General features: G+C 37.9%; 2 protein-coding genes, 2 non-coding genes and 3 pseudogenes across 4 annotated transcripts; 2 read left to right on the top strand and 5 right to left on the bottom strand.

Annotated features, from left to right (window-relative positions):
* The first annotated feature begins 15,420 nt into the window (after positions 1 to 15,420).
* ARHGAP18 (Rho GTPase activating protein 18) lies at positions 15,421 to 151,690 on the top strand. Its single transcript, XM_068985063.1, has 15 exons — positions 15,421 to 15,542; positions 82,404 to 82,600; positions 86,366 to 86,604; positions 90,519 to 90,582; positions 99,443 to 99,621; positions 112,343 to 112,508; positions 114,862 to 114,953; positions 119,866 to 119,943; positions 123,967 to 124,126; positions 126,546 to 126,628; positions 131,086 to 131,292; positions 132,141 to 132,281; positions 144,988 to 145,112; positions 148,879 to 148,940; positions 150,293 to 151,690. Exons 1-15 carry the CDS (start codon positions 15,430 to 15,432, stop codon positions 150,382 to 150,384), a joined length of 1,998 nt encoding a protein of 665 aa, XP_068841164.1. The 5' UTR covers positions 15,421 to 15,429; the 3' UTR covers positions 150,385 to 151,690.
* Positions 44,718 to 44,972, bottom strand: LOC138089907 (barrier-to-autointegration factor pseudogene; annotated as a pseudogene).
* A 46,348-nt stretch (positions 151,691 to 198,038) lies between the features above and the next one.
* Positions 198,039 to 872,217, bottom strand: LAMA2 (laminin subunit alpha 2). Its single transcript, XM_068984950.1, has 65 exons — positions 872,184 to 872,217; positions 717,597 to 717,767; positions 711,056 to 711,168; positions 667,408 to 667,650; positions 624,371 to 624,550; positions 620,417 to 620,506; positions 618,388 to 618,505; positions 610,851 to 611,029; positions 603,084 to 603,183; positions 595,049 to 595,209; positions 573,267 to 573,407; positions 570,632 to 570,805; positions 509,623 to 509,724; positions 508,058 to 508,269; positions 493,876 to 493,987; positions 487,733 to 487,846; positions 482,789 to 482,916; positions 461,296 to 461,382; positions 455,474 to 455,685; positions 448,843 to 448,949; positions 442,469 to 442,649; positions 436,465 to 436,601; positions 431,064 to 431,300; positions 429,655 to 429,798; positions 428,783 to 428,962; positions 428,486 to 428,674; positions 428,269 to 428,402; positions 424,590 to 424,707; positions 415,786 to 415,920; positions 402,255 to 402,379; positions 399,097 to 399,183; positions 384,156 to 384,349; positions 363,519 to 363,661; positions 360,093 to 360,191; positions 346,222 to 346,333; positions 340,918 to 341,080; positions 339,212 to 339,422; positions 329,521 to 329,637; positions 328,659 to 328,822; positions 326,178 to 326,316; positions 303,252 to 303,354; positions 290,884 to 291,000; positions 289,020 to 289,202; positions 287,407 to 287,412; positions 282,094 to 282,248; positions 274,804 to 274,947; positions 272,384 to 272,517; positions 270,062 to 270,221; positions 265,309 to 265,433; positions 258,332 to 258,494; positions 257,526 to 257,670; positions 242,057 to 242,195; positions 240,002 to 240,013; positions 236,697 to 236,817; positions 231,773 to 231,949; positions 228,026 to 228,174; positions 222,143 to 222,319; positions 221,735 to 221,903; positions 210,149 to 210,261; positions 209,423 to 209,612; positions 207,205 to 207,360; positions 205,598 to 205,751; positions 203,079 to 203,209; positions 200,239 to 200,461; positions 198,039 to 198,317 (listed from the first exon to the last, which is right to left on the bottom strand). The coding sequence occupies exons 1-65, from the start codon at positions 872,215 to 872,217 to the stop codon at positions 198,160 to 198,162; spliced, it is 9,291 nt and encodes a 3,096-aa protein (XP_068841051.1). The 3' UTR covers positions 198,039 to 198,159.
* A 5,664-nt stretch (positions 872,218 to 877,881) lies between these two features.
* LOC138089557 (stress-induced-phosphoprotein 1 pseudogene) lies at positions 877,882 to 879,832 on the bottom strand (annotated as a pseudogene).
* Positions 879,833 to 988,022: 108,190 nt separating this feature from the next.
* Positions 988,023 to 988,094, bottom strand: TRNAY-AUA (transfer RNA tyrosine (anticodon AUA)). Its single transcript has one exon. It is a non-coding gene; the product is annotated as a tRNA-Tyr (tRNA).
* A 124,370-nt stretch (positions 988,095 to 1,112,464) lies between these two features.
* LOC138090000 (U2 spliceosomal RNA) lies at positions 1,112,465 to 1,112,601 on the bottom strand (annotated as a pseudogene).
* A 7,112-nt stretch (positions 1,112,602 to 1,119,713) lies between these two features.
* TRNAC-ACA (transfer RNA cysteine (anticodon ACA)) lies at positions 1,119,714 to 1,119,785 on the top strand. The gene has a single exon. It is a non-coding gene; the product is annotated as a tRNA-Cys (tRNA).
* The last annotated feature ends 33,648 nt before the right edge of the window (positions 1,119,786 to 1,153,433 follow it).

Genomic DNA, 1,153,433 nt, shown 5'->3' with positions numbered 1-1,153,433 from the left:
TCCGCCTACCAGTGCAGGAGACAAGGGTTCAATCCCTGGATCAGGAAGATCCCCTGGAGAAGGAAATGGCAGCCCACTCCAGTATTCTTGCCTGGGAAATCCCACAGACATAGGAGCCTGAAGGGCTATATAGTCCATGGGGGTCACAAATGGAGACGGACATGACTTAGTGATTAAACAGCAATCATGTATTGAAGTTTTGAAATACTTGGCAAATCTTACAAGAATCAAATTTCTGACTTTTTGGTGAAATTTAAAAATTGGTTCTACTTGGTCATTCTATTTCTATATTTTCTCTAAGATGCGTATTTGTTTCACATTTGAATATCACTGAAACTCTGATGCAGCTTACAGTTGGTGCTTTTCATAATATCGGCAGTATTTTTCTTTACTAATGGTATGCAAATAATGAATGGCAAGTCTAAAACGGGATATGTTTCTTAGATTCAGTAAGCTATAAAAATAATATATAAGCTCGCCTTGATAATGCATGTACTGCCATGTATATAGGATAGAATAATGGAATAATGGAAAGAGCATGGATTTTATATCAAAAGAATTTTACTGTGAATCCTGGTTCTGCCTTTTTCTGAAAATCTGAGCAGAGAGCTTGCCCTGTCATGAGTCTTTGAGCCACAGTGCTCTTATCTATGTGATGGGAATAAAGCATTCATATTAGGGATCTGTGCTAAATAGATAATTTAATGAGCAAAATAAATTATTATTTTATTAATAAATTTAAATTTATTAATAAGATTATTTTTTCTCACTTTAAAATTTATTAATAATAAATTAATGAGCAAATTCAGCGAATTCCTCCTTTTTTCTCTCAGCCTCCTTCACCAGCTTACATGTGCTTTAGACCAGCCCTCTCAGGTAGGAACATGTAACTTCATTTTACTGGTTCAGAGAGAGAGGCTTAGCAGCACAGGTGAGTTGAGAGAGAGACCTCCCTGGAGTTTTGATTTTCCCATCCCCCAGTGCTCCATTCGACTTCTCACAGGTAACTGTCGGCTTTGGTGAGAGCTTAGCTAGCTTTTTGTTGATAAGTTTCCTTAGGCAGCCTGGGTAAGAATTTTACACAATACCTTAATAACAATATCATACACTATATCCTTTCTGTAAAGGATTTTAGCTCTTGCCCTCATCCTGTAAACAAGGATGGGCCTCTATTTAAAAAGGAGGAAAAGGAAGAAGGAAAAGGATATTGTATCACCTGGCCTAGCAATTTCTGAGCCAGATGTTTTCCTCATCTCATTGTTCACCAGAAAACTGGTTCAAGATGGTATAAGCCACATGTTCAAAAATACTGTGATTCATAAATCAATTCACACTATTCTTTTATTTGGATAGAGCAAACCTATGAGGTGAGACTAAAATTAAAGATCAGCACTAGGACCTTGGGGCTTAGTGCAAAACCCAAAACAACTTGTCAGGATTCTACTGTGATAGACCAATAGACTAATAGCCAATGGATATTAGACCTTCAGGCCTTAAAGATCGAGGGTGGAATCACTGGTAGATGCTGTGGAAATTGCTTTTATGTTTTCTCACTTTGGCCTGAAAATTTTCAATTATAAGTTGTTTTTTTTTTTTTTTTAATTTAGCCTCAGCATTTTCTTCTATTTGGTAATCACATTTTTTAAATTAAGCTGCAAATGAATCAAATAACAAGGAAATTGACTTGGTTTAATAATAAAACTTCACCAAAATTAAGTGCAAATGATGTGCTTTTCCTTTGAAATGGCGGTCAGGTTTCTGAGTGAGCCTACCCACTTCACCAAGGGCTAGCTCTGTGATTAGGGACAAGGCTCTCATGCACGTTAAAGCTCTAGTGTCCCTATGATGGCAGATTAAGAGAAAAAATAATCTGAAAGGGCCTAGCCAGTACCTGAAACTTGATAGTTGCTCAGAAAATTCACCTTTCCCATCTGTCGTCTTCTTTTTTTAAGTTAGGCTGCAATGCAAGCAAGACACTTTTTTAAAAAAAAATTCATCTTATTTTTTTGCTGCACTGCAGGGCATGTGGGATCTTAGTTCCCTGACTAGGGATCAAACCTGAGTCTCCTGTATTGGACCACCAGGGAAGTCCTATTCTATTCCGTTTTTAATCCCTCACTCTTGATTGAAAACTTTCATTGTCTGGTGACCTCTTTGGTGGCCCAGTGGATAAGAATCTGCCTGCCAATGCAGGGAACACTGGTTTGATCCCTGTTTCAGGAAGATTCCACATGCCATGGGGCAAAGCCTGTGCACCACTACTGCAGTCCACGCACCTAGAGCCCATACTCTACAACAAGAGAAGCCACCACAATGAGAAAGGCCACATGCAGCAACAAAGACCTGTTGCACCCTAAAATAAATAAAAATGAAAAACTCTCATTGTCTGAAATAGTTTTGAAGTTTAACGGATCTAAGTGGACTTCCAGTGTAGAAATGAAGCATCTTTAAGAAATGGGTAAATGCTCCTCCTCGCCAATGAGGCAGGCACAAGAATAAACCCTTTGGGTGACCAGTTCTCTTGCGGGAGAGCTGGGTTGAGACCCAAAGCTTTTCCTCACCTACTAGCTGTCCCCTCCGTGTTTCATAACCATGTGTTGCCTGAGGCCTTCCTGCTGTGGGGAAATGTCAGCGGTCCTCTCAAACAACTTTGCGTTTAACCATTTGTGTCTAAAATCTGATCTCCATTCATCTAGGTTAGAACCCCTTTCTCTTCTGTTCCCATTTCCAAATATTTACCAGTTCCTAAAAGAGTCTACTGCTGCCGTCTGTGCGTTGCCACTGCTGTAGGTGGCATGGATTGAGAACGAACGTGAAGGACAGACCTGTTGTAATACTACTGCACCCTCCTAACTGATAAGCTCTACTGTAATGACCCACTGGGTCTCTTTCCATCTTTTTCCTCTCATCCATGCTATTTACAGCTATCATAATGTCCTTCCTTCTAGTAGAGGTGATTATGTCATTCTTTCAATAACCTTTGATTATTCCCCATTGCCTATGGAATGTGGACTATTTGCAAGGTACTGGAAGTCCCTAAACATCTGGTAAGCATTTACATACTTCTATGTTTAATCTTCCTCTCCTGTCTCCCTCTCCCGTTTGCATTCTTTACAGTGATTTGGCTATGAACACGCCTTGACTTTGTATAACCAGTCATCCAGAACCTATGCCTTTGCCTGTTTTGCTCTGTTTCCTTGTAAAAAGCCATGCTTTGCCCACCCTAATTGGAGCCCTTATGGGCTGTTATGACTTGATGTATGTTAATAGCATTTTCTTTGATTGTAAAATAATCAGTGTTTAAGGCAGAAAGCTTGGGGGAAAAGTACACGTGCACAGTCATGGTGCCTTCTTCCTCGCAACCCTAATAGATCGTGGAGTTACTTACCTCCTATGAGTTGTTCTCTTAGCATTTGGGTATGCTTTTGTTTATTTTTTAATTTACTATATAATGCTTGATATTGTAAATATATACACATTTGTCCACCCTACCTAAAAGTGAACTGGAACTGGGTTGGGTCTGACTCCCTTAGCTTATCTATCTGAAGGGGGCCAGTGGCTATGCAATATAACCCTGCATGTGACTTTAGTGGTGAAACCATGGCCTGTTGGAGAACTATATTTCTTTTAGAGGCAGTCCTGCTAGTTTTCCTCAAAGTGCTCTAGCAGGCCATTGCTGGTGTCTAGTAACTGTTCTTGGGACGTTTGAGGAGTCTCTGTTGGGCTCGTTTTGTGCCTCTAGTTCACATGGAGGTGGTAGAACATCTGCTCTGGACTGACACCTTTGAAAACAGTCTTTTAACGTGTTTGATGATGCCTTTGTCTGGTTTCTTTTGATTACCTTCTAATATCTGAATGCTTATAATAGACTGTGTGGCTGTCTCTCTCGAAAGAAAAGCCCTAGAGGGTTCTGCCCATTTCACTTTGTTTTCTCTAAGTGATGTATTTACTTGTTCATCACAGCTTTATTTTGATGATCGATGCAAATATTACTTTTGAGAGGGGCAGACTGGCAGGAAGGAGAATTCTGATACAATTCTCAGTTTTGTTATAAAAAATGTGGCTCTGCTGCCTTGATTTGAATACCTGATAACTACAGTGGTATAAATTTCCCAGAACATCACAGAGTGTGATTTAAATTCAAGACTTTGAAGGTTATATTCACTTTCTGGAAAAAAAAAAAAAAATTAAGAGGAAGAGGCAATGTGATATAAAGTGTGTTTGGAAACCAAAAGAATAATATACCTTTGTCATACTCTTTCTGCTTTTTCTCTGTCATTCCTGCTTTTCTTTTGTCATGCCACTTTGTGATAAAAGCTGTTCTTTATGAATATATCTAGTTTACAGTGTTTGTGGATATTGGATGTATATGTAAAATGTATTGTGACATGCTTGGAAGGATGATGACTGGAAGAAATGTATTATATTTATTGTTACTTATTAATCTTTACCTGCAGGAATGTGACATATCTAATATTAAACACATAATTTTATTATTGGGAAAGAAAAAATATATACCGTACAGACTTTTAAAGAAAAATGCAAAACTGAAATATAGTTAGCAGGAAGACAGGTTGATAAAGGAAAATAATGTATTTTTTCCTTTATGTCATATAATTCAAATTCTTTGACCCTTTGAATTGTAGAGAACCTTATGGATTTTGGGGAGGGTATGGAGGGGGAATAGAAATTTTAAAGACATTGTTTAGGAGTGATTCACAAGAACCAGATGTCCGTTCTTACAATTGACATTTTGATTGACCCAGGAACTGTGTATTGAGGCAATCCTTGAGCCTGACCAGCTTACACTGTCAGGAAGTACATATTCTGGAGGCAGGATATGGTGTTTTCCTCAACTGTTATGAGTCCTGACTCTGTAACTATCTGCCTGCCAACTTTTGTTTAGCCTTATATTCCTTAGTAGCTGCTTCGGTAACGGAAGTAGTTTGGAGTAGGTATAGTTAACCTTTGGCCAACCTCAAAACAGACTCATTTTGCATCTGCTTTAAAATTTCGGAAAGCCCAAATCCTCCTGATTATAGCTATGTTCTTTGAGCCTTTGTAACAAGCCAGCTCGCCAAATTATTAAATAGAATGAAGGCAAATAGCTTTTTAAGATATTTTCAGAGCAATATTTCAGGAGCACAGACAATTTTAGGGCTAGGATATTATGTGAGGAAAACTTTTTCAATTAACATTTGGGTGGAAATCCTTTTTAGTAATGTGTAGAGCAATGGTTCTTCATCCTTTTTGGGAACTTATTGAGAATTCTAAAAGCATATGGGTGTTGGTTCAAAACAAAATTATTATAAACAATTATGCTAAAATTTTTAAAAATAATTTTTTATTTCATTGGACATGTATTCTTTCACAGTGAAATAAATTTCCAATGAAATAATTATAACAAATGAAGAAAATTCATAATGTCCAATGAAGCCTGTATATTATACCATAATTTTGCAAAGAGAATATTTCAATGATTACAGATTATAATAAATGTAAAACAAATCAAGTTAGTAGTGTTTTTCTTTAAATAAAAATATTGTCACCATAAAAAACTTACTTTAAGGTAGCTTTAAAAATGTTAAAATCTGTTTCTTAAAATTGAGGGAATATGGTATAAACTTTTTTTAAATCAAGAACTATGGCTCACTTATTTGAAAAAAGAATTATTCCCTAAAGGCAAAAACAAAATCCCAACTGGTCAAACAAGAAACAAAGCAAATTCTTCCCCAAATAAATTTTACCAAGTAATGCATATATTTTTTTTTATATATAATTCCTTTGATTTTATTTTGATAACAATTCCTAAAAACACTAGTTCTCAAAACCATGTAGTAGAAGTATAGAAAATTTAAATTCATATGACTTGCTCTGCTACACAGGCTTATGGCAAGACTGGCCCATCAAGAATCCTAGGAGACCCTCAGTTGAAGTCCTGTTAGGAAGTCAAGAACTGTTACTCTCATTCATCTGAGTAGAAGCAAACTTGAAAAAGAGTTCTCCTGAGATGTTTGTTTGCTGAGAAATTGAGAGGTAGTTATCTTTCTCTATATTAGCAATCAATTATGGCATTCAGAAGTTTGTCTAGTTTCTGACCTCTGTGAACATGATGGCTGCTGGGCCAAAGCAACTCTGCTTGTTCTACAAGTTGAAAATGAAAAGATCTACTCATTCATCTGACCAGAAATAATTTCTTTTAAATGAGCCAAACTTCCTGATTAAATTCCTCTGTGAGATTATCTTGAAGGTTTCCCTTTTCTCTTTAAAAATAGAAAACAAAACAAAACAAAAAACATATTCTCCATGAAATAGTCAAAACATAGCTAGACAGTCTCTAGAAAACTAGTGAAGTCCTTTGTATCAAAGCGAAGCTAATATTTTTCTAATATTTATTGACACCGCCCTTTTGAAAAGTTAGTGGTCAGAGTCCATGGTCTGATGATGTTGACAATTTGCATGGTTCTAGAATAGTTTTTGCTGCCAGTGTTTGTATGTGTAGAGAGCACTGATCCATGATTACATATGAGTCTAATTTCTTCCTTCCAGGAAGCAAAACCAGAAGTATTGCCCTACATTCTAGGTGCTCCTTCTATAAGCTGATTAATAAGACTTATTTTCCCCCAGTAAAATTATTTTATACCATTTTGGAGACATTTCTTTCTTCTTCTTTTTTTTTTTTTGAACTTTTTATTTTGTACTGTGATATAGCCAGTTAACAATGTTGTTATAGTTTCAGGTGAACATTGAAGGGACTCAGCCATACATATACATATCCTCAAACCCTCCTCTCACCCAGGCTGCCACATAACATGGAGCAGAGTTTCATGTGGCATGGAACAACATAAATACAGCAGTGTGTACATGACTATCCCCAACTCCCTAAATATCCCTTCCCCACTTAGTTCAGTTTCTAAGTCTGTGAGTCTCTTTCTGTTTTGTAAGTAAGTTCATTTGTGTTATTTCTTTTTAGATTCCACATAAAAGGGATGTGCCATACAATATTTCTCCTTATCTGTCTGATTTACTTCACTCAGTATGACAATCTGTAGATCCATCCGTGTTACTGCAGATGGCCTTATTTCTTTCTTTTGAATGGCTGTGTAATATTCCATTGTATAAATATACTGCATCTCCTTTATCCATTCCTCTGTTGATGGACATTTAGGTTGTTCCCATGTCTGGGCTACTGTAAACAGTGCTTCAGTGAACATGGGGGTATCTGTATCCTTTTGGATCATGTTTTTCTCCAGATATATGCCCAGGAATGGGATTGCAGGGTCAGATGGTAGCTCTATGGTTAGCTTTTTAAGGAACCTCTATACTGTTCTCCATAGTGGTTGCACCAGTTTACATTCCCACCAACACTGCAGGAGGTTCCCTTCTCTTTGGAGACATTTCTAACCTTAGAGATTTCCCAAAGTGCTTACAAAATAGAAATTCTTCTTTGATGATAGTATCTTCACAGTTTTAGCAAGTATTTTGGTCAATAAAAATAGCAATAAATTACTACTCTAGGACCTCTCTAAAACTTTGATAAATAAAATGAAAACTTAGTTATTTTATTTAAAATAAAAACTAAACTTTAATAGAAATATAGTGCTTTCCTTCAATATTCAGCTTCCCAAATCTTTCCCAATCATCATGACTTCTTTTACTAGACAAGCAGATAAGCATTCTTTGCAGTCTACTTCAGAACGAGGCTTTTGTACTAGGGCAAACATAAGTACTGCTATACTTTAGATATTTCAAGTTGAATCTTTGTTCATAAGCAAAATACTACCTTTCCAGAATGTACCTACCTCCAAAATATACTTCAGTCTCCCTGACTTGGTGCTTTTAAATGCAAGTGTTTTGCAACATAGGCTCCAATGTATTTAGCAATGAAGAGAAAACCAAAGGAGAGTTTAAGATCAGTGTTTTTACTTATAGCAGGTAATTTCCAGTTTAGACTAGTTTCGGCAGGAGGTGGAGTTTGTTTCTTTGTTGCTAAATTCTGTCCAACTCTTTGCACCTCATGGACTGTAGCCTCCCGGGCTCCTCTGTCCATGCAGTTTCCCAGGAAAGGATGCTAGTGTGGGTTGCCATTTCCTTCTTCAGGGACTCTTCCCAAATCAGGGATTGAACCCACATCTCCTACATTGGCAGGAGGATTCTTTACCATTGAGCCACCTGGGAAGCCCTGGAGGTGGATTTACCGTGAAACTAAATGAAGTTAACCCACCAGTCTTGCTCTTGCTAAGCCCCTTCCAAAGCCCCATATCTAAGCAATTCTATATGCTTTAGAGTCCCTTGGACTGCAAGGAGATCCAACCAGTCCATCCTAAAGGAAATCGGTCCTAAATATTCATTGGAAGGACTCATGCTAAAGCTGAAACTCCAGTACTTTGGCCACCTGATGCGAAGAACTGACTCATTGGAAAAGACCCTGATGCTAGGAAAGATTGAAGGCAGGAGGAGAAAGGGACAACAGAGGTTGAGATGGTTGGATGGCATCACTGACTCAATGGACATGAGTTTGAGTAAGCTCCGGGGGTTGGCAATGGACAGGGAGGCCTGGCATGCTGCAGTCCATGGGGTTGAAAAGAGTCGGACACGACTGAGCAACTGAAGTGAACTTAGGGTCCATAGACCTAGATCTGTCTTTGCTTGGTGTTTTAAAAAACTTTTTTTTAATTAAAAGAAAAGGATGTTTATAATCATAATGGCCAGAGGACTTTCCCTTCAGTTCTGTGAGCAGAAACAATTTTAGATATGACGACATAATAATGATGACCTTGTATAGTAGGATGTACACTGTGCCACACTCCCCTAGTAATCTGACATAAAAAAAGAAATTCCAGGAAAAAAACAAAACAGGAAACAACTAATGTGTTTAAGGTTAACTAAATGTTCCTCTCCATAGCACTTCCTTTACATCAGTGTTCCATTTGGTTTAACACTTTAGATGTGCTATAGATTATTTTACCTCACTAATTATCCATGTAGACTCTTTCATAAACAAAATAGTTGCAGAACAGCTGTGACCTTTATAATGTTTAAGAGCTCAGGTTCGATGGTTCTATAAACTCAGTCTTACATGTCCTGGTTCTGCCACCTACTAATGGAGTGACCTCACATTCTTCTTCTCAAAGTGGGAAGAATCTAATGTTGATTTCTCAGACTTGTGCCAATTAAATGAGAGACTATGTGTACCATGTCTAGCAAAAAGCAAGTGCTCAAACATGAGGTATTGTTATTTATTGGTAGTAAACTCTTTATCTTCTGGGTCTCCAAAATCACTGGGGATGGTGACTGCAGCTGTGAAATTGAAAGACGCTTGCTCCTTGGAAGAAAAGCTATGACAAACCTAGATGGCGTGTTAAAAAGCAGAGACATCACTTTGCTAACAAAGGTCTGTATAGTCAAAGCTATGGTTTTTCCAGTAGTCATGTACGGATGTGGGAGTTGGACCATAAAGAAGGCTGAGAGCCAAAGAATTGATGCTTTTCAACTGTGGTGCTGGAGAAGGCTCAAGAGTCTCTTGGACTGCAAGGAGATCAAGCCAGTCAATCCTAAAGGAAACCAACCCTGAATATTCACTGGAAGGACTGATGCTGAAACTCCAATACTCTGACCACCCGATGTGAAGAACTGACTCATTGGAAAAGACCCTGATGCTAGGAGAGACTGAGGGCAGGAGAAGGAGGAGGCGACAGGGGATGAAATGGCTGAATGGCATCACCGACTCAATGGACATGAATTTGAGCAAACTCTGGGAGATGGTGAAGGACAGGGAAGGCCTGGCGCACTGCAGTCCATAGGGTTGCAAAGAGTCAGATATGACTTAGTGACTGAACAACATCATGATTTATTGGTAGTAAGCTTTTAGCTGTAGGGTTTTTTTCCAGGTGTTTATCAGGGAACCTAAAGTAGCCTCTGGCAAAAGCAGTTAGAAATCATCCCAGGCATGACTAATATTTTTTCCCTGGAGGAATCCTTAAGAAAATACCTTTGAGAATAATGAGAACTTTTTAGAGCTGTCCAGAGAAAAGGCTTTTTCCTTGTTACTCCAGCAACAGAATTAGTAATAATAAAGGCAGTTTTCAAGGGAGTAGGTTTCGATGCTGTGTATGGAATAATTTTCAGTCACAGCTCCTCAGTGAGAACTGGCTCACTTGCAAGCTCACAGAATTATTCGTACAAAAGCTTGATAAGACAAAATGTGGGAGGTATTTGAACACTCCCTCTTCATTAGTTATTTCTGTTGTAGGAATCTAGGTTTTATCACCTATGTAAAACTTTAACTTCAGTTGATGATTAAGTTATCCAAGTTCTTGTTATATTATTGGAAACTGAGTTTAGCTTTACCTATTGAAAGTTCAGTTTTCACATCACTCTGTGTTATTTATTGTTACTTATTGGTAGTAAACTCTATTTTGGGGGGCTTCAAAATCACTGCAGATGGTGACGGCAGCCATGAAATTAAAAGATGCTTGCTCCTTAGAAGAAGGCCCATGACAAACCTAGACAGTGTGTTAAAAAGCAGAGACATCACTTTGCTAACAAAGGTCCGTATAGTCAAAGCTATGGTTTTTCTGATAATCATGTACGGATATGAGAGTTGGACCATAAAGAAGGCTTCCAATTATCTTACAGTGTGTGTTTGAATATAAACATTCTCCTTAGTTAATTCCATTTAAAATGACAGAAACCAATTTAGGAAAAATTATATAAATATGTTGATCTGTTGCAGTTTTGGTACCCTGCAAATAAAACTCCATACTACTAACGAGGCTCCTAAGTCAGAATATGAAAACCTGTTAATAAATTCCTTGATACTGCTAGCAATGAAGCTAAGAATTTTATTCATTATTTTTGAATATGACTGTCAAATTATCTCAGGCTGCAGTACTATCTCCCCCCTATTTTTCACAACTGATTAGGGTACATAAATTACAGCTTCCTTTTTCCTCCCTAAGTCATCTAGTACATCCCATTTGAAGGGAATGAATGAAATGAATTTTTCAACCATCTTGATGTTGTTAATTACTTTGTGAGATGTTTCATAACAGGAAAGACTTTGGCATGCAATCAATAGCTTGGAATAGTAACATCTTCAAGGATGTTAGGTTCTTAGCATTTATTTAAAAGTAGTTAAAGAAGAGAGTAAAATAATACTTTTTTTTCCCCCCATAAAACGTGTCTCTATGAGGAAGAGTATGAGAGACAGACTAGCTAATTCTTGGTAGGCTTTTAGGTGTTAAACAAAAAGCCTTTCAAGAGAGCATCTTGGTAGTAAGATTTGCTTCTGTGATGGTCATAAGAAAATTCTGAAAACGGTTCTTCATCTATTCGAGCCTATATTTTAACTTAAACACACCAGGGCACAAGCTGTCTCCCTGTTACAGGAAACATTCTCAGGTCAGTAACAACAGGGCTTATTAGGAGGAAAAGAGGAGGAGTCCAGAAGATTTCCATGTACCTGAAAGTTAACTTAAGAGGATTCAAGTTTTATGTACCCAAAATACGTAAATCAATTTGTACCACAATTTATTTTATGCCTCACCAAAGTTAAGAAACTTGGCTACTGTGAACCCAAATGTTATTTTGACTTGCTCAGTTGCAAAGAATCTGTCTCCAAGCAGGAGATACAGGAGATGAGAGTTCGATCTGTGAATTGGAAAGATTGCCTGGATGAGGAAATGGCAACCCACTCCAGCACTCTTGCCTGGAAAATCCCATGGACAGAGGAGGCTGGCGGGCTATAGTCCATGGGGTCACAAAGAGTCAGACTGGACTGGATGACTGAGCACACACATAGCCTATGAACCCAAGTATTATTTTGAGCTAGTAGTTATGTTTTGATTTACACATTGTGATTTGCTTGTTATTAAACAAATGGAGAGCCTATAATTATGTAAAGATATAACTTAATCATCATTTTGGTTAAAACCAGACAAAAGGTCCCTCTATCATAAATGGTCTCATGAGAGTTTGGTAGTGTTCAGGGCTCTCAATGGGCACGTGTTACACTGACAGACTGAGGAAACTGAAAGAAGAAGGAAAAATAGAAAAATATGTTTAAAAAAAGTCCAAGGAAGGATGGGAAAGAAAGGATGGGGTAATGGAGAGAAAAATAGGGAAGCAAACTTTCAAACTGTGGTACTGGAGAAGATTCTTGAGAGACCCTTGAACAGCAAGGAATCAAACCAGTCAATCCTAAAGGAAATCAACTGTGAGTATTCATTAGAAGGACTGATGCTGAAGCTCCAATACTCTGGTCACCTGATGGCGAAAGCCAGCTCATTGGAAAAGACCTTGATGCTGGGAAAGATTGAAGGTGGGAGGAGGAGTGGGCAACAGAAGATGAAATGGTTGGACGGCATCACTGACTTAATGGACATGAGTTTGAGCAAACTCTGGGAGACAGCAAAGGACAGGCAAGCCTAGTGTGCCTCAGTCCATGCTGGGGTTACAAAGAGTCGAACATGACTAAGACCGAACAACAACAAGAATGCATGCGTGCTAAGTCTCTTCAGTCCTGTCCAACTCTTTGAGACCCTATGTTCTGTAGTCCACCGGGCTCCTCTGTTCATGGGATTCTCCAGGCAGGAATACTGGAGTGGGTTGCTGTGTCCTCCTCCAGGGGATCTTCTAGACCCAGGGACTGAACCCATATCTCTTATGTCTCCTGCATTGGCAGGAGGGCTCTTTACCACTAGCACCATCTGGGAAGCCCTCTAGAATGTATGGCCTACCAATAATGCAGAAGGTAGGGATTCCTGGACTTTTCTTGCATCTCAGAGCAGCTACATAGGAAAGAAGGGTGAATGTGGAAACATTACTCATTTTTCCACATAAAGAATTAAAAGGAACTCATACAATCAGTTTCCCTTTTGCCTTCCTGTATTTTTCTTGCCTGAACTAGTTAACATCACATTATAGGTTCATACCACTATAAGCGTAAGGATTGTTTGTCTAATTTACCAATTTTAACAACAACAACAGAAAAAACTAGTGTACTTTCTAAGGGCATACTAAATTCATTTAGTTCTTTACTGGTCAGCAGTCACTGCTGTTGCTGCTGCTGCTAAGTCGCTTCAGTCGTGTCCGACTCTGTGTGACCCCAGAGACGGCAGCCCACCATGTTCCCCCATCCCTGGGATTCTCCAGGCAAGAACACTGGAGTGGGTTGCCATTGCCTTCTCCAATGCATGAAAGTGAAAAGTGAAAGTGAAGTTGCTCAGTTGTGTCCAACTCGTAGCGACCCTATGGACTGCAGCCTACCAGGCTCCTCCGCCCATGGGATTTTCCAGACAAGAGTGCTGGAGTGGGGTGCCATTGCCTTCTCCACAAGTCTTGCCATGGCTTCTGCCAGACACCGCTCTCTCTGGTCCACACCGCTCTCACTGTCATTCCTTTCTGTCCCTTCTATATCTAACTTCATCCTTCCACATAGTGGGTCTTTAGCAGTCACTAAAGCAATCACCAAAGACCCACTATGTGGCAGTCCCTAAAGACCCACTATATGGAAGGATGAAGTTAGATATAGAAGGGACAGAAAGGAATGACAGTGGGACCAGAGAGAGGGGTGTCTGGCAGAAGCCATGGCAAGACTTGTGTGAGTAAGGGGGCAAGAACCTACAGCACTCTTCTCAAAAGTTTGGAACTGGTTCTGGGAAACAATGGTTCCGATGGGGAGCCAGTGGAAGTTTTTAAGTGTGGAGCAACATCGTTAGGGCTTGTGCTTGGTTGTGATAATGATGTGTCAGATAATTATGAGGAGGAAGCAAGACAATAGGTAGAGCCTGGTGGAGGCATCTGTGCAAAGATTGACCAACTAGTTATGGACAGAGGGGAGGGAGAAAGCTATAATAAACTTTTTTTGGAAGACTTATAAATGGGAGTTCACTGTAGTTACCAAAGAGGATTTAAAAAATAATAAAAAAATTTTTGGTACTTTAAGTTGTGTAAATATGAATAAAGTACTTATTTCTCATGATCATTTTAAATAATAAAAAGTATAAACAGTATTTTTATGGAATGATGAAGCTGACAACTTATTTATAAGAAAGTTTGAATACAAATACTAATAGACATGAAAATGAACAACAAACGCTACTTCAATTCAGGCTGCTAGATATATAGAAGAGAATAGAATTTCTTTTTTAGAGGAGAAAGGACAGAAAAATCTTACATTTTTAATAACTTTAGCATTTGTTTCCTTATCTACAGGACAAAAAACAGGATAGTGGTTAAAAAGAATGGATTTTAGCCTAGAATTCTGTGCAAATCTAGCTCTGGCATAGATCAGTTGTTATCTTAGTTGTTGTATACTCGCTCAGTCCTGTCCAACTCTTTGCGGCCCCGTGGACCCCAGGCTCCTCTCTGTCCATGGGATTTCCCAGGCAAGAATACTGGGGTGGGTGCCATTTCCTTCTCTGGGGGATCTTCCTGACCCAGTGATTCTACTTGTGTCTCCTGCATTGGCAGGCAGATTCTTTACCACTGAGCCACCAGGGAAGCAGGGGCCAACTAGTGGAGAGAGAAGGTACTTAATCAGCCTTTCAGCCTCACTTCCCTGCAGATGATACCGGTGTTATAAGATGTATATGTGTGTGAGAGAAAGAGGGGGAGGAGAGAGAGAATTTAACTGAATTGAATGAGATAATACATGTACAACACCTGTCACAGAGAGAGCCTTGCATATAGTAGGTGCTCAACAAATAGTAAGTACTTTTTAAAAAAATTCTCAACAATGCCATTTAACACTTTTGGTAGATGCATCTCTTTTTGGTACTGAAGGGTGTTTTATTAAAAGCAAATGGTAAACTTAGCATTGGCTTTTATGTGAAAGAAGGTGACATTCCAGGTGCACATCTTTTTAATGAGGACATTTTTAACCGGACACAAGAGGTAGCCTCTCTTGTCTGCTAGGCAGGTTCATTGGGTTTTGCTATGGTTAATTTTAACGCTGACGTGAAGGGGTTAAGAAAAGCTCTGACTCGTGTTACATGGAAGTAGCAGAAATTATCAGATGGAAACAGGAATTAAGAAAGAAAAAAAAAAAAAGGCTCTGCGGCAATTCATTGTTTCCTAACCAAGAAAACTTGTGCTTACAAGAATGAGAGGCGGCTACAACCTGGCAGTTTTAATCAGATCAGAATAACTTGGGGGAGGGGGCAACCAGTAACCCCTACACCCCCACCCTTTAACTTGCGGCCTGTTGGACTGGGCTGGTCCGGGGCTGGGACCATGGCTCTGAGTCACCGGTCTCCCCATTGGAGAGGCGCGGCCGCGCGCCGAGAGGCCCCGCCCCTCCCATGTGAATCGCAGGCCTCGGTGGGCGGAGCCGGCGGATGCTAATGAGCCGAGTTGCCGGGCGAGCCAAGAACTTCATTCCCTCCTCTGTGTCAGGATCGCAGAAATTATGCCCCTTCTCTCACCATGAGCTGGCTCTCCAATTCCCAGGCAGTTGTGCTCACTGCCTACCACCCCAGCGGCAAGGACCAGGCCCTGGGGGGGAGCCATGGCAAGGGCGGGGAGGAAGCCGCCTCGAGGTAAGCCTGGGCACTCGAAAGCCAGAGAACAAAACAAAACGCTCTTACCTGCTCCTCCGGGAAGAAAGTGACAGGGAAGTTGGTGTGGGTAGAAAGTAAGCGACAGCCGCAGGTCGCGCCCAACCTCGTGCAGCAGCAGAAATGTTTGACTGGGGCTTTCTGTACTTTACATCTCACCTAGTTTGAGTCCGAAACCGCCTCTACGATGACTGGTGAAGACGGATAGGAAGGAACTGGGGCGATGGCTGTCAGGCTCCTCGCTCAGCAGGTGCATTTGCAAATGCTAAAAGATCAAATAACTATATTTGAAACACTTCCTGTGAGATGGAATTCTTGAATGGGCCCAAGGCCCAGCCACTGAAACTGCTGCTTGGGAACAGTGCCAACAAGCAGGAGGGCTGTTCATTGTACAATCTGTTGTTGTTACAGTATGTTTTTTTCCCCCTCTTCTGGCTGAAAGCAAACTTCTTAGGCAGAAAGCCCAAGACACTGGCCTGTGGCAGTATATTTCACATTCTTTGGTGTATGTAGATTTTTTTTGTTGTTGTTATTGGGGGAGCTTTCAGAAAGGTTTTGTCAGGAAGTAGTACTCTGCTACCAGAGTGACCTGTGGTTAATGTTAACTCACTTTATAGGTAGAGGGGGCGAATATTCTATAGACCACTGAGGTGCAAAGAGTACCTTTCTCTCTGTGTACTTTGTGCTGTTTTTTCAAGTTTTTTTTTCCCCCTTACCTTTCCTTAATGACCTTCTCACTAGCTGAACATTTTTTACCTCCATATTAGATATAAATTGTAAATATTGGACCAGAAGCTTACAAACAGCAAATGCTAACCTAATAGGGTAGGACACTAATTATCAGTAAGCACATTTCCTCCTTGATGTTTAATGTGATAATAAAACCTTCTTTGTTCTTTTGTGACTTATGCTTAGGTCTTAAGCTGGAATAATGCCTTCTTTCATTTGTTTTAAAATCCCCAGATATGGGGGAGGAGAATAAAAATCAAAGGAATGGCTGTAATATTCTGCCCTAGATTCCCAGGCTGACTAGAATTTTTCCTTACATAGCAACTACCATATGTATTCTGTTGAATTAATTCATTTCCAAAGATAAAATGGATTTGCTGCTTGTGCTTTGGGTGTGTTATTTTATTTTCTGTCTTTTTAAGTATTTTGTCTGAGAGCTCATAATGTGTTTTCAACCTCTTTTTTTTTTTTTTTTTTTGTAGTGCACTAAGGGGATAGTAACCTTTCAGCAGTAAGCAGACAGCAATGCTTATTGTCCATAACTTGGACTCCGCTTGACAGTCCAAATTGCCAGAATTGTGCCGACTTAGCACATTCTCCAGAGGCTTTACTCTGGAATGGCCTGAGGATGTGAGCTGAATTTTGGATCTTGAGTGAAAAGAACCTTAGGGACATTGAGGCCTGACCTCTCACTTCTACCTTGACTCAAACCTCAGGAATTAGGCTTTTTCGCAAGGTCTTCTCTAGGGCTTTGCGTATTGAGATACGGAGACTTTACCCTGTGTTTGGAGCTTACCTGCCTCTTGTGGGTGACCGATACTTGAGTGGGTTGTGGGGACAAAGGAGAGGAACGGATGGGTCATTCTCAGCCTTGTTGTCACTCAGTTGTGTCCGAATTCTGAGACCCCATGGACTGTAGCCTGCCAGGCTCCTCTGTCCATGGGATTCTCCAGGTAAAAATACTGGAGTGGGTTGCCATTTCCTTCTCCAGGGGATCTTCCTGACCCAAGGATGGAACCTGCAGCTCCTGCTTTGGTAGGTGGATTCTTTACCACTCAGCCACCAGGAAACCCACCATTTTCAGCTTAGGTTAGAGCAAAGTCAAGAGGCTGCAGGGTGGGCAGCTGCTCAGACTGAGTGCTCTCCATGGGATGGCAGCACCAGATGTTTTCCAGGGCCCCCCTCCCTGCCACTGGCTGCCATATTGCTTGCCCATACTGGTGCCAGTTCCCACCACTGAATCAGAGTCCTCTGCTGGAGAAGATGGGAGCCTTTGTTTTAGGGCTGGGAGGAGAGGCGAGAAAAGGGACAGTCCTTTTTGCTTTTACCCTTAAGCACATGAACTAATTTACCAGATAAGCTCAGTGTTTCTTTGGGAGGCACCTTCTTTAGTTTGGAAGGGTTGAGATATTGCAGTTGGGGTAGGTGGAAGGAGGAGGGATTTGAAGGAGGAGTGGCATCAGGAGTGATCCCTTAAAGATGGTGATGAGGGAGAGGCAGTACACAGGGCTTTGGCTCTGGCTGGGGTGCTCAGCTTATACTTTAAGCATTGGCAAGCTGCCCCAAGGTGCAAGGTAGATGCCTATTTTAAAAAGCACTTCAAAAACCAAACCAAAATAAAACCTCTTAAAAAGAGGCAGAAGTTAGACTCTGTGTCCACCTATTTAACATTTGTTGAAGGCAGCACAGAAGTCTAATTTGGCTTTTTGTAAGACTTTGTCTCTTCTAAATAATATGCACTTTGATGAACTACTTATTCAAAAGTTCAATTAGATGAACTCATTATATGCCGTTTGATAAGTATAAAGGATTATATATATGATTTAGAATACTTACAGAAAGTGAGTTTTAAACCTAAGTTAACAAATCCTTTTTTTTTTTTTTAATTGTTCTTTTGGTCTTTGGGAAAGCTGAGATAGTAAGGAGCTAATTTTGTAAGTTATCTGTTAGTCTAAAATTCCCTCCATTCCATTCCATTATCGCTCTTTATCAGGAAATAGTCATTGTTTATTTGATTAAGGAATTCTGGCTACTCTTGTTTTTGCTGTGTGTGTGCTCAGTCGTGTCTGACTCTTTGCGACCCCATGGACTGTAGTCCACCAGGCCCTCTGTCCTTGGAATTTTCCAGACAAGAATACTGGAGTGGGTTTCCATTTCCTACTCCAGAGGATCTTCCCGACCTAAGGATCGAACCCGCATCTCTTGTGTCTCCTGCATTGGCAGGTGATTCTTTACCACTACGCCACCTGAGATGCCCAGTCCTGGTTAGAGTCTTTCAAATAGTTACAGAATCCTGCTTTCAGGTTTTTTTTTGTTATGTATCTTGAAAACATTAGGATTTGAAGAAATATGCTAATACTAGTTCTGACTGAATTGTACATAGTCAAATGTTTCCAGAGGAAACCACTTTTTATGAGTAGCTATATTTATAAGACTTTATTTACTTGTTAATTTTCAAGTAGGTTTTTTAATGTTTACTTTTGCAAAGCAGTTTTTCAAAAAATACTGCATTTTGGCTATCCTTACTATTCTGCCCTGACTTGCCTGTCATTTTAAGAAGAGCTGTTTGTTTTGTTTCCTTCCTATCAGTTTTTGCTGATATTTGATAAATATTAACATCAGTAGTGCCGTCTGTGGGGTCACACAGAGTCGGACACGACTGAAGTGACTTAGCAGCAGTAGCAGCAGCAACATCAATAGTATTTTTCTTCTTACTGAACCTCTGACTCTAGTTATCATATGAGATATTTTTATGTCTTCCATGAGTACATGTATGGTGTTCCTCATTAAGATTTTGTTTTGTTGAAGCCATTTGCCATTGGTGTTGGGCAGGCAGAACCAAGAGGCACTAGGTCACAGTGACATAAACCCTGAAACTCTGAGTGTAGGGGCCAGGCTGCATGGGGTTGAATCCCAGTTCTGCCAGTCATTAGCAGCTTGGCCTTAGAAAGATTATTTAAGTGTCTTGTAAATTGAACTTCATGGTAGTACTCACTTCACAGGGAGGATTAAGTGGGAAGATCCGTGTAAAGCCCATAGAACAGGGAAGAGTTTATGGCTAGCCTCTGCTTTTTTTCACAGTAGATACAGAAAAAGAACTTACTGAGCTTTGTGGTATACAATCTATTCTTTTTCATTTCAGAAGTATTTTTACAAATAATAATATTTTGTCACGTGTTAAGAAACATGGCCATGATCCATATGCTTAACTAAAAATGACATAACCAGCAGTTAATGATGTAAAAGTTCAGGCCTTGGAAGTTTAAAAGACCTTCGAGATGTCCTTTTGATCCAAAGTAACATTTACAATTTGAACTAGTGACAGCCACTTATAACAGGCCTGCCTTGGGGCATTGATGGGCCGTGCTGAGGTCTGCAAACATTGACTTTTATGGCAGGCTGGAATGTGGGTCCTCTTTTGGCAGCTGGACTAATTGCTGCCTCCATGCTTCTGTCCTCCTCCTTTGAGAATTACTGCTTCCGGTGTGCCAAATTAAAGAGTCAAGGGCTCTTTAATTTAAGAAGGGCTGCCACCTTCTTATGTCTTTCAAGTTGAATTTATAACATTAAAAAAAAAAGTAAGATACCACAGATAGAGTTCTTTCCTTTTGAATTTATGTATTATTTGAAATAATATATTTTTGGTGACAGAAGGAATGGTGAAGAGTTTTTATAATGAAATTATGTAATATGTGGACTATTTTCCTTGACCTTGGAGTTTAAGGGTGATTTGTCATTCTGATTTTGCAGGAGTTAGTGACCAAATGCATTTTTAACCTGCCCATATGGATAATTGTTTTCTAGATCAATCTAGTCCTCATTTCCTGGTGTAAGAGTGCTTTCTAAAAACTGCTTTTCTTTACTGTGTCATTTAAAAGTCCTACTAGTAATTTTCCTTTGAGTTGTTAAAAGACACACCCAGTATTCTAACTAGACAGGTCTTACCTTCATTTAGAATTGTGTGGTATTTACCTTCTAACTATCCTCATCTGTGAGGTCTCTGATTTTTGTGGGCCTCTTTAAAGTATCTTCAGGGGACTTATATTAGGTGTATGTCTTTCAAGTATAACGATTTAGAAATCTCAAGAACTCCACCTTTAAAAAAAAAAAAAGCAAAACTAAAGGAACGTGCTGAAAACTTTCCTCGACTTCAGTGGCACACTTATGTTTTTCACCGTTTACCCTCATCTCTCTTCTGAGTAAGGCTAGTGCTTTTCAAGGTTTATGGTTGCTCTTTTGCGTTCTTAGTATTTGTCATGTTTTTGAGAGAGTGTTGCAGCAGAACGAACTCACAAAGGCTGATGCATGTAACACTGCTCGTGATGGCTCCCGGATTGCCTGCCAATTAGACCTAAAGAGTTTTTACTAATTGGCCCACCAAAATGAATTACTTTTTTCTCTTGTTTTAAAATTCCTCATTATCTGAAAAAAAATAAAATAAAATTCCTCATTATCTGTACACCTGAGTATCATTTACAGGTTAGAAAAAGGACCCGGCATCCTAGAGGCCAAGGCTACACTTGTGCCAAGCAGAAGTTCCCTGTGTCCCATGGTTGTGGATCTGTAAGGTCTCACACTCTTTGGCAGCCTCTGCTCTCTCCTGCATCTTGTTTGAATGCTACCCAGAAGTCCAGAGAAGCCTCTCTGTTTGTTACCCAGTGGTGGCCCTGTGAGAAAGCTTGCAACAGCAGAAACTTGAGGCCTCCAGTCTGTTGGTTCGGTGGTGATGTGGTGGAGGGTGGGCATGGGAAGGGTTAGCAGCGTGGCCTCCAAGCTTGATTTGGGGAAGAAGATGTCCTAGACCAGGTGTGATGCCAGTCCCTTCCTGAACTCTCCCCTCTAGGTGATTTCTTTCCTGACCTAAACCTTTCATTTCATATAAATATTCCAAGATAAAATGGCTTGTTGTCAAAGTTTTAGTCAGTACTGATATTTGATGACTTTATTTTACTTTTGATAAGAGGGGATAGAAAGTAAGAAGTTTTCTTACAGGAGGAGACTGGGCTTTCCGGGTCTATTCAGTGAAGAACCCACCCTCAGTGCAGGAGATGCAGATGACAATAGTAAGATCCCTGGGGGAGAGGGGAAGATGCCCTGGAGGAGGAAATGGCAACTCACTGTCTTCTTGCTTGAAAAATCCCATAAGTAGAGGAGCCTAGCAGGCTATAGTCCATGGGGTCGCAAGAGAGTCCGAGGCGACTGAGCACAAAGCATAGATAGGGACAAGTCAAAGTGTTGGGTGGATTAGGGCAGAGGGAGCAGATGAGATGATGTGTGGATAATTCTGAAGACACATTCTTTTGACTTCTGCATTTGTTGCTAGGAACTGGCCAAGTTTATCCCCTTTTTTGAAAGAAGTAAGCAGAAACCATGGAGATCTACATGGTCAGTTACTACATCTGGAGTCGTTACTCAAGTCCACCAAACATCTGAATTTTTGTGTTTAAAAAAAAATGGTGACACGTCATCCCTTTGACACATGCTCTTTCAGTAGTCACTTTTGCAAAGAACGCTTGTGTCTCTAGGGAAAATGAGGTTTATTGCAAGCATCTGGGTCATAAGGAAAAGACCATGTCTTCTTCCCTCAGGACTGGTCACATGATAAGTTGCTCTCTTTTGGAGACTCTATTCTTTTCTGTCCAGTGGCTTTATAATCATATTTTGAGCTTGAGCTTGTCTCTTAATGGATGCCCCACTTATGTAGCCCTCTAAAATCTTACATCTCATAGCATATGAGCTAATTTCAAATGTTTGAACGGGGATCAGTTTTGCCCAGTTAATTTTTTTGAGCTGTCTGGGGAAGCCTATGATTTGACCATCTGGGGTCTTTTTAGAGAAGCAGATTCTGTCAATGGGGCAGCTTCCCTCCAGAGGTAACTTGGCATCTTTGGTAAGCTGTTTAGAATTTGATTTGATTCCTCATCTATGAAATGAGTGTGATAAAGTTCTGCTTCACAAGGTTAATTATAAAGATCAACTGTGTAGCTTTTGAAAGCATTAAAAAAAATGTACACATCAGGAATATTATTGCTGAATTATTTTCAATACTCTAACTTTTCCCGGGACAGTTCACTTAACCAGAATTGTCATACTGAACTTTTTGCTTTAATTTGCACTTTCCTTTTTTGCTGTGTATTAAATTAAAATGTAAGTTCCTTGATTATGGAGGTCTTGCCTCATTTTGTCTCTTAACTTGGGTTTAGCAAAGGGCTTGATCTACTCTAGGCATGTAATAAAAATTTGAATGAGTATAAGAGGGAGTAGGGTGTAGTGATTACATGCATAGACTTTGAAACTAGACTGTCTTGGTCAGAGTCCTGGTTCTGTCATTTAATAGCTGTGTGATCTTGGGCAATTTATTTAATGTCATAGAGCCTCAGTTTTTTCTTTTCCTTCTGCAAACTGGGCATGCTGCTGCTGCTAAGTTGCTTCAGTCGTGTCCGACTCTGTGCGACCCCATAGACGGCAGCCCACCAGGCTCCCCTGTCCCTGGGATTCTCCAGGCAAGAACACTGGAGTGGGTTGCCATTTCCTTCTCCAGTGCAGGAAAGTGAAATTGAAGTCTCTCAGTCGTGTTCGACTCTGCGCAACTCTGTGGACTGCAGTCTACCAAGCTCCTCCGTCCATGGGATTTTCCAGGCAAGAGTACTGGAGTAGGTTGCCATTGCCTTCTCCAGCAAACTAGGCATATTAATACATAATTCAAGAATTATGAGGTTTGAATGTGTTAGTATATGTAACATTCTTAAGAATGTTTGTTTTAAAGCACAGTGACCGTTTATGATGATACAGGGGACAGAGGAGCCTGGCAGCTACAGTCCTTGGGGTCGCAAAGAGTTGGACATGACTGAGGGATTAACACTTTTATTTTCAGTCGCAGATGTTGGTGAATTATCTGGAAATACTGCTAGAAAGCATCTTTGAAGCTGAGTTGTAAGTGGTTTGGGAAAAGAATGTTTGCTTTAATACATGTGCAGTATAACTTAATTTGAGAAATAGTATTTTGGAATAAGTTTAAGATATTTATAAAGATATCTCAGATTATATTAATTTTAAGAAATACAAAGAATACCTATCTTAAAAAAAGGCTTAAAGGGTACTGAACCCTTGTTAGGCCCAGGTGACTGTTTTAAACAACTTTTTGTAGTTTGGGTGGATATAAATTTCTAAGTCATTTGTTACTCTTAATAATGTGGAAAATCATCTCATGTAGAGCAAGGAACTGTTATTTGTTAATATTCTTCAAAGACCAAACTGACTTTGGCTTATTTGAATACTTGTAGGTAATATTTGAAGACAGGATAATGTTTACACTTTTCCCCCTTAAAATGTACCTGTGTACTTTCTGAATAACTATTGATCTTATAACCGAGCAGTGATATTTCATGGAGCAGAGCTAAACTGAAGGTGTGATATCCACAGCCCAGATCCTCACACAGTTGCCCCTGAGTTGCATCCCGTTTCCCATTTAGTGCACACATTTAAAAACTGTCTATTGATTTTTCTCATCCTCTGTATCATACATAATACATTACTTTAAATGCTTACTGTGCACTGGGCCTCGCCTAGGAAACTTCTGTCCCCTTAGCCAGTTCTTCTCAAATCCCTCTCATACCTGCCTTTCAAGTTGCTATTAACTTGGTAGTTCCTGCTTATGAGTGGCTCACAGAGTAGGCTGTTCTGCCTCCTCCTCTAAGAGACTGGGGACTTTAGTGGTGGGATGGGGGAGCCTGGAGGAAGGAAAGAAATGGTGACCAGGAGAGGGGAGGGAGGTGTAATCCACTGAGTTATGCAGAAGCCATTTTCCATAGGCAGAAAAGGAGCATCACAGATGGTAATCAAATCCCTAGAGCTCCAGTTGTGCCATTTTTTGGATTAATAGAGTTCTTTTCGCCAGTTGGAAAACTCTAAGCACCATATATTTGTGGCATTGTTGCTATGGGAGAATGTGTCCTGAGTTCCCAATAACATGTTTCAAACCGAAGTAAAATCTTCGAATAAGTTGGGGATGATGTTCTTTGGTGCCTTTTAGGATCTCTGTTAGCTGAGACGTGAAAGAGATGTTTTTTCTGCTGCCTTTAGTTTTGTCTTTCTCTAGTACAGTGCACTTCTCAAGGCACACGGGAGCGCTGCATACCCTGATGTGTCTTTCCACAGGTCCTGAACACATGCCTGTCCTACATTAGGGAGCAGGCACTAGCCGAAATTGGTCATTCCTTTGGAAGATTTAGAAATGTGGAAATTGATATATGTTGTGTCTCTAGTTGAATCAGATTAGAACTGTAAAATGTAATTAACTTAAAATGGGAAATGCTTTAATAGCATGCTGCTGTAAAAGTGAAGCTGTGTAGAAAATTAATGGAATCCATACTAGCAAGAATTTTTCAGGTTTGGGTGGTTTGGCTGTAGAGATCTGGTTTATCTCTGAATGCTAATGTCTCTCAGATATCATCTATATATTTGGAAAAAAATAGTAAGAATTATTTATTGTTGATGAGCAGCATAAAATTGAAATCCTACCTAGAACAAGATTTGGATAATTCAGAAAGGCATTAAAAATATATAAATGTAGAATGTCTTAAAATTTTAATTATTAAAAAAATCTTAATATGTATTTTAATAAACAGTTGTGAAGATCTTTGCTGAGTATATATAAGCCTAGAATAAAATGAATGTAAGAATTCCTACTCTGAGGGAGCTTGCAATATACTTTGGACGGATTCTGAAACAACGTTTTCAGTATCATATTTAGGAAGCCATGGTGTGGTTCTCTTTTTTGAGGTATAAAACTTCACAAAAATTTGTTATTGAGTAATTAAGATTTGGTTTGAGTAGGAAAAGGTGAGTTGGGAACTGAAAGTTGAAAGGAACTTTGTCTATTTATAGGTGGTATAGAAACATGTAACTCGATCAACTTATTCCATAATTAATGTTTAGACTAGAGTTACTAAGTGAGTGTCTTTTCATTTCTTTCTGGTCCAAATAATGCTGTCAAAGCTATGGTCCATCATCTGATAGAAGTTATTTAGATCAAAGTAGAAGTAAGTTTGTATGGTGTCTTTTTTTTGTTTTAAGTAAATCATTGATTGTTAAAATGGGGATATATATGCTTTAATATCTCCAGGCTAAAATGTTTTAAATTATACCATTTTTGAATCATTCTGGAATATAGTGTACTTACATAATGTCATCAGACCGGATATATTTAGGTAAATGTATACGTGTGTTAATCCTTCACTGTTAGTTGCTCAGTCATGTCTGACTCTTTGCGACCCCATAGACTGTAGCCTGACAGGCTCCTCTGTCTGTGGAACTTTCCAGGCAGGAATGGGTAGCCAGCCATTCCCTTATCCAGGGGATCTTTCCTGACCCAGGGATTGAACCTGGGTCTCCTGCGTTGCAGGCAGATTCTTTACTGTCTGAACCATCAGGGAAGCCCTATTAATCCTTTGCTCCCCATTTTTTAGAAAAAGGTTTATATACTTAAGAATCAATAGTGGCCTGGCAGATTATATAATAAGTGAAGCAGATGATTGGAAAACGCAGGCAGAAAAATGTATGTTTAATTAGAAAATGTTAGCTAGAATTTTAAAAATACTGAGTAAGCCCCCTCAAAATCTGATCTGCAGTTTGGATCTTACACCCAGGTACCACTGTACGTGACCCCTATCCTGAAGGTCAAGGTGGTGGTTTCAGCTGTCTGTTGCTATGTAACATACTACCCCAAACTTAGTGACTTATCAGTTTTCTCTCTTGATTCTGGAGGATCACAATCAAGTTCTTTCTTGGGATCTATCAAGCAGGGTAGGCTGAGGCATGGGGGCCATCAGAGGCTTCTTTGTGCACAGCTTTGACCTGTGCTGCTGGGTCACCTTTCTCCTTTCGCAGCTTCTCTGAATGGCTGGCTTGGGCTTCCTCACAGCATGGCAGAATCAGAGCAGTCAGACTTCCCACACTCTTGTTGGCTTACCCCAGAATGAGCATTCTAAGATGTCTTGGATAGAACCTACCAGGCTTCTTAGGGCCTAGCCTCAGAAGTTACTCAATGCTGCTTGCCCATATTCTGTGGGCTAATGAATCCTGGCTCAGACAGTAAAGCGTCTGTCTACAATGCGGGAGACCGGGGTTTGATCCCTGGGTTGGGAAGATCCCCTGGAGAAGGAAATGGCAATCCACTCCAGGACTATTGCCTGGAAAATCCCATGGACAGAGGAGCCTGGTAGGCTACAGTCCATGGGGTCGCGAAGAGTCGGACACGACTGAGCGACTTCACTTCACGTCAATGAATTATAGCCCATCTCGAATTTAAGAGCATGGAGGAACAGGCTTCACCTCCTGTCAGTGAAGGAGAGGCTTACTCAGCTGGGTAACAAGGTCATCTTTGGCAATAAGCTACTCAGTTATCATTCCAGTCTCTCTGCATCTCCTACCTGCCTTTTCTGGCCTTAGGCCAACTGCTCTTGGAGACAGAAACCTCTGTTCCCTGGAGCTTGACTTCAGCATTTTCCACTAGTACGTGTACATCCTCTGTATACTTATCGCTCTGGCCTTGCTTTATTAGATAAATTTATGTTGGAAAATTTTTTCTCCTCATCAAGAGCATAAATGCCTTAAGCTTAGGCCTAATTTTTCTTTATCCTAAGCACTAGATGGATTCAGTACCCAGTATATCCTAGGAATTTAACTGTATTTGTGCATCGACTGATATTTTATATTTTGGAAAGACTGAGTATTATGTTTGCAAAAAATTTAATATAGAGACTTTTCTCCTTTCCGCCAAAAAAAAAAAAAAAAAAGATTCTCAAAAACGTTTTTCACAAAAGGTTCTAAATTTGATTTTAGGTACAAGTGGATTTGAATTTGGAAAGAATAATCCTAAGAAATGAGATCTTCTTCCTTGTGAAGAACATATTCCCTCTATTTGATAGCAGCAGAGTTGCCAAAGGCTCTTGTTTGTTTATATACGGTGATATTTACTCTAAGGGACTATTGGATACAGATGTAGTATTTTGGAGTACATAATATTTTTGAGATCACATAGTACATATGGAAAACATCCCAGAAGCTGTATAAAAATTAATTGCCAGTATTTGAGTTGCTTGCTTTTTCTCCTCCCAGAACATTAGTTAAATTTAGCAGTCGTCCAGTAATTCTTATCACTGCTTGTCAGAATACCTAAATAGCATCACTGTAGAATTTCCTTTCTTTCTTGTTCAGAAACGTTGCTTTACTATACCAATTATTATACCGTATTTGCCTCTCACCACACTTCCTTCAGAGTGTTAGTCGCTCAGTCATGTCCGACTCTTTGCGACCCTGTGGACTATAGCCACTAGGCTCCTCTGTCCATGAAATTCTCTAGGCAAGAATACTGGAGTGGAATCCTTCTCCAGGGATTGAACCTGAGTCTCCTGCATTGCAGGCAGATTCTTTACTGTCTGAGCCACCAAGGAAGCATTTCTTTAAAAATACTTTGTATCCTCAGCTTAGAGCTGCCACTGTTTTGTGAGAACTTGCTGCATAAATTTTAGTTATTTGTCTATAGCAATGATGGTAATGTTTTATCAGCTCATGTAGTTCCTAAGATTTTAGGGTCATTGGAGAAATACATCATTTTTTCCTGTCCCAGTACCTGGAGATGGAAATGGCAACCCACTCCAGTAATCTTGCCTGGGAAATCCCATAGACAGAGGAGCCTGGCTAGTCAGGAGTCCTCAGGCTACAGTCGATGGGGTTGCAAAGAATCAGATATGACTTAGTGGCCGAGCACGCATGCATACTATCGATTGGAATCATATCATCTCTGTTTTGCAGGCAAAGAAATTTGAGCTTAGTTGGTCGCCTGAATCTTGGAAGCCACGGCCAGGCTATGTATCCTTAAAATGAAAGGCTTATTCTAATAGGTTTTTTACACATTTCAGGAAAAACCATTACTTTGTTAATTTGCTTAAAACAAAATTCCTTCAATAAATAAGTCAAAGTGATAGATTTCTTTTTCCCAAATTGTGTGGAATATTATCAATAGGTGTTCTGTTAAGAAAGAAGAAAGCATTCTGTGGTCTAATACTTACGTGTAAGTCAAGTTTATGCAAGATGCCTTATAGCATATATTTTAGTTAGTATTGTGAATTTCTAAAAACAAAAAACCTGGTATCAAAAATCATATTCTAAATTTATTGCACCAAGGACACTTCAAAAAAAAAAGCTGCTTGTTACCAATGTTCCAGGGAACACAATTTGTAAAATCTCCAAATATTATTGTTTCTTTATAAATGGAAACATGTTGAAAAATTGTATAGTTTAGAGTTAGGAACATATTTTGGGCTTTATTTGTTGTGGTGGTAGTATTGGTATTAGTAGTAATATAATGGATTTTTAAAAATTACCCTTCTGTGGGCACTGTTTTATCAATAAAAGTATGCCCTTTTAAAGCTCCTCTTGGTGAACGTATTTCCACAGTAAGAATGTTTATTGCTTTTTTAATACCCAAGCTTTATAGCATGCACATCTTTTAATACATATTTTTAGCTCATGTTTTTATAGGGAAAATTTATATGTATGCCTCCAAACCCAATAATGACATATTAAACCCAAATGTGGGGGAACTAGCTTGAGTTACATTTTTAGTATGACATGGATATCTTGAAAACCACACTTGCTGTCAGCCAAGAGGTCATATGCCATGTGACCAACTAGAAACAGCGGTTGGTCTCACTAATGGTTTGGTCTTCAGTAAACAGCATTTTACATTCACCATGATAGTCTGTTAGTTACGTATGGGAATTTTGCTGTGTGTGGATTGAGGGTCTGGGGTAGATGTGTTACACATTTTCTCTATTCGAAAGAAGAGGACAATGTTAGTGTTTTGCGTTTTTTTTAAGGTAAGGATTGCTGCCACTACTTTAGAGAGGTTAGCAACCAAGCACGCAGGTGATATCACTCCTAATTTACACAAGGAGAAATAGAGGTGGGGAGCAACAAACCTCACTTGAGGGCCTAGAGCCAAGTTTGGCAGGACTAGGATTTGAACCCAAGCAATCTGCTGTCAGGGTCTTCACTGTGCTGTTCATAGAAATGATTAGTTTCCAACTTTTGTAAACCAAATATGGCTTCTGGAAGGATATGCAAAGCAAGTTAAATTACAACAGAATGCTTGGTTGTCTGGTGGTGTGTGTGTTTATAATAAAACTCTTGTTCTCTTTGGAGTTAAGAGAAGCTTATGTGAATCTGAATTCTCGGCAATTCACTTGGTAGTAAAATAGGCACTTTGGAAGATAACCTGAGCTACTTTCAAAACCCCGTGATACCATTTACTGCAATGAAGTAGTAAATAGCTTTAGTAAATTCTACCATTTAAGCAAGTAATTTTGTGTGGCCTTCCTTGAGGTGTCTCCTGGCCTCTTGGGGTCAGCTCTTCACGTAACTGGGACAAATTGTATCACAGAGGAAAAGAAAAACAAATATTTATTGAGTACACTCTGTGTTCAGAGCCCTTTAAAATCGACTTTGTTTAATCTTCATAAAGTGAGAATAACCATACACATCCTAAGACAGAGAAAGTTCACATAAATACATGATATAACTGGTTTGAGATCGTGTACCTTCCTTGTATATAGATCAGTTCTGATTGGAACCTTGGTCATTTTCATTCTACTAACTGATATAGAATAAGGGTCATTATTGTTTTTTTCTCTTCCAAGCACATGTGTCTGAATGACAGTGGAGACTCAATTCAAAGGGCAAGATGTCTTCTGTGGCAGACCCAGATCTGGATGTTTCAGAGCAGCGGTCTGAGTGTACCATGCTGTGGTGGGGGCTGTGAAAGCCGTGGTGAAGTAGAGGTTCCTGTAGGTAAAGTAGAGGAGAAAGCCCCAGGCTGGGTAGGTCTTTGTAAACTGGAAACTGTCTTCAAGGCATTGAAAATCTCCCCTAACCAGCATGATACTCTAATACGATATGTATTTAAAATACTGCCATCATCACCACTGTCCTTGCCATTAGGTGGTTGTACTTTTCAATAAAGCTTTGATAATCAGATTTTCCTTAGTCCTAGCAAAATAGGACAGTAAGACAACTGTGAAGCTATATCATCTCTGTCTTCCCCAGCCATCTAGGTGGTCTCAATACCCTTTCTGTTGCCTGAGAACTTTCCTCTGAAACCCAAATGAGCTGTTCTCTTCAGCTGTGAAAGTGTGGGCATGTCGCAGTTGCTACTGAGCATCTCCTTTCACTTATTAAAAAGTCATCCAAACACGTCACAGGGATGCAGAGCCATTAAAATCTTGGCCTACCACACAGACCCAAAAGTCTCAAAATAAAATGACCTATTTGGTGTGTCAAAAGCGCTTTTGATTAAATTACTGAAAATATTTAAGAAGGTGGTGAGTGAGGATGGGCTGACTGAACAGCATATACTTAGAATTTTCTTCTAGCCATGGAGATTTTTCACAGCGAATATCAATAGATTTTCTTAGTTTATAACTACTTACCAAGTGATCAACTCCACCACAGCTCTTTCTGGAGCTTCCTCACTTTTAGGCAAAGTAATTTGATACTGGTCCGAAAGCCAGACATTGGGGATTACCTTATTCTTGGTCCTAAACCTAGACCTGTCTTATAAATAGTTGAATTGCAGGCCAAGCTGTCCCTGTATGACATGTTCCCGTAAATGTCCTGCTGCCACAAACTGCTAATCTTGACCAAAATAGAATTCTCTGTCCGCCCAGAGCTGTCCTGCTTTCCTAGGATGCCATCCCTTTGCTGCTTTGCCACACAGGAAGGTGTGTAGACATCACCCAGAGAAATCTACTTGTCTCCCAAGATTCTCTGCCTTTTTAAGCTACTTGACTTGATATCCTTTCTCTGGACCCAGGCACATGGTTTGCATGGAGCGATCTTCCCAAGCAGCCAAGTCTGCAGTCCCAGTGCAGGAAGGACAAGGAGTGGGGAAGGAAAATATGAACCCTGTGCTGCCAGGTTACCCACGGGTAACAGGATGGTCTTGATAAAGGAGCCTGTTCAGGCAGGCTTAGCTGCATGGACAGTCTGCCTCTTTGGGGAGAAGGAAGGATGGGAGGACATGTTTTGCAAAAAATTAAACGTTTCACAATGTAAACGTTTAACAAAGAAAGCCCAGGCTGCCCAGTCGTCGTCTCAGGCCAGCAGTTCCAGAGATCTCAGTGAAGGGAACAATGTGGTCCCTGGGCTTCAGGATTAAGCACAGAAAAATAGGCCTGGGCCTGGAGGAGGAGGAGAGCAGTGATGGAAGTAAGGGGCAATTGGACGGTTGCTCCAGTCACCTTACAGAGGTGTTGGCAATGTCAGTACGGAGGCAGCCTGGGGAGGCAAGGTGGCCTATTGTTGTTCAGTTGCTAAGTCAGGTCTGACTCTTTGTGACCCATGAACTGCAGCACACCAGGCTTCCCTGTCCTTCACTATCTCCCAGAGTTTGCTCAAACTCATGTCTATTGAGTCAGTGATGCCATCCAACCATTTCATCCTTTGTCACCCCCTTTTCCTCTTGCCCTCAATTTTCCCCAGCATCAGGGTCTTTTCCAATGAGTCAAGAGCCCAGAAGGCAGTGTGGGCTGACCAGGAGTGGAGCACGGTCACTAGCGCTCTTGGACATGGGGAGGTGTGTATGCAGTCTCTCAGCAGCCTTTTGGGAACCAGAGACCATCTCCTTGCACCATTGTGATGGGGTAGTTCACGTCCCCTCAATTATGCTTCCTGGGGAGGTGACCAGGGAAGCACCTCTTAAGGCATACCTTTTATTTTTTAACTAATAGTACTGAAATTTTAAAATATCTCTAATAAACGTGTGTTCTGTGAAACCTTGGCCAGTGAATTTTAAAGCTTGGGGGAGAATTGGCCTTTAGATTTCCACCTGAAATGCTGATAATCCAAGTATTTTGAAGACATGCTCGGAAGAGTAGATTTCATTAGGAAAAACTAGCTTCCTAAGCAAAATGTGCAAGTGGGCAAAATTCATTGCAGGTTAGATCGATTTTTCCATGGAGATGGCTGAAGCAAAGGGTCTGCCCGACTCAGTATCTTCTCCTCCCTCTCTCCACCCCATCCTTGTCATCTTGCTCTTCAAGAGGAGTTCCTCAGGGTTCTAAGGGCCCCATGTTGAAAAGGTGTGGTGGAGGACTGTATCATCCTTTATTGAGGACTGAGTTAGGGAAAGTTTTGGTGTATTTGTGTTCCAGGTAACCATTTCTGGGTTAGTCACTCCATCCCTGCCTCACAGACCTGCTGCTTCTTCCCCCGTCTCATTGTTATTAATGAACTAAATTAAAAATCGAACAACCTGTTAAATTGGGAGGATTTTGTGCACTGCTATAAAATGCCCTATGTTGCTCATCAAAGAACAGCTTAAATTGAGCCCCCATCTATAAATGACTAAGATATAATGCACTGTTACACTGTGTTTTCGTGTACCGCTAGCATCTTTTTTAATCACTCAGGTAGTTCGTATTGCAAAAATGATGAACTACAAATTCCAGAATTATACTTGTGAGTAATGTAAACATCTTATTATATTGAATTGTCATTATATTTAGAACACAAATATTTTTATACTCAGACAATTTTATATGTTGTATGTAATGACAGATGATTTGAGCTGAGGTTAAAATCTACCACTTTTGCTAAATCCATGTCATATATTGAAGAGTTTTCCATTTTAAGTATAGCATTTATAGTAATATATCTGATAAGCATGTATTCAGTTCAGCTGTGATTTTATGCACTTTTACATTGCATGTATGCTGCTGCTGCTGCTAAGTCGCTTCAGTCGTGTCCGACCCCATAGATGGCAGCCCACCAGGCTCCCCTGTCCCTGGGATTCTCCAGGCAAAAACACTGGAGTGGGTTGCCATTTCCTTCTCCAATGCATGAAAATGAAAAGTGAAAGTGAAGTCGCTCAGTCGTGTCCGACCCTCAGCGACCCATGGACTGCAGCCTACCAGGCTCCTCCACCCATGGGATTTTTCCAGGCAAGAGTACTGGAGTGGGTTGCCATTGCCTTCTCCGCATTGCATGTATAGGAAGGTAATATTAGTACTATATGAATTAGCCATTTGGTTAAGTTTTACTTAAAATGTCCATATAAATAATTCCATATACACATATGGGTTTACATGGGCAGGAAATTTGTGTTGGTTTTGTGATTAATAAAATGTTATTAATTTAACTCTTTAGCCAAAGCAATCTGGTATGTTTGCTTGTTATTAGCATTAGAGTAATAATTTAAATTTATATAATTCTTTTAAAAACAAATTAACTAGCTCCCTTTTAAAATTGAAGGGCAACTTGACTTAAATGGTCAAACCTGAGTAGTTTCAGAATTCAGAATGAAAATTTGAAGGCTGGGATGACAGGAGTGAGAAAGGTAGAGAAATACTTGTTTTTCCAGCGATGCTGTTTTCTCAGGTCCTCATGAAAAGCAAATGGAAAAATGTATGCTTTTTCCAAGCGATGAGAAAGAGAAATAGAGAAAGATTTATGTACATTCACACTTGCAATGATTTTTGAAGTTAATCCAAAAGGACATCTTAATACAAAATAATATGTAAGTGGGTTATCATTCCTCTGTCTTTCATGGAAAGTACTCTGGTGACGTTTTCAAACGCAAAAACAATAGCTGCACCTCTGTCCTTCCTGGGGGGTGGGAGGGAGGGGGCCGGAGGTGGGATGGGGTGGGGAGTTTCCATCTACATCTGAAAGGAGAATTATTGCCTTTCACTGTCAGGTTGCTCCTAGTCTTTCGTGCTAGAGATTGATAAATTTGTTCTTAAGCTGCTGATGAGGCCTCAGAGCCATCATTAGTGATAACAAACTATTAATTCCTCTAGAAATTTAAAATTAGCCCCCTTGGTTGTGTTTGTTCAATAAATTCCAGACAAAGAAGAGTAACAGCAAAAATATTTTTGGATGTTGAAGAATTAACTTAGAATCTTCCTCTTCTTGACCTTGTGGCATTGAGATCCTTAAGAGATAGGAAGAAAATCGAGATTTTTATATTAGACAGTACTCAGATGGAGCATACTTAGAATCAGTTTACTGAATCTCCGGAATTATTGTCACTAGTAGCAGCTCAATTTGTTTTCATTACCCAATGTAGCAGCTGCCAGTGTTGAGACATCTTTAAAAACAAACACCAAAAAAACTGTACTATGTTAACTCTGCTGTGAAGTTTGTTGAACAGAAACTGTATTCTCTCCTCTGCTGGGTACACTGTACTATTCCGAGATAAACCCTTGTAAGGGGTTTTCAAGCTTCTGCTGAGGACACTGAGCTGTGTCCCGTGTTGCAATCACTAGAGAAAGTTACAATCGCTTTAACATAGGTTAAAACAAACAAATGCACCATAACCATAACCCTGCTCCGTATGTCTGCAGAGGAAGGACATCCTCTTTTTGACTAAGGATGGGAGAGCACTTCTTAGTCAAAGTGCTTAGTGAGGAGAGCACTCTGCTCACTCCCTGCGAGGAGCCAAGGGAACTCTGGGTAAGCCTCTGGCACTTGTCAAGTTCCCTGACAAGGTTTCATCTTGTTGGAGTGATTGGGTAGGATTTGGCTTTAGGGGAAGAAGGGAGATGTATTTTGAGGAGAGGGAGGTTCAGATGGCGGTTGATTCTATGAGGATTCTCATTTCTTTAGAGGACAGGCCACTTGAGGAGAGGCGGAAGGAAAGGCAAGAAGGGGAGGTTGAGGTCACTCTGTGGCAAGCTTGAAAGGTCAGCCTTGACTGAGGAGTTGGGAGTTCTTTCAGCTGCATGTAATCTGCCCCCTTTTCAGGATAGCTGACAGCTCCGTCATAGACCCTTGGGTCCCCTGATTTGGGACTGGGGTGATGGAATAGTGCTGTGGGGAGAAGAGGGAGCTCTGGCTTAGGAGACAGCATGGTTTCATACGTTGGACCCAAGGCTTACTTGGGCAAGTTACTGAACCTTTCTGTGTTTCAGTGGTGGTATGAGGATTAAATGTGGTAAACTACGTAAAGCAGACAGGAGCATTGCAAATAACTGGAAAAAAAAAAAAAGTTTGGTTGCTACTCAACCTCTTATGCCATCTTAGACTGTCTCCTTCCCTTTCTGTCCCATTAGGAGCTTAGCTCTGACTCGTGACCCCATGGACTGTAGCCTGCCAGGCTCCTCTGTCCAAGGGATTCTCCAGGCAAGAACACTGGAGTGGGTTGCCATGCCCTCCTCCAGGGGATCTTCCCAACCCAGGGATCGAACCCAGGTGTCCCACATTGCAGGCGGATTCTTTACCACTGGGCCATGAGGGAGGCCCGTGAATGAATCCAGAGAGAGACAAAGTGCAATGAAGAGATGGGGAGATGGTCAACAGAGGTAAGTTGTAGGGAAGAGGAAAGTATGGGCTTTTGCATGAAATATGAGTAATAACCTGTAGGTTTATTTCCTATAGTGAAGTCTGACTTCCTTGAACAAAGGTTCTTGCCCATCTCTTTCCCATATTCAGAAAAGAGAAGGAAAGAAACAGTCTCAGACTCTAGCTGCTTTGGTAGGCTTTGAGCCTGAGCTTGAGTGTCCCCATAAGTCCTACTTGGTCCCTGAGGAGAGGAAGGGAGTAACTGCTTATCAGCCCCAGGCAGTCAAAAACCACTTTGTGGGATAAGGTTCAGCTACTTATCTTCTCCGGTGACTCAGCGGTAAATAATTCACCTACAATGCAGGAGACACAGGTTTGATTCTTGGGTCGGAAAGATCTCTTGGAGTTGGAAATGGCCACCCAGTCCAGTATTCTTGCCTGCGAAATCTCCTGGTCAGAGGAACCTGGTGGGCTACAGTCCATGGGGTCACAAAGAGTCGGACATGACTTAAGAACATTAAGTCATGTGACTAAACAACAGCAACAAGCTCTGTCAGTGTGTCTTCAGACCCCTAGTATTTTCAGAATTAACATTTGTATTGTCTATCGTTTGCAGTAACTTGGACAGTTGGAAACTGTGGTTGTTTACAGCTCTGAGGCCCATGAACCAGAATGGCGAGTCCTAAAGATACAATGTGTAGAAGCCAGGCTCTGACAAAGCAGGGAATACCTGCCCAGCGCCTGCAGCTGATAGTCCTGAAGTGATGAGTCTCTGTGCTTATAAAGAATAGTTTTTTAGGAAGACAACTTAGTGAAAGTTGACATGGTGACTGCCTTGACTTCTGAGAGAAATGTAAATCTGGAGAAAACCACAAGTCTGTATAAATACTTCTGTGGTTGCAATTCTGAGGATTGTGGAAACTCTCAGCCCGTTTCCAGGTGTTTGGTTTTCTTAATATCCTAGGAAAGAGACTCAGCTTGGAAGACACTTAGCTCCCTGTGAGGAGCCAAGGGAACTCTGGGTAAGCCTTTGGCACTTGTCAACTTACCTAACAGGGAACCTTTGGCCTGGCAACTTATTAGCAGAGAAGCTACTGTCATTGGCCAGATTTGGAGATGGGGTGGGCTTTCTAGGGCTCCCTAATAATCATACATGGAGTGCTCAGGGAGCCTCATGTGAATGGCTGAGAAGATATAAGCTCACTAGGACATGAACAAGCCAGCCTGCAGAGGGCAAGTGTAAATGACAGAGCCAACCACTAGTAGTGGGGTTGGCTCTAGTGGGAGTTAGTATTTCAGTTTGTGCTTGCACTTACTAGACAAATGGACAGTCCTGCTGGGGAAGATTCATTATCTCAAGAGGTGACTTAAAGAAGTACTGAGTTGCATTCTCAGAGGCTGCATTGCTCCACAGGAGAGTTACTTACTAGAGCTTTTTGCAAAAATATATTTACTTAATTTTTCTTTAGCACAGACTCTTTTTTTCTTGTTTTTTAACAGTGAGCCAACTTGTTTCTTGATTTTGAAAGTTGTTGCCAACACACTGGATTATTGAGTAAAGATGTTTCCTTGGTTTCCTAGGAGAGGGATTGAGCAGGGCAGAGCACGACACAGAAGGAAAACATCCAGGCTTCTCCATTTTGGGGTGTTATTATTTTTGAGGAACTCTAGTATCTGCTCTGTTAATCTTTGAATGTAGGTCAGGAGGGAATAAGAGGAAGTGAGAAGGAAAAAAGCAGCTTTGTGCTTTCGAATATGGTAGAACGATATCAAATGATCACCAGCATGATTAGCACAGTTTATGGTTGCGTTTAAGTATGGTGTTTGAGAAGGCTGAGCTTTTTCAACAGTGTTTATTATAAATGAAAAAATAATGGTACCCTGTATTTGCCTAGCGCTGTTCTGCTGCTTTACAGTGTCCTGTATGTGAATTTCAACTCCTCTATACTTCACAATACTGTGAGGATAGGTATAATTTTCTCTCTGTTATATGGTGGAAGAAACTGAGGCTCAGAAACATGCTCAAGATGACATGCTAGGAAGGCACTCAGAGCTGGGTTCAAAATCCTGGCAGCCTGGTTTCTAGAGTTTGTTCCCTTAGTGGCTGCCCTATGTCCGCTGTCCACATCCTGAGCTAGAGGCAGGAATGGAGGCTGTTCTCTAGTTCCTTGCACATTGGATTTGCCCGGTTTACTTTGAAAGTAGCCATTCCATTTCTCTAAGACAATAAAGCACCTTATTTAATACTAGAAAATCTTCATGCATATATCCTATACACTTCTAAGAAGTACTTTTTACAGACCTTAGTGAAAAATTCCTTGCAATAGTAGTTCCTGGCATTGGGAGGCTTTAGGTTGAATATTGGGGTGACATTTCTTGGCTTTCATGATTAACTTTTGCTGGAGTGAGACCAATCTATGTATTTCTGATACATGTTAAATGTGAATAGTCCCCAGATGGCAGACCAGGATGATGCATGTTGACTTCAGTGGGTATGTGAACCCTGATTTGGAGTTCCCCTTGGTGTGCTAAAGTCTCCATAATTCTTAAAGTAGGTGGACGTTTTGTGTGTGTTGCCTGTGGGTTAATGAAGCCTGCAAACTACCACAACATGCTAACATGCTCAATTATGAAATCCCCCAAATTTTACCAACAAAATAGCATTCTCCTTAGAGGAAATTTGAAAAAATAATAGTGCAAAGAAGGAAATAAAGGTCACATCTGCTACTACTCCAAAGCCAGCCACTATTGAAATCTACTTTCCCTCTGTTTTGTTTTGTTTTTTTTCCTTATGCACACATTCCTAGACATGCTCTCTTACAGCAATAGTGGTCATTAATGTGTTGTTATTCTCTGAGTTAAAATTTAACCGAGGTGTGGAACACAGGATATTTTGCACATGCATTTTTTGCTGGAGAGACCACAGCTGTGTAACTATTTATAGTGTTTCTTAGCTATCTCATGCATCATTTCCTGTCTTACTTCCTCGGTGTCACTGGCAGTGCTACTACTGGCCTGTCTGCTCTCCACTCGTGACATCTGAGTCATCACTGACAGCGCTGTCCCCAGGCTTCCTCACGGAGCCTGTTACTGAGCTTGGTTGTTTTTCTTCTCCTTGAAATTTCTCAGATCTGTACTTTTTCGACTGCTGCCCCCCTCACCGCCACCGCTGTCCAGTGTCTGTTTCTGGGCCTTGAGCTGCTTCTGTGTTCAATCCACACTTTAAAAAGTGATTTCTCTTAAGTGTTTTTTCAGCATCCTAATCTTAGCACGTCTCCCCCCATGGTGATACCACCTCTCTATTACTTTCTGGTTATCTCTACATTGGTTTCAGAGTCTCCATGCATCCTCTATCACCTCATCCACTTCATGCCAGGCAAAGACACATCTTCGTCCTTTCTTATTGCATTGTTCAAGGTGAACTGGACTAGCCCTAGTGAAAATTGTGAAGTAAGCAAAGCCTTTGCCATTTCCATCCTTTACCCTCCATTATGTACTTTTAACCACAAGGGTTCTTCTTTCCTCCTATTTGTTATTTGGAGTTCACACTGCCAGTCAGATGTGAAAGGATCTGAAAGGATCGCAAAATGTTTTATGTGATCAAATGTCTTTAATGAAATAAAGTTAGTGCAAGTAGATGTAGTTTCTATTTTTAAAAAATTGCTGTTAGTTGGCTGATAAAAAGTTGCAACTCTGTATTGATACTCTCCACCCCAAATTAAAAAAAAAAATTTTTTTCCCTAATATGTAAGTCTGGGAATAACTACTTAAAGCTGTAGCAGTGAAAAAGAGAAGTAGCAGGAGGAGGAGAGATAAAGAATAGGACAGCCAGTAAGAGATAGTAATATTAGCAAGCTGCGTCCTTTGATAAGAGTGCATTATTATGAGTATGTTTTTCCTCGATAAAAATGTGTGCTAATTTAGGGAAAAAATACTTTCTATTTCTGTTTTATTGTGTAGTCCCTTCTTAGCTACAGATGAGAAAAATATTAACCATAATATTCTATGGTGTTGTATCCGTCTTAGAATAATAAACGTGAAAGCACTGAGCCTGTTATTTTCTTTATCCTTGAATCTTAGCATCTAGTTAGTGCTTGGCATGCTCTGCATAGTCAACAAATGATTGCTGATTATATGACAGTGTTTAGGAACAGGATGGTCTTTTTTATATTTCTAGGGTTTTAGTTTATTTTTACCCAACAGAATGAAGAATTTGACTCTGTAACACCAGTATCAGAAATCCATGTTTCAACAACTATAGAAAATGGTATCCAGTTGTTCACGAGGATATTTCATTTGCAACCCATGTTGGTGACAGCACGGAATAGATTCCTCTCGTGCTGATACTTGGCTTTAAAGACCTCTTCTTTTGCTTTGGGGACTGAGCTAAAAATAGAGCTAGCCTGAAACTACATGACATGTGCTTCAGTGGCCACGTCAGTATGCTGGCCTGGCAAAGAGAGCTTGTATGGGTGTTTTTATATTCCATTGTGTGTGTTAGTCGCTCAGTCATGCCCAACTCATTGTGACCCCATGGATTGTAGCCTGCCAGGCTCCTCTGTCCATTTGATTTCCCAGGCAAGAATAGTGGAGTTGGGTTGCCATTTGCTTCTCCAGGGTATGTTCCCAACCTACGGATCAAACCCGGTCTCCTGCATTGCAGGCAGATTCTTTACCATCTGAGCCACAAGGGAAGCCCTTATATTCTGAAGGTGGAGCTATCTCTTCTCTGTCCTAGTATGACTTCATACTCACAGACACTAATCTTGTCCTTTACTTGCTTCAGCCAAATTTTGGGTTGTAGAGAGATGTCTTCAAGAAAATTAGAGATATCAAGGGAACATTTCATAACAAGGTGGGCACAGGAAAGGACAGAAATGGTATGGACCTAATAGAAGCAGAAGATATTAAGAAGAGGTGGCAGGACTACAAAGAAGAACTATACAAAAAAGATCTTCATGACCCAGATAATCATGATGGTGTGATCACTCACCTAGAGCCAGACATCCTGGAATACAAAGTCAAGTGGGCCTTAGAAAGCATCACTATGAACAAAGCTAGTGGAGGTGATGGAATTCCCTCTGAGCTGTTTCAAATCCTGAAAGATGATGCTGTGCAAGTGCTGCACTCAATAGGCCAGCAAATTTGGAAAACTCAGCAGTGGCCACAGGACTGGAAAAGGTCAGTTTTTGTTCCAGTTTCAAACAAAGGCAATGCCAAAGAATGTTCAAACTACCACACAATTGTACACACTAGCATGGCACCCCACTCCAGTACTCTTGCCTGGGAAATCCCATGGACAGAGAAGCCTGGTAGGCTGCAGTCCATGGGGTTACTAGGAGTAGGACACGACTGAGCGACTTCACTTTCACTTTTCGCTTTCAGGCATTGGAGAAGGAAATGGCAACCCATTCCAGTGTTCTTGCCTGGAGAATCCCAGGGACGGGGGAGCCTGGTGGGCTGCCATCTGTAGGGTCGCACAGAGTCGGACATGACTGAAGTGACTTAGCTGCAGCAGCACACACTAGCAAAGTAATGCTCAAAATTCTCCAAGCCAGGCTTCAAAAGTACATGAACCGTGAACTTCCAGATTTTCAAGCTGGATTTAGAAAAGGCAGAGGAACCGGAGATCAAATTGCCAGCATTCCCCTGGATCATCGAAAAAGCAAGAGAGTTCCAGAAAATATCTACTTCTGCTTTATTGACTATGCCAAAGCCTTTGACTGTGTGGAGCACTACAATTTGTGGAAAATTCTTAGAGACCACCTGACCTGCCTCCTGAGAAATCTGTTTGCAGGTTAAAAAGCAACAGTTAGAACTGAACATGGAACAACAGACTGGTTCCAAATAGGGAAAGGAGTACGTCAAGGCTGTATATTGTCACCCTGCTTATTTAACTTATATGCCGAGTACATCATGCGAATTGCTGGGCTGCATGAAGCATAAGCTGGAATCAAGATTGCCAAGAGAAATATCAATAACCTCAGATATGCAGATGACACCACCCTTATGGCAGAAAGCAAAGAAGAACTAAAGAGCCTCTTGGTGAAATCGAAAGAGAGTGAAAAAGTTGGCTTAAAATCAACATTCAAAAAACTAAGGTCATGGCATCCGGTCCCATCACTTCATGGCAAATAGATGAGAAACAATGGAAACAGTGACAGACTATTTTTTTGTACTCCAAAATCACTGCAGATGGTGACTGCAGCCATGAAATTAAAAGATGCTTGCTCCTTGGAAGGAAAGTTATGACCAACCTAGGCAGCATATTAAAAAGTAGAGATGTTACTTGGCCAACAGAAGTCCATCTAGTCAAAGCTATGTTTTTTCCAGTAGTCATGTATGGATGTGAGAGGTGGACTATTAAGAAAGCTGAGTGCTGAAGAATTGATGCTTTTGAACTGTGGTGTTGGAGAAGACTCTTGAGAGTCCCTTGGACTGCAGGGAGATCCAACCAGTCCATCCTAAAGGAAATCAGTCCTGAGTATTCTTTAGAAGGACTGATGCTGAAACTGAAAACTCCAATACTTTGGCCACCTGATGCAAAGAACTGCCTCACTGGAAAAAAATCCTGATGCTGGGAAAGATTGAAGGCGGGAGGACAAGGGGACGACATGGGATGAGATGGTTTGGATGGCATTACTGAATTGATGGACGTAAGTTTGAGTAGGCTCCTGGAGATGGACAGGGAAGCCTGGCATGCTGCAGTCCTTGGGGTCACAAAGAGTCAGACGCGACTGCGTGACTGAATTGAACTGAGGGAGGGGGTGATAGGACTTTTGTTCAGAAAGTATGATGGGGCTGAGGCAGTGTCTGCTTTCAAATACCGAATCTTTAAAATATTCTATGATTGTATAATTATGTTGCATTTTATTGGTGCAATTGTCGGATTTTACATTGAATAGGTTAAAATAATTTCTGCAGGAGAATACAACTTTTTCACTAAAGTGGATGGAGACTGAATGGTAAGACAGTGGAGAAGAAATAATAAGTGTATTATGTAGTTGTCTGGAATATGTAATACCAAAGGCAAGCCTTGAATGAGGAAGAGGAGATAATAGATTGCCTTCCTGTGGGCTTACTTACCATGCTTTTGGAAAACAAGGTGAAATTCAGTGTTTTGTGTCTTTGGATTGTGCCACAGTGCTTGCCGTGCATCAGACAGCTTTTGACTAATATCCTGTAGATTTTGGTTTGTTATTCATTTGACATTTGCTTTCATGTTGTATTTTAAGCCAATGTGGTAATGAAATGAATTGTTTTATTATATGTATATTTATTATATATTTTTAAATAATTTTATGTATATTTGGCTATGCTGGGTCTTTGTTGGTTTGTGGGCATTTCTCTAGTTGGGTCGAGCGGGGACCACTCTGTGGTTGTAGCATGTGGGGCTTCTCATTGTGGTGGCTTCTCTTGGTGCAGAGCATGAGCTCTAGGGGAAGAGGGCTTCAGTAATTACAGCACATGGGCTCCATAATTGTGGCCCCCAGGCTCTGGGGCACAGGCTCAATAGTTGTGGTGCACAGGCTTAGTTGCTCTGTGGCATGTGGGATGTTCTTAAATCAGGGATCTAACCTGTGTCTCCTACATTGGCAGGGGGATTCTTTTCCATTGAGCTGCCAGGGAAATCCTGAATTGTTTTATTTATTCTGTGTATAAAAGCAAACAATATTAATAGCTCAAATAAAATGGAAATATATTTGTAATGGCATCATAGCATATGAGGTGCTATTTTCATTCTTCCTTGAGAGGCTAAGGATTGTATTTATACACTAGTTTCAGGTCTGGGGTGAGAATAAAGTAGATGGAGCTTGTATATAAGCAGTTGTTGGTTTATTTAAAATTTCTACATTAGGATGTTTTCATTTTTAGAGGTTACCCGTATATATTAACAGTATTAAGAAATACATCTGAAGAAAACAACCCAAAGAAAACAAAACAGAAAATACATTAAAAGAATACTTCCGAGTAAGAATTTTAGCTAAGGATCACTGGTTAGTGGATTATGGAAAAGTAGACATTCTCCATATCAGGGTCACTAGAGAATGAGACAAGTCAGGATTTTGGTTCTACTCAAATAGCTTGGTCAGGAAAGCAGTGACTTGGCTGAGCCTCAGTTATAGCAATTGCTGAAGCTCAGAAGGCAGAATGGCTCCTCAGTTATTTGACTGGAAATCTTCAATTTCTCTGTACCATCCTTCTTATCCATGCAGTTTTGGTCTTAGATTTCTTAGCTTCTCTAATCAAGACTTACTTTTGTAATTAGGGAAGAGTGAGTGAGTAGAGTGACCTGACCCCAGGGCCGCCCTGATGTCTCAGTGGTTAAGAATCTGCCTGCCAAGCAGAAGACACGGGTTCATTTGCAGATTGGGAAGATTCCATGGAGAAGGAAAGGGCAACCCACTGCAGTGTTCTTGCCTGGGAAATCCCATGGACAGAGGAGTCTGGCAAGCTACAGTCCACGGGGTCACAAAGAGTCAAACACAACTGAATGACTGAGCCTGCATGTACTCACGCACGCAGAGTGACCCCAGGGTAAATGTCATGTCACTTTTCCCATTCTAGCGCTCAGAGAGGTTCCAGCTCCAGAGTTCCACCAGACCAGCCTTTAGCTTTGCCCAGGTTTGCCCCTGGTCCTGAAGACTCCTGAGAACTGGTGCCATGTTGGCCAGGCTTACTGAACTTTTTTGAGCTCTTTTTTTTTTTTTTGAAGGCCACTGACTTTATTGATTTAAAAAACTTTACAAGGATAGTGACTGTTCTGCAAAAAAGACTACCAAATGGCATAAAAGAGACCACAGGTGGGGGTGGGGGTGAGGGACGGGGCCAGGAGTCCACTCAGAAAAGCTGATAATTATTGTCATGAAACTGGCAGGGAAAAGGAAGATGCATGCAAGGGTGAGAATTCCAAAAAAGTTGAAATGGTGAGGGGGGAGAACTCCCCAAAGGCCCTGAAGTACATGGGAGGTGTGCACAACAACAGCAATCTCTTCTTTTGTAGAGGATGGAGGAGGAGTCCTCACTAGGCTGCAAACTCTGGAGACTCAATGCTGGGGCTTGGGATCGGGGGCTCCCCAGAGAGCATCACAAGAAGGCGTCACACCACTCTCACAGGCACTCTCCCAGGACTGCTTGGCGTTGGCGCCACACGTGTCCTTCAGCCATTCCCGGAAGAGGTCTTCATCTTTCTTTAGGACCAGAAACTGGCCGAGAGGCCTTATCAAAGCCCCTTTCCTCCAGTTTCTTGCCCAGGACTTCGCCAATCCCGGCCAGGCTTCCCACTGGCTTCTCCCCCATGGGCTCTGCCACGAAGTCTTGGTGCTTTTGGGAGGTTGTCATCTCGATCAAGCTTAATCTGCAGCTCCAGTTCCTGTAACGGCTTCTCCCGCCACCCGGCTGCTCCCGCTGCTACCTCAGCCCACTAGAACTTTCTTCCACTTCTGCTCTTTTGAGCTCTTTCTTTGCAGATTCAATCTATCGAGAAGTCAAGTCAGAGTTCCAAAATGGGTAAGTGAAAATTACAGGAGTTGTTTTGTAAGGGTATTCGAGGTTATAGCTGAGGAGACAGAAGAGAGAGGGGAAAAGCTAATGTTACTTTCAATCTGCATGGTGCTTTCTAATCTCATTTAATTAAATTCTCACCATAAACACATAAGTGTAGCCGAGGAGTGAAGCACCGTGCACTTAGGAATCTGTACAGAAGCAGGTCAGTTTGTCAGACAGAAATGTTTGGAGCAGATCTGTAAATGCTCGGGTTTAGTCGAGTTTTCCCTGTTGTACGTTGCTACTCTTAGGGTTTCTTGGTAGGTGTGGTACTTTGGTGATGGCTTCCAAAGGTTTAAGTCTTAATCGCTGGAATCTGTGAATCTTAATATGTGAATACTATTTAGAAAAAGGGTCTTTGGAGATGCAGTTTGGAGATGCAATAACCTCAGATATGCAGATGATACCACCCTTATGGCAGAAAGTGAAGAGGAGCTAAAAAGCCTCTTGATGAAAGTGAAAGAGGAGAGCAAAAAAGTTGGCTTAAAGCTCAACATTCAGAAAACGAAGATCATGGCATCTGGTCCCATCACTTCATGGGAAATAGATGGGGAAACAGTGTCAGACTTTATTTTTTTGGGCTCCAAAATCATTGCAGATGGTGACTGCAGCCATGAAATTAAAAGACGCTTACTCCTTGGAAGAAAAGGTATGACCAACCTAGATAGTATATTCAAAAGCAGAGACATTACTTTGCCGACTAAGGTCCGTCTAGTCAAGGCAGTGATTTTTCCTGTGGTCATGTATGGATGTGAGAGTTGGACTGTGAAGAAGGCTGAGTGCCGAAGAATTGATGCTTTTGAACTGTGGTGTTGGAGAAGACTCTTGAGAGTCCCTTGGACTGCAAGGAGATCCAACCAGTCCATTCTGAAGGAGATCAACCCTGGGATTTCTTTGGAAGGAATGATGCTAAAGCTGAAACTCCAGTACTTTGGCTACCTCATGCGAAGAGTTGACTCATTGGAAAAGACTCTGATGCTGGGAGGGATTAGGAGAAGGGGACGACCGAGGATGCGATGACTGGATGGCATCATGGACTTGATGGACGTGAGTCTGAGTGAACTCCGGGAGTTGGTGATGGACAGGGAGGCCTGGCGTGCTGCGATTCATGGGGTCACAGAGAGTCTGACATGACTGAGCAACTGAACTGAACTGAGATGCAGTTAAGTGAAGGATCTTGGGGTGGGAGTTTATCCCAGATTATTGAGTTGGGCCCCAAATGCAATCATAATGGCCCTTATGAAAGAGCGAGATCACACACCCCGCCCCCACACTCCCAAAGTGAAAATGGAAGCAGAGATTGGAGTCAATGAGGTCATGAGCAAAAAAAGCTTGTCCCAAGCTGGAAGAGCAGGGAATGGATCCCCCAGAGGCTCTGGTGGGAGTTTGTCTCCGTTGACACCTTGACCCCAGCCATCCTGATTTTGAGTGTCTAGTCTGCAGAATTATGAGAGAGTAAATTGCTGTTACTTTAAGCCCCTAAGTTTGTAGTAATTAGCAACCACGTGAAAGAAGAAATACAAGTAGAAAGCAACTTGGTCAGGAGCATGCCATCAGATTTGGTGTTTAGAAAGAATCCCTTTTTATTACTTAGGTATAACATATACACTTGGAATGCAAACCTGGTCTAGTTGGTTTTAATCCTCATCAGATTAACTCTGCAAAAGCAGTGCTCTAATTGTGTTATGTTTGCTCGTCCATAGTCCCAATGTGACTATCAATTTGGAATTCTGTTTGGCTTGTTTATAATTGTTTCCACATTGCTTGGCACATAGTAGGTTCTTCGTAAATATTTTCCAGATGAGTACATGCTTAAGTATGAGTATCTTTCTAATTAGGGCTCCAGTCTTCTCTTCCAGCTATATCCACTGCCCCCACCCCGCCTCCTGCCTTCTTTCTTTCATATTATCTCTGTTTGTGTATGTGTGTGTATTCTTGTTAGGTGAAAAAAAACCCCAAAACCCCAAGTTGGGAAGATACAGATAATGAATAGTAACTATAGTTTCCCTTATGAATAATAACTGTCCAGATGACAGATGACACTGGAATAGACTGTATAATATTAATTGAAACGTTGTGTTACGTCTTTAGGAAAGAGAGGCAAATTGGGACAAATCAAGTGTATATTAAGGATTTATTTTTAAAATGTACTTCATGTTTTTTAGGATGAATATAGATAAAACCCTAATGTATCCTATGCCTGCAGCATTCTTTAGAAGCAATGAATATTCAAAACATTGTCAGTGAGGCACTGCTCTTTTAAAGATGGGATGGTTTTAAAACATTGAAAAATAAACATTTAAACAAAAAGTTTGTAGTAAAACAATTATATCAAGCTGAAATTAAAAATTCACCTGGTGAATTCTGAAACATTGCCCATCATCTGAAAGTAGTTTTCTGCTTGTAAATTGTTGAACTTCATACCTAGGACAACATCCCAAGATAATCAAGTGAACCAGATGATCGATTTTGTTTCCTCAGCTTTTATACAAAAGAAGTTAAGTTCTTAGGACTGTTTTAAAATGGATAATGGATACACATAAATCTTACATCTGGATTCAAAGTTTTAATTTAAAAAAAGTGTAAAATTCCAAAGCTCAGACTACACACCAAACTAATTAAATCTCAATTCCTGGATGGGTCATAGGCATCTGTGTGTGTGTGTTTTTTTTTTTTTTAAGTTCCCAGGTGATTCCAATGTGCAGACAAGTTTGAAAACCACTGTAACATACTATTATCACACCAAAGATAATTATAGTCTAGTATATGATCCATATTAAGGTTTTCACAGAGTTTCCCTGGCTACCTTTTATGTCTGTTTTATTTCTAAACTATGTATTTATTTGGTTGTAATGTCTCCGCAAGGACAGGGATTTTTGCCTGCTCTGTTTACTGTATCCCCAGTGTCTAGAAGAGAGGCTGGGCTGAGTAGGTCATTGAGAAATTTTTGTAGGTTGCATGAACTTAATACATGGCTCCTGCGTTTGGTGGGACAAGGTGTGTTGGATATGACTGACCGATGTCTTTATCTGTATGGCTTTACTTGAACAAAAATGTGTCACCCTGGATTTATGAAAAGATTAATGGAGAACTACACCTTCCTAATCAATGGTACATTTAGGTTCAAATATGTGCAGAGATGTATAGTAAAATTCCATTATGTGATTTGTGTACACATTGCTCAGAGACCCAAAGGGGTTTACCTGTCTGGGTCCCTGGGCTTCAGTGGGACACAGTTTGGAAAAAAAACCCAGTTTGAAGGCGGCCCTCAGGGTGAGTTCATACTCATATAGGCACATAATCACCTTTTTTTTTTATACCAGTGGGTTTAATTATACTTTGTGAAAGCCTGAAGCAAACACAGTAAAGAAAACATGGCTGGCACTCAATACATAAGTTTCATTTATTTATTAACTTTTTCTCAGAAAAAAACTTTTTAATATTTCACCATGAAAAATAAAGTTTTGTAGATTTTTTTGGTGTGTGTTAGTTGCTCAGTTGTGACCAACTCTTTGCGACTCTGTGGACTGTAGCCCACCAGTCTTCTCTGTCCATGGAATTCTCTAGGCAAGAATACTGGAATGGGTTGCCATTCCTTTCTCCAGGGGATTTTCCTGACCTAGAGATTGAACCTGAGTCTCATGCATTGCAGGCAGATTCTAGGAGTTCATTTCTTGCTGAATATTAAACAACATTGTGATTGTATGCCTAATTGTGTCAAAAGTTTTTGTACAATATATACAATGGAATATTACTCAGCTGTGGAAAAGAAATAATTGTGCCATTTGTGCAAGTGATATTTTTGATGTTTTAGCTATTCTGTCTTTCATCCCCCTTTCCTTTCACATATTAAGAATACTTAATAGCTTTGATGGTAGTAGTGTTACTGTGTGGGAAGTTTAAATTCTGGCTGATGGTAAGAGTGGTAAAATTTGAGAGCCTAGGTTTTTGCAAGAATAAGGGAATCAGTGGTAACAAAATTCTGAGAAATATTTTAATCAGTGTTATTATGTCTGCCATTGAATATTCCCCAAGTATCAACGTTCAATTTTAGATAGCTCCAGGAGTTTAACAGATAGCACACCAAAGTCTCATCTATCCGAGAGATAGAATCTAACTGGCTTGAATATGGTGCCTTATTTCTTTCAGAGCCAGAATTCTAAGTTTTCATACTTCGTGAAGGTAAGAGTTATCAAGCTGCTTAAAACTTGCTACTCATAATCATTAGCAAATATGGTTTTTATGAACAACAACAACAACAACAAAAATCTGTGAAGACTATATGTCAACAAAAGTAATTTTTTATTTAAATTTGACGTTTGGTGCTAGGTCCTTGACACTGTTAATTTGCAGTTTTAGATCAGGCCTTGTGATTTGCTTACTTGGGTTCAATGATATGAAAATTCAGTGGTGTTATTATCCCCAAATACCCTTTTTTCCTCTTTTTTTTTCGAAAAATGTATAAACAACTTCTTTTTTTTTTTTTCAGATTAAATCACTGATTCTTAGGTCAATGTCAAGGATAATACTTTGCTCTTGTAATCACAGATTTTCGTGGTTGAGAAAATCCGAGTGTCATTTGGTCTGAACTCTTTCTTTTACAATGTGAGGAGATGGAAATCAGGAGAGGTAAACCCACAGCTAGCTGGTGATGGAACCAAGAACAGAGTCACTGAGGGGTGTTTAGTGGCTGTTGAAGGTTTCTCACATCCAGCTGGTGCTGGAAAGAACAGAGCCTGTAATCCCTGATGAACTTTGTTAAGGGCCTGCTGCAGGAGTATTATTGCAACAATTTAATGTTGAAGTTCTATGAAGTGTAGTATTTATATATATGGCTGAGTAGAATGATGTCATTCCATCTTCATGAACAAGGATGGAAAAGGGATGTTTTCAGCCTGAGTTCTAACTATAGCGATGCTGAGGACGTGGAAGCTCATAAACCATGCAAGTGTGTATGGCACTCACACCTTAGTCAGTGAGTGGTTGGTTTTGGAGTATGGTGGCTTCAGGTAGCTGTGAAGATTCAGTGATTAATACCTTTAGCTGTATTTAAAGGATTACTGAGTGGTGAAGGTGCTAGTGGTGGTATTTGACCTGTTGCCCCCTCTGCAGCTCCTAGGGGGCATTTAACCTTTTAGGAGTGGTCAGAACACAAAAGCAGCAGTCCTTACCACTTTCACTTGAAAGAAGACATGACTTCGTTTGCCATAGATTTCTTGCTTTTCCTTTTAACCCTGAACGCTGACCAACTGCATCAGATGTGAAGAAGCTTGGCCACACCTGCTCTCCCCCTTTTCTCACCCATCTGCAGCCTCTTCTCGAAGATAGCCAGACAAGAATCAGAGTCGAGCACTTGATGTGCTAGGTCAAGAGCCCAAACCCAGTGACTCTAAGCAAGGTTTTTTCAGTGCATCGGCTTTACACTTTCTGCAGAAATAACAGCTGGCATTTAAAATGATCCCTGGCCACTTATTAGTCAGTCCTTCCACAGGACACAGTTGTGCCTTCACTTGTCAGAGTAGGGTGGAGTAGGGCGGGGTGAGGTGGCTCTTGGTTGAAGTTGGAGTGGGTGTTGGTCTGGAATTGAGGGCTGTTTGATTGGCAGCACAGGTAGGCGAGGGACAGAGGGAGGAGACTTGACGACACACCTCGTCCAAGGAGCAAGGGGTGGGGAAAAGCAATTAAGCCTCTATTTCTTTCCTTTCTGAAATACCTTTTCATATCTCTTATGGCTGGGAACCAAGGCTATTTGCTTGGTCATAGATTCATTTCTGAGAAGTAGGGCAGAAGGCAGGTGGCTATGCTATAAGAGATGCTCCAGAGAGAAATACCAATCTTTTTAGATGTCTGTGTAAATACTTATATGGATATTCTAGATAATAGCACCAGATTGTGACAGTCCCTCAGTCATGTCCGAGTCTTTGTGACCCCGTGGAATTCTCCAGGCCAGAATACTGGACTGGGTAGCCAGGCCCTTCTCTAGGGGATCTTCCCAACCCAGGGATCAAACCCAGGTGTCCCGCATTGCTGGCAGATTCTTTACCAGCTGAGCCACAAGGGAGGCCCTAGCACCAGATATGGGAATGGCAAATCTCATACTATGAATAGTATTCTCATAGTATTCATAGATATGAAAAGTGAGTTCCAGCGGAATGTATCTGGTTAGTGTTGAACTGAACTAACCTTCATCTTGTCACCCAGCCTCTTATCAAGAGGCAGTAAAGTGAAGGCGTTAACTACCCAATTAGAAGTTGCCTTGTCCAACATCCAGATCCAGCTCTCCAACCTATGATGTAACCTTGTCAAGTTACTTAACAACTCTGTCCCTCTGTTTCTCAACTGACGAATCAGTAGATAAAGTTGTTATGAGGAGTAAATGCAAAAGCACCTGTGCAAGTGTTTTAAATGAGTTCCTGACTGATGGTGATGGCTCAGTGAGTACAAGCTACTGGTATCATTGTGATTGTTATTCTTTCTTGGCTATTTTACTCTTTTACTAGCATTTTGTCAACACTTTTAAAATGAAAGGTAGAAGCAACACCTTATGAAAATAAAACATAAATTATTTATAGATTCAGTTGGCCAAACAATATGTGATAGTGAGCTGATGTTATAAACAAAAGAAATCCATAGTTTGGCTCTTAGTGAAGTCGCTCAGTCTTGTCTGACTCTTTGCGACTCCATGGACTGTAGCCTACCAGGTTCCTCCGTCCATGGGATTTTCCAGGCAAGAATACTGGAGTGGGTTGCCATTGGCTCTTAGGCAATATATATATTGTTGTTGTTGTTCAGTCACTAAGTCGTGTCCGACTCTTTGCAACCCCACTGACTGCAGCACACCAGGCTCCTGTGTCCTTCACTATCTCCCAGAGTTTGCTCAAATTCTTGTCTATGGTGTTGATGATGCCATCCAACCATCTCATCCTCTGCTGCCCTCTTTCTTCTCTTTTTTCCTTCAATCTCTCCTAGCATCAGGGTCTTTTCCAATGAGTCAGCTATTTGCATTAAGTGGTCAAGTATTGGAGCTTCAGCATCAGTTCTCTCAGTGAATATTTAGGGTTGATTTCTCTTAGGATTGACTGGTTTGGTCTCCTTGCTATCCAAGGGACTCTCAAGAGCCTTTTCCAGCACCACAGTTCAAAAGCATCAATTCTTTGGCATTAAGCCTTCTTTATGGTCCAACTCTCACATCCATACCTGACCACTGAAAAGCCATGGCTTTAGCTGTACAGACCTATGTTGGCAAAGTGATGTCTTTGCTTTTTAATACTCCGTCTAGGTTTATCATAGCCTTCCCTCTAAGGAGCAGGTGTCTTTTAATTTCATGGCTGAGTCACTGCCTGCAGTGATTTTGGAGCCCAAGAAAATAAAATCTGTCACTGCTTCCACTTTTTTCCCCTCCACTTGCCATGATGTGTTGGGACTGGATGCCATGATCTTTGTTTTTGAATGTTGAGTTTTAAGCCAACTTTTTCACTCTCCTCTTTCACCCTCATCAAGAGGCTCTTTAGTTCCTCTTCACTTTCTGCCTTTAGGGTGGTATCATCTGCATATCTGAGGTTGTTGCTGTTTCTCTGGACTATCTTGATTCCAGCTTGTGCTTCATCCAGCCTGGCATTTCACATGACGTATTCTGCTTCTAAATTAAATAAACAGGATAAATACATATGTTTAAGGAAGCATATTTTCTTCATTTAGTCATGTTATATAGAAAGATGTCAATATATTTTTTGTAATTTCCTAGGATCATCAATAGTAAAAACTTTAACAGATACTGTGTTTGCATTCTTTACTCCCAGATTCACGCAGAAGAAAGTAGGCCAGAGATAGAAAAGTGCCATCTTCAAGATTAGATAGTTAATTGTGCAGGCAGGCAGGCAGTCTCTGCCGTCTCTCTTTTAAGTTATAGACATGTGTTACAGATCTTCTTGTGTGTCAACTACCTAGCTTACATCTTACACTTGTTTCCTTCAATATTGAATGGTTGTATTAATGAGAACTTTACTGAACAATTTTCGTGGAGATAAAAATAGCTAATTGAAATTTTTAGATAGTTTATAAAATACTTAAGGTATATCTCCTTAACGATGAAGGCCAGATTAAAAGCTTGAGGCAGAGTTGGGAACTAGCTAAAACAGATTGATGACTAACAGCTTTCTCAAAGAGGAAGTGGGGCTGGAGAGAGAGAGAGAGAGAGAGTGTGTGTGTGTGTGTGTATAGTTACTCTATGGGTCTAGAGAGTAAGAAAATGAAATATGAGCCAGTACTTTTGAGTGGCTCTGGGAGAATATCCACTTTTCTTTCCCACATTTTGATTGTGTTTAAAATAGAGCATAAAATAACTTCAAAGGAGAGAGCTTCTTCAAAGGATAGAAACATCAGATTTTCAAGGCTGGTGAAGTGCATTCGGTACAGTAACGTGTACCTGCGGGTGTGAAAGGAGGTGGTTTTTTGGATATTGACTTTGGTCTCTTCAGATACCATTAAAAAGAGTCAACTGATGGTATATTAATGTAAAAGAAGCCGGTGGTGAAAATAAGCTTATGAAAAGAATAGAAAGAGTCTAATCTGGTGATTTAACACATTAGTCACCTCACAGTGGATTCACCACCTAAATGATTGAGGACTGAGAAATTGCAAGAAGACAGCACGAGCTTAAAGAGTGTGTGAATCATTGCTGACTAATTAACAATAGTCGAGGCATGCAAGGCACTCTTTAGAAGTTTAGGAAATGATTTCAGACTGAATATTGTAATTTTACTTTGTCCTTTTATATAGTCATAAAATAAAAACGAAAACCACTTGTGAAGTAAACCTGGTTTGAAACGGAAATAGGCTATAAAAGTTAAAAAGCTTCATTTGAGATGATTTTTTTGTGGCCCCATTTAGGAATTTTTGGCAAGATTGTGTTGCCTAGAAAGCAAACTGGAGATGGTTATTAACTGAAATAAACCTGAAATGAACAAGCAAAATAGGAACTGAATATTTGCATTAAATTTCCATTTAGTGTGAAAATACATTGCAATTAAAACATTGCCATTTTTACGTACTGAATGAATGACAATACAAAGGATAGTAGAATTATCCTAACAAGTATACAAAAGTGTGTTTTTTAAGAGGAGGTTTTTTCATTTTTTCTTTTCTTTCTTTCTGGTTTTTTTTTTTAATAGATTTTTTTTGAAACATTTGTAAATATTAGCAAATTAACTCACAGGGCAGGAAGAGGGAGACCTGAGTTGTAGCCTTGTTTGTAACCAGTTATATGCCTAGAGACTATTTCTTTGCTTCTCTGAATCTCAGTTCCTTCATGTGTGAAGTAAAATGATTTGGCTAGGTCATCTAAAAATTGCTTTCATTTCTGTTTAATGATTTGAGAATTCAGAGATCAATATGGGCCAGGAGCTTGAAAGCTTTGTTGAGGATTTTAACAGGGGCCAGATTTTGGAGGAAGGATAAAAATTACTTTTTCAAAACGAGGACAGTCTGCTTGGACCTATAGCATGAACAGAGATGTCATTGGAAGGGGGCATCCTCATAATTTATTGCCCAATCATTATAAAAGCAGAATATGTGGATTGAATCAGGGATTGACTCAGCAGAATTGGAACAGTCATTGAAAGAACTTCTTAAGTAGCTGGAAGAAACTACGTTGAATAGAATTATATTGTAGCTGATGAATATGAAATAACACAGGGTCTGCTTAGATATGAAACTTAACACACCTACACTTCTGTGCAGCAAGGATTAAGGAAAAAGCTGACAGTGGGGCAGTAAACCAAGATTTAGCAGACGTATGATGGGCAGTGCCAAGGGAGCAGTGTGGGAAGCATTCTGGATGCTGAGAGAATGAGGTGTAGGGAGGGAGGGACTGATGTAATGGGCTGGTTGGAAACTGGAAGGTCCCAAAGACAGTCAGGATGTTGGTGACACAAAGCGTGTTTCTTGTGATGTGAGTTAATAAGGCTCGGACTGTGACCACGCTAATGGGGCTTGATGTGCGATGGGAACAAGTCAGCATACACGATTAGGGAAGAATACAGGAGGTGTGGGGTCAGCGTGACACAGGTGTTTCGATTTTAAGGGGGATGATGATTGCAGAGGGTGGGAGTGAAAATCTGATTTAGGAGTAGGGATGGGGGGGGGTGTGTGTGTGGATTATAAGTCTCATTCTGAAACCGGCTGTGTCATTGTCAGTAACCTGCTGGGAGTGTAATCAGTTCCCCTCGCAGGGCCTCTGTGTTCTCAAAGCCAGAACGAGGGGAACAGTGGAACTGTGTCAGCACTTCTCAGCAGGGGCAGTGTTGCTCTCCAGAGGGCGTTTTGGAAACTTGTGGGAGTGTTTTATGTTATTTCATTGTTTGCCAGGTAGGTTCCAGTTGTGTCAGACATCCTGCAGTTTTAGGACAGTCCTGCCAAACCAAGAATTACGTGGTGTCCTTCATGTCTTTAGAATGACCCAGTGGGCATTCCTGAAGGATGTCATATAAACGTCTCATCTCTGCTTATCTTAACTCAAGCTTTTAATTCCAGGTACCACCTGTCCCTTTGTTCTCTTGTTTTCTGTTTTTCTTATGAGGCATGTTTTCTGATCTTGTTTTTCTCCAAATCTAAAGTCACTCATTAGAAGTAATAAGTAGAAGTAAGCAGTTGACCACTTCCTTGTGTTTTACAGTGCCTGAGCATTAATCCGCTCATTGAAATGCATAATTTTGAAAATTATTTTCCTTCGTTCCTCAATATTATGATAAAGGTCATAGGCAGAGGCACGTATCTTAAAATGGTGTAGAGATAAATGATCAAAATTTCACTTCAGGATAATTAACGGTGGAGATGATAAAATATTATGTTAAGGGCAAGTCTGTTAATGTCAAGAACCGCTTCCCTAAATGATTCCCCAGGTTTTTCACTCCTAACATCTCTAAAATACTACAGCTCCACTTGAAGAGGTAGGTTTTCTGTAGTGGGAAGTGTTAAAAACTGACAGCATCAGGCTGGAAATCATGGGAGTCAGCCACCTCTTGTGAATTGCATGGAAGCCTGAGAAGCTGAAATCTCCCTGAGGGAAAGGCCCATGATGGGTCCTTGCCGGGGAGTGTGGATGCACGCAGATGGGAGGGTGTGCTGTCCCTGCAGTCCGCAGAGGAGGCAGCTGTGAGGAGGGCAGGGGCAATTACCACTTTTTTTTTTGCAGCTGCATCTGGGTGATCCTCTTTTTGATGGAAAGTAGGTGGTAGCAGAGGCTTTTCAAACGATTTAGCTACCCACCAGTGTGTCCCTCTCTTCTGGAAGCTCATTTTTTTTAAAATTATGACACAGTGCCATCACCCATCATTTGTGTGAAAGTCCTCTCTCAGAGTACAAGAAAAAAGTGGCCCATGATATGCGACCTTTGCTTTTATTTCAATAGGCACACTGTTGCCCCTTCAGTTTCCAATTGGAGAGTAGTTCTATCTTCTACTTGTTAGCTTATCTAATATATTAAAGCATATGGAAAATATGAAAACTGAAGTGATTACAGCCACCTGCCGTATGAAAAAGTGTGAATGTCAAATAATACGACATCCTTTTAAAATAGAATATGAGATTTGTTAGATGTGGTGGTGGTGGTAGTTTAGTTGCTAAGTATGTCTGACTCTTCGAGACCCGATGGAATGTAACCTGCCGGATTCCTCTGTCCATGGAATTTCCCAGACAAGAATACTGGAGTGGGTTGCCATTTCCTTCTCCATTTTTAGGCTTACTTCCTGTTTTGTTGTTGTTAAGTTGGCTTTTAGACCAGAAAAAGTTTGAACTTGACCTCCAATATTAATGCTTACTGTAATCATAAGTGAAATTCTGAGAACATATTTTGGACCGAAACTTTGTTTCGGTCTAGAATATAGTGCTTTATTGGAGGCATTATTGCTTGAGCTTCCCTGGTGGCTCAGATGGTAAAGAATCTGCCTGCCAATGCAGGAGAACCAGGTTCTATCCCTGGGTCGGGAAGATCCCTTGGAGAAGGAAATGGAAACCCATTCCAGTATTCTTGCCTAGAAAATTCCACTGGCAGAGGAGCCTGGCAGGCTGCAGTCCACGGGGTCGCAAAGAGTCAGACATGACTGAGTGACTTCCACACTTGATTATTGCTTCAGGAGAAAAATTAGACAGGTTTGAAAGGTAGAGGTTAAACCAAGTGAAAATGAAGTTGTTAATGTAACTTCTATTTGGAGTTCATAATGGGACTTGAGACCCTAAAATTTTGATGAGATGTTGAATACATTTGGCAAGACTTTTATAATATCTGTTGCCTCTAGAAAAGGTAGTTAATATCAAAAGGCACACATTAAAAAGCCTCATAAATCTCCTATAAAACCAGTGCCTGAAGATAGTTACATTAACATTGGGTACATATTATTTTAGTTGTTTTTCCCCTGTTGCTGTTTATAAAATGCCCGTTAAACATAAAGATGAGTGGATGGAGCACTGAGTATCTGGAGAGGGAAGGACTGGGCCCTGCTCTCCAGGAGCCAACAGCTGATACTACAGCCCTGTGTGTGAGTGCTTTATTTCTCTGGACTTGAGACATTCACAGTGTTGTCCTTGTTGTTCTTGATGGACTCATAATCCTCCTTTTTTGAATATCTACTATGGATTAATAGTATTTGGCCCTTTCTGTAAATTGTTTCCAGTCCTCATAATAGCCCTGCAAGGTAGGTGTTGTTATTTCATTTTACAGATATGGAAAGGGATGTTCAAAGAGGTTAGGTGGTTTGGCTAAGGCTCCATGTGCAATGAGTGGCAGGGTTTAGACTCCAAAGCCTTCCTTTGTCCCTGAAGCTCTGGACTCTCAGGACAGGGATCCCATCGGAAGCAAGGATTGCATCATTTGCTGGTGGGCACTGGGGAGGGTTGGGAGGGCATAAAGTTGGGGAGGACTATGCAGAAGAGGTTCTTGGGGCAGGAAAGGGACCTGGGTAGAGCTGGGCTTGGCAAGTCAGTACTGTTTGCATAGGTTGGGTGCTTGGTGACAGAAGTGGGCCTGAAGGAAATGGACTTGATGCCTGATGGGGAAAGTAGCTGGGGCCAAGCTCCAAGTGTCTTGAATGGCAAACTGAAGGTCCAGGGGACCTAATGAACCAGGCCACTCTGGTACTGGTTGACTTTATGGTTTACAAAGAGATGTACCAGAGAATTTGGAGATGATGAAACTGGCTGGATTCACACAGTATTTTGCATATTTATTGGGGAGTATTTGGGTAAACTGATGGTTGGGAACTAGCGGTTAAAGATGATGCTACATTTACACTGCACACATGATCTGCATTGCAGTGATAACCTTCTTCAACAGAAAAGGTGATTCTGAAATAAATGAGCACTGAAAACAGTGGGCTTGACATCATGTCCTGGCTTGGGAAGCATGATTCTCTCTGTTTCTAGGAAAAGACTCCGAATGTGGGAAAATGAATAGAAGCAAGACCAAATAAGCTTGTCACATGATGACGATTCCATAAGAAAGGAAGGTAGTGACAAGGGAACTTTAAATATCTGTGGTATCTGCAGGTTGCGGACTTGCTTGAATACCCAGGGTGTGTTTGAAGCACATTGGAGAAGCGAGATGGGCACTATTTTGAGCCTCTTTTCTCATATTTTGTTTCTCACTTCTTTCTGATACATGTACATGCCCTTCCTTTTTCTTGATGAAAAAGATACCTCCAGTGTTTCCTCCTCTGACTTTTCCATTGTTCCATTGTCTGACCACGCTCCTCTCCCTTCTTGTTTCCAACTCTTGCACACATGCACTTTTCTGACTGCCTGTCAACCTTCCTCCTCTTGGCCGAGAGCCCAGGTAGCATTATCAGCTGCCCCCCTTCGCCAGGAGCCTGCTGGGAAGCACTGAGGTTCTTGTCAGTTTCTCTTTGCCCTTCACATATTGCCTTCTGGCTTGGCAGTTTCTGACTAGGGGATAATAGCCTGTAGCATAGACACTTTGGATCTCAGTAAATGTTTCCTGAAGGAGTTCATTACTCATTGGGAGAAGAGAACTCTTCATGGGAGAACTTCCTCTTTAGATATCTAATATATGTATTATATGCCTGATAGATACATATATGTCTTTCAGTCATGTCTGACTCTTTGTGACCCCATGGACTGTAGCCCACGAGGCTTATCTGTCCATGGGATTCTTTGGGCAAGAATACCAGAGTGGGTTGCCATTTCCTTCTCCAGATTATATATATATATATTTCTTTTTCTGTAGATTTGGTAGATTCCTGACTCAATATTGTAGGTTTATAATTAGTTTAAATTTACAAATACTCTGTATAGAAAGCATTTATTAAAGACATATTAAGACTTTTGGCTAATGGGCTGTATAGGAGTTGTAGTTCAAGTCTATCTACCCCGAGAAGTATTAAGAGATATCACAGTTCTAAAAATGTCACCATGGTTTTTGACAACATTGAACAATTGTGCCCTTAAGATGGGGATGTTATTCAAAGGTGGGGGGTGGGAACCTACTCTCTTTTTGGTAAAATTGGGGCAGTGTGGGATTCCCCAATTTTTGAAGTAGGAGGATAGTGTTTCTTTTTTAATCTGAAAATGAGTAAAAATGATTTTATAAAATTATTAATTTGTACATGTTTCGATATTTTGTGAAATTTGTTGACACTGGTAACTGTCCCCATTTTATATGAGAGTCTGTATTTGTTTTTCATAAGAAAGGCATATTTGTAGATGAATTAGATATTTGACCCCCAATATAAAAACTATGCATCATCCCAGCTTTAAAGGAAGAGGTATTAAGCATTGGCATAGAACAGGAAACAGGCTTCTAACAGGAGAGAAAAGGATGGTGCTCCCTGTCAAGAAGGAATTATAACCTCATTTGTGGATTGAGATATACACACATAAAATGATTAGTGAAGCAAGCAGGGTTATTTATAACCATATATGCATTTGTTTTTTAATCTCTAGCTTGTGTATGCTCCAAAGGATTTGTGTCTATTTGTATATGAGTATGTATAGTTAGGGTGTGTAAATCAACTTGTAATGAGGTGCCTTGTAAGAGAATTAGCGGGAGAAGGGAGGAAGCAGGCTTTGCAGTTGGGGAGAAGGTTTCCCAGGGCAGGGAGCCTCCAGGAGGGAAGAAGCACGAGCAAATGGGTAGATGCTCCAAAGGATATTTGTACAGGCAACCCTCGAACAATATGGGTTTGAACTGGGTCCACTTATACATTTAATTCAATGGTAAATACTGCCCGGTCTGCAGTTGGTTGAATCTGAAGAAACAGAACCATGGATACGGAGGAACCACAGATGTGGAGGGCTGGCTGTAAGTTAGATGCAGACCTTTTGTTGCACAGGGTCGGAGGCTCGGCGCCCCTAACCCCTGCTGTAGTGATAGTGGGGCTGTAGTGAAACACGTGTCACTCTTTTTGCTGCTGGCATCTGAGCGCCTGTCTGAGCTTTGCTGGGGGACACAGCCCTCCTCTCACTGAACAGTAGGGCAGTGCCTAGAGCTGTAGGGCTCGGTGCTGTGAGCTGTCTGGTCCGCTCTTGCGCAGTGTCCCTGGGCCACTCCGCAGCACGACTTGGGGCATTACACTTGGAGCCACCCACTGGGTGACGTTTAATAACATTCTCTTCTGTATAGTCAGAGCTGATGTATAATTTGCTATCGGAAGCCCTGATAGAAATACACACGTATCATCAGGCACCTTTCTTGGTGCCAAGAGAATTTGAGGTGTTTTATGGACATTTGGGTCTCACACAACTCAGGATGGAGATAATGTTGGTCCACAATTACAGCTGAAAAACTTGAGATTCAGAGAGGCTAAGTAACTTGACTAAAATCACACGGGCAATAAGCAGAGAGCTGGAGTGTGATCCAGGCTTTCCTACACAGAGACTGTGGTCTTAACTTCTGTGCTCTGGCTCCCATCCTCTGAGGAATGCAGATCATTACCATTAGCTTCCTGTACAGATGGTTGGATGGCATCACCGACTCTATGGACATGAATTGAAGCAAACTTCGGGAGTTAGTGAAGGACAGAGAGGCCTGGTGTGCTGCAGTCCATGGGGTCACAATGAGTCGGACACGACTTAGCGACTGAACAAAAACAACAATATATTTTGGAGTACTTTGTTAAGAAAAGGTTTTCCTCAAAGCACAGTTGAGGAAGGGTTTGCCTGTCTTACCTGAGTATCAAAAATAGGATTTGACAGATACGGGTTGTCATTGGTTAGAATGCTGGTTAGAGGTAAGGTTTTTCTTACCCCTGGTCTGCTTTGCTTTGAGATATTTGGGACTGATATCAAGGCAGACAGGAGATCCTGAAGACCGTGCCCAAGTTTTTTTTAGGAGGGACATGGTGAGGGAGAGGGTAGGGAGGAAAGCAGCTTATCACAACGATTCTGTCAGGAGTTCTGCTTGTCACATCATTTAAATTTTATGACTCCTGGGTATTCTGCCTGGAGCAACCTATATATACCCAGGGGTCTACATGGCTAAACCATCCCTATTCCCTGCTTCTTTCAGGTCACAGTTCAAGTGTCTTGTCAGATCTTCTCCCATCTCTAATCATTTGACCTCTCCTCCCTCATCCTCCTAACCCACTTAATTTATTTCCATAGCCCTTCTTATCACCTGACAGATTACACGGATTTTTATTTTCTCTCTCCTCACCATTAGAATGTCGGCTTCATAAGAACAAGATCTTTGTTTTGGCAACTCGTGGATCTTCAGAATTTAGAAGGTACCTGAGAGTGTAAGTACATAGAAAGTACTCACACTGAGGCTCTCAGAGTTTTATATAACTGGCCTAAAATTTCACAGAAATTGATGGAACCACATATAAATTCTAGTCTGTGTGACTCCTAAAATCCCTCCTTTGCTAAAGACCTTTGCCAGTCTGGGAAGATTCCTGTATTTGTATGTGGTTGAGGAAAGAGACAGTGCACAGGTTTTTTTAGTTAGCAAAAAATCTTAAGTAGCCAGCCAACTTCCCTGTTTTACAAATGAGGAAATGACTGTGATCCATTGAGAATAGGTGACACGATCAAAGTAATTCCACTATTTACTGATGGAGAAAGGACCAGAATCAGGATACCCAATCTCCCAGTTCCATCCTCTGTACCCTTCTGCATTCACTTTTTTCTTTATAAAGTGAGCCCAATTTTGATGCAGCATTCAGGTATCGGTCATGGGTGATGGGTGTGAAATAGTGGGTCTTGTTATTTTAATACCATAATATTAATGCAGTAAAGCAGAGACTGCAAACCAGATGCCCACAGGGACCAGCAGATAGCATAACAGTCAAGCTGCCAGGGACTCTGGCAAACTGCCTGCCCAGAGAAACATGTTAGGAGAGAAAAAGGTGGTAAACCAATCAAACTGTTTGAAATACCCTGCTGGCCAAAGGAAACATTTCTGTCAGCCAGATCTTGCCTGCAGGCTTCCAGTTGGTGACTGCTAAAGTTTTAGTGTTAATAGCTCTTTTCTTTCCAAAGGAGTAAGTTTCAGTAAGTGGGGCTGTGTAGGAGAATATGCAAAGTGGTGTCACTGTGGTTAATTGTTCTTTAGACTAGCCCAAGGATCAGTGGGTTGGGCTGTCAAAGTTCACAGAGGGAAAATAATTATCAATAAAAGGAGTATTTATTGCCCATCTTTATTACCCTGCTGATAAAGTTGAAGAGTAATGTGTTTTCTCTGTCATAATACCATCTGTCCTCATGCAAAGTACTTGGTTATGCTGTTTCCTGACTGAGAATCAGGAAATCTTGGCGATTTGGCAGGACTGTGTACCGGTAGTTACTGTAGCTCTGTGTCACTGGGCAGATCACCTGGTTTTCTACTCTGCTGTATTCATGTTTGAATAAACAAGGGCCGGATTTATAAGGCCTAGGGAAACAAAGAATTCTGAGGATTTCATGCAGGACTTAAACCCAGCTCTTTATCTTTGGCTCTAAAACAAACCAACAGTGATGACAAAAAACCAGTGTTGTCAGAGAGAAGAGAGGCAGAGAAGACTTGGATGGTTTGTGTTTATCACTCATGCCTTTAAGCATGTTGATAATAGCTGGGGATTTGCTGCGGTCCCTCTCACGTGCCAGCTGGGAAGCTGAGGCAGGTTGAGAATGATTTGCTTAATGATCTGTAGGGTCATTTCTGCTCCAGCCTCCATCGTGACTTGAATGACTATTTCTGAGGACAGCTTTCAAAGGCTTCTGCCACGTAGAGTATGGATTCTGGAGCCACATGGCATAGATTGCATGCTGGCTTTCCTTCTCATTTTGATTTATTTCTTCAATCCATAGTTTCCTCATCCTTAAAATGGGGATAATAATGGCGACTATCTCATAGTCTTGCTGTTGGGATCATTGTTCCGGCAAATTATTAAATACTCCTTCTACTCTTCTTTTTCTTTTTCCTTTTATTCTTGTTGTGTAGCAACCATGTGGCATAGATAATGAAAATCAAATTTTATTAACATTTACATTTGAAACACGGCATGTGAATTTCCCCCCTTTCCCAGCAGATTTAGGGCTTTTAAATTTCTTGGTAGGAACTGAGATGTGTTGGCATTAAAAACTGGCAAGGTTATTTGAACCTTGATGTGAGGGACAGTGTGGGTGTGAATTCTCAGTGTTTGATTCATACCAACTGATTACAGCACAGAGGTAAAGACAGGTGAATCTTGTGAGATGGGCATGAACTGTAGGACCCGATGTTAGCAGAAGAGCTAACTTTTGGACACGTGGCTGGGTAGACGTGCCTGGAATCCCTTACACAGTGAAACGGAAAGTCCACTTGCACATGTGGATTTGGTATCCATCTCGAAGATCATCTGATGCCACTTTGCAGTGAAGGGAAGAGTTTATTACAGAAGATGATGTTTCAGTAGCTTTCATGGGCTACTGTGAAGGGCCTCTGCACTGGGAGAACAAAGATGTCTCTCCAGATCCATACTGGAGTCTAATTAAGGCAGGAGGATGACAATAGCCAAATTACCTCCACTTCAAAAGGAGAGTGCAGGTTCACACTGAGTATTTGTTCAAGGAGCCAAGAAGCAGGCATCATGCCCTGATGGCCCTTCATACTGGGCTGCACTGGCTACTGAAAGAGCATCCAGCCCTTATCTTCTGCACTTTCATCTTCTGCCATATTTGTATTCAGATGCACAGTCCCCCACATAAAAGCCCAGCTTGTATTCCCAGCTTTGCTTCTATGACCTGCAGTAAACCCAATTTAAAAAGTATATATGGTAAGGCTTTTACACGGAATGGTCATTATGCACACTGATTTTCAATGGCTTGGCATCTAGCAAGACGCCTTCAGCGGGTCTTCTGCCTCCGGGAGCAGCAGTCTGCACGGGGCTCTCTCCTGGTTGCAGGCCTGGGTGTGCTGATCCTGTCTGTGGCAATAGCGGGCAGCGACGTCAGCGTTGCCTGGGAAACAGAGTACACAGAAGATTCGCTTGGTGGACTTGAAACCAGCTCTAAACAGCTGTTTGATTCTGAACGAAACTTCAGCAAAGTTGTTTGCTGGGTGAGCTGATGGGATGAGGTGGCGGGGATGGGCCGAGGGTGGGAAACAGAACATTCTTCATACTGTTGTCAGGGAGTCTTTGGAGGCAACAAAAGAACCTCACCTCCCCACATAGCCAGTTGCAGCTGGAAATCTTGGAAGAGCATATCTTGTTCTCAAGCCCCCGCATTACATAGCCGAGTGGTGTGTAGAGGGCAGATGCCAGCCTGAGGTGAAGCCAACCTAGCATCCAGGCCTTCTGATTCTGCCCCAGGCTCTCGGTCCTTCTTCAGCAAGAAGTGGCCACAAAGGTTTCAGTGAATTCTGCCTCCACTCACATTACATTTGTTTTTCAATCAATCTGTTCCTCAACAAACATCCCTGAATATTAAGGAACATTAACGTGTGTGTATCTTAATCATAAATACAAGTTCTTCAAAGCTTTAATGCAGATTCACCTTTGTGGTTCTTTCACTGTTTTAAAGGTTTTGTTTCCAGTTTCTCTTCTTCCTCTTCTCCTTGTTCAGTTTTTATTTAATGTACTTAGCAAGAGAGAACCACTGTGTACCTTCATGCTGATTCTTTAATTAGAAACATACAGCACCCTCCTCACCGCATGGACTTGTCTATCCTGTTTAAAGTTCTTTGTTTTCAGGGAATAAGCACTCTTGCACTCCTGTAGTTTTAACTCTCATCTATATGCTGATGACTTCTAAAATTATCCTGCCTTCAGTCAGTACCTCTTTTAGGAGCTCCTAATCTAGATTTTCAAACCCTTGCAGCAGTTCTTTTCTAATTTGAATGTCTGTAAAAGTCACCTGGGAATCTTGGTAAAATGCACATTGGGGTTCACACTGAGGTATGGTTTGAGATTGTGCTTTTCCGACAAATTTGTTGCTAGTGCTGCTAGTCGTGGAAACACACTTCATACCTAAAGGGTCATTAATTAAGGCTCAGAGATAAAGACAAATGGATCTTGGATAAGATGGGTATGAGCTGTAGGTATATGATGTCAACCAAGGGTCTCTAACTCAAACTTAGCAGGTCCAACGTGAACCCATCACATTCTCTGTCTGACCTGTTCTGCGTTCTACATTCTCGCTCCCAGTTAATGATGTTATCTGTTTGCCTGGCCAGGAACACTGGAATCATTTTGCTTTCTTCTGTGCCCTCCATCCTGTTCATCTAACTGGTCCCCAAGGTCATTTGAGTCTACCTGAAAGAAGCTTCCTGAATTTGTCCTTTCACTTTTGTTTCTAGCAGTGCCCTCTAGGTTCAGATCCTTATCTCTCAGAAATCCCCTTATTCCAGAGCATCACAGCTCCAGGCTGTCTCACTATTTATTTTTCTTAAAAGTATGTTTCTTAAACATTAATTTGGACTGACATTTGCTTGTTTAAAGACCTTCCCCTGTCACATTCCAAGTGTCTCAGTATGACAGTCAAGGTTCAGTACAGTTTGGCTGTGGCACTTTCTTCCCCGCAATGCTTAACACCATCCCCTCGCCTCCCAACTGGTTTCACTTCCCTGGAAGCCAGTATAGTCTGTCCATAACAATCCAGTCACAGTTCCCCAAGCTCACAGTGTGTCCTTGCTTCCATGGTGGCCACTGCCTTGAATGCCTTTCTCATCACGTTCTACCTAGCAGAATATTGCTCAGGCTGCACGCTCCAGCTCATATCGCTCTTCTCTGAACTCCTTGACCAAGTCTCTTGCTTAAAGCTTGTGACTTCTCATCTTTGCGCCCATGGCAGTCACCACTTGCACTGTTGTTTTGGAGTTCATTGCATGGGTCTTTGTTGCCTACCAAATTCTAGGCTTGCCTTGTCTGAAATACACCTACATCCCATCATTTAGCATAGTGTGGAATAAAGTAGGTTTTCCCTAAGTGTTTTTTTTTTTTTCCCTAAGTGTTTACTGAGTCACTGAAAAAACAAATATCCTGTAGTCAGACAGACATGAAATTTTGTGTGTTAGGAGTAGGAGAGAATTATTTCACTTGTATATATTCAGGTGCATGAGGAAAACCTGCCCACCGCCTCATCCTTTCTGCAGCTGCGCTGTCCATACAGTTTCACCAGCTATCTGTGGTGACTGAGCACTTGAAATGTGGTTGGTCCAGACTATGCTGGGATACAGGCATAAGTTACAGGATTTTGAAGATTCAAAATGGAAAAAAAAGCAAAAGATTTCATTAACAATGTTTATGTTAATTACACGTTGCAATAATACTTTGGGTATATTGGGCTAAAGTACACCATCAAAATTAATTTTATCTATTTGTTTTTTGTTTTTTAATGTGACCGCTAAAAAATTTTAAATTACTACTGTGGCTTGCCTTTTATTTCAATTAGACAGCACTACTATAAAATAACAATTTATTTTCACATTCAGAACAACTCAGAAAGGTTTCCTGCCACTCCCTCCCTCTATGCTTTTTAATATTCTGTAAAGTATTTAATGTTTAGGGTTACGTTTTCAATTACGAGTTGTTGATTTAAAAAAATAAAATCATTTATATGAAAATACTACCACTGAATTCAGTTTTCCAATTTGTAGTGTCTTTTGAGATGATTCTTTCAATTCTTAATGAACTACCAAACTAAATCTCAGTAACTTTATGTCAGCTATCAATAAAAACTCAGAATGTTTATTTCTTTATTTACCATGATAAATGGAGTAGTAAGAAATAGAAAATTAGAAAGTTTACTATAAAATTTGTGCTGTAAAATCCACATCTTTAACCTATTTTGCTGGTTTAAAATCACATACTTTCCTTAACATCATAAAAATCTGCTTCACTATTCAGTGTTTAAAGCTTAAGGATTCTATAAAAGATTTTTTTCTTTTTACCTTGAGATGTCTAAAGCACTTGTTTTTCTAATTTTGTATAGTCATAGGATCCTTTTCCAGTATATTCTTAGATGGATTGCCAGGTAATTTATTTATCAAAGTTTCTGTAGTTGAGGGGGAGGGATAATTGGGGAACACAGAGAGGTTCATTTCCATCACCTTATTTTCTCCTTCCTTAAAAAATGCAACTCTGGGAGTTCCCTGGTGGCCTAGTGGTTAGGATTTGGTGCTTTCACTTAGGTTCAATCTCTGGTCAGGGAATTGAGATCTCACGAATTGCTCAGTGTGGACAGATGGGTTGCAGGGTCGGGGGAGGAACTCTAAGGCAAAGTGACTGGTTCAGACTTTATACATGAAAACATCAATGTGAACAGATTAGACTTATATAATTTTTAGATTTAGAAAAGACGAGGTACTCTTTATTTTTCTTTTTTTTTTAAAATTTATTTATTGTTAATTGAAGGATAGAATTGAGGTATTCTTGTAGGGTGAATTTTATGTCATGCATGCTTACCCAGTGAACGGTAGGGCTGGAGAAAGGCTGATTTCTTCTGACTTCCAGTAGAATCTTTTTTTCCCATACGCTTTCCTGTAATAATAGCCTAAAAAATACTCTTTGCTGGGACATTAGTATGGACAAACAATGATGACAGCACTTGAGATGGGAGGGTGGGGTAGTAAGCTGTTGGAGATAAAGCGAGGACATTTATACCATGACTCATAGAATAGTAGCCCAAAGTGAGGATGGGGTGACCGCTTAGGTGGTAGTCAGTAAAATGTCAGTCTCTCTTCCCTCTGTACTCACTCCATAGCTTCTTGCAATTCACTGATTAGGGTTGAAAATGGCACAATGAATTATGCAAAAGCTATTTCTGCAGCAGGAGCTGTCTTGCAGCCTAATGCACAGATGGAAAGATCCTCTTTTAATCATTGTTCCCACAACACTTGGAAGCTTTTTGAGGAATAAGCACTCAGAAGTGGAAGTGAATGGCCTTCAACAGTAAATGAGTTCCTTCTGCAGAGAGGAACTGAAATGTATTTATATGCAGACGGTTGCCCTGTGTTTGAATGCGCATCCATGTCATCTGAGATTCAAGCCAAACATCTCTTGAAATGCTTGGGTTTGAGATGGTTCTACTGGAGGAATTACTTCTGCCCGGGCTGGCCCAACATTATTATTTTTCTTCAGAAATGGCGACAAGCATTTAAATACCAATTCATGAAGATATGCAAATTACATCTTTTTCTGATCTTTAGTTACTACTGAAGAGACTGAATTAGTTAGCATCCCCTTACTTTTATTAGCATAATATTAATGCAAATCATTAGCAAAGGCTTTTTTAAGAAGGAAAGCAGAACCATCCATGGAAAGCAATTGAGAGCAGTGTTTAATGTCCTCAGTTAGGAAGGAGAAACACTTATGACTACATTTCTTACTTTGGTATCTGTGCCAAGGACCACCCAACTGGGCCTTTTTTGGTACTTACTTCTAAAATCAGCAACACCTTGGAGGTTTCACTTGCAGATCAAGAATCAATCAGGAAAAGGCCCAAAGGTTATATGCGGGTACAAAGGTTATATGCTGGTACCTGTATCATGATTCAGATAACCACTAAGAATGTGGTATCTAAGAGACTGCTTTTTAAAATATGGGAGGAAAAGGTAAATGAACATTATTCACTGGACAATTCAAGGTATAGTAAAAGACTGACTTAAAACTATTCCCAGCAAAGGGGTTAGTATAAAGAGGACACTGATTAATTCTTTATTTGCTTGGAGGAAATGGGCTTAAATTGGAGGGAAGTAAAGTTGAATCAAATAACAGGAAGACACTGTTGGCTCTGGGGAGAGCTTTATAAAATTAGAATGAGGTAGAACAAGAGCCTGGAATCTCCCTTCTTATTGCCTCTTGTTGTGATACCAGCATTTTGTATACTTCCCTTCATCTGTGTCTGCCTCTAACTGGACTGAGCTCTGCAGCACCTGCTGTCTGCACTGCTCATTTGCATGGAGTCAGTGTTCCCTGGACTATTATTTTCCTATGTGTTTTATCTATTCTAATACCATGTAAACTCTTAGGGATCAGAGGTGAGGCCCTGTACTGCTTTGGACTTCATCTTGTATATGTGCATGCCAAATCGCTACAGTCGTGTCCAACTCTTTGTGACCCTATGGACTATAGCCCCCCAGGCTCCTCTGTGGAGGAGGGGTTCTCGTGGGGTTCTCTGTGTAAGAATACTGGAATGGGTTGCCATGTCCTCCTCTAGGGGATCTTCCCAACCCAGGGATTGAGCCCATGTCTCTTATGTCTCCTACATTGGTAGGTGGGTTCTTTACCACTAGCACCACCTGGGAAACCCTCAACTTGTATAGTATCTTGCAGCTAATGAGGAGCCAGTATTTGTTGAATGAATGTATGAATCACAAGTTGGTTATTTGTTGGTATCAAGTGAGATCTCAAGTTCTACAGCATCATTCCGCCAAAACATTGAAGTGTTAACCTAGTTCCAATTCCACTGTTCTTTCCAGTGTCCACTTCATTACCTGAATGGAAAATATAGTTAATTATGTAGATTAAGTAGGCTTCTCTGGTGCCACAGTGTTAAAGAACCCACCTGCCAATATAGGAGACATTAGAAACTCGGGTTCAATCTCTGGGTGGGGAAGATCCCCTGGAGGAGGAAATGGCAACCCACTCCAGTATTCCTGCCTGGAAAATTCCATGGATAGAGGAGCATGGCAGGCTACAATTAATTCATGGGGTTGCATGGAGTTGGACCCAGCTAAAGTAACTTAGCAGGCAGGCAATAGCATAATGAAGACCAAAGATTGAATGTAAGCATTCTTCAGTGAAATTTTCTATTCACAAAGCTATTGGATTAAGAAATTTACATTCCTGTATTAGATTGGTTGGCATATGCTTAGGGTTTCAGAAGTATTTCTAGTAGGAGCTGTGTATTTATAGAACCATCTTCAGCAAATAACTGAAGTCCTTTATGAGGTGAGGACACTTAATAGTTGGGCCTCAAACATCTAGTTGAAAAAGAACTAGAAAAATTCTGAGTCTTGGATGTTTACTGTGCAGTGTCTGGTGGCCTAGATCTTTCTAACTTACTCTGACAAGATAGTAAAGGAAGTTTATCTTTGATCCCTTGCTACCATGCCCTTGGTGCCCTGCATAAATACCACCTTCTGCCTTAGGGGCATGACATCCTTTTATCTTTTCCTTGTAGAACTTACTCAGATTCTGTTCTGTCTCAAGAGGCTCATTCTCTATAGTCAGTCACCCTCTTGCTAATCTCTTCTGCAGTGTTAGCTTCCTGAAATGACAGTTCTTTCTTCCACCTCTCTTTCCTGGCAAGAAGGGGCGTGGGTGGCACACCTGGCTAGGATGTGAATTCCCGGGAGCCTTGGTCTGTGCAGAATATGGGATTCATTCAAGAAGGCAACTCAGCAGATGACCTTTGGGAAAGAGATATCACTCAGTCTGGACTGTTTCTTTGTAGAGACTGGGCAGAAAGGAGAATCCATGTATGGAGTAGTGGGGTCAGCAGTAGAGAGCAAGAGAAATGTCAGTGGGAGACTGGAATCTTTGAGCTGGACCTTGATTTATCATCAGCTTTTTATGGAATGCCAACAGCCTTGGCCATAGCTAGGGAGGGAACTCTTGTGAACTTCTTAGCTTGTTTCAAATTCCCACAAGGAATGGCATTTTGGAACCAGATGCCATATTACTTTTGGTGAAGTGGGAATATTGCTGCCCCATGTAAGTAACAGGTTGACAGTAGGTTGGCATAAGCCTGATGATGAGCTGGAGACTCTCAGACTTCCTAAGAGAACAGGAGAGGAATTCAACCAAGACAGGTGCATAAACTTAAATCCAGTTGGAGGATTTAATCTATCCAGAATTTGATGTGGTAGAATTTGATTTGATTTGGTCTTCCCAGAATTTGATTTATCAGAGCTCTGTGTGCCCATAACTGTGCTGGATGATATGGGAATTGCATTAGTTAGGTTTCTTTTTCTTTTTTTAATTTATTCATTTATTTCTGGCTGTGCTGGGTCTTTGTTGCTGCGCGTGGGTGTCCCCTAGTTGCAGTGAGCAGGGCCTGCTCTCTCCTTGTGGTGCATGGGCCTTGTGCTGTGGTTTTTCTTGTTGCAGACCCAGGCTCTAGGGTGTGGGCTCAGAAGTCGTGGTACATGGGCTTCGTTCGTTACCCAGCGCCATGTGGAATCTCCCTGATCAGGGGTCGAATCCGCGTCCTCTGCATTAGCAGGTGGATTCTGAACCACTAGACCACCAGGGAAGTCTTAGTTATGTTTTCTTATTTGTATTTTTTCTTTCCCTTCTGCAGGTTCTCATAATTTTTCCCATAAAGCCCTTGCCTTTCCTCAGGGTCACTTAGGTCTCTCTGTCTTTTGGACCTTGTTCTGTCCTCTAAACAGAGCTCAGCAACTTTGACTAAAAACATTTGTTTTTGTGAGCGTTTTGGTTTGTTCTGTTTTTTCCTTCAAAAATTAGGTTTAAAGCCCCCACCCCTAGGCAGCATTTTACTATTAGAAATTGCCTTTAGTTTCCATGTTTTATTTTATATTTCATGTCTTTTTGAGGCTACTTGCGTTCATATCTATCTGTCTTATGTCGAATCAGCTCAGATTCGGAAGCATACTAAGAAAAAAGTGGTCTCAGGTAATCTCATTGAAAAAGGAAAAAAAAAATATCCTGTAATATTCAAATGGTCTACATTGTAACTGACTTCTGAAAACATATAGTGGAAAATGTTACAGATGAATTTTTTCTAAGCTTGGCTAAATTATTTCAAGAGCTGGAAATTATTTCTTCACCACCCCCTTCCATCTCCTCGGTACAGCTGACTTTTAGTACCTGGCTTATGAAAATACATCCTGGCCTTCAGAACTTACTGGTGGAACATTATACTCTTCGAAGGTCATTTGGAGCTATCCATAAAATTGCACTTTGCAGGCTAAGTGAAGCAGCTTTCTTTTTCCTACCCAGGTATTTGCCGCACAGTTACTGCTGTTTTAAATTGTTCTGCTATTACTACTCATCAGCGTTACTTTGAAATGATGTAGAAATATGTGTCTTCTCCCTTTTTATTGTGAAACATAAACACAGACATCCTTCCACTCTGAACATTTTTTTCAGTGTTTGTCTATAGCAGTCCTTATGCTGACTGATGGAAGCTTGGTTTTATGCCACTATGGCCCCACTGAGATAGATGATTTCCCAACTTTATTGTAACAAACAATCACAAAGGACTGAAAAGAGTTAATAATGCCCCCATCTTTTCCACAGTATATGCCCGTGCATTTAGCTTCAGTTATTATAAAAAGGATTTTTTTTTTAATCCAGTCTTGCCTTGTGTCCATGTTTTTATTGGCATAGGAAAATTGATGTTAATATGTATATAAAGTCTTATAGAAAGGCAAGAGAGTGGCCCATAGAAATAAGTGAAACCATTGTCCAACAGTATTCTAAAATATTAGTGTTCATAGTTTTGTGTTACATCAACGAATATTTTGTTAATACCTATGTGATGGTGCGGGCTTCCCAGATGGCTCATGGTAAAGAATCCACCTGCCAGTGAAGGAGATGCAGGTTTGATCCCAGGGTCAGGAAGACCCTCTGAAGAAGGAAATAGCAACCCACTCCAGTATTCTTGGAAAATACCGTGGGCAGAAGAGCCTCGTGGGCTATAGTCGATGGGGTCACAAAAGAGTCAGACATAACTAGGTGACTAAAACAGCAACAATGTATGATGGTAGGCTTTATGAATCAATAGCAGCTTACTTTATGAATTGGAGAGAGATATCAGAAAATTGTAACTTGTCAGTCTGTAGGCAGTCAATGCCCAGAATGAGTGTCCTGGCCAACAGTTAGACATCTATCCTGTATCCTAGATCTTGAAGTATATTGTCAAGTTTTGTATGTGACAGAGTTGCACATTGGTGAAGATTTGTCCATTTGCATTAATGTATTTTTAAGGCATGTGGTTAACTGTAATGTTGAGATTCTAAGCTAATGGAGAGCATGATAGGGGACTTTTGAATGAGGAATTCAAGCATATTAGAGAAGATGGGAAGACTTTTGGTCTTTTACCTCTGAAAACATGATGAGAACTTGATAGACTCCTCAGAAAGAAAAAAGCACAGCTTTGAAATCCAAAAGGCAAAAAAATTGATTTTTCAAGAGCAATAAAAAATAAGTAGGTATAAGCTTGATGACAGTTTTGGGTGCTAATAGCTACCTTTGAAGCCTCACAACTTTTGTGAGAAAAGAATCAGGCATTAGACAGTTGTGAGAAAACCAGACTCTGGCTCAGGAAAGAGTAGCCTGTGGCGCCTAGGGACCCATATGAGTGGGCTTCAGGCAAATCTAGGAGGACTGTGGTAAACAGTGCTAGGGAGAGGGGAGGGGTCCCAGGATGGGCTGTGGAGGTAACCTAGATGATTGATCTGAATTTGCGGAAATGGTTATTGGGCAGAGGTTGAAGTGGAGGTGAGTGGATAGTGGCAGTTAGAGAGGAAGTGAAATTCTGAGGAAGGAAAGGTGAACCACAGCAGGGCCTGAAGCATGTTAGGGACAATGCTAAAGCAGAGGTCATGAACCAGAGGCCCTTTTTGAAAGCTGTCTGGGCTGCTGGTTCGGTGAGGAACTGGAAAATTCCACCTTTGCCCAGTGTCAGTATCATTTCTAATCTCTCTGACAATGCAGACTTGAGTAGGCTGGTTGAACAGACATCTCTGATAAGGTGCCCAACACACTGCAGGGATTCAACAAAAATATCTTATTTGTTTTAGCGATTAAGTCGACAGGATGGAACCAGGGAATGTGTGCTTAAAAAACTGTATGCCAGGGCTTGATTGTGACTTAATATTAGGTACGGTCTGATAGGAAAATGGCTGTTTTATATGTTTCATATAAGGAAGCCTACCTTCAAATTGAACACTCAAGAGTTATAGAGCCGTAGAACAATTACTTGTTAATTACCTTTTAGGGTTTCCTGATGACTAATTTTTTTATTGTCTACTTTTCATGTGCCTGTTTTATTCCTTTGTAGTTTTGTGCAATTAAATAAGAAGCACCTTAGAAATTAAAAGGAGGATGTTGTTTCAGAGGCAACGATAATTCAGTAATTGATCATCAATTCCCAAGCATCTGCTATGGTAAATGGATGGCTAAACCCAGGGATACCCAGATGAAAAAACAACAGCAGCAAAAAAATAAAAACCCAGAAAGAACTTTGTAGATACTTGCCCCAAGGAACACACAGTGTAGTGGTAGAAACACAAGTGTGGGTAACACAGTCCGAGTTGTGGTCAGGGCTGGGGGGAGACTGAAGGAGCAAGGAAATGTCTTTATTCCGCCCCCGCTGGAGAAAGGTGCCAAGATATGACAGCTGTAAAACAGATCCAACTGGAGAGCCACCAAATGCCGAGTGGCTGCTCGTGTTGCACCTCCAGATGTTTCACGGCTAACCAGAACAAGGAAAGGCCAGCGTTCTGGATTCGAGCTGTGTCAGGAACATCCCAGTGTCTGGTAGAGACACGTCCTGGTGATGGAGAATTGAGGTTGACTGGAGTGCATATGCAAACTCAGTCCCACGTGCTTCGAACCAGTCTTCCAAGATCTTGACATTTCACGTTAAAGTCCCGCTTCAGATCTCTCTAGCCTCGTCTTGGAAAATGACTTTGACGTTGAGATCCCTGGCTCTCATTTGTCTACTTGTTGAGTCATGTCTCCAGTTGAGGAAGGAAAAACTGCCTCTTGAGAGAGATTGGAGGAGCTCAGAACAAAGAGGATCTCACATCTACTGAGAAGAGAAGAGAAAATAGGAAAGTCCTCTGCCTGGTGGTTGGTGTTATCCCGTGATTTCCCTTTTACATAACCTGTGTCTCTACTTAAAAGGGAAGGAAGTTTTTCCAGCTTACTCTGGTTGCCTCATGATGCTTCCACATGCCTTTCTGTCTCGTACCTTTTCTCCTTCCTTTCTACTAGGTGCACACCAGTGCACACCTGGTGGTTGTGGCTGCCACCTATAGCCTTTATTCTGTTAGTGATATTCACATATGGGTTGGTTCTACCGCAGTGTTTTCGTAAAAGTGATAAAGCCAAGTTTTCAAAGCTTTCCCGCAGCAACCTTACTAATGTGCTTCTCTTCCCAGCTTGATTTGGGCAGTGTTGGGTAAATGGTGCATCATCAGTTCACTTGTTCATTGTTTTGCTGTGTGTCAAAGTTGGGTGGACGCTCTGTGATGACTATAGCAGTGTGCTGTGCAGATGTTAAGTGATTTTTATTTTTAAAGAAAAAGCTGAAAGAAATACTGAGTAACTTTTATTTCCACCCCTCCATGCCATGGGCTTCCCTGATGGTTAAAAATCTGCCTGCAATGCAGAAGACCTGGATTCAATCCCTGGGTCAGGAAGATCCCCTGGAAAAGGGAATGGCAACCCACTCCAGTATTCTTGCCTGGAGAACCCCATGGACAGAGTGGGTGCTACAGTCCCTGGGGTTGCAAAGAGTTGGAAACTGAGTGATTAACACTGGGATTAACACAACTACTACTGCTTCCCCCACCCCACTCCCCCAGATGAAAGGGTTAAAATGTGCAAAGGATAAAAAAAGTAAGCTTACTTGGATAGTGAAAATTAGTGTGTTTCTAAAACTGTAGCAGTTGGGTTGGGAAGAAGATGTGAGGAACTTTTCTCCTGCGCTCTGAAGGCTGCCTGGGAGTGGGGAAAGAAAGGCCAGAGAGGGGTTGCTTCCTAATCAACTTCTTCCTGCCTTAAGGCATTGTCAGTGTTCTTTCTTCCTGGTGTCAGAGCCACTTCTAATAATTACTGCTTTCAACTAAACAATAGTAGGCATTCAGTTCACAGGGAAAAAGAAATGACATGGGTCATTCATAGGCTGCAGTTCTTCCTAGTCACTCAAATTCAATGTAGTCTGATGGACCAGGCCATTACGGAGTATTAATAGCTTTACCATCTCAGATGGCAGTGATTACTTCTTTAATATCACTGATAAAATGAAAAAGAAAAATCTACACATCAGAAGCACTTCCCCCTCCCCCCAGCCTAGAGGTAATGTAGATCCAGAGTGAATGTTTAAAACATTTTAAACATCTTTGAAACAAGGTTTTTTTTTTTTTTTTTAAAAAAAACAAAACAAAAAGTATATTTGAAGTCGTACCCTAGCATGGCATAAATCACATTTTAGAAAATGCATTGGAAAAGGTTTCTCATGCATTTCAAAGAGGTATGATTTGATTGTTAAATGTATTTTTCTCTAGATAAGTGTAGTGGTTACTTAAAAACATTAATTATAGGCTGTGTCAACAAGATCACTTTTGGTTTTGCTATGTGCAGTACAAACTCACAAAGACTGGAACGTTGGATGTGAAAAAAAGTAAATTCTACCCTTTCCATTCTATTTGGTATAATGACTGCAGAAGACATGAGGACACCAATTTTGGTTTCACCATCACTTTGCTGAGATTTTGAAGATTTAGCCCTGGCAACTCATTACCTCATCTAGAAAATGATGGGATAGGTTTAAATCTCTAAGGTCCAATAACATTCTAAAGCTTACACTTCAATAAATTTGGCTTTATCTAAAATATACTTGGTCATTATGGTTGATAAGTTGCTATCTCAATAAGAACTTTTATTTTTGGCACCTTAAAAACAGAACAAAAACAAAAATAGCCTTATCCTCATATCTCTGAACCCAGTCCCTTCTTTTCCTGTGTTGGAAGTGAAAGTAGAATAAGAAGCATGAAAGAGAGTATACTTCTTTTAGAAAGGATCTTGTGAGAATATGAAACCAAATCCTAGCATCAAAGGACTTCAAGAAAGCAGACTTTGAGCCATAAAAAAATGCTTCTAGAAGGACCAGGACTGAGAGACAGACTGGATGTGAAGTTTAGCAGTATAACTGTTGATGGGGTGGAGTGCACAAAGTAGAGATTGGATCATGTAGTTAAATATGAGTGCAAAGAAGTGTCCTAGTTCTAAATAAATGCCTTGAGATGATTATAGGAAGAGGTACAGATGGCAAAGGAGCATTAAAGAAAATACCCATTTTCAAATACACTGGCCAAAAGGGGAAGCTTAGAATTTCTGCCCATTGTGCATGATGGATGAAAGTGGATGATGGAAGACATTGGCGAGGCAGGGGTTTTTTAATATGCTTTTATTCTTTGTCATTGTAGTATGAATTAAATATGGATATATCATTGGAGTAAGTCCCAGTTTTGATGAAAGGCCATAAAACTAAACTAAAATAAACAAAGAAGTAGGTCAAGAGTCACTAGGAAAGCATGTCTATTTCTTTCAGTAAGGCTTTCTGGAACATTGCCCACAGAATTGAAAAGTGCTTTCTCAGATCCATTAGGTGTTTTTGAGAAATCCTGGAGCAGCGGTTTTCAAAGTGTGGCCATGGAACCCCTGAGGCTCTCGAGACCCTTCAAAGGATCTAGGAGATCAGAACTGTTTTCATAATAACCCAAACTGTTAACTGGCCTTGTTCATTCTGATGCTATCCTGAGGATACAGTGGTGTTTCCCAGAAATTACATGACTTAGAATATTGCAAAAGAGTAAATGCAGAGGGAGATGGGAGAATCCGTATGTCTTCTATTAAACTAAACATTAAAGATTTCAAAAATGTAAAACAGTGCTACTTATCTATTTTTTTAAAAAAAATATAGGGCTTCTCCCCACCTCTCCCCCAATGTTATTTATGATGTTTTCTTAAATAACATCTTAAATATTATTTCTTATTAAATGAATTAGTATTTAAAGTTTTTTTAAATTTTAAGATCTAATAGTGTACATATCAATGAATATAATCTACCTCAAAAACTCTTTGGAAGCCCTTGAAAATTAGGAAGTGTGTAGAAGAGTCCTGAGACCAGAGGTTAAAGAATGACTGTCCTTAGAGGATAAGCAATTTCTCTGAACCTTAGAAGAGGGCAAAGGTGACTTTATTGTGGGAGAGGCAGTTATCTGTAGTTAGCAGTTACACAAATGTTAGCAATGACACTAACTTGAGTGCCTTCTTGGTTACCTCTAAGGTCGTTCCTCAGTAGGAATTCTTATTTGATGTTGTTTTGTTTAGTTGCTAGGTCATATCCAACGCATTTGTGATCCCATGGACTATAGCCTGCCAGGCTCCTCTGTCCATGGGATTTTCCAGGCAAGAAGGCTGGAGTGGGTTGCTATTTCCTTCTTCAGGGGATCTTTCCCATCCAGGAAGCGAACCCACAGATTCTTTACTGCTGAGCCACCAGGGACGTTCTTATTGGATGACTTACAACAAAGTCGTCAAGGCTATTGGCATTCTTTCCATTTTATAGATAGCAGCAAGTTAGAATCAGAGGAGTGATGTCCTCCAGGGATCATGAAAGAAAGTTAAGTAAAGCTGGAATCATTTGGTGCTTAGGACTCCCAGTCCTGTATGTTTCCCCATCAGTTCACTGACTGCAGTGGTACCAGGATGAATCATGAGTGTTCTTCTAGCGGACCACAGCGAAGTGCATGGTAAAGTCTGCCTCCTTCTGGAGGACAACTTCCGTCAGATCAGTTAAAGATTTCTATGACAAAATAAATAACAGGTATCGCTAATACCCTGAATGATGTCAGTGCATTTGAAATTCACTCACTGAGTAGAAAAAAAAGAAATTACAGAAAAATGGGAAAAAATACACCTGGGGAAAATACAAGGAAACAGATCCCCAATTTTTATCAACACAGCATGAGGACATGCTGCCAGAAGATAACACACCATGAAGGCCCGGGGGACAGTGGGAGCCTGTAAAGTTGAGTATTTGCTGTTATGTTAGTGCCCAGGGAAAAAGAGCCCAAGTGATAATATTGTGATGTAATGCCTTGTCCAGCAGACTAAGAAGCAGCTTCTTTTAGAGTGTCTAGTTCTGTAGTTCTAGTTGTAAAAAGGTGAGAAGTGGGGGAGCTGGGAAAGAGTGTTCATGGGATATTTAGGACACAGGATTCTGGGTGGGAGTGAGGAAGGATGAAAAGAGAATTAGCATTGGCAGTGAGTCAGGTGGGGGTAATTGGTAGTTGCGTGTGGTGGGGCAAACTGCGTGTTTCTCTGATTTGAGCACCATGTGTTGGCTGGGATCTTTTGGAAATACAGAATATCTCTGCTCCATACTTCATTATGTCTAGCAGATGTTGCTTTTATGTGTTTGAGTTCAATTTGCAGAATGAACATGGTGTCGTAAAAGCATACTCCTAAAAACAGAAGAGAGGAAACCAGTTAACTGGCCTGTTACCAGGACAGTTTTAAGAAGGGACAGGCTTTTAGCTGTGGCCTGTCTGAACTACAAAAGTGAGAATAATCTAAGAAGAAAACCAGTGACATGACATGTTTATTGATGTAAACTGTAAATAAAGAATGTTCAGTCACATTTTTAGAAAAAATGTAAAATATTCAGCAGCTAATGGGAACTTTCACTGGATGGTTGCCTCCTTCCTATACTCCATCCCCTAATATTTAAAAAAGAAATTGTTTTCTTGCAAAATTTGCCAGTGATCCAAAATAAAATAAAATCTTCCCTTTCCATGACTCAGTATCTTCAGGTTATTACTACAAACCTTTTCAGCTTTTGAATCTTAATAGAGTCAAAATATTGAGTCGGTTCATCAGCACTAAATGATTAGATTTTTGCTTTATGCATGTTTTGAAAGCAGGCCTTGATATAGAAGGGTTATTTACGTAACAGTGCTATTGCTCAATGCCCTTGCATTTTTCTGCACATGCTATCTTAATGGAAATTTACTGGAAAATTCTTGCCAGAATAAACACATTCCTTCAGGAGCGAAAGGCTTAATGTACTTTTCGTTCAACGGCACCTCTTTCCTGTGAGCAGATAAAACACATTATTTGACATTAGTCATTATACTTCACACATTCCGCAGTTCTCATCGTGGGGCTAAGGTTGTAGAAAATAGGAATATAGTAGACAATCTTAAAATGAGAGGTAAAACAAAAGCAAGGAAGGGTATCCATATACCGGACATGAAATCAAAAGTGAATTTGGCAGATACTCTATGAAATTAGTTTGAGCTAGTCCTGATAAAGCAGGATTAAAGATTATGAACTAAAGATCAGTTGAGCTGGTGATCACAGAAATAAAAAATATAGTTTACTTTTCATTTCTAAGAGAAAGAGAGCATTTTCATTTGCATTTTAATTTAAGAGTCAGAAGTGTAAACCCTAAATGGAGGACACTGATGGTATCATGGCCACTGGGTGAGAGAAGGGATCAGAGTGGGATATAAGGATATAAACAGGAGTTGGGGCAGGGAGGGAGAAACTGTCTCTGAATTAAGGGATGGGGAGGCAAACTGTACAATGGAGACTAGAGGAAAGAGATTCACACAAACACGTCTAGACTTCCTCCTGTTGGTCCTCATCTAACACTGACCCCCCCATCACCACCCCAGGACTGCTACTGGAGTGAGATGATAGGAATTGTTGCATTAATAAAATGTGTAATCAAGACAGAACCATTTTTACAGGGATAAAACTGGCCAATTAGCATATTACAGTTAAGTCAGTTATATTGCATTTATTTGCAGCAATAGGTAATTAACTGCTTTGACTTTTTCTGAGAAGTCAGTTGGAATTAAATAACTGGGTAGATTCCACCAGAGTTTAGTGACCTTCTTCCTTATGCCATATTAAATCCTACTATTTTAAATAATTATGGGAGAGGCCAGTTTCAATGTGAAAATGTTCACAGACAATTAAAGAATTTTGTTTTATTGCATTTCTTTTTATTTTCTCTATGTGCAGTAAGTAAAACTAGTCTAGAAGAGTGTATCACTTCCTAATATCCTCTTGGGAGATTAAAAAAGTGATTTGAAATTAGAATAACAAAATACTCATTCACCAATTATTATCTCTACTCAAATTATATTTCTAAAAAATTATTGAATATAAAGGGGAAAAACATAGCTGAAAAATTTCCTCCTTCAAGTAATAAGGCTTTTCCTCTTCTATCTCAATATAAACAATCATGAAACAATTCAGTATTTCTCTTCTATATGGGTTTTTATTATTAGGCCTTTCAATTCAATTTTGGGAGTAGGTAGGATATGATTTATAAAGAAAAAATATAGTTGAAGTTATTAAAAAACCCACCCTATTCATGTATCCTTTTTTCATAAAATTTTTTATAAGCTAAATGTTTAAGAGATAATTCTCAATGTATTCAGAATTGCCAATAAATGCATTTTACCACGTTTTAAAATATATGTAAATAATCGGTACATTTATAAGTATAAAGATTAAATGTTGCTTTCTAAAATAGGGTGTAACAGTAAACTTAATATACTATCCTTCTATTTATGTTTTGGTTCCAAAAAAGGAAAATTCAAGCGGTACCTCATTCATTGTTTGCAGATATTTGCTGTGTAAGGGTTGACTGAGTTTAATTTATAATTATCAATGATAAATATGAAATACTGTGTAAAATTGAATCCCAATTTTATTCACCTTTAATCAGTTGCTTTCTAAGAACAAATTTTCAGGTTTAAAGGAGCCTTAAAATAATTTAAGTGAAATGGAAATGTAAAAATATTTATCACATGGCTGTTTGTTCATTGCCAAAGTTTTCTGTAGAGGATAAACCTTTTCATTCTACAAACATGTTATAATCAGTAGCCTCTTAAGGTAAACAGTTTCAAACCAAATATCTCTTTGGTTTTGTTAAGGAGAAATTGAGTTTCCAAGTTCTCCAGCTTAGTATTATGATATTGTAAAAATAGTACTACTTCCTCATGTACTAAATGAACCATGTTTTCTTTTGACTTTACAGTAGAAGATATGGCCAGTATACTATGAACCAGGAAGTCACCAAAGTTACAGAAAGACCTCCATTTGATCGATCAAGTTCCCAGGATTCTTTGGATGAACTATCTATGGAAGCTTATTGGACTGAACTAGAAAATATCAAGAAATCTCATGAAAACAGACAAGATGATCAAGAGGTGGTGGTTGTCAAAGAGCCTGATGGTAATGGTGAAATTAATAAAACTTTTTCTTAGTTTATTTTATATGTATTGATGGGAAATGAATACATAGGAAGAAAGAAATTAAAATGAGGAAAACCAGAAAAAAAATAGTAGTTGCCTTTCAACTTAAAAATGACGTAATTGTGGCAAATTATAGATGCAGCTGCCAAATATAAATGATATAAGTAAATTCACTGAGTTTTGAATATGGCTAGAGACTCTTATTGGCTAAGCTGTATCATAGACTCTTAGGGCTGGAGTTGATCTTTGAAATCATCTAACGTCTCTTTAAATTCCATCTGTGGTATCCTAGCCCCATGGTTGTTTGGCCTCAAGTGAGTACAGCTGCTGCTGATGTTGATGTTTTTCCATTGTTCAGTCAGCTTGAGCTGTTTTGATGTTCTTTATTTTATTGATTTGCAATCTGTTCCACACTACCTTTGACTCACTTATTGTCAATCTACTTTCTGGAAGAGCAGAACAAATCTGCTCTGTTGTTTGCATGACAGCTTTTCAAATGATTGAGGATAGTGATCTTGTTACTAGACAGATAACTTTTTTCTAGAAGGAGAAAGATTCACATAAATCAGTCCTTGGTGGTGGATTGCAGACCTATCCTCATCTTGGTCATCTTCTCTTTCAGACTGTTGTCTTCTAGACTGGCAACAGTGACACAGTTCAGCCAGCTAAGCTTGGGGTGGAGATTTTGACAGCGAAAGTGGAAGGTGGTATTAGCATTTTTAGCCTCCCTATTTACTTCTCATATTTGGTTCATAATTGCTGTCATCTCTATCTGCATTTCCCACAGTCCCCATTATTGTACTTGATATTCTGGAAGAAGCGTGGAAAAATATACTTTTTTCCCTCCTCTTAAATTTCATGCTTTAAAAAAAAAAAATCAGCGTTAAATTCAAGAAGACACTAGGTTTCTCATGTCTAACTCTGGTATCTATTATATTAGCTTGCCTTCCATGCCTTGTGCTGACCATAAGTTTGTAAGTATATCTTTGGTGTACAGGCTGATACAGATTCCAAAAAAGAGCCACTGTCAGTATCTTGGGACCCACAGCTAGCAGTGATCTGTTTTTCAACAGATGACTTCTTAATGATGCAAAATGACTTAGCATCAAGTTGTTTAGTTCTAAAATCTGCATAGGTTTTTCTCCTTTGCTATAACATTGCTTGGAAAAAAAAAAAAAGCAACCATTAATACTTCAGATATGCAGATGACACCACCCTTATGGCAGCAAGTGAAGAGGAGCTAAAAAGCCTCTTGATGAAAGTGAAAGAGGAGAGTGAAAAAGTTGGCTTAAAGCTCAACATTCAGAAAACGAAGATCATGGCATCTGGTCCCATCACTTCATGGGAAATAGATGGGGAAACAGTGGAAACAGTGTCAGACTTTATTTTTTTGGGCTCCAAAATCATTGCAGATGGTGACTGCAGCCATGAAATTAAAAAGATGCTTACTCCTTGGAAGGACAGTTATGACCAACCTAGATAACATATTCAAAAGCAGAGACATTACTTTGCCAACAAAGGTCCGTCTAGTCAAGGCAATGGTTTTTCTTATGGTCATGTATGGATGTGAGAGTTGGACTGTGAAGAAAGCTGAGTGCCGAAGAATTGATGCTTTTGAAGTGTGGTGTTGGAGAAGACTCTTGAGAGTCCCTTGGACTGCAAGGAGATCCAACCAGTCCATCCTAAAGGAGATCAGTCCTGGGATTTCTTTGGAAGGAATGATGCTAAAGCTGAAACTCCAATACTTTGGCCACCTCATGCGAAAAGTTGACTCATTGGAAAAGACTATGATGCTGGAAGGGATTGGCGGCAGGAGGAGAAGGGGACGACAGAGGATGAGATGGCTGGATGGCATCACTGACTCAATGGATGTGAGTCTGAGTGAACTCCAGGAGTTGGTGATGGACAGGGAGGCCTGGCATGCTGCAATTCATGGGGTCGCAAAGAGTCGGACACAACTGAGCAACTGAACTGAACTGAATACTTGAAAGAGGAAAGTTGGAGATTTTCCTTAATTTAACATTGATTTGTAAAAGAAAATGATAGCCAGCTCATCCTTTTATTTGGGTTCACTTTCATTTTACTCTCATTCTTCTCACTTTACCAATCCAGTTAAGCGTATTTGTAATAATAGTGTCTTTCAATCTTTCTGATCTATGTTTCAAGATGGCAGCAGCATACTGGTGGCCTGCAGAGTAAGGAGTAAGCATTCTGTGGAAAGAAGCACTCAAGCCTGATACATAGCCATGTGTCAGCTATGTCATAACTCTCCAACACTAAAATGGATTCATAAAATGTTGTTCATGATGTGATTAACAAGAATTGGGAGTGTTACACACCCATGCCTTTTCTTTGACTTTAAATAGTTTGAATTTTACCTCTACTTTTTAATGGAACAAGCTGCTCCGTATTGTAATCTTGTTTACTTCCCTTATGGCAGTATCAGCTTTTTCTGACCTTTTTTTGAGTTCTACTTTAATATCTTTAATAATCATGGTGAGTTTTTATGTCAGTGAACAGTTTTTGTTGCCTGGCAGGCAGAATGCCCTGCACTGCCTTATGTTTCTTGAAGTCAAGATTATTGATAGTTTATTTCTGCCCTCATGGAGTCTAGATAGTAGAGAAGCTATAGACAAGCACACTGGTCAGTGCTCCGTCTTGTGCTGCGGGCTGTAATGGACCTCTGCAAAGTTCTTTGCATGTGACATGCTCACATTTGGTTATGAGGCAACCAGGGCAGCTGTGCTTTAGTTTACAGATGAGAAAACAGAGTCAGCTTGAGGCTAAGTGACTTGACCAAAATGACGTGGCCGTCAAGGTGCAGGAATGGAGTATGGACAGATCTTTTGTGTCCCAAGTCCTTGGTGTTTTGATGTCCTCTATAAATGTGGAGCTTGGAGTAAATCTATTCTAGTTGTCATTCAGTTTTTCTACAATCATCAATAAATTTTTTGGGGCCATGCCTCACAGCAAGTGGGATCTTAGTTCCCTGACCAGGGACCGAACCCTCACCCTCTGCAGTAGGAGCCTAGACCATCGGGAAAGTCTTGAATTGTCAACAGATCTTACACAATATTTGCTTTACTGTTTGTTTTGAATTGATTCAGTTGTTTAATTAGTTTCCTATAATCTACTTTTTTTTTTTTTTCTGAAAATAGTTTGCTTTAAAAAAAATTGTAAAGAAAGAAAAACAGGACTCTGGTATGCCGACTGGGGGGTTAAAAAATTAATTTGAAATTGATTAGTTCCTGATGTCCAGATGCTTTTTACTTCTTTGCCACACTGTCAGCTACAGAGAGCAGAGAAAATAAGCCTTTCCATCAATTAGGGTCGGACTCTGGGATAGTGCTGAATGTAAGCCAAGAAATAGAGCTTTAATGGCCATCCCCAGCATCGACTTCCTTCTGTAACTTGATGGAAGTAAGTTATCTTTTCATTGCTTGCTCATCTCTGGAAAGGGAACAGTATTATCTTCCCCTAGTTAATCTGCAGGGAAGTTAGAGAGGTTAATCACATGTGAAGTCATTTAAAAATTTTAATTGAGTATATATGAAATGGATCTAAAATTTGATATCTTTATGGCTGGAGTTTATGGCAGTGCTCCAAGTTTCAGATAATGATTCTTAGCACTGTGGCTGGGTTATGGTACAACAGTTTTAGTAAGGGTTTTTAAAACAGTTTTTAAAAAAATATAGAAGTTCTCATATTTTGTGATTTAAATACCATTTTTTCTCTACTGTCTCAGAGGGAGAATTGGAAGAAGAGTGGCTTAAGGAGGCTGGTTTGTCCAATCTCTTTGGAGAGACTGCTGGAGATCCCCAAGAGAGCATGGTGTTTTTATCAACGCTGACCCGGACGCAGGCGGCAGCTGTTCAGAAACGAGTAGAGACTGTCTCCCAGACCTTGAGGAAAAAAAACAAACAGTACCAGGTTCCTGACGTCAGAGACATATTTGCTCAACAGACAGGGTCAAAAGAAAAGGAGGTAGGTTTTCTTTTTCAATAACGTAGAGGAATTATGGCTTAGACTCAGTTGAACCCATCCAGTTAAATTCATATCATTAAAAACTTAATGGGCATGTATATGTAAGGCCACCATAGCTTAGTTGGTAAAGAATCCTCTTGCAATGCAGGAGACCCTGGTTTAATTCCTGGGTTGGGAAGATCCTCTGGAGAAAGGATAGGATACCCACTATAGTATTCTTGGGCTTCCCTGGTGACTCAGCTGGTAAAGAATCTGCCTTCAATGCTGGAGACCTGGGTTTGATCTCTGGGTTGGGAAGATTCCCTGGAGAAGGGAAAGGCTACCCACACCACTATTCTGGCCCAGAGAATTCCTTGGACTATATAGTCGATGGAGGTCGCAGAGAGTTGGACGTGACTGAGCGACTTTCATTTTTCATATGTAAGGCACCAAAGCTCCATGCTGGCCGTGATCAAGAAGGGTTCGATCCCTGCCCTTCTAGAAGTTACCTGCTGATGGGGCAGAAAAGGAAACAGGTTAAAATTCTCCGTGACAGTACCTGCAGTGTGTCCTTGGAGCTTTGGGAGTGCCCCAACCCCCTGGACAATGTGACTGCTAGTTGTTACTTAGCAGTCAGAGGCAGGAGGTTCTTTTTTCCACATTTACTCTTGTAGGAAAATTTGCTTTTTTTAAGACTCACGTGGGGATGAATGGAAATGGAATGCAAGGAACCTAATTGCAGCTGAATTATAAAACAGGAACCCTGAACATGAAATAACTTCCCTTTTGTGTCTAGTGCCTAGCATGTAGAGGATTGGAATAGATATTTGCCATGATGATGAATTTATTAGTGGAAGCTGTTGGAGTCTGGTGGAGACTCTGAGGCTGATGGCTATCTAAGAAAGCATGGTACCAGTCAGAGACCTGAATGGCCTAGAACAGTGCTACTCAGGTTAGCCATTTGGTAGGCTGTTTATGGAGTGCCCATGAGGACCTTAAGAGCTTGCCCAAAATGAAAATTAATATCTGCCCCAGCAAGAAACATGCTACAAACAGAAAAAAATGTCAGCTGAACTTAATGGTGTTCTTAGGGTCAAAGTTGGTTTACACATTGAACTTTTCTCAGATGACAGTTAGCATAGCTCTGGTCTAGAAGACCCATGTGGGTAGATGAAGTAAGAGCAAACAGAAGAGGTCTTAAATGAGGATTGTAGTGATGATAATAGCAATTATTATAGCAGTAGCCGCCACCACTGAACTCTTAGTGTGCTGACTACTTTCCATGCCTTATTTCATTTCATCCTTAGAGCTGTCCTATGTGTGAGGTTTCATCATTTCTATTCTACCGCCGAGGCTCATAGACTTTAAGTAACTTGCTCGATGGTCCCATAGATAGTAAAACCCAAATTTGTCAGACTCTAAATATGTGCTTTTAGCCACTATACATCCTACTACATTTGGGTTTACATATATAATTGTGATATTAAGTAATCCCAGTAAATACATGAGATCATATTTACACTATAAATAAAGGGTAACAAAAATCTTTTTTTTTAAATTTGGGAATAAGAAGATATATTTAAGGTATCTTTCTGTCATTAGAGGTTTTTTTGCTTTTTGTAAACATTTCATTCTTCTAAGAAATCCTGCATAGTTGCAGATTGCTTCTTTGTATGGTCAATTGTAGATAAAATCCAGTCCATTTTATGGGAGTTTTGGGGGCACAGGATTGCTCCAGACAGATCTGTTGCTGCTGTGAGGCAGTTACACACTTGCGTGCCACCCATTCGTTATTTGGAAGGACTAGATTGCTTTTTTACAGCAGTAAAAAAATGAATAATAAGGAAATCCAGTATTATTGGCATTTCCTTCCCGATTAAAGAGCCCTCCCTGAGGGAGTTAAGAGGAAGCCAAAAGCGGGAGGGAACAGAGAAATGAGCCTCAGCAAACCATATTCTGTGGGATTCCTGCCAGTCTTGAAGAGGATGTTGCTTCTCTGTGCTAGAAGCAACATTTTTCAGGGAATCCTTGCTAGTGTCTGAATCGCATGGTTTGAATTCAAGGTAATTGGTGGGTTGTATCGGCTGATGGAGTCAATAAGCGAGAAACAGCACAAGTGAATTAAAATAATGTTAACTTACACTTTCTGCCTTTAATTGAAATATGACCACCCGTTAGAAATATGTCTTCCAACCCTCAAGTAAACAGGGGCCAGACTTAGCAGCAGCAGCAGCCATCTTTACTTGCATTTCTTCTGTTCTCAAGTAAATGCAGTCTGCCCTCCATATCCCTGGCTTCTGCACCTGTGGATAGGGAGGGCTGACTGTGCTCTGCCATTCTTTATAAGGGACCGGAGCATCCTCCAGTGTTGGTATTCATGGGGGTGGGGGTGTCCTTTAACCAATCTCCCACAGACACTGAGCAACGACTGTCCATATTCAGCCCTTCCATGTTTAATGCTTCCTCACGAAGCCCTTGCTGACACTGGGAAATAAAATACAGAAATGAATACCATCTGCACTGTCATCTTCAATTGCTTAGGAAAACAATTTCAACCACATGCTCCAAAATATGTGTTCATATGTAAGATTAGAGTTACTCACTGTGCCATGGAGGGCCAGCCTTCTGCAGGCTTGGGGTGGAGGGAGGAAGGTGGTATTGCTCTGCCTGAGGGGGATCGAGGTAGTGTCCCTTTGTGATTGGTACTCACTGTGTACTATCCTGCATAATCTAAGGAGAGCACCTCCACGTGCCTGCCCTGGTGCTTTTCCCGCTCTTCTTAGATTGCAGGTGGAGAGGGGAGTCCTTCTCTGCTAACACTTGAGCCGCGACGTGTGGGGAGGGGACTACAGAGGCTCCCTTCTTTTGTATTGAAATGAAAGTCCACTAGAATGAGTACTTTAAAAACAATTCATTCAGATAGACCTCTGTGTATGATTGTCCGAGGCTCCCCTTCCTGATTCCTTCTGGAGCCTTACTTGGAAAGGAGGGAGTACTGGCTGGACACACTTACTGGTGAGAGGAGCCAGCTGCATTTTACTGTGTCCGTAAACCCTTGAAGGGCTTCATTTCTTTGGCTGTCACTGTCCCAACCCCTTGAAAGAGGAGTTCCTGTGACTGTCTAAGCTCTTATTACCTGCTTGGTAAATTAGTTTTAATTTCTCTCACATTTATTACTAGCTTTTTAAAAAAGAAGTATTCTAGTTTTTACCTATATGTCAGTTTATAATTTTATTTTATAACCATGTCATTGAGAAAGAATTCACATACCATCCAGTTCACCCATTTAAAGTTTACAATACAGAGATTTTTAGTGTAGTCATATATATGCAACCATCACCACAGTCATTTTAGCATGTTTTCATCATCTCCAAAAGAAACCCCATACCCATAGCAGTCATTCCTTGTTTTCCCCTCCTTCCCCTTAGGCAACCACTAATCTTTGTTTCTGTGACTTGCCTGTTCTGAAGATTTCGTAGAAGTGGAATCACACAGTATGTGGTCCTTGTGACTTTCACTTCATATCATGTTTACGAGGTTCATCCATGTTGTCCCATGTATCTGTAGTTTCTTTACTTTTGTTTCTTTTTACTGTTAAATAACATTCCATTGTGTGGATGGCTCACATTTTATTTACTACTCATTTGTTAATGGATATTAACTTTTTGAGATGTTGTCTTAATGGTGTTCCTGATGGTAGGGACACTTGATATTGCCTGCATTTCCACAGAGCTTAGTAGTATGTCTTGTATGTTGTGGGTGATCACGTATTTGTTGGCTGGTTGCTTGTTAATTATAACCGTAGTCCTTTTATTTCTGTGGTGTAAGTCTGAGTACATTTCTTGTGCTCTACAGGTTAGTAATAGAGTTATTTACAATACCATTTCTCTGGTTGTGAGTGGGAAATGACTAAATGGCCCATTTTCTATCTTTAGGCTCCAGATGGCACAGAATCACAATCAGTAGGAACAGATGAAAACAAATACCGAGGAAAAGATGGTAAGTTGGACCCGTTCTCTTGTATTTTCTCATTATTAGTATAACAAATAGATAAGACCATTTAAAACATTCATCTTCAAAAGCAAATTCAATTAAAATACTCATATCAGGTATCCAACTAGATAACTGCATAAGTCTGAGCATATAGGAGGAACCTGGTAGGCTGCAGTCCGTGGGGTTGCAAAGAGTCGGACACGACTGAGTGACTTCACTTTCACTTTTCATTTTCATGCATTGGAGAAGGAAATGGCAACCCACTCCAGTGTTCTTGCCTGGAGAATCCCAGGGACAGGGGAGCCTGGTGGGCTGCCATCTATGGGGGTGGACATGACTGAAGCGACTTAGCAGCAGCAGCAGCAGCAGCGGAGCATATAGTTGGGTTTTGAGTTTTTAAAAATACTTGTCTGTATCTATTATAACATCTCTATACATAGTTTTCTTGAATGTTTACCATGTGCCAGGTGCTATGCAGAGACATTTACCTAATTTAATATACTCACGAATGCTCTGTGATAAATATTATTCTTAACCCATTCAACAGATGAGAGAAGTAAGGTTTTGAGATATAAAGTCACTTCCCCAAGGCCATACAGCTAGTAAGGGGAGCCAGTGAATTTGGAACTTTGTTTTCAAATCTTAAGTTCTTAGCTCATAAATGGATTGCTTTTAAGAAAGTTTAAAAAGACATTTTAAATTAAGATCTAGGGGTGGGGGTGAAAGTTGATTATAATTCTCCATTTCATTCCTTTTTCTGTATCTGTTATTTCAGAAATGAATTAGAAATTCAAAGCATGGATGAAAATAAATAGTAAGGATTTATTAGTACTTACCAAGAAAGAATTTAAAGCTATTTCATGGATTTACAAAAAGGAAAAATGTTCAAAAAGGTTTACAAAAAAGTCATAGGTTAATCCTTAATGTGTTGCTACTTAAATAATATAACAAAGATGGTCAGTGGCTGCCTGCATCCCAGTTGGGACTTTGCTTTTGTTTATGTTCTTAATACCCAGTACCTGGGGTGTTCATGGCATTATTAGTGTCATACTTGGATTGGAAGTAGTGAAGGAAGAGTGTCAGGTAGACTGCGGAGGCCTGGGAAGTGTTCCCAGCCTTTCTATAAGAATCAGTTTTGTCCAGAATTACTGTTGTTGTTCATTTGCTAAGTCATGTCCAACTCTTTGTGGCCCCATGGACTGCAGCACCCCAGGCTCCTCTGTCCATTATCTCCCAGAGTTAGCTCAAATTTTTACCCATTGAGTCCGTGATGCTATCTAATCATCTTGTCCTGTATTGCCTCCTTCTCCTCCTGCCTTCAATCTTTCCCAGCATCAGGGTCTTTTCCAACAAATTGGCTCTTTACATCAGGTGGCCAGAGTATTGGAGCTTCAGCATCAGTCCTTCCAAAGAATATTCAGGGTTGATTTTCTGTAGGATTGACTGGTTTGATCTCCTTGGCAGTCCAAGGGACTCTCAAGAGTCTTCTTCAGCACCACAGTTCGAAAGCATCAGTTCTTTGGCATGCAGCCTTCTTTATGATCCAACTCTCACATGTGCACATGACTCCCGGAAAAACCATAGCTTTGACTAGATGGACCTTTGTTGGCAAAGTGATGTCTCTGCTTTTTAATACACTGTTAGGTTTGTCATAGCTCTCCTTCTAAAGAGCAAACATCTTTTAATTTCATGGCTACAAAGTCACCATTTGCAGTGACTTTGGAGGCCAAGAAAAGAAAATTTGTCACTTTGGGACATTTTGGAGTCTTGGAGCATCTAATATCTTTATCTTTCCTTCCATGCTTTTATCTCAGAACTTCTCTTCTGTACCCCTGCCTTCAAATAGATGCACACACATAATATGTGTGGTGTGTGTATATATGTGTGTGCATGTATGTGTATAGACACATGAGTCTATATATTTGTATTCATAAAAGCACCTGCCTTTTACTATTCTGTGGAAATTTCTTCAGTTACATAAGTATATCAGATTAAAATGATTGGGTATTTCCCCAGGGCTGTGTGCCTGCTGACACTGGAATGGCAGGCGGGCTGGAATAGCCCTTGATGGCTGGGTAGAGAACTGGGTTGTCAAGAGAGACAGGTGAACCTTTTGTGCCAGTGTCAATATGTTTTGGGCTTTGGAGAAGAGCGACTGGCAATTGCTAAATGAATACTGAGGAAAACATTGTCCTTTCTTGGTGTTTTCCTCCTTTGCTAGAGATGGTGATATCGCCTATATAAACAGAAGATCTGGAAGGCAAGCTCATTGTAGCAGCTTTTTCCAGCCTAGCTTGCGGCAGCCAAGTGGAATGTGACAAGCTTGCTGCCTGATTTACATCTGCTTTTGCTGGAATACTATGAAGTGGGCAGAGAGCCTCCAGTGAGAATAATAAGATAATGTGTATGACGCCATCCAAGTCACTGAGGATTTACTACTGCACCTGTTCTGGGCAATACCGTGCTCTTTTGCTAGCCAGTGAATTCCCTAGTGTTATGCAAACGTTGAAAGGTTCTGAATGAAATGCACGGAAAATATTGTCTGGAGTTCAAAAGTGGAGCGCTTTCCACTTGAAATATGAAAGCCTAAGCTACATAGTCTATTTTAAATGTTTTCTCTACACTTGGGCTTTTATGCATGTTCTATGAAAGTTACTTATTCTAAATGAAAATTATAACATTTTAATGTTGCCAGGGTTGTTGCATTTCAAATTCATTAATCTACTGCTAAGTATCAGTCGTCTCACCAAATTGTACAACATTATGTATTTGAAAGACCAATGTTCAATACATACATTTAGAAGTGTTAATAATGCCCAAATAATTTTTAAAACTTTCATGTAATATGTATTTTCTTTTTTTGAGTTCCATGGAGGAAGTGAAATTATTTTTTTAAATAAAGTCATGGATTATTTTGGATAACTGAAAAACTTTGAGTTTTTTAAAATATTTGTAACTTGGTGCTATTGTCCACTTTAAAAACCAAAGGAGAAAATAGATTAAAATTGTATTATTTACACTTCAGGGCTTAAAGAGCCAAAAGGTGTATCTCAGCATTCTCTATTAATGTTTCTCCTTGAGAAAGTGAAAGTGAAGTCACTCAGTCGTGTCCGACTCTTTGCAACCCCGTGGACTGTAGCTTACCAGGCTCCTCCATCCATGGGATTCTCCAGACAAGAATACTGGAGTGGGTTGCCATTTCCTTCTCCAGGGGATCTTCCTGACCCAGGGATCAAACCCAGGTCCCCCACACTGCAAACAGATGCTTTACCCTCTGAGCCACCAGGGAGAGTAAATGATTAATTCATAAATACTTGTATTAGTGAATTAACCATCCATTTCTTAGATCATCCTGAAACTCTTTTTCCTGCTATCTGCCTTAACTGGAGTTATCATTTAATCCTTCTCTATATTGTGCTTTTTGTTTTTGCTAATATTTGGAGGAAATTCATATGTTTTAAATGTATTCTAACTTAATTATAATTTTTCTCCTCAGTTTTGAGTTCAGCACAGAACATTTATTTGTGTGTGGTGGGGGAGCTAGTGTTTATTGTAGCTCTGATGTGGGGCTGTTAAGAACAGGGAGTCCATTTAACATGCTTGTTCGTAAACACTCAGGTTTTGGAAAGGTAGCTTCTAATTTAAGCAAATGGCTAATCAGTTTTTTCCTTTCAGAATGGTTTCCTAGGAAACCAACATACATATTCACAGTAAAACATAAACTAGTGTAAACCAATGGGAAAATAAAACTCAAATTGTGCTTTGATATTTAAGTTAATACTTTAAAAATTAATCAGAGGTCTAGTTATCCTTAGTTTTGAACAAAATTGTCACAGGCTGTTGAAAAAGCATAATGTAGCATAGTTAGGAACAGATAAATACAATCAGAGATCCAAATTTACTTTTATTTTTGGACTTGACATAGGTCAGTTCTTTCTTACTTTCTTAACTGTGAGATGTGACCAGGGCCAGCTATATAATTTGCGAGGCTCAGTGCAAACTGAAAATGTAGAGCTTCTCATTCAAATTTCAAGAGGCAACAGCAGAGCATTAAAGCCAGCGTGGGGCCCGTACCAAGCGCTTCGAAAGTCCTACACCCGTGAACCCGCCCTGCTTATTGAGTGGGAGTGAAAAAGGCTAGATTTAGATTTATTCTTCTTTTCTTTTGAGTAAAATATTTTTTGTGTTTGTTTTTTATTTAAATGACTATAAATATAGAAAATATATAGAAGATAATACAAATATGTTTTCTGAAGGCATCAGACTTTTAATAGTAAATGTGTATATATAACATATTTATTAAATTGAAAAACTTACCTTCCATCACCTTGTTGTGTTAGTATATATGCATTTGATTGCAGCGCATAAGCTTACTGATGTAATCTAGAGCCGCTCACCATGAATTAAAGATCACAGTGAGAAAATGACAATAATCCTGTCATTGATGCCAGGTGTTTTTCTAGTGTGAGTTGTGTTAAAACCAAAAACTTATCAAATAGCCAAATTTAGAAGTATTTTCTTCCAAGCTTAAACCTGATGTTTTCAGCAAAGAAGTTTCCAAGTGTTAATTCCCCCCCGCTCCCCCCTGGAGGATTAACAGCAAATAAAGCAAGAAAAAAATGTTAAATTTATTATAAACTGTTGGTGTAAATACCTGGAACTCATTTGACTGGATTTATAGTTGTAAGAACTGTTATAATCCCTGTAATAATCTGATTCCTGAACCAGATACCTCCAGAACTGACTCCCACGGTGAACATTCTTGGTGCTGGAATTTTTGCTTTGATTGGTAGATAGCATTCCAGAAAGGATATGCAGGGCATGAAAGAAATCTTATTCAGGAATCTGTTCCACTGTGAGGAAATTAAATGGTATATCATAGTTTTAAAAACCTTTGTTCAGTCATGTCCAACTCTGTGTGACCCTGTGGCCTCTACCCTGCCAGGCTCCTCTGTCCATGGGATTCTCCAGGCAAGAATACTAGAGTGGGTTGCCATCCCCTTCTACAGGGGATCTTCCCAACCTAGGGCTTGAACTTGGGTCTCCTGCATTGCCAGGTGGATTCTTTAGCATCTGAGCCACCAGGGTTTTAAGAGAGTAACACTAACCTCCTTCTCTTCTCATTTCTGAGTATAAAGTAAAACAATCATTAAGTGTACTGTGGCAGAGAGGCCTGACAGAGCGTGGTCCCTGGAGAAGGGAATGGCAAACCACTTCAGTATTCTTGCCTTGAGAACCCCATGAACAGTAGGAAAAGGCAAAATGATAGGATACTGAAAGAGGAACTCCCCAGGTCAGTAGGTGCCCAATATGCTACTGGAGATCAGTGGAGAAATAACTCCAGAAAGAATGAAGGGATGGAGCCAAAGCAAAAATAATACCCAGTTGTGGATGTGACTGGTGATAGAAGCAAGGTCCAATGCTGTAAAGAGCAATATTGCATAGAAACCTGGAATGTCAGGTCCATGAATCAAGGCAAATTGGAAGTGGTCAAACAGGAGATGGCAAGAGTGAACGTCGACATTCTAGGAATCAGTGAACTAAAATGGACTGGAATGGGTGAATTTAACTCAGATGACCATTGTATCTACTACTGGGGGCAGGAATCCCTTAGAAGAAATGGAGTAGCCATCATAGTCAACAAGAGAGTCTGAAATGCAGTACTTGGATGCAGTCTCAAAAATGACAGAATGATCTCTGTTCATTTCCAAGGCAAACCATTCAATATCAGTGATCCAAGTCTCTGCCCCAACCAGTAACACTGAAGAAGCTGAAGTTGAACGGTTCTCTGAAGACCTACAAGATCTTTTAGAACTAACACCCAAAAAAGATGTCCTTTTCATTATAGGGGAAAGTGAAAAGTGAAAGTGAAGTCGCTTAGTCATGTCTGACTCTTCGCGGCCCCATGGACTGTAGTCTACCAAGCTCCTCGGTCCATGGGATTTTCCAGGCAAGAATGCTGGAGTGGGTTGCCGTTTCCTTCTCCAGGGGATCTTTCTGACCCAGGGATCAAACCCAGGTCTCCTGCATTGTAGGCAGATGCTTTACCGTCTGAGCTACCAGGAAAGCCCTTATAAGGGACTGGAATGCAAAAGTAGGAAGTCAAGAAACACCTGGAGTAACAGGCAAATTTGGCCTTAGAATATAGAATGAAGCAGGGCAAAGGCTAATAGAATTTTGCTAAGAGAACACACTGGTCATAGCAAACACCCTCTTCCAACAACACAAGAGAAGACTCTACATGTGTACATCACCAGATGGTCAACACTGAAATCAGATTGATTATATTCTTTGCAGCCAAAGATGGAGAAGCTCTATACAGTCAGCAAAAAAAGACCAGGAGCTGACTGTGGCTCAGATCATGAACTCCTTATTGCCTAATTCAGACGGAAATTGAAGAAAGTAGGGAAATCCACTAGACCATTCAGGTATGACCTAAATCAAATCGCTTATGATTATACAGTGGAAGTGAGACATAGATTTAAGGGACTAAATCAGATAGATAGAGTGCCTGATAAACTATGGACAGAGGTTCGTGACATTGTACAGGAGACAGGGATCAAAACCATCCCCATGGAAAAGAAATGCAAAAAAGCAAAATGGCTATCTGGGGAGGCCTTACAAATAGCTGTGAAAAGAAGAGAAGCGAAAAGCAAAGGAGAAAACGAAAGATATAAGCATCTGAATGCAGAGGTCCAAAGAATAGCAAGAAGAGATAAGAAAGCCTTCCTCAGAGATCAATGCAAAGAAATAGAGGAAAACAACAGAATGGGAAAGACTAGAGATCTCTTCAAGAAAATTAGAGATACCAAGGGAACATTTCATGCAAAGATGGGCTCGATAAAGGACAGAAATGGTACGGACCTAACAGAAGCAGAAGATATTAAGAAGAGGTGGCAAGAACATACAGAAGAACTGTACAAAAAAGATCTTCATGACCCAGATAATCATGACGGTGTGATCACTCACCTAGAGCCAGACATCGTGGAATGTGAAGTCAAGTGGGCCTTAGAAAGCATCACTATGAACAAAGCTAGTGGAGGTGATGGAATTCCAGTGGAGCTATTTCAAATCTTGAAAGATGATGCTGTGAAAGTGCTGCATTCAATATGCCAGCAAATTTGGAAAACTCAGCAGTGGCCACAGGACTGGAAAAGGTCAGTTTTCATTCCAATTCCAAAGAAAGGCAATGCCAAAGAATGCTCAAACTACTACACAATTGCACTCATCTCACACACTAGTAAAGTAATGCTCAAAATTCTTCAAGCCAGGCTTCAGCAATACATGAGCCGTGAACTTCCAGATGTTCAAGCTGGATTTAGAAAAGGCAGAGGAACCAGAGATCAAATTGCCAACATCCGCTGGATCATGGAAAAAGCAAGAGAGTTCCAGAAAAACATCTATTTCTGCTTTATTGACTATACCAAAGCCTTTGACTGTGTGGATCACAATAAACTGTGGAAAATTCTGAAAGAGATGGGAATGCCAGACCACCTAACCTGCCTCTTGAGAAATCTGTATGCAGGTCAGGAAGCAGCAGTTAGAACTAGACGTGGAACAACAGACTGGTTCCAAATAGGAAAAGGAGTACGTCAAGGCTGTATATTGTCACCCTGCTTATTTAACTTCTGTGCAGAGTACGTCATAAGAAACGCTGGACTGGAAGAAACACAAGCTGGAATCTAAGATTGCCGGGAGAAATATCAATCACCTCAGATATGCAGATGACACCACCCTTATGGCAGAAAGTGAACAGGAACTAAAAGGCCTCTTGATGAAAGTGAAAGAGGAGAGTGAAAAAGTTGGCTTAAAGCTCAACATTCAGAAAACGAAGATCATGGCATCTGGTCCCATCCCTTCATGGGAAATAGATGGGGAAACAGTGGAAACAGTGTCAGACTTTATTTTGGGGGGGCTCCAAAATCACTGCAGATGGTGACTGCAGCCATGAAATTAAGGGATGCTTGCTCCTTGGAAGGAAAGTTATGACCAAACTAGATAGCATAGTCAAAAGCAGAGACATTACTTTGCCGACTAAGGTCCATCTAGTCAAGGCTATGGTTTTTCCAGTAGTCATGTATGGATGTGCGAGTTGGACCATGAAGAAAGCTGAGTGCTGAAGAATTGATGCTTTTGAACTGTGGTGTTGGAGAAGACTCTTGAGAGTCCCTTGGACTGCAAGGAGATCCAACCAGTCCATTCTAAAGGAGATCAGTCCTGGGTGTTCATTGGAAGGAGTGATGCTAAAGCTGAAACTCCAGTACTTTGGCCACCTCATGCGAAAAGTTGATTCATTGGAAAAGACTCTGATGCTGGGAGGGATTGCGGCCAGGAGGAGAAGGGTATCGACAGAGGATGAGATGGCTGTATGGTATCACTGACTCAATGGAGGTGAGTTTCAGTGAACTTCGGGAGTTGGTGATGGACAGGGAGGTCTGGCGTGCTGCAATTCATGTGGTTGCAGAGAGTCCCACACAACTGAGCACCTAAACCGAACTAAATTTTAATCTCCCAGTATAATATAAAACAACAATTAAGTTTAATAAGTTGTTATGAGTTTTTCATTCAGAGCTTGAGATCATCCAGGAATGTTTTAGAATTGGATTCAATCTAAGAACTGTGACCTCAGAGAAAGATTTCACAGTGCAGCTCTGGCTTTCTGGTTACCACCTTGCCTCCTCTGTCTCCCTTGTGCCATTGTTATGATTCCTTGAGTATATATTTTACAATGAAAAGAAGGGTTAATTATTGCTTACAGTAAGTAGTACTTTTCCTAAAGGTTTATATAGTTGATGTATTAGAAGGATTTTTTTTTTTTAAAGAAGTAACTAAAGCATAGGAATTAAGTCTTCTATTTTGTTCTCAGACCAGGCCTCTCACCTAGGTATTGGTGGAAAGGAGTTGACCCCACTGGTGCCTGAGAAGGCACCTGCCTCTGAAACAGACATCAACCTGGAGGTATCATTTGCAGAGCAAGCTGTCAGTCAGAAAGAGAGCTCCAGAGAGAAGATCCAGAGGAGCAAAGGTGACAATGCTGCATTACTGGTACGTAGTACACTATTCAGATGTCACTGTCAGATTACATTTTTCATCAGCTGTTTATTTTGAAAAATTTAAGTCCCTAGAAAAGTTAAATGAATAGTATAGAATACATCCCTACAGCCTCCCTGTAGATCCCATTCGCCAGTTGTTATAACATTGTATAATTTGTACTCTTTCTTGGGCTTCCTGGGTAGCTTAAACTGTAAAGAATCTGCCTGCAATGTGGAAGACCTGGGTTCGATCCCTGGGTCAGGAAGATCCCCTGGAGAAGGGGATGGCAACCCACTCCAGTATTCTTGCCTGGAGAATTCCATGGACAGAGGAGCCTGGCAGGCTACAGTCCATGGGATTGCAGAGTCACACACAGCTGAGCAACTACCACTTTCACTTTTCACTACTCTCTTTCTGTATCTATCTGTGTATAGGTTGCACCATATGCACTCAGTTTTTTTTTTAAGCCTAACTAGGCCATACTCGGAGAGGGCAATGGCACCCCACTCCAGTACTCTTGCCTGGAAAATCCCATGGACGGAGGAGCCTGATAGGCTGCGGTCCATGAGGTCGCTAAGAGTCGGACATGACTGAGTGACTTTACTTTTACTTTTCACTTTCATGCATTGGAGAAGGAAATGGCAACCCACTCCAGTGTTCTTGCCTGGAGAATCCCAGGGACGGGGGAGCCTGGTGGGCTGCCTCCTATGGGGTTGCACAGAGTCGGACACGACTGAAGCGACTTAGCAGCAGCAGCAGGCCATACTAAACAAAACAGTTGTAATGCTTCAGAACTTGAACATTAAAACAATTATATTTTAATATATGACCATATTAGAAATTTCCCAGTTGTCATAGTATTGTCCTAATGGTTTCTTCCTCGCTCTACCTGGGATTCAAACAAGGGTTATGCATTGCATTTGATGTTATATCTTTTTGGTTTCTTAAATTTAGATTAGCTCCTCTGATTTTTCTGTATATTTTAAAGAGTCCAAATCAAATTTCTGATTTTCTCTCTGTTTTTGATGACTTAATTCAAGTTGAACAGTTTTGGCAGACCTAGATGCCTAGGTTGTTTATTCCTTCCATCACATCATTAGAAGAGGTGTATGATGTCAGATAGCCCTCCTATTGGGAATGGAAGTATCACCTTCTATCCTCATTGTAAAAACACCTTTTCCTATTGGTAACTAATGCTAATTTGTGATCCTTGAAACCAAATAAATGGCCTATCTGCCAGTAATAACCTATCATCCCATGGCTTTATCATGCATTTGTAATCGTTACCTGAAAAAATAGGCTAGTGTTAGAGAAATGGTGATTTTTCTCATTTTATTATTCCTTCTATATTGACTGGCTGGCAGTCTTCTGTGATAGTTGCTTTTCCTCCTTTTCCTCTTTTTATTTTTGAATGTCACTGTGCGGAAGCTTCCGTTTTTCATTCAATGTTTTATAAATCGTTACTGTTTTTCTTTGACGTTTAAGTTTGCCCAAGTTTGACAAAAGGCAGCCCTTCAAGCTGGCTCCTATGCCGTTTTTACATGCACTCCTGTTTTACTCCTTTGCTTTCTGGTACAAGATGTTCTAGGCTCGCCTTGAACTTTTCTCCCCTCAGATTAGGAAGAATCTATTTCTTCAGGGAACCCTTGTTTTTTCAGAAGCATATTGTATTTAGAAACCAACCTCTGTGTACTGAGTGTTCTCATTGATACCAAATGTCTTATATTTTTAAAAAATACATTTACTTATTTTGTAAGATGTCACATACATAAAAGCTAATAGGCGTAGTATAATGAACCCCCCACCAAGCCCCAACATTCACTAACCCATGACTAGTTCTGTCCTATGCAAACCCCTGAGCAGTTCCCGACAAGATAAAAGGTTATTTTAAAATTCATATTGCTATTATTGTACCTATTTAAAATGCTCACAATTCTTAATTTCAAATATCTAAATATTAAATTTCATATTGTATTGCAAATTTCATAACTTTTTTTTACAGTTTGTTTGAATCAGAATCCAAATAAGGTTCATGCGTTGCAGTTGGTTGAGCTGGTTGAAAGTGCTTTTCAAGCAGCTTTTAATCCCTCCCTTCCTTCCTCTTCCTGTCAGTGTGCCTCTGTCTCTGCCTGCCTCTTTCTCTTCATTAAGATCTTTTCACCTATCCTTTTTTACTTCTTTCCTTCCATTCTCCTTCTCTCAGAATTTGTTTGTTGAAGAAGCCTGCTTATTAAGTCTATAACTCTGTTCCCATGTCCTTCTCTTTTTTGTAGATTGCTTGACTCTAGATTTATCAGATTCATGCTTTTTTTTTTTGGTCAGGATTACGTCTTGTGATCATATAGCAAGAGATACAAAATATCTGCCTTTCTCGTTTGTGAAATTAGCAGCGGCTGCTGATCAGTACTTATATCCATTTATTAATGGTTATAAAATCATGTTCTAATAAATTCATTTATTTGAATATCTCTCTTAAGAAAAACAACTTTCTCAAGGGTTACTTCTCACTTTCATTTACTTGTTTTCTTTGTTTCTTCTTTTCTTAGATTCCCTAGTACCTTTCATTAATGACCAACTAGTGTTGTTTTAATTTTCTTGTAAAAATAGTATCTTAACTCATGTATGACATGACGCTAGAGATAATTCCTCATGTGTTTCGGCATATTTTTTGCTCCAGACATGTTGTTGTTCTTGTTGTTCAGTCGAAAAATTGTGTCCAGCTCTTTGTGACCTCATGGACTGTAGCACACCAGGCTCCTCTGTCCTCCACGGTTAGCTCAAATTCATGTGCACTGAGTCGGTGATACCATCTAACCATCTCTTCCTCTGCTGCCCCTTCTTTCGTCTTCAATCTTTACTGGCATGTCAGGGTCTTCAGTGAGTCAGCTCTTCACATCTGGTGGTCAAAGTATTGAAGCTTCAGCATCAGTCCTTCCAATGAATATTCAGGGTTGATTTCTTTTAGGACTGACTGGTTTGAACTCCTTGCAGTCCAAGGGACTCAGGAATCTTCTCTAGCACCACAGTTTGAAAGCACCAACTCTTCAGTGCTCAGCCTTCTTTATGGTCCAACTCTCACATCTGTACATGACTACTGTAAAAACCATAGCTTTGACTATATGGATCTTTGTTGGCAAAGTGTCATCTCTGCTTTTTAATGTGCTATGTAGGGCTTTTCCTAGCTTTCCTTCTAAGGAGCAAGTGCCTTTTAATTTCATGGCTGCAGTCACTGTCCACAGTGATTTTGGAGCCAAGAAAGGAAAATCTGTTATTGCTCCCACTCTTTCCCTATCTATTTTGGCATGAAGTGGTGGGACTGGATGCCATGATCTTAGTTTTGTTTTGTTTTTAATGTGGTTGTTTGAGGAGGCTTAACAAATACCTGAGGAAAGAAAACAAGTGAAAGGCACAGGATAAAGGGAAAGATCTACCCACCTGAATGCAGAGTTCCAGAGAATAGCAAGGAGAAATAAGAAGGCCTTCTTAAATGAACAGTGCAAAGAAATAGAGGAAAACAGTAGAATGGACAAGACTAGAGATCTCTTCAAGAAAATTGGAGATATAAAGGGAACATTTCATGCAAGGATGGGCATGATAAAGAACAGGAATGATAAGGACCTGGCAGAAGAGTACACAGAGGAACTATATAAAAAAGGTCTTAATGACCTAGATAACCATGATGATGCCATCACTTACCTAGAGCCAGACATCCTAGAGTTGAAGTCAGGTGGGCCTTAGGAAGCATTATTATGGACAGAATTAGTGGAGGTGACAGAATTCCAGCTGAGCTATTTAAAATTTTAAAAGATGATGCTGTTAAAGTGCTGTACTCAATATGTTAACAAATGTGTCACAAGTGGACACAGTACTGGAAAAAGGCAGTTTTCATTTCCAATCCCAAAGAAGGGCAATGCCAAAGAATGTTCTAACTGTCATACAATTGCACTCATTTCACATGCTAGCAAAGTAATGCTCAAATTCCTTCTAGCTTGGCTTTAGCAGCATGTTAACTGAGAACTCCCAGATGTACAAGCTGGGTTTTGAACAGGCAGAGGAATCAGAGATCAAATTGCCAAATTGTTGGATCATAGAAAAAGCAAGAAAATTCTAGAAAAGCATCTACTTCTGTTTCATTGACTAAGAGATGGGAATACCAGAATACCTTACCTGTCTCCTGAAAAACCTGTATGCAGGTCAAGAGGCAACAATTACAGTTGAACAGGGAACAACTGACTGGTTCCCAATTGGGAAAAGAAGATGACAAGGCTGTATATTGTCATCCTGCTTATTTAGCATCTATGCAGAGTTCAGCATGTGAAATGCCAGGCTGGATGAATCAAAAGGTAGCATCAAGATTGCTGGGAGGAAGATCAACAACCTCAGATATGCAGGTGATACCACTCTAATGGCAGAAAGTGAAGAGGAACTAATGAGCCTCTTGATGGAGGGGTGAAAAGAGGAGAGAGAAAAAGCTTGCTTGAAACTCAGCCTTCAGAAAACTAAGATCATGGCATCTAGTCCCATCACTTCATAGATCCAGACCTAGAATTATCTATTTCCTCAAGAAACACTGATTCTACTTAGTAGAAATATATTTTTGTTACTGTGTTCAGGGCACTAGGAACGTTCCCTTCTCTGAGTTGGTTATTGCTTAAAGCCTTTACAGAAGACAGAAGTACATCTGTATCTTCTTTCTTCCATGCTGAGAATAGTGATTCTGAGGATACAGCAGATAATATAATTAGCATATCACATAATTACTTGTGTGTTTTATCCTTTATTACTGCACAGCATTCTCAGAATAGAAATACTAACACTGCTATCAACAATATGATAACCAAAAAATAGTTTAAACTTGTTTTCTTTTCCTCAGTTGGTTGTATCCTTAGGGTTTTATCCCAGAAGGACTGTAATAATCAAATTAGTCTGCTTCAGGTTGTTTAGGATAGTTATTCTCCGTATGGTTATGCCACTCACTACATACCCAGTTGGTTAATTTCATTTTATATTGAATGTTTAGGGATTGCTTTGTTGAAACTTAATTTTGTTTTGTAAACATGTGAATTATCTAAGTGGTCCAAAGGTCATAATTAAAACCAAGGTGTATTAGAAGTCTCACTTCCATTCTTGAACCATCACCCTCTTCTCTCCCTCCCCTTTACAGGTTAACTTACCTTACAGGTCAATTTCTTTTTATTTTAATTTTATGGCTGATCCTTCCATTCTTAGATAGATACACTCGATTATTTACTTAGACTCGGCAGTACGTCCTAGAGATCACTCCGTAGTAGGATAGAGAAAGATCTTTCATTCTTTTTTATTTATATGTTGTGCCAGGTTATGAAGCTCTGTCACAATTTATTCAACCAGTCATCTGACGATGGGCTTCTAGGTTGTTTCCAGGCTTTATCAAAAATGTTTAAGGATCTATTTTCATGCTTAATGGGCAAAGTAAAATATGCGTCATGTGGCCTAAAGAGATAAATCAGGCTCCCAGACCATCCTTAGCAAAAGTATCTTTTACAAGTAATAGTCTTCTCCATTGCAGGGGGCGTGGGTTTGGTCACTGATCTGGGCACTAAGATCCCACATGCCACACTATGTGACAGGTAAGTAAATGACAGGGATGGTCTTCTATATCTCAACAGGTGGAAGGCAGTTTAAGTGAAAGTAGTCTAATTAAACAAGGTGAAGACACTGTTGACTTTTATGTTGTTGATTCAAACAGTGGAATATAAAGGGAATTCATTTCTACTTCAGAAACTTAAAGACAAAACTTCCTCTCTCACTTTATTCTCTGCCTAACAAACTGATTTTTGCTCACCTACTTTCTAGATTTTATTCATGTGTTGCCTCAAGCTTAAAATGACCTTCCCATTTCTACCCCTCTGTTGTTCTCTGTTTATCATCTTTAACCCATCCTTTGGGGTCTAGCTCAATATCTAGCTTTCCTGTTAGCACTTTCCCGTTTTCAGACTTACATTAATGTATAAAATCGTTTTTTAAACTGTTAAGATGCCATGCTTTTGATAATTATTGTCAATGTATCCATGAATTTATTTATGTATATATGCATCAGTTTATCTATACAACCATTTACTAATTTGTATATCTTCTGGAAAGCATGTGCATACTGTAAGCTTTCTACAAGTCATAAACATGATTGGTGAGGTAAATACTTATATTCCTCACTCTGAAGTGAGAGTCTAAGCAGATAAAACCTTAATTTCCATTTCTACTCCATGGTCTTCTGCTTTCTGTGAATAAGCAATGGGTTTTATGTAATACATTGTTCTTTGTTGACCTCATTTTGTATTTACTTTTTTTTTTTTACAGCATTGAGCAGTCTTCGTTAATTCTTTATGATCTCTCAGCACATTCAAATTTCTCCTCTTAAATTTGGAGATCAGGTTTTATAACTTTAATGTGCGTTAGGATGAAAATTTAGCTATTACCTATTGTGTTTCATGTACCCATAATATCTTGGAAAGTATGCTGTGTAATTACTTTGCTCATTTATCAAGTGATCTCTATGAGATAGATATTATGATTCTCCTTTCATAGTTAGAAAGATTAGGAGGTGCATGGGAAGTCTTGGCTTCACTGCCTAATCTTTTGAAGCTGGAATTTTTTCTGGAAGATCCTGATGACATGTGCCCTAAAGGTCCCTGTTCATTTAACTTAGACATGTCCTTGTTTTGATTCTTCTGACAACTTCAGGATAGCTTGGGAGGTTACATGAATAAGATTCTGGTATGTCGAGTCTATCTATAGAGTAGAAATAAGTAAAGGAGAAATAGCACTCCTTTATCCTATCTTGGCAGACTAAAAACGATAAGAGTTTATTTAGGAATTTTTAAGATCATAGTATTGAAATGATAACTATGGTGAAGCCTATATTAGTTCTTGTCTTTATTCAGTGTATTTTGGATTCTGACTGAATTATGTTTGATTCAAGTAAATTCATGTTTTATGGCAACTTTGCTTGTCTTGTAACAAAGCTTTATGCATACTGAAGGCCACAGGCTTGTGTGGAGGCCCAAGTTGGGAGTTTGCTAGAAAATGAAATGTCTCTGGAGGAAGCAGAAGGACAGTAAAAGAAATGTTAGTTTGGGATATAGTAAGGAGAATGAGAACCTAAGACATTCACACATTTGTGTACAAATGTGTGAGATAGCTGTAGGATCATGATCCTGAATTTTCAAGAAAAGTTTAAATTATGATTATTCCTTGCTATTAAAAATTCTTTTTAAAAACTGTAAATTTGAAAGTTTCCTAAAATTTCATTTATCTAGAAAAGTTCTGGGTTCTCTAGGTTGACAGTGAGTGAAATACTTTAATAAAATCACATTTTACACATGAAAAAATCTTAGGTAAGAAATGAATTTCCTAGCAGTTGATAAGTCATCTGTGGAAATTGACCAAGTAAGAGTAGATTCTCTTGCTTTCTGAGTTGAGGCTAGAGTGACTTGATGAGTGAAAAAGTCAAGTATGTCATTACTGGTAAGGTTTCTAACGGGCCCCTCATATTTCAAAGCTTACAGAAGACGGATGCACCCAGGAAGAGCTGCCTGATTAATTTATGGTGACACATGGGAGCCAATGACCTTATATGTTTTGAAAAATTTTATTTCACTCCCCTTTTAAAAGCACATTTTTCAAAAGGTAAAGAGCTTTCCTTTTGCTGAAATTGCACTGCCTTCTCTTAGCCAACGAACTGAACCATCCAGTCTATTAACTAAACAAAAATGACATGAAACTTCATAAATATTTAAAACTCCTGCTATGAATTAAACATTGGGATAAAGAACTAACTCCTTTCATTAAGTACATTGTTAAATAAATAAATAAATAAATAAAGCTCATGACATATTCCTTGGTAAATCAAATGTTTGAACAAATAATATTTCAGGTTTATTTAAACATTTACCTTGGGTAATGCTTTAAATAATTATATTACATGTATTTGGCTTATTAGACCAGATGCAACTGATTTTAATGAAGCAGGTAGGACTTTTTTTTTTTTTTCTTTTTTAAAATAAATGGTTGGTAAATAGAATTGGTTCAGTCCTTCAGAAAACAAAGCAATTAGCAGACCTCTGGACCAGGTGAGAAGAAAATGGGGAGAGTTTTGTGTGATTTGAAAATGAAGCTCAGTACAAATCACAGGAAATTGGGGGAGCATCAAGCCAGTGACCCCACCCCTCACTGAGCTTGATTCTGCGCTTTTCTCCCTGTTGGGTGTGTGTCTTCATTCATTATACACACGGAAACAACACTTGCAGTGTGTCAGGGCTGTGGGACAGTGGGCATACAGAGGTGATTAAGACATGGTTTCTGTCCTTGAGGGTTTCATGTCCTACATCAATATTGATCAACCTAGATTCCTCCCTGCCTATTGCAGGGCATGAGGAAAGTGGAGCAGAACAGAATGACTACTGAATTTAGGATTTAAAAGATCTGAACTTGCCTCTTTATGTCACTGGCTATGTGGACATTGGCTCAGACAGTAAAGAATCTGCCTGCAATGCTGGAGACCTGGGTTTGATCCCTGGCTCAGGAAGATCCCCTGGAGAAGTGAATGGCTACCCACTCCAGTATTCTTGCCTGGGAAATCCCATGGACAGAGGAGCGTGGAGGGCTGCAGTCTGTGGGGTTTCAAAGAGTTGGAACAACTAAGCAACTAACACTTTCACTTCACTTTAGTCTCTTAATGAGCCTCAGTTTCTCCATGTAGAATATGCTGTAATAATACTTGTCTTATTGGAACTTTCGCAGGATAAAATGAAACACTGTTTATCAGAATGAGTATTTTACCATTTTTGTCTTACCTTGCAGTAATAGTTAAAAGAAAAACCTTGATACTTGTCTGCATGCTCTCAACTCCTATGCACTATACTATTGACCTTGGAAATTACGCTGAAAATTCACTAAGGCTGAATATGAATAATATCTACTGTTGTTCTTTTAATGTTTTTGTGGGGAAACTGTATCACAAAAATAGAAGAATTATCTCTTTTCTCCTATAGTGGACTCTCTTGAGAATATAGCAGATTCTAAAGAAGGTTCTGTCAGAGGTTCTACAACAAACTATAGAAGATTCTCTCTTGTAGTTGAGTTTCCTTGAAAGGAATTAGCTTTTAAATTGCCAAAAGTTGTAGGTTTTAGGAAATGTTCTAGGATGGTAACTCTCAAACATTTTGGTCCTGTAACCCCCTACAGACTCTTTAAAAAATTATTGAGGGCCTCAGAAAGGTTTTGTCTGATCAGTCAGGACGGATGTTGGTGTTGAGGAGAATAACTGCCTCACCTTGCAGGGCTTTGGTGAATGCTCAGATGCATGGCCTTCTGGCCGGGAACCTGTGATTCGTGTTTTTGGAGCATTCACTGTCTCCCTGTAGGTTGCAGCTCTCTGTGTTTGCTCTGGCTGGCCTAAGAAAGAAGGCATAAACAGATTTCTACAGAAGCTATGATTCCTTGGAAGACTCTGAGGAGATGAAGAAGGCTGGTACAAAGTGATTTTGGAATGTAAAGAATTTCTTTGGATTGAGTTCTGTGGAAGTTGGTCACTGACTGTGCTCTTAAGCTCTGAAATATAAATACGTAGTCTAGGGAATAGTTTCTCTTGATGATTAATTAAGTACTGTCTGTGTAGTGGGGAGGAGCAGGGGGTGCTTTTCTTTATGTCAGTTATACCTATGGATATTTACCATGATATAAATTAAAACAGAAAAATTTAAACTATTAATCCATTAAAATTTATTATTATGGTAAACATAAATAACATTTTTATGAAAAAGTTGTATTTTCTAAAACAAACTGCAGTCAGATTCTTTACCATCTGAGCCACCAAGGAAGCCCATATTATAAATGAAAATTGAAAAACATTTAAACTGTTAATCCATTTAAAATATAATATTATGGGGAACATAAATAATATCTTCATTAAAAATAGTCATTTTTCCAAAACAGATTTTTGTTTTTAATTAATTTATTTCTTTTAATTGGAGGCTAATTACCATATTGTAGTGGTTTTTGCCGTGCACTGACATGAACCAGCCATGGCCGTACATGTGTCCCTCATCCTGAACCCCCCTCTCAACTTCCTCCCCATCCCATCCCTCAGAGTTGTCCCAGTGCACTGGCTTTGAGCGCCCTGTTTCACTCCTCGAACTTGGACTAGAGATCTGTTTCACATATGGTAATATACACGTTTCAGTGCTGTTCTCTCAAATCGTCTCACCCTCACTTCTCCCAGAGTCCAAAAGTCTGTTCTTTATATCTGTGTCGCTCTGCTGTCTCGCATATAGGGTCATCATTACCGTCTTTCTAAATTCCATATATATGCATTAATATCCTGTATTGGTGTTTTACATTTTAGCAACTCTCTAATGTCTGGCTTGAGTTTATGTCATTTGGATTCTCATATTTGCTTCTGTGTTCAGTCTGTTGGCAATACCACATTTCTTATAAAAACTCTGAAAAACTCCACTGTACGCCATAAGAGAATAAGAGTGAAAAAGACAGATAATGTCTTAGTGTTATTAAAATAGTATTGACCTCTTCAGTCAGTTCAGTTGCTCAGTTGTGTCCAACTCTGCAGCCCCATGGACTGCAGCACACCAGGCCTCCCTGTCCGTCACCAGCGCCCGGAGTTTACTCAAACACATGTCCATCGAGTTGGTGATGCCATCCAACCATCTCATCCTCTGTCATCCCCTTCTCCTCCCTCCTTCAATCTTTCCCAGCATCAGGGACTTTTCCAATGAGTCAGTTCTTCACATCAGGTAGCCAAAGTATTGGAGTTTCAGCTTTAGCATCAGTCCTTCCAATGAATATTAAGGGCTGATTTCCTCTAGGACTGACCGATTTGATCTGCTTGCAGTCCAAGGGACTCTCAAGAGTCTTCTCCAACACCACAGATCAAAAGCATCAATTCTTCTGCGCTCAGCTTTCTTTATAGTCCAACTCTCACATCTATACATGACTACTCGAAAAACCATAACTTTGACTAGAAGGACCTTTGTTGGCAAAGTAATGTCTCTGCTTTTTAATATGCTATCTAGGTTGGTCATAGCTTTTCTTCCAAGGACCAAGCGTCTTTTAATTTCATGGCTGCAGTCACCATCTGCAGTGATTTTGGAGCCCAAGAAAACAAAGTCTCTCACTGTTTCCATTGTTTCCCCATCTATTTGCCATGAAGGGATGGGACTGGATGCCATGATCTTTGTTTTCTAAATGTTGAGGTTTTTTTTGTTGTTGTTGTTGTGTTTTTTTTTTTTTCTTGTTGGTTATCCACTTTATTTTTTTTTTTATTTAAATTTTTATTTTTACTTTATTTTACTTTACAATACTGTATTGGTTTTGCCATACATTGACATGAATCCACCACGGGTGTACATGCGTTCCCAAACGTGAACCCCCCTCCCACCTCCCTCCCCATAGTTAACTTTTTCAATATCCTCTTCCACTTTCATCAAGAGACTCTTTAGTTCTCCTTTGCTTTCTGCCATAAGGGTACTGTCATCTACATATCTGATGTTATTGGTATTTCTCCCGGCAATCTTGATTCCAGCTTGGCTTCATCTAGCCCTGCATTTCCCATGATGTACTCTGCATATAAGTTAAATAAGCAGGGTGACAATATACAGCCCTGACCTAATCCTTTCCCAATTTGGAACCAGTCTGTTGTTCCATGTCTGGTTCTAACTGTTGTCTCTTGACCTGCATATAGATTTCCCAGGAGGCAGGTCAGGTGGTCTGGTATTCCTATCTCTTGAAGAATTTTCCACAGTTTGTTGTGATCTACACAGACAAAGGCTTTGGCATAATCAATGAAGCAAAAGTAGATATTTTTCTAGTATTCTCTTGCTTTTTCAATGATCCAGCGGATATTGGCAATTTGATCTCTGGTTCCTCTGCCCTTTCTAAATCCAGCTTGAACATCTGGAAGTGGAAGTTGACCTCTTTAGATTCCTTGAAAAGAGTATTGGGTACCTATATGGCTCCCTGGACCACGCTTTGAGAACTGCTACTTTAGGATATGGCTTTTGTATGTCCATTTTACAAAAAGGGTCAGTTAGAGAATTGCCAGAAGTCACACACAGCGAGATAGCAGTTAGATGACTGATAGATGGTGGCTCTAAAGTCCCTGCTTTTGGTTTCCCCTCTGCTTTCCCCTTCTCCCCAGTGCTGCACAGTCCTTTTGTACCTGCCTTATTTGGGTATCATATATCTGAATATATAATATTATCTATATCAATACAATGCCATACTATATATATATATATATATGACAATTAATAATAGTGTAGATAAATGGTTCCTGGCACGCACCAGTGGTTTCTCCTACTCTTCTTTCACCTCCTATGTCTTCTTCCTCACAGTTTGTCTTGACTTGTAATTTTTCTTGGTTCTTAAAGGTCAGTTAACTTGTTTGTTTGTTTTCTCCTTTTGTTTTACTGTCACTCTTGTCCTCTTGGCCACTGATATTCACACTCCTAGTCCATGGTCTGGTTCTGCTGTCTGTCATACTTCACACATTGACTCCCTGCAGGTTTGGGATCATCATTAAGACAGGATTGCTCTTCATTCTGGCTGGAGAAATTCCTCCATGGTTTGCATCTTCAGCACTCTGAGAATGAATTCTTTTCATAGTTATAATTTTGTCATCTTTCATTAAAAAGAGGTTAGGTCTTGTAAACCTTTACTGTATTAATGATGTTTATTTTAGACTTACAGAGTGCCAAAAGACAAAACAGGCACCACCAGGATTGGTGACCTAGCGCCCCAGGACATGAAGAAAGTTTGCCATTTAGCCCTAATTGAGCTGACTGCCCTCTATGATGTCTTGGGTATTGAACTGAAACAACAGAAAGCTGTGAAAATCAAAACAAAAGGTAATTTTGAAACAAAAACCAGTTGAATTTACTCCTGAGGTAGTAAGAATGAGCTTGGCTTTTTAGAAGTATCCTTTCTGGGGTGCAGGAAATGCAGATAACAAATTGCCTATAATCCGCACATGAATACATCTAAAGTTAGGATTCCAAAATTTTTGTAATTTGATAAATCTGTCTCCTAGATTATAGAAAATAAAGGCATAATCAAATATTTAATTACCATGAAAAAAAAGGAAATTCTCTTCAAGGATTCTTAAATGCTCTCTCCTTTGAAAGTTGTATTTAAAAACAACATTTGGTACATATACTTATTTCTAAGACTGGATCTTGACAACTGACATTAATATGGTTAATCCTCATCAATTATTTTTGCTTTATTTATTTGATAGCAAATGCACAGGCAGTTAGTAGTATGTCTCTTTGTTCATTTACAATCTACTTTTAACTCTTTTGCAAAAAATATTCTTCCCTCTTTGAAGACAATAATGTGATTTTGGCATATAATATCCCTAAATTGTGCATCTCTTGCATATACAGTTTTTTTTTCTTTGTAATCAGCTTGCTTTCCCCATTATATAAATAGGCTTTTTTTTAATAATATGATAGAAAACAAACACCTCCTCAGTTCTTGTTTTTTTCCAAGATTTTATTCATCTGAAAATCCAGATAATTTTCTGTTGATAAAGCTTTACTATTTAGGAATCTCTGACATCTCATTTAACTTTAAAGATATCTCTTAAAGAAAAACCAAGAATGGGGATTATTGAGTTGCTATGGTAACGTTAGCAAAGACAAGTATTCACCTGATGTAAGTTTCAGAGGCAGTTTCTCTGTAGGACTGAAGTGTACCTTCCCTCAAGTCTTCTCTGCCATGCTGGGCCCCAGAAGACCCCATTCTGTGTTTAGTTCCTTTGAGTGAGTATTTTAGCTTAAGGCTTGTGATGGTGAATTTCTAAGTCAAACAGTTCTGGTTTTCCACAAGTCCATTATGGATAAAGACTTCAGATGCTTTTTCAAAAGCTTGTCACAAAGTCTTCTCCAGATACAAAATAAAAATTTAATTTAAATAATTGTGAAAAAAAAAATAGTTGTGACTCAGTGTTCAAGACTTTCAGAGTGACTTAGAGAGGCCTTTTAAATTTTATCTCAGAATTGCCTCCTACCAGACAGAGAAATATTAAGCCATCCTCATTAAAAGTACCACTATTAATATAATAGATTTTGTTTCCACCTTTTTTATATTTTTGTATCTTATCTAAGATATTTATGTTATAAACTAGAATTTGACTTAAAAAAAAAGGACTTCCCTGGTGGCTCAGATGGTAAAGTGTCTGTCTACAATGCGGGAAACCCGGGTTCGATCCCTGGGTCAGGAAGATCTGCTGAAGAAGGAAATGACAATCCACTCCAGTACTATTGCCTGGAAAATCCCATGGACAGAGGAGCCTGGTTGGCTACAGTCCATGGGGTCGCAAAGAGTCGGACACGACTGAGCGACGTTCCTGTTCCTGTTTCAAAGATTGTGCTTTTCTTAATTCCGAAACTAAAAGTTATTTACTAGGTTACTGACATTACTCTGAATGTCAGTTTCCAATGTCTGTTTTTATATCATAGGATAATCCCCCTTTTCTTGTTCACAAATGATTTATATCTCCCTGGTGATGTGTGTTACACTTTTTTGCTGTAACTGTTCACTCAGTGATGGGTGTGGGGTAGGAGGTGCTGGGTAGAAGCTATGCTTACATCAGACTGAAAGCATATAATTTTAATTTAGAAAAATTATAAATTATTACCTGTCATGTCTTCTGGAGTTATTCCCAAGTATATAAAAAAACAAATTTAAATTCACAAAGACCAAGTATCTACTGTGTTCTCTGAAGAAGAACATTTGTAGAGCAAGCTCATAATCTTGGCTGATTTTCCAAAAAGCAAATATTTATACTTTGCTGTATTATAGAATATTGAATGTCAGTTAAGTATGGAAGAGATGAGTGATATTTGCTTTAAGAGAGAACCTTTAATTTGATTACATTTAGTAAATTATTTGCATGTTTTGCCTATTCCCACAGCACTCTATTTCTCTTTTGTAACAGTTTATACTTTTCTAATTATTTTGGTGATGATCTATAATCATTAGTTTAGTTGTCTTTGCTTGCTAGATTGCTCTATAACATGGAGCCAGAATTTTCCAACTAAGTTGTGTTTACCTAATTGGTAGGCAATGTCACCCACTTAGATGCTCGATATAGTTGTATGATTGAATGACAATATCAGGAATCTGGTACCTTAGCATATTTGCATTAATATTTCATAGGTTGATGAAAGTGAAGAGATTTTGTTGTTGTTTTTGCAGATTCTGGCCTTTTTTGTGTCCCATTGACAGTATTGTTAGAACAAGATCAGAAGAAAGTACCAGGAACTCGAATACCTTTGATATTTCAAAAAGTAAGTAGGCCCAAATGGGTCAGCATAGAGACAGCATACTTGAGATAATGGTGTTTTGTTTTTGTTTTTGCATACATACTATTATAATATAGTTTTCCAATTGATATGCTCTTTTATTTTATGGTTTGGTTTTTCTGTTCAGAAAACAGATTTGTTTCAAGGGCTCATAATTTTTATTTCATGGTGATGCTTTCAGTATTATTTCTTGTAACTGTGATTACCTGGCATCATTTTCCTGTCTTATATTAGCTGGCTTTGTATAATTGAGATTTCAATTCTATAATACATAGGAGTGGGGACTGCTGGTAAATTTCTAGGGAATTGAATCCTCATGAATATTTTATGCCTGTATGTATTTTCCAAGCTTTCCTATTTACAGTGAGGATGTCCAATTTAATTTACTAGTGCCTTCTTCCAAAGTAGGCAGAGAAACCATAAAGTAGAATTAGAAAATGATTGCTAAACTATAAAGTCACTTGTGTAGCCAACACTCAATTATTCATAAGGGGATTATCTATGACAATATAAAAGTTTCAGTCTAACCTCTGAGCCATCATTGTTCAGAAACACAGATTACATTGGATAAAAGACAGGGAATACCCCTGAGGAAGGCTAGTCACATTAGTTGTGGGCTACCCAAGACGCAGATTTTACAACAGCTCAAGCATCTCAGTTTCTGAAAATTCATGGGTAGCAAGAATGGCAGTAGTAATGTTCTCAGTTGTTTGGCTCAACAAAGCCATTTAATACTTAAGCTTAATCTACTTGGCACCAATTCTTCCATTATTCTAAGCCAGTCATTTACTATCTTACCTATTAATACTAAGCTCTGATTTCTTCATTCCTCATAATCACCATTACATCCAAACCTGTGTCTCAGTGTTTCTCCTGATGGACTTTGTCGTAGACAGCTTGTTCTACTCACCAGCTTCCTCCAGTCATTACCTGCAGAACCTGTGTCTGTGTGGATAGTTGTTCATGGTGTCTGTGATAACCAGAGAGATGCTTATAAATGGAGACCATAGATTCAAGTTCTTTTAATGGCAGTAAATGGTGTGAGTTACTTATGCAGATGGACAAAGCATGGATCTCAGTAGGACCCTTTTCCAGTGTATCAGTAGGAGATTTCTCTTTCTCTCTTGAGAGAGATGCTCAATAAATCTTACTAAGTAAATGAAGGAATGAGTGTGTGTTGGGGAGGGGGAGAGAGAGATACATGCAGCACCACACATACACACACACACACACACACACACACACACACACACACACACACGCTTTCCTTCATTCACTTATTCAATAATATTTATTGAGCATCTGTCTCTCTCTCGGGGTCAGGGGTGGGGAGAGAGAGATTTATTATATGTTAAAGAATTAGCTTCTGCAATTGTGGGGCCTGTCAAGTCTGAATTATGTACAGCAAGCTGGAAACACAGACAAGGGTTAACATTTCAGGGTCGAGTCTAAACTCTGCAGGTGGAAACTCCTCTGGAGTTTCTGTGTTGCATCTTGAGGCAGAATTGTGCTGCTTTGGGGAACCTCAGTCCGGGTTCTTACAGCCTTCATCTGACTGGATGAGGCCCACTCACATTATGGAAAGTAGTGCTTCACTCAAAGTCTACAGGTTAAATGTTAATCGCATCTGAAAAACGCCTTCACAGCAACATCTAGACTGGTATTTGACTAAATAGCTGGGTACTGTAGCCCAGCCCAGTTGACACATCAGATTCACCATCACATCAGCAAAGAGCAAGCATTGGTCCCAACAGAAGTCAGTGTTGCCTCCTGGTCAGACTCGGGATTGCATCTAGTCCTCTATCATTTTCTCTTGACATTGTTTTCATATTTAGTTAGTTTACATTTTTGGTCTCTTCAGACTTTTTAGAGACTCAGACTACCTACCAGTTTGAAATCTTTGGATAAGAGGCTTAAAGATTTTGGGTTCATATAAAAAATAAAAAAGAATATAAAGAGCTTTCTATTAGATAACACTCATCTGTTAGTATCCCCTCTGGATGATAAGCAAAAAAAAAAATCGCTGTGATCTATCCTGAAAAGTATTTTTTAATTTATCATCTGACAATGCAATTAGGTACTTCCTTAATTTTATTGAAAGGAAAGAATTGAAAACCACTGATTTGTAAAACTTTTTATTCTCAGTCTTAACAGATTATATTTTATCAGATATTGAGAAATATATCTCAAAGAGGCTTTAACAAAGCTTATCTAATATCTATAAATTGTATCTAGTTCCCCATGCCACTCCACGCCACCCACCCTACACCTTAGAAACACACTGTTTAAACCATATTCCCAAAAGCACTGGAGAAATAGAAATATTCTTAACTTTTATCTATGGCAAAATTCTGGCAAATTAGTAAATCATATTTTCATAATAAAGCATTATTTGTATTTTAACAATGACAGTAGAATGTAGCTAAAATATGTTATTCTCAAAGTGAGAAATAATGAGAAAAATGACAGTGTATATATACATTCTCTGTTGAATGCTAGTATTCAGCATTAGAGAATAATAAAAAAAAACAGTAAAATATAAAAATGTAAAAATTATTCTTGTTCAGTTATTTAGAAATCATCAGTTTTGCCTGTGTATTTAATAAAAGCAAAATTTGTCTTATTGCTAAGAACTAATTTGATCCAGCTACTGGCATGCAGTTTTATTTTTTGTTAATAGAATATTTTAAACATTTTATAAGATGAAATAAAACAAATTGCTAGTATGTTGAATAAATGTCACATGGGTATTATTTGATATATTTAGTTTTAAATACTTTATTGAATAATGTTCATCTAATCTAAAATGATTCATTTAAAGATTTTTTTCCCCATGAGTTTTTATCCAGTGTAACTTGAAAAATGTCTCAAAAATCATTCCAGTTGAATTTTTGAAATTCAGTGCTTCTATTTTCAATCAGTAATAACTTCTTGGGAGACTACTCTTTGCTTTGTTCTTAGTACAGACTTTGGCCATAATCCAGGAATATAAGTGGTGGGGTCATGGAGGAACAATTGTGCCCTATTCCAGTGTCTATGTGCTACAATAAATCATATTTCAGAACATCTAGATAAAGGTCATGACGTGACTTAGCAGCAGCAGATAAAGGTCAAAAGACTTCATTCATGATGCCATGCTTTGCTCCTAATAGACATTTTTATAAGGATGGGGACAGTAGTAAGCTTTATGTTATTTATATGGAGAGGGCAATGGCACCCCACTCCAGTACTCTTGCCTGGAAAGTCCCATGGACAGAGGAGCCTGGTGGGCTGCAGTCCATGGGGTCGCTAAGAGTCGGACACAACTGAGCGACTTCACTTTCACTTTTCCCTTTCATGCATTGGAGAAGGAAATGGCAACCCACTCCAGTGTTCTTGCCTGGAGAATCCCAGGGACAGGGGAGCCTGGTGGGCTGCTGTCTATGGGGTCGCACAGAGTCAGACACGACTGAAGCGACTTAGCAGCAGCAGCAGCAGCAGCATGTTATTTATAAAGCCTTGGTAAATCATTAAGGAGGTTTCTCTGAAAAAAAAAAAAAAATTAAAATTTTATAATGTTTTGGCACTCTGGAAGATGTTGTGCCTCAGGGTATGCAGAGGGTATTATAGTAAGTTTGGGGCTGAGAGAAAAGTAGGTTTGTCTTTTAGAAGAAGGCTATTGTGAAAGGAGGGGAATGGATGGTAAGGAAAGCCTATATGATGCTAGCAATTCCTTATATTTAAATTGAGAACAAGGAAATTGATTTTTTGAAATAGTCAGTGAAAAGTGAAAGTCGCTCAATAATGCAACCCCATGGACTGTAGTCCGCCAGGCTCCTTGGTCCATGGAATTTTCCAGGCAAGAATACTGGAGTGGGTTGCCAGTCCCTTTTCCAGGGGATCTTCCCAATCCAGGGATCAAACCCAGGTCTCCCACATTGCAGGTGGATTTTTTACCATCTGAGCCACCAGGGAAGCCCTTAAAATAGTCAAGTGAAAGTTGCTCAGTTGTGTCCGACTCTTTGCGACCCCATGGACCATACAGTCCATGGAATTCTCCAGGCCAGAATACTGGAGTGGGGAGCCTTTCCCTTCTCCAGGGTATCTTCCCAACCCAGGGATTGAACCCAGGTCTCCCACATTGCGGGTGGATTCTTTACCAACTGAGCCACAAAGAAAGCTAAAATAGTCAAGTACCCCCTAAAAACCATTTGCGTACTGCCCAGGGAATGCATATTCCAATTGAAAGTCTCTGCCAAGAAACTAACCACTTCCTAGCTTCCAGTGTTTCAATTTCCATTGAAATTTCTCCATTTTCTTATTCTTGTGGGTTTCTGCCTTATTAAAACAAACAAACAAAAAAATTGAGATCTGTGTGTATTCATCAGGTATGATTTAGAAACCCCATACCAAAACTTTTTTTTTATTTAAGTTTACCACCAAAAGCTTAAAGCCTAAAAATGAATATTTGCAAGCAGTTTTTTTTTCCCTTCTTTTATAAACAATTTTTTCTTTGAACACACTGAAAAAGAGGTGTAAATATGCAAATTATGTAATTTCATAAGATTTATTTGATTGCAGAATGTGTGTTTCTGAAAAAGCAGAAGAAATGAATCGTCTTAGTTACTTTTAAACAGTGAACATGGGTCAGTTTCTATCTGGGATATTGCAGGTGTTGTGTAAAGTTACATACTTTTGTTCCAAAGGACCCAGCTTTTTCCAAATTAGAACTAAAGTTTTCGGATATATTGGCTTAAAGATGAGTAGTGATTGTGCCATAGCATTCAAAACTTAGTGAAATCCCGTTAACATGTCACTGTATTCAGTTTTTATTTATGTATGTATGAAGGAGATGTTAACTTTGAGACTGTGCTTATTAAGAATGCCAAAATCAGAATGTCCTTCTGTTTATACACAGCTGATTTCTCGCATTGAAGAGGGAGGTTTGGAAACCGAAGGTCTCTTAAGAATCCCTGGAGCTGCTGTTCGAATCAAGGTGATTTCTTGGTTCTACTCATGTAAATAACTTTGTTTAATTAAACTTTTTTGCATCTGCAAAGCTCAGTTGTCCTCCCCACTCTTTCTTCCCATTTTAGAAGATGAAAAAACATAAAAACATGTTAACATTCAGTTTCTATTAGCTTTTCTACAGTCTCTTCTGATTGTAAATTTTGACTTTTTTTTTCAAAATCACCCTATTACCAGTAACAATACTGTGATAAATAAAGAGGCTCTCTTATTACTCTCCAACTGTGCAATATAAAATAGGAACAAAAGTAAACAAGCAGAAGACAAGAGCAGTTCTGTCCTGCTGATGGAGAGAGAACATGATGAGTCAAAATACTAAGAGGACTGCTGACAGTCTGCATGAGTAACAGTGTGAGATTTATTTCTTTTTCTGTTTTAAAGGGCAGGATGGTAAACTCCACCAGGTGGGCAAAGTAGGGGACTTGACATTAATCTCTGTACATTGTCGGTCTTAGTGAGCTGGCAAAATGAGATTGTCTTAACCACTCCTGGCTGTCCCAGTTCCTTGGCTCACTGGATCCAAGGGTAGCCTGAGTCTGGCTTGTGAATGAGTCAAGGGGATTCCCAGGCTTTCCAGTTGGAACCCCCTTTCTCACTCCCCTTCTTTCTTTTTTCTCAAGATGACGTTTCTTTCCCACTTTCCTAGGATACTGTGTGTCCTCCTCCTTTCTCTGTTCCTGACTCCTGCTCTGGGGAATCCAATATCCAATGAATGCTTGGTCTAAGTAGAATTACCCTGCAGATGATGTAGATGGAATGTGCATCTCCAGGGATTTTCATTTTATGGGGATTTCATACTTGGAATTGTAGCTCTATCTGGAAAACTTATCTAGGGAATTTTTTGATTATCAGTCATTAACAACCTCCTTAACCCTTATCCTCCAAATTCAGCTCTAGTTCTAGAAAGATAACACAAGTCACTGGCCACATCCAGTAGTTTGTCTTCCTGAATTTGTAAATCCAAGAAAAAATAGGATAAAGGGAAAAGATATTCCCTGTTCATCTCCTCAAGATGTATCCTGTATGAGCTCTTTAGAGTTAGATCAGGAAGAAAAGACTCTTGGTGGATGTACACTCTCCTGGCCAGTCGTGGCCATGGCAGTGCCAGGTCTGTGCCAAGATTCCACAGTTTGCATCACTTGCTGATTTTGTTAAGCTTCTTCAGTTTAAAGCACTAGTTTCGGCTTACATGGCTCTTACCACACTGTGATCTCAGTTTAATTGAATTTGAGTAACCTGATAAATCATGAGAAATGCTGGGCTGGATGAAGCACAAGCTGGAATCAAGATTACCGGGAGAAATATCAATAACCTCAGATATGCAGATTACACCACCCTTATGGCAGAAAGTGAAGAAGAACTAAAGAGCCTCCTGATGAAAGTGAAAGAGGAGAGTGAAAAAATTGCCTTAAAGCTCAACATTCAGAAAACTTAAGATGATGGCATCTGGTCCCATCACTTCATGGGAAATAGTTGGGGAAACGGTGGAAACAATGTCAGACTTTATTTTGGGGGGCTCCAAAATCACTGCCAATGGTGACTGCAGCCATGAAATTAAAAGGTGCTTATTCCTTGGAAGGAAAGTTATGACTAACCTAGACAGCATATTAAAAAGTAGAGACATTACTTTGCCAACAAAGGTCCATCTAGTCAAGGCAATGGTTTTTCCAGTAGTCATGTATGGATGTAAGAGTTGGACTATAAAGAACGCTGAGCGCCAAAGAATTGATGCTTTTGAACTGTGGTGTTGGAGAAGACTCTTGAGAGTCCCTTGGACTACAAGCAGATCCAACCAGTCCATCCTAAAGGGGATCAGTCCTGAGTGTTCATTGGAAGGACTGATGTTGAAACTGAAACTCCAATACTTTGGCCACCTGATGCGAAGAGCTGACTCATTTGAAAAGACCCTGATGCTGGGAAAGATTGAAGGTGGGAGAAGAAGGGGACTACAGAGGATGAGATGATTGGATGGCATCACCAACTCAACGGGCATGAGTTTGGGTAAATTCCAGGTGTTGGTGATGGACAGAGAGTCCTGGCATGCTGCAATCCATGGGGTTGCAAAGAGTTGGACACTATTGAGCGACTGAACTGAACTGAACTGGTATATATATACCCTGCTCACAAAAGTCATTCAACTTGCATCCCCTGGGTCTGATGCACAGAGGTCCCCAAAACTGTTCAGGTGCTCTTGTAATTTTGATACGTGGCCACTGTCTCACTTCATTTGCTGACACCTGAGGCAGTTTCACCACCAGTCAATCAGGAACAGTGTGTGTGACTGGGAGATGAGTCCTGTCGAGAAATACATTCTCTAACAAAGAGTCTCTCAGAGCCCAGTTACATGACTCCATTCTACCCATCTTAGCAAGAACACTGGTTCCCACATCACTGTTCATGTCCTGCGTTAGCAAAAGGTGATGGCCAACTCAGGAGAATCATAAACATGTTTACTTAAGTACACAAGGATGGATGTAATGTGGATTTCACATTTTGACCAGATCACTGGCAACGGAGTGAATTCAACTACATGTAACTTCTCAGAAGGTCAACTGGCTCAACACAGCCTGTTATCACAGACTGAATGATACGGCAGCTGGTCTCTGTTTTGTACATAATGTAAAGATGACATGCAAAATTTAGGGTTGTCATTCTTCTTCCTTCCCCACCAAATTTCTTGGACTTTCCCTCCCCTTCCATCCTCTCCTCCTCCTCCTCTTCTCTTCGCTCTCTTTTCCCTCTTCTTTGTTCTCTCGCCCTCTTTCTCCCTCTTCCACAGGCGTTCTTTCCTTCCGTCCCTTCCTCCCCATCTGCTTCCCCCCTCCCTTCTTTCATCCCTCTCTCCTCCTGCCTTTCTTTCCCCCCATTTCTAGGTTTGCCTTTGTGTATTTCACTGATTACAAAAAATAAGTAGGGTAGAGGATGGAATTGTGTTGGGAAGAGAGAGTGTAATAAATTCACCTTACAGGAGAACAAAGAACATTTCTTGGGAGAACGGTTTCAAATATTAGAAGGGAGTGACAGGAACTTGGAAGGGTTTCTATTATAATAGGATTTATGCCACAGTGGAAAAGCATATAGAAAATAGTAATTATGAAACAAAACTGATTTATTATTAATAATTTGTCTGGCAGATTTTGTGGAGTCCTTGAGGTAAATGAATTAGGTACTTCTAATTCCACAAGGACTCCAGCTGTTTTTTGCAGCTGGCAGCAGGATGGCTGGGTCACTGACACCCTATGCGTGTAAGACGGGGTATACTAATGTATTTTTCGTACCTCATTTGCTATGGAACTTGGTCTTCCATTTCCCAGAGGTGACTAATCAGAGGTGGTCTTTTGCTTTAGGTCCATAGGTTGATTAAGTATTTTGTTATATAATGTACTTCTAAATAAAGCACAGACTTTTTCTTTAAATAATTTTTTTTAAGTTGGTGAAAAATTATAGTATCTAAGTAAAGCCCCCAAGTGTAAAGTCTGTTTTAACTGTTCTTTTATTTCAGCCTCTACTGCTTAAGGTTTGTTGCCTATCCTGGAAAATGTGTAAAGTTTTGGAATTCTAGACCTTAGGTATCATTTTCATTGATGAATTACACTTGGGGTAGGAGAAGGAATATTTTTCTGAGTAATAGAGAAGTGTTGGCCTTTAGTAGTTTCAGATGTCTTTTCAAAAAAGTAACATCTTGGGACTTCCCTGGTGGTCTGGTGGTTAAGAACCAGCCTTGCAATGCAAAGGACACAGGTTGGGGAACTAAGATTCCCCCATGTCGTGGCAACTAAGCTTGCCAGCCACAACTACAGAGCCTCCACACTGCAACGAAAGACCTCATGCAACCAAATTAATAAATAAATATTAAAAAAGCAAATAATAAAAAGCCACAAAAGAGTAAAATCTCTTCTGAAGTGGGAAGTATATCAGTCTCAGCAAGGAAAAATAAATCAACTTATTGGTAGCTTTTTTTTTTTTTCCCTTTCTCTCTTCTGCCTTTCAGAATCTTTGCCAAGAACTAGAAGCAAAGTTCTATGAAGGGACTTTTAATTGGGAAAGTGTCAAGCAGCATGATGCCGCCAGCCTGCTGAAGCTCTTTATCCGGGAGCTGCCCCAGCCACTGCTCAGTGTAGAATATCTCAAAGCTTTCCAGGCTGTCCAGAGTAAGTCCCACCCCTCTTTGAAGCAATCCTTGAGTCAGTGCCATCCATATTAATTGCTTTAATGACATTTTGCTTTGTGAAGAATATAACCAGATATATTTGGGTAGACACACTGACTCATTGATGTCAATGAGTAATAAAATGCCACTCGATGTTTTCTTTTCCTTTATAAGTATACATGTAGGAGTGAATAGATAACAGATCTATCCATATCTCTTCAGGTGCGGATTAATTATGTGCCCTTTAAGCAATACAGTGTATGTGTTTTCATATTAAAAGCTGGAAACCTCACATTTATTTTTTAATAGAATGAATCACGTAAGCTTTCTGATACATTTTTCTTGCCAAGTGTTAAAAGCAACACTTACCAGAGAAGCTGTGGATTAACAGTTATCATAAAAGCACAAGGAGATGTGACAGACTCTGTGATTATTTCCTGAAAAATTAGCTTTTGAAATTGTCATGCAGGAACATGGAACAAATCATTTGACTGCTTCGTTGGTCGGAGGGGCAACAGATTCTTGTCTTTCCATTTTGTGGTCTTGGGCAGGCTCCAAATTAACATCTTGAATAGTTCTCAGTTCCTTTCCAGTGAACAGAGAGATCTGATGAGGTTCATGTACTGGCATAATTATCCCTTTTAGTCATAGAGACCATCAAAAAAGGAAAAATGCTGTCACCACATTCTAGTGACCAAGCCATACTTTAACTTCCAAATTGGGACACTTTTGAGAGTGAAAGAGAAGCACTGTTAATGATTATGCTGAACTGCAGTGTCAACCCGAACTTTTCCAGGCTATTCTTTTTTTTAATTGAAGTATACTGACATACAATATAGTAGTTTCACATGTACAATATTTGTTATTCGCATGCATTGAAAAGTGATCAGAATGTCTACTTAACATCTGTAACCATTCATAATTATAGAAAAATGTTTTCTTGTAATGAGAACTTTAAAGATCTACTCTTAGTAACTTTAAAGTATGTAATAGAGTAGTAACTATAGTTGCCACGCATAGTCTGATGCATAGTCACTCAGTTGTGTCTTACTTTTTGCTACACTATGGACTGTGGTCCGCCAGACTCCTCTGCCCAGGGGATTCTCCAGGCAAGAATACAGGGAATACAAGGAATGGATTGCCATGCCCTCCTCCAGGGGCTCTTCCTGACCCAGGGAACAAACCCATGTCTCCTGCGGCTCTTGCATTGGCAGGTGAATTCTTTTACCACTGAGCCACTTGGAAAGCCGCGGTTGCCACGCTTGCATTATTTCCCTGAGACTTACTTATTTTGTAATTGGAAGTTTGTACCTTTTGTCTGCCTTTAGCCATTTCCTGGCCTGACCCCGATACCTATGGTGGTTCAGATTGTTCCACCAATCTGTTCTCTGTATATATGTGAGCTGTTTTGTTTTTGTTTTAGATTCTATATATAAGTGAGATCATAACATATTTGTCTTTCTCCATCTTATTTCACTTAGCATAATGCACTCAAGGTTCATCCATGTTGTTGAAAATGGCCAGATTTTTTTTTTTTTTACTGAATATTATTCCATTATGTTCCAGGCTATTCTTAAAGCATGTCATATTGAGATGTTTCCATGGCTTATCTCATTTAAGGATAGGGATATTTTATTTTATTATTATTTTTTATTTTTTTTGGGGGGGGATATTTTAAATGATATCATCATATCATTTATTTAGAATTTTGGGGGAAATATGACTGAAATTGTCATTTAAAATGTTTTTTAATGGTTAAGTTGTGCTATTTTGCATATATAGTCCTTAGATATGGATTGAAGGACCAAATTTATCCCTGAGAAGTAAAAGCAAGAATGATTCCAGATATCCACGAGTTTTACTTATTGGGATGGGGGTACTGAAAATAGGAAATATCAATAATAATAATGTACCTCTTCAACTCTCTCATTGCTGATTGGTTTTCTTATTCATTCCACAAATACTTATTGAACACTTATTGTGTTCCACGCTTTGTTTTAGCTTTTAACCATGGATACCACATAATTTGTTCACTCACCATGAGAAGCTTCACTGTTACAGGTGCACTCTGACACTGTTTTATAAAAGGTCCAATCTCTGCTTTTTCGTTGGGGAATAATTATCATGCAGAAGTTAAAATTATTTCCAAAGCACTGTTGTGTGTCTGCAAACATAAGGCCTCCGTCATACGCTCACAGTTGGAAGTGAGCATTCCGAGAAAGAGAAAGCTCTACTTTAACAGCTGCTTCTCTTGATCTCCCCCACACACACTCTCAACAAGGCTTACTGCTCACTCATTGTGTCTCACATTTCACAGTGATGTTTATGCCAAATAACTTTTTTCTTGCAAAACAGAAAAAGAAAGTAAAGAGAAGTATTTGGTAAAGACAAGCATTCAGATGTATTTAATCTGTCTGCAGATCTTCCAACCAGGAAGCAACAACTGCAGGCTTTGAACCTTCTTGTCATCCTCCTGCCTGAAGCAAACAGAGACACACTCAAGGTCAGCTGGTTTCATTTACGCTAAATATCCCTCAGAACTAAGAGTCATTTTTCCTTATTTGTGGCAAAACAAAATAATGTTATTGTGGAAATGTTAGTAGTTGTCTATAAAGTGAAGACTTGTTTTTAAGGAGAGATGGTGAAAGTCGTTAACTCTATTAATTTATTACCCGGCTTAGTCATGTTAATAGTATCATTAGGTTTTTTTTTTTTTTTTTGGTCTTTTTTTCAACTATAACATTTCTTCTACAGGTGATTGAGGTTCATTTGTTAATAAAAAACATGAATGTATTTTATTTTTTTCTTCTTTCTATTATTCCTCTATTTTCCAGTTTTATTTAGTGAGCATGTACTAGTAAGGTAAAAATTGAATGTTTAAAAAGGAACTCCTAAAGCTCACCAAATATTGCTGCATAAAGATGTTGCATGTGTTTGTAGTTCCAAGCAGTAGAGTTTGAAGTAAGTCATAATGATGAACTTGAAATGTTTGATTAGTCAAAAGATAAACCAACTCAAATTCTAGTCATTTCTCTAAGGGCTTACCCTGAGTTTCCGATCTATATCATCATTTTACAGTGATTTGGTCTGATAGTCATATGATTAAATACCATTTATTATGTATCATCAGAAGCTTTCATAATAATCAGTGAATTGGTCCACATTGATTAGTTTTCCTTAATGGCAAAAAATTTTAGAGTAGTTAAAAAAGGTTTAATTATAAACTCTTAGAAAAAAATTTAATTTAGAAAGCACATCTACCTTATGTTTTACTGTTACCTTAAAAAGGAACAGTTTTTTTATACAAGTAAAAATTTTTTTATACAAGTAAGGGTGCAACCCTTGCCCATTTACCCTCTATAGTTCCTTATATTTAAAATGAAAAAGAATCACGTCAAAAAATTTCCTGTTGAGAAAACAAAACCACCAGTTGGTAAACCTTGGAAATGTTTTTCTGTACCTCATTAAGACTCCTTGAACTGAAACCAGGTGAGCAAATTCCATGCCCTTGTAGTAAATGTCAATACTCAACTTTTCTGCCTGAAGCAGTTGATGAGGATTGCTGGAATGAAACATTACATCGCTGAAAGAGAACTTCCAATGAGTTGTTCCCTTTACTAAGTCAGAAAATAATCTTTCACTTCACTGATTAACTTTGTGAGTAGCTGAGAATAGGTTTGGTTTGGTTTTGGAGACAGAGGCCAGCTCCAGGAAGGGTTGCATTCAAGCATCATGTGACCAAGGCTGCTGTATATGGGTGGGTAGACTGTGGCTAAAATAGGGCCCAGGATGAGGTGGGGACTGATTTTCAGTCTGTTCTCTGCTTGTCAGCCATGCCCTTGTTACAGTTCATCAACTACCCAGAAAGAGGAATTTAGTCCATCTTTTTTCTGATTCACATAAAGGTGCCTATCTGTGTGATGGCCCTGTGAATGGCCAATATAAAATGGAAATCGAAAGACACATGAGTTACTTAAAATATGCCTACTTTCAAAAGAGTTCAACTAGTAGTGGAGGAAACAGTTATTCCAATATGGTTACTACTGGGCAAGGTTGGCCCAGAACTCATTCTTGGATTTTGCCTTTAAACCCCAGGCACATTCTTTTAAGACAAAATCTGTTAAAGAGTGTATATATATTTTTTTAATTTTAGTTTTACTTTTAGGACATAAAGTTACTGGAGCACAATTATGTAAGTAAGTGGAAAATACTTTCTTGGGGTAAAAAATTGGAAATTGCCAAACAATTTTATTAATTTACTTAAGCTTTAGTAGTTTAATTAGCCAGATCTGATAAAGGTTTCAACAACATGTCTAATAACAGAAATGCTGAAACAAGTATAGCATGCATACAAGAGAATAAACCATTTGAATTTACTTCTCTAAAAGAGAAGGGAAATTCATCACAAAATGATTTCAGGAAGCTTAATGCAAACTTCCTCAATTTTTCCAATTATGCCACTCTTTCTATTGGCATTTGGAGGGATAGGATCATATACATGACTTGTATAGACTATTTCTACAGCACATCTAAGGGTTTGGAGGGACCATGTTAAACCCTATGTCCTAGTTTAAATCTAAGGCAACAGATGTCTTTAGGCAACTTGTTGACCAGGATTTTTTTTTTTTAACCTTGGATTATGTGCATTTGAACTAGTAATCAAACCAACCTTTGACTTGGAGGAATAACAAAGACTAATGTTAACAGTGGGGAATCCATGTTAATGTTATTATTGATAAGCATTTATCTTTTTTGTAGTTTCAGCAAATTCATTGTATATATTTTGTTGCTTAATCTTGGCAGGCTAGGAAATTAGTATTCCCATTTTATGAATAAGAAGACTTTAAGGAACGGGATTCTAAAAGGTTTACCCTAAGATCGCACAGAGCTGATTAGTAACTAACTGTGAAGTGAAGTGAAGTGAAGTTGCTCAGTTGTGTCTGACTCTTTGCAACCCCATGGACTGTAGCCTACCAGGCTCCTCTGTCCATGGGATTTTCCAAGCAATAGTACTGGAGTGGATTGCCATTTCCTTCTCCAGGAGATCTTCCCAACCCAGGGATCGAACCCGGGTCTCCCGCATTGCAGGCAGACGCATTACCGTCTGAGCCACCAGGGAAGTCAACTAACTGTACTGAGACTCAAACTGAGTTTTCAGAGAGTAGGTCCAGTGACATTTATATAACACCAGACTGGTGATAGATACTTTTTTTTTTTCGGCTGTACTCTGCCACATGTGGGATCTTAGTTCTCTGACTAGGGATCGAACCTATACCCCCTGCATTGGAAGCATGGAGTCTTAACCACTGGACCCAGGAAAGTCCTGGTGATAGATACTTTTAAGAAAAGTACTTTAAGAAAAGTACTTTTATAGATCAGATGTAGTGACAATACATCCAAAGATGAAGTTCTTTCAGCAAAGCCTAGGCTAACATTTTATTAGTTTTATATCTATACACATAACATTCTAATATCTGATAGTAGTATTTTGATTACTATTGCATTATGCACACCACGTTTAAGTGGTTTATTACCTAAACTCTGTAATTTATGCTTGTAAAGAAAGACACTGTTCCCTGAATAATTATTCTGGTCTCTGGAACAAAATTAAATATTTTTTTCCAAACTTTACCAATTAATCTTTTGTTCTCATTTGAGACGGTATTGTTTCTATATAACCTTATTCTTAGATTACAGTTTAACTTTCTGAGCACTGGATCAAAAATTAGATACATGAATCTCATTGTTAGATAGTAAGGCTATGCCTTTAGTTTGTTTCAAACTTTGAGAGTCTATATAACAGATAAACTGGATTCAAGATTGAGCTTACAGGAATTTTTTTTCCCCTAAAAATTTTGTGAGAGAAGAATAGTTTTTTGTTGTTGTTGTTGTTGTTGTTTTTCCATTTTGGCATAGTTTATTTGGCCTTTTTTACGTAGGAATTTTAGGCTAAATATGAAAACCTGCTTCTTTTAATAGTTAAGGGTTCAGAAACAAAGCCAGATAGATAGGCAATTAAGTTACTTCTCCTCCATTTGCTCACTCTATGACATCGGGTAAGTTACATCCATTCTCTTAGATGTTGTTTTCTCATCTGTATGATGGAAATCGGTACAGCTTCTATTTCCAACCGGGATTAAGTGAAATGATGTCTATGAAGTTCTTAAAACAATGCCTTGCTCATAGATATCATTGACTATCTGTGCAGTTATTTTTGTTAATGGTTTAGACCAAAATTGATTTGCAGAAGAACTGGAAGCTTTCTGTCCTGGCAGAAGGGTAGTCTAAGCTGCCTGTGGTTGTTGTGGAGGAGGGGCTCGGAGGAGACTTAAGTATTGATGATAGAGATGGGAAGTGGGTGGCATAAAACTGAGCATAAACTAGCTTGGTCTGGTGAAAAGCTGCTTTTCATTTTTTTTTTTCAATTCTCTCCTTTTTGTCTCTAGCTATTCCCCCTCCTCCCCATCAGAGTCTCCATTCTTTTTGGATTTCATGTCAGCCAGCTACTGAATCCCTTTAAACAAATGCAACTGAGATGGAATGAATCCTTTTAAGGTTTTTCTTTTCTTTTTTAAAAATTTTAATTCGTAGAGATAAGGTACAGCACTTCCTGCAAAGTGAATATTTGTTTGATATTTTAACTATTTTTTCAGTGCTCCATGGCTTTGTAGGGACGCGGTCTGATGCTTCTCCATTCCTCTCTCCACCGGCAGCTCAGATGTGTGTCTCTTGCATCATTCCCCGGGGCCATAGTCCTTAGCAGACACACAGCACCACCTCAGGGTGTGTTAACCAATGGAGCAGCTTTGAGGACAAGGCCCACTGGATGTGGCCAGCTGACTGTGGTTATGTTCAACTTGAGTTATTTTTTTTAAGTAAATGAAAATCTCATGTGCTACAGTGCTTTAATCTCTTATCTTCATGTATGACACAGATCTCAAAGAGCCATTTCTGTTTCAGGCCCTGCTTGAATTTCTCCAAAGAGTCGTAGACAATAAAGAGAAAAATAAGATGACGGTCATGAACGTAGCAATGGTCATGGCCCCAAACCTCTTCATGTATCACTCATTGGGTTTGAAGGCCGGCGAACAGCGAGAATTCGTAATGGCAGCCGGGATAGCTAATATCATGCACTTACTGATTAAGTATCAGAAACTCCTGTGGACAGTGAGTATACATTTTCAAGCTCTGTTAATGTGATAATATCTAGATCTTGAAGTCTTTATTATTTTTATATTGTTATAGTCTCTGCAAAAAAGTAACCAATATAGGTAATTTCAAATGCAGTTTAAAAAAAAACTAATGTTTTAAATCTCATTTCTCAAAATGCCAACATGATTTTATTGTTTCAATTGGTAACTTCTAAAATATATTATTTTTGCTAATGGAATTTCTGAGGATTACTTTTTCCTGGATTATTGTTAGGCATCCATCAGCTCTTGGTGAGTTTTTCTTTCTCTTCTGACAGGAGAGGCTAGCTGGTTAACGTTTAGAAGAGGTCTATAGGTGAAAGAGGCAAGAGTATAGATAGATAGACCCTAAAGGGGCCAACCATTGAGGTGGTGACCCCTAATGCCAGTTACCTCAGGCATTCCCTTCTCCAGGGGGTCTCCCCAACCCAGGGACCGAACCCCAGTCTCCTGCATTGCAGGTAGATTCTTTACCATCTGAGCCAGCAGGGAAGCCCCCATACAAAGGGGCCAACTGTTGAGGTCAGTTACCTCAGGCAGTCTCCAGTCTTGGCATAGGAAGTGGCCACTATGTCCTTAAACTTCACCAAGCCTCTCTTTGAACCTTACACAGTGGGTGGTAACTTGCATCACCTGAAGGCTCTGAACACATGGTGAGTAACACGATCTATTCTTTTCCCCATAGATTTAATGAATTGCATAGTCTTATCAAATAGATAAAACTTTTGCTTCTCTCCAAATATAAGAAATAAAGATAATTATTTCAATAGTTGAAAATGTTGCTACTTCTTTTTCCTCCCCAAACTTAATTTCATTTCTCCATAGATTCCCAAGTTTATTGTCAACCAAGTGAGGAAGCAAAACACTGAAAATCATAGAAAAGATAAAAAAGCCATGAAGAAATTGCTGAAGAAAATGGCTTATGATCGAGAAAAATATGAAAAGCAAGATAAGAGTGCAAATGATGTAAGAAACAATTTGAAGATATATGTATTTATGCAGATTGCAGTACTGTTTTAATATCATATATACAACAAAGAGTTTTAAATGTTTTATAGTATGACTTTCTACACACTTGATAAGCACTGGTACTGTTTATAAGTTAAAGGCATTAATAAGGGTAACTATGCTCACTAGTACTAATAATAAGTAGGGATAGTTGCACAGGTCTTGGTAACTCAGCATGTGAGTTTGTTGATAAAGAACAAAGGAAGATAACAAGAAAGGAATGTCTCATCACACACTCACCCTCACTCACCCACGTGTATACACACAGATGACACGGAGATAGCAGTTGTCCACCAGTTATAATGTTTAGTGGCTAAAGAGTCTCATGTGTGAACCACTGATCTTTTCTTCACTTTTCTCATCTGTAAAATGGGGGAAAAATAACTAACCCTGAAAAACAAATAGGTCAGTATTGGTGTTGTGCCTAAGATCCTCCCTGGACTTCAGTAAGTCTTCAAAGGGTCTTAATGGGGTCATAAGAATTTGGAAAGAGTTATGTTGGAACACAGAAAATTAAAATATTTTTTAAAGGGAAACTTCACTTTACACTTTCATGCATTGGAGAAGGAAATGGCAACCCACTCCAGTGTTCTTGCCTGGAGAATCCCAGGGACAGGGAACCTGATGGGCTGCTGTCTATGGGGTCGCACAGAGTCGGACACGACTGAAGCGACTTAGCAGCAGCAGCAACTAAATATTAGTAATCATAAACTTCTGTAACAATATCTTAAGAACTGGTCTAAAATAATGAAATGTACATGAAAACACATTTAGAAGTGAGTTACGAAAGCTCTAACTTAAGAACATGAAACGCAAGGGTTTCTATTGTTCTATTTATGGTGAAGACACCCTTCCACCACCACCCCACCATTGAGGTTCCTCAGTTACATGCTGACATCTTGTGGAATAATATGGAAATGCACTTACCAGCCTTTGTCTGATTTTCCTGCTTTGGCCTACTTAGGGATCCAGTAATCACACACAAAAATGTTTTTTTCTCCTTTATTGATTTATAGCTCTCATTCTTAAAAAATAGCATTTTATTGACATTAAACTTTTTTTGGTCAATTTGTAGTATCTTAAAAATGTAAAATTTAATAAATGGGAGTTGTACATAGTATGGTATTTTTTGAGAAATGATACAGGTTAGAAAGGATTTTTAAGATATTCTTATTTAACTTAGAATGTTTTGTTACTTCTAAGGACATCATGAATACGTGAACTTTTTTGTAGTCCTGCTTATTCACATTAATTTAGGTGACTTTATACTCTTGTCTTACTAATATTTAATGAGATAGTTGAATGTCATACTCTGAGGAACAGTTTAAGAAAACAGACTTGGTGCTGTACCTTTTTAATAAGTCTTTTAGACAGAAATTAAAATGTTAATTTTTTGGAGATGAAATGTTTAAATGATTTGGTCATTTATAGAAAAATAGCATTGGATTTCTTTTAGTTGTGTGAAGTGTGAGTGTTAGTCACTCAGTCATGCCCAACTCTTTGAGATCCCATGGATTATAGCCTGCCAGGTTCCTCTGTCCATGGAATTCTCCAGGCAAGAATACTGGAGTGGGTAACCATTCCTTCTCCAGGAGATCTTCCCAACCCAGGGATCAAACCTAGATCTCCTGCATTGTAGGTGGATTCTTTTCTGGCTGAGCCACCAGGGAACACCTTTGGGTTAAATAAATAAGAGCTGGTCTGGGAATTGTGTCTGTACTAGTTAAAACCTATATTATCAGTTTAAGGTGTGGGATTAAGCCTGGATTTAACTCCCAGTTAAATCATGCATTAGCTGGCACTTAATCTTTGAGTTTTGATTTTCTTTTCTGAGAAATTCAGCAATTCTTCTGAAAAAATACTAGTAAATGCCTCCTTGGTGCCAAGCCCCTACTCCCTGTTAGGTCTTCAGGGGGAGATGGGGCTGGTGCTCTCCCACAGATAGCAAGAGAAGGATGCAGGAGGGTGGGGCTCAGAGATGCTAGAACTGTGTGATGGAGCCTGACCAGAGGACTCTGGGCTACAAGCAGGAAGTGGACATCAGAGAGGCAGAGTGGTCATCCATAGGTGATCGTGGCCCACAGTGGAAGTCATTTAGCTTATCGTTTTGGTTGAAACAATTTCATCAATTGCCAGAATTTTTTTTTTCAAGCTACTATCATTTTATTTTTTTATTTTCTTTTTACTTTATTTTACTTTACAATACTGAATTGGCTTTGCCATACATCAACATGAGTCCGCCACGGGTGTACACGTGTTCCCAATCCTGAACCCCCCTCCCACCTCCCTCCGCATACCGTCTCTCTGGGTCATCCCAGTGCACCAGCCCCAAGCATCCTGTATCCTGCATCGACCCTAGACTGGCGATTCGTTTCTTATATTATACATGTTTCAATGCCATTCTCCCAAATCATTCCACCCTCTCTCTCTCCCACAGAGTCCAAAAGACTATTCTATACATCTGTGTCTCTTTTGCTATCTCGCATACTGGGTTATCATTACCATCTTTCTCAATTCCATATATATGTGTTAGTATACTATATTGGTGTTTTTCTTTCTGGCTTACTTCACTCTGTATAATAGGCTCCAGTTTCATCCACCTCATTAGAACTGATTCAAATGTATTCTTTTTAGTGGCTGAGTAATAGTCCATTGTATATATGTACCACAGCTTTCTTATCCATTCATCTGCTGATGGACATCTAGGTTGCTTCCATGTCCTGGCTATTATAAACAGTGCTGCGATGAACATTGGGGTACACGTGTCTCTTTCAATTCTGGTTTCCTCGGTGTGTATGCCCAGCAGTGGGATTGCTAAGGAGAAAAAATATTGGGAAACAATTGCAAAACAACAAAGTACAAGATAATGTTAAGTACTGTGGTTATGTGGTGAGTCACTAATTAGTCAATTTTCTACCTAAGTCCCACCAGTTGCCAGCATTTTAAAACATTTTAACCTTAAAGTCTGGACGTCCATCTTAACTGGACATATTGAAGTGGGAGTATCCTCAGGTTTCCTGCAGAGTGGCAGTCGCCTGAATCTGAGTAGCAGCTATTCACTTGAGTGGAACATGTGTGTGTTGGTCACTCAGTCATGTTTGACTCTTTACAACCCCATGGACTGTAGCCTGTCAGGCTCCTCTGTCCATGGAATTCTCCAGGCAAGAATACTGGAGTGAGTAGCCATTCTCTTCTCCAGGGGGTCTTCCCAACCCAGGGACCTAACCTGGGTCTTATGCATTGCAGGCAGAGTCTTTACCATCTGAGACACTAGGAACACAGGCCATCTGTGTTTCCATAAACTATCCCCTCTTGCCCACTCCATATTTTTCATGTCGGTTTGTGTGTCTTGACTCTCCACCCAAATCATTTGAATGAAGCTGCCTGAGATGTTTTATTTGTTAAACAATTCTTGGATGTGTGCCTGTTATGTGCCAGACACTGTTCTAGGCACTCAAAATACACTCTGTGAACAAAACAGATAAAGCTCGCTGCTCGCTGCTTTTAATTTCAAAATTAAAATATAATTAATTACATAGTATGTTAGTATGTGGTTAAATGCACCTAAAATAATAATAAAAATAGTAGGGCAGAAAAAGAGGAATCGGGAGGGGGGAGTGTTTTGCAGTGTTAAGTTGTGTGGCCTGGGTAGTGTGCATTCAGGGGATGATGTTCAGGAGGACTAAGCTGGGTCTGTATTTTAGGCAGCACTTTCCAGGCAGAGGGAATAGACTGCACGAATGCCTGAAGGCACTTGAGGACTGGCAAGAAATGATTGTGATGGGAGTGGAGCCAGCAAGGGGGACAATGTATGAAATGAAGTCAGTGAGACAGTGGAACCAGATTATGCAGGGCCTTGTAGGCCATTGTTAGGAATCTGGATTTGCCCTGGGTGAAGCACGATCATTTCAGGCTTTTGAAGAAAGGCTTGAAAATCTATATTTTAAAATAATCCCTTGGTCTGTTGTTTTGAAAACAGACTCTAGGACAGTGAAGATAGAACAGGGAGACCTTGCAAGAGGTTCGTGTCGTAATCTGAGTGACAGACCAGGAGGTTGAGAGGTGGTAAAATTCTGGATATTTTTTGAAGTTAGACCATTGGGATTTTTATTTAAATTTTTTTTTTCTTTTTTTGCCACACCACACATCATGCGGGACCTTAGCGCAGAGTCCTAACCACTGACTGCCAGGGAGTTCTGCCACTGGGATCTCTTGATGCTGAAGTGATGAGCTGTAAAAAGAAGAAAAAACTCCAGAATGATTCAGAAGTTTTTGGCCCAAGAAATTTAAGAATGGGATTGACACTTAGGGAAGATCACAATTTCTATTTAGGGTCTGTTGAGTGGAAGGTGTGTGTTGGATATCTAAGTGAGGATGATTGAGGGTGTTTGGAGGGAAATTAAGTCATCCTGGCCAGTGAGGTGCGTGGAGGAGCAGGGACAGAAAAAAGGCAGGAATGAGGCTCCAGGAGGAGCCAGGCTTCTATTGTGTATATGGTGGGGAACTGCTGAAAGTTGTGACACCCCCAGGAGGTAACATGATTGTATTTGCATTTTAGAGCAGTTGTGATGCTTGGCAGGTGAAGGATATTGTGAGAGAAGGTTAGGTAGGAGATGCTAGCTAAGTTCATTGTTAATTGGAGTATGTATAAATAAATTGGTCAAATCTCTCTGGAGAGCCTGTGGCAAAATCCTCAAAATCATGCAAATAATTATGCTTAAGTTCATTGCCATTTTCTTTGTATGGGTCAAAATTAGAAATAATCCAAAAGGAGAGGTGATCAGTTAAATATATTATGACATATCTATTTAATGAAACACCATGAAAGTGGAAAAGTGTGTATATGACATTGGAAGATATTAGTAATGTGTTGAAGGAAGAAATTACAAATCAGTGAATTGTTTATTGATCTATTTGTAAGGGATAATAATTATCATTATTTTGAATGCTTATCAGAGGTCAGGTATGCTGCTAAACATTTTACCCACATTTTGTTTAGTATTCCTTGCAGTTTGCTGCTGCTGTTTAGTTGGAGTTTACTCTTAAAATAGTCTCTCTCTCTCTCTTTTTTTTTTTTTTTTAACAGATCAGCAAAGTGAGGCTTAGCAATCGTAAATAATTTACTTAAGGTTATCTGGATAGGAAGTTGTGGAGCTGGAATTTGAAACCAAGTCTTATAGGACTTTAAATCCAGGTCTCTTTACTGTTAGCCTCTCTTACCCACAGAGCACAGAAAAATTCTGAGAAGGATATATATATATATATATATATATATATATATATATATATATCCATCTCCCCAATCCTGGGCTTAGGTGTAGTAATAAAATGAACATGTTTTACTGCCATTATTACATATGTTTAATATATAGCTTTAAAAACAGGCTTGGGCTGAGCTAAGCCCCAGCTTTGGGAATGAAGAGAGTGTTGACTGTGAGCCTGTAAGACCCTTATCAGTGAGATGGTAGAACTGATTGGATGTGAGGAATGTAGAACAAGAAGGAATCTAGAATGACTTGCTGATTTTACCTTGGGAGACTTTGTCATCGAGATAAAACATCCAGCAAGAGGAACAGGCTTTGGGGTAGTCCATTTTTGGCATTTGGGGTTGACATGCCTATGGAAAAGTTGTTTATATGGCCTGAAGCTCAGGGGGTGGACAGAGCTGGAGACATGCATTTGGGACCAGCATAGAGACTGTACTTGAAGCCACAGTGTGATTCTTGTTACACAAGTGGGTACATGGGGTAAGAAATGAAAAAGAAAAAAAAAGCAAAAATACAAATATTTAAATAGTGGGCCATGGAAAAGAGGCCAGGATGTAATAGGAAATAACAGAAAGTTGAAGGTTGTGTTGTAGCTGCCCTGGGGAGAAGAGTAGGGTAATGGAGTTTGGTCATAGCACCAAATGCTACAGAGAGGTTGAGTAAAGTTGGATAAGAGATCCTCTGGATTTTGCATTTGAAAGGTTAGTTGTGACTTTTCCCCAGTGAGAATTCATCAAGGAAATATTTTTTTTAGGCCCTCTGAATGCTAACTGTATATAACAAGGTATTCCTGTTATTAAGACATGCTGGGCTAGGTGGATTAATAGTTTAAACCAGATTGTAAGGGACACACTCAATCTATTTAGCAAGACCAATGTTTATAATGGCTGCAGTATATTAATTGTTTGGTACAAATGTAAATTTCCAAGTACTAATGAGACTTATCTATTAATTACAACAGGAGGAAACTCTTGGTGAAAAATAACATAATTATTGGCCACTTGAACCATTTTCTGATTACCTTCAACTTGAGTTAGGATTGATATCATACACACACACACACACACACACACACATGCATATATATATATATATATAAAAACACATTGTATCAAACACCAGAAGTCATATGGCTTGAAATAGCCCTAGCTTTGCCATTAATGAGATATTAATGGCAAATCACTTTCTCTCTCTCTAGGTCTCAATTTCGTCTATAAAATGAGAGTAAGAACAGCTTAATGGTGCTTAGCCAGAAGTATGCAGTAGGGGCCTCTGTCGGATTATTTTTTTAAAGAGTAAATAGCAGCAAATCACGACTAGGCCACTTCCTGGATCCTGTGAATCAGAATCTCTCAGCACAGGACATGCACACGTGTCTTGTATTGAAAACTGTCAGGATGATTTTCCCCCATTTGGTGTGCATGTGTTTGTGTGCATATATATTTAATTTTATTATGGGATTTTTCTAAAGTACACAAAAATAGAATAGTATGTGAACTTCCATAAACCTATCACCAACCATCAAACACATTTTTATATCTTGTTCCATCTTGTCTTCCATACCGTTTTTCCTTTTAGTATTTTTAGGGAAATCATAACCTTTCATCATTTCACCTATAATTACCTCATTTTGTCTCTCTGTTTAGAAAGGATCTTGGGCAGCTTTGATGAGCATCTGGTTATGAACTGCTGAATCACACAGGCTTCAAGTCCATTGTGGACTTAGATCTGTGTGATTCTTCTATCAGTCAAGTATACCTCTAAAAGTAAAAGGAAACTCTGCATTTATGAGAGAGCATGAGCACAGAGCAGGGCTCTGTGAGATTCTGTGAAATAAGGCAAGCTGCTCATTCCATCTGCCATCATTATAGAGGAAACAAACATTTTCTTCCCTAAGGTTGAATTTCAGTGTTAACTCAGGATGATCTGCTGGTCACACCCTTAATTAACAGTTGAGGAACTTGAGCTTTTAGAGAGTCTACATGACTTGCTAAAAGTTCCAAAATGATCTTGTGACATTTTTGGGGTTTTGGACACGAAAAAGAATCTGTTACTCTCATCTTCTGCCATTTCAGAAGAATGCTGGAGTTGGCAGCAGTGTGGTGTAGACTCTGGGTCATTTGTGGCTGAGGTTGTGTGTCTAGTCACAACTCTGTTTAGAATCCCATCTGTGGTTTCACATAACAGCTCAGACCCAGAGCATTGTCACAGGTATTGTTTCAAGCATCTGCCTTGGGTCTAGAAATAGCGTCTGGTTCTACTTGGGGACCCATATGGAAAATCAAATCACAATATCAAGCATAAAATCTTATTTCTTTCAGATGTTCTCTGATTTTTTATAGTGCCTAAAAAATACCATATTAAAAGTGAAAAATATCAAAATTTATTTCATTGTCAATTAAGTGCTTATTAATGATAGAACTTATTTCAGACCTTTAAAATTCTCTGTGTCTGTAAGGTAGATAAAAGTTTAAGCATTTGGGTTACAAAAGCCCAATCAAAATTAGACAGTTCAAGATAACAGAGAATGATTTTTGTATCTCCACCTCCAGTCAGATTAAAGTGATGAAGATGCCATTTTAGTTGAAGATACCCTGCTAAAATGTCCTTGTTAAATTTTCCAAAATACATATTACATCTGGCCTTTTTTTGAGAAAGTTGTATGTCCAATTTGCCCCTTTGAAGACAGAGGTTTTTTTTTTTTTTTTTTGTGGGGGGTAGTATTAAAAGATGTCAGCTTTACATTTAAATTATCTTTTAATTTAAAAAAGGAAATCAATGTTTCTTCTAAGGGTCTGACATAAAATTTCTAGTCTCTAGGGTATAAAAATATGAGCAACACAGTACTTGTGTACACCTTTTGGAAAAAATGATAAAATCATTGTTTATTTTATCAAATAGTAAGAAATAAAATCCTGTTTTTAAAAATATACTTGACTTCAATATGTAGAACATGTGAGGACCATATGAGATTCTTCTCTCTGTTTTAACAGTCTTTGCATACCTAAGAAATTAACTAACATTTTGTAAGTTGTGAAATCCTTTGTGACGAATTTTTAATCACATGTTAGTCAAATAATGCTCTTTTCCAGTCTTTTTGTACATTATAAAACTTCAGCTCACAAGCACATGGAAAGAATTCTAAGAAGTGAGAGATAGAGTCAGCTGCTAAGACAAACAAAATGTGAACTAGGAAGGATGCAAAGATTCTACTGCTCACAGGTTTAGTTCTTCTTATGGCTCGAGCTAAGAACAGACGGTTTGGCTTAATGATCAGGCTGCTGCTAAGTCGCTTCAGTCGTGTCCGACTCTGTACGACTCCAGAGACTGCAGCCCACCAGGCTCCTCTGTCCCTGGGATTCTCAAGGCTAGAATACTGGAGTGGGTTGCCATTTCCTTCTCCAATGCATGAAAGGGAAAAGTGAAAGTGAAGTCGCTCAGTCGTGTCTGACTCTTCGCGACCCCATGGACTGCAGCCTACCAGGCTCCTCTGCCCACAGGATTCTCTAGGCAAGAATACTGGAGTGGGTTGCCATTTCCTTCTCCAATGAACAGGCATGTTGTGTGTATTCAAAGCTTGGCAGCTCAGTGTAATTAGTATACTAACATCATTAATATTTGATATACCATGATTCTGGAGCTTGATAGTAATTGTTGTACACTATTTAAATGAGAACTTGGACGTCATTTACTGTTTGTCATCTTTAGTAAATACCATTTTTCTATCCTTGTCAAGATACTAGGGGATACTTTCCAGAAACAAATTTCAAATGCTTCATCTTTAACTATTATGTGTATCAGTTAAGCTCATTTCTCCTCCAGCAGTAAAGAGTAGGATAGATTCAAATTGAGGCTTACAATCTTTTTATTGTAGTGTAGTGAGAATTTGGATGAGATGTATTACCATGGAAGTAAACACTCTTTGAGAATTCCCTCTCTCTTCCTCCCTCCTATGAACACACACATATCCACACACATACACACACAGGGAAAGTGTAGGAAATGTTTAATTTCATAGCTATAAGCAACCTATACACAAGCTGCTCCCCCATATACTGGCAAAAGCCAAAATATAGCAATTACCTGACTTTTCACATACACTTGAGAACTAAGTGCCTTCAGATGCTGGTACCTGGGCCTCTTCCTTCTAAACTAACAATCAGAGAGAGTCTGGATGCCTGTGAGAGGTGTGGTCCTGTCTGTCGGGTACAACTCCTCACACCATCCTGATCTCACTGTTGTGTTTTGAAGAAAGCTTGGCCATGCTCTTCACAGCATGATCCCTGAACTCATTTGGGAAGTGTAGCCGTGGTCCTATTATTAGGGGTCTTCAGCTGTTCATGAAATGCCTCGGGGGGAAAGTGCCTGCACCCTCTGTTCTCTTTCCCTGCCTGTCTTTTCTCAGTAGCAAGGGCAATAGTAGTATCATATGGTAGACAGAGGCAACTTAAGTTTTTCTTTTAGGCAATATTTCCGAGACTATTTTTTGCTGTGAAGGAAAGTGCTCATTGCTACAGTTTTATTCTGGAGAAATTTTACTTTTATTAGCATATGATTTTGAGTGAGACTTTTTCTACACTATGTGCATGCAGGATCTTAATTCCCTGACATGGGATCAAACCCATGCCCTGAATTGGGAGCATAGAGTTTTAACCACTGGCCCCACAAGGGAAGTCCCTAGTGAAAAATATTTTTGAGTGATTCATTTAATCAATAAACATTGATAGATGGCTACAGATGTGACTCAGATATGTGGCATGTAACTAGAATACAAGTGTCATAAATTAGGATCTCCATTATAAAAGAGATCCAGCAGGAATTTCAGTGGAAAGAGGAATTTCCTTTTGATTCTGTGAAGTCAGAATCCATCTATGGAGTGTTCCATGGGGTTTGAGGTATGTGAGCCTGGCCTTGAAAAATGGATGGATACCAGGGAATATTTCAGAAGGGGAGGAAAATGTACATAAATACAGGAAAGCATGGGTATTTTCAGCAAATTTTGACTGTCATTTTGTTATCCAAAGAATGGAATGTGCCACAAGGAATAGAGGGGAGAGGCAGGAAGCAGAGGAAGGTTGCTATATTCCTGAACTCTCTATGGCAAATTTATTATTTTTCTGGGTCATTTGGATTTTATAACTCATTTATTGTAGGACCTTCTATATTTAAAAACTTAATCATATCATCTTACTTCACTTTAAATGTCAGTATAGGTTTTCCTGCCCTTTTTGATAGTCTAGGATTGTAGAAGATGTAATTATGGAAATAATTTCTATGACTATGACTTTCACCAGAGAAACCCTCTTTGTCAGGATAGTTGGCACTATGACTTTAGCAGAATTTCCCAACGTTTAAATCAGGGTAAACTGGATGCTGATCTGCAAACCCTAACCTGCTATTTAGGACCCTCCTATAGAATGGTAATAATAGACTAACAGAAACCAAAATCCCAACATTTTTTTCACTGAGTAGACAAGGTAGATTGGATTTTATGAACATAGACTCAGTACTTCCACCATTGCTATTACAATTATCACTCCAACATTCAAGTTATCAGGCCTAGCTTATTGTTTTTCACCTCCTATGAGGAAATAGTTGAGGCCAGGCCAGCAGGCAAAATCACCCTAGCAGGACAGAAGCTAGAGATGAACCCCAAGGGAGAAGTGCATATAGCATAATCCTTGAGTTATAAGATGCTTCATTGATTGAATAACTGCTTTGGAAAAGGATGACAACAGTATCACATGAAATGCCCCAGTCATTGTAAGAACCTGCTCATTTTCCAAAATATTGCAGATGAAAATGTGTCTTAGAATCAAGGAAAACGGCAAATTAGCCTTGTAAATTAGAGGTGAGGTGGAGGTCAGGTATCAGGCTAAACTACAAGCCCCAGAAGCTGGAAGTCAACAAACCAAGGCAAGGGTCCAGGCTGGATGGGAGAAATTGAGCAGGAGTTGAGGGGTCAGGGCACAGGGTAGGATCAGGGGTGGATTGAGCACAGTATCCCCAGGGAGAGGACTCAGGCCAGGGTGCTAGGAATGCAGTCCATCCCCAGCTGGATGGCCAGTGGGCAGCCCCATGTGATTTGTCTTTGTGTGGCTTGGAGGGGCATGCAACCCTGTAGGGCTTCACTGAGTGGTCAGATGAGGGCGCAGGCTGTCTCTATAGGTGAAGCGGTGTTTGGGATTCGTTTGGGGGAACAATACCGTTGTCGTCATACACAATCCTTTGCTCCTTTGATAGTCCTGTGCAGTATCACTTTTCTTTGTTATTCCCATACTACATTTCAGATGTTACTGAGAAGCAATCTTATATCTTTTGAGAACACCTAAGTTTTTATGCAACCTGATCTAAAAATCATCTTATTTTTGTTACATGTTGAAAAGCATCACATTAATTCCATGTATGGTATATTTATACTTTGTTAAAAAAAATTCAAGACCATATACATTAAAAAATGATGCTGTGAGCACAAAAATTATTGTGCACCAAAGGACTTGTGTCTTATTTATTTACTGGCTAAGTAAATAAATTTGCTAAACATCAGTAGCACAATGCAGTACTCAGTAGATGCTTAGTAAATTCTGGTTGAATTAAACAGGGTATTTGTAGTGTTTAAAGCATTATGTTTAAACATAATTTGTGCATGCTGTTTGGTCTAAGGTCTGTTCAAGAACATATGGTTATAAATAATGTTAGTATTTATTTTAGCAGAACCATTAGGACTTAATTAAGTATAATATTTTGAGTGCCATAGTTGATGTTTTGATATTATAATCCTCAAAATCTTTCTTTGATAGCCTCCCAAATACATAAAATGTTCTTAACATCTGTGGGCACAGGATTTAGAATGAGTCATCTCAGGTTCAAAGTGTGCAGTCACAGTGTGTGCTTATCAACCTAGTGAGGAGCTGACACAATACAAATGTATTGGAAAAGTATGTTTCATTTATTTTAATACTCTCAGGTTCAAAATTTTGGGAAAGTTTTGTGAATGTGCAGGAAGATTTTTTTTTTTAATGCATACATTGCAATAGCCCACAAAGTAACTTCATTCTGATTCAATTTCATAAATTGCTACATGAAGAAGCACCCTCCAGTAGATAATACTCAGAAATCAGCACTTAATATGGCAGTAATGGTTATTGCTGTCATTCTTTACATCTTTAAAAATAATTAAGCATTACTGCACAGGCATTATAAAGTTCCCCTATCACCATTAAGAGGATATTTGAGGTTTGATGTAATTTAGTAAATTACATTATACAGTAGTTAAGGTTTTTATGTAGTGAAGTAAAATGCATAGTAGTTAAGCACACTTACCGTATAATGCATTGTACAGAGTTACACGTTCCAGCTGCTGCCAGCTTTGTTCCAGTGTCATTATTGCTTTGCAGGCTGACGTTCCTCAGGGAGTGATTCGAGTACAAGCTCCCCATCTTTCGAAAGTTTCCATGGCAATACAGCTAACTGAAGAACTCAAAGCCAGTGATGTACTTGCCAGATTTCTCAGCCAAGAAAGGTAGAGGCCTGTTTTGTTTTAATTATTCCATGGTATCACTCACTTGCTCTCTCTCCCTCCCCTCTTTTTCTCTTTTTTTTCTTCCTTTTTTTTTTTTTTGTTTAAATGATGACTGGTGTGAAGGACTTAAAATGTTAGCAGAAGAGAAAAGTAGACTTAAAAATAATACTGTTGGAATGAGTCAAGTTCATTGCATGTAGTTTGTGTTCAAGTTGAGCCTGTTGCAGGCAGGACGTCTGAGCATTCCTTCACTCTGTCTGCAGTAGACTTGGCACATGACACTACTCAGTATTCTTTCCAGAATATGGTGATTGGAGGTTAATTACTATGTGTAGTCTGTTAAGAAAATCACTAATTAGGATACAGTGGGATTAAAACAAAAGATACAACTTTTTCAATGAAATATAATGAATACAAAGAAATGCTTAAATTTTAAGACAGAAGGTATAAAGAAATCAGAGGGGACAGCTGGCCCGAGGAGTTCTGAAGTCACAGGACAAAGCACACCCTCCTCAGCAGAGACCACCAAGTCTTCCCCTCTGTTATGGGGCTGATGAGGCAGGAGGAGTCTTTTGAAAGCCATTGATTGGCATCCCTTTTAAGCTGGAGAATAATTGCTTTACAATGTTGTATTGGTTTCTACCATACAACAAACAATGTGAATTGGCCGTAAGTATACATATGTCCCCTCCCTCTTGAACCTCCCTCACACCTTCCTGATACACACTTTTTGAGACATGTTTGAGATATCTTTTCTTGAATTTTGAAGGTTTGAACAGGGTATGGATATTTCAGTGTTCAAATTCTTATTTTTAGCTAAAATTATATTTTAATGCTTTCCTTTCTCATTTCCACTTACTGAAATAAATAAATCTAGCTTTTTTTTTTAAAGACAGAGACCTCAGAAGCATTAACTGTTTAGCTTCTTATACTGATTTCATCTCCCATAGAATTTAACCTCTTCCTTCATTCAAGTTTTCTGTCAGAATTTCTCCAGTTTTAATACAGAACTGCATGTATTTAATGTCTCTGCTCTGTCTATGGCCCTTTGCTAGATGTTGAAAAGGGTATAAAAAATATCTTAAAGTGTCTTCCCTTGCGGTTTGTAAATTGGAAGAAGACATGAGCCCGTGTAGTTAACAGATGGTGATGAAATAAAAGAGAGGCTTATTGGTAATTCTGGGCTTAAACTTCCCTCTCAACCACACTCTGAGGGAAGTACTATCATTATCTCCATTTTACTGATAAGGAAACTTGAGACTTTCAAGGTCATATGTCACCTGGGTGGTGGAGCTGAATTCTAAATCTGGGGTTTGTCCCCATAGGAAGTCCTTTAACCCCTCTCTTTACTGGCTCGAGGACCAAGAGGTCATCATGGATCTGGGGACCGCTGATGTAGAGTCTGGGAGTAGATGGACTTTGAGGGGATTAATTCCTGGACCAGTTGGAATTGGGGGGCGAGGATTAGGTTCTGGGAGCAGCTGGAGTTTCTTGGATGTCTTTGCTCCCTAAAAGGTCTCTCTGCCTCAAGGAGATCAATCCACTTCCTCCATTCCCTGAGCTGACCAAGTAGATGCCATCTTCCCACCAGGAATGGCTTCCCATCCTCTCCCGAAGTGTGTACCTGAAGATCTGGCCAGATTGCAGATATAAGCAGCTCTTCCAGGCTAGACATAGTTTAATTTATGCAGAGTTTGCTTGCAGGACCCAGATGCTCAATTTAGTCTGCAGTTGTACTCCTCTACTTGTAGGTAATACAAGGTGTGACTCTGAAGTTGTGTGATACACCCCACTGTGACTTTTATAGTTAGGTTGGGGTAGGCTAATGGTAGACATATTCTTATAAGAAAGCACCAGTTTTGTGACAATTACCCTTTGTCTATTTGGATTTACTGCTAGTGGTGCTTTTATTAAGCAAACTTGCTACTCACTGAAGCAGAATCCTTCTGCATCCTCTCCTCTCCCCATCCTGCTCCACCCAAAGGGAAGTCTAGCGAACTTTTTGGTCCATTTGCCTTTGCTCCTCCCAGTGCTCAGCCCTTTCTTTTATGCTTGGGGATGCTGGAACCAGATAATATGGATCCAAATACCAGATTTTCCTGTTTTATGTCAGGCTAGTTTTTATCATCTCTTTAAGTCTCCGGCTCCTCACTGTAAAAGTGGACCTATGTTATAGCCATGTGATAATTAAATAGGAAAATGACCATGAAGTACATAGAATTATTCGTCTGGGCCATCTGATCAGTGATGTTTTCAATAAATAGTTACATGTATCTTTTCTTCCATGTCTTTGCCCTCCTTATTTGCCTTCCACTTATATAGGGACAGTGGGAAACCCCACTTCCCTCCATCCTTTCCCTCCCCTGCTTTCTCTACTGAAGCCAAGAACACACAAATGGCATAAAATAAATGTGCGATAAATTATACATTCATGCACCAGTCTTTGGTAATAGCTGATGCTTTTTCTTTAATTATGGATTCGTTGATTAGTATTAAGTGAAAGCTAATGTTATCAGAAAATCTAGTTAGGTTTCTTTAAAGTGAAATAAGAGTATAATATTGGAGAAGCAATCTGAGAACAATAACCTGACTAGATTTTTTTCCGTCTCCCAAAACATTCCATTTGGTTTTCGTAAATATACTGACTCTTATTATAGTTTATCAGGTTATATGCTGTATTAAAAATGAAAATGTAATTATTGAATTATTTAATTTCAAAAATAAGCATACACCAGTTTGGAAGCAAAGTGAGTTGTCTCTTGGTCAGGATATGGCTCAACAGGGAGGATCGAAAGCACGAGAACTCCCATAGCCCTGAGTGGTCAGGGTGCTGTGGACAGCAGAGTAGATGGAGCCGGGTAACTAGAGGAGCCACTGAATGGTTGGTTAGGAAAGCTTCTACTGTATCACATCTTTCTAATGGTTTGGGTAAAAGTCAGCCCTGGTTTTCTCTTGTCAGTTCTGGGGAGTTTGTCCTCAGTGTCTCTGTCAGTGGTTCACAAACTCTTCTGTGCATCAGCATCTACCAGAGACTTTTTAAAAACCAGATTCTAGGGCTTGATCTAGGCTTATTAAATCAGATTTTCTAGAGCTCTGAATTTGATTTTTGGCAAGTTTTCCAGATAATAGAGATTTTTGTAAAGCACTTAATTTTGCCACTGTTTAAACCTAATGTTCTGGAGACTTTACTCTTTGAAGAGTATAAACCTAAAGATTCATTCTACTTGTAAAGTCATCATAATGAGTATTTGGTTCTATTTTGAGAGCATTTACTTCCCATATTGGGACAATTAGCACAGGGAGGCTTATGAACTGTGCTGTGTTCTTTATATTCATCTTGTACACTATTAGAGTGGTCAGCACAGCAAACCTGTGAGAAATACTATTGAATAAATGCAATGTGCAAACATTTCTTCTTAGAGTTTCATGAGGACCTTTTTGGCCCCTATGCAAAATAGATGACCATATTAATAATTTTATGGACAGCTAAAATGTTACTTTTCTTTTTAACTTTACAGATTTAGGTACTGATTTATTATTTCACCTTTGGATGTACAATTCCATTTGTTTATTTTAATTTACAGGTGTGACATTTTTATTACTGTTCCACACATTTAACAGATGGGAAAATACAAACATGTAGATAATTACAGTATGTCTAAGTTATGAATTTTCCATACAAGCTAGAATTCCCCAAGCACGTTAAAGTGATTTACTTGCAAGCTGTCTGATGATGCAACTAATCAGTTTGTTTTGTCCCTGCTAGTGGAGTTGCCCAGACTCTCAAGAATGGGGAAGTTTTTTTGTATGAAATTGGAGGAAATATTGGTAAGCATATTTTTTTTAAATCTTTTATTCCATATGCTTATTTGACATTGCCAGTGGTTGTTTTTTATATCTTTGGGAGAGGAAAGGAAATTTGAAGTAAAATATAATACCCTGTAGAGAGTTGATGAGTATTATAGTTGATGAGATTTTTTTTTTAATGGTCTGGCCTTTCTGTTCTGGCTCTTTTAGAGCTCCTCCTATGTGGACCCTGAGCCAAAGGCAAGTTCTCTAAAATAGAAATAACTTCTAAAATGGTTAATGAATTTTTTCAAAGCCTCTTTCTTTTTTATATGCTGATAGGTAGTAGTAGTGAAAGTCACTCAGTCGTGTCCGACTCTTGTGACCCCATGGACTGTAGCCCGCCAGGCTGCTCTCTCCATGGGATTCTCCAAGCAAAAATACTGGAGTGGGTTGCCATTTCCTTCTCCAGGGGATCTTCCTGACCCAGGAATCGAACCCAAGTCTCTTGCATTGCAGGCAGGTTCTTTACCAACTGAGCTATGAGGGAAGCCCTTTTATATGCTGATAGCACTAAAGGGAGTGGGCTTATTTAAGACCAAGTTGATACTTTTATTATGGTATAGCATTGGGTATTTTTTAGTGAAAGCAGAAGTTATTTTGCCATTATTGATTGCCTGCTACTTAATACACATATGTATACATACACACATTGGTACCTTATAAAATAGAAATAGGATAAATGGATTAGTTTTGACCATGTCTCATTTTTTTTTCCCACTTATAACTATCAATGGGTTGTACTCATCTTCTTATTAAAATTTAAAGTAAACCTTCCTTCTTTTTTTGATCCTTAAAACGGTAAGAGTAAAATTGTCAACAAATAAATTCAAAATAGTCATTGAAAATACCTTAAAATATGTTTTGTAGAATTCTTTTCTAGGACTTAGAAAATTTTAGTAAATATTGAAACTTGAATATAAGAATATGAAGTTTCCTTCAAAAATTTAAATCACAATTCCACTAGAAATCTGGATTGTTAACTCTGTTAATCAAGTATTAGTATATTTGATTGTGCATTATGCTATTAGATATTGGGAATTAAGCATGTTTCTTACTTAGTAAAGGTGAATAAACTTTTAAGGAACCATTTAAAAGCCCATCACAGACAGTATTTTCAATTTCCTAACTTCATTTGAAACCTGTGCGTTTGGAGAAGGACTACTCAATTTTTCCATTATTGGCCCAAGCCTTATAATATTATGGGAGGTGGGAAAAAATGATAACTATTTCAAAGTGTAAGACTCCAGAGTTAAACCACGAGGCTTAAATTTAAAATTGCCTCTCTATCTCCCCACTCACTGAATTAAACTGATGTAACATCTCTTTCCTAGGGGAACGTTGCCTTGATGATGACACTTACATGAAGGACTTATATCAACTCAACCCCAATGCTGAGTGGGTTATAAAGTCAAAGCCATCATAGAAGATTTATGCTGAAGATAGCCAGCCATAAGGACTCCCTTAATCATACTTGCTGGGTCAAGAGTGTAAATAAAATAAATGGTGGGACTCTTATTATTCACATAAACCCTACTCTTGAATAGTGACAGACTGAGCCTTAAAAAGTTCTAAATTTGTGCTGCTGCCAGATTATGTTAATTATTATTATTCATATAAGAAAACATCTCTGGAGTGAGAAGAAAGGAGCTTAATTAGCTTGTAGGCTATTTTCATCCACTCCGTGGAATGTGTCCAGATGCGACATCCCTTTTTAATATGAAAATATACTCTCTTCCCCATCTTTTTCTGTTCTAAAATGATATATACAGTAATAATGTGCATTTTCACCTTTCTCTCCTCCTGACACCTGCCTTCCCCCAGATGGGTTTGTTTTTCAACCGGACAGGTACCAGGATCAGGTATGGCAAGATGTGAAGATAGTACCTCTGGAAACAGACTGAGTTCAGCAATATTTCTGTCTCTGTCGTACATTAATATTCATCTCTTTGAGTCATTTGTTCAGACAGTGGCATCCCACTTCTTACTGCTGTATCACACGAAGAGACTTGCATTTTTTTTTTCAGTTCAGCTCACGTATGTGCTCGGAACTGTATCCAATATCAAGAAAACAGAACTGTCAGAAACTGCCAATTATTACTGCACTGTTTAAGACTTACGTACTCAGAATAAATAAAATATATCCATGTGGAATAACTGGATTATGGATAATGAGAGAGTGGAAGAGCACTTCATGTATGCTGTAATCTCCAAAATGAAATTTAAAAAGTCATATAGCTGGCTTTACCTATTGTCGTATTAGCAGTACAAATACGTGCAGTAGTGTGATCCAGTCGTTGTTGAGAATGGATTCTGCTGAAAGAGGGATCTTTCTTTTTTTACTCATAAATGAGTCACAGGAAGAATTGTTCTTCTGAGTATGACACCATCATATGAACAAGCTTTTGTTTGTGTACTTATTTTAATCAGAGCAAATTTATTAAAATGCTGTGGAAAGACCATTCCCAGAGATTTTAATGCACAAACCATATTATATATAATAAGAGATGAGCCTCCATACTGTAAATAAGAGGAATGAAGTGAGAGAGAAATGTTCCATATTGTATGAGTTTAGAGTGTAGTGAATAAAGGTGATGTACATGAATGTTGCACAAACTGTGTTTATGATACTTTTCAGTAGGACTTTAGGGTAGGAAACATTGCACATTCTCAGAAGCTCTTGATGTCACTCTAATTAGGAGGGGAAAACGCTGCTAATGAGAACAGTCAGAAATTTTTAATTACGAGCAGCCTGTGGATATGATCATTTAAATACCTTTGTGATGATTTGTGCCATTGCTTTTTTATTTAAAAAAATTTTTATAATTAAATGCATTTTTCTAAATTATCTTCTCTTGGAATTTATTACATTTAACCTGATCTGTTCATGAGTATAAGAATGGGCTATTCTTGTTTTTGTTAAAAGCCATTTCTACTCTTTTATTTCTCCTATTGACTGCTCCTGTGTTATTTTTAAAGTGAAGACACATGGGAGGTATAAACTTGTTTCCTTCGTTAGGTTTTTCCTTATGAAATTTCTATTCTTTAGGGTTTTTCAAAACACATTGTATTATACTCTTTCTGAGTTTAGACAATGTTAACCTATACAGTGTATTAAAAAGCAAAGACATCACTTTGTTGACAAAGATTCTTATAGTCAAAGCTATGGTTTTTCCAGTAATCAGGTACGGATGTGGGAGTTGGTCCATAAGAAGACTGAGTGTCAAAGAATTGATGCTCTTGAGCTGTGGTGCTGAAGGAGACTCTTGAGAGTCCATTGGACTGCAAGATCAAACCAATCAGTCCTGGAGGAAATCAACCCTGAATATTGATTGGAAGGACTGATTCGGAAGCTGAAGCTCCAACACTTTGGCTACTTGATGCCAAGAGCTGATTCATTGGAAAAGACGCTGATGCTGGGAAAGATTGAAGGCAAAAGGAAAAGTGAGTGGCAGAGAATGAGATAGTTAGATAGATTCACTGACTCCGTGGACATGAATTTGAGCAAACGCCAGGAGATAGTGGACGACAAGGGAGTGGAGCCTGGTATGATGTAGTCCGTGAGGCTGCAAAAGAGTCAGATATGACTTACAACTGAACACCACCAACAACAAATATTAATTTCTCAGTCAAATGTTTATTAACATTTTTGTTTAATGAAGACAATATAAAAGCAAAATCAAGTGGTTAGAATGTAAGGTAGGAGTGAATTCAGTTCAGTTCAGTCGCTCAGTCGTGTCCGACTCTTCGCAGCCTCATGAATTACAGCACGCCAGGCCTCCCTGTCCATCACCAACTCCCGGAGTTCACTGAAACTCACGTCCATCAAGTCGGTGATGCCATCCAGCCATCTCATCCTCTGTCGTCCCCTTCTCCTCCTGCCCCCAATCCCTCCCAGCATCAGAGTCTTTTCCAATGAGTCAACTCTTCGCATGAGGTGGCCAAAGTATTGGAGTTTCAGCTTTAGCATCAGTCCTTCCAAAGAATACCCAGGACTGATCTCCTTCAGAATGGAGTGGTTGGATCTCCTTGCAGTCCAAGGGACTCTCAAGAGTCTTCTCCAACACCACAGTTCAAAAGCATCAATTCTTCGGCACTCAGCTTTCTTCATAGTCCAACTCTCACATCTATACATGACTACTGGAAAATCCATAGCCTTGACTAGATGGACCTTTATTGGCAAAGTAATGTCTCTGCTTTTCAATATGCTGTCTAGGTTGGTTATAACTTTCCTTCCAAGGAGTAAGTGTCTTTTAATTTCATGGCTGCAATCACCATCTGCAGTGATTTAAGAGCCCCCCAAAATAAAGTCTGACACTGTTTCTACAGTTTCCCCATCTATTTCCCATGAAGTGATGGGACCAAGATGCCATGATCTTAGTTTTCTGAATGTTGAGCTTTAAGCCAACTTTTTCACTCTCCTCTTTCACTTTCATCAAGAGGCTTTTTAGTTCCTCTTCACTTTCTGCCATAAGGGTAGTGTCATCTGCATATCTGAGATTATTGATATTTCTCCTGGCAATCTTGACTCCAGCTTGTGCTTCTTCCAGCCTCCCGTTTCTCATGATGTACTCTGCATAGAAGTTAAATAAGCAGGGTGACAGTATACAGCCTTGATGTACTCCTTTTCCTATTTGGAACCAGTCTGTTCCATGTCCAGTATAGGAGTGAATAAGTGATTTAAATAAATGGCTTCCTAGAGCGTATGTCAGCCAATCATCATCACAGATACTACTCATGGCAGGAAACCAGGAGACAGAAGAGGCTTTTGATAATGAAGAAGTACCAGCTGTTGGCAAAGAGACATGAAAATGCCATTTTATTTTTTGAACCCTTCTTAGAATTCATGACCTGTGTTCACTGACACTGAACAATATTGTATTTAAATAACCAAGAAAATGTCTGTCTACACTTCTAAAAAGGAGAAACTTTATAATGTATAGCCTCAGGGACTTCCCTTGTGGTCTAGTGGTTAAGATTTTGCACTTCCAGTGCAGGGGTCACAGTTTCAATCCCTGGCGAGGGAACTAAGACCTCCCCTCTCCAAAATATAAGTATAGTGTATAGCCTCAAATATAACTGCTCTGGCATTATCTCAAATGCTTTTTCTGTAATTTTTTTTCTAGTGAATTTTAAATCTCAAGTTAGATTACGTTTTCTTTTCTTTTTTTTTTTTTTAAGTCTTTCTTGAATTTGTTACAATATTTCTTGGGTTTTATGTGTTGGTTTTTTTGGCCCCAAGGCATGTGAGATCTTAGCTGCCCAACCAGGGATTGAACCCACACCCCCTGCATAAGAAGTCAGACTCTTAACTACTGCACATCAGAAAATTCCTTAGGTTAACTTTTATTTGTATGTGAGGGGAAATTAAAACAACAGATGTATTTACTTTGCATCTCAAATATCATAACTCTTAAGTTACTGGTGAAAATTTGCTGTTATTTGTAGAAAACTAGTTGCCCTGTTAATATTTTGGAGATGTTTCCTTCTCTCTGAAGAGGGTTATTATGATTCTTTACAATTGAACAATATTTACTTACTCCAGCTGTAGAATTCAGACCAAACTCCTGGCTAGCACTCTTTAGGAAAAGAAATTTATTTTACTGACTGAATGGGATTTTTCATTCCTATCTTTTCCTACTTTTCAAGTTAGACTGGATTGTACTTTTTACCTCATTGTCCTGATTTCTCACCTATTGATCAGTAGGTGGCACTCTTGGTCAGGAATTCCTTTGCAGCTCCACTATGGGACGTTTTGAAAGTGAACCTGAGTTCATGGTAAGAGGTTAAGACTCAGGGCCACGTATCTGCAAGACAGTTAGGTGAGAACAGCGTGGACCTCTTGGACCACTGTGAAAAGTGTAAATAGCGATTAGTGCCAGGGTTTTTACGTCCAGTCTGTTAGTCTGCTTTTATTCTTGTTGAGTGGAGGGGCGGGGTGGTTTCTGAGCCACAGTTAAATGTTTTGTCAATGTCTGTTTCAAGCGGAAAGATCATAGTTAAGAGGAAGACAATGAACCGGGAAATTCTAAAGAGAGACATAATGACCTCTGTCTTTAGTATATACGTGTTTGTTTCTTCATTCAACAATACTCAGATATTTACTGAGTACCTACATGTATGTGCCAGGCAGGGTCTACCCTTGAGGTGCAACAGTGAGGAGAAGAGGTCTGCTCTCGAGGTGCTTCCATTCTAATGAAAGGAGACAAATGAATTAATAAATACAGTCAGCCCTCCAAATCCAGAGGTTCTGTGGGTCAAAAATATTTGGGGAAAAAAGAATCCAGAAAGTTTCAAAAACCAAAACTTGAAAATTTGCCATGCTTTGGCAGCTATTGATATTTACATAGCATTTACATTGTAAAAGGTATTATGTGTTGTAGAGATAACTCAATATATGGGAGACTATACATAGGTTATAGGCAAATACTGCACTGTTGTATATAATGTATAATACTTGAGCATTTATGAATTTTGCTATCTTCCAGAGTCCTGGAACCTGTCCTCTGCTGATCAAAGGGGTGATTATAAATAAAATTATATAGTATGTTGAAAGGTTGTAAGTACAATAGAGACAGAAAAATGAAGAACAGGGTAAATATGACAGTTAATGGAAGAATAGGCTCATTCCAATAGTAAACGGGGTCTCGCTGAAAGTTTAAAAACTGAGCAAAGACTTAAAAGATGTAAGGAACTTGCCACACAGATATCTGGAAGAAAGCATTCCAGACAGGGAATAACCAGGACAAAGGTCCAAAGGCAGAAATGTGCCTAATTCACCAAAGATTAGCAAGGATGCCATCATGGCTGGAATGTAATGAGAGCCCCTGAAAGTAATGGAGGGGGCACTGGGGTAAGCTGGGAAGTGAGACCTTGGAGGGCCTTATATTAGGGTGACCGTAATTCATTCAAATCAAAACATTTTTGAGAGTGAATCAGGGTACTGTTGGTGAGGGCAGTAGCTGTGAAATGAGGAGAAGTGATCTGATTCTGCATATATTTGTGAAGGTATAGCCTAAAGGGTTTCTCGTATGAGAGAGAGTGCATTTTCAATAAAAAATAAGCACAAGATTTTTGATGTGAGCAGTAGGAAGAATGCGGTTTCCAACATCATCAATAGGGAAGGTGAAGTCAGGCATTTCGAGGGAGGAAGGATTCAGCAGTCCTTTGTGGATGTATTGAATGTGAGGTGACTTTTGGACATCCAAGTGGCAATGTCAAGTAGGCAGTTATTTGTGCTGGAGTTCAGGAGAGAGGTCTGGGTTGGAGGTACTGGCTTGTAAATGGGATTGAACCACAAACTTGCATGAGATTCCCCAGGGAATGCGTGTGCATGTAGTAGAAAAAATTCACCAAGAGGTGAGCCTTGGAGCTACCCAGCATTAGAGGTGAGAAAAAGGAGAAGGAACCAGGAAAAATACTGAAAAGAAGGAACCATTGAATTATCAAGAGATTAGGACTTGCCTGATCACATGGACCACAGCCTTGTCTAACTCAGTGATACTATAAGCCATACTGTGTAGGGCCACCCAAGACGGACAGGTCATGGTGGAGAGTTGTGACAAAATGTGGTCCACTAGAGAAGGGAATAGCAAACCACTTCAGTATTCTTGCCTTGAGAACCCCATGAACAGTATGAAAAGGCGAAAAGATAGGACCCTGAAAGATGAACTCCCCAGGTCAGTAGGTCCAATATGCTACTGGAGATCAGTAGAGAAATAACTCCAGAAAGAATGAGGAAACTGAGCCAAGGCAAATGTGACTGGTGATGGAAGTAAAGTCTGATGCTGTAAAGAACAACATTGCGTTGGAACATGGAATGTTATGTCTATGAATCAAGACAAATAGGAAGTGGTCAAATAGGAGATGGCAAAAGCTAGTGGAGGTGATGGGATTCCAGTTGAGCTGTTTCAAATCCTAAAAGATGATGCTGTGAAAGTGCTGCACTCAATATGCCAGCAGTGGCCACAGGACTGGAAAAGGTCAGTTTTCATTCCAATCCCAAAGAAAGGCAATGCCAAAGGATGTTCAAAGTACCACACAATTGCACTCATCTCACACACTAGTGAAGTAATGCTCAAAATTCTCCAAGCCAGGCTTCAACAGTACATGAAGCATGAAATTCCAGATGTTCAAGCTGGATCTAGAAAAGGCAGAGGAACCAGAGATCAAATTGCCAACATCCGCTGGATCATTGAAAAAGTAAGAGAGTTCCAGAAAAACATCTACTTCTGCTTTATTGACTATGCCAAAGCCTTTGACTATGTGGATCACAACAAACTGTGGAAAATTCTGAAAAAATGGGAATACCAGACCACCTGACCTGCCTCCTGAGAAATGTGTTTGCAGGCCAGGAAGCAACAGTTAGAACCGGACATGGAACAACAGACTGGTTCCAAATCAGGAAAGGAGTACGTCAAGGCTGTGTATTTTCACCCTGCTTATTTAACTTATATGCAGAATACATCATGTGAAATGCCAGGCTGGATGAAGCACAAGCTGGAATCAAGATTGCCAGGAGAAATACCAATAATCTGATATGCAGATGACACCTCCCTTATGGCAGAAAGTGAAAAAGAACTAAAGAGCCTCTTGATGAAAGAGGAGAGTGGGAAAGTTGGCTTAAAGCTCAACATTCAGAAAACTAAGATCATGGCCTCTGGCCCTATCATTTCATGGCAAATAGATGGAAAAACAATGGAAACAGAGACTTTATTTTGGGGGGCTCCAAAATCACTGCAGATGACTGCAGCCATGAAATTAAAAGACACTTGCTTCTTGGAAGAAAAGTGATGACCCACCTAGACAACATATTAAAAAGCAGAGACACCTTTGCCAACAAAGTCCATCTAGTCAAAGCGATGGTTTTTCCAGTAATCATGTACGGATTGAGAGTTGGACTATAAAGAAAGCTGAGCATTGAAGAATTGATGCTTTTGAACTGTGGTGTTGGAGAAGACTCTTGAGAATGTCTTGGACTGCAAGGAAATCCAACCAGTCCATCCTAAAGGAAATCAGTCTTGAATATTCTTTGGAAGGACTTATGCTGAAGCTGAAACTCCAATACTTTGGCTACCTGATGCGAAGAGCTGACTCATTTGAAAAGACCCTGATGCTGGGAAAGATTGAAGGTGGGAAAAGAAGGGGATGACAGAGGATGAGATGGTTGGATGGCATCACTGACTCGATGGACATGAGTTTGAGTAAGTTCTGGGAGTTGGTGATGGACAGGGAAGCCTGGCGTGCTGCAGTCCATGGGGTCGCAAAGAGTCAGACCTGACTGAGCTCTGAACTGAAAACGGAAAAGAGAGCAGGAGGGAATTCCCTGATGGTTCTCAGTGGTTAGGGAGTTCCTAGTGGTTGGTCTTCCTGGGTTGGGAAGATGCCCTGGAGGAGGGCATGGCAACCCACTCCAGTATTCTTGCCTGTAGAATCCCCATGGAGAGGGGAGCCTGGCAGGCTACAGTCCAGAGGCTCACAAACAGTCGGACACGACTGAGCAACTAAGCACAGGACTCAATGCTTTCAATCTCTGGTCTGGGAACTAAGATCTTCGCAAGTGGTGTGGTGTGGCCAAAAAAAAAAAAATCTGTAGCAGTAACTCGTCCTCAGGGCATATGGAGCACTGTAAAGAGCACAGAAGTAATTCCAGAACATCTTTTCCTTACTTCAAGTGAGGTCAGCTTAACTTCAAAAACAAACTGACATAAGGGACAGAGTTCTCTCCCTGCATCTCAGGCCAGGAGGCCCAGGAAGAGAGCAAACGCTTATCTGATTTATTTTCCATACTTGGTTCCTTTTTCACTTCTGGGATGGTCATGGGCGTCTTCAGTTGGCAATCACTGGTCTAGCAGACAGAGGTCCCACTACATTGTCTTTACTTTTCTGAGTCTGTGATTTCTCAAATTTCATAGTTAATAAATATAGCAATAGGAACTTTCTTTCCATTCCAGTTAGTCTCATATCTTAACATCTGGATTTGGCATTTAGGTTTTTTTTTTTTTTTTTTTTGCGGGGGGTGGGTGGGGGGAGTGCTTTTGTTGTTGTTGCTTGTATTTTATTTTTCTGTTTTTCTCCACTTCTGGCCTAAAGTATTGCATGGGATAACTTGGACCTGCTAGAAAGTGTTTCATGTGAACCACTAGAACCCACTTCCCTCCATGTAATTATTTTTTAAAACTCCTTAAGACTTAAGACGTCTTTGAGAGGTTCCATTGGCTTTTATACACATACCTGCATACTGTGTAAGAGAACCAGGTTGGTTGCAAGAAAAGCTTCTATGGTCTTTCCCGCTAAAGCCAAGATACTCTGGCTTTGTCACAAGCTAGCTTTTTACCTTAAGATTTCAAGTCTTGATTTCCTAACCAAAGGAGCTCAGGCAAGCTTTCAGAACAGGCAGTCCCACTCTGCTGTCCTTACTCCTCTTGATGTTCACCCCTCATTACCCTGAGGCAGCTCAGTTCTGTCTGCTGTTGCATCTCCTTTACAAAATGACGGTTTTCATGTCATCTCTGCCTAAGTCAAGATCCCCTCCAGCCAGGGCCAAAGGGAACAAGGAATTTCCCAGGAAGGGAATTTTGTAAGGAGAGTTATGAAGAATGACACAATTCTGAACAATCAGTTAAAATGTTCTCTTTTTCACCTGACAGTAGCCTTGTTACTTTTTTTTTTTTTTTTAAGGGAAGTGATTTCATCATGACTTGTGGCTTTAAAATGCTCATTTCTGTGGGAGAAGTTGCGGTGCTTCTTGCCTTTGATTGCTTGTTTGTATTCAGGAATTCTTCTAAGAACTCTACTGAGAAAGAGAAGAATTAACTATTGAGAGATTGTGTATCACTTTTGTCCAGGAATCTTGAGACACATTCTACGAACATGCTTCATTCAGCCTCATTCTTGTCTTCATATTGAGAGGGAAGGAATTCACCTCCTTCATCATTAAGAAATTATTAGACATTAGTAGATAATGCCTTAAAGCATACTATGAATTCAAAGAAGATGTTATTATGATAAGGACTACTTTAAAGCTTCGTAAGGAAATATAACTATTTGTTACTCTTCTTCTTTGCTTTCCAAGCATTTTAGCGCTTGCTCTTACCGTACCATGGTTTTTATTGTGGTGATGTAAAAATTACTCATAGGGTATGATGCATTGCCACAGGAGATTAGATTTGTGGGTAGCATTAATACAAGCTGGTGTTAGGGGAGGTAGTCTCAGAAAACGACTCTGATTTGAGGGAGGCAGAATTGGATGGCACTTCCCACATTGCAGGTGGTAGATTCTTTACCTCTGAGCCACTAGGGAAACACTGAGACCAAAATTGGATGTAAATAGGACTTGGAAGCTGGCTTCCCTGGTGGCTCAGTCAGTAAAGAATCCACCTGCAATGCAGGAGACACCAGTTCGGTCAATGGGTCAAGAAAGATCCCGAGGAGAAGGAAATGGCAACCTACTCCAGTGTTCTTGCCTGGGGAATCCCATGGACAGAGGAGCCTGGCAGGCTACAGTCTTTGGGGTCACAAGAGTCAGACATGACTTAAATAAATAACCACTACCACCAGGACTTGGAAGCTGCTGAATTTAGTTGGGACAGTTGAGGCAAGGGGGAAAAGGAAGACATTTTATCAAAGTTTTCTTTTTCTTTCATATTTTACAGAGAAAACTTGATCATAAAATAGTTTTCACATAAAATTTTCTAATATCTGATATTATCTATATTTCTATACTTAGTTCAAGAGCTTCTTGATCCTTGTTATCCAAAATATTACTCAAAAATAATTGAATGATTTTTGAAGAAAACTGAACGAGACTAAATGAAAGAGAGTAAAAACATTGGCTTAAAGCTCAGCATTCAGAAAACGAAGATCATGGCATCCAGTCCCATCACTTCATGGCAAATAGATGGGGAAACAGTGGAAACAGTGGCTGACTTTATTTTTCTGGGCTCCAAAATCACTGCAAATGGTGACTGCAGCCATGAAATTAAAAGACGCTTACTCCTTGGGTGGAAAGTTATGGCCAACCTTGACAGTATATTAAAAAGCAGAGACATTGCTTTGTCAACAAAGGTCCATCTAGTCAAGGCTATGGTTTTTTCAGTGTTTATGTATGGATGTGAGAGTTGGACTATAAAGAAAGCTAAGCGCCAAAGAATTGATGCTTTTGAACTGTAGTGATGGAAAAGACTCTTGACAGTCCTTTGGACTGCAAGCAGATCCAGCCAGTCCATCCTAAAGGAGATCAGTCCTGGGCGTTCATTGGAAGGACTGATGTTGAAGCTGAAACTCCAATACTTTGGCCACCTGATGTGAAGAGCTGACTCATTTGAAAAGACCCTGATGCTGGGAAAGATTGAAGGCAGGAGGAGAAGGGGACGACAGAGGATGAGATGGTTGGATGGCATCACCGATTCAATGGACATGGGTTTGAGTGGACTCTGGGAGTTGGTAATGGACAGGGAGGCCTGGTGTGCTGCGAGTTCATGGGGTCGCAAAGAGTTGGACATGACTGAGCGACTGAACTGAACTGAACTGAACAAAACTAAAGAACTGTACACAGAAAATTACACTGATGAAAGAAATCAAAGATGACATAAACAGATGGTGAGATATTCCATATTCCTAGGTAGGAAGAATCAACATTGTGAAAATGACTATACTGCCAAATTCAGTGTACAGATTCAATGTGACCCCTATCAAATTACCAATGGTATTTTTCACAGAACTAGAAAATTTTCACAATTCATATGGAAACACAAAAGACCCCAGATAGCCAAACCAGTCTTGAGAAGAATGGAGCTGGAGGAATCAACCTTCCTGACTTCAGATTATACTACAAAGCTACAGTCATCAAGACATGTGGTACTGACACAAAAATAGAAATATGGACCAGTGGAACAAGATAGAAAGTCCAGAAATAAACCCATGCACCTATAGGTACCCTATTTTTGACAAAGGAGGCAAAAACATACAATGGGGCAAAGACAGCCTCTTCAATAAATGGTGCTGGGAAAACTGGACAGCTACATGTAAAAGAATGAAATTAGAACAGTTCCTAACACCACATACCAAGATAAACTCAAAATGGATTAAAGACCTAAATGAAGGACCAGAAACTATAAAACTCTTAAAGGAAAACATAGAACAGTTGATGACATAAACCAAAGAAAGATCCTCTACGACCCGCCTCCTAGAGTAATGGAAATAAAAGCAAACAAGTGGGACGTGATTAAACTTAAAAGCTTTTGCACAGCAAAGGACACTAAGCAAGGTGAAAAGACAGCCCTCAGAATGGGAGGAAATAATAGCAAGTGGAACAACTGATAAAGGATTCATTTCCAAAATATACAAGCAGCTCATACAACTCAATGCCAGAAAAACAACCCAATCAAAAAGGGGAAAATGACCTAAACAGACATTTCTCCAAAGATATACAGATGGCTAACAAACACATGAAAAGATGCTCAACATCACTCATTATTAGAGAAATGCAAATCAAAACTATAATGTTATATATCACTTCACACTGGTCAGAATGGCCATCATCAAAAAGTCTACAAACAATAAATGCTGGAAAGGGTGTGGAGAAAAGGGAATGCTCTTGCAATGTTGGGTGGGAATGTAAATTGATACAGCCACTATGGAAGTCGGTATGGAGATTCCTTAAAAAATGAGGAATAAAACCACCATATGACCAAGCAATCCCACTCCTAGGCATATACCCTGAGGAAACCAAAATTGAAAAAGACATATGTATCCCATTGTTCACTGCAGCACTATTTACAATAGCTAGAACATGGAAGCAACCTAGATGTCCGTCGACAGATGAATGGATAAAGAAGTTGTGATACACATACACAGTGGAATACTACTCCATAAAATTCCATATGGAGCCATAAAATGGAACATATTTGAGTCAGTTCTGATATGGTGGATGAACCTAGAACCTATTATATAGAGTTAAGTGAGTCAGAAAGAGAAAGATAAATATTGTATTCTAACACATATGTATGGAATCTAGAAGAATGGTACTGATGAACTTCTTTACAGGGCAGCAATGGAGAAACAGACATAGAGAATTGACTTATGGACATGGGGAGAGGGGAGGAGACGGTGAGATGTATGGAAAGAGTAACATGGAAACTTACATTACCATATGTAAAATAGATAGCCAATGGGAATTTGCTATATGGCTCAGAAAACTCAAATGGGTTCTATCAATCTAGAGGGGTGGGATGGGGCAGGAAATGCAAGGGAGGTTCAAAAGGGAAGGGATATATGTGTACCTGTTCATGTTGAGGTTTGACAGAAAACAAAATCCTGTAAAGCAATTATCCTTCAATAAAAAAATTTTAAAAAGGAAAAGAAATACTACAGATGAATAGAATTAGTAGTTTAAAACTTTAAAACACTATATGTTAAAAAAAAGTTAAATAAAAAGAAAAAAGAAAACTGAATGAATGACGAAAAATTCCCCAAGGACTTTGCAAGTCCTTGAGAGAGATTATTAATTTTGTTTAATTTTGATGATTTTTAAATTTAAGATTCTTTCCCAAGTTTAAAATCAAATGGTGTTAAATTAAGTGTGTGTGGAATCTCGTGTTAAAGAGGCTGATAACACTGATACAGTAAAGCTTGTTCTGCATTAGCAGTGCTGTCAAAAATACCCTTTTTTCAGAGTCTCTTCCTGCCTTCCTGCATTGCCATGTATAATAAGAGTCATTGCTCTCCCCACTATAATGTTTCTAGCAAAGGCTGAGGAATACATATTAGATAAAGTGGAAAATACGATGCTATGTAAGGCAAGATTTAGGACAAGTGTTATAAGATTTGTTTCTAAATTCTGATTATGGAGAGGTAAACAGCATGTACTGAAGTGCTTATAATTCTCCAAATTTTTTTATTCACACACCTTCTAAAATAATTTTTATAAACTGTGTATTTGTTTGAAATACTATGAAATTTAAAATATCTTGCATATTTTTAATTAAAATGCAAAATCTTTCATAAGTATAAATACTTGCAAAGGACTTTATAATACTTTAAAATATTTCAAGAGGAATTTTGGTACCATAGTGACTTGATACCCTGTTATCTGTTTTAAGTACTGCTTAAAATGTCTACATTAATGGTAAGATACTTTAAAGTGTTTTGTTTTTTCTGTGAACCTCTATTTCCATTGTACTTTCTCCTTACAAGTTTATCCTAAAGTAATCTAGTCAATGATACAGATTAATCCATTTCTCTGCAACAAAAAATTATATATACTGAAGTTATAGCTGATCTAACAACAAAAATATATCATAAAATTTGATAATAAATACAAAGTTTTATTGAAAGTGGGGCTCTTAATGAGAAATGGAGTTTTAGCTTTTTCTCAGCTTAATTATCTATGTATAGATATTGCTTATCCCTAATAAATTTAACATCTACTTTTCAAATATATATATATTTATATATATGCACTGAGAAGCTTGTTTACATACAAATATAAATTTGAATTTAAAAAATTAGTTATAATAGTGATAGTTTTTTAACTCCTTTAAAAGTTTGTTGAAAAGTGTTAGTCGCTTAGTCCCTCTTTGCGACCCTATAGACTGTAGTCCCGCAGGTTCCTTTGTCCATGGAATTCTCTAGGCAAGAATACTGGAGTGGGTAGCCACTCCCTTTCCCAGGGGTATCTCATGCCAAAAATCATAGTGGTCTATTAACAGATTATTTGTAATGATCTACCAACTAATAGGTCCTTCTTAACTTTTATTGAAAGCAAACAATTTGAAACAATCTGACTTGTATATGAATTTGCCACCCAACTGTTTTGGTAATTCATTTTGTCAGTTTCTAAGAAGTATGCCAGAAAAATTATTACTGACTCAAATAGTGTAAGAATATTTAAAGCTTTTGTTGCACGTATTGTCAAAGTTAAGATGAAGAGGCATTTGGGTAGAGGTAAACTTATATATGTATTTGAGATGTAAAAGTGGTTTCTCAAACTTTTATACCAAATGTATGTAAGTACAAGATTCTTGTAAGTGTAATTTTGATGTAATTGTTAGTCATTTGTCTAGAAAACCACATGTGAAGGCAATAATAAAGAGTAAGAAAAATAAACCTATATAGGTAGAGGAATTCAGTGACTAAGATTCCAGAGATCTTATGGTTGGTGAATAAAAATTAAAGGAAAAAAAAAGCACCTTTCAGTCCCAGGAAAACATACACTCAGCCTCGAAGGATCTTTTGGCATCTGACCTCAGACTGTAAGACAGACTTGCAAATCTCTGAATGGGTGCAAAGGTAGCAGGTACTTTTAAAGGATGATAAGTACAAAGTCAAATGAATTTGAAGGAAGCATTAAATTCAAATTTAAGACATAAGATATATTACTAAGATGAACCTATATTAGAACCTTGGTTAGATGTTTTGTAGGTTGTTCAATGGAGAAAAAGACCCTGTGACCTGTTGTGACTGAAAAGGTACTAAGCATTTAAACTTATGGAAAAAGATACTAAAGAGACAACACCCTGTGGAGCGTTTGAAAACAACCCGCATGAGAAGAGTGCATACAAGTAAGTGAGGTAAGTTATGTGAATAAACTCTTTAAGGTGTACCCATCATTTCATGAACATTAGTTATGATGATGGCAGTGGTGATAATGCTGTTTTAATGGAACCAGAGCAAGTCCAGAGTAAGACTTGCCATAATGGCCTGTGGGATGCTGTCAGCTGGAAAAGATTATGATTCTTCAATGTGAATATGAAGACTGGGAAGTGAAATGATAAGTCACAGATCTGAACATGAAGTGAGCATCAAACTGTTCCAGTAGGCAATGTGTCTAAGAATGAGATTGTCTGTACATTGAGAATAGAATCTTTTTTCATCTGTATCCGCAATGTTTAATATTATAATTCACATATGGTAGGTGCCCATTGAATGTTGGTTATTGTTGACCTAAAAAAACCCAACAGACTGCCAGTTGTTTCTCCAGCAAAAATGGGTTTTATTTGGGATCAACAAAGCATTGTAATTCAGATCCCATATGCCTCAACTAAAGCTCCTGTGTGCTGCAACAAATATAAAAAAAATCAAAGATTCCATGTAAGATATCTAAAACCGGTCATAGCCAAATAAATAAATGAATATTTTAAAAAAATGTAATTCAGGATTTTCAATCCTGGTGAACCCCAAACGAGTTCCCTGTGAAAATGGAGAGGAGAACTCTTTTAAAGAGGGGAAAGAATAAGTTCAGAGGGTTACAGCAAAGAGTCCATTCAGGAACTGAGATTTGGAAGTACAGTGGCTTTTTTTTTTTTTTTTTTTTTGGCTACATTTTGACAGTTTCTCATTAGCTGAGCTCTTGCAATCAAGAAAAGGAAGTCTTGCTGGGCTCTGCTGTTGTCCTCAGGTGTGAGAGCTCCCCCTTCTGGTGGCCTAGCGTGTGTGCATGCCATGTTGCTTCAGTCGTGTCCAACTCTTTGTGACCTTGTGAACTGTAGCCTGCCAGGCCCCTCTGTCCATGGGATTCTCCAGGCAAGAATGTTGTAGCAAGGAGGACCCCTTCCAGGGCCCCAAGAGTGGGCTCTTGTCTAATAGTCTGAAAAGAATTGTCCGAGGAGACATGTGCTGGCAAAGCAAGAGACTTCATTGGAAAGGGCGCCTGGGTGGAGAGCAGCTGGGTAAGGGAAACCAGGAGAACTACTCTGTCTTGTGGCTCGCAGCTGTGGGTTTTATGGTGATGGGAATAGTTTCCAGTTGTCTGGCCAATCATTCTGACTTGAGGTCCTTCCTGGTGGTGCACGCATTGCTCAGCCAAGATGGATGCCAGCAAGAAGGATCCTGGGAGGTGGTCAGACACATGGTGTCTCCCTTTGACCTTTCCTAAATGCTTCTGGTTGGTGGTATCTTAAAGGAGATCTCATGAGATGGCCCTGAGTGGGGTCAGCAGGTAGCCATGCAAAGCCTGTCATGCTTAGTACCTGCAGGCTCTGTGGCTCACAAGCAAGTGATCACTCATGACTACTTGCCTTTCTGTGACAATATGCATGAGGCTTAATTGCTTTGTCAACCGTTAATTCAGCAATATAGTTGTGATATTGTGATTTATGGTGAGAAAATATGAATTTTGTCTTCATTTCCATTTCTGGCAAAGAGCTCCTAAAAACCTTGAAATTCCCTAATAATGAGAGCAATAAATGTATCTTTTGTTATGTTAATGAGGTGATTTGGAATTCAGCAAGGGATGGGGCTGGTTGCCAGGGGAAGCAATGGTGATTGAAGTAATTAGTGATTGGGAACTTTCAGTGCCACCCCCAACCTCTTCATTTGCCTATCCTGGATCTGAGCTTACCCTTTGGCTTTTGTAAAATTGTATTATCTTTCTATTTTTTTTCTTGATCATATGCAACCTACAAACTCTGGCCATCTAAATCCACTGGAGGGCTCAGCAACATGGGCTATCTTGGTAATATCTGAGATTGTCTTCAGAGTTGTATTTATTGACAAGAGCAGTCTTGTTATTTTTAAGTGGTTTTTTCCATACTCTGACAATGCCTCCTGGAGAAGGCTGCAAACAGCTTTTTACCACCTTTCATGTAAAGAGGGTTAATGTGCCTGTGTTTTTGCTTAGAGGGCAGCTGCAGCCCAGAGAGTAGTGTTCTCATTTATTCCTGCTGATAGTGAGCCTGGCATTCCAGATGAGCTTCTCCTGGTGCAGTAATACTGTCATCCTCTCTCCCTTTGACTCCTGCCTACTTCTTCCTGGTCCTGCTCTTGGCCCGCTCATTGCTCACCCAGGTCAATCCTTGCTTGAGTCATAGGCGAATATGTCGTTGGTAAAGATGACTTGGTATTGACCCTCACATTCCCTGTGCTCTTTCCTTGCTGGCCTCTTTCCTGTTTCCCTCCTCTTTGAGGGTGCTATTTGCAATTCCTTGAAAGATATTGGACTGATAAGCACATAAGAAAAAAAAAAGGCTACAACAATTAACAATAACAATAACAATCATTTGGGTACTTAATTTGTGCCATGAACTGTGTTAACACTTTGTAAACCTTTTCTCATTAAATTCTTAAGACTCATGTGTGAGATATTTCTATAATTATTTTGACTTTCAGAAAGAGTGGCCTAGACTCAGAGTTAAAATAACTTTCCCAACTGTAAACCTAGTAAGTGACAGAGCCAGGACTTGAACCCACTAGTCTTGCCTAAGTCTGTGCTTCTATATACAATACTATTAAAACTCATTGCTTGGTGGCACAATGAAAGCATTTCTGAGAACCCTCAACATTGTTCATTTTCATTAATATTTAGTCTTTGGCAGCCAGAATTCCCAGCGGTGATCTTGTTTCTCCTTGTTTCGCTATTACTGAAATCTGAGAATCAAGTTCTCTCTGAGCTCATGGTCATCTCTTACTTCCTTTACCAGGAGGTATTTACAGAGATGTTTTCTTTACCTAATCTGACAGTGCAGAGGCCAGGTCCTGTCCCAGTGTAATTATGTCAATGTTTATGTCAATGTTTTATTGGTTTTTAAACCCCTTGTGTTAGATGTAATCGAAACCTTATTTCCTTTTAAGAAGCATTTTTGTAATTTTGTGTTAGCACTGGATAGTTAAAATCCAATTCAGAGTTACAATGCCAGTAGCCAGCACAGTTTATATGCTTCACACAGTACTTTATGTGTATTCTCATTGATTCAATGCAATAACCCGATGAGGCTGATAATATGAGCTTCATGTTACAGAGAAGAAACAGACTCAATAGCAAGCTACTATGTATTCTGCTTAAAGTAGACTATTCCTAAAATAACGAAGTGGGCATTTCATGGCACTTACAGTCACCAAGAAGTCTACACCTACTTTCCTGTATTTCCTAGGTTTATCTCCAACTGAAAATAATGGAAAACTAATGTTTCTTAGGTTAAGTTGAAAGACAGTGGAAGAAGATAATGGTAGTGTCAGGCAAGTGTAATCTCCTTGGTTCTGTCTTGTCTCAACAAAAATTTGAAGTGATGGACATTAAAGCCCTCGGCGTGTCACACCTCTTGGACAGACCATGTTATAGCTCTCGGGTCTCAAACAGACCGTGTTATAGCTCTTAGACAGATCAGTGTTGCAGCTGCATGTTACAGCTAAGTTTTATTTAGAAAATAGGAAAATATATCCTCGAGGCGTGAGGGCATGCCAACCCAAAGATGCGAAGAGATGAGAGAGCCCCGGCCCTTTGGCTCCTGTTTTTGCATGTTTTTTCCTCCCCCCGGGCCTGCCCTGAGTAAACTGGGCTAGCCAGGAGTGCCGCTTGCTCTCCCTGAGGTCCTCACTCCAGTCCTCGGGCCTTCCTTTGACCTCCCTTTGCTCTATTTTCGTGGGCTTTTCCCTTCCTTGTCTTTTAGCCACTGCCATTCTGGACTCCTGTTTCCTATTCTAACTACCTAACAGTAGCAATCAAAATTTCCATAAAAGATTGTTCTATTGTAAGAAACAAGAAACCTAATCTTAAGCCTTAGATCTAATATTTGGGAGAACACTAACTTAGACATTAGAAAACAGCCTACTCCCAATTATTGATTTGCCAATATTGACCAGATCATTGAGTCTTACTTTTGTTATCTATAAAATGAGGATAATAAGCCTATGTCAGTGAGTCAACCAGTTCAACATACATCTCCTGGGCAAGCAGTGTGTGCTAGCCATTGGAGATGCAGAGCAGTCTCCGCCTACAAGGACATCAAGATGGATTGAATGATAGGATTGTTGTAAAGAGTGAATAGTAGTATTACTATTTTAGTATTATAAGATAGTGGTATTTGTGTCAATGAGCCTTCATTAAGCACTGAACGTGATAGATCATGTTCAGAACATAATGTTCAACCTTTATATGAGATCTTTGTTTCTAATTTCTCTTCTCAAGTGTTTGTGTTTCTAAGCATGACTTCCTTGAAAACAAAGACTTTCTAAAAAGCAATTACAGTTTCACACCCACACCATGCCCTTTTACTCATTAGCTCTCTCTATTTTTCTATTATTTTGAAAATACCAAGGTTGAAGGAGAGAAGCTGTCAGGAGGAAGCTCTAGGCAAGCATCGCAGCTGTCACATACACAGTAGCAGAAATTCACAGACAAAATGCAACTCTGAGTTTATTTTGAAGGTAGAACAAATAGGATTTTCTGATGGGTTGGCTGTGAAGTATGAGGGAATTACAAGATTCACTGATGGTTCCAAAGATTTTGGCTTGAGAATGCAGAAGGATATGTGTGCCATCATTTAAGATGGGGAAGACTTCGGGAAGAGAAGACTGGGAATAGAGTAGTAGATATCGTATGTTTTACTCTGGGTTATGTTACATTTGGGATATCTATTGGCTTCCAAGAGGAGATATTAGTTAGGCAGTTAAGAAAAGTGCATCTGAAGTTCAGGAGAGAGGTCTGGGTTGGAGGGTAAACTTGAGAGTCATCACCAACTTTAGAGGCAGGAGACTGCATGCGATCATATAAAGTATGAGCATAAAATTCATATTTAGAAAAAATGAGAGCCAGAAACACAGCCAGTGCACTTCAGCTTTTAAGAAGTCAAGGAAAATGGAGCCAAGAAATAGCAGGGAAACCCAGAGAGTGCGGCATCTAAAAGCGAAGTGACAAAAAAAATCAGCTAAGTGAAAAAATTGTATCAGGTAGGAGGGAATAACCAGTTATATCACTGTATCAGATTTTATTGTTGTTCAGTTGCTAAGTCATGTCCAACTCTTTGCAACCCCATGAACTGCAGCACACTGGGCTTCCCTGTCCTTCACTCTCTCCTTGAGTTTGCTCAAACTCATGTCCATTGAGTCAGTGATGCCATCCAACACTCTTGTCATTTCTTGCCCACTCTTCCTCTTGCCCCCAATTTTTCCCAGGGTCAGGATCTTTTCCAATGAGTCAGCTCTTTGCATAGGTGGCCAAAGTATGGGAGCTTCGGCTTCAGCACCATCCCTTCCAATGAATATTCAGGGTAGATTTCCTTTAGGATTGACTGGTTGGATCTCCTTGCAGTCCAAGGGACTCTCAAGAGTCTTCTCCAGCACCACAGTTCAAAAGCATCAATTCTTCAGCACTCAGCCTTCTTTGTGGTCTAACTTTTACATCCATACATGACTACTGGAAAAACCATACTTTTGACTATATAAACATTTGCTAGCAAAGTGATATCTCTGCTTTTTAATACACTGTGTAGGTTTGTCATAGGTATTCTTCCAAAGAGCAAGTGTCTTTTAATTTCATGGCTAAAGTCACCATCTGTATTGATTTTGGAACCCAAGAAAATGAAATGTGACACTGTTTCCATGTTTTCCTCATCTATTTGCCATGGAGTGATAGGACCAGATGCCATGGTCTTCATTTTTTGAATGTTGAGTTTCAGATGGAACCTAGCAAATGTTAACAAGGAAGAGGACAACTGACAGTTGATCATTGAATTTAGCAACATAGCTATCCTTGGTGATTTGGGAAAGTGGATTTGATAGAATGGCAGGGAAAAAGTAGGGTTGAAGAAGGTTTAAGAGAGATGGGGAAGAGAATTGGGAAAAATAATATGGAAACACTTTCAGAGAGTTTTGCTTATAAAGAAGAGCAGAGACATGGGTTAATGGTTGATAGGAGATGTGGGGTCAAGGGAAGGTTGTTTCTCTTTTCTTTTCAAAGAAGGAAAAGGATGTAGTTCACAAAACAAGGGACTGGCTTTTGAGAGGTATATGGCTGTGCACATGGGGTTCCTTTGTAGTACTAGGAGAGACCTCAAAGGATGTTGAGTGGTGGCACTGGCAAGTGTAGGTGGTGGCGGGAGGACCTGAGAAGTTCTTTCCTGGAAGCTTCCATCTTCCCAGTGGAAAGCTGAAATCAAGATTATCAGTTGAGAATGAGGATGTACTAGGGATTTAAGAGGAGAGTAGGTATAAAAAAAGTCATTCAGGGGAGTAGAGAGTGAATGGACTGGGAAATACGGTATGATCAGAAAGTAGAGTGGGGATTGCCAGGGGCTCGGGAAAAGGGGGAAATGGGGAATTATTATTCATTGGGAACAGATATTAGGTCAGCTGAACCAAAGACTGTGAAGTTGTGATAGGAGAGTAGATTTTTGAGAAGACAGGGCAAGAATCAACCAGACCTCAGGAAGAAGTGCCTCTTTGATCAGAGGCTGTGATTCTGGTGAGCTGCTATATCTGTTCCTACCACATTCCATTTTCCATGCTGGAGAAAGGTCATTTGTTGAGAGGACCTTGAGTGGCTGCTTTGTGCAACTCTCCCAGGAAGTGGGTGGGATTAGACAAGCTAACTGAACAAATCTGTCCAGAGGCTCTTGTGGAAATGGAGTCTTGGGGATAGAAAACTGAATGATTCACGGGAGGAGGACCATATACCCATCCACTGGAAATCTGAGCATGAATGAGATTATTCAGAGGGCCAAAAAATTGGGGAATAAGCAGTCTTCATTTTTTAAGTGAATTGGCATGAGGAACCAAGGCAGAACCTCCTCTATCCTTGGCTTTCTCAGCTGCCGCTGCTTCCTCCTGTTCTGTGCCCCTGTTTCAGGCCACAGCACCTCCTCCCTCTCAGTCCTAGCCTGTGCCTTTTGCTTTAGGTACCATTATCCCCTCTGTGAGACTATCATGGTCCTTCTGCAGCTCCGCAGGCTCTTGTGTGTATCCTCTGTAAATGGTGTATTTTGCAATTATGTCAGGTTGGACCCTGTACTTTGGGCCTGTGCACTGTCAAAACTGAACCTCAGTATAATATCAGTACTGACTTCAGGAACTGGATTTTCTGCCATCCTCTTATGAAGTGAAAGCATCTCAAATATAAAAATGTGACTTTGCAATTTTTGCAGAATACTTGTGGAATAGAATCTGGCCATTAATCCATAATTTTTTTCATATTTTATGCTCAGATTTTAATTTTTCAGATGAATCACTTGCTGAGATTAAAGTAACCTACAACTAGAGGAATACTTGGAGCTTGTTTCTATTGGGGCCAAGAGATTAAAGGTCAGTAGAAAAATCAGATCAAAGAAATAGCTCGTGCTTATTTCAGACCCTCTAACTTTAACGTCTAACTCGCCTGTAGACCACTACAGTACACTAGACTAGAGTCTTAGAGTACATTTCTTTTATTTACAGTCATCATGGGAAGTCAATTTGTCACTGCTCTGGTCATGCACTGGAAAATTATTTAATGAACACTGATTTTCTGTGTGCCATAGTGGAGATGGATTATAGTGTCAAAATCAAGCCACTGTGGTTGTGATACTGTCCAGTGCATTCAGAAATTCCTGATTGACCTTCACATGATGAACAAATTCTTGCTGTTTCTCATCATGATTTTCCAAGACTTTCACTAACTTGGCAGTTTGCAGTATTGATCAAGTCAGAGTTTTATTCAACTATTTGCTGCAAAATATCAACTTGTGAAATTTTTTTTAAAGGTCAGTTTATGTCTATTACCATAGTACAATTTGCATAGAAATTAAAGTGATTCTTCTTATTCACATCCCTTAGAGGTGTCTAAGATGGGCAGAGACTTGGGGAAACTCTGGGAGTGAGGGAGGGGGAGCCTTTAGAGTGGCTAGATTGGTAGATTTAAGCCAATATCACCATAGGCAGAGAGCAGCCAGTGGGGGTGAGGATGTTGTTAGGAAGATGGGAGGAAAGGCAGGGATGAAGCAACTCTTCTGTATGTGCAGCACTGACAAACGCTTTCTCTTTCTTCCCACTGAGAAGCTGTGTCAGGGGTTCATCCAACAGGAGACAGAAAGCACAGCAAAAAATTGAGGAAGCTTAACATAAGGAATTCGGAGAAGGCAATGGCAACTCACTCCAGTACTCTTGCTTGGAAAATCCTATGGATGGAGGAGCTGGTAGGCTGCAGTCCATGGGGTCGCTAAGTCGGACACGACTGAGTAACTTCACTTTCACTTTTCACTTTCACTTTTCACTTTCATGCATTGGAGAAGGAAATGGCAGCCCACTCCAGTGTTCTTGCCTGGGCGATCCCAGGGACAGGGGAGCCTGGTGGGCTGCCGTCTATGGGGTCGCACAGAGTCGGACACAACTGAAGTGACTTAGCAATATAAAGAATTACCAGGAATGAGCCATTTTGGGAATGAGCCATTGGCTAACTCAAGCCACGAGAATGCTAACAAACTCAAGAATATTGAATATAAGAGAAGCCGTCAGCCCAGGTGCTGAGATGGGCCTCCTCAGAAGATGCAGGGCCTCAGAACTCTGCAGGTTGTAAGGGGCTGGGGATGCCATTAAAGGGAGATGGCAGGCCCACCAACAGTTCACAGAAAGGTGCTGAATAGTGGCCCTCCCCTAGGAAACTCCTGGAGGTCAGGGCTTAGTGAGCTGAGAAGCCAGTCTCTGAGATGATGGCTGAGATGCGCCATCTTGGATCCTCGGCTGTGATATCTCCTGGACAGAGTATGCTGGGGAGGCTGCTGTAGATAGAGGCCACATGCTTCTGGCTGCTAGGCCTTGCTGAAAAAAATTCACTCACTCGGCAGGAGCTTAACAAAGCTGAACATAGTGGACCAGGCTGAGAAACCTCTTCTTCCTCCAGCATCCCTCCCCCAATGGCGTTGAACACTGGGACAGCTATCAGTGGAGAGGGGTGCATAGAATTCAGCTCCACTTTTGCAGAGTGGAAAGAAAAGTGAATTTGGAGCCAAGAGGTAATAAATCGATAATATACCTCACTCTAGATGTCTCCCCACCACCTCTCATTCCCTGAATGAGGGTGACCCTATGCTCTTCGCTTTCTGGGGGAATTCTATTTAAACTAAAACATCTGCTTCAAGGTGCCCTCTTTTGTGCTTAAAGCCTATAGTATGAGATTCAAAGTCTCTCAATGAAGAAAAAGACTTAATACACAGCATAACATGCCTTGCACATAAAACAATTCCAGCTCTGTGCCAGGTGTCATTACTTTGGACAAGTCTTCACAACAATACCTAGAGATTGATCTGAGGCTCTGGTAGAGAACAGCAAGAAAGCAATTTAGAAAAGCAATAATAAAGTGGATGGTGGCGGCCAAAGTCTATTTACAGGGAATTACCTTAAATATATTTGCCATTTTAGTTTTCTGGAGTGTTTCCTTTGTAATTACATGGAAGTCTCTAAGGAGCTCTAGTTTCTTTATCAGCTCCTTCAAATCACATCTATAGACCACAGGCAAATAAGTTATTTAGGTCAACATAGTTTTTGTATTTATTTTCTGTGTATATTTCTTAACACAAAAGAAAAGGCACTTTGTCTTAACACAGAAAAGCTGAAATCTAGTCTTTCAAATAGGATTCTCAGCAATTGAAATCGAATCAGAACGTATACTTCTTCACCTACTTGGGGAAGAGATTACAACCAGCAGATTTGAGTAGATTTGCTGGCTTGTCATTTTCTGAGCTAAAGGTTCCCCCGCTATGCACCCTGCTCCAACATACTCATGTGCTCACAGTACAGTGCAGCTAGAGCCTATCCCTTCTCCAGTGGGTCTTCCCAATCCAGGAATCAAACTGGGCTCTTCTGCATTGCAGGCAGATTCTTTTCCCACTGAGCTATCAGGGAAGCCCCAAGTAGTAACTACCCCAATAAGACATTTGCACAAGCAGAATGCATAGTTCAGTGCTCAGAAAGGATAACAAGGAGGCACTCAGAGCTGGAGATGGTAGTTCCACGTGAACTGGGATTCTCTGATCTACCTGCAATGATTGATTTGTCCACTCTCCTTATTTTCATGACTCCTAGAGAGTTGTGAAAAAGATAATCCACAATGAAAGCAGAAGAAGAACTTTCTTCTTTGTTTAGTGAGTCATTTGGCCAGCACCTTTCAAACATGAAATTGGACCCATAAGGGAGCTGTTCAAAATTATCAGTGCATGGCATTGGACAAATGGTAGTCTGGCATCTGACAACATGGTAAATTAGATGCTATATATATTTTACCAAGAAAGCAATCAAAATGTGGGCAGCTAAAAAAGGAAAAAAGGATCGTGATGATTTCCAGGCAGTTCATAATGGTAATTTTTCTGGACTTTGTGATGTTTGTGGTCTTGTCAGCATTTTTCACTCTGCAATGATTTTTTATTCTAAATATTCACTTTATTAAGAGAAAGTATGGATTAAACACCACCAGGAAACTAAGAAACAGATCTTCCTTATACGAATAAATCAATATAAAATGAAAATAAAATGAAAGTTTGGAATGACAGGTTTTGGAGACATTGAAGGGACATAAACAAGAGTGAAGACAATCAGAAGTCTGGTAGGTTTTATATCCATTTTTGATTTGGAGCAATTATATAAAGGGGAATATAACAAATTCTAGAATTTAAATACACACACAGGAAACCTGTATGTATCATTTGGAGAAAAAAGTTGAATGAACGAATCAAGTCTAAAGCATCCATTAAACTCATCTCTAGGGAGATAATTCATTTAATAGATACTGTCATCTCAGATATCCAACTGGATAACAGTATCTTTCAAGAACTTTTGAGAGATAAGTAATCTGTTATTATATCTCTTATCATGTATTATTTTGCTAGGAATTAAAGTGTACTGATATTTAAAAGCTCATTGCTATAAGAATTTTATAATAATAATTATTATTGCTATGATCGTTTGGAGAGAATGACAGGACTGCTTAAAGATTAATAACTAATTAGTTGCCTGGTACAACATTCCCAGGCTGATATTGACCAAAGCCCATTGCTATTACACAACTGATCACAACATTGTTAGTTGACTATACTGCAATACAAAATAAAAAGTTAAACAAATAACTTTATAATAAAAAACAAAAAAAAAAAATGGACGTTTGTACAATAGACCATCACGTTTTGTTCCCCTAGACTCCAGCCTGAAACAGGAAGAATTTTCTGCCTTAGGAAGTGCGTCTCTCTGATCCTTAACTTTTCCATAATTGTTTGCTTTCCCTAGCTACCTCTAATTTTTGTTGTTTTGCTAGAGTCCTGCTGTGCTATCATTACATGTGCCATGAAACTTGATCACTTAGCAGAGTTGGTTATAGCATGCTCAGTACCAGGAGAGGAGGCGGAATCAGAAATGTGTTGAATCAGCTTCCACTACTGCATAAACTGCTCCCCCAAAGGGAGTTAGACTCATTGGGAACCTGTAATAATTCAAGCCACCAGGGTACTACTTCATAAATTACTATTTCTTCATGGTAAGCTTTTCTTTTGGTTGCAATTTCCGGGGCTGCTAGTGGTGACTGCTTGCAGTATCCAAAAAAGAGAGAAAGTGGGGCAATGATAGGGAAATAATAGAAGCAGGATCCAGAGCTTGAAATAGTTTTAGGACAGCATAGTTTGCTGACTGTAAAATATGGTCTACTGAGTGGAGTAATGTTGGATCTTTTATCCATCCATCCATCTGTTCACCCAGATGGCAGAATAAATAGTCTAAAAAAAACCCTGGACATTGTGGAGGGAAAGTTGTAAGATTAGATGTAAAAAGGGATACACACACACACACACACACACACACACACCACACACACACACACACACACACACACACACACACACAGAGCTTCTGTGGTGACTCAGATAGTGAAGAATCTGCCTACCTACCATGCAGGAGACCTGTGTTTGATACTTGGGTGGGGAAGATCCTACAGAGAAGGGAATGGCTACTCACTCTAGTAGTCTCGCCTGGAAAATTCTCCTTGGAAGGAAGCTATGAAAACGTGCAAAGCATATTAAAAAGCAAAGACATCACTTCACCAACAAAGGTCTATATAGTCAAAGCTATGTTTTTGCCAGTAGTAATGTACAGATGTGAGAGTTGGGCCATAAAAAAGACTGAGCGCTGAACAATTGATGCTTTTGAATTGTGGTGCTGGAGAAGACTCTTGAGAGTTCCTTGGACTGAAAGGAGATCAAACCAGTCAGGAATCAAACCTGTGTCTTTCTTCTCCTTCTTTGGCAAGCTGATTTTTTTTTACCACTAATGCCACCTGGAAAGTGGTTGGAGTCATGTTTTCCCCGATGATGTTTGATTTACATTAGGTTATTTGGTTCTGAAAATCATATTTAAGAGGGGCATTGTACAATGGAATTCTCAAACTGAAATCAGTCAGAAATTTGTTGGGATGTGATCCTGGGAGCTGCTGGTAGCTATCTTTCCAGTTTATAAATATAGTTTTCTACAACATGAAAGATTGAAGCTGATAAATACAGAGATAGATACGGTTACTCTTCGAAGTATATTCACCAGGAATCCACACTGTTAAAGCTGGTTGCTTAGCATTTCAATTATTCTCAAAATTTTCATCAGAGAGATTGTTATTAGTTTAAGGGACATTAGAACCATTTCTTGGTAAAATGAGTCATGTTCAAATAGATGTTTGGTTAGAAACATTATATAAGATCAAGGTGTAAAAATCCAGGTATCTCAGAAGACTGCTACAGTTACTGTAGTACTTGAGGTCTATAGCATCACTGGCCCTATGTTCCTCCAGTTCATGGGGGATCCACACCTGAACTGACTATAAGTCTAGGTAGTTCTTCCATGAGAATATTATTTTTGTATGGGAGCAAGGTTCTCATGCAAGGTGCTGTAAGGCAAAGACCACAGCATGTAATTATTTTTGTACTTGGTGCTGATAAATGTGTGCCTTCTCTTTTTCAGGAGGCTGGTGAGCAGCATTTGGCTCATGACTTGCTTGCTTTGTGATACACTGTCTGTTATAGAGGTTATACCTGTGTGGCATATGTATGTTTGTATGGTATCAGCTGCTACCTACTTCAAGCTACAGGAAGATAGCATTTACCTCCCAAATCTGCCATTTGCTGAATGAGCAAATTGACCCACATCTTTTTGCAACAACGGGATGGGGTTTTAATACCAGTAGCAGATACGGTGTTGAGGTTGTAGGCCTCCTACAGGGCAGAGTGCCATATCTGGGCTCTAGTCATAAACGTAAATGGGAAACTGCCCCATAGGGATGACCTCCTAAGCCAGGGCACCTAAGACTCTCATCATGATAAGCAATCAATCAGAAACTAAAAAACACACAAGGCACTCTACCACCCTGAGATTATTGGGAGCATTAATCATAAATTGGGAGCATTCCCAACGCTCCCTGGAACATAAACTGGGAGTGTTCCTCTCAAGGAATTATATATATTTAGAATAAAAATATAAGTATCTTTAACATGCTTACAGATTGAGAAGCAGAAGTCAAATACATAAGACCAGAATTGGATATTATTTTTAATTACAGGAAGGTGAAATGAACAACAAAAGTTTTAGAAATAAGTCATTGAAATGAAAAATGAGCAGATGGGATACATGGTAGACTAACTTCACTGAAAAGGAAATTCGTGAAATGCAAACTAGAACCTGAAGGAACCAGAGTATGGTGGGAAAGAGATAAAGAAATGGGGAAGGTATAGACAGATTTACTGGATTTACGATGAAATGAAAATTCACTGTAAATGAAATAATGATACTTATGTCTAGGCCTTTCTCTTGCCCCTTCCAGCAATATGCCTCTCCTCAGTAATACGTTCATTTTATGTTTCAGTAAAATTTGAAAAAGTGAGATTTGGAAAAAAAAAAAAAAACTTTAGGTTGTACTGGGTCTTTGTTGCTGCCCAGGGTCTTTCTCTAGTGTGGTGTGTGGGGGCTGCTCTTCGTTGCAGTGTGGGGGCTTCTCATTGGGGTGGATTGTCTTGTTACAGAGCATAGACTCTTGGGGCTCAGGCTTCTGTAGTTGAGGTGTGGTGGCTCAGTAGATGTGGGGCACAGACTTAGTTGCTCCATAGCATGTGGAATTGTCCTGGACCAGGGATCAAACCCGTGTCCCTTGCATTGGCAGGCAGATTCTTATCCACTGTATCACTGGGGAAATCCAAAACAGTATGATTTTAAACTGCAGTTGGTTAATACTGCTATGTCTTTCCATTCCAATCAGACCTCTGTCACACTTTCCTCATATTTGGTAGTTACGTACATTTTTCGGAAAGTTGACTTGGGAATATTTGGTTTGTGTTTGATGGGATACACTTGTGTAGTTTGCAGTAACCTCTCTTTGGAGCTGAGTTACTGCAGGCATCCCTCATTCCAGGATTACTTCTACCACCAATGTGACAAAATATCGCGCAGCGTGTCACTGAAAAACAGAACCAGAGATGATTTTATGATAGAAAAATATCCTCTAGCCTATGGCACTGAAACAGTAAGGATGATGAAGAGAAACAGACCTGCTATATGTAGAGTCAGGAGGTGGTCTTCCAGTTTACATATGAAGGAAATGTGCTAGCCGTGTTTCCCATACATGACAACAATCCTAAACACAGATATTACTAATGATGGCCCTAAAAGGAACCTTTTTAAAAACAAGTAAGAAACAAACTGGATAACAACAAACCAAAATATCCTTCTATTCCTTCACCTGAAAAAGATAGTACATAATTATTGTCATAAAAGAATGTACAACCAAAAATAAAGGATAATTATTACAGAGATATTCTAGCAGTTCACATACGAATTATATTTTTCTAGAGCTTATTGGGTTTGTAGTATTTGTCTGTTTAGATTTAGAATTTGTGTTTTTTTTTCATTATAAATATTCAATTTGTGTTTAATTTTCTATTCATACTTTGTATTTTTTTTTTCTTAAAGACTCCCAGATTGTGCAAATTGCAGGTTCCCAAAACCTGGAAGCATGAAAGATGGGTTGAGGTGTGGAAGATAAAAAGAGAAATTCCAATTTAAGTAGGATTCAAGTGGAGAGAATAGGAGAATTTGGAATAGGCAGTATTTAAAGAGATATGTTAGAGAATTTGCTTGAATTGCAAGAAAACTAGTTTTAGATTAAAAAGTACATTAAGTTCTGAACAGCACAAAGAAACCAAATCTTCATGTAAGTACATTACAGTGAAACTACAGAATATCTTAAAAACAATTAGAGAAAACAGAAAACTTAGAAAGATGTCAGTAAGAATAAAAATAGACTTCCCATCAGTGATAACTGATAAAGGAGGACAATGAAATTGTATCCTCAAAGTGCTGAGGGAAAATGTTAACATAGAATTCTATACCCCAAACTGTCATTCAATATTAAGAGACAAAAACATTTCCAGATATTAAAAAATTAAGAAGTCTACTTTCACTGAAGTACTTACATAATATTCCTCCACAAGAAAACCAGACAAAAGAATTCAGAAGGAAGAGGTGAAAGCCACGATGACGTGTAAACAAAGACAAGTTTTTAAACTGAAGTATCAAATTAAGAAAACAAACCGAAACGACAGCAGAAAAACAGCAGCAACCTATTTTGGTGATTTTAAAAGCAAGGTGGAATTAAAACACTATACAAAAGTAACTGAAAAAGTGGAAATGATGAAGATGGAACATTCCAGGTTCTTCCAGACTATTCTTTTTTAGACTTTTTTCTCTTTAGAGTTTGAGTTGAATATTTTAAGGTTAAAGAATTAACCTTACATTTTAAAAGTTAAGATAAATTAAAAAATATAACTGCATAACCAGGAGGAAATAAGAGAATTATTTATTCAATATAATGCAGGACAAAAGGAGGGAGAGACACAAAACCAAAGCTTGAGGGTCTGATAAGTATTATTTTTATTTACAATTGAGACAAATGAGGCTCAACTTGTTTAAGTGATTTATCTAAAATCAGACACCTAAGTGGTAGAAACTAAACTCTCATCTTCTGCCTTTTGGGTAGATTATGGTTCTACTAAGTTTTAATGTCTCTCTTTTGCTTTTGAGTCTGTAATATCTGACACATATTAGTTATATTTGAATACTTCCAAAATAGCCCTCAGAGTAAATGTTGCCATCAAATATTTCCTTTCCACTCTGTCATCTCATCTCACACTTGCTGGTTTTGGTTGACACAGCCTTCTGAATGCTGCCCATGAAGCAGGAACTTTGCCAATTGTCCCTGTATCCTAACCTGCCCCCTGCATCCCATCTCCTGACCTTAGGGAATTACCGTACTATTAAAGTGAAACAAGAAAGAATTGAAATGATGTCAGGTAAGGCCTTCACTTATAAAGTCCATTTTATTTATGGTTTCTGGATTTATCCAAAGAAATTATTGTTGGATTTTGTGATCCTATTGGAGTTTAGAAGTTAACTGCCAAATGTTCTTTCCTGTAGAAGCTCAGCTTGCAAAATGGTGTCAGTGGCCTTTCTGCTTTTTACAGCAGCCTTATCTTAAATGGCCCTGCTCAACTTTGTGTATGTGGTGTGTGGGGGAGAGGGGAGAGATGCCAAGGAGGTTGTGGTTAGCTGCGTTTGCAGTTTATTCAACTGGATCCTTCTGTCTGCTAGATTCTATTACATTGCCTACATTTTTATCTTGTATTTTGATGTTTTATCTTGTTTGCTTTTATTCTACTCAGTTACATGTATAAGAGAGTGGCTGGAGAGTGACTGAACTGAATTAGTTAAGCTCTAGAAACTTGGAAGCATTCCGTGCGTGCGTGCTGAGTCGTGTCTGACTCTGCAATTCCGTGGACTGTAGCCCACCAGGCTCCTCTGTCCATAGAATTTTCCAAGCAAAAGTACTGGAGTGGGTTTACCATTTCCTTCTCCGGGGGATCTTCCCAACCCAGGGGTTGAATCTGAGTCTTCTGCATTTGACAGGCAGATTCTTTACCACTATGCCACCTGGGAAGCCCATCTCTCTGAGGTACAGTGCCTTTTTTGGAGTCATAAAAGCTTGTTTAATGAACTGGTATCTTTTATCAGAATTGTGTTGGCACACATGTGTTCAAATAATTTAATGTTCTTTCACTTCTTTGGTGTGAGGCAAAATTATATGCAAATCATTCAGTCAGTTCAGTTCAGTCGCTCAGTCATGTCCGACTCTTTGCAACCCCATGAATTGCAGCATGCCAGGCCTCCCTGTACATCACTAACTCTCGGAGTTCGCCCAAATTCATGTCCATTGAGTTGGTGATGCCATCCAGCCATCTCATCCTCTGTCGTCCCCTTCTTCTCCTGCCCCCAATCCCTCCCAGCATCAGAGTCTTTTCCAATGAGTCAACTCTTAGCATGAGGTGGCCAGAGTATTGGAGTTTCAGCTTTAGCATCAGTCCTTCCAATGAACACCCGGGACTGATCTCCTTTAGGATGGACTGGTTGGATCTCCTTGCGGTTCAAGGGACTCTCAAGAGTCTTCTCCAACACCACAGTTCAAAAGCATCAATTCTTCAGCACTCAGCTTTCTTCACAGTCCAACTCTCACATCCATACATGACCACTGGAAAAACCATAGCCTTGACTAGGTGGACCTTTGTTGGCTAAGTAATGTCTCTGCTTTTCAATATCTATCTAGGTCTATCTTACTTCCTTCCAAGGAGTAAACGTTTTTTAATTTCATGGCTGCAATCACCATCTTTAGTGATTTTGGAGCCCCCCAAAAATAGAGTCTGACACTGTTTCCACTGTTTCCCCATCTATCTCCCATGAAGTGATGGGACCAGATGCCATGATCTTCGTTTTCTGAATGTTGAGTTTTAAGCCAACTTTTCACTCTCCTCTTTCACTTTCATCAAGAGGCTTTTTAGCTCCTCTTCACTTTCTGTCATAAGGGTGGTGTCATCTGCATATCTGAGGTTATTGATATTTCTCCCAGCAATCTTGATTCCAGCTTGTGCTTCTTCCAGCCCAGCATTTCTCATGATGTATTCTGCATATAAGACAATATACAGCCTCGACGTTCTCCTTTTGCAATTTGGAACCAGTCTGTTGTTCCATGTCCAGTTCTAACTGTTGCTTCCTGACCTGCATACAGATTTCTCAAGAGGCAGGTCAGGTGGTCTGGCATTCCCATCTCTTTCAGAATTTTCCACAGTTTATTGTGATCCACACAGTCAAAGGCTTTGGCATAGTCAATAAAGCAAAAATATATGTTTTTCTGGAACTCTCTTGCTTTTTTGATGATCCAGTGGATGTTGGCAATTTGATCTCTGGTTCCTCTGCCTTTTCTAAAACCAGCTTGAACATCTGGAAGTTCACAGTTCACGTATTGCTGAAGCCTGGCTTGATGAATTTTCAGCATGACTTTACTAGCGTGTGAGATGAGTGCAATTGTGCAGTAGTTTGAGCATTCTTTGGCATTGCCTTTCTTTGGGATTGGAATGGAAACTGACCTTTTCCCGTGCTGTGGGCACTGCTGAGTTTTCCAAATTTGCTGGCATATTGAGTTGGTGACACAAAATAATCACTTTACAGAAAAATAAGAAATATTTAATGTCCATAAAAGCTCTCTTTAATTCTTATTTTCCATTCACTGTTCAAACCACTTCTTCCTTCACCAGTCTACAGAAACAGCTCTTGTTGAGGTAATCACGTTGTCTAAAAGTCAAAGTGAAGTTGCTCAGTCATGCCCAACTCTTTGTAGCCCCATGGACTGTAGTAGCCTGCCAGGCTCCTCCGTCCATGGGATTCTCCAGGCAAGGGTACTGGAGTGGGTTGCCATTTCCTTCTCCAGGGGATCTTCCCCACCCAGGGATTGAACCCCGGGTCTCCCACACTACAGGCAGACTCTTTACCATCTGAGCCACCAGGGAAGCTCATGTTGTCTACCTAGACTATCTTCTGTCTTTCAAAAAACACATTCAACAGTAGCTGCATCTTGAAACATTCTCTTGTCTTTTTTGACATCACATTTTTTTAACTTAAAAAAAATTTTTTTTTGGCTGCTCCACGCAGCTTGTGGGATTTTAGTTCCCCAACCTGGAGTTGAACCCAGGCCTTCGGCAGTGAGAGCATGGTATCCTAACCAATGGACTGCCAGGGAGTTTCCTCTGACATCACATTTTCCGGAAGTCTTTTTCTGCTCCTTCTCATTCTGCTTTGCTGACATCACTTCCTCCATGTCCAACCTATAAATGTGGTGGTTCAAGCCTGGGCCTGAGTCTCTCTGTTTCTTTCTTTCTCTCCTCTCTCCTTAGGAGATTTTACTTTTTTTTTAGTGTCAGATTCACACCTCTAACTGCCAACCTGACATATTCATGTGCTGTTTCGTATCTCAAATTCAGTTTGTTCAAAAAGGAACATAGTTATGTCCCTCACTAATTAAAGATACTATTAGCCACTTATATATCTCTGTCTCATATTTCTTACTGGAAGAACCCAAATTTTATTTTAATGGACAATTTTTAGAACAACTTCAGGTTTACAGAAAGATTGGAAGAGATGGGGGATTCCATCCATTTTATTCAACAAAGGGTCTCTAGCACCTAAGCCAATGTGTTCCACAGAGGAGGCACTCAGTAACAGGTTCTGGATGAGAGGAGTGATAAGCTTTTATTTTTCTTAACAGTTATGTCTATTGATCTTAAACTGTCATTCATCAAGATTAGATTTTTTTAAAAAAAATGGTGACATAGTGGAAAGGCAGGGAAATGGAAAGCAATCAGAGTAAGAGAAAAGGGAAAGGGTGGAAGAGCCATTTAATAGTTTGTCAACTATGAATTTAACTACCTCATTTTTAGAATGTTTGATCTAGAAATCATAAATGAAGGTCAATATACAAGTTTGACCATTTTTATTCCATTTGACTGGGAAAACAATCTACTTTAATTCAGTAGAGATGGCTCTGGGTCCAGTGACCATATCCACTTGTATGTGTTCATCAAGCATTTGCTCATAATGAGAAAGAGGTCACGGGATTACTATTTACCCTTGAGACAGGTTTTTAATATCTGTCTTATGCTCTGGGAGCTGGTGATGGACAGGGAAGCCTGGCGTGCTGCTGTCCATGGGGGTCACAAAGAATCAGACACTGAACTTATTCCCATGAGAAAAGTACTTTATTAATCTTTCAGAAATACATTAGATTGAATCAATTATAGATCTTCCATTAAGATAATTAGATTTTTTTCATATTTGCACTATGTAGACGGCAATAAACATAAACCAAACATTTTGAGTAAACCTTTAAATTACAGAGTCATTTAGATTTATTAGGCAGGTGAAGTTCTTTAAAGGCAGGGAGAAAAGAAGAATTTTAAAAACATTTAATCAATGACTAAATAGTTTTTGGTTGTGGCAATAAAACTTTCAAAGCAAGTACTTGGTTTAGAAATTCATTTATCATCTGACTTTTTGGTGGATTCTAAGAGACATTGTAAAATTCTCTTTGGGAATATCAAAAATGCTGTAGTTTCAACATGCCAATTCATTTTTTTTTTCAATGTCTGTTTTTACATATTTGATCAAAATATGATACTGTCATTCATCAGATCACTTTCTATAGGAGTCCAGGTTTCAGATCTCCCTGTTTGGATTACCTTTTCTTTTCTGGAAGTCCCTAAGGCCAAATTCAAGTCTGGGATACAGTGATTTATGGTAAGAAATATAGTACATATTTGGTCTTTGTCCATTTCTGGCACAGAGCTCCTAAATCCCTTGGAATCTGTCAGTTGTGAGAGCAATAAAAAAAGGGTCTTTTGTTAATGAGATGACTTTGGAGGGGGTTGAGGGTGGGAGCAGCTTGGGATAGAGATTGGGGCAGGTTGCCTGGAGAAACTCCAGTCTCCATCTAAGTACTAACCGTCCAACTCTGCTTAGCCTCCAAGATCAGACGAGATAGGGCATGTTCAGGGTGGTATTACCATAGATGAAACTTCAGTCTCATATCCACCATCCTTGCCTGAGACTGAGTCACTAGCCAATGGCCAGCAATTTAATCAATCATGACTATGTAATGAAGCCTCTATTAAAAATGTAAAATGATGGGGTTCATGGGGATTCAGAGCTACCAAGTTGGTGAAGCCTAGGAGATTTGGGGAGCGTGGCATGTTCAGAGAGCATAGAGGCTTCATAACTCTTATCCCATCCATTGTCCTATGCATCTCTTCCATCTGTCCTTGAACTATATCCTCTTATAATAAACTGATAATCTAGTAAGTGAAATATTTGTCTGAGTTCTGTGAGTTGCTCTAGCAAATTAATTGAACCCAAGGAGGAGGGGGTTGGAACCTTTGAGTCATAGGTTAGGCCCTGGACTTGCGACTGGCATTTTAAGGGGGTAGGAGTAGTCTTGTATGGCTGAGCCTTTAACCTGTGGGATCTGACATTATCTCCAGGTAGATAGTGTTAGAATTGATTCAGTTGTAGGATACCCAGCTGGTGATATGGGGGAAAACCCCACACCCAGGAATTGGGTGCTGAGGTGGTGATCAGAAATCGTATCAGAGAATTTCATCAGGGTCTCAAAACCTCTCATAGTGGCCCCACAGCACCCCTTCTCCCCTGAATTTCAATGTACTCCAAAGTTAGCACTGACTTTGGCTTGTTTTGTCTTGCTGCTATGCTCTAGCCAGTCTTTTGAGTTTCTATGAGTCAACATTCATTTTCTCTGGGACCACCCCCACCTCTCTGCTGCTGGGGAGGGTTATACAGATATATTTGTTCTATCTGATTCTTCCCACAACAACACTGATTTGATCCTAAGTATTCAACACTGGATTCATGCTCAGCCAATCATACTTTCTGTTTAGGAAATTTGAAATTTGGATCAAGAGCAGCTAGTCCTTCCTGTGGAAGTCCTTAAAAATGACTTCTGTAATCAGCAGTTGTCTGTTTATAGGCAGCCACTGCAAGGCATCCTGTCTGGAGAGAGTAAGAATGAAGCAACCACATAGTGGGGAGTAGAGATGAGGCCAGAATAGCTGATGAGGAACCTGAGGGTTTTTAGTCCTTGATTGCACATACTTACCAGGGGTCAGATTTCTGTTCCTTTTCTGGGTTCAACGAAACCCACTTATATTCTGATAACATACATCCTTGTGTTGATTTGGCTGGTCTGATGGATATACTTATGCACTGAAGAAACTTGGATAAGATATATGCTTCTCATCTCAACAGTGCCTGCATATTTTAGGAGTTGAAAATATTTGTGGAAAGATCAGGAATGATAGCTTTTATTCTCTCTTCTCAGTGAGAACACCCCCAGGCTCACAATAACTACATTTCAACTCAAATTTAATTCTGCAAGTTCTATTTTTTTAAAAGTAATATAAGAAAAATGATAATCTAGGACTTTGCTTTCAAAAAGTATTAAATCTAATGTGAATATTTTCAATTTAAAATTAGCTCCAAGACTTCCTGGCTGGGTGACTTCAGACAAGTCACTTAATTATTTTAAGCCTCTTTTTTTTTTTTTTTAATACCTAAAATGGGGATGATGACAGCACTGCCATGAGGGGCTGTTGAGAAAATTAATTTGGAGACTGTGTTGTGCCCAGCACATAGTTGGCATGTCTGTTAGAACTAATATGTTGCAAGTGAGAGAAAACTCTGATAGTTGGCTAAACAACAGAAAAGTATCCTGCTATATGCAGTTGAAAAGACCAGAGTTATGATAGCCTTCAGATGAGGTTTTACTCACTGATAATATGGCTTCTCCATTCTGCTTTTTGTAATATCAGCCTCATCCTTAAATTCTGCCCTGTGGTGTCTCAGCAGATCTGGGTTCTCCCTACGTGGTAGCAAATTGGATGCAAGAGTCCCAGCTGTCACAGCCTTGTGCCTCAGCTCAGGAGAGAGGTGTATGTTTTCGAATGGGCCAATTCATTCTCACTGGCTTTCCTTATTACCCCAGTCAACATAGGGAGGAGAATGGGATGGGATTAACTGATGAATTGCCCCAAATCAGCACCCATTTCTTCGGTAGGGATTGTGGGAAGGATAGGTCCCCGGAAGTGAAGGGGATAGATTTGATACAGATGTCTTCTTCAACCCAATACATTCAGCAATTGTACCTTCAGAAGAATTTAAAAAGCCTATACAATAGACTATATTATCTTCCCCAATATTTTATTACATATGAGCTCTCACAGTTGTATAACTTTCATTAGTTTGTACCGCAATGTGGTTTTTTAGAAAGGGATACTAAGAAATATTCTTAATTGAAGGTTGATCTGAATAATTTATTATTTGGCCTTTTAAAAAAAATTTCAATAGGTTTTTACTTTTCAGATCTTCTAAGGAAATGGGACTTTTGCAATGTTTTAATTCAAAAAAATAACTCTTCGTCTTAATGTAATGGATCCTAATGTCTTTGGTCCCTGTAAAATTTTCCTATTCAATTATTTCTTCAAGAGCTTTGTTCTCCCATGAACCTTACTTTTTGTTACCACATCTTTTCAGAGATGAGCTTATGGATACAATTGAGCCTCTTGGCATCTGGTAGAAGCAGAGAATCACATCTGGGAAGCTATTTATTAAGCCTCACTTTTAAATATGTTCTAATGCAGTTTAAGAATTCAGTTTAATAGTACATTACATTGGCTTAAACCAGTATTTTTAGATTAGCAATTTTTACAAATTTGTTGTTCTAATCTTCCTGAAAACAATTCCTTAATTATCCCCATTCTTCTTTCCCCATTTTATTCTCTCATTTTATTATTTCCAATAATCACTACTTAAAACTTTTAAACTTGTAACTTACAGAAATAGCTACATTTTACATATGTTAATACCATATGCGGGCTTCCCTGGTGGCTCAGATGGTAAAGAATCCACCTGCAAAATGGGAGACCTGGGTTCCATCCCTAGGTCAGGAAGACCCCCTGGAGGAGGGCATGGCAACCCACTCCAGTATTCTTGCCTGGAGAATCCCCATGGACAGAGGAGCCTGGTGGGCTATACAGTTCATGGGGTCACAAAGAGCTGGACACGACTGAGTGACTAAGCACAATACAATATACTTTACATTATGACCCAGCATATATACATACACGCATATATAAAACATTTTACAAAACAACACTTACCTGTACAATTCAACTGGATGTTGTCAGTTCTGTTTTGTTCTATTCCATTCAACTTTATTATGTAAATTGCTCCTTTATAATCCTGTAATTTGACCTCATAATCCACTGATGTGTCTCAATAATATAACTTGAAAATTATTGCTAAAGCGGTACTTCCACACTAGGAGTTTTTTAGCCCCAGGGTTTTATGATTGAACTCAAGAGTTTTGTCTTTGCTAAAGCAAAATAGCAAATATTTCTGTTTCCACTTAAAAGGATATTATACAAAATCAAATGATTATTAAAACATTTTCCTTAACTACATAGTTGAAAGCCCACTGGAGCACATCAAGTGACAGTACATGACAGTAAATAAAAACCAGATAAATATTATCATGATTCAGCTGTTCAGTTGGTTTACTACCCAACAGAGCAATTCTGAGTACCTTGATGTTTTGACTGTTATGCAATTAATTACTGCAAATCTGCACGAGATGTATAATTTATATTCATCTGATAAAAAATTTTTATATGATACAGTTATCTCTAATACATTAGAAACCAATTTATAAGTGAAAATAAATTGTTAAATTATATCATTTACTTTTTATTTACTGGGATTAACCTATTTACAGAAGCAATGAGTTATTTTTGAGAAGTGCCTATGTGTAGTAGTGTAAAAATTCCTCTTTTGAATTGTCATTGAGAAATAATAAAAAATATCAAACTGAACCAAGTGATATTTTAAACCACAAAAATATAAGAACTGCAGATATCAGATCACAGTTTTGACCCATTTTTGATGCTATACCACATTACTAAAATCTCAAAGTATTAGTGTACATTCTGCATACAGAGACCAAACAGAAGGTACTTAACAGATTTTCTGTTACTTATATATTAATTTTCTGTTCACCAGGTTATATATTTTTTAGCATCTACATATATGTCATATAGTATTTGTCTTTCTCTGTCTGACTTATTTCACTTAGCAAAATACCACCCAAGTTCATCCATATTGTTACAAATGACAGAACTTCATTCTTTTCTGTGACTGAGCAGTATTCCATCCTATGTGTGTGGACACACAGGCACTACATCTTCTTTATCCATTCACCTATTGATGGACATTTAGGTTGCTTCCATATCTTGGCGACTGTAAATAAAGCTGCTATGAATGTTGGGGTGTTTGTATCTTTTTGAATTAGTGTTTTTTTTTTTTTTCACGTATATACCCAGGAGTGTGATTATGGGTCATATGATCTGTTTTTGGTTTTTTGAGAAAATTCCATGCTGTTTCCCACAGTGGCTGCTCTATCCCTACCAACAGTGTGCCAGGGCCTCCTTTTCTCCACATCCTTGCCACCATTTGTTAGTTCACAAGAAATGTAGCAATGGAGACAGGGTTACAGAATTAAGAAAATTCAATCATACATGAACAAATTGTGTAACCTGGATTTTATTTTTTAATTAAGCTGGGCAGTTTAGCTGCTTCCTCATTCTCCCCTGTTACAGTATAGTTTTCAAAAGGTTAGATGTTTATGACCCTCGGGCAAATATAATGTGAACCCATGTCAAAGATTTCATTTAACTCATTAACTAATGAAGACACCAGTTAGATACGAAAACTGGTCTACAGAACATTTGAGAATCTACAAACACCCACATACATAAAGCAATATAAGGATAAGATTTTTCAGTGAGATACAAAATTGTTACCTTTGGGGTTATCTCTTCCACCAAAAGAAATTATTTACGTCTTTACTAGACAAAAACCTACAAGAAATCTCTGATCCAGTAAAGCTGTAAAACAGCCCAGCAAAAGAAAACCAACCCCCGTTTTGCACTGAAAACACTTTACAATTTCTTTTGCCTATTTTCAAGTTCTGAATAATTTTTCTGGCATATATTCATATTTTTAATGTTGTACTGTCCATAATCCTCTGTACTTACTCCCCTAGTGATTTTAGTCCGTCTTGCAGTTATAAATTATATAAACATTTTGATGACTTCCATATATCAGAATCTACTTCTTATCATCTCTACTGCCACCACCTCTTTCATCATTACGTATGTCAGTGCAGAAGGAGTGAGCTTTAGGGAGATAACTGTCCCAAGTAAAGCAGAGCTTTGATTTGTTCAAGGGTAAAGGAATAGTTCTCTAAATCTGAATAGACAAACTGGCTATCCAGAAAACCTATTCTCCTGAAAAGTTCAGTAATTCATTGAGTAGAACATTATTTCTTTGATTTATATAATTATAAATTAGCTACATAGCTATATAATTACTATGTAGCAAATCCTAATATTCCCCAAGAATGTATAACCCAACTTCCTCTATTGAAGTATGTTGTGGATATTTTGTTTTTCAGATACGAGTTTTCAAAATTTATTTTATTTTTGGTTGTGCTGGGTTCGTTGCTGTGCTTTCTCTAGCTGTGGCGAGCAGAGGCTCCTTTCTGCTTGTGGCACAGGCTTTTCATTGCGATGGCCTTTTTTGTTGTGGAGCACACGCCCTAGGTGCATGGGCTTCAGTAGCTGTGGTGCAGGGGCCATTAGTTGTAGCTCATGGGCCCTAGAGTGTGCAGGCATCAGTAATTGTGGTGCATGGGCTTAGCTGCTCCGTGGCACGTGGAATCTTCCAGGACCAGGGGTCAAACCCGTGTCCCCTGCATTGGCAGGCAAATTCTTATCCACTGTACCACCAGAGAAATCTGTGAATATTCTTTTATTTTTTTCAGTTTTAATTTTTTTCTGTTCATTTACATAAGTGATAATAGTCACTGTTCAAAATAATTGATTTTTCTGATGCACATGTCATTCTTCCGGGAACCTGAAATGTACTGATGCTTTAGCTGTGTATGTATATATGTGCGTATATAGAAAGGCTCTGTGACAGCTTGCTAGGACTGCCATAGCAAAGTACCACAGACTGGGTGGCTTAAACAACAGATATTAATTTTCTCTCAATCCTAGAACCTAGAAGTCTGAGTTGAAGATGTCAGCAAAGCTGTTTTCTCCCTAGAGGTCTCTCCCCTTGGCTTGTAGATGGCCCTCTTCTCTCTGTGTCTTCACAGGGTCTTCCCTCTATTCCCATCTGGGTCCTACTTTCTTATTCTTAAGGATGTCACTCATGTTAGATCATGGCCCACCCATTTGACTTCATTTTACCCTAATTCCCTCTTAAAAGAACCTATTTCCAAATACAGTCATATTCGGAGGTGCTGGGGATTAGAACTTCAACACATGAATTTTGAAGAGAGATCATTCTTGCCACACTTTCACTTCAGTAAAGGGCACAAATGTCATGTTCACTTAGAAAACGGGCATGAGTGCCAAATAGTGATCTGAGTCACCACCTGTGTGTCAAAAATTCCAAAATAATGGAATTCAGGGCCCAGCCTGGGGCACCCCTTACCTTCATGTGCCCTTGGGTCTGAGGCATCTACCAATGCCAGTCCAGCAAATGAGTACGGTACCTAGGTTTGTATCTTTCTCTCTTGACTCAACACAGATGAAAAGACTGAAAATCTGATAAAAAAAAAGTTGCTTCAGTAACCAGTCCTGTCCTTTGTAAGCGGTAGTGGAAAAGAAGACAGCCCTCTGTACTTGTTAAGACTGACTATGGTGTTTTGTTTCCACATTAATTGTAGACACCAATTTTCTATACAAAATAATTCAGTAAACAATGCACATAAAATCAAGAGACTTTTCAATTTGTGAACGTAGCCTTTTTCTGTTGTTAAGTGGAAAATCTAGAAGAGTTCTGCAGTTGGAGACAATAGGCTAAATTAAAAAAGAAAATAGTTATGATTTTTAAAACCACTAATTGAAGCTTTAAGTGTCTTCCAGTGTTCTGGTGGGGCTGAAATCTGCTCTCTTCCTTGCTTTCCTTTGTCAGTGGTGTTCACCATGGCAACTTCAATAAAACTCCCCTCACAAATGTTTTTCTTCTAAAGTGCAAAGCACCTTTCTAAAGAAGGCTGACAACCCGGTAGGAATGGGTGTTTGGAAAAGAAATCAAATGAAAAAAGTATTCTGCTTTCTTCATGATTGCTGTAGGTGGCAGGAGGTGAGGAAATTTTTAAGGGTATAAAGTTGGGTGAAAAATATATTTTACCTTGTTTTGGAATAAAAATTGTATTTTGAGGTAGAAAATTAGTTTAAAATATGGTAGAGAAACTTGTTCCTTTCATAACATTTCCTTATTTCTCATCTTAGTATCTGGACTAGCTTTGTACACACCAATTCATGAGCCACTTTGGAATGTGTATTTGTGTGGACAAATTTATCCAATACCTGATCCCCGGCATTGCAGGAGACCCAGGTTCGATCCCTGGGTGGGGAAGATTCCCTGGAGAAGGGAGTGGCTACCCACTTCAGTATTCTTGCCTGAAGAATTCCATGGACAGAAGAGCCTGGAGGCCTACAGTCCATGGGGTCACAAAGAGTAGAACAGAACTGAGTGACTTAACACTTTTCACTTTTCCACTTGAGTCAGTGTAAGTTCTTTGGGTCCTGATGGATTTTCTTGGGACTACTTTGGGAAACTTAACTAATGTGGGATTCTGAGTACACCATTAAGTCTCCCAGGGTTCCTTCCAGTCCCTCCCCACAAAATATGGAGGCAGTAGAAGCCCAGGAGTTCTCAGCCTTAGAATCACACTAGAAACAAGTGGAGATGTTACAAAACTGCCAGTGCTAGGGTCTTACCCAGAGATTATCACTTAAGATCTAGGTGATACTCAAATGTAAGTTTTGTTTTAACGATTTTTTTTTTCCAATTTATTTTTTTGGTTGCACTGGGTCTTCATTGCTGTGAGTGGGTTTTTTCTAGTTGTGGTGAGTGGGAGCTACTCTTCGTTGCAATGCGCAGGCTTCTCGTTGCAGTGGCTTCTTTTGTGCAGAGCACATGGGTTTTAGTAGTTGCAGCATTGTGGGCTCAGTAGTTGTGCACAAGCTTAGTTGCTACATGGCATGTGGAATCTTCCAGTACTAGGAACAGAACCTGTGTCCCCTGCATGGGCAGGCAGATTCTTATCCACTGTACCATCAAGGAAGTTCTTTTCAAGTACCCATTGCAGTTTTAATGTTTATAGCTAGAGTTAAGAATTGCTGTATTTATTGATCTCAAAGGATCCTTCCAACTCCTATTTCTAAGGCACTTACCTACAAGTTGACTCCAGCCAGGCTTGACTCCAGTAGAACTGATAATTAAGTACCTTTGCTTTCAAATTTATGTATCTTTTGTTTCAAGATTCAAGAAAGGCATTAGCTGTTAATATAGTAGCCTAGCATCTTTATTCCTGCTTATCGACTGATAATCCAGAATCAGCCTAAAATCATGTCAGTGTTCAGTAAAGAAGTAATATCTTCACTTTCAAAGCACATTGGTTTTCAAATAATTTTATTGCTTAGAGGTTGATCAAAGGCATTACCTAGAGTTGGTGTTTTTAAAAATTGTTTATTCATGGCTGTGCTGGGCCTTTGATGTGGTGTATAGGTTCTTCGTTGTCATGTGCAGGCTTTCCCTACTTGCAGCAGAGGGGACTATTCTCTAGTTGTGGTGCTCAGGCTTCTCATTGTGGTGGCTTTTCCTGTTGCAGAGCATGGGCTCTAGATGCTCAGGCTTGGTTGCCCTGGGGCATGTGGGATCTTAGTTTCTGAACCAGGGATCAAACCCATCTCCCCTGAATTGGCAGGTGGATTCTCAACCATTGGACTACCAGAGCAGTCTCTACATTCAGTATTATATATTTTTATGTGTGTATGAAAATGGCCAATACAAAGTTAATAGCAGGTTTCTCAAATGACTCCACAACTCTTTGTTGGCATCAGTTCAGTTCAGTTCAGTTGCCCAGTTGTGTCCAACTCTGTGCAACCCCATGAATCGCAGCACGCCAGGCCTCCCTGTCCATCACCAACTCCCGGAGTTCACTCAGACTCACGTCCATCGAGTCCGTGATGCCATCCAGCCATCTCATCCTCTGTCGTCCCCTTTTCCTCCTGCCCTCAATCCTGCCCAGCATCAGAGTCTTTTCTAATGAGTCAACTCTTCACATGAGGTGGCCAAAGTACTGGAGTTTCAGCTTTAGCATCATTCCTTCCAAAGGAATCCCAGGGCTGACCTCCTTCAGAATGGACTGGTTGGGTCTCCTTGCAGTCCAAGGGACTCTCAAGAGTCTTCTCCAACACCACAGTTCAAAAGCATCAATTCTTTGGCACTCAGCCTTCTTCACAGTCCAACTCTCACATCCATACATGACCACAGGAAAAAACAGCTTTGACTAGATTGACCTTAGTTGGCAAATGGTAGTGTCTCTGCTTTTGAATATACTATCTAGGTTGGTCATAACTTTCCTCCCAAGGAGTAAGCATCTTTTAATTTCATGGCTGCAATCACCATCTGCAGTGATTTTGGAGCCCCCAAAAATAAAGTCTGACACTGTTTCCACCGTTTCCCCATCTATTTCCCATGAAGTGATGGGACCGGATGTCATGATCTTCGTTTTCTGAATGTTGAGCTTTAAGCCAACTTTTTCACTCTCCTCTTTCACTTTCATCAAGAGGCTTTTTAGTTCCTCTTCACTTTTGTTGGCATAGTTGATAATTTTTCTCTTTAGAACAGTGGTTTTCAATCCTGATGGCACTTCAGAATTGCCTGAGAAACTTCTGAAAAATCCTCATGCTCAAGGCTATCAGAATCACTAGACCAGGTACCAATTCTCTGAAAGCTTGACTGGTAATTCCAAAATAGAGCTAGGGCTGAGAATTGCTCTAGAATGAAGTTGTGTGGACAAATTGTGTCAAGCAGCCAGTGAATGATGAAATGCTAAGAGTGTGTTAGTCATTTTCTTGATTAGAAACAGCACCTCCCTTTCCCCAGTGGATAACATTGTCAAAGAGGATTATTCCTCCTTTGCTAAAATTACCGCTGTGTGGAAAACCTATTTTTTTAAATGTTCAGCATTATTAGACTACAACTATTTTCATTGGTGGCTCAGAGGGTAAAGAGTCTACCTACAATGCCGGAGACCTGAGTTCGATCGCTGGGTCAGGAAGATACCCTGGAGAAGGAAAATAGCAACCCACTCCAGTATTCTTGCCTGGAAAATCCCATGGACAGAGGAGCCTGGCAGGCTACAGTCCATAGGGTTGCAAAGAGTCAGACACGACTGAGCAATTTCATCTCTGTTTCTATTGAAGATGGCAAATGAAATATTTCCTTAAGTTGAGGAGTAAAATCTAGTAAAATCTTCTCACAGATCCCTTTGAAGATGATTGAAATAGTAAAAAAAAAAAAAAGTACACATAAATTTTTGTAGGAAATGAATTTGTGAGGTTAAATTGCAACTCAAAAAAGACTCAATGATGTATGCCTTTTAAGTGTCTGGTTTATTGTTTCCTCATAAGTAAAATGCATTTCCCATTATTCCTCTGTAATTGTATAGATGGTGATAATCACTGGAAACCTAAAGAGCCGAGAGCCTCAATACTGTAGGATCAAATGTGTGCTTAATTGTCATTCTGGAGCTTGGTTCTGGTGTCTCCCCAAAGCCTATAAATCATCATCAAACAAGAAAATCAAGTAATTAAGCTCTCTGGCCTGAATCTGATCTATACTCTCTACCTTCAGCATAAAATGGTATTCATTCATATGGCTAGTAAAACTCTCTAATAATGAACCTGGATCAGGGAAATTATTTGCTAATGCTTTTACAAACATAGGTAGTAGGGAGCTGATCCCCTCCCAATCACACATGCCAAATCCACTGCTGTTTTTAGTGACTTTTACAGAAAGCTAAAGCTGATATATGTGGGAAAAGGATGATAAAGGTATCAATTTGTTGTTGTTGTTCAGTTGCTAAGTTGTGTCCAACTCTTTGTAACCCCATGGACTGTAGCCCACCAGACTCCTCTGTCCATGGATTTCCCAGACAAGAATACTGGAGTGGGTTGCCATTTCTTTCTCCAGGGTATCTTCCCTGCATAAGGATTGAACCCAGGTCTCCTGCATTGGCAGGTGGATTCTTTACCACTGAGCCACCAGGGACATTCAAAATAGAATTTAAAAAAATCATTGTCTTCACAAATTACATTGGAGATCTTCTTGAGATGACTCCAGGGCATGTTGCAAATACAGCAAGTTATGATCAGTTGCCTTTTATCCTCAAAATCACACAAAACAAGCAATTATTTAGAATGCAATAAATGGTTTAATAGTTATGAACTTAACAGAAAGAACTTGAATTAAAATTCAGTCTGGGATCTGAATTAGCACCATTGGAATATAGAAAGCATTCAACATGCATGCACAAATTAGTTTTGATGATAGCATACGTAAGTAAAATATATTTGCTTTACTTGATGATGGTTGTTTTGGAGGACCCTTCTTGGAGTTGAACTTATCTGTATCAGTTGGCTGGGCATGATACAGGTTGAACGCCCCTTAGTTCCAGGGCCTTGGCAAAATTCACCTCCAGTGTCTTTCCTGTGCCTTTGGTAAGCTTCAGGGATCGGATACAACCTCGGAAAGGAATGTTTGTTGTCAGGCCAAACTGGTTGAGGCCATCTGAAAATGAAGCAGAGAGAACTCAGTTTTGAAATGCAGCTACTATGAGAAGAGTGGAGTTTCCCAGGTGGCACTAGTGGTAAAGAACCTGCCTGCCAATGCAGGAGACATAGAAGACTTGGGTTCAATCCCTGGGTCAGGAAGATCCCCTGGAAGAGGGCATGACAACCCACTCCAGTATTTATCTGGAGAAGTCCATGGACAGAGGAGCCTGGTGAGCTACAGTCCATGGGGTCACAAAGAGTAGGACATAACTAAAGTGACTTAGCACATATTAAGAGCATATATAAGTCAGCTGTTAGCTTAAGGTGCAATGAGAATGTTATGTGGTTTTGTTCTTAGCCTTGCTAACAGTTAAACTGGTAGAGAAACATTAACTTTTTTTATAGCTATGTATTATGAAATACAGTGTGTTTGCTCAGTCTTGTCCAACTCTTTGAGATCCCATGGACTGTAGCCCTTCAGGCTCCTCTGTCTGTGGAATTTTTCCAGAACACTAGAGTGGGTTGCCGTTTCCTCCTCCAGGGGATATTCCCAATCTAGGGATAGAACTCATGGCAGGAGGGTTCTTTACCACTAGCGCCACCTGGGAGGCCCTTGAAATATGGGAACATCTACAATTAATGATGCATTTGAAGACATCAAACAAAAAATTTGATTTTGAAGGAAGAAGTTTACAGGAGTGACTTAAAATTATTAAATTTTATTTAATGAACTAAAGTAACTGATGAAAGAGTTTAAATACTGAATTAGGATGTGGACTTTTAATAGTGACTTTATTATTTCTATTATAAAAATAAATCCCCAAAGGTTAAGTTGGGTTATGAGTGCATACAAAATCTCTCTCTTATTAAGGAGACAGTCCCTTTTAGCAGGGCTTCTAAGTGCTAACTAAAATCCCATACACTGTAAATGAAGTATATTATCTCTTTCATAATACTGTGGAGTTTATCCTTACTGAATCAGAAGGAGATATTTCCTTTCTTCCCCTTCAAAAAATAAATTATTATATTTTTTGGCGGCACCACACAACATATGGGATCTTAGTTCCCCAAGTGGTCAGGGATCAAACTGGTGCCCTCTGTAAGGCAAGTATGGAGTCCTAACCACTGAACTGCCAGAGAAGTCCCAGAAGGTGATATCTTCAAAAAGTCAGGAGCAACTTTGGAAAGAGGAGCTCAGAATTGGTCCCCATGACTTCTATATCTTTCCTTTCATCAACTGCTGCTGAATATACATTTTGGCTGGTTTGTTAAGGAGAGGAGCTCTATATAAAGGGACAAAGTTTCCTCTTGCCAAAATACTGAAAGACCATTCCAGGAGTCTGTGTTATTACAGTATTTTATTAAGAGGCTCTTGGCTTATTTCTCATCCAGTTGAGCACTCTTGTTTATGGGCACTTTAGGTAACTCTGGTTCAAATGTTATATTTAATGTGCTGGAGAGGTAGTTTCGAATGCAGATTTATTGCTTGGGTTTCTTTGTAATATAAACTCTATAATAGCCTAAGGGGGAAATTAGCTATGTTTAACCCAATGATTTCCAGAACTTAAGGAAATAAGTTCCATAACATTTTATGATTCCTCTGGTATATTAATTTTTAAAAAATCAGAACACTGTTTCTGGCCCTGATTGCTGTTAAATGTCTCATACTGTTCATAAGCCGAATTCATTTCCTCTAGCCTCCACTTCCCACAAATGAAAGTTTGGAGGCTATCATGAGAAGTCCAGTCCCACGTGGTTTATATAAGGAAAATGCTCATTTTACATGCTGGAAATGTCAGATAAGGTGTTATTTATTGGAGCAGATTCTAAAGTTGGGATGCAACCTAAGTACACATTCTTGGACATACTTATAGAATATAAACGTGTTCAAAACGAAATAGAGCAAAGAAATTCTTGCTAGGGTAGGCAACACTTACTGGGGAACCCGCCAACAAACACAGGGTCATTTGTATCAGCAGATGTAGATGCTCGATTTGGGCTCTGGGCTTCCACCTGGTTCCCATCGACTGTCAGCTCGATGCGGTGTTTGATCTTGTTGGCCGTGACTTTATGCCACTGTCCATTACACAAATGCCCTGGGATCCCAGCATCATAGATGGCTGTGAATCGACCGGCGCCATTGTCCACATGAAACATGAGCTAGAAAGTAGGACATTGAACAGTCACAGATGGTGTCATTAGAAGGGTATCACGGTGATTCACAAAGTAAAAATGATCTCTAGGAAAGTCATTAGCTGCAATAGTTTGACATCAGTGTAACTCAGGCATATTTTAAAAAAACCTGACAAATTAAAATACAAATTTAATGACCAGGAGTCACAAATTATGCTGTTTGCTTGTGGATATTGTTGGGAGCAATAGACAAGATGTGTGAAGCAGATAATAACTCAGCTTTCTGAAAATGTGAAATACGATTTGAGGCCAGGTAACAAGACATGGTATACATAAGGGAAAATCCTACTACAGATCTCTTTAGAGGGTGGGTGTTCTTAGGAAGATGATTTATAAATTAATTTGAAAGGATTTTTAAAAAAGATTTTCATATTTTAATTGTATATTTTTTCCTTCACAGAATCTATTTTATATACAGGATTGAGAGTTACATAAATTACATTTTGGAGCAAGATCCATGTTGTAGGTACCAAAGACTTTGAGCCAGAAGGCCAGTTAAATTCCTAACAATTAAGAACTTAGACTGGAGTTCTTGTCTAAATGAGAAAAATCTGTTTTTAGTAACATGGAATGGTCCCTGAAACTTGAGAGGACAGAATTCTTTTGAAGCTGATGTAGAAAAGAAACATAACTGAAACATTAAAAACAGTCAGTTTGGCAAAACATTTGACAAGGTAAAAGAAAAAGAACACGGGCTTTAAAAACAAGATTAAAAGTGCAAGTAAATAAAAAGTTTGTCAACTATACAGTGATGTAGATATCAGTTAAGATTTTACTATATTCAGTGAAATGTGTAATAATGGAATTCTGCATACAGAAAGCTTGGTGAGAAATCCACGTGGATTATGATGGAACCTGATACCCTGACGAGCTGAAGGGAACCATGGTTCTATGATAAGCAGGTGAAGAAGTAAGACTTACTCCAACAAGATGCAGTGAAACTGTGTTTTGAAAATCTGGCAAAACTATTACGTGTTGGTTACTTTCCCCCTGTTTTGTCTCTGCGCTCCTGCATCTTTCTGCTTTACCGCCTTTGAGGATGGTTTGAAGACTGAGAGGAAGGAGGGAAGAGGCAAAGGAAAGCATATTTCAGATAAAGATGTGTTTTTTCTTCTAGGGAAGTGATAGCACCCTACGAGTGGAAATGTGACCATAGATGAAGTATGATTCCTGTTGAGGAATCAAATAGGAAACTTGTGAAATTTCTCACTTTGCCTTCCTCTTTTCACCTAAGCACTACAGCACAAAGTACATGTAAACTTGTCATATCACTGCAGGTTGCTGGTCATAGGCAGGCAGGGAAAGAAAAGGTATTTTGAATTAGATTATCCATGGTGAGCAAACTGACACAAACTGTGGAAAACTCCTAAAAGACAGGAATACCATACCATCTTACCTGCCTCCTGAGTGTGTCACTGACTAAGCTAAAACCTTTGACTATGTGGATCATAAGAAATTATGGAAAACTGTTAAAGAGATGGGAATACCAGACCATCTTACCTGTCTCCAGAGAAACCTGTATGCGGGTCAAGAATCAGTTAGAAACTTGTATGGAACAACTGACTGGTTCTAGATTAAGAAAGGAGTATGACAAGGCTGTTTACTGTCACCCTAATTAACTTATACGCAGAACACATCATGAGAAATGCCAGGCTGGGTGAGTTACACGCTGGAATCAAGATTGCCAGGAGAAATTTCAACAACACCAGATATGCAGATGATACCATGCTAATGGCAGAAAGGAAAGAGGAATTAAAGAGCCTCTTGATGGTGAAGAAGAGTGGAAAAGCTGGCTTAAAACTAAGTATTAAAAAAAAAATCAACTAAGATCATGGCATCTGGTCCCATCACTTCATGGCAAATAAAAGGGGAAAAGGTGGAAGCAGTGACAGATTTCCTCTTCTTGGCAGGAAAGCTATGACAAACCTAGACAGTGTGTTACAAAGCCAAGACATCACTTTGCTGACAAAGGTCTGTATAGTCAAGGGTATGGTCTTTCCAGTACTCAAGTATGAAAGTGAGAGCTGGACCATAAAGAAGGCAGAGCACCAAAGAACTGATGCTTTTGAATTGTGGTGTTGGAGAAGACTCCTGAGAGTCCCTTGGACAGCAAGGAGATCAAACCAGTCAATCTTATAGGAAATCAACTCTGAATATTCATTGGAAGGACTGATGCTGAAGCTCCAATACTTTGGCCACCTGATGCAAGTAGCTCAGGAAAAGACCCTGATGCTTGGAAAGACTACAGGCAGAAGGAGAGCAGGGTGACAGAGGATGAGATGGTTGTGACAGCATCACCAATGCAATGGACATGAACTTGAGCAAACTCTGAGAGATTGTGAGGGACGGGGAATCCTGGTGTGTTACAGTCCATGGGGTCGTGAAGACACAACTTTGTGACTGAACAACCACAACACAGAATAAGTATGTTGAAAACATAGAACACTTGAGATAATCCAGAAGGATGAAAAGAATAAAATTAGCCTTCTCTCAACAAAGAACAGAGCAATACTTCAAAACAAAGCTTTCTACTTGTAAACGACAATACCACGAAGAGGCAGAAATATGCAGATGTGATGCTCACCTTTTCATCAATCATTTCAATACCCATTCCATCCATTTTTTGGCTGCTGATTCCCAGAAGAACTCCAGTGGTTCTAGTGGTGCGGAATTCAAATTCTACAAGAAGGTCCAGTCCTACTTTGAATCCATCAACTGTAAAATGAAGATTTAAAAAAAATGTGTATTCGAGTTTAGGAATTGTTAATTCAAATTTGTACAGTACATTGGTCTTACTAGCTTTCCATTCATGTGTTATACAACTATAAGTTCTAGACTTCCACATGGCCGACACCTCACCCTTGTTTTCTTGGCTGCCTTCCTTCCTAGACTATAAATTCTGTGAAGGCAAGGACTTTGTCTATAATGCTCACTGTTTTATTCCTATGCTTAAAGTATCTGGCACAGAGTAGAGGTTTAATATGCATTTGTTTAATCAGTGAATGAATATGCACTCAGATTGACTCAGAAAATCTCAGAGCCAGGTGTGACTGATAGAAGTCTTGCTATTGGATGAAATCAAGCATTTCAATGGTTTTTCACTAAAGTTTTACTACAGCACTCTAAATGGTTCCACAACGATCTGAAAAGGCTCAAATATCCCCAAACATTTTATTTATAAAGAAAGCAATTGCAATTTTGAAGGAGATGATTCTGGGACATAAATAGGCTTTTCTAGTTTATCAAGTTAAGCCATTTCTCTATAATTTTCCATATTTGATTCACTGGTTTATTTCATCTTTTAGCAAGTATTTAAGACATGTTTCTTAGAAACAAAGTGATTCATTAAGATCAAGCCAGACTATATCACCTGCATGAAATACTAGGGAAAAACTCACGAAATTTTTTTCCAGGTCTCATGTTTATTAAGCAAAAAATAAAGGCTATGTGTAACCACAGCTATCTTCAATGAAGGGAGGCACCTGTTATACGAAATACTTTTTTTTTTCCTACTGAGAAACTTGATGGATTTGTATGAATAAAAGTGGATTAAGAACAGATTTTGAGAATAAAAGGTAGAAGAAGCTGAACTGTCTCGAAAAACAGAGTAATTTTGTTTCTGTTCTAGAAAAGAAGAAATAAGGAAAAGAGAAGAGTGACTTGAAGCAGTTCAGCAGAGGACAGGGGGAGCAAAGAAGCCATGAACCCCCAGATACTGGCAATTGGACAGCTTTTAAGGACAAAGATGTCAAGGGTTTAAATTGAACTTGTATGCTTTCCAGTGACGTAACCTCCTCTGACCACCCAAGTCTTATACAGCTTGTATTACACTATGTGTTGAGGTGATGGCAGGAGTTATTAGAAACTAGGAATGTGGCAAATTTTCCAGTCCAGTCTGATCTGGAACCCAAAAAGCCCACACAAGATGGCCAAGTCAATCTGTGGATGTTAACTGCAGAGTCTGAAGCTGAATCTAATCTGACCAAGCTAACACCAGATATCTGAATTTGCAGAAAACTTGAGAAAAGCTTTGAGCTTTCACAGAACATGGAACTTGGGGTTTAGCATAACCTCCAACATTTCAATATTTAACTCATCCTGTGTTTCTCTGTTTTCTGCTCTGCAGAGGGGAAGTTTCCCACTTATTGGAGAACTCTGCTCTTCTATCTCCAACCTTTGCATGTATCTTCAATTCATCTTTTAAACCCAACCTCAAATGTCAATTCCTCCATAAAACCTTTCCTGATTTTCCCAACCCAACTAAATCATTTTTTTAAATATCCCCAGAACCTTGCTTTTATGTCTTCTACAGTTTCTAGTTATTTTGGGTTTTTTTTTTACTTGTTTTCTTATGATTTCTGAGCATGAAGAATCTTAATCATATATTCTTGAAAGAAGAAATGACATCTTAATTACTTCTGCTCCCATGTTAACTGCTACATATTATGTACTCTTTTTTTCCTAACGAACAAATGCATGTTCCTATGGTAACTATAGGACTGAATGTATCTCAAAGTATGTTAATATCAGATTTTTTGGTTATTATGTACAAGTTATTTCATATTTTTCTTTCCAAATTGTATATTCACTGACAGTGACCCAAATCTGGACTAGAAATGTTCACTGGAAAGAGGGAGATACTAAAAAAAGGGAAAGGTTTCTTTCCCTGTGTGTAAGGGGAGAACAAGAAATGGAACCATGCAAGGAACTGAAGAGAGAAAGAAAGAAAAATACTATCTCATCTCCAGAGAGAAAGGCAGATGGGGAAAACTGAAAAGTAAATACATTATACAATAGAAACGTATGACCCTTCTTGTAAAATTACTTTTTTTTTTTTTTTTGCTATTACTGATTTCCAGGGAAGAAGATAGAATAAACTCTTCGAATAGCCTTTTACTTTATTTCTTCTGTTAGTTTTTGTTAGAATCAGATGCATTAATCTTTAAGAGGCATTTTAAAAAATTACTCCTACAAGTTTTTATTTCTGGTTTAAATAAAGGATGCTACTTTAGGAACCCAGGGACTTTTATCTTCCCACACAAATCAGAAGTCAATATTTGCACCTAGTTAATATTCAACAGGAAGGGGATGGAAGCACCTCACCTGCTTTGGCAAAACCTGTTCCATCAAAATATGTCCCTTTCTGAGCATTTGCAAAACATGTTCCAACTTGGTAGCTGGAGGTTGGCTGTTCAAGATCGGCAGGCGCTTCCACCATGTGAAGATTTCTAATGCAGCCATCAATGCTATAGGTCACCTAAACATTCAGGTCAGAAGAAACACATACCAGGTTTTAGCAGAAGTTTGCCTTCATGTGGAATATAATCACTGGTAGGGTGCTCTGTGTTAGAAATCATCAGCTGATTGACCTGAGGCATCCTCCAGACTCCCCGGATCAGCCCTGTCACCCAAGGCTTCAGGGCATGACTGCAGAGAATCCCGCATCCTGCTTCTCAACTAAGCTGCATCTAGCTGGGGGATATGATTGTTTTGATATTCTAAAATACTGCACACGATATCCCTAGTGGGACCCCTGGTTTGATAAAGGTCTGGGCCCCCTCTGGATACTATAACTTGTAATTAGTATCTTTCTAATTCATGTTTCGAGTGACAGTTTATTAACCTTAGTATATATACATTTTTTTTCATAATCTGTGTTCAAATTCTACTTGAAAATATAATTAGGTTTGGATCAGTGCTTCTTCCTTATGAAAATCTAATGAAAGCAGTCTACACTTTCCTAAGAAAATGCACATATACATGAAACTTGAAAGTTTGCATGAAACGTTCAAAGTTTAGGGACTCTAGAAATAAATCAGTCATACTCTGCTTCATTATAGTTCATCTGGGTTAAGGGAGGCAAGTTAACCACTCTTGCCACTCTCATTCCGAAGAGTGTTCAGAAAATCTCATTTTGATTAGCCTGGGTATCATAGCCAGTAGCTTTGAAAGGAAAGGAATACTGATCATCCACAAGAGGGGTTAAACACTGAGAACTGTAACCATCATGAGCAACTGTCTTTGATGAAGAACAACCACACATCATCACATGTTCTAATCTAAGCAAAGAAATGAACCACACGTGTGTGTAGTCCATTTTTAAAAAATACTAATCCCTTTTTAAAAGAAAAGAATGCTTTCCAAAGCAAACCAGGATACATGGTCTGACAAAAAATTATTGTGAATATTGATTTACAAAACTGAGAACTTTAAATTCTGAACCCAGTATTGAATAAGATAGATACAGCATCTCTCAGTATTTGCTAAATCTCTATTCCTGAAAGAGTACCATCAATATTATCATTATCGTCTTTTTTGTTGTCTTAGTACCTTCTGGACACTTGGTATTCTTCTGAGCACTTTTAATATACTACCTCATTTAATCTTTCCAGCGACCTTGTTTGTTTGGTATTATTATAATATTATTTTACATAAAAGGGGACTTTGTCGAAGAAAAATTAAGCAACTTGCTCAAGAGCACCCAGTTGCTTAAACAGTTAAGCACATAATCAAACTGAGGGAGTCTGGCTCCAGGGTCCACACTGTTTTTTAATATTGTCTCTGATAGATCTATCTAGAAAAACTGTCACTTCTCAGGAAAGATGACTTTCTATTCATCTATAATTGGGTCAATGTGACCTAATAATTCAAAATACATTCATGACTCAGGCAACTATTTAGGCAACAAAGGAAACAAATTTGACACTTACTGGACCGATTCTTCGAGTCGTGTAGTTAATGGGTAGCCCACCAACATACAGCATTCCCACAACATCCAGAATATCAGCTTTCTTAGGACTGACGGTTCTGTTGGAGGCATCATCTACATAAATAGTTCCCTCTTGCTTAACTCGCATAATCTTAATCTACCAAAAGAAGAGGAGTCATTCATTTCAATCACAGATAATTTCAGATATGCAGAGTATAAGACATAAAAACTTTCAGGATATTCCTTCGGAAAAAATGAAGTAATTTACTGAATGCCTAATATGTGCTAAACCCATAATAATAAGTGAAATTAAGAATATCTCAAAGCCTGTGTTTTCCATTAGTACCATCTCCAAAAGAGTACACGGTCTTTCTGGGTGAGTTTTAGATTGAAGACTCTTCCACAGTTGCTGGGTGAACATAGGCATCAAGAGGTATGCTTGTTGTAAGGAAACCTGCCAGTGGAGAGCCCTGTCAAGAATTAAGTGGGCTGCAAAATTCATGTCCAATTTCAAAAGTGCATTAGTTTGATTGAGCAAATTGGTCTCCCCAGCACAATTTCAGATACGCTACTTCCCTCTGCTTAATAGGCACTTCTCGTGCAGAACTGGAGGAAGGGCAGTGTGTCCAAGTTGCACTGATGTTTCTGCAGCAGCTGATTAGTACAAAGTCAGGAGAAAGATGGAAAGCTGACTGGGGCTGAAATTATAGCAGTGGAGTGACTTATCTTCCGGGGCAGAGTGAAGCAAATGGTGTGAAGACTAGCTTGAGCATAAAATCCCTGAGTTTGAATTTAGGAAAAGGAGTATGTAACTTTGTGAAATGCTGGAGGACAACAATGGTTTAAAAACAAATCTACATCAGGATTAGAGTAATTGGAGAGCTTATTTTACACTTATCTATGCTGGCTTTGGAAATGATTTTTTAAAAACCCTCAAGGATAAAACCCCTCCTTCATTTGGCTACTTAGAGTATTTAAACTATCTTTCTTAATCCCAGCCTAATTGTGGCCTGACAATATGTCTCTTTCTCAAGTATCATATTTATTATTCTATTAGCTGGAGATTAGAATAAACTGTAATAGAGCTCCTGCACAAAATATTTGCTAGTCATAAGCTCCCTAGAAAATGTCTTATTTCTAGATAACAAATTAGTTGACTTTGAGTTTATATCATTTTTTTCCAGGTTCCTTAGCCTTCTATATGATATGACAAGTTCAAGTATGTTAATATATAAATTCCAATAGCTAATAATATCTTACTCTAAAAATTTAATTGGTCGACCTAGGGAAGCTTTACTTAATAGGCTACAACAGGTGCAGAGACAAATTCTGAGTGAGTTTCGTTTTAATCAGGCAGTATATTATCTACTTGCAGTCATGCCAAAGAGGACAGTAAGCTGGCAAATGAGCCTTCTGTGCCCATAACAGTACCAGCTTCTGGGTGTAAGGCCAACATTTAAAAAGTTGTTCCAAATGACTGTTGGTGGAAATGATACCCTAGAGGACTTTAAACACGGTGTAGCAGATTCTCAGACTCAGCATGCTCAGACCTGTAGGGGGTGGGAGAGCGGGAGAAGGGAGCTTTAAGGCCCATTTTAGTGTTGCCAGCTTTTGACTTGGTCAAATATTATTTCATAAAAGAGAGGCCATTTTAGCCCCTTAAAAATGGAAAAATAGAATTTCAGAATAAATATTATTCCTTTAATTGAATACATAGAGCTTCATGATCAACACATTCCATTGTCCCATAATAATACTTGCATGCATGCCTGCTCAGTTCTGTCTGACTCTTTGTGACCCCATGGACTATAGCCCACCAGGCTCCTCTGTCCATGGAGTCTTCCAGGCAAGAATACTGGATTGGGTTGCCATTTCCTTCTCTAAGTGCTAGTACTTAGCATCTTGGGAATGTCTTCAATTGCCTGGCCCTAGTGTGTGGATAGATGTTTGGGAACCACAGCTGTATAGCAATGATGGAATCTTGTGGTACCATGAGGAGGCATGCAAGTGTTCAACTATAAACCTATCCAGGTCTGACCCCATTTTCCTAGATTGGGCAGTTGTATATGGCGCTTGCTTTATTTTTAGCCCCTGCCACATTTCAGTACCCCCAGAGTCAGTGTCTGCACTGGCGAAACAGTACTGGGACCAGGGGAATTCTGATGGTTGCCCCCTAGTAACCCCGTTGTATGGCACTGCTGACATCCTGGGATTATTACCTTGTGCCACTGGCCATCATTGATTTTGGTGGGGATCATAGTGCTGGTGTCACCACTTCCCAAGTCATAACTGAAGTAGGGCAATCCATTTTTCAGCTGAACTGTAGCAAAATCAGCGTGGTTGATCCGGGCCATGTAGAAGAGCAAGCCTGATTCAGCTTCAGTTCGCACTTCGAATTCAATGGTGAGACTGTGAAATAAAAGTTTGCAAAATAAAACAGGAATAAGAGTGTTGTTACTCTAGCATAGGGTGGCATCGGATCATGGTGCCTTTTCATAAAGGATGCACACATACTTAGTCACCAGTCCTATCCAACTCTTTGCAACTCCATGGACTGTAGTCCACCAGGCTCCTCTATCTATGGAATTCTCCAGGCAAGAATACTGGAGTGGGTAGCCATTCCCTTCTCCAGGGGATTTTTCCAATTCAGGGATCAAACCCTGGTCTCCTGCATTGCAGGCAGATTCTTTACCAGCTGAGCCACCAGGGAAGCCATTTCATAAAACATAGCAAAACCTTTTGAGAGGTGAGGATTTCCAGGTCTGCTGAGTTTCTAAACTGGGCTTCTCGGGCTCAGATAAATAGATTTCTATTCTTTACTGTACTCAGTGAATTAAAAAATCTCACCTCATATATTAATAAATCTAGTTAATTAAACTTGAGTAAACACATGCTTAGTACTTCCATTTATCAGTTCTTATCTAATATCTCAGAATAAATCATACCGGTTTTTAACTTTGGTGTCATCGAATGCAATTGCAATGTGACTATTTCTTGAAAGCCCAAACTGTTTGCTCCCTATCAGGAGAGCTGGTTCTGATTCTGCTGCACAGGGACCCTGTAAAATACCAAAGAGAGAAGAAGCAGAGATTACAGACTCCACTCTTTAAAATGTATGTAATGCTGCTGTCTAATGGTTTCTTATATTTCAGTTTCATGTTCTCACATAATCTTGCTTAAGTTTTGAGAAATAAAAGCGGTCTCTGATTCATCTCTGTAATCTACTGCATAGGAGGTACTTACTATTAAATGTTCCATAAATGTGAATCCATTTTTTTATACTGTACCCTTGAGTTGCCAAAGGAATGTGCTCAAAAATATGCATTGATTAATTCATGTTTCCACCATCCTTTAAAGTGTTAGTCGCTCAGTTGTGTCCAACTCTTTGTGACCCCATGGACTGTAGCCTGCCAGGCTACTCTGTCCATGGAATTCACGGAATTATCCAGGCAAGAATATCGGAGTGGGTTGCCATTTCTTTCTCCTTTAAGGAAAACTATTATTTATACTTCTGAGAAAACTGGAATTCCCTTCTCACTTCTACTTCGCTTATGAAGAGTTATCTGCTTAGAAGATTGAACAGGGAAAGTGACAAGCTAGCTGCTGCTGGGTTATGAGTGGAAAAATATGTTCTTTCTTCCCCTCCCTGTTTCTGTCTCCCACTGTCTTACTTTTTCTTGAAAATTATCAGTGCTAGAAGATTTCTGTGAATTTAGACTTTCAAGTTGGTGTTTCTCAACTTGCAAGTCAGCCATTCAGTCCCTTAGCCTGTTGCTAGGCAACCCAGCACAGTTTTTAATGTAACCCACCATATACCATTTCAACTGCCACTGTTCAAAGATCAGCTTCCTAGGGTGCTTACAAGGGAGATCTCGCTGCAGGGCTAGCTTCAGAGGCAGGCTACCTGTGCAGTCACTGAGCTTAATGCCCTGCTGTCACCATCTTGAAATTCTTAATAATTTTTGAACAAGGTGCCTAGCATTTTCATCTGGCTCTGGGCTCTGTCAATTATATAGCTGGACCTGGCTGGGTGGACCTTACTTGGCTACAGTAACCCTCAGCTCAATAGATAATCAAGGCTTCTCAAGTTACCAAAGCCATCTTTCCCTGGTCTCTATTTTCACAAAATAATTCCAAGTACAAGCTGCTTAAGAAGTCTTTTAGAACATGAAGTACACAAGAAAATAAATAACCCGCATGCTCTCAAGAGCACATTTGTTTTTAAAGATCTACACTTAATAGCACTGGACGGGCCACTGCCCCAGTGCATGCTGAGTCAGCAGAGAGTCTCAAACAGCCCAAGGTGGGCTCTGGATACAGAAAGCTCTTCCCAGACACTGTATCTTGGAGATGAGTCATCAGTGCACAGGAAATTTTTCCTTGATGAGGAAAAGCCTTGCCCTCTTTTTTTCTCTTGAGCTTAGTCAAATGGAGCACTCTGCTACAGCAGGTAAAAGGCTTTAAGTGTTTTGAAATGCTGTAAAATTGGCCTTTATGGAAGTATTTCCCTGACCTAGCTTCCCGGGAGATGGTCAGTTACAAAGAACAGACTGTGGCTAAAATTCACACAGATATGCAAAAACTCAGCAGGCAGAACAGAAAAATGCTATCTATTCATGCAGCTGACTGGGCCTCTCTTGGAATCAACACATGGCACCTTTCTTATTACACTGCCTGCAAAAAAGAGCCCATATGGAAAGATCTTGGTAGCTTAATGTCTCAGCCTTCAATGATGCTCTTAATAGAACTGGATCATTTATCAGCCTCTCAATATTTTCTGTAGAGACGACTATCACAACGTACGTAAGTAGCCGGCACTCCTCCTCAGAAATCTTGAAGAGAATCTGACCTGCTGGGAGTCCATCAAGGGGCAGAATTTAGCTAAAGCATCTCTAAACTCTCAGCTCTGAAAACTGAGGTCTTGAAAAGGTCACTTTATGTGGAGGAATTAGGGAACTATAATGTGTACCCCTAAGGGCTTCCCTCATAGCTCAGTTGGTAAAGAATCTGCCTGCAATGCAGGAGACCCTGGTTCAATCCCTGGGTCAGGAAGATCCCCTAGAGAAGGGATAGGCTACCCACTCTAGTATCACCTTCTTTTATAAAATTGGCAGTTGAAAGAGGACAGAGAAGTACCAGTGTAAGAGAATTTTCTGTGTATCTGCTTTAGGATTTAAACAAGAAGACAATTCTCCAACAGTCTCTAGTCTGGTAATGTTTCTGCTGCAAGCCTCAATGCCTCCTCTCACTTGGTTAAAGGGAGATGGGATGGACTGTGTCTAAACTGCTTTCCTGCGGGCAGATCTGAACCCAGGCCTGACATTGCCAGAAAGTTACCTGTCGTATCTCCTCTTCCTCCTCCCTCAAACCCCTTGGAGGGTAGAGTGCTCACCTGGCCACTCAAGAGGCTCTTTTCCTTCTAATCACATTTTGAAGAGGGACCACATGAGATGGGATAGAAAGTGCCCTGAGGTTTGCACAAGACTAAAATGATTTTGTCATTAAAGACATTTTCAACTGCGCTTCCCAAAGAAATTTAAGCTAAGGGTCTTCTAGTGAGATAATTTTAAGTAACCTTTAAAGAATAGTTGTTGCAAGATGAATTGTCTTCCTTCAAGCCAGTGTGAACTCGAGGGGAGGCATCATCTTTATGGACGTGACTTGTGTTATTTCGGAAACACTGATCTCTGAAATGTGTTAAAACAATAATACAAATATCAGGGGATCATCAATCTCAGCATGTTACAATCCTGCCACCTTGTGGTGACTCTTTAAAGTACATATGGGGAAAATATGAAGGGATAGGGTGTGCTTGCTCCATGTACATCTCTGCTTGGCAGGTGACAAGCTGTAGGCAGACAGGACTTGGGTAGGGAGTCTAAACATGGCCATGCGCCTGGTGGGAGCAGCCATGCGGTTGGAGAGGATTCGGAAGGAAGCTGTGCTTCCCGTGGCCATGTTTAGGCAAGTAGATAGAGCCTCGGATTGGCAATGGAGCTTAACATTTTCACCTTCATCCTGTTACTCAATTAATTTCAGATCAGAATAAAGCAGGGGTCACTTCCAACTGCTGACTGTTGGGTGACATTTAGCAATGTGTTATTGGATTCAGAATGACAAATGATTGGTGGATAAGTGTTGCTTGACTTTAGATTGGTGCAGAGTAGAGACTTAGTTGTATTGACCAAAACTGGCATCTCTGTTCTTCAAAGCACCAAATGATGAATGATTTAAAAATTGCATAATTGAAGTATAATCTGCAAAAATACTGATTCACTATGCTGTGTACCTGAAAATGATGTAATACTATAAATCAACTATAGTTTAATAAAAAATAATTCAAAATAGCATCATTTTCTTCTTTCATGAGTCAAAAATTCTAAACAAATGAGGGCTAAAATGACTTCTTCAAAATGGGATGCGTCTTTGTGATGCTGTTCTTTCGGCATGAATACTAAGCAGAAGATAATTTTTATGGTACAGACTTACCATACTGAAATATGGTAAAAATACGGTAAAAATTTTAATATTCTGAAATACAAACCCCCTGTTCAAGTTGTTTACTGAGAAACTGAGTTATGTTAACTCTTTGAATATAAGCTCTTTTGGTAAACAGTGGGCATTTGCAGTTCCATTTACACACTAATGTCTGAAGAGTAATTCTTTGCGGTATGGAAAATGTATGTTTCTCCTTTAAATACATATCAGTATCCACTCGATTTATTGGCCAGGACTGTACTTAGCTTTTAAAGTCATAGCATTAAATCTTCAGGAGGAATAGCTTTCTTTTGCTCTATTCTTTTCTACTTCTTTTTCACAACTCCCCCAAGAGCCCTGAACTGCAGGGCTTCTCATGGCTATTTATCCACTCCTCTTAGTATTCGCATTTTAGACTTTGAAATTCAAAGTTCAACATTCCAATAAACTTGAAGTTTAAACAAACAAAAAAGAACAACCACGCAGCCAGTGCATTGTATATAAACCCACACAGGCCACATTAGTTGGAAAGACTTGGTATAAACGGCATATATACCTGCAGAGAACTTGTCACATTTTGATAATTTTCTGTAGTACTAGAAGTCCACACTCTTATCTACTCTTATCCCTGCTGTCCTCCATGAGAAATATCCACAAATAGATACAGAATTTTTTTTTTTTTATCCAGCACTAAACAGGCTAAAGAATAAGAGAGCAGTACAAAGAGAAGATAGCTACCACACTATCGAATGAGATAATATGCGGAAAACATGCACTCTGATCTATGATGGTCTGGCATGTATTAATAATAGGATTGACATAATCCATTTCACAGGGCAGGGCTTTCTCAAAATACTCTTAAATTGCCCTGGAGGAGAGTGATCATTGTCCTTGTGCTGTAAGTTGCTGGTAGGGACAGGTATGACGTTGTGAAGAAGGAAATGAAGGAAGCAGAATAGGAGAGGATGCTGTCAACTGTGCTGGAACACATAAGGGAGACGTAGATGGGTAGTTGCCACTTCTGGAATTAACGCGTAAGTCTTAATTCTTAAATAAATTCCTAAAATTCTGAATTTTGATTTTAAAAGAGAAAATGGTGAGAATTGAAACTGATAGGAGACTTGAGAGATAATAACCATATCGTGTTGGAGTTTGTTTAAAAATGGAATGCTCACCCCCTTTCCCTAACCCTTGCTCTCATCTTAGAAGTGTGAAAGGTTAAAGTAACTAGTTCTCTTAGAAGAAGGGTGGAGTGTTACTGTGAGCAGGTACTTTGCACACAGTGTATAATCTAGGCCATAATGATCCTTGTTATGCCAAGAAAAATGCCAAGAGTCATAGCACTCTTTTTCAACAACACAACAGACAACTTTACACATGGACATCAATCATCAAATGGTCAATATTGAAATCAGATTGATTACATTCTTTGTAGCTGAAGTTAGAGAAGCTGTATACAGTCAGTAAAAACAAGACCAGGAGCTGAATGTGGGTCAGACCATCAGCTTCTTATAGCAAAATTCAGGCTTACATTAAAGAAAGTGGGGAAAAACCACTAGGCCAGCCAGGTACGATTAAAATCCCTACAGATACACAGTGGAGTTGATGAATAGATTCAAGGGATTACATCTAGTAAACAGAGTGCCTGAAGAACTATGGACGGGGGTCTGTAATATTGTACAGGAGGCAGTGAGCAAAACCATCCCAAAGAAAAAGAAAAGCAAGAAGGCAACATGGTTGTCTGAGGAGGTTTCACAAGTAGCTTAAGAAAGAAGAGAAGCAAAAAGCAAAGGAGAAAGGGAAAGGTACATGCAACTACACACAGAGCTCCAGAGGACAGCAAGGAAAGACAAGAAGGCCTTCCTGTATGAACAATGCAAAGATATAGAGGAAAACAGAAGGGAAAAGATTAGAGATCTCAAGAAAATTAGAACTCTCAAAGGAAACTTTCATCCCAAGATGGGCACAATAAAGGACAGAAACGGTAAAAGCCTAACAGAAGTAGAAGAGATCAAGAAGAGATGGAAAGAATATACAGAAGAACTGAACAAAAAGATCTTAATGACCTGGATAACCACGATGGTGTGGTCACTCACCCTAAGCCAGGAATTCTGGAGTGTGAAGGCAAGTGGGCCTTAGGAAGCACTGCTGTCAGTAAAACCAGTGGAGGTGATGGAATTCCAGCAGAACTATTAAAAATCCTAAAAGGTGATGCTATCAAAGTGCTGCACTTATGTCAGTTATATCTGCAAATTTGGAAAATCCAGCAGTGGCCACAGGACTGGAAAAGGTCAATCCTTGTCCCAGTTCCCAAGAAGGGCAGTACTAAAGAATGTTCAAACTACTGGACAATTGCACTTATCTCCCATGCCAGCAAGGTTATGCTCAAAATCCTGCATGCTAGGCTTCAGTATTATATGAACCAAGAACTTCCATATGTCTAATCTGGGTTGAGAAAAGGCAGAGGAACCAGAGATCAAATTGCCAACATTTGCTTGATCATAGAGAAAGCAAGGGAATTCCAGGAAAACATCTACCTCTGATTCGCTGACTACGTTACGCTAAAGCTTTTGACCTTGTGGATCAACAAACTGCGGAAAACTCTTAAAGTGATGGGAATATCAGACCATATTACTTGTCTCCTGAGAAACCTGTATGCCGATCAAGAAGCAATGGTTAGAACCTCGTATGGCTGTTTATTGTCACTGATTTATTTAACTTATATGCAGAGCATGTCATGAGAAATGCAGGGTTGGATGAGCTACAAACTGGCATCAAGATTGAGTGGAGAAATATCAACAACCTCAGATATGTGGATGATATCACTCTAATGGCAGAAAGTGAAGAGGAACTAAAGAACCCTTGACGAGGTTGAAGGAGGAGAGTGAAAAATCTGGATTAAAACTAAATATTAAAGAAACTAAGATCATGGCAAATAGAAGGGGGAAAGTTGGAAACAGTGACAGATTTCCTCTTCTTGGGCTCTAAAATCACTGTAGATGGTGACTGCAGCCATGAAATCAAATGACATTGCTTCTTGGAAGAAAAGTTATGACAAACCTAGACAGCATATTAAAAAGCAGAGACATTACTGACAAAGGTCTGTCCAGTCAAAGCTATGGTTTTTCCAGTAGTCATGTATGGATGTGAGAGTTGGACCATAAGGAAAGCTGAGCACTGAAGACTGATGCTTTTGAACTGTGGAGTTGGAGAAGACTCTTGAGAGTCTCCTGGATTGCAAGGAGATCCAACCAGTCAATCTTAAAGGAAATCAACCCTGAATACTCATTGGAAGGGCTGATGCTGAAGCTGAAGCTCCAATACTTTGGACACTTGACGCAAAGACTCATTGGAAAATGCCCTGATGCTGGGAAAGACTGAAGACAGAAGGAGAAGCAGGCAACAGAGGATGAGCTGGTTGGATGGCATCACCGATTCAATGGACATGAACTTGGGCAAACTCCGGGAGATGGTGACAGGTAGGGAAAGCTGGTGTGCTGCAGTACATGGGGTCATGAAGAGTCGGACACAACTTGGCAACTGAACAACAATAACGACAATCCTCAGAGTAAACATTATCCTCTTTTTCAGTAGGATTTCCTCCATTTAGAGAAGACAAGGCGGTTATTCAGTGAGCCCCCTGAGTTCACTGAGTAAAGGCAGGTGGGCTACAGCCGATGGGGAGGCAGACCTCTGTCATGGATCACTTGGACTGAAGACCTAGTTTGTTTGCTCAGTGACTCTCAATGTGGTTGAGCTGAGAGGGGCTCACGCAGCCTGTTTCTCTTCCCCACTGAGGAAATCAGCTATATAACTGGTGGTTGTGGAGAAATAAATGCTGGAAAAGCTTTCCAATTTATCTTTTAAAACATTTATGAAAGCAAAACACATTTAAGAATATTCTTTGAAATGCTGAAAATCATCTCTGGACCATATCTATCATCTGCTGTTAGCATCTGATGCATTTTTTGAAAAGGTTTTTCTTATGTGTTTTTCTAACTATTGATATAGATATGATGATGCAGAATACAGAGTCTTATATCCTGTTTTCCCCACTTAACATAATGTCATAAGTATGTCATTTTATATTGTTTCCATGGAAAGATTTTAAGTACAAGAGTATGGTGACATATTGAAACTTGCATTTTATGGATCTGTTTTCACACTTCTAGGTACCACTAACCTGGATGGAGGTTAACGGTGTCCCCTGCCAAGCTTCTAATTTTCCATCTTGGAAGCTAGCCAGTTGTAGTCCATAGTTGCAGTCCATACTTGGCACCTATCCTGACTGACCTCCTTGCATATTTGGTTACTGTGCTATTTGTGGTAATGTCTACTTTCTCAAATATGTCTCTCAGTTTATGTTTCTCTAGTAGGCTCTTAATACATATTTGAAATAAATGCCATAAAATAAATGATGATATCTTACCCATCTTTGCATTTTGTAGGCTCTTAGTAAATATTTGTCATAAAACATAGCCTTTAAAAAGTAGATACTTCTCTCCACACACACACAAATAATGAAAGAAAATGAAAGAAATCAAATTAAAAAGAGGAAATATATATGGTTCCATGATCTGAAACTCTGAAAATATGGTACAACCCAACAGCGATGAAAGATTCTAAAATACACAAATTTGACCACATCGTCATAAGTATTAGAATGTGCCAGTCCGATGTTCTGTGAGTCTTTCTACACCAACCCACAGGACTGCTACTCAACCTCTCTTTCTCTTTTGTTTTCTCTATTAAGTGGGTCGCTCTTTTTTGTAGAAGTTAAACACACTGCTGAGAGAAAACTGGAATTAGAACAGAAGGTTATAAGAAAACTTAAATGAGTTAAAATCTCCAGTCCAGATGTGAAAGGATCTTTGTTTTCAGAAAAAGGAGGCAAATATGATCTCTAGAAACCACACAAGCATATGCTTGAGATCTCCTAAAAGGTTGTGTTTTAGAAACACAACTAAGAAAGGTGATCACTAAAAAGAGAAAAAGAAGGGTGACTGGTAGGTCCAGCAGAGTTATTCACCAATAAACCAGACCAATTCAGTGTTTACTGGCCGAAGGAGCCGACTCAAGAGAATTTCAAAGGCCCTCAAGGTTTTGGTTGACCAAATACGGTACCTAATGAGGAGCTGATGGCATGACACGTCTGCTTAAAACATTAACACAACCTCAGGTGTATTAGTGGGATATGGCGACAGACCAGTGGAAGGAGGAACTCTGCTTTCCTCTGAACCGTGTTCTCCATTTTGAGTAGTATGATCTATTCTAGGTGCCATATTTTGAAAGAGATATTTCAAATATAAGAATATTATTGGTGGGAATAACAATATTAGCAAGTAAGAAAAATGCTTGAGATAATGAAATATTTAGCCTGGGAAAGGAGAGCACAGCTGTTTTCAAATGCTTGAAGGGACGTTAGAGAAGATAAAAACTTAATGTGTTTGGCTACAGAAACACAATCATTACATGGAGGTTATAGGGATGTGGTTTGACTTCATTATAACCAATGGCTTTCCTACAACTAGAGCCTGCCCTTTTACACTGGAAGAGCCTTGTCAATGGAATGTTCAAGCAAAGTCTGTAAGTCCACAAGTATACAAAAAGATTCATGTATTAAGATGGCAATTGGACCAGCTGGTCTCGAGGGCTTCTGCTTTTTATAATTTTAAGTTAGTTGTTCAGAATTTAGGATCCACTTTCTTATAGAATCCAAATGGATATTTGCATCCAATGTCTAAAAAGCTTATTTTACCCACAGCATTTTTAATTCTTTAATTGACTTGAGACCAAGGAACAGATATGAAGGATAACAGTTCAGAGAGTGGTGTATGAGGGAAAAGGGGTGGGAATCATTCACCTTCCCTTTGCTGGGAGAAGTCTAGCATAAAGCTATATTATGGAAGCACTAAGGAAACATTCTAAAACCCATGTGGCAGATCTCAGCATGTCTTAGGAGAAAAGCAACTCCTTGAACTGATCCCCAAATGACTGATAGCCTTTCACTTGCTAGCTGTGCTGTGAGATCAGAGGTATTTTCTTCTGTGAAATGGGGCTAATAATACTTCCAACAATATAAATAAATAAATTAACAACTTGTGGAAATCAAATGAAATAATGGATATACTATGCCTGGCAGAGTACTGGACACATACTAGTTACTTAGTAAATGCAGAAAATTCTCACAGTATCTGGGGCTTCCCTGGTGGCTCAGGGGTGAAGGATCCACCTGTCAATGCCAGAGACAAGGGCTCAATCCCTGGTCTGGTAAGATCCCACATGCTGCAGAACAATGAAGCCCGTGAGTCATAAGTACTGAGCCTGTGCTCTGGAGGCCAGGAATCACAACTACGGAGCCCACGTGCTGCAACAACTGAAGCCCGAACGCTCTGGAGCCCAAGTTTCACAACTAGAGAAGGCACCGCAATAAGAAACTCATGTACTGCAACTAGGGAGTAGCCCCCTTTCACTGCAGCTAGAGAAAAGCCCACAAGAAAGAATCTTCCTACAGTATCTATGCATGCACACCTTTTCTACTTTTCAGAGAACTTCCACATATACTATCTCATTTGATTCTTATAATAATCCCATCATTAGGCAATGTAGGTATAATGCCCACATTTTACAGAGGAGGAAATGATGACTGGAATAAATGGCCAGTTTGGCTTCTCATTTAATAAATATTTCTAGTGACAATGAGCACACCACTCTACAGAGCAACTAATTCCATCATGAAAACTAACGAAAAGAACAAAATGCTGGAGAGTTTCAAAATCTGCACTCAAAGTAAAATGTTCCATCTGTCAACTGGCAAATATTATAAGTACGGTGCATATGCTGTCAACAGCAGGGTGAGACCTTTGGTGGTGAGAATGAAAATTTGTATAACCTTTGGAAAAAGCAATTCCTGTATATGTGTTGAGAATCTTGGCTATATTCTTCACTTGGCCTCATAATTACCCACTGAAGAATCTGTTTTAAGAACATCATTAGAAACAATGAGAAAGTCTGATGTATAGAAGTGCTGATTAGAATACAGTTTCTAGTAGTAAAAAACTAGAAATGCTCTAAATGGTAACTGCTCAGTGAGCAAGACCGAACCTGTAAAGACAAAGTGTTGCTGTGATAAGGAATCAGATTGTATAATCAGACCCACTGGATTAAAATTCCTATCCTGCCACTTACTGACTGTGTTTGGGTTTACTATTTAGGCTAACTAATTCTTAATTAACTCAGTTAAAAATGGGGTGATGATGTATATGTATATATTTTAGACAGCTGTTAGGAAAATTACTTATAATATTGAATAGAAATTGTTTAAAAGCTGTCACTATGATCATTACTATATGGTAATTATGCCATTTATTAAATGTTGAATATAATGCTAGGTGTTTAACAAACATCTTTTAAAAAACTCTATACTCACCGTACAGATGAGTTAACCGAGGGGAACAGATTGGCTAAGTAGCTTTGCCAATTCATACAGATGTGCTGGGATTTGAACCTAGGCAGTCTGACTCTGGACCCGTGCTCTAATCAAGGATACACGTACTCCCTTCCATTCTATGAAGCATTTTTTTATATCTCTCTCACACAAACATACATATACATATACATTATATTAGACACACACATTGGCAAGATGTTTTTAAAACACACATTGGCAACTGGTTTTTAAAAACAGAATACCAAGTTATATACATGATATGAGATCTACTATGTAAAATGCAAATAAAAGGGGCTGAAAATTGATATGATTACCTCTGGGTGGTGCTAGTATAGGTGGATTTTATTTTTGATTCTGCAGACATTTCTGTGCTAACTTTTCAACTGAAAACATGTGCCACTTTATAAACAAGAAGATTAAGGGAGACAATAAATATAAATGAAAGTAATTCAAGGAAGGCGTAAGGAGAATAGGTTTTCATAGACAGGTGACCCTTCCTCTAATTCTAGCAGTAGAATATACTGGATATCCTGAGTAACTTCTCTCAGAAAGTGACTACAAACACAGGGGTAAAATGAGAAAGCAATGGGATGTAAACACCTACGTGTGTCAGAAATGGGGTGGGTGCAGGAACCGCGGGGGTAGGAACTGGCTCTGGCTGGATAACTGTTTCAGCTGTAACTGTTCCATCTTCCTCCTCAGGGCGTTTCTGATGGGCACAGCGACCAATGTCTGCGTTTTTGAAGGATACAGGCTGTGCAAAGTCCACAGGGCTAAGGGAACATAATGAAAATTCCATATTTTCTCTTAAGTTTCATTGTCCTGCTTCCCTACTGTTACATCACATTTCTCCCTTCCCCTTTTAAAGGTCATCAGTGCAATTAAACAAAAATGTGACCTGAAGATCTTCATTGTTTCCCCTCTCCCCCACCTCATGGTTTTGCATAACGCAGATGCAATAGCGATCGTCCTATGGGAAAAAAAAATAAAAGTAACAAGGAGATTCACTTACACAGAGTTTATAACAAGGTTCCATATACAGCCTTCAAAGGGAGGAATATTTCTGAGTGGGGAAGGTTGAAATTCAGGTGGAGCGCCCCCAACGAAAAGCTTTTTAACTTCTATTGCCTGTTCCACTGTCAGATTTTGCATATGCTTTCTGTCTTCATCCACTTGAACAGTAAATATGCTGATAAAATATTGAAAGTAAACAAGTGTAAAACACACAGTGTCCTATACAACTAGAAATCAAACTCTCTCCCGACACCCTGCACCCCTTCTTCCAGTAGCTTTTAAGAGAGCCAAATCTGATGATTCGGAGCTTGTCACTTAGCGAACGATATTGTTTCTCAGGATCTTGCCCCTCTGCCTCCCTTGTTAGCTCTCCTAGAGAGTTTCTTGAAACAAGGCAGTGGTGTAGCTACAGCATTAGCCTCTGGTAGTGTTGACAACAGTGGTCCTACACATGAGCCGGTGGAGTGGAGGCTTCTGTGTGGGGTTGTAATGTTTAATCGTATGAGGCTCAGTCAGTTTAGCACAGCATGGGGTCATGTTCTGTTTGGCTCTTTATTTCTTGGTTTGTGCCAGCTATTATCTTCTTGCTAGGGGACAAACTGTACTCCTGAGAGCTCAGATTGTAGGAATCAACAGCAAATGCTTACTGGATGTTTTATAAAGAAAGTAGCTGCTGGCTTTTGAATGGAAGAGGCAGGCTAGAACGCCAGGCTAATTGTTCACTGCAATGATTTTCTTTAGTGGCTGTTTCATTAACATCCTTAATTTGCCTATGAGAGATAACTTACACATTACTAATTGAGAACCTCATGCTACTTATTCATTCTATGGATCCTGGGGAAGAGAATCAGGAGGCAAAGAATTCTGCTGATGAAAATGACCAAAAGCATTTTCTCTTTTGTTCTAGAAGCAGGTTTTTAAACTTCAATCCCAATAGTCAGCATGGGGCCCTTAGTCATAAGTGTTAGTCAATAGCCTGAGGATCATGAATGGGGATTACTACAAACTAACTCATATCTGGAGAGAAAATCTGAAACATTTAGGCTGCAAACTCAGTTCTAAAATGTTATGTTACTTGATTTTATAAAGAAGAAAAAACACACATAGAGTTAGAAACAATAAATCAGGCAAAGATGCTCTGAAATGGGAGTGAACAACTGGCCCACATTGGGACAATTCAAATGTAAGAGAACAGAACAAAAACCAGATGTTGTTGTGGCTTAAAATGTCAGAAACATCTTTTTAACAAACATCTTTAAAAAAACTCTATACTCACTGTACAGATGAGTTTACCAAGGGGAACAGATTGGCTAAGTAGCTTTGCCAATTCATACAGATGTGCTGGGATTTGAACCCAGGCAGTCTGACTCTGGACCCGTGCTCTAATCAAGGATATACTTACTCCCTTCCATTCTATGAAGCATTTTTTATGTCTCTTTATTGCTCAGGTGGTATGGAGGGAGCAGATTGGATTTAGTTTCAAAGGCAAAATAGGGGGAATGATATATTGATGTTTTGCCAGACTTTGGAAGACTGTGTTGGCAAAATTCAAGAGTTCAATCTTATTGTTAAGAATGTGGGTGGTTTTATGAGACTTTTAGAAAACCACTCACTTATGGATATGTGTGACTCATTGAGAAGTACCCCTCATACTCCCTCTTTTTTTTTTTTTTCCCATTTGCTAAAAGTAATCTCCTATATGCCAGTGTTCCTCAGGGTTTGAATGAAGGGTTTAAGCCACCATTAAATACTGTCTGAGGAGAGCAAATCTCTGCTTTTGATTAGAATTTTTAAAGATCCAGAGGCTCTCCTCTTTCTTATGTGGACTCTCTCTCGTCTGGTTCTGCCCCTAAAGACCACAACAATGGCCCTTACTGGATCACAGGGTGGAGATCTTTCAGATCTCCATGAACTTTCAGAAGAACAGACTGGACTTAAGCACTAGTATGAACCACCTGCCAATGCAGGAGACATAAGAGACACAGGTTCCATCCCTGTGCAGATCTCCTGGAGGAGGAAATGGCAACCCACTCCAGTATTCTTGCCTAGAGAATCCTCATGAACAGAGGAGCCTGGCAGGCTACAGTCCATAGAGTCAGAGTTGGACACAACTGAAGTGACTTAGCATGCGTGAAAGCTTACTAGCTGTGTGACCTTGGGTTAGTTATTAAACCTTGCTCAGTCCCATTTGATTCTGTTATAAAAGGAGGATAAGAACCCCTACTCTGAACCACAGAAACCATTAACTAAGGCATTGCGCTGAGGTTGTATTACTTAACAAGGACACTGTTAAAAGACTACAGTTGAATCCAGTTTGTATTTTACAGCCTAAGAGCATCAAATCTAGGTCATTTATCTAGCACTTTGTAAACAGGGATATTGCATGTTCTTCATGATTCTGGTGTGTTTTTTTAAAAGCATTTATTAAAAAATTCTTTACTGTGGACCTACTATGCCCAAAAAGGATTATAAGAATCATTATAATACTATTAACATTGTAATATGTCAGCTGTATTTCCTTAAAATTTCAATAGTTGAATCTTGAAGTTTTATAATATTTTATCACTTATATTCAAGTTATTTGTGTGAAATATTGATCTAAGAGTTTTTTCAAATCACTATCAAATGAACTGTGTACATGGTAAAAGATATTAAGAGAAGTGCCCTGAAATTTACAATTTACATGAGAAGCAAAACCTGAAATTTTTAAATTGAACGTATTTTGGATGGCTAGAAAGAAATAATTGGGTTGCAGTATTCAAATCTTGGTCCCATTCTGGAAACCTCAAATAACTCCTGAAATATTTGCTCCAACTTTGTTGTCTTTAGCCTAATTCTGTACCTGTGTGAAGAATGCTTTCATGGAGAATAGCTATGTGCCTAAGCTTCTACTCCAGGCTCTTAGGGTTTACTGTTTTTATCCAGTTAGAACTACTGGCCATTTAGGTGGACTTCAGGAGGAAGATCAGAGGGCCAAGCAGTTATAAAAGGCAGAGGATCACTGGAGTACTAGGGAATTAGACACCAAAGTACAGGAGGTGAAATTTTTGCAGAGGGAGGAGTAGAGAAGGAAAGAAAATGAGAAAGGAAGCGTAAAGAGAGTAAATACTCAAAAGCTTGCCTCTCAATTTGATAAAAATCTACTAACTTTATGAGGTGGTATTGTTTGAAGAAAGGAAACAATTGACATCTCTAAATAGTGTTGGAAGAAAGCAAGTATTTCCAAGTTAACAAGAGTATCATCATCAACATCAAGTAATACAAACCTCTGAGGTCACAGAGGTAAGAATAAATACCTAGCAAGCACAGATGGAGGTGTTAAAGTCAAGTATGCTGCTGCTGCTAAGTCGCTTCAGTTGTGTCTGACTCTGTGTGACCCCATAGACGGCAGCCCACTAGGCTCCTCTGTTCCTGGGATTCTCCAGGCAAGAATACTGGAGTGGGTTGCCATTTCCTTCTCCAATGCATGAAAGTGAAAAGTGAAAGTGAAGACCCCATGGACTGTAGCCTACCAGGCTCCTCCATCCATGGGATTTTCCAGGCAAGAGTACTGGAGTGGGTTGCCATTGCTTTCTCCGAAGTCAAGTATATCTGGGTTTAAATCCTGCCTGTTATTTACTAGCTATGTGATTTGGGGCAAATTAGTTAATATTTCCTCATCTACAGTGAAAGGATATTAATACATATCTCATATATATTTAGAATACCTAAAGGACATAATTTTTGTAGTATTTGACACAGGGCATGCCATAAAATTGATATGAAACATTAAAATATGTTTCTAGGCGATGTTCTTAGGGTCATTAGTGATCTCTGGCTAATCAGTTAATTGAAGCACTTGTTTAAAGGATAGGAGATAATTGTCTTTTGACCTTAGAGTGCTGAATGAGACATTATGGTGGCAAATGAGCTCTTGCTTTGCCACAGAGTGTAGTGACAACACACTAATATGTCTAATACATTATCCTTTAATTAATAGAGAATGGCACAACAGTTTGTTTATATGGCCAATTAACTGAATGACCAGTTTTCAGGGATGTACTATACTGAGATTAATCAAATAAAGGTTGGATTGATGGCCAACAGCTGTGAAGCTGGCATACTAAAATACCCTTCTTGAAGAGACACCTGTTAAAAGGACACCTTAGCATAACATCAAAATGCACTTGGGAATGTCAGAATCCTTTCTCTACAAAATAACATATTTTGGATGATTTTTTGGCCAACTATATTTCTCAGATCTGCATTTGCTTCTTGAAATTATTTAAAAACCTTAAAAAAGTTTTTCCTACAATAAGAAGGACTAACATTTGGCAAAGGACCTGAAGTAAAGCCTAGAAGACTTGCAAAATCAGTATTCCAGAGCATTCCTTAAGGTTCAAATGAGAACATTCAGTTTGCATTTCTCTTCAGAGACCCTGACTGCAATATGTGCCTGGAAGATTAGTAAATGTTCTTAGTTTGTCCAAATATTGATCCCTCATTTGTCTTAATCATGGTTTCTAAACATTTCAGTTAGTAGATACTCCGTAATTGACTGAGCATTAATTCAACCCAAAAGATAATGCTCTACATAACAGAAAAATGCAAAGCAAGGAAAGTTTCTTTACTTACAAGACATTGTTATTACTTATTTAAACTATTGTCCACACAAGAGGATGATTAAAAAATGGTGGTCTTTATAGAATAACATCTGGCTGCTTGACCTTTTGCTACACCTTCATACTGTTATATTTAAAAGTTTTCTCTATGTTTTGAGGTTTCATCAAGTTTGATTTCCAGTTCTTTTCTGTTTTCAGTCTAAATGGATTGTTGGCTTGGAGGTCTGAAGTCTGGGCTTCTGTTTTTCTCTAATTGTCTTTCTAAACTCACCGCGCTTGTGTGCTTAGTTGCTCAGTCGTGTCTGACTCTTTGTGACCCATGAACAGTAGCCCACCGGGCTCCTCTGTCCATGGGATTTCTCAGGTAAGAATACTGGAGTGGGCTGCCATTTCCTTCTCCAGGGGATCTTACCCACCCAGGGATAGCATGTGCATCTCCTGTGTCTCCTGCCTGCATTGCAGGTGGATTCTTTACCTGCTGAACCATCAGGGAAGCCCCTTACCCTGAGCTGTCATACACTTTGATGGAAAAAAAAAATCAAATAACAAATGACTTCCTCAATAAAGTAAGCATAAAGTACTTCAGCAGTCTGAAAAAATAAGACATCAGCTCATAACACTAACAGCCAATTCCCTGACTCAGGGCTGGGAAGCAAGTGTTCTGGTGGCTCAGCAGAGAGGCAGCCTCTGTGCACTGATGGCAAGACAGCAGCCTCTGCCCTCTCTCAACTCTGGTCCCTCACAGAGCTGTGGCGCAGGGACCCCGCACACCTTGGCAGGGGCCAGGCATGAGGCTCGCACAGAACAGGGCCCCACGGGTCCTGCAGCTGCTGCCCTGCTCTGTATTTGTGACAGATTTCTAAGCAGCTGCCATAACTGCCTTGGAACCTGAATGAAATGGCAGCTGCCAAAGGCTGTGGGCCCCAGCTGAGCTGCTCTGTGCCGTTTCACCACCCACATATGCTTTATTTGAGAAGAGAGTATTTGAGAGGTGCAGAGGGAGAGATTTTTCTTAGCTATGGCTTCAGAAGATGCATTTGGTTTTCCAGAGGTGGAGAGTAGAGCTGCTCAGCAGAAAAAACGTTAAGAATAAAACTCCTAAGGGTCAAGGTAAATGAAGTCCCCAAAGTATGAAATATAAAGAAGACAAAATTAAGCTACTTGACAATTCAGCAATGTGTCATCTGTCCATACACACAAAGGTCCAGCTAAGGACTAAGGCGAGCAAAAACGTGCGTGTTAGTTACGACAGTACAGTCAGTCGCCAGAACTATTGTTACCCTCTAGTTCTCTCTACATGAACAGAATGCTCTCTCCCGTCGTGAAACAGACTCGGCTCTGGTTTGACGACAATTTTCCTCATTGTGCGCGCCCCTGTGGAGAGATGCACTTCCAGACGTCCCTTGTTCAGGAAGATCGCATAATAGACCTGCAACAGCAAATGGTTATTGAAGACGAAAGGAGTCTCATCTAGGACTTAGCTTAGTTACCTGAAAGAACGGCAGATTCATCTGCTCTGAGAGCTTACCTGAGAAGTTAAGACTCAATATTTTCTTACAGAGTATTTAAAGCAGCTGGAAATAGCTTTACAATCACTTACCATTTTTGCTTGTTAGGTGATGTGGAATGGGAGATAGTAAGGGAGCCATCTCTGCAAAGCAGATTTGCCATGCTGAAAGGAACAGCTGTGCTCGCATTGGGCTTCTAATTCATGAAACCCATCAGGAAACAAAGGGGGTTAATAAAACCCCTCTCCCTTGCATTCACAGATGGACAGCTAGCTTCTGGAAATCAGGTCTCACTCCCACTTCTGGGCATTTTGAGTGTTTAGATTTCAATGCCTTCTCTAGGCTGGTGGAATGGATTGCTATCACCAACACCTAACTTGTCTCCCACATTTAGAAAGAAGGCAGACAATTTTTCATCCACAAACACAACTGCTTTCTTCTTGTCACTGTTACTATAGCAACAGTGTGGTTTTTGAGATCAGTTTGTGAACCCCAGGGAGCAAACTGAATGCAGTCCTCATCCCCAAAGCTGACACCACCGTATGCTCCTTTTCTAGTGGAGCACGGGCCCCCCTGCCACACACGATCAGTCGGTCCTCCGTGAGTCACCACAAGGCGGTGGAGATGGTTTCAGTCAAATGTCACAATGTCTCCAACAGTTTGCAAAATCGGCTGTGTTGCTGCATGTTCCATGCAAAATGGCCAGAGGACCTGGATTAGTGTCGCCATCCATCAGAAAGGGGCAACTGCCATCTAAGCACTCGATTAAAGTTTTTTTTTTTTTTAGCTTATTGAGGTCTCAAACCCCGTTAGCAGAACATAATCACAAATGTGATTGTGAGTATCAAAACTGGTAGCTTTGAAAAATAAAGTATGTCATTTAACCAGTTTGATTCTACAACAGAAATGAGTTATTTAATATTGTTTCCTCTTTCGGACAGCAATAACAGTGAGATTTTAAAACAGATATTCATTTAAATGTTGAAGCATTAACATGTTATTTCTAATTTGTACTATAGCACTTAATATCTTCTCATTTTAATTGTTTTAATGAAAAAGTTTTATTTTAAGAACTATCCTGACAACTGATGATTCAAACCTATTTGTTTGGTTCTGATGAGGAGAAATCTGAAACTGAGAGGTGGTATTTAGTTACTTGACTGTGATCCAGGGCATAGATATCCTTTAGTGAAAATCTATCTCAGAAGGTTTGATCTGGTCCTTTCATTATAATAACTGGCTTATTATTTACATTTATTATAATAAATTTTTTGTTTTTTGGATTAAAAGGCAAAGACTTTGGGAGAACATTTTTATTATACTTATTTCATACTTGCTATGCACAATATAAAATGAGATAAAACATTACTTCTTCTCCCTCTAATTTAAAAAAAAAATTTTTTTTTTCTTCCCAAACAAATTAGTTTCTTCCTTAAGGTCATAGGTTATGCTTTTACATTTTCTTCTAAACATTTTAAAGTTTTTTTCCTTTCATATTTAAGACTTTAATTAATTGGGAATTAATTTTCTGTTTAACATGAAATAGAAATTACTTCATTTTTTTTTCTAAATGGATAACGAATTGCCCCAGAATCATTCCCTGAAAGGTTCACTTTTTTCCCTGATGATGTGCAATGCCACCTACTCCCAAATGTCATTTCCATCTATATTTGGCTCTCTCTTATTTATGTTCCACTGACACAGAGTTATCCATGTATTAATACTACACAACCATGATTCAAAACTGCTAGAACAGTCCTCCAACTTATTCTATTTCATAACTTTCTTGGACTTTTGATATTAATTTTAAAATTTATTCTGATTTTCAAAAAGATAAGGTGATATTTTCACTGAAGGCAAACCTACATATGATTTTATGGAGAATTGAAATATTTTTAACACTGAGTCTTTCCATTAACATAATGACTTTATTAAGTAGTCTGTTATACATTTTCAATAAATTTTATAATTTTTCCAGTATAGGTCTTATGTTTGTTTTATTTCTTGTTAAATTATATATTTTTTTCTTGTACTATATTTATTAATTCTTTTCTTATTGCATTGGCTAAAACCAGTATAGCAATAATATTTATCTTTTCTTGGGCTTGATTTTATAGGAAATTTTTATGTTTTCCTATCATTCTCTTTTTAATTTACTGTCTTTTGTTATTGTTATTTTTGATCACGAATGGGTGTTTAGCTACAAGTGTTCTCTATGTCTAGCAAGATGATTATATGATTTTCAGACTTTCTAATATCAAACCACCTTTGTGTTCTGTAGATAACGCAAGTTACTCATGGCTGTACATTTTTGGATTTTATTTGTCACTACAGGCGAATGACATGAGGTACTGACCCTCCACACAGTCAAAAATCAGAGCATAACTTATAGTTGGCCCTCCCTTTACTCAGTTCCTTCATATCAGATATTCTGCATCCTCAGTTTCAGCCAACCTTGGACCATGTAATATTGTTGTATTTACCATTGAAGAAAAAATTCACATACAAGGGAACCTGTGTGATCAAACTCATATTTTCAAGGGTCAACTGTATTTTGTTATTTTCTTTTTTTGGTGGTGGGGAGAAAAGAATATTATTACATACTATTATTAAATAGTGGTTTAACTTATTAAACTTTAAATGATAAAAGTGATTTTAATAATCCTATAATCAGAAACAATACAACCTGATTCACAGGGATGCATGCATATTTATAAAGGACATGTTTATAAAGTACTCTATGCTTTGGCCATGGCAGACTAGGTAATTCCTAAGAACGCTTTCACTGAGAAAAACTAGATTAAAAGGAAAAAATGTGTTATCTTTAAAAGTATGGTTGAAAGTACTGGAGGAATATCCATGCAGTAAAGACTTATGGTGCCTAGACGTGGACAACTAAGAGCTAGCTTTTAACAGAATTGAATGGCTAGACGGTAGGAAACAAGTTCACAAAGCAGACTCTGTGTAGGCTTTATTTTGATGTCACTTTTGTGACACTGTGTTGGTTGTGTTTTTTTTGTCTTCTATCCAGGTCCATTCTTTGCTTTCTTGGTGTCCAGAGAAGGTGGAGCAGTTAGGCGCCAACAGACTGCATCATGTTAGCTAGTGAAACTGATCCAAAAGGAATTTAAATTTAAGGGTCCCCCATCTGGATATCTACAGAGTTGGTAGGAAACGGGACTTAGAAGAGAATACTAATACAATTTGAATATATTTTAAGCGTTCTCTCTTTATATGTTCAAACTCATATGATATATGGGTGTAAATACAAGTGCACCTACACCTAGAATTGACCAACAGAAAAATCCTTGGGGAGATAATTGTCCTAAGAAGATGATAATAGGAATAAATAATACAAATTTAAGAAATACAAAGACAATTTATAAATCCTAAATGCCTCTCCTGGGTCTCTTTGTAAAATAATTGTTTTATACAAGCATTAGGGGAAATGCATTATTAATTAGGTGTTGTATTTATTATTATTTTATTTTTATTGTATTAATTAGGTGTTGTAATTACCTGTCCAGTTTGCCGTCGTTTTCTCCTAGGTGGAATGGGTGTCCCTCCGCTTCCCAAGAGAATGATCCCAGACTCATTCTTGGTGCTGAAGGACAGATTGATTTCTGTTCCAACATCAATAGGCACAGGAGACAGCTCTACAAAACCAGGCTTGGGGAAGCTAACTGTGTAAACATTCTTCGGGTAAAAGCAAAGAAGGGAAGAAAGCGTTAGAAATGAATGAACACTTAGTTTCTCCATCTCACTCACCCTTCTCAATGCACTCAAAGTTACTGTGAAACATATTGTCATGCATGACAACTCAGAATGAGTGAAAACTCAGTTACACTTAAGAGCAACTGAAGAAATATTATTCCAAACTGTAACGTTTAATTTTCTGAACAGTTTAAGTTAAAATAAAACTTTGGGGTTCTGCTTTTATTCTAGAACTTTTTATTTGAAATATAAAAGACGATTACTGATTAGCACTAATAGGTAACATTTTCTTCTGATTTAAATCTGTCTTGCTAAATCTTCCTTGAAAACACTCTCATTGATCCCTTGAATCCTTTTACCAACTAATTGCTTAGGTTTTATAGCTAAGTCTGACCATGGTCTCTGTCTGCATTCTTTCTCAGTGATGAGTTGAGGGTAAAGATGTTCATTGCTACTAAACGTATAAAGACACTCTGGAGGAATTTTTTAAAAATCAGATACAATTTATATTTAAAAAATAAATCAAATATTTCATAGTTTACTTTTCTTAAAATGAAAACAGTATCAGCCTTTGCTGATAAAATTGAAACAGTAACATTGTAGACAGTAACATAGTACAAAAAGTAAGAGTGTAAAAATCACTCCCGTCCCAAAGCTGTGTAGAAGCATATAACTTTCTTTCTATATAATCCATTCATTCATGGATTCATGCAGCCATGCAGTCATTCACTTGTTTTATCTTTTACAGCCTTGCCCCTTTCCTCTCTCCTCCTCTCTATATTCATACTGAATCATGACAGGTGCGTTCATTTGTAACTCCTTTTTCTCACTTTATATGTGGGGGGTATCTCTGTCAGTCAATTTAGATTCCAATCTCACTTTTAGTAGCAGGTCATTCCATTGTAGGAATGTGCAAGGATTTATTTAAGCAACCCCCTGTAGCTGGGCATTTATAGTGCTTAAAATGTTCATTTGAAAAGTCCTGGATTTTGCTGGAGTGAAAACAAGGAATCTTTTAATGCAGGATATTTTCCCCCACAGTGTTCCAGGCTAAGTTAAGTGACATAAATGTTGTAAAATGTATAGTCTGTTTTCAATTCCAATTTTCAAATCATAGAGTCTTGGATAGTTCAAATAAAACTACTGTGCAGACTTTTTAATATTTATCAAATATTTCAATTTCTGCTTCATATTTTAGTAGCAAATAATTCCTGGTTACTGAAAAGTACCTTTACAGAACCATCATTTCCACGTATACAGGCTATTCATTTCCTGGACAGTTTTCCATTCTTATGTATATATCTTTTGCATGTGGATGAGAGTCAGGCTTTGGAAGATTAAAACTCTGAGCAAAAAGAGGTCAGTATGGATTCTTAGAGATTAAATTCTGTATATACTTTCCTTTTTCCTATTTCCAAGCTTCTCAGGGTGTGTATCTATGGCTACTTGCAAGTCAGGGACTGTAACCAGGCACAATGAAGACCCCAAAAGTTCTGTTCCAGTCTTTAAACCTCATAGCTCAGCGGTGATTTTCTCTCTTTTCCCAAATCCCTTCGTCTCCCATCACAATGCTTTAAAATAATTTTAACTGGAGGAAGCAGCTAAAATGAAAAGTTTGGTCATAGCAGGATAATTAAAAATTTGTAAGTGTGATATATTTATAGACTTCCCTGGTGGCTCAGACAGCAAAGCGTCGGCCTACAATGTGGGAGACCTGGGTTCGATCCCTGGGTCAGGAAGATCCTCTGGCGAAGGCAATGGCAACCCACTCCAGTACTCTTGCCTGGAAAATCCCATGGATGGAAGAGCCTGGTAGGCTATAGTCCATGGGGGTCGCAAAGAGTCGGACACGACTAAGCGACTTCACCTTACCTTACCTATGATATATTTACCATTTTATTTTTATTTATGTTTAAAAAACTACTTTTTATTGATTTATTCATTTTTGGCTGCTCCGGGTCTTTGTTGCTGTGTGCACACTTTCTCCAGTTGCAGTGAGCTGGGTACTCTTGAGTTGTTGTGTGGGCTTCTCACTGTAGTGGCTTCTCTTGTGGAGCATGTTTTCTAGGGCACAGGTTCAGTAGTTGTGGGGCATGGGCTTATGCTCGGAAGCGTGTGGGACCTTCCTGGACCAGGGATGGAACCTGTGTCCCCTGCACTGGCAGGCAGATTCTTAACCACTGGACCACCGTGTAAGTCTGGCATTTTCTTTTTAAAAACAAACCCATTACTTTTAGAATTCCAGACGGTGACTGCAGTGATGAAATTAAAAGATGCTTGCTCCTTGGAAGAAAAGCTATGACCAACCTACACAGCATATTAAGAAGCAGAGACATTACTTTGCCAACAAAGGTCCATCTAGTCAAAGCTATGGTTTTTCCAGTAGTCATGTAGGGATGTGAGAGTTGGACTATAAAGAAAGCTGAGTGCAGAAGATTTGATGCTTTTGAACTGCGGTGTTGGGGAAGACTCTTGAGAGTCCCTTGGACTGCAAGGAGATCCAACCCGTCTATCCTAAAGGAGATCAGCCCTGAATATTCATTGTAAGGACTGATGCTGAAGCTGAAACTCTAACACTTAGACCATCTGATGCAAAGAACTGACTCATTTGAAAAGACCCTGGTGCTGGGAAAGATTCAAGGCAGAAGGAGAAGGGGACGACAGATGATGAGATGGTTGGATGGCATCACCAACTCGATGGACATGAGTTTGAGCAAGTTCTGGGAGTTGGTGATGGACAGGGAAGCCTGGTGTGCTGCTGTCCATGGGGTTGCAAAGAGTCAGACATGACTGAGTGACTGAACTGAATTGAAAAATTTACTAATATTCAATGATGATTATTATCAGATTTTATTGGGTTGATTAATAAGCTTGCTCAGGTTTTTTTGTAACATTTTATGGAAAAACCTAAACAAAATTTCTGGCCAATCAATATAAGACAGAAGAGCTGTGACTTACATTTCTCTCTCTTATGGGTTAGTGCCTATTGAAGAGTTGGTGGAGAATAGCCAAGTGGAATCAGGGGCTGCTAGGCTGCTGCAGCCATAAAGAAAAGATACTGAAGATAATTGATAACAGGGGACTTTGCAGTCCCATCAAAGCCAAGTCTTTGCAGACAGTTCCCACTATGTGCCATTTTCAAAGAAAAGGAGGCTTGACTTCTAAGCTGTGGACAAGATGTTAAATACTAACGATCATGGTATAAACTATTACTTGTTATTTGGGTAAACTCCTAACGTATTCCAGAAAAAAATTAAGGTTGATAATAAAGCTATATAAAAGACATGAAGGTAAACTAAATCTAATACAGATGACATGATAATGAGGAAAAGACAAAAGTAGTGTTGGAAAGAAGAAAGAACCAGAAAAGAGATTAATATTAAAAAGTACATACTATGAAGTGCTGTACATGTGGAAAGATAATTTGGAATCTTTTATAAAAGTTCAGTTGATCATGATAAATTTTAGAAGTACTTCAATCTTGCTTTATCATTTATGCAGAGCTAAGGCTAGGGTTGGGGCTTCCTGGTGGCTCAGTGGTAAATAATCTGCCTGCCAGCACTGTTTACAATAGCCAGGACATGGAAGGAACCTAGATGTCCATCAGTAGATGAATGGATAAGAAAGCTGTGGTACATATACACAATGGAATATTACTCAGCTATTAAAAAGAATGCATTTGAATCAGTTCTAATGAGGTGAATGAAACTGGAGCCTATTATACAGAGTGAAGTAAATCAGAAAGAAAAACACTAATACAGTGTGCTGCTGCTAAGTCGCTTCAGTCGTGTCCGACTCTATGTGACCCCATAGACGGCAGCCCACCAGGCTCCCCCATCCCTGGGATTCTCCAGGCAAAAACACTGGAGTGGGTTGCCATTTCCTTCTCCAATGCATGAAAGTGAAAAGTGAAAGTGAAGTCACTCAATCGTGTCTGACTCTTCGCAACCCCATGGACTGCAGCCTACCACGCTCCTCCATCCATGGGATTTTCCAGACAAGAGTACTGGAGTGGGTTGCCATTGCCTTCTCCACCAATACAGTATATTAATGCATATATATGGAATTTAGAAAGATGACCCTATATGTGAGATAGCAAAAGAGACAGAGATGTAAAGAACAGACTTTTGGACTCTGTAGGAGAAGGCAAGGGTGGGATGATTTGAGAGAAATGCATTGAAACATGTATATAATCATATGTGAAATAGATCGCCAGTCCAGGTTCAATGCATGAGATAGGGTGCTCAGTGCTGGTGCACTGGGATGACCCTGAGGGATGGGATGGGAAGGGAGGTGGAAGGGGGGTTCAGGATTGGGAAAACATGTACACCCATGGCTGATTCATGTCAATGTATGGCAAAAAACCACCACAATATTGTAAAGTAATTAGCTTTCAATTAAAATAAATAAATTAAAAAAAAAAAGAATCTGTCTGTCAATGCAGGAGATATGGGTTCAATTCTTGGGTCAGGAAGATCCCCTGGAGTAAGAAATGGCAGCCCACTCCAGTATTCTTGCCTGGGAAATTCCATGGACAGAGGACCCTGTTGTGCCACTGTTCAAGGGGTCGCAAAAGAGTTGGACACGACTTACCGACTAAAGAACAGCAAGACTAGGGTCAGTAGGAATTTAAAACAGATAAACAAGGACTGGTCCCTGTAATAGACCCAAACTAAGTAAGTGAAATCTGATATGAAGGTATTTAGGAAGCCATTTAGAAGAGACCAACCTCCAGTGAACATCCTTTGGTAACACCAACATAATCAGGGCTGCTAAGTATATTGTACGGAGTTCTTGAAATTTCGATATCTTTGAGGCAACCAGAATATTTCTTCACATTTACTTCTGGCCTGTTGAAAAGTTAAATGGAAAATAAAAGCAATATCATTAGGACAATGGCAGTATAGTGTCTGTGACTATTGGATGCAAGCCATATGGAGCAAACTGATGCATAGGCAGGCGTATGTCTCTCAAACTGTGCACAGGTGCACACATGGACCCAGAAAGCTATGCTTCCATTAGCTACTGGTTGGATAAGTGGATATTAGCACCAACTTGCACAAGGAGTCTTTATGTAGCTCTTCTTTCTTATTTTTTTCTTATTATTTTTCCTTTTAAAAAATAATCTCAACTATTGCATTTAAATACAAGGTATAGAAATCAACTGACTTCTTTTGAAGTGCTTCATATGCATAATGAAATGTGTTTTTTTTTTTCCACCCAAGAGCAGATACTTGTACAGGACAGCATAATCATACTATATAATGAAAAACATTAAATAAAATCTTGCTTAAAATTTAAAAATCTGGAAACATTTATTTTGAAAAGATAATATTTCTGCCATTGAGACTTTTTTTTGAGGGTTTAGCTGAGAATATGATAATGTCATATTTCTCTTAAAAAATTTTAAGTCAAATAAAACCTGAGAAACATTCTTTTGGATTACAGTTTCAAAAAAGATTCTTTAAGTTTACAAATTGACCCTAAAGTACTTATTCTGTATTGAAGCAGTAACAAAATAAAGCAACCAAAGGACAAAACATACATTTAAGTTTTCCAATAAAGTTGAAAATGGCTTCAACACCCAAAAGGCACTTGAATATTTACTTTTTGCTTACTACTTCTTAAAAAAGGATAAACATGCTAGCATGCAGTAAGTGCTTGATAAACACAAGCTAACAGGATGTTAACGGTGACACTTTTTTCATCTATAGCAGCACCGTCCAGTAGAACTTTCTGTGATGATAGAAATATTCTTTCCTGCACTGTCCAAATCAGTAATGAGTAGCCATATATGTCTGCTGACACTTGAAAAGTAGGTCGTGCCAATGAGAACCTGGAGTTTTATTGCTATTTAATTTTCTTTATTTTTCTTTTTTTGGAGACACTGCATGGCATATAAGATCTTTGTTCCCCAACTGGGGATCAAACCCATGCCCCCTGAAGTGGGAATGCATAATCTTAAACACTGGACAACCAGAGAAATATCATTAAAATTTTTTTTTTCTTTAACTTAAAGCTAAATAGCCACTGTGGCTAGTGGCTACCATACTGAATGGTGCAGGTCAACAGAAATAGAAAAAGGAACACTTTTTTTTTAATGTTAATAAGCAACTCTAGGGGTTTCCCCGGTGGCTCAGTGGTAAAGAATCGATCTGCAATGCAGAATTTGCAGGAGACGCAGGTTTGATCCCTGGGTAGGAAAGATCCCCTGGAATAGGGCATGGCACCCTACTCCAGAATTCTTGCCTGGAGAATCCCATGGACAAGAAGCCTGGTGGACTATAGTCCATAGGGCCACAAAGACTTGGATATGACTGAAGTGACTTAGCATACATGCAAGCAAGCAACTCTAAAAAGTGTCCAGTCAATACCAAGATATTATACTTAGTAGGATAATGATTAACTCTCTCCTCACTGTCCCATGGTGGCAGGATTCCTTTTTTGCCTTAATAAAAAACATATGACATGAGGACAAACAGGGAGGCCAGCAAATCAGACCCCTGGCAGTGTGTATCCAGTGATTTATCTCATGCTGGGTATTTGTTCTGTTTCTTTCTCTGAGACTGTTTTATTTTCTTTGATCATTTCCACTTGTTCCCAAGGTCTTCCCTTTCTATTCGGTCAGCTGGTTATTACAAAAACATGCCAGCTGGACACTGAGAATCTTGCTTATATACTTCCTATATAAAGTGAAGGAAGCCAGTGAACTTCATTCTCAGCATTCATTTGCTTCCATGTTTGTTGAGAGGAGGTCTGATTTATCACGAGTTTCTCAGAGGTCTTATCAATAAAATAAATCACTCCTACAAGTTACACACTTCATTGTTTCAGGGAAATACAAAGAACCATTTCAAAACACAATGATTCAGCAAGCTCAACATTATGAAAATCACAGGGGATAAGTAATCACATATGGTGGTCAGACTCCTAATGGTAACCACAGGCCTATGTTACCTCTGTTTGCCTCAGAGGCAAAATTACAAAGCTACACAGTGTCATTCCAGAGCCTTATTAGCATATACTTTCATTGAAAGCCACCCTTTGCCTTTTAGCCATCTCAGCAAACAGCACTTGACTGGTCCGTGATGAAACAACTTAGATTATTTTTTTCTACACTTTCAGTTCTATATAGTTTAGTTTCTGGTATTAAAAATCTAGCCTTTGCTTTAAACATTTCTTTGATCAGCTCAGCTTCATGATGTCCTTTTGTGAAATTTGGCACTGTTAGGTTTTGAAATACCAAAACACTCAGCTGTAACTCTAGCCAGACGGTGCCAGCCTTGCACACATCTCTGGGGTTTGATCAGCCACGTACAAGAGCCTGATGCTTAAAACTTCCAGGCTAATACTGCCCGCCTGCAAATTGGAATTGAAATGCTCCTGAGAAGCTAGGATGACTGCAAACTTTCTTATCGTTAATGCAAACACTTGTTTTACATACAGTATTTCTAGAGGCTCCTTTTATCTGACTCCATACCTAAATTCTAAATAAACAAGGCAATAAAGAAGCAGCTTTGCCAAGAGGTGCAAGGGCTATGTAAACATGTGCATCTTTGCAGGCTTGCAAAAAGCAATCAGGCAGTAGTAAGCATTTGGGAGCACAGTTGTTTGTTCAGCGGAGAGTACAGTACCTGGGAGACCAGACTCTGAGGTTCAACCCAGAAGATCACTTTGTTCCCCAGAACTAGATTTGTGCCCATAAACCTGACCAGCTGCCCTTGGCCTGTGCTGCTGCAAGTGTGCACTAGAGGGCACTGTGCGTGGGCTGTTGAACAAATAAGCAGAGCAAATTCATCATCACGGCTGGTGGAACAAGTCAAACTGCAGCTCTGTGATGGTGGGTAAGCAGCAGCATTTTTGTAAGCAAAGGGCAGCATGAGAATCATCTCAGAATGCATTACTCGCTGGTGAAATGTACTATGAATAAAGCTGGATAGGTGTCACTCTGCTTCTGCATCACCGCTTTATCTAAGAAGCCACATTGACCCAACCCATGCACTTGAAGAAAGCATGCATAAATTTAAATTTTACCTTGCTTTCATACTAGGTCAAAGGGAAGAGAAAAAAATGATTTACTTATAATTGCATTTTCATTTAGTAAAACAATAAACTATAATCATAAATCTTTTAAAACAGCATTTCACAGAGATTGACAAAGGAAAGTAAAATACCACAAGAAAGGAAACCAGGCATATACCCTTGACTGTAATGAAAATAGAATGCAATGGTGACCATCTCCCACACTATTCTCTTAGAAAATTTTTACTTTGGAAATGAATTTAAAGCACTCATTTTTATCATTTTTATTAATGGAAAATGAACAAATGTTCCTGTGCTGTAATATTCATGAGTAGCTTATTGCCTTTTTGAACTTAGCTTGAACTTAATATATATAAAATAATTCATGTCCATCACATCTTTTGCACTTTATTATAAGAAGATCTTACCTGTGGGCAAATTATAGCTATGAATGCATGGCTCCTTGAATAGCCACAAATATATGTCTCACAAATAAATGTCTAAAGATTGTTTTGAAATAATGTGTCATACCATAGAAATATTAAAATTATGAAATGCTAAACTGTGGAAGTTAAAAAAAACATTGTGGCAATAAAGACTCACTAGGTATGCAGTCTGCAAACTATTTAATAATACATAAACCCATCTCAGTTAAATTAACATATATACTTTTGTGGATAATTCCTAAAAATCACTTTACGGTAATTAAAACTACATTACCACCAGAATAGAAGAAGCCATCTTTGGATAGCCTGATTTTGGCTACATTTAATTCACTCATAGAGAATTTAGTTAGTAATCTGGCAAAGTAAATCTTAGACTTGAACAATCTGCTAGATCCCCAGTATTTAAATAGTATCTGGAACATAGTAGATGCTTATCAAACACCTGTTGAATGAATAAATGGATTTTGGAGTAATAACTATGCCACTATTCAAATACATTGAATCTGCAATAATTTTTCTGACCAGACATTTAAAATCTATATTCCTAACACAAATAAAATATCATGTGGATGAATGCAGAGCCAGTTTATCTGCATTAAGCTTATCAAATTATACCCTTGATAAACTGAACAGGTGTCTGGTTTATGAATTTAGATGCAGAAAGAAACACAAACCTCAGTTTGTCTGCTCAATATCATAAATGAGACTGAAGTTCTACTGCTCGTTTGAGAAATATGAAAAGAACTGACCATCATACTTTTCACTTATTCTGAGACCATTCCAATTGTAATGTGTCTTTTTAGGATAGAAACACCTAGGCAGGACTTTTGTAATCATAAAAAAACTAGCAAACTAAACAAAATAAAATGTAAAAATATGGTGATCTATATTTATAGTAAATTCTTTTGGTTTGGCCAAGTCAATTCATCCCATCCAAGTTAGATTCAATTAACTTTCATTGAGCACCAAGTACTCTATAACTTTTATTTCTTATAGGCTGTTTTGTAACAAGCAGGAGATCAATGAAATATCACATGAAATATTTGCTGACAGTTTTTAATTACTTCTATTTATTTTGGAATTAATTAAACTATTAAACTAAATACATCTCCCCATCCTGCTATCTAAAAAATATATGTGAAGTTTTGAAAAATATTGACATGGGCAAGAACAACTAATACTGCTTTAGCATCAAGTACATGGGAAAGTTCCATTACACTATTATCATGCTCGTGCTTAGCCATCCAGTAGGTTACACTCTCAGTATCCTGGAACACTGACTAATTTTCAGAACACTCAGCAAAGCCAGTGCACCATTATCTCTGGTGAATGTACAGCAGAAAGGCAATTACATTCAACTCCAGTTTCCACCTTTAATAACTTTTATAATTCTTAAGGTAACAGTGATTCCCATCCACCTCTTCAATAAAGATATCATATTAATCTCTGGTTTTTAAATCCTGGTATTATTTTAACATGTAGCACAATTTTTTAGATTTGGCATTTTCTGCAACTAAAGGTTATATGATATTCCTGTTATAATTAAACTTCAGAACTCTAGTGAGCATAGTGACCATTTAATTAAAATGTAATCCTTAGCCCTAAATATACATCAAATTACCTCAAGTTTCTCAGTGTTGGCAGACCACCAAAATATATTTTGTCATCTGCTTTCAAGTCAAGACCGAAGTTGTTCCCAGGAGATGAAGTTGCTATGTTCTCCTCCTGGTTAGTATCAATATCTACAATTGATATGTTGGCTGCAAAGGAAGGAGAAAGTTTCACATTTTATTTGAGCAATACCAACCACATCTATATTATTTCTGTTTCTTCAAGATACTTTTACTTTAATTCTCAAATTAAAGCTGTAACTATATACAGCTATTTAGTAATTGCAGAAACTATATCAATAAAATACACTGTTATACGATCCACAAAGAAAGCATGAAAATAGTAGCCTGAACACAAACCAGTCAAGATAAAATAAAAATGTTTAGATGGACAACAGAGAACTCATTGACACAGTTTTCCATAATACAAGTAGTTAGAAAATAAAATTAATAAGTAATTAATGATCAGATAAATATCTAACTAGAAATCAGACTGTGAATTAGAAATAAACACAATTTGTGATTCTGTCTGTACATTTCAGTATCCACAGAAGTACTGGGGCTGAGGATCATCCCTAGAGGGATGAGGAGGAGGTGGTTGTGCCCAGAAGTAGAGAGATGGGAATGTTTGATTTTGCAAGATGATAGCATCCACATCCATTGTAAACTATATTTTAGATGAAGGATGCTGAGTGATTCAAGAGAGGTACAGTTTTCATTGCTTATTGCTTTTCTCTCAGGTCTCTAAATGTACTTCCAGTATGATGAGGATAAGAATTTAGAAATAGAAAGGAAAAAGGAAAAAAGAGAGACTCTTCTCTGTTTAAACTGCTTTGTTCAGAGAGCAGATGTGAACACTGTATCTCACTGATTTTTACCCTCTTTATTCTGAAGAGTCAGGCTAGCTTCTCTCTGAATTATGTGCTATCTCACCATAATATTTGCCTAGGCCCAACCCTAACTGCTTCATATATTTTGGATCCTTGATGCATATTGAGGCATCGGTTCATTAACAAGACAAATTTGGCCTCTAAATCTTTGCCCGATATAACATCTGAATTAGCAAGGGTCTAAAAATGGCCACTTGAACCAATGGGTTTTAAGGGCATTGCAAAGTATTTATTCTTTGGAGCATTAGTTTCTTGGATATTGCTGGATCAAATAAATATGACAAACACTAGGTTAAACAAATTTAAACACAGATCTTAATTTTATGGCTGCTCAGATCTTACAACACACTAATATGAAAAATAATGCTCCAGAAAAGGGACACAGAACAAGAAGTATTTCTCAAGTTTGTTTGACCTTGAAATATTATTATTTTCTCCCAACTCACCATTTTTTAGAAGAGTGTTCTTTCAAAAATAAAGAGAAATATCAAACTCCAAAATTCCATTGTAATCTGTAGCCCTTCCATTTCAAAAGGAAATATCCTCAGTAAAACCAAACATAACTACCTTAAAAAATATCCAAAATAAAATACCCAAACCTATTAACACCTCAGATCCTCAAATAATTTTATAAAGATAAACAAAAAAATTACTTCAAAAATAAGTGCCTAATTAAAAATTATTAAGCAAGTTAAGATTTTAAAAGTTAATTACTTTCTAGCACATATCAATTTCATAGTCACCTATCTTTTTGACCAGACTGGTGGCTAAAATAAAAAAGATTTATAAAAATGTTTTCAAAACTTTTTCATACATATTCTTTTTTTTTTAATCCAGATCAGCAAAGAAGTTGCACATAGGGCTGTTGACTGGAATGTGAAAATAGCCTCTTTTCTATAGATCTGGTATACATTTTAATAATGTCTGTGAAAATGAGATGTTGTCTGTCTATCATAGGCAAGCCAGTGACTGGAGGTAGTTTTCCTCCTTATCCCTGAGTGAATATATACATTTTTAGAAATCATTCTAAGAAAAACTGATTAAAAAGCAGAAACACAATTGAAGTGAAACTCACTGGCCTACTGAAGTATTAGCTTCGGTATTGAGACGTAGGGTGGCATATTTTTACTGATTTAAAGAAGAGTTCTACTCTGTCCTTCATGAGTGACAGCTATGAAGTGGGTTCTGCTACGGAATGCTAACACTTGCTTTTATTCCTTGCCCTATTTCTTTCACTTACAGAATAGCAATTACCATAAAATTTTAAGAGTCAATGAGTTTATCATTTATGGATAAACAGGGAATTAAGGGTTTTATTCAATACTAGACACAGAGTAGGAACTTAACAAGTATTTTATAGTCAATACTGAGTTGTTATAAAGGAGTTGTTTTCACTTTGGCTGTTCTTTTCTTCTTTTAGTCCACCGAAAATCTAAATGATCAATTTTGCGTCCATATCAATGCACTTGGGGGGACATAGGGCACCTCTATTAGTGACTGTGGTTCTACTAACTGACTCAGAAGGTGGGAGTGCTTCCTGAAAAAGACAGTTTGAACTTCAAGGGACAGTAGTTTTACAAACTAGCTGAGAATAACTTGTGTAAAACAAATAATCAGGTATCTGAAAAGGATCAATAGCCTTCCTATCTCACTACTCCATGGATTCTGACCTTGCTAAAACCCACAGTGTCCTCCCTACATCCAAATCCTATGGGGTCCTTTGGTCCCTACCTTAATCCAAATCTGTGCAGTTATGTGAGGTTAATATTTCCATCCTTCTAGAATTTTCCTCCTTTGACTTCCATAATACCAACTTCTCCAGCTTCTCTTGCCTTTTCAACCTCATTCTCAGTCTCCTTCCCTGGGACCCTATTTTTCTGAACACTTCTGAAATGTTGACGGTCACCAGAGGGCTTTCATTTGGCTGTTTGTCAGGTTTCAGCTATCTGGGTAGCCTCAAGTTTATATCTATTTACTGTATGTTGACCACTCAGAAATATACATGCCTGGACCTGATTTTTGCCTAAAAATCCACATTCAGCAGGTGATTCATTATATACCTCCCCAGCTGATATTCTGAATTAAAATGGTTATCTTTTTACTCCCAGATCTGTATTATTTATTTTATCTGGTAGCACTAAGACCCCTACCCAATCTCCTAATTAGACAGTCACCTTTTCTCCTCACTATTCTATACTTACCAATCAACAGCCCTGTGAATTTCATCTAAATAACTTTATTATCTGTTCTCTTTAAACAATTATTTGTTTTATTTTTCAATGTGTTGCGTGGCTCTATGAGCGTCCCTGGTGGCTCAGTGGTAAAGAATCCACCTGCCACTGAAGGAGAAGCAGGAGATGATTCGATGCCTGGGCCAGGAAGACCCTCTGGAGAAGGAAATGGAAACTCACTCTACTATTCTTGCCTAGAAGATCCAAAGGGCAGAGGAGCCTGGGGGCTATTCTGGGGGTGGTAGAAAGTCAAACACGACTGAGTGACTGCGCACACATGCACGCATGCCTATAGGAACTCAGTTCCCTGACGTGGGACTGAACCCAGCCATAGCAGGGAAAGCCTGGAATCCTAACAATTAGGCCCCCAGGGAACTCACTCTGTTCTATTTTAAAACACTTTTATCAACGTAAAACTGACATGGTATAATTTGTCCATGTTTAACATGTACAATTTGACAAGTTTTGAGGTCTCTATACATCCATAAAATGCTGCTGCTGCTGCTAAGTCGCTTCAGTCGTTTCCGACTCTGTGCTATCCCATAGACGGCAGCCCACCAGGCTCCCCCGTCCCTGGGATTCTCCAGGTGAGAACACTGGAGTGGGTTGCCATTTCCTTCTCCAATGCATGAAAGTGAAAAGTGAAAGTGAAGTTGCTTAGTCGTGTTCGACTCTTTGTGAACTCCTTAACTGCAGCCTACCAGGCTCCTCTGTCCGTGGGATTTTCCAGGCAAGAATACTGGAGTGGGTTGCCATTGCCTTCTCCATCCATGAAATGATCACAGTCAAAAAACTGAGCATGTCAGTCACTCCAGTAGTTTCCTTAAGTCTCTTTGTCATCCTTCCTTCCACTGTCCCTCCCTATGAAACCCTATCCACAAATATCCTCTAGCTACTTACTGTGACTATATGTTAGTCTGTGTTTTCTATATAATTTTTACATAAATGTACTTTTTGGTCTGACTTCTTTTACTCATAAAAATTATTTTGCTATTACTCTATTTTGTGTGCATATTTTTAGTTCATTATTTTCTTTTATCACTAAACAATATTCCATTGTATGGATATACAACAATTTGTATATCCATTCAACTGCTGATGAATGTTTGCACTGTTTTTTGTTTTCTTGAGTATCACAAATAAAGGTGCTATAAATGTCCTGGTACAAGTCTCTCTATGGATATATACTTTCACAAATCTTGGGTGAATATTTAGGAGTGGAATGATTGTTTCATATGACACATCTATATTAAACCTTTTAAGAAAGTGCCAACCTGTTTTCCAATGTGGCTGTACCATTTTTACATCCTTGTCAGCAGTGCATAAGAATTCCACTTGCTTGACATCCTTGCCAGCCCTGGGTATGTTCAGTCTTTTTAATTATAGACATTCTAGTAAGCGTATAGTGGTATCACACTGTGGATTCATTTTGCATTTCTCTGCTGTCAAATCCCACTGAAACTCATTTCAGGCCATCATTTATCTCTTGTCTGAACTATTATTGTTCTTAATTGGTCACTCTGCCTCCAGTTTAATCTGAAAATTTACTTTTCTTATTTCTCCTCTCTCTGGCTATTTCCTTATAGCTCCCTTTGTGGGGCCTCCCTTTACTATACTGCTTCGATATTGCTGTTTGCTCCAGGGCTTTGGATAATCTTATTCTAGATATGACTGGTTTTTCTCATCTCCATTAAGCGACAACTATTTAAAACATAATGCTTCACAGCCATCCATCTTTCCCCTAGAACTCTGTTAATCCTCAGATACGCATAATGAAGTGCCTGTCAATTACATGGCTTCCTTAGGTAGCTAAAGATACTAAGAGTTCCTTTAATATAACATGTCTAAAATAAAGGTTTTCTTAGCTTTAAAAAAGCTAATAAAGCTCTAATAAAGCTTTTCTAAAGTTCTTTTCTAAAATCTATGTTTCTTCTTGCATCCAATTGCTTGGTAAATGGCACTGATTTTTTTTGTTGTTATTTTAAGAAAAATAAAGGAATTATTAAAAAAAAAAAACCTTACTCTCCACATTGAGTATTTCATAAAGCTTCCCAATTTAAAAATGTTTAATATCTTTCAACTCCATTCTTTCCTATTCACTCTCATAGTTTCATTCTCCTTGCTCTTCCACTGGTTTTCCTACAGATTGCAATAGGATCTGAAATCGTCACCAATCTACCCTCCAAGTTGCTGCTAAAGAAACTTCACTAAAACACAAATCTGGTAGTATCACACTCTTGATTAAAACTCTTAGTAGTTCTTTCCCTATAGCTTTCAGGAAGAGTTGAAACTCCTTACAGTAAGTGCCCTACATACAAACCTTCAAGTTGTGAACTTTCAAAGATGCAAGCGTGTGTCTGCGTGTCCAATCATGCAAGTTAATTCATGTGTATAGTGTACATTGTCATGTGTGTGCATTCACTACAAGTAGTTGTGGTCTTGTGTACTTTACTGTACAGTACTGTATAGAGTACAGTAGTACAATATCTTTATTTCAAGCTCTGAACATGTGCCATCAGTGCCAGGTGTGAATGAAATTGCAGCTTGCCCTCTCCTCTGTCTCCGATTGTTGACAGCACTTCAGCTCTACCACCTCCCACCTCGTTTCCCTCCAGTCAGTAAATCTTCGTGCCTGTTCACTTGATGCCAGCCCCTGTATGCCAGCTGTTGTACTGTACCAGTATACTTTTCAAGGTTCTGTACTGTAAGATTAAAACTATTTTATTTGTGTGTGTGTGTTTTTTATGTACTATTTGTGTGAAAAGTAACATAAACTAGTTACAGTACAGCACAACATAGCCAACTGTGTTGGCTGGGTATCTAGGCTAACTTTTTTGTTCTTACAAACAAATTGGACTTACAAATGTGCTCTTGGAAGAGAACTTGTTCGTATGTAGGAGAATTACTATAGTTCAGCTCAGGCCAGTGCCAGGTCGCTTCAGGCATGTCCTACTGTTTGCGATGCTATGGACCATAATACGCCAGCTGTCTCGGTCCATGGGGTTCCCCAGGCAAGAATAATAGAGTGGAGAGAACAAGATGGCGGAGGAGTAGGTGGACATGGAGTACATCTCTCTCCAAGGATACACCAGGAATACACCTTCAGACACAAAAGCGCATGAAGAACACCAGCTGAGAGTGGACAAGAGTACCTGACCAGGGGAAAAGAATATACTGAACCATGCAAAACTTGAGATCAAGCCCTGAGCCTTTGGAGTGGGAGCACTAACTCCAAGACCCTAGACTACCAGAGAACTAATCCTAGGGAGTATCAAATTGTGAGAAATCACACAAAGGAAACCACCTGAATACAAGACCTGGCATCACCCAACCACCAATAGCACCCTGTGAAGGATGCCTCATCTAAACAACAAACAGAACAAAAATACAAACCCAATCATCAGCAGACAGGATTACCAACTCACTCAGCCTTGCCCATCAGAGGAAAAACAAACACAAACTCAGCACAAATCTCACCCTATGCAAAGCTTATACAAACCAGTGGACCAACCTTAGGAGGGCAGAAACCAAAAGGAAGAAAGAATTCAACATTGAAGTCTGGGAAAAGGAGACCTCAAACACAATAAGTTAAAAAAAAAGTAATGAAAAGGCAGAGAGATACTACACAAATGAAGAAACAAACTAGAAACACAGAAGTCCAAATAAATGAAGAGGAAATAGGCAAACTACCTGAATAAGAATTCAGAATAATAAGAGTAAAGATGATCAAAAACCTTGAAAAAAACAAAATGGAGAAAATGTAAGAATCAATTAACAAAGACCTAGAAGATTTAAAGAATTAACATACAGAGACAAAAAACACAATTACTGAAATTAAAAATAGTCTAGAAGGAATCAATAGAAGAATATCTGAAGCAGAAGAATGAATCAGTGAGCTGAAAGATAAAGTGGTGGAAATAACTTCTGATGAGCAGAATAAAGTAAAAAGAATGAAAAGAACTGAGGATAATCTCAGGGACCTCTGGGAAAATATCAAATGCACCAACATTGGGATTACAGGGGTCCCAGAAGAAGAAGAGAAAAAGAAAGGATATGAGAACATTTTTGAAGAGATTATAGTTGAAAATTTCCCCAACATAGAAAAGGAAATAGTCAATCAAGTCCAAGAGGCACAAAAACTCCCAAACAGGATAAACCCAAGGAGAAACACACCAATACACATACTCATCAAACTAACAAAGATTAAACACAAAGAAAGAATATTAAAAGCAGCAAGGGAGAAGAAACAAGTAATATACAAGGGAAACCCCATATGCTTAACAGCTGATCTTTCAGCAGAAACTCTGCAGGCAAGAAGTGAATGGCAGTATATATTTAAAATATTGAAAGGGAAAAATCTACAACCAATATTATTGTACCCAGCAAGGATCTCATTCAAAATTTATAGAAAAATAAAAAGCTATTCAGAAAAGCAACAGTCAAGAGAATTCAGTACCACCAAACTGGCTTTACAACAAATGTTAGAGGGACTTATATTGTCAAGACATACAAGAGAATAAAAAAGATCTACAAAATCAACCCAAAACAATAAGGAAAATGGCAATAGAAACATACATATGAATAATTACTTTACATATAAATGGATTAAATGCTCCAACCAAAAGACACAGACTGGCTGAATGGATAAAAAAACAAGACCCATATATATGCTCTCTGTAAGAAACCCACTTCAGACCTAAAAACACATATGGACTGAAAGTGAGAGGATGGAAAAATATATTCCATGCAAATGGGAAGCAAAATAAAGCTGGAGTAGCATTCTCATATCAAAATAGACCTTAAAATAAAATAAAATATCACTTGTAATCACAAAAGAAAAGGAAAGACACTACATAATGATCAAGGGATCAATCAAAGAGGAAGACATAACAATTGTAAATATCTATGCACCCAACATAGGAGAATTTCATTACATAAGACAAACACTAACAAACAGAAAAGGAGAAACTGATAGGAACACAACAATGGTAGGAGACTTTAACACCCCACTCACACCAATGGACAGATCATCAAAACAGAAAATTAATGAGGAAACACAAGTCTTAAATGATACATTAGATGAGATGGATCTCATTGATATCTTCAGGACATTCCATCCAAATGCAGAAGAATACACCTTCTTCTCAAGTGCACATGGAACGTTCTCCAGGATAGACCACATCTTGGGTCACAAATCAAACCTCAGTAAATTTAAGAAAATTGAATTCATATCAAGCATATTCTCCAACCACAACACTATGAGATTAGATATCAATTACAAGAAAAAAAAAACTGTAAGAAACACAAATACATGGAGATTAAACAACACATTTCTAGATAACCAACAGGTTACTGAAGAAATCAAAAGAGAAATCAAAAAACTTCTAGAAACAAATGACAATGAAAACATGACAACTCAAAACCTATGGGATGCAGCAAAAGCAGTTCTAAGAAGGAAGTTTATAGCAATACAATCCTACCTCAAGAAACAAGAAAAACATCACATAGACAACCTAATTTCACACCTAAAACAACTGGAAAAAGAACAAAAACACCCCAAAATTACTAGAAAGAAATCATAAATATCTGAGCAGAAATGAAAAAGAAATTAAAGAAACAATAGTAAAGATTAATAAAACTAAAAGCTGGTTCCTTGAGAAGATAAACAAACTGACAAACCTTTAGCCAGAGTCATCAAGAAAAAAAGAGAAGAATCAAATCAACAAAATTAGAAATGAAAAAGGAGAGGTTACAACAGACAATGCAGAAATGCAAAGGATTATAAGAGACTATTATGAACAACTATAAGGCAATAAAATGGATAACCTGGAAGAAATGGACAGATTCTAGAAAAGTTCAATCTTCCAAGACTGAACCAGGAAGAAATAGAAATTATGAACAACCCAATTACAAGCACTGAAATTGAAGCTGTGATCAAAAATCTCCCAAAAAACATGAGCCCAGGACCAGAGGGCTTCATAGGAGAATTCTATCAAACATTTAGAGAAGGGCTAATGCCTAAAAAAATCGCAGAGGAAGGAACATTTCCAAACTCATTCTACGAGGCCACCATCACCCTGATACCAAAACCAGGCAAAGAGAACAGAAAAAAGGAAAACTAGAGGCCAATATCACTGATGAACATAGATGCAAAAAGTCCCAACAAAATTTCAGCAAACAGAATTCAGCAACACATCAAAAAGCTCATTCACCATGATCAAGCTGTTTATTCCAGGAATGCAAGGATTCTTCAATATATGCAAATCAATCAATGTGATACACCATGTTAACAAATTGAAAGATAAAAATCATATGATCATCTCAATAGATGTAGAAAAGCCTTTAACAAAATTCAGCACCCACTTATGATTAAAACTCTTCAAAACAATGGACATAGAAGGAACCTACCTCAACATAGTCAAGGCCATATATGATAAGCCTATAGCAAATATTATTCTCAATGGTGAAAACTGATAGCATTCCCGCTAAGATCAGGAACAAGACCAGGATGTCCACTTTCACCACTATTGTTCAACATAGTTTTGGAAGGCCTAGCTATAGCAATCAAAGAAGAAAAAGAAGTAAAAGAATCCAGATCAGAAAAGAAATAAAGCTCTCACTGTTTGCAGATGACATGATACTATACATACAAAACCCTAAAGATAGTACCAGAAAATTACTAAAGCTAATCAGTGAATTTAGCAAAGTTACAGGATACAGTATTGATTACAGATATCACTTGCATTTCTATATACTAACAATGAAAAATCAGAAAGAAAAATTAAGTAATCAATACCATTCACCACTGCAACAAAAAGAATTAAATATCTAGGAATAAACTTACCTAAGAAGACAAAAGAACTGTACACAGAAAATTATAACACACTAATGAAAGAAATCAAAGATGACATAAACAGATGGTGAGATATTCCATGTTCCTGGGTAGGAAGAATCAATATTGTGAAAATGACTATACTACCAAATGCAAGCTACAGATTCAGTGCAATTGCCTATCAAATTACCAATGGCATTTTCCACAGAACTAGAACAAAAATTTCACAATTCATATGGAAACACAAAAGACGCAAAAGAGCCAAAGCAATCTTGAGAAAGAAGAATGGAGCTGGAGAAATCAACCCTCCTGACTTCAGATTACACTACAAAGCTACAGTCATCAAGACAGTATGGTACTGGCACAAAAACAGAAATATAGACCAGAACAAGATAGAAAGTCCAGAAATAAACCCAAGCACCTATGGGTACCTTATTTTAGACAAAGGAGGCAAGAATATACAATGGGGCAAAGACACCTCTTCAATAAATGGGGCTGGGAAAACTGGACAGCTACATATAAAAGAATGAAATTAGAACAGTTCATAACACCACACACAAAGATAAACTCAAAATGGATTAAAGACCTAAATGTAAGACCAGAAACTATAAAACTCTTAGAGGAAAACTCAGGCAGAACACTCAATGACATAAATCAAAGCAATATCCTCTATGACCCACCACCTAAGAGTAATGGAAATAAAAACAAAAGTAAACAAGTGGGACCTGATTAAACTTAAAAGCTTTGCACAGCAAAGGAAATTATAAGCAAGGTGAAAAGACAGCCCTCAGAATGGGAGAAAATAATAGTAAGTGAAACAACTGACAAAGGATTCATTTCCAAAATATATAAGCAGCTCATACAACTCAATACCAGAAAAACAAACAACCCAATCAAAAAGTGGGAAAAAGACCTAAACAGATATTTCTCCAAAGAAGACCAATACAGATGGCTGACGGACACATGAAAAGATGCTCAACATCCCTCATTACTGGAGAAATGCAAATCAAAACTAGAATGAGATATCACTTCACACCGGTCAGAATCAGTTCAGTTCAGTCACTCAGTCATGTCCGACTCTTTGCGACCCCATGAACTGCAGTACATCAGGTCTCCTTGTCCATCACCAACTGCCGGAGTCTACCCAAAACCATGTCCATTGAGTCGGTGATGCCATACAACCATCTCATCTTCTGTCATCCCCTTCTCCTGCCCTCAGTCTTTCATCAGGGTCTTTTCAAATCAGTCAGTTCTTCGCATCAGGTGGTCAAAGTATTGGAGTTTCAGCTTCAAAATCAGTCCTTCCAATGAACACCCAGGACTGATCTCCTTTAGGATGGACTATTGCTGTCCAAGGGATTCTCAAGAGTCTTATCCAACACCACAGTTCAAAAGCATCAATTCTTCAGTGCTCAGCTTTCTTTATAGTCTAACTCTCACATCCATACATGACTACTGGAAAAACCATAGCCTTGACTAGACAGACCTTTGTTGGCAAAATAATGTCTCTGCTTTTGAATATGCTATTTAGGTTGGTCATATTTTCCTTCCAAGGAGTAAGTGTCTTTTAATTTCATGGCTGCAATCATCATCTGCAGTGATTTTGGAGCCCCCAAAAATAAAGTCAGCCACTGTGGCCATCATCAAAAAGTCTACAAACAATAAATGCTGGAGAGGGTGTGGAGAAAAGGGAACACTCTTGCACTGTTGGTAGGAATGTAAACTGATACAGCCACTATGGAAAATGGTATGGCGATTCCTTAAAAAACAGAATAAAACTACCATATGACCCAGCAATCCCACTCCTAGGCATATACCCTGAAGAGACCAAAATTGGAGAAAACACATGTATCCCATTGTTCACTGTAGCACTATTTACAATAGCTAGAACATGGAAGCAACCTAGATGTCCATCGATAGATGAATGGGTAAAGAAGTTGTGGTACATATACACAGTGGAATACTCAGCCTTAAAAGGGAACTCATTTGAGTCAGTTCTGATGAGGTGGATGAACCTAGAACCTATTACACAGAGTGAAGTGAGTCAGAAAGAGAAAGAGAAATATTGTATTCTAACACATACAGACGGAATCTAGAAGAATGGTACTAAATAACTTATTTACTGGGCAGCAATAAAGGAGTACGTCAAGGCTGTATATTGTCACCCTGCTTATTTAACTTATATGCAGAGTACATCATGAGAAACGCTGGACTGGAAGAAACACAAGCTGGAATCAAGATTGCCGGGAGAAATATCCATAACCTCAGATATGCAGATGACACCACCCTTATGGCAGAAAGTGAAGAAGAACTAAAGAACCTCTTGATGAAAGTGAAAGAGGAGAGTGAAAAAGTTGGCTTAAAGCTCAACATTCAGAAAACGAAGATCATGGCATCTGGTCCCATCACTTCATGGGAAATAGATGGGGAAACAGTGGAAACAGTGTCAGGCTTTATTTTTTGGGGCTCCAAAATCACTGCAGATGGTGACTTCAGCCATGAAATTAAAAGACACTTACTCCTTGGAAGGAAAGTTATGACCAACCTAGATAGCATATTCAAAAGCAGAGACATTACTTTGCCGACTAAGGTTCGTCTAGTCAAGGCTACGGTTTTTCCAGTAGTCATGTATGGATGTGAAAGTTGGACTGTGAAGAAGGCTGAGCACCGAAGAATTGATGCTTTTGAACTGTGGTGTTGGAGAAGACTCTTGAGAGTCCCTTGGACTGCAAGGAGATCCAACCAGTCCATTCTGAAGGAGATCAACCCTGGGATTTCTTTGGAAGGAATGATGCTAAAGCTGAAACTCCAGTACTTTGGCGACCTAATGCGAAGAGTTGACTCATTGGAAAAGACTCTGATGCTGGGAGGGATTGGGGGCAGGAGGAGAAGGGGATGACAGAGGATGAGATGGCTGGATGGCATCACTGACTCGATGGACGTGAATCTGAGTGAACTCTGGGAGTTGGTCATGGACAGGGAGGCCTGGCATGCTGCGATTCATGGGGTCGCAAAAAGTCAGACACGACTGAGCAACTGAACTGAACTGAACTGAATGAAGAAACAGACATAGAGAATAGACTTATGGACATGGGGAGAGGGGAAGAGAGGGTGAGACATATGGAAAGAGTAACATGGAAACTTATATTACCATATGTAACATAGATAGCCAACGGGAATTTGCTGTATGGCTCAGGAAACTCAAACAGGTGCTCTATATCAACCTAGAGGGGTGGGATGGGAGGGAGATTCAAAACTGAGGGGATATATGCATACCTATGGCTGATTCATGCTGAGATTTGACAGAAAACAACAAAATTCTGTAATGCAATTATCCTTCAATTAAAAAAAAAAAAGAATACAAGAGTAAATTGCCATGCCCTCCTCCAGGGGATCTTCCCAACTCAGGGATGGAACGCACATGTCTTAATGTCTCCTGCATTGGCAGGCAGGTTCTTTACCTCTAGCGCCACTTGGGAAGCCCAGTTTAGCTCATAAGGCCTTTTATAAACTGGCTTTGTTATCTCCAGCCTTATCTGATCATTCTCTGCCACCATTCATCCTCTTAGCCTATGGACTCACTTATAGTTCCCAAAGCATTTCCCAAAGTGTGTTCAGCCAAATGCTGATATGGTATAGAAGGATTCTGGTGATCAGAGAAGTTGTAGAAATGTCAGATTAGAGTTAAACTTTTTTCTGAGCTACTGTCCAGAGTCTATAAATGTGCCTTGCGCCTCTCTTGCTTGGGAAAAATGTATACAGACAGCTATTCCAATTAATTATACAAATGCAAAACCAGTTTTTGTCCAAACTGAGGAGTTCCTCCAGGGTTTCCTGTTCCAAGGAAAAGCAGTTGGAGAATGATATATGATGTTGTATTAACATTATGCTCCCTGAGACCTCCAGGCTTTCACACAACATTCAATTTTTTGAATTGTCTAAAGGAGTTTTTCACCCACAGAATTCCTCAGCTCCTGCCTGTGCATCAGGGCACTCCCCTGACCTCTGGATCTAACCTGAGTGTTTCTCTCCCACTCCAGTACTCTTGCCTGGAAAATCCCATGGACGGAGGAGCCTGGTGGGCTGGAGTCCATGGGGTCGCTAACAGTCAGACAGGACTGAGAGACTTCACTTTCACTTTTCACTTTCCTGCATTGGAGAAGGAAATGGCAACCCACTGCAGTGTTCTTGCCTGGAGAATCCCAGGGACAGGGGAGCCTGGTGGGCTGCCGTCTACGGGATCGCAGAGTCGGAAGCAGCAGCAGCAGTACGTATCTCCATATGGTAATTAGCTTTCTACTCTCTAACTGCTGATTGACTTGTCTACCTTCCCCTTTAGACTGCAAGTTCCTTAAAGACAGGGGCTTATCACAGACTTCACTTTGTTCTTGCCTAATAATTCCTGGGCTTCCCTAGTAGCTCAGCTGGTAAAGAATCCCCCCCTGCAATGAAGGAGACCCTGGTTCGATTCCTGGGTTGGGAAGTTCCCCTGGAGAAGGGAATAGGCTACCGACTCCAATATGCTTGGTCTTCCCTGGTGGCTCAGATGGGAAAGAATCTGCCTGCAATGAGGGTGACCAGGGTTGGGAAGATCCCCTAGAGAAGGGAATGGCTATCCACTACAGTATTCTTGCCTGGAGAATCCTTATGGACAGAGTAGCCTGATAGTAAGCACAGCACAGTACTTAACTAGGTGTTTGGCAGATATGTGTTAAATGTAGGAATGAAAGATGGTGCAAGGTTATATCTAAATTTTTGTGAAATGTCACACTGGCATATTCAAAATGAATTAAGTCTAATAATATAAACAGAAGAATCAAAGTTTAATTTGCAGATACAAGCAATGCCATAGTACCCAGAATTAGGGGAATTATACTAAGATAACAATAGCAGCACACTGACACCTACTAGTCTTGGATTTCCGTCTTGGTTGTAAGATTTTATGTATAAATGTCTGGGACCACATATAAGCTTGAGTCTACATTTTCTTTTCTCTAAACCAGAACAAAATACATGAACAAATGAAATAATGTTTCGGAAGTGTTTTGAAAATGTCCTAGAACCATAAAAATATTACATCATTATTAATCAATTATTAGCTTGTCCACATACACATTTTTGGCACTTTCAAAAAGCTAAGAATTGGTAGCTGTGCTCTGTTGCCTGTATGAACTCTATCTGTGGCCCATTCTAAAGGAAACATCTTGGCAAAACGGGAAGAAAAGGAAAGCATACAAGCTTTTCAAATCTACTACAGGATATAATTTTACAAGTTGTAAGGTAGTTTTATCCTCTCAAGTTAAGCTCTCACTTTCAAAAGAAAATGACAGAGAGCCATTTGGCTCTTCAATCAGTCATGTCTAACCCAAACCACCTGTAATCTAAGCCAAAGAAATGACTGTATCACTTTTTCACAGAATTTGTGAGTACCTAAAGTGCCAGACAGGGTCTTCTTCATGATTAGATACGTGGGAGCTTTGGATAGCATGATTAAGGCTCAGAGTGCATTATTACTATAAAAACTCACCTTGTTTTTGAATTCTTGACAAGGTGAATGATTTCCATTTCCCGTCATTATGGTTTTGATTGCTGACAACGGAAGCCATTCCTGAACCCAGATCATAGCTGACTTTTATGTGCCCATCAGTGAGCTCTACACTCATGAAATCCTTCTATTAATAGAGGAAAAATACACCGGTGATTAGATACACAGAGAAATATATGGGTATTCACTTTGTGGGGTTTGTAATAGGGCTTTATGGTTAAATTACTGAATGTGTTGATCTGTAAGAGAAATCCATTTTTGGAAATAGAATCAATGTTAGTATTTTATGAATGTTTGTGGGTGTGATGTTATGGTGTAAATGGTCAAAGCCGAATTACTAGGATGTATCCTTTTATGATAGGAGTAAAAAGTGGGTTCCTTTGAAAATGTATTCAGCAAACTAAATAGGATATTCCCAGAAAGAAGTTACTAAGAAACAATGACCTGGAAAAAATAATAAGGATATTTAGAACCACCTTTTCACTAAGGTCTTTAGAAGAAGGCTAAGGAAGTGTGTTTTTCTGCTGCATGTTTCTATACAGAGGGAATCTTTACTGGGTGTTTCTTTTAAAGAATTATAAGGCAGTTATTCTGAAAATAAATTATAATTAAATTATATATGTAATTAAAGTTATTGATGGAAATACATAAATACTATGCACCACTCTTGGCTATGCACACTCATCCCAGACTCCTCTGAACAATAACTGATAACTGCACTGGAACCCTACAAAAAAAGAAGCAAACCATATCCTCAATTGTGAAAGATCAACTGTGCAAATCTTTACCAGGTCTCGTGTGGCAAGGTACATCAGGAGAGCACTTGAAGAAAATGTCCTGAACTTGAACATGACAGTGGAGATGTTGGGGTACCAACGAATGGGGCGACTGACCAATGCATAGCCTTCTCCATCAAACTGAATGGTCCCCTCACTATCTTCCACCTGTGGACTGAACAGAGACATTTCACATGAATCAGACGATGTCTACATGGTCCATCCATTTTCAATACATCACACTCTATATCTTGTGTGTCTGGGTTGTAGGCTGTTGTAGGGCAGGAACAATCCCAGATACATCTTCCATCCTTCCCCTTCTCTCCAGTGCCACCATCAGGCCAGGTAACCACCATCTCTCACCTGGACTTCATTAGGTGTTCAATAGCTAGGTCAATGATGTTTTAAATCCTTTTGCTGAGGTGCCTAATGGATAGTTATGTTGGTGTTTAAGTGTATCTTAGTAGTGTGAACTAGTGGGATTTTGGAACATGCTGAGAATGCATTATTACATTTACCAAATACATAACATAACAGGGAGTAGGGGTTGGATGAAAAGGGTGAAGGTGGTCGAAAGGTGCTAACTTAAAAGTTGTAAGTGGCAAAGCCATGATGGAATATAGACTCCTATTCTCTGAGCTCTGGCTATTCAGTTGGATTTTCTTGGACATATTAGATTCAGACAATGAAGGGCTCCTCTGACTGTGTGTATTTGTTGATCTGTCCTCTTCCCCAGTATGTACGCTCTATGAAGCTAAGTAGTGCTTATGGGTCAGGCTCCATTTCAGGCACAAGCTCAGCATCCAGTGCAATACTTGGCTCATAGTAGAAGCTGTAAATATTTGTGGAATGAGGGGGATATTGGTAAATCAAATTGCCTCACAGAGAATACATGTTCAATCAGTACTAGTTGAATAATTAATAAATATCTAAGATATGTCTTGTAAATATAACGTTTAAAAAGATTTCTTTTTCAAAAGAAGAGTTATCATCTATCTATCTTACCTAACTGATGTAAACAGCATAAGTTTTGACTGTGGAGACATTTTTAAACTTTAAATATCTGCATCTTAGTTTATATTCGAATCTGTGAAACTGGACTGTTGTATTAACTTGAGAGTAGAGAAGAGCTATTGAGAAATACAATAATGTAAAATAACAATAACCGAGACTATTATTTGTATGAGATCTTGGATAATGAGAAAAATAATAGTGTATAAACATTAATGGGCTTGTGGAAGAATAACTGTTTTGCATTTTAGACAAGTTGGCTTCCTCTCTGTTTCTGGAAAAGGGAGAAATATAAAACTCTGAAGACAAAAGGAAGGGAAGAGTCTTATCTGTGTTTGTCATAATCATGTGATTGCAAGTTATATCTAAACAGGTATAAAATCAGATTGATATATTTTTGTATACTGTAGCTTAAAGCTTAAAAGATGCTTTTTCAATATTCATGAAAAGTGTTAACTGAAAGGTTTGCGGGACTAACTCATCTTATTAACAATATAATTTATAGTGAATAAATTTAGTGAATAAATGATGAGTTTGGTCTTTTTTCATCATTATTAAAAATCCATTAAAATCTGGAATATCATGATGTTAGAGATAAGAAAATATAATGTAGACTCTACTAAGTAGAAGGCCCTTGAGGGTCTCAAATACTTGGATTTTGCATTATGTACCACCATGCTATCAACAAAAACTCCAGAAAGGGTGTGGGGATCACCACTGACAGTTTCCCAAATGCTTTGGCCCGAAGCATTGTTACTTACAACTCAAAAAGAAAAAAACATAAAACTTCACTACATGATGTCAGAATAAGCACTGGAATAAAAAACATGTCACATTTGTATAATGATGTTATTATGGCCTTAATCTATTAATTTCCTCTACACAAATGGAAAAAACAGCAGAGTAGATGGCAGGTAATCTGGAGTCTGATGTGGAATCTCAGAAGTCACGTAACACCACCTCAGGTCTCAGTGTTTCCACTCTGAGATGAGAGGTTTAGATCAGTGGACGATTTCTAAAGCCTATTCCCACTTCAACCCTGTAAGAGATTCTTCTGTTCAAGCAACAGGCAAATCTGCAAGCAGGAGTTTTGTATAAGAGCAACAAAACATACAGTTGTAGATCAGGCTATTTTGTTTAATTCATTAACCAAAAACCAGGTAAACCTGGCTTCAAATTGGTGACTTTGAGGTTGGGGAAAAATGAATCTTTCCAATCAGAGTCCATAAAATTTCAACAGCTAACATTATAGTAGAGTTTTCCTATTCATTTTCAATGTATTTACTAGGAAGAGTGACTATTCTCTTTTAATTAATAAATGATAACCTCACAGCCTCCAGAAAGAAAACCACAACCACAGAAACTAACCAAAATGATCACATGGATCACAGCCTTGTACAGCTCAGTGAAGCTAGGAGCCATGCTGTGCTAAGTCGCTTCAGTCGTGTCCGACTCTGTGCAACCCCATAGACAGCAGCCCACCAGGCTCCCCCGTCCCTGGGATTCTCTAGGCAAGAACACTGGAGTGGGTTGCCATTTCCTTCTCCAATGCGTGAAAGTGAAAAGTGAAAGTGAAGTCGCTCAGTCGTGTCCGACTCTTAGTGATCCCATGGACTGCAGCCCACCAAGCTTCTCCGTCCATGGGATTTTCCAGGCAAGAGTACTGGAGTGGGATGCCATTGCCTTCTCCAGCCATGCTGTGCAGGGCCACCCAAAATGGACAGGTCATGGTGGAGAGTTCTGAAAAACATGGTTTACTGGAGATGGTAATGGCAAATCACTTCAGTATTTTTGCCTTGAGAACTCCATGAACAGTATGAAAAGGCAAAGAGATATGAAACTGGAAGATGATGACCCTCCAGAGTTGGTAGGTATCCAATATGCTACTGGAGAAGAGCAGAGAAATAGCTTTAGGATGAATGAAGAGGCTGAGCCAAAGCAGAAACAATGCCCAGCTGTGGATGTATCTGGTGGTGAAAGTAGGGTCCAATGTTGTAAAGAACAATATTGCATAGGAACCTGGAATGTTAGGTCCATGAATCAAGGTAAACTGGAAGTGGTCAAACAGATGGCAAGAGTGAACACTGGCATTTTAGGTATCAGTGAACTAAAATGGACAGGAATGGGAGAATTTATTTCAGTTTACTACTGTTGGCAAGAATCCCTTAGAAGTAATGGAGTAGCCCTCATAGTCAACAAAAGAGTTGGAAATACAGTACTCAGGTACAATATCAAATACGACAGAATGATCTCAGTTCATTTCCAAGGAAAACCATTCAATATCACAGTAATCCAAGTCTAAGCCCCAACCACTAATGTCAAAGAAGTTGAAGTTGGGTGGTTCTATGAAGATCTATAAGACCTTCTAGAACTAACACCAAAAAAAAAAAAAAAAAAGAGAGAGAGAGGGAAAAAAATGTCCTATTCATCACAGGGGATTGGAATGCAAAGGTAGGAAGTCAAGAAATACCTGGAGTAACAGGAAAGTTTGGCCTTGGATTACAAAATGACACAGGGCAAAGGCTAACAGAGTTTTGCCAAAAGAACACACTGGTCATAGCAAATACCCTCTTCCAACAACACAAGAGATGACTCTATACATGGACATCCCCAGATAGTCAATACCAAAATCAGACTGATTATATTTTTTGCAGCCAAAGATGGAAAAGCTCTATACAGTCAGTAAAAAGGCCTAGAGCTGACTGTGGCTCAGATCATCAGCTTGTTATGGCAAAATTCAGGCTTAAACTGAAGAAAGTAGGGAAAACCCTTAAGTCATTCATGTATGACCTAAGTAAAATTCCTTATGATTATACAATGGAAGTGACAATAGATTCAAGGGATTGGATTTGGTAGACAGAGTGCTTGAAGAACAATGGACAGAGGTTTTTAACATTGTATAGGAAGCAGGGATCAAGACCTACCCCAAGAAAAAGAAATGCAAAAAAGGTGAAATTGTTGTCTGAGGAGGCCTTACAAACAGTTGAGGAAAGAAAAGAAGCTATAGGCAAAGGAGAAAAGGAAAGATATACTCATTTGAATTCAGAGTTCCAAGAATAGCAAGGAGAGATAAGAAAGCCTTCCTCAGTGAGCAATGCAAAGAAACAGAGGAAAACAAGAGAATGGTAAACATAAGATCTCTTCAAGAGATACCAAGGGAGCATTTCATACAAAGGTGGGCACAATAAAGGACAGAAATGGTGTGGAATTAACAGAAGCATAAGATATTAAGAAGAAGTGGCTAGAATACACAGAAGAACTCTACAGAAAAGGTCTTCATCAATCAGATAACCACGATGGTATGATCACTCACCTAGAACCAGACATCCTGGAGTGTGAAGTCAAGTGGGCCATAGGAAGAATTACTATGAACAAAGCTACTAGAGGTAATGTAATTCCAGCTGAGCCACTTAAAATCCTAAAAATGATGCTGTTAAAGTGCTGCACTCAGTATGTCAGCAAATTGGAAAACTCAGCGGTGGCCATAGGATTGGAAAAGGTAAGTTTTCCTTCCAACCCCAAAAAGGGCAGTACCAAAGAATGTTCAAACTATCACACAGTTGCACTGATTTCACATGCTAGCAAGGTAATTCTCAAAACCCTTCAAGCTAGGCTTCAACAGTACTTGAACTGAGAACTTCCAGATGTTTGGCTAGTTTTAGAAAGGGCAGATGAACCAGAGATCAAATCTGTTGGATCATACAAAAAGCAAGAGAATTCCAGAAAAACATCTCATTCTGCTTTAATGACTATGCCAAAGCCTTTGACTGTATGGATTACAACAAACTGTAGAAAATTCTTAAAGAGATAGGAATACCAGACCACCTTATCTACTTCTTGAGAAACCTGTATGCAGGTCAAGAAGCAATAGTTAGAACTGGACATGGAACAAGACTGGTTCAAAATTGGAAAAGGAGAACATGAAGGCCTGAGATCTTTGCAGAATTGATAATTAGCAATGCTATAGTCTTATATAATATGCATGGCTGAAAGGACATTTAAATGCCTTGGATGTTTGGTTGACAATAAGCTTTTGAAAATTCTACTTATAAATTTACTGAAGAAATGTTTAGGGAAAAGTTGGTGTTGATTTGTGAGTAGCAGAATGATAATATAGACCTCATTGTCCTTGTATTGAAATCATTTTACAAACAATATTCTATATTAGATTTTATCAAAGATTATGAACAAAACTACTATAAACCATGAATGGATCAGACTTTCAAACTGTCTTCAGTGCCAGGTTGAAAAGTTCATGATGACAAAAAAAAAAAAAAAAACAAACAAACAAATAGAAAGATGAAAGTTAAAACTTTTGGGGAGAGAATATTTTGAGGCTACTTTCTTCTATAAAACTCCAGAGACATTGAGAAGAAAATGTGAAGTACTCTCTGCTACATTAATGGAGAACTTAGGTCCTAGCAATGTACATGTTCTCTTTATATTAGAAATAAAAAAATATAAGCTCCTTAGCACCTAATTATTTTAGAGTTACTATGTGTGTTGATTAAGCTTCCAGGTCCGACTCTTTGCAACCCCATGGACTGCAGCCTACCAGGCTCCTCCATCCATGGGATTCTCCAGGCAAGAATACTGGAGTGGGTTGCCATTTCCTTCTCCAGGGGAATCTTCCCAACCCAGGGATCGAACCCAGGTCTCCCACATTGCAGGCAGACGCTTTAACCTCTGAGCCACCAGGGAAGCTTTATAGCTTTAACTAAATATAATTAAAATTGTTGTAGGCTCAGTTGATCAGTAGCCTTTAAGTTTTTACGCAGAGAAATTCTCTGCTGCTGCTGCTAAGTTGCTTCAGTCGTGTCCGACTCTGTGCGACCCCACAGACGGCAGCCCACGAGGCTCTCCCATCCCTAGGATTCTCCAAGCAAGAACACTGGAGTGGGTTGCCATTTCCTTCTCCAATGCATGAAAGTGAAAAGTGAAAGTGAAGTCGCTCAGTTGTGTCTGACTCTTCGCGATCCCATGGACTGCAGCCTACCAGGCTCCTCTGTCCATGGAGAGAAATCCTCTACTTCCACTTAATTTTTTACATACTCTATTCAGGTTTATATAAGAATATTTATATATGCTTTATATGCTTGATAAATATTTTTGAATTTCAACATTCTAACCTCTATCTTATAATTGATGATGGTTATTATGAAACTTTCTCCTGGCCTATCTTGACTTCTGTTTTTCCTTTCTCACTTAAAATCTCCAAGTCCGATGGGTTTCCACTTGAAACACTTACAGGATGCTACGTGTCATTTCATAAATACTGTAGGAGACAAAACCTGCAGTATGGTTCTATATTTTCTTGTAAACATAAACAGAGTGAATCCAGGCTCTGAGGGGCCTGCAGTTTAATCAGTTAGGGAGAGCTTTCTTTAAGTAAAACTGAAATATGACTATAAAAGGGCCACAGAGACCCAATACTTCCTGAACACAAAGGTAAGTTGGAGTGGAAAGAGACAGTAGTCTTAACTGATTGAGGCTAAAATACCTTGCTATTGTTATTTAGTCACTAAGTCACATCTAACTCTGCGGCTTCATGGACTGTAGCCTGCCAGGCTCCCCTGTCCATGGGATTTCCCACACACGAATAACAGTATGGGTTGCCATTTCCTTTTCCAGGGAATCTTCCCAACCCAGGGATCGAATCCTCATCTCATGCTTGGCAGGTGGATTCTTTACCACTGAGCCACCTGGGAAGCCCTGAAATATCTCACCTTTGCAAATTTTACAAAAACATATGACCATGTCAAAGTACTAGGGTACTTCCCAAGGCCTTGGAAAGTACCTATGCAAACTGGGGAGAGGACTTGAGGTTACTTCACTTCCTGGTAAATCTACCTTTGAACACAATCACTTCAAACTTCTTGCTTATCATCCACATGATACTGCAACACTGCACAATAAAACTAAAGCTTTTGTGATGCACAGGCCAGACAGACGTTAGGAGAGCCCTCCTCTTAACTAACCTGACGGTACATCCTTTGCAGTCACCTTCTATTTCTCGGAAATTCCACAATCCTATAGGTTTGCTGTCAAAGTATGCTTCTCCCATACAGCCAGTGAATGTGATAACACGTACAGCATCAGCCTTCTGCAGAGAGAAACACATTTGTTAGAATTTCACAAAAAAACACCTTAGAGAATCCATGCTGGTGTTGTTTAGTTGCTTAAGTAAGTAAGCAAGTATTAGTCGCTCAGTCATGTCCAACCCTTTGCAACCCCATGGACTGTAGTCTGCCAGGCTCCTCTGTTCATGGGATCCTCCAGGCAAGAATACTGGAGGACCCTTCTCCAGGGGACCTTTCCGACTCAAGGATTGAACCTGGGGTTTAGTCATTTAGTTGCATGAAACTCTTTGAAATCCCATGGGCTGTAGCCTACCAAGCTCCTTTATGAGATTTCCCAGGCAAGAATACTGGAGTGGGTTGCCATTTTCTTCTCCAGGGGATGTTCTCAACCCAGGAATTGAATTTGCATCTCTTGCGTTGGCAGGCGGACTCTTCCACTGAGCTACCAGGGAAGTCCTACAGTACTCATGAGAGTTGTTATCTGAGCAGAAGAATCTTGAGTAGTTATTATCCACTCTTTGAAAAAATCTTGGTTGTGTACATATTCATTTTTTAACCGTATAATAGTATATCCTCAGATCCTGGTTATTCTGTGCTATACCAGTTTATCACCATTAGTAAATAAACACTCCATGCTTCTGACTTTAAATGAACTGCTTATTCTGTTTGAGATTCTGTTTTCTTCTTGGTCTGTAACATAGGATTATTAGGGCAATTATATAAGAGAATTTATTTATGGTTCCACATTCAATGCCTGGCACAGAGATGGTGTTTAATAAATGCTAGTGCTCCTACACCACTAACATGATTTCTTTCCAGAGATTACGAGAAAGGGTTGTTGTTGTTGAGTTGTTAACTTGTGTCTGACTCTTTCGTCCAAGCATACTGGAGTGGGTTGCCACTTCCTTCTCCATATGAGAAATGGTAGATACTGACAATGGGAAACAAATGCTTGCATATAGATTACCCTATGATACTGCTGTCCCCAGTTTTTCATTTCCTTTTACATTCAAGTAGGTTTCTAGTGCAGGCGAATGAAGGGACAGAGTCAATTTGTAAGCGAAGGGACTGTGGTTGTTGCTTGGGGGCATACACAGCACAGAGCCTGACATCTAATAAGGGAAGAATAAATATTTGTTGAATGACAACCTTAGTGTCATTCTTACAGGGAAAGGTCTTTTTTTTTTACTGTTTATTTTATATTGGAGCATACCCGTCTGCCAATGCAGGAGAAGTAAGAGACGTGGGTTCGATTCCTGGGTTGGGAACATCCTCTGGAGAAGGGAATAGCAACCCACTGCAGTATTATTGCTTGGAGAATTTCATGGAGAGAGGAGCCTGGCAGACTACAGTCCATGGATCACAAAGAGCCAGACATGACTGAGCACACCCACTATAGTTGATTAACCACGTTGTGTTAAGTTTCAGATGTACAACAAGGTGATTCAGTTATATATATAAACATCTATTCCTTTTCAAATTATTTTCCCATTTAGATTATTGCAGAATATTCAGCTGAGTTCCCTGTGCTACACAGTAGGTCCTTGTTGGTTATCTGTTTTAAATACAGCAGTGTGTACATGTCAATTCTTGGTATATAACAGTCAAGAAGGAGGAGAATGATCCAATTCTCTCTAGAGAAACTTGCTGTAATTTAAACAACTGTTCATTTTGGCATTGATAATGTTACAATTCTACAACACTCTGCCAAAGCGAATTCACATTTATCTGAGTATCCTGAAAGGAAAAAGTGAATTGACATGTTTGAGTTTTAGAACAAATATAAGAAGATAGTCATGGAGTAGTTAAACAGTTGTAGTTATAATTCAGGTTAAAGTCATGAACACGTACATCTTGCTACTGCTATGATCAAGTGGGGCATTGCCATGGAGAAGAAATGTTGGTCAGACACTGACATTTACAAGTCAAGAACAGTCCTTGGGATTCTCTGTTATCTGTGGAAGCTTCCCTTAATTTTCCAAAGGCTGATTATCCTACTTGTGAATTCTACTTGCTTTTTGTTTTTCCTCTTGCACTATAAAAATTATAACTGGGATATTTTCCTGCTCCTGTGAATTTTCGTTAACATGACAACATAGTTACTTGTTTCAGTTTTTGGTTCATGTAATGGTATGGCAGGAACCTTGAAACTCCTGGTCAAAATGATTAAAATTTTCTATAGATTGCATTTGCCTTTACTTTTTGCCCCTCATACTGGCATAAATCAGTTTCTTTATGCCTAGCGACATCTGAATAATAATTATTATTTAAGGTACAATTTAAGATGTGGTTCCAAAATCACTGCAGATGGTGATTGCAGCCATGAAATTAAAAGACGCTTACTTCTTGGAAGAAAAGTTATGACCAACCTTGACAGCATATTCAAAAGCAGAGACATTACTTTGCCAACAAAGGTCCATCTAGTCAATGCTATGGTTTTTCCAGTAGTCATGTATGGATGTGAGAGTTGGACTGTGAAGAAAGCTGAGCACCGAAGAATTGATGCTTTTGAACTGTGGTGTTGGAGAAGACTCTTGAGAGTCCCTTGGACTGCAGGGAGATCCAACCAGTCCATTCTGAAGGAGATCAGTCCTGGGTGTTCTTTGGAAGGAATGATGCTAAAGCTGAAACTTCAGTACTTTGGCCACCTCATGCAAAGAGTTGACTCATTGGAAAAGACTCCAATGCTGGGAGGGATTGGGGGAAGGAGGAGAAGGGGACGACAGAGGATGAGATGGCTGGATGGCATCACTGACTTGATGGACGTGAGTCTTGAATGAACTCCGGGAGTTGGTGATGGACAGGGAGGCCTGGCGTACTGGGATTCATGGGGTTGCAAAGAGTCGGACATGACTGAGCAACTGAACTGAACTAAACCAGATGGTAAAGAATCCTCCTACAATATGGGACACCTGAGTTTGATCCCTGGGTTGAGAAGATCCTCTGGAGGAGGGCATGGCAACCCACTCCAGTATTCTTGCTTGGAGAATCTCATGGACAGAGAAGTCTGGTGGGCTACAGCCAATAGGGTTGCAAAGAGTCAGACACGACTGAAGCGACAGCGCATAGCACCATATCTCAGGCATTTGTTATAAATTTTATGCATATAATCTCACTATTCATTGTGGTAGTAAGGGATGGTGGTTAAGAATAGAGATTCTTGTCAGATCCCAGTTCCACCACTCACTGTCATGAGATCTTGGGTGAATCATTTAATTTATTTCTTATATAGATTTAAGTATAAAATGAGGCTTCTATCTACATTTTGGGGTTGTTATGAAAATTGTTAATTCATGTAAAATTACTTAGAATATTACTTAGCACATAGGATTATATAAATGTTATGAGTTTATTACTACATATTATCCTACAGTATGCAAGCAGTGTAGATATTTTTATCTTACTTTTCTAGTTGAGGAAATTGAACCCCAGGGGTTAAGTGACTTGCCTAAGGTCATATTTTAGCATGTGATAGAGCAGGGAATTCAGCCTGGATTTAATTTCAAAATTTCTTTCTTTTTTTCTTTCTGTTTTGTGTGTGTGTGTGTGTGTGTGTGCATGCTCAGTTGCTAAGTTGTGTCTGACTCCTTGCGACCCCATGAGTCCCCACCAGGCTCCTCTATCATGGGCTTTTCCTGGCAAGAATACTGGAGTGGGTTGCCGTTTCCTCCTTCAGGGGGTCTTTCCAACCCAGGGAAGGAATGAATATCTCCTGTGTCTCCTACATTGCAGGCGAATAGAGCTGTGTGCTACCCCTGTATTTATCTTTCTGAGGAGGAAAGAAATTGGCAATATGACTGTATATTACTATGTACCATATACATTGATATGCAGCTCTAAGAAAAGAGGGTGATTTTAGTGTGTAGTTACGGAATCCATTCCAATACTTTAGAATCACATCTCATACACAAAGCAAACAAAACAACCTCACTCTATATGAAGGTTGACTTCTCATAAATTTGGGGTCACCCTGGCTTTTCACATTTTCTGACTGATCTTATCCCAGGATGATTCTGACAAGCCCAGGGTTACCCATTATATTTGGTTGTGCTCCTACATCTCACCCACAGGTCGTTTTCCAACACCTAATTCCATCTAATCAACATGAGCTTCTTTAAAATGCAGGCACTTTACAATTTGAAATGCACAAGGACCTGTCATGAAGCAATTATGAATATTAAGTGCATTACTTGATAAGAATGAGAAGAGCAACTTGAAAACTTTAAAAATCAGATCATGATTTGAAGGCTTATGGCTCCTGTGATATTTCCCAAGGTATTCATAAATCTTTTAATTAAATGTGAGTTTGAACTTTATAGCACTTCATATCAATAAATCATAAATTGATTCAGAAAATGAGGTATCATTAAAAACACTTTGCTCTTGAGGTAGCTAAAATAATATCCAAAAATTGATGCCACAGATTAGGGCAAAACAATAACTGTGTAAGTAAATACACATAGGTTTAAAAAGATTATGTTTTCAGATTGGATATTTCAGGAAGAAAATTCTTACTCAAAATATATCCATGTTTTCATAAAAACAAATTAGGTAAAAAGCTGTCAAGTTTTTGCAGTTTTGTGTCCTGTCTTTGCCCAAAGTCATCATGCCAGGAATTGTCTACAGAGATGGATGGGGAGAAACACATTACCTTCAATTTCCCAGTCAAGCCACCAACAAACAGCATTGCATTTGCATCCACATCTAGAATAGTGTACCCGGGAGGTGATGCCGAATGGTATGTACTGGGCATAATGCTAGCTTTGGGTCCATCCAGAGCTCTCACGGAAATAGTTCCATTTCTCCCAGTTCTTCCAGGGTGCGTGTTGGAATGAAATGAAAGAAAATAGAGAAAAATGAAGTTTGTATCACATTTCTGATCACTTCAGATTTAAAACATATAAAATGTAGAGACTTGTTTTGGAATTTAGCTTCAAATATTCCAGATTCATTAAACTGCAAATCAAAATCCAGAGTCTGATCGCTGCTGTATGTTTACCATCAAATTCAACCAGGACCACTGAGCAATATACCTTGATTCTGACTGTGTCCATTGATAGGAAATGACATAGTAGCAACTAGCCAATGGAATGGCTGTTGGTTACATGGAGAGTCTTTTCCCTTTTGCTTTACAAAACAATGTGCCATTTACCTACATGGACTGTTTTAATAATGCTGTATTACTTCATTTAGCATTTTGCCTAATTTAATTCAGCAAGTGAACTCTGAATAAGCCACCCTTCTGCATTATAAGCTGCATAATTTCTCCTAAAAATCCCTGACTATATCTTGGATTCAAATTTGCTGTAGTGGTTCCTGGAATCGTGCATCATTTACTGTTTGGCAAACCATGTTACACTGTAACATCCAGGCTTCAGAGTTGTGGATACAAATTGCATAGAAGAACTTCACATTTAGATTCAATTAACAGAATTTCAGAAGCTATTATTATTATATTTCATTCTTTTTTTAAACTGTTTGGTTCCCATGTGTTGTTAAACATGAAAATCTGAACTCTTTTCTGAGATAAGCAGTTGTAACAAAACTGTCATTTTTCTCTCGCTGCCATCTCATTTTGGTAAGCTTTTTATCTTTGAGGGTGCAGCATTAACTGAAATACATGGAAAAATAGAATGAATTTATCAAAAAAAGTTCTTGTTTAACAGAATACATATCTTCTAATAGAAGAACTGTACTTTTCAAATATAAGCATTCTTAAGTCCTGTAAAGTACTTAATCCCCCCTACCACCACAAATGCAAGCATTTTATCTATTGCTCTCTCCTCTTCTTTGTCTCTCTCTCTCTCTCACACACAGTTTTATTTAAGATCTTAAAAGGAATTAAAGATATTTCTTCTTATTAAGTTTCTTTAAGAAACTTTTAATAGTGAAAAATAAAACATATACACACATAGAATGAAATTCTATGTATCCATAACCTAGGTTCAACAATCACCGATCTTTAAGTCCTCTTTACCCAACTCTGATCAACTTCCCTTGGTGTTTAACAAAACTTCTCAGCTGTTTTGTATTTAGTAGGCGGTTGAAAATTGGAAAAAGAAGATGAGAAATGAAGAGCAAGTATCAAGGACAAGAATGGATTCTACAAGTAATCTGCACACTATTAGAAGTTAATTAAAGCATCAAAGATAGAATTAATCAGTTTCCTATTCCTTCCATTTTAAATAGTGTGGACCTGATATTATATATTCATGCCAGCATTTAGATAACTACTCCGTAAGCCAAGGCTGCTATGTAGAGTAGAAGAGGAGCTTTGCACCAAAGACAGGCACCAATAGTAGCTCCTCTTTTTATCTTATAAAACATTTTTATTAGAGTACAGTTGCTTTACAATGTTGTGTTAGTTTCTGCTGTACAGCAAAGTAAATCAGTTATGCATATACATATATCCCCTCTTTCTTAGATTTCCTTCCCATTTAGATCATCACAAAGCACTGAGTAGAGTTTCCTGTGCTGTCCAGTAGGATATGGGACAATTAATGAGGATAATCCTCATTAATTATCTATTTTTTACATAGAGTATATATGTTAAAACATCAGACAAGGGATTACTCTCCCAAGTATACAAATAGCCCATACAGCTCAAAATAAGAAAAAAAAAGGCAGCTTTTATGCTCTGGATTATATTGAATGAGGGCAAGTCTCAGTACTTCTTCAGGTGACAGAAAACAGCTTAACCTGAATGTTTCTATGGAGCAATCGAATGAGGGGGCCAGAAAAGACGGGTCACTCTGTTCAGTATCTTGAAGGTTTGTTAGCTCCTAACACGTTCTACAAAGATACCATCACACACTTACACATGTATGCAATATAAAATATCTGTATAGAATGTAAAATATCTGTTACATACCTACACAACTACCCTCTTGAAACAGAAATAAAAATTTTCATATAATCTAGGAAGCTACTTCAAAATTCTGTCAATGATCTTAATCTCTACTGAGATAGTTACCTCGATGCCTCAATACGGTACCAGTATGAGTCATCAATAGTTAAATCTGGGTACTCCACACGCCCAACTCCAGAGCCAACATCCCAGAGGAAGCTTACTTTGCCTTTACGCATTTCTATAGCCAGAAAGTCAATCTAGTGCACAGAAACAAAACAATAGACATTAGATACAAGGCACCATGAAAAAGGAGGCCAGCAGAGTCTTTTCAATGGGTGTCATTTACAGATCTGTGAAATAATTAGAAGCATCACAATAAAAATCCCCAAATAATATGGTTTACTATTATTTATTAAACAATAAATAACTTTATTACTATATCTTAATAATGTGATGTCCATACATATGCATGATACAGTGCTGAGGCAAATGTGTTAATTCAACCAATTCTAGTTAGGTCTAACATTGAGACAAATGCCTTTTCTTACACTGATCCTGGAGATAAAAGCAAATATTTGGGTTCAGAATTCATCATTTTCACCACAGGTGCTGACATTTTTGAGGGGCCAGATATGATTTTTCACCCAAAGTGATCCAGAATTTCTCACCTAAATTCCAAGTATTGATTTATGTGGTAAGTGCTCTGCTGAAAAGTCATTCATTTTGGAAGGACTCCATGCATATAAAGTCACATGGGTCAACTGAAACGAACTAGAAGTTTGGGGTGAGCTTGTCTAGATATAATTTCTGTTATTTCAATTTGAGTCATAAATTCAACACCAATCAGAAGAGTTTTCACTGATAAGAAATTAGTACACAATTTTCCATTTCATTTCACATGAATGTTCATTGTAATTTCTTAGAGAAAAGTTAAAAAAAAAAACTTTATCCCTATTAATCTTTCTTCTTGAATAGTTGGATCTGAAAATATAGTTCAAAAATAAATGTTGGTTGCCGGGAGTCAGCATGAGGAATTCCATCCATGACAATGTCATGCGGCAAGAGCTCTGATGGCAAGGCTAATCAGACCTCAGGTTTTCCCCCTGGAATTTCCTGAGCATCCACCCCCCAAAAATAAGAATCCGTCTGCTTTTCCACTCTTCTGATATTCTCTGGAAAAAAGTCAAATCAGGGCTTTAGCCTTCTGCATTTGAAAGGGATGTTTCAGTTAAACCCCCTCTGATAGCTCTCTAGCTTGCCTAACAGGTTCCCCAGACCGCTTGCAGCTTGTGAATTGCTTACAACCCCCCAACCGCTAGAGGCACAAAGCTTAAAAGCATCTTAAAGATACAGAGCCTTTTCTAAAGGGTTAAAAATTATATTGGTAGAGGGTTTTCACTGTTGACTCAATGGCTGCTGCCAGGCCTCCATATTCTTTATCTTTTAGGCACCTGGGAGGATGTTAATCAATGTAAACGGGATATGGAAAAGGATATATAGTAGTTTTGATGTTAGCAACACTAGACTTTTGAGTTAATTACTTTTCTCTTTGTTATATATCACTGCACTCCTCTTGTATCCTTGCTAATTAAGAATGTAACTTTATTTAGTGCTTTTTGAGAGTGGCACCAGACCTTGGGAAGATCAACACAAATAAGACTTCTGGTTGACAAACCCTTATCAGAAAAAAGGCTGTAAAATGTTAATTGGCCCTTTCGGCTGGAAGATGATGTAAATTACCCAAGACTTGTGTATACAATTAGGTATGCAGAGAGAAAAGCCTGGTTTTGATAAGAGTCTGGACTGCTAATGCTGCATAACTTTGTGTTACCCATTGATCTCCATGTTTTATCAAAAGTATAAAAGGCCTTCTGAACAATAGAGGACGGAGCCAGTCACTGGACTGGTTTCCCCCGTGTCTCTCTCTCTCCTTTTTTCCTTTCCCTCCCTCTGCTCTTTACTTTAACTTCAGGCTGAATTTCCACCTGGGGCGCGGAGGCTCCCCAAGTCTACTTACTTGCCCTGGCTGTTAAGACTCTCGCGAAAGGGAGCCTAAGGCAAGGCACCCTTAGATATTCAAGCGAGCGCCGGTGGCCCAACGTAGATGGTGCAAATTCCTTGTCTGGAATTTTATTGGTCTACCGCGTAATCCAAGCTATTCAGTCCTCTTCTTCCACTTAATTTTCCTACTATGTTATTGTTTCTTATAATCTTATATCAATCAATAAATAAGTTTTTCTCACGCCAACGCCGTCCACCCTTCAAATTCCCTGGATCCACCGGGGCTGGACCCCGGCAGTTGGTATACTTACCCATGAAAGCAGATGTGCCTAAGCACTGTAAAAAGTTTTCATTTCAACTGCTTTCTAACTTGACATGTCAGAACTTTGTGAGGTCAGATTCTGAGGTTTTCAAACCTGAAAGGCTATCTTATTTAATTTTGGGACAATGTCATTAGATTCTATACATTTTCCACCCTACCAGAATTAACCTGACTGTACACATACACAGTGGGCCAAAGAAAAGTTGAATGTCAGACTTACAAATTTGGCACTTCCAAGATAGAAAAGGAGGTTGTCTGCAACAGCCGTCTTTACATTGACAATGATATTATTGTAGCTTCCTTTCTTGATTTCCGGCTTGTATGTTCGAATGCAGTCACCTCCCGAAGACACAGATACTTTGATCTTCAAGAAAAACAATGTACAAAGAATCAAGACTAAATCTCTCACAAAGTCTGAAGTAGTTCCAAACAACCACAGAGCCGTCATCATCTCTTCTTTGAAGTTATTTTCCATCATTGAATAGTATCACTAAATGCCCATATGCAGACACCATTATACTCATTAACGAGGGCCCAGAAAAGCACCTTTCCACCAGCATCTTGACAATGAGCTGTTCACAGTCCCATGGCTTGCTAACACATCATTATTTTTGGAAGCATACAACTAACAAATTCTTACCTTCATACCTTATTCCTTTATGAAGAGCAGAACATTCTCAAAAGATGATTTTACGTGAAGCTAATGGTACAGATCTTCATTCAGGTTGTTTAATGAAATTTTACAATTCAAATTTCAGTGACTGTGGTATCACTTAAAATAGGAAGTCATTTTTCTTTTAATTTTTGAGAGGAAATTACCAACCTTCTCATATTCTTACAGTTGAAAGAGGCCAACTAGATTTTGTTCTAGATGTTCCAACAATAAGAAGAATCTAATCATTTCACTCTGAACATATATTTCAGAATAAATTATACCTTTTTATTAAGCTTCCAGGAAATGGGATGGAAACAATTTCCAGTGGCTATCATCACTAATGTATTTAACAGCTCCTTTTTCTTTTGACTGGTACTTCAAAAATTACTATAAATTACTAAGAAAGAAATTTCTATATGAATAGAGCTGACACTGTTCATACCAGTTTTTACTTACATTTAAGGAGCCTTTCTTCAATCACAAATAACACTAGGTGATTATTCCATCTAATTTTCTTTCATTTCTGTGTACCATCAAAGGGGTGCTTTTAGGACAGCAATGTAGTTCCTTGGACTCAGAGATTCTGTTACTTTGTTAGTGTCAGTGCTCAAACTAGGAGTCAGAGACACATATAATACGTCTCTACACCACCGATTTAAATTCTTGGCTACCAGAAGCCTCTTAGTCCTCACTGGGGGTGAATTTTCATTTTTTCATTCTTTATAGTACTTTCACACTTGGGAGAAGCCGAGGGGTATGTATCACTGTTACCTCCATAAAAGGGCTGTGCAGACTCCAAGGGAGATAGCCTGGGACACCAAACCAGTCTCCTTCTTCTGGTGAGACAAGGAGGTGTCTTGAAGAGTCTAAGAAGGGATGGTGTAAGACAGCACCAGGACCCCTGCCAAGGGTGGTGCAGACCACACAGAGGATGTGCTGGATTCAGAATTGGTTCGATTCAAAAGACAAGGCTAAGGAGAGATTTTTGGTTCCCAAAAATATGAGAACTCTTGGGGATATAGCAGATCTCTTGACTCTCCTACAGATCCAGTGTAAGTCATATATTTGTACTGTTTCTTCACCTAATCTGCTTTCTAAACTGTACCCCCAAGTAAAGGAAAGAGTGTGCTGAGAAGAAACAGGGGCTCACCCTAGCGGAGCTCTGTGTGAGGCCTGGGCTGGAATCATCTAGAAGCCTGCTGCTTAGATGGCTCTGCCTGCCCTTACCTTTCTCCTAAGGATGGGACCCAGACTGCTAACTGAGGAGCCCAGTACTGAGGTCTACTCTGGTCACCAGGGTATTTGCCTTAAAGTGCTGGAGATTTTGCCTTCCTGCTTATATGGTTTTCAGTTAGGAGGTTAGTTCTTTGTTTCACAAATGACAGGATTTCCCTTCTACATAAAATGCTAAGAGTACATGAATCAAGATAAGTTACAGAAAAATAGAACCAGAAAATGGATAACTTTTACTCTGAAGTTAATACTATAAGGCAGATGTGCAGTAGAGGTTGGCAAAGGGTGTTGCATGATAAGTAGCAGCTATACAAAGGGTTATCCAGGGGCTTAGAGCCTAAAAAAAGGACAACGTGAAGCAAGAGAAAGGTAATTGAGTGAAGGGCAGGTAGGGAAAATGCAGCTCTCAGATGTTTTTGATGTTCAGAAAGAGGTTGAGTTTTTAGGAATTTGCAGCAACTGAACCAAAACCATCAGCAGAGAAGGTCTTGTCACTGAGCAAATTCAATATCTGAAGAGGGCTGTAAGTGCCACTGACATCATAAAAAGATCAAAGGGAAAAAATCAAGGTCTGATGGGAACTCATGAGTCAAACTGAGTAACAGATTGAACTACCTCTGGCAGGAAATCATATCCAAATTCCTGATGGGGCTGGATTAGGTATCAACAATAACTATGTGTGTAACTTGTTTTATTTTTATTTCATAATGACTTATAGGGTTGGCCATAGAGCTTATACAGGGCTTCCCTGGTGGTTCAGTGATAAAGAATCCACCTGCAATGCAGGAGATGCAGGCAGGTTCGATCCCTGGGTTGGGAAGATCCCCTGGAGAAGGAAATGATGACCCACTCCAGTATTCTTGGAGTATCCAACCCACTCCCAGAAATCCCATAGGGTTAAGTCCATGGGGTCACAAAAGCTAAGGCGGATATGACTTAGTGACTAAACAATGACAGTAGAGGTATACTATGGCTAGTATAATCACAAATAATTCACTTTTGTTATTTGGATTAAAGTTATTTTGGTTATTTCTTTTGTTATTTCAAATAACTAATATGTGTTATAGGGCTTCCCCAGTGGCTCAGCAGGTAGAGAATCTGCGTGCAATGCAGGAGACATAGATGCAGGTTCAATCCCTGGGTCAGGAAGATCCCATGAAGGAGGAAATGGCAACCCACTCCAGTATTCTTGCCTGAAAAATCCCATGGACAGAGGAGCCTGGCAGTCCACAGGGTTGTGAAGAGTTGGACACGACTGAGGGACTGGGCACACAAGCATGCATGCATATGTGTTATAAAGAACACAACATATTGATAGTAAAATTCCTCAGTTACTGTTTAGAGAAGAAACGACTGGATATGGGTGAAATGCATGACTGCTTGTGATGAGTTTCTGTCCTCGCTTGGGTATACTTGGTAAAAATGACAGGGGTATTACATGACTAGAATGTTGAAAAGGGGGTTCTCAAAGTGTATTCGACAGAGCCCAGTACAGAAGCCCAATTCAACTGATGAAATTTCATCTGAGGATTGAAAGTCTGACAGATCAGCCATTTTAGAGCTAAGGGTGTTTAACGTCTCTAGGAGTTACAATTCATCTGCTTCATGGCAACTTTACTTAACGAAACTTTATGGTTCTCTGAACAATACCGGAGAAGGCAATGGCAACCCACTCCAGTACTCTTGCCTGGAAAATCCCGTGGATGGAGGAGCCTGGTAGGATGCAGTCCATGGGGTTGCTAAGAGTCAGACACGACTGAACGACTTCACTTTCACTTTTCACTTTCATGCATTGGAGAAGGAAATGGCAATCCACTCCAGTGTTCTTGCCTGGAGAATTCCAGGGACGGGGGAGCCTGGTGGGCTGCTGTGTATGGGGTTGCATAGAGTCGGACATGACTTAAGCAACTTAGCAGCAGCAGCAGCATACCCAATACACCAGGAATTAGTCTTGTAAAGTTATTTATTGCTCAACTCTTACACATTTTTACAGAAACTCTCTAGGCTTTCTGTTCTCCGGCTTACAATTTTGAATATACCCTCAGTATCTGCTCAAAAATGTTGGTAACCCATTGATAGCTACTGATTTCTCCATTTAAATACCTTGTGTTTTGTTTACCAATTATAAATGTTTCTTTTATTTTATCTTAAAACAAGTAAATCAAAGGGCAGTATCTATTCTTTTCTCTAGAAGAAATCTCTGACATATAATCCCTCTCATAAGAGGGGAGAGACTTTTGAAACACAAATATACTCAAGTAACTTTTTTCTATCAATTATTATTTCTTAAATTTTTTTTTTCTGGCTGCATCAGGGAACATATAGGATCTAAGTTTCCTGACCAGGGATTGAACCCAAGTACCCTGTATTGGAAGTGCAGTCTTAACCACTGGACTGCCAGAAAGTCCTGTATCAATTATTATTTCTAAAGTTGACCCTTAATAAAACTTCTAAACAAAAATCAGTAAGAATTAGGTATCTCTAAGGCATTTCTCACGACATTGTTTACCAATTCATCATCATGAACTCAATTAAACATTATTGAGAATTCCATTATTATATCTATTGGATTTTCACTGCATTCTTTCATCTAGTTAACTAGGCCATTCATTTAAAAAGAATGTCAGCCGCTCAGTTTCAGAGCCAACAAATCAAAAGAAATCTACTTAAAAATAAATATCTTCAATTTCTTGGTCATACTGAGTATATGTTAGGGCCACATCCAGACACTCATGACAGATTACAAATATATTTCTACACTAAGAAAGTGTAATCTTCAGTGAGTACAAAACCCACTGGAAAAAAATTTGGTTGCTTACAAATTTCTAACATCTTAAAAAAATAAGGCTCTTTGCTGTTAACTTCAGCTTCAAAAAGTAGTTGAAAGTTTCCTTAAAAGGCATGGAAAATGGATTTTTTTCAAGCATTACTTTTATACCTTTCTTTCACTTTTTTAATGCTGTAAAGGGTGTGGAGGAAGGGACTCCTCCTACACTGTTGGGAATGTAAATTGGTACTGCCACTTTGGGGAACAGTAGAGAGATTCCTTAAAAACCAAAAATAGGTTCATCTCCTTCATTAGAACAAACTCAAATGTGGTCTTTTTTATGGCTGAGTGATATTCCATTAATGATGCAGGGAGCCCAAATCTGGTGCTCTGTGACTACGGAGGGGTGGGATGGACCATCTAAAGGGGTGGAAGGATGAAGAGAGGTTCAAGAGGGAGGGGACATAGGTATGCCCATGAGTGATTCATGTAGATGTATGGCAGAAACTAACACAATGTTGGAAAGCAATTATCCTCCAATTAATTTAAAAAAACCTAAAAATAGAACTACCATGTGATCCAGCAATCTCACTCTTGGGCATATATCCAGAGAAAAAATGGTTAAAAAGGACACACACACCCAAAGTTCACTGCAGCATTATTTACAACAGCCAAGACATGGAAGCAACCTAAATGTCCATTGACACAGGAATGGGTAAGGAAGAAGTGGTACACATATACAACGGAATATTACTCAGCCATTAAAAAGAATGAAATAATGTCATTTGAAGCAATATGGATGGACCTGGAGATATCATACTAAGTGAAGTAATTTTGTATTTTGGGACAGGTTTTATATATTTATATGTCAGAATTTTATCTTCCTCCCAGTGGGTGGGGATGGCATAAGGAAGCACACATAATTGATGAATATATGGGCATATTTAAAAATTCCTTTACAATGAAGAGATAATAAAAATGTCCATATCTTTCTACTTGGTAACTAAATAAAAAACTGTGGCTAGACACAACCTAGCCACTGAACTACATCTTTAGGCTGACCTATCCTACAAGTGTAATTACTGGGTCTATATAGAGTTCTTTGTACTTTGCAAAGATGAGCCCTTTATCTGTGCTATGAGCTGTAAATACGTTCTTCCATTCTTGTCATTTACCATTGTTTACAGTGTTTTGTTTGCCATGAGAAAGGTGTCTATTTTTGTATATAGTCACATCTGTCAGTCTTTGTTTCTGGATTCAGAGTTACAAAGGTTTTCCTCAGTTCCAGACTATAAGAAATTATACCCATGTTTTCATCTGATATTTTTATGGTTTGATTCTTTACATTTCTCTCTCATATTTTGGGATTGAATTTTGCTATATTAAAAAAAAAGTTTCTTTCCAAGTGGATATCCAGAGATCCGATCTTATTTATTTAAAATGTCATCTTTTTCCTCACTGATTTGAGATGTCACTTGAATAATATATTAAACTCTTATATATGTTTGGGCCTAAAAAAAAAAAAAAAAAAAAAAAAAAAAACTGTGGCTAAAAATGTGATTCACAAGCTGGAATCAAGATTGTCTGGAGAAATACCAACAACCTCAGATATGCAGATAATACCACTCTTATGGAAGAAAGTGAATAAGAATGAAATAGCTTCCTGATAAGGGTGAAAGAGGAGAGTTTAAAAACTGACTTAAAATTCAACATGCAAACATAAGATTATGGCATCTAGTCCCATCACTTCATGGCAAATAGAAGGGGAAAAAGTGGAAGCAGTGTCATAGTTTACTTTCTTGGGCTCCAAAATCACTGTGGACAGTGACTGCAGCCATAAAATTAAAAGACTCTTGCTCCTTGGAAGGAAAGCTATGACAAACTTAGACAGAATATTAAAAAACAGACATCACTTTGCCGATAAAGACCCATATAGTCAAAGCTATGGCTTTTCCAGTAGTCACGTGAGGATGTAAAATTGCATAAAGTTGCATAAAGAAGACTCAGCACCTGAAGAATTGATGTTTTTGAACTGCAGTGATGGAGAAGACTCGAGAGTATCTTGGACTGAAAGGAGATCGAACTAATCCTAGAGGAAGTTTAATTTGGAGATGGAAGGTTTGGTTATCTACAAAGATTTCAGATTTCAGTTTAAGCATGATAACATGAAAACTGATATTCATTCTATTTCTAGAAGAATCATAAGATGACTTCATTAAAGTTTCAGATTGGCATTTACAATTCTGTCTGGCTCATTAAGCTGTTATCTTCCAGAAAGTTTTGCCTCTATCCTTATAGTCTTATAACTGGGTTAATAAAGAGCAAAATTTTGAGACAAGCAAAGTGCTTCCTATTCTTATTCCAAAAAAGTATAGAAATTGTAACCAAATTAATTTTTGGTTGCTTGGACTCAAACCAAAAAAATATATAGAAAACAATGGTTCATCTTTGCTATTATTCCTTATAACCTTGTCTGTTCATTTTTTTCTTCAACCCCACTGGTTGACCTTTTTTGCTTTCATCAAGAGTAAGGAGTTCTAATCCATGCCTTTTTAGTATACAAAAATAAGACTTCCATTCTTGCAATCTGTATTAACCCTATTCAAATTATAATAAAATATATCAGAACGTTCATTTCCAAAACAGTAAATGGTGATTATTCTTCTCAAGAAATGTCTTTTGAAATATATGGGAAAAAATCTAATCTTTCATTCCCCACCTCCCCCACATATAGCTTCAAATTAAAGGAAAAGGGCCAAAGCTCATTCAACAAGATACACTGGGGAAAGTATTCTTTCTGGGAATAATACAAACATTACAATCATTTATTAATACTGAAAACAGAAGGAACTTACGGAATTAGCTTGTTTTCTGGCTTGGTTTATCAGTTCTTTTATCTCAGAGATATTTTTCTTCAGGTTATCCTCAAGCTCCTTGATGGGTTTAAGTTTGTCTATCAGTCGATCAGCTTCTTGTTCTAGATTTTTCACAGTGGCATCTGCATCTGCAACTGCACAGAACAAGATGAGTGCACACCTCACACACGCACACATGTACACACACACCCAGACACACGCACAAACGCATGTATATACAAACCCAGGCACACAAATATGCACACACCCAGACACATGCACATGTACACACACACCCAGACACACGAACAAACACATGTATATACACACCCAGGCACACACACACGCACACACAGACACACTCACACAGAAATGAACACAGTAATATGCTTAACTAAATAATTGAAAGGATTTTATCTTATCCACAAGGCAAAGGCAAGGCCATGGCAGTTGGAGCAGTTTGTGGTAGCAAATGCAAATATTTAGGTTGGGACCCAAGCAGGCCAGAGGAGATGATATTAGAAAAAGAAGGCTGACACCTTCGGCTTTGGAATTAATATGCAAGTCAGCATTAAAGATGGAGAATATGATTAGCTTAATTCAATGCTAATTTTTAGCTTCAGTCCCCAAACTAACCTTTATAGCACAGAAATTTAGTCAAAGAATCAAGGAATTGGAAGCATCTTTAAAATGTCACCGAGTCTGTCCAAGCCAGAACTGTACTTAAATCAGGATTTTCACCCAAAATTAGTTATTTCTTTTTCTTTTTCTCACTGTCTTTCTTTGTACATCTTAAAGAGAAAAGCTATTAAAATGTCTTCTGAAAAACATTTCAATGTTGAGCAACCTTCAGACTGAAGGCCTACGTTATACATTAAATTTTTCATACTGCAGTTCATTTTTGTTTTGAAAAATAGTTGATTCTCCTGCTCTCTACATTAGGTTGAATCACATTAATCTGTCACTTTTGTAGCTAAAATTTAAAGGAGGTTGAATATTGATAAATTAGAAAGGGGTTTAACCCTAAAACGATTGAAGGTTATTACTGATCCTTAGACTTCCAGCTTGTACTTTTCATAGGGGGGGGTACATGACATATGGAAAATCAATTATTCCGTCCCTAGCATGCTGGCAGTCTTATCCAAACTACATCATTTATTATCTGACCAAGCATGTACTGTTCTGTTTTCTGTCATTGTGACTCTGATGAAAAAGTGAAACTGCTTAACGTCCAAGGTTATTGGCCCTGATGAACTAGAAGTGATCTGAGACTGAATCTTTAGGAATAAATCAAATGAGTGCAAAGTTAGTTAAAGTTAAGTCGTTCAGTCGTGTTTGACTCTTTGTGACCCCATGGACTGTAGCCCACCAGGCTCCTCCGTCCATGGGATTCTCCAGGCAAGAGTACTGGAGTGGGTTGCTATTTTCTTCTCCAGGAGATCTTCCCGACCAAGGGATCGAATCCAGGTCTCCCACATTGCAGGCAGATGCTTTAACCTCTGAGCCACCGGGGAAGCCCTGCTGGAATCTTTAGGAATAAATCAAATGAGGGCAAAAGGAAGTAAGTAATATTTTGAACTCATGCTCACAAATATGAGTTATATTGTTCAGTTCAGTTCAGTTCAGTTGCTCAGTTGTGTCCGACTCTTTGCGACCCCATAAATCGCAGCACACCAGGCCTCCCTGTCCATCACCATCTCCCGGAGTTCACTCAGACTCACGTCCATTGAGTCCGTGATGCCATCCAGCCATCTCATCCTCGGTCGTCCCCTTCTCCTCCTGCCCCCAATCCCTCCCAGCACCAGAGTCTTTTCCAATGAGTCAACTCTTCACATGAGGTGGCCAAAGTACTGGAGTTTCAGCTTTAGCATCATTCCTTCCAAAGAAATCCCAGGGCTGATCTTCAGAATGGACTGGTTGGATCTCCTTGCAGTCCAAGGGACTCTCAAGAGTCTTCTCCAACACCACAGTTCAAAAGCACCAATTCTTCAGTGCTCAGCCTTCTTCACAGTCCGACTCTCACATCCATACATGACCACAGGAAAAACCATAGCCTTGACTAGATGGACCTTAGTAGGCAAAGTAATGTCTCTGCTTTTGAATATACTATCTAGGTTGGTCATAACTTTTCTTCCAAGGAGTAAGCATCTTTTAATTTCATGGCTGCAGTCACCATCTGCAGTGATTTTGGAGCCCCCAAAAATAAAGTCTGACACTGTTTTTACTGTTTCCCCATCTATTTCCCATGAAGTGATGGGACCGGATGCCATGATCTTCGTTTTCTGAATGTTGAGCTTTAAGCCAACTTTTCCGCTCTCCTCTTTCACTTTCATCAAGAGGCTTTTTAGCTCCTCTTCACTTTCTGCCATAAGGGTGGTGTCATCTGCATATCTGAGGTTACTGATATTTCTCCTGGCAATCTTGATTCCAGCTTGTGTTTCTTCCAGTCCAGCATTTCTCATGATGTACTCTGCATATAAGTTAAATAAGCAGGGTGACAATATACAGCCTTGACGTACTCCTTTTCCTATTTGGAACCAGTCTGTTGTTCCAGGTCCAGTTCTAACTCTTGCTTCCTGACCTGCATACAGATTTCTCAAGAGGCAGGTCAGGTGGTCTGGTATTCTCATCTCCTTCAGAATTTTCCACAGTTTATTGTGATCTACACAGTCAAAGGCTTTGGCATAGTCAAGAAAGCAGATATAGATGTTTTTCTGGAACTCTCTGGCTTTTTCCATGATCCAGCGGATGTTGGCAATTTGATCTCTGGTTCCTCTGCCTTTTCTAAAACAAGCTTGAACATCAGTGAGTTCACGGTTTATGTATTGCTGAAGCCTGGCCTGGAGAATTTTGTGCATTACTTTACTAGCATGTGAGATGAGTGCAATTGTGCAGTAGTTTGAGCATTCTTTGGCATTGCCTTTCTTTGGAATTGGAATGAAAACTGACCTTTTCCCGTCCTGTGGCCACTGCTGAGTTTTCCAAATTTGCTGGCATATTGAGTGCAGCACTTTCACAGCATCATCTTTCAGGATTTGAAACAGCTCAACTGGAATTCCATCACGTCCACTAGCTTTGTTTGTAGTGATGCTTTCTAAGGCCCACTTCACATTCCAAGATGTCTGGCTCTAGATTAGTGATCACATCATCATGACTATCTGGGTCGTGAAGATCTTTTTTGTACAGTTCTTCCATGTATTCTTGCCACCTCTTCTTAATATCTTGTGCTTCTGTTAGGTCCAGACCATTTCTGTCCTTTATCGAGCCCATCTTTGCATGAAATGTTCCCTTGGTAGCTCTAATTTTCTTGAAGAGATCTCTAGTCTTTTCCATTCTGTTGTTTTCCTCTATTTCTTTGCATTGATCGCTGAAGAAGGCTTTCTCTTATCTCTTCTTGCTATTTTTTGGAACTCTGCATTCAGATGCTTATATCATTCCTTTTCTCCTTTGCTTTTCACCTCTCTTCTTTTCACAGCTATTTGTAAGCCTCCCCAGACAGCCGTTATATTGTTAGTGATGTTTAAAAAGAGCATAGGTCTATTATTCAGTCAGTTCAGTTCAGTCGCTCAGTCGTGTCCGACTCTTTGCGCCCCATGAATCGCAGCACGCCAGGCCTCCCTGTCCATCACCAACTCCCGGAGGTCACTCAGACTCAAGTACATCAAGTCCGTGATGCCATCTACCCATTTCATCCTCTGTCGTCCCCTTCTCCTCCTGCCCCCAATCCCTCCCAGCATCGGAGTCTTTTCCAATGAGTCAACTCTTCGCAAGAGTTGGCCAAAGTACTGGAGTTTCAACCTTAACTAATAGAGTTGCTAGATCAAGAACTATTTTCTCTTGAAATGAGGGTTATTGAGTTCAAAGCTCTTGTTACATAATTGTATAGGGAGTTAGCATAAAGATAGTTACCCCTTCAGTTTTACACTTTAAATAAACCATTTGTCCATTTTCCCCCTTCCTTTAATTCCCCAATATTACTCTGATTTTCTTCAAATCATTCTAGAAGTGAGAAAAACGGATTTAGACTTAGATTTATGGAAATGAAAAAATGGTTACGGATTACTTAGGCTTAGACAAGTAATAGATCCCTTTCTTTTAAAGCTCCTGGAAGTTTTTACCAAATTTTTCAGAATGGTACCTGGAAGTTCCCTTATCCCTTGCTATTTTTGCCCCTCTGTCTTCTGGAACAGTCAAAGTAATATAGAAATTATCTTCTTGAAGGTTTTTAAAAATAAATCACCTGTGATTTTGAGTCTAGTGTTCTCTTATGCTGTATTATTTGGAAACTTCTCACTTTTTCCTATGATTATTTGTGTAGATTTTAAAATTATTTCTGAAGATAGATTTTGATAATAATGTTTTATTAGAAAGCTATCTATTTTAGAGTTTAAAATTTATTAGCCTAGAGCTTTGCAAAGTCCTCTCTTATGTGCTATATTTCTTCCCTTATCTAGTTATATCTCCTGCAAAACTTTGCCTATTTGTTCTTCATGTTCCTTCATTTAAGCAGATCAAGCATCTAAAATATTTTATCTTTATATTTTTAAAGATATATCTCTTGAATGTATCACATCTATTATTTTCTGTCTTCTAATTTATTAACTCTTTTTCATCTTTTTTATTTTAGTTATTCTGTCTGACCCTTAGAGTTGCTTGCCTAACTTGTTTATTTCAAAGCTTTTTAGTAATATAATTGCACTCATTTTCCACTGAGGATAGACTTGGTCATATTTCTCAGGTTTAGATATGTTCAGTTTTATTTTTATCATTTTCTAATCTGTAGTTTTATTTATGACTTGGAATTTAAACTATGAGGTGTTTAAGGAAGAAAATTTTTATATCTCAGTGATTGCTCGTTTGGTAAGATCTAATTTTATTAATTCTATTTTATGCTTCTCCAAGTATAATTCTCTTGAAGTTGAGAATAATTGCTGTAAGGAGTGGGGAATGAACTTCAGGGGAAAAGCAACAACAACAGTGTAGATTTGATCTACTTTAATTCTGCTAGAAAGAAGTCATTTGGACTTCAGTGACTGCATTTGTATTATCAGAAGCATCATAATTCAGTTAAATCTATGAAAGAATTCAATGTTCTACTTTAATATGGATAATATATTTCACTAATTTATCAAACACTCATTCACACACTAATTCCTTCTCTATATCTAGCATTCTTACTGTGACATTGGAAAGAAGAGCTATCCAATGTTTAAAGCTATACTAAAACATGGAAACATGCAAAGCTGAAGCTTTTTGCAATAAACAATCAAGCATAAAAATTACTAAAAGGTATGCAAGTAAATATATACATACTGATTTCTGCAGGTAATTTCATATGGAAGTAAAAGAGAAGAAATAGAAAATTCATGAGAAAATATTTTTCATAGATATTAAAGTAGTGACTGTCAAGAAAAATAGTACTTTTCACAACAGGTGCTAATTACAAATTCACTCCATTGTAAATCAAACAAGAGTTATCAAATAAAAATCCACAAAGCATGTCACTTAGCAGGCCACTGTTCATATTAAAAGGAGTTTTATTATCATGTTCTAAAAAGATAGAAACAGACCCCGTGTAATTAGTGTTTATAGATATTAACTATTTCTTTTCATAGATGATAGAATCACAAAAGGGAGATAAATATTATACAAGGCCACTCTCATTTGAGAATCAGTCTGAAAATGAATAAATGATAACATAAAAGAGTGATATTTACTTTAAAACTTCTTTTCTTTTTTTTTTTTCGGGGGAGGGGGGTTGGATATTGTGATTTGGCATGCCTGTGAACCAGTTATTCAGACGGAATCTGAACCACCGGGGGAACCTAACTCTGGGTTTACTCAATAAAAACTGAAAAACTATATGTCTTCTTTTTTCCTTTCCTGAAGAAATAATGAGAGTGAAATCCTTTTCCCTAACTCTGAAGTGCACTTAGCTATGTTTGCACTCCTCCTTGCTCAGGAAGGAGTTAGGTTAGTAGCATCTATGATTTCAAAGTATCATTAGCCTTTGATTTGAGGCAAAGATGCTGAAAAATCAGGCTCCACTCCCCAGTCAAACAGCACTTGTAATCTGGATTATACATTGTATAACATCAATAACTGTGTTTTTGTTATTACACTCTACAAGTGTTTTAATTCCCAATAAATACACTGTTTCTATATAAAGAAGGCTAATCACTAGAGACTGTAAAGTACAAAGAATCAAGCATCTCCTTTGGTACAAGCACATATGAAGATAGCATTTTATCACCTGAAAGAGTAAAAAAATATTAAAAATTATAATGCTTATTACTTAATAATTTAAAGTACGATATTTAGTTCTCCCACATTTTCTAAGTAAATCCATATTTAACTCAATATAGTTTAAGACAATATACAAAAGACATGAAGAAATATTCTTGATAAACTAGATAAATATTTTAATTTTCTGGTAATGTTTAACTAACTAGAATCTTAAGTAATAAAAGACCAGTATTTCCCAAATTTGAATGCATTCAAGTTGATCCCATTTAGTATTCTCTTCTAACAGGCCTGCTAATTAGAGGGCTCCTTGACCTCTGGGTTCCATGGAATTTCAACAACTATGAGGATATAATTTCCCAAGTATAACTGCATTTTCAATTATACTAAAGGATTAAAAAGTACTTGGCATCCCTATGCCAAATACCATGCAGGCTTTGAGAATTCTTAATTTCCTCTTAACGGATGAAATTTGAATAAGATAAGCTCCAGTGAGGAGCTGGGAGTCTTGTATTCCAGTTCTAGAGCCGTAGGCATTCAATTCCCGGGGCCAGTCTACGAAGGGAGGAGGGCAGACTGCATCACTATGAGGGCCCCTTCCTGCTCTAGCAGCTATGAGTCCAGGATACCTTTAGAGTGTGAAGAAATAAATGCAATAATCAAAGTGAGAAAGGAGATCTTACTGTTCTTGGAAGGATCTTTTACCACAGCATTTGTTTTGGCTACGCTGTCTGCTAGCTGATTGTAATTTTTCTTCAGGCCATCAAGGTTCTGGTGAAGATCTTTAATCTGCGCCAGTACATCTTTAGCTGTGTCGTTGGCTTGCCCTGCTTTGTCTTTAACGGCTTGCAGTTTAGCAGCTGTGTCTGTAAGCAGAAGACGGTATGAGAAACAAAACAAAGGGTCTGGAGTTAGTGGCTTAATCCATGCTTGTCAAAGAGGCTGCGCCCGGCTGACCGCAGGGACTCAGGCACGAGGGAAAGGCTGAACTTTGTCTCATTCAGCCACAGCAAATGAAGTACATTTTCAGTGAAATTGAATTTTCTCAGGGACCTTCGTTATGAATACCTGATTAGCCCTTAAAATAGCAACGTGATGATTCTAAAAGTTCATTGTGGAAGGCGATATTGTGATTTGCTGCTGAACATATTAAAGAGAGAAGTTTATCCATCTGAATCGTATAGCTTCATCGAAAGTAGTTTTAACATTTAATCTGCACTTCCAGGGTTGGGGGGAGGGAACGAATGTATTTCAATTTTGATAGAGAGAGACTTTTTCAGATATATTAGACCATGTGTTTGTGTAAACAATTTATATTTGTTATCAGCATTGGATATTTTCTATGAACATATTTACCACTGAAGAAGTGACATGAAAATCAGTAAAGTCACTTGGGCTTTTTAATGTTAAAAAGTGAAAAAAATCATTAAGGTTTTAATAGCTCCTGTTTGGTATAGATGTGTTTCCTTCACCATAATTTTTACAAAAAATGTACATTGTACATATATTTATGTGCCTACTAATATGTCGTAGATTAGGGGTTAGGATCACAGCCCCTGAAGTTAAACTGTGAGGTTGGAATCTTCTGTCTCTTTTAACAATGGTCCTCAGTGTCCCATCTAAGTGTGTCTGTTGTAAAGCGGAGATAATAATGCTGTTCACCTTGTTGGATTAGTATGAGGGTAACATACACTTAACATAAACATGCTGAATAAGCCTTGCTTAATAAATGTTGGCAACTCTTGCTACTGTTGTATCATGCTATTAAAATATAAAAATAGTATCCCTCCAAAAATAGTGCTTTCAGTAACTAATAACAAATATTAACTCCAAGTAACAGGTAATGCATAAAAAGATATTATAGACATGGTTCAATTTTAACATCTGAATGTTTTTGCCAAGAAAAATGTGTGGAATGGCAGCTGGTTCTCACCTATTACTGTAGGTACTGTGTATGTGCTAAATCGCTTCAGTTGTGCCCAGCTCTTTGTGGCCCCATGGACTCTAGCCCGTCAGGCTCCTCTGTCCGTGGGATTCTCCAGGCAAGAATACTGGAGTGGGTTGCCATGCCCTCCTCCAGGGGATCTTCCTGACCCAGGGGTCAAATCTGAATTTTTTATGTCTCCTGCATTGGCAGGTGGGTTCTTTACCACAAGGCCACCTGGGAAGCCCTGTAGATACTGTAATAAACTGCAATTTTGTGGTAGTAAATCAACATTTTAGAGGATAGTGTCTGTATGATTTTATTCTTTCCCACCAATGTAAGATTTCCTGGGCTGAAATGTGGAAGAACAATATAATAACAAGATGTCTATTACTTTCTTTTTTGTAATTTATTCCTACAAATGTCAGTTAACAAATGATAAACATTATGGTGAAAACTGTTTCTTAGTTTCTCATTCTTACAAAGAATTCATAAGTATGAAAACCATTATCTAATAGCCTGACAATGGTACAAATATAGTGCTAGGAAATACAGGCAGAAGTTGGAACATTTTTTAAAAGTTTATTTCCATTAGGATAGTTTGCAATGTCTGGAATTCTTACCATTTGGAATAGCTGCTAGCTTTTCCAAAGTGTCATTCAAAGCTCTCAGGAGATCCCTGTTTCTGATATTGGCATTGTCTAATCTGGCTGTCAAGCCATTCAGTTGGTCATCATTTTCTGTGAACAGAAAACAAAAAGGGATGAAACAATTTTAATCATCTGTGAACTTACAGATGGATATAAAAATTCAGGTTCTTTTATTTTATAAAATTAATTTTTATTGGAGCATAGTTTCTTTACAATGTTGTATTAGTTTCTGTAGTACGGCAAAGTAAATCAGTTATATGTTCATATATATCCCCTATTTTTTGGATTTCTTTCCCATTTAGATCACTGCAGAGTGTTGAGTAGAGTTCATTGTGCTATACAGTAGATTCTCACTAATTATCTAATTTATACATAGTAGTATATATATGTCTCCCAATTCATCCCATTCCTGCTTCCTCTCTTGGTATCCATACATCTGTTATTCTTGTCTGGGTCTCTATTTTTGCCTTGCAAATGAGTTCATTTCATGGATTCATCAAAATGAGTGCATCATTTTTCTAGATTTCACATAAAAGCAATACTATACAATTTCAGGCTATTTTATTGCTGTTTTTTTTTTTTTTTTTCTTTACTACATGAGTTCCCAATCCTGAACCCTCCTCCCACCTCCCACCCCATATCATCTCTCTGGATCATCCCCGTGCACTAGCCCCAAGCATCCTGTATTTCAGGTTATTTTAATATAAAATTATTTAATAATAAGAAAATTGATTTATTTTAACTTATTGGCATCTGTATACAAATATATTTCAGATCAGATTAAAAAATATATATTTATATGTCCATGTGACACACAAATATATTCAACAATTATATTTTCTCTGGTATCTAATCTTTATTTGACTTAATTTGATGGTTTTCTATGGAGAAAAACTTTGAAAGATTTGGTCTTTTATTGCATTTATAATGATACCCTCTTGATATCACTCAAATTAATATCATTATTTTTAAAACTTTATTATCAAATGGACACTGAATTAGCTTTTAAAAATCTCAAATAGATATGTCTATCAAGCAGAATCTCCCAACTTTACTAAACAGCACTTAGTAATATTTGAAAAAAATAAAAATCAAAGGAATGAAAAAATAGCCTCTGGCACATTTTTGTTTTTTTTTATAGAGAAAATAAAATTTTACAAATTACTTTAATTAGGCTTTATATAGGTTTTTTTCTTGCTACTTTAGCATACTTTCTTTAACATTAAAATATATCATTTACTGTGGAAGTGTCAATCACTCAGTTGTGTCTGACTCTTTGCAACCTGATGAACTGTAGCCTGCCAGACTTCTCTGTCCATGGAATTCTCCAGCAAGAATACTGCAGTGAGTTGCCATTCTCTTTTCCAGGGTATCTTCCTGACCCAGGGATCGAACTTGGGTCTCGTCCACTGCAGGCATAGTCTTTACCATCTCATACACAGGGGATGTCAGACAATGTAATATTACTAGTATAAATTGTCCAGCTTCTCTCCACTAATTTTTTAACAGGTTCAAATGTTGTTAAGTTTGTATATAATATTGTATTTTATAGCAGATAAAAACCAGGAGTGACACAAGAAAGATAACGATGGTGTGAAGAATGATGTACTAACCAATGTACTTGCATTTTATACCTGGTTGTGCTGGTTAGTTTGTTTTCTCTGTGCAAATATTTTTGTTTTTTCATTTAAAGAAGTTAAAGAAAAAAAGTAACTTGAAAATGCTGAAGACCATTATCTACCAACACCGACTGTCGCTCTCATCACTTTCCTGGTACCCAGAGTGGGCAGACCAGGAGAGACTACATCTCACTGAACAGAGCGGAGCAGTTTTGATTGGATTGTGTGTCTACCCATTGCAGAGGTGGTGCATCTGGCTTCTTGGAAGAACGAAACAAGCCACTGGCAGCTTAGGGGACAATCTTTGTTTTTATTGGTTTCATCTGGGAAGACTAGAAAAGGGAAGGGAAGATAGATGGAAGATTCTTAACTATCAGTGTTCTGGATGTGATAAAGAGTACTGAACATATTAATTAATGATCCATTCCATTTCATATTGGGGTTTTATAGGCAGACGAATTACCCCACTGTTATACCACAGTAATAGAAGCACATAATATTATTGGAGGCATCTGCTTTTAGGTTCCAAGCCAAAGACCTAACATCATAGAAAAATAAAGCATAAAATATTCCAGAAAAACATGGCTCTAAAACATCAACATGTTCATTTCAGTCACTAAGATATTATTTTCAATGCTAGTCCTTCAAAATATACTTTCCAAGTAATTAGATTTTCTCCTCTGTCAATCACAATTTATCTTTCTTTTAATACTTCTGTTATTTTCACTGTACTAAAATAAAATCTTTGAATAGGTTATGAAAGAATACTTTTTGAAATAAAGACAATCTCACTATGACTGTGATATCTATACAAATTCCCTGTGAATAGTTAAAGGCTGTTCTTTTGATATTAATTTAGAAGTCTTCATCAATTAAGGAAATGGAACAGTACAAATTTCATTTCTTAGTTTCTTGATTGGATTTGACTTTTTAAACAATGAAACATTTAAAATGTGCTGGCAAGCAAGATATTCGTGTATAACTGAGAAAACCATTAATTTAAAGGGCATCACTTGGTTTATACTATTCTATGAATTCTGATAACAAATACTGGCTGAACAATCAGGCCAATTATTCAGAACAAAGACTGATTTGAGGAACATTGTTACTGCCATTCCGCAAGTTTCAAAGCACTAATTTTGTTCCTCTGCTTTCTGTACTAGAAAGTCAAAATGGGAATATTCTGAGCCTATTCTGATTTCTTTGTTTCAGGATTTGACTCTATTCTCTTCTTAATTTATCCTTTCTTATACCCTGATCATTTTTCTCTGAAGTACCTTTTGGAATTTCTCAAACCAAGTCTAAACACTTTATCACTTTGTCAGTCTAATTCTTCAGAAAAACAGAAGTTGTATGCAGAAAACAATTGCAGATTTTAAAATGGAAGACTTATAAAATGTTAGCCATGCAAACCTAGGAAAATAAATGATCCAAGGCTGTCTTTAAAGGGAGATACCCGAGGCAGAGGTTTCTATAATTAAAATGAAGGAAAGAACCCATGTGGTTCAGTTTGAATGGTAACATGGGCAAACAGAGAATTATTGGTAGTTAAGATAAATCCAATCCAACTCATAATTTTTGATAAACAAGAAAAGGAGCCAAATTGTAATCCACAGTGCAACCTTGCACACCTTTCTCTCCTTATTTCCTCACTTTTCATACCCATTAGCTATAGCTAAGTCACCTATGCTCTCTCCAGATACCACACCCACTGAACCTCAAAGGCTACATATACAAGCTCTAATTTTAGCTCTCCCTTTCTCATGCACTCCCCACACATTAGAAGACAAATGTCCAGGAATGAGTTTGGTAGAGACAGAGCTCATAAACTGAGGGAAAAGAAGCAGAGCAGCCAGGCTGGACTGTGAACACGCCTGACAATATCAGTTCCCTTCATTGTGTAACCCTGAGTGAGGTAGATGTATTCAGAATGAAAGTCACTAGACACATTTGCTAGTCACTTCCATTAATAATAGTACTAATTTACTCATGTTGACCATGTTCCTGTTACTGTGTTAAACGTATTAGCGTTTAGCTTACTTGGAACTGGTAATATTGAACTATGTAATAGTTCAAAATAAAGCTATTACAAGTATTTCTTTGATCACTGATGATGCATTCTTTTACATATTCTAGCCATTAGAGAAAGTAGTATAGTGCAATGAAATAATTATAGGACTTAGAGTTGGAAGATGTGGGTTCAAATGTCATTTCTATCCATTTTTACATGTGTAAAATGAAGATAACTTCATATGACTGATACGAGAAATCAGTTGAAGGATGTATGAGAAAGCATTGGATATTTTATGCAGTTATTAAAAGGTAACAAAAAAATCACATTGGTTTGGTAATTCACATTGGGTTGAGAATTGCTTTGGTATTTTTGCCAGTTTTCAGTAATGTTATTTATGATTTACTTTCTTCTGTGATCCCTGGGTTGGGAAGATACCGTGGAGAAGGAAATGGCAATCCACTCCAGTACTATTGCCTGGAAAATCCCATGAACAGAGGAGCCTGGTAGGCTACAGTCCATGGGATCACAAAGAGTTGGACATGACTGAGCAACTTCACATTCTTCTGTGTTTAAAGTGGATCATCTAGAATCTAAAGTTTTTAGTTTCCTTTTATATGTTCTTAATATATAGCCCCCATTATCAACTAAATAAAGAATGATTTTATATATTTTAATGGGAATGTTCTATTTTGACTATTCAAACATATCTAATTAAGTTCCTCAAATGCAATTTTTAACTTTTTTCTCACATAAAAGTGAAAGTCACTCAGTTGTTTCTGACTCTTTGTGACCCCATGGACTATACAGTCCATGGAATTCTCCAGGCCAGAATACTAGAGTGGCTAACAAAGCACAAATAAATACCTTGAGAGAGAATCTCTCATTCATAAGGGTGAAGTTTGTAGAATTGCTTTTAATATTGAAGGGGTCTAGTTAAATGGAACTACTGCAAATTACCATATAGATAACATTTTGCAAATAAAATTTTCATTATCATGAAATTTGTCTTATGAGCTACTACTTAAACTCAGTATCACTTTTGATTTGCTTCTTAATCAAAAAATGGAGGAATGACTTCTCTTTTAAGATTTTTTTATACAAATATTTTACAAAGTAACCATCATGTTTCATCTTTTGTTGTAGAGGCTCCTTCTGAATTGTTGCTGTTTAGTCACCCAGTTTTGTCTGACCCTTTGAAACTCCATGGACTGCAGCACACCAGGCCTCTCTGTCCCTTACCATCTCCTGCAGTTTGTCCAAATTCACGTCCATTGTGTTGGTGATGCCATGCAGCTATCTCATCCTCTGATGCCCTCTTCTCCTTTGGCCTTCAATCTTTCCCAGCATCAGAGATTTTTCCAATGAGTCAGCTGTTCACATCAGATGACCAAAATACTGGAGTTTCAGCTTCAGCATCAGTTCTTCCAATGATTATTCAGGGTTGATTACCCTTAAGATTGACTGATTTGATCTCCTTGCTGTACAAGGGACTCTCAGGAATCTTCTCCAGCACCACAATTCAAAGGCATCAGTTCTTCGGCACTCTGCCTTTTTTATGGTACAGCTCTCACAACAGTAAGTGACCACTAGGAAGACCATAATCTTGACTATATGGACCTTTGTAGGCAGAGTAATGTCTTTGCTTTTCAACACACTGTCTAGGTTTGTCATAACTTTCCTGCCAAGAAGCAAATGTCTTTTGATTTCATGGTTGCAGTCACCATCCACAGTGATTTTAGAGCCCAAGAAGAGGAAATTTGTCACTATTTCCATCTTTTCCCCCTCTATTTGCCATGTAGTACAGTGGTCATGTATGGATGTGAGAGTTGGACTGTGAAGAAAGCTGAGCGCCAAAGAATTGATGCTTTTGAACTGTGGTGTTGGAGAAGACTCTTGAGAGTCTCTTGGGTTGGAAGGAGATCCAACCAGTCCATTCTGAAGAAGATCAGCCCTGGGTGTTCTTTGGAAGGAATGATGCTAAAGCTGAAACTCCAGTACTTTGGCCACCTCATGAGAAGAGTTGACTCATTGGAAAAGACTCTGATGCTGGAAGGGATTGGGGGCAGGAGGAGAAGGGGACGATAGAGGATGAGATGGCTGGATGGCATCACTGACTCAATGGATGTGAGTCTGAGTGAACTCTGGGAGTTGGTGATGGACAGGGAGGCCTGGTGTGCTGCAACTCATGGGGTTGCAAAGAGTGAAACACAAGCGACTGAACTGAACTGAACTGAATGGGGCCAGATGTCATGATTTTTATTTTTTTAATATTTAGTTTTTAGCTGGCTCTTTCACTCTCCTCCTTCACCCTCATCGAGAGACTCTTTAGTTCCTCTTTGCTTTCTGCCATTAGAGTGGTATCTGCATATCTGAAGTTGTTGATGTTTCTCCTGCCTATCTTGATTCCAGTTTATAACTCATTCAGCCCAGCATTCCTTCTGAATTAGAGAGCAGGTTAACTTCTGCAGTGCTTTATCCACAGTTCTGAAGCAGAGCATTTGGAAGAGGTAAGGGATCTGTATGAGGTGAAAACCTTGATTTTGACCTTTCTGGTAATGAGAGATTCCTGCAATGCTCATCCATTCACTCATTTATCAAACCTTTGTTAGGGGCACGAATGTTAATGTGTCACCTCTACACCATGGCAAAAGGCCAGCGTTTTTATCCAGCAGTGCTTAAAAACATCATCTCTGGAACCACATTAACTTGGGCTAGTTAAAGTGTTGGCTCTACTATATGTATGCAGTATATTCAAATAGAATTTCTTTGACTTAAATGATTCTGTTGCAGCTTCCCTGGTGGCTCAGATGGTAAAGAATCTGCCTGCAATGCAGGAGACCTGGGTTCGATATCTGAGTCAAGAAGATTCCCCTGGAGAAGGGAATGGCTACCCACTCCAGTATTCTTGTCTAGATAATCCCATGGCGGGGTACAGTCCGTGGAGTTGCAAAGAGTGGACATGACTGAGCAACTAACGCTTTCAATTACATACAAAAATGGTTAATTTACTACATTTTATAATATGTGATTACTCTATGCATGCGAACTCAGTCGCTTAGTCATGTTCAGCTCTTTGTGAACGCATGGACTTGTAGCCCACCAGAATCCTCTGTTCATAGAATTTCCCAGGCAAGAATACTGGAGTGGGTTGCCATTTCCTTCCTGACCCAGGGATCAAACCTGCGTCTCCTATGTCTCCTGCATTGGCAGTTGGAGTCTTTACCACTGAGCCACCTGGGAAGCCCTTGATTACTCTATACAATTTATTAATTTTATTATATTATATTATCTTTTTACCTTTGAATGTTTTAAGAACATAACAGGAAAAATTTATCTCAAGTCACTTGACTGTAATTTTTCATCCAGGTACATGAATCTGCCCCCAAGTCAAGCCCACCGCTGAGTGCAGGATCCCAACACTCGTACTGAAGGAAGAACAGCTGAGTAAGGGAGAAAGCTGGGTGAAATCCAGAATCTCATTCTTGTCACTGGCCTCCTTTCAATTGATTTGATGAGGTTGCTCCACCCAATCTTTTCATGCTGGGGCACACCTAGCCCTCTTCCATTACATTTTTCCTATTCTTACCTTTTCCCAGTAGCTGTCACAAGTTTGGGATGTGTCCTATCTCTGATTTCCTCTTTTGCCCAGACATATCCCTTACATGTACCATGAAAGATCAGTAAATAGGGCCTGTGTTTATAGGAAGGCATGTTCCCGGGAAACTTTGTCCTGATTAAAAAGTGCCAAATCCGTTCTTGTTTGCCTTGGGCACAGTGCTTGCTAGGCCCTCAATAGCCATTTGCTTGCAACTGAACATGTTCTTCCTCCCAATACCAGATTATAGCTGAAGCCTGAGGAGAGGAGAGAAGGGGGATTTGTCTGGTGGCATGTCTGCTGGGCTTCCCTGGTGGCTCAGATGTTAAAGTGTCTGCCTGAAATGTGGAAGACCTGGGTTCAATCCCTGGGTTGGGAAGATCCCCTGGAGAAGGAAATGGCAGCCCACTCCAGTACTCTTGCCTCAAAAATCCCATGGACGGAGGAGCCTGGTAGGCTACAGTCCATGGGGCTGCAGAGTCGGACACCACTGAGTGACTTCACTTTCACTATCATCTCCAAAGTCTTAAGATATCAGATAGAGTACAGTCCTCTCTTCAGCTAGTTGAATGAGAAACCAAAATAACCAGACATCAAACACTCCATGTGGTTCCTCTAGGACAAGCTCCAAAGCCTGAGTATGGGTTTGCAGGCTCCTTTTGTTTTGGCCAGCAAGGTATTCTAAAACAAATGTAATTTAAATACCTTTAAGTAAGACAAGTACTCTCTGGTTCTAATAGTTTCTGTCCTTCCGTGTTTGGCCCTTATTTTGCCACTTCTCATTTAAACTCTGAAACCGAGTTCAACTCTATTTTAATTTCTCTATTTTCTCTATTCACACACTGAAGGAGGAACTAAAACTCTGCATGAGGAATTAGCAATTCATAAAGGAAAAGATTAGCTTGTTCTCAGACTACAATAGGCTAGGGGATCCAGGGTTGGCTTTATCCATTTAATCCAAAATTATTTCTTTGTCAATGGAATGGTTTGTTTGTCTTTCACTTGCATACTTTTGGGATTCTGGCAAATGGCTGTATGCAAATTATGCAAATATATATATATATACAATATAATATAAATATCATAATATATATTATGTGTGTGTGTGTGTTAGTTGCTCAGTCATGTCTGACTCTTTGTGACCCCATGGACTATTTATAGCCCGCCAGGCTCCTTTGTCCATGGGATTTTCCAGGCAAGACTACTGGAGTGGGTTGCCATTTCCTTCTCCAAATATATATAATATATATATATATATACACATATATATACACACACACATACATACTGGTACTTCTCTGCTAGCTCAGTCAGTAAAGAATCTGTCTGCAGTGCAGGAGACCCTGGTTTGATCCCTAGGCTGGGAAGATCCCTTGGAGAAGGAAATGGCAGTCCAATCTAGCATTCTTGCCTGGAGAATCTCATGGTCAGAAGAGCCTGGTGGGCTACAGTCCGTGGGTTGCAAGAGTTGTATATGACTTAGTGACTAAAACACTATATATATTTACATATATATGTATAGGTATGATATTTTGGCTGTCCTATGTGGCTTGTGGGATTTGGTTGCCTGACCAGTTATTGAATCCCTACTCTTGGCAGTGAAAGCATGGAGTCCTTACCACTGGACTGCCAGGGAATTCCCAACAGGAGTCTGTTTTTAATAATATAAAAATACTTTTATTTACTTATTATTGGGAGAGAGGAATAGCTACTTTATTCAGAAAGCCAGCAGACTGAGAAGATTAGTGTCCTGCAAATTTTAATTCCTAAATCATACTTCAGTTTAATGTCACTATAATATTCCTGTTTATTCTGTTTGTATCTAATTTGAAATAATAACACAGACTCTTAACAGGTTAGTAATTGCAAGTGTGTTATATTCATGATCGCAAAACCATTTTGATACACTTGTCTGGTCTTAATGACTCAGCGTCTGGAGGCTCATGGTACAGAAGGAAAATATGGATTAATTTTATTAAAATTAATTTTGTGGGTAATTCTGGCATTGTTCTGTGTTTTTGACAATATCATATGTCATACGGTTCATTGATTCCATATCCTTGGGCTTGGGCATAGATCTTCTTATTCAATGTGCATGTCATTCATTTTACAGAGATGTTATCTATTTGTTCCTAAGTAATTAAATAATTTCACTTATTTTGAGCAAAGTTGAAAAGTAGGGTTAAATGAAGAGGCAAATAAAATTAAAAAGTTACTCTATATACGATAAGATATATAATTATAGAATTTTAGTATTTTCACACTTCTAATATATCATCCTCAACTTCAATTCTTGCTCTGTACACATTCCATGAGAGCCTCACTTGGCTATTTTTTTTTTTTTTTTTTTTTGTGGACGAAATCCTTTATCAATCTGCAATGTAGTATTAATTCACCCAGTGGCATCAATTTATCTTCTAGCTTTTTTGGTCATCAATTTGTATCAAGCCCCATATCCATCAACAAAACAATTTTTATCTCCATGGATATTCAATCAATTTGATACAGACTGGTCTCAAATGGCAAATGCGCACAAGGGCAAATTTACTTTTAATAAATGTATACTCAAAACTTAAAGGCAAAACAAACTGCTCCTGGCAAGTTCAGGTTCTCTGAAGGCAAGAACAGCATAAAGATGGCAGGGAGCAGCTCCAAGTTATTCATGACTAAAGCTCATGGACTAACTGTATTGTACTGACTAGAACCAAGCAACACATTAGAAGTATGGAGGGCATACTGCCTCACCATTTTTATTCCTTCTAACTCCAGGCACCATAGAGAGAGAAATGACTAAATCTCTATTTTAATAGCTGCTGTCAAGTATTTTGCTCTGTACGGCCTATTTCAGCAGTTCCTGGTGGTAATATATGGCATTTTGCTGATTAAGAGCCATTTTATACCTTGTGTAATTGGCCACAAATCAGGGGAATGTCATAATGTAGCAGGAAAACATTCCCATCTCCGTCAGAGCCTTGGCTTGGATTTCTGGAGGAATTATTACTTGAGTAGTTTGTGGGTTTTCATTACTTTAAATAATGTACTACCTGAAGTACAAAAAAGGGCATCTAAACTAATGAACCTTTCTGTCACCTAAGCCTGGCTACCATACCTGTCCTTAGATTTCTTTTTCAGGCATTCACCTCAGGTGTGAAATTCAAAAGGGCCCCCCAAAACTCAGTGTTCAAGATAAAATGTTTTTATGCAGTATTTTTTTAAATCACATTTAATTCAAAAAAGATCAATATGAGCAAAATATTAAAAATTTTAAATAGAAACAGAACCTAACTCTGCACTTGCATGGCTGAACCTGTCTCACCTCACCCTGATCTCAGCTCTGGGCAAGAGCACTGGAGGGAAAGGCATGATGACCAGGTAATGATATAACCCAACTTGCCAAATTAGGAAAACAGGATTCACTCTACAGCTATTTTTCAGGTTGTAATAAATAGAATTTCCTGCATCGGATTATACGTATAAGGGGTCATATTTTACCTATGATACACCATCCAAGCATTTACTGTCAGAGTGCTATCTATCAGGGAGACAAAACATGTAATTCCATACCAGCCTATTTTGGAAATAAAAGACTATTCATTGAGAGCACTGGCAAATATAAATGATAAAAATCTCTTTTCTTTCTAATGTTAGTAAAGACCAACATTATTCCTTTATTTTAAAAATATGCTTATTTCCTGAGTTGAGATAGTCACTGTGATACTATACACCAAAATACAAAGCTAAAAAGAAGATCCTGCTACTGTCCTCTAGAAAATGGATGCTAAGTCTATGGCTGTGATGATTTGATGAGTCTATGAGAAAGGGGTGCACAGAGAGGAGACATGTAATTCAGATGGGGTGCCAGGCCTCCTGGAGATGACAACATTTGGACTAAATCTTGAGGGTCTAGTAGAAGGTAGTTGGTTGGAAAAAAGGGACGGTGAGGAGTTCCAAAGAGAAGAATGAACGGAGAACATGAATATATCAGTAAGGTTGGGGAGCTGGATGCAAGCCAGAAAGGGGAAAGAATGAGACCGAAGACAGAAACAGGAGGCAATTACATGAGAAGAGGAGATATTTGAATGAAATAATAAATATAATAACTTATCTAGAGTGTGGGCTGTATTGAATTTTTAATGCAAAATCCATACGATAATCAAGGCAGATATTTCATGCACTTTGATCTTTGAATTAGGAATAAAATACACAAAAATGTATTTAAGAGGCAAAAACTTTTTGAGATATGAAAGTGAAGTTGCTCAGTCGTGTCTGACTCTTTGCGACCCCATGGACTACTGTAGCCTACCAGGCTCCTCTGTCCATGGGATTTTCCAGGCAATAGTACTGGAGTGGATTGCCATTTCCTTCTCCAGGAAGATGGATTGCCATCTTCCTGACCCAGGGATTGAACCTGGGTCTCCAGCATTTGTAGACAGGTGCTTTACTGTCTGAGCCACCATGTGCCTCACTAAATTGAAAGCTGCATCTGCCTTATTCATTTGTGAGCATAATTTCTAAAGTCAAAAAAGGTGGCATTTGATGGTCTTTAAAATTTACCATACTTTAAAAATTAAAAGTTCCTATACTTAATATCGGAGGAGGCAATTGCACCCCACTCCAGTACTCTTGCCTGGAAAATCCCATGGACAGAGGAGCCTGGTAGGCTACAGTAGTCCACGGGGTCACGAAGAGTCAGACACAACTGAGCGACTTCACTTTCACTTTTATGCATTGGAGAAGGAAATGGCAACCCACTCCAGTGTTCTTGCCTGGAGAATCCCAGGGACAGGGGAGCCTGGTGGGCTGCCGTCTACGGGGTCGCACAGAGTCGGACACGACTGAAGCGACTTAGCAGCAGCATACTTAAGATACAGATGAAATGATGTTGCAGAAATTAGGTTTAAAAATTCTGAAGTAATGCTCAGTACAAAATGACATGTGAAGGCAAAATATAGTAAAACTGATAAGATCGTTTACTTACAGTAAATCTAGATAGTAGAAATAATCATAACAACCACGGTGCAACAATTACATTTTTCCAATAATCTGATAGAATATCCTACCAATTACAACTACAATTACACTGAAAATAATAATAAAAAGAGATCACACTAACCTTTTACATCATTTGCTAACTTCTTGGCTTCATTAAGAATCCCAAAGCTTTTCTGAAGAGAACCTTTGGCACCTTCCTTTAATGAACCCTGAGGACCTGTTGCCTGTGGGCAGAAAAAGAAGTGTCACATTTCTAAAACCAAAGAACGAAGAAGTAGAGCTATCTTGCAGGCAGTTGGTACACCGTTTACCTTTAGGAAACCATTCTGAACTACGTATGCAGAATAATACATTATCAGCACGTATTTGTGATTAAAGTGAGGAGATGAGAAGAAAGTCTAAAAGAGAACCCTTGGGAATCCCAACATTTATTTAAAGGCAGGTACAGAAAGTGGGGCTAGCAGGGTGATTGAGATACCAGAAAGGACAAAGAGAACCTAGGAGAGCACGATATCATGGAAATCAAGACTTACAGAAGTGGCTCAGAGTGTGATGACTGGCAGTGTTGCAACATTGTAACTGGTCAGTACTATCAAGTGCTGTCAAATGGTCAAGCAAATTAAGAATTAAGCACATCCTTGACTTTATCCCTAAGCACATTTCATTCAAGCTGTGGGGTAAGTGGAGGAAGCATTTCCTGTCCCCTAGGTACTGAAATGAGGAAGAACAGTGTTCCTTTTCTGAAGGCATCTCCAAGTCTTAGGGCAAAATAAAACCTTCTAAATGACAGTCTCTGAGCCACAATCATCTCCTAGCAAAGATGGATTTGTTGAGGCTTGAACTAAGAGAGCTGACACAAAGATAATAGAGTGATATGGGAAAAGGATTGCTTAAAATAAATGTTTAGTTATCCATCTTAATAATGTTTGCACTTCAAGAATCATTACATACCAAAAGATAAATCAAATAGGATCTTACAAATTTAGATCTTGTAAATTCTAAATTGGAAGAGTATTTCAAAGTGTAAGAAAAGCTAGAGAATGCTAAATACTTACTGTTGAAGTTATAAATCTGAATTCAGGTTAGCCTAGACATAATACTATTCAACTACATTTCCAGTGCTTTAATAGCATTTTTTATCATACTATTCAAACATTAAACTAGGAGAGATTACAGATTGCTACTGTTGTGGTATAATTTATTTTAAGGTGTTATTCCAACAGCTTTCACTTAAATAATCTATTGCTTGTAAAACAGATTGATTAAATAATACTATGATATCTACAAAAGGATATATTGGAAACATCTACATAAATAAAAAGAATCTGTGCATTTATATCTAGCCTTTGCAAAAAGAGCTGCCTGACAACTCTGACAAATTATGCTATGGGAAATGGACACTTTCTTCAATTGAGAATACAGAAATGCTTGGTCCTATGGTGCCTGTGGGGAATTAGATACAGTAACATCATTTAAGTGTCATTTATTTTGAAAAAAAAGTAAGAGTGTCAATATCAATGGCACAAATCCAATGTACCTTACTCAAAAATATAAGGCTCCATTACCCACTCAGCTTCTATATTTGTTCCAAATTTATATGCCTTTCTTACTCCCTGGTTACAGGTTTCCTGAATCAAAACAGATTAGAGAAAGGAAATTATAAAGAAAGAAGAATGAAGATTCTCTAAATAAGCACAGGATAGCAGCCAAAGTGACAGCTGACAAACTGACAATGAGGAAAGAAAACCAACTTGGAGAATTTTTAAATCTCAGCAATCCAAATCTATTTGGATAAGGATGAAACAGGTTTCAGTAGATGCCAATATTGACAGTGATGATCCTGAGCCATCAAGATAACATGGCTCATTCATAATACTAGATCGAGCTAGACAAAGCAAGCAAGCAAGGGAGCAAGCTTTCCCCAGAGTCTTAAGGTATGAATTCCTTTCTACAGGAACATGGTCTGGTGAGAATCTAACAACCAACATTTTACAGCTGATCTTGGATATGCAAAAGAGGCAAGGAGGTGAAGGAAGGAAAGAGAGTTGACTTGCTGTGCATAAGAAAATTAATGAAACAAGGTGAGAGAGAAAAGAAGGGCCAGACAACATGGAAAAAAGCTAAAGTCTGAGCTGTGGAAATTCGGAGGGACTAGGAAGAGTGATGGGCAATATTCATTTTTTTCTACTCTCTTACACTTTTCAACAGTTTTAGTGAGGTATAAATAAACTTACCATATTTAAATTTTACAATTTGATAAGCTTTGATATTTATACACCCATGAAACGGTCAGACAATTGAGGCAGAGAACATACCCATCATTTCTTTTCATACCCTCCCTTCCACTTCTTGTCCTTCCTTGTCTCCACATAAGCACTGCTGTGGTTTCCAACACTTTTAGTCTGTATTTATATAACAGAATCATCCAATATGTAGAACTCTTTTTTTCTTGTTTGGTTTCTTTCATTCAGTGTAATTATTTTTACATTTATCCATGTTGTGTGTGTATCAAAATGTGATCTCTTTTCTATTTACATAGATAGGTGTGTGTGTTCAGTTGCTCAGTCATGTCCAATTCTTTGTGACCCCATGGACTGTAGCCTGCCAGGCTCCTTTGTCCATGGAATTTTTTCCAGGCAAGAATACTGGAATGGGTTGCCATCTTGCACTCTAAGGGTTCTTCCCGACCCAGGGTTTGAGCTCGCATATCTTGCATTTCCCACATTGGCAGGCGGATTCTTGACCACTGTGCCATCTGGGAAGTCCCACATGGATATGCCCCCAATCTATTTATTCATTCACTTCTTGATGGACATTTGGATTGTATCAGCTTTGGCTATTCTAAATAGAGTCGCTATTAACATTTGTATACAAATCTTTGTACTAACATATGATGATTTCTCTTGGAATGAAAGACCTCTAAGTGGCGTGGCTAGAATATCTGGTGGATATATGTTTACGCTTTTAAGAAACAATCAACATGTTTTCCAAATTACTTGTACTATTTTAAATTCTAACTAGCAGTGGGTGAGAGTTACAAATGTAACTATATCCTTGTCACTACTTGATATAGTTGGTTTTTTAAGATTTTAGACATTCTAATGCTGTGTACAACAGTTGGATTTTAATTTGCATTTTCCTTGCAACTAATTATGCTGAGTGTTTTTTCACGTGCTTTTCACCATCTTCTTTGGCTGTGTCTGTTAAAATTTTTTGTACAAGTTTGTATTGGGTTATTTGTTCTTAGTGAGTTTTGAAAGATATTTATGTATAATATGGATACAAATCCTTCATCAGACATGTAATTTGCAAATACATTCTTCTAATTTGTAGATTATCTTAATGAATGGTTGGATTCTATATTTTAACATTGTCAGAATTTTTCCATCTAGGTTTATGAGGGATATCGATCTATAATTTTCTCTTTTTTCATAATGTCTTTGGTTTGTATCATAGTAATACTGGCATCATGGAATGACTGGGACATATTTCCTCCTCTTCAATTCCCTGAAGAATTTACTACTTTCTTAAATGTTTGGTAGATTCACCAGTGAAATCATTTGGAACTGAATTGTGTGTGGTGTTTTTGTGTGGTGTTTTGCACACGTGCATCTGCACACGTATGTAAGGGTTCTAAAACACAAATTTAATTCTTTAATAAGTATAAGGCAAAGAAGCACTCCAAAACAGTAAAGAGCTGATGGCATACAGCCACATACTCACAGTCCAGGTTTAAAAGACAGGTCTGTCATATGATGACAGAATGGAAGACACTAACATGGTATGGATGGAGAGAACTGCTTCAATTTGTTGGAATCTGGAGAGTTCCTTATCCAACACTGCTTAGTAAGTCACTGAAGCACATCAACAATATCAGGACTGTTGATGAAGCAGCATTTTCCAAGCTAATTATACTTCATACATATTTATAAGCACCACATCTGAGTTTCTGAGCCGTTGTCTACAGCGTATGTGAAATATAAATGAGGTTCTTAGAGCTGCAAGATAGTTTGTTTCTTGCTTTTTAGAGATTGTATTTTTATAAATAAGTTCTTCTCTGTCTGCGTATATACACATATATGTAGATATAAATTATCTAAAATCTTTTATTATATCACACAAAATAGGATCCAGTGGTATATGTAGGTTGCTACATGTTTTGTTAGGTAATAAATCATTCATGGAAAATGTGAGATAATTTAAATCGTTAGAGAAGGAAAAATACAAGAAAAAATGAAACGATAAAGTCTACAAAGATTTAACAGAGGCTTGGTATTTAATTAATTGGCTTTTATAGATTCATGGGGTCGTAAAGAGTCGGACACGACTGAGTGACTGAACTGAACTGAACTGAATACATGTTAGTCTTCTTCTTTCTACTATTTGTTAAATATTCATAGTGACTTGTTAAGGCCCCATGTCATTGATTAATAGATGAATGAATCGATTGATTTACCCAATAAAAGTTTATAGCTCGTTCAAGGAGAAGGAAATGACAACCCACTCCAGTACTCTTGCCTGGAAAATCTCATGGATGGAGGAGCCTGGTAGGCTACAGTCCATGGGGTCGCAAAGAGTTGGACAACTGAATGACTTTACTTTCACTTTTCACTTTCATGCACTGGAAAAGGAAATGGCAACTCACTTCAGTATTCTTGCCTGGAGAATCCCAGGGACAGAGGAGCCTGGTAGGCTGCTGTCTACGGGATCGCACAAAGTCAGATATGACTGAAGCGACTTAGCAGCAGCAGCAGCAGCTCTTTTAAGCACTGGAGTAATCTCTGATATTCAAAGATGGAATGAGTCTGCCTTCTCTAACAAAAGTGCAGTGGAGTGGTACAGTACAGTGGAAAAATCCTTATACAGAAAATGATTATTGCCACAATGGTGCATGGAAATATCTAGGTGTTTGTTGTCAGAGGAGGCACACTTAGGGGAAGAAGATATGAAGGTGAGACCTGCAGTTATCAGGATGGTAAACCCACATGTGATTGATTTATTATTTAAATCAGCAAATTTGAAAGTTATTATTTATATTTCTTTCTATATTATTATTTTTCTAAGTGGCCTTCAAATAACTTCATTAGAGATAAATTTTCTGAATTCATTGAAAAAGTTGGCACCAAGGAGAAATGTATAATTGTTGTTTGTTTTTGTTTTCTAAAGAAAGTACTAGCTGAAAATTCATCCGCATGGTTTACAACTTATTTTGTTATGAAATAATTTATTTTAGAAGACAAGTCTTGCACGTTTCCAAAGGGGATAATTCGTCAAGATAATATGTGACTTAGATGATTATAAACTTAAAATCTTTTTAATAAAGAAAGCTGTCCAAAATGTGCAGAGGTATATGTAAGGACCGGTAATTAGCCACAATGTGTTTATGTAAAATATATGTCAAGAAATTTATATTTGGGCATGTTAGACTATTGCTAAAAATTGGGGAGAAATTTCTTACTATAATAAAATAAGTTCTTAGAAAAAGTGGTGGTCTAGTCCTGTATACATTTTAAAAGATATAACTTTTGAGAATATTTAAAAAAATGTATGTGATGTTAATTAGATACATCAAGCTATAAAAACAGTTATGCAAAAGTTATCTATTTGTACAAAAACCATTTGTACAGGAAATAATATGGACAGATAAACAATATTATAAAAGTGATTATTTGTGGTTAGTGAGATTATACACATTTTAGATTTTCTTCCTTTCGCTTGTCTGTATTTCCTATTTTTGTATAATGGATATGAACTGCTTTTGTCATAAAAGATCACTTTTAATTTTAAAATAAGAAAATCACTGTATATTGATTTTAAATGTGTTTTAAAATAACCTATATATCAAAAATCTCTAGGATACTAAAATGACACACTAAATCAAAAATGAGTTCAGAAACAACCCAAAGGAATGACTCTGGTCAGAAATCTGGTGAAAGGCTGCGGATTCTGGCATCACATAATATCCTAAGATGGGACAGGGGTTAGATGAGCCTCTGGAGGATTGAAAGCAACTGAGAAAGGAGACCAAATGGTGGAATAGAAAATCTCCAAAACTTACTCATAAGAATTTAGAGTTCATGACTGCAAATTTGCAGCTGGATAACACCAAGAAAGACAATCAAGAGAGGATTTAAAAGTATATTCAGGCTTCTCTGGTCATCTAGTGGTTAAGAATCCACCTGCCAATGCAGAAGACACGAGTCAGATCCCTTGTCTGGGAAGATCCCACATGCAAGTTGGAGAAGACTCTTGAGAGTCCCTTGGACTGCAAGGAGTTCAAACCAGTCAATCCTAAAGGAATTCAACCTTGAATATTCACTGGAAGGACTAATGCTGAAGCTGAAGCTCCAATACTTTTGCCAGCTGATGCAAAGAGCCAACTCAATGGAAAAGACCCTGATACTGGGAAAGATTCAGGGCAGGAGGAGAAGGGGGTGACAGAGGATGAGATGGCTGGATGGTATCACCAATTCAATGGACATGAGTTTGAGCAAATTCTGGGGAACAGTGAAGAACAGGGAAGCCTGGCATACTGCAGTTCATGGGGTTGCCAAGAGTCAGACATGACTTAGAGACTGAAAAACAACAACATGTATAATAACTAAGTGAAAACAGGTTTTCACCAATCACAGCATGAGAACCATTGCTCCAGCACCTCTGGGTGCCACTGACATGTTGCCATGAGGTAGGGTCTAGACAAGCTACTGAGGGTAACATTGGTGGGCACCACAAGGGGTCTTGATTCTGAGTAAAGACAATGGAGAAGTGTCTACTGATTTAGAGACCATCCTTAGAGGGCTTATGCCTTTCTCTCCATTTAATGTCCAGAATCAGACTCAACATGGCAATTTCATTCTTGATTTGTCCTAAACTTATTCTTGTATTTATTCCTGTTGGTGGAAATCTCAAGTAGCAGGTCTGAGAACAATGTTGTCTTGAATAAAATTAGTTTAAATTTACATTGCATTATAGCATCACCCCAAAGAATTTCTGTGTTGCTGACTAATCAAACTCTTTGATTTCATTTCTAACAATTTATGCCCTGAATTTTCAAATATGTCAAATTCTGGGTAATAAAACAGAAGCTTGTTTCTCTGCTTCCAATAGATTTTTTACAGTTATTTACTCAGATGAGTATATCATGTTAGCTGGCTTAAGGAATACCATTTTCACACACAGATTCAATATTTTTCTGTGTAACTTAGACCCTCACTGACTTTTTCATATTTGCTCTTGCACGAATCAGTCAGTTCTTAGATAAGTTGCTGAATTGCTGATGGAGAAAAAATGCTTACCAGCTTTACTGACAGATTCAGTTGTCAAACCTATTATGGATTACACTATTGTTTCCATTAACACTACACTGGTATAGAATTTAAATTCCAATGATTATAGATATTAATAAGAAGTCAAAATTACTGTTTGAATAACTTCTAAGTAATGGCTGACAGAATAAAATACAAGGTATATGTGAGTTAAAGTTTAAAACTTGACTGACACTATATTATTGGGCCTTTTGATTGCAATGTGTATTCTGCTAATATTTGCAGTTCTTTATGTAGGAAATAAAAACTCAAAAATGACCATGCAACTATTCTTTATGTATTTTGGTTCATCCAATTACACAAAGCAAATATTAAATAAGACAGACTGAAGAGAAGATATGACCACATTTCTAAACAAATACTCATTAGAAATACCTGAATGTTTAATCATACTATGGCAAAATTCACAGTATTTGATTATATGACTTATTGACCAGTAGCAGTGGTATCAAAAGAATCTAGCCACATACACATTCAAAAACTAATAAAAAAGAAGAGATTATTAGGAATAATACTATTAATATTAAAAGAAAGAATAATAAAAAGAAAAAGAAAATAAAAAATATAGTAAAGGAAAAGAATAAATAATGTAGTAAAAGTTGGAAAGTATTATTTTTACTAACATGACAAATAATAAAAACTTAAGGACAGGCCAGAATTCTATTTATCTTTATTCCTATGCGTTTCATAATGCCTCTATATATTAAGTACAATAAATATGTGGCTTAAAAAAAGGTTTAAAAACAAAGAAAAAATTGAAAATGTGGACATGCTTAATATCTCAAGTTAATAAACAGTTCAGAAGTTACGTATTACAAGCACCACAATTGCATCAAAGAAGGATAATTGGAGACTTAATATTGAACCATAAAATAAAAAATAAATTTTAAGTTTTGGGGATTATTAACTACTGGCATTGAGCCAAGAGAGAGATCAGAAGAAAATGTGCAGTTTCTTAAAAAGCTATACTTCAGCTGACACAGCTCAGTACATGGACAATATGCATTCAACTTGGAGACAGATCTTCTAATCCTCAAATTCTGACCTTCTATCTTCTTCCCACATCCTGATTAGGAAACTTCAGCACACCCCTTGAACTTAATTCTAATCACTAAAAAAACCCCACAATCTTACAAGACAACTACATTCAAATAAACATTTATAGATGATTTCAATCTAAGTAGGGAAATACATTTTATATTTCCTTTGAAATTTTCTTCTCTATTCAACTTTCCTGTTCCTTGTGGCAGTATAAATATCTCATCTATTCTGAAAATCTGGAGCATCCTAGCCTTTCTAGATGCCTAACATCAGTGTTCAGAGATGGGAGGGAGCAACTGACATTTAGCGATCGGCTACTGAATACCAAGTAGTACCTATATGAAAATCACAGAATCTAGTGAAAGTGAAATTCTCTTAGCGTTATTAGTGTTTCTGTCCTCATGAGGGCTATTTTTAGCTTAACTTTTAATTCTGGAGACATTCTTCTCTGGGAAAAGGAAGTAGGAGTTAAACAGAACACCATGGTCACCAAGAACTGAAGGCACAGAGCAGAAAGCAAGCAGAGATTCAGCATCTTTTAAATCTCCTGACGCTGCAGCTGTGCACTCAGTGTCTGACCCAAAGTGTTTTTTCCCTAGATTACTTTAATATATTGTTTTCTCTTTCTCTTTGACTTCCATAGTCTAACAACGATCTTTCCAGGTATATATTTAATTTTATTTATTGTGAAGGGTGTGTGCTTAGTCACTCCGTCGTGTCTGACTCTTTGTGACCCCATAGTCTGTAGACCACCAGGATCCTCTGTCCATGAGGATTCTCCAGGCAAGAATACTGGAGTGGGTTGCCATGCTCTCCTCCAGAGGATCTTCCCAACCCAGGGATCAAACCCAGGTCTCCGGCATTGCAGGCAGATTCTTTACTGTCTGAGCCACCGGGGAAGCTCATTTATCGTGAAGGGTTTTCTTTGAGAAATTATCTTTCACCAGGCCTTGAAAATTTTCAGTATCTCTTTTACTATTACTACTTCCCTCTTCTCACTCTTCTCAATTTCTGAACCCCTAATAGATTTACATTGAATTTTTACAAGGTATATTTCTTGTCTTCTACACTTCTTTTATATTTTACCTTCCTTGTTGCATTCTGGGTACTGTATTCAACTCTTTCAATTAATTCATTCTCTTTCTCCTTTGTTTAGCTTTCCCATTCAATTTTTAGTTATACTTACTGTATATTTTTATTTTTATAAATTTTATTTGCTTCTATTATACATTTCTATAATCTTCTGTAGTTTTTCTTATCACACTCTTTTCTATTCTTTTTTAACGTTGCAATAATTTTAAACACTTTTATTGTATATCCTCTTTCAGATTTTTAAATAACTTCTGGATCATGTTACATACTTTGCCTGCCTACCCTCTTTCCTAGTTGATTATTCACAGTGTACCTAAACAGACCATTCCTCTGTGTCCTTCTAGATATTCTAAGGGTTGCAAGAACCAATTCCTCTCCCCTCCTCTGTGAAAATTTTAGCTTGGAAAGTCTTGTACCATGCGAACTTCAATCCATATGTAAAAGTATATGGTATAATTTGGACTTCAACCCGTAGGCTTGTGGTTTTAATAGCTTACAAGAGACATTTTTCACAACTGGGGCATGAAAAGAAACAAGATTCCTTGGCACGTTCTGGTCTAGAGGGAGTATTCATTGATGAGACAATTGTTTGGAAGTCTCACAATTTTGCATACTTTCAATTAGTCAAAAAAGACTACTTTGTTTATAGGTTTAGGATGATGTTTGTGATGTTTTCTCTCCCTGCTTGGGCTTTTAAAATCCAGTCTCCAGACATATGATCTATATTTATGTTCCAAATTCATTGAGTCACTAAGGTGCCAGCTTTAGGATATGTTATTGTGTTTCTCTTGTTTTTATTTTCAGATTACCCTTTTGTTTCCTCTTTCCAAAATGTGTGTTATATTTTGTGTGTGCATTAAATTTTGGGAGTTAGAGTTTATCTAACATTTCTGTGAATTTCTCACATGAGGAGGGATCTGAATTAACTCAGGCTGCTACGTTATCAGAGCTCCCTGACATTTCTTTCTAGTATCCTTATTTTCTAACAGGGTTTTTCTCTCCATTGACATGCTACGTAAATCAAAAAAAATCCAATTTATTCTCTAGACTCGACCCAAAGGCAAGAAAAAACTCCTTGTGAAGTTTCTATGGATTTTTACTCTTCTTATCTTAAGGAATTAACAGTGGGAAGTCACTTTACAACAGCAGTTTGCGTATTTATTTGGAACAGGTGTCTAAGGTTTTAAACCTACTTAATTTTAGGTATATTTTTCTCTTGGATAATTTTTCCAGATCCGCTCCACCCCGCCCCCCCCCGCGCCCCCCCCCACCCCCGCTCTTTAATTCCTGTAAAGTCTACATAACACTTAAATAGCACTGTTCTTTAGTAGTTCAGTTCAGTCGCTCAGTCATGTCCGACTCTTTGTGACCCCATGAACTGCAGCATGCCAAGCCTCCCTGTCCATCATCAACTCCCAGAGTTGACCCAAACCCATGTCCATTGAGCTGGTAATGCCATCTAACCATCTCACCCTCTGTTGTCCCCTTCTCTTTCTGCTCTCAATCTTTCCTAGCATCAGGGTCTTTTCAAATGAGTCAGTTCTTCGCATCAGGTGGCCAAAGTATTGGAATTTCAACTTCAGCATCAGTCCTTCCAATGAATATTCAGGACTGATTTCCTTTAGGATGCACTGGTTGGATCTCCTTGCAGTCCAAGGGACTCTCAAGAGTCTTCAACACCACAGTTCAAAAGCATCAATTCTTTGGCACTCAGCTTTCTTTATAGTCCAACTCTTACATCCATACATGATCACTGGAAAAACCGTAGCCCTGACTAGAGGGACCTTTGTTGACAAAGTAATGTCTTTGCTTTTCAATATGCTGTCTAGGTTGGTCATAACTTTTCTTCCAATGAGTAAGCGTCTTTTAATTTCGTGGCTGCAATCACCAGTTGGTTCTTTACTAACTGTCCCACTACTATTTTTTTATGAGAAAAAGAATTACTTACAAATTACCCCCACCTTTTTCTGTATATTTTACATTATTTTCTCCTAGATATGTTTGGGAAATATGCTGCAGATATTTAGACTCACGGCTCCCAGGAATGATGCATAATTGTATTGACTGACAGAACATGGATTTGGAGAATAAAGAGGAAGACCACATTGTTCACTGGAGTTGAAAGCCAGTATAAATTCTCAATTTCTAATGCTGGAACATGGAGACTGAGACTATTAATAACTGAGAAAGAAGATTTTGGCTTAGAGAATGTGTATGTGAGAGAGAGGGAGAGAGCTTTAGATGACAACAGTGATTGTAGTGTAAAGAAGAGGGTACAGATGAAGAAAAAGAAACCTTCAGTTGCCATGGGACGTGAAAGTGATTCTTTTTATGCAAGATACCTAGGGAAGGTGTGGACTGCCTACGTTTTCTACACTGAAGTGTATATCACAGAACACATTCCATTCACTCTGAGAAAAAGAGAACGGGAGGAAGGAAATTAAGAAAGGAAGGAGGGCAACATTTCAGGGTTGATGGAGATTGTGTGGTTATTATGTGATGACTCTTCATGATCTTAATGAGCAAGAACAACAGAATCCATTCTACGTTAGCCTTCTGTTTTGTCATCGTTGCTTGCTGTTTGGATATACCAGATTCAAGTGTACATCCTCTAAGAACTTCCCAGTGGAAAAGGGCAGAGGGTCTCATCTCCCAGGGCCACTGAAACCATGACTATTGTCATCCCAAGGCTCCAAAAGCATATAAAATCTCTTCTTCATCTACTTTTAAAATCGGACCTGGTTGATAACACAGGTTTTAAGTTCACCTATGATCCGGAAATGTTTTTAAAGATTTAATTCTCTGTTGTTTTAGAGTCTGAGGACTTTTTATAGCATCAAAGCAATTGAGATTAGAAAGAAATTACTGGATCTTCATATTCTGTTTTTGAAAGAGTGATATATTTCCCTTCTCTTTTTCCTGTGCCCACCAATGAGAAGTACAAAATGCGATGTTATCTTTGAGACTGTGTATAGGGAAAACAATAATTTTATAACAATAATACAATAATAGTAATTTTCCCATCCAACACTAATAGAAAATTGGAAGTGTGAAAGTTTTAGTCACTCAGTTGTGTCTGACTCTGTGATCCCATAGACTGTAGCCAATCAGGCTCCTCTGTTCATGGAATTCTCCAGGCAAGAATATTGTGGGTTGCCATTCCCTTCTCCAGGGGATCTTCCTGTCCCAGGGATGGATCTGGGTCTCTTGACTGTAGGCAGATTCTTTACCATCTGGGTCATAAGGGAAGCCCGTTAGAAAAGCAGTAGTGTTTATTTTTTCATAAAGTTCATGTTCCTATGACCAAGCTAGACAGTGTTGAAAGCAGAGACATCACTCTGCCTAAAAGGTCTGTGTAGTCAAGGCTATGGTCTTCCCAGTATGGCTGTGAGAGGTGGACTGTAAAGAAGGCAGAGTGTCAAATAATTGATGCCTTCAAACTGTGGTGCTGGAGGACTCCTGAGAGGTCCCTGGACAGTCAGGAGATCAACCAGTCAACCTTAAGGGAAATCAACCCTGAATACTCATTGAAAGGATTAACGCCAAAGCTGAAGTTCCAGTATTTTGATCACCTGATGTGAACACCTGACTCACTAGGAAAGTTCCTGATGCTGAGAAAGATTGAAAGCAGAAGAAGAGGACATCAGAGAATGAAATGGCTGGATGGCAACACCAATGTAATGAACATGAACTTGGGCAAAATTCGGGAGATGGTGAGGGACAGGGAGGCCTGGCATCCTGCAGTCCATGGGGTTGCAAAGAGTCAGACATAACTGGGCGACTGAACAAGTTCTTAAAATAACATTTCATTTTGAGATTTAAATAAATTAAATATGCAAGATAAGAGGTTGTTGCTGTTTACATAGCAACTATACTACAATATTTGGTTGTTTATAGACTCCACCTGCTCACTATTTAATTAAAATAAAGGATCAACTTTCTTCTTACTCATATTTTCCTTTCAATTACATTGTTGATTATGTGTGCATTACAAATAGGTAGACTTAAGCAGATGTTTAAAAGTGAAGAGGCTTTAAAAATGTTGTCAATTATGCTTTAAGATTATTCCACCATTCACTTAGGGATTTTTTTCCCAATGTTATTTTCAATGCTTTTTTCCCTTCTCATATTATCTCACATCCATTTTCTCCACAGTAATAATTGGTTGTTTTATTGCTTGTCTAACAGGTCTTTTCTTCTCCTTGTATAAATTCCTCCTTTGCTTCTTTGTTTCTAATTCATTAAAGACATTCTTCCTTCTTTGCAGGCCTAGATTCAAACGACTCTTTCATACATAAATAATAAACTTAATCTTACTCTCCTATGTTTATCTACAGCTGTAGCAATAATACCAGCTCTTACATTTATGAAATGCTAGTTCTATCTAGGTAATTGCTCAATTTAATGGCAAATATATTTCTTTTCTAGTACAATAGGGACTACAGCATAATGAATTATTAAAATTAAAACTTTATTTATTCTGTTCCCAAAACACAGTCTAACAATCTTTCTGACCAAATCAGTCTTCTGCATGTTTGCTGATAGCCATTTAATAAATCAATGATCCTCTTTAGCCTTTGCTTAGAAATTTTTCGGACACTTAATTATTTTTACACAGCTTATGGGGACGGAATAACAAGAACAAGTGGACATGCCATATGCATTAAAACATCTCCTAGCTCTATGTTTGAGTTTGGCTAGCCTATCAGGTATAAGCATCAGTGCTGAGGAAAAGTGAATATTTCATGTTGGCAAGAAAATGAGTCTCCTAAGTGTGAAGTGAGAGAATCAATTCCTAGGCAGGTTGATAACAAGGCCGGGGTCCCTGAGGTGGCAAAAGTGGTCTGGGGCTCTCAGATTGGAGATAGAGGTCTGGAATTCTCAAGGAGGAGGAAAGGACAAACACCTTTTTTTCCCCTCTACATTCCTTAGTCTTAGTCACATAAAACGTTTTTTTCTTTAAGCCTGGAACTGATGACTCCGCAACAAACAACTCAGTTTAAACTCTGTACTAAGGATTATATAACAACAATGTATCCTCCTTGAGGACAGTTTCTCCTTCCTGAAAGAAAAGTGAAGTCGCTCAGTCGTATCCGACTCTTTGTGACCCCATGGACTGTAGCCTACCAGGCTCCTCTGTCCATGGTATTTTCCAGGCAAGAATACTGTAGTGGGTTGCCATTTCCTTCTTCAAATCCTGTTATCCTAAAATTTAAATTGTGAGAGTGGGTCTGGTAAAATCTTTACAACCTTGAGACATTCTTCTGATTTATTGTAATAACTAATTAAAAAAGTATATAACTCCCTTCTTAACACTAGTGAGGGGGGCACTCTCTGTTCCCCTTCTGATGTCTATGTCAGAAGCTTTCTCTGTCTCTTTTCTTTAATAAAACTCTGCTACATAAAAGCTCTTGAGTGATCAAGCCTGGTCCCTGGTCCGGAAGCTAAATCTTCTTCGGAGATCAAGAATTGGACACTGTTCACTATAAACTATCATCTTGGGGGCTTTCTGGGATCTTCAGGACAAGGTAAGAACACTCAGAGCTCTAGCCTCTCCGCTTTCTCAGTACACACATTTTCTGCTTTACTTTACTAACTCTACAGTGTGCTGTGTGGATGAATGACATGTCCTGTGCGATGCAAGCATTGAGCCCTGCTGTGTGGTTTTGCAGTGCCTCATGATGACTGAAGGCAGCCCTCAAAAGGGGAGCCTTGTCTCTGCCAATGCCAAGAGGCCCCCAAGGTCCCTGTGAGGGGTGCGACCAGAAATGGGCAAAGTGCGTGGGCCAAACTTTCCTTCCTTTGTCAGATTTTTCTGGTCTCTTTGACTATTTCATAATTGCATGGGAAATTAGAACTACTAACCCAAGTTATGACCAACCTAGACAGCATATTCAAAAGCAGAGACATTACTTTGCCGACTAAGGTCCATCTAGTCAAGGCAATGGTTCTCCAGTGGACACGTATGGATGTGAGAGTTGGACTGTGAAGAAGGCTGAGTGCCGAAGAATTGATGCTTTTGAACTGTGGTGTTGGAGAAGACTCTTGAGAGTCCCTTTGACTGCAAGGAGATCCAACCAGTCCATTCTGAAGGAGATCAACCTGGGATTTCTTTGAAAGGAATGATGCTCAAGCTGAAACTCCAGTACTTTGGCCACTTCATGCAAAGAGTTGACTCATTGGAAAAGACTTTGACGATGGGAGGGATTGGGGGCAGGAGGAGAAGGGGACGACAGAGGATAAGATGGATGAATGGCATCACTGACTCAATGGACGTGAGTCTGAGTGAACTCTGGGAGTTGGCGATGGACAGGGAGGCCTGGCGTGCTGCGATTCATGGGGTCGCAAAGAGTCGGACACGACTGAGCAACTGAACTGAACTGAACCCAATCTTTTGGATCACAGACTTTCAAGGGACTAGTGATCCATGCTGTTACTATGTACTGTTACTTAGACCCCAAGTAAGGAAGCGCCTAGCCTTGCTAGGAGCCGAAAGTTACTAGAAGCACATATGGAGTGAGGTGGAACCCTAGGAACATCTCTCAGGCCAGAAGTTACTCTCTTGGCCGCCTGTCTCAGGGGCCAGCAACCTGAAAGGGAGTCTTTGTCATGGCTGTGCCTCCTATCTATACGGACAGAAGCACTGCTGGTGGCCATGAGGTTTCTGAGGACACAGATCAGGAATTGTGGAATCTGGCCAGATTGGAAATGCAATGGGCCTCTTCCCTTGGTAGCGCTAGCTCTTAGTGGACCGGAAGACGCTCTCTGATGGCTTCTGTCTCAACTCTAGATATTCCTTTTGTGGAATCTGTAGCAACGAGCTGGAAGGATTGACCCTAATAGCTCGAGAACAAAAATCACCTTTTCCTCGCTGGCCAACCCTCCACCACCTCTTTTGCTATCACATATACTGGTGTGGTGACAGGAGGGACATCTTGGGTGTTATTTGTCTCTTTATGACTCACCCATTCTAATGCAGTCAGGACGATAGTCAGGAATGTGCACAGGCACAAGTAAGCCAGATGCTTCCCGTAGTAGTCCTAGCGTGGGAAACATTCTGGGAAATTACTCTGGCAAATCAAACAAAGGTCTCGGTGGTGTGGCATTAAATCAATCTGGGATACCATCAGGTCTACCCCTGGTGCATCTCAGTGGTAGAACTGGGAGGGACTAGTAAGACGCCTGCGTCGGTAAGGGACAGACTAAGTCTGACCAGGGAAAGAAAGCTTTGCTGGAGATTCTGCTACGCCCCCATCTAAAGCAGGGAAGGGCGCTTCTGATGGAAAAAAACTAAGGCTGTGGATTCCGCTTCTTTCTCTCTTACAGATGGGAGCTATCAGTTCCGGAACCACTTCTTTAAAATGTATTTTAAAAAAAGCTGGGACAAGTTTGATCCCCAGAATTTAAAAAGACATGCCTGATCTTCTTCTGTGATACTTAATGGCCACAGTATTCTTTGGAAGATGGGAAACACTGGCCTGTTAAAGGGTCTCTCAATTATGATACTGTTTTACAACTAGACCGATTTCATAGAAAATAAGGGAAATGGGTAGAAGTGCCTTATGTGTTATCTCTCCGCGAGACATGCCAGACTTATGTCCTAAGGGTGCAGATTTGTGTATGAAAGCTTCAGCTGCCTCCTGTTCTCTTATTTTGCCCCTTTATCCTTTTATCTGGGGCTCCCAACTGAACAGGCTGAGTTAGGGCACCCTTCCAGGAGGCGCTGGCTCAGTGTCAGTAGAAATTCAAGCAGTAATTGCAGTTGAGACTATCTAGAGGATCTGAAAGGTACACAGACTCCTTTACGAGACTAACATTATGACCTTACTTGGAGAGATGTAACACATGTCTTGGGACAGACACTAACTCCTGACTTGAGAGCTTGAGTTTTGGGGGAAGCTGCTACTTTTGGAGATGAATGGCTTGAACGTGAGACAAGGGGAAAGAGGGAACACGAAATAGCCCTCCTCCCTACTGGGAGCCAAATGGTTTCTATAACAGAGCCACTTTGCCAGATGTATTCTTGAAGGACTTAAGCAAGAACAAACTAAGACTTTAAACTATGCTAAGTTGGCTGACATAGAATAGGGAGAGAAGGAAATTCCTGATAAATTCCTAGTTAGATTTTGGGAGGCTCTCCACAAGTTTACCGACGTTGATCTTGAAATTACAGAGGGAGAGATGATCTTAAAAGATAGATTTCTCACGCAGTCAGCTCCAGATATCTGCTGTAAGTTATGAAAACAGGTGTTTGGACCAAATCAGTCTTTAAAAAACTGTTGCAGCTGGCTCAGATGGTATATTATGGCAGAGAATATGAGGTGGAAATTAAGAGGCAAAAAAAGAACCAGGCAAGAGACTGACACCCCAACAATGGCTGTTAGACCTGCTCTGAAACAGCTTGAGAAAAATGCCCAGAGGGACCCAGGTAAAAAGGGATGGGCTTGCTGTTACTGTGGAAAGGAGGGGCCTCTCAAGCGGGATTGCTCTCAGACTTCTAAGCCGTCCCTGGCTTCATGTCCAGTCTCCAAAGGACCATGATGGAGAAGAGACTGCCCTCCAAGGTGTAGGCCCCAGGGTTGGACTCTTAAGACAATATGGACTGAAGGTGTCCAGGGATCCCCACACAAGCTCCCATCCTAATTACATCTGAGGAACCTTGGGTATTAATAACTGTGGAGGGCCAACCAGTCAATTTCTTTTGGACACTGGGGCAACTTTCTCTGTGCTCACTGAAGCCCCTGGCCCACTTTCCTCCCTATCCACTACCGTAATGGGACTTTCTGGATGAGTGAGTGAAGTCGCTCAGTTGTGTCTGATTCTTTGCGACCCCATGGACTGTAGCCTACCAGGTTCCTCCATCCATGGGATTTTCCAGGCAAGAATACTGGAGTGGGGTGCCATTTTCTTCTCCAGGAGATCTTCCCAACCCAATGATTGAACCTGGATCTTCTGCATTGTAGGCAGACGCTTTACTGTCTGAGCCACCAGGGAAGTCATCCTTTAAGTGGAAACTGGGACTCTGTGCTGTTTTCTCATGAGTTCCTAATTGTGCCAGAGTCTCCCTCACCTCTTCTGTGGAAGGATATACTGAAGTCCAGGCCTCTGTTTTCATGAATATGGAACCAGCTCTTTTAAATGGAACAAAATGTAAATCCTAGAATGTGGGCTGATGGAAAAACTGGGTCGAGCACAAAATGCTGTTCCTGTTGTTATCAAGCTCAATGACCTCACCTATTTTCATATCAAAAGCAGTAATAACTAAAGCCCGAGGTTAATGAATGGACACAATCTTACTGTACTGACTTCTCATGATGTGAGTGGGATCTTAAACTCTAAAGTTCAGAGCAACAATGCTCCGTCTTTAAAGCTGCTGTAACTTAAGGGGTGTCATAAGCTCTAGGAACAGAGTGTCACTTACACTCCTCTTTGAGACCTCAATCTTCAGAAAAAGTTGAAAAGGCTAATGACATTATTAAAAGACACCTGTGTAAGCTAACTCAGAAAATACAAGACAGTTGGTTTAAAGTTCTACCCATAGCTTTAATGAGGGCTCAAACTGCCCCTAAGAAGAAGGGACTGTCTCTATGATAGACTGTTTTTGTACACAGATACTGCCATAGAGCCTTAAAATTAACTAGGTGACTCAGCTTCTTGCTTTTCAACAGACATTACTAGGAGGTTAACTCCTGACCCAGACTTTGAGTCAAACTAGCCACTGTTTGCGGAGAAGGCAATGGCACCCCACTCCAGTACTCTTGCCTGGAAAATCCCATGGACGGAGGAGCCTGGTAGGCTGCAGTCCATGGGGCTGCTGAGTCAGACACGACTGAGCGACTTCACTTTCACTTTTCCCTTTCATGGATTGGAGAAGGAAATGGCAACCCACTCCAGTGTTCTTGCCTGGAGAATCCAAGGGACAGAGGAGCCTCATAGGAGGCCGTCTATGGGGTCGCACAGAGTCGGACGTGACTGAAGCGGCTTAGCAGCAGCAGCAGCCATTGTTTGAGCCAGGAACCAAGATGGGACTGAGAATCTACGTGGGCTTGCTTCTGTTGACTCCAAGTCCTGAGTTTGACCATTTGACCCTCAAGACAGCACCTTCCTGTCCTGGACTCATTCCTATGCTACATTCCACAATTGGTCTAATTGTTGGGTCTGCAGAGCACTCCCCTCCTCATCAATTGAAGACATCCCACGGTGAGTTTCTCCACTTCTTGGAAAGGACTTTCTTCAACTCTGAGAATACTTTCACCAACAATAATCATATTTGACACCTCTTGATCTGATGACATCTAACAATCTAAAGATGGAGTGATGTAACTATGGACCTAATATAACTTTTAATTTTGATTATGTTTTAACTTGGTTTAATTACTATTTTGCTGCACATAAGAAGGTAAATGGGTCTAGATCTGGTGGTTTTATACCTGATGTTTATCAAATATGAGATGAGGTCATATGGCTAACTCCTAAAAAGGGATGCCTACTATCTAATGCTCCCATATGCTGGGAAAAAATAGAGCCATCCTCAGAAGTTAGCCAACAACTTAGTTATAACGATTGGAAACAACTGGGATTTTTGCCTCAAGAAACATAAAATACAGTCATTCCTGTGCTTTCCAATCCCAGTTAAGTCCTCCTTTTGCCTGGCCAGGAACTGATTGGGACTGGGTCCCTCAGTCATGCTCATTTACTCCAAATGGGACCTACTAGATATGTGGCTAATACTTATGGGCGTGGCTTCCCTCTGGCTGGATAGGAAGACGCACCCTAGGTCTAACTTTTACTCATGGCTTCATATTTTCAGAGCTTCCAGAGAAGCCTAATCTGCCACACCTTAAAACTCATTGGGCAGGATCTGTATTTCACTGGTGTGATTGTCTGGCTACAATACTCGTTCCCTCTCTGAAACTAAAGATTAGATGTTATTCTATGAGTTGATACTCTGACTAACTTTCAGCCATTAATGCTGAACAAATACAAATTAGAAAGGTGGTTTTACAAAACAGATTGGCCTTAGATATTCTAACAGCTGCACAAGGAGGAACTTGTGCCATTATTCATACCTAGTGTTGTACCTATATACCAGATATGAGTACTAATGTTACTCACTTTGCTAAACACATGAACAAGATGATTCAGGCTATGGATTCCCCTGAAGCCTCAGTCACCTCACTTTGGGAAATGTTAACTAGCTTCCCATGGTGGAAAACTTATCTTAATCACATTAATTCTAATTGTTCTGTTTTTACTGTTTGCTCCCTTCATCTGTAACTATGTAACTGGATTTGTTTCTAACCATTTGAAAGCTTTTAAATTACAAATGGTTGTCCAGGCTCCTAGGAGCGCCACCTCCCCCAACTATTACCTGGGGTCCTTGGATCAGAGACCCTCAATATGAGGGTTGGGAGAATATGTTGCCTCAACAATTTAGGGACCACACCCCTCAACAGCAGGAAGTGATGATGGAATGAAAACAATGCCCCTTTCCCTTGGCAACATAATTTTCCTAAAAGAAAAGGGGGGAATGAGAGAGTCAATTCCTAGGCAGGTTGCTAAGAAGGCCGGGATGCCTGAGGAGGAGAAAGGGGTCTGGGGCTCTGGAAGCGGAGATAGGGGTCTGGAATTCTCAAGGAGGAGGAAAGGACAAACACCTTTTTCCCCCTCTACATTCCTTAGTCTTTGTCACATAAAGTTTTTTCTTTAAGCTCAGAACTGATGATTACACAACAAACAACTCAGTTTAAACTCTGTACTAAGGATTATATAACAACAATGTATCCTCCTTGAGGAGTTTCTCCTTCCTGAAAACCTTCTGACTAACCCTGATATCTTTAGAATGTATATTATGGGAGCGGGTCTGGTAGGGTCTTTCTATTGTTAAGTTTTAATCCTGCTATCCTAAAAGGTAAATGGTGGGAGTGGGTCTGGTAAAATTGTTACAACTTGAGGCATTCTTTTGATTTATTGTATTAACTAATTAAAAAGGTATAGAACTCCCTTGCTAACACTAGTGAGGGGGGCACTCTCTGTCCCCCTTCTGATGTCTGTCAGAAGCTTTCTCTGCCCTTTTTCACTTTAATAAAACTCTGCTACACAAAAGCTCTTGAATGATCAAGCCTGGTCTCTGGTCCCTGGAAGCTAAATCTTCAGAGGTCAAGAATCTGACACCTTTTGCCATAAGCTATCAGAAGTGATGGTAGTAAATTTGGGTGAAAATAAACAGCTCTTTACCATAAAATGCACGAAGTTTATAAAAATAAAGCAATGTTAATATTGAGATTTTTATTTGTACAAAATGTTGTAAACAGGCATGAAAAATGTCAATTAGAATGACGTGCATTCACTCACACAGGCCTATGATTTGTCAGGCACTGTCCTAGATGCTGAAAATGGCCATCCAATAAGACTTAGGTCGGAGGAAAATGGTGAAATTGAAGATTAGGATCTTCAAAATAGATATGAAAAATGGTTCATTTTGAAAGGATAACTGAACATAGGTAAGTTTTTGTAATAATTATATCATGACTTTGAATAAGAAATAAACAGAACACATGGTATTAGTAAAGTCATCCCAGAGAAACCAAACAGTAGTAACTGCTGATGGAACATGATGTTTTCACTATGACCATAAAATAAACTGTCTAACTATGTGGCAAATACCTCTACTATCTCTGAAATCCAAGAAAGCATTTGTGCTAAATGCCAAAGCAAATACTGATTTGTTTCTTCAACATCCATTATTTCTGCATATGTCATTCACAGTCAAATGTCCAGGCAAGGTTTTTTTCTCCTGAAAAAAAATCCTCCTAATGTATTTGGAGGATTTTGTGTCAAGCCAAAGGAATAAGTGATGGTTCTGAACATTTAAACTAACCGTGTGATTCCTATGAAATGAAAGTTGACCTAAAGAGTATTGCCAAGGTTTACCAAACATAACCTGTTTATAAAATGTTGCTCTACATGTAAAGGAAAAAAAAATTGTCACTGTTGAAGATATTCAGATAATGTGCTATACCTAGAACCCCCAAACTCTAAAATACTACTTGAAAATTTATTTTGAACAATGACAGAAGCCAAAAGTAGCTTTGAAGGCAAATATTTCAACTGATAAAAATAGTATAATAAGAAGTATATGATTTGGCATGTTTTGTAAAATGTGCACCTTATTATTAAACTTTATATAGAATTAACTTATATATGTAACTATAAGCAATGGTGTTAATATTCAAAGCACTTTCTTATTGAAGACATATGGAATAATAGTGATAAATTTTCCTCTTCAGAGTCTTATCTTTGGCCATTTTCCTGTATGAGTTGGTGGCACAAACCTATTTGTCATCTGGGATAATAATACAACTCTTATTAGTGGTGGAAAGTAGTATGTAACTGAGAAGAATTCTGCTATGATTACAGCACACTGAGAATTTATTTTGGATAAAATTTAAAAGGAGCCTTTGAAAATAATTTAAAACTAATATTCTAATTTGCCAGGATTTTCTGGAGCTTGTTTAAATTTGAGAACTTTAGTTTAGAAACTCATTTGAAAAGGTTCACCTCAGTACATAGCACTATTTGTTTCTTACCAGTTCTGTGGCTTCATGTGCAAGAACTTTGGCTTCTTGGGCAATTTTCTCAGCTTCGTCAATATAGTCCTTAATGTTGCTATAAGCGTTGAAGGCTGCAGTGGCATTGAAGGAGATGTTTTTGGCCTCATCAAGGATTCTGTAGGGATTACCCAAAAAGAGAATATCAGAGTAGTTGGTACTCAAACGAAGAATATTTGAAGAACTTACTTGTAACAAATAAGGCTTCCAAATGGTCATGGCCAATATAATAATGATAATCCCAAATCATAGTGAGGTATCTACTAATTGTATTATATTGTAGCTTTCAGTTTAAACTCATATTCCTAAATAACCAAGCTAGAACTGTTATAATAAAATGAATTATATATGAATTTTTCCCAGGGTCTTCAAACATTAATATTTTCCTTTGTATCAAGAATATTAAGTTTTGAAACAGAACCTTTCACATGGAATATATTAAATCCAGATTTATTTATGAAAATTATTCTTGGGGTTAATACACCTATTTTATTATAACAATCCCCAAATTGTAGGGGAAGCAAACCAGTTATATTGAGAAGGCTGTTTACTAGTCAAACACACCTCACTAGTGGCCCATCCGCCATGAACCCATGTAAGAATACCAGTTATAATAAGCCATTATTTCACAGGGCACTACTGAAACTGTAGTGCCTTCATGGAGTTTGAAAGGGAAAAAAAAAGACTTAAAGGCTATGTATGGAATCACCAGTTTTCATTCCAATCCAAAAGAAGGCAATGCCAAAGAATGTTCAAACTACTGCACAACTGCACTCATCTCACACACTAGCAAAGTAATGCTCAAATTCTCCAAGCCAGGCTTCAACAGTATGTGAACTGTGAACTTCCAGATGTTCAAGCTGGGTTTGGAAAAGGCAGAGGAACCGGAGATCAAATTGCCAACATCCACTGGATCATGGAAAAAGCAAGAGAGTTCCAGAAAAACATCTATTTCTGCTTTATTGACTATGCCAAAGCCTTTGACTGTGTGGATCACAACAAACTGTGGAAAATTCTTGCAAGAGATGGGAAACCAGACCACCTGACCTGCCTCCTGAGAAATTTGTATGCAGATCAAGAAGCAACAGTTAGAACTGGACATGGAACAACAGACTGGTTCCAAATTGGGAAGGGATTATGTCAAGGCTGTATATTGTTACCCTGCTTATTTAACTTATATGCAGGGTACATCGTGAGAAATGCTGGGCTGGATGAAGCACAAGCTGGAATCAAGATTGCCGGGAGAAATATCAATAACCTCAGATATGCAGATGACACCACACTTATGGCAGAAAGTGAAGAAGAACTAAAGAGCCTCTTGATGAAAGAGAAAAAGAGAGTAAAAAACTTGGCTTAAAACTCAACATTCAGAAAACTAAGGTCATGGCATTTGGTCCCATTACTTCATGGCAAATAGATGGGGAAACAGTGGAAACAGTGAGAGACTTTAATTTGGGGGGCTTCAAAATCAATGCAGATGGTGACCACAGCCATGAAATTAAAAGATGCTTGCTCCTTGGAAGAAAAGCTATGACCAACCTAGACAGCATATTAAAAAGCAGAGACATTACTTTGCCAACAAAGGTCCATCTATGGTTTTTCCAGTAGTCATGTATGGTTGTGAGAGTTGGACTATAAAGAAGGCTGAGCACTGAAGAATTGATGCTTTTGAATTGTAGTGTTGGAGAAGACTCTTGAGAGTCCCTTGGACTGCAAGGAGATCCAACCAGTCCATCCTAAAGGAAATCCATCCTGAATATTCATTGGAAGGACTGATGCTGAACGTGAAACTCCAATATTTTGGCCACCTGATGTGAAGAACTGACTCATTTGAAAAGACCCTGATTCTGGGAAAGATTGAAGGAGGGAGGAGACAGGTATGACAGAGGATGAGATGGTTGGATGGCATCACTGACTCAATGGACAGGAATTTGAGTAAACTTCAGAGTTGGTAATGGACAGGGAGGTGTGGCGTGTTGCAGTCCATGAGGTCGCAGAGTTGGACAAGACTGAGCAACTGAACTGAACTGAACTGAACCAATGCAACCACATTTTTAAAAGCCAGCCCTTCAACAATAAATAGTGTTGATTTCATTAAAATTATAAAACTGAAATTTGGAGCAGAATGTGTGTTTATATATAACTATTTAAAATGCTAATAAGGCAACTGCTGTGCTCTCTAATAAAGAACAAAATATTTTTTCTAAGTGTAGCCTAAGGCAATGTTCACTCCCCACCATGCAATATTTGAATTCACTTTTAACTCAGACTTTTGATGCTGCTCCAGTAGAGCTTTGCCCACACCCTTCTAATTAGGCTTTTCCACAGAAAGGCCATGCAGTTTGTATGTTAATAATTACAAAAATCAAGATTTGAAAGCAACTCTCAACCATTTCTGCTAGTCAAAACTTTTGGACAAGTGTCAAGATACATAGACATTTCCAGCCACAAATGACATACCCATCAAGGACAGCAGACGAATCATTTAACTGAGCTGCATGGCTCTCAGCTTGGGACACTTTCTCAGCCAGCTTCCTGTCCTTTATTTCTTGGGAGAGGTCATCTATTTTATCTTTCAGATCCTTGGACATGGGTGGCAATTTAGTTTGAATGTCTTCAACGTACTGATAGGTAGAGAAAAGAAGGCATTTTAAATAAGTGAATCCAGCTTCCTCTAATTTATTAACGTCTCTTGGAGATATAATTACACATGCTTAGGTTTTAGAACACTTAAAATTCACTAACCTAGCAAAAAAAAAAAAAAAGACGAATAGAGAATAAAAGCTATTATTCAATGAAAGAGATTAGAAAATATGTGAAGGGAATTTATACCAAGAAGAACCTAACAATCTTTTTTAAAAAAAATGCTACTTCATAGGTCTAAATGCATAAATGATAGTCATTAGGATCTTTTAGACTATTTGCACTTCTATTACATATGTCATCATATATTAGCATCTACTGAGTGAGACAGCATGTTGAAAGTCTGTTTGTAGCTTTACATTTCTTGTTTAACTAATGTTATATGAATACTAAAGCAGATTGTAAGTTCTGTACTAGGAATAACAAATGCCCTTCATCATTGTGGAAAAAAATACAGGTTGGTGTGAATGTGCGAGTACCCTCATTACTGAGAGAATAACGTGAAGTTCTAATTGTTACCAATGGGTGTGCATGGTCACAATAGAATGAGACAAAAACAACTTTACAGTCAAAAGAGAGTAACAATGTTTGCTTATACTACTGAATTTCTCACTGGTTCCGATTCAAGAGCACTTACATCATTATCAACGTTTAACTTTGGGTTTCATAAAATACTCACGACTATAACTGAGTTGATTTCATCTACAAGACGACTGGCTTCATCAAGTATGTCATTGCCTTCTTTTAAAGTGTTCTCAGTTTGTCGTTTGCCACTTTCTATAGCCTCCTTCTTTTTCTGTAAGACAGTATAAACCAAACATCAAAATGTCCTTTTGGGAAAACCTTATCTAGCCCTGTATTCCTGGCTTTCCTGAGCTGTCTGATCAAGGCTTTGCAATCAAGATATGTCATGTTGACTATGAGATTACATGAGAATGATAAAAACTACCCAGCCAACCCTTCAAGCCTTACTTTATTTTAAATATCTGTACAAGTGCTTTCTTTCTCCTATTGTGAGAAAGTCATACAAGAGAATGGTGGCTGATGTGATAGTAGCTGAGGAATGAAAAAAGATTTTTAAAGCAAGATGGACATCCATTTTAACTGAAATGTAAGTGCTGAATATGCATTACCGAGCATGTGGAAGTATGCTGAATTACATTGGAACTAGACATTAAATTCCAGAATCTGTGTCCAAATGAATATTTTGTGAGCATAAATGTGAGCAGATTTATTCTATGGGAGTTCTATAAAAACTGGAAGAAGTGGGATTTTAAAAGGAACTGAGGGGATGTACTTTTCAAAAAAAAAAAAGAGAAATTCTCACATGGAAGAATAAACTTAATGGACTGTTCCATAAAAAGAGAGCAGACTCTAATTTTTCTTTGAAACTGATAGCTTGTCTTGAAACCACATGAAACTCATTCCTAGTCTCGAAAAGTAAAATCAATGGGAAAGAAATGGTGCTATTTCTCCATTCGGAGTATAATTTTGCCTTCTTTTTCTTTCTGTTTATGACTCATTCTTTCAATCACCTTTTTCTACCTGTGGATTTAACTGCATCAATTATAAATTTAAGCCTTGTCATTTATGCCTTTTGAGATAAATAATAATGCTAGTTTATATATTCATTTAAATTTCAGTATGGGCCAGGTAGTTTATAAGCTTTTCTCACTTAATTCTACATTAGCTCTATAGGTCCTGTGTTTATCATCTTTTAACTGAATAGAAAATTCTACAAGTGAAGTGATTTACCAAGGTCACATAGGGTAGTTAAGACGTGAATCCCAGTCTACCTAAGGATGGGCTTCCCCGGTGCCTCAGTGGTAACGAATCTGCCTGCCAACTCAGGAGACATGGGTTCGATCCCTGGTGGGTAAGATGCCCTGGAGTAGGAAACGGTTTACTCCAGTATTCTTGCCTGGGAAATGGACAGAGGGACCTGGCAGGCTACAGTCCATGGGGTGGCAAAGGAGTCAGACAGGATGTAGCAACTAAACAACACCCACAGCTACCTAAGGACGGGGTCTGGGTCTTCAGCTGTGACAGCACTGACTTTCCAATTGTGGAAACCACATTTATTTGCACTGGGACAGTGCTAATTTCACACCCTGCTTTCTCTACCTCTTCACCAATCACTTCAATTTGCTACTGGTACACACATCTTATTTCTGCCTCTGAGCCCTTTCTTCACCATTTGCCCTTCCCCAGTTCTCTGCCTGGGAGGAAACCTCCTTCATTTAGCCTCATGTAAAATGTATATTCTCTCAGTACTCAAAATATGGCCCACTGACCAGCAGAATCGGCATCACCTGGAAGCTTCTTAGAAATGCACAATCTTAGTGCCTTTTTGCGAACTACCAACTTGGAATTTGTATTTAACAAGAACCTCAGGTGAGTGATATACACAATAAAATTTGAGAGAAATTGGCTTGGAATACAACCTAGCACACAGTAAACACTACAGAATTGTTAACTATTATAATTACCTTATTTTCTTTTTCCTAGCACTCATTTATCTGAATTATATTTATAGAGTGGCCATAAATGATAGAAACATAAATAATCATATTTTATTTGTTATACAGCTTGAATCATCTTGATTGCTTCTTTTAAGAGTTGCTAAAAGTACAAGTTATTTAATGACAATCATTAATACCAATTCATCACAACATGCATGCATAAGTATGGGATGAAATGTATAGTCTCTTGAGCCTAGTGGCCTAGTCTCTCTCAAACCTAGTGGACAAAGGGTAACATTGAATTCATCAAGCAATATGATGAGAACATGTTACTTATTATGCACGCTCCAGTTTATGATCATATTATATACTTATTTATTGGTTTAGTGACTTTCTTAATATAAATTTCTTTAAACAATCTTTGTATCACTCTATCTCCAGTACCTAGAAGAGTTTCCTCAATAAACAGTTCTGTTTGCACTTATGACTTCTGTTTCATGTAACTACTCCCCACCCCAGCTAAATCAGAGAAATTTCAATCTCCCTTCAGGAACAACAAAGAGAGAGGTAGTGCTGATGCTCCTGGTTATAAGTCATATCTTATTTTTCAAGTTCTGACATTCTTTTCCACAACTATGAATTCTAGCCCTTAGCTTTTATATAAACCGATTTAAAGCTGACCACAGGTAGACACTCAGGAATCTTTCTTCAGCATGGTTTGTTTGTATTTGTGAATCAAGGTAACTTAAAATGCTCTATCAATAGAAGGGAGAATATTTCCACCCATATGTGAGGTGAAGAGCTCCATTCATCTTGTTTTCAATTAAGCAGTGAGTTAGAATCTTTCTGGGCTTCCCTGGTAGCTCAGCTGGTAAAGAATCCATTATAAAAGCTCTATTTGAGTTACTTTAGGGAACCCATTGTTCTGCAAAGATCACAATGTGTTTTTAATCACACTGAAGCAGGAATGATCTAGGGATTAAGGCAATTTCAGTGGTGGCTAATTTCAGATTAGTCACTAATGAAATCTAGTTTTGTATCAAGGAAAGATGATCTATCTGGAGCTCATAAATATTGATTAAAGTATTGATATAACATTTATTTGTGTTTGCTTTATTTTATGATACTTTATTCATTGAGAGAAAACATTTCTGTTCTGTCTTTGTGCCCAACACTGTTCTCAGCCCTGGAGATATAGCAGGCCAGAAAACACATTGCTCATGGCTTGGCTGGAAGGTAAAAATGAATAAGTTAATGTATAATATATTTTTAATGATGAGTGCTATAAAAATAAATAAAGAGAGGGAATAGATAGAAAAGAATGTAGGATATAAAATACTTAAGATAGGAAGCTTTGAGCATTTGAGGAGCAAAAACAGGGCTTGTGATCACAGAGCTTTCTCCCAGACTTCCCTGGTGGCTCAGATGGTAGAGTCTGCCTGCAGTGTGGGAGACCTGGGTTCGATCTCCCTGGGTCAGGAAGATCCCCTGGAGAAGGAAATGGCAACCCACTCCAGAATTCTTGCCTAGAGAATCCCATGGATGGAGGAGCCTGGCAGTCTACAGTCTATGGGGTTGCAAAGAGTTGGACACGGCAGAGCAATTTCATAAGCAAATTCTCCCAGTATATACCACAAGTATATTGTTAAGTGATTCTCATTAGACAACAAAGTTGTTATATTTCTACTTTTAACTTCTAATTAGATCTTAATTCATTCCAGAGCTTTGCAAGTTTAAAACCCTTTGTTTTTGCTGGGGTTTTTTGAAGGGTGGATTAAGAAGCTACAAAAGATATCTCCTCGTCTATTTTTATCTAGCAACTCATTCTTTACTTCCCGCAAAATCCTTCCTGTTCCAGGTTTGGGGACAGAATGCTCAATACATGTTACTCTGCTGAACTGAACTGATCATCTTTTTGCCCCTCAGCCCACAGTCTCCTCTACCTTTTTCCCATCACTGGAAATGGCCTTCTAGCCCTGTGCTGTGCTAGAAGGTTGCATTCAAAGTCTTCTATGAACTGGGCCATTTTCAGAGCCATCTTCTGCTACAGACTTTTATGAAGCTTACAAATGACTGTTATTGTTCTATTTGACATTTCCTAGGATCACACTTTGGGAGTTCTGTGTTTCTGCTCATCCTGTACCATCATTTCTATCAACTTCTATGATGCCCTCATTTTAGTGTTTGATTCTCTCAGCTCGTACTAATCACAGTGTGTCATGTCTGACTCTTTGAGACCCATGGACTGTAACCCAGGTTCCACTGTCCATGGGATTCTCCAGGCAAGAAAACTGGAGTAGGTTGCCATTCCCTTCTCCTGTAGGTCTTCCCGACCCAGGGATTGAACCCAAATCACTGGCATTGCAGCAGATTCTTTACCATCTGAGCTACCAGGGGAGCTCAATGAAAGGTTAGAATGCCTGAATTTTAGGAATTTGTAAGTTCTCTGAGGCCAGGAATCATTTCTATTTAGTCTCAAACACCCTGGTTACCAACAGCACCTTGATAATGGTAGGCATCTAACAGACAGTTGTATATTATACCTGCCTGCTTTCCTAGTCTTATATCATAATATTTTCAATACAAAATCAATATTTGAGTTTACATGAACCACTCAGAAAGTCCCCCAAATAAAATTTTAACCCATGACTCCAATATTTCAATTGCTTTTGATAGCTTTCAGGACAAAACCAAATTCCTTAGCTCAGTCTCAGAATGCAGTTCTCTTATAACTCAAGCTCTGGACCCCCTGTCTTTCTTGGCTTTCTGTCCACTCACTAGTTCACAGGCAGCCTTTCTAGTCCTATCACATCACTGACATTTCTCCAAGTGCCTTCCCTTTTCCCCCTCTGTGTGTTTGCATTTATTTTCCTATTTCTGCCATGTTCTTCCTCTTCTACTTTGACCAATTAGAGCTTATGCTTCACGACTTAGCACATGTGTCTGGTCCATGAAGCTCTTCCTAAATCCAGGTGTGATTTTGATGCCCTTCCTTCACAAACCTCCAACAGAACTTCTGTAGGGCACAGACTAGTTAAATTGGGTGGATCTTGCACTAAGTACAAGTCACTGGAAGTCATCAGAGATGGTGTTTTATTCATCATATAAACATCAGTGACTTTCAAGCTTAAGGCTGCATCTGTATCACTCAGTTCAGTTCATTTCAGTAGCTCAGTCATGTCCGACTCTTTGCGACCCCATGCATAGTAGCATGCCAGGCCTCCCTGTTCATCACCATCTCCCGGAGTGCACTCAGACTCACGTCCATCGAGTCAGTGATGCTATCCAGCCATCTCATCCTCGGTCATCCCCTTCTCCTCCTGCCCCCAATCCCTCCCAGCATCAAAGTCTTTTCCCATGAGCCAACTCTTCGCATGAGGTGGCCAAAGTACCGGAGTTTCAGCTTTAGCATCATTCCTTCCAAAGAAATCCCAGGGCTGATCTCCTTCAGAATGGACTGGTTGGATCTCCTTTCAGTCCAAGGGACTCTCAAGAGTCTTCTCCAACACCACAGTTCAAGCGCATCATTTCTTCAGCGCTCAGCCTTCTATCCATACATGACCACAGGAAAAACAATAGCCTTGACTAAACGGACCTTAGTTGGCAAAGTAATGTCTCTGCTTTTGAATATACTATCTAGGTTGGTCATAACTTTTCTTCCAAGGAGTAAGCGTCTTTTAATTTCATGGCTGCAGTCACCATCTGCAGTGATTTTGGAGCCCCAAAAAATAAAGTCTGACACTGTTTCTACTGTTTCCCCATCTATTTCCCATGAAGTGATGGGATCAGAGGCCATGATCTTCATTTTCTGAATGTTGAGCCAACTTTTTCACTCTCCTCTTTCACTTTCATCAAGAGGCTTTTTAGTTCCTCCTCATTTTCTGCCATAAGGGTGGTGTCATCTGCATATCTGAGGTTATTGATATTTCTCCCGGCAATCTTGATTCCAGCTTGTGTTTCTTCCAGTCCAGTGTTTCTCATGATGTACTCTGCATAGAAGTTAAATAAGCAGGGTGACAATATACAGCCTTGACGTACTCCTTTTCCTATTTGGAACCAGTCTGTTGTTCCAGGTCCAGTTCTAACTGTTGCTTCCTGACCTGCATACAGGTTTCTCAAGAGACAGGTCAGATGGTCTGGTATTCCCATCTCTTTCAGAATTTTCCACAGTTTATTGTGATCCACACAGTCAATGGCTTTGGCATAGTCGATAAAGCAGAAATAGATGTTTTTCTGGAACTCTCTGGCTTTTTCCATGATCCAGCAGATTTGATCCAGCAATTTGATCTCTGGTTCCTCTGCCTTTTCTAAATCCAGCTTGAACATCAGAGAGTTCATGGTTCACATATTGCTGAAGTCTGGCTTGGAGAATTTTGAGCATTACTTTACTAGCATGTGAGATGAGTGCAATTGTGTGGTAGTTTGAGCATTCTTTGGCATTGCCTTCCTTTGGAATTGGAATGAAAACTGACCTTTTCCAGTCCTGTGGCCACTGCTGAGTTTTCCAAATTTGCTGGCATATTGAGTGCAGCACTTTCACAGCATCATCTTTCAGGATTTGAAATAGCTCAGCTGGAATGCCATCACCTCCACTAGCTTTGTTCATAGTGATGCTTTCTAAGGCCCACTTGACTTCACTTTCCAAGATGTCTGGCTCTAGATTAGTGATCACATCATCATGATTATCTGAGTCGTGAAGACCTTTTTTGTACAGTTTTTCTGTGTATTTTTGCCACCTCTTCTTAATATCTTCTGCTTCTGTTAGGTCCATACCATTTCTGTCCTTTATCGAGCCCATCTTTGCATGAAATATTCCCTTGGTATCTCTAATTTTCTTGAAGAGATCTCTAGTCTTTCCCATTCTGTTGTTTTCCTCTATTTCTTTGCATTGATCACTGAGGAAGGCTTTCTTATCTCTTCTTGCTATTCTTTGGAACTCTGCATTCAGATGCTTATATCTTTCCTTTTCTCCTTGGCTTTTTGCCTCTCTTCTTTTCACAGCTATTTGTAAGGCCTCCCCAGACAGCCATTTTGGTGTATCCGTATCATTGGTAGGATTTAAAAAACACAGGTGCTGGGCTCCAACACCCAGTTTCTGAGTTGATAGATTTGGGGGGAACCTGAGGACCTATATTCTTAACAAGTGCCTAGGTAATGCTAATGCTGCTGTTCCAAGGACCACACCATGAGCATATCAGTGTTTGATATACTCAGTTTTTGTTTACTACATTCCTTGAACTTAGTAGGGGCTTGATAAATGTTTTTACATAGTAAAGATTAAATGCTTATTTTCTTATAATAAAAAAATACCTTGGGTCTTAATTGCATCACCTTTTTGTCGGCATAGACTTAATGAAGTCATTTATTTAAATTATAACTAATTATACAATCTAATGGATACCACCTATCAACTCTTCTTAAACCTACTGCAAATTGCACTAACACAGGGAATGTTCTAGAATGTGGATTCTGGACCACACCTCAGACCAGGTAACTCAGCTTCTGGGTAGATGCTTAGGGCACCCATCTCTTTAGTAAAATATCCAGGTGATTCTTTATTGGCCAGTCTAGCATCAACCTTGGCAATCAATCTTAATCAGCCTTGGCAAGCAGCTTTAAATAAGCTGTGTCTTACTCATATTAATTTAGTCACTTTATCTATTTACTCTAATAAGTTTTAAACAAGCCTTTAGTTAAGCATGGCATATAAAATGAAAATACGAAAAGGACGACTTACACTTAAATACTGACTACATAAGCTCCAGGCATCTCCAGAGGTACCCAAGAATGATGGCTCTTGGTTTTAAACATCACTAAAATGAAGGAATAGCTAAAAGCACCATTTACTGTGCCACTATAACTCTTCTTGAAATACTTCCCAAATGCTTATTATACTTTCCACATAGGTAATTTTAATTTCTTAAACTGTTGCCATAAAACGGAGTGGTGTACCTCCGGGTAAGTTACATCACTGGTGTGTCACCGAGGAAGATGAATCATGCAGGAGCCTGTGATAGAAAGGCGGCCCAGCAGCCTGCCTAACAAGACGGTGCTTTTTCTTTAATACTGCCAGGATGTCAGTAGACTCCAAATTGGTTAAGATTAGATACATCAGTGAGTCTTCTCAATCCTCCATCAAAATGACACGGCTAAGTCCCAGGAGAGGGACCCAGAAAAAAAAAATTCTTTTAAAAATTAATTCATCTTGTTACTTCTTAATCCAAAGGAAAATGGAGAAAAATGAATAGATAAAAAATGCAGACTTTTTTCTTTATTCAACTGTCATTTCACAAACTGTTTTGAGAGCATAAAAAATGCCACAGAGTACTCAGAGCTGAAGGTAAAATTTTATGTTAGAAGAGAAAAAGGTCTGCGCTGTCTTCAGATCTATTGGGGTCAAACATTTTGAAAAGAACAATGGTAAGTTTGTTTCTGGCAAGGAAGTTATTTTTTTAAATGCCAAGTACAGGTCTGTGCTTCCCAGATGGTGCTAGTGGTAAAGAACCCTCCTGCCAATGCAGGCGACATAAGAGACGTGGGTATGATCCCTGGGTCAGGAAGATCCCCTGGAATAGGAAATGGGAACCCACTCCAGTATTCTTACCTGGAGAATCCCATGGACAGAGGAGCCTGGCAGGCTACAGTCCACAGGATCACACAGAGTAGGACACAACTGAAGTGACTTCGCGTGCGCGCGCACACACACACACACACACACACAGGTTTGTGCCAGCATAGGTACTGAATTCACTCCTGGGAAGTGATCAGTTTGTGTTAAATATTAAGAAATAAATGAGAGAGAAAGAGAGAGAAGAATGAGCGAAGGAAGGAAGGGAAGAGAGAGGGAAGGGAGGAAAGAAGGAAGGGAGGGAGAGAGGAAGGAATGACTGGAAGGATCTGTTTTAGTTCCAGCTTCATTAGTGCTCTAAAAAAGGTGGAAACTGCCTATCATTTCTTTTTTTAAAATTAGTTTATTTTAATTGGACAATATTGTGATGATTCTTGCCATACATCGACACGAGGAAAGAACTATCTCTTGGCTGAGGAAAAGGAGAGCAGAGAACTCAGACTTGAACTGATTGTCAAGTATCATTTTCATAGACCGTGTTGCAAAGAAGAAGAGAACCTAAATATTCCCCAGTTCTGGTCTCTTAGCTGTCTCTTTTATGCTCAGACTTCCTTGTGGCTCAGATGACAAAGAATGTTCCTGCAATGTAGGAGACCTGGGTTTGATCTCTGGGTCAGGAAGATCCCCTGGAGAAAGGAATAGCTACCCACTCCAGTATTCTTGCCTGGAGAATTCCTTGGAGGAGCCTGGTGGGCTACAGTCCATGGGGGTTGCAAAGAGTCAGACACAACTGAGTGACTAACACTATTACTTTCACTACACTTTCCATTAGAAAATTCTTGACACTGTTGTGACTTATGGCAGCCCATGTCTAAACCATGGCTCATGGGTTACGTTGGGTAGATTGTAAAATCAAGGTAGTAGTATTTGAAGAAACCCTAGATATACTCTAGTATAATGCACTCACTGTCTGGTTGACAGACTGGTGTTTTGGGACTTTGACTTGCTCAGGCTTGTATTCTAGCTAGTGGCACAGTTATCATTAAGACCAAGGACCTCTGACTTCCAACAAAGATCTCATTCCATTGTATCACACTGTTCTTAAAATGTTTAAATAGTTTAAGTTATCTAAATTTTACTTGATTATATGGGCAGTGATGATTAATTTAAAAAACAAAGGAAGGATCATTCTCTGTCCTGCTTCTTAGAAGTCCTCTTTCAGAGTTGTCAAACTTGATCTCATAAACATGCATCAACTTGCATCCACTTGACTTACCTGGCCACAGTCAAACCCCTACACCACGCTACACAGAGTCAGATGAAAGAACTCTAGGACTCACCTCCAAAGCAGTCATATTTTTCTGGTTTTCTGCAGATAAGAGATTAGCTTCTCTGATTTTATCTGTGGCTTCTCTCAGTAGGTCCCAAGCATCATCAACCTTGCTTTTATAGTTTGCCAATTTCTCCCGGAGATCCTTCTCCATCTCTTCGTTTTTCCCCCGGGACTCTCCAAACAACTTCTTCACTTTCTTCAGAAGGCCTTCTGCAGCTCTATAAACACCCCACCCCAACAAGAGACAATAAGCCCCTGTCACTGCCTCAGAGTTGATTGGTATTAAACAGTGTTACAAAGAGATACGAACATTAGAAGTATGGAAAAACATGACAATATTTAAAGCAGACTGTGTGCTAAATCAAGTTGAAAACTGATAGCTGAAAAGTGGCAAGAACATTTAAAATTAAAGCACAAAAAATCACACATTATACATTTATTAATAACATAACATTATCATTTGGAAAGGAACTCAGGCTATTCTCAAAATCTGGCTGATGAAATCAGTTTTATCATGTATATTATATACCAAAAATAAAATATGATTAACCATGAGATATTTTTTCTGTTACTTTGAATACAAGATGTGAATATTGATATGTTTGGTTAGAAACAATACAAAGCCATGCTGTTGACATGCTAGTATAATTTTGATCTACTTTTCTTTTCCTTTGAACTGAGTTCTAGGAGTTTCCTGGAGTCAACTTAATGGTTTTTCTAAAGTGACACTGTTTGAGCCCTTTAAGAAAGGCTAAATACTTGAAAAACAGTGGTTCTCAAACTAGCGGGCATGATAATCCCCTGAAGCACTTGTTAAACAGATTGCTGGGTCCCATCCCAAAAGTTTCTAATTGAGTAGGTCTAGGGTGGGGTTGGATAATTTGCTTTTCTAACAAGTTTTCAGGTGTTGCTAATGTTGCTAGTTTAGTAGATTTTATTTGATTATTAATAACACCATCACTTTGTGGTTGACTGTAAATGTAAAAAAAAAAACGTACTTTTTATTGAGTATACAACCATTGGCATTCATTGGCATTAGTAAAATCACTATCATTATTCATAACCTCAAATCCTCAACCTTTATTTCATAGTGTTAGTATGTATTATTTGACAGTTCTTCTATTCAATATTTCCCAAGATGACAAAATGTACAGGATGACTTGCTAAATTCATAACTTTATTTATCCAAAAATATTTTCATTAAAACAAAATCAATAATTTTATAGCCCCTAATACAGGAAATTAATAAAGCAAGCCCACTAGCCTAATTGAAGTGTGCATACTAATTCACTGCAGTGGTGTCTAATTCTGTGACCCTATGGGCTACATGTTCATGGGATCTCCAGGTAAAATACTGGAGTGTGTTGCCATTTCCTTCTCCAGTGGACCTTTTCAGCATAGGGATCAAACCTACATTTTTTCTGTTTCCTGCATTGGCAGGCGGGTTCTTTGCCACTAATGCCACCTGGAAAGCCCAACTGCAGAAGGGACAGCACCGAAAAAAAAGATCATTTACTCGACTATCTATATATAGGAATAAATACGCCTTTGATCCATTTTGGAGCAAGATAAATTATAACTAAGTAGATGAAAAATAAAGACCATAAAAAGTATTTCTTACTGATACGTGAGATGGAAAACTTTAGAAAACGCAAACCAACAATTTGGAAAGTTCAGTGTATCAAATGAAAAAATAATAGAGCTTCTACTCACACCAACTCATCTTCAGCAACTTCCTTTTGTGTGTCTAGATTTTTCCTCCTCAGTTCTGTCATCATCTGATCAATCTCATTCTGAAGCTCTTGCAAGTTTTTCTCAAAAGGCTTGTCTTCAGTTCCTAGAGTTTCATTTAGTTTTACAGCTTTTTCATTTACAGCTGCAGGGGGTAAAACAAGTTTTGCAAATTAGCAAACAAAATGCTGCATGTCAAAGTGGCAGCCAGCATCTGCTCTTCTCAACCATCTCCAAGAGAAACGCTGTTTGTCACGGGTGTTCCTGCTGAGAAAGAGAGCCAGTTGCTACACCAATCCATAAGAAACAAGGAAATGTGGCATATTTCTCCATATTATGTTGCTTTTAGGGGGACACAGTAATTAAAACACAGTGTTTCTACTTTTTAAGTGGCTCAAACTCTCTTCAGGTAAGACAGTAAAAAATGAGACATGTAGCATTAATACTTGGAAACTGGAAATACAAAGTCTGCATTGCTGATAAGGCACAATCAGTTGCAATTTTAAACCCCTGAGTAGAGAAACACTATCTGTGATGAGATCTCTGAAAATGAAACTGCCCTTGTACTTCCACACAGTTCTGTGTTGATTCGTGCAAAGGAATGAATGAGGAAAGGAGCCCCAGCCTAGGGACAGGTATTATACATTAGGGCTCAAAGATACCTTTCAGCAATAACAGCCATCCTGTGACACTGTGTTTATTATGCACTAAATGGGGTTTCAAACTGTGCTGTTTGGAATCTTAGGATTCTCCAGGCACTTCAGGTATTCTACAAATAATGTCTATTCTGCCAAAAACCTCTTTTATAGGTTGATGTTCTGGGCAAGATTTCATTTGAAAAAAGAATTTTCTGTCAAATAAAAGTTTGAAAAATTGGTGCATTGAAACATGTACACAGTACTACCTTAGTTTTAGACCAACTTTTCCTGAAGTGTGTTCTAAGTGTGTTCTATGGAGCATTAATTTAGCAAATTGAAGACAGGTTTGTTTTTTTTTTTTTTTCAACTCTTTGGTCTGCTGAGCCCTTATGCCTATAATAGTCCCAAAGACAATCCCCAGAATAAAGGCTATGGGCTGACCAAGAGACCATTTTCTATCATTCAAGACTGTATCCTAAGACCTCTTTAAGATCTAAAGAATTTTCAAATCTCTTTTCTAGTCTTGGAGAAACTTTTCTGATTAACACTGGTCAGAGTTGTTCAAAGATGGTATGAACTGACCTTCTGAAACAAGTGCACAAAGTTAGGCCAAGCAGACCAGTGGCAGGAGTGTGACATGGTGGGTTAGTGCTGTGGTTCTGAAATGTGGTCCTCAAATGAACAACATCAGACCCATCATCTGGGATCATTAGAAATGCAGATTCTCAGGTCCCATCACTGATCTATTGGGTCAAAAATTCTAGGGTGTGGTCCAACAATTTGTGTTTTAATAAGCGCTCCAGGAATTTCTGATGCACCTAGAGTTTGAGCATCTTGGGTTAGTGGAAGAAACTGAGTTTCAGTCTCTACTTCTACCCTTTCCAAAACGCAACTTTCTAATTCTTTTTTAATGATAAATGTCTTTGGTTAAAAAGTTGCTGCAATCAACCTGTTATTTCTGATAGTCATAGTTTAAAATCTATAGAACTATCTGAATCAGGTGTTTTAAAGAACAAATATGGCCAGTCTCAGCCCTGTGGTAGAAATTACAGCTACTCCTAGAAGTTAATGAGGGTGCCTCTTTCTGGCTGTCTGCTTCATAGACATCCCTTGATGTATGTCAAAGAACCTTCTCAAGAGTCTACCACTGTGATTAGTAAGACATCACCATGGACATGTAATTTTTAAGGAATCATGGCGCCCACGGACTGTTGATTAGAATGCACCTTGGTCCAACAGACTATGTGGGAGTCATGCCAAAATGTTGGGTGATTAAATGTAAGAAGGTTCCTATTTTTAGATTTCAGGAAAGATGGTAGTAGACGTCACTCTACCAATAATACAGCCCCATCATATGGTCTGAGCGCACACCTATATGTACAATTGATTTTAATCACTTGTAGCATGTAAGTAACCACTGACATCCTTTGCATTCACATTATTTCCTTAAGTGAAATGGATAATTCCCCCTTTCTAAATCTGATAAGGCTGTATGTTTTTTTCATTATTAAATGAACATATAAATGAGTTTTGCTTAAAGATGTTTTTGGAAATTTGATTGAATTTAGGTCCTGATCCTAGGTGTTATCAAGGAAGCACAGAATGGGAGATGCAATCACATGATTTCTCTTATAATCTCAAAGTTAAATTTCTCCAGAGAAGAATGTGGTGCAAAAAGAATGATGGAGAAAAGGAAAATGTGGATATATAATTTCTTTTAAATTAAAGCAATGTGCAAGCAACCAGAAGAAATCATTAGGGCACACAAATACTGCTTTAGCAAAATGATGCTATATTAAGAAAGCAAGTATTAGTTTTATAGATGTCTCATTGCTCCATTACTCCTATATATGGAATTTGGAAATTTCACGAGTGCTTTTATGTTTAAGATAAATGTGTTATGTAGTGTCTATTATTCCAAGATATTCACTATCACTTCAGTATATTTCCAATGGTATTAAAAATACTTGCAATATAAACACATCTTTTAATTTCATTATCTTTTCTACCTTATTACAAAGGGAATTTTGGTTAAAATATCTTTAAAACAAGATAAAGATAAAAGGAGATAGGGCAAAGATATAAATGTTAATGCATTTCAGGCAAAGAGTGACTAGACAGAAAGGCAAGCTGTAATGTCCAGTGCAGTGGATCCTAAAAGCTGGTGTTAAGCATCTTAGTAGCCAATCATCAGGATCAAAAGGAGTATTTAAGAGGCATACAGTACCTGTAACATACAAGCCAAATAAGTCAGTTCCTCAGGAGAAACAAAGCTATTTTTCATGCTGAACCTGAGAAAAATAACCTGTAACAGGTAGATTTATCATGAATGGCTAATACTATTATGACCTGAGGAACAGGAAAGAAAGCTGTCCAGCATTTAAGTCCTATTATATGTCAGAACATATGCTACTGGTTTTATATACCTTCGCTCATTAATTCTAATAGTGCGTGGAATAAAATGTAGTTTATGCATTTTATTGATTGAGTCAGAAGTCAGCACAAAGTAGACTTTATAAAATTGTAGTGAGATAAGAATGCCTTAGATTAATAGAAGTCGATTTCTATATAGACTTATAATGGAATATAGGATGAGTAAAGTATTTCATCTATCTAAAAAGAAAACTGAAATAGACAAATGCCAGGCTGAAGTATTCACTTTTCCCACAGCAATTTATTACCACTAATTAAAACTAAAAATACTGATGATTATCTACTGTTATTATGGTTTCTAGAGGGAAAAAAAGGTATAGGTATGTTGTATATAACACACTTAAAGCTTTTAGTGAGTTTTCTTCTTTTTTAAATCCCCTAAATGTCCAAGCCTGTTTTATATATACATATATAAAACAGAAATTTTATATATATATATATATATATAACAGAAATGACTTAGCTTAACTCTGACATACACAAATTTGAATTTTCATGAAATTTTAACAGCTGGATTCTGTTTTATATAGAGCTGTGATTATCATTTTTGTGCTGGAAGAAGAGAGTAACGGTCACACTGTCCTCAGGTACAGGATCACAGCCATCCACATGGTATGTTACAGGAACTAGGAAAAGGTGTCCCATTTGGACAGACACAATAAGATCACCTGACTGATAGACAAATTTAGGGAGTGGGAGACATTTTCCATGATACATAACCCTTTTCTTTGATAGATTGGATGGTGATCCAAGCTAGGGTTATATATATATATTGTCTCCACTCTGCCCCCTGCTGGTGTATCTGTGGTATGCACAAACTGGGAAATAGAGGGCGCAGCCCAGAGATGTAGGCAGTGCTGATACTGGAGTCTATCGAAAACATGTATTATTAGGATTTATTCTTACGTAGCAGTGTTTGATTGAAACAATGAAGATGAGATCCCAGAATAGGCTGCTTAATGTCTGAGGTACGATGGAAGCAAAAGGAAAGCTCCTAGAGTACTAACACCTTCGGGTATTCAGATAGAGTGAACCCGCTCTGTCTGCAATGGGATTTTTTTTCTTTTTTTTTTTTGACGGGGGCTGGGGGTGGGGGACACATGCAAATAAAAACAAAGTTACTGGAAAATGAAATCAAGGAAACCACAACAACTTTATCTAGCTGAGGAGAAACTACCTTAACGAGTTAACTCGTTTTGGTAGGAGTAATTTCTGTCCCAGATCCTGACATGTTTGTCCTGAGATGGCGCCTCAGATTAAAACTCTGCAGTTTCTTGCTGTGGGCGATCACTGGAAGTTCCTGCCTCTTCTTAGCCTGTGATTCCTAAGAATGACTTGTCAGGATCTTGAAAGCCTTGAAGGTTCTCATGTCCTGATTTATTTGGCTATATTAGAAAGCAAAACGTCTAAAATGTATAACATTGTGGAGGAATTACATAGTTTTATTTCTTAAAGAAAAAAAACATTTTTTCCTATTTTTCTCAACATGTATGGATGTTTACGATGTATTAATAGATATTTAAGAACTACTGTTGTTTTGGTTTTTTTTGAGGGCTTTTTTTTTTTTTTTTGGTAATATCTCTTTTCTTTGAGTTTCTTGATTTGGGTTTTTGCCCCAAAATGGCTTCCACTTTGATTCTCAAATCAGATTGGTGGATGCCAACAGCTAACTCCTAGAGAATCGTGGACTAAACGCAGTACAGCTTCTGGTAAGGCAGTACATCCAAATCCCAAGCAACAGATGTTCATTAAAAACCAGAACCGAGTATTTAAAAGTCATTTTGAGAAATTAAAGTACTGCTGTAAAGTACTGAGCAGAATGATTAATTTTTTTTAAATCAAGAATCTTTTAAATAGTTTTAAATACAAAAACAACACCATAGCAGAGGAGAAGTTACCCATTAACTGATTTAATTATATTTGATCATAATATTTCTCGAGAATCAGAGCATTTCCAAAGGAATGCATTTAATATATTGCTGGTTTGCACTCATAATTCGTAATTCACTGACTGTTGTTACAAACTGAACACTGAAAGCCATAGATTCTCAACTGATAATGCCCTAGAATATCTTGATTAAAACACTTTTAAAAAACCCGACCCTCAAATTTACAAAGGCCAGCTCTTACTAGAGAAATTCCAGTCTTCATCGATCCTTCTTTTTCTATTTTCCTATTGGGAGAAACAATGATTAAATTATGACTCTTCTAATACCTTCTGCATCCCGGGCCAGGTCCTTAATGAGTTCTCCTAAGGAGTCTGCTCTCATGTTGGTCCTCTCAGCATCCTGTCCAGTTTGCTCGCCATCTGCTGTCACTTTGGTAGCCTAATGATCAAATTCGGGAAAAGCATAATTAATAGAGATGATGAAGCTACAGCTAGATAAGCTCCCACTGGCTGCATTTTCTTTCAAATATTACTTTGAGCCAAAGGCAATCGATGAATTATTGATCAGATGTACTGGAAATGACGCCCCGTGCTCAAGTATACAATTAAACTTTATTACTTCTTCCATTAAATGGAAATCAGAAAGCTGTATTTGGTCTTTTTAAAATCCTCATTACACGCAATGGCACAGAAGAAGTAATAAAGCGGAATTATTTTTGAAATATATTTAAGGTACTATTGCCAAAAGTCTTTAATGGATGCTTCAGTCTCCACATGTTGCAGTTTTGTCCATATTTTATTTACTGAAAAGTGTGGAGCGTAGCAATGATCTCTTGAAAGAGGCACAGATAGTCTGTCTCAATAAGCTTGATCCTATAGATTTGGTTCCGATCAATACATTAATTAAACAAAGAGAGGGAATGCTTAACTACTAAGTAGTGAATGCTCGTTTTATAACACTCTAAAGATCTAGTAAAATGTTAAAGAAGAATAAATGCTAACTTTCCCATATGACATCACCAAAAAAGATTCTGGTAATCACAGGACCATATATTACTGTCAACAAAATAAAACAGAACCCTACAAAGAATGTCCTCATACAGTTCCACCCTTATCCCCACTGAAAATACCATTTGACACAATGGAATGCATTTAATGTGTTCATGGTTAAGATAAACCATATGGAGTCAAATAAAAAGGGCAAGTATAACATTAAAAGTTTCAGATGCTACAAGATTTAGAGCACCTTGTCATAGTTTTACACTTCATTTTTCTATGTGTATGCATATGCTAATAAGTGTGACTTCCTATTTTAAAAAAATAGGGATAATCTAACTATAGATAATAAATCAAAGAATCACAAACTAATTCAATATAATTTGAATAAGACCCAAGTTGGCAGGGTATTAATACTCCACAATCTTGTACCAGAGTGCTTGCATTTTAGACATGCCCAGAGAATCTAAATTGTTTTATACATAAATGGATTTTAAATAGGACTTAAAATAGAACTAAATGTCTGGCCAGCATAGAACGTGGCAGGAGGCGCTGCAGGAATTAGAGTGCATTTTATGATTTCCCAGGGCAGTAAGAGGTTTAATTCATGAAAGTTTTCAACATTTTAAATAAAAGGTAGACTATAAAGTCCAACTCTTGTCATCTAATTTCTTAACCTCCAAGTATTATCATCACAAATAAAAGAATGAAAGGGTAAGAATCCAATGAAAGTTTTAAAAATTCCTCTTTATATTAATAGCTTTAGTATATATACAAAATGATTTGGAGGGTGTTAATATATTAGAATGCTCTGGATTAATTCTTCCAAAACATTAATATTGACATTATTTTAACTTTTAGATCTGAGGTTGAGTCAAGAAACTCTTTACACATACACACCACACAAACGTACACTCACACAATTTTTAAAATGTTGCTTTTGCATTCCTGAGGTCAGCTGCTCAAGATGTTGGCCATCTAAATTGCTTTAGATGTTTGCCTAGTCTGGATTTTACTGTATTCTGTAATGTCACTACTATTGTCACATATCACTGAACACTATTATAATAACAGATTGATCTATACATTATGATCATTTTTCAGTATCTTAAGAATGAATATATTACTAGCACTCATCTCTCTTATTACACGGAAAGTGTACATTATAATTGGAACTAAAACTTATTTTTTGCTTCATCAATATCTTATTTATATTACCCAAAGGTAATAATTCCCATAAATATTGATACCATCAAGTTTTCCAACTCTTCTATGTGCAAAGCATCTAATTTTTAAAAAATAAATGTATACTGATAACACTCTTTTTAAAATTTTGGATGATCAAGACAGTATTCATTGCCTTGACTTCTTATCAAATTAATTTATAGAAATATGTAAGAATCATCACTGACAAACTAATTACCAATTACATGAACACTCCAATATTAAGATGTCAAGAATTCTACATAACCCATGATCAGAAGTAAGTCAAAAATGTTATTACTAAGACCATGCAATCAGCTTCACTGGCTTCCTCTTATGTGTAATATGCCATACTCTTGCCTTCTCCTGGCCTTCTTGTATTCTACTGTCTTTACTTGGAATGAACTTCTGCTCAACACTTTTAGTGGCTGGATCCTTGTCATCCATCAGCTTTCAGTTTAATAAGTATCTCTTCTTGTTGTGGTCATCCCCAGGGCACCTAGGTTAGGTTCCTCAACTTTCTATAGAAGAATACTGCCTTCATAGCACCACGCATTTTAGAATTACTGTTTATGCATTGACATCTCTATGCATTGGCTTCCTCTCTAAAGGGTAAGCTTTAAGAGGACAAAAACTTGGTCTGTTTGTTCATTGCTTGATATCAGGCTTCTAGTATGATGCCTCACTGATAGCAAATATAAATGAATGCTGTCAAATATATGACTAAGCAGTGATTTCCTAACCAATCTTACCATTATTACCATTCGTATTGCCTACTTTTCTATGAACGTTCCCAGAAAAAGCATTGTTCATACAATTGCTCCCTAATTTCCATCTCAAAATAAATCCAGACCCCAAGATGATTCTGTTCCAACTTCATCTTCCCTGTGAAGACATCTTTGATGATTTTGACCCATACTCTCCTTTCTTAGATTTTCAAAAACAGCCATCATTACCACTATTGATGACTGCTGCAGATAATTATTTTGTGAGGTATTTTGTCATATCTGTTGAATTTCAATCCTTGGAGATAAGGGCTATGTCTTATTTCCTTTTATTCCTCTGAGAGCCAGGCACAGTGCCTGGCAAACTGTAGGGGGTCAAAGTTGGGTGATTGACTGATGTAATGATAATCAAACAAATGATCCCTTGGAAGTTCTAAAGCCTGTTGGAGGAAAAAAAAAATCTTTCCATATGCCTTCCTGATACCATTCAAACTGGCCATATGCCTGGTGTCGTGCTTGCCAGTGAATATGGATGGCTGGGTGCTTTTTTCTGGACATTTTTCAGAGCCTCATAGGATGCTGCTGCTGAAGAGCTACTGCTGAGTACTTAGGAGGAGAGCCAAGCCTGAGAGCCTGTGGTCACAACGACACTACATTCTAGTCACTGGCCTGCTGGTAATTCAAAACTACTGAAATTAGGTGACTGCACACCAAATACCATGCTAGTGAAGGTAAAGCTTGGAGGTGGGCAGAAATCTTTATGGCCAGCACAGTACTTATAAGGAAGAAGACAGGCTTCCCTCTTGGCTGTGTTCCAGGAGAGGAGGGGATTTGAGATTCCCGGCACCAAAAGGCACTGACTTATGGCATCTAAGAAGTGGGTTCCACAGCCAGGTTCAGCTGTACCCCATGTTGATACACATGTTCAGAAGAGCTACAGTACTCTCTTGTATGTCGTTTACTCTTCCTGCCTTGAAATGGCAACCCATTCCAGTGTTTTTGCCTGGAGAATTTCAGGGATGGGGGAGCCTGGTGGCTACTGTCTATGGGGTCACACAGAGTCGGACACGACTGAAGCGACTTAGCAGCAGCAGCAGCAGCAGCAGAGGGCGTACATGCTAGGTCGCTTTAGTCATATCTGACTCTGTGAGACCCTATGGACTACAGCCCACCAGGCTCCTCTGTCCATAGGATTCTCTAGGCAAGAATAGTGGAGTGGGTTGCCATGCCCTCCTTCAGGGGATCTTCCTGACCCAGGGATCGAATTCACATCTCTTATGTCTCCTGCATTGGCAGGCAGGTTCTTTACCATTAGTGCCGCCTGGGAAGCCTTCCACTAGAGGGCATGATCCCTATTTTCACACTGGTGAGGAGGAAGGTTGCTGCTGCTAAGTCGCTTCAGTCGTGTCCGATTCTGTGCGACCCCAGAGACGGCAGCCCACCAGGCTCCCCTGTCCCTGGGATTCTCCAGGCAAGAACACTGGAGTGGGCTGCCATTTCCTTCTCCAATGCATGAAAGTGAAAAGTGAAAGTGAAGTCGCTCTGTTGTGTCCGACTCTTAGCGGCCCCACGACTGAAGCGACTTAGCAGCAGCAGCAGCAGCAGCAGAGGGCGTACATGCTAGGTCGCTTTAGTCATATCTGACTCTGTGAGACCCTATGGACTACAGCCCACCAGGCTCCTCTGTCCATGGGGTTTTCCAGGCAAGAGTACTGGAGTGGGGTGAGGTTAAGTGACTTATCTGAACTCACACATACACAGGGAACTGGGGATGAGACATACATTTTCTGTCTCATAGCCGTGAATTCTGTCAGTATCAAACATTAACTTCTGTTTGGCTAATATCCTGGAGGACAGAGAAGACACATGAAGCAGTTAAGTATTCTGGGTGGGAAGAGTGACATGGCTCCAGCTTTTGCAATACTTTAAGTGCATAAGCTTTGTGTCTGTTTAGTCACTCAGTTGTGTCCAACTCTGCAACCCCACAGACTGGAGCCCACCAGGCTCCTCTGTCCATGGGATTCTCTAGACAAGAGTACTGGAGTGAGTTGCAATTTCCTACTCCAGGGGATCTTCCCGACCCAAGAATCGAACCCGTGTTTCTTATGTCTCCTGCACTGGCTGGCGTGTTCTTTACTACTAGTGCCACCTGGGAAGCTTTAGGCTTTAGTAAATTAACATATTTGAAAAATCCATATCAGAACACTATGTAGATACACTTTTAAAAATCATATGTCATTACCCAGTAATTAAGTTGAAGAGTCACCTTGTCAAAACCCACCCAGGAGAGACTCCATAAAGGGAGCCAATGGCAAATATATTCCCATCTATGGGTAGTGGTGCTAGACTGTAAAAGTGAAATTCACAAAAATCAGTTTCACCCAGGACAGGCCATTGATAATGTGACAGATGAATGCTAACTACCACATGATAGGAGCTATCTGTCTGATTCCGTTTGGCTCTTTTTGCGTTTTATTAAATTATCATCCCCATCCCTTAGTCAGCTTCCTCCTTACTCACTATTATCTTGTTCCTGAGTATCTGACAAATGTCTTCTCATTTACCCTAATATGTACAATCTTCCTTTCATTTTCTACATTAGACTTTCTTATTTTTACATTCTCTTACCTCTGTTCTACATTTTTTCCAGTGTTCCTTTGTAAATGATGCCTTATACACTACTTTGCAAGTATTTCTCTTTCCTTTGATTATCTTTTTACATTCAAGTCCACTCAACTAGGTATTTTTTCCTTTTATTTTTCTTCTATTTTCTTTGTGGTTGTTTCGTGTGTGTTTTTTTTTTTTTTTTTTAGAATATTTATATCCAGGCAGCATGCATTACCATTAGACACACATTCATTTACTTCTGAACAATGTAGCTGTTACTTTCTTGCTTTGGCTCAAGCAGTTCTTACTGTGCCTCTCGAAACCTGCACATAATTTTCTTGGTTGGATATTACTAGTGTCTTTCATTTTCTGCCTTCTTTATGTTAAAACTAGAATCTAATGGAGCAAATCTAACTACTAAATAGACAACATTGCTTATTTGCCATCCTCCTGTGCATTTGCAGACTTACACAGTTTCCTGCTGAAATTAAGTTTCAGATCTAATCATTTACATGATATTCTCAAGGGTCATCTTCAGATACTACTGGTTCTGTATATCCAAGGGTCAGTGAAGTGCTAGGACAAGCTGCTAGGACAGACAGTGCCCAAGGACGGAGACAGTCAACTGACCCTGGGGAAAAATAAGTCAGTTCTATGTGAAATTTCTCCTTAAATATTTCAGGTGTCAGTTTTGAAAGTTCCAAATAAGTATGATTTGTTATACATTATCTCTCTCTCTCTCTTTTAAATATAATAGTAGACATGAAAAAATGTTGGCAACTTAAACCTTTCGGAGCTGGTGGGGTAGAGAGTTATTTGTTTAATGATCATGAAAATAAATTTATAATCACGAACTGAAGAAAAAGCACAGTGGTATAACACAATTATAAGAGGAATCCCATCATGCCTGGAATATCACAGAAGGCTTACTGTAGACTTTGATGAGCTGAGGTTTAGTTCAAGGTTAAGGTAAAGACCCTGCCTGCCAAAGTAGGAGAAGCAGGTTCGATTCCTGGGTTGGGTAGATCCTCTGGAGAAGGAAATGGCAACCCACTCCAAATATTCTTGCCTGGGAAACTGCATGGACAGAGGAGCCTGGCAGGCTACAGTCCATGGGGTCTCAGAGTGGGACATGACTTAAAGACTAAACAACAACAAAAGAAAACCCGTGCAGAAAAGCTCTGTGGTGGAATGAAATGTCCGAGAATTAAGATACAGGCAGAGAGAGGAGAGTGTGTTAAGAAGGAATATAGCATTAAAAGTGACAATTGCAGTAGGAAGTTCAAGTAAAATAAAGCTTCCGCTAGATTTAGTGACCAGCTTGCCATTGATTACCTTGTCAAAACAGTTTTGGGAGCAAGCTGGGAGTGGAACTCTAGACTACAGGAAGTGAGATAAAGCAGAGCTGTCTCTAAGTTTTTCAAAAAACTTGGCTGTGAAATGAAAGATGGAGGTCAGGACAGTAGCAATAGAGGTGCATACAGAGTTATCATCAAAAAGCATCTCAGTATTCCATACTGATCACAGTGCCTGATGTTACAAATATGTTACATATGATTCCCATACTCAAGCAACTTACATTCCAAGTGGGAAATAAAATGATAATAAATTAAAATACGTTTAAAAGATATATAATTATGCAATATTTGCTTATATAATATTTGCATATTATATATAATAAGTGTTTAACATATTAATTTTGGGGAGGAACATTATTTTTTTAGCAATGGCTTCCCTCGTAGCTCAGTGGGTAAAGAATCTGCCTGAAAGGCAGGAGACCTGGGTTCAATTCCTGGGTCAGGAAGACCCCCTGGAGAAGGAAATGGCAACCCACTCCAGTATTCTTACCTGAAGAATCCCATAGACAGAGGAGCCGGGCAGGCTACAGTCCATGGGAGGTCGCAAGAGTTGGACATGACTTAGTGACTAAACCCCCACCTGCCATTAGAGAACTTAATTGCATCATGAAAAAGATAAGCACAAAATATATAAGCACCTGAGGGAGAGATGGCAGCTTATACTAGCTGTGCAGGATCAGACTCACCAGATATTTTAACAATTAAAGTGTATTAATCATAAAGCGACTGGTCAGATAACAAAGCAGAGAGAAGGATTGTCAAAAAGATTGACTATACCAGTGAAAGCACTTTCCATAGGACAGGGAGCTGTAAGCACCGCATAACTCTAGGCAGACAATAGTTTTCAATCTTGATTGGCATCAGAATCATCTGGAAGCTCATGAAAATCCCTATTGTTGTTTAGTCACTAAGTCATATCTGACTCTTTGAAATCACATGGACAGTAACCCACCAGGCTCCTCTGTCTATGGGATTTCCCAGGCAAGAATACTAGAGTGGGCTGCCCTTTCCTCCTCCAGGGGATCTTCCCAACCCAGGAATCGAACATGCATCTCCTGCATTGCAGATGGATGTTTTACTGCTGAGCCACCTTTATATTGTGCATCAGACTGATTACCTCACATTTGGGGGTGAGACTGGCATCAGGTATTTCCAAGATGCAGTTCTAGTTTAAGGCACTGTCTCCTCTAACACAGCCGCAGATACTAGGAAGTCATGGCCCCTGTACTCATATTCTGATCGCATCTGCTGAACCATTCATGGCTATGAGATAAAGGTATTGGTAGATTCAGCCGTTGGGAAGATTCCCTTTAGCAGGGCATGGCAGCCCCCTCCAGTATTTTTGCCTGGAGAATCCCCATGGATAGAGGAGCCTGGTGGGCTACAGTCCATAGGGTCACAAAGAGTCGGACACAACTAAGCAGTTAAGCACAACACAGGCATACACATTGGACATTTACATCATTTAGTCTTCTAGTTATGATTCCATGGGTATCAATACAACTTTTAATTATCGTGCAGCTTGACCACAGGAAAAGAAAGAATTGATCATTTTGACTTGAATATTGAAGGTCTCCATGATTTTCTGGTGGTGACAAGGTTAATTAATAAGTGAGGATTTCCTTTTTATTTCTTCCCCATCCTCACTTCATCATGGAGATATTTAGTTACAGAAATCTTATTTCTAGGCTTTTCAAGTTACAAAATGTGAAGAATGGGTGGATAAAAATGGTATTGAAGTGTGGAAATGGGGAAAAAGAATACTTTCCAGTGGAGAAATCTGGCAAACACGACCTCAGCCAGGTGATCAAGATAAACACCAATAGTAATAAGACATAGTGATTACATGGGTTCTTAATATGACAGGATAAAATGATACATTATCTCTGTGGTCTTTCCCACACAGACCCATATCTCTATTCTAATCATGAGAAAAACATTAGGTAAACCCCAATCGAGGGACATCATACAAAATACATGAACTTGTCAAAACTGTCAAAATTATCAACAAACCAGGAAAGTCTAAGAAGCTGTCAGAGTCTAGAGGACACAATCTAAGATGGCATGATGATTAAATGTAATGTAGTGTCCTGGATAGGATCCTGAAATATACAAAGACATTAAGTAAAAGTGAAGAAATCTGAATAAAGTAGAGTCTTCACTTAATAATAATAATCAATATTAGTTCATTGGTTGCGAAAGATACATCATACTAATATATTAACAGTAGAGGAAACTGGGTATGGAGTATATGGGAAATCTCTGTACTATCTTTGCAATAACTATTCTGTAAATCTAAAACTATTTTAAAATAAAAAGTTTGTTAAAATAGTATCAGAATTAACTCAAATTGCATAATAGATCTAAATATAAAATGCAAATTATAAAACTCCCAGATAACATAGTATAAAATTTAGATAACTTTAGGTATGGTGATGACATTTTAGATATTACCAAAGCAATCAGTCAAAGAAATAACTGATAACCTGGGCTTCATTAAAATTAAAAATTTTCACTGTGATGAATATTGTCTAGAGAAGGAGAAGGCAAGTCACAGACTGTTATCTTATAAAAGACTGTTGTCCAAAATACACAAAGAACACTTAACAATGATAGCAAACTTTGATTAAAAAATTAGAGAAATCTTGTCTTAGTCATTTAAGTGAACTGTTAGTCACTTAGTCGTGTCCAACTCTTTGTGACTCCATGGACTGCAGCCCACCAGGCTGCCCTGTCCATGGAATTCTCGAGGCAGAAATACAGGAGGGGTTATCTATTCCCTTCTCTAGGGGATTTTCCCAACCCAGGGATCGAACCTGGGTTTCCCACATTGCAAGCAGACTGTTTACCAACTGGACCACTAGGGAGACCCAGATGGTAGAGTCTGCTGCTATAGTAAAATACCTCACATTAGGTGGCTTGTAAATGACAGAAGTTTTTTCTCACAGTTCTAGAGATCAAGAAATACAAAATAACATCTCATAGGTAGTGTCTTTTCACTTTGCGCTTACATGGTCTGGACAGGGCAAAGGATCTCTTTTGGGCCCCCCCCCCTTTTTTTTTTATTCTGTTTTATTTTATTTTTTTTTAATTTTAAAATCTTTAATTCTTACATGTGTTCCCAAACATATGGGACTAATTGCAGCCAAAGATGGAGAAGCTCTATATAGTCAGCAAAAACAAGACCAGGACCTGACTGTGGCTCAGATCATGAACTCCTTATTTCCAAATTCAGACTCAAATTGAAGAAAGTAGGGAAAACCACTAGACCACTCAGGTATGACCTAAATCAAATCCCTTATGATTACACAGTGGAAGTGAGAAATAGATTTAAGGGACAAGATCTGATAGACAGAGTGCCTGAAGAACTATGGACGGAGGTTCGTGACATTGTACAGGAGACAGGGATCAAGACCATCCCCATGGAAAAGAAATGCAAAAAAGCAAAATGGCTGTCTGAGGAGGCCTTACAAATAGCTGTGAAAAGAAGAGAAGTGAAAAGCAAAGGAGGAAAGGAAAGATATAAGTATCTGAATGCAGAGTTCCAAAGAATAGAAAGGAGAGATAGAAAGCCTTCCTCAGTGATCAATGCAAAGAAATAGAGGAAAACAACAGAATGGGAAAGACTAGAGATCTCTTCAAGAAAATTAGAGCTACCAAGGGAACATTTCATGCAAAGATGGGCTCGATAAAGGACAGAAATGATATGGACCTAACAGAAGATATTAAGAAGAGGTGGCAAGAATACACAGAAGAACTGTACAAAAAAGGTCTTTACGACCCCGATAATCATGATGGTGTGATCACTCACCTAGAGCCAGACATGTGAAGTCAAGTGGGTCTTAGAAAGCATCACTATGAACAAAGCTAGTGGAGGTGATGGCATTCCAGCTGAGCTATTTCAAATCCTGGAAGATGATGCTGTGAAAGTGCTACACTCAATATGCCAGCAAATTTGGAAAACTCAGCAGTGGCCACAGGACTGGAAAAGGTCAGTTTTCATTCCAATCCCAAAGAAAGGCAATGCCAAAGAATGCTCAAACTACTGCACAATTGCACTCATCTCACAGGCTAGTAAAGTAATGCACAAAATTCTCCAAGCAAGGCTTCGGCAATACGTGAACTGTGAACTTCCTGACGTTCAAGCTGGTTTTAGAAAAGGCAGAGGAATCAAAGATCAAATTGCTAACATCCGCTGGATCACTGAAAAACCAAGAGAGTTCCAGGAAAACATCTATTTCTGCTTTATTGGCTTTGCCAAAACCTTTGACTGTGAGGATCAGAATGAATTGTGGAAAATTCTGAAAGAGATGGGAATACCAGACCACCTGACCTGCCTCTTGAGAAACCTATATGCAGGTCAGGAAGCAACAGTTAGAACTCGACATAGAACAACAGACTGGTTCCAAATAGGAAAAGGACTACGTCAAGGCTGTATATTGTTACCCTGTTTATTTAACTTCTAGGCAGAGTACATCATGAGAAACGCTGAAGCACAAGTTGGAATCAAGATTGCCGGGAGAAATATCAATAACCTCAGATATGCAGATAATACCACCCTTATGGCAGAAAGTGAAGAGGAACTAAAGAGCCTCTTGACGAAAGTAAAAGAGGAGAGTGAAAAAGTTGCCTAAAGCTCAACATTCAGAAAACTAAGATCATGGTATCTGGTCCCATCACTTCATGGGAAATAGATGGGGAAACAGTGGAAACAGTGTCGGACATGACTGAAGCGACTTAGCAGCAGCAGCAGCAGCTTTACTCAAATATCACCAAAGCTTAGAAGCAACCAAGGTGTCCTTCAGTAGGTGAATGGGTAAATAAACTTGGTAAATCCAGAAAATGGAACACTGTTGCTACTGCTAAGTCACTTCAGTCGTGTCTGACTCTGTGCGACCCCAGAGACGGCAGCCCACCAGGCTCCCCCGTCCCCGGGATTCTCCAGGCAAGAACACTGGAGTGGGTTGCCATTTCCTTCTCCAATGCATGAAAGTGAAAAGTGAAAGTGAAGTCGCTCTGTTGTGTCCGACTCTTAGCGACCCCATGGACTGCAGCCTACCAGGCTCCTCCACCTATGGGATTTTCCAGGCAAGAGTACTGGAGTGGGGTGCCATTGCCTTCTCCAAAATGGAACACTACTCACCACTAAAAAGAAATGAGGTATCAAGACACCAAAAGACATGAATCAATCTTCAGTGTATATTACTAAGTGAAAGAAGGCAATTTGGAAAGGTTACATACTGTATAATTCTAACTATATGATATATGATATACAGAGACAGTAAAAAGAGCAGTGGTTGCCAGGGGTTAAGGAGGAGGGAGAGGTGAAAAGGCAGAGCATGGGGGACTTTTAGAGCTGTAAAAGTACTCTAAATGACACTATAAAGGTGGAGACATGTCATTAAACATTTGTCAAAATCTATAGATTGTACAACACCAAGAGTGAACCCTAAAGTAAGCTATGATTTTGAGTGATAATGATTTGTCAGTGTAGATTTATCTGTTGCAACAAATGTATCACTCTGTGGGGGGAAGTTGATAATGTGGGAGGCTATTTGTGTCTTGGGTCAGGGGAGCATATGGAAAAATCTCAGTATTTTCCAGTCAATTTTGCTTTACACTACTCAAAAATACTAAGTCCATTTTAAGAAATTTAGTATGGGAGAGGCTTCTGGGAAGATGAAAGGATGTAGGTCAAGAAATAACAAAATAATAGTAACAGTAAAGGCTCAGACCATTTGGCTGTAATCAGCTCAGTGACAGCAACAACAGTGTCAGTTTTGCTTATACCTCTTTTCCCTGTGTCTGTCATTTTGTTATAGTATCTAGAACATATTCAATCCTTAGGAAGGATTAATTAAATGAATCAGTGAATGAAATGCCACTGTTCCATGGAATTTTTCCCTAATCACCCTTAACAAGATTACATTAATCCATTTATGTGTACTTCTCAGTTACATTCTTTTATTTCATGCTGTATTACATATTTACTTGCACTTGCCTCCACACACTTAAATGCTTATGTACACACATACACCCACACCCACACACACACACAGGAGACTACAAGCTCCTTGAAGACAGACTGGGCCTCGTTTTTATCTGCCACCTGCCAACACTTAGCTTAGGCTTTGTATGTGGGGAACATTTGTGTGTGCCTGTTGAACTGAGATTACTTTCGCATGATCCGCTTACAAGTTCTTATTTAGTGTATTCACAGAACAAACATAAAATTGCAAAATATTACATTGATATGAGATAAATGGACTCACTAATCTAATGTCTAACTACCTTTGGCAAGAAATTTTGTATTTGTACATTCCACATCACTGGGAAGACATCCTGAAAAAGTGTTTAGTAGGCTATTTGTAACCTGAGGGACATTGTTCAGCATCATGTGCTGAGAATTCCATTTGATTTCCCTGTGGAAATTCTAATAAGCCAGCAGCAGGTTAGGTGGAAATGGTATTGCAACCGTGGGAATCCATAAACTAAGTCCTCCTGACGTCCTTGAATACAGCCATTCCTAAGTCATTTCAGTATTATGGCCTGAGGGATTTCTTCTTTAAAAAACGGACTAGATAATCTGCAAGAAACTTCTAGCTCCAGTATTTTTTGTCATTTAAAGTTTTTGAGAACCAAAATGGACCCCTGAATTCCAGGCCAGTTTTCTAGTTCATGCATTTTTCTGGCCACAAGATGGCGAACTTTATGCTGTTTTCTTATTCTCTGCGAGGGAAAAGAACCTTAACCCTCCGGCAGTTTTGAAAATTTAAAACTCCCAATATCTTAAAAAGTCTGATAAACACAACATGGATTTGCATTCTGACTCTAAAAAGTGTCTAAGTGCTTTGGATTTTCTTGATAAAGAAGATTTCCTCTTTTGTGGGGCAATACAGATTTAGACTGTATTTCTATTAATATACAAATGCAAATATCCCATGATAAAATCAAAGAGACTACAAGTATTTTCATTTGCTTATCTTTTTCCTTGTGTAGTCAGAGACAGGGATTTGGGAATCCAGAATCTATGGAAGCTAGTGGATAGAGTTCTCAAAATATACTGTCATTCTGGTATTTCTAAACATTGGCCTTGATACTTCCCAAGTCTCTATTCCAATCTTTTCTTGTAGTACTGAGTTCTCAGATTTTATCTGAGGCAGAAGTAGCAAGTCAAAAATACATCAATTGCATGCACCAAATTTGGATTTAGGAAGAACAAGATTTGCATTTCAGAAATTTGAAGTAATTTTCCTTAATTATATATAATCTGTCTGCTTTAAGAAGAAGCATGATTTTGCCAACTTACCCTGGTCAGAAGTTCATTCATTTCTGTCACCAGTGTGTTCAGACTGCCTTCTGCCAACTGAATGAGTCTCTCTGGGGCCTGCTGAGGTGACAGCAAATGCTGAAAAGAGATTTCATTCCATATGATTTTGAGTAAATGGTCTTGCAGCGATCATAGGTTGAACATTTAACAGAACATATTTTTCCTTTATATACAAAGAACTTAGCTTTCTCACCTTCAAAGAAGAGAGCAACTATTGCAACTGGGCACTTACACACAAAGCACTGTGCAGAATAACCTGGCAAATAACACAAACTGCTGCAGTTTATTAAGACATTACTATGTGCCAGGTCTTTTGGTTTTGTGTTGTCTCATTTAGTTTTTACAGCAGCTCTATGAGATAAAAATGTTACTTCATTTTGTAGGTAGAAAACTGTGGCTTGAAGAGACCCAAAAGCATAGCCAGTAAGAAGAAGAGGCAAGATGAACCATGTCTGAATCTTTAAGGCCTCTACATTAGTCACCAGAGATAGTTGATAGGTTTATTACTTCTTTCTTTGAGGACAGGAGCCCTGATAGAGGGACCTGGCTGGGCGCTAACTAACTGCATGCTGTCAGCGTTGTAGGAGCTGGCCTGGTACTCACAGCTGGTACACTTTCCTCTCTTATTGAGCATTATCAATCTCACAACACTAACAGTAGATGGGATCACTCTGTGACAGTGATGAATGAAACAAAAAATGAGACCACTCCATAATCTTGTCTAAACGCAGATAAAAACACGGTCTCTGTGCAGACCACAAAAATACCCTGAATCCCATTTTCTGGCTAATATGAGTGACCACTGCTTCCTCACTAACTGTAGCTTTAACTTCTCTTTTTCTTCCTTCCTTCTAGATAAGATTCATTAGAATACTTAATTACAGAATTATTTCCACTTCCTATGAGCACCCAATCCAATACAAACCTCTGTTTCCTTGAAACTGCTTCCCAATTCCTTAGCATAAACCCCAATACTCTGAGTGATTTTTAATGCCCTGTTACTGAGGCACGCCCAAATCCCACATGCTGTGCACCGTCCTTTGTGGCATCAAGTTAGTGAATCCAGGTCATGTGTGTTCCAGGTCATCTGTGACTGGAACCCACAGGGCACTGACACAGTTAAAGGAACCGAACAAAGGGTATATCTAACTTGCTTAATGGTTTATAATATTAAAATGGGATTCCAGATATTTAACAATGGAAGAGGAACACAAACAGAATCAAGAAAGATTGGAATTTAAGGAAAATAAAATCATTCTAACCAACACCCAGCCATAAGAAAACAGGTAATTGAACCCTCTGGCTTGGTTGAGGTCCACAGATTGGAATGTCTTTCAGAGGGCCCTTCAGAAATTCATTCATTGCATAAGTTATTACTTTAAATTTTTTTATGTCCCACTGAAGCATTTGCTTCTCTAGCTCAATTTTCTGTCTTTGTGTTCTTCCCATATATAATAACTGGTCGGCATTTTATTAGAACTTATTGCATTCCTGAATGCTAGGCTTCTAATGTAAACTCAGATTCCTCTGCCTGGCATTCAAGGTTGTCCTTCCTACCACCCAGCCCCACTAAAGCCTCCAGTCTTATCTTTCACTAGCAGACCTGACTTCTAATGTCTCCAAGACAGGTCTTGCTCATTCACACTTCTGCCTCTGTGCACATGGCTCTCGTGGATTCAGTGGCAAGAGTATGCATGGATGGGCTAGGGGTCAAAGAGATCTCACCAACAGTGGCCTGAGCTGTTTGCCCTCTGAGCTGTGTGAAGGTGGTATCATTATCTCAGGCCTTACAGTCACACTGACTCTTTTCAAATCTCAGCTCTGTACCTAGCAGCCATGTGACCTTTTGTTGCACTTGAAACTTCTCTATGACTCAGTGTCCCTGCCTGCCTATGTGAGAAAAATGTAGACAATACATTACTTCTTTCCTACTTCTTGGATTTTTGGCAGTCTATGTGTGATAATTCATGTAAGACTTTAGCCAATTGTCCAGCACAGATACACTCATCAATATATGCTACCTATTCTTGCTATCGTCATGACCAGTTTCTTCTTCTAGTAAATAGGGATAATAATACTTACTTTAAAAGCTGTGGTCTGAATTAAAGAATGTATTTCCTAGAAGACTATCTGCCAGTGCCTAATGAATAAATCTTAGACATTCTCCTCCAGTCCTACCAATAATTCTCTGCCTGTTGAAATTGTTTCTATCTTTCAAGTTTAACACAAATTACACTTTCATTAATGATATATTTTCCCTGCTTACTCTGGATCTTATCTATTTCTCCGATCTTGAACACTACTGTATGTCAAATGCCTATAAAGCTCGTGGTAATAGTTTTGCTAATTGTTTAATTACTTTTTTAAACCATATAGACCCTAACCTTCCTAAAGATAGTGACTGCATGCATTAGAGGTTGTGAAACCCTCAGAGAACCAAGTACAGTACTGGGCATTCCAGACTTTCTCAATAAATATTTGGTAATTGACTGATAGTATATAAGTTGTCACTTTTCATCTCTTTTTTTTTTTAATCAGATGAAACAACCTCAATTTCCTTAACATTTCTGCCGTATCCCATCAACTACTGAAAGCTGTAACAATGTCTTAGAATGGGGTTTCCCCTGCAACAAAAATAGTTCCTGTTGAAGTACTTTCAAATGTCTCCTCATTCTCCAGTACAAAATTTTCACCTTGTGTTTTCATTTTGATAGTAAACTTACATGTTAATACAAGCATTTCTGGAACCCAGGCTGGGAACCTGAGAGATTCACACGACCACCTGCTCTCAGTGCCTACATTGGCATGCCTGTTTGATCACAGGGCAGACTGCGCATATAAATCATGCAAACTTGTCAAATGATGCCAAATGGCATTTCAGGTCCTCTCACAAGGAGTTCTCTAGTTCAAATTGTGGAAAGGTAGAATTGAATTACCGCGTGTCACGTGCTGATGAAAGAACCTGCGTGGAAGTAGTCAGCATCATTCTCTTGTTGTAAGTAGCAATTTGCATTCAGCAAAAATCATGTTACTTTATATTAATGTTTTTAATTTGAATTTTATTGGTTTTTAAGACTTTTGAAAGAATTAATTTGCTTTGCTTTTATAGAGCTATTAAGTATAAGGAGTTCATATCTGACTTTATGTTTGCATATATTTAACATACATAATAAAATTGATTTAGGCCAAACACTGGGGGTACATGAGCCTCTTTTCCCTTAAGAGCAATCAGTAAATTGTAGTTTCAAGTCTGAAAAACTGGTTTAGAAAGCGTCTGAATTTCCCTAATAGCGGCCCGCCTTAATTTGGGACAATGGGAAGTGCATTTACCAATTAGGGCAATTCCCCCTGGGGAAGCTTCTGTCATCTTTTATCCCAACTTTCGCTGTTACCACTCCAACCTACCTTGAGTTCCTGAGTCATATTTTCAAGACCATACAGAATTTTATATGGAGCGGGCAGCGGGCCAGTGAGGTTGATGCTTGTGGCCATCTGCTCCAGGCGAGCCAAGTCACCGAGAAGAAGGCCGGTGCATTCATCTCCACAAACTGTGAAAGGGAAATGGCAGAGAATATTGACTTCTGCTAAGCATCCCAGACAGATGTGCAAAGATTTCAGCTACAAAATATTTTATGGGCTAAGTATCCTTCTGAGAAAGATGATGTTTCTCATCTCAAATAATTAACACTTTTAAAAGATGAAAACAACAACAAAAGAGCAGACATGCATGTCACCCAGAACCTGAGACGTGGATGATGAGATAAACTGAGGAGACAGAGAAGAGGGGCCAATGGATTTTGAGAGGAAATGAGTGCATTGGCTAAGAACTAAAGAAGATGTAAGACCCGGAATACAGCATTTATAAATAGCCCAGAAATGCCACCTGATCAGTGTACAGAAAATCCATAACTGGCAATAAAATATGCTTTAGAATCTAAAAATGTATACATTGGTCCCTGAGATAGAGCTGTGGAGAATCTGTAGCAATTGGGTCTCCACATGCTTCATGTATTAAATATGCAAAAACTGTATGACTCTTTAGCTTAACTTCTAATGATAAGGAGTTTTTTTTACAAGTCAAAAGAACTCTTCTCTTTACAATTTGTGGGTTTTTTCCCCCTTCCTGATGAAATCTATTTATTTACTTGCTTATTCACTTCCTTACTTACATATTTGCCAACTATTCCTCTTCAGTCACTCAGTGCATTATTGCTCACTATTAGATGCAGTCCCACAGATTTCTCCTTTGATGATTAACCTAACCCCGTCTTGTGGATAAATAACAGCCGAAAGTCAGGAAAACTTTATTCTTAAAGTAGCAAAGAGTGCTAGTGTTCTACCCATATATTTTTTCAATAATTAGAAAGAGGGACTATTCAAAGTTGGTAGGGGTGGAAGGGGCCTGGATGGTAGTAGAGAGGAAAAAAAGGTTTCTTCACCACTGTCACACTAACTCATAAATAGTACAATTTCTAAAATTAAAATATGTTGATTCTTTTGGAGACTTTATAAAATATACCTATTCAGTTTGGATTTTTAGTTCAAATTTTTTTTTTTTCACTCCTTGCCCATTGGAGAATGAGGTATAGCTTCTCCATGCCAAGAAGCATGTGCTACCATATTTATGATATGCATCCATGTATTGAGAGAGTCAGTTCTTAGGTAGGTTGATAAGAAGTCCAGGGTCCCTGAGGAGAAAGGGGTTTGGGGATCTTGAGGAGGAGAAAATGACAAATGTTTTTTGCTTTAAGCACAGAGCTGATGATTATACAACAAAATGACTCATCTTGCTCAAGGATATGTTTTTCCTTAAACTTTGTACCAGTAATTATATAACAACAATGTAGCCTGCTTGAGGATATGTTTTTCCTTCTTGAGAACCTTCTGACTAATCCTGTCATTTTAAAATGTAAATTGTGGGAATGGGTCTGGGAAGATCTTTCTATTGTTAGTTCTAATCTTGTTATCTTAAAATGTATATTGTTGGAGTGGGTCTGGTAAGACCCTTACAATCCTGAGACATTCTTTTGATTTACTGAAATAACCAACTGGAAAAGTATATAGCTCTCTTGCTAAGACTAGCAAGTGGGGCATTCTCCATATCCGTTCTGATGTCTATGTCAGAAGCTTTCTCTGTCCCTTTTTATACTTTAATGAAACTCTGCCTACACAAAAGATCTTGAGTGATCAAGCCTGGTCCCTGATCCTGAAGCTAAATATTCTTTGGAGATCATGAATCTGACATTGTTCACCATAAGCAATCAGCATATAGATACAATTTCTAGCTTACATTCTGCATATGGAGGTATCAAAACTACACACATGTTAAAAGAGAGGAAAATACATACCATGAAAAATACTGAGATCTGGAGCTGCTTTGCCTCATGCTCCAAATTGGCAAGGATTCAATTATTTCTCTAAACTAAACTCCCTTGAGCTGCCCAATGGAGAGAAAACCATTAACTGATGCTTGTAAACAAAGAAGTAGTACAAAGAGTGATTTTTTGATAGGATGGCAGTTAGACATGAGTCACAATATCCCTTCACAGGGACTAAACTTCCCTCAGTTCAGTTCAGTAGCTCAGTCGTGTCCGACTCTTTGCGACCCCATGAATCGCAGAACGCCAGGCCTCCCTGTCCATCACCAATTCCCGGAGTTCACTCAGACTCAAGTCCATCAAGTCCGTGATGCCATCCAGCCATCTCATCCTCTGTCGTCCCCTTTTCCTCCTGCCCTCAATCCCTCCCAGCATCAGAATCTTTTCCAGTGAGTCAACTATTCACATGAGGTGGCCAAAGTACTGGAGCTTTAGCTTTAGCATCATTCATTCCAAAGAAATCCCAGGGTTGATCTCCTTCAGAATGGACTGGTTGGATCTCCTTGCAGTCCAAGGGACTCTCAAGAGTCTTCTCCAACACCACAGTTCAAAAGCATCAATTCTTTGGTGCTCAGCATTCTTCACAGTCCAAATCTCACATCCATACATGACCACAGGAAAAACCATAGCCTTGACTAGACGGACCTTAGTTGGCAAAGTAATGTCTCTGCTTTTCAACATGCTATCTAGGTTGGTCATAACTTTCCTTCCAAGGAGTAAGCGTCTTTTCATTTCAAGGCTGCAGTCACCATCTGCAGTGATTTTGGAGCCCAAAAAAGTAAAGTCTGACACTGTTTCTACAGTTTCCCCATTTATTTCCCATGAAGTGATGGGACTGGATGCCATGATCTTCGTTTTCTGAATGTTGAGCTTTAAGCCAACTTTTTCACTCTCCTCTTTCACTTTCATCAAGAGGTTTTTTAGCTCCTCTTCACTTTCTGCCATAAGGGTGGTGTCATCTGCATAGCTGAGGTTATTGATATTTCTCCCAGAAATCTTGATTTCAGCTTGTGTTTCTTTCAGCCCAGCATTTCTCATGATGTACTCTGCATAGAAGTTAAATAAGCAGGGTGACAATATACAGCCTTGACGTACTCCTTTTCCTATTTGGAACCAGTCAGTTGTTCCAGGTCCAGTTCTAACTGTTGCTTCCTGACCTGCATACAGATTTCTCAAGAGGCAGGTCAGGTGGTCTGGTATCCCCATCTCTTTCAGAATTTTCCACAGTTTATTGTGATCCACACATTCAAAGTCTTTGGCATAGCCAAGAAAGCAGAAATAGATGTTTTTCTGGAACTCCCTTGCTTTTTCCATGATCCAGCAGATGTTGGCAATTTGATCTCTGGTTCCTCTGCCTTTTGTAAAACCAGCTTGAACATCAGGGAGTTCACGGTGCACGTATTGCTGAAGCCTGGCTTGGAGAATTTTCAGCATTACTTTACTAGCATGTGAGATGAGTGCAATTGTGCAGTAGTTTGAGCATTCTTTGGCATTGCCTTTCTTTGGGATTGGAATGAAAACTGACCTTTTCCAGTCCTGTGGCCACTGCTGAGTTTGCCAAATTTGCTGGCATATTGAGTGCAGCACTTGCACAGCAGCACATTATCTTTCAGGATTTAAAATAGCTCAACTGGAATTCCATCCCCTCCACTAGCTTTGTTCATAGTGATGCTTTCTAAGGCCCACTTGACTTCACTTTCCAAGATGTCTGGCTCTAGATTAGTGATCACATCATCATGATTATCTGGGTCGTGAAGATCTTTTCTATACAGTTCTTTCGTGTATTCTTGCCACCTCTTCTTAATATCTTCTGCTTCTGTTAGGTCCATACTATTTCTGTTCTTTATCGAGACCATCTTTGCATGAAATGTTCCCTTGGTAGCTCTAATTTTCTTGAAGAGATCGCTAGTCTTTCCCATTCTGCTGTTTTCCTCTATTTCTTTGCATTGATCGCTGAGGAAGGCTTTCTTATCTCTTCTTGCTATTCTTTGGAACTCTGCATTCAGATGCTTATATCTTTCCTTTTCTCCTTTGCTTTTCGCCTCTCTTCTTTTCACTGCTATTTGTAAGGCCTCCCCAGACAACCATTTTGCTTTTTTTCATTTCTTTTCCATGGGGATGGTCTTGATCCCTGTCTCCTGTACAATGCCATGAACCTCAGTCCATAGTTCATCAGGCACTCTATCTATCAGATTTAGGCCCTTAAATCTATTTCTCACTTCCACTGTATAATCATAAGGGATTTAATTGAGGTCATACCTGAATGATCTAGCAGTTTTCCCTACTTTCTTCAATTTGAGTCTGAATTTGGCAATAAGGAGTTCATGATCAGCCACAGTCAGCTCCTGGTCTTGTTTTTGTTGACTGTATAGAGCTTCTCCATCTTTGGCTGCATAGAATATAATCAATCTGATTTCGGTGTTGACCATCTGGTGATGTCCATGTGTAGATTCTTCTCTTGTGTTGTTGGAACAGGGTGTTTGATATGACCAGTGCATTTTCTTGGCAAAACTCTATTAGTCTTTGCCCTGCTTCATTCCTCATTCCAAGGCCAAATTTTCCTGTTACTCCAGGTGTTTCTTGACTTCCTACTTTTGCATTTCAGTCCCCTATAATGAAAAGGTCATCTTTTTTGGGTGTTAGTTCTAAAAGATCTTATAGGTCTTCATAAAACCGTTCAACTTCAGTTTCTTCAGTGTTACTGGCTGGGGCATAGACTTGGATAACTGTGATATTGAATGGTTTGCCTTGGAGATGAACAGAGATCATTCTGTCATTTTTGAGATTGCATCCAAGTACTGCATTTTGGACTCTTTTGTTGACCATGATGGCTATTCCTTTCTTCTGAGGGATTCCTGCCCCTTTGCAGGTGACACCAGTGAGTGTGGAGTGCCACCTGCAGGGGTGCTCTAAGCTCCTGGTGGCTTGCAAGCTGAATGAACAAAGAGGCTTTGGAAGCAAGAAGTGAGGTCTGACAAACTAGAGCTGGATCTCTTTCTCTTCTATCCAGAATGAGAGAGGATTTGCTTTAAATGGAAACTAAGTAAAAGGAAGAGAAGACTGTGGCCTCAAACCTTCAGCTCAAGGTTAAGTGCTTGAGAAGTTTCAACAGACCTGTAAACATGAACCAATCATGGAACACACAAGCTGGAACACAATTAGGTACCAAATTAACTCTGTCTAAACACCAAGACCCAGTTTAGTCCTCAAACTTGAATGGGTTTCAGAGTCATCTGAAGGGCTTTCTTAAATCACAGAAGGCTGGGCCATACCCCTAGCATTTCTGATTTGAGAGGTGATTGAATGGTCGGGTTTCTGATTCTCTGACTAAGCATGTGCTTTTCTAGCAAGCTTCCAGGTAAATATTAATTCTTTGTTCCTGGGCACCACACTTTGGATAACTACTGTATCAGCAGCAATCACATCACCTGGGAGCTTATTAGGATCTTGGGCCCCATCCCAGATCCAGTGAATCAGAATCTGCATTTCAGAAAGATTCCCCTGTGATCTTTGCATGTTAATATTTGAGATGCACTGCTGTGGGTCAGTGGCTCTCCATCTTGCTGCATATTTGAATCATGGCCATTTACAAAAATACAGATGTCTAGTGTTTCCCCTAGCCACCTCCAGAGACTCTGATTTGATGGGTTTGTGGTAAGGCCCAGGCATCAGTACATTTAAAAGATACCAGATAATTCTATCATATAGCAGAGTTTAGAACCACTGGGCCAGATGACAAACTTTACAGATTCTCTATCCTAAAGGGAGATGGGGTTTGGAAGAAAGAGGTCATTTTACTTGCTGTTTCCTCTGTTGAGAACACTTCTTTCTTCATCTTCACCTATGTGACTCCCGGAGAATCAGGGCCAGGGCTCAAGCGTTACTTTCTTGGAGGAGTCAGCCCTGATGACTCTGAAATTACTGTCCTCACACATGACTATTGTATCCCCTTTGTCTTGTTATCTTAACACTCATGCATGTGTAAGCTATCTTTTCATTTTAGGGATTTTTATATTGTTTTCTATCACCAGAGAAGGGACCTTAATCAGCTTTGGTTACAGTGCCTAAGAAAGTGTCTTGCGCATAGTAAGCAATCAACAAATATTTGTTTACTACTATCTTTGTGAAAGGAGAGCAAAAAATATTTTGGAGAAGATCACAGAGTTATTACCATTTTAAAAGTTCCATTCAATCTCTAGTGAACATGTATTTTGGGCAGATGTCCTCAGGATAGAAGCAAGCAGTGTGCTCTTTTTCACTTTCAAGATCTTGAAAGATACTTGATAATATGACATTTCACTATGCTTTTTAGGGTAGGGTGTTCTTCAGAATACATTGCTAGTTCTTTCTCTAACTTATTTAGAATTTATAACCTACCCATTTCTAAGAGGAATTGAGTCAGCTCATTGATAATGGTATGGCTTGAGGCTCCTCACTGATGGTTCCAGAAACTTCCAGGGAAAAGTTTTCTTAGTAATTTCAGTTTTTACTTCATACAAGCATAAATCAGGGGCTGGAATGCAGAACTAGGTCTGATTTACTGTAAAACACTGCAGAGTAAATTGGTGAGCTAGAATGCCAAGAGGCATGATGAATACGGATTTTTCTCTCATTTATTCTACCCCCTGTCCATCTGTTTTGGTTTCTCATCTTCAGTTGTTGAAATGAAAATGTATTTAATTGCTCTTTCAAGGACTCATAATTCCATTTTATGTCTCTGCGTCCAAAGGTCTATTATTATACTATGTCTTATGCTCTGTATTTGCTTTTGGGGGAACAAAGTACAAGCACATTTCCATAAGTGAAGGCTAAGTTTTATAGTATGCTCCAAGTAATATACTAACACATATCCAAATGGGTCAGAAAGACTTATGAATATGACAGCTATGGGGTTTTTTCAAAGCTTCTGTACAAGTCTAATTCATGCAGTTATAAGATAAACACATGGGGAAATGTGCCCTTTACATAATGGTTTGCTAATTTTATCCTGACACAAAATATTTAACTTACACCACAAGCTACTTTCATTTGTCCTCAAAAAGTCTGAAATGTCTGGCAACAAACACTGGAAATGGGATGCAAATTAAAACCACATTTAATTCAGTACGATAGGAAAGATCTGAAGTGTGTATAGAGACAAGGAATATTCACATTACATAAACATTGTTCTTTGATAAGGGTGCAGTAACTACTCATAACACCTATCATATAATCAAGATCCCCAAGGAACCTCTCCAAACCATTCTCCTGTTAAGCAATAGAGATAAGTTATAAAGTGAGATTCTGCCTGAAATGCATGGGAGCAAAAAGCAAATATTTTAAGACTATGATTATATTTTACATGACTAAATGTTTCTGAGGCTTTGCCTATGAAAGTGTCAGGATAAATTTGTGTCTAATATTAACAAATGCAGTACTAACTTCAGATTGTTATAGCTGGGCACATGTAAGGGGCAAATCATGCAGCTGAAATTACAGATCATTCCGTTAGCAATTAGTACAAAATACTGCATTTCTACTAGAGTCCCCCATGCATAATAAGCACTGGCTTACTGTCACAAAAAATTTACCCACCACATCCAAACCAAATAATCTGAAGCTGAAATGAGAGCACTGCATATTTTTAAAAAGGCCAAACCTATTAACCAATTTTAGGTAAAGATACACAAACTGTCCACTCTAAGCAAATAGGGATAAAATGAGTAAATACACATTTCTAACAAAAGAAAAAAGCTGTGTGTTAATGTGTGTTTTAATTTAATTCTTCTACAGTAAGGCCATCGCTTGTCTCTTGTATATGGATTAAATTTTTTTTTAATTTATTTATTTGGCTGTGCTGGGTCTTAGTTGCAGCACAGGGGATCTTTCAGTTGCAGCATGTAGCTTTGTGCACATGGGAGCTAGTTCCCTGACCAGGGACTGAACTCAGGCCCCCTGACTTGGGAATAAGGAGTCTTAGACACTGGACCATCAGGAAAGTTTCTCGGTATGGATTTTATGTTTCCCTCTTTCCTCTTCAAGAAGAAAGTTTTAGATTAGCATTTATTTAAGACTTGTTAAATGAATTCAGTTATTCTATATTATTTATAGATAAATATCTTCTAAAATAAAAATGTGGCTTCAAATCCATTAAAAAGGCTTTTTCTTTTGCCTGTTCTTTGAATAGAGGGAAAGATTTTCTGTAGATTTTGGATGAGGCTGATAATTTATTCATGTGACAAGTTGTGAGGTATATAAATATTAAATAAAATTATGTACATAAATATATATTTAAAATAAGTTCAATATGGTTCTTAGGCTTCCCTGATAGTTCAGTTGGCAAAGAATCTCCCTGCAATGCAGGAGACCTCAGTTCAATTCCTGGGTTGGTAAGATCTGCTGGAGAAGGGATAGGCTGCCCACTCCAGTATTCTTGGGCTTCCCCTGTGGCTCAGCTGGTAAAAAAATCCACCTGCAATGCAGGAGACCTGGGTTCAATCCCTGGGTTGGGAAGATCCCCTGGAGAAGGGAACAGCTACCCACTCCAGTATTCTGGCTTGGAGAATTCCATGGTCTGTATAGTTCATGGGGTCGCAAAGAGTCAGACATGACTGAGTGACTTTCACTTTCAATATGGTTCAAGTATGGTGCATCTCTTCAAAAAACAAAGGGAAGCTTTGAAACTACTACACGTAATAATGGGACAATATCTTTTATCTACACAGCATCCATTATGTGGCAGACAATATGTTGTATCTTGACTTCATTATCTCATCCAATCTTCACACAAATTCTATGAAGTGAGTCCTCTTAATGCCCTAATTTTAAAGATGAGAAAAATAGCTACAGTCAGTGTTTACGAATCCATAAATAATATATTTGAAGGACTTAAAGAGAAGAGAAAATATAAGGTGATTATAAAAGGGGTTTTCTGTGACTTGAAGAGCCTAGAATTAATTATCTAAAAACCCAGAATTTAGCATATCTCATCAGAAATGGAGGTGCTGCACAAAACATCATGCTTTTGAAAAAAATGGTCAAATGATAACCATGATGATAAGAATGGCTAGAATTTACTGAACATCTATTAGGCTTAGACTTATTACCTAATGCACAAGGATTTTATGGATAGTGAAATGAGACTTAGAAAAGTTAACAAATCAAATGTGGCCAGCCAGAATTCAAAGCCTCTATAAATACTTCATAATAGCATGTTTCCTTGCTTTAGGAGATGGTCTGTTTCAGAGACACGATAAACTAGGAGAAGATGACTAGACTATCTCATTTATAAGACTTCTAACTTTAAGGTAATGTGATCAATTTTTCTTCAAGGTTAATCAACTTCCTGGATCTTGCAGAGTGAAAGCTGTAATCAAATAGCATTTACTCACAAAGCCTGACTGAAAATTAAATAGTGATCCACCTCTTCTGTATGACAGTTCAACAACACAACTCCTTAATCTATTAATGGAATGGCTTTTTCAACATGATACACAAACCACTGAGACTTGACAGCCAGTAAGAAAATCATCTGGACTCAGTGATAGTTGCTGTTCTACATTTTTAGCCTGAACGTAGGTCAAGGACACTGGCAACAAGAAACTCAAAACATGTTTCTCAAACAAAACAGGTGTGAAAAAGGTGAAAGGTGGGTGAACAGAAATTACTTTTATAGCTATTCTGATGCCTGGATTTGAGTAACATGCCCTGGTTTAGAATTACAGAAAACTCTAGTAGACATGTATGTGTGTGATCAGTCATGTTCCACTCTTTGCAACCCCATGGACTGTAACCCACCAGGCTCCTCCATCCATGGAATTTCCCAGACAAGAATAATAGAGTGGGTTGCCATTTCCTACTCTAGGGGACCTTCCCAACCCAGGGATCAAACCCATGTCTCTTGTGTTTCCTGCATTGGCAGGCAGATTCTTTGCCACTGTGCCATACTGGCCTTTGAATAGGAATTAGGACTTGGGGATTAAATAGAGACAGATGGAGGATGGCATTTAAAAGGCTAGGATGGAGGGTGATCACAAGTCTAACAAACAAAACCTCATTCATTAAATAGCAATGAAGGCCAACTGATGGTTTTTCATCATCTTTCATTATGGAAAGTCTCATTTTCTTCAGTGATCAACCACTTCCACTATTTTGTGCCTGCTCTTATATATAGGGAACATATATACTAACTGGTATTACTAATCTACTTTGAGTATAAGAATACTGCAGTGCTCTAGTATTAATATATGAAAGCCTCTACATTATTGTGATAGATTCTTGCTAACAGCTGGCTATTGAAAGTAATAGTCTAAATAAAATAGCTAACACAAAGACCTACTGTATAGCACAGGGAAATATACTCAACAATAACCTGTAAGGGAAAATAATAAAAAATATTCATATATTATATGTATTTTATCAGTTCAGTTCAGTCGCTCAGTCATGTCCGACTCTTTGCGACCGCATGAACCGCAGCACGCCAGGCCTCCCTGTTTATCACCATCACCCTGAGTTCACTCAGACTCATGTCCATCGAGTCAGTGATGCCATTCAGCCATCTCATCCTCTGTCGTCCCCTCTCCTGCTCCCAGTCCCTCCCAGCAACAGAGTCTTTGCCAACGAGTCAACTCATCTCATGAGGTGGCCAAAGTACTGGAGTTTCAGCTTCAGCATCATTCCTTTCAAAGAAATCCCAGGGCTGATCTCCTTCAGAAAGGACTGATTGGATCTCCTTACAGTCCAAGGGACACTCAAGAATCTTCTCCAACACCACAGTTCAAAACATCAATTCTTCGGTGCTCAGCTTTCTTCACAGTCCAACTCTCACATCCATACATGACTACTGGAAAAACCATAGCCTTGACTAGATGGACCTTTGTTGGCAAAGTAATATCTCTGCTTTTGAGTATGCTATCTAGGTTGGTCATAACTTTTCTTCCAAGGAGTAAGTGTCTTTTAATTTCATGGGTGCAGTCACCATCTGCAGTGATTTTGGAGCCCAAAAAAGTAAAGTCTGACACTGTTTCCCCATCTATTTCCCATGAAGTGATGGGACCAAGATGCCATGATCTTCATTTTCTGAATGTTGAGCTTTAAACCAACTTTTTCACTGTCTTCCTTCACTTTCATCAAGAGGCTTTTTAGTTCCTCCTCACTTTCTGCCATAAGGGTGGTGTCATCTGCATAGCTGAGGTTATTGATATTTCTCCTGGCAATCTTGATTCCAGCTTGCACTTCTTCTAGCCCAGCATTTCTCATGATGTACTCTGCATATAAGTTAAATAAGCAGGGTGACAATATACAGCCTTGACATACTCTTTTTCCTATTTGGAACCAGTCTGTTGTTCCATGTCCAGTTCTAACTGTTGTTTCCTGACCTATACATAGGTTTCTCAAGAGGCAGGTCAGGTGGTCTGGTATTCCCATCTCCTTCAGAATTTTCCACAGTTTATTGTGATCCACACAGTCAAAGGCTTTGGCATAGTCAATAAAGCAGAAATAGATGGTTTTTTTGGAACTCCCTTGCTTTTTCCATGATCCAGTGGATGCTGGCAATTTGATCTCTGGTTCTTCTGCCTTTTCTAAAACAAGCTTGAGCATCTGGAAGTTCATGGTTCACATATTGCTGAAGTCTGGCTTGGAGAATTTTGAGCATTACTTTACTAGCGTGTGAGATGAGTGTAATTGTGCAGTAGTTTGAGCATTCTTTGGCATTGCCTTTCTTTGGGATTGGAATGAAAACTGACCTTTTCCAGTCCTGTGGCCACTGCTGAGTTTTCCAAATTTGCTGGCATATTGAGTGCAGCACTTTCACAGCATTATCTTTCAGGATTTGAAATAGCTCAGCTGGAATGCCATCACCTCCACTAGCTTTGTTCATAGTGATGCTTTCTAAGGCCCACTTGACTTCACATTCCAGGATGTCTGGCTCTAGGTGAGTGATCACACCATTGTGATTATCTTGGTCATGAAGATCTTTTTTGTACAGGTCTTCTGTGTATTCTTGCCACCTCTTCTTAATATCTTCTGCTTCTGTTAGGTCCATACTATTTCTGGCCTTTATCGAGCCCATCTTTGCAGGAAATGTTCCCTTGGTATCTCTAATTTTCTTGAAGAGATCTCTAGTCTTTCCCATTCTGCTGTTTTCCTCTATTTCTTTGCATTGATCACTGAGGAAGGCTTTCTTATCTCTTCTTGCTATTCTTTGGAACTCTGCATTCAGATGCTTATATCTTTCCTTTTCTCCTTTGCTTTTCTCCTCTCTTCTTTTCACAGCTATTTGAAAGGCCTCCCCAGACAGCCATTTTGCTTTTTTTCCTTTCTTTTCCATGGGGATGGTCTTGATCCCTTTCTCCTATACGTCACAAACCTCAGTCCATTGTTCATCAGGCACTCTATCTATCAGATCTAGGCCCTTGAATCTATTTCTCACTTCCACCGTATAATCATAAGGGATTTGATGTAGGTCATACCTGAATGGTCTAGCGGTTTTCCCTACTTTCTTCAATTTGAGTCTGAATTTGGCAATAAGGAGTTCATGATCTGAGCCACAGTCAGCTCCTGGTCTTGTTTTTGTTGACTGTATAGACCTTCTCCATCTTTTGCTGCAAAGAATATAATCAATCTGATTTCGGTGTTGACCATCTGGTGATGTCCATGTGTAGAGTCTTCTCTTGTGTTGTTGGAACAGGGTATTTGACATGACCAGTGCATTATCTTGGCAAAACTCTATTAGTCTTTGCCCTGCTTCATTCCGTATTCCAAGTCCAAATTTTCCTGTTACTCCAGGTGTTTCTTGACTTCCTACTTTTGCATTTCAGTCCCCTATAATGAAAAGGACATCTTTTATGGGTGTTAGTTCTAAAAGATCTTATAGGTCTTCATAAAACCGTTCAACTTCAGTTTCTTCAGTGTTACTGGTTGGGGCATAGACTTTGATTACTGTGATATTGAATGGTTTGCCTTGGAAACGAACAGAGATCATTCTGTCATTTTTGAGATTGCATCCAAGTACTGCATTTTGGACTCTTTTGTTGACCATTGTGGCTACTCCATTTCTCCTAAGGGATTCCTGCCGGCAGTAGTAGATATAATGGTCATCTGAGTTAAATTCACCCATTCCAGCCCACCTATGGGCAGCTCTGACAGCGCACATAGAGCAGCCGAGAGGAGCTACCCCACGTCCGAGGTCAGGGGCAGAAGCCGGGAGGACCCCATGCCCTAGGGGCAGCGACCAAGAGGAGTTACCCCACACCCGAGGTAAGGGGCAGTGGCCGAGAATGCCAGGCTGTGACAGCGCAGGAACGGCCAAGAGGAGCTACCCCACATCTGAGGTCAGGTGGCAGCCGAGAGGAGCTACCCCGCATCCGAGGTCAGGGGTAGTGGCCGAGAGTGCCACGCTGCGACAGTGCAGGAGCAGCCGAAAGGAGCTACCCCATGTCCCAGGCCAGAGGCGGTGACCAGGAGGAGCAACCCCATGTCTGAGGTCGGGGCGGTGGCTGGGAGAAGCAACCCCATGTCCAAGGAGTGGTGGCGCGTGGGTGCAGGAAGGCCTAGAGGAGCTATTCCACATTCAAGGTCAGAAGGGGCAGTGGTGAGGAGATACCCCTTATCAAAGGTAAGGAGGAGTGGCTGCGCTTTGAAGAGATACCCCACATCCAAGGTAAGGAAACCCAAGTAAGACAGCAGGTGTTGCAAGAGGGCATCAGAGGGCAGACACACTGAAACCATAGTCACAGAAAACTAGTCAATCTAATCACACTAGAACCACAGCCTTGTCTAACTCAATGAAACTAAGCCATGCCTGTGGGGCCACCCAAGATGGGCGTGTCATTGTTCAGAGGTCTGACAGAATGTGGTCCACTGGAGAGGGGAATGGCAAACCACTTCAGTATTCTTGCCTTGAGAACCATGAACAGTATGAAAAGGTAAAATGATAGGAATACTCAAAGAGGAACTCCCCAGGTCGGTAGGTGCCCAATATGCTACTGGAGATCAGTGGAGAAATAACTCCAGAAAGAATGAAGGGATGGAGCCAAAGCAAAAACAATACCCAGTTGTGGATATGACTGGTGATAGAAGCAAGGTTCGATGCTGTAAAGAGCAATATTGAATAGGAACCGGGAATGTCAGGTCCATGAATCAAGGCAAATTGGAAGTGGTCAAACAGGAGATGGCAAGAGTGACTGTTGTCCTTCTAGCAATCAGCGAACTAAAATGGACTGGAATGGGTGAATTTAACTCAGATGACCATTTAACTCAGATGTATTTTATACATATATATATATAAACTGAATCATGGGCTTCCATGGTGGCTCAGTAGTAAAGAATCTGCCTGCAAAGCAGGAGATGCAGGTTTAATCCCTGGATTGGGAAGATCCTCTGGAGAAGGAAATGGCAACCCTCTCTAGTATTCTTGCCTGGGAAATGCCATGGACAGAGGAGCCTGGTGGACTACAGTCTATGGGGTCTCAAAAGAGCTGGACATGACTTAGTGTCTAAACAACAACAATAAACTGAAGCACTGTGCTGTACACCTGAAACTAACTTTACATTGTAAATGAACAACTCAATAAAGTAAATAAAATAAAGACAATAATCTATATAAAGACATCACTTTGCCAACAAAGGTCTGTCTAGTCAAAGCTATGGTTTTTCCAGTAGTCATGTATAGATGTGAGAGCTGGACCATAAAGAAGACTGAGTGTCAAAGAACTGATGCTTTCAAACTGTGATGTTGGAGAAGACTCTTGAGAGTTCCTTGGACTGCAAGGAGATCAAACCAGTCAGTCTTAAAGGAAATCAACCCTGAATATTCTTTGGAAGTACTGATGCTGAAGCTGAAGTTCCAGTACTTTGGCCACCTGATGCAAAGAGCCGATTCATTGGGAAAGACCCTGATGATGGTCAAGATTGAAGGCAGGAGGAGAGAGGGAAGACAAATGACCAGATGGCTGGATGGCATCACCGACTCAACAGACAGGAGCTGAGCAAACTCTGAGAGTTGGTGAAGGACAGGGAAGTCTGCTATGCTGCCATCCATGGGATTGCAAAGAGTCTGACACAACTGAATGACTGAACAACAACAAGACTAAGGTAGGAAAAGACTTCAAACCTTGGGTTTTACCGAGTGTCTGGAAAGTGCGTATTTTACAGACTTAGTGTGGTATAATATTTAGCTAGGCTTACTTTATGAGGTAAAAGCATAGTTCATGATTGCTTTTGCAATGTTAGCAAGCAAAGCATCATCTTAAATTTTATATTTTAGATAATTTGTGACTACAAATAAGTGCTGATACATTCCTAATATTTCATACATATTGAATATAAATAGAAAGCATCAATTTGATATTTATAAAATATTTTAGGCACTCTTTATGGAATGACATCTTGCCAACAACTCTACTTTGAACATCACATGAGTTATTCAGTGTTAACTACTGAACTACTGAACTAGACTCTTGTGACCCTATGGACTGTAGTCCACCAGGCTTCTCTGTCCATGGAATTCCCTAGGCAAGAATCTTGGAGTGGGTTGCTATTCCCTTCTTCAGGGGATCTTCCCATCCCAGGGGTTGAACCTGGGTCTTCTACATTGCAGATTCTTTACCACCTGAGCCACCAGGGGAGCCCCAAATAGGACATAAACAGATCCAAATTTTGTGTTTCCCAATATAAAACTTTACTATTAAATAAACAATGGTTTTCTTGCTCAGTCTCAAGTTTCAGTAAGGCAGGTGGTTGGTCTCATTTTATAAAATGACATGTAAATTATGAATGAGGCTGAAAAAAGAGGTTGGATTTTGTATTAACCTAACTCACTAAGGAGAGGCTCTCATTTGGGAAGTCCAATAAGATCTATTCAGAACTCATCAGCATCTAAAAGGAAGAACACATTGCAGAGTTCTCTCCAGTCCGTCTCATTAGGAAAAAAATACACAGGCCTTGAAGAAATCTGAGTGCCAGTTAATGTGTCTTTTCACCTGCATGGAGGGACTGCAAGGACTTCACCTGGCAATCTCTGATTAATAAGAATCTACCATAACTACCACAATGTTTTAAATCTGAGAGAGTCTCAATGGTTAGCAGAGGAAAAAAAAAATGTATGTACCTATTGACTTTACATATATTAAATTTATTTTATTTTATTTTTTTTAGCCCATCTTATCTTTATTCTTTCTTGAGGGAACATGGGCTTTAAGCCCAGAAGAAGTAAATGAATAATGAACTGAATTAACTAATGTTGACTATATTGGGAAAACCACGTTTGCCCTTTGTGTCTCGGATTAACAGTCAATGGAGAGGTTAAGAAAGTAATATTTGCAAGACAGACCTACGTTCAAACCGCAACTCTGTTGAAAAGTCAGGGTGAACCTTGGAAGGGTAACTTAAATCATCTAAATTCAGGTTTTAAAAAATCACACTGTGGACATAACAACATGTGGGCATGTTCTAAGAATTAAGTGCTTACCGTCACTTCTGACAAATGGTAGTCTCTCAATATGAGTGAATTGCTAAAGAATTGAACCATGTTGGGTGAAAGGGTCTTTAGGGGATGCTTGAGATTGAAGACAGACACAATGGTTAGGTATGCCTGAGTATTAGTTGGCTTGGTGGGGTTGATAATGTTGGTAGGTTGAATCTGGATAATTATGAGAAATTCTGGTATCTCCTAATAAGATTAACAGATTATTTGTGTAAATTCATGATAGTAATGGAATATCCCTATATAAAAAACCTGTGTCCTGCCAGAAATTCACTACTATATTTTGGATCCAATAAAACCCTACCTTTCTTGTAGTTGTTTAGTTGGTAAATCATGTCTGACTCATTTGCGACCTCATGGACTGTAGCCTGCCAGGCTCCTCTGTTGGATTTCCCAGGCAGGAATACTGGAGTGGATTGCCATTTCCTTCTCCAGGGACTCTTTCTGACACAGGAATCGAACCTATAACTTCTACATTGGCAGGTGGATTCTTTACCACTGAGTCATCAGAAAATTCTGAAACCCTAGCTTGCTCACTGGCAATTATCTGTGCCAGCTACTAGGTTTTTTGTTTTTTGTTTTTTTTTGAAGAGAAGGTGGTCAAGGAAAGCTCTTTCATGATTTCTGCATTTTCTCTGTCTTCTTTACAGCATAATTTAAAATTATTCACTAAATAAAGAGCATAAACTATACAGCGAATATATAAATTCTTTCCAACAATATGCAGTTCATCTGAGATACTACAATGATCATGCGCAGATCATGCTTAGGTAATTTATTTGTTAAATAAATTAAGAGCATAAGCAATAGTTAGAACCAGACATGGAACAACAGACTTATTCCAAATTGAGAAAGGAGTACATCAAGGCTGTATGTTGTCACCCTGCTAAAATTTAACTTACATGCAGAGTACATCAGGTGAAATGCCAGGCTGGATGAAGCACAAGCTGAAATCAAGATTGATGCGAGAAATGTCAATAACCTCAGATATGCATATGATACCACCCTTATGGCAGAAAGCAAAGAACTAAAGAGCCTCTTGATGAAAGTGAAGGAGGACAGTGAAAAAGTTGGTTTAAAACTCAACATCAAAAAACTAAGATTATGACATCTGATTCCATCACTTCATGGCAAATAGATGGGGAAACAATGGAAATAGTGACAGACTTTCTTTCCTTGGGCTCCAAAATCACTGCAGATGGTGACTGCAGCCATGAAATTAAAAGATGCTTACTCCTTGGAAGCAAAGCTATGACAAACCTAGACAGCTTATTCAAAAGCAGAGACATCACTATGCTGGCAAAGGTCTATCTAGTCAAAGCTATGGTTTTCCAGTAGTCATGTATGGATGTGAGAGTTGGATCATAAACAAAGCTGAGCACCAAAGAACTGATGCTTCTCAACTCTGGTGTTGGAGAAGACTCCTGAGAGTCCCTTGGACTGCAAGGAGATCCAACCACTCAATCCTAAAGGAAATCAGTCCTGAATATTCATTGGGAGGACTGATGCTGAAGCTGAAACCCCAATACTTTGGTCACCTCATGTGAAGATCTGACTCACTGGAAAAGATCCTGATGCTGGGAAAGACTGAAGGTGGGAGGAGAAGGGGATGACATAGGATGAGATGGCTTGATGGTATCACTGACTCAATGGACATGAGTTTCAGGAAGCTCTTGGAATTGGTGAAGGACAGGGAATCCTGGCATGCTGCAGTCAATGGGGACACAGAGTTGGACATGATTGAGCAATTGAACTCACTGACTGACTGAAGAGCTTAAACTCTATAGGGAGTACATAAATTCTTTCTACCAATATGTGGCTCACCTGAGATACTGCAATGATCATTTCCTGGTGCATTTTTAAAAAAAGTATACACATCCATGATGTGGGCCAAATTAAACTGTATTTTCTAAAGAATCAGCCAAAGAGAGAAGAACTAACTGTATGATACATGCTACTAATGATCTGAGTTTTAATTTATTTCTATCAAATGTGACAAACATCTTATTTTTATAGTCAGCACAGATAACAGCACTATTTTATCTCTTATAACAGCACTATTTTATCTCTTTTCTTTATTGAAGTAACATGGTCTCCAGGCTCTGAAGAAGGTTTTATTTGTATCAGAGGACACTTTTCCTTACTACATAAATATTCTCTTGCCAGAATCAAGCTACTTCATCCACTCTCACTCATGGGCATTATAAAATTCTACTATATTCATATGTGACAAAACAGGACCAGCAGATCAATGTACTAGGTGAATCCATTCTTTGGTTTTTCACTCTAAGTTAGCTTAAGGATTTAGAAAGAAGGAAAGGAGGAAGTAAAATTATCACTATTTGCAGATGACATGATGCTTTATATAGAAAATCCTAAAGAAACTGCCAAAAAACTATCTGAACTCATTAATGAATTCAGTAAAGTGGCAGGATACAAAATTAATATCCAAAAATCTGTTGTGTTTCTGTACCCTAAAGACAAACTATGAGAAGAGAAATTAAGAAAACAATCCAATTTACAAATGCATCAAAAAGAATACATCTAAAGAGATAAAAGGCTTCTACTTGTAAAACTATATGACATTGATTACAAAAAATTGAAGACAGAACAAAAAATGGAAAGATAGACTGTGCTTATGGATTGGAAGGATAAATATTGCTTGAATGAGCATACTTGGAAAAACAAAAGACTCCAAAGGGCCAATACAATTTTGTGAAAGAACAGAGCTGGAGGGATCATGCTCCTTGACTTTAGACTATACTACAGAGCTACATTTATCAAAAGAATATGGTACTGGTACAAAAACATACATATAAATCAATGCAACAAGATAGAAAGCAAACAAACCATGATCTCATAGAAAAAGAGATCAGATTTTTCTGATCTCACCCCTAGAAAATTAATTAATTTAAAATTCACGGTCTGTTAGATTAGCATTTAGGTTATGAATATATATTATATAGTTGAATATTTCCATGTTAATAGTTAACTTTAATAACAATATTAAAACTGGTTGTATTATACTGGAAGTCCATGCAATTATCATTAAAATGTGCCATTTTACTTAAGAAGAGTGAATCTGTATATACCAATAACTGAATATGATAATGTAAATGTATATTACATACTACACTTTACCTCCTCCCATCAAACTTGACATTTATTTTTATTTTAAATGCAATATGAAATATACAGAAAAGAAGAAGTTTAAAAATTATATTCCCAAATATACCCAGTCTTTACCTTTTGGCAGATCTAAAAAGCCAGGCTTAGCTTTTGAGGTAACTCATAAAATTAGAGCACAAACAAAAATTCTAGTGAAAATGTTATCAAGCTTCAGACACACACAGATGTTAAAACCAGAAATACAAGCATATGTAAATACACTAAAATATGTAAATATACTAAAATATGTAAATATTGAAAAAAAAAAGCACTTAAATAATTTCTACTTATATTTGTTAGAAAGAATTAAGACCAATACTGTAAATTTCCTCAAGGAAAAGAATATACCACAGTATAATGGTCCTCCCTATATTTATAAATAACCTTTTTAGATTATATAAGATCTAAGAATTATATTTAATACTGATAGTCGATGTACACTCAGGATGGCATTACTGAATCCTGAAGCAATTAAAACAAAGGAAAACATGCGAGTAGAAACCCTTGAGTTCATTGTCACTGCTTCCAGGTTCTGTAGTGCAAGAGAAAGTTAAGAAGAAGGATGCCCATGGATTTCTGTAAACTCAGAAAAGCCAGTTGTATTTCAAGGGTTACAGTGCCTGTCCATTTGATTACAAATTCAAGAGGATTCTTAAAAAATTTAACAAACCCAGACCTTTAATCTGTCACAAAGGCAATGTCAGCTTTAGGTAAAACTGCAAACTCTTAGATGGGGAAAATAAAATAGAATCTGCCTCTGGGAACTTTGCTGTAGGTCTTCAATGAACTGACTAAAGCATGCTGAGGATTTTCTCAGCTATTCTTGGCTCAGCAGGATGGAGACAAAACAGCAGGCAAACAGCAGAAGGTGGACAGACAGTGTCAGGGAGAACGAACAGTAGCAGTAACTATTGAAAAACAAGGGAAAAATATTGAAAAATAAGGGGAAAAAAAAATCAGTCTTTCTCACTGGAAATGAGACAGAAATGGAACCAAGCCCCCCAAAGCCAATAATCAAGTTAGTATACGTACAAACACACTCCATGCCCTCGCGCGCATGCCCCTGTTCACAGCCGTCACACTTCCGCCCTGTGGCTCCGGGTCGGCACGTGCAGATCCCCGTGACGGGGTCACAGGGGACAGGCAGTGAGCCATGGGGGTCACACTCACATTCTTGGCAGGAGCCTCCAGGGCTGCTTGGGCTGCCGGTATAGCCAGGGGCACACCTGAATTTAAACAATGACAATGCAAAGGAGATTAATAATAAGTCATGTCTCGAAATTGTTGTTGTTGTGTGTGTGTTGTTGTGAATGAAACAAAATTGAGAGCAAAGGTCAATAGATCAGGGGTTAACAAATTTTTCCTGCAAAGAGCTAGACAGTAAACATTGCAGGCTTTGTAGGTCAAGAGGCAAAATCAAACTCATGCAGTGAAAGAGAGAGAAATTTTCAAACATTTTTGACTGAAGGAATTCAAATCAGAATATTAATCAAGTATAAATTGTTTTATGATAATATACTAATGGAAAACTGATATAATAATGAGAAGAATGGGATTCTTGTCGAGGTATCAAATTTACATGCATGGGTACAAAGTCACTTCAGTGATGTCCAACTCTGTGTGACCCCATGGATTACAGACCACCAGGCTCCTCTGTCCATAGAATTCTTTAGGCAAGAATACTGAAGTGGGTTGTTGTTTCCTTTTCCACAAATTTACATAACTGTGGCTAAATATTTAGTATTCTCTGTTAGCTAAGTCTACCTGTAACAAGCATTCACAGCTTGGGTGCCATACAGAAATAGGCAATGGGCCCACTACTGCTTTAGATTACAAAAAATTTTTTTGAAGTCTTCATTTTTAAATTAGAAATGAATAAAAATTTACATTGATTTCTGGGCTTACCTAGATGCATTCATTTTAGGGATCAAAATGACCAAATAATTCATAATTTTACTAATGAGAAAAAGGAAGCAAGTGGCAATAAATGGCTACATTTTCTATTTAATTCTTTCCTTTTGATCACATATTTCTCAAGACAGATTTTTTATTGTGTCTCTCTGGAAGTGGATTATTTGATATAAATAAAATATATAACACTAACTTCAGAAATTCTAAAGGAAATCCAACTGAATGAACCCCAAATGCCAACTGTTCGTCAATCTTCTACGCTTCAGTGAAACAATTCACTTAAGTATATGATGGTTATGTTACTGTAAGTTTGTGTGCTAAGTTGCTTCAGTTGTGTCCAACTGTTTGAGACCCCAGGGACTGTAGCCCACCAGATTCCTCCGCCCGTGAGATTCTCCAGGCAAGAATACTGGAGTGGGTTGCCATGCCTGTCTCCAGGGGATCTTCCTGACCCAGCGATCAAACCCACATCTCTTAAGGCTCCTGCACTGGCAGGCAGGGTCTTTACCACTAGCACCACCTGGGAAGCCCAAGTAAGCTGGGTAACTTTTAAGAGATGCTAACAAGACTATATGCTCTGAATTACCAAGGATGGTCCCAGATTGCCTGTTGTTCTGGCTTAAGTGTTAAAAACAGAGTCTCTCAGTTTCCTGGATAGCACAATAAATTATGTATATGTAGTTCAGCCTAAATATAATCAACAGCTAGCAAAGTAATACTCAAAATTCTCCAAGCCAGGCTTCAACAGTACATGAACTGTGAACTTCCAGATGTTCAAGCTGGGTTTAGAAAAGGCAGAGGAACCAGAGATCAAATTGTCATCTGTTGGATCATCGAAAAAGCAAGAGAGTTCCAGAAAAACACATCTACTTCTGCTTTATTGATTATGCCAAGGTTTTTGACTGTGTGGATCACAACAAACTGTGAAAAATTCTTCAAGAGGTGGGAATACCAGACCACCTGACCTGCCTCCTGAGAAATCTGTATGCTGGTCAAGAAGCAACAGTTAGAACTGGACATGGAACAACAGACTGGTTCCAAATCGGGAAGGGAGTATTGTCAAGGCTATATATTGTTACCCTGCTTATTTAACTTATATGAAGAGTACATCATGGGAAATGCTGGACTGGATGAATCACAAGCTGGAATCAGGATTGCTGGGAGAAATGTCAATAACCTCAGATATGCAGATGACACCTTCCTTATGGCAGAAAGTGAAGAAGAACTAAAGAGCCTCTTGATGAAAGTGAAAGAGGAGAGTGAAAAAGTTGACTGAAAACTCAACATTCAGAAAGTTTAGATCATGGCATCTGGTCCCATCACTTCACAGAAAATAGAAGAGGAAATAGTAGAAACAATGACAGACTAATTTTTTTGGCTCCCAAATCACTGCAGATGGTGACTGCAGCCATGAAATTAAAAGACGCTTACTCCTTGGAAGGAAAGTTATGACCAACCTAGACAGCATATTAAAAAGCAGAGACATTACTTTACCAACAAATGTATGTCTAGTCAAAGCTATGGTTTTTCCAGTAGTCATGTATGGATGTGAGAGTTGGCCTATAAAGAAACCTGAGTGCTGAAGAATTCATGCTTTTGAACTGTGGTGTCAGAAAGGACTCTTGAGAGTCCCTTAGACTGCAAGGAGATCCAACTAGTTCATCCTAAAGGAAACTGGTCCTAAATATTTACTGGAAGGACTGATGCTGCAGCTGAAACTCCAATACTTTGGCCACCTGATGCAAAGATCTGACTCATTGGAAAAGACCCTGATGCTGGGAAAGATTGAAGGCGGGAGGAGAAGGGGACAACAGAGGATGAGATGGCTGGATGGCATCACTGACTAAATGGGCATGAGTTTGTGTAAACTCTGGGAGTTAGTTGGTATTGGACAGGGAGGCCTGGCTTGCTGCAGTCCATGGGGTTACAAAGAGTCAGACACAACTGAGTGACTCAACTGAACTGAAGGATGTTTGTTCAAGAGGCAAACAGAGAAGGAAGATGAGAGACAGTAGGAGATTTAATCCAAAAGTTGTAAACACTAGCCAAATAATCCTGGACCATCTTTAGTGGCCTAGGACTGTAGAAATTTGCACAGCTGACTGTGAATGTTAATTCTTCCTGTGCTGGTTAGAAAAAGCAAAGTGAGAAGAAAATTATCTGTAACATTAGGTTTTTATATATTTATCATTTCAATATATTATTTCCAATGTATTATTACAAATGCTCAATAAAGTATCATTAAATAAGTCCACTTAAATTGTTCCTTAACATTTGCTGGTGAAAGAATTCAATTCCAAACAGGTTCAGATTGATTAAATGTTCAAAGAGTTTATTATAAGAGTAACAGAGATAAAGCATGAGTAGCGGTTTCTATGATATAGGGACACTCAAGACATTTAAGCAGCTTTAGACCTGATAAGTTTGGGCAGGTCATAAGGTGCTTTAAATCATTTAAGACGCTCTCAGAAGTGAAACAAATTTATTTGGAAGGTTACAATAAAAATTTAAGCAAGACCTTTAGTTTAATTTAGCTGAATAAAAGTAATTTTTCAGGGAAATATAGCCTGATCATTTATATGTTAGAAATGATGAATGTGGAGCTATAACAACATTTGAGAACTGCAAAAACTATTCAAGCCATTCCCATTTGATAGCATATAACCCTGCTCATCTCTATGCTATACAAACTGTTAACTCTTATTGATTAAACATTTATGGATAATAAACATATAAATTTTCTATAATCACTCTAGCTCAGGACAATAATTGTCATTTCAGCATACTCTTCCAATCTCTTCTATATAACGTGCTTTTATAGATAGTGGACACTCCAATTTATAAATGTAGCTATAGTATCAAACTTTTTTCATAAATTATTCCAGATAATCCTCTTGGTGTCCAGGGATGCTTTTAGTTGTCCTCCTACTGGTGTTTACAGGGGTATGAAATGGGTATTAGGCTAAGCATGAATACTACAGCACATTGGTGGACATGAAAAATATATATATATATATGTTCAAATGATGGATATATCTCCACAACAAATAGCAATATTTTGGATTTTGCCCGCTTTTAGTTATTTTGTTGCTACTAATTTCTGTTGGCATGAAAATTGTGAATGTTTTATATATATATATACTATATATACATATGCAAGTAGTGAATATTTTTTGTGTTTAGAGTTACAGAATTATTGAGAAATATATTTTGCAAACTTATAGAAACTGCACTGGACTTTATGAACATATGTTTAACTATTTAGCTATCTATTTATTTCCATGGGCTTCCCAGGTAGCTCAGCTGGTAAAGAATTCTCCTGCAATGCATGAGACCCCGCTTTGATTCCTGGGTTGGGAAGTTCCCCTAGAGAAGGGATAGGCTACACACTCCAGTATTCTTGGGCTTCCCTGGTGGCTCAGATAGTAAAGAAACCACCTTCAATGTGGGAGACCTGGATTCGATCCCTGGGTTAGGAAGACCCCCTGAAGGAGGGCACAGCAACCCTCTCCACTATTCTTGCCTGGAGAATTCCCATGAGAGGAGGCTGGCGGGCTACAGTTCATGGGGTTTTAAAGAGTCAGACACAACTGAGCTACTAAACACATTTATTTCCATTATTAACATATCATTGCTGGTTATAGTAAAAGAAGATTCTTAAATGGGTGATGATAAAATTAATATTGGCTTATATTTGCAAAGAAATTCATAATTTAAGAAAGCTCATAGAAGAATTCAGCCAAGGAGTGGGTAAAGCAAGAAATGGAGAAGAAAGGATTCCAGGTAAGTTCCAGTCTTAGCCCAATCCAAGGAAAGCTCTGGGGCATAAATAACATCTCAAGATTTTTTCAGCTTTGGGGGAAAGGAGCTGGACTTTTGTACTCACACACTAGTGAGTTACTGGACCACTAGAGAAAGGAGTTGGGGTAAATCTCAGGCCTTTTTGCCTCTCTTATGAGAGAGGAGACTACATAGGTTCTCAGATAGAGTATCCTCTACATACCTGATCTTCACAATGTCATTGTAAAGTAGGTACAACATGAAAAAAAAAAGAAAAGAACTATTCTGATATTATACATGACAAAAGTGGGACCCAGAAAAGTCTGTGGAGCTCAGTTATGTCCACGATTCTTTATAAAACTTTATATTGCTATCATTTATGCTACAATTGCCATGTGTTTAAAGTTAATAGCTAATATTAGTTGCTCTGTTACTTTATGAATAATAAAGCCTACTAAAACGGTGGTGATAAGTTTGAGTATCCAAGATAGTACTGACCTTATACAAAATAATGAATCCAGAAAATACAAATTACACTCTTCCTAGACAGTCTAGAATGGTTTCTTTTCCCCATTTAACCTTTATTTCTTTTCTTTTTTAAAAATTAATTTATTTTAAATGGAGGTTAATTACTTTATAATATTGCGGCGTTTTTTTCACCATATGTTGACATTAATCAGCCACAGGTATACATGTATCCCCAAGTCCCGAACCTCCCTCCTTCCTCACTCCCCATCCCATCCCTCTGGGTTGTCCCAGTGCACTGACTTTGCGTGCCCTGTTTCGTGCATCACACTTGGACTAGTGATCTATTTCACATATGGTAATATACATGTTTCAATGCTATTCTCTCAAATCATCCCATCTACACCTCCCCCAGAGTCCAAAAGTCTGTTCTTTATATCTGTGTCTTTTCTGCTGTCTCGTATATAGGGTCGTCGTTACCATCTCTCTAAATTCCATATAAATGTGTTAATATCCTGTATTGGTGTTTTTATGATTTACTTCACTGTGTATAACAGGCTCCAGTTTCATCCACCTCATTAGAACTGACTCAAATGAGTTCTTTCTAATAGCTGAGTAACATTACATTGTCTATATGTACCACAACTTTCTTATCAGTTCATCTACAGATGGACATCTAGGTTGCTTCCATGTCCTAGCTATTGTAAACAGGGCTGCGATGAACAATGGGGTACACGTGTGTCTTTCAATTCTGATTTCCTCAGTGTGTATGCCCAGCAGTGTGACTGCTGGGTCATATGGCAGTTCTATTTCCAGTTTTTTAAGGAATCTCCACACTGTTCTCCATACTGGCTGTCCTAGTTTACATTCCTACCAACAGTGTAAGAGGGTTCCCTTTTCTCCACACCCACTCTAGCATTTATTGCTTGTAGACTTTTGGACAGCAGCCACTCTGACTGGTGTGGGATGGTACCTCATTGTGGTTTTGATTTGCATTTCTCTGACAATGAGTGATGTTGAGCATCTTTTCATGTGTTTGTTAGCCAACTGTATGTCTTCTTTGGAGAAATGTCTCTTCAGTCCTTTGGCTGAGTTTTTGATTGGGTCATTAATTTTTCTGGTATTGAGCTTCATGAGCTGCTTGTATATTTTTGAGATTAATTCTTTGTCAGTTGCTTCATTTGCTATTATTTTCTCCCATTCTGAAAGCTGTCTTTTCACCTTGCTTATAGTTTTTTCACTGTGCAAAAGTTTTTAAGGGGCCTTATTAGGCCCTATTTGTTTATTTTTGCTTTTATTTCCATTACTCTGGAAGGTGGGTCATAGAGGATCTTGCTGAAATTTATGTCAGAGAGTATTCTGCCTATGTTTCCCCCTAGGAGTTTTACAGTTTCTAGTCTTACATTTAGATTTTTAATCCATTTTGAGTTTATTTTTGTGTGCAGTGTCATAAAGTGTTCTAGTTTCATTCGTTTACAGGTGGTTGACCAGTTTTCCCAGCACTACATGTTAAAGGGATTGTCTTTTCTCCATTGTATATTTTTGCCTCCTTTGTCAAAGACAAGGTGTCCATAGGTGTGTGAATTTATCTCTGGGCTTTCTATTTTGTTACATTGGCCTATATTTCTGTCTTTGTGCCAGTACCATACTGTTTGGAGGGCTGCAGCTTTGTAGTGTAGTCTGAAGTGAGGCAGGTTGATTCCTATAGTTCCATTCTTCTTTCTCAAGATTGCTTTGGTGATTTGAGTTTTTTTTGTATTTCCATAAAAATTGTGAAATTATTTGTTCTAGTTCTATGAAAAATACCATTGGTAGCTTGATAGGGATTCCACTGAATCTACAGACTGCTTTGGGTAATATGCTCATTTTCACTATATCAGTTATTCTGATCCATGAACATGGTATATTTCTCCATCAATTTGTGTCATCCTTGATTTCTTTCATCAGTGTTTTATAGTTTTCTATATATGGGTCTTTTGTTTCTTTAGGTAGATTTATTCCTCAGTATTTTATTCTTTTTGTCACAATGGTGAATGAGATTGTTTCCTTAAATTCTCTTTCTGCTTTCTCGTTGTTAGTGTATAGGAATGTATGGGACTTCTGTGTATTTATTTTATATCCTGCAAGTTTACTATATTCATTGATTAACTCTAGTAATTTTCTAGTGGTGTATTTAGGGTTTTCTATGTAGAGGATCAAGTCATCTGCAAACAGTGAGAGTTTTACTTCTTTTCCAATCTGGATTCCTTTTATTTCTTTTTCTGCTCTGATTGCTGTGTCTAAAATTTCTAAAGCTATGTTGAATAGTAGTGGTGAAAGTGGGCATCCTTTTCTTGTTCCTGACTTTAGGGGAAATGTTTTCAATTTTTTGCCATTAAGGATAATGTTTGCTGTGTGTTTATCATGTATGGCTTTTATTGTGTTGAAAAGCCTCTTGATGAAAGTGAAAGAGGAGAGTGAAAAAGTTGGCTTAAAGCTCAACATTCAGAAAACGAAGATCATGGCATCTAGTCCTATCACTTCATGGGAAATAGATGGGGAAACAGTGGAAACAGTGTCAGACTTTATTTTTTGAGGCTCCAAAATCACTGCAGATGGTGACTGCAGCCATGAAATTAAAAGACACTTACTCCTTGGAAGAAAAATTATGACTAACCTAGATAGCATATTGAAAAGCAGAGACATTACTTTGCCAACAAAGGTCCGTCTAGTCAAGGCTATGGTTTTTCCTGTGGTCATGTATGGATGTGAGTGTTGGACTGTGAAGAAAGCTGAGGGAGGAAGAATTGATGCTTTTGAACTGTGGTGTTGGAGAAGACTCTTGAGAGTCCCTTGGACTGCAAAGAGATCCAACCAGTCCATTCTGAAGGAGATCAGCCCTGGGATTTCTTTGAAAGGAATGATGCTCAAGCTGAAACTCCAGTACTTTGGCCACCTCATGCAAAGAGTTGACTAATTGGAAAAGATTCTGATGCTGGGAGGGATTGGGGGCAGGAGAAGAAGGGGACGACGGAGGATGAGATGGCTGGATGGCATCACTGACTCAATGGATGTGACTCTGACTGAACTCCGGGAGTTGGTGATGGATAGGGAGGCCTGGCGTGCTGTGATTCGTGGAGTCACAAAGAGTCGGACACGACTGAGCAACTGAACTGAACTGAACTGATGTTCCTTCTATGCTTGCTTTCTGAAGAGTTTTTTTTTTTTTTTTATCATAAATGGGGGTTGAATTTTGTCAAAGGCTTTCTATGCATCTATTGAGGTAATCATATAGGTTTTTATCTTTCAATTTGTTAATGTGGTATATACATTGATTGATTTGCAAAGAAGAATCCTTGCATCTCTGGGATTAAGCCCACTTGGTCATGATGTATGATCTTTTTAATATGCTGTTGGATTCTGTTTGCTAGAATTTTGTTGAGGATTTTTGCATCTATGTTCATCAGTGATATTGGCCTGTAGTTTTCTTTTTCTGTGGCACATTTGTCTGGTTTTGGTATTAGGGTGATGATGGCCTCATAAAATGAGTTTGGGAGTTTACCTTCCTCTGCAATTTTCAGAAAGAGTTTGAGTAGGATTGATGTTAGCTCTTCTCTAAATTTTTGGTAGAATTCAACTGTGAAGTCATCTGGTCCTGGGCTTTTGTTTGTTGGAAGGTTTTTGATTACAGTTTCAATTTCCATGCTTATGATGAGTCTGTTAAGATTTTCTATTTCTTCCTGGTTCAGTTTTGGAAGGTTATACTTTTATAAGAATTCATCCATTTCTTCCAAGTTGTCCATCTTATTGGCACATCATTGCTGATAGTAGTCTCAAGATCCTTTGTATTTCTGTGTTGTCTTCTGTGATTTCTTCATATTCATTTCCAGTTTTGTTGATCTGATTCTTCTTCCTTTTTTTCTTGATAAATCTGGTTAATGGTTTGTCTATTTTATATATCTTCTGAAAGAACCAGCTTTTAGTTTTCTTGATTCTTGCTATAGTTTCCTTTGTTTCTTTTTCATATATTTCTGCTGTGATTTTTTAGATTTCTTTCCTTTTACTAACCCTGGGTTTCTTCATTTCTCCTTTTTCTAGTTGCTTTAGGTGTAAAGTTAGGTTATTTATTTGATTTTCCCCTTGCTTATTGAGGTAAGCTTGTATTGCTATGAACCTTCCTCTTAGCACTGCTTTTACTGAATTCCATAGGTTTGGGGTTGTCATGTTTTCATTTTCATTCGTTTCTATGCATATTTTGATTTCTTTTGGTGATCTGTGAGTTATTGAGAAGTGTGTTGTTTAGCCTCCATCTGTTTGTATTTTTAATAGTATTTTTTCCTGTAGTTGACATCTAATCTTACTGCATTGTAATCAGAAATGATACTTGAAATGATTTCAATTTTTTTGAATTTACCAAGGCCAGATTTATGTCCCAGGATGTGATTTATCCTGGAGAGTGTTCTGTGTGCATTGAGAAAAAGGTGAAATTCTTTGTTTTCAGATGAAATGTCCTATAGATATAAATTATGGCTAACTGATATCATTTAAAGCTTGTGTTTCCTTACTAATTTTCTGTTTGGTTGATCTATCCATAGGTGTGAGCGGGGTATTAAAGTTTGCCACCATAATTGTGTTACTGTTAATTTCCCCTTTCACATTTGTTAACATTTGCCTTACGTATTGACTCCTATGTTGGGTGCATATATATTTATAATTTTTATGTCTTCTTCTTGGATCGATTCTTTGATCATTATGTAGAGTCCTTTGTCTCTTTTCACGGCCTTTATTTCAAAGTCTATTTTATCTGAAATGAGTATTTCTACTCCTGCTTTCTTTTGGTCTCTATTTGCATGAAACATCAATTTTCAGCCCTTCACTTTCAGTCTGTATGTGTCCCTTGGTTTGACGTGGTCTATTGTATAGGGGTCTTGTTTTTGTATCCATTAAGCCAGTCTTTGTCTTTTGGTTGGGGCATTCAACCCATTTACATTTAAGGTAATTATTGGTAAGTATGATTCCATTGCCATTTACTTTGTTGTTTTGGGTTCGAGTTTATAAATCTTTTCTGTGCTTCCTGTCTAGAGAAGATCCTTTAGCATGTGTTGAAGAGCTGGTTTGGTGATGCTGAATTCTCTCAGCTTTTGCTTGTCTATAAAGCTTTTGATTTCTCCTTCATATCTGAATGAGATCCTTACTAAGTACAGTAATCTGGGTTGTAGGTTTTTCTCTTTTATTACTTAAAGTATGTCCTGCCATTCCCTTCTGGCCTGAAGACTTTCCTTTGAAAGATCAGCTGTTATCCTTATGGGGATCCCCTTGTGTATAATTTGTTGCTTTTCCCATGCTGCTTTTAATATTTGCTCTTTGTGGTTGATATTTGTTAGTCTGATTAAGATGTGTCTTGGAGTGTTTTGCCTTGGGTTTATCTTGTTTGGGACTCTCTGGTTTCTTGGACTTGCCTGGTTATTTCCTGCCCCATTTTAGGGAAGGTTTCAACTATTATCTCCTCAAGTATTTTCTCATGCTCTTTCTTTTTGTCTTCTTCTGGGACACCTATGATTCATTTGTTGGGGTGTTTAACATTGACCCAGAGGTCTCTGAGGTTGTTTTCACTTCTTTTAATGTTTTTTTCTTTTTTTTGTCTCTGCTTCATTTATTTCCATCTTTCTGTCTTTCACCTCACTTATCCTTTTTTCTGCCTCATTTATTCTACTGTTGGTTCCCTCCAGAGTGCTTCTGGTATCAGTTATTATATTATTCATTATTGATTGACTCTTCTTTATTTCTTCTAGGTCCTTGCTAAACATTTCTTGCATCTTCTCAATCCTTGTCTCTAGTCTATTTATCTGTAACTCCATTTTGTTTTCAATATTTTCGATCATCTGTACTTTCATTATTCTGAATTCTTTTTCAGGAAGACTCTTTATATCCCCTTCTTTTGTTTGGTTTGGTGGGCATTTATCATAGTCCTTTACCTGCTGAATATTTCTCTGCCTTTTCATTTTGTTCAGATTGCTGTGTTTGGGGTGCCCTTTTGTAGCCTGGAAGTTTGTGGTTCCTCTTTATTGTAGAACCTGATCCCTGTGGGTGGGTTTGGACTAGGGGCTTGTCAAGGTTTTCTGGTCAGGGGATCTTAAGTCTTTGTTCTGGTGGGTGGAACCCTTCTCTCTGGAGTGCAATGAAGTGTCCAGTAGTGAGTTGGGTGTCTATGGGTTTGGCATGGCTTTGGGAAGCTTGTCTTTTAATGCTCAGGGCTGTGTTCCTGCTTTGCTGGAGAATTATTGTCATTATGTCTTGTCCTGGGACTTGTTGGATCTTGGGTGGAGCTCGGTTTCAGTGTAGGTATCGAGATTTTTGGGTGAGCTCTTTTCTATTAATTTTCCCTGGAATCAGGAGTTCTTTGATACAGAACTGTGTTTCTTAACTTGCCATTTGTATTACAGTTCAGTTCAGTTCAGTTCAGTCACTCAGTTGTGTCTGACTCTTTGCAATCCCATGAATCGCAGCACGCCAGGCCTTCCTGTCCATCACCAACTCCCAGAGTTCACTCAGACTCATGTCCATCGAGTCCATGATGCCATCCAGCCATCTCATCCTCTGTCGTCCCCTTCTCCTCCTGCTCCCTATCCCTCCCAGCATCAGAGTCTTTTCCAATGAGTCAACTCTTCGCATGAGGTGGCCCAAGTACTGGAGTTTCAGCTTTAGCATCATTCCTTCCAAAGAAATCCCAGGGTTGATCTCTTTTAGGATGCACTGGTTGGATCTCCTTGCAGTCCAAGGGACTCTCAAGAGTCTTCTCCAACACCACAGTTCAAAAGCATCAATTCTTCGGCACTCAGCCTTCTTCACAGTCCAACTCTCACATCTATACATGACCACAGGAAAAACCATAGCCTTGACTAGACGGACCTTAGTCAGCAAAGTAATGTCTGTGCTTTTGAATTTCTTCCAAGGTGTAAGCGTCTTATAATTTCATGGGTGCAGTCACCATCTGCAGTGATTTTGGAGCCCCCCAAAATAAAGTCTGACACTGTTTCCACTGTTTCCCCATCTATTTCCATGAAGTGATGGGATCAGATGCCATGATCTTCATTTTCTGAATGTTGAGCTTTAAGCCAACTTTTTCACTCTCCACTTTCACTTTCATCAAGAGGCTTTTTAGTTCCTCTTCACTTTCTTCCATAAGGGTGGTGTCATCTGCATATCTGAGGTTATTGATATTTCTCTTAGCATTCCATTTAGTAATTACAGTTCAGTTCAGTTCCGTCACTCAGTCATGGCCAACTCTTTCCCATGGATTGCAGCATGCCAGGCCTCCCTGTCCATCACTGACTCCTGGAATTTACTCAGATTCATGTCCACTGAGTCAGTGATGCCATCCAGCCATCTCATCCTCTATTGTCCCCTTCTCCTCCTGCCTTCAATCTTTCCCAGCATTGGGGTCTTTTCCAATGAGTCAGATCTTTGCATCAGGTGGCCGAAGTATTGGAGTTTCGGCTTCAACATCAGTCCTTCCAATGAACACTCAGGACTGATCTCCTTTAGGATTGACTGATTGAATCTCCTTGCAGTCCAGTTCAGTTCAGTTCAGTCACTCAGTCATGTCTGACTCTTTGCGACCCCATGAATCGCAGCATGCCAGGCCTCCCTATCCATCACCAACTCCCGGAGTTCACTCAGACTCATGACCATTGAGTCAGTGATGCCATCCAGCCATCTCATCCTCTGTCGTCCCCTTCTCCTCCTGCCCCCAATCCCTCCCAGCATCAGAGTCTTTGCCAATGAGTCAACTCTTCACATAAGGTGGCCAAAGTACTGGAGTTTCAGCTTTAGCATCATTCCTGCAAAGAAATCCCAGGGCTGATCTCCTTCAGAATGGACTGGTTGGATCTCTTTGCAGTCCAAGGGACTCTCAAGAGTCTTCTCCAACACCACAGTTCAAAAGCATCAATATTGCAGTGCTCAGCTTTCTTCACATTCCTACCCTCACATCCATACATGACCACAGGAAAAACCATAGCCTTGACTAGATGGACCTTAGTCGGCAAAGTAATGGCTCTGCTTTTGAATATGCTATCTAGGTTAGTCATAACTTTTCTTCCAAGGAGTAAGCGTGTTTTAATTTCATGTCTGCAGTCACCATCTGCAGTGAAAAGGACTCCCAAAGGTCTACTCCAACAACACAGTTCAAAAGAATTAATTCTTTGGTGCTCAGTTTTGTTTATAGTCCAACTCTCACATCCATACATGACTACTGGAAAAACCACAGCTTTGACTAGATGGACCTTTGTTAGCAAAATAATGTCTCTGCTTTTTAATATGCTGTCTAGGTTGATCATAACTTTTCTTCCAAGGAGTAAGCATCTTTTAATTTCATGGCTGCAATCATCATCCGGAGTGATTTGGAGCCAAAAAATATAAAGTCTGCCAGTGTTTCCACTGTTTCCCTATCTATTTTACATGAAGTGATGGGATCAGCGCCTATGATCTTTGTTTTCCTAATGTTGTGCTTTAAGCAAAGTTTTCCACTCTCCTCTTTCACTTTCATCAAGAGGCTCTTTAGTTCTTCTTCACTTTCTGCCATAAGTAGGTGTCATCTGCATATCTGAGGTTATTGATATTTCTCCCAGCAATCTTGATTCCAGCTTGTGTTTCTTCCAGCCCAGCGTTTCTCATGATGTACTCTGTGTATAAGTTAAATAAGCAGGGTGACAATATACAGCCTTGACGTACTCCTTTTCCTATTTGGAACCAGTCTGTTTTTTCATGTCCAGTTCTAACTGTTGCTTCCTGACCTGCATATAGATTTCTCAAGAGGCAGGTTAGGTGGTCTGGCATTCCCATCTCTTTCAGAATTTTCCACAGTTTGTTGTGATCCACACAGTCAAAGGCTTTGGCATAGTCAATAAAGCAGAAATAGATGTTTTTCAGGAACTCTCTTGTGTTTTCAACGATCCAGTGGATGTTGGCAATTTAATCTCTTGTTCCTCTGCCTTTTCTAAAATCAGCTTGGACATCTGGAAGTTCACAGTTCATGTTTTGTTGAAGCCTGGCTTGGATAATTTTGAATATTACTTTGCTAGTGTGTGAGATGAGTTTAATAGTGCGATAAAATGAGCATTCTTTGGCATTGCCTTTCTTTGCGATTGGAATGAAAACTGACTTTTTCCAGTCTTGTTGCCACTGCTTAGTTTTCCAAATTTGCTGGCATATTGAATGCAGCACTTTCACAGCATCAATCTTTAGGATTTGAAATAGCTCAACTGATAACTAAATACATGCATTATTAGAATTTGTAAAAAATATGGTGAGAGGAAGCCTTTAAATAATATTTTTTGTATGTATGTTGAAAAGGAGAACCAATTAACACTTTAATATTTGGACTGTGCTAATTAAGAATGCTTGATACAATTTATATTCTGAATTATGTATATACTGGCTGATGTAGTGCCAGAGTTCTCAGAATAGAAACGTGCATGCAGTAAGTGCCCACCAATATTTCCCAATGAACTAAAATTAGAATTATGTATCACCAGCCTTTTGTTATCATTAACTACACATAACATTTTGAAATTGATTTATTTGTTCTTGTCAAATGCTCTTTTTCTCCCTTCCAATCTATATTATGGTGTGTATGTATATATATATATATATATGTGCTAAAATATAAACTTTCTTTGGATAAACTCTAAAGATAGAAAACTACTTTTGAAAGCTTATAAACTATGAGAGAACATGAAAAATGACATTATAAAAATAATGAATACTTTTCTACTATGATCCTTTGTTATATGATCTCTATGCATCATTGCTCTCTATGTCTCATAACTGTTCATACCTTTCGCAGTACTTTCCTTCATATCCCCGTGGGCAAGCTGTGCAGCGGTAACCATCCAGGCCTTCCATGATACAAGATGGGCTGAAACTGAATCAGAAAAAAAATAAAGATTGAAAAAATCATTTGACTTATTTATTTTTATAAATTTAAGCAATTCTATCTAATATCTAGATGATTGGAACTGTTTTTTGATGGTTACAAATGTCATATTTGTAACTATAAGTTCTTGTCCAAGGGTAATGGGCTTCCCTGGTGCCTCTGTGGTAACGATTCTGCCTGCAAAAAGATGCGAGTTTGATCCCTGGGTCAGAAAGATCCTCTAGAGAAGGAAATGGGAATTCAACTCTAGTATTCTTGTCTGGAAAAATCCCTTGAACAGAGGGGCTTGGCAGGCTATAGTCAATGGGGTTGCAATGAGTCAGGCATGACTTAATGATTGAACAACATTCAAGGGTAGGATATCACAACTAAATATTACTAATAATAGTTAACAAATAAAGATGGTTGTTTCTTGATGAATTAACAATGCATGAGGCTGACCATGTTAAAACTGTGACGTTTTAATAATTATATGACAGTCATGAAAATATCAGACATCCAGAAAAAGGGTGCTATTTTTCATGAATTAAAATAAAAACATGATGAGAATTCCTGCATATTTGTCAGATAGTAGAATAAGTATTATTGAATATCTTTCAGGTTAAAAAAAATGGGGACACAAAAGCAATTTAATTTTTTTTATAACTTATCTCAAATTGCCATTGGCATTTCAATGCATTAAGTGTGAATAGATGTTTCACTTAAAATAAAGACTGTCTTTTGTAATTTACATATGGATTTCAAACTACATTTTACTTTAAATACAAAATAATGTGATCTAGTATAAGGAAATAAGACAGGAAATCTTTCTGCATGAAAATTAGTAAGATTTTCTAACAATTTCTAACAATTTCCGGTTTCCCTATTTCTGTTGATGACTACCACTGGAGCTCAATTTGGCTACAGAGCCCTGGCTTCAACTCCTGCCTTGCCTAAACCTGTCATATCTAATTAGTTATCAGTTCTATAGCGTCACATTCAACAATCTATCTTGTGTTTTCCTCATATCCACCCCTTTGTCTCTATTTTTGTTGCTATTACCTTTTTTAGGTTCTAATTATCTTTTGCCTAAGCTAGTGCAATAGCTTTTTAATTAGTCTCTTTGCTTTTCTTATTTTCCTGTTTCAGTTCATTATACTCAATTCCATCATAACAGTCTTCCTAAACTGTGGCTCTGATCACATTAATCTTTTATTTTAAATAAAAATTTGCAGTGTTTCCTCATTATATAGAAAATTAAATAGCAATTTCTTAGACCAGTATTCAAGGATTTCTACAGTATGGCCTCCATTCTCTTATTCATTCATCTGTAATTATAAAATTCCATTTGAACCCATGCTCCAAACTCTTACTGGTTCTTAAACATGATTTGTGTTTCCTGCTTCTAAGCTTTTATTCTGTAAATTTTCTACTATCTCTGCCAGTAAAAACTCTTCAATCTGTTGTAAATTTAATAATTTAAATAATTTTAAAATTTATTATGCGTGCTCAGTTGTAACTTTTTGTGACCTCATGAACTGTAGCCTGCCAGGCTCTTCTGTCCATGGGATTCTCCAGGCAAGAATACTGGAGTGGGTTGCCATTTCCTCCTCCAGGGAATCTTCCCTTTCCAGGGATAGAACCTGTATGTCCTGTGGCTCCTTCATTGGCAGGTGGATTCTTTATCACTGAGCCACCTAGGAAGCCAAAAATTTATTATTAATATTATTAATTTTTAATGTGGTACTTTGTGCCTTCAAATTTCCTTTAAATCTAAGTCGACCTCTCTCGAGACACCCATTTAACTGTGAGCCTCTCCAAGAGATGTTCTGCTTCTTTTTTATATATCCTGTAGCTTTTGTTATAGTTCACCGTACAGTAAATTATCAATTAATTATTAATTCCCATTTTAATAACCCATAAAATAAATACCTTTCTCTTGTACAGATCAGTTCATCAGAGGTAGATTAGCGAAAGGAGGATGAAAATAATATATTTCACACACCAACCACTTTTGCTCAATGAATTATAAGATCATGTATTTTATCCTCATCAATATCCCATTTATCTAAAAATTCACATTTGATATCCTATGCAAGACTTATACTCTGTTCAACCAAAAAGGGATGCTTGCAGAGGAAAGGGAGATAATTACATGAAAATGTTTTCAAAATGTAAACAAAGCCAAAGATGGAAAAAAAAAACACAACAACTTGGAATAGGTAGAACTATCTCTTCATCTGAGTTGCTTTATGGTTCTTATATACTAAAGATATGGTGTCTAGGATTCTAATTCTGAACAAAGTGCCCTACATTCCTTCAAAAGCAAATTCTTAGAGAAAAAATTAGCCTACCATGTAGGGATTGAATTCTATAAATCATTTAGAAGAAAGTGCAGACTGTCTTAGCAAAAAGGTAAGTGAAAACACCTAGGGGTTTTCATCAATACATAAACCAATGCAGAATGTTCTGACAGCACTGAAATAAAATACGCCTGCATTTGTTTCCCCTTATGGCTGTGTTTCCATGGTACCAAGCTTGGATTATCTTAACAGAAAGGGGGCTGTGATTCTGGGAGATACTGACTTATTTTGGAGCATAACAATAAGTCATCTTGCTGTAACCGTATTATTTTTCAATTATCTGCCTGATAATTCTTATCAGTCATGAATTAAACACAGAAAATGAATGGAAACAGCTATAAAATTTATATAATATGCATCAAACAATCCCTCATAGCTGAAGTCATTGCAGAATTATATGAAAACACTAGGTCTTTTCTAAAAGCTTGTAAGATTATACACATTTGTACATAAATCATTTATTTCATAAATATATGTTAACATTGGTATTTACATTTTAATTAATAAGCATTATTTACTTGGGACAGGGTTTTAAAGGAAAAAGGAACCATAGAGCATTAAGTGCTCACTTTTGTTATGTTTTTATATTGTTTAAAAAATCTATCTTAAATTGAGATTTTTGTCTACATGAAAAAAATAGCTAAATCACAGAAAAGTCCATGTGCTACACAGATGGTGTTACTGATTGGGAAATATGGTAATCTTTCTCAGTCTTACTTGTTGCTGGAAGAAATTAGAGGACAAGCACATTGCTGACAGTCATTTGGCAATCCCTTGACAATGCCATAATAACCAAGAGCACATCGTTCACAAAAGTCACCAGCAGTGTGATGCTGACAATTCTGTAAAGGAAGAGGAGTTTGTTTTTAAAGTAATGATAGAATGTAATTTATCATAGCGCTTCCCACCTATGAGTTTGTGTGCTCCTGTGAACACACACACACACACACACACACACACACACACACATACACACACCCCATTGACAGAACTCAGTTATTAACCTTACATATATTTTAAAATTTATTTATTTTTTAATTGTAGGATAATTGCTTTACAGAATTCTGTTGTTTTCCATCAAACCTTAACATGAGTCAGTCACAGGTGTACATATGTCCCTTCCTTCTTGAACCTCCCTCCCATCTCCTTCCCCTCTAATTTGTTACAGAGCCCCGTTTGCATTCCCTGGGACATACAGCAAATTCCCATTGGCTATCTATTTTACATATGGAAATGTAAGTTTCCATGTTACTCTCTCTATTTATCTCACCCTCCCTTCCCCTCTCCCTATGTCCATAAATCTGTTCTGTATGTCTGTTTGTCCATTGCTGCCTTGCAAACAAATTAATCAGAACCATTTTTCTAGATTCCACATATATGTGTTAGTATACGATATTTATCTTTCTCTCTCTGACTTACTTCACTCTGTATAATAGGCTCTAGGTTCATCTACCTCATTAGAACTGACTAGAATGCTATCCATTTTATGGCTGAGTAATATTTCATTGTGTATATGCACATATTTTTAAAGAAGCTCTTTCCTTTGAGGAGTTAATACTAGGCTGCTGTAGCAATAATAGCAAGAGTTTCTGTTCTCTTTTTGTTACATCAGTCTCTCTGAATTAATTTCCCTCTTATTCTAATCTGGGGAATAGAATTCACAAATTTCTAAAATTTATTGTATCATCTGGCTATTTATGTTTCTTCTCTACAAGGTGTTAAAAAAGTGCTAAAAGTCCTAAGGTCTTGGTGCCTGACCATCAGTGGGCTTTTTGAAACCAAACCAAGGTGGAAAGCATAAATATCTTAAGAGAAAACAATTATCAAAAAAAAAAGAAAGAAAGAAAAGTCAGCCTTGTTTCCAGATTAAGAATGTTATTCATCTAATTCTTGCCAAGTGTTGATTGTTCTCTATAGACAGAGAGGATCCATTCTGAAACCAGGGATCTCAAGTCAGTATTTTCTTTTTACGTTTGCATAATAAGAGGTATTTGGGTAATATGTTTTCAGACATTTCCAAAAGAAAATGAGAACAGTTTTAGAATATTGTTTCATCTCAAACAATAACTTAAGTCACTTCCTCTGACTCTTTTTCAGAGTTTATGCTATTCTCTGGGGTTAAACCATGGCATTATCACAATGAATTTTGGAATCCTGTCTGTTGTTTCATTTTTTGGTGTTATGTCAAAAATACATTATGTTACAAATAAGATTTTATAATTCACTATTAAGTTGATCTACTTTTCTAACAGGATACAAACATCAAATCTTGTAATTCTCCAGCTCTCTCTCAGCAGATGTTAGCTTCTTATTTTCAGGGAAAAGGAAGTTCTCATTTGGTGTTCCTCATCTTCCTGCCAAACAACAGACCATCTTTTCTGCCTCACTCTCCTTCCTTTCAATGTTTAGTTCTGTCCACAAGAAGTGGTGCATTGTTCTTTGTCTAAAGCTGCTCTCCTCCTAAACTCTCATTTAGAAAAAAGGCCTTCTTTGTCTCCTATTACCTCCAGCATCTGCATTTTCTCCTTCTTTGATGGCTTACTTCCACAGACAGTTGAGACTGGTTAAGCCTTTCATATTAAAAAAAAAAATCTCTGGGATCTCATGTTTCTGGACAACTTCCATCTTTTCTTTGATAGGTTTATTAAAAACACTATTTACATTGCTGGTCTCTATGTCTTCATCTCTTTTTCACCTCTTCATTCTTTAAACAGGTTTTAAACACACACATACACACACATATGTTTTTTCAGATTCTTTTCCATTATAGGATATTATAAGATATTGAGTATAGTTTCCTGTACTATATAGTAGGTCCATGTTATTTATTTTATTTTATATATAGTAGCATGTATATATTGGAGAAGGCAATGGCACCCCACTCTAGTACTCTTGCCTGAAAAATCCCATGGACAGAGGAGGCTGGTGGGCTGCAGTCCATGGGGTCGCTAAGAGTCGGATATGACTAACTGACTTCACTTTGACTTTTCACTTTCATGCGTTGGAGAAGGAAATGGCAACCCATTCCAGTGTTCTTGGCTGGAGAACACCAGGGATGGGGGAGCCTGGTGGGCTGCCGTCTATGGGGTTGCACAGAGTCGGACACGACTGAAGCGACTTAGCAGCAGCAGCAGCAGCATGTATATATTAACCCTAAACTCCTAATTTACTTCCCCTCTGACCCCAAACAGGCTTCTGATTTCACCACTGAAACATACATACAGGATCATAAATACGATCTTTCTTGCTAAATCAAAATTTACTGACAATAATCTGTCTTCATGATATATGAACCATCTGCAGCAGCTGATATTTCTGGCCATCATTAGGTTGAAATTTTCTCTTTCTACAACAGTACATGAACCAAGAACTTCCAAATGTACAAGCTGGATTTAGAAGAGGCAGAGGAACCAGTGAAGAGGAACTAAAGAGCCTCTTGATGAAGGGGGTGAATGAGAAAGCTGGCTTAAAATTCAACATTCAAAAAACTAAGATCATGGCATCCAGTCCCATCACCTCATGGCAAATAGATGGGGAAAAAAAGTGAAGATAGTGACAGACTTTATTTTCTTGGGCTCCAAAATCACTGTGAATGGTGACTGCAGCAATGAAATTAAAAGATGCTTGCTCCTGGGAAAAAAGCTATGACAAATCTCGACGTCATATTAAAAAAGTAGAGATATCACTTTGCTGACAAAGGTCCACATTGTCAAAGCTATGGTTTTTCCAGTAGTCATGTATAGCTGTGAGAGGTGAACCATAAAGAAGCCTGAATGCCAAAGAATTGATGCTTTTGAACTGTGGTTTTGGAGAGGACTCTTGAGAGTCCCTTGGACTCCAAAGAGATCAAACCAGTCAATCCTAAAGGAAATCAACCCTGAATATTCATTGGAAGGACTGATTTAAATGTCTAATACTCTGGCCATTTGATGTGAAGAGCTCACTCATTGGAAAAGGCTCTAATGCTGGGAAAGATTAAGGGCCAGAGGAAAAAGGGATGATTAGAGGATGAGATGGTTGGATGGCATCACCGACTCAATGGACATGAGTTTGAGCAAACTCTGGGAAATGATGAAGGACAGGAAGCCTGGTGTGCTTCAGTGCATGGGGTCACAGATTTAGACATGACTTAGTGACTGAACAACAAAATGGTTTCTCTAATAGTACAGTGTACTGATTGATTTCCTCCCTCTATGGCTACTCTTTTTTATCTTCCTTCATGGATTTTTTTTCCTTCTTTTTGTTGAGTAAGATTGGTCCTTTCTAACTTTGGCTCTCACTTCTTTTCTTTCTCTTTCCTACATTTTCTACCTTGGTCATTTCAACCATTACTAGAACTTCAGCTATCAGAGCTTCCCAGGTGGTGCCAGTGGTAAAGAACCCACCTGCCAATTCAAGAGACATAAAAGAAGCAAGTTCAATCCCTGAGTCGGGAAGATCCGCTGGAAGAGGAAATGGCAACCTGCTCCAGTACTCTTGCTGGAGAATCTCATGGACAGAGGAGCCTGGTGGGCTACAGTCCATGGGGTCACAAAGAGTCGGACGCAACTGATGTGACAGCATGTAGCATAGCATAGCAGCTATCATCTATCTGTCCCAAACTCTAAATTTTATATATTCTGCCTAATATCGATCTCTAATGAGTTCCATACTTAAGTTTCTAATTGCTTCTTAGATAGATCTTCTTGTATAACACAAAAGTATTTGAATGAGAAACCTCAAAAATTAAGCTCATCTCTTTCAAAATCTCCTAATACTCCTGTATTTCCCATTTAATTTGGGGTCACTATCATCTCTCTGGCATTCAGCCTCTGCTTACTCCTCCAGTCTTCCGTCTAGCCACTGTAACCTTCACACTGTATGCTAAAGCTATATGGGACTATCTGAAATTCTCAAATTATGCAGTGCTTCCTCTTACCTCTGGGAGTTTTCATATGCAAATATCTTGTTCTGGGATGTTTTTCCTCCTCTTACTTAGCTAACACATATTCATTCAGCTCTCATTTTCACTGTCACTTTCTCTGATAAACATTCCCTGATACCTGAAGTCTGGGCTAAATTCTCCTTCTTGCTCAACACAGTGACTGAAATATGTTGACATTCAATGACTATTTTGAATGACTGTATAAATGAAGGTACTTTCTAGGTATTATACTGAAAACTGGTTAGGTTTCTTAAGATGAAAAACATCAAGTTTCAAGTCTAAAGAATTTATAGTAAGGTGGCCAGCAGGGAAAGAGGATTTGTCATATTTGGATACTGATTTAAGTAACATAATCCTCTCTTTTTCAGTTATCCAAAGAAGCCACTGTATTTTAGGAAGAAAATAGCCATTTCATATTTAACAGTAGCACAGTGACAGATAATGGTTCCAAGATAAAATAATTACCTGTGAATTCCAGTCTCAAATCATTCAGCAAGTTGTCAAATGATGAAAAAGTGTTAACTGGGGAGTGCTTTAAGAACATACTTTATAGTTATAGCAATGAGCAGATGCCCCAAAGTACATGGGATCTTAAACAATAATTGTTAACATTTGCCTTTGTAAAAACAAAACAAAACAAAAGCCTGCATAATAAATTATTTATGTAGCCTACTGTAACACTGATAAGTGAGTCAACACAAAAAATAATGCTGATCATTACTAAAAATACAGATATTAAAAAATATGGTTTGCTTCTTTTATACCTACAACTCTGTATAATTTCTACACAGAGAAAGCAAATATTTGAACTTTCTCTGGACAGTCAATCTTTCACAGGGTTGCTGACATACTAAACTTGGTTAACTGAATTAAATGTCTCACTTAGCCCCACAAACACAGCACACAAATCATGATGCTATTTTTGAAATTTTGAAATTAATCTTTCATACGACTTTCCTATTTGCTTTGAAATAGAGGACATAATATTTCTATTGCACATAAATTAATTTTTAGAAAAAAATTTTATGTGTTAGATACCTAAAGATAAGTTTAATAATCTGGAGATTAATATATGCCAGTATCATTTCAATGGTAGATTACAATATATAGCATTGGTTTTTGTTTTTTGTACATGGGAAAACTAGGGGTATTCATTCCTTCCACTAAATCAAATGAATATTGTATTAATATTTGGTGTCTTTGAACTAAGGTGAGAAGTTACTCATTTTCTTTATAGGGATGCCTCTTCACACTCCTTGACATATTATTAAATGCATGGATTCTCAAAAGGCAGCCCTTTTCATCTTGTATAACCATAAGCTACATAGTTTTACCGTATGCCGAATGAAAACTTGTTTCATTCTAATTTTCAGTTAGTAACCCAAGTTCTGCCTTCCGAAGCTATGCAGATTAAATCCTCCCTGGTGGCTCAGAAGGTAAAGAGTGCCTGCAGTGGAAGAGACCTGGGTTTGATCCCTGGGTTGGGAAGATTCCCTGGAGAAGGGAATGGCTACCCATTCCAGTACTCTTGCCTGAAGAATTCCATGGACAGAGGAGCCTGATGGGTTACAGTCCATAGGGTCGCAGAGTCGGATAGGACTGAGCGACTAACACTTTTACTTTCACAAAGCTTTTCCATATGCTGATTGAAAACACTTCACTCTAATTTCAATTAGCGACCCAAGCTCTGCCTCCTGAAGCTATCCAGATTAAGTCTAATTTCCATTTCCCAGGGAAAGTCTTCAAATATCTTAAGAACACTGTTACTTCCTCAATCTTTTTTTTTTTTCAAGCTAAACAGTTAACAACCCTGATTAGTCAGAATTTCTCTTAAAATAGAGATTATAAATCTCACAAACATATTTAACATACTTCCATCCTTGATCTTGATCTTATCAAGTGAATCTGTATAGTAAAGTAAGAATTCCTATTCATAGAAATTGCTATTATGTGTCATTCCCTCTGTTTTTCCCCTTAAACACTAGTATATAAATTCCTAGAGGGCAATACCCACACATTCCTCATCTTTATATTCCCAGAACCAACCACTATGCCTGAACATGGTAATACTTATTAAAAAATGCCTCAAGAATGAATAAACAAGTGAGCCTAAGTTCAAAACCTACTCTCTTAATTTAACCTTGTTAATTGTGGCTCATAATTCTACCTGCTAGGCTCTTTTTGATTCCTGACAGCATCCAACACTGTAGGTAACACTTCCAGCTTTACATCATCTGAATATTTGATAGATTTCATCCAAATCACTAATAAAGATTATGAACATGACGGGGTCAAACACAAATCCTATGCCTCATCAATGGAGACATCTCTAGAGCTTACTCTAGGTTATGCTGTTTAGCAGCTTCTATACCCAATGGCACCCCACTCCAGTACTCTTGCCTGGAAATTCCCATGGATGGAGGAGCCTGGCAGGCTGCAGTCCATGGGGTCGCAAGGAGTCGGACACGACTGAGCGACTTCACTTTCACTTTTCACTTTCATGCATTGGAGAAGGAAATGGCAACCACTCCAGTGTTCTTGCTGGAGAATCCCAGGGACGGGGGAGCCTGGTGGGCTGCCATCTATGGGGTCGCACAGAGTCGGACATGACTGAAGCGACTTAGCAGCAGCATATCCACTGAACCCATTAACTGATTACTATTTGGCCTATATTTTCAGCCCTGTTTGTGAGCATATAATGAAATATTCTATCAAATGCCTATCTGAACAAACCAGAGTTTGAACCATAGATCTGACTCTTAGGCTTATGACTTAAGCAAATTACTCAATTTCTCTCAGCATCATTTTATCAGCTGTATTAGAAGGAATAATCCTTTCTCATCAATTTACTGTAAGAATAAGTGAGAAAAGATTACCTACAATGGCAAGCCCTGGTTCTGGTACATACATAAGTTTGGACACATAGTAGCTGTTAATCTTTTTTGCTAAATTTGACACATGATTTATTATATTCTCTGATTAATTTGAAATTATACTGAGAATTATGGAACTATGGTCTCAGATGTTATATACATTGTAACTCAAGCAATTAGCCTGATACATCTTATTTTAAGGGAATCTATTCTGATTGCTAATAAACATTATTTATGTTTCGCTGGAGATCAAACTCAATCTGTCTCTTACATTCTATTTTCCTTTTTAAAACCTGGTATGACACTTTATTGTTTTCCATCCTGTGACAAATTTCATATTTTCATGATTTTTCAATTTTTTTCATATATGCAGATTCTATTTTCACATTGCAGATTCTATTAATACACTGGGGTAAAATTCACCTGGAGCTTCAAAATCACACTCATTCCATCAGCTAAAAGTATGATTACTGTCACCCATAATAAGCAAGTATTATTTTGTACTTTGAAACCTGATTCTAATACATTTTACCCAAGGCTCTGTAAGTTACTTAATATTTTTTAGGATTAATTTTCAGAGTTATAATAAAATACTAATAATTCCTATCTTGGTAAGATAGATTAAATAAGATAAGGTTTATTTTAAAAAGACCTTAACATAGTAGATTCTAGTTATGAGTTTACTGAAGATGGAGCTCATTGCTTAACCATGGAGACTGACAGTGTTACAGACAACAGAGCAGATCAATGATAGAGATTTATTTTATTCTTTCACAATTCTTAAAATAAGAATTGTGATAGAGTAAAAATAATATTTTCACAACTTGTTAGTCTTGAGAAAGTTATTTGTGCCACCTGAGATTTCAATATTCCCATGTAAAACATTGGAGAAATAATATTGACTATGTAAGTCACTCAGTCATGTCTTACTCTTTGTGACCCTATGGACTATAGCCTGCCAGGCTCTCTGTGGGATTTCCCAGGTATGAATACTGGAATGGGTTGCCATTTCCTCCTCCAGGGGATCTTTCCAACCCAGGGATCGAACCAGTGTTTCTTATGTTTCCTGCACAGGTAGGTGGGTTCTTTACCACTAGTGGCACCTGGCAAGCCCAATATTGACTATAGGTGTAGTGAAAATTAAATGAGAATATATATGTGTATAAAAAGACAAAGCTATAGATGTGTTACATAAACTCTTAAAACTCTATCTTATCTGTTTTTATGATTGTGTGTGTTTGTGTGTGTGTGTATGGATTAGTACTAATTCACCTACCTCTTCTCCTCTTCTAGCATGAGGTTCAATATCTTGTAGGTTTTACTATTTCATTTTGAAGAAAATTTTCCTTAAGAGGCAATGGTAACTTAGATATTGGTAATAACATGCCTATGTTAGGATTTATTAGCATCTATGAAGAAGCAACAGCTCTCTTGTAAGTGTCATTAGGAATTATTAAGAGGGCAGTTACAAAGTGATGTGAGTTTTATTTTACAGCTGAAATGTTTAGCTTGTGAAATTTTCTATAGTTTTTTTTCTACTCTTTATTTTTGAAGAAAGGAATAAAGGAAAAGAAAAAACAAGTTAAGAGAAAATCTAGCATAGCACTAGATATAGCAATGCTTTTTATAATAATTTTTGATTAATTATCATCTGATTGGTTCTTAGACTATAAATGGTGGATAATATGCATGGTAATGATCATCTTTATTATCATTAATCACCATAGCTATTACTTCTACTATCGAGCTTATCATGTGCCAAGTAATGTTCTAAGCCTTTTATCTAGCATTTCATTGAATTCACAGAAAAATTCTATGATTCAGTACTGTTCTTATCTTCATTTTATAAATGAGGAATATAAGACACCATTGAGGTGAAATAAGTTGACTAAGCTTACACAGCCCATAATGGATGAAGCCAGAATTTGAGTCAAGGCAATCTGACCACAGAGTCATGTTTATAACCACCATGTCAACATACAAGGCATTGCACTATGTAGTAGATATGATATTTAACTGGGAAACACAGTAAAAATAACAAAGAAATTAGCATGCTTCAGTTGCTTCAGATATACCATTGGAGTAATCATAGTTATTTCCTATTTGCCTCATGAAGCATTTCAAAGATGAACAAAGTTGCCTAAACTCAAAAGTTGTAAGCTCCCTGAAGGAAAATATAAAAATTCAGAGCACAATAATTTATACTAGCTGTGTATGTCTGATGCATCTATGTATTTATTTTTATTTCACATAGGGATATCAGAAAATAGAGCTTATAGTAGGAATTGTTGGCACAAAAATAGTTATAATAACCAGTTGGTCTAAAGAGTACAGACAATATAAATACAACAACTTTTATCTGAAATAAAAATAAAATTAAACTGTATCTTTATGAGGACTTCTAAATTATTCATTGTTGTTCAGTTGCTAAGTTGTGTCTGATTCTTTGCGACCCTGTGAACTGCAGGACATCAGGCTTCCTTGTCCTTGACCATCTTCTAGAATTTGCTCAAACTCATGTCCATTGAGTCAGTGAAGTTAGCCAACTATCTTATCCTCTGTTGCCCACCTTCCCCTCCTGCCCTCAATCTTTCCCAGCATCGTATGGATTGACATTACTATTGTAATTTCCAGTGAAGATAGCATAAGAAAGAAAAATGCATTTAATTCTCACTTAAGAATGTATGTTAACCACCTCTGAAATTATCTATTGAATTTTACAAGCCAGAAGGTTGGAAAAAAACATTACCCTTAAACCAAATGACAATTATTTCAAGAATTCAAGGATGGTTAGTATCTTCACCTCCACTCCAGTCCTCACAAATAAGCATATTATTAATTTCTATATTCTGTCTTGATTGAAATAAGGTAGCATTTAAGAAGTCAGGAATAAAAAGTTGTCTTAATAGGATGAAAAATATTTACCTTAAACTAATCACCAGAATTCTACTTTGTGATAAAAGATCTGAGTCATTCTTATTAAAATCATTAATAAGATAGGAAGCTGACCACCCTCCTATATAACATTTTTTGAGACTTAAAGCAAAACTATGAAAGTATTACATGAGAGATCGCTCTGGCAAGGAAGACACATATATAGATTTTTGAAAATATTGTAAATATAAAAATAACTGAATCAACTAAGTAATGTCTAGAGCTAGAAAGAAAGTGGTTGGATATTAAAAAACATGTAAAAAAATCTATTTTGTCAATATTTACCAGTAATGACCAGTTAATAAATACATTGAAACAAAAAAATATATAATGCTTACCTTTAAGAGGAAAATGTAAGATACGTGGCAATAACTTTAAGAAATGCATAGCCCATATAGGTAATACTAAAAAAACTATGAGACATAAAATGTTTGAAAGTAAAGAGTATCATATTCTTAAGGTTTAGGGAGGATAATTCAATAGTGTAAAGATGATGATTGTTTATGAATAGCTTAATACAATTCAAATAAAAGTTCTAAAGCTATTTTTTTGGGAAGAGAGGAAATAGTGGATCAAAATGTCATTTGAAAGAATATATAAGTACAATAAGCTAAGAAAATAACAAAAAGAAGTGTAGCAAAGGGCCTTGCTTTACTAGAATTGATAATTTACCATAAAATGAAGGTAATCAGGGCATTATAATAGGAACTAAAATGTAAGGAGTAAAGAATAGATGCTCTTTAAAACATATCTTAACACGAGCAAAAGAAATAAGTATATACTCAGACACCATGATGTGTCAAGGAGAAAAGGAAATATTATTAAGTAAATATCTCTTTAAAGTAACATATTTGAAGAAAAATTATCTCCCCACATTATAATAAACTCTGGTAAGATTAAAAAGTTGGATCTAAAATGTAATCATAGAAATCATGGTAAATACTATGCAATCTCGGTATAGATATTGAAAGTCATTGCCTGAGGGAGATCACCATGAGAATGAATATTGTTAGAGAAGCAAATTGCTTCAAGGATTCAGTCCTAGGAATATCAATATATTGATTTCAGGTAATGAGGAGAAAACAGAAAAGAAAACTATCACAGAGCAGACTTTACCAAGAAAATCCCGAGAATACCATGTCCAGAAAATTAAACTGAACAAAAGCTTCAAGAGGAATGGGTGATTCAGAGTAGCAAACGCTGCTGATAAATCAAATACAATGAAGACCTGAACACTAACGGTTGGTATGTGTATAGTGGTAGAGGGAAAGCCTGATTTTAGTAGTTTAAGGGAGAATGGTAGGAGAGAGATTGTAGATGGAGTATAAACTCTTTTCTATATTACAGGAGATGAATGAAGTAGTAGAAGTCAAGAGGGAAAGTGGAGTCAAGAGAGATGTATTTATTTTTTTCTTTTCTAGAGAGAAGAGTCAAAATGTGATTCAGAAGGGAGAGGAGAGTAATGGTGGGCAGAGTGATGCTTCTGAGTCGGGGAGAGGGCATAAGTGGCACACTTGTTTTTTTCTATAAACAAGACAGTTCATCCAAACTCAAGGAAGAATGAGAGTAATTGCCTACAGATGCAGAAAAATAGGTGTATGTGTTAGTGGGAGCTTGGGTTAGTTCTCTTCTGTTGCTTCTAATTTCCAGTGAAATAAGAAGAAGCAAGGCCATCAGCTGAAAGTAAAGATGGAAATGGGTCTGGAAGGGTTTGAAGCTTGAAGAGGGAAGACAAAGTATGAAATTATCATCCAGAAAGTGACCAAGATGCTGGATTGGAGAGATGTGGCATGATGGAATTGCAGCAGACAGGTTCCATTTGAAGTAAGTGATAGTGAATGTATGGTGAGACTAGTCAGCATAATCATGTGTTTTCCAACAGCCACATTCAGCTTAGAAGGCACAGGTATTCGAGGAGTCAGATTTAGCCAGAGTTAGAATTCACCGAGTAAATGCTAGTAAATGAGTAGTAATAAGAGAAATGAACATTACAAAGCAGTGATAATAAAGGGTCATGGATATTAAGCTGGTTAGAAAGTGAGGGCATGGGAGACACAAGAAATGATAAAAGATGTGCATGTCAATGATGAGACTAAAAATATCGACACTGAAGTATTAACAAATGAAAAGTGAAGTCGCCTCAGTCATGTTCAACTCTTTGCGACTCCATGGACTATATAGTCCATGGAATTCTCCAGGGCAGAATAATGGAGTGGGTAGTCATTCCCAGTCAAAGGAGGGGATGGTTTACCTTGAGACTATAGATGCTCTCAGTTCCTGATAATGACAAACTCTCGGAAAGGCTCGTGGAGTGAGAACAAGACCCTAAGGTTAAGGGTGTGGAGGAATTCATTTTATGGGCATCAGAATCAGTAGGAATTATGACAGAAGTGGTGGTACAGTGAATGGCAATGATGCAAATGAAAAATCTTCCAGGAATGTGGTGGTAGGTGACCTGAGAGTTAGAAGACAGTTTCAACAAGCAGGTATAGTGGGCAAATGAATGGAGACGTGAGATTCAAAGCTGGGGGTTGTTACAGAGGAGAAAAGGGTGATATGAAAGTGGCCCCACCTTCAGGGTGAGGGGAATGAAGAGTGTGAGAGAAAACAGTGGCTTTCACTTGAGAGCATGGCTGGGGGAGCAATGTGTTGGGAAACCACATTTGACATTGAGCAAATGAAGAGGAAATCAAGGGAAGAGGGAGATTATGTAGGGATTCTGCTGATTTCCGGTCATGAGTTCCACAAGGCTCCACGGGGGTTTGGTTTCAGATGACTAGGAGAGGTAGTGAAGGAGTTCAGCAGAGACACCCAGAACTGGGCGGGGATTAGATTTTGGGGGCCCCAAATGGTGACATGGAAAACTTGAATTTCTCCACAGTCCTGATTGTTCCAGGGATGAGAAAATGGGATTTTAGCAGGAATCTCACAACAATTAAAAAAAAAAGAGCAATTAAAAATTCTTTAAAAAGTTAAATTATGGGATATCAAATCAAAAAGTATAAAGATTGTAAAGACTAATAATATGCTCATGATATGTACATTTTTTAAAAATGCAGGACATAAAATTACACCTATGGTATCATATAAATCTTTATAAGCAAATACATAAACTTGGTGGGAAACACATAAAATATTAAATGTCTATCTTGAATTTTTGATGACTTTTTTCTTTAATACTTTTCTATAATTTATGAATTTCTTACAAAGAGTTTATTTTTAATTATAATCAGAAAAAAACCCTTGTGATGCTGGTACTTGTCTAAGATGCTATTGGTTTTAATATATTATTTCTTGATATGAGCAGTGATTTTTCCAGTTACAATTTTTTAATTATTTTTTAAAATGCATAGTATGATGTCTTTTCTTCAAATGTTTCTTACCCACACACACACTCACACACATATGTATACAATTAAGTTCCCTGCAGGTTAGCTGATCTTCGCACTCAGTTAATGAATATGTGTAAGGAGAAACAAGAACATGGGCTTTATTCAAGAAAGGCTCAGGTGAATACCTGGCATACGGAGGTTTCAGGGTCACACAGGTTGCTATGTCCATGACACTGACAAGGAACACAGGTTCCCAGGGTTGGTCCAGGGGTATGGCCACCTGGCTCAGAACGCAGTCGATAAAATCCTGGCATGCACGTCTGAAAGAAAACGGAGCCAATTAGGAGAGCCAACTTGGAAAGCTTTCTTTAGCAAAACTTGGGTTCTTCAGTAGTTAAAAAGAAAGATATTTTTCATCCCATCAGTGGGAAAGGCAACACCACTTACAAACAGTGAATGTCACTTTTGATTTCTAATGTGTATTTCTGCCTGGTCCATCAAGTATACAGGCAGCATCTGTGTTATCAGATGTTAGCAAAGGAAAGTTGTCATTTGCAAATACCACTCAGCCTGAACAAACTTCACATAGTCTTTTTTCTTGAGGAAGAAGTTTGTTTTTAAATAAAATTGTCATATGGACTAAAGAGAGAATCCCAGTGTCCTTGACAACCTAAAAGCTGTCTCCACTGTGTTTGATGGGAAGCTAGAAAACGTCAAATAAGACTCAGCAAAAAATTAAATAAAAACTACTGTGATTGCATTATTTATATAGGTATAATTTAAAAACTATAAAAGTTAGAAATTCAAAATAATAAGAGCTTTACATGTCTTGGGAATATTAGGCCACCAATAAAATGTATCTTTTCTTGATGTAGTTTTTCTCATCTTGCAATAAAAATCCGAGGGCAAACAGGAAACTGCTAACAAAGCTGACAGAAGCAAAATCAAGGCTTCCATCTTCATTCGGGTGTATTATGTAAATTTATCAAGAAACATCACTGGCTCTTTGGAAGAAAGCCCATTTTTCTGAAGAGGAAATGAGAACAGTCCTGTGTTCTGGGCTCAGATCTCTTAGTATGCAAAGCTGCTGCATTTATCAGCCATTGATTTATGAGTAAGAGGTAGGAGCTAGTTTTTCAGATTCCACTAAAGATTATGAAGGGATGTTATCCATGTCAACTTTTTTCCATAGGATATCTTGCTCCCACTGATGAGAGAAGTGACTGCTGAATAAGCAGGGGAAAATATTAAATTAAAAACTTCTTAATGCCTTTGCATTCTTTTGGTTCTGAACCAAAAGAACCAAAGCAGGGTGGAGTAGGTAGAGTTTCCTTGGAAAAAGAAAACGACCAATAATCTGCACTCTCTTGTTTATTTTGATTTGGATACTGTGAGAGTACTTCAATTAAGCACTTAAGATTCTCTCTGCTTTTATCTTGGCCTGTAGGAAATTCTAATGAGATATAATAATGTCCTGGATTTGAGCAAGCTGATAAAACCAGGAATAGTATTCAAAATATTTGGAGTTCTATTTATCTTACAGTGGAAGAATCAGATACTTGAATAAGTTTATTCATATTCTTCAAAATCAAGGTTCATTTTTGCTATTATTACCAAGTAAGGTCTGGAAATTATGGTTCAGGAATTCATTTAAGCATAATTGAGGCATCAATCTAAGGTATATTTTAAAATGTTACACAGTGTAGGTTGTTCCAACTCTGGTGCATGCTGACTGTAGAATAAAATTGGATTTTTTTGGTATAGATTTCATCCTTGGATACCTATATACTTATTGTTATTTTACTGGTATATTTTCTTGGGGGGGGTGTCTTTAAAGATCACACAAATTGAGAGTTTCTAGCTCTATTTTTTAAATCAAACAGAAGTTTAAAACAAGTCTTACAAGAAGAATAACATTAAGAGATGGTCATTTTCATTGAGGAATCATATGCAATTCAATGTTATCAACTGAAAGTAAAGGAGCCCTGGCAGGTGAAATTTACTGTAATATACCCAATTTCTCTTATTGCTATGGCTTTTCTCTGGAAAGAGCAGGACAAAGTAGAAAAGCACCCCAGGGGGAGTACAAGCCTAGGCTTCAGCTCAAGCTCTATATGGAAGCTTCTAGGCCTGTCTCTGTGATTCTCAACCCTGGCTGCACACAGAATTGTGTGAGGAGCTTTAAATACTGATACCTGGCTCTGCCCCCAGAGATTCTCATATAATTGGTGGAAAGCTGGGCCAGTGTTAGTTGTAAAACTCACAGGAGGGTCTAATAAGCAGCCAGGATTGCGAATTACTGGCACGCTCCTCACTCTCTGCTGGAAATGTGTGTCTTTGAAGGGCATACAGACTCTGGCACTGTGACATCAACGAATATAGAAGCCTTGATTTTCCAAGTTTGTTTTGCCAGAGGGATACAGGCAAATCACTTGGTGTCATTGAGATGTGGTTTCCTCATCCCACAAATGAGCATACGTATTAACTCAGTTGTTTTCTGAAGTTTCTACAGATTAATTGTGTGTCTTTATAGATCAAATTTCTAAGAGTTAGCAAAAAAAAAACAAAAAACTACTCCACAATACAAGAGAAACTTAAAACACTTTGTAAAGGAATGTAAATGCATTTATTCCTCTTTAATCTCCTACTCTTGTGGATCTTATTTGTATTTATTTTTTCTGTTTTTCACATTGCTGAGGATGCTTTTTAAAATCAGATATTTTTCTTCTCAGTCAACTAGGGCAAAATTCATGAGAATCATTATGTTTGAGTTGGGAACAAAAGAGGAAAGATAATAGTTACTTTTTAAAGTCCTGTTTAAAAATCCATTCTGGAACAAAATAAAAAACTATTGACAGGCAAGTAAATAAACATGGTCCTAATCTTATCCCTTTTTTTCCTAACTCAAACTTTTCCCAAGTTCTCTTCTTCTCTTGTGCAGAAATTATTCAGAGCTCAATTTTCTTCTGCTCTTCTTCCATGTTTGTCTTCATAATATGGTATCCCATCAAACTGTTAGAACTGAACTGTACAAAAATGTGGGAGGGAGGAGAAAAGGGAATGTGAGACCGAGTAGAAAGACAACATGCTCCAGGTGTGAGGTCACACAACACCCCTCTATCCTCCTCAGAGTTTAATAGTAAAAATAGATACTTGCGCTGTTGCTAGTAAAAAACACTGTCTTGTATCTTTACATGGGTTTTACAATCAGACAATCCTGGGTTTACTTCTTGTTCTACCACTTACTATAGATGACTTGAACAGATTTTAAATGCTATGGACTGAAGTTTCCTCACCTGGAATAAAAGCATGTTGCAGAACTTAGTAGCTGACTATTAATGTATCTGGGGCTTCCCAAGTGGCGCTAGTGGTAAAGAACCCGCCTGCCAATGCAGGAGACATAAGAGATGTGGGTTCAATCCGTGGGTTGGGAAGATCTCCTGGAGAAGGACATGACAACCTACTCCAGTATTCTTGTCTGGAGAATCCAATGGACAGAGAAACCTGGCAGGCTATAGTCCATAAGGTCACAAAAAGTTGGACATGACTGAAGTGACTTAGCATGCATGCACACATTCATGTATCAAGGTTTTTTAAGCCAGGTTCAAATAGCTGTTCACTGTCTTCTAACTGTGTGATAAAGGGCAAGTTTCCTAACCTGCCTAGGCTTTCATTTCCTCACCCATAAAATGATAATATCATAATACACTCAATGTTGGTGTAAGTATATTAGGGAATGCACGTAACATTGTAAAGGATACAGTAAGCACTCAGTAAACGGTCAGTTGTGTGTGTGTTTTTTAACAGGGTTGCTGTGAGGATTAAATGAGATGATGTGTGTGTGCAGTGCTTGAAATTTAATAAATCAATATGAGTTGTTTCTATTCCAGAAAACTTTTAGATAGTCATCAAGAATATACTAAAAAAAGAAAAGGCAATGGTGATTGTTCTTTATTGCATTGAGAAACACACTTACAATGTATGCCACTTACCCATACCATGTTCCTTAATATTTAATGAATATGAAAAGAGTCTTTGGGTCTTCCATGTACAATGAAAGTGGTAAAGGACATTCCCAGAAGTATGGATGTATAAGAAAAAAGTCTAGTCTTACTATTTTGTCTTTTGAGTTTTATGAGCTGGTAATAGGTATACATTGAGTATTTAAAAAACTTATTTTGGGCAGCCACCTGACAGTTTGTGAGAGATGATCCAGTATATACTAACCATTCAACCATGAGTCAGAAGCACTATTAAAACATGATGGAAGGGGAAAGATGATGAAATGAACAAAACATCAGGAAGAGATTATCTGTGAATATCTCATTTCCATGATCTTATTGCAGAGAACCACATATTCAATGACGAATAGTTTCAGTTTCTGCATACACCCTAACCTAAGATTAGGTCAGTTGAGAAAACAATGTTAACTGAGGTAATAGTGAGGAGCAGCTTAGGTAAAGTATGGTAATCTAAATGGCTCCCACAACAGCAAATATGATGAGGAAATTGTGTTTTTAATTTGATATCTATCTAAAGGTAACCCAGTCTCTACTTCTAACGATAAATTATGAAAAGTAATCATTTCTAGAACTGACATTTTCAATGAACAAGGCTATAGTATTATAATCCTATAGGTGATAGACAATGCTGCTGCTGCTAAGTCGCTTCAGTCGTGTCTGATTCTGTGCGACCCCATAGACAGCAGCCCACCAGGCTTCCCCGTCCCTGGGATTCTCCAGGCAAGAACACTGGAGTGGGTTGTCATTTCCTTCTCCAATGCATGAAAGTGAAAGGTGAAAGTGAAGTCGCTTAGTCGTGTCCAACTCAGCGACCCCATGGAGCACAGCCCACTAGGCTCCTCCATCCACAGGATTTTCCAGGCAAGAGTACTGGAGTGAGTCGCCATTGCCTTCTCCAATAGACAATGCTAGGTCCTCACAACTTCCTGTATTTACTATGTTAACTAACACTTAATTTTGTTCATTTGAAACCACATTTCTGTATAAAAACATGAAATGAGTAACTTGTAAATGCAGATGTCTCTAGAATACCTTACATTTGGTGAAAATATTGTAAAGGAATTGCTTTGTGTATTCACGACCCAAAGCATATGTTACTAGAATGGGATGTATTATTTTAAACCTGTCCTTAGTTCTTGCTTTGATGATGAGATTTTATGCCTGAGTAATTACACTTTAGAATCAAGATGAATTATAAACAAGATGCATAATGGATTAGAGGCAATGGGTTGTGGAGAAAACCTCAGGTACCTTATTATAAGAGATTGGTCTTTATCGCCTAATCTTGCCACTAAAGATATTACTGTAATTATTGTCTGTCCATAGGAGTTTAAGTGAAATTCACAGGACATAGGTGAAGCCAGGAATGCAGATCAGAGTTTGTATGTATGTCTGGTTTTTCTTGATTTTTTCCATATAATATTTGCTTTATTTGTGCTAATTTTTTCATATAATGATGGAAACTTACTAAAATTAATAGGAAAGTACATTTTAGAATATGCTAGTTAAAAGCTTGTTGATTATAATAAGATGAGTTTAACATTTAAAATATGGAATGGAAGGTGTGTGTGTGTGTGTGTGTGTGTGTGTGTGTGTGTGTGAAAGTAGATTGCAATCATTTGCTTCTTTGCTAATATTTTTCTTTATAAGGGAAGAGTATTCTTTTAAATAAATGCAGAAAATATAGCTGTAGTGAGTTTCTTTTCAAAATATCTAAAGGTCAATCTTGATTACTTACTCAATATCTTGTATAGAAAAATAATATTGTAGAACCAGAGAATGTTGGAACTACAAAACCCAACCTGTAATTTTATAGATTGGATAACTATATAATAACTAAGGCCGATAGCAATTAAAGGATTGACCAAGGTCACACAGTGAGACAGCAGTGCAGCCAACATTCCTTGGGATAAATAAAATTCCACCTTTTGTCTAGAAAAATCTCAAATTCATTCTATTGTTATCTTTTTTTCATGCTCATTGTAAAGGTAGCATATTCTGTATGTGCCTTTTTCACTCTTTTTTTCACATCTCCACTGTGTGTACATCTGCATATTTCACACCTATTGGGTTGTGATTTTAAGTACAATATACATACTTATTGTGTGGAGTCACTCAGTTGTGTCTAGCTATTTGTGACCCTATGGTCTGTAGCCCAGCAGGCTCCTCTGTCCACGGAATTTTCCAGGTAAGAATACTGGAGCATATTGCCATTTCCTATTCCAGGGATACAGTTACTGGTATATGTGCAAAAGTATACATGTGTATGAAGGAGTTATGACAATAAGGAGATGGATTACTTGTTCATTCAAATAAATATTACTGTTCAGAGCAGTCACAGAGCTAAAAATTCATTCCAAAAATATTTCACAGATATTTACAGTTATTCTTATGAAATGGTTTTATGACTATGTGAAATTCATATGATGATAGCTAAGTTGAATGGCATTTCAATTTACAATGGAGATTTTATATTTATATTTTCATTTACATTAATCCACATGATGATTGTACAAATTTAAAAAAAAACCAAAAACCCAAAGTCCAGTAACAAAAAGCAAATGCCCTGTTCAACTGGAGGAGTTAGGGAGGATTCACCCAAACCAAATGCCTTTCTATTTTCATCATAGCATGCCACCTCTCAGGAGAGTCATGTTCATTGTTTTAAAGTTATATTTCACCTGCCTTGCAACCCATACTTAATAGAACTTCTCAAATCCTATTAACAAAAGCTATACAAAATTATAGTCCTCCCTCATTATCTGCCAGGAGATTAGTTCCTGGAGTCTCCATTGATCCTGAAATCTGACTCAGCTCTCTCATATCCATGGATTCAGCATTAGTGGATTCAAGCAACCATGGATGGAATTTTTGACTGCAGTTGGTGGGATCCATGGAATGGAAACTGGTGGAGGGCCCATTGTATACTTACTGAAAAAAATTCATACATAAGTGGATCCAGGCAGTTCTAAGTTGTTCAAGGGTCCACTATATTTATAAATAAATACACAGATGTATAACTATTCCAGGAATAATACTATTAACCACATTAACTAATAATGACTCCACCAGGCACTGTGATAAGCGCTTAAGTTCTAGTTCATTTAGTCTTTCTGTGATTCTTGGGCAGTAGATGGGAGAGGTGTTAAAAATATCTAACTGGTGTGTGTGGGGGCCACCAACCAATCTAAGGGGGAAGAATTTGTGCTGTAGAGCTGGAGCAAGCCGTGGAGGCCCCTCCCAGGCCAGCCAGTTGCTGCACTGAGGGGTCTGAAGGAGAGGGACCGGGTGTGTTGGCAGTTACTCAAGGTCTTGGGGATTTACCAGCTGAAGCCAAAGCAGGTTTATAAGCTGCACAAGGTCTCAGCCTTAGTATATAATGAAGTAGAGATCCAAACCCAGGCCAGGTTGTTAGCAATTCCACCTTTCCCTAGATCATACCCTGAATCTGCCTGCAAAGCAGGAGTACCCAGGAGACCTGGGTTTGATTCCTGGGTCGGGAAGATCCCCCAGGAGAAGGAGATGGCAACCCACTACAGTGTTCTTGCCTGGAGAATTCCATGAACAGAGGAGCCTGGCAGGCTACAGTTTATATGGTTGCAAAGAGTTGGAGATGACTGAAGTGACTTTAGTTCAGTCACAGTGTGCCAGGCTCTCCTGTCCTTCGCCAACTCTAAGAGCTTCCTCAAACTCATGTCCATCGAGCTGGTGATACCATCCAACCATCTCATCCTCTGTCATCCCCTTCTGCTCCTGCCTTCAATCTTTCCCAGCATCAGAGTCTTTTCCAAGGAGTCAGTTCTCCACATCAGGTGGCCAAAGTACTGGAGTTTCAGCTTCAGCATCAGTCCTTCCAATGAATATTCAGAACTGATTTCCTTTAGGATGGACTGGTTGGATCTCCTTGCAGTCCAAGGGACCCTCAAGAGTCTTCTCCAACACCACAGTTCAAAAGCATAAATTCTTCAGCACTCAGCTTTCTTTGTAGTCCAACTCTCACATCCATACATGACTACTGGAAAAACTGTAGCTTTGACTAGATGGACCTCTGTTGGCAAAGTAATGTCTCTGCTTTTTAATATGCTGTCTAGGTTGCTCATAGCTTTTCTTCCAAGGAGCAAGAGACTTTTAATTTCATGGAAGTGACTTAGTACAGCACTATTAAGATTTAATATTTGTAAAAGTTAAATTGGTTCAGTTGGTAAAGAATTGGCCTGCAATGCAGGAGAGCCAGGTTCCATCTCTGAGTCAGGAAGATCCTCTGGAGAGGACTTGGCAGCCCACTCCAGTATTCTTGCCTGGGAAATCCCATGGACAGAGGAGCCTGGTGAGCTATAGTCCATTGCTAGAGTTGAACACAACTTAGTAGCTAAACCGTCATCACACAGTAAAGATCTAGAAAATTCACCAGTTCTCAAGATAGTCAAAGGAACATCTCAGAAAGTAACAAATGCAGTTTTAAAAATATAATGACTGAAGGAGAGTGGCACTGTTGGAACAAGATATGTCCTTCTGAGAAGCCTATATTAAAGGGAACAGCCTGATATTTATTGCCTAAGTTCTGACATACTGTATTTAAAAACAATCCCTCAAATTCTCTCAAATCCCAATATAATCTTATCTCATAATCACTGAAGTTTCAATGTCTCTAACTGTTTATAAAAAAGTGCCAAGAAAACAGATCAGATGCAGTAAATGGGCCTTAAGAAAACATTATTTCCTGTTTCATATTTTTACAAATCTTTTAATTTTTATTAAATATTTCCCTTGAGTTGCGATTCCTACTTCTAGGGAACAATAACATCATCTTCTTACTGCAATCACATACTGTGAGTGGAAGATCAAATAAAATAGGTTGAGGGTATGCGTGAAAGTAAAACTGATTCCACTAAAGGTGGTCCTGGGAGTATTTCCATTCAGCTGGTTAAGTAAGTCGGGCTTAAGCAGGTTAATTGGAGCCAGCTTACCTCACAGGACAAGCCAGAATAGCCTGGGGGACAATCACATTTTTCTATCAAGTGAGCTGGAGGAGTCACGGCTGTGATGCGTCCTTGTTCAGCTACCTCCATTGAGATTTCAGAAATCCTGGAAACAGTGAGCAAATACTTAGATGGCAGTACCAGTAAATTAAGCTCACCTAGAGAACACTCAGTCCTGCAAGAGGGGTCTTCCCAAGGTTTTGTTAACAACCACAAACTCACTCTATTGTTTTGAAGCTGCTAAATTCTCCACGTTCCACTTCTTACTCCTGCATTTTTGCTTCCTCGAAGGGTGAGATTCCGCATTAGCAAAATATTCACATAAATCATAAAGTATTTAGGAAATTAGATGTCTGATGTCCTGTTGAGAAGTTATAAAGAGTTTTCCCTCCGCTTCTAAAAATGTGAGTGGCTTCAGGTAGACATGGCCAATTAATGAGATATTTTCATTCTTTCAAAGAGACAACCCAAGGTCATTCTCTGTTGGCAAATCTCCTGTCATTACTAGTGAAATTGCTTTTACTTTGCAACTGGTCCCAATTTCTTGCTCTTGAATCTCTGACTATTCTTTCAAGAACTTTAGAAAACCACCTAGAAATAATGCTTGAGCATAATATAGTAATATTGATCTCTTTCTGAAGATAAAGAACCTCTCAAATTAGTCTTTTCTTCAACTAACTTAACCCACCTTTCCTATTGGTGGAAAGGTCCTTGTAATTGAAAAAAATTATTCACAGTGAAAATACTGATACCTTTTGCAGTAAATTGAAATTATACATTAAAAATACATGCAGTCCATAAACTCAGACTATTTCATGACTGACTAACTGGTAACATGAAATGTTCTGCAAATAAACTTTTAAATGAGACAATGAATAGTTTTGCTTCAATAAAAGGCACCTCTAAAAGCTTAAGGAGCTTGAATCATAAACTTTATAACAAGCATAGGTAGGTTTTATTGGTACTGAATTATGAATGCACATTCTGATTTGGCTCCTATTATAATCTGCGATGTGAAGACCAGGCAGCCTTTATGAAACACATGTTCAGTTAAAATTCAGATTTCATTCTCCTCTTCTTGTAGATGCACAGCATTTGTGATATGTAAATAAACCACTCCCCTCTTTTAAGAAGGACTCTGCATTCTCTGAAGGAGTAAGAAGGTAACCTGGTGTTTGTTGAGAAATGATCTCTGCTGTTATCTCATGGTATTCTATAACCTGAGGAATTACTAGCATCATCTTCCTTTCTCTGGCACATACACACACACAAGAGACTAGTGAGTATTTAAAAATCAAATGGAACCTGAATGATGTTAGCAATAGACATTTCTGCAACACATTATCTTTTTTTCCCCTGGGGAATGAGAGACTGTTTTGCCTGAATCAGGAATTTAGCCAAACTCAGACTTCTATGTAAATGAATACTAAAAAGCAAAGTTGTTAAGATCTTCAAATAAAGTTTTGTAAGAGAGTACAAAAGCAAAGAAAAAAGGAAATTTCAGTGTTAACATGTACAAAGTTGGAATCTCAAAACACATGTATAAAAAACTCTTTGCTTCTGAGACTGTCTAAATTTGTAACTGAATAAAGAAGTGGGGTTCTGTCTTAACTATGTTGAGAGGAAGACTCAAACATATTTCTGATCTTTGTCAAAATTCCTTGTCTTACAAAATCAAGTGCTGATCCACTGGTTTTTTTGTTTTTATTGTTACTAGGTGTTCACTCTAGTTTTTATTGACTCTAGAAAAAGTGAAGTATTTACTTATTTTAGTGTTTTTAAAAAGGAAATCCTAAGCCAAAGGATATTATTTAGTGAGGTATATGAAATAAAGTAATAAGAGAAAGGGACTTATGGGAAAAAGCAACCTTAAGGTGAAGAAAGGTGGGATCAGTGTGAGAGGTAAAGAAAGCATGATGAAAAATGCAGGACAACATCATTTCTATCAGATCTACTAACAAAATGTTCTGTGTACTAGCAAACTTTTTACTAAAGCAGGGAACAATTTTCAAAATAAGATATTTGCACACTCACAAGGTTACTTGGTTTCTTCTACAACATGTGAACCTGTTTGGCTTCTGTCACCTAATTTATATTTGATATTCTAAAATAATTAACAATATAATTGACAAGATATTTTGGTTCATGCCTTTTAAAATTATTTCATGGAAAGAATCTCCTGCTTGGGATTGACATATACATATTTTTATATTTAGAATATCAATAGATAATCAACAAGGACCTACGATTAAAAAAAAAAGAATCTCCTGTCAGAAATAAGAACTATGAAAAAGAAATCAAAGCAATACAGACTTGAAAGTGAATTTTGGTCCTTGATTTGGTCTCTACTTCTGGTATAATCAGAAGAGCAATATGGATCTTCTGCAATAAAGAAAGGATTTTCTGCCACATGCTTAATAATGGAAACATTTGAAACACGGTATTTTTAGATTCATTGATTTGTCAATGAGAGGGTTCATAATTTTCTTTTGCTTTCCTGCACTGATCTACTATTTTGTTACATAAGATTATTTTTAAACATCTATCGATTTCATATTCTTACAGATATAATAGAGACACTAACACGCCAGAGAAACTGAGACTATGTGTATAAACTCAACTTTCTGCCTCCACAGTAAACATTTAGCTACATCTGCACAGTTCCTCATTGTATCTCATGAGATAAGTTTTCGTTATACTTGAGGCACATGACCTCAAGTAAACATGTGTACTCACGATGTTGAAGTACCACTTCTCTATTATTTATTTTCTCTTTATTCTATCATTTTTATGTATATCTTGCTGCTAATTCTTCCCCCTCCCTGGTCCCATGATATATAAACATGCTTACTTATCTCTCAGACTAAACAATCATCCCTTGACCTTTGACATGACCTCTTTCTTCCCTTTTACAATTTTATTCACAGAAAACAATAGTCTCCACTCATAATATTAGATTCATTGAGTCCCATTCATTCCTCAAAACTTTGAGGCTCTTTCTGCCCTAGAACTTCACTAAAACTGGTATTATAATTGTTACTGGTGATTCTAACTTTCAAAGAGCCTCATTTTAATTGTACTCTTTGGGTCATTAAAAAACCATACCCCCACCTTTATAGTATTCTCATCCTTTGGCTTTCATGACAGTCATTTTTGCTCTTCTTCTGTGTACTTTCTTATTCAATGTGATCCCCAGTCTTTTTACATCATAAGGCAGAGGGAAGATGGCTATATCGTATCACACACTGGAGTCAACAGGTGTGAGTGCCTATGGTTGGAAGAGACAGGACCAACTTGGCCCTGACCAGTTCCCCTGAGGGTTGAAGGAGGACACTTTCTCAGCAATCTTGCAATGTATTTATAGCCCAGGAGCAAACTCTCTCTACCTTGCAGGACATCTTCTCCTGAATTTCTGCTTAGCATCTGAAATTCACCATGTTGAGGATCAGTTCAATATTTACCCCCTTAATCTTGCTTCTGGTTCTGTTTCTCTTGTTGGGGAAATGGTGGTGATAACTCACACCAGGTGACCCGGACGTCATTCTTGACTAGTCTTCTATCATCACACTAGCAACCCAACTTCTAAATCTTTCTTATCTGATGTCTCACTGATCTTTCTTATAGACTTGAGAAGAAGAAACTAACTTGGATATTTATTATAGTTTACCTGCTTTGTCTCATGATATTTCCATATGTAGCCTTGATAAGAATATAATGGATATCATATAGTACATCCAGGAAGTCTTCACGGGTCACAGTTCTGCTGATTCGAGGATCATCACCATAATATTTCCATTCTTTCTGTTAATAAGAAAAGAAATCACTGTGAAGAAACTCAGTGCAAATCCATTGGCAACATGGCACCCAACACCTAGCCACCTTACCTCTGTCATTTCAATTTCATGCCTTGTCAATTGGCCAATCAGAGGAGCAGCCATATGCCTGATGATAATCCTTGCATGAGCAGGAGTTCCACCTCGAATGATAACTTGCGGGTTGTATGTAGAGAAACCTGTCTCTTCCCTAGCCTCAAAATAGATGGCATACTTGAGTTTACCGCCATAGGCCATCAACTGACCAAATAAAATGAGAAATGATGAGTCAGATAAATCTCCGAATAGCATCATTCTAACAACATGTTTTATTTTGCTCTCATGTGACTTCAACATTCTTGTCCTTACCTTCTTTCCTTCAAATTGTTCTGGAAGTTTCCAATAAAAAGGTTCCAAATGGAGCTCTTGTCTCACCAGATCCATGTGTGCAACAATCTCCGGATGTTGAAAAATGATGCCTTTTGTAGTTGTGTGCTGCAGGGCCTCATCCACCAGTGGCAGGATGGTCTGCTCGGCCTTCAGCGTCACCTGTGTGGGATCAAAACACAGCAGGGTGTTAAGTGTAAGTCTTTGGAGGCCTCCTCTAAAAGGACTGTGTGTCTCACTGTGGCCCTGTCCCCTTATGATGAAATGTTCTCATGAGAAACATAACTCATGGGCAATGAAGACAGGAGAGGTGATAAACCCTTTGGACTTGTTTGCCTAGTGAAATCTACAACATCTGTGAAACTGGTCTTTCACACTAACAAAAAGTAGAGTTGAAAAGTAGGAAGGGTTAAAGGAAAATTAAGGTTAAAAATGAACATTTTTCCACCCTAAAGAGTGACAATTCTCTAAGGCTGGTTGGAATAAATGAGCAACCAGTTCAGATTTTCATTACTACATGAGCACACATCTATTTTCTTGCTCTAATGCTCTCGCTCTGCAGAAGGCAGCTTCTTCCCATCTCCAGACATAACATTTCCCTTATAATGTTTTCCTTGCTCACTTGGCATCTATTTCCTTATCCACAGTAAATGAATACTTTTAAAGAAAGAATAAAAAAGATATCTACTCCAAACATCTAATGGCACATGGCCCCTCTACCAGTTCTAAATATGCACAGGGGAAAAGGTTCCTTAAATGTTTTGCCATTTCCTCCTGCCCCTTGGTGCCTGGCTAAAAGACGACAGCAGGAACTAACGTTATACCATTACATGGCTCAGCAGGTCCTTACTCACCCACGTACGGATCAGTCCTTTTGCTTCAGAGCACTGAGTAGTGGCGCCAAAGCAATAGCAGCTGCTGCAGCCAAGTGGGTTCTTGGCCTCAAGTCCGAATTTGCCAGGCCGGCACCTGTCACAGTGGATCCCTTCCACATTCACCTGAAGAAAGAGGAGAGTTCTTCAGAGTCCGTATGGGGAAGTTGTGAGAGAAATAAACTCAAGAATAAATAACAGGAGAATGTTTTAAAGAAAATGAAACAAACAAAAATAAATAAATAAATAAAAGAACACTGAATATTAGATTCACATCTCAAATAGCAGAGTAGGTAATCTCTTTGTTAGCATGTCATTGGTCTAAAAAAACACTTTATTTATAACTACATACATTATTAAGAATATTGTATATTATTTTCATTTACATTTAAGCAGCACATTTACATTTAAGCAACACTGTGAGGATTATGAAAGAGTCATTAGAATTTTGAAAGTGAAATGAAATTCCACTGATTCCCAGACAGTGATGTGATGCAAAGCTGTGAAAAGCAAGAAGGATTTTAAAATATAGATTCATATAGTTATTTTGGAATACTGAATATACACACATATAGCATGTATTAAATGTAATATATAGCCATAATATGTAATAATACACCATCATACTTTTTGTTTTGTCTAGGACTTTTAATGGCAGAAGCTTCCATTTTTCTAAATTCTCAACACTCTTCACAACCCCTCCAGATTTCACCTTCCTGTTTCCTTGGACCCTCTTTGCATAGACTTTTCTTGAAAATATACTAATGCTTCTGACCCAGTCTTTATTGCATTTATCCTGGGATTGATTTTCCAGAAATATCTTAGGGGGAAAAATCCTTCTTATCATTTTTAATCAACTGTTTTTCTACATCATTTAACAATATTAATGAGGGCTGAAATTTGCATATACTCCCTGTTTGTAATGTCAGTGTTTATACTTGATGAAATTTTATTGAACTTCCATAGCAGTAAATATATTTTTCAGTGTACAGTGATTATGGGTTAATTTGAAGAGTAATTTAAAAAAATAATAAACTTTATCATTTAGCTGTGGTTTCTCTAGTGATGCTTAAGAGAACTGACTTCTTTTCCCTTCCAGATTATTCTTGTTTAAGAAAAGTGAATATGCAAAGAGAAACTAAACTTTACTTTTGAAAATATATCATTCATTTGAGCTAGGGAAAAAATAATTGGGTTCTGGTTGAAAATAAGTTCTTAAAAAGCAGTGCTTATCTGTATATCAGGAAAAGTCTCTGCATCTGGCAATGAATTTTTGTATGTCATTCTTTTTGGCTTAATGATGCAGAAATAAATAACTGAAGTTAAAACAGCAATGGACATAGAACTGAGTAAGGTTTTTTTTTTTCTTCCTGAATTTCAGCAGCACATACCTTACAAGTACACTGCCCAGTCTGATCGATGCAGGAGCATTTTTTAGTCTCTAAATCACAGGTTGAGTCATCAGTCCCTGGCAGGAAGCAGTCACAGGGACTGCAGTGAGGGTAGTTCCAGTGACCTCGAGTGCACTCTGTACATTTTGCACCAGAGAATTTTGGATGACACTTGCACTGGCCCGTGTTTAGATTGCACTGGAAATCCAAGGAGCCTACTGAGCTGCAGTTACAAGCCTATAGAGGAGATAAAAATAGCAACAATTACCACTTCACAGGCAATATCTTTAAATTTTAATTCTAATGCTTCTATGCTTCCATTAAGAACATATTAATCATGTGTCTGTTATATGTTTTGTAGTGTTCTAGCTGAGTCGCTTGGGAAACATTGGTGAACATAAAGCTAAAATCGCTTCCTGCACTTACTAAAATATGAGTGTCCAGAAACCATAAAGCTATTGAATAAGAAAGAAACTGCATTTTCTCTCTTTGTGGTGAGGAGGAGTTAGGTATAGATTTTCTTCAAACACCTCTTGTTTCAAAGAGTGAACTTCTGACAAAGCCATTTTACCTTATCATTTCATTTTTACAGCATTTATTGTTTAGAGACATATATTACAGTTTAATCAAGGGAGAGAATATATAAATATAACACAATGGAATAAGCACGATATAATAGGTGAAGCGCAAAATCCTATGAGAGGATATAAAAAGTACCAAACCAGATGTGGGGAAGCCAGGGAGAATTTAGAGGAAAAATGATACTAGGATATTTTTTTAGAGTTAAGTTTTGCAGACAAGCCCAATTTGAGGTGTCTTGCTGGTAACCATTTTTTTTTCTTCCCAGATGTACACAAGATTTTCTCTTAATTTATGTAATATGATATCTTGCTAGAATTTATACAAGTTTGAGTCTTCTAAAAAATTAATTTACTAGAATATGGTAAGCTCTTTCAGTTTGAGAATACAATTGTTTTTTAATTCAGTACTATTTCTTCAAGTTTTTTTTTGATTTTTACTTCTGTTCTAATTTATCAATTTTCTTCTTCAGGATCACCTATAATTCTTAAAGTACATAATTTCTATCTGTCAAATCTATAATATACTAATGTCTTCTGTTGTCATCTCCCAATTTGCCTCTCAAATTTGTTCTCCATTTTGTCCTTGCTATCCTACACAGTGAAAATTCTGTTGTATGTATATACCATCAATGCTTATTTTAATTACAGTATTGCATTTTTAGCTTCTATTCAATAATTTTTTTCTTTCATCTCAGCAGAAATTTTCAATTTGCAGCTCATCCACATGTCTTGTCTTCTATTCCTTAAGGCTTTCTGCTTCTGATTTAGAGCTCAAAGCTCCTTGAATTTAAATGAAAATTTAACTGAATTACTAAAATGTTATTTAAGATCTTGGAATACATCATTTTCAGAGATCAGCTGTGCCAAGGATCTCTCTGCTGTCTCTAAGCTCTAAACTCACTCCTCTTTGCCTTGTTTTATGACATTATAGTTAGATCTCTATGGACATTTCCCCCTGGCCAGTAACAGAATGTTAAAATTAGTCTTTACAGGGTCCAGGAGAGACCCAAATAAGGCCATGGTGATGGAAAGACATTTCTCTTCTGGGTTGTGGTTCTTCATTACTATCATCATTGCTATCATTTACTTATTTAGCATGGGAGCCCAGAGGCTCATAAAGAATTCCAAGCTGTGCCATCAGGCCACTCTCTCCCCTGCTGTTTAGGTCTGCACTCAAGCACTGACCATGACAGGCTGCTTCTCAGTAGCTCCAGCAAGTCTGCATTCTCCAGTAATGATGGGCAGTGTCTATAGGCCAGCACTTGCCCATAAACTCTGGCAAGTTATTTATTATCGTTGTTGTTGTTGTTGCTGTCATTGTACCACCAGCAGGCTGTGTATCCCTGTGGTTGCCACACTCTCTTCAAAGAGGTCTGAACCCAAGTATTTTTGGGAGTGGGGAACGGGGGGAGATCTTGCTTCCTTTACAGTCCACCCCCCTTACCCTTGGGGCTTCCCTGATAGCTCAGATAAACAACCTGCTTGCCATGCAGAAGACTTGGGTTTGATCCTCAGGTCAGAAGATTCCCCTAAAGGGCATGGCTACTCACTCCAGTATTCTTGCCTGGAGAATCCCAGGGACAGAGGATCCTGGTGGGTCCAAGGGGTCACAAAGAGTAGGACACAACTGAGGGACTAACACTTTCATTTTCCCCTCACCCTGGAAGTAGTAGCTACTCTTTTGGACCTACCACTTCAGGATCTTTTATATCCATTTTTTCAATCCTTTCTGTAACTAACTTTTACCAGTTAACAATTCTTTATATTCTACTTTCCCTGTTTATATTGGACTTCCCTGGTGGCTCAGATGGTAAAGCGTCTGCCTGCAATGCAGGAGAGCTGGGTTCGTTCCCTGGGTTGGGAAGATCCCCTGGAGAAGGAAATGGCAACCCACTCCAGTACTCTTGCCTGGAAAATCCCATGGACAGAGGAGCCTGGTAAGCTACGGCCCATGGGGTCACAAAGAGTCGGCCATGACTGAACAACTTCACTTTCTTTCCCTGTTTAAGTTTCCCTGGTGTGGTTTCTGTCTCCCTAGAGGGTATCACCTCTCTCTGTGTCTGAGTTTACTGCCATCAGGGTTTGTACTTAGTCTATGACCTGACTCTTTTTGGTGCTTTCCTATTCATCTTCTTCCACAGAACTACAGCTCTATGGAAGACTCATACACATAGCAACTTGCCAGATTTCCAGATCCAAGTCTGGCTGGATCTCACTTGGCATTTCTCACACTTTCATTGCTCAGCTCAATTCTTACATTCACTGCTACTAAAGCAATTCCTGCTTCTGCTCCTGCCAACAACTGAGTTATGGGACACCTCTTTCAAGGTTGTGATGTACAATCACTAGCATCCCATCTATTATCTCTTTCCTGTCCAAATGTTTGGTAAAATATTTTCTCAGATTCTGATGTTAAAATATCACCTGGCCTTATTTTTGTTATCTTTATGATTCAGTATTTTTCTGTCTTCACAGTTCTCCAGTAAAAAGGCCTGCAGTATGGGATGCTGCTAAAAGTTATGTTAAACTCAAAGGACTAAAAGTGATTATTTATTACACTACAAACATTGCCATAGTTTCAAAAGATAGAACAAAGCACTGTCATCATGCCAAGTAACTTTTTCTTATAGAACATCAGATGTAGAATGAGAATTCAAAATAAGGATGACTGACATCCACTTAAGTAATTTTTCCTTACTTATTTAAACAAAATTGGCCATAATCAGAAATATAAATCTAAGATATGTTATGGAAACTATAATCATCTAATAAATTTTAAAATTGTCTTATGAAATATTTAACTAAAATAAATGTATTAAACTTTATTAACTAAAATAACTTTCTTTAGACTTTAAAATATTAAATGTCTCTTAATTTATTACATAAAATGAAAGTATTAATTCTTAAAACCCAGTCAAAAAATTGGGACCTTTTCAAATTGGGAAGTTTATTCAGGAAGTTATAGTAGAGAATAAATGAGACTATTAACCATATGTTTAGATGACACTGTAGCCAACATGAAACTTAAATCATAATTAGCTGTAATGTTTGTTTAGCAATAGAGGATTTATGCACTGTTCCCCTGCTAGTGAAAGATGGCAGGCTTTATATTCTACTTCAGTAAAGGCTCAAATGATGTGTGTGCTCACACCTCAGCACAGAGAAATTATCCATGACACAAGGAAAGCTATAAATCTCAAAAATCACTGTTCATTTAGATTATAGTCATACAAGATTTTAAATAGTAGAATACATCCTCATAAATAATTGTGAGGGCTATATAAATTGTTTATAATTGTTCATAAAGATGAAGTGTCTAGCTATTCAGAAATTTAGATTTGTAACAGTGGTTCAAAGTAATTAAAAAATTTGAATCAACTTCAGTCAACATAGTATTTACTCAATGATCAGTAAATGTAATGACATAAAACATATAAATATTAAAAAAAAAAAAACCTTGGCCTAGGGTCTTTCCTGGTAGTCCAGTGGTTAAGAGTCCGCTTTGCAATGCATGGGAAGCAGGTTAGATTCCCTGGTCCAGGAAGATCCCCACATGCCATGGAGTGACTAAGGCTATGCACCAAAACTACTGAGCCTGCATTCTACAGCCCTTCAGTGGCAACTACTGAGCTCAGGTGAGCAACTGCTGAAGCCTGTGCACCCTAGAGCCCGTGTTCCGCAAGAGAAGCCACTTGTGGACTGCAACGAGAAACCTGCATTCCGCAATGAGTGAGCAGCCCTCCCTTGCTGCAACTAGAGAAAGCCCGCCCACAGCAACAAAGACCCAGCACAGCCAAAAATAGCTAAAATAACATAAATAAATAAAACTATTGAAAAAACCTTACTTGGTCTGCATTCATCCATCATCTGTTGCAAAGCAAAACCTGGCAGTCATCCTTTAGCCTTCACTTTCTTATTCCTTAAATAAATGAATTCAGCCGTATCTTATTCAGTCATAAGAGCTGTAACTTAACCTGCCCTCTAAACACTAGTGGATAATTGAGGCCAAGCTGCTATGGGGCTTCCCTGGTAGCTCAGTGGTAAAGAATCTGCCTGCAGTGCAGGAGCTACAGGATACACAGGTTTGATCCCTGGGTTGGGAAGATCTCCTGGAGGAGGGCATGGCAACCCACTCTAACGTTCTTACCTGGGGAATCCCATGGACAGAGGGGCCTCACAGGCTATAGTTCATGGGGTCCCAAAGAGTAGGACATGACTGAAATGACTTAGCACACACACACACAAGCTTCTATCAACTCTCACCAACATTTTTGCAACAGCCTTATAAGCAACCTTCTGCCATGAAGCTGTATAGATTTCTCTAAATGTGAGACTGGTCATATCATTTACTATGGTTCACTCATGGAAAAAATGGGGAATTTTGTAAGCTAAAGGTTGTTTAAATGACTTCAGAATCCTCTCAACTAGCTCCTGAAAACTGATATCTAGGTAAAACTTGGGGGGAATTCTTGTGGATTTTAAAAAAATTCATTCTTAATTTCCTTGTACTTTGGAGATATATTAACATTTCATTGTGTGTAGGTATGAAGTTAGAGATGTTTCTAGTTTTATTTTAGAATTTTTGGTTCTTTGTCTTCCTTTTTTGAAAGTATCATGGATGAAGCTATATAAATATGTACTTACTTTAATCATCTTTCCTATAAGTAAAATGTAAGATAGTGATCGATTCTGCAATCATGCTATAGCAGTAGATCTGTATCGTTTTGTAATCCTGACTCTTAAAATGCCTGACTATAGAGTTCTACCAAAATAGAAATCCTTAAATAACATTATGAGATGAAATAAAACAATTCACTCACCTTACAACCAGTGGTGATGCTGTGGCCCCAGCTACGAGGTGCACATTTAGAACATTTCTCTCCAATGGTATTGGGTGGGCAAATGCATCGACCAGTCTTTGGGTCACAGTTATTACCCAGATGGGAACAGTCACAAGCTTCACAGGTGAAAGGATTAAAAAAGAAAAAAAAATTGATACAAAGTGTTGAGTTTTATGCTTGTGGGTTTCTCTGTGATTTATGCTGTTTCATTTTCCATACTATAGTTAAAGATCCTTGAAAATGACAACTCACCTCATTCATTTTTCATATCATAGTATAGTATAATTCCCCAGGAGGAGGACATGGCAACCCACTCCAGTATTTTGGCCTGAAGAATCCCATGGACAGAAGACCCTGGGCTATGGTCTACAGGGTTGCAAGGAGTCAGACATGACTGAGTGACTGAGCAGACATGCACACAAGCATAGTATACATCAGAGCGGTTGTTCAGTAAATATATATTGAGTTTCATTAGTAGTTTAAAAATGTCAAACATTTTTAGCTTTTTGATTAAGGATAAAAAGAACTGATGTATCAGATTTCCTGTGTACTGTATTCCCTTATATCTAAATACTATAAGGTTAATTTTTTTTATATATTTAAGTTCATAACTAAACATAACTATGGGCTTCCCTCATAGCTCAGTTGGTAAAGAATCTGCCTGCAATGCAGGAGATCAGGGTTCAATTCCTGAGTCAGGAAGATCTCCTGGAGAAGGAAATGGCAACCCACTCTAGTATTTTGGCCTGGAGAATTCCATGGACAGAGGAGTCCATAGAGTCGCAAGAGTCAGATACAACTTAGCGACTAAACCACCACCAAGTTCATAACTAATTTTTCCATGATCTATAGATTAATACTTCCTTCCTGTGAAGAGTGCAAACATCCTTGTCCATTACACATTCTTAAAGAATGCAAACATAAGATCTGAAGAAAAACAAAAAGATTTGAGATCTTCAAAGCCATCCAAGACAAGGAAGGCATGCCACTTATTAGCTACAGTTGACTCAGCTGCTGAGTACTTTTTACTGCACCATTTCAAATCAAAGAAGTGAAAGAAAGAAAAATGCCATCAAATACTCAGATTCAAATAGAAGACTAATGTTATAAGAAATCTTTTAGTTAGTTACATGATGATTAAATCTTTTAAAAATACATTTAGGATATTAAAGTTCACTTTTCAAGGGATCACACTTATCATTGCTCACAGGATCCTACCCCAGCTGTGGAAAATGTTTAGTACAACATTTGGTATAAATGTTAGCCATTGTTTATTATTATTATTGTTCCTGATTTTAAGCCAAAGGACTTACTTTATATGTACCACTTACTAAGAAAAAAATGTTTCACAATGCTTAAATTTATGGGTTAAACAATGTCTTGGGACAGTTTGAATCATTACTTGCAAATAGAAATTGACCATTCAGTTAGGGAGTTTGAGATGGACATGTATACACTGCTGTATTTAAAATGATACTTTACGCCCATTCAGTTCAGTTCAGTTTCTCAGTCATGTTTGACTCTTTGTGACCCCATGGACTGCAGCACACCAAGCTTTCTTGTCTATCACCAACTCCTAGAGCTTACTCAGACTCATGTCCATTGAGTCGGTGATGCCATCCAACCATCTCATCCTCTGTCGTCCCCTTTTCCTCCCACCTTCAATCTTCCCCAGCATCAGGGTCTCTTGAAATGAGTCAGTTCTTCCCATCAGGTGGCAAAACTATTGGAGTTTCAGCTTCAGCATAAGTCCTTCCAGTGAATACTCAGGACTGATTCCCTTTAGGATGGACTGGTTGGGTCTCCTTACAGTCCAAGAGACTCTCAAGAGTTTCCTCCAACACCACAGTTCAAAAGCATCAATTCTTCAGCATTCAGCTTTTTTTATAGTCCAACTCTCATATCCATACATGACTACTGAAAAATTCATAGCTTTGACTAGACAGACCTAGTTGGCAATGTAATGTCTCTGCTTTTTAATATGTTTTCTAGGCTGGACACAGCTTTTCTTCCAAAGAGCAACTGTCTTAAATTTCATGGCTGCAGTCACCATCTGTGGTGATTTTGGAGCCCCCAAAATAGAGTCTGTCTGTTTCCATTCTATCCTCATCTATTTGCCACAAAGTGATGGGACCGGATGCCATGATCTTAGTTTTCTGAATGTTCAGTTTTCAGCCAACTTTTTCACTCTCCTTTTTCACTTTCATCAAGAGGCGCTTTAGTTCTTCTTCGCTTTCTGCCATAAGGGTGGTGTCATCTGCATATCTGAGGTTATTGATGTTTCTCCTGGCATTCTTGATTCCAGCTTGTACTTCATCCAGCCCAGCATTTCACATGATGTACACTGTATAAATGTTAAATAAGTAGGGTAACAATATACAGCCTTGACATACTCCTTGCCCAATTTGGTATCAGTCTGTTGTTCCATGTCCAGTTCTAACTGTTACTTCCTGACCTGTATATAGATTTCTTAGGAAGCAGGTCAGGTGGTTTGGCATTGCCATCTCTTTAAGAATTTTTCATAGTTTGTTGTGATCCACACAGTCAAAGGCTTTGACGTAGTCATAAAGCAGAGGTAGATGTTTTTCTGGAACTCTCTTGCTTTTTCGATGACCCAGCGGATGTTGGCAATTTGATCTCTGGTTCCTCTACATTTTCTAAATACAGCTTGAACATCTGGATGTTTATGGTTCAAGCACTGTTGAAGCCTGACTTGGACAATTATAGGCATTATTTTGCCAGCGTGTGAGATGAGTACAACTATGTGGTAGTTTGAGCATTCCTTGGTATTGCCTTTCTTTGGGGTTGGAATGAAAACTGACCTTTTGCAGTCCTGTGGCCACTGCTGAGTTTTCCAAATTTGCTGACATATTGAGTGAAGCATTTTCACAGCATCATCTTTTAGGATTTAAAGAGAGATGTTATGGGGAGGGAGGTGGGAGGGGGGTTCATGTTTGGGAATGCATGTACACCCGTGGTGGATTCACATCAATGTATGGCAAAGTAAAAGTATTGTAAAGTAAAATAAAGTAAAAATAAAAATTAAAAAAAATAAAAAAATAAAAAATAAATAAAATAGCTCAATTGGAATTCAATCACCTCCACTAGCTTTGTTCATAGTGACACTTTCTAAGGCCCACTTGACTTCACATTCCAGGATGTCTGGCTCTAGGTGAGTGATCATACCATGGTGATTATCTTGGTCTTGAAGATCTTTTTTGTATTGTTTTTCTGTATATTCTTGCCACCTCTTCTTAATATCTTCTGTTTCTGTTAGGTCCATACCATTTCTGTCCTTTATTGTGCACATCTTTGCATGAAATATTCCCTTGGTATCTCTAATTTTCTTGAAGAAATCTCTAGTCTTTCCCATTCTACTGTTTTCCTCTATTTCTTTGCATTGATCACTGAGGAAGGCTTTCTTATCTCTCCTTGCTATCGTTTGGAGCCCTGCATTCAAATGGGTATATCTTTCCTTTTCTCCTATGCCTTTAGCTTCTCTTTTTTTCTCAGCTATTTGTAAGGCCTCCTCAGATAACCATTTTGCCTTTTTTCATTTCTTTTTCTTGGGGATGGTCTTTATCCCTGCCTCATGTACAATGTCATGAACTTCCATCCATAGTTCTTCAGCCACTCTCAAATCTAATTCCTTGAATCTATTTGTCACTTCCACTGTATAATTGTAAGGGATTTGATTTTAGTCATACCTGAATGGTCCAGTGATTTTCCCTACTTTCTTCAATTTAGGTCTGAATTTGGCAATAAGGTGTTCATGATCTGAGCCAGTCAGCTCCCAGTCTTGTTTTTGCTGACTGTATAGAGCTTCTCCATCTTCAGCTGAAAAGTATATAATCTATCTGATTTCAGTATTGACCATCAAGTGATGTCCATGTGTAGAGTCTTCTGTTGTTGGAAGAGGGTGTTTGTTATGACCAATGTGTTCTCTTGGCAAAACTCTGCTAGCCTTTGCCTGCTTCATTTTGTATTCCAAGGCCAAATTTGCCTGTTACTCCAGGTATCTCTTGACTTCGTACTTTTTCATTCCAGTCCCCTATAATGAAAAGGACATCTTTTTTGGGTGTTAGTTCTAGGAGGTCTTGCAGGTATTCATAGAACTGTTCAGCTTCAGTTTCTTCAGCACTACTGGTTGGGGCATAGACTTGGATTTACTGTGATATTGAATGCTTTGCCTTGGAAACGAACAGAGATCATTCTGTCATTTTTGAGATTGCACCCCAGTACTGCATTTCAGACTCTTGTTGACTATGAGGGCTACTCCATTTCTTCTAAGGGACTCTTGCCCACAGTAGTAGATGGCCATTAACTCACCTAATTCTTACAAAACCCAAGTGAGGCAGATACTATTATTTTCCTAATTTAATAGATGAAATTTGCAGGGTACAGTGAGATGAGATCACTCAGTCAAGGTCATATAACTAATTGTTGGTGGTGTGCAGTGATAAGTTGCTTCCATCATGTCTGACTCTTTGAGACCCTATGGACCATAGCCCACCAGACTCTTCTGTCCATGGGATTCTCCTGGCAAGAATACAGGAGTGGGTTGCCGTGCCCTCCTCCAGGGGATCTTCCTGACCCAGGGATTGAACCTACATCTCTAAAGTGGGAGAGCCACTAAACAAATCCAGGCTCTTTGGTGAGAGTCATGTTTTCAACCATAATGCTACCCTGCCTGTTTTATGCTTTAAAATTTTTTTTTCTGTTGTGCTTCTCCGGCTTAGAATGCTACTAAGTTTTCATTTCTAAAATGTTATCATCATTTCATCATTTTAAAATAATGTTTTTGATATTTATAATTTCTGGTAGTGAATATATTTGAATTTGTAGCACTTTTTGTTCAATTAATATTAAGTAAAAATGCTAGTGAGAGTTGTATTTATAAAGAATAGAGTACATTTTAAAATGCAGCCTTATATACTTTTTAGTAAATACAGATATTGTCTTACAGATTATACATAGATTCTTAGAAGATCTACAATAATAATATTCAGAGTAATTTATAATGGCTTAATTTATGATAAAAACTGTTCATCAGTAGTGATTGAGAACATCTTAAGGGTATTGGCTTTTAATATTATTCTTCCCACCCCTAATATAATTTTCTTTAGTAGTCAATAATCATGTCTTAAAATCTTGCCATGTATTTATCATGTTCTGAAAGCATACGAGTATCATCAATGTTGTACTACTGAGTTTAGTAAACGAGAGTAATACTCAACCAAGTGATTGTTGGAATAGAGGTCGATTCCAACTTAGTAGTATAAAATCAAGGCAAATGCTCAAACTTTACTTTCATCTGTACTGTTAATTCCTATTTTCTTAATTCAGGATCTGTAGGAAGGCTGCGGCTGGACACATGAGAACCCTGCTCTAGGGAGCCAGGGTTAGCAACTCCGGCTTACATTTTCTCTGGAACTAACAAACACCTACAGCCAATCTATTTCTCTCTCAGAACATCACAGTTTTCAAGGCATCTGAAAGTGGATGAAAACATTTTTTTTTTTTTTACCATACCAGAAAAAGATATTAACTTCCCTGATCATTGTACCAATTTTGCAACAGGAAAAGGGAAAGTTGAACTATATTAGCTTGGGAGTAAAATTTAAACTAAGGTAACATTGGCACCAGAAAAATTGACCATCTCTTTCAAGCTGTAGTAGCCTTTGAGTGACTGGCTGAACAGAGGTCACAGACAGGGAGGGAGACAGCAGAATTGGGATCTGCTGATGGATTTTTATTGCAGGCACAGCTATTTATAGGGCAGTGTTTCAAATTACAATGTATTTCCTTTAACTTATTAAAAACATATGTAAAGCATTAGGTTAAGTATTTTTTTGTATTATGTTTGCCTCTTGTCCTGGTGTATTTCATTTAATCTCTGGGAACCTTATAGAACAAACTGCTACAGAAGCCTAAATACCAAAACCAGGTAATGAATGCATTGGGCTTAGTCTCATTTACAGACCTGTGCATCCGCCTTCTTGGAAGTTGAAATAGCCGTGGGCACAGCGATCACATTTCTTTCCTGTTACTCCTGGCTGGCACCAACATTGACCACTCTCTTCACAGTCAAATGATTTGGACCCAAAGGAATTGCAGTTGCAGGGAATACACCCTCTTGCTGATTGGAGGCCAAAGGTTTCAGGCTGGCATAGAAGCAGAATGAGAAAAATTCAATTTAAATCAATTAATTCACAATGGCACTAGATGCACTGTAAGATCAGGTGGGAAAAGAGGAACCTGTGGGTTGTAATGGTTCTTCAGTGATGTTATGACCATTGGACTGTCATTTAACCTAGTGGACTTTTTCTATGGTGTCCAAGAGAAAAGTGCAATTGGTGGAATTAGGGTGCTATCATTCAGTCTGTGATATTTTCACCAGCCTTTCCTTATATGTCTCAAGATTCTAATGGCAATGTGGAAATAAGTGAGGATGGCAATTCTATTTAAAGAAAATTTTGGTTTCATTTCTAATAATCAGAATTGATTATTTTCAGATATTTTTAAGTCCTTTTACTTGGTAAAAATGCTTTCAATATTATTGGGCAGCAGCCTAAAGTTAAAATAAATCTTTTTTCTCTTATATTGGGTCTAATTTTTGTCATATATCCACGAATAGTTCTAATCATCATTATGGGGCTTACATTATACATGTAACTCTTTGGTTATGCCTATACTGACAAAATAATTGGTGTAACTAACATCTAGTTTCTTGGGTTTCATCCTAACAATCAAAGTTGATTTGTGAGAACACATATCAAAGCACCAAATTAGGTAGATGAAGGGAAACTTTCATCTCTGATGAGTTATTCATGTGCATATCTCTTATCTATTTGTAAGAAATGACCTTCCATGGTCCAGCATTACTAGCTTTGGCTGACTTTCTGGAAATGCATGTTATCAGACCTAGAATGACTACATTAGAAAATGCTGATGGATTAAAAATAATTTCTACTAGAAAAGTGAAAAGCACATATCCTACTTAAAGTATGTCAGGGCTGTCTTTTAAGCAGAAGTTTGTCACATTATTATGATATTTTAATCTGGAAAATTAGTCTCAGTAATTACTTCTTTGTAAAACTAATTCTTATTTTGGAAAATTAGACTTAATAATTACTTCTTGGTAAAAATAAATCTTGCTATTTAATGTGAGCCACCCAAAGAGAAACGATTAAGCCTCATTATGTATTTTTGTCATTATTGTTAACAATATTAAAAATAAGTCCTATAAAACAAAATCATACTGAAAATTAGTCTCCTAAATTGACTGTTGCTAAGAATAGCTTTCTTTTTAAATCTAAAATGGGTTGATTATGGTTGATAATCATTTTAATCTTTATATTTGTTCTTGCCTTTATTTTTAGTTCTTTGTTTTTATAAAATAAATAAATAAAATAAATAGCTCTTTATTTTAGTTCTTGACTTTATTTTTAGTTCTAATTCAGATTCACTGCATAATTAAAAAAATTGTGTGACACTTGTAACAAATGACCTTACTTGATTTTGAAATTAATTATAGGATAAAAGAAAACATATAATATTTTTATTCATAAAAAGCAATTCAGTGTACAATTGTAAATACCAGGCCAAGAGAAATAGTCTGAAATTGAGAAAATGCATGCATGCTTATTACAGTATTATTTATCATAATAATGAGCAACTGTAGAGGTACTTAAATGTTCAATGTTAGAGAAAAAGCTGAATAAAGTAAATTATGAGGCATTCATGTTATAAAATATATAAAATCATTAAAATCCTTTTTTGAAGCAGTTTTAATGATATGAATATGGGTAGAATATAGCATTAAGTAAAATTTCAAAAAGCAGAATACAAAATTACATATACTATGATTCTAATTACATACCCACAAAGGCACACATACCACTCAGACACAAACAAATAGAAACTTATATACACAGAAAAAAAGACTAGAGCATTACATAGTAAAACTTTTTTTAAAAAGTAATATTTTGCATTTGTTTTTATTTCCTAAATTTTCTCGACTTAGAATGTGCATTGTAGAGATAGTACTTTACCTTTATCTTTACCTCCTAAGTTTGCTTTACTTAGCATATCTATCTATACAAATATCTTTAATGGATAGACCAATAAAATAGTAAACTTTCAAATTATTACTTATTTAAAAAATTCCGAAGTTGATTATGTCAAGAAATATATGAGAAGTAATCTAGATAGCATATTGAAAAGCAGAGACATTACTTTGCCAACAAAGGTCCGTCTAGTCAAGGCTATGGTTTTTCCAGTGGTCATGTATGGATGCGAGAGTAGGACTGTGAAGAAAGCTGAGTGCCGAAGAATTGATGACTTTGAACTGTGGTGTTGGAGAAGACTCTTGAGAGTCCCCTGGACTGCAAGGAGATCCAACCAGTCCATTCTAAAGGAGATCAGTCCTGGGTGTTCTTTGGAAGGAATGATGCTAAAAGCTAGAAACTCCAGTACTTTGGCCACCTCATGCAAAGAGTTGACTCATGGGAAAAGACTCTGATGCTGGGAGGGATTGGGGGCAGGAGGAGAAGGGGACGACAGAGGATGAGTTTGGATGTGAGTTTGAGTGAACTCCAGGAGATGGTGATGGACAGGGAGGCCTGGCGTGCTGCGATTCATGGGGTCACAAAGAGTCGGACACGACTGAGTGACTGAACTGAACTGAATGTCTCTATTATACTTTTCTAATATTTACCTAGTGTAGTTTTAAAACCTGAAAGTCAAAGTGGCTCAGTTGTGTCCGACTCTTTGTGACCCCATGGACTATACAACCCATGGAATTCTCCAGGCCAGGATACTGGAGTGGGTAGCTGTTCCCTTCTCCAGGGGATCTTCCCAACCCAGGGATCGAACCAGGTTCTCCTGCATTGCAGGCAGATTCTTTACCAGCTGAGCTACAGTTATACCAAAACAAATATAACCAAATTTCAATAATAAAATTTTAATAAATTGCTCAAAAATTTATTTCACAGTCCAGGGAAAACGCTGTAGTAAACAAATTTTAAAGAACATTCTTAGTCAGTAATTGAGATTAATGAGGTAAAACATATAGAAAAGCGAGTGCCTGCCTATTCTCAGTGGGAAGTTTGATGAGCTCATATAATTTATTCTCATTTGGGATAATAATAAAAACTAGCACTTACATATTGTTCTTGCCACGTGCCAAGCAACATTTCTAAAGCCCTTTACAAATATGAACTCATTTAAATTCTCAAGACAATCCTGAAAGATAGTTATTATCATCAACTTTTTAGAGTGGTGAAACTGAGGCATAGAAGTGTCACGTAATTTGGTCAGCAGCTAGCCCGTTGTGGAGTCAGGATTCCAAATCAGCCAGACTGGCTTCAGAGTCTGTGCTCTTAGTTGTCACATACACTGTCTCAGAGGAAAAGTGGTCTCAGTATAAAACACCACTCCATGCATCGGTGTGGTAGGATATGTAGGAAGAGGGCGTGAATAAGGGTTAATAATTCTGCTGAATTTATGCTTTGGAGACATTTTTGCATGCTCATGCTCAGTCATGTCTGACTCTTTGCAACCCCATGGACTGCAGCCCACTAGGCTCCTCTGTCCATGGAACTTCGCAGGCAAGAATATTGGAATCGATTGCGAGTTCCTCCACCAGGAAATCTTCCTGACCCAGGGATTGAACCCACATCTCCTGAGTCTCCTGCATTGGCAGGAGGATTCTTTAACACTTGAGCCATATGGGAAAGCCCATTTTGGAGACATAGTGATCAGTTATGGTCCCTTTCTTTTACTCTAAATGTATGCATTTATTTCTGAAAAACATAATCTCTTTTAAAGGTTTCTCCACTTAATAACAATAGTAATAATAACAGTAACACTACCTATCATTACTAAAAACTCTTCGGATGTGTGTTTTATACACTCTTCTTACAACAACCTGGAGACAGCCATAGAGGTGCCTGGGCAGACCTCCCTGCAAGAGAGCCTGCGGTGGGAGTGTCACGAATCGACAAGCCCCAGCTTCCATTCTCATTCTCTTGAATCTAGTGAATCATACCAAGGCTCACTTCTCCTAGTCAATTAGTGGTACACTGAAGTACTCGAATCTTCCTGCTCCATCCAAGACTCCTCCAGTGTTGCTTGGGTACTCCCAACTGGCCTGGCCAAGAACTTGAGATTTGGGCAGAATGCATTCAGTGAGTCTTTTCTATCCATGTTTTTTCCCTCTCCTCCCACAGGGACAGACCTAACATTTCAGCAGAAGTCTCCCTGCACATGATGCTCTATCCCCATCCCCCTTCACTGGAGTCTCCTCCAGTGAATCTCTTGGCATTTGCTCCTTGGAGGATCTGAGCCAACACACAAACTCTATGATGTAGGTCCTACTATGGATGAATTACAAAAAGATCTAAGAAACAGTTTTACAGTGGACCAGAAGTGTTGCAGCTGGGATTTGACCTCAGGCAGTCTGATATCAAAACTAGTTCTTTTCAAATGTCAATAAAGAGGCAAGAAATAAAACTATAAATTTGTTCTTCTGCCTTCCTCCCTCATCTTCCTCCCTTTCCCATCCCCCTTCCTCCTTCTTTTACCTCTGCTTTTCCTACTCCTTCTTCATCTCCTTCTTCTATTCCCTACCCTTAGTTCTCACCTAAGCTCTGATTCCCCACTGACAAGTCCTGTCTCCTGGTACTCAGCATCTTGGCCTTGGTCCTATTCCTCTCTCCCCGATCCTCTCTTTCTCTCTCTCCCTTCCCAAATTCCTTCCTTCCACCATTTGTTTTGTCTTGCCTCGTGAGAAGGAGGATCAGACGTTTATAGCAGAAGGCATGCTACCTTCTTTTGTGCATGTTGTAGATTGCCAGGTTGTGAAAATGTGTGTCTTGTGTTTGTTGTATACATGGACAAAATTATAATGTGGTAATGTAACAGTCACTAATTATGATGGAAGGTTAGTCAAAGGTCAGATCAGTGGGCTGGATTTTCTTAGGCAAGTCACTTTCTTTGTCAGATTTCCCTTCATTCATTCGTTTGTTCCCTTCATTTGCTCTAAAATGAGGCCTGGGGTTCCTTCCCCTTTTAAGATGTTAGTTTGCTACAGATAAATTTTTCTGTTTTCTGCATATCAATGATCACTTGAAACTTTCATGAACCTATGAACTTGAACGAGCTTTAAAAAAACGTATCAGTAGCTATTTTTTAAAGGTAAGACTTCAATCAGGAATTGCCAAGTTTTCGCATTTGCAATTCACACACTTAGCAACCATTATTTGGTAAAATGGCACCAGGACAGGTCAGCAGCAGCACACGGAACACAGCATGCTGAGGCAAGAGCCATGCAGCACCGCTCGAATTACCGGAGCCGCAGGCCGATAGGCTCCCCGAGGGCATCCGCTGGAGCTGCTGGCACCCCACCTCTGGGGAGACCCCAGCACCCACTGCGCTCTCTGTGGCTGTTCCTCCTGTCGGTGCACCTGCCTGCTGAGGCTGCATCGTTTCCCTACGAAGCCTGATTTACAGACACATCTTCCTGTAATGTCACACCATGGTGTCACAGAGCCCATGGGACTGCATCCACAGGACACACAGAATCGCTTCTTTGGGTCCCACCACATAGTGGGCTTTAAAAGCCAATGGAAAAATAAAAACAAAAAGAGAGCATACATGTTATTCAAGAGATAGAAACAAATATTTTTAAACCTCCTACAGAATGGCCAATTTAGCATCTGAGAAATGCTTGGTTCTGCTCAACAGTGTTTATCATGATAAATTACCTATTTATGTGAAAGAAATAGTGCAAATCCATGTTCTCTCATGGAGGAATCTCAAAGTGCTCAGCATACTGAAGGCAAGGTAATGTATCCAGGAAAAGAGAGGAACGTATTCTGATTTTTGTTTCATTTTAGCAAAATTGTATCTAAAAAATCCTTTGATTTGCTTCTATACTGAAAACTTCTGTTGAGCAGAATGCTCACTGGAACTTTAAATGATGGAACTAGAACACAGTGCTTGATAAGCAAAGGGTATGACATTTTTTTCTCCTGCCAAAAACATAAAGGCAAAGGAAAGAGTATGTGACTCACCAAAGACAGGGATTAAATTGGTATGTGGCTTCAGAAACATCTAAATTAAATACTGCATAAATTCACTACCAAGGAAATGTGTCAATAGGTTGAGGGTCAAATGCTAGTGTATGGCAAATGTTCTATTTTCTTTTTAATTTCAATGATCACAGTAATTTTACATGTACAATGAGATATTCTTGAAACTTGTCTTTTAATATACTCAGGTATAGGTCATTTCTGAAAGCCAATGAAAAGTTTGAAGGAAGAGGTAATACACCAGTCAGCTCCAACTTCTTACCTTACATTCGTCACACCGACGCCCCTGCACGTTAGGTTTGCATTCACACTGTCCCGTCTGAGGATGGCAAACCTCAGAGAAGGAGCCGTTGGCATTACAGTGACAAGCTGCAAAGAGAGGAGAGATCTGTGGTTGGGAAATGTATTCTAATAGTCTTTGGAGGTTATTCAATAATGGAACACTGGTCACAAAGTTTTCGAATAGAATGCTTTCTGATTGCTAAGTGTTCTGTTAGGCATTATATCATCTGATCTTTACAGCAACTCTGTAAGCTGTACAGATGAATTACGTAAAGCAACAGCACAGTTCCTGGCAAGTTATAAAAATACTGTTGTCACCATTATTACTCCAGTTATAAGAATGAAGACACTGAAATTCAAAGTCAGACAAGGCCACATGATTAGTAGGTGATTTAGCAGATTTCAGGTAAAATGTTCTTTCCATCACTCCTCCAGCTGTTTTGCTTGTTCATAGATGCACTGGGGTAATGTAGAAAATACTATAATCTCCATATAAGTAATACTGACTCTAGAGCTGAAATACTTTTGAGAAATTAACAAAATTAATAGCACCCATCGAATAATATTAATGCTACCATTAATGAAGCAACATTATTATTTCCAAATGATTATTTACTATATGCCAATTTTTGTGTTAATTTCAAAAATGAGCTTTAGATGAAATATAAAATAAATATATAAATCTGAAAATTATTTAAGATTAGAAAAGTATATAAGGCAGAAGAACTAAGTAGACATGTTTCCAAAGAGGACATCAAAGTGACAAACAGGCCATGAAAAGATGCTCAACATCACTAATCATTAGGAAATTGTACATCAAAACCACAATGAGCTACCTTACATCTGTTTAAATGGCTGCCATCAAGAAGACAAGAGACAGTAAGCGTTGGTGAGAATGTGGTGAAAAAGGGAGCCCTTATACACCACTGATGGGAATGTAAATGGGTCCAACCACTACGGAAAACAATACAGATGTTTCTCAAAAAATTAAAAATAGGACTACTATACACATTCCAGTGATTTCATTTCAGGATATATACATAAAGGAAATGTAAACAGTATTTTGAACAGACACATGCTCTTTCATGCTTATTACAACATTATTCACAATAGCCAAGGTATGGAAACAAACTAAATGCTCATCAATAGATAAGTGGATAAAAAGATGTGGTGTATACACAATGGAGTGCCAGGGGCCAGCCTCAGCAGAGTCCAGGGATACCCTCAGGATGGACGGCATTGGTGAAAGGAATGAAAGAATGACACCGGGTGACCAAGCTTTGGTGAGTGAGGCCCGCAACTTTATTTTCAAAAGGAGCTTTTATACCCTCACTTGTACATAGAGGGAAATGAAAGATGCAAGGTCATGCAGAATCCAACCAAACACTCCAGCAGTTTTGCCCTTATCAAAACCAGGATTTTTTTCTGTATGCCTTTTCATAAACAAGAGTCTCATGTTATGTACATTATTTTCGGGCCAGGAGGCCTGTTAACATTTTATGGCTCTTTTCTTGATAAATGTTGATCAACCAAAAAAACGTGTTTTCCCTTGAAGTGCTTTTTCTTTATATTTCTAATCTGTGTCACCCTCAGAAAGTACTAAACAGAGTTACATTCTTATGGAGCAAAGGTGCAGTGGGTTACAACAAAGAAATAACTTATTAGCTCAAAGGTCTGATGTGGTTAATTCCAAGGCTACTACTTGTTTTTCTTACATTTCAACTATGTTAACTAATGCACTCCTAGGTGCACAAGGGATAAGGGATATGGGAACTTGGCAGCAAGCATTGGCCCAATAATGAAGCCCTTTACCAGTACTATTCTAATCATTTTTCATTCCTCTAAAGGCCCTATATTTTTAGAATGCTTTAGGCTTCCCGTGCCTCTCACAGTTGGGAGGCTGTGAACAATCACATGCGTAGCTGTAAGAGTCTGTATAAACCTGTCAGGCAAACTAGAAAGCCATCAGAGGGGTTTGAATTGAAACACTCCTACCATGCCCAGGAGACTTATTAGCTAGAGCCCTAAATTGACTTTTTCCAGAGAAAGGTGGTTGGGGATAGCCCCCTGTTAATTTCAGAAGAGTTGGTGAAAGGCATAAAATAGTAAGACAGACAGATTCTGGTTTTGGGGTAGATGCTCAAGCAAGTCCAGGGGGTCCCTTGAGTCCTGATTCACCCTGCTCATCAGGTCTCTTCCACATGACCTTGTCATGGGTGGGATTGGTCCAGGGAGTCCCTTGAGTCCTGAAGCCTTGCTTGTCAGGTCTCCTTCGCATGACCTTGTCATGGGTGGGATCTCCCGTGCTGGCTCCTGGCAATAGAGGGATTCCCAGGTGGCTCAGTGGTAAAGAATGCACCAGCCAGTTAAGGAGAGACAGGAGACATAGGTACAATCCCTGAGTCAGGAAGATCCCCTGGAGAAGGAAACGGCAATCCACTTTAGTAGTCTAGCCTAGAAAAAATCTCATGGACAGAGGAGCCTGGCAGGCTATAGTTCAAAGAGTCACCAGAGTCAGATGTGACTGAATAACAAAGCATGTGCATGCACACCCATGTGCACACACACACACACACACACACACACAAATAGTATTCAGCCATGAAAAAGGAGGCTATCCTGCTATTTGGATAAGCCTTGAGCATATTAGTCTAAGTCAGATAAATCAGAAAGAGAAAGATAAATATTACATGATATCACTTATATGTGGAATCTAAATAAGTCAAACTCATAAAAAAACAGTGTGAAATGATGGTTACCATTGGATGGGGAGGGGTGGAGGGGTAAAATTGATGTTAAGGGTACAAACTTGCAACAAGTAGTAAATAAGATATAGTGATCTAATGCACAGCTATAATGAACATAGAAAAAATATTGTACTATAATTATGTAACAGGGTAAATATTGCTACAATGGCAACTACATTACAATATATAAATTTATCAAAAAGGTTGTACACCTTAAATGTACAAAAACATATTGAATAAAATGTATATAAGACAAAATTTTTTCAAAAGTATTAGCAGTATAGCAATATAATTTTTTAAAGTCACATTTGTTTTACAACTTATATACTAACTCCAACAATATAAATGTATTTTATTTCAGTAATCTTTTATCATTTTCTGTTATGAAGTTGTCTGATGTTATTCTGGAACATATAATAAATCAGTCTAAAAATTAAGAGGCTTTTTCACAAATAGAATGGCAATTAATGGTTCACTCTGTACTCTGCAAGTGTATTTTTAACAGTACATATAATTGCACTGATACCAGAATAAAAATGTGAGTGGGAGATGACACAGACATATAGATTATTCATAGATTTGGTAAATTTCGTACAATATTTCTTATCTCTGAATACTTCAACTTCAGTATAACTTATAAATACATTATAAACAGCTACTCCATCAGCATATGCTATTTTTCTATTCCTCTGACTAGAGGTGCTACTTAGTTAATTGCTTTCTTAAAAATTGCTTGATTATTCTTCCAGTAGCTTGGCCTTCAGTGTCTGCTAACCTGATTTAGTTGGGTGGTCATTAAAAAACTGTCCCCAGCCAGTTATCTTCCTCAGGTAGTAGCCTAAAGATAGTCTGTGGGCTTTCCTGGTGGTTCAGATGGTACAGAAATGGCCTGAAATGCAGGAGACCTCGGTTCAATCCCTGGGCTTGGAAGATCCTCTGGGGGAGGGCATGGCAACCCATTCCAGTATTCTTGCCTGGAGAAACCCCATGGGCAGAGGAGCGAGTTGGGCTACAGTCCATGGGGTCCTAAAGAGTTGGACATGACTGGGTAACTAAGTACAGCATGGTGTATAGCTGGCATTGTAAGAAGAGCCTGAAGGATATATTTTCTTTAAATATCCATTTCATTTGACTACTACAATTATTATAGAAAGAAAGAAAGAGGAAGTTGCTCAGTTGTGTCCAACTCTGCAACTCCATGGACTAGCCCCTGAGGCTCCTCTGTCCATGGCGATTCTCCAGGCAAGAATACTGGAGTGGGTTGCCATGCTCTCCTCCAGGGGATCTTCCCGACCCAGGGATCAAACTCAGGTCTCCTGCATTGCAGGCAGACTCTTTGTTGTCTGAGCTACCAGGGTAATCCTGAGAATTTTTATATATACTTCTAATTTTTTTACATGTTTCATATATACATATATATGTACACACATAATATATCAATTTTAAAAATAAAATACCTTATAATTTAAGTCACTTTTTTATTAGAGTAGAGAACACTTAATGATTAAATTTACTACAAAGTCATTTAAAAAATAAAGCAATAAAGCTAGTGTTCTGGGACAACCTAGAGGGATAGGGTGGGGAGGGGGGGCTCAGAATGGGGGGACAGTATGCCTATGGCCAATTCATGCTGATGAATGGCAAAAACCACCCCAATACTGTAAAGTAATTATCCTCCAATTAAAATAATTAAAAAAATAAAGCAATGGAGAATTTTAGTGTAATTTTTAAATGAAATGTATGACACAAACAATATATGTAAATTTAAAGGGCAAATTTGTAGAGGTGTACTTTTTATGAACAGATCCAGAGGCAACTAAAATAATAGTTTATTATGAATTTTCTTTTTGTAAGGTTTACTAATAATGCATAGAGGAGCTTTATTTATATGAAAAGTCATGAAATAGATAATAAGCAAGTTGCTGATATTTTTATATGCTGCTGCTGCTGCTTCTGCTAAGTTGCTTCAGTTGTGTCCGACTCTGTGTGACCCCACAGACGGCAGCCCACCAGGCTCCGCCATCCCTGGGATTCTCCAGGCAAGAATACCTGAGTGGGTTTCCATTTCCTTCTCCAATACATGAAAATGAAAAGTAAATGTGAAGTTGCTCAGTCGTGTCCGACTCTTCACAACCCCATGGACTGAAGCCTACCAGGCTCCTCTGTCTGTGGGATTTTCCAGGCAAGAGTACTGGAGTGGGTTGCCATATGCTAAGGAGCAGCAAAAACATAATCATATCTATACTTCATGGCAAGTAATAAAAAAATTGGTGATGATTCAAAAATGATTTTATACTATGTTCTTCTCTGTGTTCTTAAAACTTCATGCCGCAGATTCTGAATTCACCACAGTCAAGAGTGGAACTGTCTCTTCAGGTTTATAGAAGGGGTTATTGGAAGATATAAAATGAGGTCATTCAGTGAATAACACAGCTCTAGAATTGGAGAGCCATAAATAGTCACAACTACTGTCAGCATCTCTACAAAGGAGCCAACAGGTGAGAATACCCCAGGCAGCTCACTAGACAGTTTCATGTGTTAGATCCTTTAATTCCCATAGAAAATTAGAATGCTTTATGTAAATGAAACTGAATCTCAGTGAGCTCAAATGTCTTGCCCAGAGTCACACTGGTAGAAAATATAGATCCTAGATGATATGCTTGAACTGGAGAGTTTCTTGAGCACCTTATGATTTTACACAGATGCCATAAACCCAGTGTTTAAAGGTGCTTCTGAGCCTGTTGGAAATTTTGCTGAAAAAACGTGACAATTTACAGGTGATATTAATAGCTGTTGACTATTCCAGAGAGTGGGTTGTGTTTGATTCAACAAATTGTTGTGTTTAAATGACAAAACGTTGGCCCTCATCTTCCAAACCTGTGAGGAGAAAGACCCATTTCTTCTTGAAGTGGGGGACCCTAGCAGGTCACTGGTATTTATAGCAGAGATGTAACAGGCACAATATTACCAGTGGCTTCTGTAAAGCTTCAGGTCCTGGGACCCAACTCAATGGCTAGAAGAATCCCTTCCTATATAATGAAGTCAGCAGAAGTGAATTGTTAAGCTGGTATCATAACCTGCTCTTCCTGAGGATTATCGCAGTAGGTGAAGTTGATTATGGCAGTGTCCAGCTCTAAGCTGATCTAACAAGGATGCTCCGTCCATTTGACTCTCCACAATGAGATCTCTCTAGCATGTTACCACTAAAATTTTATGCAATACCAAAAGAAATAGTTGAGAATTTCAAGACAAGGGTAGGAATGTACTAATATGAATAAAGTCCTACAATAGCTGATTTTGTGGAAGTAAAATACAGAAATGGCATTCTATGAGTAGTCTTCAGCTGATGGTTAATCACTGAACAGTTACAAATGCTAGTGTGTAAGAATACTGGCAGTATATTTCACCTATTGTGAAACACAAGAATGTAAAGTTTACATACGAAAGCATAACAGATTAAAACCTACTGACAGATACTAATGAAATAATATGGGCAGATCAATGTATTTCAAGAAAATGATTAGAATTGAGATAAACAATACGGATAAACAGGGCCTAATTTTCAAATTCTTCTTTCCTGTCATAGACAAAAATTTACTTAAGTCTTTATCCATGTGTAAACAAAAATATGTGTATCATTTGAAAAACAATGATACTTGAACAACACAGCAATTTTGAGAGGATTTAATCTATTGGTACAAAGGAAATGTATTAGAATATTCAGACTCTGTGTATAGGCTGGGTATCTATTTTACATGTATTACAGGTAATTTCCTACTCGCCAATCCCCACTCAAGAACTCATCAGCTACTTTGAGGAGCAATGCATCAATTCTGTCAGGGGCATCAATAGTTCACAACTTACGCTGACAGTTCTTTGCATCAACTGCGTCTCCAAAATATCCATCAGCACAGAGCTCACAGTACCGGCCTGTTGTACCTGGCTTACATATCAGACAGGAGCCAGACAAGCTGTCACAGCTGCCAGGAATGGAGAAGTCAAGGTTGTCATTGCATTGGCATGGCTGACACGATCCTCCAGGTACAGCAGGTTGTCCAAAATAGCCTTCCGCACACCTAAGGTGAAAAATTTCATCAGTGAGTATTTGGGAGGAACCCATGAAACCCACTGGGGGCAATGTTTATGTATTTATTTTATTCTATTTCTCTCCCAGGATATGTTTTCCCTTTAAGTGCTCCTTTTCTCAAATGCAAGGTGATTAAAAGAATGTTATCTGTTACTGCAGTGTAGATACAAGATGAAATCCTGCCAGCTTCACTAGTAATTAGATTTCAGCCAGAGGGGGGGAAAAAAAAAACACCTCGTCACTGACAGTGAAGATGAGACCAAAGCATAATAAGAAATCTGCTGCTGGCACTCCGGAGGGATCCAGGTACACGTTGGAAAGCCTTTGTAGTACAACACATCGTATGTATCTACTCCAATTGGTTGTTTTCTGTACAAATATGTAAGGTTCACATTTTTTGTTGTTGTTGCAGCAAGAGTTTGTTATGAGGAAACAGGCTCACAAGGAAGTACAGTAGTAAAGAATTCAGAATGTATTAAATAGAAAATCGAAAGAGTCTCATTATTTGTGTGGGGGCCGTATCTCTGCATAGGCTTTTATATATTTGCATATCCATACAGAAACAGATTTCCATTGAAGAGTCTTTACCAAGGAGAAGCAGGCATGCTGCATATTATGGTAAAATGCCATAACGTGAGGCTTAATTGTCCCCACATCTCTCATTAGCAAACTCTAGTTCTTTTTTTTTTTTTAAGGACTAAATACTACTTTACATATTTATTGGAAAAATAAAAATTCATTTATTTAGGAGGCATGGGAGAAATTGTTTTAAATTTTGTATCAGATTTCCCTTTAACCATATGTTTTGTTTTAAAATGTTACTTAATGTTACAAATGCACAGATACACCTTTATGGGAAGCACCTATTTGTAATCTACTCTGTCTTCTCTTTCAGTTACATTTGCTCATGTTGCATATTAAACTTTACTTGCCAAAGGAGACCTGAAACAGTGCCTCTGAACTTTTATGGTCAAGCTAGCTCTGTTATCTGTGCCATCTTAGCAAAACAGAAAGTCCTTTACAGCAAGGGTCAAAATTGAAGGGGAATAAAAACAACGTGGGAAAATATATTTCAATAATACACTGTGTTTATGCTCACTTACTTACAGATATAAAAGTCACTGTGTACAGAAAAATCCTCTCTACTATAGAAACAGAAATGGTTTAAATCCAGCACATCATATAAGGACACTTTAATAATATGATTGTGGGAGAAAGTTATTAATTTTGTAAGTAAGCTACATTGATTAGTCAAAGTTTTCTAGAAAATTTACAGGTGCCATAATAAGCTTGTAGAATTAAACATTTATCATACATTTTAATAAGATTACTAGTTTTAACAAAATATTTTATGAATTGTGAAAGTCATGATATAAATATTGCTTGGAAGAATACTGCCACCTCCAAATACAATTGCTTATTAATTCTTTATTGTAAAATTGAACTAATATTTCAGTGCATAAAATCCACCACCCCCCCAATCCCTTAAGGAGTGGTATTCAGTAAAGATAACAAGAAAATCCTTTTAAATTTTAACCCAATTCTTGCCTTACTTGATATTCAGAGCTCATGATCACATCCACATATATTCACATCTCATTTTGTTTACCATTAAGAGAGTGACTTTGCTCCACTAGAATAGCAATACACAATGATCATTATCACAGACAACAGAACCCCATTATTTTCAGCTCACTTTTTTGACCTGCTGCCCTCAGGAGAGATGGCATTATATAACAAGGTCTGGAAATTTTTTTAAACAGACACCAATTAATCAGTCTGAAATTCTCCCACAATAATAATTTTAAAAACCAACTCAATCCACAAGAAAATAACTACAATTAAATAGAATCACTGAAGAAACATCTGTCTTTTTGTTGTAGGATATGTAAGGAGACTTACTGAACATACGTGATACATCATTTCATATGCCACTTCACTGAAAGTGAGCATTCAGATTATATTACACGCGTGTGTGTGTGTGTGCATTTTCATACATAGAATAGTATTCTTATGAGATTTACAGAAATGTTTCAACAGAAATTAAAAAGTAGAGCCAGTGTCATCAGCATTTAGCTCACTTTTTTTCCCTCCATGTTCTTTTTAATTCCTCTTGATGCTCTGACAGTCATCCTTTTTTGACCATCAAAACACTGTCTCCTTGATTTTCTGTATTTTCTCCTCTTGTCCAGACAATAAAAGCCTAGAATCTCAGCAAAGTGCCATGATGAATACCCAGTTCCTTCACCCTTGGTTCTCTTCTTTTACTTTTGTTTAAAACATTCCCTAGTCAGAGGAAGGCAGTAATATCTCAAAGTATGAGTACTCTGGCCCCAAGCAGAAGTTTCTGAAAACTGTAACTAGCGTCTTATAGGTGACAGACTATCAGTTCACATTTTGTCATATTTTGTTTTGCCATCCTCTTGGTCACGATTTTTCTCCATTCCCTCAATTCAAGCAGCAAGGCCACCTGGGCTGCATGACTGAGTAAAGGGATCTGACGGGAAGGAAAGCAGAAATATTGGAATCTTTCGGACTTTGGCTTTTAAAATCACCATTTCTATGAATGTGGCAACTCTTTTCTGCAATGTAGGCCCAAACAGGAAAGGGATGGATTAGAAAGGTGAATGGAGGAGAAATGATGAGAGCAGGAATGTTGGTGGGTCCCAGTGTAGAAAGTACACAGCAGTATGCGTCCTGTGCTCCCACAGGTGATAGGAAAGTAGTGGAGAGAGTTACTGGACTTGGGGGGAGAGGCAATCAGGTGGGCAGTAAACAGAAGGAGGTCAGCAGAGATGTGCTTAGATGAATTACTCAGGACAGACTGACCCCAATATATGTCCGTTGCCCCAAATGCAGTCTCTCTCTCTCGCTTGCTCACTCACACACACACACACACACACACACACACACACAAGCATTCAAGCCTCTTGGTACTAAGTAAGCCTGTTAGACTTTGGTTCTAACCAAAGCTAGAGGTGGAAAGTAGGAGAGAAGAGAAGAAAAACGTTAAAACAAATTTTTAACATTTGAACATAAGTGACACATAACATTGGGTTTAAGTTTAAAGGATACTTGACTAAGATTATATGTCCAAGCTCTCACAGCTCTTACTAATAAAGAATTTGATCTCAAAGTAGAACTGAAACTGAGATAAAAATATAAAGTTATAATTCCCATCTATCTGAGCTATAGTCTGAGATGCATTCTAGCTATATCATAAAACTAGGGGATTTATGGTCACCTAAGATTAGAAAATGCTGAGTTAAACAAACTGAAGAGATGTTTTTCACTCCAGGACTGGTCAGAACTTTTGACAAGCTAATAGATGCTTCCCAGACTTCCATGATCATAGAACTCTATTCCAAGAACAAGAAGCTTGTGAAACACAGCTTCAGTTTTTCAACGCTGATTTCGTGTAAATGATGTGCATAACTGATTACTCTAATCACTCCCAGAATAGTTTTGATTACAAAATTTTCAGTGCAACCCACATCTCTTTCCTTCCCTGACCCTTATTCTCTCTCACATCTACTTCAGCTGGCACATCTGCCAAAATGTTTCTAATATTTTGGATCTCCCAGGCGGCTCAGAGCTAAAGAATCCACCTGTCACTACAGGAGAAGCAGGAGACACAGGTTTGATCTTTAAGTCCTCTGGGTCAGGAAGATCCCCTGGAGTAGGAATTGGCAACCCACTCTAGTATTCTCACCACAAAAAATCCCATGGACAGAGGAGCTTGGTGGGCTACAGTCCATGGGTCAGAAAGAGTCGGACATGACTGAGCATGCAATGCACACAAATATACTTTTTGGCTCATACAGAGGAACGATAGACTAAATATTCCTGGAAAGCCCTAATCCAAATTTTGGCTAGAAAAATTTCACATATTTCATATAATAATAGTTTAAGACTATATTTGAAAAACTTGAGTTAAAGGCAAGATATGCCATATGATAAGCTGTCTATGCATGTTTCTCTCTTCTTTTGAATCAAAGTAATAGAATTTAGAAAGGAAATCATCCTTTCTTTCAAGCATCTCTTTCCTAGGTAAATTTTATTATTCAGACTAGAATGTTCTCCAGAATACATTCAACTATTCTTACTCACATTAAAAATGTGAGCTGCTTGAGGGCAAGGATGGTAGGATACATCTTCTTATAGCCTATGTTTAGTTTAGCCCTGTGCTCAGCACATAATAGCTGATAAACAAATGTTTATTAAATAAAATGTAGGAGTTTAAATTGTAGGTGGCTCAGAAACCACTAACATGTAGAAAATACATATTATGGAGCAGAGCAGTACAAATACATCAGAGACTAAGCTCACCTAGATTAGTGGATTAAATGGCCTTGTGTGACAGCACAGCTGTCATTTTCCAGTTGCTAAAAAAAAGACAAAAAAACAAAAAAGGTTGCCTGTAGTGAGCCAGAGGGGTTAGGCATTTGATGTAAATCTGTCCAGGCAATGGTATGCTCTGCTGTTACAGTAAGTAATATGCATGTGCCCCCCCTTTAAAAAAAAAAAAAAGCACAATCAAAGACTTCCAGTTTCTCGATTAAAACTGAATCCTCTTTATTTCAGCTCTGTTCCTCCATTACGAATTTACAAACGCTGCCATACTCGCAAACAGTACTTGTTGCTGCTCAGAGCCATTGGCACTTTGTTCACAGACTGCTAGCTGCTGGCTGAATTCTCTCTGGGTGATTGGCCCTTGCTTCACTAACTTTATGCAATCTGGTTGAAACAGACCTGATGGCTGCCAAGAGGACAGGAAAGGATAGGCAGAAACAGCCTTCTGTGGTGTTTACCTTGGTGATGCTGGGTGAAAGCAGGTCATTTCCTCTACCCCTCCCTCTACTTCCACCCTTGCCTAATCTCTAATAATGGCAGCAAAAGGGACTGTTTTCAATGCTACAACCAGAGAGTTGTGCTGGTCAACAATATCATGGGAGAACTTTGTTCCATTTTCAGTGAACCTGAAATACAGAAGAACCTTTTCCTTGGAAAGATTTTAGGAGAAAAAATAATCATTCAAGTTACATAAAATAATATCCTGGATCCAATGCAAAACAACCTAGTAAAATTAACAGGAATTAAAATATTGACTTAGAAACAATTAGATGGTCATATAAATCATGATAATATATTACATTTGGTTTCAATTTTCAAATATATTTAAGGTGAATTATGGACCACTTGCTGAACTATGAACTACACACTTAAACTACATTTTAAGGACAAAAAGCTAATTATGAAAAATAAATGTTGCCAATGTAGACAGCAAGATAAATCTTAAAGTGCATGACTTTCCACTTGAGCGATACTTTCTAGAAAGATTGCAGGTTAATGCTTAACCTTTAAGATTAAAACATTAATCAAACATTCTCTGAGTGAATGGAGATTTATGGAGCAATTTCTAGAGAATAAATAAACTATAAGAATATAATGCATTTGTTTGACAAGTGTGGTAAGAAACTTTATTTCAACTCACCAAGTGTGGTAGCTTTTCTAGGGCAGTGCAAAAGATTATGATGCCTGTGGTTTTATAACTCCCAAGGTGGAAATCACAGTGAAAGACAGTTGAGTACGTGCTTACCTCTCACAGCGTTGTCCTGAGTACCCAACAGGGCATTCATCACAGATCAAGCCAAGACTTTGGTCCAAATGGCATGTCGGGCTAAAGCTATGTTGATGTCATTGGAGAACAACAAGGACAAGGAAGAAACATACACAAAGTCATTAGTAGAATATTTTCATTTCTCTTCTTTCAATATCGCTGTGACAAAAGGGTACAGGGTAGTCATTCTCATCTCACAGATGGAGATTAGGGTCTGGGAAGTCAAGGATGAAATGATATACCTATTTCTGCAGATGTGAATACAGTCCAGTGGAAAAGTGTTCCTGAAACATGTTAGTAATTAATATTTGACTGTTCTGCATCCCCAAACATCAGGAACAAATGGGATCCTACAGCTGCTCTTGAGGGATTCCTCAGGCCTGGTAAAACATAGTCTCACATGTTTTCTCTCCACCCAAATCCTGATGAATTTGAAGCAGCCCAAAGGAACCTGTTATAGATCTTGGAAAACTCAGAATGTGGTCATGGAAGCAGCGGTGGTGGGGGGGCTCCTCTGCCCAGTACTGCTGTCATGGGGTGGCTGGGTGCGTGCGTGTGTGTGCGTTCAGGCCACTGCCCATGTGTACTCGTGGGTCAGCTGTTTACACAGATGGAACTCTTGGAAAAGCTTTCAGATAAGATCAAGCATATTCTGCCTAAATTTCTAACAACTCCAAACAAACAAAAACCATGTTGCCATTTCATATTTCTTCTATGTTCCAAAGTTTGCCTCTCTGCATGTATTTCTATTTGGGGTCTGAAATAACAGAGTTGAATACCAAGTCAGGAATCAGCAGAGTGATTATGTGCTAGCTTTAGCCTTCACCAACATGCTCAACTCTGGCCATACTTCTTTGTCTTGTGAGAGACACTTTTCACGCATAGACCCTTATCTCAAGAGTGACACAATGGCTCTCTGAAGAGCCATCAACTGTTTTGAATTCTGTGAGTTCTGCTACTTAACCATTTTAAAAGGCTATGCCCCCAATTAATCTTTCTCCCATCATGCTTTCCCTAAGTAGATTTATTTTCCATTATATATGACAGGACAATTCAGTGGAATCTTGCTTGATGGTTAAATGAATTAAAGAAAGAATAACAAATTTAACTGCAAGTTTTGAATTCACTTTACTCTTGACAGTTTCATGACTTTTAAATACTTTTTTAACTTTTGTGCAGATCAGATCATGGGTACTATTTTTTAATATTATCCCTGTGGCTTAACTCATGGTAGTCCTGTAAAGATTTAATTATTTATTTTTAATTGAACTATACTTGATTTAAAATATTGTTTTAATTTTGGGTATACAGCAAAATGACTCAGTTATATGTATATATCTTTCAGATTATTCTCTACTATAGGTTATAAGAAGATATTGAAGAGTTTCCTGTGTTACACAGTAAGTCCTTGTTGCCTATTTTATGTATAGTAGTTTGTGTCTGTTAATCCCATATTACTAATTTATCCCTCACTTTATCTACTCACTTTCCCTTTTGTTAACTATAAATTTGTTTTTTACATCTGCTTTTATTCTATATATACATTCACTTGTATTTTTTTGGATTCCACATGTAAGTGATATAATACTTGTCTTTCTCTGTCTGATTTACGTCATTTAGTATGATAGTCTCTAGGTCTATCTATTGTGCTGAAAATGGCAATATTTCATTCTTTTTGTAGCTGAGAAATATATATATATATATATATATATACATATTTACACACACATGCACCATGTGTGTGAGTATGCATGCTCAGTTGTGTTTGACTCTTTGCAACCCTAAGGACTGCAGTCTGTCAGGCTTCTCTGTTTATGGAATTTTCCAGGGAAGAATACTGGAAAGTGTCGCTGTTTCCTACTCCAGGGGATCTTTCCAACCCAGAGATTGAACCCATGTCTCCTGCACTGGCAGGCGGATTCTTTACCACTGAGCCACCTGGGAAGCCCCCACATCTTAAACCAATTGTCTGTTGATGTGCACTTGGGTCGTTTCTATGTCTTGGCTATTTCACATAGTGCTGCTATAACACTGGGGTACATGTATCTTTTCAAATTAAGAGTTTTTGTTTTTTTTTCTGGATATATGTCCAAGAGTAGAATTGCTGGATCATACAGCAGCTCTATTTTCAGTTTTTAAAGGAACCTCCATACTATTTTCTGTAGTGGATGTACCAATTTAGATTCCCACCAGCAGTGTAAGAAGATTCCCCCTTTTCTCTAAACCTTCTCCAGCATTTATTATTTGTAGACTTTTTGATGATAGTCATTCTGACCAGTGTGAAGCAATAACTCACTGTGGTTTTGCTTTTCATTTCTCTAACAATTAGCAATGAACATCTTTTCAGGTGCCTACTGGTCACCTGTATGTCTTCTTCAGATAAATGTCTATTTAGACCTCCCCATTTTTTGATTAAAGATTTAATAATTCTTATTTGTTGATAGTGGCAAGCTATTAGAACCAAGTAGTTTTATCATTACAAAAAAAACCCACAGACGTATAGTCACAGATGTAGAAAATAAACTGCTGGTTACCAGGGTGTAAGGGGGGGATAAATTGGAAGATTAGGGTTACATATACATACTACTGTATATAAATTCTACAGCATGGATCTATGTGTACTTAGCTGTGTCCGACTCTTTGTGGGCCCATGAACTATAGCCTGCCAGACTCCTCTGTCCATGGAATTTTCCAGGCAAGACTACTGGAATGGATTGCCATGCTCTTCTCCAGAGGATCTTCCTGAATCAGGGATAGAACCTGTATCTCTTGCATGTGGCACTAGAGCTACCTGGGAATAAGAACCTACTGTAGAGCACAGGGAATTCTATTCAGTACTCTGTAAGGGCCTACATGGGAAAGAAATCTTAAAAAACAGAGTGGATATATTAATATGCATAACTGATTCACTTTGCTGTACAACCAAAACTAACACAACAGTGTAAATCAACTACACCCCAACAAAAATTAATATTATTTTTTTCAATTCAGTGAAGCATTTTACATGAATCTATTGAGGTAAGTGGGGAAAAATCTGGTCCAATACATCCTGAGTATACAAATCTTACTCAAATTAAAGATGTCACATTAAGGTGGCTGCTACAAGCAGAAGAACAAGCCATCCTCAGCCTGCGATCTCTGAGAGGAGACTCATCTTTCAGAGTGCAGCCTGTGGGAGCACACCAAGGGGGAGCACGCCAAGGGGGAGCACACCAAGGGGAGCACGCCAAGGGGGATTTTCCTGGCAAGAATATGACTGCATTGAAGAGAAGAGGCACATGTTAAAATGGAAAGAAACATTTTTTTAACTCCTCACTCCGTGATTTACTATTGTTTTCAGACATAAAGGAGGACTGGATTTTGACAAACCTCTAGAATGCATGTATGCCTTCTTTTAAAACTGGCATTATTTAATTGCCTTGTCATCCACAGAGAAAGTAATTCTTAACTAAAAAAACCCCTAGGTTTCCCACCCATGTGGGACTATGATGATTGAAAGGAAACCATGCTTTCCTGTCCAAAGATGGTAAAGGAATAGGACAGGGAGACCACTTTCTCCCCCACAAATTCATCAAACGATCATTTGAATGCTGAACAACTTCCACCAAACAACTCCTGAATGCTGGCGGAGGACACCAGGCACCCAGAAAGGAAGCCCATTCTCTTTGAAAAGATGTAGGACAAAATATAAAGACAAAAAGAGAGACAAAAGAGCTACAGACTGAGACCCGTGCTGGGGAGGGAGTCATGAAGGAAGAGAAGTTTCCAAACAGTAGGAAACCCTCTCACAGGAGGGTCTGACGGCAGTTTTTGGAGTCTCAGAGGGCAACATAACCAAGAGAAAAAAAAAACACAAAAAACAGAACATGCTCGTAACCGCAACCACCAGCAAAGTAGCTCAGACGCTCGTATCCGCCACCAGCAAGTGGGGGCTGGACAAGGAGGGGTGGGCTGTGTAATCGATGCTTAGGGTAAGGACTGGGTCTCAGTGCCCTGAGGACAATCTGAGGGAGCTAATGTGAGACAGCAACCCAAACTGTGAGATCACCGGAGAGGAAAAAAAAACAGAGATCTTTCCCACAAAAGGCTCTAAGGTACAGCCTGGTCTGCTCACAGAACAAAGGAGTGCGTGGATACCAAAGGAGAGCTAGCCAATGGTGTACAGGCCTCTCCCAGAGGCAGAGAGGTAGGTGTGTGACAGCCAGAGCCAGAAGGCAAGGGGCAGGGGCAATCTTGGTGCCAGAGACCAGCCTCCTCCACCAAACTGTGAGCAGGCTCCCAGTTGCTAACCATGTCTTCCTGGGACCCTGGACAGTTGCCATTTCCCAGGAAGGTCACAGCCTGAGATCAACTCCCCAGAGGAGACACACGGCACACCTGGGAAACCGAGCAGCTGGGACCAGGGAGGTGATTAAGATGCACAGCCCACCTGGGACAGTGCACTCGCCAAGCACCTGGTCACCTGAGCTGCTCGGACCTGGGAAGGGCACAAAATACAGGCCCAGCTGAGTCTGTGCCTTTGCAGAGTACCTGAGAACCTGAGCGGCTTGAAAGTGAAAGTGAAAGTGAAGTTGCTTAGTCGTGTCCGACTCTTTGGCATGACTGAGCGACTTCACTCTCACTTTCAAGCCGCTCAGGTTCTCAGGTACTCCGCAAGGGCATAGACTCAGCCAGGCCTGTGTTTTGTGCCCTTCCCAGGTCCACGCAGCTCAGGTGACCAGGAGACCTGGGTAATGTAGGAAATGCAGGGTTCTCTTTGGACAGTGCCCCTTGCAGAGCATCCTAGAGCCTGAGCAGTGTAGACCCAGGAAGAACACACCACCCTGAGCGGGGGCTAACCCAGTGTAGTCTATATAATGCGAGCACTCCCCACACACACCAGCGATATTTATTTGCAGGGTCCCTTGCTCGCCACAACACAACTGAACAAGTGAGCCTAAATAAGTGACCACATTTGTCCCCTTGTGTCAGGGTGGAAATTAGACACTGAAGAGACCTGAAACAGAGGAAGCCAAAATAAACAAAGAGGGAACCGCTCTGGAAGTGACAGGTGCAACAGATTAACACCCTGTAGTTAACACTGACTAAGCATTGGAGGGGGCCTACAGACCGTGAGAACACGTACGTAAAAGCTGGAACAAGGAACTATCTGAAACTGAACTGATCCCACACTGCCCACAAAAACTCCAGAGAAATTCCCAGATACATTTTTACTATTATCACTTTAAAATTTTTCTTATAATTTAAGTTCTTTATCACTCCTTTAATTTTTATTTTTATAACCTATTACCTTGCAAAAAAAAGACCCTATTTTAAAGCAAATTTCATATATTTCATAATTTTTGTGATTTTGTTTTGTATTTTTAATATATATATTTTTTGAGAGTCTAACCTCTACTCTAGATTTTTAATCTTTGTTTTTGGTATTTGTTATCAATTTTGTACCTTTAAGAATCTAATCTTCAGTATCCATTTTCACTTAGGGGTGTGATTACTGGCTTGATTGCTCTCTCCCCTTTTGACTCTCCCATTTCTCTCCCAGGTCACCTCTATCTCCTTCCTCCCTCTTCTCCTCTCTACTTAACTCTGTGAATGTCTCTGGGTGTTCTGGGCTGTGGGGAACACTTAGGAAACTGATTACTGGCTAGATTAGTCTCTCCAGTTTTGGCTCCCGCTCTGTTCCTCCTGGTCACCTCTGTCTCCCTCCTCCCTCTTCTCTTTACTATGTAACTCTGTGAATCTCTCTGGGTGTTCCAGACTGTTGAAAGCCCTTAGGAAATCAATTACTGGCTAGATCACTCTCTCCCCTTTTGACTCCCCCTCTTCTCCTGGTCACCTCTGTCTCCCTCCTCCCTCTTATCTTCTCCATGTAATTCTGTCAACATCTCTGTGTGTCCCTCGCTGTGGAGAATTGTCTCACCATTAACCTAGATGTTTTATGATCTGTGCTGTTTGGATGGAGAAGTCTTGAGGCTACTGTAAGAATAAGACTGAAAGCCAAAGGCAGGAGGCTCAACTCCAGAACTTGAGAACATCAGAGAACTCCTGATTCCAGGTAACATGAATAGACAAGAGCTCAACCAAAGGCCTCCATACCTACACTGAAACCAAGCTCCACCCAAGAATCAACAAAATCCAGAGCAAGATCACCATGCTAATTCTCCAGCAAAGCAGGAACACAACCCTGAGCATTAAAAGACAGGCTTTCCAAAGCCATGCCAAACCCATAGACACTCCAAAACTCACTACTGGACACTTTATTGCATTCCTGAAAGAAGAGATCCAGCTCCACCCACCAGAACACAAACACAAGCTCCCCTAACCAAGAAACCTTGACAACCACTAGTCCAACTCCACCCACAGGGAGCAAGCTCTGCAATAAAGAGGAACCAAGAACTTTCAGCCTACAGAGAGGGTACCCCAAACACAGCAATCTAAACAAAAGGAAAAGGCAGAGACATATTCAGCAGGTGAAGGAACATGATAAATGCCCAGTAAACCAAACAAAAGAGGAGACAGGAGTCTTCCTGAAAAAGAATTCAAAATAATGATAGTACAGATGATCTAAAATCTTGAAAACAAAATGGAGTTACAGATAAATAGACTAGAGACAGGGATTGAGAAGATGCAAGAAATGTTTAACAAGGACCTAGAAGAAATAAAGAAGAGTCGATCAATAATGAATAATGTAATAACTGAGATCAAAAGCACCCTGGAGGGAATAAACAGTAGAATAACTGAGGCAGAAGAGAGGATAAGTGACGTGGAAGATAGAATGTTAGAAACAAATGAAGCAGAGGGGAAAAAAGAAAAAAAGAATTAAAAGAAATGAAAACAACCTCAGAGACCTCTGAGACAATGTTAAACACCCCAACATTCAAATAATAAGAGTCCCAGAAGAAGAAAACAAAAAGAAAGGGCATGAGAAAATACTTGAGGAGATAATAATTGAATACTTCCCTAAAATGAGGAAGGAAATAGCCACCCAAGTCCAAGAAACCCAGAGAGTCCCAAACAGGGTAAACCCAAGTCAAAACACCTCAAGACACATATTAATCAAACTAACAAAGATCAAACACAAAGAGCAAATATGAAAAGCACCAAGGGAAAAGCAACAAATTATATACAAGGGGATCCCCATAAGGGTGACAGTGATCTTTCAATAGAAACTCTTCAGGCCAGAAGGGAATGGCAGGACATACTGAAAGTGATAAAAGAGAAAAACCTACAACCCAGATTACTGTACTTAGTAAGGATCTCATTCAGACATGAAGGAGAAATCAAAAGCTTTATAGACAAGCAAAAGTTGAGAGAATTCAGCACCACCAAACCAGCTCTTCAACACAGATCTTCTCTAGACAGGAAACACAGAAAAGGTTTATAAACTCGAAACTAAAACAACAAAGCATATGGCAATGTGATCATACTTATCAATAATTACCTTAAATGTAAATGGGTTGAATGCCCCAACCAAAAGACAAAGACTGGCTGAATGGATACAAAAACAAGACCCCTATATATGCTGTCTACAGGAGACTCACCTCAAAACAAGGAACACATACAGACTGAAAGTGAAGGGCTGGAAAAAGATGTTTCATGCACATGGAGACCAAAAGAAAGCAGGAGTAGCAATACTTGTATCAGATAAAATAGACCATGAAAAGAGACAAAGAAGGACATTACATAATGCTCAAAGGATTAATCCAAGAAGATATAACAATGATAAATATATATGCACCCAACATAGGAGCATCTCAATATGTAAGGCAAATGATAAAAAGTATGAAAGGGGAAATTAACAGTAACACAATAATAGTGGGAGACTTTAGTAGCCCACTCATACCTATGAATAAATCAATGAAACAGAAAATCAGCAAGGGTACACAACCTTTAAATGATACAATGGACCAGTTACACCTAATTGATAGCTATAGGACATTTCATCCCAAAACAACAAATTTTACCTTTTCCTCAAGTGCACACGGAACATTCTCCAGGATAGATCACATCCTGGACTATAAATCTAGCCTTGGTAAATTCAAAAAGGTTGAAATCATTTCAAGTATTTTTTTGATCACAATGCAGTAAGATTAGATGTCAACTACAGAAAAAAAAACTATTAAAAATACAAACAGATGGAGGCTAAGCAACATGCTTCTGAATATCCAACAAATCATGGAAGAAATCAAAAAGTAAATAAAAATATGCATATAAATAAATTAAAATGAAAACACAACAACCCCAAAACTATGGGATTCAGTAAAAGCAGTGCTAAGAGGAAGGTTCATAGCAATACAAGCTTACCTCAAGAAACAAGGGGAAAATAAAATAAATGACCTAACTTTACACCTAAAACAACTAGAAAAAGAAAAAATAAAGAAACCCAGGGTTACTACAAGGAAACAAATAATGAAAATTAGAGCAGAAATAAATGAAAAGGACACAAAGGAGACTATAGCAAGAATCAGCAAAACTAAAAGCTGGTTCTTTGAGAAGATAAATAAAACAGACAAACCATTAGCCAGACTCATCACAAAATAAAGGGAGAAGAATCAAATCAACAAAATTACAAATGAAAATGGAGAAATCACAAAAGACAACACAGAAATACAAAGGATCATAAGAGACTACTATCAGCAACTATATGCCAATAAAATGGACAACTTGGAAGAAATGGACAAATTCTTAGAAAAGTATAGTCTTCCAAAATGGAACCAGGAAGAATTTAAAATTTTAACAGACCCATCACAAGCATGGATATCGAAACTGTAATCAAAAATCTTCCAACAAACAAAGCCCAGGACCAGATGGCTTCACTGGTGAATTCTACCAAAAATTTAGAGAAGAGCTAACACCTATCCTACTCAAACTCTTCCAGAAAATTGTAGAGGAAGATAAACTCCCAAACTCATTCTATGAGGCCACCATCACCCTAATGCCAAAACCTGACAAAGATGCCACAAAAAAAGGAAACTATAGGCCAATATCAGTAATGAACATAGATACAAAAATCCTCAACAAAATTCTAGCAAACAGAATCCAACAACATATTAAAAAGAACATACATCACAATCAAGTGGGCTTTATCCCAGGGATGCAAAGATTCTTCAATATTTGCAAATTAATCAATGTGATACACCACATTAACAAATTGAAAAATAAAAGCCATATGATTATCTCAATAGATGCAGAGAAAGCCTTTGACAAAATTATGATAAAAACTCTCCATAAATTGGGCATAGAAGGAACATACTTTAACATATTAAAAGCCATATATGATAAACCCACAGCAAACATTATTCTCAATGGCAAAAAATTGAAAGCATTTCCCCTAAAGTCAGGAACAAGACAAGGATGCCTACTCTCACTACTACTATTCACACAGTTTTGAAAGTTTTAGCCACAGCAATCAGAGAAAATAAAGAAATAAAAGAAATCCAAGTTGGAAAGAAGAAGTAAAACTCTCACTGTTTGCAGATGACATGATCCTCTATATAGAAAACCCTAAAGACAACACCAGAAAATTACTAGAGCTGATCAATGAATATAGTAAAGTTGCAGGATATAAAATTAATACACAGAAATCCCATGCATTTCTATACACTAAGAATGAGAAAACAGAAAGAGAAATGAAGGAAACAATCCCATTCACCATTGTGATGAAAAGAATAAAATACTTAGGAATAAATCTACCTAAAGAAACAAGAGGCCTATATATAGAAAACTATAAAACACTGATGAAAGAAATCAAAGATGACACAGATTGATGGAGAAATATATCATGTTCATGGATTGGAAGAATCAATATAGTGAAAATGAGTATTCTACCCAAAGCAATCTATAGATTCAATGCAATCCCTATCAAGCTACCAACAGTATTTTTCACAGAACTAGAACAGATAATTTCACAATTTGTATGGAAATACAAAAAAACCTCGAACAGCCAAGCAATCTTGAGAAAGAAAAATGGAACTAGAGGAATCAACCTGCCTGACCTCAGACTACTGCAAAGCTAAAGTCATCAAGACAGTATGGTACTGGCACAAAGACAGAAATACAAATCAATGGATCAAAATAGAAAGCCCAGAGATAAATCCACACACCTATGGACACCTTATCTTTGATAAAGGAGGCAAAAATATACAATGGAGAAAAGACAATCTCTTTAACAAGTGATGCTGGGAAAATGGTCAACCACCTGTAAAACAATGAAACTAGAACACTAACACCATACATAAAAATAAACTCAAAATGGGTTAAAAATCTAAATATAAGACCAGAAACTATAAAATACCTAGAGGAAAACATTGGCAGTACACTCTCTGACATGAATCACAGAATGATCCTCTATGACCCACCTCCCAGAGTAATGGAAATAAAAGCAAAAATAAACAAATGGGCTTAATTAAAAGAATATATCTCAAAAATACACAAGCAGCTCCTGCAGCTCAATGCCAGAAAAATAAATGACCCAATCAAAAAATGGGCCAAAGAACTAAACAGACATTTCTCCAAAGAAGACATACAGATGGCTAACAAACACATGAAAAGATGCTCAGCATCACTCATTATCAGAGAAATGCAAATCAAAACCACAATGAGTTACCATCTCACATCATGGATCAGAATGGCTACTATCAAAAAGTCTAGAAACAATAAATGCTGGAGAGTGTGTGGAGAAAAGGGAACCCTTTTACACTGTTGGTGGGAATGCAGACTAGTATAGCCAGTATGGTGAACAGTGTAGACAGTGTAAGTTTTTTCTCCTTAAATAAACTGGAAACAGAACTGCCATACAACCCAGCAATCACATTGCTGGGCATACAAACTGAGGAAACCAGAAATGAAAGAGACACCTGTATGTTGCAGCACTGTTTACAATAGCTAGCACATGGAAGCAACCTAGCTGTCCATTGACAGATGAATGGGTAAGAAAATTGTGGTACATACACACAATGAAATATTACTCAGCTATTAAAAAGAATGCATTTGGATCAGTTCTAATGAGGTGGATTAAACTGGAGCCTATTATACACAGTGAAGTAAGTCAGAAAGAAAAACGCCAATACAGTATATTAAGGCATATATATGGAATTTAGAAGGATAGTAACAATGACCCTATATATGAGACAGCAAAAGAGACACAGATATAAAGAACAGAATTTTGGATTCTGTGGGAGAAGGTGAGGGTGGGATGATTCGAGAGAATAGCATTGAAACATGTATTTATCATATGTGAAATAGATGAGTAGTCCAAGTTCAATGCATGAAACAGGGCATGCAAAGTTGGTGCACTGGGACAATCCAGAGGGATGGGATGGGAAGTGAGGTGGGAGGGGCTTCAGGATGGGGGACACATGTACACCCGTGGCTGATTCACGTCAATGTATGTTAAAAACCACCACAATATTGTAAAGTAATTAGCCTCCAATTATAATAAATAAATTAATTAAATAAATAAGAAAGGAAACCACATCGATTATTTTTTAATCCTAAATTAGTTTACTATAATTCATGTCAAAGGTGTTCCACAAAGCTTCTGACACTTTAAAACTATTCATAAAATAGATTTCAAATTCTTAAATATACCCCGCCTCAGTTAGAATGACAGAAGTAATGTAAAATGCACTCATTGACAGAAAGCAATGCTTTTTCAGAAAAAATTAAACAATAACAATATATCAGATTTGACTAGCTCTTTACATTTTTAGTGAGCTTTTACGAATAATTCTATCAAATTTTCACAAAATTCTACGAGCTGATTGGGTGGGCATAATTTTTCTTGTCCAAAGTCATATGCTAATTTCCAGGAGAATTTAGCACAGAATCCAAAACTTTGTTTCTAACTTGATATTCTCTTTTCCCTATTTGTTGCTGTTTAGTGACAAGGCAGTGTCCGTCCGACTCTTTGTGACCCCATGGACAGCAGCATGCCAGGTGTCTCTGTCCTTCACACCTTCTTAATTCAGAATTAAGTAAATTTAAACTCTGACTGGAGTGACTTAGCACACAAACTTCTAGTGGTGTAACTACTTGACACATGAGTCTAAATAAAAGCTCGTCATAAAATATGTTTGAATTTGTGGTTCAATTACCCTTTAAACAATGTAAACAGGGTTCATTCCCTTGCTGCTGTAGCTATAACTATGGAGAAGATGGTATTCAGCCACAAACATAAAATTAGAATAAGAAATAAACATGTACATCAAGAAATGTCTATAGAATTTGGATTGGCAAATGCAGCAACTTGACACTGATCTTGGCAAATGCTTAAGCTAACTGTTCTATGAAAGAAAGGGAACTGGAAGATCTTTGCTAACTTCAAGAGATTCCAAGATTATGTCATCTAACTGTAATTGGCCAGCTTCACACCAGCAGAGGCACTGTTCTGCTTCCTGGCTTAGTCACTCCACAGAAGACACAAGTGACCAAGAATAGCAGACATTTTTCACAAACAGGGAGCAAGAGAAGCTATTGCCAGAATAAATAGTAAGGATCTACACAAAGAAACAGTCTTTTTAAATAACTGAATACAGATTTTTATATTTATGTTGATCTATTTATAAGTGTATATATGTACATATAAATTAATATGTATGTGAGCATATGTGTGTATTTACATACATCAAGGTACAAACACAGATACAATCTTCTTTGTTCCAGAAAGTATTTAATTCTAATATCAAAATATGTACATTAAGATAAAATGATGCAATAAAAGAGAACAAAACTAAAAATTAACATAAAAATTAAGGGTATATTTAGAGTGCAGAATTCATATTATAAAAATGCATTTTTATGGGTATATGTATATATTGTACAATATGTTCATTACATAGTGGCAGATCAACATGTGGCTTTGAACTTTCTCACAGCCAGTGCAAGAGGGAACCCAGAAACCTCTTGTTTCCTGTGATGTGATAGGAAATAATGAATTCTTTCACTACTAGCACAAAGTTTTCAACATTGAGGGTTAGACAATCAGGACATGTTCTGTGTTTGCATGTATAATAGTGGAGCAGTACTCCTTTTAACTAATTGTTATCTGGAACTCTTGCACAGGGGAAGAAAGATAAAATGGGATAAGATGCTACAATGTGTCAGTGAATGAGGAAACTAGGGTAAGATGGTAAGACTGTCCATGCATAACTGCTGAAGGAGTGGAAGACTGAGAAGAAGATGAGAAAAATGAAGGGAAAACTCATCTTACTTCAACACTATGGTTTGGGCCACATGAATTTTTGAAATTTGTCCATAGGCTTTTCCTTATTTCAGCTCAATGACCTCTGTTCTACTTATTCTCATGAGACTCATTAAGCAAACATATTTCTTTAATTGTGTTCAAAGGGTGTAAAATCTGATGGAATATCCATAATTGGATTTTGTAATTAGAATTGCATGTTTTCTGTGTTTCTCTAAACATAAGCTTCACATTCAGCAAAAGCGGAACATGATCTGAGTAAAGTCTGCATGCTGATAAAGTATGAAAGCAAATACTTAGCATAGTGCCACAATAAGTTATAGTTATAATTTAAGAACAGTTTAAAAATTTTGCCAACATATATGTTGGTTTGTCTAATGCTGAAGACATTTAGTTACTCATTTCAGTGGGAAGTGTTAGCTGCTCAGTCGTGTCCAGCTCTTTGCGACACCATGGACACCACCAGGCTCCTCTCTTTATGGAATTCTCCAGACAAGAATACTGGAGTGGGTTGCCATTCCCTTCCCCAGGGGATCTTTCTGAGTGAGGGATAGAATCCAGGTTTCCTGCATTGTAGGCAGATTCTTTACTGTCTGAGCCAAAAAGGAAGCCCTAGTTATTTATTAGGTATTAATAATTAAACCTGCAGCTTTTCATCCTGCTTCAGTCTCTTAAGTTTGAGTTAGCATAGCTATCACCAAACAGCAGTCATTTTTTACAATGGACATTCACAGTTTTACTGACATTAAGTTCTATTAAATTTGTTTCCTCTCTTCAATGTTTCTATAATTGTTTCTGTTTCTATAGCCTCACTGGAAGAAGCACAGAGGTGAATCAGAATATATGGATTCTAATATTTGTTCTGCCATAAGCAAGCTATGATCATGATCAAGGCATTTAATTTCTCTGGAGTTTACTGTTTTCCTTCTGATAGATTGGACCAGTAAGATACATGATAATCTTATATATGGACACAAAACAATATGTGGCAAATTGTCTAAAATGCCCAATGTTCTAAATTTCTGAATAATATTGCTGAATTGAACATTTCCTTAACTTTCCTTTCATCTTGGAATAAGTACTAACTTTAAAAACTACTGGGGAAAACCACTAGACCATTGAGGTATGACCTAAAACAAATCCCTTTTGATTATACAGTGGAAGTGAGAAATAGATTTAAGAGACTAGATCTGATAGATAGAGTGCCTGATGAACTATGGATGGAGGTTCGTGACATTGTACAGGAGACAGGGATCAAGACCATCCCCAAGAAAAGGAAAGAAAAAAGAAAAAAAGCAAAATGGCTGTCTGAGGAGGCCTTAAAAATAGCTGTGAAAAGAAGAGAAGCAAAAAGCAAAGGAGAAAAGGAAAGATATAAGGATCTGAATGCAGAGTTCCAAAGAATAGCAAGGAGAGATAAGAAAGCCTTCTTCAGCAATCAATGCAAAGAAATAGAGGAAAACAACAGAATGGGAAAGACTAGAGATCTCTTCAAGAAAATTAGAGATACCAAGGGAACATTTCCTGCAAAGATGGGCTCAATAAAGGACAAAAATGGTATGAACCTAACAGAATCAGAAGATATTAAGAAGAGGTGGCAGGAACACACAGAAGAACTTTACAAAGAAGATCTTCAAGACCCAGATAATCATGATGGTGTGATCACTCACCTAGAGCCAGACATCCTGGAATGTGAAGTCACGTGGGCCTTAGAAAGCATCAATACGAACAAAGCTGGTAGAGATAATGGAATTCCAGTTGAACTATTTCAAATCCTAAAAGATGATGTTGTGAATGTGCTTCACTCAATATGCCAGCAAATTTGGAAAACTCAGTAGTTGCCACAGGACTGGAAAAAGTCAGTTTTCATTCCAATCCCAAAGAAAGGCAACGCCAAAGAATGCTCAAACTACTACACAATTGCACTGATCTCATACGCTAGTAAAGTTATGCTCAAAATTCTCCAAGTGAACTTCCAGATGTTCAAGCTGGTGTTAGAAAAGGCAGAGGAACCAGAGATCAAATTGCCAACATCAATTGGATCATCAAAAAGCAAGGGAGTTCCAGAAAAAAACATCTATTTTTGCTTTATTGACTATGCCAAAGCCTTTGACTGTGTGGATCACAATAAACTGTGGAAAATTCTGAAAGAGATGGGAATACCAGACCACCTGACCTGCCTCTTGAGAAATCTGTATGCAGCTCAGGAAGCAACAGTTAGAACTGGACCTGGAACAACAGACTGGTTCCAAATAGGAAAAGGAGTACGTCAAGGCTGTATATTGTTACCTTGCTTATTTAACTTCTATGCAGAGTACATCATGAGAAATGCTGGGCTGGAAGAACCACAAGCTGGAATCAAGATTGCTGGGAGAAATATCAATAACCTCAGATATGCAGATGACGCCACCCTTATGGCAGAAAGGGAAGAAGAACTAAAGAGCATCTTGATGAAAGTGAAAGAGGAGAGTGAAAAAGTTGACTTAAAGCTCAACATTCAGAAAACTAAGAACACGGTGTCTGGTCCCATCACTTCATAGGAAATAGATGGGGAAACAGTGGAAACAGTGTCAGACTTTATTTTTTTGGCCTCCAAAATCACTGCAGATAGTGACTGCAGCCATGAAATTAAAAGATGCTTACTCCTTGGGAGGAAAGTTATGACCAACCTAGATGGCATATTAGAAAGCAGAGACATTACTTTGTTAACAAAGGTCCTTCTAGTCAAGGCTATGGTTTTTCCAGTAGTCATGTATGGATGTGAGAGTTGGACTAAAAAGAAAGCTGAGCACTGCAGAATTGATGCATTTAAACTGTGGTGTTGGAGAAGACTCTTGAGAGTCCCCTGGACTGCAAGGAGATCCAACCAGTCCATCCAAAGGAGATCAGTCCTGGGTGTTCATTGGAAGGACTGATGTTGAAGCTCAAACTCCAATACTTTGGCCACCTGATGCGAAGAGCTGACTCATTCAAAAAGACCGTGATGCTAGGAAAGATTGAGGGCAGGAGGAGAAGGGGACAACAGAGGATGAGATAGTTGGATGGCGTCGCTGACTCACTGGATGCGGGTTTGGGTAAAGTCCAGGAGTTGGTGATTTATAGGGAGGCCTGGTGTGCTGCGGTTCATGGGGTTGCAAAGAGTCAGACATGACTAAGCGACTGAAGTGAACTGAACTTAACAAGTATAGGATGAGCTCCAAAGTCCACTCTAAAAGTTCTCAATTCTTTCAAAAATTTAAAGTTTAGTACTTCTGATGCACACAAAGAAGTAGTATTCACAATGGTAAGTATACAGAACTTATCAAGAGCCTACTCTCTGTTCAGCTTTGTGCCAAGAATATCTCTAATTTTATTATATAACACACGTATCCTAAGAGTTCAAGGACTGTCATGTGTCTCTTATCATATTTAATCTATAAGTTATGTGATGCCAGATTTAAAAGAATATAAACACTTGAAATGTTTACAGTTTTATTTGCTTCTCTAGAGATAAATTTCACTACCTAGTTACAATCTATAGCTGGAATATATACATCACCAAGATGAGATGGCTAAGCAAACAGTGGACACTGTAAATAGTTGATAAAGTGATATATATGTATAATTTAAATATTATATGCTTGTCTGTATCCATACATCATAATAATTATACCAATCTATCTCTAGCTCCCTACACATTTGATTTATTTTGCAATATTATCTAAGAAATTTGGAGCCAAAATGCTTGTGATCTGTAAGATTTATGACCAGGGATTAAATAGATAAATCACAAGGCAAAACTATCACTAAGCCTTACACTTCTAGATGAAGGTTGCAGCAACCTTTAGTTGAATTTTTTTTTTCCTAAATAGTCTGTGAACATTCAAATCACATCTCCTGGATAATATGTGACTAGTCAATTTATTCCTCAGAGTTTCTAACTCAGATTATAAGAATAATGACTTTTCAAAAACATTTTTAAAAGAAGAGTTTCTCTAAGTCATTAGATATCCCATTATTTAGTGAATACAAATTCGGGTTATTAGATTAAAATTAAATTTTGTCTCATCACAGTTGTGCAGCTGAATTATGTTAATTTTCAAAATTGTGGTAAACTTAAAAAACATAATACCTCTAAATATAAATTTTTAAACAAAGTGACTTGTCACTGTTCCTTCTTTTTACTAAAACAAAAATGCCACCTATCTATTATAGCTGATTTTCAATATTTATTGTTAGTTTCAGGTGTACAGAAAAGTGATTCAGGTTTTTTGCAGATTATATTCCACTCTAGGTTATTATAAGTTTTGGGTATAATTCCCTCTAAAAATGCTACATTTAAAGCTGGCATTTAAAATAGGTTTTGGTACTCTACTGCCAATTCTACTTGTAAGGATAAAATTATAACCTAATGATTTAACAATTATTTAATGTAAATAAAAACACCTTAAATGAAAGGATCTTTAAATATTTCATTACTGTTATTATTGAACTTTCCTTAAAGAGTCAAGATCTGCACAATATATCAAACTGGAATACCATACTTAGGAACATTTTATCACTGGATACTAGAACCTCAGTTCTTTTTATCACTGACAGATGATGGATGGTGTTTAATGCTTGCTGACTTTTTTCTTTCAGAACACAATTAGAATCCATTTTAAAGTAGAAGCACAGTGAACAGAGAAGGATGGGTCATGAACGCCTATAATTACCCAAGCAAAGTTCTCTCCTTAATGGCTCATCCATATTTATAATAATAACAGTACAATTTGAGGATAAATTCATAAAGTCTATATATTCACTCGATTATATAATTCTGCAAATGTTTTAGGCCAGGATTCATGTGATACTATGAATGGCCAGCTCTGCTGGACTGACAGCTATGCTAACGCCATTGATATTTTGGTTGCAAAGGAGTGCAATGCAGATGAGTAACTAGATGCCATCCCTTTGTTTTCCTTAAAGTTTTGTGTAAATTGGATGGTTCTGGAGAATTCCACTGAAGCGAGTGAGTCGGTTCTCCATAGCTTGATCTAATCCTTCACAAGTACACCAGAGAGCAAGATTTGTGTCATGGATGTCCGACATATTCATTATTTTCCAGATTTCATTTTAGCCTTCTTCCTCTTCTCTGACTTCCCTGGTTGCCAAAAGATCTTCAGTTTGGTAACCATCCAGGCACATGCCCTAAATTCTGAAAATATTCTGATCACTAATATATATTACCCCATTTCCCTCTTAATGTTATCGCTTAAAATGCGGTGTTTCTTAAAGAAGCCCTTAATGTAAGACTGTAGGGGAATGGAAAGCACATGACTTTAACTTTAAAATTTCAACTCTGATACTTTAATTTATGACTGAGTAAATTAATTAATAAATGACCAGTCTCAGTATTAGGCTCACCATGTTCAATCATGGTTTTAGGTGCTTGGTGCATTTCAATTTATGTGATTCTCACAACAACCCTCTGAGAAGGTCCTAATTAAGAAAAGAGAATTGAGACACAGAGAATGTAAGTTACTTTCTCAGAGTCATATGCCTAGAAAGAATGAAATTCAGCATTTAAATCAAGGAATTCCAGTTCCAGAGATTGGCACTATAATGCTCTTTTCCCACTTGAAAACTCCTTTCTTAATATTTAATGAAAGCAGACTACTACATTCTAGATATAAGGTCAGGTATTATATTTGGCATTAGAGAGTTCCAGAAAAACATCTATTTCTGCTTTATTGACTATGCCAAAGCCTTTGACTGTGTGGATCACAATCAACTGTGGAAAATTCTGAAGAAGATGGGAATACCAGACCACCTGACCTACCTCTTGAGAAACCTAGATGCAGGTCAGGAAGCAACAGTTAGAACTGGACATGGAACAACAGACTGGTTCCAAATAGGAAAAGGAGTATATCAAGGCTGTATATTGTCACCCTGCTTATGTAACGTCTATGCAGAGTACATCATGAGAAACGCTGGACTGGAAGAAGCACAAGCTGGAATCGAGATTGCTGGGAGAAATATCAATCACCTCAGATATGCAGATGACACCACCCTTATGGCAGAAAGTGAAGAGGAACTAAAAAGCCTCCTGATGAAAGTGAAAGTAGAGAGTGAAAAAGTTGGCTTAAAACTCAACATTGAGAAAACGAAGATCATGGCATCTGATCCCATCACTTTATCAGAAATAGATGGGGAAACAGTGGAAACAGTGCCAGACTTTATTTTTTTGGGCTCCAAAATCACTGCAGATGGTGACTGCAGCCATGAAATTGAAAGACGCTTACTCCTTGGAAGAAAAGTTATGACTAACCTAGATAGCATATTCAAAAGCAGAGACATTACTTTGGCAACAAAGGTCCGTCTAGTCAAGGCTATGGTTTTTCTTGTGGTCATGTATGGATGTGAGAGTTGGACTGTGAAGAAAGCTGAGCACCGAAGAATTGATGCTTTTGAATTCTGGTGTTGGAGAAGACTCTTGAGAGTCCCTTGGACTGGAAGGAGATCCAACCAGTCCATTCTGAAGGAGATCAGCCCTGGGATTTCTCTGGAGGGAATGATGCTAAAGCTGAAACTCCAGTACTTTGGCCACCTCATGCAAAGTGTTGATTCACTGGAAAAGACTCTGATGCTGGGAGGGATTGAGGGCAGGAGGAGAAGGGGATGACAGAGGATGAGATGGCTGGATGGCATCACTGACTCGGTGGATGTGAGTCTGAGTGAACTCTGGGAGTTGGTGATGGACAGGGAGGCCTGGCGTGCTGCGATTCATGGGGTCTCAAAGAGTCGGACACGACCGAGTGACTGAACTGAACTGAACCTTCAGAAACAGTTTAATAAGTGGGTGTAAAATAATGCCAAGTATAATGCCTGACCCTATGCCTAGAATGTAGTAGTCTGCTTCCATTAAATCTTAGTTCTTTTCCTCTCCAGTGACTAAGATGGAAATTCTGATGGAGGGATGTTGTCAGGGAAGAGTAAAAGGATTTCATGTGGGCTGAAGTGCAGGAAGCGTAATTCCTAAGATAACTTTTAAATTCAAGACAGAATTAATCTCAAAATCTTTAACTTCTAGTATTCATGGACTCTAGCAATAAAAGACCATTTTTATTAGGCATATCTTAGATAAGACCGCAAAATATGACCAACTTGGTAACACCTTCACATTAAAAAGTTGTAACTTTGTAACCTGTAACATATAATCATCATGAAAAATTTTTGCTCTTCAAGGATTACTACAGCATTCAGAAATAGATGAAAATTACATACAAAAATATGAATTAAGCACTAAGCTTACCTTTAAGAAAATTTTAAAAAATTTGATTTAAAACTATAGTTACTTACAATGTTTACTAATAAAAAGGATTGATTAGCATTATAATTAATATGCTTACTTAAAATAAAAAGAAATTTTTGGTTTCAGGGTCTTTCTTACATATTTGCTTATGAGATGGTTGCCCCTGAGGGGAAAGTGAATTACAGCATCTGAAATAATGTGTTCCCCTAAAAGGTAAAGGGAAGATCAGACAAAACATGTACTTTAAAAAGTCTGCTACACAAAGTTATTGTTTCAGATGAACAAGTAGAAAATTTTTTAAAAGACAGATATCCAGATGAATAGAAAAACTGTATGAAGTTTCCATTAAACTTTTCATGATGTGTTTTATGCAAACTAAAGTGCTATCATCCATATTTCAATATTTTATAATTTGTAATACCATTAAACTATTTCAATAAGATAAAAATATATATACAATATGATATTATATGATAATATGATAAATCATGCAATAACCAAGGGATAAAACCGTGGTTAAAGGTCAGCTAGATTTATTTCTTATTTTACCTTTTTGAGGGATTTATGACTTGCCTAAGATTTACAAACAGTGTGTGACTGGGACCCAAATAAGCAGCATTTTATTAGTAGTATTTTTTAATACAGTATGAAGGTGTGTGTGTGTGTGTGTGTGTGTGTGTGTGTGTGTATCTGTGGGTATGTGTCAAAGTTTTTAAAATATATGTCTGTTCTTTGGAGTTGGTTTAGAAATTATATTTGAGTTCTCTTAGATACTAAATCCCCAAAACTAGAGCTAAAAATATTAAAAATTTCATGGAATAAACAGCCACAGCTTTAAATATTTTATATTTAGAAAAATTCATATTATCTTCCTGATAAATTTATGCACATCTTTATTATTTATTTATGTGTGACAAGAGAAAGGGTAAATTCTATATCAAAAATACACTTGCAGAACCAGATTCCCAACTCTGGAAAGAGGTAAGTTTGTTACTCACTTATTGGATGGGCTATTGAGTGGACAGGCACAGGGCTGACAGTCGTCAGAGGTTCCTTTAGTAGGATCACCATAGAAACCAGGAAGACATTTATTGCAATATGGGCCATCAGTGTGATCCTTACAATTCTGAGGAAGAAGTGCACATCAGAGTTTATTATTCCAGTCTCTAGCATCAATGCATTACCAAAAATAGGTCTACAGAATCATTAGTCTGTTCCCCGCCAGGAAGAGTAATTTCCCACATAAAATGGTCAATTTTACAGCTGTGAAATAGCATTGAAAGTTAATTTAATTTCTAGCTTATAAACTACATGCTACTTTCAGCATATGCATACTTAACAAAAAGATGACTGAAATTCACTATAAAGTTTTTTCATTATGTAAATCATATTTTCTTTTTTTTTGGTTTTCATTTTTTTCTTAAAGAAATATGTGTGACTATGTGTAGTAACATACATTTAGACTCTACAGAGACTAAATGACATATGTTTGATGGAAATTGTACCTGATTTAGGTAAAATTAATTGTTCAACTTAAAACTGCTGATTTAATGAGAACTGTGGCTAATCATACAAATCCTCTGAGACTATAGGCTTCCTACTCTGAGATTAATCTGGACCTCAGTATGCTCTGATGATGTGGACAATGCACTAATGTATTACAGTTGTGAGGGCCTTGCTTGACTCATGATTAAAAGATGGGAAGACTGAGAAATTTTTAAATGTATACTAATAAATAGTAAAACCACAAGGCATGTAACAATTTCCCTCAGACACTGGTTTTTAAAATAAAACAGCATTTTCCATCAATTAGTATTTTCTGGAAACATGTACTTTTTAAAAATAGAGAAAATCAAAATAAAGTAATTTATATCTTGATTTCTTCATATTAATTAAAGTAGATTTATCAACTTAGTGTTCACAAAATTCATCAAGACTGGTAAAGGTGAACAATCAATTAATGAATGAAATTGTCTATAGTTTTCAATAGCACAATTTGATCAATTTGTATGATGTTTTGGCATTGTGTAGACATAACTTTTTCAAACTCCTGTAATACAATAAAATGTACATAATGCCTATTAAATATCATACAGCATAGATTTATTGTGACAAATATATTTTTAATCTTACAAGCATATAAGATTCTATTTTTTCTCATTTCAAAAGAGTTCATCAGAGTTTGGAGTATAAGACCTTTAATTTTATCATCAATAACGAAATATGTAAAGGAAATAGCTAAGAGCCAAAATATAAATTCATTTTAAGCATAAAGTAAAAATTTATTAACCTTGATGACCAATGGGAGAGCCAGTTTGATTTAATGAAAGTTCTGAGTTATTCCAATATATTTTAAGTTCTATTTTAATTACATTTAATAAATATATTTAATTTAAAACCACATAAATAACATTTCAGAAAACAGTTGGTCAAATTCCTTGGGGAGAGGGACAGATACTGAATAGAAGATATGAAATGGAATCCAATAATTTAAATCTGAATCAATTGCTTACATTCTGTAAAATGTGAGAGCTGACGCTCATAATATATGCAGCTTTCAAGTTCTGAAATCCTATGACAGTTTGAAGTACAAGTGAATAGGTGATTCTTTAGTATCTGTTAATACTTGAAAATAGGTTTTTCCTTAAGGTATTTAAAATTCTCAAATTTATTTATCAACCTTCTATCAAAGTAGCAAAGATGTTAACTTTATTATCAACACTTGTCTAAATAACAGCACATCTGGTAGGAAGTTGCCAAACATGGATCAATCTGATGAGAGGCTTTCCTCTTTGATTTCATCTTCATATTAGTTCCTTTCAGTTTTCAAGTTTAACTAAAGTTGGCTCTTACTAAAAAAAATAGTATGTTTGTTGCAATATTCTTTGTATATTGTTATACTGACACAATCAAAATTATATCTTCAAAGATTTAGGGACTTTAAAAAACAAGATCATAAAACTGATTATGTTTTAACCATGTTGAAAATGGTTTTTCTAAAACTCAAATGAAAATCTTGTACAACTCAGAGACCCTGATTTGCTTTACTAATTTGGAAGAAAAATAACATATTTCTTGCATTTCCTAATGTCATATGTCACTGAATGGAGATAATAAAACTAATCTTAAAACTCAACTGTTTTTGTAATTGAAACCATAAAACAGTAATAGACAACAATACAATGGAAACTCAAACTGAAAAAAAGATGAAAGGTTCACTCTGATGGGCTGGTGATTTTTATAGGTATCCTGCTCCAAAGTGCTCTCCAAATGTCTTCTCACATCACTTATCACAAGAAAAATGACAAGGAGTAAGTATGCAATCTTCCCATGTGACTTGACTGTTTCTTGCTGCTAAGTCAGTTCAGTCGTGTCTGACCCTATAGACATCAGCCCACCAGGCTTAGGTCACTTCAGAAGTACTTCAAGTCAAACTGATCTTTCAATATAGGTCCATACTATAAAAGAGGTCTGGATTTTGGTCTGATATCAAAAAATATTTCAATTTATTTCTAATTAGATTTCAAAGCCCAAACTAACTAAAATGTAGCTTATCTGGGAAAGTTTCAAAATTTTTTGTTTAATGTAATGCTAGGAGGGAAAGCATAAATAATTTTTTAAAAAGAAGCTAAATGTAGAGCAACTGAATGGTCAGATTGCTTTTGATGTGCAGCACTTAAATATTTTTATCATTGTGGATCATGTTAGAATTAATATGCTCAAAATGGGACAGCAGCATTTAGTTATCAGTATCATTTCAAATAGAGCATTTGGAAGTCTCCAGAAAAATCTTACATTATTATCTATTTATCAGCTACAATGGAAAATTCAGAAAACACACCAGATTAAGGTCATTAAGGTCAATCATTAAGGTCTCTGTTGCTTCCCTAAGATCCCTTACTTATTTGAAGTAGCCTCCTATCTCCTTGTCCATGAAACAAATTCAATAAACTAGAGTTCATTAGTAGAAGGTCTCAGATAAACACTGATTCCCCTCACTTCTTCCCTCCGAAATTATGCTGGATGAAACTATCTTACTCTAAAACAATGGGCTTTCATTCTTTGAAATATCCTATAACCAAATGGACTAATAGCATGATTTTAGACTTAATCTTAATGAATGCAGCATGAAATATTGCTGTGGGAAGCATTATGAGTCTGTTATCATGAAATATTAATTTTTGTCTTTTTAGGTTTAAGTAAAACAGTTATGACCAACCTAGATAGCATATTGAAAAGCAAAGACATTACTTTGCCAACAAAGGTCTGTCTAGTCGAGGCTATGGGTTTTCCAGTGGTCATGTATGGATGTGAGAGTTGGACTGTGAAGAAAGCTAAGGGCCAAAGAATTGATGCGTTTGAACTGTGGTGTTGGAGAAGACTCTTGAGAGGCCCTTGGACTGCAAGGAGATCCAACCAGTCCATTCTGAAGGAGATCAGTCCTGGGTGTTCATTGGAAGGACTGATGCTAAAGCTGAAACTCCGATACTTTGGCCACTTCATGCGAAGAGTTGACTCATGGGAAAAGACTCTGATGCTGGGAGGGATTGGGGGCAGGAGGAGAAGGGGACGACAGAGGATGAGATGGCTGGATGGCATCACTGACTTGATGGACATGAGTTTGAGTGAACTCTGGGAGTTGGTGATGGACAGGGAGTCCTGGCGTGCTGCGTTTCATGGGGTCTCAAAGATTCGGACATGACTGAGCGACTGAACTGAACTGAACTGAACTGAACTGAAAACAAATCTATATCTGTTTTGGGCTGAATATTTGTTTAAAAGTAACTCAATATTTTTCCCAAGGTACATTTTAAAAGACTTATTGTATAATTAAAATGAAAATCACTTAGTCTTTCTGTTCATAACAATGCCATTTGAAAAATCTACTGATCCACAAATTAAGGCTATCATGCTTTATCCTGCAATGCAATTAAACAAAATCTTCTATAGAGAAAACAGAAAGAGCATCAATAAAACTAAATGTCAAATCACATTGAAACAAAAGCCTGAATTTTCATTTTGGATTTTTCCCAGAAGCTTTTAAATGGAAGAAAAAGGGTAGGGGAGGGGGAAGAATGAGCAAGAGAAAGTGAGAACATTAAGAAATACAGATAACAGAGGCTGCCTTAAATTCTACAGGGAAATGAGAATATGATATCCTCCCAAATTGGCACCATTTCAAATTGTGTTCCTGCAAGATTAATGAAATGAGAAGTGTTGTTTCAAGCTTCATGTCATATCAGACAATATAAAACTAACATGCCCTTGAGTTAATCAGAATGGTCTATTCAGCGTAATCTCCAATCCAAAAGCTTCTTAGCAGGATGGAAAGTGCTTCACCCTCTGTAGAGCTTTTTTTCTGGTTACTTTATTGACTTAATAGTAGAGGAGTAAGCAGCTCTGGTGAATATTGTTGCACATATTCATTATTTTTAATTTACACACAATGTTTTGAATTTAGTTAAATGCTGAAATTTTCCAATAAAAAAGAATGTAGTATGCCCTCATTTTCAAAGTGATAAAAAAGTGTAATCATGCCTATTACAAAGGTTATATTTTATACTTTTCATATTATGGGGTTACAAATCATTTCCTGTTACAGAAATGCAGTCAATTTTGGGGTAGAATTACATAAGGGGTTGAAACCATATATATTTGTGGCAGATATGTATCCCAGTCATTAGTTATGTTTTATTATGATATATCTGATCTTAATTCAATCCTTAGACTAACGTGAGTAAACACTTTCTAATGCTTATCAGTCAGGAAGACCACATATGAAAGAACCTTCTCAGCTTCCAACTCAGTTCAATATAAAGATAGACGTCAAATCCCTTCTTGACTCAAGTGTTTAAGGTCCCGAAGGTAGTAATTGAGTTGCAGGGCTTATTGAGCTGATTTCAGCCCTGTCAGTCAGCAACGCCAATGGAGAAAGCACTTACCAGGCATTCTCCGGTGATATCATCACAGGATTCCGCGTGACCAAAGCACTGACAGGGTTCACAGATGCCACCCAAAATAGTGCCATTAACTCGTCTGTGCCTAGGCCAACAAGACTGAAAGGAAAATATGGTCTCAAGTTAGTCTCAGGGATTTTTTTTTTAAAGCTTACTTTTGTCTTCAGCAGATAAACATATTTAGGTAGCAAACCCAGCAAATGTCCATGTCAAAGCGTTGCCATTATGGAAATATGGCTACCAGAGCTATTCCTCCTGACACAGAGGCTTCGTACTGACCTTAGTGTTATTGGCAGGTATGAGATTAGAGGAAGCATTAACTTGATGACTCTTCTGAAATAGCAAAATAAAGCAGAGATATAAAGAATTGAACCATGACAGTTTCAAAGTAAAAAGCACAGACAAGAAAACGGAAGAAAAAGCATTGGAAAAAAGCAGCCAACATAAAGGGACTCTTCAGAACCTTAGCCTACTAGAGCATTTAATGTCTTGTCCAAGGATTGTAGATTCTCTGGAATGTCTTCTCTTTCTTACATGCAAACTGCCCTTAACTCTGTCACTTTCAGAAAATCTTTGCAATCAGCTGGAAAAAAGGTAGCACTCATCTTGCATTTGATCACCTACATGGCTGACTTCTGCACATATATAATTTATAGTTCTCATTCTCAACTTCCTCCATCCTATTATACTTTCTCAAATTTACACAAAATAGTTTATGACTTATTTACCATACATTCCTTAGATATTTTATTTTATGGTTTTATTCTACTAGAACTCTAGTTATATCCATCATTCCTTTTTAAAGTGTAAAACACTTTCTCATACAAAAATAGAATTCTGATTAGAAAAAGGATATTTGGGTCACAGAGTATCTGTGTGTCAGTGCTGGCTTTCAGTTCGCTGTCATGTTTAAGCATCCCTTCCGTGGGGGTCACTATCAGCTGGACAGGGTACAAAATAAAGGGGGCAAACACTGCTGCCCTGTAGGAGCTTATGATCTCCCTCAAGTTAAAACTGCATTTTGTGGGTTATGTACTGTATTTCTGGATGGTTAACTACAACACAGTATATCATGGAAAGGCCTTTTTTTTTCCTAGCTGAGAGTAGAAACAAGAGAGAAACCACTGAGGTAATAAAGAATATAGAATTGTGCTGTGTGTTGTTGGAAATGTTCCTTCTGCCTCAGGATATGAGGATTCTTAAATTTGAACATCAATAGCAAAGATATAGAAAAAGGATGATCTGATACTTTATATCCTAAAGGAAAACAAAAGCAACTTTCTTAATTTGGGCAGTATAGAAAAGAAGGCGTCAATTTTGTAACCCTTTCTAATAATTTTTTATCATTAAAAATATTATCACCCTAGACTCATTATAGAATAGATTTTGTAATGTAATATATATTTCTAAAAACTGGTGAAGCCATATATTCAGAAGGGAGTAGATATTAAGGGTGTTGATAGTAGGGAGAGAATCGACTTACTGTTTTGAGGAAAAATATTCATAGAATTGTCATTAATAAGATATATATTATATACAGGTATATATATAATATATAAGGTATATATATATATATAAAACAAGGCATATATATATATATACACACACATATATATCTGCAAATATATTACTTATCCTATATCCTCTTTAAATTTCCCAACTCTTTACACCTCTCTCTTAGCCAGTGATTTCATCTGATTAGTCACAAGAATATTGAAGGCAGTGAAAACTATCTTTCCACTACCAAGTACGCAAGCACAAGCCCATATTTCCATTAGTCATATTTCCCTCTGGAACAATGGGGATGAGGCATGCAGAATTTCTTATACTCTCAAAGGATTATCACCCCACTTGTAATTGTTTTCCCAATATACCCACTCAGTGCTGCATCAATAATAGCTTTCCTTTCTCTTAGATCATTACTATCAGCTTGGAAATATGACTTGTATCTCTGTAAAAAATTAGCTAACAGAAAAAAAAAGACAAAAATACTCTCTTAATATCCCATAACTTTCAGTTACCTACCTATTTTTTTCTTTTAGGTAAGACTGCTCTAAAATATCTTTTCTTTGTCACTTCCCTTCAATGGTTCACTCCATCCTAATCTGTCTTGTGCCATAATCACTGGGTTAAAACTGCTCTTGTCCATGCCACTGAATTCCAGGGAACCAAATCAAATGAATGATTCTACAATTAACATTTTATTTGATCTCTCATCAAGCTATGGTTTAGTTGATTCCTATCTCCCTCAAAAGCCCTCTTCTCACAGCTTTCGTGATACCACAGTCCCAGGTTTCTGCCCATCTCTTTGCTGTCTCCTCTGCTTCAACTCCCTTCTCATGGTCAGGAGCTCTTGGGGGCTTAGTCATTTTCTCTTTTTTCCTCCACACTTGCTCCCAGGTAATTTCATTCAGCTGTCTAGTTGGTGATTTCTTCCAAATACATACCTCTAGACCAGACAGATATTCTGAGGTCAAGACCTACCTATTCTAACTGGACATTGACAATATACTTCATAGCTCTTTCAAACCTAATATTTCTAAAATGGATTGTTGATTTTATCATCCCCATCACAGGTGTTCCTTCCCACAGCTTTCCTCAGATAAGTAAATGGCACCACATTCAGCTGCTCAAACTTGACATCTGACTCATTCTCAAAACCATTGTTACTTTCAATGTTCCCGTGGCATGTCTATCAGTAAGACTGATTGGTTCTACTAACAGAATCTATTTAAAATAAACAACATGTCTTTTCACATCCTCTGCCATTATCCTAACAAACCTCTATCATCATTACATTCTAACAAAATAGCATATTAACTATTTTATTTCCTGCCATCCCTGCCATGTACAGTATGTACTACACACTGTAGTTATAATGACTTAAAAAAAAAATTTAACTCAGATCATAGTTTCGTATCAAATGGCGACCCACTCCAGTCTTCTTGCCTGGAAAACTTCATGGACAGAGGAGCCTGTCGGCCTAGTTCACGGGGTTGCAAAGAGTCAGACATGACTGGGCAGCAGAAGCAGAAAAGTTTTCTTTCCATTGCATTTAGAATAATATTACAAATTTTTAATCATGCATGCAAAGTTCTGAGTGGTTTGGCTCCTCCAGGCGTGTCTTGTGCTATGCTCCCCTTGCTTATTAAGCTCCAGCCATACGTGCCTTCTTTCAGGTCCTTGCAGATTCCAAACTGTGTTTCACTTCCTCATTGGTTCTCTTTACCTAAGAAGACCCTAGAGCTCAGTTTAGATGCTACCACCTTAGACAATCTTCCCAACAACCTCTCATAATAGAGTCCCTTCCATCTCATCTTCCTACACCTGTTCTCAGAACCTCTATCTAAGGCCCCCTGCTTGTTGTCTTCATGGAATTTATCATATTTATTTAAATTTTCTTTCTGGCATATAGTCTAGTCTACCATCAAATGTAATGTCCTTGAGGTCATAGACTGTATGTGTATTGTTCATCACATTACCATCCACATCAAGAGTTTTGATCATCTCAGAATGCATGGTCATCAATACCTGTTAGCTAAAATGAAAGTGTGAATGCGTCCATGAAGTAGTTAATATTTCCATCATGTAGAAGAGGAAACTGAGATTTTAATTGAAACACTTTTTCAGTACCTAACTTTGCTTTTACTTCCTCATCTGTCCCACTTGTTAAGTGAAATGAACTATGACAATTCTAGGAAAGTATGGAAATATTTGAAAAATAAAATGTGTAGGGATTTATAAAAGGTAGAAATGATTTAAAAATTCTGGATCAACATTTATAGCTCCAAAGAAAACAGAAAAGAATGATTTATCATGAAATCATATAATCTGTTTTAGGCAAGCTAGAATTAAGATGTTAATACTTAGGCCACCTGATGTGCAGAGCCAACTCACTAGAAAAGACCCTGATGCTGGGAAAAATTGAGGGCAAGAGGAGAAGGAGGCAACAGAGGCTGAGATGGCTGGATGGCATCACGGACTCAACGGACATGAATCAGCAAACTCCAGGAGACAGTGAGGGAAAGCCTGGTGTGCTGCAGTCCATGGGGTCGCAAAGAGACAGACATAACTCAGGGACTGAACAGTAACAACAACAATGGTGTTTGGAGTTTACTCAGCTTTTAAAGGATTTGGGAATATCAGTGGTAACAAAACTAGAATGTCTGCCCTTTCAAACTCAGTAAAAAAACAAATGAAATTAGGAAAAGATGGATAGACAATAGTGAGCTAAGGGGCAGGAAGCTTCAATAAAGAAAAGAAAGGATTATCAGAGAGTAGAAGAAATGAAGAAGCCTGAGAGAAACTCCAGAGTTTCAGAGTTCCTTGTCTTCTGATTCGATTAATTTCTTTTACGGATTCCAAGGTAACTTTATTTATCCATTATTGTGTGAGAAGCACAGGAAGCTTTTCTTATCCTTCTTCTGTTTCTTTGTTCTGACTCTTCCACACCCACTTGCTTCTCTCTTCCTACCTAATTGTTTCCATTATTTCATTTCCAAGTCGAGATTTTTCTACCCCAGGACATTTTCTGTGACATCTCTCTCCACTGGAACTGATCACATCTTTGAAAGATTATTGCACTCATGTCCTGTACCACTTATTGGTGCCTTAATTCTATAGGGCCATGATCCTCTTTATCATAAGTATGTGTTCTGTCTGACTAACGGACAGTTGGCTCCGTAAGAACAAGGATTGTGATGTAACCTTGATAATCCCCTTCAGCATCTAGGGCAGAATTTACCAAAGAGTCTCAATAAATGTTTTGGTGAAAGAAAAGAAGAAATGAAATGCATAGCCATGAAATGATTCTAATACAGACAATTTCAGATTCAATGGGCATTTGAAATTTGTATAGAAGATGATGAAGAGTACTGAGAATCACCAAAGTGGGAATAAGTGTGAAAGCAAGAATATAATAAGAGTAGTTTATTTCAGTTGAAATAAGAACTTAGAGGTTCAAAGAGAGCTTTCTGGTTTGAAATAAAAACTACTAGGTTCTTAATCAAAGAATATGTTTCATCAAATACAACATATATTTTATATGTGAAATCAAATTTGGGTTGACAGAGCTAACTTATTTCCATTATTATTTCTGTATTCTCTGTATGAATTTTTAAAAAGTGATGGCGAATTACATTTAGTTTTATTTTTAGATAGGTGAATATAAGCTCAGTTAAAAAAAAACCACATCTGACATGCATATGACTCTAAGCCCTGTGTATCTTCTGGAAGCATGCATTATTTTAAAGTATAAGAACTGAAAAGCAAGGCCTAGGGTATTTCTGTAAATGGCTTAATGGGGTAGTGTGCTGAAGTGGAACATCTTGGTACACTCAGATGATTCCTTAAAGGCACCATTTTTAAAGAATTTAAGCTCCTATTTATACAAAGCCATGCCCTCTATCAGGGAAATGGTGCTTACATTTTTTGAGCAGATTTCAAGTAAAATCAATTTTCAAACCACCTACAACATACATAAAAGTAAATAAAAATTATTACCTTAGAAGGACACATTGCAATATTAAGGAAGGAACATTAATCTAGAATACTGAGACAACAATAAATATCTCAAACTTTAGGTGCTAAACAAATCAAAGACCTGTAGAAAATTTTCCGAATCAAGGTATTTCTTCCATATATTATGTTCTTGACATTTTAAAGATTGAGTCCTTCAGATGACTGTGAATTGGTTGTATTCTTAGGAATAAAGTAGAGAAAGAATGTGGTACATAGGATTAAAAAAATGGAGAAAGTGAAAAAGAAAAGAAACAGTGCTAAATTCCTCTCAAGCACTCAGGTGGAAATGAAGGAGAAATATATTGAAATAGTATTTGACCATCATTCATCCCATTTTATCAACAGATTAAAGAGAAAACAAAAACTTCCAAAAGCATTAGATTTTTAGCTATTATGTCATAAGGAAAAATATGATTTCAAGATGACATCATATGAGTAACACTCTATTTGACAGTTATAACTTCTGGCAGACATTGAAGTTCTTCAAGTAGTAAGACACTATCATTTGTGCAGTCCTTGATGAAAAAACTAAATTCATTTTAAAATAGTTTAATAGTTAATGCTGAAAGAACTTAGAATGCACCGAAGCTATATTCTTGCAAACTTACTTCACAGGAGGAGCCAGAATACCCTGGTGGACATTGACAAACTTCCACAGCTGTTGCAAAGCTTCCGTCAGTAGGATAGGGGACTGCAGATTCAAGGTCAACAGAGCTCAGCCTGAGCAGAAGGAAAAAGAGATGGTAAATAAGTAAACAAGCTCCTAGGTGTTACATCTCTTGAGGAACAGTATAGGAACAATGATGTAAATATAAGCACTTGTTTATGATGAGAAAGAAGGCAAATGAATATAACTTCAAGTCCTGGTCATTCATCATATTAGGCAAAATCAGCCTAGTTAAAAGTGTTCACAAACAGTACCACAATCAAATGCTGAAAAGATATAAGAGCATTCTTGCTCATTTCTTGGTTTTTGGCTATATGTTTTCCCTATTTTTTTTTGAGATAGTTTAAAATCATAGTTGAAGGAATTTTTAAAACAGGAAATATTCATATGACTGACTTATTTTTAATAATTAAACTAAAAAAGCAGAGGGACACAATATTCAGTCCAATCTTTTAAATTCAAACAAAAATGGAAGCAAAGGAAAAGAAGTAAATTATTTTTGTTGCCTTTTCTCAGAAATAAATCTGCATATTAACAGGTAAAAGTGAAACTTTCTCAAATGTTGTTATATTCAGTTCAGTTCAGTTCAGTCACTCAGTCGTGTCCGACTCTTTGCAACCCCATGAATCGCAGCAAGCCAGGCCTCCCTGTCCATCACCATCTCCTGGAGTTCACCCAGACTCACGTCCATCGAGTCAGTGATGCCATCCAGCCATCTCATCCTCTCTCGTCCCCTTCTCCTCCTGCCTCCAATCCCTCCCAGCATCAGAGTCTTTTCCAATGAGTCAACTCTTCACATGAGGTGGCCAAAGTATTGGAGTTTCAGATTTAGCATCATTCCCTCCAAAGAAATCCCAGGGCTGATCTCCTTCAGAATGGACTGGTTGGATCTCCTTGCAGTCCAAGGGACTCTCAAGACTCTTCTCCAACATCACAGTTCAAAAACATCAATTCTTTGGTGCTCAGCTTTCTTCACAGTCCAACACTCACATCCATACATGACCACTGGAAAAACCATAGCCTTGACTAGATGGACCTTTGCTGGCAAAGTAATGTCTCTGCTTTTTAATATGTTATCTAGGTTGGTCATAACTTTCCTTCCAAGCAGTAAGCGTCTTAATTTCATGGCTGCAATCACCATCTACAGTGATTTTGGAGCCCCCAAAATAAAATCTGCGAGTGTTCACTGTTTCCCCATCTATTTTCCATCAGATGCCATGATCTTCGTTTTCTGAATGTTGAGCTTTAAGCCAACTTTTTCACTCTCCTCTTTCACTTTCATCAAGAGTTTTAGTTCCTCTTCACTTTCTGTCATAGGGTGATGTCATCTACATATCTGAGGGTATTGATATTTCTCCCGGCAATCTTGATTACAGCTTGTGCTTCTTCCAGCCCAGAGTTTCTCATGATGTACTCTGCATAGAAGTTAAATAAGCAGGATGACAATATACAGCCTTGACATACTCCTTTTCCTATTTGGAACCAGTCTGTTGTTCCATGTCCAGTTCTAACTGTTGCTTCCTGACCTGCATACAGGTTTCTCAAGAGGCAGGTCAGGTGGTCTGGTATTCCCATCTCTTTCAGAATTTTCCACAGTTTATTGTGATCCACACAGTCAAAGGCTTTGGCATAGTCCATAAAGCAGAAATATATGTTTTTCTGGAACTCTCTTCCTTTTTCCATGATCCAGCAGATGTTGGTAATTTGATCTCTGGTTCCTCTGCCTTTTCTAAAACCAGCTTGAACATCTGGAAGTCACAGTTCACATATTGCTGAAGCCTGGCTTGGAGAATTTTGAGCATTACTTTACTAGCATGTGAGATGAGTGCAACTGTGTGGCAGTTTTAGCATTCTTTGGCATTGCCTTTCTTTGGGATTGGAATGAAAACTGACCTTTTCCAGTCCTGTGGCCACTGATGAGTTTTCCAGATTTGCTGGCATATTGAGTGCAGCACTTTCACAGCATCTAATCTTTCAGGATTAGTTAGATCTATTTCCCTAAATTGTTTTAGGCCTAAATTAAATTCAGTGCTTTCTATATTTATGAGTTTCATTTTACTGGTACTTCTGTGCAGATCTGGTGATTTTAGCAGAGAGATTTGGTATCACTCGTCGTTTTGAGAAAGAGCTGATTTGGCCAAATTGAAACTGCAATTACATAAAATGGTATATATGTACATTGTGTGTATGTATTTCTTCCAAAATATGCAACCAATATACATTCACAATTTAAATAAATGTCATTGATGTCTTATTGGCTTTTCACTTTTTTTAAAAAAAGAAAATACAAACTCTTCTTCATTGTTAAGAACACAAGCTCAAGAGCCAGAGAGATCAAGATTCTCATGCTGTCTCTGACATTTACCAGTCCCATAGCCTGGGAGAAATGACTTAACATCTCTAGGCCTCAATTTTCATCTATGTATCAGAGATAATACAAGAGTCCATACATAATGAATTGATTAAAGGATTAAATGAAAGAATGAATGCAAAGTTGTTGATGTAGTACTTAACTCATGTATGTGGTTATAAAATGCTAGGTATTTTATTAATATACATTGACTGTTGAAATAGGATCAAAATACAAAAGAATAAAATTTCTATGACCTAAGCTAGATTTTTGTCATTTTAATGTATTAAAATACATTTTAAATCAACTCTAAGAGCACAAAATTAAATGACTGCTCTTGATTCATAGATAATTATTGCTTTATAAAATAAATGATAGCTCTCCATAACATCTAATATGCCATTATTTAACTATAAAAAAGATACAATGACTCTTGCTAGGACATGCATTTTTAGTTGCTTCCTTAAGAGTGGTGGTAGATTTTTATTGATTGATGATTCACAATTACCAAAGACCTTGCCAGTTTGAGAATCTATGTTGTAATCAAGCCAGAGAACAAAGTTAATAGGCTCATTGAATGTATCTTCAAAAGTGACAATCTTTAAGCTATAAGTTTTCTGGCAACAAGTTTCTAAAATCTCTGCTTTCATCCTGATTTTCCTAATTCTAGAAGCATGATAGGGGCTTCCCTGGTGGTTCAGGTGGTAAAGAATGTGCCTGCAATGAGGGAGACTCGGGTTTGATCCCTAGAAGGGACCCTCTGGAGATCTTACCAGTCCCATATTGTGGAAGAAATGACTTAATATCTCTAGGCCTCAATACGGTCATCTGTGTAACAGAGATAATACAAGAGTCCAAACATAATGAATTGATTAAAGGATTAAATAAAATAATGAATGCAAAATTCTTGATATAGTACCTAACTGATGTATGTGGTCATAAAAAGCTAGGCATTTTATTAACATACATTCACTGTTGAAATTGAATCCAAATGACTACATGAATAAACTACAGGAAGGTCCCCTGGAAAAGGAAGTGATGACCCACTTGCCTGGAGAATCCCATGGACAGAGGAGCCTGGTGGGCTACAGTCCAAGGGGTCATAAAGAGTCGGACATGACTGAGCCACTAACAACAGCAAACAGACTTGATAATACCTTGGAACATGTAAAAGTTCATCCATAATTGAGAAGTAGAAAAGGAAAACCATCTTGAAATTGTAGAAAACAGACATTTGGATGGGAATGCTGTAGGTGCTGGGTGCTAGTTGGCATTGTCTAAAGACAAGCGAATTATATTTACCTACAGATTGACTCATTTGACACCATTTTTTGGATGCTTTCTTCTCTGGGGGCACAGTTTAGACAGCTTGGCAGAAGGTTCTAAATGGCAAGCATTAAAAATCACTGTTTTACAGCATTTGGGTTACATAGAGTTTTAAACAAATTTTCAGTCATTTTTCTCCCACCAAATAAACTTGTATATAAAGTGTCACTGGCACTATTTTTTAATCGAGATGAATTTCACATAACATTATCACTTTAAGGTGTTATTTAATACATTCACAGTGTTGTACAACTACCATCTCTGGTTCTAGACATTTTCATTAGCTCCCCCTTCCTCCTCCACAATAAAACCCTGTGTCTATCAAGCAGTCACACTCGAGTCCACCATTTCCTCAATTCCTGTCAACCATGAAGCTGCTTCTGTCTCCATGGATTTACCTATTCTAGATATTTCATACAAATGGACGTATATAATATACGACTTTTTGTGTCTGACTTCTGTTAGCATAGAGTTTTCAAAGTTCATCTATGTTGTAGGACATATCAATATTTCATTTATTTTTATGGTAGCAATATTTTAAAGCCACTCAGTCTTTAGCATGCATACTCTTTCTTGATTTTTTGTTTATTAATCTTATATTGATTGTCCTGGGACTATATCTATATATATAGATACAGTCTGACTCTTTGTGACCCCATGGACTGTAGCCTACCAGGCTCCTGTGTCCATGGGACTTCTAGCAAGAGTACTGGAGTGGGTTGCCATTTCCTTCTCCAGGGGATCTTCCCAACTCAGCAGTTGAACCTGTGTCTCCCACATTGCAGGCAGACACTTTACTGTCTGAACCACAAGGGAAGCCCAATATTCTATTATTGTGGTATGAATATACCACATTTTCTTTATCCATTCATCTGTTGATGGATGTTTGGCTATTATTACTCTTTGACTATTGTAAATATACTGCTATAAACATTTGTGTATAAGTCTTTTTGAGTACCCATTTTTAATTCTTTGGGGTATATATCTAGGAGTGGAATTTCTAAATGTGGCAATTCTTAATATAACATAAGGTTTGCAAGAGTTACTAAAATAAAAATACTACTTGCTTATGTTAACATGAGTTTATAAGCTAGTTATTAAGAAAAGAGATTCTGATGTGTCATCTCTAAACCTAGCCTGATCACCTCAATACACACTCAACACATTTTTATTGGATGGATGAATCTATGGATGGATAGAGGGATAGATGAATAGTGGGTTGACAAAGAGATAGATGGATAAATGGATGGATATAAGACTAAAAACACATGATAAATGAATAAATAAATGGATAGAGTAATGGAATGAAATTATATTACAAGTAGTGAGTAACATACTCCAAAACAATACACTGAAGTTTAACATCCATATTTAGATGAATAAAATCAGACAAATGAAAGAAAAATTACTTATTTGATTTAACAAAAAAGATAAATTGAAAACTGTTACCATTAGGACTTGAGGCCAAAGGACAGAACTCATCTGAATTTACTGTGACATTTAATTGCCTGCAACTAATGGACTGTCACATGACAAACTTGTATTTCTGATCACTTTAATTTCAGAATTAGATGATTTCATGATTACTATACTAGTTGATGAGATGGCTGGATGGTGTCACTGACTCGATGGACATGAGTTTGAGGGAACTCCGGGAATTGGTGATGGACAAGGAGGTCTGGTGTGCTGCAGTTCATGGGGTCACAAAGAGTCGGACATGACTGAGCGACTGAACTGACTGACTGACGGACTGATACTAGTTGCTAGTGAAAGGACAGGGAAGCCTGGCATGCTGCAGTTCATGGAGTCACAGAGTCAGACATGACTTAGTAGCTGAACAACAATACTAGTTGATTGGGCTTTCCAGGTGGTGCAAAGAATCCGCCTGCCAATGCCAGAGACAAACAGAAGATCCCCTGGAGGAAGGCCTGCCAAAGCACTCCAGTATTCTTGCCTGGATAATCCCATGGACAGAGGAGCCTGGTGGGCTACAGTCCATGGGATCTCAAAGAAGACACAATGGAAGAGACTTAGCATGCATGCATACTAGTTGATTATCACTTAAAAGACTATCACAGCTTACTAACCAGGAGCCTGGTCAACTGTATATAGATATAGTCCCAGGACAATCAATATAAGATTAATAAACAAAAAATTAAGAAAGAGTATTCATGCACACTAAATTGAACTATTTTGAATCCTAAAAGATGATGCTGTGAAAGTGCTGCACCCCGTTCAGTTCAGTTCAGTCGCTCGGTTGTGTCTGACTCTTTGTGACTCCATGGACTGCAGCATGCCAGGCCTCCCTGTCCATCACCAACTGCCAGAGTCCACCCAAACCCATGTCCATAGAGTTGATGATGCCATCCAACCATCTCATCCTCTGTCATCCCCTTCTCCTCTTGCCCTCAATCTTTCCCAGCATCAGGGTCTTTTCCAATGAGTCAACTCTTCTCAGGAGGTGGCCAAAGTATTGGAGTTTCAGCTTCAGCATCAGTCCCTCCAATGAACACCCAGGGATGATCTCCTTTAGGATGGACTGGTTGGATCTCCTTGCAATCCAAGGGCATCTCAAGAGTCTTCTCCAACACCACAGTTCAAAAGCATCAATTCTTCGGTGCTCAGCTTTCTTTATAGTCCAACTCTCACATCCATTCATGACCACTGGAAAAACCAGAGCCTTGAATAGATAGACATTTGTTGGCAAAGTAATGTCTCTGCTTTTTAATATGCTGTCTAGGTTGGTCATAACTTTCCTTCCAAGGAGTAAGTGTCTTTTAATATCATTGCTTCAATCATTATCTGCAGTGACTTTGGAGCCTAGAAAAATAAAGTTAGCCACCGCATATGCCAGCAAATTTGGAAAACTCAAGAGTGGCCAGAGGACTCGAAAAGGTCAGTTTTCATTTCAACCCCAAAGAAAGGCAATGCCAAAGAATGCTCAAACTACTGCACAATTGCACTCATCTCACACACTAGCAAAGTAATGCTCAAAATTCTCCAAGCCAGGCTTTAACAGTATGTGAATCATGAACATCCAGATGTTCAAGCTCAATTTAGAAAAAGTAGAGGAACCAGAGATCAAAATTGCCAAGATCCACTGGATCACCAAAAAAATAAGGGAATTCCAGAAAAACACCTACTTTTGCTTTATTAACTATGCCAAAGCCTTTGCCTGTGTGGATCACAACAAACTGGAAAATTTTTCAAGAGATAGGAATATCAGACCACTTGACCTGCCTCCTGAGAAACCTGTATGCAGGTCAGGAAGCAACAGTTAGAACTGAACATGGAACAACAGACTGGTTCCAAATAGGAAAAGGAGTATGTTAAGGCTGTATATTGTCACCCTGCTTATTTAACTTATATGCAGAGTTCATCATGAGAAACACTTGGCTGGAAGAAGCACAAGCTGGAATCAAGATTGCCGGGAGAAATCTCAATAACCTCAGATGTGCAAATGATATACTTGTGGCGGAAAGTGAAGAAGAACTAAAGAGCCTCTTGATGAAAGTGAAAGAGGAAAGTGAAAATGTTGGTGTAAAACTTAGCATTCAGAAAACTAAGGTCATGGCATCTGGTCCCATCACTTCATGGCAAATATATGGGGAAATAGTGGGAAACAGTGTCAGACTTTATTTTTGGGGGCTCCAGAATCACTGCAGATGGTAACTACAGCCATGAAATTCAGACACTTGATCCTTGCAAGGAAAGTTATGACCAACCTAGGCAGCATATTAAGAAGCAGACATCACTTTATCAATAAAGTGGTGCCAACCGTCTGGTCAAAGCATTGGTTTTTCCAGTACTCATGTATAGATGTTAGAGTTGGACTATAAAGAAAGCTGAGTGCCAAAGAATTGATGCTTTTGAACTGTGGTTTTGGAAAAGACTCTTGAGAGTCCCTTGGAGCGCAAGGAGATCCAAGCAGTCCATCTGAAAGGAAATTAGTCCTGAATATTCAGTGGAAGGACTGATGCTATAGCTGAAACTCTGATTCTTTGATCGCCTGATGTGAAGAACTGATTCATCTGAAAAGACCCTGATGCTGGGAAAGATTGAATGTGGGAGGAGAAGGGGACGACAGAGGATGAGATGGTTGGATGGCATCACTGACTCAATGGACATGAGTTTGAGTAAGCTCTGGGAGTTGGTGATGGACAGGTCAGCCTGGCATGCTGCAGTCCATGGGGTCGCAAAGAGTTGGACACGACTGAGCGACTGAAATGTACTGAACTGAAGTTACTTCAGTCATGTCCGACTCTTTGCGATCCTATGGACTGTAGTGTCCAAGGAGAAGGAAAAGGCAACCCACGCCAGTATTCTTGCCTGGGTAATCTCATGGACAGAGAAGCCTGGCGGACTACAGTAAATGGGGTCGCAGAGCTGGACACTTCAGTTGAAGCAACTAAGCGTGGACTGTAGTACAGCAACATTTTAAAATAGAAAGAAAGTAAATGACTACATTAAGAAACAATTTAAAATGGAACAAAACAAAAATATTTTCAGTGAACTACCAACTTTCATTTGTCTTTGAAACAACAGATGGTCCTCTCCTTAATCTATGCAACCATTTTGAGCTATGAGAAATTTCAGCACTCAAACATCTTTCCCAGCAATATTCCACATTAGTATTCACTGAGCAGTCCCAATGTTCATTAGGTTCTGATATTTGTTAAATGGGATTTTAATGTGTTTAACAGTTTTTAGTGTTACTCTTGAAGAAGTCTGTGGTTTATTCCTTTTCCTCTTTCAATATGGTCATTTTCTTTTCTCGATACAGGCTGTATTCATTAAAATACATAATGCTGGTAATAATAAAGTATTGTTGGAGATGCATGAACTGTTAAAGACTTGTCAAATGTTCTAGCTGGTTCTTTCTAATTATTATGAAAGTGAAATACAGATAAGATGATGGATGAAGAGCCAAGGCATAATTATATAAGCTATTATTGAAAATACTGGAATCATATAAGAAACATTGCCCTGGTACTGACTTAAAGAGGGCTCTGTATATTTTTTACTATATTTTCAACCAGAGTTAGATATATCACGCTTCACAAAAAGAGGAAGAAAGTCCAAATTATTCTTTAAACAATAGGACACTTGATCTTAAAACTCTTTTAATTATTTTTTTAATTCACTTTTTTTTTTTAATATAGAAGACCTCCATTTAGTTCTACTAAATAAATGTTACTTTGGGTTTGTTACCATAGACAAAGATTTTATTATTGTTCAGGGGCTTTGTTCTATTTCATTTTTGATGCAACACAAGATTATGACCTAAAATTTCCTTTAGCCTCTGTCTTGTGAAAGTTCCACAAAGTACTACTCAGTTAATGAAGTCTAATCATTTTTTGTCTCATACCTAAAAAGGCAACAGAATCATTTACAAATTCAGTGTCTGAGTGAGCTATCTTGGTATGAGCTAGACATTTTCCCCAAACATTGTCAGTCCTATGCCAACTAAGGGAAATAACGAACAGAATCTAATACTGTTGCAAACCATTCATCAAAAATATACTAAATGCTAATATGAGAATTCATATTTCTTTTTCCTTAGTCCTACCAATATGCATTGTGCTCACTTCCACTGCACTCTTTATTATACACTATGAACATACATCTGACTTGGATAATGGACTATACGTTGTTTGAATTCACTGATCATTTATCCATCTTTGTTTCCTCTTTTCTTAGCCTAGAACTACCACATCATAATAATTACTGTGTACTAAGTGTGCATTATAATCATTTAAACTTCTGCGCATTATAATGGGAACTTGAGACATATCTCCCTTAAGTATCAATGAAACTGGGCTTCCCTGACAGCTTAGTGGTAAAGAATATGCCTGTCAATACAGGAGACACAGATACAATCTCTTGGTCTGGGTAGTTCCCACATTCTGTGGAGCAACTAGGCCCGTGTGACACAACTATTGAGCCTGTGCTCTAAAGTCCAAGAACCACTACTACTGAGCTCACAGGCTGCGATTACTGAAGTCAGTGCTCCCTAGAGCCCGCGCTCCACGAGAGAAGCCACCGCAAAGAGGAGCCCACCCACCGCAAAGAGGAGCCCACGCACCGCAACGAGAGAGTAGCGCCTGCTCTCTGCAACCAGACAAAAGCCAGCGCAGCAACGAAGGCCCAGCACAGCCAAGATAAATACGTAAGTAAAGTTATATTTTAAAAAATCTATGAAACCAACGCAGTAATCATGTTTCTGCCCACATTTACAAAGGAAGAACCCGAAGCTCAGAGACATAAAGTGCCTTGCCTATATAACACTGTCTGCAAATATTGTGCAGCACAGACTGAAATCAAAAACCAATGGCTAGCTTGTTGTCCGACATTGTCTCCCACAGTACACTAGACAGAAGATCAGATGTCTCAGATACATCATTTTCTCACTGAGTATCCAATCTTGAAAGTTAGGTATGTTTCTGCCATTTTACAAAAGAGGAAGCTGAGATTCAAATACACAGGGAAGGCACTCAGTAAATGCTGGTAGACTGAATAAATCCAATATTACAGAATAGATTTGGGAGGTAGTGAAAGGCAATGGGGGGGAAAAAAAAACACATGTTGGTATAAAACCTGGTTGAACCTCTTCCCAAGAGCTAGTTATAGAAATTTTTTAAGATCGGTAGAGCCCTCATTGTAATAATTTCTTCAAATGTGATTACCTGGATTATTACTTTATAAGGTAGAAGTTTACTATCAGAACTATTTCTATTATCATCAAAATACTCCTTTGTTTATATGGATTTTTCTAGACTATTTATTGGATAATTTATTAGATAAATTCTGTATAATGTTTTTGATACCACACACAAAAAAACACAACAAACACTCTTAAAAGTCATGTGAAAATGTCTAGCCTAGGAGAAATTTATTTTCAAATAATAAAGATATATGAGTTGTATCACAATAAAGTCACAATGGGCTCAGTTAACGCTGGGCTAACAAACAACTGAATTCTCAGTGGCTTGTCAGAAAACTCAAGGAAAATCATCTCTGGTTCTGGGTAACCTTTCAGGGCAGCTGACCTCCTTGTGCTGTCAATATTTCAGACTGTTTTTATGTTCTGGTAACTGTGTAAGCTCCATAGAGTCTCCTACAGGTAATTCAGTGTTTTTCTAGGGTTGGGAGAGGGGATAGTAGAACAGGAACAATACATCACTTCAGCTCACATTTCATTGGCCAAACCAAGACCTATGATAACATCTACCCTCAAAGGAAATGCAGTATTTCAAAAGAAGGAGATTAAAATTTGATGAACTCTACTAATGGCTGCTATAGGGTATAAGGTCTTCCCTGTTGGCTCAGATGATAAAGAATCTTCCTGCAATGCAAGAGATCTGGTTCAATCCCTGGGTTGGGAAGATCTCCTGGAGAAGGAAATGGCTACCCACTCCAGTATTCTTGATTGGAGAATTTCGTGGACAGAGGAACCAGGTGGTTTACAGTATGGGGTCGCAAAGAGTCGGACATGACTGAGCAACTAACACTTTCACTTTCACAGGCGATAAGAAAAATATCAAGTTAAATATCAAGGATTGCTATAGAAACTAAGGTTTGGAGAATTTAAAGGAGAAAGATTCACAGTTAAGTTGATTTCTCTTACATTCTTAAAGAAAGAATGAAAAGTTTTCCATTTTTATCTTCATTTATTAATGAGTACAATGAGAAGAAAATCAGTTAAGGTTATCACATGGGCTCCTCAGTACTGTAGAAAAAAATGACGGCAAAAATGGCCTCAATTTTCAAACACCAGTCCATTCTTCATTCTAGATATCTTCAAGCCTTAATGGTACTTAATGGAGAAAATGGTACTTCCTAGAATGTGCAGGTCAGATGGAAATACTTCAGATCTGTGTGCTGACTGGCCGTGAGCAAAGCATTTTTGCTTTAATTCCATTCTCATAGTGACTTTTTGACATTGACAAGCAATTGTCCTCCTCATTTTACAGATGAGGTGGCTGAAATCCAAAGAGCTCTAAAACAACACTTCTGTTCACAACTATTAAACAGCTAACTTGAAACCAGAAGTCAAAATTCTAACCTGCTGCCCCGTTTTCCTTCCACTATTCAATTCCAGTTTCTCCGTATCGGGAGGAACATAAACCCATTTGCTGAGAGAACTACCATGGAAGTAAATCCTCCTTAAATAATTCTAAACATGAATTTCTGTTGTGATAGCTTCAATTTACTTGTGCTTACACATAAGCCATATACCAAGTTGGAAGCCTACTGTGCAAGACAAGTTGAAATCAATTCAAGTGATGTTTTACAAATAGGACTCAATCCACTCATAGATCAGAGATAAATAAAATATAACAAGCTTACTGACTCAAGATTCATGCTGGCTTGTGGCTCACCTGAAGTGGGTAGGAATTTCACATACAACATGGCTTAACTTCTCAAACTACAGTGCCTTGTGTAATGTAGGCTGCAGAGAGTGTCACCTACATGGATTAGTTCCTGTGACGGGTCCCATAGCCATGCTCTGTGAACATGGTGCTCATGTATGGGAAAAGCTCAGAAGGCTCAAATGAAACTAGTGATTTTAAGATAAGTAGACACTAAAATTATCTCACATGAATCAGGGAGAAATGCTTTGGATTAACTAGTCTGAGAAGCAAGGCTGGGAAAAATAAACAAACCCCTCAGCCACTTTTTTGTCAATTTGCTTGTCATTTATTTTGAAATCCAGAGGACTCATCTCTTTGTACTCTTTAAACATCATGACAGTCTCTATTTACTAAATGTGAAAAAACATAATTAATTCCGAAGTGCAGCTTCTCATCTTCACGGCATTTTAACCCAGCTTCTAGCAGCATTGACTATGCAAAAGAGGTACATTGTTTGGCAGTGGTTCTGTTTCCGAATCTGCGATTCTCTCCTTAGGGAGATGGTAATGATGATTACACTTAGTTGAAATACTACAAGTGAAAGACAAACTAGACAGCACAAGCAGATGAAGGGGGGTGGTGGAGCATCAGCAATTAAAAAAGACCCTCTTGTAGATAAACCAGCACTGAAGACATTGCTGTGCTGATGGGTATGCCAAGCTGTCGGTTTGGGGTCACATTTGATCATCTAATATAAGCTGCTTTAGGAGAAAATTGGGCTTGCCAGGTGGCACTAGTGGTAAAAAAAAAAAAACTTGCCTGCTAACGCAGGAAACATAAGAGATGCTGGGTTTGATCCCTGGGTCTGGAAGATCCCCTGGGGGAGGGCATGGCAACCCACTCTAGTATCCTTGCTTGAGAATCCCTTGGACACAGGAGACTGGCAGGCTATAGTGCACAGGGTTGCACAGAGTCAGACACAACTGAAGAGACTTAGAATGCACACACGCAGGAAAAAATTGCCATGAAATTTGCAAGTCATTTTTTTTAATGGAAAACAGCCTTTAGGGTGCCTCTTATGGACATGTTTAGCTCAAGTTGGGGGGTTCTCTCTTTAAGGAAACAAAACAGAGAGTAGAAAGGAATAATCCCTTGAAAGTGTTCCAGGTAATAAGCACTTTACATAATTATCACATATAATTTTCACAATGACCCTGAAAGGTAGGCACTATTATCTCCACTTCACATTTGAAGAAATCCAGTTTCCATAAGGACCAACCACTTGCCAAAGGTCACGCATATAATAAGCAATAGAGCTAGTTGAATTCTTAGTCTTACTTTCCTTGATATCATGTAGCCATTATAGTATTACAGTGTTTCACAAAAAAACTTGTGGTTATTCAAATGAAGGTGCTTATATCTCTCATTATCAACAATATACTATTAAGTCAGAATCTACTGAATGAATTAACAGAAGAAAATATTTTACAAACCACTTTCTGTATATGGGTATCCTGGAATTATATCACTTTAATTTTCCACTATGAGTTATCATAAAGGAGACTGTGCTTTCCAGTATAGCATTTCTCAGTATAGGGATCATTTTTATTGCATGTTCTGGCGGAACTGAGACTCATCAATACTGAAAAGGGACTAAGATTCATCCTGGGTAGGTAAACTTTTAAAGATCAATAGAAACACTTTTCAGAAAACCAGTGCTCCATCATTAACTATTATTTGAAGATGGCAAACCTTAGGCGAAGGCAATGGCAACCCACTCCAGTGCTCTTGCCTGGAAAATCCCATGGACAGAGGAGCCTGGTGGGCTGCAGTCCATGGGGTCGCTGAGGGTCAGATACGACTGAGCGACTTCACTTTCACTTTTCACTTTCATGCACTGGAGAAGAAAATGGCAACCCACTCCAGTAGGCTGGAGGATCCCAGGAATGGGGGAGCCTGGTGGGCTGCCGTCTATCGGGTCGCACAGAGTCTGAAGCGACTTAGCAGCAGCAGGGATCTTCAGTCACTTAGCACTTACATGTCCGCCCCACGGCAAATGTGTAAGAGCTGGGAGATGTAATTCCTGAGTTTACCTGAAGATGGCATCCATCCCAAGGCTGTATGTGATTTGTATGAGGACTCTCTGCAAATTCACAAGCACTGTCATAAACTCCTTCCTACTGACTGGGAAATTTGTGCCGTGTGTGGTAAATGATTCTTCTTTAAGTGACAATACATTAATATGTTCTTCAGATGGTTGCAGATACACCTCCTCTTGGGCTGAGCTGATTCTCAAGTCATTTCCCTAAAGGGGAAAAGAGAGTATAAAAGGATACAACTGTGAAAAAAGGGATTCTCCTCTTTGTAGGTTGTCCTCAGTAGGTTTTTTATTTCAGGTTAGCTTTCCCTGTCAGAATATTTCTAGTAAGTATAAAAGGCAGAGAGAAAACAATTTAAATATTAGCCTTAACTCGATGTACCACAAAGTATAAGCTTCTTGGTTATGCGTTACTCTGCTTCCCCTAATAACTAAAATAATTAATACTTGGTAAGTCTAGATATATATGATTATAAATACGTCAATTTTATAGAAGTGTGCAGAACTGGATATTTCAGATATACTATTTTATGGTAAATGTGGATTATATAGGAAAATGGGGAAGAAAAGTTAAAACAGTGTATGAAGCTATTGTTTTAAAGGACTCTTCAATCTGGGGAAAAAAGAAACAAGAAAAAATTCTACAGTTTCATGAGTACAATTGGATAACGGCATTATCATCATTTGGGTTAACCTTTTATCTTAGTTCATTCATATTAATAATATATAGCTTCTCAACATTTTACATTTAGAGAACCCCTTTTATCTCAAAGGAATTCCATGACATACTTCAATTTTCATAAACACACACATATGTAGTGATATATATCACTCAGATTACTTCACCTAATACTGGGAAAGACTTTTTTAAAAATTGATTCTCATGCATGAACATTTCAAGACCAAAACAACAACAGAGCCCCATGCTAAATCAACATAGATCCTTTTGGACCCATAAATATGCATGAAATGTGTGCCTTTGTGTGAGCAGAGGAGAAGAAAGGAAGAATATGAGAAAGGAAGGCAGCTTTTATGTGATAACTTTAGGCTTCTAGCCTTTGGGAACCGCCTGTGTCCCTCCAAATGCTCAAAGTAGTTTCTCCTATATTTTTCTTAGTTAAATTAAGAGAGTTTTGAAGTCAAGATTCAACTGTACCTAAAGAGATCAATTTCCCTTTTTCCATTGACTTCTATCTAATATAAACAAAGGTATAAACAATAAAATCTACTTGGAATCAAGGAGAGATGGAAAAACTACAACTATATATTTCAGCCATTTGCTCAAATACTTTTAGTGTACTTATATTCTGGGGGACATGGTCATTAGGTTTTAAATTTAAATTTCAAGTCTGCTCTAAAAATCCCCTTTACCATTGGAACCTAAGACCTATGTGCAGTCTTCTTAGATATGTCTCAGAGTGAATGGCAGAAAAAAATTCCCAAGATACAATATTTTTCTCTAGTAGTATATAAATGAATGTTAAACTAGTTAGTAAGGAATAACCTCAGATTACATGAGTGTAAAGCAGTTAAACATAAATGACGCTTCCCATACTCTACCTCTAAGATAACCATAAGCTGGAGTGTGTGTTCTGCATCTTCATTTGCTTCTTCAAGGTCATATGATACGGTAAACATCAACTGTCCTCCAGCTGCTGTGAGCTACAAGAGAGAAGATGCGTCATCATTACAGGACAGGAGATGGGCTATTAAACTGTGCTTTGCTTATTATTTTAAAATTATTTTATTGTTCTAGAGGGCAGGATTTGGAAGAAACAGAAATCATGAGCATGCAGATTGCGAATGATGGACATTTCTTTAGGAGTAACCTTTATATGAACCTTACCTATCAATGGTAAGCCTGACACACATCATATAAATTCATGTATTCTTTTTCCTGGTGTTGCAGGCTTGCTGAAATAGGTTAATTTCCAGGGAACCAAACGCAGCCCCTCCTGTCATTTTTCCTGGTGTGTAGCTTGAGCTTTACAATTCCCAAACAGAGAAGGATCTTTGTTAAAATTGGGAGATTTCTACTCATCATCGAAGGTCACTCACTTTCTGTGGGTCTGAATGCTTTCAGCAAAAACATCATTTCATTTCACAAGTACTTTACCTAAACTATAAGCTATGCTGGAGAATGTTGTTGATCAAAGAAAAAGAAATAAAGCAGCAAATTTTATATCATGAAAAAATTTAATCAAAATTCCCAAAGATACACTTTCCCTTGGGCAATCAAATATACTTAGCGTGAATGAATGCTGCTATCCTTTTTCATTAAACAAAATTCTTTCCTTCCATCATGTGTGCTGAACCCCATAAAATGTATGCTTGAGGTTTACATTTGCTGACATTGACAGTAACCTTGTACAAAGGATTAAAAAAAAATAGGAAAGCAAGATCATTTACAGGACAGGAATCAACACTGGAACTTGAATGACAGACGACACAAATGCTGCAGTGCTTTTCTAAAAAGTTCCACCCCAGAATTGCAAATAGACACTCATAAAACAAAGCTGATGATTTGTATTCTGCCGTTTCCTCCATACTGACAAGCAGAGACCTAGCTTCGCAGCCCTGGGCTCTCTGTGGCCTCTCATGGCAGACCCTGACCACAAAGCAACTCCTGGTGATGCTCTGGGTGGAGGAGGAACCCAGATGCCTTTCAGAGTTGTTCCATTGGGAATGAAACACAGCTCGCCATGGCTGATTAAACAAAGTTTTTAAATCACAGCTTCTCAATGTCTTCTAAGAGCTCATTACAGGGAGCTTTACTTTTAAATAAAAGTTTTCTGAATTTTAGTTCCTCTACTACACTGAAAAATAGCCTTGTTATAATGTCTTTTCATATCTAAAATAATAAATATCTGCCTGGACTATAGCACTTGGCATTACTGTGAGCAATGAGGGGTGAATCTATGTAAAAGTTTTTTGGTTCTATTAAGATAAGCTTCCAAAATTACATAAAACATGATTGTTCAAAAATCAACCAGACATTTTCTTAATGATGGGGGTCCAGAAAGGCAACAGCAAAGAATGTTTCATATATTTTCAAAGATAACTTAATTATTCAGAATTTCCTAAATTAATAAAAATATTTAATAGGAGGTAGGGACAGAGTTTGGAAATGACATAGGGACACAGATCTATAATATAGCAAACTTTTGAGCTTCTAAATGTATTTTTATTATTAAAATTTAAATTACATGCTATTATCCTTCTAGAACAGGTTTCCTTAAAAAAGAAAAAGATCAAACTATATTAATTCTTAATTTCCTTAAATCAATTTAAGAAACTTAGAATTAAACGTAACTCCCATTTTGCCAAAGAGTCAAAATGTATTTTGAATATCCCAGATGTTGAGACTCAAGATGAAAAAATGTTGGATTTGTTACAATATTTGATTTGTCAAAGTATTTTCCATACCTACTTATAATAATGTCATATAATATATGAAGTAATAATAATAAGAGAGTAATGAGGGTGGAAATGGGGGAAAAACAACAAATAACTACATAGAAAAAGAGAGGGGCCTTTTATAGGTCAATAATATACAACACAAACAATGGAGCAGAATTCAACCTGTTCACCTGAGGGCTTGTAGTAGTAGTAATACTAACGAGAAATTGCTTTCTCATTCACATTTCATAAAACAACTTTCTTCTATACTCTTTCATGCACCCCTGATATTCATGTATAGGCATCATAACAGTTTTCATGAGTGAATCCTTTTTGCTTCCACCTAGGTTGTGAAATAACAGGCAATTTTAAATAGATGCATGATACTGTTACCAGATGTTTTTTTCCCAAGCTATAAGTGTTCATTTCCATAATATTAAAATCACTGTCTATTTCACTCACCCTAAGGTATATACTGCGGAGAAGGCAATGGCACCCCACCCCAGTACTCTTGCCTGGAAAGTCCCATGGACGGAGGAGCCTGGTAGGCTGCAGTCCATGGGGTCGCTAAGAGTCGGCACGACTGAGCAACTTCACTTTCGCTTTTCACTTTCATGCATTGGAGAGGGAAATGGCACCCGACTTCAGTATTCTTGCCTGGAGAATCCCAGAGACAGAGGAGCCTAGTGGGCTTCTGTCTATGGGGTCGCACAGAGTCGGACACGACTGAAGCGACTTAGCAGCAGTAGCAGTAAGGTATATACTGATGATATATCTCTATATAATTACTTAGTCAAGTACTTATTTAAGTAATTTTTTAAAAAGGTTGTTTTAATATCATCCTTTAATTGTGAAACTGGATCTCCTAGGAATAAGGGCTTCCTGCATAGCTTAGTGGCAAAGAACCGTCCTGCAATACAGGAGACTTGTGTCGATCCCTGGGTCAGGAAGATACCATGCGGGAGGAAATGGCAACCCACTCCAGTATTCTTGCTGGGAAAATACCATGGACAGAGAAGCCTGGCGGGCTGCAGTCCACAGGGGTGGCAAAGAGTCCGACATATTGAATGACTGAGCACACCTCCTAGGGTTAATTATTTATTCTCTGCTGAAGCTGAAGCTCCAATACTTTGGCCACCTGATGTGAAGAGCTGATTCATTAGCAAAGAAAGATGCTGGGAAAGACTGAAGGCAGGAGGAGAAGGGGACGACAGAGGATGAGATGGTTGGATGGCAGCACTAACTCAATGGACAAGAGTTTGAGCAAGCTCTGGGAGACGATGAAGGACAGGGAAGGCTGGTGTGCTGCAGTCACTGGGTTGCAAACAGTTGGCCGTGACTGAGCGACTGAACAGCAATAAAACTCCTTTGCTTCTATTTATCTATCAACTGTATCAAATAATCTCTTTATAAGAAATGAAACCAAGCATTTCTTGGTATAGTTTCCAGCTAATGTGTCTTCCCCAAAGGGTACATATCACTGGAGAGAGTCTTTGTAACAAGTCAGTTATTTGTTGTTCAGTCACTCAGTTGTGCCTGACTCTTTGTGACCCCATGGACTGCAGCACACAAGGCTTCCCTATCCTTCACCATATCCTGGAGTATTGCTCAAGTTCATGTCCATCGAGTCCATGCTGCCACCCAACCATCTCATCCTCTGTTGTCCCCTTTTCCTCCTGCCCTCAATTTTTCACAGCATTAGGGTCTTTTCCAATGAGTCAGCTCTTCGCATCAGGTGGCCAAAGTATTGGAGCTTCAGGCTTAGCATCAGTTCCTCCAATGAATATTCAGGCCTGATTCCCTTTAGGATTGACTGGTTTGATCTCCTTGCAGTCCTGGGACTCTCAGGAGTCTTCTCCAACACCATAACTCAAAAGCATCAGTTCTTTGGTGCTCAGCTTTCTTTATGGTCCAACTCTCACATTCATACATAACTACTGAAAAAACCATAGCTTTGATTAGATGGATCTTTGTTAGCAAAGAAATGTCTCTGCTTTTTAATAGGCTGTCTATGCTTGTCATAGTTTTTCTTCCAAGGAGCAAGTGTCTTTTAATTTCATGGCTGCAGTCACCATCTGCAGTGATTTTGGACACCAATAAAATAAAGCTATAAAAACTTATTTTCTATGGAATATTTGTTTTCTGGGGAACAAGCTGTGGAAATACTTGGAATATAAGTTGTCCTTTCATATACAACTTTGGATGAAGGCTTCTCTGTCTCTTCTCCATCTATATTCTGCTCCATACTCCAAATGCTATATTGACTTGGCTCCTTCACCTGCTTGCTTCTCCAGTCTCCAATAATTCCTTCAATGTCCCAGTCTTCACTATCTCCTTCAAATCAAATGTGCACAGAGCTGCAAGTCATCAGTTGACTTTATTGTCTCTGCTAGATATTATCTCTGGACATTTGTTAGTTTTGCTATCAAACTCTGAGGTATGGGGTATTACCACCTCATTTTCTGTACTTCTACTCATCCACCCTTACTTATTGGATCCACTTCAGCCTGCTTTCCATACTTAGAACTTCACTAACAGTATGTCTTGAAAGGTCACTTATCAGCTCTATCTAGCAACCATGAATGGGCTTTTGTTCATTCAGTTCCATGTGATATCTAATAATTCTTGAGATTCTTGACTCCTTGGTTTCTACTGCATTAAACTTTACTGATACTTCTTTCAGTATGACAGAGGTACCTCTGACTCCATTATAAATACATTTTTCTTTTATTCTGTACTCAGTATATGGATATTTCTAAGATCCTTACCCTTTTTTAGTTATCCTTTCTTACTGACTTTCCATTCCTCTCTCGTGGATTGAACTGTGTTCAGCCCTGGTTTCTCAATCTGTATCTTCTATCCTGTCCCATGTTCCTGTATAAATTTGGTCATGGTGCCAAAACAAAAGTCCAGAAACTGGGTAAACAACAGAAACCCGAGATCAAGGTGTCAGCTGGGAGAACCCCCCTCACCTGCCCACTTGCATCTATCACTAGCATTCTATATTAATAAATCTACTTCTTGCCTATCAAAAAAAAAAGATGTCAGCAGGGCTGGTTTCTTCTTAGGCCCCTCACCTTGGCTTGTAGATGGTCATCTTTTTCCTGTGTTTTCCCATGGTCTTCCTTCTGTGTTTGTTTATGTCCTAATTTCCTGTTCTTATAAGGAAAAGTCATGGTGTATTAGGGACCACATTAAGTGCCCCATTTTAGCTTCATCAGGATAAAGGATCCTTTCTTCAAATTCAGCCTCATTTTGAGGTTCTGGGAGTTAGGACTTCAACATGCGAATTTGAGGGGGACAGTTCAGCCTATAACATTTCTGTACCGAATGACTGTTTAATAACAAACACTCAGAATACCCAAAGTTTATTATCTGGCTCTTCCCAGGAAACAAACAACTATTTTGCCAACTTCCATGAGTCACATGAGTCAAGCCATTGCTTCATTTCTCTGTTGTAAAGTGGAAACTATAGATACTACATAATATTGCTTTCACTCTATTATTTGAATCAGATTACTGCCTCAATCCTATTCCTTGAGATGCTTCTTGTCTAACTTGCTGTTCCCATTGCTATATCATACTCACAAGGTCCTCACCAAGCATTCGAATTCAATTCTCTGACTTTAGTTTTCTTGTTGGAGAAAGTTTTATCAACAATTACTTCTGCTGTTGCACTTCCTTAATGAAGAACCTGAGGTGGCCCTGAGATCTATAGTATCATTCAAGTTTCTGTGCAGTTTCAATACACTGTAGGATCTATCAAGCTCTCTGTTCACTAGCTCTGTGCACAGATGCCCCAGAGCACTGCAGTAAACTCACAAAGGCACAGTGGGATGCTGTAAATGTTTGAAGGAAACAAAGAAATACTATGTCTCTATCGGACTCCACACAAACAGCTAGCTCTGGGTAGTTCACAATTTTATCAGATAATATTCCAAATTCCTCTAGAGGATATTCTCAAAATTTTGAGCTATGTTTTTGTTTACTTGCGTTTTCAGTCACGTCATATCTTTGTTAAGGAAAGTTTTCAGTGAATGTTGTGATTAAAAATCAAGTGTTGTATAAAAATCAATGCGTAACAGAAAATAAGGGCAGCAGGGTCTTATCTGATTCTAGGTTTTGAGAATTTGAATATTACTCATCAAGCAATATCCCATTAGTAACTGTAGCAATTTATGAAGAAAAGAAATTATTATACTGTTTAAATTTATGTGAATTATTTTTTAATGATTGCTAAGTTGCCAAATTACAAATATTTTTTTGTTGTTCAGCTCTAACTACTGTGGCACATTTCAGTTGATCTGTCTAGGTTGGTCATGACTTTCCTTCCAAGGAGTAAGCTTTAATTTAATTAATGCTTTTAATTTCATGGCTGCAATCACCATCTACAGTGATTCTGGAGCCCCCCCCAAAAAAAAGTCTGACAAGGAAAGTCAAGATCAACCTAGATAGCATGTTCAAAAGCAGAGACATTACTTTGCCAACAAAGGTCCGTCTAGTCAAGGCTATGGTTTTTCCAGTAGTCGTGTATGGATGTGAGAGTTGGACTGTGAAGAAAGCTGAGCACTGAAGAATTGATGTTTTTGAACTATGGTGTTGGAGAAGACTCTTGAGAGGCCCTTGGACTGCAAGGAGATCCAACCAGTCCATTCTAAAGGAGATTAGTCCTGGGTGTTCTTTGGAAGGAATGATGCTAAAGCTGAAACTCCAGTACTTTGGCCACCTCATGCGAAGAGTTGACTCATTGGAAAAGACTTTGATGCTGGGAGGGATTGGGGGCAGGAGGAGAAGGGGACGACAGAGGATGAGATGGCTGGATGGCATCACTGACTCAATGGACATGAGTTTGAGTAAGCTCTGGGAGTTGGTGATGGACAGGGAAGCCTAGCGTGCTGCAGTCCATGGCAAAGAGTCAGACACAACTGAGTGACTGAACTGAAGAGAACCACACGTTGAAAAAGTTTTGGAATTCCCAATCTAACCTTTTCTTGTATCCATTCTGCTACTTATATTTGCTTAAGGTAATTTTTCTGCTGAAATTCTCATTCTTACAAGCTCTCTGACCATTGACATGCTGCTTTTCTTTCTTTGCCTGGGTGATGCCCCACTGCACAGAAGCTCTCTTAGTGATGTTCTTAAAATCTTCTGAGAAGTCAGCAGCAACCACAACTGGTAAAAGAGCTAAAGGATTAAAAAACAAAACAAAACCAGAACACTGTATAGACCAACTCATCCCATAGCAATGAAGGATTCTAACAATACATCACACAACATTGTTAAGTTATGCTGAGAGCCGAAGAATTGGTGCTTTTGAACTGCGGTGTTGGAGAAGACTCTTGAGAGTCCCTTGGACTGCAAGGAGATCCAACCAGTCCATTCTGAAGGAGATCAGCCCTGGGATTTCTTTGGAAAGAATCATGCTAAAGTTGAAACTCCAGTACTTTGGCCACCTCATGTGAAGGGTTGACTCATTGGAAAAGACTCTGATGCTGGGAGGGATTGGGGGCAGGAGGAGAAGGGGATGACAGAGGATGAGATGGCTGGATGGCATCACTGACTCGATGGGTGTGAGTCTGAGTGAACTCTGGGAGTTGGTGATGGACAGGGAGGCCTGGCGTGCTGCGATTCATGGGGTTGCAAAGAGTCGGACAGGACTGAGCGACTGAACTGAACTGTGCATAACTTCAGCTTTCCACAATTTTGGACTTTGTAGACTTAATTATCAGTTTTATATTTGACATTTTCATATTAGTTCATCTTTGGGACAATGTTGGTTTCTCTAATTTTATGAAGCACTCCATGTACTGAGAATAGAAGATTTCATTTTCTTTGGCTATTGAAAACCAAATTTTCATCATCTATTGGCTAGAAATATTTGCTTTCCCACAGGTAGAAATAAGTGCAATTCCAGTTTGCTTTAGGGCAATTGTTATCTTTACTGGATTAGACTATATTTACCAGAGATGCAATGTGTATCCCTTTTCAATTCAAAGAGAAAGTGAATTTAATGAAGATATTTCATTCCATAGGAGTCCCCAAGGACCTAGCCTTTTACTTTTCCCCTTAATTATGCTTCTCTGGTGGCTTAGAGGGTAAAGAATATGCTTGCAATGCAGGAGACCCAGTTCAATCCCTCCCTAGGTGGGGAAGATCCCCTGGTGAAGGGAATGGCTGCCCACTTCAGTATACTTACCTGGAAAATTCTGTGGAGAAAGGAGTCTGGTGGACCACAGTCCATGGGGTTGCTGAGTGTTGGACATGACTGAGCAACTAACATTTTCACTTTTTCACTTACTTATTAAGTAAAATTCTCTTTGGGGAGATTCAGATATCAAGTTGCGAAGGCACTGCAAGACAAAGGAGCAGCACCCATCCCTTCTTGGAGATGGTTCAGTGCTAAGCCCTTCACACTCCTGATCCTCAATTTCACCCCATTAAGAATACAGCAACACCAGTAGCTGTTTCCCACGAGTACCTGTCTTAATTCTACCTTCAGGAAAAAGAAACAGCTTTATTGCAAGTAACATTATATGCAATATATAACCTAATGTCACACATAATAATGTAGAGTGCAGACAGCACATTGCATTAAAGATTTAATGAGGCGGGAAAGTTTTCCCTCATGAGTGGAAAAGGCTGAAGTTAATTCATAAAGGTAAGCTTTATGAAAGTATTTTTGTATTTTGTGTGTTCGCTTTTCCCCCCAATTCAAGAAATATGAATGAATTGAGGGGTGAAGAATGGATGATCTATGGGGGACAATCTATCTGCAAGGAAATTTTTTCTCAGAAAAATAAGCCTGGAATATTTGGTTCTCTGATGTTAGAACATCATCATTCTTACTTCATGAAGTGGGGCATAAAACCCAATATTTGCTTTTCTTACCAGAGCAAATATTTCAGGAGGGATATACTAAAGTAAAAGGAGGGAAAGGCTTTGTAATATTGAGCAAGATAAACAAAACATACCTGTCAATTTCAATTTAGTATCACAAAGTGGGCAGGCGATTTATCTTTCTAGATTCCAAGCCCCGGAGCTTTAAAGTAGGAAAAGGGACCTCCTGTTTAAGTGTTACTACTTCATTCATTCACAGAGATCTCTTTCAAAACAGAAGTGTCCCACTTCAGGACTTGTTCTGTTCTTCCATACATTTAGAACATTGCAATAAGAGCACGTTTTCTCCTTTCAAAGTACAATAATTACTAGAATAGAACCGATGCTAAAGGATGCTAAATTAGAAAACATATAGAATTTACATAGGAGATCATAAAGTTATATCATCTTTAATGCACAGAAAGTGGACTTGGAGTGGTGGGGATCAGATGGAGATAATGCATTCTAGAAATGTTGCTTTGGAAGCGGAGATCTTTATGTATTCCAGGAGACACGTAGAAAAAAAAATTCTTGAGGAATTTTACTTTCTGCCTGCCTTATTTCTCCCTTTTTTTCTTTCTTCCCCTCTCTGCTTGCTTTTCCTGCTCTCTTTTCTCATTTTATAATCTCCGCCTACCCATCTCCCTCTCATCTTTCTTCTGATTTTTGTTTTCCTTTTAGACTTGGTCACTTTCAACCTGATGAGATAATTTTGCATTCCTTTGTACTTGGTATCATCTAAAGTTCATATATGAAGTAAGACTGAGAAAGATTAACATCATGTGATATTGCTTATATGTGGAATCTAAGAAAAGTGGTACAAATGACCTACTTACAAAACAGAAATAGGGTCACAGACGTAGAAAACAAACTTATGGTTATCTGGGAGTAAGGGGGGTATAAATTGTGATATTGGGATTGACATATACATGTTGCTGCTGCTGCTAAGTCGCTTCAATCGTGTCTGACTCTGTGCGACCCCACAGACGGCAGCCTACCAGGCTCCCTCGTCCCTGGGATTCTCCAGGCAAGAACACTGGAGTGGGCTGCCATTTCCTTCTCCACATATACATGCTACTACATATAAAATAGATAATAAGAACCTACTATAAGCACAGAGCGCTCTATTCTACACTCTGTAATGACCTATATGGGAATAGAATCTAAAAAAGAGTAGATATATGTATACGTATAATGGGTTCACTTTGCTGTACAGCAGAAACTAGCACAGCATTATAAACCAACTATATGCCAAAAAAATTAATTCAAAAATAAAACAGAACATAAAGTTCATATGTATCCAAAGCAGTGACAAAAATCATGAATGTGACAGGGCGGGACAGAGTTTTGTGGCAGCCACAAGAGACACTCCCTCAGTGTGCGTGCGATTCGCTCAGTCATGTCCAACTCTTTATGACCCCATGAACTGCAGCCTGCTGGGCTCCTCTGCCCATAGGATTCACAGGCAAGAATACAGGAGTGGGTAGCCTATCCCTTCTCCAGGGGATTTTCCTGACTCAGGGATCGAACCCAGGTCTCCCACATTGCAGGTAGATTCTTTACCATCTGAGCCACCAAGGAAGCCCATCCCTCGGTGTAACATTCACGAATTGACCAATCAGTGTCCCTGCAGCACAGTCCTTCAACTCTGTATGGAACTACCTAAACTTATTTATTCTTCCTAACTTTCACCATGCTTTCCAAATTCTCACAACCTACCTCCTAGCCAATATTCATATACAGTGTTTCCCATTAACACTGCCGAGAGAGAGTCTTTACAGTGGTCTCATTGGCAGAGGAAAGACAAAGCAATTGTGAGAGATACATCCTGAGGAATTAAGAAGTCAATATGAGATTCCCATATGAACTTTTGTTTAATTATTTATTCACTTGAATAATGCCTACCTATCTTCAGCATAAGCTTTGTCTCCTGTACACAAAACAAGGCCCAATTATATTTTCCCTATATTCAGTTATGATTCAAAGCAAAAGGAATTATAAGAGTTTGATCAGGTAAGAATATTTCTGGTTGCAACTGAAAAGCAGACATTTAGTGGTTTTCCTAGAACAAGAACACCAAAAGTTGAAGGATTTTTTAAAAAATTATTTTTGGCTGCACTGTGTGGCATGCAGGATCTTAGTTCTCTGACCAGGGATAGAATCGGTGCTGCCTCCAGTGGAAATGTAGAGTCTTTACTGCATCACCAGGGAAGTCCCCCAGGTCAAATTTCTAAATACTACAATTAAATGGGTTAAATTTTTTCTACTTAATATATTTTGACAAACACCTAGATCCATTGAGTATACTTAAAAATATAAACATCTCAGGAATAAATTCACTAAACATTACATAGAAGATGAAGAACTTAGAAGTACAACATCCAAACATAAATTAGCATTTAGTGTTTTCTCTAACTTCTCTGACTTACGAGAACTACTTGCTACCTTGTGACATGCAGTGATCAAGTATTGAGCTGAAACAGTACAGTCTCAACAGATGTGAGTGCATGGTAGCAGCCAATTCTCCAAACTATTTTTGTTATCAGGCCCAGACTCAAAAATAGGATGTTTGCAACAGCTGTTTGTCTTCTGTTTACTTATTATATTTGGATGGAAGCTTCTATTAGTACTCCTGCTGTGGGTTGGATTAGTTTATAAGTAAATATTCAGTACAAAAAATACATGTAATACATAATTAAACATTGATCTAATCAAATAAACCATAAATTATGGTTTTATATAAACATAAGTTTCTTATTGACTAGAGCTTCATTTTTTTCTTTAAAGTTCTCTGCCAAGGAAATAGAAAACTGTTTCCTCACGATATACAACATTGATGTGATTAAAATAACAGAACCCATTTTAATCCAAGTTCCATTAAGTTAAAGAGAAACATACTTACTCTTTTCACATAAATGACAAATGAATGAAAACAAAACATATAATCCTTGTGGAAAATTTATGAAAACACTGTAAAAAGGAGTTATCAACATTGTTATTTCCTATGTGAATGAGAATTTTAGTTAATCTTTCTCTTACTGCTTAAGTATTTTGCCTTATAAGTATATTCATTACTTAGGATAGTATATGACTATTGTATAATCTTTTCCCTTCTTATTGCAAAAATAGCAATAATTGTAATAAACAGAGCCTTCGTTTTGTTCATAGACAATTCTAACAGTTTGTATATTTAGCAACAATATGGTTGTAAGTGCTGTGTGTTTAAATAAGTTCAATTAATTTTAGGTTATATTATTTAAAAAGAGGTTATTTTGAGATAGTCATCAATTTACTTCCCCAAAAGTGAAGCCAGAACACATCTTGGAATACTATTTTTTTTGCGCTCTTTATTATTATTATTATTTTACTTTACAATACTGTATTTGTTTTGCCATCAGTTCAGTTCAGTTCAGTCGCTCAGTCATGCCCGACTCTTTGTGACCCCATGAATCACAGCACGCCAGGCCTCCCTGTCCATCACCAACCCCCGGAGTTCACTCAGATTCACGTCCATCGAGTCAGTGATGCTATCCAGCCATCTCATCCTCTGTCGTTCCCCTCTCCTCCTGCCCCCAATCCATCCCAGCATCAAAGTCTTTTCCAATGAGTCAACTCTTCGCATGAGGTGGCCAAAGTACTGAAGTTTCAGCTTTAACATCATTCCTTCCAAAGAAATCCCAGGGCTGATCTCCTTCAGAATGGCCTGGTTGGATCTCCTTGCAGTCCAAGGAGACTCTCCTTGCAGTGCAAGAAGACTCTCAAGAGTCTTCTCCAACACCATAGTTCAAAAGCATCAATTCTTCAATGCTCAGCCTTCTTCACAGTCCAACTCTCACATCCATACATGACTACTGGAAAAACCATAGCCTTGACTAGATGGACCTTTGTTGGCAAAGTAATGTCTCTGCTTTTGAATATGCTATCTAGGTTGGTCATAACTTTCCTTCCAAGGAGCAAGTGTCTTTTAATTTCATGGCTGCAGTCACCATCTGCAGTGATTTTGGAGCCCAAAAAGATAAAGTCTGACACTGTTTCCACTGTTTCCCCCTCTATTTCCAATGAAGTGATGGGACCAGATACCATGATCTTTGTTTTCTGAATGTTGAGCTTTAAGCCAACTTTTTCACTCTCCTCTTTCACTTTCATGAAGAGGCTTTTTAGTTCCTCTTCACTTTCTGTCATAAGGGTGGTGTCATCTGCATATCTGAGGTGATTGATATTTCTCCTGGCAATCTTGATTCCAGCTCGTGTTTCTTCCAGTCTAGCGTTTCTCATCATGTACTCTCATTGACATAAATCCACCACGGGTGTACATGAGTTCCCAATCTTGAACCCCCTCCCACAACCCTCCCCATATCATCTCTCTGGGTCATCCCAGTGCACCAGCCCCAAGCATCCTGTATCCTGTATCGAACCTAGACTGGCGATTCGTTTCTTACATGATAGTATACATGTTTCAATGCCATTCTCCCAAATCATCCCACCCTCTCCAAAAGTCTGTTCTATATATCTGTGTCTCTTTTGCTGCCTTGCATACAGGGTTATCATTACCATCTTTCTAAATTCCATATATATGTGATAGTATACTGTGTTGGTGTTTTTCTTTCTGGCTTACTTCACTCTGTATAATCAGCTCCAGTTTCATCCACATCATTAGAACTGATTCAAATGTATTCTTTTTAATGGCTGAGTAATACTCCATTGTGTATGGAAATAAAAGCAAAAATAAACAAATGGGATCTAATTAAAATTAAAAGCTTCTGCACAATAAAGGAAACTATAAGCAAGGTGAAAAGACAGCCTTCTGAATGGGAGAAAATAATAGCAAATGAAGCAACTGACAAAGAATTAATCTCAAAAATATACAAGCAACTCCTGCAGCTCAATTCCAGAAAAATAAATGACCCAATCAAAACATGGGCCAAAGAACTAAATAGACATTTCTCCAAAGAAGACACAGATGGCTAACAAACACATGAAAATATGCTCAACATCACTCATTATCAGAGAAATGCAAATCAAAACCACAGTGAGGTACCATTTCACACCAGTCAGAATGGCTGTGATCCAAAAGTCTACAAGCAATAAATGCTGGAGAGGGTGTGGAGAAAAGGGAACCCTCTTACACTGTTGGTGGGAATGCAAATTAGGACAGCCATTATGGAGAACAGTGTGGAGATTCCTTAAAAAACTGGAAATAGAACTGCCTTATGACCCAGCAATCCCACTGCTGGGCATACACACCGAGGAAACCAGAATTGAAAGAAACATGTGTACTGCAATGTTCATCGCAGCACTGTTTATAATAGCCAGGACATGGAAGCAACCTAGATGTCCATCAGCAGATGAATGGATAAGAAAGCAGTGGTACATATACACAATTGGAATACTATTTTGATTTGAGGCTAAATTGATCTACCACTATCTCCTTTTCTTTCTTCTTTCATTCATGATCTCTGCAGGTGATTCTTTATTACCAGCAGAAGTTGATTATGAATTTTAGAAGAAACGATTCCCAAATGTGCAGTGGAAACTAAGTCACACCCCAGAGGAGAATCAACAGGCTAATAAAATACCTTTAAGTATCTTCTTCCAGAAAGACCAGATAAAGGGCTGTGTTAGTTATCTGACATGTCTATTAATACAGGAGTCAGTTCTGAATCACACAAAAGATCAAACCCATTCCTGGAGATTTTCCATATCTTATTTTGGATTCTGGTTCTGCTTTTAAATTGCTGTATGGCCTTTGGAAAAGTTATTTATGCCTTCAGAGTCTCAGTTAATTTTCACTTAAATGAGCTGAATTACACCTACCTCCGAATTTTGTTCTGAGGATGAAATGAGAAAATTCACATTAAATTCCTCATCTAGTACTTAGCACATAATATATTTTAATAAGTGTTACATGTTATACTGTTTTAATATCTTTCCAAAATTAAATATATATACACTTCACACTAAAAAAACTAATAATATTTATTTCACTATTTTACATGCACTTTAAAATCTGAGGATTCAGGTCTTATTCATGTTTTAATGTTTCCCTCCAGTATTCTGCATAAGTATCTCACAGACAGTAGATGGTACATAAATATCTGTGAATTTTAATCAAATTCTATGTCATATATCATTTCAATGTTTTATAGATGGAGAAGTTATTAAAAAAACTTGGAAAATTTATACTACCCCATGAGATAACTTTCAGTTGTTATTAAAGTAGGTCTTTAGTGGTCTATTATCTCAATCAGTCCTAAAAAACAAACCAAACTAGATATGCCTGTTTGAGCTTTCTAATGATTTGAGCTTACCACAGGAACTTACTCTACTGCTGACTGGCAAATTATACGTGCATTTGTTTCATTGGGAAGTTTGATCTACAGTTGAAGGGAAAAATCAATATTTAAGTCATTTAGACATTTACACACATGAAGCAACTATATGCATTACTTCTCATTAGCTTCTATATGCTAGGATAATAGTACAATTTCCAGTGCCCACAAATACATATTTTATAAGCCACAAACACATTTTCAATATGCTCTGATATATTGGCAAACAATGTATTCTGTATTAAGAAGATACCTAGCATACAGATTACAGGAAGTAATGATCCAACTGCAATCATAGCCAGTCAGAGCACATTCTTGACATCACCGTTTAAGAGAGTAGTTGACAAATTAGGAGTTCATTCAAAGAGGAATGACTGGGATGTCGATGGCTCTAAAGGCTGAGCAAAAGGTTTAGGAAGGTAATGGGAATGTTTTACCTTATAAGAAAATACTTAGGGAAAACAGGATTGTTTTCACAAATGGTTGAAGGTCTAGTGTGTACAATAGGTAAAAAACTTGTTCTGTTTGTAGCATGGAACTTGAGCCTATATAAGGAAGTGAGGGGAAGGAGTACTGCTTGGTTATGTGTAAAAATTAACATAATATCTAGAAAATGAAATGAAATACCTTAGTGAAATGGGATGAACCACCTTGCAGGGTATTCATAGCCCTGAAGATATGTGAATAGAGGTCCATCCATTGGGGAAGATGGAGGAAAAATGCCTCCACTTCTGAAAGGTTAGCTTAGATCTGAAATCACTAGGCAAGTTGCAATGCTACCATGCTGTTTTACAGCTACTGGTTGATTAAATACCAGAGTAAGTAAGCCTTTGCAATTTCTACTGTAGAAGACCAGAATACTACTAGCTTTATGTACATCTGCTTCGTGCTCTGTGATTTTAGAGATAGGAGAGCAGCACATTTTGTTAAGAGAAAACTGCCTGTATACATAGTATTGGAGAGACAGAAAGGAACAGGGGGGGAAAAGAACATGATCTGGAGCTAGACTTCTGAGGGAGAAATAGCCCTGCCACTTATTAACTGAGTAAGATGGTGGTGGTGGTGGTTTGGTCACTAAATCATATCTGACTCTTGTGACCCCTCTATAGTCCATCAGGCTCCTCTGTCCATTGGATTCTCCAGGCAAGATACTGGAGTGGGTTGCCATTTCCTTCTCCAGTTAACTGAGCATGACTAGAGTTAACTACTTAATCTCTCTGTCTCAAATCTTCATCTGAAACATGGACCTGATAAAATAGTAAATGCCTCACAGAGTTGTGTAAGAATTCCACTGAACAGTCCAGGACAGTAAATGACATTTCACAAGTGTTGAATAAAGGTTAGCTGATATTCTTGTTTTTGTTGCTATTATGTAAACAATACCCAAAAGTTTATAACCATCCAGAGCAACACATGGAGATCACCAGATGGCCAACATCAAAATCAGATTGATTATATTCTTTGCAGCCAAAGATGGAGAAGCTCTATACAGTCAACAAAAACAAGACCAGGAGCTGACTGTGGCTCAGATCATGAACTCCTTATTGCCAAATTCAGACTGAAATTGAAGAAAGTGGGGAAAACCACTAGACCATTCAGGTATGACCTAAATCAAATCCCTTACAATTCCAGGAGCTGACTGTGGCTCAGATCATGAACTCCTTATTGCCAAATTCAGACTGAAATTGAAGAAAGTGGGGAAAACCACTAGACCATTCAGGTATGACCTAAATCAAATCCCTTACAATTATACAGTGGAAGTGAGAAATAGATTTAAGGGACTAGATCTGAGAGACAGAGTGCCTGATGAACTATGGATGGAGGTTTGAGACATTGTAAGTAGGCAGTGATCAAGACAGTCCCCAAGAAAAAGAAATGCAAAAAAGCAAAATGGCTGTCTAAGGAGGCCTTACAAATAGCCGTGAAAAGAAGAGAAGTGAAAAGCACAAAAGGGAGAATGAAAGATATACCCACTTGAATGCAGAGTTCCAAAGAATAGCAAGGAGAGATAAGAAAGCCTTCCTCAGCAATCAATGCAAAGAAATAGAGGGAAACAACAGAATGGGAAAGACTAGAGATCTCTTCAAGAAAATTAGAGATACCAAGGGAATATTTCATGCAAAGACAGGATCAGTAAAGGACAGAGATGGTATGGACCTAACAGAAGCAGAAGATATTAAGAGGAGGTGGCAAGAATACACAGAAGAAGTATACAAAAAAGATCTTCACGACCCAGATAATCACGATGGTGTGAACACTCAGCTAAAGTCAGACATCCTGGAATGTGAAGTCAAGTGGGCCTTAGGAAGCATCACTATGAACAAAACTAGTGGAGGTGATGGAATTTCAGTTGAGCTTTTTCAAATCCTAAAAGATGATGCTGTGAAAGTGCTGCACTCAACATGTCAGCAAATTTGGAAAACCCAGTAGTGGCCACACACTGGAAAAGGCCAATTTTCATTCCAATCCCAAAGCAAGGGAATGCCAAAGAATGTACAAACTACCACACAATGTACTCATCTCACACGCTAGTAAAGTAATGCTCAAAATTCTCCAAGCCAGGCTTCAATAGTACATGAACTGTGAACTTTCAGATATTCAACTGGTTTTAGAAAAAGAAGAGGAACCAGAGATCAAATTGGCAACATCCACTGGATCATAAAAAAAGCAAGAAAGTTCCAGAAAAATATCTATTTCTGCTTTATTGACTATGCCAAAGCCTTTGACTGTGTGGATCACAATAAACTGTGAAAAATTCTGAAAGAAATAGAAACCATACCACCTGACCTGCCTCTTGAGAAATCTGTATGCAGGTCAGGAAGCAACAGTTAGAACTGGGCATGGAACAACAGACTGGTTCCAAATCGGAAAAGGAGAGCATCAAGCAGATATATTGTCATCCTGCTTATTTAACTTCTATGCAGAGTACATCATGAGAAACGCTGGGCTGGATGAAGCACAAGCTGGAATCAAGACTGCCGGGAGAAATATCAATAACCTCAGATATGCAGATGACACCAACTTTATGGCAGAAAGTGAAGAACAAAAGAGCCTCTTGATGAAAGTGAAAGAGGAGAGTGAAGAAGGTGGCTTAAAGCTCAACATTCAGAAAACTATCATCATGGCATCTGGTCCCATCACTTCATAGATGGGGAAACAGTTGCTGACTTTATATCTGGGGGCTCCAAAATCACTGCAGATGGAGACTGCAGTTATGAAATTAAAAGACGCTTACTCCTTGGAAGGAAAGGTATGACCAACCTAGATAGCAAACTAAAAAGCAGGAGCATTACTTTGCCAACAAAGGTCCATCTTGTCAAGGCTATGGTTTTTCCCTGTAATCATGTGCGGATGTGAGAGCTGGACTATAAGGAAAGCTGAGTGCTGAAGAATTGATTATTTTGAACTGTGGTGTTTGAGAAGGCTCTGGAGAGTCCCTTGGACTGCAAGGAGATCCAACTGGTACATCCTAAAGGAGATCAGTCCTGGGTGTTCATTGGAAGCACTGACGTTGAAGCTGAAACTCCAATATTTTGGTCACCTGATGCGAAGAGCTGACTCATTTGAAGAGACCCTGATGCTGGGAAAGTTTGAAGGCAGGAGAAGAAGGGCACAACAGAGAATGAGATGGTTGGATGGCATCACCTACTCAATGGAGATGACTTTGAGTAGATTCTGGGAGTTGGTAATGGACAGAGAGGCCTGGCATGCTGTGGTCCATGTGTTGCAAAGTGTCAGATACGACTGAGAGACTGAACTGAACTGAACTGAGAGGAACATTCTCTGACTACCACATCACTGCAACAAATCAGTATGATCTGGATATTTTTAAGTTTGAAAACAAACATTTACCACACTTTTAAGCAAGATACCACGTTGCCGTTTAGACGCAGGTCATGTACTACTCTTTTGCGACCCCATGGACTGTAGTTTGCTAGGCTCCTCTGTCCATGGGATTTCCCAGGCAAGAATCCAGGAGTGGACTGCCATTTCCTTCTCCAGAGGATCTTCCTGACCCAGGGACTGAACCCACGTCTACTGTATTGGCAGGCAAATTCTTTACCTCTCAGCTACCTCAGAAGCCCTGAGAAAGACATACAGAACATAGAACTATGGTAGGTCTAAAAATTAAGGGACTCAATTACTAAGTCTTCCTCATGTAATCAAGCAAATATTCATATGAAACTTTAGAATTCCAGTAACACTTCTGGCACCATTTTGTTTACTCTTGAAAAATCATGTGTTATTGTTGTTTTTTATCTCATCTTAAAATTACTTTGTAATTGGAGGAAAGTAGCTTTACAATATTGCATTGGTTTCTGCTGTACAACAATACAACCATAAGGTAAGGTAAGGTGAAGTCGCTCAGTCGTGTCCGACTCTTTGAGACCCCTTGGACTGTAACCTACTAGGCTTCTCCGTCCATGGGACTCTCCAGGCAAGAATACTGGAGTGGATTGCCATTTCCTTCTCCAGAGGATCTTCCCGACCCAGGGATTGAACCCGGGTCTCCCGCATTGGTGGCAGACACTTTAACCTCTGAGCCACCAGGGAAGCCTGTGCAGCAATACAACCATAATTATACATATATAACCTCCTGCTTGAACCTCCCTCCTCCTTCTCCCCTTCCTTCACATCATCACAGAGCACCAGGCTGGGCTCCCTGTGTAATATAGCAACTACTCACCAGCTATTTATCTTACACATGGTAGTGTTAATTTCTCCATTCATCCTACTCTCTCCACCCCCCCCACAGAGTGAAGTCAGAAAAACAAATACTGTATATTGTTGTTATTATATGATATACAGTGGGAAATTAAGGCTCCTAGAGGTTAACCTATTCAAAGTCATACTTTAGTGATACTGAGATGCAGCCTTGATTTATGCTTACCTTTTTCAATTCGAGACTCTAACTCTTCCACCTCTCTCTCTCACTCACACACACATACACACTCACTCACTCACTCAGTATGCATGGTATATATAATACAAAGATCTTTTGCTCCAGAATAAGACTGACCCATTCTCCAATCTTAGTTCATACATTTACTGTGTGACTTTGGACAGATTAATTCTGTAGTATACATAGTGTTATGTCTCAAAGAGAATGAAACTACCTACCTTGAAAGGTTTTTATAAAGAATTCATGCAATAAACTATGTAAATCCTATTCTTAGTATTCTATATCAGGCATATTGAATTTATTCAAACAGAGTCTCATTTTCTCTAATAATTATTCTGGAAGTTAAGCAAGTTTAAAATAAGTTTGTTAATTGGAGTCTAAATGCTTGTGTATGAAAGAAAAGATTATTTTTTCTTAAAGATGAACATATATTATTTTCATTAATAATGAGAAGAAAATAAAGCAAAACTTTTTCTAAAATAGCATTTTTCACTCATTGAATATCCAAATGTTTAATAACATATTTCATTTTAGTGAAGAGCTTAGGGAAACAAGCACTTTCATGCGTTGGTGGTGTATGTCTACAATCTTGGGATCAATTTGTAACAGCAAAAGTACAAATGCATATACAACTTGATATGCAATTTTACCTCTGGAAATTAATCCAACAGTTATACTTGCACATGTAAGATATAGCTAAGCATATGATTATTCACTGCAACAATGTTTGTACTAGAAAAAGTATGGAAAATGGACTCATGTCCATCAATAGTGATCATTCATAGACATACTAATAATGATAATGGAGATAGCAAATGATAATGGACATGGCAAATATTCTGCAATGTGGCTTTATATATATTAACTAATTTAATTCTCAATATAATATTCATACTGCCATATGAGATAGGCATATTGTGATCATTGGTACATTTATTTTAAAGATGAGAAAACCGAAGCACTGAGTGATTACATAAATTCCTCAAGGTTATAAAGTTGGTAGGTGGTAAAATCAGGATTTGAATCTCACAATCTGGAACTAGAGTCAAAATTTAACCTCTTATGATTGCTGAACAAATCTGCATGCATCTGTTCAACAAAATAAAACTAACTAAAATTTATATATAAGTATGTACATATATATTTCTATACATAAGAAAAATATTTATTCATTAATATAGAATTATCTTTATCATATTGAATTCCCTGGGGGCTCAGATGGTAAAGTGTCTGTCTACAATGCGGGAGACTCGGGTTCGATCCCTGGGTTGGGAAGATAACTTGGAGAAGGAAATGGCAATCCACTCCAGGACTATTGCCTGGAAAATCCCATGGACAGAGGAGCCTGGTAGGCTACAGTCCATGGGGTCGCAAAGAGTCGGACACGACTGAGCAACTTCCTTTCCCTTCCCTTTATTATATTAAATAAAACTATAATCTGCTTTTATAATAGGTATGTCATACTACCACTTGTATAAAATGAGAAAAATTATGTATCTATGAATTTATTACATATATACATAAAAGGAAATGTAGAAATAGGGAAGATAAGTATTACCCCACAATACTTGGTAGTTACTATTTTGATACTATTTATTCTTAATTTATCAGATGACATAACTAAGAGTATCATCATCACTAGCTGGAATACCTGACAGAGGTCAAATATTTGTGATTTAAGTACCTGCAAAATGGCTGTGGTGCCCAAGTAGAGAGTGTGTTTTATTAAGACTGCTTTGAAAATATATTTAGAGGGGTTTCTGGAAGAGTAACATTGAAAAAATACAAACAAAAGAAGTCAGGAGACTTGAGTGTTAGCTAGCCCCACTCCAACCAAATGTACAATTTAAAAACATTTGTTTGTGAGGAACAAAACCACACTCTGAATATGGAAGCAAGAAGAGCTGACATAATGTGTCGGCTCATGAGTATTTCACAGAAGTATGACTTCACAAATATTTATCTGAAAGAGCTTTAGAATCATTTTTCCTGTGCAAATTTTAATGGTTTTCCTATTTTACCATATTATTTTGAGATTTCTATGAAGCAATAGTTATTAGTATACTTTGGAGACTACATATATGTAACACTTTTATTAGTTGATACTTTTAGATCTAAAATTCTGACTTAAATGACCACGGAAATCTGATATATCAGACTTCTTGCTTCAATAGTGAAAGCCTCTAATATGCAGAAATTATTAGATTCAAGTAGATATAATCACACAATATTTTAGATCTGCCTTGCCCTCATTTCTTTTTGTTTTTAATAGATAAATCATTAAACTACCCCCACCTGAATCCACAAATTTCATCACACATATATCGAAAGTATGTCAAACTATGGACTCCTTAACTCGAAACAAAACCAAAAAAACTCCAGAAGACAGGGAAACACAATAGCCAAAATTTCAAAATAAAGCTTAGCATCCCTTGTAAGATATAGAAGAAAGTTTGTGATTTTTCTACAAGTTCCCCAATTCCCATAAACTGTAGGTACCCTTTTATAACAAAGGGAGTACAAACAGTGTTCCTTACTATTTTCTAAGAAAACAGAGTTCCTGCCATACAAAGGCAGACAGACCCTCAGGACACTCCAAAATTTCTGCTCAGAGTTCAAAGAGGGGCATAAAAGCAGTCCCATCAATCACAACATGAAACACACATTTTCTCACACTCTCACAGGGGTGCAAATATTTATGCAGCTTTGGACACTCATTTTCCTCACACAAATTCACTTTAGCACAGCAACTGTATACTTTTTTGGGTGAGGGGCAACATTTATGCAGTCTTTGAACTTTAGCACACTGCACTGAATTTTGTAATACTTACTTTTTTTAAAAAAATATACTGTTTCTAAAGGTTTCAACATCTCTGTTCTTTCTTCTCAATCATAACTGAACATCCCTCCTACACAGACCAGCTGTTTCTCTACTCTAAAGAAGGCAAGTGATTTAACATCATAAATACCAAATTGCATCTCAAGGTCAGAGTCAAAAGCTTTTATGTCTCATTAATTTTTAGGCTCCTCATCAGTTTTTCTCAGTGAACTACCATTTATATCATGGTATGCAGAAAAGCATGGGACTTGTATTATCAGTTAAAACAGAAGGCTATCTCCAGCTACTAATGACTAATATAAAACATTTCCAATTAAATGTATAGTACCCCATATACTTTGTAAATGGCAACAGCAAAACTTCATAAGCTTTCCGGTCCATTTAACAGCAACTTCTATTCCCCCTGAGGGAGGAAAAAAAACACCTCTTTGAATTAATCTATCCCTGAACTGCTGAGACATAAAAATACGGACCTTTCTCTCCTAAATCAGATTATTTAGGCCACTCATGGAATTCTTGAAAGGGACAGATTTAATTTTAAAATATATGTTTCTTAGAAATTTACCAAAAGTCGGTAAAAAGAAAAGCTATATGCATCACTGTCTGATCTTCAGCACTCATTCATCCAATTATGAGTAAGCAGAAGTTTGATAACACGAAGAACCTCCCATCACTTAAGTCTGCAGCAGTATTTTTGAAAGGAATCACATATGAAGAAGTTGATGGAAAAATCTTACTGACCTCATTTATTCCTCACCAACAAAAAGACTTGATGTCTTTTAGCCCTCAAACACTTATTTTATCATAAAAATGGGCCAGAGAAGATATGTGATCTGCCCAAGACCAAAGTGTAAATAATGGCAGTGATGCTGGGTTTTAGTTTCAGTTCTGTGTCTCCACAGGTGTTCAGAGATACTATCACTTACTTTTAAATCTTTAATAAGACTAATTTGCTAAATGTTTACATTTCTCTCCTTATCTTTCAAAAATTGTCATGTATTAAAGTTTATTATTACTACAATTGTCTGCTTACATATCAATTAAAAAGTAACAAGGAGCACACGGTGAGTCTTCCTCAAACACAAGAAGAAATTCCTCAAACTATTGGTATAGTTTTAATTATAACAAAGCAAGCCTGGGGTAAACTAATAGTATGTATGGTTTCATATCTATAAGACAACATTTAGAGCATTTCTAACTATCAAATAATTATAAGAAAATATACTAACCATTTATTGAAAATTGTAAATTAAAAAATCAAATAATTAAACATAAAACAAGAAATTTCACTATTTCTAAAAATGTTATCAAATCTGACAGTATACTTGAAACATATTAAGTTCAAAAATGAGAGGAAAAAGAACATCCAGGCAAAGCATTTCTTATGCAAGGTAATTTACATAATAATTTTTTAACAAATTAATGCCATAATAGACATTTTTAGAATTACATTCAGTTAATGAGAATTGAAGAAACGTTAATGTGTATCATAATCATCAGGACAGCACATTCATCATTTCATTAACTTTTTCTATCTTATTTTATACATCTGACATTCAAGAAAATTTGATCATTTTTCTGAAGTAAATAAAATTACATTACAATTTTAGTTATTATTGAGTAATTCAATAAATCTATTTTTACATATGGCTTGGCCCTATGCAAAAGTATGTGTAACTCTAAGGATATAGCAAAAAAGAATCACGTATTTCTATTTTAGTAGATTTATAAAATGAGAATCTTTTCTAATATCAAGGTAGGAGGATAGAAAAGCCTGATAGCTTTGTCAAGGATGAAAAAGGCAGAGTGAAGCAAAGCTTGCTCATCAGGAGGGGTGCTCATTACACACAGCACATGAAGGAAAACAGAAGAGCACCAAGGCAGTCATCCTCTTAAAGCTCATTGGTTCCTCACCATGACTTGAATAAAGTAAAACAAAACAATCCCAAACTCTGGATACTTTAGGAGCATAACAATTCAGAAGAATCCATTTTTTATTTATTTTTTTTGTCCACAAACTCTGTTCATTATGTTAGGTATACTGAAATACCTAATGCTTATATTCTTCCAGTTCAATTGGTTCTGTTTCCCAGACAATGGAATTTTCTTGCTTGTCAATCAAGTCAATGTGAGCATTCAATTGTGAATATAAAACATATTCAACTGAGTCAGTACGTTCTTGTAAAGCCTGGAATTACGAAATTATTTTTTTTAACATTTCAGAGATGTGTTTAAAATTTTACTTCCAGCTTTTAAATCATATATTTTATCTAAAATAAACTAGATCAAGTTAAGATGGGCTTCCCTGGTGGCTCAGACGGTAAGCATCTGTCTATAATGCAAGAGACCCAGGTTTCATCCCTCGGTTGGGAAGATCCCCTGGAGAAGGAAATGGCAGCCCATTCTTGGCTGCCATATGGCACTCCATATTCTTGTCTGGAAAATCCCATGGACGGCGGAGCCTGGTAGGCCACCTTCCACGGGGTCGCAAAGAGTTGGACACAACTGAGCGACTTCACTTTCACTTTTCAAGTTAAGATTAATTTAATTTACTGCATTCATTCACTCAAACACACAGGACACAATTTGCAGTAGATAACTTCATGGGAAATAGATGGGGAAACAGTGGAAACAGTGTCACACTTTATTTTGGGGGGCTCCAAAATCACTGCAGATGGTGACTGCAGCCATGAAATTAAAAGACGCTTACTCCTTGGAAGAAAAGTTATGACCAACCTAGACAGCATATTCAAAAGCAGAGCCATTACTTTGCCAACTAAGGTCTGTCTAGTCAAGGCTACGGTTTTTTCTGTGGTCATGTATGGATGTGAGAGTTGGACTGTGAAGAAAGCTGAGTGCTGAAGAATTGATGCTTTTGAACTGTGGTGTTGGAGAAGACTCTTGAGAGTCCCTTGGACTGCAAGGAGGTCCAACCAGTCCATTCTAAAGGAGATCAGTCCTGGGTGTTCTTTGGAAGGAATGATGCTAAAGCTGAAGCTCCAGTACTTTGGCCACCTCATGCTAAGAGTTGACTCATTGGAAAAGACTCTGATGCTGGGAGGGATTGGGGGCAGGAGGAGAAGGGGACAACAGAGGATGAGATGGCTGGATGGCATCACTGACTCGGTGGATGTGAGTCTGAGTGAACTCCGGGAGTTGGTGATGGACAGGGAGGCCTGGCGTGCTGCAATTCATGGGGTCACAAAGAGTCGGACTCAACTGAGCGACTGAACTGAACTGAACTTTAGAGATGAATTCACTTGAGTACATTGACCGGTTTTTCTTTTATTTATATAATTTCATAAAGACACAGAGTCAATGATCAGTTTTACGCCTCCTAGTAAATGCCTAGGTGACTTAACACTTGAATGCTTAAAACATGTAACTGATTTTCTATATAGCATGAAAGTATATACATAGTTAATAATAAGCAGATTAACTGACTTCTTCACATCAATATGGTTTAATTTTAAAAAATGTAGTTTTGATTTCTCAACTGTTCATAAACATACCCTCCCAAATAAACATTTTGCTGCTGTAATAAAACATACTTATTCAATTCAAACTATATTCATGTTAATGGATTTCTAATCACAAAAATAGCTCCAATACAACATGTGTACAGAGCAGAAATACCATTACTGCATTATTTTTTCAATTTATCTCCCATGTTTGCTACACTTTGAATGTCCTTACTCTGTGATACAAGTGAAAACACAAAAGTCAGCAAGAGGTGCCCTCTGAGAAGCTTTTACATAAAAACAAACAGAGTGGTAGAATTATGATGATGAATGATTCATCTTTTGGGTTTTCACCTATATGTGTGTATACATCATCTAAAATGGCTGAATATTTGGACATTAATTACTTCAGGCTTTTCTAATGATAAAGATAGCCTTTTTAATATAACCTTCATATTCCCAGGCCTCACGAACCTATGAATAGAAATGAGGTCTCACTGACATTGGTATTCAACAAAGATAATCTTAGGCCTCTTTTCTTTTCAAAGGAAATCTGCTCTAGACCCTCATTATGACATCTCTTCTTTATGTGGCTGCTGGTGCCCATAGCAGAAACCCAGATTCATGCAAAGCTGCTGTTAACTCTCTGGATATCAAACCTGCTCTTGGTCAGATTTGGACAAAACGGGCTTTTCCTCTGCTCTGTTTCACAATTTGTCTCACAACATTTTTCACAAGAAAGTATCTTCCTTATTTTCAGCTTTTTCTCTATTGTAATGAGGATTCAAACACCATTTTCTCATGGCCCTCCAAGAAGGTGAGAGGAGAAAAAGGGACAAAAACTGTGACATCTTTGCTACTGATTTTTTTCATCCCATTATTTCTTCCTGTTTTTTTGCACAAAATTACTTCCACCCCCTTCTGTCTAAAAATACAAGCTACCTTATATATTATGTTAGTTTCCAATTGCTGTCATAACAAACTTAGCAGCTGGAAGCAACACAAAATTATCATCTCACAGTTCTCTAGGTGAGAATTCCAATATGGGCCTCACCGAGCTAAAATGGCTAAATCATGGTGTCAGCCAGACTGTATTCATTTCTGGAGGTTCTAAGGGAGAATCTACATCCTTGCTCATCAGTACTGGCAGAATTCAGTTCTTGTGGTTATAGAACTAAGGTCCCCATTTCTTTACTAGAGGTTAACAAAACCCATTCTCAGTTTCTAGACATTATCTACCTTCCGTGGCCCATGCACCCATCTTTCTTCAAATCCAGCAATAAGGGACAGGATCCCATTCATGCTTAGAATATCTCCTTCCTCTTCCTCTATTGTCACAGCAATCTGACCTCCTTTTTTGCCTTCTACTTCTAAGACCTCATGTGATTAGACTGGGCCCACCTAGATAAATTCAGGATAATCTCCCTATCTCAAAGTCCTTAAATTTAATCACATTTGCAAAGAACTTTTTGCCACGTGAAGTACATCTCATAGGTTCTGGGGATTAGAATGAGGACGTATTTGACGGGGTCATTTTTGGCCTATTACACACATCATTCAATATAAAGAAATCCCTGAGGGGTCACTGGTCACCAGCTCTGCAAACAAACTGAGAATTCCAATTTGGAATCAAGCACTGTAATATTGAAATAATAAAAATAAAACATAGGGGAGGGGACATATGGAGAAAGAAAAAGGAACTTGCAATCATAGATTTCATTCTGAGATACAGAATGGCTGCACAATTTTCAGGGAGCAATAGGAGCTAACAGATTAAATCATAACACCCAGAAAAGGAAGGCTTACATTGAAAATTCTGACAGGTTTCTAACATAGGACAGCAGCTCTAGCAGACACAGCTATAATAAGATACATACACTTTCCCTATGTATCTAATGACATTTTGCTGAGTTTCAAGCTGGAATAAGCTAAGATCTCCTTCGAATATAAATCATGTCAAAAGTAAGACTTAAACTCCAAAATAAATTTAGTAAAACTTAAAGTGACTTTTCTAAGTCTAGAACACAAAGACACAAATTAGGACCATACTATACATAAACTGTGTGATGACAATATTCTGCCAAACGAGGAAATGTCTTTTTTAAATAGACAGCTATATTTTTCACCTTACTGAGCTTAAAAAGAAAGAACATTGTAGAATGCAGTTTCAATCTAGGGCACCTTAGTGACCACTATTATTTTTATATCATTTTTCTGCAATGTATTTGGAAGTCTATATATATATACTGTTGATATAGTAATGGCAATTACAGTGAGGCAGAACACATGTATTCATTTACAAGTAAATGTCACTAATATCTAATGGAATGTACTCCAGTGGCCAAACATTTTCTTTAAGTAGTTGAATCATTTTATGTTTAAGATGCTCTAAACACCCTGGAGGGCATAGGCTCCCATTGGCTGGCTTTTTGTTAAAAAAGTTTAAGCTCTCCATTTTAACCACCAATGTAAAAAAGAAAGAGGAAGGAAGTACATGAGCAGTCTGAGGGAAAAAAAGACAAAGGATAAAGTGTGTTTATTCCTGGAAAAAAGAGTGTACTCTCCAATGCTGCTTTATCAGCCTGAAATTATTCAGTGTCAACATATGTGAATGAAAAGTGAGCAGCTGTACATAACTTTGCAAACCATTCCTCCATCCCTATCCCCCCAAGTAACAAGCACATTTTAAAATCATTTGCTATATAATAAGAATAATGATAATACACACTTCAGAGAATGATGTGAGGATGAAATAAGATAATGTAGGTAAAACAGTTGGCACTATGCAATATACCTATGTGAACACAATGAATTTCAGATATGACTACTTAATAAATTCCAGTTATTACTATTATATGTATTGAATAAGATGGTTGCTTAATATTTGGTAAACATTCTTGTGTGTATAATTTCCAAACATGCACCTGTATTTTCCTTGATGCCATATTTTGTACTGGATACAACAAATAGATGATTGGCTTGGCTTCTGTATGGCTACCCACTCCAGTATTCTTGCCTGGAGAATTCCATGGATAGAGAAACCTGGGTGGGCTACAGTTCATGGGGTCACAAAGAGTCAGACACAACTGAGTGAGTGGCACTTTCTTTTCACTTACTCCAAAGTAGCTTTGTTTTGAGGGTGCATGTAGACAAAAAAAATCCATTTCCAAAAAGAAAAGTGAATGAGGTTAGAAAACTGTTTACTTACTGTTCCTTTGACTTTGGTGAAGAGATACTGATATTTAGTGTCTGGGGGGATCAAGGATACTAAATATTTTATATTGCCTTATATAGTCCCATAAAACTAAGGTTTATTTATTTTTTGGTTTTGCCTTCCCTAAAACACCAATAATATTTTAGAAGGAGGGGAAAATGAGAAAGTGTATGGCCTCAGACTTTTCTATCACCATCTTGAACTCCATGGTCAAAAATTTTAATCTCTCCATTGCATACAATCTCAACTCCCTTGCCCTTCTCTAGTTTCACTGTATTCTCTTGGCTAATTCCACCTTAGTTAAACCCAACTCTCCATCTTCTTTGTATCTGCAACTGTTGAGCAGGACTTATCTGAAGAAACACATACCACCTTGTTGACCGAACATGCCTCAAATTTATGATCACTAAACTCATCTGACTCTTTGGTACTGTCTGGTCCCTTTTCCTTGGTTGCTATTCCATATTTTCTCATTTCTTCTCAAAACTCCAAACTCCTCCTCCCATATCTTCATGATCAACTATTTTCTATTTTTCTAAGAATACGAAGGCCAACAGAAGAAAACTTCAATCCTTCCAGAACCACTTCAATTCATATCCAAGCATATATATATGTCTTTATTTTCTTCCCAGAAAGAGAAGTCTATGCTTGCTGTCTCCAAATCCTTTCTCCTCATTCTCTCATAAATCCATCCCAGTCATTTTTTCATACCTATCACTCTATATAAAGTTCATTTCCAAGATCACCAGTAGCACCCACTGCTAAATCCAATGGTTAATTCTCATTCTGTACCTTATTTGACCCATCAGTAGTATTTGATAGAGTTGTGCACTCTTAATTAACTCAATTGGCTTTTTTTTTTTTTTTTTGGTTTCTCCTCACTTTACTAGAGCTTCCCTGGTGGCTCAGATGGTAAAGAGTCTACCTACGATGTAGGAGACCTGGGTTCAGTCCCTGGGTTGGGAAGATCTCCTGGAGAATGAAATGACAACTGGCTCCAGTATTTTTTCTTGGAGAATCCCATGGACTGAAGAGTCTGGCAAGCCCCAGTCCATGGGGTCACAAAGGGTCAGACATGACTGAACAAAACTTCACTTCACTTCACTTTACTAACATTTATGTTTTGGGGTGCCCAAGGCTCAGTCCTCAGCCCTTTTCTCTTACCTCTCTTTTCTCATCTTTGTTATCATATCTAGTTTCCGGGCTTAAATAACATCTATACAGAAGATTAAAACATTTTAAAAATTAAGTCCAGATGCCCTCCCTTCCCTACAGACATACAAACACGCACACTGAACTTCTGATATGTATGACAATTATCACCTTAACATTTCTCCTTGGATATCTAAAATGCTTTTCTAACTTAAAAGGACAAGCTAGACTGAGCTAGTAATCTTCTTCACTGAAATAAATGGTAACTTTATTCTTTCAGCTGTGCAGACTCATAACTTTGAAGTCATTCTCAATTCCCTTTTTCTAAAATGTTCCATAAATAAACTGCCAGCATATCTTTTTGGCTTTACCTTCAAAAGGTATCCATAATCAAATGAATCAAATTACTCTTCATTACTCCATTGCTACCACTCTGGTCCAGGCCATCATATCTACTGACACACTGATTGCAAAGCCTCTGGTCTCCCTATTTCTGTCCTTGTCCTTTTCATTCTGTTTTCAGTGTAACAATCACATTGCCCCTTCAACAATCACATTGAAAGATACATCAGACAATTACCCTTTAGTGTTCAAAGCACTCCAATGGCTTCCCACTTCATTGTGAGAAAAATTCAAAGACATTATAATGACCTAAAGCCCTGCAATAGTATCCTTATCCCCATCTACTTTTATATTCACTCTTACTCACCCCATTCTGAATATGTTTTAACATTCTAGACTTAGTCATGTTTTAGGGTATTTGCAATTGCTTTTCTCTTTTCCTAAGACCAAGATATCTTTGGTCTTTCCCAAGATATCCACATAGCTTGCTCCAGTATCATCTTCAGTTCTTTGACTAAATATTCTATCTAAAATTATACCACCATCTATACCTACCATTGCTCTTCCTACCCCTTCCTCGCTCTATTTTTCTCTTCAACATTTATAATTTCCTAACATATGGTTTATGTACTTAATCAATTTTGTCTTTTTTTGGGGGGGGGGGTTGGCTTTCTAGTAAAGAATCTGCCTGCAATGTGGGAGACCTGGGTTCCATCCCTAGGTTTGGAAAGGCTACCCACTCCAGTATTCTGGCCTGGAGAATTCCATGGACTGTATGGTGCATGGGGTTGCAAAGAGTTGGACACAACTGAGCAACTTTCATTTTCAAGCTATAGGATGGCAGAGTTTTATCTGTTGTATTCACTGCTGAGAGATTAGAAAGTTCCTGATAAGGGAATACATACATTGGTCATCAGATAGTAATTTGCAATGATAATTCTCTTAAGTGTTTATTTTCAACACCTAGATCTTTACACTTAATAGTATAATTAAGATGAATCAGTTCAGTGCAGTTCAGTTGTTCAGTCCTGTCCTACTCTTTGTGACCCCATGGACTACAGCTCACCAGGTTTCCCTGTCCATCACTAAGACCTGGAGCTTACCAAACTCATGTCCATTTAGTCTGTGATGCCAATCAACCATCTCATCTACTGTCATCCCCTTCTCCTGGCTTCAATCCTTCCCAGAATCAGGGTCTTTTCAAATGAGTCAGCTCTTAGCATCAGGTGGCCAAAATATGGGAGTTTCAGCTTCAGTATCAGCACTTCCAATGAATATTCAGGACTGATTTTGTTTAGGATGGACTGGTTGGATCTCCTTGCAGTCCAAGGGACTCTCAAGAGTCTTCTCCAACACCACACTTCAAAAGCATCAGTTCTTAGGTGCTCAGATTTCTATATAGTCCAACTCTCACATCCATGCATAACTACTGGAAAAACCATAGCTTTGACTAGATGGAAATTTACTGACAAAATAGTGGCTCTGCTTTTTAATATGCTGTCTAGGTTGGTCATAACTTTTCTTCCAAGGAGAAATTGTCTTTTAATTTCATGGCTGCTGTCACCATCTGCAGTGATTTTAGGGCCCCCAAAATAGTCTATCAATGTTTCTACTGTTTCCCCAACTATTTGCAATGAAGAGATGGGAGCAGATGCCATGATCTTAGTTTTCTGAATGCTGAGCGTTAAGCCAACCTTTTCAACCTCCTCTTTCACTTTTTCAACAGGTTCTTTCTGCCATAAGGGTGGTGTCATCTGCATATCTGAGGTTATTGATATTTCTCCTGGCAAGCTTGATTCCAGCTTGTGCTTCATCCAGTCCAGCATTTCTCATGATGTACCCTGCATATAAGTTAAATAAGCAGGGTGACAATATACAGGCATGACGTTCTCCTTTCCCGATTTGGAACCAGTCTGTTTTTCCATGTCCAGTCTACCTGTTGCTTCTTGACCTGCAAACAGATTTCTTAAGAGGCAGGTCAGGTGGTCTTGTACTCTATTCTCTTGAAGAATTTTTCACAGTTTGTTGTGATCCACACAGTCAAAGGCTTCGGCATAATCAATAAAGCAGAAATAGATGTTTTTCTGGAACTCTCACTTTTTTGATGATACAACGGGTGTTGGTAATTTTGATCTCTGGTTCCTCTACCTTTTCTAAATCCAGCTTGAACATCTGGAAGTTCATAGTTCATGTACTGTTGAAGTCTGGCTTGGAGAATTTTGAGCATTACTTTACTTGCATGTGAGATGAGTGCAATTGTGTGGTAGTTTGAGCATTCTTTTGCATTGCCTTTCTTTGGAATTGGAATGAAAACTGACCTTTTCCAGTCCTGTGGCCACTGCTGAGTTTTCCAAATTTGCTGGCATATTGAGTGCAGCACTTTCACAGCATCATCTTTCAGGATTTGAAATAGCTCAACTGGAATTCCATCACCTCCACTAACTTTGTTCATAGTGGTACTTTGTAAGGCCCACTTGACTTTACATTCCAGGATGTCTGACTCTAGGTGAGTGTTCACAGCATCATGATTATCTGGGTTATGAAGATCTTTTTTGTACAGTTCTTCTGTGTATTCTAGCTAACTCTTCTTAATATCTTCTGCCTCTGTTAGGTCCATACCGTTTCTGTCCTTTATTGTACCCATGTTTGCATGAAATATTCCCTTGGTTTCTCTAATTTTCTTGAAGAGATCTCTCGTCTTCCTATTCTTCTGTTTTCCTCTATTTCTTTGCATTAATCACTGAGGAAGGCTTTCTTATCTCTCCTTGTTATTCTTTGGAACTCTGCATTCAAATGGGTATATCTTTCCTTTTCTCCTTAGTCTTTCACTCCTCTTCTTTTCACAGCTATTTGTAAGGCCTCCTCAGGCAAGCATTTGCCTTTTTGCATTTCTTTTTTGGGGGAATGTCTTGATCACTGCCTCCTGTACAGTGTCAGGAACCTCATCCATAGTTCTTCAGGCACTTTATCATAACTAATTCCTTGAATCTATTTGTCACTTCCACTGTGTAATTATAAGGGATTTGATTTAGGTCATATCTTAATGATCTATTGGTTATCCCTATTTCCTTCAATTTAAGCCTGAATTTGGCAATAAGGAGTTCATGATCTGAGCTATAGTCAGCTCCTGGTCTTGCTTTTGCTGGCTATATAAAGCTTCTCCATCTTTGGCTGCAAAGAATATAATCCATCTGTTTTCGGTATTATCTGGTGATGTCCATGTGTAGAGTCTTCTCTTGTGTTGTTGGAAGAGGGTGTTTGCTATGACCAGTACATTCTCTTGGCAAAACTCTATGCCTTTGCTCTGGTTCATTCTGTACTCCAAGGCCAAATTTGCCTGTTACTCCAGGTATTTCTTGACTTCCTACCTTGCATTCCAGTCCCCTATAATGAAAAGGACATCTTTTTTGGGTGTTAGTTCTAGAAGGTCTTGCAGGTCTTCAGAGAACTGTTCAGCTTCAGCTTCTTCAGCATTACTGGTCAGGACATAGACTTAAATTATCGTGATATTGAATGGTTTGCCTTGGAAATGAACAGAGATCATTGTGTTGTTTAGAGATTGCAGCCGAGTACTACATTTCAGACTCTTTTGTTGACTATGAGCGCTACTCCATTTCTTCTAAGGGATTCTTGCCCACAATAGTAGATATAATGGTCATGTGAGTTAAATTCACCCATTCCAGTCTATTTTAGTTTGCTGATCCCTAAAATCTCAATGTTCACTCTTGCCATCTCCTGTTTGACCACTTCCAGTTTGCCTTGATTCATGGACCTAACATTCCAGGTTCCTACGCAATACTGCTCTTTACAGCATCAGAGTTTACTTCCATCACATCCCATCCCCAACTGGGTGTTGTTATTGCTTTGGCTTTGTATCTTCATTCTTTATGGAGTTATTTCTCCACTGATCTCCAGTAGCATACTGGACACCTACTGACCTAAAAAGTTCATCTTTCAGTGTCATAATCTTTTTGTCTTTTCATACTGTTCATGGGGTTCTCAAGGCAAGAATACTTAAGTTGTCTGCCATTCCCTTCTCAAGTGGACCATGTTTTATCATGACCATGTTTTATCATCTTGGTTGGCCCTACAGGGCATGGCTCATAGTTTTATGCAGTTAGACAAGGCTGTGGTCCATGTGATCAGATTGGTTAGTTTTTTGTGACTGTGGTTTTCATTCTGTTTGCCTTCTGATGGAGAAGGATAAGAGGCTTATGGAAGCTTCCTGATGAGAGAGACTGACTGACGGGGAAACTGGGTCTTTTTTGGCAGTGGCCTGCTGCAGGGTTGGGGGCACTGAATGCAGAAGTTTATGCCTGGGACCTTTTGAAGGAGGTCGCCATTATCTTCATTACCTCCACCATAGTTCGGCCTCAGGTCAAATAAAAGGGAGGGAACACAGCCCCACCCATCAACAGAAAGATGAATAGAAGAATCCAAGATAATCGTCTGAAGAATGAAGGCCACAGATGGAAGGGTATTAATTGTACATGGAAGATATGCTTGATCTATTCCATAGATTTTTCTTAGGGCTGGATTTACTGCACTATGCAGTTACTGACAGTAGGGGGTTGCCAGAACTGGTTTTACAATTTTATCAACAAAAATGCTTTTTTAGCATTTATATACACATATATGGGCTTCCCAGGCATAGTGGGAAAGAATCTGCATGCCAATGCAGGAGACTCAAGAGACATGGACTTGAATAGGAAAGTTCCCTGGAAGAGGAAATGGAAACTCACTCCAATATTCTTGCCTGGAAAATTCCATGGACAAAGGAGTGTGGTGGGCTACAGTCCATAGGGTCTCAAAGAGTTGGACACAACTGAGCACATCACACATACACATATATATGAGAGTACACATATACATACAGCTCTGATGATCAGGGACACCCAAGATGGACAGGTCATGGCGGAGAGTTCTGACAAAATGTGGTCCATAGCTTCATTGAGTTACACAGGCTATGATCCATGTGATCATTTTGGTTAGCATTCTGTGGTTGTGGTTTTTGTCCATAGCCTCCAGAACAAAAACCACATTCACTAAGAAAAAGAAATGCAAGAAGGCAAAAAGGTTGTCCGAGGAGGCCTTACAAATAGTTGAGAAAATAAGAGACATGAAAAACAAAGGAGAAAGGGAACGATATACCCAACTGAATTCAGAGCTCCAGAGAATAGCAAGAGAGATAAGAAAACCTTCTTAAGTGAACAATGCAAAGAAATAGAGGAAAATAACAGAATGGGAAAGATTAGAGATTTCTTTAAGAAAATTGGAGATATGTAGGGAACATTTCAAGCAAAGATGGGCATAATAAAGGACAAAAAGGGCAAGGACTTAACAGAAGCAGAAGAGATTAAGAATAGGTGGCAAGTATACATAGGAGAACTATAAAAAAAAAGTCTTAATGACCCAGATAATGGTGTTGTCACTAACCTAGAACCAGACATCCTCAAGTGTGAAATCAAGTGGGCCTTCCTTGCTGCTGCTGCTGCTGCTGCTGCTAAGTCACTTCAGTCGTGTCCAACTCTGTGTGACCCCACAGACGACAGCCCACCAGGCTCCCCCATCCCTGGGATTCTCCAGGCAAGAATACTGGAGTGGGTTGCCATTTCCTTCTCCAAAGCATGAAAGTGAAATAGGAAGCATTAATACAAAGTTAGTGGAGGTGATGGAATTCCAGCTGATGCTGTTGAAGTGCTGCACTCAAAATGCCAGCAAATTTGGAAAACTCAACAATGGCTATGGGACTAGAAAAAGTTAGTTTTCATTCCAGTCCCAAAGGAAGACACTGCCAAAGAATATTCAAACTACTGTACAATTGAGCACTTTTCACATGCTAGCAAGCTAATGCTAAAATCCTTCAAGCTAGGCTTCAACAGTTCATGAACTAAGAAATTTCGGATGTAAATGCTAGATTTAAAAAAGGCAGAGGAATAGAGATCAAACTGCCAATATCCGTTGGATCATAGAAAAAGCAAGGAATTCTGGAAAAACATCTACTTCTGCTTCACTGACTACACTAAAGCCTTTGTATGGATCACAACAAACTGTGGAAAATTCATCAAGAGATGGGAATACCAGACCACCTGATCTGACCTGAGAAATCTGTATGCAGGTTAAGAAGTAACAGTTAAAACTGGACATAGGACAATGGACTGATTCCAAAATGGGAAAGGAGTACGTCAAGGCTGTATAATATCACCCTGCTTATTTAACTTATATGCAGAGTACATCATGAGAAACACTGGGCTGGATGAAGCACAAGTTGGAATCAAGATTGTCAGGAGAAACATCAATAACCTCAGATATGCAGATGACACGACCCTTATGGCAGAAAGTGAAGAGGAACTAAAGTACCACTTGATGAAGGTGAAAGAGGAGAATGAAAGAACTGGATTAAAACTCAACATTCAAAAAACCAAGATCATGTCAAGAAATGATCATCACCAAGAAGTGTTATAGTCCCATCACTTCATGGCAAATAGCTGGGGGGAAAGTGTCAACAGTGACAGATTTTACTTTCATGGGCTCCAAAATCACTGCTGATGGTGACTACAATCATGAAATTAAAAGACACTTGCTCCTAGGAAGAAAAGCTATGACAAACCTAGACAGCATATTAAAAAGAAGAGTTCAGTTTGCTGAACCAGTCAATCCTAAAGGAAATTAACCCTGAATATTCATTGGAAGGACTGATGCTGAAGGTGAAGCTCCAATAGTTTGGCCACCTGATGTGAAGAGCTGACTCAATGGAAAAGACCCTGATGCTGAGAAAGACTGAGGCAAAAGGAGAACAGGATGATAGTGGATGAGGTGGTTGGATGGCATCACTGACTCAATGGACATGAATTTGAGCAACTCTGGGAGACAGTGAAGGACATGGAAGCCTGGCATGCTGCAGCCCATGGGATCGCAAATAGTCAGACATGACTTAGTGACTGAACAACAAATATACAGAGAGATGTGTACATACATGCTCACATGTATCTATATACTCGTTGCATATATTTATTTATATTTTAAATAATATGCTATGGCATATTGTATATTTATATAAGAACAAAGATAAGGATTTAAAAGCATGAGGAAAAAATACTACTTTAAAATATTTAGGCTATCATTGTTTCTCTATCAGAACAGCTGATTTTGAAAAAGCAATTTCTTACTCATTGATCAACTTTTTTCATGTTTGATGTTGACTCTACCTGAGCCTAGGTCCCGGTGGCTCAGAGGTTAAAGCGTCTGCCTGGAATGCAGGAGAGCCGGGTTCGATCCCTGGGTTCGGGAAGATCCCCTGGAGAAGGAAATGGCAACCCACTCCAGTGCTCTTGCCTGGAGAATCCCATGGAGGGAGGAGGTTGGTAGGCTACAGTCCATGGGGTCGCAAAGAGTCGGACACGACTGAGTAACTTCACTTTCACTTTCACTTTACTTCCACTTTATTTAATGATTGTGAAAAGCTCTTACATAAGGTAATAGTAAACATTAATATTTTCTTATTCTTCTTTTTCTGTGTGCATTGTCAATACTATCTTCTTTGTGACTCTTTTGAGGGATATAGTACACTCATGCATTTTTTTGGTGAGTTTATATTAGTTAAAAAGCTAGGTAATATAACTCGTAAAACAGCTTAGCTGAGTAAAATTAAAGTATAATATTTCATGTCAGTTGAGCTTCCCTGGTGGCCTAGCTGGTAAAGAATCTGCCTGCAATGCAGGAGACCCCAGTTCAATGACTGGATCAGGAATATTCCCTGGAGGGGAATAGGCTACCCACTCCAGTATTCTTGAGCTTCCCTTCTGGCTTAGACGGTAAAGAATCCGCCTGCACTGTGTGAGACCTGGGTTTGATCCCTGGGCTAGGAGGATGCTGTAGAGGAGGCCATGGCAATTCACTCCAGTATTCTCGCCTGGAGAATCCCCAACAGGGGAGCCTGGTGGGCTACAGTCCATGGGGGTGCAGAGTGGACACAACTGAGCGACTAAGCACAGCACAATATGTCAGTTAATGAACAAGTTGCTTTACCACTATAAATCTTCTGACCTTAAATGCTAAGTTTTCTCTCAGAACATCTTGAGCATGGTACCCAGCCAAGTGTATGGGCTAGTGTCAATTCATACACCGAATGTTAGAAAAGCCTTTATTTTTTCTTAATTATTAAATAAAATATGAATATATAAGTCCTAATGTTCCTCCTACATAAACATCTATTCATTGAACACCTCCTAAGTTCTTGAAGGCTACTGATTTACAGTGACTTTTTCACCCATATATTTTGACAAGCTTTAAGCCATTACATTTAGGGCATTCTTTTTAACCTAATTCATGAAAACTAGCAAACTGCCAAAAATGCTTGAAGGAATAATTGACAAATCCCTACTATACACAAGTACTTTAATGACTATGTCACTATTAATGTATATATCAGTTTAGGGCCTTATACATAAATATTTAATAATAAATGACACTGCTGTTTAATTAAAATGATTAATTTTAAATATTATCTAAACTTAAGCATCTATAAATGAAAACATTATATTTCCATATTATTTTATTCAACATAAAATTCAAAAATGATCACTAAGATATTTAAAAGTATAAATTCATCGTTTCTTCAATTTAAATGGTTCTGTAGTTGAATTGCTGTAATTCTCTCATTTATTTTATCTGTGGCTAGATGACAATTTTATAATGGCAAGGATCTCTTCATCATGATAAATTTTCAAAAAGTACAGAATTGTAATAGGCATTTAATAAATGTTACTGAAAGATTGAAAAATCATTATTTTAACTTGCAACCTATTTTATGATGTGAAGGTAGTTCACATCTAACCAGTTTTTTTTTTCCCCTAGAATTTTAACAAGTCAATATCCTTTAGCCAGTTTCTAAGAAATGCTTTAAAATTTGCAGTAGTATGTTAAATGTATATCAAGCAACTTTAACTCAGATTTATTCAGTTCAATTGAATACAGTTAACAGTGCTGAACTGGGGTAGGCAATGGTAGCCCACTCCAGCATTCTTGCCTGGAGAATCCTATGGAAAGAGGAGCCCTGCAGGCTACAGTCAATAGGGTTGGAAAGAGCTGGACACAACTGAGGAGACTGAACACACACACATGGCTTTAGCTTTAAGGCAGCTTGAAGAGAGTCACTTTAAGATGAATAAAATACTGCTCCTCCCTTGAAGAAGTTTAAAGCTGAGAGGAGGGAAAACATCATACAAATGCTATGTTTTCATGATACAGTAAGACATTTCAATTGGAATGTCATACTATCAATCATATGAGTGCACTTGTATTTTTGATATATTAAGGGTTCATTGCCATGCCATCTGTGGTAATAGCAAGACTGTTTTTAATGTCATCTGCAGTAATGAATTTGGTGATATTATCTGTCTTAATGTAGTTTACACTGTACACTTCAGTGGTTTAAGCCTTGATTCATCACTCATAGTTTTTGCACTTACATGAAACTATGTTGTGAACTCTATGGCAAAAAAAAATTGATGTTTCTAATATGCGGGGGGGGAGAGACTATGAATTTTGGTGAATTTTGGTGATGTGACCCAAGAGCTTTTGGCATTAGAATTGTGGTTGGCATACAAGTGACAATTATCTTCTGCTCTGTACATTTCTAAGAAGAGAGAAAGACACTTCTTGACTTTATTAGGTTTACATGGAATTTTCTGGAACACAAACTACTGGTTACTGGTCCAAGTTTATTTTTCTCAAGGGACTTTTAGAAACATTTTGCAAAATGTGACAAGATTTCTTTATATCTGAGCTTGGAACTAATTTTTCAAGTTATAGAGGCTGAACTGCCCAAAGTCCATAAATAAGAAGCTGTTTTTGTGAATGACAGTCTAGAATAGATTACATCCTGGAGTTTTCAGAAATTCTGACATTTGTTTAAACTTGTCTTCTTTTTTTTCTCTATGAAAAATATTCAAAAGGGTACCAACCAGATCTTTTAACACTCTTAAGAAACATTTCATGTTTTAATATGAACAAAGTATTTTAAAAGAGGAAAGATTTGAATTTATTTACAAGTTAGTAACTGATGAACTCCATGGAAAATCCAATGGAAACATTTATAGGAGAAAAATTGTTGAGGTAAACTAAGGTATATTTCTCCATATTACTATGGTGGTCTTCTTGAAGGTAGTTTGTTAACATTCTTTGCTCTAGTTTAAAGGGAAGGCTGAAATAAACTCCAAGATTAGATTGCTGAAAAGATTTCTAAAACTGATCCAATGATTTGATATTCACATAACTAACATTATTACAAGCCTAATAGACATAAACTGAGTACAAAAGCCAGATATTGTGACTTATATATGAAAAGAAGTAACTTATTAAGATTCTAAAAACATGTATTTTGTATTCAAAACACACCCTTTGTATTTATCTGCATTTTAAGCATAACTATACAGCTGATTTTCCTGATCCAAAATCTAATTTCAAAACAAAGGCCTTAACCCATGTTTAGGATAGAGTATGTGTTTCCAATAATTACAATTTATCTCAAGTATTCTCAATAACTTTAAAGTTTTTATAATTTTGCAACAAAAATCATGCATAATAAATATAATATTAAGAATGGTACTTAATGTTATTTTATTATTTATTAAGTCAATAAGGCTTAATAATTTTAAGTTTTATTAATATTATATTAATAAAATATAATAATAACTTCCATTAAGAAGGAAAATGGATCTCCCATATCCCTCCATGATTCAATACTAACCGGCATTTATCATGATAAATACCTGTCGTGGTAATATAATTATATAATCCCAAGAAAATGTATTTTGTATTTCAGCCATCAATTAATACCTACTTGTAACATAGCATTATTCATTACACATTCTAGAAAAGCAAAAGACTACTTATTGCAGAGCTACCTCAAGTCTATTTAGGTAATCATGTGTCTCCTTCCTCATTTCAAGGAACATCATTTTAACTATAGGAATTACTTAATATTTATATAATGTGCCAGAATGTGCTCTAGGCAGCCCTAAAATATGAAAGGCATGTATTGCCCTAAAGGATATTTTCCTATCCTCAAATTCACAAAGAAGAACCATTTTCATAAAATATAAACAATAAAGTTTCCATTCTACAATGGTGTTAATTCCTAGACTGTAGCTATAGGTTACCATAGTTGTATAACCAGAGACTGCATTTCCTAGCTGATCTGTAGCTAACCATCATTTGTAAAACAGAATTTGCTTTCTAACTCATGATTTCTGTCATTTAGTGAGCTCATTTTTGCCTGCACAGTAGGGCACAGACAACCAGTACTGTCCCTGTTCATACTGAGTCAGTAGAAAGCAACTTCTTAGTAGTCACTGATCCTATTTCTTCTACAGATACTGTTTAAAATGGAAAGAGAAAAATAAGTGGTAAACTTCTTCCCCCAGATCCAGTTACTCAACTAGAATCTATCATATAAGTTTGCATATTAAATCAAGTAATTTTTTATGGGACTATCAAGGAAAACCAAAGGGGTAAATAATAATCCAGTTCCTATTACATACCAGATGTTTTATGTATTATTAAATGAAATCATCTTAATTCTATGAGGTAGCATTTGCAATCTCCATTTTATAACTAAAGTAATGAAGCACATGAAGTGAAAGAATTTTTTCTAAAATCTCGCAGCTAGTAAATGTTAAGTTTAAAAAACAAAATCATGTCTGTTTGCCTCCATTGTTCCTGATTTTATATTGGGTTGGTCAAAAAGTTTGTTCAGGTTTTCCCATACCATCTTACAGAAAAAACCCCAAGAAAACTTCTTTAGCCAATCCAATGCTACATAGCCTTGAGAAGTATATATGAGCTGGGTATCCTAGCATTCTCCAGAAATACAGCATTGTGGCATGGGATGGCAAAGCAGTATTTCCAGTTACTTCTTACTAGTATTTCCAGTTACTTCTTACTGATGAAAAGAAAAAGACTTATGGTTATGAGGGAGTGGTCTAAATCAGAAGCTTTGAAATTGGGTTATATTTGCAGCTAGTATACTGTACACAATTCTTTATGACTCTGTTGGGAATAAAAATCTCTAATTTGAATAATCCCTTGGGGCTTTATTCAGTCTTTAATTCCTGGAAGATAACATATGAGAAACTCTAGATAATCTGAATTTGGTAATGAGTTTTTAGATATAGTATCAAAAGTATGGAAGAAAAACTAATAAGTTGGACTTACTAAAATGAAAAATGATCTGCTCTGTAAAAGATACTGTCAAGAGAATGAGAGGACAGTCACAGTTTGAAACAAAATATTTTCAAAAGATGAATCCAATAGAGAACTTATCTATAAAACATACAAAGACTATTTAAACCTTAACAATAAAAAAATCAATGATCCAGGTTTAAAAATGGTCAAAAATAAACAGACGACTCACCAGAGATTTTATACTGATTGCAAAGAAACAAAATGATGCTCAGCATCATACATCATTAGAGAATCATGAATTTAAAAAAATGAGATGCCACTATACACCTATTACCACTCCAGTGTTCTTGCCTGAGAAATCCCATAGACAGCAGAGCCTGGTGGGCCACAGTCCATGGGGTTTCAAAAGAACTGGACACAACTTAGTAACTAAACAACAACACATCTGTTAGGACACCTAATATGCACAACCTGACAATACCAAATACTGGCAACGATGTCGAGTAACAGGAACACTTATTCATTGTTGGTAGGAATGCAAAATGATACAACTACGTTGAAAAGACACTGGCAGTTACTTATACAACTAAACATTCTCTAACCATAACCTAAAGAGGTTGAAAACTTAAGCCACAGGAAGACCTACCTATGAATGTCTGCAGCAGCTTTATTCATTTTTGCCTAAACTCGGAAACAACCATGGAGTGTGTTGTGTGTTTGTTGCTCAGTCGTGCCCGACTCTTTGCGACCCCATGGACTGCAGTCCACCAGGTTCCTCTGTCCGTGAGATTTTCCAGGCAAGGATACTGGAGTGGGTTGCCATTTCCTTCTCTAGGGGATCTTCCCAACCCAGGGATCGAACCCGGGCCTCCTGCACTGCAGGCAAATTCTTTACTGACTGAGCTACAAGGGAAGCACGAGCATGGAGTAGGAAATAGCAACAATGCAGGAGACCCGGGTTCAATTCCTGGGTCGGGAAGATCCCCTGGAGAAGGAAATGGCAATCCACTCCAGTACTATTGCCTGGAAAATCCCATGGACAGAGGAGCCTGGTAGGCTATAGTCCATGGGGTCGCAAAGAGTCGGACACGACTGAGCGGCTTCACTTCACTTTCACCAGTACTCTTGCCTGGAAAACTCTATGGACAGAGGAGGCTGGTGGGCTACAGTCTATGGGGTTGCAAAGAGTTGGACACAACTGAACAACTGAACATGCAGAGAAACAACAAAGATACAGGTGAATGGATAACTAAACTGCAGTATATGCCCCCAAATAGAATATTTCTCACTGCTAAAAAGCAATGAACCACCAATTTATCAAAAGACATGAATAAATCTTAAATGCATTCTATTACCTGAAATAAACCCACCAGGAAAGACTATATACTTATGATTCCAACTACATAACACCCTGAAAGAGAAAACTACGGAGACAATAAAGAAGGAAATGGCCTGTTTCATATTTGCTACTTTCTTCTAAAAATATATAGATTATGAAAATAACATGTGTATTGTAAAATACATGCTTCCAAAGCAATGCCAAGTCTGCTTAAGTGAAAAGAAAGACAGGCAGACCTAGAACATCATAAGAAACATTTAAGATGCTTTTAAATGTATACACCTCTCTCCAAAAGTTCTGGAATCCAGCAGACTAAACAGTACTAAGTCAAACATATAAATTAAAAGCTGACCAAATATTATTGTATCTGTTAATTTTTTTATCTTGAAAGACAGCTGCTTTGTAAGTGAAAGTAAATTAAACTTAGTTAACAAACTTAATTTGATGGCATGAACTCTAAACTGATGTTTCGAAACAATGTCATGATTTTAACTAACCTTGACCATAAAGTAAATAACCTGCTCTTATTTAACCATGTGCTGCATAGAAAAATGGAAAGAGATCTGCAGGGAAAGTCAGGGAATCAAAACTCTAATGTCAGCCTGGTCTCTGGAGAAGCTGTATATCTTTGTTCAAGTGACTTAAACTCTCACAGTCTTGTCTTCCCCATCCCATTCCATGTACTCTCAGCATGCAAAACAGATAAAGACACCCTGGTAAAAGAGGGAAGGGGGCTCCCTGCCTGCTCCATCCTGCCTCCTGTCCCAGCAGAGGAAGACCACACAGAACACAGTGCAAAAACCATTGATAGAATATGGCTCAAATGATTTCCAGGTCTGAAACTCTTTGTTTCTCTGTAAACATTCACAACATCATAACTTCCTCCTGATTCGCAGAGAACAAGATTTTTACTCAAACAATGCTGCTCAGACTCATAAAATCTGAGGGCTAGAAAAGAATTTGGCAGATGATTTAGGTCATCTGCCTGGCTCTGAATGGATGTGGCCTTAAATGATCCCAGAATAATTTTTTTTTAACATTTATAATATATAGCAGGAACTTCCAAAGAAGCTCCAACCAAGTTCTTTTTTCTATGGTTTCAAAAAAAGGTTTTTTTTTTAAATTTAGGACAATTCCACATATATTTCCTCTCATTCATCTTCTATAGAATCAGAAATAATAATTCACACAGAGCATCTATTTATTTATTTGACAGGGGATTATTAAGCTCCTAAACAACTTTAAGCAATGTCCTAGAAGTACAAAGGTGAACAAAATCCAGCTGCACCCAGGAATTCACAGTTTAGGGGGAGATTTCTGAATGCTGGGTGGTGGGAAGTCTCAGGGGAAGTGCACAGAGGAAGGCCCAATTCAGCCTGTTCTGGGAGATGGGGTCAGAAAAGTTTCCTATAGAAGTCAGTACTTGAACTGCATTTTGAAGGATGAACACAAGTTAGTCACTCAGCAAACTGGTACAAGAGAATCTCAGACAAAAGGAAACCGCGACGCGAAAGTCTGAGGGAGCGTGGAATACATATAGACATTTGAGTGTCCACGGAGTTCCTTCCTGAGTACAAGTCCAGAATGGTCTCAGAGACTCTCATATTCTTAAGACAGAGGGTTTTTCAATGGGGTGCCAAGGCAATAAAATTTGAGTTTTATAAAGATCTTCTTTCATCAGGTATGTGAATAAAGTATTAGAATGCAGAGGCTGGAGGCAGGACGTTAAATGACTTTTTCTGTAACTTAAGTAAGAAATGATGTGGGCTCAACACTGACTATTCAGTGACTTAAATCATTTTAGTTGCTTTGCTGTGATAACGTCCCACGTTTTCTATGACTGGGCGTATGTATCATCAAGGTATCTGGATATGTACAATAGCTCGGCTGAGAAACATTTATTTTTTCAATTGGTATCAAGTAGCCTCTTTACCATACTTTGCACAGTTATTATTTCATTGTTAGTAGTCAGCTGATTGTATGATTCTGTTTGGTGTTAAATCATAAAATTTTTAAATCTGTAAGAGACTTCCTCATTCATTTGGTCTGTTTGTATTCATGCTAGGTTTTTTTCAAAACCTTGGTGTTTCTTGGGGAAACTACAAAGGCTATGAAAAACAACGCACACAGAGCTCCTGTCCTTGTCATCCAGTATAACCAGAACCCACCCTGCTAGTCATCGTAACCAGCACCATTCCTGTCTCCCCTGGTAACCAGCACTAGCCCTGTCACCCACTTGAATGACTTTTCTTGACTTTGTGTGTTCTAATAAAGATTTTGCTTGTAAAACAGGTTCTGTTACTAAAACTATAACCTCCTCCGAACTTCACTAACATAAATTTTAAACACAATGAAGTTGAGGATCTTGCTTGAGTTCCAGTTCAGTTCAGTCGCTCAGTCGTGTCCAGCTCTTTGCAACTCCATGGACTGCAGCACACCAGGCCCCCATGTTCATCACCAACTCCTGGGGTTTACTCAAACTCATGTCCATTGAGTCGGTGAGCTCAAATAGCAAAACTGTTCATACACATTAAGGAAGAGTTGGAAACTTTGCTAGAATCTGAAACTGTCCCTAATCCCCAAGTTATATTCTCATCTTGCTGAATTTCCTCATTCCAGATAGCAATGGCAGTGCATTTTAGACTTTCCATTAAAAAAACAGCTTCTTTCTAAGATTCATTTTCTTCCCATGAGAATATGTGTTTTTGTGTATGGGGTGTGTGTGTGCGTGTGTGTGTGTGCATGTGTGTATCTGTTTGTAATGAGATAGATATATAGATTTGGATTTACACAGTTTGTGGTAGCTAACAACATATTATCTGAGGGTTCCTTGGCAAAGGCAAGACTATTACTATTGGGTAGAAAAGTCAACTTTGAAATTCAGATTAAAACATGCTGTGGGAATTTTAAATTTTTAAATTTTTTTTTAAGCTTTGGGAAGTTTTAGCCTCAGGAACCATCTAAGGATACCTATTTGATCATTGGTAATTTAAAAAAATAATCACACAAGAGTGACTCAAAATTTTATGAGTAAACAATCACTTGGGGGAAGCTGCTTAAAAATGTAGATTTCCACATATTTCCCCCAGATCTCCTGACTGAGTGAATCCAAGATAGGCCAAAAATATCCATTTTCAATAAAGACTCCAGATGACTCTGATGTGGGTCTGAGTGCCACACTTGAGAGACTGCTGTAACTCTATCTAACTAGATTTTAAACCAATACAGTATTGTAAAGTAAAATAAAGTAAAAATAAAAATTTTAAAAAGTTTAAAAAAATAAAATAAAATAAAGGGCTGATCTAAATGGTTTTGCTAAACTGCTTAACCTGGCTTGTCTCTTTTAAGTAAAATTATTGCACCACATAAGTCAGTGACATACAAACAAACCCAATCCCTGCTAAATCTTACAAGATCAAGTGGTCATGGGGTTCATTCCCAGCATAGTTTATATTTTCTTTAGTCTAAATATCTTTCACCAAGCACGAAGTTCATGTGTTTGGCACAATAGAAAGTTATTTCTTTTTCCAAACACATTCTATCCTTCATCCTCCAAAAATTTGCTAGACAGTGAGATCCATTAAATTGCTGTGTTGTTTCCTGTGTAAAGTTCCAAGTTTCTCAAGAGCAGAATTAAGATTAGACATTAATCTGGGAGGTAGTAGAGGACAGAGGAGCCTGGCTTACTACCGTGGATGGGGTCACAAAGAGCTGGCCATGACTTAGCAACTGAACAACAATGACAGTCCTCCTCTGATCTTTTCTCTTCTTCTGAGATGCTACTAGGACTTGGTCTAGGTGGTTGATGTTTTCCCTTATTGCAGGAACTTCATTAACTTAGTTTTGCTTGATTAATAGGGTTTTTTCAGGTCTATATTTGAGAAGTTGGCAACTTACATCTGTCTAATAATTAACAGGAATTAGAAGACTGTATTTTCTTATAAACATAACAAATAACCTGTTGTCCTCTAATTCTTCTCAATCCGGAGATATTACTATAGCAGAATAAGGAAACTGATTATGAAACTTCAGTAACTACTTAAAAAAAGAATTTCTGCCATTTCCTTGATGTGGGAATACAAAAACTAAAGTATTTATGCTTGTGCAATTCTTAAAAACAGAGATCTTTACAAAAGTTCTCTACAAATAAAAGAAGTCTCTGAGTAGTTTCCCTAATTCACATCAAATACAAATTGTGAGATTTAATCACACGAAATTAATTAATTTTAAAACTTGTCTGTATACTACAAACATATTTATTGTAAAAAATATATTTTTTATGCTGAAATTTTACTCCATCAGGAGACCAAGACTGGCAATTTAAACAATGAAAACAACAAACAAAGCTAAAAACAAAAAAGCACCTAGTTATCTCAAGTTATGATGCAGCCTTCTTCCTGTTAAAGAAGACGTCATATAGTAACTATTTCAGGTGTGAACACAATGCGCAAGGAGGTCCCGTTTCTTTGGAAATAGCTGTAAATAAATTCATAGGCATAAAACAATCATCTGTGTCTAGTCATGCATGCCGTCTGCTCCCGGGGCTGTCACTGCTGTCGATCTGAAGTTGAGAGGTAATGGCCTCATGATTCAGGGAAACTGCTGAAGTGTGTACTCAGGCTTCAGTTGAAGAGATGGGTTCATTTATCATCATAATAAGCTATTACCATCGAGAGGTCACAACTCATTGAAGAGACAGTCAGTCTAATTGGCTCAATTCCGTCAGTGTTCGACGTGCCTCAAGGAGATAAGCACTCTTTCCCAGGTAATTTTCAATCACCCAACAAACTACCTGTTTAATAATTCATCACATTTCAGATCAGGGTCTTATCACATAGCTCCTTTTTCCATGTGGCAAATGTTGAATTTTAACTACTTGGAATCTCAGACCCGAGTCATAGAGGGAGAACTTCAGAAAAAATAAGGTGAGAGGGTGTCCACTCAACTACTATGTTGGAAGTCATGGGAAGACCGCAGTCCTAGAAATGTAAGCTTTATGCTTCCCCAACAGGCCCTGCTGATATTAACAGAATTTGCTGAAACTATCTGGAAAGATAAGAGTATTATTGGAATCCTTGTGATTAATTAAGCATAACAATCAACTTTTAGTTTATAGAATTGAGGCACATATTAAATGATCTCATCAAAACAATAATCTTTACAATGAAGTCTAGACTAGAAAATTAATAGTTTATAATAGAGCAAAACAAAAATATTGTTCTACATGAAATATCTTTTTAAAACTTATTTTTAAGTGGAGGATAACTGCTTCATATACTTAGAATACCTTATTTTATGACTTTAACAATATTATGTTCTTGAATGGGGCAGCAGACAGTCTCTGAGACAAGTTCACCTTCAATCAAACGCTGGCTATGACTTTAAACAGCTAGGCGACCTTATAATTACATGCAGATTCTTTTTTTCCACTATTTTTTTTTTACACAAATGGTGGTCATATACACTGTTCTATTTCTAGGTTTAACTACTTAACCATATACCTCAGATCATTGCACATTATTATAGTGTTTGTACCAAAATGCTTTTAATCAGCCTATCAGTGACAATTTTGTGTTTATCACAAACATTTGTGAATGAATAACTTTGCATTTCACACTTTATATCTCCCTATATGAAAAATTTGCAGAAGAGAAATATATAAACACATGTGCTTTTGTAACTTTGGTAAAAATTTCTAAGTTAGTTTTTTTAGATTGCATTAATACATATCCCCACTACCAATATTATAAGGATCTTTGTCCTTTTAAAATCTCAGTAAAAGCATACTATCCAGGCTTTCCTGGTGGCTTAACGGTCAAGAATCTGCCTGCCAGTGCACGAGACACACAGGTTCACGAAGCAGCTAAGCCCACACACCTCAATTGTTAAGCCTGTGCTCTAGAGCCTGGGAATTTCAATTACTGAAACCGCGTGCCCTAGAGTCTATTTGCTGCAACAAGAGAAGCCAAGGCAATGAGAAGCCTGCACATTGCAACTAGGGAGTAGCCGCTCTTGCCACAACTAGAGGAAGCCTGTGCAGCAATGAGGACCCAGCACAGCCAAAAATATATAAATAACTCTTAAAATAGCATGCTATCCATTTTACCATTTTGTTGCCTCTTCTAAGGTAAATGACAGTTTCTCAGTATAGTTGTATTATGAGTCAAGTTGTACATTGTTTTTTATACCTAAGAGCTATTTGTAATCCGTTTCTATGAACTGTGCATTCATATGTGTTGCCCATTTCTTTGTTTAACTGTTGGTCTTTGTTATCAACTTCTATAATTTCTTTAGCTATGAGATTAGGCTTTTATTTGCAACAAATTAAAACAAAATGAAAATCTTTGAATTTTTAAAATAATTGATATTTTACTTGATTTGTTTACTAAGGCTATCACAACAAAACCATAAACTATATGTCTCAAAAAACAGAAATTCACTGTCTCACAGCTCTAAAGGATACAAATCCAAAACCAAAGGAGCAGAGTTGGCTCCTCCTGAAGGCTGTGGGAAAAGGATCTGTTTCAGATCTCTCTCTCTGGCTTGCAGATGGCTATCTTCATGTTCACATGGCATTCTCCTTGTATGAGTATCTCTCTCCAAGTTTTCCTTTTTTATAAGGATATAAATTATATTGGGGCTTCCCTGGTGACTGAGTGGTAAAGAATCTGCTTGCCAATACAGGGGACATGGGTTTGATCCCTGGGTCAGGAAGATCCCCTGGAGAAAGAAATGACAACCCATCCCAGCGGGAAATCCTATGGACAGAGGAGCCTGGGGGGCTGCAGTCCATGGGGCCGCAAAAGACTAGTACACGACTCAGCACCTAAACAACAGTCATATTGAGTTTGGGTCTACTTTAATGCCCTTAACTTGCTATACTATAACCACAAGGTATTGATGCTGCTTATAAGAATGATAAAATTTACTTCCCTAATCAATTATTGATGGGCAGAAATCTTAAAGCCCTTTAAATACTCCACTCCAGTACTCTTGCCTGGAAAATCCCATGGACGGAGGAACCTAGTAGGCTGCAGTCCACGGGGTCGCACAGAGTCGGACACGACTGAAGCAACTTAGCAAGGCAGAAATAGTTACTTATCACATCATTTGCTTAGAAAGATGTGACGCAATGCTCATTTGCTTTATTTTGGTATCTTCAAGGTAAAGTACAAAACACTCTGCAGGTTCCTCCAAAAGCTAGATAACTGACTTAATTTTTTCACATTTTCACAAACTGCTGTTTAAGAGTCACATAATTGACTTACTTTCTAAAGTTAACTCTCTGTGATTGTCCGTTTTTATTTTTAATGCTATCTTGTCTTTACCACCACCAGATGTTCAATCAGATAGAAATAATAAGCAAGGGACAAAGTGTTCTCTAACAAATGTGCTTTATTGATATAAAGATCTACCTCTCATATAAACTGCTGCACCATACAACTACAGAAGTTCTCAAAGCAACTGGCATTTATGGAACAGCTTCTATGTGCTAAAGGCATTTTTGAGGGCTTTGCACAACTCTGAGGAGGTGCTAGAATTCTCAATTTGCAGATATTGAAAGTAAGTATCAACTAAATAATGGGATGTGTTCAAGATTACAGAAATAATAAGGAAGAGATGCAGCATTTGAATCAGATCTGTGAAAAGCATAAGGATCAAAACACTGAAATAACTGACCAGAGTTTCCCTTGCATAAATAATAGCTTTGAGTCAAGAGTAGAATGACGGAGAAGGATGGGACACAGACATGCATAGAAAATTAAAGGAAGAAATAAAGTATTCCTTTGCATGCATGCTAAGTTGCTTCAGTCATGTCCAACTCTTTGTGACTTTATGGACTGTAACCCACCAGGCTCCTCTGTCCACGGAATTCTCCAGGCAAGAATACTGGAGTGGGTTGCTATGCCCTCCTCCAGCTGATTTTCCCTACTCTGGGATTGAACCCAAGTCTCTTATGTTTCCTGCATTGGCAGGCAGGTTGTTTACCACTAGCACCACCTGGGACGCCCAATATATTACTTTGTTAGTCTATAATCAAGATGTCAGTAGGACTGGTCTTCTCAGAGGACTATGAGAGAAGGAGCTGCTCCAGGCCTCTCTCCTTGGCTTACAGAAGGCCCTCTTCCTTTATACGTATCTGTGTCCCATCCATTCCCACCATCTTGTGCTTCTCCCACTACCATCAACAACCAAACACTATATATACACTGGATTAAATACGAAAACTCAGTACATAAAACACTTTCTGGCCATGATAGGCTCAGAGGTTAAAGCTTCTGCCTGCAATCCGGAAGACCCAGGTGTGATCCCTGGGTCGGGAAGATCCCCTAGAGAAGGAAATGGCAACCCACTCCCGTATTCTTGCCTGGAGAATCCCATGGAGGGAGGAGCCTGGTAGGTTACAGTTCATGGGGCTGCAAAGAGTCAGACATGACTGAGCTACTTCACTTTTACTTTCCACTTTCTCAATGCACTTTACCTTGAAACAACACCCAGGCAACAACCTTAACAGCTGTTAAGCCTCAATTCATCTGGTTCTTTTTTTTTTCTCTCAGGGATCAAAGTTCTACAATATCTGCTGTAAAGTGTCTAAAAACTTGTTTCACATTTTTTCTCAAATTATCTTGTTGTCTAAGAAAGATTTGTTCAATCATGGCCAGAAGTAAAAATTCCACGCTTTATAGTATGATTTTTGAAACCTGTAGCCTTTGTTTCAACTAGAGTTTATTTCTATGTATAATATGAGGTAGAGATGCAGGTATGGTCATTTTTTTTCTTTTTAGATACTCAATGGTACCAACAGCATTTACTATATGGTCCATTCTATTGTCTTTGATCTGCAATTTCTATTTTCTTAATAATCAAGTATCCATATATGCATGGGATATTTCTGGGCTATTTTTTCAACTCCACTGATCATTTCTAATCTTTTTTCACACCAATGGCACTTTGTCTCAATCATTATTACTTTTTTTAAAAATGAGTCCTAAGTCTTTTTATCAGGTAAGTTTTGATTAAAACCCCATCTCTTTCTTTCTTTAGGATTTCCTTTTATTATTTGAAAAGCTCTTTGCTTTTCTGTATAGATTCTACCCTTAGTATTTTGTTACTTGTTGCTATTGTAAAGGACTTATCTTTAAATTTTTATTTATTTTTAGCTGCACTGGGTCTTCCTTACTGTGAGCAGGCCTTCTCCACTTGCAGAAAGCAGGGGCTTCTTTCTGGTTGTGGTGCTCAGGCTTCTCACTGTTGTGGGTTGTTTTGCTGTGTAGCACTGGGCTCTAGGGTAACCAGCTTTAGTAGTTGCTGCACATGGACTCAATAGTTGTGATTCAGGGGCTTAGTTGCCCTGCAGAATGTGGGATCTTCCTGCACCGGGGATGAAACCAGTGTCCCCTACATTGCGAGATGGATCCTTAACCACTGGACTACCAGGAAAGCCCAGGACTTATTTTTAAAGTGCTGTTTTAATTGGTTTTTGCTGATGTAAAGAAACAAGGTTGACTTGTAAAATGAAATATTTCCTGACATACCAGTGGGCAAGAAATGTCATAGCCATCAGTGATTTGGGGCCTCCAAATGTGAATGAGGGCTCCCAAAAGGGAATACAATACATGTGACCCAGCAAATGCTGCCACCCTTGCAATGATTGCAAAGGAGCTCAGAGGAATGTAAGAAGCAACTATCCTCTACTATGCCTCATGGTGAACAAGGAATTAAGGATATAAACAATCAAGAAACAGGAAGTGGTCCCAGATACCTTCAGTACATATGAAAGGAAAGAATTCAGTGAGCCCAGAGGCTTGCAAATTCCCATAGAAGAATGCTAAGTTCCTTAGCTTAATATCTGGTTTTCTTTATTTAACAATAATCTTTGATGTTCAGACAGCCTGCCCTCTTTGTTGCAAAGTTGTATATAGCCTGACTCCCTCTCTCTGGCCTTCTAGAGCAGTTTAAGAAGAGGTGGCAAGAATACACAGGAGAATTATACAAAAAAGGTCTTAATGACCTGGATAACCACAATGGTGTGATCACTCACCAAGAGCCAGACATCCTGGAGTGTGAAGTTAAGTGGGCCATAGGAAACATTACTATGAACAAACCTAATGGAGGTTATGGAATTCCAGCTGAACTATTTCAAATCCTAAAAGATATGACACTGTTAAAGTGTAGCATTCAATATGCCAGCAAATTTGGAAAACTCAGCAGTGACCAAAGGACTGGAAAAGATCAGTTTTCATTCCAGTCCCAAAGACAAATGGCAAAGAATGTTCAAACTACTGCACAATTGTGCTCATTTCATATGTTAGCAAGGTAATGTTCAAAATCCTTCAAGCTAGTCTTCAACAGTACATGAACTGAGAACTTCCAGATGTTCAAACTGGATTTAGAAAAGGGAGAGGAACCAGAGATCAAATTGCAAACACCCACTGAATCATAGAAAATGCAAGAGAATTCCAGAAAAATATCAACTTCTGCCTCACTAACAATGCTAAAGCCTTGACTGTGTGGATCACAAAAAACTGTGGAAAATTCTTCAAGAGATGGGAATACCAAACCACCTTACCTGTCTCCTGAGAAACCTGTATGTAGGTCAAGAAGCAACAGTTTGAATTGGACATGGGACAATGGACTGGTTCAAAATTGTGAAAGGAGTAAGACAAGGCTGTATATTGTCACCCTGCTTACTTAATTTATGTGCAAATTACATCATGTGAAATACCAGGCTGGATGAATCACAAGCTGGAATCAAGATTGCAGGAAGATTTGTCAACAACCTCAGATATCCAGATGATTCCACTCTAATGACAGAAAGTGAAGAGAGACCAAAGAGCGTCTTGATGAAGGTGAAAGAAGAGAGTGGAAAAGCTGGCTTAAAATTCAACATTCAAAAACGAAGATTGTGGCATCCAGTCCTATCGCTTCATGCCAAATAGTTGGGGGAAAAGTGGAAACAGTGTCAGATTTTATTTTCTTGGGCTCCAAAATCACTGCAGAGGATGACTGCAGCCATGAAATTAAAAGATGCTTGCTCCTTGGAAGAAAAGCTATGACAAACCTAGACAGTGTGTTGAAAAGCAGAGACATCACTTTGCCAACAAATGTCTGTAGAGTCAAAACTATGGTTTTTCCAATAGTCATGCATGGACGTAAGAGTTGGACCACAAATCAGGCTGAGTGGCAAAGAATTGATGCTTTTGAACTGTGGTGCTGGAGAAGACTCAAGAGTCCCTTCGACTACAAAGAAATCAAACCAGTCAACTCTAAAGGAAATCAACCCTGAATATTCATTGGAAGGACTGATGCTAAAGCTGAAGTTTCAATACTTTTGCCACCTGATACAAAGAGCCAACTCATTGGAAAAGACTCTGATGCTGGGAAAGATTGAGGGTAGGAGGAAAACGGGGCAACAGAGGATGAGATGATTGGACGGCATCACCAACTCGGTGAACATGAGTTTGAGCTAACTCAGAGAGATGGTGAACAGGAAAACCTGGCATACTACAGTTCATTTTGTTCTCTGTAAAGCTGTGTAAGACTGAAAAAAGTTTTTAAGGTTCAAAATTTGATTTAACAAATTAAACAGAAATAAATAAAACCATTGTTTTCCTTACAGGAATAATTTTTTGGCTACTGATTCAATTGTTTTAATGTTCATATGATTTTTAACATTTTCCCCCTCAGTCAGTTTTATGAATTTTTATTATTCTAGAAATTTTACTGTGAGTCCTCATAGTTGGGTTAACTTTGCAGAGTAGACATTATCAGAACTACATGTAATAAATGAGTTCTTATGATTTTTGTTTGTTTTTTATAAATATTTGCCCCTAACAATATATTTGGTTTGTTCTTGACAACAGATATTCTTCTGGTATTATTCTATTGTCAAATCATTTTTATATGATCTGATTTATGGAATAAAAATTCAGTCACAGTTTGTTTACTTATTTACCTCTATAGCCATGCCATTCTCCACATATATAATACATTCTTAATTAATCCACTTAATCTGAGACTTAATTTGGAGGACATTAAGGATGAGGGAGAGAGTCTGACTTTTACTTTAAATAATTCTGAGGAATATAGAGCAAAGAAGTCAGAAATATAAATTATGTTGCTAAAAGGAGAGCAACTCATGCTTATTAGTGAGGTTTTAATTTTTTAACTATTATGGAAATCATCTTTCAATTCTAACTTAAATCTCAACTCGAGTCACTTCTGAGAAATCTAATCAAAACTATTCTATTGTTGTTGTTAAAAATGTAGCATTGATCACAAAATATTTGTGAAGTTCCTTTCATTTGACAAGAACTACCCGGTCATATAAATTTCAAATATCAATCTCCTTAAAAGCCACAGCTTTAATTAGGGATGTTAGAGATAGAACTGTAAGTCAAGTAAGCACAGCAAAGAAATACCAGAGATTACTTTTAAAACGAGATGCTCTTTTGTCAGCTGTTCATAAGATGCAGCTTATGCTAAACTATAGGTATTCTTGGAAACTACAATGAAACAATTTAAAAAGCTCCTCTAAGCTAGAAACAGAAAAAGATAGTATACATGTTGTAGAAAATAAGCATTGTTTTATAAAGACCAAATCACATAAGATTAATTTAATAGCACTCAGAGACAGATTTGCAAACCTTATTGGTAATGGGGGAACAGTCAATAGGCCAAGTCAGATTCTCAGGGCTCTTTACAAACAGGAAGAGAACTGGTTTTGGAGGCTGTACTATCTATTTCAGATCACTAGGGTAACCAAAAAGAAATAACTATTTCAATGTTCCAATAGCACTTAGTTTACTAAAGCAGTAAATTATTCCAACTCGGAAATACCCAAACTGTTTCTCAATAGCTGTGGCCTGTAGCAAGTCAGCAGGACTCTGTGCTCTAGCACTTTACATTCATGCCTGGTTCCATGCTTACACGAATGCCCTAAAACCAAGCATTAACCTCTGTCAAGTATTTGGAGAAAATAAGATGCTGCCAAGTAGAGCCCTGGGGGAGCCTGACTTAATTTTCTTTGAATGTCTACAATGGAAGGGGCAGGGAATTAACACTCGACTGTGAACACTGTGCTGAATGCTCACACATATATGGGAAAAAAACATTTTCCAGGTTGCTGTTGAGGGATTAATTCATAGTTGAGGTTGTAACCCAGTGGAGCTCCATGGGACCTTCTCAGGACAGAGTCATTCCCCATGTCATCTGCTGGTCTTTTATTCCTAGAAAACCTGTAGTCTCCCAGGCCTCCTGAGTCATAAAAGCCTGGCTCAAGAATTAATAATAAAGTCCAGGACAACAACAACAACAACAAAAAAATTAATGCTTGAAGGAATTGAACATATAGTGACAAAAATAGCAGTTGGTCCAGGAGAACTGGTAAGAATTTAAACAATAAACCTTACATATGACAGCCAGAGAATACTTAGTTCCTCCCTAAAGCACCCAGATAACAGTAAACTAATGCACATTCCTTGAGCTGTTTTACAGATGCTAAAACCTCCATCGAATCGAAGAAGCTAACTACTTGATGACCATGAGCACATAGCCCCCTACTGAAACCTGAGGACTGATAATGTTAACCCCTGTAACACTGCCCTGTTATCTCACCATCAACCAATCAGAGAACTGTGCACAAGCTGATCACATACCATGTGACATATCCCCCCCTCACCCCCATCACTTTGCCTCTAAAAGTGCTTTGAGGAGTTTGGGTCTTTTGAGCATCGTGGGCTGCCTCACTCTCTTTGCTCGACCCTTTTCAGCTCGAAACTCCGATGTTTCAGCTCGTTTGGCCTCACTGTGGGTTCAGCACACAAACTTGCCATAGACAACAAGATTATGGAAATTTTTTAAATGAGTAGTATAAAAATATGCTAACTTTTCCAGGCCTCATCTACTATCTACATACACAACTATATCCACCTATGTATTCCTCATTATTCCAAAGAGGGACTGTAGTCGATAAAAATGTTTCTTAATATGAAAAGTATTCCTTTGCTAAACTGGCTAGTGCTCTTCAATTTAATTTGACCAGGCAGGTTTCTATGTTAGCAAAGTGTATCTCAAGTGAGAGCAGTTTTATTGTTTGGGGTTAGGTTACCAAAACACAGGAAGACAGGCATGTGGCACCCTCATTAAAATAAAATACGTACAACACATCTCCCATCTGTTATAAGTGAATGTATCACTGAGGAACCTAGAAAATGTTTGAAAATCAGTTATACAAATATTTAGGAAAAGCTAATAGCATCTCATAAATACTTTTTTCAACTTAGAAATTAATACTAAAAAGGCAAAAGAAGGATTATATGTCCAGAGCTTCCTGGTCATGAATGCAAATCAAATTTAGTATCTAAGCAGATAGACTAGTTTCTTGACATACTATTTCTGTCAGATTTTGGCAATGGCTCTGATTCCAACAGCAATTACTGGGAAAGAATTTAGCCTCAACTATTTAGAAAAGTGACTTTACTAGATTTACAAATAAGGCCCTACAATTTTCCATTTCTTTAGCAAGATATTATATCAACCAAGCTAAGCATGTCATCATGACTGTAATTTACATGATGTGACATGACAGTTAGGATGTACTGCAGTAATTTGTGAGAGCTTGCAGTATTATTGCAGTATCAAAAATTTATATGGTTCAGTTATTAAAGCAAATTGTTTCATTCATGCTGAGATGTCTGACAGTAAACCACCATGGGCTTCCACATTACATTAAAAAATGTCTTCCATATTCAAACAATTTGCACACCCTGTTACCAGTACTTTGTTCACTGAGTGGAAACTGAAGCACAGGCAAACACAGCTTTTTGATGTGAACACGATCTGTGCAGGATATGAAGCACTTCATTGTGGGTGGTTACAAGGAACAGTCCAGACAGGATAAGGAAAGTTATCTTTGGGAACCAACACTACGAACAGGATGTCCAAATGCTTTGCTCTGATGCTATTTCATGTTCCATTTGCTTGCCTTCCGTCAGTTTGATTTTCAGCCAACAGAAAGAAAAAGCATATGGGCAAAGAAGAAATGATGGAAAATATGGCAAATATTCTATTTTTTAAAAACTACCTATAAGTAAACTTCACTGTGGTAAGAAAAGTAAGACCTCTGAAGCTCATCCAATTTTGATCCATGGTTCTTCTCTAAATTCCTCAGAGCAGTTGGGAAAAAAGGCAGCTTCTGGTTTTTTTGTTTGTTTTGTTTTTTGGCAATTTTAAGCTATAGACATTCAAGTCGTATGTGCTATTTTATTCTTGTCAGGTATTCAGGAATTCCTAAATAAAATAGGATAGAATGACCTCTTGTTGGAAAGGGCTTTGAAGTAACAGTTTAATTAGATTTTTATTACAGCTGGAAAATTTTATGCAACATAGTCTCTTTAAAAATACATATTCATTGAAAAATGTGTTTTACTCATTTACACATTTTGCATACTGGTATTTAGAGGCCTGTAAAAATAAGAAACAGGCCAAAAGTTATAATGTTTTCAATCACATAAAACCACTAGTTTCCATTCATATGAACTAGCAAGATTTTCTGTCTTAATGCTCACACACCACTAATTATTAAAATATTTTTATTTACCCATGAAGATTTTTTCCAAAGTAAGCTATATTCTTATAGATGAAAACTAGTCTTAAATAGCATCAATTTGCTAAAGGATTTTTCTGGGAGGGTCACAGTTTCTGGTGTGATCAGGTCATTTAATTATGAGCTGACAAGGTATTAAGTTCTACAGATCAAGCAAGTATTCTCATTTAGAATTTCAATATCAAATTTTGTTTCCAATGAATTGTTAAGCAAAATAAAATAAAATGATAAAAGCCAAGCAATTAGAGTTAATTCACAACAGGGGGGAAGAAAGAAGCACCTTCATCTCTGAAAGTGCTACATTTGTTTATCTGTGTGTGTGTGTTTATATGTGTGTCAGTGGGCTTGAAAACAAACATGCTTTCAGTCTGGCTCTTTTATGGTGGTTCTCTTCCTGAGCTCCAGGAAATATGGTGTTTATTATAAGTTTCATGGCAAGTATTAAATTAGTTATGTAATAAATTTCATTTCCAATTAACATTCCGACAAGGTAGAGAAAGTAGCTCTCTTGAATACCAGTTTTGAAATGAAATAGAAACAGATGAGAAAGACTTCAGTAAGTAGTCCACCACAGACAATTCTAGAAAAACAGCTATTTCAAGTAAACATGACACCGTTTCTTCCAATATCTACAATCTGTTTTGCAAAAAAACAAAAACAAAAAATCTAAAGGCTTCATTGCTTTATTTGTCCTTTCAAAATGTTAACACAGGATAGCAACTATATAGAACTGTGATGTGGGGATGCAACCACCCATGAGGCAGGGTGGAAAAGTCCAGCTTAATCTGATTTAGTTGGTTCCAGCAATCCAATCAGTATATATTTGATCTCATCTTCCTTTAAAGAAAGACTACATAAAACCCATTCTCCTTATTGATCAACTGAAGCAATGTAGCAAGAAGCAAGCACTGTATGGCCTCACCTTGTTTCCCAGGTAAGGCGCTGGCGCACTCCAGTAGTAGCTCTGGGGCAGGGCTCGGCGGGCCTCCACGCTGCTGATGCTGATCTGCTGAGGTGGGTCTAAGTCATCCAGCTGGGGGCTCACTCGAATATGGCCGGAAATGTCAGTCAGATACCAGCCACTCATGTCTTTTATCTTAAAGAAAACACACAATCATTGTCACTTAGGAAAAGAACCCAGACACTTCTCTTTCCTATTTCTGTAGCGTTCATATTTTGAAAATTAAAAACACAAAAACTATGAACGTTTAGGAAAATATAAAAGCTGTGTATATCATTAAATGTCTCATACATTCTCACCATTATTTTATTTCTTGATGTTTCTAGGAGTTTGGATGATATTATAGTGTAATCTGTTTTTATTAATCCAGTGTGATTTTTAAAAATTATGATTTTAAATACTACTTTCTTAAAAAGTCATTTAAAATCACACATAATTTTGTATAAATTATCAAATAGTTGAAGTTCGAATGTCGCATTTTTCACTCCACTAGTGCTTTCCTGTTTCTTATGGAAACAATTATTTCAAAAGGTATTATATATACATTTGAAAAGAAAAGGAGGAAAAGAGATAAGATATGAAAGGTAGATTTTCATTTACTAGTTCCTTCCTTTTCATATATTTAAATTTCAACTTGAGGCTCCAGGATAGTTGAAAACACCAGCTCCCAATACTGTTCGTATTCCTTCCCATGGGGTCAGAAGTGCTATAAGAACCCCTAGTCTTGATCCTTTGCCCAGAAAAGGAAGGAACATTTAAGGAGGAATTAGGGAAAGATGACTTGCTTTGACATGTTTATTCTCCAGCTCTGTGTGGCACACAGCTACAATTCTAAATTTAAACCATCCTCCCTAGTCAGGACATAACACTGGACACAGAGGTTTGCGGCTACCAGGGACCCACTAGTCATGTGTGAGCTGCTTGGTGTTGTGGGTAATGGGTAGCAGAATGGTAATGGTGATCACATATGGATGAAATATTTTTAAAATTTCTTCATGCAGAGGTCATTTGATTCTGTATCTTCTAAAGCTGTGGAACTGCTGGGACTGACTTTGTCAAAAGAGAGGGATTCAGTGAAAGTTTATTGGACAGAAAAGCAGCAAGATACATACTACTACTCTTCCCTTTCCAACATCATTCATCAGACCTCCTAGGACAGCCCAGTGAGATTCAGAGAAAGTTCTTTCCAGAAAAACTCCTGAAATGCAAATATCAGTGAACCTAGTTTCTGAAGTACAAGGCTGAATGCTACTTCTGCGCCTCTGCTAATCATAAAACTTTTGTACATTAATGGAACAGTCTAGAGGGTGAAGTTAGACTAGCTGTTCATTTCCCGTTGGTTCTACAAAATCTGTTCCACAAGCAACACTTGATAAAGTATGCACAGGTTCATTTAGGTACGAAGAGTACAATCAGAAACTACTCACAATATTTCAGACGTAAGAGAAACACAAGTAGAGAAAATTTTCATAGCTGTATAAAGGATTAGTTAGCTGATTAAAGCTGAAAGGCAGTAGTGTTTGAAATTCAGTTTTATTAAAAGAATGATCTTTGTAAAGTCTAACTCTAATCACAACACCCCCTGCTACAGTCCTTCAGTTACTTACTCTCCAAGGATAAGAGCTCAACTTCTTAGTAAACTCAACCATGTATATCTAGTTTCTCATTCCCTCTGTAGGTTTCTCTTCCTTTCTCCAGCCTGTTTCCTTGTATTTTGTACTACTAAGTGCTGCCACGCAAACTATTTGAAATTCCCTGAAGGTCCTGTTTCATAACAAGGCAAACTGCTGTCTGTGAAGGGATGAAAAATCAATGAGTGTATGATAGGCAAAGGAGGTAGGAGGGAAACATGTTTATGTTTATGGTAGAGGGAGAATATCTCAGGGTTTCCCTGGTGGTTCAGTGGTAAAGAATCCGCCTGCAATGCAGGAGACCTAGGTTTAATCCCTGGTTGGGAAGATCCTCTGGAGAATGAAATGGCAGCCCACTCCACCATTCTTCCAATGGACAGAGGACCCTGGCAGGCAACAGTCTGGACTAAACCACCGTCACCACCACTAGACATATAACTTGAACTTTTTCAAATCAATTAAGAAGGAAGATATTACTCAAATTTACTTTCTCCTTTTAACAAAGAAAGAGCTATGGTAACAACAAATCACAACTAAAGACTGGTGGGTAATAGGTATTATGTACATAGCTGTTAAAGGAGTTTCTTTTAATGTGTATACCCAAACTACTGGTGAATGCAATTCATAATCCTTCCTATCACAATCAGATGTATTCTCTGTTGAACTGTCTGCCCTTGAGGCAAAAGTAGCATGAATTCCATCATTGCTTCACATACTAATCATGGACACTGAAAAGGCTAGTGTTGACTTATTACAAGAGGTTCCAGTTTACACACTGGTACAAAACCTTAAAGGCTTTCATCAAAGAGACACAGCTAGTATTTGAAAGAAAATTCCATCACTTCTCCAAGATAAGTTTAAATAGAAACTCACTACAAGAAAAAAAAGTTAATTTCTTACAGAAGGACAATAGCAAGAAGCCCTGTAGAGCAGCACACAGAATTCAAAGGCTATTTATTGCTTACGTTGCCATAGGTCCAGTAGGAGCTTTGACATCTGTTTGAAACTCCTGAACAGAAGCACTCATCACAACCTTTGTGATTATCCTCTTGCAAATTGAAGAACCCAAATTTGCAGCGACTACAGTCTCCTCCTTCAACATTTTCCTATAAACAGAGAAGTAGGTTATTAACACAGGTGCCTTTCAAAATAGAACATTGTCCCTATTGCTGCTTAAGAAAAATATAATCTGTATATTCTTCATGTTACCTGTCAACTTTATTTAATGTATAATCATATTTTTTAAAATCTCAAAAACTTCTTATTAACTATATGCTGTCCTAACCACACTAAAATAGGAAATAATGCTTATTATCAAACAGTACTCTAATCTACTTCACCAAGTTACAATTTGATCTTCACCTTTGTCCAGAGTGGAGTAACTGTCATGATAAATCCAGCAATAACTTAGACATTTGGTTCAGTGTTTAACCATCTATGTTGTTGAACTGCTTCCTCTTAGAACACATGATATATGATAAAATAAAAGATATTAAGCTGATACATAGATGTAGAATAGAACATTGATATTATACAGATGGTAAAATATTTTTCACACCACATATGAAAAATACAAATCCTTGAAGCAAGCCTAAGAATGAGACAGGTAGAGAAACTGGGCAAATAGTCACACTATTTCCATGATGAGATACAGGAGGAAAGAAAGTTTTCCCTAGTTAATTTTCACAGTGTTTCCTTTAACACAGTATAGTCAGTTAATCATAGAGTACCACTATGGGGAAAAAATTATTCTCATTTGGTGACTACTCTCTGGATTGGCTTCATTAATCCTAGACCCAGGATACTGAAAAATTATTTGTTTATACATGGAACTCAAGCTGGAGAAAGTTGACTACATGACGAAAGACTGGGAAGGCTATAATCTCTCAGTTAAAGAATGGTTAATCTTGACTAATGTCTTCTATATGAAAGTTCCCTGCTTTTCAGGAGATAGATTCATAGTAGTCCCCCTGTATGAGTTTGCCCCACATTTTCCCTCTTCCTTGAATTCTCTTATTACTTCAATTCTGAAATTTTCCTTTTCCTTAGAAAACTAACTTCTTTCTCAAATGTGTTCCCATACCCTTTTGTCATTCTTCCATAATAACCACAGAAAAGTACTGTGATATCTTCTAAGATCATTCACTCCAGCCATACCATAATCTCTTCAAACGTAGAGCCCTGTCTTACCTGCCTTTGTTATACCCCAAAATGGAAGTGTTTCTGGTACAACACTGACTACTAGCTTAATAAAACTTTTTTAAATTTAAATAAATCTCTTGGTGAAGTGCTGTGTACCTAGTAGACGTTTCATAAAAACATGTTTTTATAAAGATTGGGCAGAAGATAAGGCAATGAAAATGTGAGAATATAGGGGGAAAGATAAAAGAAGAACAACAGCATGAAAAATAGAGAAATTTATAAAAATAAACAAAAAGATATTCTGATATCCAAGAGAATAATATATTTGAATTAAGTTTTGGGCTTGATTTCTATGTGTTCCTTACCATCCCAACCATTTCTGCATTGCCAGGAGCCTAAACGAAAGAGTGTCTCTAGACGTGTCATGTCAGACTTTACCCTCCCAATATGCACACAAATTTAATTTTTTCACTGATATTCCTGGTAGTATTATTGCTATTTCTAAGGTAAATTTCAGATATTTTGAGATGATAGATGTCAACAAAACTAATCAAACTAATTTCAGACCTAAGATGGCAAATATATCCCCAAAACCCTGAACCTGAGAGTATCTTCAGAAGAGGACAAAGGCAGGAAAGATGAAACATATCAATAATGATAATTTAGCTTATTCTGTTAAGGACACAGTACAGCTGTTCTGTACACTGTGTTCTTATGTGCTTGGTCTAATTTACTTTCATTTACTCTAATTTGAAAGCTTGTAATACCACTTTTCTGAGATTCATACTGAGCCTAACAATTAGAAACTTTTAAACATTAGTTACATTTTTGTTAGTTATATTTTAGCCTAGCAATATAACCTTGAAAAGTAACGATTAAATAATTGCAATATTCAATTTAATAAACCAAAGCATCACATTATGGTAGAAATTCTAGGTACTATAAAGATGAATAAGTCAAGATCTCTGTTTTTAAAAGCCAACATCCAGAGTTGAGTAAAAAGATACATTTACAATCAACATAATGCAAGGTAGAACATGAAAAGAAGATATCAGAAATAAATGATAAGACCACAGAGGATAAAGGGCTGGTTTCTGCTATGAAGGCTTGAGGAGGCTTTATGACAAGAGTGGAATTTGACCTAAGCCTTCAAGCATGGTTTAAAAATTCATCCCGATGGAGGGGACAGAAGAGAGACCTCGTTAGCAAAAATAATAGGAATAAGAAATAATTCAAAGCTTAGAAGTTTCATTCAGTATTTAATCTTTAAAAAACTATATTGAATATTTCCCTTATGCTAGGATCTTAATTTGGTGCTTGGGTTCCAGGGCCCCTAACTTCATATAATAAAGCTTTAAGAGATCGGATCTTATCCCATAGGAATTGATGAAAAGTCATTAAAAGTATTCAGTAGGAGATAAATCAACACAACTCTACTTGAGGTGTTTAACCTGGCAATAGTAAGTAAAGTATCCATAACATGAGACACTAGAACAAAGAAACTTTTCAATATCATAAGGCACAGTAAAGGATTAATTCAATGATCTCAGAGTATTCAAACCTTGCACATTCTAAATGGAGACCAGCTCCTGGGACATAACCACTAAACCCTTAGAATATCTTGCCTGATAAGAATGTCTTTGTATAACTGAAACCAGGAGTCATATGAGATATTTTATGCTGATGATATGATTTATGGTAAATGTCTAGTTTTGTTCATGTGGGGTCCTTGCCGTTATCAGTTTGACCTAGGGGTAGTTGAGACTGAGTAGACAAAGTCAGTCATATGAGTACTCCATACCTACTTAATTTGACCTCCAATACAAACCTTGAACACTAAGACTTCAATGAGTTTTCCTGGTTGATAATAATTCATTTGTATTGTAAAACAGTGTTAGAATTAACCACTCTCTGTATGATTCTACTGGGAAAGGATAACTGGAAGTTTGTGCTTGGTCTCTCCTTGATTTTCTATGCACCTGTTGTTGCATACAAAAGGATACAGGATTTTGACCTGTATCCTTCTCACTTTATCTTTTTTATTTTTTTGTCTGCACTGTGCACAGCTGGGATCTTAGTTTCCCAACCAGGGATCGAACCTGTGCCCCCTGAATTGAAAGTGTGGAGTCTTAACCACTGGACCACTAATCCCCTTTTTTACTTTAATAAACCATGACTATACAGCTTTTCAAAGTTACGAATCTTTCTAGTGAATCATTCAAAATGAGTGTGGTCCTTACCAACACAACATGGTAAGTATAGTAGGATATCTATACCTATAAAAACAGGTTAACCAACTGCTAGTTTTACTTTGTTTATTGTGACAAATCTTGAGGCAAAATACTTTAGATCCTGCTACAGTTTATAAATCTGTACACTAATTCACTTCACTGAATCCTACACTCAATTCATTTCAACTCATTTGAAAACAATTATCAGATCTAAGTCTGCATGTACCTTATATATTATTGCATAGTACCCCAGCTTGAAACCACAACTTTAAGTTTCTAGACTTCTTCATTTTTAGTCCTGAGTCTATACCATACTTTTTCTTTATTGAGTGTAGTTCCTAATCGATTGAGTTAGAATCACTCAACAGAAAAGTCCTTGGTTCTGATTTTTCTCAACCTCTACTACTGTTGAATATTAAGTCAATACTAAAGATGGTAATTATCAGTTCAGTTGAGTTGCTCAGTGATGTCAGACTCTTTGCGACCCCATGGACGGCAGCACGCCAGGTTTCCCTGTCCTTTACCAACTCCCAGAGCTTGTTCAAAATCATGTCCACTGACTCCGTGATGCCATCCAAACATCTCATTCTCTGTCGTCCCCTTATCCTCGTGCCTTCAGTCTTTCCCAGCATCAGGATCTTTTCCAGTGAGTCAGTTCCCTGCATCACATGGCCAAAGTACTGGAATTTCAGCTTCAGCATCAGTACTTCCAAATAATATTCAGGACTGATTTCCTTTAGGATGGATTGGTTGGATCTCCTTGCATTAGAAGGGACTCTCAAAAATCTTGTCCAACACTACAGTTCAAAAGCATCAATTCTTCAGCATTCAGCTTTCTTTATGGTCCAACTTTCACATCCATACATGACTACTGGAAAAAACCATAGCTTTGACTAGAAGGACTTTTGTCAGCAAACTAATGTCTCTGCTTTTTAATATTGCTGTCTAGGCTGGTCATAGCTTTTCTTTCAAGGAGCAAGCATCTTTTAATTTCATGGCTGCAGTCACCATCTGCAGTGATTTTGGAGCCCAAGAAAATAAAATCTTTCACTGTTGCCATTGTTTCCCCATCTATTTGCCATGAAGTGGTAGGACCGGATGCCATGATCCTAGTTTTCTGAATGTTGAGCTTTAAGCCAACTTTTTCACTCTCCTCTTTCACTTTCATCAAGAGGTTTTCAGCTCCTCTTCACTTTCTGCCATAAGGGTGGTGTCATCTGCATATCTGAGGTTATTGATATTTCTCCCGGCAATCTTGATTCCAGCTTGTGCTTCATCCAGGCCAGCATTTCGCATGATGTACTATGCATATAAGTTAAATAAACAAGGTGACAATATACAGCCTTGCTGTACTCCTTTCCCAATTTGGAACCAGTCCGTGGTTCCATGTCTGGTCCTAACTGTTGCTTCTTGACCTGCATACAGATTGCTCAGGAGGCACATTAGGTGGTCTGGTATTCCCATCTCTTTAAGAATTTTTCACAGTTTATTGTGATCCACACAGTCAAGGCTTTGGCATAGTCAATAAAGCAGAGGTAAATGCTTTTCTGGAAATCTCTTGCTTTTTCTATGATCCAATGGATGTTGGCAATTTGATCCATTGGTGGATATAATAATTCTTATATGTGTGTTCTTATGGACTGGTTAAAGAGCCTCTTGATGCTGCTAAGAAAATGATGAATCAGGGAGAACATCTTTTTAGCTCCTCACTAGCACTCTGCTTTCTGATATGTATAGACTTAGTTATTACATCAGATTCTACTTCCTTTTTAGCTTTCTAATCTCCCTTAAGAGACTGCATATCTAAGTAATTTCTTATTGAAAGACTCCAGAATTTTCTTTAAAAAGATAGTTTTAAACATAGTTTTAAAACAGTACTTACTATAGAGCATTACAGTTTGATATTTAATATACTTTAGAGTGGCACAATTCAAACACAGAAGCATGGTGCTCCAGGACTTTCATTACACCTCACAGAGACAGAGGTTATCCACTTCTTGGTAGTTTTCTAATACATGTGATCTTCAAAGCTTGGATCTCAATTCTTGTTATGTGTTCCCAGGTACATAATTGCTTTTTCAAAATTTCTTTAGGAGTAATCAACAACTATCATCCATGAAGCAACCCCTTATTGTATTCCTAATTCATTTTCAACTTGAGAATGAACTATCTGCTTTATGGGTAGGTTCTTTGAGCATTTTAATTTCCTTTGCTATCAATATTAAATTATTAATAAATGATCTGTATATCACTTCTCACTATTCCTTTATTCTCTGTTATTACTCACTCATTCATCAAATCATAGCTGACACACTACATACAAGGCATTATATGAAATGCCAAAGAGAATATAAAAAATGTCCTCAAGAGAATTACAGCAAAGGAAGTAAGAACATGGACCAGTAAGTACAATACAAAGCACAAGGGAATTACTGTCTTAAGAGGGGTATTGAGTACACGCTCTGCATCTGACACTAGATTTATGACCAAAGTTTTCCAACCTACTGAAGGAAAAATAAGACAGAAAAGCCACAAGCTTGAAAGAAAAAAAAATGTAATATATCCTAAGATTTGTATCATCAGATTAAAACGGGCCACTGCAGCATTGTTCTCTTTAATCAGAATGTTTACAGATGTAAGAATGTCTATGTAGGTTTTTTTTTTTTAAGTCAATCAGTCCAAACAATAAAACCATCATTTATGTTCTTTTTTTGCCACTTATATGATTGAGATATTCAAGGACAAATACCTTATCTTCTTATGTGTCACCATCTAACTCAGTCTCTAAAGCATGGATGTGAAAATAACTGATCCTAAATACCTGATAATGATGGTAAGAGTCTATGACTTTTAGCCCAAATACTAATTGAGTCATTATGAGATTTCTCTCTTTTAGCTCTCTATACTGATCAACTTTAAAAAGAGTTATTAGCATATAATTTAATTAAAATGTTAAAAGTCTTTTTAACTGTTTATCTAAACAAAATGGAGTCAAATCTAGTCTCTTGGCATTTCAAATGTACAGCTCTCATCAATCCAGTAATTTTAATATTTTATTTATTTAGAGTTCAATAGTATTCTTTCTCATTTCCAAGTTTAATGGTGATTTTTTTTTACACATAGGCCTATGAACTAGGTAATTTCCAAAATGCTCCACACTTAATTTTCAGAGTGCTCCAGACTTTCACTCTAGAAACTAACATTTCCTCATATCATCTTATTTTCCTAAAAGCAAATATTCTAGCTTTTTCATTTCTAAAGCATTATTCTAGTTGGTTATATAAACAAAAATTAAACAGGAACTAATAATAGTCAATTATTTTTTCACTGTCAAAAATTAATCCACATAGCATATATTTTTATTCTCTTACATATTTTGATAATAAAAACTCTCACTTCAGACCCATGATTCTCAATCTAGTTTTCATTACCTTGTCCCTAAGGAACCTCTTAGTCATTTTATTCTAATCATCACCACAATGAAATTTTAATTTTACAGATATACTGTATGTGTTAATGCACTGCATGAATATGTTTGCCTTATACATAAAATGGATATATTTTTGCCCCTCAAGAATAAATTTTCATCTCCTTAGGGAGAAATATGTGCTTTACATACATATTTCTGTTGAACATATTTAGCTGAGTATCTAATTAGATATTTTGTGACCTACCCTACAAAAAGTATGTAATAACTGTCCCTTTTTATTTAGTACTCTTTTTTCCTAAAACTAAAGTTGAATTAGAAAAATACAACTAGATCCTTTTTCCTTGAGTTAGAGACTGTTGGGTTGACATCAGTTTTCTTTTTGCTATAGTTTCCTCAGCACAGTTTCTCTCTAGAGAAATAGAGTCATAATAGTTTCTCTGTATTCTTTCTCATGAAGTTACCTTCTTACAAATTAGGGACAACTTCAACAGTACATGTTTATCTGTGATTGTTAGCCAACTGGGAATTCTACTGACGAAGTCACCAGGAATATCTCCAGTGACATTTAAGTTATTTTTTTGTGATAATTTCTTCAGAAAAATTTGTAGCCATGACTGTTGGTTGGGGTGTTTGTAGTCAATTAAAGCTTTCCCTCTGTTATGGCCTTCATTCTAATGCATCCTAGTATTAAAATAAGTTAACAAAAGAAGGATAATTAGATAATTAGCAGTATTTGTTGAGTGTTTACTCTTTAAATACACTGTTCTAAGGCTAAATAATACTTGGTGGGTTAGACAAAGAGACAAAAATCAATGAAAATTAGTTCTCAATTTTTTACAACCTTAACTTTCAATATAAAAAAACAATTAACATAATAGTTTTGAACTGTAATTGTCACAGAAGACAAATTATGGCATAGACTTTTTATGCTAAAAATTTTACATTTGTAATTTAGATTTGGGATCAAATATATAAGTTGAATGCCTTTTGTAAAAATGCCCTGGGTTTGAACCTAACAAGAACATTCCTGTACATGGAAAAGAGGTGGGAAATCCAGACCAAGAAAAATACTAGCATACACTTTAAAAATCCCATTGGGGAAAAGAATGGAAACTTATCTTGACTTATAAAAATATATAAACAAGAGATAAACCAGCAGGCATTTATCTTTATACTTTGTATTTTGTACAGGGTTTCAATGTTACAATTACAACTATAGAGAATTAGGCAAGAAAGACTCAATATCACTTTATGGATTAAGAAATATGAATCAGTTTAAGCAACTGTCAAAGCTTCACACCTCTTTTTAGTTTTCTCCTTTCCTTCTTTTTCATGTATGAGCCACTGTGTTATCTTATATTTTAATGATGAAGAAATACATAGAATTTATGTCATTGCAGAGGTATAATAGATGTTAAATGGATTGCAAATTGTGAAAAGATAATCAAGGAAAAAGATGACAAGTGACTATGGCAGAAGAATAATTTTCACTGGGGGATAATGGATAGTTTAATGAGAAATGGAACTGAGCCTTGAAAACTGCCTAGGTAAGCAAAGGGAAAAGGTCAGAGTGAGGTTTTCCAAGCAGTCTGAATAGAATCTGTAAAATTCCAAAGTTAAAAAGAGCTTGGTGACTCAAGAAATTTAAGCAAGGCTAGAAGACAGAGGCTGAAGCTCAAGAATATTCTGGAGAGGTAAATCAAGGCCAGATCACATCACTTTTTGTGCTAGTAAGAAGTTAACGAAAAGTGCAGTCAAAAAAAAAAAAAAAAAAGCAAAACGATAAAAATATAGACTTTAATTTCCAGTCTTTTACTTCACTATTTGTCTATTATGACTTCGATAAAAATAAAAGCACGTTTCTACCTAGATCAAGGGTCCATTTACATTATTTATCAGAGCCTGCAACTCAATTCACTTTGAATAGAAAATATGATACTAAACTTCAAAAGAGTCAAATTTTAGCATGTAGTACTTAAAATAAATGCCAAGAGTCAGAAGAGCATTTAAATTTAATTGACTTGTCATATATCTGAAATTAGCTTGTCTCTTGTAATTTATCAGGAGAAACATTTTAATAATACATGAAATTAGTAAATATTTTTGTGTCTTGAGTTGCATTGCTTTCATATTTTTAAATATAATTAGGATGGTGTTCAGTAATATCATTATCTAAACAAGGATATAACAGAAAATCTTATGTGTAGACATTACAGTAGTTGATATTGTATTAAGCTAAAAATTGCTTTTATATCTTTTTAAATTAGGAAATTCTTTTTTTCCCTTCAATTAGAGAAACTTTAAATCTAGAATTACTTCAAAGCATTAGAAAAGTCCATATGATAACTATCCATTACCCACAACCTAGAAGTTAAAAATACGAATATTTTCCCTTATGTGTTTCAGCTATGTTCAGTCACTCAGTAGTGTCCAACTCTTTGTGAGCCCATGGACTACAGCCTCCCAGGCTCCTCTGTCCATGAGATTCCAGGCAAGACTGTATGTACCCCTAAAAGCTTAATGACTATTAAGTTAAAGAGAGCAAGTTTTTTTTTTTTTTTCCTAGCATAAGATCAGCTACTATTTATTCTAGGAACTCTAGAATAGTTGAAAACTAGAAAATTAGACAATAGAAAAAAAAAAAGTATACATGAATGCCCCATCCACCCCCAAAAAACTGATAAGTTAAATATCTGAAATGGGATCAAAGTGGTGGAGCAGGTAGACATGGAGCTCACCACAAACTCATCAAAAATATATCTACATGCAGAACAAGTCTCACAAGAAAACTAGTGGGAAATCAGCAGAAGATCTCTTATACAACCAAAACTGTAAGAAAGACCTCCACATGATCAGATAGAGTGGGGAAAAAAAGACATCAGGTCAGAACCTGATCCCTTGGAGAGATCTGGAAGAAAGAGAAGGGCCACACTTGTGGCTCTCAAGTGTCCTACTTTGTGGGACAAAGCAGATTGATTCACTCTGTGCATCTCAGTCCTGGGGTCCTGCATGGAGGATACAAGCCCCCTTGCCTGCTGGAAAATCTGCTAACATAGATGGGCTGTGGAAACCTTGACTCTACTGGTGAGGAGCATTGGCTTGCTAACAGTTAGTGCAGAGAGAGGTTTGCAATGGTGGCTGCCACTTTGCTGCACTTCCCAATCTGAAGGGGTGAATGCCCCAGCTCCACTCAATTCCACACTACAGCCTGATGCAAGAACAAGGCAACAATTCAGTCTACTTGTGCAGAGCCAGACCAGGGCACCTGGGGTGTGATCTGGGCAGAGCTGAGATGACCATTGTCAATGCATGCACCAGCTAGTGCCACAGGAACACACAGTGGCCGAGTGCTAAATCTGGGCAGAGAGGCTCTGGGCAGGAGTATTCAGTGACTGGTTTTCCAGCAAGAATACATGAGCTCTGCTCACTCCACACCACAGCTTAGCACTAGATCTGGAGTAGACAGGTCCCAGAAGAAGTCTACCACAGAGGCAGCCCAGATCCTACACAGCAGCACGGCTACCTCATTTCCTGCAGTTACAATTCCCCCACCCCAGCCCCACAATCACCCCAATACCAAAACCAGGTAAAGATACCACAAAAAGAAAGTTACAGGCAAATATCACTGATGAACATAGATACAAAAAATGCTCAACAAAAGGTCATAAGAGAATACTATGAACAGTTGTGAAACTGTTAGTCACTCAGTCATGTCTGACTGTTTGCAGCTCCATGGACTGTAGCCCACCAGGTTACTGTGTCTATGGAATTCTCCAGGCAAGAATACTGGAGTGAGTTATCATTTCCTTTTCCAGTTTGAACAGTTTTATGCTAACAAATTGCAGAAATGGACAAGTTTTTGAAACATACAGCTTGTCAAAACTGAGTCAAGAAGAAATAGTTAACTTGAACAGATCATCACTAGAAGAAGAATAGAATCTATATTAAAAAAAAAACAAAAACAAAACAAAAACAAAAAAAAACCTCTCTCCAAACAAGAGTTCAGAATTGGACAGCCTCATTGAGAAATCCTACCAAATTTACAATAAAGAATTTATCCTTCTCAAACTGTTCCAAAAAGTTGAAGAGGAGTAAACACTTCCAAATTTATTCTATGAAGCCACCATCGCCCTGACATCAAAACCAGACAAAGATACTACTAAAAAAGAAAATTGCAGACCACTTTCTCTGAGGAATGTGGATGCAAATATAGTCAACAAAACATCAAATGAAATCCACCAAGATCCCAAGTTAAGTAATATACTTCTGAAAGAACAAGGGGCAGGCTAGGATATGAGAGATGAAGCAGATTTTGGCAGGGGAAGACACTAGGAAAGGAGGAGAATGTAGTAAGAGGCCAGAAGGGAAAGCTTTGAGCCTTGTCTTGATGAAATTAGCACATGTCATATCAGTGTATTTAAAATTTTAAAATTTCTATTTGTGTATTCATAGATTTTTTTTTGTTTTACATCTTTACATAAATGATAACAGCATTTATTTTCTTCACTTTATCTGAAATTTATCAATATTTCCACATGTAAGACCTATTTCACTCATTTCTTGTATCAGATTATGTGAATATATCACAATTTATTTTCCTTATCTATGGATATTTAGATTTTTCCTGATTTACATAAGAACAAGCAGGAGTGTGCTGAACATCTTTCAGATGCTTCTTTGTATATGCAGCATAAGATTCTTTAGGGTAAATGTCTAGATACTGAGTTGCGGGCTGACAGGTTTTAAATACCTTTAATGATAATACTAGATAATGCCAGATTGGCCTAAGTTTTGATACTACTTCATCCTAATTTTTAAAAATATTTATTTATTTATTTGGCTGTACTGGGTCTAACTTGTGCCATGTGGGATCTTCATCATCTTCACTGCAGAATGTGGGACCTAGTTCCTTGCTGTGCTATGCTCAGTTGCTCAGTGGTGTCCGACTCTTTGTAACCGCATGCATTCCTGGCTGCAAGGCTCCTCTGCTCTTATGGATTGTCCAGACAAGAATACCAGAGTGGGTTGCCATGCCCTCCTCACAGAATAAATCTGGGCCGCCTGCATTGGGAGTGTGGAGTCTTAGCCACTGGGCCACCAGGAAGTCCCTAATTCATTCTTATAAGAGCAGTGGTGAACACTTTTATTTCCCCAGATTTTTACCAGCACTTAAAATTAGCAGCTATCTCCCCATTTTAAATATTACTTTATGATCTTCAACAATCTTTTTAAAAATACCTCTACTTGAGAACATTTATTCCTAAGTACCACACTGTTTTGTTGCCATTCTAAACATTATTATGTTTCCTAATTGGCTATTGCTGGTGTACAGAAATGCTACTGCTTTCCATAGACTGATTCTTACAGTCTTCAACCCACTGAAACTCTTCTGGGTTCAATATTCTTTGACTAAAGTACATATGTCACTGAGAAGCTTTTTCAGTGAAGTTGAACTGCTGGTGGTGAACATTCACAATAAACTGACATTTGTCTCTTGGAGCAAAACTTAGGCCAATATAGCATTATCTAGTATTATCCTTAAAGGTATTTAAAACCTGTCAGCCAGCAACTCAGTATCTAGACTTTTACCCTAAAGAATCTTATGGTACATGTACACAGAAGCATATGAAAGATGTTCAGCACACTCCTGCTTGTATAATAACAAGCCCACATCCAAGAGAAACTCCACGTCCAGGAGCAGTGCCTGCGCAGGCATAAGAGGGCCGAGAGGAGCTACTCCACGTTCAAGGTCAGGCAAGGAGGCTGTGAGGAGACACCCCTCGACCAAGGTAAGGAGCAGCCGTGAAGAGATACCCACGTCCAAGGTAAGAGAAACCCAAGTAAGCTGGTAGGTGTTGTGAAGGGCATCAGAGGGCAGACACACTGAAACCATAATCACAGAAAGCTAGTCAAACTAATCACATGGACCACAGCCTTGTCTAACTCAATGAAACTAAACCATTCCCTGTGGGGCCACCCAAAACAGGCAGGTCATGGTGGAGAGGTCTGAGAGAATGTGGTCCACTGGAGAAGGGAATGGCAAACCACTTCAGTATTCTTGCCTTGAGAATCCCGTGAACAGTATGAAAAGGCAAAATGATAGGATACTAAAAGAGGAATTCCCCAGGTCGGTAGATGCCCAATATGATACTGGAGATCAGTGGAGAAATAACTCCAGAAAGAATGAAGGGATGCAGTAAAAGCAAAAACAATACCCAGTTGTGGATGTGCCTGGTGATGGGAGCAAGGTCTGATGTTGTAAAGAGCAATACTGCATAGGAACCTGGAATGTTAGGTCCATGAATTAAGGCAAATTGGAAGTGGTCAAACAGGAGATGGCAAGAGTGACCATCGACATTCTAGGAATCAGTGAACTAAAATGGACTGGAATGGGTGACTTTAACTCAGATGACCATTATATCTACTACTTCGGGCAGGAATCCCTCAGAAGAAATGGAATAGCCATCATGGTCAACAAATGATTCCAAAATGCAGTACTTGGATGCAATCTCAAAAATGACAGAATGATCTCCGTTCGTTTCCAAGGCAAACCATTCAATATCACAATAATCCAAGTCTGTGCTTCCCTGGTGGCTCAGAGGTTAAAGTGTTTGCCTGCAAGGCAGGAGACCCGGGTTCAATCCCTGGATCAGGAAGATCCCCTGGAGAAGGAAATGGCAACCTACTCCAGTATTCTTGCCTGGAAAATCCCATGGATGGAGGAGCCTGGTAGGTTACAGTCCACGGGGTCGCAAAGAGTCGGACACGACTGAGCGACTTCACTTCACTTCACGCTTCAACCAGTAACGCTGAAGAAGCTGAAGTTGAATGGTTCTATCAAGACTTACAAGATCTTTTAGAACTAACACCCAAAAAAAGATGTCCTTTTCATTATAGGGGACTGGAATGCAAAAGCAGGAAGTCAAGAAACACCTGGGGTAACAGGCAAATTTGGTCACGGAATACGGAATGAAGCAGGGCAAAGGTTAATAGAGTTTTGCCAAGAGAAGGTGTGCGGCCCTAAATGGGAAACCTTAAAAAGAAGGGCTAGCTTTGCGGTTTAGAGCTAAGATGGTGCCTGGCGGAAGAGATGAGGGCGTGGCTTAAGTTGTTTGTCAAAATTTTTGATTGGCTGTCTTGATTTCTGTGCACGTGGACAACACGTGATCACCATAGACCCCTGTCATGATGTAAGCACGTGGTAATCTGACCTTTAACTTGATTGGTAGAACTATGGAAAGTCCCTCGCAAAACCCCCCTGCTTGCCTATATAAACCAGGAGCTTACGACAATAAAGCAGAACTGCTTAGACAGAAGCCCTGTCGAGTCTGATTGTCTCTCACTTGCCGAGGGGCTGGGTTGGCGGACAGCAGGCTCACTTTTCCTCGGGACCCCTCAGCTCTGCTGAGGGAAGTTCCACTGCCTCTCTCTTTCTGTGGAGCACCCCCCGCAGAAACTGGTGCCCAACGTGGGGCCCGAAGCGGACGGACGGAGGTGGTGACACCGTGCGGCTCTGAAAGGAGTGATGAGGGACCCTAGGCTGGTCGCAGCATGGTGCTCCCCTTCAGAGGAGTATCGCCGGAGGACAAGCGGAGGGACAAGGTGAGCTGCCCTCGCCCCCCCCCCCCACCCCCGAATGGGTGAAGTGACTTTGTCTCAATTCTTGACATGCTTTCCTTCCTTTGCTGTTGTTCCTCCTTTACTTTCATTCTCCTGACTTCTATGAGAGTTTCAGTGAACGGTTGCAGAGACAATTGATGAGTCCCGGCTAGGGCTACATTCTGGTGGACTCTGAAGGCCCTGCAACAAGTGAGCTTCAGTAACTAGAGCCTGACTGGGTGAAACTCTCCTTTAAACATTCTGAACTGAGGAGCTGGCCTAGAATCTTCCCTGTGGGCACGGGTCAGGCACTTAAAGGCCATTAGGGCGCCTGCCACTTAAAGACTCCCATGACAGGATAAGGGGGTCACGGAATGGGCTAGAGACCCTTAGGGTGCCTGCCCCCAGCAAGAAAACTTCCGTGCCACGGTGTAGGCACATAAATAGTTTCAAAAGCATACTACAAACCCAACTTCCTGGCCGCCACCGCTCCTGGTAGGAATTTTGGTGGTTGTCCTCAGTGACTTTTCTTTCTATTCTTTCTTGGCAACATGGGAAATAACATTGGTAAGTCTGATGAGTCTGTGCTAAAGGTGCTGAGATATATGCTCAAGAGTAGGGGACTTGAAGTTTCAGATAATCAGGCTACTAAGGTCTGGGAGACCGTTACACGGTTGGCCCCCTGGGCTGGGACACCATAACACAAGACTTCCACTGTCCTAACAATCTTTATCAAGGAGGGAGACCATGCCCTAAGCCTGAGAGTAAAATTGTCGAGGCATCTCAGATAGGGGTAAACCTTATAAATATCCTCCTTACACAGGTGTGCTGGTCAAGAGGTGATGTTAAAAATTGTCCAAAGCTATGGAGCAGTATCAGATTTGTGCCGCCTACGGTCACTGAAACTCTTGAGCTGGAGTCAGACCTCCCATGAAACAGCTCTGCAAGGGGTAATCTAAGAAGTGGCTTCTAAGTTTCTTTTTCGTAGGGGTGAAAGGCCATGTCCTCTAATCTATCCAAACATTATATCCAACATGAGCTACCCGGAAGGGGCTCCCTTAACATGGTTTGGATATGCTGATCAATAATGGGAATCAACAAACAACCGGTCTGGGTGGGACCTTTGCGTCTCAGCAGCAGAGGGTGACACCCCTATTATCCTGAGGCCTGGCCCAATAGACTGGAGACCTATTTTTCTGGCGATGAAAACAAATAAGACAACCAACAATACTCAGGCCTTTCCCAATCCCAAGCCTAATTGCACAAGAGGGGCCATAGAAAGCCCAACAGACCAATGGCATGCATATAATAGTATGACCTCGCAATCATGGGAGGGAAGGCCCTATTTCCCGGCTGGCACTTATTTTGGACTTTTCAATCCTAGCCAAATCACCAATGCAACAATTAATGTTACTAAATGTATAGATTACAACACAACAAAAGACTGCTTTGTAGTTCTTGGTCTTCCTCCATATATATGGGTCCCAGTCAATCAAACTAAAACAAGACCAGGAGCTGACTGTGGCTCTGATCATGAACTCCTTATTGCTAAACTGAGACTTAAATTTAAGAAAGTGGGGAAAACCACTAGACCATTCAGGTATGACCTAAATCAAATTCCTTATGATTATACAGTGGAAGTGAGAAATAGATTTAAAGGACTAGATCTGATAGTGCCTGAGGAACTATGAACAGAGGTTCATGACATTGTACAGGAGACAGGGATCAAGACCATCCCCATGGAAAAGAAATGAAAAATGCAAAATGGCTATCTCAGGAGGCCTTACAAATAGCTGTGAAGAAAAGAGAAGCGAAAAGCAAAGAAGAAAAGGAAAGAGATAAGCATCTGAATGCAGAGTTCCAAAGAATAGCTAGGAGAGATAAGAAAGCCTTCCTTAGCTATCAATGTAAAGAAATAGAGGAAAACAATAGAATGGGAAAAACTAGATCTCTTCAAGAAAATTAGAGATACCAAGGGAACATTTCATGCAAAGATGGGCTTGATAAAGAACAGAAATGGTAGGGACCTAACAGAAGCAGAAGATACTAAGAAGAGGTGGCAAGAATACACAGAAGAACTGTACAAAAAAGATCTTCATGACCCAGATAATCATGATGGTGTGATCAATCACCTAGAGCCAGACATTCTGGAATGTGAAGTCAAGCGGGCCTTAGAAAGCATCACTACAAACAAAGCTAGTGGAGGTGATGGAATTCCAGTGGAGCTATTTCAAATCCTGAAAGATGATGCTGTGAAAGTGCTGCACTCAATATGCCAGCAAATCTGGAAAACTCAGCAGTGGCCACAGGACTGGAAAAGGTCAGTTTTCATTCCAATCCCAAAGAAAGGAAATGCCAAAGAACGCTCAAACTACCACACAACTGTACTCATCTCACATGCTAGTAAAGCTCAAAATTCTCCAAGCCAGGCTTCAGCAATACGTGAACCATAAGTGTAAGAGGAGAGTGAAATGGTTGGCGTCAAGCTGAACATTCAGAAAACTAAGATCATGGCATCTGGTCTGATCACTTCATGTCAAATAGTGGGGAAACAGTGGAAACAGTGTCAGAATTTATTTTTTTGGGCTCCAGAATCAATGCAGATGGTTACTGCAGCCATGAAATTAAAAGATGCTTACTCCTTGGAAGGAAAGTTATGACCAACCTAGGCAGCATGTTCAAAAGCAGAGACATTACTTTGCCAAAAAAGGTCCATCTAGTCAAGCCTATCATTTTTCCAGTGGTCATGTATGGATGTGAGAGTTGGACTGTGAAGATTGAGCGCCGAAGAATCGATGCTCTGAACTGTGGTGTTGGAGAAGACTCTTGAGAGTCCCTTGGACTGCAAGGAGATCCAACCAGTCCATTCTGAAGGAGATCAGCCCTGGGTGTTCTTTGGAAGGAATGATGCTAAAGCTGAAACTCCAGTAAGCTGAAACTCCAGTACTTTGGTCACCTCATGCGAAGAATTGACTCATTGGAAAAGACTCTGATGCTGGGAGGGATTGGGGGCAGGAGGAGAAGGGGACGACAGAGGATGAGATGGCTGGATGGTATCACCGACTCAATGGACAGGAGTTTGGGTGAAGTCTGGGAGTTGGTGATGGACAGGGAGGCCTGGTGTGCTGCAATTCATGGGGTCACAAAGAGTCGGACATGACTGAGTGACTGAACTGAAGTGCTGGTGGTGGTCATTCACAATTAACTGATTATTTGCCTCTGGTTTTAATATTTTTTCTTGACTGGTGGGCAAGCATTCTACTATAAAGCCTGGTGGTGGACTTTTTTTTATCTTCTTCAAACTGAGCATATATAATCATCTTTAATTCTTTGTAATTCTTTAATCCAGTATTTCTTGAATACTGTTTCTCCCCAGTTTCATCTAATATCTTCTTTGGCCACTTCTGCTAAACTTAAGTTGAATTTACCATTCTACCAACCATGCCACTTGGCATCTCATGTTTTTATTTCTTTACCTCCCTATGACAATGTATAAGTACTTTGCTCCATTCTGTATTTTTGATCCTCTATCCAACAGTTTCTAACCTCTTGTTCAACCCATTCACTGAATTTTAAATTTCAATGACTACATCTGATTTTTTCATTCATTTCTAGAAATAATTTACATTGACTTTCTCCAAACCTGCTTATTCTTTTAATATAGTACCCTATTTTTTTTGTTTTTTTCCCCTATTTTTCTTTCTTTGCGCTTTTATCTTCTACACATATTTTTATGACTATTCATTTTCTACATATTTTATTTCTGTGACTTACATTATTAAATTTAAAAAATATTTTTATGTGTGTACAATTTTTTCAGGTTATCTGATTCTTGTTTTTAGTGTATGAATATTCTGACCTTTCTGACTTCCAATTTCCTCTTGCAGTTATTTTCCTATTGTGCAGCATACTACTTTATGGTGAGTTCACTGTCAGTTAAGGCTATACTTTCTTCCTGTGGAAATACCATTTGCTAGACATGTTGAAGAATTCTAGCACATAAAGGGAGATTAAAATCGACCCCATTCCCATGTGGCACACAGATTTGGGGTTTTGACAGTGCACTAATTTTTACCTATCTAGAGCCCCAAAGGCAAGAGAATGTTTTCTGGTTGACATGCCTAGCCTCTGGGTGTAATTTTCTAGTGCGTGCTTATTGACTGCTAGAGAGTATTTCTAGAGTCCAAGTTTAAATGAATTCAGTTCCTGTTTCCCTCAGCGGGTCCAAGTCTTAGTGTCAAGGTTTAAAGAAGCCATTAAAACTCTAAACTTGAACCCCTATCTCAGCATTAAAACCAGCCTCCTATCTCCAATGGCATGACCTTAGCTGCATAGTTTTGTTTGAGTTTATGGGCTTCCCTGGTGGCTCAGAGGGTAAAGAATCTGCCTGAAATGCAAGAAACCTGGGTGCAATGGCTGGGTAAGGAAGATCCCCTGGATAAGGAAATGGCTACCCACTTCAGTATTCTTGCCTGGAGAATTCCCCATGGACAGAGGAGCCTGGGTGCTATAGTCACAAAGAGTCAAACACTGCTGAGTGACTAACGCTTTCTCTTCACTTCACGTGCTTAAGTGAAGGAAATGGCAATATGCTCTAGTATTTGCCATGGGAAATCCCACTGGCAAGAGGCTGACGGTCTACCGTGCTTGGGGTCACAAAATATCAAACACAACTTTGTGACTAAACAGCACCATGCTTAACTCAGATTTCCTTCTTTGGTCCAATATCTAGGAAATTCCCTTTCTTTCCTGAATCTACATGATTGCAAATTTCTTTGCCCCATTTTATCCAGAATACCTGTATGCGAAATGGAAGAAATGGGAATAAGGTGTCCACTTTTGTCAGTACTGCATTTAAATAGAATGTTAGTCATTTACAATTTACACTAGAAATAAATTTAGGCCCAAGACTTTACAACAAGGTGATTTCTTAAAATGTCCACAAACTTTATTGTATTTTTTTAATAAAAATTTTGAAAATTAATATATATTACAGTGAAAAAGAATAAATGTGCAAATGTTTACTGGTTAATACACATTTTGGAGATGAACGCTTTTATAGGTATCATCTTATTTGAATTTAAGTCTCTACTTAGCTTCTAAATAACATTTCATGCATTAAACAGCATTCTGATCCATGTTGTTTTGAGTAATCAGCTGACAATCCTATGTCAAATGATGTTTTTGTGAAACATGCATAAAATTCAACACTTCTAAAATTATTTAGGTATCTTATGAGATTTGCTTTCTGCACGTTTTTATCCTATAAAGCATTCTAGTTTATAAGAGCTTATAGTCATCTATTTAAAATATCACATAGTTGAAGGGAACTCTTTTAATAATGCTACTTACTTAATTTTTCATTCTCTCTTATGATTTCTTAATGACTGTTTATTGTTGTATTCTAATTGTCTATGTAGAACTTCAAGTGACTTTGTAAGAGGCATTTTTCTTATTAGGATTGGAATCACTCCCTTAGGCAGGCAGAGACCAGCCAGTGGCTTGACCAATTCTCCCTTGGAGCTCTGCTAATGATGACAGCTCTCCTGTTCTAGCCTTTCTGATATATTTATCAAAGGAAATGAATGGGGCCTGCCTCCTTCATTCATTTGTTACTCTTTCTTTGCAAATACCAGGCATCTTCCCTCTATGAATAGTATGTGTATGACAACATTCCCTTTTTTTCCAGTTTTATTTCCTATGCTCCAGAGACTCAGAAGGTTTCTCTTTCATTTTAAGTTCAGCTGTGCCTGTCCTTTATTTGAGCAAGTGATAAAGCTAAGAGATTTCTGTGGAGTTTTGGGAAAGGAATAAAGCACATACAGGAAATATATTTCGTAAATATTAGAGATGCTTCTAGGATTACGCCAAAAGATATACACCACAAGAGAGGTGGTGTCTGTTAGCAAGTGATCACTCACAGACTACTCTGGTATTGATCTACAAGTAAGTCTTCATCTCAGATGATATTAGACTAAAAGATACTAGATGTAGTTAATTTACTATTTTTCAACACATGGCAACTCTTTACTACTGACTGTAGACTTTCTGCATGTTTATGTATACAGGACTTTTATTGTTTCAGTGTTCCAAGATAGGTATCTAAATAGCCCTGGATATAACATATATTTAATTATATAACTAATACAATTTTTAGCCATCAGGCTTTTCTGGTGGCTCAGATGGTAAAGCATCTGCCTGGAATGTGGGAGACCCGGGTTCGATCCCTGGGTTGGGACGATCCCCTGGAGAAGGAAATGGCAACCCACTCCAGTACTCTTGCCTGGAAAATTCCATGGACTGAGGAGCCTGGTAGACTACAGTCCATGGGGTCACAAAGAGTCAGACACGACTGAGCAACTTCACTCACTACAATATTTAGCTTCTTGTCCCAACAAATGTATTCTCAACATGGATACTAATGTTTACTTATTTTAAGGTTTCATGTTTGTATACATATGCACACTTAAACAACAACTATCAGTATATAATTTATAGTTGTCTAGACAAGACTGCTTCACTAGAGGCTCAGATGGTAAAGAATCCGCCTGCAATGCAAGAGACCTGGGTTTGATCCCCGGGTTGGGAAGATTCCCCTGGAGCCTGGAGGAGGGCATGGCAACCCACTCCAGTATTCTTGTCTGGAGAATCCCCATGGACAGAGGAGCCTGGTGGGCTAGAGTCTATGGGGTCACAAAGAGTCAGACACCTATGTTTCCTCTATGTGTAAGCTTCAGGTACAGTGTGTCCCTTGGTGATAGCATGATGTCCTATTATCTGAGAGTGTACAATAAATAAAGTTGCATCTCTGAAAGTACTCTTGGGAGGAATTACTGAGCATGTAATCAATTCTACTAGGGTTTCTCACATTTTTTGGTAATTAAATAGAAGATTTTGAACATGGTATTTTCAGACCTATGTGGGTTCAAACTTCAGAAAATTATTTAAAAATCTAGAATGAAACCTTTGAGAGAATTCTTTTTAGAATTAGATAAGTTATGAAGTTAAAGTAGATTTGAGTGTATAGTAGTTTTAAAGGGTTGCTAGCTTTAGTGTTGTATATTTTAAAATTAACAGACTAAATAGGTAAGGGGGCAAATGTGTTTCTGTTGTAAAATAACACATTCTTAAGATGACTTCTCTTCTGTATTTGTAAGTTTTTAGACAAAAGGCATGTGTCTTGCTGAACCAGACCTGATTCTAAAGACACAGGAGTGCTATGATAGAATACAGACTGGATATTTATGGAAGCTCCAATCGCTTAATGTGCACAAACATAAGAGAGAAACTAAGGAAAATAACCTTTGCCCTAAACAATGGGACATTGTTTGAGTCAACAAGGTACCTTGCAGTTACAGGGTCCAAAACAAGGGTCCTCATTTGTGCTCCCTGCACCACTGCAGTTACAGGGTTTGCAGTCTGGGTAGCCAGTGTAACCTCTGGCACAGCGATCACAGCTCACCCCTCTGAAGCCAGGCTTACAATGACAGGACCCAGGTGCCAGACCTAATAAAAGATGAAACACATATCAGTATCTTCAAATTAACTCATAAACCTTCTGAGACTATCGCAAGGTGGAAAAGTGGTTTGGGGGTAAAAACATACTACTTTAAAATAAAAACCTAATAAGAATCATCTAAGTAAGACAAAGAAAAAGACTAAAGGTATTCAAACTAAATGTCCATCAAAAAATGAATGGATAAAGAAGATATACACAATGGTATATATACACAATGGAATAATACTCAGCCATAACAAAGAGTAAAATAATGCCATTTGCAGCAACATGGATGGATCTAGAGATTATCATACTAAGTAAAGTAATAAGTCAGAAAGAGACAGATACCATAAGGTATCACTTACATGCAGATTTTAAAATATGACACAAAGGAACTTAGCTACCAAGCAGAAACAGACTCACAGATACAGAGAAAGGATTTGTGATTGCCAAAGACAAGAGGATTGTGGGAAGGATGAACTGGGAGTTTGGAATTAGCAGATGCAAACGATTTATACAGAGAATGGATAAACAACAAGGTCCTACTGTACAGCACAGAGAGCTATATTCAGTGGGATGTGGAAAAACTGAAGCCAAACTTTTAGGCTTAAATACTTCCACTATTAAAAAATGTAAACAAATTAAAACTTAATTCATGTAATTACAAAAAATGTAAAACAAAATGAATACCATAGGAAGCAAGGGATATTTGAAACATAAACAAAAAGAAATGAAAAGGAAGCAAATAAAAAGGAAACTTAGACAAGGCTAATTCAGGATATCAAAGGAAAACAAATGATGAAAGAATTCCCACAAAATATTTCAGTACTGATTAATTTTTACAGTATTCTCAATGTTTGAAACTCGTATGTAACATATAAAAAAACAGACAGGAATGTAATTCAGTTTATGAAGCTCATGAATAGATGACATCAAAATCTAACAGAGATAACTCAAAATAAACATGGGTGACTCTTGCAATCCCATGAACTATAGCTCCTCTATCCATGGAATTTCCCAGGAGTTAATGCAGCTGATGACTTGAAGTTGAAGCCGATGCTCATTTACCATTCCAGAAATCCCAAGGCCCTCTACTAAATCAATTCTGTCTGGATGATAATACATCTCTTTAAAACACAGTTTACTGAATATTTTAAGCCCAGTGTTGAGATCTACTGTTCAGAAAAAAAAAAAAGTTTCAAAATATTACTGAACATTTTGATGATGAACCTGGTCATCCAAGAGCTCCAATGGAGATGTATAGTGAGATTCACATTGTTTCCAAGCCTGTTAACACATCTATTCTGCAGCCCATGGATCAAGAAGTAATTCTGATTTTCATGTCCGATTATTTATATAGATATAGATACAGATATATATTCTAAAGCTACAGCTGCCTTAGATAGTGATTCCACTGATGGATCGGGGCAAAGTCAACTGAAAACCTTCTAGAAAGGAGTCACCATTCTAAATGCAATTAAGAACATTACAGGTTAATGGTGTTAGGTAAAAGGAGTCCAGAATGCTGGTGGCTAAAAAGTAAGGGAGCTGAAGGTGAAGTTGCTCAGTCATGTCTGACTCTTTGTGACCCTAAGCCCACAAAATTAGAACAAAGGAAGGTCCGAGGACTGGAGTGAAACAAACAGCAGGTAAAACAAACAGCACTCCTGGCTAGCCCAATTTACATAGGGCAGGCCCAGGGGGAGGAGAAGAACCATAAAAAGAGGAGCCAAAATTGGTCTGGGGGGCCTGTCTTCTCTTTGTGTCTTTTGGATCAGCATGCCCTCACACTTCAAGGATGTATTTTCCTTTACTTTCTACATAAAACTGAGCTGTAACTTGGAGCTACAACAGTGCTCCATCCAAGAGCTGTAACGCTGATCTATCAGAGGGTTGTAATGCTGGTCTGTCCATTGCTTCAAATTTTTATTGCAATGAGACAGACTGAGGAAACTACAAACTCCCCCGACAATGGGAAGAGGTCAAAGTATCAACATTAACAGAAGTTGAGAAGAAGTTGATTCCAGCCTTTATGGATAACTATGCAGGATTCAACTTCTGTGCACAAAGTCACTGCAGATGCGGTGGAAACAGCAAAAGAATTAGAGCCTGAAAACAGGACTTAATTGCCACAATATGATGATAAATTTTAACAAATGCAGAGTTGCTTCTCCTGGATAAGGAAAGAAAGTGATTCCTTGGAATAGATTCTACTCCTGCTGAAGATGCAGTGAAGACTATTGAACTGACAATAAATATTATGTAAACTATGTTGATAAGCTTAGTTGATATTAAGAAGAGATGGCAAGAATGCACAGAAAAACTGTACAAAAAAGATCTTCATGACCCAGATAACCACAAAGATGTGATCACTGACTTAGAGCCAGACATCCTGGAATGTGAAGTCAAGTGGGCCTTAGGAAGCATCACTATGAACAAAGCTAGTGGAGGTGATGGGATTCCAGTTGAGCTATTTCAAATCCTAAAAGATGATGCTGTGAAAAAGTGGTGCATTCAATATGTCAGCAAATTTGGAAAACTCAGCAGTGGCCACAGGACTGGAAAAGGTCAGTTTTCATTACAATTCCAAAGAAAGGCAATGCCAAAGAATGCTCAAACTACTACACAATTGCACTCATCTCACACACTAGCAAAGTAATGCTCAAAATTCTCCAAGTCAGGCTTCAGAAATACATGAACTGTGAACTTCCAGATGTTCAAGTTGGTTTTACAAATGGCAGAGGAACCAGAGATCAAATTGCCAACATCCGCTGGATCATGGAAAAAGCAAGAGAGTTCCAGAAAAACATCTCTTTCTGCTTTATTGACTATGCCAAAGCCTTTGACTGTGTGGATCACAATCAACTGTGGAAAATTTTGAAAGAGATGGGAATACCAGACCATCTGACCTGCCTCTTGAGAAATCTGTATGTAGTCAGGAAGTAACAGTTAGAACTGCACATGGAACAACAGACTGGTTCCAAATAGGAAAAAGAATACATCGAGGCTGTATATTGTCACCCTGCTTATTTAACTTCTATGCAGAGTACATCATGAGAAATGCTGGGCTGGATGAAGCCTAAGCTGGAATCAAGATTGCCAGGAGAAATATCAAAAACCTCAGACATGCAGATGACACCACCCTTATGGCAGAAACCGATGAGGAACTAAAGAGCCTCTTAATGAAAGTGAAAGAGGAGAGAGAAAAAGTTGGCTTAAAGCTAAACTTTCAGAAAACAAAGATCATGGCATTTGGTCCCATCACTACATGGCAAACAGATGGGGAAACAGTGGAAACAGTGCCAGATTTTATTTTTGCGGGCTCTAAAACCACTGCAGATGGTGATTGCAGCCATGAAATAAAAAGATGCTTACTCCTTGCAAGAAAAGTTACGACCAACCTAGACAGCATATTAAAAAGCAGAGACATTACTTTGCCAACAAAAGTCCATCTACTCAAGGCTATGGGGTTTCCAGTAGTCATGTATGGATGTGAGAGTTGGACTATAAAGAAAGCTGAGTGCCGAAGAAGTGATGCTTTTGAACTGTGTTGTTGGAGAAGATTCTTGAGAGTCCCGTGGACTTCAAGGAGATCCAACCAGTCCATCCTAAAGGAAATCAGTCCTGAATGTTCACTGGAAGGACTGATGCTGAAGCTGAAACTCCAATTCTTTGGCCACCTGATGTGAAGCATTTGAAAAGACCCTGATGCTGGGAAAGATTGAGGGCAGGAGGAGAAGGGGATGACAGAGGATGAGATAGTTGGATGGCATCACTGACTCAATGGACATGAGTTTGAGTAAACTCCAGGAGTTGGTGATGGACAGGGAGGCCTGGCGTGCTGCAGTCCATGGGGTCATAAAGAGTTGGACACAACTGAGTGACTGAATTGACTGAATTGAGCTGATAAAGCAGCCTCAGGGTTTGAGAAAACTGACTCCAATTTTGAAAGATGTCTTATTGTGGATAAAATGCTATCAAACAGCATTACATGCTACAGAGAAATTGTTTTTGAAAGAAAGAGTCAGTCAATGTAGCAAACATCATTGTTTAGTTGTAGTAAGAAATTGCCACAGCCATCCCGACTTTCAGCAACCACCACCCTGTAGCCATTGACCTAAAGGCAAGATCCTCCATCAGCAAAAAGTTGCAACTCACTACAGGATCAGATAATGGTTAGCATTTTTTAGCAAGAAAGTCTTTTTGAATTAAGGTATTGTATTTTTGGACATAATGCTATTACACACTTAATAGATTACAGTATAATGTAAACATAACTTTAATATGTACTGGGTAACCAAAAATTATTGGAACTTGCTTTATTACAGTGGTCTGGAACTGAACTTGTAATATCTCTGAGTTATATCTGTATTGTTGAACATTAATAAATTTATTTTCTTAATCCTATGTAGAAGTCAAATGAAAAAGAAATCTATTCACTTCAATAAAGGCCGCAGAAACACTCCCCTCAATTAATATTTATTTCTGATATTAAAATATCCAGACCTCAAGACTAAACAGAGAAATATTCTATGTAATAAAAAATGTCTATTTCAATGTTTGTTTCTGAAAGTGCTACAAACTAAATGTCTTGTTCAGAACACTTGACTGTGCAGGTTGAAATTAGCAGACAGATATATATATATATAAAATGATTGTGCTGTTATGAAGCAGAGAAATCCCTTGGAGATCAGAAACTATAATTATTTTCTAGAGTAGTGAGCCATTTCTTAAACCAGTGTCTTTCCTGCTGCTTCTGCTGCTAAGTTGCTTCAGTCGTGTCTGACTCTGTGCAACCCCATAGATGGCAGCCTGCCAGGCTCCCCCGTCCCTGGGATTCTCCAGGCAAGAACACTGGAGTGGGTTGCCATTTCCTTCTCCAATGCATGAAAGTGAAAAGTGAAAGTGAAGTCTCTCAGTCATGTCAGACTCTTAGCAACCCCATGGACTGCAGCCTACCAGCTTCCTCTCCCCACGGGATTTTCCAGGCAAGAGTACTGGTGGGGTTGCAATTGCCTTCTCCAAGTGTCTTTCCTGAAGTCAATTAATTCTGATTAAGTAGTCTAGAGTGTGGATCATGGTTTTATTGAACAAAAGACACATTCTAGGTACTACTCAAGGTAGGATGACATATCAGAGAAATTTACATATAAACTCAAGACTCCTGAAAGGGAAAAGTAGGAAATACACATGTATGTGCGCACGCACACACACACACACACTCACACAGAGTTAGGAAAAGCACAAGAAAATAAGGCCCAGATAAACACTTACCAAAAAAATCAAACTACAGAATCAAACAGATAGCAGAGAGCACTACTAACATATACAAATTATAAGATAAACATACATCTTTCCTCTCTTATCTGTGGTTTCACTTTTCATGGTTTCAGTTAACCTGTGGTCAACGCCAGTTGAAAAATATCAAATGGAAAATTCCAGAAATAAACAATTCCTTATTTTTGTATTCTGAGTAAGTGATGAAATCTTGCATCATCCCACTCTGCCCAGGACATGAGCCATTGCTTTTTCCAGTAGATCCCACCCCACTGATCACTTAGAAAGCCATCTTGTTTCTCAGATTGACTGTCAAGGTATTGCAGTGCTTGTGTTCAAGCAATCCTTGAGATGATGGATGTTCACTAAACTTATTGTAGTAATAATTTCATGAAGTATGAAAGTCAAATCATCATGTTGAATACTTTAAATTTACACAGTGAAAGTGAAAGTTGCTCAGTGTGTCCAATTCTTTGCAACCTCATGGACTATACAGTCCATGGAATTCTTCAGGACAGAATACTGGAGTGGGTAGCCTTTCCCTTCTCCAGGGGAACTTCCCAACCCAGGAATCAAACCCAGGTCTCCCGTTGCAGGTTGATTCTTTACCAGCTGAGCCATAAGGGAAGCCCAAGCTTACACAGTGCTGTATGTCAATTATATTGCAATAAAACTGGAAGAATCAAAAGAAATAAGAGCTAAAGAAATAAATAATTTGCTTATCTTGGAGTAGATAAGAATTCAAAGATTATAAAGGCACATAAGAAATTCAATAAAAAATTAATATGTATAGTGATTTTAACATAATATCATTATTATAGCTAAAGTGAGTTTTCTGAATTTTGGTACATTACTATATAAAAAATTTTAAATTGTGATTACATTTGGAAATGAGACTAGGGTTAAATACGTTAAAGAGGACAGTATTTGCTATCTACTTTATTCTGTTCATACTGTTAAAATTTTAGTTGACCATGTGTTGTTTTCCTAGTAACTGAAAAATCACTGTATTGTACAACTGTAACATATATAATATTGTACATCAACTATACCACAATTTGAAAAAAAAAGAATTTAGATCTCAGAGGGAAAAATAATTGAAAAATATTTTATATACAAATATCTTCATTACAGATTGGTTAAAACATACAAAATTTGGAAACAATCTTAATATCTTTCAGAGTTGAGGACTGTTATTTAGGAGCTAAAACCAAATATCAGAGAAATATGAACAGATATGGAGGAAAAATCACCATCTAAAGTTAACACACAAATGTTAATAATAGTATTTGAGTTACCACTGCATTGAATACCCATTTTTCTACTTTTCTACTTTTTTTAAATCACTTTTTCAACAGCAAAATACTGTTAAAACTCAGGGAATAAAATTAAATTACCTTAATGTGATTTAGTTATTATCATAAAAAGATAAGGAACCATAAAATAAAAAATGATACCAATAATTCACCATTAGAGTTTTTAAATAATCATTTTTTAATCTTTTAAGATTTAAGACTCTAAGGCCTAAATACATAACCATATAGCTTTGTAAAGAAAGCAGGTAAGTTAAACTGCCAAAGAAATGTTGCCAGCCTTTTAACTCAAAAGTCTTTGGGGGAAAAGCCTATACAATAGCCATGATTTATTTTAGCATTCACACAGGAGAGAAGAATCCAGTGTTCAACATACAAAGAAACAGTTCCAGATATATTCTACGAATTTTCTACTTAACCTTGGCAAGCAATTTTCCTGGAAGTAGCTTGTAAACATTTTTTCATCCAGGAGTTATTTTGGCATTTGATTCCTTAATGTTTGGAGTTCACCATGAATCTCAATCGTCAAAGCAGGTATTAGCTTAAATTAATGTCAGCCTCTTTTCCTTCATTAACTCATTCCTACTGCCTTTCATAGTCCTTTATGCACACTTCTTGTTTTCTGTACTATTAACTACATCTCAGTCTGTGATCTCATCTATTCACTCTTCCTTTGTAGCACACACATCCCTCAAGGAGCACTGTCATTTCACCCCAGAAACCATACCAACTACAAAGTAATCTAATAAATAACAAAACATCGAAAGGTGCATACACCACAGATGTATAATTGACTAGAAGGTGTATGTATATATGTATATAAATACACACAGATGTGTAAATATATATGCATATACATCGGAGAAGGCAATGGCAACCCACTCCAGTACTCTTGCCTGAAAAATCCCATGGACGGAGGAGCCTGGTAGGCGGCAGTCCATGGGGTCACTAGGAGTCGGACGCGACTGAATGACTTTACTTTCACATTTCACTTTCATGCATTGGAGAAGGAAATGGCAACCCACTCCAGTATTCTTGCCTGGAGAATCCCAGGGACGGGGGAGCCTGGTGGGCTGCTGTCTATGGGGTCGCACGGAGTCAGACACGACTGAAGTGACTTAGCAGCAACAGCAGCATACATGTATAACTAATGTAAAACAATTCAACTCTTCTTGCTTTTAAAGTATAATTAAACATAAATGTAATTATTGAGATGTAAGAGTTGGATATGACTGAGCAACTAGCACTTTTTCACTTTTAATCAGAACAATGGCCCTCTACCAAATTCTTACCTCGTCGAGCATGTTTTTCATCCTTGACACAGACTTCATTTAAGGAACCAACTGGATCACAATGGCATGGCTGGCATGGTCTTGGATAATTTGGAGATACCTAACAAAAATATTAAATTGCTTTAAGTCAACTACAATAAAAAACACTAATATTTTTTGATCCAGTAAGCCTTAGAGATCATTTTAATGACATATAGTTAGTTAGACATTATATTGAGAAAATGATAATAGAAGAAAATTCTTTATTTTTACAAATTAATGATATGCAATAAGAAATTATATTGAGAAAATAATAACAAAAAATTTCTTTACTAGATTTTCAAAATTGCTAGAATTCATTTCTTCTAAGTGGATATACAGAAGTAAACAGAATAATATAATAAACTCCTATGTAACTGTTACCTAGATTCAATGATTACCAGGATTTTACCATATAACTTTCACTGTGCTTTATTCTTTGCTAAAGTTTTTAAAGAAAATCCCAAACAATTTTTTAATCTCTACATATTTTAGAATGTACCTCTTTCTTTTATAATCACAATTACCATCATAAGAAACAAAATATCAATGTTTGCTTATACAGAAAATGTAAGAGAAATACACATTCCATGATAAATCTTCCTTACTGTTTTGTTTTATAACAACATAGTTCAAATTAGTAATTTTCCCCTAAATTTTTAATTTTCAAAACCTTTTTCACATTGATCACAATACAACTAATTAAATTTGGTGCTTGAGAAAAGGTAATCTTAAATATTTACATTAAAATTTTGATTTTCTCAGGAGTGAGCATAATCTGGGGTGAGGAATGTAGGTTCTATAATTAGGAAGCCTTGAGCTCACATTCCATTGTGCCCACTTACTGGCTATGCAGTCTCCTGCACCTTACTTTCTGGTAATATGAGATTAATAATAGCAATCATAGTGATATAATTAAATTAAAATTAAGAGGAATAACAGAAACCATCTAAGATTTCTCACATATATCAAATACTCAATACAACAAGTAGCTTTTAACATTAGAATATTTTAATTAAATAAACCTAAACTGAGATATTACTTTGCCAACAAAGGTCCATCTAGTCAAGGCTATAGTTTTTCCAGTGGCATATATGGATGTGAGAGTTGGACTGTGAAGAAAGCTGAGTGCCGAAGAATTGATGATTTTGAACTATGGTGTTGGAGAAGACTCTTGAGAGTCCCTTGAACTGCAAGGAGATCCAACCAGTCCATTCTAAAGGAGATCAGCCCTGGGATTTCTTTGGAAGGAATGATGCTAAAGCTGAAACTCCAGTACTTTGCAAAGAGTTGACTCATTGGAAAAGACTGATGCTGGGAGGGATTGGGGGCAGGAGGAGAAGGGGACGACAAAGGATGAGATGGCTGGATGGCATCACTGACTCGATGGACGTGAGTCTGAGTGAACTCCGGGAGTGATGGACAGGGAGGCCTGGCATGCTGCGATTCATGGGGTCGCAAAGAGTTGGACACGACTGAGTGACTGAACTGAATTGAACTGAAACTGTGCCAATGTACCAGACATCAAACATTTATTTTCTAGATGTAATAGGATAAGAATAAAAAAGCAACTAAATTCTTTGCCTAGGAAATACTAAAATACTGCTGAATATACATATAATTATGTATATAAGGTATTTCCTATAAAATATTGCTTTTTTTTTTTTGATGTGGACCGTCTTTAAAGTCTTCTTAAAATTTGTTATAGCATTACTTCTGTTTCGTGTTTTGGTTTTTTGGCCAGAAATCATGTGGAATCCTAGCTCCCTGATCAGGGATTGAACTTGCAACTCCTGCAGGGCCAGGCGGCAAAGTCTTAACCACTGAACCACCAGGGAAGTCCCCAAATATACTTAACATATATATATATATATATTTAATTTATAATGAAAACTTGATTGTTAAGTCAAATAATCATAAGCAGAAAACATATTTACATGTCTGATGGAATTCGATCTTCTAAGTCCATAGATCAGTTTCAAAATCATTATTTAATACCCATTCATTTACTTTCTTTTGTGAAGAAAGGATCGTGCAAAGCCCAGATAGGTAAGGCCTGCTTTCTGCATTAAAGAAGCTTACTGGAAAAGCAGACTTGAAAGATATTGATTAAATAGAATGTGCCAAGTGATAAAATAGACACAGAGAAGAGAATTCTGGAGCAAAGGAGGAGGGAGTAAGCTGGATCATCAAAAAAGCAAAAGAGTTCCAGAAAAACATCTCTTTCTGCTTTATTGACTATGCCAAAGCCTTTGACTGTGTGGATCACAATCAACTGTGGAAAATTCTGAAAGAGATGGGAATACCAGAGCACCTGACCTGCCTCTCAAGAAACCTAGATGCAGGTCAGGAAGCAACAGTTAGAACTGGATATGGAACAACAGACGTTCCAAACACAAAAAGGAGTACATCAAGGCTGTATATTGTTACCCTGCCTATTTAACTTCTATGCAGAGTACATCATGAGAAACGCTGGGCTGCAAGAAGCACAAGCTGGAATCAAGATTACCGGAAAAATATCAATAACCTCAGATATGCAGATGACACCACCTTTATGGCAGAAAGTGAAGAGGAACTAAAAAGCCTCTTGATGAAAGAGGAGAGTGAAAAAGTTGGCTTAAAGCTCAACATTCAGGAAAACTAAGTTCATGGCATCTGGTCCCATCACTTCATGGGAAATAGATGGGGAAACAGTGGAAACAGTGTCAGAATTTATTTTGGGGGCTCCAGAATCACTGCAGATGGTGACTGCAGCCATGAAATTAAAAGACACTTACTTCTTGGAAGGAAAGTTATGACCAACCTAGATAGCGTATTCAAAAGCAGAGACATTACTTTGCCAACAAAGGTCCGTCTAGTCAAGGCTATGGTTTTTCCAGTGGTCATGTATGGATGTGACAGTTGGACTGTGAAGAAAGCTGAGTGCCGAAGAATTGATGCTTCTGAACTGTGGTGTTGGAGAAGACTCTTGAGAGTCCCTGAGACTGCAAGGAGATCCAACCAGTCCATTCTAAGGGAGATCAGTCCTGGGTGTTCATTGGAAGGAATGATGCTAAGGCTGAAACTCCAGTACTTTGGCCACCTCATGCGAAGAGCTGACTCTTTGGAAAAGACTGTGATGCTGGGAGGGATTGGGGGCAGGAGGAGAAGGGGACGACAGAGGATGAGATGGCTGGATGGCATCACGGACTCGATGGACGTGAGTCTGAGTGAACTCCGGGAGTTGGTGATGGACAGGGAGGCCTGGCGTGCTGCGATTCATGGGGTCTCAAAGAGTCGGACACAACTGAGTGACTGAACTGAACTGAACTGAAGAACACAATGAATACAAGTAACGTTTCACAGAAAAAGTGACAATTAGACTAGAGGTTAAAGTGAGTTGCAATTTGAGGGAAGAATTGGGAGAAGGACTTTCTAACTAAGAGAAAACTGCAACACCAAAAGAAAACACAAAACAAAACAAAAACAACACCTCTTTGGGCATATATAGCAATAAATTTCTTTAGGATAAATTCTTAGCTTTTATGAATATGATTTATGATTCCAATGATGAGCTTGAATAAACCAAAGCCTCCTAATTTATTATCCTTCCTTATAGTAATTGGGAAAATCTGCTTGAATCAGATTGCTGATCAGGAGAACGTCCAGTGAACCCTCCTACACTGTTGGTGGGGATGTAAATTGGTACAGCTACTATGGAGAACAGTATGGAGGTTCCTTAAAAAACTAAATTTAGAGCTACCAGATGACCCTGAAATCCCACTCCTGGGCATACATCCAGAGAAAAACATGATCAGAAAGGATACATGCACCCAAATGTTTATTGCAGGATCACTAACAAGAGCCAAGACATGGAAGCAACCTAAATTTCCATCAACAGAAGAATGGACAAAGAAAATGTGGTACATATATCCAATGGAATATTACTCAATCCTTAAAAAGACTGAAATAATGCCATTTGCAGCAACATGGATGGACCCAGAGAGTTGTCATACTGAGGGAAGCAAGTCTGACAGAAGAAAAAGAAACATTGTATGACATTCCTTATATGTGGAATCTAAAAAGAAATGATACAAAGGAAACCTTCTAACATAAGATAGTCTATAAATATATCTATTTTATACTTTAATTTTACTAAAATAATAACATTATTAATTCTCAAAGTAAACATGGCCATAAGTATATATATATACATGTATGTTTTAATTTTTAAATATATGTACTTAGTAGATATACCTAAAATTAGATTTTAGGGCAATAATTTTTAATAATGCAGATATATGTTTTTAAGATATAAAATTCACAGTGTACAAAAATTTTATTTCTATATCTTCATTAAAACATAAGGAATTTTCACCCAAATACTAAACACTTGAAATAGTTGAATTTTTAGCACAAAAAATAGCATGTTTTCATGTGCTAAAATATCAAATTCTAGATTCAGATTCACTTAATAAGTTGTATTAAAAACTTGATCAAGCTTCTGGTTTTAATAATGGCAGAGTGTCTTTAATAGGTCCAACACATCCTAAAATGACAATGATGAATTCTGGACAAATATAAAAATCAAATATTTGAGGGCTTGGGAGAATAATCAAAAGCATGCAGAAATTAGAAGGATTTGAGATTTGAAAGAAAAAACACACTAGATAAGATTCGTGTTCATATAAGGGTAACAATGAAATCTATGTATTGAGACCCCTCCATTCTTAACTGATTCCTTAATTGCACATTAATTCTGGGGACTCCAAGGGGCCCACTGGAAGCAACAGCAGGAAAGTTGAATGACCTGAATAGACTTTCTGGTCCACATGATATAACCTGAATAGAAATTAGTTTATCAACCAAGAAAGGTTAGCTACATACTTTTAGTTTTCTATTAATCTGCTCTAGAGAAGTATAAAAGCAAGCCTCCAGTTTCTTAGTGATTAGTCAGTAAGCTGACTATAAACTGAAACAAAACCCAAAAATCTTCAGAAGATAACAGAATCTTTTGTCACTACAATGTATCAACCAAAATTTCCTGTGTTAATCAGGAATTACTAGACATGAGGAGAAAAACTAAGGCATGGTCCTTGTTCAAGAAAAAAACAGGTCAGCAAAAACAGTGAGGTGCCCCAAGTATTAATAGACAAGGACTTGTATAGGTCTCTAGATATGCTGAAGAGCATAAAGGTAATAAGGTTGATAATGAGTGAATACATGGATTTTTTTTCAGCAGAGTGGAGGAAACTATAAAAAAAAATAAGCACACTATAAAGCTGAAAAATTAACTGGTATGCTTAGCAACAGATAACTGATGGCATGCAGAAAAGTAGTATAGCTAATTACACAAAAATAGAAATTATCCAATCTGAAGCACAAAGAAAGAAAAAAAAAAATTATCACAGCCTCAGTAACCTATAGGCCTAGTCCAGCAACATGGACTGTATGTAGCTGGAGTCACAAAAGGATGAGAGCACAGTTCAAAAAAATATGTAAAGAAATAATGGCCTAAAATTTCCAATTTCCAGCAATCTCAATTTATAATTACAAGAAGTTTAGTAACCACAAATATAAGCACAAAGAAAGTCACATTTAGACAAACATGGTCTAACCAAGATTGGAAAACTTTTTCTGTAAAATTAGATAGCATCACTGTAGGTTTTGTAAGTTACCTAAGGTCTGTTTCTTCTTTTTCTCCCCTTCCTCACCTCCTCCTCTTTCTCCTAGCTTTTGTTCCATCTTATTCTTGCTCTTTTTCTTAATTGGGTTGTTCTTTTTCTTCTCGCTCCATCTCCTTTCCCTTTCCCTTCATTTCCTCCTCCCCTCCTCCTCCTCCTCCCCCTCTTTTTAAAATAAGTTTTTTCAAATATACAGAAAAATTTTTTGTTGTTGTTTGCAGGCCATACAAGTATAGGCCATGGGTCAAATTTTATCTAGGGTCCATAGTTTACCAACACATGGTTTGTTTGCTAAAAGATAAATATAAAGAGTATATCTTGAAATCAGAGAAGACAGACACCTTACATACAGAAGAACAAAAATAAAAATGATGGCTGCCCTCTCGTAAGAATAAACAAAATCCAAAAAAGACCATAATACATTGAGTACAGGGCTATAACAAATTTCCTCCCAGTTCTGTCTACTTATTTAGCTGCACTGTGTTTCTTAGTGATTACATCTATAAAAATGAAAACAAAATATAAATTTTCCATTTTAATAATAAGTAATATTCATACATGTGACTTTCCTGGTGGCTCAGATGGTAAAGAATTTGCCTCCAATGTGGGAGACCTGGCTTTAATCCCTGTGTCAGGAAGATCCCCTGGAGAAGGGAATGGCAACCCACTCCAGTATGCTTGCCTGGAGAATTCCATGGACAGAGGAGCCTAGAGGGATATAGTCCATGGGCTCACAAAGAGTTGGACACAACTGAGTGACTAACACTAACCACTGGGTAACTTATTAAAGCCCAAATACTTAGAAACTAAACAATAGAGAACAAATCACAACGTGAATAAAAAATTATTTTAATTAAATTATAATGATGCACATTACATATTTCTGAAGTCATGGGAACCAGCTAGTCATGAAGACAGTGTGCTGTTAGCACAAGGATGGAAAAATAAATCCATGGAACAGAACTGGGGCTCCAGATATTAACCCAAATGATCAACTTATCTTCAAAAAATGGCTCAAAACAATTTGAAAGAGAAAAAAAGTATTTTTCAAAAAATGGTGCTGGAACAACAGGTGAATGTAGATCTCAATCATTACTTTACACTTCACACAAAGATTTACTTGAGATGGGTTACAGCCCTAAAACTTAAAATTATGACTTTTCTATAATTAAAAAGAAAAATTTTCAAGAAACACTTCACAAGAGAGGATACAGAATAGCCAGCAGGCACTTAAAAGAAATTTAATCCAAAAAAACTGCTGTAAATTCATAATAGAAGATGTGCTGTAGCACTCAGTGTTGACAGGACTGACTTAGTGATTGCCTAGTACTGACTTGCCAGACCCATTACACCCACATCCACTAGGATGACTACTTCAAAAAGAGTCAAGACCAAATGTTAGAGAGAGATGGAAGAAGTAGAACTCACATATATTTCTGGTGAACACGTAAAATAGTATCATTAACTTGATGAAACATTGGTAGTATCTTATAAAGCCAAACATACATCTATTCTATGAAACAACTATTATACTCCTAGACATTTACACAAGGTTAATAACACATAAGCACAAAAAGACTCATAAAATTGATTTGCAGGAACTAACCAAAAACTGGAAATGACCCAAATATATAGGAGAATGGATTTAAAATTAAGATACATTCATGCAGAGGGCTACTCCTGAGCATTTTTTAAAAAAGAAATACTATTGGTGTGTACAACATGGGTAAATTTAAACCTGTTACATTGAGTGAAAGGAAGACCAAAATTTTGTGAACTTACGATTTCATTTTTAGAAAATTCACTAAGAGGCAAACTAATTTATGCTCTAAAAATCAGAACAAAGTTTGCCTGGGGGGTAAGGATTGATTCGAATGAGTTACCATGGGACTTTCTGGAGAGATGGAAATATTTTATATCACATCCTCAATGATTTATATCAGCTTCTATTATGAAATATTTCTAGTCACCTTTGAGATTTGAAGTCCAACTATTTAAAGAAGCAATCAAAATTATTTTTCCCTGTTTTACATCTCAGTCTGAAAAATCCAAAATCATACTTCATGAAAGAAAAAGCATACTTTACCCCTTTGGGTCTGAAGAAACCATCAATGCATGTCTCACAGTTTATACCAGCAGTGTTTCGAGTACAATTAATGCACACACCCCCTCCAATGTACTTTCCATGTATATTTAAACTCTGATTTCTTCTGGCAACATTTTCATCATAATAGCATTCTTCAGCTTTCCCATGACAATTGCAGGCTGCATTAGGGAAAAATAAATTCATAAACTTTCAGATATATATAAAAATAAGTTTTGTTACATAAGAGATTTCTATACCATATGGCAAATTATATTATATTATATGAATATACATACAAAGTCAATACAAATATGCCTAGAAAGTACATGAATCTGTTAGATAAATTAATAAATATATGTTAAGGGAAACTAAAACATATAAATTAAACTGAATGGTATGAAATTGCCAATATTTGACTGATTTTATCTTACAAAACCAATATTTCATATAATTCAACCTATAGCTTCCTATTACAACAAACAGATTATTACTTAAGTATGATACTGAATGATTAACATTTGTGTAATCTGTGATGAATAATTACTATATGTGAATCTCTGTATTAGATCCTATGGGTAAAGAAGGATGTTTAGTGTATATACATTTGATCTTTGAATATCACAGGGATTAAGGGTGTCAACCTTTTACACAATTTAAATCTGGAGTATAACTATGCAGTCAGCCCTTCCTGTCCTTGGTTTCTCATCCCCCAATTCGACCAACTGAAGATTGAGTAGTACTGCAGCTCTGTTGTCTGCATTTAGGGAAGAAAACCCACCTATAACTTGTAAAGCAGGCTTAGATATAGTACAGTCAGTAAAGAATCTGCCTGCAATGCAGGAGGCCTGAGTTCAATCCCTATGTCAGGCAGATCATCTAGAGAAGGAAACAGCAACCTTCTCCAGTATTCCTGCCTGGAAAATCCAATGGACAGAGAGGCCTGGCAGGCTACAGTCCTTGGGGTCACAAGAGTCGGACACGACTTACCAACTAAACCATAACTTGTAAAAAGTCACCAAATCAGAATTGTAAGCCAGACTCTGAAATTAGGCTCCAGAGTCTTAGGGTCAATCTCTACCACAATCCCTTCAAGTTATCTAATAAGAGAGAAAAGATGTACAATTAGTGCAAAGTAATCAGGACAAGAGGAGAGCTGTATTGTCCAGTGATGAGATCATGCTATTGTATGCCAGTCTTGGATTTGGGTATCCTCTTTACATTCATGTCCAACTCTTTGTGACCCTATGGATCGTAGCCCACCAGGCTCTTCTGTCCATGGGATTCTTCAGGCGAGAATACTGGAGTAGGTTGCCGTGTCCTCCTCCAGGGGATCTTCCCAACCCAGAGAGTAAACCTGTGTCTCTTAATGTCCCCTTCATTGGCAGATGGATTCTTTACCACTAGTGTCACCTGGAAAGCCCATAAATGTCAGTAGCAGGTTGCAAAAGAGTAGGACACCACTTAGTGACTAAACAACTAATGAGAAGGATTATGAGGTCCTATAGAGAAATCGAGTATATCTACAGATTAAATTCCTGCAAGTACAATTTCTAGTCAGGGGCTAGAATTTTAACTTTAATTAACTTGAAAACTTTCTCTCTAAAAATGCTATATCAGATTACTTTTCCTCCAATAGACATGTTAAAACTGATTCCCACAGCCTCGTCTACACTGTATTATCAACATTTTTAATTCAGCTCCTAGACATAGTAAACATTCAAATATAAATGTTGAGTTAATGAAAGAACATCTTGGTAAGTTTTTAAAAAGTACTTTTATTGTTTTAATGGATACTTCTTTAATCATAAATAAGTGTGACAATTTCTTTATATGGTTATGTCATAGCTTTTTCCTGAGAAATGCCTGTTTCAATCTTAGCTTATTTTTAACAGTTAAAAAAATTCTTATTGCTATGGATGCTTAATACAGTAAAGATATTTTCCCCCTTGTCCGGTTTGTTGCAAACAGCTTCTTCAGTTTGTTGGCTTTTGATTTAGGATATAGCACTGTTGCTGTATTAATGCAGAGTTTCCAAACTTTATTCTAGGGAAGTATATAATCACAAATATAAATCACTAGGCATGATATGCAGTTTTATATCTTTAGGACAATGCACAAGAATTCTTAAAAATCTTACTGTAAAAATATATTGCAAGAAACCATCAAGATTTCTGCTACCAGTGTAACTAGAGAGAAATGCAGAGGAATACAAATTTATTCTCACATTATTTAGAACTTGTATTGCTGACTGTACTTATAACCATGAGCTAAGGCAGGTAAAGACTGATGCTTGAGAAGCATACACTCCACGTATGAGGGCCCCCTGCCTACAGCTCTGGCTGCTGTTGGCAGGTCCTGGACCTGCACATCTTCCATCTAAAACCTCAGAGGACACAGAGAGTACCTACTCACAAACAACCATTTTACACTCTGCCATCAGCAGTTTGTTATTTCATCAAATGTTCATGACACATGATAGAAACTGTTAATACAGGCTTAGCAATGGAATACATACCCCTTGCACTTTATAGATACACCCTGCCTCAAATAAGCTAGATTGATAAAATCCAAATTAAAGTCAAGTGAATTAGAAGGAAATTATTCATTTTATCTTTCTTTCTGGGAGAGATGGGAGGTTGGGCTTCCCTGGTGGTGCAGTGGTAAAGAATTTGCCTCCCAATGCAGAAGACATGGGTTCAATCCTTGGATTGGGAAGATCCCCTGGAGAAGGAAATGGCAACCCACTCCAGTATTCTTGCCTGGAAAATCCCATGGTTAGAAGAACCTAGCAGGCTACAGCCCATGGGGTCACATAGAGTTAGACACAACTTAATACAATCATTGTAGGTTGTGATTAAACAACAACAATTCATTTTATAGAGGGATTTGTCATGCTGCAGAAAGATGTTTCTAAATCTTCAGAGATGACTGCAACATCACTCAGCTTGGAAGCTGAAATTTTCATATAAACTCTTACGAATATATATATCAACAAAAGCATGATATATACAAGGTTTTATGGTTAAAAACCCTATCATTATTTTGTAGATTTTTAAATTTTTTTTCAGTTTGAAAATCCAACCTCCCATCTCTCCCACAGAGAGAGATTAAATTGTTTTATGATAGCAGTATTTTAAAAAATGTATTGAGTGGCAAGTGGAAATTTCCTTTTGTGTTGCTTTGTCTATCCCTACGGCTAATAAGTTGGATCCATCCTTTCCGTTTCTTTGTTTAAAGAGATACATACTAGTGGAGAGTGGTAAAGGGTTTTGCAGATCCACCTAACATTGCTTTATGATAACTGTGTGGCAGAAAGTCAGAGACAACAGGAGGAATCCTTACCCTCAAATGATACTCCCACCTGTAACTGCTGATATTCCAGAAGCAGAAGAGAAATTTATTAAATTTAAGGAAATTTAAGAAGAGATATTCATGGTGTCATTCAGCTTAAACTCAGCCTTAGGAATGAAAGTCTGCTCTCAATTGGGAGAAGTTGTGGAGATCCTGAGGGATCATCAGGAATGGAGTTGGGAGTAGAGGAAAAAAACCAAAAGGTTGGGCATTTGATGCAGTTAAGGTTTACCCCTTTACACCACTGCGTAGTGGGGCCCTATTCCTCCAGATACCTCTCAGAACAATGACTGATTTCTAACCCAAAATATCTTCACAAGCACACAGACACAAATCAAAAAGCGAAAGAGGTAAGCGCAGAAAACTAAGAGACTCAAGACATTAATAGTACATGCAGAATCTTAGGCTTAAAAGATAATGTATAGTTAGGAAATATTTTATGATTAAAGTAATTTTAAGGACCTATCATGTCTGATACATGATACATGACAAATACATTTTATTCAATTCATATATACAGTTGGCATTAGTTTAAAATGTCTGCCAAGCCTGTTTTGGAGGCCATAGATACCTCTGGAACTGAAAAAATGTGATTGGGACTGATTTGCTAAAATACTATTTGAATTCAATTGAATCGGGCTTTCTGGCCAGTTGAGATTTATAGTTCCGCAAAAGTTTTCGTTTTTAGGTCTCATCTTGGCCTGAATAGATCTCCAGAAACAAAGGTTTCTTTAGCATGCCTGTCACCATTATGGGACAGTTGGCAATACTGGACTACAGATGACAATATAAGTCATCTGTTATGTTTCCTGGGTATTTCCCTTCAGGAAAAACTGGACATATGGGTTGTTTTCAAAAATGATAACACTCAATATTAAAGTATAAATGAGTGCTTATTGCACATGTTTTCATAGCCAGTTGTTTTTATGATTTCTCATTACTGGCTCTTTCTTGGTTGTCACTGTCCAATAGTTACTAAATCAGTTCTGTCGCTCAGTCATGTCCGACTCTTTGTGATCCCATGAATTGCAGCACACCAGTCCTCACTGTCCATCACCAACTCCTGGAGTTCACTTAAACTCATGTCCATCAAGTCGGTGATGCCATCCAGCCATCTCATCCTCTGTCGTTCCCTTTTCCTCCTGCCCCCAATCCCTCCCAGCATCAAAGTCGTTTCCAATGAGTCAACTCTTTGCACGAGGTGACCAAAGTACTGGAGTTTCAGCTTTAGCATCATTCATTCCAATAAACATCCAGGAGTGATTTCCCTTAGAATGGACTGGTTAGATCTCCTTGCAGTCCAAGGAACTCTCAAGAGTCTTCTCCAACACCACAGTTCAAAAGCATCAATTCTTTGGGGCTCAGCCTTCTTCACAGTCCAACTGTCACATCCATACATGACCACTGGAAAAACCATAGCCTTGACTAGATGGACCTTTGTTGGCAAAGTAATGTCTCTGCTTTTGAATATGCGATCTAGGTTGGTCATAACTTTCCTTCCAAGGAGTAAGTGTCTTTTAATTTCATGGTGGCAATCACCATCTGCATTGATTTTGGAGCCCCCCAAAATAAATTCTGACACTGTTTCCACTGTTTCCCCATCTATTTCCCATGAAGTGATGGGACCAGATACCATGATCTTCGTTTTCTGAATGTTGGGCTTTAAGCCAACTTTTTCACTCTCCACTTTCACTTTCATCAAGAGACTTTTTAGCTCCTCTTCACTTTCTGCCATAAGGGTGGTGTCATCTGCATATCTGAGGTTATTGATATTTCTCCGGCAGTCTTGATTCCAGATTGTGTTTCTTCCAGCCCAGCGTTTCTCATGATGTACTCTGCATATAAGTTAAATAAGCAGAGTGACAATATACAGCGTTGATATACTCCTTTTCCTTTTTGGAACCAGTCTGTTGTTCCATGTCCAGTTCTAACTGTTGCTTCCTGACCTGCATATAGGTTTCTCGAGAGGCAGGTCAGGTGCTCTGGTATTCCCATCTCTTTCAGAATTTTCCACAGTTCATTCTGATCCACACAGTCAAAGGCTTTGGCATAGTCAATAAAGCAGAAATAGATGTTTTTTTGGAACTCTTTCACTTTTTTGATGATCCATCAGATGTTGGCAATTTGATCTCTGGTTCCTCTACCTTTTCTAAAACCAGCTTGAACATCTGGAAGTTCACGGTTCACGTGTTGCTGAGGCCTGGCTTGAAGAATTTTGAGCATCACTTTACTAGCATGTGAGATGCGTGCAATTGTGTATTAGTTTGAGCATTCTCTGGCATTGCCTTTCTTTGGGATTGGAATGAAAACTGACCTTTTCCAGTCCTGTGGCCACTGCTGAGTTTTCTAAATTTGCTGGCACATTGAGTGCAGCACTTTCACAGCATCATCTTTCAGGATTTGAAGTAGCTCAACTGAGATTCCATCACCTCTACTAGCTTTGTTCATAGTGATGTTTTCTAAGGCCCACTTGATTTCACATTCCAGGATATCTGGCTCTAGGTGAGTGATCACACCATCGTGATTATCTTGGTCGTGAAGATCTTTTTTGTACAGTTCTTCTGTGTATTTTGCCACCTCTTCCTAATATCTTCTGCTTCTGTTAGGTCCCTACCATTTCTGTCCTTTATCGAGCACATCTTTGCATGAAATGTTCCCTTGGTAGCTCTAATTTTCTTGAAGAGATCTCTAGTCTTTCCCATTCTGTTGTTTTCCTCTATTTCTTTCTATTGATCACTGAAGAAGGCTTTCTTATCTCTCCTTGCTATTCTTTGGAACTCTGCATTCAGATGCTTATATCTTTCCTTTCCTCCTTTGCTTTTTGCTTCTCTTCTTTTCACAGCTATTTGTAAGGCCTCCTGAGACAGCCATTTCACTTTTTTGCATTTCTTTTCCATGGGGATGGTCTTGATCCCTGTCTCCTGTACAATGTCATGAACTGTTGTCCATAGTTCATCAGGCACTCTGTGATTGTCACAGACACTATGTCTAATATTAGCATTTTATATTATTATTAATGTGAAACAACACATTGAAAATATTAATGGATTGCTAAAATAGATATTCTTTCTCCACTCATTTGTTTTTTTGCCCTCTCCCAGTTACCTTCTCTCCTATTCTTCACAACTACTGTCCCCAAATCCTACCCTTTAATAAGTATAATTAATCAGTCAGTGGCCTTCTTCTTCCTAGATAATAAAATGAGTCTAAGCTTTAGGGTATGATCTCTCCCCTCTGGTTTTCTCCATTTATTAGATGACAGGTAATCAAAAGCTACTTATTAGGGGAGGAACTATATAAAAGGGGAACAGGCAGAGAATCTGCAGCTATACTGGTTTGATAACCATTTTATAAACATACCTATTTAGAAGGGTAATATCTATATCCAGTCGGTTTTACTGTATGTTTATTTACATTTCTCTCTCCCTCTCTATGTGTATGTGTGTGTGTGTGTGTGTGTGTACTATTACTAAAATAGTAATAATTTGTTACTATTAGTTTAAAATGTCTGCCAAGCCTGTGTTGGAGGCCATAATCACCTCTTGAACTGAAAAAATGTGATTGGGTGATTCACTAAATGTGATTCACTAAAATGGTAATGTTTGAATTCAGTTAGATTGGGCTTTCTGGCTAGTTTAGATTTATAGCTCAGCAGAAGTTCATATGGGGGCTTACCTGGTGGCTTAGATAGTAAACAATCCGCCTGCAATTCAGGAGCCATGGGTTCAATCCCTGGATTAGAAAGATCACCAGCAAAGGAAAATGGCAACCCACTCTAGTATTCTTGCGTGGGAAACCCCATGGACAGAGGAGTCTGGTGGGCTACAGTTCATGGGACCACAAAAGAGTTCGACATGACTGAGTGACTAACACTTTCAGAAGTTCATATATATTATGCTATAAGCTTCAGATTCACCCCTGATAACAGTAAGTGTATATTATGCTTTTATCTACTTCTCATAATTCTCACATAGTGGTAAATTCATAAGTGTTTTGTAAATATTTGTCAAAAAAATAAAATCTTGAAAACTCTAAAACAGGAGAGTAAAAGAGCTTCCAGCTACTGTCTTGAATAAAATGCATATGGATTTGACACATGAGTTCACCTGCAATCAGCATGTGTTTATACCACCTGTGCCCCAGGAAAGGAAGACTTCCACATGGTGTTGGACTGTCTGGAACATACCTTCACATTCAGTTTTGGTCAGAAAAGTGCCTGCTCTCCAAGGTTTCTGATGGAATCCAGGACAGCACTGGTCACAGCTATCACCACACGTGTTATGCTCGCATTCACAGCGGGATTTCTAGTAAAAAAAAAAAAAAAAAAAAAGCAGGGGGCACAGTGGGGAAGCATACTTTCAGCATTCTTTGGAACCATAAATGAAGACAAGAGCAAACATGAAGCCTCTGTACCAAAATCTAAAACTCCTGTCAGTCTGGGAAGGAAGAGGTTCCAGCAGCGGGAGTGATGAATATATTTGATCAACATCAGCTTTGGGAGGGAGGTTCAGGCTGGTACTGGAATCACTGGGCTCAGATGAGCAGAGAATGAAGGCCCAATCAGAAGTGGTCTTGAAGACTAGAATCACTTCTCTAATTCCTGAGATCCACAGGTTTTCTGGGTTGGATGAATCCATTTTAAGGTTTCCATCAAAGTACTATTAACATTGGAAGGACTGATGCTGAAGTGGAAGCTCCAATACTTCGGCCACCTGATCCGAAGAGCTGACTCACTGGAAAAGACCCTGATGCTGGGAAAGATTGAGGGCAGGAGGAGAAGGGGGTGACAGAGGATGAGATGGTTGGATGGCATCACTGACTCAATGGACATGAGTTTGAGCAAGCTCTGGGAGTTGTTGATGGACAGAGAAGCCTGGTGTGCTGCAGTGCATGGTGTTGCAAAGAGTCGGGCATGACTGAACGACTGAAGTGAACTAACTATTAGCATTTAGCACAGGAAGAGGGGAGAGAGTAGACGGCTAGGCATGGAGAGGCAGGGATAGAGCAGAAATCTAATACTCCAAGCCTGAATCCCCTGTCTGCAAGTGTTTTGAGTACAGTCTTATTTCACTGCATGGAACCGTCCTTCCAAGGCTGCTGTGCAGGTTCTCAAATCATGGGAAATACTGCTAATCAGTACATCTGATAGACAGTGCCCACACCCTGCAGAAAACAGGACCTCAACCTTGTGAAGAAAACTATGCCAGGGATTTGAATCTTCCCAGGTAATACATGGATGGAGGAGCCTGGTAGGCTGCAGTCCATGGGGTCGCTGAGGGTCAGACACGACTGAGTGACTTCACTTTCCCTTTTCACTTCCATGCATTGGAGAAGGAAATGGCAACCCACTCCAGTGTTCTTGCCTGGAGAATCCCAGGGACGGGGGAGCCTGGTGGGCTGCCATCTATGGGGTCGCACAGAATCAGACACAACTGAAGCGACTTAGCAGCAGCAGCAGCAGGTAATACTATGACCCATTACTCAGAAAACTAGCTTTGAAAGAAATATCATTTCCTACTACAGTTGTAGTAGGAAAAAGTGTTTACCTAGGTAGCTACATTCACTGATCTCACTATCCAAAATATTTCTACCATACATAAAGTAGATGATTCTGTATTTCACCAGATTGTTTATGCCTGAGAAAAACAGATGCTCATTCATCTTCTTTGCTTAGGTTATGTTCACTTAATACATTGTCATTAATGAAAAATGCAACCCAAAATCATTCCAGCATTTTCTGGCCTGGCGATTTCAAGCTCTCTTGAATACTCTCTTTCACTCTACTCCTTACTGCCCCATCTTACCTCGGTCTCTGGTTCCATGGTCATTTATATTTACTTCCAGGTACATTTTTCATTCGTTTGCATTAATATTTTTTGATGAAAATTCATAAAAGAAACAGGTTGATTGATGACAGGCATTCTCTAAAGCTAAATCATACAGCAGGCTGTCATAGCGAGAGAGGTTTCAAAATAGATAGACTGGTTTGGAGCCTTTTTGGGAAAAAACTAATCTGTTTTCTGATACTGTAATGGCTCCCTTCAAAGTCTATCATCCTAACTGCCAGCTCTATTTCACCCTGGCATGGCTTTCTGTTACACCGTCTAAGTGGGGACCTGACACCCATTCACAGCGTCCCTGTCAGCAGAGCTTCTCGTGAAGCATTTTACAGTTCAGAGCTTCATTTTACCTAAGCAGCCTAAAAATATACATACATTTGTCACTGGATCAAGTGGACAAGCCCTGGCATGGCCGTAGCAGATGCACATCCCTCCAACCGAAATATCCTTGACCGAGTAGTAATACTGCAAAAAGCAATCCAGAGAGAAATCCTGTTAAGACTACTGCAAGGTGGAAGGAGCATTCAGGTAAAAACTTGGCTTTATGCTTCTACCGTTAGTTGGATGCTGTAGAGAACAACTGAAGGCTCACAAGAGTATCCAGTAACTCCTCACATTGAAACCATGGCCCAGGGGGAGAATGCCTCTATAGTTTATGTTAGGTGGGCATTTTAGAAATTTATTTCCCACAACAACATAAAGTGCTGCACTGTATGCAAACTCCATACTGGAGCATTTATTATCGAAAGCAAACTGTTATGGGGTGGAGGAAACAAGGACAATAATTATTCATAAAATCTGAAAGACAGAAAACCTCTTTTAGAATCATTTTAGGAATGCCAGTGTTCATGAATCATATGCAGACTTCTACTTAATGAATTTGAAAAGAATCAACAAATGTAAGGGAAATGGTGCTCATGAGGACACATTTCTTAAGCATATCAAGAAGCACATGAAAAGTAATTAACTACAAGACTAGTTTAATATAATGCAAGGAGCGAACTAGATGTGCAGAACACTATTTCTTCATTATTATGTTAAAATGTCCATGCAATTACCTTCCTGTTTAGGTTACCATAGGACTGCCTCAAATTATTTTCATCTACCTAGCTATTTTTGAAAGGTTACTCATAATTTATACAACTGGACAATTAAAAAAAATTAACTAATTTGTATATCACAAGTTATAGTTAGTTGTGAAAGTACTTCACATTATCTTATGGAATCCAAATAGCCATCACAGTGGTAGATAGTTCGATTATTCCAATTATTTATACTAAACACACACACACATATTTAGTGAGAATAAATAAATGGATACAAATCTGAGTTCCCTGACTACAAATTCTCTTTTCTAATTTACTTCTTTTTTAAACATTTTTTCTTTTTGTTTTTGCTGTTTATATACAGTATCTTTTATAATATTTTGTGTTACTTTATCTTACTTGATATACTTATACCTCACACTATTGTAATTTGCAATGAAGTTTAGATTTAATTTAGACGTTAGACTCTGCTTTTCACTAACTTCATCACCTAATAATACAGATACAAACAGGCACAGTTGCTCAGAAAGCTGATACAGAAGTTTTGTAGATGTTTTTAAAACTGCAACATTTGCTTTAAATATAAATGTGTAATGCTTCATTTCTAAGTCATGAAGAAGAGTTAAAATTCAATATTCTATTTTTATATATTTAAATTTATATGTAGGGTTTACAGAACTTGAGTACTTTCAAAAAATATAATTATATGTTGAACTTTACTGCACTATTTTAAAGGTTCATATACAGTGAAGTTACAAATAATAGATGTGCACCCCAACACCCTCTCTGCCTTCAGCAAAAGATGATAAAAGGAACATGTTTACTTCCATTGATTTCTTTTTCTTTGATAGATATACTGTCAGGAAAGATTAAATTTCACTTCAAAATTATTCAGTCTTCCTTGGTGTGTATTTTTAAGTCATGGCAAAATTATAATTAAAAGTGATTTTTTAATAAGTGAAGAATCTAAACTTTACTATAAAATAATGATGACTTTTGCAGAAGACAATTTGCAACAGACTGAAATATAACACAAGTCAAAAGTATTTCAGGTTTGGAAAGGGCACTAAAACATCCAACATGTGTTGTATGAGGACATAAGACTTTAAAAGTTATTTTGTAATGATGGAGAAGTTAGGTGTGAGGAAGTTAAGCAATGAGAAAATGTATGAGGAGTCCTCACATATTTGTGAAAAGCACTGCCCTTCAATATTCAGTCTGTAGGGTCAGCACTTTGCTAACTGGTGGCAACAGTTGAACCCCAGTAGGGTCATTGTGGAACAATGTTTTGTCTCACAATCTCAGTTTCTCCCTACAATCCTCTTTTCTCCTTTGCTTCTAGTCACACAGTAGATATTCTGTTTGCATGTATCTGATTTATGGATTTACTACTGAACTGAGTCTCTAGCTAATACTGTCTTGGTTGTATACATGCATAAAAGGGAGATGACATAAACCAGGGAACCTGGCAGGACATGGATAGGAGGAATCATAGTTATGACTCATAGCAACCTGAGCTATAAAGAAAGCTGAGCGCCGAAGAATTGATGCTTTTGAACTGTGGTGTTGGAGAAGACTCTTGAGAGTCCCTTGGACTGCAAGGAGATCCAACCAGTCCATCCTAAAGGAAATCAGCCCTGAATATTCATTGGAAGGACTGATGCTAAAGCTGAAACTCCAATACTTTGGCCACCTGATGCAAAGAGTTGACTCATTGGAAAAGATCCTGATACTAGGAAAGATTGAGGGCAGGAGGAGAATGGGATGACAGAGGATGAGATGGATGGATGACATCACAGACTCAATGGACATGAGTTTGGGTGGACTCCGGGAGTTGATGATGGACAGGGAGGCCTGGAGTGGTGCAGGTCATGGGGTTGCAAAGAGTCAGACATGACTGGGCGACTTAACTAAACTGCCTGAAACTGGGCAGATCATCTATGTCATAATCTCTCAAATTTCTGATTGAAAATAACACCTCTACTAGCTTCTGTTTCCACTGACATGTTGAAAGGATGCTATAACCATTTTTTTCCCTGATATTCAATTCATAAAGGAAAATAAAAGTGTATACAATCAGTTTTTTCCCTAATATTTGTATTCTTTAGAACTAGAAGTGCATTGTGATTCATTAAAGAAGAATGAAACTAAATTATTTATTTAGATAAAATGGTCCATGGACCAGTGCCATCCATATCACCTGCAAAATTGTTAGAACTGCTGTTTCTCAGTTCTGTCCTAGATCTACTGAATTCAAATCTGCATATCTACAACATCACCAGTTAATTCCATGCATATTAAAGTTTATCAGGATGTGATGTGGTGTGAGTGTCTGCCTGTGTGTGTATATGTACTGAGTCATGATATAAAATGCATTTCTTAGTGTGGGTTACAAGCCCACAAGACCAATTATAATAGTACTACAGATAACCCAAGGTGTGGAAAAAACTAACTTTGTCCTCAAAATCAAGAGAATAAACTAGGCAGTATGAGCTCCACTGTACCAAGAGGAAACTAAAGTTTAGAAATGTTACAAAGTTTGATATTTGTTACACATCTAATAAGTGGCCCAGAGGTTGGATTTAAACAAAGGAAGGTCCATGAAATTTTAAAGTCTTTCATTCCCCCACTGAAAACTATTTTTAAAAACTATTTAAAAGACTATTATGGAGAAGGAAATGCCACCCCACTCCATTATTATTGCCTTGGAAATCCCATGGACAGAGGAGCCTGGTGGGCTACAGTCTGTGGGGTTCAAAGAGTCAGACATGACTGAGGGAGGAACAGGCGCTCCCCAGGGCCCCAGAGTTTTTGATGGCAGAACCAAGGACTGTGGCTGAGGACTCCCAGCTCCCAGGCCTCTCTCACCTGATACGAGCATGCAAAACTAGAATCTAAATTACGCCTGATGGCTTTCCTGGCGGCTCAGTGGTAAAGAATCTCCAGTCTGGGAAGACCCCACGTGGCAGAGCAGCTGAGCCCATGCATCACAGCCACTGGGCCAGTGCTCTAGAGCCTGGAAGCCGCAACTACTGAGGTCTGTGGGCACCAGAGCCCGTGCTCTGGAACAAGAGGAGCCACCGTGGTGAGAAGTCTACGCCCTGCTACTAGAGAGTAACCCCTGCTCGTGGCAACTAGAGAAAAGTCCACGCAGCATGAAGACCCTGCACAACTATAAATGAATAAAATCATTTAAAAAATTTAAAAAAACCTATTTAACAGACAATTAAAACAATAGGCCCAATATTATTCATAGATTCCAATATGATTCCTCATAACTTACTCTTCGCGTGACAATGGGGTCAATTTCTCTTGGGTCTTTGTGAGCGAACATCATCAAATCGGCATTCAAGGTGCGGATCCTCTGAAACCTCAGGCGAATATAACGAGCAGAGGTAAATTCTAGCAGTTCAGGAGAAGGATCATCAGCACTCGGTCTCCCATTGATCAAAGAAATATGAATCTACACAATTTGGGAAATAATTTAACAATTAAGGTTACCAAGACTTACATATCTGGTTTTATTTAACTTTTCTTAGACAAATAGTCAAGCTCCCCTTCTCTCAGTTAGGCAGATACAGGTTCATATTTACTAGAATGCAGTGAAGTAATTGAGAAATATTATGAACGTACATGTACCTGCAATTTATTTGTTTCTATTTCAGGCATTTTCTATATACTGCAATTAATTATATTTCTATGTTCCAAGTCAGTGCATCTACTTGAACTTCCTAGGATTTCCAAAAATTCTTAAATCGGTCATTTTTTTTCTGAAAATTATTGCAGCCAAAAATTATTTAAGATTCTGGCATATATTCTCATATATTTTCTGGTGGGAAACCAGAAAACAAAATATCAGACAAAAACAAGAAATCATCAGGAACTCGAATTTCTTTTTATTCTGAGCTTGAAAGTATCTAATTATATTGCCTTAAAATATATAAAGAGAGTAAAAATCAACACATTACCAGAAAAATTACACAAATCTCTAATCACAGTGAGACATTTCAGTAAGGTGGCTTTTGTTATTACTTTTTTAGAAAGTGATAGCTTAAGAAGGCAAAATTTATCAAGGCTATAACACATTGTATGAAAAATATGCTCTTTGAAAATATATTAAAACTTGAGTAGAATGGAATATTCTTTAGGAAAATAATTTTGCAAAATTGACACCAGAAGAAATCAAATCTAACCATACCATTTTCCATGAAAAATCAGAGAAATGATTATCCTTCAAAGGTGAATTGAGGCCCACATGCTCTCAACAGGGATTTTGAGAGCAGAAAATTCTAATGGGGGTGGGGGGGAGGTAAACCATTATATAAAATAAGAAGTACTTCTATCACAGATAAAGGAATTATTTTTATAATGCCTAAAGAACTTCTATAAATCAACAAGAAAAAATACCAATGACATAACACAAAAATAGGTAAAAGATATAACTATTTAAAGAAACAGAAATAGAAATGGCTATTAAACTTCTGATAAGATTAGTGAACCTCATTTATAACAGAACTCTTAATTAAATCCACTCTAAAAGCTTTCTCCATTTTTTCAAGTTGTCGAATCCTAAAATATTAATAATACTCCCTGGGGACAGCAATTGTTACACATTTACAGGTTGAATGTAAAATGGTATAAATCCTTATAAAGGTGAATTTAGCAATACCTGTCAAAATTACAAATGCACAGAATTTTTTACTTAGAAATTCCACTTTTGGGAAATTACACTACACAAATGTTTTATTAATATATGTGTGTGTGTGTGTGTGTATACAATTAACATGTAATTAGTGATATGTAAAAATGCACTGAATTTCTATAATATTTTTTGAAAATAGCAAAAGACTGGAAAGAACCTAATATTCATCAATAAGACATGGGTTAAATAAATTATACATCTATACAGTGAATTATGTGTACCACACAAAACAATGAGGAAGCTCTCAAAATACAGATAGGAAAAAGTACATTCAATTTTTTGTACTTTGTTAATGCATTCTTACCTATGCAATAAACCAAATCAAAGCAAAACTGTTAAAGAAACTGAAATTGAGTGGTGGGTTTTGGGCTGAATACATGCACATACTGTGTGTATGCACATACAGGAGGCTAAAGAGACAGGATTACAAGAAGAAAGGAGTCCTGGGCTGGGAGCTATTCAAAAACATGACAGTCTGTAAGTGCACTGGAAACTGTGACTTGAGGTCACCCACTGGAATTTTCATCCACTTTTGCAAGATGATATATCATGTGTGTTAATTACATTTTTTTGACAGGAGAAGTAATATGTGTTTCCATTCCTAACATTCTGCATTTAGATAATCCCCGAGAGCATTTTACAGACTGACTGCCAATAAACTACTGAGTCACTAGAGGAATAAACACAGCAAGCTCTGAGATGAGAAACTAATTCTGATGTCACAAAGGATAGACTCAAAATGCCTCGAGATAAAAATATGAAATGTCCCAGCTAATTGACTCCACTTTGAATACTTAATAAAAAATAAATTCACTTAATCAACATTTGAGGATGATAAAATTCAAGGTCTCCTAAAATAATGAATCTCGAAATGCTGAATGTCCTCCCTCTGACACCGAACATTTGAAGAGTAACATAGATCTTGTATGTTTCACAGTTCTGGCATCTAGCAGGTGAGCCAGAAATGTGTTTAAAATCAAGTTGTCTCTATTACTTAAGACGGTATCCATTAAAGAATGAATAAATAGATGTATACAGCAGCTAAAATGAGTTCCCCTTAGAGATTAGTTTGGGCACCCCAAAAATCACCAGTGTCCTTGAATTCACACTTAAATTTGTCTTATCAAGCTCTTCCTCGACTGTTTCTAAAAAAGCCATTTGAAAAAAGGAAATCAGAACATGTCTAGGATTAATGTTTCTAAAAACTATTAAGGTTTATTTGGTGTTAATGCTACAGTGAACTGCACTTGTTCTGTACATGGAATTAATAAGTGCCTCATTTAAACATGAAGGAACTTTAAAAAGAAACGGTGCACATGTTCAAATTTGTGCACCGTTTTTTAGGTTTGAACACCTAAATTTGAACACCTAAATCATATCATACACCATATGATAGCTACAGAAAGGATTCAGCAAAAGAACACTTCTCCTCACAGCTTTGGTATTTTCATCAAGCTACTCTGCCAAGAGATCTTGTGAGAATAGTTAGTTCCAAGCTGTTTCTGAGACAGAAAACCAGACAGCTGTTTGGCCATGTTGTGTGTAGCTTACTTCCATTTTTTCCCTTTTCCGTTTTTTTTTTTTTTAAACTCTCCTTCAAAATAAATCATAATATTGGGTAGGCTATTTCCACTGGCACTTGGCTGTGTAATTCCAAGTCCACTGGAGTTTAGCATGCTTCCTGATTTCCTGTGGAGTGACAACTGGAGAGTGTCTATCTTCAAAAAGATGAAAAGTATCATTCCTCAAGACTACCACTGTCTTGCTGCGAGGCCATGGGACGTCTGTGTCAGTCTAGCGTCTTCTGAAATGATTTCCATTACAGACATGTCGGTGGATATATGTTCAAGCTGTCAAAGGAATTCATTCCAACTGAAAATATCAACCTGATTAAACAATTGGTTCTTAGATTTAAAAGTTACTCTTCTCTGAAATTAGTTTTTGTAGATAAAAAGAAAAAAAAATCTCTTTTTATGACCAAATGACCAAATTAATATTATGCTCTACCCATCGAAACCATTATCTTTTTTTAGTATAAGGATGCCATATAAATCACATTTACTTGCAGATGGCTAAGATTTGGGGGCCTCTATGGGTATTTTTACCTTACTGATTAGAATTTAACTAAAAATGATTTACGAAGCAAGTAATCTGATTTTTAGTCTAGGTAATTATGTTCATATTATTATTATTATTATTATGTTTTTCTATTATATTACTACATCTGCTTTAGATTACTGGAAGAGCTACACTCCTAATACCCCTCCCAATGATACAAGTTTGTTGAGTAAATGGATAGGTGAAAGAATGAAGGCTACTTAAGGATCATTAATAATGATAAGACTCTTTGAAATGAGAAATGGAAGTAGATGAAACTGACAACTTGATGAATATTTTGAAATCCCCTTTGATTCATCAATTTCTAGGTGTGCCAAAGAAACTGGTACAACAGTTTGAGAGTAAGGTGACATCAGGAGATATAACAATAATTTTCATATATGTAGGATGAGATCAACTATCTATAGGTGTGGTCAAAGAATGTGTATGTAAATGAGTGGCTAAGACTTGAGGAACCTCTTAGATCTAATCATAATTAATATATTAGTTCAGAGAAGGAGAATCAGAGAAGGAGAATAAGATCACAATAAAAACTCTGAAAAATGAACCTAATCACTTGTATTTTATCCAGTGGGAGGGAAAAAAGAAAGCAAGCATATCTTTGGAGACAGGGAATGAGCGATATGAAGGTTAGGAAAAGGTGACAGTGTGTCACTGTGTTTCCAGCACAAAGCAAGCAAACAAAGGTTCTGACTCGGGCTCTAGGTGGTCAAGAGAAACCCCCAAATGATCAGCTTTCAGCCTCCATCATACTTGAAATTGATTGTTCCACTGATTTCCAGGACACTACACTGTCTTTTTTCTCCCCTTATATCTTCAGCTACCTCTTCTCAATCCCGCTCAAGACTTACTACATTTTCTCCTCCCTCACTTTCTAAAATTGGAATCCCACAGTGCCCAGTCCTTGGCCTTATCTTCTGTTCAATCCAGACTTACCCACATAGTGATTTCACCAAAGCTTGCAGATCTAAATGTCACCTATACTGATGCCTCCCACGCTCAACATCTCCAGGCTTGATCTCTCCTCTTGAGGTCCAGATGCAGAATCCAGCTGCCTTCTTAATCCCTTTATGTGGCTGTCTAATAGGTACCTCAAACTTGTATCTCAAGTTGAGTTCTATTCTTCATCTCCCAGTGTTTCCAATCTCATTAAATAATTTTATCCTTACAACTACCCAGGACTCACAACTTGGAGTCATGCTTGCCTGCTTTTGTTTTCCTTCTTCCTACAACCAGTTTTTCTGCAAATCTTGTTGACTTTACCTTCAAAACATATCCAGCATTCAAACACTTCTCACCACCTCCCCTAAAGCCACCTTGGTCCAGGCTTTCATCATCTTGAACTTGTGTACTACAATCATGATCTGAACAGGTCACCCTGCTACTGCTCTTAGCTCCTTAGGAGTTTTTTGGCAACACAGCAGACGTTTTTTTGTTTGCTTTTGTTGTATTTTTTTTCCCCTCAGTTTTTGGTAAATGTTTCCATCAATTTATTCTCTGTATTTCTTAAAAACAAAAACCACAAGTTTAGCATTAATAATTTAAAATACTGTAGACCAAACAAAGCCAGCTCTTACTCACACTGCAAGTTGGTCTATGATTTCTTTCCTTCTGTTTGCCAGATGATCTTCAATAACTTCTGCAAAGAAATTCCTCTTCAATAGGTTCATGCAAGAGCTAAAAGCTGGTCATCAACTTTATGAAAATGGTGTAAACCATTGCAAAAGAGGTCCCTTCTCATCTCAAGCCTCAAGCCATAACCACATTCATCACCATCAAACTGCCCAAAAGTCATTATTTCCTGAATGAGAACAAAAGCTTTTATTCTCTCATCATTTGGTGCCTCAAAAATGGGCTTTCAAATTGTGTTGAGGTCAGTATCTGTTTCAGGGAGCTCTCTAAATATTCCTTATAAACTATAACCCTGGTCATGTCATGCTTTTCTGTAAGACTTTCCAGTGCTTCTCTATTTTACTGTCAATAAAAGCCAAATTTTCACAATGAACTGAGAGATCCTATACTATCTGCAATGTCAGCGTCCCATCCCTACCCACTAAAACTGCCAAAGAAGAAAACAATGATTTTCTAGAGCTCTTTTCCTACTTTCTCCCTTATCCACACTGCTCCCACCAGGCTGCCAATTTTGTTTGGGCATGCCAGGTAGGATCTTACCTCAGGGCTTTTAAACTTGGGTCCCTAGCCTGGAATGTTATTCTCCCAGATACTGCAGTGTTCACTTTCTCATTTCAAATCTTGCTTAGATTAGGCCTTTTCAGTGAGTCCTTCCAAGTCTATCTAATTACAATGCAAACTTCATCCTGGCACTCACTATTTTCCTCTACCTGCTTCATTTTTCTCCACAGTATGTTTCTTCTTAACATACCATGAATATGATTTACCTCTTTGTTGATTATTTCTCTCCACTCTCTAGAGCACAAGTCCCAAGCATTTCAAGATTTTTAATCTACTTTGTTAACTGATATATCCCCAGAAAACAGTACAGCACCTTAAAAAAATAATTGCTAAGTAAAAATATTTGGATAAAGAAACATAAATTCTAAATATTTAACTAGCCTCCTACTTGAAGATCAATTTCATAGAATAATCAATTTTTCTGTTTTCATATGAGTAAATCTTTGAGTATGGTATTTCCATAGTATGAATTTAAAGTCAGTAATCCTTTATATCATTTTCTGTCAAAGCATTTTAAGTTGATTTGGAGATCATTAGGAATTAACAGCTTTGATCTGTAATTCACTTACATCAAGGTCTACTATATTTGCTAATATTAGTTAAACATTAGTTAACTTAAAGTTTTATTCAACAGGCTATTTTCAGCCAAGAAAGACACACATGTCATAAGACATTGTATTTCAACTTAAGGATTATTCAACTTAATTTTAGCACAAGAAAAGTAAATCTATCCATTGATATTCTATTTCATAGTCCAAACTATAAATTGATGTGCTTTTAGTTATACTAGAGTCTATGAAAACACAACAGTATATTTAAACTATAGATTCTTTAAACCCTATGAACATGCAATAGCTATCAATAAAGTTAATTAACAGTTACATACTACCTTGTCTCTAGAAGGAAATTTTATTAGTAAATGTATCATCTTTATAGGTTATCATTATGTTTACTATATACAACTAAATAGTTATTGAAAAATAACCTTTCTTATCTCATCAGAGAAGTTTCAGTGCGCTTTGTTTTTAAAACTCATCCAAATCAATGCAATACTTTTAAAGTCTTAAAAATATGAAAATATATGAATATATGAAAATTAATGCATGGGTAATAAAAATACACTGGATAAATAATACAATTTACAAAATGTCATGTATAAAACCAGTTAATAAAATATTTAAACATTTCAGACTAGAGATTTCTCTATCAAGAATGATTAGGTTCTTGGGGCTTCCCTGGTGGCTCAGTGGTAAAGAATCCACCTGCCAATACCAGTGACATGGGTTGGATCCCTCATCCAGGAAGATCCCTACATGCTATGGAGCAACAAAGGCTGTGGACCACAACTATTGAGCCTGTGCTCTAGAGCCCAGAAACCACAATTACTGAACCTACGTGCTGCAACTACTGAAGCCCAAGAGCCTTAAAGCCTATGCTCTGCAACAAGAGAAGCCACCCCAGTGAGAAGTGTGCACACTGCAGCTGGGGAGTAGCCCCTGTTCACTACAACTAGAGAAAAAGCCCATGCAGCAACAAAGACCCAGGACAGCCAAAAGTAAGTAAATAATATTTTGAGAATCTTTAGGATCTTAGTGAGAAAATGGGGTATTATAACCATTTTTCAGGCCATTATTTCCAGTTCTATCAGGCACAGTTTATTGAAGTCTTTTTTTCATTTTCTTTTCCCCTTATTTTATTTCCTCCAACTAATGGTTGTTGTTTTATGGTTATTTTTACTCAACTCAAATACTGTTCATTTGTATATCCAGAAAATGAAATTCTCTGAAGGCCTAACACACATGCTTACAAAACTTTATCTCTGGTCTACCTCTTCATACTTCAATATTTCTCACTCATTCATTTAGTCAGTCAGCCTCTCATTCATTCAGAAATATTTATTAGATGCTTACTATTAACACATTTCAGGTCACTGAATTATTTTCACTTTCCCTTCTGTGTCATAAATCTCTCTCATTTCTGAGCCTTTGTCAAACATGTTTTATGTCTCCCTACTGCTCTCATTAGCACAGATGTACTTTACACATCCTTCTGGTCTCAGCTAAGATGTCAATTCTCTTTCTTCCATGCATAGTTCCATGGCTGTCTAGGACTCTTCCTATGAATTCTCCAAGCTCTGCTATTATCACTGCCCATTTACTTTATTCTGTCTGCCAAGAATAGGAACTTTGTCTTATTTACAGTACAGTTTTACTGATTAAACTAATGAATAGTGTATAATAAATTCAATAATTTGAGTGAGTAATCATCAGTGCCTAAATATTACACATTGTGATAGAATTTCCGATGAATTAACTCTTCAAACAGTCACAAATGTTGCAGTGTGTATATTATTTAAATTTTGACTTTGTATATATTCACTGATCTTTTTAATTGGATTTATTGGGTTTACATCAAGAATTCTAGTACATATTTTATTTGCCATTCTTTGATAAATCTCACTACGGGTATAATAATTCAAGAACCTAAAAAACATTATATAGGGATTCCTGTCGTCCAAACATTTGGATGAATCATGAAAAATATTATTTAAGTCACTAATAGAGACATTTTTATATAATATATATATATCAGGTATAATAATGCAATATACCTGTATATGCTTAGGTGCCTCAATATTCCTACTTATCAGAATTGGAAAGATTTTCTTTTTATGCACAATGTACTGAATTATTTTGAAAAGTCCTTAATAAATATCACACTATTGTTAGAAGTTTATAAGCCCAACAGAAACAAATACACTTCCAAGGTTGATAACTACTATGATGCTGGAAAAGTAATAGTTTAACATATAAAATATTGAAGACTGTGCATATTAACTCCCTTAACTAACTTATTCCAAGAATACAAGGAAATGTCAGCTTAATGAGCTATTTAAGAAATATGACTGTATCACTGACAAATGTACCCTGAGCTAAGTCTTAACAGTCTTTCACTCTCCCATAAAATATTTGCCTTTTGACACCTACTTTGTTCCAATTTCAGCTTGTGCTGGAAGCCAGGAGAAATATCAGTCACTTCAGATATGCAGAAGATACCACCCTTATGATAGAAAGCAAAGAACTAAAGAGCCTCTTGATGAAGGTGAAAGAAGAGAATGAAAAGTTTGGCTTAAAGCTCAAAATTCAGAAAACTAAGGCATCCAGTCCCATCACTTCATGGCAAATAGATGGGGAAACAGTGGCTGACTTTATTTTGGGGGGCTCCAAAATCACTACAGATGGTGACTGCAGCCATGGAATTAAAAGACGCTTATTCCTTGAAAGGAAAGTTATGACCAACCTAGATAGCATATTCAAAAGCAGAGACATTACTTTGCCAAAAAAGGTCCATTTAATCAAGGCTATGGTTTTTCCAGTAATTAGGTATGGATGTGAGAGTTGGAATACAAAGAAAGCTGAGAGTGGAAGAATTGATGCTTTTGAACTGTGGTGTTGGAGAAGACTCTTGAGAGTCCCTTGGAATGCAAGGAGATCCAACCAGTCTAAAGGAGATCAGTCCTGAGTGTTCATTGGTAGGACTGATGCGGAAGCTGAAACTCCAATACTTTGGTCATCTGATTTGAAGAACTGACTCATTTGAAAAGATCCTGATGCTGGGCAAAACTGACGGTGGGAAGAGAAGGGGACAAGAGAGGATGAGATGGTTTTTGGATGGCATCACAGACTCAATGGACATGAGTTTGAGTAAACTCTGGGAGTTGGTGATGGACAGGTAAGTCTGCCGTGCTGCAGTCCATGAGGTTGCAAAGAGTTGGACATGACTGAGCGAGTGAACTGAACTGGTTCCAGTTGCCCCTGAGACTTAAATTGCTTTCCTTCTTTTCTTTGGAATTACAATTCTTGAAATTGTTATTTCTGGATGAAAGCTTTTCCTTTCCATCCAAGAAATATTTACGCAGATTCATCACTGTCAAAGCAATGGTTGTTAACAAACTGCAGTAGGTTAAGAAAATTAGTTTTCTTCAATGTATTGATCATCTTGTTTTTATTTTTCTCCTATCCTAGTGAAGCTAGTTAAAACATTGTGCTCTAAAGGTTGTATAGCTTCTCTCTTGGTCAAAGAAAAGCACCTCTCTCTGTCTCTCAGCCTCTCTGTCTCTCTGTGTATCTCTATATCTCTCTCTGTATCAAGAGTTATTTAGAGTTATTTGTTTTTATACCAATACCAGATTTCATGTGGTAGTAGTTTCCAACTCCTATGGAATTAACATGTAGAAGGGTAAATGGTTTGGAAAGATCAAAAATAGAAGCAAATTCTTTGTTAGTTTAGGAGTTCCAATTTTCTCAAAGTTTCAAAATTGGTATAGTCTTTCCTTCAAAAAGCTTCTGATGGTCTTCGTGCTTTGTTCAAGTCAAACAATCCAGCAAAGCATTTAATTCTAAGTACTTTGATCTTAGATTAGTTACATCTGGAACATGTCCAGATGGGTGACATGTAATCCATCATAATTGAATAAAATACCCCATTGGTCATGATGTATAAAAGAAACAATGACACTTAAGATCCTTAAAAAGGAAATAATTACTAAATTAAATAATTACTAAATGTAAATATCACCATTTTTTCCTCTAAAAGAACCTTGACTCACATGAACTCATTTTACATTTATTTTAAAATTAATAAATATTTTCAAATAACAACTTATATAAGTACTCCAAATTGCAAACTTTTCACTTATCATTTGTGTTTTTCTTTCTCCGTTAAAGTATACAATATTTAAATGGACAAAAGAAAAATTGTCAAAGTGAGTTTCCTCAGTCTGTTTTGGGAATATCTCATTTAAATTGTATCAAGTGCAGATGTCATTACTAAATCTTTGTGCTGTCAAACTAAGACTATACAGGGATAGAGACATCATCTGAAATTCACAGCAAGGAAAGAATCCAAGAGGAGTAGCTTCAGAGAAGAGCATGAAGGGAAAACCACAAGAAGAAAAATTCTTTGACTCTCCTCAAACATTCGCATTGCTCCAAATTTTGTTCTGGGTGTGCCTCAACCAAAGATAGACTGAGAGAATAAATCATTAGGCATCTATTCCCAGCTCACAGCTATTTAAGAAATTGCTCTGCAATATCCAGGAGCTTAGATATGAAAACAATAGTGGTTATATTGTGTATTTACTGGATACCAGACACTCTAGTGGGTTTCCCAGATGGTGCTAGCTGTAAAGAACCCGCCTGCCAATGGAGGCGATAAAAGAGACATGGTCTCAATCCCTGGGTCAGAAGATCCCCTGGAAGAGGGCATGGCCACCCAATCCAGTATTCTTGCCTTGAGAATCCCATGGACAGAGAAGCTGGGTGGGGTACAGTCCATGGGGTTGCAAAGAGTCAGATACAACTGAAGTGATTTAAACACGCAGAGACTCTCGCAGGTGATCTGTGTGTACTAACACATAAAGTATTAACTCACTTAATGCTTACAACAATATCATGAGATTGGTGTTATTACGATCTCTTTTTTTAAGAGAAAACCGACATCGAAATGTTCACAAGCACGGCTAAGCTCATATAGCCAAGATGTGTTCTGATTCTAGTCCAACCTCATCGGCTGAGTTCCTCAGCTCACCACTTCACTGTCTCACAGAGTAGGGGTTTAATAAGCATTTGTTGAATGAATAACAGCTAGTTATCCAGGCACTATTTGAAGACTTGCAGCAACATCAAGCTTACCGCTGGTGACACAATCTTCTCCATGCACTCCCTCCATTAGTTATTTGTCTCACTTCCATTCCAAACCTGTCTGTGACCGACACCAGGATTTTAACTTCATTTTCTCTCTATTATCCTGCTCCTCCTCCTCTGGAATTATCTAGCTTGTTCACTTTCCCGAGTGAAAAATTCATTTCCATAGTGAAAAACTTCATTTTTTTTCATGAAGTTAAACCAGGTTTATCCCACTGGTTTTATCCATTCTAGAGTTCTTTGGGTAAATGGTTTACCATGCCCCAGGTCACCACTCAGGACCCATCCCCAGGTCAGATAATGTCTAGGCTCCTGCAAAGGGGCAAGAATGAAGTATAATAAAGCACAGAGGATCACTAAACAGAGGGACAGTCCCAGACCTGGGTCCAGATCAGGTCTGCTGGCATTGATCCACAGCAGTAGAGAACCTTCTGGTAAATGTAAGCAAAGCTCTATATTAATAAAACCAGAATCAAAGCCTGTTAAGAATTGAAGGCTAAAGTATTAATTGTTCTTCAAAGAACCAACACCTAAGGTCTTATTAACATCATAATAAATGAAATTGATTATGACAGGTTTAGTATAAGCATCTTTGTAAATAAAAACCACTTATTGGTATGCAAAATAAATTAATTTATACTTCATGGCAATTTCTACTATGTAGGGAGTACTAAGGAGAAGGCAATGGCACCCCACTCCAGTACTCTTGCCTGGAAAATCCTGTGGATGGAAGAGCCTGGTAGGCTGCAGTCCATGGGGTCGCTGAGAGTTGGATACGACTGAATGACTTCACTTTCACTTTTCACTTTCATGCATTGGAGAAGGAAATGGCAACCCACTCCAGTGTTCTTGCCTGGAGAATCCCAGGGACGGGGGAGCCTGGTGGGCTGCCGTCTATGGGGTCGCACAGAGTTGGACACAACTGAAGCGACTTAGCAGCAGGGAGTACTAAAATCTCAAGTTATAGAGAGAAAGGGAAAATAATATGTTAATATCAAAACTAAATATCTGTGAAACTAACATGCTATTCCTTACTGTGGAGGACTGTTAGAGACAGTTCCAAATATTAAAAAAAAAGCAACTGAGAGTACAATGACCTACATTAGTGGGACAGAACAATCAGTACACTTGAAAGACATATAATAACAGCACAAAGGAAAACTTAAGCAACATTTTCCTGTTTTGTTTTCAGTCCCTGTGTGGGAACACTTGCTTAAAATTAAAATAAAATCTTGGAGCAAGAGGTCTAGATACAAAGCCAGATCCTGCGTCACCAGATTGGAACAAAACCTAGATGTGTACTTGAAAAAGAAATGCAGCCTCTCATTCTTTCTCTGGCTCAAGGTTTCCTCAAAGAAGTGTGTGTGTGTATGTTGCAAGTATATAAATGAAGTATGTAAAGATACATTACTTTTTTTTCCCCACTTACATAGAAGAGCACGTGGGGATGGTCATTGGCAATTTCAATTAATTTAATGTTCAGAAAGTTTCGATGTTAAACCACAAGATGTCAGAGACTTTAAAGGACAGAAACATAGAAATATTTAGGGATGGGATGGGACTGAACATAGCACAAGGTCTTCAAGATTGAGCACGCCTCCTAGGTTAGCCCGATGTCTAACATCCCTAACCTTTGTGTATGCAAATTAGCCTCCTACTCCAGGGTGACTGCTTACCCACATCACCCTCTCACCAGTGCAAAGACAGGCTCATTCTCTGAATATTCTTTTCTTTTGCCACCTTTCTCTCTTTTTTCTTTTTTTGCCTTCACATCATTAATTTTTTGATGTCTTCTTAATAGCTTTGCTTATTCTCCACTCACCTTCCATGCTTCTTATTCTTGCTCTGCTTCATTTTATTTCATCTTTACAGAGAAACTGTCCTTCTACAGTTGAGCACGTTTCTATGCTTTCAAGTGAAGTCACATGTTCTATTATTTTAAATATGGTCTGCAGCCTTAGATTTGTGAGAAGAAACTACAGATTTCACCTCTCCAATCCTAAAAATCTTCATTACACAAAGAGTAAAATAATTAACAAAAGAAGTTGTTTTTTCTTACAGAGCAAAATTTTATACTTAGATTACAGAAGGATTTTTATTTCAGTGGAAGTGTAAATCTGAGTATCATTGAGTCTGCCTGTAAGACTACAAGGATTTTGTGTGTGTGTGTATATATATATATGCTTTTTTAATTTGGGCTAATAACATTTCTGGTGCTTTGTATGAACGAATCTGTGGACATGTGTTCTGTTTGTTCAGTTAATCACAGTTGATGATCATATATGTTGAGGCACACTGCCAGGTTCAAAGTCTGGCTCTGTCACTTACTACTTATGTGAATTTAGGCAATTGACTTAATCGCTCTCTGCCTCAGTTTCCTCTGTAAAAGGCATGTAAGAATAATAATATCTACTTATTATGTTGTTTGCTAGATTAAAGAAGATAATTCATGCAACCTGAATGGAAAATGCCTGGCACACAGGAAAAATGAGTTAGTTGTTGTTACTTTCAAAAGAGTACGGAAAATAACACAAATGGCTGTGTGTCTGCTGAGCAGGATGTGCTGCGCCCTTTGCAGTAGTTACCTATCAGCAATCTGCATGCAGGCTAAGTCGCTTCAATCATGTCTAACTCTTTGCAAATCCATTGACTGTATGTAGCCCACAAGGCTCCTCTGTCTATGGATCCTTCAAGCAGGAATACTGGAGTGGGTTGCCATGCCCTCCTCCAGGGGATCTTCCCCACTCAGGGATTGAACCAGCATGTCTTATGTCTCCTGCACTGGCAAGCTTTCTTTACCACTAGCGCTGCCTGGGAATAGTCTCAGATGAAGAAGGTAGTAGTGATAAAGTTCCCACTCACAATGGAGAGGTGGTTCTGCAAGTGCTGAGAATATTGAACTTCAGTGGGAAACTATGTATCAAGAAGAAAGAGCAGGACCTCTGCCTGTGTTTTGCCTCCTAGCTCATCACCAATTTCAGATAAGCAATTAAGAGAAACAATGATCACAGGACTTTGTAGTTTCTACCCCCTCCAGCTCAGTGCTGTTCCCATCCCCTAATGTGACAGCTTTGGGGGCTGAGGACAGAGCAGGTAACCAAGTGCCAACACAAAGGCTATTGGAAGAGGAGGCTGCAGAATTACCAACATCTGAGCAGTAGTTTTTGAGAAGAGCAGGATGAAAAGGAAGACGATCTGATACAGGAAGAGACTCTATAAGTGTGCCATCATACTTAAAATTTTGTTGGAGTCACCAGGTTTGCAACCCAGTACTGTGATATACACAGATGACTAGATATCATTTGAAAATATCAAGGTGTTAAGGGAATGTTTCATTGAAGAGGTTTGGTATTAAGTTCACACTCTTTATTCAACAACAAATATGATCCATGTCAACAGTAACTTAAGTTCAGGTTCTTACCATTATTCTGTACAGAACTGGATCACAATCATTTATTTACTAGGTTTGTTAAGATGTTGGCTCTGAGCACCCCTGACATCTGCATAGCACCAACAGATCTCTAGTCCCTTCAAAGAAACAGAATGTACCAAGGGACCTCTCCTCCCACACAACCGGAAGAGGAGGTTTTCTGCAGATTTACCGAGTACACAGTGTTCTTGTTCCTTTGCTGGACTCACACTAATAACTGACCACAGGAAGCTGCAGCGCCTTGCCCTCAAAGAAGCTCAAATACAGCTTGTGCTGTTGATTAGCTGGGGGTAGGGGGGGGAGTGGTGGGGTGGCGGGAAGGGTGCTAAAATTCAGGGACTCAGTTTCTGCAGGAGCCCACACATAATGAATATTCAGAGACATTAAAACTTGAGAAAAATAAATGGCTGATTGGAGGTCATTGATCATTATCCTAAGTTATTTCCTTAAAGTGGATTTTGTTTGCAACACTCCCTTTTCTCTTTCCTCTGACAGACACAGCGTGAATGAAAGGTAAAGGGAATAAAACATTTAATCAATCATCTAGGGGCCAGGGCTGAATTGCTTTCTGTTACACATTTGCTGCCAAGTTCACAGAATCAGGTTTGTTTTCAATTATTTGTAATACGCTTTCCCAGAAGAATTTATAATAGGCTGTTTAGGCACTGTTCCCTTTTCTATTAATGACAAAAATACAACTGTTCCTCCTTAGCAAAAGAGAAAAGGAGTTAAATTAGGAAAATTGTTATAAATGTCACTGTTGGGCTTAAGAATTTTTTTGGGTTTTTTTTTTTCTAAACTGGCTCCAATGAGAAATGGCAACCAGACTAATTCATTTCTTCTTTCCTCTTTTTATATATATTTCCAAAATAAAAAGTTAACATTAAATCTTTTTTTTGAGATAGTTTATGATACCTAAGATACCTAGTTTTATCTAACATGATACCTAATGATACCTAAGATACCTAATGATATGTAACATGATTATGCTGCTTTTGTAGTTCTAACAGCTGTGAACTTGGTTCCTTGAAATAAAAGAACACTGTAAGTCTGGTGAATATTCACAAGACCAGAATGCAATGTTTCCAATCTCTCCATTCCAAAATTACCTTTTCTCTCTCATCACAGACTTCTCTCTATCTTTTCTCTAGGTTTTCCATGTCCCACCACTATCAGCATCCCTGCCATCTTCAGTATCTCTAAGTCTGATGAGGTGCCTATTAAAACATAGACTCATTAATAGGAGATGTCATTCCTTATTACATGACTAGTTATGGCAGCCTTTTGAGAGACACAAAGAAGAATTTCTGAAATCTTATCTATAAGCATCCCTGTTAGGCTGATTACTTAATGTGGAAAGGTGACTTCTCTTATCCAGTCATCACACTCCATAGCCCAGGCCCAGAGACCACAAAGGCCATGCTTCGAAGAACAGCTTTATTCACAATGAAATAGAACTAGTTTTCAAAAAACTCAGGCCTGTGACTGGCATTAGTATGGGCTGTTGTTTATTTATAGGTTTTTCTGAAAATCTGATCAATATTCATTCCTTCTTTCCTAACAATTCACCTTCTCTCCCCTTCTTTTTCTTCTCTATCATAATTGAGCAATTTCACTGGTTTATCTCATGACCTTTCCATCTTCCAGTAATTCACTAAAACAGAAGTAGCCTTTCCTCTCAACTGCCACATCTATACCTCAGCTTCTTTAAAGTCCCTTTAACTGGGACTCAAAAGTATGTCATATTTTAAATAAAAATTACCCTCAATCTTAAATTACCACCTTGTATTTACCAAAATCTCTTCCTTCACAATTGTAAATCCCTATTTCCTTCCTGTAGTCCACTTAGGAAAAATGGCATTGACAAAGAGAAAACATTCTCTTATAAACACCATCATGAATTATATAAATCATCAGTTTATAATCTCTACAGAAGTACACATATACCACCAGCAATGCCATTCCTCCTTTAAATAAAAATACAGTATGTATGTAGGTCAACAAACTCGTGAAAACTTTTTTTAAAAAAAAGCATTACGGAGTTTATATACCCAAATGAATGTTGCTCTTACAAAATAATTATTTTCAGCATTCTATTTATAACAATAGTGTCTCTTCCTCAATCATTTTAACACTCCTTGCATTTTTCTCTATTCCTGAAGTTTTTCTTTAAGTGGTAGGAGGATGACTACTTCAAAAACAAAGGTTATTGGGGAAAAGAAAACCGAATCACAAAAATTAAAGGTCAGGATAGAAATAAAAAATTCAAGTTGGAAATAGAGAAAGATACAGCTAGCAAAGCCTGCCTACATTTCCCCTCCACTACCCAGAATTACAGAACTCCTTACAGTTTTAGTATTCTTAAAGAATCAACAACAGAAAGCCTTTGGGAAATATTAAACATTTAAGAAAGAAACTGACAAGCAAAGAGAATTTATTTGAGAAATCTTTTCACTTGTCAGATCAAATACTTGTTAGCCCATTGAAAACAAATAATTATTTATGATGGAAAGGGGTTTACTATGTCAATGTCACTTATTTAAAAACAGATAGAGTTAAACGAAGAAAACCTGACAAAAATATACACTATGCTTGAATCTTAAATGTAACATATAATTCTTTCTGCTGTTTTCAGTCATTAATGTCATTAAAACACAATGAGTTAATTTCAACACAGTATCATTTTATTGTATGGTCTCATTTTATAAAATAATTTCCCCTATCTTTACAAATCATTGGATGAATGATGTCAATATTATTTTTCTCTTTAACTTTGAGAAGCAGAAGAACAATTATGGGTCATCTAAAATGTCCTTCCAGCTTCTGGAATAGGTTATGTTTGTATTTCAATAAACATCTGTTTGACAAAGTGAAATGCTAATTATGATTTATCATTTCCATGACACAAAATATCAAGATGGTAATAAACATTGATGACTAACTATATTTTTCTGTTTCACCCAGATGTTAGGCATCACAGAAAATTCCAACTTAGTTTTACCAATTTTTTTTTTTAATTCTGGCATTTTATGGTGGAGGACAAACTAATATGAATGATGTGATGGGTGCTTTATTTTTTTCTTCATGTGTAAAATTTGACTGGCAAGGCTTTGAAGATAGAGAAATGAAACTGCACTTAAAAATAAATGTCTTTCAAAGTTTTACCAATACAGCCAAGAGCCAGATCAAAATTACTTAAATTATTTATATCATAACAGTTTTTCAAAGCAAGTCTCTAAATTCAGAGTTCATCCTTTAGATCTTATTTCAAGAATGTACCATTGTGATACAGCTCTGAATATATGATATAAAAGACTTGATATAACAATTTGGAATGTGGAGATTGAAGGACATAAAATCAGTATATGTTTGCTTTTGTTTAATATATAATAACATTTGGGCTTTCTACACCTTTCTGGAAAACCCTAATCAAGTTCTCGTTTATGAGCCTGGAGCCCCTTCCCCTGATTTTTTTTTTAATAACAAATAACATTTTAGTTTTCTTAGGAATCAAATGGAATTATCAAATAGTCCATTGCTTATTATATAAATCACACCAAGGTCTGAGTGCACATTTCCCAAAAGATTATTTTCACATCCTGCAACAAACAGAATATGTAATGCTTGCAATGTTTTTGTGAGGAATTTCTCTGTCCAAAACTGTGTGTTTGTGCTTTGATTTTGCTAGTTCTACTTCATCTCTTTGACCTCTAAAGGTGGAAACGCCTCAGGGCTCAGTCCTAGGGCTATTTCTCTTCTTGGTTTTCATGTACTTCCTGGGTGATCTCATGCAATCTTACAGTTTTAAATTCTCAAATTCATATATTTCAGCAGTATTTATCAACTGAACTCTAGAATGCTATATGCCACCTATTCGACCTCACCATAATGCCTAATAGACATTTCAAGTTTAACATATCCAAAACTGAACTCCTGTTCTTGCCCATCAAAATTTGCTACACTCACAGTCCTCCCCAAGAAGTTTAATGCAACTCGATCCTTCCAGTCAATCCAGCCAAAAACTGTAGACTCATTCTTTACTCATCTCATTCTCACACACCTAATGGAAAACTCATCTGCAAATCCTCCTGGCAGATGCAGTTGGTCAGGAAATCCTATTGGCACTACTTTAAAAATACATCTTCTATTCAGACAATTCTTAGCACCTTTGGTCCTGCCACCATGCTCTAAATCACTATCATTAACCCCTGAAGTACTGCAAATGTCTCTTAACTGCTCTCCTGCTTCTACCCTCCCCACCTATGTGCTAACCAACCCAAGACAGCCAGGGAGTGGGCGAGAAGCACAGGAAAGGGGAAGGACTGTTGAAGTGTACTGGGGTTTTTTTTGAGGTGTGGAGAATGTTCTACAAATAGATTGTGATGATGGTGGCACAATTTGGTGAAGATACTAAATATAATCGACATGTACACTTTCAATTTCTGAATTTTGTGGTATGTGAATTATATCTAAATAAACTGTTAAGGTAAGATTGTCCAACTTTACCTTACCTGTAAGATGACAAGTTAGGCTTACACAGCTTCCTGGATGCTGGCAGGACCTACCAGACTCCAACAACGGGAAAAGGGTCTTTATCACTCTGAGTACAGGAGGTATCATGAGCATCAGCATATTTGAGGCCAGTCCCTGAGCCTCACTTTGCCACACAGAAAGATGTAATGAGAACCAGCTGATACTGGAGCTCCAGCAGGTTCTATTACAGTGAAGAATTCTGAGCAGAAGGAACCCAAATCTTTTACTCTGGAGGGAGATACCACTTACATCTTCCATGGCTATAAGCAAATCTGCCCTTGACGTCACAGGGGGACAATTATTACTGTTTTCTAGGAGTGTTCACTCTATACATAGTCTTGAAAAGACAGTCCCAAACAAAGATCAATGCTTCTGGTATCAAAATTTATAACCAATTTATCAAAGTGTGTCATCTGAATTTAGGTGTAAGCTTCGAATCTCCACTATTAACCAAAATATAACAATTATTTCAAGAAAATATCACACAAATTAAGAGGTTTTAAGTGGTAACAATTTTAAAATGGGTATTTATATACTAATTTTATCATTTAATTTTACCTCAGAGGGCTTCCCTTGTGGCTCAGACAGTAAAGAGTCTGCCTGCAAGGAGGGAGACCCAGGTTCGATCCATGGGTGAGGAAGATCCCCCAGAGAAGGAAATAGGCAATCCACTCCAGTATTCTTGCCTGGAGAATCCGATGGACTGAGGATCCTGGCAGCCTACAGTCAGTCCATGGGGTCACAAAGAGTTGGACACGACTGATCAACTAACATTTTCACTTTCCCTATGTTCCTCATCTTTGCTGATGAGGAAACAGGCTCAGAGTGGTTAAATAACCTGCCCAAGAGTAAACAAGCTGGAAGTGACAGAATTAGGACAGTCCAACTGTGAGTATGTGTTGTGGAGCTGTGCAGGTAAGCTGCGGCAGGCAACCCAAGAGGAATGTACCTGCCACAGACGGCTCCTCTGCACAACTCCTGTCCCACAAACCCATACATGGTTCAATCCCCACAAAAACACAAGTTGCAAAATGTTCACATAAGCACCATTTACAAAAATCAGGTTGTGAACTTCATATATCATCCTGCTTTCCAATGTTCTGTCTAGTGCTACTAGGCCTCCCAAAGATTTCCAAAGGCATGAAGCAAAAAATAGCATGAAGGCATTCTGAGCCCCATTTCTTTGAATTATCACTTTGGGCCACAAGTATTAATAAGGCTATGTTTCCAATAATGAGCACATTTTCCTAGTGAAGTGCTCCAGAATGAAATTCCATTGTCTGTATCAGTGCAATCTCAGGAAGGAACATTTGGCAAATAGGGAAGCAATTCTGATACAATATTTTTTTCAGTATTGTATTATAAATGGTGACTATATAAATGTGATGAAAAGAAAAATATACATTTCCTTCAATATTCTGTTAACCATTTAAAATTTTCATCTGATATGATGAAAGTATTACATAGAGTTAAACCTAAAGTTTTCATAGGACACTGAGCAGAATATTCAAGTAGAGATTAACTGGTATAGGAAACTTATTAAGTTCTGTTTCTAAGTTTTAATGAAAGACTAAAACAACATTTAGTAATCTTTTTTTCATGTTAACAGTTAACCATAATTTTCAAATAAACATAGTAATTGGTAATAATCATAAATTTGATTTTTTTCATACTGCTTTAAGCAGTGAAGCAGGAAATAAGATAACTTCCCTTTATCTCAATTGAAGCGATTACCTCAGAGAGATTTGAGATTTAGGTAACTTGTAAATCTTTAATAGCTCAATGCCTCAGAAAATTAACCCTGGTAAATTTTAATTATAATTTCAAAATATATTATTTACAATTTGCTACTGCCTTCTAATTTCTTTGCTCCACAGCCTTTTCTATAGTTTTTAGAGGTTCCAGATACAATTTTCTTAAAATTGATTTGCACTGGTTGTTAGAAGGTTTAATCAAGAACTTCACTAACAAGAGGATTTCATTTTTCTAAAGCATACTATTTCCAGAATTGAGGTTATTTGCTAGCACCTCCTTCCAGAGTTTTCAGCTTTTACTCCAGGTGTCATGAGGCTCTGCAGGTCTAATGTGAAAAGTTTAGGAAGAACTTTGGAATAGCAGACACACTGCTGAAAACACGTAGAAGATAATGCTAGACAGAGCTAGGATGAAAAGTCATTACAGGAATGACTCATGCTAAATTAAAATATCCAGAGTAAGTAAAAATATATGGAAAACAATAGTATCAAGGAGGTTTGTAATAAGAAACTGAAATTGTATTTGCAGGAGACTCTGAGGTCTTCAAAAAGATACCAAATATTTTTATTAAATTGGTAAATCTCCCAATTTAACTGCCTAGTTGACAAACTTCCCCAAACAGAACAAGCACCGTGAAGAGGCTGAGTCATTTGTTTTTATAAGTGCTCTGTAAGTAATTATTTCTGAAATCCCAGGCCCACCATCGGTGAGGGACAACAGCGAAGGAGGTTTTCGTCTTGTGCTCAGCAGGGGCCTCTGGGCTCATATGTATTCCTATCCACTATTACTACACCACAGTTTGTGCAATTTCACTTCAGATACTGTTAATCATTTCAGCATTCTAAAAGTCTCCTTGAAAAGTCCAGCTAAAGGAGCATACTGATTCATGGGGCTTAAAAATATCCCTGCAGTTCAAAAGCTATTTTTTTATTAAAGGCAATAAGGCAGCAGCATGAGAAGACATTAGGTACATTTGGATTCTTCTAGAGTGGTCACTTCCACATTTCCCTGTATTCTGCCTTTGTTCTAAGTCACAGAAACACAATAGCCAAAGACAATGGAGACTGCTGAGGATACTAATTTACTTGAAGAAGATTTCTCAATCAATTGGAAAAGACATGCTGAAAAGCCTTAGAAAGACCACTTGATGGAGGATAAATAAGTCTTTAAACAAAACAACACTAGGAGACAAAAGAAATCTGTGGAGAAAGGTCTGACTTGTAATGTCATATAACTCATATCTAAAATCCATGTATAGTAATTATCTTTTAATAAACTCTTTCACTTTTCTTGATTTAATCTGAAATATCATTAAAATTATTTACAAAATAATTACACATTTTTAGTCAGTATGATTCTCATAAAATCTTGTCAGTTCAAAATTTTATTAGTCTAATATCAATTTTTATGTGTGATGCTGTTTCGAAGAACAAAGCCTATTGTTTTATTTGAGTCTGACTTTTTCTTCATTTTTTGGAAAATAAGCTTTTAAAACTTAAAGAATGCTAGCCCATTTATAGATTTTCGCTAATTGGATTCAGAAATCCCAAAACATTAAAACTTATTTTGAGCTTTACATTACCATGTCAATAATGTCTCACTTAATAAAGAGACTCTTGAGAATAAAGGAGAAAAGGGAGAGAATGAAATTTTGGGTATTTAAATAAATTCTTTTGACTATTTTGAATGTACAAAAATATGTATCTGAAGGACTCAGGCTAGTACATCCTGTAATCTGCTCCAACAACTTTAAAAAGGCTTTTGACATATTTGATTTTCCTGTAGATCTGGAAGTTTCTGGTTATAAATAGAACACCTTTAAAATACAATTTCCAGTACTTGTATACTAATGTCACAAAGTTTTTTAAGTTGATCGCATCATAGATATAATTAGAACTAATAAAAGTGATAATTTATAATAATTTATAACTTCTTTTTCCCCTAGAAATATCTTTTTATTGTTTATTCACTCAATCCTGAGCCAGTGCATAAAAAAATAAAAATGTGTATATCCTTTGTCTAGTGATTCATCTTATCAGATTTATTTAGAGAAATATTTATGGACAAATATAACCAAACTTGTACAAGATGTCCATTAACACATTGCTTATAATCATTAAAAGTTGGAAATAAAGAACCATTAATGAGGATATAATTAAATAAATTGTAGGACTCCTATTTTCCAATGAAGTACTGCATCACAATTAAAATAAACAATGTAAATTTACCAATGCTGAAATGGAAAAAAAACAAACAAACAACTGTCTATAGCATTATGAGTGAAAAAGTAAATCATAAATAACATGTAGAGGATAATTCCATCTGTGGAAAAAAAAATACATGTGGTTCAGACAGTAAAGAATCCGCCTGCAATGTTGGAGACCTGGGTTCAGTCCGTGGGTTGGGAAGGTCCCCCCTGGAGGAGGACATGGCAACCAGCTCCAGTATTCTTGCCTGGAGAATCCCATGGACAGAGGAGCCTGGTGGGCTACAATCCATGGGGTCACAAAGAGTCAGACACAACCAAGAGACTAAACACAGCAATACATTTTCTATACATTTCCATATATGCATTACAAGTGATATCTAGGAGGATACACACCAAACTGTTAACAGTTGTTAGTAGCGGACAGAGCAGGGGGAGAAGGGAGGACTCTCCCTCTCGTCTTGGCCTATTGATCATAATGCAGTTCTCCTCACATAATTACGTTCTATAATTTTGTACTGTTGCTTTTCAAATTGGCATTTAAAAAGCACTAAAACAAAACTTGACGCATGCTATAAAACTTTTTGCCTCTTTAAAGAAATTTTTAGACCGGATCCCTCACGCCTAAGCATTACCTATAAGGAGCATACCAGCGGCTCTTCTAGTCCTGCTTCTCTTCTTCCATTCTTGGGGGAAGTAGTTCAAAACGATAACATGCTTTCCACAGTTTTGCAAAGTTTCTCATCAGCTTTCGATTCCTAGAGAGATTCTGACTCTCTACTCTCTCAGCATATATTCCAGTCTATTAAAGCTTCCTCAAAGACAGAATCAGAGTAGTTAAGAACAAATTTACAATGATGAAATTCCAACTTTAAATACCATGAAATTGGCCTATAGATAAGCTGCTTGTCTTTTTAACTGAACTAAAATAACTTGGTACAGCTTGTACATTACTTGGATGCATGCCTTTCACCTATGATAAGTATTTTGAATGTTGTACACTTTAGATTGCTTTGTGTGTGGTAGTTGTTCAGTCGTGTCAGACTCTTTGTGACCCCATGGAGTCTAGCTTTGTCAGGCTGCTCTGTCCATGGCAATGAATTCTCCAAGCAAGAATACTGGAACGGGTTGCCATTCTAGTACAGCTTGTAGATTACTTGGATGCATGCCTTTCACCTACTGTAAGAATGTTTGAATGTTGTGCACTTGTAGATTGCTTTAGAATCCACAAGGGTATGCATATACAGTGTTTTGTCGTAACCAAGTTTGAGAGCAGAAAGAGCAGGAATCTTTATCCAATTTACAGATAAGAAAATTGAGCTTTTAAGAAGGCACATCAAAGGCCCCAGAAAAAGTGAAGACTAGGAGATTAAAGAGACCATGAGTGGTAGAACTGGAAATTAAACAGTTTATATTTAGCTTCTACTTCAAATCCAATGCACTGTCAATTAGACCACAACCATTTTCATAAGACGAGCACTTTTTTTGAGGCTGAGGCCATGCAATAAGTTGATCCATTCATTTGGCTCTTTCAGGATACATTTCTTGCTTTCTTCATCTCAACCTGCTGATAATACAATTCTCTTCATAAACAGATACCAGCCAGGGAGTTACAGTGATGTTCTTTCATGGTTAAGGAAAGAAAAGTTTAGCTATTTCTCCCTTTATCCGGCACTGATCATGTCCTTACTCTATATTATGAGAGTCTAAAGTCTCGCTTTTGTCCAGTCTACATGCTAATACAGATTCACAGATAGTTAGGTTAAGTTCACGACTATGGTTAAGCTCCCAGGCTGTCACATCATCCTGGATTCAAATCCTGGCTCTGCCCTTTATTAGCAGTATAAGCTTGAACAAGGCAATGCTGTCCATCAGTTTCCTCATTCATAAAGTGGGAGTGACGACAACGTCCACGGCATTGTCATGCGGTTACTAAGGAAGCGTTATGAGTCAAGAGATGCAAAGCACTTAGAATGGTATCTGGCATGTGCCAAGTAATCAATAAACATTAGCAACTCTAATTCAAAATGTAATCCTTGGGAAAATATATTGGTTCTAACCACAGGCCACCTGACAATGCACTTCTGGGAAGCAGGAGGCTGGCTCTCCACTTGGCTAGGAGTTCCTTCTTTATGTTAACCATGGAGAAGACTGCCCAGAACAACATTCATTAAGAACATGGATGCTTAAGTCTCTGTCAAGTAATTCAACCCTAAAGCTTTGCTTGTGCATTTTACATTTGAGAGTGACATCAAGATGAGCACAGCACCCATCCATCCCCAGAATTTCTTCCTGGGTTAAGTTAGACGGTCAGAAAGTTATAAGGGCTTCACCAATGGCTCAGCGGGTAAAGAATCTGCCTGCAGTGGAGGAGACACAGGCGATGCAGGCTTGATTCCTGGGTTGGGAAGATCCCCTGGAGAAGGAAATGTCAACCCACTCCAGGGAAATGTCAGAGGAGCCTGGTGGATTAGAGTCCATGGGGTCACAATTAGTAGGACACAACTTAGCACAAGAGCACATGTCAGAAAGCTATGAAATTGAATCATATTAATTTAATTCTTCAGAGACACATATATCATTATTGAGTGAAAAATTTAAGACTATATTCTTACCTTTCTTATGCGGAAGAAAGAAAAAAGTAATAGTACTAGGTATCCTTGAAGATCTTGCACTTTCTGCTATCTGAAGTCTTTACATAAGGATTGAATTAAAATGTTCTCTGAGAATTCATTGCCAAGAAAATGTTCTTGAAAATTTGGAAGCTGTCCTTTGTCATACAAGGAAACTCTACAATTTAACATTTTTCTCTTTTTTTTGCCCTAATTATCTGAAAATTCTAAATTAAGAGTTCAGCTGCAATAACTAATTCCAGATGAATAGTAAACTAAAATAGTAAAATTCTGGATGAATGAAATTTTTGTTGTTCAATTAAATTTTCTCTCTTTTTGTCAGTTTAAAGTGGTGTTGTGTTATGTACGCCATAACACAACAAACTTTTCTTGGAAATAAGTGGAGGTATTAAAAGGGACATGGCTTTAAAAATAATGGTAATATATTCATTTGTTTCATATCTCTTCATTCATTCACTCATCTTTATTACCTAGTATTATTGAGCACCAACCCTGCTAAGTATCTGGGAAAGAATGAAAAATTAAGTCTGTAAACCCATAGCATAGGAGCATAAGGAAGGTAATATCAAAGAAAAGCATTGGTTTTTCAGATCAATGTGTGAAACCCATGTTATTAAAATCATTTCTCTGAACCTCTGTTAACTCATGCTCCTTTGAAAACTGCCTTCTGTGAATGTAAAATGAAGCTGCTAATTTTTTAACAAAGAGATCAAAAAATCTTACAATGAAATGAACGAGAAAGAGTTTACATTAATTGCCTTTGTTCTACACATATCCCAACAGCACTCAAGAGACTTTTTAACTCCTCAGGGCTATGTTCGGAACTATCAGTACATTCTTTAAACTAAGTCAAGATTACAAAATTCCATCTTTGAAAGTGAATATTTAGGGGTAAGGGAATGAAGAAATGTCATTTAGATTGAAGAGTGGATAATGAAGTTGTCAATATAAAATAATAGACTCCAATAAGAGTTCTAAAACATTTTAAACAACATTTTACTCGTGATTATGAATATAAAACTCTTTTATACCTCACAGTACAATAGATAGTAAATTAATAGATTTTATTTTGGCATGTGAATCCTAAATAATTGGTTAAAAATTCAAGTTCCTTTGCAAGCACATATCATAGCCTGTGCTACACAAGCTGAGAAAGAAGTGTTCTCTGACTTCCTCAATAAGGCCTTTACCTAGCTTGATTCCTTCCTTTTCTTTCCATTCAAAGAGCAATTTTTTTAAAAGAAAAGATTCCATCACAGTTCTCAAAAACCTGTACAAATTGCCAAACTGCTAATTAGACACATAAAAGCCCGAGGAGGTCAGAAAAAGAAGAAATTCTAAGTTGCACTCCATAATGCACACAACTAAATGGTAATATTAACAACAGTTACTGCCTATTAAGTCCCCACCTTGATCCAGATAATTTATATAAATTGCCTAATTTAATATGACCAACATTAGAAGACATGTATTTATACTTCTCCATTTTGAGATAAGGAAACTGAACTTCAAAGAGTTGCCCAAGGTTACAAGAGCTCTTGGCCACCAAACCAAAATTCCAAACCAAGCCTGATTTCAAAGCCCGTGTGTTCAAGGACACCACCTGTTACCTTTCAAAACTCTCCTCCTCTACAGTTCTCAACCATTTCTGCCATGGGAAAAGGTGGTAGGAGAGACAGTCAACTGGCAGGACTTTGTATTAAACATGCTATGTGTTTCCTCAGGAATTTTAGAGGCTGTTACAGTCACTTAACCATGTCTTTTGAAATGAATAAACAGAAGCTGGGAAAATAACATTTCTTACAGAAGTATTCTATATGCAGCAGATAAGTGAAAAAAAAAAAAAAAAACCCTCTCAATTCCAGATGTTAACATAAAATTATCCAGATGCTACAAAATTATCATCCAGAGCACTAGAGGCAAAATAAAACCAAAGTGGAAATTAATTTCAAAAGAGAAATCAAAGTGAAGAGACCAATTATATTTTTTGCTAAGTTACAGGAGACTGGGTATTTCTCTGCTTTTTAGAAATTGTTTTCTTTTCTTTTCTTTTTTTTTAGAAATTATTTTCTTAAATGATAGAATTGGGCTGCAAAATAAAGTTTCCTAATGAGTAATTAATGCACAGTCTTCAAGATAATATTCTGGGGTCTCTGTAGCATTTTGCTTATGTGTTACTTTCAGATAGAAAAAGTATAGGTCTCTTAGTATAGGTATAGGTACCTGCAAAAAGTATAGGTACCCGCAAGAGATATGAGACACAAAATAAAAACTGTTATACAAATATATTTTATCTATTCTGGTGGCTTATACAGTAAAGAATACACCCGCAATGTGGGAGACCTCGGTTCGATCCCTGGGTTGGGAAGATCCCCTGGAGAAGGGAATGGCTACCCAATCCAGAATTCTTGCTGGAGAACTCCATGGAGAGAGGAGCCTGGCAGGCTAAGTCCATGAGATCACAAAGAGTCAGACATGACTGAGTGACCAATATTAATATTCCTATGTGAATGTTTAAATTCAAATTAAGAATTTGTTCTTGATTTTCCTGGGAGTTCAGTGTCACTTTAGCACATAAATGAATGAAACATGCAAATACTAAAAAATTCTAAAGTGTTACTTTCCTGTTACACATTTGAAAGTTATCGGGTGTATTGGTCAAGATAGTCAAACTAGATAAGTCAAGTTCCACATTCTACTCCCAGGCACGAATAAATCTATTTGGCTGTTTGCATGGAAGACTTTATACATATGTCTACATGATGTAAACTATGGAATGGGAAAATGCAAAAAGGAATGAGTCATATTTCCCTCCCTCGTGGAATTCAATAGCTTTTAGCAATGCTTGGACAACAGCAGTATCCGTCATTTACTTAATGACCTATGATAGTGGGAAAAGATTTTATGTTAAATGATGGAATATAAAATATGGAGATACTTTTTAAAAGCAAATACAGAAAACATCTTTTACCTCATCTTCATTCTTGTTATCTGATTTAAAAACAAACAGATGAACAAATGTATTTGCATTCCTATCTCTAGAAACATCCTTTTGCAGTTTTCCTACAGGGAATTGAATATGTGGTAACCGTATCACTGAGCACCAAGAATTTCATTGAGCTTTGAGTCTTCAGTTGTTTTTTAACCTTCCCGTCTTCTAATAGGATGACTTGTTTACTTCTGTTTCTGCAGCTGTTGAGTTCTGGACAGAGTCATAGTGACGTTATTTTTCAAAATAACCCCAAATCCTCATTCCAGACCAGAATATCAAAGTATTGTTTGGTTTGGCATACATTTTACTGATTGCTCTTGACCAATTATTTATATCTTTTTGACTGATTTGCATTTACCTTACGCTTTATGCATTTCCTCTTTTTAAAGGATGAATATCCTATTTGTCATTATTTGATCTACCTCCAATTTTAGACTCTAAAGTGCCTGGGGATATTGTTTCTCTTATTATTTTAAAACAACTCTTAGTATATTTTAAGCTGATATCAGCATCTCTCTACATTCTGCCTTTGTTTCCTCTTTTGATAAAAATTCATTTGGCTGAAAAATCACCTGTGCTATTTTCAGAAATGAAAGTGAGGCACCAACTGTGCTGTTTTTCCACTGATAGAGATAATATGCCCTGAAACCATCTCTCCTCGCAGTACTAATGCAGAGCCTTAATCAGGGTCAGGTTAAGGGTGCCTGGTATCCTGGGCTCGCCTCCCCTCAGGACCATGAAGACACTGGTGAGCCTTGGCCAATTTCAGAAGAATGGCTCTGTGGGTAAGAAGATGGGTATAAAGCATTGCATTTCCTGGATACCATTTCCCCTCATTTTGCTACTGCCCTAATGATCTGGCTTCTTGAGAACACTGTTCATGATCCTCAGTCCAAGTTTAGATATTCGTTAGGTGGTCACAGAGAGGTGCTTTTACTTGTCTGTTTGCCTGTATTTAACACCATCTGTGTTAGTAGTTCAGTACACATCAGATGCCTGGAACTAACTAGAAGAAACTTTGTCACAGCACCTAGACAGCACAATATAAGTGCTGACAAATGGGTAACAATGGTCCCTGAAATCTACGAGGCACTGGTTCCAGGACTGCCTACCAAAATCTGAAGATGCTCTGTCAGTTCAGTTTAGATGCTCGGTCATGTCCAACTCTCTGCTACCCCATGGACTGCAGCACGCCAGGCCTCCCTGTCCATCAGCAACTCCCAGAGCTTGCTCAACCTCATGTCCATCGAGTCAGTGATGCCATCAAACCATCTCATCCTCTGTCATCCCCTTCTCCTCCCGCCTTCAATCGTTCCCAGTATCAGAATTTTTCTCAATAAGTCAGTTCTTCGCATCAGGGGGCCAACATATTAGAACTTCAGCTTCAGCATCAGTCCTTCCACTGAAACTCAGGACTGATTTCCCTTAGGATGGACTGGGTGGATCTCCTTGCAGTCCAAGGGACTCTCAAGAGTCTTCTCCAACACCACAATTCAAAAGCATCAATTCTTTGGCATTCAGGATTCTTTATAGTCCAGCTCTCACATCTATACATGACTACTGGAAAAACCATAGCTTTGACTAGACGGATCTTTGTCAGCAAAGTAACGTCTCTGCTTTTTAATATGTTGTCTAGGCTGGTCAGAGAAGGCAATGGCAACCCACTCCAGTACTCGTGCCTGGAAAATCCCATGGGCGGAGGAGCCTGGTAGGCTGCAGTCCATGGGGTTGCGAAGAGTGGGACACAACTGAGCGACTTCACTTTCATTTTTCACTTTCATGCATTGGAGAAGGAAATGGCATCCCACTCCAGTGTTCTTGCCTGGAGAATCCCAGGGACGGGGAGCCTGGTGGGCTGCCGTCTATGGGGTCACACAGAGTCAGACACAACTGAAGTGACTTAGCAGTAGCAGTAGCAGGCTGGTCATAGCTTTTCTTCCAAAGAGCAAGTGTGTTTTAATTTCATGGCTGCAAATCACCATCTTCAGTGATTTTGGAGCCCAAGAAAATAAAGTCTGTCACTGTTTCCACTGTTTCTCCATTATGGGAGGAAAGGATGCCATGATCTTAGCATCTTAGCAGATACTCAAGTCCCTTATAAAATGACACAGGATAGTCGGAGCCCATGCATATGGAACACTATAGGTAGTATTTTGATTTTGGCTTTTCTTCCTACAGTTGTATTAGTTCTATTTTTCTCAGTTCTCTGATGCTTTCAGTTACCTATCATCTCAAGAAAAATGTAGATGCTTTCCTTAGTATAGAGCCCTGCTAACAAGGGGTACATGGATATTTTACCAAGTGGACTACTTCATTTCTGGCAGTAACTTGGATATTAATTACTCTGTACTTGTTTTGGGAAATTATACAAATGTTACCTCCTGATGAAAAGGCTGATCAAAACACAGAAAAAATGGACTCAGACATCTCCTGGAGTAAAAGGTCCCTTGTGCTAAAGGGTAAACCCCACAATACATGAGTCTTATTGGAAAAGAAGTACGAAGCAGTATACATTTTATAAAAGTAAAATGCTTTCATTCCTTAGGCTGATAAACATCCTTTTCTTTTTATTTTTAACAAGCACTTAGCCATAATTATTGTACAGGAAAGAATTCTGCTGCCCTAAAATCTGTTTCTGTGATATGTTTCTGCAAGGCAGGTGTTTGGGTTTTTTTCTGGGTATAACTTTAAAATTGAATTTTCTTATTCTGAAACTGTTTTACAGTTCAATATAGACAGTCTCTCTACTCAATTTATTCAGATATTCCATAGCTGAAGTAATCATGGTGAGTCAAAGCCATTGCTACGAGCATAACCCTGTCTTCATCACTCCCTCCCATACTTTCTATGTGGCACCATTCATTCCCTAGAGTGACAGGTCACTGCCATTCATTCTCATTCATTCTTCTTCCCCCACCCCCTCTGTAACGAAGATTTGTTTCTGCGCTACATATGCCTTTACCACCCTGGTTTACTGAATCTCTTATCTTACCCCCTCAAATATATCTTTTATCCCCGGAACCTAAGAGACTTTCGCAACATATTTGGTGATCAGTATTTGTTAATTGAAAAAAAAAAAAAAGCAGCTAAATGTTAAGGACTTCACAAGCTATATATGCCTGCAGCGTTTATTCATAATATCAAATCATTTGGTGGTTGAAACTATATCCTGGCCATATTTTTCATGTCCTATCATTTTTGGTAATGCATTGGCTTTGTAGTGATTTATGTGTAACCTGCTCTACAGCAGCTAATTCAATACCAAATTTTATTTTTATGAGATAAATGGATGCAACATAACAAATCATAAGGAGGAAGAACAAAATGTTTCTTCCTACACTGAAAAACAGAGCAAACGTAGAGTTAAGAAAGTAAAATGGAATCATTGCTATGACTCCCCCCCACCACATAATCTTTAAGAACTGTCACCAATAATCTTACGAGGGTAATTCATACTGAAGGGAAAGTGGTGGTTTAGGGGCAAAGTGATGTCCGACTCCTGTGACCCCATGGACTGTTATCCCACCAGGCTCCTCTGTCTATGGGATTTCCCAGGCAAGAATACTGGAGTGGGTTGTCATTTCCTTCTTTGGGTATCTTTCTGACCCAAGGACTGAACTCTTATCTCCTACACTGCAGGCAGATTCTTTACCAACTGAGCCTTCATGGAAGCTCTGAAGAGAACAGTGGGTAACTGCTGTAAGACAGAAGCCAGGTTTAAAAATATCTGAAATTGCCTCTGAGAAGGTGGTAGCTCTCACTCCTGACATAACTAACATCGACTTGCATGATTATGCTGCACATATGTGGGCACTGGAATGTGTTTGTGTAGAAACACAGATATACACAACCATGTTTTACATTCTACGAGCCAAACCTACTCAGCTCCCAAACCTATTCCTAGTAACCGATACATCGTCAGCTCCCACATGGTTCCCCATGGTACCTGATGTGATACCTTCATTATCCATGTCAAAGTGCTATCTACTGTTCTCCTCCTCACTCAAAATCAAGAAACAAATGCAGTATGGCTCATTTTAGCTTACTACTTACCATATAACTAACACACTTAAAAAAATTTCACAAAATAACTAATATGTTACTATAAATTATTGTTCTGGTGAAGGGGCTTGATTTCCTTTTAATGCTTTTGTTAAAATATTGTGTTCAACTGAGGTTATGTTGAGGACACTTTAAATCTCTGCAAACATTTCAATCCATGCTTTAGTGTACATTAGTTAAAACCATATGAAACTGCATATTTATTGTCTAAAACCAGTCAAATATTGGGAATTTCATATGGCTCAACCTGTAAGTAAGCTTGCTTTTATAAGGCACTTATCTGCTGAATATGAAAATAAATAATTATTATTGAATGAACCTGAAGAACAAATTTATACAAGAGGAATATAATTTTCTAACTTGTAATCTTGCCAGGGTTGCCATTCTCTGTTGCAAAATGAATATCATAAGATTTTTGCTACACATGATTAGAATTCAAATTGCATGTCTAATGTGATTCACAGGTAGCAGAATTCAGCAGTTACTCATTTAGGTATTTCCAATGAAAATATTTGACTGCCATCAGTCCATCACAGTGCAAAACAGTATACATCTTCAGGCTAAAATGCTTTGCACTATATTTTTCTCTAGTTTCATTTCATAGCAAGGAAGCTGGTAAAGCAGCTCCTGATATCTTTTTAAGTTTGCTTGTAAAGTATTATCATAACTATTCTATTCCTGGGTTACTTGTCTCAAGGACTTTTGATGATAGCTCTAGTATTAAAATAGTCTCCCTAAGGATCAGAAGTTTATTTTAATAGTTTCAAGACCCTTTGTTGTATTTTCAAGTATACTTCTGCAATAAAAATAACAGTATATTATTTTTACTATGTGAAACCAATTAACTGACCCACTCGGGTCTTCGGGTTTTTCCCAGTAGAGATGGTGCATGGCACTTAAATACCACACAATGTCACACAGCCCTGGTGACAAAGGGTAAATAAATACACATTTAGAAGATGGCTGATTGGGACCAAAGGGTTCAGTTTATGAAGTAGAAAGATTATGAGATTTGCCATCAGAAAATTTGAACCAGACCTAGATCAGAGATTAATGTTGAACTTTTATCATCATGTGACCACACAAGTTATTTAACCTCCATCAATAAAAAGAGAATGATAAATATTTTGACTTCAAGTGTCTTTAAGGCTTTGGTAGAGTTCAGATGGAAGAGTATATGACAAGCACTTTGTAACTGATGAAGCACCATACCCAAAATGGTCATTGCCAACATTATTGATAACAATAACAACAGTACCCACAAATCCTCTTCCTTCCCATGGGATTTACATTTGAACTGAAAGACTCCCTACCTTGGTAATGTGAAAAAAAAAATGATGACAACATTAAGTCTAGTATGACCTGCCATTCTATTATGGAATGTTTGCTCAGGACTTCAGACTTGATTTTAAAAGCCCCAAGATAAGGTTCAATGGTTTCAGATGCTTCTTATAATGTCCTGTATATTTAATAGCTCTTTTTCCTCTTTATGTACACAACAAAACAAATTCCTGTTTCATAATTTTATAATTTCAATGTGCTTTAGAATTAGAATTCAAAATACTAACAATAAAATTTCCAGTATAGAGAACTTTAACATAGGTTTCACTATTACAGGTTGCATTGAGTACAACAAGTGGAATTTGGGTTACCCAGCTTCCTTGAAATTCCTCTACAAGGTGCTCACAAAACTTAAAACTTGTGCACATGTGTCTACAATATTTATGTGAGAAAAAAAATTATTAAATGTATAAGCTGCATCGATGTGCCAGTGTGCTTGGTCATGTCCAACTCTTAGCAACCCTTTGGACTGTAGCCTGCCAGGCTTCTCTGTCCCTGGGGTTTTCCAGGCAAGAATACTGGAACATGTTGCCATTTCCTCCTCCACAGGATCTTCTTGACCCAGGGATCAAACTTGTGTCTCCTGCATTGCAGGCAGATTCTTTACCCACTGAGCCATCGGGGAAGCCCTGACCCATCAGGGAATTAAAATTTATTTTGTTCTTTGCAGATTTCCTTATATAACAGTGATATTAGCACTGACTGACCAGACATCTCATCACTGGGGGAGGGGGGACTTAAGCCAACGTTAGCTATGGAGCAGGAGTAAAATTTACTATCCTATTATATAGATTACAAGGAGGTGTTACCATCTTCACTATAGTCATAATGAAGGCTTCCCTGGTGGCTCACATAGTAAAGAATCTGCCTGCAATGCAGGAGATCTAGGTTAGATACCTGAGTCAGGAAGATCCCCTGGTGAAGGGAATGGGTACCTACTCCAGTATCTGCCTGCAATGAAGCAGACTCAGGTTTGATCCCTGGATCAGGAAGATCCCCTAAAGAAGGGAATGGCTACCTACTCCAGCATTCTTGCCTGGAGAATTCCATGGACAGAGGAGCCTGGCGGGCTACAGTCCATGGAGTCACAAAGGGTCAGACACAGCTGAGCAACTAACACTTTATAGTCATGTGAACTAGCTGGGGCACACACCAGATTGTTGACTCATCGGTCCAAGCCCCCTGGTTAATCAGTGGCAGAGCTATATCTGAGAGTGTCTTTGTGTCTTCCACCACAACCCTGAATTTTCCTACCCAGCCTAACATGAGCCTATTCTGTTCCATTTTAGTGAATCGTGGAAGATCCTATTTTACAACACTGAGATAATCAGGTCTTAAAAATTGGTGTTATATCCTCAAGATTTGGGGGATAAATGGATAAATGTATATGCATGGTTGAGTCCCTTCACTGTTCACCTGAAACTAACAACATTGCTAATAGGCTATATATCCCAATACAAAATAAAGAGTTTTTAAAAAACTGGTGTTATCTCATCAAGATACCATTCTTGTTTGATTTCTCTGGGATTTGATTTTTCAGCAACACTGTATTAATTTAACAAGGATTTACTGATATTTTCTAGGCACCGAATTGTTGGCAGGAGTCTATAAACTGACTAATAGAAAGGAGGAATACAATCTTTTAATTTCATCATAATGTCAAAGGTGTGTTTTTGAAATATAGTACAGTTACCTAAAATGAGTTGTGTTTGTGATTCCAAAACATTTCAAGTGCTCTGTATATATGCAGCGGGGTTTTGAAGGAAGCCATGTAAACTCATTGTAATGAGGCACTTTCACATTGCTGCTCCAGGTGCTAATTGACTCCATGTTGGTTAATGCAAGAACTATTTTTAGAGGAAGGAAGTCTGAAACCCCCAATCATTATTTCCCCAATCCCTATTCATAACCAATATAAATTAGTAACACCCTGCTGCTTCTCCGTAAGGAAGCAACTCCAAAGGTAATTGAGAAAAGTTGATTCTTCATTTCCTTTCCTGCAGTTCCACAAAAACTCACCCATGCAATCATGCCATACCCTGAACAATATCACATCAAAGAATCTCACAAAAAATTTCTTTACACAGTGTTGGGTTTGTTTCTTCATTCTCCAGTATTTGCAATTCTAAGGATCTCCATAATGTCAGGTAATGAAAACAGGGGAAAAAATATTCTGTCTATATATATAAAACTCTGTCGCATATGAAATCAAAATAATATCAAAGCTCTACACACAGTTTATAGGGAAAAAAGGTATCTTCAAGAATTAATGATGGTTTCTCTAGGGAATTTCTATACAAGCCTGCCATCTTTCAAAAGCAGAATCAAAGCGAATCTAAGTTCCAATTGAGTTGCAGTCCTAAGAGCTGGGAAGGATTGTGGTAAAAATGAGAGGAAATCACATGTAAATAACTTAAAGGTGTCTGTATGAGGAAGCTGAAGCAAAAATTACTATGGTAACCATGAATATTTAGTTATCAGTCTAGTGACAATCCAAATAAATTAAAAGTAATAATCCCAGTCACAGAAAAAGGAGCCTCATATAACAGAAACAGATTCACTACAATTTTAATTTTAGGAAGCCTAAAGTAGTCCCATCTCTTCAGACCCATTCTTGTCAGTGTTATCAATGTGATTATCCCCTCCCAGATGCTCCTTCAATCATCTATAACTTAGGGACAGCTCAATGCTGATTTATTCAACACAAACCCACCCATGGATTCCAGTCCACCAAAGCCAATGATGTTTCCTGCTGGAAAATATCAGTCTCTTTTCTCAGTTAGGAGGAGATAGCATGTCTGGAGAAGGCAATGGCACCCCACTCCAGTACTCCTGTCTGGAAAATCCTAGGGATGGAGGAGCCTAATGGGCTACAGTCCATGGGGTCGCAAAGAGTCGGATACGACTGAGCGACTTCATTTTCACTTTTCACTTTCATGCATTGGAGAAGGAAATGGCAACTCATTCCAGTGTTCTTGCCTTGAGAATCCTAGGGATGGGGGAGCCTGGTGGGCTGCCGTCTGTGGGGTCGCACAGAGTCGGACATGACTGAAACAACTTAGCAACAGCAGCAGCAGCATGTCTGATACTCTTTCTCTAAATAATTAACGATCTATTATCTCCAGGATTCAGGAAAGCTAGAAATATCTGAACAATGAGCTAAGGCAAGGAAGATCAAAGTCTCAGGAGTACTTATTTAACATATACATAGAGCTTCCTGAGCCTTTCCCAAACTACTGAATTAAAAACCCTGGTCCCAGAAATAGCTCTTTAAAATGGCCCCAATGATTCAGGATGCATTAGAGTCACAGGTTCTATCCCTGGGTCTGGGAGATCCCCTAGAGGAGGGCATAGCAATCCACTCCAGTATTCTTGCCTAGTGGAGAAGGAAATGGCAACCCACTCCAGTATTCTTGCCTGGAGAATCCCAGGGAAGGAGGAGCCTGATGGGCTGCCATCTATGGGGTCGCAGTGCATCAGACATGACTGAAGCAACTTAGCAGCCACAGCAGCAGCAGCAGCAGCATTCTTGCCTGGAGAATTCCATGGACAGAGGAGCCAGGTGGGCTACAGTCCATAGGGTAGCAAACAGACAGACATGACTGAAGCAACTTAGCACACACGGAGGGGTGCTATCATATTTGACACAGTGGTGCCTTCAAGTGGCAGTTCTTGTTAACAGTTCTTAATACCCAGGGGCAGGGCAAGTGCTTTCAGCAGAAGCAGCACTTAGGCAGATAGCAGCTCTGGATGGAGCTGACACCCTATGGCACTGCTGGTGATGCCTGTCCATGCAGCTGTACCCACCACAGTTTTTCTCTTTGGCTGGCCTCAAAGTGATGGAGGCCCGCTGCCATCTGTTACTTTACACCACACAACTCCTACTCTGGAGCTCAGGACCATTCCCACAAAGCAAGGCAAGCAGGGTTCCTGCTGAGCCATCTCGGTACTGATAGACACCAAACTGCCTTTCTGAAATGAAGCTCTCGGAAGGCTTTTGCTCAAAGTCTGTCTCAGTTTACAGCCCGGATAACAACATACTGGGTCTACCATTGAATTCATTGCCTTGTATTATTTTTTTTCTGCCAGCCCTGAGATGTGATGATCTCACAACTCAGTGAATTCCTTTTCTCCCTTTGGGTGCAAGCCCAGGATGGTACCTGAAGGGCTACGCTCTTCTTGGATGCAGGTGAACTGAGTCATCCAGAAGGCTGGCTATGTGCCCTGTACTACCTTCCCAGTGAATCCACATGATCAACATTTGTTGATCCCTTGCAGGCAATGTGAGGTAGAGGGCAGAGAATGGACCAAGCTAGAGGGTGGGGACAGAAGAGTGGGGTGGCTGGAGCAACAAACAATACTGAAGAAATAAGCTGCTGCCAAGACTCAAGAGGCCATAAGGAAAGACTAAATAGCCTTCAGTGATAATGTGGACAGAAGATAGTATTGAAGTTTGGATATAGATGCTGAAGTCAAAGCTATGATATCCTTTAATATATTGACAAGGAATTCACCCAAAGTATTGTTTGGCTCTAAAATGATGCCCTTTTCACCTGAAACATGATATACTGGAATGTTCTAAATGTTTTGGCACATGTCTCCAAAATTTTGCAGACAAGTGACAATGTAATAAACCTTAGACTCAACAGATCTGATGTTAGTCACAGAAGACTATTTTCTATTAATTTTCTGTACCTATAACACAAACATTATTGCTTAGTGTGTTATAACTGATGTATGTTTATTTCTTAATGCCTTATTCGCAGTGAAGTGAAGTGAAATGAAGTGAAGTCAAGTGAAGTGAAAGTCGCTCAGTCATGTCTGACTCTTTGCAACCCCAAGGACTATACAGTTCATGGAATTCTCAAGGCCAGAATACTGGAGTGGGTAGCCTTTCCCTTTTCCAGGAGATCTTCCCAACCCAGGTCTCCAAAGTCTTAAAAACACTGTTGTTATTCCTCTTATTCTCTGACTTAAATTCATAGTTTAAGAGTATTTTCAAGATCTGGAAGCAAATGATCATTTGATGCTTTGTCAAGAACATACATTTCAAATCATGGTAAATATCTAGATAGCACTGTCTAAAATAAAATCCTATCTAGAAAACAGTAAGACTAATAAACCAATAAAAAGGTAATAGACAGGAGATGTGGATATAAAAATAAATAGGAATGATGAAATGAGGAAGTTGTTTCACCTCTGTGGTATTTTTCCCCAAAACCCAGAAGCCCAGTCTAATCATTAAAAAACAGCAGGCAAACTCAAAATGAGTAATATGCTACCAAAAAATCTGACCAGTACTCTTAAAACTGATCAGGCTTGGGACTCTCCGGTGGTCCAGTGGCTACTCCATGATCGCACTGCAGGGGACCTGGTTTTAATCCCTAGTCAGGGAACTAGACCCCACAGTCTACGATTTAGAGTTCATCTGCCATACCTCAAGATTCCACAGGCTACAGCGAAGACATAGTGCAGTCAAATAAATAGAAACATTACAACAAAGAGCAATTTTAAAAAGTGATCAAGGTCAAGGGAAACAAAAGAAGATTAAGACTGTTGTGGATTAGAGGAGACTAAGAGACACAATGATGCAATAAACACAACGTCCTATTCCAAATTGGATCCCAGAAGAGAAAAAAAGTCATTAATGATAATCTGAGTGAAATCTGAATAAATCTGTGGTTTAGGTAATAGAGTATCAATAATACTTGTAATTTATTCTTTATAAATAATGATAATAATTTCTTAGTTTGACAAATGAATGTAGATTATGAAAGATATTATCCTTAGTGGGAGCTAGGTAAAAGGGATACAGGGATTCTCTATCCTCTTATATTTATGTACATTTAAAATAATAACAAGCCTACAATTCAAACCAAATAAAAATACCCTTCAATAATGGAGTGAATTCTGTTATATGTCTAAAGCATATTGGCAATACATTTGCAATTGTCTTCAAAACTTTGGAGATACTAAGAAATTTTGTATGTTTCTCTGTACTCTGAGAGTCCATCTTCTCAGCAGGGTTCCTTTGACTCATCCAGAAGAGCTTTACCACTTGCTGTAAACAATTCTGTCGTGGCATTTACACTATCATTTTGCATTTACTCGTTTATATGTTTGTTTTTCTTACTTGAATGCCACTTCTCTGGGAAGTTCTGAATATAAGCACCTAATAATTAAATTTCACATGGTACTTAAATGTGAATGCTTTTAAAACTAAAAATTAATGATACTAAGGTTTATTTCACAGTCACTTGTCTGGGAAATATTGGAGACAAGCATCCTAAAAATGTAAAATATTCCCAATGTTATATTGTAGGTGATATCCGAAACTGTACTACTTTAGAACTGAAAGATGCCTTAGGATAATTTATATATCAAACTAATTCATATATTAAAGAAATTCAAACTCAGAGATAAACTGACCTGTTCAATGTCCCATAAAAACTAGTAGCAGAAGCAGAACCCAGTCTTCTAATCCCATTCTTCTATATCACCATATCTCAGGATTAGAAATCTTTCTACTTTAATGGATCCAGCAGGTCAATATCTCTTCTAAATCATTTCTGAGTTTAGCAATTACCAAGATTTTTAAAAAATCAATTTTCAGTCTTTATTAGAGTATGAAAGAAACACTAATGTAGGACTCAGGGGATCTGTATTCTTATCTCAACTTTGTCACCAGTTGATCTGGCAGTCTTGGGAGACCATCCCCTACCTTCGCTGAACCTGTCCATTCCAAATAGTACCATGTTTCACAGACTAAGATATAAAATAAAACAGATATTCCAGGAGAGGTCTGGATTTCATTCATATTTTTAAATACTATCAATCTACTTCCAATACTTTGAATTACTTTCCATTCCTCACCTCATTCACTTTCCAATGAGAGAGAAATAGACTTTAAAAAGCATGTCACAGAGACAGTTGAATAAGTTGTTCTTAAAAGTCATCAGTAATGATTAGTTTATAGTGAGTGTCTAAAACAGTGTAGCCAGTTAAACACAAACAAATAGAATATCTGTTCCACGTTGGTAAGTTGACAAAGTCTAAAGAATGGAGAACCACCATCTATGTAGTGTTAGCATGCTTTGGGGTATGCATGCAACTTGTATGTTACATATCTGAGTACATTTTATATTGTTAAACAAATTTCTGAATTGGCTCCTTTTTTAAAGATAAAGAATAGCTTTATAAATATTACATAATTATTAATCCTGGGTAAACACTGGATCCAAGAAAAAAATTATAAATTCAACTCAAATATATTCTCCTTGCCCTCCCTGTCTACTCTCATATCCTCAGGCCACTCTGGCCAGGACGTGGATGCCTCTGGGCACAAGCAGGTTGAATAGCTGTTTGACTCGCTGCTTTTGACTCATTGTTTGGCAGATTGAGATCTCTGCTGAGAGCACCATTTAGAATTTTCTTCACCCAAAACTGATATTTTTGAACATGAAATTGAAATATAGTGAGACACTGGGAGACATTCATAGAATAATAGTGCCAAAAGAGAGTGTGATCAATATATGTCACAAATCTAACTTACTCCCAGAAGTGTTTAAAGAAATAATCTCAGAATGGTTGAGGTGGGCATGATAGTGTATGAATATGGATTTTTTGAAAATACAAATGTAAAAAATGATACTAGCTTCAAGCATGTGAACTGGTGAGGAGAGAATATTAGCCATGAGAATACACAGAAATGGACATAAGAAAGTAGAACAAAAAGAACTAGGCCTTATATACTGAAGAGAGACTGATTAGGGAAATAAAACTAGAGATCCGAGGGTCTCTAGGTCTAGGTTTGAGTATCTGAGAGGGGGTTACTACCACCACCACCACCACCGACCTCAATGGTTATTGTTATTATAACAGCAACAAAAATAGTTAATGCCTGCAAAGTGACTATTATAATGTTTCAAACATTTTCATTTAATCTTGACAATCATAAGAAATAAGAACTACTGTTATTGTTTCTAGTTTATGGGAAATGAAACGGAGGCACAGACAACTTAAGACACTGATTCAAGATGACACAATTGGTAAAAGTGAAGTCATGGTTTGAATCTGTGGCTGAAAAAACAATGAATCAATTTAAAATGTTAACCACAAGAAAAAAAAAAAGATGCTATGGAGAAGTTGAACAGATTTGAATTAAGCATAGAATAAGCAAAACTTGAACGAAGGAAAGAAAGCCCACTGCAGCCCTATGCGGCAACAGTAGAAAAACACATAAATTATGAGTTCACATATGTGAATTATGTTTTCCAGAATTTATCTCTTTTGTCCCTATCTTCAAACTACAGCACACAGATTTAAGGTTTCTTCTAAGGTCTCAATCCTTCAATAATTAGCAAGACTCACTGTCAGAAAAGTTTCTTTAAAATTAATCACTGACTCTCCAACTTAAGCCCATTTCCTCTTCTCTGATCTTTATTGGACACACAAGATACATACTAGATGAAGGCAGTTAAAATTCTAATACCCTTCAGTTTTTCCTTTTTATTTAATAAGTTATTTTAAATGTACTTCTGCTGAATCCTATTTTAAAATCTCCCTGACATCAGTGACTGATATAGTCAAGTCTTTCTGACAGGCCTATTTGCCATCTTAAATGTATTGAGGGTGAATTTTCTCATCTTACCTCTCCGTTTTCTAAGGGGTGTATCTTGGAATAAAAGGAAGTGCAGATGACCTCATCATCTTTGGCATATGACGGTGGTCCAGTACGGGGATGAATATTGTAGAGGGTTAGGCACTCCGTGTCCGTCACAGCATGATACTGCCAGGGCTTGTAGTCAACATCATCCAGTGAGCGTTCCAAAATCCAATTTCCAGGCCGAGGGGAGTTAGCTGCTTTCACAATCACATACGCAATCTGGAACACCTGGGAAGTGTGACAACAACAACATGTAACTCTGAATTCCAAAGTTTCTCACTGCTGCTGCTGCTAAGTCGCTTCAGTTGTGTCCAACTCTGTGCGACCCCATAGACGGCAGCCCACCAGGCTCCCCTGTCCCTGGGATTCTCTAGGCAAGAACACTGGAGTGGGTTGCCATTTCCTTCTCCAGTGCATGAAAGTGAAAAGTGAAAGTGAAGTTGTTCAGTTGTGTCTGACTCTTTGCGACCCCACGGAATGCATATCAAATATAAGGCCTAAGGCTACAATAATTTTACTTCGGATATTATTCCATGCTCCTATTATATTCTCTGGACTTTCCAGGTGGCTCAGTGGTAACAAATCCACCTGCCAATGCAGAAGACATAGTTTGATCCCTGGGTCAGGAAGATTCCCTGGAGAAGGAAATGACACCTCCCTCCAGTATTCTTACCTGGAAAGTCCCATAGATAGAGGAGCCTGGCATGCTGCAGTCCATAGGTTGCAAAGAGTCGGAAACTACTTAGCAACTAAACAACAACAAAATTGTATCCTCTAAATATATTTTTACAGTTACATGTCCATATTTAATACCTCTTTACTAAAATGATATGTTCCATTTTGACACCCATGACTTTAAAAGAAATGGGTTAAAATTGGATTTTAGTTCTCCAACAACTCATTAACATCATTTCATCTAATTTTTGAAGTTCCATTGTAATCACAATCACTCACAGTATTTGGTACATACCAATTTACTCACATTACCCTGTTGGAGATTATGAGTTAGAAATTCCATGTGTGAATAATAGTGCTTGATAGTTTAGAAACCAGTTACCTGTATCACCTAATCCTCAGACAAGTACCATTTAGATGGCATTACTGTGGTACAGGAAAAAACAAAACATAGCACTTTGAAGGCACAGTCCTGTATTTAAATTGTGATGCCAACATTCATGTGACTTACTTCGTCAACTCTCACTCCCATTTCTGTTAACTAGGGTCAATAATATGAACACTAAGTATACAACTGAGAGACAGTTTAGACTAAATGAAATAATGTATGCAAAGTACCTAGCAAAGGACTTGGCTGTAAATACTCACTAAGTGTCAATTCCTCCACATTCCCAAATAGAAAATAATGGAGATGAAATTCTAGTATACTCAGCAGCTGTTTGAAACTAGAATATAGTAAATGAAGGGTTTCTGTACCTTCTGTATAAGAGGTAAATATGTGTTAAAGAAAAGGAAAATAAAGGCATCAAGTTACTACAAGTCAACAGAGTGACCACTGAGGGGAATATGGCAATCCTCTGCTTTCAAATCTACATAATATCTGAACACATACAAAATAAATATTCTAGATGTTTTGTGATGGTACATATGTGCATCTTTACCAATCCAATCCAAAAGTCCAAAAGAACAATGCATAAACATTACCGAGTGACATTTTTTGCGATGTCCTTGGTAGAAAGATAAATATAAGGTAGTTTATATAGTCCCACCATCTATGAGTTAATAATATATTGCAATAATGAGATATATGAAAGGTACACTAGTAAAAAAGCAATAGTATATGTCTTTAGTGGGTCGGGAAGATTCCCTGGAGAAGGAAATGGCAACCCACTCTGGTATTCTTGCCTGGAGAATTCCATGGACAGAGGAGCCTGGCAGGCTACATTTCATGGGACTGCAAAGAGTCAGACACAACTGAGCAACTTTCTTTCAAGGTATAGTCCCACCAGCTATGAGTTGATAATAAATTGCAATAATGAGATACATTAAAAGTATGCTAGTAAGAAAGCAATAGTATGTGGTCTTTTTAGTACATTCAGTGAGACACAGGGAGTTTGCCAACCCTAAATTCTGGGTGATTGGAGTCACTGAAAATACACAATTGAAGGAAAAATCTGTTAAAAGATAATTAATGGATCTGTTTAAAGGGGAGCTTGAAAGTAATGTTCTGAAAATATACCTTATCTGCTTCATAGTTTTGACATGAGACTTTCAGGAATATATGTACACTGTCTATGACAAACTCTAAGGGACTGAATTTAAAAACATAAAAAGTTTGTACTTAAGATGAAAGAGGTGACTCAGATGCTGGTCTTTTGAGACCCTTACTGGAACATGAGCACTTCTATCTGTGTGCACTGAGGGGAAAATCATGAGCCATTTAATGAGCGAAACTAGGGATACCATTTGCCTCTTACGCACAGTTAAGGAAATACTGGTAGTTAAAATACTGAAATACTTCTGTACTTGGTAAATAACTGCTGTCCAAGCCTCTCAAATGCCTTCTCTTTCCAGAGAACATCTGGGTAACCTAGGGATTGCAAGGAACAGCCAAGACACCTACTCTGATTAGTCTGGGCTTTGACCATTCTATTTTATGTATTATCACTCCATATGGGAAATATTATGAATTTTTATTTACAGAGGTATACAGATAACTGTAGACAGACATGTATATATACATATGAATTTGTAATTATTGGAATACACTTAGACATTTTGGGGAAGGACAGACATGAACATATTTAAGATGTGACCTATGGGGTTTGGGGATAAGGAGTCAAGGAGAGAAAAAGAGCTTTAAAATTCTTCTACTAACCTGCTATACTAATTGTATTAACATAACTGTTTCAGTTTTTAATAAAATTATTTTTAAAGTAAGGAAATATTTTTAAAAATAAATATCAAAGAAAGGACAAGAGTGGGAGTAAGATGCAACATACTCTATCAATCATGTGCCCACACGCATGCTCAGTCACTCAGTCATGTCTGACTCTTTGCAACCCCATGGACTGTAACCCACCAGGCTCCTCTGTCCATGGGATTTCCCAGGCAAGAATACTGAAGCAGGTTGTCATTTCCTCATCCAGGGAATCTTCCCAACCCAGACCCAGGGATGGAACTCCTGTCTCCTGCATTGCAGGTGGATTCTTTGCCACTGTACCACGTGGGAAGCCCCCAGTACAGGTTATGTTGGCAGAAAAAAGATGTACAGAAGCCAACCAAACATAATCTAGAGTAATTGCTATTTCTGCATTTTTAGGTGCTATTCATTATGGATTATTTCTCTTAGACACTCTGTATTCAATACATACACATGGAACCTCTTCAAAAATGAATTCACTAAAAGGCAAACCCTACTGAGTAATCTGATAGAACACAGAAAGATAGTTTTTTCTATGAAAATCTGATACACTAATTTCTGGTAAATTAAATTAAATGCTCCTAATTTCTGGTAATTCTAAATTATTCATGACAAAAATCTGTAAACTAGTAAAGAATATAAATAACTAAATTGTGAGCTCCTAAAGGGCAGAGGTGCTATAATCGTTAGTAAAATTCTTTTGAAATAATGTATATTTAACATTTATTAGTTTTAATTGAATAATCAAAACCAGTGTACATGCTTCCATATGACTTCTTACTAGATTAATACTATTCTTTCTGTTTGTTAGAACTTGAATTCCAGTCAACCAGCATATTTTGTCACTTGCAGGAACTAAGACATATATTTCTTGCATGTTCATTCAATTAATATCTCTATGAGTTGAGAAAATTTCTTAAACTCTTTTACCCTCTGTTTCACAGTGTATCTTTTTCAAAGTAAGAACCATGGAAGAGATAATAAAGTACTATGTGCTCTTTGGAAAAAAGAATCTCTATAAATGTTTTAAATTAGCAAATTTCCATCCAGAAAAAAAAAAGTCCACAGAGATTTTTTTTTTTAGTGGAAAATCAAAAGAGAAATATCAAAGCATAATTACAGATCACAGGTACAAATAAGAAAAATAAAGATACACTGATGTATGAATAAAAAACTTTGTTTAGAAACAACTCAGCAAGCAAATATAGGAAAAGGCCAAATTGTCTTGGAGCTACAACATGGATTTATGACTTCAGAGATTCTGTGTTGGCTCTAAAAAAGAAGTTGTACTAGAAACCGCACAGACTCTTTCTATAATTCAATATAACAGCCAGCATTAAGTGACATGGAAAAGCAGTCATTGCCTTCAAGAATATTAAAGTCACCTCATTTGAAAATAATATCCTCCTTTCATTTATTTTCTATGGATTCTTTCACATTTCATGCAAAATTAATTAAATTAGTTGACATATAGTATTTTGAATAAACTTTTTAAAATGTGGTAGACAGCATTATTGAAAAACACAATGAATAGAAGTATTCTTTGAAGGTGTCAGAAAAAGATTGTAAAAATTCTAACTGAATTTCTAAGTATGCCAAATTTTTAATGATTCCAACAGAATAATTCTCTAGTGTACCTATGTTAGTTTAATTAATTCTGCCTTGTGTTTTCAGCATAAAGACTCTTCAAAATCACTAGTTATAAAATCTTATTTCCAGGTGGGAAAAAAAATCTGTATGAGATGCAACAAGGCAAGCAAATACCTTATGATAAGCACAAAAATAATAAGACAGCTAGGCTTCTATAAATCATAGATCTCAATACACTATATCCAATTTTTGTTGTAGGAAGGTACTTTTTATATATTGCTGGCTTAAAAATTCCAAATAACTTTTGAAATAAAGCCAAATGGTTGACAGTTTACAGTAACATAGAGAACTTTCTATTTCACATTCCATTTGTGCATCACATAATAAAATATCATTAATCACAATCATATGTCACTAATGTAGCATTAAAGTAGATGTTCCTAGAGTGTTTAAGCTGAGAAGGCAATGGCACCCCACTCCAGTACTCTTGCCTGGAAACTCTATAGACAGAGGAGCCTGGTAGGTTGCAGTCCATGGGGTGGCTAAGAGTCAGATACGACTGAGCGACTTCACTTTCACTTTTTACTTTCATGCATTGGAGAAGGAAATGGCAACCCACTCCAGTGTTCTGCCTGGTGAACTCCAGGGAAGGGGAAGCCTGGTGGGCTGCCATCTATGGGATCGCACAGAGTCAGACACAACTGCAGCGACTTAGCAGCAGCAGCAGCAGTCGAGTGTTTAAGAACTTGAACTCATTTAAGGTGGAAATGGAGAAGAGCCTTTCTGAAGAATCCTTCAGTCCCAAAATAACAAGCAACCTACAATGACCATCATATATGGTGATGTTTTCCCATCTTTTTCACATGATTGGAGGAGACCTCACAGCCGGGAATGAACAGCCTAGGAGCGTTGGCCAGTCTACACACTGTCCTAGGGCAGAATATATATTGGCTCATTCATAACCCATTTGGGTAAGTCTGATCTCCAGGATCGATTTCTAGCACATGCATTGCTGGGTCTGCATTAAAAAAAAAAAAAAAAAAAAGTCTCTGTTATGACTCTCAGGAACCTACTTTATCCCAGTTCCTTTGTCCTCGGGAGAATCATGGATCTAGAAAAATGCTACCAAATAGTATTGTCTTTTGGAGATTTTACTGATTCTTTTGAGTATCACTGGAACATAGTTAAAAGAGCTAGGCTACAGGAGGACTCCTCAAAGATGTACAAAGGACAGAGGGCCTCAGTTTCCTATAGGCTGAACACCCACGAAAGACATAAAAGTATTAATGAAATCCACTCTCTGTGAGGAAATGAAAACCACTCCCTGGAGGAGGAAATGGCAACCCACTCCAGTATTTTTGCCTGGAGAATCCCACGGACAAAGGAGCCTGGCAGGCTACAGTCCATGGGACAGCGAGTTGGTCACATCTCTGAAACTAAAAACAATCAAACAACTGGATATATATGGCCAGCACTATTTGCAACTTCTATCACCAGCCATGGAGGGGGAAAACTGTAAAATGGTCCATCACAATGAATGAAATGGCCACATTTTTTAAACATGAAAAACAAGCTTCATGTCATTCGTGTGTGTGTGTGTGTGTGTGTGTGATCCCTGGTTGGGAAGATTCCCTGGAGAAGGGAAAGGCTACTCACTCCACCATTCTGGCCTGGAGAATTCCCTTGACTGTGTTGGCCATGTTGGCACAGAGTCGGACACGACTAAGCAACTTTTTCACTTTCACTTTCACTCTCTGTGGAAGATGGTACTTCATCTTTCTCACAGAACTTAACCTGAATTACTCTCTTCCATTTCTGTTTCCTAATTTGTCAAGAGAAAAACACATGGCCGTCTAACTTCTGCCACAGATAAGCTCTGCCTTTATCCCTTTATTGCTGTCTGTGAACTCCCTATAGCAAATAGCTGTCCACATAACAAAACTGCTTAATTGTGAAAGAGGCTCTGCAATATTCTAATGCCTGCTCTTGCCAATGTTATGAATTTAAACATTTCCACAAACTTCGATGCCATCTCTAATATGATTTAGACACTTCTGTGTATTATTAGTTCTAGAATTATGTATGTCAGATACTCATTTATTTATACAGGTATGTTGACGTTCAGAAAGCAATGAGAACTATACAATGTCAGAACCAAAAAGGATCCTTGGAATCAAGAATTTCAAGCTTTGTACCCACTAGAATAATCTGGAAAGCCTTACAGAAATGCACACACACGTCTCTGTGTTTGAGTTGATAGTTCATATTATTAGCTTATCTTTTACCTGAGACCTAAAAGAAGGATAAATAAATTAAAAAAAAAAAAAAAGAGGATGAGGTGGGTTCATTATTTTTTCTGGAAGGTCCATGGGAGTCAGCTGTAGAGGGAGAATAGAGGTCATGGCCAAAAGTACTCAGAGTGGCTGTTGCCCTGGGTCAAGACCAGCAGAAACTCACGAAAGCACGTCTGACCAGAAGCAGGGGTGAGAAGTGGGGCTGAATGCAGGAAATTCATCTTAAGTCTGAGTTTAATAGAGGCTTCACTCAAAGACCCACCCTACCAAAAAACATGTAACCAAATTCTTTTGTTGCTGTTTAGCCACTAAGTCCTGTCCAACTGTTTGCAACCCCATGGACTGTAGACTGCCAAACTCCTCTGTCCATGGGGTTTCCCAGGCAAGAATACTGGAATAGGGTGCTGTTTCCTTTTCCAGGGATCAAACCTGTGTTTCCCTGCATTGGCAGAGCAACCAGGGAAAGTGAAAATGAAGTTGTTTAGTCGTGTCTGACTCTTTGTGACCTCATGGACTGTAGCCTACCAGGTTTCTCTGTCCATGGGATTTTGCCCTAAACAAATTTTTTTGTGTGTGCATGCATGCTCAATCATGTTTGACTCTCTGTGACCCCACCAGGCTCCTATTTCTATGAAATTTTCCAGGCAAGAAAATTGGAGAGAGTTGCTATTTCCTACTCCAAGGGATCTTCCCAACCCAGGGATTGAACCCCTGTCTCCTACGTATTTTGCATTGGTGGGCACATTCTCTACCTTTGTGCCACCTGGGAAGCTTAACCAAATTTTTACTTCCCAGCAAAAATTTCTTAAGCAATCACAGGAAACAAGTGGCTCACTATAATCTTAAAAATTACCTGAAGAGATCACTATACACATTTTGAAAACACTATTACTGGACCTATTGGATCAAGGTTAAACAATAGATATGAGAGTTGGACTATAAGATAGTTGAGCACCAAAGAATCAATGCTTTTGAACTATGGTGTTGGAGAAGAATCTTGACAGTCCCTTAGACTGCAAGGTGATCCAACCATTCTATCCTAAAGGAAATCAGTCCCGAATATTCATTGGAATGCTGAAGCTGAAACTTCAATACTTTAGCCACCTGATGTGAAGAACTGACTTATTGGAAAAGACCCTGATGCTGGGAAAGATTGAAGGCAGGAGGAGAAGGGGACTACAGAGGATGAGATGGTTGGATGGCATCACCTACTTGATGGACATGAGTTTGAGTAAACTCCGGGAGTTGGTAATGGACAGGGAGGCCTTGCGTACTGCAGTCCATGGGGTCGCAAAGAGCTGGACACAACTGAACGAATGAACTGAACTAAAGAATAGAGGCTTTTAAAGGATGCTTTAAATTTAAAACTTAAAGCAATTAACCTACAAATGACTTCAACTATTACTTTTTGGGTGAGTTTTATGTCCCTTGCAAATTTACACTTACTTCGATAAACCTAGGATTGGTGGGGAGTCCATATGGATAACCCCCTTGTCTGCCTGTCCATTCAGACAAATTTACTGACAATAATTTCAAAGACTGAAATGACTTGTAATTGTCACTCAGTTATAATGTACAGGGCATTTATTCCCCTCCCCTCAGTGTACACTACAGTTGCTGAGTGTGAATTTAACAAGTTGCAGGTAAGCAAATGTGCCATTTCACCTCAGGGTAAGTGGCTCCTCTGTTTTCAGAGAAACAGAAATACTTTGCCGTCAATTAAAACAGATTTTTTATACTCACATTAAGCTCATATAAAGTTTATACATTTGAAAATGAATTACTCTATCATTATCTAATTTCTAAGAAATAATAATCTAACTGGATGACTAAAGATAATCTTCTGAAGATAAAATGTTCATTTGCTGAATTTGTTTTTTGAGAAGAGTTTTAATCAATGCCTAACTATCCATGGGAAAGTGTTTGAAGGACAGTTCCACTTCATTATGTAATAAAGAAAATCTCAACCTCTCATTCTGAAAAATAACATGAGTTACTTTTCAGCTCTAAGTTAATATACAAATCTAAATCAATACAATTTTTATTATTAGTTCCTAGAACTGGATAAGTTTATTGTAAAGCTGATTTGAAAACATTAACAAGCAAGAATAGTCAAGAGAACCTGAGAAGAAAGAGCAACGGATGCAGGAATATACTATTAAATGAAAAAAAATCAACCTGGAGAAAACTCAATTATACAGGATGCCACGGTTTACTAAGAGGACCTTTTTTGAAATGATGAATCTGTGGTGACCTCTAAAGGTCAAAATGGCCACTAACGTTCCCAAAAGAGAGACACCTGGATATTTTCTGCAATGTAATGGAAGGATACAGCACCATCTATAAAGTAATTTGCCAAAAATGTGAACCCAAAATCAGAGTGAGTCTCTACATTTAACTATCAGTTTACAGGAAATAAGGTATCTAAGGATCATGAAAACAGCACCACAGGGATACAATTAACAAAATTCAGGATGTGAGAACCTTTACTACCCAAAAAGTATGGCTTCTTTAAAAAATAAATCGCAAGACAATTAAAAAATAATGAAGTTATAGATTAAGAGACCTTAAGAGAGATATCAAATAAATGCAGTATGTGACTTCAGGTACATCCTAATTCAATCAACTTTTTAAAGGTTGGAGGCAAATGTGATGTATTTTAATACTGACTGAATGTCTGTTAATATTAAAGAAGAATAATAGTATTTTTAGGTATGACAGTGATTCTGTTTACAAAAGAGTTGTAAAGTTCAGTAATATATACTGAATTATAGAGGATGTAATATATGTGGGATTTGCTTCCAAATAAGGTGGCTCAGATGGTAAAGAGACTGTCTACAATGAGCGAGACCCAGGTTCGATCCCTGGGTTGGGAAGATCCCCTGGAAAAGGAAATGGCAACCCACTCCAGCACTCTTGCCTGGAAAGTCCCATGGACAGAGGAGCCTGTTAGGAGTCCATGGGTTTGCAAAGAGTCGGACACGACTAAGCAACTTAACTTCATTCACTTAACCTGGTGAGTGGAATGGGGTATGGACAAATGTAGAATTGAAACAGGAAGGGCCATGAGTTAATTTTTACAGGTGGGTATCAATTATGCGGGTCTAGAGTATTCTACTCTATACTTCTGTGTATGTTGAGAAATTATCATATCAGAGCTTTTAAAAAGATTACTGATACATTTCTTTTTAATAAACAAATGACTCTCTAACATAATGATTTTACACTATTGGTAATTCAGTGCTTGCTCTTAAAAAGCAAATATTTGTTTGTAACAGTAAAATGTGTTTACTGTCTTGATAAATGATTAATTCTGATTCATACTGCAACTACATTGCATTCAGAGCTTAAGAAATGTATCTTAATTCTTTCAAATTAATTATCAACTCTAAAGGGCATTGCCAGCCCCAAATTTTAGTCCTGTCTTAGAAAACTAGGAACATGAATAAATAGAATCCAAATTGCAATGAGCAAGGTCCTCCCTCAGCTTATTAACGCATTTAGTGCTCCGTGCTTCATTAAGTTGCTATCATTTTTAACAATGTCAGCGGCAGGTAAAACTCAGACAAGCATTTTCCTTCTCTTCAGCACTGCCCTTGACATCTATTCTCTCCTCACATATTTCTCTCTCATCTGAAACAATCCATGGTTTCAAAGGATTGACCTGCCCCCTGTGAATAAGTCATTGGCACAGCATGGCTTTCACACCAGCCACTGGTAAAAGATCAGGTAGGCTGAGTCCCCCATAGAACAGGACAGTCCTTTCAGTGAAGCCATCACAGAACACAATATGGGTGTGAATCACAGACAATCAGAAATGTGACAGTTAAAAGCCTCCCTTCTAAAAATTATTCACCCTGGAGAAATACCCAGCATTGCCTTTGTTTTTGTGCTTCTATAGTTACCAGGGTAAGAAGAACCTAGCATTCTTCAATTTATGACATTGCAGACATGAATGAATCACTCTAGTTCAAAGCATTTGGGGAATAATAGCAAAGATTTGTAGTAATGAGCAGAGTTGGAAATATAATGTTAACAGCAGAGAATAACAAATCAAAGACAGATGAAACTCTCTGATCTTAGCTCATGAATTCTTTCAACAGATCAGAGTTACTTAACACTTATTCAATTTTAGCTATTACAAATGAAATAGCATCCGCTATTTTCATGCTTATATACTGCCCAGCTTCCTTGTCCTTCTCTAGGGACTTTCTTAAGAGTACTCTGTAACCTCCACTGTTTATCACCTTAGCATCTCTTCTCTATTTAACCCTCTACCGCGCATGCACCACCCACCACCCTACTTGAATTATTTTCAAAAGAGTTACCTGGTCAGAAAATACATGTTTTGTTTCTCCATCCTCATCTTCTTTGAAATCTCTATAGCCTTTCACTATACTGCTCTCCCCTCTCTGAAATTCCCTTTATCTTTGGAAAAATGATATTTATTTGTAATTCAGGCATTTTTTAAAAACAAGTTTTCCTAAGATGATATTTTTCCCAAAATGGAAAGTAAACAATAGGAGAGGAGAGAGAGAAGACAAAATGAATATTCAGAAGAGAGCACTGTGGGGGGTGTGCCTGCTGTGGGTTATTTTCATTTGAGTTTATTGTCGTATCCCAGTATTCTATATCCTAATAATCTTTTCTTGGGGAAAGTAGCATTTTATTTAGTACCTAGTTTTTGCCAAGCACTTCAGCCTGCAGAAGTTTGTCTCTGCTAACAAGATTTCTATCAGGCAGGTAGGAACTGATTAGAAATTGAAATGAGAGAGTTAATGCTAATTTGTGTGATACAAAGAATAATGACCCCTCAACAATGTCTATATCTTAACCCTTGGAACCTTTGTATACATTATTTTATATGTCAAAGGGACTTTTGTAGATATGATTTAGTTAAAGACCTTGAGATGTAATGATAATTCTGAATTGTATGAGTGAGCCCAAAATAATCACTGCTGCTGCTGCTGCTAAGTCACTTCAGTCGTGTCCGACTCTGTGCGACCCCACAGACGGCAGCCCACCAGGCTCCCCCATCCCTGGGATTCTCCAGGTAAGAACACTGGAGTGGGTTGCAATTTCCTTCTCCAATGCCTGAAAGTGAAAAGTGAAAGTGAAGTCGCTCAGTCATGTCCGACTCTCAGAGACTCCATGGACTGCAGCCTACCAGGCTCCTCCATCCATGGGATTTTCCAGGCAAGAGTACTGGAGTGGGGTGCCATTGCCTTCTCCGAAAATAATCACAAGGATCCTTAATGAGGGAAGTGAAAGAGGTGGGCAGAGTGATGGAACATGATAAACCTCCAACCCATTTCTGGTTTTGAAGATGAAGGAAGAGGACACAAGCCAAGGAATATAGGCAATCTTCAGAAGTTGGAAAAATCAAGGAAATGAATTTCCTTCTAGAATCTTCAAAAGGGAATATGACCTTGCCCACACCTGACCTTAGGACAGTGAGGCTCATGTCAGACTTTTACCTATTATAATGTAAGATAATAAATTTGTGTTAAACCACTAAATCTGTGCAATTGGTTATGACAGCAATGGAAAACCAGTACATTAGGTAACTTGTTCCATTTCACATGACTAGTAAATTATGGATGAATTTTAGAGATCTAGTTTTTGTATAATAATAAATTTTGCTTTTGTACAATAATACATTCCATGTTTATGACTATTTCAAGTAATTCCTTCACACAGATATTTCCCATATATTAACTTCTTTTTTAATATAAATTTATTTATTTTAATTGGAGGTTAATTACTTTACAATATTGTATTGGTTTTGCCATACGTCAACATGAATCGCCATGGATGTACATGTGTTCCCCATCCTGAAACCCCCTCCCATATATCAATTTCTAATCTAACCACATTCTCACGTCCCTTTATATTTCTAAAACTTAACATCTGTGATAACAACTTAATTTTGCTTCTTAAAAGATAAATTTTGCCCTTGTTTTAACATCAAAACTAAGGCTGCTAACAGTAGAAACTGTAGAATATTTTACACATGTCTTTTAATGCCTTACACATAATAGATTATCAATTATTTTTAAAATTCAACAGAATGGGTGATCAAAAATGGAATGCCACCTCTGAAATAATTTAAGGAAGCTCAAGAGTGATTTCTACAAGCACCTGAAGAGTGAACTTATCTAGCACCATTCAATACCAATAAGTACAGATGGCATATTCTTCATCGTTCCCAATTTCCTTGGGAACTGCTACCAAGATAACAATCTTATATATGTCTAATTCACATATTTTCCCTCTGAAATGAAAATCAGCAAAAAAGAGAATTCTGTTGAGGTTTGTCAAGCGGCCTTTACCCCAGATTTTAAACAGGTGACTTAACTTGCCAGTGAAATATGAAGAGTGTAAATGAAATGAAAAATGAGAGATCTGCAGAGCCTGGTATTCTTTTGCCTAAGATTTTAAAATAAGGATAGATGCCACTCATTTAACTGTATGGACATTTTCTAAAGATTGAAAGCCAACAGTTATGACAAATATGTATGAAAGGGTACCATTCCAAGAGGACATAGACAAAGTTCTTACAAAACCCACTCTGTAAATTCTTTGCTTTTTTTATCCTGCCTCAGTTCATTTCAGTTCAGTTACTCAGTCATGTCCGACTCTTTGTGACCCCATGAATCGCAGCATACCAGGCCTCTCTGTCCGTCACCAACTCCCAGAGTTCACCCAAACTCATGTCCATCAAGTCGGTGATGCCATCAAGCTATCTCATCCTCTGTCGTCCCCTTCTCCTCCTGCCCTCAATCCCTCCCAGCATCAGGGTCTTTTCCAATGAGTCAACTCTTCACATGAGGTGGCCAAAGTACTGGAGTTTCAGCTTCAGCATCAGTCCTTCCAATGAACACCCAGGACTGATCTCCTTTAGAATGGACTGGTTGGACCTCCTTGCAGTCCAAGGGACTTGCAAGAGTCTTCTCCAACACCACAGTTCAAAAGCATCAATTCTTAGGCGCTCAGCTTTCTTCATAATCCAACTCTCACATCCATACATGACCACTGGAAAAACCATAGCCTTGACTAGACTTTGTTGGCAAAGTAATGTCTCTGATTTTCAATATGCTATCTAGGTTGGTCATAACTTTCCTTCCAAGGAGTAAGTATCTTTTAATTTCATGGCTGCAATCACCATCTGCAGTTATTTTGAAGCCCCCCAAAATAAAGTCTGACACTGTTTCCACTGTTTCCCCATCTATTTCCCATGAAGTGATGGGACCAGATGCCATGATCTTCATTTTCTGAATGTTGAGCTTTAAGCTAACTTTTTCAGTCTCCTCTTTCACTTTTATCAAGAGGCTTTTTAGTTCCTCTTCACTTTCTACCATAAGGGTGGTGTCATCTGCATATCGGAGGTTATTGATATTTCTCCTCGCAATCTTGATTAGATAGCTCTTGATTTTCAGTGAGTTAGATATGCACCAAGTCATCATAGAACTTTGGTGTCAAGGCAAAAATGATTTAAAAAGTGTGGATTTCCAAAGCTCCGAAAGAATCCATGGGGCCTAGTTAACACTTCAGGAATTCCACTGTCTTCTCTATGCTGCCTTCACAAACGTGTGTTTTACTCTGTCATCAAGTTTGACTGCTCATTGATTTTTCCAAACCTCTCCATGCAGGACTAATTAATTGGTTGCACCAAAGTAGAAAGTTTTTTTTTTTTTTTTTTTAAACTCTCACCCCCTTGAGGAAAATCAAGTCTAATCAAATTACAACTCAGCACAGGAGGGAGGTAAAAAAGTTTAAAAAGTGACATAGAACAATTTTCTGACACTGAAATTCATCCAATTAAGCAGATTATGAATGTCACAAAAAGTCATGGTTACAGTTGTCCTGAAAAAGAGCAAATGGCTTTGGACATTTTCTGTAATACTACATGTCCTGCTGTGAACATTCTATCAGCCCTGAACATGATTAATTTATATAAAAGCCTTCACTAGAAAAAGCCTACACACATTTCCATTTTAAGCACGACAAAATGTCATTGTACTCTGATACTGAAATTGCTATCCAATAGAACATTTAATCACAATGTCTAGAAACAAATTGTAAAGAACAATATATCTTGGAGAAACAGAAGTAGTATTTCATCAATATGGAATCAAACTCTATCTCATTTATGATACCCAAGGGATAAAACAGAATCCATACAGCTTCTTATACAGTTTGACTGACTACAATTATTCAACGTCAAATGATAAAGCTACAAAATCATCAAGAGTAAAATCTGACACTATAAACTGAATCTGTCTAAACAGCAGAGAATGGATGAGAGCAGAACATCCATACAATTCTACCATAAGCATATATGGAATAGAAACACTGTGAATAGAAACACTATAAACAACACTTTAATGAAGTGCTTCATTACTAAGCCAAGATTCCATTAAACCTAAACATACTGTGGATTTGGAGAAGGACACGGCAACCCACTCCAGTACTCCTTCCTGGAGAATTCCATGGACAGAGGAGACTGGCAGGCTACAGTCCATGGGGTCGCAGAGTCCGACATGACTGAGCAACTATTACACTCTACTGTGGATTACTGCAAAATAACTGCAGCTATTTGCAAAGCATTATAAGAGGTATGAAGACTGAGGAACTTTTTTCTTTTCCAGGCTTCATGTCTACAGTGAGTATAAATACGGTATTACAAATAGTGACCATGAACAGCAGGAAGTAAATACAGTTCCTTATTGAGAGCAGATTTTACCATGTTGTGTGTGTGAAGGAGACCTTTTCCCATTGTTTGCCTTTTCAGCATAGTACACTATCAAGTATCAAGAAGTGAAAGAAATGAAGAATAGCTGTATGAGCACTAACAATTTTTAGTCTAATCCTTTGTGTGTCTAGGTCACTTTAATATAATAGTACAAACCAAAAGAAGGTCATGATTTGACTTGTATATATTATTGACATGGACAACACTTTAAAAATACATCAAGTGCTTAAAGAACACAACATACTGGAATAACTTCAGGTAAATTTTTGCAGACTAAACATAAATGAAATTATTTAAATATAAACAGACTACATTTCAATGTCCACATTCTCAGTAATCTATTTAGAGGCTTAAAAGAATATATTCAAACGAGAACTGGGATGACTTGATTAGGAAGGATGGGAAAGACAGTTATAAATGCAGTCAAATTCACTTGCGCTAGTGTTACTCTCACCTTTTTGTTCTAAGATTCATTTTATGGATTCTAAGATTCTGTACTTCCATACATATTTTAAAGGCTCACATAATGATATATAAATTGGTTCACTGATTCATTTATTCTACAATATCATTAAGACAAACATTATTTATTGTGCCAGCCCTCACCCAAAGAGTTGAAATACAGCAACGAGGATAGCAAAATTGTTCTCTCATGGGGATTCTCTGGTGGCTCAGAAAACCAGACAACACACCAGTAGTCTGCTGGAGCCAGCTGGCACTGATTTGCAAAAGTCAATTTTGGTAAAGATGTGGAGAAAAGGGAACTCTTGTACTCTGTTGGCGGAAATATAAATCAGATAAAGAGCATGGAGATTCCTCAATAATTAAAAACACATGTAGCATATGATCTAGCAATTCCATGTCTGAGTATATACCCAAAGGAACTGAAAACAGAGTAATGAAGAGATATATGCACTCCTGTCTTTACTGCAGAATTATTCACAACAATCAATATATGGAAACAACCTAAGTGTCCACTGATGGATAAATACATAAAGAAGAGATTTTATATATATACACATACATACACATAACACACAATGGACTGTTATTTCTCCATGAGAAGGAAGGACGTCCTGCCATTTGCAACAACATGGATGACCTTGTGTACATATATTATGCTAAGTTAGAAAAGTCATACAGAGAAAGACAAGTACTATATGATATCACTTATATATAGAATCTAAAAGAGCCACACTAGTAAAAACAGAAAGTTAAATGGTGGTTACCAGGGGATGGGGAGTAAAGGAATAGGACAGATGTGGTTTAAGGTACAAACTTCCATCATGTGGCAGATTAAGTCCTACAGATCGAACATACAGTATGGTGAATGCAGACAATAGAGCATTATAATCAACAAACTTACAAAGAAACTAGAATTATTACAACCACTCAAAATAAATAATAGTTATATAGTATGATAGAGATGTTAATTATTGCCATGTCACTCATATCATTAAATATACATGTATGAAATTAACATGTACATATCAAATTTACACAACATTGTCTGTCAAATATACTTCCAATTTTTAAAAAGCCATTTGTGTTTATCTCTTCCTAATTCCTTGTTTAGGGAAATCATGTTGGTAGCTTGAAATCAGTCCCAGTGTGAATATTTACACCATGAACATTGGCCAACACTGCAAATCAACGCTTTTTTGTACCCCCCAGAGAACCAACTGTTCAACATCTGCCAGGACTCCATTGCAAAAAACCAAGATAAATGAATCAATAATGCAATTTTAGGTACAGATTTCTATAATAGATGATGATCAGAGAAAAGGTTTGAATTGAGCAGAAACCAGGGACATGACAGATGAAGCCACGTCAAGATCCGGGGAAGGAGCATGTAAGGCAAAGCAAATAGCACATATAAAGAGCCTGATGCAGAAATGAACTTGATTTATCTCAAGAAGGCCAACGCGGCTAGACTAAAATAGCAGCAACAGATTCTTGTCAGCTGTGATGCTGGAGAAGCACACAAGAGCCTGGTCTTGCAGGTTCTACAGGATGTGGCAAGAAGTGTGGATTCTGTTTTCTGTATGTCAGAAAATCATTATAGAATTTTGAGCAATGAGACAATGACATCCAACATATATTTTTAAAAGGTTACTGTGACTGCTGCTTGGTGAGGAGGTCATAAATAGGGAATGGGAAAGCAGGCAGACTAGTCAGGGGACTGGTCTAGTAGTCCAGCTGAGAGATTATGGTGTCTTAGGTTAGGGTGGTAGTGGTACAGATAAGAAGTGGCTGAACTCAGGATACATTTTGCAATATTTTGCACATATTGATTATTGTGAATAATACTGGTTGAGTTTCCAGAACATGGATAAGCGGGATGAAGCAAAAGGGATAGTCAAAAATAATTCCAAAGGTTTTTGTTTGTATTTATTTATTTGCCTGAAAAAACAGGATTAAAATGGGTGCTATTCCTGAGAAGGTATATGTTTGGAGAAAGTAAATTATCAAGATCTCTGTTTCGAACTATAAAATATGTGGTGTTCCACAGGAGATTCAAGTGGAGTCACTGGTTGAGAGAGCAAGACAGAGTAGTGTTAAATGAGTTACTGCCACCTGGAAAATTTCATATCCTTCTTGTGCCTCATTTTTTTTAATATGGACAATGGAAATAATAGTACATTTCCATCACAAAATTGTGAAAATTACAAAGTCCAATAAAGTTTTACAGCAGTCTCCAGCCCATAGTACATACTCATTAAATATTAGGTAGCCATACTTTCACCCATTTCCTAGCCAAAACATAGAATATGTATGTATTCTACGTATGTATTCAGGGGCTTCCCTGGTGGTTCAGATGGTAAAGAATCTGCCTGCAATGCAGGAGACCCAGGTTTGATCCTTGGTTCAGGAAGAACCCCTGGAGAAGGAAATGGCTACCCACTCTGGTTATTCTTACCCGGACAGAGGAGCCTGGCAGGCTACAGTCCATGTGATCACAAAGAGTCAGAAACAACTGAGCGAATAACATTTTCACTTTTTGTTTTACCATTATAAGAAATAAAAAATGAAGAAAAGAGATTATAAATAATGCAAAGGTAGAAAACACTTTTTTTTTAATTTTTATTTTTACTTTATTTTACTTTACAATACTGTATTTGTTTTGCCATATATTGACATGAATCCACCACGGGTGTACATGAGTTCCCAAACATGAACCCCCCTCCCCCCTCCCACCCCATATCATCTCTCTGGATCATCCCCATGCACCAGCCCCAAGCATCCTATATCCTGCATCGAACATAGACTGGCGATTCGTTTCTTACATGATAGTATACATGTTTCAATGCCATTCTCCCAAATCATCCCACCCTCTCCCTCTCCCTCAGAGTCCAAAAGTCCGCTCTATACTAACACATATATATGGAATTTAGAAAGATGGTAATGATGACCCTGTATGCGAGACAGCAAAAGAGACACAGATGTGTAGAAAACACTTTTAAACTGATTTACTATTGAGATTCATTACCTGTTTTGAAAGGTCATATTGTTCGCTCCCATGATACTGCAGGTGCCATAAAGTCTACGGTTTTCCTGAGATCTGGCTAGGTGTTCTGTCACACTAATATTACCCCTGTACTTCACTGAGTCCACAACTTCTACGAAGTTTGGAAAAAGGTAGTTTATGAGACTATATATTTGCTATTTAATTTTTAAATGCCTAGATTTTCAAGAATATGTAATTGAGGAAGATGCCAATAATGTAATATCCAGTTGAAAAAACACATAGTTGAAAGGAAGATAAAACTTATCTACAGTAGGCTACCAATTTAAAATGTATATGTACTTGTATGTGCACATGTGTTGGTATATGTGTGAGTATGTACATGTGTGTAGCAGAGAACTGAAGGAAAATAAAACTGTTATTGCTATTAACTTTTCTTATTAATAAAGTAGAATATATACATCAAGAAGTTAGTTCATGAGAAAAAACATCTGTAAGTATAGCCAAGCTTGCTATGGAACGTAGGTAAAAAATCCTAATATGTACAAGAGAGAAACAATCAACAGGAAAGTAGAGATGGAAAAAAGAAAATGTTTCAAGAATAAAAATTTAAATTGTTCATTTAAACCATACTGGAAATAGTAAAATGAAATGATTTTGAAGAGATAAAGAAAAAGATGTTTGATGAAGTATATTTTTATGTTGTCATGTAGTTTACAAATTAATCTGGAGTGCAGAGTTTTAATGAAAATCAAAAGAATTAAAGATAGTCAATACAGTCAGTATTCAGATAAAAAAAGCTATTCCTAGGAAACTAAAAATAGACTTATTTAGAAAGGATTGTATATGAGTCCTATTTTTTACAATTTGAAATATTATCTACTTTGTGTTCCCAAAACAGAATTCTGACATTACATAATCAATAGATATGAATGTTTAACTATTTCTTGTTGAAATTGAACTTTTTTTGGGAACTTGAGAGTAGGTACCTACTACAGAAGTCACACATGATATCCTAACTTTATTGGGCATTTAAGACACTTAGATTATTGAAAACCAGTGTTAAGTCTAAGAAGCTGGCTTAGCAATTTATGTTATTCCCGAGCAAGGAATAATTTATATAATCTTATTATAAAAGAGTGATAGAAGGTAATAACATAGCAACACAAAGAAGAAAGCTCAGAGACCGAAAGTGAAAGTCGCTCAGTCGTGTCCAACTCTTTGCAAACCATGGACTGTACAGTCCATGGGATTCTCCAGGCCAGAACACTGGATTGGTAGCCTTTCCCTTCTCCAGGGAATCTTCCCAACCCAGAAATAGAACCCAGGTCTCCTGCATTGCAGGCGATTCTTTACCAGCTGAGCCATGAGGGAAGCCTGAGAATACTGGAGTGGATAGCCTATCCCTTCTCCAGCAGAGCTTCTCAACCCAGAAACCGAACTGGGGTCTCCTGCGTTGCAGGCAGATTCCTTAGCAACTGAGTTATCAGAGAAACCGAAGGATTCAACAAAGCCATCAGTTTACTCATCAGCTATTTACTAGGCAACTATTATTGTCACTCACCAATATCCACAGATCCTAGAGAGTAATGAAAATTTGTAAAGGAATTACCAAAAACTCTTACATATTTCTATATTTAAATATATCATATGCAATTATGACTTTTAACCCAATCATTCAGTATACATTTTATTTCAAGTATAAAATATTATCTTGTCAAAGGTTGTTGTTGTTCACTCAGTCATATCCAATTCTTTGCAACCCCATGGACTGCAGCACACCAGGCTTCTTTGCCCTTCATCAACTCCCGGGGCTTGCTCAAACTCATGTCCATTGAATCCGTAATGCCATCCAACCACCTCATTCTCTCTTGCTCCCTTCTCCTCCGGCCCTCAATCTTTCCCAGCATGAGGGTCTTTTTCAATGAGTCAGCTCTTTGCATCAGGTGGCCAAAGTATGGGAGCTTCAGCATCAGTCCTTCCAATGAATATTCAGGACTGATTTCCTTTAGGATGGACTGGTTGGATCTCCTTGCAGTCCATGGGACTCTCAAAGAGTCTTCTCCAACACCACAGTTCAAAAGCATCAATTCTTCAGCACTCAACCTTCTTTATGCTCCAACTCCCACATCCACACATGACTACTGCAATAACCATAGCTTTGACTAGACAGATCTCTGTTGGCAAAGAAATGTCTTTGCTTTTTGATACACTCTCTACATTTGTCATAGCTTTTCTACCAAGGAGCAAGCATCTTTTAATTTCATGGGTGCAGTCACCACCTGCAGTGATTTTGGAGCCCAAGAAAATAAAGTCTGTCACTGTTTCCTTTGTTTCCCCATCTATTTGCCATGAAGTGACAGGAAACAGATGCCATGATCTTCGTTTTTTTTAATGTCGAATTTTAAGCCAGCTTTTTCACTCTCCTCTTTCACCTTCATCAAGAGGCTCTTTAGTTTCTCTTCACCTTCTAAGGGTGGTGTCATCTGCATATCTGAAGTTATTGATATTTCTCCTAGCAATCTTGATTCCAGCTTATGCTTCATCCAGCCCAGCGCTTCTCATGATGTACTCTGCATATAAGTAAACAAGCAGAGTGACAATATACAACCTTGAGGTACTCCTTTCCCAGTTTGGAACCGGTCTGTTCCATGTCTGGTTCTAAGTGTTGCTTCTTGACCTGCACACAGGTGTCACAGGAGGCAGGTAAGGTGGTCTGGTATTAAACACCATCTCTTTAAGCATTTTCCACAGATTGTTGGGATTTGTCAAAGGTATCACCATGTTTTTAGAAATATTTTGATTGATATGCATGACTTTTCAAAACCCCAACTATTTTATATACAGGTCAAAAAACTTTATAATAGATCATTGTTTCCTAGCAAGTTGTTTTAGCACATTAACCTTCATTTTCTATATTTAACAATGATACAACAAAGCATGTCATTTTTTCTGTTTAAAAAATTATACTTTATGTACCTTCAGAGATACTTCTTATGTAAAATTCAGAGTATGGAATTCTATTTAATGTAAGTACTGTGCTATTGTGCTTAGTCACTTAGTTGTGTTCAGCTCTTTGCAACCCCATGGACTGAAGCCCACCAGGCACCTCTGTCCATGGGGATTTTCCAGGCAAGAATACTGGAATGGGTTGCCATGCCTTCCTCCAGGGGATCTTCCCAACCTAGGGATTGAACCCAAGTTTCTAGGCATTGCAGGCAGATTATTTTACTGTCTGAGCCACCAGGGAAGCCCTGGTGTAAGTAAGCACTAAGAACTTTAAAAGCTATGCTGATATGCAAATATTCAGGCAGGCTTTCATTGTGATTACAGGAGAGAAGTTTAAAAGCCCTTCCTTAGGAAAATCAATGAATAACACTAAAAATGAAGAAATAAGGATTTAAACTTCTAGAAGTCATTTTAACCAAACTGAATCAATGATAATCTTTTTCAAATCTTCTAGCACAGCATTTAGTCTATTACAGTTTTAACTGCCCCATGAACATATAGAGGTCCATGAACTTTGCATGATTCCTTAAATGAAACATATTTAAATTGAGCAATGAATAGCATTTAATAATGCAATAACTGCCATACACGTGTCATTTTACATGCAAATGCATATGGTATACAGAGAAGTTCTATGCTCTTAATTCCTCTAAGATTCAGGTAAGGAATTAAGTTACATGAATGTCTATTGGGAGTAAAGAAGGCAGGCTCTGAAAGCAAAACTGGGTTTGGATTCTGGCTCTATTCTTGCCAACTGTGAAATTTTGATCAAGCTACTACATCTCTCATCTGTAATAGTGTCTTATAAAGTTGAAGACGACCCATGGAAAACATTTTGCCCCATGTCTTGGACAAAACAGGTTTGCAAAAAGTACCAGTAGTAACTCCCTAGATAAAAATGCCTCTGCTGTATTTCTAAACACAGGTACTCTACATATTATATTATATTATAAAATTATTTATATTATAAAAAGCATAATTTATACAAATAAATTATGATAAGCAAGACAGTTGATTTCCTAACTGACTCAGATTTATCATAGGCCTCTTATTGATGACACATTTCAGCAACATGAACAAAACTCTTTTATCTGTCATTTTTCAAGAGTCTCAAATTTTACATGGGCACTCTTTATAGCTATTCTTTCCAACAGCATATGGTCTAAAATTTCTCTCTGAATTATCACAAGAAAGATTAAAAACTGTGAAAGAAAATCTGAACCATTATCACTTCACATCATTGGGACGGCAACTCTTAAGAAAAATGCAGAAAATAACAAGGGTTGGCAAGGGTATGCAAAATGAGAAACTTCATGTACTGTTGGGAATATAAATTGGTGTAGCTGCTATGGAAAACTAGGATGGCTCCTCAAAAAGTTAAAAACAGAATTAGCACATGATCTAGTAATTCCACTTCTGGGTATATACTCAAAAAAGAAACAAAAGCATGGATTCAAAAAGATTTTTGTACATCTATGTTATATCTGTCTTATTAGCAATAGCCAAAAGAAGGAAGCAACCGAAGTCTTTATGAGCAGATGGATGGACAGACAAGCAAATTGTGGTCTATACATACAATGGACTTTTTCCAGCCTTAAAAGGATGAAAATTCTGACATGCTACAACATGGATGGCCCTCGAGGACATTATGCTATATGAAATAAACCAGTACAAAAGGCAAATATTGTCTATTTCCCCTTATATGATGTACCTAGAATAGTCACATTCATTGAAACAGAAAGTAGAACACTGGTTGCCAGGAAATAAAAAGCCCAAAAGACAAATACTATATAATTCCACTTAAATGAATCAGTTCAGTTCAGTTGCTCAGTTGTGTCTGACTCTTTGCAACCTCATGAACAACAGCACGCCAGGCCTCCCTGTCCATCACCAACTCCTGGAGTTCACCCAAACCCATGTCCATTGAGTCAGTGATGCCATCCAACCATCTCATCCTCTGTCATCCCCTTCTCCTTCTGCCCTCAATCTTTCCCAGCATCGGGGTCTTTTCCAATGAGTCAGCTCTTCGCATCAGGTAGCCAAAGTATTGCAGTTTCAGCTTCAACATCAGTCCTTCCAATGAAGGACTTCCAGGACCTTCCAGGACTGATCTCCTTTAAGATGGACTGGTTGGACCTCCTTGCAGTCCAAGGGACTCTCAAGAGTCTTCTCCACAGTTCAAAAGCATCAATTCTTCAGTGCTCAGCTTTCTTTATAGTCCAACTCTCACATCCATACATGACCACTGGAAAAACCAACTAGACGGACCTTTGTTGACAAAGTAATGCCTCTGCTTTTCAATATGCTGACTACAAATAGTTAAATTTATAAAGACAGAAAGTAGAAGAGTAGTTGCCAGGGCTGGAATTGGCAGTGTTACTATGTAATGGGTACAAAGTTTCCTGAGTATATTCTAAAAGCAGTGGAAAATATATTTTTAATGTCTTACTCCATTTCCTAATTTATTTTATAAACAGTGCTATACTTCCAGAATCATTAAATAAATCATTCTTAACATTGATGGATGGAAAAGCTTATCATCTGAAATGAATTAACTGAGGAAAGTGGCAGTGACGATGATGATGAAGCAAACATGGAAACTATTTATGTATTATTACTGAGAAGATGACATATTCCATCTCTCAAATGCAAAATTTTATTATAGAAACAGTCAATACTATGAGGGCAGATTGCAATAAATTAAGTATTTACTGTGCATTTGGAAGATTATTCATCTGTGCTTCCCCACCTGGCTTGTTAAATTAATATAATCATAATGACCCAATGCAGAGAGGCAACTGCTCATTAGGGTTTGGGACTGATTTCCTTGGTTATACTACATTATGGTACTGATTTTTCTTTTAGTTGAGTTCATTGTTTCAGCTAATTTGAGATTAATCTACCATGACCTTCCAACAGCAAACTTGGCTGCAATATCGCATTAAAATATTTGTAAAAACAAAGAAAACTGAAGTATTTTGACAGGACACATATTACTTTTAATATTTAGACACAAGCTGGCTAATAAGTAAAGGATGCTGTAATCTATTTTTTCTGTACTGTCTTATTAGCTATCACCTTAATTTGAAAATGAGACAATCAACACGTGTGTTTAAATAAACTGAACATTGGTAGGTGTTGCTGTGGTGAGGAGCCTGGTGGGCTGCAGTCCATGGCGTCACTAAGAGTCGGACGTGACTGAGCGACTTCACTTTCACGCATTGGAGAAGGAAATGGCAACCCACTCCAGTGTTCTTGCCTGGAGAATCCCAGGGACAGGGAGCCCAGTGGGCTACCGTCTATGGGGTCGCATAGAATGACTGCAGCGACTTAGCAGCAGCAGCAGCAGCTGTCGTGAAAGTTTTCAAATTAAATCTTGGTGTTTGGAGCCGTTCAAATTTTATTAAACCTAATAAAAAAATGCTGTCACTCACAGAAATTTAATATGGGACCTTTTCCCCCTATATTCTGATATTCCCAATACGTGAGTGGTTGAACTCATCCCTCTTAGCAGCTACATTGCCACAGTTGACCATTGCCTCTTTCTTGATAGACTTTATCTTGGTTTCTCTGACTTTCTCTCCTCCCTACTCCACTCACCACTGACTTTGGAGTGCCTAGGATTCATTTCCAATCCCTCCTTTTAACTCTGTACTTTCTTTTTAGGTGATCTTAAATAGGGCCTTAGTGTTAAATACAGTGTTCATAATTTCAATCATGCCTTTAATGTTTCCACTTGGATGGTTAATACACTTTTCAAACATAACACATTAAAACAGAGCCCTTATTTACTACCTACTATCCCTATCCTGTTACTCTTTGAGTCTATAACTATCTCAGTAAGCTATATTTCTTCAGGCTAATGTCCTAGGAGTCAACATCTTTGCCCCACTCCTTTCTCCACTGCACCATTAGATCTGGTCCCATCATCCTCCACAGTAAATCCCAACCTACCACTTCTGTCCATTTGTGATCCTACCACTACAGTCCAAGTCACCATTACTTCTTGGCTAGAACATTTCAATGGTTTCCTACCTGTCACTGAGTTTTCACTGCTATTTCACTATAAACATTCTCCATTTAGCAGGCATAATAATATTTTTAACAAAGTCAATGAAATCATAGTACCTCTTTCTTAAATCCCACTGTGGTTCTCTCATTACACTTAGAATTAAATCTACCTCCTTATAGTGATGGGCAACTCTCTCCTACCTTATGTAGACCTGGATAGTTTCCAGATATCATTTCATATAACTTCTGCTATTCATCACCATGATCTAGCCACACTGATTTTCTTTTCATTCCTCAGCCTATCAAGTTTATCCCTTCATGGTGTAAACTTTACTTGGCATTTTTCATGATTGACACTTTCTGTTATGTAATTCTTACCTCAAATATCACTTTTTAAATTAATGCATAGATAGACCATACAAATAAATCAGCCACTCGTATTACTATCACATTGTCCTGTTTTGTTTTTTCCATGCCATTTTCACTACTGTAAACTATTTAATTTTCCATGTCCCTTCCCTCTTCCTAACAACCACTACAATTGGAATACAAAAGCTTGGAAAACAAGAATCTCTGTCTCCTTCATAATCAGACTTTCAGGCTTAGAAACTACCCATCATGTAGTACTCAATAACTATTTTTCAAGTGTATTACTGTTAAATTATTTTCTTTATGTATTATTTAGGGCAGATACCATGGGGGTATCTACCCTATGGTGCTTCCTACCTATGATCATACCCCTACTTTGATTAGGATTGCTTCAGATGATAATTTTATGCCTCTAAGATTTTTCAGGATGATCCCTGTTTTAAATATGCTTTCTTGCTTTTTTCATAATCCATCACAATATTCAAATAATTAGTATATTTAAATATTGAAGTGATAATTGAAACTGCCCCTTAAATTCACCCAAAAACTCTGAAAAATTATTATCAGATAATATTCTCTGGTTTTTAACTATAAACAAAACAAACAAATATTTCCTTTCTAATAGAAAAACTGTAAGAGCTGCTGCTGCTGCTGCTGCTGCTGCTGCTAAGTCACTTCAGTCGTGTCCGACTCTGTGCGACCCCATAGATGGAAGCCCACCAGGCTCCCCCATCCCTGGGATTCTCCAGGCAAGAACACTGGAGTGGGTTGCCATTTCCTTCTCCAGTGCATGAATGTGAAAAGTGAAGTTGCTGTCGTGTCCAACTCTTCGCGATCCCATGGACTGCAGCCTACCAGGCTCCTCCATCCATGGGATTTTCCAAGCAAGAGTACTGGAGTGGGGTGCCATTGCCTTCTCCGTGTAAGAGCTGAATAAAATACTAAAAACAGCTGTTTTAAGGCATCACAGAGTAAACAGAGCAGCCAGACTTGATTAAAGAGACACAAATCAAGATGAGCTGGGCATTTTCCTCTACATCTTCAAAGCTCTACAAAGTTACATCCTAGAGCTTTCCTCAGTCTCAGAGGATGAAAAGATGAACACTGAAGATCAAGGTTATGAAGTCAGCTAGCATTTGAAGAGCCATGAGCCATAGAGAAATAAACCTCACATTCTGCTCAGCTTTTGTCTTCAAGAGATTTGACAAGTTAAGTGGTAAAGGAGCCAGAAGATAAACACCATGCAAAAACTAACTCACAAGAGGTGAAAAGCTAAGCAGATCTTTGGTGAGTTTCACAGAGCTGAGAAAACAAAAGTTAAAGCTCAGAGTCTGCCAATAAAAAAAGAAAAACCTTTCAATTATGAACCCTGAAGTTTTACCCATAGAAATAAGGGAAAATCAGAAATAGTCATCAGAATTCCTGATCAAGCCACAAAAATCTAAATAGCTGATTCAATTAAAGCAATCTGATCCTACTCTAACTCTTGCCAGAATGAAAATAAAGTCATTTAAGACAATTTTTAGAAATTTTCAGACAAAATGTATAGTACTTAAAATTTAAAAAAACTACCAAGCTTTCCATGAACCAGTAAACCAAGAAGGGAGAAAAAGGAAATAGAAACACACTCACACATATTTCAAATGTTAGTAATCAGAAATGTAATTAAAAATAACTACAATTAATGTGTTCCAGATGACTAAATGAAAAAGTAGTCTGGAATCTATTTTTAAAGTGTCAAATGAAAACTCTAGAACTGGAAAATAGATTTATTGAAATTAAGAATTCAGTAAATGCATTTAATAGAAGATGAGATCAAACAAAAGAAAGCATTAATATACTGAAAAAATAGGACACCAGAAAAATGTATAAAAAAAGCCTGAGAGAGAGAAAAGAAGAAAATCGAGACAAGTATAATACATATAATGCACATTAGGAAAAATGTAACATATGTGTATCTGAAGTCCCAGAAATAGAAGAGAAAAAGTGGACAGGAACACCATTTGAGGAAATACTGGCTGGGAGATTAACAAACCAGAGAAATACATCCACCATAGAATCTAGGTTTTGAATCCCAACCAGTTTATTTATACAAATGAAATCACCCCTAAACACACTGTAGTAAAACTTGGACAACCAAAGACAAAGAAATAAAACCTTCAAAGTAAAAAAAAAAAGACACCTTCCTTTCAAAGAAGAAGCAATGAGATGCTTACTGACTTCACCATATAAATTATCAAAGTCAGGCAACAATGATATAAAATTGTAAAAGTGTTGGCAAAAACTTCTGAATTATGATTTTATTCCTAATGAAATATATAAATCAAAATTAAAGGGAAAATAAACACTTTTGGGGAAAACAATTGAGAGAATCTGTCACCAGCAAATCATTAAAAAGTAAAAAGAGGAAAATGACCTTATACAAAAGTATGCTAACAAAAGAATTAACAAAGAGCAACAGAAAAAGTTAAACATGTGCTTAAAATTAAATGAATATGGCCTGTTTATAATAGTAATAATGACTACTTCTGGAGCTTAATATATACATAGGATTAAACACACCAGAACTATAGGTCACAATCTAACTGGAGTGAGGGAAAATGGGGGTGAATGGAGAGTATAGAGTTAAAATGTCATAAGGTCTTTTGCCTTGTCTGGGAAGTGGTAAAAATACCAATTTATAGCAAGTTCTAAAATCTAAAATGAATGTTGTAATATTTATGGTAATTAATGCAAGTAATAAAAGATTGCATTGGATACATATTAATGAAAGGAGAAATAGAGTAAATGGGAAAAAATCTTCAATATCCCAAAAAACTAAAGTCAGATGGAAAAATATAACAAAAATAAGACAAATGGGAAACAAATGGGAATATGGCATTTTGAACCCAAATATTAATAGTGATTGATATTAAATGCAAATAATTAAATATCCAATTTAAAGGCACTGACCACTAGACTGGCTAGTTAAATAAACAATTCAACTACATACTGCTTACAAGAGACACTTCTTAAATATAAAGACCCCAGAGTAAACCAAAAAATCTATATTGTTTGTGTAAACGCTAACAAAGGAAGCTAGTGAAGCTACGAAAGTAACCCTTCCATATGGTAATGTATATGTTTCAATACTATGCTCTCATATGGAAGACTTACTTTTGTAGCTTCACTAGCTTCCTTTTTGTTAGTGTTTACATAATACAATTTTTTTGGTTTATTCTGTGGTCTTTATATTGAAGGGATATATGTTGTGAGTAGTATGTAGTTGAATTGTTTATTTATCCAGGGAAGTTGCTGTATAACACAAGGAGGTCAACCCAGTGCACTGTGACAACCTAGAGGGATGGGAATGGGTGGGGGTAAAGGGAGGTTCAAGAGGGAGGGGACATAATTTCTTCAAGTTGCATGCCAAGTGAAATCTATAGGTAGCCTTCAAATACCCCAACAATTAAGCTGTTTCTGAACTGTTAAACCAGCTTTCCTTTTGCTTTTTTAAGTCATGCTCATTACAATTCTAGCCCATTTGTTCTCTGTGCTGTTCTTAGTCACTTAGTTGTGTCCAGCTCTTTGTGACCCCATGGACTTTAATCTGCCAGGCTCCTCTGTCCATGGGGATTCTCCAGGCTAGAATACTGGAGTGTGTTGCCATTGCCTCCTCCAGGGGATCTTCCCAACCCAGGGATCGAACCCAGGTTTCCCCCATTGCAGGAGAATTCTTTACCATCTGAGCCACCAGGGAAGCCCATGTTTATTGAAGTGGGTAGCCTATCCCTTTCCCACAGGATCTTCCAGACCCAGGAATTGAACCAGGGTCTCCTGCATTATAGGTGTATTCTTTACCAGCTGAGTTACCAGGAAAGCCCATTTGTTCTCTGCTCAGCATTATTACCAGTGTAGAAGGCCAGGAAGCATTACTTGCTATCAACTACTGTGTGGCAGCATACTGGCTACTTGCCTATATTACGTCACTTCATTCTTATAACAGTCTTCTTCGGAAAGAAGTGGTGCTATTAATTCTATTTTCCATATGACCAAATCGAGTATAAAAGTAGGACAATTTACCAAATGTAGATGAACTGACAAGTGATAGATCAGGAAATGGAAGTGGGCAAAATTATATCTACTCCTTCTTCTTAGCCTCATACCCATACTTCTTGCCATTTTTGTAGTTTTAAGACTCAGGATCATACGGAAAACAAGTATTATCTACAAATTAAAATACACATGCTATCACATAACTTAAATATATAGTTAAATATATAGTCAACTTCTAGGAAAAAACCTCTAATTTATATGTGCATATGGTGTATATTTCACTCTTGATGAGAATGAAAGAGGAGAGTGAAAAAGTTGGCTGAAAGCTAAACATTCAGAAAACTAAAATCATGGCATCCAGTCCCATCATTTCATGGCAAATAGATGGGGAAACAGTGGAAACAGTGGCTGACTTTGTTTTTCTGGGGCCCAAAATCACTGCAGATGGTGATTGCAGCCATTAAATTAAAAGACACTTACTCCTTGGAAGGAAAGTTATGACCAACCTAGACAGCATGCATTAGGGAAGGAAATGGCAACCCATTCCAGTATTCTTGCCTTAAGAATCCCAGGGACAGAGGAGGCTGGTGGGCTGCCGTCTATGGGGTCACACAGAGTCAGACACAGCTGAATCGACTTAGCAGCAGCAGCAGCAGACAGCATATTAAAAAGCAGAGACATTACTTAGCCAATAAAGGTCCATCTAGTCAAGGCTATGGTTTTTCCAGTGGTCATGTATGGATGTGAGAGTTGGACTGTGAAGAAAGCTGAGCACCAAAGAATCGATGCTTTTGAACCATGGTGTTGGAGAAGACTCTTGAGAGTCCCTTGGACTGCAAGGAGATCCAACCCATCCATCCTAAAGGAGACCAGTCCTGGGTGTTCATGGGAAGGACTGATGTTGAAGCTGAAACTCCAATACTTTGGCCACCTGTTGCGAAGAGCTGACTCATTGGAAAAGACCCTGATGCTGGGAAAATTGAAGGCAGGAGGAGAAGGGGACGACAGAGGATGAGATGGTTGGATGGCATCACCGACTCAATGGACATGGATTTGGGTGGACTCTGATAGTTGGTGATGGACAGGGAGGCCTGGTGTTCATGGGGTCGCAGAGAGTCGGACACGACTGAGTGACTGAACTGACTGACTGATGGTGTATAACTGGGCTTCGCTGGTGGCTCAGATAGCAAAGAATCCACCTGCAATGCAGAGACCTGGGTTCTATCCGTTGCTTGGGAAGATTCCCTGTAGAAGGGCATGGCAACCCACTCCAGTATTCCTGCCTGGAGAATTCCCATGGACAGAGAAGCTTGCTGGGCTACAGTCCAAGGGATCACAGAGCCGGACATGACTGAATGACTAAGCACAGCATATAATGTATAACTATATATAATTATTATAGTAAGTGAAAACTAGACACCAAGAATATAGTGGGAGAATACACTATATTCTACCAACACGAGGAAATAGTTGTATTTCATGTGTGGAAGTCATCAGACAGTTGTGAAATATTGCCCACGTTCAGTCTATTTTAGGCAGTCCTGTTCAGACTTTCCATAACAGAATCAGTATGATTTAAAATTTTTAACAGATAGTTTCCCACAGATATTTAACAGATCTTTTCATCATGTATTATTATCTCTATTTTTAAATAAACAATTCTCTAAGTTACTCCCTGGTTTCAAGAATCATTTCCCAGGGCAGTCATCTTGACACTATTTGAAAGAGGACTTGCATCTCCAAAAAATTTACATTTTCATGATGTTGCAAGAGTTTAGTTTATTAGCTATTTACATCAAAACACAAAATATACTTTGTCTAGAATCTTGTTTAAACAGCACTCTGATGGCATTTTCCCTCTTATATACATTTTTCCACTAGAAAATTTTAAAGTATCAATTAAAAAATTACAGTTCTAGACTTCTATGTTACAACGGAAGACTTAAAATTTATTAAAATCTGCTTTACCCCAATAAAGCTATAAATGTGGTAAAGTCACACAGATTATGACAAATATGACTGAAATTTAGAACATGTTTAGTAAAAGGATTAGTAAGAAAACTTACTTCATGCTATTTAACCTGAGACTTAAAGGAAAAAGCATACATTTAAAAACGCATAGCATGTTTCATCATAAGAAACATGGTAAGAATATTTCTTCAAGTATCAGGTTTAATAAAATTCTTATACTATGAACTGATGTTTTAACTATTTATTCATTCAATAATTTATTCATTTAATATAAGTCTATTAAATATAATATAAATCTATATAATATCTCTTATATGTTGAGTACTACTCCAAGGGTTTAGAATGTGGCAATTCAAAAACAGAAAAGTATCTCCACTCTTATGAAAATTTTAAAAGGCGAGATAAACAACATTCAACATAAATACAGATGGTCCTAGACTTACTATGCTTCACTTCAGACTTTGAATTTGGAACTTTTCCAGCCTTGAGATAAGTGGAATGATGCTCTCTTATGATGCTGAACAGGGCCGGGAACAGCAAGTCACAAGTCAGTCATGGGATCAGGAGAGTAAGAAACTGACACACTTATAACCACACTCTGTATGCACACAACCATTCTGTTCTTCATTTTCAGTACAGCATTCAACAAATTACTGGTGAAATATTTAACACTTTATTATTAGGAATGCCTGTATTAGGTGATTTTTTTCAGTGTGTGTTCTGAGCATGTTTAAGGCAGGCTCAGCTGAGCTATGATGTTTGGTAAGTTAGGTGTGTTAAACACATTTTCAGCCTATAATATTTTCAATTTGTTATTGGTTTATTGGAATGTGATCTCATCGTAAGTTGAGGAAAAGCTACAAAAAAAAAAAATGCAGTAAGTTAGGCAGCCACGTTAGTAAGTTAGACAGCCATCATTCCATAGCAAATACATGGGGGGAAAAGTAGAAACAGTGGCATATTTTATTTTACTGGCCTCCAAAATCACTATGGATGGTGACTACAGCCAGTAAACTAAAAGATGCTTGCTCCTTGGAAGAAAAGCTATGACAAAACAAGAGTGTGTATTAAAAAGCTGAGACAGCACCTTGCCAACAAAGGTACATAGAGTCAAAGATATGGTTTTCTAGTAGTCATGTACAGATTAAGTGTTAGACCACAAAGAAGGCTGAATACCAAAGAATTGATGCTTACAAACTGTGGTGCTAGAGAAGACTCTTGAGAGTTCTTTGGACAGCAAGGAGATCAAACCAGTCAATCCTAAAGGAAATCAATGCTGGCTATTCACTGAAAGCTGAGGCCACTTTGGCCACTTGATGTGAAGAACTGACCAACTGGAAAAGATCCTAATGCTGGGAAAGATTGAGGGCAAGAGGAGAAGGGGGCAACAGAGGATGAGATGGTTGGATGGCATCACCAACTCAATGGACATGAGTTTGAGCAAACTCTGGGAGATAGTGAAGGAGAAGGAAGCCTGGCGTGCTGCAGTCCTTGGGGTCACAAAGAGTTGGACATGACTGAGCAAATGAACAAGACAGCCATTAATTTTATGAAGAAAACTAAAGCAGGGAAATGGGTTAGGAAGTAGGGAGGGGTTTGCAAGTTTAAATAAGATTATCAAGGAAATTCCTGCAAAGAACAGGATATTTGAGTAAAAATCCAAAGGAAATAAGGAAACAGACTATATGAAAATAGAGGAAAACGATTCCAGACAGAAGAAACAGCAAGTGCAAGAGATTTCAAGAGCCAGTAAAGTAGCCAGTGGAGTAACTGAAAAGGGGAGATTGAGACCAGAGATGAAAGCAGGTAAGGTAAAGAGCCTATAAATCCATGTGGGTAATTGTGCTTTTTCCATCAAGTGCCATTAAAGCTTTTGTGGAAGGAGTGATCTGATCTGATTTTGTAAGATCTGATCTGATTTTGTGCTAAGATCAATGTGAGTGCAGTGTTGAAAGTAAAGTGAAGGGGAGACAACCAGAACTAATGTTCTACACAATACAGACACTAAAGCTGGTAGTCACCTTTATTGGTGATTAAAAAGAAAGAAAGGAAATATAGCACCAAGTCGTGTCCGACTCCTACGATCCCATAAGCTATAGCCTGCCAGGCTCCTCTGTCCACGGGTTCTCCAGGCAAGAATACTGGAGTGGGTTGCCATTTCCTTTCCAGGGGACTTCCCAACCCAGGAATTGAACCCAGGTCTCCCACATTGCAGGGAGATGCTTTACCAACTGAGCTACCCAGGAAAGCAGTGATTAAAAGGTCAGCACAAATTCATTTAGAGAGAGAATATGCTTTCTAATTAACCACATATCCTACTTGTGACATGAATTAATGATCTTAAAAAAATACTAAAGTAAGGAACTGTGAATTTAATTATATTCTGCTATACTAAATAAGACATGTCATATAGGACATTTTGAATGTATAGATTATAATCTCCACTATAGTTATATATTCATCAATTTAGCAGTGACACAAATAATACCAATAAAAAAATTCAGTGATTTGAAGAGCAATCATGAACCATACTTTCATCACATCTGCTGAATTCCTGACAGATGCTGAGTGCCATGAGGGATAGAAAGTCTGTGAACTCTGTCTTCAAGAATGTGCAATCTAGCAGGTCTCCAAGAGACAGATCAAACAGACTTTGTTGAAGAGAATCATATTCAAACAGGATTATGTAAATTTTGCCTGACTTTTTAATATATCACGTGTGTGTCTTCCTTATTTATAGACGTGTGTGTGCTCAGTCACGCCTGCCTCTTTGAGCTCCCATGGACTGTAGCCTGCCAGGTTCCTCTGACCATGGAATTTTCCAGGCCAGAATACTGGAGTGGGTTGCCATTTCCTAATTCAGGAGATCTCAGCCCAGGGATTGAACACACTTCTCCTCCATCTTCTGCATTGGTAGGAAGATTCTTTACCACTGAGCCATCTAAGAAGCCCTTTTATTTATATAATGGGGTATTAAATGCAGGAATATCATTTACAACCCCTTTCTACCTGTTAACTGTACCTATCCTATGCTTTTCATGCTTTACTATTACATAAGGGATTAATTACATCAACAGTTCAAGAAAAAATGGTTCTATGTAATTCACAAGAGTCCCTGATGGTTCTGTGGTAAGGAATCTGAATGCCAACGCAGGAGACATGGGTTCAATCCCTGAGTCAGGAACATCACCTGGAGAAGGAAATGGCAACCCACTCCAGTATTACTGTCTGGGAAATCCCACGAAGAGGGAAGCCTGGTAGGCCACAGTCCATGGGGTCACAAAAGAGTCAGATATGACTGAGTGACTAAACAACAACATACTATTCACACAGATTTCAAAACTATAGTAATATTTGTATACAAATATTAATTCAATCTCCTCTAAAACATAGCTGTCTCTTTAAACTGTTAACCACTCTCACTAGATATGGTTCTATACAGTCAATGAATAAAATATTCGGGTCAATAAGATATAGAGTTGACCTCTGCAGTTGGAAGACAATCTTTCTTGACAAATGCATTTTTAGTTTTGGGGGATAAACCAGGAAGAGAAGGCAATTACTTATTGAAATAATGGAGATTCCCACATAACTAATTCTGTGGCGTACCTGGATTATATAGGAATGAATATAAATCTGTTTTTTAAAGGTCTTTTAAAAAGCTGCCCCTCTGTGTTTTAACCTACTTGCCAATCAACACCAAAGGGCAGGTCTAAGAAACGGGCCAGATTTTAAAAAGTCACAAAATGAGATTAGATATTCTAACACATATTATAGTGAAAATCTGGTTAGATAGACATCTTATTAATCTTCACTTCCCTATTATTATCATTTAAATTGATGTATATTTTTCTTTGCCATTATACTGGGGATTTTTTTTTCAAGTTTATGCGGATACTAGGTTGTTTACAATAACTGTAATTGTCAGATGGAATTTAGTTGTTAATTGCTATTATCCTTATTTCAATTTCTTGCCATGATGTTATAATATTTATTATGCTAATCTAAAAATCAGCGTACCAGCATGATTAAATTATTTGCTCAATATAATGTGAGTAAATAGTAGAATTGGGAAAAATTAATAATTCCATAGTAATAAAAACTTAAAACAATTTGTAAAATAAGTACCTACTTTCTTCTCAGTATTATATTTTTCTAGTACTTACCTTGAATGTTAAAACACCAGAGAAATTCCCCAGTGTAATCTGTAATGATGTAATCAAGGAAATGTAATGGTGACTGCTATTTAAAATAGCAATTTATTAAAAGTATTTCACAGAGAAGCCAACTATATATCGATGACAAAAAAATTAAAACTGGCACTTGTTGAAATTCATGCATTTCAAAATAAAAAGGAGAACTAATAAATGGTCAAACCTCTTGCCAAATCAATGGCAAATAAACATTTAGTGATATTTACCTATTCATTATAAAACTGATGCCCTTGTCTCCCAGCTGAATAATAGCCATATAATGATGAATAACCTCTTAATCCTTCATGCTGTAGGTGAAAAAGACTGAAGTTATGCTATTTTGAAGACATGCTGAAGTGTAGTAGAAAATGAGATCTGTTTTATGACAAAAGAGATGTTGGCTATACTCTCCCATATAAGTGAGAGGATAATCTGGTATTTCTTGAACCCAAACAATGTATGGACCCCTTGAAACTATATACCAAAAATTTTCCCTAAATTAGGTCTTCAGATACCAATTTAGTAAATACTGGCATAGTTTGGAGTCTGAATTCAGACAACTCAGGATGAAATTCCAGTCCTACCTGTAACAGGCTTTATTAAAAGGCCAAGTTACTTAACTTTTTAAAGTCTCAGCATTCTTCAACTATTAAAAGGGATAATACTAGCTACCTTATAGGCTAATTGTGAGAAATAAATGAAGTAATAAAGATGTTCACATCTTCTATGTTGCCAATGCATTATAATATGCCTTCCTGCAGCTTTGCTCCTTAAGTGAATAGGTTCTAAGAACCTATTCAGTTTGTTACTCCAAAGCCTGAAGCCAAACAAGAGGTCTAAAGTCCTTTCCTGTCTGTGGAATTCCCATACAAAATCTGATAACAAAACCTGTTTAGCTTTTTATATCATTAAATCATTGGCTAAATTAAAACCTTGAAACAAGCAGAAATAAGGATTTATTTCATTTTGTAGATTGCTTTCCCCTTCTCTTGAACACATGATGAGTTGATTTACAGGTGGTAAGAAGGGCTGAGGTGAATAAGGACATGGGTGGGCACCATCTTGGGTTATGAGGCCATATGGGGACACATCTCTATACCACTTCCACTAGGTGTATTTCAGACAGCTAAATCAATCTTATAAACATATTTCTGCCACTTGTTTTGAAGACTGAACCATAAAAGATGTCTGAGTATTCACTCAACTTAAGGCCATTAAACGAAAGAGGTAAATGAGAGAACAGGAAAACACGTCCACAATACCTCTTGAGATAACATGTGGGGATGTATGAGGGGAGATGCAAAGAAAATGGGAAAATATCAATAACTTTACTGAAAAAACTGGGTTTTCAGATGCACTTTGACCTGCAGAATAATGATCAGTATGTTGAATAAAAATGATTTAGTAAAAACTCATGATTGCATCATTCAGTTATGAATTGGAAGGAAAAATGCTGCTATTTTTAATAACAAATACAGACATACTTTGGAGATGCTGCAGGTTCAATTCCAGACCACTGCAATAATGTGAATATCTCAATAAAGTGAGTCATATGAATTTTTTTGGTTTCCCAGTGCATATAAAAGTTTACATTATACTGAAGCCTATTAAGGGAGCAACAGTACTGTGTCTTAAAAAAAAACAAAATATCATATCTCAATTTTAAAATACTTTATTGCTAAAATATGCCAAATATAGCTGATCCTTCAGTGAGTCACCATCTTTTTGCTGGTATTGAGTCTCGATTGGAATCAATGGCTGCTGAATATCAAGGTAGTGGTTGCTAAAGGTTGGGTGGTTGTGGCAATTTCCTAAAATAAGACAACATTGCTGCACTGATTTACTCTTCCTTTCATGAACAATTTCTCTGTAGCATGCAATGCTATTTGATAGCATTTCACCCAAATGCTTTCAAAATTGGAGTCAATCCTTTCAAACACTGCTGCTACTTTGTCAACTAAGATATGTAATATTCTAATTCCTTCTTTTGTCATGTCAACACTCCTTACGACATTGTCACCAGGAGTAGATTCCATGTCAGGGAACCAGTTTCCTTGGTCATCCATAAGAAGCAACTCCCCATCTGTTAATCATGAGGTTGCAGGAATTCAGTCATTATCTCAAGCTCCAGTTCTAATTCCAGTTCTCTTGCTATTTCCACCTCATCTGTAGTTACTTTCTTTACTAAAGTCTTGAACTACTCCAAGTCATCCACTAGGGTTAAAATCAACTTTTTCCAAATTCCTATCAATGTTGATATTTTGAGCTCTTCCTAGGCATCACTAATTTCTTAATGCCATCTAGCATGTTGAATCCTTTCCCAAAATTCTCTATTTATTTTGCCCTGATCCATCAGAAGAATCACTATCTATGACAGCTGTAGTCTTACAAAATATATTTCTTAAATAATAATACAGAGGAGTTGAAATGATTCCTTGATCCATGGACTGCATAATGGATCTTGTGTTAGCGAGCATGAAAACCACATAAATCTTACTGTACATCTCTGTCAGAACTCTTGGGTGACTAGATGTGTTGTCAATGAGCAGTAATATTATGAAAGAATCTTTTTTTTTTTTTTTAGCAATAGTTCTCAACAGTAGGCTTAAAATATTCAGTAAACCACCTTGAAAACAGCTTGTGATCATCTAGGCTGTGTTGTTCAGTTTATAGAGCACAGGTATAGTATTAACAGATGCATGATTCACATGGGCCCTGGGATTTCTGGAATTGGTAAATGGGCATTGGCCTTACCTTCAAGTCACTGGCTACATTAACCCTTACAGGCTAAGAGAAAGTCGCCTGTCCTTTAAAGATTTTAAAGCCATGTACTGACTTCTTGTCTCTAGCTATATAAGTCCTAGATGGCATCTTCTTCCAATAGAAGATTATTGAAAATCTGTTGTCCCCATTTTCATGATTCTCCTCTGCATAACTTGCTGCAGCTTGCATCTCATCTACATCAGCACTTGCTGCTTTACTTGATGCTTATATGTTATGGGATGCCTTCTTTCTTTAAACCTCATAAATCATTCTCTACTGGCTTCACAGTTTTGTTCTGCAGCTTCCTCACCTCTCTCAGCCTCCGCACAATTGAACAGAGCTAGGGCGGTGTTGGAGAAGACTTTGAGAGTCCCTTGGACTGCAAGAAGACTCCAACCAGTCCATCCTAAACGAGATCAGTCCTGTGAGTTCATTGGAAGGACTGATGCTGAAGCTGAAACTCCAATACTTTGGCCACTTGATGCTAAGAGTTGACTCATTGGAAAAGATCCTGATGCTGGGAGGGACTGGGGGCAGGAGGAGAAGGGGACGACAGAGGATGAGATGGCTGGGTGGCATCACCAACTCGATGGACATGAGTTTGGGTAAACTCTGGGAGTTGGTGATGGACAGGGAGGCCTGGTGTGGTGCAACTCATGGGGTTGCAGAGTCAGACAAGACAGAGTGACTGAACTGAACTAAACTGACAGCCTAGCTCTGGATTAGGCTTTGGGTTAAGGGAAGGCTATAGCTAGTTTGATCTCCTGTCAATATCAATAAAATGTTCACAGGTCAGCAATAATGCTACCTTGCTTACTAATCATTTATGTATTCATTGCAGTGGCACTTTTAGTTTCCTTTAAGAATTTTTCCTTTGCATTCAAAACTTGACCAACTGTTGCAAGAGGACTAGCCTTCTGCCTATCTTGGCTTTTGACATGCCTTTCTCACTAAGCTTATTTAATTCTAGCGTTTGACCATAAAGTGAGAGATATGCAACTGTTCCTTTCATTTGAACACTCAGAAGCTATTGCAAGGTTATTAACTGCAGGGTTAGTAATTTCAATGTTGCATGTCTCAGGCAATAAAAAGGCCCAAAGAGAGGAAGAGAGATAAGGAAATGACCGACTAGTGAGCAGTCAAAACACATGCAACAGTTACTAAATTCATCTTCTTATATAGGTTCATGGTTCATGGACCCCCAGAAGTTGTAATAGACCTTGCTGGTCCGCTCCCTCCCACCTGACCCGGCTCATCTCACAGGGTCTGGGTGAAGAGGCTTCTCCCCACTACTTGCAGCACCAGGTTGGCATCTTTGGGGAGCTGTGGCTTTGGCACCTGGAACACAAGGCCTCTTACCACTGTGTCATGAGCGTGTCAGAGGCTCTGTCATACTCTCTGCTTCTAGGGTAGTGAGCATTCCTTCTGTTGCCACCATACCTAGGGTGAGTTCCATGGAAGGAAGGCTGCCAGCTTCCTTCACCTTCATATCCCCTGCCCTAGTGTACCAGAGCCCAGGCCTCCACGTCTGGCTCAGGCAGAGTGCCAGCCACTTTGTAAATACCTTTACAAGCATCCACATTTGGGGAAATGGAATGGAGGAAAGGACACTGAATGAGAAGTCTCATCAGCTGGGCGGCAGTCTTGGCACAAGTCAGGAGTGCAAGGGTATTTCTTCCTCCACCTGGGTCACAGAATGAAGACGATGCAGAGGAAAGCCACAGCTGACTCTTACAATCATGTTGCATGAGGGAGAAAAAATCCTTTGTGAGATCAAGCCCTGAGCCTTTGGAGTGGGAGCGCTGACTCCAAGACCCTAGACTACCAGAGAACTAACCCTAAGGAGTATCAAACAGTGAGAACTCACACAAAGGAAACCACTTGAAGAAAAGACCTGGCAGCACCTAACCACCCTGTGCAGGACACCTCATCTAAACAAGCTCACTGCAGGTGGGTTCTTTACCACTAGGGCCATCTGGGAAGCCCTTACTCATTTTCTACTCATCAGAAAAAAAAAAAAAAAAAAGTTGTAATAGCAACATCAAAGCTCACCGGTCACAGATCACATATCAAATATAATAATAATGAAAAAGTTTGAAATACTGTAAGAATTACCAAAATATGACACAGAGACATGAAGTGAGCAGAGACAGTTGGGAAAATGGTGCCAAGAGACTTGTTGGCCACAGAATTGTCACAATCCTCCAATTTAAAAAAAAATGCAATACCTGCAAAACACAATAAAATGAATCACTATCAAATGAGCTCTGCCTGTTAACACTACTGTGGTTGAGCTCAAAGAATGGTATACATGATCTGAACAAATTATATTAATAGTTGAGCGTCTTGCTCCATGTGTGATCTAAAAGCATAGGTGGAGAGTAAACCTGAGCAATGAAACATCACTATTTATCGATTCTCTCTCCCAGGAGATGAACCAAGACAATAGACAGCAGACTCATTACTGACTGGAAAGTTAGACTGCAACTTTTAGCGACCATATAACGGGACGACTGCTGTGACTGGCAAAGGACGAAGCTGTCTTTATCCAGAGAGGGATGAAGGCCGTTTTGACCCTAGGATTTTAAGGGAGTTCATGTACAAGATTTCACTAAAGCATAATTCATCAGTGTCGTAGTTTGCCTGCCTTCCCTGACTGTACTCTGAGACTTCCTGACAAATACTATTGACTCGAAGCTGCTATTCAGTTGCCCATATGAGTAGAAAATGAGCAAGGGCTTCCCAGATGGCGCTAGAGGTAAAGAACCCACCTGTGATGCAAGCAGATCCCCTTGAGGAGGGCATGGCAACCCACTCCCTTATTCTTGCCTGGAGAATCCCAAGGACAGAGAAGCCTGGAGGGCTATAGTCCATGGGGTTGCAGAGTCTGATACAACTGAAACAACTTAGCACGATGAGTAGAAATAAATCCACACCTGTGGGCAATTGCTACAGTACTGAGTCCCTGCCACTACCCTGCTGCTCAGGTCAAAATGAGTTCCAGGTAGGTGGAAAGGGTGTCTGCCTTGAGGCCCACCAAATAGCTCTTTGCAATTCTTGGATCTGGGGACCCTGGCCATAATGGGCCCTGAACATAAGGGGGACAGTCTGTACTCCCATTGATGACAAACAGCATCCATTAGGGAGATGCCTGGAGCCCATCTGGCCTCCTGAGAACGTAACTAACTCCCATTGGCTGGTGCATTCCTCCACTGTGACCACACGTGAAAACACAACCTCTACAGTGTACAGTGTCTGTCATTAGCTATTTTAACTACATCTTCTCCACTAACCCCAAACTCCTCTGCTGCTCTGCGTCCACAGTGTCAGGGAGGACTGGCTGAGTCTTTCCTGTGCTGACTGCAGACAGTGAGGGAGGAATAGGCTGACTTAAAGAAGGCTTCTAGGCTCAATATTTCCAGTCTCAGCCTTCAGTCAATCAAAGAAAATTTGTATTTGGAATAACAGTAAAATATGGGAACATTCTTTCAGTTTCCATCCTATTTGCAACCCTAGACAATTTGGGCTTATGGTTATTCTTGACTAAACATTTCAACCTGAGCTGAATATGGTGAACAGAAAGGAGAAAGAAATTAAGCATAGAAGGCACCTAGACCTGTGTGCCACAAACACACAAACTTCAACATCAGCTTTTATACATCTACAATGCTTGTTACCTCATTTACTGGCCCAAGTTTAAGTTAAGAATCAACTGTCACAGCTTGTTTAACTCTCAGTAATGAGAGGCAATTTACTCAAGAGCCTTGTTATCCAAGAACCTTTTAGTATATACACCATGAACAGAGTAGCAGCACTCTATTAGTTTAAAAGTTAAAACATGAGAATTCCCTGGTGGTCCCGTGGTTAGGACTCCACACTTTCATTGCTGAAGGTGCAGGTTTCATCCCTGGTTGGGGAACTAAGATTCTACAAGACATGTGGTGTGATCAACAAAAATAAAATTTAAATGGTACTATTATATTTTTTGTGAAATTTTGTTGATCAATATTCTTATCATTAATCCTCATTAGTTAGAGGGTTAATTAGTCAGCTCCTAATTCAGTTTTAAATTCCTCGTGTGAATTCATTTTAATTGTGCTTTAGAAATAAATGCCAAATATTTTTAAATAACAATATACTAAATGAATAAGTCCTTTTGTCACTGTGTCAAGAAAATAATGGAGGGTAATAAAAGAGTATCCTTTCACTCAAGAACTAGTAAGTACACAAAATAGTAAATGCAAATACAATTTCAAAGAAGAAAATGATAAAATCGATAAATAAAAAGAGGCACTATACCTGCTGTAAATCCAGCGTAATTGTAACATAATGGTATTCAATTCCATTCTTAATACTGGGACTCTGCCACCAAGTGTTCTTGCCATCAATAGCATTTGTAATCGGGTGCCTCTCTGTTGAATCAGCAGCAACATATGAAAGAAGAAAAGATCATATAAAGAATTTATAGCTGTTTTTACAAGCAAAAAGCAAAACTAAGTTAAAACCATCACCATATGAATGTCAAACATTAAAATAATAGAAACAGAGAGCAACTGGCTTAAGGTAGACTTTTTCACAGCACTCTGCAAGGTAGTATGAAATGGTTAAATACTTAAACTATATGAGAAGATGCTGTTCTGCACTCTGGCTATCAACTAAAATGGGCAACTTTAAAGATAACTACAGAAATTAAGTGTGAAAAAATAATATTGAAATCTAATTGATGTGTCAGTCATTCACAGAAGCAAAAACTCTACTGTTTGAGGTGGCTCTAGTATGCCATCAACTTTGTGAACAGAAACATAAAATCCTGAATTGTGGTTGAAAGGTACTTGAAGATTTGCCCTTCTGACACATACATTATTACCAAGGCTTGGGCAATTCAATGTGTATCTGGTTTTAATATAAAATGCTGTCAAATCCATCCTATGAGGCTTTTTGCAGTCAGTCCTCAATCTGCCAACTTTGTATTTAAACCATTATTTAAAAATAAAATGAAAGATACTCCAAATCTTCCATTCAGGATGATACCCATTCATCCCCATTATCACTAACAGTGGGGTTCTGGACAATAAAGACAAGGATAGGACGGCACATGAACCTCCATCCTACCAATAAAGCATGGGTCTTCCCTGGCCTTTACTCCAAACAGATGAGAACAGGACCTATTGTGAGAAGTAAAGCAAGACTGGAGACAGAAAAGAGGAGGTGTGGATACTTGTTGCCACCCCCCTTGACAGTCCGTTCTTACAGTTCCTTCCTTCTCATAATCCTCAAAACTCACGGATTCCTTGCTTCTCCCACTTAGTTCCATGCATCTCGCAACAGCAACCACTGCCTCTGGAATGCCAAAATTCTTGTTCCTTTTTGGTTTGCAGTCATTCGTTCTTGTCTGTTATCTGTGCTACTTATTTCCCAAGTAATACGAGTTCTGCTCCTAATCTGACCCAGCTCAGGAACGGGTGGAGGCAGGAGTGAAAGGCTGTTGAGGATGTTCCTATTTCTATTCCCAGGGCTGCAATAAGAGTTCTTAACTCCCTAACATCCCACTTGGAAGTCAGCCTATTTGCGTGCAGAAATGTAAACGGGAAGAGGTTAGCTTCCCTGTTACTCTCTGGTAAATATGGATTAATTATTTGGAGCGTCAGTCCTGAGAACTTTTATAACACTAATCCTTTGGAAGGCTGTTTCAAATGAATGGCTTAAGAATATTCTTTTATTAGAACATAATCTTTTTTGCAAATTGAAGGACTATTTCAAATAATGAACAAACCATATCACTATGAGTAATAATCATGGACTCTCAATCTGTGGACATAATGCAGTAATATAGCCAGGTGTTTTAAAGATATTAGAGATGAAAGCACGTAAGAGTTGAATCATGAAGTTCTGGAGAATGAGAAGCTGGATAGTCCACCTGGATCCACCATTTAGCATTTAACTGCCCATGGACAAGTCACTTAAACTCTGTGTCATTATTGAAGTGAGGATAATAAAACTCTATTCATGGTACAAGTTTCCAAAATCTTAACTTTCAGAAAAAGTTAAAAAAATATATATGTGAAAGAGATTTGTGGAATTGATATGACTCCAAAATATATACCAATTGTGGAGTTATATCACAATTTGTGGTATAACTCAAATCAGAGTTACAGTTCTTTATTTCTCCAAGTAATAGTAGCATCCAGACTAGTGTTGCTACTACGGCTATTTAAGATATCATCACTTGTTTCATAAAATGGCGGATGTTTAAAAACAACAAAAGTTTAAAAAGTCATAATATTAAAATGAAAGAAAATTATTCAACAGGTATTCATTTTATCTTCATTAAAAAATTGGAATTTTGTTCTCATTTTCTCATTTTGCCATGGACGTAAAAATATTTTGGATGGGAACTGTCAACTCACAGAACCACGAGAAGAACATTATAGTCATTAATATTCTAACCATTATTATGTATATATGAAAAGTGAAAGTCACTTAGCTGTATCTGACTCTTTGCAACCCCAAGGACTGTAGCCCACCAGGCTCCTTTGTACACTGAATTCTCCAAGAAATACTGGAGCATATACATAGAATGAATTATGTATCTGTTCAAAATATGCAGGATTCTGAATCTTTACCGGGGATAAATTATATTTAATAAAAATTTTTAAAATGAAAACCAATCAGGCCTCAATGCAAAAGAAATCTGAGGGTAAAATAAAACCATCTTTCAAAAAATTTATAAAAAACAGAATATTTATTAAATTTGCCATTTTCAGACTGTGAACATATTTTTTATATATCAATTTTATTACCATAGTCTGCTATAACTTCTTTAACTGAAAATAAAAGGTTTTTATCTTTGATTTACTTATGGTAATATGACTTTACAGAACAAGACAAAAATAATCTATTTATATTGGCAAATTATTTAATTCAAATGAACAGCTTGATGGACTTTGTTTTCTACCACGTCTTATTATAATAGCAGTCCACTGAGATGAGAGAGCTTATCTCATTAATGAAAACCAAAATTGCTGAATAAATTTAATAATTTAGCACTAGTTAACTTATTCTGCTGAAGACAGGGAAAATGTTAGGTCTTTATAATAACAACAAATATCTGAAGATAACCAAATATCAAATAAATGCCCTTGGTGGTATGAGTGGGTGCTGAAATCGGCACATTTAGTAATCAGAACCATAAATGAAATATTACTTGCATTGCTTCTGAAGAAAAATAAATATCACAGCATATGTTCCTTAAACATCCTCCAAAACCTTCTTTCCAGATTGTGGGTTTAACATGTGATAGAAAAATATGCACACAATCACATTTCCAAATCACACTTGTGGCTTGTAGGTAATTGTGAGAGGAGCTATCTAATTGGAAATTTTGAAATCTACCACCTCAGGTTAAATTGATATGAAAATTAGTCATGAAAAGGAAGACTGGGAGATGAATTAACAATTAACCATAATCCCTATTGTGAAAGCTTAATCATAATTAATTTGCAAGTACTGATTAATTGTTGGCATAGTTCCTTTATTTAAAAAGAGATAGAAACTTATAACATTCTCATAGTTTCTCAAGTCAATCCAAAGGCTAACTGCAACTGAAAATTGGCAAGGGAATCATTGATGAAGTAAAACTTTCAAACTGCTATTTTAATTGGAAAGCACAATCCATTAATAGCCAGGAGGTTCAAATTTCCCTTTCTTTGTGTGGTAATTAAGTACAGACCTTCCAGATTCATTCTAGCTGTTCAGTCAGTTTGTGGAATTTTATCATCTGTTGCTCCAGCTTTTACTAAACTATATCCATGTGGATTACTGCTAATTTTTTTTTTTATTCTTGTGGTGTATTATTCTTTCTAAATTTCTGATTTCAAAACCATTATTTTGAAATGTAATGAAGCATTACACTTCATTCAAAATTAGTCACATGAAGTAGATTTAGGATGTGATAAGTTTTAAAACGGAGAAGGCAATGGCACCCCACTCCAGTACTCTTGCCTGGAAAATCCCATGGGTGGAGGAGCCTGGTGGGCTGCAGTCCATGGGGTCGCTAAGAGTTGGACACGACTGAGCAACTTCACTTTCACTTTTCACTTTCATGCTTTGGAGAGGGAAATGGCAACCCACTCCAGTGTTCTTGCCTGGAGAATCTCAGGGACGGGGGAGCCTGGTGGGCTGCCATCTACGGGGTCGCATAGAGTCGGACACGACTGAAGCGACTTAGTAGTAGTAGTAGTAGTAAGTTTTAAAAATTTACCACAAGTAAATAAAATGGGAAATGGGAAATGTAACTCATATTTGTCTTGCTTTGCTAAAACAATTATTCACTCTTTGTCTTGCCAAAATATAGATGTCTTCCATTGAGAAACAAGAGACCCTGAATATGGAACTCTGAAGAGCAGAGTGACATTCACGCAAGGACTTAACTTGGTGAATACATCTCACTCATTTTCCTAACAAAATGTCTACTCAATTATGGTCTACCTAAATCTTTGTACCTTCCTTCCATCTGTATCTGTATACACATTTCCTTCAGTTTCTCCTTTTCTGGAATGCCTTTCCCTCTAATTCAGGTTTTTAAACCCTTTCTGAGTCTGACAACCTTCTTGGAACTCTTTTGCTACCTCAGGTCCCACTGATGTTTTCTTTCTTCAAAACTCTATATCATTAATGACATGTACCCTAAGGTATAGACCTGAGTTTACTCCCTTGAATATTTGTTAAATTGCCCTTTATACCCAAATGCTGTTTATCCTAACATTGTACAGGAACTAAAAATACTTATATACACATGTATGTATATACTTATATACATGTATAGATAGTCCTACATATATACACATGCATGTATATATGCACACACACAAATACACATATATATGATTTTACAAACTTTAACTCTCTCTCTGCCTGACCCATCCTCAAAACACCCTCAACCACCCCTATAATCCCCTCCCAATCATTTCATGTCTCTGGGCTTTCTCACATTCAATGAAATCAAGGCCACCAATTCATGCACCAAAGGCAATTTTCTTCCCATGAAGCTTCATCTTCTTCCCTAATGAACCTACAGTTCATAGTCCATCAATTCATTTATTTTCTAGCCTTTACCTCAATTTTCTTGTTCTGATGTCTCCCCTTACTCTGACCTCAGCTTTGGCCCATACTATTCTATATAAGAATAGCAAATAGATAGAACGTGTTCTAATATTCCCCCTCCTGTACCAATAACAATCCACATCTTAGAAAATAATGAGAGTCATTTAAAAGGTAAGAAAGGTTTCTGAAGCTTGGCATCTTTGGTTTCTTAACTGTTTCTTGAAAACATTCTGCGATATATAAGACCAGCAATTGTATTCACAAAAGTCCCAGTTCTTCAAACATGACAATATTAAAGTTTTCAGCATCTCTAAACTGTATAATAGAGACAGGACTATGCAATCTTCCCTTTAACCAGCTCCAAGAAAGAATGCAGGGTACCTCCCAGCTTTTTTTCAAGTTAAAAAATATAAATTCTGAGAAAAAGCTTTTTCACTTTATAAGCATCTCAACTTTAAGCCAAAAGAGAGGAAAAACTAATTTTTTAAATAATTGTGAAACTGTATCTCTACTGTAATTCACCTCACTGATAGTAAGTATTCACTGCATTAATATCTCCAATATTTGATGATTTCTCAATGTATGTCTACAAATCAACTCCCATGTCTAGAATTATCTCACACCATTTTCCCCTTATCCATATAAATTCTTTACTTAGTGAACCTAATTTCTTATAGTTCTCTGAATATATCATGATGTTTCCTATCTTCAAATTTCTGTATGCTTTTATATATATATATATATATATATATATTCCCATTTTCATCTTACTAACCCTTATTTTCTAAGCATATGGGTCATTTTTTCCCCAGGAATCCCTAGGTGTTCCCTTAGCACTCAATTTACTTTTATGTCTCCCCTATTTCCGTTCCTAAGTCTTTAAGTCAAGGGCTATGTATGATTCAACACTCTGCTTCAGAACAATGCATTACCAGGAGCCTGTCTTCAAACGCTTGCTGAATAAATGCATGAATGAGTCTGAGATATTAGTGTGGTTTCTAGAGGCCAACCAAGAGAGCTTTGTATGACACTTCTCCTTAAAACACTATTCCTGTGGTATTTAAGCATACAGACTTGTTTCAGCCCTCTGACACTTAAATTTGCAACTATTTCTAACTACTTGTAGTTCTCCCAGCAAGTATGTTTTCTATCTTATTCTGAGCCCCTCCTCCTGGTGTTCCTTCTCTTCCCTCTGTCACCTCTTAATATTCTCAGCTCATATTTGCCCTTGGATCTCAGTTCAGATGCCCTTCTGGCAAGCCTCCAGCTATACCAGGACTGAATCCGTGACTCTTCTCCTTCTCCCTGAAGCCCCTATGCTGATTCTTTCCTTGATGCCTACCACACTCTACAGCAATAATCTGCTTCTTGCCACTTCTTCAACTGAGCCAGAGACCACATCTTATTCCTGCTATTCCTAATACAGTACCTGGACATAGTGACTACTAACCTACTAAAGCCTTTATTAATAACCACACCCTCAGATACTTTTCTGCAGGCAGTAAAGTCAATGACTGCCACAGGTCTTCAGCTAGAAAACTCTCCGCAAGCACCATAAACACTACACGTAGGAAATTCTAATGTTTGTCAAGAGACAGAGAAGGGCTGTAAAGCTCACAGTGGAAGAAAAGATCTAGAAATTGAGAAGACAAGCCCTTTGACTTTAATGCAGTTTGGTCTCAACATTCTCAGTGATATCTTCCACCTAATTCCATACAAGTTAATCCTAAATACATACGGTATGGATTGCTGCTGTTTTGATTGCAGATCCGACATTGAGGGTTCCTCACCGGCTGCCCAGGGACATGTTCTACCAATTTGCAATACATTTCGGGTCCTTTCTCTCCACATGTTGCATTTGTGGTGATGAGGGCATTGGAAGCAAGATTCAGGACAGCAGGGAATAAACCTGAAAAAGATGAACAAATGAAGGTGTGTGGCATGATTTTATTGCATTTTAAAATGAAATTAAGATAGGATGCTTTCCAAAGCATTAAATGAAAATAGAATAATCAGTGATAATTAAATATCTGACTTAATTAAGTATACTACATAAATAGCATGTGTTATCAAACTAGCATTTTTTTCTGGGTCTTAAATATGAATTCTAAAACTATCTTCTTAATTTTTAACCTTTACTACTTAATTAGAAAGTCCTGTCTCTAAAACACACTTTTAAAAAGTCTGCTCATGTTATTGGCACAAGTCTTACTGAAATTTCCATCCTGCATTTCAGCTGTTTTGTGAAATTTGTCAGGTTACAATTTTTAAAATAATTAGCTCATCCCAGAACATACTCTATCTACCTTTATACACTAAGTTCTCTATGCTAGTAAATAATATGTGATTAAATAAACAAGGTTTCTCTTCTGTCTTTCATCACTACTTTACGTCTGTTGATTTTGCTTTAGTAGCTCAGTCGTGTCTGACTCATTTGTGATTGCATGGACTGTAGCCTGCCAGGCTTCTCTGTCCATGGGATTCCCTAGGCAAGAATACTAGAGAGGGTTGCCATTTCCTACTCCAGTTTTGCATCTAGCTGTACAATTATTATTTTATAAAATATATGTTGAGCACACACTACACCAGATACCATAAAAAATATAAGAATGAAAATACCATTAAGATGGGCTTACTGTGGGAAGTGATCCTGAACTGTATCTTGGCGAAAAAATAGAAATGTTTTTGGTATAGAAAATGAAGGGGAAAAAACCAAACATGCCAGGCAGAGGGAATATTATATGAGTATGGACTTTATTCTGAAAGCTTATGTGGATGCTGAGTGACTGACAGAGGACTGAGTTTGTAACTATTCTAATCTATTAGATTATGTGATCATATATAGATATAGATACACATATAAGTTATGACAAGCCTAGATAGCATATTAAAAAGCAGAGACATTACTTTGCCAACAGAGATCTGTATAGTCAAAGCTATGGTTCTTCCAGAAGTCATGTGCATGGATATGATAGCTGGACCATAAAGAAAGCTGAGTACCAAAGAACTGATGCTTTCAAACTGTGGTGCTGGAGGAGACTCTTGAGAGTAACGTGGACAGTAAGGAGATCAAACCAGTCAAGCCTAAAGGAAATCAAACCGGAATATTCATTGGAGGGACTTATGCTGAGACTGAAGCTCCAATACTTTGGCCACCTGATGCAGAGAACTGAGTCATGGAAAAGACCCTGATGCTGGGAAAGATTGAAGGCAGGAAGAGAAGGGGAAGACAGACAACAAGATGGTTGGATGGCATCACCAACTCAATGCACATGTGTTTGAGCAAACTCCAGGAGATACTGAAGAACAGGGAAGTCTGGTGTGTTGCAGTCCATGGGGTTGCAAAGAGTTCGACAAGCCTGAACAACTGAACAGCAAGCTTCTACAAACAAAACAATGTTATTTACATACAATTCACTCAGGCAGGAGCCAATATCTCTAAAATTGCCCCAGGATACTGTCAGTTTTACTTTGTGATATTTGTCTCCCTCACTTCTGACTAGTCCTGACCCTGACCTCGACTTTGGATTCTATTTTGAAGGTATGGGTGAGACTCTCCATGCCCTGCTTTGGTGCACCCCTGTGGGACTAATGCTGAAGCTGAAACTCCAATACCTTGGCCACCTGATGTGAAGACCTGACTCATTTGAAAAGACCCTAATGCTGGGAAAGACTGAAGGCAGGAGGTGAAGGGGAAGACAGATGATGAGATGGCTGGATGGCATCACTGACTCAATGGACATGAGTTTGAGTAAACTCTGGGAGTTGGTGATGGACAGGGAGGCCTGGCGTCCTGCAGTCCATCGGGTCACAAAGAGTCAGACACGACTGAGTGACTGAACTGAACTGTGGGGCTTAATTGGAGTTGGTTAGGCCTGGAGTTTTTCAGATCTGAGGAATCATGGGAGGAAACCAAAAGGAGATGACTGGTGAAAATTATTTTTCTATATATTGTTATGTTCCAAAATATAGAACTGAATTATATACTAAATTTCTCACATATTAAATATATAAATGTGAGCAAAATTACATGGTTATGAAAGGATTATGGGTATAGAGGTAACATTGATTAAGAAGCTATTTCATATTCATTAAATAATATGATTTAATCCCCACTGACCCCATGTGTGCTTTTATTAGTCCCACTTTATAAGTGAAGAAAATGCAGCACAAAAAAGACAAACAATATGCACCAAGTTATGAATTAGCAAGACCAATAACTAAGATTTGAACTTAGCTCTTTAACTCAGAAGGCTAATTCTCATTGGGACTTAAAGAAGAGCCAAAACCTGGTTCTCAGCAGAGTTTATCAATTTACATACTTATTAAAAGAAATGACTTATCCAGCCTCCACCCCTTTGTTGTTTCATAGAGTTTTCCAATCATAAACTAAAGACATCAATAAAATTTACATTTACTATCTTTCAGTTCTTTCTATTGATTTGTTTCTTTTACACTTATTGATCATGTGCTTGAAATTAACCTCTTCATAATTTACTTGCCTTGCTTTGTGGTGAAGGAACAGCTGGCCTTTTGAAATTTTATTAGCTACTTTGTTGTTTATTTTTAAAAATTGGAAAGTGTACTGGTCAAGGAACGTCCCCAATTAGTTGCTAATGATCAATTTGAAGAGTCAGTCGATATCTGAGCTTTTATTGAATCTTCAGCAGGTGGTATTATAGAATGCAGCCCACCGCATTATAAGTTAAATCTGTTAGACTGTACCTATTTATTTCCACTCAAAAGCAGCAGAATAATATTTATTGCTATATGCAATATGGGTTACTTAAAGATTATATAAACATTTGAAGTGTAAATGAACTACAAGTAGATGGTGAACCTTTACAGAGTATTGACTTACAACCTCAATTCAAATTGAGGTCATATAATGTTAATGACATAAAAGCCAGTCATCATTACCCACATAATTATGACTGACATTTTTCTTCTGAATAGTATCTAGACTAAATAAATTTAGATGGATTTGTAGCTTTAAAAACCAAGTTTAAACAGAAAACAAATAATATTTATTTTCACTATACTGTATATTTCATTAGAGATTAGAATATGTACAGCAGAGAATAAAAAACATACTCTGTTCTGGAATATATACATTTAGTAAATAATCTAGAAAAAGGCTAAGTTTATGTAATGCGAAAAATAGAAATTCTGCTATCATATGGTAAACAGTTAGAAATGTGCCAAATTTTCACTGTTTTTATTTGAATGTTTTTAGACTATATTTGCTTGCTCAAACATTATGCTATATTCATGGAATTTTGTATGATCTTGATCTGACTTAAAATCCCACATTTTGGTTTCAAATGGCAGAGACATCTTTAAAACCTGCACATGGAGATTCTACTTTATTAATGTGGAGTTGTTGTGTCACTCACTGTCTGACTCTTTTGCAGCCCCTCAGACAGTGGCCTGCCAGGCTCCTCTCTCCATGGGATTTTCCAGGCAAGAATTCTGGAGTGGATTGCCATATCCTTCTCCAGGGGATCTTCCAGACTCACCCAGGGATGAAACCTGCATCTCCTGCATTACAGGCGGATTCTTTACTGCTAAGCTACCAGGAAAGCCCAAGCATGGAGTAGCTACTATTAAACTGTTCACAGATAACAGCTATGAATTCTAAACAAAATACGTGTTTTAAAATTTCATACTTGAAGACACTGAAGAGCAATGCACAATAGATAAGTAAACCAGGAGGGATGTATATGCTTAGAAGGAAGATAATGGATGTCTCAGACTGCACACACAAGGTGACTAAAACTCAAACCCACATTTCACTGTCTTTTTTAACTTTACTGTCTTGAAGAACCAGAAACAGAACTAAGGACAATTTCAGCTGCTATAAAGTGAAGAAGAAATACTAGAAAAAAGAAAGCCACAAGAACCTCAAAATATGCGTGTAAATTCTTCCCAAGTCTCTTATCAATACCAGATATACATATATGCCTTAGGCAGGCTCCAAGTTCACTGGTTGGGAATAAATGAACAAATGATTACAACAAGTGATCATAGTTGCTGCATTCCATAGGCATGCCAAAAGTTTGGAACTGGAGTCCAGATAAGTAACTAATATAACACAAAACTAAAAGACTGATGACTATTCTTCAAAAGAACATAACAGAATCCCAAGTTTTCTACCATGGACTGTTTATAACATTCAGAATGCAATTGTATAAATGAGATATTAGATAGACATGCAATGAACAAAATGCCACCCATACTTAGAAGAAAAGCAGTGAATGGAAAACAGCACTGATATCAACCAGATGTTGAAATTAGTATACAAACAATTTTAATCAGCTTTCATAACTATGATCACAGACATACACACACAAATGCTTATAATAAAAAATAAAAGTCACTAGACACTACAGAAATACCAAATATACATTCTAAAACTGAAAAATGCATTATCTAGAATAAAAAATCATTACGAGATCAGCAAAAGAGTCAGAATCAAATAACTAAACTTGAATATAATTTAACAGATTTTTCCCAAGTTGTTTAAATATACATTAATGTTAAGAAAAATTGTAATGTTGCATATGTGCATGCTCAGTTGTGCAGTTGTATTACACTCTTTGCGACCCTATGGGAGGTACAATGTAAGACATGACAATTAGAGCAAAGCAACAGTGGGTGGAGGGATCACAATAAATGGACACACAAATCAGTAAGGCTCTTATGCTTTACATTAAGCAGTACAGTATTTAAATGACTGACAGTACCAAATGTTTAAATGTTTTGGGGTTCAACTGGAATTCCACTCCATTGTTGTTAGGAGTGTAAATTAGTACAACCACTTTAGAAAACAGGCCTTTTTAAGTAAATCTAAACATCCTCATGACCCCCAAATCCCACTCCTAAGAAAATACTCAGGAGAAATAATGGTATATGACCATGAAAAGTCCTATACAAGAATGTCCATAAAAGCTTTCATTATAATAGCCAAATATAGAAATAGCTCAGGTTTCCATCCATGGGAGAATTCATACAGAAACTGTGATATATAATGGAATATTATTCAGCATTAAAAAGGATCAAACTATTGATATATGCCACAAGATGAATCCCAAAAGCATTATGCCAAGTAAAAGACAAAACAGTTTACAAAACAGTTCATATGTTGTTATTCATTTATGTGATCTTTTAGAACAGGCAAACATATTGTGAAAATAAAACAGAATTTTTAAAATGGCTGACTTTAAGGGGAGAGGGAAAAGGCATAAAAAATCTCTGGGCTTATGGTAATATTCTTAAGTTTGTATTATACAGATATATATATATTTTTAAAACAGTGTTTAAACTGATGAATGAATGTTGTACTCACGTAGGCATTTACTGGGTGTAAGTTCTACCAAAAAAAAGTAAACCAGTATTAAACTTAATTTATGATACTCATGATGAAGTGCTTGGCACAAAGTGTGCAACAGATCAAAATATAAAGATGGATACTTACATATGAATGGACAAAAGTATGATAAAGCATATACAGAGAGATACTAATTTTAGAATCTAGAGGTTAAGTATATGGGTATTTATTGTATGATTCTTACAACTTTTCTACATGGGGAAAATTTTTTTTTAATTTGTCAATATATAAAAATATTATATATACACACACATATAAGTATATACCTGTGAATAACCATATATACACATATACATATATATATGTATATACATTTCTATATATATGATTTATGTCATTATTTGGGTTTTATAAGTTAGTAATACCAGTAACAATAAAATTTCAATTTGACACTTCTCAAATCAAATGTGGAAAATCTGGTTAGACAGCATAAAGGGAAATAGTCTTTTCAGTTTTGCTCAGAATCAGAAAAACTGAGCGAAAGAAAGCACTGCATTAGCCAAACAGTAGAATGTCGCTCCAAGACACTTACTGACTGGCAATTAGCAGGTTAATTTATTTTCCTTATACAGCTTTCTAGTCCTTCCACCTTTTATTTCATAAAAATGAAGAACTTTGATTTAGCACCATATTTAATATGTATGTGTTGTCTTTTGAAGAACTACAAGTGAGTCAGAGAGAAATGCATTAAACATATCAGTAACTGACCTATCGTGTGGCACGACTCATTCATTCCTTAGGATTTAGGCAATGTTTCTTTAGGTGATGATCTAGAATGCTGTTATTCAGTAGGCAAAAGAAGTCTATTTCAAATATGAATTTTACAAATGAGGAAAATAATTCCCAGAAACTAAGTCGCACAGCTGGTTTTCAAATACAATTATTGCAAACCCAAATAAGTTAGAACTAATTTTAGCATTAAAGATCCACCCTGTCTCATTCCCCTTCCTGATCTAAATGAAAATCCTTTTCTCCTGTGTCATTCCTGAGATTTGCATCATCTAGTTCTCCTTTTCTCTTCTATATGCACACCACAAGCCAACTTCCATCACAGTTTTACAAGTCCATATTCTATTTCAAATTTTCCATTTTAAGAAAGCACTCCTTCAACCTTCTTATTGTAATTGAAGTCTTGATTTCCTCTGACAAGCACACTTCCATAGATCTCCCTGGTGGATCCCTAAAATCACTGGGAAGGAAAAACAGCCTCCTTCGGACTTCTAAACACTACTTATAAATTGGTTCCTCTCACTGTCACTCATAACTTTTTAAAAAGTCAAATCATCCAACTTTTCTAAGTGCTCATCCCTGTTAACTGACTTCATGAAGATCATCAACAAAAACACTGATAACTGATTCACAATAATCCTTGTCCTCCAAATCTGTCATTCTTACTAAATAAGTGAACATAAAATAATAAAATGTTTTTGCATAGAAATCAGAAAATATTAATATGGTAGTTTAAGAATAAATATGCCTTACTGCTAATCTCAACTCTAAGATTTCTGCTTCCAATGAATTATTTTGTCTGCAACTTAATGTTATCTATCTATCCTTACCCTCAGATAACCATATATTAATACTACCTCACCATACATCCAATGCAACATCACTCACACTAGTCTTCCTTCATGCTCCACTTCCATTCATCTACCGAACTGCTGGGGAATTTATGTTCCTAAAATTAAGTCTGCTTACATCATTTTGTTGTATAAACCTCTATGAGTTGCTGGTTACCTAAGAAGATAAGCAGCCAAATTTTTTGATAATCTGAATGTTTGTAATCAGGCCACTATCTACCGCTCTAGGAAACTCAACAGTTTCCATCTTCTTTAATATCTTCCTACATGTCCAGAGTACTGACATCTTACTGTTTACAGATACATCAGATGTTTTGAAAATTCTTTGTCATGACATTATGCTGTCCATCCTACATAGAATGTTTTCCTTTTTTGCATACATGGTCATCTGCTCATCTTGCATCAGTTCAGTTCAGTCACTCAGTCACATCTGACTCTTTGCGACCCCATGAATCACAGCACGCCAGGTCTCCCTGTCCATCACCAACTCCCGGAGTTCACTCAGACTCACATCCATCGAGTCAGTGATGCCATCCAGCCATCTCATCCTCTGTTGTCCCCTTCTCCTCCTGCCCCCAATCCCTCTCAGCATCAGAGTCTTTTCCAATGAGTCTACTCTTCGCATGAGGTGGCCAAAGTAGAGTTTCAGCTTTAGCATCATTCCCTCCAAAGAAATCCCAAGGCTGATCTCCTTCAGAGTGGACTAGTTGGATCTCCTTGCAGTCCAAGGGACTCTCAAGAGTCTTCTCCAACACCACAGTTCAAAAGCATCTTGCATGACCCTGCTCAAATATCCACTTTTCTATGAAAGTGTTTCCTGACTTTCCAACACAGATATTTGTTATTTCCTTCCTGGTGTCTACATAGTACTTATATTTTATTATAACCCTTATCACACTGAAACTTTTAATATCTTTTATAGTGGATCTCTAGTCTATAACATTATTGAGTACAGGGATAGCACTAGTAGCATATAATAGCACTCAAATTTAAATTTATTGAATGAGAATAAATTCATGCGCTTGTACACTTGTACAATCTTTCTGGAGAAAAATCTGGCAAATAAAACTAATAAACTAATCAGATCCTTGATTTAGTAAAAATATAGAACTCTTTTAAATAATTCAAGAAACCCAAGCTATTTTAAAAAATGCAGTAGATCTCTATCACTGCTTATTTGTCCAACACCAAGCCTCCATTTCTGTTCTTAGCTAACAGGCATTGTATTCAGTACAAAAGGTATGAAGTACCCTACATTTGCCAAGATATGGAAGTCAAGGATCTTTCTTTTCCCCTCCCTCTAGCAGTTTGGGCAGATTGTGCACGTGATTTTGGCCTTGGGCTTCAACTCTGGAGCACCTGACACACAGAGTTGGGGAGAAAAGGAAAATAAGATCATAATAGTGCAAGAGAAAATAGAACCAGCACGAGTAGGAAAGGAAGTGATGACAGGAATGTCTACAAAGGGACCCTGACGAGACTTTTCAAGCAGTGAAAAGTAGGAATCACACTGAGGTTCATCATCTCCTAAGCCTGGTTTTCAAATCCTTCCAGCAATTGTGCCAGTTCTATGACAGATTTGAAATACATTTCTGCTTAAGTTAAACAGTTTCAGTGATTTCTGTGGCTTGTGATCATGAAGTCAGAGGGATATAAATTTCATATATTAGAGATCAAATTGCCAACATCTGCAGGATGATCGAAAAAGCAAGAGGGTTCCAGAAAAACATCTATTTCTGCTTTATTGACTATGCCAAAGCCTTTGACTGTATGGATCACAATAAACTGTGGAAAATTCTGAAAGAGATGGAAATGCCAGACCACCTGACCTGCCTCTTGAGAAACCTACTTGCAGGTCAGGAAGCAACAGTGAGAACTGGACATGGAACAACAGGCTGGTTCCAAATAGGAAAAGGAGTATATCAAGGCTGTATATTGTCACCCTGCTTATGTAACTTCTATGCAGAGTACATCATGAGAAACGCTGGACTGGAAGAAGCACAAACTGGAATCAAGATTGCCGGGAGAAATATCAATAACCTCAGATATGCAGATGACACCACCCTTATGGCAGAAAGTGAAGAGGAACTAAAAAGCCTCTTGATGAAGGTGAAAGTGGAGAGTGAAAAAGTTGGCTTAAAGCTCAACATTCAGAAAATGAAGATCATGGCACCTGATCCCATCACTTCATGGGAAATAGATGGGGAAACAGTGGAAACAGTGTCAGACTTTATTTTTTTGGGGCTCCAAAATCACTGCAGATGGTGACTGCAGCCATGAAATTAAAAGATGCTTAAACCTTGGAAGGAAGCTTGTGACCAACCTAGATAGTATATTCAAAAGCAGAGACATTTGCCAAGCAGGACTTTGCCAACAAAGGTCCATCTAGTCAAGGCTATGGTTTTTCCAGTGGTCATGTATGGATGTGAGAGTTGGACTGTGAAGAAAGCTGAGTGCTGAAGAATTGACGCTTTTATTTATTTATTTTTTATTTTTTTATTTTTAGAATTGACGCTTTTAAACTGTGGTGTTGGAGAAGACTCTTGAGAGTCCCACGGACTGTAAGGAGATCCAACTAGTCCATTCTAAAGGAGATCAGTCCTGGGTGTTCTTTGGAAGGAATGATGCTAAAGCTGAAACTCCAGTACTTTGGCCACCTCATGCAAAGAGTTAACTCACTGGAAAAGACTGTGATGCTGGGAGAGATTGGGGGCAGGAGGAGAAGGGGATGACAGAGGATGAGATGGCGGGATGACAGAGGATGAGATGGCTGGATGGCATCACCGACTAGGTGGATGTGAGTTTGAGTGAACTCCGGGAGTTGGTGATGGACAGGGAGGCCTGGCGTGCTGCGATTCATGGGGTCACAAAGAGTCAGACACGACTGAGTGACTGAACTGAACTGAACTGATGTCTCCACATACATACACACACACACACACACACACACACACATACAGTGAAGATAGGAAAATTGAGAAAATAACTTTATTAAAAGTAACAGTATGAATAAATATATATACATAGTTACTTCATCTAAACATCTTTAGGATAAAGTGTAAAACAATAGTAGTGAAAACAATCAACTTTTACACAAAGACCCAAGGCTGATTAATGATCATCTCCAAAAGTGGCCACAGCATCACTTTAAATGTTTCCTGGTGAAAGTTTCCTTCTAAGTTGTTTTGTTTCCAACATGCTCTTTATTTTGATTACCTTTGTGTGAAGTTTGGTAAACCAGCATTTTAAAATGACAATGATCTAATTCATATCTTAAAATCTTCCTAATGTAGTTTGCCTAAAAGAATTCCTAAACACATTTTCTAGTTTTCATCAGTCTAAACTAAATGAATATTGTCGAGTAGCTGTCTTCACTGCCTGTGCCTAGCATATTACAATATTTTTTTAATTAACATTCAGACATATTGATAAACATTTATATATTGTATTTTAATTTCAAATGTTTCTTGTCAACATCTACAGTTCAGCTCACAACAGCCATCATTAATGTAATTGATTAAAGACAGTACCTAAGGTTTCCTATGGGAAAGTCATCCAATCAATGAATTCTCTCCAAAATATTCAATTTATAAATAACTTTTTAAAAATCATCACATTTTTTACAACAACACAATACACATTTCTCCTTCTCTCTCCTCCTCTGTCATCCTAGTCTTGGTTCACAAATTTCTCTTGCTTGCTTATGCTAAGCATCTCTCTCCTTTCAAAAGAATAAGAGAAAACTGTCTGTTTGAATGTTTCTAACTTTCCATCTCAGTCTCTAGGTCTGTGGAGCATTTTTTAAAAATTTCATGCAGGCAAACAGAGATGTTTGCAAGTAATTCAGCATTTGAAAGACAAAAGAGAACCTGCCAATTTAAAATGTTCTAAGACTTGTCACGGAAAAAAGGAAGATACTTGACAGAAATCCTGAGCTATGTGGGTGTGTAGGATCAGATTCGTATAAAACAAAAATGGGACAAAACAAAATGTTGCTGAAGAGAATGGTTTCCAGCTGTGCACTGCAGGAAGCAACTTAATGCTCTTGATCCATGATGCAGATGAAGAGTTTTATAGAACTAGAAAATCAGTCCAATTTGAATTAATAGCCATCTAGACAAAACAATGTTTGTAAGCTGGAGGAAAAAAGAATGTTAAATCCAGTTGTTCAGAATAAAAAAAAAAAAAAAAGAAAAGAAGGACATTTATTCTAGTCCTACCCAGCCTTTCAAATGTGTCTTATACTGTTGCTTAGTTCTCCACTTTTCAGCTTGGTTCTCCAAAAATAAATGGATATTCTTGGGGGCTTAAGGGTTGGTTTAGTCTCTTTTCTACTTTTTTAATCAAAAAAGTACATTTTCTACTTAGCTCATGTTAAAAATTGTTTACTTTGTTCATTCTAAGCAAATTGAGATGAACATTTAAATATTTTGAATATCACAGGAAACAAAATAAACCAGATGCAAATGCACATACTCCAATGGGTCTTTAGCAAGTTTTGCTTTTAGAATATCAACTCTGTGTACAGATAAAATAAGGACTTGCTAAAATAAGGACTCCATGAGCCATAGTGAACTCAAGTGCCATCTTAGCCTCTTAACCAAGCGCTATAGGATTTTATTGAATTTCAGACAAAGGATAATCATTGATCTTATTAAGGTAGGAATACATCATCAATTTTCAATAATCTAAAACAATATACATAAGAAAATAACTGCCACTATGACATGGATTTCTGTTAAGTACACTAACAGATAAATCAGGGAGGCATGACATTTCTACCACCTTGACTCAAAGTATGGCATTTGTACTCAAAGTTTCTCAAACGCCTCCAAATCAAATCTCTAACTACTGAATACACAGTAAATTGAAGTTGACCACATTGCATCTGATCAATAAAGACTTCTTGAAATGGATATATTCATTCAGTCAGTTCAGTTGCGTAGTCATGTCCGACTCTTTACGACCCCATGTACTGCAGCATGCCAGGCCTCCCTGTCCATCAGCAACTCCCTGAGTTTACCCAAACGCATGTCCAATGAGTCAGTGATGCCATCCCATCTCATCCTCTATCGTCCCCTTCTTCTCCTGCCTTTACTCTTCCCCAGCATCAGGGTCTTTTCCAATGAGTTCATTCTTCACATCAGGTGGCCAAATATTGGATTTCCAGCTTCAGCATCAGTCTTTCCAATGAACACCCAGGACTGATCTCCTTTAGGATGGACTGGTTGGGTCTCCTTGCTATCCAAGGGGCTCTCAAGAGTCTTCTCCAGCACCATAGCTCAAAAGCATCAATTCTTCGGTGCTCAGCTTTCTTTATAGTCCAACTCTCACATCCATACATGACCACTGGAAAAACCATAGCTTTGACTAGATGATCTTTGTTCAGCAAAATATCATCTGTAGGCCTAGATTGACTAGATTCTTTATCTAACTTTAAATTTATATCCCCAAAATACAGGTCATCACTATTGGCATTTCAATTATTTTTTGAGGACCTAGTGGACACTGCCCTGGTCACAGAATTCCTAGTCCTTTTAATCTGCATAGAAATCTCACCCATTATCCATTTAAAATTAGTATCCACAAACTGCTTTAATTTTTTTTTATGCTCCACTTGTAGAAAAATCTGGAATTGTCCTAGAGGTTTTCAAAATCACATGATAAAAATAATTATTACAGCTAGGGCATTTATTTAGTATATACTAACATAAGGGTACCCAAAATAGTCACTGAGGAGGTGGCAGCTGGGGAGAAATAGACTGTTTCCTTGCTTCCTCCAACCTCACTTCATCAATATCAGCAGAGCATATGTTCATTATCTCCTCTCTTCTCTCCTGCCTGGCTTCCAAAACCAAGCCTATAAACTAGATGTCTCTTTGGCAGGCCTGTCTGCAAATTCAAAATGAGAAGTAAAAATGGTAAAGGAGAGGAAATGCAAAACACACTTTTAAGTCATTGAAAATTAAATTTAGAGCCTTAAATTGGGAATTACCCCTAAACAGAGGTGTTTATAATATAGAAAACAAATTTAAAAACCTCTGTGTCTGCTGTTGACAATCCAAAGTATAAAAGTATAACAAATCTCTAAATTAACTGCTATGCAAATAGCATGAGCTTGTATTTATGTCCCTCAAACAAAAATATCAGAAGGGACTCATGTAAGCTTTGATGCACATAATGACAGTAGGAAAGATGCAGTCCCCCATGGGTCCAGCTCTTTAAGAACTGCTGCACAATTTCTAATTTCTAATGATGAAACAGTTTTTTAAAAAATTGCTCTTCACTGGGCTTCCTTTGGCTTAGAAGATCTAGCCAAAAGAAAAAGTCATATTCATTTACTTTGCTCTTTTTTCATTTGTTTTTATCAGTAAATATTAGAATTCCTCAGGGCTTGATCTTAAATCCTGTTCTTACTTCATTCTCATCCTCAAATAATCTCCAAATAATCCCCAGTAATCTCATCTACTTCTAAGATATTTACATACCATCTGCATAGTCAATAATACCGAAGTTATATCACCAGGCCAGATAAGTTTTAAAGTTCCAGGTTTAATTTTCCAAATACCATTTTGACACCTCCACTTAGACGTCTCTCACTAGCATCTCAAACTTAATTCACCCAAAGAAGAGCTTGTGATTTCCAGGGTCCAAGCACCACCACCATTCCCCTAATAGCATCCTAAGTTAGCTATTCCTGAGTTCTCACTAGCTCAACACATTTTATTTCACTCATTCAGTGTCTCATACAGAAAGCTAGGAGTCATTGTTGATGCATTCCATCACCAAACACCATTCTAACTCCAAAATTAATCTCAGATCCACATGTTTCTCCCTAGTGTCAATACCAAGCCACAGGCATTTGTAACATCTGGACTTTTGCAATAGTTTCTTAAATGGCTTCTTAAATAGCTCTTCATTACCCTTCGCCTTTCTTCAATCCATTTCAATGAGATGGATTTTCCTACAATGGAAATCTGATCAAGTCACTCCTCTTAAATTCATGGGAATACCATGGCATTTAGGTTAAAATTTTAAATTATCCTATTTTATATAATATTCTTTCATCATATTCAAAGAATATTGCCTTCAGTCGGCTTCTAAAACAAGGATCTGCTTTTTCTTTCCTCAGGATTTTGCCCAGAAATCCCTGTGCCTTAATTTTCCTCCACTCTTCATACCTTCCTACCTTTCACAAATCTTTCTTCCTTATACCTTAAAGTTTCTAATATCTTTCCTAACAGTTTTTAAACAACTCCCCATTATAATTCCTAATTATGCCATGTTTTTCCCATGTGTAATTTTACATAATGATTATTTACCCAAGGTCTATCTCCCTTGCTGGAACTGAAGTTCCATGATGGAAGAAACAAGTTCCTTTGTTTACTTTGTGCCACTATATTCTCTGAGCCCAGCCATGGCTGGACACACAAAGGTGCTCAAAATATTCTAGAAGGAGACTCATCTTAGAACTTAGGGCATAGCCACATTCTGAAGAAGTGGAGAACTTCCTTTGGTCAAAATACAAAAGAATAAAACATGGAAAACAGCAAAACACAACAAAAACAACATACAAAAAATGGATACCTCTCTTTTAATGTTTTAATGACTTCACAAGATAAACAATGTTAGCATCCAGGGCTAAAACCATTATTTTCATAAAGTTCGTTAACTATCTTCTTAAATCCATGTCCCTAAGTTCTGGGTAGGTTCTTATTTTCTGTCTTGGAAAATAAACAAACTGTCTTTTGTGTTTTGTGTGAGACACTGTGAATTCTCTCTGGGATTCAATTGGTTTGGTTGATAAATCAGAAGTTAGATTTACTGAATGATGTATTTCCCAATATCCCAGTCCATGTCCATCCTCCTCCAAAATCTCCCTACAAAAATAAACCCTTTAGAAGAATATAAATGTTCTAATAAGTACAAACTTATGCTCTTTGCTGGAACTTTATCCTGTCTCCTCCCTTCCAAATTGTACAGGCTCTTAGCCTGATCCATAGGGTGAAGATTTAGAATGAGAGTTGCATGAAAAAACACTTCACAGCTGACTCAAGCATCTAATTCAGTTTTATGCTTTAAAAGCAAATTCTATGCAGTTTCAGTATATCTATGGAAATACTTGTTTTATAGACAATTTTTTTTTCAAAGTGAGATTTGACAGTGTTTATAGCAAAACACTTTGTTCTCCAGCAGCTGTTTGAACACACACATAAATATGCAAGAAAACTCACAAATATTCTGTTTGCTCTTGTAAATACTTGAAGTGAAAAAAATCAGCATTTTATAGTCATTTAGCATAGTGTTGCTAATAATACTTTTCATTTACCAAGCACATATAAACTCAGATATAATGAGGTTTTTTCAATTTTGCTTTTGCCTTTTTACCAGCATTCTTTGACCACTAAACTCTAAGTTCCTTGAGGGCCGAGATCATAATTCACAAAACTTTCTATTCTCAGAGACAACTGGTGAAAATGACATCAAACAAATGCTCAGTTAAGATTCAGATATTAATGAATCTCATTAATGAATGACATTTGTGAATTGATTTCATCATATCAGTTCTAATTTCTTTTTTTAAATTTTGAAGTATATTTGTTCTAGTTTGATCTAAAACAAAAACAAAACTAAGAACCATGAACTTTCCTTTGTTGCATAGTATGTACTGTTAATGTTTGTCTGAGTAATGCAATTCATTGATCATAATAAAAGCGTAGCACTGCAATGGACATTGGGGTACATGGGTCTCTTTCAATTATGGTTTTCTCAGGGTATGTGCCCAGTAGTGGACTGTTGAGTAATATGGTAGTTCTATTTCTAGGTTTTGAAGAAATCTCCATACTGTTCTCCATAGTGGCTATATCAATTTACATTCCCACAAACAACAAAAATAAATAAATTTTTTTTAAAGTGTAGCACTGAATTTTATAAAATATTTTATCTCAACTCTCACAACAAAACTATAAAATAGATAGCATAGGTATTATTTGCTTGAATATATAGAGAAAATAATAGAACATCAGTAATGATAGACCATTTCCTAAATATAGAACTTGTATTTTTCAAATCCAATCCCGATTTCTCTTTGACTACATGTAACATATTTATTGAATTTCTCCAACTGTCCAGGCACTCAACGAGGCAGCTAATTTAAGAATGAACTACAAGGCAGCCCTCTCACCTTCACAGAGCTTCAGACTAGTACAAGAGAATTATATAATAGAATTTTTGTATAAGTTATATTAGAAAAAGTTTCACCTTGGAAACAATCAATGAAGGACTGGAGAAGGGGGTGACAACAGGTAGGAAGGAGAGAATTTCAGAGATATTCAAGATAAGTCTGGCCAGAGGTCAAGAGGTCAAAGCTAGAGAGTGTCCCAAGGTAAAAGTGGATACAAGCCCAGAGAATCCAGAGTCAGTTAACCTTCACCTTAGACAAGTGGGCAAGGACTTGAAATCTGAGTTTGGCGATGAAGCTATTAAAGCTACGGCTCTTAGAGAAGCCCATCTGATTCTGAGTCAGCTACTTTCAAAGGGAAAAACTGTATTTTTTTGCTCAAGAGGAAGCCTTTGCAATGGGTAAAGGCAAAAAAGCTCTACAGTTAGTTGCTCTAGAAATCTGAGGGAAAAGTAACCATCCCATTCCTAAAAATCCACTTACCTTTTTCAAAATTTGAAAATTTCTGAAAAGCTACTGTCAAAATATGATCCAAAATAGCTTAGTCTTGCAGGTTATAAACATTTTCAAAACTTGCCTTTGGTCTTGTGGGGGCTTTTCCTCAGTTTTTCTCACAATTATGTGGAAGCATGTCTTTTTTCTTCAATTATTAGTAGACATTAAGACATCATCCTCACCAACTTTATGTTCTTTAATAACTTCACTTCAGTCACCTTTAAATGTTTTAATTTTCTTTAGAGTCTGCCCCTGCCCCCAAATAAATACCATTATATGTATTTCAAAGATCTTTAAAAAGTGTTTTATTGCCACTAGAATCCATGAGTTTGGGTCACAGAGAAGAGAGGAATAGGATTCTGGATGATTTGCAACAGTTCCTGGTTATCCATGTTGAAACTTACTCAGTTCTCAATCTTGTTTGGCAGTCAAGTGACCAAGAGATGTTAATGGAGTCTAGGATATACACTACTGGCCGTGAACAAGAACATCGCTATCACCATCCAGGGATGATGCATCTTTGGCTTATCGTTCTTACTATAAGTATGATATCTCAAATGAGACATTCTTGCTTGAAAGATATTACAGAAGTTGTCTGTGTAACTGTTATCTAATTAAATATTCCTAATCAGTCTTGCTTTTCAAGAGTATGATTCTACTAAAGTTCCATCCACTTCTGAATTTTTATATGCCACCACACATGATGCACTCTTATTTATACTCTCTAGTATTTTAATTGCATGGTAGTTAGAGCTCTTCATTGCTGATGTATAATGAGCTCTCACATCACTATGGTATCACAAGCTATTTTTTTCTCCACACTTGCACACACAGTAATTTCTCCCTCATCTTATTTTAGTGTCATGAGATTTTTGCTTCTAAAGTAAATTGCTCTTCAGTTTTATATAAGAAACATATGATTTCTGTCTGCCCATTTCTCTAACTTCTCTCCTTGTATCTTTAATATTTTTAATCTATTTTTGCACTATTAATAATATACATCATCTAAAACCATATCTAGATAATATGTCTTGAATCATTTTAGAAGTGATACATACATATATATATATATGTATGTATATGTATCACGGGATTCAGTCATGTCAAGACAGCCAAGGGTTGGTTATATTTTGGTTATTTTTTCTTGTTCATACTGAATCTCATCATTGCCACCAGACTGGCTTATGGGCAGAAGTTACTGGTCAGAGTAAAATATTCCAAAAGGTAATTATTTTACTTAAAATATTAATGACAAAGAGTTAGCAATACAAAGAGATTAAATGCAGACACATAAAAAAGATTAAACTTAAGGCTTCAATATTTATTAAAAACTCATTGAATGAAAAATGTTTTCAGTATATAGATTTATTCACTCACAAAACTGTAAACATTAAGTGGTCCTAAACATGTAGAAACAAGAGATTTAAACAACACTTTCAGAATACTGTATATTTGCTTGGCTATAACAAACATGCCCAGTAAAATGTTATTCTTTAGAGATGTATACTTTATCAATCTTGTGAGGAATGAAGTAGGCTTGTAAATCATGTTCATGAAACTGATAGATGGATTTAGGGATTAAGATTTCTAGACATTTATAATAATAGTTGCTTACTGCCTCCATCCTTCTGAACTAAACTGAAAACTGTTCAATAACATAAGTGCTTAATGTAATGCAGGACCCAAGAAAATATTCAAAAAAAACAGCCGATAAATAAATCAAGTAATGTATGAATTCAACCTAAAAGGCTGGTTTCCAATATGAATTAGATAAATTTACATATGAGAGATTAAGTTTACAATTTAATTTTAACTATGTATCTGTATTCACATTGTTTTAGAGTGATCTAAGACAAAGTCTTCTCTTTTTTCTTTAAATCATCAGGTCTTATACTTATTTTTCAAAATATAAGCAAAATTTACATTATCCTCCATCTGCACTGATACAACCTAAATCCAATTTTTGTTAAAAGCAGAGACTATAATAATGTGTTAGATTCCTGTGCATTATTGTTAAAATAACCTTCACAGAAGTTCACTTTATTCAAGTTCTTGCTCAACTTCGGATCCTCTAATAACTCTCGCTTGACTCTAAGATTAAATAAATTGTTTCATCTAGGTATCAAGTATTCCATGCTGCTGCTGCTGCTGCTAAGTTGCTTCAATCGTGTCTGACTCTGTGCGACCCCATAGACGGCAGCCCACCAGGCTCCCCTGTCCCTGGGATTCTCCGGGCAAGAACACTGGAGTGGGTTGCCATTTCCTTCTCCAATGCATGAAAGTGAAAAGTGAAAGTGAAGTCGTTCAGTCGTGTCCGACTCCTAGCGACCCCATGGACTGAAGGCTTCCAGGCTCCTCCGTCCATGGGATTTTCCAGGCAAGAGTACTGGAGTGGGGTGCTATTGTCATAATCTTACTCTAATCCACTTTCTCTACCTAAATTTTTCTAAAATTTTCTATTATTCTCAATGAAAATTTCATGCTTAAGTAATTTCTGTATCTTACTCTGAAAACACTATCTCATTACCTACTTGCCTAGGTTGTATTAATTTCCCTACATGACTTATTTTCCATGGGTCTAAATTTAACATTTCCTTCAAAATCTTGATTAAAACAATATATCCATCCTTTCTCAATCTTTTGGAATTAAAAAAGAAACAATTAATCTTTACCATACAATTTATCATTTTAAATAAATGTTCTTTATTTTATACTTTTTACAAAAATATACTTATAAAATTAGACAAAAAATTTTACATAATTGTTTTAAATCACCAGAATGTCTAGCCTAGGTACAGGGCTCAAAAGTTCTTATTAAATTCTCTCTCATTCACTTACAGTATACAAACACTTATCACACACATACATGTGTATGAGTGTGCAGGCATATATCTCCACATATTAAAACCTGTAAGTTACTGGGTAAGAGTTTCTACAAATAAACTGGTTACTACATGTGGTTTCTAACATGTTCATTCATTCATTCACTCAGCAAATATTTATGGAGGTCTTGTATACAAGACAAGGTTGGCCATGGCCTAAATCATTGTGGAATTATTCATTTGTATAACTTACTGTCTCTCTAAAGCCTTACTCCAGAGAAGGCAATGGCATCCTACTCCAGTACTCTTGCCTGGAAAATCCCATGTATGGAGGAGCCTGGTGGGCTATAGTCCATGCGGTCGCTAAGAGTCGGACATGACTAAACGACTTCACTTTCACTTTTCACTTTCATGCATTGGAGAAGGAAATGGCAACCCACTCCAGTGTTCTTGCCCGGAGAATCCCAGGGACAGGGGAGCCTGGTGGGCTGCCGTCTATGGGGTCGCACAGAGTTGGATACGACTGAAACGACTTAGCTGCAGCAGCAGCAGTAGAGCCTTACTCACAATTAAAACAAACTCAATCACTAAGAAGATAAGCACTCTGTTAAAGAGCTTATTTATTTTTCACAGCTATTTATGACATTCTCCTTAATATAAGGGTTCACTTCAATCGCTCAGTTGTGTCCGACTCTTTGCAACCTCATGAACTGCAGCATGCCAGGCCACCCTGTCCATCACCAACTCCCAGAGTTCACTCAGATTCACGTCCATCGAGTCAATGATGCCATCCAGCCATCTCATCCTTTGTCATCCCTTCTCTTCCTGCCCTCAATCCCTCCCAGCATCAAAGTCTTTTCCAATGAGTCAACAAAAGATATATATTGTCTTACTCACAATTAAAATAAACTCAATCAATAAGAGGTTAAGTGCTCTGTTAAAGAGCTTGTTTATTTTTCACAGCTATTTATGACATTCTTCTTAACATAAGGGTTAGTGCCAGGCAAAAGATATATATTACTTTTAATTTTTAATATTGAATACTAGTTTTATGTTGTCTTATAATGAAAACTACCTGGAATTTTCCACTTCAAAATGTTCAATTTTAGCTATGGCTGAATAGATAAAGTAGGGCCTGAGCAGATGGCTGTCAAAACACCAGTGACTACATACCATGGGTGAGAACTTGCACACAAAAATATGCAACTTGGTACACTGTAGACGTTTTCCATGTAAATGCCAAGGGACATCTGGCTTGAAAACTGCAAAATCAATTTGATGCTATTCTATATTTGCTCTGTCTTCCACGAATATTAAATTATATCAGCATCTGCCAGAATCACTGACAGGAAAGGCTGTGTCCCCAGAACCATTTCAAGTCCTACTGCTTTACTTTCCAATATCAGAAAACAGCTGGAAGCTGAAACCTGTCTCACATGAAGCATATCGCTTACATGAATGGAGTCACTTGGGAAACAGAATTTTTACATCTGAAAGATTACTACATACCTATTCACAAAATACATATATACTAATTGCTTCTAAACAGCTTTATTTTTGGATTTCTTTTAAATTTGTCAACACTGTACTCATTTTTGCTGTTAGATTCAATTTTAGTGCACATTTATGCAGCTGTCTTAATGCAAATTTTGCCACTGGACATACTTGCACTATCAAGTTGCAAATAACCCAGTTAAAAGTTATATAACTTAGCAGAGAAATCAATATTCTACAAACTCAGTTGCTATAGTGTGAATGTATTTGTCATAGGTACATTTTATATCTAGTCAAAATACTTATCTCCTTCTGCATGACAGAAAGATAATCGATACCATGATTTTAATTTCCCACAACCTTCCATTCTATTCCAAATTTTATTAAATAAAAATCACAAATACATCTTAGATAAGACAGACTAGAAAGAAAGAAAGTGAAGAGCATTTTGCTGATGAGATAAATTAATATTCAAACTAAAACATAAGTTTGAATTGATGGCTAAATTTGACACACACGAATAATATATAGACAGTTGGTAAACTTTGACATGTGACTGTGTGTGCAGGTATGTGTATAGTAAATATATCTATGACTGAATCTGCACTCCCCTTTAAGAGTAGCAAGACTGGAAAATGATTCTGAGATTAAAAAGAGCAAGTACTTTGTTCCACTAAAAAGAAATCACTGTAAAGTTTCTTGTGACTCCATACACGTTTCAAATGTAATTTTGTTAAATGAGCAAAAGCTGCCACAGGTACACTGCACCCTCTCTCACATTCTAACATCACTGCTGCTCAGTGGCTATGAAATTTCCCATTTCCCATTTAAAATACATGAATTTGCACATCATTTTGAAAGAAGCAAAAATGGTTTCCTTGATTTAAATTTTTTCAATTTAATTTTAATTCTGATATGGTTCATCTCTTTACTCCATGGACCCTTCTCCTTAAGTATGATTTCTCCTTGACCTACTAACAAAGCTACTGATGAAAAGAGTAACCGTGGCTATATTAAAGCTAAATGTGATATTTCTACCTTTATAAAAGAGCAATAAATATTGTCAGATCACTATTTTTAAAAAAAAACTTTAATAAAACAAAATTCATGATTTAAGCATTTAAGTTTTTAAATGGTAGCATTGTCTGACTACATATTCTTTTAAATGTAAAGAAAATGTATATGAATATTTGCACATTTGTCAGAAATTTACTTGCTAAAGATGACAAGCTACAGGGTGGGAGGGGTGCGGTGTTCCTAATTGGCACCAGAAAGTCTAATATGCAAAAATATTAGAAATATATACATTTCATCTAATTTTTTACATTTTATAATACCTCAATTCTCTTTTCCCAATGATTCAAACTAATAGATTCAGTCAGATATGAACATACTACATGTAATTTTTGTCACTGCAAAATATTTACACTGTGATGCCCAAAATATTTAGTACTAAATTAATTTTTAAATTTTCTGAAGTTAAAAGGAATTATCTTGTGGCACTTAACCTTTTATTTTGACTGACTTTAAGCACACTTCTGCCTAATCAAGAAATGGAAAGACATTTGGACATACCACTAACATCATGACATAATGTCAATTTAGTTACATAAATATTTATCTATACAATAATTGGATTGAACCCCTTCCTTGGGCATACTATTCTAGAAATTAGAAAATAAGTTAATCATACTTCCTAAATTTTTTCACATGATTTCATTTATATACTTTCTATATAATAAATACTTAAGTAGATTCAGCATTGAATTATATTTAAGTTCTATATTAAATAATGAATAACCCTACTTTTAACACAGTCAACTTTCACAGATGCAAGGAAGAGAGAAAGAACTTCTCCCAGATTGTTGCTAAAACAGCTACTGAATGATGTTTCCAATTTCAGTGACTAGCTCTTATCCATGCCCCACTACTTACATGCTCATTATCAACTAGGTTTGGAGCAGTGAGACTGTATTTATTCACTGTCTCTGTGTGTGCCTATGCTCAGTCACTCAGTTGTGTCCGACTCTTTTGACCCCATGCACTGTAGCCCACCAGGCTCCTCTGTATATGGGATTTTCCAGGGAAGAATGCTGGAGCAGGCTGTCATTTTCTACTTCATGAAATCTTCATGACCCAAGGATCGAACCCTCATCTCTTGTGTCTCCTGCATTCCTGCATTGGCAGGCAGACTCTTTACTACTGTGTCACCTGGGAAGCTCCATTCACCTAACTATTTACCAAAAACTGTATTTTTAAGTACTTATAGCAAGTGTTATGATATGGAATGAATGAAAAAGACAAAAATAATATTGATATAAAATTGATACCTAGTAAGCTAACAAAAAACATGACTTATAAGTGAATAAGTAAAATCAAATATATACTAAAAATTGATAAGTGATATGATAAATTTTAAAAGAGATCGAGATGAAAGCAATAGACTGAATGGGGTTGGCAAGACTGGGGACAAGACAGCAAACTGGAGGGTGATTCTAGCAATGCAGGTGGAATATAATCATGTCTGAAGGATACTGACAATAGTACGTTGAGGGAAAAAACCAACAATTGAGGAGATATTAAGAAAGTAACATGAATGAAATTGGTAATTGCTTAAATAGGGGTGTAAGAGAAGTGATTCCCTTTCCTTCCCCTGGAGAAGGGGCTTAAAGGTGATCCCCAAGTTTCTTTGCTGGCATCCATGAAAGAATGACAGATAAGGTTGAGGGTTCAGACCTGAGAATCTCCAATATACACTTGCAATGGAAGCCAAGAAAATGTTTGCAGATACACAGAGAAATTCTGTGGAACTGAACAACAACAATAACAAAAAAAAACACCATGGAATTCAGAAAAACAGCTGTAGTAAGGACTACACAGAGGACCCTACAGAGGTGAAAGAAGCTGTCATCTCCGAAGTCAATGAAAGCGAGTTCTCCAAGAAAGAGGGAGTGCTTAGACAAGTTAAATGCCACAAAGAATTCAGGGAAAAAAAAAACTTCACTCTTCATATACCAATGCCCTTCCTGGTGAGTTTAATGAGAACTGCTTTATAGAGAGACGGAAAGAATGTAGACTACATCAGTCAAAGAGCGGATGGATACGGGAGAGCAAATATGGAGACAGATGCAGGGGACAGTGTATAATTTTTTTATCTTTTAAAAGGGAAACATTTAAACAAATGAAATGTTGAAGGAAAAGAAATAACAGAGTAATATATCAAAAGTATAACTAAAAGAGAATTAAAAAAATAATGGGATCAGATTATGGAGAATATTCAAACCCAAGTGTTATTCAATGTTGGCATGTAGATGCAAATAGTGTTTCTAAATATCTAAACTGGAAACACTAAACAATTTTAAAACTCACAATACTTTTAAGTACAAGAGTACTTTGAAGTTAGTGGGGTTTTTTTTTTTGTTTGTTTGTTTGTTTTAGTTATCAACACTTTTTGCTATTACTGAAGGGAAAAGTCTACAACTGTTGAGTTAGCCGAGGAAAAGTTTTCTGAAGTATGATGCTTCTTTACGGACACTCTTCTTACATCTACCAATTTTTGTCTGCATTTATCAAAATCTAAGAACATGCTGACATTGATGTCAAAGTACTATTTTTGCTAAATGTTTTGGCTAAAAGTGATAATAATACAATATCTTAAGCACCAAGAAAATTTTGCCACCAAGAGTGAATTTATAACATGCATAGCACTGAACACTTGAGAATAAATGAGGGTTTCTTGTCCTGATTAATACACAATGAGAATTTGTCAATAGGCAGAATTTCTTCTGAGTTTCAAGAATAGGCAAAAATGTAGAATAAGTGAAAATGTGCAGCATTACAACATTCCTTTTCAGTTCAATTCAGTCGCTCAGTCGTGTCCGACTCTTTGCGACCCCATGAATCGCAGCACGCCAGGCCTCCCTGTCCATCAGCAACTCCGGGAGTTCACTCAGAGTCACATCCATCGAGTCAGTGATGCCATCCAGCCATCTCATCCTCTGTCATCCCCTTCTCCTGCCCCCAATCCCTCCCAGCATCAGAGTCTTTCCCAATGAGTCAACTCTTCGCATGAGGTGGCCAAAGTACTGGAGTTTTAGCTTTAGCATCATTCCTTCCAAAGAAATCCCAGGGCTGATCTCCTTCAGAATGGACTGGTTGGATCTCCTTGCAGTCCAAGGGACTCTCAAGAGTCCTCTCCAACACCACAGTTCAAAAGCATCAATTCTTCAGCGCTCAGCTTTCTTCACAGTCCAACTCTCACATCCATACATAACCACTGGAAAAACCATAGCCTTGACTAGATGGACCTTAGTCAGCAAAGTAATTTCTCTGCTTTTGAATATGCTATCTAGGTTGGTCATAACTTTTCTTCCAAGGAGTAAGCATCTTTTAATTTCACAGCTACAGTCACCAACTGCAGTGATTTTGGAGCCCCCAAAAATAAAGTCTGACACTGTTTCCACTGTTTCCCCATCTATTTCCCATGAAATGATGGGACCAGATGCCATGATCTTTGTTTTCTGAATGTTGAGCTTTAAGCCAACTTTTTCACTCTCCACTTTCACTTTCATCAAGAGGCTTTTTTGGTAAAGTAAAATATCAGTAGGATCTCAGCCTTAAAAACCTCAAAAATGTATGGTATCTTAAAGCTTCCTGGCCTTGCAAGTTCGGTTCAGTTGCTCAGTTGTGTCCGACTCTTTGCGACCCCATGAATAGTAGCACTCCAGGCCTCCCTGTCCATCACCAGCTCCCAGAGTCCACCCAAACCCATGTCCATCGAGTCAATGATGCCATCCAACCATCTCATCCTCTATTGTCCCCTTCTCCTCCTGCCCTCAATCTTTCCCAGGATCATGGTCTTATAATGAGTCAGCTCTTTGCATCAGGTGGCCAAAGTACTGGAGTTTCAGCTTCAACATCAGTCCTTCCAATGAACACCCAGGACTGATCTCCTTTAGGACGGATTGGTTGGATTTCCTTGCAGTCCAAGGGACTCTCAAGAGTCTTCTCCAACACCACAGTTCAAAAGCATCAATTCTGTGCTCAGCTTTCTTTATAGTCCAACTCTTACACACATACATGACTACTGGAAAAACCATAGCCTTGACCAGACGCACCTTTGTTGACAAAGTAATGTCTCTGCTTTTTAATATGCTGTCTAGGCTGGTCATAACTTTCCTTCCAAAGAATAACCGTCTTTTATTTTCATGGCTGCAATTACCATTTGCAGCAGTCTTGGAGCCCAGAAAAATAAAGTCAGCTCAATAAAGGACAGAAATGGTAGGGACCTAACAGAAGCAGAAGATATTAAGAAGAAGTGGCTTTGCAAAGTTTTATTTAAATATGGAAAATTAACAAGTCAAGAATTAAGCAAATATCCAGAACAAACCATCTAACCAACTAAACAACAAAGCAGCAGTGAGACTACTTTGATTCTACCACCCATAATTTCCTGTGGGAGAGGTTTTTACTCGCATGGCTGAGTTTTCACTTCTGCTTTTCTTTCTAGTATTATTTAAAACATTGAGGGAACTCTCCAATGGAGGAAATTTCCTAAAACCTAGAAGTTCATAAAGCTGCCTGACAAGCTTTATGGCCTACTTTTGGTCCATGGCCTACTTAAAATCATATTTTAGAGGAGTCTTTTTCTTTTGGAAACAGAGGTAAGTAGCATTCCAAATTAGCCCCTATCTTTTTGTAAAACCTGCAGTCTCTAACGAAATGACATATATTTAAGTGGAGGAGCACAGCAAGCTCTTCTGGCTTTATTCACTTTGGCTATTTACCAGCCTCTTGTTTCCTGATCCACAAGTTCTTATCAGGGCAGGACACACTTCCAATTACAAAAAAGTCACTTCCAGCTTCCTCCTGGGATAATAACACCTGTTCTTGCCTGAGCTATTCAAAAGGATGCTCAGGGCATTCTTTCTCTCACCTTTTTCTCTCCCAAACTGCTGCTAATTCTTATGGCTACAGAACTAAATATACTATATGTATGTGCGTGTCTGTGTGTGCAGCAAATGGAAGAAAAATGACAAAATAAAAGGAGAGAGTATCTTAGCACTTGAACATTGATTCTGAGGGGATGCCAGGGCCATGCTGTCCTGCTATATATTCTATTTCTTCGTCCAAGTACAAGCTCCATGGATGTGTTCAGTTTGCAAAAGATACACTTATAACATGTGTGCTTTTCTGAAAGTATATTATAATAACTTTAATAACTGTTTATAAACTCAAGAAAGAAAGAGAAAACACCACACGAAGCTAGCCGAAAGATAAGCAGTGACAGGAAGGCTGGGAACCACAGGTCCCAAAGCTGCTGGTATTCCAGTGGGACTCCCATTTCACCCCTTTATACCAAGTAGTACTTGAACATTTTTATTTCCAGAATTATGTGCATTACCATATAATTTTAAGAAATAAGCTATGTTACATATAGTATGCATATAATTCTCAGTTTATAATTTACTTGAAATCAATGAAAATGCAATTTCAGCAATTTCAGAATAATTTGCCATTGTTAATCTTTGTATGAAGAAAAGTCGACATAAAAGAGCAGTCAACTTATAGATAAAATATTTTGGAATAAGTGATATAATGTGCTACACAACTCAATATTTTGTTCAGTGCATGAGATACTATAATTTAGCAACCAAGGCTCCACATCATTAAGTGGATTATAGTTCAAAAACTCAGATATTTTGCAAACACTAAGATTTAAGCCTACTACACACTGAAGTTTGACTCCAAAAGGGAGACACTTCAAAGAGTTACTGGGGGATTCAAGTTATGAAATGTTTTTCGATGAATCAGTTATGTGAAATAAAAGTTATTCATAAGATCTGATTCTATTAAGAGGTGTAATTGGACAAATGTAATGAAAACATTTCTGTATAGGTGAACACTTCTCCTTGCAGCCAAGGAACAGCTGTGGCTCCAAATAACTGTAGCTACTTTTCCCCCAGGAAAAAGAATGAAGGTTACCTCCTGGGGAAATGATGCAATCCCAGAGGAAAACAATCATATTCCTGCATTTGACACTGCCCCCTGCAGAAGAACTGATACCCTGTTTAATCACCCTGATGTCCTACCCTCATAGCCCAGGGCCTCAGCCCTCTCAATTAGCTCCTCAAGCAGATCATCTTACAGCAAAATATTAATAAGGAATATAGATATGCAGATTTTTAGTAAAGAGTATTTCATAGAAAGGAAGAACCAAGATTAAGCAGGAAAAAAAACTGGAAGACAGATGGATTATACAAAGGACTGATAATACTATTTTTTTAAAGAAACATCTAATTAATATTCCTGGAGAGATTTGAGAGGAGAAAAAGAATAAGGCGAAAAAGGAATATTATAATTATGTCTAAAATAAAGTTTCAATACAACTTTTGAAGACAGATATGAATACACTGCCTATAAAAGAAAAACAAAAGAAAAATGTATAATATCATATATGAAATGAATAGCCAGTCCAGGTTCGATGCATGATACTGGATGCTTGGGGCTGGTGTACTGGGACAACCCAGAGGGATGGTATGGGGAGGGAGGAGGGAGGGAGGTTCAGGATGGGGAACAACGTGTATACCTGTGGCAGATACATGTTGATATATGGCAAAACCAATACAATAATGTAAAGTAATTAACCTCCAATTAAAATAAATAAATTTAAAAAATAGGATAAAGATGAAATAGAAAATCAATACAAAAAGGTAAAGTTTGAAGAAAAGGAACTTCAAAAAGATACAATGAAGAAACTAGATGGAAGAAATTCTATTAAGAAAAAACAGATAAATTACTCTAACTTGAAATTTTATATAAGACAATGATTTAAAATTTATTAGAAGGACTCAGAAAGTTTAGTGTTCATGTAACATTTCTTCAGAAACTATTTGAAGATGTACTCCAGCAAAATGAAAAAATAAACCAAGAAAGAGGAAGGTGTGAATTCCTAGACAAAGTGGATTCAATATAGGAAAACATTACAGTACACTAGGAAGTAATGAATTCAAGTTCAGGCAAAATACAGAGGACTCTGGGCAAGCAGATCTAAAGAAAAGTAGGAATATTTAGAAGCAAACTAATGTGTCACATATTTTTGAGAGATGGAACTATATAACTGCAAATAGTACAAGAAGTAGAAGAATTAGAAACCCAGGAAACACAAACAAATAAAAAATAACTCTCAAGATCAGGCATGTAAACAGAATTATAGATATTTTTAAACTGAACCATATTTACATCATAAAAGCTATTTAAGATATGTCATAAAAAGAAATTAAATAAAATAATGAGGTAACTGTGGATGGTAACTGCAGCCATGAAATTAAAAGATGCTTGCTCCTTGGGAGAAAAGCTATGACAGACATAGTGTATTAAAAAGAGAGTCATCACTTTGCCAACCAAGCCAAAACTATGTATGGATGGGAGAGTTGGACCATAAAGAAGGCTGAGTGCCGAAGAATTGATGCTTTTGAATTGTGGTGCTGGGGAAGATTCTTGACAGTCCCTCGGAGAGCAAGGAGATCAAACCAGTCAGTCTTAAAGGAAATCAACTCTGAATATTCATTGGAAAGACTGAAGCTGAAGCTCAAATACTTTGGCCACCTGATGCGAAGAGAGGACTCATTAGAAAAGACCCTGATGCTGAGAAAGACTGAAGGCAAAAGAAGGGGACAGCAGAGGATGAGATGGTTAGACAGTATTACTGACTCAATGGACAGGAACTGGAGCCAACTCCAGGAGAGACTGGGCTTCCCTTGTAGCTCAGTGGGTAAAGAATCTGCCTGCAATGCAGGAGACTCGAGTTTGATCCCTGGGTCAGAAAGATTCCCTGGAGAAGGACATGACAACCTACCCCAGTATTCTTGCCTGCAGAACTCCATGGACAAAGCACCCTGGAGGGCTACAGTCCATGGGGTCACAAGAGTTGGACACAACTTAACAATGAAACCACCACCAGGACATAGTGAAGGACAAGGAAGCCTGGCTAGCTACAGTCCATGGGATCGCAGAGTCAGCAACAACTTAGTGACTAAACAACAAATGGGCCAGAAAGATGGTGTGTACCAGGGCAGCCCGTAAGAAAGCTAAGTTGTGACTTATTAAAACAGAATATCAATTGATAGGATATAAACTTGACAAATTGAAAAATATGAATAAAAGTTTATAAAAAATACAGGACAAATGATAGAAAAGTTTTAAGATTAGGACATGATTTAGCTACTGAACAATAATAACAATTATGCTTCTTAAAGCTACATAAAAGATCATCATGTGCTTTCTTTGAGTAGGTCCTTTTCTAAAATAATTATTGGTTCTTAAAAGAAAAATCTGTTATTCAGTGTGACACTATTATTTCACAATCAACTCTAACTTGAAATAACAAAAACACTTTACAGTATCCAACACACTCATTCATTCTTGCTCCAAGGCAAATAGATTTGGCAAAGAAATATTCTCAATCTATTTTTTTCCATGCAAAGTAGACAGGAACATCCCTTTAAATTTTCAAATCATGCAATGGAAAAAGATGTTATCAGTTAATAAAACTACTAGTTTCAGGATATTAGGTATTTCTGTCCATGTATTAGATCTATAAGATCTAAGGTAAGATAACTGCATTTGCTTTTCTCCTCCCTTAATGCTAACTTTTTAAATGAATTTTTAAAGATCAGGGATGTTAACTATCCAAGGATGGCATTCTTCTTTAAAAATGGTCAATTTTCTCTTTCAACGATAAAGGAAATAATGGTTTTAGGAAAACCACTTAACAAATTTGGAAAGCAAGAAAAAAAAATCCTTGCTTAAATTAACTCTCTCTGGAAATATAGGTATCATGTATATTATCAACCACAGTACTAAGTTCCTGGCACATGACTGCCTAGAAAATAGCAGCTTAGTACCACCTTTATTTTATATGCAGAGTACATCATGAGAAACACTGGGCTAGAGGAAGCATAAGATGGAATCAAGATTGCCGGGAGAAATATCAATAACCTCAGATATGCAGATGACACCACCCTTATGGCAGAAAGGGAAGAACTAAAGAGCCTCTTGATGAAAGTGAAAGAGGAGAGTGAAAAAGTTGGCTTAAAGCTTAACATTCAGAAAACTAAGATCATGGCATCCGGTCCCATCAGTTCATGGCAAATAGATGGGGAAACAGTGGAAATGGTGGCTGACTATTTTTCTGGGCTCCAAAATCACTGCAGATGGTGACTGCAGCCATGAAATTAAAAGACACTTACTCCTTGGAAGGAAAGTTATGACCAACCTAGACAGCATATTAAGAAGCAGAGACATTACTTTGTCAACAAAGGTGCATCTAGTCAAGGCTATGGTTTTTCCAGTGGTCATGTATGGATGTGAGAGTTGGACTATAAAAAAAGCTGAGTGCCGAAGAATTGATGCTTTTGAACTGTGGTCTTGGAGAAGACTCTTGAGGATCCCCTGGACAGCAAGGAAACCCAACCAGTCATCCTAAAGGAGATCAGTCCTGGGTGTTTATTGGAAGGACTGATATTGAAGCTGAAACTCCAATCCTTTGGCCACCTGATGCGAAGAGCTGACTCATTTGAAAAGATCGTGATGCTGGGAAAGATTGAGGGCAGGAGGAGAAGGGGACAACAGAGGATGAGATGGTTGGATGGCATCACCGACTCGATGGACATGGGTTTGGGTGAAGTCTGGGAGTTTGTGATGGACAGGGAGGCCTGGCGTGCTGCAGTTCATGGAGTCACAAAAAGTCGGACAGGACTGAACGACTGAACTGAACTGACCTGACCACCTTTATCATCCTCTTACATAATGCACCCCAAGGGATTATGAATGTATGTTTAGTAATACATTATACATTTGAATAATAAAATTTTCTTAGACTTTATGTTACCAAGTTCAGTTGCCAGATGCCAGGCACATTTACACAGATCTTCTACTTTTCATAGTGTACTTTCTGAACAGTAGGTGACAAATTCATTGATTCACATATATATATATACACTCACTTGCTGAAATCAAGAGCACTCTTATGTTCAAAATTTTCTAACTGGAATGCCACACTAGGAACATTTATTATATAAAAACCATAGTGCTTCACATAGAGTAGGAGCAAAATAAAATGTTTTAGTTAAAATTTAGTGAATTGTTGAACTTAATGAAAATTGGAATACATTTAACAGATTCAGAGTTATAAACTTTTAAACTAATATTAAATCATGTTAAATTTGTTTAAAGTACTTGAAGACTTAAGAAGAAAACAGTTTTTACTTTAATTTTTAGTGATTAAAAAATGTAACTAAGTTCTATTTTGTGATCCATCAGAAAATCTAAATGGGGTTGTTGAATTGCTTATTTACACATATACACCTACTATATATACCTACTATATACACAACTTGTACATAACTGAATTATCTCTAATGAAAAGAAAATGAAATTTTTCTTATATCCTGATTTTTTTTTTTCTTTTTAAAGCATTGTTAAAATTGGTACATGCTACATTACAACATTTCAATGAGAGTCGACTCATTGGAAAAGACCCTGATGCTGGGAAAGATCAAGGATAGGAAGAAAAGCGAACGATAGAGGATGAGATGATTGGATGGCATCACCATTTCAATGGACTTGAGTTTGAGAAATCTCCAGAGATAGTGAAGGATAGGGAACTTTGGTGTGCTGCAATCCATGGGGTTGTAAAGAGTCAGACATGACTTAATGACTGAACAACAACAACATATTATATATTATAAATGCTATGCCTTTTATATATATTCTCAGTCATGTCTGACTCTTTGCAACACCATGGTCTAGAGCCCACCAGGCTCCTCTTTCCATGTAACTCTCCAGACAAGAATACTGGAGTGGGTAGCCATCTCCTTCTCCAGCGCAACTTCCCAACCCAGGGATTCAACCTGGATCCCCTGGATTGCAGGAAGATTCTTTGTTGTCTGAGCCACCAGAGAAGCCCATTATACATGTATAAACATTATACATGTAAAAATGTGTTATCTTTGCATAATCTAAATGCAAAATCTTAATGTGTTATCATACTAATATTATCAATATACTATCATAAGTAAAAACCTAAATAACCATTAATCAGGCCAAGACAGACTATTTCCCACGAGTCTACCCTCTCAATTCCTATATTCACCCTCCTTAAATGTAACTACTCTTCTGATTTCTAACATGATAGCCCAGTTGTATTTTTTTTAAATGTCACGTAAGTAGATCATGCAGTATATACCCTTTTATGTCTAATTTATTTTGCTCAACATTATGTTCAAGGATTCACCCCTGCTGTCATGTATGGTTTCATTTCTACTGCTTTATAGTATATCTTCCAAGGAAAGTTATGACCAACCTAGATAGCATATTAAAAAGGGCAGATATTACTTTGCTAACAAAGCTCTAGTCAGTTCAGTTCAGTCGCTCGGTCGTGTCAGACTCTGTGACCCCATGAACCGCAGCATGACAGGACTCCGTGTCCATCACCAACTCCTGGACTTTACACAAACTCATGTCAATTGAGTCAGTGATGCCATCTAACCATCTCATCCACTGTTGTCCCCTTCTCCTCCTGCCTTCAATCTTTCCCAACAGCAGGGTCTTTTCAAATGAGTCAGCTCTTCGCATCAGGTGGCCAAAGGATTGGAGTTTCAGCTTCAACATAAGTCCTTCCAATAAACACCCAGGACTGATTTCCTTTAGGATGGACTGGTTGAATCTCCTTGCTGTCCAAGGGACTCTCAAGAGTCTTCTCCAACACCGCAGTTCAAAACCATCAATTCTTCTGTGCTCAGCTTTTTTTATAGTCCAACTCTAACATCAATATATGATCACTGGAAAAACCATAGCCTTGACTAGACAGACCTTTGTTGGCAAAGTAATGCCTATGCTTTTTAATATGCTATCTAGGTTGGTGATAAGTTTCCTTCCAAGGAGTAAGCAGCTTTTAATTTCATAGATCAATCCATGAAATTGCAATCACTGCAATCACCATCTGCAGTGATTTTGGAGACCTCAAAAAAAAAGTCAGCCATTTCCATTGTTTCCCCATCTATTTGCCATGAACTGATGGGACCAGATGCCATGATCTTAGTTTTCTGAATGCTGAGTTTTAGGACAACTTTTTCACTCTCCTCTTTCACTTTCATCAAGAGGCTCTTTAGTTCTTTTTCGCTTTCTGCCATAAGGATGGTGTCATCTGCATATCTGAGGTTATTAATATTTCTCCAGGCAATCTTGATTTCAGCTTATGCTTCTTCCACCCAGTGTTTCTCATGATGTACTCTGCATATAAGTTAAATAAACAGGGTGAAAATATACAGCCTTGATGTACTCCTTTTCCTATTTGGAACCAGTCTGTTGTTCCATGTCCAGTTCTAACTGTTGCTTCCTGACCTGCATACAGGTTTCTCAAGAGAAACTTGATGAATTATGGATGGAGGTTCATGACACTGTACAGGAGACAGGGATCAAGACCATGCCCAAGAAAAAGAAATGCAAAAAAGCAAAATGGCTGTCTGAGGAGGCCTTACAAATAGCTGTGAAAAGAAGAGCTGTGAAAAGCAAAGGAGAAAAGGAAAGATACACCCATTTGAATACAGAGTTTCAAAGAAGAGCAAGGAGAGATAAGAAAGCCTTCCTCAGCAATCAATGCAAAGAAATAGAGGAAAACAATAGAATAGGAAAGACTAGAGATCTCTTCAAGAAAATTAGAGATACCAACGGAACATTTCATGCCAAGATGGGCTGGATAAAGGGCAGAAATGGTATGGACCTAACAGAAGCAGAAGATATTAAGAACAGGCAGCAAGAATACACAGAAGAACTATACAGAAAAGATCTTCACGACCCAGATAATCACGATGGTGTGATCAATCACTTAGAGCCAGACATCCTGGAATATGAAGTCAAGTGGGCCTTAGGAAGTATAACTACGAACAAAGCTAGTGGAGGGGATGGAATTCCAGATGAGCTATTTCAGATCCTAAAAGATGATGCTGTGGAAGTGCTGCACTCAATATGCCAGCAAATTTGTAACACTCAGCAGTGGCCACAGGACTGAAAAAGGTCAGTTTTCATTCCAATCCCAAAGAAAGACAATGCCAAAGAATGTTCAAACTACCGCACAATTATACTCATCTCACACGCTAGCAAAGTAATGCTCAAAATTCTCCAAGCCAGGCTTCAGCAATATGGGAACTATGAACTTCCAGATGTTCAAGCTGGCTTTAGAAAAGGCAGAGCAACCAGAGATCAAATTGCCAACATCCACTGGATTATCAAAAAACCAAGAGAGTTCCAGAAAAACATCTATTTCTGCTTCATTGACTATGCCAGAGCCTTCGACTGTGTGGATCACAATAAACTGTGGGAAATTCTGAAAGAGATGGGAATACCAGACCACCTGACCTGTCTAGTCAAAGCTATGGTTTTTCCAGTAGTCTTGTATGGATGTGAGAGTTGGTCTATAAAGAAAGCTGAGCACTGAAGAATTGATGCTTTTGAACTGTGGTGTTGGAGAACTCTTGAGAGTCCTTGGACAGCAAGGAGATCCAACCAGTCCATCCGAAAGGAAATCACTCCTGCACAGTCATGGAAGGACAGATGCTGAAGTTGAAACTCCAATACTTTAGCCACCTGATATGAAGAACAGACTCATTTGAAAAGACCTTCATGCTGGGAAAGATTGAAGGTGGGAGGAGAAAGGGATGACAGAAGATGAGATGGTTGGATGGTATCACTGACTCAATAGACATATGAGTTTGAGTAAACTCTGGGAGTTGGTGATGGAGAGGGAGACCTGGCGTGCTGAAGTCCATAGGGTCGCAAAGAGTCAGACATGCCTGAGCAACTGAACTCAACTGAATTGTATTCCTTACATGTGTGTGAGTGAAAGTCACTCAATTATGTCTGACTCTTTGCCACCCCATGGACTATATAGTCCATGGAATTTTCCAGGCCAGAATAACTGGATTGAGTAGCCTTTCCTTTCTCCAGGGGATCTTCCCAACCCAGGAAACAAACCCAGGAATCAAACCCAGGTCTCCCGCGTTGCAGGCAGATTCTTTACCAGCTGAGCCACAAGGGAAGCATTCCTTACATAATTATGCCAAAAATATTTACCCACAGTAATATTTACATCATTGGTTAGCTCTAGCATTAGACATTATTAATAGTGCTGTTATAAGCATCTTAGAATGCATGTTTGGAGTACATATTTCTCTTGATTACTTACCTACAAGTTAAATTATAGCTTCACAGAGTATTATTTATTACCTTCAATAAATAATGCCAGTGAGTTTTCCAAAATGGCTTATACTACATACCTGCTTACCTGTTTTTAAAATGTTTTTATGTCTAATCTGAATCTTAGAGAAATTTTGGCTCTGTTTGGTATTCAGATAATGGTTCTTGGTCTATTATACATAGTAATTTAAAATTTTACTTGGTTTTATTGTTACCCATCATCTTAGAAAACTAAGAATAGTTTAAACTGTTCTTCAGCTAGACAGAAGCTTCTGTGGCATTCAGCATTTAACCCATGGAGGGTAAAAGAAAGTTTTCCTGTCAAATATTGTATTCTATGCAGATGACAGGACCTGGTTCTTCTAAACAAAGAAAATCTCCTGCTGATTGAAGTACAGACAAGAGTGGTGGTTTTTCTCAGTTGGAAGCAAGCTTATATATTGTACATCTAGTTCCCATTGTCTTCAGTCCAAATTTCCACTACAGTCAAAAGCTAGAATACAAAATACAAATGGTGATTTTTAAGATGCATACTATTGCAAAAATAAGCAAACCCAAGATGCATAAATAACATGCAAGATAAAAAGCTGTATTTTTGTGCATCATTTCCATTTTCTTGTGCAGGCTACATAAAAAATATCTTTTGATTAGGAAATATGAGGAGAAGTATATTTATTTAAAGAAATACCTTCCTTTCCTAGTCATACAAAAATTTTAAAAACTAGAACAAGTTTAAAATTCTGAGTGTTAGGGTATTAAATTTCTTAATAAAGTTAGAGTTGACAAGAATATGGTCAATAAAAATAACTATCAAATATGGTGTATTTCATATTATACATTTAAAATGTTTAGTACTTTTCATGGTGAAATACTTGTGAACAATATTACACTAAACAAAATACTTTTTTAAAAGTATCTTTACAATCTGTAATAAAGATAAACTGTAGGAAGCAGCAAAAGTGGCTGAGATGCTGCATGTTTCCTTTTCTTTAGGGGTTCACAAGCCTCCTCCTCCTTTCTGCCTCTCATTTGTCACCAATGCTTCATACATTTACACATGACATTCATGATCTCATAGTAAAGACAATGACAATCCTGATCAGCCTAAACTTACACACACGCTTTTAAGGGAAAGGGGGGAAACTCTGAAGATTTGATATGCTTAATTAAGGTAACTTCTCCTTAATATCTATACTTGACCTGTGTCTCCAAATAAGATTATATGCATTTTAACCTCTAAATTGGTATCATTTAGCTACTATGTTTACATTTTTAACGATAAATGATCTATACTGAGTTCAATCTCAGACAAGAGTGCTCTCAGCTATTTCGAAAAGCATTAATTAGTTACCTTGGAGTAAATTCTATTGATCATTTGAAGAGTTCCCTTAGTTATATTTCAAACCATTAAGGCTTGATAATTCTTCCTGACAGAACATAATACCTGATATATTCATTACTGGTTAGACTCTAATGACAATGTTGAATGCTTATTATTTCATATTGGAGAAAGAAATGAGAAACCCACTCCAGTATCCTTGCCTGGAGAATCCCATGAACAAAGGAGCCTGGTGGGCTACAGTTCACCGAGTCACAAAGAGTCAGACACAACTCAGCACACACACACACATTATTTCATAGTATCCCTATGCCCTTACTCATTCATATTTATGTTATCTGCTTATTAGCTAGATTTTATATTCCTTGTTTTAAATATGGCAAGTTAAATAATTCTGCCATAGTCAAATATTGAGAAAGTGTGCAAAGGATGAATGGTGTATTTCTTCTGCTTTGTACTCAGAAAACATAACTTCAGGGAATCTTAGTAACACTAAGGAGCCATCTGAAGGCAGATTTTATATGAATTCTTCTGGTGCAGCTGAAATCTAGATGATGTAATGATGAAAAACTTGAAGTTGGAATGATTAAATGTGGTTTCTGGTACTCAATACGTTGAAACAATACACGTTTGTGCATGAATGAATAATGAACCAAAAGATGTAGAATCTAAAACCAAACCTGCCCACTGAAGTAGTAAAAGTGCAGAGCGGACACACCTAGCTCCTGATTTTGTTAGGTACTGCAGACAAACGTGAGAAGTACCTAGGATACAAAGTGAAGTGAAACTGAAAATCGTTCAGTCGTGTGTGACTCTTTGTGACCCCAAGGACTATACAGTTGATGGAATTCTCTAGGCCAGAATACTGGAGTGGATAGCCTTTCCTTTCTCCAGGGGATCTTCCCAACCCAGGGATCAAACCCAGGTCTCCTGCATTCCAGGTTGACTCTTAACCAGCTGAGCCACAAGGGAAGCCCTGGTTACAAAGAGGACCAGAAAAGGCATAGCTGAGGGATCCATACGTCTTTCTCCTCAAGTGCTCTAGACTCCATTTTCCTCTGACTTAGTTTCCAGTGTTGGTCTTGCCTCATATCCCTTCAAGAAATAAGAAGGAATGAAACAGTCCTCCCATGTTTATACCACTGTTGCTACAGAGGAAACAATACTCTTCTTATCAAAGACCAACCTCTCCACATGTGGTCTGTAAAGTCTGTATTACAGCCTCTCCCACTTTCTCAAGGAAATCTTGCTCTATTCTGATGTCTAAAAGATGCCTCAAATTCAACTCTTTATTCCCCAGGCTTTCCACCATAAAATCTTACTCTCCTCCCAATCTATCCCAGCACTTTCAATGGCATCCTTATCTGTGTAATTGCTCAAGATGAAAATCAGGATCTATCCTTGATTTTCCTTCCCTAACTACCTTAATTAAACTTTATCCTTTTCCTCTTATCAGTTCAGTTCAGTTGCTCAGTCCTGTCCGACTCTTTGCGACCCCATGAACTGCAGCACGCCAGGCCTCCCTGTCCATCGCCAAATCCTGGAGTTCACTCAGACTCATGTGCATCAAGTCAGCCATCTCATCCTCTGTCATCCCCTTCTCCTCCTGCCCCCAATCCCTCCCAGCATCAAAGTCTTTTCCAATGAGTCAGCTCTTTGCATGAGGTGGCCAAAGTATTGGAGTTTCAGCTTCAGCATCAGTCCTTCCAGTGAACACCCAGACTGATCTCCTTTAGGATAGACTGGTTGGATCTCCTTGCAGTCTTCTGCAACTCTAAAGAGTCTTCTAAAGAGTCTTCTAAAGAGTCTTCTCCAACACCACAGTTCAAAAGCATCAATTCTTCAGCGCTCAGCTTTCTTCACAGTCCAACTCTCACATCCATACATGACCACTGGAAAAACCATAGCCTTGACTACATGGACCTTTGTTGGCAAAGTAGTATCTCTGCTTTTGAATATGCTGTCTAGATTGGTCATAGTTTTTCTTCCAAGGAGTAAGCGTCTTTTAATTTCATGGCTGCAGTCACCATCTGCAGTGATTTTTGGAGCCCCAAATAAAGTCTGACATTGTTTCTACTGTTTCCCCATCTATTTGCCATGAAATGATGGGACCAGATGCCATGATCTTAGTTTTCTGAATGTTGAGCTTTAAGCCAAACTTTTCACTCTCCACTTTTACTTTCATCAAGAGGCTTTTTAGTTCCTCTTCACTCTCTGCCATAAGGGTGGTGTCATCTGCATATCTGAGGTTATTGATATTTTTCCCAGCAATCTTGATTCCAGCTTGCGCTTCTTTCAGCCTAGCGTTTCTCATGATGTACTCTGCATATAAGTTAAATAGCCTTCCTCTTATCACCTACATCCAATTCAGCAGTAACTACTGTTTATTCTGCCTGCTAAAGTATCCCATACATACCTGTTTTTTCTCATTTCCATGAAATCCACCCTATATAAGCCACCCTTACATCTGGGTTCCTTCAGTGTCCTAGCTGGTCTCCCTACTTCAGCTTTTGTGTCCTAATAATAAGTTCACCATATGGTAGCAATAGAAATATTTCTAAAATATGTCAGAAATAATATACATCTCTACTTATAATCTATTTAGAATAAAGTGCAAATGTCTCTCCTGGCTTACAAAGCCCTATGTACTCTAGCCTTGACTTCTCTGGACATTTCTTTCTAGAATAGGAACATTCCATTTCTCTAACCCATACCTTCAATGCTCTGGTCATAACAGCTTTCTACTGGTTCCAATAATTTGCAAGTGTGGATTATTTTACTTCCTCCTTCCTAGTAATTATTTTACTAGGTCTTCCCTGATCACCTTAAAAACTATTTGGTCATTTGTTATCCTATTAGTCTACATATTTAAAAACTTAATAAAACTAAGAACATAAAAAAAGGTTGAAAGACTAGTGATATTTGGACATACTTGGCTTCATTTTTAAAAGTGAGTTTCATACCATAGTCTGATAGCTATAGATAATACTTCAAGAAGAGATGGAAATTTGTAATATGATTATGTTGAAGGAGAAGGGGACAGAACAGCACCTTCCTACTTAAGGTAAACATTTTATATTTTATTACATATGAGTGGTGCATTTGTCACTGACTCTAAATAAAGCCTTTAAAATCTATATCCCAAAGACAAAAACATAATTAGTTTTTGAGCCAAGCACAGCAGGTTTGAAAATTATCTTCTTTCCATTGTGCTTTAATTTATTTAATAAACTAAAATACATAACTAACATTGTCAATGGAACATTATTTATTCTTTATAAGCCACCACCTTGATGAACCAGGAAAAAAAATACAGTATTATTCTTGTCCTTCAGTGAACACGCATCATTTTCACAGTATCTTTCACTAAGACAAAAACCCATTATCATTAATGAAATTGAAATAATTTTGAGAGACATGTAAAAATGATGACTATTTCCAGTGAACATCTAAGAAGTATTCCAAAAATGAACAAAATATTATTAATATCCAAAATAAGTATGCATTTTATCAATAGGAAAATGGATAAATTCTTTTCTTCATAAATAATTATAACAATTTCAATAATTTTAATTCCAAATTATAGCAGTTTTAAGGAAACAATTTAAGGGGGACAATAGTACTGGAGACTGGAGTTATTTGCTGAGAGATAGTTTTAAATAAATTAATAGTGTATAATGCTATTGTATTTAAATCAGAGCTATAACTATACTAATAGTAAATGAGTTACAAAAATCAGTAAATTTATCATCTACATTCTGTGTTTGAGAATTTCAAATAGGAGCAAAATGTAGGTAAAGAAATTTTAAATGTCACCTACTGAGAAATTAAAAAACCACATTACGTAAGGGTTGTGGATGGCTGAGTTTTGAACTACAATATTATCTTTGCTTTGCAGAAAGACAAGGTACAGTATGGTATTGTATGAAATGACTAAAATTAACCTTGAAAGTCTATAGTTGGGTCCTGGGTTGGAGGAAGTAAAAGGAGAACATAAGCCATAGTCTAGGAGCTTAGTACTGCCTTGCCCTTGTTCAATAAATTTTCTGTATTCAACATTAAACCTACTCACTTTTACAACTTTCGAATGTTAGATAAAATTTACAGGAAAAAAAAAACAGAATGATAAAAGAGCCTCAGTGCATTTAGAATTCTATCTACTCATTATCTCCCTCCCTTTACCATTTAAAATGAATTATCAGGTACATGTTAAAAAAAAAAAAAAAACTACCAAAAATAGTTTTGTAAATGAACCAGATTTGTTGAAAAGCTTTCCTCGTAACCCTGAAAGTCCTGAAGTAAACAACGGTAGGAAAAACAGGTGTTCTCAGGACAGATTTCAAGAGTCTATCTTCATGAAGGTCTTTTCTTCGCTCAGTCTTGATACCAGGCACATTACTGCCACCTTTGATGCTTGCTCAGAAAGACACAGAGATGGATGAACCACCTGGGCAGAGAATAAGAGCAACTTCCCTCTGTTAGGTGGAGCCTAACCTAATTACATAAATACCTGAAAAGACAACTCACAGTAATTTCATAAATCTGCAAAGATGTAGGGGTGGGCTAAGTCTTGCAAACAGAACAATCAGCAGATCTTTTTTATGCACAGGAGGAGCTGGTGAAGCATTTCTTAACACCAGTTGCCAAAAGAGCAGGGACCTGATTTTATAAACGACTGGTGACTGCCAACTTTGCCACCAAAATGATGTATGTGTTTAATTTGTTACTTCTGGGAAAGTAGTCCTGGATGTCTGGCCTTAGAAGCTGAAGGGTCTATTAGTGAAGAATGAAAAGAAAGAGAAGGAGGGGTAAGAAGAAAAGGGAGTGGGTTTGCAAAGTAAAATGGGTAAGGGCTATTGTCCACACAGATAAATGGAGTTAGGAATAAATCTGCTTTTCTCACGAATAAAATTTGAATATGAAAAAAACATGAATTTTTGGCATAGGGATGTACATGTATGCAGAGAGAAAGTCATAGACTAGGAAACAAATACATTAAATAAAAAGTCATATGACACTTGCTTCAGCTCTAGATCATTTACCTTCCTGGCAGAACTACTAAAACATCTTTCAAGAGTTTTGAGACTCTACCTTAGGGAAGACACATATTTAGAGAACCAGGAATGATGGATTGCATAAAATATGCATCACCATGAAAAATAATAAAGAAGCTACATTTGTCTCCTCCATCTACACCCATGAATGTTTCTTCCTATTTTGCCTTAACATGAAATGTCATAATATACTAGGAAGGGAGAAGTCAATTCCACATTATGACCTTAGAGTCATATTTCCCTATTTGAAATAGGAGAAAGGTATGTTGAATTTAAATAGATCATGAAAGTTTTTAAATCCCTTCTCTCTTGAGAGAATTTTCTAGATTAGTGAAAATTGATTTCCTCAAATCTACTATGTATGAGAGAATTTGCCATATAAAAATTCTAATTATCAGAGCTGTATCCTCCATTTTACCTGAACCAAAAAGAAAAAAAAAAATTAAAGGAATATTATACCTTTCCCATCTTTTCAGGAGTGTTTGATAGGGATACTTTCAATGTTGCTATATTTCTGGGAGAAAACTGTCCTGGCTTTAGTACATGTATATGATCGGTCATTACCCAGATTTAGAAAATATAGTTTGGTCCCAAGATATACGCAGGTTCATTAGACTTCACCATTTAGAATTAACATCTTTGATTATAAAATGATGTTTAAACCTTTTAAACAAACCAATTCAGTAACCAGTTTAAATCTGATTTATTATTGTTGCCACATTGTTCCTTACAAAGAAACTTGCAATAATCTCCAACAGCTGCTGGCCAACAGGTGCAGCCAAATAACACTGAAACACTGAGCCATAATCTAGAATCAATTTTGTCTCCTTCACTGTTAAAGCAAGCAGAACAACTGGAGCATTTTTAATCTTACCTTAATATCCTTTAAAAACAGAGGTAGGGAACAGGACCCCACCATATAATCAAGAAAGCATACTCCCTGTCATTGATAATTGTTCTCCAGAGCCATGCATTTTATGAGTTACATATAAAACTTAGAGGGAAGGTCATTTTCTGAAATCAGAATGCAGCTGGAAGACAGTAAGAATCACATTGTATATGTAAAAAACTCAGTGCCTGAGATATCATATTCAAAGGTTTAAATTTTAAGAAGTGCTCATTTGCAATCTGTGAACATATATTAAGGCAATTTAAACTATTTTTGTCCTCTGACCCCAAATCTACTTTCATATCTTTTCCTTCTAACTGCTTCTACCTTTTTGAAATGGACATTTGAGAAGCCACAAAAGGTCAAATATTTAATTAATGACTCTGCTTTTCAAAAAATTTCTTCATTTTTCTGAAGACTCATTTTAATGTCTATCTCCAGCCTGGGTTTCTGGAGTAAGTACATTGTGACTTTTTTAAAATAATTGTCCCAATTAGAGGAGATTGTGGAATATTAGTCAAAATTTGGGGGACTCTATTATTGAGTTTTTGTGATTCTCAGCAAGACTTGGTGACTCAGTTTTTACTATCTATGACACAGAAGTAACACCAGCATGCTTTACCTTCTGCAATTGTGGTACCCTTAAAAATTTGTGTGAACTGAAATTTGAAAAATAAAATTATAAGCTCTGAACACATTAGGGGGAAAAAGTCAATATTAAAAAAAAAACCTCAAGATGAATCCTTCTGACAAGCGAAGAATCCTTTTATACCCTAATTTTAAAAATAAATTTCATTTTTAGTGTTTAAAAACTTTCACTATCTCCAAAGTGCTTGGAAGCAAAAAGAGAATTCCTAATACTTCAGAGATTTTGGTCTGGGTAGGAAGGTAGTTAACTTATTTCTACACTGACTCTAGTATTTTACAAGCAATTTTTATACTAAATGAGTGTTTATTTTACTAAAGAGTTAACATCTATACTCTCCAAAGACATCCAAGGGAGAAGATAGTTTCCTCAACACCACCAGGTGAGATTTCAATGGCATGTATTTCGTAATTAATTGTAGTTGGTAGATACTGGTATGTTTAATAAGAATGAAGTTATTCTCCTATAGGAAGTTGTTTTACAGTAGAAGTGATAAAATCAGCCATTCCTGTCTAAGTCTTTGGGTTATGCATGCCAAAGAAAACTCACAGACCACACTGCAGTAAGCACTCTACATTCTGGGTACAATGTGTATTTGTAGTCCCTACCATGTTTTCCAGAAGATTAAGTTGATTCTGTGTGAATCATTTGGAAAATTCCTACATGTGATTCTATCCAAAATGTAATCGTTCCCTGACAAAGATCCTGGCAATATACAGACCTTGACTCTATCACTAATTAGGGAACATTTTAAAGGTAGGAAAAAAAAATGAAAAGATTAGCTATCTTTGAATGTTTTGTCGGCATTCCTTTACTTGTGGAAATAGAACTCTTTTTTTTTGTATCTAGGTTTAATAAAAAGCAAGAATTTAGTAAACAACTGCTTTGTTAGGAGACTCCCTATAGTATGAATTAAAGCAGTATCTTGGATTCTTATAGACCTAGGATCAAATACAAGCAAAACTTATAGTTCTCATGGATATAATAGGACTAACTATTTCCATTCTCCCAAAGCTATGATGAAATTGGATGATGGATGTCAACTCTTACATGACTTTGTACTCAATTTTCAGTACTAGAAGAAAACGAATGTCTTGTACCTTTACTAACTTGGAATGTTTTTTTAAAGGTTGGCAGCCTTATATTACCTAATATCCTAAAGGAGTAATCTTACGATCAAAAAGATGGACAGCAACACTTACGTCAGTGAAGGCATGCAGGGTTTCTGCAAGCTCTGCCACAAAGATTAATACCAGCCTCTAAGGCAACATCAGCATCCCATCGCGCAGTTAATGACAGTATGTGCATGAACAAAATAAGCATGTTGTCACCATCTTCCATGATTTCAGTCCTGAACTATCCTGTGTAGTATACATTGGTTCCTTTCTTTCAAACAGTACAGCTACTAAAACAGTAAGGGAAGTTTCTAGAGGATCTATTTCATTAGGTTTAAAACTGCCCATAAAATCTGACAATTTGTGTCAGCGACGCTGCTGGGAAGCCAATAAAGCCAGCGCACCATGGCAGGTTGCATGAAACGCCAGCAGTATCTCCATCATCTGATGAATCAACTGCACCCCAAAGACAAACTAATCAACACAGACCATTTTACTGACAATATCCTTGTGTTCCCGTTTTTCAGAAAGGCAGTTTAGGTATACTTGATGTGCAGCAGCTTTTAGGGAAAAAATGGCAGTCTAAAATGGAGAGAGCTGGTTGTTAATGTTTTTAATGTATTCCTCCACCACAAAAGCACTGGCCAAAGAGATTCCTTTCACTAAATCTCCATTAGTGGACAGAATGTTAGACTAGTTTTCATGTGTGATTTACATATATATGGCAACACTTTGATAATCCTGTTTGAGTCCACATATCTTAATCAAATAGTGGTGATCAGATATTTCATTAGGAAAAAGGATGTATTTCCAATAGATTCCAATGCTACAGGGAAATTACATTTTGAAAGCAATTGAGTAAGTTTCATGTATAGCATCTAGAATTCCCAATTCACTTAACAGTTAGGAACCTACTACGTACCAGGCATGCAATCTATTTGCCCAACACTATGCAATGCTCAGAGGACACAGAGATGACAGGCACAGTCTCTGTTTTCCAGGAAATCATCTACAGTAGAGGAAACATCAGCAGTGGTACCAAGAGTTGCTTAGGATCCTCATACTTTGCCTTTCCCCAGTATTCTCTCTGAGCTTCGCTAAAACCATCTCAGATAAATATGATCTAAATAAAACACTGCTCTGCTAATGTATCTTAGAGACAAGTCTCCTTGGCCTCCTTCCACCAGATTACTTCCCCTAAGCCCTCTGCAGAGCCACTTAAGCCCATGATGGGAAACAGACATAAACTTTCAGTGGCAATATCATGGGATAAATGACATAACTACGAAGACCACTGTAGCCCAGAGTGATGACTAGTAAGGGATTAGGATGTCAGGGGATAATTTCAGGAAATTCTTAAAGGGTGAGGACACATTACCAATGTAAATAAGAGGAAATTTAGGAGAAGGGAGGCAGAAGGGGCAGCCTTTGAGAAAGTACACACAAGTTGACTGTACAATAACTACAAAGGGCTCAGCATGATGAGAGCTCAATGTGTCAATGGGAGGTGTGTCAAAGATTAGCTTGGGCTGATGAACAAAGGTCCAGATTATAAAGGGGATGCATGTCTTATTAAAAGTCCAAATGTAAATTTTATATTGAAGATCATGATACCCACAGAATACTAAGCAAGAGAGATATTTTAATGGGAGAAGGAAGAGAGGGTGGTAGATAACTACCTTAGGCTGTACAGAAATCAAAGGAAGAAATATATTTAGATTCTGAATGAAGGTACTGACTGTAGGACTGGAAAGCAGCAGATGGATTTTAGAAAGACGTTAGAGGCAATATCCACAGCATTTGGTGGCTGAGTGGATGGCAGCTGTATAAACCAGCTCCATGGTGTGGCTTGTGGTGTGGATAATGTGTGAATGGGGCCATTCACCTACATCAGGAATACCTAAGAAGAAATAAGAGATCACAATACCTAGGAGGCACAGTAGTAAAGAATCTGCCTGCCAATGCAGGAGACAAGAAACATGAGTTCGATTCCCGAGTTGGGAAGATCCTGTAGAGTAGGAAATGGCAACAAGCTCAAGTATTCTTGCCTGGAAAATTCCATGGAGAGAGGAGCCTAGTGGGCTATAGTCCAGGGGGTTGCAAAGAGCCAGAATACAACTGAGTGACTGAACACACGTATGTTTATATATACTCTTTCCCTTCATTGAGGCATCTTTGGGTCAATCTTTAAAACTTTAGAATGACTGGAAATATTACCCAGAATGAAACTATTGCAACTGTTCCTTCAAGAACAATTTATTAGTCTCTGTGTATTTAGCATAGGAGCTGGAATTAAAATTGTATAGTTACTATTACTGGAAATATTTTAAAGTAATGAGAAATCAGCAAGGTATCGATTACCCCAAAATGTGGTAAAATACCAGTATTAAAATGTGAAAAAAGCAAGTTTTCTTTATATTGTTATTATGTAAAAAACAATAGATAGCGTTAGTAAATCATTTTTTTTTTAAATTTCAAGGCTGAGCTATTTGAGTGGGCTAAGAATGAGGGCTTCCCTAGCGTCTGCCCTGCAATGTGGGAGACCTGGGTTTGAACCCTGGGTCGGGAAGATCCCCTGGAGAAGGAAATGGCAACCCACTCCAGTACTCTTGCCTGGAAAATTCCATAGACACAGGATCCTGGTAGGCTACAGTCCATGGGATCACAGAGTCGGACACGACTGAGCAACTTCACTAACTCAAGAATGAGGCAGTCACTATCCACTCCACCAAGGAAAATATGTGAGATGTATATCTTTAAAAATTAATGAAGAAGGAAGAAAACAAAGAAAGAAGGATGGGGAGAGGAAAACGAAGGAGAATTTAAACTCACTGCATTATACAAATCTAATCAACATAAACACAGTGGCCAACATTAACACTGTGAATAAACTCTGGGAAAGAAACTCTAGTGTTTGTACACACACAAAAAAATATATATATAATTTACAGAAGTTTTTACCCAAAATAAACCACATTAAATAGAATTTTATTTCCATTATATTTTGTCTATCCAAAATAAATTTCTAAAAATTCAGCAGATATTTTATATAAGTTTCTAATGTTATTGAGGAATTTGATAATCCCTTAAGGTTTTACTTGAAAATTTGGATCACATAAACTGAAATCACAATGAAATTATGTCAATAGCACTAATTATGAGTATGTCCCCAAATGTATTTAGTAGGAAATGTGTTAAATTTCAAAGAATAGATTATGAACTGTCAAAGATAGTAATAGTATTTATAATTTGACAATAATTAGAATGTGTCAAAACATGAGCATATACTGTAACAGGATACAAAAAATTTAGAAATAAAGCTAGGAAATAGCAAAAGTACATTGTTCTTAATTTTCAAATTAAAATCAAATAAGAAAAACAAGAAACAGTCTATAATTTAGTCAATTAACTTAGGTCAAACTGTATTTACTAAAAAGACAGTATGTCAGGTTCTAAGAATTCAACAGTCCACAAAACAAACAGGATTCCTGCTCTCACAGAATGCCTCATGCTAAATTGTTCAGAAATACACATGGGTATAAATCAGCGAGTACTGAGACACAAGTTTATTTGACTGAAAATGACCATCATCATCATAACCCTGGTTTGGAAACTGATTTTTCTAAAAGATATTTCAAGACCTAGCAGTAGTTTACATGTCCATCTTGTTCCTCTTTACTGCTACTACCAAATCAATGTTCTCGTTCCCTCCACAAATCTCACTTTATTTGAATCTTCTATAATCATGCTATCCCACCTAGTACGTCCCCCATTTGCTTTCAAAAAACCACCCTTTCAGGCATTTCAAAGATATAGCTTTCAGTTCACCTTCCTTCCCAACTCTGCTGCAAAATCCACACACGTGACTCACCCAGTATTCAGGTCCCTGACTTCCTCGAACAGTTTTAGTTTTACTGTTATCCATCTCTGGTACCCATTTCTCAGGGCTCCTTCCTAGACCTGGCATTCACCACTCCACCTCACCCTTTCCGCTCACTCACTCTTCTATCCCATTACAGGCCCTTCCTTTGTATTCTCCATCTCCTCCTTCCTGCCATCATCCCTCCTGTGGCTTAATGATTCCAAGATCCATCATTAAAATCACTGCATTACAAACCTCCCCACTTCTATTTCTCTTCTAAGAAATCTACTTTATTCATTTACTTAAAACTCATGGAAAATTCTGAACATATTTTTATAGGTATGGACTCTCAAATAGCCAGCTGGTGTCTACAGTTCCAATCTCGACCCATATTATTCTTCCCCTCACTTATTAATACTTTACTCTAGCCACACTGGCCATTTCTGGAACCCATCAAACTCTTTCTTACTACTATGCCTATCCACTTTTTCACCATTCTGTCTTATGAGCTTATCTCCCTAACTCTTGAATTGCTAGCCTCTTTCTCATTCTTTTTTGTGCCAGTTGCAATGTCACCTCTACACATAGTCTTCTCTAACCATTTCATATAAAATAACTTGACACAATGATTTTCTATTACACTGCTTTATTTCCTTCATAGCACATACTGAGTATATAGCTATATTGTTTAATTACTTACTGGCTATCTCCTGCACTTGACTTAAAAATTCCATAAAGACAAGGGCCTTACTTTGTTCACTTTAATATTACATATTAACAGATATTAAATTCATATACGATTAACAGAATGAATAAAAGGGAAGTAAGATGAGGGTATGGAGAAGGCAATGGCGCCCCACTCCAGTACTCTTGCCTGGAAAATCCCATGGATGGAGGAGCCTGGTAGGCTGTAGTCCATGGGGTCCGCAAAGAGTCAGACACGACCGAGCAACTTCATTTTCACTTTTCACTTTCATGCATTGGAGAAGGAAATGGCATCCCACTCCAGTGCTCTTGCCTGGAGAATCCCAGGGATGGCAGAGCCTGGTGGGCTCTCATCTATGGGGTCGCACAGAGTCGGACATGACTGAAGCGACTTAGCAGCAGCAGCACCAAGATGAGGGTAAGGTTTTATTATATACCTCTCAAAAATCTAAAACTAGTAAAAAACAAGAAAAGAAAGAAAAGGAGGGGGGAGGAAATTGGATAAAGGCAATCAAAATGTAATAAAAACTTCCAGTTATAAGCTAAGTACCAGGAAAGTAAGCAACATGAAAAATATAATTAACAAGGCACTATATTAAATGTAAAAGTTGTTAGTTCTCTTCACATACAATTTTTTTTATTTAACTTTTTATCTCATGGATATTCACTAAACTTGTTATTATAATCATTTCATGATGTATGTGAGTCAAATTATTATGCTGTACACCTTAAACAGTGCTTTATATCAATTAAATCTCAATATAACTAGAAGAAAAATAAGTGAACAAGTAAAAACTGATTTAGAAAGAAAAACTAAAAATTAAAAGAGTTCAATATTTATTTACCCATCAATACCCCCCCAAATTAGTATACACAGCAAATCCACTAACTACGCTTTTATTTTGGTTACTATAAAGAATAAATTAAGCCATATAAATGTAGTTTTATGCAAAAACTGGTTATAATGGACATAAAATTTCACTAATAAAAAAGAAAAATCAGTCAAATGGGGGTTGTGTCATAGCATATAATAAGGAAGTGATATCTAAATTTAATTTTTGAAAACTAAAATCAAAAGTATGAAAAATATATAATAGAAATCAGAAATTCACCTATAAGAGAATCAGATTTAAATTATTAAATAAGATAGATATGCTAAATCATATTTCCATAAAATGCTGAGATTCACAAATGTTAAGTAACTGAATATATCATTTATGAGTCACAAATCTAAAGAAACATGGGATTCCTTTATTAAATATTGGGTTCTTAACAACACCTCTCAAACTTATCCTACAGAAGTCTTCTTCAACTATGCAGATAAATACAATATGCTAAGTATAATAGAAGTATGTTAAATACATATGTCATCTTACATATGATATCTATGGGAATTTTCACTCACAAATTTCTATTTGCTCTCTATATAATTCAATGTGATAAACGTTTACATGCTCATTTCCTCTGCCAAAAAACTATTCCTATAATGATAATTTTTAACTATCTTTAAATTTCTACAGGGTAGAAGATTATACTGTATACATTATCAGGATTTGTATAAGTGTTATCAATAAAAGTAACCTTGGCAAAATATACAGTAGAACCTACATTCAATTTAATCTTCAGTGGCAAAGATAAAACTACATAGGTTCAATCAAATGGGAATAATATAAATCAATAAACAAAAAGTACTCAACTGAACACTGATTCAAACTATCCATAAGGAACTCAAAGTGTAGCAGACTCTAAATAGCTCAGGTTCAACCCTGTGGTATTCCTTTAGCATTCATATTACAAACTCTGGCCTAAGGCCCTGGAATGGTTCCATAACCTTGGTGTGATACAATAAAAACATCTTCATTCACAAATCTGGACCATTCAACTAGTGGGAAACTGACTAAACTAATAAAATGAGTATCCCAAATCCTGGGAGTTATTCAAAGAAAAATCTTTCATATTCCTTGCTTTTCTCACTTGTATTTCTCACAGAGTTATAGGTATGTAGTCATACCACAAAGATTCCTAATCTATCTTTTTGATTGGGACCATCAATTTTCAGCAGTTTCAGCTATCACAATCCATTATGCATCATTCCTTAAAGCTGTACTGTTATAAATATCATAGCATTGACATAGCATTAACCCTTAAAATCTGATTCACAAAACTGCTATATTTCTCAAGCATAATATTCCTGCTAGAAATTATGCTATCAGTTTACTAAATGCCAAAGAATTTTGTTCAAAAAATCCAAGTTGATTAGTTTTGGATTTAATTCAAATATCCACAACTTGGACCTTTAATATCTCACTGGATTTAAACATTCTATTAATTTTTCTTCTGAATCTATAAATCACATTAATTAAATGAAAAGAGCACATGGAATAAAAGAGACCGCTCCTTTCTTTCATAGATTTCTTGTTTAAGAATCTCTCTCTCGTGTATGCACAGACACAGACACATTACACACACACAAAAACACACTGTAAAGTTTATTTTTTTAAATTATTTTCTGCATCAAAAGAGTCTACACATTTTCTTTCATGTAGCCAGGAGACTCAACCATAACAATGTATATATTAGGCCTATATTAATTTTCAAAAACAAAGAGAGGGGAGCAAGGATGCAAGTAAGAGTGCATCTCAGGATGCAAGTCCTGAGAAACTCACAGGAAAGAGAAGAGAAATGTACAGCTAGCCTGTACATTTATATATATTGTAATATATATGGTAATATATTCTCAATATAATAATATATAAAATCTAACATATATATGTAAATTTGAGTGTAAATTTCCCATCCCCTTTTGAGTTGCCTAGGAACATTGAAGGCACCCAGAACCACTGTCAAGACAATGTTACTGAAATTTGTGAGAAGTTAACTATTCACTCATTGTTAAGTCAGGAACTATCTACATTAAATCTAAATTCTTGGTGGATAGTCTTTCAGTTTCTGCTGCTAGTAATGTTTTCATAGGGAAAAGAGAGTGCTTTTTCATTTTCTTTTCAGTTTCCCAGTCAAGACGTTTTTGGCATGATCAATATATGTGCATGTTGCTGTTGTCATTTAAAATAAATAACCCACAGCACTCACTGCTGGGGTTAAGTGATCTCATCCACAGAAAGATTTTGCAATGTATCTCAGGGATGGTTCTCATTGAAAGGTAGAGAAATCAAATAGTACCAGCGATGTATCTGGCATATGAAACCCAAACTATCTTTACTTAAGACAAAATATTATGCTATCCTAAATGAAATATCCATTCTCCTTTTGGATAGCCCTATATATAACTGAGAGTTGGACCTTACTATGACATGTCTCAATTTTAGTTAGAGCTTTTTCTTCACAGCAGTAGATTCAATGAGATAATGTACGTGACGTACCTACAACAAAACTGTCAATAAAAAGTGAAGACAAAAAGGACAAAGTCCATGAGGAAACACTGAAATGTTACTGTACAAAATATACAGTTGGTTTCTTCCTACCCTAACCTAGCCAGGCAAGAATTATACTCATCATTCTCTTCACTAAACATAAATGTAATTGGATACTGCAGAATATAGCCATTTTATTTACATTTCAATGTGAAAGCATGATGTGTGTGTATACGCATATATGTTGTTGTCATGTAGCTGCTCAGTCGTGTCTGACTCTTTGTGACTCCCTGGACTGTAGCCTGCCAGGCTCCTCTGTCTGTGGGATTTCCAAGGCAAGAATACTGGATTAGGTTGCCATTTGATTCTCCAGGGCATCTTCTCAACCCAGGGCACAAACCTGCATCCCTGCATTTCAGGTGGATTCTTTACTACTGAGCCACCAGGAGAACTCCATGCATGTGTGTGGTTCTGCTTAAATGCCATTTCCTGGGTCTCATATACAGATACCCTAAGATTTTTATCACAGATGATAAGTACTTGAATGCTTTGTAGTTGCAAACTATTTCTAATTTTCAAGTTTTCTAATTTAATAGAGAGCTACATTCCAACTTCCCTGGCGGCTCAGAGGTTAAAGTGTCTGCCTGCAATGCAGGAGACCTGGGTTCGGTCTCTGGGTCGAGAAGATCCCCTGGAAAAGGAAATGGCAACCCATTCCAGTATTTTGCCTGGAGAACCCCATGGACGGAGGAGCCTGATGGGCTACAGTCCACGGGGTCGCAAAGAGTCAGACACGACTGAGCGGCTTCACTTTCACTTTCACATTCCAACTACTATAATAATCTGATCACAGAATAATAAATGTCTTTAACTCCAGTAGCTCAGTGGATAAAGAATCTGCCTCCAATTCAGGAAAATGGGGTTTGATTCCTGGGTGGGAAAGATACCCTGGAGAAGGAAATGGCAACCCACTCCAGTATTCTTGCCTGGAGAATTCCATGGACAGATTCAGATACAACTTAGCAACTAAACCACCACCACTAACTTTAGTAAAACTGTAGCATTCTTGAGGGGTATATCTTGAGATCACAAATCTCATAACACATAAAACGTTAAATCATTAATAGTTGAACTTTTTCAGTATCACTTCCTGCTATAAAACAAAGTTTTTATTACTTTTTAAAAGTTAATATAAGGTGCCAATTACTTCACAACCACACTGCTATACTGACATTGGGTAGTCAGCTGGTCTCACTTACAGGCTCTTAGTGACTGAAGTCAAGAGCACAAATTACTGGCCTAGAAAATTTCTAACTGTTTTACATACCATGGCGATTTCTCACAAATATCTGAAACTAAAAGATTTACAACTGTAAAGGATAAATCTATAAATGCCAAGGCTCTATCACTGCATTAAAACTTTTTAAGTTGATTACGTTGATTGTTCTATACTATAAGCTATAACATAAAAAGGGTTAAGTAATTCACAAATAAATATCCTCTGGACATAAAACACAGTGGCAAATTTATGCTGTGATTAAAATAATATGGACATAAAAGAATATTACAGACTATGAATGAATTTCTCAAGTTGATACTCAAATAAGCCTAATTCCAGGATTTTGCATTCATTGGAAATTAAACACATGTACAAATATCAAGAGTACATAGAAAATACTTATGAAAATTAAGACTTAAATGGTCAATTTGCTCAAATATTTCACTACTTAATTAGATATGTAATTCCAATATCATTTTATTTTGTCCTAAAATAAATTTCATTGCCAACCATAAGATTCTCCTGAAAGGCCTCCTGAAGTCAGCAACTGTCACAGACTGTTGCACCTAACCACACAAGAAGAGTTTTTAAAATCACGCCTTTTGCTTCACTAATATAAGAAGCAGATTGCTTTATCTTCATCAATTTATTGTGAAGAATTCTAAAATGAATTTTATGTGATGATACAAACATGACTGTATTTGACTTTGAAAAAATTGTACAGCAAATATGAAGATATTTTTGCCTCCATGAAAGACTGTAGCATTTTCATCCATTTACATTTTGGGGAATACTATAGCAATACTGTTTCACATCTGAGGACAGCAGAAGGAAAAAGGACTGTGTCAATTTATACAAATTTCTATTTGCAAACCAGTAATCATTATTGGGGTGGGGGGGAAGCAGAAGGAAGCAAACCTAGGAGAATAAAATAAGCTTCCCAGCAGGATGCTACTCTCACAAAATAAAAAAGATTTTCTCCTTGTATGGGCCAGATTGTACAATAGTCCAGATGTCAAGAATTTACTCTGTGAATCAAAATTCAACCTAAATGATCATCTCTATATTTATACTTGTTTAAACTGATTGAATCACAACCTTCTACCCAATAATAAAGAAACAATATTGAAACTGTTCTTTTTATAATGATTACAAAGCATTTTTAACACCTATAGTCTTAGCTCTGTAGAGTAATTCTTTCCATCTTTAAATATTGGAACACATGCTAATTAAAATATCCTCTTTATGCTTATACAGGAGTATACAATATTGTGTGATTTATGCACTGACAGGCCTTCACTTACAGCTCAATTAAAAACTATTTTTAGCTATTTGTTTTAGGTAGCAAACATACAACACAATGAAAGTATTTTAGACTAAAGCGTTCAACAATGAACTCTCTGATTAAGCAAGATAAATAAGATTGAAAGTGGCCTGCCTGAAAACAAAACACAAATACAAACTAGTCTTTTTCCATGTACTTGGCTTAAGGCAAACTGATAAATATTTAATACTTCACCACAAAGAAGCCCACTTATTCCCAAACACAAAGCTCTAGCGGGTGTTATTACCTCAATCTGTAGACCCAAAGCTTCCATTAGCAGAATCTATTATAATAGGAAGTTGAAGCACAGAACAACTTAGGAGCTTGGGCAGCCAGCCAGGCTCTAAATGCATATTCATATTTGAAGATGTATGTTTTCATTGTTGGATACACATTTCTGAGATGTTTCACATGCATCTCATTCGTTGTTGTTTCATTCCTACGAGTTACAATAAAATGTTCCCCCATTAAACCATAAATAATCAATAATTGCACCCTTCAGGGAACCAAAAGGAAATACAAAAGAGAATTTTTTTTTTCAAAACAGCACAGGCTGAGGAGGAGCTGAAAACTAAAAAAAGCTACCTACATATTTTATACTGTAGAACTCCTCAGAAACATGGTTATATAAGATATCCTGGCTGGTGCTGCAACTTTGACCTTGGTAATATTTTAGCAGGGACCATAATAAATAGAAAGCATTTTAAAATAATAAATATTTATAAGAACTTTGAGTTCTATTCAGTGAACTATCAAGAAGGCTGGCTTTATAAGTATCAATGAAGTTGATGTGAGGTGAAACATATATATATATGAAATATTTATTGATATAATATATTTATAATATAAATATATTTTATATATATATATATATATATATATATAAAATAAAAGTTGCTCAGTCATGTCTGACTCTTTATGACCCCATGGACTATACAATCCATGGAATTCTCCAGGCCAGAATACTGGAGTGGGTAGCCTTTCCCTTCTCCAGGCAATTGTCCCAACCCAGGGATCGAACCCAGGTCTCCCACATTGCAGGCAGATTCTTTACCAGCTGAGCCACAAGGGAAACAAATGAAATATAGTTAAGTTATACTGTATAAGCCCTTACTATGTGCCAGGTCCTTGTATATATTATCTGTAATCGTTAGGACAGAACTGTGAGGCAGAGATTTCATAGAAAGAGAACCTGAGGCATGAGAGGAAAGTGTATTGTTTTCTAGTAGCCCAGCTAAGAAAGATACATCACAAATTTTAACACAAATTCAAAGGTCTATGCCTACATAACCTATTCAGGCGAATTGAATGCTATTTTGTAAACTGACATTTTATAACCTGAGCATATATGAGCATCATACATGATTTTCATTCACTCAAAAAAAATTCACATGATCTTTCTCTGCATTACTTCATTCTCATAATTTATATTTAATTTTTACAATTCTTAAATTAAGAACAAATGTTTCACATGTATATTCTTAACTACAATTCAACTGGACTAAACTAAAATGGACTGGAATGGGTGAATTTAACTTAGATGACAAAGTAATGCTCAAAATTCTACAAGCGAACCGTGAACTTCCAGATGTTCAAGCTGGTTTTAGAAAAGGCAGAGGAACCAGAGATCAAATTGCCAACATCCGCTGGATCATCAAAAAAGCAAGAGAGTTACAGAAAAGCATTTACTTCTGCTTTATTGACTATGCCAAAGCCTTTAACTGTGTGGATCACAACAAACTGTGCAAAGTTCTGAAAGAGATGGGAATACCAGACCACCTGACCTGCCTCTTGAGAAATCTGTATGCAGGTCAGGAAGCAACAATTAGAATTGGACATGGAACAACAGACTGGTTCCAAATCAGGAAAGGAGTATGTCAAGGCTGTATGTTGTCACCCTGCTTATTTAACTTATATGCAGAATACATCATGAGAAATGCTAGGCTGGATGAAGCACAAGGTGGAATCAACATTGCCGGGAGAAATATCAATAATCCAAGATATGCAGATCACACCACCCTATGGTAGAAAGTGAAGATGAACTAAAGAGCCTCTTGATGAAAGTGAAAGAGGAGGGTGAAAAAGTTGGCTTAAAACTCAACATTCAGAAATGGATCATGGCATCCATTCCCATCACTTCACGGCAAATAGATGGGGAAACAGTGGAAACAGACAGACTTCAAAGTGGCAGACTTTATTTTTGGAGGCTAAAAATTCACTGCATGTGGTGACTACAGCCATTAAACTAAAAGATGCCTGCTCCTTGGAAGAAAACTCATGACCAACCTAGACAGCATATTAAAAAGCAGAGACATTACTTTGCCAACAAAGGTCCGTCTAGTCAAGGCTATGGTTTTTCCAGTAGTCATGTATGGATGTGAGAGTTGGACTGTAAAGAAAGCTGACCGTTGAAGAATTGATGCTTTTGAACTGTGGTGTTGGAGAAGACTCTTGAGAGTCCCTTGGACTGCAAGGAGATCCAACCAGTCCATTCTGAAGGAAATCAGTCCTGAATATTCGTTGCAAAGACTGATGTTGAAGCTGAAACTGCAATATTTTGGCCACTTGATGCGAAGAACTAACTCATTTGAAAACACCCTGATGCTGGGAAAGATTGAGGGTGGGAGGAGAAGGGGGACAACAGAGGATGAGATGGTTGTATGGCATCACTGACTCAATGGACATGAGTTTGAGCAAGCTCCAGGAGTTGTTGATGGACAGGGAAGCCTTGCATACTGCAGTCCATGGGTTCACAAAGAGTCGGACATGACTGAGCAACTGAACTGAACAATTCAATTGTTAGAATTTTGATGGACCCTATTTCAGCTATTAAAATAAATAAAAACAAATATAAAGTATCAACAAAGCTGTTTAACTAAATACTACAGAATTCAAGAAGTCAGACTCAAACATAGTCACAATGTCTTCTGTAGAATCATTATTCTTCAGCAGGCTTCATCCGTACATCACTACCACTGCCATTCTTTATAAAATGCTTTTGTGTGTGTGAAGACAATACTTTCTGCTCTAGAAACTAAATACGTATTACTTTATAAAATAATTTTATCTTATTTTTTCCATTTAATTGTCTAGGAAAGGATAATTTAACTTTAATTCTATATCCTATTAATTTGAATTGAATCTAACAGACATTATTTAGCCAAATATTTAGACACTTTCAGCCATTATTTAGCCACAAATGTTTAGCCATTATTTAGACAAATTTAGCCTAAAGAAATCTCTGAGTTTTCTAAATCAAATGCTTCAGTTTTCATTTATTTGGCTCATCTCAGATGAAATTTATTCTCCATTAATATCAAAAATAAATGTGGAGAAGCAAATTTCTCTTAGTCTTGTGATTTCAGAAATTTAAAGAAAAATTTCCAATTGAGTTCAAATTCTGATAACTTGTGAAAATACCAATCCTACTCAATTGCCCAGGCAATGCTTAGGCAGTATTCAGACTTAGGCTCAGTACTCAACGCTTAGGTATTCAGGCCTCTTGAGCCCTTCTTGTGCCCACAGCAGCAGATGTCATGTATGCTATTCCAGTGCCTTAGTCTTAGGCTGGCCTAGCAGGTTTCATTAAAAAACTAAAACATTTGTCCATCAGTAATCTTTACATCGTGTGCTTTATTTTTTATTGAAAAATGCATCTGATGGGGAAAATAAAATGTTACTTGACAAGGATCACATTGTCATAGCCTATGCATATGTTTGGCATTAGCAAGCCTATTGTGTTACACAAGTGAACATTTTATTTTTTCCCCACTAAATTTGGGGGAACTGAACTAAACTGATACATACATGTAAAAATGGTGACATTTTTCTCTGAAAGAAGAGGGTGAATTGATGTGAATGTAACTATTTAGGTGAGTATTCAACTTAAGTGTGTACTCTGGTTAAGTAAAATTTTATCTTCATCAAAGCAGCAGTTCAGTTCAGTTCAGTCACTCAGTCATGTCCAACTCTTTGCAACCCCATGAACCGCAGCATGCCAGGCCTCCCTGTCCATCACCAACTCCCGAGGTTTACCCAAGCCCATGTCCATCAAAGCAGCATGAGACCAATTAAGAGTCTCATTCATTCATTCAAAAAACATTAAGTGATCAGTTTGTGCCAAGGACTAATCCAAGCCCTGGGAATATATAAACTGTTAAAATGTGAGGAATCATTGACCAGCATGCAGAGCAGCCTGCTTTGTTTCTTCTCTCCTTCAGACTCAGCCCCACCAGGGACCCAAACTCTAAGGGGAGGTTTATCACAGTTGCAGGCTGAATTAACCCCCAGCTACCATAAAGAAGTTAACAGACCACCCACCAGGAGGGTGATGTATCCAAAGGTCTTCCTTTAATTTAGGAGAGAAGATTCTTCCACTAAACACTTTGAACAACTATAACATTAAACCACAAACTGTCTACAGGGTTATAGTCTCTTTTCACACATAAGTAGGGTCATTTCTAAGAATGAGAGCTGGCGCTGCTAGCAGGTATAATAGGTTATCAAGCTTATACAAGCATGCTGCTACTGCTGCTGCTAAGTCACTTCAGTTGTGTCTGACTCTGTGCGACCCCACAGACGGCAGACTTCCCTGTCCCTGGGATTCTCCAGGCAAGAACACTGGAGTGGGTTGCCATTTCCTTCTCCAATGCATGAAAGTGAAAAGTGAACCGTGAAGTCGCTCAGTCGTGTCCGACTCTAGCGACCCCATGGACTACAGCCTACCAGGCTTCTCCGTCCATGGGATTTTCCAGGCAAAAGTACTGGAGTGGGGTGCCATGGTCCTGGGCAAACAAGGACATAACAGTCATACTACTTATAAGGCACTAAATTGGTTTTGATTTGTTGAAATGAACTTTTTTCTTCCCCTAAACCCAAACACACACACACACACACACACACACACACTCACTCATGTACGTACATTTGCAGACTGTCAATTTCAAACCCTGATTCAACCATGGTAGTTTTATGAATCTGTGAAATTACTAAGCCTTTCTTATCCCAGTTTACCTATCTGTCAAATGGGGTTAATAACACCCTCTATATGACAGAGTTCTGTGATAATTATAATTATATAATTTTTAATTCAGGAAAAGTGTTTTGTGTGTAAGTTTTACAAGTAACACATATTTATTATTATTTTATCAAACATGTATTACTTTTAAAATGCACAAGTAATAATTAAACTTTATTTATTTAAAATAATTACTTTAATTATTGTTCAACATGGACTTTGGCCTTTTGAGGCAGCACTAGAGATTATCATAACATCCAGGACAGTGGTGATTCTAAAATCACTGGTCAGTAGTAGACATTACCTTGCCTGTTCTCATCAAAAGACTTTTGGAAAATTCCAGATAGTTAAAAAAAAAAGTCTCAATTGCTTTACATTTTAAAAGCTACATGCTGAGTATCTACTAGCATAAGGTATTCTATCATATATTTGATAATATTGCCCATTCAATTGTCACATACAAATTGGCACTTGCCATTTACCTCTATAAGAATTAAATTACGAGCTGCTGCAGCTGTTGACCTTCAACAGCCCCCTGAAAGGAGTTCAGGGTGGAGGTCAGGAAGGAGGCCCTCTGTGCTCTGGGGAAAACTGGTAGAACAAGTCCTCAGACAATCAAGATATTTTCAGGAGAAGATTTTATAAGCCCAATTCTTGCTTGTATCTCCTCATATCTAGAAAAGCACTAAAATTCTTTATGGTGACGTCTGTTTCTTATGACTAGCAGTAGTCTTCATGAGATTAACAGCAAATTTCTGCAAAAATGTGTGTACTTCCCATTCACCAAAAGCACATATATACTGACCTTCCCACTTGCCTCTCTGGAGCAGTTTCTCAGAGCTGTCTGAAATGCTACCCCCTGGGCTACAGTCCTCATTTGTCCCAAATAAAATTTAACTCACAACTCTCACACTGTGCTTTTTTTTTTTTCCTTCAGTCAGCACAATCTTCACCACATATCTATGGGGCAAATGAAAAAAGATAACCCGTCTAAGGTCGAAAACAAAACTGACTGGCCAGGAATTGAACCTGGGTCTTCTAACTTGAAGTTATTCCTTTCAAATTTGAGTTTTCCCTTTTTCCTCTCCCCTCACCATCAGAAATACTCTGAGAATCTTTGGAACATAGAGTTTAGATACACGGTTCGTTAGATAATCTGCAGGAGAAAGTACACTATCACATACTGATCTTGACCTTGGAAAATGGTCCTACACACATAGAAAGGAATTCGACAGTATCTAATTTATATCCACATTTATCTTTCGACTAGTCACATTTTTAGGAATCTACCTAAACAGATACTGAAAAACAGATGAGAGAGACATACACTAAACATTGCTTGCAGTCTGCTTATAGGAGCAAAAGACTGGAAAACATACCCTTAAGTGGACTCTTTGCATAACTATTTTGAGATAACCCCCCAAACTGGAAAAATAATCTAAAACTAAAGAAAATGGTTACACATCAGGGAGGGAACAAACAAGATGGATGGAGAGAGATGGAGTCGAGATTTCTCTGACTTTGGAACTATTAAAATATTTATGAAATAAAACTTTAAAAATTGTAATGCCTTAATGAAAAAAAATTACATAAAATAAATGAAGCTGTGATTATAGAGTTGGTAGCTTAACTATACAAGAATTTTTTCAAGTGAATCTTTTTTAAAAAAATTTGCTTTGACTGTAAATGCCTAGTTAGATGTTTCAAAAATACAAAATAATGACTAGGAAATGAAAATAATAATTTCAGTATTATTAGTATTATTCTGAAACCACATATACAGACAGAGAGCATGACAGAGCAAATAAGTTATTAGGAATGAAAACTTTCAGTAGATGAGAAAATAAATACATAGGTTAAATACAGCCTCATAATCCTAAATGGACACACATCATGAACTCATGATGTATTGCATATTTCCCACATGGTCCACTACAAGACCTAAAACCTACCAACATATTAACAGTGAATTGCCCTCCAGGCCCAGAGTGTCTGCGTGCACATGCCCAGTCACTCAGTTGTGTCCAGCTCTTTGCAACACCTTGGACTATAGCCCACAAGGCTCTTCTGTCCATGGAATTCTCCACGCAAGAATACACTGTTGTGGATGCCATTTCCCACTCCAGGGGATCTTCCTGACCCAGGGTTCGAATCCCCATCTTTTATGTCTCCTGCCCTGGCAGGTGGATTCTTTACCACTGCACCACGTGGGGAGGTCCATAGGCCTAGCTGTGGCCTCTAAACATCATTCCCTAAGGACCAGAATTCGTCAGTGAAATGACTGTTTCCAAGAGTAGGGCAGGAAATCAGTAAGACAATTCTGCAACATTTTCAGATGCCAGATAGCATGGAAAATAGCAAAGGAAATTGAGCTTAAAAGACTAAAAAGCTAAGTCAAAGACACTCCCACTAGATAGGAAGTGAAGTCGCTCAGTCACGTCCAACTCTTTGCGACCCCATGGACTGTTGCCTACCAGGCTCCTCCATCCATGGGATTTTTCAGGCAAGAATACTGGAGTGGGTTGCCATTTCCTTCTCCAGGAGATCTGCCTGACCCAGGGATTGAACCCAGGTCTCCTGGATTGTAGGCAGATGCTTTACTCTCTGAGCCACCAGGGAAGTCCCACTAGACAAGGGAGGGGCAATTTAAACATTGAAAAGGATAATTACAATAAACTGAAAGACATCAAATATGTTCAAAATCCATGAGTTCAAAAAGATATGTGGAATCTAAAAACAGGGGTACAAATGAACATATTTACAAGACAGAAATGGAGTTACAGATGCAGAAAACAAACTCATGGTTACCAGGGGATTGACATATATACAGTACCGAACATAAAATAGATAGCCAGTAAGGCTGGCCTTAGTAGTAAAGAACCCATATGCCAATTCAGGTAGACATCAGAGACATGGGTTCAATCCCTGGGTCGAGAAGATCCCCTGAAGGAGGGCATGGCAACCCACTCCAGTAGTCTTGCCTAGAGAACCCCATGGACAGAGGAGCCTATTGGGTTACCATCCATAGGGTGGCGAAAAGCCAGACACAGTTGAAGCGACTTAGCACACATGCATGCAAGGACCTATGAATAGCACAGGGAAGTCCACTTAGTACTCTGTAATGGTCTATATGAGAAAAAGAGAATACATATGTGTATATATATATATATATAACTGATTCACTTGCTGTACATCTAAAACTATAAATAACACAACATTGTAAATCAACTATGATCCAATAAAAATTTTCAAAACATACATAAAACAAACTGCCCACCATTTAAGGTTATTAATGAACCAACTAACTGATATTTCCAGAAACTTGGAAAATAAAGAGAAAATATCAAATATTTAATCAGTTTTCCTGTGTGAACTCCACCTGTTAATAGTTAGGGTGAATATTAGGGTTAGGGTTAGGTTATTTACTATTAGGGTTAGGGTTGGGTTATTTACTATTAGGGTTAGGGTTAGGGTTTACTATTACTAACCGTATAGTAAATAGTTACTGATGAAAAGTTTTTTCTTTAATATAAGTATTCCAGCAAAATACATTAAAAAGGAACATTAGATGATCACTGACTACTTATGATACAAAATAATCACTGTTTACTTTTTAGTGTGTAATGATATTGGGATTATATTTTTAAAAATAACCATTGTTTCTTAGGATTCTTACATATTTATAGATTACAGACATTCTTACATATTTTCGGATTATAGATTATATATGATATGCTATTCAGGATTTCTTTCAAGAAAATCCAGTAAGGAAAGAGGATAGTCAGTAAGGTTTCAGACTGAAAAAAAAACTAGGTGATGAGTAGTACTTATTTAAGCAACTAATATTTACTTCTATCACCAGTCACATCCACAGCTGGGTATTGTTTTTGCTTTGGCTCCATCCCTTCATTCTTTCTGGAGTTATTTCTCCACTGATCTCCAGTAGCATATTGGGCACCTACTGACCTGGGGGGTTCCTCTTTCAGTATCCTATCATTTTGCCTTTTCATACTGTTCATGGGGTTCTCAAGGCAAGAATACTGAAGTGGTTTGCCATTCCCTTCTCCAGTGGACCACATTCAAAGCAAAAACAATACCCAGCTGTGTATGTGACTGGTGATAGAAGCAAGGTCTGATGCTATAAAGAGCAATATTGCATAGGAACATGGAATGTCAGGTCCATGAATCAAGGCAAATTGGAAGTGGTCAAACAAGAGATGGCAAGAGTGAACATTGACATTCTAGGAATCAGCGAACTAAAATGGACTGGAATGGGTGAATTTAACTCAGATGACCATTATATCTACTACTGCGGGCAGGAATATCTCAGAAGAAATGGAGTAGCCATCATGGTCAACAAAAGAGTCTGAAATGCAGTACTTGGATGCAATCTCAAAAACAACACAATGATCTCTGTTTGTCTCAAACGCAAACCATTCAATATTACAGTTATCCAAGTTTATGCCCCAACTAGTAACGCTGAAGAAGCTGAAGTTGAATGGTTTTATGAAGACCTACAAGACCTTTTAGAACTAACACCTAAGAAAGATGTCCTTTTCATTATAGGAGACTGGAATGCAAAAGTAGGAAGTCAAGAAACACCTGGAGTAACAGGCAAATTTGGCCTTGGAATGTGGAATGAAGTACTGCAAAGACTGATAGAGTTTTGCCAAGAAAATGCACTGGTCATAGCAAATACCCTCTTCCAACAACACAAGACTCGACTCTAAACATGGACATCACCAGATGGTCAACACCGAAATCAGACTGATTATATTCTATGCAGCCAAAGATGGAGAAGCTCTATACAGTCAACATAAACTAGACAAGGAGCTGACTGTGGCTCAGATCATGAACTCCTTATTACCAAATTCAGACTCAAATTAAAGAAAGTAGGGAAAACCGCTAGACCATTCAGGTATGACTTAAATCAAATCCCTTATGATTATACAGTGGACGTGAGAAATAGATTTAAGGGCCTAGATCTGATAGATAGAGTGCCTGATGAACTATGCAATGAGGTTCGTAACATTGTACACGAGACAGGGATCAAGACCATCCCCATGGAAAAGAGATGCAAAAAAGCAAAATGGCTTTCTGGGGAGGGCTTACTAATAGCTGTGAAAAGAAGAGAGGAGAAAAGGAAAGATATAAGCATCTGAATGCAGAGTTCCAGAGAAGAGCAAGAAGAGATAAGAAAGCCTTCTTCAGCGATCAATGCAAAGAAATAGAGGAAAACAACGGAATGGGAAAGACTAGAGATCTCTTCAAGAAAATTAGAGATACCAAGGGAACATTTCATGCAAAGATGGGGTCGATAAAGGACAGAAATGGTGTGGACCTAACAGAAGCAGAAGATATCAAGAACAGGTGGCAAGAATACACAGAAGAACTGTACAAGAAAGATCTTCACAACCCAGATAATCATGATGGTGTGATCACTAATCTAGACCCAGACATCCTGGAATGTGAAGTCAAGTGGGCCTTAGAAAGTAACACTACGAACAAAGCTAGTGGAGGTGATGGAATTCCAGTGGAGATGTTTCAAATCCTGAAAGATGATGCTGTAAAAGTGCTGCACTCAATATGCCAGCAAATTTGGAAAACTCAGCAGTGGCCACAGGACTGGAAAAGCTCAGCTTTCATTCCAATTCCAAAGAAAGGCAATGCCAAAGAATGCTCAAACTACTGCACAATTGCACTCATCTCACATGCTAGTAAAGTAATGCTCAAAATTCTCCTAGCCAGGCTTCAGCAATACATGATCTGTGAACTTTCTGATGTTCAAGCTGGTTTTAGAAAAGGCAGAAGAACCAGAGATCAAATTGCCAACATCTGCTGGATCATGGAAAAAGCAAGAGAGTTCCAGAAAAACATCTATTTCTGCTTTCTTGGCTATGACAAAGCCTTTGATTGTGTGGATCACAATAAACTGTGGAAAATTCTGAAAGAGATGGGAATACCAGACCACCTGATCTGCCTCTTGAGAAACCTGTATGCAGGTCAGGAAGCAACAGTTAGAACTGGACACAGAACAAAACAGACTGGTTCCAAATGGGGAAAGGAGTACGTCAAGGCTGTATATTGTCACGCTGCTTATTTAACTTATATGCAGAGTACATCACGAGAAACGCTGGACTGGAAGAATCACAAGCTGGAATCAATATTGCCAGGAGAAATATCAATAACCTCAGATATGCAGATGACACCACCCTTATGGCAGAAAGTGAAGACGAACTCAAAAGCCTCTTGATGAAAGTGAAAGAGGAGTGAAAAAGTTGGCTTAAAGCTCAACATTCAGAAAACGAAGATCATGGCATCCGGTCCCATCACTTCATGGCAAATAGATAGGGAAACAGTGGCTGACTTTATTTTGGGGGGTTCCAAAATCACTGCAGATGGTGACTGCAGCCATGAAATTAAAAGACGCTTACTCCTTGGAAGAAAATTTATGACCAACCTACATAGTATATTCAAAAGCAGAGACATTACTTTGCCGACTAAGGTCCGTTTAGTCAAGGCTATGGTTTTTCCTGTGCTCATGTATGGATGTGAGAGTTGGACTGTGAAGAAGGCAGAGCACCGAAGAATTGATGCTTTTGAACTGTGGTGTTGGAGAAAACTCTTGAGAGTTCCTTGGACTGCAAGGAGATCCAACCAGTCCATTCTGAAGGAGATCAGCCCTGGGATTTCTTTGGAGGGAATGATGCTAAAGCTGAAACTCCAGTACTTTGGCCACCTCATGCGAAGAGTTAACTCATTGGAAAAGACTCTGATGCTGGGAGGGATTGGGGGCAGGAGGAGAAGGGGATGACCAAGGATGAGATGGCTGGATGGCATCACTGACTCGATGGATGCGAGTCTGAGTGAACTCCGGGAGTTGGTGATGGACAGGGAGGCCTGGTGTGCTGCGATTCACGGGGTCGTAAAGAGTCGGACACGACTGAGCAACTGAACTGAACTGAACTGAACTGAATGTTTACTTATATGAATCGACTTACAATGCAGGAGATTCGGGGTTCAATCCCTGGGTCAGGAAGTCTCCCTGGAGAAGGGAATGGCTACCCACTCCAGTCTTCTTGCGTGGAGAATTCTACGGACAGAGGAGCCTGGTGGGATACAGGCCATGGGGGTCATTAAGAGTCGGGCACAACTAAGTGACTAACACAATGTATACTTGGGGAGCTCTGTATATACATTCATTATTTTTAATGTTTGAAATTTTCCATGACAAACATTTTTTAAATACTGGAGGATTAAATCAGCTTATCCAGTGGGCTACAAAAAGTGGGATACAAAAAGCAAAAAGTAAAGTTTTGCTTTGCTTTTGTGTGCCATTTGTTGATATTTCAAGATCTTAAGAGTCAAAATTTCTTATTAAAGTCAATCCTCTTCCCCAAAACCACCCCGTGTTTTTGTCTTTATTTTCGCTTCATTTTCCAATACAACATCTACCCCTTGCCCAACATCAAAAGGCCAGAATTTTGCCATAAGCATGGAATAGTTTAAAATTGCTCAGTGGTTTGAAGTGTTCAGGCTGGTAACTGCACTATAAGCCTTGACTAATCCATATTATAAAACAGCGCCCTTCAAAAGAGCCTGGGAAGCTATCAGTTTCTCTTCAATCTGCACAAGCAACTGTCTGACCCACTTTTCCTCAGAGAGACCCATTCCACATTCAGGACCATGCACGTCATGGATATAAATCTAAAAGGAATGAAGCAGGCTATGAACAAGGGTTTTTTAAAAGCTGTACTTACAAGACACTACATTATGATTTACATCAAATGAATAAAAAGTGATACAGTCTTTGAATGCATAATAAAAATCATGAATTTCAGACCTACTAATTAATTTGTAGAAGATCTACACAGAAGAGCAAGAAAATGATGGTTTCTAGTAAAGTTCTGAAATATTCATGAATCTTTATTTTCCATCCCGATTCAATGCAGTCAAGTGATGCCCAAGGTGTATATAGGCAATTTATGTTGTTTTGTAATACAAACACAGCCCAGGCACTCCCTTAGAAAACTAAGGAATTGAATAAAATGTAACTAAACCATGTCTGTTGTCATCTAAAGTGACTACGAAGATTAAATTACCAGGAAATTCAGAGGGAAACCAGTAAGTTTCGTGAGAAATGTCTTTCTTATTGCAAAAACTTCATTAACTTTTTCATCTCTACAAAGGTACTTTGTTTCTTCCATAGAAAAATGCTTTCACCATGAGAAATTTGTAATTTGATCCTGGAGAATTTGTAAGGCACAGCATTTTTCCTTTAGAGGTATCCAGAAAAGTTGAAAGATGGCCATGTTTTGAACAGAGAAAATGAGAAGCTTGGAGAAAAGGAAAGCAGAAGAGAGTTCAAATCCAGACACCTGTTTAGAATGATCTTCATGTTTAAACACATATGAATATGTCCTCAAGGAGAGAAGTAAGTTTTTAAACATCTGGCAGGAATGAGGAAGCATTAGTCAAACAGCTTATACTGATACATAATAACTATAGCACAGCAAGAGCCTGAGCAGCTGATGAACAGAAAAAGATCATGTCAGACTAAGTATGAGAATTTGTAGTAGTTCTGAATTGTCCCAGCATCACAGCAGGAAAGAAAGAAAGCAAAACAGAACCATGTGTTTGTTGAACCATATCTGGAGCATGGGGAAATAAGAAGGACTGAGAAGAAAGGAAAAGGTGGAACTTGCAAGGATAAGCACAGTTTACAAAATGCAAGTAGTTGTGCCGTGTCTATTATATTATTTCATTACATACTTTTTCTATACACTGGATATAAAATGCACTGCATTTTCTATGCCCTGGATATAAAATGATTAACAGAGGACAATGTTTAATAGGGTCTGATTACCCTAATTTTCAGTTTAATGAAGGAAAAATAACTGTCAGTGGTACATATTAAATAAAGGTCACAAAGCTGAGCGCCGAAGAATTGATGCTTTCAAACTATAGTGCTGGAGAAGACTCTTGAGAGTCCCATGGACAGCAAGATCAATCCAATCAATCCTAAAGGAAATCAACCCTGAATATTCACTGGAAGGACTGATGCTGAAGCTGAAGCTTCAGTAATTTGTCCACCTGATGCAAAGAACTGACTCACTGGAAACAACTCTGAAGCTGGGAAAGACTGAGGGCAGAAGGAGAAGGGGGTGACAGAGGTTGAGATGGTTAAATGGCATCACTGACTCAATGGCCATGAGTCTGAGCAAGCTCCAGGAGATAGTGAAGGTCAGGGAATCCTGGAGTGCTACAGTCCATGGGGTTGCAAAGAGTGGGACATGACTGAGCGACTGAACAACAACGACATATGTGCATAATATTGAAATAAAATTGTAAATGGTATCTTGTGGAACGTACAAAATCATTTTAAAAACTGTAAAAATACAAATGTACAATATTTACTATGTTTACATAATATATATGTAAAGGTATTTTTAGTGCAATGGAAAATCTCCACAAACTCATGATGGGGCTTTCCTGTAAGGGAGGCAGAAAAGGAGTCAGATTTAGAATAGAGATAGAGGTTATTTGTGTTTTGATCCTTTTGTAAGAAAAAAAGAAACATGACACGTCAAGACTTCTTATTTCTAAGAAGAACGTATTTCTTTTTTCTGTATTATTAAATTTTCTCAGTATAAAAAATGAATAAACAAAGAAAACACAGTTAATATCCTCAAAGAGCAAGGCAGTGAAGAACACAAGGAAAAGCCCAGTTCTGAAAGTGTGTGACTAATGCTAGGCTAGAGGGCTAGACGGAGCTGTGATAGCAGAGAAGGTAGCTATCTAATTGACCAAGAATTACAGGACGGCTTCCAGACGAGTCATTATAAATTTAAATATACAATGAATAGAAGCTGAAGAACTGGGAGCTGGGGGTTGTGTTTCTGCACTGAAGGCCGTACAAATAGCATTTACAAAGGAAAGGCTGCAAGAAAGAACAGGATATTTCGGAGGAACCAGAAGTCATTTTTAATGTCTTAGGTTCAGATAGTGTGTAGACAGGTAAAGAGAGTCGAGGCTAGAAAAACAAACAAGGATGAGATCCTGAAAGGAAATATATCCAGCTCTCAGGAATCTGAACTGTATCCTGACAAATGAAGAGCAGCCAAAGCCATTTAATCAGAGGAATGATAACACTAGGTGTAGAAGATAGAAAGATCACTGCAGGGAGACCGAACACGACTTGTACTGGCAGAGAAAAAGCAGGGCAAAGGGAGGGGAAATCAAGAAGTATTTAGGAACTGAAAACTACAGAACTAAATTACATGCGACTGGATGGGGCAGAAAGAAAGAAAAGATGACGCCAGACTCTGGCTTAGGCATCTGAATGAATGAAATTTCCTTCACCAAACATGGAATATGGAAAAAAGTATGTAGCCTGAGGTTTGGGGAAAGTGTTGATCACGACTGTAAACTGGAAGAATAAGAACTAAGACTATCTGAATACTATCTCTTATCCAATCCTACGTTTGTTCAATGATTGCTATCCCAGATTTATTTTCACATTATTAGTCCTGGTCCAAAGAAATCTTAAGATATACACATTAAAATTAAATCTGCTTTTGTTGTTGTTTAACGTCTTCAAGCAAAGAAAAAAAAATATCTACTCCAACTTTCTAAAACAGACACACAGTTCACTAACTATTTGCGGAGAAAATATCAGAATAACAATCATGATATTTCAGCTGGTAGAAATATTTTTATATAAAAGTTCCATTATCTCTCTGGCACCATGGAAAAATAAGCTTACTTATTTATAGATGTGAAATTCTTTTAACAGATATGTGGACAGCTTGATAAACACAAATTTCCTAAACTTAACCTAATATGACCTATTATTCCATGAGAAATGTCCCTCAGAAAAAAAGTGAATGGACTTTTTTGGTTACAAAGAAAATGAAATACCAAAGAGGACCTCTTTAATCAATATGAAAGTCTAGAACCTGGCGTGTTATTCATGTACTTGAAGTGTTGTCATTTCAAGTAGGCTACAGTGCAGGAAGTCTGTGGAACTACAGGTCAAACAACAAAACATTTTAAAACGTACAACAAATGTTACTGTCTATGACACCAATCTAGGAAACAAAAATAACCATTTTCCCTTGCACTATTCTAATATATGACATCAAAAATGACTATTTGATATCAATTCATAAAATGTGTTCCCTAATAGCAGACAGAACTTTCACTGTTTTGTTCCGTAACAGCAGCAACAGCCTGTATTTATTAGCACCCGCCATGACTCTAAAAGTCCAATTCATTTCCTCTTTGAAACTCTTCCTATCATTCTATTATCATATCAGTTACACTGAAAGTTTTTGCAAGCCATGACTAAGCTACTCTATCCCTTATGATCTGAACATGTGTTTGTTTTCTAGGGAATTCCATATCCAAAATAAAACCCCCTCAGTTACAAAGGGAATCCTCCACATATCTACATGTTAATATTTAGACCTTTCAACTATCTCTGTAGAGATTATCTGTGTGGTAGAAAAAGTGGTGCTTTCCAAATATCTCATCTGTTCTTCCATGTCACTCAAATACCTTGGATTAGGTGAGGTCATGTGATGGGATTCTGGCCAGTGACCTACAGGTACAAGTGATACTTGTCATCCTGGCCAAGAAAGGAGGACATGCATGGGACCCTCCAAGTGTCCCCACACCAGTCAAGGTGTCCAGCAATTGTCCATTCAGTGGAGCACCCATTAGTTTCAGTCCTAATGTGGCCATACTGGGCAGAGCTCCTCTTTCTACCTCCCTAGTAATCCAAGTTGGACCAGTAATGAGAGAGAGACAGAGATAAAACCCTTGCTGTATTCAGCGACTAAAATTGAGGGATTGCTTATTATAGTAGAATAATCTTGATTAGCATGAGCAAACTCCATAAGGTCAAATGTGCCACCATCTCAACTGTTTCCCTTGTTAGCATGGGGAAAAGGTGGATATTTTAAAAAATTAACCTCAATTCCTTCTAAAAAACATCTGTTTTGAAGAGAAACTATAGGGCTATAATTTTCAATAGTGACTTTACATCTACTTTAGGATAATATTACACAGAACTATTTCTGAAGAATTTGATGACAAGAAAGGGCACATTATCTTGCACAATCTATTATCAAAGGGCTAAGCTAGATAAATAGTTTCACCCACTTAACGGCTATCTTTTGAGCCCCTTATTGTGCCAGGCACTGTTTTAATGTATCACATAAAGGAAACTGAGCAGAATCAACTACAGCCCCTGTTCTTATGTTATTCCCGATCAAGCTAAAGAGATAAGCATTAATAAAACAGTTGTACAGGCAACTATAAAACTGTGTCATGGCCTAGAGTCTTGTTTGCCAAATATTCCCAGCTTTAAACTTTCTGGGCATATAGATAGTAAGGCTGTATATCCTGGTTCACTATGGGTAAGTAGGGGCCATTTAACTAGTTCTGGCCAATGCATTGTGAGAAGCAATATGAGTCACTTCCTGGCTAAGCATTTAATTGCTCCAGAGTCAGCTCTTTCACCGTGGCCACCTGCAACACTGAGATGGTAACAGCTCCACGAGTGACTAAGATTAATAGAGCCCCGTGCTGACTACAATGAACATATATTGTGAGGGCCAAAAAAAAAAAAATTTGGTTGCTTACAGCCACTGAGATTTTAGGGTTGTTTGTTTTTGCAGCATAACCTAGGCCATCCAGAGTAATAAATGTCTACTCTACATTGTGCCCAGTGTCCTAACTCCAAAATATCTTTACTATACTATGTGATTTTGACAAGCATTTTATGAACTGGGCACTTGAGCATAAAAAGTTTTGTGAAATTACTCTAAAAAGTTAGTACTATAATTATAAGGGCAACTCAAACTCACTTTTTAAAAGTCTTTTTAGTTTTACCAGACTTCATCTGAACACTACATCATTCTCTACAGCATGAGCACTAAACTCAATACTTATCAAGTACAGAGTCTGCTATCTATGGAGACCATAGGTGCTGTATAACAGACAAGCTGAAGCACAGCCTGGTAACAGTTTGTTCTTGTGAGAGGCAAGTTAATGCATGCTTTGAACAAGTTCACCTCCCAACTGATTTTTGCTTTTCAAGAAAACTTTTTAACATTTTCTTAGTATTCATTCCCTCTAGTAATTCAGTTTCTGGCATTTCACTTTGTCTCTTATGCTCTTTCTCTTGACAGATGAATCAGGTTGCCACTTTCTTCTTGCAAGATGAGTTCAAAGGAAAATCAAAGGAGTCCAACTTTTTTTTCTTAACCCAATTTTCCACATATAAAGTGCATTTATGCTTGCTGACTATGCACTATTAATGTTCCCCCAAATATCCCTGGGCCAGTTCCAGTGGAGAAACTTGGAAATAAGGCAGGAACTTTACCCAGTTTGGGAGTATGCAAGATACTACTCTTGAAGTTTTATTGAAACACAGCCACACAACTCACACACCTGTTGTCTATGGCTGCTTTTCCCTTACAAGAAAAAAGTTGAAAAACTGCAACAATGTTTATCATCTGACCCTACACAAAGTAAGCTTGTCTGCTGCTGCTGCTGCTGCTGTCACTTCAGTCGTGTCCAACTCTGTGCGACCCCATAGATGGCAGCCCACCAGGCTCCCCCATCCCTGGGATTCTCCAGGCAAGAACACTGGAGAGGGTTGCCATTTCCTTCTCCAATGCATGAAAGTGAAAAGTGAAAGTGAAGTCGCTCAGTCGTGTCTGACTCTTCACGACCCCATTGTCTACCCGGACCTAAATGGTCAATGTTATTTAATTAGGATAATGAAAGAAATCCTTAAAGTAATCTTTAAAACATCTCTCTCTAAACACTGTCTCTTCCCCAACCAGCTGTCCCAATCTGCTTCCCTAGTTTCTACTCACACTCAAGAGTCACTTTCTCAGAGAAGTGACTCATTTCTGTTGCCTGTCCTGAAGATCATATTCTTTGGTGACACACTCTGGAGAACCCCAATTCTCATCATACCTTATGTTGAATTATACTTCTGTTAGCTTGAGTGCTTGGGTATAGCCTTTTTCTCCCATAGGCTGCAAAGGTCTTTGAAGAAAGAAGAGGTCTGGTTTTAGTTCCATGTCTGTGCTTAAGACACAGAGTAGGTGCTCCGAAAAGTAACTGATGAAAGAATACTTGGATTCTTGGGATACACAGACCTATTTGAAGTTTCAACTATCTACAAGCAATTCCAATAATCTATTACAAATATTCACTGGCAGTTCCTCTCAGGCCCTACTCTGAATCTCAAAATTGTTCGGTTAATGTGTGAGTTCATTAGCTAGTCAGTGAAGCTGCTGGTACCCAGGACACTTTTTCTATTGCAGCCTTGCTACTCCATATTCATCTTCCCTTACAGAGTAAAACAGGAAATAATTTTAATGGGTTCTTTTTAAAAGAGAAGTTCCCCTTAGAAGAAAGTCAACTACAGTGGTAAAGCTTCTTAACTAGACTAGATACATGTGGGATTTATGCAAAATTAAAACATTGATTTTACAGTATTTCCAGTCTAGAGGGGGAGTAAATAAAACATATTATCTGAGGCAAACAAGAAAAAATTTTTTAAGTCTTGAAATTGTTTCAATATGTTTTCCTCTGCTATAAGACTACTTATCTAAATAATGGTAAAACTATAGAGAGGTTGAAAATAAATTAATTGTGAGAAGTGAGGACACAGTCAGAAAACGGTTGTCTCAACGGAAATCTAACAGGTGAAATGTAAAGTATAATCACTCCTCTGAAGCAACAGAAGCGGAAAGCAATATTGAAGCCAATAACTCACTGACGATTATAAGTATTAATAAAATTTAGTTCACATAGTTTGAGGATCTTTCTCTCTTGAAAATGAAAAAATAAATAAGAAGAGAGGCTGAAACATGATCCTGTGGACTTGTGAAGTTTTTTTTCACAAAAACTGATCATACAGGAAAGGGTTATAGGCCAAAAAACGGCATTCATCACAGATATCGCCAGAATAAAATACATCTCTGAACAAATCCAAAGAGGAGAAATAACCAAATTATGTCTTCTATTTTGTAGCACATAGTAGTTTTGATCTATCATACTGGGAATCCCAGTTTGGGGTTATAGAAATAATAACTTATGTCCACATATTGGCACTGGATCACAGGCTACTGTATGGATAAGTTTCATAAGTTATATATTGGAAGAATATCTTGCAATACAACCATGAACCTAAAACCTAGAATTTCTTGGGATTCATGTCTACGAAAATGACATTTACAGATTTGAAGGCCCCACAGCACATTTCTCATGAATGCTAACAGCATTCACATTATACATTCTTCATCAGTGAGATACTGCTGTAAAATAGCCTGAAATATGGAAGTAAAATAATTTCTTTTGTGATGATGCTTCTCTCAAAGGGAAAAATCAAGATGCAGACTATATCCTCAAGCAAAGCATCTTCCTCTTCCATGTTGATGTCTCTCACAGTGCCCCTATCACGACTTCTTTCACCCTACGAATTTGTCCTGGGCAGCATCTCCCATTCCCCTGGGCTCCAACGACTATATGCTGAAATTTCCCAAATCATTGCCACCAGTTAGAGTTCTCCCCTGAGCTTTGACTCTGTTCAACCAACACTTAAATACTTGCCTGTGAGTATCTATCAGGCACTGGAAATAAAAAGGAAAAAAATCCCAAGTGGAAACTCTTGTTTCCTCTTGAAATCTTTATGTGTGTGTTTTTTTTTAAAACCAACTTAGATATCTGAGTGTCATGCCTAATCCCTTCTTCTTCATATTCTACATCTAATCAGTTACCAAGTTTCTTTGAGTCAAACTACTAAAAAACAATCTACCAGTCCATCCATGCCTGCCCATCTCCTTCGTCACCATCATAATTTGGATCACTATCACCAATTCCTTCAGTTACCTCAATAACCTCTTAATGGATGGTCCCATCCTGACCCCTCTGACTCATTTTCCTCACCACCATTAGAGGGATTTCCTGAATCTCTTTACACAATGGAGTATTACTCAGCCATTAAAAAGAATTCATTTGAATCAGTTCTGATGAGATGGATGAAACTGGAGCCGATTATACAGAGTGAAGTAAGCCAGAAAGAAAAACACCAATACAGTATACTAACACATATATATGGAATTTAGAAAGATGGCAATGACAACCCTGTATGCAAGACAGGAAAAAAGACACAGCTGTGTATAACGGACTTTTGGACTCAGAGGGAGAGGGAGAGGGTGTGATGATTTGGGAGAATGGCATTGTAACATGTATACTATCATGTAAGAATCCAATCACCAGTCTATGTCCGACGCAGGATACAGCATGCTTGGGGCTGGTGCACGGTGATGACCCAGAGAGATGTTATGGGGAGGGAGGTGGGAGGGGGGTTCATGCTTGGGAACGCATGTACACCCATGGTGGATTCATGTCAATGTATGGCAAAACCAATACAGTATTGTAAAGTAAAATAAAGTAAAAATAAAAATTAAAAAAAAAATCCAAAAAAAAAAAAAAAAGAGTTTTATAAAGTAGTTCATGGTCAGATTGTTTCATATAATTCCACTTCTTCCCTCTGATCCCTGCTCCTCCTCTGTCTCCATCATTGTCCCCACACTTAAATTTCAACCATTCCAAACTACTCTCTGTTCTGGGAAAAGTTAGACACTTTCTCACCAAGGGATCTCTTCTCAAGATAAAGTGCTAAATGATCTGCCTGAAACATTCTTCCCCATCCTCCCATCCCCAACCCCACTGCAAATTCTGCTTACTTGAAATTCTGTTCACCCTTAAAAATCTCAGATTAGTTGTACTTCCTCTGGGAAATCTTCTCTAACTCTTCTAAAAACATATTATTCTCCTGTCATATGTTTCTACAACATCTTGTTTCATTTATGGCTGTACTTTGCTCACCATATGCTGTTTACTTTAAAAATTGTTTCTCAATAGATTGCATCATGGAGCAGACAGAATTCCTATTTGATTAATTTTTATATTCTAAGTTAATAAGAAAAAGATTTAGCCCATAGAGTGACTTGATAAATATATACTGTGTGAATGAACAGATAGATGGATGGACGGATGGAATGGACAACGGATGAATAAGTGAATCAGTGAATCCATAGCTTCATTTCTAGCGGGTCTAATTGACTTACGCTGCAAATATTTCTCTGAAAATCAATGATGTTCAGCACAACGCTTCTCAAACGTTTCTGCATTAATACTATTGGCAGAAGAGTCTGAATTAGTACCTCAGAAAATTTATTAAGTTGGAGGGTTATCTGAAAATTGCATATGAGTGTAGAATTATATACCATAATATGTTTGAACATAGTTTAATATAAAATTTTTTATATTTTTCTTATACCATGCATGCATGCTAATTCACTTCAGTCATGTCTGACTCTTTGTGACCTTATGGACGGTAGACCTCCAGGCTCTTCTGTCCATGGGATTCTCCAGGCAAGAATACTGGAGTGGGTTGCCATGCCCTCCTCCAGGGGATCTTCCCCACTCAGGGACAGAATTCACAGTTCTTACATCTCTTGCATTGGCAGGGTTCTTTCCCACTAGTGCCACCTGGGAAGCCCCAACCCTATAATTAAAGGGTCCTTTGTCTGAGAGACCCTTTCAGCTCTTGCCACTTGAAGCTTCTTTTAAGGGTCAAAAAGGCCATTTCCATTCTTCCTTCATCCAAACCTCCTGTCTCCCTCCTTCAGCTTCTAATTCCCATGAAGCAACCCAGCAAACTCTTACAATTAATACTATCTAGAGACAATTAAGCAAATATTAAATCATTTAGCTAGAGAAGCATATAGTGAGATGGAGGATTTTAAAATCATGCCATAAGTACTGTTGTGCTTTCAATATTTGTAGTCACCAGAATAGTTTTTAAAGGTGTTCTGAAAGAAAGAAAAAGGCACAAAATACTGTATTTCAAATTAGGCTTCTATTTTTTTAAAGTAACTTCATTGTTATTTTTGACTCAAGAATTATAAAGTGCTGCTGAGAGAAGAAAAATTATAAAAATGTCAAGCTCTATTATTATCAGTGTCCTTCTCTGTACGGCTATGTCTTTGAGCCAAAGCCAGAGGTAGGAGCACTGCACAATAAAGAAATCATGAATCCTGCTCTCAAATGAGCTCTAATGTCCTGGGCTCATTAGCACATGAGCCAAGCTATTAAGAGATCTGTAATGTCTTATGAGGACTTTGATTTAGGATTGCCCCACATAAAAATGACTTCAGCTATTAGGGCAGCAATCGTTGAATCACCAGTCTTAATTTTTTTTTTCTACTGCAATATAGTAACTTACTAGTAACCACCTTTAAATTAATAAGCTAGTTGATTACATTGTATCCATTATTTTTCTACATATTCTCAACTCTTGTACTCAGTTGAAATTTTGTATCTCAGCAATGAAAGTATATTAATACTAAAGAGATCATTAAAAAAGACACAGAGACAGACAAGAGGCATAGAGATCATTTGGAATCAGAGCTATTCTCGAAGTATCACTAAAATCATCTCATTATTAATATTTTTACCTTTGCAATGAATTTTATGGATGCTCTAGCATATCAATAAACCATCCTTGTCAGTGTAATTTTTTCTAATTCAGCATAAAGATTTACTTTTCAATGATGAGCTGAGGGAAGTACCCTATGACACAAAATTTAAGAAGGCAGATGCCCAAGGCATCTCATCCGCCTCACCTTGGTCACAGTCTTTGCCAATAAAGCTCCAGAAAGAATCAATAGTGGCTCCAAATACCCACTATTGAAAGAATAAAGTTTTTATTCACTTAAAGTAATAAATGGCATTCATTGAACATTTACTATGTACCAGGCATTCTCTTGAATGCTTCACATGGATTACTGCTTTAATACAACAAACTGGAGGCAGACATAATAACCCACACATTACAGATGGAATCTGAAGTTCAGCATAATTCAGTAACTCACCTAAAGTTATTTATACAGCAATAAATATTATACAGAATGTTACTTATACAGAGATAAGCCAGGGTCTAAGCAAAATGTTCTTAATCAATAAGCCATTCGATCTATAAGGAAGGGAATGATATGGATCTTTTATAAAGTAAAATTTTTTAAACTCTCATTTCTTCAAAATGCACAAAGGAACAGTAACTAATGTTTAATATAGTATTATAGTATTATCAATTAGAAGCCTTGACAAACCTGCATTAATGGATACTGCCCAGCAGGCTGGACTCATCTCTTACACCTAATACTCTAGGTTCCCAACATGAATTTCCCCAGCATGGGAAATTCCATTGATGCCATGCCCAGAACTCTTAGCCAGGCCTGAGAACTCCTCTCCTAGCTGCAGCCAGGGTTGGCTGCTAGTGTTTTGAGGCTGTGCCCATTCCAGAGACCTGTCCTCTGTGGGCTAGAGTCACCTGGCCTGCAACACCCAGAGAGGTACATCACTTGCATTAACCCCATCCCCTAGCTTGCACCCAGTGGCTGACTGATATGAGTATAGAACACTGACACCCCATTCCTTGATGCAATTCTCTCTCCAGATCACACCATGGGACAAGCTGAGGCTGAGTGTCCTGTGAACACTCATTATTTTCCTATCCATAATATAATTATGCAGCTGACCTTTGACCAGCACCACAGTTAGGGGCACCAAATATCCATGTATAACTTTACAGCTGTCCCTCCATAGCCACAGTTCCTAACTATCTTCAGTGCTGCATCTGTGGATTCTACCAGCCAAGGATCATGCACTACTATATGACTGATCCTTGAAAACAGGGGTGTGATCAGTGAGGGTCCACTTACAGGAGGAGTTTCTTTTTCAGCAGTAAATACTACAGTACTACACAGTCCATGGGTTGGCTGAATCCAATGATGCAGAGGACCCTCAGATAAGGAGAGCTAACTGTAAGTTATATGTGGATTTTCAACTGTTTTGGAGATCTGTACCCCTAGCCCCACCAACTCATTGTTCAAGGATCAACAATAGCAGGTACTTATTGAAAAAAAAATGGGAGTATAAGTGGACCCATACAGCTCAAATCCATGTCGTTCAAGAGTCAACTGTACACTTTCTTAAGGGTAGGTAACCTACTTCATTTATACCTACAACAACTTTAAGTACATAAAATGTTAATAAGTGCCTGCTAAAATATAATGTGTTGAATTTTAGGTTAACAATAAAGTATCATGTTGAATCTTATATACAGGAAACAAAATGCTGTAAAATGCTTTCTCCATACAAGAAAGTTAAGTATTTTTTTCTTTTAGTCTTCACTATGTTTTTCCAGTACCAGGTTAAGGAAGGCAAAGGAAATGGGCTCCTCCTGATTGCAAAACCCTTGGGTACCCAAACTGTCCTGAGTCAATGGGAAGACTAGAAGACAGGATACCACTGCTAGGAAATGACAGGAGTAATTTGGATTCCTATTCAGACCTTCCCACACAGTCATTAATAAAACCAGCCCTTCAGCAAACGAATCCTGCTTCAAGTGACATGCAAAACAAACCTAGCACCTCTCACAAGAGACACTTTAGCTACCTGTTTTCATAGTTGTAGGCCTGTGTGTGCTCAATCACGTCCGACTCTTTGTGACCCCACTGACTGTAGTCTACCAGGTTCCTCTGTCCATGGAACTCCCCAGGAAAGAACACATGAATGGATGGCCATTTCCTCCCTCAGGGGATCTTTCTGACCAAGGAATTGGACCCAAATCTCCTGTGTCTCCTGCTTTGGCAGGTGAATTCCTTACCACTGAGCCACCTAGCTACTGTCATTCTAAATTACAACTTAATTTATTTCACCAAAAGATAGCTAGTTAGTATTGATAAAATCACATGGAATGATCAACTTAGTGATGACAATTATCATTAATCATCTATCATATTTTAAGAACAAGTATCCTAACAAGTAAAGAGAAATAAATTATCAGAATAAGACAGAATATGATTTCTAACAACTGAATTTTCTATCATGAATGCAAGTTTATTTGTTAATGTTCAGGAATGAATTTTATAGAAAATCTGTTTGAATAATTTTTAATATACTATTTTTCGTAATTAAAGTGTGTTTATATCAATTGAACCTTTGAACCTTATCCAATTTCAGTTATAAGCCCTAAATAAGCCATCTTCTTAACTGTACCCACAGGCAGTTGGTAAAATCAAATGCAGCTGCAAAAACTCATACAGACTCTTAACACTGGTCGGTCATGCAATATAGAAGAGAACTATTTAAAGTGACAGTATATTTGAAGGCTCTTCACACTTCAATTTCCACCTTTACTTCCTGAATTCAATATTCTATCCAGAAGGAAATTTTTAAAAATAACTTGTAGCATAATGAAAGTCACCGTAAGTTTGCATTCTTTCAAGAACTGATTATTAAACAAAACAAAAAGAATTGTGACTAAAATATGATGTGGGACTAGAAGATTATTTCAATTTTCCTAAGAATTAAACTTGGTAATTTGCAATCATAATACCAGTGATTTGCAGCTTATAACTTACACATTTTAAAGAAAATAGCATTATACTTTTCCCCAAAATATCAGATTCTTTATTTCATTCAAGGTATTTAATTCTGAAATAAAAATTATTTCTAGTAATTCTCTATGCAGATTCTCAACGTTTATTATCTCTTTCTGGACCTCAAAATAACTGCATACCAGTTGTAATTGTATTTGGTGTTGATCTTCATCCAGCTTTAGACCTGAACCCAGCTCTGTGGCAACACCAATGTGATACCTTCCACTTACAGAGCACTTGTGATTTTCCTTGTCTATGCAAATAATAACATTGTAGCAACAGCTTCTGTAAGCAGAATGTTAATTTTCATTACAATAAAAAATAGTAACCAAAGTATTCAAAACTACACAGTATGCTGTAATAACTTAAATATATTCTCAAATAACTGGTTTTAGAAACTGGAATATTAGTGGTAAACTAAGATTTCAAAAGTTCTGTTAAATTGCACAAGTGTGATTATTTTAAAAAGTTACTGCATATTGTAGAGACCAAAGACAAAGCTTTTTGCTTTTGTTTTTAATGAATAAAAGATCTCCTTTTGTCATTTTCCCTATAGTTCCATTAACCCTGTTCAACTAGGTTTCCCTTGTAGCTCAGTCAGTAAAGAGTTTGACTACAATGCAGGAGACCTGGGTTCAATCCCTGAGTCGGGAAGATCTCTGGAGAAGGAAATGGCAACCCACTCCAGTATTCTTGCCTGGAGAATCCCAGGGACAGAGGAGCCTTGTGGGCTGCCATCTGTGGGGTCGCACAGAGTCGGACACAACTGACGTGACTTAGCAGCAGCAGCAGCATTGCCTGCTTCTAACCCTTTTGTCTCCCTATAACATGATTTCCAGAGAGCAGGCAAAGTAATACAGTATTAAACAAGCACAGTTTCAAAACCTATTGATTTCCCATGTACTTATAACAAGACTCAAAGCCCCACCATTTAAAAAACCCTACAATATTGATCTGACCCCTGCATGTCTTATGATTCTACCTCTTAACCACCCTTGCCCTGACTCTTAGTCTTATAGCTTTTATGGCTTTGTTTCTGTTCATCCCACATGAGACATTCTTTCACATCTTAGGATCTCTGAATCTTCTGTTCATGCAAAACCACCTTAGATTTCTCATAGCTGGGAAGTTCTTTAATTGAGCTTCAGTTAATCTATTGCCTCTTTTAGCAAAGCCTTTCTTGACCACCCAAACTGACTCCCACCCCATTAACTATCACAACACCTGTGTTATTTTCTTCCCACTCCTTATCACTACAAAATTATTTTGTGGATTGATTTGTGTCCTTGCTCTTTGACTTGTTCCCTGATCCCTATTCATTCAAAAATGAAAACATCACAAAACCAAAGACTTGTCCATTCCTCTTTTTCCACTGCTTAAAACAGTGGCAGGCATATAAGCTCAAAAGTATTTACTAACAATTAATGAATGAGCTAGGGAATGAATGAATATGCTTTATATCCCAATATGTTCATTCATACATATTCACTCAGAGTAGACAGGTAAGCCCTGGATACTAGGGCTGCTATAACTTCATCTCAGTCATTGTAAAGATCTCCCAGGGTAGTCAGCAAGGCAGCTGCTCACCAGACTGAAGGAAAAGCACTTCCTTAATAGTTGTTTTTTTTTTTTTTTAATAAACCCATTTTATCTGGAGAAAGAAAGTAAAATGAATGATTTCTTTAATGTAAATCCTTAAATAGCAAAACTAATCTTCACAATTTAGGCTGGAGGAAAACAATGCAGGAACAAGCTCTGCAATCTTATCCTTGAGCAATGCTAGACCTGAGGCTGAGACTCTTAATGCTCTTTGGAGACTGAGTAACTTAGAAATAACCTGAGATGCAAAGTTCAGACTCAAATTTGCATCATCCACTGAGCAGTAATATGTTTGCTTTCCTGGGTAGAGAATCGAGTCTTCTTCCTAGAAACCTCTGTAAACCTTGTGCTCTTGACTGGCAGGGATTCCCCTACATTCTTGAGCAGGAGGGAGAGTTTTTTAAATGCCTGGCAAATACATTCATCAGGCATTGCTCAGTATAGATTCTTCTGGTCTCCTCAGTATAGTATCAGACAGGAGTCACACGTACCATGAAAACTAGTCAGCAGTATGTCTCCAAGTTTGACTTATAGCAAGTGGGTATTCATGCACATCACCGGAGGTCAATCTAATACAGATATCTGGCTCATACAGATATCTGGGTCAATCAATGAATAAAAATATAGATATTGACTATTGTTTGTGTTGTTCTTTGATACTTTAAAAACAATTCTTTTCTTTTCCTTTTAAGACCGATTTCATTAATATTTCCCTTTGTATTACTGTTTGATCATGTATATTCTGGGGAATGGTAGAAAGCTTCAATCTATGCTCATTAACAGTCACAAAAATCCCACTGGGCACACATGGTAAGGAAAGCTTTCTTCACGCTGCTGTCTATCTCAGTGCAAAGAGCCTAACCCTCAAAGCTCTGCATCATCAAGAGTGAATGGAGGCTGTTGACTCCTAGCTACATCCCTAGTGCCTATTTCCAGTGACCTTACGTAGATTTCTCTAACAATCTGCATAAAGTTTGGGAGCACATTTTCCCACCTACACTTGAGTTAGTCATTGAAATTTGGATCTTCACTAGCTTGTGTAATGAGGAAAAATTTTGGCGTGAAATGTGTTTTATGCAATGCTTCTACAATGAAATTTAATTAATCAGTTCTAGATTCAAAACAAAAGGACAGTTTCCCTGTGTACAGTACTTTCATTATTCCAAGTACCTTATTTGCCAAACTGATCTTTGCTCTTTTAAAAGAGCACAGAATTAACCATTTGATAAAGAAAAGCTCATTTCTCAGCACATTGACCTACTTTTTCCTTAATTTATCTCCTTTTTAAAATGTGAGTGAATAGATACTTTTTCTGAATATTTACCATTGAGACAACAATTGAACCATTAATCAAAATAATAAGGATTTTTCAATCTATTCAGCTAACTGTGGCCTTTAAATACAATGCCTTTCTTAAAAGGAGTTGGCACATTCTCTGAGGCCTTGCCCAAGAAAATCCCTTGAGTTCAAATTAGTTTTCTTTTATTTTCAGTCTTTGTTCTCATTCATTGTTTTTATGTATCTGAATTGAATGGCCTGTGTGCTAACCAGGAACAACAGGAGAGACTTTCAGAAGTCGTCTGTGGAAGGTAAAAATTACAGAGGAGACCTGTATTTTCTAAAAAGAATTTAACTCAGATATTCAGCTGCTCTTAAACAAGTGTCTAATGTCTAAACTTATACAACTGGCCCTTGAATAATTCGGGGGTAAAGCGCAAAGGGGCACTGACCCCTACACTGTAAAATATCTGCCTACTGCTGTCTCTGCCTCAGAAACAAAAGAATTGATAAATGACTCCCAGAGGCAGGAAGCTGAAACAATTTGAATAGACAAACTCCAGTTGTTTGGATTCCACATATTGTGATCTCTAATTGAAAACATTTTACTACAATTAAAGATATGTACAATGAAAATATAGGTACTATAGTTATCGAAAACAAAATCTATGTACAAGTGCATCTATGCAGTTCAAGTCCATGTTATTCAAGGGTCAACTGTACTAATAGAGAATATGACAGTCACATTCTAAAATCTACGAACAATTTCTGATCATTATTTAGCAAAAAAGCAAATCAAAACATTTGTATTTCAGACACCAGGTTGAACCCAATGTGAAGTCCTGGCCATAAGTAATAATGCCATTGCTACTGTTTGTTTGTATGCAATATGTATACTCAGAAATCTATATACTTTAAATTACTTCTCATTTCCTTTAGCCCCTCTGAGCTGAAAGAATAAATGAATGATTCAAATAAATAAGAATGAAGATAGGAGTAAAATAAAATTTGACATATCCCAACTTTCTTTCACAGTGTTATCTATTTAATTAATATTTCAAATAATTAAATAAATAGAATAGTTTGGTTGATGACCACATTATTAAATCTGATTCATATCTTGAGGCAAATTTTCCTCAAAATATAACAGAGTTTGTGTTTTCCAAATTATAAACTAATTTTATCAAACTTGCACAAGAGAAAAATAAAATGATACTGGCACAGCCGTATGACACCCAAAGGTCAAACACAGCAAAGTATCTCACTCAAAACAAGAGATCACTGCCTTGCCTGCTTTATTTTTCTAATATATGGTCCACTCAGTACTTCTAAAAAAGTATATAAACTCTTCTTTCCAACTGTTACTTACAAAATATAAATATATGTATATACTTGCAGTAAGATTAATAAATCCTTGAAAGTATATATGCATTTTTTCATGATTTAAAGGACCTTAACAACGCACTAGTCAATGCACTTTACTTGTGCTGTTGCTGAACCTCACTTTATGATCCTCTCATATAAATTGTTCATGAGGGGACTTCCTCTTATAGACTCTTGAAACAAGAATGTGTCTTGTACATTTATGTTACGGGTTTATTATGATAGATTGTTCTTGCCATAGAACTGGAAACCACCAAGCCAGTTTATAAAATCTCTTGATAAAAATAGTGCTCACACTAAAGCAGATTCATTTACTGAGCAACCCAAGCCTACTCAACAAATATTCAATTTCCCAAATAAAATTAGAAATGTTCTGCTACATGAGAAGTATGTGTAATAAGAGCAAACATTTTAATTTTAATTTTTCTTATTAAACTTAAATGAAGATGACTTTGATGAAGTAGCATATTTTTTGAATTTCAGGTGATACATCTGTGACTCAAGGTTGTATTTTTTCAACATAATTAAAAGAGACATAAGATTTATCCTACAAAGTGTTGTTTGAATGCCAATGTTCATCTACTCAGATTCAAATCTGTTCTTTAATATTTGCTTCAGTGCACTGACATTTGAAAGTAGATATTCTAAACACTGTAGAAATTCTGTCCATGATGAAGAAAATTGGAGCTAAATATGATGACAGCAGAAGACTCTGCAGTCCCTTGTCCTATAAAATTATGCCAACATCCACTATGGAAGAGCTGAATTGTATTTGACAACATATTCCCAGGCACTGTGTAATGAACCTTCAAACTTCAATTAGAACCTATCAGAAAGAAAAACAAACAATTTCACAAAATGCCGCCTTCGTAGGAAAAACAAGTCAGTTGGAAAATACAGCAAGTTCCACATCATTGGCTACTCATCAAGGCTTCCTTTTCCATGTTGGGTATCACATAAATGCAGATTCTCTGAATAACTGGAGAGACCGTTCCCGTTTTAGAAACACAGGGCATTCAACTCACTTGATACACTTTCAGTCAACAACAATTCTACACTCCAGTCTATGATTGCTCTTTCCCACTACTTACATCAAAAGATAGACTGTGTTTTTAAGTGCATTGAATGGCACTGTTAGTAAGAGGTGATCAGTGTATTCAAAACTCAAAGGGAAAAACCACAACCTTCTGGGATACCACACATGCAGCATATAAAACATCTATATGTTGGTTTAAATTAACCTAGAAGGAGAATGTTGAAGGCAAATTTCTCATCAAGTAGGTTACATTCTTCAGGAACTTTGATTTAGACCATTCAGATGATGAATTTCCCAGTACTTCACATGGATAACATTTCAATAAATATTTTCTCAGCTAAAATGAAATGGTTTCTCTGTTTTTAACCTCTTTCCTTGCCAGCGTTTATTAGTAATTTGCAGAATTTTGACCATGGGAAAAGCATACATGAAAGGACTAAAGAGATGAGTCTAGTTAGCTCATAAGCTGGGATAATAGGGCTGCCTTTGCTAAAGCATTAGACAGATGAACAGAGTGTTTGGTTGTTTTCAGGTTTCACTGAGGTTCTTTTGATGGTAGTTTTCCTTTGTTGCAACATTTTAAGGTCATTTAAAAGTAAACAAAGCATTTGGTGAAAAATATTCAGTGAATTTTACATAACATAGGATCTAAAGATAGCCATATGTGAGAGATCTCAGTCATATGAGACACTATTTTAATTACATTTCCATAACTGGAAGTAATAACTGCCTTCTAGGGTAAGAAACAAGATTTTGTAAAAAAAAAAAAAAAAATAGTACTTATCACCCCAGAATTTTCTACAAATATTTTTATAGTAATAATGTGGCCATATGATATTATTTATTTGTATACTTTCAATAATGTGTACCAACAATTTTATCCCTAGGATGCAAGCCAGTTGACAGCAAGAGTCATATCATAATATTAAAAAGAGAAGAGAGGCAAAACCACAGAAAGGGAGGGAAAATGGAAAGAAAGGGACCTTGTAGATCTTCTAGTCTTACAGTTATCTGTGGTCACACATCAGGGACTAAAAACATCAGCTGCTGAAAGAACTATCCCTGAAATGGCCAGCTATTTCTCAGGCCAATATTTTTCCCCTAACAAAATGATGTTTCTTAAAAAATATATAAAGACGCTAAAATAATTAGCATAATCTCTCATCATTAGTTTGCTTTATTTGGTAGGAAGAAAACTATGGGTATTTGTTGCTCTTTCATTAATAAGGAAGGTAGATGACAAACTTTGTTTTTGCCATTCCAGAAGATTCAGTCGTCAAAAAAAAAGGAGCCATTCCATTTGACGTAGTGTTAACTGATTCTCTCTGCCATTGGCTAAATACATACATACAGAACTCTTTAAGTTAAATCTAGAGATAGTTTGCATTTATAGACCTCTTTACGACCAAGAGGTCCACATCACATGGATGATGAAGTCCTGGACTAAGTCACTCAGGGTTCTTTGTCTTTATAACCATGGGCTAAAAAGAAGTTTTACTCTGTTGTTTAATAACTTAAAACCACTACCTAACTTCTAACGAAAACTTTAATGTAGTTATACTAAATTTTCATTGCCCTTGCCTCCGTGTAGATGAAGAAAAACTCGACATCTTCCTCACCACAGTCACACAACTGAAAACTCTGTGAAGTCATCATATATTTCTCTGTATTAATGAAATGGACACAGAATTAAGCAGTGTAACACTATCTGTATATAACTTGACTGAAAACATAGGGTTCAGAATCAGACTCTCACAAGTAACAGGATAGGGAAAAAAAAAAAAGTATTCTATCTGTGCTTCACAATAAAAACCCCTACCTGGGAGTTTGGTTAAAGATGGTCACAAACACAAACACGTTCAAATCCTACATAACCTACAAAACCTTTTAAAGTAAGAGGCTTCCTTGGTGGCTCAGACAGTAAGGAATCTGCCTGCAATGCAGGAGACCCAGGTTTGAGCCCAGGGTCAGGAAGATCCCCTGGAGAAGGGGATGGCAATCCACTCTAGTATTCTTGCCTGGGAAATCCTATGGACAGAGGATCCTGGTGGGCTACACAGTCCACAGGGTTGCAAAGAGTCAGACACAGTTTAGCAACTAACACACACACACACACACACACACACACACACACACACACACTCTACAAGACCTTCTAAAGTAAGAAGTAAAATAATAATAATAATAAAAAGATACACAGCCACTTTAAGATAACCAGACAGAAGAAAACAGCAGAGGAGAAATTCATGGAGAATGAAATAGAGAGGACTGAGTGAATGGTCCTAACTCAGAGCAGAGACAGCTGGGGTGAGGATGTGTCTGCCAGGACAGGGAGACAGAAAGAAGGATAGCTTGATCCCTCAAAAGTCTCTGAAATGTGGAGCATCAAATAATTTATAAGACAAAAATAAGAAATGAGGTTTCAAATATGTCTTTAAAAGCTAGCCAGGCCACCAGGTGCTCTCACCAACCCCATAAAGTCTAGCTACCACCCCATTACTGACCCAGCAGGATATAGGGGATTTAGTCCCCAGAGAAACTGAAACAGGAAAGTCTCAATTCCCCACATAGTGGAGGATAGGGATAAAGGTAGAATGTATGTTATTAAAAAAAAACGGAAGAATCAACACACTGAATAGTATGATTGTGATCATCCTAACCCTTAGTCCTTACCCTATTCCCAACAGGAATGCTAGCAGACAAAAGTGGGGGAAAAAAATTGTACAAAACAAAAGAGGCTTCAGATGAATTTTATATGTTCAGTCACTTCAGTCACTTTAGTGGTGTCTGACTCCTTGCGACCCTATGGACTGTAGTCCTCCAGGCTCTTCTGTCCATGAGACTCTCCAGGCAAAAATACTGGAGTGGGTTTCCATACCTTCCTCCAGGGGACCCTCCCAACCCAGGGATCAAAGCTGTGTCTCTTGCACTGCAGGCAGATTCCTTACCCACTTGGCCACCTGGGAAGCCCAAGGAATTTTGGAGCCTCCCAATTAAATTACATCTTGATCATACTTTAGTGAGTGAACATGAGTTTCTGATGCCCACAGATATAACAATTTTGTGTCTCAAATATTTTTGGACAGTCATAGTTCCTCAGACATTTTACATTTACCAAAGACAAGAAACAAAACAGAGAAGAGGAAAGGAACTCAGAAAACAAAGCAAAAGAAAAAAAACTATAAAAATTCTTCAGTACCATCAGAACTCTGCTGCTGCTGCTAAGTCACTTCAGTCGTGTCCGACTCTGTGTGACCCCGTAGACGTCAGCCCACCAGGCTCTCCCGCCCCTGGGATTCTCCAGGCAAGAACACTAGAGTGGGTTGCCATTTCCTTCTCCAATGCATGAAAGTACAAAGTGAAAGTGAAGTTGCTCAGCCTAGGAAAATACATTTTGTGCATGAAATAAGAACAGGATGATACATTGGCTTTTAAAAGGGCACAGTACAACTGATTTATTAAAAATAAAAGTTATAAAAAATAATCTTGTAAGAGAAAGATGAGGAAGTATCTCAAGTAGTAAAAAAAAAAAGTAAAAAGAAATAAAAATATTAGAGAAAAGATAGAAATTTAGAGGACCAATCCAATATCCAACTGAGATCCATAAGATAGATAATACATCATTAAATAATTAATAATATTAAAATCCAAGAATAAAAGGTATGAGTTTCCAGCATCAAAACATTCATACCTATCACCATCAAACTGCAGAACAATGGGATCCATAAATAATCTTAAGACTTATAGAAGGAAAAATATGATCACAAATATGGAATGGGGAAAACTGGCAAGTCCTCAGCTTCAACGTGGAAAACCAGAAAATCATTCATTCAGCAAATATCCTTTTCATTCCTACATGCACCAGACATGTTGCCAGGTATTCAGGAATACATCTTAGTCACCCAGTCATGTCTGCTCTTTGTGACCCCATGGACTGTAGCCCTCCAGGCTCCTCTGTCCACGGGGATTCTCCAGGCAAGAGTACTGGAGTGGGTTGCCATGACCTCCCCCATGGGGTCTTCCCAACCCAGGGATCGAACCCAGGTCTGCATTGAAGTATTCTTTACCATCTGAGCCACCCAGGGAAGCCTATGAATACTAGAGTGGGCAACCTATCCCTTCTCCAGGTGATCTTCCTGACCCAGGAATCAAACTGGGATCTCCTGCATTGCAGGTGGATTATTTACCTGCTGAAATACCAGGGAAGCCCTTAAGGTAAGTACAGGTGATAACAAATGTGCAAAATGTATATTTGTAAATAGAAATATTACAACATATGCTAAAGGCTAGCAGACATTATTTTTGACTGGTGGGATTACTTATTTCTGCTTTTATGAATTTTCCAAATTTTAATGTAAATATGCAATATTTTGTCATTAGGAAAAGGAAAACATGGTAATTTTTAAAAGCAATAAATAGATTAGCAATAGGAAACAGAAAAGGGAAAAAGAGAACCAACTCAAGATGAACAGAGTTATCATCTGTATGAGCCAAGAGGATTTTCAAGTGAAATCTTATATTTGCAGATGACACAGCTTTTCTTGATAGCCAAATACAAAAAGAAAAACACATTTCAGGGAAAACTCTCAATAAAATAGGCAGAAAATTGGTATGAAATAGTACACCCTAGGAAAAATACTTCAAATTCTACTTAATAAAAGCTGAGCTCTGAGCTCTCAGGGACCTCATGCACACAGTGTCAACTGCCGCTCAAAGATAACACATCTAAGCCACTGAGACAGCCAATAAGATCAATGAAACACCGGGCATCCTCAAGAAGGATATTACAAACCAAAGGGAAACTATTATTCTACATTTGTTGCCCCAAAAAGTGCCCCTTACACATCTATACTGCTGCTGCTGCTAAGCCACTTCAGTTGCGTCCGACTCTGTGCGACCCCATAGACCATAGACGGCAACCTACCAGGCTCCGTCATCCCTGGGATTCTCCAGGCAAGAACACTGGAGTGAGTTGCCATTTCCTTCTCCAAGGTATGAAAGTGAAAGTGAAGTTGCTCAGTCCTGTTTGACTCTTCACAATCCCATGGACTGCAGCTTACCAGGCTCCTCCACCCATGGGATTTTCCAGGCAAGAGTACTGGAGTGGGGTGCCATTGCCTTCTCTGCACACATCTATAAGTAACCACAAATTTGAGAGGACACTGACCTAATGGAAGGCCCAGAAAAAAAGACAAAAGCAATTATTACAATCCAGGGGTTGCTACAGAACAGATTTTAGAAGACAATTAATGATGTAAATACAAAAGACACAGTGTATCAAACTCCAGCCGTGTAACAGGCATGCTTCAATTTTTTTCACTTTGTAGATAGTTTTTTGTTGTTTTGCTTTTTAAAAAAAACAAAACAAAACAAAACAAATTGAAGGTTTGTAGCAAGTCTGCTGCAAGTAAGTCTTGGCGCCACTTTTCCAACAGCATTTGTTCACTTGATGTTTGTCCCACATTTTCATAATTCTCATAATATTTCAAACTTTTTTCATTATCACTTACTTTATGTGTTATGGTGATTGTGATCAGGGATCCTTGATGCTACTAGTGTAAAAAACAACTCACTTAAGGCTCAGGTGATGGCTAAGATTTTTTAGCAGTAAAGCATTTTAAATTATGCTGATTTTTTTAGGCATAATGCTATTTCACACTTAGTAGACTACAGTATAAACGTAACTTTTATATGCGTCGAGAAACAGAAAACCCTGTGACTTGCTGTATTGTGATGTTTGCTTTATTGAAGTGGTCTGGAACTGAACCCACCATATCTCCAAGGTGTACTTGAAATAACCCCTTAAACTGTGGGGCAGGTAAACTAAAGGAAAAAAAAAGGAATTCTGGGCTGGAAGAAGCAAAAGCTGGAATCAAGACAGCCGGGAGAAATATCAATAACCTCAGATATGCAGATGACACCACCCTTATGGCACAAAGTGAAGAGGAGCTAAAGAGCTTCTTGATGAAAGTGAAAGAGGAGAGTGAAAAAGTTGGCTTAAAGCTCAACATTCAGAAAATGAAGATCATGGCATCTGGTCCCATCACTTATGGGAAATAGATGGGGAAACAGTGGAAACAGTGTCAGACTTTATTTTGGGGGGATCCAAAATCACTGCAGATGGTGACTGCAGCCATGAAATTAAAAGACGCTTACTCCTTGGAAGAAAAGTTATGACCAACCTAGATAGTATATTCAAAAGCAGAGGCATTACTTTGCCAACAAAGGTCCGTCTAGTCAAGGCTATGATTTTTCCAGTGGTCATGTATGGATGTGAGAGCTGGACTGTGAAGAAAGCTAAGCACCAAAGAATTGATGCTTTTGAACCGTGGTGTTGGAGAAGACTCTTGAGGGTCCCTTAGACTGCAAGGAGATCCAACCAGTCCATTCTGAAGGAGATCAGCCCTGGGTATTCTTTGGAAGGAATGATGCTAAAGCTGAAACTCCAGTACTTTGGCCACCTCATGTGAAGAGTTGACTTATTGAAAAAGATTCTGATGCTGGCGGGGATTGGGAGCAGGAGGAAAAGGGGAGGACAAGGATGAGATGGCTGGATGGCATCACTGACTCGATGGACGTGAGTCTGAGTGAACTCCGGGAGTTGGTCATGGACAGGGAGGCCTGGCGTGCTGTGATTCATGGGGTCGCAAAGAGTCGGACACGACTGAGCGACTGAACTGAACTGAAGTACAAATCTCTAGGATTTGGTGGTTTATAAATTGACACTAACTAAAAATTGCCTCAAATGGTTGCCAATGTGGGGAGTGGGTATCAAAAATGGATGGGCTAAGAGCTAAATCATGGGCTATAGCCCACCAGGCTCCTCTGTCCATGGGATTTTCCAGGCAAGAACATTGGAGTGGGTTGGCATTTCCTTCTCCAGGGGATCTTCCTGACCCAGGGATCCAACCCATGTCTCTTATGTCTCCTTCATTGGCAGGCGGGTTCTTTACCACTAGCACCACCTGGGAAGCCAAAAAATGGGTGAAGAGGTCAAAAAGTACAAGCTTCCAATTATAAAATAAATAAGTCTTAGGGGTGTAATGTAAAGCTCGGTGACTAGGGTTGACGATACTGCATGGAATATTTTAAAGTTGCTAAGAGACTAGATCTAAGGATTTTACCACAAGAAAAAAAATTTATAACTATATAATGTGAAAGATGTTAACTAGATTTAATTTGTGGTTGATCATTTCACAATATATGCAAATATCAAATCCTTATATCATAAATCTGAAACTGACAAAATTTTACTTGTCAATTATACCTCAATTAAAAAAAATATTATGACAACAAAGAAAAAAATATGTGCTCGAGAATAGTACTAGAACCAAATACCTTTATATCTAACCAGCAATTAGCCTGGTGCACTGTCCATAACAGACACTTACTGGATTTCCCCAGTCGTCCAGTGGATAAGAATTCTCCGGCCAATTTAGGGGAAACAGGTTCTATCCCTCGTCCAGGAAGATTCCACATCTAAGCCCATGCACGACAACTACTGAGCCAAGTGCAGTAAATACTAAAGCCCCACACCTGGCGCCCATGCTCCACAACAAGAGAAACCATCACGAATGAGAAGCAACTAAAGACTAGCCTCCGGATCTTCACAACTGGAGAGAGCCCATGAAGCAATGAAGACCCAGTGTGGCCAAAAATAAAATTAAAAAATAATAATTACTCAATAATTTGAATGAATGTTTGGGAAAACATTCCTAATTTGATGAGACAGACACTGTGAAGGCAAATCATTTCCCTTCCTGCAAAGTCTTCTGGTGTCACAGTCAAAAGCAGAAGAGAGGCCTCCATCAGAAGGTTATCTTCTGAGTGAAACTATAACCTTTCATTTATGGAAGAATTGCACTGTTTTACTCTTTCCATGCAGCTGTCCTATAGGGCATTTTAGTTTGAATTTCTCTTCACTCCACGAACACTCAGTCATATATAAAATTCATTCACACCATCATTCAATTTCAGTGTCCCTTACTTTTCAAAAAAGTTCTATCTGTGGTCTTCCAAAACAGTGGTATTTGAGAAGTGAACATGAATTTGTATGACATAGCAAATGAAATGAAAGCAGTAGATGATAAGATCAGAATGGGCCATGATATCTTTACAGACAGAGAAAAACAGTAAAAACACATTGATATTTTAAAAAGCAGTAATTATAAGGTGAAAAAAATTACCAGGCATACATGCATTTCAATTCTATATAATAAAAATATCATATAACTTTAATCTGTTTTACTATTTATGAGTTTCTCTTTATTTTCTTTCACTAAATAAACTTTTCATCTATCCATCCTATTTGAATAACAGAGGTCAGTACATACAAGGTATATAAAAATTTTCAGCACTGTGTTTCACCTTCATTCTCAGCTTCATAATAAGTATCAAAAATTTATTAGCAATCCATAAACAGAATAACTATGGAAAGCTGCATTATCTGAGTGCTTCTCAAACTTTTTTTTTCAAAATTTCCCTCAAGGTAAAAAATAAATTGGATATACCCTGGGGTCTGGTGGCTTAGCCCCAATTTAACAGTAACAACTCTGAAATTTTTTGGAAGAGTCTAGATCTTGCAAAAATTCAAATAAACTCTGGTCTACTCTTACATAATGTGTTTTCTTTAAATAAAAATATTATTTAAAATTGCCCTTGAAAAAAATCGATGGCCCAAAAAGATGTGCCACCTTATTGTTGTGGCTTTATGAACTCAGGGCATATCACTGAGTCATGGGTATCTTTTATTCCTCTCCACATTGCAAATTGTTTGAATTTTTTTTCTCTAAAAGTGATAGTTAAATTTGTGATAATATAAGAATTATTAACTCAAATGAATTCATATATTTTATTCAGAGGAGCTTTTATTTTTTTCCTTTTGCCCCAAATATTTTTTATTGAATTTTTTACACACTAGAGTTTATTTAGAGAGGCCTGGTGTGCTGTGGTTCATGGGGTTGCAAAGAGTCAGACACGACTGAGCGACTGAACTGAACTGAATCAACCACACTACCTACTCTCATATGAGAAATAGAAGCATTTTAAGTGTTTCTGAAATGATTAATCAATGGCTCTATTTAATGTTAAAACTTTGTATGGGTAGCTCTATTTTTGCCCCTCAGACAAAACTTGCCAAAGGAGATAAATCAGTAGATGACAGATTTATTTAACAAAAACCAAATACAGAAATCCAAACTGGATACAAATGCTCATAATTGGAATGGTAAAAGTCATATATGCCAGATGGATAAATCATAAGCTGGAATCAAGATTGCGGGGAGAAATAACAACCTCAAATATGCAGAATATACCATGCTAATGGCAGAAAGTGAAGAGGGACTAAAGAGCCTCCTGATGAAGGTGAAAAAGGAGAGTGAAAAAGCTCGCTTAAAACTCAACATTCAAAAAACTACGATCATGGCATCTGGTCCCATCACTTCATAGCAAACAGAAGGAGAAATAGTGGAAGTAGTGACGTTTTATTTTCTTATACTCCAAAATCACTGCAAACAGTGACTGCACCCATGAAATTAAGACACTTGCTCTTTGGAAGGAAAGCTATGACAAACCTAGACAGCATATAAAGAAGTGGAAACATTACTTTGCTAACAAAGGTCTGTCTAGTCAAGCTATGCTTTCTCCAGTAGTCATGTACTGATGAGAGATTTGGACCATAAAGAAGGCTGAGTGGCGAAGAATTAATGCTTTTGAGTTGCGGTGCTAGAGAAGACTCTTGAGAGTCCCTTGGACAGCAAGGAGATCGAACTAGTCAATCTTAAAGAAAATCAACCCTGAATATTCATTGGAAGGATTGATGCTGAAGCTGAAGCTCCAATATTTTGGCCACCTGATACAAAGAGCTAACTCATTGGAAAAGACCCGGATGCTGGGAAAGCCTGAAGGTAAAAGGAGAAGAGGGCAACAGAGGATGAGATGGTTAGGTAGCACTCAATGGACATGAATTTGAGCAAACTCTGGGAGATGATAGAGGACACAGAAGCCTGGCACGCTGCAGTGCATGGGGGAACAAAAAGTTGAACTCGCCTTAGTGACTGAACAACAAAAGTAACATAAGAATGAAACTATTAAAGGTGGCTTTTTCTATGCATTTTACTCTATTGTTAATGTATTTCCAATTTTGAGTGCTTTCACATATTTCATTATTTTTTGAGCTCTGATAAAGCTAAAACTTGTCATTTCTCTAACTCAGTTACTGTGTTCAAACAGTCTAGTGGTTAAGTAACTGAGATTACACCACCTTTTTATATGTGCCCAAATCCTGGATCTGCCACTTAATAGCTGTGTGGCCTCACCCCAGTTATTTAACCTCTATCTCTATGACTTCATCTGTAACAGGAATAACATTTCTTATCACAGTTAGTGAGAAAATTAATAAATCATCTGTAAACACAAGATTTATCACTACCTTAGAATAATTGCATTAATAATCAGATTGAACTTTTTATCTTTCTAAAGACAGTAGTTCCTATAAGTGTGGAAAACATATTGTGTGAAGCTTTTTAATAATTTTTCTTTGTATATTGCTTTTATAATGCAACCTTGGAATAAATAAAACATCAAAATACACTCAAACAACTTTATCAATTTGGAATTGTTTTAGCTCTGTTAGGTATAATCAACAAATAAAAATGGCATATATTTAAAACATACAATTTTATTTTTTTATATAATATGTGCTTGTGTGTATTAATCGCTCAGTTGTGTACAACTCTTTGTGACCCCATGAACTGTAGCCAGCCAGGCTCCTCTGTCCACAGAATTCTCCAGGCAAGAATACTGGAGTTGGGTGCCATTCTCTTTATTATAAAATTGTCTTTGTGGAACACCAGGTTAGGGTAGACTCTCTACATGTTATTACATACAACTGCATGTGAATCTGTGCTGTGCTTAGTCACTCATTCATGTCCGCTCTTTGTGACCTCATGCACTGTATCCCTCCAGGCTCCTCCGTCCATGGGAATTCTCCAGGCAAGAATACTGGAATAGGTTGCCATGCCCTCCTCCATGGGATCTTCTGAACCAAGGGACTGAACCCAGATCTCCCACACTGCAGGCAGATTCTTTACCTTTCCTCTGTCGCTCTTTTCTCCTTTTGTCTTCAGTCTTTCCCAGCCATCACGGTCTTTTCCAATGAGTTGGCTCTTCATATTAGGTGGCCAAAGTATTGGAGCTTCAGCTCCAGCATCAGTCTTCCAACGAATACAGAGTTGATTTTCTTTAGGATTGACTTGTTTGATCTCCTTGCTGTCCAAGGGGACTCTCAAGAATCTTCTCCAGCACAATTTGAAGGCATCAATTCTTTGGCACTCTGCCTTTTTACATGGCCCAACTCTCACATTCGCACATGACTACTGGATAAACCATAGCTTTGACTATAGGGACCTTTGTTGGCAAAGTGATGTCTTTGATTTTTAATATGCTGTCAGGGTTTGCCAAAAGCACTAGGATTTTCCTTCCACTAGCATTATGCCTCATTTATGTTTTACTAAATAACTTTATCATTTACTATTTCCCTGTGAAGAGAAATTCTTACTATTAGTACTTTCCTTGCTTCCATCTGTTTCTTACAGGTTTATCTAGCTCATAAATCATAATCTTCTTCTGACACACTGGAGAATGCTTATTAATACTGCTGAAATTTAAATTAATGTGGAGAGTACTTAGAACGATAAAGAAAATTAAGTTGGAACACGCACAGACTCATCTCATGCAGTCTACTGTTTGATAGTAGAATACTTCTTTACTTTAAACCAAAGGATTGTTTGAAAAAGCTCTTAAATGATCTCCTTCTATGATTTTATAATTTTCTTCATTCAAATGTGTTATATCTGGCAATGTACTTGAGAACAACAGAGCTTTGCTGTGTAGATTTATCTCATATGACAGGTCAGCACTGAGAGTAAAAATTAAATCAAGGAATTGGTAATTTAAAATGAAAACAAACCCCCCTTTCAAAAAAACAACTATATGTGTTTAAGAAATATTAAAATCAAATATGATGACTGTTAGTAATCTTTTGCTGATACAGATAGTCCTTTAAAAGAGCTATAAAAACCAGAATCTTCTTTCACTCAGACACAAAGAATTTCCAGAGCTTGCAATTTCTTCCTGAAATAATATAGTATAAAAAAAACACAGCCTAACTTAAATATTCATGTCTTCACTTTATTTAATGGTATGCTACTGTGGCTACAGATATTATGTTTTAATGTTCCATGATGTTACTTCCTGTTTATAACAGCTAAAATAAGAGCCACCTTCAAGAGTAATATTCTAAGTCATCATTATGAGGTTCATATTTTCTTCTTTGAAAAATGTGTTCTGCTCCTAAAAATGACAACACACTTATACTCAAAATAAGCATCTTTTTTAACATGCAGACTACATTTTAAGAAATTAGGAAATAATCCACTTGTCTAGGAGACAAACTTTAGGGGTCAAATCTACCTTCAAAGTATCTTGACCTAACATTTCATAGAGCTAAAGCAGAAGGGAAGAAACATAGAATTTAGCACAATAATAACAAAAAAATATACAAGATATAATTTGGTCCCTGAACTTTTTAAAAATCAAGAATAATCAGCTGGGATTCAACATTTAAAGGATATTGCCAAAAAAATATACCCCAAATAATGAAAATGTAGGTTTGTCATTTTGACTAGAAACATCTAAGAAATGAACTTGTTTTAAAACTGCCCTCAGAAAAGGGCAGGAACAAATTTCTCTCCTTTAAACAGCACTCTCCAAATCGTCTTTTTATCAGTTTGGAAAAGAACAAAGAAATATACAACAAAACGATCATAGTAGCTCAATAAGCTAATATCAAGCTCTCTTTCCCTCTTCTCCCTGATCCTCACATATATAGTGCAAACACATATACTCACACACACACACACACACACCCACACCCATATACATACACATTCATACACACGAGCATATACACTACAGACAAACTGTTGTGTTTTTCCTAATAAGAGGCATATTTAGAGGTTGGGAAATGGATCATATAGGTTGTCAATTATGTTAGAATTCAGGAGGCATTAAATATTAAAGTGTGTTCTCATATCTCCAACATAAATCACAGCAGGATCCTCTATGATCCACCCCCCAGAATTCTGGAAATAAAAGCAAAAATAAACAAATGGGATCTAATTAAAATTAAAAGCTTCTGAACAAAGGAAAATGTAAGCAAGGTGAAAAGACAGCCTTCTGAATGGGAGAAAATAATAGCAAATGAAGCAACTGACAAACAACTAATCTCAAAAATATACAAGCAACTTATGCAGCTCAATTCCAGAAAAATAAACGACCCAATCAAAAAATGGCCAAAGAACTAAATAGACATTTCTCCAAAGAAGACATACAGATGGCTAACAAACACATGAAAAGATGCTCAACATCACTCATTATCAGAGAAATGCAAATCAAAACCACAATGAGGTACCACTTCACACCAGTCAGAATGGCTGCAATCCAAAAGTCTACAAGCAATAAATGCTGGAGAGGGTATGGAGAAAAGGGAACCCTCCTACACTGTTGGTGGGAATGCAAACTAACACAGCCACTATGGAGAACAGTGTGGAGATTTCTTAAAAAATTGCAAATAGAACTGCCTTATGACCCAGCAATCCCACCGCTGGGCATACACACTGAGGAAACCAGAGTTGAAAGAGAACATATACCCCAATGTTCATCGCAGCACTGTTTACAATAGCCAGGACATGGAAGCAACCTAGATGTCCGTTGGCAAATGAATGGATAAGAAAGCTGTGGTACATATACATAATTGAATATTACTCAGCCATTAAAAAGAATACATTTGAATCAGTTCTAATGAGATGGATGAAACTGGAGCTGACTATACAGAGTGAAGTAAGCCAGAAAGAAAAACACCAATACAGTATACTAACACATATATATGGAATTCAGAAAGATGGCAATGATGACCCTGTATGCAAGACGGCAAAAGAGATACAGATGTGTAGAGCGGACTTTTGGACTCAGAGGGAGAGGGAGAGGATGGGATGATTTGGGAGAATGGCATTGAAACATGTATACTATCATGTAAGAAACGAATCGCCAGTCTATGTCAGATGCAGGATACAGGATGCTTGGGGTTGATGCATGGGGATGACCCAGAGAGATGTTATGGGGAGAGTGGTGGGAGGGGGGTTCATGTTTGGGAACGCATGTACACCCGTGGTGGATTCATATCAATGTATGGCAAAACCAATACAGTATTGTAAAGTAAAATAAAGTAAAAATAAAAATTTAAAAAGCAAACAAAACAAAACAAACCTATATTTTCTTCCTTAAATATAAGCTCTACTTGTGAAATTCACCCTATGTAAAAGCTTGTTTCTTTGTCAGAATAAAATATTATGGGGCCTTTTTTATTGCTTTTACATAAAATTCAGAATAATAGCTTTTCACACAAAATTAAAGAAACAGGGCGATCTTTGGGAAGGAGTACTGATTCCAATCCCAGTTGATATTGACCAGCTTTGGAATACATATCAGGCACTTTCACCTATCTGATACTCAGGGAAATATGACCTAAGCTGGCCAAGTATCTCGGCCCTTGTGAACAGATGGTTGGCCACAGGATCTCTGTAAGCCCTTCAGAGCCCGGAAGCAGAAAGACTTTCTCTTTCTACGATTTAAAGTGCTGAAGATCACCTATCCCTGTAACTTAGGCACCCTGTGAAGAGAGCCTGAATGAAATTAAAAACAAAAAGGAAAGCTAAGAAGAGAGAGAGGAGAGTCCCAGTGAAGTGACTGTAAACCCTAGTCAACACATGGTTAAATCAGGCCTCCTTTGCTCTCTCTGGACAAAATACCAAGAGTTGTCAACAGAGGCCAAATTGTGATTTCTGTCTCCTGGAACTGAAGACTAATCAGAGAAACTACCTATATTATAAATCTTATATAAGTCTAGCAATGAATAATCTAAGACAGTAACCTGAGTATGTTAAATACTATTATTACTATTAATATAAAGTAATTATTTCACAAAGGATGTGCCCTGGCTTTGCATTATAAAATTCAACACCCATAAACATCTCCCTAACACAGGATAGATACCTAAACAAAGGCTGATGAGCAAATGAATAAACAAAGTTGATGGGTTTCCATTTGGAAAAGCTATCTGTGGTATAATGTTTTATTTTCCAGCTCAGTATAATAGCAAATAATTTAACAAGCCATAGAAGGTGACGACACTAAATTAGTATATAATGTTCTTGAAGTAGAAGGGTCATACAAATTATAATTTTATTTTCTTTGGCTGAAGAAGGAAATGGCAACCCACTCCAGTATTCTTGCCTGGAAAATCCCCTGGATGGAGGAGCCTGGCAGGCTATAGTCTATGGGATCACAAAGAGTTGGACATGACTAAGCTACTTTTCTTTTCCTTGGTTAAACAGCAAATTTCTCATTCTTCTTAAGTAGTTTAATTTTTGTACCCAATGAGACATATTTATCAAATGTTAACAGAATTACCAGTAGGAAAATCTCAACTTTCAGCAGTTTACAACCTGAGAATTAAAACTAGGCAATGTCAAAATTTGGTAACTTGTAAAGCAAAGAAAAAAAGAAACATATATATATATATATATATACATACACACACACATATACACACATATATATATATATACACACACACACATAATTATTCAAACTTTTCCATTCTATTATCACCAAATTCTCTCAAATCCACATCATAAAATAAATAAATAGAACCTTTATATATTCAATATTAAAAAGAAAATATTCAGAGTTTGAGTACTGGATGGTTGATTTGTAGTACTGTTTTTTAATCTTGATATATTCGGTTTCTATTACTATATAGTAATTGCCAAAAGCCTCATGACTTAAAACAACATGTATCTAGTATCACACGATTTCTGTGAGACAGAAGTTGACATTGCTTAGCTTGGTCCTCTGCTCAGTGACTCACAAATCTGAAGTCCAGGTCTTGACCCAGCTGGGGTTTCTTGCTGCTTATCAGCCAGGGGCTGTTCTTAGCTCCCTGAGGCCTCTCCAAAGTTCCCCATTATGTGACCCTCTTACAACCTGGCTATTTGCTTCTTGAAGGCCAGCACAGGAATCTTTCTGACCTCTAGGTGCTCTTTTAAGCATTCATTGATCAAGTCAAGTCCTTTAAGGATAATCCCTTCTTTGATTAATTCATAGTAACCTAATTAGAGATCTGAATTATGTCTGAAATTGCCTTTTCTTCTTTGTCATAAGATGGGACTTGATCATTAAATTGATATCCCATCATATCTGCAGGTGCCACTCACACTCAAACAGAACTAATTATATAGCACATGAAACCCCAGGTGCTCATCATAACAAATAACCTAATTGCCCCAAAATATGATTGCGTACAAACAGAATCCTCAGACATCCAGACCAATCATTTAAAAGATTTAAATTTCAACTCCAAATATTAAATATGTTTTTCACTATTGAAATTGACACTCAAGTTTGGGGCTTCCCTCATAGATCAGTTGGTAAAGAATCCACCTGCAATGCAGGAGACCCTGGTTCAGTTCCTGGATCGGGAAAATCTGCTGGAAAAGGGATACATTACCACTGCTATCTTCCCATTCCTGGGCTTCCCTTGTGGCTCAGCTGGTAAAGAATCTGCCTGCAATGTGGGAGATCTGGGTTCGACCCCTGGGTTGGGAAGATCCCCTGGAGAAAGGAGAGGCTACCCACTCCAGTATTCTGGTCTAGAGAATTCCATCAACTGTATAGTCCATAGGGTCTCACAGAGATGACTGAGCGACTTTCACTTTCATTTTGCCTTACCTTTCTTCTGCGGTAAGTGAGTCTGGATTTGAGTTCCAGATATTGTAAAAACTCCTTTTGGTTTCTGACATGCCTATCACTGGTTATTGGCATGCGGATGCTATGACAGACAGAAGGAGAAATGAAATTAGAACAGCAGCTCTGCTCTACATGCTGCTGAATTAGTGCGATGTGGATCAAATGGATTAGCAGGCAAGCTAGTTGGTCAGTCTGATGGTAGTGATGCTGATTAAAAATTTCAGAAGTGAAAAGCTTGCTGTAACAAATGCATCTTGCTGACAAGTTTTTCGTAGGTTGAGGCATTTAAAATTCAAACAGGTGGTCATTAGAGGGAAAAGGCACAATCTACTAAAAAGCACTTTTAATAATTTTTTTTTTTTATCCCATGAGTGTTTGTTGAGAGCATTCCTAGCTTCACCACAAACACATTATAATGAGTAAACATTATAAAGTCATACCTCCTCCCTAAAGTTTTCAATGAAAAGATACAGGTTGAAAAGGACTTTCTAAGGCTCTGAGTCATCTCACAGTTAATAAAAATTTCTAAGTAAATGAGGGACAGGTGGCTGTGCGCAGCTACATGGTGCAGGAGCAGAGTGGTCGAGAGGAGCTACGCCACGTCCAAGGTCAGGAGCAGCGGCTGTGAGGAGATACCCCACATCCAAGGTAAGGAGCAGCGGCTGTGAGGAGATACCCCACGTCCAAGGTAAAGAGCGGTGGCTGCGCTTTGCTGGAGCAGCCGTGAAGAGATACCCCATGTCCAAGATAAGAGAAACCCAAGTAAGACGGTAGGTGTTGCAAGAGGGCATCAGAGGGCAGACAGACTGAAACCACAATCACAGAAAACTAGTCAGTTTGATCACATGGACCACAGCCTTAGCTAACTCAATGAAACTAAGCCATGCGATGTGGGTCCACCAAAGATGGCTGGGTCATGGTGGAGAGGTCTGACAGATGCAGTCCACTGGATGCAATCTCAAAAATGACAGAATGATCTCTGTTCGTTTCCAAGGCAAACCATTCAATATCACAGTAATCCAAGTCCATGACCTGACCAGTAACACAGAAGAAGTGGAAGTTGAATGTTTCTATGAAGACCTACAAGACCTTTTAGAACTAACACTCAAAAAAGATGTCCTTTTCATTATAGGGGACTGGAATGCAGAAGTAGGAAGTCAAGAAACACCTGGAGAACAGGCAAATTTGGCCTTGGAGTAGAGAATGAAGGAGGCCAGAGGCTAATAGAGTTTTGCCAAGAGAACGTACTGGTCATAGCAAACACCCTCTTCCAACAACACATGGACATCACCAGATGGTCGACACCAAAATCAGATTGATTATATTCTTTGTAGCAAAATGATGGGGAAGTTCTATACAGTCAGCAAAACCAAGACCAGGAGCTGACTGTGGCTCAGATCATGAACTCCTTATTGCCAAATTCAGACTTCAACTGAAGAAAGTGAGGAAAACCACTAGACCATTCAGATATGACCTAAATCAAATCCCTTATGATTATACAGTGGGAGTGAGAAATAGATTTAAGGGACTAGATTTGATAGACAGAGTGCCTGATGAACTATGGACAGAGCTTTGTGACACTGTACAGGAGACAGGGATCAAGATCATCCCCAAGATAAAGAAATGCAAAGAAGCAAAATGGCTGTCTGAGGAGTCCTTACAAATAGCTGTGAAAAGAAGAAAAGTGAAAAGCAAAGGAGAAAAGGAAAGATATACCGATTTGAATGCAGAGTTCCAAAGAATAGCACGGAGAGATAAGAAAGCCTTCCTCACTGATCAATGCAAAGAAATAGAGGAAAACAATAGAATGGGAAAGACTAGAGATCTCTTCAAGAAAATTAGAGATACAAGGGAACATTTCATGCAAAGATGGGCTCAATAAAGGACAGAAATGGTCTGGACCTAACAGAAGCAGAAGATAATAAGAAGAGGTGTCAAGAATATACAGAAGAACTGTACAAAAAGACTCTTTCATGACCCAGATAATCACGATGGTGTGATCACTAATCTAGAGCCAGACATCCTGGAATGTGAAGTCAAGTGGGCCTTAGAAAGCATCACTATGAACAAAGCTAGTGGAGGTGATGGAATTCCAGTGGAGATGTTTCAAATCCTGAAAGATGATGCTGTGAAAGTGCTGCAGTCAATATGCCAGCATATTTGGAAAACTCAGCAGTGGCCACAGGACTGGAAATGGTCAGTTTCCATTCCAATTCCAAAGAAAGGAAATGCCAAAGAATGTGCAAACTACCGCACAGTTGCACTCATCTCACACGCTAGTAAAGTAATGCTCAAAATTCTCCAAGCCAGGCTTCAGCAATACGTGAACCATGAACTTCCAGATGTTCAAGCTGGTTTTAGAAAAGGCAGAGATCAAATACCAAGATCCGCTGGATCATGGAAAAAGTAAGAGAGTTCCAGAAAAACATCTATTACTGCTTTATTGACTATGCCAAAGCCTTTGACTGTGTGGATCACAAAAATCTGTGGAAAATTCTGAAAGAGATGGGAATACCAGACCACCTGACCTGCCTCTTGAGAAACCTGTATGCAAGTCAGGAAGCAACAGTTAGAACTGGATATGAAACAATAGACTGGTTCCAAATAGGAAAAGGAGTACATCAAGGCTGTATGTTGTCACCCTGCTTATTTAACTTATATGCAGAGTACATCATGAGAAACGCTGGGCTGGAAGAAGCACAAACTGGAATCAAGATTGCCGGGAGAAATATCAATAACCTCAGATATGCAGATGACACCACCCTTATGGCAGAAAGTGAAGAAGAACTAAAGAGCCTCTTGATGAAAGTGAAAGAGGAGAGTGAAAAACTTGGCTTAAAGCTCAACATTCAGAAAACTAAGATTATGGCATCCAGTCCTGTCACTTCATGGCAAATAGATGGGGAAACAGTGGCTGACTTTATTTTGGGGGTTCCATAATCACTGCAGATGGTGATTGCAGCCATGAAATTATTTTTTTTAATTAATTTTTTTTATTTAATTTTAAAATCTTTAATTCTTACATGTGTTCCCAAACATGTAAGAATTGAATCGCCAGTCTATGTCTGAAGCAGGATACAGCATGCTTGGGGCTGGTGCATGGGGATGACCCACAGAGATGCAGCCATGAAATTAAAAGACGCTTACTCCTTGGAAGGAAAGTTATGGCCAACCTAGACAGCATATTAAAAAGCAGAGACATTACTTCGTCAACAAAGGTCTGTCTAGTCAAGACTATGATTTTTCCTGTAGTCATGTATGGATGTGAGAGTTGGACCATAAAGAAAGCTGAGTGCCGGTGAATTGATGCTTTTGAACTGTGGTGTTGGAGAAGACTCTTGAGAGTCCCTTGAACTGCAAGGAGATCCAAACGGTCCATCCTAAAGGAGATTGGTCTTGGGTATTCATTGGAAAGACTGATGTTGAAGCTGAAACTCCAATACTTTGGCCACCTGATGCACAGAGCTGACTCATTATAAAAGACCCTGATGCTGGGAAAGATTGAGGGCAGGAGGAGAAGGGGATGACAGGGGATGAGATGGTTGGGTGGCATCGCCGACTCAGTGCACATGAGTCTGGGTGGACTCCGGGAGTTGGTGATGGACAGGGAGGCCTGGCATACTGCAGTTCATGGGGTCACAAAGAGTTGGATACGACTGAGCGACTGAACTATGAATATACTCTTCTTACTGCATGTGTGCTCAATCACTCAGTCCTGTCTGACTCTTTGAGACTCCATGGACTGTAGCCCACCAGGCTCCTCTGTCCATGGGACTCTCCAGGCAAGAATACTTGAGTGGGTTGTCACGTCCTCCTCCAGGGGATCCTTTACCACTGCAGGTGGATTCCTTACAATATGATCCACTGGAAAACCCTTACAATTCTCCTGAATGTTTGAAGACAACTAGTTACCTTTCCCGGAGAAGGCAATGGCACCCCACTCCAGTACTCTTGCCTGGAAAATCCCATGGACAGAAGAGCCTGGTAGGCTACAGTCCATGGGGTCACTAACAGTCGGGCATGACTCAGTGACTTCACTTTCACTTTTCACTTTCATGCATTGGAGAAGGAAATGGCAACCCACTCCAGTGTTCTTGCCTGGAGAATCCCAGGGACGGGGGAGCCTGCTGGGCTGCTGTCTATGAGGTTGCACAGAGTCGGACACGACTGAGGCGACTTAGCAGCAGCAGCAGTTACCTTTCCTGAGCCTCGTCTGATATATGTTAAATATTGGCCGTCTTCTCAAGCATTACTCAAACAACCCTTCATTTCCACATCTATATGCCTCCTAAGAGGTATGGTATCTGAAGTTTATGTCCTCCAGATTTTACTCAGGAAACAAAAGATAGATCAGAGCTATCATGTTCCTTATTTTAAACCAAACATGGGGGTACCTGTAACAATTTTGGTAACCCATGCAAATTACTGGAGATGATGATTATTTAATCTGGGTGAAGTAGCTCAGTCGTGTCTGACTCTTTGCAACCCGGTGGACTGTAGCCCACCAGGTTCCTCAGTCCATGGGATTCTCCAGCCAAGAATACTGGAGTGGGTTGCCATTTCCTTCCCCAGAGGATCTTCCCGACCCAGGGATTGAATCCAGGTCTCCCACATTGAGCCAGATGCTTTAACCTCTGACCCACCAATCTGAGTAGAGTCCCTTGAAAGTGCATCTTCAAACCACTGGCAATTTTGAGTCAGGTGAGCCATAAGCCACTATTTGAGAAAATTTCTCTCTCGAAATCATGTAAGATTCCATTAGCTACTGTGTAATCCTATTAGAGGACTAACACCTAATGAACTTCCTGTTCACTAAATCCCCTAAGATTGTAAATATGAGTTACCAGGCAATATGAAACTATCAGCTTGAGGGACAAATCACAGAGGCTTTGACATAGTACTACAGAAGTGCCTCATAATAGATGTCTCACTCTAACCTTTGATGATCTTCTGAGATCTTGACTTCATCATATTACATACATACTTAATGAACTTGTCACATAAATATATTTTATAAGTGACCCCTCTAAATCTCTATTAAATTGTGGCTCTTTCTTCACAAGGGCCTCCTACCCAAACAGCCTCTCATTTGACATATGGTACTCTCACAAGGTAGGTATGTTTCTCCTCCTCTTCTTTATCTGTACCATAGAGCTGTTTTCTTCTGCATTATTCATGAGACGTATTAGGTGACTTCTTTTTAATGTTATTTCCACTAATTTTTCTCTAATAAGCAAGTGAGTAAACAAAAACTTAATGAAACTCTCATTGTTTCCTAGTCCTAGGGAAAACATAATTTGTACAAGCCCACATTGAAAACCATAGTTACTTCCAGGACGTAGAAATTGCTCAAGATACATTCTCTGATTACCCTGAAATGAAAACTAGATGTCTTAAAAATAGTTTGTGTTTAAAAAAAATGCTAGAGTATGTAGAAATTCAGGACAATGAGAGCCCAGCCAAGGAGCTTGCCCATATGGCACTCTTCCTAATCAAGTGTAGAATCCAGCCAGTAAGGACATTGCCCACAGGTCTCTAAGTCTTTCAGCTAACCCTGCAGTCAGTCCTGCCACCCCAAGTGGGTCCCCTATGAAAAATATTTGGGCTTAATTGCAACCAAGGCAGTTACCAATGGAACTGGTATTTGTTCAATATGTTTCATAATACACAGTATAAAAATGTGATTTTTAATTTTTTAATACAAATTAATTTTAATTGGAGGCTAATTACAATATTGTATTGGTTTTGCCATACATCAACATGAATCTGCCACGAGTGTACATGTGTTCCCCATCCTGAACCCCCCTCCCACCTTCCTCCCCACACCATCCCTCTGGGTCATCCCAGTGCACCAGACCCAAGCATCCTGTATCCTGCATCAAACCTAGACTGGTGATTCTTGTCTTATATGATATTATACATGTTTCAATGCCATTCTCCCAAATCATCTCACCCTCTCCCTCTCCCACAGAGTCCAAAAAACTGTTCTATACATCTGTGTCTCTTTTGCTGTCTCGCATACAGGGTTATCATTTTTTTTTAAATGTTATCCAAATAATACTGCTGCTGCTAAGTCACTTCAGTCGTGGCCAACTCTGTGCGATCCCATTGACTGCAGCCTAACAGGCTCCTCTGTCCATGGGGTTTTCCAGGCAAGAGTACTGGAGTGGGTTGCCATTGCCTTTTTCACCAAATAATACTACATGTTAACAATTCCACTGACATATCTCCATTAACTAAGATGACCCCATGGACTGTAGCCTGTCAGGCTCCTCTGTCCATGGGATTCCCCAGGCAAGAATACAGGAGTGGGTAGCCATTTCCTCCTACAGGTGATCTTTCCAACCAGCATCTAATCCATGTTTCCCTCACTGGCAGGTGGAATCTTTACCACTGCACCACCTGGGAAGCCCAAGCTTTTAAAAAATTCGATAAATGATCAACTAGATGGTTTAAGCAGAATTCTACAGACACCAATTTTTTTTTGTTTTAATTTCACAGAAGCATCAACTAGAAGAAAACTGCCATCACTGGGTGGAAAAATAGAAGAAGTCTGCCATTCTCAGGATATACAACTGAAAAATAAATATTTTAATCTCCATGACAACAGTGTTCAGACACACACAGGAAAAAAAAAACTTTTAGAACCCATTTAAATGAGTCAATGCATAGCTTTAAAAATTAAATAAAAAGGAGAATAATTTATACAATGTTTCTGGCTGTTGTTCATCTTTTATTACTTTTTTTCTTTTAAACTGAGCTGAAAGTAAAGGATTTCTTTAGTCTTCCGAGAAGTTTCAATAAGCAGTAACTTAAATGACAATAGAATAGACATTTTTAAATGATACTGTAGACACATGTTATTTTAAAAGCACTTGAGTGAAAACCTTTGTTGATAAATTTTTTTTTCAAGTTTCTCCTCAAAGAACTCTGTAAAAATCAAAGGGGAAACATAATAGATGGGATGGTGAATAACTACAGAAGTTCTGGCTATGAACAAAGCTTAACGTCCAAAGTGGAACTTGAATAAGTGGAGCTGTGAAAGCAGACGTCAAGGGGAGGCCATACTACTTGTGTTTCAGTTGTTTGGCTTGCTCTCAACCACACATCTTGGAGTTGTTTTCTGAGCTTGTTTTAATGAGATTGTTTTTTCTGCTCTTTTGCGGTGGAGAACTTTAAACACAGCTAAGTTTGGACAGTGTTCTCTAGGGATGCTCTTTTCAAGCTAAGATTAACAGAGGCCAAGAATGTCCCCCTTTATCTTCTACCTCTAAATTGCTCAGTGACAGAGGTATATATAGGTTGTGTGATGACCCCTAGCTACACAGTGTATTTGAAAAATCACCTTCACTAGTTTAGAGCATACTGAGCACAGAGCATAAGACTACTATCCACATGAGAATATGTTTACGTTTAATGGCATATCTTGATAATGAAATTCATTATCGTGTTTCTCACATATTTATCATTTGATTACTTTTAGTTCTGAGCTGATTTGTTTGTTCACAATGTCATTTACTTGTTGTTGTTTTGTATCTTATAAACCGTATTTTGAAAATTGTTTAAAACAGAGAGACCCAAAGAATTATGAAATACAAAGCCTAATTTTACACTAAAGAGAACTAAACTAAATGAGGATGCAGACAATACTCATGAAAAGAATGACTTATTTACTTAATTTGATTTACTGATTCATTCATTCAACAAAATTCCTCCCTCTTCCTGATCTGTCTTTCAAAAGCTTTCAGATTAATCTCCTAACACAAATTTTGATTATGTACTTTACTTTTCAAGAGCTTATAATAAATCTCTCCCACCTCATTCTATTTTTCTCAATTTCGCTAGCATCTAATATTAAATGGCTGGAAATGAGTAGACATTCAGTCAGTATTTGTGGAAAGTTTAAGATAAATTCATTCCATCTAAATTTCTCTTCCCGACTGAAATTTTTCCACTTATGTCCTTTACTTCACCATCCCCAAAGAAAACCTTCTTTCAGGCAACTTATCTTAAAAGCCCCAGTCTTAATTCCATGCCATTGCTCTTGACGTCTTCCTCTATGGAATATATTGTTCTGCATCTTGATAAATACTATACAGCTCTCATTAAGATGTAAAACAACATTCTGCATATCTACCATACTGCCAGTGTTTTCCGTGGCTTCTAGGTCATATTTCAGGATATGGCATACTTTTAGGTGTAGCCATGGAGGTGAATTATTTAACACAAAATTGTGATACATTCTTTATGCATTCATGAATGCATTATCTGTTTATTATCTCATTCAATGTTGATTCATTCCAACAAATATTTGCTGGGTGACTACCAGTACCAAACAATGTGCTAAGCACTAGAGAGAGAGATGGTAAGGAAAAGAGAAATAGTTCTTTCCCTCTTATAACTTTTAATAGAGAAAGAAGGGACAGTGATAAACTTATTCAAAACGATGAACAATGACATGTGTATACCCATGGCTGATTCCTGTTGATGTATGGCAGAAACCAACACAATATTGTAAAGCAATTACCCTCCAATTAAAAATAAATACATTTTAAAAGAAAAAAGTCAACAATTAAAATCTATGAAAAGTGCAAAGAAGGAAAATCATAGGAAAAAACAGCACCCCTAATAAAGGAATATAATCTAGCTGGGAGGAAGGAGGCAATCTAAAGAGACCTTTCCAAGGAAGTCTGAAAACTCAGTAAGTTAGGTGAGAGTGATCATCTGAAGCAGTAAGAAGGCTCATAGATAAGGACTTTCTAACTCAGAGAGAACAGAACATATTTAAGAGATCAAGAGTCTAGTGTGAACAAGCATAACTTGAAAAATAATGTCAAAACCCACTACGGCAAGAATGGCGGAGACTTTTCTGGTGTGTCTTACAGCAGTAAGGGTAGATACTATAAGTCTAAAACAGAGGAGTGACAAACAAGTCTGGCTACTGTGAAGAGAACAGACTGAAGTCGGCAAGAATGGGGGATCTTTTTATAGAAGGCAATGATGGGGGCTTGCTCAGCGCCTTTAGAGAAAACCAGGAAGGGCAGCTGCAACTGCATAGGAGAGACACTTGTTTCTCAGATGAGGTGTGCTTGAGTTAATTATCTCACGAGAAGTAGGAGCTGGTCACTGAGATAAGGGAGGGGTGCATATTTTAGTCTCTACTCAAACAGATCATTTCTTTCTTTTGACCTTCCTGCTCCTCTCTCCTTTGGATTATGACACTACACTTTGGACTCAGCTTTCCTACTGGTAACCATGACAACCATCTGCTCTTTCATCTCTGAGTGGACTTCCTGGATACGGAAATCTTTTCTGCCTCCCTCCAGAATAATTGGGGATTTAACCTTTGTTTATTCAATATGTTTAAGTTTTGTACTGTCTCAGATACTCTTCTAATTAGATGAATTAGAACCAGTTGCAAATCTTATAAAACTCAAAGTCAAGTGAAGAAGGTATTATAATTAGATTCATGCTTTCACTCAACACCTATTTATTGAATAGCTACCATGTACCAAGCATATGGATACAGAAGTAAAACAAGACAGTACCTGATTTGGGCTTCTGTCCTGCCATAAGGAAGATATATTGTAACACATTGTGATGAGGGCTGTTATAGAGACAGGAACAAAAAAGAAAACTGTTAAATATTGAAAGGATAAAAGAGTGTCCATTTCCATGAAAAAGCAACACTTTTGTTGAGTCATAAAAGAGGAAAGAGTTTCCCAAAGATAATTGTGGAGGAAGGCCTTTCTAGACCGGGTAATGAGCATGTGAAAGATCTGAGTGGGAAATGAGAAGTTAAAAGTTGCAGAAACTTTGGTTTTTAGAAAAAATAAATAAATAACTGTGGACTTACGGTAGGGTAGAGGATTGCTCAAAAAAAAAAAAAAAAGGCTAACTGCAGCAAGATGAGTTCAAAATCTGTAGTGAAAGCACAAGGAGAAAATACTGAAGTCTGGACTGTAAAGATGTAACAAGCTGTGCAGATGGAGAGAAGAGAGTAGGGTCATTCTGAGGTTTCTGAATCAGGCACCAGGGGTCATTAACTGAGAGCAAGACCACCAGACATGGAAAGCTTTGCGAGCCAAGCTGACGGAATTCTAGACTTTGTGCAGGCTCTTTCTTGCTCACTCTCAAATGTTGGTACTCCCAGGGACCTCCTTGTGGTATCTTGTGGCACCAACAGATGTTTACAAATAAAGAAACAAACAAAAGCAAACAAAACACAAATAAATAGGAGAAGGAATACTTCTGAAAATGATATATTCTGCCAAGTTTGAGTTGTAAATTTTAATGCCCTGTGCCTTAGTCCTTTCGTATTTCCATGGAATTCAGGCACTAAACTCATACTTCTCTGGAGAGGCAGATGAGGTGCTCAAATTCCTGTGCTAGCCAGAGAAACCTGAGGTTTGCATACCAGCTCCTCCATGTGCTAACTGACCTAAACTTTCCAAGTGTTTCTGCAACACAAACATGGGACAACAAAACTTTCTTCATATAAATGTGGTGGAGAGCACGTGAAATAACCCATGTAAACAGTGCCCAGCACTGTAAGGGGCTAATAAGGCATTAGTTGTAAGGATTAATAATGAACAGTATATATTGTGTGCCGTTCCAACTACCTTCTTCCTACTAGTTCATTTGATTCCCGTAACAACTCAGTGAGATAGGTATTCATATTACTATTATTATTACAATCATCCCCATTTTAACAGGTAAAGGAATTGAGGCACAGAGTTCTAGTGACTGGATTAATCTTACACAGTTGCAGATGCTGAAGCCAACATTTGAACATACTTTGGAGTCAGAAATATTAACTCCAAGAGATCCTAAAGTTCCCACACGGTTCTAAGGAGATTCCTGCTTGTTCCCATAAGCTTTCCTCAAGTGCTCACCTACAGACACCTGGCCTCTGCGAAGGATTTCTCTCATATATGATTCATGCTCCATACTGATTTCTCATTTTTCTCAGTTCTTTCCACTTATAGGCTGTACAGTACAATCTAGAATTTAATTATTTACTTCTACATTTCTCTGTAATATATGTGAATCTTGTCTTGAACATAAGCCCTTAAGGCAGGGATTATATCCCATACTTGGTATTCTCTCTATTGATAGCTTAAGGTCTGAGTATCAGTAAGCTCTCAGTGAATACTTGTTGAGTGATTGATTGTCAGGCTCCAAGGCATCACTTCTGGAAGAAACAACTAGAGAGATTTGCATAAGGCCTGGTCTTTCATACTAAATAATTCACATTAACAAATATGCAGTCCATGATACAGAGCCCCACTTGTGAAAATATCACCAAAGAATTCATAGAGAAGAGGCAAAGCTCTTGTAATTTGTGATGAAGAATGACTTAATCTTGTTCTTTTGTCTATTACTGTGAAGATTACTTTTACAGTCTAATATAGAGGCATATTTAAGGATGATTTTATAGAATAAAATTTTTAGATTTTTATCTTTTAATAATTACAATTAGGGCAATGTATCAATAGAAGACTGTTCACTGGCATAGGTCATTATAGTACTCAGAAAAAAATGTTGATGTATTTAAAGCAGGTTGAGAATAAATAAATAATGAGCAACCGCTGTTTTTCAAAACAAAGCAATGGATCTAAAATGAATAAGAACAGATTTTACAGTAATCATCCAAGTGCACTATTTAGAAAGTAACAGCTTGAAAATAACAGTCCTCTGAAATAACTGATATGCTCAAATTGTTTAAAAACCAGAGTCATAAAAAAATGCTTAAAAGTCAAATAAGTCAGGTAAAAGAGTAAATTTCAAAGCAGATCTTAGGAAAAAAATAATTTTTAAGAAGATCATTTGAAAGGCAATGACTAGTATGAGATTTGTATTTTTCTAACTTAAGAAATAGTCATTGTAGCACTTGTCTCATATTTGTAATACCACAAAGTTTCTTTAGAGCAAAGTAGAAGTTTTAAAATTTAACTTTAATCTATTTATTCATATATTCAATTTTAAGATAGTTACTGGTATTGTGCAAGAGAATCTGCAATAATATGGAAGTGATAGAAGACCATTTCCAGCCTGAAAATAACTAGAAACCTACTAAGTACAAAGTGCCATAGCTATAATGGAGATTCAAAGTCCTTTGGGAAACAAGGGAGTTATCGCTTGTTCTTTTTCTGAAAGAGTCCAGAAAAGCCCTCACGGCAGTGATGGCATTTGCATTGTTACCTAAGAATCGGTAGCACTTGGACAGCACTAGATGGGAAAGGCATCCTGGATCAGACAAACAGAAAAGCAAACGATGTAGAAAGTGTTCAGTGTGTGTGGCCTGTAGAAGAGCAGCAGGGTTGTTTAAACGGGAGTTAAGACACATATGTGATGTGAAGACAACAAGAAATACTGAAAGATTTTAGCAAGAATTTACATAATTAGACATAGTTTAGAAAGATTAATTTGACAGTGATAGAGAATAAGTGGAAGGGGAAGAGACTGCAAAATCAGTTAAGGTATCCTCTCTCTCAAGACAGGTTAGGATATTGTATAACCAGAGATTCCAAAATTTCAGTGGATTAAATTAATAGAGACTTATTCCTTGCTCCTGCTCCATGTGATGTGTGGGGGCCCATGGAGCTGGGGGTGGGTAGCATTCATCCATATCTTCTCCACTCACATATCCATTTGTAAGATCATTTGTCTCTATAGTATGGTGAACTGTGCACTGGATTTTAAAGGACTCAGTCTAGGAGCAACACATGCCCCTTCAGTTCACATTGCATATGGCTATGCCTACCTTCAGGGGATGGACAAATACAATCCTACTATGAATCCAGGAGAATGGGAAATATCCATGAACAATACCAGTGACTGTATCAAGAGGCAACTGCAACAATTGAGGTAAAAGGTAATAAGGATGTAGGCAGTGGGAATCCAAAGAAGTAGAAGAGTAAAATTAGAACCAGAATCAAGGCCTTGCTAACTGATACAGGAGGAAAGAAAGGGATCTAGAATGACTCTAAGGGCTTAAACCTAGAAGACTAATGGTGTCCTTAGCAGAAATTAGGAAGTAAGAAGAGTTGATCTGAGGGTTGGGGAGTGGTGTAGAGGATGGGGAACTTCAAACAGAGGATGCTTGTGATTAAGTTTAGACTCCATGAAGTTAGAAGCCCTGCCAGGGATATGTAAATAAGGATATCCAAAGGACAGTTGAAAATTAGGAACTGAAGTTCAAAAAAGAGTTCAAATGTGGAAATAAGGATTTTATATTCAATGACATAGAAATAATGTGTAATGTTTAAATCTATGGGCTCAGATGAGGCTATAAATTTTGTTTTGTTAGACTGACCTTACTACATTCTTGAGCCAATAGAGAATGTTGATCTTATTTTACTGACTTCATAGTCCCAGAGAGAATAAACTACCAATGATAAAAAAAAAAAATAATGCAGAGAGGAAAAATTTGTAGGTGTTCTGGAGGAAGATACACTTCTATTTTAAGTAATAAAACTGGTAAGAGTTATGAATTTCAAATCCTTCAGGAGTCTTTCTTTAATATAATCTTACAGCTTTTATATCTCATTCCTAGAAGGTCATCATGCAAATAAAAATGAAGGCTGCTAATCTCACTGGGATAATTAATAAGCACACACTTAAGATAATCCTCTGGATGGCACTGTAACAGTTTTACACTTTTTAAAATTAGGCTTCCTTTTCTTTTTCCTTACCATGTACAGGCATAAGCTTTTAGTAGAGAAGTAACAAGGCAAATCCTTTATAAAGAATTTCAAGCAAATTTCCTGAACACAGCTTCCAGCTCAATATTTTACTTGTCTGTGCAGGTAAATATGAAGCAATCCATTACTCAGTCAATACACATTCAATTACTCTCATAGTGAAGTCAAATATATACAATGAAACACTCTGGGGAAGATTTCTCAAATTGACTTTACGATCTGTTAGTGGATTATTTAAATCAAGTTAGTAGGCCAAAACTAGTATTAAAATAAAGAACATAGAGTTAAAATCCTAGAGTGCACTGACTTTGATAAGTCTAAGTATTGCTTGAAGACACATTACGAACTTTTCATTGTGTATGCATGTGTATGTGTACATCTGTTAGAGAAAACCGGTCATAATTTAAGGGTTTTTTTGTTTTGTTTTTACTAGAAAAGAGTTTGAAAACCACTGCTCTACTGGAGTGAGGAGAAAGGAGAAGGACTGCTACGTTAATTAGGAAATGCTTTGGTCAGCTTATTAGTTACAGGAAAATATCACCTATGGCTAACACTTCAACAGCCGTAGAATATTCTCAGTCTTTTAAAATCCACCAGGCCTTTGTGTTCTGCAGCTTTCAACTTCACCATTTTCTGCTCGGTTGATGATTTATACCCAAAACTATACCTTAGAGAATGAATGTATTCAAACTGGATGTCAACCTTAATCAGATTCAGCATATACATACTTCATTCTCCATTTCATCTTTGTTAGCAGAGCTAAAGTGTACTGGGATTTGTTTCACAGTCTTACCAATAATACTACATTACTTCTGTTGAATACTAAAGCACCTTATTGACCCTGAAATCTACTACTATACTAAATATTTCTAACTGCCAAAGTAGTCTCTATCTACTTCAAAAGGAGTGAGAGGTTCAGAAGAAAGGTCAAATTTCCCAAACTTAGAAAAAGATTATCAATTTTTAAAAGGAGCATAAATATTTGAAATATTATTTATAATATATTTTATTAATCAAGACAATATTAGAATCAAAAAAGGATTATATATGGAATATTTCACTGTTCTATTTTTAGTTTTTTGAGAAACTGCCATACTTTTTCCTCAAATTGGCTGCACCATTTTATAGTCCTATCAACAGTGTACAAAGGTCCTAATTTCTCCACATCCTCACCAACACTTTTTTAAGATAGCCATTCTACTGTGTGTGAGGTTATATTTGAATTTTTACAAGCAAAATATATTCCTATTTGACTTTTGCAAGCACATATCTTAATTTTACTGAGAGACATAAGCATATATATTCTGTAAAAGGCTTTTTAATGTTAACTCATTAAATGAGTTTCTTCCCTAAAACAGACGTAATCCTGTAAATAGTAATTGCAACCACCTTGATATGAAAGGGTGGTTTGGCTTGTGGTGGAGTCAGATAAAGCATCATGTTGGATAATAACCCACTGGAATACACTGCACCTACAAATCTAGTGGGAAGTTAAGGGAACCCTAGACTTCTGTACATTGAACTCTTACAGTAATCTAACAGTGGAGTGTAAAATTTGTATGAGTCTAAGAAGAGTGCTGGGTAAAGTTTCAGTTTGTTATAAAGGGAATTTTTTCCTGAAATTCTGATAATTGATCATTTAGTTGATAGACAAAATAATACAAGTAAAACATCAGGATGCTTCTTTCACCCTAAAAATTTTTAGTGAATACCTCCTCTTCCCCCTCACTTCTTTTCCTTTTTCTTCTTTATTTTCACTTTTCATCTCCTCCTCCTCCCTTCCTCCTCTTCTCCCAGCATAAACATTTCAAACATATTAAAACTGAACATTAATGAATATTAAATGAGGAATGATTTTAGATGGAAAAGAATTTTTATCAATGTTGTCAGTAGTCCTAGCATAGACAAATATAAAACTGATGGCAATGGAAGGATGTGTAGTAGTTGTATGTATGTGAAAAGAAGCTTTTAAAAGATTCTTACTAGGATAAAAAGAAACCAAAGTTAAGGAGTAACTGGAATCTTTGAGAAGATAGTGTGATATTCATAGATGTTGAAAACTATTTTCCTTTGCCATTATGATTAAACAGAGATAGTTTTTCTCACCAAATATTCCTTGTGACCCCTACACTTTCCAGCCCCTTGCAGTTATGAGAGCATATGACTATTTCTCTCAATCCCACTGCTAATTCTTAAAATGTGGACCAGAGAAATATGTATGACTTCTTAGCCAAAGCACTGAAGAATTGGAATTCTTGTTCCCCCGTCCCCCATTCTCTCCTCTGAACCATTGCCTGAGTTAGACACGTCACAAGAGGAGGAGCACAGGGACCCTGAGTCATTGGATGGACCTGTCTTGGACATTGCATGACTGAGAACTAAACCTCTGTCATGTTCAGCTATTACAGTTTGGGCGTTGTTCCCATAGCATGGCCTGACGTTAATCAGACTACTATGCTGAAACTGGTTATTTGAAGAATTAGCAGTGGGATTGAGAGCAATAAGAAAGTATAGAACATAATTTAAGTCCTAAATAAGTATTCCTCTGATCATTCTACCATTTCTCTCTCCATCTTTTCCATGTCAAATATATTGGATGTACTTTTCTTTTTAAAATAGCTGTATTAGTTTCCTAGTGCTGTCATAACAAATTACCACAAACTAGGTGGCTTAAAACAATAAAAATTGTGTCTCTTGTGGTCCTTGAGGCTAGAAATCTGAAATCAAGGTAGAGGAATCTACTCCATGCCTATTTCCTAGCTATGGGTGGTGGCTAACAATCTTTGGCATTGGTTGTCTTGTAGGTGCCTAACTCCAATCTCTATCTCCATCTTCACATGGCCTTCTCCTGGTATTTCGGTACCTCTCATCCTCCTCTGATAATGGCACCAATCATATAGGATTAGGGCTCACCCTAACCTGGCATGATTCTCATCTCAGTTTATTACATCTGCAAAGCCCCTAATTCCAAATACAGTCACATTCCCAGGGACTGGGGGTTAAAGCTTCACCATTTCTTTTTGGAAGATACAATTGAACCCACAAGAATAGCTTGCAAACCATAGCTTTCAACAATAGCTTACAAACAGCTTCCCACTTTCATTTTCTGGAAGTGAATGCTATAAATTGGATTTAAACAGCTCTTACTTGTAGTCACCATTTCAGAAATTGTTTTGTTTTTGTTTGACATAACTGTTACCAACTTTCAAAAGGAGAAATTATCAGAGTTCCATACTTCCTCAAATTCAAACATAATTACTTCTCTGCACTTACTGAAAATTATGTTACTATATATGATGCTCTAATAAGTCTGCATGCTGCAGGCAAAATATCATGGGTTTCAGGCTTTTTAAGCGCCCCTGCTAAGATAAGTGGGAGCAGCAGGGCAAAGACAGGATCAGATGATCAGAAATGGAATACAGGTGTCCCTCCAAATTGTCATTTCAAAGCCTCTCAGTTTTTTTCATTTGTTTTTCTCTTGATATTCAAGACTTGGTCCCTCTCCTGGCCTCCCTTTCTCTTATTCTCCCTTGTTATAGTGTATGGTCTCTCAAGTCTCTCTCATAACATAGAGAGTCAGGAGCAAATGTCAAAGTACAAAGGCTCCCTAAAATTGTTTTTGTCTCATAAACTCATTAAGCACATATAAGTATACTTTTAGTAGCATCTACCACCCACCACCACACCACAACCATGATATAATAAGCACTTATTAAACCTGGGAAGGACTGATGTTGAAGCTGAAACTCCAATACTTTGGCCACCTGATGCAAAGAGCTGACTCACTGGAAAAGACCTTGATGCTGGGAAAGATTGAGGGCAGGAGGAGAAGGGGACGACTGAGGATGAGATGGTTGGATGGCATCATCGACTCCAGGGATATGGGTTTGGGTGGACTCCTGGAGTTGGTGATGGACAGGGAGGCCTGGTGTGCCGCAGTTCATGGGGTCGCAAAGAGTCTGACACGACTGAGCGACTGAACTGAACTGAAACCTGGGAGATACAGTAGTGAATAAACTGAGAGCTTTGTCATGCCAGAACTAACACTCTGAAACGAAGCACAGAAATCAGATACAAACCTGGTTAAATGGGAAGATTTGACTTGGGAATACAGAGCAAATATGAGTACAGAAAACCAAGAAATTCAAGCAGGTCTAGAGATCAGGACGTGCTTCTAGTGTTAAGTATATAAATGCAGTTGTGACAAATTGCCACGAATTAGGCTAACAGAGGGGTATTGTAGGCAGCAATACCATCATGGGCCCACATTCAGAACTGAGAGAGGGCATGACTTGTTCTATAAATTCAGTGGAGTACAGGATGGCCACAGCTCAAATTATAATTTAAAAAGTAGTGCGAGATGAGGTTGGAAAGAGATGCAGAGGCCATAAGGTACTGTATAAATAAGGTGATCATATAATTCATCATCCAGACCAGACCATGTGTGAGACTAAAAGGGGCACCTGTAATAATTAAGCTGGGGCAGGAGGATGAACCAGGGCTGTCAGAGACTAACTGGGATGTGTGGCTACATGACTTATAAGCCACATTAACTGAGCTTGGATTTTATACTAAGGTCAATCAGACGCCATTACAAAATTTTATACAGAGAAGTGGCTCAATATTCAATATATTTGATAAATCTTACTCTAGCTGAAGTATAGCAAACAAATGGGAGAGAGTAAAGTGAGAAGCAGGAAGATGCATTAAAAGATTGCTCTGGTACATCTAGTTATGAGGTGACGGTGCCCTGAATCACTGTAATAACTGTGAGTCCTGTAAGGAAATTGATGAAGTAATATTAGGCTGAAGCACATGAAACTGCTGCCACTCACCATTTTTAATGTACAAAAGTGGCAGTTTCATATGTTTCAACTAATAGATTTGCAGGAAATCAGATAGATTGGACTTCTTTGGTGAGTGTGAGCTAGACAAATTAACAATTTGAAGCATTAATACCTTCTGGGTTTTCTCGTATGTGAACAATACTGGCGGAATCTTAGACTATAAGGGCATCCTTTTACTGGGAGGAGTCAGAGACTAGCAGTAAGAGGAAGAAGAGAACAAATAAAGATCTCAAATCTGGTTTCTGAATGGAAAAGGTCAGAATTCAGGTGAGAATTAGTGGAGTAGTGTTGAAAGCAAATGACATTTTCTCTTCCCTGAACAAGTTCCTCCACAACCCATCACCACCATCCCTCGGGCTAGATCAGCCCCTAAACCACTGAGGATAAAATAGTTGGCAGAGGTGAGAAAAAAAGTCAAACATATGGGTGTTCCGCATCAAATTGAGGAATTAAAAGGGCAAACCCTTTTATTGCCAGATTACCTTCTGTCACTTAGTAAGTTATTTAACCTTATGCCCCAAATTTCTCTTCTACAAAATAAAAAGAATACTATCTACATCATTACACTCTTTTGAGAATTAAATGAGTTAATATGCTTTCAGCACTTTCAACAGTATATGGCAAATTTTAATCTCTGTCCTATTGTTAGATGATTGCAATAGTAATAGTAGCAGTATGAGTAGTATTATTAGGATCAATGATACCGACACCACCCAGATAATAGGAGAACAGTTGATTGCATACGCAGGCACAAGCAGGGAACCAGTCTAAACAACAATCCCCGAGTGCTTCACGGTTCTCAAAGCAGGAAGGAGAAGAAAACTCCTAACACTCTCGTACGCCAATCACTGAAGAAACAGAGGGGAGTCAGTGCATTTGCTAGAGACGACCAGAGTGCAGTGCAAAGCGACCAGCTTAGGAGAAAACCATGTGCCAGATGAGATGTGTGGTTGAAACAAATAGTGAAGTTACTTTAAGAGAAGGCATTCCTTATTCCTCAGCCATAAAAAGGAACACCTTAGACTAAGTTCTAATGAGGTGGATGAACCTAGAGCCTATTACACAGAGTGAAGTAAGTCAGAAAGAGAAAGATCTATGTCATACACTAATAAATATGTATGGAATCTAGAAAGATGGTACTGAAGAATTTGCAGAGCAGCAATGGAGAAACAAGCATAGAGAACAGACTTACGGACCCGGGGAGAGTAACATGGAAACTTACATTACCATATGTAAAATAGATAACCCAATGAGAATTTGATGTATGTCTCAGGGAACTCAAACAGGGGCTTTGGATCAACCCAGAGGGTAGGATGGGGAAGGAGATAGGAGGGAGGTTCAAGAGGGAGGGTACATACGTATACCTATGCCTGGTTCATCCTGAGGTTTGACAGAAAACAATAAAATTCCCCAAAGCAGTTATCCTTCAATTAAAAAGGAAATAAATTTGAAAAAAAAAAAAAAAAGAGAAGGCATTCCCAGTCTCCACAAGTTGAGGCAATCACAATATACTGTCTATGTTGATACATTTAATCAGGATCCAAAATGCACACCTCCCTGTTCTGACACCATGGATGCTATATATGGTCACCCAGATCTTGTATCAGGAGAACTATCAGAAGGCAGACTCTTGTAAAGACTCAGTTTTAAACTGAAATGTGACCCCCCCCCCAAAAGTACTAGCTTGGATTGAAATGACCTAAAAACACTTAAATTAAATTGCTTAGCCTAAGCACCCTGAAAGCTCAGAGTTACAAATAAATTCTATACTAGAAACATGAAATGTATTCATACATTTTTTGCACAACACTATGAAGATTATTCCTGTTACAAGGAAAAGCTGGGTATAATGAAGAGGACGAAGAAAGTGAACATTAGGAAGACTACAAGGTTTCCAGCTGGACAACAGTTTGGCTGATAGTGGTTTTCTAGTGCTTGGTGGAGGATAGCTGGAAGAGGAGTAGGAGATGATCGATGTGCAAATTCAACTTCCAACATTCCTGTTTGTTTTCATTAACTCCTACCTCTCTTCAGATAACTCAGCATTATGTAGATTTTTATAGTTTCAAACACAATCAGATTGGAATGCAAATATATGTACCTTCATTCTAGTAAGCTGATTTAGATCCTAAAGTGAATGTTTCCAATATTTCCAAAACCAAGTACAGAATTCCTACTTCACTAAACTGAATTATAAGTTAAGAAAATATACAGTAATGATGCTAGTTTGGTAAACATCATCAATCTTGGGAAATTACTTTTGTTCCCAACCTTTTATTCGTTAGAAAATAACAAAACTCAGCTTTCTGTCACACTAGGTTGACTCATACCACTCTATAACAATAAGGTTAAATGAAAGGGAATAAAGAGGACAGATAAGGGATATTAAGATGAAAGGAAGACAGATCTAAGGATGTCTAAAACAGAGAGAAAAATAGATGTAAGAAAATGAAATAAATTCACGATTGTACACATTCAGTAAATGGGTTGTAGTGAAATTAAAATTCCAGGGGTAAGAACTAGTGCTGATGTCAACCTTTTATTTTCCTCACCTCCAAAACTAAATACAAAATCATAAATCCTGAAGCAAGCAAGAGGAGCTTCTTTTTACCACTGAGGCCTTATATAAAACAAATAAAATTTAATTTAGCTTTTGCAGCATGGAAAAGGAGGAAGATGAAAGCAAAATAAAAGACAAAATAAAGTTTTAAATTGTGAACATAGAATAAAACTTTAAATAGCTAAGAAAACAAGGTAAATTATACTTCTCTATATAAAATTACAATGCTTCAAAGCTTGATTAATTTCTAGTTTGGAAAGATGAAAATTTTTCTCCTTTTTGCTTATAGTTTCTAACTGTAGTGAGTAAGTAATAATCATACATTACTTTTATTACCAGGTTTTTTATTTTTAAGAGGGAGATTCAGTTCCATGTTCTGTTGTAGAAGGGGGAGGACAAGGAGAGGCAATGAAATATCAAGATATAGAGGAAATGGAAAGAACTCCAACACAGGAATGAAAGAGAGAACAAGAATGAAGTGGGTTGAGCTAGAGAAGGGGGAAAAATCGGCATAAATGTAAAGATAATGGGATAAGGGGAGGATTGGTCAACACTCCTCACCTGTCTTAAACCTAATGCTTAAAACTTTCTACTTCCCAAATCTCCACCCCTTCAGATCCACTTATCACCAACACAGTGACTTACTCAAATCATTTCTTTTAAAACAGAGAAAATATCCAGCTTGAGAACCAACGTGTTTCCAATTTTACTTGATCGATCAGATGGGAAAGAAGTTGGGTGGGAAGACTTTGCATCACCTCCAGCCCTAAGTCATGGGCTAGCCTCACAGCCTCTGTTGACAGGACACAACAGCTTCTCAGAGTTGTGCGATGTCCCCTAAACTTCTCAATGTTCACACTATTGGAGTAACCCCATCCTATAAGGGATGGATCTTGGAGCTGTATGCAACCAGATTCTAACATAAAAAGTAGTCATTGAATAAAGACAAAGTAATTGCAAGGAGAAAAGAATTAAAGTGCTAGTTATTTTACTGAGGCATGATCATAGTGATGAGACTTTTCAGATTATATTGCTCGATTGCCATGCCCAATTATAAAAGCATTGCATACACCATTTCACAAGTAGTCACGTAACTAGCGAGTTATTCATATATCAGAAACAGTGATTCAGATACCAACTATTTCAGCTGCTAAAATTGGTATCAACACTTAGCACTCTTTCTGATCATTGCATTTATTCTGGAGTGCCTACAGACTCAAGAAATAGAACATGAATTAACAGAATTCAAGTCTTTCAAAAAATTTGCCAAGGACTTTGAGAATTTTGGCCTCCATTCTCATATCTCAACTAGCCAAGCACACTTTTTAGTTACCTGGCTATTATTCTGCCCAGCTAGGGCAATGAAATTACTATTGAAATTTGCTGTAAGCAGCAGAACTATCATCACCCAGGGAGATGGATGGTGACAAACCAGCAGCAAAAAATGGCACAGCAGTTAGATCACAAATAACAGCAAGCAAAAGGTAGATAATCAGGTATTAGGTAGATAATCAGGTATTAGGTAGATAATCAGGTATTAGGTACACATGCAATTAAATGCTTCAATTTCATCAAAATTATATTTAGACACTTGAAAAAAACAGTGACTTATTAATTATATTATACACCTTATTTTAGAAGTAAAGAACAGGGAAGTTCTCTCTCATCACACGTACTTGATGGACTATGGCTAAATGATTGAGTTTACAATATTTACCCACAAGGAACAATTATAGTTTTCACTACAAATAAAGACTTGGGTTTTATATTGTGGCCTCGGAGGTTTGTTTTTAAAACTACAAATAACTGGCATACTATCTGCTTGCATAAACATCACTCCAAATTGAGAGACAATTCTTGTCAGACAATGTATTTCACACTGTTTAAGTAATACTCCCATTGAGTGGAGTCATATAAGACACTGCCAAGTTTACCTGCTGAGAAACACACTTCAATAGTTTTCACACAGCATGAAGGCATTTATCGTTATTTAAATACAGAAGAAAAGAAAAGGTTCTGATGTTCTTGACATTATAACTGGCTTGTGGCAAACTGCTGTTAAGAAGTATTCAGTGGGCTGTACTTATCCTGCACAATTGGAAAGTATCTCTCATGCTGTTCCACAAAGTACTAAGGGGAACAGAAAGGGTTTTGGTAAAATGTCTTCCTTAGCTCCTTACCCTGTGCTCCCATAACTCTTCAAAGTCAACCACAGACTATTCTGAAAAACAGATTAGCAATTAAAAGGGGAAAATATTTATGTGAGTATGTATGCATGTGTAATCATTTTCCTAAGAAAATAACTACACTTTTCCATTATCCTTCCTTTCATTTTTCATGTGAGTGTCTAAGTAGAATGCTTATGTTTTGACAGAGGAAAATAAATATTGATTTGCAGCTGTTAGCCAAATATTGAATATATAGCAATGGCACTCAGGCAAAGTTCCATGTGAAACAAAGTATTTTGAATTAGATCAACTTTTTCCCATCTCAACCTTATCTCTATCACCTAATAGGGTCGAGTAACAAACTGCTCCAAGTAGAACTATTCACAAATGGATCTAGCAATTTGTTTTAAGTGTTCTTGTATGCATGCCAGTTGCTAAGTCATGTCCAACTCTGTGACTCTGTGGACCGTAGCCCTCCAGGCTCCTCTGTCCATGGGATTTCCCAGGCAAGAATACTGGAGTGTGTTGCCAATTCCTTCTCTGGGGGATCTTCACAACCCAGGGACCAAACCCACATCTCTTGCATTGGTAGGTGAGTTCTTTACCACTGAGCCACCAGGGAAGCCCTTAAGTATTTTTACTATTATACAAAATCAATAATGTATATGAAGTATAAAAACATTTGGGGGGAAATGTTTCTATCACTGTTACTAGAAGTTTTTATCACTGTTAGTAGAAGAGAAACAAATCCAAAAGTACCACATATTACGAATATCTTGTTGAATCTGGAAATTTGTATAATACTAAACTATAAGAATATCCTACCAAATTTAAGAACAGATTTTAGATACTAAAAATTAAAACATACTTAGATTCAGTAGTAATGGACTCAAGAAGGACTAACTCATGATCACTTATCAGTCTGTTTTCAAGAATATGCTACCTTAACCCTAAGGCTTGGGTAAAGAAATTCTCTTGAGACTCTTTTGTGGCTTCCCTGGTGGCTCAGATGGTAAAGAATCTGCCTGCATTGCAGGAGACCCAGGTTCAATCCCTGGGTCAGGAAGACCCCCTAGAGAAGGGAATGGCTATCCATTCCAGTATTCTTGCCTGGAGAATTCTCATGGACAAAGGATCCTGGTGGGCTACTGCCCATGGGGTTCCAAAAAGTCGGATGCAAAACAGGTCAAGAAGCAACAGTCAGAACCAGACATGGAACAACAGACTGGTTCCAAACTGGGAAAGGACTATGTCAAGGCTGTATATTGTCACTCTGCTTATTTAACTTATATGCACAGTACATCACGCAAAATGCCATCCTGGATGAATCACAAGCTGGAATCAAGATTGCTGGGAGCAATATTAACAACCTCAGATATGCAGATGATACCACTTTAATGGCAGAAAATGAAGAGGAACTAAACAGCCTTTTGATGAAGGTGAAAGAGGAGAGAGAAAAAGCTGGCTTAAAACTCAACATTCAAAATACCAAGATTATGGCATCCAGTCCCATCACTTAATGGCTAACAGAGGAAAAAAAGTGTAAACAGTGACAGATTTCATCTTCTTGGGCTCCAAAATCACTGCAGACAGTGACTATGACCATGGAATTAAAAGATGCTTGCTCCTTGGAAGGAAAGCTATAACTAACTTAGATAGCATATTAAAAAGCAGAGAAATCATTTTGCTGACAAATGCCCATATAGTCAAAGCTATGGTTTTTTCCAGTAGTCATGTATGCATGTGAGAGTTGGATCATAAAGAAGGCTTAGTGCAGAAGAATTGATGCTTTTGAACTGTGGTGTTAGAGAAGACTCTTGAGAGTCCCTTGAACTGCAAGGAGACCCAACCAGTCCATCCTTAATGAAATCAGTCCTGAATATTCATTGGAAGGACTGATGCTGAAGCTGAAGCTCCAATATTTGGCCACCTGATGCAAAAAGCCAATTCATTGGAAAAAACCCTGATGCTGGGAAAGGCTGAGGGCAAGATGAGAAGCGGGCAACAGAGGATGAGATGGTTGGATGGCATCACCAATTCAATGGACACAAGTTTGAGCAAACTCAGGAAGATAGTGAAGACCAGGGAAGCCTGGCATGCTTGGGGTTGCAATCATGACTCCAAGGAGTCATGAAGAGTTGGACATGACTTAGCAACCGAACTAGATGCTTCTAAATAGAGGTGTCCATGAAAGCTGGCTTTGTTATCTAGCTAGGTGGTACATCTTTAAAGCTAAAACAAATAAAATAAAAATAAAGCAAGTTCTTCTTTTTTGAAGTGAGCATAGCTATTTCAAAATTAGACACACTTGAGACCAGACTAGGATGTACAGGGCCCAGAAGCTATGGTGAACTGAAGCAAGCGTTACATACTTATGTTATGGAGGATTACACAGCTAAATTTAAAAGGTCAGCTCTTATCATCAGTAGTACTTTTTTGTCACTCACTTCACGTTTGATAAGTTCAACATTTACCTTTCTAATTTTAAACACACACATAGTTTCTAAAGTGTAAAATCAAAAGCACCTAAAGGCTCCTTAAACAGCATTTATCTCCCTATTTACACCAGGAAGGCAATGAGCATAAACCATTGGTTTGAAGTATCTAACATAATGTGTCCCAAATATGTGGCTTTTGGGAACTGTGACAGTTAAACAACTGAAAAAAAACCGAGCTATATAGGCCCATTTTCTAAATAAAAACAGGTTTATTTTTTTCTATTTTTTCCATAACTAAGGTTGGAAATTATTTTTTTAAAATTATTATTTTTTCCAACTAAGGTTGGAAATTATTTGAGCTAGTAACCTTGAGAAAAGAAAGGATGAGAAAGCTAGTTTTCCTCTTCTAATTTCGTTTCCCATTTCCCCACAGTACCTTTTTAATTTTTCTAGTTTTGTTCCAGGTTTGCCATATATCCACACCAACAGCCAAAGAGCACAGCTGCATTTAACAGCATCCACACTTACTCTCAAAGGATACCTAAAACTTTGGCTGTGATATTAAAAACATATATAGTCTACAGAACAGATAAATTTTCCCTTTTTCTGCACACAGATCTCAATTATAAACTCATTTAATTTAGATTAATTATGTGCTGAGGTAATTCCACCACATAAAAATATGTTTATGACTGGTATATTCTGACTATATTTTATTGTTAATAAGCATGTCTAATCTTCTGTGAGAGCTTAACTCTGATTGCTTTATTACTGCAGCTTTAAAATACACTGTATGCTGCAATAAACTACAAGTACACAATTTTAAAAGGAATTTTCTATTAAAATACCTCTAGTTAATAGCAGTAAGTGAAAAACCATATATTAAAGGCATCTAAACAATTTGGATAAAGAAACAGTTTAGGTTCCTGTGGTTGTTTATTCAGTGTAAAAAGAAGCCTGAGTAGAGTAAAACTGATTCTTTTTTCTCCATAAGAATGTGTCATTTAAAGAAAAGGTATACCAGCCAGTAAAATAAACCATTGTAACAAGTGGTTAAATCAATGATGGCATGGCTTTTTCTTTGGCTGCTGCTGCTGCTGCTAAGTCGCTTCAGTCGTGTCCGACTCCGTGCGACCCCACAGACGGCAGCCCACCAGGGTCCCCCATCCCTGGGATTCTCCAGGCAAGAACACTGGAGTGGGTTAGAGTAATCAAATTTGAAAAGGTACTCAAAATGTGAAATTTGAAAGTTTAAGTCTCCAGCCACTTAGAAATGCTGACATAGTGATGACCTTTCTCACACCTCTCAGATATTATCAAAGCCAACAACTGGTATCTCTGCATTTCATTTCAATAACACAGAAGGAGACCTCACTGTTGGATTTTATAATCTCTCCAAGTGAGTACATTTTCAAAATTTCACTTTGAGCTTCTCTTTCTCTCTTCACAAACTAACCTCTTTCCTTAGAAGATGATGCCTAAACTTCATCCTTTGTTCTCTCTGTTCCACAATGTTGTAACTTACTTGCCTCTCTGCTCAGTCACCCCCCATGACCTATCCTTCCCTCTCCTGAACTGTTCTTTTCCTGATCTGCCCATTAAAATTCTTCTCTTCTGTTAGGCTCAGTCAAATTCCATCTTCTCTGTGAAGCTGTTTCTACACCTATGAGCTGAAAATCTTTGTTTCACTAAGAATTTTTAAGCATTTTAAACAGTTTTAGTAAATCCCTTTCCACATACATACTGCTTGTATTAATATCATTGTATATATGCATTTACTTTTTTTTTTTCTACTTAGACAATTCTTAGAGGAAAAGATTATGTCTCTCTTATCTTGCAGGATAGGAAACTTATAGTACATGTTCAATAGATTCTTGTTCAATGAATAAATTGGGATTCTTCTTCTCCCATTAATATTATTATTGCTTTACCCTTGATCACAGTACATGGAAAATAGATAAGATGAACAATAAACTACCTTAAAAGTCAAACAAAGAATATTTATTATGCTTTATCTGCCTATAAAATTTTAAATCTTAAATTTATCAGAAAGACTTAAAGAATAAGATCTCCCCAAATAAGGCAAGATTTTAATCCTTATTTTTTTTTAAAAAAAGAGAAAAATGATTAATTGTCATGTCATTCCTTATCTCAAAATTTAGCTTAACAAACAGTTATGTTGCTTTATGTAAGTAAACATCACTAGAATAAGACCATGTCTTTGTTTTGGAAAAGTAAAGCAATACAATCACTCTGGAAAACAATTTTCCTACTTTTTATAAGATTAAATGTATACTGACCATGCAACCCAGGAATTCTACTCCTAGATAAATATGAGAAATGAAAACATATGTCTATAGAAAGACTTGTACATGACTCATATATAGCAGGGGCTTCCCAGGTGGTATTGGTGATAAAGAACTCTCCTGCCAATGCAGGAGACATAAGAGACACGGGTTGGATCCCTGGGTTCGGAAGATCCCCAGGAGGAGGGCGTGGCAACCCAATTTAGTATTCTTGCCTGGAGAATCCCATGGACAGAGGAGCCTTGTGGGCTACAGTCCAAAGGGTCACAAAAAGTCAGACATGCCTGAAGCGACTGAGCATGCAGGCATGTGTATATAGCAAATTTATTCATAATAGCTAAAAACTGAAATCTAAAAGTTGTCAACAGGTTTTAAATCTTAAACTGATATATATACTGATACACTGTAAATGCTTAGGAATTAAAAGAATCAAATACTGATGAACACAAAAACATGGACGACTTTTACAGACATTGGACTGAACAAAGGAAGGCAGACACAAAAAAGAACATAGTTGGTGATTCACACAAAGGAAATTCTAGAACAGATGAAACTAAGCAGCTAAGAGGTTGGGGGAGTGGGAGGAGACGCAAAAGAACAAGCAGGACCTTTCTGAGAAAGTGGAATATTCTATTTCTTGACTAGGATGGTAGTTACACAGGCTGTGTACATTTGCCAGTTGTCACCCAAAAGGTATAGTTATGTGTGAATTTGATTTTCTATGTAAATTATACTGCAAAAAAAAAAGTTAAAAAAAGAGGTTGTGACTTTGTATCATACTGTAAATATTTTACAGTCATATGAATTTCGTTTTCTCAGCCTCATTCTCTTAGAATGGTAAACATAATACCAGTCCTCAGGGATCTCAGAAACAGTAGAAACAAAGAGAATAAAATGTCTGATATATAATTGGCACTATCCCTTCTGTAGAACACTAAAATAGTTAAAGCTTATGAAAGTTAAATGGAAATAGGTTTAAACTCAACATACAAACTATATTTTCCAAAGAAATCTCATTACACACATCTACATAAATGTGTTTAATATAGATAATTATCAAAATACATCACCAGAAAACAGCAGTGTTTTAACTGACAGATGTAATTTAGGCCAGGGTTCTAAATAATGGTTATGATGAAGGTTGGTTCTAGAAATAGAGCCTCTTTATCTGGCTTAATAGTTGTATTGTAGGAAGCCATGACCAGAATACATGACCACTGGAAGCAATATGGTTTCTAAAACTATATAACATCATGCAGATGACCACCTGTCAATCAACTTCCAATTAATTGATTATTTCATTTAGCTCATTAATTCAATCATCATTTAAATCTGCATACAAGCAAAAGAAAAACATGCATATCTTGGGAAAGAGATGTTATTCTGTTAACTCACACACACACACACACACATACACACAAGGCTAAACTTACACAGCTGTCTTTTCCTAACTAAATTAACAATGCTTATTATATTCTGGCTTCCAGATGCAGAACAACATGTTTCATGTTAATAGGCCTCCTCTCTGACCTGGCAATAATGCTAAGGAACTCAGCTAGAATTCTGGCCTCCAGACACTCTTATCTTGAAAGATAGAGACAAAGGAATACAGTTCTCTGAATTACTTTATGGTGAAATTTTAAGTGCTCATTAAAATGTTATCAAGGGCATCTCTTTCTGTGCAAAGAAATAGAGGAAAACAATGGTATGAGAAAGATTAGAAATTGCTTCAAGAAAGTTGGAGACATCAGGGAACGTTTCATGCAAGGAGGGGCATGACAAAGGACAGGAATCAGAAGGACCTAACAAAAGCAGAAGAAATTAAGAAGAGGTTCATGAATACACAGAATAACGGTACAAAAAGGTCTTAATGAACCAGATAACCATGATGGTGTGGTCACTCACCTAGAACCAGACATCCTGGAGTGTAAAGTCAAGTGGGCATTAGGAGGCATTAATATGGTCAAAGCTAGTGGAGGTGGTGGAATTCCAGCTGAGCTATTAAAACCCTAAAAGATGATGCTGTTAAAAGTGTTGCACTCGATATGTTAGCAAATTTGGAAAACTCAGCAGTGACTACAGGATTGGAAAACAATTTTCATTCCACTCCTAAAGAAGGGCAATGCCAAAGAATGTTCAAAATACTGTACAGTTGCGCTCATTTCACATGCTGGCAAGGATATGTCCAAAATCCTTCAAGCCAGGTTTCAGTAGTACATGAACTAAGAAATTCCAGTTGTACAAGCTGGATTTAGATAAGGCAGAGGAACCAGAGATCAAATTGTGAACATTTGCTGGATCACAGAGAAAGCAAAGGGATTACAGAAAACATCTACTTCTCTTTCATTGACTATGCTAAAGCTTTGAATGTCTGGATCAACTGGAAAATTCTTAAAGAGATGGGAATACCAGACTACCTTTCCTGTCTCTTACCTGTATGCAGATCAAGAGACAACAATTAGAACCAGACATGAACAACAGAGTGGTTCAAAATTGGGAAAGGAGTATGACAAGGCTGTGCACTGTCACTCTGCTTATTTAACTTATATGGGCTTCCCTCCTAGTTCAGGTGGTAAAGAATCTGCCTGCAATGCAGGAGACACAGGTTCAATTCCTGGGTTAGGAAGATCCCCTGGAGAAGGAAATGGCAACCCACTCCATTCTTTCCTGAAGAATCCTATGGACAGAGGAACCTGGCAGGCTACAGTCCATGAGGTCACAAGAGTTGGACACAACTCAGTGACTAAAACCACCACCATGCAGAGTACATCATATGAAATGCCAGGCTAGATGAATCACAAGCTGGAATCAAGTTTGCCAGGGGAAATATCAACAACCTCAGATATACAGATGATACTACTCTAATGGGAGAAAGTGAAGAGGAACTATCTTGCCTCCTGATGAGGGTGAAAGAGGAGAGTAAAAAAGCTGGCTTAAAACTCAACATTCAAAACAATAAGATCACGGCATCTGGTCCCATGACTTCATGTCAAATAGAAGGGGAAAAAGTGGAAGTAGTAGGAGAAAAAAATGGGAAAAGTGAACAGATTTTATTTTCCAGAGCTCCAAAATCACTGCAGATAGCGACTGCAGCCATGAAATTAAGACACCTGCTCCTTGGAAAGAAAGATATGACAAACATAGACAGTGCGTTCAAAGCAGAAACATCACTTTGCTGACAAAGGTCTGCATAGTTAGAGAGGTGGTTTTTCCAGTAGTCATGTGCAGATGTGAGAATTGAACCATAAAGAATGCTGAGCACCAAAGAATTGATACTTTTGAACTGTGGTGCTGGAGAAGACACTTGAGAGTCCCTTGGACTGCAAGGAGATCAAACCAGTCAATCCTAAAGGAAATCAACCTTGAATATTCTTTTGAAGAATGGATGCTGAAGCTCCAATAATCTGGCCACCTGATGTGAAGAGTCTACCCATTGGAAAAAACTCTGATTCTGGGAAAGATTAAGGGAACGAGGCAATGCGGGTGCAGAGGACGAGATGGTTGGATGGCATCTCTGACTCAATGGACATGAGTTCGAGCAAACTCTGGAAGGACAGGGAAGCCTGGTGTATTGCAGTCCATGGGGTAGCAAAGGGTCAGACATGAGTTAGTGACTAAACAAGAACAAGGGCATCTCTATTCCAAATCTGTTACCTTAAGTTACAAACCAGAGGCATCCAAACCAAGCTGGAAAACTAAGACTATGAGTGGCATAATGATTAAATATAAAGCTCTCTTCCAAGGTAGTTACTAACACTCCCCACAGAGAAAGTATAAAGAAGAGGTGTGGGAAAGTTTAAAAATACCTGTAGCAGGTGATCTTGACCTATGTGCTTAGTCATTTAGTCATGTCCAACTCTACGACCCCATGGAACTGTAGCCTGCCAGGCTCCTCTTCCATGGGGATTCTCCAGTCAAGAATACTGGAGTGGGTTTTCATGCCCTCCTCCAGAGGATCTTCCCAACCCAGAGATTGAACCCAGGTCTCCTGCATTGCAGGCAGATTCTTTACTGTGTGAGCCACCAGGGAAACTCAAGAATACTGGGGTGGGTAGCCTATCCCTTCTCCAGGGGATCTTCCCAATCAAGGAATCAAACTAGTCCCTCCTGCATTGCAGGCAGATTCATTACCAGCTGAGTTACCAGGGAGTCCTAGTTGAATTTTAAATGTTCTTGACCTGGTTGAATTTAAAATGTTCCTCCCCTCAAACTGGACTGAGTTGATGTGTCCCAGGCCTTGGTCATCCCTGAGTCCCACATCCTTGAGGAAATGGTTCTAGAATGAATGGCTTTTAGACTGTTCTAAGGGCAATTTCCCCTTTGAGTCTAACACTCCTGAAGGGGAGGCAGGGGGTGGGGGAGGGTTATCTGCAACTGGATGCCTGCATCTGAGATTATCATCTATGGTATCAGATAAGGAGGTCTCAACACCAGGCCTCTTAGAGCCAAAGTCCATTGTCTGTCACCTTCTTTGTCACCTTCGCCTACCCATTCTGCCTCCACAGCAGTAGCTCTGCTTTCAAATCCCTGAAACAGATCTCCAGATAAAAGAGTCTATTCTCAGGAAGCTCTCTCCCCTGAGCTTGAAACAAAAGAAATATTTTAATTTCATGTTTTAGAAGAGAAAGGCTTTCTCAGCACTATGTAAAATACTTCATTTTCTACAAGAACTTTCATAATAAAATATAGAATAAAAGACAGTTAACAAGAGAAAGCTACAATTACAGCTCAAGATCCACAAAGACTTTATAAAGACCTACTGTTAGAGAAAAACTCCCACAAATATATTTATAATCCATAAGTTTTATCTCATTTTTACCCGATAGTGGCAAAATACACTAAGAAATAGTTCAATTGGTTTTAGAAAGGAAAACAAAAAAAACCCATGAAATTAAGCAATGGAGTTTAACAGAATTCTTCTATACAACAACTTTGTAAATCAAGAGTAGTTTCTTTGAAACAGAATTGAAAACACACATAATGCATTTTAATGCAGAGTGTACAAAGACACTAAGATCTGTAATCCTACTAAATGTCAACGATACTGTAACCCACTTATTGTGGAGTCACATATAATGAAATTCCATTTATAATGAAATAGAATGGAAATTTAAATTATGTCAATGGAATGTAATGCATAAAATATAATTCCAGTAATGTGACTGTCTGATTAGAAAGAGATCTTAGTGAAATGATGACTTCACTATAAGTCTCCAATGTCTCTCAACGGGGATATTCAAAATAACATTAGATTTTAAAATCAATATTTTGCTCAGTGAAGTATAATAAATTCAGTTTATAATTCCTTAATATATGAAACTATAAACAAGGCTACTGGAAAGATAAAAAAAAGCATGTATATTAATATGAAACAATTTGACACATATATCCTAAGCTGTATCTGATCATATTTACAAATAGAATGTTAAAAAATCAATTAAACAATACAATTAAGTGAAAGAAGAAGTAAAAATTATCTTAAACACACAGAAAAACTGATGAGTGTTTCTCTCTGGAAAACATGAGAAACCATCATTTTTTTTGACTGAATCAAAAAATCTTTTTATAGATGATCTATAGAGTCAGTGTTTAAACCTACCCTCCATAAACTGTTACAAAGCTTCAGTCTTTATATTAGCTTTCTCCATTTAAAATTGCTACTTTCCATATTAGAGAGAAGATTTATATAAAACTGAAATGCATGTCTGGAATTTAGAAAGTCTGGGATTCTATTTCTATTCATTTTTACTTTTATCAAGTTAACTCATTCATTTTAAGTACTGACACACGTTACTCCAAATCTAGGAATACACTGCTACAAACAAGACTCAAAAGTTTTGTGTGGAGGCGCAGACATGGTGGTGAAAAAATAATACATCCTAGATACCAGATGCTACAGCTTTACAAATGTAAAGCATAAGAGAGCAGCACGGTGGAACAAGAAGCTGTAATTAAGTCCATCAGAAAGAATTTGATTTTCTCTATTAGTCAGTTCAGTTCAGTTGCTCAGTTGTGTCTGACACTTTGTGACCCCATGTACTACAGCACGCCAGGCCTCCGTGTCCATCGCCAATTCCCGAAGTTGACTCAAAGTCATGTCCATTGAGTAGGTGATGCCATCCAACCATCTCATCATGCTCTGTCGTCCCCTTTTCCTCATGCCTTCAATCTTACCCAGCATCAGGGTCTCTTCGAATGAGTTCTTCGCATCAGGTGGCCAAAGTATTGGAGTTATAGCTTCAGCATCAGTCCTTCCAATGAATATTCAGGACTGATTTCCTTTAGGATGGACTGGTTGGATCTCCTTGCAGACTACAGCACTCTCAAGAGTTTTCTCCAACACCACAGTTCACAATCATCAATTCTTTGGCACTCAGATTTCTTTATACTCCAACTTTCACATCCATACACGATTACTGGAAAAACCATAGCCTTGACTAGACTGATCTTTGTTGGCAGAGTAATGTCTCTACTTTTTAATATGCTGTCTAGGTTGGTCATAACTTTTCTTCCAAGGAGCAGGCATCTTTGAATTTCCTGGCTGCAGTCACCATCTGCAGTGATTTTGGAGCCCCCCAAAATAAAGTCTGTCAGAATTTCCTCTGTTTTCCCATTTATTTGCCAGGAAGTGATGGAATCAGATGCCATGATCTCAGTTTTCTGAATGTTGAGTTGTAAGCCACATTTTTCACTCTCTTCTTTCACTTTGATCAAGAAGCTCCTTAGTTCTTCTTTACTTTCTGCCATAAGGGTGGTGTCATCTGCATATCTGAGCTTCTTGATATTTCTCACAGCAATTTTGATTCCAGCTTGTGCTTCTTCCAGTCCAGCGTTTCTCACGATGTATACGTTTCTCTGCATATAAGTTAAAGAAGCAGAGTGACAATATACAGCCTTGATGTACTCCTTTTCCTATTAGGAACCAGTCTGTTGTTCCATGTCCAGTTCTAACTGTTGCTTCCTGACCTGCATATAGGTTTCTCAAGAGGCAGGTCAGGTGCTCTGGTATTCCCATCTCTTTCAGAATTTTCCACAGTTTATTGTGATCCACACAGTCAAAGGCTTTGGCATAGTCAATAAAGCAGAAATAGATGTTTTTCTGGAACTCTCTTGCTTTTTCCATGATCCAGTGGATGTTGGCAATTTGATCTCTGGTTCCTCTGCCTTTTGTAAAACCAGCTTGAACATCTGGAAGTTCACAGTTCACGTATTGCTGAAGCCTGGCTTGGAGAATTTTGAGCATTACTTTGCGAGCGTGTGAGATGAGTGCAATTGTGCAGTAGTTTGAACATTCTTTGGCATTACCTTTTTTTGGGATTGGAATGAAAACTGACCTTTTCCAGTCCTGTGTCCACTGCTGAGTTTTCCAAATTTGCCGACATATTGAGTGCAGCACTTTCACAGCATCATCTTTCAGGATTTGAAACAGCTCTACTGGAATTCCATCACCTCTACTAGCTTTGTTCATAGTGATGCTTTCTAAGGCCCACTTGACTTCACATTCCAGGATGTCTGGCTCTAAGTGAGTCTTCACACCATCGTGATTATCTGGATTGTGAAAATCTTTTTTGTACAGTTCTTCTGTGTATTCTTGCCACCTCTTCTTAATATCTTCTGCTTCTGTTAGGTCCATACCGTATCTGTCCTTTATCGAGCCCATCTTTGCATGAAATCTTCCCTTGGTATCTCTAATTTTCTTGAAGAGATCTCTAGTCTTTCCCATTCTGTTGTTTCCCTCTATTTCTTTCCACTGATCGCTGAGGAAGGCTCATCTCTCCTTGCTATTCTTCGGAACTCTGCATTCAGATGTTTATATCTTTCCTTTTCTCCTTTGCTTTTAACTTCTCTTCTTTTTACAGCAATTTGTAAGGCCTCCCCAGACAGCCATTTTGCTTTTTTGCATTTCTTTTCCATGGGGATGGTCTTGATCCCTGTCTCCTGTACAATGCCACAAATTTCCATCCATAGTTCAAATCCCTTAAATCTATTTCTCATTTCTACTGTATAATCATAAGGGATTTGATTTAGGTCATACCTGAATGGTCTAGTGGTTTTCCCTACTTTCTTCAGTTTAAGTCTGAAATTGCCAATTAGGAGTTCATGATCTGAGCCACAGTCAGCTCCAGGTCTTGTTTTTGCTGACTGTATAGGGCTTCTCCATCTTTGGCTGCAAAGAGTACAATCAATCTGATTTCAGTGTTGACCATCTGGTGATGTGCAAGTTGCAGAGTCTTCTCTCGTGCTGTTGGAAGAGGGTGTTTGCTATGACCAGTGCATTCTCTTGGCAAAGCCAAACTATGGTGGAGGTAATGAAGATAATGGCGACCTCTTGCAAAAGGCCCCAAGCATGCACTGCTGCACTCAGTGCCCCCAACCCTGCAGCTGGCCGCCACCTACCCATGCCTCCGCCAGAGACTCCTGGACACTCAGGAACAAGGCTGGGTCAGTCTCTTGTGGGATCACTGCTCCTTTCTCCTGGGTCCTGGTGCGCATAAGGTTCTGTTTGTGCCCGCCAAGAGTTTGTTTCCCAGTCCTGTGTAAGATCTGGCAGCTCTATGGTAGGGTTAATGGAGACCTCCTCCAAGAGGGTTTATGCTATACCCAGGTCTGCTGCACCCAGAGCCCATGCCCTTGTGGCAGTCCATGGCTAACCCGTACCTCTCTATAGAAATCATGATAACCATGTTATGTGCTTACTTAAATTTAGTTTTTAGGATCTGCTCTATGCAGAGTACATCATGAGAAATGCTGGGATGGAAGAAGCACAAGCTGAAATCAAGATTGCCAGGAGAAATATCAATCACCTCAGATATGCAGATGACACCACCCTTATGGCAGAAGGTGAAGAGGAACTAAAAAGCCTCTTGCTGAAAGTGAAAGAGGAGAGTGAAAAAGTTGGCTTAAAGCTCAACATTCAGAAAATGAAGATCATGGCATCTGGTCCCATCACTTCATGGGAAATAGATGGGCAAAGAGTGGAAAGAGTGTCAGACTTATTTTTTGGGGCTCCAAAATCACTGCAGATGGTGATTGCAGCCATGAAATTAAAAGATGCTTACTCCTTGGAAGAAAAGTTATGACCAACCTAGATAGCATATTGAAAAGCAGAGACATTACTTTGCCAACAAAGGTCCATCTAGTCAAGGCTATGGTTTTTCCAGTGGTTTTGTATGGATGTGAGAGTTGGACTGTGAAGAAAGCTGAGCACCGAAGAATTGATGCTTTTGAACTGTGGTGTTGGAGAAGACTCTTGAGAGTTCCTTGGACTGCAAGGAGATCCAACCAGTCCATTCTGAAGGAGATCAACCCTGGGATTTCTTTGGAGGGAATGATGCTAAAGCTGAAACTCCAGTACTTTGGCCATCTCATGGAAGTGTTGACTCATTGGAAAAGACTGTGATGCTGGCAGGGATTGGGGGCAGGAGGAGAAGGGGACAACAGAGGATGAGATGGCTGGATGGCATCACTGACTCGATGGACGTGAGTCTGGGTGAACTCCGGGAGTTGGTGATGGACAGGGAGGCCTGGCGTGCTGTGATTCATGGGGTCACAAAGAGTCGGACACGACTGAGCGACTGAACTGAACTGAACTGTTAAGTTTATACTAATTGCTGAGCAGAAATTTTAAAAGTGTTTAATATTCATTCCCAGTTATAGTGCAATATATAACTTGAAAGAAATTTGCCTGTATGCTAATAATTCTATAGTGTTGAAAAAAAATAGTTGAGTGAAGAGTATTTTTATTATTTTATTTATATTGTCATTTCAATCACTTTACTGTTTCTTCATCTATGAATAATACACACCAAGAGAATAAAGATTGGAGTAGCATGTCAGCCTTCTATTTCCTTTAAGTAAATTCTCAATGAAAATATTGCCATGGCCTGATGAGTTCTTGTAGACTAGGGCTTCATCTGGTATTAAAAGGAAGAAAACACAGCTAATTTCAACAGAAGTTCCTACTCCTCCCTCCCACCCTCTCAGCTCATAAACACAGAAATCAATCAAGAAACCTAAGAAATTTTACACATAAAATAGGATGAATATTTTTACACTATACATAACGATAAGTGAAGCTAATGTTACAGAAGTGATCAGAGGTGTATTCACACCTGAGGACCTGGAGGAAATGAGCTTTTAACTCCATCTTAAAAATACAAGAGAAAGAAGCATGTTCAAAAGTAGGGCATGCTGAAGAAAAGGAAAGATTTCTTGATGGCTCAGCTCAGTAAAGGCATAGAGTGTGAGGATTACCTTTTTGGGAAAAAAATGGGTGAAAACAGATTAATTTGGAAAAGGTAAAAAAGAAAATCCTTTCCAAATGATGAGCTTAAAAAATGTTGATGGGTTAGGGATAAAACTGGTGGAGAACCTGAAATATTAGTGTCTAATATATATTTTAAATGATAGCTAGTAAACATTTTAATCTTATGTATTTTAATCCTCATCCAAAAAAGACCTCACACACAGAAAAGTTCTGACTAAACAAAGAAATATGCATTCCTCATCCAAAGCTTAAAAATTGCTCAGCTCTTACTGGAATATCCTAAGAAAGAAAGTATGCCTCAAAAGCATAAAAAGCATTCTAAAATGTTTTATTTATCACATTAGTGGCATCGATAACAACACCTCACAATTGCACATGCTGTGCTTTCAGTATTTTTTGAAAGGTATATCTTATAAAAATACTCATTCTAACGATAAAAAGATTAGGAAATATAGTACACGTACAGGAATTTTTAAAGGCAATTCTTTTAGTCTGCCCAAAAAGAGTAGCTTCATTTTACAATTTTTATTGTGTGCCTACCATATCCCAGTCTAAAGACAAGGAATAGAGCAGTAAATTTTAAAAGTCCTATTATTATGAAACTTACCATATTAATTTCTAACCATTATCAGTTGAAGATCTTGAAAGAGCAACTAGTTAATTATGTGCCCTTCTAGCTTTCTGAAACAACAATACCTCTTGAAGTTTGTACAAGATTGGATCTGTCTTTCAACTTATTACATAAATGAAAATCATAAACAGGTTAGACTCATTATATACATGAGCCAACTTTGACCTTAATCTATGGACTCCTGGATGAATATGGAAACTTAGGACAGTTTTGCTTTCTCAGAACATCTTAGGTAACACATACTAGGAAGCCTATGGATAAAATCTGCCCTTGAAAGTTGACTGGAAAATATTTTGTATAAACTTGAGAAAGATCATAAAGATAAAAAAAAAGTATTTTGAAGAATTTTTCAACATATCACGTCTACATACAGAGTGTATCTGTAACTATTTGCAAAACCAATGAAGATAGGATATGCATTTTAAATATTTTCCTTTCCACACCAATTTACTTTTTCTGTATTACTGGGAGGTACGTGGCAAAAAATAAATAAGTAAATAAAAATAAAACGAGGATGTGCCAAGGTTTTCAATACAGAAGAATTAAATGTATTAAGAATCACTAGGGGAAAAAAATCAAGGAAAGGGTGAAGAAAAACTTTATATGGCAACGATGCCTTTGACCAAACCTATCATTTATCATAATACAGAGTAGTATTATTAACAATACTATTTAAATGGCATATTTTATTTAACCTTTACAACAACCCCATGAGACAGAGTTGAGCATTATGTTCTCAATTTTCTTTATTAATAGATAGCAATTGAATTTCATAATAGTTAAATGAATCTAAACTATTGTTTCAGGCCACAGTTTTAGCGAGGACTAGAGGCAAAACTTGTATTCTGGAGTTCCAATTACAAATCCAGTGATTTTTCTTCCAATTTTCCACAGTGAAAAATTAACTAGTTGTACATTACATGTTAATGAAACCTTTTAAACAGGGAAGGAGACTATAGCAAGTCTGTTGTTTAGTCGCTAAGTTGTGTCTGACTCTTCACAGCCCCCTGAATCATAGACTGCCAGGCTCCTCTGTACGTGGGATTTCCTAGGCAAAAATACCAGAACAGGTTACCATTTCTTTCTCCAAGGGATCTTCCTGACCCAGGGATCCAACCCGGGTCTCTTGCATTGCAGGCGGGTTCTTTACGGCCGAGTCCTAGAAAGTGTTTTTTCTGATTTTTTTTCTTTCTTCAAAATCTGATGTCCTCAAGTTAAAAAAAAGCAGGTTTTCCTAGAGTTCTGTTTGGGTTACACAATTTCCTGAGGTAGTTTTTGTTTGTTTCAGAAATTTACCGTTAGACTTACTGCACAGATAGACAAACTAAAACTCCTCCCTATTCAGACTGCTTTTTCACCTTAGTAAATAGAGTCCAAATAAAGAGTCTATACTGAGAACTTTTTAACAATCCAATTAGACTTTTCATTGAAGACCATCCTAAAATTAATTTCCATGTGTCAAACATGCTGAATTGTCACCTCTACCCAGGAAGATGTTAATGAAGACAAATGCTTCATAGGCTGAAAATAATAACTAATCTTTATGAAGCACTTGTCACACGCCATACATTGAGTTCTTTAAAAAGTAGTTTATCAATCCTTAATAAATTCAAGTCAAAAAAGGAGAAATTCCTTTAAAAGTTTATTATATCATAATTGAAATATAAATAGCCACAAAGTACTGCTAAAATTTCCATTCTGTTCCCTGCTTAAATAAGTTCTCATATTGGGCTACTAGCATAATCATTAGCTAATTATAGGACTTTGTGTTCCTTCCTATCTCTATTATTGACTTGGGTGACCTTAATAGAATTCTTCAGTTGCTCTGCAGTGACATAAACAGTTTGTCATCTATAATCTCTTAGGGTCTACTCGTAGAATATTTTGCTGTTCTATAGCAAAAGGTCCTGGTGGTCTAGTGGCTGTGATTCGGTCCTTTCACCACTGTGGCCCCAACACCAGTCACTGGTCAGCCAAGGTGTGTTTCTTGGGGCTTGCCTGGTGGCTCAGATGGTGAAGAATCCAGATGGTAAAGAATCCATCTGCAGTGTGGGAGAACTGGGTTCGATCCCTGGGTTGGGAAGATTCCCTAGAGAAGGGAATGGCTACCCACTCCAGTATTCTCTCCTGGAGAATTCCATGGACAGAGGAGCCTGGCAGGCTATAGTCCATAGGGTTGCAAAGAGTTGGACATGACTGAGTGACTTTCACAAAGCAAAATGGGTGTTATATGCACTGAAAATATTACTTTGAGCTTTGTGATCAGGTAATAAAAGAAAGAAGAAACTGGCTAACATTTACTGATTAACTGCCAAGTATTTTCACAAATGAGGATGAGATGGTTGGATGGCATCACTGATTCAGTGGACATAAACTTGGGTGAATTCCAGGAGAGGGTAAGGGACAGGGAGGACTTGTATGCTGCAGTCCATGGGGTCACAAAGAGTTGGACATGAATTAGTGACTGAACAACAACAACAATTTTCACAAATATTATCTAACATAATTCTATTTTACAAATGGAAAATTTAAACTCTGTTGACTCAGGTTTTTGGTCTCAGTAAGAAAAATGGCAACATGGCTATGAATCCAATTCTTTCCATCTCCCAAGTCTATACTTTTTCTGCTAATCCAAGTTATCTCCAAAGCAGAGGAATATATATGAAAATTGAAGACATAAGGAAATATATGTTGTAAAGAACAGACTTGTGGTTGCCAAGGGGCAGAAGGGTTCGAGAGGGATGGAGTGGCAGTTTGGGATTAGCAGATGCAAACTAGTATATACGGAATGGATAAACAACAAGGTCCTAGTATGTAACACAGGGAGCTACATTCAATAGCCTGTGATAAATCATAATGGAAAAGAATATAAAAAGAATGTATGCCTGTGTCTATAACTGAACCACTTTGCTGTACAGCAGAAATTAACCCAACATTGTAAATTAACTATACCTTTAAAAAAAAAAGTATATGTTAATAAGAGCCTTTTTTACAACTTAAGCTATGAAGTTCACAATAGTGAAATACTACAACATAAATTGCAATTAAAATTGAATTCATACATTTGTGTTTTCAAGTATATGAGCAAATACTTTCATAAACAGCCTCAGCTGAATTTGGTACACCATGGGGCTGGCGAAAAAAAAGGCTGCTTCAAGCCAGAGGCGCCAAGACAACTTTTAGACTTAATTCATTTCTCTTGAGGCACTTTGAACATTCACATTTATTGAGTCCCTAATAGGTGCACCATGCACATTCATTGTTTTATATACTCCTCCCAATAAACCAATGAGATGAAGTAGCTACCTGAAATGACAATTGCACTACTTTGTGTTCTTCTTCACACTTTCAGCCTCATTCGGTAATTGAAAAAGGCATAGCAGGCAATAAGCCAGAAAATTGGGGTAGCTACTGCAGGCTTCTGAAAAAATATATTTGATGTGGCAAACTCGACTAACCTTATTTCCTCTTTAGAATAGGACCTTATATGTTACAAGCAACTTAAAAAGAATTACACTTTAGAGTTTTAACAGTATAGCTACCAGACTGAAAACTATAAATGATCCCATTTACAGCTTATTCTGTGGTCTATAAGCATTTATCAAGGCAACTAGGTTTTTTTTGAAAATTCAGAATCCTGGAAATTTTTAGATTCCTTTATTCTATATTTTTGCTTTTAAAACTGAAAATCTACGGATTAAACAATCAAATAATATATTAAATATATTAAGTACTGTGAGAGCATTAAACTGTAAAGGGTACATAGATACACATACAAATCCTCTCAAAATCTAGGATGTTTGCACAATTTTCTATCTTAACTGGAGAGGTTCGACTTCAAACAGAACTCTTTAAGTCTTTTTATGAAGATGCCAGGGTTATGCACTTTTCAGAAGGAATTTTGAGATTAACTCTGCTCTTATTCTTATGCATATCGTTTGATTCTCGCTCTTTTCATTCACAGACATATACAGTAACTATTTTTAAAGGAATCTGTTATAAAGACAATTGCTTCTAGCCTACTGAAGTAATTTCTGTAAAGTGACTTACAGAAATAATCACTTAATTCTTTGTTATAGTCTAGCACCCAATAATCCAAATCCTAAAAATTTAAAGACTAAAATTTGATGGATACTTTGAAATTTATGTATTTCTGCATGGTTTTAAGTAGTGTGTGTTTAAATGAAAATGAGTTTTGAAGACTATATGTTCTATTTTTCTTGTTCTTCCATAAGACCTAGTGAATCTTCAATTTAAAACTAGACTACTAACTTAATTCAGAAATGCTATTATGATTTTTAAGGTATTTTATAAAAGATCAGAAAGGACCTAAAGCTCCAAAAGAGATGACAACTTAGGGTCCACAAAACCAAAAAAAGGAACATGTTCTAATGTCTAAAACTAACAGTGGAACATGTGTTTGTCCTTGACAAATTTCTCCTTCTCTAAAATGAGGATAATTATATTAACCTGGTGGAAACTTTTGCTGTGTAAATTAATGTGTTAACACTCACAATGCACTAGATACTATTAAACCAATCTAAAGCATCTGGCACTCAGATCTAGTTGAACAAAGAGCCTTGGGAAATCACACAACCCAGTAGTCAATTGACAGGACCGTAAGAGGAGAGATGTTAACTTCCTACAAGGTGCTCTCCCAAGAGCCAGACACGAAATAGCTGCTCAGGTGTTCATCATTCAGAATTTACACAGATTAACTTGCTATTTGTACTAGATTAGGCCTGCTCCAGAAAGCCAGCATTATGAGTAATAAACCACTAATAGACTAGCCTCTACAATCTTCTTCTAAATGTCATGTGCCAAACAGGATAAAGCTCCCATATTAAAATCCACATTCAAGATGACTGGAAAAATACTATATTTTTATTCATATTAAACATCTTTAGCAGGCAATCCTCTAGCTTTAACTCTCAATTTAATTTTAGATTATGTCTCAAAACTATCTTTAGATGATAATTATCCATGATTTTAATAAGAAGAAATACATAGGTGAAGTCTATCCTTTCATACTTTCTAAAACGTTAAATTTGTTAGAATCATCTCTTTGAAAGCCATACTGTATTCAGAATCAGGATATTAAAGGAAAAAGGAAAGGAGGGAGGAAGGGAATGAGGGAAGGAAAGAAGCAGAGGTAGGGAGAAAGGGAAGGGAGGGAGGAGGGAAGAAAGAAGACAGAGATGGTTTGTTTTAAATGATAAAATTAGGTCAGGCCAAAATTGAATTACTTTATTCCAAAGATTACTGCAAGACTTACAGAGATCCTTAAAGAAGTTATAAAAATCGAAGCAGAGCATCACGTGCTTCTAACTGTAAAAAAGTTGGTAACATTTGAATGTTCCTTTCATAAAAGAAGTCATCAGATCAATACATCACTTGTCATTTTTAATAACAGTACCTAAACCTTAGCTCTGATACTGACATGAATGATTAAAAAAGAGAACTCCAAGGTAGATATATATCCATGTGGGATTATAGATAATTTTTGTTTTAACAAGTACATTAGCTAAAAATGTTCCAAGAAACCTAAGGCATATTTCTAGGAACACTGGGACAAAATAAAAGGATATGTAGAAGTTCCTTGAACTTGAGTAGTTTTGAGCTATTCATATTCTTTAATAGTAGAATGGAAGTGAGATGCCGAAAGGAAAAAAAAAAAATGTTTTAAAAAGATGCCTCTGAGCCTCCTGATGGTAAGATTGTTGAAGTGTAATACTCTGGAATGGATTCTCTTAAACATGTCCTACAAATGAAAGGTTAGGGGCAGGAGACGAATTTAAAATAATCCTACGTTTATCCTATGTGTCTAGCCCAATGGATTAGAGCTTGCTTGAGATGAAAAAAAATTTGTTCAATTCATTCATTTTATTCTGCTCAAAACTCTTCAGTATCACCCACCTGAGTTAGACTAAAAAGCAAAATCTTTACAGTGATCAAGCCCCCATTACTTCTCTAGCCCTACAAATTGTGCTTTAGACCTTTGTAAGTCTGTTCCCTGTGCCCAGAGTACTCTTCCAGCTGATATCTGTATTAATCATTCCCACAACTCCAGCAAGTGTTCACTCAAGGACGACCTTCTCAGTGAGGTCAACCTTTATCCCTTTATCACTATTTAAAAATAGAAACCATCCTTCATTCTTAGAACTCCTGACTCCTCTTTGTTGTATTTGTCCAGAAATCCATCACTGGCTACATGCTACACAATATAGGTATTCATGATATTATTTATTCATTATATATTCATCATATTTGTCTCAACTAGAATATAAACTCCATAATAGTGGGGATATGTTGAGTTTGTTGTTGTTGTTGTTGTTGTTGGGGGGGCGGTGGGGAGCTCTTTTGCTCACTGAATACAATCATTTTTTAACCACATTCCAATACATATAGGCCCAACCCACCAATTTCTTGCACAAATTCTGGCCTTGGAATTCAGTTTTACCCATGGGTTCAGCCCAGAATCCACCTTCTTTCTGGCTGCCCGGTATACACTGAGCCTGGCATGAGTCTTGAAGAATCATGTGCCTATCTAAAGCTATCCTTCTCTAACCCCACCTTCTTTTCCCATTCACCTCAGTTGGCTTCTGCCTTAGTTTCTGCATAGCTACCCATTTCAAAGTTGTGACTAAGACTCCTAAACTCCAGTCTTCCAGATTAGAAACTAGACAATTTGGCCACTGACAACGTTTTCCTCATCTTTTCCACAGGGTCTCCAGATGCTAAATAAGGACATAAAGCAAATTGGACAGATGACCCTGTAGTCACCTATTTTATTTAAGTACTCTCTTGGAAACTCTTCCAGACATGTTCTACCCACAGGATAAAATTCTACTGGACAGCTAATGCTGGCTGGACTCAGGTGTGCATTTGATAAATCCTTTGGACTCTATAAGGACAGAAAACCACTCCACTAATCTTGTTATGCACAGGCTAAACTGAAATTAGTATTCCCTCTTCTGGACCCACTAGGCCTTGATTCCTCCTCTTCCATTGTGGCCTGCCATTGTAGTTCCAAAATTCTAAAGCAGATTATGAAAGGAGATGTCAGACCCCATATAAAGCTTAAATGAATTTCTTTTTATAGGTCACTGCTAAATCTATTTGGACTAGAAGAAAGAACAATGATTCATTCTCAGAGGTCCACATTGAAAAGTCTAGCACATTAGTCATTTCCATGAATAATCAGTATTTATTAAATATATGAATAGAAAAAGAGTGGCAACAATCTACTTTAGATAAATGGGGCTGGAGAAAATACTGGGAAATCTACCAAAAAAGGAAACTTTTTTGAGTAGCAGCTATTATAGTATAACTGAAAGGTGTAAAAAATCCAAATTCTACTACTTCAGAAATCCTTCTTATGTAACTAAAACCCACCCATGGGGCGGGGGGGGGGGCGGATTCCATGTTTTTCTTAAAGCAATCATATCTGGGTAGAACTCTTCAGATATCTTTGAGTTGTTAAATAATTACATCTAAAGAAGGTGAAAAGTGTAGTCAATACAGTGAGGTGACATCTTATCTTTCAGGAGCTAGAGTAACTGAAGTGAATTAAGAAACAATTGGACAAAATAAACAAACAACCTAATAAAACTTAAAAGCTTTTGCACAGCAAAGGGAAACCATAAATAAGACAAAAAGACAATCCTCAGAATGGGAGAAAATATTTGCAAACCAAGCATCTGACAAAGGATTAATCTCCAAATATACAAACAGCTAAATATCAAAAAAAAAAAAAAAACAGAATCCAAAAATGAGTGGAAGACCTAAATAGACATTTCTCCAAAGAAGACATATAGATGGCCAACAAATCCATGAAAAAATGTTCAACATCACTATTGTTAGAGAAATGCAAATCAAAACTACAATGAGGTGTCACCTCATATCAGCCAGATTGGTCATCATCAAAACATCTACAAACTATAAGATGCTGAACAGGACGTGGAAAAAGGGAAACCCTCCTGCACTGTTAGTGGGAATGTCAGTCAGTTCAGTTGCTCAGTCATGTCTGACTCTTTGTGACTCCACGAATCGCAGCACGCGAGGCCTCTCCATCCATCACCAACCCTCAGAGTTTACCCAAATTCATATGCATCGACTCGGTGATGCCATCAAGCCATCTCATCCTCTGTCGTCCCCTTCTCCTCCTGCTCTCAATCCCTCCCAGCATTAGGGTCTTTCCCAATGAGTCAACTCTTCGCATGAGGTGGCCAAAGTATTGGAGTTTCAGCTTTAGCATCAGTCCTTCCAATGAACACCCAGGACTGATCTCCTTTAGGATGAACTGGTTGGATCTCCTTGCAGTCCAAGGGACTCTCAACAGTCTTTTCCAACACCACAGTTCAAAAGCATCAATTCTTTGGTGCTCAGCTTTCTTCACAGTCCAACTCTCACATCCATACATGACCACTGGAAAAACCATAGCCTTGACTAGACGGACCTTTGTTGGCAAAGTAATGTCTCTGCTTTTGAATATGCTATCTAGGTTGGTCATAACTTTTCTTCCAAGGAGTAAGCATCTTTTAATTTCATGGCTGCAATCACCATCTGCAGTGATTTTGGAGCCCCCTCCAAAATAAAGTCTAACACTGTTTCCACTGTTTCCCCATCTATTTGATACAAATACTATTAGGAACAGTATGGAGTGTCCTTAAATCACTAAAAATAAAACTACCATATGAGCCAGCAATCCCCACTACTGGGTATATACTCTGAGAAAACCATAATTCAAAAAGACACACGTACCCCAATGTTCACTGCAGCACTATTTACAAAAGCCAGGACATAAAAGCAACATAAATGTCCATCAACAGATGAACAGATAAAGAAGATGTGAAACATATATACAATGAAATATATTATTTAGCCATGAAAAGGAAGGAAACTGGGTCAGGTATAGTGATGTGGATGGACCTGCTGCTGCTGCTGCTAAGTTGCTTCAGTCGTGTCCGACTCTGTGAGACCCCATAGACAGCAGCCCACCAGGCTCCCCCATCCCTGGGATTCTCCAGGCAAGAATACTGGAGTGGGTTGCCATTTCCTTCTCCAACGCGTGAAAGTGAAAAGTCAAAGTGTCCAACTCTTAGCGACCCCATGGACTGCAGCCTACCAGGCTCCTCCGTCCACGGGATTTTCCAGGCAAGAGTACTGGAGTGGGGTGCCATTGCTTTCTCCTAGAGTCTGTTAAACTGAGTTAAATAAGTCAAAAAGAGAAAAACAAACATTGTATATTAACTCGTATGCATGGAATATAGAAAAATCGTATAGATAAGCCTGTTTACAAGCCAGGAATAGAGACCCAAACATAGGGAACAAATATGTGGACACAGGTGGGAAGGTGAAGAAGGTGAGACGAACAAGGAGAGTATGACTGAGATATATACACTACCATGTGTAAAATAGATAGCTAGTAAGAAGCTGCTATCTAGCACAGGGAGCTTAGCTCGGTGCTCTGAGATGACCTAGAGGGGTGGGATGTGGAGGGTGAGACGGATGTTCAAGGGAGGGAGCATGTATGTCTACATATAGCTGAGTCACTTGACTGTACAGCAAAAATTGACACAACACTGTAAAGCAATAATACTCCAAATAAAAAATTAAAATAAAAAATAAGAGACCCAGCTAATATATCATAAAAAGAGTATGATGTGTATTAATAAATATTAACTAGAATTATAACCAAAACTTATTCAAACTTTTGCAAGAAAGGTCCTATATCTTTCTTATGTGCATATTACCTAGTGTACCTAGAATAAGATCTTATTTGTTTACATAATAAAATGTTAAATATAAAAATTTAAAAAGAGAATTGGCAAAGCATGTGCAAGGTGTTCATAATTCCCCAAAAACTCTTGATACAGATCCAGTTCATTACTTTGCAGGAAATCTTAGAATAAAAAAAAATTTAGGAATAAGATATATCAGCAATTTACATACACCGATAAGTGAGATTTTAAGAATATATAAAGAATGTTATTTAAATAAATTCTAACACATCCATAATATAACACTCAATGGTGAATATGTTCATATTCTTACTCATACACTTTATATGTTATAAATCATTTTTACCAAACTAGTAGGCCAATATGTAGTGAACAAGCCAACAAGTTACGAATGTAACAAAAGGAAATACCATAAAAAAAATCAATTACAGCTTTACAGCCACAATAAATCCCCTGAAAAGTTTTCAGGTAATTTATAAAGTGTTCTCACATTTTATAGCACAGGATGCTTTAGAACTGTGCAATTTATGGTGATATGGAAATTACACATTAAATTTTTAAGTATTCTTGCCAAACATGAGTGACAATCATCTCAAACATGTTTTTATTTTAAATCTCAGAAGACATCTAAAAACACATTTATATTCATTGAATATTTTCTTGACACTTTTTAAGAATTCAGAAGTTCAAATACAAGTATGCATTCTCAAAACAACAGAATGTAATACTAGAATCTTGGACTTGGTTAAGGACTGGAGACTTGAGTCTTAACTTCCTTTCTGCAGAGGCATTCCATCCTAAATCATCTCTGACATGTTGTACATTTGATCACTGCATGGACATTTCCAGAAGCTGGGCGTTTCAGCACAACCCAGTTATTTCTGAACAGCTCAGAACAGGGAAGGGAGAGGAGGGAGGAGAGGTTTCCTCCCATTTTATTTAACTTAAACCTTCCTCTTTGTCACACTCTTCTATGCATTCAAATTCAGGCTTTAGAAAGAATATTTTAGTCTCTCGTCCAATAACAACCCTTCCAAAAATTCAAAGAGATCTCTTATGATTTCTTAAGTCTTTCATTCTCCAAATTAACAGTCTTTACTTGGAATAATCCTCCTTTAAAAATCTTTTCAGACTTCTAACCTTTCTGCTCTTCCTCCTCTCGATCTGCATCCATTTGTCAATGCTGCACTCAAATGTGTACTAAACCAACCAACCAACCTGCTTCTAAGTTTTTTATGAGTTAACTATTCTGTCACCATATCGCACTGTATGTTCACATTGAATGGGATGCAGTTCAGACTGCCTTTCTCATCCTGTCTTTGTACTCATTCCTGTAAAGTACACAACAAATGTCTAGAAGAGGGCAACATGAAATTACTTAACATATGGATACAAATAACAAGACCAAGTTCATGTAGGTTCTGTTCGTGGATCAGCCTATAGAGACCTTTATAGATTCCTGAATCTGATAGTCACCAGCTTAGCCATCTGAATCAATTTTGGAATACCAGCAGTTGTCATAAACGTGGATGTTATATTTTCCATCAAGCCTTTACCAAGACAAATGAACATAAGGGAACCTCTGTCACAGCCCTAAAGACTTCTTCCTGGATCGATCTTGATCTACTCTGCAATAGTCTTTGGAAATTATTTCCACTCTGTTGCAACTTACCTACTATTACATTTCCATTTCCACACATTATTTACACAAATATCAGGATAAGATCTTATCTACTGCCTTGCTGAAATACAGATCCACTTTGTATCATTTTCCTATTCTGTCAATCTTAAATTTAGTTAAGGAATTTCCTTGGACTATCTTTCCTGCTGAGTCAATACTATTGATACCACAATTCACTGTGTTCTAGAAACTACACAAGATTTCAAAGAAAAAAAAATCTGATTAAGTTTCTTACTTAGTTACAATATCTAAAAATGTTTCTTCATGTCAACTTTCTTAGTAAACTGGTACCATACTATAAGGGAAAACAGAACTCATTCTAAATTAATTCTTGGCCAGGAAGGTCAGTGCTAGTATAATTGAAAAGAGAAAACTGATGATAGCCAAGAAAACATCTCTTCAATCAAACTCATATCCAATAATCTTCACTGAGACCTTGCTTTAACAGAGCAGTATTGAAAAGGAAACATGGCCTCAAAAAATTAAATGATAAAAAAAAAAACTTTTGTACTATAAAATGGGAACTTGAGCATAAAACAATACTAGAAGTGCTCTTAGTTGTTAAGAATTAAGTTATTGCATGAACTTAAGTCACAGCTACTCCAAGCCTCAAATTTTAAATTTGTCCAACAATAAATAATGACTGAAGGTAAAATAATCTCACATATATAAGGTGTTTTTAAAATATAAAGCACTATACAAATTTAAGGCATTATGAAATATATTTTATGTAGACTTTAATATTAACAAGCTTTAACCATTTATCCATGAGCCAGTCTCTAAATATATTGCAAATAATCCATAAAATACACAATAATTGATGCTAGAATGCAAAATATAGCAGTGTATAGTGGACTCTATGTTATAGTTATTTTGCACAGAATTCCTTATTGTGCATAATGTTCAAATGATGTCTCAACAGAATGGCAGTATAATTTCTCTATTCTGAATTCATTTCATCTTGAGCCTGGACCATAGAAATCAGAGTTAATTTTGCCTCAAATAAAACTGGGGAGATGGAGGAGACAGGAGAGAGAATAAGAGAAAAAAAGGGGGGGACATGCCATGGAAAACTGTCAGGAACCCACTTGATCCCTACTCTGCATGCTTTGAGCTTCAAGTGAACAGAGGGTTGGTGATCTTGGTATCTTTACTCCCAGCTGCCTATGAGTATTAAAGTATTATGTTTTGTTAAAACATCACATAACTGAGTAAAGTTAATATTTAAAAGTAGTATTTTTTAAATCAGCTGCCAAAGATATTCTCAAAATCATTCTCATAAAGTCTATTAATTACGCCACATTGATCCCATTTGACTTCTCAGAAAAGCAAAAGCCAAAATAGAAGGAAAAAAAATATTATATAGTGAATGTAAGGTCATTTTTATTCTAGGAATTTTAATCAGGGGGTTATTATTATAGCTAGGAGCTTAGAGTACATTTTTTTTTCTCCCTTTAAAATAAAGTAGCAATGCTAGAAATGCTAGATTGCAAGCAGAAAAACTATCAGAACTGTTGACATAGCTTATTCCAGTTAACTAAAAGAGGGGTAAGTATTCTTTAAAATTCTGGCAGATTCGGTCTCAACAAAACTTTCAAAAGCTACTAATCTCCAGATTTTGTACTCTTAGGGTAACATTTTGATGTTTGAAACCAAACCTTAAATATTTCTTAAACTTTTTTTTTACTTTGATACATGTTTTCCAACTTACAGAAAAGTCTGCTCAAATGTTGTATTATAAATTATTGTGTTAAATGCTGCACGTGCACTTCTTTTAAAATTCATGACCATAACTAACCCTGCAAAGTCTCCCCAGAGTTTCAGAAATCATATGCATATAAACATTAAGGTACTCTGAGGAGAGTAATTTATGTTACATTAAGTATAACTGTTTTCCAAAGTCAGGCGAAGAGTGTTATCTGGGCACTGTGGTCTTAATTAAAACACAAATGACATAGAGGTTTCATCCGTGTTTTAGCAAGGGGAGGCATTTCACTATAATAAAATAGCATACGCAAAATAGGATGTCGTTAAATAAAAAGATGATTCTGGGGCACCACTGTCAAGAAAGAAGAAAATCCACATACTTGACTTACCGACTGAACAACAAAAACGCCTTAACACGCCCTGTTCAAAGAGTTAGAAACAAAGTCTCTAAAAATAAAGATGTATCAGCTGCCCTCCATAAAGCTCCAAGACAAGCCACAGCTTGGGAAATCTTTCTCTGCGGGGATGGAAACGGATTTGGGGAAACTTTTTAAAGTTTTTCAATTGGTTGAAAGTTTGCCTCTTAGAAAAACTTAGGAAATTAATTTGTAGGATGTTCAGTGATAGCAAGTCGACTCAGAAACTAATGGAAGACCAAAACGCTCGGTTTTCTTTGGGGGGAGGTAGGCAGACGGTGGGTGAACTCAGGAAGCTAAAAGTGAACTTGCATCAAACTTAGACCCTCTCGCCCCAAAGCGCGCTCCCCAAAGGCAAAGCAAGAAAGCGGTCCCTCTCCAGCAAGCGTAGGACGAAGGGACCAGAGAAGGTCCGCGGGCCCCAGCAGAGCCTGTGACCTGGAGCCCGTGCCTCGACTGTACCTCTTTGCTGATGCGCGGGTGGCTGCCGCCGATGCTGCTGCTGCTGCCGCTCCGGGCGCTGCGCCTGGCCGCCCCCGAGGCCTCCGCTGAGCAGCAGGACCAGGAGCACCCCGAAGGCTCGGGGCATTGCGGTAGCCCCCTGAGCGGATTCACTTTTCGGGAGCTGGAGTCGCTGCCGCCCGGTCTCCTGGCCCCGGCTAGTAAGCTGAATGTGCAGCAGCTGCGGGCTAAAGGAAGGAGCCAGCCCCCACCCACCCCGGCTCGGTCGCAGCCGGAGGTGGGGGGAGAAAGAAGACACTCCCCCACCCGCCCCTTTCCCTGGCCCTCGCCCCACAGACGTCCCGGCCCAGGCCCTTAAAGGGTCCTCGGTGAAAGAGGCCTTTTCCTATAGCCTAGGTCCTTCACTGCGAGAAAAGACTGGCTTCATCTGTTAGCTGAACTTCAAGTTAAAGGAAGTCATTGATAAGAGACCACTCTGTGATCTGTAAAATCCCTCCACGTGGAAAGCATTAAATTTTGTGGGAAATCAGCACAGCTACGTTCTTTAACGAAGCTAAGAAGATGGACCTCCTGAGAAAGGCCTGGCAAAGCTGTGCGAGAGCACTGCGTATTAAGGTGATAAACGCTGGGGACAAGACTGTCCCAAAGGTCCAGATGCGTGCCAGGTTACTAGGAGGCAGAGGGTGAACCGGATGAGGCAGTCAGGCCAAGAGATTTACCGCTGGCAAGGCAGCAAAGGGGGGTGGAGGGAGGGGATCGCAAAATAAAACAAGCCCCCTTTATCCACTGCGATGTTTATGACGAATGTGAAGGTAAAAATTAAGGTTTTCCATTCAGTCAGGTAACATGCATTCAAAGAGGATAAAAAGTCTTTTCGTTTCCCTTCAGATTCAAAATGTCTTGCTTCCAGTCCCCATTTCTTCCCTGTAACTCAGCAGAATTTCTGCAAGGTTTTCTGCCACCCCGTGTTCAGATGACAGTTCTTTACTAGTTTTTTGTTTGTGTGTGTGTGTTTTATGGTCTGTGACTCTCATAAGATTTGGAACAGCTCCTTACTGGATTTTTATGAGACATCCAGGGTGTTTTTTGGTGGAGCCAGTAAGGAGGGGGACTACAGGCATCAGTACACAGTGAGGTTAGAGTGCTATGGGTGAGTCAGTCCCACACCGTAAATTGCCCCCCAACGCAGGTCTGTAAGGGCCACTGGACATTCATTTATTATATTATATTTGAAGCCTAAGTTAAATCTATTTTGCACACAAGCATAAGTTTTTGCATCATTTTTTCCCCCGGATGTATCTACTATATAAATTGAGGAAAGAATATATCTGTGTTTCCTAACCTTATCAAGATTTGTTTATTCCAGAAAAATCTCATAACTGAAAACGCCTCGGCTGGTGGTATTGATACCAGTACAATATCTACACCCCATCTGTCACACTGACGTTGACTCCAAGTAGGTTCAGGCTTCTGTTTCATTTTGACTGTTAGTTTTACCCAAGCATTTACACATTGAACTACATGTTGTTTTATACAGATAACTTTTTCCTCTTTATTTTATACTTGATTTTATATATATATATATATTTAATATTATGACGTTAAGTGATAATATCTCTGGATTTCCTGTCAATAAAATAAAGGAGATATTGTTCCTAATAGGATTGATTGAGACCCCTTGGCCAAATGTGCTTCCCAGGTGGTGCTAGAGGTAAAGAACCAGCCTGCCAATGCAGGAGACATAAGAGACACGGATTTGATCCCTGGGTTGGGAAGATCCCCTGAAGGAGGGCATGACGGCCCACTCTAGTATTCCTGCCTGGAGAATCCAATGGAAGAGGAACCTGGAAGGCTACAGTCCATCATGTCACACAGAGCTGGACATGACCAAAGCGACTATGCACACACTGGCCAAATGGTGCCGAAGTGAATGGATATCCTTCAATGTTACCTATGTTTCCAAGTTTTACTAATATTAGTACTAGGAAAATTTTAAATCATTTTTTCTTTCGTAGAAGCAAAATGCAAAATGGCCTAAACCTTGAGAATAAGACTGATCTCATCTCTCAACTTGTCAACACAGGGATAAAAGAAATACAAAATGATTTAACCAAAATTAAGATAAAAAAGTATTATCAGAGCTATGTATTTTTCAGATAAACCTAATGAGATACAATTTACACAAAATAAATACATCCACTTGGTATGTTTAAAAATGTAAACAACCATTTGATTGAGTGGGTGTTACCATGTACTGAGACAAGTTTGTAATGCTATAACTGCTTAGGAGCAATGCTTAATTCTAAATTTCATTTATTAAGCCTTTTCTTTTATGCTTTATTGTTTTTTTAATCCCATTTTAGAAATCTTCACTTACCCCAAATTTGTGAATATTCTTCTGTTTTTCCCTGGAAATTTTATAACCTTGGTTTTATGATTTACTGGTGTTTGCTGTAAAGGCCTTAGGTAAGGGCTGTTTTCTGTTTTCTTTAATGCAGATATCCATTCATTTTTTTTTTCAATGTATAACCACGCCTGACTGGCTTGTTTTATTGGAGAAGAGGACGTGGCGTTAACAATGTGAATGAAGACAGTTGGGACCTGAGGTTGGGAAGAACACCCTCCCCTCCCCGTACAAGCCCACTGCCCCACATAAAAAATAACCAACTGAGACAACAACTGGGGGGCAGGGGAAGGACCATGCGTGTGCTGGGAGGGCCCAGAGGCAGCAGCTGCACGAATACGCGAGTATAAGTCTCTGAATCTTCCATGTAGGTCTGTATAAATATATAGATACACTGTTCGCTTGTCTCCCCTTCTCTTCCCTCTGCTCCATGCTGCGTGCCGCGGTCCCAGCTCCTCTTTCCACATGAGGGCGAAGTGAAGGGGATGATGAGCAAGTCATCACCGGATGGCTATCAGCTTCAGGATCCATCAGCTTCTGGATCTTCTGTGCTATCACAGGATTCTTTAAGTGTTCGCTGAGCGCCTGCAGGTCCTTCTGCATCTGCTCCAGGATGAGCCGCATGGCCGGGTCACTCATTATTTGCTGCACCTCTGGGTCGGCCATGGCCCGCCGCTTCACATCCTCGGGGCTGTCGTGTTGGTTGTACTGGGCCATCATGCAGTGCTGGTAACCATCTGCGGCCTCCTTGCAGCTGGAGTCCAGGTCGAGTGCTTTCTGGTAGACATCCATGGCTTTTGTATAGTCCTTCATCGTCTCCAGGGCGGCTGCCTCCCGGGTATAACCCTTGATGAAGGTCAGCTCCAGCTGGATGCACTCCTCACAGTCCTTGAGCGCCAGCTGGAACTCCAGGAGCTTGGTGTAGCAGGCAGCTCGGTTGCTGTACAGCTTGGCATCTTTGGGGTTCCGTTTAATGGCTTCTGTTTAGTGCTTCATGGCCTGGGGGTAGTCCCCTTTCTGGAAACACTCATGGCCTTTGTTCTTCTCCTTCAAGGCCAGGTCAGGCCAGCCGCTCTTGCTCCTTCAAGATTTTCTCTGCCTGTTGGCATCTCTTGAGCACATCTGGGGTTCAGTGCTCTGCCAGAGACTTGTAGAAATGGATGGCATCCTTGTACTTTTCTTCTTTGAAATAAGAGTTGCCAATTCGTGTGTAAGCTTTGGCAATCTGCCGGTAGTCTTCTCGGTTTTCTTGCCCTTCAACGGCCTTCTCACAGAGCTCCCGGCACTGACCGTAGTCACCTTTTTCGAAGTACACGGCTGCTTGGTTGGTTATGTACGTCATGTTGGTGGGATCCAGGTCCTTGGCTCTGTCGTAGTGCTTTAAGGCTTTGTCAAAGTCCTTCTTATAGGCTTCATTCCCCAGCTCTTTTTCTTTCAGCACCTGCTTCTTACTCTCCGGAAGATCTTCTTCCATTGGCTCTGGTTTTGTCTCCTTTTTGGGAGGAGGTGGTGGCGGGGGTGTTGCAAACTCCTCCTCCTCCTCCTCATCCATACTGCCCAGATCAACTCCGAGCAGGACGCTAAGAGTAGTCATGATCCAGGGATCTTGCAGTTTCATGCCCAGGTCGGACGGCTTGTTCCGCAGCAGCTCGATCAGTTCCCGGTAGGTAGGATCTGCGAGCAGAGTCTTGGTCCTGGGATCACTCTCCAACTTCTGGGACAGATTAGGCATATTGAAAGGGTTCATGAATTTCCTTTCTGCCAACCGGGCCTCCATATTCTGGAAACCTTCTTTGAGCTGAGGATTGTTTGCTTCATGTTTTAAACCCTCCTCATAGGTTTGCTTGGCTTCTTCAAATCGGTTTAAGAATTCAAGAGCCGCTGCTTTTTGTGAATAGCCCTTGCCCCAGTCAGCCTTCAGGGCAACGGTTTTGCAGCCGTCCTCGTAAGCCTTCCGGTAGTCTCCTTTCTTGGCAGAGGCCGCGGAGCGATTGCTGTAGAGCACATGGTTCTGGGGGTCTAATTTAATGGCTTGGGAGTAGCACTGGAGCGCATCATCAATGTTGCCAGCACTCAGGGCCTTGTTGCCCTTCTCTTTGAGCTCATTTACCTGCTCCATAGCCCGGTCCGGAACCCCGTTGAATAGACTCCGTCGGCTCCACGTTCCCAACCTCCATTCATTTTAGTACCATTTGTTGAGAGAATTATTATCTTCTCATCTGATTACCTTGGCCCTTTTTCCAGAAGTCAGTTGAAAATATGTAGGTCTACTTTTGGACTCTGTTTTCATGTATCCAAATATATATATATACATATATATGTATATAAATAAATTTGATAGTTTGCTAATATCATAGTCTGTATTACTATAGACTTATAGTAACCTCAAAGTTAAGTAATATGAATCCTACAATTTTGTTTTACAGACAAAACTCTTTTTTCTCTTCTAGGTCCTTTGCATTTCCATACAATTATTGGGTTGGTGCAAATGGAATTGTGGCTTAGGACTCTGCATTTTAAATCACTATCACAGGAGGGGGCTTCATGTTTGGGAACGCATGTACACCCGTGGTGGATTCATGTCAATGTATGGCAAAACCAATACAGTATTGTAAAGTAAAATAAAGTAAAAATTAAATTAAAAAAAATCACTATCACTAGGCTGAAACACATATTTATTTATCAAAGTAGGAACCATTGCAATCAACACATTTTTGCCAACGAGAAATAAGTTTATTTCTGTAGCATAAAAATCCATGCCTTGGTATTCAGTGAACTCATGGAAAGCGTTTTCTGCCTCCTGCTGGTTCTGGAAGCATTTTCCCTGCAAAAAGTTGTTGAGATGCTTGAAGAAGTGGCATTTGGTTGGCGAGAGGTCAGGTGAATATGGTGGATGAGGCAAAACTTTGTAGCCCAATTCAATCAACTTCTGAAACACTGGTTGTACAACAGTGTGCAGTTGGTTATTGTGGAGAAGAATTGGGTCCTTTCTGTTGACCAATGCTTGCTGGAGGTGTTGCAGTTTTGGGTGCTTCTCATCAATTCGCTAAGCATACTCCTCAGATGTAATGATTTTGCCAGGATTCAGAAAGCCATAGTGGATCAGATCAGCAGCAGATCACCAAACAGTGATCATGACCTTTCTTGGCACAAGTTTGGGAACTGCTTTGGAGCTTCTCAGTCCAATCACTGAACTGGTCATTGCCAGTAGTTGTGTAAAATCCACTTTTCATCATATATCACAGTCCAATCAAGAAATGGTTCATTGTTGTTATATAGAACAAGAGAATACTTCAAAATGATGTGGGGTTTTTTTTTTTTTTTTGGTCAGATCTCAAGGCACCCACTTACTGAGCTTTTACACTTTTCCAATCCATCTAGTCAAGGCTATGGTTTCTCCAGTAGTCATGTATGGATGTGAGAGTTGGACTGTGAAGAAGGCTGAGCGCCGAAGAATTGATGCTTTTGAACTGTGGTGTTGGAGAAGACTCTTGAGAGTCCCTTGGACTGTAAGGAGATCCAACCAGTCCATTCTGAAGGAGACCAGCCCTGGGATTTCTTTGGAAGGAATGATGCTAAAGCTGAAACTCCAGTACTTTGGCCACCTTATGAGAAGAGTTGACTCATTGGAAAAGACTGATGCTGGGCAGGATTGAGGGCAGGAGGAGAAGGGGATGACCAAGGATGAGATGGCTGGATGGCATCACTGACTAGATGGACATGAGTCTGAATGACTCCGGGAGTTGGTGATGGACAGGGAGACCTGGCCTGCTGTGATCCATGGGGTCGCAAAGAGTCAGACACGACTGAGCGACTGATGGCTGGCCACTACATTAATCATTTTCAGGGCTCTTGTCTCCTTTGCAAAACTTCTTCAACCACCACTGTACTGTACATTTGTTAGCAGTTCCTGGGCCAAATTTTTTGTTGATGTTGCAAGTTGTCTCCACTGCTTTTACAACCCATTCTGAACTCTAATAAGAAAATCATTTGAATTTTCTTTTTGTCTAACATCATTTCCATAGTCTAAAATAAATATAAAATAAACAGCAAGTAATAAGTCATTAGCAAAAAATCATTAAGCAAGAAATGCACTTTGTGTTTGTGCTGGGCTCAGTCACTCAGTCGTGTCTGACTCTTTGCAACCCTGTGGACTGCAGCCCACCAGACTCCTCTGTCCATGGGAATTCTCCAAGCAAGAATACTGGAGTAGGTTGCCATGCCCTCCAGCCAGGAATCAAACCCAGGTCTCCCACTTTGCAGGTGGATTCTTTACCGTCTGAGCCACCAGGGAACCCCAAGAATACTGGAGTAGGTAGCCTAAACCTTCTGAAGGGGAACTTGTTAGGCAGGAATAGAACTGGGGTCTCAGGCATTGCAAGTGGATTCTTTACCAGTTGAGCTACCAAGGAAGCCCATTTAATCTATTTCAATATCAAATAGCAAAGTTCAACAATGCAAAACCACAATTACTTTTGCACACAACTCTTTGCAAACCCATGGACTGTGGCTTACCAGGCTCTTCCATCCATGGGATTTTCCAGGCAAGAGTACTGGCGTGGGGTGCCATTGCCTTCTCCTACCAGGAAAGCCCATTTAATCTATTTCAATATCAAATGGCAAAGTTCAACAATGCAAAACCACAATTACTTTTGCACCAACCTAATATTAATGTCGGCTTTTTAATTTCTACCCCCCCAAAATAGTGTAGTAGGTAGTTTGATTGCAACTGGATAGAATATATAGATAAATATGGGAGGAAATTTATATTTTAGCAGTACCATGCCTTCTAATCCATGAAAATGTTTCCATTTATTCACATCTTCATTATAAGTATATAATATAGTAAGTATTATAATGAGTCCTTTGTAGTTTTCAATTTATATGTTTTAACATACTTTGTAAACTTTACCTCTTAATGTTTCATGATATTGGATAGTATCATAAACAGTATTTTAAAATTTAATTTTCATACTAACAATAATACAAGTGATTTTGGTTATATATACATGGGATCTAGCAAAATTATTAAAATGTCTTCAAGTAGCTTATACGTAGGATGTGTTAGTATACATCATGTACAAGATCATGCCATCTACAAATAAAAGCTATTTGACTTCTTCCTTTTCAATTTATATGACTTTCATACTTCTCCCTTGCCATGTTCCAGGAAATATGTGACCTCCAATAAAAAAGTTGAATAGAGTAGTGAGAGTAGACATTTTCACCTTATTTCTGATCAGAGGGGAAATCAGTCACTCATTCACCATTATAGTGATGGTTACTGGTTTTTATATAAGTTAAATAAGCAAGGTGACAATACACAGCCTTGATGTACTCTTTTTCCTATTTGGAACCAGGCTGTTGTTCCATGTCCAGTTCTAACTGTTGCTTACTGACCTGCATACAGATTTCTCAAGAGGCAGGTCAGGTGGTCTGGTATTCCCATCTCTCTCGGAATTTTCCAGCTTCTTGTGATCCACACAGTCAAAGGCTTTGGCATAGTCAATAAAGCAGAAATAGATGTTTTTCTGGAACTCTTTTGCTTTTTCGATGATCCAGCAGATGCTGCCAATTTGATCTCTGGTTCCTCTGCCTTTTCTAAAACCAGCTTGAATGTCAGAGAGTTCACAGTTCACGTATTGCTGAAGCCTGGCTTGGAGAATTTTGAGCATTACTTTGCTAGCATGTGAGATGAGTGCAATTGTGCAGTAGTTTAAGCATTCTTTGGCATTGCCTTTCTTTGGGATTGGAATGAAAACTGACCTTTTCCAGTCCTGTGGCCACTGCTGAGTTTTCCAAATGTGCTGGCATATTGAGTGCAGCACTTTGACAGCATCATCTTTTAGGATTTGAAATAGCTCCACTGGAATTCCATCACCTCCACTAGCTTTGTTCGTAGTGATGCTTTCTAAGGCCCACTTGACGTCACATTCCAGGATGTCTGGCTCTAGATGAGTGATCACACCAACGTGATTTTCCAGGTTGTGAAGATCTTTTTTGTACAGTTCTTCTGTGTATTCTTGCCACCTCTTCATAATATCTTCTGCTTCTGTTAGGTCCATACCATTTCTGTCCTTTATCAAGCCCATCTTTGCATGAAATATTCCCTTGGTATCTCTAATTTTCTTGAGGAGATCTCTAGTCTTTCCCATTCTGTTGTTTTCCTCTATTTCTTTGCATTGATCGCTAGAGAAGGCTTTCTTATCTTTTCTTCTCTTCTTGCTATTCTTTGGAACTCTGCATTCAGATGGTTATATCTTTCCTTTTCTCGTTTGTTTTTTGCCTCTATTCTTTTCACAGCTATTTGTAAGGCCTCTCCAGACAGCCATTTTGCTTTTTTGCCTTTCTTTTCCATGGGGATGGTCTTGATCCCTGTCTGCTGTACAATGTCATGAACCTCAGTCCATAGTTCATCAGGCACTCTATCTATCAGATCTAGGCCCTTAAATCTATTTCTCACTTCCACTGTATAATCATAAGGGATTTGATTGAGGTCATACCTGAATGGTCTAGCGGTTTTCCCTAATTTCTTCAATTTAAGTCTGAATTTGGTAAGCTGGAATCAAGATTGCCGGGAGAAATATCAATAACCTCAGATATGCAGATGACACCACCCTTATGGCAGAAACTGAAGAGGAACTAAAGAATCTCTTGATGAAAGTGAAAGAGGAGAATGAAAAAGTTGGCTTAAAGCTCAACATTCAGAAAATGAAGATCATGGCATCCGGCCCCATCACTTCATGGGAAATAGATGGGGAAACAGTGGAAACAGTGTCACACTTTGTTTTGGGGGGCTTCAAAATCACTGCAGATGGTGACTGCAGCCATGAAATTAAAAGACGCTTACTCCTTGGAAGAAAAGTTATGACCAACCTAGATAGCATATTGAAGAGCAGAGACATTACTTTGCCAACAAAGGTCTGTCTAGTCAAGACTATAATTTTTCCAGTAGTCATGTATGGATGTGAGAGTTGGACTGTGAAGAAAGCTAAGCGCCGAAGAATTGATGCTTTTGAACTGTGGTGTTGGAGAAGACTCGTGAGAGTCCCTTAGACTGCAAGGAGATCCAACCAGTCCATTCTGAAGGAGATCAGCCCTGGGATTTCTTTGGAAGGAATGATGCTAAAGCTGAAACTCCAGTACTTTGGCCACCTCATGTGAAGAGTTGACTCATTGGAAAAGACTCTGATGCTGGGAGGGATTGAGGGCAGGAGGAGAAGGGGATGACAGAGGATGAGACGGCTGGATGGCATCACTGACTCGATGGACATGAGTCTGAGTGAACTCCGGGAGTTGGTGATGGACAGGGAGGCCTGGCATGCTGTGATTCATGGGGTCACAAAGAGTCGGAAACGACTGAGCGACTGAACTAACTGAACTGGTTTTTAGGGCTTCCCTTGTGGCTCAACTGGTAAAGAATCCATCTGCAATGTGGGAGATCCAGTTTCAATCCCTGGGTTGGGAAGATTCCCTGGAGAAAGGAAAGGCTACTGACTCCAGTGTTCTGGCCTGGAGAATTCCATGGACTATACAGTCCATGGGGTCGCAAAGAGTTGGACACCGACTGAGTGTCTTTCACTTTCACTTTCTATTGGTTTTCAACAGGTGCTTGTTCTAAAGTTGAGGAAGTTCAACTCTTCTGCTGGAAGTTTTTGTGACTAAAGTGTATCAAACTGGGGCAATGCTTTTTCTTCATCTATTTAAATAAATATACATTTTGTCTATTTGGTTATTATCTATTTGGTGAATTACAGTAACTGAGTTTTCAGTGTTAATCAAACTCACAGTACTGGCATTAAATCTCAATTTGCCATGGTAGATTATCTCCATTATCCCTAATTATAGATTATCCCTATTTTATGTTGCTGATTTTAATTTACTAAATATTTCAATAAGTATTTTTATGTCTATATTCATGAGGGCTATTATTTTATTGTATTTTTCTTGTAGAATTTATATCTAGTTTTGGTATCAGAATAATGCTGGCCTTATATAATTAGTTGGATTATGCTCCTTCCTGAATGTGTTTGTAAAGAATTTATACAATTTCTTCCCTTAGTGTTTTATTGAGCATACTAGTGAAATCATTTGGGCCCACATTTCAGGGATTTTTTTGGAATATTTTTGTTACACATTTTTTTGTTTTGAGTAGATATAGAATGATTCAAATTTTCTTGTATGACTCAAATTTCTTTCTTGTATGACTCAAATTTCTTTCTTGTATCAGTTTTGATAATTTGTAACTTTCAAGGAAAGTATCTTTTTGGCTGAGTTGTCAAGATTATTGGCATAAAGTTATTCTCAATATTTTTATTATCCTTTCAATGTCTACGGCATCTGTAGTAAATGATATTTTTCCCCAATATTGGTAATTTGATATCCTCTATTAAAAAAAAATAAGCCTTTTTTAGAGCATTGTTAATTTCATTCATTTTTTCAGAGAATCAACTTTTGGTTTCATTTATTTATTTATTTTCAATTTTTTGTTTCATCGGTTTCCCGTTGTATCTTTAAATTTTCCTTCCTTCTACTTATTTTAGTTTACTTCACTGTTCTTTTTAGCATCTTTTGGTAGAAGCTTAGATCACTGATTATAGACATTTCTTATATGTGTGTGTGCATGCTCAATCATGTCTGACTCTCCAATCCCAGGGACTGTAGCCCACTAGGATCCTCTGTCCATGCAATTTTCCAGGCAAGAATACTGGAGTAGGTTGTTATTTCCTACTCCAAGGGATCTTCCTGACCCAGGGATTGAACCTGCATCTCTTGCACCTCCTGCATTGGCAGGTGGATTCTTTACCACTGGCACCACCTGGGAAGCCCTCTTAAATGTGTGCATGTGTCCTAAGTCACTTCAGTGTGTCTAGCTCTTTGCAACCCTATGGACTGTAGCCAACCAGGCTCCTCTATCCATGGGATTCTCCAGGCAAGAATACTGGAGTGGGTTGCCATGCCCTCCTCCTCTTCTTATATAATGAATCACTATTATAACCTTATGTTAATTTTTATTAAAAGACTTCAAAGTTCAGCATATTTTCTAAGCAGAGCCTGAGTTACAACTAACAAATTTGGAATTTAAAAAATTTTTAGTTCTAAATCTTTTTTTTTATTGAAAAGTTCAATTCAAAATCTTATTAAAAATTTCTTCTGATTTTTCCTTTGATATATGTGTTATTTTTAAACGTGTTGTTGCTGTGGTCTCAATGTCTGTATCTCCCCAAGATACAGACATATGTGTTATATGTTGACATTCTAAAGCCTACAATGATGGTATTAGGTGGTGAGGCCCTTGGGACATGATGTGGCCATGAGGATGATGATTCATGAATAGGGTTAGTACTCTTATAAAATAGACTTGAAAGTTTCCTTGTTCCCTTCCACCATACGAGGACACAACAAATAGACTTGTACATAGGTCCTCACCAGATACCAAATTTTCTGACATCTTACTTAATCTTGTGCTTTTCAGTCTCCAAAATGGAGAGATAAATGTCCATTCTTTATAAGCTACCCAGTCTGATATTTTGCTATAGCAGCTAGAAATGGATTAAGACAGTTGTTAATATCCAATTTTTGAGGTCTTTTTAGATATTTTATTTAAATACTTTAAAATTTATTAGGACTTGTTCTTTATTCTAGCACACTGTCTAAGTGAATGTTCCATATTCAGTTGAAGAAAATGGTGTTCTGCTGCTCTGAGTTGGAGAGTTCTATAAAGGTTAATTAAATCAAATTAGTTGATAGAGTGGTTTTTTATGCATATTCATTTGTTGTTTATTTTTTCTATGAATTATTAAGAGATAAATATTTAAATCTCCATTGTAATTAATGGTATTTCTATTTAACCTTTCCAGTCTAAAATTAGTTATTTATTGTTTCATAACAAATTACCCCCACATTTAGAAGCATACAAAATAAACATTTATTATCTCAAAGTTTTTGTGGATGAGGAATTCAGAACCCGTTATTTGGGTGTTTTCTTCACTTGGGTAGATCTCTTATAGGACTGCAGTCAAGACATTAATCAGGGCTATAGGCTCAGTGGTAAAGAATCCTCCTGCCAATGCAGGAGACATGGCTCGATCCCTGGGTTGGGAAGATCCCCTGGAGGAGGAAACAGCAAATTGCCTAAGTATTCTTGTCGGGAAAATTCCATGGACAAAAGGAACCTGGAGGGCTACAGTCCAGGGAATTGCAACTGAGCCACTGAGCATGCATGCATGCATAGTCACCAGCAGGCTATAATGGGACTGAAGGATCCACTTCTAAAGTGGTTTTTGGCAGGAGGCTTTAGCTTTTGCCTCATGTGATGTAAACTACTTCCCCTCAAGCATGTGATCTGAGAGGGAGAAAGGAAGGAGGAATCTACAATACTATTTATTATCTAGTTCCAGAAGTTACGTACCATCTCTTTTGCGGAATTTTAATCATTAGCAACAGGATAAGTAAGTATAGATCACACTCAAGGAATAAAGAATTAACCTCCACATTTTGAAGGAAGAATATAAAAACATTGTGGGTATGTTTTAAAATGACCACAATGCTATAAGATTCTGCTTTGTATATGAAGCACTATTATCAGTGTATACATATTATGTTTTCTTCAAAATCTAATATTTTATTACTATGAAATGCCTCTATCTCTAGTGATATTTTTCTTCTATAATCCATTTTCCTATTGTTCATATGAGTTCAGATCAGTTGCTCAGTCGTGTCTTTGCAACCCCATGGACTGCGGCATGCCAGGCCTCCCTGTCCATCACCAACCCCTGAAGTTTACTCAAACTCATGTCCATTGAGTCGGTGATGCCATCCAACAATCTCATCCTCTCTCATCCCCTTCTCCTTCTGCCTTCAATCTTTCCCAGCATCAGGGTCTTTTCTAATGAGTCATTTCTTCGCATCAGGTGGCCAAAGTATTGGAGTTTCAGCTTTGGCATCAGTCCTTCCAAAGAATATTCAGGACTGATTTCCTTTAGGATGGACTGGATAGCTCTCCTTGCAGTCCAAGGGACTCTCAAGAGTCTTCAACACCACAGTTCAAAAGCATCCTAGATCACTCACCTAGAGCCAGACATCCTGGAATGTGAAGTCAAGTGGGCCTTAGAAAGCATCACTACAAACAAAGCTAGCGGAGGTGATGGAATTCCAGTTGAGCTATTTCAAATCCTGAAAGATGATGCTGTGCAAGTGCTGCACTCAATATGCCAGCAAATTTGGAAAACTCAGCAGTGGCCACAGGACTGGAAAAGGTTAGTTTTCATTCCAATCTCAAAGAAAGGCAATGCCAAAGAATGCTCAAACTACCACACTCATCTCATGTGCTAATAAAGTAATACTCAAAATTCTCCAAGCCAGGCTTCAGCAATACGTGAACTTGCAGATGTTCAAGCTGGTTTTAGAAAAGGCAGAGGAACCAGAGATCAAATTGCCAACATCCGCTGGATCATGGAAAAAGCAAGAGAGTTCCAGAAAAACATCTATTTCTGCTTTATTGACTATGCCAAAGCCTTTGACTGTATGGATCACGGTAAACTGTGGAAAATTCTGAGAAGGGTGAGAATACCAGACCACTTGACCTGCCTCTTGAGAAACCTATATGCAGGTCAGGAAACAACAGTTAGAACTAGACATGGAACAACAGACTGGTTCCAAATAGGAAAAGGAGTATGTCAAGGCTGTATATTGTCACCCTGTTTATTTAACTTATATGCAGAGTACATCATGAGAAACACTGGGCTGGAAGAAGCACAAGCTGGAATCAGGATTGCCTGGAGAAATATCAATGACCTCAGATATGCAGATGACACCACCCTTATGGCAGAAAGTGAAGAGGAGCTAAAAAGCCTCTTTAGAAAGTGAAAGTGGAGAGTGAAAAAGTTGGCTTAAAGCTCAACATTCAGAAAAATGAAGATAAGACATCTGGTCCCATCACTTCATGACAAATTGATGGGAAACAGTGGAAACAGTGTCAGACTTTATTTTTTTCAGTTCCAAAATCACTGCAGATGGTGATTGCAGCCATGAAATTAAAAGACGCTTACTCCTTGGAAGAAAAGTTATGACCAACCTAGATAGCATATTCAAAAGCAGAGACATTACTTTGCCAACAAAGGTCCATCTAGTCAAGGCTATGGTTTGTCCAGTTGTCATGTATGGATGTGAGAGTTGGTTTGTGATGAAAGCTGAGCACCGAAGAATTGATGCTTTTGAACTGTGGTGTTGGAGAAGACTCTTGAGAGTCCCTTGGACTGCACGGAGATACAAACAGTCCATTCTAAAGGAGATCAGTCCTGGGATTTTTTTGAAAAGAATGATGCTAAAGCTGAAACTCCAGTACTTTGGCCACCTCATGTGAAGAGTTGACTCATTGGAAAAGACTGATGCTGGGAGGGATTGGGGGCAGGAGGAGAAGAGGATGACAGAGGATGAGATGGCTAGATGGCATCACTGACTCAATGGATATAAGTCTGAGTGAACTCTAGGAGTTGGTGATGGACAGGGAGGCCTGGCGTGCTGTGATTCATGGAGTTACAAAGAGTAGGACACAACTGAGTGACTGAACTGAACTGCACAACAAAGGAAACTATAAGCAAGGTGAAAGACAGCCTTCAGAATGGGTGATAATAATAGCAAATAAAGCAACTGCCAAAGAATTAATCTCAAAAATATACAAGCAACTTATGCAGCTCAATTCCAGAAAAATAAACGACCCAATCAAAAAATGGGCCAAAGAACTAAACAGACATTTCTCCAAAGAAGACATACAGATGGCTAACAAACACATGAAAAGATGCTCAACATCACTCATTATCAGAAAAATGCAAATCAAAACCACAGTCAGGTACCATTTCACGCCAGTCAGAATGGCTGTGATCCAAAAGTCTACAAGCGATAAATGCTGGAGAGGGTGTGGAGAAATGGGAACCCTCTTACACTGTTGGTGGGAATGCAAACTAGTACAGCCACTATGGAGAACAGTGTGGAGATTCCTTAAAAATCTGGAAATAGAACTGCCATATGACCCACCAATCCCACTGCTGGGCATACACACCAAGGAAACCAGAGTTGAAAGACACACGTGTACCCCAGTGTTCATCGCAGCACTGTTTATAACAGCCAGGACATGGAAGCAACCTAGATGTCCGTTGGCAAATGAATGGATAAGAAAGCTGTGGTACATATACACAATGGAATATTACTCAGCCATGAAAAAGAATACATTTGAATCAGTTCTAATGAGGTGGATGAAATTGGAGCTTATTTTACAGAGTGAAGTTAGCCAGAAAGAATAACACCAAATACAGTATAATAACACATATATATGGAATTTAGAAAGATGGTAATGATATCCTGTATGCGAGACAGCAAAAGAGACACAGATGTATAGAATATTCTTTTGGACTCTGTGGGAGATGGCAAGGATGGGATGATTTGGAAGAATGGCATTGAAACATGTGTATCAGCATATGTGAAATGAATCGCCAGTCCAGGTTCAATGCATGATACAGGGTGCTTGGAGCTGGTGCACTGGGATGACCCAGAGGGATGGGATGGGGAGGGTGGTGGTGGGGAATTCAGGATGGGGAACACATGTACACCCGTGGCAATATATGGCAAAACCAATACAATATTGTAAAGTAAAAAAATTTAAAAGTAAAATTATTTTTTCTCTTTGTGCCTCGTTTTGGTTATTGTCTATTGTTGTATCTATGTGTCTTTGTTTGGGCTGCTATAACAAGTTATCATACATTTAGTGCCTTATAAACAATAGAAATTAATTTCTCAGAGTTCTAGAGGCTAGAAAGTCCAAGATCAAGAGGTTGGCAGATTCTGTGTGACAGTTGACTTCTTGGTTCATAGACCATATGACAGATGTGTAATTGAGCTCTCCGGGGTCTCTCTTAGAAAAGCACTAATTTCACCTGTGAGGTCTCTATTCTCATGACTTAGTCACCTCCCAAAGGCGCCACCTCCAAATTCCATCACATTAGAAATTAGGTTTTCCATCATATTATTTTAGGAAGGACATAGACATTCAGTCTATAGCACTATGTGTTATCTTTTCTTTGTAACATCTGTTTTCAAGCCCCTTAACAGTACATTTTTTATGTTTTATATTGCATTTGCATTTTTTTAGTTAGATTGTGTAAGTTTTAATTTTATGATTTCCTTTTCTATTGTTCTTGTATTCATATTTAATTTCTGCTGCTGCTGCTGCTGCTGCTAAGCCGCTTCAGTCGCGTCCGACTCCGTGCGACCCGGTAGACAGCAGTCCATCAGGCTCTGCAGTCCATGGGATTCTCCAGGCAAGAACGCTGGAGTGGGTTGCCATTTCCTTCTCCAATTTAATTTCTAATGCTTTGAAAATGTTTACAGTGGAGATTTTGAAGTTTATCTGCTTATTCAAACATCGCTGCTGTTTCTGGTTCTGTTTCTACTTTTTTTTTTTACTACCATATATCATGTTTCTACTTCTTTGTGTGTCCATTAATTAATGACTGATTGCTAAAATGATGAAGTATTATAAATTTTATGTTGTTGAGTGTCTGGACTTCGATTTCTTCGTTTCAAATATTATGTTTTTTGTTTTGTATATTAATCACTTCTTGGCCTTTTGGCTAAGATTAGGTGTTTTGTGGATCACCATAATCCTTTCAGTGTTAGTTGTTAAGATTTTTTTTAAGGGTTTAAATACAGTAGCCTTCACTGTAGGTCTAGTTTAGCTCTCCTATTAATGCATGACTCCTCTAAGGTAGGTGTAGGATTACAGAACTGTAATACCTCTTCACTGTAACTGGCTGGAAATGACAGTTACAGCCAGTAGATTGACAGTCTTCCAATCTTGTACGTTCAACTTCAAATTTACATACACGGTTCCTCCATATCGGAATTCTTCCATGTAATTCTTCATGTGGTTTCATAGAATTTCAAATTTCCTGGAGAAACTTGATATTCAGTCAAAAATAAAAATGGACCCAGAAATAGATTCCTGGAGGTTTATACCTCAAAATCATTCTTCGCCAGTACTCTGCTTTGCAAATTTAAGTTGCCTCCCCAAACTCTGATATTTATCTTGCAACTCAGTGGACTGCTGTGCTTTGCTAGGGCTTTCTCTGCCTGACCTACAGTTCATAAACTGTCTCCAGCAGAAAGCTGGTTCAATCACTGGCACCAACTAGTGTGTTTCTTCTTTCTTAAGACATTAGTGTCTTAAAATAGCATGTTTCCATTTTCCCCAGTTGTTCATATTTTTCCCCAGTTGTTTATATATAGGAAATTCAGCACCTATTAGTTCCTCATGTCTAGGAGTAAATGTCTCAAAGTTACAGTTTTTAAATTTTTTTAAAAAAAAGACTAGATATTCAATACAAGTAATCATAATCCATCCCAATAACTTAAGAAATGCAATGAGCAGAACAATTTTGAGGATCACAGCCTCAGCCTAGTCTATTACTTCTTCATATTTGATAATATTATCTTTGAATTGGCTCACAGCGTTTAAAATTTTTTCAAACTATAATTAATAGTTTCTCACAAACTCTACTTTAAGAAAACAGGAGAAGATCAAGAAAATAATTGGGAAAATAATTTCAGCTAAGAAAGTTAACATTTCTTACAAATCTATAAAATTATGTCAGATTATTTATTGAATTTATCCATTTTATAAATAATGGGGAAGTCATAACACTACTTATTAATAAGCTAAGGACTTTCAAAATGTATTCTCTAAATCATTAATCACTAAATATGTTGTTGGCAATGAATGTGGGAACATTTTATCCTACAAAGTAGTATTAAAGGTCAGAAAATTAAAGAGTTGATTTACAAGGTAGGAAACTTTTTTTTGAAAAAGTGTGTTTTATCTATATACAGATGATCCTTGAACAATACAAGTCTGACCCAGGTGTGGGTCCGATTGTACACGGATTTTTAAAAATACTAAATATTCTGGTGCTGCACGACCCACGGCTGGTTGAATCTGAGAATGCAGACTGCTGATATGGAGGAAACATGTATGTAAAGAAAACATCAATAAGGTATACATGGATTTTTAAAACTGAATAGAGAGGGTTGAAGCCCTCACTCCCACATTGTTCAAAGGTCAATGTAATTTAAAAGACTAACTTAAAAAGAAAAATGTATGTTAGAACAGCATAGATCTGAAAGGAACAAAGTATAATTCAAGACAAAATTGTTAAAACACTCTGAAAACAGAAAAACTTAGAAATACTATTTTATATTTTACTTAGGAGGAATTAATTAAATCATGCCATTAAACTGGATGGAAATAGGGGCTTCCCTGGTGACTCAGTGGTAATGACTCTACCTGCCAACACAGGAGACACCGAGTTCAATCCCTGATCCTAGAGATCCCACTTACCTTGGGGCAACTGGGCCCATGTGGCACAATTATGCTTTGGAGTCACAAGTACTCAGCAATGAGAAGGCCACTGTAATAAGCCTATGCACCACAACCAGAGAGTGGCCACCACTCTCTGCAACTGGAGAAAAGCCTGTGCAGCAGCAAGGACCCCACACAGCCAAGAATAAATAAATAAAATTAATTTTCTAAACCTGCATGGAAATAAATGCAGTAATAAAAAAGTTTCTGAAATATTATAGGACCAATACAATACAGAAAACTAAGTCAGTTAGATGGCCAATACAAAAGCTTAATGTCAATTATGTATGCTTTTAAAATTATTTTTGAAGAAAAATATATTAAAATGTAAATTTTTAGTAATTGCAACACATAAACATGTAATCTGCAGAAGAAAGAATGGCATAAGAGAAATTAACCCCACAGACTAATTACAAAATACAATTTTTTGTGTGTAATTTCTATAGCTCTGTCTAGAAAATGATACTGTTTAATTGTTAAGATTCTGAAATATGAAAAAAATTGAAATTTAAAAATAGAAAATAAAAGAAACATTAAAAATAGAAAAAAATTTTTTAAATCTATGAAAAGCTTGTCAAAAACATCTATGGAGAAAGGATAAATATAATCTAGACAAACTCATGGGCTTTTTAAATTCCAAAACTATGGAGGATCAGGTTTTTTCAATGAATAATTTGAGACCAAATATGAATTATAATATTTTGACCTAGTACTGTACATTCAATTCTACTTAAAACCTCATCTAAAGTAGATTGAAAGTAGTTCTAGGGCTTCCCTGGTGGTTCAGAGGTAAACAATCTGCCTGCCAATGCAAGAGACATGGGTTTGACCCTTGGTCCAGGAAGATCCTACATGCTTTGGAGCAAAAGCCCAAGCACCACAACTACTGAGCCTGTGTCCTTGAGCCGAGGAACTGCAACTACTGGAGCCCACACTCTAGAACCTGTGCACCACAACAAGAGAAGCCGCCACAATGAGAACCCCACTCACTACAATGAAGAGTAGCGCCAGCTCGCTGCAACTAGAGAAAAGCCTGTGTAGCCGTGAAGACCTTGCACAGCCAAAATAAATAAATAAAATTTTAAAAAAAATATAGATTTAGTTTTTTGAGAAGCCTCCATACTATATTCCACAATGGCTGTACCAATTTACATTCCCTGCAACAAGATACAAGGGTTCCCTTCTCTTCACATACTTATCAGTTCAGTTCAGTTCAGTCACTCATTCGTGTCCAATTCTTTGTGACCCCATGAATCACAGCACGCCAGGCCTCCCTGTCCATCACCAACTTCCGGGGTTCACTCAAACTCAGGTCTATCAAGTTGGTGATGCCATCCAGCCATCTCATCCTCTGTCGTCTCCCCTTCCTCCTGCCCCCAATCCCTCCCAGCATCAGAGTCTTTTCCAATGAGTCAACTCTTTGCATGAGGTGGCCAAAAGTACTGGAATTTCAGCTTTAGCATCAGTCCTTCCAAAGAACACCCAGGACTGATGTTTAGAATGGACTGGTTGGATCTCTTCGCAGTCCAAGGGACTCTCAAGAGTCTTCTCCAACACCACAGTTCAAAAGCATCAATTCTTCGGTGCTCAGCCTTCTTCATAGTCCAACTCTCACATCCATACATGACCACTGGAAAAACCATAGCCTTGACTAGACAGACCTTTGTTGGCAAAGTAATATCTCTGCTTTTCAATATGCGGTTGGTCATAAATTTTCTTCCAAGGATACTTATAAATATTTGCAATTTGTGGTCTTTTTGATGATAGCCATCCTTACAGGTGTGTGGTAATATCTCATTTTGGTTTTAATTTGCATCTCCTTGATGATTAGTGCTGTTGAGCATCTTCTTTATTTCCTATGCCTGTTGGTCACCAGCATTTCCTCTTTGGAAAAAATGTCAGTTCTTCTATTTTTTAATCAGGTTTTTTTTTTCTTTTTGATTTTGAGTTTTACAAGCTGTTTATATATGTTAGATATTAATACCTGATTCGTCATGGCATTTGTAAATATTTTCTCCCATTTAGTATGTTGTCTTTTTGTATTGCTGATGGTTTCCTTTGCTGTACAAAAGCTTTTAAATTTAATTAAATCCCATTTGATTATTTTTTGGTTTTATTTCCATTATTCTAGGAGACGGATCCAAAAAAACTGCTGTGATATATGTCAAAGAGTATTCTGTGTATGTTTTCCTCTATTTTATAGTATCCAATCTTGCATTTAGGTCTTTAATCCACTTTTGCTTCTCTTTATAGGCTGAAGAAATCGATGTCTACCTTGTACTTATGAAAATAAAGATTTTAAATTGGGAAGTAACATGATCAGATCTCTGTTTTAGATAAACAATTCTATCAGTGTAGAGGGTTGATTAGAACAGCTGAGTAAGGAAAGTGGAAGCAAATGACCCTAATAAGAAACTATTGTATTCTTCAGTCATCCACTCTTTATAGAGACCCTGCTATGACTAGAATAGACACTGTGGCTACTACAGAAAACATAGCACTTACATTCCAATGAAGAAACAAATGATAAATTAGTTAAAAAGATTTAAATGAGTTATTAATGATTTGTTATAACACTGTGAAGGAATTAAACAGGGTACAACACAACTACAAAGTGAAGGCTCTTTAAATAGGGTGTCAGGAGAGCCGCTCTGAGTAGGTGACACTTAAGCTGACATCTGACAGAGCACAGAACTCTAATGACTGCAAGGTCATTAGGGAGAAGAGAAAATATTTTGGAGATGTTTGAGCAAGTGCATTAAAAAGACTTGTTAACAAACCGGATATGGGGATTTAAGGATTATTCTAAAGTTTCAGGTTGAAGCAACTGGCTATCTGGCAGTGTTAATACTAAGATAGGAAATACTGTCAGATGTGAGTTAGAACTGTTGAGGTAACTGCTATTGGAGATGCCCAGTTGGTTATTTTTAGTTCTTCTATCATATTTCACAGTCCTCCCATGAACAGTTCACATACTCAAGGGAACAGATTTCTCTATGACGTTGAGGAAAGGGTATGAAGGGAATAACTAGAAGACATAGCTAGCCTAGAAACAAATATAAGCATACAAAATAATTAAGAATAAATATTTACACTAAGTGTTCCACTAGAAAGCAGGCTCTGAAGGAAACAAATTTTTCCTAACATTTTATTGGGACATACAATCCCAGGGAAGCATGAACACTGGGAAAATGGAATAGAGTAGAGATGTATGTGTGTGTGCGTGTGTGTGTGTGTGCACGCGCACGCACGTGTGTGTGTGTTAGTCACTCAGTTGTCTCTGACTCTTTGCAACCCCATGGACTATAACCCACCAGGCACGTCTGTCCATGGGGTTTATCTAGGTAAGAATACTGGAGCAGGTTGCCCTTCTCCAGAAGATGCCCTTCTCCAGGGGATCTTCCTAACTCAGGGATCAAACCCGGGTCTCCCACACTGGAGGCAGATTCTTTACCATCTAAACCACCAGTGAAGCCCTAGTCGGCGATGATATAGGACAAAATAAGGCAGAGTGTTATGGATTGGGATACAGCTTTATGTAAACTGATGCCTGGGTCATGTAAGACATCTTTAGAAAGATCACATAAAGCTATTCTGCCTTTAAAAGGAGGGAGAAGAGAGAATTTATCCACTCACTCCCATCCCCCTTCAGTCAAAGTTCCATCTTTTATGAATTAGCCCCTTACACTTCCAAGCTGCACATGTGTGGTGCTTAGTGAAATGGAGAGCTGCAACCCATATCTTGAAAATCAGTGGCAACGTGGAACATAGAAACAGGAAGTAAGAGGAAGTTGTAGCCAGGTATTAAAGGGGTATCGGGGCAGCAGGCACAGTAGGAATGTCAGTCTAAAGCAGAAGCAGCTGCCACAGCAGCAACCTGGCTCTAGGCCAGTGAGACACAGCAAGTGACTACTGTAAGCTGAAAGCAGGGCAGGTAAGCAGGCCTGAGGTGGTGTATAAACTGAATCCAAGGCACAGTGAAAGATGGTGAGGGGCAGAAGCAGGGGTAGACAAAGAGGTCTACCCTCATTGACACATAGGAGGAGATAAGGCCAGATCATTTTAACCTTAAGAACACTGGTTTCACTCTTAGTAAAAAGGGCAGCTATTGCTATCCTGCTGTTTGAAAAGATGTCTCTGCTGGTTGTGTTGAAAATAGCCTCTCAGAAGCAAGTGTATACATAAGACAATCAGGGAAGCAGAAATCCAGAACTTGTGATGGTGTTTTGAACCAGAGGAGTAGCTTGGTAGAAAGCAGTGACAGGTTTGGATATATTTTAAATGTAGAGCCCACAGGATTTCCTTGCTTCACACTTCTCAAAAACACAAATTTCCAGTAGATTAAGAAGCTAGCTTTTAAAACTGTTAAAACTAAAATTTAAGAAAGCATTAGAAGGAAATACAGTCAAAAATAGGGAAGATAACTGTTTAAAATTCAAAATTCATAAACAGATCAACATTAAAATAAATAAAATGAACAGACAAGCAAAAGTCAAGTAGAAAATATGTGTAATATATAAGATATTAGAGTTTAGTGCTTAGAATATATTAAATAGCCTTATAAACTCAACAGGAAAAAGGCAAACAATTCAACAGAAAAGTGGGCAAAATATACATGAAGAATATTCACAAAAAATGAAACAATAGCAATATATATACAAAAAAGCACTCAACCTTGTTGGTTAGCAGGGGAAAAAAACAAAATAAAACATGAAATGTCAGTTTTTATCCATCAGGTTGAAAAAAAGAAATGTTGAAACATTCACGGATTGGACAAACATGATAATAGGGTGTTCATATACTGTACAGGGAAGTATATAATTGGCCAATGCATTGAAAAGCACATACTGATAAAATACATTAAAATGTAAAATACCTATCATCTCAACCCAGCAAGTCTACTGAATAGCTATTCTAGAGAAATATTCTCATATCACTAAAAAAGGGTATGCAAGATACTCATTATATTATTGAAAAATAAGTTTCACAAATTTTTACCAACAGAAGACTAGATAAACCTCTGAAGTATACATACCAGGTAAAAGAATAAAGTATATCCTTAGGTCCTGACATGGAAAAATATCCAATATATAACTTTTTTACCCAAAAAAGGAAATTTCCAAAAACACACAACATTTGCATGATAATAGGATGTGATGACTATCTGAGTAGAAATTTTCTGAGTCCACACAGTTGTGAGGTTAGATAGGGAAAAATAAAGTAATTATTAATTACGGTATTAAAGTGGCCTATTTGAATAGCTTAACTATTAGTTCCTAAGCCTAAGTGAATTATATATTCCTACATGTCATACTGCATTATTTGTCAGTCTCTTATTATCAGGTACTACTTCAAATAATACAATAAAAATACAGTGCAAGTCAATTATAATGTAAAAATGAAAGTCATACAAAAATATAGAATGCCATGAAATCAATAAAAGTGACTTTGGGAACTACACAAGTCACAGAGCAGACCATTTGATCAGTCCAATTAACAATTAAAGAAAAGAAAATGAAGGAAGGGAACAAGAAAAATGCTTTAAACAATATTGTTTTAAAATCAAAATGTTTAGCAAACAGAGCTTGCATATTTTAGCAAAAACTCCCTGCTTTAGAACCCTGTTGCAAAAGTCAGACATGAAGCAAATTACTTCATATTGTGTTTTTATATAATTTTGTCAGAAAAAAATTACAGCAAAACACTCTAGATTCATACTTTGGGAAGGCCAAGAAATAAAGCAATTAAAATGATATCCCTGCCAATATAGAGGAACTGTGGCTCCTGAGGCATGCCGGATGCAGAGAAACTGAAGATGTAGTCGACCAGATTTTGGAAATAACTACAACAGGAGGTCTGAAAAACAAAAAGGTTGTTTTCATCTCATCAGTCCTAGATGAAGAGATCAAGCCCTGAGCCTTTGGAGTGGGAGCACTGACTCCAAGACCATAGACTACCAGAGAACTAACCATAGGGAGTATCAAATAGTGAGAACTCACACAAAGGAAACCACTTGAATATAAGACCTGGCATCACCCAACCACCAGTAGCACCCTGTGCAGGATGCCTCATTTAAACAACAAACAAAACGAAAATACAAACCCCAAAATCAGCAGGATTACCAACTCACTCAGCCTTGTCCATCAGAGGGGAAAAAAAACAACTCAGCTCAAATCTCACCCTATATGAAGCTTACACAAACCACTGGACCAACCTTTCCAGAGCAGAAACCAAAAGAAAGAGAGAATTCAGCCTTGAAGCCTGGGAAAAGAAGACCTCAAACACAATAAGTCTTTTTTAAAAAATGAAAAGGCAGAGAAATACTACACAAATGAAGGAACAAACTAGAAACACAGAAGTCCAAATAAATGAAGAGGAAATAGGCAAACTACCTGAAAAATAATTCAGAATAATGATAGTAAAGATGATCAAAAACTTGAAAACAAAAGGGAGAAAATACAATAATCAATTAACAAAGACCTAGAAGAATTAAAGAATAAACATACAGAGATAAACAACACAATTACTGAAATTAAAATACTCTAGAAGGAATCAATAGTAGGATATCTGAAACAGAAGAATGAATCAGTGAGCTGAAAGATAAAATGGTGGAAATAACTTCTGAAGAGTAGAATAAAGTAAAAAGAATGAAAAGAACTGAGGACTGTCTCAGAGACCTCTGGAACCATATCAAATGTACCAACATTCAAATTATAGGGGTCCCAGAAGAAGAAGAGAAAAAGAAAGGATATGAGATAATTCTAGAAGAGATTATAGTTGAAACTTTCCCCAACATGGAAAAGGAAATAGTCAATCAGGTCCAAGAGGCACAAAGAGTCCTATACAGGATAAACCTAAGGAGAAACACACCAAGACACATACTAATCAAACTGGCAAAGACTAAACACAAAGAAAAAAATATTAAAAGCAGCAAGGGAAAAGCAACAAGTAACATACAAGGGAAACCCCATTCGTTTAACAGCTGATCTTTCAGCTGAAACTCTGAAGGTCAGAAAGGAAAGGCAAGATATATTTAAAGTACTGAAAGGGAAAAATCTACAACCAAGATTATTGTACTCAGAAAGGATCTCATTCAAAATTGATGGAGAAATAAAAAGCTTTTCAGACAAGCAAAAGTTAAGCGGATTCAGTACCATCAAACCAGGTATACAACAAATATTAAAGGGACTTATATAGTCAAGAAATATAAGAGAAGAAAAAAAGATCTACAAAATCAACCCCAAACAATTAAGAAAATGGCAATAGGAACATATATATCAATAAATACTTTAACTGTAAATGGATTAAATGCTCCAACTGAAAGACACACTGACTGAATAGATACAAAAACAAGACCCATATACATGCTGTCTACAAGAAACCCACTTCAGACCTAAAGAAACATATACACTGAAAGTGAGAGGATGGAAAAATATATTCCATGCAAATGGGAAGCAAAAGAAAGCTGAAGTGGCAATCCTCATATCAGACAAAATTAAAGAATATTACAAGAGATAAGAAAGGACACTACATAATTATCAAGGGATCAATCCAAGAGGAAGACATAACAATTATAAATATCTTGGCACCCAACATAGGAACACCTCAATACATAAGACAAACAGTAATAGACATAAAAGGAGAAATTAACAGTAACACAATAATAGTAGGAGACTTTAACACCCCACTCACACCAATGGACAGATCATCAAAAGAGAAAATTAATAAGGAAACACAAGTCTTAAATGATACATTAGATGAGATCTCATTGATATCTTCAGGGCATTCCATCCACATGCAGGAGAATACACATTCTTCTCAAGTGCACATGGAACGTTCTCCAGGATAGACCCCATCTTGGGTCACAAAACAAACCTCAGTAAATTTAAGAAAATTGAAATCATATCAAGCATCTTCTCCGACCACAACGCTATAAGACTAGATATCAATTACAAGAAAAAAATGTAAAACACAAACACATGGAAATTAAACAATATGTTTCTAAATAAACAACAGGTTACTGAAGAAATCAAAAGGGAAATTAAAAAATTTCTAGAAACAAATGGCAATGAAAACACAACAACTCAAAACCTATGGGATGCAGCAAAAGCAGTTCTAAGAGGGGAGTTTATAGGAATACAACCCTACCTCAAGAAATAAGAAAAACACAGAATAGACAACCTAACTTTATAGCTAAAACAACTGGAAAGAGAAGAACAAAAACACCCCAAGATTAGTAGAAAGAAAGAAATCATAAAGATCAGAGCAGAAATAAATGAAAAAGAAATGAAATAAACAGTAGTAAAGATTAATAAAACTAAAAGCTGGTTCTTTGAGAAGATAAACAAAATTGACAAACCTTTAGCCAGACTCACCAAGAAAAAAAGAAGAATCAAATCAACAAAATTAGAAATGAAAAAGGAGAGGTTACAACAGACAATGCAGAAATACAAAGGATTAAAAGAGTCTATTATGAACAACTATATGGCAATAACATGGATAACATGAAAGAAATGGACAGATTCTTAGAAAAGTCAATCTTCCAAGACTGAACCAGGAAGAAACAGAAATTATGAATAACTCTATGACAAGCACTGAAATTGAAGCCGTGATCAAAAATCTCTCAAAAAACAAAAGCCCAGGACCAGATGGCTTCATAGAATTCTATCAAGCATTTAGAGAAGAGCTAATGCTTATCCTTCTAAAACTTTTTCAAAAATTTGCAGAAGAAGGAACACTTCCAAACTCATTCTATGAGGCCACCATCACCTTGATACCCAAACCAGACAAAAACAACACAAAAAAAGAAAACTACAGGCCAGTTGTCACTGATGAACACAGATGCAAAAATCCTCAACAAAACTTTAGCAAACAGATTTCAGCAACTCTTCAAAAAGCTCATACACCATGATCAAGTTGGGTTTATTCAGGGATGCAAGGATTCTTCAATATTCACAAATCAATCAATGTGATACACCATATTAATAAATTGAAAGATAAAATCCATATGGTAATCTCAGTAGATGCAGAAAAAGCCTTTGACAAAATTCAGCACCCATTTATGAATAGAACTCTTCAAAAAATGGGCATAGAATGAACTTACTTCAACATAGTAAAGGCTGTATAGGACAACCCTACAGCAAACATTATTCTCAATGGTGAAAAACTCAAAGCATTCCCCCTAAGATCAGGAATAAGACAAAGATGTCCACTTTTCCCACTATTATTCAACACAGTCCTGGAAGTACTAGCTACAGCAGTCAGAGAAGAAAAAGAAATAAAAGGAATCCAGATTGGAAAAGAAGTAAAACTCTCACCGTTTGCAGATGACATGATACTGTACATAGAAAAGCCCAAAGATAGTATCAGAAAATTACTAGAGCTAATCAGTGAATTTACCAAAGTTGCAAGATACAATATCAATACACAGAAATCACTTACATTTCTATATACTAACAATGAAAAATCAGGAAAAAAATGAAGCAATCAATCCCATTCACCACTGCAACAAAAAGAATTAAATATCTTGGAATAAACTTACCTAGGGACTGGAAAAGGTCAGTTTTCATTCCAATCCCAAAGAAAGGCAATGCCAAAGAATGCTCAAACTACCACACAATTGCACTCATCTCACATGCTAGTAAAGTAATGCTCAAAATTCTCCAATCCAGGCTTCAGCAGTACATGAACCATGAACTTCCAGATGTTCAAGCTGGTTTTAGAAAAGGCAGAGGAAACAGAGATCAAATTGCCAACATCTGATGGGTCATCGAAAAACTGAGAAAGTTCCAGAAAAACATCTATTTCTGCTTTATTGAATATGCCAAAGCCTTTGACTGTGTGGATCACAATCAACTGTGGAAAATTCTGAAAGAGATGGGAATACCAGATCACCTGACCTGCCTCTTAAGAAACCTATATGCAGTCAGGAAGCAACAGTTAGAACTAGATGTGGAACAGACTGGTTCCAAATAGGAAAAGGAGTATATTGTCACCCTGCCTATTTAACTTATATACAGAGTACATCAAGAGAAATGCTGGGCTGCAAGAAGCACAAGCTGGAATCAAGATTGCTGTGAGAAATATCAATAACCTCAGATATGCAGATGACACCACCCTTATGGCAGAAGGTGAAGAGGAACTAAAAAGCCTCTTGCTGAAAGTGAAAGAGGAGAGTGAAAAAGTTGGCTTAAAGCTCAACATTCAGAAAACAAAGATCATGGCATCTGGTCCCATCACTACATGGGAAATAGATGGGGAAACAGTGGAAACAGTGTCAGACTTTATTTTGGGGGGATCCAAAATCACTGCAGATGGTGACTGCAGCCATGAAATTAAAAGACACTTACTCGTTGGGAGGAAAGTTATGACCAACCTAGATAGTATATTGAAAAGCAGAGACATTACTTTGCCAACAAAGGTCCATCTAGTCAAGGCTATGGTTTTTCCAGTGGTCATGTATGGATGTGAGAGTTGGACTGTAAAGAAAGCTGAGCACCAAAGAACTGATGCTTTTGAACTGTGGTGTTGGAGAAGACTCTTGAGAGTCCTTTGGACTGCAAGGAGATCCAACTAGTCCATTCTAAGGAAGATCAGTCCAGAGGATGAGATGGCTGGATGGCATCACTGACTCAATGGACATGAGTCTGAGTGAACTCCAGGAGTTGGTGATGGACAGGGAGGCCTGGCATGCTGTGATTCATGGGGTCGCAAAGAGTCAGACATGACTGAGCGACTGAACTGAACTGAAGCAGACAAAAGAACTGTTAAGAACTGTACAGAATTGTACAGAAAATTACAAGACACTGATGAAAGAAATCAAAGATGACATAAACAGATGGAGAGATATTCCATGTTCCTGTGTAGGAAGAATCAATATCATGAAAATGACTATACTAACAAATGTAATCCACAGATTCAATGCAATCCCTATCAAATTATCGGTGAAATTTTTCACAGAACTATAACAAAAAGTTTCACAGTTCATATGGAAAGACAAAAGATCCCAAATAGCCAAAGCACTCATGATAAAGAAGAATGGACCTGGAGGAATCAACCTTCCTGACTTCAGATTATACTACAAAGCTACCGTCATGAAGACAGTATGGTACTGGCACCAAAACAGAAATATAGACCAATGAAACAAGATAGAAAGCCCAGAAATAAATCCATGCACTTGTGGATACCTTATTTTTGACAAAGGAGGCAAGAATATACAATGGGGCAAAGATAGCTTCTTCAATAAATGGTTCTGGGAAAACTGGACAGCTACATGTAAAAGAATGAAATTAGAATACTCCCTAACACCATTCCCAAAGGTAAACTGAAAATGGATTAAAGACCAAAATGTAAGACCAGAAAGTATAAAATTCTTAGAGGAAAACATAGGAGCTCATACAACTCAATAGCAGAAAAACAAACAACCCAATCAAAAAGCAGGAAAAAGACTTAAACAGACATTTCTCCAAAGAAGATATACAGATGGCTAACAAACACATGAAAAGATGCTCAACATCACTCATTATTAGAGAAATGCTAATCAAAACTACAATGAAATATCTCCTCACACCAGTCAGAATGGTCATCATCAAAAAGTCTATAAACGATAAATGCTGGAGAGGATGTGGAGAAAAGGCAATACTCTTGCACCATTGGTGGGAATGTAAATTGATACAGCCACTATGGAAGATGGTATGTAGAGTTGTTAAAAAACTAGGCATAAAACCACCATATGACCCAGCAATTCCACTCCTAGGCATAAACCCTGAGGAAACCAAATTGAAAAAGACACATGTATCCCATTGTTCACTGCAGCACTATTTACAATAGCTAGAACATAGAAGCAACCTAGATCTCCAACGACAAATGAATGGATAAAGAAGTTGTGGTACGTATACACAATGGAATATTACTCAGCCATAAAAAGGAACACATGTGAGTCAGTTCTAATGAGGTGGATGAATCCAGAGCCTATTATAAGGAGTGAAGTAAGTCAGAAAGAGAAAGATAAATATTGTATTCTAACACATATATACAGAATCTAGAAAAATGGTACTGAAGAATTTATTTACAGGGCAGCAATGGTGAAACAGACATAGAGAATAGACTTATAGACATGGGGAGAGGGGAGGAGAGGGTGAGATGTATGGAAAGAGTAACATGGAAACTTACATTACTATATGTAAAATAGATAGCCAATGGAAATTTTCTGTAGAGCTTAGTAAACTCAAACAGGGGCTCTGTATCATTCTAGAGGGGTGGAATGGGGAAGGAGTTGGGAGGGAGCTTCAAAAGGGAGGGGATATTTGTATACCTATGGCTTATTCATTTTGCGGTTTGATAGAAAACAACAAAATTCTGTAAAATGATTATCCTTCAATTAAAAAATTAATTTAAAAAATGATATAAAATTAATGATCCAAAAAATTATATCCCTTATTTTGATAAAATTAAGAAAAATATTTATTCTTTAATTTTTAATTAATTTCAAGATAAAATGCCAATAAAACCTTTCCCCTCCATTTACAATGAAATGTCCTTTTTCTTTAAAGAATTTATATTGAATGACATCTTGTACAAATTGTATTCAATCAATAGATAACATGTCCCAAATATCTTGGTGCTACTTTAAACTTTGATAACTTTGATAAACTTTGATGCATAAAATTTACAAACTTACCCAAAAAAAACTGATTTGAAAATTTATTTATTTACATTTTCTATATATGCATTTAATTTTGCAGAAGGCAAGTCAGAGTGATGAGATATGGAGGGTGGGGAGTGATGGGGGATGAGAATTTTGATCATATATCATGGGTGATCAGATAGCATGTGTAGGGGAAATGTTTCTAAACTGACTCAGGAAGATTCTTGCTTAAAACATGACTCTACAAGGATGGTGACTAAAGCCCAAGGTTGAGGCACAGTCCAGAAAAGACCTCAGAAACACCTGACTACAGTTTGGTCAAGGAGAGTGTCTTTGTCACTCTGAAGTTCTTTTAGGGGAAAAAAGAAATCTTTACAATTAGTCAAAACAAAATTTTAATTTAAAGATAGTCTCCAGGTTCAGCTCTGGCACAGCAGAACAGGAGTCATCCACATTTCACTAGCTTCTTGGACCTTAGCTGACATCCAGAGCACCTTCATTGCCATCAAATGGTATGCACTGAGGCCTTATGGGCAAGATCATCAAGGTCTTTGAGCAAGAAGGATTCTATATTGTGGCCATGATGTTCCTTCAGGTCTCCGATGAACACTTTGAGCAGCAATATGTTGCCTTGAAAGACTGCTCATTCTTCCCAGGGCTAGAGAAGTGCATGGACTCAAGATCGGTTGTGGCCACGGTCTGGAAGGGCCTGGATATGGTTAAGTCAGGGAAGGCTGATATTTGGGGAGACAACCCAGCAGACTCTAAGTTGGGCACCATTCTCGAGACCTCTGCACTCAAGTGGCAGGAACATCATTTATGGTAGTAATTCAGTAGAAAGTCCTGAAAAAGAAACCAGCCTATGGTTTCAGCTGGAAGAACTGGTTGATGACATGTCTTGTGCTTATGACTGGATCCATGAAAAAGAGGTGGACAAAGCAGCAGCCTCCTTGGGCACCACTTAATGTGTCCCTGGATACAGCTCTTCTTACTTAGATGCATTAGGATTGACCATTCTTCTTTAAAGCTACTTTACCAATAAAACTTCTGGAAACTGGAGGAAAAAAAGAACCGTGGAACATTTTAGCAATAGGGAAACAGATCAATTTGTTTATTTTTAGATTTATAAATGTACATGAACAGACAAAGAAAGGATAGCACCCAGAACTGATTATCAGTTGAGAAAAAAATTAAATTAGATTATGATTGCATAGCTTACATAAAAATAAATACTGTATGGATTCAAATTACAACAAAACAAAATCACTTAAAAAGTATAAACAAAAATATCAGAGATTATGTAGATAATATGGGGCTTGAAAGTTCTTTCTAAACAAATCACAAAGCTCAGAACCACAAGAGAAAAATTACTTGAACTCATAAAAATGTAAGAAGCCACATACTTCTTCTTCAAAGACTGTGAGAAATTGTTTTCAAACCATTCATGAGGACATGGTTTATGTACATTTTTTTTTAAGTTTCGATGAACTACTGACAAGAAAGTAAACAATCCAATATAAAAGCAGGCAGAGAACATCAGCACATAACTCATAAGAAGGTTCCGTTTTTTAAAAATATAAAAATTGTTCAACCAGTTATCTCAGAAATCTAAATAAAAACAGTAGAATATTTTTCCACTCTAAAGTGAAATAAATTGGTCACAAAATTTAAAGGTTAATTCAACTTAGTGCTGGTAAAAATAATACTAGCAAAACAGACTTTCTCATATTCTGTGTTCATGAATCTTATTATTCGTTTGAGGAACAGTTTGACAGGATCCACACATGTGAAACATACATTGCCTTTGGCCCAATTATTCCACTTGCAGAAATGTATGTTTCACAAACACAGTCTGTTTACCTCAGCCCTTGTTTCTCTAATGTGAATTACTCCTATTTGATTCATGAGGGAGAAGCTGCGAAACATAGAAGCTGTGTAGATTTATACATTATTTTTCCAGGCAAAGGAAGCAGAGAAAGCAAGAGAAAAATAAAACCTTAAGCAGAAAAGGGAAAAGCCCTTAGCTGGGTTGATGCAGTAGTCTCAGGACTCCAATCAGCTTTATTTTAGAAAATAAAGTAAGTGCTTGAGCCCAGGCCTCCCCCATGATGGCTCACCCTCAGCCTCCTGTCGCTTTCATCTTTGGCAATTTGTATTGCTACCTTTGTGGCATACACCCAGTTTACAGCTCCACTTAATCTGTGTGCTTTCAGCACCACCAGCCCTACACTTGTCGATATTATTATTTAGTGATTTTGCACATTTTTAAGCTCCACTGTGCAACCACCAGGCACAAAAAGCTCTCTTGCCCAGACCATCCACATGATCTCCCTAAGTATCAATTTGGTTTTGTGGTGCTCTAGTTTCAAACATGCAGAGGTACTGAATAGTCTGCCACAACTCTATGTTATGTTCTGGTAATTTAATTGCACTATTTTGAAGAACATGTGGTTTTTTAGGTTCTCATACATAGCATTAAGAAGAAAGCCTATTCTTGCACAAGTGAGCAGGAGTGATTGCAATGGTACATGATTGGAAACCTAGTCTTTCCATTTGGGAATGGTTAGATAAATTATGATCTGTCTTTTCTATAGAATCCCATATCATTATCAAAATGAGGCATGGAAATTTCACCAAGATACATTGTTTACAATGTCTCTAAGCAATATGTATTTTTTACATTAAAATCAGGAATATAAAACTATATCTACAAGTACCAGATTATTCTCAATGGTTATATGTAAGGATGCAAATTTTATTAGTGGGGAATTTTCAAGTTTTAGTAAATATGTTTCTATATGATTTAAAGCTTGTTAAAAACAATATGCATATATTCATGGATAATTTTGTAGTGATCTTAAATAACCTACTTTAAATTCAAATACTAGAAGTCTACAAGAAAATTCTTAGCTCTTAGGAGAGAAAAGGATAGAAATGAACAAAAGATGAAAAAGGACAACTAACCTTAGTAAATTTCATGTTTATCTCAAAATCATAAATAAAATGAGAATATGAGCACAAACTTTAAAATATATACAACAGATACAGCTGATATAAGTCAATATCTCCTTAAATTAGGGGCACATAAAAAACAGGTGTTTTTCTGAAAATGTAGGTGCCAACTCCATCCTCAGATCTTCCAGTTCAATCTGGCAAAGAGGAACAGAAAAGTTGGATGGAATAACATGGTATTGTAGAGCCACTAATCCACAGAAGTGAGCAAGGTGTGGAGTAGTTAAAAGAGGCATAGATGGTTAGGGTTTGAAGAACAGCAAGCTTTTCCTTGCCTAAACTCAGAATCAATTCAAAGTTATACAAGGAAGTCAGGCAGAGGAATAGTGGGAAATCAGTATAACATAACACGACAGTACTGTTGGAGAATGTAGCTTAATTGTGTAGCCGCAAATTCTCAAACCCCGACTCAGAGGCAGTTAGATACTTATGTACCTACTGACAGTCAGCTCTGGGGAATTACAAGCACCCCCACGGAGCCCACCCAAATAAAACTTTGTTATGGGGCTGAGAACCTGAGCAGGTAAACATCAAGAGCAGAAGGCCTAAGCTTCACATGCTTGAATCCCACTCACCAATTTATCAACCAGATAGTTCACTCCACCTCCCATGGAGAAGAGAGAATGAGGAGACAGAGAACAGGAATGTCAAACCACATCTCTCACTGGAGAAGAAGGCAAGTAAAAGGAAGGCTAGTAGAAAAAGCGGAGATTTAAATGTGTAATTACCATCTCTCTTCTCAAGAGAAGAAATGAAATATTTCAAAGAATAATTAACTCACAGTTAAGAATATAAATTATAAAGCATACTATAAAAGTTTCTACTATTTTAGAGGAAATTTGTTCCTTTCAGATTTTTTAATGTAACTTCTCTAGCAGATAAACTTGAAAATCTTATATGAAATATAAAATGCATCATTAACCTTGACTTACAGAGTTTTAATACAGAATGATCCTTGAATCAGCACTCCTCTGAGGAGAAAAAATAGGCTTTAAATTTATAATGTTAATGTCTAATAATGTTCTTTAGGATCAATGTCTTACCAACCTATTTGCCCCACACTGTATCATAGTTTAACTGAGAACAAAATATTTCCATGATCTACATGAAGGCAAAAATTATAAAAAGGAACATATGAAGAATAACAAAGTACTCGTAGATTCATTATAACTAGTGTAGTACTACAGACATTTTCTATTAAAAGAACACATCAAAAGAGGTATTCAGAAAGAAAACGATTTGACAGACTCTCTTAATTTTAAATCACTGAGCAAAATGCCCTTACAAAATTCTAACACCCTGTTCTTGTCAGGACACATAGTCTCAAAACACTCAGAGTAATTTGGGAAAGGCTAGAAGAGATATTCACGATAAAAGATCAATTTTAACTTTCTCACTTCTCATTTGGCACCCTACTCCAGTACTCTTGCCTGGAAAATCCCATGGACCGCGGAGCCTGGTAGGCTACCGTCCATGGGGTCACAAAGAGTCGGACATGACTGAGCAACTTCACTCACTTTCACCCCTTCCACTCTAGAGAAACGACCAAGTCAAAATTAAAATTTTTCTCTTCTTACACATTTTTAACCTGCGTTAAAGGCCTACAAGAAATTTGTCAAGACCTCTTTTTGCTGTATTTGTGATAAGTACTGAAAAAGCTATTGACCCTATCAGTGAGGAGATTACACCTCCCCACTGTGTTGAACTCAGGCTTGCCGTGTGACTTGTTTTGGCCAGTGAAGTGGGAAAATGTGATATTTGTCATTCTGTGCTTCATTATGCTTCTCCTCCACTCTGTCATGAGGACTAGCAATGCTCCAAGTAAGCTAGGAACATCAGCCTGGGTTTTAGAGTGACATGCAGTGTAAGACATCAATATTTACTGTTGTAAGACCCTGAAAGTTTGGAATTGTTGTTGACTGCATTAGACTATACCTATCCCTATAGGTACCAAGAATCATCCAAGAGAAGGGAGGAAAAAGGCCTTCAGTATACTTTCCTCTTCTGTATTAAAAGTAAATAAAAATCACTCTTTTTAAAATTCATCTTTAAGTGCTTGACTGATTATATGAAAAAATGATCATTTGGTCTAGACGAAAATGGTCATTTTGTCTAGACTATAGACTTAATCCCTTACCATCTTTATTTCTATAAAAACTTGTAACTTCTTACTAAATACAGAAATTTATTTTAGTACTACGTTTAAAAAAATTGTCATCTGAAAACTGACCTGGAGTGAAAAGAAGACAAAATAATACCAACTTTTTCCCATTAGGAGGAAATTGCATTATTCTCTAATTTCTGAATCAAACAAACATCTATTTATTCTTACTGTGAATAAGCATAGTTTAAATTAATAAGAGAATGAATGATAATGGTGCTTTTAGAAAATTATGTAATTTTCAAATGAGAAACACTAATCTTAACACTTTCTTGGGCAAAGAAGGTTATGCTTCTAAAGAGAGCTTGAAACTTTCAATTAAAATAACACTGTTAAAACGGTTTCTACCACCTTTATTTGAATGGTATCTCTGCTGCCAGAGAAAAGCTGCCAAATGTGTCTAGAATTGATTAATAAGGAGAATAATTGCTTCCTACTAATTTTAATCTTTTTACAGCTTTGCCTCTCATGGGATAAACATGAGGACTATGTGGTTTTATCATCAAATCTGAATCTAACCATTCCTTTGCCAGCAGCCAATGAGGTGCAAACACAAATTAAACTAGATTGAGGATTATATTGCTTGGCTGTTTGAAAATTTATATTACTTGCAAAGCATGCAGGCAAAGAGCAGCAGATGGGCAGTACAGAGCAAAATTTTCTTTCTGGATATTGCCCATCTGTTCTCCTTTTTTGCGTTTCTACTTCAAACTATTCTAGACGTCCTAATTTTCCTTTCTTTCACTCCTTCTTTCTTTTTTAATAGTTTAATAAATTAGTTACTCAAATTTTCAGTGATCAAACAAGTAACACAGAGTTGATTTTCAACATAAGCAATAATAACTACTAATTTATATTGTGGTCATACTGTATTCCAGTAAGCCTCCTAAAGTTTTTAAATGTCTTACCATTTTGTCTTAACTACTAAGGAGATTTTATAGATAAGGAAATTGAAGAATAAGAAGTTCACAGTTATCCAGTTCACAGTGCTAGGAAATGATAGAATAGAATTTCAAGGCTGTTTTAAAATATCAAACCTTGCAAGAAATAAAAAACTTGTTTGCTCTAAAATTTAATGTATTATTATTAACATTTAAATTTTGTTTTTATAATCAAACTTAAAAAAATCTTATTTAATTTCTCTCAAATCCATCAGAAAATACAAACAAAATACTTCATATATTTCAAATATTGTAGGATGTTATAAGTGATGAGATTTTAAGTATCAAACCACTGAATTTCAGATTTGTAATGGACATGAAACATCATCTTATCTAGTGCTTCCCAAGAATCTCTGTGCAATGGAATCCTTTCTTTAAATAAAGTATGAAATGAAAATCAAACACTGAGAACCAGTAAAGTTAACTAATGTGTAAAACCAGATCAAAGTACCTGAATACAATCAGGAGTTGGGCAGAGGGAGTTGGGCAGAAGGAGTTACCATTGAAGGGAAGAAGGAAGAGATTTGGAGCCCTGCCCCTTCAACAGTTCTCTATTTTTGTCCCTCTTTCCCCCTCTTTTGGACATCTAGGGCATCATCCATTCCTGAATAAAATTAACAACTCTCTAATGATGATATATGCCTAATGAGAAGATAATGTTTATTTTATAGGTCTTGGTTTTACTAGAACTCAATTTACAAATAATCTCAAAATGTAACCACTTACCTTTACTCACTGTCTGCAGACTCAGAAGCCAATCTTGTGTCACAAAAGGAATCTCCAGAAGAACTTTAAAAAAAATTTTAAGGGATCTATGTATTTAGAAATGGAGAAAAGAAGGACCTATACAAAGCAGAACAGCTTTGCAGGACCAACCTTGGGAGCAGACATACAGATGGAGCAGCCTACCAACACAGTGTTCATCAACCTGAATTGAATGCTTTCCCACTTTTGCATGCCAATACAGTGGCATAAATATTAATATAAATTAATTTTTAAAAATTGACAGTTTTGAAACATGGATCCCTTTAGATCATGTATTAAGGTTGGGTCAGAGCTACACTTTAATAACTAAGTTAACAACCTAAGTTCAGGCAAGGAAGTAGAAGTACAAAAGGATCAATAATCAAGATGGGAAATTTTGCTTTGTCTTGGTTTTGTTTTTAGACCTAAAGAAAGGGGGAATCTCTTCTTTCTTCTACTGCATTTCATGGCTATCTTTTCATGGGATCTAAAATCTACATCATACTATCATACTATATATACTCTACAGTCTAATAGGACTAAATTAGCTTTTGTGGGCTGACCTAGTAACCAACTTGATTAAGAATAAAATATGCTTTTATTTAGGAATAATCCAAGGTCCAAATAACCAACTTATATATTGGGGTTGTCTTTGTGTACATCACACACACACACACACACACACACACACACACACACACACACACACACATGGGCTTCCCTGGTGGCTCAGATAGTAAAGAATCGGCCTGCAATGTGGGAGACCTGGGTTCGATCCCTGGGTTGGGAAGACCCCCTGGAGGAGGGCATGGCAACCCACTCCAGTATTCTTGCTTAGAGAATCCCCAAGGATAGAGGAGCCTGGTGGGCTAGAGTCCATGCAGTTGCAAAGAGTAGAACATGACTGAGCAACTAAGCACAGCAGACACACACTCACGCACGGTAAATATGATTAGTCAAGCTTTCAAATCTAAAGAAAATTTAAGGACACAGATCTTACTCTTGGCATAAACATTTGCAATCTTGTCCCCAGTCCGTGTGCATTCTCTCACACACATTCTATCACAACATAGCTAGAGGGGACCTGGAACATCTGGACTAACCGCAGAACAACATATTATTTTCCTATTTATCAATGACATCATCCTAAAAGGGCCACTTAAACAATAGGAGGCAGCTACATCAGAAGTCTTGATAACCCAAATGAGCTCCCAAAATGGAGAAGAAACTATACAAATTCAGGGTTCTACTATATTAGTGAAATTTGGGGGACATACAGGTATATCCTTTTAAAAGGACAGAACAAATCATTGTATCTTAGACCTCCCAACATTAAAAATGAAGCATGATACTTGCTGGGCTTTCTGTGGTTCTTTCAAGTCTTTGATAATGGTACTGATACCCACCAGGGAGAAGATATTGATTTCAAGTTAATATCTTGCTAGGAAAGGAAAGCTCCAGGGCATTTCATTTGACTCTCCTCCCTACCATAGTAACTTATATTTCATGGTTCAGGTGGGTAAATAGAAGCTGTTACTAGTTATGAAATATGTGTATTCCAATCATATACTCAAGATGTGGTAAAATAAATATGCGGTGATGAGGCAGAGTTTATTGGTTGGTAACATCCAATCCCCACATCATCCTTGTTAACAGCTCACTCTAACTCCAACTCAGGGGAGCAAGGTGCTCAGCCCAACTGAATGCAGCACAACAAACCTTCCCTGTTTGTCCTATACTTTCTTACTGTCAGGCTGGACACATACAACACAATCCTAGAAATCATCTCTTAACAGAGTATGTTAGATTGATGTTATTTCTTAGAAAATTGTTTGTTTCCTAAAAGGGCAAAAGGCATAAGATTAGCCTTTTTTTCCCCTTACTTTGACCTTGCCTTGAACACGAATGCAGAGGCAAGAATTGTAGGGGTTGTCCTTTGACATGAGGGAATGTCAAAGGGAAACAGAGCTATAGCCTCTGATATCACAGAATTGTCCCACTCACTGACATCTGTCACCTCCACACCTCCTAGGATAACTGCAACATGAATGCTTGATTATTTAAACTACACTAGTTGGATTTTCTATTATCTGCAGGCATACAGAATCCTAACGAATACAGATGGATTTATCTCAGCCTAATGGAAGGTATGCATGGGTCAGAACTATTATTTATCAGTTAGCTTCCTTAAGTCTTAACTCTTCCCAGTGGCTCATCAGCATACTTAGTCCCCTAAAACCAGTGTTCATTCAGGCTATCATCCATTCCTGATTCCTTTGGGAATTTCTCTTTCCACAGGGCACGGTTATCCTGGTTAATGGTATCCTGTGTACTGTGCTATTACTAAGAGGTCCTCCTTCTGCAGATCTCACCTCCCTTAATCCAGGGACTGAGAACCTGTAAATAGACTCAGGTCTTATGAGTTCAAATCAGGCCTCTGTTCTTCAGACCCAGAGTTGCTGGTATATGTAAATTAAGTACGGCTTTAAAGAACTGTTCATCTTTTTCAGTGCTAGAAATTCCATGGTCAATTGGCCACCTCAAAACAACAACAAAAGCACCACCACAACACCTGTGTTTATGACCAATCTGATTTCTTAGTTCCACTGCCTTTTATGGTAACCAGCCCTGTTTGCCTCTGCAAAGATGTGAGAATTGGACCACAGAGCAAGCTGAGTGCCAAAGAATTGATGCTTATGAACTGTGGTGCTGTAGAGGACTCTTGAGAGTCCTTTGGACAGCAAGGAGATCAAACTAGTCAGTCCTAAAGGAAATCAACCCTGAATATTCATTAGAAGACTGATGCTGAAGTTGCAATAGTTTGGCCACCTGATGTGAAGAGTTGGCTCACTGGAAAAGACCCTGATGCTGGGAAAGATTTAGGGCAGGAGGAGAAGGGGACAACAGAGCTTGAGATGGTTGGCTGGCATCACCAACTCAAAGGCATTAGTGTGAGCAAACTTTGGGAGATAGTGAAGGACAGGGAAGCATGGTGTGGTACAGTTCTTTGGGTCACAAAGAGTCAGACAGGACTTGGTGACTGAACAATGAACAATTACAAAAGATGATAGAGTTTCTTTTTCCTTTTAACACAGACCTAAAGATTCTCTTATTTATAGTCTATGCCTTAAGTAAAGAATTTTGAAACTGAGCAAACCATTCTCTCTCTCTCTCTCTTTTTTTTTTTGAGATGTCCATGCATTTAGGAAAAAAATCTCTCATATTCACTGAATTGCCCTTCATACTTGACTATAACAGCCACTGGTCCCTCACAGCTTTGCTTTGAGTTATAGCAGATGACCCCAGGGAATAATTTAATTAGTGGCTCAGGTATCATATGCCATTGGCTATCAGAGTTCTACCCTTTAATATTTGCTAAAATTTTTCTGCCTTTAGGCCAGGTAACAAATCTCAAACTCGTCAACATACATATGTTCAGGAGCTCTTTTCCCACCCCATCTCCTATTTTCCCTTAAGCTTGTTGACTACAAACATTGCTGGTCCTAATTTTGTATTAGTCAGGGATCTTCACTGAAAGCAGCAAACATTGACACAGGCTGATTCAAGATAAAAGAATGTTTTGAAAGAAACGCCGAGGGGGCTGGAGAGCCAGATTCAGAGGCCACAGATCCAGAGAAGCAGCCAAATCATACCCTAGAAACTGACCACTTCTTGTGGTGCTATTGTCACTGCTGAACATTCAAAGCCACAGAGAACACACCACTGACAATTCTTGAGGTCATTGTCAGGACCCCTGCCACTGCCCTGGACAAGGGGTGTTGCTGCTCCAGTTGTCTTGGTCTTCTACAGAATGATTCACTTCTGTGTACATTTCTTTGCATCGTTATCTCATAATTTAAAATACTGGCTACATGCATTTGGTTTCCAAGCCTAAGTACAAAGGAGCCTAGACATGCAAGCATCATAAATACTTGCCATATAAGACAGTAGACTGTCTCTCTTCCCAAGGGTTTTTACATGGGTAATTCACTATGCACAGGAAGATTGTATGATAGACAAACAAGCAGAAAGGCAAACATTCAATATAAATTGTTAACATTTAACAAGTTATTATCATCGCCATATGCTGTTATGAACTTTCTACATGTTTATTTTGTTCTTGCATTACTCCATTTTGGAGAGGAAATTAAAGTACAATGAGTTTAAATAGCTTCTCTGAAGTCACAGCTAATAAGTAACAGGAAAAAAATTCCATTTCAGGTCTATCTAATGCTAAATTCACGCTCTTACCTGTTATGGACACTGTTTAAGACTGCATAATTAACTTCTCACAAGGTCCAAAAATATATAGTAATTTTGACATATGATATTGCTTAGTTTTTGGAGAAAATTGATAAAAAGATAAAGAAATGTCATATGAAAGAAGAAGAATATAAGATTGTGATTGAATTTAAAACCCAACTCATTAGATTAAGACTTTTGCCATGGGCCTAAAATTTCTTAGGATTGTGAAATTGAGTCAGAAGTCCCTAGTTACAAAATTAGACTTGACTTTAGAATATATTGTAAACCTCTGAGCAGACCTCAGCAGACATTTTTTTCTACTTTAGTACAATGACTCAATATTCTGCTTTCTGGATAACATCAGCAGAGACAATAAAGAAAGTGATATTGCCAGAGGTACTTTTCTCTTTACTGGACAACTAAATAGCAAAACAATAGATTCTGACATTGATAATAACTATATCGTAAAAAGCAACACTTTCACAATAATTTTTCAATGTAGTATTTTTGAGTATTTTGCTTATGAGTATTTTTATATTCTAGGTTGATAGTATTTACACATATTTTGAGGTAACTTAATCAAAAGGTTAGAATCAAAAGACTGATATAAGTTTATCGATTTGTGTTATTTATCATATATAATGGTCTCAATCCTGCTCAATACAGGATATGAAACATTAGAGGTTTAATTGTTATTAATTGAAGAATGCTAATACTTTGACTTATCACTGGTTATCTATCCACAACTAGTCTTACCTGGTTTTCCAAGCCTCTTTTCCATTCCACTCAAGCCTGAAGTTTTCTTGTCCCTTTATCTCAACAGTTAATTTCCTCTTATAGTTTATTAAAACAAGAAAGAGCATCTAACATGAACTCTCAACATTCATCTCCATTTCAATTTTCACCTTTTTCTTATTTTTGTTCTTATTCTTATTCTCCCTTCGCCTCCCTCCTCTCTCCTCCCCCAATTGATAGAATAAGAAACAGGCACAGAGTGGATAAGTAACTTATCCAAGGTCAGGCTGTCAAGGTAGAACTAGAATTTTATCTCAAGTGGTCTGACCGCTGGGTCAAGAATCTTTGCCACTTCACATATTAACTCCAATTTTTCTGGGAATGGTTTGAAAGATAAATTAGAAGTGGAAGCCCAACAGCAATGGATCTCTAAAGAGGCAATATGAAAGCAACAGACAAAAGATGATGCAATTCTTTGACTAGAAGAAAAAGAGTTTGGCTGAATAGCTGAGACCAACTTTTGAGGTAAAAAGATATAAACTTCAGGAACAACTAAATTAAAGATATGAAGTAGAGGGTAGAGTTAAGAACAATTCCAAATTTTCTTACATGGATATCCATGTCAGAGGTGTTACTGAGATACTGAATTTGAAACAATGTTGCACCCATATAAAAACAGTGAGTTATTTAAATTAATCCATGCATCCTACTAACAGTGGCAATTAGAATCCTAGAATTCAGAAATGAAAAGGTGAGAGAGAGACTGGTGGTCATGGAGATGATGCTGAGTTTCAATCTACTGAATGAGTGATCATTACTTTTACTCCCCTTATACTTAAACCAGTTCTAGAACTAAGTTCAAGGAGGTACTTACTGTGAGAGAAGAAAGACTGCAGAGCCTGTAGATCAGTCCAACCCTGACATCTAGTTTAATACTCTAATAACATCATTAAAGATATATGTGCCTTTTAGCAGTTACATAGAAAACAGGATCCAATTTACTTCAACGTCTGTTGTTCCAGACAAGTTCTTGGTTCAATGCCTGAAATTAACATTATAAGAAAAACAAAGAATATATTATTGGAGGCTATTGCATAGCCTTTTACATACTTGAAATTTATACTATGAAATTTTTTCTCCTAAGAAAATGCAGTACATATATACAATGGAATATTTGCTGTTGTTTTTGTAGTCACTAAATCATCTTCAGCTCTTATCCAATGCCATGGTCTGTAGCCCACCAGACTCCTCTGTCCACGGGATTCTCCACAAAGAATACTGGATTGGGTTGCCGTTTTCTTCTCCAGGGGATCTTCCCAACCCAAGGTCTCCTGCATTATCAAGCATACCTCTGAGCACATGGGGAGCCCCACAATAGAATTAAAAGGCATGAAATATGCCATCGGCACTGACATGGATGGCCATAGAAACTGTCATACTGAGTCAAGGAAGTCAGACAAAGACAAACATATGATATTGCTTACATGTGGAGTCTTAAAAAATGGTACAAATGAACATATTTACAAAACAGAAATGAGTTCAGATGTAGAAAACAAACATGGCTCAGTTCAGTTCAGTTCAGTCGCTGAGTCCTCTCTGACTCTTTGCAACCCCATGGACTGCTGCAGCATGACAGGCTTCCCTGTCCAACATCAATTCTCGGAGCTTGCTCAAACTCATGTCCATTGAGTCGGTGATGCCATCCAGCCATCTCATCCTCTGTCATCCACTTCTTCTCCTGCCTTCAAACTTTCTTAGCATCAGGGTCTTTTCTAATGAGTGGCCAGAGTATGGGAGCTTCAGCATCAGCATCAGTCCTTCCAATGAATATTAAGGACTGATTTCCTTCAGGATGGACTGTTTGGATCTTCTTTTAGTCCAAGGGACTCTCAAGAGTCTTCTCCAACACCACAGTTCAAAAGCATCAATTCTTCAGAGCTCAGCTTTCTTTAAAGTACAACTCTCACATCCATACATGACTACTGGAAAAGCCATAGCTTTGACTAGACGGACCTTTGTCGGCAAAGTGATGTCTCTTTTTAATATGCTGTCTAGGTTGGTCATAGCTTTTCTTCCACGGAGCAAGCATCTTTTAATTTCCTGGCTGGAGTCACCAACTGCAGTGATTTTGGAGCCAAGGAAATAAAATCTGTCACTTTTTCCATTGTTTCCCCATATATTTTCCATGAAGTGATGGGACTGGAGGCTATGATCTTAGTTTTCTGAATGTTGAGTTTTAAGCCAACATTTTCACTCTCTTCTTTCACTTTCATCAAGAGGCTCTTTCGTTCTTAGCTTTATGCCATAAGGGTGGTGTCATACACATATCTGAGGTTATTGATGTTTCTCCCAGAAATCTTGATTTCAGATTGTGCTTCATCCAGCCTGGCATTTCACATGATGTACATTGCATATAAGTTAAATAAGCACAGTGACAATATATAGCCTCGACGTACTCCTTTTCCTATTTGGAACCAGTCTGTTGTTCCATGTCCAGTTCTAACTGTTACTTCTTAATCTGCATACAGATTTCTCAAGAGGTAGGTCAGGTGGTCTGTATTCGCATCTGTTTGAGAATCTTCCAGTTTGTTGTGATCCACACAGTCAAAGGATTTGGCAGAATTAATAAAGCAGAAATAGATGTTTTTCTGGAACTCTCTTGGTTTTTCCATGATCAAACGGATGTTGGCAATTTGATCTTTGCCTTTTCTAAAACAAGCTTGAACATCTGGAAGTTCTTGGTTCACATACTGTTGAAGCCTGGCTTGGAAAATTTTGAGCAGTACTTTACTAGCGTGTGAGATGAGTGCAATTGTATGGTAGTTTGAGCATTTTGGCATTGCCTTTCTTTGGGATTGGAATGAAAACTGACCTTTTCCAGTCCTGTGGCCACTGCTGAGTTTTCCAAATTTGCTGACATGTTGAGTGCAACACTTTTACAGCATCATCTTTTAGAATGTGAAATAGATCAACTGGGATTCCATCGCCTCCACTAGCTTTGTTCGTAGTGATGCTTCCTAAGGCCCACTTGACTTTGCATTCCATGATGTCTGGCTTTAGGTGAGGGATCACACCATCATGGTTATCTGCATTATGAAGATCTTTTTAGTATAGTTCTTCTGTTTATTCTTGCCACCTCTTCTTATTATCTTCTGCTTCTGTTAGGTCCACACCATTTCAGTCCTTTATTGTGCCCATCTTTTCATGAAATGTTTCCGTGGTATCTCTAATTTTCTTGAAGAGATCTCTAGTCTTTCCCATTCTATTATTTTCCTCTGTTTCTTTGCATTGATCACTGAGGAAGGCTTTCTTATCTCTCTTTGCTATTCTTTGGAACTCTGCATTCAAATGGCTATATCTTTCCTTTTCTCCTTTGCTTTTGGCTTCTCTTCTATGCACAGCTCTTTGTAAGGCCTTCTCAGACAACCATTTTGCCTTTTTGCATTTCTTTTTCTAGAGGATGGTCTTGATCCCTGCCTCCTGTACAATGTCACAGACTTCCATCCATAGTTCTTCAGGCACTTTGTGCATCAGATCTAATCCCTTGAATGTATTTGTCACTTCCATATATAATCATTAGGGATTTGATTTAGGTCATACCTGAATGGTCTAATGGTTTTCCCTACTTTCTCCAATTTAAGTCTGAATTTTGCAATAAGGAGTAAATGCAAACATGGTTTCCAAGGGGGAAAGCAAGGGAGGCATAAGTTGAGAGACTAGGATTGACATATACACACACTATATATAAAATAGATAACACTTAATAAGAACCTCCTGTATTGCACACAGAACTCTAGTCAATACATTATAATGGCCTATATTGGAATAGAATCTAAAAAGAGAGAATATATTTATATGCATAATTGATTCACTTTGCTGTACAGAAGAAATTACTACAATGTTGTAAATTGACTATACACCAATAAAAATCAATTTTAAAATATAACGTAAGTATTCTACTTAAAATCACCCAAAAACATTAGAACAGTGACAATGGTAGAAAAGTCATTTATGCCAACCCATCAAAGACATTCCATGTCTTTCTCATAAATAAACACTTCTGCAATCTATTGACTTTAAGCAATCTGAGGAATTATTTTCTCAAGGTTTCCAAATGTAATGCTAGCTTCCCACATTATAAAAAAGACCTCTGAGTATTCTTTTATGGACCAAATTCTTCATGCTTCAAGTGACCAAACTAATCTCTAAACATAACATAAGTAACTGACTATCATCATTACAACTAAAGTTGGAAGTAGCTACACCGAAAACAAAGTAGGATGCAAACAACTCTTGAAATACATACTGTAAATACAATGTGCCATTCTTTGCCTTGAGATTTATTAATCATCTTTCTTTGTTCATTTGATTGTTTAGTTTCCTAAGATCACAGAGCTAAGAAATGGGCTACAGTTACTATTCACCCCTTACTAGCATGAAATAATCTTAACAGCAGTAGCAATACTTTTAAATATCACTGGATTATGATTCCTTTTACCTATGAATAACACTCAACAGTCTCACTAGTTGCCAACCTCTTATGTCACCTGAAATATATACTCACAAATAATTTTCAGGTTAGTCCAACATTTCTCTGAAGTTTGCTATCTACCAAGGCTCTCTGAGTGGTTGCCTTCACTTTGCTTCTGCTGTCTGCCCTTCATGAAAAATATTATTTCAGGATAAGTATAGCTTATCTTGTTGCTTACAAAGCTACAAAGCCACTAGAGAACAGAATGATACTTCATTAACTTTCATCTTCACTTTGTCTGCTTCATACTGTGTTGCTCTGGAAGAAAAAAAAAAAAAGAACAAGTAGAATGTGCCTTTTTTGACACATTTTAAACCAAAATACTGAACTGCTTTCCAGAGCCTCCCTTGGTCCAGGGAATGTTTCAGGAAGAGTCCACAGGTCTATCTCCGCACTGCTTCACACTTCCACCCCAACCAAGTACAAACCACCACCAAGTCCTTTTTCCTTCATGTAAATAAACTCATGAATGTCCTGACTGAGCAGTAACCCTATTAATATATGGTACACAGTACTTGACTTTCACTTTTCACTTTCATGCATCGGAGAAGGGAAATGGCAACTCACTCCAGTACTCTTGCCTGGAAAATACCATGGATGGAGGAGCCTGGTAGGCTGCACTCCATGGGGTTTCTAAGAGTCAGACACAACTGAGAAACTTCACTTTTACTTTTTCTTTCATGCATTGGAGAAGGAAATGGCAACCCACTCCAGTGTTCTTGCCTGGAGAATCCCAGGGACGGGGGAGCCTGGTGGGCTGTCGTCTACGGGATCGCACAGAGTCAGACACTACTGAAGCGACTTAGCAGCAGCAGCAGCACACAGTATCTTGACTACTGGGTTATTGTTGGTTGGGCCTGATTTTGTGAAGGAGTTTAAGAAATATTATAACCATAATTTTCTGGAAAATCTTAAGTATGCTTTGGCCTGAAGATAAGTACACTATGGAGCTGGCCTTCCTGGAAATCTTTTCCCTGCTAAACAGTGTTTCATATATCCCTAATCCTTCTAATTCTTTCCTCCAAGACAGTCATATACAAACCTATGTTTATTTGTTCTGTGTAGTTGTTATATGTGGTTTAGAATGTATTTTTTAAAAATGATGAATTTTGACTCTAAAACATTAAAAGGTCTGGAGAAAATCCTTATATCTTATTCACTTCAAGTATAAACAGAATTGCCTTTTCAGTCCCTAGAGAACTTAAAATATCTGTCAACTTTTAACAGAAACCACACTGAACTTGTACTGCAATATTTACCTAGTGTTCTCAAGCTTGTTCTAACTGTAGCTTTGCCTCAGCTCACCCAGAGTAATTTGCTAAAACCAAAAAGATAAAAAAGAAGATTAACCCTTTTTTTCCATTTTCAGACACAGTTGTCAATTCTGGAAGTCAATTTTAAATAAGGCAGTGTGGTTATTGTTGGCATCAGAGAAATGGCAGAGAGAAAATCATCTGCAACTTTGGTGTGTACTATGCTCTAGCATTTTTAAATCATTCATTATTTAACCAGATTTATGGAGGATAAACAGGGGGCGAAGGATGAGATGGCTGGATGACATCATTGACTCAATGGACGTGAGTTTGAGCAAACTCCAGGACATAGTGAAGGACAGGGATGCCTGATGTGCTGCAGTCCACATCAGTTGCAGAGCAGGATATGACTGAATGACTATGACTGAACAACAACAAATAAATGCAATATTTCTCATGTTTCCACATGAAAAAGTATCTGAGCTTCACATGATGAAACCACATAACAAGTATTTTACAGATGCCACTAAGTTACCAGGAGGTGTATTTTCAAAACAAGAGTACAATTCTCATAATTGACAATGCTCTTGGCAGGGACACATTCTCCAGTACTCATAGGCCCAGATGAGGCTCTTGGAATCTCCAGATACATAAACTTCAACAAAATCCACATAGAAGAATAAATAAAATTTTGAGAAATAGAGGTTCTATGTAAGAAAAAAATTAAGGAACTACTGTAATATCTGTAGATAGTTTCTTTATATGTGCTTTTTAGGAAGCATCACTACAAACAAAGCTAGTGGAGGTGATGGAATTCTAGTTGAGCTATTTCAAATCCTAAAAGAGGATGTTGTGAAAGTGCTGCACTCAATATGCTAGCAAATTTGGAAAACTCAGCACTATGCACAGGACTAGAAAAGGTCAGTTTTCATTCCAATACCAAAGAAAGGCAATGCCAAAGAAGGCTCAAACTATGGCACAACTGCATTCATCTCACACGCTAGTAAAGTAATGCTCAAAATTCTCCAAGCCAGGCTTCAACAGTCCATGAACTGAGAACTTCCAGATATCCAAGCTGGTTTTAGAAAAGGCAAGGGAACCGGTGATCAAATTGCCAACATCTGTTGGATTATCAAAAAAACAAGAGAGTTCCAGGAAAACATCTACTTCTGCTTTATTGACTATGCCAGAGCCTTTGACTGTGTGGATCACAATAAACTGTGGAAAATTCTGAAAGAGATGGGAATACCAGACCATCTGACCTGCTTCTTGAGAAATCTGTATGCAGGTCAGGAAGCAACAGTTAGAACTGGACATGGAAAAACAGACTAGTTCCAAATAGGGAAAGAAGTACGTCAAGGCTGTATATTGTCATCCTGTTTATTTAACTTATATGCAGAGTACATCATGAGAAACACTGGGCTGGATGAACCACAAGCTGGAATCAGGATTGCTGGGAGAAATATCAATAACCTCATATATGCAGATGACACCACCCTTATGACAAAAATTGAAGAACTAAAGAGCCTCTTGATGAAAGTGAAAGAGAAGGGTGAAAAAGTTGGCTTAAAGCTCAACATTCAGAAAACTAAAATCATGGCATCCAGTCCCATCACTTCACAGCAAATAGACGGGGAAACTGGAAACACTGACGGACTTAATTTTTTGGGACTCCAAAATCACCGCAGATGGTGACTGAAATTAAAAGCCATGCAATTAAAAGATGCTTACTCCTTGGAAGGAAAGTTATGACCAACCTAGACAGCATATTAAAAAGCAGAGACATTACTTTGCAAACAATGGTCCATCTAGTCAAAGCTATGGTTTTTCCCGTAGTCATGTATGGATGTGAGAGTTAGACTATAAAGAAAGCTGAGCGCCGAAGAAGTGATGTTTTGAACTGTGGTGTTGGAGAAGACTCTTGAGAATCCCCTGGATTGAAAGAAGATCCAACCAGTCCACCCAAAAGGAAATCAGTTCTGAATATTGATTGGAAGGACTGATGTTGAAGGTGAACTGCAATACTTTAGTCACCTGATGCGAAGAGCTGACTCATTGGAAAAGACCCTGACACTGGGAAAGATTGAAGGCGGGAGGAGAAGGGGATGACAGAGGATGAAATGGTTGAATGGCATCACTGACTCAATGGACATGAGTTTGAGTAAACTCCGCAAGTTGGTGATGGACAGGGAGGGCTGGCATGCTCCAGTCAATGGAGTTGCAGAGTCAGACACGACTGAGTGACTGGAACTGAACTGAACTGTTATGTGTTAGTCTCTCAGGTGTGTCTGACTCTTTGAGACCCTATGGACTATAGCCTGCCAGGCTCCTCTGTCCAAGGAATTCTCCAGGCAAGAATACTGGAGGGGGTTGCTATTCCCTTTTCCAGGGAATCTTCCTGACCCAGGGACTGAACACTTGTATTCTGCATTGCAGGCTGATTCTTTAACGTCTGAGCCACCCAGGAAGCCCCTTGCTGGTTACCTAGTCAGCTTCTATTGGCTCTTTTATCCTTCCTAAAAGTGTTATTAATTTTGGTTTGGGTATCTACCATTTCACCATGCAGCTCATGTGTTCTGGGGAAAGTTAAACTTCACAGGGCAGCATTAGATTTATCTAAGGCAATCAGCAGATTTCTGTTCTCTTGCACAATGACTGGTTCAGCTCTATGTGACCTTAGTCAATCCAACTAGAAACTACATTTTTAAAAGCAAATTTTAGGACTCTGGCTTAGAACCCTATCAAAGAAACATTTCTATTTCTGGAGAACAGATGTTTACAAAGATTGGAAGCATTGGGGCTATGTTATTAATATGAGGAAACTTCAAACACAAACTTGACAATTCAAGTAAAAATGGAAAAAAATTGAGGTCTTTAAACGTATCTGTAAGTTGCTGAATCAAAATAAACTCAGCATGTTTCCAGATTTATATATTTATGAAAGCCAATGTATCCTCTTTAATATTTATGTCACATTCACTGGGTTTATTTTTTGTTGTTGTTATATGAAAGATAAAAATACATTATTGTATATGTAGGAGACCTGGGTTTGATTCCTGGGTCAAGAAGATCTCCTGGAGAAGGGAATGGCTACCCACTCTAGTATTCTTGCCTGGAGAATTCCATGGACAGAGAAGCAGCCTGGTGAGCTACAGTCCATGGGGTCATATAGAGTCAGACATGACTGAGCAGCTAACACACACACACACACACACACACACACACACACACACAGAGCATACTACAGAGAAGACAAGATATATTAGCTATGAAAATGAATTGCTGAGCTCTAGAGATTTCTTTCCCTGGAGGTTATACTTTTAAAATATGGCATTAGGTACAAACTTCTGCCATTTTTATAGATAAAAGATAAAGTATCAATTACCTTACCTACTTATTTCCACTTTTTAAATATTTCTGCAAATGGAAATAGTAATAATTTCTTTTAAATTTACATTAGAGCTGTTGAAAGCTCACACGAGTTTTCCTTTACCTTGGAGATTACATGTACCACCTGTTTGACTAATGATGAAAAGAGCAGATGGAGATGTTAATATGTTAAAAACTTTCAGAATTTGATTAGAGGCAACTCCTAAGTATTTTTTCCTCCAAAATCTCACCCAAATTACTAACTTACTGTGTCCTTTGATAAAAAGATGAACTTCTTAATATTAAAACATTATTATTGAATAATTATTTTAAGAGATCAGTAATTACAAGAGATAAATATCAAATTTTAAAAATATTTAATTTACTCTTATCCTTAGAAATATCATATATTAAATTAGGTAAACATGTCATATTTTAAAGTATGAGAATGTTGTATCATGATGAATAATATTAAATTATATAAAAATCAGGAGGTTTGATACTTATATACACTTAAATCTTATAACATTTAGATATTTTAAATGTTTACAATTTGAATTATTTGGACTAAAAACAATAATAATAAAATAGTTTCATTAATACCAAACCATAAGTAATAAAAACATAAACAAAACTTAAAAAAAAACAATAATAACTTAAATTTTTAAATAGGTGATTAATCAGGACTGCAGTCTCATGTATTCCTTCTAATAATTCTTAGAGGTTATTATTCCTTGTTTACAAATTAAGAAGCTAAGGGTTATAAAAGTTGAATAACTTGGTTAAGTTAAATGGCTAGCAAATAGAGAGCCAAGGCTCAAATCCATGGATCCCAACTTCAAGACTATGGGATTAATCACCACATATTTCTCCCCAGTATATCAGAACTTTTTCAATTTAAAATTTAGCAAAATAAGAGGCTTCCAGTTCAAGACTGCAGAGTAGAAGGACATATGCTCATCTCCTGCAAGAGCACCAAAATCACAACTAGCTGTTGAACAACCACTGACAGAAGAATGATGGAACCCACCAAAAAAGATATCCCAAAGACAAAGAAGAAGCTGCAGCAATACAGTAGGAATACGACCTTGAAGGCCAGCAGGATTTGATTACAGGACTTTCACAGGACTGAGGGAAACAGAGACTCCAGTCTTGAGGGCACAAACAAAATCTTGCATGCACCAAGACACAGAGGAAAGGAGCAGTGACCCCACAGCATACTGAACCAATACTACCTGCTAGTGTTGGAAAGTCGCCTGTGGAGGCGTGGGTTGCCAGGGGCTCACCAGAGGGATGGAGGCACTGGCAGCAACAGTCCCAGAAGGTCCCCCTTGACATAAGCACTCTTGGAGTTTGCCATTAACCCTATCATAGAGCCTGGTAAACCCCGGGGCTGGATGCTGTCAGATTAAACAGTTAGCAGGAAGGGAACATAATCCCACTCATCAGCAGATAGATGGATTAGAGCTTTACTGAGCAAGGCCCTGCCCACAAGAGCAAGACCCAGTTTTTCCCACCACCTATCGGGAAGCTTACACAAGCCTCTTAGCCTTCTCCATCAGCGGGCAGACAGAAGAAGCAAGAAGAACCACAGTCCCACAGTGGCTAGAGCCAAAACTACATTACAGAAAGTTCATCAGGATGAAAAACCAGAAAGTTATATCTCAGATGAATGGACAAGATAAAACACCAATAAAACAACTAAATGAAGTGGAGATAGGCAACCATCCAGAAAAAGAATCCAGAATAATGATAGTGAAGATGATCCAGATTCTTGGGAAAACAATGGAGAAGATACAAGAAATGGTTACCAAAGACCTAGAAGAACTAAAGAATAAACAGAGATAAATAGCACACTAGAAGGAATCCATAGCAGAATAACTGAGGCAGAAAAACAGAATAGATAAATGACCTAGGGAACAGGATGCTGGATATCACTGCCACAGAACAGGATATAGAAAAAAGAATAAAAAAAAAAAAGAGAGAGCCTAAGAGACCTCTGGGACAGCAGACATTAAATGCACCAACATTCGCATTATAGGGGTCCCAGAGAAGAAAGAGAGAGAAAGGATCTGAAAAATATTTGAAGAGATAATACCTGAAAACTTCCCTAATATGGTCAAGGAAATAGTCAACCAAGTCTAGAAAGCACATAAATTCCTAGGCAAGATAAACCCAAGGAGGAACACAACAAGATACATAGTAATAAAACTGACAAAAATTAAAGATAAAATATAAAAAGCAACAGGGAAAACAACAAATAACATAAAAAGGAACTCTTATCAGGCTATCAGCTGATTTCTCAACAGAAACTCTACAAGTCAGAAGGGACTGGCATGATATATTTAAAGTGATGAAAAGGAAGAACTTACAACCAAAAATACTCTACCCAGCAAGACTCTCATTCAGTTTGATGGAGAAATAAAACTTTTCAGACAAGCAAAAGTTAAGAGAATTCAGCACTACCAAACCAGCTTTACAACAAATGCTAAAGAAACTTCTCTAGGCGCAAAACACAAGAGAAGGAAAAGAACTACAGAAAATAAACCCAAAACAAGAAGATGGCAATAGGATCATACATATCAATAATTACCTTGAATGTAAATGGATTAAATGTACCAACCAAAAGACACAGACTGGCTGGGTGGAGGAAAACATGTGCATGTATACACTTCCACTGTCTCTGCTTGACCCCCCAAATTTTATGTAATTATTTTATATTGTAGGTTAATCATGTTCCCATTATGGCCTGCAACTGTAATTATCATTTATTTTTTGCCTGGCTATTGATTGTGATAACTGATAAACATCTTTCACTATTGTTATTATGCAACTATTACTCACTTATTACCATTGTATCATGACTGGTCAACAGAAAAATAATATAATTCTATATCACCAAAACTATTTACTAGAAAAAGCTATAATCACTTTTTAAAATCCAGATACACATCAGAATTATCTTGGAATTTTCTTGAAAAATACAAATGCTCAAGAATTCCTTTTCTTTTCCCAAAGTTCCAGACATGTTTCTAATAAGCAGCCATGTTTAAAAATGACTGAACAATGATCTTTTACTTTTATCTAGTTTGTTTCACTTTTTCTATTTCATATTCAGTGTTTCCATTTCATCGAGTTTATGTTTTCCAACTTCTCCATCACTTCATTTTTTCCTAATGTTCTTTCTATAGCCTTTATCAAGCAGAGTAGAAAAGCTTTTGTATACATATATATAAACCCATATATTTAACATATACGCAGAGTACATGATGTGAAACACCAGGCTGGATGAAGCACAAGCTGGGATCAAGACTCCCAGGAGAAATATCAATAACCTCAGATATGTAGACCACTTTTATGGCAGAAAGCGAAGAGAACTAAAGAGCCTCTTGATGAAAGTAAAAGAAGAGACTGAAAAAGCTGGCTTAAAACTCAACATTCAAAAAACAAAGATCATGGCATCTGGTCCCATCACTTCATGGCAAAAATGGGTAACAATGGAAACAATGACAGACTTTATTTCCTTGGGCTCCAAAATCACTACAGATGGTGACTGCAGCCATGAAATTAAAAGACACTTGCTCCTTGGAATAAAAGCTATGACCAACCTAGATGGCATATTAAAAAGCAGAGACATTACTTTGCCAGCAAAGGTCCATATAGTCAAAACTATGGTTTTTCCAGTAGTCATGTATAGATGTGAGAGTTGGACCATAAAGAAGGCTGAGCACTGAAGAATTGATGCTTTTGAACTGTGGTGTTGGAGAACACTCTTGAGAGTCCCTTGAACAGCAAGGAGATCAAAGCAGTCAATCCTAAAGGAAATCAATCCTAAATATTCATTGGAAGGACTGTGCTGAAGCTGAAGCTCCAATACTTTAGCCACCTGATGCAAAGAGCTGACTCATTAGAAAAGACCCTGATGCAGGGAAAGATTGAAGGCAGGAGGAGAGGGGAACAACAGAGGATGAGATAGTTGGATGGCATCGCCGACTCAATGGACATGAGTTTGAGCAAACTCTGGGAGATGGTAAAGGACAGGAAGCCCAGTGTGCTGTGGTCCATAGGGTCGCAAAGAGTCGAACACCACTGAGTGACTGAACAACAACAATATTAACACCATGTATAATATATATATATATATATATTTTAGAAAACATGAATTTCTGCCTAACTAAACATTTATGACATTTTTATTCCACTTGTTTGACTTAGTATGAATAGAATGCTTGATTTCTAATTTAAAAAAATAGATATTCAACAAGCAACAAAGGTTTACTGTATAGCACAGTGAACTATAGTCAATATCTTGTAATTACCTATAATGGAAGATAATCTCAAAAATAATATATGTGTATGTGTATAATTGAATCATCTTGCCTTGTACCTGAAAAATTATGTCAACTATACTTCAATTACATATATATATAAAGAAAAAAAATAAAGTAAAATAATTTTTAATTACTACAAATATATAAGAGACACATGATAGGCAATTAAAGAATAGAATTAAATCTAAAAATTTTAAAAGATAATTATTTTCAGTAGTGATGCATTTTTGTGCAAATGACACACAAAGAAATAGAGTTACAAGGTCTGTATGTTCACAGAGAAGTTAGAAATATTTGTCTGAGGGGATAAGATTTTAGAAACTATTTAAGGTATGAATTTTCTTGTTAATCATAATTTACTGCATTATAGAAAGCCAAAAATCTATGCAGAGATGGGAATAAAGTAATCAGATAAAAGAGTTATTATTTATAAGTGTTCCAATTATTCTGATAAATGATGTGATTTGATAAATGATTAATATTTTAAAAACTATTTATAGTTTTTGCTGTTTTGTGTTCATAAACACTTGGTGATTTCCTATCATTCTATCAAGATTCACAGATTCATCTACCTTATCACTTAATACATTTCATGCTCACATAGTGTCCTAAAAATACTATCCAATTATGTTGAGTCCAACTACCACCCAGTCACCTTAGCAGTTTCTGAAACTGTACAACTATTTCCAAAGATAGAAAGATTTTGTCATCCTAGGGATACTGCCAAGACCTAACCTTCAAAGCCTTCTCAAAGAAATATATTTCAATAGGGCATATCTGCTGCACGGATTGAAAAAATATCATACATCAGCTATGGAATTAACACGACTGAATACAAGCTTAGAAAAAATAACTAGGCCCTAATTAAATGAACTGGCCAATTGATAAAAATTGATTTTTTTATAAAATGTAAGTTTGTGACATCCAGTGATCTTTCTCTCTGCCCGAGCCTCCACTTTCAATAAATTACTTAGCTCATGATTGTTCACTATTATTTATAGCTCTCTGATTTTTTGTATATGTTCCTTAGTCTTCTCCATAATTTGATTTTAAATGCAAAATATAAACTCTATTCATAACAACAGTGCTTGACATACAAATATTCTTGCTTGTAGATAATGTGTCAGAATGACTCTACTAACCATAATCTTAGGCCTTCTGAAGCCTCTGTGATGGTGATTTGCTATTTTCCTTGGACCTCTTCTCTTCCTATCTTTTTTTCTCTTTCTCTGCTAAACACAGTAGACTACATCACTCAAGTTCCCTCACTGCTTGACTTCTTGTAGCATTTGGACAAAGGAAAGCACCATCAAAATAGACAGCAGGAGATCAATTAAGACATTTTATTCTAACCAGTTCTCTGGAGAAGGCAATGGCACCCCACTCCAGTACTCTTGCCTGGAAAATCCCATGGACGGAGGAGCCTGGTAGGCTGCACTCCATGGGGTTGCTAAGAGTTGGATACGACTGAGCGACTTCACTTTCAATTTTCACATTCATGCTTTGGAGAAGGAAATGGCAACCCACTCCAGTGTTCTTTCCTGGAGAATGTCAGGGACAGGGGAGCCTGGTGGGCTGCCGTCTATGGGGTCGCACAGAGTCAGACACCACTGAAGTGACTTAGCAGCAACAGCAGCAATCTAACCACTTCTTTACCTCCTTACTTTGGGCCCTGTTTCTGTCAGTAGCTTTCTCTCCCTCTTGTCCCCACTTGTCCCTCTTGTCCCTTCCTTCATGATTTCTCTTCCAGCTGGGCTCCAGTACCAGGAATTCCTTACTTGCACTCTTCAGATCTAGGGACGGTAATGGTTAGGCTCTGATAATCTTAATATAACTTGTTTGCTTCTTCAACCTTGCCCACACCTGGCTAAGTAGAACTTTTTAGGTAAACCTCATTTTCAGTCATTTGGGGTGAAACTGTTTCCTGATACAACCATTTGGTTACCAAAACAGTTCTCAAATATTGCTATGGATAGCTTGATTTCCTTCTGCTGTTGGACTTTAACTTTTCAATGGCCTCCTAGACCACAAATCCACTGAGGTGCGTATCTGTCCTTATTCAATGCTATATTTTAAGCTCTCAGAAAATACCTGAGCACAAAGTCCAGTAAATGTTTGTTGAAGAATGGATGGAAGTTTCAACTAAAAGATCAAGAAATAAAACATTTGCTTCTGTGATTAAAACTATCCTGATTTTACCACTTGCATGAAGAAAATCTGAATTACATTTAGTACAAATTAGAATTAGATAGTTATGTTTGAATTATACAGTAGTTTAACTTCATTATAGATTAAATAGACTTTTTGAGTTCTTCTAGGAAATTTATCCTCAGCCAAAATAATTGTTGTTTAAAGACTATGCATAACAATTTGCAAAGAGACAAATTTACAACTAAACATGTAGAAACAACCTTTGAAATTGAAGACAAATAAGCTTTCTTTATTCCTTTTGCTTCTACCATAGTCCTGGAAACACAGCCTCTTAATATTTCATTTTAGGGGGACTGATTGTGGGGAAAACAAAAGATGATGTCTTAGATACAATTTTAAAGTTGTATTGTCAAAGGTATGTTTTCTTGTAACAACTGTAAGCATCTTTTATGAAATGAAACATGTCCACTTAAAATTTATATTTTGAATTCCCAGTCCCTAGCACCTCAGAATGTAACCATATTAGGTGACAGGCATTCAAAAAAGTGGTTTCATTGAAATGAGGTTGACAGGGTGGTACCCTTATCCAACATGCTGCTGCTGCTAAATCACTTCAGTCATGTCCGACTCTGTGTGACCCCATAGATGGCAGCCCACCAGGCTCCCCCATCCCTGGCAAGAACACTGGAGTGGGTTGCCATTTCCTTCTCCAATGCATGAAAGTGAAAAGTGAAAGTGAAGTTGCTCAGTTGTGTCCAACTCTTAGCGACCCCATGGACTGCAGCCTACCAGGCTCCTCTGTCCATGGGATTTTCCAGGCAAGAGCACTGGAGTGGGATGCCATCGCCTTCTCCGTTATCCAACATGATCGATGTCTTTATAAGAAGAGAAAAATACCAGGAATGCTCAGGTACTGAGAAAAGGCCATGTGAAGAGACAGTGACAGGGAGGCCATCTGCAAGCCAAGAGGAGAGGTCCCACAAAACAACCAACCTTGGCAACACCTTAATCTTGGACTTCTAGCCTCCAGAACTGTGCGAAACAATTTTCTGGTGTTAAAGCTCTGGTATTAGGTTATGGTAGCCCTCAGGAAATTAGTGTCTTAGTCCACTACGGTAAGATTTTCAAGGCTACCTGGCTTTTCAGATTCACTGAGGTGGCTTAGGTATGATCAGTCAAATTTTATCTTAAATCAATTATCTTAAGTTGTTAAAGAAAATACTGTTTTATTCCCTATGGAAAAAATTTAAGTGAAGCAAAAACCATGTGGATACATGAAACTGCAAGTAAAATTAAACACTGATATTTACTTTGCAACATAAGGTAAGCCATGGACACTCAGGATAATTCCCTCCAGTAAAGAAAATGTAGCTTTTCCACTTTTTATTCCCAGATTTTACCACATAGTAAGTACTCAAATGTTTATAGAATGGTTGAATTGATAACAATAAATTCATATTATATTTCACAGAAGTAGTTCCTAAAGTGTGGTCCCCTGGGCCATCAGCTTTAATGTCACCTAAGAACTTCTTAGAAAGGCATAATCCTGAGTCTAACTCTAGACTTACTGAATCAGAAACTCCTGGGACCCTGCTGAGTTTTAAAAGCCTTCAAGTGATTCTGATGTAGACTAAAGTTTGAGAACCACTGCTTGTCACCATGTAAATCCAAGTGTCTCAACAACAAATGGATTTTGAAAATGTGTGTGGAGAGAAAGCATTCCTTATCTTATAAACAAATTGAATTATTTCTTCTACATATTATTTTAATAACAATTGATGCTTATTAAAATGGAAAGTGTTTTATAATTATTTGAATTCCAAATCTTGTAAATAACTACCCATTAATATTAAATATTGACAATATATTAATAAATTATAAGTTCTTAAACATCTAAATTTGAAGTAACATTTAAAATATTTTTGATGACCTTTCAAAAAATACACAAGGTAATACATCGTACTTATACAGCGGACCATTAGTAGCATTTGTCGACATTAGTACTAGTCCTAGTTCATCCAATATTACTCACTTAACAATTACATGAAAGGAGAGATTTAAGCAACTATCACAATATTGCAAACCAATTATCCTCCAATTAAAATAAATTAATTAATTTTAAAAAATGAGTCCCTAATGTTTTCATGTCACCTATAATTTGATGGATGGTTTTCAACAAATTAAGAACTTTTATAAATCTTCAAATGTAATAGTATAAAGGAATTACCTGTAACAAAGGTTTTTTTTTTTTTCACTATTCTTTATTTTCTTCACCTCAAAATGACAGAAATTAGGAGCAATGATTTTTAACTAACTTAGATTTGTCAAAAGAAGTACATTAAATCCACTTCCACATGAATGCTTCTAAGAATCTTCCACATATGTAAACAGCCTCCCTGTAATCAAGTATCACTATTAATTTTTCAGACTAAGAATGTTTTCATTTCATAATCTAGTGTTTAAAAGGAGCTGAGGAAGAAAATTCTCTTACTCACAGAACTTAGAGCCAGTGAAAAATCCACTATCTAATCTACTTGTAGTCCTAATAAATTACATTAAGTAGCAAATATCATATTTACCTCAATGGTAAAATGTTTTAAACTTGTTTGCTCTTAAATTATAGCATTTTTATTCATTTACGTTACAAAAGGGTACTGTATTTTTGTAACATAAAGTGAAAATTGAGAATTTTCATGTGGCTTGTTAAGGTCACTGTTTTCACTGAGCAATTACTAGCCCAGGTTTGACCCTTAGTTAACCAGCCAGGCTTGTGAAAAAGAAGACTGTGATTACTTGGAGTATAGTGGAGTATTTGGTAAATAAAGTAAAATTTTAAAGTAATGATGAAGGAAAATAATATTCCAAAGTCCCTTTAACAACTGCAATGTAATATGAATATTAAAATTTCTATTTATGACAAGTAGAAATAAAAATCTATACAGTAGAGCTAATACTTTTGTGACTTGATACTTATACTCAATGTGAATGAAATGCTCCAAGGAGCCATGGCTGTGTGGGTGCAGGAGGACTGAGAGGAGCTACTCCACGTTAAGGGCAGGAGGGGAGGCTGTGAGGAGATACCCCTCGTCCAAGATAAGGAGCAGCAGCTGCGCTTTGCTGGAGCAGCCGTGAAGAGATACCCCACGTCCAAGGTAAGAGAAACCCAAGTAAGACGGTAGGTGTTGTGAGAGGCATCAGAGGGCAGACACACTGAAACCATACTCACAGAAAACTAGTCAATCTAATCACTAGGATCACAGCCTTTTCTAACTCAATGAAACTAAGCCATGCCCTGTGGGGCCACCCAAGACGGGCGGGTCATGGTGGAGAGGTCTGACAGACTGTGGTCCACTGGAGAAGGGAATGGCAGACCACCTCAGTATTCTTGCCTTGAGAACCCCATGAACAGTATGAAAAGGCAAAATGATAGGATACTGAAAGGGGAACTCCCTGGGTTGGTAGGTGCCCAATATGCTACCGGAGACCAGTGGAGAAATAGCTCCAGAAAGAATGAAGAGATGGAGCCAAAGCAAAAACAATACCCAGTTATGGATGTGTCTGGTGATAGAAGCAAGGTCCGATGCTATAAAGAGCAATATTGCATAGGAATCTGGAGTGTTTGGTCCATGAATCAAGGCAAATTGGAAGTGGCCAAACAGGAGATGGCAAGAGTGAATGTCGACATTCTAGGAATCAGCAAATTAAAACGGACTGGAAAGGGTGAATTTAACTCAGATGACCATTATATCTACTACTACGGGCAGGAATCCCTTAGAAGAAATGGAGTAGCCATCATGATCAACAAAAGAGTCTAAAAGGCTCTACTTGGATGTATGTCAAAAATGATAGAATGATCTCTGTTCGTTTCCAAGACAAACCATTCAATATCATAGTAATCCAAGTCTATGCCCCAACCAGTAACACTGAAAAAGCTGAAGTTGAATGGTCTTTAGGTCTTTAGGAAGACCTAAAGGCCTTTAAGAACTAACACCCAAAAAAGATGTCCTTTTCATTATAGAGGACTGGAATGAAAAATTAGGAAGTCAAGAAACACCTGGGGTAACAGGCAAATTTGGCCTTGAAATATGGAATGAAGCAGGGCAAAGGCTAATAGAGTTTTGCCAAGAGAATGCACTGGTCATAGCAAACACCCTCTTCCAACAACACAAGAGAAGACTGTACACATGGTTATCACCAGATGGTCAACACCAAAATCAGATTGATTATATTCTTGGCAGCCAAAGATGGAGAAGATCTATACAGTCAGCAAAAACAAGACTGGGATCTGACTGTGGCTCAGATCATGAACTCCTTACTGCCAAATTCAGATTGAAATTGAAGAAAGTAAGGAAAACTACTAGACCATTCAGGTATGACCTAAATCAAATTCCTTATGATTATACAGTGGAAGTGAGACAGTGAGAAGTGGAAGTGAGTGGATAGAGTGCATGATGAACTATGGATGGAGGTTTGTGACATTGTACAGGAGACAGGGATCAAGACCATCCCCATGGAAAAGAAATGCAAAAAAGCAAAATGGCTGTCTGGGGAGGCCTTACAAATAGCTATGAGAAGAAGAGAAGTGAAAAGCAAAGGAGAAAAGGATAGATATAAGCATCTGAATGCAGAGTTCCAAAGAATAGCAAGAAGAGATAAGAAAGCCTTCCTCACTGATTAATGCAAAGAAATAGAGGAAAACAACAGAATGGGAAAGACTAGAGATCTCTTGAGGAAAATTAGAGATACCAAGGGAATATTTCATGCAAAGATGGACTCGATAAAGGACAGAAATGATATGGACCTAACAGAAGCAGAAGATATTAAGAAGAGGTGGCAAAAATACACAGAAGAACTGTACAAAAAGAACCTTCATGACCAAGATAATCATGATGGTGTGATCACTCACCTGGAGCCAGAAGTCCTGGAATGTGAAGTCAAGTGGGCCTTAGAAAGCATCACTATGAATAAAGCTAGTGGAAGTACTGGAATTCCTGTTGAGCTATTTCAAATTCTGAAAGATAATGATATGAAAGTGCTGCACTCAATATGCTAGCAAATTTGGAAAACTGAGCAGTGGCCACAGGACTGGAAAAGGTTAGTTTTCATTCCAATCCCAAAGAAAGGCAATGCCAAAGAATGCTCAAACTACTGCACAATTGCACTCATCTCACACACTAGTAAAGTAATGCTCAAAATTCTCCAAGCCAGGCTTCAGCAATATGTCAACCATGAACTTCCATATGTTCAAGCTGGCTTTAGAAAAGGCAGAGGAACCAGAGATCAAATTGCCAACATCTGCTGAATCATTTAAAAAGCCAGAGAGTTCCAGAAAAATATCTATTTCTGCTTTATTGACTATGCCAAAGCCTTTGACTGTGTGGATCACAATAAACTGTGGAAAATTCTGAAAGAGATGGAAATACCAGACCACCTGACCTGCCTCTTGAGAAACCTATATGCAGGTCAAGAAACAACAGTTAGAACTGGACATGGAACAACAGACTCCTTCCAAATAGGAAAAGGAGTACATCAAGGCTGTATACTGTCACCCTGCTTATTTAACTTCTATGCAGAATACATTACAGGAAACACTGGGCTGGAAGAAGCACAAGCTGGAATCAAGATGCTGGGAGAAATATCAATAACTTCAGATATGCAGATGACACCATCCTTTACTCTTCACCAGATTGTGAAGAGGAACTAAAAAAGCCTCTTGATGAAAGTAAGAGAGGAGACTGAAAAAGTTGGCTTAAAGCTCAACATTCAGAAAACTAAGATCATGGCATCTGGTCCCATCACTTCATGGCAAATAGATGGAGAAACAGTGGAAACAGTGGCTGACTTTCTTTTCTGGGGCTCCCAAAATCACTGCAGATGGTGACTGCAGCCATGAAATTAAAAGACGCTTACTCCTTGGAAGGAAAGTTATGACCAACCTAGATAGCATATTCAAAAGCAGAGACATTACTTTGCCAACAAAGGTCCCTCTAGTCAAGGCTATTTGTTTTCCACTAGTCATGTATGGATGTGAGAGTTGGACTGTGAAGAAAGCTGAGAGCCGAAGAATTGATGTTTTTGAACTGTGGTGTTGGAGAAGACTCTTGAGAGTCCCTTGGACTGCAAGGAAATCCAACCAGTCCATTCTAAAGGAGATCACTCCTGGGTGTTCTTTGGAGGGACTGATGCTAAAGCTGAAACTCCAGTACTTTGGCCACTTCATGCGAGGAGTTGACTCATTGGAAAAGACTCTGATTCTGGGAGGGACTGAGGGCAGGAGGAGAAGGGGACGACAGAGGATGAGATGGCTGGATGGCATCACCAACTCGATGAACATGAGTTTGGGTAAACTCCGGGAGTTGGTGGTGGACAGGGAGGCCTGGCGTGCTGCAATTCATGGGGTCGCAAAGAGTCAGACATGACTGAGCGACTGAACTGAACTGAAATGCTATATTCTGTTAAACATTAGGGAATATAAACACATCTTTTTTCTTTTTTAATATAAATTTATTTATTTTAATTGGAGGCTGGTTACAATATTGTATTGGTTTTGCCATACATCAACATGAATCTGCCACAGGTGTACATGTGTTCCCCATCCTGAACCCCCCTCCCACCTCCCTCCCTGTACTATTCCTCTGGGTCATCCCAGTGCACCAGCCCCAAGCATCCTGTAACATGCATCGAACCTGGACTGGCGATTCGTTTCACATATGATATTATACATGTTTTGATGCCATTCTCCCACATCATCCCACCCTCTCCCTCTCCCACAGACTCCAAATGTCTGTTCTAGACATCTGTGTCTCTTTTGCTGTCTCGCATACAGAGTTATTTTACCATCTTTCTAAATTCCATATATATGTGTTAGTATACTGTATTGGTGTTTTTCTTTCTGGCTTACTTCACTCTGTATAATAGGCTCCAGTTTCATCCACCTCATTAGAACTGATTCAAATGTATTCTTTTTAATGGCTGAGTAATACTCCATTGTGTATATGTACCACAGCTTTCTTATCCATTCGTCTGCTAATGGACATCTAGGTGCTTCCATGTCCTGGCTATTATAAACAGTGCTGCAATGAAGATTGGGATACACGTGTCTCTTTCAATTCTGGTTTCCTCAGTTTGCACCTCTGAGGACTACCTGAGTGCCTGAACCTGAGCGGCTTAGACCTGGGAGTTGCATGCAGCCCAGGGCCAGCCTCAGATGGTTCCTGGTGGAGTAACCTAGAGCCTGAGCAGTGTGGGCAGGGAGGGCACACATGCCGTGAGCGGGGGCAGGCCCAGTGTGGCTGAGACACTGCGAGCACATGCCAGTGTTATTCGTTTGCAGCATCCCTCACCCCCTACAGCACTACTGAACAAGTGAGCCCAAAAAAGTGTCCACCACCACCTCCTTGTGTCAGGGCGGAAATCAGACACTGAAGAGACCAGCAAAGAGAAAAGCTAAAACAGAGGGAACTGCCTTGGAAGTGACATGTGCAATAGATTAAAACCCTGTAGTTAGTACCAACTACATAGGAAGGGGCCTATAGATCTTGAGAAATATAAGCCGGACCAAGGAACTATCCGAAAATGAACTGACCCCACACTGCCCACAAAAACACAAGAGAAAGTCCTAGATATATTTTTACTATTTTTACTATCATTCTTTTTTTCTTAATTTTTCTTTAATTTTTAAGTCCTCTCAGTTCAGTTCAGTTCAGTCACTCAGTCATGTCTGACTCTTTGCAACCCCATGAATCGCAGCACGCCAGGCCTCCCTGTCCACCACCAACTCCCGGAGTTCACCCCAAATCATGTCCATCAAGTTGGTGATGCCATCCAGCCATCTCATCCTCGGTCGTCCCCTTCTCCTCCTGTCCCGAATCCCTCCCAGCATCAGAGTCTTCCAATGAGACAATTCTTCCCATGAGGTGGCCAAAATACTGGAGTTTCAGCTTTAGCATCATTCCTTCCAAAGAAATCCCAGGACTGATCTCCTTTAGAATGGACTGGTTGGATTTCCTTGCAGTCCAAGGGACTCTCAAGAGTCTTCTCCAACAACACAGTTCGAAAGCATCAATTCTTGGGCTCTCAGCTTTCTTCACAGTCCAACTCTCACATCCATACATGACCACTGGAAAAACCATAGCCTTGACTAGACAGACCTTTGTTGGCAAAGTAATGTCTCTGCTCTTCAATATGCTATCTAGGTCAGTCATAACTTTTCTTCCAAGGAGTAAGCGTCTTTTAATTTCATGGCTGCAGTCACCATCTGCAGTGATTTTTGGAGCCCTCAAAAATAAAGTCTGACACTGTTTCCGCTGTTTCTCCATCTATTTGCCATGAAGTGATGGGACCAGATGCCATGATCTTAGTTTTCTGAATGTTGAGCTTTAAGCCAACTTTCTCAGTCTCCACTTTCACTTTCATCAAGAGGCTTTTTAGCTCCTCTTCACTTTCTGCTATAACAGTGGTGTCATCTGCAAATCTGAAGTTATTGATATTTCTCCCAGCAATCTTGATTCTAGCTTGTGCTTCTTCCATCCCAGTGTGTCTCATGATGTACTCTGCATATAAGTCCTCTATTACTCCTTTAATTTTCATTTTTATAACCTATTATTACTCTGCAAAAAAAAGAGACACTATTTTTTAAAGCAAACTTCATATATATATATTTTATAATTTTTGTGACTTCGTTTTTTTTTTCTTTTCTTTAATTTTTAAAATTTATTTATTTATTTTTGAAAATCCAACCTCTACTCTAGATTTTTAATCTTTGATTTTTGGTATTTGTTATCAATTTTGTACCTTTAAGAACCTAATCTTCAGTACCCATTTTTACTTGGGAGCGAAATTACTGGCTTGACTGCTCTCTCCCCCTTTGCACTCTCCTTTTTCTCCACCAGGTCGCCTTTATCTCCTCCTTCCCCCTTCTCTTCTCTACCCAACTCTGTGAATCTTTTTGTGTGTTCTGGACTGTGGAGAACACTTTGAGAGCTGATTACTGGCTGGATCACTCTCTCTCCTTTTGATTTCCCCCTTTTATCCTCCTGGCCACCTCTGTCTCTTTCCTCCCTCTTCTCTTCTCTGTATAACTCTGTGAACATCTCTAAGCAGTCCAGACCGTGGAGCACACATAGAGAATTGATTACTGACTAGCTTGCTCTCTCCTCTTTTGATTCCACCCCATCTCATCCGGGTCACCTCTAACTCCCTCCTCCCTCTTCTCTTCTCCATGTAACTCTGTGAACCTCTCTGGGTGTCCCTCACTGTGGAGAAACTTTTCATCTTTAACCTAGATGCTTTATCAATGGTGCTGTATAGATGGAGAAGTCTTGAGGTTACTGTAAAAATGAGACTGAAAACCAGAAGTAGGAGGCTTAAGTCCAAATCCTGAGAACACCAGAGAATTCCTGACTCCAGGGAACTCCTGACATTAATCAACAGGAGCTGACCAAATGCCTCCATACCTACACTGAAACCAAGCACCACCCAAGGGCCAACAAGTTCCAGAGCAAGACATATGAAAATTCTCCAGAAACACAGGAACACAGCCCTGAGCTTCAATATACAGGCTGCCCAAAGTCACTCCAAACCCACTGACACCTTATAACTAATTACTGGACACTTCATTGCACTCCAGAGAGGAGAAATCCAGCTCCACCCACCAGAACACTGACACAAGCTTCCCTAGACAGGAAACCTTGACAAGCCACCTGCGGGGGACGGCCCGTGAAGGGTTAAGTCCTGGGAGCTGCTCCGCAGGTATGCAGAGCCTTAGGCGTTGTCCTAAGCTCCCTGTCCCGCCACCCTCAAGAATTCTTGTAGCCCTTAAGGCTCCAGGTCGTCTTGCTCCAGGATGTCTTGTTCCTGCAACATGTCTTAGAAGATTGATTATCCTATACACGTATCATAAAAGATAGATTATCTTATTGAAATTCTGTACACAATGGTAGGGGTCTGGTGATTGTATTTTGAGATTAAAGAATAACCTTGTACATGTCTTAAATCACGTACTTTACCCTATAAATACCGTGGCCTAATAAAGGAAGGCATCAGACATAGTGGGTCTGATCCTCTCAACCCCATCTTTTGTCTCTCTCTCTTATTTTTCCACGTGGGGACGCTCCGTTTCTCTCCCCTTGCAGGTGCGACTCTTGCTTGTGCTGGCCGCGGCAGGTGGCGCCCAACGTGGGGCACGAGATCGACAGCTTCTCCTCGCCACTGCTCATATTAAGTCGAAAAGAGTGAGTATATAAGTATACTAGCGACTATCAAGGAAGGAGCAGTAAGGTATATCGTTGAGAGTATAAATATGGGACAGACGCATAGTCGTCAACTCTTTGTACATATGCTATCTGTAATGTTAAAACACCGGGGAATTACTATTTCTAAACCTAAGTTAATCAATTTTCTTTCATTTATTGAAGAAGTTTGTCCTTGGTTCCCCAGAGAAGGCACGGTAAGCTTAGAGACGTGGAAAAAGGTAGGGGAACAAATTCGGACTTATTATACTTTACATGGCCCTGAAAAGGTTCCTGTAGAAACTTTATCCTTTTGGACACTAATTCGTGATTGCTTGGACTTTGATAATGATGAATTAAAGCGTTTAGGAAACTTATTAAAACAGGAAGAAAATCCTCTTCATGTTCCCGAGGGAATTGAAGGTGACCCTCTGTTTTGTAACCTATTGCGTCTTTCGGATAGTGATGACTCACTTTCCTCCACAGATGAGGCCGAATTAGATGAAGAGGCTGCTAAATACCATCAAGAAGATTGGGGTTTTTTGGCACAAGAAAAGGGGGCATCAACATCTAAAGATGAATTGGTTGAATGTTTAAAAAATCTCACTGTTGCCTTGCAGAACTTAGGAATTAAGTTTCCTAGTAACAGTTTAAAATCCCCTTCTGCTCCCCTTCTCCCTCCTGCCTATGCTCCTTCCGTAGTTGCTGGTCTCGATCCCCCTCCGGGGCCTCCTCCTCCTCCATCTGAGATGGTGTCTCCGCTACAAAAGGCATTGAGACAAGCACAACGACTTGGTGAGGTTGTCTCCGATTTTTCCCTTGCTTTTCCTGTCTTTGAAAATAATAACCAGCGTTTCTATGAAGCACTGCCTTTCAAACAATTGAAAGAGTTAAAGGTCTCTTGTTCACAGTACGGTCCTACCGCTCCATTCACTGTTGCTATGATAGAAAATCTGGGTACTCAGAATCTACCCCCAAATGATTGGAAACAAATAGCTAGAGCTTGTCTTTCGGGGGGAGATTATTTATTATGGAAATCTGAATATTTTGAACAGTGTGCCCACATAGCTGATATTAATCGGCAGCAAGGTATACAAACCTCCTATGAAATGTTAATTGGTGAAGGTGCTTTCCAGGCTACTAATACTCAACTTAATTTTTTGCCTGGTGCATATCCACAAATATCAAACGCAGCCAGACAGGCATGGAAAAAACTTCCTAGCTCCAGTACTAAGACAGAAGATCTTTCAAAAGTCCGACAGGGACCTGATGAGCCTTATCAGGACTTCGTGGCACGACTCTTAGAGACTATAGGTAAGATAATGTCGGATGAAAAAGCTGGGATAGTATTGGCAAAACAATTGGCTTTTGAAAATGCTAACTCTGCCTGTCAAGCTGCTTTACGACCTTACAGAAAGAAGGGAGATCTGTCTGATTATATTCGCATTTGTGCTGACATTGGACCCTCCTACATGCAAGGCATTGCCATGGCAGCGGCTTTACAAGGAAAAGGCATTAAAGAGGTACTTTTTCAGCAACAAGCCAGGAACAAGAAAGGATATCAAAAGTCAGGTAATTCAGGTTGTTTTGTTTGTGGTCAACCTGGCCATCGGGCTGTAATGTGCCCCCAAAAACAACGGCAACAAACTCCTGCTAATCCTCCTACTCCATGCCCACGATGTAAAAAAGGAAAGCATTGGGCCCGAGATTGTCGTTCTAAAACGGATGTTCAAGGTAATCCTTTACCCCCGGTTTCGGGAAACTGGGTGAGGGGCCAGCCCCTGGCCCCGAAACAATGTTATGGGGCAACACTGCAGGTTCCCAAAGAACCATTGCAGACCTCTATCGAGCCACAAGAGGCAGCGAGGGATTGGACCTCTGTGCCACCTCCTACACAGTATTAACTCCGGAGATGGGGGTTCAAACCCTTGCTACAGGGGTGTTTGGGCCTTTACCTCCAGGAACTGCTGGACTGCTTTTGGGGCGCAGCAGTGCATCTTTAAAAGGAATACTTATTCATCCTGGTGTAATTGACTCTGATTATACAGGAGAGATAAAAATATTAGCCTCCGCTCCTAACAAAATTATTGTAATCAATGCAGGACAACGTATAGCTCAACTCCTTTTAGTTCCATTAGTTATACAAGGAAGAACAATTAACCGAGATCGTCAGGACAAAGGTTTCGGGTCCTCTGACGCCTATTGGGTGCAAAATGTTACCGAGGCACGACCAGAATTTGAACTGCACATCAATGGTAAGCTTTTCCGCGGAGTGCTTGATACAGGGGCTGATATTAGTGTTATTTCTGATAAACACTGGCCCACTACATGGCCTAAACAAATAGCCATTTCCACTCTTCAAGGTATTGGCCAAACTACTAATCCAGAACAAAGTTCATCCCTTCTTACTTGGAAGGATAAAGACGGCCATTCAGGCCAATTTAAACCCTATATTCTGCCCCATCTTCCAGTTAATCTGTGGGGGCGTGATATATTGAGCAAAATGGGTGTATATTTATATAGTCCTTCACCCATCATAACAGATTTAATGTTAGATCAGGGTTTACTCCCCAACCAAGGTTTAGGCAAACAACATCAAGGCATCATTTTACCCCTTGATTTAAAATCTAATCAAAGTCGAAAGGGCTTGGGGTGTTTTCCCTAGGGACCCCTGATTCTCCTGTGACACATGCTGATCCTATTGATTGGAAATCTGAGGAACCGGTATGGGTCGATCAGTGGCCCCTAACACAAGAAAAACTTTCCGCCGCACAACAGCTGGTGCAGGAACAGCTGAGACTTGGGCATATTGAACCTTCTACCTCTGCATGGAATTCCCCAATTTTTGTTATTAAAAAGAAATCAGGAAAATGGAGATTACTACAAGACCTTCGTAAGGTAAATGAAACAATGATGCATATGGGAGCCTTACAACCTGGGCTACCCACTCCTTCCGCTATACCTGACAAATTTTTTATCATTATTATAGATTTAAAAGATTGTTTTTACACTATTCCTCTTGCACCCCAAGATTGTAAAAGATTTGCTTTTAGTTTGCCCTCTGTTAATTTTAAAGAACCTATGCAACGCTATCAATGGAGAGTCCTTCCACAAGGAATGGCTAATAGCCCTACATTGTGTCAAAAGTTTGTTGCCGCAGCGTTAGCTCCTGTTCGTCAGCGTTTTCCTCAGTTATATTTAGTTCATTATATGGATGATATATTATTAGCTCATGCTGACGAACATCTATTGTATCAAGCTTTTTTTATTCTAAAACAACACTTGAGTCTTAATGGTCTTGTCATAGCTGATGAAAAAATTCAAACTCACTTTCCCTATAATTATTTGGGCTTCTCCCTATATCCTCGGGCTTATAGTACTCAATTAGTCAAGTTACAGACTGATCATTTGAAAACTCTAAACGATTTTCAAAAGCTCCTGGGAGATATTAATTGGATACGCCCTTATTTAAAATTACCCACTTACACCTTGCAACCATTATTTGACATCCTTAAAGGTGACTCTGACCCTCCGTCACCCCGAATGCTTTCTTTAGAAGCACGATCAGCCTTACAATCAATAGAAGAAGCTATTAGACAACAACAGATTACTTATCTTGATTACCAACGATCATGGGGTCTGTATATACTTTCCACCCCACGAGCACCTACAGGGGTTCTTTATCAAGATAAGCCTTTGCGATGGATATATCTATCGGCTACTCCAACTAAACATTTGCTCCCTTACTATGAGCTTGTTGCAAAAGTTGTAGCAAAAGGACGTCATGAAGCCATCCAATATTTTGGTATGGAACCCCCTTTCATTTGTATTCCTTATGCTTTGGAACAACAAGATTGGCTTTTTCAATTTTCAGATAATTGGCCTATAGCTTTCGCAAATTACCCGGGACGGATTACTCATCATTATCCTTCTGATAAATTGCTACAATTTGCTAGCCTTCATGCCTTTATTTTTCCAAAAATAGTTCGCCGACAACCCATTCCTGAAGCAACACTTATATTTACAGATGGATCTTCTAATGGTACTGCAGCTTTAATTATTAACCATCAAACCTATTATACGCATACCAGTTTCTCTTCTGCCCAGGTTGTAGAATTATTTGCAGTCCATCAAGCATTACTAACTGTACCCACTTCTTTCAATTTATTTACAGACAGTTCCTATGTGGTTGGTGCTTTACAGATGATTGAAACTGTTCCAATTATTGGCACAACCTCTCCTGACGTTTTTAACTTATTTACATTAATTCAACAGGCCCTTCACCGTCGTCAATACCCGTGTTTTTTTGGACATATTCGTGCACATTCCACCCTTCCTGGTGCCCTAGTACAAGGCAATCACATTGCAGACGTTCTTACTAAACAGGTGTTTTTTCAATCAGCTATCGATGCGGCTCAAAAATCTCATAACTTACATCACCAAAATAGTCATTCTTTACGGTTGCAATTTAAGATTTCCCGTGAAGCTGCACGACAAATCGTAAAATCTTGCTCTACCTGTCCTCAATTCTTTGTTCTCCCTCAATATGGAATTAACCCTCGAGGTTTACGCCCTAATCACCTTTGGCAAACAGATGTCACTCACATTCCTCAATTTGGGCGTCTCAAATATGTTCATGTCTCTATCGACACTTTTTCCCATTTTCTCATGGCCTCCCTTCATACTGGAGAATCAACTCGTCATTGTATTCAACATTTGCTTTTTTTGCTTTTCTATTTCAGGAACCCCACACACCCTTAAAACTGATAATGGACCTGGTTACACTAGCCGTTCTTTCCAACGTTTTTGTCTTTCTTTTCAAATCCATCATAAGACAGGAATTCCCTATAATCCACAGGGACAAGGTATTGTGGAACGAGCCCATCAACGCCTTAAACATCAATTATTAAAACAAAAAAAGGGGAATGAACTGTATAATCCCTCACCGCATAACGCCTTAAATCATGCTCTTTTTGTTCTAAACTTTTTAACTTTAGACGCAGAAGGCAATTCAGCAGCCCAACGTTTTTGGGGAGAACGGCCCTCCTGCAAAAAACCACTTGTACGATGGAAGGATCCACTTACCAATCTGTGGTATGGGCCAGACCCTGTATTAATATGGGGACGGGGACATGTTTGTGTTTTTCCACAGAATGCCGAAGCGCCGCGCTGGATACCGGAGAGGCTGGTGTGCGCGACGGAGGAACTCCCTGATACATCAAATACGCCGCGTGACATTGAGCGAGCCCACGAGTGAGCTGCCTACCCAAAGGCAGATTGAAGCGTTAATGCGACATGCTTGGAATGAGGCTCATGTACAACCTCCAGCAACACCTACCAATATCTTGCTCATGTTATTGTTGTTGTTACAGCGGATACAAAACGGAGAGGCTACGGCTTTTTGGGCATACATTCCTGATCCGCCTATGATTCAATCAGTGGGATGGGATAAAGAAATAGTGCCTGTCTATGTCAACGACACAAGTCTTTTAGGAGGAAAATCCGATACTCATATTTCCCCTCAGCAAGCTAATATTTCCTTTTATGGTCTTACTATGCAATATCCTATGTGCTTTTCTTATCAATTACAGCATCCTCACTGTATACAGGTGTCAGCTGATATATTATATCCTCGAGTGACTATTTCTGGCATCGATGAAAAAACCGGAAAAAAATCGCACCGTAACGGAACTGGACCTCTCGACATTCCGTTTTGTGACAAACATCTAAGCATCCGCATAGGACTAGACACTCCTTGGACTTTATGTCGAGCCCGGGTTGCGTCGGTGTACAACATCAACAATGCCAATACCACTTTTTTATGGGATTGGACACCTGTGGGAAAGCCTGATTTTCCTGAATATCGAGGACAGTATCCACCCATTCTCTCTGTAAACACTGCTCAGATATTTCAAACAGAACTGTGGAAACTTTTGGCTGCTTTTGGTCATGGTACTAGGATATATTTCGAACCCAGTACCAGTGGGAGTATATATGGTAATGTAAAAGTTACAGGGCTTTTATATCCCCGAGCTTGTGTCCCTTACCCATTCATGTTGATACAAGGCCATATGGAAGTAACATTGTCATCGAATATTTATCATTTAAATTGTTCTAATTGCATACTTACTAATTGCATAAGAGGTGTTGCAAAAGGAGAACAAGTTTTAATAGTAAAACAACCTGCTTTTGTAATGTTACCTGTTGAAATAACTGAAGCTTGGTATGACGAGACTGCTTTAGAATTGCTACAACGCATTAACACAGCTCTTAGCCGCACTGAAAGAAGTGTGAGCCTGATTATTCTGGGTATAGTATCCTTAATCACCCTTATAGCAACTGCTGTTACTGCTTCTGTATCTTTGGCACAATCCATTCAAGCTGCTCATACTGTAGATTCCTTGTCATATAATGTTACTAAAGTAATGGGAACACAAGAAGATATAGATAGAAAAATAGAAGATAGATTATCAGCTTTATATGATGCGGTTAGAGTTCTAGGAGAACAAGTTCAGAGCATTAGCTTTCGCATGAAAATTCAATGTCATGCTAATTATAAATGGATCTGTGTTACTAAAAAGGCTTATAATGCATCCGACTTTCCTTGGGATAAGGTGAAAAAACATCTACAAGGAATTTGGTTTAATACTAATGTCTCTCTAGATCTATTGCAATTACATAATGAAATTCTTGATATTGAAAATTCTCCTAAAGCTACTTTAAATATTGCTGATGCTGTTAACAATTTTGTGCAAAATTTATTTTCTAACTTCCCTAGCCTGCAATCACTATGGCGAAGCATAATTACTATGGGCACGGTTTTAATTGTTGTACTTATCGTGATTTGTCTGGCTCCTTGTCTTATTCGTAGTATTGTTAAAGAAGTTTTACATGTAAAAATTCTGATACATAAAAACATGTTGCAGCACCGACATCTTATGGAGCTTTTAAAAAATAAAGAGAGGGGAGCTGCGGGGGACGGCCCGTGAAGGGTTAAGTCCTGGGAGCTGCTCCGCAGGTATGCAGAGCCTTAGGCGTTGTCCTAAGCTCCCTGTCCCGCCACCCTCAAGAATTCTTGTAGCCCTTAAGGCTCCAGGTCGTCTTGCTCCAGGATGTCTTGTTCCTGCAACATGTCTTAGAAGATTGATTATCCTATACACGTATCATAAAAGATAGATTATCTTATTGAAATTCTGTACACAATGGTAGGGGTCTGGTGATTGTATTTTGAGATTAAAGAATAACCTTGTACATGTCTTAAATCACGTACTTTACCCTATAAATACCGTGGCCTAATAAAGGAAGGCATCAGACATAGTGGGTCTGATCCTCTCAACCCCATCTTTTGTCTCTCTCTCTTATTTTCCCACGCAGGGACGCTCCGTTTCTCTCCCCTTGCAGGTGCGACTCTTGCTTGTGCTGGCCGCGGCAGCCACCAGTACAACTCCACCCATAGTGAGGAACCTCCACAATAAGGAGGAGCCACCAATTGCCAGAATACAGAAAGGCCACCCCAAACTCAGCAATATAAACATGATGAAGAGACAGAGGAATACCCAGCAGGTAAAGGAACAGGAGAAATGCCCACCAAACCAAACAAAAGAGGAAGAGATAAGTAATCTACCTGATAAAGAATTCTGAATAATGATAGTGAAAATGATCCAAAATCTTGAAATCAAAATGAAATCACAGATAAAGAGACTGGAGACAAGGATTGAGAAGATGCAAGAAAGGTTTAACAAGGACCTAGAAGAAATAAAAAAGAGTCAGTATATAATGAATAATGCAATAAATGAGATCAGAAACACTCTGGAGACAACAAGTAGTAGAATAACAAAGGCAGAAGATAGGATTAGTGAAGTAGAAGATAGAATGGTAGAAATACATGAATCAGAGAGGAAAAAGAAAAATGAATTAAAAGAAACGAGGACAATCTCAGAGACTTCTAGGACAATGTTAAATGCCCCAACTTTTGAATCATAGGAATTCCAGAAGAAGACATCTTTTTTCTTAACCCATGTCACAGAATACTTGAATTTTATGGATCTGGGTGGGACCCATAGGTCAAAAACTCTAGAGTGGAGGAATAGTATACAATACTATGAAGTTATCATCAGTCAAAGGCAAAATGTGGGAAATTCCACAGGTTATATGATTCAGTTACTTCTGGTTTTAATTTAAAAAAAAAACAAATATTACAGATATTTTTAAGCTTAAGGGACATTCAAATAAATGTAAAGTTAAGATTGTAATTCAAATAAATCAATTATAAAATGCAGGAAACTGTCAGGTAAAAATGAACATGGAGAGGGTATTAGATTGAGTTTATTTTACTAAGTATAACAATGATATTGTGATCAGGTTTAAAAATTCTTATCTCATATATATATACTGAAACTACAATGGATGAAAATTATATGTTACCTTGGCATTGCTTTAAAAGACACAAAGAAAAAAGAAGGTATTGATGAAATAGGAGTAGCAGTATATTGGTGGTTTTTAAAGCTGGATCCATGGGGTTCTATTACATCACCAATTATAATTTTGAGGATTTTAGAATTTTTTAATAAACTAATGCCTAAAATTGAAAAATTGGCAGAAGCCCTTAAGATGAAAGAAATTGAATCTAACTTGATAGGAAATTAAGTTCTTAGAGAGATACAGAGGGTACCTCCTTCCACACCACGCATCCACTAGACCCACCTTTTTACTGTAGCTGTTGTTGCAGCCACCAGTTGTGCAGAGGTTCACTCTTGCATCTTACTTCAGCTGGTCCTCGTCTCTCTCATGTACTGTTAAGAGGATGATACTCTGCTGTCCCTTAGTTGGGTTGTTGGTAAGAATCCATTCAGCCATTCTGAGACGCAGGTAAACCTGACAGTGTAAGAGAGTTAATACCCCAAGGGCATTCCTTGACTAGTGAGAGACTGGGGTTGTTGAAACCCGCTTTTCCATTCCTTCAGGAGACAATTCTACAGCCTCCTCCTTTAATGGGACTTAGACCTAGTATCTTACAGTGATCATCTTAACTCTCCTTGGATTATCTGTTTCACTCTGTCCATTGCCCCATCCTTGTTCCCTAGAACGATTTAGCAAAACAAGCTACTTGGACGTTAGTTCTTGCCTTAAGCTCTGCTTCATGCAGAACTTAAGAGAGTAAAATGGAAATTAGATTATAAATCATGGTGAATTTTCTAAGCATTAAACAAACCAGTTAAAATATTCTGTCAATTGAGTGCCCTGGGAAGTCATCTCTGAAATAAAGGGCTTTGCTGAACTATAATACCTATAAAAGACAAAGCTGGATGAGGTAGAATCTTGCAGAGAAAGACTTGAGATCACAATAATGAAAATCTGGCATTTATGAAAAGAAGAGGGAGCTATAAGATAAAGACTGAGCAAGGAGATCTAAAGGCGATTCCTTGTAATATTCCTGCAGGAGCTTTTCAATGGTAGTGGAAACAATCACCACAGTAAAAGATTACAAGGGCTTTCAGAGAATGGGAAACTGAAAACATAAGTAAATGAGCCAGCAGAGTGCCAGGGCCTCTCTGACAATGTCAGGTGAGGACTTACAGACTGATGTCTCTGTTACTCTTGCTCTAGACTTAGCTTGTCCTGGAGGCTGGTATACAATTTCTGAGGACAGACGAAGAAACACAAAGAAAGTAACAACAATTCTCAGCACCAATGTATTTCTCACAGGCTGTGATCTTTCTTTCAAAAAGTCTCTTTACTGGCCTCTTTGAATCCATAAGCAGAAAGTCAGCTATTGCTGGGAGAAATATCAATAACCTCAGATATGCAGATAACACCACCCTTATGGCAGACGGTGAAGAAGAACTAAAGCACAAGTGAAATAGGAGAGTGAAAAAGTTGGCTTAAAGCTCAACATTAAAAAAATTAAGATCATGGCATCTGGTCCCATCACTTCATGGCAAATAGATGGGGAAACAGTGGAAACAGTGGCTGACTTATTTTGGGGGGCTCCAAAATCACTGCAGATGGTGATTGCAGCCATGAAATTAAAAGACACTTACTCCTTGGAAGGGAAATTATGACCAACCTAGACAACATATTAAAAAGCAGAGACATTACTTTGCCAACAAAAGTCCATCTCGTCAAGGCTATGGTTTTTCCAGTAGTCATATACGGATGTAAGAGTTGGACTATAAAGAAAGCTGAGCACCAAAGAACTGATGCTTTTAAACTGTGGTGTTGGAGAAGATTCTTGAGAGTCCCTTGGACTGCAAGGAGATCCAACCAGTCCATCCTAAAGGAAATCAGTCCTGAATATTGATTGGAAGGACTGATGTTGAAGCTGAAACTCCAATATTTTGGCTACCTGATGCGAAAAGCTGTGTCATTTGAAAAGACCCTGATGCTGGGAAAGATTGAAGGCAGAAGGAGAAGGGGACAAGAGAGGATGAGATGGTTAGATGGCATTACTGACTCTATGGAAATGAGTTTGAATAGACTCCAGGACTTGGTGATGGACAGGGAGGCCTGGCGTGCTGTGGTCCATGGGGTTGTGAAGAGTTGGACACGACTGAACAAGTAAACTGAACTGAACAGCTACTGGAAAGTTGATGCAATTGTACATTAACAAGAAGGATCAATCCAAACTATTGAAGAGTTAAGTGTAGCACATGCAAGTGCTACACAAAAAAAATCTAGACGTAAACTTCACCTTTGTGCTTCCCTGGTGACCCAATGGTAAAGAACACACCTGCCAATGCAGGAGATGTGGGTTCAATCCCTAGGTCTGGACGATTCCTTGAAGAAAGAAAATGGCAGCCTGCTCCAGTATTCTTGCCTGGGAAGTCCCATGGATAGAGAATCCTGAAGTGTTACAGGTCATGGGGTTGCAAAAGAGTTGGACACGACTTAGCAACTAAAACAATAGCAAAACAATAGCAAAACTTCACACCATCATGTTTGTCATTGCAAAAAACAACAATCAAAACCAGTACTATAGGGACTTCCCTGGTGGTCCAGTGGTTTGGAATCCACCTTGCAATGCAGGGGATGCGGGTTAGATCCCTGGTTGGAGAACCACATGTCCCTGAGCAACTAAGTCTGAACAGCACAACTAGAGAGTCCCTGTTGCCTCAATAAAATTTTCCACATGCCACAACAAAGTTTCCACATGCCACAACTAAGACTTGATGTGCTTAGTTGCTCAGTCATGTCTGACTCTTTGCAAACCCCATGCACTGTAGCCTGCCAGGCTCCTCTGTCCATTGGGATTCTCCAGGCAAGAATACTGGAGTGGGTTGCCATGCCATTCTCCAGGGAATCTTCCCAACCCCGGGATTGAACCCAGGTCTCTCACATTGCAGGCAGACTTTACCATCTGAGCCACCAGGGAAGCCCTTAAAGACTCGATGTAGCCAAATAAATAAATAAATATTTTAAAAATTAAAAAAACGCCACAATATCTGTCAATCATATTCAATCTTTTTCCTTTTAGAGTTCTGCTTCACTTTATCATATTTAATCAACTTTAAATAGCACTTAAGAAGCATATAACTGCACATTGGTCACTCTTAAATTGACCTCACCAAGTATTTCCAAGTGGCCTTTCTAGTATTAATTTCTAACCCTCTTCAATTTCAAGATAAGAATCAGTTGAAAGGTACTGAGGTAGCAGAGCTGAGACATTTAGACCTGAAGCACAGTGGCAGTGCCCATGGGAAAGGTTTCATTTGCTCACAGGTCTCCATGGTTTTTAAGAGACTGTTTTTTCTTCTCTGAGAAAGCTTATAACTGGAGAAGAGGACCCTTAGGCAACTTCTCTTGGGAATAACAATCACAGATATTCTTAGAGAAAAAAAAAAGAGACTGTCTTTCCTTCCCTGTCACAACTCAGGGAGAACACTTCTCTTATGATCAGTAAAAGTGAAAACACAACTCTGTCTGAACAACAAATGCAGAAAATACATCATCTTGCCTTTCCTAATTTTCTCAGTTACTCATTAGGAAAATACTACCATAATTCAGTTAATCAAATTGCCAATTAACTGTATATATGATTCTCATTTGCTATTTAGAATACCTTAGAAATTTATTGTTCAGAAAGCTCTGTAATAAGGCTATTGAGAAGGATAACAATTTTATATAGGCTAAATTTATTATACTGATTTTTGTGCAATATTTATATTTTTCATAAGTGTCCCCATGTTCTTGTTTATTTTATTTTTTTATCTTTGTAGAGCATACAAGAAATGTTCAACCAAACACTATTTCATCTTGTATTAATTTAACAGCAAAATCCATGGTATCTGATAAACAGTTAACAAACCCAGAGACACTGGAGATGTCTATACTTAGTTTTCATTTATACATAACAGAGCAAAATACAACAGTTATTTATGGTTATTGCTTCACCAATTCTGAGAATAAATTTGTAAAGTCATGTGTGCATGGTGTAACTCTTCCATTTTTGTTGTGTTTAATAATACACCCAGAACATTCCAGTGATTAGGGAACTGCAATATCACCTTACCTCATGATGTGCAATATCTCTTTTTCAGTGATATGCAACAAATTTTTTCCATGCTTACCTCATGTCATTTTACAATCATAAAGATCCCAGAGATGCAGAGCTGAGCAAATCCTTGATGGCAGAAGGAAAATAGTGGAATGACAAAAGGAAGTTCATAAAGATGTCTGACAGGGCAGAGGAGTGGAAGAGGTGCTTCCTAACACTGGATAATCTACTAACCATTCCCTATTAGGAAAGATTCCAGTTTGTATTGCCCAGAGACTCAAGAATCTTTCCTCCACCCATATGAAGCCTCTTTTTAAGTCAGTAAGCACAAGCACTTAATGAACATTGGCTATGTTCTTACCTTGGAGTTTGCACTATGTGGGATTCAAATACACAAAAAGGCTTGACCAGCAAGGAGTTTACAATCTATTTGTGATGCTGTAGCTAAGATACAAAAAATCATCAAGGTCTAATGAGTGGTACTTGTCTAAAGGAAATAGTAGCCTGAATCCAAATAAACTGAGTAGGGCTGGGGTTATCTTCATGGACTAGGCAGGGTCTGTAATGGGGCTTAAGTGTTGGCCATCATGTTGCAAAACTAAAAGGAGAACAATTCCAGGCACTGGAAATAAACATATATCTGCCCTGATCGAGGGTTAGGTTAATGTTAGGTATCCTAATAAAGGAAAAGGGAAGTCGCTCAGTTGTGTCTGACTCTTTTGCAACCCCATGGACTGTAGCCTGCCAGGCTCTTCTGTCCATGGGATTCTCCAGGCAAGAATATTGGAGTGGGTTACCATTTCTTTCTCCAGGGGATCTTCCCAACTCAGGGATCGAATCTGGGTCTCCTGCATTGGAGGCAGACGCTTTAACCTCTGAGCCACCAGGGAAGCCCTTCCTAATAAAGATAATCCTCAAATTTCTAATGGAGTTGATTAACATGGTTATTGGAGAGAATGTGGGTAAACACTTTAGGGCACAGGGAAAAGAGAAATAAAAATTGTCTATGCAAAAGAAAAAGATCAAACACTAAGTGAGAGGTTCACTGGTACAGAGCAGTGAGAGGCAAACAAATACTTGAGATGATGGAGGTAATCTGTGATATAGGGCAGAGGAGACAAAAGCAACCAATATTTATGCATGGCTTCCATGCCCAAACAATGTGCTAACTGTCTTATTAAACTACAACCAAATTGGGTATCAATAGTTTTATTATATTATCCTCCAGACATCCCTGATGGCATCCCTAAGTATTGTCTTAATATTGCACAGTCAACCAAGACCAGGTTGTAATTTTGGACATGACTCTCCCTAAAGACTAAGTGATAAAAGAAGAGAATTCCAGAACAATAAATAACATATATACTGCAATACAGAGTAGTCCAAGCCCTAGGAGGAGTTTACCCTGGCCTGCCTCTGCGTGTTCTTCTCTCAAAACTCTGCTGGCACCTCCAAGCCTTAGAAATCTCTCTGCCATGATTGAAGTACCATCCAGACCCTGTCTAAAGCAGACTTTAAAAAGTGTTGAAACTTATTTCCTTCAGGGAAGAAATTTGTTTTTCATCCATTATCTCCATTTTGCTCCATCTTCATTTTGCTTCCATTATCTCAGTAAATATCTGTACCAAATCCTCCACACTCTGATCCATCTAATGTGATGACTGCTGTCTACCATTCCAGGCTCTTCAAACTGTAGAGACTTCATCTCCTCTTACAAGATTGGAAGCCACTACTGACTGTTGACTATCAAGACAATCAAGGTGCTTCTGTACCACTGGGGATGTTGGTAGGTTGTTTGCCTGTCTTCTCTAAAGAATCATTACCTCTATCACAAAATTTAACCTAACTCCCCAAGGCAGATTTAATTTTTTTAATTTTTTTAAAAAAGTTCTGAGTACTAGTTTATGCCAATCTTCCAGAAACTGGAAATATAGTGTCAAACAAAACAGGTAAGGTCTCTCTGCTCATACAAATTGAGCATCTTTTCTGAGAATTTGAGAGATTAGAGCTTTTTCATCAATACTTCATGTATATACCAAGCACACCTCTCCAGACTACATGGCAATGTACTTTTTTGTTTCCATGTCTCTTTCTCATTATATTATAAGCAGTTTAATAGCAAGTACCAGGACTGTTACCTAAGGGTCTCTGGTGCCTAGCAAAGCACCCAGAACACAGATTTGCTATTCAACATCCAAGCGAGCATGGCCATCAGTCAATGTTGGCGGAATCATGTTTAATAAATCAAACTTTTCACATATCAAAGATATGTGGAAAGGATACATTTCCTCTGGAAATACTTCAAGGATTGTATATATCATAAACCACTTGATAAATGATTTCTTTTTATTGATTGATTAACTTCAGTTCTGCCCTCCTTCTCAAGTGTTCTTCATAAATACATTGAGTTTTTGTCCAGAGGGGAGTAGTTGGTATTTGGTTTTTACTTTTGCATTGTTTTGTCCACTGTCTAACACATCTGTCCTCTTTCTCTGGAAACTGGGAAATGGCTGAGAGAGAACACAGAACTTCACTAATCCTAAAACGTGTTCATTCTGTATCTTTTTTACTTTTCACTGTAAGTAAACAGTTTCTGTTTACCTCTCTTCTAAGGTTTGGATATTTAAGCTTTGGAAACTTCTGTTTTTTATACACTGTTAACTTTTGAAAGAAAAAAGTAACTTGCATTTAGCGAGTTCTGTCTCCATCAGTTTTCTGTAACTTAAGCTGTCACTTCAGCTCCCGAGTCAAAAATGTTCTGTGGGGAAGATTAAAGTAGCTTCTGTTCCCATCTTTTCTCTCACACAGGTCAGGGACAATTGTATTATGCAAAATACATATATTGCAGGACATTATTTTTCTGGAGCAACACAACTGATGTCATTTTCTATTCTTTCTCATCAATTTACTAAATTTATATTGCAATATATGTTTACTATTTTTTATATTCTGGTACATGATTATGACATAATTCCTTAACTAAAAATAAGCACTTTCTGTCTAATATCTCTTTTACTTTCTTTTTTGCAATTTTTTCATGATTTTGTCTTTTAACTTTGAATTATGACACAGAGATGTTTAAATATTCATGCAGTATTTTCAAATTTTTTAATATTTCTCATTTATGGCTTTTGAGTTTTGTGGTCTTCTCTGCAAGTCCTTTTAACCACACACTTATTTCATCTATCTTATAAACCTTAACAGTTTAATCTTTAAATGTTTTTGCTAATTTAACCTATTTTGGGCAAGGAGTAAAATAGAAATTCCAGATTTTTTTTTCAAATAATTATCAAGATGTTTAACTTTATTGACACCCTTTTCCCATCACTAATTTCACCAACCACACTTATCATTAAAAGAAAATCCTTTTCATGGACTTTATATCCATTGATTTGTCTGGATATAATTTCCTCTCTAGTATTAAATTATTTCCATTATTTTACATTGTCCCAATATCCATGGAATTTTTTTGAAGAAAAATGGGTACAGGTTGATAAAAGTCAGTTCTATCAAATATTAAGATTTTCATGAAGCTACATGAAAATAATATGAGAAGAAATATATATCCAGAAAATTAATGAACATAAGTTCAAAAAATTCATATTGAAACTTCATACCCTTTTTACTTTCCAAGGTCTCAAATGAGTCTTTATCTCCTTCTCAAAAAGCATCCTCTCATTGTTTAGACATCTCACTATACCTTCTAGTTTCTCACAATTGCTCCAATGGTATTTAATCCAAACTATCAAACATTTAGTGTTAGAATCATCTTGTGCCAGTCAAAATGCAGCTGTCCTGGTTAAATTCTTCAATTATTAGACTAAGTAACAATTTGAAGTACTAATTTGCATTCCAGATCCATTTGTAATTTTCACCAGTAAAACTTGGGCAAATCAGTCTGACTTGTCACTATCATATGGTTGTCTTCATTGCACACTAGTTTTAAATTTCATTTTAACTTTGAAGCAACTTCACTTCATTTATTTACTTTGAATATCAAATATAGTATCCTTTACATGACATAAATATAATTTCATATCCTCTCCGTTACCCAGCCAAGTATTGCTGGTGCGTTTATTTCTGCAATGTAACCTGAACACTTTCCTAATTTTTTATTTTAAAATATTTCAGGGATGTCAATCCTCTCAAAAACCATATTAAAGGATCATGAAGAAAATAGTTGTTTGCTACTTTAAACGGGGAGAAGCTGGGCTGCAAATAAAACTGTGTACTTTTAATACAAGTAAGTCAGTTGTTGGTCTTGGAAATGAGCCCCGGGAATTTGTCTTCTATGTTAGCAAATCAGTAAATAGACTAATTTTCATTTTCATTTAAGATAAATCATAAGACTAGAAGAGACTAGTTTCAGCCATCACCTAGACAGAATTCTATAAATGCTAAGCCAAAAGAAAGGTTGATTTCACAAATTTTTATAGAATTTCTTTGTAATATGATTTCTTGACTTTTTTCTTTTTTGAAATGTTAAAGTCATAGAACTGTAACTCTGTGTCTCAAATTAGAAGCCAGACTAACCAAGAGAAATGGCATGGAGTTCTTCTGGAAGAGAACTACAGTCAGGGTCATTGCGATATTCATAAACACTTTTTTTGAGCATGCTCTCTAGGTCCAAAGTTATTTTGGTCTTAATAGCATTAACACTTGTTTTAAAATCCAGAGTTACAACAGTTATCAACAGGAGGAAAAGTCTGATAAACATTACTCACTTACGACAATGCAAACTCTAATCAGTGTTCTACTGGTTAAAAAACATTTCCATAGTGCAAGCCCTTTCATGATTTCTATATATTAATTTTTATTTATTATAATAATAAATTCATTCATATTTAATGTTTAAAGTTTAATTTTATGAAGTTTTAAATTTTATAATATAAGCAAAAAGCATTTCTAATAACAAGATTCAAAACTATTAGTGATGTTCAAATATATATACATTTTTCAACATAATTCCATAATTTTAACATAACAGTTTAACTTAACATCATATAAAGCATAACTTAAAATATTACAGTTTAACTTATCATATAAAGCATAACTTAAAATATTATATGCAAGAAACTCCTCAGTCTGTCCATGTGTTTATTTTCATTAGCATCGCCAGTTTTCTTTCCCTGTTTTGTACAGACAACACAGTAACCTCCTTACATTAGCTATAATTGGGTGTAAAGAGAGGTCCAAAAATCATTCTGCATGCAGAGACATAAAAGACTAGAAATCAGCCTTGGGAGAAGGTAAAGGTGAAAAGAGCTGCTATTAAGCTAAATTCTATTCCCCCCAAAGAGAGACTTAACTGGACTACTGGACTCCTTTTCCTTCCCTCAATTTTCTATTGGTACTTTCAACTATTAAATAGACATCTTAGACCCACAATACACAGGACCAAAAACTGACCACAAACTCAAGAAAAATGACCAAAGAAATGTTTCCCTTTAGTGTATAGGACAATTAAATCTGTAAATGATTAATTCACACTGTTAACTTTACACCATTTAGGGGAAACACAAAATTACAGAATGCTATTTTGACTGCCATAATACCAAGAATGAGGTTCAGCATTGTATTCCCATAAAAATTTTTCATGAGATTAATATGTTGCCACATTATGTTGAGTACAAGAGATGCAAAAATGAGCTACATGTAATCCTTTACCTCATAAAATACATTTCATTCAATAACTCATCCCCCTTCCCCAAATATCATGTCTATCCCTGCCTCTCTATTCTCACTGTGGAATCTCTAGTACACATTTTATAATATCTCTAAAATATTAGGAGCAAGTTTCTGTGAGGCTGAGTGTTATGGTATTAAGAACATGATCTTTGAAAGCAGAAGACTTAGATTCAAATATTAACATTAACAACCCATAAAATGCATGTTTTTGAAAAAGTTACTTCAACTCCCTGGCCTTAAGTTTATCATTTGTAATATATGAACATTAACACCTGTATCAAAGTGTTTTTGCAGGGAGTAAATGAGATAACAGTTGTGCAAGTCTTCTGGGAAATTATCAAGTCTAAATAAGCCTTTATTTCCTATCCTCCACTGGCACTGAGAAAATGATATAAACATTTTGTAAACTGTAAATTAATCTAGTAATTTTAATTTTGTTTTGAATCCATCAAGCATATTGCAAATAGACTAATCTCTTTAAATTTGTTTTAATACACAATATGCCTCAAAACCTTGATCAAGCTTCCATTATTTTTTCTAAGGTAGTCTAGATCCCCCACCTGAATTTCAAGGTCACCAAAAGTTGTTCACATTGTCCCGACTCAATAATTTCCGAAGTACTTCTTGAGGTCTACGGTAATTCCTAAATCTTCTCAGGACAATTTGGACAGCCATGAACATTCCTTTCTAGGCTGTGGGGCTCATTTCTAGGGCTTTTAGCCTCTAGAACTATAAGACAATACATTCCATTGTTTAAGCCACCCAGCCTGTAGCACTTTGTTAGGACATTTTAGCAAACTTATATATGTCATTTCTGAATCTTTGTTAATGTTCCCATAAAAGCAGACAAAACACTCAAAGTTACAAAATCAAACACTGAGGAAAATCTCTACATCAATACTAAGTAACAAGTTATCCCCACAAAGCTTGAAATGCTACTAAGTAATGATACCCTGAGAACAAGACCCAGATAGTCTTGTCCCGTGACTGTGCCGGAGGAAGGAGAGGAAAGGCACGTGGATTTTTTTAGAGTCATAAGACCTAGACAACCCACAAATTGTCAAGTTCTGAAAAGCTTGGGAAGGAAATACAGGGACATTAACTGATTTGGGAAAGGATTTGACAGGTTCCAATTTGGGTGTACAATGTAGGAAAACATGGTAAGATCATTATGGTATTGGAGTAGCCTGAATCCTCTGAACCCTAAAAAACAAACAAAATAATCGAAGCTCCTTCCAAAATCTGCTAGAGAGTAGAATAGAAAATAGGGCAGGGGCAAAGAAAGAAAAAGGTCATCTCACCTTGGAGAGGGGAAATCGACATAAAATCTCAAGAGAAGAGGAAGACATTTTTCCAACACTCCACTACACTAACAGAAGAAGGAGGTCTAGAACCATGAAGCTAGGAAGGACAATCTTATCCACTTATCTCTCCTAAGAAAACTAACCTCAAGCATTCACAATGAAAAGAACTGCAGTCAAATCATAGATAAACTTATTGTAGCAAAACTTGAAGGAAAGTTTATGTCTCCACAGACAATGAAGGTGCACAAGAGAGTCCCACAAAAGTTACCTAATCAATAAAAATTAGTCCAAAGCAGTTAAGAAATTGTTACAAATTATATATTAATAGCTTAGTTAAGAATTACACAAACTCATAAATGTGGTGAATAGAAAAAATTATGATTTGATAGATTGCTGGAAAAACTCTGAAAGAGTTCTAAATAAAAGAAAAAAATCACTCCCAAAATGATGACTAAACTAGAGGGGACACACACACACACACACGAGCATGAATAATGGCTTAAGAGAAAGAAAACATATAGAGGAGTTAATGTTTAAACAGCAAAATAAAATAGAAATAAAAGGGAATTCAAAAGAAAATGATAAAGATCACTGGAAGGTAGGCAAGATCCAACGTGGAAACTATGGCAATAAAACAGAATACTGAAACCGCAATTCAAAAATACTTTTTGAAAAAAAGAAAGGCTGAAAATACATATTGCAAGGCATATTGTATATTTGGATAAATGACCTAGAATAGGATATATTCAGTCACAATTGGGAAAACAAAGGAATTTTTAAGAAAATGGAAAAACTGAGGTGCGGGGGGCGGTAGTTTGAACATTTAGGCAAAAACATCAAGATATCTAAAAGGCAAATAAAATTAGATTGCTGTTAGACATTCTGACAACAGTACTTTATGCCAGAAGATAACTGAAGAAACTGATTTGAAAAACACGATGAAAGGAAATGTAAGCCAGTAATTTTTACATTCAGGCAAATTGCCATACATACATACAAGTCAAGCTGAAAAGCATCCAACTATTAGGAGCATCAAGAACCTAGAGAATTACTTCCATGAGCATTCTGAAGGAATCAATTAAAATAAAAGTTTCAGGCAACCTAAGTAAATTGGGAGCCATCAGCAAGATGTTCTGGAAGAAGTTGTAAGGATATATTTATCTGAAGAACTAAGACTAAATGATGGTTATAAAGAAAATAGTATAGTCAAAATAACTATATCCTCTAAAAGTATAGATACATTATAATTATTTTATACTGGATTAGGGAGTAAAAACTGATACTAAATGAGGTAGTCCAACAGATGGCACCTCAAAATAATTTGAACCTACTTCTAAGCTTCTGCATATAAATTCGAGTCTACAGGTAGTAGTGCAGATAGAGAAGCAAATTACATGATACCACAGGAAGAAACATAACAAATTCAGAATTTCTCAGGACACTTGACTCAGGTTTTTCAACAAGTCAACATCGTAAAAAACTATATAGAAGAACCATTCAACATTGTTGTTTAGTCACAAAATTGTGTCAGACTCTATTGAGACCTCGTGGACTGTAGCCCACCAGGCTCCTCTGTCCATGGGATTTCCCCATTAGAAATAATCTAAAAAACATAATAAGCAAACATAGTGAGTATTCCTTGCTTGGATCCTATCCTAACTCAAACTCAACTGCAAAGACATGTTTTTTTGAATTTGGGAACATTTGAATATGAAAAGGATGCATGTGTGTGCTTCATCGCTCAGTCATGTCCAATTCTTTGCGACCCCATGGATTGTAGCCTGCCAGGCTCTGCTGTCCATGGGAATTCTCCAGGCAAGGATACTGGAGTTGGTTACTGTAGGGAACTAGGTATAAGGAAGGTTGAGAAGTGCTTGCAAACGAGACTCTCAACCAGGGCTGAGTATTCTTGCAAACGAGATGTTCTGCCCAGTGTAGGGAACTAGGTATAAGGAAGGTTGAGAAGTGCTTGCAAACGAGACTCTCAACCAGGGCTGAACATTCTTGAAAACGAGATGTTCAGCTAAGAATCCTCTGTTTGTTCCCGTGGGAAAAGAACATTTCTTACACAAAGATGTTTCTCTGATTCCTCAAAAGGAACAGACCCAGGGACAAAATGGATTCTAAGTTGATAAGGAAGTTCCCCAAAACAAAGTCTTAGCAGCAGTAAATAAGTCAAGGTAAAGGTTATCTCGCCCTGCGCCTGCGCACTGTATAGTCTCTGAATCATAGTGCTTGGCAACTTGCCCTGTAGGTTGTTGTGCAAGGGATATAAAATAAAGCAGCTGTATGAAACAAGTGTTAAAATACAAAGATTAAAACCACTCTGCAGTGTTGGTGTTTCATTCCGTCGCCAGCAGGTTACCATGCCCTTCTCCAGGGGATGTTCCCAACCCAGGGATCAAATCCAGGTCTTGCACATTGCAGGCAGATTCTTTACCATCTGAGTAACCAGGGAAGCAAAAGAATACTGGAGTGGGTAACCTATCCCTTCTCCAGGGGAACTTCCCAACTCAAAAATCAAACCAGGGTCTCCTGAATTGCAGGTGGATTCTTTACCAGCTGAGTGACCATGGACGCCCTATGAACAGGATAGTGCTGTGCTATACTTAGTCGCTCAGCCGTGTCCAACTCTTAGCGACCGCATGGACTGCAGCTTGCCAGGCTCCTCTGTCCATGGGGATTCTCCAGGCAACAATACTGGAGAGGGTTGCCATGCCCTCCTCTAGGGGATCTTCCCAACCCAGAGGTCAAACCCGGTCTCCTGCATTGCAAGCAGATTCTGAGTCAGCAGGGAATTAGGTCATAATAAAAATTATAAGTACGTAAGATGTGATAATGGCACTGTGGTTATGTAAGAAAATGCCTCCCCTTTTTGGAGATGCACACTGATGTACTTAGAGGTTGAAATGACATGAATTCTACGATTTGGATTGAAATACTTTAGTATAAATAACTGGAGGATAGATGGAGCAAGTTTAGCAAAATATTAATGATTGGGTGATAGATCACATTTCATAATAAAATTTTTTTTAAAAAATGAAAAAATGGCATCCAAAAGATTTCCATGTCAAATCCCTGGAACCCATAAGTTTTACCCTACTGAGAAAAAGAATCTTTGCAGATGTAATTGAGGATCATTCTCCAAGCCAGGCTTCAGCAACATGTGAACCGTGAACTTTCAGATGTTCAAGCTGGTTTTAGAGAAGGCAGAGGTCAAATTGCCAACATTCGCTGGATCATCGAAAAAGGAAGAGAGTTCCAGAAAGACATCGATTTCTGCTTTATTGACTATGCCAAAGCCTTTGACTGTGTGGATCACAAGAAACTGTGGAAAATTCTGAAAGAGATGGGAATACCAGACCACCTGACCTGCCTCTTGAGAAATCTGTATGCAGGTCAGGAAGCAACAGTTAGAACTGGACATGGAACAACAGACTGGTTCCAAATAGGAAAAGGAGTACGTCAAGGCTGTATATTGTCACCCTGCTTATTTAACTTATATGCAGAGTACATCATGAGACACACTGGAATGGAAGAAACACAAGCTGGAATCAAGATTGCCGGGAGAAATATCAATAACCTCAGATATGCAGATGACATCACCCTTATGGCAGAAACTGAAGAGGAACTCAAAAGCCTCTTGATGAAAATGAAAGAGGAGAGTGAAAAAGTTGGCTTAAAGCTCAACATGGCATCTGGCCCCATCACTTCATGGGAAATAGATGGGGAAACAGTGGAAACAGTGTCAGACTTTATTTTGGAGGGCTCCAAAATCACTGCAGATGGTGATTGCAGCCATGAAATTAAAAGACACTTACTCCTTGGAAGGAAAGTTATGACCAACCTAGATAGCATATTCAGAAGCAGAGATATTACTTTGCCAACAAAGGTCCGTCTAGTCAAGGCTATGGTTTTTCCAGTAGTCATGTAAGGCTGTGAGAGTTGGACTGTGAAGAAAGCTGAGCACCAAAGAATTGATGCTTTTGAGCTGTGGTGTTGGAGAAGACTCTTGAGAATCCCTTGGACTGCAAGGAAATCCAATTCTAAAGGAGATCAGTCCTGGGTATTCACTGGAAGGACTGATGCTGAAACTGAAACTGTAATACTCTGGCCACCTCATGTGAAGAGTTGACTCCTTGGAAAAGACTCTGATGCTGGGAGGGATTGGGGGCAGGAGGAGAAGGGGACGACAGAGGATGAGATGGGTGGATGGCATCACCGACTTGATGCACATGAGTTTGGGTGAACTCCAGGAGTTGGTGATGGACAGGGAGGCCTAGTGTGCCGTGATTCATGGGGTCGCCAAGAGTCGGACACGACTGAGCGACTGAACTGACTGACTGAGATGAGATCGTCTTGGATTATCCAAGTGTGCCCTACACAGACAGAGGAGAATATACAGAGCAAGGAAGTAATGTGGCCATAGATGCAAACACTGGTGTGATACAGCAAGTTGTGATTCAGCATTGATGTGATGCCAAGGAATGCTAACCACCACCAGAAGCTTGAAAAGGCAAAGAATGAAATCTTCCCTAGAAGTCTCTGGAGGGGATTTGGCCCTTCTCACAATTTGAGTTTGGACTTCTGGCCTCCAGAACAGTGAGACAATAAAATTTTACTGTTTTAAACCACTAAGTTTGTGGTAATTTGTTACAGTAGAGACAAATTTGTGGCAGCTTGTTACCCTATGAAACAAATACACTAAATTCATTAATACTCATAGTGTCAAGGGGGAAACTCAGCAGGGCCTAGAGTCCCCGTGTCTCTGAATGGCCCAGGAATATTTGCTTTTCCATCTCCATAGAAGTGTCTTCTCTCCTCTGTAGCCCCAAACCACTACCTCCAACATCTTTGTCTTCAATTGAGAATGGCATTTGGGATGAGGATTTTGTCCTTTTTGGTGAGTTATTCAGTTTTCCTGGTCTCTACCATGTATACATGTTAATAAAATTTTGTTTGTTTTTTTGCTATTAATTTATATTATGCCAATTTAATTCTTAGACCAGCCAGAGGAACCTAGAAGAGTAGAGGAAATTTTCTGCCTCCCTAGGATAGAAAAGACTCTGATGCTGGGAGGGATTGGGGGCAGGAAGAGAAGGGGATGACAGAGGATGAGATGGCTGGATGGCATCACCTACTCGGTGGATGTGAGTCTGAGTGAACTCCAAGAGTTGGTGATGGACAGGGAGGCCTGGCTTGCTGTGAACCATGGGGCTGCAAAGAGTCGGACATGACTGAGTGACTGAACTGAACTGAGGATAGAGAACAAATTGAGGCAACACATTTCTCACTGAGGAATACTGATATGGTTCGTATACTGGATACCATGACATGCTGCTAACTTTGACTAGAGCTGGAGCAGATGGGGGATATGAGATGGGTTCAGGCATGTAAAGCCTACTGCTTAGGCTTGACAAATTAGTAGACCCTACATTAAAGTAGAAGTCTCAGTGGTAGCTAAAGATAGTGACGGATTTTTGGAAAGTCCCAGCAGGTGAATCACAATGCAAGCAGTTGGGACGATGGAACAAAGTCAGGTCATCTACAGTGAAAAATTACATACTTTTTGTAAAACAGTTCCTGGTGGACTATTGAGCCCTGGTAAAGATGAAACACTTGACAATAGAACACCAAGTGGGTATACCTAAGGAACCTCCTATCATGAGCTGTATTCTATTGGTATTAGGTCCATTTCATCATGAAGTCAGACAGATCCAGCAGCCATCATAGTAGCATGGAAGTGGTACATCTGGGCTCTAACTCAAACGAACCTAAAGCACATTAATAAGACACTAGAGCAGGCATCCCATAATCCTGTATTCCCCACCATACTTGGACTAGCACTGCTCCCCCAACTCACACTGATGGTCATATGAGAGGAGGAAGATACGATACAAACAAATGAAATAACGGGAAACAGCCTGCTGCTGCTGCTGCTAAGTCACGTTAATAGTGTCCGACTCTGTGTGACCCCATAGACGGTAGCCCTCTAGGCTCCCGTCTCTGGGATTCTCCAGGCAAGAATACTGGAATGGGTTGCCATTTCCCTCTCCAGTGCATGAAAGTGAAAAGTGAAAGTGAAGTCACTCAGTCGTGTCTGACTCTTCGCAATCCCATGGACTGCAGCCTACCAGGCTCCTCCACCCATGGGACTTTCCAGGCAAGAGTACTGGAGTGGGGTGCCATTGCCTTCTCTGGGAAACAGCCTGAGCTTGTTTTAAATGATTGGGATTGCTTTGCCATTGTATTTATGGATGACATAATGCGATACGGGAATTTCCTTGAAACTAATCAGGAGTAGACAGCATAGAGTAATGAAGACTGGTTGTAGATTGATAATTGTTAAAACTGTATGATGCATATGTGGAAATTTATTATATCACTCTCATTATTTATGTTTCGCATTTTCCATAATAAACATTTTTGAAGTAAATTGGGCTTCCCTGTGTGGCTCAGATGGTAAAGAATCTGTCTGGGTTCGTTCCCTGGATTGGGAAGATCCCCTAGAAGAGGGAATGGATTCCCACTCCAGAATTCTTGCCTGGAGAATTCCATGGACAGAGGAGCTTGGTGGACTGCAGTCCGTGGGGTAGCAAAGAGTCAGACATCACTAAGCAACTAACACTTTCTCTTATTTTCATAGACAAGAAAATAAGGAAGTCCTCAGTAACCACCACAGTATTGAATCTTCATTACAAAATATAATTTCTTGGAATGATATTCCATATTTTTCCATCACCAAGCCAATTAGCCTACCAAGAAATTTAACAGTGACGAATAGCAGTGGATTGGAATGTTATGGTATTCAAAGTATTATTTTGTATGTAAGGGGCCATTTTGTGCCTATCACATTGGCAAGATGCCGAATGCTGAACTAAACTATAAAAAGAATAACGTCTTTATATTCAAAATCAAGAGCCCACAATATATTTATTGTCCTATTTACAAAATGTTCAGTTTGTAATCCAGTTTCTTTTGCATCTTCATTGAATAAATCTCTTAATTATACAACCACATAAGTAGAATTATAGCATTTTAAAACTTAAAGTTAATCAAAAGATCATTTACTCTAACTCTTGTATTTTACAAATAAGGAAACAGGATCTTTTGAAGTTCCCAAAATATAATAGACTGAGCTAAGGACTAAAACCCAGAACTTTTGCCTCCCAACCCAGTACTTCTTCCACTACAAACTCTAAAACATAAGATAATGTCCCTTTCAAAAAAATTCATCCTGATTGCAGCTAATATAAACTTTCCAATGAATACTGAAGAAAGCTTTCCCACACACCTTTTTAATAACTCCATCTCCTCTGCTACCCTAATAGACAATGAATGTTCTAAAAGAGCCTTTGTATCTGATATTGTCAACCTTGATTTAGTTTGGGAATCAGTTAACCTTAATTACCCCAGATCTATCACAGTACTGGCTTTATTATTCTAACTGGTAGTTAATAAATGTGCACTGGAGAGTAAAGGATGTGGCAGGTCTACTTGTCAACAACTGCAAAGCTTCATCTGGAAGCAAAATGATTGTCACTTTTTGTCAATAAGATGAAAGAGGTGATGTGATATATTTCTAAGGCATGTGTGTGTGCTCAGTCATGTCTGACTCTTTGCAATCCCATGGACTATGGCCCTTCAGACTCCTCTATCCATGGAATTCTCCAGGAAAGAATATTGAAGTCGGTAGCCAATGGCAACCCACTCCAGTACTCTTGCTTGGAAAATCCCATGGACAAAGGAGCCTGGTAGGCTGCAGTCCATGGGGTCGCTAAGAGTCGGGCATGACTGAGCAACTTCACTTTGACTTTTCACCTTCATTCATTGGAGAAGGAAATGGCAACCCACTCCAGTGTTCTTGCCTGGAGAATCCCAGGGACGGGGGAGCCTGGTGGGCTGCCGTCTATGGGGTCGCACAGAGTCGGACACGACTGAAGCAACTTAGCAGCAGCAGCAGCAGCAGCAGCAGCCATTTCCTACTTCACAGCGTCTTCCCAACCCAGGGATCGAACCCAGGTCTCCCACATTACAGGTAGATTCTTTACCTCTGAGCCACCAGGGGAGATACAGACACAAATAGGCTTGAAGCACTATAGTCAGTGTGAATCTTTTCTTTGTTTTGTGAAATGAAACAAAACTCATTTCCAACAATTCAAGTTGGTTAAGTGGCATATAAAGTGTTTCTTGATTTATGTAAGAATAACAAAAACCCAATATACAGTTTTATTTAATCTAAGTAATGAAGAAAAATTGATATAATCTAACAAAATGTATTAAAGTTTTAAAGTTTATAATTAGAATATATGCTAAAACCCCATCACTATTTCTCCAAAATAATTTAAAATTCATTTTAGAGAGTAAAACTATTTTTTAAGTGTCAAAGAAATAAAAAAAAACCTGAATAAATTCACTTTCATGCCTGAAACAATCTACAAAACAATTTTTAAAAACTTAATAATTATTTCTTACAAATAAATTCTTGCCTGTTGTATTTTATTTGTAAGGGGAATTCATTTTTTGCTTCTATGCACAGAATCTCTAATACTGTAGGAAGGTTCTTTGAATAGGAACACTTTCACTTGACTCCAATAGCAATATTTTACTGCTCTGGATAAATGAGTTACAGCAAATTAAATAGCTGATTCTTGTGTTTATGAGGGCTTCTTAGTGCACCCTTGTGGTCAAGTAATGAGTTACAAATGCAATCTTAAAAATTCCAGAACATAAAGCCAGATGTAAAAGAAGCAACTGTGAGTCATCTGTTTTGTACTTTCAGAAAGCACAAGCCAATGTGTTATCTGGCAAATGGGGTGTGGGGAATGGTTTAGTGTAAGTTTTGTTTTTTGAAAAAGAAACACAAGATAAATGATTTGAGTAAGAAAAGACAAAAAGATTATCTCAAATTAAGTTTGTAAGAAGGCCATTGAAAATAATGTTGAATAATATCAACACTGAACAGTATCAGTGGATTCATTTACTACAGTCTGCTTGTTCAAGCTTCTGTGTTCTGTCATATGAGAAATAATAGTGTTTGGACAATGCTTTCTAGGTTTTTCAATTTGTCAAATATAGTCACAATGGCACCCCACTCCAGTACTCTTGCCTGGAAAATCCCATGGACGGAGGAGCCTGGTAGGCTGCAGTCCATGGGGTCGCTAACAGTAGGACACGACTGAGCGACTTCACTTTCACTTTTCACTTTCATGCATTGGAGAAGGAAATGGCAACCCACTCCATTGTTCTTGCCTGGAAAATCCTAGGGACGGGGGAGCCTGGTGGGCTCCCTATGGGGTCTACGGGGACACACAGAGTCGGACACGACTGGAGCGACTTAGCAGCAGCAGCACCAGCAGTCACAAGTCTTACCTACTTTTTTTTTTTTTTTAGCTGAACACAAGAATGTCTTGTCCTAGACAGAAATGGATGTTTTGTTCACATCAACTGATATACCAAGTGAGATATAACAGTTTTTACCTTTGAAAAATAAAAAAGCAAAAGAGCACTGTATTTACTTTTGAAAATAAGACAACAAAGAAAAATATTTACAGTTAGACAGCAAGTTTGAGATTTCTGAAAAATTAACTTTCTACAAAAGTATTATATTGCATTTCTACATATATGGATATCACAATGAAAAAAATTTGTCTGGGATATGTAAATTTATATAATAGAAAAATATAGCCTAAAGCATTTCTATTTCTCCTGATAATTCCTAAGAGACTTGTGGTTAACACAGATAACTGTATATTAAAAAGAATCTCATGCAAGGTAAACTAAGCAATATACAGAATATTTATATCAGTGTGTGCATGCATGCTAAATCGCTTCAGTTGTGTCCAACTCTCTGCGATCCTATGGACCATAGCCCATGAGGCTCCTCTGTCCATGGGATTCTCCAGGCAAGAATAGTGGAGTGGGTTGCATGTCCTTTTTTGTAATAGGGGCCTCCCAGGTCTCCTAGTGGTAAAGAACCCACTTGCCAATACAGGATATGCCTGAGACAAGGGTTTGATCTCTGGGTCAGGAAAATCCCCTGGACAAGGGCATGGCAATTCATGTCAGTATTCTTGCCTGGAGAATGGCACAGACAGAGAAGCCTGGAGGGCTACAGTCCATAGGGTCACAAAGAGTTGGACAAGACTGAAGTGACTTAGCATACAGTGTTTCAGTTCAGTTAAGTCGCTCAGTCGTATCCGACTCTTTGCAACCACATGAATAGTGGCACGCCAGGCCTCCCTGTCCATCACCATCTCCCGGAGTTCACTCAGACCCACGTCCATCGAGTCCGTGATGCCATCCAGCCATCTCATCCTTGGTCGTCCCCTTCTCCTCCTGCCCCCAATCCCTTCCAGCATCAGAGCCTTTTCCAATGAGTCAACCCTTCGCATGAGGTGGCCAAAGTACTGGATCTTCAGCTTTAGCATCATTCCTTCCAAAGAAATCCCAGGGTTGATCTCCTTCAGAATGGACTGGTTGGATCTCCTTGCAGTCCAAGGGACTCTCAAGAGTATTCTCCAACACCACAGATCAAAAGCATCAATTCTTCGGTGCTCAGCCTTCTTCACAGTCCAACTCTCACATCCATTCATGACCACAGGAAAAACCATAGCCTTGACTAGATGGACCTTAGTCGGCAAAGTAATGTCTCTGCTTTTGAATATACTATCTAGGTTGGTCATAACTTTTCTTCCAAGGAGTAAGCGTCTTTTAATTTTGTGGCTGCAATCATCATCTGCAGTGATTTTGGAGCCCCCCAAAATAAAGTCTGACACTGTTTCTACTGTTTCCCCATCTATTTTCCATGAAGTGATGGGACCAGATGCCATGATCTTCATTTTCTGAATGTTGAGCTTTAAGCCAACTTTTTCGCTCTCCTCTTTCACTTTCATCAAGAGGCTTTTTAGCTCCTCTTCACTTTCTGCCATAAGGGTGGTGTCATCTGTATATCTGAGGTTATTGAGATTTCTCCCGGCAATCTTGATTCCAGCTTGTGTTTCTTCCAGTCCAGCATTTCTCATGATGTACTCTGCAGATAAGTTAAATAAGCAGGGTGACAATATACAGCCTTGACGTACTCCTTTTCCTATTTGGAACCAGTCTGTTGTTCCATGCCCAGTTCTAACTGTTGCTTCCTGACCTGCATATAGGTTTCTCAAGAGGCAGGTTAGGTGGTCTGGTATTCCCATCTCTTTCAGAATTTTCCACACTTTATTGTGATCCACACAGTCAAAGGCTTTGGCATAGTCAATAAAGCAGAAATAGATGTTTTTCTGGAACTCTCTTGCATTTTCGATGATCCAGCGGATATTGGCAATTTGATCTCTGGTTCCTCTGCCTTTTCTAAAACCAGCTTGAACATCAGGGTGTTCACGGTTCACGTATTGCTGAAGCCTGGCTTGGAGAATTTTGAGCATTACTTTACTAGCATGTGAGATGAGTGCAATTGTGCAGTAGTTTGAGCATTCTTTGGCATTTCCTTTCTTTGGGATTGGAATGAAAACGGACCTTTTCCAGTCCTGTGTCCACTGCTGAGTTTTCCAAATGTGCTGGCATATTGAGTGCAGCACTTTCACATTATCATCTTTCAGGATTTGAAACAGCTCAACTGGAATTCCATCACCTCCACTAGCTTTGTTCGTAGTGATGCTTTCTAAGCCCACTTGACTTCACATTTCAAGATGTCTGGCTCTAGATTAGTGATCACATCATCATGACTATCTGGGTCATGAAGATCTTTTTTGTACAGTTCTTCCATGTATTCTTGCCACCTCTTCTTAATATCTTCTGCTTCTGTTAGGTCCATACCATTTCTGTCCTTTATCGAGCCCATCTTTGCATGAAATGTTCCCTTGGTATCTCTAATTTTCTTGAAGAAATCTCTAGTCTTTCCCATTATGTTCTTTTCCTCTATTTCTTTGCACTGATTGCTGAAGAAGGCTTTCTTATCTCTTCTTGCTATTCTTTGGAACTCTGCATTCAGATGGTTATATCTTTCCTTTTCTCCTTTCCTTTTCAGTTCTCTTCTTTTCACAGCTATTTGTAAGGCCTCCCCAGACAGCCATTTTGCTTTTTTGCATTTCTTTTCCATGGGGATGGTCTTGATCCCTGTCTCCTGTACAATGTCACGAACCTCATTCCATAGTTCATCAGGCACTCTATCTATCAGATCTAGTCCCTTAAATCTACTTCTCACTTCCACTGTATAATCATAAGGGATTTGATTTAGGTCATACCTAATGGTCTAGTGGTTTTCCCTACATATATACAGTGTTTGTAATAGCAAATTTGTAAACAATCAAATTGATGACTAAATTACTGTATATTCACAAAATACAATGATGTCAAATAATGTATAAATGTTACATGCAACAACATTAATGAATATAAACAATTTAAATATAAGTGGGAAAAATAAGTTCAAGAAGTTAAAATGTGGCATAATTCATTTTTATAAAATTAAAAAATGAAAACAAAACAACCTACCCATTGACTATGTCTCCAATTCAGTTCAGTCGCTCAGTCATGTCTGAATCTTTGCGACCTCATGGACTGCAGCACACCAGACTTCCCTGTCCATCACCAACTCCCAGAACTTGCTCAAACTCATGTCCATCAAGTCGGTGATGCCATCTAACCATCTCATCCTCTGTCATCCCCTTTTCCTCCTGCCTTCAATCTTCCCCAGCATCAGGGTCTTTACAAATGAGTCAGTTCTTTGCATCAGGTGACCAAAGTATTGGAGTTTCAGCTTCAGCATCAGTCCTTCCAATGAAAATTCAGGACTGATTTCCTTTAGGATGGACTGGTTGGATCTCCTTGCAGTCCAAGGGACTCTCAAGAGTCTTCTCCAACACAACAGTTCAAAAGCATCAATTCTTCAGCGCTCAGCTTTCTTTATATCTTAGCAGTGACATAGCTTTAAAAGCAACATAATATCCATATATGATCCAAGATAACAGCAACTAGTAGGTGGTGAGACTCAGGTTGGGGGCAGAAATTGTAAAAAACACATCATTAGATGTTTTATTTCCTGAACTGAGTGTTAGGTTAATTAGTATCAGTAACACTGCTTCTCTTAAAGTACACTAATATAAGAAAACAAACTAACAAATAAGATATGCAAGAGCTACTGAAGAGAAAGAATGGTATAATAAAGACAAATATTAGTCTAAGTCTATGCTCCTGGAATACCTCAGAAACACTACGATACAAAGGAGGACAAATGTTAATCAATACATAAGTTTCTACAAAGTACAGAAAACATCATAGATATGTGGTATAGCTGAGCATTACAGATGTTCTAAAATTTTGTAGTTCATCTCTGAATCAATAATTTGCCTTCCACTGATCTATTCACATATAGGTACATAAGGGCAGGGACCACATGTCTGTTGTTGATCCTTATGTGCCCCCAAAATCAAGCACAGTGCTCCGCACATAGCTCTACTTAATAAATATTTTATAACAAATGGAATGTGATTCAAATATTAACCCAGTCTATATTCAAGAAGGCCTCAAAATTAAAAGGGAAAAATATTTTCCAAAAAAATCATTGTACACACACTTTAAAATCACTTACATGAAAAAAGACCTTGAAACACATTCCAAAGTATATGACAATAATTGACAATATATTTTTATGAGAATATTATCTGGACGATCTTTATCTAAAGTAGAAAAACAAAAATTTTCCCTTTATTTTCACCCTTTATTATTTTAAAATTTTAAATGCCATCTTTTCTTTCTAGTCAAATAACTTCTGCTTGATGGTTTGTTATAAAACTAGGAATTCTGCCCACCAGCAGTCAAGACAAATAGCCTTTGCCTCATTAGAGAATCTGGTGTGTTATGAGAAAAAGCCAAGGCGAGAAGAAACTGGAACATGAGATAGGCCACGAAAATTGCAAACGATTTAAGAAGATGCCAGCTGGCCTGAAGGAGAAGTAGAAGAGCCTTTCCTGGAATAAAATTCAATGATTATGCCAACCTAGAATTGGGTGAAATAGGGCACTAAGCAGAAAGTCCTGGTTAAAGGCCAGACAACTTAGTAGGAAAGATGAGAAAGAGAGCAGGTGGATAAACTCCATTGCAAACTCAAGTGTTGAAAACAGCCAAACTCTTAACTATTCAGTAGAAATGGAAAGATCTTGAGAATATAAATATTAGTAACTTAATTTTTTTAGAATTAATTTAATTTGAAAACCAAAATGTCACAGATGTATAGGATTTATCTCTATTTTCAACATATCCTCCCTAGAGCAAACTCAAAAAACAACATGCTGAAGGAAATATTTATTATGTGCCTGTTAGGTGCTAGGTACTTGAGTTAAACCTGGAGAAAGTGTACTTCAAATGAAGAAATAGAGGATGACCAGAGTATAGCTAGGAGAAGTGTATAAGGAGGTGTGAACATCTAAAGACGTAAGACTATCTCATACATGTGAAGAATTCTGAGTAAAGTGTGGCTGCAGTGTAGAGTATAAAAAGAAGAAATGGAAGATATTGGATTGAAATTGTTTGGGTCAGACTTAGACAAAAGGCCTCTAAATAATATTAAGCTTTTACTAGATTTTATTTTTCACGCTAAATGCTATGAGAAGTCATGAAGTGTTTTAGCCAAGTTCTTAATCAACTAAGTGTTTTAGAAGAATTACTTTGGTTACAGCAAAAGGAATTTATTAGAAGAGAGTGAAAGCAAAGGAAGGGAGAGATATAGAAAACATTAAAGATGACTAGGTACAATAAAATGGTGCTACTCCTTCTGGCCAAGAAGGTGTAGCAGGGACTGAATTTACCTTCCTACTTGAAGCAGCTAAAGAATGGAAAGGAAATATATGAAACAACATTTCCAGCATATTACATGAAGGACAGTAATTCCTGAGATATGATGTTCAAAGAGGTGAGTTAGATCTACTACTATCGGACATGACTGAGTGACTGAACTGAACCATCCAAGCTTATGCCTTAAAACAATTTCCTGCATTGTACTGCAGTGGGGGTAGTTACAATGGAGGAAGCTAACAGAGTCGCTGGGCAGAGAAAACAGAACCGCAAATCCAGAAAAAGCAAGGTAACAGGAGTCAAAGGAAAGCGTATCACTTAAAATAGAGCTTCACAGAGACTGAACTCCAGAGAAATAAGGAGGGTTCCCCTCTAGGATGTAGACAGTACTCACTGGTACATTAATGTGAGTAAATAAAGGGAAAAGTTATCTAGTGCTCACCCAAACCAGAAACAGTGCTTGCTCCCACTAGCCAGATTATGGCTAGAAAAACTTCATATTTCAAGGTGCACTGTGTATTCAGAATGGTCAGTAATGGAGGAAAATTAGGCTTAAATTAAATGGTGCACTTGTCCTGAAAATCAAATTTTAAAAACAGGACCAGAACGAATCAAACTATTTCTAAATATTAACAACTTATTTGCATTGAGAATAAAGATCAAGAATATTTCTAGAAATACAAAAGTGTATAGCACCAAAGAAGTAAAATTTCTATTTCTTGCCATTTGATTACAAAAATATCAATAAGCACCCCTAAAAAAGCAGGCAATTATGTTAGAAAAATCAATCAATCAACTGTAACTGACCCAGAGACCCACAACTGGAACAGATGTTAGGATGAGCAGACAGAACATGAAAACATGTTCATCATTATAATTATTTTTATATATTCAAAAGCTAGAAAAATTGAACATGTTAAGTAGAGGCATATAAAAAAGAGAGATCATACATCATGATCAAGTGGAATTTATCCCAGAGATGCAAGGACGGTTTAATATTCGGAAATCAATCATTGTTATATACCACATTTACACACTGAAGAATAAAAATCCTATGACCATCTCAACAGATAAAGAAAAAGCTTTTGACACAATTCAGCATCCATTTTCGGTAAAAACAAAAACAAAAATTCTCAACAAAGTGGGTATAGAGGGAAAGTACTTCAACACAATAAAGGCTATATCTGATAAGCCCATAGCTAACATACTCAACAGTGAAAAGCTGAAAGCATTTCCTGTAAGGTCAGAAACAAAACAAGGATGCCCACACTCTCATCATTTTTTTGAACATAGTATTGGAAGTCCAAGCCAGAGCAATCAGACTAGAAAAATGAATAACAGGAATCTTAATTGGAAGGAAAGAAGTACAATGGTTAATTTGCAGATGACATGATACTATACACAGAAAAAAAGATAGTTTCAAAAAACTACTAGAGCTTATCAATGAATTTGGTAAAACTGAAGGATGCAAATAAATATGCAGAAATCTATTGCATTTCTGTATAATAACAATGAACTATCAGAAAAAGAAATTAAGGAAACATCCCATTCACCATCACATCAAAAAGAATAAAATACTTACAAATAAACCTGCTTAAGGAAGTAAAAGACCTATAGTCAGAAAAATTTAAGACACTGATGGAGGAAATTAAAGATAATACAAATGGAAAGACATACCATGTTCACATACTAGAAGAATTAAATATTGTTAAAACGACCATACATCCCAAGGCAATCTATGTATTCAATGCAATCCCTATCGAAATACCAAGGGCATTTTTCACAGAACTAGAAAAAAATAATTCTAAAATTTGTTTGAAAACACAAAAGACCCTTAATATAACCAAAACAACTTTGAGAAAGAAGAACAAAGCTTGAGGTATCATGTTACCTGATCAAACTAGACTACATTCATAAAAGCAGTACAGTACTCGCACAAAAACAGACACACAGATCAGTGGAACAGAATAGAGCACAATGAACCTACACTTACACGGGCAATTAATAAAGGAGGCAAGAAAATACAATGGGGAAAAGACAACCTTTACAATAGTGTGGGGAAAACTGAACAGCCATATACAAAAGAATGCAACTGAACTACTCTCTCACACCATACACAAAAATAAATTCAAAATGGATTAAAGACACATACATGTAAGACGTGAAAGCATAAAACTTCTAGAAGCAAACATAGGCCATACTCTCTTTGACATTGGTCTTAGTAATATTTTTTTGGATAGGCAAGAGAAATTCCTCAGGCAAGAGAAATTTATTTATCCAAAGTAAACAAAAACACTAATCAGAAAGATGTATGCACCCCTATGTTCATAGCAGCATTATTTACAATAATCAAAGTATAGGAGCAACCCAAGTACTCATCAATTGATGAATGAATAACCAAGATGTGGTTATACACACACACATATATACACACACTGGAATATTACTCAGCCACAAAAAAGGAGTGAAATGTTGCCATGTGCAGCAAATGGATGACCTAAAGGGCATTATGCTAAGAAACATGTTAGAGAAAGACAAATACTGTATGTTTTCACCTACATGTGGAATCTTAGAAAAACCAAACAAATGAACAAACCCAATAAAACAAAAACAGAGCTATAGATACAGAGAACAAACAGGTGGTTACAAAGAGGGATTGGGGGAAGAGAAGAAATAGGAGATCGAGATTAAGAGATACAAACTTCCAGTTGCAAAATAGATAAGTCACAGGTATGAAATGTACAGTGTGGAGAACACAGTAACTAAATAATATTTTTGGTCACATATCATAACTAGACTTATCATGGTGATCATTTTGAAATGTATGGGAAAAATCACTATGCTGTTCAAAGTGTTAATATTGATTGTTCAGTCATATCCAACTCCTTGCAACCCCATAGACTGTAGCCCATCAGGCTACTCTCTTCATGGGCCTCTTCAGGCAAGAATACTGGAGTAAGTAGCCATTCCCTTTTCTATGTTGTTCGAAAAAGAACTAACAAAGTGTTGTAAGTCAATTATACTTCCAACATTCAAACAAACTCGGAAACTAGGGAAAAGGTCAGATTTGTGGTTATCAGAGGCCAGGGATGCAATAAGGGGGATTGGATGAAGGCAGTCAAAAAGTACTACAAACTACCAGTTACAAGATGAATAAGTACTAAGGATTGTGATGTATAACATGATAAATATAATTAACATTTCTGTAAGTTGTATACGAAAGTTGTTAAGATAATAAATCCTGAATTCTTATCACACAGTTTTTTTTGTCTTTAAATTTTCTATATGAGATAATGGATATTCACTAAGCTTATTGTGACAGTCATTTCATGACATATGTAAGTTAAATCATTATGTTGTATACCTTAAATTTATATTGTATGTCCATTATATCTCAATAAAACTGGAAAAATTAATTAATTAAAAAGTTGCTGTGCTGTGTTCAGTCATGTCCTACTCTTTGAAACCTCATGGACTGGAATTTTCCAGGCAAGAATACTGGAGCAGGTTGCCATTTTCTACTACAGGATATCTTCCCAACCCAGGGACTGAACCCACATCTCCTGCATTGGCAGGAGGATCTTTACCACTGAGCCACCTGGGAAACCCAATTAAAAAGTAGAGACATATAAAATATATACATTGCAATGTATTAAAATTAGGCAGTGTGATTCCTCTAGCTTTATTCTTTATTCAAAACTGCTTGGACTATTCTATTCTATTCCTTTTCCTTTCCATACCTACTTTAAAATATATTTGTCTAACATTTTGTGCCACAGACAGCAAATACTAACAGATGAGTCAAGCCAGGACTCTCCTTATAACATTTCTTCTGTCCTTTGGGGAGGAACAGGCCTGTTTGTAGGCTTCCCTGGTGGCTCACCTGGTAAAGAACCTGCCTGCCAATGCAGGAGATGCAAGAAACACAGTTTCCATCCCTGGGTCTGGAAGATCCCCTGTAGAAGGAAATGGCAACCCCCTCCAGTATTCTTGCCTGGAGAATCCCAAGGAAAAAGGAACCTGGTGGGCTCCAGTCCATGGGGTCGCAAGAGTCGGACATGGCTTAGCAATTAAACCACCACCACCACTAGGTAGGTTTTTAAGTCCTTTGATGTTGAAAACAGGTATCCCTTGGTATATAAAAGTCTTCCCCTCCAAAAGTTAGTGGTCTTTAAGGTAAATTTCCTCACATTTATGTCCCATTTGCACCAACAGCCAGCCAGCTATCTATCTATCTATCTATCTATCTATCTATCTATCTATCGGGTCATGCCAGCCTCAAAAACAAAGTATTGGTAAGTGTTTCCTTCTCTTTTGTTCTCTGGAAGAAATTATGTAAAACTGATCTTAATTATTCTTTAAATACTTGGTGGAATTCTCCAGAGAAACCACTGGGGAGTGTGTTTTGTAGAAGCTTTCAAATAAAATATTGATTTTTCTAATATTTACCAAAGAATTCAGATTATCTATTTCATCTTGAGTTTTGGTGACTGGAAGTATTTGATGACTGGGTCTAGTTAACTCTCACTTGCCAATACCTATATCCTGGTTTGGATAATGTACTTTGTAAGATGCCACTACTGACAGAAGCTGGAAGATGATTACATGGACTCCCTCTGTATTATTTTCACAACTTCTAGTGAAATAAATGAAAAGTTGAATTACAAAGAACACATGTACTTTTAAGAGTAATTGCTAACAATTTGTTAAATTGTACAAATTAATTCAACTATTTATTACTAAGAAATTCCTCCATGTGATTCTTAGTTTGTTGCTTATTTCTTTGATAGCATCCCTTTGTGGTTGAAATGGAAAAAAAAAAAATAAAAGCAGCAAAATAAGTCCGTCTTCTCCAACCTTAATTTAGTAGGGAAAAAACCTCTAAAAGCCAGTGTCTATACTCACTTCTCATAGGTTGCATACCATACAATTGTGATGGGTAAGCTTTTTCAAATTGGAAGAAGTATTTTAGGATATGCTGATGTTTCAGTTGATAGGGATTTATTTTCATTATAACCAGCATTGCTGAGACTTAACAGACTGTGAATTTTTTAATGGAGAGATATTTAATTATGAGTCATCAACCTCTCTCCTACCTGTCTAAGCAGGAAATAAGTTCTCCTCAACTTCTCCAAGATTTTTTTTCTGGAGGTGCTCTAAGAAATGTTTTGATTGTGCTTAAAAACCAGTCTGTCAGCTGCAGTTACCATGTCACGTTTATACTCACCTGTAGCTCCTGCTTTGGGGTCTGTGTGAGTTCATACTCTCCAACTACAGAAGTGCTTGGAAAAGAGTCCCTGCTTCTAGTCACGAAAACTCCAAGGCCCCTTGCTGCTGGACTCTAAAGGACTAGAAAGATGCTGTATGCAATGACAATGTAGAAATGCCTGTGAGAATAAACCCTGCTCTCCAGGGCCCCTGGGGGCACATTATCTACACAAATAGTTCTGTCAAATTCAGTTATCATCTCTTGTCTGAATACCACAGGTTCTTCAAGGAATGAAGGAAATTAAATCTCTTTACAACCCCTGTTGTTGAGTTTAATTCTCCTTTTAAGAGAAATGGGCTCAAAAGTTAAATAACCAGTTTCTCTAGCCTCTTGCTCTTCAAAAATCTGTCTGTACCCTAACTAAAACTCTTCCCTCTTTTTCTAATTAGGAAAGGAAGATACTTCACAGATACGGACTGATATTTGTGGTGAGTAGCATTAGAGAAAAGTGTCAGCATCATCTTTGTACCATCTTAGCTAGTAAAAAGCTTCCTGTACCAAAAGGATACATGGGAAAAAGGGAAAATGTGAACAGCAACAAGCCAGATCTCCCAGACATTAAATACAGTAGTAATAGATCTGGTAGAAAATTATTAGCAAACTTGGCTCATATGGTTTTATCAGAAGTGAGTATTTTGAGCCCAAGACTTAACCATTATGATGAGTCAGCAGCATTCTGGATCTCCATTCAGTATTCATGAGATTAAAGACTCTCTCAGTATGCCTGATATTCAAATGCCGTAAGAGAAAGTCTGGAATTGTTAATTTAATGACCTATTACCCCTGTTTGGCAGAACTCATCAGGCAACTGATCATTCATCCTTTGGTCAGAAATTTACCCCTGATGCAATCAGCCACAGAAAAACCTTTTAGACAGTACTCTTAAATGTTCCAAGAACATAATAGATTTCTCTGCAATTGAATTCTTGGTAGTAGATGGTCATGTTCAATGTCTCAAGTATTTGCAATAAATAAAATAAGACTGTTAAGCCCATCCATTGCTGGCATAGGCTTTGGAGTCAGACAAACCAAAGTTTCCCCTATGGGTGCCTCTTAACTAAAAATATAGGCCTGATATATTTTGCCATGTGAGTATTTGTTTGTGTTTCCCCTAAAGTTCTATGTTAAAATTCTAATCCTCAATGTGATGATGTTAAGAGATACACCTTTGAGGAGTATTTAGTTCATGAGAGTCGAGTCCTCAAGAATGCAGTTAGTGCCCTTATAAAAAGATAACTGGAATCTTGCTTCCTCACTCTTTGCTCTGCACCATGTAAAAATACAAGAATATAGCCATCTACAAGCCAGTAAGTGGGCCCTCACCGACAGGGGATCTGCCAGTCCCATGATTCATAACCGTGAGAAATAAATGTTTTTGTTTAAGCCATTCAGTCTGCAGTATTTTGTTAGAGCAACCCAAATTAAGACAAAAATCCACACATGACCAGCATTTGTGAATTAGTCAGTGAATGATAAGTAGGTTGTTAGTAACAAGCTACTAGTATGTGCTATTTTTTTTTAATGGATACCAAAGTTAAATTATAAAAATAGATCCTTTGAGAGCACTTATATCAACACGATTCAAAGCACTTGACGTATATTAACTCATTCAATCTTCACAAGAAACTTGTGAAGCAGTTATTATTATTATTAACACCACATTGTAGATGATGAAACTGATAAAAAAGAGATCAAATATTGGTCCATTTATTGGTCCGCACAGTTGGCAAATGGCAGAGTCAGAATATGCTCCTGAATTGCCTAACTGCAGACTTTGAGCTCATAACCAATGCACTAAGCCATCTTTCAAATAAATCTGGGAATGACTGCCAAGGAGATTTCTTCAATAGAACATATGAGAGAACTAATGAGAGAAACTATTGTGTTTATATTTACTGAATCTATAAGATGAGAAATAGTTTATATTTATTATTCTCCATGTATTAGACCATAAAACCTTTGTGTTTTCATAAATCATTTCACAGGATATTCTATGGTTTTGCTGTAGGACATGCTGCTCAAGGTATAAAAATTCATTCCATAAAAACCAGTCTCATTATCTCTTGAGAGTCAACTTCCATTTATTAAATTGCTAAATTTTGAAAGTGGAGAAATTTTATACATGGCACCAGTACTGTGCCTTTACAATGTCTTTCACATAAAGAATACATATGTCAGTTGACATAGAAAACTATTAAGAGGTAAAATTCCAGGAAGCTAGCTTTAGAGGTTTAATTATTTATTCACTTGTTTGTTTCAGAGACAAAGATTCTGTGATTTGATCAAAGAGAGTGTTCCAAGATCAATGGGACTGGAATGAGTTCTCTCAGCACCAGAAAGGGGAAGGGTCACAATATCCATATCCCAGAAGACAAAGGTAATACTGCTGGGCTTTGGGAGACAGAAGAAGAGAGTAAAATTCCTTCAGAGTGACACATTTAAATATGAGATTAAGTTAAAATTTTATAACCAGTGTACCAAGCTATTAGTGACTAATTTAGGACAGAAGCAAAAGCTGGAATCAAGATTGCTGGGAGAAATATCAATAACCTCAGATATGCAGATGACACCACCCTTATGGCAGAAAGTGAAGAGGAACTAAAAAGCCTCTTGATGAAAGTGAAAGAGGTGAGCAAAAAAGTTGGCTTACAGCTCAACATTCAGAAAATGAAGATCATGGCATCTGGTCCCATCACTTCATGGCAAATAGATGGAAAAACAGTGGAAACAGTGTCAGACTTTATTTTTTGGGCTCCAAAATCACTGCAGATGGTGACTGCAGCCATGAAACTAAAAGACGCTTACTCCTTGGAAGGAAAGTTATGACCAAACGAGATACCATATTGAAAAGCAGAGACATTACTTTGCCAACAAAGGTCTGTCTAGTCAAGGCTATGGTTTTTCCAGTGGTCATGTATGGATGTGAGTTGGACTGTGAAGAAAGCTGAGCACCAAAGAATTGATGCTTTTGAACTGTGGTGTTGGAGAAGACTCTTGTGAGTCCCTTGGACTGCAAAGAGATCCAACCAGTCCATTCTAAAGGAGATCAGTCCTGGGATTTCTTTGGAAGGACTGATGCTAAAGCTGGAACTCCAGTACTTTGGCCACCCTATGCAAAGAGTTGACTCATTGGAAAAGACTCTGATGCTGGGAGGAATTGAGGGCAGGAGGAGAAGGGGATGACAGAGGATGAGATGGCTGGATGGCATCACTGACTCGATGGACATGAGTCTGGGTGAACTCTGGGAGATGGTGATGGACAGGGAGGCCTGGCATGCTGCAATTCATGGGGTCGCAGTCACACACGACTGAGCGACTGAACTCAACCGAACTGAATTTAGGACAGAAGGACAGATACCTGCTTGGTTTTTTCTGCCAACGCTTATGAGTTCATGGAAAGTATAAAATGTACTGTAGTGAAGACTTGAATGTATGTGTAAATTTGTAAATGTGATCTCTGTTGCACGCAACCCTCAATTAGAATTTGTCACAGAAAATTAATCAGAATTTCTCATAGTTACCTTTAAGGAGTGCAGTGGAGAACCGGGGCACAATGCTTCTGTATTCTCAAGGGTTCTGGAATGGCACACCTAAGTCTCACTTCAACTTAGGAGGAAATACAAATAATATGAACATAAAGGGGGAAGTGAATGATTAGGACAAGATAAAGGTAAAGAGACCATAAAGAGGTCATGTGAGCAACAGTACCAGTTTGACAGTATCTCAGACTTTTACTTTGTATTTTATTGATTGTTGTGAGGTTAACATTTCATCTCTGCATATTTTTAACTATTACAATATCTCTTAGTCATAATCCTTGTCATTTTTTTTCTTCTTTCCTTATGGGAATTAATCCTGTTATTAACAAAAGAAAAAGTGAAAGTGAAGTCGCTCAGCTGTGTCCAACTCTTTGTGACCCGATGGACTGTAGCCTACCACACTCCTCCATCCATGGGATTTTCCAGGCAAGAATACTGGAGTTGGTTGCCATTTCCTTCTCCAGAGGATCTTCCCAACCCAGGGATCGAACTTGGGTCTCCTGCATTATAGGCAGATGCTTTACCATCTGAGCCACCAAGGAAATCAAAGATAAGATTAATTCTTACTCCTAGATATTCTATAGATCTTCCTAAGAAATATCACTTATTCTCAAATTTTGTCAATGATATCTTTTATTATCTATTATTAAGCACTAAATGGGAAGCTAAAGTGTACACCTCCCAAACTGCATTGTAGTCGTGAATACCTAGATAACTAATTCTGATGTAATAAAATATACTTGTAAACTACTGTGTATAAAATAAATAAGCCACAATGATATATTGTATAGCACAGGAAATATAGGGAATATTTTATAACTAAAAATGGAATATAATCTGTGAATCACTATATTGTACACTTGAAACCTATAATACTATATGTCAACCACACTGCAATAAAAATGTATAAAAAATAATAATGCTATTTTGAACTCTTGAGGTAAACACACAAGAGGCATAGTTTCAGAATACAATCTTGTGTTTAACTATCTTTAGTCTCTTTTTCATGATCTCTTGCTCCCCCAGGAAATGCTTTCTCTCAATCACTGAACTCAGTAAAGTTTTTGTTTTTTCAGGTTGAAGGGAAACCCAAGAGAAAAAAGCAAATTCAGAGTGACAAACTATAGATCTTCTTTCTCATTGATCAAAATTGTGGCAACATTTGTGACAATTTTTTTCAGTTGTTCAGATTGCTAGGTTGTTTGTTGGTATAAAATATGCAACTAAAATCAAGCAATATTTTTAAAGCTGGAAAATACCGATATGAGGCTAACATAATTCTTAATATCAGCATGGTTTTCATTAATGTTATAAAATAAATCATATATATATTCATTAAGAGAATATATATATTATCACTTTTAACATCTGCATAAAAATTAAATTGATCTTTATGAACATGCGACTTCACTGAAGTCAGAGAAATTCTTACAGCACTTTATTCTCTCAAATAGCAATACATTATACTGCAGATGCTAACTAAGCTTAATAAATATTTGTAGATTGAATAAATTAATGAATGATCGAAGTTAAATCTTTCTTGAGTCAAATGAACAATTTTTTTCTTTCACGTCTTCTACATTGACATAAAGTTTTTAATATTTATGCTTCTTTCTGAAAACTTAAGTTCAACTGAAGCTTTCACATGTGAGTTTCTTATATCTCTATATATTCATTTTTAAAAGTCCATACTCTATTGGAATTTTGTTTACTTAGTTCAGTTCAGTATCTTTCAGTCTTCAAAAGTATACTTTTATTGCTATAAGACTGAACAAATCAACTCTCAACTCCTTATGTAGACTGCTCTTCTTAAATCCTTATATTACATTTAACACTTATAAGTTTAAATTATTAACATTACTTTGAATTTGTAAAAGTTTTTTTAACTAATGGCTCAGATATAGTTCATCCAGCCATCTACAACATAGCATATAGAAAATAAAACTGTTTTAACAAGGAATAGTTTCTTCAGACCAATCTTTTCTTGTCCTTCATAAAATATACTAAACAACTAAATTCAGAAAATATATAATTTACAAAAATAAGGTTCATGTGTTCATGCTCAGTCACTCAGTCGTGTCTGACTTTGCAAGGCCAGGGACTGTAGCCCACCACATTCCTCTATCCATGGGAATCCTGGAGGGACTTGCCATTTCCTTCTCCAGAAAATAAGGTTAAATTACATTTTTAATAAAAGAAAAAAATTCTATAGATTAATGACAAATATACAAAATCTTATATTCCTATTTTCATCCTAGCATGTGACACATAATCAATTACAGGAAATGAAAGATCATTAGAAGGTACTGTACTATACTAAAATATATTTTAAACTTCATATTATTAAACTATTAGATACATTTTTAAGTATAAACAAACATATGAATGACAGATAATAGCACAGCCAGAGAGAGATAGAAGTATAATTAAGAAGTAATTTATGGTAAAGTTGATACTTCAAATCAATGAATAAAAGATTTTAAACAATGCATTGAGAACTCACTCACTAATCAGGAGTAAAGAAATTAAATCATTTTCTTATTCCATAACATACAATGATTTTTAGGAGTTCTGCTTCAGACCAAGGTAGAGTAACAAACAACTAGCTCTTTCAAAATTAACAGTGAGAAAACTGGACAAAAATACATTAAACAGTTGAGAGACAGGAAACAAATCAGTGAGACCTACATTGCCCTGGATTTCTGTCTGGAAGCACAGTCCACATCTAAGTTCATGGAGAAGATTCCAAAGAAAACAATGATTTCACTGAGTTAAAGAGTGCAAAGCTGGACTGAGGGAAGTTTAGGTGGCTGGAAATTACAAAGTAATAGTCTATAGCTGCTGCTGCTACTGCTGCTGCTAAGTCACTTCAGTCGTGTCCGACTCTGTGCGACCCCATAGACGGCAGCCCACCAGGCTCCTCCGTCCCTGGGATTCTCCAGGCAAGAACACTGGAGTGGGTTGCCATTTCCTTCTCCAATGCATGAAAGTGAAAAGTAAAAGTGAAGTCTATAGATGAGGGTACTATACAGAAAAAGAGCTCCAGAAGTATAGTGATACATTTAATTATTTGGCTGAGTATGTGACTATTTTATATATTAAGGACTTTGAAACACTGTTGGACAAAGTTCTAAAACATCTAAAGAAATGGAAAGATAAGATGATGTTTCTGAAGACTTCAAATTGTTGAGATAATTCTACATAAATGAAATAAAATTTTAATACAATTCCAACAAACAAGCAGGCTTTTTGCAATGACTAGTAAATTAATTCTAAAATTATATAGAAATACAAATGACCACGAATAGTTTATTTAAAAGAACAAAGTTGAAGAACATGTGTTACTTGACTGCAAGACATATAATAAAGCTGAAGAAATCAAGACAATTTGTCAAAAATCAGTTAACCATACATGTGTAGGTCTACTTTGTTATTTGATCCATGCCTTGATCTCTATACAGACAAAGGTATTTTAATGGGAAAAATGTAAATTTTTCAATAAATGGTGCTAGAACAACTAGATATAAATATGGAAAAACATAAACCTAGAGCACACAAAAAATTTAGCTCAAAGAGGATTATATATATAACCATCGGACCTAAAAATATAAGACAACTATTAAAAAGCATAGGAAAAAATGTTTGTGATTCTGGATTAGGCAAAGATGAGGGGGGAAGCATGATTCATCTTAGAAAAATCAGTATTTTGGATTTCATTAAAATTCAAAACTTCTGCTCTATAAATGACACATTCAAGAAAAAAGAAAAAACAATCCAGAGACTGAAAAAAAATGTCCTCAATATATATATCTAAAAACCCAATTCTATCATTAACATATAAAGAACTTTTACAACTAAATATTTAGAAGACAAAAGCACCTCCCTACCAAAATAGGAAAAGGACTTAATTAACTATCTTAAAAGACATACTCATGACTAACTATTACATGAAAAATGTTCAATGTGATTACTGATCAGACATCCTGGAGTGCTAAGTCAAGTAGGCCTTAGGTAGCATCACTACAAAGAAAGCTAGTGGAGGTGATGGAATTCCAGCTGAGCTATTTGAAATCCTAAAAGATGATACTGTGAAATGGGAAGTGAAGTGAAAGTGAAAGTTGCTCAGTCGTGTCTGACTCTTTGCGACCCCATGGACTATACAGTCCAGTGAATTCTCCAGGCCAGAATACTGGAGTAGGTAGCCTTTCCCTCTCCAGGGGATCTTCCCAACCCAGGGATCAAACCTAGGTCTTCCACATTGCAGGTGGATTCTTTACCAGCTGAGCCACAAGGAAAGCACTGCACAAATATGCCAGCAAAATTCGAAAACTCAGCAGCAGCCACAGCCTGGAAAAGGTCAGTTTTAATTCCAATCCCAAAAAGTGTGATAGTCACTCAGTTGTGTTTGACTCTTTGAGACCCCATGGACTGTAGCCCACCAGGCTCCGCTGTCCATGGGATTTTCCAGGCAAGAATACCGGAGTGGGTTGCCATTTCCTTCAAAGAATGTTCAAACTACCACACAATTACACTTATCTCACACACTAGCAAAATCATGTTCAAAATTCTCCATGTGAAGCTTCAACAGTACATGAACCAAGAACTTCCAGAGGTTCAAGGTGGATTTAGAAAAGGCAGAGGAACCAGAGAACAAATTGCAAACATCCATTGGATCATAGCAAAACCAAGAGATTTCTAGAAAAACATCTCAGTTCAGTTCAGTTGCTCAGTCATATCTGACTGTTTGCAATGCCAGGGACTGCAGCACGCCAGACTTCCCTGTCCATCACCAGCTCCTGGAGCTTGTTCAAACTCATGTCCATCAAGTTGATGAGCCATCCAACCATCTCATGCTCTTTCATCCCCTTTCAGCCTTCAATCTTTCCCAGTATCAGGGTCTTTTCTAATGAGTCACTTCTTCAGCATTAGTCCTTCCAATGAATATTCATGACTGATTTCCTTTAGGATTCATTGGTTTCTAAGATGGTTGAGGAATAGGACAGGGAGACCACTTTCTCCCCAAAAAATTCATCAAAAGATCATTTGAATACTGAGCAAATGCCACAAAACAAATTCTGAACGCTGGCGGAGGACACCAGGCACCAGAAAGACAGCCCATTGTCTTCGAAAGGAGGTAGGACAAAATATAAAACATAAAAAGAGAGGCAAAAGAGTGAGGGATGGAGACCTGTCCAGGAAGGGAGTCGTGAAGGAGGAGAAGTTTCCAAATACCAGGAGACCCTCTCACCATCAGGTCTATGGGGAGTTTTGGAATCTCAAAGGGCAACATAACTGGGAGGAAAAAATAAATAAATAAAACCCACAGATTACAGCGCCTAACCACAACTCCCAGCAGAGAAGTAGCCCGGATGCTCACGTCCGCCACCAGCAAGCAGGGGCTGAACAGGGAGACACACGGGCTGCATTGCTTAGGGTAAGGACCAGGCCTGAATACCCGGAGGACAATCTGAGGGAGCTAACGTGAGATAGCAACCCTAACTATGGGATAGCAAGAGAGAAAAACAAGAAAGAGAGAGAGAGAGAACTTTCCTGCCAAAAGCTCTAACCTAAGGCACTGCTGGGCCACTCACAGAACAAAGGACTGAGAGAATACCAGAGGACAGCTAGCCGGCTGTGGACTGGCCCATCCCAAACCAGAGGCAGAGAGGCATGCAGGTGGCAGCCAGAGCCAGCAAGGGGCAATCTTGACCCCAGAGATGGCATCCTCTACCAAACTGTGAGCAGGCTCCCAGTTGCTAACCAAGTCTTCCTGGGATCGTAGACAGTTGACATCCACCAGGAGGGTCACAGTCAGAGATCAGCTCCCCAGAGAAGACACATGGCACACCTGAGATGGTGTTCCCATTGCGCACCCAGGAAACCAAGCAGCTGGGACTAGGGAGGTGACAAGACACACTGCCCCACCTGGGGGGAGTGCACTTGCCAAGCACCTGGTCGTCTGAGCTGCTCAGACCTGGGAAGGGCACAAAACACAGGCCCAACTGAGTCTGTGCCCTTGTGGAGTACCCGAGAACCTGAACCTGAGCGGCTTAGACCTGGGAAGTGCACGCAACCCAGGGCCCGATTTAGACAGTTCCCCTGCAGAGCAACCTGGAGCTTGAGCAATGTAGACTAGGAAAGCAACACACCATGAGCGGGGGCAAACCCAGTGTGGCCCAGACACTGCGAGCACTCCCCACACATGCCAGTGATATTTGTTTGCAGTGTTCCTCCCTCCCCACAGCACAACTGAACAAGTGAGCCTAAATAAGTGACCACCTCCGCCCCCTTGTGTCAGGGCTGAAATTAGACACTGAAGAGACTTGCAAACAGAAGAAGCCAAAATAAACAGAGGGAACTGCTTGGGAAGTGACAGGTGCAACAGATTAAAACCCTGTAGTTAGCACCGACTACACTGAAAGGGCCTATAGACCTCGAGAAGAAGTATAAGCTGGAACAAGGAACTATCTGAAACTGAACTGACCACACACTGCCTGCAACAGCTCCAGAGAAACTCCTAGATATATTTCACTAATATCATTTTTTAATTGTTTTAAAATTTTAAGCCCTTTATTACTCTTTTAATTCTCATTTTTATAATCTACTATTACCTTGAAAAAAACTCTTTTTAAAGCAAATTTCATACATATTTTTTATAATTTTGTGATATTGTGTTTTTTAATATTTTATTTTTGAGGGACTAACCTCCACAGTAGATTTTTAATCTTTGCTTTTTGGTATTTGTTATCAACTTTGTACCTTTAAGGATCCAATCTTCAGTACCCATTTTTACTTAGGAGTGTGACTACTGGCTTGATGGCCCACTCCCCCTTTTGACTCTCCTTTTTCTCCCCCAGGTCACCTCTATCTCCTCCCTCCCCCTTCTCTTCTCTGCCCAACACTGTGAATCTCTTTGGGTATTCTGGGCTGTGGAGAACACTTAAGGAACTGATTACTGGTTAGGTCTGTCTCTCTCCTTTTGATTCCCCCTGTTCTCCCTGGAGAAGGAAATGGCAACCCTCTCCAGTATCCTTGCCTGGAGAATCCCATGGACAGAGGAGCCTGGTGGGCTACAGTCCACAGGGTCGCAAAGAGTCGGACATGACTGAGGGACTTCACTTTCACTTCACTTCTCCTCCTGGTCACCTCTATCTCCTTCCTCCCTCTTCTCTTCCCTATGTAACTCTGTGAACCTGTCTGGGTGATTCAGCCTGTGGAGAGCATATAGGGAATTGATTACTGGCTAGATTGCTCTCTCTGCTTTTGATTCCCCCTCTTCTCCTTCTGGTCAGCTCTATCTACCTCCTCCCTCTTCTCTTTTCCATGTAACTCCATGAACCTCTCTGGGTGTCCCTCACTGTGGAGAATCTTTTCTCCATTAACCTAGATGTTTTATCATTGGTGCAGTATGGATAGAGAAGTCTTGATGCCACTGGAAGAATAAGACTAAAAATGAGAGGCTGGAGGCTTAAATCCAAAACAAGAACACCAGAAAACTCCTGACTCCAAGGAACATTAATGGACAAGAGCTCATCCAAAAGCCTCCATACCAACACTGAAACCAAGTTCCACCCAAGAGCCAACAAGTTCCAGAGCAAGACATACCACACTAATTCTCCAGCAACAGAGGAACATAGCACTGAGCATTAATATACAGGCTGCCCAAAGTTACACCAAACCCATAGACACCTCAAAACTCACTATTGGACATTTCATTGCACTCCAGAGAGGGGAGATCCAGCTCCACCCATCAGAACACTGATGCAAGCTTCCCTGACCAGGAAACCTTGACAAGCAACTTGTCCAACCCCACCCACAGGGAGGAGCCTCCACAATAAAAATAAACCACAAACTTCCAGCATACAGAAAGGCCACCCCAAACACAGCAATCCAAACAAGATTAAAGGGCAGAGAAATATTCAGTAGGTAAAGGAACAAGATAAATGCCCGCCGAACCAAACCAAAAAGGAGGAGATAGGGAGTCTACCTGAAAAAGAATTCAGAATAATGATAGTAAAATTGATCCAAAATCTTGAAAACAAATGGAGCTACAGATAAATAGTCTGGAGACAAGGATTGAGAAGATGTAAGAAATGTTTCACAAGGACCTAGAAGAAATAAAAAAGAGCCAATCAATAATGAATAATGCAATAACTGAGATCAAAACCACTCTGGAGGGAACCAACAGGAGAATAACGGAGGCAGAAGACAGGATAAGTGAGGTGGAAGATAGAATGGTGGAAATAAATGAATGAGAGAGGAAAAAAGAAAAAAAAACTAAAAGAAATGAGGACAACCTCAGAGACCTCTGGGACAATCTCAAATGCCCCAACATTTGAATCATAGGAGTCCCAGAAAAAGAAGAGAAAGAGAAAGGCCATGAGAAAATACTTGAGGAGATAATAGTTGAAAACTTGCCTAAAATGGGGAAGGAAATAGCCATCCAAGCCCAAGAAACCCAGAGAGTCCCAAACAGGATAAACCCAAGGTGAAACACCCCAAGACACATATTAATCAAATTAACAAAGATCAAACACAAAGAACAAATATTAAAAGCAGCAAGGGAAAAACAACAAATAACATACTAGGGGATTCCCATAAGGATAACAGCTGATCTTTCAATAGAAACTCTTCAGGCCAGGAGGGAATGGCTGAGCATAAGTAAAGTGATCAAAGAGAAGAACCTACAACCCAGATTATTGTATCCAGCAAGGATCTCATTCAAATATGAAGGAGAAATCAAAAGCTTTAGAGACAAGCAAAAGCTGAGAGAATTCAGCACCACCAAACTAGCTCTTCAACAAATCCTAAAGGATCTTCTCTAGACAGGAAACACAGAAAAGGTCTATAAACTCAAACCCCAAACAACAAAGTAAGAGGCAATGGGATCATTCTTATCAACAATTACCTTAAATGTAAATGAGTTTAATGCTCCAACCAAAAGGCAAAGACTGGCTGAATGTACAAAAACAAGACCCCTATATTTGCTGCCTACAAGAGACCCACCTCAAAACAAGGGACACATACAGACTGAAATTGAAGGGATGGAAAAAGATATTTCATACAAATGGAGATGAAAAGAAAGCAGGAGTAGTAATAATCATATCAGATAAAATGAAAAGAAAGCAGGAGTAGCAATAATCATATCAGATAAAATAGACTTTGAAATAAAGGCTGTAGAAAAAGACAAAGAAGGACAGCATATAATGATTAAAGGGTCAATCCAAGAAGAAGATATAACAATTATAAATATATATGCACTGAACATAGGAGCACCACAATATGTAAGGCAAATGCTAACAAGTATGAAAGGGGAAATTAACAATAACACAATAATAGTGGGAGACTTTAATACCCCACTCACACCTATGGATAGATCAAGTAAACAAAAAATTAGCAAGGAAATACAAACTTTAAGTGATAAAATAGACCAGTTAGACCTAATTGATATCTATAGGACATTTCACCCCAATACAATGAATTTCATCTTTTTCTCAAGTGCACATGGAATCTTCTCCAGGATAGATCACATTCTGGGGCCATAAATTTAGCCTTGGGAAATTAAAAAAATAACTGAAATCATTCCAAGCATCTTTTCTGATCACAATGCAGTAAGATTAGATGTCAACCACAGAAAAAATACTATTAAAAATTCCAATATATGGAGGCAAAATAACACACTGCTGAATAACCAACAAATCACAGAAGAAATCAAAAAGTAAATAAAAATATGCATAGAAACGAATGAAAATGAAAATACAACAACCAAAAACCTATGGGACTCAGTAAAAGCAGTGCTAAGGTCTAGTCAAGGCTATGGTTTTTCCAGTGGTCATGTATGGATGTGAGAGTTGGACTGTGAAGAAAGCTGAGTGCTGAAGAATTGATGCTTTTGAACTGTGGTGTTGGAGAAGACTCTTGAGAGTCCCTTGGACTGCAAGGAGATCCAACCAGTCCATTCTGAAGGAGATCAGCCCTGGGATTTCTTTGGAAGGAATGATGCTAAAGCTGAAACTCCAGTACTTTGGCTACCTCATGCGAAGAGATGACTCATTGGAAAAGACTCTGATGCTGGGCGGGATTGGGGGCAGGAGGAGAAGGGGTCGACAACAAAATTAGAAATGAAAATGGAGAAATTACAACAGGCAACACAGAAATACAAGGGATCATAAGAAACTACTATCAGCAACTATATGCCAATAAAAAGGACAACTTGGAAGAAATGGACAAATTCTTAGAAAAGTATAACTTTCTAACACTGAACCAGGAAGAAATATAAAATCTTAACAGACTCATCACAAGCACAGAAATCAAAACTATAATCAGAAGTCTTCCAGCATATAAAAGCTCAGGACCAGACAGCTTCACAGCTGAATTCTACCAAAAATTTAGAGAAGAGCTAATGCCTATCCTGCTCAAACTCTTCCAGAAAATTGCAGAGGAAGGTAAACTTCCAAACTCATTCTAAGAGGCCACCATCACCCTAATACAACAACCAGACAAAGATGCCACATAAAAAGAAAACTACAGGCCAATATCACTGATGAACATAGATGTAAAAATCCTTAACAAAATTCTAGCAAACAGAATCCAACAACATACTAAAAAGATCATACATCATGACCAAGTGGGCTTTATCCCAGGGATGCAAGGATTCCTTAATATCCACAGATCAATCAATGTAATACACCACATTAACAAATTGAAAGATCAAACCCATATGATTATCTCAATAGATGCAGAGAAAGCCTTTGACAAAATTCAACATCCATTTATAATAAAAACCCTCCAGAAAGCAGAAATAGAAGGAACATACCTCAACATAATAAAAGCCAAATATGATAAACCCACAGCAAACATTATCTTCAGTGGTGAAAAACTGAAAGCATTTCCCCTAAAGTCAGGAACAAGACAAGGGTGCCCACTCTCAACACTACTATTCAACATAGTTTTAGAAGTTTTAGCTATAGCAATCAGAGAAGAAAAAGAAATAAAAAGAATCCAGACTGGAAATGAAGTAAAACTCTCACTGTTTGCAGATGACATGATCCTCTACATAGAAAACCCTAAAGACCTATCAGAAAATTACTAGAGCTAATCAATGAATATAGTAAAGTTGTAGGATATAAAATTAACACAGAGAAATCCCTTGCATTCCTATATACTAAAAATGAGAAAACAGAAGGAAAAATTAAGGAAAAAATTCCATTTACCACTGCAACGAAAAGAATAAAATACTGAGGAATATATCTACCTAAAGAAACAAAAGACCTATATATAGAAAACTATAAAACACTGATGAAAGAAATCAAAGATCACACAAATACATGAAGAAATATTCCATGTTCATGGATCAGAAGAATCAATATAGTGAATATGAGTATACTACCCAGAGCAATCTATAGATTCAATGCAATCCCTATGAAGCCACCAATGGTATTTTTCAGAAAACTAGAACAAATCATTTCACAATTTGTATAGAAATACAAAAAATCTCAAATAACCAAAGCAATCTTGAGAAAGAAGAATGGAACTGGAGGAATCAACCTGCCTGACTTCAGACTATACTGCAAAGCTACAGTCATCAAGATAGCATGGTACTGGAACAGAGACAGAAATATACATCAATGGAACAAAATAGAAAGCCCAGAGATAAATCCATGCACCTATGGACACCTTATTTTGACAAAGGAGGCAAGAATATACAATGGAGAAAAGACAATCTCTTTAACAAGTGGTGCTGGAAAAACTGGTCAACCAGGTGGTCACTCATGCATAAAAGAATGAAACTAAATCACTTTCTAGCACTATATACAAAAATAAACACAAAATAGATTAAAGATCTAAACATAAGACCAGAAACTATAAAACCCCTGGAGGAAAACATAGGCAAAACACTCTCTGACAGAAATCACAGCAGGATCCTCTATGACCCACCTCCCAGAGTAATGGAAACAAGAGCAAAAATAAACAAATGGGATCTAATTAATCTTAAAAGCTTTTGCACAACAAAGGAAACTATAAGCAAGGTGAAAAGACAGCCTTCAGAATGGGAGAAAATAATAGCAAACGAAGCAACGGACAAAGAATTAATCTCAAAAATATACAAGAAACTCCTGCAGCTCAATTCCAGAGAAATAAACAACCCAATCAAAAAAATGGGCCAAAGGACTAAACAGACATTTCTCCAAAGAAGACATACAGATAGCTAACAAACACATGAAAAGATGCTCAACATGACTCATTATCAGATAAATGCAAATCAAAACCACAAAGAGGTACCATTTCACACCAGTCAGAATGGCTGCTGTCAAAAAATATACAAACAATAAATGCTGAAGAGGGTACAGAGGAAAAGGAATCTTCTTACACTGTTGATGGGAATGCAAGCTAGTACAGCCAGTATGGAGAACAGTGTGGAAATTCTTTAAAAACCTGGAAATAGAACTGCCATACAACCCAACAATCCCACTGCTGGGCATACACACCAAGGAAACCAGAATTGAAAGAGACATGTGAACCCCAGTGTTCATTGCAGCAATGTTTACAATAGCCAGGACATGCAAGCAACCTAGCGGCCATTGGCAGATGAATGGATAAGAAAGTTTTGGTACATATACACAATGGAGTATTACTCAGCCGTTAAAAAGAATGCATTTGAATCAGTTCTAATGAGGTGGATGAAACTGAAGTCTATTATACAGAGTGAAGTAAGTGAGAAAGAGGAACAACAGTAGAGTATATTAATGCATATATACGGAATTTAGAAAGATGGTAACTATGACCCTATATGTGAGACAGCAAAAGAGACACAGATGTATAGAACAGTCTTTTGGACTCTGTGGGAGAAGGTGAGGGTGGGATGATTCGAGAGGATAGCATAGGAACATGTATATTTTCATATGTGAAGTGGATCGCTGGTCCAGGTTCAATGCATAAAACATGGTGCTCAGGGCTTGTGCACTGGGATGACCCTGGGAGATGGGATGGGGTTGGAGGTGGGAGGGGGTTTCTGCATAGGGAACACATGTGTGCCTGTGGCTGATTCATATTCATGATGGCAAAACCTACTACAATATGGTAAAGTAATTAGCCTTCAATCAAAATAAATAAATTTTAAAAAGGGGGAGGGGATTCATTGGTTTGATCTCCTTGCAGTCCAAAGTACTCTCAAGAGTATTCTCCTAAATCACAGTTCAAAAGCATCAATTCTTTGGTGCTTAACTTTCTTATGGTCTAATTATCACATCCATACATGACTACACAAGCTTTGACTAGATAGACCTTTGTCAGCAAAGTAATGTCTCTGCTTTTTAATAAGCTTTCTAGGCTGTTCATAGCTTTTCTTCCAAAGAGCAAGTGTCTTTTAATTTTATGGCTTCAGTCACCATCCACAGTGATTTTGGCCCAAGAAAATAAAGTCTCTCACTGTTTCCATTGTTTCCCCATCTATTTGCATGAAGTGATGGGACTGGATGACATGATCTTAGTTTTCTGAATGTTGAGTTTTAAGCTAGATTTTTCACTCTCCTCTTTTACTTTCATTAAGAGGCTCTTTAGTTCCTCTATGCTTTCTGCTATAATATTGTGCCATCTGCATATCTGAGGTTATTGATATTGCTATCAGCAATCTTGATTCCATCTTGCCCAGCAATCTTGATCCCAGCTTGTGCTTCATCCAGTGTGGCATTTTGCGCGACATACTCTGCATATGTTAAATAAACAGGATGACAATATAGAGCCTGGACATACTCCCCATTTGGACCTAGTCCGTTGTTCCATATTCAGTTCTAACTGCTGCTTCTTGACCTGCATACAGATTTCTTAGGAGGCAGGTTAGGTTGTCTGGCATTCCCATCTCTTGAAGAATTTTCGATGGTTTGTTGTGATCCACAGAGTCAAAGGCTTTGGCATAGTCAACAAAGAAGAAATAGATGTTTTTCTGGAACTCTCTTGCTTTTTCCATGATCCAATGGATGTCAGCAATTTGACCTCAGGTTCTGCCTTTTCTAAATCCATCTTGAACATCTGGAAGTTCTTGGCTCACATCCTGTTGAAGCCTGGCTTGGAGAATTTTAAGCATTACTTTGCTATCGTGGGAGATGAGTGCAATTTTGCAGTAGTTTGAGCATTCTTTGGCATTGCCTTTCTTTGTGATTGGAATGAAAATTGACCTTTTCCACTCCTGTGGCCACTGATGAGTTTTCCAAATTTGCTGGCATATTGAGTGCAGCATGAAATGTTCCCTTGGTATCTCTAATTTTCTTGAAGAGATCTCTAGTCTTTCCGATTCTGCTGTTTTCCTCTATTTCTTTGCATTGATCACTGAGGCTTTCTTATCTCTTCTTGCTATTCTTTGGAACTCTGCATTCAGATGCTTATCTCTTTCCTTTTCTCCTTTGCTTTTCGGTTCTCTTCTTTTCACAGCTATTTGTAAGGCCTTCCCAGATGGCCATTTTGCTTTTTTGCATTTCTTTTCCAGGGGGATGGTCTTGATCCCTGTCTCCCGTACAATGTCATGAACCTCAGTCCATAGATCATCAGGCACTCTATCAGATCTAGTCCCTTAAATCTATTTCTCACTTCCATTGTATAATCATAAGGGATTTGATTTAGGTCATACCTGAATGGTCTAGTGGTTTTCCCTACTTTCTTCAATTTCAGTCTGAATTTGTCAATAAGGAGATCATGATCTGAGCCACAGTCAGCTCCCAGTTTTGTTTTTGCTGACTCTATAGAGCTTCTCCATCTTTGGCTGCAAAGAATATAATCAATCTGATATCAGTGTTGACCATCTGGTGATGTCCATGTGTAGAGTCTTCTCTTGTATTGTTGGAAGAGGGTGTTTGCCATGACCAGTGTGTTCTCTTGGCATAACTCTATTAGCCTTTGTCCTGCTTCATTCCAAATTCCAAGGCCAAATTTTCCTGTTACTCCAGGTGTTTCTTGACTTCCTACTTTTGCATTATTGACTATGCCAAAGCCTTTGACTGTGTGGATCACAATAAACAGTGGAAAATTCTGAAAGAGATGGGAATACCAGACCACCTAACCTGCCTCTTGAGAAACCTATATGCAGGTCAGGAAGCAACAGTTAGAACTGGACATGGAACAACAGACTGGTTCCAAATAGGAAAAGGAGCATGTCAAAGCTGTATATTGTCACCCTGCTTATTTAACTTCTATGCAGAGTACATCATCAGAAATGCTGGGCTGGAAGAAGCTCAAGCTGGAATCAAGATTGCCAGGAGAAATATCAATAACCTCAGATATGCAGATGATACCATCTTTATGGCAGAAAGTGAAGAGGAACTAAAAACCCCTTGATGAATGTGAAAGAACAGAGTGAAAAAGTTGGCTTAAAGCTCAACATTCAGAAAATGAAGATCATGGCATCTGGTCCCATCACTTCATGGCAAATAGATGGGGAAACAGTGGAAACAGTGTCAGACTTTATTTTGGGGGGCTCCAAAATCACTGCAGATGGTGACTGCAGCCATGAAATTAAAAGACGCTTACTCCTTGGAAGAAAAGTTATGACCAACCTAGATAGCATATTGAAAAGCAGAGACATTACTTTGCCAACAAAAGTCCGTCTAGTCAAGGCTATGGTTTTTCCATTGGTCATGTATGGATGTGAGAGCTGGACTGTGAAGAAAGCTGAGTGCTGAAGAATTGGTGGTTTTGAATGGTAGTGTTGGAGAAGACTCTTGAGAGTCCCTTGGACTGCAAGGAGATCCAACCAGTCCATTCTAAAGGAGATCAATCCTGGGTGTTCTTTGGAAGGACTGATGCTAAAGCTGAATCTCCAGTACTTTGGCCACCTCATGCAAAGAGTTGACTCATTGGAAAAGACTCTGATGCTGGGAGGGATTGGAGGCAGGAGGAAGAGGGGACGACAGAGGATGAGATGGGTGGATGGCGTCACCGACTCAATGGACCTGAGTTTGAGTGAACTCGGGTGATGATGATGGACAGGGAAGCCTGGTGTGCTGTGATTCATGGGGTCGCAAAGAGTTGGACACGACCGAGTGACTGAATTGAACTGAACTGAGTGCAGCACTTTCACAGCATCATCTTTTAGGATTTGAAATAGCTCAACTGGAATTCTATCACCTCCACTAGCTTTCTTCATGGTGATGTTTCCTAAGGCCACTTAACTTCGCATTCCCGGATGTCTGGCTCTAGGTGAGTGATCACACCAATGTGATTATCTGGGTCGTGAAGATCTTTTTTGTATGGTTCTTCTGTGTATTCTTGCCACGTCTTAATATCTTTTGCTTCTGTTAGGTCCATACTATTTCTGTCCTTTATTGAGCCCATGTTTGCATGGAATGTTCCCTTGGTATCTCTAATTTTCTTGAAGAGATCTCTAGTCTTTCCCATTCTATTATTTTCCTCTATTTCTTTGCATTGATCACTGAGGAAGGCTTTCTTATGTCTCATTGCTATTCTTTGGAACTCTGCATTGAGATGGGTGTGTCTTTCCTTTTTTCCTTTGTTTTTCACTTGTCTTCTTTTCTCAGTTATTTGTAAGGCCTCCTCAGAGAAGCATTTTGCCTTTTTGCATCTTTTTTTCTAGGGTATGGTCTTGATCACTGCCTCCTGTACAATGTTACACACCTCTGCCCATTGTTCTTCAGGTACTCTATCAGATCTAATCCCTTGAATTTATTTGTCACTTCTACTATATAATCATAAGGGATTTGATTTAGGCCATACCTGAATGGTCTAGTGGTTTTCCCTTCTTTATTCAATTTAAGTCTGAATTTGGCAATAAGGAGTTCATGATCTGAGCCACAGTCAGCTCCCAATCTTGTTCTTGCTGACTACATAGAGCTTCTTCATCTTTGAACTTTCAATGCAGGAGACCTGGGTTCAATCCCTGGGTCAGGAAGATCTCTTGGAGAAGGAAATGGCAACCCACTCCAGTATTCTTGCCTAGAAAATCCCGTCTTTGGCTACAAAGAATAAAATCAATCTGATTTTGGTACTGACCATCTGATGATGTCCATGTGTAGAGTTGTCTCTTGTATTGTTGGAAGAGGGTGTTTGCTATGACCAGTGCATTCTCTTGGCAAAATTCTGTTAGCCTTTGCCCTGCTTCATTTTGTACTCCAAGGCCAAACTTGCCTGTTACTCCATGTATCTCTTGACTTCCTATTTTTGCACTCCAGTCCCCTATGATGAAAAGGACATCTTCTTTTGGTGCTAGTTCTAGAAGGCCTTGTAGGTCCTCATAGACAGTTCAACTTCATCTTCGGCATTAGTGGTTGGCGCATAGACTTAGATTACTGTGATATTGAATGGTTTGCTTGGAAACAAAGATCATTCTGACATTTTTGAGACTGCACCCAAGTACTGCATTTCAGGCTCCTCTGTTGACTACGAGGGCTACTCCATTTCTTCTAAGGAGTTCTTGCCCACAGTAGTAGATATAATGGTTATTTGAATTAAATTCACCCATTCTGGTCAATTTTAGTTCACTGATTCCTAAAATGTTGATGGTCTCTCTTGCCATCTCCTGTTTGACTACTTCTTATTTACCTTTATTCATGGACCTACATTTCAGTTTCCTAGGCAATATTGTTCTTTACAGCATTGAACTTTACTTCCATCACTAGTCACATCCACAACTGGGCATTGTTTTTTGCTTTGGCTCCATCTCTTCATTCTTCCTCAACTTATTTCTCAGCTCATCTTCAGTAGCATAATGAGCATCTACTGACCTGGGGAGTTCATCTTTCAGTGTCATATCATTTTGTCTTTTCATACTGTTCATGGGGTTCTCATGGCAAAAAAACTGAAGTGGTTTGCCATTCCCTTCTCCAGGGTATCACATTCTATCAAGTAGAAAAACGTCTGCTGTTGCTGCTGCTACTAAGTCGCTTCAGTCGTGTCTGACTCTGTGTGACTGACCCCATAAACAGCAGCCCACCAGGCTCCCCCATCCCTGGGATTCTCCAGGCAAGAACACTGGAGTGGGTTGCCATTTCCTTCTCCAATGAATGAAAGTGAAAAGTGAAAGTGAAGTCGTTCATTTGTGTCCGACTCTTCCCGGCCCCATGGACTGCAGCCTACCAGGCTCCTCCACCCATGGGATTTTCCAGGCAAGAGTACTGCAGTGGGGTGACATCACCTTCTCCGAGAAAAACATCTACTTTTCTTTTATTCACTATGCCAAAGCCTTTGACTGTGTGAATCAAAACAAACTGTGGTAAATTCTTCAAGACCACCTTACCCGCCTCCTGAGAAATCTGCATTCAGGTCAAGAAGCAACAGTTAGAACCAGACTTGGAACAATGGACTGGTACCAAATTGGGAAAGGAATATGTCAAGGCTGTATATTGTCATCCTGTTTATTTAACCCTTATATGCAGAGTACATCATGTGAAATGCCGGGCTGGATGAAGCACAAGCTGGAATCAAGATTCCTGGGAGAAATATCAATAACCACAGATATGCAGATGACAGCACCCTTACGGCAGAAAGTAAAGAGAAATGAAAGAGTCTCTTGATGAAAATAAAAGAGGAGAGTGAAAAAGCTGGCTTAAAACTCAACATTCAAAAAACTAAGATCATGTCATCTAGTCCCATTACTTCATGACAAATAGATAGGGAAACCATGGAAACAGCGAGAGACTATTTTTTTGGACTCCCAAATCACTGAAGATGGTGACTGCAGCCATGAAACTAAAAGTCACTTGCTCCTTGGAAGAAAAGCTATGACCAACCTAGACACCATATTGAAAAGCAGAGACATTACTTTGCCAACAAAAGACCGTCTAGTCAAAGCTATGGTTTTTCCAGTAGTCATGTATGGATGTGAGAGTTGGATTATAAAGAAATCTGAGTGCTGAAGAATTGATACTTTTGAACTGTGGTTTTGGACAAGACTCTTGAGAGTCCCTTGGACTGCAAGGAGGTCAAATCAGTCCTGAATATTCATTGGAAAGACTGATGCTGAAGCTGAAGTTCCAATACTTTGGCCACCTGATGCGAAGAACTGACACTTGGGAAAGACCCTGATGCTAGGAAAGACTGAAGGTGGACGGAGTAGGGGATGACAGAGGATGACATGGTTGGATAGCATCACCAACTCAATGGACATGAGTTTGAGCAAGCTCCGGGAGTTGATAGACAGGGAAGCCTGGCGTGCTGCTGTCCATGGGGTAGCATAGAGTCAGACACGACTAAGCGACTGAACTGAACTGAACTGAAAATTCTTATGTTGAAACATAATTCTGAGTGAGATGTTATATGCAGATGGGGAATTTGGGAAATGATTGGTCATGAAAGTAAAGTCTTCATGATTTAGATTTGTGCCCTTATTAAAGAGACCCAGGAGAGTTCTCTTTTTCTCTTTCTGTTACATTCAGCAAGAACACAGTCATCTGTGAACCAGGAAGCAGGCTCTAATCAGACATTAAATCTTCCAGCATTTCGATCTTGGACTTTCTATCCTCTAGAGCTATGAGAAGTACATGTCTGTTGTTTACTCAGTCTATAGTATTTTTGTTACAGTAGCTTGAACTAAGGCACACTACTACTACTACTACTACTACTACTAAGTCACTTCAGTCGTGTCCGACTCTGTGCGACCCCATAGATAGCAGCCCACCAGACTCCCCCGTCCCTGGGATTCTCCAGGCAAGAACACTGGAGTGGGTTGCCATTTCCTTCTCCAGTGCATGAAAGTGAAAAGTGAAAGTGAAGTCGCTCAGTCGTGTCCTACCCTTAGCGACCCCATGGACTGCAGCCTACCAGGCTCCTCTGTCCATGGGATTTTCCAGGCAAAAGTACTGGAGTGGGGTGCCATTGCCTTCTATGCTCCCATTATTATGGCTACAATAAAAAAGACTAGCAATACTAAGTGCTGTAAAAATGGGGAGCCCCTGGAACCCTGATACATTACTGGTAGGAATGCAAAATAATTTCACCACTTTGCAAAGCTTTGTGGCAACTTTTTTATAATGGTGTACACATTCAGTTCAGTTCAGTCACTCAGTCGTGTCCAATTCTTTGCAATCCCATGGACTGCAGCATGCCAGGCCTCCTTATACACATTACATTCAACTTATTAATTCCATTCATAGCTATTTACCCAGTTGAAATTGAAATATCATATGTTCAATTAAAAACTTGTATGTGAAGATTCTTAGCAACTTCATTCAAAATAGTTAAAAGCAGGAATACAAGAAGTCCACCAGTAGATAAACACGTAAACAAATTTTGGTATATCCATATAATGCAAATACATCTCAACAAAACAGTGAACCATTGATAGATATTAAAAAATATTTAGCTAGATAATTTCATACTAACAAAAAATTCAGACACAAAGAGTACATTGTATATGACTCTATGCAGGACAAATCTTATTTATAATGACAGAAAGTATCAGTGATTGCCTCTGGCCAAGGGAGAAGAGAGTTTGTGTTTAAAGGGAGGCATTGATAAGGGAAAAAACCCAAAACTTCGAAACAGGCAATTATATGATTGCTTGTCCTTTCAATGTTTGGTAGATCCTTTTGTAACAGATTTGTCTAATAAGGATTATCTAACCCCTAGGGGCATGTACATTTGATTATAGTATTTTGCAATTCTGTAAGGGTAGGTGTTGGTGAGTTTAAAACTGACAGTGAAGCAGATGATTCTGTTTCTGTAGCAATGCAGATAAATTTTGTCCTATAGAGAGGCAAATTATTTTCATGCCATAGAAAACCTTACATGTTCTATAGGACACTGAAATTTTTATATGTAATTTATAAATCTTAATCTAGCATTCTTTTTTCCATGGCTATAAATAATTATATCTACCTTATAGGTTTTTTAAAATCAGCTTTACCATTTTGTTGATTCCATTAATAATGAATTAAACACATTTTCCATATATATCAATCTTTAAAAACAGCCTTCTCTGAAGATTCCTATTGGTTAAAACAATCAAATTACCACCTCATTCCTGCTGCCCGTTACTGTAAATGTACTTACACCTTTTCTGAACCTATTTAAGCACTGATACTTAGCTCCTGCCATTCTGGACCCCATCATCCCTAATGTATCTCACTGGCAGCATCTCCTGTGGTCATCAGTAATGAGTGACTAGAAGACAGTCACTACTAGGCTTTCTAAGGACATGATGATTGATGCCTTATTTAAGTCAGGATCTTTTGGGTCTCTTTAGAACATATGATGAGGTAATGCAACCCACTCCAGTGTTCTTGCCTGGAGAATCCCAGGGACGGAGGAGCCTGGTGGGCTGTCGTCTCTGGGGTCACAGAGAGTCAGACACGACTGAAGCGACTTAGCAGTAGCAGCAGCAATGCACAGATCATACATGATAAATATTTCAACACTCATACTTCCTCAGACTTTTAGATCCCTTCCTTTACATTAGGCCAGAGAAGTTCCAGACACTAACCTCTTTCAGTTTAAGTTTCAATCAACAACAAAACAAATTATTAAAGCTACTTCTAGCTGTTCAAGTTAATATATAAAATCTAGAATATCTAATAAATTTACTCATTTCAAAAATTGATTCAGTTGTTATTTGGATGGCATCACTGACTTAACGAACATGAGTTTGGGTAAACTCTGGGAGTTGGTAATGGATAGGGAGGCCTGACGTGCTGCAGTTCATGGGATCACAAAGAGTCGGACATGACTGAGCAACTGAACTGAGTGCAGTGCTACATTCAGTCCTCCTTGGTCTAATACTCTTAAAAAACACTCCCACATCTGTTCCTCAGGCATCTGCAACATATATGGGAAAATTTTTGCATTTTTTGGTAAATGAGCTGTCTCTTCCCTGCTCAGACTTTGCAACTGGCACTCTGAAAGATGCTGAGTAATAACCAGTTATGAGTCCACTGGCAATAAGGGTACTTGAGGGGTGGGGTCGGAGAAGGCGATGGCACCCCACTCCAGTACTCTTGCCTGGAAAATCCCATGGATGGAGGAGCCTGGTAGGCTGTGGTCCATGGGGTCGTGAAGAGTCAGACACAACTGAGCGACTTCACTTTCACTTTTCACTTTCATGCATTGGAGAAGGAAATGGCAACCCACTCCAGTGTTCTTGCCTGGAGAATCCCAGGGACAGGGGAGCCTGGTGGGCTGCCGTCTATGGGGTCACACAGAATTGGATACGACTGAAGTGACTTAACAGCAGCAGAGGGGTGGGGTAGGCAGGTAATGGCCCACCAGTGTTTTCTACATTATAATCCCCAGAACCTATGCATATGATACCTAAGATGGCAAAAGATTTTTCAAATATGATTAAGTTAAGGATATTGAGATGATTACCCTGAATTATTCCAATGAGTCCAATATGATCCCAAGGTTCCTTAAAATGGAAGAGAGAAAGGGAAGGAGAGGTCAGCATGATGGGATGTCAGAAGGACTCAGCCACCATTGTTAGTTTTGAAGATGGAAGATGGGGTTCATGAATTGCAAGTAGGTAGAAAAGGCCAAGAAATGGAATTTCACCTTAAGTCTCCAGAAGAGACTATAGCCCTGGAAAACTAAGATCCCCCAAGGCACATGATACAGCCAAAAAAGTAAATAAAAAATAAAATAAAGATTAAAAAAAACTGGAAACATTCCCACTTTTTGTAACCTGGCAAGTTTTGTTTTTGTTCTTACTTTCTTATAGAATCCCAGAAGGCAGTATATTAAAAATAATATACAAAATATGTGTCATTATCAGAGAATGTTTGCATTCTGATGCATATTTTTATTATACTTTTAAATTGTCACCTTTTTCTTAAAAATAGTTTCCTCTAAAAGCAGAATTGAAAGAGACACATGTACCCCAATGTTCATCGCAGCACTGTTTATAATAGCCAGGACATGGAAGTAACCTAGATGTCCATCAGCAGATGAATAGATAAGAAAGCCGTAGTACATATACACAATGGAGTATTACTCAGCCATTAAAAAGAATACATTTGAATCAGTTCTAATGAGGTGGATGAAACTGGAGCCAATTGTACACAGTGAAGTAAGCCAGAAAGAAAAACACCAGTACAGTATACTAATGCATATATATGGAATTTAGAAAGACAGTAATGATAACTCTGTATGCGAGACAGCAAAAGAGACACAGATGTATAGAATAGTCTTTTGGACTCTGTGGGAGAGGGAGAGGGTGGGATGATTTGGGAGAATGGCATTGAAACATGTATAATGTCATATAAGAAACCAATCGCCAGTCTAGGTTCGATGCAGGGTTCAGGATGTTGGGGGCTGGGGCACTGGGATGACCCGGAGGGATGGTGTGGGGGGGAGGTGGGAGGGGGGTTCGGGATTGGGAACATGTGTATACCCATGGTGGAGTCATGTTGATGTGTGGCAAAACCAATACAACATTGTAAAGTAAAATAATAATAATAATAATAATAATAAAAGAATTTAAAAAAAAAACCTCAACATTCAGAAAACTAAAAAAAAAGTTTTCTCTAGCAATAAGTTATACTGGATTTTATGAAACGTAAACATAAATATCAAAAAGCATATACCAAGAAAAAATCGGTCCATTATACAAATTTGAAGGATTATTTTTATATACTGCTTAAAAATTTTCTACTAAGTATCTTTTTTCTAATCATACTTTCACAGTATCAATATACTAAATAGTCCTAGAGTTCTCCTTTCTACTCTCATGATCAAAAAAAAATGACAAATCTTTTCCTGCTAATGATAAAGGAGAATGAAATCTATTTCATTTTTAGCATTTAAACATTTAGTACTGATTTAAAATCCAACCATAGCAGGGAAACTTCTCTATTTCTTTCACACCAGCAAAAAGATGGTGAAGTCAGGGACTCTATGGTAAGATTGACATTTCTTTACACTAGCGGATTTTGTAGGCCACTCCCAGTCCCTAAAGCCACTTAAGTAGTCATTGTTTCTGCCTGTCAAACAAGGTAGTTGTTAGCCTCTGTGAATATTTCCCTAATAGCTCCACCAATCATTTTTATCTCTGCTGCCAACCTGAGATTTCATTAGCAAGAGTGAAAAATGCTCACAAAGTAACATGAAGAGGTACTGGACCAATTCAGTCTTTCTGAGGAATTTTTACTTATATCTTGTGAGAACTGTTACAGTCCTAGGAAAGACTTTGGAAATCACTATATATCTAATATTATTCTTCCCTCTCAATAAAAATAGTAATGTCTGTTTTCCCCAAATCATGGAGTCATCTTAGCTTTTCTTCTTCTCACATACCATACCCAAACATCAGCAAAGTCTGATGGCTCTACTTCTGAAATGAAGTGAGAATCTCACCCTTCTACAGATCCTGCATCAGTCCAACGATCACCATTTCTCACCTGTTTTATTCTAATAGCTCCCACTGTCCCTGCCTTCTTCTACATTAGTTCCACTATAGTCTGTTTTTACACCACACACATAGCATGTTTTAAAAACACACACCAGATTATCCCCTTCCTCAACTCAAACCCTCTAGTGTATGTCCATTTTATAGAGAAAAAATTCCAAAATCCTTATTAAGGCCCACAAAGCCCTTCATGACTGGTCTCCTGACAGTGTTACAGCTGCATCATTCTATGCAATTCCACAAACATGCAAAGCAAGCTCCTCCCTCGGCCTGAAATGTTCTTTCCTCAAATATTGCCCTGTCTCACTCTTCCACTTAATCTGTGTCTATAACTGAAGTGTTACTACATCAGAGAGGCACTTTCTGACTAGCTAAAACAGCACCCATTTGAATTTCTCTGTCCCTTTCTTTATTTCTCGTATTAGCATGCTCACCAAACACACATATATACACATGCATATGTATGTATACATGTGTGTAAGTATGTATGTAGAGACATGTACATATATATACACAAAAACTTAACCAAGCTAACTATAAAACTGTAAGATCCAAGATTATAAATTCCATGAGAGCAAAGACTTTATTTTATTGATTGCTCTGTGCCCATAATAAGGCACTTATCAGACCTAGGATAAGGTCTGAAACATAGTAGGCACTTAATGAACTTTTTAAATAAATGAATGAATCTTTACTAAAAGAATATACTCCAAATAAGAGCTTTTACACCTATGTATTTAAGAGGAAAAAGAAAGCCCAAGATGCAACAGAAAATAAGAGTATCTTTCAAAGCTCAAACATTAAGTGGAAGGACATGATGAATTTATACAGTGAGTATGTGAATAAAACACAATGAATTATTTTTATCTGACTAGTCTGTTTCTGAATTTATGCTCCTGAAGAGTCACCCAAGAAGCAGGTAACTTAAGCAGGGGCTGACAGATCCCAGCTGTGTAACGATGCCTCTTTTCATCCACTTCTCCCTAGCACCAGAAAAGGAATATTCACCATCACTGTCTGCTGTCCTCTAATTTTATTCTCCTAGTTGTACTACTGTCTGAACTTACGAAATTAGTGTAACAACAGTATGGAAATGCAAACCAGATTGGTTTGGATGAGTTAATCAAAATTAGTCACTAGGTCAAGAGCTCTGACATTTTTTATCCTAGATTAAAGATTCTAACAGTATGTTCTAAAGCCTAAAATAATAAGACAAAATCTGCTTAAATACTGGTAAAATTGTGTTGATAGCTTTTAGTTTATTAGGAAGCATCAAACTAAGACTAACTCAGGCAATTCATATATGAATATTTCTCTGACAAAACCTCTGCTTTACAATATCTAAGGGAAATCAGTTTTAAAAAAATAAATGTCAAAGAATCCATGTGCATTTGTGAATTAAATTGATAAATCATTACTGACACTAAGATGAGTTTACGAGGAATGTAGTAAAACACAAAGGATTAAAAAGAATGGGAGATATGGGTTCCAAGTCCTCACATACTCTTCTGGATGGTGTTGGACAAAACTGACTTTCAGGAGCTATGTTAAATAATGTTCTAGATACAAGTTTTTAAAGGAAAGGAAAGGATATCAGAATTATTTGTAGGATTTTATCAAGCTATCCATGTCCTTCTGTAGCTTCTCAGTTCCTCACCAAGATGCTGAACTTCACCCTTTCCAGGTGTTATGTGTAGGAGCTGGCTGTTTCTATCATGTGTTGAGTACGGAGAAAAATGGTTGAGGACCACAGGGAAATAATTCTTTTTAACTCTGAAACCTCACTTGTTATACAGAAATAAACCACAAGTAAGTCTTTAGAACGTACAAAATTATCAAGATACTTATCCTAGAGGGATGATTATAAGGGTTCCTTTAAAAATTGTCCAAAGTTGGTAGCTATCTTCCTGATTTACACACTCCAAGTACATGTATTTCCTTATATTCAATGTAACCATTGTTCTGTTGTATTTTAAAATTTCTATTATCCCATAGAAATAAAATAAGTACTTAAAATACTAAAAAAAAATCCTCTTATTTTATTTGAAATCATTTCATAGTTCTTTTTTCCATCTTCTCTTCTAATAATAATATTCTCTGGAGAATCAACCTTAAATGTAAATTATAAATTTAAAAGCTTCCATTAGTTCTAAATGTAAAAATTTTTCTGATTAAATGAATACCTTAGGTAGCAATTAACTCCTTTTTAATTCCAATTACATTGTATTTTATTTCCTGATTTTCTGCTTAATTTAATAGTGGGAAAGTTGTGATATTCAATAAGTATATATGATCTGGAGAGGAAAAATACCAGTGATGTGAGTAATTTTGTGAATTTAATATGTTTTTATATTTTTGTGATTTTTTCACCAATTTTTTTAGAAACCAAGTATATAAGTGATCATTTGAAATTTTTCAAATTAAAAAATCATTCTTTAAAGTATTTTTAAGTTGTTGTCGTTCAGTGGCTAGGTTGTGTCCGACTCTGAAATCTCATGGCCTGCAGCATGCAAGGCTTCTCTGTCTTTCACTATCTCCCTGAGTTTGCTTAAACTCACGTCAACTGAGTAGGTGACGCCAACAACCATCTCATCCTCTGTCACCTCCTTTTTCCCTTGCCTTCAATCTTTCCCAGCATCAGGGTCTTTTCCAATGAGTCAGCTCTTCACATTAGGTGGCCAAAGTATAGGAGCTTAAGCATCACTCTTTCCAATGAATATTCAGGGTTGATCTCCTTTAGGATTGATTGGTTTGATCTCCTTGCTCTCCCAGGAACTCTCAAGAGTCTTTTCCAGCACCACAATTCAAAAGCATCAATTCTTTGTTGCTCAGCCTTCTTTATGGTCCAACTCTCACATCCATACAAGTCTACTGGAAAAACCATAGCTTTGACTATATGGACTTTTGTCAGCAAAGTGGTATCTCTGCTTCTTAACACACTGTCGAGGTCTACCATAGCTATTCTTCCAAGAAGCAAGTGTCTTTTAATTTCATGGCTGCAGTCACTGCAGTGATTTTGGAGCCCAAGAAAATAAAATCTGTCACTGTTTCCACTTTTTCCCCATCTATTTGCCATGAAGTGATGGGACTAGATGCCAGGATTTTTGTTTTTTGAATGTTGAATTTTAAGTCAGCTTTTTCACTCTCCTCTTTCACCCTCATCAACAGGCTCTTTAAGTAACAACACCAAAAAAAGATTTTCAGTCATTGTTAAGACCACCAATTATAGTTAAATAATCATGAAATCTATAAGCTGATGATCCTAACAAGCTGGAAGGGTTCCTTGTAACACACGTGGCATCAGTAGCCAAATTAATGGGCTGTTTTGAAGACTACAAACTCCTCTCTTGCTTCTTAGAAATATGTTTATTTCTCGTTTGAAATTTCCATTAATGGAATCACTTATCTTGGATTATGAAACTCATGTCAAAAGACCACTATTACCTTGTGCACGTTATGTGAATTAAAAACTGGAGAATTAACCCATTATTATTCACACACAACACAGCTAAGTTTTGTCAATTTGCTAACTGTCATCATGAAAAAAAGGAAGAAGAATGCTGAGGAAATTATCCTCATGAGAGAGCTAGAATTCAGAGAGAAAGTCTTGGGTATAGGATATAGTGCAATGAAGCTAAACTTAGAAAATCTTCAACAGTGGGGATCTGGGCAATCATCCTAGTTGCAGTGTGAATAGGGTTACCAGATACAATACAAAACCTCTAGGTAAATTTGAGCAAATATTACAATATGGAATATACTTTTGTTTTAAAATAATTCCTTATTTATTTAAAATTCAAATTTAACTGGATGATTATTATTATTATCACCATCATTACTGTCATTGTTGCTATTGTTTAGTAAGTTGAGAACCCACAATATGAAGGCGACACAACTTTGGGTAAGTAGTTTGAGTAAAGGATCACTGTCCATTGTCCTCTCACCATTGGATTTATTCTTATTTGCAGCTACAAATAAAGAGGGGGGAGATCTGCAAAATTTAGGTTGCTCACAGAAATGTTTTTGCTTTTGCTTTTTCAAAATTCATCCACATTATTACACTCTTCAAATATCAACTCCTCCATTGAATGTATAGATTGTACAATGAATTGCACCAAGCAGGCACCATGATATAAAGAATGTAAAAAAATTCCTTTCTTTAGTGAACTTATACTCTTGTAGTACAGCAAGAACAAGCATGCAGATTAGTAACAGCAGAGAACATGTTATAGATATATAAACAGAGAACTGAAAAGTACTGGAAGACTTCAGGGGAAAAAAAAGTGTTTCCAGATTGTCTGAGGCCTAAGAAGTGGCTTATGTTTCCTGTCATATAACATACTAGTTATTGTCCAACCACAGAGCACCTAGAAATGCTAGGTAAAATATAGAAAACAAGCTTTTATAAGCATATTTTATCTCATCTGAGGATGAGGAAATTTTCAATCATTGCTGAAAGAATGAATGAAAGAAGAAAGAAAAGAGAAAGCAATAACAACTGGCATAGCATGCTAAAACTTCAGGATGATTCTTCATGAAACATTTATTGATTTTCATAAACTGCTGCTAAGTCGCTTCAGTCGTGTCCAACTCTGTGTGACCCCATAGACAGCAGCCCACCAGGCTCCCCCGTCCCTGGGATTCTCCAGGCAAGAACTCTGGAGTGGGTTGCCATTTCCTTCTCCAATGCATGAAAGTGAAAAGTGAAAGTGAAGTCGCTCAGTTGTGTCTGACTCAGCGACTCCATGGACTGCAGCCTACCAGGCTCCTCCGTCCACGGGATTTTCCAGGCAAGAGTACTGGAGTGGGGTGCCATTGAACTAAAGGCTTGTATTTTAAGATCCAGATAGAAGAAAGAGACAAGATCTTGGACAGAACTATACTTTGTACCCATGCAGGTTAAAAGGTTCAGTAAGGGGAAAAACTGATCTGACAGCAAACACAGACAATAGGGATAATTCTGTATGTCTAAGAACAGAAAGAACAATATAAGACAGTGGAAAAAACTTCTGCTTCTGAGTAGAATGTAGAAAAATGCAAAAATAAACATTTCTCATGGTAGCCACAAGAAACAATGACAATTAACAAATTCTATGGAAATTCTCTGGGAATATCAAAGGTTGATGGATTCATGGAAACTTTAGAAGCTAAATCCAGCAAGAAATAAACCATGCACAGAAAAGTAGTGAGTCAAGACAGCTTCCATGCCTGGGGCACTTGTCTTTTCTGGGTACAAGTGGGCAGTAAATGGGCTTGTCATAGAAAGGGTTTGCAGAAATGAGGAGAAACCAGCCTAGCTTTTTAAACTTTCACACTGGCAGAGAGAATTAAAATCTGGAAGAGCCCCAGATGTAAAAAACAAATCAATGTGCCTCATAATTTCTCCCCAAACTCCCTGAATTTTGGTGAACAGTGACAACAAAAGAAGAGTATGAAACAAAGTGCAATGTTATGCCTTCTGAGAGGCAAGGTTTCCAGAGTCCCTCTGGAAATAAATCCTTAGGGTCATACCTGACAAAGGCATTAAAAGAAAAAAATTACAGAACAATATCTATCATGAATATAAGTAAACCTAATATTGAAAAGCAGAGATATTACTTTGCCAACAAAGGTCCGTCTAGTCAAGGCTATGGTTTTTCCAGAGGTCATGTATGGATGTGAGAGTTGGACTGTGAAGAAGGCTGAGCACCGAAGAATTGATGCTTTTGAACTGTGGTGATGGAGAAGACTCTTGAGAGTCCCTTGGACTGCAAGGAGATCCAACCAGTCCATTCTGAAGGAGATCAGCCCTGGGTGTTCTTTGGAAGGAATGATGCTAAAGCTGAAGCTCCAGTACTTTGGCCACCTCATGTGAAGAGTTGACTCATTGGAAAAGACTCTGATGCTGGGAGGGATTGGGGGCAGGAGGAGAAGGGGACAACCGAGGATGAGATGGCTGGATGGCATCACTGACTCAATGGACATGAGTCTGAGTGAAGTCCGGGAGTTAGTGATGGACAGGGAGGCCTGGTGTGCTGCGATTCATGGGGTTGCAAAGAGTCAAAGACGACTGAGCGACTGAACTGAACTGAACTGAATCCAGGAATATATAAAAACAATATATCTTGACTGAATGGAGTTTAACACAGAAATGCAAAGTTGGTTTAATATCAGAATATCTGTCAGTGTAATCCATATTAACAAAATAAATTACATAATCATTTCAGTAGATGTGGAAAAAAATATTTGACAAAACTTAACACTCATGATAGAAATCCATACCTACTGGAAATAGAAGATATCATCAGTCAAATTAAGTACTTATAAATCTATAAGTACTTAAGTAAAACATCAAATGCTTTCCCTTCATATATATATATAAAAAGACAAAGATGCCCACTCTCAACACTTTTACCCACAATTTCACTGCAGTCTTCAGAGGAACAATAAGGCAAGAAAAAGACATTTATTTTGAAAAAAAAAATAATAACAATATGAAAGGTAGAGGTAAAGCTGTGTTTATTCACACATTGTATCATTGTATGTAGACTTAAATAATCTATAAAAACAAACGACTAGAATGAATAAATGAGTTCAGCAAGGTCATAGAATACAAAGTCAGTATTTAAAAAAAATTAGTTTTCTCTGTATTAGCAAGAAACTACTGTGAAGGGAATCTTTAAAAAATACCTTTTAAACTGCTATGTTTAACATGGATAACCAACAAGGACCTATGGAACTCTCCTTAATGTTATGTGGCAGCCTAGAGCAGAGAGGTGTTTGGGGGAGAATGCATACATGTATATGTATGACTGAGTCCCTCCCGCTGTTCACCTGAAACTATCACATTGTTAATCAACTATACTTCAAAATAAAAAGTTCAAAAGAAAAGTACAGTTTAAGCATTAAAAGAACACAAAATATTTGGAAAGAAATTTACAGTATAAGACATACCTGTCCCATACACTGAAAACTACAAAAGTCATTTGAGAGAAATTTAAACGAACAGAGGGATATTCTCTGTTCATGGGGGAGACTGATTTTGTGAGAGGCTGCCTGCCACAAGGCCTTTCTCATTCATCTCTCCAGCCCTGGTGAGGAATGAGATTCTGTTTCCCTCTCCCTGCTCCTTCCCTCACTTCCTTCAGTAGAGCTGCAGACTATAAAACTACTTAGCTACATATCTAAAACAAAGTTGTTGCCCTCAAGTAATTTATAATATTCACAGAAGACCAAAATTTCCGTGATTTTAGCAATGAAACATACATATTAATTTTTCCAATATTGGCCCCAAAGGCAAAATAAATTCCGTACAGGTAGGTTTTTATCTACTTTGTCAATTAAAAAAGCTACATTTTGGACCTAGAGATGATCATATTAAGTAAAGTAAGTCAGGAAGAAAAAAACAAATACCATATGTTGTCACTTACACAAATGAACTTATATATGACACATAAACAGTCTCACAGACAAAGAAAACAAGCTTACCCTTACTGAACTGGAAAAGGGGGTGGGCAAAGGGTAAATTACGAGTCTGGGATCAGTAGATAGAAACTACTGTATATAAAAGAGATAAACAACAAGGCCATACTATGTAGGTCAAGGCATTATATTCAACATCTTGAAATACTCCATAATGGAAAGGAAAATGAAAAAGGATATATATTACAACATTGTAAATCAAATATACTTCAATAAAAATAAAAACTGTTAAAAAAAACTGTGAAACAACAACAAAAAAACTATATCATACAAGAAAAAAAATCAAGTTGGTTGCAGTCAAAGATTATCATAAAGTTGAAATCAATTCATTTGCTACCAAATAAATGCTGCTGCTGCTACTGCTAAGTCACATCAGTCGTGTCCGACTCTGTGTGACCCCATAGACGGCAGCCCAGCAGGCTCCCCTGTCCCTGGGATTCTCCAGGCAAGAACACTGGAGTGGGTTGCCATTTCCTTCTCCAATGTATGAAAGTGAAAAGTGAAAGTGAAGTCACTCAGTCATGTCCGACTCTTCGCGACCCCATGGACTGTAGCCCACCAGGCTCCTCCGTCCATGGGATTTCCCAGGCAAGAGTACTGGAGTGGGTTCCCATTGCCTTCTCCAAAGTTTTTAAAAAATGCAACTACCTTACTCAATAATAAGTCAAGAGCAAAATGAACTACAATAAAAATTTAATATGTATTTGATCAGATCTAATTAGCATTTAATATGATGTTTAAAACTTTTTAATAGTGTCTTTATTGTGTCATACCGGAAGGTGCCTTTTGAACAGGAATTCAACTACAGTGAAAGAACTCAGTGCTTTATAGACACAATATTTCAGGACTAATTTAAAAAGAATATTGAAAGTGGATAACCAGTGAGAGGTTTTCATTAAACCTTAATGGATTCTGCGAACTAACAGGAGGTATAAGCTCACTATATAAGATAGAGCAGTTTCTAAATAGTCATCTCACTTGATTCGGAGATGCAAATAAATATATCCATGGATGAAAGTAATTGTTTTAAATGTTGTTATTTGTAAATTAAAACCTAAAGAGTAGTGCTTCCATATTAAATGATTGGTATAAATAATAAAGAGCAGAAATTTAATTTAGATTTAATATTATATGACATTTTTACATATTATGTTGTTACTGCATCTCACAAAATATGTTCTTCAATTGATCGGACTTAATACTGCAGTGTGTATCAAATATATGCAAACAGCCTGAGAGTCTGAATTTATATTGTCAAAGTAAGTCATCTCTCTTCTCTGGAGGTATGGGCTATGGTCACAAATGAGAAGACCATAATTATAATTCATTTTTTCCACTATAAAAGTATGAGTTATTTTGAGAAATCAAGTACATCAGCATAATATCTTTAATTATGCACATTTCTATTTGTTTTATATTCTCCCATGTTTAAGAGGAGCTAGTTTTGAAAGACTAATCTAAATCTTGAAAGCTTGTATGACTTTAGGACATTATACCTATTGCAGGAAGAATTAAATGAAGATTTATACAAGATTCACATATAAAATATTCTCATCAACACCTTCTTTTTATTTTTAGTGTCTTTAACTAATGTAACTAAAGTTACTATAAACTGGTTACAATTAACAAATATTACTCTCAAGTAAAATGTATTTTTTCAACATATGTATCATATAATAGAGTGCTTGCATGATTGTTTTCAACTTTTGTGTATAACAATGATACATACTCCTAGATAAGTGATTTAATTGAAAGTTTTTACACAATGGATACCTCATCAAGTCTATTTAAATTTGAATGTGGGTATAAAGTTATTCTCCTGGCAATCTTGATTCCAACTTGTGCTTCTTCCAGCCCTGGGTTTCTCATGATGTACTCTGCATATAAGTTAAATAAGCAGGGTGACAATATACAGCCTTGACGTACTCCTTTTCCTATTTGGAACCAGTCTGTTGTTCCATGTCCAGTTCTAACTCTTGCTTCCTAACCTTCATAGAGGTTTCTCAAGAGTCAGGTCAGGTGCTCTGGTATTCCCATCTCCTTCAGAATTTTCCACAGTTTATTGTGATCCACACAGTCAAAAGCTTTGGCATAGTCAATAAAGCAGAAATAGATGTTTTTCTGGAAATCTCTTGCTGTTTTGATGATCCAGCGGATGTTGGCAATTTGATCTCTGGTTCCTCTGCCTTTTCTAAAACCAACTTGAACATCTGGAAGTTCTCAGTTCACATATTGCTGAAGCCTGGCTTGGAGAATTTTGAGCATTACTTTGCGAGCGTGTGAGATGAGTGCAATTGTGCAGTAGTTTGAGCATTATTTGGCATTGCCTTTCTTTGGGATTGGAATGAAAACTGACCTTTTCCAGTCCTGTGGGCACTGCTGAGTTTTCCAAATTTGCTAGCATATTGAGTGCAGCACTTTCACAGCATCATCTTTCAGGATTTGAAATAGCTCCACTGGAATTCCATCGCCTCCACTAGCTTTGTTTGTAGTGATGCTTTCTAAGGACCACTTGACTTCACATTCCAGGATGTCTTGCTCTAGGTGAGTGTGAGTGATCACACCATTGTGATTATATGGGTCGTGAAGATCTTTTTTGTACAGTTCTGTGTATTCTTGCCACCTCTTCTTAATATCTTCTGCTTCTGTTAGGTCCATACCATTTCTGCCCTTTATTGAGGCCATCTTTGATAAAATGTTCTCTTTGTATCTCTAATTTTCTTGAAGAGATCTCTAGTCTTTTCCATTCTATTGTTTTCCTCTATTTCTTTGCATTGATCACTGAGGAAGGCTTTCTTATCTCTCCTTGCTATTCTTCAGAACTCTACATTCAAATGGGTATATCTTTCCTTTTCTCCTTTGCTTTTCAGTTCTCTTCTTTTCACAGCTATTTGTAAGGCCTCCTCATAAAGCCATTTTGCTTTTTTTGCATTTCTTTTTCTTGGGAAGCACAAGCTGGAATCAAGATTGCCAGGAGAAATATCAATAACCTTAGATTTGCAGATGACACCATCCTTATGGCAGAAAGTGAAGAAGAACTAAAGAGCCTCTTGATGAATGTGAAAGGGGAGAGTGAAAAAGTTGGCTTAAAGCTCAACATTCAGAAAACTAAGATCATGGCATCTGGTCCCATCACTTCATGGCAAATAGATGGGGAAACAGTGGAAACAGTGTCAGACTTTATTTTGGGGGCTCCAAAATCACTAAAGATAGTGATTGCAGCCATGAAATTAAAAGACACTTACTCCTTGGAAGGAAAGCTATGAACAACCTAGACAGCATATTAAAAAGCAGAGACATCACTTTGCCAACAAAGATCCATCTAGTCAAAGCTATGGCTTTTCCAGTAGTCATGTATTGATGTGAGAGTTGAACTATAAAGAAAGCTGAGCACTGAAGAATTGATGCTTTTGAACTGTGGTGTTGGAGAAGACAAGATCTTTGAGAGTCCCTTTGACTGCAAGGAGATCCAACCAATCCATCCTAAACAAAATCATACCTGAATACTCATTGGAAGGACTGACGCTGAAGCTGAAACTCCGATACTTTGACCACCTGATGCAAAGAACTACTTCTTGGAAAATACCTTGATGCTGGAAAGATTGAAGGCAGGAGGAGAAGGGGACAACAGAGGATGAGATGGCTGGATGGCCTCACTCACTCAATAAACATGATTTTGAGCAAGCTCTGGGAGTTGGTGATGGACAGGAAAGCCTGGTGTGCTGCAGTCCATGGGGTTGCAAAGAGTTAGACAAAACTGAGTGACTGAACTGAACTGAACTGAGTTTATTCATTCAGAAAAGCTTCTGTGACAGTACTGATTAACAGTACAAAAAAAAAATCTGACCTCTCTTCACTGATATGAGAGTTTCTGTGGGAAGCCTCCCTATCCAACCTCTAACTGCCACCATTAGGCAGCAACATCAATATAATGTGAGTCAAAGTGATGTCACCTCAGACTGAGAAACAGCCCCACTTTGTTTACACTCTCTTTTTTTATTTACCAACTAAATGCAGAGGACTGTGGAGGTCCTAAGGATGGTGAAAACAGAAGACAGAAGGAACCCAAGATCCTGAACTACTTACAGTGAGGCAAATTATCAAAAAATATTTGTATTGGGTGTTACTTGGCAAAACACAATCTTCAGTCACCTAAATCAAAATTTTGTTTTGTGCTATTTGTTAATTTTATAGCATTCGGTATTATTTTAATTAATAAAGACATAAGTAATTTGACATGGGACACTTTCTTTACGAAATATTTTGCAATGTAGCATCGGCTTAGTGATTAGGCAATGGACAGTAAAGAAACAGATATTAAAAATGGAAAACATGGATAATTATATTATCCATGGTAAAACATCTGGTAAAACTATAAACATCAACAGGTTGAAACTTACCCAGCATTTAGCTCTAGAAAAAGAGCCTAGAAAAGTCAGAATGTTAATAATTGGTTATTATTGCTGTTATTCAGTCACCCAGTCATGCCTGACTCTTTGCAACCCCATGGACTGCAGCACGTCAGGCCTCCCTGGCCCTTATCATCTCCCAGAGTTTGAACAAGTTCATGTTCATTGCATTGGTGGTGCCATCCAGCCATCTCATCCTCTGATGCCCTCTTCTTCTGCCCTCAATCTTTCCCAGCATGAGGGACTTTTCCAATGAGTCATCTGTTGGCATCAGATGACCAAAATACTGAGGCTTCAACTTCAGCATCAATCCTTCAGTGAATATTGAGGGTTGATCTCCCTTAAGATTGGTTATCAGCCCTTTAAATTAGTTATTATCCCCTCCATATTTTGCATTTTCATGTGCTTTAAATCTTCACATAGCTTAAAGCACCGTAAGTTGTTGGGAGCCAGCGTGAGGAACTCCGCCCATGGCAAAGGTCATGAGGAGGATGCTTGGCATATGCAAAGGCGTGATCAAGCCTCAGGAAACCTCCTGTTTCTGAGCATCTACCCCAAAACCAGAGTACTTTACGGGGAGCTCTCCCCCATAACCATTTCTCTCAGAGAAGGAGTTAACTTGCAGCTCCAGTTAATAAAAATTCCTGGGCGTGATAAGAGTGTTTCAACTTACAAACTCTGAAGTTTCTCTGGCCTGCCTGATCAGGCGCATCCGGCCGCATGTGATTGTTTACAGCCTCCCAACTGTGAGAGGCATGGGATGTTTTAAAACTTTCTAAAAACAGACTCTTTTGAGAAGTTAGAAGATCATTAGTATAGTATTAGTAGGATAATTAGGAATTATATTGGTGAAGGGTTTTTTCATTTGTCCTGCCAATAATTACTGCTAATTCCCTGCCCTGGGTGTGACAAGGATGTCTCAGGTCAAACCTCTCTGCTGACAGACTAGCTTGTGTGACAACCTCTCAACCATAAACAGCACAGAGAGTTTGGAGTATTAGCATAGGGCTTTTTTCATTGATGAGTCAATGATTGCCATCAGGCCTCCATATCCTTAGGCACCTGGGAAGATATTAATCAATGTATTTGGAATACAGAAAAGGAAACATAGTAGTTTTTTGATGTTAGCAATACTAGACTTTTGAGTTAATGAATCTTCTCTTTTGTTATAGATCACTGTACTTTGTTATAAATCACTATAAATCACTGTGTCCTTGCTATGCAAAAATGTAACTTTATCACTATCTTAAAACAAAATAGATCTTAAGGGGAACATTGGTGAAGGGTTTACATTTGTTGAGCCAATATTTGCTGCTAAATCTCCATATTTCTGCCCTTATAATGAATATAACTAGCATATAGGAGAAATAACTATTAACCTTTAAGATTAATCATGTTAAACCTTAGGTTAAGTAAATTCCTTTCTTGATTGTAACTCACTACACCCTCAACCTATAGGAATGCAACTTTATTTGGAGGGTGGCGCCTGATTGATTTAAGAAAAAATCACCCCTGGAAAAATAAGCTTTCTGGTTAACTGACCGGTATCAGAAAGAGCCATAAAATGTCAGCAGACCTCATGGCTAAAAGATGATGAAACTCGTAAGACCTTTGTATAATTTTATATGAAGCACCTGATTGTGACAAGGGTCAGGTCTGCTGACCCCTGCGTGACTCTGTATTCATCCCTATGTATAACAAAAGGGTATATAAAAAAAACCTGAAAAATAAAGAAATCGGATCAGTTTCTGGAAAGACTAATTCCCTCGTGTCGTTTCTTTCTTGCTCTCCGCTTTCCTGGCTAAATTACCATCTGAAATGTGGGTACTCACCAAGCCTGCTAATTCTGCCTGGGCTTCTGAGATCAGACCGGGGAGGCCTCAGTGCCTCCTCTCCTTTGGGAGAATGGAAAGACACCTGTGGCCTACGTAGGTGGTGATTGGTATTCCATGTAAACCAGTTATTCAGCCTCTTTTCTCCACTAGTTTTCCTACTACACTATCTGTTTCTAATCTCCCTCTATATCTGTAATTAAATAAGCTTTTTCCAGGATTCCGACTCCGTCCCCACCTTCGAATCACCCTGGATCCACCGGGGCTGGACCCCGGCAATAAGTCATTACTTATTAGTGTTGTTTTTATGAACAATCTAAGTTTGGACTTATTCACATGTTCACTTGACCTCCTGAATTTCCATATTTCTATATGAAATTACTACACTTCTGCCTGAAAATAAAGAAAGTGAAGTTGCTCAGTCATGTCTGACTCTTTGCGACCCCTCACACTGTAGCCTACCAGGCTCCTCTGTCCATGGGATTTTCCAGGTAAGAGTACTGGAATTGGTTGCCATTTCCTTCTCAAGGGGATCTTCCCAACCCAGGGATCAAACCCAGGTCTCCTGCATTGTAGGCAGATGCTTTTACTGTCTGAGCCACCAGGAAAGTCATCCTGCCTGAAGAATTCCCTAAATGTTTCTGTTCATTCAGATCTGCTGGTGCTTACTACTCACTATTTTTGTCTGAAAATATAATTAGTTTGTCTACATTTTTGGAGGATATTTTGTTTGATATAAAATTAATGTAGGCATATTTTTCCTCTAATATTTTTAAAGATATCATTCTATTGATTTCTGACTTCTATCTTTCCACTGAGTAATTAGCTGTCAGGTAATGAAGATGAAGTGTCTTTTTTCACTTTTGTTAAAGTTTCCTATCTGACTTTGGTTCTCAAAGTTTCGCTATGATAAACCCAGGTATGATTTTTTTGTATATATTCTGCTAGAGGTTTTCCAGCACAGCAGCACACACACTTCTAGTTATTCTACTGCATCTTTCATCCCTTTTAGTAATTCTTGGCCATTATTTATTCAAATATTGCTTCTGCCACATTTTCTCTCTCCTTCTAGACCTCTGGATAATATACATGTTTCCACGCACCTCTGATGTTCTTTCGCTTTCACAGATTCAAACTAGATATTTTCCATTGAATCCAGTCTTCTGTTGTTTCTAATCTTTCAAAGAATTCCTACTTTGGGCCTAAAACAAAGGTGTTTTTTTTTTCTTTTTCAATTTCTGTTTCTTTAGTAACACTCTCTTACTTTTCATCTTTTTACATATTTTCCTTGAACATATGAATTACAGTTATGTTAATATTCCTATCTGCTAACTCTGGTTACTAGATTACCTGTGAATTTGCTTCTTTTTTTAAATTTTGTTCTCTTTAAATTCTGATCCTATGATTCTATCTCATAATGTGCCCAGTGTTAATGAAATGGCACAAATTTTGTGTTAAAAAACATTGTAACTCCAGATAATATTGACGTCCTCTAAAGAGTTTTTTTTTTAATTCTTTCAGCCTAGAATATAGAGTTGAATGGAGTAGCTATCATCTTAATCAAATCAGTGACTAAGACGAGTAGAGTCTGATTACAGTTTTATTAAGACTCCTCTGATTTTTATTCATTCCTACGGTGAGTCCCTCAATGTTTTCAGCTAAGATACAGGTGTATTTACTAGTGCCCCCTTCCCTGGTGGATCTTGAACACTATTCTTGTGTAAGAGAGCTAACAGTAGACCATATCATGTAGGAACTTACACGTCATTGTATGAACTTTGGGTTTTCCATTCATTAAAATGTGGAATCAATGCAGCTTTTCAGCAAAGAAGTGACATGAAAATTGTGTTTTAATGGATCACGCAGTTCCTATAATGGGAATAAATTTTAAAGTAACAAGAGGTAGGAAGAAGTCCAGTGAAATTGTCTCCTTGTGGTGACAGAGTAGCAGTTAGATGCTATGTATACTTTGAATTTACTGCAAACAAGATTTCTGGATGACAGAACGTGGGATAAGGAAAAAAGAGAGTAGTTAAGAATGAATTCAAAATTGGGGGCCAGAACAATTGAAACGATTTAGTGATACCAATCAAGATGTGGATGACTTTTATGAAATTTGGAAAGAACAAGGTAGTGGAGAGGGAGCCAGTTTGGAATTCAGTTTGGGATTCATTAATTTATTTTATTTTTTATTTTAAGCAGGTAGATACAGAGTCTGATATTCAAGGGAATGATCTGGTTGGAGAGAGAAATTTGTGAGTGGTATTCTACCACTGAAATTGATATAAATAAAACATGAAGAACCCCTAAATGCATGGAATCAAATTGAAAATGTAGAATACTTTTGTGAGTTTTTTTTTCATTTTCATTATTTTAAGGCCATGTTGTCCATAGAGCTGAGATAACTGCCTCAATTCCAATAAAAAGAATGGTTTTGCCAGAAGAAATGACTTTATCAGTACTCATAGGGAAGAAAATTTGAAACTTTCAACACGTATTTTTCAACCATCAGTAAGGCCCAGGCTCAAGCTAATATAAAAGATGTACAGAACATTCAAATTTCTATCCAGGAAGAGGACTGGATTTTACTGCCACGGTGCATTCACCCTCTATTCTGTATTCATTTTAATCATTTCCATCTGTCTTTTTCATTACATATCACTTCTTACAATCTAAAAATTTTCAATATATCTTCATGTCAGTAGAAGGCAATAAACTACTTACAACATAATTTTAAATTGTTTGAAAAGAAAATAAGCTGTTATAATAGAGACTAGGGTAAAATACTGAAAAAGAAAATACTAGATACCTTCTTATAATTGAGAGTCAAAGATCTAGAGAGCAGCTATATGTGAAGCTGAATGATTTTGACAACAATGTTAAATAGGTTGGTGATACTTGATTTGTTTTTCAATTTCTGACCAGAACTGGCATTTAGAGAAAAGGAATAAAATGTGAGATACATCTGTAAACATTTCAGACTGTCAGTCTCTTCATTTCAAATAAGTTGGCTATAAAAGAACAGAAAGTAATTATCAGTTGAAGAATGCCAATTTAAAATGACAAAATATATGTGACATATGTATGCGTATAACATTTTTCTAAATTATGGTGCCTATTTGAAAATAAATTTAAAATTTAAAATTTAGAATGAATTGCAGTATTTCTATAATTAGTAGGTATGTTTATGTTCAGGGCACTGAGAAATGACACGACATAGGCAAGCTCACTTTAAAAACTAATTGATGTACCATCTGTGAAATATATGTGCAATCATCTATCACCCCCACTAAAAACATGATGGTTTTGTGTGTGAGTATAGGAAGAAAAGCTTTCAAAATTTTTTCATGGTAAAGAAAAATAATAAAATATGTCTAGAAATGTTACAAAGCAATAATAGAACCTTTCCAATATGTATTTCCAGCCCATGAAAATAGAGTACTTTTTTAAAAAAACACAGTGTGTTTAAAGCTCTGTCTTCAAAATATATCCAGAATCCTACCATGCAAATTCTAGAGTCTGGATCACCATCATTTCTTGTCTGTTTTAACAGTCTCCTAACTAGTTTTTCCACTGTGTCCTTTGGTCAAATATACTTTCCTCTCAGCACAGCAACAAGAGTGAGCCTTGGGATCACATGACTCTACCGCTCTCACTTCTCTTTCTAATATTTACTTCAGTCATTCAGCCACTCCTGCCTCCTGCCCCCCGCCCCTGCCCCTGCTATCTCCATCACCACAGGCACAGTCATTTCAAAGATTCTTGTAGTTCTTCTCTTCACCATATCAACAAAACTTACTCTCTTTCTCTTTCAGGTTTTTGCCAAGAGCACCTTCCCAATGGGGCTTACCCTGACTCCATGCATTTAACACTCCCAATCTGCCTACCCTCCTCTGCTTCCTTTTCCATTGGGCGTTTTTCTTCCCTGCTAGAGTGTGAGCTCTGAAAGGGTAATAACCTTGGCTATTTTATTCACTGATACAATTTCAAATGCTTAGACTCATTCTAGCCACTTAGTGTTTATAGTAAACACTTCATTAATGAATGAATAAAATTTTCAGCTTCAACTGAGAAACATGATCAAAACTAATTTCCAAAAAAGAAGAAAATTGGAAACTGTTCTATATTATCTATCGTCCCCCACCCAAAAAATCAAAAGACATCACACAGGAGGTGGATAACTATTTCTTTTGGATTCCAAACTTATTTCACCACTTAATTCCCATATATACAAGTGATTCTGCTTTGTGTAGAACTGTTACATGAGAAATCACAATAGCAACAAAAAGAGAATTACAATTGAGTTTGTTTTGGTAAAGAAATAAAAAGGAGGCAAAGTTGAAAAAAATAGTATTTTGTTTTTTAACACAGTTCAGTTCAGTTCAGTCACTCAGTCATGTCCGACTCTTTGTGACCCCATGAATCGCAGGACGCCAGGCCTCCCTGTCCATCACCAACTCCCGGAGTTCACCCAAACTCATGTCCATCGAGTCGATGATGCCATCCAGCCATCTCAACCTCTGTCGTCCCCTTCTCCTCCTGCCCTCAATCCCTCCCAGCATCACAGTCGTTTCCAATGAGTCAACTCTTCGCATGAGGTGGCCAAAGTACTGGAGTTTCAGCTTTAGCATCATTCCTTCCAAGGAACACCCAGGACTGATCTCCTTGAGGATGGACTGGTTGGATCTCCTTGCAGTCCAAGGGGCTCTCAAGAGTCTTCTCCAACACCACAGTTCAAATGCATCAATTCTTCGGCGCTCAGCTTTCTTCACAGTCCGACTCTCACATCCATACATGACCACTGGAAAAACCACAGCCTTGACTAGACGGACTTTTGTTAGCAAAGTAATGTCTCTGCTTTTCAACATGCTATCTAGGTTGGTCATAACTCTCCTTCCAAGGAGTAAACATCTTTTAATTTCCTGGCTGCAATCCCCATCTGCAGTGATTTTGGAGCCCCCAAAAATAAAGTCAGCCACGGTTTCCACTGTTTCCCCATCTATTTGCCACACAGTAGGAATTTCTAATGGACACATTATCACATTATATATATTTAGCATGTTTACTTAAAAAGAACTGTAGTCTTCTCTTTCCTCTGACATAAATTTCCTTATGACACTGCTGAAATACTAACATGGCATAATATGGTATAAGAGAAAAGAACTGAATAGATTTAATAAGAAGTCATTGAAAAGAAAAAGGCTTGGAATGTTAGTTTGTGGTACTAAAAAATAGTTATTAATAAGCATATTTCTCATCATTCAAATGTTACTTTTTAGATAAAGTAATTACAAATTACTGACATATCAAATAGATTGGGGAAACAATGGAAATGGTGACAGGCTTTATTTTCTTGGCTCCAAAATCACTGCAGTTAGTGACTGCAGCAGTGAAATGAAAAGATGCTTGCTCTTTGGAAGAAAAGCTATGACCAACCTAGACAGTATGTTAAAAAGCAGAGACATTACTTTGCCAACAAAGGTCCATCTAATCAAGTGATGGTTTTTCCAGTAGTCATGTATGGATGTGAGAGTTGAACTATAAAGAAAGCTGAGTGCTAAAGAATTGATGCTTTTCAACTGTGGTGCTGGAGAACTCTAGAGAGTCCCTGGGACTGCAAGGAGAGCTAACCAGTCCATCCTAAAGGAAATCAGTCCTGAACAGTCATTGGAAGGACTGATGCTGAAGCTGCAACTCCAGTACTTTGGCCACCTGATATGAAGAACTAACTCGTTGGAAAAGACCTTGATGTTGGGAAAGGCTGAAGGCAGGAGTAAAAGGGGATGACAGAGGATGAGATGGTTGGATAGCATCACCAACTCAATGGACATGAGCTTGAGCAAGCTCCAGGATTTGGTGATGGACAGGGAAGCCTGGTGTCCTGTCGTCCATAGGGTCGCAAAGAGTCAGACATGACTGAACTGAATTGAACTGACATGTCAAAATACAATAAAAACAGAAGGGTTTGTATTTTCCAGAAGAAAACATTTTTAGCATGCTAATCAGAAAAAAATAACATACCTAACTGTATTGTTACAGCCCCAAATCATGATGTAATAACAAATATATATGAATTTTCAGTCTACTTAACAGACTAAGCTCCACTTCTACTATAAAGATACTGAATCATGAATGCTGCTAACTATTATCCAAATGCCCTTACCCTTCAGCTCAAAGAGCTCATGCTAAAGAAAATCTTCAGCCAGAATACATACTTTGCTCCATGGTGGGTGGATGAAAAGGCCGGGTGGGTGAAAATGCTGGTCACATAGATAGCCAGATCACATACCTTTTCCAACCTCTGAGAATTAACACTAGTGAAAAATCTTCTGAATGCACTGAATGTGGGAAAGTCTGCAGTAATAGCTTCTAACTTGAATGTCAGGGACAGAGAAAGGACCATGCATGTGCTGTGAATGTGGGGAAGAGTTCATGTAGAGAACATTCCTGATTTGTAGAGAAACTATAGTTATTTACAAATAAGTATTCATGTACTTATTTTCTAATCTACCTTTTCACACTGGCAGGAATTCTCATCTGTTTCACTCACTCTCATACCACCAGAACAAAGCACAGAGCCTGGTACACTAAAATACTGAAGGAGTTCAGAACATACCACCTTAACACATTGATTATTTTGAGCTGAAAGCACTTGGGAAACAGCAGATACGAGGAAGGGTTCTCTAACCTCCACCTTTCTACCTAAAAGCAAGTCATAAAATTACCCATGAGAAAAATGAGAGAAGAACATTCTTATCACATCAGAGACTAGGAATCAACAGCAAAATCGATCTACACAAACAAGTCTGCTAAAATAACCTTTTCTTCCATTTTAATCACTGCACCACTGTCCTACTTGCCCCTAGCCCTAAACCCTGTGTCTTGTCCTATCCCCACAATTTATTATTCTTTATTTTAAAAGATTTTAAAAGATACATTTTTAGACCTAATGGCTTGTTTGAATCTTCATTTTTCTTTTAAAAAGTCTCATGTACATGTAAAAATATTAAATGAAATATGTGTGTTTTTTCCCTGCTAATCTATGTCTGTTTAATTCTCAAGCCCAGCTACAGAACTTAAGAGGACAGAAACAAGTTTTCCTCTCCGAGTCTGAATATTTTTTTAAGTGTATATGCTTCCACTGGTAGACCTGTACGCTTACCAAGATTCAGTTGAATTCCCTAACTGTTTATGCCAGTTGAACTTGTTACTACAATTATGTAATTAAATTAAATTTTATGCAAAGTGATGAAATGTGTCTGATGATGGGCTTGCTATGTAAACTAAGTTAAATGCTGTGAAAGATTTCATAATTGTGAGTCACTAACATATTCTCTGCTGTATGAAGTATAGATGAGAAAACTGTTAAAAGTTGACAGGAGACAAATCTAGAAGGAATTTGCACTCAATTTTTTTTTGCAAGGGCATGGGTTCTCATTCTAAGTTTAAGGAAACCAAAATCAGAAATTAGACTGCATTATAGATCTGTTCATATAAGAAGAGAGAAGTAAAACTTCCCTCAGCCAATCCATCAAAGTAAAAGTTTTGGATCTCTATCAGCAGGTTATCAAATAAATACAAACTGGCTTTTACAATTAAAGTAGAATGTTGAAATACGTATCTACATATGTTTTCTATTATATTCAACTTAAAACAACTATTTCAGTCAGCTTTCTACTACCAGCCTTGAATTGAGGGGCACTGTTATACAACATATAGAACAAGTAACCTCATACATTCTTTGAAAAGTTTTGTTTAAATTATTTCATGTTGTTGATGAAAGTAATCAATTTTTGACAATCATCATGAAAGAGCATAAAAATATTGTAGTTTCACTTTATCTGGGGTAAACTATTAATATTCCTCTTCCTTTGGAAACATTATCTTTGATGAAAACATTGTTTATGTAAAAAACTGTTCCAGACAGGCCAAGTTTCCAAGGAAACACGCTTCAAATTCTTCAATAGAATATGCAAAAGAAAACCTCTGAGTGAGGGACATCGCCTGAAACAATAAGCCAATTCAAGACAAAAAGAAACAACTGGCAAAGTGACTCCAGTGACTTTGTTCAAAAGGCATGAAAATCATTCTCTTTTGCTTTACAGATTTTAGTACCCAGTACCAAGGTTTGCCTATTGTCAACAGGGGAGAGATTAAAAATAAATTGGGTTTGAATGCTCTTGAATTTGTGTGGTGGTGTCTTTGCCCCTGAATGATATCCATTCAGCTAGCTGGTTGTTGAGATTAAATTGCCTTGTAAGGCAGTTTGTGGCAGCTTTTAGCTTTCTTTCTATAGCTGAAATCAATATGACGTCCCTGATGAAGAATGGAAACCACAGAGACTATAAAAAAATTAGAGGGAACAAGGAAGATCCTGCTACATGTAACATTATAAGTTAGTTGTGCATCCATAATACATTTACAAAGATTTATCATTTGACCCATTAAATATCTTGTTTAGTTGCTAAGTTGTGTCTGACTTTTTTGAGACCCCATGGATTGTAGCCTGCCAGGCTCCTCTGTCAATGTGATTTCCCAGGCAAGAATACTGGAGTGGGTTGCCATTTCCTTCTCCAGGGGATCTTCCCAAATTAGGGATCAACTTTGCCTCTCCTACACTGTAGGTGGATTCTTTACCATCTGAGCCATCGGGGAAGTCCTTTTATCACTATACAAAAAGAGGAGGAGAAAGAGAAGCAGTAGTGCTATAAGACACAATCACCTCTGATCTCTATAATTCAAGGTCTGAAAGTGAAAGCCACTCAGTCGTCTCCAACTCTTTGCAATCGCATGGACTATATAGTCCATGGAATTCTCCAAGCCAGAATACTGGAGTGGGTAGCCTTTCCCTTCTCCAGGGAATCTTCCCACCCCAGGGATCGAACCTAGGTCTCCCACATTGCAGGTGGATTCTTTACCAGCTAAGCCACAAGAGAATATATAATCCAAGATCTCAACCATACTATCTACTCTTTTAAATATGTAAGTCAAGCAAATAGGTCTACAACTGAGATCACTTTGTTACTTTTTACTTTTTAAAGTTTCCAGTAAAAGTTCACATTAAATTTTATAAAACAAACTCTGGAATAAATTAGAAATTTAATAATTGAAATTTCTAGAAATAATTATATCAGTGCCAGTTAGCAGCCTAAATGTGCATTAAAAAATCAGTAAGCAAGTTTTAATACATGGCTTCAGTACAGGGACTAACCCTGCTTGAATTCAGTAAGCTTGAAGTTCACAAGCCAGGACCAGATTTCCCTGTTCTTGATGTTTAAAAGTTGCAAGATCAGTAATCATGAGTGAAAACAAATTTAAATCAAGCTTGCTATTTTTTTACACTTTCAATAATGCTTATGTTTTATATTCTGGCCCTACAAACATAACAATAGCAAAAGACCATTTAATAATTATTGTTAATAATTCACACACTGAAAATTTGGTTATTATAATTACCATAACAAAATGTTCAGAATAAGCCATTTATTTCATTAAAATTAGGTGTTTTGACCTGTGGTTTGCTAGATTAGTAATTATATAGGAGTAAATCCACTTAACTTTGCACATTTATACTATTGCAATGTCTGACTGAGTTAAATTCACCCACTCCAGTCCATTTTAGTTCACTGATTCCTAGAATGTCGACGTTCACTCTTGCTATCTCCTGTTTGACCACTTCCAATTTGCCTTGATTCATGGACCTGACATTCCAGGTTCCTATGCAATATTGCTCTTTACAGCATCGGACGTTGCTTCTATCACCAGTCACATCCACAACTGGGTATTGTTTTTGCTTTGGCTCCATCCCTTCATTCTTTCTGGAGTTATTTCTCCACTGATCTCCAGTAGCATATTGGGCACCTACTGACCTGGGGAGTTTCTCTTTCAGTATCCTATCATTTTTCCTTTTCATACTGTTAATGGGGGTTCTCAAGCCAAGAATACTGAGGTGGTTTGCCATTCCCTTCTCCAGTGGACCACATTGTGTCAGACCTTTCCACCATGCCTGCCCGTCTTGGGTAGCCCCACAGGGCATGGCTTAGTTTCATTGAGTTAGACAAGGCCTGGTTCCAGATAGGAAAAGGAGTACGTCAAGGCTGTATACTGTCACCCTGCTTATTTACTTATATGCAGAGTACATCATGAGAAACGCTGGGCTGGAAGAAGCACAAGCTGGAATCAAGATTGCCGGGAGAAATATCAATAACCTCAGATACGCAGATGATACCACCCTTACAGCAGAAAGTGAAGAGGAACTAAAAAGCCCCTTTAGAAAGTGAAAAAGGAGAGTGAAAAAGTTGGCTTAAAGCTCAACATTCCGAAAACGAAGATCATGGCATCCGGTTCCATCACTTCATGGGAAATAGATGGGGAAACAGTGGAAACAGTGTCAGAGTTTATTTTGGGGGGCTCCAAAATCACTGCAGATGGTGACTGCAGCCATGAAATTAAAAGACGCTTACTCCTTGGAAGAAAAGTTATGACCAACCTAGACAGCATATTCAAAAGCAGAGACATTACTTTGCCGACTAAGGTCCGTCTAGTCAAGGCTATGGTTTTTCCAGTGGTCTTGTACAGATGTGAGAGTTGGTCTGTGAAGAAAGCTAAGCGCCGAAGAATTGATGCTTTTGAACTGTGGTGTTGGAGAAGACTCTTGAGAGTCCCTTGGACTGCAAGGAGATCCAACCAGTCCATTCTGAAGATCAACCCTGGGATTTCTTTGGAGGGAATGATGCTAAAGCTGAAGCTCCAGTACTTTGGCCACCTCATGCGAAGAGTTGACTCACTGGAAAAGACTCTGATGCTGGGAGGGATTGGAGGCAGGAGGAGAAGGGGATGACAGAGGATGAGATGGCTGGATGGTATCACTGACTCGATAGAAGTGAATCTGAGTGAACTCCGGGAGTTGGTGATGGACAGGGAGGCTTGGTGTGCTGTGATTCATGGGGTCGCCAAGAGTCGGACACAACTGAGCGACTGAACTGAACTGAATCTCTTACTTGCCCAATCAATAATTTTCACTTATGAAGAGGAGTTGCAAAAAATAAATGTAAAAAATCATCCTTCAAACTAAGATACTGAATCTCAATTCACTTACCCAAAAAGACAAAAAGAAAACCCAATATCTTTAAAGATCTTTTTTATATTTCATTAATTTCTATGATGTAAAATCTTATAAAGAAGTTGCTAGGAATCTTACCATGGCATTTACTTTAAAATACTGCAATGCTGAAATAATGCAACATTATTAACAGTTAAAGTTCAACCTTTCTCAGAATTTCCTTAGTGTCAGTGTGTGTATGAAAAACTTTTATTATGAATGTGAACTAGCTATCTATGTCTTCTGTATTTGTTCATCTCTTCCGTAATATTAATAAAGATGAATCATCTGCTCACCATTGCTATTCACTGTGTGCATTTGAGTACAATGTAGAGCCATTCAGAATTGCTTTCTACTTTGTTTACTCAGTTGATAAATTTGAGCAAAGTTCGATAGGTCAAGAAGTAAGGTTGTAAAAGAATAAAAACAACAGACCTTAGAATTTTTGCCAAAATAATAGCATTATCCTTTGACTCTTGATTAAAATGAAGTCATATGAAGAGACAAATAGAATTCAATAGCTCATATCCATATACATTTTGGTAACAGATTTTAATATGATTGTTGAAGATTTAAGAGTTTTTCCTCAGAAAGACGGGAAATAATAATAATTGAATCAGTTCAGTTCAGTTCAGTCACTCAGTCGTGTCTGACTCTTTGCAACCCCATGAACCGCAGCACACTAGGCCTCTCTGTCCATCACTGTCTCCCGGAGTTCACTCAGACTCATGTCCATTGAGTCAGTAATGCCATCCAGCCATCTCATCCTCTGTCGTCCCTTTCTCCTCCTGCCCCCAATCCCTCCCAGCATCAGAGTCTTTTCCAGTGAGTCAACTCTTTGCATGAGGTGGCCAAAGTATTGGAGTTTCAGCTGTAGCATCATTCCTTCCAAAGAAATCTCAGGGCTGATCTCCTTCAGAATGGACTGGTTGGATCTCCTTGCAGTCCAAGGGACTCTCAAGAGTCTTCTCCAACACCACAGTTCAAAAGCATCAATTCTTCAACGCTCACCCTTCTTCACAGTCCAACTCTCACATCCATACATGACTACTGGAAAAACCATAGCCTTGACTAGACGGACCTTAGTCGGCAAAGTAATGTCTCTGCTTTTGAATATGCTATCTAGGTTGGTCATAACTTTTCTTCCAAGGAGTAAGCGTCTTTTAATTTCAAGGCTGCAATCACTATCTGCAGTGATTTTGGAGCCCCCCAAAATAAACTCTGACACTGTTTCCACTGTTTCTCCATCTATTTCCCATGGAGTGATGGGACCTGATGCCATGATCTTCTGAATGTTGAGCTTTAAGCCAACTTTTCCACTCTCCTCTTTCACTTTCATCAAGAGGCTTTTTAGTTCCTCTTCACTTTCTGACATAAGGGTGGTGTGCTAAGTACATAAATAAAACTCTCTGCATATGTGACCAGTGCTCAATGCTGAAATCAAGGGAAGAGACAATATATAGAACACATATTATAATATCATGCAGAATATAAAATATCATGTCTATTACATTATTGTTTCTTGTTGTAAAAGAAAATGATAGGTATTAACAGAGTATTTACTATGAGCCACGTGTTTTCCATGAATCAATTTCATTTATTTCTCAAAGAGTCAATGGGTTAATTAGTGACAGTAGCTCTATTTACAGAGAAAGATATTTCCCAAACTACAGCATATCAACTTCCTTAGTTTAAAAAAGTTAATTTTTAAATTTCTTGTGATTAAATTATGAGAACAATCTTTTTTGGAAATAATGTAAATCAGATCACTTTACTCATTTTTCTTAACCTTCTGGCCCCTTCATCTAGAGCAAAAAAAAAAAAAAAAAGAAAGAAAGAAAAAGAAAGCCACCCGATTCAAGTGTCACCCACTTAATCCAATACCAGTCATTTTAAGAGGACAATTTTAAAGACACATATTAGCCTATCTAAAATCGCTGACTCTTAGAATTAGGCCAATAAAAAATTATTATGAGAACAGTGGCATAAAAGAAAGAATTTGGTACCTATAATTCAAGAGGAAATATATTCTTGAATTAAATATTATATAGTTATAAAAATATTATTTTTAAATTGGGAATATACAGAAGAATAAAAAAGAAAATATCAATCATTAAAAAATCCCACCTATTCCGGATTAACAATTGCTAATATTTTGGTATATATATCATTTCAATCACATGAATATATACATGCTTTTTAGGTTTTTACAAAATTGGATATGTGTTGTTTTGCACTTTAAATTAATGAAAATATTACAATATTTCCCTTGACAGGAAGTATTCTTCAAAACAATTCTTAAGGCTATTCATTATCCAATCATATGACAAATATAATTCAGGAATCCCTTATTATTGAACAGAGATTATTTCTACTATTTGTAGTAACCACTCTTGGACATAAGATCTGTGGAGATGCCATGTAATTTTTGTTGGGATAAATCACTAGAAGTGAAATTTTTAGCTGAACAGATACACATTTTGGTCTTTGATATCTGGATCTTTTTTACTGGCTCCCTAAAAGTAAATACAAATATGGCTATTGCAATGTAATAAAACAAATTATGGGCTTTCCTTGTAGCTCAGTCAGTAAAGAATCTGCCTGCAGTGCAGGAGACCCAGGTTCGCTCCCTAGTAGGGAAGATCCCCTGGAGAAGGAAATGGCAACCCACTCCAGTATCCTTGCCTGGAAAACCTCACAGACAAAGGAGCTTGGTGGGCTGCACTCCACAGGGTTGCAAAGAGTTGGACATGACTGAGCAACTAACACTTACTTACTTACTTAAAACAAATTATGAGAGCATTTGGTGTTTTTCCACTTTACCCTCAAAATTTTTCTTCCTTTAATCGATGTGGTAGAGGAGTAGAGGGAGGTATCACAGTTCTGTAGTGCCCCTGGCTGTTGTTGTTCAGTCGTGTCTGACTCTTTGTAACGCCAAGGACTGCAGCATGTCAGGCTTCCCTGTCCTTCACCATCTTCTGGAGCTTGCTCAAACTCATATCCATTGAGTCAGTGATGCCATTCAACCATCTCATCGTCTGTCGCTCCATTCTTTTGCTTTCAATGTTTCCCAGCATGAGTCTTTTCCAATGAGCCAGCTCTTTGCATCAGGTGGCCAAAGTATTGGAGCTTCGGCTTCAGCTTAAGTCCTTCCAGTGAATATTCAGGACTGATTTCCTTTAGGATTGACTGGTTTGATCTCCTTGCTGTCCAAAGGACTCTCAAGAGTCTTCTCTAGCACCACAGTTCAAAAGCATCAATTTATCAGCACTCAGCCTTCCTCATGGTCCAACTCTCATAATGGAAAAACCATAGCTTTGATCATAGAGACCTTTATCAACAAAGTGATGTCTCTGGTTTTTAACATACTGTCTAGGTTGTCATAGCTTTGCTTCCAAAAACAAGTACATTTTAATTTCGTGACTGCAGTCACTATCCATAATGATTTTGGAACCCAAGAAAATAAAATCTGTCATTGTTTTTACTTTTTCCCCATCTATTGTCCATGAAATGATGGGACCACATGCCATGATCTTGGTTTTTTGAAAGCTGAGTTTTAAGCCAGCTTTTCACTTTCCTCTTTCACCCTGATTAAGAGGCTCTTTAGTTCCTCTTCAGTTTCTGCCATTATAGTGGCTATCATCTACATATCTGAGGTTGTTGATATTTCTCCCAGAAATCTTGATTCCAGCTTGTGATTCATAAGCCCAGTATTTCATATTATGTACACTTCATCGAAATTAAACAAGCATGGTGACAATATACAGCCCTGTCATACTCCTTTCCCAATTTTAAACCGGTCCATTGTTCCATGCCTAGTTTTAACTGTTGCTTCTTGACCCTCAGGAGCCAGGTAAGGTGATCTGGTATTTCCATCTCTTTAAGAATTTTCCACAGTTTGTTGTGATCTGCACAGTCAAGGCACCCCTGGTGGTTGCCTTCTAATCCTGCAGTCTTCTTGCTCTTTTTCATAGCCAGGGTTCAGTGGTTCTTCATTATTCTGGATTTCAGAATTCAGATGTTTCTTTTACTTATCAGCCAACGATAAAGCTCTCCCCTATTCAAGACCATGATCTTTCATAAGCAATGGGACCCTGATAACACAGTTCTTTCCTTTCACATCCCTGGCCATTTTCCCAGATAACAAGGGCAGGATTGGGGGTGGATATATTTCTGCTCTAGTGGATAGTCAAGCAGGCCGCATGCACGGACCCTAGGCATAGACCTGCAGCTGAGCTTCTACTTCTCAGTTTCCTGGAGGCAGGAAAATCTGTATGACTGAATAATGACAATCTTAAGGGGGCAGTATTGCCTAAAATCACAAAGTTGCCTATCTATCACAGCTGACCCAGACAAAATACTGCCCACTGGAAAAAGTGGTGTTGCTAGAATATTTGCATATTACAGTGTCTATTTCTCCACAAGTTTGCCAACACTGTCATTTTCTTTTTTTCTCAAACTAATTTGAAAGGCAACAATGGTATCTTGTTCATTTAATTAGGGCTTATTTGATTACTAGTAACATTTCACCTAGAGCCAGACATCCTGGAATCTGAGGTCAAGTGAGCCTTAGGAAACATCACTATGAAGAAAGCTAGTGGAGGTGATGGAATTCCAGTTGAGCTATTTCAAATCCTGAAAGATGATGCTGTAAAAGTGATGCACTCAATATGCCAGCAAATTTGGAAAACTCAGCAGTGGCCACAGGACTGGAAAAGGTCAGTTTTCATTCCAATCCCAAAGAAAGGCAATGCCAAAGAATGTTCAAACTACCAGACAATTGCACTCATCTCACACACTAGCAAAGTAATGCTCAAAATTCTCCAAGCAAGGTTTCAACAGTATGTGAACCATCAAATTCCAGATGTTCAAGCTGTATTTAGATAAGGCAGAAGAACCAGAGATCAAATTGCCAACATCCCTTGGATCACAGAAAAAGCAAGAGAGTTCCAGAAAAACATCTACTTCTGCCTTATTGACTATACCAAACCCTTTGAATGTGTGGATCACAACAAACCGTGGAAAATTCTTCAAGAGATGGGAATGCTATGCCATCTTACCTGCCTCTTGAGAAATCTATATGCATGTCAAGAAGCAACAGTTGGAACTGGACATGGAACAACAGAATGGTTCCAAATCGGGAAAATAAATACATCAAGGCTGTATATTGCCATCCTGCTTATTTAACTTAAATACAGAGTACATCATGTGAGATGCCAGGCTGGAGGAAGCACAAGGTGGAATCAGATTGCTGGGAGAAATATCAATAACCTCAGATATGCAGATGACACCATCCTAAGGCAGAAAGTGAAGAACTCAAGAGCCTCTTGATGAAAGTGAAGGAGAAGAGTGAAAAAGGTGGCTTAAAACTCAACATTCAGAAAACTAAAATCATGGCATCCAGTCCCACCACTTCACGGCAAATAGATGTGGAAACAATGGAAACTGAGAGACTTTAACTTTTGGGCTCCAAACTCACTGCAGATGGTGACAGCAGCCATGAAATTAAAAGATACTTGCTCCTGGGAAGAAAAGCTATTTCTAACCTAGACAGCATATTAAAAGCATAGACATTACAAAGGTCCATCTAGTCAAAGCTATGATTTTCCCAGTGGTCATGTATGGATGTGAGAGTCAGACTATAAAGAAACTGAGCACGGAAGAATTGATGCTTTTGAACTGTGCTGTTGGAGAAGACTCTTGAGAATCTCTTGGACTGCAAGGAGATCCAACCAGTCCATCCTAAAGGAAATCAGTCCTGAATATTCATTGGAAGGACCGATGCTGAAGCTGAAACTCCCAATACTTTGGCCACATGATGCGAAGAACTGACTCATTGGAAAAGACCCTGATGCTGGGAAAGATTGAAGGTAGGAAGAGAAAGGGATGACAAAGGATGAGATGGTTGGATGGCATCACTGACTCAATGGACATGAGTTTGAGTAAGCTCTGGGAGTTGGCGATGGATAGGGAAGCCTGGAGTGCTGCAGTCCATGGGTTCACAAATAGTTGGACATGACTGAGCTACTGAACTGAACTGAACTGAAGATTACATATTTTTAAAGTTTCTATTTTTACAAACAAATGCAGCTTTAGAATACACATTCACACTTAAAACTAAGAAAGTACAGTCTGTCATAATTTCACCTCCAGAGAAAACAAATTACATATATATATATATGCTACAAGAATTTCTGCTATATAAATATACGTATGCGTGCATGCTCAGTCACATACATGCTCCTTGTGATCCCGTGGACTGTAGCTCGCCAGGTTCCTCTGTCCATGGGATTTTCCAGGCAAGAATACTGCAGTGGATTGCCATGCCCTACTCCAGGGGATCTTCCTGACCCAGGGATTGAACTCCTGTCTCTTATGTCTCCTTCATTGGCAGGCAGGTTCTTTACTACTAGTGCCACGTGGGAAGTCCAAAGCCCTTAGACCACATATCAAAGTCAGGCACAAGATCACCAATGAGATTTGCAGAAAATGGTGAGAGGAACAGATTTTGTGGGTCTTCACCTCCCACTCACTTTGAGTACATAAAAGGGCTGGGGAAATTTGGTAGAGAATTTTTGGACCATTGGTGTGCTTAGCTTCTCCCCAAGGAAAAGGAATCAGGGGTTCATTCGTCTTCATGTCAGAACCAAAGAGAAGGCCTTTGAAGAAACCATTTAGAGAGAGTGATGCATGTCTAAATATGAAGGTGAGATAGGAAGCTCTTCCTCGAGGAAACTACTGGTGTGAGACTTTCTGCAGTGTGAGCTGAAAGGAGAGGAGTCTGTGAGGAAACTACAGAAAAGCCTGAAGAGAAACAAGTAGTTTTAAACAACATCAAGTCCCACAGAGCTCAGTGCGCTCATGAAAACATCAGTCAAGAAAGAACTTTCCTGCCTATTTCTCCTTTTCTCTCCACTGGCTACCTCCAAGACCACAGGAGAGAGGAAGGAGGATTTACTCAGAGAAAACAGGAAAGAGGAAGTCTAAGGACACACAGAAGTCAACATAATGGTGGGCACGTGAACGTTCCCTGTGGTCTCATCAGTCTTAGAGTTTCTATGTTAAAAACACACTGAGTGTGAGTGAAAATGCTCACATGGGAGACTGGCAGATTTCATGACCCAACTGGCACAGAGCAAACGTTAACAGCATGTGGGGGTGCAGTGGCAAAGATGCCTCAGTGGGCTTCTAGATTGCAAGAGAAAGTTTGCTTAGCCCCCCAGATTGAGTTTTTAGTAACCTCTGAAAATAAAGCAAGGAAAATTTAATTTCCTATACCAAACTCAATTTTGCAAAAGATTATTTTAGCCTTTCAAGTATACTATACAGACTGCCATCTAGAAATTGACTCAGAACAGCTACCTTGGTCTGGCTGTGGAACAAGTCTCACACTTTGCTTCCCTTTCTGGAAATACAATTTGGTCTTGTGCTCTCTCTCCCTTTCTTCCCTCTAATCACCTGTATTTTTGTATATGTGTACACCTGTATCCGGAGAAGGCAATGGCACCCCACTCCAGTACTCTTGCCTGGAAAATCCCATGGATGGAGGAGCCTGGTGGGCTACAGTCCATGGGTTCGCGAAGAGTCGGACATGACTGAGCGACTTCACTTTCACTTTTCACTTTCATGCATTGGAGAGGGAAATGGCAACCCACTCCAGAGTTCTTGCCTGGAGAATCCCAGGGATGGGAGAGCCTGGTGGGCTGCTGTCTCTGGGGTTGTACAGAGTCGAACACGACTGAAGCGACTTAGCAGCAGCAGCAGCAGCAGCAGCAGCAGCAGTACACCTGTGTCAGTCTAGTGAAGCATCCTCATACAGCCCAGCCTCAACCTCTGTCTTATTAGTGTTGAGCAATATGATAGCCTCATTTTGAAAAATATAACAGAATCCTTTCAAATTTGAGAGTTCATTTCTTTTTTTTTTAATTTTCTTTTTTTTTTAATTTTAAAATATTTAATTCTTACATGTGTTCCCAAACATGAACCCCCCTCCCACCTCCTTCCCCATAACATCTCATGGGTCATCCCCATGCACCAGCCCCAAGCATGCTGTATCCTGCGTCAGACATAGACTGGCGATTCAATTCTTACATGATAGTATACATGATAGAATGCCATTCTCCCAAATCATCCCACCCTCTCCCTCTCCCTGTGAGTCCAAAAGTCCGTTATACACAGCTGTGTCTTTTTTCCTGTCTTGCATACAGGGTCGTCATTGCCATCTTTCTAAATTCCATATATATGTGTCATTTCTTCACAACCTTTTTTTTTTCTTTAGTTTCAAATATGTCTGACAATGTGCTACATGTTGGGCATGCTACAAAGAATAAGACATTGTCTCGGCTTCAGTGAATTTGTAGATTAGGTGTAGAAAGAAGAAACTAAAGACATAATTATGAGGAAATGAGAAAATTGTAATAAATATATATATACAAATTGCTGTAGCAGCACAGAGAAAGGAGAAATTTGTTCTTCCTCTGGACTTAGGAATACCTACATGCAGGAAAAAATAGCTAAAGAACAAATTAAGTGTAATTGAATAGCCATTTAACCATTCCCTGTCTTCCTGTTCAGCACACTGGAACATCACTATGAACAAACAACAGGAGTGCATCACCTAGTTATTGCCATGGAAACTGCTGGCCCTGCTAATCACCTGAATGAGACTCTTCCTTCCAAGTTAAGATGGCTCCCTTTGAATGGAAAATTTAGGGTCTCAGTGTTCCCAAATAGCTGCCCTATTAATCCTACTATTGTCCAAAAATACTACTATTAGAATCACTCCATTGAAACTGCAACACTGTCTTCAGATGGCTACAGATAATCATACATTTGTTACCTAATGTATAAATGTCTCTTTGGGTGTTTCTCCATGTATACTGTGTAACTGGTACACAATTGTGTAGTCAGCTGGTAAACTTAGCATAGCCTAGAGCTTAGGAGCAGGATTTCTATAGTCAGGCAGCCTCTGTTCAGACCAGGCCTCTGGTACTCTGTATAAAACACTATGCCTCGGTTTCTTCATGAGGCAAAATGAGGATGTTATGAAGACTTAATGTCTCACACATAATAAGCATTTTTAAATGCTTATTCTTTTATTATCTAGAAAACCATTCAAAACAAGGAAAAATGAAGAAGAGGCCAAAAGTAAGAGTTTCTAAAGGAAAGAAAAAAAAAAAAGACTGTTGAACAGAATTCTTGGGAGAAGAGCACTCTTTGGCATTATAAGTATCTCTTTTAGGGTCACATCATCTTTGAAATATTCCAGAGATAAACATGCTTCCTAATAAATCTGTAAACCCTATCTTCAAAGTTGAACTGTGGAATAAATCTTGAGTTAATGATTGCTACTCTGCAACTTTTTTGCATTAGGATAAATAGAAATATTCTTTCAAACAGATACACACACAGACACACTAGAGAGTGAAAAACATGATACAGTTCAGCATATCTTTTATCTACAATTTCATTCTTAGATAATTTTTATAAACCCATAGTTATGATATGCGTAATCATTAATTACCTAACCTCTCTCATTTCATTTTAGGAAGATATTTTTACTATTTTATTAAGCAACATCATTAGCATATCTGTAAGTAAATTATTAAGTGAAAACCTCCTTTTAAAATTTAATGGTTTTAAGTAATACCCTATATATTATACCCTAAAATGTTTATTATCTTAAAAGCCCTTCTTCTAACCACCTGAGTTGATTTTTATTCTCAAAATGGTTTTTGCACAAAAGAGCTCAACAACATTCCCTCATTCATAAAACTGTTACAAATTTGATCTTTACAACAGGGTAAGGACGAGAAATGAAATTACTAGCACTTTGTGCCAAAAGTCTTTTGCTTTTCTTTACAAAATTGCTTACTTCCTTCTGAGATTAATGGTCTGTCAGTGGGATCTGGGCAATGACTAAAACTTTAAAATAAAGAAGGGTGACCCCTAGTGTTGGCCTTCAGAAACCAAACTCATGTAAAACTACATAGTTCCAAAAACATGGGAAGAATCAGTAGCATGCGTTATAAAAATAGTCAAAATACCCAATTTACTTGCCTTTTTTGGCTGTTAACACAAAAATCATTATTATTTAAGATATTACTAAAATGCTTAAAGAAAATCTTTGGAACACAACACAATGTCTCCTACATAAACTTCTTTCATTCACAGCAAATGTACAAATTAAAAAAAGAATAAAATAAAAAGGCACAACATTTGCCTGAATAAGCAAAGAGAAAATTAGCCAAGGAAAAAAATAACCCTTAAACATTAACTCCACATTGGACTGTAGATGACAAATTATATATAAATCACAACATTAGACTTGTGCGAAGTACTTAGTAAGGAAGTCTTGAGAGAATTACTTTCTCACCAGTTTTTGCATAGAAAGACTCACCTTCAACAAACTCAAAGTTACCAGTTCTTCAGGAAAGGAAAACAGTTCAGCTTAAACACCTGTCACTTGTGATGAAATAAGAAGAGAAAAGTGACTTACTGTGTCCTTTGAACTCAATGTCACTTCAACAAGAGAGGCTCTGGGAAAAAGAAGACATGCTGGGACAGGAAAACCTTACATGTAGAGGGGAGTTCTTCCTGAAGAAAAAAATATAATATGTAGGAAACTCCTGCAGTTCTTTCCTATTAAGTTTTATTGCCATTATTTACAAAGATTCTTGACTGGAGCTAGCTTGACACTGGCACAGAGCTAAACAAAAATTAGACATTTAATGCATTTTTTTTTTTTTTTTTTTTTAGTTTCAGGGGCCAAAAAGACATAAGAGTGGACTAGGCAAGGTCTGTGCTGAGAACAGCACTGCTACCTCCTTTCACTCGTATGGACTCAGCAAGGAACAGTACAGAATGATGTGGGAAATAAGGAATAAGGAGACTGAAAGTGGTGATGAAGTAACTGATTTAATATGGGAGGTAGAACTTAAAAGAATAGTAGAACTTCTGCTCTCTACAATGATTGCTGACCCATCACCCATAACTTTTGCAATACATTTGGTTCTTAGATATGGACTCACTTTCTTGCTTTGCTCTAATGAGTCCCTGAAAAGAAAGTCTTTGGCTTGGGGAGAGCCTCACAGCTGGGACCTTGAGCTTTCCAAACGCAAGCTCCATCAGCAAACAGTTTCTATTAGTCATTTAAAATCCAAATCTTCCTGGAGTCCCCAAATTTTATTCAAAGTGGATTTTCCTTTTTATTTTTCTCCTGTATCCTCTGATTTTACTTGCAGATCCCCTTCACCTTTATCAAGAAAAAAAAATACCTTTATGTTTCACATAAGTGGTTCTTAATAAACATTTATTATCTAACTTGTAACTATAAATTATTTAAATAACATGTGCTAAATTAAAAGAATGCTTTGAAAGACTATATTTGTATTAACAAAAAAACAAGATTTTACTTCCTAAGAATATTCGGTACTAAAAGATTTGTTTTATTCCTTTAATGTTTCTGACTTCAAACGTTTGGAAGAAAGTAAAATACCTTTTTTTAAAATCTGCATTTTCCATATTTTGTAAAAAGAATTCAGGCAAACAGGTGGTCTCAAGTTTATGTTGTTATTCAGTTGCTAAGTCATGTCCAGCTCTTTGTGACCCTATGGACTGTAGCACGCCAGGCTTCCCTGTCCTTCATTATCTCCCGGAGTTTGCTCAAACTGATAAGAAGGCCCACTAAAGCGAAGAGTAACAAAAAGCAAACAAGGGGTCCCTAGGGAATTACGCTTACAGCACATAAAGAAAAATAAAATTAGGAGGTGGGGCAGGGGAGATGGAAAGAGATGCAAGAGCTTTTCACCTGGCTTTTCAGAGCAGAGTCTACCCGCAATAAACAACATTGAAAACTGTGCCAGAAAATAGTCTTGAGCTCCCCATTGCTGTTGTTCAGTCGCTAAGTCACGTCTGACTCTTTATGATCCGATGTACTGCAGCATGCCAGGCTTTCTTGACCTTCACTGTCTCCCAGAGTTTGCTCAAACTCATGTCCACTGATACGGTGATGCCATCAAACCATCTCATCCTCTGCGGCCCTCTTCTCCTCCAGCTTTCAATCTTTCCCAGCATTAGGGTCTTTTCCAATGAGTCAGCTTTGGCCACCACTTCTCCTGGTGGCCAAAGTATCTTCAGCTTCAGCATCAGTCCTTCCAATGAATATTCAGGGTTGACTTCCTTTAGGATTGACTCTTTTGATTTCCTTGCAGGCCAAAGGACTCTCAAGAGTCTTCACCAGTACCACAATTCAAAAGCATTAATTCTTCGGCGCTCAGCATTCTTTATGGTACAATATTGTCATTATATTCCCACAACCAAGGGCTTTCAGTTATAAGCAATATTTCTCATAAAAAAATTCTCATTTACTTAGTAAGAGGGTAACCCTTAATAAGTGCATACATAATTTCATTTTGTATGACTGATTTACCTGCCTACTGATGCTCATTCTTGTAGAGCCTCAGCACTGTCTGGGAACTTTCATTTCTTGTAAAAGCTGCACCAATTTCTTCCAGTGACTAATTTAATAAGACACTGAAATGGTTTCTCTGAAATTCAGCTTTCAAAAACGCACAGAATCTCAGAAAAGAGCTTATGCACACATTTTGCTTTCTTTTATATATGAATCCTACCAGGAAGCAAAGCAGGTCCAGAGAAAGGTTGAGAAGACAATCTTTCCTTGCCAAATAAAAGTACAAAATAATGTCTTATTCAAGCACACATACACACTGCTAAGTCACTTCAGTCGTGTCCAACTCTGTGCGACCCCATAGACGGCAGCCCACCAGGCTCCCCCGTCTCTGGGACTCTCCAGGCAAGAACACTGGAGTGGGTTGGCATTTCCTTCTCCAATGCATGAAAGTGAAAAGTGAAAGGGAAGTCGCTCGGTCAGGTCCGACTCTTCGTGACCCCATGGACTGCAACCTACCAGGCTTCTCCATCCACGGGATTTTCCAGGCAAGAGTACTGGAGTGGGGTGCCATTGCCTTCTCCAACACATATACACACCCAAACCCAAATGCATATGAAAGCTAAGTAGTAATGTTGAATTTTAAGCCAGGTTTTTCATTCTCCTCTTTCTCCTTCATCAAGAGGCTCTTTAGTTCCTCTTCACTTATGTCATTAGAGTGGTATCATCTCCGAGGTTGTTGATATTTCTCCTGGAAATTTTGATTCCAGCTTGTGATTCATTCAGCTGGCATTTCTCATGATGTACTCTGCATGTAAGTTAAATAACCAGAGCAATAAACAGCCTTGTCACATTCCTTTCCCAGTTTGGAATCAGATAGTTGTTCCACTTCCAGTTCTAACTGTTTCTTCTTGACCTGCATACAAGTTTTTAAGGAGACAGGTAAAATCCATATTCATACATCTAAATATATTTGAGTTTTCCTCTAAATATTCAAATATATTTAAATGTATAAATATGGATTTTCAGTGAAATGAAATCATATTAAACATAGTTTGTCAACTTTCTTTCTTCCCTTACTAACATCTTCATCAATCAATATCCACCTCATTGCTAGATCAAAAAATATGCACATTCCTCATCTAGATATGTAATGTCATGTAAGCCCCCCAAATATTGTAACAAATAACACTCCCACAAAGCATATATGCTGCTGCTGCTGCTAAGTTGCTTCAGTCATGTCCGACTCTGTGCGACCCCAGAGACAGCAGCCCACCAGGCTCCCCTGTCCCTGGGATTCTCCAGGCAAGAACACTGGAGTGGGTTGCCATTTCCTTTTCCAATGCATGAAAGTGAAAAGTGAAAGTGAAGTTGCTCAGTCGTGTCCGACTCTTTGTGACCCCATGGACTGTAGCCCACCAGGCTCCTCCATCCATGGGATTTTCCAGGCAAGAGTACTGGAGTGGGGTTGCCATTGCCTTCTCCAAAGCATATATGAGTATGCCCATTTCTTTTCATACACTGATTAATTTCAGATAAAATTTAGAATCATGATTTTATTAAAATTTTCATTTGAATTACACTCTATTTATAGGTTAATTAAAGGACAATTGGTATTATTCCATGCTGAGTTTTCCTATCTAAGAACATCCTATAGGTTGGTTGGTATTTCTCAGGTCAGCAATTCTCAATATAAGTAAGTGGCATATTTATATATACTAATAGTATAATTCTACTATAAACATTAGGATTTTCACTTTGTCCTGTTTTTGGAAGCAGTTTTAAATGACCTAAAAATCTTTCATAAGTTAAAAAAAATTTGTCAATAAGATCATCTAATCCTACTACCTTTTTAGGTGCCAGATTTTTCTATTAACTGTTGCTCTGTTCAGGTTTCCTACTTTACATGATTCAGTTCAGTTCAGTTCATTTCAGTTGTTCCGTCGTGTCCGACTCTTTGCGAACCCATGAACCGCAGCACACCAGGCCTCCCTGTCCATCAACTGCCGGAGTCCACCCAAACCTATGTCCATTGTGTCAGTGATGCCATCCAACCATCTCATCCTCTGTCGTCCCCTTCTCTTCCTGCCCTCAATCTTTCCCAGTATCAGGATCTTTTCAAATGAGTCAGCTCTCCGCTTCAGGTACCCAAAGTATTGGAGTTTCAGTCCCTCCAATGAACACCCAGGACTGATCTCCTTGAGGATGGACTGGTTGGATCTCCTTGCAGCCCAAGGGACTCTCAAGAGTCTTCTCCAACACCACAGTTCAAAAGCATCAATTCTTCAGCGCTCAGCTTTCTTCACAGTCCAACTCTCACATCCATACAAGACCACTGGAAAAAACATAGCCTTGACTAGACGGACCTTTGTTGACAAAGTAATGTCTCTGCTTTTTAATATGCTGTCTAGGTTGGTCATAACTTTCCTTCCAAGGAGCAAGCGTCTTTCAATTTCATGGCTACAATCACCATCCGCAGTAATTTTGGAGCCCAGAAAAATAAAGTCAGCCACTGTTTCCACTATTTTCCCATCTATTTTCCATGAAGTGATTGTATGCCATGCCATGTGGGGCCACCCAAGAGGGACAGGTCATGGTGGAAAGGTCTAACAGAATGTGGTCCACTGGAGGAGGGAATGGTAAACCACTTCAGTATTCTTGCCTCGAGAACCCTGTGAACTTTACATGATTAGAATTCAGCAATTTATATTTTCTTAGAGATAAATTCAATTAATCCACTTTTTCACAGTTATTTTGTCAAATACTTGTTTGAAATGTTCTCATATTCCCTCCTATATCTTTCATCAGAACCCACATCTTCATTATATCAACAATAACTAATATTTCTAATTCTCAATAAATGCCAATTACTGTATTAACATAATTCTTACAACTCTTGAGATAGGTACTATATTTTTCCTCACTTCTCAGATGAAGTAATTGAAGAATAAGTCAATGTTACTTCTCCAACATCATATAGAGAGCAAGTGGCCAATCAAGGATTCAAACTCAAAACCTACGTTCTTAATGTGTATACCATAAAAATCTGGCAATTGTTAGGTTCTTTCAGTTGCAAACCGAACTTATGTTTGTGAAATGAAGAGATTCTCACCAGATCCCTGCAGTACAAGTTTCAGGAGTGAGTCTTCTCTTTAAACAAGTTGTAAAACATTTTGCTTCTGTATCTCTATAAAAATCATTTTTGTATTATAAAATTAAATTTTATATTCAACATTTATAATACAAAAATTAAAATTTTATATTATAAATTTAAGTAGTTACAAAAAGATAACTTTCTGTATGTTATAAACATATGACTAAAAATTAAACATTTTAATATATTCATTTAAACTCATCAAAATATATTCAGTGGACTCTAAATACCATAATGACTTGACACTCACTACAAACCATTCTCCAAAGACTTTAATAAGTAAAAATTTTCCATCATTCCTTGTTTCCTTTTTATGTTTCACTTGATCCCACAACATTTTATACGAAGGTGATACATATTTTTATCCTGAGCCACTTCTATTTATTATCTTTTAAGGTTTTTCTTCAAGAAAACTATGCATGTAAATTTAACATTTAATTTTCTTTGATTATAAGTTTCCAAGTGTTAAATTATTTTTTTTTCTTTTGGATCGAATTATTATTATAATTACTAGTTGTCCTCTGTTGATTTAGCAGTTCACAAATTTTTAACAATTATTAATCATAAAGTGTAAACTTTAAAAATGTATTTCTTTATAAAATGAATGGGACTAAAGATTTCCTGGTTTTGTTTTTTCTGATTAATTCATATATTTACTGGCAAATGTTAATACTGTTTAAATGAGTTAGAGCTCAAAATTCATATTATTCCTGTTTTCATTTTCATAGATATAAGTGCTAAGGAAATTTGCTCATATAGATTAATAATTGGTTCTAAAAGGAGTTTTGATATAGCAATGTTTTAGATTCTTTTAACACATTATCAGTCACAGGGCAAAAATTACTTAGTGGTATTTCTTTTAAAATTGTTTTAAATTATTAATCAGTGAAAATCCTTTTAAGTTCTTAAATTTATTCAGTTCTATGATAAGAAATCTCCTGACTTGTAAGAGGATTTGTTACCTTTCATTATGCCTTCACTTCTTCAATAGTGACATCAGTATTTCCAAATGTTCCTTCTTTGACATCCTGGTGCTTTTTACATACTGTTGCAACTTACCATTGCAATATTCAAGAAGTCTAAGTGAGATGTATGCCTTTTTTGTAAAGGAGAAAATTAAAATGAGAAAAGCATAATTAGAGTCAGTATGGATGATAAAGTTGTGGAAATTGCTTCCTTTAATCTATCCATGAGTCCAGGTACCTTTTGGAGAGTCTGCACACATGTGCAGAAGAACAGAGGACCTCAGACGCAGACCACTTTTCTATGCTCTAAATACTCTGGGGCTCAGTTTCTTACAATTTTTAATGTCAAAATTTTAGGGAGAAAACCATAATTGGTCCATCTTGGGTGAATTCTTCAACTTAATGAATGATGGCTACTGGAAGAGGATCACATACTACAGATAGAGCCACTAAGAACTGATCACTGTGCCATACAGTAGGTCCTAACTGAATTCTACTCAATATTAAGTAAATTCCCACTTACAGTTTTCTTCATCGTTAAATTATTTTGCTACTTTCTTAATTCTACTTTTGTTTAGCTAAATTTTTAGTTTGTTTACTTTCAACAATTTAAATAGATGCTTTTACTATTATGAATTTCTCCCCAGTTTTGTTCTACCTATATCCTTTAAGTATTAATATGTCATAATGTCATTAATTTATAAGTAATCTATAATCTCAGTTGATTTGCAATGTCAAGACACATTTAAGAAAGTGTTTTTATAGCTTCCATTTTTCCTGAGACTTCCAAATAATAATATCTTCCCTGCTGTTCTGTACTTGCCTATTGTCAGATTTCAATGTAATATCTATGATGCTCATCTTTAAACATAAGCAGCTTATGGCACGCTCTGCTCAAAATCCTATAATAGACGTCCATCAAGTTTTGAATAAATTCCAAACTTCTTATTGTGTTTTAGATCACTTTATTTGGCCCTATCCCACACCACCCTCACCTGTTTTGATTGCATCCTCACTCCCCCAGTATGTCTACACTGGCCAGTTTGCTTTTCCTGGAGCACAACAAGCTTGTTGCCACATGCTTCACACGACCTTGCAATTGGTGTTTACTTTGTCTGGAATTTTCTTTCCCTGGATCTTCACTAGTTACGCTCACTTCATTAAGGCTTCCTCTTGAACATGACCTGCTTAGGAACAGCTTCATCACTCCCTTCATTATTTGTAGTAAAAGGCAGGGGTAATGGATGATGGGACGATATATATATATATATATATATATATATGTATATATGCACATAAACATATATATATATATTTTTATACATGGAACATCTGTGGGAGGAGGGAAATGGGAAGTTGCTAAGGGACAAAGACTCTGTATGCCCCATGTACCTTCTGAATCTTATACTATACGACCCAATCATCTATTTTAAAAGACTATATGATGACATTAAGAGAGGGGAGGATTAATGAGAATAAAAGGAAAAACTGATAGGGGAATAAAAAACAGTTGTTGGGTCATAGAATTTCTGTAGATTTATGTAAGGAGATGGGAGACAAGAAGGCATTCCAGAAGACTTAAACGGCATGTGTAAAAGCATAGAAGGTGAGAAGAAAATAAGGAACATGCTACTGAATATTTTATGCAAATTTGTATCTTGAGGGCCTAGTTTACTAGAGACAAAAAATATACCTGTCTCGGTAAAGCAGTGGAAGCTTGTTAAGGAATAATGGAAAATAATATTGCCTAGGAAGAGTAGGAACAGATGGAGAATTTTAAAATTCAAGGGAGAAGGTTAGCTTTGTTGTGCTAGGAAAAAGCAAGCCATTGAATGTTCTTGAAAAAGGGAATGGTATGGTCATATGAGTGTTCAAACAGGATTATTGTACATCATTGTAATGAAAGCACTAAAACCTGGAGGTAAGGTGTCCAAGAAGATGACCCTTATAGTTAGTCGCAAAGGAGATTGTGACCTAATTAGGAGAATGGCTTTGACTTACAGAAGAAATATCAAAGTAAATTCAATCCACACTACAGGCTTTTCATATATAAGAAACTGTTATTCATGTTTGTTCATGTAATTCATGCTTGTTCATGCAAAGATGCACAAAATATGACTCCTTTGTTCAAGTGCTTGATTTTAATCATTATTTACATTTGATCCCAAATCTTATAGTTTTATGAACATCTTCACAGAAAAATTTCCCATCAAATAGTTATTATAATCCATCTCATTGTACATGGAATTATAATCCATCCCATTGCACAGGGAAGATAATAAAAGTATTACGAGTTTAAATGTTATGACTAGGAACAGCACTGCCAGGCCAAAGGGACACAAAACCGGGAACCAAATTTTTCAAATCCCAGGTTCTGCATATTTTCACAATGTTATGCTTTAGGAGGTGAGCAAACTAGTAATCTTTTGAGTATTTTTTTATGTTCCAGCTTTGTGCATTATTATCTCATTTCATCTTTGTAAGTATTCCACAAACTAGGCATTATTAACATTGTTTACCACTATGGAAAAATGAAGCTTCAGAAATGTTAAGTAACTTACGACAAGTCATCCAGCTTGTAAGCTGTAATAGGGAAGAAGCTTTTGTATTCTATCACAAATTAATAACTAAATGTATGCTCCCTATAAGCTTAAATTATACATAATGGCCCATCTCTGGGAATCCTGCTCCCCAAGTAATGAGCATTAAGTTAAAATACCTTTGTTTAGCTCACAGGAAACATCCTGACTAGGTCCACCTATGAATGACTGCAGGGAGAAAGAAATTAACACACCCCCTTGGGAGGCTGATGGGAACCACAGAGTGTTTGACTTTACTTCCTCCACTTCTAGCATAAAAGGAGTCTGAATTCTAACTCAGACAAGATGGTTCTTTGGGGCTTGAGCCCATCATCTTCTTGGTTAGCTGGCTTTTGAAATGTACTCATTATTCCTTGCCCTTAACAACTCGTCTCTCAATAACTGGCCTTCGTGAAGCAAGCAGTATGAGCTTAGGCTGGGTAACAAAATGACAGCATGAGGATCCAAGTACAGGCTTGTCTAACCCAAGACTCTGAGCTCTAAAAAGCACAGTATCCATCAGTATCAGGATGGCAAAGAAGAGTGCTACAGAAACAAAGAGTTGTGAGAAGGTTCCTAAGAACTTTGGAATCAAGTGAGAGGGCATTTCTGCGGACTTTTGAAGAATGAGTTGACATGTAATGAAGAAGTAATGAAGTAATGACAAGTAATTAAGAAGACAACTGTGATATCATGGTACAATAAGAAACAGAAATTTGGTCTTCATCCCCAATTCCTGGCACAGAGTTCCAAAAATCCCGAAACTTCCTCTGTGATAGGGATGAAGAGAGTCCTTTATTATTCAAAGGAAGTCCCTTTAGACCATATCTGAGTTTAGGTTGAGAAAGCAATTCTTTGTAGGCCCTTAGATAGCTTTAGGATTGGTGATGGTTGCCAGAGGAATAAACCATCTGATCAGAGGGTTGGGACTTTCAATCTCACACCCAGATCTCCCACTAAGGAGGGTTGGGCGACTGGAAATTAAGATAATAACCACCAGTGGTCAATGATTTATCAATCACTCCTAAACACATAATGGAATCTTCATGAAAACCTTAAAGGAAAGTATTTGGAGAGCTTCCAGGTTGGTGAATGCATCCTTGTGTTGGAAGGGTGGGACTCACCAAACTCCATGGAGACAGACGCTCCTATGCTCAGCACCCTTCCAGACCTTTCTGCATATGCCTCTTCATCTGGCTGTTCATTTGTATCCTTTATATTAATATTCTTTATAACAAATTGGTAATAGTAAGTAAAATGTTTCCCTGAGTTCTGTGGGTCACTGTAGCAACTTAAGGAGGAGGTCATGGTAACCTTGGATTTGCAGCCAAATTGGACAAGAGTGCAGATAACTTGGGGGTCCTCTACATGTGACTGGTATCTGAAGTGTGGGCAGTGTTGTAGGGCTGAGTCCTTTACCTGTGGCTCCAGGTACTTGTGTCAGAATTGAACTAAATTGTAGGCAAGCCAGTTGGTGTCCACAGAGAACTGAAGAATTTCTTAATGTGCAAAACCCACACATTTGATATCAGAAGTGCTGTGGGAAGACATAGATCATTGTAGCTACAAAGAGATGATAATCCAGGTAATTCTGGCCCAAAGTCTCTATTGTTTAAAATTGAACTTAACTCAAGATTTTGAACTAAATGACTTGGCTAGTACTTGTATTATTAACCACAGTAGGAAATTTGGGAGAAGACACTGGATGGTATAGGAAAAAAGATTATAAACTTAATCCTACATATGTTACTGCACTATATTGAATGCCTAAGTACAATGCATGTCCAGTTGACTTTTGTAAAATGGCCAGATAGTTCGAAACTGAAAAATATTAATTCAGGAGTCTATTAAATGAGTATAATAATATCTACCTCACAAGTTCATACTGAAAATTAAATATAACCATACAAACAAAAAGCCTTTAAAAATAGGAAGCCATTGTTTTTTTAAAATAATTTTTCAGAGAAGAGAGAGTTGTAGTCCTGGGGGAGATGGGATTTTTGAAGTGTACTGTTTAACAGAGAGCATAAAAGAGAGCACAAATATTAATATAACAATATTAATGTTATTATTACAATATAGAGGAGTGAGAAGAAATATTTTCAAAAGATTGAGCATTTATGCAATAAGAAGAGTAGAACTTGAGAACTGCAGAGCATTGTAATGCACTTTCCCAGAAGTCAAGGAAGCACAGTTTTAAAGAGTGAAATGCATTAAAGATTTAAGTAGATTGAGAGTGAATACATGGCTATTAAAGTTGACAATGAGTCGATCTTGAGATGGTGATCCCAACAGAATGAAAGAGAAGAAAAAAACAATTACATGAATTTAAGTCATGTGAATAGACTTGAAAGGGACACTGAAGATGTTCCTGTAAGATATTCAGCAGTAAAGGAAATGAAGGAAAGAGGACTGTAGCTAGAGAGGGATGCGGGAACAACTATGAATGTTAGAAAGGCTGTGTGATTCTAATCTGGAAAACAGTGTATTTAAGAATAATACTGTTTATGAAATTGAAAGAACTTGGTCAAGGACAAAGAGACAGTTTGGCTTTATAGTATAATCATCTCTTTCTCTAAAATTGAAAGGAATCACAAACTGACAAACAGAGAAAGAGGGAAAGTCCCCTGAATCTTTCCAAATAAATAGGAAGAATAATAATTTGATGAAGACTAAGAATGGAACTTGAGGAAGAAGAGACTATGAAACTGGAAAGATAAAGGGAAAGAACAAAAAACCTACAGCAGTTATTCTTTCGAATATTTTGTTAGAGAACTACTGACAGGAAAATTTAAAAAAAAAAGGCAGTGGTATGGGCGCAGATAAAATTGGCATGAAATTGCAGTGAGCAAGAGCAGAAAAATTCCTTGTGTTTTTCTCTCCTATAGAGTTGCGCAACTAGAGATAAGAATCAGATTACACAGGCAAAGCAAAACCCTGGTAAACAAAAAAATCAAGAGTGTTTCAACCCATTTTTTTCCCCTGCAAACAAAACAACAACGCATTGAAGTTGTACTATAGATTTCTACACTTCCGCTTCATTAGGAGATAAATAAACCAAGTTTGGAGATTGTTCTTGGACCAAATCCTACTCCCTTAATGTTGCTGCGGTGGGAAAATTACCTCCAAAATATGTAAATAATGATATTATACATGAAAAATTTTAAGTCTCATTCATTAGTCATTGATTGCCTGTGCTAAAGAAATTAATTTTTAACATAGACTGTGTTGAATAAGCACTTGAAGAAACTAGTCATAATGTTTTCATACTTGCAGTTCCATAGCTGGAACATTGAGGAAAGCATCACAGGAACGTCTACTTGTAGCTATATTTCAAATTAAAATAAGTCAATATAGACATTTCTACTAAGTAAGAGAAGAAGGGGACAACCGAGGATGAGATGGCTGGATGGCATCACTGACTCGATGGACGCGAGTCTGAGTGAACTCCGGGAGTTGGTGATGGACAGGGAGGCCTGGCGTGCTGCGATTCATGGGGTCACAAAGAGTCGGACACGACTGAGTGACTGAACTGAACTGAACTGGAGAAATTTTACGGAAAGACTATGCCACAGAAATTCTGAACTGTTTACTGTAGTTTATTTCTGAAACTATGTAGAATTTGTATAAAATGTTAGGCAAAGGAGAAAGATAATATATTCAAATTTCTGTTTTAAATTTCCTTACAATAAAAACTTCTAAAACACACAGACACACCATACACACAAACACCCACACTTTGCACTTGTAAAACTAAATGTAAGGACATTGGCATTCTAAAGATCTGCTCAGAGCGGAAATGTTTCTTGTTAGTAGACGAAAAAAAATTGGTGGGAAAAAGAAAGGAGAGAAAAGAAATAAAGTACTGATAAAGGAGAGGAAAAAATAATAAAAGAGAAAGAAACTGGATAAATGGAAACCAAATATAAAAAATTATAGTCTAAAAAATGTGTAACACTTGTCAAACACACACTAAGTTCAGTACTGGTCATAACATTTATTTCATTTTTATTTTTTCCTCAAGTTTAGTTTGTTCCTAAGTGGTTCACTAACATTCCCACATTTTCCTGCCCTATACTTATTTTCCCAGACATCCTGTAATGTGAAGTTAATTGGGCCTTAGAAAGCATCACTACGAACAAAGCTAGTGGAGGTGATGGAATTCCAGTTGAGCTATTTCAAATCCTGAAAGATGATGCTGTGAAAGTGCTGCTCTCAATATGCCAGCACATTTGGAAAACTCACCAGTGGACACAGGACTGGAAAAGGTCAATTTTCATTCCAATTCCAAAGAAAGGCAATGCCAAAGAATATTCAAACTACCGCACAATTGCACTCATCTCACATGCTGGTAAAATAATGCTCAAAATTCTCCAAGCCAGCTTCAGCAACACGTGAACCATGAACTTCCTGATGTTCAAGCTTGCTTTAGAAAAGGCAGAGGAACCAGAGATCAAATTGCTAACATCCACTGGATCATGGAAAAAGCAAGAGAGTTCCAGAAAAACATCGATCTCTGCATTGTTGACTATGCCAAACCTTTGACTGTGTGGATCACAATCAACTGTGGAAAATTCTGAAGGATATGGGAATACCAGAACACCTGACCTGCCTCTTGAGAAACCTGTATGCAGCTCAGGAAGCAACAGTTAGAACTGGACATGGAACAACAGACTGGTTCCAAACAGGAAAAGGAGTATGTCAAGGCTGTACATTGTCACCCTGCTTATTTAACTTCTATGCAGAGTACATCATGAGAAACGCTGGACTGGAAGAAACACAAGCTGGAATCAAGATTGCTGGGAGAAATATCAATAACCTCACATATGCAGATGACACCACCCTTATGGCAGAAAGTGAAGAGGAACTAAAAAGCTTCTTGATGAAAGTGAAAGTGGAGAGTGAAAAAGTTGGCTTAAAGCTCAACATTCAGAAAACAAAGATCATGGCATCCGGTCCCATCACTTCATGGGAAATAGATGGGGAAACAGTGTCAGACTTTATTTTTGGGGATTCAAAAATCACTGCAGATGGTGACTGCAGCCATGAAATTAAAAGACGCTTACTCATTGGAAGAAAAGTTATGACAAACCTAGACAGCATATTCAAAAGCAGAGACATTACTTCGCCGACTAAGGTCCATCTAGTCAAGGCTATGGTTTTTCCTGTGGTCATCTGTGGATGTGAGAGTTGGACAGTGAAGAAGGCTGAGCACCGAAGAATTGATGCTTTTGAACTGTGGTGTTGGAGAAGACACTTGAGAGTCCCTTGGACTGCAAGGAGATCCAACCAATCCATTCTGAAGGAGATCAGCCCTGGATTTCCTTGGAGGGGATGATGCTAAAGCTGAAACTCCAGTACTTTGGCCACCTCATGTGAAGAGTTGACTCATTGGAAAAGACTCTGATGCTGGGAGGGATTGGGGGCAGGAGGAGAAGGGGACGACAGAGGATGAGATGGCTGGATGGCATCACTGACTCGACGGACATGAGTCTGAGTGAACTCCGGGAGTTGGTGATGGACAGGGAGGCCTGGCGTGCTGCGATTCATGGGGTCGCAAAGAGTCGGACACGACTGAGCGACTGAACTGAACTGAACTGATACTTATTTTCCCAGTAAAGGCGGGGGGAGGAGGGAATACTTAGAGTATAACTAGTTAGTCTATGGACATAGGCTTTTGAAAATGTAGCACATATACTAGTATATACCAGCAAGTTTATGCAGTACAAATATTAAGTATAAAGTTCTTTAAACCAGGCATAGTTCTAAAGTTTGAAGGTTTGTAAAACATAAACTCAGAATATTTTCTTAATTCAATTCTTATAATACTTATATAACATACAACAAATAGAGAAACATTTCCTAAAGTGAAAAGAAGGAAGGGAGGGAAGGAGGCATGGGAAGAGAAAGGTGGAGAAAGGGAGGAAAGAACGAAGGCAGGAAGAAGGAGAAAGAAAAAACATGCCCGAACCTTGGATTTTAAAGGTTGCAGAATGTAATGGAAGCCTTATGTACAAAATATTAACTATGAGTCCAATACTTTTTAGTCTCAGGAAAATCAAATATTCTAATTTAATAGCTTCCAGATAACTAGCTTATTAGCAAATGACATAAAAGTAAAAAGCTTCAGGCATACCCCCAAGCCTTCTCAAATGATACTTTCCTTTCAGATAGCTATTAACTCTGACCCAGATGTAGTTCTCAATTCAAATAAAGGAATCACTCTCACCATTTTCAGCTTTTTTGGAAATGATAATAAATTAATCTGGCATGCAGAAGTGACAATGAAGCTTGTTTTTATTATAACAAGCTTACTCCTAGATTATGAAGTCTGATTGCCTTTAAGCTGTTGATATATGTTTTTAATCATATCAGCATTAAATTTTAAACAGGAAATTTTCTTTATTGCTTTATTTTATTTTACATCTTTTCATGCATATGTTTTAGGGGATGGATTGTTGGTAATTTAACAGCTTTACACTCATAGTTAAGCAGCCATGATTTACCAAGACCACAAAATAAAGCACTTACTTGCAACAACTAGCACTGAAGGAAAGCATATCTGTAAACACCAAATTCTCACCCTTAAAGTTTTATTTCTCTTAATGTTCCTTTCACTTTTCTTTTTCTTTTGTATGGACAATTTCCATCTCTCCTGGATGAAAACATGCTCTTCTCTATAATCACATTATTGGACTGTCCACTTATTATCCTGTCACAGGGCTTGGCTGTTAAATGGAAAAATTCCAATGACACATCTATGAGCTAAAATAAAGGCTAGACATAAGAATGAGAATCTCAGAAGATGATGTTGCTTACACCTGATATGAGGAGCTGTTACTCAAATGAGATAGCAGTCTTATCACTGTGCCCAGGTCTTGAATTGTGACTTACATTCTGCACATTCTTGCTAGCAGTAATATGTTATTTAAACTTTCATCTATTTGAGAGAACTATATGTGCTTTAAAACATTTATATATAGTTATAAATTTATACATATGTAAACTTATTTTATCTTAAAGTTATACCATCACTCATACACTGCTTTATTTCAAAGATCACTTAAAATAAGCATTATATTTGAAGTGCTGAACTCCCTGTACATATTTAAACATTCAAATTTATAACGAAGTTTAGTCTGTTCAGTTTTCTAGTCCATTCACTTTTATTTTATGGTGAAGGCTTACTGTCTGACCAAAATGTATTAGAGTGAAAGTGAAATTGTCAGTCACTCAGCCATGTCCGATCTTGTGACCCCATGGACTGGGGCCCACCAGGCTCCTCTGTCTACGGAATTTTCCAGGCAAGAATATTGGTGCAGGTTGCCACTTCCTTCTCCAGAGGATCTTCCTGGCCCAGGCATCAAATCCAGGTCTCCCACATTGCAGGCAGATTCTTATCCCTTTGAGCTACCAAGGAAGCTCAGGAACCTTCAGAAAAATTCACATTGCCCAATGAGTTTGCAAACTGGAAGATAATTTTCAGTTATAGTCCCATCATTTCTTTCTGTCATTAAAAAGAAGCCTTGTATGTTCTGAGCTACACATTTTCTCTATGCAGTATACATAAGGAGACTTTCTTAATACATCCCTGACCCAAAGAAAGAGACCTAAAGGAAAGATCATTAACACCTTCTTTCAAATGACAGTGAACCTGGGCCTCATCCTGAACACTCTGCTGTCTTCTCCATTTCCTTCAATTACATATACAGAAATACTTAATACTTTGACATTTTAGTAGCAGCTGTTTTCCTCTTAAACCTTGATTGTTCTTAAATGTTCTTTCATGTAACCTAGGCTTATATCTCTGACCCACTGCATTTGGAAAATGGGCCAGACCACCAACATCAAGGGACCAAAAATGACTTTTTACTCTTTCCCTCATTTGTTCAATTGAAGATAAGGAAGTGGGAAGTGGAGATGATTGCTTTTACTGAAATATAAAAACATTTATGTTCTTTAAGGTTAAATTTATAATCTAAAAGTAACAATATATATGAAGGAAGGATTATGAAAAAAATTGAAACAAGGAAAAATGATGGTTCAAATGCCAAACTTTTAAACACTTTAAAAAAATAAATGTATTATAATGAAAATATTGGTTATAATGAAAAATTTTTTCTTCATATTACATGTTTCTAAAAAGAGGACTCATTGAAAATTCACAATAAATTATTTATTTCTCTAAACTTAACTTCCAATCAATATATCCTATTAAATTATAAGTTATATCCTGAGTGATTTCTTAAAATCCACAGTTTGGTAGTCAAATAGACTTCAGAACAATTAAAAGAAAAATTAAATTACATTAATTGCTAAATGTTCAGTCAGTTCAGTTCAGTCACTCAGTCGTGTCTGACTCTTTGCAACCCCATGAACTGCAGCACACCAGGCCTCCCTGTCCATCATCAACTCCCAAAGTCTATCCAAACCCATGTCCATTGAGTTGGTGATGCCATCCAACCATTTAATCCTCTGTCATCCCCTTCTCCTCCTGCCTTCAATCTTTCCCAGCATCAGGGTCTTTTCAAATGGTCTTTGCATTAGGTGGCCAAAGTATTGGACTTTCTGCTTCAACATCAGTCCTTCCAATGAATACCCAGGGCTGATCTCCTTTAGAATGGACTGGTTGGATCTCCTCGCAGTCCAAGGGACTCTTAAGAGTCTTCTCCAACACCACAGTTCAAAAGCATCAATTCTTCGGCACTCAGCTTTCTTCACAGTCCAACTCTCACATCCATAGAAGACCACTGGAAAAACCATAGCCTTGACTTGATGGACCTTTGTGGACAAAGTAGTCTCTCTGCTTTTTAATATGCTGTCTAGGTTGCTCATAACTTTCCTTCCAAGAAGTAACCATCTTTTAATTTCATGGCTGCAATCACCATCTGCAGTGATTTTGGAGCCCCCCATAATAAAGTCTGACACTGTTTCCCCTGTTTCCCTGTCTATTTGCCGTGAAGTGATGGGACCAGATGCCATGATCTTCATTTTCTGAATGTTGAGCTTTAAGCCTACTTTTTCACTCTCCACTTTCACTTTCATCAAGAGGCTCTTTAGCTCTTCTTCACTTTCTGCCATAAGGGTGGTGTCATCTGCATATCTGAGGTTATTGATATTTCTCTCAGCAATCTTGATTCTAGCTTGTGTTTCTTCCAGTCCAGCGTTTCTCATGATGTACTCTGCATAGAAGTTAAATAAGCAGGGTGACAATATACAGCCTTGACATACTCCTTTTCCTTTTTGGAACCAGTCTGTTGTTCCATGTCCAGTTCTAACTGTTGCTTCCTGAGCTGCATACAGGTTTCTCAAGAGGCAGGTCAGGTGTTCTGGTATTCCCATATCCTTCAGAATTTTCCACAGTTTATTGTGATCCACACAGTCAAAGCACAGTCAATAAAGCAGAAATATATGTTTTTCTGGAACTCTCTTGCTTTTTTGATGATCCAGTGGATGTTGGCAATTTGATCTCTTGAACATCTGGAAATTCACAATTCACATATTGCTGAAGCCTGGCTTGGAGAACTTGGAGCATTACTTTACTAGCATGTGAGATGAGTGCTATTGTGTAGTAGTTTGAGCATTCTTTGGCATTGCCTTTCTTTGGGATTGGAATGAAAACTGACCTTTTCCAGTCCTGTGGCCACTGCTGAGTTTTCCAAATTTGCTGGCATATTGAGTACAGCACTTGCACAGCATCAACTTTCAGGATTTGAAATAGCTCCACTGGAATTCCATCACCTCCACTAGCTTTGTAGTGATGCTTCCTAAGGCCCACTTGACTTCACATTCCAGGATGTCTGGCTCTAGGTAAGTGATCACACCATTGTGATGATTTGGGTTGTGAAGATCTTTTTTGTACAGTTCTGTGTATTCTTGCCACCTCTTCTTAATATCTTCTGCTTCTGTTATGTCCCTACCATTTCTGTCCTTTATCGAGCCCATCCTTGCATGAAATGTTCCCTTGGTATCTCTAATTTTCTTGAAGAGATCTCTAGTCTTTCCCATTCTGTTGTTTTCCTCTATTTCTTTGCATTGATCCCTGAGGAAGGCTTTCTTATCTCTCCTTGCTATTCTTTGGAACTCTGCATTCAAATGGGTATATCTTTCCTTTTCTCCTTTGCTTTTCACTCCTCTTCCTTTCACAGCTTTTGTAAGCCCTACTCAGACAGCCATTTTTCTTTTTTGCAGTTCTTTTTCTTGGGGATGGTCTTGATTCCTGACTCCTGTGCAATGTCAAGAACTTCCATCCGTAGTTCATCAGGCACTCTGTCCATCAGATCTAGTTCCTTAAATCTATTTCTCACTTCCACTGTATAGTCATAAGGGATTTGATTTAGGTCATACCTGAATGGTCTAGTGGTTTTCTCCACTTTCTTCAGTTTCAGTCTGAATTTGGTAATAAGGAGTTCAAGATCTGAGCCACAGTCTTCTCCCAGTCTTGTTTTTGCTGACTGTATAGAGCTCATCCATCTTTGGCTGCAAAGAATATAATCAATCTGATCTCACTGTCGACCATTTGGTGACATCCATGTGTAGAGTCTTCTCTTGTGTTGTTGCAAGAGGGTGTTTGCTATGACCAGTGCGTTCTCTTGGCAGAACTCTATTAGCCTTTGCCCTGCTTCATTCCTCATTCCAAGGCCAAATCTGCCTGTTACTCCAGGTGTTTCTTGACTTCCTTCTTTTGCATTCCAGTCCCCTATAATGAAAAGGACATCTTTTTGGGATGTTAGTTCTAAAAGGTCTTGTAGGTCTTCATAGAACTGTTCAACTTCAGCTTCTTCAGTGTTACTGGTTGGGGCATAGACTTGGATTACTGTGATATTGAATGGTTTGCCTTGGAAATGAACTGAGATCATTCTGTCATTTTTAAGATTGCATCCAAGTACTGCATTTCAGACTCTTCTGTTGACTATGATGGCTACTCCATTTCTTCTGAGGGATTCCTGCCCACAGTAGTAGATATAATGGTCATCTGAGTTAAATTCACCCATTCCAGTCCGTCTTAGTTCGCTGATTCCTAGAATGTCAATGTTCATTCTTGTCATCTCCTGTTTGACCACTTCAAATTTGCCTTGACTCATGGACCTAACAGTCCAGGTTCCTATGCGATATTGCTCTTTACAGCATCAAACCTTGCTTCTATCACCAGTCCCATCCCTATGTTTGATTGACCCAAAATTATATTTGATTGATTTCATGTTTTGTTAATAATCAAATTTATTATACAAACATACATTAAGGTTTTCATCTTTAGTAAACCACACAAAATTAACAATATATAAAATTCATAATAGTAATAAAAGACAAATAAAATTGTTAAAACGAACAACTATCTGAATACACATCTTTTCTAGAAGATATACAAATGGCCAATAAGTCCCTGAAAAGACATTCAAAATTGTCAGGAAAATGCAAATCAAAATCACAATGAGATTTCACTTTATTCTCAGTAGGATGGCTATACTAAAAAAGACAAATAAGACAGATGCTGGCAAGGATGTATACAAATCAGTACTTCATATGCCTTTGGTAGGAATGTAAAATGGCACAACATAGCAATTCCTCAAATGACTATCCATAGAATCACAATATCATCCAACAATTGCACTGCTAAGCATATACACAAGAGAAGTGGAATATATAACCACCTCAAAGTTTGTACAGGAATTCTCATAGCAATATTGTAGTAGCCAAAAAACAGAAACAACCCAAGTGTCGTTCAATCAATGAATAGATAAATAAAATGAGAGATTCCATATAATAGAGTATTATTTGGCCTTAAAATGCGATGACATACTGATACATGCTACACACCATGGATAAGCCTTGAAAACATTATGCTGAGTGAAAGACACTAGCCATGAAAAAAGACATATTTGATAATTCCAATTACATGAAATGTCCAGAAAAGGCAAATCTATATAAAGACAGAAGTTAAATTAGCTGTTGCCGAGGGTTTGAGGGGCTTTCCTTGTGGCTCATCAGTAAAGAATTTGACTGCCAACTCAGAGGCGGTGGTTCAGTCCCTGGCTCAAGAAGATCCCATGGAGAAGGAAATGGCAGCCCACTACAGTATTACTGCCTGGGAAATTCCATGTACAGAGGAGACTGGCAGGCTGCTACCGTCCGTGGGGTCACAAAGAGTTGAACGTGACTTGGTGACCAAGCAACAACAACTAGGTTTAGGGTGGCAGGAGGATGGGTGGGAGGAAGCGCAGAGTGATTGCAAACAGCTATGGGGTTTGTGATTGTAACTGTAAACAGCTATGGGAGGAAACCCAGTGATTGCAAACAGCTATGGGGTTTCTTTGGGGGATCATGAAAATGTACTAAAGTTAATTCTGCTGATGGTTGCATAACTCTGTGACTAGATTAAAAGCCACTGGATTGTATACTTCAAGTGGGTGAATTATAAGGTATGTGAATTATATATCAGTTAAGACTGGTAACAAAAAAAATTATTAGAACAATAGTGGTTGAGAATAACACATCACTTAATATTCACAGAAAGGGATCTGGCTAGTTACAACACACTAAATAACAGTGTCATCCAGCACTCTGATTATTACCAATTTGGTGAACAATCCCTCCACTTCCAATAAGAAAACCAAAAGATAATGTTTAGAGCAACTTAAATTGAGTCCTGAAGTTGTTTACTTCCTCAGCTAGATAAACAAGATTTTTTTTAGCGAAAACTTTAACTAGGCATCTCTTGTTTCAATAAAGTCCAACAGACAATTTAGTCTTTAACTTAGAGATTATTTGTAGTAGTAGAAATAAATAACATTTCTGCCCTGCATTGACAAGTGTGACTTCAAACCAGCACTATCCAATGTTATCTCTGATAGATAAAGTAGTTTGGGACATGGAACAAGACCAGAAACAAACATTTATTTAATAAAGACATATTAAAAGGATATAAAATTTTATAATTGTTATAAAATTCCTCTAGCCTACTTTCCAGAATTCATGTCTGCATGATTAGTTTACTCCTATTACGATTAGTTCTTTATTTTAAATGTTCAATACATCATTCACTTTTCTTACTAAATAGAGTGATGCTGTTTGGATTTCCTTCATCCAGCAAAAAGCACAATTTTACACTTTATGATGAAGTAAAGGAAAGTTAATAAATAAAAACACAATGGACTTTTATTCCCTTTGTTCTTAAGAAATACTAACTAAGGAGACTAATGTCACAAATTTTTTTCACACTGTACACAATTATTTTGATAGGAAGCAATTCATAGAAGACTCTATTAAATACATATCAATGTTTTATATTAAAACTGTGAGTTAATTTAAGTGACTAAAGTAATTTGCAAGAAAAAGTTAAAATTTTCACTCTGAGTAGTGTCAACTCTTATTAAGTTATATTAAAAATCACTTATCAACATTATCTTGGATATATCTGCCCTTTAATAACATACAGTTTATCTACCAGTAATATTTTATGCAAACTAGGCTTTGAAACAGTCTGATAAGTATTTGGCAAAAAAAAATCTAATTTTTAATTATTGTGATATAAGCAACTGAAACTGGAAGTTATATTGTTGAACTGTGAACTATCAGAGATCTGTAGAGTTAAGTATAGTGTGACAATTGAAAGAATATGAAAATTAAATTTTCATAAGAAGTCACAAGGATCTATAGAAATTTTAAGTACACATTAACAAGGAACTGTAGTTTTCAGATGTCTGTGAATTTATTTAAATAACAACCTTTTTCCTTAAGAAATAATATAGCCTTTTTATTTTTATGCATTATGTACAATATAAGAAAGAAGTACTGTGCAGTGATGTGGTTGAAAGGTTATTATTACTCCAATGACAGAAACAAAAGTATATTATCACTTGGATGATGTCAATGAAAGGGTATCATTACTATTTCTGAGGAGAACATTTTGGTAAGTAAACACACAAGTACAGTATTTATTACATTTTAGTCTACATGTGTCTCCAAGGAAATAAAAAAGAAAAGCAATTAGTTTGTGTTGCTGGGGAAAAAAATCTTTGGTTTCATTTGTTCAAGAAAAATCTCTGAATCAATTATACTTTTATCAACTTTTCCTTCCCATTCTAGCATTCTATTTTGCCATCCACTCTACAATTCTGACACATATCTATCTCAAAGTTATCTTATAAGGAAGAGTGAAAACAAAAATCCCAATTGTAAAAGAAAGTGTTTAAAGTTTTCAATGTTAAGTCTATTCACAGTTATGTATATTAAACAGAATCATATCTATTGCATCCTTATAAGCCTCTGAAAATAAGGATATTTATGCTAAGGATATTTATGATATGCAAATAAATTTTTCCAAAATTTAATTACTGTAAATTAAGATTAAGCTAATCTGTTATTTAAATGACTACTTATTAGCTCCTTAGAAATCAGTGCTCATTGTTCTTTTCATTTGTCCAAGTAAACGGTCACATGTAGAAACTTTTGAATACTCTTAATGACATATAGATACAACAGATCACACCTAATGCAATATATTTCAAAAGCAGAATTATCTTTGCAGAAAAAAAGATTGCAGCTGGAGTGTAACATATGCTATGAATGTAACATATGTAACATAACTGTTTCTCTCATCAAACTTTTCTCTCCAAATCTAAATAATATTAACAAAGGAAAAAACCAGAGAGAAATTAGATACTCCAAAACACATGGCCTGTTTTACCTCTATTGTCAGTCAGGTATATGGGATAAAATACGTAGTCTCTACATAAACAAAGCTTCCGCCATGAAAGTCAAGGAAGATCCAGCTGGGGATGCTGCTATGTGACATATTCTTGGCAAAATCACTTTATTGGCAATGATTTACATATGTTATACTACATAGCAGAGAACAAAAATTGTCAGATCATCCCGTTTTACCAAATACTAAGACAGTCTACTTGGTGGGAGCGGTAACTGACAGATCTTTTCATACTAAAGGTATATTCTCCCTTTTGCAATTAGCAAGCAACCTATGAAGTGATGACTTGTGTGTGCACACTTGTTTCAGTTGTGTCCAACTCTGCAACCCTATGGACTGTAGTCCACCAGGCTCCTTTGTCCATGGAATTTCCCAGGCGAGAAAACTGGACTAGGTTGTCATGCCCTCCTCCACAGTATCTTCCCGAACCAGGGATCAAACTCACATCTCTTGCATCCTCCTGCATTGGCAGGCAGATTCTTTAGCACTGTGCTACCTGGGAAGCCTTATCCTTTTCCACAGTGATGACATCACTGTGGAAAAAAAATGTATGAAAGTTTAAATGGGAGTTAATAGATGAACAAGTCCAAACAACTATAATTATAGTATGTATACTAAGTATGTATACTTAGTTGCTCAGTCGTGTCTGGCTGTTTGCAACTCCATGGACTGTAGCTTGCCAGGCTCCTTTGTCCATGGAATTCTCTAGGCAGGAATACTGGAGAGGTTTGCCATTTCCTTCTCCAGGGGATTTTCCCAACTCAGGGACTGAACTTGCATCTCCTGCATTGCAGACAGTCTTCAATATTGCAGGTGGATTCTTTACTGCTGAGCCACCAGGGAAGCACTAGGGAAACTGCCATCATAGAAATACACACGCTCAATTACAATTTACCTTCCTCACTGACACACATGTTTAAAGGGATAGCTCTCTGACTCTTATGGATATGGAAGAAAAGATGCTCAGATCTTTGTTAGAAAAGTGAATTATCACATCTATTTCAGAAAGCAATCCAGCAACAATTATCAAATTAAAACGTAAACAATGCCTTTGAGCCAAAAATCATATTACTGTGCTTCAAGTTACAGATACAAAGGTACCATGGGCTTCCTGGGTGGTACAGTGGATAAGAATCTGCCTGCCAATGCAGAGGACATAGGTTTGATCCCTGCATGGAAGATTCCACATGCCGCAGAGCAACAAAGCCACTACTGAGCCTGCGTACTTCAACTATTGAAGCCCGCATGCCTAGTCTGTGCTCCGCAACAAAAGAAACCACCACAATAAGCCGGTATACTACAACGAAGAGCAGCCCCTGCTGGCCACAGCCAGAGACAGCCCCCGTGCAGCAAAGAAAACACAGTGCAACCAAAAATAAAAGAAATGAATTAATTTTAAAAAAGAAAGAAAGGCACCAGTACTTAGAATACATAGTTATGGACATGGGTGTGGTTGTTGTTTCACTGGTTGTTACGAAGGGAAAAAAATAAACCTAGAAACAAACTGAACACTCATCAATGGGGAAATAAGTATCAAGGAATAGTAAGCAGTCATTAAAAGCAATGAATTAGAGCGAATGGAATAATTTCCACGAGGTAATGTTAAGTGAGAGAATCAAAATACTAAAAGTTATGCAGAGTTAGATTTCATTTAATAAAACCAAAAGACTAAATAAAATCTCTACATATGCACATGTGTATGGATACATATGGTTATGTATCCGTGGCTTTAAGAAAACGAAAAGACAAGACATAGGCTGAGAGAAAAAATATGCAAGTTATACCTGATAAAAGTAGTGTCCAGAATATAAAAAGAACTCTTACAATCCAATAACAAGTCTTTATATAAAAGGATATGCAAGTATCTAATTAACCTCCCCCAAAAGATCTTCAATGTAAGTAGCCATTAGTAAAATAGATACTTAACCACCATGTGATACCACTACATCTACTACAGTGGCTATAATTAAAACAGCTGACAATCTCAGGTATTGGTAAAATGTGGTGAAACTGACATCTTCTTACATTTCTGGTAGCAGCATATAATGATACAGCTACATTGGAAAACTGGTAGTTTTTTAGTTTGTTAAGAAGTAAAATGTATACTTGCCATATAACCCAGAAATATGTATCTTATATATCTACCCAAGAGAGATGAAAACATATTTACACAGACACTTGTAGGCAGATAAATATTATTTATATTCCCTTGCTTAGAATAATTCCCAATAGCTAAAACCTAGAAACAATCCATACGTCCATAAACTAGTGAATAGAAAAACAAAATATGATATACTCAAACATGAAATATTGCTCAGCAGTTAAAAGAATAAAGGGCAACATTATAGAGACAGAAAAAATATCGATGATTTTTCAGGGACTAGATTAGAAGTAGAGGTTAACTGCAAAGAAGTACAAGGAAAATTTTTTAGTGACTAAATCTTATAAAACCAGACTGTGGTGATGACTTACATAATTATATAAATTTACTAAGCTTCATTGAACTGTATAACTTTAAATGAGTGAATTTTTATATGTAAATTATCCTTCAATAAAGCCATTAAAATATTAGATACGTAAGTTACTGGGCAAAGGGAATGTGTTTGGTGATGGTATTCAATTGACGGAAAGAATGGTTGGGACAGCAATTGAAAAAGAAAAAGCTTGATGATAAAATTCATATCTTCAAAAAAGATGCCATATAATATCAATTTTTCAAATACTAATCTGAGTGCATCAGATATTAGACAATATGAGAATTTTCTGATACTTTCAATTTTCAAAATAAAACAAAGTGAATAACAGACATTTCAAGAATCAGAAATGTATATTTCAGGCTAAAAATGTTATTTTATTTTTCAATTTTGTAACTTAAATAGACACTAGCCTAACTGTAACTTTGTTATACAACCCATTATAATCTCTCAGAGGGACAGTCTCAAGATTAATTTAAAGGAGATGCGAATGGAAGAAATAATAAACACCTTCCTAGTTTGGCCCATAGAAGAGTATCTCCTAATGGGAGGGAATCACTGGATCACATTAACCATATTTTGTTCTGAGATTCACACTGGTTTTTTTGTTTTGCTTATAGATTGTTGCTGTAATCACCATGCTAGGCAAGGAGGATCTTTTTTTATATATATATCAGGTTGCTTTTTCGACGATCCAGCGGATGTTGCCAATTTGATCTCTGGTTCCTCTGCCTTTTCTAAATCCAGCTTGAACATCTGGAAGTTCACGGTTCACGTACTGCTGAAGCCTGACTTGGAGAATTTTGAGCATTAATTTACTAGCGTGCGAGATGAGTGCAATTGTGCGATAGTTTGAGCATTCTTTGGCATTGCCTTTCTTTGGGATTGGAATGAGAACTGACCTTTTCCAGTCCTGCGGCCACTGCTGAGTTTTCCAAATTTGCTGGCATATTGAGTGCAGCACTTTCACAGCATCATCTTTTGGGATTTGAAATAGCTCCACTGGAATTCCATCATCTCCACTAGCTTTGTTCGTAGTGATGCTTTCTAAGGCCCACTTGACTTCACATTCCAGGATGTCTGGCTCTAGATGAGTGATCACACCATCATGATTATCCGAGTCATGAAGACCTTTTTTGTACAGTTCTTCTGTGTATCCTTGTCACCTCTTCTCAATATCTTCTGCTTCTGTTAGGTCCATACCATTTCTGTCCTTTATCAAGCCCATCTTTGCATGAAATGTTCCCTTGGTATCTCTAATTTTCTTGAAGAGATCTCTAGTCTTTCCCATTCTGTTGTTTTCCTCTATTTCTTTGCATTGATCTCTGAAGAAGGCTTTCTTATCTCTTTTTACTATTCTTTGGAACTCTGCATTTAGATGTTTACATCTTTCCTTTTCTTCTTTGCTTTTCACCTCTCTTCTTTTCACACCTATTTGTAAGGCCTCCTCAGACAGCCACTTTGCTTTTTTGCATTTCTTTTCTATGGGGATGGTCTTGATCCCTGCCTCCTGCAATGTCACGAACCTCTGTCCACAGTTCATCAGGCACTCTATCTATCAGATCTAGGCCCTTAAATCTATTTCTCACTTCTACTGCATAATCATAAGGGATTTGATTTAGGTCATACCTGAATGGTCTAGCGGTTTTCCCTACTTTCTTCAATTCCAGTCTGAATTTGGCAATAAGGAGTTCATGATCTGAGCCACAGTCAGCTCCTGGTCTTGTTTTTGTTGACTGTATAGAGCTTCTCCACCTTCGGCTGCAAAGAATATAATCAATCTGATTTCGGTGTTGACCATCTGGTGATGTCCATGTGTAGAGTATTCTTTTGTGTTGTTGGAAGAGGGTGTTTGCTATGACCAGTGCGTTTTCTTGGCATAACTCTACTAGCCTTTGCCCTGCTTCATTCCACATTCCAAGGCCAAATTTGCCTGTTACTCCAAGTGTTTCTTGATGTCCTACTTTTGCATTCCAGTCCCCTATAATGAAAAGGACATCTTTTTGGGGTGTTAGTTCTAAAAGGTCTTGTAGGTCTTCATAGAACCATTCAACTTCAGCTTCTTCAATGTTACTGGTTGGGGCATAAACTTGGATTACTGTGATACTGAATGGTTTGCCTTGTAAACGAACAGAGATCACTCTGTCGTTTTTGAGATTGCATCCAAGTACTGCATTTCAGACTCTTTTGCTGACCATGATGGCTACTCCATTTCTTCTAAGGGATTCCTGCCAAAGTAGTAGATATAATGGTCATCTGAGTTAAATTCACCCATTCCAGTCCATCTTAGTTTGTTGATTCCTAGAATGTCGACGTTCACTCTTGCCATCTCTTGTTTGACCACTTCCAATTTGCCTTGATTCATGGATGTAACATTCCAGGTTCCTATGCAATATTGCTCTTTAAGGCATCGGACCTTGCTTCTATCACCAGACACCAAGGTCAGGGGCGGCGGCCGAGAGTGCAAGGCTGCGACAGCGCCTGAGCAGCCGAGAGGAGCTACCCCACGTCTGAGGCCAGGGGCGGTGGCCAGGAGGAGCATCCCCATGTCCAAGGAGCGGTGGCTGCACAGCCGCAGGAGGGCCTAGAGGAGCTATTCCAAGTTCAAGGTCAGGAGGGGTGGTGGTGAGGAGATACCCCTCATCCAAGGTAAGGAGCAGTGGCTGCACTTTGCTGGAGTAGCCGTGAAGAGATACCCCACATCCAAGGTAAGAGAAACCCAAGTAAGATGGTACGTGTTGCAAGAGGGCATCAGAGGGCAGACACACTGAAACCATAATCAAAGAAAACTAGTCAATCTAATCACACTAGGACCACAGCCTTGTCTAACTCAGCCATGCCGTGTGGGACCACCCAGGACAGGTGAGTCATGGTGGAGAGGTCTGACAGAATGTGGTCCACTGGAGAAGGGAATGGTAAACCACTTCAGTTCTTGCCCTGAGAACCCCATGAACAATATGAAAAGGCAAAATGATAGGATACTGAAAGAGGAACTCCCCAGGTCAGTAGGTGCCCAATATGCTACTGGAGATCAGTGGAGAAATAACTCCAGAAAGAATGAAGGGATGGAGCCAAAGCAAAAACAATACCCAGTTGTGGATGTGTCTGGTGACAGAAGCAAGGTCTTCTCCAACACCACAGTTCAAAAGCATCAGTCTTTGGCACTCAGTCTTCTTTATGGTCCAACTCTCACATCTATACATGACTGCTAGAAATGCTATAGTTGACTATACAGACCTCTGCTGGCAAAGTAATGTCTCCGCTTTTTAGTACACTGTCTAGGTTGGTCATAGCTTTCATTCTAAGGAGCAAGCATGTTTTACTTTCACGGCTGCACTCACCATCCAGGGTCATTTTGGAGCCCAAGAAAATAAAATCTGTCACTGCTTCCACTTTTTCTCCTTCTATTTGCTATGAAATGATGGGACCAGATATCATGATCTTAGTTTTTTTTATTGCTGAGCTTCAATCAGCTTTTTTACTCTCTTTTTTCACTCTCATCAAAAGGCTCTTTAGTTCACATAAAGAATATCAAAATGGTCTGTGAAACAACTGAACCTTTGAGATATGACAAACTTAAAAATAAAAAAACTAGTAAATAAGTTAATAGGTACATTCTTCAATAGACTCTTTTGGACTCAAATTTTGGACTCCCAAACTTTTCTGGACTCTTTCCTTTGCAGAATACTTTTTGTCAGCAGCTACCAAATGACCATTACCCAAGTCATGTGTTTCATAAATAAAAATGAGGTCCTAGATGGGTAATGTGAGCAAAGCTTAAAAAGGACTTTTATTAAATGTAGATAGGCTCATAAAGAGAGGCAGTGCAAAATCAAAAGGCTTGCAACAGGCTCAGGTCTGAAGGGGTTATGAAAGGGAGCAGTTATAGGAACTCAGAGAAAGTAGCTTTATGAGAAAGCCCATCTGAAAGGAGTTGGGGGCTTCAGTTGAGGGAGCAGCTAATCTGTGGTGACCGGGTTACCTGGAAAAGGAATAAACATCCTAAATACTTTCTCCTCTCACTCTCACCTTCTGAAAGTACATGTGTCCCAGATGGGCTAAATGTAACTTAAAGAAAACACAGGGGCTCTCAAGCATGGTACCCATAAACATGAGCATCCTGGACCTATGGAGCAGTGTGAAGAAGAGTGGAGAGTGAATCTGGAAGGGTCAACAATGCATGTTCTCCAACATATCACAGGTTGCTAATAATTATACAAAAACAAAGAAAAGTTATGTTGACAAAATAACCGCTAGCTAAAACTAAGTCAGATCCTAAGCATGGGAAGAATATAGTGTGTACTCTCTTTAAAACTTTATTTTTAACTGAACAAATTTTAAAGACAATAGAATTGATGTCTCGCAGAAATCAAAATCAAAGATTTAGTAGAATCTTTATACAATCATTCATACAATGATTAGTATACCTGACTCTCTCAGCTATCCTGTAAACTTGAAATCAGAAACTTTTTTATCTTTCTGTCCCCACTGCCTGAGATATATTTATTGAATGAGTAAATGAATGAAAAGAATGAATCAACTCTAACATAATCTAACATAATACTCAAGGCTTGCCTAGTAACACTTTCTTTTTAAATTTATTTAACTCAAGTACAGTTGATATACAAATTTATATAGTTTCAGGTGTACAACATAGTAATTTGACAATCAAATACATTATGAAATGATCATCACAATAAATCTACTAACCATCACCATACAAAAGTACTGTTGTATTAATAACTATTCAATATTGAAACTAAAATGAAAGTTAATCGCTCAGTCATGTCCAACTCTTTGCGATCCCAGGGACTGTATCCTGCTCGACTCCACTGTCTATGGCATTCTCCAGGCGAGAATACTGGAGTGGGTTGCCATTTCCTTCTCCAGGGCATCTTCCCTACCCAGGGATCAAACCCAAGTCTCCAGCATTGCTGGCAGATTCTTTAACAACTGAGCCACTGGAGAAGCCCAATAGCTTTATTATTACCTACCTCTATTTCTCTACTCTTGTCAAACTAATTCCAAGTATCCTATATTTTTTTCCATCTGGTAACTTTGACAGCCTTGTGTTCTCTTCAAGAATAGAATTTTGCAAACCTGATTCTTGACAATAAGATCTGATTGTTATTATTATTGTGGAGGGGACTGTCCTGTACATTGTAGGATGTTTAGCAGCATCCCACTAGGTGTCAGTAGCACTTCCCAAGTTGTGACAACCAAAACTCAAAAATGCCTCCAGATATTACTAAATGTAACCCTGGGGTAGGAGGAGGAGGCAGGAAAGTGGGATTGTCCCTCATTGAGAACCATTTACAATACCATTCCTCCTTTTTTTTCCCCAACAAAGCCACTAAGATGCCACCTTTACAGAAATTTTATATTTCCTGAAACTATGTATCTCCCTTTCCTCAGCCATTGTAATAATGACTTTTAATCTTATCCAGAGACCCTATCACTTTCCACCTTGAATTGGTTTGCCTGAATTCTTCTATTAAATGCAATTGCTATGAGAATGAGAACATTTCTATATTTTTCAATACATTTTATCTTTTGTAGTATACATTCAATAAATATTTTTAAATGAATGGTTTTGTTTTTTCTATATGCAGAGTTACCATCAGATAGTCAGTTTCTCTTTGCAGTTAAGTAAAGGGCTCATGCGAAGAGTTGACTCATTGGAAAAGACTTTGATACTGGCAGGGATTGGGGGCAGCAGGAGAAGGGGACGACAGAGGATGAGATGGCTGGATGGCATCACTGACTCAATGAACGTGAATCTGAGTGATCTCCGGGAGTTGGTGATGGACAGGGAGGCCTGGCGTGCTGCGATTCATGGGGTTGCAAAGAGTCGGACACGACTGAGCAACTGAACTGAACTGAAAGGGCTTTAGAGAAAGGTGACTCTTTGAGGCTCTAACATGGCAAATTTCTTTCCATAATAAGGAGTTAGGAGCATTATTTATTCATTTCCTAGGGTATGAAAGAGGCTTATGATCATGAGAAAAACAAAATTTATAAAAACTAACTATCCATGATTTCAAACATCAAAATTCAGTGCAGGATTTCAGATGCTTTTTATAAGCATTGCTTTTTAAGATTCCTAATTAACATAGGGGTCCAAATTAAGCATTTAAAAAGCAACTGAGGAGACCAAATGTGTGGTTTTCATTGGCTGATATTTACCATAAAAATTTACCTTTAATAATGAGGCCTATAAAGTTGTTTTCATCTTCAAAGTTCTTTAAGACATTAATTACTGTAAGACTCCTATGCAATGAATAATCAAGTATTATTATCTCTCTCTTTATTGATGGGAAAATGAAACAAAATTGTTTAAGAACTTTCTCCAACTTATTTAGGTCAGGTACAGTGTTAAATATGTAACTCTTTTCAGCACATCTCTTTTTACTTTAAAAATGTGATTTAAGAATGATTTTTACAAAATATATTTTATGAAGTTTGGTAACATAAATCTCAAATAATTTTTAATATCAGAGATATAAATAACAAACTCTCCTCTTCCACTAAATATTAAATCAAACTTCAATTTTCAGTGTTCCAGTTTGAATTATAAAACTTTAAAAAGTGGTAAGTGATTTCCAGAAATAACATTTCCATTCCTTCAGCATCACTATTAGTAACTGGATGAACATTTTCTTCAAGAAAATATGTAGTCTTTTAAAAATTCTAGCTCAAACAGATAATACAGTTCAAAACATAGTCTGATCATATTCCAGAATTTACAAACCTAGCACATCCCTTGGGAGATAAATGACATGAAATTTACTATGTTGTCATATTTTATAATGTACTTGGAAATAAACTGTTGGAAAGTTTTGCCTATTTCTGTCAATTTTGTGTTTGTGAATTTGCAGTTTCACATGAATTATAGGATATGTTCACAGATTTACAGAAACAAACTGCTTGTCCTCTTCATTCCATAGAGTATGGATGTGTCTTTGAAAGTGCAGCACTTACTCATAATACAGGTATTCAAAATGACATCTGTATCTGCCCAATATCAATTTATCTTTCCTTGACACTGTTGACCATTTCTGTGATTCTTTTCCAAAGTGGTCACTTAAGTAGCAACTTCTCACTAAATACCCACTTTCTACAATCATACCTTGTCTTCTGCTGAGCAGTATTAATTTCTACACAAGAGGTCAACCTATAACTTCACTTCTTAAGAAAATACAAACATTTATCAGTTTTACAGTTGTATCCATTAGCTGCTAGTAGTTTAGGACTGCAATGCAGGAAGCATTTAAGAAAGAAAGGAAGCCAAGAGAGTGGATGGTGAGAGGAAATGTGTCAGTGCTTAACATTTCAAATAAAGGTTGTCTGCTCAGTGTAAAGAAAGTGAGGGAGAAGAAAGAACCTGATAGAGAAGTATTAGGAGTTTCTATAGCAGCAGAAAGGAGAGATTTTAGGAGCAATCACTGTCAGTGCTATTATGCCTTCATTAGCAGAATGACTCAACTCATATCATGGAAGTCTGGCACTCCAGCAGGACAGAAATATGGCTAACCCCTGAAAAAATAGCCATTGAAAACGTTGCCCTGAAACAGCATTTTTCTTACTGTGGATACATTTTTTGGTATCTACATACTTGTCACCATGACATTAATCAGAATGTGTGGGTGAAAGAAATCAAAAGAATAAGAAAATGCCCCTGAGAGGAAACAGAGAGCAGTCAATGCTAACATTCCTCCTAAATTCAAATGGAATATGCGAGTATAAAAATACAGTCAGACAGCGAAAGAGACACAGATGTAAAGAACAGACTTTTGGACTCTGTGGGAGAAGGCGAGGGAGGGATGATTTGAGAGAATCGCATTGAAACATGTATATTATCATATTGAAATAGATCGCCAGTCCAGGTTCAATGTATGAGACAGGGTGCTCAGGGCTGGTACACTGGGATGACCCTGAGGGATGGGATGGGGAGGGAGGTGGGAAGGAGGTTCAGGATGGGGAACACATGTACACCCATGGCTGAGTCATGTGCATGTATGGCAAAAACCACCATAACATTGTAAAGTAATTAGCTTCCAGTTAAAATAAATAAATTCTAAAAAATATAGTCATAAATATTTCATTTGCTCCTTTGTTTCTTGCAGAAGTTATCTGATTCTCCAGTGATTGAATAAAAATTTGGCAAAATATGACTTAAGACGTATATTAAGGTTAAACCTTAGATTAGGTTATGGTTGTCTTTATTAAAGTACAAACAATATTTTGAAGAGATGAAGGGAAAAAGGGAGCCATGGAAGGATGAATGAACATAAAAAAAGGGACAGAAAGAATGTCTTCACTGACTACATACTACTCTGTAAGAGGCACCTGTTAATCATTTCTACATGCATCATATTTAATTCTTACAGTATGCCTATAATATATGGATTTATATACTAATTTTTATAAATAAAAAAATTCTATTTTTTTAATCCATTTTCTTTATCCATTCCTTTATCCCAAGGAATGGATAGAAAAGATTGGTACATATACACTAAGGAATAATACTCAGCCATTAAAAATAATGAAATAATGTCATTTGCAGCAACATGGATGGGCCTAGAGAGTGTCATGCTGGGTGAATTAAGTCAGACAGAGAAGGAGGAAAATATCATATTATACCCCTTATATGTGGAATCTAAAAAGAAATGATACAAATGAACTTACTTACAAAATAGAAATAAACTCACAGACTTAGAAAACAAACTTATGGTTGCCAGGGGCAAGGGATAGTTAAGGATTTTGGGAAGGTCATGTCACACTGCTATACTGCTATATTTAAAGTGGATAAACAACAAAGACCTCTGGTATAGCACATGGAACTCTGCTCAATTTTATGTGCCAGCCTGGATGGGAAGGGAGTTTATGGGAGAATGGATACATGCATATGTATGGATGAGTCCCTTCACTGCTCACCTGAAACTACCACAACATTGCTAATCTGCTACACTCCAATACAAAATGTTTTTGGTTTTAAAAAATTAAAAAAAAAAATTCCAACAACAAGAGCCCAGGGGCAGGTAGTTTCAGAGGTGAATTCCACCAAAAGTTTAAAGAGCTAACACCTACCCTGTTCAAACTCTTCCAAAAAATTGCAGAGGAAGGAAAATTCCCAAACCCATTCTATGTGGCCAGCATCACCCTGATATTAAAGCCAGATTAAAATGCCACAAAAAAGAGAAAATTATAGGCCAATATCACTAATGAATATAAATGCAAAAACCCTCAACAAAATTCTAGCACACAGAATCCAACAACATATTAAAAAGGTTATACATTATGATCATGCCAGTTTTATCCTAATGATGCAAGGATTCTTCAATATACACAAATCAATTGATGTGATACCGCATATTAACAAATTGAAAGATAAAAACCATATGATCATTTTAATAGATGCAAAGAAAGCCTTTGACAAAATTCAACATTCATTTACAATAAAAACTTTCCAGAAAGTAGGCATAGAAGGAACATACTTCAGCTTAATAAAGGCCATATATAACAAACCCACAGAAAACATTATCCTCAATGGTGAAAAACTGAAAGCATTTCCTCTAAAATCAGGAACATGAAAGGGTCCCCACTCTCACCACTATTATGCAACATAGTTTTGGAAGTCCTAGCCACACCAATCAGAGAAGATTTGGAAATCAAATGAATCCAAATTGGAAAAGAAGTAAAATGCTGTTTGCAGATGACATGATTCTCTACATAGAAAACCCTAAAGATGTCACCAGAAAATTACTAAAGCTAATCAATGAATACAATAAAGTTGTAGGATATAAAACTGATACACAGAAATAACTTGCATTACTATATATGCCAATAATGAAAAATCAGAGAGAGAAATTAAGGAATCAATCCCATTCACCATTGCAACAAAATGAATAAAATACTTAAGAATAAACTTACCTAAAGAGACAAAATACTTGTATGCAGAAAACTAAGATACTGATGAAAGAAATCAAAGACAACACAAACAGATGGAGAGATATACCATGTTCTTGGATTGGAGAAATCAATGTGGTGAAAATGGTTATATTACCTAAATCAATCTATAGATGCAATGCAATCCCTATTAACAACCAATGGTATTTTTCACAGAACTAAAACAGGTAATTTTACAATTTGTATGGAAACACAAAAGACCCCAAAGAGCCAAAGCAATCTTGAGAAAGAAATATGGAATTGGAAGAATCATCCTTCCTGACTCCAGACTATATTACAAAGCTACAGTCATCAAGACAGTATGGCACTGGTACAAAAAACAGAAATATAGACCAATGGAACAAGACAGAAAATCCAGAGATAAATCCACGCAACTATGGACACTTTATCTTTGACAAAGAAGACAAAAATGTACAATTGAGAAAAGACAGTCTCTTCAACAAGTGGTATTGGTTGGGAAAACTGGTCAACTACATGTAAAGGAATGAAATTAGAACATTTATGAACACTATCCCCAAAAATAAACTCAAAATGGATTAAAAATCTAAACACAGGTCTTTAAAGAAACTATGTAGGTCAGAAACTATAAAACTTAGAAAAAAACATAGGCAGAACACTTTCTGACATAAATCATAGCAAGATCTTCTATGATCCACCTCTTAGAGTACTGCAAATAAAAACAAAAATAAACAAATGGGAACTATTTAAACTTAAAAGTTTTAGCAAAATGAAGGAAACTATAAGCAAGGTGAAAAGACAACCTTCAGAATGGGGGAAAATAATAGCAAATGAAAAAACTGACAAAGGATTAATCTACAAAATATACAAGCAACTTATGCAGCTCAATATCAGAAAAACAAACAACCTAATTAAAAAATGGGAGAAGACCTAAACAGACGTTTATCCCAAGAATACATACAGATAGCTAACACGTACATGAAAAGATGATCACCATGGCTCATTATTAGAACAACACAAATCAAAACTAAAATGAAGTCTCACCTCACATCACACAGGTCAGAATGACCATCATCATAAAGTCTACAAACAATAAATGCTGAGAGGGTGTGGAAAAAAAGGGAACCCTCTTACAGTGTTGGTAGAAATGCAAACTGATACAACCACTATAGAGAACAGTATGGAGATTCCTTAGAAAACTAGGAATAAAACTACCATACAACCCAGCAATTGCACCACTTGGCATGTACCCTGAGGAAACCAGAATTGAAAAAGATACATGTGTCCCAATGTTCATTGCAGCACTATTTACAATAGCTAGGACATGGAAGAAACCTAGATGTCCATCAGCAGATGAATGGATAAGGAAGTTGTGGTACATATACACAATGGACTATTACTCAACTATAAAAAGGAACACATTTGAGTCCATTAAGTGAGGTGAATGAACCTAAAGCCTTTTATACAGAGTGAAGTAAGTCAGAAAGAGAAATACAAGTATCATATATTAATGCATATATATGGAATTTAGAAAGATAATACCAACAATCCTACATGCAGGGCAGCAAAGACGACACAGACATAAAGAACAGACTTTTGGACACATTGGGAGAAGGAGAAGGTGAGATGATGTGAGAGAATAGCACTGAAACATATACATTACTGTATATAAAATAGACAGCCAGTGGGAGCTTGATGTATGACACAGACTTTTGGACACATTGGGAGAAGGAGAGGGTGAGATGATGTGAGAGAATAGCACTGAAACATATACATTACCATATATAAAATAGACAGCCAGTGGGAGCCTGATGTATGAAACAGGGAAACCAAAGCTGGTGCTCTCAGACAACCTGGAGTGATGGGGTGGAGAAGGGTGAGGAGGGGTTCAGCAGGGAGGGAACACATGTATGTCTATGGCCAATTCATGTTTATATACACCAGAGGCCATCGCAATATTGTAAAGAAATTATCCTCCAATGAGAATAAATAAATAACATTTTTAAAATTCTTAGGGAGTACAACAGTCTAATATATAACATATATTTATGTATTCACTGGTTAGAATACTATATAAAATAATCCTTTCAGAAGACTAATAAAAATATAGTGAGAAAGATTTGAGATAGAAAAGAGAGAGAAAGAGAAGAAAGAAAAGGAGAACATCACAGCACAGACTTATTTCTGGATAGCTCTGCCAAAAATTAATGCAATGCCATTAATCTTACCATGGATTTATCATCAGACAGTTTTCAATTCATTCAATGCCACTCATATCTCAGTCATAATGACACAGTGCCAATTAAAATTAATTTTTCATATATTTCTTCAGATACTTTTAATGGTTTATTAAATTCCAGAAGCTACATATTACATCTACTGTCTTCTATTCTCAAAGTTTGTAATTCGACAGGAAGCTATCAATCTTAACATAATTCATCCTTTGTAAAACCATGTTACTTATTGTTCACTGATTCCGGTGCCCTCTAAAATTCCCAGATGCTATATATATATATCAGCTTATAGGAAAAACTGGTTTATCAAAATCAATTAAAATTTCTTTATGATTACATACTCTTTCTACTTCACCTTCCACAGTATTTATATATTTCATATAGATATAAAGATCTAAAAGTGGAGTACTTTATGTTTCTTTGCATGGTTATTTTCTAAAATATTGTTTCCTTAAATATTTAGAAAGTCAAAGAGGTTACTTGCTTTACAGAAAGGAAAATAACCAAGAGCTCTAGCCTTTTTTTCTTGCTAAAATAGATTATAATTTTGAGAAGTTTGAGAATGACAGAAAGTCAGAGGTTACAAATTTTATTGATTTTTTTTTTTTTGGTGCTTTTGCTATCATGAAACTCTGATGTCTATCTGGAAAGAATGAGAAATATAAAGTATCAAATCTAGGTTCATTGGGCTCTGGAGTTATTTGTGCTCAATGTGGGTATCCCTTCATACACTATTTAGGATTTGAACAGCTGCATAAGATAGAAAACAAAAATTACTAATGTCTTGACTTTATTTTTTTGGGCTCCAAAATCACTGCAGATGGTGACTGCAGCCATGAAATTAAAAGACGCTTACTGCTTGGAAGAAAAGTCATGACCAACCTAGATAGCATATTCAAAAGCAGAGACATTACTTTGCCGACTAAGGTCCGTCTAGTCAAGGCTATGGTTTTTCCTGTGGTCATGTATGGATGCGAGAGTTGGACTGTGAAGAAGGCTGAGCGCCAAAGAATTGATGCTTTTGAACTGTGGTGTTGGAGAAGACTCTTGAGGGTCCCTTGGACTGCGAGGAGATCCAACCAGTCCATTCTGAAGGAGGTCAGCCCTGGGATTTCTTTGGAAGGAATGATGCTAAAGCTGAAGCTCCAGTACTCTGGCCACCGCATGCAAAGAGTTGACTCATTGGAAAAGACCCTGATGCTGGGAGGGATTGGGGGCAGGAGGAGAAGGGGACAACAAAGGATGAGATGGCTGGATGGCATCACTGACTCAATGGACGTGAATCTGAGTGAACTCCGGGAGTTGGTGATGGATAGGGAGGCCTGGCGTGCTGCGACTCATGGGGTTGCAAAGAGTCGGACACGACTGAGTGACTGAACTGAACTGAACAAAACCATAGTATAATTCTCTCTCGTGTAAAATAATTTTGGGGTAAGGCAGTCAAGAGATTTCAGAGACTCGTGCTTCCCATTCTAAAGGTCAATCATGGTTTGAAAAAAAAGGAGAAGAAGACAAAGAGCATATTTCCTCTTTTTAAAGAAGACTGCATAAATCCCACAAAAATTTCCACTTATATGAATGAAAAGAAGTCAGTCACATGATCAAACCCAACAATAAGATAGGAAACACTCTTTTAGCTAGTGAGAATATCAGAATTTTGTCATAAAAGAAGAAGAAATGGACATTAGGAGGCAATTAAAAATCCATGACACATTCCCTCTTTGTCCCTCATTTTTAAAAGCATTCTTTTTTTTTTCTTTTTTTTCATTTTTTTTTAATTAAATTTTAAAATCTTTAATTCTTACATGTGTTCCCAAACATGAAACCCCCTCCCACCTCCCTCCCCATAACATCTCTGTGGGTGATCCCCATGCATCAGCCCCAAGCATGCTGTATCCTGCGTCAGACATAGACTGGCGATTCAATTCTTACATGATAGTATACATGATAGAATGCCATTCTCCCAAATCATCCCGCCCTCTCCCTCTCTCTCTGAGTCCAAAAGTCCGTTATACACAGCTGTGTCTTTTTTCCTGTCTTGCATACAGGGTCGTCATTCTTTAAATACTTTTAAAATCATCTGCTATATTCTTTTCTTTGAGTAATGGCTTTCATTATCTAATACCTGACTTATCAACTCTATGTAATTGTCATTGTTTTCAAAGTTCTATTTATTATTCAGTTCTGTCTCTAAAGTTCTTAATTTCCAAATGACTACTGTCTTTTCTGGGGGACTTCCCTGGTGGCTCAGTAGCAAAGGATCCATCTGCGAATGCAGGAGACACGGGTTTGATTCCTGGGTTGGGAAGATACCCTGGAGAAGAAAATGGCAACCCACTCCAGTATTCTTGCCTGGGAAACCACATGGACAGAGAAGCCTAGCAGGCTAATCCATGGGGTTGCAAAAGAGTTGGACACAACTTAGCGACTAAACAATCACTGTCGTTTCTACTTGATCTTCCTACAGTGTGACAGACACACTGCTCTGCACTCATCTCACCAAACCCCTATTCTATTTTTCTGCAGGGGAATGCAAGGCGTGCACAGAAGACTATATTTACCAGTCTCCTTTACTATAAATTAAAACCATATGACTAAATTAAGGCCAATGGAATACTCAAAGAAGTGATATATTCTTAAAAGATCCTCTCTGATAGTTCACTCTTTCTCCTATATCTGAGACATGTGTGATGGAATTCAAGATGGCAGAGCTAAAATCTGAAGATGTCTACAGGTGTAAATCATTGTTTAGAGATAAACAATCCAGGGAAACTTACTAAACAAACCCTTATCAGACTTCCTGTTAAAATTATGAGATTTTCCATTATTTCTTCCATAAAGCATTAATTATACTGATTAACACAAACAGATATCAATAATTTTAAGGGTTCATTATATTTTCTAGTGAATCAAATACAGTTCATACCAGATTAGCTCTATTAAGTGGACAAATTGTGTTTAAAATGATAGGTTTTCTTGATAACAGCCAGATAGATTAAAATCTAAGGTTAATAAAATTATGAAAGAGGAATTATATATAATAGCATGAAGGAGAAAAATCACAATCAATTAGGGTGAATTCTGGAAACTCTTCAAATAAGTCTAATGATTTTGATTAGCATTCTTTCACTGCTATGTATATCCATTGTCTCTATGATCACAGCTGTTGTTTAATCTCTGTTTTAGCACAAACACAGAGCATCTTACTTTGTACAGAATAAGTGTTCCATTATAATGATGATAATGTTAATGATTAAAGTTACACGGAAGATGTATGATGAGAGGAATGCAGAGAAACTTTTACAAATATAATAGGACCCCTTCCAAAGTAGTTTTAGGAAACTTCAGTATATTGGGCTTCCATGGTAACTCAGTTGGTAAAGAATTCACCTGCAATGCAGGAGACCCTGGTTTGATTCCTGAGTGGGGAAGATCTGCTGGAGAAGGGATACACTACCCACTCCAGGACTCTTGGGTTCCCTTGTGGCTTAGCTGGTAAAGAATCTGCCTGCAATGTGGGAGACCTGGGTTGGATCCCTGGGTTGGGAAGATCCCTTAGAGAAGGGAAAGGCCACCCACTCCAGTAGTCTGGCCTGGAGAATTCCATGGACTGTAGAGTCCATGGGGTGCAGAGTTAGACACAACTGAGCGATTTTTCACTATCACCAATGTTAATGAAGCTGATAGTGATAATGATAGTATTGATAAAGTTGAAGTAAAAACTGTACATTGGTGTCATTTTATCAAGACTAGCAATATATATAATACTTACTAGCACAGAAATACTTTCAAATAGTGAGTTTGGAGATGGAGTAGTTAAAGTGATTCTCTCTTTATTTAATATTTCCCATTCCCAGTGCAGAATTTCCAATAGTGCTAAATTCAGCTTTCTTTTTTTTCAATTTTTTCCCTTTAATATCTGGTTGCCTTACATCTTGTAATAGGTGCCAAGATTTATCATATGGTCACTTTCACAGAAGTTTTCATTTTTGAGCTTTCTTCTACATATGTATTTGTGAAAATGAATCAACACATTTAAATCCTAACTGGCACTCTCACTTTTCACTAAAAATAAAGTGTCCTCCTCTGAAATCCAAAAGTCAACACTCATTTTGTTCTCTGCTGACATGTGAATATTTATCCTTCCAATACCTCCACACCTGAAAGAAGTCACAAGAAAGATTCTCTACCCAAATACAACAGAATTTGAGTAAATAAGCAACATGGCTGAGGTAACGCTCCATCTACAGTTACTGAACACTTAAAACATGAATTGCAATATATGTAAATGTTTTTAGATGACAGTACAAGGACAGAGTCTTTCTCATGCTGTGTAGTCTGTGCAGAAATAATGATGATATTAATTCTAGTTGTTTGAGCAGAGGTCACATTAAAGTCATATGGAAGATGTATGATGAGAGGAATGAAGAGAAACTTTTATAAATATAATAGGACCCCTTCGAAAGTAGTTTTAGAAAAACTTCAGTAAAAACCGGTACTGTTAATGATGACAAGACAAAAGAGAAGAAAGGGGTGGGGGGTGGGGGGTGGAGGTATTCAAAAGAAAAAGACTAAAGTTTGTTTTTTTTTTAAGTAGTGCAGAAAAGAGAAAGAAGAAAATTATGAGATGCAACAAAGAGCACAAAATATCACAGGTTTATCCTATGCTACTTTCTTTCAATTTTCTCTGAAAAGAAAAAAAATGGTCATGACAACAGAAAAGAGACAGGGTAATCTCAGATGGGAAACCATCAGGAAACCATGTGGAGTATGACATCAACTATGGAAGAAGACTGTTGCAAGTACAAAGGAGAAAATAATCTGACTTATTTGATAACAGAAAACTTGCCCCTACCTCCCAAAAAGATTTAAAATTTTTTTTCATACTTAAATAGAAATAGATTCAGATTATAAAGAATTGAAAAGGACTCAAAGTGCTTTTCTTGTGAATGTTCGCATTTGTGTTCATTTTCATGTCCTCATCTCCAGTCCCCAGCCTGAGCTCCCACCTTACAGAGTGCCTGGCACAGAATGAACTGTCATTAAATGTCAGATGAAATGTTCATGAATTCAAAGTGCTCTTCCACAGAAGGATACACAGGTGTTCTTTATGTCCAGTGATGTTTTATATGTTGGAAACTGCACAGAACTTAATGTTACATTTATGTACTTAATTTTCACACCTTTGATGGAAACCCTTCTCTATCTTGGAAGGTATCTTTAAACTATCCAAGACTGCAGTTTGGTATCCTTATACAAAAGGAGCAGCAGAGGAGAAAGCAGATAACTAGAAAGCAAATTAATTCACCAGCTCTTCCTTAGTGATAAATGGACTGACAGACGTCAATGCCAAATTACCCTTATATCCATAGACTCTAAGTGTTGCTTCTCAGGAGATGTGCTACTGCAACAAAAAATATATACAAATATTAAGGAACCAATTTAGACGTTTATAATACAATGACTTTTGACCTGAAGAGAGTGATCTGTAGGTAGGGAATAAATACCATGGTTGGCAATTGCAGCAAAAGAACCTACCAATTCTATATGATATGTTTCTTAAAAACCTAGAATATCAGAGCACTTGCTGATCAGACATGGTGGAAGATAATAGGGAGCTGTAAAAAAGTTTTTTCTTCCTGAAATAGATGATAATTTTGAGAGGCTTGAGAAATGATAAAAAGTCATGAGCTACCTCTTCTCCTGATTTGTTATGCTTCTGCTGTCAGGTACCTCTTTTGGCTACTTGGAAAAATTCGGAAATACGCAAGATCCAGTCGTGTTTTAGTGTGCCGTGGAGCTAGGTTAAAGGAAATGTGTTTGTGCGTTTGTTCAGTCATGTCCAACTCTTTGCAACCCCATGGACTGTAACCCACCAAGATCCCTTGTCCATGGGATTCTCCAGGCAAGAATACTGGAGTGGGTTGTCATTCCCTTCTCCAGAGGATCTTCCCGACCTCAGGATTGAACCTGTGTCTCTTGCATCTCCTGCATTGCAGGCAGATTCTTTACCACTGCACTATCTGGGTTTATACAAAGGAAATATAAGAGCTATAGAATTTAATCTTTAAATTTAGAAGAACAATGCATGCAGAATATAAACCAGGAAAATACGAGGAAAAGCTGAAGGAGTATATAACAATACAGAATCACCTATTTTAAAAAGTAAGAAGGAACAAAATCTAAATCAAGGATCCCAGACATAGGCCTTAGGGGCTCTTCAACCTATCTGACTCTTAGAGAAGTCATCATTACCCACTGGAGAGATGATCTTGCTGTCCAAAAGGGCAGGGGAAACCTGAGGAAGGGAGATAAGGGAAATAATTTCTCTGAAAAAACAGATTAGAACTTAAAAAGGGGACTATTTCCACTGACTTGTGCTTCTATGAAAGGAACTGAATCAGGACTTCCACTTCTGGTCCTACATTGTGTCTTCTTGCCTACGGCTTTTTATGAAATTCTGCAGTTTGTTTCTATATCTACTATTCTACTGACCTGTACTAAAAGTCAAAAAATATCTACTATAAAATGCTTTTGTGACATACTTAACAATAATAACCAAAGCAAGTATTGACCTGACCATAATTGAACCTGTGTAACAATCTTCTTCTGCAAAGGATGTTCCTGCACCTAATACTTTTAACTATTATCCTGTAACACTGTGCAACTTAAATCTATATAATGCTTTTTTATTTTTCAAGGCTCTTTCATTTATATTGATTTCTTCTGTTCAGTTCAGTTCAGTCACTCAGTTGTGTCCAACTCTTTGTGACCCCATGGACTGCAGCACGCCAGGCTTCCCTATCTATCACCAACTCTTGGAGCTTGAACCAAACTCATGTCCACCGAGTTGGTGATGCCATCCAACCATCTTATCCTCTGTTGTCCCCTTCTTCTCCCACCTTCAATATTTCCCAGCATGAGAGTCTTTTCCAATGAGTCAGAACTTTGCATCAGGTGGCCAAAGTATTGGAGCTTCAGCTCCAGCCTCAGTCCTTCCAAAGAATAATCAGGACAGATTTCCTTTAGGACTGACTGGTTTGATCCCCTAGCTGTCCAAGGGACTCTGAAGAGTCTTCTCCAAGACCACAATTCAAAAGCATCAATTCTTCAGTGCTCAGCTTTCTTTATAGTCCAACTCTCACATCCATACATGACTACTGGAAAAACCACAGCTTTGACTAGACAAACCTTTGTTGGCAAAGTGGGGATCTGTTCCGTGAGATAAGACAAATATAACTTCTCCTGGTTTTGAAGAGGAAGAAAACAAAGTATCAAAAGGTCACATAGCTAAATCCAAGTGCAAAACATACTTCACAATTCCCAGCTCATTGAGAAAAAAAGTTAAATTCTCTGTCCTATATTTACTCTACCCCATATTGAGGTGTACATTTCAACACATCTTTAAGCTAGTTTGTTGTTAAATATTAGTGAGATATTTTAATTAATATCTTATTCCAAGAATAAGCTCCATAAGTCTCTTTTTGTTCATCATCATAACCCTCACACAAACGAGGGTCCCTGGAACATTTGAGATATTCAATAGATTCTTATTGCAGGAATGGATGGATGATTTTCTTTTCATTAAATGGTACCTAATCTTTGTCCCTTCATTTAACTGTACTTCAACTATATCACTTGCAGCTCTCTGTTACACTTGGTTATCTCTGCATTTCCTTCTGCTAGACTGTGGATTCTTAATTATCTATGACCATCAAGACCCAGTACAGATCTCTGTCCTGCTGTGGTATCCAATAAGTGGTTGAGAAAATTTAATTTTTCTCCATGCAGTCTAGGAAGTTTGCTAGTATGATTTTTTAAGTGCCATGATCATTTATTAGAGACAAGCCACCCATGCAGTAAGCCCTTGATGAATTTCAGGACATACAACATTTTCCAAGTGAGTAAATAATTCTTTCTCGGTCCAGAGCCATGACACATATTATAGGAACCATGAATGGCTGCCTGACAATCCATGTAATATCACCTTTTTCCTTAGACGACAACCTTCTTAAGCCAGTATCAGAGAACAGGTAAAAACTGAACACTCAGATTGGCCATTTGAATTCTGACATTTCTTGCTAATATGTTAATATTGCCAATAATTGCTCTCAGTTGGGGACCAAATTCCCTAAAACAGGTGGTGATTTTTTGTGGGTTCTGTTTCTTGTTTTTACATGAGCATCAAGCCCTTACCCTTGAATGTGAGGAATGCCAATGATTAAAAAAATAATAACAATACTGACCTAACATTCTGTGCAATTAGAAGCTGCACTTCACCAAACTAGAAAACTAAACATTTCTAAAAGATTTCTTGCACATCTCACACCTAAAGGGAGAAGTGACATTTTCAGTTCTTGTGTCTCAATCAGGAATAAAGTTCTCCCAATTTAAGAAAGGAAACCAGCCATAATTCAGAGACATTTTAAAGGTCAGTAATATATGACATAGAGCTGAAGTCTGTGAAAAAAAAATCACTACTTTTAAACAATGAAACTATCCACTCAACCTTCAAAAACACTAATTAAAATGACATCTTCCTAAAGAAAAAATGCTAAGTCAGATATTTCACAAAATAAGAGCCTAGTTTCAATGAAATTCAACTTCATATAACCAAGAGATTCTTATTAATAAATGTCATTCAGATCCCTGTCCAAATGATATCCACAGTGACACAGAGACAATGTATTGATCATAATGATTCAAATCTCTGAATCTCCTTACTCCTAACCTTTATTTAAGGATTACTTTTTGTTTCACTTATATGCCTTTGTAAGGGACAGCTAGAGGTCATCCCAGGTGGCACAGTAGGAAAGAATTGGCCTGCCAATGCAGGAGATGCAGGGTACACGGGTATGGATGATCCCTGGGTCAGAAGGATCCCCTGGAGTAGGAAATGGCAACCTACTCCAGTATTCTTGCCTGGAAAATTCCATGGACAGAAGGGGCCTGGCAGGCTACTGCCTATGGGGGTTGCAAAGAGTCAGACGTGTGTGAGCACAAAAGAGAATGGGAGAGAGGTCAACCATTTCCTTAAGTTTCCTACAGATTGCATTTATTTTCATACCTGAAAAATAGCTATCTGCCTGATCTATTTCTAGTTCTTAATCACTTGCTTTCAGTCTTTCCATTTTTGCTTTTAGTAACCCCCAAAATAAGAAAAGTGTCTTAACTGTAAACTATGAAAGCCTCAGTTGAAAAGCTGCCTGCAGAATTTTTTAAATCATTTTAATTTTGTTTTTTATTTCTCAACACATTTATTATCTCCAGTATTGCCTTAATGATGCTTAAGATTTGGTTTTAATATAGACATAAAAATTATAATTTATAAATACATCTAACATAAAAACAAACCGTTTCCAATCTGCTTTAGCCTCTAAAGAACACATCAGCTTGAACAAAAGACTCTGGGAACATAAGAATGGATGTCTTAGTTAGCTCTGGCCACTATAACAAGAGACCATAAGTTAAGTGTCTTATAAACAACAGAACTTTATTTCTTACAGTTATGGAGACAGGAAGTCCAAGATGAGGGTGCCAACATGACTGAGTTCTGCAGAGAGGGCCCTCCTGGGTTGCACACAGTTAACTTCTTGTATCATCACATAGCAGAGAACAGAGAGGGAAAGCAAGCTCTCCTTTGACTCTTATAAGGGAACTAATCCCACTCATGATAGCTCCACCCTCAAGACCTCATCAACTCCTAAATATCTCCCCAAATCCCTACCTCCTAAAACATCATTTAGGGGGTAGGGTTTCAACACATCAATGTTGGGGGAACACAACATTCAGTCATAACATGAAATATTGCTATATCATGTAGAATGTCAAAGGGGAATAGAATATGCCACTTCAACATATGTCATTTGAGCTGAAGGCAATAGAGAAGCAGCAGACGTAAGTAAAACTCTCTGCACTTCCCCCTTTTCCCTAAAACAAAGCATAAATTTCCGTTTGTAACTGTGCTCCCCTCTCTACAAAGAGGAAAACAATTACGTGCTGAACAAGCCACACTCAATAACCCTCATCTACTATACATTTTCTGGTCATCTTCCCATAATTTACTACCCCAAGCAGTCCAAACTCCTTTTTCCTTTGTTAAAATGGTATATATGCCCTGAACCTAACTTTCTCTTTATGCTTTCCTTTTTTTAATCTATGTGGGCTCCATACACATAAAATATTAATATCAATAAAGAAATATATGTCTTTCTCCCATTGATCTTTTGTCAATTTAATTTGCAGACTCTCAAACTTTGATTCTAAGAGGAAAGAGGAGAAGTTTTTCTGTCCCAGCAATGCTTTTGGCTGCAAGAAAGAGAAAAGTCACTAGAACAAAACTGGCTTCAATAAAGACATTTATTATGTCATATAGAGAGTTCATAGATATAGCAGGGTAGGAATGGTTAGTTGGTTAACCTTGTCAGTCCATTATATCATGAACAACTCAGGTTCTTTCCATCTCTTCCCTACTGCCATCATCTGAATGTAGACATATGTCCTTACGCTTGTCTCCTCCTGATAATGAGATGGTTGCAGTAGCTTCAAACATTGCATCCTTACACAACAATATTCCAAAGCCAGAATGAACAGAGGACATATTTTCTTCTTCACATCCCTAAATAGGAATGGCTAAAAGTGTCCCTAAAGCTGTCCAACTGATTTCCCTTTACATATCACTTGCCAAAATACTGTCACATGCCCTGGCCAGAATGAATCACTTGGCAGGGTATGGAATTACCATAATTGGCTTGGACTAATCAAGCTTCACCCTTGGAGTTGGGGAGGAAGCCAAATTCTCTTGATACTCAACACCCCTGGGCAGAACATGAACAAAATCAGTGAATGTTTGCATGTAGGTCCCCAACTGACACTATCTGTCATGGTTTCTAACGCTATCTCTTTGTTCTGCTCATGCACTTCTTTTTCTTTTACTTTTACTGTACGCTTAAGATGCCTTACTTGTTTTATTTTTCACAACCCCAAGTTTGTAGCACCAATTTAAAGAGTTTCCACTAGACCACTTTGTGGCATGTCTTATAAATAGGCTAACATTCAGTTCACAAAAGCAGCACTTACAGACACATTAAGAAATGCAATTGTCCATTAACCTTCCTAATCTTTGAAGATCACCAATATAACTCACTAAAGATACCTAGGGGGCAGGAAGTAACTACAACATCATTCAGCAGGTTCTATTACTTTAGTTCTTCGGACTCAAAGATCATGATGTTTGTGGAAACACAAACTCCTCAAGACCAAGACTGTCATATCCCACAGTGTTATATTATGGGCAGTTAATATTTATTAGCTAAATTAATAAATTAGAGTTATTCTTTTTGTGACTCTCCTCTACAGTCTGACTAGAGGAAGATTGTCCTTTAGAAGTTCATTAAACCTACCCTATCTATTTATGGTCTGATTCTCCTTCACGCCAGAGAATTTAGGTTCACCCTGCAAAAATGACCACTTGCTATACATTAGACTACGCCATCCTACTTCACTTCACATATTTGTGTTATTACTTGACATAAATGCATATTTAGGGATTATAATGACAGCATTATTTCTTCTCACATTACAGGGTTCAGAGGACTCAACTTCAGAATGCTCGTTATGTGCTGGTGGGCAAGGCCTTTCAGCAGCTAGCCTTTGCCACAGTCCAGGGTCATGTCATGCCTTCGACAACTCCACCAATATTCTACCATTCAGTTTTCAATTTCTTGAGCATGTTCATCTTTATACCTCTTCAGTGCAATTGCCTGTAAAGTTTCCTATGACAGAAAAATATCCTTTCTCATTTGGTCAACCTTTGAGACATCTTGAGGTTCACTCTTCAGGCACAGCTTGCCAGATAACCTCAAGTAGAATTAGACATCCTTTTTCTAAGCTCCTTTAATCATGTTTTGCTATAATTTTGTTATGGTTTATTTGAAATTTTAACATGCTTATTTCCCTATTTAGGTGGCAAATTTATTGAAGACAAATTCTCTATTTTATTCACCTTTTTAAAACTCCCATTACCTTTTGCAGTACCTTGAACATAGAAAGTACTTATTAAATACTGGCTAAATTAAAATTTTGAATTTCACATAAATCTAAAACAACCAAAGAAATTTTCTACTATCATTATAATGCCAAGGTCCTGTGTGAATTGTATAACTTACTGTCAAACCTTTCTTAGACTATAAGTAGTCAGCCTCACTGACAGAAACACTCTCGAAGGAAATGCATTCTCAGACTTAAATCTCACTATTACAAACAGGAATGTAAACTGCCATATGCTGAAAATTTATTGTTTTATAGTATGTTTAATACTCAGTCAATTCAATGCTTCTCTCCAGCTATCCAAAGTACTTCAGATTTTTCCAATTTATTTTTCTTTTCTTTTTCCATTTCTGTCAGCTCATTGTAGAACTTTCAGCTAGATAAAGTATAAGATGGTTCTGAAATGTTTAATTTAAATATTCTTCAGTTACTTCATTCTTTAGTTCAAATAGAATAGCAATGATATGTAATATTGTCTCTTTCAAATTCCAAGAAGCAAATTTCTTGTGTACTATTTTAGTACAAAAATTTAGAAATACCTCCACTGATTTGTAACATTTTTCCCTTTCACAACTAGCACTTTTGGGTGCCATAACTGTCCCATTCACTTAAGGACATCCCCTACATTTACATCCCCTAAAATGTAAACATCTCAGCAGCAGTAACGATGCTTTTTTTCACTGATATGTTTCAAATTTCTGGAACAGCGCTGGTTCGTACCACAGGCACTCAGACATTTATGCGGGGGTGAATGAAAGTATTTATAGCTCCTATATCTGTGCACATACAGCTTAAAAGACCTTCGCAGGTCTATTTTTATTTTCTCTCATCCTAATTTCTTCTTGTTCTTATTCCTATTAAATTTACATAAACTAATATATGCAAAAGAAAACTAAAACCAACTTCATCTGTTTTCACTTCCCAGTCTGTTTTATACACCACAATCAACTTTAACTTACAAAAGTATTTGAAGATCCCATTCTACCAATAATATCTTAGTTGGAATCGAAAGACTTCCATAATTTGGCTTAACTTAATTCAGTTCTAATTCAATGCGGCTGCCTACTCATCATTTCTGGATAAATTTACTTTACATTTTCCTGCCTTGTATCATCACTTGTACTCTTGATCTCTCACAGAATGCTCTCCTTTTATACATATGTGTCCCCACCCACAGACATCTTACTCAACTTTTAGGTGCTAAGTTTATCTTACTTCCTCCAAAACATCACCCCTGATTATTCCAACAAGTCCCCAACAATGAAAGTAATTATGGTTTTAAAAGTTTGAGGAGAAACTAATAGAATGTACAAATACTTTCTTCAGAGAACTATGAATATATACATCCACACAATACTCTCCTAAGGAATCAAAAATGCTTTTGGTGGTCCTGTGCCACTCACAAGTTAGCTTATATCTTTAGGTATCAATTATTTTTTCTCTCTAAGTTATAAAAACCTAAAGAGAATGTGTGTGTGTGTTCAGTCACTCAGTCATGTCCAACTCTCCGTGACCTAATGGACTACAAACCAATAGGCTCTTCTGTTCATGGAATTTTATAGGCAAAAATTACTGGAGCCAGTTGCCATTTCTTTTACTCTAGGGGATCTTCCCAACCCAGGGATCAAACCGAAATCTCCAGTATATCCTGCATTGGCAGGCAGATTCTTTACCACTGAGTTACATGAGAAGTTCCTTGAAGACTATAAACCATGTTATAAATGTGTATTTCCTGTTGTTGTTCAATCAATAAGTTGTGTGATCTCTGTGATCTCATGGACTACAGTAAGCCAGGGTCCCCTGTCCTTCATTATCTCCCAGAGTTTGCTCAGATTCATGTCCATTGAGTTGGTAATGCTATCTAACCATCTCATCCTCTACCACTCCTTTTACCTTCAGTCATCCCAGCATCAGGATCTTTTCCGATGAGTCAGACCCTCATATCAGGTAGACAAAATATTGGAGCTTCAACTTCAGCATCAATCCTTCCAGTGAATATTCAGGATTGAATTCCTTTAGGGTTGACTGGTTTGATCTCCTTGTAGTCCAAGGGACTCTCAAGAGTCTACTCCAATACCACAATTCAAAAGCATCAGTTTTTTGGTGCTGAGTCTTCTTTATGGTCCAACTCTCACATCCATACATGACGACTAGAAAAACCATAGCTTTGACCGGATGGACCTTTGTCAGCAAAGTGATGTCTCTGCTTTTTAATCCCCTGTCTGGGTTCACCACAGCTTTCCCTCCAAGGAGCAAGTGTCTTTTAATTTCCTGACTGCAGTCACCATCCATGGCGATTCTGGAGCCCAAGAAAAGAAAATATGCCCCTGCTTCCACTTTTTCTCCTTCTATTTGCCATGAAATGGTGGGACAGGATGTGATGGTCTTAGCTTTTTGAATGTTGAGTTTAAGCCAGCTTTTTCACTCTCTTTCTCCCTCATCAAGAGACTCTTTATTTAGTTTCTTTCTAGTTTCTGCCACTAGAGTGCTGTCATCTGCACATCCGAGGTTATTGATATTTCTCCTGGAAATCTTAATTCCAACTGGTAATTCATGCAGCCTGGCATTCAGCATGATTTACTCTGCAGGAGATCAATAAGTAGAGTGACATATACAGCCTTGACTTACTCCTTTCTCAATTCTGAACCAGTCCATTGCTCCATGTTCGGTTCTAACTGTTGCTTCTCAACCTACATACAGGTTTCTCAGGAGCCAGGGGAGATGGTATGGCATTCCCATCCCTTTAAAAATTTTCCACAGTTGGCTATAATCCACACTGTCAAAGGCTTTAGTGTAGTTAATGAAACAGTAGATTTTTTTTTTTCTGGAATCCCCTTGATTTCTCTGTGAGCTACGAATGGTGGCAATTTGATCACTGCCTTTTCAAAACCCAGCTTGTATATCTGCAAGTTCTCAGTTCATGTACTGTTGAAGCCTAGCTTGAAGGATTTTGAGCATAACCTTGCTAGAATGTGAAATGAAAACAATTGTATACTAGTTTGAACATTCTTCAGCATAGCCCTGCTTTGGGACTGGAATAAAAACTGACCTTTTCCAGTCCTGTGGCCACTGCCGAGTTTTCCAAATTTGCTGGCATATTGAGTGCAGCACTTTCACAGCATGATCTTTCAGGATTTGAGATAGCTCAACTGGAATTCCATCACCTCCACTAGCTTTGTTCGTAGTGACGCTTTCTAAGGCCCACTTGACTTCACATTCCAAGATATCTGGCTCTAGATGAGTGATCACACCATCCTGGTTATTCAGGTCAATGAGACCATTTTTGTACAGTTCTTCTGTGTATTCTTGCCACATAATCTAAATCTCTTCTGCTCCTGTTAGGTCCTTATCGTTTTTGTCCTTTATCATGCCCATCTTTGCATGAAATGTTCTCTTCATATCTCCAGTTTTCTTGTAGAGATCTCTAGTCTTCCCCATTCTATTTTTTTCCTCTGTTTCATCACACCATTCATTGAAGAAAGCCTTCTTATCTCTCCTTGCTCTTCTCTGGAACTCTGCTTTCAGTTGGGTATGTCTTTCCCTTTCTCCTTTGCCTTTTGCTTAACTATTTGTAAAGCCTCCTCAGACAACCACTTTGCCTTCTTGCATTTCTTTTTCTCTGAGATAGTTCTGGTCACTGCCTCCTATATAAAGTTATAAATCTTTATCCATTGTTCTTTAGGCACTCTATCTGCCAGATGTAATCTCCTGAATCTATTTATCACCACCACTGTAAAATCATAAAGGATTTGATTTAGGTCATACCTGAATAACCTAGTGGTTTTCCCTAGTTTCTTCAATTTAAGCCTGAATTTTGCACTAAAGAGTTCATGATCTGAGCCAGTCAGCTCTAGGTCTTGTTTTTGCTGACTGTATAGAGCTTCTCCATCTTTGGCTACAAAGAATATAATCAACCTGATTTCAGTAATGACCATCTGGTCATGTCCATGTGTAGAGATATCTCTTGTATTGCTGGAAGAAGCTGTTTGCTATGACCAGTGTGTTCTCCTGACAGAACTCTGTTAGCCTTTGCCCTGCTTCGTTTTGTACTCCAAGGCTAAATTTGCCTGTTACTCCAGGTATCTCTTGACTTCCTAATAATTTTACATTCCAATCCCTTGTGATGAAAAGGACATTTTTTTTTTGGTGTTGGTTCTAGGAAGTCTTGTAAGTCCTCACAGAACTGGTCAACTTCAGCCTCTTCAGCATCCATGGTTGGGGCACATGGTTGGATTACTGAGATATTGAATGGTTTGCCTTGGAAACAAACCAAGATCATTCTGTCATTTTTGAGACTGCACTCAAGTACTGCATTTCAGACTGTTGTTGACTATAAGGGCTACTCCAACTCTTCTAAGGGATTTTTGATCACAGTAGTAGATATAATGGTCATCTGAATTAAATTCTCCCATTCCTGTCCACTTTAGTCCACTGATTTCTAAGATGTCGATGTTCACTCTTGCCATCTCCCACTTGAATATGTAGTATTTACGTTGATTCACAGATCTAACACTCCAATTTCCTATACAATACTTTTACCACTTTCAAAAGACTAAGATCATGGCATCTGATCCCATCATGTCATGGCAAATAGATGGGGGAAAAATGGAAACAGTGACAGACTATTTGCTTGGGCTACAAAATCACGGCTGTGACTGCAGACATGAAATTAAAAGACAATTGTGCCTTGGAAGGAAATCTATGACAAACCTAGACAGCATATTAAAAAGCAGAGACATCACTTTGCCAACAAAAGCCAAACTAGTCAAAGTTATGGGCTTTTCCAGTAATCATGTATAGATGTGAAAACTGCACCATAAAGAAGGCTGAGCGCTGAAAAATTGATGCTTTCGAACTGTGGTACTGGAGAAGACTCTTGAAACTCCCTTGGAGAGCAAGGAGATAAAACCAGTCAATTCTAAAGGAAACCAACTCTGAATACTCATTGGAATGACTGATGCTGAAACTGAAGCTCCAATACTTTGGCTCCCTGATACGAAGAGCCAACTCACTGGAAAAGACCTTGATGCTGGGAAAGATTGAGGGCAGAAGAAGAAGGGGGCAAGATGGTTGTATGGTATCACCAACTCAACAGACAGGTGTTTGAGTAAACTCTGGGAGATAGTGAAGGACCAGGAAGCCTGATATGCTGCCATTCATGGGGTTGCAAAGAGTCAGACATGATTGAATGTCTGAACAACAATGCAATATTGTTTTCTATAGCATCTGACTTTACTTTCATCACCAGACATATCTACAACTGAGCATCATTTCCACTTTGGCCCAGTGGCTTCATTCTTTCTGGAGCTATTAAATAACTGCCCTCTGCCCCTCCCCAGTAGCATATTGGACACCTTCTGACTGTGGGCTCATCTTCCCAGTGTCATATCTTTTTGCCTTTTCATACTGTTCATGGGCTCTTGAGGCAAAAATACTGGATTGGTTTGCCATTCCCGTCTCCAGTAGACCATACTTTTGTCAGCACTCTTCACTATGACCCTGTCTTAGGTGACCCTGCATGGCTCATAGCTTCATTGAGTTATGTGAGCCCCTTCACCATGATAAGGCTGTAAAGGGGTAAACGAAGGGGTAAATGCGTATATATTCTTATATAAGTTCCACAGTGTCTTAATTAGAGTTAAATTTTTTTAATTTAAAAATCTGTTTTATTGAAGTCCATTTTATAAACAATTGTAATAAAAATTAATGAAAACTAAGATTGTATAAATTTTCTACTCATGCTGCCTATTGCAAAATTGTTTATGCATGTACTCATAACTACAGTTTTAAAAAATCTCCAAAATTATTTAATAACATTCCAACTTGAGAAATTCCAAAAATCTAAATATAATTTTTATCACACTTTGATTACATAGGAAGAAAAAAAAGCAATTTTCCAGAGAATTTTGTCTTTGTTGCCTCATACATTCACTTTGTCCTACACTTTCTAATCCAAAATCAACCATCATATATATATTTCATAATGTATTTTATAATTATAATATACTGTGGAAACAATTGGATACCTCCCTTAAGTCAAAATTGTATTCAAATGTTTAAGCGTTAAAGTGAAAAAATGTGATAGAGGCCAGAGAAGAGAATCAGAGGGAGAGAAAGTATCTCCAGGATGGAGAAAAATAATTACATGCCTTTAAAAGTTTCATAGAAACATGAAGAGAAAATTTATTTTCAAATCTCTAAATGGAGTTATTTTATGTGATGAAATACTCTTCTCTAGAAGAAACTAAAATCCCTTCTCTATTATAACTTGTTTCTACAATCTTATCTCTATTACAAATATGAAATACTGTAGCTTTTTAATATACAGCATTCAATTTACAGGGAATTTTTACAATCAAAGATAAAGCCAATTTCAAAGGAATAGGTAACCATATTAGGATTCTTCTGCAAGAATGTACTTGTTTCACTCAGATTCTCCAGAGGAAATAAACACATTTCGAATATACAAAGTACCATTCATCATTTTGTTAAAAGTATAAATAATCCACCAGGGGGAAATGTGGAGGCAAAACACCAAAGAGCAATATATGACTCTGGAATGCAAAATTAGCTTGGACAAATTATTAGAAAACATACTGTAAAGAATAATTCTTTGCTCTCCACAGACTGAACAACGTGACAAAGAGAAATTCACGTTTTTTTTTCATCCAATAAAACTCTCCCTCTAGAATAAGTGAAAATATGAGTCAACCTTTCAATAGTACCAGTAAACATGCCTTAATTCTCATTGTTCTTCAGCTTCTGCAAATTATCTTCACATTTTTAGGACTCTAAATGGATATCACATGAATTCAGAGATGGAATGAGACTTTCAAATGTCAGAAAGTCTCAGGTGCTACCCACAAAAACAAAAGCAAAAAAACATGCAAATCACAAAAACCAGCTATTCATTAATGCACACGACTGGTATAATAAACAGCCTCTTAACCACCTCTAAAATCATTTCAGCCTTTGTGTTTGGCCTGTTTGTTCAGTCTGCAGACCCATGTAGACTGTGTGGTATGATATTTTTATCAGAAGCCCTGAAGTTTCTATACCTGAAGACAAAATTAAGTCCCACGGAAGAGAATTTTGATGCAAATTTTGCTAACTCAGGAGTGGATCTGGGAGTCTCAACAGGTCTCGTCTCTTCAAGTAAGAATTTGAAATCTTAGATTGTCTTTAACACTCACATGACTAAGCTCACAATACATCCAGGCTAACTTGGCATGTCTGGGCAAGAAATGGATCATTCTTGTAAATAATTCAAAACAAGATTGTTCCATCTTGTAAACAATCCAAATGGATTGTTCTTGTAAACAGAGGAAACAAATTCTAGAATCTACTTCTTCCTTTATACACCATAGATCACACTTCTAGTTCAAACCCTAATTACTTCGTATTTGCCTTTTTTCCCCTATCATGGTAGTACTTTTAACTTGTTATGAGCTACTCATGCACACAACCCTTATTAGATTTAATATACTTATTTTAATTTCATAAAATAACATAATAAAATATATTTTAACAACTACTTACTTTGGCCAGTTATTATCTTAATACTTTACAAGTATCATTTCAATTAATCCTCATTACAGTTCTATGAGGTGTGCACTATTGTTTTCGTCATTTTAAAGATGAGGCACAAAGAAGTTAAATAATTTGCTCAAAGCCACATAATTTGTAAGTAATGAAGCTAAAATTTGAATCCAGGCAGCCTGACTTCAAAGTGCATGTTCTTAATCATTATGTTCTCTGAAATATTCTCCTTATACAAATATTTTTATTCTACACTTGCCATATTCCTTCCTCAAGAAAAAAGGAGGAAAACAAAAAACAAAAAACAGCTAGCCAATCAATTTAAATGAATACTCCTGACAAGGGCCCAGTTTTTTTCAGCCATCTCCACCATGGTACAATGCTAACCAATGAAAACAAAGGATTTGGTTTCTCTTATAGTGAATTTGTTTTCCTTGACAGCACAAGCCACTTACTTGTGCCATCTTCTTCCTTCAGTCCATGCTTTTTCTGCACCATGCACTTTTCCCTCATCAGGTTCTGCTAAAAGACCATGTGCAGCTGTAATTTGTTTGCAGTTTCCTTACCTGATTCTTTATCTAACAGAACCTCCCCCTGCTAGGCAGAACATGACCTCATGCCGACTAGAGGACAGTGGCTATAGATTTCTTCTACATAACTGGACTTTTGGACTTGATCCTAAAGAGCCAATTTTTCCCTGATATAGTCACTGCTCACTCATTATATCATCCCTTCAAAAAGTAGGGCTCTTTTCTCCTTCAAATATTGCTTGAGACTAATCATAACAGTCAAGGCTACAGTTTTTCCAGTAGTCATGTATGGATGTGAGAGTTGGACTGTGAAGAAGGCTGAGTGCCAAAGAAATGATGCTTTTGAACTGTGGTGTTGGAGAAGACTCTTGAGAGTCCCTTGGACTGCAAGGAGATCCAACCAGTCCATTCTGAAGGAGATCAGCCCTGGGACTTGATGCTAAAGCTGAAACTCCAGTACTTTGGCCACCTCATGAGAAGAGCTGACTCATTGAAAAAGACTTTGATGCTGGGAGGGATTGGGGGCAGGAGGAGAAGGGGATGACAGAGGATGAGATGGCTGGATGGCATCACTGACTCAATGGACGTGAATCTGAGTGAACTCCGGGAGTTGGTGATGGACAGGGAGGCCTGGCGTGCTGCGATTCATGGGCTTGCCAAGAGTTGGACACGACTGAGCGACTGAACTGAACTGAACTGAATCATAACAGTACTTTTAACCTAGACAGCATATCAAAAAGCAGAGATATTACTTTGCCAACAAGGGTCCATCTAGTCAAAGCAATGGTTTATCCAGTGGTCATGTATGGATGTGAGAATTGGACTATAAAGAAAGCTAAGCACTGAAGAATTGATGCTTTTGAACTGCGGCATTGGAGAAAACTCTTGAGAGTCCCTTGGAAAACGAGGAGATCCAACCTGTCCATCCTAAAGGAAATCAGTCCTGAATATTCATTGGAAGGACTGATGCTGAAGCTGAAGCTCCAATACTTTGACCACCTGATGCGAAGAACTGACTCATTTGAAAAGACCCTGATGTGGGAAAGATTGAAGATGGGAGGAGAAGGGGAACACAGAGGATGAGATGATTGGATGGCATCACCAACTCAATGGACATGAGTTTGAGTAAACTCCAGGAGTTGGTGATGACAGGGAGGCCTGGTGTGCTGCAGTCCATGGGGTCGCAGATAGTTGGACACAACTGAACAACTGAACTGAATTGAACTTTTAATCTAAGAAATATCTGCATTTGTTTGTATGGCAACATTTTTTTCATTACACTAACACATTCTATACTCACTCAGTGAGCTCTCCATATACATATGCAGAAGGAAAAGAAGTTAGAAGGAAGAAGTAATAATGGAAGTGGGAGTAGGCTGAGGGCAAGAAATGGCAAATAACATGAATTACTTATTTAAGGTATTGTTTCACTAAGTTGCTTCAGTAGCATCCGACTCTCTGAAACCACATGGACTATAGCCCACCAGGCTCCTCTGTCCGTGGGAATCTTCAGACAAGAATACTGGAGTGGGTTGCCATGCCCACCTTTAGAGGATCTTCCCAACCCAGGGGCTGAACCCACAGCTCTCATGTCTCCTTCACTGGCAGGTGGGCTCTTTACCACTAGCACCACCTGGGAAGCCCTGAGATGGTTATTCAGTCACTCAGTCATGTCCAGTTCTTTGCGACCTCATGGACTGCAGCACATCAGGCTTCCCTGTCCATCACCATCTCCCGGAGCTTGCTCAAACTCATGTACATTGAGTCAGTGATGCTATCCAACCATCTTATCCTCTGTGGTCCCCTTTTCCTCCCACCTTCAATCTTTCCCAGCATCAGGGTCTTTTCTAATGAATCAGCCAGCTCTTCACATCAGGTAACCAAAGTATTGGAGCCTCAGCTTCAGCATCAGTCCTTCCAATAAATATTCAGGATTGATTTCCTTCAGGATCGACTGGTCTGATCTCCTGGCAGTCCAAAGGATTCTCAATAGTCTTCTCCAACACCAAAATTCAAAACCATCATTTCTTCAGTACTCAGCCTTATTTATGGTCCAGCTCTAATAATTTTAAAGCAAATTCTTGTGCCTTTACATTTTTATATCTAAAGTTTAGCTTCCAAAAGACAATTATAACAATTAACTATTTAATTATATCTAGGGCATAGCAGACCAAAATAATATAAACTAGGATAATATGTGTACGAGCAGCCCCACCCATAAGACTTTATCTAATAACCTTGGATTTCAATTTTAAAGCCCAATCTTTTAAGTAAGGATTTATTTTTTATCATTGCTAAAAATGTTATTCCAGGGGGAAAATGAGACGCAAAAAGATAAATGTTAGCAATTAAAGTAGAATCTTCTATCTTATGCTAGATGGTACATTTATAAATCCACAAAGAAAAATATGAATCATCTTTATGACAATTGTTAGAAGAATCATTAGTACTAGTCTTGCACTAAGTAAGGAAATAAATTGCTTTGCTCAAAATTTAATCTATTCCTTTACATATTTGGTAAAGTGAACAACACTTTATATGCTAGAAGGGCAGCTAAGGACACTAAACTTCAAGCAAACAATTAGTATGCTTTACTATTATAAAACATCTAATTGTTAATAGTATAATTAGACTAGATAAAATGTAGAGGCTTGTTTTGATTGACCTGACTTGTCAAATCAAGTCAAAGCCATGAAATAATACTTGATACAGACAAACAATCACAGGCACATGAATCCCATTTCATAACCCATTTCAGTAGGGATTTTGAACAGCATAATAAAGAGAGTAGAATTTTTTTTAATATATATAGCAATAACAATAATCATTTTCACAGCAAGAGTTCCTACTTTTTAAAACCCATGACATCTTATCAACTTTCAACTATACAAGAATTATCTTTTGTTATGTTCCTTATTCACATACTTTCTACTTCTCTCATTAACCAGAACCCTAATAGACATTTACCTAACAATTTACATTATATCTGCGTTTGAAGGAGAGTCAAGTAAAGGAGACAAAAGACAAATCAGTACCTTGTACTCTTGGATAACTGCAAAATATTGATAAAGGAAACAGACACTATTGTTTAAATAAATAGTTTTGAGGGCTACAATGGAGTCAAGTTGTCAGCCTGATGGACCTCTCTAGCAACATGTATCACTATCATTTCTGCATAATTGGCTCCGCTGCATCTGTTCCTGTTTGGTATAATACTACCTCCACAAGTGTCACTTCTTAATTTTTTTTTTTTACCAAAACCTACCCATTAATGTCAATCCTGTGCTTTAAAATGGCGCTCTCCATGCCTACAGAATAATTCTTTATCAATCCAACAATATTCTTAGTAGTTTGACCTTAGAGAGGTTCTAGTCCTTTATCCTGCTTCTCCACCATCTTGTTCTGTTACCCACCTCTATGAGCCTCAATCACTTGGCCTTCTCTTAATTCACTATACTCTTTCACATCATTTTCATCTCTCACAGAGTCTTATGCATTTGTCAATGCCCACTATAAATGTGATCTCCTCTGTGAAATCATTAACTACTATTGAAGGAAGAGGAGGTTGCTTTCTCCTCCATTTTCCAAACAGATATTTATTCATAATTATTATATCATGTATGAAGTTAGGCCATGAATATTTGCTTACATGAGAGGTATTATGGTATACTGACAACAGTTTGGCATCTAGAGTCAGCCTGTTATCTTACTGGGTTTTTATATTAGATTATGTAGTTACGTATTCAGTCCTTGTCTTTTGTTAAATGAACAAGTAATAAAAAACTTTCACTTCTCTTTATATGAAGTGATAACCTATGGATATCCTTCAAATATATAAAATAATTTATTTTTAAATGAAATGAAAAAAAGCACAAGAGTAATTATATGCCTTGGTTTTTTTACATGTTCAATGTTAATCTCTATAAAGAAGGGCTTTCAAATTCCATGTATTGACAGTAATGTCACAGAATTTAAAAGTATAACATGTCATCTCTAATGACTTTTTAAAAGTTTAAGGGTTAATAATGAGTCTTTCATTGACAATCTGAAGTCTCTTTTTAAATATAGTTTTGCTTAGATTTTACACTTTGAATTTTGAATTCAGTCTTTTTTCAAAATCTATGATTTTGAATAAAGGGCAAGAAAAGCTTTAAAACTAATAAAATATGTTATTAGTATAAGAAATACTTGTTATTCCAGGGGAAAATTCCACAAGTGGCACTTTAAATTGAGTAATAAAAGGAGTACTAAGATAAGAAAAGACTAGAGTAAGCAAATGCAAAATAAGCCATGTCCCTGAAAAAAGTGGACTGAAGTGTTCCAGAAAAACTACTACTAATTTAAATATTCAATATTTTTGGTTTCACAGATCCAGATGGTAATATAATCTTTACTCAAATTCTTTTAATATGTCTTTCCTGAACAATTTAGGAAGTTTCTACTGTAGAGAACTGGGGTGGGCAAATCTAACTTGTATGTGCAGGATAAATACACACTTTTCCCATAAATTATATTTGGATGGGGTTACATAATTAAAGCAACATCACTTGAAATAAATAGCAGAAAGCAGATTCTGTATTTTGCAATAATTTTACAGTGACTGAAAAGCTATGAAGATTGGATCATAATCACTGAGACCTTGGGTAGAGCAGATGGATCATTATCTAAGCACACAGGCTGGAACAGCAGAGCTCAAGCATCTTTCGGTCCATGGAGCTTTACAGGCCTTGTTAAGTAAGCAAATGTTCTATATTATTCACAATAAAATGTCCTCACAAACAGCATTATAAACAAGGACAAAATAGATGTGCACTTATATGTATATATTCTTTACATACAACATTGCAACTTTATTCCTTGCAAATCATTTAGAGAAAAACTATATTATAATTCCAGATGGCTGCTTAATTTTATCATGAAATTTATTTCAAAATCTTCAAACATTTTACCACTGATATACTATATTGGCAAAGATATATGTGATTGATTAAAATTGATGTTTATAGCAGGTGGTCAAATTACACAAATCTGCTTTGCTGTGAAGCTGTATTAAAAACACCGCTTATAAAACTAATCTGCCATTTTAAGGAAACAGTTCAAGCCAATCCAGTAGCTGTTGCTTTAAAAAAAAAAAAAAAAAAAGACCATGCCCTACCAATATGCTAATACCCATCTGGGACATAATCCATTAAAATAATCCAAAGATGCCAAATGAAATGATGACTAGACTCTCTCATGTGATGACTGAAAATAAGCTGAAAATATTCTGAAAGCTCTATTTTTCTCACTTATTTTATGTTAAGTTTTATATTATGTTGGAAACTTGTGAGCAAAATGTCATGCTGGCCACAGAAATATCTAAGTTCTCTTGTATTAGGTTCTTGAGTAAGACAGGTGAATGTTTCCCAATACAGCATCTGCCTACTCTGTAGAACCCTACAGTATTTACAAAGATCATATCTAGGGGATAACTAAACTATGCAGATGATAATGACTGGAAAACAAATCACTCATATTGACCATCTCATGTTTGGTAACAGTGTTGATGAGAAAAATCTAGTGACAGGACTGGACAGCAAGCTATGTCATCTACTGGTGGTTAGTAATATGCTGACATCAGCTGTGCCACGAGCACAACCAAGTGGATTATTTTGTTAGAACTCATTACTAAAAATAAAATAAAAGTGAATCAAAAGAAACTAAATCAAATAAATTGGTTTATATTTTAAGAATCATAGATCTGACTTCAAGGAAATACTTAAAAAATCTGGATTCCTATCAGAAACTCGGATTGTTGGGAATAGAAATGGGTGACTTATTTTTGAAATTATTTTTAGTTTAAATAAATTGAATTTTCAAAAAAGAAAAAACTCTAATGACGTAATTTTTAAGTTTTCAAAATTTCATCTCATGGAATTTTTAAAAATCTAGTTAATACATGTATATGCATAGCATTTATATATATAGCTATGTATATATATTATTTTGGTGTATACATTTGAATGTATATTTTTAGATGGAATTTTGGGTTTATCACTCTAGCAAAAGTTAATATTGTCACAACATTTGCTGGTTTAATTTCAAGTCTTTAATGTTACAGAAAAAAAATTGCTATTAGGCTTTGGGAAAGATGGATTGGTTACAGTTCATAGGATACTGAACTACCAAGTTTATTTCCAAATACAAGTTTCTTTATCGTTTATTTGACTAACTCCTTCCACTGCCTGGGCTACCCTGATAGCTCAGTGGGTAAAGAATCCGCCTGCAATCCAGGAGATCCCTATTCAATTCCTGGGTCGGGAAGATCCGCTGGAGAAGGGATAGGCTACCCACTCCAGTATTCTTGGGCTTCCCTGTGGCTTAGCTGGTAAAGAATCTGCCTGCAGTGTTGGAGACCTGGGTTGGATCCCTGGGTTGAAAAGATCCCCTGGAGAACGGAAGGGCTACCCACTCCAATATTCTGGCCTGGAGAATTCCATGGACTATATAGTCCATGGGGTTGCAAAGAGTCTCACATGACTGAGCAACTTTCACTTTCACTTTTCCACTGCCTGTGGGCAACTTCACATAAACTTAAATATGTACAATATTGAGTAGGATTTTCTCTTTAAGGCTAAAAAGTTGTTTTAGTTCTCATCCAAGAACTTGCAACTTTGCTATATCAAAAGAACTGTAGCATTTCTGATCATAGAGTGGGAAATATTTTACACTCATGATATCTTCTTGGGACCTACAGGATGGAGATCCAAACTTTCTATTAGGTATTAAGATTCTTTTTCATTCAGTCATTCAACATTCATTGCACAAAATTATGTCTGTTACTATGCAAGACTATCTACAATATATCCAATTTTAATGACTCCTACTTTATTTTATACCAGATTCATAAACACACACACACACACAGCACTCAACTGGACTGACTTGTCTACTCCCTCAAATACACTCTGCTCCTTCCCATTGTTTGTTGTTTACCACACACCATTTCAGGCAAGGATGACATTAAGCTAAAACACACAGACTCAGAATTCCTGTCTTCAAGAAAAACACAAGTTTCTAACGGTAGAGACTTTCTTTGTTAAACTCTTAAAATCACTCTCTCCATAGTTCTCATTATTTCTCAATTATTACTTATTGGAAGAAAAAATACTTACAATATATAAGATGATAAGAAGCTAATTTAATATGATGCATGGATATCTTTAAATGAGCTCTTCTACATAACAGACCATGGCACTACTACATAAAAATATTTTGAGGGTTTATGCAGCATAATACCCCTTTTGTTAAACTGATAAGAAAAGATACTATACTTGATTTTAGCCAAAAGACCAAAAAGCAATAAATATCACCTAAACAGCAGTTGAAGTAACTGCTCTGAAAATTGCAAAATCCATACATTTTCACTGTCCGTGTTCATGAGATTATTTTTCATTGAAAAGAGTAAAATAGTCTTTAATGCACATTTTAAAAATTCTAAATTTGCTTAATGCCATGAGTAACTGTATAATCCAGCGTCTCTAGTTTTAGGCCAAATTATTTCTCTGTGCTTGTAAAAGTCAAGTCTCTCTGCTATCCCAGCATAATGAGTAACATCTATTAGTTTGGAAAGGGCACAATTGCATATATAATAGTTCAGTTCAGTTCAGTTCAGTTCAGTCGCTCAGTTGTGTCCCACTCTTTGCGACCCCATGAATCGCAGCACACCAGGCCTCCCTGTCTATCACCAACTCCCGGAGTTCACTCAGACTCACATCCACCGAGTCAGTGATGCCATCCAGCCATCTCATCCTCTGTCGTCTCCTTCTCCTCCTGCCCCCAATCCCTCCCAGCATCAAAGTCTTTTCCAATGAGTCACCTCTTCGCATGAGGTGGCCAAAGTACTGGAGTTTCAGCTTTAGCATCATTCCTTCCAAAGAAATGCCAGGACTGATCTCCTTCAGAATGGACTGGTTGGATCTCCTTGCAGTCCAAGGGACTCTCAAGAGTCTTCTCCAACACCATAGTTCAAAAGCATCAACTCTTTGGCGCTCAGCCTTCTTCACAGTAGGCTCTGTTAAACATTCAGTATTCCCTTTGGCAAATGACCAAGAGATCAGTTTATCTGGATACAGAATATCAGATTCTGAAACCCAGCAGTACACTGGAATGGCCATTATTTTTCCAAAGCAAGTCACTTCTCTTTCTTAGCCCATCCATACAGAGCACCCACTGGCCAGTGCTCCTGAACCATATCTTAATCTGCTTACTGGTGCCCATTTCTGAGCCTCAGAAGGCAAGCAGAGAGTGTCAACAGAGATCTGTATCCCTTAAAGTCAAAATTAGAAGAGATTAAGCAGAGTTTAAGAATAAAACCCTTTAAAAGACATATTTCTTTCCCCTTTTTCTTTTGTTAAAAGAGGAATCCATGTAAGTTATGAGTGAGGCAAGAGAGAAGAGGAAAGGAAAAGGATGCCTTCCCCCTAGCCATTTCTCTCAATGGCTGCTGCAAGTGCTTACTTGACCCAGACTCCCCAGTGGCAACCTTATACGATGTTGTATAGCTTTCATGACAAAGTCTCTTAACACCATCCAACTGCAAGACTGAAAACTTAATATAAAAATGTTCCAGAGGGAATGTAGAGTAGGGATGGGTGGGTTCCTGTGTGTGTGACAGGAAAAACAGGTACGGTTATAAACAAAAATTCATGCAGTTTTAGGTTTAAATCCATCTGTGGAACTTCTCTCACATTTCAGTAGGCCATTCTGTTGTTTTAAATCTCTGCCAGCAACTAATTTATAATCAGGATGTGTAAAAGTCAGGATGGCAGTTACCTTTGATGAGAAAGAAGGTACATAGTGTCCGAACAGAGGAGTTTGGGGTACCAGTCATGTTGTGTTTCTTGATTTGGGCGGTTGTTACACCAATATGTTCACTTCATAGGAATTCATCAAGCTTTTCACTTGTGATTTGTGCAGTTTACGTGATGTGTATTTTTTAAGCTTTCTAAAAATAATAAAATTAAATCTGCTACCAAGTTAAAACTCAACAATTTCCCTATTGTCAAATGACTTAGAGCTTTCTCACCTTGACATTTTATTTGCCAATATAGAAAAGGCCTTCACGCTAAGTCCTGAGAAGAGAAACATGATCCAATAACTTGAAAATTAATAAGGAAAATAAGATACCCTGTCCTAGTGTTACAAGTAGTATGTATCATCTAATATAATTAATGTCTAGAGTTATGAATTTATTTCTTGTTCTTTTAACTATCAGAATAGTATTATAATATCCCAGGATCTCATAAAAAGATTCCCCTCCAGGGAGAGGACTCAACTTTGGATATCACAGACCATGACTTTTCAGTGGGGCTATCTTTCTCTTATTCACTTCTTAGTTTAGCAAGAACAAGTGATTAGCATCCATTAGCCCTGCAACATTAGCCCTGCTACACGGAAAGAAGGTAAAAAGACAGCAATTTCTACACTAGCATTTCAACTGGGCAGCCTAGAAAGTAGAAGTGTCACTTTGTTCCTTTCTTTTTGCAACCTTCTGGGCTCTACTAAAGGATGTTGTTAGTGATCTCCCTTTAATAGTATCAGTTTTTCACTGCTATTCCCCACAGAAGAAATTCTAGTTTAAGATAAGCCCACCTTGTTCCCTAACAAAGGAGGGAAATATTTATTATTATGCTATCAGAAAATGAGAAATGACCCACGGTAGCCATTTGTGCAGTGTGCCAGGCTGACTGGCTGGCCACTCATGCCTGCCTTCACTGCCCTCTTCTCAGGTGGTAATGGCAAAAGGAAGTGGATTCTGGGTAGGATACTCACCATTTGAAATATGGAAGCACCCAAGCTCCTCTATTGGTATAGAAATAAAACACATTACCTAGGACTGTTTTAGTTATGAGTAACAGAAAAAGGCAAGTCATGGTGGCTTGTGGGAAAGAAAAGTGAAAGTGAAGTCACTCAGTTGTGTCCGACTCTTTGTGACCCCATGGACTGTAGTCTACCAGGCTCCTCAGTCCATGGAATTTTCCAGGCAAGAGTACTTGGAGTGGGTTGCCATTTCCTTCTCCAGGGGATCTTCTCAACCCAGGGATTGAACCCGGGTCTCCCACACTGCAGGAAGACGCTTTACCACCTGAGCCACCAGGGAAGCCGCTGTGGGAAAGAAAGGGGGTAAGTAATCTATAGGCTTAAGAAACTGAACATTCAATAGGTGCTAGATCCAGAGGCTCAAACTATGTCAATAAGTAGTTCTCTCTATTCTCTCTCAGGTCTGCTTTTTTTTGCATGGACTTCATTTAATCAAGCTTATCCCAGGAAGTAACAAAACAGCTTCTAGCAGCTCCAGGCTACACTTTCTACTTTCAGAAACCACAGTGGAAAGAGCTCCTTCTTTTCAGTAGTTCAATTCTAGGATTGCTCTGCCAAGTATGGTTCTCACCTCACCCCTCAAAGTTTAAGCTCCATAGGCACAGGAACTAAAGTCACTGTTTAGGCCTGGATCACAACCATGTAAGGATCTAGGTAGGTGCTTATCTCTTTCAAAATATAAGCACTAAAACAGGAAGCAGGATAGCTGTCCAAAGGGTGAAAAAAAAGAGAGAGAGAAAGGTAATGGGTTCTAGGTGAGCAAGAGAAATAGATATTCAGTAGTAGGTACATTCAGTAGTAGTATTTTAAAATAAAATGTCAATATCCTAAGGTCAGTAGAAAACACAATATGTCAATTTAAAAAATAAAATAATTACAGCTTTGTTCAGTGTCTTATCCCGGTCTGAACTAAGGTTCCCAGTTCACACTGTCTCTGATGAAGACACTAGCTGCCTCTGTAAGAAGCCTCCTCTGAAGACAAAGTCCCATTTTTCTCTTATTAAACTCCCACTTAAACCCTTTCTCACTCAGCCCATAGTTTTCATCCAACCTTCATTCTACTATTATTCAAAATATTCTCCTTCATTATTTCTTCTAAGCTTTGTCTAAAGCCAAAAGGAGTGCTATGCAGAATATATAGATCTGGGTATACAAGCGTATACTTTAGATGAAATTAAGAAAGAAAATATATACAACGTTTCAAAAGAATAAACACATTCTCTTCCTCCCGGGGTGTATTAGTTAAAATACTAGAATGACATGATAATAACATGGGCTGTTGACATCCTATGCTAACAATATATTAGGAGAGACTTAGAAAAAGCATAATCTTTGAAAATGTATCTAAAAATAGCCTGCCAATCAGATGCTTTCTACAAAGCTTACAAAGGAAAGGTTATCGCCTCTCCTTCACAGAAGATTTTAAAGAACCAAAAGAGAAATGTTTTAGGTTAGTTTGAATGCTATTGGGCCTGGAGTCAGGAAAATAGACTCTCTATATGGCTTCCCAGGCTATAATTCACTGACAGTCAAACTACTCAATGATGGGAACACCTACAAACCAATTGTTACATAAGACATTCAGGAACAGGCTAAGTAAAAAACTTAAAGACAAATTACAGGGTAAAATCCTGGACTGTTAGAAGATGGAGTGTTTTCTCCAATTTTACCTGTTGTTCTTGCTATTTTACTAGTTGTTATGTAGTAGACTCTCTTTGAGGAAAAAAATAATGTTCACTATTAAGTATTATAAAAATAAAATGCTCCATAAAATCTGTATGGTGGTATCCTTATTTCTTTAGGGATCTAGACATTATAAGCTTTTAAACTTTTGTATGGTTTTCTAACATAAATGGCTTTCTAACCTTTTAAAACTTTCATTAAGATCTAGACTTCTTTTTTCCCCTATAATTTTTATATTCATCTTTTTGCCGAATTTCTGTTAATTTTAACTTTTACTTATCAATATTAAAAAAATAATTTTTAGCCTCATTCTCAACTAAGTTTCTATTTCTCAGATTGCAGCTGGATTTTGATTTTCCTAGAAAACAAACTGAGATTAAGGATTTTTCCTCTCCTTTTATTCAAAAGAACTTGGTAAAAAATCCCCAGCCCAGCAACTGTCATCAAATGATTTAAATTATTTCTTTTATTTACTATTAGCTAACATTTTAATTTCCTACTTCATCTGCTTGGGCCACTTTGCAAGCTTTCTTCAAATTATATTGCCCCTTAATTTTATAATATAAAAGCTACTCTGTGCATCAGTGCTCCCATAAGACCGTATTACTTCCTCTACATTATTTCTAATGAGCAATATTGTGAATACTATTCATTTGACTTCCCAACTGTTATGTAAATACTTTGAGGGTAGACACCGTGTCCAACTTGTTCACTGTGGAATACTGAGCTTTGGACATAGTTCCCAATATATTTGGTAGTATATATGCTCAATGAATATAATTTTCCTTTAAGAAATTAATAAATAAATGAATGCATTAATGTATGATTTCAGCATTTGTCATACTGTAGAATCTCAATCATTCATTTAGGAAATGAAAGTGTTCTCTATATATGGAAAACAATTCAATTACCAGTATGTAATATAAATATCATGGATGATATATGGGCAAATGATGGGCCCATATATGGGCAATGATATAATGAGGTGTCTCATCAAGATATTAAAAATAAGAGGAAAAACTGCCACCTGAGAATAACTATAAGCCAATACATAACTGATTCAACTGACAAAGGAAACCAAAAGGAGAGTAACTCCAAAGCTGGCCAGTTTTGACAGGCATCTTGTTGAAAGTACCACTTCTCTGGTGGCTCAGATGGTAACGAATCCGCCTGCAATGCAGGAGACATAAGAGACTCAGGTTTGACACCTGGGTTGAAAAGATCCCCTGGAGAAGGAGACGGCAACCCATTCCAGTACTCTTGCCTGGAGAATTTCATGGACAGAGGAGCCTGGCCGGCTACAGTACATGGGGTCTCAAAGCATTGGACATGACTGAACTACTAACTCTTCTTCTTCTCTTATTGAAAGTATTAATATATCAAAAGATGGGCCATCCTAAGTGAGGATAATTTGGAATGTAATCCTAGAAAATGAAGTGTATCAGAGACAAATACTGGCAGTGTCATCTAGGTATTGTTCAGGAAGAAAATGATGGCTCAGAGATGTGACCTGCCCAGTTCAAGTAGAAATGTCCCTATTGTGCAGATGGGTGCATCAGATTCTCCTTGTCAGATGCCATTAAATATTATACTACATAACTCACTCTCTTGTCCAAGTCAAGTAAGTTCTTAAATTTCCCATACCACACTGGGATATAGTATCCAGAGAGTCCAAGATGGATATGGGGATTGAGCTGCAGTTTTTGAAAATGAAGTAAGTCATTTGAGAGGAAAAACTTCAGGGAATAGGTAAAAAAAAATGTCAAGTCAGATGTCTGAGTAAACTGTCAATTAAAGGGATTAAGGAAACGGGTTTGATCCTGGATCAGGAAGATCCACTGGAGAAGGGCATGGCAACCCACTCCAATATTCTTGACTAGAGAATCCCCATGGACAGAGGCCTGACGGGCTACAGTCTATGGGGTCACAAAGAGTTGGACATGACTGAAATGACAGCACAAGCAAAAATGAAGAATTAAAAAAGAGGCATAAAAGCAGTCTTGAGAAAGAAGAATGGAGCTAGAGGAATCAACCTTCCTGACTTCAGACAATACTACAAAGCTACAGTTATCAAGACAGTATGGTACTGGCACAAAAGCATAAATATAGACCTATGGAACAAGATAGAAACCCCAGAAATAAACCCACGCACCTATGGGTACCTTATTTTTGACAAAGGAGGCAAGAATATACAATGGGGCAAAGACAGTCTCTTAGGTAAGTGGTGCTGGGAAAACTGGACAGCTATGTGCAAAAGAATGAAATTAGAGCACTTCCTAACACCATACACAAAGATAAACTCAAAATGGATTAAAGACCTAAATGTAAGACCAGAAACTATAAAACTCTTAGAGGAAAACATAGGCAGAACACTTGATGAGTACACTTGATGAGAACAATTGTCCTGTGTACTTGAAGATGTGTGTTTTATGTGCGTTTTCAGTGTGTTTCAATATGGGCTCACTGCTTGACACTGATCTGTTCTTGATGTGTGATGAATCAGACATCCTTGCCTGAAATGGCTCTGAACAGACCTGCTATGCTAATGACTGCATGATACGGTGCTGCCCTCTGGGTCAATAGACAGAACATCCTTCTCTGACACCAAGTCTCTGTGTCATTTCCTTTTCACCATAAAAGAAAATGGAGTCTAACTTTTGAAACTTTTTCAGTAAATACTTGTTAACACTGCAAGTATTTACTGAACATTGATGCTTCAATTAACTTTCTCCCTATTCTTTCTGAATCTTCCAACTTAAAATTTCTCAGTGACATAAAATTCACCCCAATACCTCCATGGCCTTCTCTGATGTAATGATATTAGGGGAAGACAATCAGTCATCAGGAGAGGCTGCATGGAGAAGCATTATTAAAGGGAGTTCCTTTTAAAAGATCTAAACCCTGATTGACTTCCCTGGTGGCTCAGATGGTAAAGCATCTGCCTACAATGCAGGAGACCCAGGTTCAATCCCTGGGTTGGGAAGATCTCCTGGAGAAGGAAATGGCAACCCACTCCAGTATTCTTGCCTGGAAAATCCCATGGACAGAGGAGCCTGGTAGGCTACAGTCCATGGGGTCGCAAAGAGTCAGACACGACTGAGCGACTTCACTTTTACTTTCTTTCAAACCCTGATTACATAAGAGGACTACCACAGGTGCTGGTGCATCCATTCTCTTCCAAGATGGCAACCTGCAAGACTAACCACGGTCCAGAAGGAGCCTAATACTGCTGCTGCTGCTGCTAAATCGCTTCAGTCGTGTCCGACTCTGTGTGACCCCATAGACGGCAGCCCACCAGGCTCCCCCATCCCTGGGATTCTCCAGGCAAGAACACTGGAGTGGGTGGCCATTTCCTTCTCCAATGCATGAAAGTGAAAAGTGAAAGTGAAGTCGCTCAGTCGTGTCTGACCCTCAGCGACCCCATGGACTATAGCCTACCAGGCTCCTCCATCCATGGGAATTTCCAGGCAAGAGTACTGGAGTGGGGTGCCATTGCCTTCTCCCTACAGCTATTTAGTTTATCGAGACACCCAACCAGGAGAGTACTTCTGGGAGAGGGTGAGAACAGAGAAGTAGGCTCTCAGTAGGCACTCTTTTTCCTTTCTTTTTATAATTGTGGAAGGAATGCTTAATTTGGTTGAAGTTTGTAGTTGAGCTATGAAAATTTACAAATTAGTTAATGGTCAAAGAAGTCATTCTGCAAGAAAAAGTCATTTGTCACTATATTCCAGTAACCCATTCACCTCAGCTTAGCAAAAGCAATGGAGAAAATTGTCAGAATGTTATTCCCTGTGCTTGATATATTTGTAAGAACTTTCTGATGGAAAGAAAAAACAAAAGCCCAAATCAATATACAATATTCTGTAAATAAACTCCTTGCTTTAGAATCTTGAAGACTTTAACAAAATATGGTAAAAAGAAAAATAACAAAACAATGTTTCCAGTAATGAACTAGTGAAAGATAATTAGAAAATTCTTATTTGTACAGTGATCCACAAAAAGAAGTCACAAAGCTAAAACATAACAGGCAGTTTATCTTTCCTCCAAAATATACCTTTCTTCCCTTCTTCTCATAAGAAAGAAGTTTTAGGGGAAACATTGTGTTCATCCAGATGAATATTGTTTAAATGTTGTTCATGCAACACAGGTCTTTTATGTAAATGTTTTTTGGAAATGTGATAAAATTTTTCTTACAAGAAATTTAACTTAGTTCCAGTTCTAAAAATACCATTTGAAAGTGGAATACAATCTCAAAATTCAAGAGAATAAATTTTTACTAGTTTGATACAGGAAGGAAGAAAAAAAAAACCAATTTCAGTTTCAGCTCAGATAATAATATAAATGAATCTCACTACAATCTTAATTTGAGATCATTTCCACAACACAACTGCTTTAAAAAAAAATCCTATCTTTGCCATCAATCTCCTTAGCTTCTTTATTTCTTCTGTCCTATTAATGCCTATTAATGGAGATAAACATGTAATCAGCCCTGGGGACGTCAATCAAAACTTTTAAAATAATGGAAAGAAGTTAAAGCATATGTGCTTTTTACTTGATTATTTCAGCCCATTTTATTTGTGGCTAATCTTTTCTGTCACATTTACTTTTTCATTTCCATCAGATTCAATACAAATACAGATACAGTATTGGGTTATTCACTGACTCAATGGACATGAGTCTGAGCAAACTCTAGGAGATAGTAGAGCACAGAGAAGCCTGGTGTGCTGTAGCTCATGCGGTCGCAAAGAGCTGGACACAACTTAGCAACTGAACAATAACAAATTGGGTTATTTATATTATGCAAAAAATATAAAAGCTACACAAGTATTTTATTAGTTTCTTTACTAGTGGAAAAGCCATCCAATGACTGTGTGCATTAATATTTATTACCTCCATTTTACAAATGACATAATGGAGACTGCTGCTAAGTCACTTCAGTCGTGTCCAACTCTGTGCGACCCCATAGATGGCAGCCCACCAGGCTCCCCCGTCCCTGGGATTCTTCAGGCAAGAACACTGGAGTGGGTTGCCATTTCCTTCTCCAATGCATGAAAGTGAAAGTGAAAGTGAAAGCAAAGTCGCTCAGTCGTGTCCAACTCTTAGCGACCTCACGGACTGCAGCCTACAAGGCTCCTCCATCCACAGGATTTTCCAGGCAAGAGTACTGGAGTGGGGTGCCACTAATAAAAAAATTATTTTGCCCAATACATATCTAAGCCTCTATGATTTCAAAATATTGCCACTGTGTTTGAGATTCTAAAGTAAAACAATAAAAAGTTTGAATGCTTTTAAAGCGTGAGAGGCTATTCTAACAATATTGTTAAAATAACTTAAAATTTCACTTTTCTCAAAAACTGCACCCCCTTTTAGGTATCATCTCAGCTGCTATATTTCTTCCTTAACACTCCTCCCTTTCTTTTCATAATGATTTATATTTTGTTTCACTTTCTGTAATGGTATATTTTCAAAAACTTATTTTTATCCATTCTAATCTTTCCTTTCTACTTGAACATACTTCATCCCCAGAAGCCAAATTTCTACCCACTATAATTTACATACCTTACCACTTGGTTAGACTTGACCCTGTTTGTCACAAATTTTAAGAGGCCACAGATAATATTCATGTTGTGTTGCTCTGTAGCCAAGATAAAACATAGTTCAGAACTTCTTTAAGTTTGCTATGTGCAGTTTATGATGGTGTAGTACTGTATACACATAACCAAAAGTCAATAGAAAGTTAATGGAAAGCAAATACCATAGGGAGAATCAGGCACTATACTTAATGTACTTATAGAGCAAGAAAGAAAACATTTCAAGGAAAGGGATAAAAGCAAGTTTGGAAAGTTGAAGAAAAAATGGATCACTTGTTTTATATGATGCTTACCTTTCTTTAGTGAATCTATAACTTGGCCTTAGATTCAGTATGCTTTCACTTTCTCATCCTATGAAAAAAATGTCTGTTTGGAACACCTTGAGGGAAAGACCAGATTAAGATGATTCACCAGAGTATGCAAGGAGGTTTATATATCTTCTCATTCTTGTAATTCTAAGAAATGAACTCTCAAAGGCTTGAGTAGCTCCCAAAAGACAGATGTAATAAACAGCTAAAATAGAAAAAGCCAAGCTCTAAGTTGCTCCAGCCACTGATACCTCTATTTAGGGAGGTAGAATAACTCCAGCCTCCTGAATATTTCTATTGGCCAAAATGCTGCCCTTTAGAAAATTAAGAATTGGGTTATAATAGAAAATGCAATTTATAATTTTAATATGAATTGTTCATAAGCATTTCCTGAACACATCATTTATGTTCCATGTGTACCTAGCTTAGTGTTGCATATCTCAATTATTCATTCAATGATTTATAAAAGAGGAGACTATAGCACAGTGGTTATAACTATAGGCTCTGGAGTAAGACAGAGCTTGATTCAAAACTGCCCTTAGCCTTCAGCTATAAAAGTCTAATTCATAAGATTGTGTGAGAACAAAAAAAAAAAAAAGAATATAGAGTATTTAACCAATTAGTTTGTGCACAGTTTGTGAAAATAATGTAATCCAATGTTATTTCTATCTGATAGTGTATATTAAGCTTACTGTTATCAATCACTGTAACAAATTACCACAAATTTAGTGACTTAAGTCATGCTGATTTATTATCTTAGAGTTCTGGAGGTCAGGAGTTTGAAATGGATCTCAGTAGCCTGAAATCTAGGTGTCAGCAAGGCTGCATTACATCTGAGGCTCGAGGGGAGAATCTGTTTTCTAGCTTTGCCAGCTTCTGGAGGCTGCCTGCATTCCTTGGCCCATGGCCCTCTTTCACTTTCAGAGCCAGGAATAGTCTGGCGAGTTTCTCACATCAAATCACTCTGACTCTAATCCTTCTGCTTTCCTCTTCCATATTTAAGGGTCTTTATGGTTACTTTGTACCTATCCTGAAAATACAGGATAATTTCCTTATTCTAAACTCAGCTGATTTGCAGCCTTGATTCTATTTGCAACCTCTTTCCCCCTTGCCATGAAATAATTATGCCAACAATTTATTCATAGATTTGAGGATTAGCAGGTGACTGTCATGTGGGGGGAGGTAATTTTTCTGCTTACCACATACTGAGTGGTTTTTAAATGTTATTTATTAGCCATAGCATTTTTTAAACTTAGGCATAATAGGAAAAGACTGACATTTACAAGATCCTTTTTCAAAATAATACAGTGATATTAGATAACAACAAAGTCAATACACTGTAAATGTATTGTTCATTAAGCTAAACATATTTTATGATTATTTTTATAAATTTAAAATTTCTGTGAGCAATAATCATATCCACTTTTAAACTATAGAAATGTAGAAGTATGTGATGATAAATGAATTCTCACTAGGAAATTTAATTTGTTATAATTTAAAGAAGCAACAATATATGTTATTCATGAACAAATATTTTAACTAACCTTTAAGATTAAACCCTTGAGCTTGAAATGAAAAGGAGATACAAGAGGCATAAAAGAACTATGCCAGGACTTCTCTGGTGGCCCAGTAAATATGCTTGCAATCAGGGGACACAGGTTTGATTCCTGGTCTGGGAACTAAGATCACACATGCCACAGGGCAACTAATGAGGCCACAGTCCAAAACAAGAGAAGCTCACGTGCTGGAACTAGAGAAGCCTGGGCACCGCCATGAAGAGTCTGCGTGCTGGGACGAAGATCCAGCAAAAAAAAAAAAAAAAAGAACAATGCATCCTAGAATTGTCTATCTGATCTGTAAGATAAGCCATCATTTCTCAAACCAGTAAGTAGCTTGTGAATCAGTTCATATTTAAGTACGTTAAGTCTTTCAAAAATACTTCCAGAGTGAGATCAATGTGGACTAGGCGTCAGGGACAAAGCAGGATTTTTGATCAGCTACTTAACAATTTGAACTCATTGTTTTCCCTTAAAGCTGGTAAATATTATGGACTCACATCTCTTGCCCATCCCTGACTCTGAAATACAATTCTAAGCTTTCATTGACCCTCTGAAGCCTATATACAAACACCAAATATGTCCATAGGCTTGGTGAAAAAGGTCTGTTCTGTTAGAGAATCAGATATGATTAGATTGATCAGCAAAAGAATAGGTTTTCAAGGACAAAGGAAACAGCCAGAAATGGCCAAGCACCTCCTATACAATCTGGCACAAAATTCATGCTAAAATCTGGTAAATGTTCCTACCTTCTTTCTCCTCCCAGTGACTGAAGGTTTGGAGAAAGGTCTGAGCAATGTCAGTTGGGTAGAAGAAAGAAAATAAGTCTCACTGACACAGAATAAGGAAATATATATAACCAATGTAAAGTTGATTTGATAGTTAAAGCCTTTCCACTTACAGTAGTAAATTTCTTAGGTAGGATAATTCTTTGCATTCACTGCATCCCGCTGACAAAGCTAGACAATGTATATTATGCTCTGCATTTTAAGTCACAAGACTAACACTTATTTCAGGAAGAAAATTAATGTCAAAGGCATAAAAAAAATGAACTCGGAAATTTAAACCCATGCACTTTTACATTTATCCATTTTTTTATTACAAGTAATTATAAACTGATTTTCCTTCATTCCATGGGCCTATTGGAACAAGTCTGCCAGTTTAATATTTGGCTTAGAAAATATATGCAGAAACAGTTTATTTCAGCTCCTTAAAGAATCAGTTCATGTATCCAGACTTGGTCAAGTCCCTTCTCTTAATGGTTCTCTTGAATAGCACTCACAGTAACAGTGAGGTAAATGTGTAATTATTTAATGTTTTTTTCTTCCCTCCCCAAAGAATATAAGTTCCATATGGAAAGGGTGGTGTCTGCCTTGGTTTCTGCTAGGTGTCCAGTGCCTTCTGCTGCTATAGCTGTCCTGCGAAAAAATTAATGAATAACTCCTTTTCCTTGAGATTCATCTTAGATTAATTCTGCATGGATTACCTCACTGTCATAATGTTTCTGCTGGCCTTCTCCTATCACCTGCTGTCCTGCATGTGTCCCATCTCCATCTCTGGACACTGGTAGTTAAACTTCCCACAAAGAATTTTTTTTAATCCAGATGAAGTCTAATCTTCTTAGAAATGGAATTTGATATAAATCTGCATTACCAGTCTCTGACTTGACCTTAGCATCTTTCTTCTGCAAACTACCTTCATCTGCTGCCCAGGAGATGGTATACAGTTTATCCAGTTTAGGGTAGATGTTGGATAACATATCTGATAGTCTGTACCAAAACATTACAAAAACAAAAGTTGAATATTTTAGAAGTTGAAACTGTAGCCTTATACGCATTATAAACTAAATTTAGCCTGATTAAACAAGAAACAGAAGGAATTCATTATAATGATATAGATATATTTCACTAGTGCCTTAGGACAGGAATGTAGGCTGATTTTAGAGAAACACTGGGACAAGAAAAGTAGAAGACATCAAAAACCTGGAACTTTTCTCCTCCCCACTGCTTCCTGCTGAGTACTAACTCCATCTGTTCATCTCTCTCTGAAGGTTACAGAGATACAGTGAACCCAGATGCCCATTCTACAGCATTCTGATTGCATCTTATCTATTCAAGTGGCTCCCCCACTTTTCAATTTTAACTTTGGGCCAAATCTAAAATCCCATGAATATCCATCTTGATCCAGGTGATGGGTAAACAAATTGGTTATGGGTAAACAACTTCTGGTATAGTCACACAATGAATACTGTGAAACAGAATGAACCATTGAAACATGCAGCAACATTAACAGATCTCAGAAAAATCAGAGAGTGATATATATAAATGTCAGATCACTGTGTGAAACTAATACAATATTTCATGTCAACTGTATTTCAATTAAAAAAAGAAAAAAATATTAGACAGTTAAATGAAGTCAGACATGAAAGACTATACTGCTTGATTCTACTTATATGAAATTCTAGAAGAGCCCAAACTAATCAGGCAAATTACAGTGCTTGTTTGGAAGGGAGGTTAAGTGGAAGTTTTGACTGCAAAGAGTCACAATAATACTTTTGGGGTGAAGGAAATGTTCTATATTTGTGGTTTTATAGAGGTTACAGTATACACAGTTTCCAAAATTCATCAAATTATACATCAAATTATCCAGAAATGAATACATTTGTGTAAGTAAGTTAATGTATTCAATTGTTTACTTCTTCTTAAAAGAAATGGTTGGCTTACACCATGAAAAATGAATAACAGGTTACCTGTTGCTAGGATTTTGAAAAAAATAAAGCATTTATTATAAGATCTGAATAAGAACTCGTAGGGAATGAGTAAGAGTTTTAAATTATTTGTGCCCAAATAAATGTTCACAAACAGGCATCAACTGCAAAGAATGTCCCTAATAATAAAGTGAAGAAAAGAACACTTTCTGTGAATATGAGCCACCCTCTCTCCCCAACCACTTCCCGCTGGACCAATGGGCTCGTGAACAAAGTATTCAAGATATCAGTGATAGAGGCTATGCATGGGTTAAAAACCACGGTCTTCCCTTCAACAAGAATAATTCTGACTGTTATTATTGCTAAATACCTAACATGCCATCAGCTGAATCTGACGTTAATCCTCTTTTGTGGCACTGTACCCAAGATTAGCTAGCCAGGATGACCACCCCATCATAGAGGAGGAAGCAACATGTCATGCAAATAAACACAATGGATACGGCTGCACCTTCCCTGTCTGCACTATTTTGTAAGCACCAGGACTCACAGGTTAATGAAATTCCTGACTTTCAGCCATGATAGCCACAAAACTGCTTTTGGTCAAAGAAAACATTTGCCAGCAAAAAATGAGGAAAAGCTTCACACCCATGGAATTTATTGGTTTTATGATATGACATCACATTTCCTTGCCTGATACAAGTGGAATGCCCTATTAAGGACAAGTAATAATACCCTGTTCAGCTAGATGCTATCCTACAATATTCTGTGTATGTTTTTAATCAGCAAACAAGACTGTGCTACAATCAGAAGACACTGATCAAGGAATGAAAAATTGGGAGTGGGAGTGTTTCCTCTCACTGTTATTCTAAGGGACCCAATCATGAAAACTTGCCTTCCCATGTCCCATCTTTTCCTTTACAGGTTTAGAGGACTTAAATCCTGAAGAATAAATGCCTGCCCTAGTAGACCTAACCATGATTCCACTGAGTTTAAACCTGAACTCTTCATGTCACAAAGCCAACAGGCATCGAAGGGTTTACTACACTCACTGGAGTAATGGATCCTGATAGCTACTGCTACATAATTAAGGCAGAGAAGATTCAGGGGATTTTCCGGATTGTATCTTAGTACACATATGTACACATAAAAATGAAGTTTTACATCACCCCATCAGGTAAAGAACCATAACCAGCTAAGGTGCTAAGTGACGGCAAATGGAATGGATAGTAAGTGAAGGAAATTAAAAACACTGACTATGCCCTCTTATTTACTTGTTAAAATGAGGCAGGTAGAAACTAAGCCCATTTCCTTTTCTGATTTATGGTATACATATTTGCACATATCAGTCAGTTTGTTTACCAACCTTCCTTTTCTTCTATTTAATATAAAGTGTATTAGTAGAGATTAACCTTACAGCTTAGTCTATAAGTTATAAGCTATCAAAAGAGAAATAAATTCAGTTAGCAAAGGAATGTATATCACCTACAGATAGATAGTGATTCATGGAATTATGTCCCCCAAGAGAAATTACCTTTTTGGGGAAAGGGTGAGTTATAGAAGGCCAGATGTATATGTGGCTATATAAAGCAGAGTTATATTATGTAGAAGCATGAAGTTGAATGGTTGTTGTTTTTGAAATGAAAATATGAGTGGAAAGGCGTATGTAGACTTTGAGTTGACAAAGTGCAAACTGTGCCAGACTGTGTTCAACTTGGCACCACTCCTGTTCTCACTTGCTCTGGACTGAGTACGTGCACCTGAAACTTGCGTGTTGAAGCCCTAATCAACAACGTAATGGTGTTTGCAGATGGGTCCCTTGGGAAATAATCACGGTCGGATTAGGTCATGAGGGCCCTGCCTTCATGGGACTAAAGTCTTTATAAAAAAGAGTAAGAGGCATGAGATCTCTCTCATTGCCATGTGGGGACAGCGTATGCAGATGGCCATCTGAAAACCAGGAAGAGCTCCGTCATTAGACACTGGATCTGCCAGCACCTTAATCCTGGACTTCCCAGCCTCCAAAACTGTGAGAAATAAATATTTTAAGTCACCAAGTCTAAGGTATTTTTGCAATAGCAGCCCAACTAAGACATCATTTTAACTTTTAATTGCTTAAAGGAGAAGAACTTGAAACTCCATTTCCCAGACCTCCTTTAACTGGATGGTTCCAAGTTAGTCTGCAAAGGGCAAACAAGCATTACATGCAGAAGATAGTAAAGAAAAAAAGCGTTATTTCCTGGCAGCCCTTATAGAAATATGCATAGGTAGGCATGAGATTCTATGATGAGGGCTTCAAAATCATCCACTTGGGGTGCCTCAAGCAACAGGAACATTAGTAGCCACTGCTTAAAGTTTCTTAAGATTCACAGTGGTCAGACGAACTCCTGAAAATCCTCTCTAGGTCTACTGGGCACAGACTTGGCTTCACTACCCTCACTTACCAGCCATAACTATGGTTCTGTCAGTAATTGTTCTGTCAAACCCCTTCCTATTGAATAATCAGAGAGGTTTCTGCTTTTTAAACCTTTGAATCCAGGAAAATACCACAAGTTTGAGATGGCCAAAAAGTAATTGAGAAGTATTTTTTTTTAATTATGATATCAGTTCTGATGAAGTCATAGATCAGAGGATTTTGCTACACAATAGTCTAGCTTAAGGGCTACTTGTATGGGAACTAGAAGGGCTATTGTTATCTTCATTTACTAAAAAATTTTTCATAGTAAATTTTTTTGTAGTTATGCATTTTTTGATAGGAAAAGGAGGCGTAGTTCACTGCATAACTGTGAACACAAAGCTTTAGTCAAAAGAACGAAGCATCTTTTTGACTCTTACTCTCTAGGCAGGATAATCCTTCAAGGCAAATCTCTCACCCAGATTTAAGTTAATCTCAGTAAACTTATTAGAGGAGAGCTCATATTACTATATATACAATATAATATATCACATTTAATGTAACAATAGAATTGAAATATTTTGTAAATTATACAACATTTTAGATCATTGAAAATATGGCATTTAATACCAGAGGGCATCACATGATGAATGAGTAAGTGCTCAAGGAAAACAAATTCCAGTTCCCTGCTCCAAGAAACATTTCATGTCAGTGACTAAAATTGGGGGTTTTGTTTCAAAATTAATCATAAAACTAATGATGATTCAGAGGAGATTCTTTTGCATGCAACAGTTAATCTGAACAAAGGCTCACTTCTAAGTATTAAAAGTTCAAATTGAAAGCTCTCCCTGTTTGTGATTGTTACGTTTAGCTTAAAAAAGATTACTCTCACTTAATAGAAAATACTTGTGGTTGTCAAAAGAAACATAATGGTTGATTAATGCTGCTGGTAAAGAATATTTAAATATTTCATTGTTACAGAGAACTCATCATTCAAATCACTGAATATTTATTCCTTTTTCATGTGTTAAGAACAAGGCTAAATTAAAGAAGTTATTCATTAAATATCTATTTAGCCTATAAGAACTAAATAAAACTTTTCCAACTAAAAATAATCCTTGCCTCTTACTACATTTTTAGCATGCTAGCAAATGACATACTGACATTCAAAGAGCTAGACAGCTACAGTGAACCCAATGAGCTTTTGGCACAAAGTCAAACAACATTCTATCAAGCAACACTACTGTCTACTATATAATGTGACACCTAAATCTATCAGTAATATCATATTCAGTTCCTAGATAAGTTTCACTGTTGACATGTTCCTCTTAGCATTAAGTGACAAGAGAAAGTGTCCAGCAAAAAGTTCTGAACTTCAGGCACTCTGGAAGCATGACAACCAAATCTACAGTCAACTAAGCAAAATGCTTACCAAAATGGTAAACTGATAAAAATGTAACAAGTGACAACCAATTGTGAAAGAAGTTGATTCTAAGGCAATTGCACAGAGGGCAGGATACCTGACATGGTTCTAGAACATGTTACAATCCAATCTGAAACAATGCGTGGACAGGACAAGAGCCAGAGAGTGATAACAGCCGAGCAGCTACAGCTGTCAGAGATGGAGCAGGGGAGAAAATGTAAATTTAGGACAGACTGAAGAAAGCTACAATCTACAAATGATCTCCAAATAAGCAGAAACTTTCTAAAAGACAGAAATTGGTACAGAAAAGACAAGAGCTGATTATTTTTAGGCAATACTGTTTAATCCTCTGACAATGTAATGTTATTTATGAGAAAATGATAATAATTGCCATTTCTTGATACCTACTAGATGCCAGGCATTGTACCAGGCCCTATATTTCTTTATCTTATTTAATCCTGGTGATAACATTTTAAGATAGTCAGTATTATCTTCCTTTTATATATATAAGGAAAGCAAGGTTCAGAAGTTAAGCAACTTGCCAAAGATCACACAGTCAGCAACTCAAAAGGCCAAAATTTGATACCAAATTTATGGGGCTCAAAATCCAAGCGCTTTTCCTATTCAAACATTGTAAATCCTATATCTATCAATGCGATATACATATATAAAAACATGTAGAATTTGAATTTGAATATATATATCCTTGTATATTGATATATATATTATCAAGAATTATTATACAATATACATATTCTTGTATACACGTATATCATACATGTACCTTAGGATACTTTGATAAATGCACTAGGTGTGAAAAGGGAGGAAAAAACGTATGCTGACCATTTCTCTGTTCATCCTACTCACTATCTGAAAGACTAAAATAGCATAAAATCATGAGGGGAAATGGAGATCTTTAAGGAAGAAATGGTAGTTAGTACTCGTTAGTTCAGTTCAACTCAGTTCAGTCGCTCAGTCATGTCCGACGCTTTGCAACCCCATGAATCGCAGCACGCCAGGCCTCCCTGTCCATCACCAACTCCCGGAGTTCACTCAGACTCACATCCATCGAATCTGTGATGCCATCCAGCCATCTCATCCTCTGTCGTCCCCTTCTCCTCCTGCCCCCAATCTCTCCCAGCATCAAAGTCTTTTCCAATGAGTCAACTCTTCACATGAGGTGGCCAAAGTACTGGAGTTTCAGCTTTAGCATCACTCCTTCCGAAGAAATCCCAGGGCTGATCTCCTTCAGAAAGGACTGGTTGGATCTCCTTGCAGTCCAAGGGACTCTCAAGAGTCTTCTCCAACACCACACTTCAAAAGCATCAATTCTTTGGGGCTCAGCCTTTTTCACAGTCCAACTCTCACATCCATACATGACCACAGGAAAAACCATAGCCTTGACTAGACGGACCTTAGTCGGCAAAGTAATGTCTCTGCTTTTGAGTATACTATCTAGGTTGGTCATAACTTTTCTTCCAAGGAGTAAGCATCTTTTAATTTCATGGCTGCAACCACCATCTGCAGTGATTTTGGAGCCCAGAAAAATAAAGTCTGACACTGTTTCCACTGTTTCCCCGTCTATTTCCCATGAAGTGATGGGACCAGATGCCATGATCTTCGTTTTCTGAATGTTGAGCTTTAAGCCAACTTTTTTGCTCTCCTCTTTCACTTTCATCAAGAGGCTTTTTAGTTCCTCTTCACTTTCTGCCATAAGGGTGGTGTCATCTGCATATCTGAGGTTACTGAGATTTCTCCTGGCAATCTTGATTCCAGCTTGTGCTCCCTCCAGCCCAGCGTTTCTCATGATGTACTCTGCAGATAAGTTAAATAAGCAGGGTGACAATATACAGCCTTGACGTACTCCTTTTCCTATTTGGAACCAGTCTGTTGTTCCATGTCCAGTTCTAACTGTTGCTTCCTGACCTGCATACAGATTTCTCAAGAGGCAGCTTAGGTGGTCTAGTATTCCCATCTCTCTCAGAATTTTCCACAGTTTATTGTGATCCACACAGTCAAAGGCTTTGGCATAGTCAAGAAAGCAGAAATACATGTTTTTCTGGAATTCTCTTGCTTTTTCCATGATCCAGTGGATGATGGCAATTTGATCTCTGGTTCCTCTGCCTTTTCTAAAACCAGCTTGAACATCAGGAAGTTCACAGTTCACGTATTGCTGAAGCCTGGCTTGGAGAATTTTGAGCATTACTTTACTAGCATGTGAGATGAGTGCAATTGTGTGGTAGTTTGAGCATTCTTTGGCATTGCCTTTCTTTGGGGTTGGAATGAAAACGGACCTTTTCCAGTCCTGTGTCCACTGCTGAGTTTTCCAAAGTTGCTGGCATATTGAGTGCATCACTTTCACAGCATCATCTTTCAGGATTTGAAATAGCTCAACTGGAATTCCATCACATCCACTAGCTTTGTTCATAGTGATGCTTTCTAAGGCCCACTTGACTTTACTTTCCAAGATGTCTGGCTCTAGATTAGTGATCACATCATCATGATTTCTGGGTCGTGAAGATCTTTTTTGTACAGTTCTTCCATGTATTCTTGCCACCTCTTCTTAATATCTTCTGCTTCTGTTAGGTCCAGGCCATTTCTGTCCTTTATTGAGCCCATCTTTGCATGAAATGTTCCCTTGGTATCTCTAATTTTCATGAAGAGATCTCTAGTCTCTCCCATTCTATTCTTTTCCTCTATTTCTTTTCATTGATCACTGAGGAAGGCTTTCTTATCTCTTCTTGCTATTCTTTGGAACTCTGCATTCAGATGCTTTTATCTTTCCTTTTCTTCTTTGCTTTTCACCTCACTTCTTTTCACAGCTATTTGTAAGGCCTCCCCAGACAGCCATTTTGCTTTTTTGCATTTCTTTTCCATGGGGATGGTCTTGATCCCTGTCTCCTGTACAATGTCATGAACCTCAGTCCATAGTTCATCAGGCACTCTATCAGATCTAGGCCCTTAAATCTATTTCTCACTTTCACTGTATAATCATAAGGGATTTGATTGAGGTCATACCTGAATGGTCTAGCAGTTTTCCCTACTTTCTTCAGTTTAAGAATACGTTAAATTATTTTGGTCAATTTACTGAGATTTTTTGAAAAGAAACTTCTTAAAGAAGGTTAAATATTAAATATGTTTTTTATAAGATATAGAAATAAAGAGGCTTTCATAATGATTCTTTTAGAGGAAAAACCTTAACATTCAGTGAAATTTCAGATATCTCAGAGAAAATTCAAAAATTCTTTTATATTATTTGCCATAAAATAAGCAGATTTGGGGGTGCTACTAAGGATAGATTAGGAGGATGTAGAAATTGGCTAAAATGATTCAGAAACTGGAGGTTGATTTCATACAGAAAGAGCTAAAAATATATACTCCTGTCTTAAACAAAGTTCCAGAGATTATAAATACTATATTGTTATCATGTTTTTTCCTCAAGCTTAAAAACAAGAATGCAGCCCTCTTCAATTTATTGAGACTGATAATTTAGTCATATGCTACCTTCTCCATATAATTTCCTCTCTTTAGCTGTCTTCAGCTATTTTTAAATTTCCTTCCTTACTTTGTTTGAATCAACCTAATAGCAAATCTAGGATGTGTTTCCCTTATAGTTTAACAGAAAAATCAGATGAATAAAATCGTCTATAGGTAATGTAAGAGCAAACCAAGACCTTTTTCTAATTATTAGTAGCTGTGCAAACGTCAACTCAATAGCTTTGTTTGTGCCTCATGTCCCTCCACTGTAAAGTAAGGCAACTGAACTGAATGACATCTAACAAATTTATCAGATCTATATTCTACATTTTTGTACAAGTTAACTTTTAACTGTGGCTGAGGAAAGGACATCCATGGGAATGTCTGCCTTTATGACAGCTCTTGTTTGCTTTCCTTCTTAAATAATATGTAGTACTTTTGTAAGCAAACATTACTACAGATTTTTTAATCCAATGTTTTTCCATAATTGACAAAACAGAATTAGCTCTATTATCTCTGGCAAATATCCACTAAGTGTCTTCTAGAAATAATCCTCCGTACACACATTTTAAATACCTAGCAGATCCTCCCTTCCTCCTTTTACACTCAGGGGAGACTGATTTCATTGGTCCTCCCAGTAACTAAATGCCCATTCTTTCCAATTTTTTCCTTTCTTTCTCAACTTTATTTTACATACTCTAACAAGTGACTTGACTGGGCCTCTCACACTATCTGACCAAACTCAGTGTGACTGGAACTCTGAAAAGAAAACCTTTGCATTTCCCTTTTGAACATTTTAAGGGTATGTCAGTCTCTGACTATCACTCTCTTGTTCTAGCAAGAATAAGTCTGGCTGCTGCTGCCAGGTCGTTATCAAATTGCTCTTGTTTTTGTGATAAGCGTTTGGGATTTCAACTAACTGAAGGAAGGTTCCCTGAGACTGGGGCTACAGCTGGATTCCCTGAATTATCTTCATCTGTCCCACATCTCTGTGCATCAGTGGAGCTAAAGCTTGACAGCTAGATTATAATGTTGCCTTTGTGTGACATGAAAAACCTTTGTCTGTCAAATGTAAATTTACTAGGTCTGGCATCCACAAGGTCATTCTGAGGAAACAATGCTTTGGATTGGATCTATTTGAGTTCTGAAGCAGCAGTTGTTTTTGCCTTTTTTTTTTTTTAAACTAGTAATTTAAGCCATTTCTTCAAAAGGAACTGTTCTCCAGGTCCCGAAAAAAATGACTCAGGCAATTTTCCTTCTATCACTTTCCTTACTGATAAACTATAGCAAAGATCCTAGTTACATCATGCAATTTTTGAAGGATAATCTAGGACTTGGATTTTTTAAAATGCAGAGTATCTGTCACCATCCAGTATTATAACTAAAACAACTTCATCCCATCTAAGTGGTTAGATTTAATACTTCAACTAAAAAGGAGATTGGGGCACTCAGAAAAGAGACCTTTTCCCCCCTATTCTCCCCTTGTTTCACACTCCAATTCTCTTATAACAACAAATGTGATCGCTGCCACTGTACTGCTAGACACCTCCCACACTGTCCACTTGCTTTTCAAATTTCACCTTTCACCATATTAAAAGCACATTTAGAATCTCTTTTCTCCCCAACCAATTGCAAAGAGGATGTTCTCCAAGGTATGAGTTATTTTAGTTAATGTATTCATTTCTTGGGCTTCCCTGATGCCTCAGTGGTAACGAATCCATCTGCAACGCAGAAGACAGAGTTCAATCCTTGAGTTGAGAAGATCTCCTGGAGATGGAAATGGCAACCCACTCCAGTATTTTCTTGCCTGGAAAATCCCATGGACAGAGGAGCCTGGTGGGCTACAGTCCATGGGGTTGCAAGAGTCGGACATGACTTAGTGACCAAACTTACACCACCATTCATTTGTTGGGTTGCAGTAAGTGAAATGAAGTGAAGTGAAGTGAAGTGAAGTTAAAGTTGCTCAGTGGTGTCTGACCCTTTGCAATCTATGGACTGTAGAGCCCATGGAATTCTCTAGGCCAGACTACTGGAGTGGGTAGCCTTTCCCTTCTCCAGGAGATCTTCCCAACCCAGGGATTGAACCCAGGTCTCCCACATTGCAGGTGAATTCTTTACCAACTGAGCCACAAGGGAATCCCTTGTGCAATAAGAAATTACCACAAATGTAGTGGACTAAAACAATAGGAATTTACTCTCTTCCAGTTCTGAAGGCCAGAAGTTCAAACAAGTGTCAGCAGAACTTTATTCCCTTGGAAAGTTCTAGGAGAGTATCTTTACTTGCTTTTTCCACCTACTGTGGCTCCAAGCATTTTCTTGACTTGCGTACACATCACTCCAATCTTTGCCTCCACAGTTACCTTACTTTCTCTTTCACTTCAAGTCGAGGTAGTCTTCCTCTGTCTCTGTCTTATAAGAACACTTGTGATAGTATTTAGAGCCCAGAGGACAAGCCACAGTAATCTCCTTCTCTCACTATCCTTAATTTAGTCACATCTACAAAACCTTTTCTTTCCAAAGTAACATTTATAAGTCTGAGAGATTAGGATTTCATACATTTCAATGATATCTGCCAGAGGGCCTGGGCCATAAGTAATTTCACTTCTTTGGATCCTAGGAAGAAATGTTCACAATTTATCTTGTTAAAGAGTTAATATCAAGTATCTCAATCTTCATTTATATAATATCAACCTATATTGTTCTTTTAATTTTCCTTATCAGCCTTGAATATTTGTTCCAAGATGGGGCACATGTCCCTAAACTATGTCAGAATGATTTCTTTACCTCCTTCAAATGTCTTCTCTATTTTTATCTATTCTCTGAAAAATAATCTTTATTATTTTGATTAATAAAATAGTTATTATATTAAAGGCTACCTTTAACTCTCTCTGTATTCCTTTTTATCACTTATTTCTTTATTCCCCATAATGCTCCAAGGTCTATGACAGCCACTGACTTTTAATCCCAAAGCTCCTTAATTTCACCCAAGAATCACAAAGACTTTCATGAAAACATTCTTGTCTTACCAGTAATCTTCAAACTAGGCAGGCAGGTATGTAGAAAGGATGGCCAAGACTCTGAGGACTGTAAAATATTCCCCACTAACACACCAAAATTTCAAATACCTTTTGAGACACTCAATATATGCCCAAAAGTTCTAACAGAGTACCTTCAATACGGCATGAAGCTTGCCAGCATGTCAGTGAATAACTAAAGGTAGAATGGTATAGTTTAACATTTCAAGCTGGAGATCCTTTCATTCAAGGGAGGTGCCATAATCAACAGCCTGCTATGAGAGTGGTTTCTTAAAAGAGAGGAAAGCTAACCACTCAAAGGTCAGAAGAAAATACCTGGAGATCCAAAAGTTAGTCTACTGCTACTGCTACTGCTGCTGCTGCTGCTGCTAAGTCGCTTCAGTCGTGTCCAACTCTGTGCGACCCCATAGACAGCAGCCCACCAGGCTCCCCCGTCCCTGGGATTCTCCAGGCAAGAACACTGGAGTGGGTTGCCATTTCCTTCTCCAATGCATGAAGGTGAAAGGTCAAAGTGAAGTCGCTCAGTCGTGTCGGACTCTTTAGCGACCCCACGGACTCCAGCCCACCAGGCTCCTCTGTCCATGGATTTTCCAGGCAAGAGTACTGGAGTGGGGCGCCAAAAGTTAGTCTAAGGAACTGTAATCTGAGTAGGAGATCCCACTGACAAGGTAGCTGGGAGGAAAAGACATGAAAGGAATCTTCCTGTAGAGAAACCAGGAATTATATTGTCAGAGACTTTTCTAAGCTTGTTTTTCTAATTATAAACTTAATGTAAGCATGTGGAAAATTTGAAAAGTGCAGATATGCATTTTAAAAGACATAGAAATTATTCATAATTCCCATCACCCAAATAAAACCATAATTAATTTTTGCTGTAATTCCTTTTCATAAAAATACACATTTATTGTAATATTAAAGTTATTATATATATTATTTTGCCTTTTATTTTGGTTTTTCCCTTAATATTGCAAGAAGATCATTTTCCAATTTTATGAGTATTCTTTGCAAACATTATTCCAATGAGTGCATAATACCTTATCACATAACTTCACCTAAGTGTTCCTCATTGTTGGACATTTGGTTTAGATTCTGTGCTATCTTTTAAAAAATGCTTTAGCACACATCTTAGTGCATAATTCTTTACACAGATCATTGATTATTACTATTGTATAAGAACCTAGATGTAGAAATCAAGATCAAGAAAAGAAATCAAGATGTAGAAATCAAGATCAAGATTAAGAAAATTAACTTTTAAGACTCCTGACACACAGTAAATAAAACCATATAAATCAATGACTTAGTATAGTCCCTGACATAAAGTACTAATTAATGCTAATTTTTAATAACTTGCCATTCAAAAAATAGTATATTTTATTTATATTCTTATTGTCATCCCCTTTTAACTAGACTTTTGTTAGAAAAATATCCTTATAAGAAACTCTACTCAATGTTATATGCCAGCCTGGATGGGAGAGGGGTTGAGGGGAGAATGGATACATGCATATGTCTGGCTGAGGCCCTTCACTGTTCACCTGAAACTATCATAACATTGTTAATCAGCTACACTCCAACGTGAAATAAAAAGTTTAAAGTTTGAAAAAAATATCTCTGAATCTCCTTTGACACTTGAGGGTAGATCCCAAGTTCTGATCACCCAACAACACCAACTACTTACCCACCCAAGTTCTATATTAGTTTCAGGTGGGGCACGTGCGATTTCTCATCTCTCTGCACTGAACATTCAGAAATTTTCCAAAGTTCAGGCAACCCCTCTCTAAACCACATCCATTAGTGCCATGCTGTGTGTGAAAGTCTTCGTCGCTCCATCATGTCCAACTCTTCCGGATCCCAGGCTCCTCTGTCCATGGGATTCTCTAGGCAAGAATACCAGAGTGGGTTGCTATTCCCATCTCCAGGGGATTCTCCCAATTCAGGGATAGAACCGGGGTCTCCCACATTGCTGACCGATATTTTACCGTCTGAGCCACTTGGAAAGCCCATGGCACACAGAGTGCCATGCTGTGTGTAGTTTACATTTTCTGAAATTTGGGGTAAGGTAAACTGACCTGATACCCAGAACTGAACAGATGGAACATACATTTACATCCAAATGAGAAACGTTCTACGTGGTTGGTATCCTTCAATGAATAAATTTCTACTTTATCTAAACCTTGCCAATAAGAAATTACCAGTGTTGTTTTTCTATTCCATAAGGCACGCAGCATACTGTTACTGTGAGTATTTGCTTCTTTCTCCCCTATTTTGAAAGGCACTTTTGGTTTAATGCATAGAGCTGTATTATAGTTGCCTTGCACTTGAACATAGGGATGATTTATAAAGGTTTCTTACAAGTGTGTGCTATGCAATCTGAAAGGGCTGACCTTTTGTCACTCTTAAAATTGGGAAGGAATTAGCTCATTAAAAGGCAGTATGATATCCCTTATTCAGCTGTCATGAAGTTCAACTTGAAATACAATATATTTTAAACCTAAGCATATATTCTCTCAAAGTATGAGTATAGTATCATACTTCATACTATTATAATAGTTCAATATGCTTTGTGTAATTCTATAAAATTCCACCCTAATGTTTCTTAATAATAGCAACGATTCAGCTATACTACAAGAAAAATCATGTCCTCTCCCTTAAAGGTTCACCATGAATTTCTCTTGCTTTATTACTAAGTCTCTATATGGTTATTATCCAAGTCTCTTAGCACCACTATTCCAAGCAAATTTTACTGTATAATATCATGAGCTACACACGTAACATCGATTAGAATAGTCAATTCACTTCTGAGGTCAGGAGTGGGGTTTCTTCCCATTAGGACATAATTCTCTACAGCTTGAGCCATGTGTTCAGCATCAGATTCATATTTTAGCTTGTGACAACTGAAATACTGCAAATGGTGAGTACTCAAGATAGAGTTGCTGTTGTTCTTGTTATTGTTCAGTTGCTAGGTTGTGTCCAGCTGTTTGAAATACCATGGACTGTATCATACCAGGCTGCATGGGGTTCTCCAGGCAAGAGTCCTGGGGCGGGCTGTCATTTCCTTCTCCAGGGGATCGTCCTGGACCAGGGATCGAATCCACATTTCCTGCATTGGCAGGTGGCTTCTCTACCACTGAGCCACCAGGGAAGCCCCAAGATAAATTATAAGTAAGACAAATATTAACCTATGATCCCAACACACATGGTCTGAGAACTTTCTTTAGGTTAAAAAAAAAAATCCTATTCATCACTATTAAGTGCTTATCATAGGACACATAGTAGAGATGGTTTTTGCAAAAGAAAGGGAAAGAGAGAAGAAGTTAAGGAAAAAGAAGGGAAGGAAGGGATGGAGGGAAGAAGGAAGGGGGATTGAAGTAATATATCACATGCAACAACTTATTGTACTTAAGTCCCCTACTCACATGTTTCTGGCCAATCGGCCCTCAAACTTTGGTGCCATCATTTATGCTGCTTATGACCACTATCATACTTGACCTTGGCGTAGTCACCTGGATTTTCTTTTATTGCTGATTTTGACTTTGTGATACAACCTTACTAGTTGTTTGTTGGACTGTGAACTCCAGGCACAATCACTGTGCTGGTCTGCTGTTCAAATGGATTGCTTTATTTTGTTATTCCAGGATCTTCTCTGTGCATCAATGGTTTGGTTTGGAATTTTCTAAACTGGACCTTGGTTCAATTTGCTATTCAAGCAAGAAGAGCCAAATTTTCTTATGCTAAATATTAATCTCACAAAAATTCTGACTGGTCTAGCTATCACAAGAGAATATACTCAAAACTCCATTTTCAGCAGTCCTGAAAACAATTAGAAATATCTTTATAACTATGTGGTAAGCAACCAATAGAACTCAAAAAGTATTCTTATGTACAATTTAAGAAGAATTTTAGATAGGCACAAAGAATAATTAGCATTAAGATAATCTAACATGTAGGACAACCAAATGCACAAACCCAAACTTTCTGGTCTCCCTCTTTCTGTCTCCCTATTACTTATTTAACAGTTTTTTTTTAACTATCTAGTTTACCCTCTAATTTATTTTGAAACTTTTTCATTCATATTTTTTATTTCCAAAGAGCTATGACACGAATCCCAAGTTTCTCCATATTTTTAAAAGCACATAAAACCAGGGAATTTGAGGGTCAAAATACTTCAAAGGAATTCCAGAAAAACTGTGTGGATTACAACTAATTGTGGAAAATTCTTAAAGAGATGAGAATGCCAGACCACCTTACCTATCTCCTGAGAAACCTGTAAACAAGTTAAGAAACAACAGTTGGAAGCGGACTTGGAACAATCAACTAGTCCCAAACTGGGAAAGGAGTACATCAGGCTGTATATTGTCACTTTGCTTATTTAACTTCTATGCAGAGTACATCATGAGAAATGTCAGACTGGATGTATCACAAGCTGGAACTGAGATTGCCAGAAGAAATATCAATAATCTCAGATATGCAGATGATACTACTCTAATGGCAGAAAGCGAAGAGGAACTAAAGAGCCTCTTGATCAGGGTGAAAGAGGAGAGTGAAAAAGCTGGCTTAAAACTCAACATTCAAGAAACTAAGATGACGGCATCCAGTCCCATCACTTCATGGCAAATAGATGGGGAAAAAGTGAAAACAGAGACATTTTATTTTCTTGGGCTCCAAAATCACTTCGGATGGTGACTGCAGGCACTACAGAAATAAAGATGCTTCCTTCTTGGGAGGAAAGCTAAGACAAACCTGAACAGCCTATTAAAAAGCAGAGGTATCACTTTGCCAACAAAGGTCCGAATAGTCAAAGCTACGGCTTTTCCAGTAGTCATGTACAGATGTGAGAGGTGGGCCATAATAAAGAAGGCTGAGTATCGAAGAACTGATGCTTTTGAATTGTTGTGCTGGAGAAGGCTCTTGAGACTTCTTTGGACAGCAAGGAGATCAAACTAGTCAATCCTAGAGGAAATCAACCCTGAATATTCACTGGAAGGACCAATGCTGAAGCTGAACCTCTGATACTTTGGCCACATGATGCGAAGAGCCAACACACTGGAAAAGACCCCAAGGCTGGGAAAGATTGAAGGCAAGAGGAAAAGAGGGTGGCAGAGGATGAAATGGTTAGATAGCATCATTGGCTTAATAGACATTAATTTGAGCCAACTCCGAGAGATAGTGAAGGACAGGGGAGCCTGGCGTGCTATAGTCCATCAGGTTACAGAGTCTGACACAACTTAGTAACTGAACAACAACAACAATATGTGATTCCATCTTCAGTATATTTGATTTCAGAGCAAACTTAAGATTTTGGGAAAATGACATGGCTCAAAAAAAGGGAGCTTTATTCTGCCAGATAGATTACAAAAGAGCGAAGGAAGCAATGAGGCAAGGAAAGCAACTGAGATGTGTAGTCAATTGTGTGCATGCTAAATTGCTTCAGTGGTGTCTGTCTCTGTGCAGCCCTATAAACTGCTGCCCACCAGGTTCCTCTGTCCATGGGATTCTCCAGGCAAGAATATTGGAGCGAGTTGCCATGCCCTTCTCCAGGGTATTTTCCCAACCCAGGGATCCAGCCCACATCTCTTATGTCTCCTGCATTGGCAGGTGGGTTCTTTACCACTAGTGCCATCTGGGAAGCCTTGAGTAGGGGTAGCAGTTTAGTCCCTAAGTTGGGTCCAACTCTTTGAGACACCATGGCCGGTAGCCCGCCAGGCTCCTCTGTCCAGTATTTTCCAGGCAGGAATACTGGAGTGGGTTGCCATTTCCTTTTCCAGAGGATCTTCCCCACCCAGGGATCGAACCTGGGTCTCCTGCATTGCAGGCGGATCCTTCACCAGGAAAGTCACAAGACCAATTTATATTTTATTCTTCAAGCTTTTCTTTATTTTCTAATTCTTAAGAAATGAACACATATTTTAAAAAGTCAAAATAATGACTCAGAGTTAGCACTGATAGGGAATGCAAGAATGAAAAAGGAATCACACTACGGTCAGGACCTCTTCTCACAAATTGGATTAGAGGACATCGCAGCTCTGCGAATGTTCTGACGGCCAAGAGTTCCAACCAGCTCTGCTAAATTTATTAACAGAATAGAAATTCTCTTGATCAGTCTTGTCTTTGTCCCTCACTGTGAACAACTGTGGAAGTAAGGACACAACCATATATTCACTAAGGAGACCTTGACTTAGGAAGTATTATATTTTATGGAACTTTTAATTGCAGAGATTTTCTATTTATTGAAAAACATCTGCATTGACTTTGAATGAAATAAATTATCAATTTAACATCTCTGAAATTCTTAACTACCTACATTGTGGGTCCTGTATATCTAGGAAAACAATTCACACACTCCTGTTTCAGGAAGTGAATAGTCCTTTGGAAATATCCCAGCCTTAATGGCACTGCTTTGTCCTGTGAGTTTCCACGTGTGTCACCAAGAATAAAACACACGTGGACTGCAGTGTGACCATCTCCTGTGCAGGCCTGAGGCTCTTTCCCCAACACCTTGGGTACCTGAAGTTTAACTAGTCTCCTGGAAAATATTTCTTATCAATTATCTACTTGAAAAAATTATTAACCATGTTCTTTAATATTTACTGAGATTTTTATTATAAACTGTATACCAATGTTCTTTTTGACATTGATTTCAAATGTCATGAGAGATATTTAAATGAAATATAATTCAGTTCAGTTCAGTTGCTCAGTCGTGTCCGACTCATTGCGACCCCATAAATCACAGCATGCCAGGCTTCCCTGTCCATCACCAACTTCCACAGTTCACTCAGATTCATGTCCATTGAGTCAGTGATGCCATCCAGCCATCTCATCCTCGGTTGTCCCCTTCTCCTCCTGCCCCCAATCCCTCCCAGTATCAGAGTCTTTTCCAATGAGTCAACTCTTCACATGAGGTGGCCAAAGTACTGGAGTTTCAGCTTTAGCATCATTCCCTCCAAAGAAATCCCTCCAAGAAATTCTGATTTCCTTCAGAAAGGACTGGCTGGATCTCCTTGCAGTCCAAGGGAGTTGGAGAACAACACCACAGTTCAAAAGCATCAATTCTTCGGCGCTCAGCCTTCTTCACAGTCCAACTCTCACATCCATACATGACTACTGGAAAAACCATAGCCTTGACTAGAGGACCTTTGTTGGCAAAGCAATGTCTCTGCTTTTGAATATACTATCTAGGTTGGTCATAACTTTTCTTCCAAGGAGTAAGCATCTTTTAATTTCCTGGGTGCAATCACCATCTGCAGTGATTTTGGAGCCCAAAAAAATAAAGTCTGACACTGTTTCCACTGTTTCCCCATCTATTTCCCAGAGGCAAAATGAGAAAAAAATAATAAAAAATATTCCAGCCTTCCCAAGGCCCAAAATGTTATTCCTGCTGCCATTTTTCACCAGTTCTCTCTCATAACATTTCATCTTTGGCATCCAGTTCAGTACTTTCTCTGCTCTCCTGTACTGCCCAAGGCTATATTGAGCTTTTATCACTCTCTTTGAAATAGAAATTGACCTGCTGTTTACAACAGTACTGTTAAGTAATACAATTAAGTATTTGTATTCTCTCCTCTCCCAGTCTTCACTGTCACCAAATAAAACTTCATACACAGTGTTTCCCATATTTATGGGTTAAACTGGAAAACCTGAATCAGCTAGAAAGCAATCCATCTCGGGACATAAATTTTCCTTAGTGCTTTTAGTTTATTTATTAACCTGGGGAAGTCTCTCTTCTTGAGAGATTCTACGGATTAAATAAATAAATAAATAAATACTATCTTAAATTCTCCCAATGTCAATGTTAAATTTTACACCATATATATATATATATATATATATATATATATATATATATAATGATCTGTTAGAATGGCTATTATTAAAAAGATAGAAGATAAATACTGCTGAGGACATAGAGAAAAGGAAATTCTTATCCCCTTTGATGGGAATGTAAATTGGTATAGCCACTGTGGAAAATGGTATAAAGTTGCCTCAAAATATTAAAAATAGAACTACCATATGATCCAGCAATTTTCACTTCTGGGTATATCCAAACACAATGGAATAACTATCTCCAAGAGATATATGCATTCCTATGTTCACTGAAGCATTATTTACAATAGTCAAGAAACAAGCTAAGTAACTAAGGATGGATGAGTGGATAAAGAAAATGCAGAATTACAGCTGACCCTTGAACAGCATAGGTTTCAACTGTGCAGGTCCATGTAAATGCACATAGTTTTCAATAAATACATACTACAGTACTACACAATCCACAACTGGTTGAATTCAAAGATGCAGCACTAGGGACACACAGTGGCAAGTGCCTGAAGAATCAGCATCCTTGACCCCTAGTTTGTTCAAGGCTCAACTTTATATAAAATGAATATTAATCAGCCAAAGAAAAAAAATCCCACCATTTGCAACAACATAGATGGAACCTATGAGCTTAGTTCTAGAAGTCAGAGAAAGATAAATATTGTATGAGTTCACTTACATGTGGAATCTTAAAAGAAAAAAAAAATTGGTGGCTGTAAGAGTTGAAAATGAAGGTGAAAGTGAAGGTAGAAAAAAGACAAAAATATCCAGTTATTAGTGAATAAGTTCTGGTGATCTAATGTACGTCATGGTGGCTATAGTTAATAATGCCATATTATACACTTGAACATTACTCAGAGAGCATCTTAAAACTTCTCATCACACACACAATAAAAGGTAACTATGTGAGGTGAGTTATCATGCTGTACACCTTAAACTTACACAATGTTATACATCAATTATTTCTCAATACAGCTAGAAAAAATTTCACATTATACCTACATTATGAACTTAGAAACATTAATGCTACTCTAGAAAATAACATTCAGAATTACTATTTAAATTAATAAAAGAAAGACAAACTAATACCATGAAAATAAACAGAATGTGAGAGGCCAATTTTGTCATTTTGATTATATGGATTTACTAAAATCAACAATTCTCTGAATTATTAAGGATGTCGAAGCAGCAAATACAACTCATCTCCTTTTTTTCTTAAACCAAATGACCAAAGAGTCTGTAACATTTAGAAAACTAAGTAATTACTTTCATGGTATTAGAATGGGTTTTGATTGATCTGATTTGTTTTTATCCTTCCAAGAGAAATCCTTTGCTTAACAGAAATCCTTAAAATGTCACCTGAATTTTCACAAACAAGACAACGCCACCCCTGACTTTTCAACTTTTAAACTGAACGAACACACATGTAGGTCTTACTTGACCTCTCAGCCACTTTTGACATGGTGACTACTTCCTCAACCTTAAAATTATTTCCTCCATCATCTTCCAAGATTCTTGTATCTTGGATTCATTCTTCTATGGTATTCTTTCTTAGCTTCCCTTAAGTTTCATCATCCTCCTCTTCCCTGTAAATACAGTTTTTACCCAAACTTTCTTCATTTATACACTTATGATTCCTATTAACCCTTCGTCATGAAACATCTTAACCAATCTTGTGGTTTCAACTACCATCTGTTCAGCAATGAGTTTCAAATCTATATTTGTCTCACAGATCTCCGTCCTAAGTGCCAACCCATATATCCATATGTTTATTATATATCATTCATCTCGAAAGCAATAGATCCCCAACTGAACTCACCATTTTCCCCTTATATACCCATTCTGTCAAAACCCTCTGATGTGGATCGTTACCTAACTATTAGGATGAGCCAGAAACTGAGCAATCAACTTTAACCATTCTATCATTTCTATCTACTATCTAATTTTTCATCCTGTCCTAATGATCTAATCTCCTCAAGAGCTCTTTCACCAACCCCATTCTCTCAGTTCCTAGCACCGCTACTTTAGCTCAGACACTTGTCACCTCTTCCTTGCAATCCCCAACAGCCTCTTAACAAGTCTCCCAAGTTTATTCTGAAAATTTTCTATCCCCATTTCATACTGATCCAAAGTTGTTATTCTTAACTGAGCAACTAAAAGCCTATATAAATGTTAGGGAAGGAGTAGGGTGAAAGAGGAGACTCTTCTTTAATTAAATAAATCATATTACTGATAAAGTAATTTGGAAAATTTTACTGGAGAGTAATAAATTTTATGTTGAACTTAAGATCTTTTATGGAAAGCCACATTATTTCTATGTATATTGAAAAAGAGTGTGTATTTTAAAAAGAAAGAAGGGAAAAAATATATTGCATAAGATTCTTTAGTGGGTCCATATTATCTTTAGAATAAAGAGCCGTTTGTTTAGCATGTTTTATAAGGCTCTCGATGATCTGGCTCCTGTTGCTCTCCCCCAGCTTCTCATCAATGATCACTAAACATGATACTGCACAGAGCTACAGATGATAAAAGGCTATTTTATGTCTTAATATCTTTGCACATGATATTTTCTCTATTTAAAATACTCATCCTATAGGCATGCACACACATACACACATACCTCCTTCTGACTAGCATCTTCTTTTCTTCAAGAAACCCATCAAGTAAAACTGCCTTTAGAACATCTTTGACAACAAAATAAATTATTACCAATATTAAAAAAATGCCTCTCTCTGCTCTTATCTTTAAATATTGTGTGAATTCCTCTGTTATATTATCCATCACACTAGAATAAAATGCTTGCTTTCTTTATCTATATTGCCTTCTACACAGTGAGCTTCTTGAGAACAAAGATTACATTTTTCATCTCTATGTCCCCAATATCTAACCTACTATTTAATAAGTGTTTTCTGAGACCACTGAGACTTTTTTAATGTTCTGGTAAATAAGAAAGTAAATAAATACCTTAACAGATTTATTTTGAATAATTCATATTTGCAATCCTTTAGCTTATAATGTAATACTTAATATTAAGAGAATAACACTATATGACTAATCGCATTCTACATATTATGTAACAGAGAAACTGAAGTCTAAAGCACTCAGTGAAAGTCATTAAAGATAAAATAAGACATAAAATTCCATATTTTTTAATTCTGAAAAAGTAAAAGCTAGCCAGTTAGTCAAATAAATTAGGTTTAGTTCATCTGGTGATTTTCTCTTTAATTGGCTTTAAAACTCAAATTTATAAGCCTATTAACAAAAGGAGACAAATTGCTTCTAGTAGACAGAACATAAGGAAATTCAGTGACTGCAAACTAGCCTGAATAAATTGTATTGCAAATCATTTTTGGAGAAAAGTAGCCCATTTAAGGAAGATAAACTTGCTATTATTAGCGAAAATGATCCATTAATGTCTTTATTATTATGTGTATTAATTATTATGCAACCAACTAGTTAGACAGGTCAGCTCTGATTTGTTCCAATTGAACATACAATTAACAGGTGAACATAAATTGAACAGAAAATTAACAGTTAAATTTCAGGAATCACAATAATGATGTATTCACGGCCACTGTGAAAATATGTTTAAAACATCTGACTGCCTGCCAAAGTTGTTTATCATCTTAAGCTAAAGAATTGCACAGGGAGTTGAAGAAATGAAAACAGCTTTTGTTTACAGCTCACCTGGCCTGTTACACAATTACTGTATACACAGTGTGTAATCAGAATCCAGGTTAAGACAACAGCTTTACTGCCACCAACACAATCAGAGAAAAGAGTCATCTCCAAGGTCTCACAATGCTCCCTGGCCGTGGCCAACACCTGGACATTCAGGCCACTGGTACCCAATATGCTGTAAATCAGGGCACAGAGCATAGCATCTTTAGTGTATCATTCAAGATCAACTCTGCTAACCTTCTGTGGTATCCCTGACTTATTTCCTTCATTGTCTAACCCTCTAATTATCCACTTGAATTATTCATTCTTCCATTCACTTATGCTTCCACAAAAAAAAATATATTAAGTTCTCACCTTGTACAGGCTCTGTGCATCATGCACAGTACATGGAGGATTCAAGATGAGGTTCCTGCCCTTATGTAAGATTTTATATTCTATCTGAGGAAACAAGCATTACTCACTTAAATACATATAATTCTTAACAAGCATCATAAGGAAAAAATATATAGGATAATGAAGATATGGAGAAGTGACAGAAGGGTCTCTTTTAACTCCTCTTAGTCTTTCTTACTTCTCTGCTCAGAAACTGTCTAGTAGCTATCCACTGACCAAAGCTTTCACACCTGAAATATGAAGATGTTTGAGAAATATTTTCAAGTGGCAAGGATATTCCTCAGATGTATCTAAATTTTTTAAAATATTTTAAGTACATGCCTTTAAATTCCATATATATTTTCAGGTTGTGCAGTTTCTTGGAGTAATAATTATCATAAGCTTATTATCCATTTTGTAAATGTAAGAAAGAGATCTTTTGGTCAATGACTGGCCCTATAGGAGCTTTGGGGCCTATTCCAAATGCCAAAGTTTTGATGGACTTGTCCAGAAATTAAGGTAAATGTGAAAAGTTAGCTAAGACTCCTTTTCATTAGAGTTGACAGGAGAGAAAAGAAAAATAGTTTTTAAAAAATCTTATGGCTATCCTGAAGGATAATAATAAAGTTATCTTGTGAGAGACACTTCATTACTATGCATTAAAAAATGGCCCAACACTCACACTATCACACATCTATGCCAAGGTAAGATTCAGACATACCAGGATGGTATTTAAAGCATCAGAAACTGTAAATCAATGTCCACTGTTTAAAAACCTGAGCCTGACTGGTTTTGCATATGCAACAAATTCTGTAAAAACTATTAATTTGACAACTTTCAGTTCCACCTATTCAGAGTTAGTGTTACATAAACTGTCAGCCATAGTCAGGTTGAAGAGAGGATGGATATACTCAGGGGAACCTATCTTATCAGTCTGCCCCGCATCATCTGTTTTAAAGAAAGGAGCTGACAAAGTCAAGGGCAAAGTAAGGAAAGCTGCAGAGTCTACGAATCTCTCAGGTTAGAGTTTTACTGCTTAAGTATAGATGCATCCTCGGCTTTAAGATCTCCCTTTCACTAACACAAACTCCACTCCACCTTTCCTAGCACCAAGGAATGATTTTACCACTGAGGGCAAAGATCAATAACATGTTCTAATTTGGGACACAAAGAATTTTCCTGGGGGACCAAAGATTATGATATTACTTCCAGGTAACAGGGCTTTTCCCAACTTTTTGAAAATTTCAGACTTGAAAACACCACTTCATAGGAAAGTAGGAAAGGCAAAGAAAAACAGAGCAGCCCTTAGTCAAATGGATCTTAGAGGTCAGACATCACCTCTCAAGAGGCACAAGTTTTTGGAGCTCTTGTCATGCCTGCCCCTGCCCAACCCTGTCTGACCTACTTGACTTTGAGCCAGTTCAAGTCTTTCAGATCGAACCACCTGCTTAGTGCCTCCCCAGGACCTTGATTAGGCTGACTGCAGCTTCTCAGTAGCCTGCAACAGGCCTGACCAGCTCGTTAGCCAGAACGGGGACGCTGAGGGCTGATCCCATGCTCCCTCCTGACTCGTGCAGCTTCTCACCTACCAAAAGATGTCATAGCCATGGGCACAAGCTACTTTTAGCTTTGAAAACCATAAACACATACACAGTCACTGCTTTTTGCAGAGCCTTACCCTGGGCATTCATACTTTATACTCTTTTGGATCAGCTCAAAACGTCTCCTGAAAGAGCTCCCAGTTTGTGTTCTGTACTTCTTCTTTCTGCCAAGGATACTTTTCTGCTGCATCTCACCACATTACATGATTTTTATTTATTTATATTTCCAAACTCTAGGTGAAGGTTTTCTACCTGTTTAGATATCCTAAGTTTCAGCTTTAGCATCATTCCTTCCAAAGAAATCCCAGGGTTGATCTCCTTCAGGATGGACTGGTTGGATCTCCTTGCAGTCCAAGGGACTCTCAAGAGTCTCCTCCAACACCACAGTTCAAACGCATCAATTCTTCGGCACTCAGCCTTCTTCACAGTCCAACTCTCACATCCATACGTGACTACTGGAAAAACCATAGCCTTGACTAGATGGACCCTAGTCGGCAAGGTAATGTCTCTGCTTTTGAATATGCTATCTAGGTTGGTCATAACTTTTCTTCCAAGGAGTAAGCGTCTTTTAATTTCATGGCTGCAGTCACCATCTGAAGTGATTTTTGAGCCCCCCAAAATAAAGTCTGACACTGTTTCCACTGTTTCCCCATCTATTTCCCATGAAGTGATGGCCACCTCATGCGAACAGTTGACTCATTGGAAAAGACTTTGTTGCTGAGAGGGATTGGGGGCAGGAGGAGAAGGGGACGACAGAAGATGAGATGGCTGGATGGCATCACTGACTCGATGGATGTGAGTCTGAGTGAACTCCGGGAGTTGGTGATGGACAGGGAGGCCTGGCGTGCTGCGATTCATGGGGTCGCAATGAGTCGGACAGGACTGAGTGACTGAAATGAACTGAACTGAACTGAACTGAAAAATTATTAATTACCTATATATACCCTGTTTAACAGAATGGTAGGTACAACAATAGCATCATTTGTTCGCTCAAAGAGTTTTTAGACTGTTACTTTGATCATCATATGAGAGTTAATATTGTGGTTTGGAGATGACAATAATAAAAATGCAATATATTTAGCAGATACAGCTTACTAAACCACATTCAAAATTGGAGCGTACTATACTAACCAGTGTAAAGTGTTACTTCCCTGCATGAGTGGCTATTTGCAAATATAGCTGATTTACAATGTAGCAAACAAGAAAATGGGATGACATACGACAGTAGAGATGCTGCAAGAACTGCCATGCAGGCACTATACTGCTGTTCTCGAGTACTACCTACCATAAATTCTCACAAGATAAACTGTATACCAGAGGAAGCAATGAACCATTTTCTTTATGCTTCTTCCATTCTGCCAGAACTCTAAAATTAAAATAGGGAAAGTGAAAAAGAGCCTCTACTTTGAAATCAGAGTGGAGGGCACCAAAGAGCACATCTGTGACTGGTTCAAACTTTGGATGGACTTATGTGACCTTGGACAGGGCCTCTCAGGTGGCGCGAGTGGGAAAGCACCCTCCTGCCAATGCAGGAGATGCAAGAGATGCAGCTTCAATCCCTGGGTCAGGAAGATCCCCTGGAGGAGGGCATGGCAATTCACTCCAGTACTCTTGCCTTGAGAATCCCATGGACAGAGGAACCTGATAGATTACAGTACATTGGGTCGCAAAGAGTCTGACATACCTGAAGCAACTTAGCATGCACACACACATGTGACCTGGGACAAGACTGAATCTCAAAATTCTCAGTTGCTTTCTGCTTTTATTTTTATTTTTTAAGGAAGAAATATCTTCTCTATTTATGTGAGGATATTATATAACTGTCGTGTCACTAAAAATGAAATATATATGTGATAAAACTACATAATTTGACATGTGATATATAAAAAATTCATTTGAAATAATGTCATAAAAGAAATACAGTGGATGCATATATGTAGCTAGTAGATACGCACAGCACAAGTTTGACACCACTCCATTTCCTGATATTATGAGCTTCCTAATTATGCCTAAGAGAAGTCCCTTCAGTATTTACTATAAAGCTGGCTTGGTGGTGCCGAATTCTCTTAGCGCTTGCTTGTTTATAAAGCTTTTGATTTCTCTATCAAATCTGAATGAGAGCCTTGCTGAGTAGAGTATTCTTGGTTGTAAGCTTTTCGCTTTTGTCACTTTAATCATGCCACTCCCTTACAGCCTGCAGAGTCTCTACTGAATAATCAGCTGATAACTTTAAGGGTATTCCCTTGTATGTTATTTGTTGCTTTTCATATTCTTCTTTGTATTAAAATTTTTGTAAATTTTAAACCTCCAGTTCTTATATTTTAATTAACATGTAGGAATGAAATAAAAATTCATACAAATTTTTAAGATATAAGAAGAAACTTCATGAGAATTATCTTTCCAAATACTCCCCAAGTACATGCCTATGCATACAACTTCCAAAGGGCACATAATTTAACTCTCCTCTGACTTTATTGAAACTGTAATCAAAAGTTTTGGGAACAGAACTTTGCAGTGTATATCTTAGCTTTGCAACTAAGTGGGTCTTTTTTTACCTTGAACAAATTATTTAAACTTTTTGAATCTCCATACCTCCATCTGTAGGATGGAGCTAATAATACCTCCTTGACAGATTTGCAAGCTTCCAACAGTGAAATGTTAACTCTTGTCTAAAAGAGAAGGTAC

Source organism: Capricornis sumatraensis, chromosome 13, assembly GCF_032405125.1.
Source record: "Capricornis sumatraensis isolate serow.1 chromosome 13, serow.2, whole genome shotgun sequence".
In the NCBI taxonomy this organism is placed as follows: Eukaryota; Metazoa; Chordata; class Mammalia; order Artiodactyla; family Bovidae; genus Capricornis; species Capricornis sumatraensis.
The sequence above is the reverse complement of the archived record's forward strand: the minus strand, read 5'-3'. Positions and strand labels throughout refer to the sequence as shown.

Bases quoted from the DNA above. Each gene is read 5' to 3' on its own strand.
- ARHGAP18 (XM_068985063.1), top strand. From the start codon at position 15,430: ATGAGCTGGCTCTCCAATTCCCAGGCAGTTGTGCTCACTGCCTACCAC. The intron at 99,622-112,342 runs GTACGTAGTACA...TGTTTATTTTAG, and splicing joins GTGACAATGCTGCATTACTG to ACTTACAGAGTGCCAAAAGA. The intron at 145,113-148,878 runs GTAGAGGCCTGT...TGTCCCTGCTAG, and splicing joins AGATTTCTCAGCCAAGAAAG to TGGAGTTGCCCAGACTCTCA.
- LAMA2 (XM_068984950.1), bottom strand. From the start codon at position 872,217: ATGGATGCAGATCGAGAGGAGGAAGAGCAGAAAG. The intron at 624,551-667,407 runs GTAAGATGAGAA...CAAATTGTGTAG, and splicing joins ACCCCTTAGAAAACGGAGAG to ATTCATATTTCTTTGATCAA. The intron at 242,196-257,525 runs GTGAGTTTTTAT...CTTCCTTTGCAG, and splicing joins GTCAAGAATTCAAAAACAAG to CCAACATATCAATTGTAGAT.